Source organism: Cynocephalus volans, chromosome 1 (genome assembly GCF_027409185.1).
Source record: "Cynocephalus volans isolate mCynVol1 chromosome 1, mCynVol1.pri, whole genome shotgun sequence".
Taxonomy (NCBI): domain Eukaryota; kingdom Metazoa; phylum Chordata; class Mammalia; order Dermoptera; family Cynocephalidae; genus Cynocephalus; species Cynocephalus volans.
The window spans coordinates 54,824,680-55,978,112 of record NC_084460.1 but is presented as its reverse complement, the minus strand read 5'-3'; the positions used below and the strand labels follow the sequence as shown (position 1 = coordinate 55,978,112).

The following is a 1,153,433-nucleotide window of genomic DNA, read 5'->3' as shown; positions in this document are numbered from 1 at the left end:
CAGCAGGCACTTCACTGCCCCGACCTGTGTCTCTATTGAATCATGGTATCTGATCTACATCAATAGTGTGAGAAATCCTACACCGTGAGCTGCTTCTTGGTGAAAATCTGATAGAAACAGATCTAAGGGGAAAAACATTTGGCAATGTTACCATTCCGAAGTTTCATGGTTTAGAAATATTTTCTAAATACCCATTCACCATTCTTGAAATCAATCCCAATTACATCTAGGCAAAGAAATAAAATGTTATCTCATAACAAATACACAATTTCAAAAAGTATAAATTAGAGGAAGCATTCATAATGTAAAGATCAATAGATGAATAACAGATCAATAAGTAATTGTTATTAGAAGTTATTTTTTAAAATCATTACCTACAGTTGTATAAGAAAACAGCAAGACTAATCTGGGTAAAGTCATGTGGGCAGTTTGAGAGAGCAGATTGGTTTCAGTGAGGCGCTCAACATCAGGGCTCAAACACATCTCAGGAGGCTTTGCTGAAAGTCACTGCAAACCTTTATCAGAGGCTAGAACAAGTGCTTACAAATGGAAAATTATGTTAAAATACTTGTCTCACTTCCACCTGAAATCAACGTTCAGTTCTGGAGAATTAAGTCTGATGTGTAAGTCAGCTGCCATCAGGATAACCTGAAATAGAGCTAAGTGTTCTCGAGATTATTTTAGTAAAACTCATCACATTAATTTCTCCTTCATGAAGAGCAGTATTTTATAAATGACAACAGAATGAAGCAAAAGGCCAATTTAATCCCAAAAGGTTTCACTTTTTCTGAAAGTAAGCAGAGTCCTGTATTCACTCGTGTCAGAAACACAGAAGCCGAGCCCTGGAGCTCTCTGTGCGGTTCTAGAGTGTGATGGTGGGAGGGCAGGAGAGTGTCCAGAGTGACGGACATGCCTTCTGTCCTGGAGTGGCCACACAGTTCTTGAGGACACCCCCAAAGTGGCTCATCTCTGGAGCTGTGTCCACAAAAGTAAAGATAAATGATCAACTGCTCATGTGTGAGCATCTACATTGCAGGACACATGGGCATTAAGTTATTCCACTCCTCCGTTCCCTGAAAGACTCTTTCGGCATCTTCTTTTTCCTTCCCAACCTGCCTGGAGGAACCGGGCTCCCAAAATGACTTCTGGAAACCAGTTCAAAGAGCCTCGCCCAGCAGTGAAGGATTTGTTTTCCTCTGCAAATTAACGAAGTTGTTATTACATACTGCTAATTGCTCTCCAACATGCATACCACCCACAATACCCACCAGCCCACTTCTCCTCTAGAAGCCACCCAAGGAACCAGGTTCCCTGGAGGCAGGATGCACAGGCTCCTCTTGCCCTACAGGACCACTGGAGTGCTATGGCTTGAACATCTGTCCCCTCCAAAACTCATGGTGGAATTGATTGCCACTGTGACAGAATCAGGAGGCGGGACCTCTGAGAGGTAACTGGGCTTTGAGGGCTCTGCCCTCACAAGTCAATCAATGCTGTTTTCACGGTGGTGTCATAAAGGGCGAATTCAGCCTCCTTTTGCTCTCTGTCACACTTGCTTGGTCCTTCCATCTCCCACCATGGGATGACACTGCAAGAAAGCCCTCGCCAGATGCCACCACTTTCACGTTGGACTTCCCAGCCTCCAGAGCTGTGAGCCAGTAAATTTCTGCTCACTATAATGACAAGCCTGTAGTATTCTGTGATAGCAACACAAAAGGGCCTGGGACACAGGGTCATGTCAAAAGACTCAGGAGGAACCTACAGGAGCCCCCACTGCAAAGATGAGACCCCTCAAAAAGAAATTGATTGGTTACCACTGGATGATACCAGTAAACAACACACTATTTCAATTTTTCTGCTGGCTGGTGTGGGGATCTGAACCCTCGACCTTCCAACACACTGTTTTGAAAACTAGTAAACAAAGGAGAGCACCAAGCCTTTCTGCTGCCTTTCCTGAGTACATAACCTGTGCCACTCTGTCACCTGGTGGACGTGGTCCAGTGCATCAACAAGGAATGGGAACAGAAGACGTGAGCATTGCCACTGGACAGCACTGATGAACTGACGCATACTGGCCCTGACCATCCAGCGACACATTATGTGCCCCGGGGAAAAGGTCACACTGCCACCTCTACCTTTACCCACCAACGCACGGAAGCACAGAGAGCGGAGGAGCAGGCTCCACGCACCATGGAACACGACCAGCAGCACCAGATGTGGGAGCCTCATGGGACAAACCTGGCTCCTCCAGCAAATGAATCACAAGGGACAAGAGAGTGCCACGGAAGGCAGAGGACACGTCCCTATGGAAGCTGAACGGCAGTTTCGTGGGTGCATGCACATAAAAACACATCACGGGGAAACAACCAGGAACACCCAGGCAGGACAGAGCCTGGTCCCCTCAACAGGTAAGTTACAAAGGCAGACAGAGTGACAGAGAGGGGAGGACATTTCACTATCCTAACTGAGGTGATGGTTTTTTGTTTTTTTTTTTTAATTTTATTTTGTCGATATACATTGTGGCTGATTATTGCTCCCCATCACCAAAACCTCCCTCCCTTCTCCCTCCCCCCTCCCCCCCAACAATGTCCTTTCTGTTTGCTTGTCATATCAACTTCGAGTAATTGTGGTTGTTATATCTTCTTCCCCCCCCCCGGTTTTGTGTGTGTGTGTGTGTGTGTGTGTGTGAATTTATTTATTAATTTTTAGCTCCCACCAATAAGTGAGAACATGTGGTATTTCTCTTTCTGTGCCTGACTTGTTTCACTTAATATAATTCTCTCGAGGTCCATCCATGTTGTTGCAAATGGCAGTATTTCATTCGTTTTTATAGCTGAGTAGTATTCCATTGTGTAGATGTACCACATTTTCCGTATCCACTCATCTGATGATGGACATTTGGGCTGGTTCCAACTCTTGGCTATTGTAAAGAGTGCTGCGATGAACATTGGGGAACAGGTATACCTTCGGCTTGATGATTTCCATTCCTCTAGGTATATTCCCAGCTGTGGGATAGCTGGGTCGTATGGTAGATCTATCTGCAATTGTTTGAGGAACCTCCATACCATTTTCCATAGAGGCTGCACCATTTTGCAGTCCCACCAACAGTGTATGAGAGTTCCTTTTTTTCTGCAACCACGCCAGCATTTATCGTTCAGAGTCTTTTGGATTTTAGCCATCCTAACTGGGGTTAGATGGTATCTCAATGTGGTTTTGATTTGCATTTCCCGGATGCTGAGTGATGTTGAGCATTTTTTCATATGTCTGTTGGCCATTTGTATATCTTCCTTAGAGAAATGCCTACTTAGCTCTTTTGCCCATTTTTTAATTGGGTTGTTTATTTTCTTCTTGTAAAGTTGTTTGAGTTCCTTATATATTCTGGATATTAATCCTTTGTCAGATGTATATTTTGCAAATATTTTCTCCCACTCTATTGGTTGTCTTTTAACTCTGTTAATTGTTTCTTTTGCTGTGCAGAAGCTTCTTAGTTTGATATAATCCCATTTGTTTATTTTTCCTTTGGTTGCCCGTGCTTTTGGGGTCGTATTCATGAAGTCTGTGCCCAGTCCTATTTCCTGAAGTGTTTCTCCTATGTTTTCTTTAAGAAGATTTATTGTTTCAGGGTGTATATTTAAATCCTTAATCCATTTTGAGTTGATTTTAGTATACGGTGAGAGGTATGGGTCTAGTTTCATTCTCCTGCATATGGATATCCAGTTATCCCAGCACCATTTGCTGAAGAGGCAGTCCCTTCACCAGTGAATAGGCTGGTGCCTTTGTCGAAGATCAGATGGCAGTAAGTGTGTGGGTTGATTTCTGGATTCTCTATTCTATTCCATTGGTCAGTGTGTCTGTTTTTATGCCAGTACTATACTGTTTTGGTTATTATAGCTTTGTAGTATAGCTTAAAGTCAGGTAGTGTTATGCCTCCAGCTTTATTTTTTTGCTCAGCATTGCTTTGGCTATGCGTGGTCTTTTATTGTTCCATATAAATGTCTCGATAGTTTTTTCCATTTCTGAGAAAAATGTCTTTGGAATTTTGATGGGGATTGCATTGAATTTGTATATCACTTTGGGTAGTATGGACATTTTCACTATGTTGATTCTTCCAATCCAAGAGCATGGGATATCTTTCCATCTTCTTGTATCCTCTCTAATTTCTCTCAGCAGTGGTTTGTAGTTCTCATTATAGAGATTTTTCACTTCCTTGGTTAACTCAATTCCTAAGTATTTTATTTTTTTGGTGGCTATTGTAAATGGGCAGGCTTTCTTGATTTCTCATTCTGCATGTTCACTATTGGAGAAAAGAAATGCTACTGATTTTTGTGTGTTGATTTTGTATCCTGCTACTGTGCTGAAATCATTTATCAATTCCAACAGTTTTTTTGTAGAGGTTTTAGGCTGTTCGATATATAGAATCATGCCATCTGCAAACAGGGACAGTTTGACTTCATCTTTTCCAATCTGGATGCCCTTTATTTCCTTCTCTTCTCTGATTGCTCTGGCTAGTACTTCCAACACTATGTTGAATAGGAGTGGTGAGAGTGGGCATCCTTGTCTAGTGCCTGTTCTTAAAGGAAAAGCTTTCAGCTTTTCCCCATTCAGGATGATATTGGCAGTGGGTTTGGCATATATGGCTTTAATTATGTTGAGATACTTTGCCTCTATACCTAACTTATAGAGGGTCTTTGTCATGAATGAGTGCTGAACTTTATCAAATGCTTTTTCAGCATCTATAGAGATGATCATATGGTCCTTGTGTTTGAGTTTATTAATGTGGTGTATCACATTTATTGATTTGCGTATGTTGAACCAACCTTGCATCCCTGGGATGAATCCCACTTGATCGTGGTGAATAATTTTACGTATGTGTTGCTGTATTCTGTTTGCTAGTATTTTAGTGAGGATTTTTGCATCTATATTCATCAAGGATATCGGCCTGTAGTTTTCTTTTTTGGTTATATCTTTACCTGGTTTTGGTATCAGGATGATGTTTGCTTCATAGAATGAGTTTGGGAGATTTGCGTCCGTTTCAATCTTTTGGAATAGTTTGTAAAGAATCGGTGTCAATTCCTCTTTGAATGTTTGGTAAAATTCTGCTGTGAATCCATCTGGTCCTGGGCTTTTCTTTGTTGGGAGCCTTCTGATAACAGCTTCAATCTCCTTTATTGTTATTGGTCTGTTCACATTTTCTACGTCTTCATGGCTCAGTTTTGGGAGCGTGTGTGTGTCCAGAAATTTATCCATTTCCTCCAGATTTTCAAATTTGTTGGCGTATAGTTGTTTATAGTAGTCTCGAATGATTCCTTGTATTTCAGATGAATCAGTTGTAATTTCGCCTTTTTCATTTCTAATTTTTGTTATTTGAGTCTTCTCTCTTCTTTTTTTTTGTTAGCCATGCTAATGGTTTGTCAATTTTATTTATCTTTTCAAAAAACCAACTTTTTGATTCGTTGATCTTTTGAATTGTTTTTTGGTTTTCAATTTCATTCAGTTCTGCTCTGACCTTAATGATTTCTTTCCGTCTGCTAACTTTAGGTTTGGATTGTTCTTGTTTTTCTAGTTCTTTAAGGTGAAGTGTTAGGTTGTTCACTTGCCATCTTTCCATTCTTCTGAAGTGAGTGTTTAATGCAATAAATTTTCCCCTCAATACTGCTTTTGCAGTATCCCACAGTTTTTGGTATGATGTATCATTTTCATTAGTTTCAATAAATTTTTTGATTTCCTGCTTGATTTCTTCTTGGACCCATATGTCATTAAGTAGAATGCTGTTTAATTTCCATGTGTTTGTATAGTTTCCAGAGTTTCGTTTGTTATTAATTTCTGGTTTTAATCCATTGTGGTCTGAGAAGATACATGGGATAATTCCAATTTTTTTGAATTTATTGAGACTTGATTTGTGACCTAATATGTGATCTATCCTGGAGAATGATCCATGTGCTGATGAGAAGAATGAATATTCTGAGGTTGTTGGGTGGAATGTTCTGTAGATATCTGCCAATTCCAATTGGTCTAGAGTCTTGTTTAGATCTTGTGTTTCTCTACTGATTCCTTGCCTAGATGATCTGTCTGATATTGACAATGGGGTGTTCAGGTCCCCTGCTATTATAGTATTAGTGTCTATTTCCTTCTTTAGGTCTAATAGAGTTTGTTTTATAAATCTGGCTGCTCCAACATTGGGTGCGTACATATTTATGATTGTTATGTCCTCTTGATGGATCAGTCCTTTTATCATTAAGTAGTGTCCCTCATTGTCTCTTTTTATGGTTTTTAGTTTAAAGTCTATTTTGTCAGATATAAGAATAGCTACTCCAGCTCGTTTTTCTTTTCTGTTTGCATGGTAAATCTTTTTCCATCCTTTCACTCTTAGTCTGTGTGAATCTTTATGGGTGAGGTGGGTCTCTTGTAGGCTGCATATAGTTGGGTCCTCCTTTTTGATCCAGTCAGCCAGTCTGTGTCTTTTGATTGGGGAATTTAAGCCTTTTACATTAAGAGCTGTTATTGAAAGGTGTTGATTTATTCCTAGCATTTTATTGGTTGTTTGGTTGTCTTAGGTGTCTTTTGTTCCTTGCTTTCTAATTTACTGTTTGGTTTCTGTGTTTGTTGGTTCCTTAGGTTGTAGATAGCGTTTTTGTTTGCTTGTTTTCTCTTCATGAATGCCCTTTTTATTATACTAGTGGGTATTGATTTTTCTTGGGTTTTTATGGCAGTGGTAGTTATTTTTCAGGAACCAAACCCAGTACTCCCTTGAGGATTTCTTGTAAGGGTGGTCGTGTGGTAGTGAACTCCCGCAGTTTTTGTTTGTCTGAGAAATATACTATTTGCCCTTCATTTTGGAAGGATAGCCTTGCAGGGTAGAGTATTCTTGGCTGGCAATCTTTGTCTTTTAGTATTTTGAAAATATCATCCCATTCCTTTCTAGCTTTTAGGGTTTGTGATGAAAAGTCTGATGTTAGCCTGATTGGGGCTCCCTTATAGGTGATTTGACGCTTCTCTCTTGCAGCTTTTAAGATTCTCTCTTTGTCTCTGAGTTTTGCCAATTTGACTATGACATGTCTTGGAGAAGGCCTTTTTGGGTTGAATACGTTTGGAGATCGTTGAGCTTCCTGGATCTGAAGATCTGTGATTTTTCCTATACCTGGGAAGTTTTCTGCCACTATTTTGTTGAATATGTTTTCAATGGAATCTCCATTTTCCTCCCGTTCTGGAATACCCATGACTCGGATATTTGAGCACTTAAGGTTGTCTGATATCTCTCTCAGATTTTCTTCAATGTCCTTGATTCTTTTTTCTTTCTTTTTGTTTGCTTGTGTTATTTCAAACAGCCCATCTTCAAGTTCAGAGTTTCTCTCTTCAACTTCGACAAGCCTGCTGGTTAAACTCTCCGTTGGTTCAGCAAGTTCTGCTACATTTTTTTTCAGGACATTGATTTCTTTGTACATTTCCTCTTTCAGATCCTGTATACTTTTCCTCATTTCATCATGATGTCTAGCTGAGTTTTCTTGTATCTCATTCAATTTCCTTAGAATTATCGCTCAAAATTCCTTGTCAGTCATTTCAAGGGCTTCTTGTTTTATAGGATCTAGAGTTTGAGGTTTATTAACTTTTGGTGGTGTACTTTCTTGATTTTTTGTATTTCTGGTATCTTTTTTTTGGTGTTTATTCATTGTGGCAGGGGGTTTCACAGTCCACCGGTTTGAGACTAATAACTAACTAGGATGTTGCTGTGGTTGCCAATTTCGTATGGCTCCCTCCGTGACTGCTCAGTTGGCCTCTAGTGCCTTGTGTGTGTGGTTGCCTCGGGTCTTGGGCTTCTCCGGGGAGCCACCTTTCTGGTCAGCTTGGACTCTGCTGGGCTGGTGGATCACGTACCACAGGGTGTGTGATCTCTGTTGAGCTTTCACTTCCTGTGCAGGACTTCTCCCTGTTCCGTGTGCTCTGGCCCAGGCTGTTGGATCGTGCAGTGGCGACCCCACCGGGTGTGTGGTTTCTGTCGAGTCTCCGCCTCCCTGGCCGCACGTCTCCCCACTCTGTGTGCACTGTGCTGGGCTGGGGCGTGTCTTCTGCACCCCTCGTCTATCAGCTGGGCCTTCAAGACCCTGCTCGGCACCGCCTCGCCCAGGAAGTCTGCCAGGTTTCTGGTAGGCACAGACGACCAGTCACTCTGGGTGCCTTTGTAGCACTGTGTAGATCTTTCTCGGGACTTGTTCACCTTTGTATCCCCCTGGCATAGACCGAATCTAGCGCCCACCTGCAGCCAGCTCTCCGGCAAGTTCAAGCGGACCTGGGAACTCTCCTACCACACTGTTCCCAACCAGAAATTGGTTAGGCTTTTTTTCCGAACTGGTGGCCGCAGAGATGGTATCTGCCTCCCAGTATCAGGAAGTTTACCGGGGGCTGGAGTCCAGGGTGTGGTGGAGTGACAGTCGGCCCGCCCGTACTTCCTTGCCCTCCCGACACTGGCCGGGGATGCCCCACGCCACCAGTCCCGCCAGAGAACCGCAGAGGGAGTGGGAGGGGAGGCCAGCCCGCAGGCTCTGGAAAGCCCCGTGCCGGGCCAAGCAAGTGGGAAGGCTCAGTGATGCCCGAGCCGGGCGGAGCTGCCAGCACCTGGGAAAATGGAGGCAGCCCCGGGGCGGTGAGTGGCCTGGTGATGCAGGCGGGAGCCGGGTGGGCGTCAGCCCCCAGAACAGGGCTTGGCCAGGGGTCACTCACAGTGCTGTGCAAGGTCGGGTGCTCACTCTGCCTCTGGTTTGCCGCCTTTCCCGTTCTCGGCCGCTGCCGCCTCGGGCTGTTCAGTCTCGGCGCGGCTCGGGCACTCCCAGGAATCTTCTTTAATGCCGGCCTGAAACCTCGAATCCTGAATAGGGCAGCTGGCCGCCTTCAGCATGGCCCCAGCCTCTGGGATCCTGGCTGCATCCACAGCAGCCCTGGCGCCATGTTCCCTGTTTTGAGACTCGCTTTTGCAGCTAAGAAACAGTTCTTTTCCTGCTCCACACTTCAAAGCTATTGCCTGTAAATGAGGCAGCCTCTCCTGCCAGGGGCAAAGTGGCGTTCAGCCCCCACGACCAGCCAGCAGCTGCGGTCCTCCCTTAAGAGATGGCAATAGGAAGGTCCACAAGTTTCCCGGGTGCCTGAGGCCCAGTGGCCGCCTTTTCCACCTCAGCTACTCCGTGCCAGCCGCCGCAGCCACCGCCATCTTGAAACGCCCCAAGGTGATGGTTTTATGGGTGCATACATACGTCAAAACATTGCATGCTTTAAATATGTGCAATTCATTACAGGTCAATCATACCTCAAAAAAGCCACCTTAAAGAAAGACACACCCACTAATACCATGCTTGCATCAGGATCCAAGTAAGGCCTGCATCAACAAATACGGATCCAACAGAGAGGTAAGGCAACTGCAAATCTAAACAGAGTGAATATTTGTGATAGTAAGAATCACTGTTTTTTGTTTTTTGTTTTTTAAAAGATGACCGGTAAGGGAATCTCAACCCTTGGCTTGGTGTTGTCAGCACCACGCTCAGCCAGTGAGCAAACCGGCCATCCCTATATAGGATCCAAACCTGTGGCCTTGGTGTTATCAGCACCTCACTCTACCGAGTGAGCCTCGGGCCGGCCCCACTGTTTGTTTTTAAAGTGTCATAATAGTACACTTTTAAAGAGGCCTTATCTTTTAGAGCTACACACTGAGATAGGTACGTTTCTTCCAAGTAATCTGGGAGAGGACTAGCCAGTCAGCTCAGCTGGTTCGAGTGTGGTGTAATAACACCAAGGTCAAGGGTTCCAATCCCCATACTGGCCAGCCGCCAAAAAATAGTAATGATAAAAAGATATATAATAATAATAATTTGGGAGGTGTGGGTACTGCTCACAGAGTAAGACAGGCCTGAGCTGGGAAAAAGCTGAAGCCAGAAACGGCGCCCAGGGATCATTACACTCTTCCTTGTTGCTTTGCCTCCTACGGATTTGTCACTTCTCTTCCCCTGGGTGACAGGAGCCACAAAAAGGATTACTTAAAGCCCATCTCTTCCAAGCAGTGAGAGACCCCAAAGGGGTTAATATCCTGGAACCCTCAAGAGCAAGGCATTCCATCCTTTGGGAAATCAACCACTGGGGTTTTCACCTCGCATTTATTCTCCAGACCAGGAAGTGACAGGAAAAGAACATAAGGGGGGTTTTTGCTAAGTATAGTTTAACAAGTTTAACAATAGAGGCTGCTAACATCAGTAAGACAAGCAAGGTGACATTCTATAATGCAATTTGCAAAAGGTTAAGTTGATCCACCAACAAAAGCTTGATCTTAGCAAACATTTTTTTCTCTACAGCAATTTCTCAGTATCTTTACATATCAATTAGTAACGTGTCTGTCAAGCCAGCAACCTTGCTGTGTTACAATTCTTGTTCTGCAACAGAGACTTTTAGCCCAGGGAAAGTTCCCTGTCTTTTGCAAGGTTAACATTTTATATGTACTTTTAAGAAGTTAGACTAAACCTGAAGCTACAGGGAACTAGGTTCTGTGAAATATATTTGCTTTATAAATACTGGTATATTCCACACTTCCTCCTGCTTTTCTGTATGTGTAAAATGTCCCACGGTAGAAAGCATATTAAAAGACATTTTATTCTCCCTTTTTATATGCCTCCTTACCTATAAAATAAGTCTCAATGTTAAAGGTAAATCAATCAAAACTTACGGAAAATCTTCAAACTGAGGTGTGAGGTGTAGGTTAGACAAACAATGCAGACACAAGCCTGGCTGGACACCACATCACCTGCAGCCCTGTGCTCCTGCCATGTGACCACAGGCCCACCATGACCAGAGACCTAAGGCAGCCCACCTCATGTGACCTTTACGTGACACACTTAGAGCCCCACCAGGTCCACACTGGAGTGCTCACAGGCAGCCCCAGACCCGCTCACATCCAAGCGCGATACTAATCCTAGTCCGGCCTCGAGGCAGTCTCTGAAGGAGCTGCCCTCACAGCCAGCACTCATTGACCTTCTCCATTCCCCAGAGGCCCAGTCAAGGGCCCACAGATCCACCCAACTGCTGCAGACAGCCAGCGCAGAGCAGGGGCACTGCTCACCCAGCAGGCCTGACTGAGAGCCTGCGGGTGCTGGGCCATGGCCCGGAGAGGTGGCGCAGGAGGCAGCTCTCAATGCATCCCCACACCAGCTACCTGCCATCTCTTGGAAGCCTGGGCCAGCACCGGCCTCAGCTGCCCAGAAACCCCAGGCTCGGAGTTGCCTCTGGCCCCCAACCCCCACGTCCAGCCAAAACACCCCAAGGAGGGCCACGGGACTGTTATGGAAAACCCTCCTAAGTTAAGGATCTTCCATTAAAGGAAGCAAAAGGCAGGCTTTGGAATTCAGCGTTTTGCTAAAGCTGAGGAATATACAGAAAGCTAAAGAAAAGGCATCAACAAAAAGGCAGAATTTATTATTTCCTGAGTATGTTCTTCTGCATACATGCAGATTTACTTTGTACTCAGTGTGACCCCAGAACACGTGTCCCCAGAGCAGCCGCAGGGTGGCCCAGGAAGCCCGGGTGAATGGCAAGCACTGCCGACACCCTGCCTGGCTCAGCCCAGGGGCAGCAGGTGAAACCAGATGCAACAACAAGCCAGAAACCAGGTGGGACAGTGGCAGGCAAGCGGCCGCGGCTCACTGAGGAGCACCTTCTGCCCACAAGGTCAAGGCTTATGGATAAGCACACCCACACGGAGAGCACAGCCACGATAAGGCTGAGGCCAGCCCAGAGCAAACCACAGTCATGCCCCCATGGGAACTGCTCTTCCCCGAGTGGCTGTCAGCAGCCTGACAGGGACTATCTGGCTATGTCCCGCCCAGGCTGGCCTGTCAGAGCCCTGGAAAGATGCTACAGTGATACTTCCATTGCAGCAGAGCAGAACAGGAAACAAGTGTCACTACAAGCATCAGAGTCACAAAGTTTAGCACACAGTGGACAAAACTGGCTCTCCGCAGAAATTAAAGAAAAAAAGGCCCCCTGGATAAAGGCTGGAAGACGGGAAAACTACACCACAGAAGAGCAAGACAAAGCCTGCTCAGTGACATGGACACATGGGAGGAAGAAGTGGCAATAGAAAAGGGTGGCTCTTCCACAGGGCTGCAAGAGGAGCCTTCCGAGGCAGCCTCCAGCCTGGGGCGGGAGCGCTCAGGGTGTCTCCGAGACCTTAGCCCTCTCCCCACAGGAAGGCCACTCTGCATGGACAATCCTTCTTGGCTACACTGCCTTCATGATCACCTCTTTAGCATTTTAGTCTTTAGATGTCTGCTTTGCAAACAAAGCCCACGCATCCCCTGGATACCTAGAGACCCTTGCCTACTGGTGCCAGCAGGCCACTAGGCCACAGTCTCCAGTTTCTTTTATAAAACAACAGAAATTAACTAAAACAAAGACGCAACATCTCACAGCTTTAGAGCCGAGCTGCAGAACATCCTGGTGTTGGAAATGTTCCAATCTGCTCGGTCCAGCACAATCGCCACTGGCCACAGGTGACTATGAGCACTAGAAATGTGCAGGTGTGATGAGGAAGAGAATGCTCAGAGCTGATTAACACACGAGGGCAGTGGCGTCTATCCCGGTCAGACAGCAATGTGCTAGGGCCTCGCCAGGTGAGCCACCCATGGCTCGCGCTCTGATTGCCAGTCAGCCCTGGGGCAGCAGTCTGAGCCCCCAATCACAAACCCAGGCCTCTGTTGTGAGAGGCAGAAACAGCAGAGCCGCAGCAACCTTCCAAAACCCAACTGTCCAGCAGAATGCAGGGAAGGATGCCAGCCAGAATAAAGGCCCCATTCCTTATTCTTATTTCCAAAACCATCCTGGATTTCTCCATTTGTGCTCACTGAGACATGCGCTTTGCTAACTGCTGAGGAAGATTGAGCCTGAATATTCCTGTCATCCTAAAAGCTCAGGGATTATTTTTACAGATTTTGTATAAATTTAGAACCAAATAAACAATCCCTACCCTACTCACAATAAAGAGGGAATTTTTAGAAAGGGACGTGTGTGTGGCTGGCTGTCTCCAGGGCATCACTAGTGAGGATGCTCGGGTCGCTCAGGCCTCTGCCCTTAACCACACTCCATGTCTTGGTGACGATGGGAAGGAACTGAGAGTGACCTCTATTGAACACTGGTCCCTTATCCTTTGGCCGAATAGGGTTCAGTCCTCTGTACATGAAGTTCTACCAGTGTGCTCTTACAAGGGCAAGACTAACAGGCTTTCTGTCCTCCATTTGCTTAGCTACAACAGTGTCTCAGCCTCTTCAGGTTTGCATGGTTTTCTGAGTTCACCACAAAATCAGCTACCTAATACTATTCAGAACCTATAACTTCTTTTTTTAAAAAGATGACCAGTAAGGGGATCTTAACCCTTGACTTGGTGTTGTCAGCACCATGCTCTCCCAAGTAAGCTAACCGGCTATCCCTATATAGAGATCCAAACCCGTGGTCTTGGTGTTTGTGAAGGTTAATTCTAGATTTCAACTTGGTTAGATGAAGGAATGCTGAGAAATCTGGTAAAGCAATCTTTTCAGGCGTGTCCATGAGGGTGTTTCCAGCAGAGATTAGTATGACAGTCTGAGTGGCCTGGGTGTGAAAGACCCACCCTCAGTGTGGGTGGGAACCATCCAATCCACTGGGGGTCCGGAGAGAACAAAAGACAGAGGAAAGAGGTGAAGCTCTCTCTTGATCCACTGGAGCTGCGATACACTCTTCTTTCCTGTCCGTGAACATCAGAGCTTGAGACTCTTCAGCTTTTGGGTTCCAGAACTTACACCAAGAACACCATCAGCTTCCCTGGTTCTGAGTCCTTTGGACTTGGACTAAATCACGCTACCAGCATCAACTTTATAGACGGCCTATCGTGGGACTTTTCTTCATAGCCACATGAGCTAATTCCCCTAATACATCCCTCTCATATAATTATAACATATCCTATTGATTCTGTCTCTCTGGAGAACCCTGACTAATACAGTGTTATCAGCACCATGCTCTCCCAAGTGAGATAACCGGCCATCCCTATATAAGGATTCAAACCCGTGGTCTTGGTGTTATCAGCACCACACTTTCCCAAGTGAGCCACGGGCCGGCCCTAGAACCTAAAACTTGTTAACTGAAGACCAGATTTCAGCACTTCACTCACATACACTGGCACAAATGTGTAAGTGGCCTGACCCCAAACAGATGAAGGCACCACATCAAAGCCCACGCTGGCCAGCAAGTTTATCAGCCACCACATGAGGATTCTGTGTGATTGTGCTAGGAATTCACACAAGACACAACGGTTCTAGACTTGAGAAAGGCAACGGGCCTGCAAGTGTTATTCTACACAAACAATAGTGTCACTCTCCGCTGTTCACTCACCACCCCAGCACCACGGCCCTGAAGGGCAGGCCAAGGGAGACCCAGCCTGGCCCGCAGTGCAGCCACATGCCCAACTCTTCGCGCCGTGACTCACCATGACACCTGACAGCCCGGAAGGGCAGCTCATGGCCTCACCACCCATGTCAAATTCCCTCACGTATTCTCCTAGACTTAATCAAACTGTTCACCATTAGACAGTAAATGCCAAAAATATATCACACACTTCAAGGAACATTATCTTACACTCCAGTACAACATATTTACACACACATGTAAGATGAACATAAGCTCTTTTGTACTGAAATGTTTGTTTTAATCAACCTCATCATTATGCAGCACAGAAAAAAGCTGTTTAGATGAGCCAAGAGAGCAGGTGAGGAAGTCCTGGGCAGGGCAACCCAGCTGGTGGGGTCCCTGCTCACAGCAGCCGCATGGAGGTGCCACAAGCCCCACCAGCAGCAACAGTGGCGTCAGACCCCCCTCCCGCCTCCTGCCGCTGCTGTGTGGTCCCGATGAGCAGAACCCTGCCCCTGAGAGGAGCACAGCACGGCCAGCACGCCACCGTCATCACAGCGCAGGTCCAGGGGTTATAGGAAGGAGGAGGGGGAATTAAAGCAAGAACTGGGAAGGAGCCCACTGAGAGGAAGGCTGCTGTCCTGCCGGACCCCAGGATGGTCCTCGGGGCACCCCATCAGTGCAGGCACACGGGCATCCCCCATACTGCCCAGTGGGTTTGCACCCTTGCACTTTCACCAGCTGCCCCTCCATGGCCTCCGTCCCAGGCCCCTCCTCATCATCTTGCCCAACTTGGCCTGCCCAGTTCCTTAACTGGTTCCACCATGCTGAGACATTTATCATCCCAACATCAGACCTGCCCGCTTCACTCCCAACTATACTTCCTGAGTACTTACGGGGGTGGGTGTTTAAACCAAGGTCAGGGAATCTATGAATCCCTATGCCCCCCACCACCAAAAAAAAAAAGAGAAGAAAATAAAAAAGAAAAAACTGCACAATTCTGTTTGTGTTCATTTTTTCCCCCGGAAAGATGACTCAGACTGTTCTTTAAGTTATCAAAGAGGTCCTTGATCCAAAAAAAGGTTCTGACCCAACAGTGAACCCCAGCACTGGCTTGGGACTACTTACAGATGACCCACATCAGCATCTGCGGGCCTCTCTCCTGGAAACCTGGACTTGGGCGATCTGGGGCTAGGCCTTGAACCTGTACTTTTTACAAAGTTCCTGGGGCTTTTCTGATGAGAAGCCAGGTTTAAAAACCCTACAATGTTAAACCAGGAGCCTTCTATCCTGACAAGCCTTGGCATTCCAGCCGAAGCCTGGCCAGCACAGGGGCAGAGCAGCAGGATGGCTGGGGGCTGGCACCTCAGCTCCAGGCCACCCTCCCTCCTGGCTGCTGCCTGCCTCCCGCCTGCCTCTTCGCTGGTACATAACATTTCCCATGGTTAGCTTTCTTTGGGATACAAGTAGTTATTCAATCCAGGGCCCCGGCTTTGCTACATGTCATTAGGAGAAGTCAACATGACAGATCAGGCTGTCCTCTTTCACAGTTCCTAAGAGGGTAGCCCCGTGCCCCAGTTCACACCTGACACCCACTGTAACTATCAACGGTGCTCCTTCTCACACTCCAAAGTTTCCTGGTTTGGACACCAAATTGTACAGTCACCCTGGTTTTAAGGCAATAGCATAAGTCACTTTCCAGCCAAGCACTGTGGCACTGGTGCCAGGTCACAGCTGACCCTCCTCACGCCTTGTATCAGCTTTTCGTCTATTCAGGAGACACAGCTGCTCTCTTTGCCTACTGCAGCCTTCCTCCCCGATGGCTGCTTTTGTCTTTTCTAGAACCTAGATTCCGCACAACTTCCCTACAGACCTTTGTCTCCAATGCCACGCTCCCCCCAAAGAACCCCCTGCACCAGCTGGGAAGAAGCGCTCTCTGGGCACCTTTTAAGGGCGGTGGTCCCAGCCCCTCTGTAAAGGCAAATGCCTGCCCAGCCAAGAGTCCCTCTCCACCGCTTGCAAGCCTCCACTTCAGGGACAGAGCCCCAGACCCCCAGTGCTCAGGTGAGGAGGCACAGGCCTGCTGCCCAGAAGAGAGGGCCCAGCACTGCAGCCCTCAACAGCCACGGAGCCAGGGGCCAGCTCAGCAGGACTGACCCTGGAGTTTGTTTCTCAAAGGAAATCCAGCACGTATTCCACTGAAAAAATGAGAACGCAAACAGAGAGAGAGAGACGCATCAGGCAAGTCTCCACACACCCTCACTTCTCAGACCCGGTCCTCGATAAAGCCTTGCTTCCAGTGCTCGGCTCAGGACAGAGACATGCTACTTCCATCAGCAGAAGCCCAGGCTGAGAGAACGTGGATGCTCCGAAATTCTGCTGAATGACCCTAGTTCTTTTCTGAATTTGGAAGGAAAAGGAAAGAAGTGTCATAAAGTTCATGCACACACCCAAGTGAACCACTTAGTAATCACACGCTTGTCATGTGGAGCAGCCGGCAAGGCCAGCGCTCTACACCACGCCTCCCCATTGGGACTTACGCCCAAACCAGCAGTCTGATGGGGACACCAGCTCCTCAAGTTTATTAACTAAAACATTTAGGATTACAGCTGAGACACAAATTAATTGCTGTACATGGAAACTAGAACCTAAAACATTAACTCTTAGGATTTAAGTATTTTTAAAAAAACAGTTGTGTTCACATACCAACTTCCTTTTGGTCTTGATAAGGTTAGACAGTGCACTAAGTTTCGGAATTAAGCCTAGCACTTGACAATTAGTGCTAAACACAAAAGCAAAGTCCACATCTGAACAGGAAGTACAGTCGTGATTAGGAGACAGCTCCATACCAACAGTGCTGTCCCAGGGCCCCCAGCCACACTGCAGTGGCCACATCCTCGGTGTCCAGGGACCTGTCTACAGGACGGCCTCACTTGGATGGCCACTCATTCGGCGGTAACTCATTTCAGACAGAACTCAGCTGCCTAGCAAAGGTCCCCTTGCTTCCTTTCTAGATTACACTGTGTGTGTCTGGTGTCACTGCTGGGTGGCATTGGTTTCAGCACACTAAGGTAGGGGAACCAGAGGTGTTCTGAGTGCCCACTACGTACCAAACACTTGATGTTACACTTGTATTTTTCCACATATTTCTCACAAAAACCAATTTTACAGGGAAAGACACTGAAGGCAAGAGCAAATAGTGACTTTCTTCCCACCAAATGGCTAGAGTGACAACCAGGACCTGACAGCACCCAGCCCACGCTCTCCCCATTCCCCCCACACCTCCTTCAGAAAGATGCTCCCACTGATGCACGCCACATGTCACCTGAGGGCTGGTCATCACGGCCTCCATTCCAAGGCCCATGTGACTCACGCCCACCAAAGCCAGACAAGACATGAAAAGACAAGGCTTTGGCTTCTCACAGCGATGCTAAAGAAAGAAATCATTTTCAAGAGACAGTAAATTCCCAGTTTGTAGATAGCATAAAAGTACATAACATGTATTAAAACTTTCCTCATCAAAAAAAATGTCATTTTTGTAATTAGCTGAGTGTAATAAAACTTTAAAAGTCAAGCAAGTTTTAAGGACATATCCAGGACTCATTTGCTTGCATTTCCTGGAGGGCATGGATAATAGACACTAAAATGAGGACCAAGTGTCACTTTTTAAACATTAAAAGAACACTGCTCATTAAAATGTTAAACACCACAGAGCCTGGGCCGGCCCGTGGCTCACTCGGGAGAGTGCGGTGCTGATAACACCAAGGCCCCGGGTTCGGATCCCATATACGGATGGCCGGTTCGCTCACTGGCTGAGCGTGGTGCTGACAACACCAAGTCAAGGGTTAAGATCCCCTTACCGGTCATCTTTTAAAAAAAAAAAAAAAAAAAAAAACACCACAGAGCCTGACCCTCTAAATGCACTTGGGAGGAGAGAAGAAAAAAGTCCTAAGAGTACACTTCAAGGCTAACGGTACGAACTGAATTCAAAACAAAAACTTCTACTTTAAACTGTATACATCTATCAACACTCCCGCTCTCCAATTCACCTTTTCTCAAGATGAACCTCACTGGCAACAAACAAGCTGGGCAGCAGGTGGGGTATTTCAGCAAAATCCTGGATAGCCAGATGGGGAATTACTTTATTTTAGAAGGAACAAGATGGTTTTATAAACACTCAGGACCACAAAAAAATGAAAATCTATTCGTGATATATGCTGCAAGAAACCAAGTTCTGATGCACAATAATGCAGCATGATAGGATGTTCCCAACAAAAACGTTAAATGAAAATCTTGGTATTTAAAGGCAGCACAGGTGGAGTTTAAGAGTGTGAACTCCACAGCCGACTGCCTGGGTTCAAACCTCTGCTTCATAGCTGACTGCAGTGCGATTTGGGGTCCTCAGCTTCCTCAAATATGAACAGGATACTGTCAGCATCTGTCTAGCAGACTGCTGTGAGGACCACATGAATACAGTGAATATAACGTGCTTCTAGTGGTGCTGGAACAATAATTGTTCAATATTGTCACCTCCTCGGGTAAGAGCTGTTACTAACAGGACGTGCGGCCTGTGGCAGAGAGGTAAATTCTACTAACCAGATTCAGTTGCCCACCTACTCATTGTCATGTTTTAAATGACACCTCCATGGCAGGCACTGTCAAGTCTCCTGTCCCCAACGAGGTGGGAAGGGTACTGACATTTTGCAGCCCCTACTATGTGTCAGAGACTGTTGTAGGCAACGATTTCACTCGCTCCTATTATCAGCAAAGTGAGTGTTACCTGTCTGGAGAGATAGAAAAACGGGCCCTGGCGACGTTAGGGAGGGCTGTCCCCTGTGGCGGCAGCAAGGGGCAGCTGGAAGACTCGGCTCCCGACCCGCGCAGTAGGCACTGGGGAAATATCTGCCGAACCAGACCCAACGAGACCCTTACTCCAGAGGTGCAAGGGCAGCCCCCCAAAAGGGAAGAGCCAAAAGCCGCCGGTCCCCAGTGCAGGGCCTGTCCCAGACTGTCCCAGAACGAAGCCCCGGGGACAGGAGCGCAGCCTCCCCGGAGCGAACCCACGCCCAAGCGCCTGCGGCACAGGGCGCCGCGCAGCCGCGGGACCCTCACGACGTGCAAGACCCGCTCCTGCGCGCCCCGGCCCGGCCCGGCGGGGAGAAGGCGCCTGACGCTCAGACCGAGGGACGCGCGCGGAGGGAGGTGCACAGTCGCGGCTGCTCGGCGCGCGGGCCGGGCGGGGTCGCGGGCGAGGGCTGCGTCCCCGCCGCCGCTCCCGGCCAGCCCGCGTCCGCCCAGAGCGGGGCGCAGTTGCCTAGCGACCGCGGGCAGGGCTGGTGCGCCCGGGACCCCCGCGTCCCCCGCCCCTGCCACCACTTCCCCGAAGTTTCCCGAGGTGCGGGCGCGGCCTAGGCCGGGCGGAGCGGGCCGCGGAGCCGGGGCTGGGTCCCGCGCCCGCCTGGCCTCCCCGCCCGCCCCGCGGCCGACCCCGGCGGCCCTGGCGGCGGCCCGGCCCCACGGCCACTCACCTGGTCGCGGTCCCCCTGGGCCAGCCGCGCTCGCCGCCCGTCCCGCCCCCGCCCCCGCCCCGCAGCCCGCGACCCGCTGACACCGAGGCGGAAGTGCGGCCCGCCGCCGGCAGAAGGACAGCTCGCGCCCGCCACTCACCGCGCCCGGCGCCGCTGCGTCGGCAGCCGCCAGCCCAATCGGCACCCGGACCGAGAGCCGCGCCGGGGGGCGGGACTATGCTAATCACTTCGCAGGGGCGGACTCTCCCCGGAGTCTTGCCTGCGAGGAGGAGTGACGGCGAAGATTGCCAATCACAGCGGAGAAAAGGCGGGGTTATGCAGATACTGACCCGAAAGGGGCGGGAGGGAAGGAGGAAAGGGCGTGGCTGCGGGAGAGACGAGTTTACAAACAGTGAGTCAGGTGGCCGCGGTGGATGCTGCACTGGCAGGTGCACTGCGCCCGGTGGCGGCGCCAGCCTGCGGGGCCGACCCCTTGGCTGCCCAGACCCTGGGGCGTGTTTCCCACAGATGCTGGGGACGGGGAGATGGGTGGGTGTAGCTGCTCCACACTGTCCTACCAAATACCTACTATCGCCACCCTCCTTTGCAGGCCATTCATCCCTCACCAAAATCTGGCTCATCCCTGACCGTTTCACTCCCCTATTTAAAACCCTTCGGGACTCCCATTGACCTCCAGTAGCTCCATGGTTAAGCCCAAACAGTCTGGATTCAGACCGGGAACTTGCATTCTTACCAGCTGTGTGGCCTTGGGCAAGTTAACTAACCTCTCTGAGCCTATCAGCACCCAAAGTTTCCTTTACAAACCAGGGTTCCCCTACCCACATCCTATTTGAATCATGGGTCTGGTTTTAGGGGAGTGGAGTGACATGAACGAGGCTGGCTACTCAGTCATAGAGACTGGCTTAGGGGTGGGCGTGAGACCCTGTCCTGGCTGAGGAGGCTCAGCCTGGGACTTGTGCTGCAGGGTCAGAGAGTTCAGACTAGTGGGGAGGCTGGAATCAAATGACTCTCTCACCTTCCTGCCGACTTCCCTAGAACTGGATTAGGTGATAGATGTCAGTCTGGGGCTATTAGTGGGCATCTTTGCCACTTGAGGACAGGGGCTTCCAGGAATGAAACTGGCCCAGAGGAAAGCAAGAGCAAACACCATGGGTCACCAGGAACCAGCTGCACCTGCAGCAAGAACTGTCCTAGACTTTTTAATCACACGAGCTACTACGTTTTCCTTGCTGCTTAAGCCAGTGTGAGGTGGAGCCACAAGAGTACTGAGCCCCCTGCACCCGCAGGAGAACTGAGAGATTAGCATGATCCTACTGCACGTTCTGAAGCTTCCTCTCAGTGCTGCCTCTTCCACAGAGCCACGCCCAGTCGACCCCTGCACTCCCTCCACAGAATGTGTCTCCCCACTTCAGCGGGAGAGGGGTCACATGCAGGTCACCCCCAGCAGCATAGTGGGTGTCTCAAGGGCAGGGCAGGCCTTGGTGGCTTCTGTGTCCCCGCAGCAGACACTCATGCCCTCCATAAACACACGGTGTGAGTGAGAGAATGAGCAAGGCCTCTGTGGCAGGGACTGGCCCCAGCTTACTGGTGGCCCACTGTCTGCCAACACCGGTCACGGAGATGTGCCAGGATTGGGAGGGAGCTTGCTAAGCTTCTCCTGAAGAGAGAGACGAGGGAGGCAGTCCAGCTCAGAAACAAAGGTGTTGCCATGGCTACCCAAAGAAAGGGACTCCAGCCACTGGAGGGAAGGGAAGACGGGCAGGCCCCCAAGCCAGGACAAGGACAAGGAGACCGGTTGCCACGGAGATGAACAGGCTCCACAGCTTCCTCGTGGGCCTGGCCTAGGGCAGCTCAGTGTTCCAGAAACCCACCATCCTCTATGCCCTTCACCCTGAGTCTCTAAAGGACTCAACCTCATGCAAGGGACATGCCCCTGAGGGGCTCAACCTACTCCCCACCTCTTGGCCGTGAGCTCTGGTGGTGAGTTCGGCATCAGAGGCTCAGGCAGAATGACTCCCACCTTCCCAGGGACCACCCTGGATTGAGTGTGGCCTTCTCCATCGTGGGCAGGAGGGTGGCATCCTGATCTTGGATGGGCCCTGGGGCTGGTATGGGGGTTTATCCCCTTTTAACAGGTCCTGTGACTGGGCTCCAAAGGTCGGTAGCGGCCCTGTCCTTCCTGGTCCCTCACCGGGATGGGATGGAAATCCTCCCTCAGATGGTGGATGGAAGGAGGGTGCCTTGGGACCAATTTTGGTGCATTTTTCATGATCTTCACTGGGTCAAGAGGCCAATTCCAGAGGCAAAACTCTCCAGGAACAGGATGAAAGATGGGAGTAGAAAAGGAGACAAAGGTGGCTTGGGGCCATCTTTAGGATAATGATGATGTAATGATGACGGTAGCTGAGTGTCCGCCATTTACGTGCCTCATCTGGTTTCCTGTTTGCAACAGCCAATCAGGTGGATCCTGTGAGTCATCATTCCCACTTTATGGATGAGCAGACTGAGCCTAAACACGTGGTGTGACTCCCGGGGCCCTGCAGTGAGGAAGTGCCCAACACAGCACCAGGCACAGTACACTACTGTGGACCAGTGGCCCAGCCCAGCCCAGGAGCTTGGCAGAGAAGCAGAGCTCTTCCCAGACCTTCCAGACCAGGAATTGCACTCAAATGAGATGCCTAGGTGTTCCCACGTGGCTGCGACTGCCGGACCCCCACACCAGGCCCTACACCCGGGGGGTCAGCTGGTAGCTGTGTGTGCTCTGTGGAGTTTGAGAAGTGCTGGTCCGGTCAATAATTTCGGGGATGTCTGCTCTCAGACCAAGCCAACCCTGAGAGTGAGACCCAGAGTAATATCTGTCTGTGAGACCCCCAGCCCACATACATGAGTGGTGCCCCCTGTCCTAACTCCTTTTGAATTTGGAGGGTTGACCCTGGGGTCTTGAGAGGACTCGGGCCAAGCCTGGCCTGAGTGCTCTGGATGGAGGGCAGGAGCTATCCAACCAAATTTCTTAGCTCCTCCCTCCATCCTTTCGGCCAAGGAGGGGGAAGCGAGTTCCAGCTCCCTCTGTGGGGCAGGTCGCCAGTCAGTTGATGCTGTGTCCCACATTCCTCCGCTGGGCCCGGGGTCACCCCACTCTCTCCCCTCTCACTGTGAAGGATGCAGAGCAGAGGTTACTACTTCCCCCTTTCGGATGGGAAATGGAGGCTCAGAGAGCAGAAGCAGCTTGCCCAGGATCCTGCTGCAGTGTGGGGACAGCCGTCCTGCTCACACCCCACTGCCCTGTCCCCCACTTCACTCTTACCTTCACACCAGGTTTCTGGGCCTGGGTTTATCTCTTTATCTCATTCTGTGCCCAAAGCAGCCGCATTAGATCAAACAGGGCCTGGCGCCCAAGAATGCCGGGTGCCTGAGTGCCGCTGGCCTACCTGGCCCCGGTCATGGATGAGGCCCAGCCTGGGGCTCTCTCCTCTCCCTGCCACTCCCCAGGCCTTTGGAGAGGACATTTTCCCACTCCCTTCTGTGGAATGTCGTGGAATCTTCAATGTGGATGCAGCCTAGACAGCCAGAGCACGGCCTGGCCATCGAGGCCTGGCCTTAGCCCTCACGTGGCTCAAGCGAATCCCTCCTCACCATGACTTTCGAGTTTCCTCTGCCACGTGACAGCGCCTGACTTCCCTGCTGTTGGAAGGGGAGTATTTTTAGCTCTGAGCCCCCCCCCCCCACATGAAGAGAGACAAGTTATCAATAGCAGCAGCAAAGGGCTTTTTCTTTTTTTCTTTTTTTGCACGTCTTTAGGACCCGAACAATCTGCACCCATTAAATTCTGCCAAAAGAAAAAAAAATGGTATTCTTCTTATAAACTTTCTACCCCACAGTGTCGTCACTACTGCAGCTTAGCAAACCGACTCTGCCTGGACTGACCCCCACCCAGCTCCCCAGCCCGTGCGAGGCAGTGTTGGTGCCACAATCAACCTGCCCGGTGAGCCGGCAGTGTGGGCAGCAGGTGGGCTCAGGCAAGATCTCCAGAATGGCTGGAATGAGGAGGCTGGGGGTGGGGGGTCCAGTTCCCACTCCCGCAGAGTTGACATGGCTTCATTTCTGAGCTCCATAGCAGCGGCCCTGGCATTTATCGAGCACTTACAGTGTGCCCAGCACAGGGCTGAGGACCTCTGCATGCACTACCTCAGCTAAATGCCCCATCACCCAATGGAGAGTGTACGGGAGGTACCTTGGAGTCTCCAGACCTTTCTGGCTGTTATTCGCTGTTTCTGGAGGATAAGGTTCCACAGTCAAGTGGGTTTGGGAAAACTGTTTAAACAAAGCCAATCGGTGTCCTTCTCTGATGTACATGGAGGCTCCAGGATACAGGAAGGGCTGAATGCAGACCCAGCATTTATTGGGACTGGGGGACTTTTTCCCAGGAAGTCTCTTGTGGGACAGGAATGGCATCCTACCTTGCTGGAGGAACATTCGAGCCAGCTGGCCTGCGCTCTAGGATTACTTAGAGCTGCATTTCTGAGATAGCCCAGAATAACAGGTAGAAGTGTGTGTCTCTGGGGACCCAGCTCCTAACTTACCGTATCACTCTGCTAGTGCCGGCTTACATCATCACCTCATGGCCCACATTAGCTGCTGGTGCGCCAGCCATCACATGCACATCTGACCAGAGAGGAGGAAGGAAAAGAGGAAGGGCAGAAGTGCTGCCCTGCCAGGTAAATCAGCTGCCTTTGAGGGTCTGTCCCTAAAGATACATACCAGAAACTTCTGCCCACTTCTTACTGGCCAGAGCTGTGTCCCATGCCACTTTTGGCAGGACAGCAGCATTTTAGCTGACTGTGTTGCTAGCCTAAATAAAACAGGGAGCTAAGAGAGAAGATTATGGATGGCCACTTATCTGAGGGGCCTGCCTGCTGGCCTTACTAAGGGGGACCCCTGAGACCACTCAGAGCCCTGTGGCCAGGCCTGCCCACAGCCCCAGTTCTCCCCCAGGACCAGAAACCTGGACACCACTGGAAGTGGACCATATGCACCCTGCACTGGTGAGGCACGGGCTTGCAATACTGCCTTGGAAGAAAGGGTAGCTGCAGAGGAAAGTCAGGACCCTCTGCTCACAGTCCCTGACACGCTTGCCATGCACGGCCTGTGCCCCTGTTGGGAGCCTCAGCCTTGTCTCTGTGGTTTCCCTCTTCCTGGCTGTACTCCGATGGGAAATGAGTTCCTATTTCTTCTCAAGGTACCTATTGAGCACCTGCTGCACTGCTGGCCTTGGGCTGGACACTGCATGCAGGGCATGGACCCAGGGGGGCCCTGGGCAGAGGGGCTCTGGTCCCCCTCTCTCCACCCTTCTGGGGCCCCACGTGGGGTGAGGAGGGTGTGGGCACATTTGTGTGCGGGGGACTGGGTGGGGGCAGGGAGAGGCGGATGGGAGCGGGAAGAGAGACAGCTGGGTTGGGTTAGATTTAACTTGCTGGGAGCCAAGTGCGTTGGCCGGAGCCGCTGGCTGGGCCTCAATGCCAGGTGAGCAGCCAGGCACGGGGGTGGCAGGGGCAAACTTTAAACGTGGCTGGGGAGTCGAGATGGGAGAGGAGGTGGGGACCTGGAGGAAGAGCTGCTGGAGTCTGGGTAGGTGCTGTTTGTTCCTGGCCCCAGGAGCAGCCCGGGCCAGCAGGGAGGGGCCAGTTGCAGCCACTCCACCTGTACTCCTGGAAGCAATACGCTTGCTCCATGGGGGGAAGCTGGGGGCCTGGGTAAGAGACAGCCAGGCATTTGGGGTTCTTCTGGGGATGGGCATACTCCCCCATTCCATCCCTGGGAGAGGAAGGCAGGGGAGGGGAGGAGGAGGCGGCTAGGGGACCATGTGCCTAGTGCTGGGTCACCGCAGAAGGCAGACACACCGCAGCCCTGCCCGCATGGCTCAGGCTGGACTGCGCCCTGGGGGCTTCACAGCTCACGGCAGGCATCCTATGCTGTCATGTGGGGCCCAGCTCAATTCACTCTACTGTTTCTGTCTTGAAATTCCTAATACTGGGGGCAAATCACTGCATTTTCATTTTGCATGGGCCTGGCAAGCTCTGTAGCCATCCAGAGTGAGGTCGGTGGGTACGGGAAGCAGGGTCCCTAGGACTGCCTCTCCACTTCCAGGGCTTGCGGGCAGTGCTGGGTGACCTGGCCCCTGCAGGCATGGAGACAGTCCGGGCTGGTAGGCCAGGTCTGTTCTGGTTAAGAGATGAGGGGGCTGATAAGATGCCTTCAGCTGGGCACTTTGCCAGTGCTGCCCAAGCCGAGGGAAGGTCATCTGCTCAGGAGTCCCACCACCTGGGGCTGGAGAGACCCCCCCAGGCCAGTCCTCCCCAAGAACCCCATAGAGACAAAGTGAACCTGGGGCTTCCAGCAGCTCACCAGCCTCAGGAGCAGCCCTCCTTCTGAGCTCTTAGACCAGCTGCACATAGTAGATGCTCAATAAATAGCCCTGATGCCTGCAGTAGTGGACACAGGTTGGTCTGGGCAGATGGTGGGGGACTGGCATGGAGCCTGGAACCTGCATGGGTCTTGGCCCTGCCATTTGATATTGGAGGTCTTGGGCAGGTTCTCCACTGAGGCTCTCCAAGCCTCAGTTTCCTGCAGAGCCTCCAGTGTGCCCAGCCCAGCAGGCCACCCTGGCACCTGCCTCAGGCAGACTATCCCACTGGGGGCAGATGAGAAGAGGCATGTCTGATCCTCCAGCAGGTACTGTCCAGGCCCTGGACAGTAAACATATGTGTGTGTGTGCATGTGTGTGCATGCTCACAGACGTACACGCCTCATGATCCTGTTCCTCATGTCTCTACTGGATCCACCAGCCACCGAATGCTGACTTCAGCTGCCCAAGGGGGGGCGCTGCCAGCCCATGTGTGGGGCACCTGGAACACATGGCCCCTAGTCCGGCCCACCCAGCTTTGCACCCCAGCTTGGGGTCTGCAGAATGGACCAGGGTCCCTAGGCCGTCCACCTGGTGGCATTGTCATCTGTGCAACACTGACTGGTCACTGCAGGAAAGCCCAGGAGGCAGCAGAGGGCAGAGGGCAGGAACCCCAAAAGGAGGACCAGGAGAGAGGAAGGTCAAGCTGCGATGATGCTCCTGGGCTTGAACATGCCATGAGGTGGTGCTGGTGGGCAAAGGGCACACAGCAGGTACGTGCTCCAGGAAGCCAGGCTAAGGAATGGCCCAGCTCCCCCACCTGCCAGGACCCAGGCTGAGGATAGAGAGGGGACCAGGACAGACGATGGCGAGGCTGTGGCAGTGACCCTGGCACGGATCAGGCAGAACTGGACATAATCCAGCATGAGAAGCCATGCCTCCCTCCCCTGGGGCTGGGCCCTCAGTCGGTGTGGCTTGTTTGTGCCTCTCGTCAGGACCAGCAACCCCAGAGCCTTCACATTCACTGTCCAGGGCTTGATTTGGGTGGAACACTGGCCGTGAGGAGGGGAGTCATGGTGTGGGCTTCACTTGGGGTCCCCAGGCAGTGCTGACATGTGACACTGTTGGGTCACAGCCATGGGGGCCCCAACTGACACTCTGGGGCTGGACTGGACTGGGTTTGGAGCCAGGTTCCAACTGCTCTGGGTTACTGCAGCTGTCCCCAGGGTTGCTCTGGGTTGCTCTGAGCCCTCCCAAGAGCCACATGACATCCTCACCCAGCCCATCCCAGGGCTGTGGAGAGACTCAGGGGAGGAAGGTCTGCTTTCTCTCTCCTTTCCTGTTTTCTCTGTCACTTATTCATTTGTAATGCACAGAGGGAGGCGGTACAGATGCAATCTGTTCCGTTCATTTAGCAAACACTTATCAGCCAAGCCTGGAAGGTGGGCACTTCACACGTGCGCGTGACAGTCTGGTTCACATGGAGGGACTTTCCAGGATGTGGGTGCCTCTGTCCTCAGACAAGGGGAATTTTTTTACCCCTCCGGCTTCTCCAGCAGCCTCTGCCCCTCACTGGGTGGCTTCTGCATGCCCCTTGGAACAGACCTCCACCCTGGAGAGCTCCTCCAAGCTCCTCCTCCTCCAGGGAGCCTTCCTAGGATGACCCCTTCTCTCATGCTTGATGTCCCCACCCAGGCGCCGTCCTTAGCAGGAACGAGCATGGGATTAGGAGATTTCAGACCATGCTTAGACTGCTCTATTTGGTTCTTCAAACTCTCCGTGCTCAGGGCTGACCCGTGGCTCACTTGGGAGAGCATGGTGCTGACAGCACCAAGTCAAGGGTTAGGATCCCCTTACCGGTCTTTTTTTAAAAAACAAACAAACAAAAACTCTCTGTGCTCTCTCCAGCCTCTGAGCCTTTGCGCATGCTGTTCCGTCTGCCCTCAGCCTGCCTTCTCCCCCTAAGTGGAAACTGAGGCCCAGGAGGGACTGAAGCATGGTTCAAGCTCAGTGTCCTGGGGGTCACTGACCTGGCCCATGGACTGGGTGGGGTTCACTCTTAAGCTGGCCCCATGGGCTCTGAGTGAGCAGGGAGCAGACCCCACGAGGGCTGCAGGCTTCCTTCCTAAGAACAGGCTGTGGTGGCCTCCAGAGCCATCCTGCCCAGGTGCCTCATCACCTGCCAGGTCTGATGTGGGGGCACAGCTGCTGCTTCTCTCACTCTTGCTCCCTCGCTCACTCTTTGCCCCAAGCCCACAGCAGCCAGGCAGTGGGAAACACAGGTGCCCCGAGATAAGGCCCCACTGTAGTCCCAGCTGCCGCCACTGCTCCCCACCACAGCCAAGCTCTCTGTGCGCAGACCCACTGTCCCAGCGGGATGGTGCATGGGCTCCTCAGGCACTGCCAACAAAGGTGCCCCAAGGGGACCCCCGGAGCAGCTGCAGGGAGGACTTGGCCTGCTGCCACCCCTACCCCCAACCCCCTCGTTCATCCTGGGGTTCTAGCGATGCCAGCCCCCACACACGAGCTCAAGCCACTGTGGCCAGTTCCGGGGGTCTCTTGGCAGCCTCCTCCCTCCTGGGGAGTGGAGGTGGGAGCAGGAAGCAGCCTGGAGATGCAGGGAGAGAGCCTGGGGAGATACTCCCTGCCAGAGAAGGACATGGACACAGGGAAGACGCACTGGGAGGAAGCAGCCATCCTCCGAGCTTCTGCACGCAGCGGTGTCTGAAGTCCACCAGCCCCAGACTTCTCAGCCACTGGCAGCAACAGCTGTGCCTTCTCCTTAGGCCTTTTTGAGTTGGTTTCTGTCACTTGCAGCCAAACTACAGCAGCTATATCTCTGGATCTCCTGTCCTTCTTCCTTTCACCTGGGCCTTGGGTCTAATTCTGCTTAGTCCCCAAAGGCAGGAAAAGTCACTCAGCTTTGTATTCTGAATCAGTGGCCTCAGATGCCATTCTTAACACACCTGAGCCCAGAGATCATCAGGATGCACCCAGAGCTGGCTCAGAATGTCACCAGGGGGAAAAAAAGACAAGGAACAAAAAAAGAAAAATCTACATTCCCATATTTAAATGAGCTCTTGCAGAAAGAGAGAAAGTGAACAGCGCTTGCTGTGAAGGGTGGTGCGGCCCTGCACCCGACCCCAACGGGGGCTTGGGCATAGCCAGCAGGAGGACATCCCACCCTGGCCCTCAGCAGCCCCACTCTCTCATCACTTCTCATTAGTGGGCCATGTCCCTGAACAGCGGGGACAGCTCTGCGGGCGGCTGCACGAGGCACGCCATTGGTTCGAGGGAGACAGGTCTTTTCTAGAGCAGTGAGAGATGCTGTGGCAGAGCCGCTGCCTGTGATGGTGCAGGTGCGGGGTGGGGGGTGGGCACGGTGCGTGGGGGCAAGGTACACTGTGCGGGAGGCATAGGTGCAGGGGGTGGCATCTTGTCAGTGTGTGGGACCTGGGCCTCCCCTGCTCAGCTGCCACTACTGCAGGTCTTGGGGGCTTACCCTCATTCCTGAGGGTCCTGAATTCCTGGCCACTACACCTTCTCAGGCTAGGGTAGCTGTAGTGGTTGCACATGTCTGCTCACAGACACAACCGGGCAAGGGAGGACCAGGGTGCCCAAGAAGGTCCCTGAGTCCCACACTCATCTCCCCACCGTGGAACTATGGCCCTACCTCCTCCTATTGACCAGGGCCACTCACCCCTCACAGATAGTGATGCCTCTTCTTGTTCAGCGGGTCCCTCTTATGTCCCATGGTGACAGTGTGCCCCTTCTAGGGATAAGGACCTCTAACGCTGCAGAGCTCCAAGTTTCAGAAGCACAAATTCCTCAGTGGATCACTGGGAGGTGTGGGGACCCTCCTCCTGCTCTGTGGGCTCCTGAATGCTTGTGCCCTTCTTGCTGGAGATGCAGTGCCATCTAAAATCTCTGTTTTGTTATCTGCATCCCATAGGATGGTGCTGTCTCCCGCCCCAAGCTGACGTGCCTCAGGATGGAAGTTCCTGCATCTAGTGAGGCCCGATGCTCCCACGGCGTGTGGCAGGCTGTGGGACCACTCTTGCATCTCCTTTGCTGGAACTGGGCCTCCTGGGCAGGTGCTATGCTGTGTGGGCTTCCATGCCTGTGGAGCAGTGCTCCATACAGCCCTGGATTGTGGTGCAGGCTCTGTGCGCAAGGCGAGCAAACCCATACCTGGAGCAGGTGCACAGCCCCCTGAGGACCAGAGCAGAAGAGGCCCAGTGTAGCCAGCTCACCACCAGGTGGCGACTTGCTGTGCTGGAGGAACGAGTCCTCGTGGGGCTGTGTTGGACTCCTGCTGGCTGCGGCCAGCCATTCGGAGGCAGCAGCAGGGGATGGGCCTCAGCAGAGGGGAGTCCGAGAGGGGAGTCTATGTTTCTGGGCTCATGCGTGGCCCCAATGTGGCCACTCCATCTGTGCTGTCATGCTGGTTCTGGGGTGGCTGGTGACAGGGGCTTGCTATGCCATGTCTTCCTGGTGGGTGCTTCTGGTGGCTGTTTGCACCTGATACAAAACCTATCCTGCTGGTGCCACATCCTGTGGCAGTGCACATGGCTCCAGCAGCTCCTTGGCTCCTTGGCTCCACCTCTAGTGCCTTTCCTCTCAGGCCCCTGACCAGTCTGCCAGGATGTTGACCACTGACCCCAAATCCATGGGTAGTCTGATCTGGGCCACTTTCCTTTTTCCACCCAAAGTGCACTTAACTGGGATAGCCACTACTTGGGACAGAGTCCCAGGGCAAGATGCCCTGTAGAAGGCCACATGGAGGCCTGTCTCACTCAGCCTGCACTGCACTGGCCAAGGTAGGCCCCAGCCCAGCGGACACCAGGCTCCCGTGTGGCAAGGCCAAGGCCCTGAACATGTGTGCTGGTCACGCTGGCCTCGGGGCCTCAACATCAGTGCTGGACCAGCAGTGGCCATTGAGAGAGTGAACTCTGGGCCTGTGTGACCTTGGGCAGGTGGCTTATTGGCTCTGTACAGGGGCAGCAGATCCTGCCCACCTTTAGGGCGACTAGGGCTGCTGAGGTCATACATGTAGGTAGGTGCTCACACTGTGTATACCCGATAGGGAGTGATCACCACCAGCCAGTGACATTATCAGAACCCTGGGCCAACCCTGGCCCTCTGCTCTCCTATTGGCCTTCATTTACAGAGGAAGATCTCAGACCCAGAGAAATTCAGTAACTCGTCCAAGGTCACACAGCTGGGTCCCCAGTGTTGGGTTGAACTGAGTCCAACCCCCACCCCCAGCTGTGTGCTCTTAGATGAGGGGCTTGGCCCCCAAGCTTTGACTGTAAAATGGGGGGTGGGGGCTTAGTTGGGCCTCCTTCTCACACTTCCCATGAGTATGCAGTGAGGTGACCTGCAGCACATGGGTGTCCCCGCACCAAACACACTGTCTACCCCTACTGTGTGATGGACATTTTGCCATCACTCTGGCAATAGGCCGCAATTCCCCAGAACAACTGCGGAACAGGTGAGAGCTGAGGCCACCAGGGAAGCTCCTGTGCCTGAGTCCTCTGGCCCCAGACCAGCACTGCCCAGGCTCTCTGGGGATGGTCAGCGAGCAGGGAGGTCTTTAGAGTCCTGGACAGCTGTGGATTAAAGGTGGGGTGAGGCAGGGAGGGAGAAGGGCTGGGTGTGCTTCCAGATCCCCTAATCTTTGGTTCTGTTGGGGTCCCAAGCCTGTTGTCACTTCCAGGCTTGGTTCACCTCCTGTGAGTTTCCAGAATAATGACAACCACAGGACAAGGGTCTGAGACTTTACAAGGACTTTACACAGCCTCCTGTCAACTCTGCCTCCAACCCTGCAGGGTAAGCAATCAAATTCCCCATTCCCAGGTGGGGCACTGAGGCTCCAGCCAGTGAGTGAGAGAGCTGGGGCTCCCCCCTTGGCCCCCATCCACCTCCACCTCCTGAGGCCTCAGAGGGCCCCAGGCAGCACTATGTGGTCAGAGCCAGCCTTGGGGGTGATCGGGGAAGAGCAGGGCCTGGGGGAGGGGCTACCCAACTTGGAGCTGCTGGCTGGGGATACGGGACCATGAGTTCTGACTCTACACCAAAGGCCACAGGAGAACTTGGAGGATGGGCTTGATGGGGTCCAATAACCCCTCACTGCCTAGCTGCAGGGAACTTTCCACTTGCCATTATGTGTCTGGTCCCTGCATAGCCCCTGACCTCGGGTGGGGGGGGATCAGGGGAAAATAGGGGAACCTGTGAGAAGACCAGCGTTTGCTGGTGGAGGGCAAAGAATACACCAGATAATCAGAGAGGGCTTCTGGGAAGAGGATGAGCTGGAATCTGAAGCCCTTTCCCCAGAGCAGTCTCCTAGAATATAGTGGGCTGGCTGGGGCCTTGGGCCTGGGAGCTCCTCTCTGCAACCAGCCCTAAGGAGGGAGCAGAGGGATTCCACCCCCCACTTCCCAAAGTTTCTGAACCCCATTTGGCGCTAGGGGGAGGGGTGGGTCCATACATGATCCGGAGGCTGCTGTAAGTGTGGAGGTGCCTGTGTGTGCTGGCACCTGGGGTCCCGTCTGCAGCCCCGCCCCCCAGCAGCCACATGGTCCTCCTCACACACAGTGGTGCGCATTTCTGTCCTCTTGGAGGCATCCCGATGTGCAACGCCAGCGACAGAGCAGAGTCGCTGCCTCCCCTCCCTCCGGCACTGCTCCCTGCTGTCTGCTGTCTGGTCTGTCTAACTGTTCCTGGGTCCCGGAGCCTGACGCTGGTGGCTGTTTCCCCAGTCTGTGGGTGTCTGTGTGCCTGAGTGTGGGCGCGTCTGTCTGTCTGCTGTGTCTCCGGCTGAATCTGTCCTTGACCCCGTGTATCTGAGAGCCTGTATCTGGGGGGAGGGGGCGCTCCCTCCCCCCGCCGCCCTCCCTTGCCCCTCCCGCAGGCGCTAACACAGCTGTCGCCGCCGGCCTGGCTGCGCCCTGTGCGCAGTGACCTCGTCTGTCCGCTGCAGCAGTGACCGCCAGCGGGGTCCGTGGCCAGGCTCCGAGCCGTTTGCCTCTCCTCCCCGACCCGGGGCCGTCTGAGCCCCTGGTGGGCTCGCTCCCCTCCTAGCTGGGTCTGCTCGGGCTCCTCATCTTCCTTACATAACTCCACATCTGTCTGCGACTTGCAGGAAACCCTGGACCCTGAGCTGGGCCCAGACCACCGGGAGACTGAAACCCAGGGTCCCAGACATAAGGGGAGGTGGAGCAGACCCCTGGTCAAGGCACCTTCTGTCAAGGACCCCATCCCCATCTCTTCTCCTCCAAACGTTCCTTTCCTTGGAGACTCACTTGCCCAAGGCATAAAACGAGGAAGGTCGCTACGGGGCGGGTTCCCCCCGAGCACAGGTGCAGCTCCCCCACCCCCACCCAGGTCCCCACAGGCGCCTGGGCTCCCGACGAGGGCCGGGCAGGGGTCCCCGGGGCCGAGGGCACGGGGAAGGCCAAGCAGCCCAGAGAGCGGCTCCCAGGTGCGCAGGCCGGCCGACCACAGGCGAGCCCCCAGACTCGGCTGTTGGGCGCCCCGCCAGCCGCCGTGCGCTCCCGGGCTGAGCCGGCCGGCTGGCACGCGGCGCTGTCCGTGGTGCTGCCGGCGCCGGGCGGGGCGGGGGCGGGGCGAGGACGGCAGCCAATGGTGGGGCGCGGGGCGCTGGGCGCGGGGCGGAGCGCGGGGCGCGCTCGGCTGCGCTCTGCTCTCGGGGTGCACCGACTCTCCGGTGGCAGCTCGGGATCCAGCTCCAGTTCGGCTCCGCTCACACTGCAGGGACGGCGCCGCCAGCCCCACTCCGCTCAGATTCCAGCCCCGGCCCCCTCGGCGTCGCCCGCTCCCGCCCGGCCCCGGCTCCACAGACCATGCGCCGGGCGCCCCCCGGGGAACCAGGCCGGGACGAGAGCCCGCAAAGACGAGGCTCCCGGGCCGGGGCCCCTTCCGGACGCCCGGCTCTCGGCCCGCGCCCTGATCCACGTCCCGGCGCCGCGTGAGGCAGCGGGGCCATGGAGCGCGCACCGCCCGACGGGCCGCTGAACGCGTCGGGGGCGCTGGCGGGCGAGGCGACGGCAGGCGGGGCGCGCGGCTTCTCTGCCGCCTGGACCGCGGTGCTGGCCGCGCTCATGGCGCTGCTCATCGTGGCCACGGTGCTGGGCAACGCGCTGGTCATGCTCGCCTTCGTGGCCGACTCGAGCCTCCGCACCCAGAACAACTTCTTTCTGCTCAATCTCGCCATCTCCGACTTCCTCGTGGGTAAAGCCCCCAGCCCCCGCCCGCCGCTGGAGCCCAGGGGCGCCCAGCCCGACCGGGCCGAGGGGACTGGAGCAGGGACCTGGGGTGGCTCCCGCAGGCACACGCTCAGCCAGGGGCCGGGCCTGGGGAGGGAGCTTCTGGGTCCGGTGGGGCAGTGGGCGCGGGCGAAGTTCCCTGCCTCACGGGTCGCCTGACAGGGGCTGGGAAGGGATCATCCCGGGGAAGGGGTCCAGAGGGCTGGCGCTCGGCGAGGCGCAAGGCGCAGCGACCGCGAGTGCAGCGCTAGCTCCTGCGCTGTAGCCAAACAAAGGCTGCGGTGGACTCAGGACGCGCGCAGAGGGCGCCGGGGAAGGTCTGGGGGAGGGGACGTGGAAGGGGGGATTTTTAGAGCTGTGCTGGGGGAGGGGGCCGTGGGGAAGGCGAAGACTGGGGGAGCAGCTTGGAGGAGCGCGCTCTCACGTGTCCATGCTCTGCTGCCGGCTGCGGGGCGGGGCGCGCGACCGGAGCGCCAGACACCTGTTGGGGCTGTGAGGTGCGTCTTCCAGACGCTCAAAGCGGGGGCTTGGCGGTGGGAGCGGCTGGCGTGGCTGCTTCCAAATGCCCTTTAAGCCAGGAGCAAGGCTTTTTCGGTTTCTAAGCCGATGAGGGAGGCAGGGCTATCCAAACACCAGGGTAGGTTCTGGAGTCCAGCCTGGGGTTGTGGGGAGAGGGAGGAAATTATCTCTCTTCTTCCTTTTGGGGGCTGGGAAAGCCAGACAGAAGTCTAGGGAGTCCTGACTCCAGGTTCCAGGTCATGTCGTGCCCAGAGGTCCCCATGACTGGATCTTCCCTCCTGTCCCAGTGGGGCTGGGGCATGGGGGTTGAAGGCCAGCAGCAGGGCAAGTGGAGAGGCAAGTATGATGCTGATCCCAGAAGGTGGCCACCATGTGACCCCCATGTCCTGCCTCTCTCCACTGTGGTTGTTCTGACTCCGGACCCCTGGCCAGCTGGTCCCATCATGGCCTTCCTCTCACACAGGTGCCTTCTGCATCCCTCTGTATGTGCCCTATGTGCTGACCGGCCGCTGGACCTTTGGCCGGGGCCTCTGCAAGCTGTGGCTGGTAGTCGACTACCTACTGTGCACCTCGTCCGTGTTCAACATCGTGCTCATCAGCTACGACCGCTTCCTGTCGGTCACCCGAGCTGTGAGTCCCGGGGTATGGGTGCCAAGGTACCCTCCCAGGGTGGGGGAATCAGAGATAGCCATGGGGGGCACCAGGGAGGGGATGGCCACTTCTGAACCATGGGCAGGTGCCTGGTGGCCTTTGTCCCTGCTGGCCTCCCACCTGACACACAGGCACTCTATGGCCAACTGCCCACTCAGTGGTCATTAGCTGCTGGCAAGGCTGGTGCTGGCACAGACACAGACAGAAAGTCTGGACTTTCATCAGATGTTCCCGAGGAAGGGGTGTCACTTTGGACTTCACCCCGGGCAGGTCCAAATTCCCTGGGGTTGAGAGAGAATCTGGGGTCCAAGGCCCCTGGCAGTATCCCTCACACACATGGGTTCAAGAGTGTGCACACATGCAGATACAGGGCCCCAGGAAGACAGGCCGCCGTTCTCGAACCCATGAGGTTTCCTCTGTGTGTGTGGCCACCATGAGTGGGGACCCTGGACCTGCCTGGGTATCCTGTGTCAGGGCACACAGGCATGAGGAGCTGCCGCAGAAGTCGCTCCTTTACCTTCTCACCTTCTGATGTGGACCAAGAGCGCTTTGTAACTGCGTGTGGGTGGGTGGGAGTCTCCCAGCAATGGACCAGCATGTGGCCTCGTTCCTCTACCTCTGGCTCACAGGACAGCAAGCACCTGCACAAGGGCAGGGGTGGAGTGCCCCCATGAGCACAATGAACCTCTGACGATGGCTCAGACCTCAGCAAGACACATCATGTGAGAAATCATTGTTTGCGGCCAATGCTGAGTTTGGTGTCGAGGATGTAGGGACAGATGACAGGGCACCTGGGGAGCTCATGGCTGGGGCAAACAGGCAGTCCAGCACAAAAGTTAGGACTCATGTTGATCTAGGGGACATTCCGAGGCTCTAGGGCACCAGCTAGCCAGGGTGCACAGCAGGGGCAGGACTGGGGGGGCGGGCAGAGGGGAAGGGGAGAAGGGCAGGCCCAGAGGCAGCTCTCCCACCCTCCTGAGCCAACACGTCCCTACAGGTGTCGTACCGGGCGCAGCAGGGTGACACGTGGCGGGCGGTGCGGAAGATGGTGCTGGTGTGGGTGCTGGCCTTCCTGCTGTACGGGCCGGCCATCCTCAGCTGGGAGCACCTGTCAGGTGGCAGCTCCATCCCCGAGGGCCACTGCTATGCCGAGTTCTTCTACAACTGGTACTTCCTCATCACGGCCTCCACGCTCGAGTTCTTCACACCCTTCCTCAGTGTCACCTTCTTCAACCTCAGCATCTACCTGAACATCCAGAGGCGCACGCGCCTGCGGCTGGACAGGGCCCGCGAGGCCGCTGACCCGGAGCCCCTGCCCGAGGCCCCGCGCCCACCGCCCCTGCCACCCGCCGGATGCTGGAGCTGCTGGCCGAGGGCGCGCGGGGAAGCCCTGCCACTGCACAGGTACGGGGTGGGCCAGGTGGCCCCGGGTGCTGATGCCAGGGAGGCGGCCCTCGCGGGTGGCAGGGGCAGAGATGCCCCGGCCTCGCCCACCTCCAGCTCTGGCAGCTCCTCAAGGGGCGCCGAGGGGCCACGCTCGCTCCAGCGGGGCTCCAAGCCGTCAGCGTCCTCAGCGTCCCTGGAGAAGCGCATGAATATGGTGTCCCAGAGCTTCACCCAGCGCTTCCGGTTGTCGCGGGACAAGAAGGTGGCCAAGTCCCTGGCCGTCATTGTGAGCATCTTTGGGCTCTGCTGGGCCCCCTACACACTCCTGATGATCATACGGGCCGCCTGCCACGGGCACTGCATCCCTGACTACTGGTATGAGACGTCCTTCTGGCTTCTTTGGGCCAACTCAGCCGTCAACCCTGTCCTCTACCCACTGTGCCACTACAGCTTCCGCCGAGCCTTCACCAAGCTGCTCTGCCCCCAGAAGCTCAAGATCCAGCCCCATAACTCCCTGGAGCAGTGCTGGAAGTGAGCCGGCCTCCCCGGGACCTCCCACTGCCACCCACCCCAGTCCCAGTTTCCTGGGCAGCCGGCCAAGCTGCCCCCACCTGGCTCGCCCACCAGGTGTGAGCCACGCCCTCTGTGGCCCACCCTAGATGCCACAGCAACCTCTCTTAGACCATCTGCCCTGCGGGTAGGCAGCTGGAGTACTAGCTGGTGGAACTGGAGTGTGGGTGGCTGGTCCTGCCACCCACATCCTGGCTCCATCCAGCCATGCTGTCCACCCTCCACAGGCAGTGCGATGGCCAGTGGTATCTGCTCCTCACACAAGTATTGGTTGACGTTCTTCCTAAAGCAAACACTTGGTGTGTGCACCAGGCCTCCAACCAGCAGTTTGCTCCTGCATGTGACACACCTGCACACACCTGCACTCCTCCCCTCTCCCTGGACAAGCCTGGGACACTGCCTCTGCTGCTGTCTGTCTCTTGCTTAAGCCCGGGCCCAGCTCCTTCATCCCTCTTCCCTCCAACTCTCTCTGCCCCCAAAAGTGTCAAGTGGCCCTAGGAACCTCAAAGCTGTCCTCTGCTTTTCCACTCGGGGTATTTTCAGGAAGATGAAGAAAACATGTCTGTGAACTTGATGTTCCTTGGATGTTTAATCAAGAGAGACAAGATTGCCAAGGAGCTCAGGGCTGGATTGGCAGGTGTGGGCTCCCACGCCCTCCTCCTTCTGTGCTGCGGCTTCCGGCTGAGCTCGCCAGCTGCTTCTGCCTGCCCCACCCCTGGGCTTGGGACATTGGGCTGATGGGGGATCTGTAAGTGGCCGGAGCCACAACACCTGCTCTGCCAAGCCAGAGCCTGCCCCTCCCGCTCTGTCTGCTCAACCAGAATTTCTTGGGGGTTGTTGGACAGGAGGGGACCTGGCATGCCCTGAGGGTCCTGAGGTTGCAGGTGTCATCAGAAGGAGACCAGCACCCAGGGAGGGGCCGCTTCACCACGTCCTGTGCACCCATCAGATGCTCTGCATGCCCCCTTGCCCGCGTGCCTGCTTTGCTGCCCCTGCAAACCGTGAGGTCACAATAAAGTGTATTTTTTTAATGGTGCTGATTCCTGGGGATTTTGTGGAGGGATCAGAGGCTCCCCAGGGACACAAGAGTCCACCAAGTGACAGGCATGCGGCACAGGGACTGCAGTAAGGAGAAAAGACTGCCTGCCACAGCAGGGTTTAATCCTAATGAGGGACCAGTGCCCCAGCAGTGTCCACACCACCGGACCCCCACACTGCTCAAGGTGCTGCAGGGAGGAGACATGCCCTGCACACCTGTCCAGGAGGGTGGCATGGCGCTGGGAATGGGCCACTCCAGCCATGAGCATGCAGTCCCATGGCCCCTACCCTGATCCAGCCTTCCTTCCCCACGTCAGGGGGTTTGTCCTTCTTGGCCAGGAGCCACGACACCTCACAGCCATGATCTTCTGCCTGGGGGGCAGGGCTGCAGCCCATCAAGACTCAGGGCCCAGGGAGGATCTCGGCCATGCCCCATGTGTAGGGGGGGAGAAGTGCCTCGGGAAGGGGCAGCACAGGAGCCATAAAACCAGAGGGGGCTCCCAGCGCCTGGGGGCTGGAGCTGAGCTGGAGTCATGCTGGGAGGGATGAGTATGGGGAGGGGAGGGTGTTTTTGGTAGAAGAGCCATCTGGACAAAGTCCTGGAGGTGGGGCCAAGGGGGCAGGATGCGGACAGGGAGGAGAGGATGGACAGAGCTGTGCCGAGTCTTGTGAGCCTGCAGTGCTCAGAGGCCTTGTGGAAAACCAGAGAAGCCCAGCTTGGGTGAGATGCAAACTTGGTGGGCAGGTGCCAGCTCCTCCTAGAAGTCCCGCCTCCAGCTTCGAGGGCCCTCTCTCCCCAGCCTGCTTTCCCGGTCCTCGGTCCTCGGTCCTCGAGCGAGAGGCTGTCCTTGCTCTGCAGCGCTCCTGCTCCTGTCTTGCCTTCCCCCACGGTATGGCTGTTCTCACAGCCAGGCACCAAGAGGTCCAGCTCCAGCAGGAGGTGCACAAAGGCTCCCTTTGCAGAGACTCCTGTCCCAGCACTGCAAAAGGGGATCGTGACCCTCTCTCACTCCCCAAAGCCACACTTGCACTTTTACATTCCAAACTTCCCAGAAAACTCCCCCAGAGTGCTAAGCTCAACCTTGCCCCCTCCAGCTCTCTCCATCTCCCAGACTTCTGATTCTGCCTCCCGGTAGCCCAAGGGCCCCTCTGGTTAAGGCAGGACCCTCTTCTCAGGCAGGAGCATACAGGCCCCTCCTTAGTGACCAGAGGGAGAGGAGAGCCTGGGGATGCTTAGGCCTTCTTCATGATTCTTGTCCCAGCCTGTGTGCCCTTCCACTCGGGGCTGGGCCCTGTCCTGAGCAGAGTTGGAGGCAGTGATGGCAGAAGCCACCTTCAGCTCAGCAACCCCTGCCCTGTCTCTGGGAGGCCCCGTGGCTCCCCCAGCATCCTCCCTTGCAGGCCAGCACTGCATGGCCCGGCCTGGCCCCTCGGTGGGCATCTGTCCCCGAGGCCCAGAGCTGTCTGGAAAAGGACAAAGAATCCGTTCTCCACAGCAACGGCCGCTTCTACGCCAACAGCACAGCCAGAGCCCTGGCTGCCCCTCCACCAGTCCCTGCTAAATGGCTACAAATTGGAGAATAAAAGCACAGGCTTTCAAGCAATTTTGCCTTCAATCTCTGGAAACTGTCACTCCCCAGAGCTCCCATGCGGGGATGGAGGAGGAGAGAAAAAAGACACCAAGACTATTGAGCTACATTCTGCAGCAAACAAACATGCCAAGGGGCCTTTCTTCTTGAATCAGAGGTGCTGGGACGAGGCACAGGCCTGCTGCTGCCTGCTGGGCATCTGCTGAGCACCTACTATGTGCCAGGCACTGTGGGGCTGCCAGGCTGCAGTGGGAGCCACACAAATGTGGGCCCTGGGCTGCTGGGAGGCAGACAAACCACCACCGATAAGCGGCTGAGGAACGTGGCCATGCCTGGGCCCAGGGTGCTATCCTGGGTGCACATGGACGGCGTCAGCCCTCCCAGTGCAGGAGGCAGGGTGGCAACAAGCCGAGAGGCAGCCCGTGAGAGCAAGGCCCAGGGCCAGCAGGGCCTCCAGGGGCCTCCCGATTGGGCCCCTTGGGGGCTGGTGCTGGCCACACCTATCCAGCCACCTGGCTGCCCTGGTGCTGGCTCTAAGGTGGCCAGCAGGCAAGCCAACTCCCATCTTTCTGCAAAAAGCCAAATTATTGGGGAGCCAGGGCTGTGACAAGGGATGGCCAGGGCCTCGCAGGCAAGGCATCTGGAGTCCTGGGATGTGGGGGGCCATTTGGCTGTCTGGCCACTACCTCCCTGTGCTCCCATCCCATCCCAGCACTCCTGGCTGGGCTTGGGGAATGTGAAGAACCTTTCCACCAACATTTTTGGAGCTCCTTCTGGGCGCCAAGCCCAGGATGAGCACTCTATGTCCTTGCAGCCACCCCAAGGGGTGCTTTTGCTCTCCATTCTGCAGACATGAGAACTGGAGTCGGGAGGCTGGGCAGCTCCCACCACTTAGCAGTCAGTGGGGAGCCAGGATGTGAAGCCAAGTCTGGCTCCAAAGCCCAGGCTCTTCCCACTCATTGGGCTTGCCTTGAGCACCTACTGTGTTCTGGCACCACAGGCACGGCAGGTGTGAGCTGGCTCCCCCTGCAGGACTGTGCCTTTCTGGGGGACAGGGACCAGGCCTCCCTTACCTCTGTGCATGGTAACAGGAATGGGTGCCCCCAAAATGGAGAGCAAAATGGGGTATGTGGGAAGGATTCCATGAGCCTCAGAACCACACCTCAGCTCTCTTGATCTCAACACAAAGCCCTTATGGAGTGCCCACTCTATGTCCTCCAGTGTGCTGAATGCAGGGAGCTGGGAGATGCAGCCCCTGCCTACATTAAGCCTGTGCTGAGTCAGGAATGTGGGGCAAGATTGGGCCATGGAGCTTGAAGTCCCAATGCCCAATTGCCCAGGTCAGGCAGAACGTGTGCTTGGAGGGGAAACTGAGGCCTGGGGGACAGGGATTGCCCCAGCCTCCCCAGTAGGAGGATCAAGGAAGTGGCAGGGCCAAGGCTAAGGGGCACCTGCCCAGGAAGGACCACCCTGGTGCCTGGCATGTGGAATATGCTCAGACCGTAACAACAAGAACATTTACTATGTTCCAGGCACCATTCTGAATCCTTTTCTTAGCTAAACTCATCTGGTCCTCAAACATGGCAGGTGCTATTATTCCCACTTTGCAGATGAGGAAACCGAGGCAGAGAGAGGTTGTGACCTGTTCAATGTTGCACAGCTAATGAGAGGCCGAGTTGGTGCTGGTTTCCTTCTGACCATTTCCCCAACTCCCTCCGCTGTCAGGGCCACTTCCTCTCTCTTCTCCTGAGCCTGACATCCCGGGCACCAGCTCAGCAGATGCACTTTTCTCTGGAAAGCCCCTTTCTCCTCACTCCAGTGGGCTCAGCAGAGCTGACCCCACCCCTTGGCTCCAAGATATGTGTGCATCCCAGGCATGGCTAGTCAGAATCACCACAATGGGTCTGAAGTGGTGCACATCCCCTGCCCAGCCAGCGAGCAGCAATCCTGGGACTTTGGTTGGAACCCTGGGAAAGAGGTTTTCCTCTCCAGCTGCAGTTGTTGGCCTGAAAGTATCCCAAGTTGTCTTCACCGAGGCTGTGTTGTGGAGAGACCCATCTGGTGCAGAGGAAAGCCGTGCTGAGAGCTGGAATGAGACACCTTCCCGATGCCATTGTCTAAGCACTGGGTCCAGCCTTGCATAAAGCCAGCCCTGGAGCTTTGTGTTTTCCAAGTTACCAAACACACCTTCTTTCCAAAAGCTGGTACAAGATGTGTTTCTGAAATTGTAATGGGAAAAATCCTGCCCAGAGAGACTTGTTCCAGGCTGGCATCCCTCTGTCTCAGGGAGAGAGCAGATCTCTCCTTCCCATGGGAGATCGGTCTTTGATCATAAAAAACGGGGAAGTGAGCTAATTATTTAGTGAATAATAATTAGTTGTTTGTAATGGGTGTTGGTAGGAAAGCATTCTTTAAACACACTGGGCTCTAGGGGCAGAAAGGTGACATCCTTCTCACAGACAGGCCGTCACAGGGGGCCTCGACCAGGCAGTTTGCCTGGGCTTTAGATTCCTTATCGACTAAGCAGTGTACCAGAAAGTACTCAGTGCCCCACAACTCCCCGAGGAAAGCAGCATGGTGTCCAGAGGGTGGTAAGCCTCCCTCTGAAATCCACCTGACCCAAAACTGGAAGGGCAGAGAAATACCCTCAAAAGAGAAAGAAAAAAGAAAGGAGAGAAAAAGGAGATGGCTTCTGAAGATGAGGGGAGTGAACACTGAAGGAACTGGGTTAGAAACTGCAATTGCGCCACTCCGAAGTCAGTTTACAAATTCAAACATGACAAATTCGACAATCTTTACCTGCCTCTCCTGTCCATGCACGGCCATCTTTAGAGTCCAGCAAACCCTAGCTTAGAGCTGAGGCTTGGAGTAGGGGCGACCTGGTGGATGGGGAATCCTGGGCTGGTCTCCCAGTCTGGCAGAACCACAAGCTCCCGACAAGCCAGGAGGGCGGGCAGGCAGTGGGCCATTTGCTGGTCCCCCCACTCCTGTGTCATTTGCCCCTCAGGGCCCATGGGCTTCCTCTGTCAGCTGAGGGCCTTGCCTGGCTTATTTTCTGCTCTGTCCCAGAAATTATCTGTTCCTTGTCCTGTTTCCTCCGATCTGTTAATTCATACTCAAGTGTGACAGACTGACTATGCCAGGAAGAGGTGGAGATTTACATTTTAGCAAAAGACAATCTTTAAATCCAAATGGATTAAATTCTAATGCAGGCATTTCAGACAGGAAGATACACCAAGGGGATGGTGGGCGGGGGGGGGGTTCCTTCCATGTGCTGGGCCCTGAGCCAGGCACTGACCTCACCAAGGAATCCGGATTTGTCCAGCGGGGAGGTGAGAGCCCCTTGGTCTGAGCTCCTGGAATGAGCCCCCTTGCTAGGCCAGAGGTTCTGTGGGGGCCACTGGGCCATGGGAACCTATGGGGGCCGCATGGATATTTCCTGGGACCAGAACTGGGCCCTTCAAATGTTTCTTTTAATCAACTATGGACTCCAGACCCTCCTCAATGATCCCTGTAGGCTGGTCCTGGGCTGTGCCCAGGTAGACTCCTGCAGGGCTCAGAGTCGCTTGGGAGGCAGTCACATGGGCATATATCACTATCTCAGGGAGGGAGCTGGCTGCTGCTGGGGCCGCCCAAAGTATATACCAGGAGGGCTGCTGGCTGGAAGGGGCCAGCCAGGGCATGCCCTAGGCTGTCCTGGCACAACTGGGGTTAGGAAGTTACTTAGGGGATGTGCTACTGGGGAGGTTTTTCAACCACCCCTCCCCACCTTGGGGCTTCCCCTGGCCTTTACCAGCTGCAAGCCTGTCCTTAGGGCCAGAGGGGGGCCTTTCTGAGGGACATTTCCTGGCCCAAAGGCTGGATGGCAGAGCATGAGTCTGGCAGGTCCAGGGCTAGGAGGGGTGGCATGGGGGCTGGGGGTGGGAAGGGAGCAGGCCTGAGCTGGGGTGGAGGACCTGGGCAAGTGTGCACCACCCCCAGGCCATCCTGGAGGCAACACCTCCCCCCTGCCCTGGCTTCTGTCCCCACCCCCCAGGCCTCCCCCTCAGAGGCTGGAGGATGGCCTGGAGGCTGTGAAGAAGGGGGTCCCTCCGCGGCCCTCATACCCTGGGGCACTCTCACTCCCAGCTGTCCCAGTCCTCTAGCCCTCCCTCCCAGCCGGGCATCAACATGGAAAATTAATGCCAATAGGGCTTTGTTTTCAAAGCCTCCTCCTCACTTAATCCCTCCACTTAGAATCAACAGATAAAATACAGGACGCTCAGTTCAAGCTGATTTCAGATTCACAACAGCACTTTAGTTTGTGTGCGTCCATGTACTGCATGCTTTGCTGTGAATCTGAGATGCAAATGTAGCTGGCATTTGCCCATCCTGTGCCCATCTGGGAAAACCCAGCCCCTTCTCCTCTTCTTTCCTCAAAGCCCCTCTGCTGACAAGGACACTTGGAGAGAGAGGCAGGGAGAGGGGACTCAGCTTAAGGAGCCATCAACCTCTTTGGAAAGGAAGAGAGGAATTAGGGCTGCAGGTTGGGTGGGGTTCAGAGGGGGTGGCTGCCTATGGCCTAGTCCCCAGGCCTGGCCATGGGCAGCGTGCTGGGACCCCGGGGGCTCGGCCCTGTCTGCCACACAGGAGGGGCCAGACCACCTCTGCCCTTGGCCGTGGATTCCAGGTGACAATCCAGGACCCCTGTGAGCCCAGGGAAGGGGTCCACCCTGGGTGGAGCTGAACTGAGCATGGGTAAGATCCCCGGGGAGGAAAGCAAGTGCCCCATGCCCCGTGTGTTGGGCCCCATCATCTCCACTGAGCAGGTGAGGATGCTTCCACTCCCTCCCCCAGCGTGCCGACACTGCCCATATCCCACCCCCTAGTGCAGAGTGTAAAGGGTACAGCAGCTGAGCTGAGTGGCCAGCTGGACCCCAGCCAGTCCTGCACCTTGGAGGCCTTGGCAGGAGGTGGAGCAGTTTACTGGCTCTCAAGAAAAACGCAAACCCACTGGTACCCACTGATTTTTTGCCAAGAAAGATTTTTCCCCCCTAAGGAACCAGATGATTGCAAGAAAGAATAAACCATCAGGCAGCCCCCTCTTTTCTCCAGCCCTGTCCCTAGCACCCACGCCTCAGCTCCGTGGGGGGTCAGTCTCCCATGAACCCCATAAGTCAGTGGCATGTGAGCTGCTGGGTCACAAGGCCATGCAGACTCTCCTTTGCCTGCGTGGCCGTGCTCTGTTTAGGTGGTTGGACACATCACACCGAGGAAAGGCAGGCTGAGGTCTTCTCTGTTGCACTCGGCCTTTCTCAAACACCAGCAGGCTAATTTCAGAAGTGGAGGCTGCGGGCCTGGTGTGGGGGCTGACCACAGGGGCTGGTCCTGGCAGTAAGAACACAATCATATCAGCAGCAGGCAGTGCCCAGCCTGCACTATGTTCCCTGTGTGGACTCCTTCACCCCGTGGTGCTGATGGCGATGTCCCCAGATTCCTAAACCCACAGCAATGGATTGTTCCCAGGAAGGACATTTGCCACAGAGCTTAATGCCAAGAGGTGTGCAGGCTGCAAAAAGACTCGCTTATGTATTCATTTAACCTCCTTTCAACAAACAGCTGGCAAGGGTGCCAGTCTGGGGACAGTCCCTCCAGGGACTTGTCGGAGAGCAGAAGTCCTGCTTATTTCTTGTCTTTTTCTTTTGAGAGTGCTGTAGATTCACATGCCTTTGGACGCAAGAGCACAGAGAGACCCCATGGGCTCTCCCTCTCCACCCAGTGTGCCCCAAATGGGAACAGTGGGCAGAAGTATCCTACAAGACCATGGCGGGACACTGACATGGGCATGCTCCACAGCCACATTCAGATTCCCATCTCACCTGTGTGTGCATGTGTTTAGTTCTATGCAATTTTTAAGATCATGGTAAACAGTATTTAACATACAACTCACCATTTAAACCATTTGTAAGTGCACAATTCACTGGCATTAAGCACATTCATTCACATTACTGCATGACGATTGTCACCATCCATCTCTAGAAGTTTCTCATCTTCTGAAAGTGAAACTTGTTGCCCATTAAACACTAAGTTCTATGAGGTTTTTTGCATGTCGAGACCACAGCCTGTCTGAGGATCCAGGTGCTGCACTGTTATGGCCATAGCCACTTCCCACCCACCCAGTCCCCAACCTCTAAACACTGGTAACCTGTTCTTCATCTCCATCATTTGTCACTCCAAGAATGCTGTAGAAACAGAATCCTAACCTGTAACCCCTGGATGCCGGCTATCTAATCGGGGTGCCATGGCATGGGAGCTCGCTCCTCCTCACTGCTGAGCAGTGTCCCACTCTAGCCTGTGGCTGTGCGCCCTATTAGTAAATGTATTAGCATGTACCCAACGGGTGTACATTTATTGGAAATGAATGCCTCCCTCCTCTGTGCTAGCGCTGTCCCAGGCACTGGGCACAGTGAAAAGAGGTCTCTGTTCTTAAGGAGCCAGGGGAGGGGGATAGATAGCGCAGGAGTGTCAGGTGGGGGCCCCGCGCTGCATGCCCTGGTGCCCTGCAGCCCACTAAAATGAAAGAAAGGAGGGAGACAAGGCATAGATGGGAGACTTCCACAAAGCTCTGGACGACCTGGCAGGAGGGCATGAGGCAGGCTGAGGGCGTGCCCTCCTGCACCCTGGGAAACACTGCAGGGCTGGAGATTTGGCTTTGGGGCAGTGAAAGAGGAGTCCTGGGACAGAGAACGCCAGGCCTAGGGATGGCGCTCAAGGCTGAAAGTTGGAGAATTTAGAGAAATTTTGCATTGTGAAACTTGGGCCTTCCATCTTTAGACCTGTTTCCAAAAGGTCAGCAGAGCCAGATTACAGCCCAAGGCAGGTGCCCAGCTGGAACCACTGGGGGCGACTATCAACAGCAGGGAGCCAACCAAGAAAGCAGGAGACGGGGCAGCACCCACAGCGGGTGGAACAAGGTCCTGCGGGCAGGGGAGGAGTCCTCCGGAGGGTGCCTCCCCCACCACCCCGCTGGGCAGCCAGGTGGGGGTAGGGGGCCAGAGGACACCAAGGGAACCTTCAGGAACAAAGGGAGGCTGCCTGCTGGAGAGCCTGGCAGATGTCACCAGCTGGCAGGGGACAGATGTTGCAAGACAGAAAACATATCAGGAGTACAGAGGAAACCAGGTAAAGGAACACAGGGCAAGAAAACCAGGGGCTAGACAGCCTGCCATGAGGCTTTGGCTCTACCACGCACAGTATGCCACCCTAACAGATTCTAGATCACCCTGTTGTGGGGGCTGGAGGCTGCTGTGAGGAAGCTGAGTCGTTACCCACCATGGGGAGATGTCCACAGACAATGCCCAATTGACAAACAGAAGCAATGGTTGAATAACTTCTACAAGCAGAGACCAATTCTTGTAGAAACAGCGAGAAGAGGTGGGGATGGCACACAGCTGGGATCTGAGGAGATGTGCCACAAGGGCTGCTATTTCTCAGTATGTCTTTTAGTACCATGTGCCTTTAAAAAATAGTTTCAAACCACAAGAAACCCAAATGCACCTAATATCAGCCACTGTGCACTTGGTCAGTCAATAAATAATTATCAGGCGCCTTCTCTAGGTCAGGTTGCTTGAAGGTGCTGGGGGCACAGCTGAGAAGAGACAAAGACCCAGCATCTGGAGGTGACCCTAGCACCCCATGGGTGCTGAGAGCACGGGGCTGGCCTGTACCCGCTGGCACTTTTTCTGATTCAGTACCACAGCCATGACTGTCTCAGGAATGACTTGGTGCCTTCACTCACTTGCTACCAAAGACTGGCTCAGATGGCCATGTGGTTGGTGTACACCTCCACTTACGGGAAATGTCTGGAAGAGCAAATATCCAGGGATAGAAAGCAGACCAGTGGTTGCTTAGAGCTAGGAGGAGGTGAGTGGGGGTGATTGCTCATGAGGATGGGGTTTCTTTTTGGGGTGAAAACATTCTGGAATTAGTGGTGACAGCTGTACAATCTTACAAATATACTAAAAACCACTGGATTGCACACTTTAAAATGGTGAATTTTATGGTACATGAATTATATCTCTATTAAAATAAATAAGACTGTGGCAAAAATTTCTGCTTCTAAAATAAAAGATGGGAACCAGGAAACCATGGGGAAACCAAGTCTAGCTTTACTTTCCTAAATGAGAACAGAGTGTTAGAGAGAAAAACCATCAACTTTTAAAACACGATGGCAAATGCTCTCTGTGTGGTAGAAGTCTCAGGGCTTTTTGTAGTAAGGGAAGTTTCAGGCAAAATTGGGGACACACAAATCCCCAGACGGAGATGGGATTCAGCAGAGCACCGCTGGTGAGTCCTAGCAGTCTGATGAGCCAGGCCCAGACAGAAGGCCTTCAACCCTCGGGGAGGCTGGGCTGGGGGTTCCACGATGGGGCCCGAGCTGGGGAGATGCCGTGAGTGACTCCCTCCTCCCAAGCGCATGGGGAGGCCCAGCACAAAGATGAAAGCCATGGATAATTAACGCTCTCAGGCCTGGCTGGACTCTACAAAATCCTTTGTGAAAGAGAAGTAAATAGATGCAAACCCATCTCTGGCTTCTAGAACACAAGGGCCTTTGAAATTATAAGAAATTAAAATAAAGCTCCGGGTAAAAGGACTCTCCTGTTCTAGTTGCAGATTTGATGTTAGATCAAAACTGAATTGCTCCTGAAAGCTCAGGCGTTGGCTTATTACTTGAGGAGCAGCGTGCCCAAACTCAGTGGGCCACGCTTCTCTGGCAGCTGTGGACCCTCTGGGACCCTGTGGCTCATTTCACTCTGTGGCAGCTCTTTCTCTCCAAAGGGCCAAAGCTCCCCTTCTCTGACCACCCTCTCTGTTTGTGTCCCCTCCACTTTATTCCTAAGGGCCCTCAGGGACATGTCAGAACACCAGACATCATTTACCTGCCCTCATCCTGTGGCCCACCTGCAGCCCGTGAGAGGCTGGGACATGAATGTGGGCTGCATGCAACCAATTACTCGAATGTAGACTTAAACCACGTGACAGAAAGGAGGTCGCTTTCTACAGCGCTGCAGCCTCAAGCAGCAAGCACAGGACTCTCTTCACTGTCATCCCATCTCGGAAAGAAGGCTGGAGCTCCTTCCCACAGCCTAAGGGAAGTCCTCATGTCTGCCTGGCTCAGGGCAAGGGCTCTCCAAATTCCCAACAGAGCTGAGTGGAAGGAGCCCCACATTCCTTCTATGTCTCTGGCCATATCCTGCTGTATCCTGCCCGTGATGTGGCCACCTGTTGGGAACAACGTGGACACCTGCAGGGCCCACGCTTCAGTTAACAGCTCACTTGTGCACACTGAAGCTGAGCCAGAGACCGTGCGTCCTGGCTCAGACACTGCATTCAGTCGTGAAGCCCGAATGCCTGGCACCTGGCTCCAACAGCACAGAGCAGCACTTGAGCTGGCCCTTACTGCCTTTCACAGATGCCTGCTGGGAAAGCGGAAACAACTCTTGTCCCTGAGACCCCTTGTGCAGCAGAGCACAGCTGAGAGGCTGGCACTTAGGCAGTTCTGCACTGCAGGGCTGTCGTATGGTTGGGCAGCCCAACCCCTCCGGGGAAACCTTTGCCACCAGCCGCTAGAATGGAGGGCAACTGTGCTGAAAAGCACAGGTCAGCACCTATGGCCCTGGGTCCCAGCCCAGCTTCCCTGTGAGTTTGGCCATGAGGCTGCACACGTGTAGCAGCAGTCAATGACATCAGCCATCAGCATGGCCTTCCCATAATTAGTGCCAATCAGCACAAATGAGCCAATCTCAACAAGTTGGTCAGCAAAGATGACAGGTGCACAAAGCACTGGGGAGCAGACTGGGTGGGCTTCAGGTGGCACAAACGTTCTGCCACCCAAGGGAGTCCTAGACCAAAGGGTGGGGGCCCCTCGGGGGGAGGAGACAGAAGCAGTAACACGGTCACACATTTACGAGACACTTTCTCCATACATTCAAGGCCACCAGCGTTTCATAATTGGGTTTGCTTGTGCAGTGGCCTGTGCCCCACACCAGCCTCTTGTTCCTGGAGGACACTGCCCATGGCTACCACCTGAGTGGCTGGCGGCCCTGCCCCAGCTCGGCCTCCACGTAGGCATCGTGAAGCACCTTCAGGTGCAGCAGCAGCTGCTCCAGGTTCTCCCCGGTCACTGCTGACAGGGCGATGACCTCCTGTCCCAGGCGGGCCCGCAGCTCAGGCAGATTGGCTCTAGCCTGCGGAAGATCGATCTTATTCGCAATGACTGCGTGGGGCCTCTCTGACAGGCCATCTTCATATTTCTTGAGCTCGTATTTCAAATCCTCTATCTGAGTCCACGGCTCTGGCAGGGAAAGATCCACCACGAACAAGAGAAAGCGGCAGCGCTCAATGTGCTTGAGGAAGGTGAGACCCAAGCCCCTGCCCTGGTGGGCACCCCGGATGATGCCAGGGATGTCGGCCACTGTGGAGAAAGGAGCACACAGGTCACGCCAACCACTCCCCACCCAGGATGACTGTTAACCTTGTGTGTGGGTGGGGGCCCTACACACAAGAGGGTCCACGTCTGTGGCCGGATCTGCTGAGTTACGAGACAATCCTTTCAAGCAATACCAAGAACAGAAGGCATTCAACTTACTACCTTGGTGGTTCATCAGGCCAAACGACCCCCAAGACACTTCAGCTCCCAGTTTGCAACATGCTTTGAAATATTTAGGGCCGGCCCGTGGCTCACTCGGGAGAGTGCGGTGCTAATAACACCAAGGCCCCGGGTTCGGATCCCATATACGGATGGCCGGTTCGCTCACTGCGTGAGCGTGGTGCTGACCACACCAAGTCAAGGGTTAAGATCCCCTTACCGGTCATCTTTTAAAAAAAAAAAAGAAATATTTGGGTGACAGGCATGACGGCGGATCAATCTAACAAGGAATATTTAACACATTCTTGTCTTCCTGATTTCGAAATGATTCAAAAACATGGAAAATGGCTTCCTGTACTCTATTAATAATTTGATTACCGATAGAAATTATTATAGAGAACTTTGCAAATATAAAGTGCTACTCAAATAACCTTACCAGCAGGCTTACTATTTTTATGGGTACATTATCTTCTGGAAAAAAGTTTTATTCTCTCAAAACGGCACAGGGAAAGCTTTCTAAATCACATGTTGTCTACACGACTGATGTTGCCGAGTTTGCAGATGAAAGAGAAGAGTCAACACAGTGAGAAGAAATAACATCTCCAGGTTTGAAATCTAAACTCAAATTTCTGAACTGTAACTAACAGATTCCTGGGGGATGGGGTGGGATGATAATTTTGATAGAGAACAGACTCACTACAATTATTTAAATTAGGAAAAACAATGCTACATTTTAAATAGGAAGCTAAATTTAAGAGTTACATAATTATTTTTCTGAGTGTGTGTATGTGCGCGCGCGCCAGCCATTATTGAGTATCATAGTTAATCGCTATTGTTAGATGTATATTACTTCTTCTGAGACTTAACATCCACTCACCTTAGATTTTTTTTTTTTTGAGTGCTTTTTTGTTTGTTTGTGTTTTTGAGTGGAGGTTGACTGTTATGGGGATCTGAATTGATGACCTTGGTATTATAAGGCTGTGCTCTGACCAACTGAGCTAACCGGCCAGCCTTTGAGCAGAATTTTGGAAGCCCTACCTGCTACTTGCTGATGGCCTTCATAGTGAACAATCCCGATGTGAGGATTTAAGGTAGTAAATGGGTAGGAAGCCACAGCAGGTTTTGCATTCGAGATGGCTCGGAGGAGTGAGGACTTCCCAGCATTGGGGAATCCAACCTGGAAGAAAAGGTGGAGACAGTCAGGAGGGTCTTCGGAAGTGACTTCATTACTGCAGAGTAAGTAACTAATGGAGATCAAGGCAGGGGAGCTTCAGGCTGGAGGACTTAATGAGCGCACAGGCTCAGGTACCACTTAACACTGTGCTGATGGGAAAAGGTGGGCCATGAGTCATTAGCCTCATCTAGGCCAGCAGCGCATCCTGCCATCAGGGGCAGAAGGGACACCCACCATCCCAGCATGTGCCACCGTCTTCAGCTCTAGGTAGAGAATCCGCTCCTGACCTGGCTGTCCAGGGGTACAAGTCACAGGGGCACGGTTGTCGTTGGCCAGGAAAAAGCGGTTGCCTTTTCCTCCTGCCCCACCTAGTGCGGCAATGTACTCATCGCCTGGGCGAGACAGGTCAGCCACAATTTCATCTCCCTCCTTCACCAGCGTGCCCACAGGGACCTGGAAGATAGCACGGCGTGTACATGGTAAGCTGAATGAACACTGAGGAAAGATGATCTTAACCATTCCTTAAGTAAATGCTGGGGGAAGAACAGAAGAGCAGACTGCACCTAGGTGGCTATACAATTCTGGAACGGGGGGTGGGATAGGACACCACAAACCTCATCCTCCAGAGCTACAAAGTACAGGACAAGATTCAGGCCCCCAAAGGATTTTACAGACATTTTTACACACATTTTGAGTGGCATATATGGCTTTTTGAAATAGTGTCTCTAAAACGTTAGGGTGAACTGAAATATCCAGAAAAAACAGCTCTCTAAGAGAAGAGCAAGCTCTCAGCTCATGAAAATGCCTCTTGGGGCTGTTGGGTGACAATGGCCTCCCTCAGCCAGAGGGCAGCTCATAGGGCCGCTCATAGGGCTAGAGACAAAAGAAAGAGCGTGCTGTGCGGATTCCCTCTTTTTTGTTATCTCATGGTTTTTTTTTTTTTTTTTACCATGTCAGACATACACATGGCATAACACTAGTGCAGAGGTCTTTATCTAGGGCCTTGCTTCACAGGGATGGAACTGCTCCAACTATCTCTGGGCCTCTGTTTCTGTCATGCTACTTCCTGGCTGTTATGTCTTGGGCCCCCCGAGTCACGCCATGGACCTGAGGCACTGGATGATCCAGAACAACGGGAATAGTGCTAGCTCCAGCAGCCTCGGCTTACCCGGATGTAGAGGACAGAGCCACCTCGCCCGAAGCAGTTCTTCCTACCGCCATCTTCTCCATCGAAACCCTGATACTGGGACAGGACTGACGACAGGGACTTGACTTGCTGGTCAACTAAAGTCAGAGCAAGAACCTTCACATTCCTTTGTGTTAAAACAGAATTGCCTCCTATTGCCAAAGTTCTCTGGTCTAGCTCAAGAACCTTAAAAACGCATATAGAAACATAAGATGAAGTTGTAGCAGAAGTTACTAAACTAGCACCTTGATTTTTAAAAAAGCTAAATTCTTATTTTCCTTCAAAAAATACTACCATTTCTGAAAAATCTGAAGTTAATCATAATGCCATCATCAATTAAAAAACCAGCTATACTTTATTATGTTGTGAATGTTTCTGCTCCTAGGTTAATATGGATTTATGCTAAATGTGTGCTGAATATAATCAACACGCTCTTCAGCATTTCCTGAGCTATTACTAATCCAGATTTTATCCTCTGACATGTACTACATTAGATTCCCTGATATGAAACCATCTTTGTGTTCCTAAAATTAAGAAACAAAAAACACAAAGTTGTTTTTTTTGTGCAATATTTAACTACGAACATCCACATAATTTATAAAGATGATGTCCATACATCAAGTTTTCAAATGCATGTTAGGATAAGAATGTGGAACTTCCCATCCCGGAGATGTGTGGACTCAGCACTCCTCCCCGAGCTGTTTTCCAGGGTACCTGCCTCTCAGGATGACATGGCCGCCGTTGCCTCCGTCCCCACCATCGGGGCCTCCAAACTCCTTGCGAGGCTCACTGTGGAAGCAGCTTGCCCCAGCACCTCCACTTCCTCCACGGACGAGCACTCTCCGATGGTCCACAAAATGCCTTTTCTACAGAGAGCACAACGCATCCCACGTTGTTATCAACACTCCAAAATCCTTTCCAGAGACTGAACAGCCACTTGAAATGTAGCTTTTCTATGACAGGCTATTAGAATTAGAAATTAATGATATCAATATTGCTAATCTCTCCTATTTGTAGGCCAAGGTAAATTAGCAGTGCAGAGGTACAGTGTGGTCAGTGGAATACACACTTCAGAAATGAACTGAACACTTCTCACTTATAGAAAACACAGCTTGTTTAAAAAAAATTCCTTAAGTAAAGTGTCTTTTCAGCTTTTTTCAAATAAAACACACTGCTGAAATAACAGGTCTTTACTAATAGAAAGTGCTAGCTCCTTAGGATGCAACAGAAAATGAGAACATTAGTGTCCCTCTTGGACAATTACCAGGCTTCAAACTATGGAGAAGGAACATCTCTTGTGGCGTAAAATAGAGCTCATTTTAAAAATGAAGTGATGAAAACAGAGCCCCTTATCTAAGAGCATTTCTTCATCCGTCAAGTAGGCACAATCTAGCTAAAGAATCAGAACTAGGTTAACATGTAGTACACACTAGTTCACACTATGAGAAGTTCAGCTGCTGAGGTCCTGGGTGCAGGAAGATGCCTGCTTTCCAGTGTATGCACAGATAGACCTGCTCTGCAGCTCAACAGCCACCCACAGCTCCTCCTCAGGCACCAGAGCACCTGCATTTCCATCCACTATTCCGTAAACACATTTTTTTTTTAAAGAAAACACAAATATTTTAAGATTCTCTGGCACCACCACGTGGAAAAACCATGAATTACTATTTCAAAAACTCAATGTGGAATTTCACTGTGGTCCAACATGATCAAAATCAACCTGACAAGAAGAAAAGCAGAGCTGCCGAGCACTGTGTAGAAGAGGAAATGCAGACTCCCTTCTCATCTTCTGGGGCAGACATGAAAACCATGTGGGGCCTTCGGCTACTGGAGTTTATGGCCTGATCATCACTGTCTGCCCTACTGACACTTGTCTGGAGGCCCCCATTTAGGAGGGAATAAAGTGAGTCATAAACTTGTATTTTCTTGAATTTAGTCAAATGTTACTCATGTATTTAATAGGAGGTTTTAATAAACAGAAGAAAAACTTGTAAGGTTTAAAGAACTATAAAACTAAAGGTCTACTCCCCCAGATGTTTTAAGTTAAGAACGACTCACACATATTAAAATAATCTATGTAACCACATGTAAGATATGCAGGCTAGCAGCACAACAAGCAGCCCTGCACCCCGGTGCAGCCTAAGACTGAGTATGGTGGGAGACTGAGATGCCCTGGCCCCGGCTGCTGCACTGTTGGGACAGTGCAGTGCTTAGCACACAGGCCTGCATTCCACCTCGTCATTTTCAACAGGCTCCACATATCCCTTTAATAAAGTAAAGAGAACTCTCTGTGCCTTCTGGGAGAGACACTGCAGCAAAGTGCTCTAGGTTGCAAAGTCTCACCATTTTTTTCTCGGAGAGCAGCTTCTTTCTGGGGGGCTCCTGATGCTTGGCACGGTCCACACAGCTGACAGAGAGCAGCCTGGGAGAGGCCTGCTGTGAGAGGAGCTGGCCAGGCTTCAGGCCAGCCCTTGGGGATGGAGCCCACCGCCCCATGGCCTCAAACATGGTCTGCGATCTTGCTGAGAAAAGCCTCAAGGTCATCATGATCCCTAATAAAAGCCAAATTGGCAAAATAAGATACTTGGTTTAGACCTCAACATCAAACTGATACTAAAGACAAGTGCCAGGCACAAAGAGGAATCTGTGCATGATACACCGATGAGCCCGACTACTTTCTCATGTCATTCACCACTCTCCACGCTGAATCATGCTGTGTCCTCTGGCCTCCTGACAGCCTATTTGCTACTTGGATGCAGGATTTAAGGACTGAAATCATTAAGTCTCCCACAACATTGGACATACCCCCCTACAGAATATTGAGTATCTACTCAACGAAAATATTAAAAAGGAAATCTGAACCTCAAGTCAGAACTTCTTCACAGTAAGACGCCCATTTACTTTGTTGTTAGAGTGTGCTATCTTGTGCAGTTTTAAACTCATCAAGCTGGATATGACAAGAATATTAAACACGGGGTGACCCAGACTGCAGAAACAAACTTCCACATCCGCCACTCATCTGGGGGTGACCCAGGGAAGGTTGCACACCTATGCCGTACAGTTTCTCACCTGAGATTGGACAGGGCTGGGTGAGGATAGGGTGAGCTGACTCACATGGATGCATGGAAGCAGGGCCTGCTGGCATACTGGGACATAATGATATATATATATTTGATCTCCGCCCCAGTTTCTGCCCAAGCTCCCAGAACCTTTCTAATTTCCTGAGCCATGGGGCAATAGCAACATGAGACACAGAGCTCCTAAGTCCCTTGTAATTTCCTAAGTGACAGGAGAGGCTTCTGTTCTAATGAGGCCTCTCTTGGTGGGCCCCTAGACAGCTCCAGGATGGGGACTGGTCAGCAGAAAGACCAAGCCCTGAGAGAAGCTTGGGACTCTCTGTCCCACCCTCCATCCTCTGGGAGGAAGAGGGCTGGAGACTGAGTTAATGATTGTGTCTACATGAGGAAGCCTCCATAAACACCCCTAACAGATGGGGTTCAGAGAGCTTCCAGGGTGGTGATCATGTACTGGGAGAGTGGTGCACCCTATCTCCATGGGGACAGAAGCTCCCGTGCTGGAGACCCTTCTCGACTTCACCCCATGTACCTCTCCATCTGGCTGTCATCTGTATCCTTAGCAGTATCCTTTCTTTATAATAAACTGGTAAATGCAAACAAAAGTATTTTCCTGAGTTCTGTGAGCTGTCACAGCAAATTATTGAACCTGAGAAGCACTGTGTGGGAACCTGGTCTGTAGCTAAACCCGACAGCAGTGTGGTTGCCCCAGCATCTGAAGTGGGGGGTGGTAGAAACAGATCTCAGCAGCAGCCACACTGGCACACGTGTGTACCATCATTCATGAAGTGTCATTCATTAAGCAGCTTGTGACAGCAGAGTATCTTGTAGGTGCAGAGGGTGATGTGAGGAAGACATGGGCACAGCCCTCCAGAAGAGGACAGCCCTCTTCCCTTTGCCCTGACTACAAACCTCTGCCTCATTACATGCAAGATACTGTCCTAAATATTTTTCAGGGATTTACTCATTTAGTCCTCATAATAGCTGTGAATAAAGTACTTTTATTATCCCCATTTTACAGATAAGGAAACTGAGGCACAAGAGATAAGTGACTTACAGAATTATCAGTGGGAAAGGATAAGGTTGGAGTGAGAAAACAGGTTAAGGGGAAAAAACAACTCATGTTTCTTTGATACAAGCCCACAGCTAAGCCTGCTGGAAAGTTATGCCATCCATTCCGGATGTGTTGGGAACCAGGCTTCCTGGCACTGGTGACACAAAACCCAAAGATCAACCGCAGAGAAGGTGGTCAAAGCCAACCAGAGACCTGAACTCTGAGTATTGCCTAATTTGGCATAATTCCTCCTTTTTGCTCTTTCAATTTCTTTTTGGGGGAGATCCGCTGAGTAACATGGCTCCCCTTGCCCGGTGAACTAATTCTACTCTGTTCCATACCACTATTTGGCAGCTTTTATTTTCCTTCTAACAAGGCTATTCTTGCACTGTCCAATACACTAACCACTAGCTACATGTGGCTACTAAGTTTACATTAATTAAAATTAAATGAAATGTAAAATCTCAGTTCCTCAGTCACACAAGCCACATTTCAAGTGCTCATAGACACGTGTGGCCAGACGGTACTATATTTGACAGCACAAACCAGAACATTTCCAAAATCACAGAAAGTTCTACTGGAGATTGTTGGTCTATACCTTGCAGCAGGGCCCAGAAAAATGAACTCAAATTCCTCTTAATAGCATCCATTTACCGGGCACAGTTCAGCATGGTACAGATGACAAGCCAGTGGTGAAAGCCCAGGAAACCGAGTCTGACAGAGACTGAGATATTTTATGATTATAGGACAGGGCTCTTAAAAATGCCTGGAAAGGCACTTAATACATGGAAGGGCTCCAGTTAAGGCCCTGCAACTGTTAAGTCTGTGAAATGTTAAGGTCAGTGTCTACTGGTCCACAGAAGTTAAATCTTCCTCTAAACCTTCTGTACGGATTTTTAAATGTATTCCTTATGACCCTGTGAGGGAAATACTGCACGCTGGGCTGTCCCAGATCAGCTTCCCACCCTGCTCTGTCTGGAACCTGCTCTCCAGCAGACCGGGGAAAAGAGCACGGGGGTGGGACATGTACTTCCCTGTCCACAGACGAAAGATCACACCTGGTCAAGGACGCCCTGTCTAGGGACTCTCCTCTCCGGATTCTGACAACTGTGCTCTCCCCACTGTGGAGTCCAGGGATAGACACAGCTCCACTGCCAGTCACCAGCTCTACCAGAGCAGCAACTCTTTCCCCACGCCCCGCCCTCCTCTTCACGCCCGCCGTTGTCAGCCGCCGGGTACAAACGCTGTAGTTGTCCCGCATGCGCGTGGCGTCCGTTCTCGATCCTTAGTTTTTACACGCTCACACAAACACATAGACCCTGAGACTCAGAGGGCTTAAGTCACTTTCCCAGAGTCACACAGCGTCCTGTGGCACTTTCCCGGCGCCCATATTTTACAGCAGGACTGTCCACACCGAGGTACACGGAGGCAAAGACTCCCCAGGTTTCCGAGGGGACGTTAAAGGAACCGATTTTCTGCTTCCCGGCTCCTAGTGTGTCCCCTTACTAAGACAGGCTCGCCTGAGAACAGACTCGCAGGGAGGACGCGGGTCCCTTCCACAGTGGGTCCTCTCCTTCACAAAGGACACGCCCTCTAGGGACACAGCCCACACCAACTCCTTTGGCTCCCGTGTGCGCATCCGTGCGGGCGACATCTCAGGGACCCGACTGCAGAAGCGCCGGGGAGGGGCGCGGCCGGCGGCTAGGCGCCTCTCCGCCACGCGCATCGGCGGGGCGATTGCGCCCTCGCTCGAGCGCTTGCTCCACCACGCGCGGCACGCGAGCCCTGCGCGGTGCACGGCTCACGGGAGGGAGCGCCCAGCCCGGAACGCCGCGGCGGAGCAGGAGGGGGCAAGGACGGCCCAGGATCCCGCCCCCCCTCCCGGCCCCTCGGTTCCTCCTTCACCCCCGCCCGTGGCGCCCTGCCCACCGGCACCCTCACACTCACAGTCGCGGAACGTCACAGCACTTCCGGGGCGCCGGATGCGGCCGACTGCTTCCGGGGCTCGGGCTCGCGCGCGCCTGCGCACACGTTCCGCTCCCGGCGTCGAGCCAGGTTGCTTCGCACCGCCCGTCTTTGTCGCGCCCCGCCTCCCCGCGCGCCCCACCGTGGAGCAGAGAAATGACGTGAGTCCCTTCAGCTTGATGAAACTCCCTTGGTGGGAAGATTCTCGAAGAACCAGTTTATTGAGAGATGACACCGGCAGCATAAACAACTTACGCCAAACTCCGACTGAAAAAATAAATCAACCGATAGGGACGTCTTGAGCACGCACCGTCCTCGCAGACGACAGAACGAACTTGAGCCGTTCAGTAAACAAACGAAGCGAGGGCCGGGAGCCTCCTCGCGGAGAAGCAAAGGCCCTGTTTCTGCGACCTGGGTGGACGCCCCGCGCTCAAGCCCGCGCGGGCGCTGCTGACGGAATCGCGGCTCTGACAGAACCGAGGCCTGGCCGCCTCCTTCCCGGCCCTCAGGGCCATCCACGACGACCCACGGGCTCTGAAGGGCTTTTCGAAATGCGAGTCCGAATACCCCCCGGCGACGCAGCGCCCACCTGAGGGTCGAGCAGTCTTCCACACAACGTGGATTTGTCGGCGCCTCGAAACTGCGGAGCCATTTTCGCGTCCCTATGTGCCGGGTGTCGGGACGGCAGGAGGACGGGGCGCCCGCCTTGGTACAAGGCTGCCCCGCACACCGCGCGAACGGTCCGCTTCAGCCCAGGCTTTCCACGTCGTGTTGCAGAGAAGGTCCAGTACAGGCAATGAAGGAGGGCTGCCGGCGCCATGCTCCCCACAGTGTCACACGAAAATGGACAACACGTTAAATAAACATTCCGTTATCTGTCATTAAATATATTAACACCAGAAATCATGTATAAATTAGGAAACAAATGTACAAACTATCTCACAAAGTGCTTTTTTAAATATATACACAACATTCAAGAAATTCTTAATGTAAGACATTTCAGATTGAAGTTTTGAGAAACGTTTTCTGACCGTCCTTTTCTTTCAAAAAGCATTAATACAGCACTTTAAAAAAATACATAAAAGGCATATTTCGAGATTGGCAAGGAATAAAAATAAACAATTTTCACAGTTATCTAGAATGTTTAACATTTTCAATGGGAAATTTTAGTCCCCGATTGAGTTTGCAAATTAGCTCTGTGAAAACTGTCAGAAAGGGAAAGAACAAAATCAAGAGAAAAGACTCCCTAAATGAAATTGCTAATACCTTTATCATTCAGCAATTACCAACTCTCACTTCAGTAATTTAATATGGACATACACAAATATTTTTAAGCCCTTACCAGTGCTAAGGGTTTTTGAAACCCTTATGCCTATAAAATAAATGCTTATATCCCCACGTGTGCATGGTATCTATCCCACAGAAGAGGGGAGAATATCCTAACACAGGCAAATCCTTTGATCTGAGCCTTGGTTCTTCATCTGTAAAATGGGAACAGTAACTGCCTCCATGTTTCCCAGTACGGGCTGTCAGGACTCATTCAAGTAAAACATATACAAGTGCCTTGTGAATTCTGAAGCACTCAACTCTGGATAGTGAATTACTTTTAATATTTAAAAATAAAATTTATCAATTAAAGAAAAACATCATCACCAGTAGGCCTAATATATCAAGCATTGGATATTTTTTGTATTTTCTTGGTAGTTCTTGGAAACATATCAGCATTTATCCAAACATTTTTCTTTTAAGGATTCATAGTAAATATAAATATTATTATCCAAGTACAGGATGATCAAATACCCATGCTACTTATTAGTGGAAATGTAGGATTTTTCCTTTGACCATCATTTTCCAAGTAAGCTGTCTTTAATGTTTGCATGGAATTTAAATAGGATTGAATGTCCTAGGACTTTGAAAAGTTACTCAAATATCTCTATACAAAACCTTTACTTTTCATTAGAAAGAACACAGTAAAATTACTGGGATTCCTTTTAAAAACAGGATGTGAATTTCTGACACCCCTAAAAGAAAAGGAATGCTTGCTTACAGATCTGAACAAAAGAAATAAAATAAAATAAACAACTTGCCAAATGTTTGGAAAAGCTGGTATCAATATTTTAAATTATAAATTTTGAATGGGCATATTGAATATTCAAATCCTAGAAATGACTGTCGGAAAAGCAAGAGCCAAAACCAAAGTAATATCTAACAGACAAATTCCTAGAGGTCTGCCCTCTCTTTTTTTCAGGAGTAGCACTCTCCTGGGTTAGGCTAATCATACGTTGCCCTCGTGGACTCATATTTGTTTGGAATATAGTCATTGATCCCTCTTTACTTTTTAATACAAACACACACATCTTTCTGGGTAAACAGAATTGGGAAGAGACACAGGTATGAACAAGCTCAGAAAGGAGTGCTGCCAGCCTCTCCAACTGACGCGTGTTTATCCTTTTTATTGTGTGTCAGAATCTGGCCCGAAACACAGAAGACACCCTCTCACCCACCCCACTGAGGCACAGGAAGAGGCTGCCATCCAGGGGCTGTGTGTGTGTCAAGCTGTGGTGTAGCCAGTTAAAGAAAAGTTTACAACCCACATCATGACCACTGTATGAGGAGAGAAATTAGACCTAAGTTCTGTTTCTATGAATACATGAACTAGGGTGTCTTTCAGATACGTCCCATCATTGGGCACAGGATACTCTGATGACAAATTGACCCCGAAAGCTAGCTAGAAACATTGAGAAGGGGGTGAGGGGACAAAGAAAGGACAACCTCTCCATTGTATCAACATACAATACTATACACAGCACCAAATATGTCACACCATCAAAGCGCTGTCTTGCGCCAAGGTGCACGCTCGGCGTTACCCAGCATGAAATGAGCACGCTTCACATGCAGACGTGGCACTGGGCGAAGAGGCAACCAACAAGTCTCAGTTCATCAGAACTGCCACCGGCCCATCCATCCCCTGGATGAACACGCTACCACAAGGGCTCCAACAAGAACGCTTGTCTCTTATTGCTGGTAATTTCCATACTGGCCCTAAAAGAGATCAAGACATAGATTATACCCCTACAGTCATGAGTAAAAGGGTCCACACCCAAAGGTAAGACAGACCCCCACCCCCAGCCAGCATCCAGGAAAGGAGATGGAAGGAGGTACAGAGGCAAGCAGGAAACAGCCTTCTGCCCACATCTCTGAGACAGGGAGGTAGCCAGCTCTCTAGAAACCCCTATCCAAGCCTGTGGCTAATGATTTACATCAGAGATGGCCAAGAGGTTCATTCATTCAGTCTTGCACTGGGCTCCCTGTGGGCAGGGCCTGTGCCAGGTGCTGTACATCAGACCCTTACACTGACCCTGCCAGTAAGGAAGGCTCCCCCCAATCCCAGTCCATCCCCACAAGGGACCGAGCTCCCATGGGTGACTGATGGGCACCAGGGCTGATGCCAATGCTGGCTGCCCACCCCCACCCTGCTGAAGTAAGAAATCCAGGGTGGGGTTGACCAGGGTAACAAGTTTTAGTCAATACAAAACATGAATTTGAGAGTTAGAGATCCCATGTCCAGCAAGGCTCCAGGACAGGAGGGTTCTATGTGGTCAGTTATCTGACCCATGATGAAGAGTCACGTAAAAACTGCTGTAGTTTAAGGAAACCAATCACTCATCTGGATGCCCTGATTCTCCATTCACAACCCCCTCCAACTAGTTAATAATGAGGCTTCCTGAGTACCCACAGCAGGAAGTTAGTGGGGAAGGAAAGCTGTCAGGGTCTGACCGAGAACTCCATTCGCATATTAGGGTATGTTCCTGGTGTAACCTAGGACGTTCTGAGTCTAGCTAGCAGGAACCAATTTTAATCAGTCTTTCTGCCCCTGCACAACTGTATAAAATAGAAAACCCCAAATCTGGAGCTCATCAGCTGAAAGAACAGCAATCCTCAAGCCCTAAAACAGCTGGGCAGCCCCTGAAAGCTCATCACATGTCAGGCCTAGCCCAGTGGTTCTCAAATAGGACAATTTTGCTCCCAGGGGATATCTGGCAACATCTGGAGACAGTTTGGTTCAGAACTCAGGGGCAGTGGGGAGGTGCTACCAGCATCCATATGCAGAGGCCAGGAGTGCTGCAAAACACCCTACAGTGCACACAACGGCCCCCAGTACTGGCAGCGCCGAGGTTGAGACATGGCCTCCAATTAAGCTTGAATCCTATTAAACTACACTAAACTATTATCTTGGAGTTAGATGGACAACTTTCCCCCTTAAATGTGAAATTCTCCATCTTCTTCATTGCTCCGTGTCTTTTCTATAGGTAGACATAAAGTTATATGTTCTCTGGTTCCATCTACAACTAAATTACAACATTCACTTGTTATTCTACAAAGTCCAAAGAAATTATTTTCAGGGCTCTATTAAGGAGACATCTTGTCTCATCAAATCATCCTAATAATTCTATTTTTTTTTTTTTTTTTTAAAGATGACCGGTAAGGGGATCTTAACCCTTGGCTTGTTGTCAGCACTACGCTCACCCAGTGAGCTAACCGGCCATCCCTATATAGGATCTGAACCCATGGCCTTGGCGTTATCAGCATCGCACTCTCTCGAGTGAGCCACGGGCCAGCCCTCTAATAATTCTAATTTAATATCAAGCTGCCTACTGTCTCCCTTTCAAACTCCAGCACGACGCACCTGTGCAGGCGCTGCTCCTGGCACGAACCTGTGTGCCAGGGACGGGCATCCCTTCACAGTCATGGCGCCTCTACAATGTCCATGTGGAGCACTTCTGAACTGTTTTCTTAAGTACCAAACAGATTTGCTCCTCTAATTGCTCTACCCTGATAGCTGTCTTGTTTTACACTGTGTTGAAATTCAAACTTCTCTACGTGTAACTGATTTATCCTTTACTGTCTTCAGGGAAGACAAGCAGCATTTAAAAAATAATATATGGCACCTTATCTACTCAATTACCTGAGAAAAACAACTGTAATCAATGTAGTGCTTTGAAATTTCATCAGTTGTGTAAACTGCCATTAACGCCTCCTACCTAGCACAAAAAGTCACCAATAAAGTCACTTCTTGCTATGGACTCTCTTCAAAGTAGGCTCCAAAAAAATGTCCAAGGTAAGTCTTCTCACACCCATCCGCTCCTCCTCAGGTCTCATGCTCCAGCCACCAAGCCTTCTTTCTGTCTTGAATGTGACAGACCTACTGTGGTCCCAGGACCTTTGCACATTCTGTTCCTGTGCCTGGCTCGTTCTCATCTGTGAGGTCTCTTGCCCCTTCACTGCTCCTGCCATGCAGACCTCGTTCTCCTCCTGGGGCCCATGTCCCACTCAGACCAAAGGCACCTCCCCATGAGGCCCCCACACCCTGCCACCTGTCCTTGTCACCTCCTGCCACACTCTCACTGCTCACCCTGCTCCAGCCACACTGGCTCCTCACTGTCCCGGGAACTCTTGCACTTCCATCTACCAGGAATGCTCTTCCCTCACTTCCTTTGGGATCATGACAGTGTTTCCCACCAGCCTGGTCTAAGCCAACCCCCTGCTCCCATCACTCTCCAGCCTCTTCCCTCTGTATCTTCTTCTTAGAACTTTCAGCCCCTGACAGATGTGTGCTCCCACCCAGGACCGGGCTCCACACAGGGGCTTCCTCTGCTCTGCCCCTGCTCCATCCCCAGCACCCAGGATGTTTTCTGGCTCAGATGAGTGTCTCCTGAACAAGATGTAAGCTCTAAAAGCACAGGGGCCTTGTCGCTGCCATATCCCAAGCACCCAGTAGAGACCCAACACATGCTAGGTGCGTGATAAATATCTGCAGAATGAAAGAATGAGAGAATCGCGCATGCAAATCTAACAGTAAGTTTAGGATATAAAAAGCCAGGTGTCTGACCAAGGTGAGCATATACGTAGAGGTAATTTTTAAAAACCTTACAGGCTCAGAGAGTTAACATTCTGGAAGGGACCCTGGAAGCCAATTAGTTCCATCTCATTATTCCTCATGACCATATGAGAAATCTTCATTATGTCTCGACAGACACGGTGGATGGGCACGTCTGGAAACATCCAGAAAGCTTGCCTGCTCATAGCCATAAGGCCGCTGCTGCTGGGCGGACGGTCCCGTCTGTGACGCTCTGTAGCTCCCGTACTGTTGGCCTTGTCCTTGCTGGTAGCTGGGGTACTGCGAGGGAGCTCCCTGGGCAGGCCCTGAGAAAACACACCAGAAACTGTGAGACCAACCCCAAATGACTCCTCAGAACATCTCCAAAACACCTGGCACTTGGTTTCCTCAACATTAAATCTTAATAGCAAGAGCACCATGTAACCAACTTACAGACCCTCCAGTCCTGTGAGGACCCAAGACTGTACCCCTCACCCCAGAGTGGGTGGCTGAGGGCCCCCCTCCAGCACACCTGTGCCTGCCACATCCTAGAGGCAGGGGAGTGGTTGTTCTGGAACCAGATGGTGTCAATTCTGATGACTGCTGTAAACTCATAACTTAAATATCACAGGAACAGTGAAATCCACCAGGCAAAAGAGAAAGAGTCATTGTTTCTATGAAAACTAAGTTGAAAGCTTTGGAAAGAATTGATAAAGGCCAAGTAATTTTTTCAAATGCTATTTAGTTAATCATAGTTGTAAAAGGCTGAACTTTAACTTGTACAAGTTTGAACAACAAACCTTCACTGTGGTCCTCCTTCCTCGTCATAGCAGAATTATTCTTGAGCTTCCTGGGGACCCTCTCTGTGGGGCTTACCCTGACAACTGAGGCTTTGCTCCACTGCTCCGGAGTGACCCCAGCACCTTATTTTCTAGAGGTTCTCAGGTGACTCTAAGACACAGTAAAGGCTGAGACCCACGGACCTAGACTTGCCTCCTCAAAGAGGTCCAAGCAAGATGAGGGACACAGCGTGGGGCTTGTGGTTTACGGAAGGATGAAAGTCTGGCTCCGGGCGGGAGACCCCAAGGGGACAACAAACGGACATTTGTGTTTAAGGTACAGTGAGATGTTTCAGGTCTATGTGCATGGATGTTTTACGAACACGCACTTAACTCCCTCTCTGGATAAACTAATACCTATTCACTCTTACGCAAGAGCGAGGCTGACCAGTACAGGGATCCTAACCCTTGACCTTGGTGTCACAAGGCTGCATGCGAACCAGGTGTGCTAACTGGCTAGCCCTCATATCAGGTATTTTAAATATTGACAACATGTGTGGTGGTCACAGAGTGGTACCATGAGCTAATGGCCCTGCTGTGATGCAGCACAAAAAGCACATGCCCAGCACCCTGGGTTCCGTGGGGCACCAAGGGGGTGCTAGAACTACAGGGAAACCCTCCTGTGGCTCTGGGCTCCTGTCGGCCATTTCCAGTGGAACTGCCGGGGCAGGACGAGACCCTCAGGCTGAGTCCTGGCAAAACCTTCTGCTCTGCTTGGCAGCCCAACCTCATTCAGCAAGGCTGAGTTTCCATTTCTGCTCATCTTCAGGTGAATGGCATTGTCCCCTCTGTTGCTACTGCAGCTGGAAAGCCCCCCGGCCCCCTCTGTGCACGATGACCCCTTCTCTGCATCCCACGGGCACCAATGCTGAGTCTGTGGTGGCCTGTTCTCACTTCAGTGGTCCCCGTGGGGTGAGCAGAAACAAAAGGGCGGGCAGCACTTCTGCACACTGCTGCCAGGCCACCCATATGTGGGCTGCCTCACACAACCGGGCTCAGAAAATGCCCACCTGTGCCCAGGCCTCAGTTTCCAACATGATTTCCAGCAAAAGTACCAGGGCTCCTTGGAGAAATGGCTGATCCTTGGGCTGGGAAAACACTGTGGCACCAGAAAACACGGCAGTGCTCAAAGAAACCAAAAGAGCAGGGCATGCTGGAGGGACACAGGAGCCAACTGAAAGAGCTCCCAGGGGCCGAAGCTGGGACAATTTGAACTACAAAATAAAGCAGTGTTAGATTATAACCCAAAGTGTAAAATGATTGTGAGTACATACTAAAATAAGTGATTAACTAAGTGAATGGGGTGAGAAGAGACAAACTTTCCTTATAGAAGAATTCTAAATAATATATACAGATACCCCAAGAGTGGGGTTAGTGACTCCTCCCAAAGAACAGAGAAGGAAAAAGGAAGGAGAAAAGGTGAAACGTGGCAGTGGGGACACCCAGCAAACACCACCTCATCAGGTGACCCCGGTCAGTGTTACCAGAGGGAGGCCACGCTGATGCAACGGGCCCCTGGTAGGATGTGGAGAGAAAGGCCCATCACCTCTGCAGTCTTCTTTCTAATCCCTGTAACCCTGCCTCACCGTGAGAAAAGCATCAGACAAACCCAAACGGAGGGACAATCCACAAAGCACCTACCCATTCCTCTGCAAACTGCCAAGGTCAAGAAAGACCAGGAAAGTCTGGGAAACCGTCCTAGACAAGAGGAGCCCGAGGAGGCATGACGAGTAAGTGTTGTGGGATCCTGGAGGGGTCCCAGGACAGAAAAGGACCTCAGGGAAAACTAGTGGAGACTGACTAAAGTGTGTTTGGTGCCCAGCCAGGTACCAGTGCTGGTTTCTTAATTGTCACAACTATACCACAATAACGTGTGGTGTGACAACAGGGGACCAGGTGCCAGGCACACGGGAACTCTCTGTACTAGCCTCGCAACTTTTCTGGAGTTTATTAGGCATTCGCCTGAACGATAGCATTGCAGTGCGTGTGGCCCACGTGCAGGGCAGGTGGGGTGCTGGGGGCCCGGGGAGATGCGCCTTCACTCTTACCATAGCCTTGCTGCTGCCCGGGGTAGCTCTGCTGGTTGGGGTACTGCTGCTGGGAGTACGTCTGCTGCTGGGCCGTGCCCTGCTGGTAGCCGGCCTGCTGCTGGCTGTACTGGGAGTTTCCTGGAGGGTGAAGGAGACACGGAGCTCATTTCCAGATAGCAAAGGCAGCTCATTCTGCTACCCACGTGTGACATGGGTAACTTTGGAATCCATTGGCTAAGTCTATCACTTCAGTGTGTGTTCTTTTTCACAATGACTCAAACACTGTACAGTGGTCCCTGCTCACCGCAGCTTCACTTTCCATGGGTCAGTCACCCACGGTCAGCAGTGGCCTGAAAATACTAAGTGGAAAATCCCAGAAATAAAAATTTAAATTGTGTTGTTCTGAGTAATATGATAAAATCTCACGAATTCTGCTCCGTCCCTTCATCACGAGAAGGGTGAGCACAGGACAGTAAGACATATTTGGAGAGAGAGAAAGAGAGACCACATTCACCAACTTTTATTACAGTATATTGTTATAAATGTTCTACTTTATTATTAGTTACGGTTGTTAATCTATTACTGTGCCGAATTTATAAATTAAACTTTATCATAGGTATATATATATACAGGAAAAACATAGCATATGTAGGGTTCAGTATTATCTGTGCTTTCAGGCATTCACTGGGGTCTTGGAATGTATCCCCCTTGGATAAGGGAGGACTATATTACATTTTCTCTTATTTTATAAAAATACAAATGGAAAGCCCCCCAAAATGAAATGGTTAATACTACAATTAAGACATACTCATACCAGTACTGTGGGTCAAACAGTGCCCCTCTAAAAATATGCTGAAGTCCTAACCCCAGTATGTGTGAATCTGACCTTGCTTGGACACAGGGTCTTTGTAGATGTAGTCAGTTAGAATGAAGTCATTAGTGTGGGCCCAATTCCAAGGACTGCTGTCCTTATAAGAGGAGAACGTGGACACAGACACACAGGGAAGAGGCCACGTGCTGATGGAGGCAGAGACTGGAGTGATGCTTCTACAAGCCAAAGAACTCCAGGACTGCTGGAGCCCCCAGAGGCTGGGAGAGAAGCTGGAACACTCTCCCTCAAGCCCCCAGAAGGAACCAGCCCTGCTGACACCTTGATCTCAGACTTCTGGCCCCCAGAAGTGCACAAGAGTAAACGTGTGCTGTTTTAAGCTGCTCAGTTTGTGGTCCTTTGTTACAGCTGCCTCAACCTAGTGCAGAAGAAACATGCCCAGAGCAATGGCTCTGAAGTGAGTATATTCGAGCAGCTGGTCAGCTGTGGACTCGGCCATGAAGGAAGATAACCAGGTAAACAAACACATACAGATGGTGAAAACACGACACTAAAAACAGAGCCTAAAACACAGAACATAAGGAAATGGAGATATCTCCATAAAGTTCTGGACTGAGAACCAGTATAGATGGTGTATGTTTTCATGTACAAACACACACATGATCTCTTAGTGTTTACTCTCACTATAGCTGATGGTGGGTCAGTTATTGATGAGAAAAACATTTGTTATGGCGTCTAGAACCTTACTGTGGGCCAGTGTGTGGTCCCTCATAATGCCACCAAGCATCGTCATCACCCCATTCTGCAGATGTAAAATAAGCCTAAGTTTAACTTGAGAAGGACAGTATCTGGTGACCAGCTCCCTGTGCAGTGCTCACAGGCAGCTGCCTCTGGGGCTGGGACCACAGCCGAGCTTCACCCAGTAATAACAAGGAGACCAGAGAGCAACACAGAAAACTGTCCAGCAGGTATGGATGGTTCGACAGCCATAAAGTTGGGGGCATTCTATTTTAAGTGACAGCCAATAATGTTCAGTATTTTTAAATTTAGCTTCCGAATAGGCAAATATATTCTCATGATTCAGAAATGTAAAAACAAACAGACCCACACCTTTGAGAGGTCCAGGGAAGGAGGCTGCTTCCATCCTTGTCCTGGATGCCTGGACCCCCAGACCCTCAATCCCATCTTCTACCCCATAACCATTTTGTATTGGTTTCTTAGGTGTTTTTCCAGCTTTTCTTTCTTTTTTTTTTTTTTTTTATTTAAAAAGATGACCGGTAAGGGGATCTTAACCCTTGACTTGGTGGTGTCAGCACCATGCTCACCCAGTGAGCTAACCGGCCATCTCTATATGGGATCTGAACCCGTGGCCTTGGTGTTATCAGCACCACACTCTCCCGAGTGAGCCAAGGGCCAACCCCCAGCGTTTGTTTATAGCATGTGTGGGCATGAGAATGTGAACACAGTCTTATTTTCCCTTCATTTTTAGACAAAAGGCACATCCTAGACATCCTGCTCCACGCCTAGCATTTAGCAACTCACGGAAGAAGGAGCACCGCAGAGCCTCCCACCACGTCCTGATGGACCCTGGCTCTGTCCAGTCTACACCACTGCAGACCTCACTGAGATGCAGATGCAACAGGATGGTAAACTCCCTCTTCCAGCCACTCTCCCACTGAGCATCATGCAGGTGCCCCCAACTGTTCCTGATGCTCCTGTCAGGCTCAATTGGCCCCATGTCCCCTGCTGTCCCCATCTGGCTCAGCCGGCTCCACTCCAGTCCCTTCCTGCTACTGGTCCTCTGTGCACTGCCACCCTCTCGTCTTATAGGATTCACAGGGTGCCCACCAGATGCCACCTCCCACAAACAACTCCAGGACCAGCTGCCCGTGGCCCACAAGGTCCTCATTCTGCTATGGAACAAACATAATTTTGGAAAGTTGTTTTAGAATGCTGGCTTCAGTCTACCCTTATAACTTCCACTCCCTGCTTTGCTGTGCTATAGGCCACTTACATATCTGAAGGTGACTGTGACATGTCCCCCAGTCTTTGCAAAGCAAAGCACCCCCAGGCTTCTCACCCCATCCACACAAGACCTCGTAATGCCACAGCATCTGCTGTGTACACATGGGACATACACCATGTTACATACATATGTGTATTCCCCATGTCAGAATCTAATTGACAAGAAGATGAAACAAAACTCTTCTAAATTCAGGAGGAAACAATGCCATGTGCCATACTTGTCTTAAAAGGTTATTAAATTTTTTAGTAAACTTCACATCAATTATGGAAGGAAAGACTATATAACCCAAAATGAGAGCAGAAAAGTAAGTATGTCCAGCATTAAATGGGCTGAGCAGCTCATCCTGAGTGTGTCTCTGGGGTAATCACCTGTCAGATAAATCAGCAATGGCCTCTGGCAGACAGCACTCGGGCACCTCACTGAGGAAAAGACCAAGCCCTCCCGTGTTCCAGGAGGTGACAGGGAATGAGGGCCAGCCCTGCTGGCAGAGCTTCGTTCCCCAGAGTACTGAACGAAGAACGTTCCGTGGAAAAGCCTCTGTGTACATACTGCTGGGCGGCCTTTTAAAAATTTTTTATTATTATTTAAAATTTTCTCCCAGCTTTTTAAGGCATAACTGGCAAGTAAAAATAAACTTTAAAGTGTGCCACACGATGTTCTGGTAGATGCATACACATGGCTGGTTCACTTGTGTTTCTTCACAGCAGGCTAAGAACTGTTAGCTCAGAAGCAAAATCTTTACACATCCAATTTAAAAATTAGCCCAAAAAGCACATCTGTAGCCATTTAGAGACCGCCCGCTTTGAGTAGCTGGCAAAACCTCTCTGACAGGGCTCTGTTGTGAGAAGGCCCAAGCCATGCTGCCCTTCAGGGCTCTCTGACCCAGACACTGATGGTCAATGTCACTAGACACGTAGTCCCTCCTGGGGGGGGGGGGTATCGCTGGCCTTCCTCCCCTGCTGGAAGGGAGCCCCACAACCCTCTGCTGAACTTGCACTATGAGGGACATCCCCTGACATGTGAACTTGTCCAAGTGCTGCCCAACAAACCTTGTGTCCTCCTGCCTCTCACAGTCACAGCTTTTCTCCTGTTGGTCCCCAAACCCTTTGAACCTCTTACACGCACGCCACGACACAGACCCTCTGAAAACAGCTGAGCAGTGTGCTTCAGGGCCAACACAATGCCAGCCCAGGGCCCCACCTTAGGGAACTTATCCTCGAGAAACACCTAAAGAGATTACCACATGACACACACAGGACGTCCACTGATGCCTATTTTTAATAGTGAAAACAAAATAAGCTTAGGTTTAACGTGAGAAGGACAGTATCTGGTGACCAGCTCCCTGCGCAGTGCTCACAGGCAGCTGCCTCTGGGGCTGGGACCACAGCCGAGTTTCACCCAGTAATAACAAGGAGACCAGAGAGCAACAAAGAAAACTGTCCGAGACATAGGAAGTGAAGAGGCAGGATAAAAATATTACATATTCACGAAGAACAGCCAACATTTAAGATATCAGTTCGTGCAAATAATAATGAACATCCAGGTGCTTATAAACAATTTTACTTTGAGACAGTTCAGATGTTGCAGCTCTCTAATTTTGTATTCACCAGTAGGTTTCTAACCCACCAGGGGACAGGGCTAGGCCACTGCACCGGCAGCAGGAACAGCTGGGGCCAACAGGTGAGGTGCCCTTATGGGCCCAGCAAGCCGGGGTCTCTACATGGCGAGTGACTGCGCCAGGCAGAGAGTATCAGGAACCAGATCCTCTGCCCCCCAGGACAAGAAGGAGGGGTCTGAGCCCATGTTAGTGAGAAGGATGATGCTTGCAAACATGAACAGCCACTATGATGACACTGGGAAGTGATCACAGCAGGGAGATGGCACCATAGACTTTCTCGGTGATTTTCCCTCTATTTCCAAATGTTTTATAACGTTATATCATATGTAACTAAAAAACAAAATTGCTAGGTGGAGAACAGTATGGTAGTTCCTCAAAAAATTAAACATAGAATCACCACATGATCCAGCAATTCCACTTCTGGGTATATCCCCAAAGGATTGAAAGTGGGCCTTGAAGAGATATTTGCATACCCACATTCACAGCAGAACTGTTCACAATAGCCAAGAGATGGAAGCAACCCGTGTCATAGACAGACAAATGGATAAACAAAATGTGGTCTATACATACAATGGAATAGCCTTAAAAAAGGAAGGAAATTCTGACACTTGCTACAACTTGCATGAACCTTGAGGACATTATGCTAAATAAGTCAGACACAAAAGGACAAATACTGTACATATTAATCTGTTTCTGATGCTTATAACATAAATACCTGAAACTGGGTAATTTGTAAGAAAATGAAATTTATTGCTTAAAAAGATTCAGAGGCTGGGAAGTCCAAAGTCCAGGGAAGACATCTGGTGAGGATCTTCCTTAGCAGTAACACAGCGGTCCCACACGGTAGAATGGTAGAGCAAAATGAGCTAATCTTCTCAGCTGGCTCCCTTCATTTTATTTATTTATTCATTTATTTATTTCTAAAAGATGACCAGTAAGGGTATCTTAACACCTTACTTGGTGTTGTCAGCACCATGCTCTCCCAAGTGAGCTAACCGGCCATCCCTATATAGGAATCCAAACCCATGGCCTTGGTGTTATCAGCACCACACTCTTCCAAGTAAGCCATGGGCCAGCCCTCAGTTGGCTCCTTTTAAAGCCATCAGAACCAAGCCCATGACCACCATTAATCTATCAACTTATTACTCAGTGAATGGATCAATCCATCCATGAGGGCACAGTCCTCATAATCTAATAACTTCTTCAAGGCCCCACCTTTCAATTACCACAATAGGATTTCCCACCCTCTTACCACTGTCACAGTAGGAACCAAGCCTCAGTGAGTTTGGGGGACATCCAATCCACTGCATGGACTAATACAGAAAATTGGTACCAGAAGTAGGGTGTTGCTTTTAACAAATACTTGAAAATGAGGATGTGGCTTTGAACTGGGTATTGGGCAAAGATTGGAGGAGTTTGGAGGGCTCAGAAGAAGAAAAAATGAGGGAAAGTTTGGAACTTCTTAGAGACTGTTTAAATGGTGGTGACCAGAATGCTCTCAGAAATAGGGACTGTAAAGACCACTCTAAGAAGATCTCATATAGAAATAAGGAGTTTACTGGAAACTGGAGCAAAGACCGTCCTTGCTATGAATTGGCAAAGAACTTGGCTGCATTCTGTTCATGTCCAAGTTTTATGGAAAATGGAACTTAAAGGTCCTAAACCTGAGTATTTGGTGTAAGAAATTTCTAAGCAGCAAAACATTCAGGAAGCTGCATGGCTACTTGCAACAGCCTATGCTGAGTTATGGCAGGAAATATATGACATAAAGCCAGAATGTAATTAAAAGAGAAGCAGAGCGTAAAGATTTGGAAAATTTGCAGCCTGGCCATGTGGTAGAGAAGCAGGGAGCATAGGCAGGAGAAAAATGCAATGGTGCAACCCAGCAACCGTTTGCTAAAGAGATTAGTACAGAAGGAAGGGATTATCAAGAGAAGGCGAAAAAGACCTTGAAGACATTTCAGAAATCTTTAAGGCTGCATATTCCACTAAAGAGCCAGAGGCCTAGGGAGACAGAACGGTCTTGGGGAACAGGTCAGAGGTGCCCTTCATGGGCTCTCTGCCCAGGGCCACCTCTGGCTGCTGGTCCTCACACCAGCACCCTGGCTGCTTTCACTGCTCCAGCTGTGGCTAAACTGGCTTTAAGTGTGGCTAGACCTGCAGCTTTAGAATATATAAGCCAGTAGCCTTGGTAGCATCCACATGGTATTAAGTTTGTAGCTTCACAGGATGCCAGAGCTGTGGAGGCTTTGGAGCCTCCACTCCGATTTCAAAGGATGTATGGAAAAGCCTGGGGACCCAGGAACAGATCTGCTGCAGGGGCGGGGTCACCACACAGAACTTTTGCTAGAGCTATGCCAAGAGGAAATGTGGGATCGGAATTTCAGCAGAAAAACCCCGCCAAGGCCATGCCTAGCGGAGCTGTGAGAGAAGGACCACTGTGGAGACCCCAGAATTGTAGAGCTACCAGCGTGCAATACCAGCCTGTGAGAGGCTGAAATACGGCCTAAGACCAGGAAAGCCATAGGAGTGGAGCTGAGGACTTGAGGACTCAACTCTCACACCAGCGTGCAGAGGATATCAAGCAGAGTCAAGGTATATGATTAGTCAATTTTGAGATATGATGCCTACCCTGCTGGGTTTCAGACTTCCTCTTAGGATCTGTTACCCCTTTCTTTTGTCCTATTTCTCCCTTTTCAAACAGGAATATATATCCTGTGTTTGTCCCACCATTGTACCTTGGAAGCAGATAACTTTTGATTTCACAGATAGGACTTTGGACTTTTGAGTTCAAACAAGTTAAGACTTGGATGAAATGTATTTGTATGTGAAAAGGAGATGAGTTTTGGGGGGATCAGGAGCAGAATGCAGTGGATTGAATGTCCCCCTCAAACTCACTAAAGCTTAATCCCTATTGTACTACTGAGGGTAGGAAATCCTAGTATAACTGAAAGGTGGAGTCTTGAAGAGGTGATTAATTTGATGGTTTAATGGTGGTCATGGGTGTGGTTCTGAGGGCTTTAAAAGGAAAGCTCACAAGGAGTTCCCTCTGCTCCACCATTTTTGCCTCGTGACACCGTGCTGCTATAAAGCTACCACCAAAGAAGGCCTTCACCAGATGTGTTCCCTGGACTTTGGACTTCCTAGCCTGAAACTGTAAGCAATAAATATTGTTTCTTTATAAATTACCCAGTTCCAAGTATTTGTTATAAGCAACAGAAATGGACTAATTCACTGTGATTCCACTTATATGAGATCCCTAAAGTCATCAAATTTGGAGACAGAAACAATGATGGTTGCCAGGGGCTGGGGAAGGAGAGATGGCTGGCACAGGGAACCAAACCCTTGACCTTGGTGTTACAAGGTGGTGCTGTAACCAACCAGCCCAGGAATTGTTTAATGGAGACAGAGTTTCAGTTTGGGAGGATGAGAAAGCTTTGGAGATGGATGGTGGTGATGGCTACTGATTAATGTGATGCACTTAGTGCCACTGAACAGCACACTTAGAGATGGTTAATATGGCAAACTTTTTATTTTAAAAAATAAAAAAAATAAAGATGACCAGTAAGGGGAACTTAACCCTTGACTTGGGGTTAAGAGCACCACGCTCTCCCAAGTGAGCTAACCGGCCATCCCTATATAGGGATCCAAACCTGTGGCCTTGGTGTTATCAGCACTTTCCCAAATGAACCACAGGCCAGGCCGTCCCCCCCCAAATTTTTTTTTAAGCCACTAAGAAAGTTTAATTTATGAGTCACCTGTTTCATATTTATTGTGTTTTTTCCTCTCAAGTGGACCTATTAGGAGCATTCACATTTTTCCCACCACTGCCTTCCAGACCGGGAAGCCTGGAATTTGAGGCAGCTGAAGTCATAAAGTCTTGTGAGTCGATCACCTACTCTTCCCTGGGGGCCACTTTAACCTTGCGGGGGGGGGGGGCTGAGGCCAGCTGACACCCGCTCAGGAACTGACTGTGTGTGTTTCTTCCAACTCTATATTCTGTGATGTTCCACTGGTGGCTTCATGTCAGCCAGAGTGGGCATATTTACACCATGGAAATGTGCGAGTGCTGCAGACCAGGCCTTTCTGCTAAGAGAGCCTCCATCGATGGGCAGCCCCCAGTGCAGCACTGCCCAAAAATGCCAACAAGGCTGTGAGCCCCCAGCCAAAGATGCCCTCTACCCAGCCAGCACGTGATTGGAGAGATACCAGGGCCACACCCAATGCAGCCACGCCCCCATGTGCATTACCTGCCCAACTCAGGAGGGCTTTTGGAGTACCTGGTCCCCACTATGCGACTGGGTTTGGAACCACTGACGGTGCCTGACTGAGGATGCTGAGAGCAGCTCACAGGCCAGAACTGGCTGGAGCTTGCTCCCACTCTGACTTGGCCCTCTGAACCCGCTCTTGTTTCACGAACACATGGCAAGGCAAGAGCGGTCCCGCAGCAAGCCTGTGTTCCCCGGCTTCCAGAGGAAACACAATTTCACAAAGCTCTACACCTGTTGCTCTGTGTCTGTGTCTACTCCCTGACAGTGATTTAGGTGGAAATTACTGAAATCAGGCACTGCTCACTCCTGACTGTGCTGTCTTAACTCTGCCAGGTGTGGCCCTTACACTCTGGAGTACAACACGTGGTCCTTGCGCCTTACCCCCCTCATAGTAGTGCTGCGTGGACTCTTCGAATGACCGGTCGTAGCTCTGCTCTGTGTAGGATGACTGCTGGTAAGCATAATCGCCATGCCCTGCAAGAAACAGAGATGGCCCACAGTCAGCGGAGGCCTGTGACTGCCCAAGTCCTGGGGGAGACACTTGAGTGCCAGGATGGAGAGACAAGGTGAAGCTGGGCATGGACCTATGTCCTCACAGACTGACCATGCTCCTGACCTCCGAGCCTCAGCTTTCCTAATCTAAAATTGATACTCTAATGTATCAATTCCTGCTTCACACAGTTCTTGTGAGGTTAAGAGACAGTTTTACGAAGGGATCGATGACAGTCAATGACTTCTAGGTGACCCAGCAGCAACACTGCTGTGTGCCTTGTGCTGCTGCCGGGCTCCTGGGCGTATCTAGGACCCATCGTGAGGCCTTTGTTGCGTGTCACCACCTGCGGCTGGTCTCTGCCACCTACCCACCACCGATTTCCCAACCTGACCATGCACCCCTGCCTTACACTCCAGTTAATGTCCTCCAAGGAGCCCCACCTTCATCTCCCGGAAGGGCCCATCCCTTAATACTTTAAATGCCACCTCCACAAATCCTGGGCCTCCTTGGAGATGACTGAAAGGTGACAGCATGAAAACAATCTGCAGTAACGATGACCAAGCCGCTGGAGGCCAGGGCTACCAGTCACGGGCTTGCCACCAGGTGAGGCTAGCTCCATCTTTTTAAAACATTTATATCTGTCTCTAGCTTGGGGCTGCACATCCCAGCCTTAAATTCTTACTGATTTTAACAAAAGGGAGACAAGGAGCCTGTGGAGGCATGTGCTGGAAGCTTTGCTGCAGAGACCAGGCACCGCCACCAGACCAGCCCTCATGTGCCCCCTTGGAGGTGCGCAAGCAGAGGGTGGTCTCTGAGGCTGTGCTAGCTGCTGCAGTGGCTGCAGGTCTGAACTGGGAACACCAAGGAAGAGCTGGGACAACCTGCTCACAGCAGGATCTCCTGTGCCTTTGGCTGCTCAGCCTCGGGAGCATTCCCAGGCAGCAGCTGCGGGCCCTCACCGTCTGGGTAGTACTGCTGGCTCATGGGCTCCGAGGCGCCCTGGCTGTGGCTGTACTGCTCACTGTAGTACTCCTCCTGGCCCAGGTACTGCTGGGAAGAGCCTGTGATGGGACACAACACAGGAAAGCTACTGCAGAGACCTTCTCTCCTGACAGAAAAGTCCCCACCAAGTAGCATCGCCCATACGAGAACACCTCATGGGGTCACCCAAGGGGACAGGGCAACCTCAACTATCAGTCCTCATTCTCCTCCTCTGACCCCTAGTCCCCAAATACTCTTGACTTAGCACTTATAACAACCACCAGCCAGCCCCGCCCCCAACACCAGGCCTGCAGACTGATTCTGACTCCTCGTGGACAGCAGACCAAAGCTTGGCCCATCCACCAGCATCTCTGGGAACAGAGGGCACCACAGTGGCTCTGGACCCCCAACAGCCTCGCTGGTTACAACATGGGCCCTGCCCCAATCAACATGGACACGTGTGCAAGGACTGCCACTTAACAAGGGGCTGAAGTTAGCTGTGCGCAGTGCCAGGGTTGGGGTGCCTGCAGCGGTTACCTTGCTGGGAGGGCCGGTAGGGTGCCATGGGCCGCTGTCCCATCATGCTGTTCCCCTGGCCACCCTGGCCCATCATGGCGATGGATGACTGGCCCTGGTAGTGCTGGCTCCCACCCTGTGCCGAGTTATAGTGGGATGTAGCCGCCTGCTGGTGCATCATGGACACTGTGTGGCAGGACAGAGACCAAATCACCCCAAGGAAGCTTCCAGGGCAGGCGGTCCTTGCTCTCCCTCCCCTGCCCCACAACCCAACAACCTCCTCTCAGGCTAGTCCCTCGTTATTTTCCCACCATTCCCCCAGGAGAATGCCACACTCGGTTCCAAGTCACACCTCCTACGACATGACCTACATGATGCCCTAGTGCATGGTCAGACTGCAGCCCTTCGCTAGCTGTTTCAAAATTTGCCGACATTCAGAAAACAGCAGAAGGAATTGCTGGTCAGGAGGACCCAGGGGTCCCCACAGCCACGGAAACACCTCTCCGCCCTGCCTCAGACAAGCTGCTCCTGCGCCAAGCCCACGCCCACAGGAGCACAAGTCCTGGTCCTCCTTGTCCCTCAAGCTGGTCTTAGGAGTCACATGGTCACTTGCTGACCATCTCTGTGACTCTGTGGCCCTTTCATGCTGGTGGTCACTGTTTCCTGCCTACTAGCCTATCCTTACAGAAGCCCCAGAGCAGCACCATCCCATAGAGATAGGACACGAGCTACACTTTAAGGTTTTGAGTAACCACATTGGAAAGTAAAAAGAAACAGGTGGAATTAATTTTAATACTACATTTTATTTGAGTCAATATAGCCAAAGTAAATTCCTAACATGTGACTGTTATAAAGAAATATTAAGTAGCTACTATGCCACCCTGTTTTTCATAGTAAGCCTCTGAAATCCGGCAGGTAGCTAACACTCATGGACCTCACAGCTGGGACCTGCCTCTTCCCAAGCATTTCCGCGACCACCCACATGGCCAGTGGCCGCCAACATGCAGCCAGCTCGAGGGACTCTCGATGCTCTAGAGAAAGTCCTAGTCCTAGGCCTGGTGTCTGTGGCCCTCCATCCCCTCCACACCTGCGTGTCTGTCCACACTGCTCCCTGCATGGGAATAACTTTACCACTGCCTCTGTGAGCCCAGAGCTATCCTGAGAGATATGCCACCCTCTCTTCACAGCCTCCTGCAGGCCTCCGTGACAACAGCCAGCCCCCTCATAGCAGGACTGGAGTCACTGTGGGTCACCAGCCCTGCCTCTCTGGACGCTCCCAGGGAGGGCAGCCAGCACTGACTCATCCTCTCCCCAGCTCCAGCACCCGGTAGAACAGCAGGCCCTTGGGGGCCACACATAAAACCTGCACAAGTCTCCAAGGGTCTCAGTAACAGGCCCATGCTCCCCGGGGTCGCATGGAAACAGGGGTACCTGGGTTGGACTGCATGTTGATGTTGGTCCGAGACACGTAGTTGCCAATGGTGCCTTGCCCCTGCATAGGGACACTCTGCGAGGTGGGTCCCGAGTGGCTGTAGCCCGGCCCTGAGCCGTGGCCACTGCCTGACATGCTCATGGAGGTGGTGGGCAGAGTGCTCTGTGCTGTCTGCTGCATGGCCACATGGTTTGGACCTGCCGAGAGGGGTGGCAGAGGGGGTGTCAGGTGCTGGGGGTCAGGTCCCCACCTGTGAATGTGAAATCACCCCGAGTTTCCTTTAAGTGATTCTGGGGAGGGAGGCTAACCCATGGTCAATAACACTATGAATGAAGCAAATGATTAAGTTGGTTAACAAAGAAATAAACATACACGCTAAGTACAGATTAACTGTATATACATCGTTATGTTGTTATTAAGAGTTTCCAACTGATATTAATAGTTCTCTGTCTTTACAGCAACGCTTCATTCTTATAAGAAGACCCACATGGAATCCCATATTTTCCACATGAAGTGGCCATAAGTTGAGTATCAGACAGAGCAGGGGATCTGCAGTAAGGGTTTTATTCCCTCTGCATATTAACCCTGCTGTGCACACTTCAGCAGCCAACCTCAGCCAGGACCCCGGGAGAAGGGCTGCCTGCACCCAGCCCTGGGGGTGGCAGCCCGTCACCCAAGAGCTGTCTTGGTGACTTTGGAGCCAGGAACTACTCCCCCACCCCAAAACCTGCTCACCATTGCCGATCTGGCCCTGCATGAGGGAGGACGGGGGCAGGCCCGTGCTGATGGCATCACTGAGGCTGCCCTGGGAGTGCAGGCCCTGGCTAGAACTGCTCTGAGTCAGCGCTCCAGGGCCCAGGTTCATGTTCTGGGTTGGTGGCTGCGGGCAAGAGGAAGGTTTCAGCGAGGACAGTTAACTCACAGACAACCACTGCCACAAGCCACTGCAGGGATTAGGGGACCCACAAGATTTGCCACTGCATTTCATGGCCACCTGGTAAATGTCTGTAATTGACAGCTACAGTGACACTCAGCAGGGTGATTGCCAATTACCAAGCCTGAACATTTCAGGCCAAGATGGAGATGACACAGCAAGTGGTCTGTGAAACATTCAGAACTTAAATGAGTACCAAGTTCATCAATACATACTTGGATGTTAAAAGCTGGGCACACTTTTCCTGGGATAACATGGAACCCACCAGGTTGTGCCCACCCCATTCTTCTCAGCTGGCCAGGCATCTCTGTGCTCCTTGCCTGTATCCCTCTGTGTCCCAGGGCCTCTGCACAAGCTGGCTCACTCTGCTGTTTCCTGTGCCCCTATTGTGTGTGCCCCACTCCCCTCCCATCTGCCATCTTCCCAAGTCCACCTCTGATCACAGGATGCAGCAGGGAGACTGCTTACAAGCAACCTGCCAGCACCTCACCCCCCAGATCTAGATCAAACAGCAGCCCCAAAGGTTTGCACACAGATGCTATCTATACTTGGACAAGAAAAATGAGATTCCAGCAAGACCTGATATCTACAGGGTAAAGAACCCTGATTTGATAGGCCAATCAGGGTTGGTTTAACATTTTTACTTGCAAAATGCATCCTGGCATTTATAATGTCACCACTTTCCATGGGAACTAAGGGACGTTAAAAGGTAAGCCATTGCTGGTGACACATTTGTTCTGGAACCTTGCTGCTAGCCATGCAGCTCCGGGCTGGCCTTCTCACGGCTGTGCTTTCCTGCTCAGCACAGAGGAGGCCCAAGCCACAGGACCTTGCCTTCACAGTAATAATTTGGGGAAAATGCATTTTAAAAAGTCAAACAAAATAAAATATTTACACTAACATTTGAAGGATATGCTACCCCGAGCATTTTTTCTTTTCAGCTGGTTTTTCATCACAGCAGTGCACGTGCGGTTTGTAACTGCTCAGGTTATTCAGAAGGGCCACCAAGAAAACCAACAGGAATCCCCATCCCACTGCTCCCCACTCTCCACCTGGACAAATGCTTCCACCATTCCTCCCTTTGGTTCTTCCAGAACCACTTCCCTTTGCTAGAGAAGCCAAAGCCACAATTTTGACCCATCTACCTCAGAAGCTTTCTTGTTATGGAAAGTATTACATCACCCCCCCCACGCCCCCAATTTCTGATGGCACTAGTGGTACTTTTGGTTTCTCTATCAGTCACTTTTGCTATTTGAACTCTGACTTTAGGCAGTGTCTGACTCCTCACTGGGTAAGCACAGGAGCCAATACCCTGTATTTGTGGGTACTCACAGCAGGGAGTAAGGACTGCATGTTCTGATTGGAGTCTGCTATGGTGGCCAGGTACACCAGGTTCCGGTGCAGGATCTGCTGGTACCTGCAGATGAGTGGCAGACGATGAGATGGGGATGACAAAACCTCTGCACCCCCAGGCCGATCTGAAGCAGAAGTTAAGTTTAACCAACACAGCCTCGATGTCCAACCAAGCACCATCTGGCTGGAGACACGGCCAGGCTGCCAGCTGGCAACAGAGGCAGGAGGCAGCACTCTGTGGTCCGGGAAGGGGCACAAGTGCCCAGCAGGCTCTCATCCTATAACAAAAAAGCTAGAAAGACCCTGAGGTGGTGGCCCAGAGGAAGGTGGCACTGGGTCTGTTCAGAGAATGGAGAGGGGACGAGGAGGTAAGGGCCTGAAGGTGACAGAGAAGGGAAGGCCAAGGGACATAAGCCCTTCTTCAGCTAGCCAGGAAGTGGCCTAACCACTCCACAGCAACAGAAACCCTAAAAAAGCCCTTTAAAAAAATGGAGAAGCACACTACCACATGGAAACACACCTGGTTGTGTTAGGGTGAGCCCCTAACACAGGTAACACCCAGGGGGTCTGAGGCCCCTCACACACCTCACACCTGGAGGGTCTGAGGCCCTCACACACCTCACACCTAGAAGGTCTGAGGCCCTCACACCTCCTTTCTCTAGGTAAGCTGAATGTCAGCCTGCAGATATCTACTCTGTGTCAGGCTCTGAGGGGGTAGTGCAGGTTCCACCTGAAGATCACTGTCCCCTGGCATGTCTGCTACTGGCCACGGAGCTGACCGCAGTGGCCAGCCTAGGCCCTCTGACAGTCCTCCCTCCTCATACTCTGCTGCTCCCTTCCCTCTGCCACCACCCAACAGGCAACACTGCCCACCTTTCTCTGTGGGAGTGATGTGGAGGGAAGGATGCTATCCCTGGGTGCCTCTCAGGGCCATATCCAACCTCAGTTCTTGGACTGGGACACACCCTGCTCTGTACCACCCCGCCCTCCCCGAGAAAGCTTTCTCAGCATTTGGCAAAAGTGCAGTCTTCTGCTTGTGCTGGGGGTCAGGGGCCAGGGCACAGTTGACTTACTGGGTGCACTCGGCCGTCTTGCCCTTGCTCTGGTAGTCCAGGATGCATTGGATCAGGTGGTGGTTCTCGTCTAGCATCTGGAGGAGACAGACATGAACAGGAATGTACTTGCTGTTGGGCTAATAGAACTTACAGCAATAACTGTCATTATTAACCTGTTTTTTTTTGTTTTTTTTTTTGTGGCTGGCTGGTACAGGGATCTGAATTCTTGACCTAGGTGTTATTAGCACCACATTCTAACCAAGTGAACTAACCGACCAGCAATAACTGCATTACAGGTCTGTTTTTTATGTGAAAGATTGTTTTGTCACAGACAACCTCAGCCACCAGGAACCAAGCATTTACTGCACCCTTGATGCACCAGGGGCAATTGCCAACAACCTGAAGGGCAGCTTCCCAGGTTACCTCACCCCAGAGGCTCAGCCCCTGTCGCCAGGCCCCACAGCCTGCAAGACCCTCTAGCTTCCAGGGCCCTGGACCATGGTGGGTCTGTCCAGCAAAGTCAGCCAAGAGTCTACAGCAAGGATGCCAGGACCTTGAGGGGTACCCACATGAGATCTGAGAGCCCCCAGCTGGAGGGTGTGATAGACCCTCAAATCACAACTATACAGGATTGGACAGAGATGGCAGCCCCCACAGGATCAGACAGGGATGTCAGGCACTCCCCGGGGGAGGCAGCTCCTGTCCCTGTAGAGCACCAGGAGGACCTCCTACAGGGACTTCGAGCACCCTGGGCCGGGATCAGGGAAGGAAATACGTCTGGGAGGACTGGGGATAGCACCGCTGGTAGAAGGAACGGCACGTACCCCGCTGTGGGGCAGGAAATTCAGACAAGGCTGAGGAATAGTGGGTGACCTAGACCTGAGGCTGACAACTGCAGCCCTGTCTCCTCCGTGGTGCCACCAACCATGTGCTAAAATGGAATGAGGAACAGAAGGAATCAACCTGCATGCCACACAGGGAGGGCCAGGACTGTTTTATCAGCCTTTTGTCTGTTTTACACATAATGTGTCTATATGCATAGGTATAGGACCACGTTCTAAAACCCAGATCTGAGACCCATCTCAAGTGACGCAGATAGATGGCCAGACATAGGCACACCTGAGCTGGGCCAGGTTTCTCTGAGGGGGTGCCACATGCTCCCAGAACTGTGGCACAATGCAAAACACAAGTTCCTGGTCCATGATGCTGGGAATGCCAGACTCTTGCTCCTTCCAGCATGGTCTGCACTCCACAGCCTGTACACTGCCGGGAACTTGTCAGAAATGCAGATGGTCAGGCCTGTCCCTGACCAGGCAACATATGTGCCCAGCAGTGTCTAGGAAGCCCTAAGCTGGGCTCACAGTTACACTGCTTCCTCCCAAAGTACCTTCTTAATGTGCTAATGAGCCTCCAGAATTCCACACCTTTCCTAAACCCAGCAGCCCCAGGACTTTTGGGGGATGCCCACACATGCTCTGGGATGTGCTGGGTCAAGTAGCTGATACCAAATGGGTGGGGGCAGAAGAGGGACAGGAGGCCAGGGCTGGATGGCAGGCCCCCCAACCTCACACTAAGATGCTGTGGGCAGTGTGAGCCACAGAGGGCTTGTGGGTAAGTGAGGCACAGGAGAACCACCTCTTCCATGATGGCCAGAGGGGCAGCACTAGTGGCCTGGGGAGACAGAGGAAGGAGGGTATGGGAGGGGACCAAGAGAGGATGGCCATGAGAACTGCAGCAGGACAGCAGGCCCAGAGTTGCGGTCAGCACCCAGGATGGCCAGGCAGGTACAGTGTGAACCATGGTCCACCTGGATGTGACTAGAGAAGTGTCTGTCTGGAGAGAGGGGGAAGGACTGAGTCCACCACACTGCTGCTTTCCCTGAAAAGGAAAAATCTGTGCCTCTCATCTCCACCAAAACAGGCCGGGTCATCCCAGCCCTGGGAGGTTACTGGGTTGTACCTCTACAGGCCCATGGGGCAGGTGCAGCACTGGCAGCGAGGAGGAGTAGGGGCCCACCTGCCTGCCACCACCCCCTCTGCCCACCTGACTTTCCCTCAACCCTGCAACATAGGTGTGTAACCACCACCTTACCCTGGGTTCCAGCTCCTACTGAGCCCCAAGCCCAAACCTGTCCATGGGTGGGAATCTAAGGCTAAAGAGCTTGGCCATGCCACCTGGCGGACAGAGTCTAGACCTGCATCCCCAGCTGAGTGACTGCCCTCAACTCAGCTTCCTTCTCTGCCCCTCAGTCTCCTTCACTTCAGGGTTGGTTTCTCTTGGACTATTTTTCTTTTTTTTTTTTGAAGTTCCAACTTCCTCCTCTCTGCTCTTTGCCGTTTTCCTCCCAATTGTGGACAAGATGCCCCATGCTCAGCGATTCCTGGCTGGGCAGAGGAGCTGGCCTGAGGCAGGTGCCACCAGGGGGCGCTGCCGGCCAGCACTGCCCGTAAAGCACCTGTGGCCAGGTGAGGGCATCCCTCCGGATGAACTGAGCGAAGGGAAACTACTACAAGAGGCTTTCTTCCCTTCCCTCTGATGCCACTTGGGAAAGATTTCCGGCTTCCCCCTCTTCGACTCCCAGGCAGCCATCCTCTCCAAGGACACAAATGACACACCTAACACGGGTCATGCACAGGCTGTTCATTCCCACATCATTCACGGTAGCCCAACAAAGCAGGGGACACTAGATGGCCAATGATGAGGTGACTTAAGCAAGTTACAGTATAACCGTAAGATGGGATGTTAACCAGCCATTACGATGTTTCGTAGTGTTTATAAGCACCGGAAATATTGTACTATCATGTTTTTAAAAAGCAGAATACAGAGTACTATCTCACTTAAGTTAAAAACATTCACAGAAAAAGGACAGGACACTGAGTGAAAGGTGGCGACTGGACACACATGCTGAACTCCAATGCAGAGGATTAGAAATCCTGATTTTCATTTAATTTTTAGAATAGGGTTTTTAGGTAATGCATGTATGGGGCAAAAGCCCTCAATTAAGAGGCAAAAGCCCACAGGTAGCGTGGCAAAAGCCCATTTAATCAATTCTAATTAAGTATATATGTTGATTCTCATTTGATTTTTAGAATAGGTTTTTTAGGTGATGCATGTATGAGGCAAAAGGCTCCAGCCAGGGGGCAAAAGCCCACAGATAACATGGCAACAGCCCATCTAATCAACTCTAATCACTGCTTAGGTATGGGATTGTATACTTCAATGATTTTAGAGCTAACAGGTGGTTTTCATACCAATCCTGTTAAGAGATTTTAAAGAATTGCTGTAGGGAAAAATGTGAAAAAATGTTTGCTAAGGGCAAGCTGTTCTATGGTGGAAACTTTAGAGACAATTATACTTAGATTTAACCATAAGAATGTAACTTTTGCTTAAATCATATGAGAGGTTATATTTTATTTTATTTATTTATTTTTTTGTCTTTTTGTGACCGGCCACACCACGCTCAGCCAGTGAGCACAACAGCCATCCTTATATAGGATCCAAACCCGCGGTGGGAGCACTGCTGCGCTCCCAGCGCCGCACCCTCCCGAGAGCACCACGGGGTGGGCCCAAGAGAGGTTATATTTTAGATAATGATCTCAGTTTGACCAACTTAGCTTTTCACAAATTGTATTTTGGGATGTCACACTGTTAATTTTACTGATGTTAACTAGTTTCCATTGTTTAAGGTATACTTAGCCATAGATAACTTTTGCCACACTGCCCATGTCTTTGTGTCCTTTTTTAAAATGACTGAATCAACTGATTTTTCTTGTGAAACTTCCTTGTCTTTACAATAAAAACAAAAGCTAACTTTGAATTGGGGCTGTACCCAGTTTTTTCCTTCTAACAGAGGAGTTCCTGAGGTGCAGTCCCTTTGGGCTTCCCATTGCATCATGTTGTTTTAAGTAATACTGTTTTGCATCTCCGTTACACAGAGAAACGTAACACTCCAAGCCCTCAGATGTACCTGGCGAGTACGGGATGAAAAGACAAAAACTCAGAAGGACAAAGAGGGGCTGACCCCATAGCTCACTCGGGCGAGTGCGGCGCTGGGAGCGCAGCGGTGCTCCCGCTGCGGGTTCGGATCCTATATAGGGATGGCTGGTGCGCTCACTGGCTGAGCGCGGTGCGGGCGACACCAAGCCAAGGGTTGCAATCCCCTTACCGGTCACATAAAAAAAAAAAAAAAAAAAAAAGAAGGACAAAGAGAACAGGGCATGAGACAGTGGCCACAGGATTTCAGAAGTGGAGAGCAAACGGACGAGTGATAACCACTAGCAGACCCTGGGGCGCCAGATCGGAAACCAGCTGGACGCTGAGCCACACTGTGGAGGCCCCACAGGCTCAGGAATATTAGGATTCTGGGATCCTCCCCCGGTCACCAGGCCCTGCTGGCAGGAGATTAAGGATCAGGGGATTGGAGGGGGGGATCCAGGGAAAGTGACCAGCCTAGGAGGGAAGATGCTCAGACACTGAAGGCCGAGAGCACTGCAAAGCGAAGCCCACAGAGCACACGCTGGCCGGGCCAAGCACACAGTGCCCCCACCCCAGCCTGTCACTGTAGGCAATGTGAAGCAGCAGCCGCGTGCGAGGGAAGCCTGTCATGAGAGACAAAGGCCAAAGCCTGAAAGAGAAAGATTATGCAAGAAGGAAACTTAAAAAACAAACAAACAAAAAACTATCATTTATAGCCTCAGAAAAACAAAAAGAAGTTATTGTATCCATGAAAAAGACTAAGATGCTATTTAAAAACAACAGAGGGAGCAAAAAAAAAGCTCTTGGGAATTAAAAATACGTTGGCCAAAACAAAAAGCCCAGCAGAGGGAAGGGTTGGAATATAAAGTTAAGGAAACCCCTAGAAAGTGGCACAAAAAACTGAGACAGAACAGAAAAGACAATGAAATTAGAACAATCCAAGTGGGCCAGCAATCTCCTCCTCCAGGAAGTGTCTGTTTCCGGAAAGAAAACACAGGGCAGAAATTATCCAAAAAAATGACTTAAGACGTTTTCTCAGAGCTGAAGAGCATGCTTCCACATTGAAAGTACCTCAGGGGACCAACTTGGCAAAAAATACTGGGACGAAGAAAGATCTTAAAAATGACAGGAGAGAAAAACCAGATTTCACGTAAAGGGTAGTGAATCTCAATAGCACTAACCTTCTCCACTCAGGACTGACAGTTGGCAGGAGGGATGACCCATTACTGAGGGATACCTACTGAGGAGAAAGAACCTAACCCTGAAGGAGACTTCCAGGAGATTAACGACCTAACTGAGGAGACTTCTGGAGGGCAGATGACCTAACCCCAAGAGAGACTTCCAGAGATGACCTAACCCCAGGAGAGACTTCCAGAGATGACCTAACCCCAGGAGAGACTTCCAGAGATGACCTAACCCCAGGAGAGACTTCTAGAGGAGAGATAACCTAACCCCGAGGGAGACTTCTAGATGAGAGATGACCTAACCCTGAGGGAGACTTCTGGCAGACTGATGGCCTAACTGAGGAGACTTCTGGAGGAGCGACAGTCTGATCCTGAGGGAGACTTCTGCTAGGAATTCTAGTCAGCTAAAACACCAACCAAATGGGAAGGTAGAATGAATGCACATTCTGACCCACACTTTAGGAAAATGTACCTTGTACCCAAATCGAGGGGCACCTTATAACTGGCTGGTATTCTTAAAAAATGCCAACGTCATGAAAGAAAACGGTTTCCTATTAAGGGAGACTAACAGACATGATCCAGGATTTTCTTTCAGTAATGTCCTATAAAGGACACTAACGTCCCATAAAAAACATCATTGGAACAACCAGGGAAGTCTGAATGAGGCCTGCACATCAGACAGCAGTGCTATTTCAGCACGACCTCCCTGGTTTGGATTGTGGTCTGTGGTTAAAAGGTCCTTGTTGCTAGGAAAGTCATGCTTGAGTATTTGGGAGTAAAGGGGCATCATGTCTACAGCTCATTCTCTAACGGTTCAGGCAAAAATAATATGTATACACAGGGTGGGAGAGGAGAGCAAACAAGGCACCATGTGGACGTTTGGGGAATCCAGGTGAAGGGAATACAGGAATTCATTTTAAAGTTGCATGCTCTATACACTTGTTCTCTGCAAGCTGTGAAAGGATATGCTCCACCAAAACGAGGGAAAAAAGCCCACAAGGGGAACACCTGAGACCCGACGGGAGAGAAGCCAGAGGCATCTGGGATAACAGGGAAGGGAGGCCCAAGGAGAGTGGCCCCACAAGAATGAACCTGAAAGAAACCTGAGACGAGGAGGCTTTGTGGCTGAAAGAGATCAGCTAGCAACAAATGATTGAAAAGAAAGAGGGACAAGGACCGACTCCAGGGAGAACAAGCAGCTGGGGAGGAAAGGTGGTCACATGGCCCTGCACAGTTTACATCCTCACAATGTCAGCCCCAGAGGCAGGTCTTATCCCAGACACCAGGAAGCCATTTGGGGGATGGGATGCAGGTGTGGGATGGGGGAGGGGGCGCAAAATAGCAAAATCCTCATTCTCCACAGTCATCGTGGGAGGTAAACAGACCTGAACTGTCCAGAAGCAGCCCTGATGTTTAGTGGTGAGAAGGGACAGAGGGTGCTCTGGGGAGGTGGGAACTGGGCGTGGGCTGGAAGAATTGCCCCGCCACTGACCACAAGCCCCATAGCACGTTTTGATTCTTCATGTGCAGGCGTGGTTTTGACAAACACAAAACCCAGAAACAAAACGAGTGACAGAAGGGAAATAAATGCACTAAAGGTAGCTGAGGTACTCTCTGGGTCGGAGGCTATGGTCACACACTTTTATTTTCTTATGCATTTGTGCTTATGAAAACTTCTAAGATAAGCCTGTATTCATATTATCATTCAAAAAGCGATTTTAAAGAGGCCTGAAATGAGTCTGGGGTTGCCTGGGCTGCTGATGGTCCAGGGGCCCCTCGGGCTCCTCCCTCTACCTGGTATGTGCCCAGAATAGAAAGCTGAAAAATAAACCATTTACCCTGGCTGGAGAAGTGATGATCTCTGTATTAGTCTGTTTCTGTTGCTTATAACAAAATACCTGGAACTGGGTAATTTATAAGAAAACAAAACTTATTGCTTACAGTTTCAGAGGCTAGGAAGTCCAAAGTCCAGGGAACACATCTGGTGAAGGCTTTCTTTGGTGATGACTTCAGTGACAGCAGGGTATCACATTGCGAAAATGGCAGAGCAGAGAGAGAGACTCTCCTCTCCTTTTAAAGCCCTCAGACCCACGCCTCTGACACCATTTTTAATCCATTCACTATTGCATGATCCTACAATCTAATCACCTCTTCAAGGCTCCACCTTTGAATTACCACAATAGGATTTCCCACCCTCTTAACAGTCACATTGGGGGCCAAGTTTCTAATACATAAAACTTGGGGTCACAATTCAGGCTTCAGTGGGTTTTGGGAGGACATAATTCAATCCACTACAATCTCCGTCCCAAGGTATTCCTTGCTGTCTTCTGTGGACACAGTGCTTCCAAGCTTCCTGACTTGCAGTTTTGTAGTTTTCTGCATCAGAAGGCACGTCCCTCACACTTCACCCTCTTGGGGAGGCTGTTTTTCTACAGGTTCAGGGGTGAGTGAACCTGTGTCACTCAGAAAGCAGTGATGGAAGTCTCTGGTAGGCTGAAACCTGAGTGCCAGGTGTGGCCCAGGAGGGGCCTCTTGAGGTGAGGATGCTGGGGGCAGAGAGCCGGGAAGCTGGCAATACCACCTAAAGGAGCTGCGGCTTGGCATCAAGGGGCACGACAGTGCATGGTAGTGAGAACCTCCTCTGACCATGCTTATCTGACTCACCGATTCTAGGCCTGGTGACTTCAGGTGACGAGACTCGATTCTGCTCACAGTGGAGGTTTGGGTGGCCAGAGCCAAGCAGAGACTGGCATGGGCATGCATCTGCTCAGTGCTGCAAGGCAGCAGCATATGGACTGTGACCTTGGCAGCAGGGGCCCCAGGAGGCTCCTGGGGATGACATCGAGCTGGGGCTAGAAGGCAGGCCAGGAGCATACAGGTGAACGTGGGGGAAAAGGCAGCCCGGGCACAGCACGTGCGAAGACATGACAGAGCAGGGGACGTCCAGGAATGGAGACAAGTTCCGGGAAGAGGGTGTGGGTGTCAAAAAGAGGAAGCCACAGGGCAGCTGGGGGGTCATGAGTCCTGTGTCCAGCAAAGTGAGGGTGATTTTCTCAACCACAGCCTGAGCTGACCAGACCCACTGCTGTGCAACAAACATCCCAACACTCCATGATTTCTTAGTTTTCACGATTTGGGCTGGCTGGGTGGGTCTTCTGCTGGTCTCTTCTGGCGTCACCACAGAACACCTGGGCTTCCTGCTCCATGTGGTCATCCTGGTGGTCTCAGGCTCCTAGAGGGCAGCCCCAATGAAAGTGCTTATCAAACCTCTGCTGTGCCATGTTTGTTGATGGCCCAGTGGCCAGAGCCAGCCACAGGCCAAACCCAGCATCCACGTGGGAATGAAACCTTCAGGCATGGGAGCTGGGCAGTTCTTGGGCACTGTTACCGCAGCACTCTACCACACAGGGCACAGGGCATTCAAAGGAACTGAACCTGGCGGTCACCGGTGCTACCTGGCACTGAGAGCTCACGGGTGTGGAGGCACAGCTGGGCACCGGGAATGGGGTCTGGGGCTGCCGAAGCCACACGGGGGCCCTGATTGGGTAGGTGAAGGAATGAGGATGAGAGGTAAAGAACAGGTACAGGAAAGGGCGGGGGGTCCCAGAGCCCACAAAGAGAGTGAGGGACAGGGTTGGGGTCTCCAGGGAGAAATTTGGGTGAGGATCTCTGAAAGGGGAGCTGCACCTCTCCCACAGCAAACTGAGTGGGGCCCTGGGAAGGGGGCACAGAGGCGGCCTGGGAGTTCCGAGGTTCAGTGCCGAAGGAGCTCAGGTCACCCGCACTGGGCAGAAAGACCCCTCCACACATCCTTGTGGTGGTTGTTTTAAATTAACAAAGACTGGTTGCTTTTTGTTTAAATGCAGTGAAATGTTCAGGCAGTCCCTGATGAAGGGGGAGCCTTGTGCCCCTCCCATCCCTGCTCCTCTGGCTCCTACAACTCCCTCCACTAGCCACTACTGCTAGCCAGCCTCAGCTCCTTCTGAAGCACCTTACACAGAGTGTGGGCACTCCCCTCGCCCTTTGGACACATGTCCAAACACTGTTGGTCCATATCGGTCCCTTTCCTCTCATGTCTGGGAGACTGTCCTATATTGGCACATAATGATCCCACCTCACTGTTTCGTATGCTCCAGAGAATTCCACAACATGACAAAATGTGGTATCCAGTCAGCCTCTCTGACAGACATTTAAATTGATCCTGGTCTTGTGCTACCACAAGCAGAGCCACAGTACAACCTTGAGACACAGTGTGAACCCTTACTAGGATCAATTCCTAGGAGCTGGCCACAGTGTGAGAGGAAGGAGCCCTGGCTTACTGACAGCTGGTTAGGCATTACCAGGTGCTTAAGCCAGTGCCCGGGACTGGGCCACCTGCTCCCACTCCTGTCCTCAGGGCAGACATTGCTAATCAACCGGAGCTCTTTCCCGCTGTGTCCAGCCTGAGCTTCTCGCCCCTTTCCCCCAGCACGAGGGGCAGCCGCCACCAATGGAGAAGGCACATGAGAATGGGACACCGGCGCTACAGACGGTGGAGATGAAGTCAATGGGACCCACCTGCAGAAAACACGAATTATCAAACATGACTGCAGAAAACGTGAAACATGGGTTTCAAAATAGCCCCAAAACTTACACACATGCAGTATCCTTGGGAGGGGCTGGCTCCTGCCCTGTGGTCCCACCACTGTGTGTTTGGCATGTGTCCAATTTTCAAAGACTCTAAGAATGTAAAATATGCAAACCACTGACACACCAGCAGCATATTTTTTTCTTCCTTAGACAACACAGGGGCAACTTTCTGTCTCATAGTGCTCTGGGGCACTTACAAATGCCAGTTACCACAGCATAGCACAGTAAAATAACTTTGCTTTAGTGAGAACTTCCATGATGAAGGATGTACTTATTGTATTATCGTACATAATGTCATTGGTTCGGATCCCTGTACTGGGATCAAGTGCCTGGTCAAAAGGCTACAGATGATCAATTATGACACTATGCCAGGTTATCACCTTATCCCCAAACACAGCCTATGACAGAGGTCCTACCACTGTCCTCATTCTAAAAACAAGGCACAGAAAGGGTAAGCAGGAGTTACCATCAGTGGAATGAGCAGATGAGCCCAGGAAGCCCACCTGCCCCCTGAAGCTCCCTAGACCTCATTCTCATCCCCTCAATACTGAGGTTCCACTGCCTCCCACAACCTGTTTCCAACTTGAAAAGACACTAAACTAAGCCATTTCCAACCCCCATTTGCACAGGAACTGCACGGTGGGCAACCAGAATCAGACCCTGTCCACCGGAAGGGATGGCACTGTCTCCCGACCCTTTCGATTCTGATTCTATTTCCTTCGCAGGGCAGGGGAAGCCGTAGAGGCGCACACCACGGACCAGACCTTGAATACTGCTCTCCCTTTCCAGGACCCCACAGGCCTCGCAGGACATCAGCATCTGTCCGTTGACTACTGGCACCCAGGGCCCGTAGTGGCAACATCACCCTTCATTCCTGTACCTGCTGGAAGTAGACACAGCATTTCTGTCGCCTGTAGCCCAAGGATTCCAGGGAAGCTGCCATCTGACTCCAAGCTCACAGAGGCAGCTGCCCATGCCCTGATGCACTGGCCCAGGGGACAGGCTGGGGGCAGAGGGTCAAGTCACCAGGAGGGCACCAATGGGACCGCTGGTTAGTGAGCACCACCCAGGCAAGACCCAGCATCTGCCCTCCCCTTCTGCCTCCAGACCCTACACATAACTACCAGTGAGCGCACTGCTGCAGGAGGCGGGACAGAGACCACCGCAGACCCACCAGTCCTAGAGAGGAGGGGGGTAAAGGGAGGTGGGTGGCACTGCACCTTCATTCAAACATACCCTCGGCCTCCAGGCCTGAGCAGCAGGCTGGGAGCACACCTTTGGAGGAGTGCCCAGCAGGTGGGCTCACTGACAGGCTTTACTGGGCAGGGGAGGCAGAGTCCTGGCCATGGTTGTCCCCTCCCACCTGCAGAGGTTGCAGTGGGAGGCTCCGCATCATTCAGGGCCAAGGGCCATACGGAGTGTTTCCCTCAACTGACAGAAGGCAGCGAAGAAACCACACAAGGGCCAGCTCCCCTGCGACTCCGGGGAAGTGAGGTTCTATTGCCCCCTACCCATCCCTGGTGATAAAAAGACAGGCCTCTAGGCTTCTTCCCGAAGGGCCTCTGCTCACAGGGGAGAAAGCGCTTTCAGTAACAACTGCCTGAAAGATCTCAATTAGCCATGTTAAATGGGAGGCTCAGAGTCTCCATCCATTTACAGCTGTGGGGACAGCTCTAATTTTATAATTTTACACATAATATAATTTTTATAATTTTCCAAATGGCCAGTTTATCTTTTTTCTAACTAAATTAGCCCATGATCTTTTTTTTTTGGCGGTTGGCCAGTATGAGGATCTGAATCCTTGACCTTGGTGTTATAACACTGTGCTCTAACCAACTGAGCCAACCAGCCAGCCCCATGTTCCTTAAGACAGCAAGTTCCAGGTCTGAGGGAAAGCACGGGGCATCCACCACCTGCCTGGGTCCCACCCCCCACAGAGACAGCCATCCCTTACCTGTGCCCCCCCACCCCCTGCACCTGGGGACGGAGGACACTGGGGCAGGGCAGGTCTGGTTTCCACCACTTCCTGGCTGTAGGACCCTGGCAAACAGCCCCATGCGTCCACCTCCTCCATCAGCTCTGTCCTGTTCCCACTGAGCTCTTCCCCCGGCTCTCCCCAACCCTGCCCTCCACAGGGGCGAGGATACAGATCGCCAGCAGGTGGACAGACAACATTCCCATCCTCTAGTCCATGAAACAAGCAAGCAAGCCAATACAAATGAAAATAATAACACTTGCATTTATAGAGCAATTACTAAGTACCAAGCAGCAAGAAGGCATCAGGACACCAGCTGAGACCTGGCACCCAGGGGTCCCCTCTAATGGCCCAAGCCTGGCCACAGAGCCCATAGTGACCCCCATCCGTCAGCAGTGTCAGGAGCACAGCACTGTACAGTGGGGGCAGCATGGTCCCCAGCCACTGGAAAGCAGGGCAGCCCAGCCAGCCAGGTGCAGGGGCCATTGGAGTCTGTGGGGACACTGCCCAGCTCCACCTCAGGGTCACCAGCACAATTGTGCTCCCTGTGGTTCTTGCCAAAGCCAGTTCTGACTACGTCTCCCCCACACATCCTTGCTGGGTCACTGTAAACAAAACCTCCCCATATCAGGCCAGCTCTCCATGCTGTTCTACTGTGGGTCCCCCCTTCCCTGTTCCACACAGGCCATGCTCGGGACCACCCATGACTCCCTCAAACTTACAGACTTTCCCTCCCTCTGTTTCATGGTTCTTTCTCTGAAAGGCCCCCTCTGCCATGCCCACTGTTGTGGGTTGAACTGTGTCTCCCAAAATGAGACATTCAAGTCCTTACCCCTAGTACCTGTGAATGTGACCTTATTTAGAAATAGGGCCTTTGCAGATGGGATCAAGGTAAGATGAGGTCACACTGGAGTAGGGTGGGCCCTAAATCCAATGACTGATGTCCTCATAAGAAGAGGGAAATTTGGTCACAGAGACATACAGAGAAGGCCAAGTGCAGATGGAAGCTTCATCACAGAGACTGGAGTGATGGGGCTACAAGCCAGGGGACAGCAAGGACTGCTGGCAGCCACCAGTAGCTGAAGAAAAGGCATGGGGAAGCCAGCTTTGCCAACATCTTGATTTTGCACTTCTGGCCTCCAGAAACACGAGGAAGTAAATTCCTGTTATTTTAAGCCACCTAGTTTGTGGTAATTTCTTACAGTCCCAGAAACCTAACATCCGCCTACCCCAAAACACTTCCACTGACAAAACAAGCATCACATGCTCCAGTAAGTACTGAACACTAACTGTGCCCAGGCACTGTACCAGGCTGGGGGCAGAAAAGAATAAATCAGCCACATGCCAATTCGGGAGCCCAAGCAATGTGTTAAAGTGCTGTCCTGACCATGTGACTGCCAAGGGAGCACGAGGAAGAGGACATTTGAGTGGGGCCTTGAAGGCTAAGTAGGAGTTTGCCTGGCAGACTCCTACTCACAGATATGCTCCCAGGACAAGTTGTGTCCTTCCTTCTCCTTCACTACCAAGCAGAATTTGGAGGAGCCCCTGGCCTCAATGCTCTCAGCATGAGTCTAGGAGCACACGCTGTGAGCAAAACCCACAGGCAGGCACCTCTCACGACCTTCTCAGACACCCCCAACAAGATCCCTGGGTACATACTTTCACCACCAAAATGCCAAGGCCAGTGTGCAGATCACTGGCCCTACTGGGCCAATTCAGTTGACAGCCTCACCTGAAGGCCCATTTTTAATAGCCAGTGGGCTGATCCTCTGCCCTGGGACATGTAGTCAGCAGGTCTCTCTTTCTATCCGATGGTTGGGGCAGCACTCGTAGCACATGCTTTGCCTGGAGACCTTGGTGAGTTTTATTGAGGAGTGTATGCAAACTGCAAATAACTGGATGAATGTTAAAGCCAAAGGTGGCCTGAGGAACAGCAACTGTTAAGTTCCAAAAAAACAGGGTGCCAGGAGATCCTCCAGACTGCCAACGTGTGTCTCTGAGCCTAGTGCTTGACCCTCCACCTAGCCACATGTTCCCAGGTCAAGTGTCACAGTGAGAGCAGACCCTGGAGCCACAGTCTGGGTTCAACTCCTGGCTCCACCACCTGAGAGCAGGGCACTTAACCTCAGTTTCTCTAGCTATAAAATAAGGGTGGTAGTAACCTCTATCTAAGATTCAAAGGAATTAAGACTTACAGAGGCTGGCTGGTTCAGTTGGTTAGAGTGCAGTGTTATAACACCAAAGTGAAGGGTTCACATCCCCCTCCCTGCCAGTTGCCGAAAAACAAAAACAAAAAGATGTGTAAAGCCCTTAACATTGCCTGGAGCACAATAAGCGCCACATAAGTGCCTATTAGGTAAATAAAAACAGCACACTCTTAAATGCATGTTTCTGCTAGTTCTCAAATAATCTCTCTCCTGCTTAGAGTTGGCTGAGGCTTCTCATTTGTTAAAACCATTAAATTTCTAAAAGTCTCAAAACAGGTGATAGACTGAGGACTAGTCCCAAAAGATACTGGCACATTGCCAAGGAATAAGAGCCTCGGTCTGCAAGGTGAATCCCCTCAGGGAAATGGGAGGCTCGTGGGAACCAAAGAGCACAGCTGTTGATCCCTGGGACGCCCGCAGAGTGAAGCTGGAATCAGTTTAGAAAAGAAGTCAGTGTAGCTACAACAGACGTTAGAACATTCAAACGGAAACGGCTCACGCCAGCTTTCGTTGAATCCGCCTCCTAAAGAACAGTGCAAAATGCAAAGTCTCAATTTCTAAATTTGAGGCTTCTTTGCTAAAGGTGTCCCCAAGCCCATGCAAACGTTATCTCTGCAAGAACCATAAGGCCAAACTTGGAGAATGAGGGAACGGCTGCACAGCACAGCTGGGAACTTTCTCCTGAGCGAGACTGGCCGGGGCGTCACGCTGAAGACCGGTGTGACCGCGCTGAGGGCGCCGACATGCGGACGAGCGGGACGACCCCGCCAGCGCGCGCTCCGTGAAGGGTGGCGGGCTGCTGGAACCGCAGGCCGCACCTCGGCGCGTGCCCTTGTGCCCCGGTCCTCGCCGCGCGCCCCGAGGCCGGCCCGCGCCCCTCTCCCCTCGCCAAGTTGCGCGCAGGAGTCGAGTGGTCGCCCGCCGCGGTGCGCCGCCGCCCTCGCTATCCAAGCTGGCAGCAGAGAGCAACAAGCCCGCGCCCCGGCCCCCGGGGGCGGCGGGTCCCCAGTGCGCCCCGCACGGCCACGGCTGTTCCCGGCGCGCGCACCGCACCAGGGCAGCGCGCTCGGGGCCAGCCCCTCCTGCCGGCCGCCCGGCTGCGCCCCGGCTTTGTTCGCACCCCGCGCCCGCCGGCCCCGCGCGCGCCCGCCCGCGGCCCCGCGCCACCGCCCCGACCCCTGGCCCACCTTCTGGATGGTTTGTTGTGTGACCTCCCCTTTGCCTCTCGGCCGGGCGGACGCGAAGGCCACGGACATGGTGGCGGCGCCGGGCTCAGCCCGTAATCATTGAGGTCGATTCTCCGGTTCCGCTCCGCGGCCCCAGGTGCTCATTCTCCGCAGTCGCTGGGGGCGCAGGGGGCGCCGCGCTGTGGGCTCGCCCGCCCTGCCGCCGCCGCCCCTCGCCCCGGCTCGCCGCGCCGCTGCCCCGCCCGTCTCCGAGTCTCGATGGCAAGCCCCGTGCGGTAAGCCCTGCGGCGGTCGCCCTGCGCCCCGCGCCTTGCCCGCCGCGGCCGCCGCGTCGTCCCCCGCGCCTGGCCGCCGGTGGTTGGGCCCGGCCCCGCCCCGGCGCGCGCCCGATGCCGCCCGACACCGCCCGATGCCGCTCGACGCCGCTCGGCGCTTCCCGCCGCCAGAGCGCAGGCGCGGCACCGAGGCAGGCGGGGCGCCGGGAGCAGCGGGCGCGCACCGGCCGTGAGTGTGCGCTTTTGAGCAGCGGCCCGGCAACAGCTCCCTTGGCCCGGCGGCGCCGCAACCCCGCCATGAGCTACGACCGTGCCATCACCGTCTTCTCGCCCGACGGCCACCTCTTCCAAGTGGAGTACGCGCAGGAGGCCGTCAAGAAAGGCTCGACCGCGGTGAGGCGCCTGGGCCGGGCGGAAGTGGGCCCAGGGAGCGGGCCGGGGCCTCTGCCGGGGGCTGAGCGGGCCGGGGGCTCTGCCGGGGGCTGCGCGGGCCGGGGACTCTGCCGGGGTGCGGGCCGGGAGCTCTGCCGGGGGCTGCGCGGGCCGGGGGCTGCACCGAGGCTGGGGCACACGGGGCTTGCCAGCGGGCCGTGCGCGGGTGGCGGCGCTGACGGCCTTAGTCTCTTTGTTGTGGGACGCTCTGGGTGGCTGACTTTTCGAAGCCAGCCTGATGGCAGTAATGGGACACAGACGTGACGACGTCGGCGTTGCTAGCGACACGCAGCTGCGAGGCGGACGTGCGCTGCTCCTGCTATACGGCAGAGCAGGCCGGGCACGCCCCGCCGGCGGAGGCCGTGTGTGTAGACGTTTGCTGGTGACTCCTGACAGGTGCTTTGGAAGGTGGGCGGCGTGCGAGCATGGGCGCGGCCACAGTGCTGCCGGCCATCTTGGCGGGCCACCTCTGCCCCGTGCCCGCAGGCAGCTCACAGTGGCACACCAAGGGCGGGAGAGCTGCCTAGAGAATGTCCTTTAAGTTAGCGCCTCAGGGCAGCCACACAGACAGATCCCAGGTAGGGGGACTCCCCACAATAGGAAAAAAGGCACTTGTCTCCTAGGCCCAGGTGGGCTTCGAGGACAAAGGGCGCTTGTTGGTGCAGATGACAGGCTGCTTCCTGGGTCTGACTGCCCTGCTGGAAGGAGTCCCCTCCCCCATATGGGCGTGAGCCGCCCATCGTCACCTCGTGTGAGCCGTACCTCTCAGTTTGACTGAGGCTCATGTTCACTGACCTTAGTAACACCATTTGAAATTTAAATTTCTGACATTTTGAAGACATCCGTTAGTTTTATTGGTCCAACTGTATGATGACTTTTGTTTTATCTCCTTTTAACTTCAGAGGTTTGCGCAGGCAGAGAGAAAGAAACACACGGTTCTGTGAATTTTTAGTGTTTTCATTTCCCGAATCTTTAACTGTTTTGAAATTAAGGTCCAAAATGTGTCTGGTGACCTAACTGCTTAAAAAACACTGGAAAAGTAGTCTCCTGACCCCCCTTCCCCCCCAATACTACAGCAACTGCCTTGGCTGAACTCTTCGATTCTCTGGGCCCTCAGGGTCACTTTGAAGGTCACATGAGTCAGTACATGAGAAAGCTCCCTGAAAACTAAAACACATGCCAGACCAGGGTTTCTCTGTTGTGGGTGATTTTGTGTCCCAGGGGACACTGGCAGTGTGAGGAGACCTTTTTGGTTGTCCAAGACCATGCAGAGGTACTACTGGCTTCCAGGGGTAGAAGCCAGAGATGCTGCTCAGTGTCCCACAGTGCATAGGACAGCATCCACATCAAAGAATTCGCAGGCCCAACTGCTCATAGTGCTCTAAACCAAGAGGGGATGATGTTTACCCAGACGACTGTTCCGTTTGTTTCTGCTTCTGTCTTGACTGGGGGGTCAACTGGCTGTCAGTGAATTTCCATGTTTTTAATAATGGCCACATCCTTCTCTCTAAACAAGGAATAGTTCATTCTCCAATAACAATTGATACAGTTGTTCACCTGACAGCCAATCAGGCCCTTCCCCACAGCTGTGCGCATTAGTTTGTGATAATGCAGGAAAGAGTGAGGGTGGACCTAACATAATCTCACAACTGCAGGAGCACTGACTTCAGAATACTTACTTTGAATATTAGGGTCTTGGGCTTGGAGGCCTCCTGTGGGACTCAGATTCACTGGGTTGAAATGAAATGCATAGGGATTGTGTAGTGGTTACTTACTAGGTATGTTGTAAATAAAACTACACAGCAGTATTTTAAAGGCACAGGATTGGGCACCCAGGTCATGATATCTACACTAGCTCTGCCAGGAGTGGATTAATACCCTTGGTTTACAGGGTGTGGTGCCAACTGTTGTGATAGACTCCTGGAGGAGGAAGGACGGTGGGTGAGCACACCTTGCAGTGGGGGCTACCCAAGTACTCCCAGGACCCATGTTAATATCTGCTCTTAGTGCTCTGTGCCTAGTGGCAGCACCTCGTGTTGCTTTCTTACATGGTTTGTGGGTTTTTATCGAAGGTTGGCGTTCGTGGAAGAGACATCGTTGTTCTTGGTGTGGAGAAGAAGTCAGTGGCCAAACTGCAGGATGAAAGAACAGTGCGGAAGATCTGCGCTTTGGATGACAATGTCTGCATGGCCTTTGCAGGTATGCACCTGGAGACAGTGCCTTGTTCTGTGGGATCTCAGCAAAGAACAGAGCTTTGGAGATTAACTTGAGTGGATGGCTATTGTAAGACATCCAAACTGGATAAACAAAAATCATTTAAAAGAAATAGATTTGGACTTTAAGAACAGGATTGGCCATGGTCTCCTTTGGGGCCTCTGCCTTTGTGGCTGAAACGGTGGCAAAATGAATGAAAACACTCCTGGACACGGCTGCTATTCTATTTCACCTTCACCATTATTTGTCTGTATTGGTCAGTTATAGAGGTGGAGCTTTCTAGAGCTAACTCTGCTTTTGTGGCAAGAGAGCAGGACAGTGTCCTGCCAGCAGCAGCATCAAGGGTGGCACTTGGGAGACACTAGCCACATGTCACTGTGTTCTTAGCACTAGTATGGGTCTCACTCATTTTTTTCCCTCAGCAGATCCAATCTACCCGTATCTCAATTCACGTAAATGAGAGATTGACTTAACCAATATGGTTCCCAAGAGGACTCATCTAGTGTGTATAAATGTGTTCCCATCCACACAGTAGCTTGTATACCCACTTTTCTCAGAGCAGTTCCAGGAGGTTAACTGGTTCCACTGCCAGTCACTCAGAATGACCTCGGTGCTAGATGTCAGAGCACAGACTTTGGAGTCTGCTCAAGGTTAAACGCTGTGCCACTTGTGTAATTTGTGTTATCCTGGGCTGGAGCTACATGTGGCTCCAGCAAAAGCCTCTCCGCCGTTATTGCAGGACTCACTGCCGACGCAAGAATAGTCATCAACAGGGCCCGGGTTGAGTGCCAGAGCCACCGGCTGACCGTGGAGGACCCAGTCACTGTGGAGTATATCACCCGTTACATCGCCAGTCTGAAGCAGGTGGGTGTCTGCCCATGTGTGTGCCTTTGGTTATAGAGTAGTCTTTGCTTTGTCCTGGAAAGTGTCCTACCACAGTGCTTCCATGTGGACATTTGTGTGTATTACTTTAGGAAAATCAGAAAACTGCGTGTATTCCATGGCGTAGTCCTCATCTTTACTTGTGTGTAACCTAATCCAACTTCTCAATCTTGGTGGCAGTGTTCTGTTCTCATTTCCTGGCATGAGGCAATCAAAATACACGTTTCTGGAGGAAAATGATTGTTTTTGTCTTGCCATTCTGAAGGACCAATCACCAAGCAGTTGGGAGGGGACTGAAAGCCACCCCCGCTCTGTGGTGAAATGCCATGAATCTTTAAAACCAACACTTAACCAGAATGCATTTCTGCCTGTCAAAATTCCCAGTAGCCTCAGTTGTGCCTGTGATGTGATTCAGGTCCCAGGCGAGTCTTTCTAAGACTGAAAATGTAGAAGGGACAGGAGGGGTGGTGAGAGCCACTGGGTAATCTCATTTCTCCTTTGAATTGGAAATAAGCTGAGGGTGGGCTTAGGGATTCAGATCCCTTCATTATGGACGGTTGTGTGTATTTTCCTGTGTCTGATGGCATCGACCTGTTCTTTTCCTGCCAGCGTTACACGCAGAGCAATGGGCGCAGGCCTTTTGGTATCTCTGCCCTCATTGTGGGTTTCGACTTTGATGGCACCCCCAGACTCTATCAGACTGACCCCTCGGGTACATACCATGCCTGGAAGGTGAGTCTGACAAAACAGAGGGGCTTGGGAGTTATTGGGTGGTGCCAGGCCTCCTGCTTGTAGGGCCTGTGTTAGTGAACCAGTGAAAGTTCAAGTTAGCCTAGTCCTACGTGCACCACCTGTTTGTTCCCTGACACTTCCGATGTGAGAGCAAAAACATCATTAAACGTTGTTATCTGAGAGAAAATGAAAAGGGTAGAGGTATAAGGATGTAACACCATTAAAATCTCCCATGTGTTTCTGATGATGAAATAGAAGTGTCCCATTCTTGGTAAGATTCAGCACCAACTCTAAATAGCCCTTTGACAAAGGAAGCCATAGGGTAGGCCTGGGGTCTGGGGCTGTCACCCAGCACTCCAGGCTGCCTCTTGCCACAGCCCACCAGAGAGCAACCAAGCAAGGCCCCAGGGGAACACGGAGCTGTGTTCCTGGGCTCTCTTGGCTTTCAAGTTCTGCACTTCGTGAGCACACACTTAACCTGTTTCAGGCTAACGCCATAGGCCGGGGCGCCAAGTCTGTGCGTGAATTCCTAGAGAAGAACTATACTGACGAAGCCATTGAAACGGATGATCTGACCATTAAGCTGGTGATCAAGGCACTCCTGGAAGTAAGTCTGCATTTGAAAGCTGGACAGGGTGACGAAGACACCACACTGCTCTGGTGCACAGTACATCATAACTGCCAGGTTCCTAACGGTAGCCATGTGAAAGGTGTGATTAGCCCCTTTATACAGCTAGGGGCAGTCAGGGCTTGCCCAACGGCACACAGCAGGAGAAACAGAGGCAGGACATGAACCTGGCCATTGGCTGTGGAATCTGTTCACTCACAGTCATCTCTGGGCCTTCCAGAGGCTTGTGCTGCTGCTAAAGTCAGATAATTAAGAGCAGAGCTGGGGACAGTGGTTGGGGATTGTGAGGTCTCAGGTTTTGACAAGGCCTTCAACATGCTAGCAGGTGAAGCTGAGAGGCAGGGGTTGCGTAGCTGGAGGGCCAGCTTGTAGTGCAGACATCGAACTTCAGTGTCTAGGGGAGTGCCACAAGCACTGAGCGCCTTTGCAGGGGGAGGGGAGCCCAAGGCTAAGAGATAGGAAGGCATGTGGGCACCCCAAACACACTTCACATGTGGCAGTGTGTTTAGGATGAAGGCTTTGGATGCTGGGCCTCTTCATGGTGGCACTGGGTTTGGAGACACACCTTACTTGTGGTACATGCAAGAGCTGCTTTGCCTTGGAGAGTATCTAATGCTCATCTTCTTCCCCTCAAGGTGGTTCAGTCAGGTGGCAAGAACATTGAACTTGCTGTCATGAGGCGAGATCAACCCCTCAAGGTAATAACCAAGTTGCTTTATTGGGCAGTTCTGTGGTTTTTTCCAAGGCTCCCCACAGATGTTTAAACACAGGGATTCCCATTTTCCTTTCTGGTACTTGCGTGTTCTCTTGGCACACTGAAAAGCTGTGCACAACTGCAGATTTGCTGCTGCTCTCTTTAACACCTGCCTCCTTTTCCCTGAAGTCTCTCTCAAGGCTATACCAAACAGACCTGGCTGCCCTTGGGAGGGCACCGGTGCTCTGGCACTTTGTGCACCCTGGAGGTTAGTCACACACAGGTTTTTTTTTTTTTTCCCCCTTTGGGGGGGTAGATTTTAAATCCTGAAGAAATTGAGAAATATGTTGCTGAAATTGAAAAAGAAAAAGAAGAAAATGAAAAGAAGAAACAAAAGAAAGCATCATGATAAATAAAATTTCCTTGCTTATAACCATTTTTAAATTCAAATCATGAATGAGTCTCAAAATGATGTATAGGTATTTCCATTCCATTCTGTCCTATCTGAGTGCCCTACATTAAACTTCCATATTTTTTAACTTTTTAAAGAGAATGTGTATCTTTTAGGTGGGGTGGTGATGGCTATTGGCAAATTTTGTTTCTCCTTTGAATTGCAAATAAGCTGAGTGGGCTTGAGGAGTTCAAATGCTGTCTTCCCTTCACTGTGCAGTTGTCTCTGGCGAGGTAGGTACTTTCTTACATTTGATGGCATTGACTTGTTTCTTTTCCTGCGAGTATAATTAAGATAGTTCTGTAGAAAATGGAATCTCTTCCCCTCATTTTTAGTATCTGAGTGCTTTCCTTTCTGTTCCTTGTTGCCAGGCTCTAAGACAATAAGCCAGTGGTTTGGGTCTGTGGTTCCTCCTCCGGGGTGTCAAGGCTGCTGCAGGTATAACTTGCATTCAGTAGACCCGTTTCTCTTTCAGGGGTTCTAAATACAGAATGACTTTGTTCAGGTCTCCTAGTTAACAATGCTGAAGACACCAGTGCAGACAGCATGCAGGTCAAGTCTGACTTAATTCTGCAGAGCAGCAGCTGTGTTCAAAACCAGTTTTGTATTTGATAACAGATCATGTCTTAGCGTTCATCTCCTGTTTTCTACCTGAAGACATGTGGTGGCTGTTCCCTGAGCTTCTGGCCAGAAAGGGCCTTGGGCCGCCCCTTCCAATTGCACTGCCCCCTGCGCTTCAGTCTGCGGCTCTTCTTGCTCTGGTTCTCATTTTATGGCACATAGTATCTTCTAAAAAGGAGTAGAGACACCCAGGTACGTTTTAAGCTTAGCATAATCATCAAAATGATTGTCAGTTTCGACTTTCAGTAACAGTAAGGTTAGTCACAGGTGGTAAACTATGGTTTGACTACATTTAGATTTTTTTTTCTTTTTATTTATTTATTTTAAAAGATGACCGGTAAGGGGATCTCAACCCTTGGCTTGGTGTTGTCAGCACCACGCTCAGCCAGTGAGCAAACCGGCCATCCCTATATAGGATCCGAACCCGTGGCCTTGGTGTTATCAGCACCGCACTCTCCCGAGTGAGCCACGGGCTGGCCTACATTTAGATTTTCTAGCAGAGATGCCTGCTCAGTTCAACTGCTGGGTCATCTAACTAGTTAAGACAGGACTGTGGCTACCTGTATCTAGCATGCATACTATGGAAGACTTATCTTTTTTACTGGTCTGGTCAAGGATATCAGTTGCCCAGTGAAACAGGAGCTGCTCTAGAGCCTGACTGAACCAGGGGGAGGTGCTGACAACGGGAAAGCCAATACAGCTGACTGGATGTGCCTTCTAGTCCTCTGAGGGTTGCTTTTAAGTTACCTGGAAACTCACTACAGTGAAATGTGATGTTTCTAGTCAAAAACCAGCCAAGTTATCATTCTTCTCCATGGCCCCATGGCAGAGACCTGTAATGGGTTCCAGGGTGCCTGATCGTGAACACTGGGGAGCTTGGGAGCTGTGTTAAGGTGGCAAAGGAGCAACTTATGAAACGGGCTTATGAACAGAGTTTTTCCTAAAGTTGGTTCTGTTTCTGGAGATGTAGCCACTCATCCCAGAGGATAGCCTGGGCCTGCCTCGCCACACCTCATCCAGACCAATTGGGTCAGTCTCATTCCTCAGCACCAGATGGGACTCCAAGTTCCCCGAAATCCTACCTGCCTGAGTGTGGTCCAGGTTGAACAGCACCTGGATTGGGATGGGCCCTGGACATGACACAGGTGATTTCAAACAGCAGAGGCAATAGACTCTTAGAGCATCAGAGAAAAGTTTTAAAGGTTTGCACGTTTATTTTTACAATTTACATTACTCCAACAGAGCAGCCCCACTGCTATGTTCTAATTCTTAACGGTTAAGTCCTACAAAAATAAACCGAAGCTTTTACAGTAACTTAATACAGAACTAAAGCCTTTTTATATAGCTATTTAAAGGGGTTTAGTTACCAAGGTGCTTGTTTTCAGCAAAATGCCCTGTCGATCAGAAGGATGCATGCTTACATTAAAGTTCTGACCCACTTACTCATGCAACAAATTTATATTCCCCACCCTCCCTCCACCCACCTTTAAAACAAAAACACAGAACTATTTACAATTGAGGGGAAATATGCTCTTGGTCAACTGACCTTGCAAAAAAGACTGGCTCATTTCCAAGTGGATGAGAACACCAAAGGGTTCGGCCAGAGTCCAACAATGACTGGCTGAACCAGGGCAAAGACTGGCAGGGACAGGATAGGGGGACGGGATGGGGATGCCACAGGAGGCTCATTCTAGGCTAGGACCGCCAACCTTGACACCTGTGGAAGCCAGGTTCTGTGAGACAGTGATGGAGCTAACCTTCAGGGTCCCTTCCCACTACTCCCAAAGTTCTTCCAGTCCACCCACCCTCTGCCAGTCCTCAATCTTGACAATGTCACTCTGGACACATCAGGGTAGTCTGGTTCATTACACAACATGATCCGTGGGACACCCTCCTTCCCCTGCCCTTGGTCCGCCCACCCCCACACCCACCCTGTGCTGGCCCTGCCTGGCTCCTGAGACCCATCCTTGGCAGTGGGGGTGCCAGGACAGCAGCACCAGGGGCTGGGTGGGTTACAGAGGTGCACTTGGCTGCCACATGTGCCAAATGAGATTTGGTTCTGCTTTAAAAATGAAAGCTGTCATAAAGAAAAAAGTCACAAAGATCAAGCTTTTGCTATAGAAACCTTTTTGCAAAATACCAAAACCTTATAATTAGGCTATGCGCAACTAAAAAGGAAAACACAGGTCAAGACACCTCAAAGAGGTTACCCGTGAATACTTCCCCAAAACAAGTGGTTCTAACTCAGACCACGTCCAAGTTCAATTAAGTCCAAAACATAAATAGCAATATGGGAATTTTCCAAACTCTGTAAACAAAGTGACCCACTTCTCCCCCATAAGTGCAGCGTTTTCCTTGTGTCCTTATACACACAGCTTCATTTCTGTGCCACTCAGCAGGAGCCTGCAAGAGACAAGGAGTGAGCATATTCAGCATGTTCTCTTAAGCAGCTGCACAGCAAGGGCCAGGCTCTGCTGCCTCATGAGGAACACGAGCCACTCATCCACCCCTCCCTTGGTCAGGCCACACTGAGGACAGGGAGGCAGCGACTGGCAGCAGGCCCTGGGTGGGTCAGCACCAGGCACCTCCATGGGATGCTCCACCAGACCCGGAAGTGGATACAAGTTACCTAGGGACTTGTTATGAACACACGTTGACTCAGGGCAGGGCTGGGCTAAAACACTGGATTTGTATGAAACAAGCTCTCACTTCTGACCATACTCAGACCATGGGACCTGGGTCCCACCCCCAGAGATTTGGATTTATTTGCCCTGAGTCGGGACCTGAGTCCTGTCATTCCCAAGAGCCCTGTGGGTGATTCTGAGGGTCAAGGCCTTAGTTTGGCCTCTATACCTTCAGGCCTCTCTTATTGGAAGACAGAACCAACCCGCTCTCAGCTCCTAAGCTCCATCTACGTATACCCATCCCAACACCTTCCCACCAAAGGATCCAGAAGGTTCCCCCACTCACCCTGGGCTGCATCACTACACCCTACCAGTCCCAGCTCTGTGGGAAGTTGGGTTGCGACGGGTCGTCCCATTGCCTCTGCCTCCTCGGAACCCACCCCGGGAACTGCGGCCACGAAGAAACCTCCCAGACACCCCAAAGGTTTCCGTGTTGAGCTTCCTCTCTTCAGCCCACGTCGTCCGCCTGGAACTAAACAGATGAGGTACATGAAATCCTCACCACAGCAGGCAGCGACTCAGGTGTGAGCCAGACCTCATACTCAGAATGGCCCAGGGAAGGAAGAATGGACCATTATCAGCACCACTCAAGACACCAACACTGCAGGTGCTCCCAGCCACATTTCAAACCAGGCCTGTTCCTCACCATGGACTGGGCTGCTCAGTGTGAAACACACCATTGTCGCCAAAGGTGAGGTGACACTAGCCAGCTACAAAGGAAGCCCCTTACTGTTTGCCAGGCATGGAGAGGTGCACTGGGGAGGCCCAGAGCAGATCACGGACCCCTCTAGACCTGCATTTCTCCTAGTTGAGGAGGGGGCTGGGCAAGGTCCCCAAGAATGTGATGCTTCTGCTTTTGGGGGTGGTGAGAGAGATACCAAAGCACCAACACTCATGGCTACCCAAACATGCCGCCCACAGTGACTGCATATCCAAGTGCCCAGCACTTCTACTGGGTGCCCCCAGGCAGCTCTAATGCCACACACCCACCACACAGCTCCTGCTCTGCAGTCCTGAAGCCTGCTGTCCCCACAGGCTTCCTTGTTTAAAGGAACAGCAACCTCATCCTTTAGCTGCCCAGACCAGGAAAACCAGGAGTCTTTCTGAACTCTTCTCATACCCTGGCAGCCAACCTGTTAGCACCACCTTTGAAATATACTCAGACTCCAACCCTTCTCTCCACCACCACCAGCAGCCTACTCCAGACACCTTTATTACCACACAGCCTCCTAATGGGCATCCAGCTTCTATGCCTGCCCACCTTCGGTCCGGTCTCACCAAGGATACTGTAAAATGTCAGACTGTATCACTCCTCAGCTCAAAACCCTCTGACAGCTTCCTGTGGTGCTCAGGAAAAAAGCAAAGTCATTACCATGACCTACAAAACCCTACATGAACCTATCCTACCCCTTGGACTCGGCTCCAGCCCTAGGACAGGCCTTGGCCCCACCTTTAAGTTCCTCCACTTACCCACATGGCTCTTTCTGTCTGTGACATTTACCACTATACATGCTCATCCCTCTCACATCCCATCCCATCCCCCTTTGCTGCTTTGCCTTCCCCAATGCATTTTCTTCTATCTTGTTTATTTTTTATTGTTCATTTTCCCATGGTAGAACATGAGCATGGGGAGGTGCGGACTCCCAGCTTGTTTTCTATTACATCCTCAATGCCCATAATAGCGTGTCTGACACTCAATCTACAGTCCGAGTTTCCATACCATGCCCATTCTGTAGACTTAATTTACTGTGTAGGTTGTTCATGGGGTAACATCTGAACACACACAACACGGTCCCTGGCCTCAATCAATCAAGTGAAGGAATGTCACAGTCCAAATGCTCTAGCCAGCTGCCTCAGGCAGCAAGGTCCTCAGGTCACCTGGGTCTGTGGGAGCAGTAAGCAGGCCAAGGCAAGAGAGCATAGCACTGAATGAGGATGTGGAGCCTACTGGGGAGAGCCTTGAAGGAGACAGGGCAGCAAGACCAGAAGGAAACAGTCACACCCCTCAAGTCCTATGCCAGCCAGAGGCCTCCCACACTGCAACCCACGGCTGGCTCAAGGCTGGCACCAGCTGGGACCCACATACCTATTACGCAGAAATGTGAGTAGGACCCTAAACTTAAGATTACAGATTTGGGGGAGGGGTGGGGGGACCAAAAAAAAAAAAATAAAAAAATTACAGATTTGGCCTTCAGGTTAGAGCACCCCACTCCTGTCCTTTTAAGACATGCAGAAAGGCTGTATTTTCTACCAGTTCATTCAGGTTCTCACCTAGTCTTGAGTTCAGAGGAAATGTTGTCAAAGAATGACTTGGATTTGTCATAATAGCAGTTGGGCCCCAGAAGGTCTTCCTCAGCAGGAGCTTCGTCATTCTGGGTCACCACAGCTGGGTCTTTCTCTTCCCCCTTCTCAGCTTTGTCATCTACAAAGAGAAGCAGAACACACCAAGATGCAGAAAAAGCAAACAGCACATACTTTCTACCAGGGTGGTCCCTCCAGGGGTCCACTTGGCAGCCACCCTCAGGCTGAGCCAGTCACTCTGTGCTTGCCACTAAGTGGAAATCTCCTAACTTCTACCCACTGCCCTTATTCTGCCCTCTGGGGCACATGGTCTACACCTCATTCCACAAAGATGTGGTCACACCACCCCCAAAACCCTCCTCCTTTCATTAATTCCTCAGGTGACATGGTTTCCAGCCTGGTCACCACTCCAACTGGCTTCCCCCCTGGCTACCCCAGCCCTCTTTTCTTAACGCACTCTAGGGAGACTCCTTGGGGGATGATATTTTCATATGAGCCAAACCTTTAAAATTCAGTTTCTTCTTAAATTCTTTGTCAAGCTCCTCTCGGTTGAACTGGGCATTTGCACTCTCAAAATCAAAGTCACCTTCAAACTTGATTGTGTTTTCCTTGACGTTAGTTGGACGGTTTTGCCCTCTGGAGCGATTCCTTGTTCGCCTGTTCCCTATGAGGAGAAATGACAGCCACGGCTGAAGTAAGCCACCAACCTGACACTCCCACGCATGATTTCAAAAGCAGTTCACAGGCACCCACCAGAAACCACAAAGAGGGGGCAGAGCACACTGAAGCAGCCCCTCAGCCCCAGCAGCCCCTGGGACCACCACCCAAAGCAGGCAGGAAGGGCGAGCGAGGCCCAGCCTGACAGCCATGGCCCCCACAACTCCAGTAGCAACTGCATTACCTGATCGCCTCCTCTGAGGTCTTCTGTTTTCGTCGTTCACCTGCCCTTGAGTTTGCACAGCTGCTGGCTGGACCACATCTAAGGTGTGAAAGGTAAGAGTAAGGCACAGCTCCTGCAGAAGCCAGAGCCTGCCAAAGGAGGAAGCAGACACTACCACCGGGGGTACGGGCATGTGCACAGGCAGCCTAAGGACAAGCAGCCTGTGGGAGGCCGCTGTGCGGGCCTGCCCTTCAAAAGCACATGTGGGGCAGGGGGACAGAGTGGTACTTTTTAATTTAACAACAACCCCCCCCCCAGGAAGTGGCATGCCATCTTTAGAACACAGAGCAAGCTCCAAGGGAATACGTGCTCAAGTACCGCCGGTGGTCTTGCTGCTCGGCTGGGCCTGGCGACTGCTGAGCTGTGTCCCCACGGTGCCCTTGCCAGGTAGTAGCTTTCTGGCATTCAGGTTATCGACAGAACCGGTCTGGACAGCCTGCTCCACCATGGGGCTCTTGCCAACTGGGATGGATGGGAAACCAGCTCCTGAGTTGAGGAGGGGAGGAGGGTTTAAAAACAGAGACAAGAAGAAAGCCGTACACCTCCAGACATCTCTCTTCTGCTGGCATGTCAGGCCACAGAGGGCAACCACCTAGACAAGTTCTACTAACCCCAAAGCTGCCCCAGACTGGGCTGTTCCCTGAGGCTGGCTCAGGCAGTAAAAGAAGGCCAAGGAACCAGGCTGCACCAAGGTCAGTTCATCTCTGGGAGCCCCAAGCCCCAAGTTCCCAGAGTTAGGGAACCTCAAGGAAGGAAAAAAACACCATGTCTACATGGTTTAGGAATAGCTTTCCTAAAACCATGCCAGAGTATTTCAAAAAGGTCATGGAAAGATTTGTATTATCTTTTAATTCTACTCTTCAATGAACTTCCATGAACTCATACAAGCTCTAACCCCAAAGGGGCTCACTAATCTCCCAATGCCGATGAATTCAGGATGTGAGAATTTGTTTCATTCTGTTTTCACTAGAGAAGAACCAGCCCAGTCTGGGATCTGCTAGAAAATGCAGTAATCAGACTTCGAAGTTAAATTCCAGAGCAATGTCATTTTTGCTTAAGATATAATAAAACCAAGAAGGATGAGGTCATAAGAGCTGACTTCAGAGAAAGTAACAGCCCGCACAGAGAAAGTAACAAGCCCCCCTCAGGAGTTTAGGCTTATGGTAAGGAAACGAAACGTTCCCAGGTTGCCCTTGGTGAGGGGCTGTGCCTACAATTCTTCACTCCCAGACCTGAGCACGTGAAAGCAACACTCAGAAACCGGATTCAGAGGAGGTCCTAGCCCAGGAGATGGTACTTGAACCAGGAGAGAAGGAAGGGAAGGACCGTCCGCCTCTGTCCATGTCCTCCCTTTCCTCTCCCAAGTTCTAGGACCTGTGGGAACTGTCTGAACAGGGTGATTTGGGACAAGGTGGATGGAGATTTAAGACAAAAATGAGTTCTAACCATGTATTAGAGGGGCAGCCCAGCACAGATAAAGATTAGGTATCTCATCTTATTTTGTAAATGGGACAGAAACTAGAGAAATAACTGTGGGAAAATTCTTTGCCACCAGATCCAGAGAAGCATTCACAGGACACACCTGGTTTACAGGTCCCTGTAATGTCCTCTCTGATGGGAGTTAAACTAGACCACTTTCTCTGGCCTATCATCTCACTCAACAGGATAGGCCTGGAGGAACAGACACAGCTAATGACTGCTTCCCGCTCATAATGTGACTGCTTGGGGCAAGAATCTTGGGCTCAATTGCTTTTGATAAAACCAAACCAGTTAAAAATAGTCTTGCCTACGAGCAGCTTTATGTAAAAGATCCTTAGAACAATGGAGTTACTTAGCATAGTTTTTAAATGGAAAAAAATAATTACTGCTTCTTTATCTCAGATGCACTGGAGTCCATGCAGGACTTAGAAAGCAACGCATGCAAAACAACAGGCTGACAGTAGTTGTGCGCCATAACAAAAGCCCCAGGGATCGTCATGGATGAAGTCCGGGTAGCAGTGAAGACTCAGGCTTGTGGCAAAGCACATGGTGCTATATATAAAACGGACCTGCACAAGATCGTCAACATGAAGTTCAGAACTTCAGGGTAAGTGAGAAGAATGTCAGGAAAGGACAAGAAACCCCACAGGTGCCGCTGCCACAGCACAGAGACAAGTGGTACACACCAGCATTAACAAGCTGGCCATCAACTGGGGACTGTCACCCAAGTCCCTAATTCTGCATGCCCTCAATGGGTGACCTGTGCATCACACACATCAAAGAACAGCACAGGCACATGAGTTGCTTAGGAGAATTCCACTGCAGCAATCTAGAATACATTTAGGACACAGCAAAACCCCGGAGAAACAGCTTTCTGTGAACAGTGGAGTTTCCCAAGTGGTGGTCATGGCACAGATCAAAACACACCCTGGACCCGGGGAGAGAGAACAGAGTGCTCGCTGACTCTTTCTAATCCCTCTTGAACTGTGGCAGTGAGTAAATCAGGACCGTGTGTGCTGAACCAGACAGAGGCTTCGCTAATCCATGGGCTTGGCCAGTGTGATCTGCCACAGCTACTGTCATTCTGTCTTGCTCTCAGATGGTTTATAAGATGGCATGCAGTGCTCCAAGACTGCCGTTACCCTTGGGAGTGAGCTGCTGGGGCTCTGAGGACATGTCAAGCTCTGAAACAGGCTGTGGAGATGGAGAAGAGCTAGGGCTGGAGGCAGCGGCTGAGGCTGGAGGGCTTACCAGCTTCTCTAAAGAGGAGAGAGGAGAGAAGAGCAAAAAAGAAAGTACACAAGTAAGTCATGATGCCCGGGCTGGCGTCTGCAAGCTCGGAAGGAGCCAAGCAGACTCTCATAGGATACACTTTGCTTGTATAAACACATCTTAGAAATGTAGGGAGCTGGGCTGAGAAGGCCACATGTCACACTAGGGACAGCAATGAAGGTACACACGATTTTTAGTAGCAAGTGACCCACAGAACTGGTTTAGAGGCTTATTAGTGCTCCCTGCCTCGGCTACCTCATGCTAGGTTCGAGCAAGGGTGGGCAGATCACCTGACAACTCCATATTCTGAACACATCTGCAAAGTCATGTCCAGCTCGAAGACAAAGCAGAATCTCACTCTCCACGTGGAAAACAGAATCTTCCTCTGGACTTATTCAACTCGGTTGAAACAATTTTTGAGCAAGGCACTTACAGTAGAATAATAAAGTATATAGTAAGTAAGTGCTGTATTAAGTTTTACATTTACAGGCTTACAGATGCGCATATAGCTAGAACTCACTTGGAACTATGTGTTTATCAGCTACTACTTCTGTGAAGTCCACACACCAGGACTTCCACCCAGACCCAGACTGATGTTTCAAATGAATTTTTATTTGTCATCTGTTCCGAAACTCAGACCGCTGCCTTTTACTCTCAGTTGAGGGATTACCAAACGTTCCAATGAGCTGAAGTTGCACTGGCTAATTTACTAAAAAGGTGAGCAGTAAAATAAACAGCCTATGAGCTGAACATGACCAGAGTCCATGTCACCCCGCAGGTCTGTTGCTCCACTTCCTGGTGGTCACAGCAGGGGTCGCTTACCAAACAGCAACAGATTACTCACCTAGACTTAAGGACGCGGCATACTGCTGGCTGAGCAGGGAGCTGGCTGCCAGCTGGCCGTAGGGCGGCATCCCTCTGAAGGGGCTGTAAGGCACGTGCGGCTGGAAGGGCGAGGTGGAGGCAGAGCCCAGGGAAGACTGAACAATGAGACACACGGGTGAGAGCAGCCCCAGGCCAGTGGCCACCCTGCATGTCTGTATTCAGAGCGCCCGTTCGGATGGGAAGCAGGCACCCCCCTTCTGCCCACCTCTAGTCCTCAGATGCCTGGGGAGTCCTCAGGGATGTGTTTCCAGTATGGTCAAAGCTGCCTTTTCCACAAAATTTCATTCCCAGCTCCACCTGTCCATATAATTCTAACATGACTTTATCCCAACTCAAAACCCTCTAATGGCTCCCCACTGCCATCAGGTAGAGTCCAGCCTCCATAACAGAAGGAAAACGCTGCCCTTGATTTCTCTCTCTCTGTCTCTCTCTCTCTCTCTCTGTCTCACACACGTAGCTATGTGAACTAGTCATCCCTCTATATCTGCAGAGGATTGGCCCCAGGACCCCCCACGAATTCCAAAATCTGAAGATGCTCAAGTCCCTTATGTAAAGTGGCATATTTGCAAATAGCCTTCACATGTCCTCTGCTTTAAATCTCTAGATCACACAAAATACAATGTAAATAGTATGCAAATAGTCATTATATCGTATTGTTTTTAACTTCTATCTCCTATTGGTTTTTTTTTCTCTCAAAAATTTTTTTGACTGCTGGCCAACCCTGGACCTTGGTGTTATCAGCACCACGCTCTAACCCACTGAGCTAACCAGCCAGCCTCCTCGCGAGTATTTTTGATCAAGGCTGAAGGTTGGTTGATGCGAAGGCTGACTGTATCCATGCTTCCCAAATGTCCATCTTCTCCCTGGTCCCTGAGACTTTGGGAGCACTGTTGCTTGTTTGGGGACTGACCTTTTCCCACTCCCTTCACCTGGCTGCTTCCGTTGTCCCTTAGGCCTGGCTCAGGTACTTTCCTCTTCTGAAGTCCCTGTGGACAACCCCTCCAAGCCTTCAGAAGTCTGACCTGGCACTTTTCCATGTACTCCCAAAGCCCACCCTGCATGCTCCTGCCTGCCTCCAGGGTGTATGCTCAGTACCCAAGCTTGGTGCAGTCTGAACCCCAGAAGATCCAATGACTGCTTAAATTTATAAATGAATATTAACTTGGACTCCTTAGTAATCCTGGACAAAACATACCATAACTTAGCAGACAGGCACATGGCACAAGCCTTGCAAATTTAGTGTCCCCCAACACTGGAATGTAACACCCGGACTGTATTAAGACAGCTAGCCCCACCACTAGTCCCTGCTAGCTTCCCATGCCACTCAGGGCTTAGACTTCTCCAACTAGGAACACAGAGCAAACAGCATGCCCCAAGCATCCAGGCAAACCAGAAGCACCACCCCTTCACACTACACACTACACACTACACACTACACACTACACACTACACACTACACACACACACACACACACACACACACAGCGAGTTTCATGAGCCTCCCTCCCAGGACCATGATATACAACACACACTACCTACTGTATGCTGTACAAATCAACACCTTCCATAGGAACATCAATAGCCTAGACAAAATCTAAGCCACTTTCATTAAAAGGTTATTTCTCGGGCTGGCCCGTGGCTCATTCGAGAGAGTGCGGTGCTGATAACACCAAGGCCATGCATTCGGATCGCATATAGGGATGGCCAGTTCGGTCATCTTTAAAAAAAAAAAAAAGGTTATTCCTCAAGTTGAATCAAACAGATGACATGAAGCTTCATGTGAAAACCCGCATCTCTCAGAAACAGTGCCCACACAGAAGGACAGCAACACACCTACCTGAACGATAGCAGGATCCTGAGGGAGTGTGTGCTGAGCTTTCGGAGGTTCGCACACAGTAATATCTTTGATATCGCTTCCCCGGAAAATGATGTACTCATAAATTTCCTCTCTTGGGGGAGCAGGCCTATCTGTGGGACGGTCTTCAGTACCAAAGGACCTCACTTAGGGATTGAGGAAAAATAAGTGTTAAATTGTGGTTCTCAGCCAAGTCCATTCAATCAATCCTTTCACACTACAGCTCCCGAGCTTTCCAGAAGACAGGTAGCCCTTGCTGAGCAAGGTCCACAACACAACACCCAGGTTCCACATTTCAAAACTACTTAACCCCCTGGTTTTCACTGGACAATGCCTACACAGCACCAGCCAGTGACTCTCCAGAGAAGTTCTAAGTCACAAAGATGACAAAGAACAATGTCATGGACTGACAGTCTCATGAAGCTCCATATTTTCAAGTGCAAACACACCCATAAGCAGAGAGCTGCCAGCAAAACCTCCCTCTTCACATCTAAATAGCTCAACAGCCGTTTTGTGCCTGAAGCCTCACCACACGCTATGCACAGTTTTCTTAGGAGAAAACCTGATAAATCTGAAGTTTTACCCTCACCCTTCCACCCACAACCAGCCCTGGAATAGCTATTAGAAAAATAACAAAGGGAAAAAGGGGTCCCAGAACATGGACCCCCCCCAACACCCGCCTCTGTGTCTACAAGGAAATCCTGAGCCCAAGGGGCTCCTTGGACCATTAACCCCCAACCAGCAGGGTTCAAGGACCCCTACCAAGTCTCTCCTTAGGAGGTCTCCAGGTCAGAGCTGGGCTTGACAGCTGCCTGTTACCTAACGTGAGCACAACTCCCACTCAGTACTGGGGTCTACTGTGGGCCTCAGTTTCTCTGGGATCTCAAATCAAACAGTAAAAAATACCAAAAGAAACTGAGGACATTACCTGGCAATACTGAACTACCTCCTGTAGCAACTCAAGTCTGCCTCTCTAAATTTGAGCACTAGGCTCTAAAAAGGAGATACTCTCAGAGTTTGGGATGATTGTGTCCTTCCACACATGGGGCCCCCTATGACCTAAGCAGCGTTCCACACATGCCTTGACATTGAAAGCACCCGCTAAGGGTCTAGCACCAGAGGAGATAACACTCCCCATCCTCTCTGGAGGGTGAAGACGAAGACTTTTCCAGTCTCAAAGAGCTCTCCTCCCCTTCACCTCGCAGAGGTTTCAACGGGTTATCAGCGCCTACCAGGGTCTGTCACAAAAGAACCGTGGGGCCAGGATAGAACAGTTTAAACCGGGGCACCTAGCTGCCAACTGCTGCTCCTAACTTGGCAGGAGGTTCCACAGAACGCTCTATTGTTCAGGCTCAGGGCCCCAGCTGCTCAATAGGTTCCAGAATGGCTTGCAGAGAAAACTCGCGTTTTCTCACCCTCCCCAGCCTTCTGGGCAAGCTCCGGGGACACTCCGCCCCTCGCCCCGCCTCTCCTCCTCCCCCCGTGCAGGGATCCCCCAGGCAGGTGAGGCCACTCGGCGCACGTGCAGAGGTGGGATGCGGAGCAGTGTGTGTGGTGCCGGGGAAGCCCGGCTTGCCCCTCCCCAAAGCGCAGCTGGGCGCACGCAGCCGGCAGCCGCCGCCGCCGTCGGAGCCCAGGGGGACCATTGTGCCGGCCGAGAACGCGCTAGGGGAGGCGGTGCCCCAGGGCGGACGCGCAGGGCGGGCGCCATCGGAGGGGGGGTGCGGGCAGGGTCTTGGGGCCAGACTTGAGTGCGCCACGCGGTGAGAGTTTCAGCGTCGCCCCCAAGGGTGGAAGCGGGTACGCAGGAGGAGAGAGCCCAGATGGGGGCGCGGGTAGGAACCTCGACGGCAGGCTGGGGGGCGTCCGGGCAGGGGGGCACCCGGGTGGGGTTACAAGCGGGGTCCTGGCGCCGGCCTCGGGGCGCCTCGGGATAGGATTGAGGGTGGGGGTGTGGACCGGGTCCTGGCGCCGGGTTCGGGGAGCCCCGGGGTGGGGCCCAGGCGGGGGTCAGGGTACCCCCGGTGGGGTTAAGAGCCGGGTCTCAGAGCAGGGCTCAGAGCGCCCCCGGGGGGGTGCGCGCAGGGACCTGGCGCCGGGCTCGGAGCGAACCTGGCGGGGTGCGTGTGGGGTCCTAGCGTCGTCTCAGGGCGCCCCGAGGTGGGGGTGCGGACGGGGTTCGTGGAGCTCCGGATAGGATTACGAGCGGGTTCTCGGCGCCGCGTTCGGGAGCGCAGTGGGGTAGGGTGCGGGCGGGGATTCGGGGAGCCCCCAGTGGGGTTACGAGCCGGATCTCGGCACCGGGGTGCGTGCGGGTCTCAGCACCGGTCTCGAGGAGCGCCAGGGTAGTGGCGCGGGCGAGGGGGGTGGTCCGGGGGCCCCGTGTGGGGTTACGAGCGGGGTCTCGGCGCCCGGCTCGAGGCGCCCCGGGGTGGGTTGCGGGCGGGGGGTCGGGGCGCTCCCGGTGGGGTTACGAGCGGGGTCCCGGCACCGAGCTCCGGGCGCGCAAGGCGAGCCACGGGTGGGGGTCGGGTGTCGGCGGGGCGGGGCGAGGGCGGTTGGGACGGGCGGGCGCGCGGGGCCGGCGGCCGCTACCTTTGGCGAGCGCCACGGTGGAGTTGTCGGTGTCGATGGTGTAGAGAATGCCCTCATAGCGGATCTGCGCTTTGGAGATGAGGCTGATCTTGCTGCCCAGGTACGGGGTGCCCGAGGAGCCGCTCATGGCGGCGGCCGGGGCGCGCCGGGCCGCTGGGGGGGACGAGCGCCGGGCCGCGGCCCACTCCGCCGCCGCGCGGTCGCCTGGCCGCCCGCTGCCGCGCTGCTCCACCCCGCCGCCGCCGCCGGGGCGCCTCCTGGCCGCAGCGCGAGGGTCCTGCGCGGGCAGCGAGCGGGCGAAGGAGGGGCGCGCGGCCGAAGCTCCGAGGGGAGCGCGGGGGAGGAGCGGTAGCCGCAACCACATCCGGGGCCTCGCGCGCGGCGCGTCTCCTCCACACGCTCGGCGCCCATTGGTTCCACGCGCCCTCCCCCCTTTAAATAGGGCCGCGCCGTCGGCCGGGGGGCGGGCCCGCGCGCCGCACCTGCGCAGCAAAGCGCCGCCGGCAGTGGGCGGGCCCCTCGGCTTCCCGCCCCCTTCCAAGGCCGACTCCCGTCGGGCCACGCGCGCGCCTGGGAGCACGAGACTGAGAGGGCAGGGGAGGGGTGGGAATCGGGCGAGCAGAGCGCGCGTGCGCGGCGAGGGGGCGGGGCCGGGAGGAGGGCCAAATCCCGTCCTCCGTGCGTGCCGGCTCAGCCTGGGACTCTGGGTGCCGGGAGCAGGCGGGCATTGACCAGCCTCAGTTTCCCCTGCTGCAGAAGCCGAGGCCGGAGCGCTGTCCCTTCCCTGGCCGGGTGTGCCCCCGACCCTCCCTTCGCGGGGGCCCCGCGGGGGAGCGCTTCCGGAGTGTCAGCCACTAAATATAACGCTGAGTACATGTTTCAATACTGCCCCTCCTCCCAAACCAGCGGCGCTCTGCACTCCCCGAAAATAAACCCGACCTGGCCCGGCGGGGGCCGCGCCGGACCCCCGCTGTGGCGCGCGGAGCAGCTCCACCCCCTCCTCGGTGAACTTGCGTGCCCCGGCCTTTTGTTCCAACACCTCCAGGTCGCGGACCACATCGGGCTCTGGGAAGAATCTAGTGGGTGGTGACCCGCATTTTATGAAAACGAAATAGGGTAAGAGAAAAAATCAGAGTACATCTTCCATAGCAAGAACAAATACTGTTTTGTGAAGCATTTATTTCCCTTAGTCACATTAAGTGTGGACTTGGTCAGGACGGAAAATGTATTTTTTACTGTGCTGAGAACTACTTACCTGCCATGTGAGAGAGGTGCTGTGACTCCCCATTTTGCAGAGGAGGAAGCAGAGGCCCAGCACAGGGGAGCCAAATGGCAGGTAAGTTGCAGGCGGCGCCTGGAGGAGTTCTCAGCTTTCAGTCGGGGCACCTCACTGTCTTCTGCCCTTTGTGATAGCCTCCTGGTCCCACAAGTACCTGGCAATGTCCAGCAAAAGAACAGTAATAAGTTTGAGGGGGGGATAAAAACCAGGAAAAAAAAGAGAAGATGGAAAAACCTTCCAATTTTATCTGCTGAGATTTACCTGTACATTCCAGGATTGCTCCTTGGCTCCTGGAAAATTGTGCTCAGGAGGAGAACAGAAATAGCAAAGCTACAGAGTTAGACCAGCCCGGGAAAGAGAAGTCTTAGAGGACTGGGCATTTGGCCCCTGGGAAGTAGGATCCAGACTCTCAGCTTCTTTCTTAGCACAACCTTCCCCACACAGACATAGTGGGGTGCACCTGCCTGGAGTAGATGCCAGCCAGGTCTCCTGAGCATCTCAGTGACCTTCTGGCCTGGTGATCCCCCTGTGCAACCGAGGTTCTCCTTCCCGCCTCTTTCCAGATCAGGAAGTCCAAGGTCACAGATTCTTCACCTCATACCTCCCGGTTTCCAAGCCACAGCCCGTGTGTGTTGAGGGTGGGGATGTATTCTTCTCTAACATGAGCTGATTCTGTCTCAGAAAAGGAAACTGGATCCTGAGCCCCAGGACCCAAGGCTGGGGGTGCAGGCTGGGTTGCAGTTGCCAGAGACCTCCTCATGCTCGCAGCTGGGTAGTTTCCTGAGGACATTAGCCACAGTGCAAATGCCCAGTCAGGGTAGAAACTAAAAATATACACAGTGCTCAGGACTAGGAATGCAGGCACTGCATTCCTTGGTGTTCTGCCCAAAATGGAGGGAAAGTTTTGAGAAGGGAAGCAGTTGTGTCAGACCTAAACTTGACCTAGGAGTCCACTGGTGTGGTTTGTTTACAGGCCAGAGCACATCTGTCGAGTACCTCCATGATATATGAATCTTTTTGGGGGGGGTGGGGGCGCTGGCTGGTATGGGGATCCAAACACTTGATCCTGGTGTTATAAGCAGCTGTTCATGTGTGCACAGGTCTGAAAAGTCCACTCACTTGATGATCATCAAGTCGTAGACCAGTGAGCCGAGGAATGTAGAGAAGTGAGCTGGGACTTCTGGGAAACCCTGGGCAGGTTGGACTCCCTGCCTCAGTTTCTCTGTTTGCCAAATGGAGATTATACCTCTACTGCCTATCTTACTGGTGTATGGGAGAACCCTGGAAGATAATGCCTGGGGAGGGCTCCAAGAGTGGCCGGGGGCCCATTTGTGGGTACCTGGGTGTGCTGAGGACGAAGAGGCAGCTGAAGAGGTTTCCACTGCAACTATAAGCCACTTATTAAGTGCCTACTGTGCATATGAAAATAAAGCAGCCTCTAATAATGACAGGTGTGAAGACATGAGAAGGGATCCCTGTCCCACATTGCATTCATTACAGTTTAGCCGGGGTCACATGGGCCAGTGTCCTGCAGGAGGTGAGGGTGCGCCACCACAGAAAGCCACTCTGTGACTAATGTGCACCTGAGAATGACTGCCGAATGATTGGTGCGACCACTGGTGTCACAGGTATCACTGCTTAGTAGGAGCAACACGAAACAGGTGAGTCGGTAAGGGAAAAACATCGGCAGGTAGGTAGGTGGTCCGTAGATAAAGAAAAACTGGACTCAGTGGTCTGAGTGTGGGACCTGCCACAGAGGCTGGACCTTGCCATTCTCTCCTCTTGTTCAGGGTCTGGCACAGGGAGGGGTTTGGGGAGGGTCTGCAGATGTTCACCACATGGGAAAGAGCCCTCCCGCCGCCCAGGTGCAGGGAGGAGTTGGGAGGGTACTGAGGGAAGCACAAGTGGGTGGGCAGGGAGGCTCAGCACCAGCTTACCAGGAGGGCTCTGGGCAGGGACAGGGACTGGAAGGCCCAGGGAGGGTGTGTCTAAGGTACAGTGACCCACACAGTAAAGAGAGGAGGAAGGGCATGATTAATCCTGCACAATCAGGGATTCTCCCAGAGGTCTAGCCTGTTGTCCGGGAGTCCAGTTGAAATCCATTTCCTCCTGCACAGGGCTCTGTAGGGCTGTTTTCCCAGGAGGCTTCGTGAGCACAGTGGGTTGAAGTTCATGCGTCCTCGGGGACCCTCCTCTCCCCAGCCTCCTTCCCTCTCCTCCCAGGGTCCGCCCCCTCCTCTTCCCTCCCTCCTCTCCCCCTTTCAACGACTCCTCCCTCCCCTCAGGCCCACCTGACAGCCCCGCTGTTTGGTGTGAGGAGCCGTGCAGTGATGGGGAGGTGCGGTGGGAAGTGAGTGAAGAGGCCTAAGCCCCGAGCCACCTTTCCGGGTGCAGCTGGATGGGATGACTGACCAGAGTTGGTGGGAATCTGGGCAGACCTAGACATCAGATCTCTAAATGTCAGACTCTAATAGGGGAAGCCCTGGAGCTGCCGTGTCAGAAACACAGAGATAAAATGCTTAGAAAATATTGTGGAAATGGAAAACGCCATCAGCTGGATGCTGGTCGGCTTTTCTCTCCTGGTGGCAATTAGGTCCCTGCTGCCGAGGGCTTTAAGAGCTCAGGGATGGCTTGCGATGGGGGCACATTCCTGTGACCTATGTTCTACTTGGATAGAAAGTAAATGAAAGTCTCCTCCTGAGCTAACTCATCATGCCCTAACTAAGTGCCCACCACGATGACTGGCATTTACTGAGCCCTGCTCTGTGCCAGACCCAGTGCGCAGCCCGGCCATATGGTTTCTTCCCCAACCCCCTCCACAGCCCTCTCAGGTGATGCTACACCTTCAGCAATGAAGAAACAAGGAGCCCAGCCTGGGCAGGTTGACTCGGCCAGGGTCACACAGCCAGCGAGGGGCAGGGCTGGGATTCCGATCTGAGTCTGTAGCTGTCGACCCTTGGTTATCCTCTGGGCATCCTGCCCTGTGGTCCTCTGTGCTCAGTGGTGAGAGACAGAGATCAGATGTGATTTCTGCACTCGAGGAGCTCATGCTCCACAGATGCCCAGATGGAGACTGACCTGAGGAAGGAGCTGGGCACAGAGGGAAGGAAGCAGTTACTTCTCCAGGGCCTCTTCTTTTGCGTTGTATCCTCTCGACTCCATGCAAAGGACGCAGGATGTGTCCTTGGGAGTCAGCATGGTAACCCAGAGGCCTACCTGGAAGTCCCAGCCAAGAGACCTGGAAGTCCCAGCCAAGAGACCTGGGCACTTCTCTTTGCACCTGCTGGGCAGAGCCACAGCCCCAAGAATGAGGTCACGTGAATAAAGACACCAGGAGTGAAAGTCCAGACCTCCACAAAGCCTGTCCTGAGCTGGAAGTGCCCCGTGAGCCAACCTGAGGACCCCTCCTCCTCTGTGTACTGAGACATCCTCATGGCCAGCAAGAGGCCAGAGTGCCGGGGATGGAGCATCCTACTGGGAATCATGGTTATTTTTACTTGTGTTCAGTTCCAACTTGTTAACACCCTAATCCTTTCCTTCTGTCACTGCCTTAGCCGCCCTGAGAGCAAAAGCTGGATTAATACTCTGCATGGCAAGAAATAATGTGCACCATGAGCCAGCAGGCACCCTCGGCCCACAGAGGCAGGCGATGGCCGTGATGCTCACAACGGGTCGGGCGGGGTGTGTTCAGGGCAAGAAGCAGAGGCTGAGCCGTGTTGGGAAGAGGGCTGCACTTGAGGACGGTGGTGTCCCAGCCCAGGGCTTCTTCATGCTTTTCCAGGAGGTACCAAGAGCTAGAAGGAGAGGACAGCACCTGGCACACGTTTTAGGTGACTCTTCTGGTTTTACTGGCAGTCACAGACATACACAAACACGTATTTGTCTTTCCCAAGCACCAGGATGATGTGAAAACCCCATTTGCTTTGGGAGTCTCGCTGGGTTCAGGCCAGAGCATCTTTACAAATGGCACTTACCGAGCACGTGCAACCTCTGGAGTCACCTCTCTCTCTGTGCTGGGCTGGGCTGGAGCGCGTGGTCTATTCATTCGTTTGTTTAACAGCTTTATTGAGATATTACATACTATCATATTCACCCATTTAAAGTGTACGTTCAGTGATGTTTAGTATATTCACAGAATTGTATAATTATCACCACTGTCCAATCCCAGAACATTTTTATCACCCCAGAAATGCTGTACCCATTAGCAGTCGTTCCCTGTTCCCCACTAGCTGCTTTTTGTCTTGATAGATTTGTCATTTCTGGACATTTCATATAAATGGAATCATGCAGTAGATAGCCTTTTGTAACTGGCTTCTTTCGCTTAGCATATGTTTATATGTGTTCTCAGGGCTCATGCTCAGTACTTCGTGCCTTTTATGGCTGAGTGACGTGTCATTGCATGGTGCTGCTTGTCTCTTCACCAGCTGATGCACATCGGGGTTATTTCTACTTTTTAGCTATAATACAGGTCATGCTGTTGTGAACATGTGTGCGTAAGTTTTTGTGTGGACATATGTTTTCATTTCTCCTGGGTATATACCCCTGAATACAGGCTGCTGGGTCATGTGCTAATTCTGTGTTTGACTTTGTGAGAAACTGCCAAACTGTTTGCTGAAGGGGCTACACCACTTCATGTCCCTGCCAGCCGGTGTGCAGTGGAGCTCCTGCTTCTTAAGACAGTGGCATGGCTGGGGACGGGGTGTTCGTGTCTCAGTGGGGGTTTTCCTCCACTCGGGGACAAAGGCACTTTCCTCTCAGATGAGGGCCTCAGAACCAAGCGGCCACTCCACTGTCAGCAGTTGCCATGGGCTCAGATGAGCAAAGCAGATGGAGGCTTCCCGGACACACACACACACACACACACACACACACACACACACACACACCCACCCCGGCCCTGTGCTCTAGCCAGTCTTCCCGGGGACACACACACACACACACACCCGGCCCTGTGCTCTAGCCAGTCTTCCCGGGGACACACACACACACACCCCGGCCCTGTGCTCTAGCCAGTCTTCCCGGGGACACACACACACACACACACCCGGCCCTGTGCTCTAGCCAGTCTTCCCGGGGACACACACACACACACCCCGGCCCTGTGCTCTAGCCAGTCTTCCCGGGGACACACACACACACACCCGGCCCTGTGCTCTAGCCAGTCTTCCCGGGGACACACACACACACGCACACCCGGCCCTGTGCTCTAGCCAGTCTTCCCGGGGACACACACACACACGCACACCCGGCCCTGTGCTCTAGCCAGTCTTCCCGGGGACACACACACACACACAAACACACACACACACACACCCCGGCCCTGTGCTCTAGCCAGTCATTAAGAGCAGGAGAATAGCAGCCATCCACCACGCCACACACACACACACACACACACACCGGCCCTGTGCTCTAGCCAGTCATTAAGAGCAGGAGAATAGCAGCCATCCACCCCCAATCCCTGGATCTCACCACTCTGAATCTTCAGTCCTCTTCCTACCACCTTACCCTGACACTTGTCAGACTGTGCATTCTTATTTCTGAATAAAGAAGTAAGGCCCATGCAGCAAAAACCTTGAAGTGAGTGCTCAAAGAAAAGATAACAGCAGATGAAATCCATAATTGTTGAGTGTGTGCTGGGCATTGTGCTAAGTACTTTGCACCTATGATCTTCAGAGCAACAGTCTGGAGCATGTTTTATGATTATCCCATTTTATAGACAGGATACCGAAGACCAGGGCAGTTAAGCAACATGCCCCTGTCCTAGCAGAGCCAGGAGGCAAACCGAGGTTGGGGAGCCCATGGTCTCAAGTGCGATGTCACACATCCTCCCCACATATTTGCTGAGAGAATAAATGAGCCCTCCCTGAGCACCATGCCTGTCACCACACACAGGCCATGACAGAGGGTTGCAGGCCGCTTTCTCCGGAGATAGCTAAGGGTGCAAATGTTAATGGAGGGCAACACCTTTGAGGGAGATGGGGGGTACTGGGGAACACCCTGGGCTGGCAGAGGCCGGCAGAACTCAGAAGAAAGTGTGTCCAGTGCAGGGGCCCATAATAGACAAAGACGTCAGGGCCCTACACCCTGCCTGGCTCAGCCACTGCATGGGCCACCCTGGAAGGTGCTTCTACAGCAAAATCTGAGGCAAAGTCTTAAGGCTGTAACAGCTGCAGGCCGCAGCCCCCACACCGGCTCCTTCTCCCAAGTCAGCCCAGGGAATGCGAGGACCGGCTCATCCAGGCTGTCTGCATCCATCAAACCAGGAATGGCTTCGCCGACTGGGTTGTGAGTGCTCCAGCCTGCAAACCCACCTCACTGCCCGCCTTCTTTGATGTCTCCATTCCTAGTCCCAACTTGTTGGGTTCTCCAGGAAGCAGATGCTGAGATGGCAAAAGATTTCTTGGGAAGTCACACCTTTGAGAGGAGAAAAGGAGGAAGAACCTTGGGCAGGGGCAACCGTCGACTCTGGTGTGGACCAGTCTGAGCCAGCCCAGCGGGGAGCTCCGGAGCACAGACTGCCTGTTAGAGGAATCCCATGTTGAACAGAAATAGCTGCCCCTGTTCCCCCGCCTTGCTCAGCATGGCTGGGTCACCTGAGAAGAGCGTGACCTGGCCTGAAGCTAGTAGTGGGAAGTGGCCAGCACCCCCACTCCTTGCAGCTGAGCATAGTCCTTTCTTAGAGGGGATCTGAGCAGCGTTTCTGTGTCTGCCACAGACTGAGGGCCAAGAGATGTGCACCAGCTGGGCTCCATGGTACTGGCATCAGAAACAAAATGCTCCTTGCTCTCCCCTTGAGCAGCACCCAGGCAGTCACCCCACCTGCCTGCCCCATGATGCATGCATCCTCATGGTCCTGACCCCAGCCCACCCCATGTGCTCTTTCTGTGTAAGGCTCACCACCACTGGCCTCAGACCCTCGGAGCCCCAAATCCAAATTTCCAGCAGAGAATCGGCTGGCCCAGCCTAGGGAGTGACCATCCCATCCAATCAGCAGTGGTCAAATGGCACCTTGGATCCTGATGACAAATCTCCTTCCTGGAGCTGGCTGGAGGGGCTGTCTGTTCTGGGGCCAGATATGCCCCCAGGCCTAAAGCATCTTCAGCAGGAAGGGCCAGGATTTCCTTTCAAGTTTACCGTCCTTTACTGTCCCAGCCCCAGGAATGTGATGGTAGCCACTGCCCCTCGTAAATTTCAGTCTCCAAGAGACTTGAAGACTGTCTGGGGGATAGGGGAGGTGGCAGAATTCACTCCACTCACACCCCCAGGATGGACAGGTCACAGCAATTGACTCAGGTGTGATTATGTGATCCAGGTCTGGCCAATGGGAGAAGGGCCTGGAACTCTGGCTGCCTTCTGGAGTAGAGCTGCTCTCTTCCTCTGGAGCTGCTAGTAGAGGGGAAGGCTTGCCTGGAGTGAAGCCAGCAGGTAGACAGAGACAGACCTCCAGAGGCAATTTGAATGCTCAAGTCCAGCTGCACCTTTTGTCACGTTCTACTTATAGAAGCCAATAAGGAGCATTTTTTTTTTTTTTTTTTTCTTAAACTAGCTGGGTTGGATTCTGCACCTTGTTGCTGGCTGAAGAGGCTCAGGGGATATTCCTGCCAAGACTGAGCCAGGGGACTTATCCCCAGGGACTCTGCCCAGCCCCTAAAGCAGGCAGATAGAAGCACCCCAGATCCCCATGTTTGGAGTCACCTTCCAAAAATCCTTTAATCCCTCCTCACACCCAGGATTGCCTCCAGCCTCAAATTCTGCCAGGACAGGAAATTCACCACCTCCTGATCATGCCCATCCGTTGAACACCCCTGCTGGGAATCTATCTGTTCAACAAGCCTGGTGGGTAATCTGCTCACCATGGGGATATGATGGGCATGTCAGACACAGCCCCTGCCCTCCTGGAGCCTGAGGGGAGGGAACGCATTCTACCACCTCTGCCCACAGGTAAATAGCACCCTTTCAAAGATCAGTGTTACCCCTTCACATTTTAAAAAATAACTTTATTGAGATTTAATTCACTTACCCTATAATTCACCCATTTAAAGTGTACAATTCAGTGTTCTTTAGTATATTCACAGAGTTATGCAACCATCACCACAATCAATTTCCATCTCCCCCAAAAGAAACCCCATCCCCATAAACCATCACTCTATTTCCCTTCAAGTGCCCCCTCCTCGCCTTCCCAGCCCCTGGCAACCACTAATCTACTGTCTGTCCCTGTGGGTTTGCCTCCTCTGGACATTTCATGTGAGTGGAATCACAGAGAAGTGGTCTTTTGTGTCTGGCTGCTTTCACTCAGCATAATATTTTCTGGGTTCATTCACATTGTAACATATCAGAAATTCATTCCTTTCTATTGCTGAACAACGTCCCACTGGACGGATAGACTGTGTTTTACTTATCCATTCACCAACTGGTGGACATTTGGGTTGTTTCCACTCTTTAGCTATTAAGAATAGTGCTGCTGTAAACATTGGGTGTACAAGTTTCTATGTGGACATGTTTTCATTTCTCTTGGGTATTCACCTAGGAGTGGACTTGCTGGGTCATATGGGAACTCTGGTAACCTGTTGAGGAACTACCATCCTGGTTTCCAAAGTGGCTAGCAACATATGGGGGTTCTAGTTTTTCCACATCCTCAACACTTTTACTTCTCTGTCTTTTTGACTGTAGCCATCCTAGTGGGTATGAAATGGTAACTCATTGTGGTTTTGATTTGTATTTCTCTAATGACTAATAATGCTGAGTGTCTTTTCATGTCCTTATCAGCCATTTGTATGTCTTCTTTGAGAAATATCTATTCAGATTGTTTGCCCATTTTTAAATTGGGTTACTTGTCTTTTTAATATTGAGTTATGAGAGTTTTGATATATTCTAGAAAGAAGTCCCTTATCAGATATGTAACTTACAAATATTTTCTCTCATCCCGTGGGTTGCCTTTTTTTTACTTTCTTGATGTCTTTTGAAGCACAAAAGTTTTTTTTTTTTAATTTTGATGATGTCTAATTTATCTGTTTTTTCTTTCCTTGTTTGTGCTTTTGTTGTAGGATCTAAAAAACCATTGCCTAATCCAAGGTCTATGCCTATTTTTCTTCTAAGAGTTTTAAAGTTTTAGCTCTTACATTTAGGTTCTTGATCAGTTTTGAGTAAATTTTTAGATATAGTGTGAGGTAGGGATCCAACTTCATTCTTTTACATGCAGATATCCAGTATTCTTAGCACCATTTGTTTAAAAGACTGTCCTTTCCTCATTGAATGTCCTTGGCACCTTGTCAAAAATCAGCTGGACATAAATAAGAGCGTTTCTTTCTGGGCTCCTTGTTCTGTTCCATTGATCTACATATTTATCCTTACCCCAGCACCATGCTGTCTTGACTGCTGTTGCTCTGCAGTAAGTTTTGATGTCAGGCACTCTGAGTCCTCCAACTTTGTTCTTTTTCAGGAATGCATTGGCTCTTCTGAGTCCCTTAACTTTCCATATAAATTTAAGAACCATTTTGTCAATTTGTGCAAAGAAGCCATATGGGAGCTGGATAGGGATTGTGTTGAATTATATATACCAGTGGCATTAGAAAAATGCAAATAAAAATCCATTTGGGGAGTACTGTCATCTTAACAATATTCAGTCCTCCATGAACATGGGATGCCTTTCCATTTATTTAAATTTTCTTTAATTTTTTCCAACAACGTATGGTCATTTTCAGAATATACATTTTGCAGTTATTATGTTAAATTTACTCCTAAGTATTTTATGGAGTTGCTTTCTTAGTTTCGCTTTTGGTTTATTACTACTATATAGAAATATAATGGACTTTTTGTATATCGGTCTTTTATCCTGCAAACTTGCTGAACTCGTTTTTTAGTTATAACAGTTTTGTAGTAACTTCCTTAGAATTTTCTATGTACAAGAGCATGTCATCTGTACATAGTTTTACTCCTTCCTTTTCAGTATGAATGGCTTTTATTTTGTGTTCTTGCCTAACTGCCAGCTTCCTCTCTTTTTATAGACAGGGCTCAGAGAAGAAAAGCGGCTTGCTGGATTGCATGGTTGGGGGTTGGCAGTGGGGACTGAAGCCCCCTTGAGTGGTGCCAACTGCTGCCTCCTGGCCTTTCCCCCATGCCCAGGTCACTGTCTTTCACTCCTGGGCTTCTCCCTGGAGTCCTGGGGCTCAGCATGTCAGCAAGTCAAAGGCCTGGTGTGGCCACAAGAATGGGGAGGACCCAGGGTGTTCTGGCATTTCCAGGAAAGCCTGGAGGACTTCCGGGACCCTCTGGAGCCTCCCCGACCTTGCTGGCCTCCACTGGGGGGAGAGCCTGGCCCTTACTTGCCAGCTTGTGACAGGCAGGTCCTCAGCAGCTGATGGCAAAACCAGGTGGCTCCTCAGATGCTGCTCTGCAAGTTGGACCTCTCTGGGGCTCTGGTCACTTCTATGCCTGAGCCAGTGTATAATTTCCCTGGAAAGCAAAATCAGGCTCAGAAGTTGACCCATCCCTGACCCCAGGCAGGCAGGGGTCTGCAGCTATGTGGGACAGCCTGATATGCTCTCTTCTTTGGGCATTAAGATGACAGAAGAGCCTAGCCCATCATGCCGTCTGCCCTCCCAGGAGTCCCTTTTCTGGGGCCCTGCAGACCATCCCCAAATCTTGGAAGGTTCGTGGTGAGGGCCAGGGCTGTCCTCCTGGGACATGCAGTTGAGAGATAAACCAGATGATCGCTTCAGTGACTAATGACAAAGGGTCAAGCAAGATCAGAGAAGGCAGGGAGAGAATACATGGGGGCCTAACCCTGACTGGGGGTGACCCTGAGGAGATGACAGTTGAGCCCCAAGCTAGAAGATAAGTGGAGGTTAACCAGGCAAAGACAGGGAGCTGCATGGGCAAAGGCTCTGTGGCAGAAGGGATGGTGGCACCCTGGGAAACCAGAAGGAGGCCACTGTGCTGGAGAGGTGGGAGTGGAGGTGGGGCAGCGTGAGGTGAGGCCAGAGAGGCTGGGGGTAGGGTTGCAAAGGTGTGTGTGTCAGTTGCCAAGGAGAGGCTGGCTAAGGGGCACTGGGGAGCTCTGAAGGATTTTAAGTTAGGCCACTTACATCTGAAGACCGAGTGGGAACAATTTATACAAAATGTGCCCCAGAGCCAGGCCCCATACTCAAGAAGTCTCAAAACAAACACTATTACTTTAGTGATTAGAATATTCCAAAGTCCACAGAGGTTGTGCACAGTTGATTGACCACTGTGGTAGTGAGCCTATAGTTCAAAGACACAGAGTGGCCAACTCCTTGAAGAATTTGCGAGCTAAATGTTTAAACACGAAGAATCCAAATAACAATATAATGTTATTTGTAATTATGGCCTGAAATAAAGGTTACAGGCAAGAACTTTTTGAAAACAAAGAAAATGAAGACAGTAATGTGAGGGGGAAGATTGGAGAAAGTTTGGTGTATAGAGGACAACCTGGCCTTAGGAAAGTCGGGTTGAACTGCTGTTGATCCACCCACCCATCCATTCATCCATCCATCCATCCATCATTCCATTAATTCATCCACCCACCCATGCACCCATACCTCCATCCACCCTCCCCTCATGCATTCATTCACCCACTCATCCACCCACCCATCCATTCATTCACATTATTCGTTCGTGTGTTTATTGCATGGCTGCCACGTGCCAGACATGGTGTTGGGTGCTGGGTACACAACAGTGAGCAAAACACAATGGGGCTGTCCCTCATGGAGCCAGCACAACTGGTGGCAGAGAGCAACATTACACACAAGTACCTGGTTCCGGAGAGGGTGGAAGGGGACAGAGGGGACACTGCTCTGTCTGGATGGCACGAAGATCTTCCCGAGGAAGGACAAGGTGTGATAGGGCTTCTCTCTGGGGAAACTCGCCTTGGAACCCAGGCACCGTGCTGCGGGGAAGCCCAACCCAACCCACAAAGAGAGACAATGTAGACAAGCACTGAGGCCTCCCAGCCAAGAGCCTGCATCAGCTACCAGACCACGTGTGACTGAGCCTTCAGACGTGTCAGGGCCACGGGCTATGCTCACTCTGCCCACCTGAGCTCCCGGCCCACAGAATCCATGAGCCTCATAAGTGGATCTTCCACACTGCTGTGTCCTGGGATAATTTGTTACATAGCTGTCTAACTGGCCAGCACTCACCTGTGGGTACAGATGACCATACATCCTGGGAGACCCCTCCACAGGGAGCAGCAGATAATCTTCAGCGAGAGGGTGTCCTTGTCCCACTGCCCTTCCTGGGACTGAGAAGAGGCACCGGGTCCACCTTAGCTCAGCTCTCACAGGCTACCTGCAGACGCAGACCCTCCCCCAAACTGGCCTGTCCCCCGCTCCTGCATTTGGGGCCTTTGCTCACCCATTCTCCGTCTGGAAAGCCTGTCCCTGCTCTCTCCATGGCTGATTCCTGCCATACTCCCTCCTCTTCCAGGAAGCTCTCCCCGACTGGCATCCACAGTGATCTGTGTTTCTTGGAAACTCGGAGAGAATTTGCCATTTGATAGAGACAGCAATGTTTCCCTTCATGTGCACTGAATGACTTCACTGTGTTTACTGTCTTTGGTTTTGTTCCAGAGTGGTTTGGCTCTGTGAGCTTGTTACAAGTAGAGCCTGAGTAAGTGAATACATCATTCCTGGGTTACTGTTTGTGCACCTGGCTGAAGCCAAGCCCTTACCGACCCGGTTCTGCTCTCCTGACTCCTCCCTGCCCCATACCCTCCCCTCGCCTCCTGCTGGCTCCTCCCCTCTCCTGTATCTTCTCTGTCTCGAGTCATCAGCTCCCCCTCTACAGAGTCATCCCTAGTAGCCCACAAGTGTCCCGCTCCCGCAGTATGGCCTGCTCCAGCCCTCTGGTAGCAGCTCCCTGGCTAGCTGCCTCCACTTTTCTGCTCCCTTTTCAGCAAGGCTCCTTGAGTGTGGTCCACGCTGCTCTCTGTGATGACTGCCATTCTAATGGTCAAGGTCGCCAGTGACCTCCGGGAGGTTAAGCCCTGTAAGCCGTAAGCTGTGCTCGACAGATAAATATGTTGAGACTCAGGAAAATGAAGTGGCTTGTCAAGAAGACTCAGTTTTAAATTCCCTGGGTAATGCTGCCTCTTAGAAACTTGGGTCCAGAGGTGGGTTTTTAAGAAGAGCTGGAAATCAGAATTTTATGAGAAATCCCTAAATTTATTTGTTGGCAAGTCATGCAACTGTCCTGTAGTACTGTGCCCGGGATTCTTCCCGAGGCAGGGAAGCGGGTGGTGAGGGGCTCTTGGGCCAGACGTGCTCAGTTTTCCTTCTTTTTTTTTTTTGCAGGTAGACATTCAGATGACATTTCTGGAAGTTGCCAGAAAGCTTCTCATCCTCTGGAGGCTGTTTCTACTATGTGGTGGAGGTGGTTATGACAGTCACAAGTACATTAGAAAAAGCAGTGGTTAAGGTTTTTCTCTGAAAACACATTTAAGACAAATCCAAATGTAAGGGGGTGACTTCCAGTTCAACCTGGTGTGTGGAGCATGCGCCCCCTCCAGAATCCACTGGGAGGGCCACTGGTATCTTCCACCTGCGGCATCTCCTGTCTCAGCTGGAAGATGGGCGGCTGCGTGGCACTGACTGGTCAGACCAGGGGAAGCCGGACCCAAGCATCCAGGTGGGGAATCCCAAGCCCCCAGAGAGGCTCTGATCCAGAAGGCATCTCTGAAGGAGTGGAGGCAGGGCTGGGAACAGGAGTAGTTAGACTCCTTGTCTAGGAGTCTGCTTCTCCTGCTCCTGCATGCAGAAGACTGGAGGTCCAAAAGCTGTTCCCAGAAACCAGGGCCAGGAGGCTCTGGGCTGGGGGGGAGGGGGCGAGCAGCTACAGCCAAGTGCAAACGGAGGCATGAAAAGGGCAACAGGGAGCCTGGGCCACAGGCCACACCACAGAAGGTGACCTTAGCCCATTACTCTGTGCACCTCCCAGAATGCTGGCAGCCAGGTGTGTCTCCCAGGGAAGACCTGGGGGTGCTGTAGAGTTGGACTGGCCTCACAAGAACTCCAGCCACGTGTCTGGACCTGCTGCCTCACCTCACAGGCCCCCCGCCCACCCGTGAGCCCCCCATCCCCCACTGCTTCACATCAGCACTTCTGTCTCCCGCAAAGATTCATGGACCTCAGACTCTTGAGGAAAAAACATCTAACACAAAAGACAGATTCTATACCTACCAGAATAAGAAGCTTAGAGTAAACAGAAACAATGTGAAGAGTAAAAAATGTACAAAAGGAAAAAACCTTATTGCTGATACCTTTGCAGAAATAGGAGAAAATATCACATCCATGACTTAAGAACAGGATGTTATAAAAAAAGGAAGAGTCAGAGGGGGATGGGGAGAGATTGGACAAGGGGCATAAAGAATAATTACAACTTGTAACAATATATATGCTAGTAATATTGATTTGATCCACATATCTCAATGTAATAAAAAAATAAAGTAAAATAAAGCATAGAAAATAAAATAAATAAAAAGGAACAGTCAGAATAAGAAAGAGTTCTTGGAAACTTAAAAAATAAAAAGCAGAAATGGAAAATTAAATCAAAAATAAATTTCCCATAAAGTAGAAAAAATGAAATAAAAAGGAGATAAAACATAAAATTAGACCACCATTGCAGGTGGTCTAACATGTAATTAATAAAAGTTCCAGGAAGAGATAACAGAACAGAGAGCATCATCAAGCAAACAATTTACCAGAAAATGTTCTAAAAGGAGGACATGAGCCTCCAGGCTGAACAAATGAAAGAACACCTAGCACAGGGCTTGCAGGTCACCTGGCTCTTTGGGTGGGAAGGTGGCGCAGGTTGTGCTTTCCAGAGTCCCTGGGGAGGCTCAGGGAAGGAGGAAAGCCAACCACAAGAACACCTCACACCCTGAGAACGGAGGGATGTGCCCTCAGGCCTGGTTGGGTGCAGGGAGCTACCATGCCACTTTCCCGGGTGGGTGAGAGGCAGTGGGGGAGGAGGGAGCAGGCAGGCTGTGTATCGTTCTGGCCCTTGCCTGTGACACAATGCGAATTACATTCTCAGAGGGCAAGCCCCTCCCCCAACCAGGACAGTGGTGGGGTCTCCTGGAGGGGACGGGTTTCTGTGTCTAGAGAAAGGTGTGCTGAGGAAAACAAGAGATGGGTTCAGGGTCGTCCAGAGGAGAGTGTGCTGTCCAGACAGCAAGCTGATGGTGAGGACAGACTGGAGAGAGGCTGTCATAGTGGCATTTTCACGCAGATTGTCCAGTCATTGGTCATTCATCTATCAGTTGACCGATTGATGCATTTATCCCACATTCATTCATTGAGACCCTCCGTAGCCTATGGGGAAGGGGCCAGGATCAAAACCGGCTGCTCCTGTCCTGTGCTGCCCAAAGGCTAGCAGCCAGTCGATATGCAGTCACCAGCTCCCTGAGCACTGGGGCGGGGCTGGGAAGGTCTCCAACCTTGGTCTAGGCCTGAGGTTCCCCACCTGCCGTACCTTGGACTCCCCTGGGAGCTTACCTCCAGGTGCCTGGTTTAATTGGCCAGGGTGTGGCCTGACATGGGGGCTTTCAAAGCTTTCCTGGGTTTGAGAGGCAGTCAGGGAAGGTTGCAGGACCAAGTGAGGTTTTAGGAGGAAGGAGGGGGCAGGGAGTGAGGGGCTGGGAAGGACATGAGCCACAGGACCAGCCCTGTGTGAGGATGGAGCTTTGAGGGTCTGAAAGGAAGGAGCAGAAGGACAGGCAAAGGGGGAACCTGAAAGAGTCCCACATGGAAGGGCTGGGCTGAGGGAGAGGCCGGGAGGTTGTAGGCGACCCTGGAAGAGGAAGGAGGGAGCGGCCTCTGCACAGTGGCTGAGCCCACGGAGTGGACAGCACCACGTGACTCCTGTCAGGGAGGCCGGCAGGTGCTGCCAGCTACCTGGTGACATGAAGCAGGGCTTGCTGGAATGACCAGCAAGCTAGACATCGTGGGTTATGTGTGGAATCTGAGGGCCTTGAAGCAAAGAACATGCTTTTGGGGTCTCCTTCACGGCTACCTCTTTGGCTTCCTCCTTGTTCAGGACACTGGCTCCTGGACGGGTGAGGGGTGACCTGGGAAAGTTCGTCACAATCCTTGAGTCAGGGTCCAACCCAGGAGCGTCCCCTCCCCTACATTCTGGGGAAAGCCGTTTGGTTCTAGATCAAACCCTGGCTGCTGCCACAGAACAGACCCACCACGAACCAGTTCTCCTTTTTTAAGCTCTTGCTGAAGGGGCTCCTTCACCAACACCTCTCCCTGGAAGACAAGCTTTTTCTTACAGAGGGAAATGCATTAAAACACAAGATTTGTCGTGTCCTGCATTTCCTTTCCCACAGGGCCCGCCTGGGAGGAGGTCAGGCTGGTACCTATTCAGTGTCTTCTCCTGCACTTTTCTCTCCTGGGCGGGCAGGACAGAGCCTTGCAGGCCCCGTGACTGTGTTCAAGTGCAGGTGGGCCCCTCCGCACCACCACCCCGTGGGCCAGGCTCGGGGCCTCACACATGTCCTGGCCAGGGGCCTGTCCTGGGTGGCCCACGAGATGGCTGGGGCCCTGCCGGCTGCAGTCCACCTCCTGACCAGCCGTCCACAGCAGCTCTCGCCCCAGGCTCACAGCCCCACTCTGTGGTCCCATGGCGCTGGGCTCTGGCACATCGAAGCCTGGACATCTAGGAAGGCTGTGTCCGCTTCGTGTTTCACAAATCCATTTGGACCCTAGGAAAGCCATGGCAGCCGCCTTCCCTTCTTTTCTCTGCGGTGGAGCCCGTCTGCATGCGTGTGACACTCTCCCCAGATGGCCCTCCTCTGTCTGTCTCTCCCTAGCGCCCTCCACATGGGTCGTGACACCCTTTCCTCTCTCCCCCCACCTTTCACCTGCCCCTCGCACGAGGGGATGCAGGTCAACCCTATGGGCCATTCCATGCTCCAGTGTGGGACTCAGAGTGATTCCTCCACTCATGGCCCCTAAACGGCATGCAAACTACCACCTCTGCTGGAGGTGAGTCTGTGCCCGGCTCCTTCCTGTGGAACTCTCACCCCGGTATTAAAAGTCGCCCCTACCCTTCACTCTGCCTGGTTTGTCCTGAGCAGGGCATCAGCCTGGCCTTCCCAGGGAGTTTTGCAACAACTGTGTCTTGCTTGGGACCAAAATTACCCATCACAGGGAGGGGTGGGCTGGACATCTTTGTGGCAGTGAGGTGGGGGAGCCCTGGCAGGGACAGGTGGGAGCCCGTGCCATGATACCAGCTGTAGTTAGACATTTGCCCTCGTGGGTGGGATGTCCTCATGACCTGAGGGGCTGGAGCCCTGCCAGTGGTGTGCAAGGCCCCCCAGTCTCTGCATACAGTGGGACAGTGTGTGCCCCTGAGGCATTTTGTCCTTGGTGATGACATTTGCACGACCTTCCCAGTTCATACACTCTTTCTCTTTACAAGCCTTTCCTTCTGTCTGGACCCAGCCAGGCTGGCCCTCTGTCTCCCTCTCCCCTGGTCCTTGCCATAGCCCACAAAGGTGCAGAGCTGGGACATTAGCCCCGCTCCATGGATGAGAAAGCAGAACCCGAGGGCCAGCTTCAGGCCACACAGCAGAAGGGACAGAGGAGGGGTCTGAAGCCATCCTGGTGACGGTTAGCCACAGGGCCCAGCCCTTCTTGGGCCCACTGTGTCTGCATGGCTCATGGTGGGAAGATGAGGGGACCAGCCAGCACAGGTAACACCCTGGCTGCCCTGCCTGCTCTGCTTCACAGCCTTGGCAGGTACAGATTCCCTGCCCAATGCGTGCCTCACCATGCCTGACAAGGCCTGTGTCCATGGCATCTCCTCAGGAAACCCTCCCTGCCTCGCCTTCTGCCTGCCGACCACCAGCATGACTCAGGGGCTTGCTTGTTTCCTGTCTCTCTCCCCTATGGGAATGAGTCCCCAGCACCAGAATGGGCCTTGTGCATGGCGGCACCCAGGAGGCATCTGCTGAAGATGTCCAGGAAGGCTCTCCCAGTCCTGGCTGTGGAAGGGGATCCTGCATGAGGAGCTGCTGCCACATGGTCTGTCCCTGGCCACCACCTCTCAACTCCCCCCACGTCTGCCAGCAGACCCAGGATGACCTTATATGGGGAAGAATGAGGGGGCCTTCCTTAGGAAACCCCTGGTGATCCCTGCCTCAGGGCCCCAAGCTCACGGCAGGGCTGGTGAGCTAGAAGGGGAGATGGGGCAGGTGGAGGAGGCAGGACCGGGACCCCAGAGAGAGAGCTGAAGGTGGGCCTGGAGAGAGGCTGGGCGCACCCATGCACAAGCCTGTGCCGCATGTGAGAATCTGTGTGTGCGGGGGGTGGGAGTTTTTGCTCCACTTCTAATGTTAGATTACCATGCATATAAAAGAGTGCATATACCACACATGCATCTTTTAAAAATTCAAGGAGGAAAAGAGTGAACACTTATGCGCCCAACATCCAACCTAAGAACCAGAATAAAACCAACACCTCTGAGCTCCTTTCTCAGTGGCTTCCCTTCAGTGGAGAGACCTGTTTCTGTCTGGTTCTATGAAGGCTGTTATAACAAAGTACCTAGACTGTATGGCTTATAAACAACAGGAATTCATTGCTCCCAGTCAAGACCTGGAAGTTTGAGATCAGGGTGCCAGCAGGGTCGGTTCTGGTGAGGGCTCTCCTCCACGTGGCAGACGGCCACCTTTTTCTTGTATCTCCACAGGGCGGAAAGCAGAGAGTGAGCTCTCTGGCCTCTTCTTATAAGGGCATTAGTCCCCTTCAGGAGGGCTCCAACACTGTGACCTAACTGCTTCCCAAAGGCCCCACCTCCAAATACCATCATCACATTGGTTGTTAGGATTTCAACAAAAAATTGGGGGGAGGGACACAAACTTTCTGTTCATAACATTCCACCACTGACTTCCCAAAATTCACGTCCTCCTCACATGCAAAATACATTCATTTCATCCCCAAAGCCCCAAATATCTCAACTTGTTCCAGCACTGACTCTAAAATCTGAAGTCCAAAGTCTCACCTAAACATCATCTAAAGGAGATATGGTGAGATTGAAGGTACCCTTCCTCCCAAGGCAAAATTCCTCTCTAGTTGTGAGCCTGTGGAACCAGACAAGTTATGTGCTCCCAAAATACAATGGTGAGACAGGCATAGGATAAACATTCCCATTCTATTACTTTTTTTTTTTTTTTTTTGGCTGCTGGCTTGTACGAGGATCTGAACCCTTGACCTTAGTGACATAACACCACACTCTAACCAACTGAGCTAACTGGCCATCCCAAAATTCCCATTCTAAAAGGGAGAAATTGGGGAGAAGGAAGGGATAATGGGCCTGAAGCAAGTCCAAAACCTAGCAGGGAAAACTTCATGAGATCTTAAGGGTGGAGAATAATCCTCTTTGTTGTCATCCTCTTCCCTCCATCTCCACTGGGGGGGACAGTCCCACCTATGCCACTCTGCCAGGCAGGGGTCCCACCTTCAGGGCTCTGCTGGGCATGGGCCAGAACCCCATGGTTTTGGGCAGAGGTCATCTGGCCTGTTGAAAGTAGGGTACTGGCATCCCTTTTGAAACTGAGGAGGCAGCCCTGATGAGCTCTGAATCACCTTTGGGGGTCATTCTTCCCTTATCTTGAAAAATAGAGCATGTTCACAGCCAAATAGCTCTACAGTCCCATTGTAAAATCCAAGAAGTTTAACAACATTCCTTCATTCCTTCCCTCTCCCTCCCCTTTAGTTCAAACTGGCACTTCTCCTGCTGCAGTTGCTGATGAAGTCTGTGGTTCACACCCATACTCATCTCCTTATCAGCTGGTCACTTGGTCACAGCCTTTGGGTTCTCTTCCAAACATGCTTTCTCATTTTTTGCAGCATGGATAGGCTGAGAATTTTCCAAATCTTAAAGTTCTAGCTCCTTTTTGCTTAATAATTCCATCTTCAGGTCACTTCTGTCTTCTTGCATTTTGCTATAAGCAATGAGGAGGAACCAAGCTACTCCTTCAACACTACTTAGAAATCTCTTCAGCTAAATATCCAGTTTAGTCACTGGCAAGTTCTACCTTCCACAAAACACTAGAACATGAACACAATTCAGCCAAGTTCTTTGCCACTTTACAGTAAGGATAACCTTTTAACCATTGTTCTATAATATATTCTTCATTTCTGTCTGATACATCATCAGAATGGCGTTTCCTATCCATATCTCTACTAACATTCTGTACATGATTATTTATTTATTCTCTGAGAAGACAAAGCTTTCTCTACAGCTCTCCTCTTTCCTTTCTGAGCCCTCACCAAAGTCACTTTTAAAATCCCTTCATGACAATCTTGGCTTTTTCTAGCATGCACCTCAAAACTCCTCCAGCCTCTACCTATTACCCAATTCCAGAGCTGCTTCCACATTTTTAGGTATTTGTTACAGCAGCACCCTACTTCTTGGTACCAATTTCTGTATTAGCATTCTCCAGAGAAACAGAAACAGCAGGAGGCATATACATATGTACATATACATACAAATATTTACATATATATCACAAATTTATTATAAGGTATAGGTTCATGCAGTTATACAGCTGAGAAATCCCACAATCTGCCATCTGCAAGCTGGAGACCCAGGAAAGCTAGTGATGTAGTTTGAAGGCCTGAGAGTCAAGAGAGACATGAATAGGAGAAGATCAGTGTCCCAGCACAAGCAGTCAGGCAGAGGGGGGCAAATCCAACCTCCTTCCACCTTTTTGTTCTGTTCAGACCCTTGACAGACTGTTTGAGGCCCACCCATGCTGGGGAGGGCCCTCTGCTTTACTCAACCCACCAATTCAAATGCTAATCTCTTCTGGAAACACCCTCACAGACACACCCCCAAATAACACTTACTCAGACATCTGGGCATCCTGTGGTTCGGTCAAGTGGACCCGTACAATTAACCATCCCCACCCTCACCCCCACCTTGCTGGGCTTCTGCCTCAGAGCCAGGAGTGTCTCTGGCTTCAATTCCCCAGGGGAGGGGTTGTTGCCTGGCTGTGTGGGGCATGGGAGGAACCTGGGGTCCAGCTGCTCTGGGCACTTGCAAGCAGGGCCCTGGCCTCCAGTTCTAGGAGTCTCCTTGGTCTGTACGCACCTGCAGCCTCCAATTCCCAAGCCCTGTGGGTCTGTTGGGGTCAGAGGCCATCACTGCCATAAGTCTTCTGCGGGCATGCTGGGCTGCCTCCCCCCTCTAATTACTCTAGATTTCTTCTCTCCTTCTGAAAGAATAATGGTTACTCTGTTGATTTGTTGCCTAGGTGATCTGTCCAATGCTGAGTGGTGTGTTCAGGTCCCCCAATATTACCGTAGATCAGATGCTTCTGCAACTCTGGAATGAGCTTTGTGGAGAGAGATATCCTCTTCTTTGGTCTGTGCTGGTGACTCTCCTTGTGTCAATGCCCTCCGGTGGCTGGTGGACTATCTGCATGGTGGTTGTGGCATCTAGCTGTTAGTTGGTGGTGGCAATGGTGGTGTGCCTGGTTGTGTGTGGGGGGTCACGTCTCTGAGTCCATGCCTCGGGACCCTGGGCGGTGTGCCTGGTTGTGGGCGGGAGAGGTTCTGGTCTCCAGCTAAATTAGGAAATATTTTAACTGAAGAAAATGAGACCATCTTTTAAAGCACTGAGTCCTGGGCGGCTGCGAGGTGCTGCAGTGATGCTGGGCAAAGGGACGGTAAAGGGAGGCTGCCCCACGTGGCCGAGCAGGGGCTGCTGCACGTGAGAGTGAGAGTGAGCATGTGAGAGCACACGCAAGCATGTGAGAGCACATGTGAGCACCTGAGAGTACACATGTGTGCATGGACATGTGTTTGCGGGGCTGGTATGCCAGGGGGATTGAGCCGTGATGGAGCTGCCGGGTGTTGCCGGGACTTGGCCTCTGTTCTTGCTCTTCTGCATCTCCTGTTGTTGTGACAGTCTCATTGTGGCGCCAGTTGCAGCTGTGGTGGTGTTTGTTTGTTTGTTTCCTTTTGTAGCCAGTGAGCTCCCCACCCGGTGAGACCCTCAGCTCTTCCCTGAAGCTCCCCAAACTCTTGGAAGGGGGGTGGCTGCTGCCCTGAGCCCCACCTTGGCTAAGCGGAGGTCCAGGGACTGTGTCTCTTGTTTCCTCCTCGATGCATGGATGTGGCTACTGCATCTATCCAGATTCCACCACCCTCAGGAGCGCTGGGCCTAGTTCCCAGGGGTTGGCCTGCTGGTTTTGGAAACTGAGAGACTCTCTTCCCAAGGGTCCTCTGCCTAACGGACAGCATTGACGTGGAGCTTCCTTCCTATGTCCCAAGGGCTAAAAGTGGAGTGTGGGATGTGGCCATTAGAGAGGCAGGGGTGCCTGTCATCTCCCGACGCACAACGGCTCACCCCAAAACTTAGCAGGACAAACGAGTGTTTCAGCCTTTCTCCATTCCTGTGGATCAGGGATCCCAACAGGACACAGCAGGGATGGTGGGTTTCTGCTCCCTAGAAGCCTGTCCAGCGTCTGTGAAACCCCAGCTTCCATGTGACCCCAGCCTCCATGTGACCCCAGCCCCCGTGTGACCCCAGGCTCCGTGTGACACCAGCCCCTGTGTGACACCAATCCCCATGTGACCCCTGCCTCTGTGTGACTCTAGCCCCATGTAACCCCAGCCCCCGTGTGACTCCAGCCTCTGTGTGACACCTGCCCCCATGTGACCCCAGCCCCATGTGACCCTAGCCCCATGTGACCCTGCCTCTGTTTGCCCAGCCCCAAGTGATCCCCTCCTCTGTCTGACCCCTGATTTTCCCCTGGTGGACAGAAGGCCACTCCTGTGTCCTAATAGGCAGAAAGGAGTAGACACAAAATCACTCACTGAGGTAGGTTGAAGGCCATTTTCAGACAAGTGGGGGTCAAGGAGGGAGGGATTTGGTGGTGGCCTGGGCGGTTGGAGGGGCGAGGACAGTTTTCAAACTCTGCAGTGACTTCATCTTAAAACACAGAGCCTTTCTACCATCAATGTTCAGGCTTCATTAATGAGATTTATATGTTCTGGATTTTTATTTTAAATCATTTTAACGACATAAGTAATATATGCCTATCTTCTCCTTGTAAAACATCAAAACGTCACACAAAAGGCAAACTTCCCAAAAAAAAAAAAAAAAAAAGGCAAACTTCCCGGTGAACACCCGCCTCATTCAAGGACTCTCTCCAGAGGGAATACAGCTGTCTAGATGAGGCTTTGAAATCATTCTTGAAAAAGCAATGCATGCACATGGTAAAAGAAAATGGTCTGATCACTCAGCGGGGCGCACAAGGACCTGCCGCTCTGCAGACCCGAGGTTCCCCCCTGTCCCCGCATGTCCTTCCATGGCCAGTCTTGGTAACACCCTCAGTCCAGGATTTCTTATCCTCTTTGAACCTGCCACATCCCCAGAGCCTGAAAATTCTGGAGGTCAACTCCGACCCAAGAGGTGGTCATCACCAGGCTGTGGGCAGGCTTCATGCTCCATGGCCACCATCTCAAAATCCTTAATAATGATTGAACAAGGAGACTGTGCTAGTGTCCTGGGGCTGCTGTAACAAAGTGCCACAGACTGGGTGGCTCAACAAAACATACCTTTACTCTCTCACAGTTCTGGGGGCCAGTAGTCCAAAACAGGTGTCAGTCGCTTCAGGAGGCTGGGAGGGAGTCTGGTCCATGCGCCTCCCCCAGCTTCTGTTGCTGCTGGCAACCCCGGGTGTTTCCTGGCTTGTAGAAGCATCACCCCATCCCTACATCTGTCTTCATGTGTTCCCCTCTGTGTGTATTTCTATGTGTCAAATCTCTGTCTCCTTTCTCTTATAAGGACACCAGATACTGGATTTAGGGCTCACTCTAAGTCCAGGATAATCTCAAGATTCTTAACTTAATCATATCTACAAAGACCCTATTTCCAAATAAGACAACATTCACAGGTACCAAGGAGTTAGGACATAATTATCTTGCAAAACTGAAACTTCATACCCATTAAAAAATAAATCTCTATTTCTCTCTCCCCCATTCCACTGTCTATTTCTGTACATTTGACTACTTTATATACCTCACTTAAACAGAATCACACAGTACTTGTCTTTTTAAGACTGGCTTATTTTGCTTAGCACTCAGGATTGATTGCTTTATTTTCCATTTTAAAAATTGTGGTAAAATATGTGTAATATAAAACTTACTATCTTAACCATTTTTTCAAAATTTTTATTTTATTTTTAATTGACTAATAATTGTATACATTTATGGGATACAATGTGATGTTTGATATATGTATACATTGTTGAATGATCAGGTTCATTAACATATCCATTACCTCACATACTTATTTCTTTGTGGTGAGAACATTTTACATCCATTCTTGTAGCAGTTTTGAAATACGAAACACTTTATTAACTATAGGCACCTTGCTGTACAATAGATCACCAGAACTTATGCCTCTAATCTAACTGAAACTTTGTTTTTTGACCAACATCCCCTTCTTTCTTATCATCCCCACCTCCCAGCCCTGGTAACCACCACCCTACTCTCTAGTCTTGTGACTTCAACTTTTTCAGATCTCGCATGTAAGTGCTAGCATGTGGCCTTTGTGTTTCTGTGTCTGGCTTGTTTCACTTAGCATGATGTCCTCCAGGTTCATCAGTGTTGTCACAAATGGGATTTCCTTCTTTTGTAAGGCTGAGTGGCATTTCATTGTGTCTACGCAGTGCATTTTCTTTATCCAGTCAGTCTTCCGCTGGTGGGCTCTTCAGTTTTCTTCATATCTTGGCTGCTGTGATAATGCTGCAGTGAACATGGGAGTGCAGATGTCTCTTAACATACTGATTTCAATCCCTTTGGATACACACCCAGAAGTGGGATTGCTGGATCATATGGTAATTCCATTTTTAGTTTTTTGAAGAACCTCCATACTTTTTTCCAAAATGGCTGTACCAATTCACATTCTCACCATTGGTGTACAAGGGTTCCTTTTTCTCCACATTCTCGCCAATACTTATAATCATTCATCTTTTTGGTAACAGTTGCTCTAGCATGTGTAAGGTGATCCATTGCAACCATTTGTGTTTTTTGTTTTTTTTTAAAAAGATGACCAGTAAGGGGATCATAACCTTTGACTTGGTGTTGTCAGCACCACGCTCTCCCAAGTGAGCTAATCAGCCATCCCTATATAGAGATCCGAACCTGTGGCCTTGGTGTTATCAGCACCACACTCTCCCAAGTGAGCCATGGGCCGGCCTCCATTGCAATCATTTGTAAGTGCACAGCTTGGTGGCACTAAGTACGCTCATAATGCTGTGCAACATTACCACCGTCCATCTCCAGAGCTCTTTTCAGCTTGTGAAACCTCTGTACCCATTAAACACTAACTCCCTATCCTCTCTCCCTGAACATATCTTTTTTTCAGGGAGACTATTCAACCCACCCCAGAGCCCCACATCTTCACTTTGCACTAGGCCCTGCAAATTCTGGAGCTGGTCCCCGCTAACATTTCCCACAAAGTCCTCCTGCATCTATGGGAAAAAAGTCACCCCTTTCCAGACTTCTGTGCATGCTTGCAGATTGTGGCAAGGTGTTAAAGAAAAAAGGATATCGTTAGGGCTACATATGCTGCATCCAGCTCACAAGAACCAACTCCATGTTCAGTGATGTCACAACAGTGGCTTGAAATGATCCCATGGTGGGAACATTTACACCAAGGAAACTGGCAAATCAGGGTTTTGTTTTGTTTTTTTACATCAAACACTTACCAACACCCAACTAAAGAATTGATACCTGACTCTAGGACCTCACAGTTTACTTGAGGTGGTAAAACTTGCAAATATAAAATAACTTAAGAATATTGATAGGACCACTTTTGGATATATACCCCCAAAAACTGAAAGCAGGGTCTTGAAGAGATATTTGCACACCCATGTTAATAGCAGCACTATTCACAGCAGCCAGGAGGTGGAAGCAATTCAAGTGTCCATCAACAGAGGAATGGAGAAACACAATGTGGTATGTGTGGTATATACACACAAAAGAATACTATTCAGCCTCAGAAAGGAAGGAAATTCTGACACATGCTACAACACTGGTGTACTTTGAGGACATTATGCTGAGTGAAATAAGCCAGACACAAAAGGACAAATACGGTATGATTCCACTTAAATGAGGTATGTAAAGTAGTCAGATTTACAGAAACAGAAAGTGGAATGGTGGTTACCAGGGACTGGGGGAGGGGGAAACGGGGAGTTGTTTTTAATGGGTATAGAGTTTCGATTTTGCAAGATGAAAAAGCTCTGGAGATCTGTTGCACAATGATGCGAATATACTCAACAGTACTGAGCATACACTTAAAAATGGTTAAGATGGCAACTTTTATGTTTTTTCTAACCACAATTCTTTTAAAAAGAGAATGCAGATGAGAGCGGATTGCTGGCTGGGAATTCAGGAAACCCGGGCGTTGGTCCACATTCTGCCATTTCCTAGTGGCCTAGGTGAGTCACTTACCATCTCTGGGCTCCAGTTTTCCCCTACACAAGATGTTTTAGGATTTCCAGCTCAGCAAGCCAAGTATGCACGGAAGAGCCAGACATTCCTCACTGACAAGCATTCAAGTGTAACATGTACCAAAAAACTACACCTATCAACAAGTCGTCTCAAAGCAAACACACCACTTAATGCCGTTGTCTGAATAGATGGCCATTTTACTTGTTCTACCATTTTACCTATTTTACTGTTGATGGAAATTCGGCTGTTTCCAGTTTTTGATTATTAAGAATGGTGCTTCTAGGACCTTCTGGCACCTCTCTTGGGCCGCATAAAGATTCATTTCTGTTGGGTACTTAAGGGGTGGAATTGCTGGGCCAATGCCAAGCAATTATACAATTTTAGTAGAAACTGCCAAACGATTTCAAAAATGGTTGAACCAATGTCCTACTCTCATCAGCAGGTACACCTTGTCCTTGCCAACACCAGGTGTTGTGAGTCCTTTTAATTTTGGTTGTTCTGGTGGGTCAGCAATGGTCTGAATGAGCATTTCCCTAGCGACTAAAGAGGCCAAGCACCTTCTTACACCCCTGCTGGCCATGGACAGCCTCTCTTGTGAGGCACCTGTTCTAGTCTTTTGCCCATTTTCCTATTGGACGTCTCTTCTCCCACTCTATGGGCTGCCTTTCCATTCTCCTAATTGAAGTATTTTTTTGTTTTGTTTTGTTTTGTTGTTTTTTAGGAGCTATTTCTCTGGTTTGTTGAATGATAAGTTCCTAATGTCATGCAATTTATCAATATTTTTCCTTTACAGGGTTTAGCACTTTTTGTGATTCTTTAAAAAAGTCTTTACTTTCTCCAAGATTATAAACACATTTTCTGCTAAAAGTTTTATTTTACTTTTCACACCTAGATCTTCAATTCAGCTGGAATTGATTTTTCCATATTTCATGACGTTTGGTCACGATTCATTTTTTCCCCTCCTTGTGGATAGCCAATTGACCCAGCAGCAATTATTGAAAAGACCATCCTTTCCTCACTACAAGGCACTGTCAATTCGTTGTAAATAGGTCCACCATGTACTTGTGTTGTGTGTCTTTTTCTGGACTCTCTATTTTATTCCATTGGTCTATTTATCTATCCCCGCACCAACACCACACTGACTCACTACAACGCTCATGATATCCGCTAGTGTAAGTTCTCCAGCTTTGTTCTTCTTCAAGGTTACCTTGGCTATATTTGACCCTTTGCATTTCCATATGAATTTTAGAATTAGCATGCCATTTTCTGATATAAGCATTTTAAACAGTGCCCTCTATGCATGTTTTACTTGCATCCCCTAATTTTTGATATACTGTAATTTTTATTAACATTAAGTAAAAAATATTTTCTGATTTTCCTTGTGATGTCTTTGACTCATAGGTTACTTAGATATTTCCAGATATTTGGGATTTTCCTAGTTTTCTTGTTGTCACTGATTTTTAATTCCAGTGTAGTCAGAGAACATATTGAGACTTGTTTTATGGCCCAGCATTTGGTTTATCTTGCTGAATACACCACATGCAATAGAAAGAATGCATTGAGCGTAGTGTTCGATAAGTATCAATAGGTCAAATGTTCACAGTGTTGTTTAGTTAATTTATGTTCTTACCGCATGTTTTGTTTAGTTGTTCTACCCAGTGCTGAGAGATAGATGGTAAAATTCTCCAACGACGATTGTGACAGTTTTTTATTTTTCCTTTCAAGTCTGTCCGTTTTTATTTATTTATTTTTGGTGGCTGGCCGGTGGGGGGATCGGAACCCTTGACCTCGGTGTTATCAACACTGTGTTCTTTTTTTTTTTTTTTTTTTTTAAAGATGACTGGTAAGGGGATCTTAACCCTTGACTTGGTGGTGTCATGGTGTCAGCGCCACACTCTTCCAAGTGAGCTAACCGGCCATCCCTATATAGGGATCCAAACCCGTGGCCTTGGTGTTATCAGCACCACACTCTCCCAAGTGAGCCACGGGCCGGCCCTCAACACCTTGTTCTAACTGAGCTAACCAGCCAGCCTTAATTCTGTCAACTTTTGCTTCATGTATTTCAGAGCTGTTTTGAGATACACACCAATTTATATCTATCTTTTTATGTGTTAACTGTTTTATCATTATGCAGTATCTCTTTTTTTTTTTTTTTTCGTGACCGGCACTCAGCCAGTGAGTGCACTGGTCATTCCCATATAGGATCCGAACCCGCGGCGGGAGCGTCGCCGCGCTCCTAGCGCAGCACGCTACCGAGTGCGCCATGGGCTCGGCCCTGCAGTATCTCTTTTGATTTCTGACTCTGTGTTCAAATGTATTTTACCCGATGTTAATATATCCACTCCAGCCTTGTTAGGCTTACTGTTTGCATGGCATATATTTTAAGTGTCTCTCTTGAAAATATTATATGGTAGAGTGTTGCCTTTCTGTCCTTTTAATTGATGTGCTTGACCTGTTAGCATTTAATATGATGACTAATTTGGTTGGTTTTAGGTCTATCATTTTAAAATTTATGTTTGTTCCTTTTAAAAAGTCCTCCTTTCCTGCTTTCTTCTGAACTATTTGAAAGTTTTTACCTTTCTATTTTAGTTTGTCTGTTGGATTTTTAGCTATATCTCTATATCTCTTTGCATTATTTTTCTAGTGGTATTTTTCTTCTTTTTTTTCATAGAACCAAGTCAGAATATAGTGGTTGCTTTAGGGATGACAATACACATCCTTAATTTTTCACAGTCTTCTTTAATATCGTTCTACTTCACATAAAATGTAGAAACATTTCAATCTCATAGGTTTATTTTTCACTGTAGTTGTATCACATCTACATATGGTAAAAACTACAATTTAATGTTATAATTTTTGCTTTAAACAGTCTTACATATTTTATAGAAATTAAGAAGGAAAATGGCCTTTTGTATTTATTCTGGTATTTACTGTTTCTGATGCTCTTTATTCTTTTCTGATGTCAAATTTCTATCTGGTATCATTTTCCTTCAGCCTGAACAATTTCCTTTAGCATTTCTTGTAGTACAGGTATGCTGGTAATGAATTCTCTAAATTTTCTTTTATATGAAAATGTCTTTATCTACCCTCATTCTTGAAAGATAGTTTGACATTCTACTAACGGGTTGACAGGCTTTGAAAGAACAAAGTTCAATGATGATGTTCCACTCTCTTCTAGTTTCCATAGTCCCTGAAGAGAAGTCATCAGTCTCTAATTCTTTGTTCTCTGCATGAAATGGGTTTTCTATGACTACTTTTAAGATTTTTCTTTCTGTATTTGCTTTTCAGCAATTTGACTATGATGGGGCCGAGCCCATGGCACACTCGGGAGAGTGCGGCGCTGGGAGCGCAGCGACACTTCTGCCACGGGTTCAGAGCCTATATAGGAATGGCCGGTGCACTCACTGGCTGAGTACCGGTCACGAAAAGGACAAAAAAAAAAAAAAAAAAAAAAAAAAATTTGACTATGATGCACCTACACATGGTTTTCTTTGAGTTTATTCTAGTTGGGGATCATGGAAATTCTCAAACATAAAGGTAAATTTATGTCTCTCACTGAATATAGAAAATTACAGCCACTATTTCTTCAAATTCTTTTCCCTGCCCATTCTTTCTCTCCTCTCTTTTTCTAATTTCAGTCATGCATATGTAGACATTTTGATATTGTCCCATAGGTCTCTGAGGCTCTTCCCCCCCGACCCCTTCCTTTTTCAGATTGGATGTATTCTGTTGATACATGAGGGTACTTCAAAAAGTTTGTGGAAAAATGGAATTAAAGGGCCAAGCCCGTGGCGCACTCAGGAGAGTGCGGCGCTGGGAGCGCAGCGACGTTCCCGCCGCGGGTTCGGATCCTATATAGGACTGGCCGGTGCACTCACTGGCTGAGTGCCGGTTACGAAAAAGACAAAAAAAAAAAAAAAAAAAAAGAAAAATGGAATTAAAATACAAATCTTTCCTTGAACTTTTTGAAAACCCCTCATATTACCGAGTTCACTGAGTTTTTTCTCTGTCATCTCCCCTATTCTGTTAGGCTTTCAGTTAACTTTATATTTAAGATATTTTAATTTTCAATTCTAGAATTTCCATTTTAAAATATAGTTTCTAGTTACCTGTTGTGATTTTTAATTTTTTCACTTGTTAAAAGCATATTTTCCTTTACATCAGTGATTACAATTATAACAGTTGCTTTAAAGTCCTCATTTGCTAATTCTATCATCTGGGCCCGATCAGTGGTAAATCTCCATTACTTTTTATTTAAACAGATAACATTCTTCTCTTATTTCTGTATTATTCCATTTCTGTTGATTATAACAAAATACCTGGAACTGTGTAATTTCTAAGAAAGAGAAATTTATTGCTTACAGTTTCTGAGGCTAGGAAGTCCAAAGTTTGGGGTAAACATCTGGTAAGAGCCTTGGTGGTGGTGACAGTGACGTCAGGGTATCACATTGTGAAATGAATGGTGGAGCAGAGAGAAACTAACTTCCTTACTCACTCTTCTTTTAAAGCCCTCCAAACCATGCCCATGACCACCATTTTTAATCCATTCACTATAGCATGGTCCCATAATCTAATCACCTCTTCAAGACTCCACCTTTCAATTATCATAATAGGACTTACCACCCTCTTAACACTGTCACAGTGCGGGGGTCAAGTTTTGGGGGGACACTCAATCCAAGGCACTTTGTATATTGAGTGATTTTGGATTGTATCCTGGACATTGTGACAGTTTGTGGTGACTTTGGGTTCTCTTATATTAACTCCAAGAGTGTTCATTTTATTTTTTGCCTATGTTAGCAGGCAATGGACTTGGCAGAACTCAGATACAAACTCAGTCCTTCACACATCAGTTCAAACCTCATTTCAGTTGTTTTATTCTTAGCCAAGCTGCTTTGAGTCTGCTCCACACATGTAGTTCCATTGTCAACCAGAGATCTAGGCAAAGTTTATAAACATAACTTATCTCACCTTCTCCAGCTTTCTCCTTTCTGGATGTCCCCTTACTTTCCAGAGGTTGTCATTGCCCCAACTCTATATTCTAGCTCTTCAGGCCAGATAGCTTATGGTTTTTTATTGAAGTTTTATCTGTTCTGCATGACATGGACTGTGATCTGGCATCAGCTTAGAAGCTGTGAAAATGGGCAACTTACCCAGAGCTGTTCCCTTTTTCTGACTGCTGACTCCCCTCCAGAATCTGCCCACTTGTGTTCACTCTGGTAACTTCTGGTTAGTGTTGTTTTGTATTTTGTCCAGAGTTTATACTGCTACCTGTGGAAGGGTTAGTTCCATAGGAGTTTATCATACTGGAAATAGAAACCCAGTTTGTCAATTTCTGTGGGGGGGAAGTGGGGGGATAAACCAGCTGTAATTAAAAAAAAAATGCATTGAATCTATTTATCATTTTTGGGAGAAATGACACTTTTGCAACATTGCATCTTCCGATTCCTGAATGTGGCATATCCCTCCATACATCTATTTTTTCCTCTTATTTCTCTCAATTATATTTTACAGTTTTCTGACTATAGGTCTTGCATTTCTTTGCTAGTTCTGTTTTTTCTCTTTTATTTATTTACGTTTTGGCAGCTGGGCAGTACAGGGATCAAACCCTGCACCTTGGATTTATTAGCACCACACTCTAACCCACTGAGCTGACCGCCAGCCCCCTGTTAGTTTTATATTGAGGTATCTGTTTTTTGATGCTTTTATTAAGGGTCTCATTTTAAAAGTTTCATTTTTTTGCATTCTAATTGACAATGGTCACTGTCTAATACCTTAGTTTTATATAGTCCATCCTAACAATTAATGCTTATTAAACTAACTTTACCAATGATCAAACCTATGATTTGTTGCATCTTCCAAAATACCTGCAATGAAATTAAAGGCTTTCAGGAGAGTGGGTTTTCAGGGATTGAGGCTTGGGTTTTATAAACCGAGTGTGTGAGGGAAAAGTTATTTTAGGAATCAACTAAAGCAAAAAGTAGTTCTAAGAAACCAGCTCATGGGCATCATGCTCAAAAAGTGGAGCCTGGCATCATCGCACCTTTCCTTGTGAAGGAGGGGCCGAGAGCCATTAGGCTTCTCTCACTTGAAAGTCAGTCCTTCCTTCTGCACACTTTGGAATGGCAGAGATGGCACCGGAAGGCTGACTTGTCAGGAGAGGGCAGTTCCCTCCTGAACTTTGAAATAAGCTCTTCTTTGAGTTAAACTAGTAAAACCTGTGCACAATGGCTATAGTTAGCCATTTGTAGGAGTCAGCCAAGAGACTGTCATAAATGAGTCACTCAAGAGTTTGCAGAAAGCTCCATTTGGGAGATCTGGGTCAATCTCAGACAGGAGGCAGGCCTGGCTCTGACTGTAATTTACTGAATGGGTATCTTATCAGTGGTTTTCAGCTCATGCTTCATGTGTGAACAGAGAGGTTGGTCAGTCATGGCAGCCTGGAAAGGGCAGTGCCAGTTTCTGCCAGTGTTAGGGTTCGAGTCCCAAGTTTCTACTCTACCAAGAATGAGACCTGAGGCCACTGACGTGCCCTTCTCAAGCTTCAGCTCCATCATCTGTAAAACAGGCTCAGCGTGGCACTCAGGGAGTGCTCATCCATTAGTCCTGGTTATTACTGGTGGCCACATGAACCCTGTCCCTGCCAGGGAGTCTTGGCCGAGCAGGTTCAAGCATGGTCATTATCTTGAGAAAGCAGAGCAGGAATGGAACTGTCTTGACTAGTGGGCTCCATTCCAGGCCCCTCAAGCCACAGGCCACTATCTTGGACTCTAACCTCCCCTGACACATGTCCCAGGGCAAAAGGCCTGATCAGACCAACCAGTGCCTTCTGATTTCTCTAAGATTGTCTCTCCAAAGGAAGACAAATTAGTCATCTGCTCTATTGGGTTGAACAGTGTCTCCCCCCAAATTCACATCCATCTAGAATATAAGGACGTGAACTTATTTGGAAATAGGGTCTTTGCAGATGTAATAAGTTTCTCATGATGATATTCTGGATTTAGGTGTGTTTGAAATCCAATGACTGGCATCCTTACGAGAGGTAGAGAGGACACAGACACACAGGGAGGCAGCCAGGTAAAAGCAGAGATGGGAGTGATGTGGCCACAAGCCAAGGGCACCCTGGAGCCACCAGAAGTTGGAAGAGGCAATGAAGAATTCTCCCCTAAATCCTCCAGAGGGAATGTGCCTTGACCACACCTTGACTTCAGACTTCTGGCTTCTAGAACTGTGAGAGAATAAATTTCTGTCATTTTAAGTACAGTTTTGTGATAATGTTATGGCATCCCTAAGAAACACTATGTCTGCATTTACGGAGCATTTATGTGTTCATGAATTTGTCCCTGGGATGTGGATCCATTTTTGGTCATGGGCACATACCTCTGAGCCTGTGTGGCTAAAGAATGCTGCCGGCTGGGCTGGTGAAGTCGCCCAGGAGATGGGACTCTGGGAGTCAGCACCAGGCAACCAGCTGGCATCTAGCTGCATGGCTTTTTAAAAAATTGTTTTATGATGAAGGATTTCAGGCAGATAACACAAGCATGGGTAATAGAAACTGCTTGTCTTTCTCACAGCCAGGGCAACACTGAAATCACTGACTCTTGGTTATGTTTATTCTTATATCTAAGTGAGTGTGTCTGATACTACATTTTATTGAAAAAAACAATATACTGTTTAATAAATTTTAAGGGCCCACAAAGTTGCTGGCCTGGGAAGTCATTTTTTTGGCCACAGCCTTGCACATTTCCAGCATTGTAGGCAGCAAAGATATGCCGTTTTGGAGTTCTGCTGTTCTCCCAGCAAACATTTTTTCATGTTTAAATATGGTGTTTATAATTTACACTTGTCTTAATTCCCCCCCTTTTTACACTAAGTGAGATTTTTTTTCAAACTGCAGATGTAACTGTTTGTGTCAATAAATAAAACCACACAGAGGTATTTAAAGCTTAGGCCCTGAGTCCCCAGGGTGACCAAGGTTAATGGTTGGCAGTGCCCCCACCCCCACTTTAGGAGGGGAGGAGCCGCAGCTTTCTCACCCCGCAGTTCATCCTGAAAATGGGCAATGCTCTCACAAATACCAGATGTAGTAGAGCTGCCTGTGGCTCCCACTTTCCTTAAGTCCTTTTGGTGCACAAGACCTTCCTGCAAGGGAAGTTGGGACAGGTGGACACAGACTCTTAATTTCACCATACTTCCTGTGAGTGCTGGGCTGGGGGTGCTCCAGAGGACTCTGGGGGCTATGTCAGCAAATGTGTGAGCACAGGAAGAAGTTGAGCCCCACCTGCAGAAGGCCAGAACCACTCGAGGGTTGAGGGCTCCTGTCAGGGCCTTCAAAGAACGCAGAAGTCACCACTCTGTGGAGGTGGCACCACTGACACTTGTTAAAGCTCTCAGTACCAGAGTAGCAGCAGACTTAAAGGGTGGGGGTGTGAATGTGGGAACCCTGCAAATTACATGAGCTTTGGGACTCAGGGACCCAGAACCTGGGTCTCTCTTCCATGACATCCCATGTTCTGCTGTGTAGCACAGCTGCTTGTGTTCTTCTGCCCCAACTCAAATCTGAAGGTTCTGAGGGTGCAGACTGCGCTACACACCTGGTGTTTCCTCCTACACAAGTAGCACATGAAGCTGAAGTTGGACTCTCAATAGTCTGGTATGACCTACTTTAAAATTTTCTGTATTAGTTGTCAACAATCAAAGATTCTGAGATTTTACATATGGCCCCAAATTGCTGCTTTTCATGGAAAACTCACCATCTGCCCACAAGTGGGCTCCAGGTGCCCCTGAGAGTTGGGGCATTGATTCCCCCAGGCTTGCAGGACCCCCGCCCCCCATGCTTCCTTACACTTAGCTTGTTCCTTAACTTTCCTGCCTTCTGGGGGCTAAAGTCCACATGCGAAATTCTGGTTATACTTTATAGGATTTTCCCCAACACTCGCGCCCTGGGGGAGGCTGCAGGCTGCACTGCTTCTCGGCTACTGCTATTGTCAAGAAAACCAACCTGAGGTGGAGGGGGGAGGATCCAGGTACTCCAGTTATCAGTACATCAATTAGTTTGAAAGGCTGCTATGGGCTCACGCACATGGGCCCAGTTAGACTGCTTTTGAGAGCCCAGCAGCCTCTTTTGTTAGAGCAGTTAAAAAAAAGTCATTTACTATGTCAACAGCTTCATTCATTGTGCTGAGATTGTCTCTTCAGCAGTAAAGCCTGATCCTGTGATCTCGTTGCCAGAGAGGTCCCAGACGAGAAGGGATTTCTCTTTGGAAACCATTTCTGGGTTTTTACGAAACAAATTAACAAACAAACAGCCCTAAACCAAAACGTAAACAAATAAAAACGGGAGAAAAGAAAACCAGTGGAAACATACAATAACATCACCTTTTGGTTAAAAAAAATCCACCACTCAGAAAGAAACTAGAACTTCCACTGAGATATTCCTATAGAGGTGTTTATAAACATTATTTCAGACAATTCACTTCTCTTCTCCCCGCGAAAAGTAAATAAAGAAGAGAAAACTACTTCTAGACGTCGCGGCCTCACACCGGGGACCCTTCCTCACCCAACGGGATCTGTCCTCTAGCCGGACGGCTGCTGCCGCCCTGGACTGAGGGCAGCCCTGGAAGGAGGGCGCCCGGGCCGCTCCGTAGGCCAATCCCGCCACGGAGAGGAAGGCCGCGGGATGGGGCCGCAAGGAGAACTCCGTCCTGGGCAGGCCGCGGCCCCCTCCCGCCCCGCACCCTCCCCGCACCCGCCGCGGCCGGGCGCTCCAGGGGTGGGCGCGGCCCGCACGGTGGACCGGCCCGCGCCCAGCCCGCGACGGCCCCCGCGCGGCCCAGGGTTCCCGAACAGCTAGGGAGACCCGGGGGCGGGCCCCGCGCCGCCCCCGCCCCCAGCGGCCGATTCCCGCGCCGCCCCCGCCCCCAGTGGCCGAGTCCCGCGCCGCACCCGCCCTTCGCGGCGCCGGCTCCCGGCTCCCTGCGCGGCGCGGACGGCGCCCGGCCTCCCGCCCGCCGGCCGCTCCTGTCAGCTCCGGCCGCAGCCATTTTGGAGCGAGCAGAGACAAAGGGCGAGTCCCCACCGTCGCCCGTCACCGGCCCGGCGCGTCCGCTCGGGTCCCCGCACCCCGCCCGACGGCCTCCACCCTCGGCGTCCCCGGCACCCTGCGCCCCCCAAACCGCCAAGCACCGGCCACCCGCCCACCCGCGCCGGCCTCTAAGCTCGCAGCCATTGGCCGGGCCTTTTAAGCAGCGCCGCAGCCAATCGCCGCGCGCCGGGCTCCTGGCCGGGGAGGGGGCGCACCGCTGCGCCTGCGCCCCGCGCCGCCCCGCCCCCGGCCGCCCCCCGCCCGGCGCGCGCCCCCCGCCCCCCGCCGGCGCGCGCCGCCCTCCGCCCGCCCCCCGCCCGCCCCACTCGGAACCTCCTCCTCGCCCAGGCGCGCTCGGCCCGAGCGGCGGCGGCGGCGGCGGCCGAGGAAAAAAGATGGCGGCGGGCTCGGATCTGCTGGATGAGGTCTTCTTCAACAGCGAGGTGGACGAGAAAGTGGTGAGCGACCTGGTGGGCTCGCTCGAGTCGCAGCTGGCGGCCAGCGCGGCCCACCACCACCACCTCGCGCCGCGCACGCCGGAGGTGCGGGCCGCGGCCGCCGGCGCGCTCGGGAACCATGTTGTGAGCGGCAGCCCGGCCGGAGCTGCGGGCGCCGGGGCGGCTGCCCCCGCCGAGGGCGCGCCCGGAGCGGCGCCGGAGCCGCCCCCCGCAGGTAGAGCGCGGCCGGGGGGCGGGGGGCCGCGACGCCCGGGCCCCCACTCACCGCGCCGCCCCCCTGTTCCCGCAGGGCCCGCGGCGCCGCCGGCCGCGAAGCTGAGGCCGCCGCCCGAGGGCAGCGCGGGGGCCTGCGCCCCGGGCCCCGCTGCCGCCAACGCCGCCAACGCCAACGCCGCGGGACCCGAGCCCGCCGTCGCTGCCAAGCCCGTCGGCCCCGCCGCGCTGGCCGCGCGCGCCGGCCCCGGCCCCGCCAAGCCCGCCGGCCCCGGCGCCGCGCAAACTTTGAATGGGAGCGCCGCGCTGCTGAACTCGCACCACGCCGCCGCACCTGCCGCCAGCCTGGTCAACAACGGGCCCGCGCCCGCGCCGCCGCCGCCGCCCAAGCCCGCCGCCCCCGGCACTGTCATCCAGGCGCCCCCCTTCCCGGGCGCCGCCGCGCCCCCCGCCGCCGCGCCCTCGCCCCCCGCCGCCCCCGCGCCCCCCGCCGCCCCCGCGCCTGCCCCGCCGGCCCCCGCGCCCGCCACTCTGGCCCGGCCGCCCGGCCTCCCCGCCGGACCCCCGGCTGCCGCGCCCGCTGCGGCGCCGCCCGCCGCCGCCCAGAACGGGGCCAGCGCCGGGCTCGCCCCCGCTCCCGCCCCGGCCGCCGGGGGCCCCGCGGGGGTCAGCGGCCAGCCTGGGCCAGGCGCGCCCGCGCCGGGGGCCAAGGCCGAGTCGCCCAAGACGGTGGTGCCCGCGCCGCCGCCTCCGCCGCAGACCCTGGCGGCCGGCTCTGCGGCCAGCATGCTCATCGGGCCGACTATGCAAGGGGCGCTCCCCAGCGCGGCCGCCGTCCCGCCTCCCGCACCCGGGACCCCCACGGGGCTGCCCAAAGGCGCGGCGGGCGCCGCCACCCCGAGCCTGCCGCGGACGCCCACTGCCGCCGCCGGCGGGATCCGGGCCACGCTGACACCCACCGTGCTGGCCCCGCGTCTGCCGCAGCCGCCGCAGAACCCGACCAACATCCAGAACTTCCAGCTGCCCCCAGGTGAGTGGACGCACCGGGCGGGAGGGGAAGGGCGGGCCCGGCGGCTCCGGCTGCCAGTTCCAGGAAGTTCTGGGCCTGGCGGGATGCTCGGGTCATCTGTCCCGCAGGGCTCTACGGCCGGAGTAGGCCGAGGGGCAGCCTTTGCCCAGGGGCGGCCGGGCCGGAGCTGACTGGCTGGCGAGGGAGTGAGGAGCGAGGGGCCGCGCGGTGCATGGGCGACTCGCGGTTTGGCGGCCCCGTACCGCTCCGGATTCACCGTCCTGGTGGTGGTCTGCCTGTCAGAGTTGCTCTGCCGCACCCCTAGTTAGGTGGTGCTCTTCTGTAGCGACCCTGTGTGCCCCTGCCCTGGCAGAAGGCACAGTAGCAGGCGCTCGGGGACCAGGTATTGGGTTATGCAGAGTTTAGGGACATAGATGGGTCTGATGGCCTTTCCCTCCCTGGTGTCTGCAGTTGGGCATGTGGTCTGTGTTCTCTCTTGAGTCTCCTGTTCTTTTATTATTTTGGGCTAGGATGGTGGGCTAGAGACCTCCTCTTCTATGGGTGAGGTCAGGGCGGGGTGACGCCCCCTCCTTGAGGCTGGGAAAGTCTGGATGGAAGGCTCAGGCTTCCCTGCTGCTAGCAGGAGGGCAGAGATCTCAGGCGCCCAGCCCTCCCGGCCGTGCCCTTGCCTGAAAACCGTGCTCTGGAGCCGTGCTTCAGCACTTAATGTGGCAGTCTTGTTCAGCATGGTGTTGTTGCCCTCTCAGGCAGTGCGGTGGTCTGTGCGCGGTGCGGGCTGTGCCCAGGGACACAGGAGCCCAGCACATTCACAGCAGAAGTTTTGGGCTCAGAAACTGCCTCAGCCTTGCAGTTCTCACGCTGCTACTAGTCTGTTATCTCTGCGGTTCCGTGTGGTCCCTCAAGTTTGACAGTAAGAGTCCTTGCCCGGCATCTCACACCAGGATGCTTTTGTTTGGGGATCCTCAGACGGGGGAAAGACTGGCACTTGAACCTCCGGTGCTCTTTGCTGGCCCCTCCACCAAGCCTTCCCAATGGGAGTTCTGTGCTTCTGGAGCGCTCCTCCCGGGTAGGTAGTAACACGTGCTGTGCAGTTGGTTGTAGCAGCGGCATGTGGTGGCAGCAGTAGTGGAGATGGTGAGGAAAACCCTGGGCCCTTCAGTGGCCCCTCCTGTTTTCAGAAGAGAGCCACTGGTCACTTTGAAAGAGTTGCTGAATCTGAAGGAGTGAAAAGTTTTCCTGTTAAAGTGCATGAGGTTCAGGGCCGGTGGTCAGCTTCTGACAGGGATGTTTTACAGGGCAGGAGAGGGACATGTTACAGCCAGAAAAAGTGTTGCTGGGGTGGCAGTCAGGGCTGATGTGCTCTGAGGAGGAAAAGAGGACTTGAAATGAGCTACCGAGGAAGGGCTGAGATGTCCATTATGACAGACTTTGGGGGTTCCGAGGGGTTTGTCGAAGTGTTGTATTGAAGGCTCTGCTGTGGTTAGTAGGTGTATTCTGACCTGTTAGTGGGGAACATGGGTGATCTTTAGTAATGTTTTAACAAGGCGATTCATGGTGGAAGGCTATGATGTCAAACGTCATGATACTTTCTGTCTAAAAGAATGTCATTCCAGTGGTTCCACCTGTCTCAGCACGTGCCTTCCTGAGAGCAAGGACATCCCTACATGCCCCTCCATCACTTCAAGCTGGTGGGAGCTTTGCTGTGAGTGAGGCTGCTGAGGCCGGGCACCTATAGCCTCTCTTGCAGCTGTCTGACTGTAGCGATTTGGGGTCAGCTGGATTCCCTTGCTCTGAGCCTCTGCTGGGGTGAATTCATATCCCTCTTTTTCTCTCGGGGAGGAGGAGGAGGAGGAAGAGGAGGAAGACATGGTTCTCAAAGGGTATCTCTGCTCTCTTAGTCCCGAGTGGTCCCAAGACTCAGTTCTGTCTTCTGCTTTTCTTTTTTGAAAAGACGACTGGTAAGGGGATCTTCACCCTTGACTTGATGTTGTCAGTACCACGCTCTCCCAAGTGAGCTAACTGGCCATCCCTGTGTAGGGATCCGAACCCGTGGCCTTGGTGTTATCAGCACCACACTCTCCTGAGTGAGCCACAGGCCAGTCCCCCATCTTCTGCTTTGTGGTCAGTTTCAGGATGAGTGTATTTGACCAGGACACAGCTTCTTGAAATGCAGTCGGTGAAAGCGTTGGCTCTTTGTGTGCATCCTCCTGGGTCTTACTTTAGTTCTGTAGACTTGAGAGCAGAGGATAGCTCACGTTGACGTTTGGGTGATGCTGAGAGCTGCACTTACTTTGAAGGGGCCAAATGCTATCTAGAAAACCGAAGATCTACATCCATCTCTTCAGGACCCCTTCGGTTGATCTACTGATTAGGAACTCTGATTAATTATGTTTAGTAACAGCCAAAGCCAAAAAATGGTAGTTAAAACCGCTACCAATGCCCCAAGCCAAAAGATCTTCATTTAAACAGGTTAATTTTGTAAATCAAAATAACAGGTTATAAATAGAGTTACACCATATAATTGATCAGAAAATATTAAATTCTTCTAGTTGATGTTTCTCTTTGAAATGTTTTTTAATAAAAATGTAGAGAACAAAGGTGGAAGTAACTTGTAAAAATAACTTTTGTTTTGCTAATAACTCTTTCTTGTTATAACTCAGTGATACAGAGTGGGGAAGAGCTGGGAGGTATTGGGAAGGGCAGGGTTTTCAGAGCTACACGTAGGTGTCAAGTGGAATAACAGATTGTTGGCAATGAGAGTCAAGTGTGAAAGGGCTTGCCTCCCCCCCCCCACCTTCCCTTCTCAGAGGCACAGGCAGGAGCGGGAGGGACAGAGGCTGCACCCTGAAGTCCTGAGGGCAGGTCTTAAGCCTTGAATGAGTTTAGTATGTGCAGCTCATTGACAGCTTTTCATAAACTCATGTTAAATTTAGTTTTAGCAAACTCAGTCTTGATATTCTTTGTCAGGACAATTTTCGAAAGACACATATATGTTGTTGTAATTGTGATTTGCTTGTTTGAAGGTGCCAGAGTCTAAGTTTTATCCACTGTGAGAAAACGAAAGAACATGGGACATCTTTAGAGAGATTGTTGCAGCCAGTACAGCTTTCCCACGTACACTGAGGAGTGCCGGTTAGTCATGTACAGTTTAAGATAGTCATAACACGTACAGTTTAAGATAGTCATAACATCAAAATAATATTGCGATTATAGTCGAAAGAAGAAAGAAGTGATAACTATGTCAAATTAGCATGTATGTAAACTGGTTAGGAAGATCTTTTCAGGTAGGTGTTATGTATTTGGCCTGGCAAATTAGCATTTTCTTTAGCATACCTCTGTTTATTCTTCTTTTGTGCAGAATGTACTCTCCTCTGGCTCTAAAATTTGGCCAAAGTGTAGATTCCTCCTATTCCAGGACAGAAACCATTTCCTCGCTATTGGCCTGGATACCTTGGCCTGGGGAACATTTGCATGTTACTTATTTTAAAATGATACTCCCAAGGTTAATGTGTGTGGAAGAACAGATGTCTAAAGCATTGGTTCCCATCCATGGTGAATTGTATTATTTGTTGGTGGGGAAAGGGAAAAAGAAGTCCACTGACTGTACTGTTTGAACCAGGGTTGAGTTTGGTGAGGTTTAGTCCCAGGCTGGGCTACAGAGTGTAGAGGGACCATTACTGAAGTCAACTGGAAAGCCACTGAAGGGAACTGGAAATTCTGGTGACCGACTTTGGCAGCAGGAGCTTTGGCACAAGGGCCATTCTTAGAAGTTTAGATTTTGTCACTTGAGGGCACTGTTGCAGTTTGGCCTGTGATGGAGTATATCATTCCTTGGAGCCTCAGTTTCCCCAGCTATAAAGGGGTTGACCATGAGAAAGTTACTGAGGTTGTCACAGGGGGGTCACTCTTGGGGGGCTGCTGTCCACCTGCTGACATGGGGGAGGGGTGCAGCTGCCTGCAGAGAGAACAGACTTGGGCGGGGGGCTCGCTTTAGGCCAAAGGCCTTAACCCAGTTTTCCTCTTGATATACTCAGGTAACAGTGACATTTTAAAAAAACAAAGAAAAATAACTTTTTGGGAGCCATGCAAGGACAGCACTGGATAGCTGTGCTTAGCGTAGGGCAAAGGTAGCTCCTCTGTGTGTTTCCCTTCTGCACTGCCAGGTTGGAGGGAAGCCCTGGGAGGGTGACAGATAGTTACTCCTTGCCCCGCTGCTTGGGCTTCCCTCCTGGTGGGTCACTGTCGTCTCTGGGATGAACAGAGCCATCTTGGGCACTGTGGTGGGGTGGGTGTCTCATGTGTCTGTGGGTGTCTCTTGGAGCTGATGACCCTCACGTTTTAGCAACAGCCAGGAAAGGGGGTTCTGTGGACACTCCTGGGAGCTTCTGGTCTCGCTGCTGCTGTGCTCGTCTGCATTTATGGCCAAAGTATCTGAGTTTGAGAAGAAGATGACTTCTAAGTTCTTTACGTTTACAAGTGTGAGGGGTGGAGCCCTATTTGTCAGGACCTCGTAAGAACACCACTTAGGAACGTGGCATCCTGGCTTACATGGGTGGTTGATGAACCTGAGGGAGGGCCAGAGAGCCATAGGAAGCTGGCCCTTCTCTGAGGGTGGATAGCAAAGCCACCCTGGCTCCCACAGTTGCTCTGACACCAGCTGGCGACAACATTGGATTTCCTGGGCTTTCAGTTGTGCCCCTTAAACATCTGTATGGGGTGTTCAGAAGGTGGCATTTATCAGAATGGTACTGACCCAGTTCAGAATGCCCTGGAAATGCAGCCGCTCAGCAGGACGGCTGCGGGGCATGCCTCTGCTTCCTTGAAGTCAAAAGAAGATTGGAGTATTCTTGGTATGCTTCCAGAGCCTGCTTCAGTGAGTAAATGTAAGCTTTCCTCCATTTAAGTGATACATTTGAAGGAAGCTTTTATAAATAGCTGGTTATATATGAGTTGATCAAAATAATTAACAAATGTTTTCGAAAACTTGAAGGAGAGATTGGAAAGGACTTTGGAGAAACTTGCCTGAGATTTGGGGTAATTTACACAGTTCTCAGAAGCACTTTTACTTTTTTTGTGTCAGTGATAGGTAGGACCCTCATAATTTCTTGATCTGGGAAATAGTTACTCTTTAGGGCTCTCACCTGTGGAACTTGTCAGGCTGCATGTTGGCAGCCTTTTATTTAAGCAGGTCTTCAATAGTAATAAAACAGTTAAATTAAGTTTAGAAAAAAAAAAGGAGGGGAGCTTCTGTAGAGCCTTCTGTTCTGGGTGTTGTGCACCTGTGGCTTCCAGCGGGGGGCCCGAGGTTGCCATGGCGTTGTGGCATTGACCATTGCAAACATGCTTACAGCTGTCCTTTCAAAACTTTTTATTCAGAATAGTTACTCTTTAACACCCCTGTGAAGTTATGTTTGCAAATTGGGTCTTTATATTTCCATGGTAGCCCCATGAAAGCTTTAAATTACAAATTTTGGTTTTTACAGATCGTTGAATATTTGCACCAAGGAGTTAAAACTTTCAAAAAAGAGGTAAAAATTGTTCGAAATTAGGATCCCCTCCCCATCCCAGTTTGAAGAAGTGTGTAGTGTCTTGTCCTGGCCCTCTAGCCTTTGCCTTTTCTGGCTCCGCCCATCCCCCCACCCACTGGAGGCTGTGGTGTAGGAATGGGGGGAGGCGGAGAGGTGCTGCCTGGCTATGGCTGCAGTGGGCGTCGTGCAGTCATCTGGATGGGGTTGATTTTTGAGGACAGGAGAAACTGGGGTCTCATAAGCTCAGAGCTCCTTTGTGGCTCTGCATGTCTGTGGACTGTTCCTCCTGAAATGAGTGTTTTAGTGGAAACTTTTTGTCTCTTCCGCTGGGTACTTTAGGAGAACAGAGCTGTGAGGAGGGGCATGCTGACCTCTTTGGCCCCCAGACTTGTGAGACGAGTGTGACCAAGTCGGGGCATGTCGAGGTGGAATGGCATTGGGTCACTTGGGTCTCAGAGGGACTATTTCTGAATATGTTCCAACTCCAGAGTTTAGGAAACTCCTCAAACAGTTCTGGGTGACCATCAAATTGGACATCAGGGTTTGGAAGTAGGGCCCAGCAGTAAAAGGTTCTGTAGCTCCCAAAGGGCTTGTTTTGGGGGGTCAGAGGTGTGTGTGGACACTGAGTGGACAGAGCTGGACACTAGGAGCCAGGAGAGCTGAGCCCCGCTCTCAGTGTCGGGGTGGGGGCCAGTTGGTGTGCCTGAAAGTGCTTCAGGGGGAGGAGGGGCTGGAGGGTGGTGGGTCAGCTGCACCTTATGGGTGGCTGTGTTTCATGGTGGGGTGAGAGGAGAGACAGCCTTTCTCATTCTCTCACTTTGTGCTAATGTACATGGGACAACCACCTATGAAAAGTTTTCAAAGAAATTTTGATGTCTTTTGCTTCTTTTGCAGAAGAGTTTTGTCTTCGTGGTTTTTCGTATAATCCACACATGTCGTGGCTTAGCGAGCACATAGTGGCAGCAGGCTTAGCGAGCACAGCACTGGGGAGACAAGCCTGCCGCTCCTCTAGTCTGAGCTTTGTAAAAGTGCTACCGAATATTGTATCTCAGGTGTTGAGACAGTCATTTGAAGAGTGAAAAAGGAAAGCGTTCTTGATTAATTTGATGTAACTGTAGTAGTCACTTGAGATGACAGCTTTTCTAGTCTGTTTTTCTGATGATAATGTTAGTTTGTATTCAGTGTAGGAAGTCGGGAAAGTAAAGGAAACTGAGGAAACTGAAGTCACCCATGACATCACCTTGCCCAGATGGTTGACATCTTGGGCTGTATCATTTCAGCCTGTGATCGATGCAAATGTATTTCTGGTTTGTGTGGAATCAGGGTCATCCTGTGATCCTGCTGCGTCTGTGACTCACCTCATTCTGACCCGTGTTTTGTGTGCGGTTCCCTTGCCCCTCGGGGTTCTCTGGTGGGCCCCTGCACCAAGGTGCTGTGCTGATGTCCACCTGTGTTTTGCAGATGATCACCTTATGTAGCGTCTTCACTCATATCTCTGTGTGTCCGACAGGCTGAGCTTCCTTGAGGCTTTGGTACATGTTGCCTTCTAGAGGTCTGGGCCAGTTTACAGTTTTAAAACCATCGCCAAAGTAGGACTTTTAGAAATTGATAGCGTTCTAAAGGAGGAAAGTTACGTGTGGTTTTAAAGTCGCATTTCTTTGACTAAATGAGATGAGACTTGTTCATGTGGATGTGGCCACTTATTCTCCGCTGATTGTGACTGGTTTATCTGTGTCACTGCCTTCTAAGGGCTGACACTGCTGTTGGGAGTCCCAAGCTGACAGAACCCTTCCTCCCATGGTGTGTCCGTTGTGGGGTCCAAGCAATTACAGGGGAACAGATCAGTAGGTGTTTCTGATTGTGCTTAGTATCCATGGCTGAGAGGGGGCTGCTGGGCAGGGCAGTCAGGGAAGGCCTTTCCATGGAAGCCTGAGTGAGGGAGAAGAGGGCCCAGGCTGAGGACAGAACAGGTGCACAGGCCCTCGGGGCAGATCAGAAGGAAAGGCCTGGCTGGCATGGAGTGAGGTGGGTACTAGCCGGGTCATGAGAGCCACTGTATCGCGGGGTTCAGTGAGTCTGACTTCATACCGTGTGTGCTGAGAAGCCACTGATGGTTTTGAGCAGAGTGGCAGTGGAGTCAGAATTGTGTTTTGAGGTCACTTTAGCATGCGTGAACGGTGTAATGCAAGGGTGGTGATGGCAGGCGCCAGGCAATTGGCAGAGATTGGCTAGGTGACAGCAGCAGGTGTCCAGGGCAGGGGAGGTGGCAGGGCCTGGCGTGGATATACTCACAGGACTTGCTCCGTGGACAAGAGGCCTTGTAGGGTGCATCTCGGATGCCCCGGATGGGGTGGGCAGGCTGGGGGGAGGGGACAATGCTGGGTTTGAGATGTCACTACTGAGAGGGAGCACCGGGGGTAGGCGAGTACAAGACGGGAGCTCAGGGAAGAGGTCAGCAGAGGCCAGCATTGAGAGTTGTCACTTTGCTGGCCTTTCTGGTCGTGGGATGGACGAGACCCCCACGGGGCACCTGGCTAGCCTGGGAAGGCTGCCTCCTGGGCTGGCTCTGTGGTTGCACCTGGAGGGAGCGGCCAGGGAGGAACATGTTGTGAAAACGGGAGGAGCAGGCGTCTAGAAGAGGTGTGTGCGACTGGGCCCATGCTGGGGTGGGATGGGGTGAGGGTGGTGAATGTCTCTTGGAGGTGGCGGTATGAGTGCAGGAGCCTAGTGGGAGGAAGTCGCAGGGTTGGCAGGAAGGGGCGGCCCTGCATGAAGAGCTGCCCGCTCTTTGGGAAGAAAGATGTGGTGCAGCTGCAATTCAGGAGCCTTCTGCAGTACAGGAGAGGTGTTATCAAGGTAGCCGATCTCTCCTGATCTCTCTGGCTTAGAATGAACGTTGATACTCCAGCATGATGCTTCGGGTGGTGATCTCAGGCAGTGCTCTCTATGGTGCCTGCAGTCCTAGCCTTCCTGCCGTGCGCTGCTGGCCATAGCTGTATGAGTCTATAGGTCTCTAGAGCTAGAAAGTCCCATAAAGAGAATCTCTCTCCATGAAGATACTGAGGCTTGCAGAGGTCAGTGGCTTTTCAGAGACCCAGCCGCCACTTAACAGGGCAGGAACTTCAGGGCACCCGCCACTTCTTGCCGTGACGTTCGTATCTCAAAAACAGATTGGAAATGGTTCAGTTTGGAGCAAACTTATGTGCTTAGACCACCTGATGCACAAGGACCAGGATTTTAAAGAGAAAACGCACAGAACGAGCCATCTTGAGCCTGCAGGGTGCGGGGCTGAGTTGCCGAGAGGCAGCACGGTGTAGCATTTATGATAGACTCAGGCCGGGGCAGGCGCGTGTGGACACTTCTGCTGGTTGCTGGGCATGCTTGCTCGGCAGAGATGGTGCTTGCCGCCTCAGCCTTCACAGTTGCGGGTGTGTCCTGTGGGCTCTGTTCTGTGGGCCCCTTCGGTGCTTGGGCTTCTCCTCCTGTGGCTCTCTGCTGTCTCTTGGGGCTGTCTTATCAGTCTGATGAGGACTGTTGCTGTTGGTTCTGGCGGTTCTGCTGGCAGGAAGGGCAACCAGTGGTCAAGAGGCATCCCTTGGGCTTAAAGCCTCTGACCAGAAGTGAGACAGGTCACTTTCTCTAGTTCCAGCTGAGAGGACATGGTAATTGGCTCCATCTAACTGCAGAGAGTGCTGGGTAGTTCAGCTGTGCCCGGGAAGGAGGGATTTTGGTGCACGGCCAGCAAGCGCCAGCACATGGCCTAGCAGCCGGAGTGGACAGTCTGGTGAGTTTGGTCAGTCAGTCAACAAACAAACATGAATTCAGCACTAGCTTCTCACTAGACCTTGCGCTGGGCTCCTGGTTGACAGAGGAGTGAGAAATACTGCCTGATGGAGTTGAGTTGGGGGATCACTGCTGAATGGGTGAGGAGTGGAGGTGGGCTTACGTTAGGCAACCTCTCAGCACAGAACATCGCCAGCCACTCCCTTCCCCAGTGCACTTTCTCAGAATAGGCACTCTGTCTGTTACATTCAGTTCTGGACACTCCAGAGTTTTTCCTGCTGCTTTTGACTGATTAGATAGTGTCATTTTTGTGCCACCTAGGTATGTATTTGGCAGTTAGAAATTTAGCTTAGATGTTTGCTTGAAGGCCCTGGGGAGATGTGGTAAAGATGGGTAGCCCGGCAGGGAGCCCTGACGTGGGGCTTATCACATACAAGACTTCAGACACGGTCCTGGTGGCCTTGTGGGGCTCAGACTGGCTTTAGGACTGGGCTGGCACCTGTGGCTGACCTTGGCTTTCACAAAGGGCTCTGGGCCCAAGAAGTTAGGACAGATAGCACTGACCGGGTACCACCTGAGGTCCTGGTTCTAGAACTGATGGTGGGGCTACCCTCTTCCATCTGTGGGAAGCTTTGCAGGGCCCCACCAACCTGCTCCCTGACCTGGCTGCTTCCAGAGTCCTGAGGTGTGTGGGATCCCCACCTGCCTTTGGCCCCAGGCAATCGAGAAGACTCTTCCTGTTTCACAGCTTGGCCCCGCCCCCCCCAGTTGGAAAAGCCACAGCGAGGCAGGAGGAGAGTTCTGCTTCTTTCAAGACATGACTGTGGACGAACAGCTTAGGTGCAGCAAGCTTGTGTGCGGGATGTGGAGTATGGGATATGGAGCAGTGTGGGGGCTTGTGTGCAGGACGCAGGGGGAGGGCTTATGTGTAGGACGTGGAGCGGGGGTATTGTGTGTGTGATGCAGAGTGGGGTGTCATGTGTGGGACATGGAGGGGGAGTTGTGTGTGGGATGTGGAGCGGTGGGGTCGAGTGCTGGATGCGGAGCTAGGGGGTGGCGGGTCGAGTGTGGATCACCTGTTCACTCCACATCCAGCGTCAGGGTGGACTGGGTGTGGCTGGGATGCCTGGGGCGTGTCAGAGAGATGCGTGGTCCCTCCACAGGGCAGGTAGGCTGGGATTCTGGAGGGCTGTTAATTAGGATGGAAGGAGGAGTATGGGATGTGTGTTTTTGTATCTCAGATGATTGGGATTGAATTAGTCACAGCCTTTGGTCCCTGCCTGACTTGCGTGTATTTATGTAGTTATTTTAACAATTTAATAAGCACCTGTAAACCACCACCCCGTAGAAGAGCGAGGGCCCGCCAGCACACCAGGTGACGTGTCCACAACCTCCTGCCCCCCACCCCCAGATTGTGGCAGGCGTCCCCTGACCACATGCCCCCCACCCTGTACCCCTCCTACCCCTGCAGCCCCCCACTGTGCCCCTGTCCCCACTCCTTGCCTCCTGCCCACAGACTTCTTTGCGTACCTGCTCACTGCTGCTTCCCGTGTTTCCAGACATGTTTCCTGTTAGCTGCAGTGTTGAGAGAAGAGTACTCCGCTGTGGATGACGTTGGGGGACTCTTGCCACTTGTGATTGTATCCCTGTTGCTAGGTTCTTCTCCATTGCTGGGAGACATTTCGTTGTATGAAGACACCACAGTTTCTTTTGTCATTAGGCATTTGGGTTATTTGTGGTCTCTGCTACTGTGAAAAGTGCCCCGAGCACCCTTGCAGGGGTGTCTTGCTGTGCAGGCATGGGAGTGCAGTTGATGTGTTGTGGTGAGTGGTCAGCCTTAGCAGGGATTGCCAAACTCTTGTCTTAGTGGCTCCTGAGCAGCTGTCTCAGGCCAGCAATGTTGCACTGCCTGCTGGAGCTTGCTTACGTCTGTCACACATTTGATGAAAGCTCTTGTCCTCCCTAGTCTCTCCTACTGCTGGGCTTTGATCAGTTCCTTCACTCATGGTTTTTTTTTTTTTTTGGTGGCTGGCTGATGCAGGGATCGAAGCCCGGGCCTTGGTGCCATCAGCGCCACACTCTCCAACTGAACTAACTAGCCAGCTGTCAGTTCTTTTACTCTTGTTTTAGCTGGGGTTGGCATGGGGGAGAGAGGAGATCGTTCTGCCAGCTTCCCAGAGGGCTGTCCTTAGGGAGGTTGAGGGGCACCTATCTGGAATCCCCAAGTACTAGCACAATCAGGTATCATGGTGTTTGGGGAAGAATGAGTCATCAGAGAGCTGCCTCCTAGATGGATGGGGTAAGTGGGCAGGCTGGGTCCAAGAGGAGACTCCTGCTATGGCCAGGTATAGATGGGCAGGAAGAGGAGAGCAGTGAGAGGCATAACACATGTTAGGGCTGGGGGGACAGGGCACAGAAGGGGGAGGGGACATGGGAGAAAGCAAGCAGGGACAGAGGAAGGAGGGCAAGGACCAGGGGCAACCCACAGGACATGCCCTTTCTCCTGTAGGTTTGCCTTGATCACTGCAGTGTGCTGCCCCCAAAATGAGCAAGTCTGCAGCTTCCTTTAGAGGCTGCCTATGTGTTATCTTTTCTTAGGGTGTATAGCCTAATCTTCACATAGGATTATAGAAAAGGCAGTTTATTAGCTGTTTTCAGTAAACATTTATTGCTCAAGTGCGTGGCCAGTGGACACTCCGTGAACACTGGGGCATGAAGAGGATTGAGTTCCTGTCTCAGGGCCTGTTGTTACCAGCCTCCTGCACCGGGTCCCTTCCACCTTTTGCTCAGCAGATAGTTATTAAGTAGTCACTCTATTCCAAGTGCTGTTGAGTATTTTCATCTCTGTACCATACTTAATCTTTGCACAATGGAATTGTTAAGCTTGTCTCATGGATGAGGAAACTGAGGCCAGCATATCATTGACCTGCCCAAGGTCACATAGCTGGTTCGTGGTGGGGCTGGTCTCTAGAACTCTGCTATTTCCCCACCGTGCTCTAGAACAACAGTGATCATGAGCCGTTTGTTGTAGGTGCACTGGAGGGTGTGTGACTGTCGGCTGACCTATGGGTGAGATTTGGGCAAGCGTAGAGGTGAGGACCACAGGAGGCCAAGAGTAGCATGTTCAGGAAACAGTGAATTTTCTTGTAGCCGCAAGAGAGTGGGATGTGGTTTAGGCAGATTTAGATGTGGGGCAGGTGCCAGGCTAGACCCAAAAGCTGTGCAGGGAAGTTTGGGCTTACTCTGCGGGCAGTAGGAATCATGGAAAGTTGTGGAGCAGAAGAATGAGATGGCCTGGCTTGTATTCTAGATGCTGGTTCTGATAACACAGAGAAGAGATCAGAAATAGTTGGTCATCACTGGGCAGAGGACATGGAGGAGGGCCTGTGGGCTCTGTGCCCCCCTGGTGCTGACGTCAGTGCCAGTGTCCTGCCCATGCTCACCATGCCCTGCAGGGCAGATGTTTTAGATCCACTTCCCAGCCAGGTCACTGGGACTTTTGGAGGTGCTCAGGCCAGGGCCACCCTCTAGACCAGTTGGGACGGGGGGGGCAGATGTTGGAGGGTAGGTGTGGGCCCTGCTGTGTCTGGCAGCAGATGTGGCAGGTAAGGCAGGTGAGGGGAGGTCAGAGATGCCACAGTTCAGAGCTGGGGGCTTGGCACCCCACACCTGAGATAGACTGGGGTATGGCGGGATGGCTGTGCTTTACTGAGGTGTGGCTCCCAAATTGGGACTCTGGAAAATGAGGTGGACAAGCATGCTGTGTGGGAGTCGATGAAGCTTCTGCTGGAGAATGGGTGGGGGCGGGGGCACTGGGGATGCAGGAGGGAAGGGACGAGCTGTGTGAGCCCCTCTGGGACCTGCCAGCTGGAGCCAGAGTGCAGTTCAGGTGCTGCAGGTGGTGGTACCACAGTTGGGCCAGTCTCGGGAGCTCCGAGAGACCCAGGCTGCACAGGTCCAGGTTCCACCACTGACCACCAGGGCAAGTCCCTTGAGCCCCCTCCCTAGTCTCAGCCCTCACAGCCACACATCCACACATGGGCAGCCCCTAGAGCCCCTCCTAGGTGTGTCCACGAGAGCTCTATGTAGGGCTCAGTTGTCTCCATGCCTCTTGTGCATTTCTGGTACAACAGAGTCCCCAAAGGCAAACCCCTCTCATCTGGGACTCAAGTGACCAAGTGCCAGTGTGCTCCGGCCTGGAAGGTGCCAAGTGGGTGTGTTGCTGCAGGGGCTGCTGCTCAGTGCTGAGCCTCCTGGAGGCATTAGGGGATTTTCAGGGGGTGATTTTGACACTCCCTTTCTACCACACACAGTAACGCTTCCAGGTGGGGGCTTCTAGTGGGGGGCTGAGTGGGTTAGGGGACCAGACACTTGGGCTGTTGGTGGTGAGGGGAGGGTGGCCCACTGAGGGAACAGGGGCAGGAGAGGGTGCCTGGCGGGAGGCATGGCTTGCCAGGAGGAGGAGTGGGTTTGGGGGCAGTCCTCGACTCAGGGGCTCCCCAGGAACAGGATCATCTGTGGGTCAGGTGCTTGTTAATCAGGCAGCCCCTGTGATTGAACATCCTGGTGAGGAATTCCGGGTGCTGGTGTTTATAAAAATAGATCACTGTTTTCCATGATTGTGCCATTTTTTGTATGATTGAAATTTGGTAGCTTACGATTATGTTCTGTCGTGTTCTTACCATGGAAACCAGGGTGACTTCTTATGGCAAAGCTTCATTTGTATGGCAATGCCTTATTTGTTCCAAAGCAGATTGAGTTCCCTTGGGGTCTGTTGGCCAAAGGCTGCATGACAGTGGAGGGGAAAGGGTGTTTAGCATCTTGGGCAGGTGTGCCTTCTATCAGATTTACCACCCTCATTTATGTCATTTACAATGAGGCGGTGCCCCTAGAGCTCTCCACAAGTATGATCTTCCGACTAAGAGCCCACCAGGAAAACTGTCCTGTTCTGCTTGTGGCGAGGGTCTTCGTCTTACTCATGTATGAACCTGTTCTCACAGCATCCCTTGAACGTGTGGGGCTCTTGCTTTAGAGGGAAGAAAGTAAAGCAGACAGTGGGACTTTTCCTGTGTGACCCTATGCAGGCAGGTGCGAGCATCTCACTCCAGCTGGAAGGATCTGATGAATATTTATCAACTGTGAAAGAAGGCCACGCGCTCAGTGCCTGCTTGCTCAGACCTTGCTGGGAATCTCCCAGAGAAACAGAACATTTCCAGAAGAATGGCACTAAACGAGTGGCAGCCCAGGCTGGTGGAGGGGCTCTGGAGCGCCTAGAACCTGGTCGGCCTTGGGTTTACAAACACTGGACCCCAGAGCCCCCCATTAGTAAAGTGGGCCCCATTCATAGTGACACTCAAGTTGCCATTCTGAAAAGAAAGTGATTTCCTGCCTGTGTGGTTAGACCTTGTCCACTACCTGAGATTACTTAATATCTTCCTATATTTTCATCTAGATGTTCTGAGTTTTCTTTTCCTTGTGGTCTTTAATCTGTCTGGGATTAATTTTTGTGCATCCCTCAAGGGGGCCTCTTTTCTCGTGCTGTCCGTGGACTCACGTGCTTGTGCGTTCACAACTCCAAATGCTGCTGTGCGTCCGTGGCTCTGAGCTTGACCTCGGGCACAGGATGGTGGCGCTTGAGCCTTCACCGGCTCCTGCCATGTGCCACCTGTGCTCCTGTCCTCTGCCTGTAATCAGAATTTTCCCCAGGGAGCCTTGGAAAGGTATTTATACAGGAACATAGACTGGGGCTGGGGTCCCCATGAGATGTCACTGCGTCTGGGTTCTGCTGGGGAGCGTCAGGTCCTGTCCTGCAGACGTGTGTGGATATTTCCCACTCACGTTTTTAACACAGCAGGCTTCCCCAATAAACTCTTTGAAATTATATTTGTCTCTTTCCTTGCACAGAAAATCTTGGATCCTAATAACATAAACATATTTACTTACTTGGCTTATCCTGCCATATTTGTAGAAACACATTTAAGTTGTAACGATAAAGCGAGAGCAGAGGTTGAGGCTTCTTTGCCATTATCTTTCCAATCTGACCTGTGAGGGTGTTCGGTCGGAGCACTGTGTTCAGAACTACACAGAAATGACTTTTTTCTGTGGGGCTATGTTACCAATTTGATAGATAATTTAGTTTTATTTGTTTTGGTTCGTTTTCAATTTTTAGTTTCTGTTTTTTGTTTTAATTTTATATTTTGAATGTGTGAAACATTAATATGATTCAAAAGCTGAATTATTTATTTTTTATTTTATTTTATTGAAATATATTGATTGTCCATATTTGTGGGGTACACAGTTGAATATCAATACTTTTATACAATGTGTGATCACATTAGGGTAATTAGTGTATACGTCATTACAGAACTTAGTCATTTCTTTGTGATGAGGACATTCAGTCTCCTGTTCTAGCCATTTGATAACATTCAGTACATTTCTGTTAATTATAGTTGCCTAGCTTGACTGTATACCCATAGAACTTATTTTTCCTGTCTAGCTGTGATGTGTCCATTCACCAACCTCTCACTAGCCCCTCCCCCACCTCTAGTAACCATAGTTCTGCTCTCTGAGTTCAATTTATTATTATTTTTTTCTTTCTTTCAAAAGCTGAATTTTTTAGAAGCACTTTCATCTCTAGTCCCTCTATCTCTTCCCCCTCTCCTAGAGATCTTTTTTCATTTTTATTAATTTCTAGGCCATCCTTCAGTGTTTCCTTTTGTAAAAATAAGCAAATGCAGACACACACATTCTTTTTCTCTTCTTATACTAAGGGTAGCATATACATTAAGTTGTACCTTGATTTTTTTTTTTTTTTCCGTAACAGTATAACCTGGAGATCATCATCTGGTGGTATATATATACACACACACATATATACATACATATACATGTATATGTATGTATATATATGTATTTTGGCAGCTGGCCAATATGAGGACCTGAATCTTTGACCTGGGTGTTATAACACTGCGCTCTAACCAACTGAGCTAGTTGTCCAGCTTGGTGGCATTTTATTTTATGAAAAATTTTAAATTTTATATCTAATACTCTCAGAGAAGAAATTATTTGAATGGTAACTCCCTTCTGCTTAATTGAAGCACTAAAAAATGATTTTGGAAGGAAATAGTTCAAAAATACATTACATTTTTCTCTGTCATGGTTAAAAGCATATGATAAACATAAGTTAGCTATGCCTGTGAATATTGGGCTGGAGATTGGGTGAGGGTTGGTCTTTCAGGCAAGGCCAGGCGGGTGGTCCTTTCATTGGGGGAGGCAGAGGCCTGGGCCCTGTCTCTCTATCCTCCTGTCCAGCCTGCTGTGGGTTTGGAGCTACGTGAAATACCTTCCTGGAGGTATGTGAGAAACAAGTACACGGTGGCTGATGGTTTGAGGGGGCTCTCCTTTAAATGTAGGTTAGCATGCATACAAATTGTTTTTGTGGGTGTATAATTTACATACAAAAAATGTACCCATTTTAAGCAAACAGTTGTTTTGAGAAATGTGTACACCTGTCTAACCACCAACACAGTCAAGACACAGAACATTTCATTCAGCTCCAAAGAGTCTTCTCACATCCCTGGGCTGCCAGTCCACTCCCCGCTCCCACCCCAACAGGCATTCTCTGTGCTCACAGTCACTATTAGTGTTGTTTTGCTGTTCCAAAATTTAATGTAAATAGAGCCCTGCAGCATGTGCTCTGGTGTCTGGCTTTCTTCATGTTTTGTTCGAGATTCTCCATGTTATCACATGGATAACATGTGTGAGTAGTTTGCCACTTTTTTATGCTGAATAGCTTTTCATGTCTGGACGTGCCCTATTTATCCATTTGCCAGTTGTTTCCAGGTTTTGGCTTTTATGAACAGAGCTTCTGTGAAGATTGGTATGGACACTCTTTTCTCCTGGGTAAATGTTAAGGAGTGGAATCGCTGAGTCACGTGGAAAGTATGTTTGATCTCATCAGAAGCTGCAAAGCTGCTGTCCTAAGTAGTTGTGCTAATTATTTATTCTTCGTCCTGCAGTTCATGAGAGTTCCTCCTGCTCCACATTCCTACCAATGCTTGCTGTGGTCAGGCCTTTTAATTTTAACCATTCTAGTGGCTGCGTAGTGGTATCTCATATTTATTTTTTAAAGCCCTGCTTATTGAGGCATAGTTTATATGCAGCAGAGTGCACCTTTTTTAGTGTAGAGTTCTGAGTTTTAATGAAACAGTCATGTGTTTACCACCATCACCACAATCAAGACACCGAATTGTTCTGTAGCCTCCAAAAACTCTCCCCATGCCTGGTGGTAGTTAGCCCCTCCTGAACCCCCGGCAGTCATGGAGCTGCTTCTGTCACTATGATTTTGCCATTTCTAGAACTTAATGATATTGTACAGTAGTAGTCTTTCATATTTGTCTGGGATAATACTTTTGAGTTTCATCCAAGTTCTTGCATGTATCAGGAGCTGGACCTTTTTTATTGTTGAGTACTATTCTGTTGTGTGGCTGGACCACAGTTAATTTATCTGTTTACCAGTTAATGGACATTTGGGTTGCTTCCAGCTTTTGACTGTTATGAGCAATGCTTCTATGAACATCCTCTGTGAATCTTTGTATGGGATTGCTGGATATGGAAACTGAGTATTTAATTTTTTAATTTTTTAAGAAACTGCCAACCTGTTTTCTAAAAGTGGCTGTACTGTCTTGCATCCCCACCAGCAGTGTGTAGTCATCATTTTGCATTCTTGCTGAAAGTTGGTATGGCAGTCTTTTTGATTTTAACCATTTTAATGGATGTGTAATTTTCTCACATTGTGCTTTTAATTTGCATTTCCCTTGTGATTAATGATGTTGAGCCTCTTTTCATGTGCTTGCCATTTTCCTGTCTTCTTTTGTGAAGTGCCTATTCAAATCTTTTGCTGTGTTTTTAAAATTAGGTTGTATGTTTTGTTGTTATTGATTTGGTATGAGTTTTTGAAATATTCCAGATGGAAGTCCTTTATCAGATAAAATTATTTTATAAATGTTTTTTTAGTCTGTTTGCCTTTCCATTTACCTAACATGTATTTCAAAGTGAGTTTTCAATTTTAATGAAGTCCAGTTTATCAGTTTCTTTCAGATTTCATTTATGTCTTATCAAGGAGGTTTTTGCCTAACTGAAGGCCCAAGGATTTTGTTCTATGTTTTCTTCTAGCATTTTTATGGTTTTAGCTCTCACTCAATCCAATTCTAGTTAATTTTGGGATAGTTGTAAGGTAGGGAACTGAGATTTATTTTTTTCATAGGATACCCAATTGTTTCATCCGCATGTGTTGAAAAGACCTCCCTGTCTCTGTAGCATAGTACTTCCACCTTTCCTGAAAATCAGTGGATCATGTATTTAAGGTCTTATTTCTGGACTGCATTCTGTCCCATCCGTGTCTGTCTGCCCTTATGTAACTCAGCACTACTTGGTTCGTGTGGCTCCTTAATAGTTTGTCTTGAACTCAGGTGGCACATGTCCTCAAACTGTTCTTCTTCAGAAAAGTTATGGGCTATTCTGTCCTTTGCATTTACGTAACTTCTAGAACCAGCTTGTCAGTTTCTACAAAAAAAGTCTTCTGATATTTTGCTTGGGATTGTATTGAATCTGTAGATCAATTTTATGATATTTGGTGTCTTAACAATAATGAGTCTTCTGATCTATGAACTTGGCACACCTCTTCTTTTATTTAGGTCTTTCGAAACTTCTCTTGGTGTTTACGTCCTTAACATATTTTGTTAAATTTGCCCTTAAGTATTCATAGTTTATGCTGTGTACATGGGACTTTAAAAAATTTCAATTTCCAGTCTTCTGTTGCAAGTGTTTACAAATACAGTCACTTTGAAAAATATTGACCTTCTATCCTGTGACCTTGCTTATTAACTCATACACAGTTTGTGCATTGCTTAAAGGCGGGGATACGCTCTGAGAACTGTGTCCTTAGGTGATATTATTGTTGGTTACGAGAACATCAGCGAGTACACTTACACACCTAGGCTATGTGGAATAGCCCCCTGCTCCTAGGCTACACACCTGTATGGCATGTCACTGTGCTGAGTACTGTAGGCAACTGGAATGCCGCGGTAAGTATTTGTGTATCTGAACATATCTAAACATAGAAAAGATACAGTAAAAATAAGGTATAAAAGATAAAAATGGTATATCCGATACAGGCACCTACTGTGAATGCAGCCGTCAGGATTGGAAGTTGCTGTGGGTGAGTCAGGGAGTGAGTGAGTGTGAGGGGTGGGGCACTAGTGTGCACAGGCTTTATAGACACTGTGCACTCAGGCTATGCTAAACTTAGAAACAGATATTTTTCTTTTTTCAATAATAAATTAATCTTAGCTTACTGTAACATTTTTACTGTATAAGCTTAATTTTTAAAAAACTTTTTGGCTACTTTCTTTTTAAAAAAAAAATGACCGGTAAGGGGATCTTAACCCTTGATGTCAGCACCACACTCCCCCAAGTGAGCCATGGGCCGGCCCTAACTTTTTGACTATTTTCTAGTAACACTTAACACACAAACACATTGTACAGCTGTACAAAAATATTTTTTTCTTTATATCCTTATTCTGTAAGCTTTTTTTCTGTTTAAAATTTATTTTATTTTTTTACTTTTTAAACTTTTTTGCTAAAAACTAAGACAAAAACACACACATTAGCCTGGGACTACACAGGTTAGAATCATCAACATCACTGTCCTCCATCTCCGCATCTTGTCCCACTTGAAGGTCTTCAGGGCAGTAACACACATGGGCTGTCATCTCCTATGATAAAAACATTTTCTGGAATACCTGCTGAAGGAAATGCCTGAGGCTGTTTTACAGTTAACTTTTTTTTTTTTTAATAGGTAGAATGAATACATTCTATAAAATAATGGTAAAAAGTATAGTAACTGCATAAATCAGTAACATTTATTATCATGATCAAGAATTATATACTGTATATAATTGTATGTGCTATACTTGTATGTGACTGGTAGCTGGCAGTATGGTGGGTTTGTTTACACCAGCATCATCACAAACAAGTGGATAATGTGTTGTGCTACGATGTTACAATGTTATGAAGGCCACCAAGTCACTAGGTGACAGGGATTTTTCATCTCCATTACAGTCCTACGGCACCACCTTCGTATACGTGGTTCAGTGTAACCAGACAGCATTTATGCGGTACATGACTGCAGAAGTTCTTATAGCTTTCTTTTTTAGTTAGTTTTCTTAGGATTTTCTTCAAAGATGATTATATTGTCTGCAATTAAGAAAGGTTTACTTTTTCCTTTTCGATCCATGTACCTTCTCTTTCTTGTTCTTGCCTTATTAGTGCACTGGCTAGAACCTCCAGGACAACACTGAGTAGAAGTGATGAGAAGGGGTCCCTTCACTCTCCTCCCCTTTGTTAGAGGGGCTGGCCAATAAGAGGATCCAAACCCTTGACCTTGGTGTTACAACACTAACTCTGACCAGCTGAGCTAACTGGCCGGCTCAGAAAGGGCATTTTCCCTGTGTTTCTGATCTCAGGGGAAGTATTCGATCTCTTCCCATTAAATATGTGGTGTTAGCTATAGGTTTTTCAGAGGTGCCCTTTATTACCTTGAGGAATTCCTTTCTTAGTCTGTTTGGGCTGCTGTAACAAAAATACCATAGACTGGGTGGCTAATAAACAGAAATTTATTTCTCACGGTTCTGAAGGCTGAGAAGTTCAAGATTAATGTGCCAGCAAATTTGGTGTCTGGTGCGGGCTGCTTCCTGGCTCACAGATGGCTGTCCTCTCGTGTGTCCTCATGTGGCTGAAGGTAGGAGGCAGGGGAGCTCTCTGGGGTCTCTTCTGTAAGGGCACTAATCCCATTCGTGAGGCTCCACCCTCATGACCATATCACCTCCCAAAGGGCCACCAACCTCCTGACACCATGGCCCTTGGCATTAGGTTCTAACATGTGAAATTTGGTGGAGGACACAAACATTTAATCTGTAGCACCTGCTATATTCCTAATTAGATGAGAATTTTTGTAATGAATGGATGTTCAATTTTGTCAAAATGCCTTTCTTCTTGTGTTGAGATGCTCATCAGGGTTTTCTTTTTTAGTCTGTTAATATGGTGAATTACATTGATTCAATTCTGAGTGTTAAATGGTGGATAAGCCCCACTTTGTCATGACATATTGCCCTTTTTATACACTGCTGCATCTGATCTGCTGGAATTTGGTGTGTAAGGTCAAGAGGGATATCGGTCTATTCTTGCGTCGTCTCTGGTGTTGGTACCCTGTGGTGATGCTGGTTGCCGTGGGTCACCTGTGTACTGGCAGACACCTGCTGCTCTGCGTCCTTCATGGCACATGGTGTCCTCAGACTTTTCAGTTCTTCAAACGTAGGGTGTAAGATACTGTCACAGTGTAGCTTTAATTGTCATTTCCTTTTCCTTTAATGTTGAGGAAGTAGATATCATTTTATTGCTGTTTGTGGCTGTCTTCCTGTGAAGTGTCTGTTCCTCTCTTTTTGCCCAGGTTTCTTTTCAATTTTCTTTCTTATGAATTATAGGAGTTCTGTATATATTCTGGTTACTATTCCTTTATAGGTCATACATGTGGCCAGTACCTTCTTACAATTTATGGCTGGTCTTTTTGCTTTCCCTCTGACATCTTCTGATAAATAGGAGTTCTTGATTTTAATGTAGTTGAATTTATCTGTTCTTTCTTTTATGGTAAACACGTTATGGAGTCAGCCTTAAGAAGTTCTTTCTAACCCCAAGGTCATAGGGATATTCTTCTGTATTTTCTTGTGAAATTTTAGTCTTTGTTTCTACTCTGAGGCTTTAGTGTTCCTGTCATTGGACTTGTGTGTGGTGTGTGGAGAGCTCCAGCTTCTACCCCTCTGGATACTCGCTTGTCCCTGAACTGCTCCTCCTCCTTCCTGGGTCTGCATGTCCCTCTGCACGGTCCAGGTCCATACTGTATAGGGTCTGTTTCTGGTCTCTCAGTTGTTTTTTCTTGGTTTGCCTGTCTTTTCTTCAGTATCATCTTGTCCTTAAACAATAGAGCTTCATGCTGAAGTTCGATTTCTGCTAGGGTTAGTTTCCATTTTGTTCTCTGCTTGAGAGTTGTCTGTGCTACTCCTGGCATTTTGGTCTTGCTTATAAATTTTAGAACCAACTCCTTGAGGCCCATGAAAGTCCCTGTAGGTTATTTTGATTGGAATTGTATTGATCTGTGGATCAATTTTGGGAGAATTGACATCTGTGATATAGTGCTATAAACTCCCTATCCAATATGGTATGTCACTCTATTTAGATTATCTGTAGTATCTTTCAATCAGGTTGACCTGGTCCCTCTGCTTGGTCAGCCCACAGATCCTCTGCCCATGCCAGACCACCCTCTCAGTGTGTCCTTGCCGTTGGCCTTGCCCACCCTGCTCCCTGCCCCCACCTGACAGCCAAATCCTGTTCTTCTTTGCTGTGTCAGTCCCAAGTTGCTTTCTTCGGGAATCTAGTCTGGACTCTCAGATGAGGTCAAGAAGGCCCCCTAGTGGAAAGCTCTTAGGGCACTGAGTGGCTCTCCTCTAGCATTGGCTGAGGCTATTGATCAGTTGTGTTAATTGGTCAGTAGCATTGATTGGATATGATGGGAAGCTCCAGGAGGGTGTGCAGCGTCTGTGTGTTTCTGGTGCTGGTGGTGGAGGGAGGAGGGCATGTGCCCAGCACGCAGCAGGTGTGTCCACTGATTGTTTGCCAGAGGCTGACGGAGCCACTTTGGCTGCTCAGAGCCCTTTGCTTTGTTTTCTTCCTCCCGGTCACGTTCCAATAGTGAGGTTGCCAGATAGCCCGATTCTGGACAGCCGAGGTTTTGCTGTAAATCAAATGCATATCATCTGCCAGCTGACCTTAGTTTTCTTAAAGTGGTGTATAGGCTAGCATTGTTAAAAACATTTTCGAAACAAGCAGAACACTTTGCGTTTAGTACTAGAGACATGGTTTCTGATGCTGAGAGCTGAGGCCCTGGCTGGGGCTCCAGCCTGGCTTTTGGAAGCCTCATCCTTCTGTGGCTGGGCAGTGCTGTTTGGGGCCTCCTGAGCCGCTATTTGCCTCCAACACTTGCAGATTAGTTCCCTTCTCCAGACTCTCTGGATAAAGGGCACCTTACAGAACAGTTAAACATGTCAAAGGGGAGAGATGCTTGTCTCCTTCTGGACCACCCTGCAGATTTTAGCTTGGAGAAGATGATCCTGATCCATCAGAGGACAGGGAGGTTGCTGAGCAAGGGCAGCCAAGGGAGCGGGTGGCTTGGAGGTGGAGGACACATGGCAGGCTCCTGTCCCTCTCAGACGTGGAGCTGCTGCTTGCCCACCATGGCTAGGCGAGTGCCTGGCCTGCGAGCACCATACCAGTGGCAGCTTTACCGGTCGTTTTCCTTTAACTTGGATAGCAAAATACATCAAGATATGTTAAGCCTTAAATACCATGAAAAGTTTCCGGATGAGCCGAAATGCTGCTAGCTTCAGGAAGAATTCACAGTGGGAGCTGTAAGTTTGTAGGATGCCGTGTGGGTGACTCTCATAGAGGAGAGTTCTTTTCTGTTTGCTTATTGATCTTGAAAAGTCCAGAACGTTGGTCCAGAAGCATCCATGCATTGTGTGTCTCAGTGATCGTGAGCTGCCTGCCCTGTTTCCAGTGCCGTTCAGTTCAGTGTGACTTTCATGTGAAGCCTGCTTGGCAGAGGCTGGCTCTCCAGGCACCTGCTGCCTGGGGGCTGCTCACTCCTGCGTCCTGGCTGCGTTCTTGACGTTTTGGCAGGAGCATTTGCTTGTTTATTCTGTTGTTTATTTAAATGTACTCTAGTAAGAACTTAAGGTGAATGATAAAAATACTCTAATACAAGAAGACAGTTAATAAGAAGGTCAGGGGAGAGGGAAAATAAATAAGTAAAATCGTCCCCCTTGAGCTCTTGTTGAGTTGCTGGGGGCAGGGATGGGTGGGCACAGTTTGCAACCGAGCTTCTGTCAGTCAAGGTGAAGGGAAACACAGCGTGTCGTTTGAATGGGATTCAGAGTCTGCAAATGAAAGCATGTACTAAAGTTGTGCAAGATTAAAGGCTGTTAGTGCAGAATATTTAGAATCTTGGACAGAAGAATAAGGATGCTCAGATGAAGGTCCTAAGAGCTTAGGAAGTTTAGAGGCGGTATCTTGGGTCCGACCTGTGCACTCCGTGTACCTGGTGGAAGGCCGCCCAAGTGCGGCCCAAGTCTGCAAGCTGGGCCGTGAGGGGGTCCCAGGGGAGGGAGGGTTGGACACCCAGCCCAGAGTGGTTTTGCCACCATGGTCTTGGATCCAAGCTCCTGGAAAGAGTGGTGTGGGGGAGCCACGGCAGGCCTATGGACTTCAGAGATTTTGGAGATGTGAGAAAATTAGGAACTAGTGTTGGCTGATAAGAGCTGAAGATGTAGGAGAAGGTTTCACAAAGGCAGGTACCTGAGATGTTTTCGACAGAGATGTTCCACGTATAAAACTGAGAAGAAAAACCTGCCAGAGATCAACTGCAAGTCACTTCCTGTTTGCTGCGATTGTACAGAGAGAGAGACAAGGGCATTTCAGGAAGCTCAGGTGAAGTTATGTTCAGGCGGATGGATGGAATGCTAAGGAGTAGAGCAGAGCCAGTGTGGAGGAGTCGAGGGTCAGGCGGATGAGCGTTCAGGCCGCATGCTCCGTGTGAATGATGGTTGCTCCTCGGTGAGCTCTGTGGGACGGTGCCTGCCTGGGGGAGAACATGGCTCTCAGAGTGAGGGTCTAGAACTGTCCCATGTTTGGTGCCCACATGGTCGTGCCCTGTTATCAGGGGAACATCCTGGAGCGAAAAAGTGTTTTTGGTGTTTGTTCAAGTGTCTGTTTAGCGCAGGGCCTAGCAGCCACTCCTGGACACATGAGGCAGAATAGAACCTCCAGGATTGCCCAGGGCACCTGGGGTGGTGGGCACCCACAGGAGTTAGTGAAGCTGGGTTCAGTGGTGTCTGCATGGAGGGAATGCTAGGAAGGTGCATGAACAGTGTGACAGCATGGGCCTTGGGGGCAGGCGATGGAGTCTGTGTGTGGACATGGAGATGGCACATGACAGTAGGAACAGCTGTGCAGAGGTCAGTGCACAGACTGTGAGGGTGGCGCGCAGGTGATGGGGATGCAGGAGGTGCGGTGTGGCTGGGGGGAGCTTGAAGAGGAGCAGAGGTCACTGCCCCAGAGGGCTGGGGGGACCATGGGCCGTGGGTGGCTAACTCCTGACAGCTCCGTCGTGAGCACTGTCAACACTTTCCTCTTACTGTTGCCTTTAAATTTCAAAATGATTTTAATGCTAATTTAAATAAATGTAAACAGTGTGCACACATGTAAAATCAGAAGTGTAGATCCTGTTGACTGCGACCTTGCTGTCAGCCTCCTGATGCTTGCTCACGCTCATGTTTGTGCTTCACGCATTGGGACATGCTTTCTCCCCAGGACACACGCAGGCTTGGTTCTGTGGATGGTGTATCTCGTGTGCATAGACGGTGGGAGTCTGCCCTGCTCCTGGGCAGCAGTTTCTGCGTCAGGATGTGGGACCCCCAGAGAAGACGCTGGCACTTCTTCCCCCAAGTGTGCACCCTGCGCCCATTCCCTGCCAAGGCTCAATAATAGAAAGTGAACTAAGTTTTTGCTAGGCTGTGGGTAAAAACTGTCATCTCATTGTAGTTTGCTGTTCTTTGCTTGTTAGTGAGGTTGGGTGTCTTTGCCGTTTGGTCCTCTGTGTTGCTTTTGAGAGTCACTTGATACGGTTTTTGGCCAATTGTTGAAATAGATAAGCCAGTTATGGTCATGGGCCACTTAGTGAAGTTTTTGGACAAAATTTTTTTTTCAAAAACTGTTAATGCTAAACACATTCACTGGAAAATTTCAGCCTAATGGAAGTTTGTAGTGTAAAGAAATCCTCCTCCCCACTGTCTAGCCCACCCCCTGGGTATGTGTGTACCCATTATGGTGCAGCTCCTTGGCGCAGTGTCTGAGGAGTTTCAGGGTCATACCACTTCAGGCTGTCACTGTCCTGTGTTTCATCAAGTCTTGGCCATTTGCTTGTGGGCCCCGGGTAGTGTGCACATGGTGGCGGGGTCCCCCAGGTGTGGGTGGGGAGGCCACATGAAGACTGGGAGGGCTCTGTCTTGTCCTAGGGTTGGTTTGTTTTTTGTTTTTGATCAAATATCTCAGATATCTTTTTAAATCTTTGGTACTTTAAAGCTTTGACAGTACAGAAAAATAATCACTTTTGCACCCACTAGGCCTGACGTCAGCCACTTGTGGTAGTTTTCTTGGCTTCTTGCCCTTACCTGGCTGATCTTGTTTGCAGGCTGGCCGGGGGGTGTGGTTTGGAATACTTTTGTCTTCTCTGAATGAAAAGACAGTTCTGCCATTTGGGTACTTCCCCGTGAAAACGTCTGTGCAGAGGCAATGGCAGAATGTTAGCTGTGGCCTGATCCATGGCTGATCTGAAGCGTGGAGCCAGGACACAGTGGGCTGTAGGGGTTGAGAAAAAGCCGAAATGGACGCTGCTTGGCAGGGGGGAGTTTCATTGCATGCTGTTATTAAATGCCTGGGAAGTCATTTTAACATTTTAGGACTGTTTTAAATTATGTGTCTATTTACACATGAAAACAAATCAAATTACTATTAGACTTTTATATGAAAAGCTGTGGTCTCTCTTGTGGGTGACGTGATATCTGTGACGTAACAATGTTTACTGCATCTGCCCATTTAGGCAACTGGAAACCCTGATCTGCTGCCTGCACTGGCCTAGTGCATGTGCACAAGCGAAGGTGTTCAGTTTCCTAGTTGGTTTGTCTGTGTTCTCTCCTTGCTCACCTGGCCCCAAACCTCTGGCAGGGCTCTGGCTGCTATGCTGGTCCCTGGAGGCTCGGTGCCAGTTGTGTGCCTTTCCTCCACCTGGCCGGCTCCTGCTGCTCCCCATCCCCACTGGCACCCCCAAGGCCACTCTGTTGTTCCCTCTTGGAAAAATAGAATAAAAAAATATTGCAAATCTTTCCACAAGCTTTTTGAAATACTCTCGTATTCGGGCCCACAGAAGCCCTGGCAGGAATGAAGGTTGGAACCTCTGTGTGGAGTGGGGCTGTCCACGTTGGTCACTCTGAGCGGCCCCACTTGGCATCTTCAGCAGCCCAGAGCAGGTGCCTGTCCCAGGGTATCCAGGCCTCTGTGCAGTGTCTCAGGGGCCTCCAGCAGCAGGAGTAGGTGCGCACGAAGCTCTGCATGTGGAGAGATGACAGTGAGCAGACAGATGGCCCAGAAGCCCACCCAATTGGTTGTACAACCAGGAAAGTGTCAGGGCAACAGGATTCCTGCCTGGGCAGGTTGTCACATGCTCAGGCAGGGGCTCTGGTTAGGAGCAGCTAATATCACGACCTTGGCTGCCTCCTTGGGGCTCCCCAGCAGAGGGGAAGCAACCCACCCAGCTAGAAGCAGGAGAGGGAGTGAGGGGGTGGGAAGGTATTTTTTTTTCTTTGGGTGTCTGGCTGGTACAGGGATCCAGACCCATGACCTTGGTGCTTTAAGGCTGCCCTCTAACCAACTGAGCTAGCCGGACAGCATGGAAGGTGTTTCTTGGTTACAGTTACTTTCTTTTGTGCTGATAGAATAACACACACCACATCTGCTTTGTGCCCACTGTTGTATACCCAGCGCTTGGCACATCAACATTGTTTCATAACACCGTTGGTTGAATACACAATTTTGATGTTTAAAGATGAAGTTAATGATTTTTTAGCAAATCAATGCAAGAAGTTATTTGCCAAGTTTATTTCATTCTGCTCTGATGATAAGAGATAAATAAGACAGTACTAGTAGCAAGGATTTGGTGGTCGGAAGGAGGAGAAATGCAGATAGATAAGGAATTACAGTGACAGTGGGGAAGGGATAGCCTGGGGTGAGCACAGCACTTGTGGGTTCTCTAAACTCTTCTGGGATCCATTCATTTATGCAAACAGAGAGATGTAGTCCCTGCCCCCACGGAGCTTATAATGAGAGGGGGAGACTAGACATTAGCCAGTGATTAAGCAGTTACAAAATTGTAGCTGTGATAATGCTTAGGGGAGAACTAAAGAGATGTGCTCTCCCAGGGGCACCCTGGAAGGTGCTCTTGAATCAGGGGGCTGATCTGATGCATGGGAGGGAAGAGGGGTTGTCCCAGGCCTTGTGGTGGGCAGGGGGTCTGTGGCTGTATCCTGTAATGCTGTGGATGAGACTGCCAAGACGGAGGTGGTGGCTTCCCAGGGGGCTGGGAGGCCATGGATAGGGAGGATGGCTTCTCTCCCCGGAGCTGTAGGAAGCCACTGCAGGCTCTTCAGCAGGAGGATTTCAGCGAGATCACCTCATTGTAATAGGAAGGTTAGGGACCGTTGTCTTAGCTCGAGTGAGAGGTGATAGATAATAGTGTGGACGAGGGTGGCTGTGTTGAAGATGGAACAACAAGTTTAAAGGCTGTGTAGGAGCTGAAATTGATAGGTCACGGTGACAGTGGGGTGTGGATGGTGAGGCTTAGAAGGTGTCACAGAAGAGTCTTGGGATTTTGGCACGTGCGGCTCAGTTAGGAGAGGGTGGATGCTTGCTGGGATGGGGCGGTCAGGGAGTGAGCTCTGCAGCTGGCTGTTTGAATAGGTGGTTGGGTGACGAGGGCTGGGGTTTAGACAGTGTTGGTTCTCCAGGGAAAGAGCAGAGAGGGAGATGCATCCAGGGTCTAGGATGGGTGATTGGGGACAGTAGCCTGCAGAGTGAAAGGGAGCAGCCAGAGAGTTGAGAAGAACCCCAGACAGTGTAGTGCCACCCGGGTGACGAGGGACACGGGATGGTGTGTGCCACAGGCAAGAGCATCTGTCTCAAGCCTGGCAGCATCCTGCGAGATAAGGGACGAGGAGAAGGTGAAACACAGGCCAATTCCGAAAGCCAGCCGGGAAGGGTTCTTCCAGCTGCAGCATCCTGTTTGGGTTTTTCCTGCTTGTACTGCTGACATTGCTGCTCAGCTCTCGATGGGTGGAAGACTGGGTTCTTCTCAAACTTCAGTTATTCCAGTTTTGTGTGTGGGACACTAGAATCCACATGTGGCCATCAGTTCCTCCACAATTAGAGGGGAAAGGCGTAACCTTGTGGTGATTTTTTTACACTCAAATTTTCATGTATCAAATGCCATTTCCTGTTGTGTGGATTTGTACATATCTCTTTTGTATATAGGCTTCAAGGGTTTTCCTTGTTTAATTGAAGATAAATTAATGAGTGAAAGAATCAGTAGTAAAATTCTCCATGGGTCGGTGTTTAACTTTGCTATAAGGTGAGCAGCTACATGATTGTGAAATTTGACCGAGTGATGGAGTGGGGGGGCACTGAGTTGGCAGACGGCTTTGCACACCACCTAAAAGCATAAAGCGGAGCCCTGGAATCAAAGCCCAGGGGGGAGTGTGGGGCTGGAAAGAGTGGGGAGCATTAGACCAGCTCCCACATTTCACAGGGTGGCACTCAAGACCTGGGCAGTTCAGCACCTGGGGCCGCAGAGGCCAGATCCAGGCCCTGGACCCCAGACCAGAGCCACTGCCTGATCCCTTGCATGACGAGCACTGCCAAGGCTGGCCTTCTGGAGGACGCGGAAGGGCACTCTTGGAACTGGCCTTTGCACCCAGAGCTTTTGTGGGCCCTGGGAGCTGGGGCAGGGTCTCGCGGGGCTGGTCCTGTGCAGCTTGACTGCACTTCCTCCTGGGACGCTTTTGGGTACCTTTCCGTCAGAAGAGCTGGCTTAGTGTTTAGACTTGGACATGCAGTTTCACTCTGAGGTTCTGGGAGCTCTGACGACACACTCTCAGCTGTTTTGTCATTGCCCGAGGTACGCAACGAGATACTCTATCAGAAAGGGAGTGTGGAGTTTGCGATCACTGGGTACCACCATCAGCAGCACACACAGGTTCTTCTGTCACACATGAGGTCAGCATGGAGTGAAACTTGCTGAACGTGGCCCGTTTTTTGCGTATGATGGTGAATGGGATTGTTCATGCAGCTCTTCAGCCACTGCCAGTGTTCGTAAGACACAGGGCTGCCTGGGAGGAGGCTAGGGGCTAACTGTGGAAAGGGGCAGTGACTTGATCAGGAGGGAAGGTGACAAGAAGATAATGTTGATCAAAACTGCTTCCTATTATCTTTGGAGTTGTGACTTTTTCCTGCTTTCTAAGAGCTGCGTGTGTGTCTTAAGAGCTTTATTGAGGTATAATTGACATGCAATAAAGTGAGCACACTTAGAGTGAAAATTTGTTGGGTTTTGACATACGGACATACCTGTGAAACCAGCACTGCAGTCGGGGTAGAACACCCCATGATCCCCAAAGCTTCGTCATACCCTTTATGACCTTCCTCCTATCCTCCCCAGATGACCATGTCTTCCTGTCACTACAGCTGAGTTTGCATGTTGTGGGTTTTTATCTAAATGGAACCATACAGTATATACTTTTTTTCTGTCTTCTGTCACTCAGCACAATTATTAGAGGTTCATCCGTGTTGTTGTGTGAATCAGTAGCTTTTCATTTCCGAGCAGTTCCCACTATGTAGATATATCAGACATTGTTTGTCCTTTCATCTGTTGGTGCACTTTGAGGCTGTTTCCAGTTTTTGGCTTTTGCAAATAAAACTGCTTCAAATAACTCATGTACAAGTCTTTGTAAGGCTATGTGCTTTCATTTCTGTTGGGTGAATACCTGGGTGTGGAGTGGTGGGTCCTGGGGTAAGGGTGTGTTTAGCATTTTAAGAAACCACAGGACCGTTTTCAGAGGCGTTCTACCAGCAGTGTAGGAGAGCTCTGGTTCCTCCACATTCTTGGTAACACTTGGTCTTTTTACCATGAGCAGGCATGTAACGGTATGGACTCGTGGATTTAATTTGCATTTCCCTAGTGACTAATGATGTGGCACATATTCTCATATGCTTATTTGCCATCCATATAGCTGCTTTAGTGAAGTATCTTTTGAAATCTGTTGCTCACTTTTCTGTGTGGTGCTGTGTTCTCTTACTGAGTTTTCAGAGTTCTCTGTATATTCTGGATGCAAATACTGAATTAGATACATGCTTTCTAGGGATTTTCTCCAGTCTGTGGCTTGTCGTCTTCTCTGTGTGTCTTTTGACGAGAAGTTTTTAATTTTGATGAAGTACAGTTCACCTGTTGTTCCTTTATGGACTGAGCTTCTGGTCTTGTACCTAGGATTTCTTTGCCTAACTCCAGGTCACAGAGATGTTCTCCTTTGTTTTTTTCTGGGTTCTTTAGAGTTTTAGGTTTTACATTTAGGTCTGGATTCATTTTGACTTGATTTTGGTATATGGTGCGAGATGTATTTTTGTTTGTTTGGTTTTTTTTTTTTTTGGTGGCTGGTGGGTTCCGGGATCCGAACCCATGACCTTCATGTTATAAGGCTACACTAACGAACTGAGCTAACTGGCCAGCCTCTGGTGCGAGGTATAAATCCAAGTTTTTTGGTGGTACACGTCCAGTTGTTCCCCACTTGTTGAAGAGACTCTCCTTTCTCCACTGAATCGCCTTTGTGTTTTGTGCACCATGTTTGGGCCTGTCACTGGACCCCGTGTTGCCCATTAACCTGGCTGGCTGTGCACCTGTGCTGCACTCTGCTGACTGCTGGAGCACTCTCATACCCCTGGAAGTCGGGCATGTCAGCCCCCCGACCTGTCTTCTTTTTCACGGTCATTTTGGTTACTCTGGGACCTTTGCATTTCTGTAGGAGTTTTAGAATCACTAGTCAGTTTATACTCAGAAGGCTGCTGGGATTTTGATTGGGATTGCATGCACCTGCAGGTCAGTTCGGGGAGAGTTGACACCTTCCCTACTGAGCTTCCAGACCTGAAAACACAGTGCCTCTCTTTGCTTGTTCAGGGTGTCTGATTCGAGCGCATTTGCAATTTTTGGTGCACGCTAGGTTGAGTCGGAGCCCAATATCGCGGCACACGTCATGCTCCTGCTCCCGCGCTGTGCCTTCTCTGAGCTGGACGTGTCCCTGTGACGATGACAGAGACAGCGTTTGGCTGAGTGGTAGACAGCTTTTGAAAGAAAGATGCCCCATGTGCGTATCGTTGTAGCACAGACGCCCTCTCAAGGAAATGAAGCCTCCTCTTCAGGGAGAAGAGTGAGCTCTGGGTCCTGGAATGGACTTTTCCACATCCGAGGTTGTTGCCGCATGGTGGTTCCTGGTTGGCCCTGGCTCACAGCATTGGGGAGGGTTCAAATGTCAGGGTTACAAAGGGAAAAATGAAGCTGCAGACTGGGTCAGGCTTCAGCCTACCTCTCTCCACCTCAAAGAAAACCCCACTTGTGCTCATCTCTTTGGCCTTTTGTAGTGTGTTCACCTAGAAGCACGCTCCTCTCCTGCTTGCTGGTGGCTCCGCTAGGGGCTCCTGGGTGATTCAATAGGCTGAGCTGTGCCTGTAGTCACCATGGCCTTCCTCCCTTTCAAACCCCTGGACGGACAGGGACAGTGCTTCCCTCCCGCGGGAGGGCACCGGGACTTGGCAGCAGGGTTGGACAGAGCTCCTCGCGGATCCTGACACGTGTGTCTTGACAGCTTGGACATGTTCGTGATTGTGTGACACAAGTCAGAAAGAAGTGGGGATTTCTTACACTTGTGTCCTCAGTAAATGGAGGAACTGTGGCTGTATGTCCTTGCTTGTGCATTGGCTTTGCCCCCTTGCTGTGTGGGGTCTGCAGTCTCTTCTTGAAAAGAATTCTCGTCGTCTCTCTGATAGTCTGGGCTTCCTTGGTGGCCCCTGGCTTGCACACTCTCTTCTTCACCCTGCTGGACCCTGGGCTGAGCCTTTCCACCATGCATGGTCTGGAGCAATCTCTCTCCTTTTGCACTCCTCCTCCTAGGATTCCTGTTAATCACCTGTTGGAGCTTCTGAAATGATATTTTTAATTTTTTCATTCTTTCTTCCCAAATTTTCTTTCTTTTTTCTTTTCCTAATGTTTTCTGGGAGAATGCCTCAGCTTCATCATCTGGGCATTCTGTGAATTTTTATTCTGACTGTCACAATGTATATTCTCTGATTTTGAAGAGTTCTTATTTACTTTTATTAGCCCATTGCTTTGGTTCTGTATTGATGTGGAGGCTTTTCTTTGGCTGACGATTCTTGGGGTGTTTGCCATGTTGAAGAGGGACTGTTATTTGAATTGTGACTCTGACAGTAAGACAGCACTAGACATCCTAAAAACCTTTCCATAACGAAACACCCAGAAAGGTGGAGAAATTGGACAAATCTTCCTTTAAATGAAGCATTCAGCTTCCTAGAAAATAAAGGAAACTACTGGTGGTCAGAAATGGAGTGGGATGGGGCTGAGGCAGGAAGCTGTCAACAGAGGGTGGGCTGGGCTGGTGTCCGGCTGGTCGCATGGCTCCACGTCCCTGAAACTTGTGCTTTCTTACCAAGGTGCTGAAGAGCTCAGAGCCTCAGGAGGAGAGCTGGCACCGCGGGCCCTCAGGACCAGAAAGAGCCCCCCACTGGCCATGGGGAAAGAGGGTCCTCTTGCCTGTCCTAGGTGTTGGGAGGGAAGAAATGAACCCTCCCCAGGGTTGTCCCCGTGGGCTGGAATCAGAGCCATACCCCCTGAGTGACGAGATAGCCCAGGCTGTTGGCAAAGGCGAATGGAGACCCCTGTGGAGGGGGATACGCCTTTGACCTCAACCACACAGGATAGCTGCAGACAAAGCCCTCCAAAGACAAGCCGCTGGTCCAGCTGTGGGACCCTCGCGAAATAGCTGCATGAATGAGCTGGTGCAAGACATAAGAGGGTATTCTAGAAGCCAGGAGTAGAGCAGCATGTTATTATAAAGAGCAGGCAAATTTGAGAATGAAGCAAACAAGAGTTCTAGAACGTGGATTGCAGCTGGAGAGAGAATTAGGGGGCTGGAAGGCAGAGCTGAGCAAGCCTCACAGACAGCTAGAGATGCACAGACATGGGATGTCCAGCACCCTCTCCTGGGCACGTCAGGGCCACAGGCAGCCTTCAAAGAAAGGGGGAGCTGAGGAATGATGGTTACAGCTGTTTAGTGTTGTGGGTGAGTGGCAGGAGTGTACCCAGTGTGTGTGAGGTCCATGACAGTGATTAGGCTGCCCTTGAAGGAGCAAGACCCTGGGACCACAGCCTTTGCCCAGGGCTGTGCAGGTGTCTGTGCCCAGTTCCTTTGCTGCAGTTGTGCTGCTCTGCACCTGCCACCCACATCTGCATGCTGCGGGTGTGAGTGAGGTCCCCGTACACTTGTGCTCTCACCTCCTGCGCACATCTGTGTTCACAGCTCTACAGGTTTAAGCACTTCACCCTGTCATTTAAGAGACAAAAAGTTAGTTCACAGAAGAGCCATAGGAGTAAAAGTGGCACTTAGGCCATAATTTAGCTCAGCCCTAGCAATATCCTGGGGTAGTGCCACCAGGAGTCTGCAGGGGTTCTGCTTCTGCACAGGGCCCCATGGGGGTCGGGGCAGTGGTGTGGAGGGAGGGGCCGCTGGTCAAGCCCTGGCCAGTGGCTGCTCCACGGACTCTTTGCCTCTGACAAGGCCGTTGTGCTGCATAGCTGCGGCCTGGGACAGCAGGCTTGTGTCTGCTCCTGCCACCGCGTGGACCTGGGACAGTCTCTTGGGAAGCCCCCCAAGCTCTTTGGTGCAGTTAAGCAGTGCGCGGTGTTGCGGTGCTTGGAAGTGAAGCTCTGCAGGGGCATTTCAGGCAGGTTCTCGGCACAGCCCGCTCCTTCCTTATTTTGGCTGCTTTAGTGTCAAGTGTAGGGGTTGGGGGGGGGAGGTTCATCTTGCACAAATTTAATCGTGACCTTTCCTTACAGACTCTCAGCGCAGTCTGAGTGGCATTTTGTTGACAGGGGATATCACCTCGGGCCTCTCAGTGCAGTCTGAGTGGCATTTTGTTGAAGGGGACATCATCTGGGGCCCCTTGCAGAGCTGCAGGTGAGAGCGCAGGTCCAGTCCCTCTCACTAGGGTTGTCGTTCATTCAGCTGGTTGCTGTCATCACAGCCCAGGGGGCCTTCTTCTTTGAGTAGGTGCCCTCCCGGTCCATGGGAGCCTCTGCATTTGAGGGGCTGTAAACAGGTGAGGTAGTAGGGCATTGTCATCAGGTCAGGGGGGAGCCCACGGCTCTGAGCCCCACGCCCAGCAGTTGTACCTGTGAGCATTTGGGTGATAGTTAGACACTGGATAAAAGTGTTTTCCCACAAGTGGAGGTTCCCAGGCTGGAAATGCCTGTGGAATTTGCAGTGCAGCTTCGGATGCTCTACATTTCGGTTTAAAATACAGTAGAAAGTACGAAGAAGGCCGTGGCGCACTTGGTAGAGTGCTGCGCTGGCAGCGCGGCGACGCTCCCGCCGCGGGTTCGGATCCTATATAGGACTGACCCGTGTACTCACTGGCTGAGTGACGGTCACGAAAAAACGACAAAAAAAAAAAAATACAGTAGAAAGTGTCAGTATTGAAAGGATCGGAAAAACTATAACGTTGGGTTAGAACACCGGAGTTTATCTTGAACTGTGGTGCTTAAGGGAGGGTAGGATTCATTCACTTCTCAAGAATGGGTGGTGGTGCTCGGCACTGAGCCAGGGGGGTGGGGCGTGGGTCCCTCCAGAAGAGCTCATGGGGCTTGGAAAGCTCCTGGGAGAGGTACTGGTCCCACTGGCAGTAAGGTGGGCAGTCCCTCGGGGAGGCCCCTGCCTGCTGCTCCCTCTGCATTCTCAGCCTCCAAAATCTAGGTAGTGTTTTACACTGTTCATTTTTTTTTTTTTTGTCTTTTTCGTGACTGGTACTCAGCCAGTGAGTGCACCGGCCATTCCTATATAGGATCCGAACCTGCAGCGGGAGCGTTGCTGCGCTCCCAGCGCCACACTCCTCCCGAGTGCCCCACGGGCTCGGCCCTTACACTGTTCATTTTAATCTTAAAACCTGTGTTTTTACAATAATGAAAAATAGAAAATAGCCTAAATCTTCACCAAAAAGGAAGTTATAAGCACGTTTTGGGTGAAATATTATTTAGCCGCTGAAAATTATGTTTTTGAAGAATGTTTAATGACATGGAAAATGTGTGTAAGAGGTGAGAAGAAAAGAACGCGAAACTGAGTGGCATCAAGTGGTCTCAGTCGCCTTCACAGTGATCAGCACGCACATGCTTATGTGCACACACGCAGGACAGAGGCTGGGAGGAGACACACAGCTGTGCTAACCAAAGGAGAGGGAGCTTCTGGAGGCTCCTGCTTTCCTTGCACTTCTCTGCATGTCTCACATTTTCTGGAAAGAACACTTATTTTTGTACTAAGAAAGCTACTACTGTTAGAAAGAAAAGCTTGGTTGTTTTTGTCTGCCGGGTCTGGGTGCATCATGGCTACTGCTTGTGCGTGGAGGTGGGGCGGCCTTGGTCAGCAGGCAGGTCCTGGCCCTGGTTCCTGACCTTACCTGTGAACCACCTGCGGTGCCCATGCCCCAGCCCTTCTCTGTTTGTCCTGGAACTGACCATCTTGGCCTGAGGAGGAATCTCTAAGGTATTTTAAGTGGAAGTTGTGTTTCTTGTTTCCAGTGTGACCTTTTCCTCCCAATGTAGGGGCTGGAGGAATCAAGCCCATGGGTGTGTGTCTCTCTGGAGGGCCCTCTTCACTATGCTGTGGGATCCTATGTGTATTTGTGGTGGGGTTGACTGATGTGCCAGGTGCTGTCTTCTGGGAGTTCTGGGACAAGTTACTCTGCTCGCTGACCTTGGTGTCCCTGTTTGTAAAGTGGGGCTGGGACCACACCTGCCAGGTATACAGTGGCACTTCTTCCCTGGGCAGCTCTCACAAATGGCGCCTTGCAGAAGTGGAGAGAGGTGGTGAGCGGGGGCGGCAGGAGTGCCGATGCTTCTTGTAGATCGTGTGCTTGTGCTGCCTTTAACCCTGGTGGCTTACTTTTTCATGACCTTTTATCTTAAATTAGTTTATTATATTTTGAGAGAAAGTTGTGTTTCTTTGCATTTGCATGAAGGGATACTGCACAGTTACTTATCTGCTTAGATCCAGAACTGTGGTCACGTCACTGAGACATGGCACTTGGTACCGCCGTTGGTGTTTTGACTGTCCTCAGGCTGACATGGATGTCTGGCTTTTCTTTTTGTTACATCCAGTGATTGTAATACACTAATCAGGGAAACAGACGAGGAGGAGTCCCCAAAGACAGTGCGCTGTTTGTTTGAAACAAACTTCAGTCCTGCTCAAGCCATGCTCGTTTAGTTTGGAATGGCAGCTGTGGCTATTCCGTGGCTAACAGTGCCTTATATCCAGGTCCATCTGTGTTTTCCTGCTTGTCCATTTAGGGACCCAATCGGGGACATTTTTAATGCCTAAGAGAGGTTAAGTTGTCTGCCTAAAGTCACACACTCACTCCTTGGCAGGGTTTTTGATTCCTTCCCCACCCTTTGCCCTCACCATGGCGTGCTGGCCCTCACCATCGCCCATTGGCTCTACACCAGGCACATTTCACAGAAAGAAGTGTGTTTCCTTACTCTTGTGTGAAATCCAAAACACCACTCCACTTCTTTAGAGCCTGAACCACATTGCTATTTCATGAGTACTTATTTTTTAAATATTCCTTTAAAATTTTCTGGATGTAGTTTTTTAAGCAAAAACATTTCTGATGCTTCAAATGTATATTTATCAACTTCCAGGTGAATGGGTTTCAAATTGAGGCATTGGGCCACAAGTGCATCACAGCCTCATTCTTGGTGCCCACCATTTGCATGCTGTGTGCTCCTAAGCCTGCATTGATTACGGGCTTCTTAGAATTCTTGAGGAGGAGGAGCTGGGGTCCCTGAGTGGGTGAATGAATGGCTGGGCTTGGGAAGATGTATCGAGGGATATGTACCAAGTTTCCTCTTTTGGGATCTGCAGCCCAAGTGTGTACTTGGGTGGATAGGCGTGCTCTCCCTCGATGGCTTACACCCAACTCTGGCTGGTTCCAGCTGCCACCTTGCCCGAATCTCCTTTCCTGAGCGATGTGCATGCCCAGACGGGCGTTGAACAGAGACTTGATTTCCATGATGGAGCCTTGAGGCCACTTTCTTGTCGTTCAGGAGCTCCCAGGTTTTGGAGATTTCAGCAGAGTTATTTGCAGCAGCTGGGTTTTTGGTTTGTTTTATTTCAGCATGGTTTTTTTTTTGAAAGGGATATTTTGGAGGGAAGCTCTCTGAAGGGGCGTAAGTGTGGCTTTTTTGGATCAAGAATTTTAGACTTGAGCCCAGGGAGAGGTTTTGTGTTATTTTTTGATATTACGATGGGTTCTCAGAGAGCCTAGATCCCACCAGCTTCAAGGACTCTTCTAAAACTTCTGAGATCACGCCAACTCTCCTCTATCCTGTGAGGAAAGAGCCCGATGTCTGTGTGTCGTGATGACGAACAGGCTTTCAGGTCCTGCCTTTTTTTTTTTCTCGAGAGTGTCATTTTCAGTTCACCCTAAAGGGAGGAGGGGGAGGCTGCAGAACACAGGCCGCAGTCACTGGGCCCGGCCAGCTTGGGTGTGGTGACAGGGACATGCAGGCAAGCCTTGCTTCTCATCCATCCTATTCTCAGCTGGGCCGAGTCACAGTGCTGGGCAGTCTGCTGAGTCTCCGCTTGAGAAAGAGCACGACGTCCATGGTCCTCTCACAGCTCTGTTACCAGCTCTGTTGTTGGGAGTTACGTGTAAAGGCTAGATGTCGTGGTACTGCTTCTAATGGAGTTTACAGTATCACTGGTTGTTGTCTTTTTAAGCTAAAATTAATGCCAAACCTGACTGGTAGGATTTGCTTTCCCATGATTTAGTTCAAGCACCACGAAGGATGAGAGGCTCTTCTGTTGCAGAGGGCCGCCTCTTGCCCCTGCTGTGTGTCGTGTGTGCCCAGGCCAGCCAGAACAGTGCTGCCTGTGCCACCTGACGGGCTCCCATGAGGCTGCACAGGCCCATGCTTCTGTTGGTGTGGATGTCACAGAACACATGGGGGGACTTTTGGCTCATGGGCTGTGTGGTTGTATTGTGTACATATGTATGTATGTGTGGTGCGTGGGCTATATGGTTGTGTGTGTGTGTATGTATGTTTGGCACATGGGCCATATGTTTGTGTATATATGCATGTGTGGCATGTGGCTGTATGGTTGCGTGTGTGCACATGTGTATGCATGTATGTGTGGTATATAGGCTGTATGTTTTTTGTGTGTATGTACGTGTGTGTGTGGCATGGGCGCTGTATGGTCGTATGTATGTATGCACGTTTGTGTGGCACACGGGCTGTGTGTGCATGCATGTATGTGTGGCACACGGGTTGTATGCTTGTGTGTGTGTACGTATGTGTGGCATGTGGGCTTTGTGGTTGCATGCATGCATGTACATTCGCATGTAGAGTGTGTGTGTGTGTGTGTGTGTGTGTGTTTTATGTGTGGTGCATGGTTGCGTCTTCTAGGCCACAGCCTGGCCAATATGGACAGTGAGACTAGGCAGGGCCCCCAGCACGTGTGGGCATGTTTTCAGTGACTTGCAGACACAGAGGGGAAGTGGAGGCAAGGAGGTGGAGGCCTGCTCGAGGGTGAGGACTCATGGTGCTGACAGAGGTGAGGCCCATTCCTGAGGCCCAGCATGCGGGAGCCATGGTGGGGAGAGTGTTGGCTGTGGACCGCGTGCCAGGCTCTGTCTGCCTCTGTAGAGTGGGTGTGTGGTCGATGGGGGGCCTGTGGGGCTGACGGTGGGTGGGGGGAGCAGTCGTCATATCGTCTGCTGCCTGGTGTACTTATGAAAGAAAGGCTCGGTGACCGTTGAACTCCACAGTCGTCTATAGCATTTTGCAGCTTTTCATTCTGGGAACCATCCTCACAGGCAGGTGTGTTTTGAGTGCAGCGAGTGTATGTTTCACAACTTCTTGTGTTTCCTTCTCATAGCCCTCAGCTTCCCTTGCCGAGGGCCAGTGCCTCTGTGGACATGCAGGTGGGGTACGCTCCTGACACCAGGTCTCCTTTGTCCCCCAGGAATGGTCCTCGTGCGGAGCGAGAATGGGCAGTTGCTCATGATTCCACAGCAGGCCCTGGCGCAGATGCAGGCGCAGGCCCACGCGCAGGCTCAGCCTCAGACCACCATGGCCCCCCGCCCTGCCACCCCCACAAGTGCCCCTCCTGTCCAGATCTCCACCGTACAGGTGAGTGCACACGTGGGCCAAGGTGTGGAAGCCCTGGAACTCGGACCCCTTCCCCTTGATGCTCCCTGTCACTGTGCACACTGGGGAGGTCTGTGGGGGCCGGAGGTGTCCTGTGTGAGTGAGGAACAAGAGGTGGGGGTGGCATCTGGCCCACAGACAGGGATGGGCCCAGCGGTGGTGCTGGTCTCCTGTCCTCCTCTTGGTGGCAGGACTGTGCCCTGCTCAGGGGAGCCAGCTCCTGTGGCCAGCACATGTGGCCGAGTGGGGTTAGAGCAGACACTCCACGATTCTCTACCCTGGCTGCTTTCTTTCTGTGCTTGTGGCTTCACCTTCCTGTGCCTCAGTTTCCTCACCTGCAAAGTGGACATCACACTAGAACTTAGCTCGTAGGACTGCCGTGAAGACCGAGTCAAGATAATTAAAGGGCTAAGAGCAATGGGATGGAGTGAATGCTGACTGAGTGCTGGCTACTGATACTTGGATGCGCATGAGAACTTTACAGGGTTGTTTTACATAGACCCTCCCACTCCACATTTAAGCCTCGGGGTTACAGATCCTGACTCTGAGCTTGTGGTGGAGAGGACTGATTCTGATGCTTAAAAAGCAAAGTGCTGGGACGCTCCTCTCCCCAGCTGTGCTGTTCCTTGTCCAGTGCCTTGGTTTCCCCCTGGGCCATCCCCCACACACATTGCCTGTTTCTCCTCTGTTCCGTCTGTGTCTGTGTGGTGCTGTCATCCTGCCGTTTTGAGCTGGTCGGCAGGTTGGTAAATAAAGTGAAGATGAGAATCGTCTTGATATGTGATCTGAGCTGCGTTCCCTCTGGAATTCATGCCTCTGTCCTGTGGATTCCTCCTAGAGACTAATACCATACCCCCCCAGTCTGAAATAGTGCAAAATGGGGTCTTCAGGGTCTTCAGTGTTCTGTCCGTGTGTAAGGTGCAGGTGTCCAATGCTCGTGGTCGCGCTCCAGCGGAGATCTTCGTATTACCATCTGACCGTCAGCGCTGGCGCCACCAGTCTCCCATGCCAGCAACATTCAGCTGGCTCAGGACTTGAGGCGTCTTCTGCCCTGGGTCAGCCACCTTTTTTCCCCTTCCGCAGCACGGTGACCTGTCTTTCCACTCAGGAGACAGGGCTTCCTGGTGCCTTTGCTACTTCCTTAGTGCTTGTTAACAGACTCACAAGAGAGTATCGTAGGCCTGAGTTTCCAGATGCCTGCATTCTTTAAGGATCACATTTTATAGACTTTGATATTTTTAGTATAGCATATGAAAAGATTTTGATCATACACTTTTACTTTGGTGAGAAACCTTCAGGATTATGGTGGCTTCATTGAAAGTCCTGAGTGAGTTTGTGGACCTGCTTGAGTGCACTGGTTATACCTAAGGATTGTTTTTTGTGTACAGTGGACCGGTGGAGATTCCTTTTATTGTAGCTTGTTTTAGGTGACTCTTGCTAATTTTTCAGGCACCTGGAACACCTATCATTGCACGGCAGGTGACCCCAACTACCATAATTAAGCAAGTGTCTCAGGCCCAGACGACGGTACAGCCTACTACAACACTACAGCGCTCGCCTGGTATGCAGGTAAGAAAGACAGTGCTCAGTGGGGGCCAGCAGAGTGCAGCTCTTCTCTGATGCACAGACCAGGCCTTGCAAGGTTTTGTGTTGGACACTAAGTTGAACTTTGGGAAGAAGGCTGTCCATGAAGAAAGTGCTTTCTCCCTGACTACCAGCACAGGATAGAGCAGGATTCCTTTTTCTTTGGACCTACTCAGAATTTCGCATCAGCAGAACTTTATAAAACTTCCCACTATGCTAGAAGTATAATTAAAAATATCACCTTTTTAATATTTGGTTGTAAAGCATCTTGGAAGCAGAAAAAGTCTGAGGGGAGGACAAGCATGTGTGTCTGTGTGGATGTGGCCCTTGCGTGGGTGGTAGCTGTCACCTGAGTACTGTGCCCAGTGGCCTCCCCACCACTCCACACACATTGACCTGCTTAATGTTCAGCAATGACCTCGCGATGCAGGTCATGACATAGGTGCCATTCTTCTTTTCTTGTTGGTCAGAGGTGTTCACACATGAGGTGAGCGAGGTTCCTGCACCCCGGCTGCCACATCTCCCTGCCTCCCTGCAGCCTGTATCCTTGGCTAGTAGTAAGAGCAACTTCAGGGATGTTCCACATCAACCTGGTGGGTTGTTGGTTTTTAAAAGTGTTCTAAGCTGCGGGAGGAGAGTGTGTTCTGGGGCAGGTGCTGGCCTCTCTCCTGCTGAGTGTTGGTGCTCCCGCCAGCTCCGCCTCTGGCCTGCAAGCCAAGGAGAAAGGTTTGTGCTCCGGCCAGGCTGGCCTGGCTGTCACAGAAGTAGAGGTCCAGGAGGGGAGGGGCTGGCCAGGAAAGACACACCTGGTTAAGGAATTTTGGCAGTCAGGTGGGAGCAGCCAGAAGCGGAGTGGTTCAAAGGCTTCTCCTATTCTCACGGTGCTTGTGAGCATCCGTTATAAACCCATGTCTCTATTGCATTAATTGCTGTGCAGTCCCGGAGGTCCTGTGTACCAGGAACAGTACCCAGATGGGCTGCTGATTTCTCTGCAGTCTGTGCTGCGGTGCTGCAGGGTGGGCGCTGCTCCCTTTTCCAAAGGAAGAAACTGAGGCTGGTGGCAGGTAGAGGGCTCCTTCCATTCTTGCTGGTGGCTGCAGTGGGTGAAAACAGGTGGAGGAGCATCTCAGTCCCTGTACAAGAGAGCAGCACTGGCCTCCTGTGCATGCCAGGAGGTGCTGAGCCTTCCGGAAGGGGTTCTCGGCCCTGTGTTCCTTCTGTTTGGTGCATCTGAATTTCTGGTTAGAGTGATTTTTCTGACAGTGAGGCTCACAGTCAAGTTTTTACATCAGATGTAGTGGAAGATACATGTATCAGAATAGACTGACACAGTCTCGATATCCAGTTGAAAAACTATTCATCGTATTTATCTAATCAGTAGATGGAATGTGAGGGATCGGCTGCTCTCTGACCACCCAGAGACAGCTGCTTACTTTGCTCTGTTGAGCTTTCTTCCTTTGCAGTTTTTTATTTGATGTTATATAGTTACAAAAGTAATATGTGCTGTTATTACAAGTAAAGGATACACAGTGTCCCGCCCCTCTGTGACTGGTGCTGGAAGCCTGTGGCATAACTTTGGGAAACCTTAGAGGCCTCTGGAAGCTGAGCAGTTTCCGCTAGTGATGCTGCCTGGAGCGCACCTGCCGGCCCGGGCTGGCATTGCAGGCTGGAGCCAAGGACTTGCAGCCACTGCTGCTGCCTGCAGCCATGGTCAGGCCTCCACTGCCCTCTGCTGGCAGGAGTCTCGGAAAGGAGTGTAGAAAGCCGCAGAACGGAAATGCAACGGCTAGATTTATGAATCAGAAAAGTACTAATTTAACAAATCAGTGAATATTTGCACCATGATTATTCATGTAAAATGGAAATGTTAGGAATTTGACCAAAGGCCTGTCGTTTGGGTTGCCTGCGCTGCCTGCTGTCTCCCTGCTGACTCACTTAGCCAGAGTTCATTTGTTTAGCAAAGTGGTACCTCCCTCCTTGTGGTTTGACTGGTACCGATGACCCCGTGGGTTCTCAGCTCTGTTCTGAACACCTCCCTCCTTTATGAGGCTTCCTGACGGGACTCACTGTTGCGGAGCAGAGGAAGGTTGGCAGGGGAGGTCGAGGGGAGCCAGGGACCGTCCCGCCTGCTGTGGTCCTGCGTGGTCCCCTGAGTGAGTGGCTCTGGAGTTGTGACCATTCTTGTAACTAGCCTCCCTGTATGAGAGGGGATGATGGAGTGAGAGATGGGGACCTGGTTTGGCTATTAAGGCAAATTTATGCTGGTTACCATGTGACTTTTACTCTCGACTTCTGAAAATTAGGTTCTTTCCAGAGGTTGGCTTCGTTTCTACCAACTTTTAATGCAGGTGCAAAATATGACTTAGGTGCTCAGGACAGCAGTCCTCAGAGGCGCTGGTCTGCCTGTAATGCCGTAGGCCACCTTGACTGGCTTCAGTGTGTGTGTCCCGCCACTGCAAAGACTCTGGCAGGGTGCCGGCAATGGCTGGGGGCCCTCAGCTGTTCAGAGCTCCCCACCTCTGCAGGAGCCTTGTTTTCTTTCCCCAGATGCAAGGCTGGTGTCCACTTGGCCTGGTCCACTTGGCACGAGACGCACTAACATCATGTTTTGGATTCTTGTAGCCTCAGCTTGTTCTGGGTGGCGCTGCCCAGACAGCTTCACTTGGGACAGCGACAGGAGTTCAGACGGGGACGCCTCAGCGCACGGTTCCGGGTGCGACTGCCACCTCCACAGCTGCCACGGTAAGAGCTGCTTCTCCCCTCAGGACCTTCAGAGGCAGCCTGGCCGTTGGTCACTGGCTGGGAAAGTGAGCCTTGCGACAGCCCAGGCCACTGTCTGGTGTGGGAACAGTTTGGGGCCGTATGTTGCGTTCCGGCTGACTCAAAGGCGTGGAGGGGAGCCGCAGCCTCAGCCATGCGAGTGCGTGGGGACCTGCTATTCCCATGCAAGGTGGGATCTGAGGCAGTGGCCTCTGAGGGGCAGTGGGAAGGGGCCCCGATCTTTCTGCTTGAGGGTTTTAGGTCGGCGGAGTTCTACAAACAGCAAAATCCCAAACAATCGCATTTGAAAGAGTCACACACATGGACTACACGGCACTTGCAGCCGTGAGATAGCAGCTTATGCATTTGTGTCCACATTCCAGCGCGGGGTCAGACTGTATGTGAGACTCACTTTTTTCATGTTCCTTTGCGAAGTGTTTTTTATCATTCTTAGTAATTGTATCGTCACTTAACTCCTTCTATGTTCGTGTAGACAGGCATCAGTTTGTCTTGATGATAAGCTGCGTGGCGAGCATCGTTTCCATGTTTGTGGCTCTTTATGTAGTTGCATTCCTGGCGTTAAACTGCTGGGCTGAGTGAGGTGTGAATCGTGGTGGCCCTTAAGTGACACGGCCAGGTGTCCTCAGAGCAGGGTCCGGTTTGTACCCATCAGCAGGCTGTGAGAGTTAGCACATTTTATTGAAAGAAGTTTAGAGAAGATATATGCATTTATTTGTACATATACATATTTCAGTTAAACCAAAGGCTGTGGTGAAAATCTGCCTTTTAAGACTTTTCCACTTATATATATATTTTTTTACTTTGATCCAGGAAACTATGGAAAACGTGAAGAAATGTAAAAATTTTTTATCTACATTAATAAAACTGGCTTCATCTGGTAAACAGTCTACAGAAACAGCAGCTAATGTGAAAGAGCTTGTACAGAATTTATTGGTAAGAAAAGTTTTGTGTTAAATTTCCTTTCCCTTAGAGCATGTTGAGTGTGACGGCTGTGGCTGCTGAGTCAGGAAGGGCTCTGGGCAGCAGGAGAGGACACCTGTGGCAGGTGGAGCTGTCAGAGGTGTGTGTGACCGCCTGCAGAGACCTTTCTTCCTGAGCTTGGGTGTTCTGGAGGCTTTGCCCGGTGGCTGTGCAGTGGCCCCCCTGCCCCGAGCCTCGCTGTGTGAAGAGCCAGTGCCCAGATGGTTCTCTGAGCTTTGCCATTTTCTGTTGTGTTCACGCTTCTCAAAGTGTCCACATGAAGAGGGCTTACCTGGTGTCTGAAGAGGCTGCCTGCCTTGGTGGGATGGCTGTGGTGGTCTCCAGCAGCCAGTTTCTGTGGGCTCTTCTCCAGCTGCGTGGCCACGTCTCTGCCTCTCCCAGCGCAGCCGGGTGCTCGTCTTTCCCGCCTTTGCACCAAACTTCCTCAGCAGGATCACTCCCCAACCTCCCTCTGTGTGGATTGCCAGCCCTCTGGTGCCTTGCAGGTGTCACGTGGGTGTCTTCTCCTCCTGAGAGGCGCCTGACTCCCAGCTGGGCTGTGGCGCCCTGCACTCCCAGCACTGACTTGGATAGTGAAGTTACTTTAAAGCTAATCTGTCTCCTAGCAAAGTGAGCATTGCATGAAAATGGTGCTCACAGTAGAGACGAGAGGCAGACCAGCGCCCCGCCCAGATGGAGACCTGGTCACCGGCTGATGCCCTGCCACAACTGTGCCCGGAAAGCCTGCCCCACTGGGGTGCCAGTGTGTGCCGCCTTTCCCATGTATTCTGACAAATGAAAGAGTGGGCAGGGTACTAGCTGTAAAACATGAAACCACAGTGATGCTGAACTACGATGTGTGTGCACGAATTTTATTTAGTGCAGAATTTCAGTATGGATTTTATTTTTAAGGATGGAAAGATCGAAGCAGAAGACTTCACTAGCAGGTTATATCGCGAACTTAATTCTTCACCTCAACCTTACCTTGTGCCTTTCCTGAAGGTAATTCTGACAGTTGCGGCACTGCAGGCAGGGCCTGGTGTGCATGCGTGCGCACTTTTGTGTCCACATGCACCTGTGTCCCCTGCCTCAGGGAAAGGTTCAAAGTGCCCTGGGGTGGTGGGATATTGGGTTTTCTGTTTGGAAGAGGCTTTTCTGTAAGGCGTGAGCCCTGACTGACCCTGGCCATGTGGCTGTGTTGTGTTCAATGGAGGAGGCAAGGGGATCAGTGAACGGTGATGGGGAGGGGATGGGGCGGGGCCTACCAAGGGGGACTGGGGGCTCAGCAGTGTCAGGCTCTCCTGGATCACCACTGGTGTCACCACATTTCTAAAAGTATTTTTAAAATGCTGCTTTTTTTGTTGTCTGTTCTTAAAACAAAGTTTAGATGATTCTTATCAAGCTTAATCCTGCTTGGTGGGAGGTTGGCATCTGATATCCAGAGATGTGTACTCAAGAGTATAGAGCCTGTTTTATTTAGCTCAGGACTTTTTCTAAAGTGTGGTATTTCTGAATTTTTTAAGAAAGGAAACCCAAGCTTTTGAGCCACCCCTGACTCCTCATGTCTGTCTTTCCACCCAGAGGAGCTTACCTGCCTTGAGACAGCTGACTCCAGACTCAGCAGCCTTCATCCAGCAGAGCCAGCAGCAGCCGCCACCTGCCTCGCAGGCCACCACCGCGCTCACGGCCGTGGTGCTGAGCAGCTCGGTGCAGCGCACGGCTGGGAAGCCGGCGGCCACCGTGACCAGTGCCCTGCAGCCCCCCGTCATCAGCCTCACGCAGCCAGCACAGGCTGGCGTTGGCAAGCAGGGGCAGCCCACACCGCTGGTATGGAAGGCGCGCTCCTCGCCCGCTGCTCCGCAGCCCGGCTCCCGCGCCAGTGCTCCCGCCAGCCTCTTAAATAAACCGGCACGGCTCAGAGAAACCTTTTTACAAGCATGCAGGACAGCTCCTGCTAGGAAGAAGCTTGGGTATTCTCTTAAATAGTTAAAATATAAATTAGAGGTTGAGGCCTATGATTTTGGGTTTATTTCTCAGTAAAATGAAGTAGGCATATTGTTCTTGACCCACTGGTGTGTCTGTTACCTGTATTGTTTGGGGGTTTTACTGGTTTAAGTGGACACAGTGTGTTTTCATAATCTTTTAGACAGATGTTCTCTGGGGTCAGGCGTGATGGCCCAAATGCTGAGAAGCAGGCACACGTGTGTGACACAGGCACTGGGGGGCAGGGGGCTGGAGGCTGGCTTGAGGCAATAGTTTGCATCGGGTGCTCTCTGCAGGCAGGGCTGCGAGCTGCTCCGGAGTGGCTTGTTTGCTGACAGTTTGGACCTGGCTTCCTATGTCTGACAGTCTTGATGTCATGCTCCATGGCTAGACGAGGGCATCTTGGCTACATGTACTCTCATTGGTGGGCAGAGTGGGTTCACCACATGTAGGAAGGCAGGGTTTTTCTTTTAAATGTCAAAGGAATTTTGTTCCTCTAAGGACAACTTAGGAAAATAAATGCAGGCTCCCTAGTCTTCAGTGGTGTGTTGTATAGTTACATTATGATGGTGCTGAAATACCATGTGGGCAATTGGAATGTACAGGGGTGTTGAGGCTTCTGCTTGGGTAAAGTTTGTATTTGTTTTTGCCTTGACTGGCGGTGAGCACAGGGGAAAGTTGTAGGGAGGGTTTTCCTTACCGAGGCCAGGGGAGTGCAGGCTGAAGGCCCATGGTAATGATGGGTCTCCTGATGATGCATCTATCATCGGGTGCATGGAGACTTGCTGTGTCCTTTGCTTTAGTGTAGCATGAGGATGCGGCTGTCCTACTCAACAGTCAGCGGGGACTGATTTACCCAGAAGATGAGTTCTCTTGAAGGAGAACTCTATGGGTAGTCATTTTCCTTGCAAGGTGTGGACCTCTGGTGCTCAGTTGTGTACGTGGCCCTCGGTGTTCTTTCTGTGAACGGGTGCTGTGTTCAGCAGTGGGGCACTTCTGTGTTTTGCTGCCCTGGCTTTTGCTGGGCTCTGTGTGTCTGTGCGTGGGGGCTGCAGCGTGCCTGTGTGGACCTGTCCATCACCTGCACTCTCAAGCCTAGAGAGAGATGGAAAGTGGGGCTTTTCCCTGAGTTTGTGGCAGACCCTTTAAGTGGCAAAACCTGGCCTGAGCTGCCTGAGGCTCATCCTTTCTAGTGTGAATGCTCATGTTTCATTGCAGGAATGGTTCCATTGCAGGCCACTACCCCAGCCCTCTCTGAGTGTCTCATAATACAGGGCATACCTGCCAGAGCATCTCCGTAAAAGGTAGAAACCAAATTCTGAAGGTTTGAGGCAAGGCCATGTGGGTTTGAACCATGTGGTTTTCAACAGGTATCAGTGATTCTGGGCCCCAGCTTACTGGGGCCAGGGGCCAGAGTGCAGGAAGTGGTTAGTCCTGCCAGCTTTTGAAGCCCGCTGTGTGCCTGGGGTAGGAGTGAAAGACCGGACAGCAACAGAGCCAGGCAGCCCTGCGTAAGGGGGGCTCGGCTCCCAGAGTGTGTGGCTTGAGTGTGGGCTTGTGAGGGGATACAGGAGCAGCTGTGCTGGGTGGCGGAGGCCTTGAGGGCTGAGTGCAGGGCAGGACTGGGGAAATCAGCTGCAGCTCCGGTGTAGAAACATTCTATTTTCCAGTGGAAAATTCAGAAGAGGGAAAAACACTTGACCTGTAGCCACCAGGCAACAGTGTCAACTCTGCTAATGTTTGGGGAGCAGGTGTCTGCTCTTTGCCGGGTGGCTGAGCTGAGCAGCTCTTTGCTTCATTGCACGGGCCCTTTAGGCACTGACCTCATGGCTCATGTGCAGCTTCCAAGCAGCATATCTGCCCAACATGCTCACCTGTGTTATGGCACCTGTCCTATCTGACCCCGCCCTGGTGTGGTCGAGGCCTGTGTGGTCCTGGGGCTCACCAAGGCTGGGCTTCTCTACTGCCCTGGGCTGAGGCGCACATGGGGTCTTCCTGGAGCTTTTGCTTGGGGCCAGAGCCGGGGGGTTTCAAGTGAAGGGAAGAGCCTCCGGTTTGGGGCCAAGTGCTTGGTGGCTCCTAGGGAGTGTTCACCACTCTCTGCTGCTCTGCCTCAGGTGATCCAGCAGACCCCGAAGCCAGGAGCCCTGATCCGGCCCCCGCAGGTGACCTTGACGCAGACGCCCATGGTTGCTCTACGGCAACCTCACAGCCGGATCATGCTCACCACGCCACAGCAGATCCAGCTCAACCAGCTGCAGCCAGGTGAGGGGCTTGTCCCAGAGCAGCCATCAGTGGGATTCTGTTTTATTTCATTATTTTAAAAAGTGAATTTAATTTTATTTTTATTGTGGTAAGATACACATAACATAAAATTTACCAGCTTAACCATTTTAAGTATATTATTCAATGGCAGTAATTAAACATTTACAGTGTTGTGCAACCATCACCACTGACAATATAATTTTAAAAATTAAACATAGTGAAGTTAATATAAAAAAATGATTTTAAAAGTTATATGTTTATATTTTAACCACTGTTGGTTTTTTTATCATTAGTCATTTCTGTACTTAAAAGCATTGATGAAATACAGGAAAATAAGTACTTGAGAGATACAGCTTTTACTTCTAACTGTAATTTAGAGTTATCAGTCTGAAGTTTTTGAAAACTTTCCTGTAGCTGGTTAGGAGAGTGATAGTTTTTCTCTTGGCCCATAAAGTACCAGAGTTAGTAGTTCAGTGGCGGCCTCACATGGTTTCCCATTGTGTGTCTTTTGCTCTGTAGTGCCCGTGGTGAAACCCGCAGTGTTACCTGGAACCAAAGCCCTTTCCACCGTCTCGGCACAAGCAGCTGCTGCGCAGAAGAATAAGCTCAAGGAGCCTGGGGGAGGCTCGTTTCGGTAAGGAGTGAGCCTGTGTGCACTGGGAGAGAGCGGCCAAAGAGGAAGGAGAGTCCATGATTGGTGGTTCTCCATTTTCATCGTGGGCCTTTCCCAGTGGCACCTGGCAGCTAGCAGCTTTGAGACCATGGTTCTTCATACTTGATTTTGATCTTATGTCCTTGCGGCTCTGTTCTTCCACAGAGTTAGCTCAGAAAGGTTTCCTTCATATACATAGTAGGAAAGTAAATCAACTGGTTTTTTATATGAACTAACAGAAAATTCGTCTTTATAATTGCGCAAAACAGTATTCCGTGTTCATCACAGCTGGTAACATACACTGTCTTGCTTGCTGTGCGTTCACCCTTAGAACCTTCAGGAATGCCGTGCTTAGCTTCGGTCTCTTGATGAGCAGCTGTTCTGAATATCAGCCCCAGGCAAGGAAGTACTTCTGGGGAGATGAGTGATAGAACAAGCTGCAGAATGACTTTTATTGTGATGAAGCCATGGGAAAGTGTGCCTATATCAGGAAGTTTTGTGTGGCTCCTCCCTTCCCAGACACTGCATTCCTAAAGGCGTCGGGCCGGGCAGGGCGTGGCTGGGGAACCATGGTGGCCTGAACTGGAGTCTGCCCAAGCAGCATGAGGTGGGTGCTGTGCCCAGGGCAGCCCCACGGAGGACCGACACCCGGGTGGGGTGGGGAGGGAGTTATACATATACAGATCAAAAAGGTAAATATATCGAGGCCCACTGTGGTTTCTTACTGTCAGAGACAGGTGATGGAAATATAGCAGAAGGAATAAACCAGAACGAACATTGTGGTGCTGCATTGAATTGGACATGTAGACAGAAGTGTGTGGATTTCAAAGTACATGGATGTAGAAATAAGTACAGATATGGATGTGAATTCCTATCTTTGTCCACTGAAGGAGCCTTGGAACAGTAACCCCCAGTAGTAATGAGTACACTTAATGCTCAGATCTTGTCTTCTGAAAACCACTTTCTACTAAGTGACAAGGGCTCTGTATTAGTCAGTCTCTGTTGCTTATAACAAAACACCTGCAACTGGGTAATTCATGAAAAAACATTTTTTGCTTACAGTTTTGGAGGCTGGGAAGTACAAAGTTCAAGGAACACAGCTGATGAGGGCCTTGTCCTAGTAGTGGACTACAGCGACTCAGAGCATCACATGGTGTATGGCAGAGCAGAGAGAGAGCTAACCTTCTCAGTTGGCTCCTTTTAGAGCCATCAGAACCACGCCCATGACCACCATTATTAATCCAGTCACTGTGTCAGGATCCTCACAATCAATGACCTCTTCACTGATTGCCCCACCTTTTAGTCACCATACTAGGATTTCCCATCCTCTTACTGTCACAGAGACAGTGAGGATAAGGCTTGGGGGACACAGTTCAGTCCCTATCAGACTCTAGAGAAAAGGCTGCTTCTAGGGCAGGGATAAGGAAAGCATATGCTGTGCTTAGACCATCTTGCCATATCAGCAGTGCTCAGGTGGAGGGCACGAAGTCCGCTGGGACAGCTGGTGCCCATGGGCCGCGTCCATGTCACCATGGCAGTGCGAGTGTAGACTGCATAGGGACTGGCAGATTGTAACCATCAGCGACGTGGAGCCACGAGTCTGTGTGGGTGTCAGTCACTGAGTACATGCATGAAATTGTGAGGAATGGGATGTGTATGCACTTCAGAGGAGCTCCCCACAAGACACAGATCACACGGGGGAGATGCCAGGCAGGACCCCCTTGCCCAGTGCTCAGAGTGCACATCAGTAAGGGAACACCAGGATAGAGCCCACCTGTTGGGAGGTAGTGTGACTTGTGGGCATCCCTGTCAGGGACATGTAGCCTGCGTCACGCAGAGACAGCTGGCAGGGAAAGGCTGAGGGTGTTGCAGCCAAGGGAGACTGAAGAGGCATGACAGCAAAACTTGGTATGGGACGTGGATGGGGACCTTCTTGCTGGGACTGTCATTGCACCCAGGAGCGTCTGAGGAATGGCTGTGGTCATGGACTGCTGTTCAGGGTGTGGCTTCCACGGTGCCCCTGGTTCTGCAGGGGGATGTCCTCATCCATAGGAAACGTGCGTGGCAGTTCTGAGTCGTGGGGTGTCAGGCCAGCACCTTATTCTCAACTTACTCTGTGGTCTTTTTTTTTTTTTTTTTTTAAATGGTTTCATGTGGAACAAACTCCTTGAAGCAGTAAGTGTTCTTGGTTTTTGCTTTCTGTGGACTTATATTGACTGTGGTTGAGCCCTCTACACAGATCTGTGTATAAAAACTCAATTTTGGCTTCAATCCCACACAGCTCTGCCTGTAAAAGAGAAGATTAATTTTCACATAGGGCAGCTAGACGGCTTCTTTGAGACGAGGGTCACCGTGCAGTGTGGGGGCTGGGAGGACACGGCTGGTGTGGCACTGTGTGCTTTCTGCAGGGGGTTCCCTGCCCTCAGTTTATTGCCCACCAAGTCAGAACCAGCTCGCAACTCCTCCTGATGGATTCCTTCTGCAGTAGTAGTGGCCTTTTCTTCTTTCTCAAGGGATGATGATGACATTAATGATGTTGCTTCAATGGCTGGAGTGAACCTGTCAGAAGAAAGTGCAAGGATATTAGCTACAAACTCTGAACTGGTGGGCACGCTAACAAGGTCCTGTAAAGACGAAACCTTCCTCCTCCCAGCGCCTTTACAAAGAAGAATATTAGAAATAGGTAAGCCTGTACTTAATAATTGTCACTAGGATTTGTAGCTCCACATGTGGGGTTGGTGTGTGCTGTGACTTTAATAAGGATTCAGGTGAACGTTCTCCTCTGCTGTGGCGGCTTTGCTGTTGGAGTGGGTGAACTTCAGGTGAACACACCTGATACCATGTTGTGTACTTTGCCCAAGTTGTAATTTCCACGTGGTCAGTGGTGATGGCTTTTAAGTTATGGAAGTATGGGTAGACCATTGTCTTCCACCTGCTGGCCTGCCTGGGCCGCCCTCTGATGGAGTGCATAAAGAAGTAACTGGTGGATAAGAGGGGAAGAAACAGTACAGTAGTGAGGAAAGAAAACTGCTCAGATGATTGTAAAGTGTCTTTTTATTGCCCAACTTTCAGGTAAAAAACATGGTATAACGGAATTACACCCTGATGTAGTAAGTTATGTATCACATGCCACACAACAAAGGCTACAAAACCTCGTAGAAAAAATATCTGAAACTGCTCAGCAGAAGAACTTCTCTTACAAGGTAATGGGCTGTGCTCCTGAAGAGAGCATCTTTCTGTTGTTGATTCCTGATGCTGTGCTGCCCGGAAGCCATCTTCCCACATCCAGGTGGAGGGCGGGGGTGTCCCCAGTGCCCCTGTGTCCATTTTAAACTTGTTTTGAATTTTTCGCTGAACTAGATTTCCCTGGCTAGGGAAGGGGGATGGGGACCTGCAGGAGGATGCTGTAAGGGATTTTACCTCCTGGAAGGTGCACCTGTTCAGCTTGAAAACTATGGAGTCTTCTGCTCTTATTCAGTCCTGGGGTTCCCAGCACTTGTGGGCGCCAGCCCTTCCCCTGGGCATGAGCTGAACCTGTAGACCCCATCCTCATGAAGCACGTTTTCAAGGCCAGGTTCGCCTTCCTCAACAGTCCCAGGAGCGCCGTTCTGGAGGCACCCGGAGCAGCCAGGAGTGGGTACAGCTGCGTGAGGCAGGTGTTAGCACCTTCAGAGCAGCATTTAAAATAAATACACTTGGCTGCTGTGCTTCAAAATGTGTCTGTGTTGCTATAAAAAAAGTAAATGTTACTTTAAAACTATCAGGTAGTATCAAAGTGTATAAAACAAACTCTCCGAGCCACCAGAATAACCATCCTGAGGCTTTTATGTCTGGTTTGAACACGCGGGCCCTCGGGGTGCAGCGTGGGGAGGTGGGAGGAGGTGGGCTTTGCTCGGTGCTGGAGCTGGAGGGAGGGAGTCATGTGCAGAATGCCCGGCATGTTAGGTTGGGCTCCTGAGTTTATACAGACAGTATTTTTACTGTTTTGCAGGACGATGACAGGTATGAGCAGTCAAGTGACGTCCGGGCTCAGCTTAAGTTTTTTGAACAGCTCGATCAGATCGAGAAGCAGCGGAAGGACGAGCAGGAGAGAGAGATCCTCCTGCGGGCAGCCAAGGCAAGTGCAGGCGTTGGCAGGGCGTCCCGCTTGCTGGCCACCCATCTTGGGCGCCCTGTCCTCTGGCCACCCGTCTCGGGCACCCCTGCCCAATCTGCTCACCTAGACTCTCGGGGTTTCTGGTGGCTGACCCATGGTTGTAAGTGGAACTACAGAGAGAAGCCTCGCACGTGCAGCATGCCCCAGTGCACAAGCGTGAATGCTTGAAAGGTGGGGCACCTCCCATTCCTCTGAGCACAGCCACCCTTAGGTGTGAAGGGTGGGTGGGGCGAGCCCCTTGTGCTTATCAGACCATACTTTACGCTCACGTTGCCCTTCACTCTAGAGAACATTCAGAGCAGGCATGGTGCGCCTCCTCATTAACAGAGTCAGGAGAGGTTGTGGTACTTGGGGGGCTTGTGCTTTGGTGATGGCCAAAGGCCAGCCCTTCCCCCACCATCTGTGGGGCAGGACCAGGACCTGGTCTAGAGACCTGCCAGGCTTTGTCATGGCCCAGCATCATCATGTTGCAAGCCAGAGGCCTGCAGTTGGTGGACGTATGACAAAGGCTATATCTTATTTCTTATCATATCCAAATGGGGTTGATTTTCTTAAGAAGAATGCTTTTACCATGATGTGCAATCTAAATGTTAACTTTTGGCTATAAGCATTTAAAAATTTTGATATGCATTGTCTCATATGGCCTAGATGTTACTGTATAATGAATAAGATAGCATTTTTGTTAGATGGTAAACATGTTTAGGTCATGACTTTTTTTTCCCCCTACCTTTCAAAAATAGTCTCGATCCAGACAAGAAGATCCAGAACAATTAAGGTTGAAACAGAAGGCAAAAGAGGTAAGTAAGCTTTTTCAGCCACAGACTATTCACTACACACTTGAAAATATGTTCATAACCAACCTAAATGTCCAACAAAAGAGAGAAAGGTTAAGAAAACTGTGGTATTTCTGTACAACAGTGTTTACTTAGATATTTAAAATGTTAGTGAAGTTCAGGTAATACTGTGTCAAAGGTATTTTTCTGTGCAGTTTGTATCCTACTTTTATTTTTTATTTTATTTTTTTTCTTTTTTGTGACCGGTAAGGGGATCGCAACCCTTGGCTTGGTGTCGGCTGCACTGCGCTCAGCCAGTGAGCGCACCAGCCATCCCTATATAGGATCCGAACCTACGGCCTGGGCGCTCCCAGCGCTGCACTCTCCCGAGTGAGCCATGGGTTCGGCCCTGTATCCTACTTTTAAATTTGGTGACTTCTCTTTGGGTGGCATTTAGTCTTTATAATTTTAACTTGTTTATATTTTCTGAACATTTTAAGATGAACATCTGTTGCTTAAAAAAAATTATTTTTCTGATTATAGAATATGCTTACTGTTAAAGTCAAAACATTAAAGAAATTATAATTTAGGAAATTTCAGAAGACCCTTTGGTACATATGTATCACTTTTGTAGTAAGAGAAATGGTGCAGGAAGTGACCCTCCTCCTTTCCTGTCTGTGTAAAAGATGCAGCAGCAGGAGCTGGCACAGATGAGACAGCGGGACGCCAACCTCACTGCGCTCGCAGCCATTGGGCCTCGGAAGAAGAGGAAAGTAGACTGTCCGGGGCCGGGATCAGGAGCAGAGGTACAGGAGTATGTTGGCCCTGAGGTCTGGAGGGACCTTGGGAGCATCTTAGAGCTGCCGTCTTTAGGTAGACAGATGGGCACGAGAATTCGCTTTCTCACCATGTGCTGTCGTCTCACCTTCCCTGCAGCATTGTTTCACATTCCATACTTTACCTTCAAATCAACTTGTTTGTGGTATCACATGAGCTGCAAGTTCTCTCCATAAGGAGGTTTGATCACCATGGTTTTCTATGATGAGGTTTAGACCGACTTTGAAAAGAATATGGGACATGATAAGTCTCCATATTCTCTCTGAAGAATGAGTTACAGGGGTAACTGCTGACTGAAGAGCGTACGGGAGATAAGCCCATGGCAGGATGATGATCCATAGTATAAAGGAAAGCAGTTATTATGTGTTTCTGTTTGTCCAGATTTTGTTAGTTTCTTATCTTCTTGTCATATTTTTTACTCTAATAGTTATAGACCCAATAGTAACATATTATTTTTGCTTTAAACTGTCAATTTTTTTAAAAAAGTAAATCATAAGAAGAAAGAAAACATAGTGTTCTATATTTACCTACTTACCTAGCTACCGTTTCTGGTGCTCTTCAGTCCTTCTCTCAGATCCTTGGTTTTCCGTCACCATTTCCCTGTGGCATGAGACAGCCTCTAGCATTTCTTGTCGTGCAGGTGTACTGGTGGATTCTCTCAGCTTTTGTTTACATGAAAGTGGTTGTATTTCACCTTCATCTTTTGAAGGATGTTTTTTCACTGGTTATAAAATTCTGGATTGATAGTTTGTCATCTTTGTGTAAAACTCTCAAGGTATTTTTCCAGTGTCTCCTGGGGTCTTGCTGTATTTTTTCCCTTGTTCTTTGTATGTAATACGTCACTTCTCTGACCATTTGGAGGCTTTTAATCTTTGTTTTTCAGAAGTCTGGTCTGTGTTGTTTTTAGGCGTGGTTCTCTGGATATTCAATCTACTTCAAATTCTGTCTTCTTCATGTTTTGAATACTTTGGCCATTATTTCTTCAAGTGTTTTTTCTGTTTTAATCTTTCTTCTAGAGGGACTGTGGTTACGAGTGTATTAGACCTGTTGGTAGCGCCCCACAGGTCTTTGAGCCTGTGTTCATTTACTTCAGTCTCTTTTCTGCCTGTTCTTCAGACTAGAAAATTTCTGCTGATCTACTTTCAAGTTCCTTGACCTAATTATTTGCTGAATTTCCCTGTCTCTTCATTTATTGAGACCATATTTTCCCACAATTCTCTGAACTTATTTATTTCTTTTTGTGGGATTTTTGGCAAGTGGCTGGTACAGGGATTGAACCCTGGACCTCAATGTTGTATTTATTGAAGCTGCTTTATGAAGTTTTTGTCAAGTTCAGCATGGGGCAGTCTCAGACTCAGTTTCTGTTGACTGCTTCTTTTCCTTGACTGTGGATCATTTTTTCGTGTTCCTTTGCATGTCTAGTGATGGTTGCTTGAATGCTGGATATTGTGGATTACACGTTGAGAGATTCTGGATTCTTATGTCTTCCTCTGAAGATTGTTTATTCTTATTTTAGCAGGCAGTTTGGTTACTGTCTCATCACCTCGAATTTGTGTAGGCTTTGTTTCTTATTTTGTTAGTAAGGATGTATGGAAAGTCTGAGATGTTTCTCAAGCCGTTCTAACTTAGCGGGACTCAACCTGCAAACACTGTCTTCCCTGTCTAGGCTTGGTTTTAGGCTTTGTTACAGTAGGTCTTATTCTAGGGTCCTTACTCTTAGGAAAAGCCTTTCTGTCAACTCAGCTGGATGCCAGGAGCGTTAACAGGTCTTGTTGCTGGGCAGGCTAGCCTCCAGCACCTTTGGCTCCTTCCCTGGTACTCTGCCTGACCTTTGGTATCTTGGTTTTGCTCTCAGCCCCACAGCATCTGCTGTCTCCTGTACTTTGGCTAGTCTTGGCGTTCTCAATGGTGTGGATGTGGATTCTGGGACAGGATCAGGGCAGTCACCTTAATAGGGTGGTGCTCCTGCCAGGGGCTGTTGGAAGTGTGTGGGCCTAGAATGTCCTGGGACCTCAGTGCTGCAGCTCGCCTGCCCAAGCACCAGCAGTGACCCCATGTGCAGCACTCGCCTGGTGTGGAGAGGTGGTGCTCAGGGGTGAATGGAGACTGTGCTCTTGGCAATATGGCATTCTAGAGGTTTGGAGGAATCCCTGTTAGTACAGTTTAGGTAAAAATGCTAGATATAAATGTGTATGAAGAAAACCCAAACAGACATCATTCATAAATATATGTGTGAGCTGTAGGCAAAATAGGGAGATTCTTTGGTGGATCAGAAATGTGAAACACAGATTCCTAAGGCTCGTGAGGGCTCTGGCCAGTGTGAGCACAGGCTGTTGGCCCAGGGCGGGAGTCAAAGCCGGGGTGTTGTTCTAAGCAGGAACCTTGAGAGGAGACACTTCCGCTCTTCTGCCATTTGGCTGCGTAGGGTGTAGTGCATAAAGGACAGGCAGCATGAATGCTGGAGTGTTCCTTTATTTACCCAACTTAAGATAACGAAGCTTATCTTAAGATAAAACTTCCTTTGTCCTTGGAAGATGACCAGTGTTTTTATTTCCTGTTTTTTCAGTTAAATCACCATGAACTCATGGACTCAGACATAAGTTGGTGGTTCCCAGGTCACTGCACCTCTCATTTTTATTGCAGTTCAGACTGTGCCGTCTTTGGCCAGTGGAGCATCTCCAAGTGGGTTTCTGAGTCATGTTCAAAGATGTGACACTGAGAGTCTGTGCCATCTGCAATGTTAAGATGTCTCAGCTCATCTCACACCCTTCCTGCTTCAGACCTGAAACAGTCATTTCTGCATGAAGAACTGGTTTCTTCTCGTGGGAAATGACATTTGAAGACCACAAATGGGGTTTTAGGCCTTTTGAATGGGCAGAGCTCAGAAATGAACATAAAAACCAGACCAGACCTCGTGAGCTCACATGGGTCTCTCCAAGTCAAGTAATTCAATTCCAGAGGTATAGGATTTTACTCACCCTGTTCAGAATGACATCTTTGTCTTTCACATTGAGAATCCTGGTTCTAGGCTGCCCAGGGCTGGGGGGCTGGAGAGGTAGGGGAGGGGAGAGCTGGGGAGAGAGAGAGAGGAAAAGAATCCTGGTTCTCATGGGCATAGCAGATGACAGAGTTAAAATGCACACGTCATAACCACCCATGTGGTCTGAGAGTAGGAGCTCCAGGGCTACCCACTGATGATGATTACTGAGAATAGTCAGAAGTTCTTGTTCATGTGTGTATTAGTCTGTTTCTGTTGCTTATAACAAAATACACAGAACTGGGTGATTTATAATGAAGACGAAATTCATTGCTTACAGTTTCAGAGGCTAGGAAGTCCAGAGTCCGGGGCATACATCTGGTGTGGGTCTTGGTGGTGGTGACAGTGATGCGCAGGGTGTCACACTGTGAAATGGCGCAGGAGAGAGAGAGAGAGACAGACTCTCCTCTTCCTTTAAAGCCCTCAGAACCACGCCCCTGACCACCATTATTAATCCATTCACTACTGCACAGTCCTTTAATCACCTCTTCGAGGCTCCACCTTTCAATTACCATAATAGGATTTCCCACTCTCTTAACAGTCACAGTGGGAGCCAGGTTTCTAATACATAAAACTTGAGGTCACAATTCAAGCTTCAGGGAGTTTGGGGACATGATTCAGCCTACTGCACTGTGCTTTCTCCCATTGGGCCTATTTTTATATCTACTTTATTTACGTTGCCAAAGCACTTAGCTATTACCCTCCCTGTTCACTCTCCTCTAATCTTAGTTCCATAAATAATGACATATTTGGTGCTGTGGTCAGTCTTTATGTAGATGTCTCTTTAGCCACCTTGGTTTTCTGGGTCTCAGTCTCTGCTGGTTCTTCTGGAATGGCTCGTGGGAACAACGCTCCCAGGCTCTCGCATGTTGATAAGTTTGTGATTTTTATACCTAAAGGGCTGTTGGATGGCTAGAAAATCCTTGGCTTTCTTTTTCTTTCCTTCAGGGTTTCACATACATTACTTCACATTTTTTTCCCCTGGTGTAGAAGTATGCTGTCAAAGTCTGATGATGATCTAATATTATTTCCTTTGGATGTCATGTGTGTTTTTTGCCCAATGATTTTCTTTTAAGACTAATAATTTTACTGGAATGTATCTTGGTATTGGTTATTCTGTATTGGCATTCTTTGGTGTATAGGTTGTGTTCTTTCGATGTGCAGTTTCAAATCTTTTTATTTAGGAACATCTTCGTTAATAATAATTTTTTTATGTTTTATATTTGTTCTGTTCTCATTTTGTTGTTTTCTTTAGAGACTCCTATTGTTCATGTATCATCTTCTTTATCTGTTTTAAAATTTTTTTACTTTCTCTTGAATCATTTTAATCTCTCTTTTAAAACTTATTCTTATCCTTTTTACCTTCTGTTTCTCTTAAGGCATTATTTGGCGTATTTTACTTGCTTTTGTGTTCTTTTTAATTTAGTCTTCATTTTGCAAATGGAATTTTTATTTCAAGTTTTCTTGACTTTGTCACCTCATTTTTAAGTTTTGCTACCTCTGATTTATGTTGGTCTTTCATGCCTTTTATCATTTTCTCAATGCTTTTTGCTTTGTTTGCAGTAGGATGTTGTGGCCTTGGTCTGTTTTTAGTTGTATCTTTCAGCCACTTCTCTTTTTTTCCTCGTACTGACCTGGGTGGGATTTGACCTTTATGCTTTGCTGCTGCCGCCGTCATGTGAGTTTAGTTCTCCTCACCTGTGAGAGGAGGTATGGTTCAAGGCAGGTTTGCTGCCTCATAGAGCCCCTGCTGGTTGCTCTTGGGTCCTCGCTGTCTGAGGTCTGGTGGCTTTGTGCCCTCCCTGTTTCCATCTGCACCTTTCTTTGCCCCCCTTGTCCCTGTCCTGCTCAATTTTGCTTTCACTCCTGGTGGGTGCTTTGCTGTGTGAGGCCTGTGCTGGTGGGGAGCCCTGGCAGGCAGTGTTGTCAGTGTTCTCACGCCCTGGATCCCCACTGCCCCTGTGTAGCCACTGCTCTCAGGTAAACCCGCTGCTCTTTCTTGGAAGACTCACTTGCTGGCTCCGGGGGGTTGCAGGCCTGGTGGGTACCCGTTCGCTCTGATTTACCCTGCTGTGTTGTGATACTGGTCAGGCTTGTGGGTGCTTGTGGTTCCTCTTCGTCAGTTTTGTTTCAAACACTGTCTGCTGGTTTGGGTTTTGCTATGCAGTTGCTCTTTCATTCCCAGAATGTATCAATTAACTTTTTTCAAAACATTTTTCTTCCAGTTTAAATAGTTTTCAAACCTAAAGAAAACTTGCTAGAGCAGCAGAAAGAACCCTATCCAGATTCTCATTGTGAACGTCCTGCCATACTGCCTCGTCACCCTGTCTCTGCACACATGCGCTTGTGCGTGCCTTTGTGTATTTTTTGGCATGGTGCCTGTCACCCCAGGCGCTCACATGTTTACTCTGTGAACTCCAGCCGTGGAGCTGCACGTGTCTCAACAGCCGTCCTGTGCAGGCCTCTCTGCTGTGTGGCTGGGAATGTGTCGCAGTCAGTTACTGTGTCCTCAGTCTCTCCTGACTCTCCCTGTTCTTGACAGTGTTGAAGGGGATGGGCCTTCTGTGGGGAGGATGACCCTCAACCTAGGTCTGTCTGATTTTTTCTGTTGACCAACTCAGGTATTGTGTCCATGGCAGAAATACTCCGCTACGGAGCTGAGTTCTGCCCAGCGTAACACACAAGGAGGCCCTGTGTTGGTCTCTCCACTACTGGTCGTAACCTTGATCTGCAGGATAAGCAGGCGTTGGCCATATTTCTCCCTGTGGTAGCTGCTACTCCTGTAGTACTTACTAGTACATTATGAAGAGCTTCTCTGTGTCATGCAGTGGCTGTTCCTCTCCTGCCTCAACACCCAGCCTCAGCCTCCATTCCCAGACCATTTGTGCTAGTTGCCACCATGATGCTTGCTGAGTTGTGGTGGTCTGTCACCATCACACCTTCTGCACTCACTAGTTGTCTTCTAATGTCAAGAAGAGCTTTCCTCTTTCATTCATTCATTCATTCATTCACTCCAGTGTTGTGGACTTGTGGATTCCTGTTGTTTTCAGTGGGCTGTAATCAGCGCTCTCATTATTTCTAGATGGATCAGTGGAAGCTTCTTTTGGCTGGCAGCTGTGTTTGTGTCCCTCGTCCTTCATGTACGACATCGTTGACTGGCATCTGTGCTCTCGCTGCCCCTTGCTCCAGGGAACCGTAGTTCCTTCTGGTGGAGGATGGCATGTGGAGGCCGAGTTCTGGCACCACATGTGCTGACTGCTGCTGGGCACCGCTACCCACAGGCGCTTGGAGCAGCCTGGGCTCAGGGGCTTGTCTGCGGATGTCCAGGCCCTGGATTGGTAGTGTGGGACTTCTGTCTAGCCGGCCCTCTCCTTGCTTGTAGGTCCCTTCTCAGACAGCCAGGACTCTAGTTCCTATCGTTCTTGATGTATTGGTTTTTCTGCTCAGTGGAGCCAGTTTCCCAACCACTGTAGTGGTTGGCGTCCCTGTCCCAGGAGGAGAGGGTAGATGGGAAAGGCCTGTTGATTAACTTTTGACTTAAGTGTTGAAATACCCAGAGTAACCTCTAAAGGATAGAAAAAGTATGTACTTGTGAACAAACAAGGAAGGTGTGGGGTGGAAGAGCGTGGAATGTTGTGAAAGCGGAACAGACAGAGGACCCACAGGAGGCAGTGGGAAAGGGGAGAATTTCAGAAAAGTGTTGCTGAACGAACGAGACATCTCACCAAACACTGTGTTTTCCATGGCTTGGTTTGCTAGTTTTGAACTTTATGGACATTTGTGTGTTATGTGTGTAATGATTAACACAAAATCTGGAATTAAAAAAATCCTCCACATACCTTTCTTTGTCAGAGATAATTATGCTCAATATTTCTTTTTTTAATTTAGGATTATTTCCAGATGGCAAGTCTTTTTCTTTTTTAAGAAAACTTTTCATTTTGAACTGCAGTTGACCCTTGAACAAATGGGGCCGAGGTTGGGGCACTGACCCCTGCTCAGTCCGCACACAACTTCTGCTTCCTCCAGAACTTAACTGTTTAACTCCTTAATTGCCGATATACTACTGTTAGGTAGGCTACTTAACTGTTTGGTTAGGTATATTTATGCATTCATGATATACTTAACCAAAGTTTTTTCAATACGTTTATTAAAAAAAATCCACATATGAGTAGTAGACTTGTGCAATTCACATGGGTCAGCTATGAGTGGATTCAGCCATCTGTGGATTGAAAATATTCAGAAAAATAAAAAAAGTAACAATACAACAATAAAAAAAAATGCACATAAGAAATATGGCCATCTTCCAAAAAAAAAAAAAAAAAGTACAGCATAACAACTATTTTATATAGCCTTTACATTGTATTAGGTATTATAAGTAATCTAGGGATGATTTAAAGTATACAGGAAGATGTGCATAGGTTATATGCAAATACTACACCATTTTATACCAGTGACTTAAGCATCCTTGGATTTTGGTATCCGCTGGGGATTCCTGGAACCAATCCCCTGTGAGTAGTGAGGGACAACTCACTGTATCCCTTACCCAGTTTCCCCTAATGTTAAACATTGGTATGATACTATTCACTAACAACCTTATTTGATATTTTTTCTGAATTTAAGTTTTAAAAAATTAATACACTTAAAAAAATTAAAAAAAAAATTTTTTTTGGGGGGGTTGGCAGGGTTTGAACCTTGGACCTTGGTGTTATCAGCACCATGCTCTAACCAGTTGAGCTAACAGGCCAGCCCAAACTTTAATTTTTAGAGCATTTTTTGGTTCACAGAAAAGTGAGGGGAAAGTTGAGAGATTCTGCACATACCCCTGTCCTCACATGGGAATGGTCTCCCCTGCTGTCATCACCCCCACTGGAGTGGTCCATTCGTTAAAATAGGTGAACCTACACTGACACATCATTTTCAGCCGAAGTCCAAAGCTAGGTTCACTCTTGGTGCTGTACATTCTGTGTGTTTTGACAAATGTATAGTGACATTTGTCCACCATTCCAGTATCATACAGTTTTCTTGCCCTAAAAATCTTCTGTGCTCCACCTGTTCATCTCCTCCCCCCTGCCCCTGGCAAGCCCTGATCCTTTTATTCTTTCCATGGTTTTGCTTTTTCCAGAATGTTATATGGTTGGAGTCACACAGTGTGTAGCCTTTTCAGATTGGCTTCTTTCACTCAGTAGCACGCATTTAAGTCTCCTCCATGTCTTTTCATAGCTTGATAGCTCATTTCTTTTTAGCACCGAATAATATTCCATTGTCTGGATGCACCACAGTTTATTCATTAACCTACTGAAGGACATCTTGGTGGCTTCCAAGTGTGGGCAATTATGAATGAAGCTGCCATGAACATCCGTGTGCAGGTTTTTGTGTGGACGTAAGTTTTCAACTTCTTTGGTAAACACGAAGGAGTGCAGTTGCTGGATCGTGTGGTAAGAGTGTGTTTAATTTTGTAAGGAACTGACAGGCTGTGTTTTGATGTGGTGCACCATTTTGTGTCCCCACCAGCAGTGAATTTCTGCCACTCCCTGTCCTTGTTGGGTGTTGTCAGTGTTCTGGATTTTGGCCATTCTAATAGGCATGCAGTGGTGTCTCATCGTGGTTTTAATTTGCATTTCCCTGATGACATAGGATATGGAGCATCTTTTCATGTGCTTGTTTGCCATCTGTGTGTCTTGTTTGGTGAGGCATCTGTTCAGGTCATTTGCTCATTTTTTAATCGGATCATTTCTTTTCTTACCATTGAGTTTTAAGTGTTCCCTGTATATTTTAATCAGATGTGTCTTTTGCAAACATTTTCTCCTTATTTGATTTCCTCCATTCTTCTCTGACGTCCTTGTCCTGTGCCAGGACCCTGTCCAGGAGCCACAGAGCACTTGGCTGTCCTGTCTACCTGGTCCCCTCCACTCTGTGGCAGCTCCCAGGCTTCCCTTGTCTTGCATGACCTTGACACCTTGAAGAGTCCTTGTCTGTTATTTGGTAGAATGTTCCTTAATTTAGGTTTGTCTGACGTTTCCTCACGATGAGAGCCAGGTTGTTTGGTTCTGGCTGGCATGTCACAGAGGTGATGCTGTATCCTTCTCTGCAAATTATAGCAGGAGGCTCCTGACATCTCTCCTGTCCCATTGCTGCTGACAACTTTGAACTCTTGGCTAGAGTGGGGTCTGCCAGGTTTCTCTGCTGTAAAGTTACTATTTTTTTTTTCCATGTAATGACTAAGCATCTTACAGGGACACTTGGAGACTATGCTAACATCCTGTTTCTTATCACATTTTCTCCCACTGTGTTTAACGTTCAGTGGTGGTTCTTGCCTGCGTCAGGTATTGCTGTGATGATTTCTACTCTGTCTTTCTGTTTACTTTTATTAATTGGAATTCTACTATAAAGAGAGCTCTCTCTTCTCCCCCACTTACTCACTCAGTTATTTACTTGCATTATTTGCATGGATATTTATTTGATTCTGTAGGTCATAATCTGTTACTCCCACCTATTTATTTTGTTGCTTGAATGGCCCAAGCTTTGCTTGTTTTCTGCTCCTTCGGGTTAGTTCCTGTGTCCTTTTGACATGACCCAACCTTTTTTCAAGGTTTGCTCACTTTCTGACACCACAGTTTTGCAGGTGCATCTTATATTTTCCCTGTCATTGCTGTGGATTCAACTCTTTCTCCAAGGAGAAAGGAGCCTGGACCCCTTTGTTGTAGATGGTGTTCAAGACCAGGGTCTGGGCTCTGGGAGTGCTCGTCGCTCCTGGGTGTCCCAGAGGTAGAACTGGGGACGTGTGTGTGTGCTCACGCACACACTCTCACGCTCATTCACACACTCACATTTGTACACCCACGCTCAGCACACTCATACAACACACACACCCTCAACACTTACTAACCTTGACACATACACACCCTCACTGACATGCACACAACACGCACCCACCCACTCAAACATTCACTTGTTTCTTTCTGGCTGCACCTGCACTGGAAACGCAGATTTATACTCAGACTTCAGGTTCCAGTCTAACAGCACAGGTTTCTTCCAGTGTCGTATTTCTGTATGGTTCTTTGTGTACTTAGCCTTAAAAGTCAAAACACTGCACTGGAAGTTACTTAGATCAGCTCTCTCCTTGCCCACCTCTTTCACAGCAGCAGTGTCACTCATTTGTCGCACAGTTGAGATTCCTTCCTTACTATTTGTTGTCTGTTTGGATTCCCCACATCTTGGCTGTTTTTTTTTCCCCAGGGTGCAACATTGCCATGATTCTAAGTCTGAGTTCTACAGAAAGAGAGGTGCTGCCCCTGCCCCCTCCTCCTCCCCATCCTGTCTTGTCCTCCTCCCCCACCCCTCCTTCTCCTCCTGCCTCCCCCCTCCCTCCTCCTCCTGCCTCCCCCATCCCTCCTCCTCCTCCTCCTCCTCCAGCCCCACCTCTCATTCTTTCACCCATTTCCGGTCCCTGCAGAAATGCATATCTTCTTATATCCTCTTCTCTCTTACTTGTAAGGTGGTGCATTAGAGACAGACACCCCTTTGCAGTTTGCTCTTTTCACTTAACAGTGTATCCTGGCTCTGGCTCCATGTCATCTCAGAGAGAGCATCCTCGTTCTTTTTACAGCTGGTGGCACTTCACTGAATGAGGTACCATAGCTTATTCAGCCTCTTCTCACCTGTGCATATCGAGGTCATGTTCAGCATCACTCAGTGATGAGCAGTGCTGTGGTTCCTGACCTTGCACATGTGTGTCTTTGGAGGTGCATCTGTGAGGGAGCTTCGAGGCTGGGATCACAGGCCAGGCTCTGGGTGCACATACAGCTTTGTCAGCTTTTGTCAGGTTACCCCCCAGACTCCCCAGCATGTGCCATCATGTTTCCTGATGGGTGGTACAGGATTAGTTTTTCTTTCTTTTTCTTTTTTTTTTTTTTTGTCTTTTTCATGACCGGCACTCAGCCAGTGAGTGCACTGGCCAGTCCTATATAGGATCCGAACCCGCGGGAGAACCCACGGCGGGAGCGTCCCTGTGCTTCTAGCGCCGCATTCTCCCGAGTGCACCGTGGGCTCGGCCCCGGGATTAGTTTTTATGAATGTGCTGTGGTTGCTTGAGAACAGGGTATATGATTGGGATGTGGAGCTCGATAGGTATCTCTGAGAGGCACCTTGCGGATGATGTCGTTTAGTCTTGTCTCCCTGATTGTTTCGTCTCCTTGGTTCCTTTGGTGTGGGTGTGGTGTTGAGTCTCTGTCTTTATCTCTTTGCGTCTGCTACAGTTTTTGCTTCGTGAAGGGGGTTGCTGTGTTATTGGTACATAAATGTTCGTAAGTGTTACGTCTTCACTGTTGGCTGTGACTCAGCATTGAAGTATCCATCTTTGTCGAGAGCTTTGGGGCCGGGGTTCTTCTCTGGGCTGTGCTGGCTTGCTCCCTGCTCTCCACCCCGTTAGCCATAGCTCCTGTGTGCCTCCCTGCATTCCTGGCCTTCTGGGTCACTTTGTTTTATGTGTGTCCGTATATCACATAGGGCTGGGTCTTGTCTCATAAGCCAAAGTGACAGCCCTTTTCTCTCAAGAGGTGAGTAAAGTTCACTCACTTTTATTGGTGTGACTGGTGTGTTTGGTCTTGACTCTGTCATGATATTTTTTTTTACATTTGCTGCGTTTCTTTTTCTATGCGGTGTGCATTTTTCTATCTTTAATTTTTTTTGGTATTTAGGAGGGTTCGTGTTTGCATTCTCCTGGTTACTTTTGTTCTTAAGCCTGTTAAACACCCTCAGTCCCCTGTGTTTTACCTAACTCCTCACTGTGTAGCTTACCGATGTTTGTGGGTGTTCGTCCCCTGCACTGTGACTGGCCTGTGACTGTGAGCTGGTTCCGTGTTCTTTACTTCCTGCCTCCCCTCCTGCTGTTCTGCCCTGCCTCACCTCTGCTACCCGGTGGCCGGCGCCGCAGGGTCCCCCGTGCCTGCTGCCCATCTTTTTGCCGCAGCTCCCATTCCCCCGTGGACCGCGCACATCCTTGGGCGGAGGCCTTGGTGCAGACCCCTCCCCGCTGTGCCACCTGTTCAAGCTGTTCTCTGCAGCCTCGATCTGAGGGCAGCTGTAAGAGGCTGGCCCGTGCTTTCCTCCATTGAGGGTTTGTGTTTTCAATGCTGTTCCATGTCGCCCTGCTTTGTATGTTGGTTTTGAAAAGCTGGATGGCAGGTGCACTCTTCTGCCTCTGTATGTTGTGTTTTCTTTTCATTTAGCGACCTCATCTTCATCTTAGAAAATAATGGTTTTATGATGATATGTCTCATCATTGATTGTCCCAGGTACCCGTTGGACCCTTCCATTGTGTAGATTTTGGTCTTTTTTGTATCTGGGAAGTTTTCTTGGATTATAGCTTGAATATTAGTTCTGCTCTGTTGTATCATTTTTTGTTTTCAGGGACTCCCGATCACATGAAAACTCTTCCTTCTCGGCTGTCTTCCTTTTCAGTGTTTTCCCCAACCCTCTCTACACTTTTCTTTACCTTGCTTTCATTTTCTTGCCCTCCTGCCTTCTTCAGTGCCCTTAATGCATCTCATTTGCGGCTCTCCACCTGGTCCTTGTAATTTATTCCTTTCTGAGATAACTGTGTCCTTTCTTTCCATTTCTTTCTTGAGTTTAGTCAGCTCTCATTTCTCCCATTTTGTTTGCTGTTCTTTTTAAAAATCTATTTCCTAGTTTTTGATTCAAGGTGATTTTCATATCATTACAAGCTCAATTAAATATATTTTATTTTTTTGAAAGTGTGGTCTTACAGATTTTTCCTGCTTCTCTAGGCTGACTCTGTTTTTGACGTGTGGAATATCACTTCCTGACTTTTCACAGTGGTTCTTCATGGATTCGCGAGGGTCTGTTGTTTACTGTGCCCTCTTCTGAAGGTGTTGGGAAGCCCAGGTGGTTGAGCCCAGGGATGACTTTGCCTCCTACAGGATGGGCCCTGTGTCCTCTGATTGTGAGGTCTCTTCTTTTGCAGGAACTAAAATTTCCCCGTTTACTCCTCGCCTCTCCAGTTGTGAAGGGCTCTTCTCAGAACGTTCCATTTTGCCCTTTGAAGACCCCTCCTCACAGCTCGGGCTCCCTTCCCCGTGGCCTGGGCTCTGACCAGCCTGGATACCTCTGTAGGGCTCAAAGACATCTAGGGACTTAGTGTTGCTGGCAGTGCTTTTCGACTGATCTCAGCCCCACCGTCTCCTCTTCTGTCTGCCTGCCTTGTTCTCTGTCTGTCTTTACCATGCAGCCGTGCTGGGGAGCAGGATGGGAGGTCACGCACTGGGGTGTGTTGATTCTTCTCTCGCTTGCAGTCACTCTGAAGTTTGTGTTCCCTGTCTTCTTGTTGTGCGAGTGGCGTGGTCTCTGTGGAGATTTGGTTTTCCCTTCTTGTTCTGAATTGTTCCTGTGAGAGTTACTGGGAGTCATTGAACAGGGCAGCTGCATTGGCCTTGGCCTCCTGGAAGCTATGTTCATTTCCTTCATCTGCATATCTGAGTGATTTATTATAACTACTGCTCTTTTAAATGCACGGCAGATGACCTGGCCGCGTGTATGTGTGTGTGGCTTTTCATGGGCGGCAGGCAGCAGAGAAGGGCTGAGAGTGAGTTTTGGGAGGGTGCAGAGCCAGTGGCTGGAACTGGTGCTAAGCCGCACCGACACTGCTGGTACCAGCTGCCACTTTGACCCAAGTTGCTCACTGTCGTCTGGCTGGACAGTGGAACGGCTGGAGCAGATGAGAAATGCTCACCCCGCTCCTGAAGAGCCACTTTCTACTTGGTGTCCTGGGGCTGCTGTGGGTGCAGAGCTCTCGGCCAGTGCTTGAGTGGCGGCTCCTTGGTGCAATAAAGACACCTGGGCCCTGCGCCTCCTGGTGTGGATGTTTCTCCTCCCGAGTAAGCTGCTGGGGTGCGAACGGCATTGGGGTGTAACGTTCCAGCTGGTTTGGGTGGGTGTCCCGGGAGTGTGAGGGATCCCGGAGCTGCCTCCTCTGGTGGACGTTGGTGCAGGGCCACCTTGTGCTGTGCACGGACCCCGAGCCGGGGCGGTGTGGATGGAAGGCAGTTCTTTTTTTTTTCTTTTTTGGTGGGGATAGGGACCCTTGACCTTGGTGTTATCACACCGTGTTCTAACCAGCTGAGCTGACCAGCCAGCTCTCCATTTGGTTTCTATGTAGAGTGTGTGTGGCAGTCAGATTTATCACAATACGTTTGACAGCTGGAATATTGGTCTCCTTTTATGTGATCCTTTTGACAGCCCTGTGACCAGGTAGGGTGAATGTTCCCGGCACCGTCTTACAGAGGACTGGGACTTAGCAAGTTCTCACCACATGTCCAGGGTCACTGAGTGGCAGTGTTATGGAAGGTTGGGTCAGCACCTCCCGTGGTCGAGTGGTGGCGCCTGCCCTCGTAGACTTTCTGTCATCTCAGGTCCTGCTTCAGGTCATGCTGGCTGTGCTGGACAGCGAGCACATGCTCCAGCCTCTCAAGAGTGGCCGAGGAGGTTCCTGCACTGTTGATGGTCCCTTTGGGTGCTTCTTTGCAAGGCTTCCACAGAGGCTTCTGAGACTTGGCCAGGCTCTCTCCTCCCCGTGGGCTGGGTGAACTGTCCCTACTTCCCACCCTGGGCTGCTGCACCTGCTGTGGGCACAGCCCGTTGGGGTTTTGAATAAGCCTAGAGAAGTAAGCCACTGCCAGTGCCGTGAGGGCCTGGCATAGACAGTCTTCAGAGGATGCTCCATGGTTCAGCTAGCTGGCCCCTGTCGTGGGTCTAAAGGTTAAATTCCAGTTAGATTTCTACTCCATCTTCAGAGGAGTAGAAAAAATTAGCAGAGGAACCTCTGCCCAGCCGGGGTTACCCACAGAGCGATATTATCCCAGGCCCTGGAGCAAAGTGGCAAGTGCACGGCCTCCAGGGGGCGGGGAGCTGTGGTGCTTCCACATGACTAGAGTCTCTAGTGGGGTGTATTTGAGAACAGGCTTGGCTTTTTAAAAAAGATTTAAGAAGAATTCAGTTGTGTGTATAAAAACCCTAGAACTGTAAGAATTCCTGGTTCTTGTGGACATGTGACGGCTGAGTTCACCATCAGCGCTGGCGCAGGAGGTGCTGTGGCCCGGGAGGGAACTGTGGGCTGGGGTGGCTGCACTGAGCCCAGAGGTGGCGCCTGCTCTTGGTCGTGCTGACACATGCCTATTGGTGAGTTTGGATTTTGCATTAAGATATTTATCTTGATTTCTGACTTCAGCATCCCTTAAGTTTTGCACCTGAGACAAGCACCTCACCTCTTCCCAGCCCTGATTTTGGTGTTGAATTATTCTGAAAGTATAAACATTAAATACAGTCCAAAATGTGTAGCAAGTGTCACAGAACATGTTTCGGCCTGTTGTCTGGGCAGGGCCTCTGAGAGGTGCCACTAGGGTTTTTTGTCAAGAGCCCTGCGGTCAGGTGTGGACCAGTGTGTAACAAAGGTGACGGCCAGTGTAGAAATGTGGAGCCTGCCGCCCTCAGCCGCATGTGTGAACGGGAGGGGAAGGTTTGGATCCAGATGAGGCTCCCATGTCACCGGGATGCCATTTGTTCTGACAATTCTAAGAACAGCTGGAGAGAAGAGAAAAGCAGTCCTCCCTCTGCTGTGCTCTAGCTCTCCGTTTCCCTCCTGGCTTTCTTTCCAGACACCGGTGTCTGCTCCATGCCCTGCCACGTTCTCCTGGTGGCGGTTCATGTTCCAAACCATCAGGCGCCCCTCAGAAGGGCAGCTGGTGTTCCTGCTGTGCTTGGCCACTGCCAGGGGGGGCTCCTGGAGATGGGGTCCCATGGCCCTCCTCGTTCCTTTTCACTGTTTATTTTCACCCATAAAGCGGGTGCTTGGTTTGTCTCTTTCATGAAATGCTTCTTTAAGGCTGTTATGGAGACTAAAGGAAACTACCAAAAAACCTAAATAGTTCTTTCAAACGAGAGAAAGTAGCCACCAAAGGGATCTGGAGGCTGGGACCGAAGATAGGACCTCTATGGTTGAGGGCGTCTGACAGGGGGACATGCCCTCTTCTCTTTGAATCTCACACGTACAAAGAGCACGTCATTAAGGGCCAGAGACATAGATGCGTGTCTTAGGAGACCGCAAGAAGGAAGGCAGTTGGGCGCCCAACCTGAGCAGGTGCAGGAGGAGGGACACTGCGGTGACAGGCTGTGGGCCTCGCCTGCTACCTGCTGGCTGCTGGCTGTGACTGCGTCTTCTCACAGCAGGCTCCTGCCAGCACTCATGGTGGAGCTCGTTACTTCCAAGTGAATATCACTTAAAATGTGCACAAGCAGCTTTAGTCACGAGGATGCAGACGCTCATCTTTGTGCCACATGGAAAACCGAGAGCCATCGTGGAGTTCTGTGGTTTGTGCCTAGCAGGTTTCGGATGGAGACGGTGACATGATGAAACTACTGGATGCTGCTGCTCAGTGGCGATGCAATCGTTGCAGAAAACTAACCGCATCAACTCCATTCCTCTCAGCAGGAAGGCATCTGAGAAGGCTCAGAAGATAGCTGGTTGTTAGAGGGACCGGCGGAGCCGGGTGTCTGTGCAGCTAGGGCCCTGCAAAGGGTAGAAGGGAGCCCCATCTTGGCCACGGATCACCATCATAACCACTGAGCAGTCCGGCCTTCCCAGCTGACCACCAACCCACTCAGTCCAGAAATTCAGACCCAGTGCCTTTATCCTCCAAGTGGGGATGACTCAGCTGGCCCTAGCTGTGGCATTGGGCGTGGCTTTGGTCCCCTACCTGAGCCCCCTGGACAGCCTTGCTATGGCCACATGGAGGTCAGGAACCACTATCTTGTCCTGTCTCACGCCCCAGGGCCGGAGTCTGAGCTTTGTGGGTCATCGAGGGGTAGTGTTCTGAGTGTGTGCCCTGGAGCGCTGGTCCTGAAGGTGTGGCGTGGGGCCTTCTGCCCTCCCCTTTCCCCTTAGGCCTGTGCCATGCCAGGCCTCCTCCAGAGTCAGGGTCCTTGAGACATGTTTTGGGGACACTTGAGCTGCCCCCTTGCCTCCTGTCTCCACCCGCCTCCAGCACCACTAACACGACTGTCTTCTCCTTTCTTGTCACCAGGGCTCGGGCCCAGGCTCGGCGGTCCCAGGCAGCTCCGGCGTCGGAACCCCCAGACAGTTCACGCGGCAAAGAATCACGCGAGTCAACCTCAGGGACCTCATATTTTGTTTAGAAAATGAGCGCGAGACAAGCCATTCACTGTTGCTCTACAAAGCATTCCTTAAGTGACGCAGGAGGAGCAGAGTGTGTCTGATGGAGACGCCTGGGGACGTTTTTATATATTTGCAAATGACGCCTTTTTGTAACAAGCAAATGGGATATTGTTTAAAAAACAGCCACCTCTTTACAATGGAACAGTTTTATATTCCTGTTTCTAAATCAACTCTTCAGTATGAAAAAAAATACCTTTCTGTAACAGAGAGAATACAGAGGCCTGTGGATATTCTTAAAGGACAATTAAATTTTAACTCATCTTTGATTGAGTGGCCTTCTTGCCAAACAAGCCATATATAAAGACTGACGGAATCATTTAGCAAATAATGAGCCGCCCTCTGTCAGCTCGTAGCAGTTTGTACCTTACTTGTGCATTTGAGTTCAGTTCAACCTATCTTCGCTGTAGGTGTGTGTCTACAGCCAGCGACCTCATTTCATTTATTTTATTTTGTAACAGTCAGTTGGCAAAGCAAACTGATTTTTCAGACTATTTATCTTACTCCCTCTCCCCTTCTCCCCACCCCTTTCAGAATTCTTGAGGAACCTGCAGCTCACGGTATCACCATCGCCTCGGAGTGTAGTCACATTTCTGTTTAGTAGAGGCTGGAGCCAGCGAGGTGGGTTCCTCTTGAATGTGTGGTCAGCATCTGTACAAATGCATTTTGTTTGCTATAGTTTGTAAAGCTGTAAAGTTGAGAGAAATGAAAACCTTTTCAGCATAAATATATTTTACTTGCACTGTGTTTTTTAGCTAAAAGTGGAAACTTAGATTAAATAAAATCAAAGTTGAGAAGAATCATCAAAAGACTGTTCTTGGTGTGAATCAAGTGTTGGAAAATGGCTGGTGTGTTTTGTCAGTAATTGTACATAATTTTTGGCACATAACATACAGATGGCTATGTAAACTATAATTATTTTGCTAAGAGACTGTATGCAAGCTGTGGGCCAACTTTACAGGCGTCCAGAGCAAAGCCCCTTCTTTGTACCTATTTTTTTATTACAAATATACTAATTGGTTCTTTATATTTTCAGAGGTTATTGTATTAAATTGTCTATTGATAGTACTTTTATGATTGTAAATACTTTGGCTTTCTCCATGTGAATTCTCATGTTAGACTTTAATTGGCGCGCGTGTGAACTGAATGCTGATCAGTATTTTTTACCAACACCTGAGAACTGTTACACCTTTTATTTTGTCTTTTAGGAAATCCCTGTCTTTCCATTTTTTCATGTAAATTTTGCACAGTTACTTGTTCATATGTAAATATTTTACTTTCAAAAATGAAGTTTTTAATTGCTATTGTTTTATATAGGATTGAAAGAAAATTAACTCCTTTATTAAAAACAAATTTATCTGTATTTGTTTTGCCTGTTTTTCCCAGTTTGCCAGTTTTCGATTCTGTTGCCAGAAACTCAGCTCTGGTTCTGCTGAGGTATTTATGAGCGGCTCATTAGAATGTATAACTAAACCCAGTGAATCAGGTAGAAATAACCTCCCTCTGCAGTGCCGAGAAGACTTGTCCATCGAGTCCGAGGGCTTGGGGCTGAGCCTGCACCTTGTGCTGTCATAGTTGGCCGGCTCGGCCTGGGCCACACATGAGTTCTGCTGTATGTGCACTGGGCTCTTGTCCCAGTTGGGCAGAAACGTGCAGAGGTGAGCCTAGCTTAGGTGACCACATGGCCTCAGCCCTTGTGCAGACCCACAGTGGAGAGAGATGGGGTGGCCTGGAAGTCCTGCCTCGTCTCTGTCCCTTAGTGTTACAGGGTGGCCTCCAGGAGTCACAGCTGCTGCCGCCTAAACTCACACGTGCCACACTCTGCCTTCCCAGCATCTTGGACAGCGGTTGTCTGTGTCATTGGAGTTGGTCCCCAGACATTACAGTCATTTTAACTAGTGAGTCGGTTTATTTACAAGTTACGCTGAAAACACTGCTCTCATTTGGATATCTGTTGTATGAATCTCCTGGGGCTTCCATAACTAAGGACCACAGACTGGGGGCTTTAGGCAACAGAGAATTATTCCTCACAGTTCTGGAGGCCAGAAGTCTAAGATGAGGTGTAGGCAGGGCAGGTTTCCTCTGCGGCCGGTGGGTGATCTATCGTCTCCCAGCTGCTAGTGGTTCCTTGGCTTGTGGAAGCGGCACTCGGATCGCTGCCTTCACTTTTGTGTGGTGTTCTCCCTGCGTGTGTCTGACTCTGTCTCTGAGTCTCCCCTTTCTGTAAGGACAATAGTCCTGTTGGATTGGGCCCCCCTGAATGACTTCCTTTTAACTTGATCACCTCTGTGAAGGCTCTGTTTCCAAGTTAAGTCACATTCTGCGCTCCTGGGAGTTAGGACTCCACCATCTCTCTTTTTTGGGAGGACACAGTTTCACCATAACACCTGTGGCACTGGGCAGTGCATACAACTGAACCAGCCTTTGGAAGCTCGGCAGGGAGCACTGGGTGCAGCCCCAGGTCACTGGGACTGTGCTTTCCCCAGGCGTTCTCGGCCTGAGATAGTTGGCTCAGCGAGTGAAGGATGGTCACTATTGAAATTCTGCAAGTATACTTGATTTAATTTCAGCTTTTCTATTTTTTCTGCTGGGCGCAGTCAGTTACCCAGGACAGTCCCAGTCAAGGTGCAGAGTCTTAGCCTCCCATGAGGTTATTCCTGCAGCGGAGGTGTTGCCACAGACGTGGGCCATGGGCTTGTCACTGCATTTCATCCAGGAGACCGCTAGTGTCACGGCAAAGTCTTATTGCCCTCAGGCTGATTTGGACGTTTGTGTGGGCTTTGGGTAGAGGACGGTGTAATATTATTCCCACTGTCTGGGATGGTCAGGAACGTGACATGGGTGTCTGTCGCACCACCTCCGTCCCCCAGTGATTGGCAGCTCCAATCAGGCAAAAAGGCAAGGAAAAGAAAGCATCAAGTGTGGAGAGGGAGCAAGTGAGCAAAGGATTCAGAGAGACATGCTGGCGTGTGTTGGGAATCCAAAGGAGTCTGCAGACGTGCCTGGAAGCGGCCTGTGAGCTCAGCGAGATGGCAGGATGCAAGGTCAGTTGCCAGATCGTGTGTAAGTCTACATGCCAGCGACATGCAATTAGGAGATTAGGGTATGTACCATTAACAGCAGCACCCCAAACAGCGAATACCCAGGAGTACATGGAATGAAAGCTGTATAAGATCCTTATACTTAAATTAGAGAAATCAAAGAAGATGTAAAAGGAGAGATACATTGTATTCGTGGAATGGAAGACAACATGGTGGAGATAGTAATTCTGTCCAAACTGATAAATAGATTCACCGCTGCCCCAGTCAGAAACCCAGCAGGATTGTCATAGAAGTTGACAATCAGATTCTAAAATTTATATGGCAATGCAGAGGACTTAAAATAGCCAAGATAGGCTAGAACAAAACTGGAGCCTCTCCTGCCCATGTCTCAAAACTGACCAGGAAGTGATGGCAGCCCACACTGAGGGGGACACGGTCGCGGCACGAGATTGAGAATCCAGAGGGGGATTCGCACCTCTTGGTTGCTGGGTTTTGGACACAGGCCCCTGTGCAATTTCATGGAAAAAGGAAGGCTGTGGGTGCCAGCGGGTACCCTGCGGAGTGTGTGTGCACACATAATTTGAGATGTATCAGAGACCTGGGAGTGGGAGCTAATTCTAAAGCTTCTACAGGAAAACTCTAGAGAAGATCTTCACGACTTGGAGTGGGCAAGGAAGGACATAAAAGGCATAAATCATGCAGAAAAAATGGATAAATTGGACTTCAAAGTTATAGACTTTTGCTCATCAACATTGCCTTGTGGAGATTGGTCAGTGTTGAGTCTGGTGTCTCTGTGGAGGCTTTTGGGTTTTAACAGTCGTGTGCTGCGCACGGTGGTGTGGTGTAGGGGGTTATTCTACAGGAAATTTTCTTTAGACTGGTTCATTCTTGACACTTACTGATTCCACAATATACAATCAGATTTATTAAAAAACACTGGGGAAAAAAGTAATCTGTATTAAATTCTTACTATGTGAAATATATTGTTACTGAAAAGTTTAGGTGTTAATGTGTATTTTTTCCTTAGTTTATTATTTTCCTATGCTACTGAGAAAAATAAAAAGTAAAACAATGTAAACTTTTCTTTAGAATATTAAAAATGGATATATATGTATGTTTTTTCTCTCCTTTTTTTTGGTGGCTCCCCAGTATGGGCAACTGAACCTTTGACCTTGGTGTTACAAGGCTGAGCTCTAATCGCCTGAGCTAACAGGCCAGCCTCCAGATATTCTTATGAAAATAAAAAGGCAAGTCACAGACTTGGAGAAATATTTGCAGTACTATATCTAGGAAAGAAATAAAGCATTTCACAACTTCATAATAAAAAGACAACCAAAAAAAAAATGTGCTAGACACTTGAACAGGTACTTTATAAAAGATACACAGATGGCCAATAAGCAAATGGAAAGTTCCTCATCATTATTGGTCATTAGAGAAATGCAAATAGACCTCAGTGAATCCCACTGCACACCTGCCATTCCAGAGACTGACGACATCAGCAGTTGATAGTGCTGTGACAGCCGACCTCTCACGCTTTTGTGGTCAGTGTGTAACACAAAACCACCACTTCAGAAAACTGTCATGTCACACTTTCTACTGAAGTTAAATGTAAATCTACTCTAGGACCCAGCAACTCCACTCCTAAGGATCTACTCAAGAGAAATGAATACCTTTGTCTACCAAAAAGATGTGCAGCATTGTTCATAGTGGCTTTATTCATTGACGGAATAAAATGGAAACATCCCAAATGCCCATGGACAGGTGGATGGATAGGCAGACTGGTATATTTATTCAATGTAAAGTTACTCATGATAGAAAGGAATGAACTACTGATGCACTTGATAACGTAGATGTCTCAAAAGAGTGATGCTGGCTGAGAGAAGCTAGACACCAGAGTCTGCACCCCACCTGGTTCCATGGATGGCAGCTGGAGGGCAGGTGGGACTGTCTGTGTGGGGGCGTCAGGGTGTGGTGCCTCTCGTGGTGGGTTGGGTGGAAGGGGCTCAGAGGCACTCGGTTGTTGGAAATGCTCCATCTGGATCTGTGTGGTGGTCACACAGGTGGGTACAAATGTGACAAGCCAGGCAGACAGGTAGATGTGTGCACTTTACATATGTAAAGTACACCTCAATGAAGTATGGGGGAGATGACAGGGCTTGGCATCAGAACCCCCCTGGGCTGGACCTCGGTTCCACCTGGGCAGGTAACCTGGCCTGTGAGCACCTCAGTGATCCTGGACCAGATGGGAAGAGGCATGTAAATGGCCCCGGGGGTGGGGTGGGGTGTTCTAAATGAATGGGAACTTGTAACTGTCACTGTTGGAGTATTGTCACTGCAAATCTGGTGACTCTCCACGGCCACTTAATTGTGGGCTCCTTCTCCTCTCAGAATGTGGTGTCCAAATGCAACCATATCCAAGGAGGAAAAGATCCACCAAACGCGGAACCCACCCGCCCTGGCAGCTGGGGCAGGAGGCATCTGTCCCGCTCTCATGATGGCTCTTATGCAAACAGGACTCGGTCCACACCCTCCCTCCTTGCGGAGAGGCTCAAGCAGCATGAGGCAGGTGGGACAGAGCATGCTCTATCCCAGCTGTGCTGGTGGCTTCTTGCGGGTCCAGCATTAGCACTTTGCACACGTCCACTGTAAATACCTGCCGTGGCTGCACATCGACTCTGTCAGAGAGACGAGTACTATAAAAAGTAAAGCTGTGTTCAGTGTGGAAACAGGAACGTATCCCAAGTTGGGAGGATTTTGCCGAGTGGAAGAGGGGAAGGTGCAGGGGGCCAGGCGGGGGCGGTGGGGAGGGAGAGAGGGGCTGGACTAGAGCAGCCCTGGGGCTGGACAGGATGAGGGGGGCGGGTGGGGGTGAGGAAGGCCCTCCACCGTGCTTCTGCACGGGGAATGAAGGGGTTGCTGTGACTGAGGACAAGGCCTGAGAGGTCTGGAGGTGAGATGGTGGGAGCAGTGTCCAGTGGGGGACGAGGGCCAGGACACCTGTAATCGTGAATCGGGGAACAGGGGAGGTCAGGAGGAGGTATAGGGAGGGGAGAGGGGGTGGAGAGTGAGGGGGATGGTCAGGAGCCGGGGAATGGGTACAGGAAAACTGGGGGGATGGTTGCAGGGAAGGGGGGAGGAGAGGGGCACAAGGAGCCCCTCACCCCTGCCCTGGAGCAGGGCGCAGGGCTTGGTGGTGCCATGTGGGGGTGCAGCCTAAGGCGAGGCTGTGCGCTGATGTAGGCGGGGTAGGGGGGAGGAGGGGAGGAGGACTGAACCTGTGGAAGGGCCTTTTGGATTCTCGCTGTAGGCTGAGGGTGGGTGGGAGGAACGATAAGTTTGTTTCCCCACCAAGTGTTTCCTGGGCTCCTGCTTCCCTGGAAACTGGGGCAGCAGGAGGCCGCTTGGAAGCAGCCTGGCTGCTTGCTAGAGTCCTCCCCAGATGTAAGCTCTATATGTTTGGGTCTGGCAGGACATTAGCTCGGTCACCTGCAGCCACCTCAGCCGCTGCATGGGGAGAGCCAGGCTGAGACGGAACACAGAGGTGAGTGACAAGACAGTGCTGATGAGCACTAGACCCAGCTGTGCCTGAAAGCCCGCACTGGGCCCTTTTCAGTGATAAAAGAGTTCCACTCGTCTACTAGCCAGGCCTGTGGCAGTTCCTGCAGCCCTGAGAACTGGCTCTCAGGCGTTTGAGGACAGAGGGAAACCCGCAACCCTGCACCCTACACACTGGAAAGAGAGCCCTGCCAAATCCTGCTCACCACACCGCTGCGGTCCCTCCTTTCCTTCCCAGGGCAGATTCAGAGGAAGAAAAGTGTAGCCCCCAACCTGCTGGACTGAGGACCCCCAACAGAGAGACTGGGGAAGGAGCTGCCCCTGGAGGAGATGTCAGGGAGTTTTGGAAGAGACACAGGACAGTGGGGCACCCAGGGAGGGAGCCCTAAGGAGGTGCTGCCCACGGTTTGGGACTCCTGGGAGGCCCTGAGGGTGCCTGATTGGGGCCGCATCACCGGACTGAGGCCTGCCCCTCATTTGGGCACCAGAGGGAGGGGAAGGGTCCCCACCCTCTTCCTTAGAGCACCCAGGGACTGATCCAGGGCCCCCCGTGTACCCAGGGTGAGTTCGGGCTCACAGCCCTTCCTTCGGGGGCAGACAGCCCTTCTTCGGAGCCTCAGTTTCCTCATCTCTGAGATTAGGATGGTGGCAGCACCACCCAGCCCCAGGACGGCCGAGGAGGGTCGACCGCTGGGCACTTGCCGCTCCCATGTGGGTGCAGAGACACGAACGAACAAGGTACCAAGGTACGGTCCCATGCTGCTGGTCTGGGGGCGCTGAGAGGCCCATGGGGATGGGGCCTGGGCCGGGGTGGTCTCGTGTGCAGCTGGGCCGTGGCCTCCAGGTGGCAGTGTGGGCCAGGCGGGGTGGGGCCAGCGGATGGGCTGAGGACTGGGACGCGGCGGGGGCTGGGCTCACAAGAGGAGAGGGGAGTGCCGGGGTAGGGGGCTGGGGCTTGGCCTGGGGCCCTGAGTGTGGGGGTGCTGGTGCATTGTTGGGGGAGGGCAGCCACGGGTTGGGGACCGGGAGGGTAGGCACAGGAGTTTGGGTTGGCGGGGCACAGGGGCACCGGGCACAGGGGCACGGGGTATGTGGGCACAGGTGGCCCCTGCTGTGCAGCATCAAACATGCGGCCCTGCGCCCAGGCTGGATGGAGTGAGCGAATCCATCCATACCTGCCAGGCTGCACCTGGGCCCGCATTCCTGGGGTTAGAGCTCCGAGCAGTTGCAATAACCAGAGCTGATTGGGTGGGGGGTCGGGGGGCTACCAGTGTGCCAGGCCCTGGGGAAGGGCAGTTGGGGACATAACTTGCAGTAGTGCTTGGGTGATGAGTCCGTGCACTTGCAACACCTGGGCGTGTCCCAGAATGTTGTTAGAACCTGGGAGCCTTCTCGGCACCAGCAACCCCAGGGAGAAGAAAACGGGGAAATGCCCAGAAGGCCCGGGCCTGAGGACTCCCACAAAGGTCCTTCTTCCTGAGGGAGCAGAAGGCCCAAGACCTCCCACCTTGCTGGACCGTGAGGGCCAAGGGGCTGCCTTCCCCACTGGGCAGTTTTCTGGGCGGAGGAGATAACACCCTGAATGTTGGGCTGGCTTGCATCCGGTGGGCAGGTGTCTGCTTTTTCAGAGCAGAGACTTCCCAGGGACACATGAAGACCAGGAGCCCGGGCACAAGAAAGCAAAGCAGGTTAGGGACGGAAAGGAGACGGGATGGAGGCTCCTGTAGCCAAGGCCAGGACACCACGGGCATGGCCGCTGAGGTTTCCTGGAAGTCAGGTGAACAGGGACTTGGCCACACATCCACACACCACAAGGTTAAAAACACGCGTAACAACCAGTGCTTAAGCAAGGAGCAGCTGCTGTCCACAAACCAGACCCAAGTTCTTTCTTTTCTCTTCTGTGACCTGTGAGCGATGATCCCCCTGCCTGCCTCTGCTCCAGCCAAGCTGCAGCTGTGGCCCAGCTTTGGGACTGGTCTGCAAGATCTCTGTCCTCACTCTTCTTGAAGAGTAACTTGTGAATATTCTTGGCTCCCTGGAAGTTTTAGAATGTGTTAATTAAAAACAAAACAAAACAAAACAAAACCCAAACACACAAAAACCAAAAACCAAAACACAACCCAACTAGGAGTTTGATTGGGATTGCGTTGAATCCACAGATTGACTTGGGGAGAATTGACATCTTTCCAGTATTGAGTCTTCCAACCCAAGAACACAGCACAACACTTCATTTATTTAGGTCTTTAATTTCACTCGATAATGTTCTATAGCTTGAAGGTAGAGGTCTTTCACATCTTCAATTAGATTTATTTCTGGATATTTGGAAGCTCTTATAAATGGTGTTATTTAAAATTCTGTGTTCCATTTGTTCATGCTAGCCTACAGAAACTTGATAGATTTTTTGGGTATATTGACCTTGTTAACTCTGCTGATTAATTCTAATAGATTGTCGACTCGAGAATTTCCTTTGTACCAGCCACATCATCTGTGAATAACCAGTTTTATCTTTTCTCTCTCAGTGCTTATGCACCGATTTTTCTTGCTTTACTGCGCTGGCTGGGGCTTCTAGTACAAGGCTGAAGAAGGCTGGTGGTGACAGTCCCCTTGTCCTGCCCCATCTCCAGGGAAGCCTTTTGGTGTCTCACACGGTGATGTTTGCCTCCGCCAACTTCCACAGTTTTCCTCATGTGGTCCTGTCCCTGCTTGCTGATCTTTCCCCAGCATGTCCCCGTGAACCTCCCTGGCACTGGTTGTGTCTTGGGCAAAGAGAGGCTCAGCAAAGGCCACCCTCAGCCCAGCTCCCAACTCTCCCCTCCTTTGGGAATCTGAGGAGGCCAGCAGGCGCCAGCAGTATGCGCCCCTGTCGCCAGAGTACAGGGCTGCTTTTCCCTGGAGTGCCTCAGATCACTGCTGCCTGGAGACATCTTCCTGTCCATCTGGGAAATCTCCCTGTTTCTGCAGCCCTGTGAACTACAGATTAGAGCTCTGGTCCTGACTTGAGCCACGTCGAACCCTGAAACCCTATCCAATTAAAGGACAGCAGCATAGCCACACCCCCAGACCCGCAGATCAGAGCCTGTAGCCTGTCCTCTGGCCTCTGCTCACTCTGCCCCAAACTCCCATGCCCCAGTCCCCTGTCCCCTTCACCTTGCTAATGCTTACCCATCCTTCATGCCCCATCAAGATGCCACCTCCTTTAGGGCCCTTGCCGTGCATCCCCGGGTGGGTTAGGCACCCGTCCTCTGGTCTTCCACAGCCTCCTGTGAACAGTCAAGGAAACTGGGAAAGAAGGCCAAGTGGGGAGGGCGCATCTCAGCAGACATGGAGTTATTGAAAAGACTGTGGTCAAACCAGCCTGGCGTCGGCACGGGACTAGAGAGATTAGCAGAATAGACGAGGGACTCCAGAGAGATCCCAGTGTGTCTGAGAACTTAATACATGGCCAATTTAGAATAAAACTGGACTACTCACCCCAAGCAGAGAAACAAATCTCCAATGAACTCAGAAGAGAAAAAACTCCTAAAACTTAGAAAATCAAGGCAACTACTTGTGCAATCTAGACCACCTTGTCCGGGATGGTAACCCAAATATCTGCAAAAGAAAATCTGGCATTTATAACTCATTACAAAGTCTGCATATGAAAAGTGGTCAGACATCTGGTTCTGACGCAGATGGAGTAATAGGGACTGGATTTATTCTCTTGGCTCAGACAATTAAAAAACTTGATAAAATACGTGAATCCAGTTTTCGAGACATCGCCCATCAGGCAGCAAAGGACAGTGACTCCTGGGACGTGGATGCCAATGCTGTGAGTCCTGTGACGGCCTGACTGACAGCCTGGAAGCATCCAGGTTGTGGTGCAGGGAGGGTGAGCCTGGGTTGGGCCTGGGAGACCCCTGAATTGAGACAGAGCAGAGAATCCAGACAGTCTAAAGCAGCTAGGGTTTGTGGGGCAGGGCAATGGGGAGGAGAGGTCTCCACAGAGAAAAGCGCAATATTTGTGGAGGGCTGATCATCACGTGAAGTGGGGGAGACTGAGGCTGGTATCATGGGTTGAATTGTGTCCCCGCCCCCACGCACCAAGATATGTTTAAGTCTTCACCCCTGGTACCTGTGAATGTGACCTTATTTGTAAATAGGGTCTTTGCAGATGGGATCAAGGTAAGATGAGGTCATGCTGGATTCGGGCGAGCCCTAAATCCAATGGCTGGGGTCCTTATAAGAAAAGAAGAGACACAGAGACACATGGAGAAGCCCATGTGATGACAGAGGCAGAGGTCGGGGTGATGCAGCCACAAGCCGAGGGATGCCAAGGATGGCAGCAGCCAGCAGAAGCAGAGAGAAAGGTATGAACAGACTCTCCCCTAGAGCCTTCAGAGGGAGCGTGCCCTGCCAGCACCTTGGTTTCACATTTCCAGCCTCCAGAACTGGGAGAGGATAAGTAAACCTCTGTTATTTTAAGTCTCCCTGTTTGTGATCCTTTGTTAGGGCAGCCCTAGGACATCTTGGATACATTTGGAGAAAGGACCACTTGATAGGATTAGGAGGAAAAAACCCTAGACTCACACAGGGCCAGGAATAGGGCCTGCTTCCACCAGCCGGAATGGAAAACCTCGTAATTCATGGGACATTGGATAGAGTACCCAAAAGGGTTTTCCCTCAGTAGTGAGGAAAAAATGATCTCTAGACGAAATGCTGCTTTTTTCCTACCCAATAAAGCTTAAAAGCAAGAGCCCAAAACATCAGTTTAAGTAACTTAATGGTGTCCCACAACGAAACTCAAGCATCTTTATAGGGACAGAAAAGTGTCCAGCACGCAGAAAGGGAAGAGTCACAATGTCTGACATCCAGTCAAAAGCTCCTAGGCAGAAAAAGAAGGAAAATACATCCCGTAATGAGTAGGAAAACCAATCAATTGAATTTGGCCCAGAAACGTGATAATTTTAGAATTGGTACATAAAGGAGCGAACACTGTTTTATAACTATGTTTCATGTTCCAGAAGCTAGAGGAAAGACTGGATGAGTGGAGACAGATGATATATATATAAAAATAATCCCAACGAAATTGCTGGGGAAAAAAACCAAATGTCTGGTGTGAAAACTACACTGGATGATATTAATGGTAGATCAGACATTGTCATAGAAGAAAAAATTAGAGAACTTGAAGACACAGCAATAGAAGTAATCCAAAATACAATACACAGTGGGGAGAGCGAGGAAAAACCCAGAGATCCTCGGTGGGCTCTGCACAGGCCGACTCCAGGACAACAGAAGTTCAAAACAGAGGGCAGCAGAAACATGTGCGAGGGAGGAAGGACTGAAAATTCCCAAATTTGATGAAATCTTTGAAGCTCAATGATTATTAAGCATGCACGCACACACACAAAAACCCACCAAAAATACGACACCAAAGAAACAAAAAATCAAATAGCTTAAATAAAGAAAAACTCTAAGGAACAGAGAGAACAACGATGGAAGATTTTTGTTGGAAACAATGCCAGCTGGAAAATAGTGGAATATCTTTGAAGTACTGAAAGAAAAAAACGGTCAACTTAAAATTCTTTACTCAATGAAAGTATCTTTTTTTTTTTTAATGTGAAATAAGGACTTTTTCAGACACACAAAAGTTGAAATGACTAATCACCATCAGATGTGCACCACAAGAAATGTTAAAGTTATTTAAATGGTAAGTAATGTTAAAGTGAGCCCTTCAAGCAGAAGCAACATTACATCAAATGGACACAAAGGAGTGAGGAAGTGGCCCCGGAGTGGCACCTGTGTAGCTGAACATAGAGATGGCATCTATATGAGAAAGATTTGAACAGACACTGCGCCAGAAAAGATACACAGATGGCACATAAGCGTATAAAAAGGTGTTCAGTATCATTAGTCATTAAGGAGTGCAAATTAAAGGCACAGTGAGATGTGCTGCACACTTACGGGGATGACAAAAATGTAGGGGTTGATGACACTAAGTGCTGGAGAGGGTGTGGATTTACGGTGATCCTCACACACTGCTGGGGGAAATGTAAGCTGGTACAGCAGCTTTGGAAAACAGCCGGGCAGTTTCTAGAAAAGTTAAACATGCATCCATCACGTGACCCAGCAGTCCCATTTCAGGTAGTCACCTGAGAGAAAGCACCTGCGCATACAGAGAACTTCATGTGAACGTTCACGGAGGCTCTGGTCACAACGGCCCCAAGCTGGAAGCCACCCAGGTACCCTTCAGTGGGCAAATTGATCCATTACAGTAAATCCACTACAGTAAATCCACATAATGGAAAAGTTACTCAGTAGTAAAATGGAGTGCATGACTGCTGTGTGCAGCAGCACAGGTGATTCTCAAAGTCGTCGTGTTCAGCAAAAGAGAGTGGGCTCCGAGTCTGCATCCCGCATGGCCCAGCCTGCGTGGAAGTCCAGGAGGGCAGAGCTGTGACCAGGCCCCTGTTGCCCATCTTTTAAATGTCCAGGTGGGGGCCCTAGTCCTGATTTTCTGCACCTGCTTATTTCAGGATTTAGAATATATTGGTGTTAACTGAAAACTAATTAAAATAAAGCCCAAACTGGGCTCTTCTGACATCGGGGACAGTGGGCAGAGAATAATTAGAAAAAGACCTACATGTAACTCCAAGGTCAACTCTGTTCTCTGACTGCACACCCTTCCCCTCCTTTGCAAGAACCGAGAAGCGCCCATAAATGTGTCCAAGCAGGACTGGCACGGCTCTCACATGTTGGTTTGTGACCCTTCCGGATGGCTGCAACAGCGGGAGGCAGGGACTGAAGTCCAGTGGAAATAGCGGGTGTGTGAAGTGCTGATAAATGTGTGTCCTATTCAGGCGGGCAAGGCACTGGCTAGGGCACGGGGTGAGGGCGTGGGGGTCTGCTGCCATCTGTATGAGAGCCGGTCCCAGCCAGTGAGGAGGCTGCGTGGCAGGTGCTTTTGACTTTTATTTTGCAGTGCTGACCTTTGCTTCTCTGTGCATGGTAAATAGTACAGTTGCCAAAGCATTTCCTAGGAGAGACCTGGGTGGGGAGACTGAGGAGAGCTTATGGGTGGGCGACAGCAGAGAGGGGTGGGGACTGGCGTGGGGAGAGAACCTTGCTCTGCCCAAATGGCACTACCAGGCCTCCCGCCCATATGGCCAGAGCCTCTGGTTTCCTGAGGGAACATAGGTTTTCTTTTTGGTGATGGAGGAGAGGTGGGGATGGGGGGTTGGTGATAGCATTACAATCCCTTGAGTTTTTAATGATCATTGTGGTGGGCTGAAAAATGCGCCCCCCACACCCCCCAGATATCAGGTCCTAATCCCTGGAAACTGTGAGTGTGACTTATTTGGAAGTAGGGTCTCTGCAGATATAATCAAATTAAGGGTCTTGAGATCATTCTGGAATAGCCAGGTGGGCCCTAAGTCCAATGGTGTCTTCATAGGAGGCAGTCAGAGGAGGTTAGAGAAAGTGATGTGCAGACGGAGGTAGAGACTGGAGTGATGTGGCCACCAGCCAAAGGATACTTGGAGCGGCCAGGAGCTGGAGAGGCAGGAATGACCCTCCCCAGAGCCCCTGGAGGGAGTGCAGCCCTACCCACATTGATTCCAGCCTGGGGATACTGATCCCAGACTTCTGGCCTCTAGAACTAGGAAACAGTAAACCTTTGTTGTTTTAAAGCCCCCAGTATGTGGTACTTTGCTACAGCAGCCCCAGGAGACAAATGCAACAGTTAATTCAACGTTTTAGGTGAGCTGCTGGTCAGACTGCGTCTGAGGCTAGGCCAGCTGCGGCCTGTGGCGTCCACCCCCTCCCGGACAGCGCAGGAGCTCCTGCCTGCTGGGTCTCCACGCGGTGCTCGGGCTCTGATGGGGCCATGCTTGAGACAAAGAGCCGGCACTGAGTCCACAGGCCTTAAGGTGGCTGGCCATGGTCACAGGTGGCAGGGACAGCAAACGAGCCGTGAGGGGACTTCCAGGTGCTGTTACCATCCCTGCCTGGCCTTCCTAGTGGCTTCGCTGACTGTGCTCAGCCCCTCTTCCTTGCCTCCTGGTTTTCATGGCAACCATTCCAGATGTTTAAAAAGTTGGCAGGGCAGGCATAGAGTCACTTCCTGGCTCCAGGCGTCGTGAGCTTATGCTCTCTGCCTGGTCAGGCAGGTCAGCATGCTGCCCACACAGAGGACCTGCTTCTGGAAGTTTCTCTGCTGCCTGCCTGAGTCATCTGCAGAGTCCTTTCTGTGGTTCAGCACTGCCCCCCCACCGGGAGATGTCTGATTTCATCCCATCCTCCTTCCCCGGGATGTGCCCCCACCCTGCGCCTGTCCTCCGGGTGGGCATCTGTCCCTGGAAGCGCCATAGGGCCTGGCGTGGGTGCGGAACCCGGCAGGGCCGGCCAGAGCCTTGTGGGATGGTGCTTCCCATGGGGGCAGGCAGCTGTGCAAACAGGAGTCTGGGGGTCCCGGTGGATTCCCCAGTGGCCATATGAAGACGGGGTGGCAGTTTGGGTGGGAGGGGAGAGGAGCCAGCTGGCCTTGACGCTGTGGTCAGAAGTCCGCACACTCCTGGACTCTGCTCAGCCAGCGATGCTGTTAAACCAAGCCAGGGATGTCGCTGGAAGCCATGAGATAAGGCCCCCGCGGAGTCGCAGTTTCTGTGCCTGCCTTCGGAGTGCAAGGACAACGCCTCTGGGCAGGGGCGGGAAGCGATGGTGCTCTGCGAACACAGCGCCTGTTCCCAGCGCCCTCCAGTCCCCAAAGTGACACAGCAGCTGGTTGTCTGGGATGCACAGAGGGAGGAGGCCCGGCCCATCGCCAACTTCACACAGCGGCGCGGGGAGCCTTGCTCGCCCACACCGCAGGCCTCTGCCACTCTGCGCAAGCCTCACACGCACGCGTACTCCTCACGCACCGCGAGCTCTGCACCTCACATGCACTCACGCTCAGTAACAGCAGCACACGTCCCTGGAGAGCTGGCCACGCAGTTCAGTCTCCTGGGTGCCCCCTCGCTCCCTGCGGTCCCTGGAGAGCTCACATTCCCTCTGCCTTCATCTGATCTCAGCTTGTCTTTCTCACCTCCCGCTGTGCAGGGGATGTGAGCCCAGGGGACTATAGGGGACTTGCACAAGGTCCTGAGCCTGGAGGGGACAGAGGTGATGGGAACCTCCAGGCCCTTGTCACACAGGCTGTTGCTTGAGGCTGCACCACCTGGGGGAGGCGGGGCCTAACCTCAGAGGATGCGACTCCTCCCAGGCAGGCCTGTGAGGGTGCTGGGACTTGCGGACAGCCAGGGAAGTCACTGGTCTGCATGGGAGCACTCCCCCTCCCCTGGCCTCCCAGTGCTCTTGGGACATCTGCTTGACCTCGAGGTGGCTAGTGGCGTAGCAGGTAGTATTCAGGACACATGTGGATGTCCATATGTAGGGCAGCCCCAGCCTACTTGAATTGCAGTTTACTGCAGACACCCACGTGCTAATGTCAACGGCTTTTCTCCTGCCGCCAGAGTGGGGCTGGCCTCTTTACCCTGGAGAGGTGGAGCTCTGGATGCCGCTGAGTCCTGGGGTCCTGGGGTCACCAAGCCAAGGCCAGGCTGACCCACGGTGGAGAAGACAGGCCAGGAAGGTGGCTTGTCACGGGTGAGGTCCCCAAGCTGGTATTTTGGCATGTAGTACCAGCCTGGCTACAGCTACGGCCCACAGACCACCAGGTCTAGGACCCTGTCCCTGCAGTGACCACTCACCCTTGCCCTCAAAACTGGAGCTTTTCTTGACCAAGCCCCAGCAGGCCTTTTGGCCTCATTTCTCAGGTCCACCTGTGCCCCAAGCCCTTTGCACGAGTGATGGCCACAGAGTTGCTTCCTGCCTGTGTGACTGGGGAGCCCTGCACATCTCTGGTTTTGTCTCCCGCTCTGTAAACCAGGATAGCCACATGACCTGCCTGGTGGGTGGGTGTGGGGGAAGGAGAGCTGAGCTGATTCCTGACTCTGGCCCCATGGCTTCAGCTTGTGTCCCTCAGCCTGGAGCAGCCTGTCTGGTGGCTGCCGTCCGTTAGCACTCAGCTCAAATGCCGCTTGCTCCTGGAAGCCCTGCTGCTCGGCTGCTGCTGTCCTTCCACACTCTGCTTCTGGAAGCCCTGCTGCCATGGCTGGCTGGCTAATGCCCCGAGCAGTCTCTGTGTCATGTCTGTCCCACCCGGGTTGACTCTGCCTCCTTCACTGTGGGCTCCTCCCTGCCTCATGCACTGCTTAGTGACCAGGTGACCTCCCAGCTATCAGACGGGACAGACAGACTTCGGCAGACCTGAGCTTGGGGTCCCCCAAAAGATGTCCACATCAAGTCCCCAGAATCTGTGAAAGTGACCTTATTTGGAAAAAGGGTCTTTGTGGATGCAATTAAGTTAAAGATCTTCAGATGGGGAGATCACCCTGGATTAGCTGTGTGGGCCCTAAATCCAATGACCAGAGTCCTTATAAGACATACACAGAGGAGGAGGTCATGTGGACACAGAGGCAGAGACTGGAGCAATGTGGCCATAGCCAAGGAACGCCTGGAGCCACTGGGAGCTGGAAGAGGTGGGAAGAACCCTCCCCTGGAGTCCCTGGAGAGAGTGTAGCCCTTCCAGTACCTTGATCTCAGACTTCTGCCCTCCAGAAATGAGAATAAATTTCTGAATCTTCCTGGGGCAGAGGAGGGATGGTGACCTCTGACCACCATCCAGTGAAATGACCCAAGAGAAGGCCTCCAGGCCTCCAGGGAAAGGACCCCAGCTGGACTTTTAAGGTCATTCTGGCCAGTCCCCTGCCTCTGCTAACCAGCCCTCTGCAGTGGAGCTGGGGGTGGGGGTGATGGTGGGGCTCTTAGCAGATCATCTGACTCCCCAGGGCCTCACCCCAGGAGTCCGATTACAAGGAGTGGCTCCAGGACCGCAGCATGTCCCGGGATCAGCAGTTGCCTGATCGTGAATGTGATTAACTGCTACACACCCTCAAAATTAGCAAGTGGCTAATTGTGCCTGTAATTATCAACTGCTCCCTAATTAAGGGAGTGAGTGATTTGTTTGTTATGCAAGTCATTGTGGATGCAAATTTGTGCCCAAGAGAAGGCTGGGGATGGGTATGGGGGGAGTGAGAGGAAGCAGCTCTGCCCGAGGCTGGAGGAGCTGGGGGAGGGGGAGGGGAGGCACTGACTCTGGGGGCCCAGACCCCAGACTGGGCCTGGACTGACCCATCTCCAGAGGTGGCGGTGGAGCCTGCAGAGCTGGGCACCTGCTTGTGCTCTTGTCTGACTGCATCCCTGGCCAGTGGGTCGCCGGCGGGTAGCTGCTGAGACTTTCTGAGCTCAGTTTCCTCCGGGGAGGGTAGAGCCTCCACAGGTCCAGGGTGGCGGGCACAGGTGCATGGCCTCTGCCAGCCGGCTCCACTCCCTGCCTTTATGATCAGGAAGGTGTGAATCCCTGCTAGGGCCCCTCCGTGTGGACTTGGGCAGCAGTCAAGGGCAGGCAGGGTCACATGACCAGACCCTCATGACAAGACAGGGGGATGAGTGTCTCTACGACCAGGGTCCCCGTGGGGTAAAGGAAGTCCAGAATGTGACTTGCAGAGACTGTGCACTGGGAACTCGCTGCAGCAAGGGGTCGTCCACCAGCTCCAGGTGTGACAGAGACTCCAGGGCAGGCAGAGGGCGGGACAGCATCAGGTGAAGGGGCGGCAGGTGTCGGCTGGAGGCCACAGCAGGGAGGCTGGAGGTGGCTACCAGGGTTGTGCTTGGCTTTCCCACAGCCCGAGGGTGGCAGTGAGGCCACCAGCGAGACAGCTGCCAGTCACGCATCAGTCCTGGCCGTGTGGGACACCTGGAACGCATGACTTGTTTGGCCTCTTGGACACTGATGAGACATGGCCGTCTGACTCCCTCAAGTCTGAGATGGCAGGCTTGCATCCTACGCTGCTTAGTGTAGACAGTGGGTTAACTTCCTGTGCTGCTTAGTGTAGACAATGAATTAACTTTCTGGGCTAGTGCATGTAGATAATGGATTAACTTTCTAGGCTGGTTAGTGTAGATAATGGGTTAACTTCCTGGGCTGGTTAGGGTAGATAATGGGCTGGTTTCCTGGATCAGTGCATTAGTTTGTGCTGTCATAACAAAGTACTTGAGATGGGTTATTCATGAACAACAGAGATTTATTTCTCACTTTCTGGAGGCTGTGAAGCCCGAGGTCAAGGTCAGGTCAGGTGGCATCTGGTGGGACTGTTCTCCATGCGAGGTGGCGCCTTGTTGCTGTGCCTGCAGAGTGGTCGAGCATGTGCCCTCATGTGCAGAATGCGGAAGGGCACGGGGGTGGATGCCACGTGAAGCTTCTTCCAGAAGGGCGTCAAGCCGTCCTTGAGGGCAGAGAAGAGGCTGAATGTGTGGGGCCTTTGGTTGGCACTGAAAGCCTTGTGCTGCTCTGTGTCACTGGGAGGCCCAAGTTCAAGTCCTCCTCCTGGGCAAGTGACTTCCCCTGTCTGTACCTCAGTTTCCTCATCTGTAATGTGGGGGTGACGATAGTGCCCTTTGTTGGCTAGTTCTGTGAGACCCAGAGTAGGAGTCAGGATTGTGCCCTTCCGCATGATCACCCTGGGGTGTCCTGGAGTGCCCTCAGGTCTCCAACTGTGTGCTCTGTCCTCCAGAGCTTGCACCCTGCCCTGGCAAGGATGAGGCCTGGATGTGTCCCCCCCGAGCTGCCCTCTGGGGACCGGTGGTGACAGCCTGGCTGGGGAGGAGGCCCAGAGGACGCTGGGCCACTGTCAGTGGAGGGACCAGGTCTCTTCTGCTGTCTGAGCCCCAGTAAGTGGTGAACACTGCTCAGCCCTGTGTAGACACGGTGGTCACCAAGATGACGGCAGCCACCACCAGGTGCCCAGGTCTCGGCTGGGACAAAGCAGTGACAGGAAGGGGAGAAAGGGGGCAGAGGACGGAGGTGGGAGGGACACCTGAAAGACCCAGCTGGGAAGAGCCAGGACAGGTGAGGACGACCACCACAAGAGATCCTTGTCCCTGAGCCTGGGGACCCGCACCAGAGGTGGGCAAGGGAAGAGAGACACACAGGATGTTCAGCATCCATGGGCAGGGCTCAGGGGTTTGGTGGTTTTACTTGCTGATGTCAGCTGTGGCTGGGGGTTTGCAGTGACAAAAGTTAGCTGTAGAGGCCTTTGTGCACATGTGTGTGTGTATGTGCGTGTGTGCGCATGTGTGTGCGTGTGCGTGCGTACATGTGTGTATGTATGTGTGCGTGCGTGTGTGTATGTATGTATGTGTGTGCATGCGTGTGTGCCCGTGTGCTTGTGTGCCTGCACTTCGGCCCTTGTGTGCTGTGACCTGCCACAGGGAGAGGGGTCCACAGTGCTTGGGGCTGTGTGCTCGCCCCTAGAGACCACTCTCCGAGTGCCAGGACCCTGAAGCTCCTCGCAGACCACCTCGAGCCCCCTCCTGGCCCGCACAGCCTCTTCTGTGGGTGTGTTTACGAGGTGGCTCATCCAAGGCCCAAAGGGTGCTGATTGGGGGGTTTAGGTGAGGCTGGGACATACGGCTGGAGTATCTGCGCACACAGGTCCCTTGCAGCGTCCAACAAAGCTGGGGGCAGGAAGAGGAGATGGCGGGAGAGCCAGCCCCGGGCCCCGTCCATCCCTTGCTCAACATGTTGGCACCAAATGCCAAGGAGCCTGAAGATTCCACATGTGAACGAGTCCTCCTGTGGTGTCAAGAAGGTGTATTTGCCAAAGTAGGAGGGGAATGTATTTTAACTGTTAGCTTGATGCATAGCTTCTAAAAATGTTAAAATAAGAAGACCTATAGCATGTTGTCCTCACAGATGAGGGGAGTGGGCCTGTTTTTGTTCATGTCTGCCTTCCCAGGGCCTAGGACAGAGCCTGCAGCATATGAGGTACTCAAGAAACGTTTGCTGAGAGCAACACCCACCGCCTCCCAGGTTGCAACCCTGCTGTCCCTAGACACCATCGGCTTCTCGAATGCATGGAAAAAATACAAGCCAGGCCAAGGCCTACTACTTAAAGGGGGACTTTATTTCCTGCTCCGGAGCGGTGTGCCAACGCTCCACTCCGCTCCGGTACACGACAACTCTGCAAAGCCGCTACCCCATTTGGAAGCAAGACCACCTGGCACTAAAGACACATTGAAAACATCGACTCTCTTCCCTTTTTTTACCTTTTTTTTTTTTTTGATACAAAATGATACAAACAACAATACAAAATAGTTGTGCTGCTGACGATTACAAAAAAAGTTGGAACATCTGTCTAACCCTGCAATGCTGAGTTGCAGTGTGAACACGTCATACTCCAGAACCTTGCTCCAGAACAGCCACGGTCATGCGGGCTGGACACGTTTTGTCCATTTTCAAAAATAAACATGCAAAAAAAAAAAAAAAAAAAAATCCGAATGAGAAAAGGAGAGAAAGAAAGAAAAGTAACACGCGTTCCAGTTATACACAGAGGCGGCCACCCGCTGTGTCCTGTTGCGTCGAGCGGTCCCTGTCTATGTACACCACGTTGCTGTGAGCTACTTCACACGACGCTCGGCCTGCAGGAGGTTGTGTTTTGATGTTTTTGGTGTTACTCCTTTCAGCACTGACAGAAATCGAGACTCTCCCACCCCTGACTTTTTACCTTGGAGAGAATAGAGTTGTCATCTCAGTTGGCTGTGTGTGTCAGCCAGTGCTCACGCTAGGGAAACTGAGGCATCTCTGAGGACCTGACAATTGGCTGTTACTCTGACACTCTGGCGGTGGGAGGCCTAGCATTTTGGATGTGCTGAAAGACACGAGAAAGAGGAATCCTGCTGGGCCACGAGGTGCGGGTGCAGAGGTCCCTGTGGGTGCACGGCCCTGGGCTGGGGGCTGCTGCTGACTGAGGCCAGGCGTTCTTGCCAGTCCCCCTGCGGTACAGGTTTCTCCAGTTTGCAGAACAAAAATTCCCTAAAGAAACAAAACCATGCCCTTTCGCTCTGCCCCTCTGGCCTCCCTGCCTAGACTTACCAGGTCCCCTGATCACAGGCACAGCTACGGCTATAGAAGAGAGACGTTGACACTGATTGATGCTTTGCTAATGCTAACTTGTTGGCCTGGGGATGGGGCTCTGGGATGGACCTGGGAGGGTGTGGGAAACCCACCTTTCTCTGGCCCCAGGGGCTGGCTGGGACAGGGCATGGGAAGCCCCCAGGGACATCCCTCAAGATGGTGCTCAGCTTAGCCTGTGTGATGGGGTTTGGCAGTGAAGAGAGGCCAGGGGAAAGGAGGGGCAGTGGCCTGGAGGCTGGCCATACAGACATCGGCCCATCTCTCCCGTGAGGTGTGGTGGAGGAGCGGCCGGTGGGGTCGGGATCTTCTGGTACTGTGTCGTGGGCTGGCCACCTGTCCCAGGAACTGGGCCCAGGGCATGGGGAACCCAAGGAGGCCTTGGGATTTCAGAGAAAGAGTTCACGGCTGCCTCGGCTCTGGATCATATTCTTGGCTCTCAGAACAATCCACTTACACTTCTCGGGCTCAGAACTTCGACTGGAGGATAAACTTTCCAAAACAACAGAAACAGAAAATGCCAGCTTGGCTCTGACCCACCAGCAATCCCTCCAATGGCCATGTCCCCAGACACCTAGGACCATTCTCACTGGCTACCCAACCCAAGTGATTTGCATGGCACAGCTTAGGACAGGGGTCCCGATGTCTCCCATGGGCTGCCCCCTGATGTCTGTGTGCCCATCTCCTGGACAGAGGGGGCACCAGCATGAGACAGCCCCCACCATTTCCTCCCTCCTTGGGCAGTCATGGAGAGGTCAGAATGGACACAGTTGGTGTGAGTTTGGTTTGGGAAGAACCCTGATGTCCAGTGGGGACACACCTGTGAGTATGGCGCACACATGTGTACACTCAGGTGTATCTTTGAGGCCAAAGCTGTTTAGAAAAGGGGATGGCCTTAGCCATGGAGAAAGGCCAGTTTGAGGAAAGCGATAGACCAGAGACCCCCAGGTAGAGAACATGCTGCCCCCCAGGCACCTCTGGTCTCCCCAGCCCACTTGAAGCTTTCTCTGGAGCTCCCGGGAGGGCTTTCTCATCCTTCATCAATGCTAGGACCCTCACCCCCTCCTTGGGGAGCATGATGTCATGGCCTGAGGTGAGCCAGAGAGCTGACCAAGGGCGAGGATTCCCCTACATGGTGCCTGCTTCCTGCCCTGGCCTGAGGTGCCTGTATGCCCAGAAACAGCTGTCCCTGGGGAGAGAAATGCACAGGAATGTTTTCTCATCCAGTGAACAGAGGCAGCCGTGAGCTGTCCTAGTGAGTCCTTGGACGTAGCCCCTTTTGCTGTCCTGCAGAATTGACCCCCCGCCCTGACTTGAGAGTTAAACCACCTGTAGAAAAAGCAATTCCATCTCTGAGAGGGACACAGCAAAGCTATTCGGCAGCTGTGCGCTACCGACATGGGTCCAAAGGAAAGGAGATTTAAGTTTCTGGCGTGTGTAGCCCAGAGGGATCTGTGAGAGGTGGGGCATAGCAAGACAGGGTCCCTCCTGGCCATTTGGAGCAGGTCCTTGCCATCCACATCAGGTCACAGGCATCAGACAGGATTGCAGGTCCAAATGGGCCGGGGGAAAGGAAGAGGCCGCCAGAGTCTGCCACACTTGGTGGCGGTTGCAAAGCCTGTGGTGTAACTGAGGGCTGGTTGCTGTCTCGAGCCGTGTGTGAGGGTCAGCTTTGGCTGCCATCTGCACAGCCTCCGGGGGGTGGCTGGAAGTGTCGACAGCATTCAGGGATTTGGACTGATGCATGATTGCTGGACCTTTGGTGGGGTCCCGTGGAGTTCTGACCTCGGGCCAGGGTTTTGCAGGTGTGGCTGGTTTGAGCCATGGCTTCTTGGGACAACATATTCTCCTGGACCAAAGGCAAAGGGGCCCTGGGTGGCATATGGGGTGAGAGTTGGCCCTGAGGGAGGCCTTATGGTTGACTGTGGGGTTTTGGGGGTGGCCAAGAGCAGGGATGGGGAGCATCCGGGATGGTCCTGGGAACCCCAACGGGGCCAGCTATTTATAGCCTCTGGGAGTCGGGGGCGGGGGCTCAAATTCAGGTGAAAGCCAGATCCACATGCAGTCACCTTTGGTCATCAAGGGCATGGCCAGCCCCAGGGGGGACTTTCTGCTGCTGGGGTTGAAGACTAAGCCCTCCCTCCCATGGCCTCGGGGACCCCCAAGTGGGTTCAGGAGACCCCAACAGTGGACAGAAAAGGCTGTTGGGATTAGAACTCCAAACTGTTTTTCTAAATGAGTCACCCATTTTGTTTTTCTTAATAAGTGACCAAAAATAAAAGACACATTCTCCCCAACTCCTTAATTGATGCCTTAAGAACTGGGGCTGACTGGGGCCTGGGGCCACAGGGGACGGGGATTCTGGGGGACCTGGTCTGTCTGTCTGCTTGTAGTCACTCCTGAGTTTGAGGGAATCTGATACGTGTACCAAAAGGCACTTTCATTTTTTTTTTTTTTTGTTTAAAAACAGTGCTTCTGTTCTAAGAAATTCAAGTTAAGACAGAGTGCCTCTCGCTCTCCTGTAGTGACAAGTTGGCTACTGTGATGGGCAGTGGTTGGGTGCAGGGCGCGCTGGTGGGGAAGAGTTTCATGCTGGACAGCTTGACGCTGGGGAGGGCGGGTGGGGAGGGGCCTCCTAAGACACCACTATATGACAGTCTGCAGGGAGAGTCGGGAGTCCGGCTGCCTCTGTTCAGTCTGCTCCTCTGGCGTCCGAGCGCTGTTCTCATTTCAGTACGGATGTGTGAGGTCAGTTAATCCTCTTCGCCGCCTCCGTACATGTCTGCCAGCTTCTTGAACCTGGGCCCCCAGTCGTTTAGGTAATCATAGTCTTGGTCCCCAGAGCTGGACGAGTTCAGGGAACTGACAGAGCCTGCGGTGGAGCCGCTCCCTTCATAGTCAAAGACCAGCAGGGAGTCATAGGGGGGTGCCGTGGGGTCATTGTCAGCTGCTCGAAGTCCCTGGAGGTCATGAAGACACGGGGTTAGGGTGGAGGGTGTGTGGTCTCAGCCCTGGGGGTCTGACGAACAGAATGGGGCTCCAGAAGAGGAGTTGGGGAAGTAGGGCAGGGAGATGAAGTTATAGGACCTTGCATACCTTAGGAGCTCAATAAGTGCTCCCTGTGTTTAACTGAAGGGCATTTCAGAGGACCAACAGAGAAGGGCGTTTACAAAAATGGGATGTGTGTTGGAGGTTGCAAACTGAAACGCTAGCAGTGGCCATGCAAATAGCAGACTGAGGCAAGAGGGCCGGGTGCAGCCTGTGGCCAGAGCTCAGACACACTAAGGCAGTGATGGTTCTTGACTTGACCTGGAGGAAACATGGACCTAGGGTCGCCAGAAGTCAGGAATCAAGTTAAATTAGACAGCCCCAAGAACAAAATTTGGCACCTGCTGGCCAGCTGAGGGTGACTGTGGGAGCGGTGGATGCGTCCCGGGCTCCCTCACCCCACGGTGGGACAACTCCTCGGTGGCTGTTCTGCATTGGCTACTGGAGGTCCCAGTGGGTTGGAGTCCTAGGTGCCCACGGGGTTTGTTGTCAATGGGGCACCTCATGGCTCCTCTGTCCCCTGCCTCCCTTCCCCACCCCTTACCTGTGCTCCCTGAGATCGGCCTCTAATAAACCACCTGCCCTCAAATCGTGTCTCTCGGACTGCTTTTGGGGAAACCCAAACTAAGATCAGAAACTAATTCAAACTAAAACTCAACTCCAGTGGACTGAAGAAACACATCCCCGGCTCTCGCCTGCTGGTTCAGGAGGTCAGATTGGAAGGAGGGCTGGGCCTCCTCTGGGCCCACTGGGTACACCAAGAGCCCTCCGCGAGCACAGGTGACCCCGGCCCTGGGGCCCTGTGGCGATGCAGCCCTCCTCCTCAGCATCAAGGGGAAGCTGGCGCGTGCTGGGCTCCAACTACCTTCAAGGACTGTTTCCCTGAGTGACCCAGCCAGACAGAAGCCAGCCCTGCCCCTTCAGTGCAGTCACCAGACGGCCTCGAGGGCTTTTCTTCACAACCCAGAAGGAAAGTGTGAGCTAGTCAATGTCATGTACATTTAAATATAAGCCCTTTTGCTAAAAACGGTTTCTCGCAGATTCTGGGGCTAAAGACAGGGGGGACAAGATGGTCTCACATTAGGATTCAAGATCCACTGTCTTTTTTGGGAGATGGGGAGAGGATCATAGCTTCCCTGTTTGCAACATCTGGGGTGCAGCAAGGTCTGGGACTGGAGTGCACAGACCCGCCCGCCTCCAGGGGCATCAGGAACACTCACATCTCAGCCTGTGTCAGAATCTAACTCCAAAGGAATCTATTTAAACAGAATATAACCCAGGGGTGATTCAGCGGAGACACGAAACGATTTCTCGGAACATTCCACAAAACATATCAGGGTTCTGGGCCACACATGAAATCTCTTCAACTGCCCCAAAGCTGACACTGCTCAGTCGACATGTGCCTCTGTGATGTGATAATCCAGTCCCCCCACAGTCCTGGGAGGCAACCACACCAGCCGGATCAGGCCCCCTTGCAACGAGCCTTCTCCATCCACTGCCACCTTTTTCGATTTCTTTTTTCTCAGGATATTTATATTTTTCTTTTGTTTTATTTGCTGTCTTTTTTTCTAGCTGCTTGAGTTGAAAGCTTAGAATGCTTTCCAGTTCTTTACTGATGTGTTTAAGACTACAGTGACCCTTGAACAACATGGGGGTTGGGGGTGCCGGTCCCCACCCAGCTGACTTCTCAAAAGCTCAACTGCTAACAGCCCACTGCTGACTGCCTTAGCGATGATAGTCGAGGAACATGTGTTTTGTATGTTACACATATTACATACTTTGTTCTTACGCTAAAGTAAGCTAGAGAAAAGAAAATGTTCAGAAAATCATAAGGAAGAAGAAGTACATTTATGGTATTTTTAGAAAAAACCTGTGTGTGACTGGCCACATGCAATTCCAGTCTGTGCTGTCCCAAGGTCAACTGTGTGCTTTCCTTCGAGTGCCCGGTGGGCCACGCTCAACATCACCCTGTACTGCATGGCGTGTGGTTTCCATTTTTAATTTCCTCTAAGAGTTATTTAAAAGTGGGCTTTTACTATAGATTGAGAAGGACATACTTTTGAGGGATTTTAAAATTTTATTACATCATAGACAGTATGTGTCAGCTGAGCAGTGTCAGCTTTTGGACAGTTGTAGAGATTTCATGTGTGGCTCAGGACCCGATTTGTTTTATGGAATGTTCTGAGAAATCATTTGTTTCTCTGCTGGATCACTCCCTGGGTTATATTCTGTTTAGATAGATTCTTTTAGAGTTAGATTCTGACACAGGCTGAGATGTGTGCTGCTGACCCCCCTTAAAAACACAGTGGGTCTTAGAGACCACATAGTGAAAACCATGAGGACCCAGCTGGTTAAAAGAGCACCAAACATGTGACAGTCTCGCATGGAGTCGCGGCGACAGTAACTGCCGGGGAAGTGGCTGATCGGGAGAAGTCCATCCTGGTTCACATCGTTCCTCTTTCCTTTCCCGCAAAGGAAGATGGAAGCAGGACAGGGAGGTGGGTGTTTGGAGAGTAAATTGAGTATTTCCCTGGCAAGGTTGGAAGAGACGTTTCAAGCTGTCTTTGGCAAAGGGTGATCAGAGGGTGGAGGCATTGTTCACTGGGCCTTTGACGCTGAGTCGCCTCCAAACCCCAAATGTCAGGATAGGCATGTGGTCAGGTGGCAGCTTGGAGAGCGCCACCTCCAGGGCGGTTCCCAATGCACGGGGGACAGCTGGGGGGGGTGGGTTAGGAAGGCTGTTCCCTTTGGCAGTAGGCCAAGTCTAAGATTAGAATTCAGGGGGCTCACTGTACCCCAGTACTGCACCACTATCACCTCAGCTGCTTGTCTTGAAAGGTCTTACTGTGACCACCACCGTCACGCTCACCCAGCCCAGGGGAGGAATCTTAGTCCTCTGCTTTTGTTTGTGCAGGTTGATAGGATCTTATTTTTAGAGACATCCTGCTCAGGCCCTCCCCACTGCTGGGGTACCCACCTCGTTGATGAAGTCACCGATGTCGCCCGGGTGAGGCACCACGGGCCTGACTGGGTATTGGGGCTCAGCACCCACCGGCCGCTCGTCCACCCGCCGCACACCGGGGGCCTTGCTCAGCACATGCTCCATGGCTTCTGGCTGCTGCAGCTGGCTGAGGTCATAGTCCTGGGGTTGGGTGGTAAGGGATTCAGGGGGAGGCCGTTCGGGTGGGGGCAACTGGCAGAGGCACCAGAAGCAGCCACCAAGTGCACCTTGTCCTGTTCTGTGACCTGGGCTGCAAGTGTGCCCGCTGTCCTATTCTGTCCCCTGGTCCCGAGTCTGTCACTGGTCTGCCCCTCCCATGGTGCCCTGCCCTCCAGGTAGGTGTGCGGTCTGTGCCCACCCGGCTGCCTTCACTGGCCTGGCTCTCCACCAGAGCAACCCCACCAGCCATGCAGCTCAGCAACCATGTACCTTCCCGCATGCTCCCAGTGCATGTTGCTCATATGCTCCTCGGGGTGGGGTGGGGGGTATTGAGGGGTCTAAGCTTCAGTGGATTAAAGACTTGCCCTGAGGCCCTCAGTGGCCAAGAGCGGGCCCAGATTCCAGCCAGGCAGCTCCTTGTAATCCACCCTCCTGGGCACCCAGTGCACTGTCCCTGGCCCCTTGACAGCCCCCAGCACGTGGGAGTACCTGGCCATTGGGTGTCACTGTTCCAACCCCTTCCCTCTAGGGCACAGGGCAGTGCTTGGCTGGGGTCTGCGGCTGGAGGGATGCAGGCGAGGGGAGGTGCTATGTGGAGGACACAGGCCAGGCTGGACATGCTTGCCCCGAATGGCCTCCTTGCTGGGAAGGGTCGAGTGTGCCTCTGTGAGAGCCAGGAGCCAGCCCCCAAGCCCCCGTGGGCCTCACCTGGTCCTCCTCGCCGCCGCCTTCCTCGTCATACTTGAGGATGTTGTCACGCACATCGTCCTCGGGGTCAATGAGCAGCTGCTTTGTGTGGCGCTCCTTCTCCCGCCGCTTCATCCACACGACGAACAGCAGGACCATGGCTGCCGGGAGGGGCTGCACTGTGAGCAGGTGTGCACACGCACATGCCTCTGTGAATGCTGCGTGTGTCTGTGCGGCATGTGTGTGCAGGCATGCACATGAGCATGGATGTGTGTGTGCCTTTGTGCATAAGCACATGTGCATGCATATGTGTGCCTGTGTGAGCATGCGTGTGCCTGGGTGTGCAAGGAGGTGGCTCATATGTATGTGCACGAGCAGATGCATGCATGCTTCATGCATGTCTAAGCATGTATACATGTGTATGTATGCACACACATGTATATGCATGTGTGTATGCCTGTATGTGAGCATGTGGATTTGGGTGGCATGTGCATTCATGTGCTCATGTGTGTATATATGTGCATATGTATGCACAGATCTGTGTGCATGCCTCTGTGTGTGCATGCTTTACATGTTTGTGTGTATGCCAGTGTGTTCAGATGTGGGTGTGAGAGAGTGCATGTATTTTGTACACGTGTGTAGTGCATGGGTGCACACATTTGTGTGTGTATGTGTGATGCACATGTATCTGCACACGTGTGCTTGTTCATGTGTGTGTGCTGCTTCCAAGGCAGAGCTGGACTGGCTCAACCCCTCTTCTGCACTCACTGCCCTGGCACTGGGATGGTATTTTGAGACATTTATCTAGTTACTATCCCTCTGTGTCCTGAGGTGATGGCTAGCTCATGCACACTTCGCTGCTAGGGGGCAGGACGACACTAGGGGTGAGGGCCTCGCCACAGGTCTTTTTCATAATCACTCTTCTGAACAGCAGGAGATGAGGGTGTTGGTGGAGGAGGTAAAAGTGAGGGTTTTCAGGCACAAAGTGTCATAGAAGGAGGGGGAAGAATTATTCCCATGTTGGAAAGAGGCTCTGGGAGGGGGCAAAGGAAGAGAGGGGAGCTCAGAGAGGGGCCTCTGAGGGGACCTAGGGGTCCTGCATCCTGAAGGTCCTTGGGGAGGGGTCAGTCCCAGGCTGGAAATAGCAGATCAGCCTCGGCACAGGCAGAACAGGAGAGGGTGACCCGTGTCCGTCCCCAGCCCCAGGATTGCTGGAGCCCATGTGGCAATCCGGGTGGATGGAATGTGCTGGATGGATGGGCAGCCCCACCCAGCTCTGAGGGGTAACTGGGAGCAGACCAGGGGGCTTTTCTCACTACCGCATAAAATTGGGGTGCACCCCATACAATCAGACTTTCAGGTACATGTGGAAATTTTCAGGCACATGTGGAAATGCTCTCACCCCTGTGCTTGCAGATGGAGGGGCTTCTCTCCCACCCGAATCTCTCCCCTCCCTGAACTTTGTAGTCCATGTCCAGACCTCCCTCCGGATGCTCATGCTCATTTCTGGACTCCTGGGTGCCTCTGCTTCCAGGAAAAGACTGATGGCACCCGTCGACTGCCCTCTGCATTTGCTTCTTGAGTTTGAATGGCATGGACTGCGTCTGGTGTGGCTCCAGGAAGAGGGAGCACTGCCCGGCCCCCATGAAGCTGACACACACCTGCTCCATCACATCCTGCCCGCGGCCTCTGGTCATCCTGCACTCCACAGACAGGACAGACACACTGCCGAGTGCCACAGGGAGGGAGGGGTCGGGGCACAGGTGGCCACCTATTCTGAAGAACGGTTCTTTGGTTGGTTGGTTGGTTGTGGCTGCTGGAGAGCTGGGATAAGGATTCTGAAGCTGGGTGTGGCTCTGTGGGTGAGGGACAGTGTCTCCCATGAATGCGGGAGGGCGAAGCGGCAGCAGGGGACGCTGCTTGGTCGGGCCCAGACTGTGGAGAGAGGGCACTGAAGGCTGGGGGGAGGAGTGCACCGATGGTGCGGGCGGCTGAGACTAGAACCTGGAGACTGGTCTCCGCCGGATGCATGCCACGAGGTCAAGACGTGGCTGAGAGCCCCGTGCCAGCTCACGGCAGTGCGTCGCTTGCATTTGCTGGACACGGAGGGGCATGGCTGAGGAGGGAAAGGTCACTCTGATGCTTGCCCCGACGTGCCCAGCAGGGCCAAGGTGCTTGCAACTGGCAGGAGCCGATCTGGAGAGGCATCTGCCACTGACCCTTGGCACCTGGCCCACCCCAGCAGCCCTTGAGAAGTGGCCTAGGTCTCCCCGTGGGGGCTTGGCTCCTGGCTGGGCTGGGGGTCTCCCACCCCTGCCCCATGGTAGGTGCTGTGAGCAATGGGACCCCTGGCCAGGGTGGGCGTGTGTCCAGAGGAGATGTCTGTGAGGTGTGCCCCCCCCCACAGAGACACCTTCAACCTCTGTGGAGCCATTTCAGCACCCTGACATAAAGAAGTCCATTAGGTGACAATGGCTGTTAGAATAAGCCTCAGAAACAAACACAGACATGTAGAGGGTGACAGGTCTGGAGGTGGGGAAAAGGCAGGTCTCAGGAGTCAGTGTCTTGCAGGTGAAGCTAACGTTAGCCCCGGGGTGTTGAGTTGGCCACAGGGCCGGGTTTGCAGAACGCCTGAGTGGGACCTGATGCCTGGCTGCGGCCTATCCTGAACGTGGGGGGGGGGGGGCCCTCTGGCTGGGCGTGAAGTAGAGAGGAGGAATCCCAGCCCTGCGCCCTCCTCCCTGCCTTGCCTCCCACCCTGGTCCCTCGGCTATGGCTGGACCAGGGCAACTGCTAGATGGGAGGATGGGAGAGGTGGACCCCTGAGGTCAGTTCTGAGCATCTCTCCCCTCCCCGACAGCCCTCACTCCTGTTTGGGGATCCAAAATGTGGTTCTGGGAAACCCAAAAAACTGGGTCATGTGACCTGGACATGGCCAAAGAGCACACTGCATTCCCTGGCAGGTGACTGGTTCCAAGGTGTGGATTTGAACAGAGCCAGTCCAATTAGAGGGAGCTCTGGGACTTTGGATGCTGACAGGCAAGGTCCTTCTCCAGCTCCACCTGGGAGCTACTGCAGGCATCTGAGGCCATGGGGGTGCCAGCCCCAGGATGCAGCAGGCTCTGGGAGGCACATGGGGAGAGGGAAAGGGGCCAGGCCAGTGGAGACAGCTTGAGCCACTGGGACCTGACAGTGGCACGCGGCCCCCATTTCCTGCAGTCACATGGACCAGTTCAGCTGGGTTTCTGCAGGGAACCTTGAGAGGCACGGGGCAGACCCAGGTCCTACCTCCCCTGGCCACCCCTGAGACAGGTGCTCACACCCATGGCGCCCAGACCACACTCACACAGAAGAATGACGATGCAGATGAGGATGGCCACAATGGCGCCAGTGCCCAGGCCAGCTGCTGCCACCGCACCGATGGTGGTGCAGTCGCCGTTGTCATCACACGGGCACACCTTGACCTTGATGACGGACGTGTTGGACAGGGGAGGGTTCCCAGAGTCTGTGACAGTGATGGGGACGTCATACATCCCAGCCTCCAGGTACAGGATGCGCAAGCTGAGCTGGGCGTAGTCACCTGGTGCAGAGCAATGGTAAACGTTCAGCAAACGTCCAGCCCTCCTTCCCCAGCAAGACTTCCAAAGGAACAGTCTAGGTTTGGTGGCATGGGAACTTAAAATATCTGCATGGCTAACATGCATGTCACCATTAGGTGAAAAGACACTGGCGATGCAAGAAAAAGCCATCGCAACACATAGGATGAAGAAATCATTTTTTGAATATATAAAGGGTTTTACCAAATCAAGTAGAAAAAACACCTCCCCAAGAAAAAGTAGGCAAAGGCATTGAACAGAAAATTCACAGAAGATATAAATGGCTGATATGACAGCATTTCCACTGGTAGTTAAGAGATGCAAATGGAAACAATGACTTTTGGATGTAAAATTGGCCACATGCTTTCTAAAACAACAATATTCAGTGTTGGTGAGGATTTGAGGAAACAGGCACTCTCCCGGTGGAAGTAGAAATTGGTAGAATGTTTCTAGAGAGCATTTTCACGGTGCCATCAAAACTTCAGAATTTTAACACCCTTTGGTACAGCACATCCCCATCTGGGAAAGTATCCCAAGGAAACACATCAGTCAGGGCCCAAGCAGATGACAGCTGGCATGGGAAGGAATCAAGGACGACCGCGGTTACAGGAGCAAAGATGTTCATGGCTGTGCTCCTCAAAGCAGCAAGAAACCGGGAGTGACTTACTGGCCTCACGGGGGTGGCGTGGAGAGGGCTGAGCAAGCGAGATAAGGTGTTGCCCGTCCCCGTTGCTCACTCTTCCTGGGCAGACTCAGTCTGGCTCTCCCCACGGCTGTGCCCCTGTGGGCTCGTGCCCCAGGTGGGCTTACCATTTAAACGGGTGATGGTCCAGTTCTTCCGCACTGTGGCTGGGACGAAGGGCAGCTCAAAGACATAGGGGCCGATGTTGGGGTCGACGTCCGCGTCGGCCGCTGTGATGTTGATGGCATTCAGGTTGGGTTTCTCGCAGATCTGCGCCTCCTTAGGCAGCAGCTCAGGGGCGTTGTCGTTGATGTCAATGAGATAGATCTGCAGGGTCCCGGTGCCACTGGCTGGGGGGATCCCTGCGGGACAGACGGGGTGACCACGTAGGCTACTCCTGGTACTCCATGACCATGGCCACAAGATAACACGCATCAGACCAACCCACAGCCTCACACAGGACAGACACACAGATAACCACACATAACACTCAGGGACACATCTGTAGTCCCACATGGGATGGCCCCCCTGCCCCTACACTGCTGCATGCTGGGCTGATCCACAGACCCAGTTGTAACCTCAAACCTGCACCGATACCTACCGTTTGCTCTAGGCAGCTGCATACAACCTGTGGCAGCACAGACCATGCAGACACGCAGCCACCCTGACCACAGCTGCAGACATGGACACGCACACACACGCGCATGCTCACCCTCCAGTGACTCAGCTGCACAAGATGGTGCTCACCCAGCTTAGAGCCAGGTGACCTGCAAGCCTGGCCACACACTGGGGATCCCTCTCCTCAGGGGCCCAGGGAAGGGCTCTGAGGATGCTGGGACTCCAGGGCTCTGCATAGGACCCGTGAGGGTTGGGACCTGCCCTCCCACATCTTTCCTAGCCTGGACTTTTTGGGGCAAGGCCTTTCCTTGCTTTCCTGAGCTTTCCTGGCCCGACCCAACAGGGTCCCTGGTGGCCGAGAGCCCTGAGCCCAGGCACACAAAGAACTGCTGCTCCTGGAACTAAGTGTGAAAATGAGAGAGGGAGGCTCTTGAGATGAGCTGTGGATTGGGGTGCACCCCTGCCCAGCAGGCGTCTCCACAGAGGTCCCTGGGTCTGCTGAGCCCCCGACTCCTTAGGGGGCTGCTCCGACCCCTGAGCCCCCTGTATACCCAACTGCTGCCTTGGCCCATGCCTGTGGTGCTGGTGGACATGTGCCGGGTGGCCAGAATCTGGGGACAGAGATATGTTCCATCCACCCTCCAGGCATGGAGGCTGTGGCACCAGCAATGTGCTGACCTCTGCCTTTTTAAAATTTTAACTTTAATTTTTTTTGCAGTTGGCTGGCGTGGGGATCAGAACCTGTGACCTTGGTGTTATGAGGCTGTGCTCTAACCAACTGAGCTCACCAGCCAGCCCTGACTGCCTTTTGATGACATTTCCGACCTGACATTAACCACAATGGTTTTTGCCTGAAGCAGTCGGAGTGTGTAAAAAATATATCCTATGGGACGTCTGTCTTCCAGAGGACCCTTCAGAGCGCACAGAAGGTGAGGCAGCTTGGGTGCCTTTGAAACCTGCGTTGAGACGTGGATGGTGACTTGCCACATCACTGGGAGAAGTGCAGGGCACCTGCCCAGCCGCCCAGCTGGACTCGCTTGACACAGTGCCTGCCATGGGCTTCCTGCCGCCCCCCATGGCGGGCCGTAGGTGCGGTTATGATCCCTCTCTCACCTGACCTTGGCTGTGAGCCACTGCGGGAGAGGATGTCAAGGAGAGAGGCTCCGCCACCAGGGTCTGGTGCTTTGCACAGGCTGGCTGCATGGCCTGGGCTTTGGGGACCCGGTTTCCCTTGCTGTGGGGCCAGCTTGTGCGACAGCTACGCTCGCTCACGAAGCTTGAGCTACTCTGCTCTTCCAAGAACCCACCGAGGCAAGGGCTGCTGGCTAAAAGCATTTGAAAGCTATGGATTTGGTTTGATGCCTCAGTGTACAGATGGGGAAACTGAGAAGCTGCTCGGGTTATGGAGTTAAGCAGGGATGGGGCTGGGAGGGCTGGGTAACAGCGGGAACCCTCGAGTGGGCATGTCTGAACAGCTGAGTCAGTAACAGTCGTCAGATGGAACAACGGGGGGAGGAGTGCCTGGTGGGACACAGTGGTGACGAACCCCTCTCACAGACATCACCTCGTACTGTCTAGCCCCACCCCCAGCCCCCAGTCCCCTGGGCGTCTCTGGTGACCCTCTGGTGCCCGCTGGCCTCTCATGGTTTCTCTCACCACTGCCCTCCCTCACCCACAGACCCGGGAAAGCCATCATGACAGTCGCCCCCAGAGCAGGGCACACCATTGTCAGCTGCCAGGAAGGTGGCCTCGTAGACATTGTTTTTGACGTAGAGGGACTCGCGGTCAAGGACAGCTGCCGTGGTGATCTGACCATTGGTGGCGTTAATGTGCAGCCAGTTGGCAGGGTCTGACAGTTTTGAGTACCTGCGGAGAGAGGAGGTGAGGGGCTGAGGAAGGGTGGAGGTGAGTGGGGCTGCCTGGGGCCTCCACCCCTCCTCATTCCCCAGGGTTGGGCAGGTGCACCTGCCAGCCACACAGCCCAGGGCCTGGCCCATGTTTGTGTCCTCGGGGTCCCTGGAGGCTGTGTCCTCCTCTGGGGCTCCCCTCCGCCTGTGCTGGACCCTCCCACAGCAGGACAGCCCATAGCAGTGGCTAATTGTCTCTGAGCTCTTACTGTGGTGGACAGTCCCAGCCCTGCAGGGACCCCAGGAAGCACGTGCTTTCACTGTCCCCATTTTACAGATGGAGATACTGAGAAACAGTGAGGGTAAATGACTTGCCAAAGTCACACAGCTAGAGAATGAAGCCAGGATCAGAGCCCGGCCTGCCTCTAGACATGATTGGCATCTGGATACTCCCCCTTCTCATTCTGCTGATCAGCTGCCATGTGCTGGCTGCACTGTGTGACTCCCAGTATTGGGCTGTCCCCTGGATGGGGGCTGCTGTTGCTTCCTGCCTGGAAAGACACCGAAGGTTGGGGAGGCCCCTAACCACCCACCCAGGGACTTTCTGGATTTCATAGGGCATTTTGGGACTCTTCTGTATGGAAAGCAGGGAGCTGAGGGTTGGAGGCCCCTTCTGCAGGGCCTGAAGGCGGGTGCGGGGGCTTTGCCTGGGACCTACCTCACTGCTTGCTGCATGAACCGGTCAGGGTCCACGGCTGAAAAGGTGGTCAGCACGGTGCCCGTGGGCACGCCTTCCTCCAGGCGGATCAGCTTGTGGTTTGAGGGGAAATAGGGGGCCTCGTTGACATCCATGACGGAGATGGTCACGCCTGCTGTGGACTGGAAGGACATCTGGATGCCACTGGCCAGGGGTGCCTGGTTGGACACCATCACGGTCAGCATGAAAGCTCTGTTCAGCTCATAGTCGACGGCCTGGAACGAGAGATGCCGGTGGTGGGATGGGGGAGAAGTGGGCGCAGCTCCCTGGGGCATGGGCCTGGGCCAGCAGTCCCCAGGGGGTGGTGGGACACACAGGCTGGTCAGTCTCCACCTAATTCCAAGTCATTTCCTGTTCCCTCTGGTCTGTTTTGTATCCAGAGAGGTCCCATCTCCCACGTGCCCTAGTCTTCTGGCTTCCTGCTGGGTTTGGCCAATGGGAGGAGAGAGAGGTTGGGCCCCTCCCATGGCGAGGCAGTAGCTGGGCCCCTCTTCTGGTGCCGGAATGCCATGACCCCACCCTGCTCCCTCACTCCAGGCATGGTAGAGTCTCCTGCTGTTGCCTGCCCAGTGCTGCCTCACCAGGGTGGTGAATTGAGGGGTGGCTCCCAAAAGATATGTCCACCTGGAACCTGTGAACAGATGGGGTCTCTGCAGATGTAATTAAGTTAAAGATCCTGACATGAGATCATCCTTGGACGAGGTCTCCAAAGACAGAGTCCCTTTTAAGAGGAAGGGAGAGGGATAGTTGAGACACACAGACACAGGGAGAAGGCCATGTGAACACAGAGGTGGAGACTAGAGGGATGCAGCTCCCAGCCAAGGAACCCCCAAAACTGTCAGCAACCACCAGAAACCAGGAAAGCAGCAAGGGACAGATGCTCCCCTAGAGCCTTCCAGGGAGTTCAGTCCTCTGACACCTTGATTCCAGGCCTCTGGCCTCCAGACCTGAGAGGGAATACCCTCCCAATTTGTGGTAATTTGTTACCGCAGCCCTGGGGCACCAAGACACCAGGTCTGTGGCTCCCCTTCCAGGATCTGCACGGCCTCTGCCCTTCCATGATTCCCAGTTACACCCTTTGGTGGGCCAGGACCCGGACTGATAAATACTAGAATGGTTCTACTGTCTATAGCTCTGCAATTGGTGATATATTGTAAGAAAATCTTGCTCAAGCCTCCTCTACACATTTTGGGGATGGAGAGAATCTGCACAGAAGCAGCTCAGGGCCCTGAGACGTGGGCCTGTTCTGTGGTAAAGCTTGCAATGGTCTCGCTGGAAAAAACACAATGTGTTGCTATTGCATTAAAAAAACACTGCTTAGACCCATGCAAAGTAGCACGTGCGTGATTCTTCATTGCGGTATTACTTGCAGAGGCAGTGTATTGAAGCAAGCCACAGGCCCGCAAGCAAGGCCTGCAGGACGTGCTTATGGTGGAGACATGCACAGGTGCAGAAAGAACAGGGAAGGCCTCTGTGCTGAAGTCAAGAGATCTCTAGGATCTACTGGTGAACAAAGAAGCAACACCCATGGAATGCTGCCTGTTGTGTAAAAGAGGGAGGAGAAGATGACTTTGCATATGTGTTTGTTCATATTTGCAGAAAGAAACACTGCAGGGATAAATCAAAAACTAATAAGAAGGTCACCCATAAGCAGAGGGAAGGAAAGGGGCAGAGGTCACAGCTGGTCTCTCACGGTCTCTCTGAGCACTGCTCTCCCTCACTCACAGACCCAGGATGTGGGAAAGCCATCACAACAGGAGCTGTGTATCACATGTCTTGTCATACAGCTTTGAGTTTGGAGTTATAGAATATCTTATATTCTTACATTTTAGGTATTACAAATAAAATTATATATAATGGCAATCTCTAGAAAATGCAAACAAACTAAATTAAGTGAAACTAACTGTATGTCAACTGGTAACATAACTCCCAGGAGAATGATTCTGAGTGATTGGAGCACAGTATCAGATGGTAAGTCCTTCATGAGACTTATTCTAAGAACCATAATAATTATAAAGAAATCCTAAACTCATTTGGTCTTTTTGCTGTTGGTAGTGATTTTGGATTTGTTATTTTTAAACATCTTTATGTATATCGTAGGATAAAGTAAATAAGCAATTATGTTCATATTGTCAGGAACAAAGATTTTAGTGTAGGAGAAATGAGATATAAGTATAAACTTAATAAAGGTAAGTAAAACCCCTCTGAAGTTAGATCTGAATAAAGTAATCACTTGAATCAGTTAAATAAATTTGAGATAACCAGTCTGATAGAGTTTGGATGTGTTGTCCCCTCCAAAACTCATGTGGAAATCTGATCCCCAATGTGACAGTGTTGGGAACTGAGTCATGGGGGCGGATGCCTCATGAATGGATTAATGCTCTTCCTACGGGTTGGGAATTAATGAGTGAGTTCTCGCTGTGTTAGTTCCTGCGAGAGCTCATTGTTTAAAAAGACCCTGGCACCTCCTCTCTCTCTTGTTTCCTCTCACCATGTGATGTGCTTGCACCTGCTGGCTACCTGCCACTTTCTGCCACGAGTAGAAGCAGCCTGAGGCCCGTGCCAGACGCAGCTGTCCCAGAATCGTAAGCCAAATAAACCTCTTTTCTTTATAAATTACCCACTCAGGTATTTCTGTCATAGCAACACAAACAGACATAATACACAGTCCAAGCACAAGCTCTGACATTTTATCTCCTGGCTGTGCACACTGAGCGTCCAGAGGCCATGCAGCTCAGCAGCCCTGAGCACCTCCTGGGCCCAGATGTTGGGGTCTACAGACCACTCCTGATTCTGGCGTGAGGAAGGATATCAACAAGACAAATCTGGGGTATCTAGTTGGGCCACAAAGCCAGGAAGCTCTCAGAAATGGATGGCTTGTGGTGGAAGGACATGGGAACCAGCTCAGGAGGCTCCACTGTGTGAAGGTGGGACCGTGTGAGCATGAAAAACAGTAATGACTGCTGCTGATCAAAATACATGGAATATATAAAAACCTACAAATTCTTAATAATAATAATGAGAAAATAAAAATGCAACACACAAAAATTCCTTTTTCACTGCCAACTGAGTGGTCCCTAAAAACATTGGGGTCTTAGTCTCTGGAACCTGTGAATATGTCACCTTCTGTGGCAGAAGGGACTTTGCAGATGTGACTCAGCTAAGGATCTTGAGATGAGATTTGTTGCCACAGCCACAGGCCGCTCACACAGTCACAGCTGAGAGTTGAAGGTGACGGTGATGAGAGGTGAAGAATTAAGCTTTCATCTTGCTTTTCTGTTGGACTCTGTCTTAGTTTTATGCTATTTAGTGGCTCAAAGCAACACAAATGTGTCTTACAGTTCTGGGGGTCAGAGTCAAAGATCAGTCTCACTGGGCTCAAGTCAAGCTGTCGGTGGGCTGGTTCACTCCAGAGGCTCTGGGGAGAATGTCTCCTTGACTTTTCCAGCTTCTGGAGGCCGCCCGTGCTCTGGCCCTTTCTTCCATCTTCAAAGCCGGCAACTTAGAGTCTTCCAGCCCTCTCTGTTGCTCTGACTTCTGTGTCTGTCCTCACGTCTCCTCTGACTCTGATCCTCCTTCCTCTTGTAAGGAACGCTGTGATAATCCAGAATAATCCCCTCATCTCAACATACTTAATTTCAATCACACGAAATTCCCTTTTGCAATCTAAAGCAGCATGTTCACAGGTTCTGGAGATAATAAGGACAGGGGCATCTTTGGGGGCATTATTCTGACAACTATGGACCTGTATTTCAGAGTAATTGTGGGGCCCTTATTGATGAGGGAAAGCTCTTCTGTAGAGACGAATTCCAGCCAAGGAATGCACAGGAATGACAGAGTTTTAAAGTTCCATTCTGTGCCCCTAATGGAGAAATTAATTTGGAGCATGATTTTGCCCCAGTAAATGATGAGCCACCATACTGCAGGTACTGCAGGGCACAGAGCACCAGGCTGCAATGTGTCTGCCATCATAAGGGGAAGTCAACTCTGCAATGGAGGGTCAGGCTCAGGTGACCACGAGTGGGACAGCCAGACACTGTGGGCTTCTCGACGTGAACTGAGCTGCAGCCACGAGGCTCCTCACCACAGACTGACCCTTCGGCTTTAAATCCCCGGTTTCAAGAAATTTGGGAGAGTGAGAGACAAGCCCTCTTGCCTGCTTTGGGGAAGGGAATGGATAAATCTGGAGTGTGGGATCTTCCATAAGTCAACTGGCCCTGTGTCTTCAACTGATCAAAGGCGGGTGGAATGTTCTAGATTATGAACAATTCAAGAGACAATGCAACTAAATGCAACGTGGGAACCCTGTGTGGATGAGATTTGAAAAATCAGACAGCAAAGAGACAGTGTTAAGAGCACTTAGGGAAGTTGGATATGAATGTGTATTGGGTGATAGGAAGGAAATGCAGCTGATTCTGTGAGCGCAATGATGGTTTGCGGTTTCGTTAGCAAGATGTGTTTTTGAGGGTGATGCATTCTGACATATCTCGGAGTGGAAGGTCATGAGGTCTGGGAATTAAAAAACATACATCAGCTGAAACCATAGATGATACTCCATGGCAGCATGCCAATTACCACGAAATTACAGGTCCACAAGGTCTTCGTGATAAAGGCGGAACGAACTTCTGCTTAGAGAGGAGCCTATCTGCTTGTGGAGCTGGTTTCCTTCTAGGAACCCGTGGCTTCTGGCGGCAAGGGCCCTGCTGTTGCCCTGATCCCTGGACCCTACTCAGGGCCGGCTGAGAAGTGCCTGCGGCTGAGCGGGCTGAGCCAGCGCCGACCCTGGGGCTCCCCCATTGCTTGGCTCTTGATCCTTGTGAGCATTGACAGTCACACATCTGGTGCATCAAACCCATGACTTCTCAGCTTCTGCTACTCAGTAAGATACTTAAGTACGAAAGGAAGGAATTTAAAAATTAAATAAATAACAGCACTGGATGGGCACGGAGACTGAGACAGTGGCCCGTGGACGTGGGTGGCTGCCCTCCAGGAGGGTCTGCAGGGAATGCAGAGGTCACCCCTCCCCCTACTGCCCTCATGACCTTGGGTGAGCACTCATTCTCCCCAGGCGTGGTCTCTCCAGTTGTCCAAAGGAAGGGGTGGTCCCCACGTGCCCCCCTGAGACTGCAGTGAGACACTGTGCCCCTGAGGCTCTGCTGACGTCCCACCTGCCTCTGCTGTTTGTGCTTGCCCCTCCCCCATGCTGCGGCCCCCGGGCAGGGCCTATACCTGCGCCTCTGCCTCAGCGCCCAGCACAGTGCTGGTGTGGTCCAGCAGTGCCCCATGGGTGCCGGGGATGTAGGGGGACAGCCTGACACCCCGTTGCTCACTGCCATCCCCCTGTGCCCATGTTGGTGCTGTGTGCTTCACAGGTGTGTGTGTGTGGAAGGAACCCTGCACCACCCTGGCAGGACTCTCCATGGCCCAAGCTGACTGCAAGTCTGACAAGGCTCCCAGTGCAGAATAACCCAGCACCCCTCCACTGAAAGTTACCACAGGGGACTTCAGGCCAGAAACTGTGACCCCTCCCTCAGGTCCAATGCTGGCTCTTCTGTCTTTGGATTCCAAACACCTCCAAGTACCCAGCACCCACTTGCACCTGCACTGTGTCCAGGTCACCCCCCAACCACAGCCAAACAGCTGCCAACACCTGTAGCCCTTGCCCCTGGCCTCCCAGGGGTTGGCTGGGGATGGGGCCATGCCGTTTATGAACAGGCCACTGCTGGAAGGGATCTTTCCCCCACATTTATTGGCTCACGTCCCTGGGGGACATGTAATAATCCTGCACGTTGCACATTAAAAATTATGTTCCTCAGTCTGAGTGAGGAGGCTTTCCAGAAAGACTATTATGGCCAATCAAAGTCCACAGGAGGGTAAAATAAAACATATTTGTAATGGAGAAATCAATAGGTAATTTGCTCCAACAGTTTCAATTAGGGTGGCTGGATATACTCCCCACCACTGGGCCTGGCTGCTGCCCACACGTGAGCCTTTGCTCAAAGGCAGGGGCTGCACCCTGAGGTGCGGGCAGGCCGGGGTGGGGCGGGCCGGGGCACAGCAGGGAGAGCTGTGCTGCACCATCAGGTGGGAGGCTGGGACGATGGAGAGCTGGGATGAGGGAGGCCAGGACAATGGGGGCCTGGGCGAGGGGGGCTGGGGCAAAGCATTTCCACTCAAAGCCTCCCCGGGCCATTGTCTGGGGGAGCAGTTACCTGAGCTGAGGGTACCACAACCCCATAAGGGACTTGCTCCCCCTGCCATTGGTGGCGGCTCACTGGCTGCCTCAGGCAGGCCTCGTGGCTGCTGAGACGGGAGCAGAAGGAGCCAGTTCTCGGCTTTGGGGCTTCAAAAGCTGAGGCCGGGAGTGAGACAGGAGAGAACCTGCAGTAAGTCTGAGCCCGTTTTTCTCCTTAGAGGAGCCTGAGATTTCACGGCTGGGGAGGGACAGAAGAGGTGGGGGCAGGGGAGAGGCTCCTGGGGACAGTGGGATGGCCACAGATGGGAGGCGTGGAGAGGTGGCAAGGCTCACAACCCCCCAGGGCCAGGACAGCTAGGGAGACAGGATTGGGGGTGGGGGGCAGGGCAGGGACCAGGAAGACCTGCCTGAGGTGACTGTGGGCTTCCTCTGACCCCAGGAATGAGGGGAATGCAGCCAGGACTGTGGCCCCAGATGTCACTGGCAGTAGCCCAGGAGCTGAGGTGCCATCTTCGCCCAGAACACAGACCCAGGTGGACAAAGAAGGAGGCAGAAGAGACCCCAATCCACACCTTACCACCCCCTGGGGAGGGGCCAGAAACACCAGTGACACTGTCTTAGAGAAGCATGTGCCTGGCATAAGACTGTCTCAGAAATCCCCTCTCAGCCTCCCACTGCTGATGCTGAGCTCCTGGTGGGCTGGACCAGTGACGGCATTGGGTCTGTATGGTACATACACGAGAGGGGGCATGATGCTTCTGAGGGACTTAGGGAAGCCACCACATGGAATTAAAATGATCTTCATGCCCTGGGGAAGGAGCCAGGCAGAGTGGCCGGGCGGGTCCTCTCCCAGTTCATGATGACAGTGACGACGGCAATGGCTAATCCTGCCCATTGAGTCCTCGCTGTGTGCCAGGCACTGCCCGAGTCTCCCTGTCCAGGATCTATTCTAATGTTAGCAACAAACCTCAGGGCATAGGCCCCACGACTTGCCCTATGTTCTGTGAGAAGAAACTGAGGCACGGGAGATGAAGTGACTGGCTGTACTAGGGGTAGGGAGTGAAGAGCCAGCATAGGAACCCAGAACATGTGCCCTCCAGGCCCTGGGCCTCCCCTGAGGGGTGGGCAGTGGGTCCCTGTCCTGTCCTGCCCCAGCCCCTCTGGAAGGATGGCGTCTCAGCCCGCGAATGTGGAAGCAATCTGAAAACGTTCTCTAAGGTGAAACATCCCCAAACTAAACACTTGCCTTAAACAGACTCTAAACTGAAATTTAGAGAAAAGCTCTATATGCAGGACAAAAATAGAAGGGAAAGGAGAGAGGAAGAACGTGGTTCTGCTGCAGAGTCCTGCCCAGCATGCAGAGGCTGTGACCCCGGGGGACGGTGCTGCTGTGGCCTGTGCGCTCTGCTCTGAGAGTTTTACAATGGACTTTGAATTTACACACGGTAAGTTCACTCTTATGGACTGTGACATGGGGCAGCCACCTGCGTCCACAGTCAAGGTGCAGAGCAGCTCCTCACCCCGAATCTCTCTCTCTGCCCCTTTGGGATCCCTCCCTTCCCACCCCCTGCAGCCACAGACATATTTTCTGTCCCTACATCTTTTTCCAGAATGTCATGCAAATGGAGTCATACAATATGCCACCTTCTGGTTCTGACTTCTGTCACTTGGCATGATGCGCAGGAGATCCACCCTGAGGTCATATGTATCAATCAGTGGCTTGTTCCTTCTGACGGCTGAGCAGCCTTCCATTGTGTGACTCTTGAATTCTGAGAGCAGCTGGGTAGAAGGCACTGTAGGGTCTTGGGTCTTCTGGGCTGGGGACCCTCAGCTGGGTCAGAGGCTCATGCTGGCCCATGAGGTCATGGACCCCTACCCCCACCTCCATGCCCTCCTCACGGCACCAGGAAGGTTTCATGCTGGTCAGACGGTAGTGGCTGGCAGTGCCATGGATGCCCTGGAAGGGGCCTGGGTTCTGAGCAGACACAACCCAAGCAGCTCCTGGCCACCGGCTTCAAACCTGCATAACCTTTTCCTGAGCACAAGGGACACATCAGTTCAGACAGGCAAGACCAGCAAGGAAGCTTGCCATGTGAAGGGTGGTTTGGGGAGCAGATGGAGCCCGGCTCCAGCCCAGCTTGCACATCGCTGGTGTGGACACTGCATGAGAGTCCTCAGGCATGTTGTTGGTGAGACGGGCTGACAGTAGCACCTCCCTAGTGGGCATGAGGGATGCAGACAGTGCGCCTGGTGGTGGTCGGCTCCCAGTCAGTGCTACTACGATGACCATGTTACTGATCGAACAAGCCTGGCCTGAGGTCCTCAGCAGACTTGGGTGCTGGAGACTGGGGATGTGCAGAAGTCAGGACAACACTAGTTCTCCAGCCCTTCCCCAACCTGGGGCATCCCTTCCCTGAGGGACAGCGGCTTGCGTGGGAGCCCGTGCTGCAGGGACTGGGTTTGCACCTCCTGTTCCTGACGGGGAAGAGGGATACTGTGAAAAGGCGAAGCATTTCCTGAGCCCCAAACACCTGAAGATTCTCAGGCCCAGGTTCTGTCTGCGCAGGTGGGCACCAGCCTCACTTCGTGCAGGCACGTGGCACCTTTTCCGTTTCTGTGGCTTTGGCAGGAGACGCGGTGTGGTGGCACACCTGAGTGGTGGGACTGTGATCCTTCCCCTGGCTGTGCCTGTGGCCACTTTCCACACCCCGTTTACTGCCTCTAGCCCCCCGCACCCTCCCACTTTGGCTCAGAGGCTTCCTGCCTGCAGGGACATGGCAGCCGAGCTTGGTGTGAATCAGTCTCTATGAGGTTCTTCTCAGGGAGTGTCCTCAGCCGGAGGAGGAACCCGAAGGGGGAGATTCCTAATCCCATGGAATCAATTCCCAGGGCGGCATGGCCGAGGCCCTCCCAGGGGACCTCAGTCCACACCTCACGGATGAGTCTACACTGCATGCTCAGAACAGAAGAGGGGTCCATGGGCCTGCAGAGCTGCCTGACCTGGCGATTCACTGAGTCTGTTCCACCTTCCGTGGCTGAGATTCTCTGCACAGACCCTGCCCTGAGGTGGGCCACCCAGGGGCGCTCCCATCACTGCATGGTGGGCAGAAGCCCCCTTCCCTGAACGCCTTTGGGGCCCGATTTTCCCTGCCACACTGAGCCAGAGTTCTGTCCTTTTCACTAACCTCTGTCCTCTTCTTGCTTTTATTTCCAGCCTGGGAAGGTCATTTCTGTGCTGGTGGGTGGCTTGTGTCCCAGCCACAGGAGCGACTCTCCCAGGTGCAGGGGCAGGTGTAGACACAGGGGCTGTTCTCATGGTGCTGGGATAGCCCTTGATGCCCCTCTTGGGATCTGAGCTGTGGGGCCAGAGAGGCTGGGAGGATGTGGGGAGGACACCCAGCAGGCCTGGCTGGGAATAGTGTGCTGGGTGCAGGCCAAGGCCCGTTCACTCGGGAGGGCCATTGTGGGGCTCCCTCTGCAAATTCACCACTCACTCCTGTCCTCCAGCCTGGCTCAGTTTCCCATTCAGGGTCACCTGCCCATGAGCAATGTTGCCTGGCAACATGGCTGATAGTTCACCTTTGTGGCTTTCTAGGGACCAGCACTAGAAAGTTAACTCAAGGTCGAATGCGTCGGTCAGAAATGAGAAAGGGTTTTGTCACATCTTTACTTACAATAATGGTATCAGGAAAGAAACGCCTTAATTCCGTGAGAACCTGTGCTCACCGATCTCGTTTCCACCGCTGGGGGAGCTATTGAGCTAATGCCTTACTCAGAAAATTCATAATTGGAGGGACGAATTAAAGTCAGCTTGCCCTTCCTCTAAGAACTGTATTTCAAGATGAACAAATAGCCTTACTTGAAGAAGAAATCTTATGAAGCATTAGGGTTAGAATGTCACAACATATTAATTTACTTTCAAACACTTCAGCAAAAAAACAACAAAACAATCTAGCAAATGTAGCAAAATGTTAATAATTGTTAAATCTAGGTGATGGATATATATGGGTTCATTTTACTATTCTTTCTGCTTTGAAAGAATGTTTGGAAATTTTCATAAAAAAGTAAAAATAATGAAGGAATTTGTCAAGATATTCAGCAGACTGGGTCTTCAGCAGCTTGCCTGGAATTCTGTATTGGATTATTGAGAGGAAAAATATTATTTGGGGAGGTTGAGAAAAGAAACAAAGAGTCCTAGAGGAAACCCATTTTCATCCATGTGGCGGATGTGCTGGTGGTCTGCTAATATCTGGCTCTCCTTCTGCTGTAGTAGCAGAAGTTTTGTTGATGTGCCCAGCTGACAAACTATGTTATCCGGTATCTCTTCTGGCTAAGAATGACCATGTGACTAAACTCTGCCCAGTAAGATGTGAAGAGATGTTCTGGGAAAGTCACTTAATAATGAAAGGGGAAACTATTCTTCTCCCTCTTTGCTCTCCTGCTGCCTATAAAATATTTGTGATGGTTGGAGCCCTGGCAGTCGTTTTGGACCATAAGGTCCTCTAGAGGATGAAAGCCTTGCACTGCAGAGCAGAAGGAAGGAGCCACGGTTTCTGTTGATTATGGAGCTCATATTGGCTTCAAGTGCCCACCTCAGTATTTCTCTTACTTGAGAGAATAAAGTGTACAGGTATTTAAACTTCTGTGTTTAAGTCCATGCTACTGGCAGCTGAATGCAGTTTCTAAATGATGCAACCCCAAATTAAAGTTGCTTTTTCTTACAGCTTGACATATCCTATCTAGCTCTAAGTACACCTTTCTGTCACCCTTCTTTTCTCTGCAAATACTGGATGCTTTCTTGTTTTCTTATTAGTTTTATTAAAATTGCTTTGGAACAGTAGCTGCTAAATTGCTTCATACTAAGTTGTAAGTGGCTTAGTACTTCATACTAAGTTGTAAGTGACATAGTACTTTATATTAAGGTGTAAGTTGATAAGTTTTATTCTATTGCTCCCAATCTGCCCTTTTAGGGGAAAATGAATTGTCAGTGTAGAAAAAGACTTAGATGAGAGGATTGAATCACTACCACTATAATGATAGATTTACAAAAGAAAATTTGAAAATTGATATTAAGTGGACAATTTTCTAGAAAAGGATATCTGACCTTAAGGAATTTGAACCAGTAGTTATAAATCTATCCAAAACCAAAAATAAGCACAAGCAAAACCAAAAACAAAATCCACACCTAACCCAATGACTTAACAGTGAAGTCCAACCAAACACTCCAGGGACAGGTAATTACAATCTTATACAACCTGTCTCAGGGAACAGAGAAAGAAGGAATTCTTTCCAACACATCTCTTGAGATTATAACCTTGGTACCAAAACCCAGATAAGGACACTATGGGAAAGGAAAAAATAGCTCAGAAATATATGTGAAAAATCTTCAGATATTAGCAAAACAAATCCTGCAATGTATTGCAAAATATTACTTCATGACTCAGTTGGATTTATCTCTGGAATGCAAGGATAGTTCAACATTAGGAAGTCTATTAATGAAATTCACCCATTACTAGATTATAGGAGGAAATATAGACATCGGGGAGGGGACAGGAGAGTAATTTTTGGGGGTCTGCCCAGAGGTCATATGATAGGACTTGTGAAGGTTGTCTCTGTCTCCAGTAGGTTGGGTACAGTCCTCCTCCCTGGGATGTTAGGGGTGGCATGCACTTTATGCCAAGTATCATTTCTGTTTGATCGCAGAGTATGTGCAGGTGGCAGAACTTGGGGTGCCCGGCAGGGCATTAGGCAAGCACCCACCTTCACCACGGTGACCATGCCCTCATTGGTGACCGGATCTGTGCGGACACTGAAGTGCCCAGAAGGGTCCCCACTGATGATGCGGTAGATAGCATTCCAGTTTGGCGAGTGGGGCTGATCTCGGTCCATCACGGTCAGGTTTGCGACCACTGTCTCTACCCGGTTTTCAGGGACCTCCCCTGCAAACTACAAAATGTAAGAAAAGAGAATGTTATGACCCGTGTGGAGCCTGGAGAGTCAGGATTCCCTGCCAACACCTGGAAGGTGCCCACTGCCTGAGCTGCTCCAGGACCGGGTGACTTGGGTGGGTGGACCCATCACATGTTCACAGTGACAGACAGTTCGGCATCAAGAGAGGGCTGTGTTTCCTCCAGCTGAGGCCCAGCAAGACCATATCTGCTCATATCCACCCCCAAACCGAGCCTCGCCATGTAAACACACACATACACACATGCACACACACATGCACGCACACCAGGCCTCTCTGCTAAATCCCCACCACACCTTTCCCCTTTACACAGAGGACCTGTGCAGTAGCTGGACATATGAGTGACTATAAGTGTGAATTTGCAAGGGGGGGACCAATGATAACGGAGCGGCAGCTGCAAAAGGCTTCCAGAGGAGAATCACCGCTGAGCTCCTGCCTTCCCTCTGGTTCCTGCCATGGGCTCAGGCTTGGGGTCAGCCACTGTGGATGTGGAGACGACCAAATGTGGAGCTGAGCCCCTTCTTCCTGGCATAGCACAGTGAGGGCAACAGCCACTCCTGTCAGTCACTGTTCTTCACGTGGTAGCAAACGTTATGAAGCAGGGGAGGCGGTGTGTGTGTGTCCGTGTGCCCACGCATGTGTGCTCGTGTGTGGGAGTGCATGTACACATGTGCACATGTGTGCGTGTACCCATGTGAGTGTGCGTGTATGCATCCATGTGTTCATGTGTGTGCACGTGCATGCGTGTTAGTGTTGGTGATAGAACCTGAGCACCTCCTACCCATTGAGAACCGCTGCTTGCACCCAGCCTCACACCTGTGGCCTGAGTGCCTGTGCCGTGTTCACAAGCGCCCCAAGCCTGGCTTCGTGCTCTGCTGTTGCTATGTGGAAATTCTCACTAGCTTTTGAGCAAGGGCCACGTTCTCATTTTGTGCTGGGCCCTGCAAACTGTGCAGCCAGCCCAATCCCTGGATGGTGTGTTTTTGAGCCACACAACATGGAGGCGGAGCTTGGATGACCATGGAGGGATCTGTGGTTGGATCCACAGAAGTGTGGCCTGACAATGACCCATGAGTGCAGGGCAGGCCAGGCATTGCTAACATGTTGATACACCGGTTCCTCAGAATAACCTGGTTCTTACCCCACTTACTGGTGAAGAAACCTCAGCAAGAGAAGTTGAGACCATGGGGAGCCACAAAGGAAGGGCCCTGGGGTGTCCAGTTCTGAGGGTCAGGCCCCCAGTGTTCAGCTGGTGTCACAATAAAGCCAGCTGGAGGCTGGGCTGGCCTATTCCAGAAGACAACCCTGGGCCTTGCTGGCCCAGGCCGGGTCACAGGAAGGATGGAAGCAGCCCAGGCATGGGTGTGGCAGTTGTCCCAGGCACACAGCTCAAGGTCTCACCTCGTGGGTCTCCTTACCATGCCTGATTTCAGCTGACATTGGGAGGAACTGGGTACCCAGCCTCACACGGTTTCCTTCCACAGACAGCCCTGCTGCCTCGGGAGATGGCTGCGACCACCGCCCTGCTTTCAGGACTCGCACTCAAGGCGCCCAGTGAGCGCCTCTTTCCATTTGGCGTCTGTCCAGGCACTTTTTCTGTGATGGGCATTTTTACATCCTGGAGCAGACACAGGTCACTTTATGCCAAAGCAAAGCCCCCCTGCAGTCTTGTAGCAGCCCAGTTTCTGTCTGCTCCAGACTCACTGACCACACTGGAGCGAATTTCAAAAACCCAGGGTGCCTGGTGGAGTGTCAGATGTTTTCATAGCTCTGGGTGAGCAGCCACTGTCCAGAGTTTCTCCCACTCTGTATCCAGCGCTGACTTTAGCTCAAGGGCAAGGCCCGTCTGTAGGCCTGCACCATGGATGGCTCCACGTGCAGGGGCTGGCAGGGCTGGCGTCCTGCACTCTCGAGTCCATGGGGACCCTTTCCTCCTGGGTGAGATGGTGGCAATGGGATCTGCCGTGGATGCCAGGGGCCAGGTGCTGCATCCCAGCTCCTAGTCCTCTCCCTCAGGAGCTTCATGCACCTCCAAAGAGATTAGGCACTTCAAGCTTGTCTCCAGGATCCAGATTGTTGCAATGATCTTATGGGTTTCTGCCCCAAGCATCTTAAAATATAAGCCAAATTATACATGGTCCAAGAGAGAGGTCTTCAGAGGTCATTCAGGTGTGCTGGACGTCAGTGCATCTTGGTCCGGGTGTGATGCAGGGCTATGGGAGATGCCAGGGCCCCAGGCAAGGGACTCGCCTGGCTTCCCTGTCTTCACTAGCTGGTGATCTTCTGTGGATGGTGGCAGCCATGCCTCACTCCTCCCAGACTCCACACACCTGGTGACCAGCTGCACATTTATTGGGGCCCACCTAATCTTTATTTACTCCCATGTTTAATGGTAGCATGCTGTGTAGGCTCTGCCTTTTCCTTGCTCCACTTCTAATACTCTTCTCTAAGTACTTTGCAGAATATGGCTCTGTGTATATTTACATTGCAAGGTAAACAATTGCCTTGCCAATTCACTATGAGTTTGGAAATCTGCTCTATTTATGGTGATGATGTCGCTTTGGTTTCCCGCCATCTCCTCTTGCTGCAGCTAAATGCTCCCCTTCCCGCCCTTCTCTGGAGCCAGCAGTCGAGCGCTGGGCATTGTGTTAAGCCGAGTGATTTGTTTGGATTTGCAGATTGCATTCAGTTTCACTGCCCTGGTGTGGCAAAGTCTTAAGGCTTCAGGGGTATTTATTACTGTCCTGCTCACCATGTCCCTTTAGATGCAGGTGCACGGGTGGGGAGAGTGGACAGCACATTTCCAGAGAGTTCTGAGAGATGCAGCTCTCATTCCAAATCTGTGAGCTCCTCTGCTGTTTGACACCGAGGGGCCCAGGTTAGTCTGCTAGCCACACTGACTCAGCAGGGGGAGCGGACAGGTGGATGTCACCTCGGTCCTGCAGATGGGCCACCAGTCTCACATCCTGCCTCACATCCCCAGGAGCTACTTCCTGCTTCTGGGTCTGAGGTTTAGATGTCTCAAGCCTCTCATGGCGAACTTTTAAATACTGTAGAAGATTCTAGAGTTTATGGTGTGGGTGTGCAGTGGGAACTTCTCTGGAGGATCAGAGATTTAGACTGAATTATAGATATTTAAAAAAATTGTGATGCTTTTATTAAGTATAAAATATGCACAGAAAAGGCATGTATCACATGAGTACAGCTCAGTAGATTTTCCCAAATGGAACACACTGTGTAACCAGAATCCAGATCAAGAAACAGAAGACGTGGACAAAATGAGATGTCACACGCTCTGGGAGTGCGCGTTGCCACAGCCACTTGGAAAGCAGCTGGGCAGCGTCCGCTGGAGCTGAACCTGCCTGTCTTAGCTCAGCTACCACGATGGAGCACCACGGACCGGGTGGCATGGACACGGCTCCCACCCAGGAGCCCCTCCAGGCTACAGAGATTCTCACCTGCCGTGGGCTGAGTGGTGGTCCCAAGATATGTCCATGTCCCAATCCCTGTCATGTTACATGGAGAGGTATGTGATTAGGTTAAGGATTTTGAGATGGGGAGATTATTCTGGATTATCTGGGAAGGCCCCTCAATGCCATCACATGCACTTTGTAAGATGGAGACAGAGGGAGATCTGACAAAGACAGAAGAGAAGAAAACAGTCAGAGGAGAGGCCCACGTGCAGACGGAGGCGAGACAGAGTGATGCGGCCACGGCCCAGGAAGGCTGGGATGGCCGGCAGAAGCAGGAATGATTTGCCCCAGAGTTTTCAGAGAGAGTGCAGCCCCACTGACACCTTGATTTCAGACTTCTGGTCTCCAGATCTGTGACAAAATAAAATTCTGTGGGTTTTAAGCCCCGCATTTGTGGTCATTTGTTACAGCAGCTCCGGGAGACTTAGACAGCCCCTGCTGATTTCTAGTGCCATGGATTAGTTCGCCTGGGTTTGTACTTTATGTTGAAAAACCACCAGCACACATCTTTTGTGTCTGGCCTTTTCTGCACTGTGGCTCTGAGATTCCTCTATGCTGTGTGCAGCTGCAGTTGTGGAGCAGAATTCCGTGGTGTGAGTGTATGGTCGTCCCCCTTATCCATGGGGACACATTCTAAGATCCAGCAGATGCTTGAAACTGTGGGCAGCGCCATCCCTACATACACTGTGTTTTCTCCTGTACACACACACCTATGACAAAGTTTAATTATAAATTAGGCACAGTAAGAGATTCACAACAATACCTAACAATAAAATAGAACAATTATAACAATATACTGTAATAAAAGTTACGTGAATGAGGTCTCTTTCTCTCTCTCAAAATATCTTATTGTACCGTCCTGTGCTCCCGTTTCTGGATTGCAGTTGGCCGTGGGTGATTGAAACTCTGGAGAGTGAGACTGTGGGTGAGGGGTGACCACCACCCTGTGGTCGCTTGTCCTTCCCACCGTGGACAGGCATCGGCGTCAGGACCAGGGCTGCTGCGTGTCTGCGGTGGATGTCCACACACCTTCCTACTTCCTGCTGGGAATGTCTCTGGGAGGGACATGGCGGGGTCCTGGTGTGGGGTGCTGTTAGGGACTGAACTGTATCCCCCAATTTCATAGGTTGAAGCCCTGACCCCCAATACATCAGAACGTGACAGTATTTGGAGATTAGATTAAAAACAAGCTGTTAGTGTGGGCCCTAACCCCGTACGACTGGTGTCCTTGTAAGTGGAAGAAGAGACTCCCAGGGTGCGGCGTGCTCAGGGGACAGCTTCATGAACTCACGCCACCTGGTCCGTGGTGCTCCGTTGTGGCAGCTGCTGAGAGGGCAGGTCCGGCTCCAGCACATGCTGCCCGGCTGCTTTCTGAAGTGATTGTGCCAAGTCGCACTCTCCAGCAGGGCGAGATTTTGTTCTTTTGTTTTCTCCTAACTTGGATGCTGCATCCTCTAAAAATGCAGTGGTCCCCTAGGAATAGTGACAACGACCTGGCATTTGAGCACTTGCTGTGTGCAGGGCATCACCCCAGGCCGGGAGTTGGGCCTGGAACTCAGGGTGCAACGAGCAGGAAACCGCACCGATGGGGCCTGGGCCCAGGGCTTACTTCTTCAGAATACAGGAGACCGCAGGCCATGGGTGGCCGGCAGTGGTTGTGTGTCTCGGGACATTGAGGCTGGTGGCTCTGTCCTTCTCTGGACTCCTTGTGGTCAGGATGCTGCAGCTCTGCCCATCATCTCCACATCATGGTCGAAGGTGAAGGGACCTCTCCCTCCAGCACATCTGTCCTTTAGACAACAAAATGAGCCTTCCTGGAACACACCCCAGTGGCCTTCCGCTGACACCACTGGCCAGAGTGGCCTCCCATGGCCACCACGAGCCACCAGAGGGGCACTGTGAAGTGAAGGGAGAAGGGGCTGGCACGGGCATTGGAGGCCCCTGACAGCATCTGTCAAAAGTGGGGCCTCAACGGGCAGAGGGGACCGAGAGTCCAGGTTCCAAGCCAGGAGTCACAGAGTTGGGGGGAAAAGGGGACCATGACAATGTAGACTCACCTGAATAGCCAGTGCCGTGTTTCATGAACATCCACTGTGAGTGAGGCATGGGGACATGGAGACCCTGGCCAGGGGACAACGGCATTGGGCAAACATGGTGCAAGGCCACACAGGTGGGAGCATCCCTGCCAACCCACAAGGCATCTCTGTCTATGACTGAATGAACCAACGAGCAGAAGCCTGCATATCAATGCACAACAGTGAAACCTTCCTGTCCCCTTCCCCGACAGGAGCTGTGTCTGTGTTCCTAAAAAAGACCGAAACCCAGTGGGAGCAATGAGACCACACCAAGGTCAGCTGCCCTGTCAAGAGTGGACAAAGATTCCAGTTTCATCCCAGACAAGCTCACAGTCCATCTGTATTTCAAAGGCTAGGACGCCAACGCTCAGCTGAAAACCCTCAGCCCGGCCCAGCTTGGGGACCAGATGCCAAGGGCCCCTGACTGTCGCCTGGCACACACGGTGTCCAAATCCCCATACAATACCTTGTTGGGAAGAAAAATGGTGAATTTATCCAAAGTGGGATCTCATCCAGGTGAATGATGCTGTCTGTGGAGCAGGTGCCCGTAAATGCTGAACGCTCAGCAATAAAAAATCCTATTGCGGGATTTGAGGATGGTGTTTGATGAAACTTCCAGTGGATAGTGGCCACCACCGCCACCCTATTTATCCAGTGTGGGCTGGGCTCCCTGTGCTCTCCTTGGCTCCTGACCCAGGTGGCCGCAGCCGGGAGCCAGAGGATGGACACCTGGGCTGGGCTTTTATGGGGGTGGGGGGCGCCTGGAGAGGCTGCCCCAGGCCCTGGAGGAGGGGAGGCTTCGTGGCTCACCCATCCCTTCTTCGAATATGTGCAGGGCCACCCAGGGGTCAGGCCATCCCCCAACAAGACAGACAGGCCCTGCCTTCAGGGAGCTGGTGTTCTCGTTGCACAGACAGCGCCGCTTGGCACAGAATCGCGGTGTGTAGGAACGGTGTCCGTTGGAGGGACAGCAGGGGCTGGAGGGAGGGGGTGAGAGGGGCCAGGGGCTGCCCTGCCTGACTGGGGTCCTGTGGTCCCAGGTGGGAGACAGAACACCTCTGCTAAGGCTGTGGCCTGGTGGTGGCCTGGGCAGCCGGGCCTCAGGCACAGGGTGATGGGGAGGAGGACATCAGGAGGGGACTGTGAACACATTTTAGGAATGCCTGAGGCTGGGTGGGAGGAGGTGGGTCATCCTGGGGAGGCCCAGGGTGGTACCAGCTATGTCAGGGCAGGGATGACCTGGTCCCTGGGGGTAGGTTAGAGGTATGGGGGATGATGTGAAGCCCCTCCTGGTGGTCTCCAGGGAGGGGGGGAGCTGGTCCCATTACATACTCTTTGCTGGGAAAGTCTCCAGGTAGAGGAGAGGAAGCCCCCACCTTGGGGTGGGTGGGGGCTTTTCAGGCCTGCAAAGTTGCCCCCCGGTGACTTAAAGCTGATGAACTTCCTGCGCATCTGAGTTTGCTAAATATGCTGTGAGCTGGGACCTCAGTACTCCCCGGAGACATCCCACAAGTACAGCCACCCCGCTGGCCAGGCCCTGCCTGCAGCACACGTGGCTAGTCTTTGATGCCTGGCCCAGGACTACTCCCTCTATCGGGGACACTACTGTGCCCTAAAGCAGCCTGCCAGAATCCAGGGGCCCTGTAGCTCCTGGGCATCGCCATGGCAGATCTTCGGTCTGTTCTGAGTGCATTTGCCACCCAGAGGCTGTGGGACCCAGAGCTGAATGAGGTTGGACTCATCTTTCATGACATGGGGACTGCCATCTCTAACAGGTGACAGGAAGGTGAGCACAGGCAAGGTGCATGTGTGGTGAGGGCCAGTGCACGGGGCTGCGAGGGAGGTGTGGGCCGTGGCCAGGTCCTGTGCCCCAGGAGGGAAGGACGAGTCTGCTCGGGGCCAGCTTCTGGTCCAGAGCCAGAACCATGACTAAGAGGTGCTCTGCGGCAGGGAGGACCAGGACTACCCACCTCTGTTCCTGGGCCCATGTCACCCAAGTTTCCTTAGGGGCTCTGGTCAGCTTGGTCTAGCACAGGGATCACCAAACTACAAGGCCGAATTTAGCCTGTAGCCTGTTTTTGTAAATAAAGTTTTCTTGGCACACAGCCATGCCCATTTATTTACATATTGTCTGTAGCTGCTTTTTATAACGGCAGAGCTGAGTGGTCGTGCCAGAGACAGTATGGCCACCACAGCCAAAAATATTTACTATCCAGACCCTGAACCCCAGCCTCAATAACTGGTTCAGAAATGGGCACATGACCTCTGTCAGCCAGTCAGGGCTTGGTTCTGGTGCCCCTGCGCCTGGCCCGGGCATTGTAACTACAAGAGTCTGAAGGTTTCGGGGTGGGGTGGGGGCTGCCAAGTAGCCTGGGAACAAAGCCAGCCCAAAGGAAACATGGCTGGGGGAGGGTCTGAGTGACACTGCTGCAGCCTGGAGCCAGCTGTGCCTGAAGTCTGATTTTCTAGGACTTCTCAGCTTCTGAGAGACGAGGTATTCTCTTCTTGTTCAAGTTGCCAGGGTCAGTTTAGTGGACATCGGTTAGGCTTCCTGGCTCCCAGTACCTTCTGAATTCCCTTCCTTATTTTCCAGAAACTGCTTTCCCAGCTTCCTCTTAGCCACAACTGGGTTAGGTGACCTTGAACCTGCCAGTCAGACACGCCTGCATGACTGTGACTCAGGAGAGAGGCGGAGAGGGTCTGATTCTGGGAGCAGCAGAGATGCCTTCAGTTTTGGCGCTGGCAGAAGCAGAAGGCGGGGCATCCCATCCAGCACTGGGCAAGGGCTGAGGTTCCATGCCTGGTAGTGGGGACAGCAGGGCCCTCCCGGTAGAGCAGCTCCCATGCCTGATGCACCCTCTCCTCTGATTGCATAGGCCACTCATGTTCTTTGGTAGCATCCATCTCTACTTAAACAACCGGGTGGGTTCTGCAGAGGTCACCTGAGTTTCAGCAAGGGCTCGTCTGACACCTTCCCTGCTCTGCTCCCATCCTTGGGAGCAGGGTTCCCATCATCACGGAGAGCTGTGTGCCCTGCGCCTGTTCCCTTCCAGACTTCTGGGTGAAGTTCATACAAAGAATCTATTTTAATTCATGCAAGTTTAATAAAGGTTCACAAAGAAGGGCCTTAGCTGATAAATCTGGTTTAGGATTTTCTTATTAAACTTCCCCAGCCATAATGACTTTTTAATTTAATTTTTTCAGATTTTCAGGCATGGGGAAAGCCTCTCAGGCCCTATGGGATGCACAGGCAGATATTTGGAAAAGAAAAAATTCTAAGAGCACTGGAATGGAATTTCTTGCTTCGACCATAATCCAGAATTCAAATGTACACCCATCCCGAGAGGCAGGTGGATTTCATCTTTCTACGAGGGCCTTCTAGCACAATCCTGGCTCTGAGGCAGAATCCACACGGCTCCCAGGGGAGGGTCACATTAGCATAGAAGAGGATTTGGGTGAGAACAGAGGGACAGCCAAGACTTGGGGAAAACATACTCAGCTATCCTCATAGATGCCAGCGGCTGTCAGGATGCAGAATGACAGACAGACCCACGCAATGTCCAGCAAGACTTTAAAGACACCTCCACTATGCAGGACCGTGACCATGACCAGGGCCGTGGGAGTCCCGTCTCCAGTGGGGAGAAGTCGGGTGTTCGCACACATGGCAAGCAGCCCCACCTCCCGCTTGTGGGTCCCTTCGATGTGTCATCTTCAGGAACCTGTGACTCAGGTGTTACCATGACTTCCATTTCATAGTCAAGGAAGTGGGACCCCAGGAGGCTGAGTAACTCACCCACAGTCACACAGCTGTAGTGACGGAGCTGGAGACTGAACCCAGCCCACTCCCCATGCAGGTCTCTGTGAATGGGTGAGAGGGGCCGACCACAGGCACAATTCTGGTGGCCTGGGAGTGGCTCTCAGCTCTGCCTCCCTAGGCTGTGACATTCTGAGCACGTCCTGCAGCCCCTCTGGGCCTCGCTGAGCATGGCAGGCAGGGCTGGTGACTCTCTGAAATGTGTCCTGGATCTAAACTCGCCTGGCTTGCCTATCTGGTTAGTGGACGTGGCAGGACTTGAACCTGGACTCACCTCCCTCTGAATCCCAGGTCTTTCTCCAGCCTCAGCTTCCATGAGGGAGGGCTGGGCATGAACACTGTGCCCCTGCCTCACCCAGTCACCTGGAGAGCCCGCCGGGGAGGCACGGGTCCCTGCACTTTATCGGTTCTCAGCAGCTGCCTGACTGGTGCCCGATTCCGAGGGCTCCGGGCACCACGGCCTTCAGAAGGTGCCCAACTGTGAGAGAGCACCGCAGCCCCCCACACCCTCCTGTGGCCTCCCAGGGCACTCCTTCCAGTGAGTCACCTTGTCCCCCAAACATCAACCCAGTGGAGGCCTGCCTGCCACTTCCAGCTAGCTCAGAGGGAGCCACAAGGCCCCGGCTGCTGCAGTCCCAGCACTGGCTGCCCCTGCACCCGGGCCAGGTGACAGCCTGGGGGTCCACGTGTCCACTGAGGGGCAGAGTGAGGCTGCTCTTCCTCCAACTTGAGCCCCCCATAGATGTGGCTCCGAGGACCCATTTTCACCGCCTGTCATGTATGAGTGCGTGTGTGCTAACCGGCATGTCTGAAATGTCCATCTGTGATGCGCCCGCAGGCCTGCAGGTGAGATACCTCCGGCCTCTGGCCTCCGAGGGTGCGACCCTGCATTGTTTCAACTGCTCCAGCTCCTGCAGCTCGTTGGGCCGATGCCACACAGAAGACGTCCATCTCTGCCACCTGCTGCTGCAGTCAGTTTCTACCCACCCCTCCCATTTTCTGTGCTGGTTTTTTTGCAGCTGGAGGGGTCACAGTGATTCGATATCTGGTAAACATGAGCTGTGGCTGGCTGTGACCTTCACTTTTGCATCTGGTGACCGGTACCCACTGAGGCCCGGCGTCTCCCAGGAAGGCGGGTGCACTCATGTTAATTCTCCTCTTTGCACGGGGCAGGTGTAGACGAACAACACAGTTCTCCTGCTGCTCCTCCCTGCCCCCGCCATGGCTGGATGGCGTTGGTGCTTTTTGTTACTGTTGTCCCGTTCGCTGGAACCATTGGGTGGGTCTTGACGAGGGGCCTGGTCCTCCCGAGCCGCCCCCTCCACCACCCCTGCAGGTCGTTTAAGTGCGGTTTGGAGCTGCTTCTTCTGGCCTGAGCCCGGCCCTGACAAGGGCGTCTACTTAGGGTCAGCACCTCCCCTGCCTGGTCCTCTCACCCGGCTGGCACCCAAAAGACCCGTCACTTTAATTAGCATGGTTGAGAGTGGACTGGTGGCTCCTGTCTGGCCAGGTTGTGGTCTGTGCCACTGCCTCGGAGCCGCCTGGGGCCGCCGGCTGTGGTTCCTCCGTTCTGTCCGCTTCCACTGGAACATCTACAGCATGGCTGCCCCTTTGGACATTATAATGTTTTTAATTTCTGAAATTTAGTTTTCTGTCTAGTAAAACAATAACAGTTATCTTTTGGGTTCTGAGTTCAGACATCAGAACTGGAGGATCCAGGGAGCTCAAGGAGAGTGGAGAGAGCATCACTGGCATCCGCCAGGGATACTGGAGTCTTGACCTCCTGCCCCAGGGACTGTGAGTTCTGTGTGTCCCCACCCCAGGGCTGCCCCTCTCAGACCCCAGTCCCACGTGCCACTGTCTTTGGCCATGCTGTGCTTCCAGGGCAGGGCTCTTAGGAGTGCCCCTGGGAGGTGAACGCTGGCCTGGCAGGAGGGGCAGGGAGGTGGGGTGTGGAGTCAGGTGGGGATGGGAGCTCTGGCCCCCCGGCCCCTGTGGCCGCCACCTCAGTGCTCAGAAAAGCTGGCTCCAATTAATTATTTATGGCCGAGGTTGGCACTGCGCAGCTGAGCATAATTAAGGGCACTGAGTCCATTCCAATCCTAAGATGCCAAACTCCTGTTCTCAGGAGTTCCTGCTGGATTGCAGTTCTCCCTTCTCCGGGTTTGCACATGTGACTGAGGAGCCGAGGAAGAGAGGGGTACACAGGGCCTGGACAGAGTTGGGTCGCTCTCAGGCTTGAGGGGCTGGAGCAGCTGCTGATGGGAGCCGCCCTGGGCTCGCCCTGCCAGTCCCCAGGAAGGTGCCAAGGTTGGGCCATCATCTGTCTAGCCCAAAAGCTGAGGCTGCCTCTCCTCCCAGCCAGGCAGGTTATGCCCGAGGATGGTGCCACATGCATGGTCCCTGGGCTTCTTGGGGCAGACGCTTCAAGAACCTAAAAATTTGGGGTCCACAGACCCCAGGGCTCCTAAATTCAGTGGACCCCCTGCCTCTGCCAAAACCATTCTTAACCCCTTTGAATGAGCGATCCTTGTGTAAATGTGAACTGTGATAAGAGTGGACACTGGCCGAGCGTGTGGCGGGCCCCCTCCTCGTCCTGCCTTCAGAGACCCTGGGAGGAAAACAACATGACTCCCCCTCCTTGCTCAAAACACTAACCTAATTTTATTCACGCCTGCCTTGGGATGGGGACTAGATCACTCATTAAAACATACCGTAAAAGCAAATCATGCCTTATCATGTGCAACTTTTAAACAGCAACAATGATGTACCTTCAACCACCGCTCTTCTTAACAGATGAGAAAACTGGGCTTAGAAGATGTGGGCAACTTTGTGGCAAGCCTCCCTGTTAAAGGCTGATCTGGGACAGGACTCCAGGTCTGTTAAAGCTGGAACCTCATCTGCTCAGCTCCCAGCTCGATGCCCCTGGGATGGAGGTCTGGGCACCACCCTGGCATTTTTAGAGCAGATTTATACTGTTCAGCTTTCACATAGATCAGCAGATGCTCCTGGCAATACCTTGAGATGGTTTTACACGTCGGTGGAAAATGGGGATTAACATTCTGGTGCTCAGAGAGGTCCACCTATCCAGCCCACAGTCACACAGCTCAGAGGCACCAAGAGGGGGCCAGTGCTTGGGCTTCCTGACTCCAGGAGACCCTCCTTGCAGGCATGTGAATAGCTGGGGATGGGGCTGGGCTGGAGGAAGGCTGGCTAGCCCTGATGCTGGGTTTCCAGGGCAGCTCTCTTGTCCCTGGGGCCTTCACTCTCGGACCTCTGGATGTGGCAAACAGGAGGCCCTCAGGGCAGGGTCTGAAGGTGGTGTCCTTTGGGACCACCGGCTCTTTCCCCAGCAGACTCCACACTCACCCTGGGAGGAAGCATGAGTGCAGAGTAGGCTCCGGCTGTGCAACCTGACTCAGCCTTATGGCGGGCAGTGCAGCCATGTGCAGGGAGCAGGAGAAGGGAAAATAACTTTTAATTAACATTTAAGAATAGGAATCAGATCATGCAAATCCCCCTGCATCTCTTTAGCTTCTCCTGATTGTTCTTGATTAGGCTTGATAAAAATAGCCCTGCCTGTGTATGGCGGTGTGGCCGTCCTGCCAGCCCCTCTGCCCCACCCACTCCCACAATGAAGAGTAGACAGTGTCTTGCGGGCTCACCTGTCACCCGTTCTGAGGGGGACACACCGAGGGCCATCCTGGCCCTAGGTGTGTATGAGCACCCCTTCCCTCCATGACCATGTGACCTAGTCACCTGGGAAATTCACACGTGGGTGGGATAGAGCATGCTCCCTGCTTGGAGCAAGGCAGCATGCACCCTGTTTCTGGATGGGGAGACTGAGACTTGTACACACTGGGGGGCAGGTGGGGCTCCGAGCAGCTTATTCCAGACTCTGAGGGCTGCTGCCAGCCCCATCACCCTGTGATGCCTCCTCAGCATCCTGATGGTGTTTTTCCCCAAACAGGGGGCTGACTGACCTCTGACCCGCTGACCCCACCCCTTTGGGTCACCACAGTCCCTCAAGCCCCTTCCTCCTGCTGGGGACAAACCTGTCATTGGACTTGGCCTGGCTTCCTTCTGCCCTGGTTTCCATGGTGACTACAGGTCCCAAGGCCAGTTCCTGGGCAGGTGTGTGTGTGTGTGGGGTTCCCCATGGTCAGGAGAGCTACTTCCATCACACCCTGACAACTGGAATTCAGCAGGCTGGCGCGAGACAAGCTTGAGTCTCTGGAACGCCACCCTCACCACCGGCCCTGGACCAGCTGAGGCCCTGACTCAGCAGACGATTCTGAGCACTTGCAGGGCTGCCCCAGGACCTCCATGGATGGTGCCAGATGCCACGGGCAGGTTCAGGCCTGAATTTGTTGCTGGCTTGGCTCCTTAGTACGAGGTCCCTTACTTACTTTCCCCTGGGCAAGTCCCCTGCTCTGCAGAGTGGGGGGAGGGGTAGATGGTGCCCCCAAGATGGCTGCAGAGAGGGATGAGCCTGCCTGCTAATGGGCCAGTGCCCAGTATGACCATCTCAGGGACAGCTGTGCATCCCTGTCATCGTTACAGCAGGTACACAGGGCAAGGCTCTGCTTGGCAACCCTTCTGGGAGTGTCTTTCTCACTGTGAGGGCAGCTGGGTCTGCCTGGCTGGCTGTGGGTGAGGACCCGTTGGGGTCCTGGGGCCTGGGTATTGTTATTCTACTAGGCCCCTCCCCCTCTGACCTTGGGCCTGAGCCTCTACTGCCCGTTGCCCTCCGGCTGGCAGATGGAAGACAGAAACTGAAGCCCAGGAAAGAGAAGGGGGCCGTTTTCCAAGCCATTGGAACGCCTCCCTGGCCAGTTGCATGGGTGCTTTCCCCAGCTGGGGCTCGGCCTGGTCGAATCCTCCACGAGCTCCTGGCTGCTCTGCCACCAGGAGCCTGAGGGGCACCCAGAGGCCCGCACTGGTCTGCAGGTGCCTGAGCCGGCTCCCCATGCTGCCATCTGCCCACTAGATGGCGCTGTGCACTCACCGCCCACAGGCGCCGCAGCCTGGGTTGCGGGAGGGGGTGCTGTGCAAGGGGGTTTCCCCTCCCCCCCAGGGAGGACTGCTCTGTGGGAGGAGCCGTTTCCTCCCTCCGTCCCTGCACCTCCCTCCCTTTCCTTCCTTTTCGGCACAGCTTGTGGAGTCCGGTTCCAGCCGCTGCCCCTTGCTGGCTGTGCGGCTCTGGGCAAGGGGCTTAACCTCCACAGCCCCAGCGTCCGCATCCATTATGGGGCCCCACCCCTCAGAGGCTGGCGGGAAGCCCTGCTGGTGCCCGGTGGAGGTGCTCTGCAGAGGTGCTGGTGCTGGCGTCACCACTGGTACCTTTACTGGCTCACGCCCCTCATCACTTGGCCCTCAGGGCTGGCTTCAGGAGACGGTGGGGCAAGGCAGATGCTGAGACTCAGCACCCTGGCCACAGCCGGCCACGGCCTGCTGGGGCCCTTGCCGACCTGCCGCTCTGCAGTCCTGGCCTGGCCCCTGCTCCCGTGCTCTTCTGGAGGACACTGGCCGGGCCACGGGCCCACTGTGTCAGCACTGCCCTGGGGTCTACGCGGGCAGCTTTCCAAGGAGCTGGGAGTCGTGCTGAGGGTGCTGGCTGGTGAGCAGGAAGACAGCAGCAGCCAGGACCCCTGAAGACTGATGCATGGCTGCAAGTGGGTCTGTCAGACGTCTGCTGATGCCAAGTGACCCCCGAGGGTTTCATGGGATGGGGACTCTCCTTGTGCCACAGCTGCTCTGTTGGAATCCAGAGGAAGTGGGAGCTGGTGACTCATGAGCTGTCTCTAGGCTCTTCCCTCCAGGAGGGCAGAGCTCAGCTCTCTGTGAACTGTGGGCTCGAGGCCCACAGTGGGCTTTCAGTGACATTTGTTCAGTGGACACACGATATCCACCAGGAATGCTTGATCACTGAGGTCCTGAGTAGCCGGGCTGGGGCCCAGTCACGACCCACACTTTCCTTTCTGCTGACAGAGGCCACAGGGGGCCAGCTGAGGGCCGCATGCGGGGACTGTCCAAGGCCCTGTTCAAGGCCCTGTTTGGGTGTCCCCCAAGCAGATGCCACTCCACACACAGCCACACACAGCCACACACATGCCTCCAAAAGCAGCTGTGACGTCAGCCCACACACCACCTGCCACCTTCTCTGGAGTTCACAGGTCCCGTGCGGCACTGTGCTGAGTGGAACACAGTGACCCTACCAGCCCCCAGCAGCCCCTCTCTGGCCAGGCTACGGCCTCCCTGCTGCAGACACCTAGAGTGAACTGCCCCGCGCACCACCTGCTGCCTGGCTCTCAGCGACCACGTTGTCTGCCCAGTGCCTCCGACCAGACAGAGCAGCCGTGAGAGGGACTCACTGTGCTTGTGGTGAATTCCGGTGGGTTGTCATTCACGTCTGTCACCATGATGATGGCTGTGGCTGTGTTCGAGAGGCCGTAATTGAGGTTTCCCTCCATGTCTGTGGCCTGAACGATGACTGTGTACTGCTGAACTTTCTGGAAGGGAGAGAATGAGTTGGGAAAGAACAGAGGATCAGTTTTGGCTTTGATTGGCAGGGAGTCTACAACTGTCATCAGAGGAGCTAGCTGCAGCTGGCGCCTTTCGTGCAGGCTTGTGCACCGGGTGTGGGGCCCTCAGCCGCAGGCTGGGGCTGTGTGTTGGAAGAACTTTCTACTTCTCTTGTAGTGGGTAATGAAGAGCAGCATGAAGGGGTTTGGGGTGTTTTTATCTCGGTGGCCCTGCCTTTGATAGGCATAGATCCTATTTGGTGTCAAGATAGGAGAAGAACGGAGCCCAGAGCACTGGCACTGTCTTCGTTTTGGAAAACTAGGGAGGGGCAGTTTGCAAAGAGAGGGACAATCCCACAGACATGTGTCTGGAGGGACTTCATTTCCTAAGCATTTATGGTGTCCAGCTGAACTGCAGGCCAGAAATTCAAACAAGGAGAAAAGACAAACCTTTGTCCCCTTTATGCAGGTGCAGACACCAGCCACATTCTGTTTGAACATGAGCCCTGAGGGAGCTGTTGGCACTCGGGCGCAGGTGTGAGTCTTAAAAGGCAAGTAAAGCTGCTGGGCTGAGCGCCTTTTATTAGATGTTGAAGGAGTCTCACAGCCCTGCTCTGCCTTGCCGGGAGTGCATCGGTGCCAAAATCCTTGAGTTGGCAGAGGTGGCCTTTGCACCCCTTTTCTGACCCAGAGGTTGTACACTTCTGAAGTGACAGCTGAAGACAAGCCTGGTGGGCAGCTCTCTGCTGGACTACAGCCTGCCTCTCACTGGCACCATCAGGGGAGGGAGGGTTCTGTTTTTTTTCTTTCTTTTTTTTTTTTTGGCAGTTGGCTGGTATGGGGAACCGAACCCTTGACCTTGGTGTTACATGGCTGTGCTCTAACCAACTGAGCTAACTGGCCAGCCCAGGTTCTGAAATGAAGGCAGAAAGGGGCCCCCTGAAATGCCCTCCAAGTGACCAGCAATCCCAAGTCTTGTTCCTCTAAGAGAGGAAGGGAAAGACCAGTTCCCAGACATGTGACTCAGTGAAGGGTACTCAATCTCCATAAATTGGCACCATAAAGAACTGTAAATAGCGGAAGGGTCACCAGACTTTCTTTCTCTTTCCATCCATCCACCCATGTATCCACCCACCCATGTATCCACCCATCCATGTATCCACCCATCCATGTATCCACCCATCCATCCATCCATCCACCCATCCATGTATCCACCTATTCATCCATCCATCCATACATCTATCCATCCATCTATCCTTTCCTCCCTCCCTCCTTCCTTCTATCCTTCCATCCCTCTATTTCTCTATCCCTTCCTCCATCCCTTCGAGACCAGCCAGCCCCAAGCCAACCCTGCAGCTGATGACAGATGAATGAATGAACCCAGCCAAGGCTGGAAGAGTTTTCCAGCTGAGCCCAGCCCCAGTTGCTAATCTATGGAATTGTAAGTTAAATAAATGGAAATAAATGATGGTTATTTTGGCTGCTAAGTTTGGGATGTTTTGCTACTTAGCAGAAGTTCACTGATTTACACCCAAATCTTTGACACGGTTCCCGGGGCCCTGTGTGGCCTGGCTGCAGGCCACCTCTGCAGCCCCACCTGAATCCTGCTCCCCACGGCCTTGCCTGTCCCCATCTCATGGAACCCTTCTGGCCCTCTGGACAGCCAGGTCCCCACGATGTGCCCTCCCCCGGCCTGCTCTTCGTCCCTGGCCTGCACCGCTGTGTCAATCGTACGTTCATTGTGTGCTCATTTGTTCTCCATGTCCCTCACCAAACTGAATCCTGGGAGACACAGCTGGCTATTCACTACCGTGTTTCCAGGGTCCACTGCAGTGCCCAACACACAGTAAGTGCCCAGTGAATGAGAGCTGAACATTGCTGGCAACTGCAGTGATAGCAGAGGCTCTGAGGAGTGACACGTTGGCCCCAGTGGTGCCTGGTGCCGATGAGACACCTGGATATTATGTGGGCAGCTGGGAGTCACCAGGGGGCTTTGAGGGAGTCACATGATCCAACCTACAATGGGCTGGCAAACTGTGGCCATGGGTCCAGTCTGCTCACCACTGTCTGTTACTGTAAAGTTTTATTGGCACACGGCCATGCTCACTCATTTACAAATTGCTTGTGGCTGTGTTTGCACTCCAACCATAGAGCAGAGTAGTTGTACCAGGGACTATATGGCCCACAAAGCCTAAAACGTTTACTATCTGGCCCTGTACAGAATACGTTTATTGAGCTTGGGCTCCAACATCACGCAGTCAGCCAAGTGCCTCCTGATAGCAAAGCCACAAATGTCTCAGGGAGGGAGGGCTGGGGAAACCAGGGGAGGCTTCCTGGAAAAGGTAGCCATGTTGCCCGAAGGTGTCAGGATAAACTGAGAGCAGAGCTGGGAGGTGTGGTCGGAGCTGGCAGGTGTGGTTGGAGCTGGCAGGTGGGAATGTACCTGCCGCTGTGGCAGCCCATCAGGATCTGGCCTGGGATTGTGATGGGTCCCAGGTGTTCCCACCCTGTCTCTCACCCAGACCTGCTGGCCTGGCCCTGCTGCACAGGACAGGGCTTGCTGGGGGTGGGTGCTGCCTCATGGGCCCCCCAGACCACACTTTCACCTCATCGCACGGCCCTGGCTGTCATTCCTAGAGGCCTCCTGCAAGGAGGCAGGTGCCTGGGGCCTCTCAGAGGAGCAGGAAGCGGTTTCTTAGCGCATGTCCATGCGGCTTCCTCAAGGGGATTAATTACTCGGAAAGAGAGGTGAGGAGAGTTGCAAACAGGGCTCCTGCAGGGGTCAGGCGGGAAGAGCATGGGCTGAACAGGCTCCCACGTGATGGGCATGACAGGGAGGCCAGGAGTCACTTGGTGCAGGGGCGTGGCCTCAGTTCTGCAGTGGCCTGGCCCTTGCCGGGCTCAGTATGCCCACCTGTAAAATAGGCAGGATGCGTGTTCTGCCAACTGCACGGCTGCACACTAGTCACTGAAATGGTGAACAGGAAAGTGCGTCCCATGCTGGTGTTTTTACTGCTTTTCTCCCCATTGTGTGATTTCTCACCTCCCTCCTCCACCCCACCTGTTAGCCCCAAACCACTCACCGTCCTCTGCATGTGTGTCTCCCAGCTCCGTACTCCACCCCGCTGCCCTGATGGTCATGTTGCCCCGCTGCTCATGTTGCCCCGACTGGCTTCTCTCTCAGGTGAGCCCCACGATATGGTGGCACCTCTAGGGAGCATCCGTCACCTCCCTGAGGCAGAATCGATCACGCCTCCCACACAGCTGCACAGTCCTCAGGCTTTACCTTTTATGTTGACTCAGCCAGTGTTCGCTGAGCACCTACCACCATGTGCAGGAGGCACGAGCCCTGGAGATGCAGCACACCCCTACTGCCACAGGCCTGACTCCCCTGAAAGACGGCTGTGTCTTGCCCATGTTTGTGTCCCCAGTGCCTCAGGCTAGTACCTGGCATACAGTAGGTACTCAACAATGTTTGTGAAGCTAATGGCTCACATCTAACACAATTGACATCTACCAAGATCAGTAGAACTTGGAACCAAAGAGACATGAAAAAATAATAGAAATAGCTTACATTTACATAGTGCCACATCATATTTTGAAAGATTTCTGAAATTAGGTTAACCTTACCTCCTCCTCTTCTTTCCCTCTCCCTCACCTGTTCATTCATCCATGCACCCACCCACCCACCCATCCATCCATCAGCCACCCATCCATCATCCATCCATATCCTTCATCCACCCATCATCCATCCATCATCCATCATCCATCCATCATCCACCCATCATCCATCATCCATCCATCATCCACCCATCATCCATCATCCATCATCCATCCATCATCCATCCATCATCCACCCATCATCCATCATCCATCCATCATCCATCCATCATCCACCCATCATCCATCATCCATCCATCCACCCATCATCCACCCATCATCCATCATCCATCCATCATCCACCCATCATCCACCCATCATCCATCATCCATCCATCATCCATCCATCATCCACCCATCATCCATCATCCATCCATCATCCACCCATCATCCATCATCCATCCATCATCCACCCATCATCCATCATCCACCCATCATCCATCATCCATCCATCATCCACCCATCATCCATCATCCACCCATCATCCATCATCCATCCATCATCCATCCATCATCCACCCATCATCCATCATCCATCCATCATCCATCCATCGTCCATCCATCGTCCATCCATCATCCATCATCCATCCATCCACCCATCATCCATCATCCATCCATCATCCACCCATCATCCATCATCCATCCATCATCCACCCATCATCCACCCATCATCCACCCATCGTACATCCACCCACCCATCATCCACCCACCCATCCATCATCCATCCATGCATCAACCATCTACTCATCATCTATCTATTCATCCATTCACCATCCATCCATCCATTCATCGTCCACCAATCATCCATTCATAATCCATCCATCCACCATCCATCCATCCACCCATCCACTCATCCACTCATCCACTCACCACCCACGAGCCTATCTATCCATGCACTTATCATCCATCCATCCTTTCCAGAGATCCCTCCTTATTTCAGGTGGATCACAACCACCCAATGAGGTAGCTGAAGTCCTCCCATCCACTCATGAGATCAGGAAACTCAGGGAGGTGAACAAGGCTCCCCTTGAGGTACAATTGGAGCTGGCTCTTGAAGGAGGAGTGTGACACCAGAGAGAAAAGATGGGCAGGGCACCATGAGAGGCAGGACCAGCAGGGCAGGGTGCAGAGCTGGGAGATGCACGTGCAGAGGACGGTGAGTGGTTTGGGGCTAATGGGTGGGGTGGGTGAGGGAGCGGAGAAATCACACAATGGGGAGAGAAGCAGTAAAAACACTGGTGTGAGATGAGCTTTCCTGTTGACTGTTTTAGTGACTAATGTGCAGCTGTGCAGTCAGCAGAACACGCCATCCTGCCTGTTTTACAGGTGGGCGCACTGAGCCTAGAGAGGGACAGGCAGTCACATGACCTCCCCAGTGTCACACAGCTGACCTGGGGCAGTGGGAGGCAACTGGCTGGGATCCCTGGTGCTGCGTCTGTGCTTCAGGCCTTTGCGATGGACAGAATGCATATGGCACCAACAGTGTCCACAGCGACATTAGCCAGGAGGTCCAGTGAATCTTTCTGAGTTCAGGATGGACATTACTCGATGAGCGTGGCTGACATGACTGGCTGCCCGTGGCAATAGCATGGTCAGGATTTGCATGTTCAGACATTCACCAGGCCTGCAGCTTGGACATCGTGGCATTGCTCATGGCAGAGGTCCCTTGTCCAAGGTTTCTGTGCCTCAAGATCTTGACAGAAAGATGTCCCTTTCTGTCCATCAAAGCAGTGACAACCAGCCATCTCTGACAGCCTCTCTCCTTGGCCATGCTCTCCCTTCCCGTAGCGGCCAACCTCCACTCTCAGGGGCTGGGTCGAGCCCGCAGGGCCCAGTGGCTGAGGGAGGTGCTGTTCTCTGAGTCACAGGTCTACCTCCAGTGAGGACGCTGCAGAGACAGGCTGGGGGCAGCATCAGCCCTGGCTGACAGGTGTGCAAACGTGAATCCACATGCCAGGTGCCCATGAATCCAAGCGCAAGTTCGGCGAGGGGTGCCGGGATCACAGCTGCTCCTCTCATGGGGCTCGCCTGCTGCTGGGCAGTGCTGCAGGGCTGCCACCTGGGTCTCCCTCCCCAAAGAAACGGCATCAGGTTTCCCGACAAGGCAGCAGGCAGCCTCGCTTCAGAAACTTTCCCCATTTCCCATCCAAGTGTCTCTTGTTGTTTACAAATCTGATTTTCTTCTCCCTTCTAGGACGGATTTGGAAATCTAAGCCGCAGGGGGATTTCAGCAGCATCTTTCCAAAATTGGCAGGGAACCCTTGTGGGCACTTCCTGGTCTCGAAGGCCACCTGCTCAGAAGGGCAACTTGCAGCCACCCCTGTGAGAGGGGGCCATGCCGAAAACACAGAGAACAACACAGCAACAGTAGAGGGGGAGAAGAATGTTCATCCCTGGAGAAGTGGGTCTTGCCACATGAGTGTGTGTGGTGTTGCTCTCCAGGTTTGTACTTCTCCAGTCACTGACTCTTAGCCTGCGTGTGGAAGCTGCCCTGGGCTACTGCGCTCAAAGACGTTGAAAAGAAACAAACCACTTTGGAAACACAGGGACATGTGTGCGTGTGTATGAGTGTGCACATGCAGGCATGTGTGAACGCGTGTTTATGTGCGAGCATTTGTGCATGCAGCAGACTGCCACTAGAGGGCGGGACGGGCTTGCTTGTGGGAGGCAAGGCAGGGGTCTTTCCTGGCCACTGTGGGGGCGGGACGCTAATCCAGCAAGAAGGGAGAAATATCTGCAGGGACCCCCAGCAGAGGCCAGTGGCCTTCCTGTGGGTGGGGCCTCTGATACCCAGGCATCTCTGCTGCTGCTGTTTGAGAAGGTTCACTTCTCGGACCCTATCAGGTCACTGTGAGGGTGGGTAGCAGGACCCCCCCGCCCACATACAACATGTGTGTGCGAGGCCTCCCTGGAGACAGATGTGCCTTATGGCTGTGTCTGCTCCTTGTGAAGTGGGCTGGGCTTGGTTGGGGGTTTTGATGTATTTATGTTAAAAGGCTTGTGTGGGACTTTTTCTTGGCCCTAAAGAGCATTTCATCCTTTACGTGAGGTGGGTGAGAGGAACCTCAAGTTTACGGCAGGGGCCCTGTTTTCAGGGGTGCTCTGGGCCACCTCCTGCATGTGCACAGGTGCACCTCTCGGGGAGCCTGTTGACAGGTGTGCACTGCCTCCCCACTCTGCAGATGATCAAACTGAGTCCCAGCAGGACAGAGGATTTCCCGAGGTCAGGGCCAGTGAGTGGTGCAAACTGGAGTCCAGCACTGGCCTCCCAGGCCCTCGGGGACAAATGTGACCCAGGACTCTGCTCTGGGGGTGGCTGGATAGGCAGTGGGTACATCCCACCTCTGCTGGACGCCTGCAAATGCCCTGAGTGGGTCCCTGCGGCCACCCGGCCCGCAGCCCAACGGTGTTCTCCCTCCTCCCCCCGACACCCCAGGAGCCAGCCACCCCATCAGCAGCAGAGCTGCAGTGAATTCGTTGAAAAGCAATTTGGCCATTTTCAAGTTTAAGAGGAAGGAAGAAAGCCGCAAGTGGGCCGTCCCTGGGGTTTTGGCTCACCTCCCTGTTGCTCAGCATGTAAATTTTGCAGAACACCCATCAATAATGCAGCCGGCCTGCCCTAGAAAGGCATCAAAGCTCCCAGAGCCAGCGCACTCCCACACCGGCCTGCGCCAGGACGCACAGCCAGGGCAGTGGGCAGCAGTCGGGCTGGTGGCTCAGACCCCAAGCTCCCCTCGGGCTCTGCCCACCCCAGCAACAACCAGGGCTTATCTCACCCACTGGGTGGCAATCACAGCTCCCCCACCCACTTTAGGCTGTCTACTAGGCAGGCAGTCAGTACGGGAGTGTGAATTAAGGCCGAGAACCCCTCAGCCTACACCCGCAGACCCCTGTCTCCCTTTCTCCCCAATGGGGCCAGAACCATTGCAGGCGCAGCGGCCGTGCTGGAGGTTCCCAGCCCATCTCGGGGTCAGCACTGTTCCCAGTGTCTGCTTTCCGCTGTTTCTCTGGGCCACAGGCCCCTGAGGGCTTTCCTGGTGGTCACTGCTGGGGCCTCGGTCACCTTGGATGCCAAGAGATGCAGTGACTGGGGCCAGGCTATCCTTGTGCGATTGGAGGACCCACGAGGTGAGACTTGGGGAGAGAAGCGCAGGCTGGCGGGTCCTCAGAGGCTGCATGCAGAGGCTCCTGGTGACGTGGCCATTCCACTCCCAGTTGTGCATCCAAAGGAGTGGAGCGCGGGTGCGGACACATACGTGTACATGCGTGCTCATGGCAGCACGGCTGACAGCGGCCCACGGATAGACAAGATGCGGCCCGTCCACTCTGCCGACTATTCTTCAGCCTGGGGAAGGGGCACAGCAGGGATGGCAGCTACGACGTGGGGAGCCTCACAAGCACTGTGTTCCGTGAAAGAAGCCAGTCCCCAAGATCACACACCAATTCAATCCCATTTACGTGAAATGTTCAGTCCTCAGAGACGCCACATACGCGTGGCTGCCGGGGCTGGGGCGACGAGAGGAGGGAGTTGAGGAGAAACGCGAGAGACCACTCACGGGTGCAGGCTTCTTTCCGCGGCAGGAACAAGTCATGGAACTGGACAGAGGCGAGGGTGTGTGACCTCGTGAGCATACCAGGCGCCACCAAGCAGTGCACGTGGAAAGGCCAAGTTTACGGTGTGTGGATTAAACCTGAAGCCCATGCCTGTTGACTGGAGTCCCTCCTGCCGTCCTCCCGGTGTGGCTCACTGAGCTAGCGGGTGGGGGCTGTCCTGCCAGTGACGGTCCCGGTGCGGGCTCCCCGCTGGGCCTGCAGGCCAACCCTGGGCTGAAGAGACCCTGGGTACCCCACCCTATGCCTGTTCCTAGCCCAGAGCCCTGACCAGGCATCCCGGCAGGGAAGTATTGGGGGTGGAGGCCACAGGGAAGGTTCCTGACTTCGAGAATCTGCAGCTTCAAGCAGAGCACCTGGCTCCTCTCTCTGTCTCTGTCTCTCTGTCCCTCTTCCTCTCTCTCGCCTCTCTGTCTGTCTTTTTCTCTTCCTCTCTTTGTCTCTCTTGGCCTCTCTCTGACTCTATCTTTCTGTCTCTTTTTCTCTGTCTCTCATTTTCTCTGCTGGGCATTGCACGAAGATGGGCTGCCAGGAATGGCTGCTGACGACGTGGAGAGTCTGGTGCCAAGCGGATGTCAGGTTAGCGAGCTCCTGGGCACCGGGAGAAGAATGCGGCAGAGAGCCAGGCCAGTGAGCAGGGGAGGCGGGCTCAGGGTGGACAGGAATAGGAGCCAGGTTTGGATTTTGCTCCAGGTGACACAGGAAACCAGAGGAGAATTGAGAAGGTGAGAGATCACATCTCTGAACAGGACGGTGGAGCAGGATCAGGAGCAGAGGCCGGGAGACCAGCAGAGCAGATGCCAAGATGGTCTGAGCAGCTTCGACCCGGAGCAGGGGGTAGTTGGGTGGGGGACGTAAAAAACAAAAGAGAAGGAAGCACCTGAGGGCGAGCTGGGTGGGTTTGCAGACTGGTGAGAAGGGGCGAGGGGGTCGAGGGGAGCAGCAGACACCAGCGTGCAGAGAAGCGGGGCAGGGGCCAGCACCTACACACGGCGCCTGCGCAGTCAGCACCCAGGAGCACCCTTCCCCCTCCGCACAGAAGCGCGCTTGCTTCCGTTTTCCTGAGATACACAGCCCCTTGCCTTGCTTTCATTTCTCACTTTTGTTGGGGATGTAGAGGACACGTTTCTCTACCGCAAGAAAATCGGCAGCAGGTGTGCGTGACGCTGCAGCCGTGGGGCCTGGTGTCGACGCCGTGGGAGGGAAAGCAGGCCCTGAGACCAGAGCACTGAATTTTCAGTGGCTAGAAATTGGGATTTGTACACAAAAACCTCCTGCTTCAATGTTGGCCGAATAAAAAATAATTAATAAAAAAAACCCATCTGGGGCTGAATCTGTCTCTGGGCTGCCAGTTTGAGACCCCAGATCTGACCCACAAAGGGGCCTCAAAGCTAAGGGCACAGACGAAACCCCTGCTCCCCTGTCCTTAATACTTTGGCCACCGTGACACTGCCTGGGGAGGGGCTGGCAGGTGTTGCCTGCGAAGGGCCAGAGAGGAAGGATTTTCGGCTTTGCGGCCTATGTGGTCTCTGTTGCCACACTCAGCTCTGCTGTTGGAGTGGAAGCCACAGGCCATGTGTAAATGAATGAGCATGGTTGCGTGCCAATAAAACTTTATTTACAAGGTTGGCCTGTGGGCTGCAGTCAGCTGATCCCTGGCCTAGCTTTGCTCTGTCTGAATGGTCCCTCCTCAGGAGCCCAGGGAGACCCCCAGGCCTGGGGACTCTCTCCAGACCTGTCATCATGCCTCCACCCACTGGAGGGTGTTGAATGCCATGCCATGTGTGGTCCGGCCTTGTCCCCTTTGCGTCACTGTCCCCTCACTCAGAGCACTCTTCTCCTGCCTCCACATTTACCTGAACCCTGTTCTACCTTCTCCAGGACTCACTCCCCTGACCCAAACAAATCTGTTGTGGCAAACCACAAACTTAAAACAGGGTGGTTGGGGACCCGCTCTGTGCCCCTGCCCTGCAGCCAGGCCTCTGAGGAAGAGGCCAGAGGAGGGAGATGTGGGTAAGAGGTGAGTAAGCAGGAAGGGCTTCCTGGAGGAGTTGGCACCTGTGGATGGAACGGGGGAGGAGAGTTCCGGGGGGGGGGGTAGAGGCAGGGGCACGGCCCAGGTGTCCGAGGGACAAGACACTGTAACACCATTCCATCAGGCAACCCCTGGACCCTCCCACAAACCATGAGCAGAAACAGCGTCCACTGGCTCCTCCGCTGTGTGACACCTCAACACTGGACATGTGCTGGAGGATGATGCGGGGCTCAGCCCAGGCATGACGAACAGGTGTGTCTGGCAAAGCATCTCCCGCAACCATACTCTGCCGATCAGGGCCATGATAAGAGGTTACGGGGATTAATGCAAATTTGCCAGGTTCCCCAGGGTTTGCTCGGTGGGCTCCGGGAGCAGCTCTATCAGGACTGGAGAGGGAAGAAAGGAGAATGAGTTGAACGGGGCCTCCGGTTTGCATTTTTCATCTTCCTCTGAGAGGAAGGTGCCAGTCTCTTGCTTTCTTGTGGCTTGTGCCCTCCTGTGCTGATGCCGAGCAGGGTGGCCGGCTGGTGGCCACATTGCCGCCATCTCTGCTCTGCCTCCCCGTGTCTGTCTCTTATAAGGACACCAGTGAGTAGATTTGGGGCTCACCCTAATCCCGATGACTTCATATCCAGATCTTTAAATTAATTACATCTGCAAAGACCCTTCCCCACATAAGTTCACACTCACAGTTTCCAGAGGTTGGGACATGGACATATCTTTTTGGGGGCCACCATTCAACCAGAGAGATACTGATCAGACCAGTATGTGGCAGGGCCAGTGACCCCCAGGGAGCCTGGACCCAAGGTGAGACTGGTCCTCACTCCTCCGCACCCCCAGGCCCCAAAGGGCTTGTGCCACACCCTCTCCTCCTGCCCTGAGCCTGGCACTGGCCTTTCTCAGACGGAGACGTGGGTCCTGCCCTGGCCACAACCCCAGCCAGCCCGGGCCCAGTTCTGAGGACAGATGGTCAGTGGCCAACTAATTAGCCACTGGAGGCTCTGAAGTGGGAGCCTTGGGCAGATGGAAGCTGCCACTGCTGGGCTGAGTTGTAATCCTTGCCTTGAGTGCTCGAGACCCGCTACTGGATTCGTCTCGCTGGGGAGGGGACCATGAACTGGTGTATTCCCTCCCCCCTAGCTCCACCATCTCCGGTGCTTCGGTGGGTCACCGCCAGGCTCCTTTGCTGCTGTGCTCAGGCTCCAGTTCTGTCCCCCCTGCAGCACGGGGGCAGGGGCTCCTAGGCTGGCTGTGAGGAGGGTCTGAGACTCACTTACTTCCATCTGGCCCTGCGTGCGGGAGTGGCTAGGGCTGCGGGGTCATTGTTGATACCTGGTATCCATCGGGACAGGGGAGCCGCCCTGGCCCCTGCTCTGCTCAGACATGGGTGGGGCTGGTTCTCCCGCTGACCTGGGGTCCCCGTATGCCTGCTGTGTGTGTGGGGTCTTCAGCTTCCTCACTGGGAAGGCCACTCCCAGGTCCCTCCTGGTGGGTAGTGGCCTGAGCAGTCCAGGGGCCCCTGGGTGGTCCTGTGGCTCGGCCTCCTCCTCTCATTCAGCCTCCTTCGTAAGACATGGCCATTGTCGCCATCCCTGCCCGCCCTCCTGGGGCCTGGCCCTCCCTGTCTCAGCCCCAGGTGCCCCTTCTCACTGTGCTGGGCAGCCACTCCTGCCTGCCTCCGGCCTTCAGAGCAGGTGCTGCTGAGCGTGTGTGAGAAATGGTGTGGCATGCTGGGGGGCCTGTCCCTTTCCGGGAGGTGCTGCCAGAATGCCGACCTTCCCTCTGCAACACAGCCCTTGTCCTTCACGGGAGTGCCAGGCCTAGGCTGACAGGTCTAGCAGGTGAGCTGGGCTGCCCCAGCCAGCGACTGCATCTCTGACCAGGAAGACACAGGAGGAAGCCTGCAGGCGCTGATGGAGGCTTCCTGTGGGTCTGCAGTGGCAGCTTGAAGAGACGGCCGCAGGGCTGCCTGGTGGCATTGATGCTGCTTGTGACACTTGTTGCCGCAGCTGCCTCTTGACGCTGCCTGGACCTGCCTGCTTTGGCGTCCTGTCTACGAGGCTGTGCGCTCTGCACCCTGTTTGAAACTATGGGATTTTCTGTGACTTGCTGCTGAAAATGTCCTGACTGACTTATGTGCTACTGATAGCAACAAAAGACAGAAAACGGCAAAAAGCTCACAGTAGGGGACTTGTAAAGTAAGTCAGGACAGGTCCCAGCGATGGAAAGCAGGAAATGTGGAAACGGTGTGGCAGAAGGTGTTTCCTGACACAGCCACACGTGGGCGGTGACACTGGGAGCGGACAGTGCATTATGAAGACCACTCAATGGGAAAGTGCTTCTGGACAGGAAGACACGTACAGACCCGCAGCGGGCGCAGAGGAGGACGGGCGGGTGTGTGTGCACCGTGAGTCACCTGTGCTTACCTGGGAGTGGTGGGAGGGGAGACTGTTATTTCCTTCTTTGTGCTTATGTGTGTTTTCCACCATAAATGTGTTGCTCTTGTGACAAGAAAAAATCGATAGGCACTACTGTAGGAAAAAGGTATGTTTCAACTTGGTGCCAAAAGCACAGAGTGGTCATAATGCCATAAAATGGACTCCATGTGGTGGAAATGTGGCTATGAAGATTCCAAAGGAGGTGCTGGCACTGGGGGGGCCCGGGCAGGTGACCTGCCAACCTCTGGGGTGCAAGCCTGAGGCTGTTGAGTCCCCACACTTGGGAGATGTCTTGTGACTCCAGAGACGTCGCACAGATGGCGAAGCTGAGGCCATGGGGGAGGCGGAAGCCCCCAGACCACAGCAGCTCTGTGCTTTCAGCCACCTTCACGATTCTCTCAGGAGGGAGCAGCGGGGTCAACGTGACTTCACGGGTGAAAATCCCACCTGAGGAGGGGCAGGGGCAAACGTTTCTTGATTGCTGGTATTTTTTTTCTCTGATACCACAAAGCCATATTTGGTGTCCAAGAATAGGGTTCCGTGAAAATGATTCAAAAACCAGCCAGTGAGAAAGGCAGAACCCAGTCTCCACCGGGACCACGGCCCTCCCACGTGGACACTGTGTCTTGGAAGGACTTACAAGGAGCTCATTTTCAGGAAAAATGCATTTTTGGAATTTCCTGCAGAGCCTATCACGATGCTTCTTGTTGGCAAAGGGGAGATACTGGTCTAGTTACCAAAGACCGTTTTCTCCCTGAATCTGAATAATTAAATATGTTAATCAAAGCCTGTGACGCGACAGTGACACTCAGCAGTGGGACAAAGGAACATCACGGCTCTTTTATCTGATGACAACACGGGGTGGGGAATCTTCAAAAAATATAGGAAGGTGTTGGTTCCGCTTCTCTAAAAGTCCTTTCCCACCAGGAGATAATACCTTTGGCCCACCCCTGCTTGGGAAGAAATTTCAGCTGATGGAGGTGACCAGCCGACGGTCGTCAGGAAATAGGATCGAGAGACTGGATCGAGCTTCTCATAATGAAACCAGCCTCATCAAGAGCAGCATGGATGCTGGTGTGTGGCCAGTGATAACCACGTCACTCAGCAATCAGCCCAGAGTGGCTGCGTCTGCAGAAACCACTCACCTTCAGAGCAGAGTCTGCGTGTCATGTTCGCCTCCTTATTAGGCCATCAATATTCTAATTAGGGAACAACGCAAGATGAATGGGATTAGCAAGCGGGGCATCTTCAGTGAGGTACACAAGAGACACTTGAACCGCTGGTGTCTTATCGAAGTCTCTCCTGACATTTTAATCATGTAGAAACGCTCAATTTACATAGCTTACCTAATTAGACATGGTGGCAATTACATTTGTGGATTTTCCCCCTTCCTAAAGATGACTTACTCTGTCAAATGGGAAGTGGGTACTGAAGAGAAGTATCAATGGCATTCCCCCCAAAGACATTGCTTGTTGCACAAGGGGGAGGGGTGAATATTTTTAAAAAGAAAAAAAAAGAAAAAAAGGAACTGCAATGTGCCCTTTCCAAATCTGGCCATGTAGATGTCCAGCCGAAGCAAAACAAGCCGGGTCACATGGAGAAATGGCCCCAATGTGTGACCTTCCCCGACAGGCTGGAGCTTCCCAGGCCCAGCAGGCCTTCATCCAGGGGGTGGTGACTCTGTCCAGTGAGAGTCCGTCGGGTCCCAGCAGGCAGGAGCCAGTGGGTCACTGGGGTTCTGGGAACCATTGTCATTTCACTGTGTGCCATGAGCCCCCCAGCAAGGGTGTCTGTCTGAGACGTGCTTCCTGCTCCACAAGTGGTTAACTAGAAACCATTATTCAGATTTTCTCTGGGAGGCTTGCTTGGGACACAAAGCACCAGCGAGTGCTGGAAGCACACGCACTGGTGAGAAGCGTACTCCCACCTGGGCGACCTCCACAGTGACTTGACAATGTCCATTACTTCTGTCTGGAGGCAAAGGGACAGACCATGGGGGATGGCTGTGAGCAGTGTGGGAAGAGGCTCTGGCTGCTTCTAAATGGCCAAGGAGGGGAGGTGGAGGAGGAGGTCAGCCCCCCCACACTCGCTCCTCCGGCAGCTGCAGTCCAGCCCAGAATACAGAGCCCTCTGAAGGTGTCTCCTCCAGCCATGGGCCCAAAAATTCAGAGGTCGCCATGGCCCCCACACCACATAAACTTCCACAGAGAAGGCCCAGCAAGAATACCTCTACATGTCTGGGCAGGGTCCCCCACTTCCAGAGATGCCCCCCCAGCCTGAGCCTCCCTGCTCTGAGCACCCCCAGGCAGCTGCCGAGGATGACACCCCTGGTATCACTAAGGAGCCTGGCAGCGGCTTCTCCAGGGAAGCTCGTGGCCGGTGCACTAAAAGTGGAAAGAGGCTCTGCGCACCTTCTGTTACATGGAAATGACACAAAAGTCTTGGTTTGGCTCATGTGAGCCTTCAGGGCACCAATGCTGTCCTCAGTCCCCACATGCAGCTGGCAGAGAGGGCAAAGGTCTGTTTCAGATTCAAGACAGATGACTCTGCCAGCCCAGGGGCCACATCAAACCCACCACAGAGGAAGCAGCTCAGGGATATTGGTGTCCTGGGCTTGGGCCTGGTTTGAAAGGGACAAATGGGGGTGGAATGCAGGCAAGGAAGCCAGGGGAGAGGGGTCCTGCTGTCAGGCACTTGCTGCCCAGGAAGCCTTGTTTTTTTTTTTTTTCTGACTGGTAAGGGGATCGCAACCCTTGGCACGGTGTGGTCTGCACCACACTCAGCCAGTGAGCGAACCGGCCATCCCTATATAGAATCTGAACCTGCGGCCTCAGTGCTACCAGCGCCGCACTCTCCCAAGTGGGCCACGGACTGACCCCCAGGAGGCCTTGTTTTCAACGCAGTTGGGAATGAGGATGGTCATGGCCACGAATGAACCCTGGCTGTGACTCAGGATCTCCCAGCCTGTGGGTTGGTTCCCAGCTGATCACGTGGGTCAGGGCCTGTTTGTCCTCTTGGTGTGGACATGCCGGTCTGTGTGTTGGTGCGGGCATCCCTCTCGGGCCCCCTGTGACTTCCCTGTAACCGCCTGCTAGAGACCCAGCCTCATTTGGGTTCACCTCACACTCCCCGATCCAAGGGTCTGAGGAAGGCCCAGGGTCCTCCCAGATGCAGACGCATCATCAGACCATGCACCCCAGGAGCTCTCCAGCAGTCCCGTCCACCACCATCGCTGGGCTTCATCTCACATTGCCCTGATTCTGTTCCACAAGCATGAGATGGAAACGGGGGAGAAACAGAATAGAATCTTCCAGAACTGGAGTATTAGCAACTGAAAGCATCGAGGAAAATAAAAGTGGACGAAACTCGACCTAAGCCCCTAACAAGCCCCCGGAGGAGGAGGGCTGTGGGAGGGTTCTCCCTGCGCACCGCGGCTCCTGCTGGGCCTGGCTGCTTGTCTCCCTGGGCACACATGGCACAAGGACACCAGCACTGCAGCAAAACTGGCATCCCCTAATGTCTCTCAATCTTCATAAATCTCTGTCCATTAACTACACCTCTAATGGCTTTTAAATGAGCATTTTTATTTGGAACATTTCGCAGGCGAAGCTCAAGTCGTGCCCGGCAGCAGGGAGGACACAGCAGCGTGTGGGCAGGAACTGCTCCGGCTCTGCTCGTGGGCTGACTCAGCTTGCAGCCTGGGGAATGGGGCCGGCCAGCCTCCCCTTGGTTGTCCAGCCCGGGGCTGGTCAGTGGGCGGGGAGGTCTCTGACTGGCTGGGGCTGCAGGCCCTCACTCAGCTGATCTGCCACATCTGTGGGGGCAATGGGAGCAGAGCCCTGGGAGGCCGGGTTTGGTCCTTATCAGGGGCCCTGATCTGCCCACGGGGCACCTGCCCCAGGGAGGCCAAGGGGTGTCCCTTCTGAGGAATGGGCCAGGCTGGTGGGGAGACCCAAGGACTGTGGGCTCTGTGGCTCTCCTGTTCCCTCCCGGGTCTGATACCCAGAGCCTGTACCCTCTACTGACTGCTTTTGAGGCCTCTCAATATTTTCAGATATAAAGGGGAATCCGCGGATGTTGCCTGTATGTTTTCTGGCCTGGAAAATATTAGGTTCTCTTTGAGAAAATATAAACTCAGAAATCACCCCAGTCTGCCCAGCAATCCATCCCCATCCTCAGCTCCATGGACACAGGATGCAGGACTACTCCTGGCACAGGGAGCAGTGCCCTGCTGTCCTTTGTGCCAGTGCAGGAAGGACTCAGGGGAGCTGAAGACTTGGGACTGTGCCACTCACCCCGTGACCTCGGGAAATTGCCTGTCTGGCCTCAGCCTACTTTATCAAATGGAGAAGATGCTGTCTAAGGCACTGTGAACACCATGCAGGAGGTCGGTGGAGGGTCATGAAGGCCTCAGGTGTAGGGTCATGGGGAGGTGGGGTAGGTGTCACAGCGTCTGCCTGCTCTGATCTGCAGCCCCTTCCAGGACACCCCCTGCATCAGGTGTCACCCGTCCCCTTGGAGGATGGAGGTGAGGAGCCAAGACGGGCTTCTTAGAGAGGTGCCAGCCCTGCTCACTGAGCTCTCCCATCCTGCCATGAGAGCAGGGGCTGTAGATGGGGGCCCCTCAGCACAGGACTGCGGATGGAGCAAATGAAGATAGGGACAGTCCGGTCATATGTGAAGGTCAAGCAACGAATAGCGGGGCAAAGCTACACTGAGAACAATGTGTGGTGCTCAGAGTTAACCGGGTGCCCTGTGCTTCGCTTGGTGCGGGGCTTGGGAGCCTCTCCCAGGCGTGCCCCCAGAAATGGGTTAAGAAGTGTCGGGGGTAGGGGACAGACATCTGGCAGCCAACAACATGAGTGGTGCCCCCCTCCAGCCTCAGGGCTGCACAGCTCTCACCCCCGCCAGCCCTCATGTTCCCATTTCCGAGAGGGGCAAACTAAGCCTCCACCTGATTAAACAACCTGACGGTGTGGGAGAAGCTGGAGGCACCTGTGGGCAGCCCCCAGGCTGAGGTGCTCTCAGATGTGTTCTGCCCGCCCATTGAACCCGAGACTCTCTGCTCTCTGCCCAGGGAGGCCCCAGCGAGGGCCAGAGCCTCTCCTCCTCTCCCTGCTCTGTCCCACCTTTGGGCTGCTGGTGTCCGAGTTTTCAACCCCAGCACAGATTGATCGCCCAGGCCCTGAGCCTGGCTCTGCAACCTGGGCAGTTATGAGTCCCATGTTTCTCAAATGGACTAGAATTTTCCTCCCAGGGCCCTTACAGGGTTAAAATGTGGTAATTTGCAGCACTTCGTGCTTGGCATGTGATGTGTGTCCTCGGGGCTCCCTGAGGGATCCTGGTGTCTAGAACAGGCCCTGTTGGCAATGGGGACTCAGCACGCCCTGCGGGAAGGATGCAGAGCAAGCTCAGGCCCGTGCCTCCTGCTGCTCTCAGGGCCGGCCTGTTGGTCTGTCCCTTTTATTTATTTGTTCTTAACTAAAAGTAAAACCAAGCACGGCAGCCCCTTGCCCCTGGGTCCTGCTTGGGGCTAATGTAGCAAAACTAGCTTGGGAAACTGAGGCATGTAACCAGTGCTGGGGCCCTGAGTTCTTAAGAACCAGCAGTTTCTCTGAGCTTCCGAGGTTTGGAAGCGCCTCTCTGGCCTCTGCAGCCTTCCAGGAGGGTCCTCTGGGCAGCACTCTCTCCTCGAGACAAAGGCCCCAGAAATGCCTCTTTCTTCCTAGAAGGCCCCACGCGACCAGCTGCACCCCAGCAGGGGCTGCACAGGCAAGCTGCTTGTTATCCCAAATAAAGCTGCCGATGGCCGAGTAGGGAACACCTCAGCTCGCTGGAGGGGCCCGGCCCTTGCTTCCCTCTGCTTTCCTGGGACCAATTTTACCCTTATCAAATATTTATCAGAAGCTCTTTAAAGATGAGCCACAGGGTGGGTATCTGTCCATGTGGAAATCGATGCACCCCAAGTGTGGGCCCTGCCCCTGGCCATGCTGAGCTGGGGCCTGAGGGGACCTGCTGTGCATGTGGGGGGAGGTGAGGAGGAAGGTGGCGGCGTGAGACAGCTGGGGACAAGAGGCAGAAGAGCTCACAGCAGCCCGGCTGAGATGGTACAGCTGGACTTCTGAGATGTGGGGAGGGGGAGAGAAACCCTGCCCCCCATCCTACTCCCTCCATCCCCCAACTCCATTCTGCCCCTCCCCCACCTTGGCCATCGGTGACTGTGGGTATGGCTCATCTGGGCAGAGTGGAGACAGGCAGCCCCGCTCAGAAATGAAGACGACGAAGGATGGCTTCTGCGGCTTCCCCGCCTGCATCCTGCTCTCTGAGTGTCCCCCAGAAGGCCAGGCGTCTGGCCACCCACTGTGAATTGAGACTCTCGGGCCGTCCCCAACTCTAGTCACCTGTGCTGGGCTTGGGTTGTCGGATCCTGAGTCTTCAGTCTGACCTGTGGGGCTGGCCCTGGATTTGGGGTCTACGACTTCTAAAGCCCCTCCTTGTATCCCCTTCTCCCAGCCTGAGGAGCTTCATTTCCCCAGGGCACCCCTGCCCTACCTGTGGGAGTTTGGGATCAAACTGTTGCTAAACTGGTCCTTTTTGAAGCACTTTTTTGAAGAACAGAACAGTAATCTTTATTTTCTAGAGGATACACCAACTAGCAGAGGTGCACGGAGGCATGGTGAGCGGCTGCGCGGGCACACTTACATCCCCCTGTCTGAGGGGAAGCCTCAAACCTGTCAATCTCCATCCTCTATGTCACAGCGGTTTTGGGGGAGGTGACTACCACTCGCTGGCCTTCCCATCATCGTGGCCCTCTGAACCCAGCCACAGAGGGGCGTCCTAACCTCCCAGCTCACGTCCCTGCTGTGCAGCCGAGGGCAGGTGGGCCCCCTCTCTGGGCTTTAGAGGCAAAGGGAGCCACAGCGTCGCTGGGTGTGTGCAGACTCAGAGGCACCATCACATGAAACCCTGGACATCAGTGATCTAACCTCCCCTGCAAACCCTCACACACCACTGCCACAGTACTGGTTAGAGGACCCCAGCTCACATCCCACTGCGGAGACCCTGAGTCTGCAGCATGGTGGGGGCACCAGGCCCGACCCCCCCCTTCCCCATTGTCCTGCCTTAGGCCCCTCCTGGCCCACCTCCCACCCTGCCCAGATGTTCATTCTGCTTGGAAAGCAGCCCCCACTGCCCACATCTGCTGGCAGCACCAGGCGGTAGACCTCTGCAAGGATGGCCACGCTCTAAACTGCCTGGTCCAATGCAGTAGCCACTCGCCATCTACGGCTTCTGAGTGCCTGGGATGAGCCTGGCGTGACAGAGGAGCCGAAGCCTTAATTCTACTTGGCATTAACTGATTTAAACCCAAATGCCCACCGTGGCTAGCGGCTGCACGGCTCCCCCTCTGCGAGGGCTGCTGCCTTCTCATCCTAGTGCTTCAGAGGACACCCCATTACACATAGGAGTCCCAGGAAGAGCTCTTCATGCCTGCAGAGGGTTGGATAGTACCCCTCTCCCCCATACATGTCCACCCAGAACCTCATGATGTGATCTTATTTGGAAATAGGGTATTTGCAGATGTAATTAGTTAAGATGGAGTCATGCTGGGATAGGGTGGGCCCTGATCCAGTGACTGGTGTCCGTACATGAAGAGAAGAGATGAGAAACACAAGGAGAAGCCATGTGAGGACGGAGGCAGAGATTGGAGCGATGCAGCCACAAACTGAGGGGTGGGTGCAGCTGCCAGGAGCTGGAAGAGGCTGGGGGGATCCTCCCCTGGAGCCTTCGGAGGGACCATAGCTCTGCCACATCTGGATTTTGGACTTCTGGGCCCAGGACCATGAGAGAACAAATTTCCCTGGTTTTAAGCCACCCAGTTTGTGGCACTTTGTCATGGCAGCCCCAGGAGACTATCACAATGCACTTCCCGGAGGCCAGGACCAGATGGAGCCTTAGGGGTTTTCCCTGGCCTTCCCCAGCACACAGCCCTAGTCACTTTCTGAATTAATTTATTTGGAGACTCTGTTCTGACTGCTTCTGCCCCCTGCTGAGTGAGCCCCACAGTGCAGGGCCCCGTTTGCTGCTGTCTTCCCAGAACCCACGACAGTCTCTAGCACACAGTAGATGCTCAGTGAATGAAGAAACAGATGAAGCCCTCAGTAGTAGCTGTGATTGCTTGAGACAAGTGAGAACAGAAAACAGGATCGGTTCCACCTGAGGTTCAGAGCAGGGCCACCTCTGAACCACAGTTCAGCAGGATCTCCACAGTTAGCAGGATCTCGTCTGCCTGCAATGCCTCTCTGCCCACCGCAGCACGTGGTGTCTGCTCCTCATGCCCCATCCCTGCCACAGGGAGCAACTCGAGGGCAGGTCTCTGTCCAACCAGCTCCACAACCCTGTGCCTCACCCTGCACCTCTGCCCATGTTCGCTCATCAAGGAAAGGAGCAAACAGGGCATTTGTTCCCGCTCAGGGGTCACTGGTCAGCCTCGACTCTGGACCAGGCGGGATTTCCTTGGAGCAAATCTTCCCAAGCTCTCTGTTGAGAAGGACTCGTGGTCTTTACGTTTCCAACCCGCCATGGGCTCTCCGTGGCCCAGGTAGAGCTGGGGTCACGTGACACCCACTGTGTGAGTCCAGCAGTGCCCTGTCAGGGATGAGCTGGTCATGCCCCTGGAGGTTAAGACTCTGTCCAGTCTCCTGAAGTGTCCCCAGTGCTCCTTCTCTGTCTCTGTACTTTCCTCATTTCGGACCATGAGCGAACGGCTTGTGGATGGGCGCAGGCTATAGACTCCATATGCAGCTGGTCCCCTGTGAAGGGCCACCCCAGAGGGGCCGGTGTCCACGGCCTGACGCTCGCTCTGCTCTCTCCCCTTCTCCTTGGACACAGCCGGGAGCCGCAGCCTCCCACTGGCACCTCTGGAGCGATGTGTGTGTGCATACGTGTGCAAGAACATATGAGAAAGTGCATGCTCACATATGCCCTGGTCATACCATGCTGCTCTGCCAAAAGGTGTGAAACCTCCGAAGTGAGGCACCAGCCTGGAGAAATATGTGTTGCTCACAGGCATCTGAATGGCCAAAGGGGCAGCCCTCTAACCCCAGGGCAGGTGGGGGATCCCAGGCTGGGGAGGAGACCGTGGATGGTGTCTGGTTTGCCGCATGTCTGTGTGGACCTTGCAGACAGCCCACCCCATGTGGCGTCCATGGGACCAGCTCCGCAGCTGAACAACAGGAACCAGGGCCAGGAGCAGCTCCACACGCAGGGCCTCATCCATGCTGAGCAGGGGCTCATTTGTGGTCCCTGAGAGGGGACTCGGGGGGCCTCCTGTCCTGGTATGCAGGTGCTGGGATTGGCTGTGTTCTGGTCCACCTCCCCATCACAAAGTTCCACCATTGCTCCAAGAAAACTCATTTACATTGTGCAGCAAAAGCCCCACCATGAACTATCTGTGCTGACCCTCGCCCTGCCAGCCACATGACCCTCATCTCTGCTCCTCAGAGCCCCAGGCCTGGCATCTCTGTCCCCATTTCACAGATGAAAGGCAACATGGCTGGGGCTTACACACGTCCCCTCACATGCCCACAGTCATGCAGCTGGCAAGGACCCCGGCTTGGCTGGCTGAGTCCTGAGCTGTGCTGACCCTAGGGCCATCACCTTCCCACCAAGCCACACAGCTGCACGAGTTGCCTTCCCATGTCACCTGGGTGCAGCCCCTATTTAACAATTTGAGGACTTCCAAGAAAAGCACTTCATGCCCTTCCTAGGGATGGGGATGGGTGGAATTTTCTGTTACAACTTGGCATTGGCTGATTTGAGAGGCGGAGGTGGCAACAACATGGCAGGCATGGTTTTCAGAGCCGTGGTGTAAGCCTCGCAGCATCGGGCCAACAGTTCTCCAAACCCACCAGAATCACCAGCTGCAGGGACTCGGCTGGGGCAGGGAGAACCCAGGATATGGCTCAGCAGCCCCAGCTCCCGGGGGGTTTCCTGAAGACCCGGAGGATGAGGCCTGTGGCGCTTTCAGAAGCAGCTGACTCAGGGCTAGCCGGTTGGCTCAGCTGGTTAGAGCACAGCCTTGTAACACCAAGGTCAAGGGTGTGGTTCCCCATACCCGCCAGCCACCAAAAAAAAAAAATCTCAAAAGCAGCCAACTCAGACAGGGAAGAGTCGGGGCCACCAAGACAGAGCGCACCGCCTGAAAGCCACGGCTACAGCCTCTGCAAACAAGCCCCCAGTGAGTGGTGGCCACCCTGTTTGCTCTGAGCTCAGCGAGGTGGCTCTGCTGGGTCCTGGGGGCCAAATGCTTTTATGGGTAAGTGACATCTGGGATGATATTGGCCTCTGTGGTTGCCAGGCAAACAGGAGGCCACAAAACAAGGCCTGGAGGTAAGAGACAGCCGGCCACATGCTGTCCAGGGCACTGGGGGACTTGAGGTGCCATTGGCTGGGGTCTGTTAGCCAGGAGCTGGTGATGAATCTTCCAGGGCCCCAAGGGCATATCCCGATGGGGACATGTGGCCAAATGCCTGGAGATGCTACTGTACTCTGTGGGCTCCAGGGTGGAAGCAAAGCCATCCTGTCTTGGCCCCTCCCCAGTTGGCCTCCTGAGTCTGGATCTGGGTGGGGCAGGAGATGGTGACCACATGATGGGTGGAGGAAGGCCTGTGTGAGGAGCCTTGTGAGGCCCCAGGAGGGCCTGGGTGGTAAGTGTGGTGGACCCTGTGGAAAGCGCTGCTCTTTCTGCCCCCACTTCGCCATAGAAGGGCACGCAGCCGCTTGGACAGGACAGTCCCCCATGCAGATGCTGGGCTCAGAGGGGTGGGTTTCTGAGACAGGCAGTCCTGTGTGTTCAGGTTTGGTCCCCAGACCTGCAGCCCTGTGGCAGCCGGACTCTGAGAACCACGTGCGTGTGCCAGCCCCCAGCCCTCACTGTTGCACACACTGGCAGGGCTTGTTCTGGAAGCCTCACATGGCACAGCTCAGTGACACCCACAGCAGCCAGCAGTGCGTGCTCAAGAATCAGCTTCTCTCCATGTCTCTGGCCACGGCAGGAGAGGCCACGTGGGCCAGCCCGCCGGCTGCCCCCTAGCCGGGCACCGCTGGACTCAGCAGCTTGCCCACCCCTGCACAGACTGCCCCCTGCCTCACCTCTCGATCCAGGCCAGCTGCCACTGTCACGATGTCACCCGTCTCACTGTTGATGGTGAACATGTTCTGGGACGGGCTCTGTGGGGTCTGGGTCACGATCCGGTACCGCACCATCCCATTGGCTGTGGTGCTGTCGTCAGCGTCATTGGCCGTGACGGTCATCACGTAGGTGCCTGGAACGGAGAAAGCAGCTCGGATGGAAGCGATCCACACACAGGCTGCTGGCCCCGTGCACACACCGTGGTGGATGTGACCAGTTCACCCCAGAGCTGTCTCGTGAGCCTGGATGCAGACGTGGTCCCTCCCCACACCGCATACTGCATCCCTGCTGGTCATTGGGGGCAGCGGGGGGATGTGAGGAAGTACACCTGTGGCCCCCCAATAGAATCCTTGAAGGATTCCTCTAGAGCTCAAGTTTCCTTCAAAATCACTGCTCTGACCTCTTCCTTCTTTAGCTGGGGAAAGACAGAGACCTGGAGGAGGAAGAACTTCTCCAAAGTTCCAAAGCATTAGGGCAGTGCACAGGCCCACAGCCGGGTGTCCAGCTGCGGCCTGAGGGCTCCTGCCCAGAGCCACACGGCCTAAGCCACCAGCCGTCAGACCGCTGACCCCACACGGAGGGCAGGGTTTAAAGGAGGGACGCAGACGCACTCTACAAAGGGCCTAGTACCAGGTTGGGCATACAGAAAGTGTACCATAAATGCTTGAGGAAGACACAATGGAAAACAAACTTGGAAAAGGCTGCCTAGAGGGGAGGCTGGCATATGGGGATGTACAGTAAGGTGGGGTAAATTTTGGGGTGCTTGCGGGACATCTGGACATCTGCATTTCAGAGCCGAGGGTGGATCCAGAGGGGTTGGGTGAGCTGCCTCGATTTCCCCATCCACATAGTGGGGTGAAGGTCTGCAGTGCACTCTGGCACATTCCCCATCTTCTGAGAGCAGCTCTTGGAGATCCTTTGCCATCCACCCTTCCCACCTGGGGGAGGGACTGTATCAGAACATCCCTCCCCCAGCCGCAGAATGGGTTCAGCAGCGGCACTGTACCCAGTTAGAGTCAGTGATAAGTGGGGGAAGTGTTTGCTGGAGTTTCTGGGAAGTCAGCGTGCTGTGCCTTCCATTAGATTTGGCTGGGTCTGCATGTGAGGTCAAGAGTTGTGGTCACTAGGAAGGAAATTGAAGGACAGGGTCATCTTGGAGCAAGGAAACCTGAGAGGGGCTCCAGTGTTAACCTTTCCCCAGGCAGCCCCTGGATCAAGCCACACCTGAAGTTGTCCCCAGTAAACTTTGCATACTTGAGCCAATACACTTCCCTTCTTGCCTATGTCACTTGCAACCTGGCATTCTGATCAGCACAGCCCTGTGCCTGCTGCTGGAGTCCCAGGCATGGGGTCCCTTGTCCTAATCTGCATTTTCTTAGTTCACTTTCCATCCCAGGTGTGGGAATAGTGTGCTGCCTAGAGCCCCGCAGGGTGCCAGTGGTGTAGGCACCATCCTCAGTTAGATCCTTTCTTGGGGCTTGATGGCTTGGGCTTTAGGTCTGTCCAGCTGGGCCCCCAGGCCTGAGGACTGAGCCTTGCTGGGATCCAAGGTGAGTGATGGGTGGGGGGCTTTGTTCATCGAACACTTACTGAGCACCTGCTACACGACAGCACTGTGCCCTGTGGAGGCCCTGCTCGGCGGGGCTCCTGACTGCCCTCTTGTCCCCCCATGCAGCATGGATGTTTCTCCCACCTGGAAGCCCATGGGGCTGGGCTCCGTCCCACACACCTTCTGGTGGTCCTGCCCAGGCTCAGCTCACCTTGGTGGCTGCCTGCAATGCCCTAGAACCCTGGAAGCTCGCCCCAGGCCATGCAACTTTCACCCACAGTGGAGACAGAGACGTTGCTAGGCTCTGGGCCTCCCCTGGGGATGGAGCAGCAACAGGACAGGTGCAGAGTCTCAACTCACTGCGGGGTTCTGTTCACGTGGGGGTTCAGGGAGCCCCAAGGGTTGCTCCCTCCTGTTTGCTCGGGACAAGGGACTCTTGCTACACTAGCGCCACGATCTTGCACAACAGGCTCTGTGTCTGGAACTTTCTTCCCTCTTTCCCACCTGGCCAGCTCCTACTCATTTGCAGGTTTCCACTGAGTCACAGGGCCCAATGCACCCCTCTGTTGTTTAATGCCTGTTTCTACTGTGAGGTTAAAGGCACTGTGAGGGCAGGGGCTGGGCTGTGTTGTCCCTCGCATTGTCCCAGTGGCCTGGCACACGGATGCCTCTGATGAATATCTGCTGGCTGTGCTAGGAGGCCAGGGCTGGGTGGCCTTGCTCTTGGGCAGGAGGGATCTGCGAAGAGCTTGGAGTGCCTTCTGATTTCCAGGACCCTAGAGCAGGCAGAGGGAGGGTGCATCTCTTCCTCCCATGCCCCCTGCCTGGGATGATCCCCGCCTCACCCTGCACCCAGCAGGATAAGCTCCAGGGGGAGAAGGTGGCCCTGGGGGTGTCTGACCAGGAGTTTGCTTCAGCTTTCAGTTTTTATGAATAAAAAATTCTCAAAGCAGATGATCTTCTGAAAGCAGGAAGGAAAGCAAACACAGAGGAAAGGTGAGATTTGTTTAAAGAGCACAGGTTCTGTGTTCTCATTTGCAGAGAGGAACATGGTTGGGATCAGACTTGTCATGCTCTAAAGAAGAGACGCTACCTCAGAGTAGGCTGGACCCTGCGACAGGAGAAAGGACAGTGTGGGGGAGGTGTCCCCAGGGCCAGGGCTGATGTTTGGTAGGCCATGGCCCCTCCTACCTGTTTGTTCACTCCACAAATGTGTATTTTTATTAAGATATAATTCACATACCATAAAGTTTGCCCTTTTAAAGTATACAATTCAGTGGTTTTTGTTATATCCACAAAGTTGTGCAGCCATCACCAGAATCCAATTCCAGAGCATTTTCATCACTCCTAAAAGAAGCCTATATCCATTAGCAGCCACTCCCCATGCACTCTCCCCCAGCCACTGGCATCCCTGACCTGCTGTCTGTCTCTTTTCTGAACACTTCATATAAATGCAGTTATACAATATGTGACGTTTTGTGTCTGGTTTCTTTCACGTAGCCTAATGTTTTCAAGGTTCACTCCTTTTTATGGCTGAATAACATTCCACTTTATGCGGATAGTCACTCCACAGTTATTGACTGAACACTTGTATGGGCCAGACTTCACGCTCCATGCTTAGATACAGCAACAAGAACAACCCACAGACATGCTCCCTAATCCACTACGTGCTAGTGAGGGGAGACAAAACAAACAGGTAAAGAAATATATAATTACAAGCTGTGATGAGTGCTTTGCAGAGAGGAAAAAACACATGAATGGGTGAATGGATGAGTGGGTACGTAGAACAGCTGGGTGAGAAGGGGGACTACAGTGGAAGCAGAGAAGGCCTCTCTGAGAGATGAAGGAAGTGGGGTGCGGATGGGGGGAGGAGGAGTCTGGCAGAGGGGCAAAAGACCTGGGGCAGGGAAGAGGTCTGCATGTTTAAGGAGTAGAAAGGGGAAAGGGACCTGTGATGGGGCTGAGATGGGCTAAGCCCATGGTGAGGATTCTGGACTTTATTCTAAGATCACAGGGAATACAGTACTGTATTTTCACAAGGGAAGTGATGTGATCAAGTTAATGACATGCATAGAAAATAGACTGTAGGCAGTTAGGGATATTGGGGGCTGGGGGGTGGATAGCAACGAAGATCATTCATTCATTGGGTTTTGTGGAAAGTTGGTTGTAATCAGACCAAGAAGATACTGCAATTTGGGATCATCCACTAGGACATTGGTTCATTCATGCAATGTATATTTATTAAGTGTCTTCTAGGGGAAAAAATAGAGAATGTGTGTGTTTTGAAAACTCTAGAAAAAAATTTTCAGATAAAACATCTTCAAATAAAAACGTCTTACTTCATTCAGTGAACATATTCCCAAAGAGTTGTGTGTAAACCCAATTTGATGAATTTAATTAACAAGAGAATTTCCCCAGAGGTACTGGGTATTATTTAAAAGACACCCACAAAGTTCTGTTTTTAGCAAAGGTGGACTATGTTTTAAACCAATCTTCCTTTTGAGAAAAATCTAGCAGAGCTGGACAAACTATAAAATAAAATCATCTGTCTAAAGGCATTAGAGAGCTACCAAGTAGCAAGGATTTGTGCGACCAGCAGAAAAGGAGACCCCAAAATTTGGGGACATCTTTTCTCTTAAGGTACTTGCTGATCCCAAAATTGGCTACAAAAGGCTGAATCTGCCTAGAACTTTCAACAGATTCATGGGAATGAGAGTCAAAAACTGAACCTAATGCTTGCCAAAGAGGAGAAGCCCCGGTAAGTCCTCTAGTCTTTGGGCTGGACCTTGAAGTATAACACCCTAGGAGTGAAGGTGAGCTGGAAATAAACAGTCCTAACAGATAGACACACAGTTCTAATTAAAGTAACAGGTTAAGGTGATCTTTCATACACAGTGTACAGCATCTAATTAACTAAGCGTACAAGAAGACAAAACCTGACTGGAAACAAAGAGAAAAAACAGACACTAACTAAAAAGATCCAGAGGAGAGTCAGGAAATGGAGCAATCAGATGCAGTCTTGAAAAACAAAAACGCCTTAGCTTACTATGTTCAGGGAGTCAAAAGGATAAGAGAAAATTTTGTCAGAAAACTAGAAATCATTTAAAAAAACAGAACGGAAAAGGTATATTTGAAAAATAACCAAAATTAAAAACTTGAATAAGTTTAATAGTAGATTAAACACAACTAAAGAGAGAGTTAATGCATTGGACGATATATTGAAAGAAAATATCCAGAGCAAAGCAATACACAATAGTGCATAAGAAACATATGACACTTTAACACATCCATCATAAGTGTAATTGGAGTCCTGAGGACCAAAGAGAAAGACATGGGTAGAATCAGTGTGTGAAGAGATAATGGCTGAAAAATGTCCCAAACCAGTAAAAAGATCAAGCTACAGAGTCAAGAAGCAGTACACACTCAAGCAGGATAAATCAAAGAAAACCACAGCCAGTCGAATCATAGTAAAACTGCTAAAAGCCAAAGCCAAAGATAAAAATTTTTAAGAGTAACTGGAGATTTTTTTAAAAAAGGCATAAAATCTTTAATGGAGCAATAATAACTTAAAGCTGACTTTACAATGGAATGAAAGAAAGTACCGAAAAAAACAGATGACCTGGAATTCTTTATTCAGTGAAAAAAACTTTCTGAAACAAAAGCAAAATAAAGACATAGATGATCAAAACAGAGATAATTTATCACCTGGAGACCAACACTAAAGGAAATACCAGGGACATTTTTTTAGGCAGAAGGACAATGATTCCAGAGGACAGCTCAGAAATGCAGAAAGGTACGAGGACCTAAATACACACACACGCACATGTTTGTATAAAGGATAAATGTAACAGCACATCTAAAGAATATGAATTGAATAAAACACAAATAATTTTGTCTTGTGGGGTTTTAAAAGCTGCTTACAAAAACAAGCAAGTTGGCAAACAGTTGCAGAATTTCATTTTTGAAGTGCCTGGTACTCGTGCTCTTCTTTTGCTTCTGAGAGTGGGAGTCCCTGAGTGCGGGAAGCCGGTGCTGGTGCACCAGGCACTGTTTGAAATGATCCGTCTCTACCAAAGAGCAGAGTTGGGAAAGCCGCTGGGGCGAATAATCATAGAACGTGACTTGTTCTGGGTCAGAAAGCCCAAGGGAGCCACTGCTCTGCTTTCCCGAGCACTCAGGCTCCGCCCACCCTGCCCCCATGCTGGTGAGGGTGGCAGGGACAGTGGAGGGGACGTGGAGCAGGTGAAGAGGAAGAGAAACAAAAAAATGATTAATGGGGGAAGAAAGGACCAAGCACATGCTTGTCGTACTCACTCAAAGTGACAGGGGACTGGGTGGGTTTTTATAAGAACTTCCGACTCTTCTGGCTGGATGGGGACTTACATACAATTCTTCTGAATGCCTTAACTCCTTCTCAGCCCTGGAACCCCTCGCCACCACCACTGGGCCCTTTCCATGTGCCCAGCCTGCCCCAAGTGCCTTTCCACATCCACATGACATGTCTCAGAACCAGCCCAGGCAGCCTGTGGTACACGTGGAGGACCTTGAGCAGAACCTTGTGGCGGCAGGTGGTGGGGTGAGGCTGGGTCCAAGCTTTGAGCTCACAGCTCTTCTCCACTCAGCCCTACCTGCTGGGCGAGGTGCAGGGACGGCATGCTAACCCAGGGCTGCTGGCACCTACCTGTGCCTTGCTCCCAGCACCTGGGTTACCAGTGTGCTCTGACACTGAGATCTGCATGCTCCCCTGTAGCACCCGCCCTGGTCCATCATGTCAGTGAGGAGTCCAGTTAGCAGAGGGCAAGGAGCCCTCTCACCCATGGAGGGTCCCCACCTCGGGGCTTAGATAACACGATCACATCACATAAGCTCCCACCCACATGGGTCAAGCCCACCCTCCACTCACACGACATGAAGGGCCGGCACATAAACCTGATCTGTTGGTAAGAATGCCTAAACACACCAAGGCCTCATGTGGAGTCCTGCTGCCAATTGAGGCTGTGTCCTCTAGCAGCCCCTCGGGTGGGGACCTGCTAGTGTGTGGTTATTTCATGTTGCAGATGAGGGCGAAGCCCCCTCAGAGCCCTGGAGACCTGAGGGGAAGGTGGGTCAGCTGTGGGGTGGCAGACTAGTCTGGGAAGGGGCCAGCTGGACAGAACTGTCTCCCTTGATGTGTTATGGGAAGAGAGGCAGACAGGCTGCCAAGAAACTGAGTGGCACTCGAGGGTTGGAGAACTCAAAGTTTTATTATGCCGGCAGGCCCAGAGGAGTTCACACTCTGAAGTCTGAGTGTGACTCAGGACTTGCAAGGGGTTATACAGGGCATGTTCTTCTGGAGTTTAGGTTTCGTTTTCTTGGAAACTGTGGCAGGGGCGAGGCTGATGCAAAAAAAAAAGAGGAGGCGTGGGTTTGAGATTTTCTGGGCTGTCCATATCAGCAGATGGGGAAACTGAGGCCTATGGGGAGGATAGTGTCTGAGTCCAGCCTGGCAGTGAGCTTGGCCAGACCAGGACTGAAAGTAGCTGTCCTAAATTCTCAGTTCAAGGTCATACTCTCATGCTAGTGGCCAGTGGACATCTTCTGCAAAGGGCCAGAGGGTAAAAGGTTTACTTTGTGGGGCATGCAATCTCTGTCCCAGCCACTCAACATCGCAGCCAGAAAGCACCCAGAGCACGAAAAGCAGCCAGAGCCAACATGTCCACGATGGCCATGCCTGTGAACGCTATTTGCACAGACAGTTGGTGGGCTGGATTTGACTGTGGTTTGCTGACTGCTGCTGTATGCTGTTTTTGGGTTTCTGGGGCCACGTTGCTTTAAAAAAATTCAGGGGAATCAATACAGCATTGCCAATTTTTTGTCCTATGAGGGGAAAACATTAAAGCATACATCTGGTTCAATCGTTTTATAAAAGGAACAATATTTTAACCCCCAAATAACAAAAAAGACATAATCTCAGAATCAAGGTCAGTCTTCTGCATCTAGTGAATTTAGCTTCGTGAACACGCTGGCTGCACCGAGAGGCTTCACTTTCTCACCACAGATCACGAGCTGCAGAGCAGGGGCCAAGCGTCCCGTGCGTTTGCTGGGCCTGCTGCCTCCCACCCTCACTCCTGGGATACGCGGTGGGAAAACCACACTGGCGATCAGGGGAGCAAGTGCAAGGCAGTCAGCCCCACATGAGCAGGAAGCACCCAGGGTGGCCAGTGTGCCCTGGCTTGCCTTTGGGCATGTGTGGTCCTTGCGGTCTCAGAGTGTGGGGGTGTCTGCCCGTCCCTCTTCATTGTTTATCCTGTGTGTGACAGAGTACACATCTGGGCACCTGTCCAGTGTCGTCTGTGCTGTGGGAGGGTGCTGCCTGCTCTGTCCCCTGCTCCTTGTCCACCCCACGCCATGACATGCTGGGCTCTGGGAGGCAGAGGCCGCTGGGCTTTCTTTCCCTCTGATTCCTCAGTGGCCCTGCTCAAGGCCAGTGGCTAAGGTGTGCCGATGGAACACACACTTCCCTACCTGCAGCATCCCTGCGTCCCTGGCCCAGGACGCCTGCTCTGGGAAGGGTTCGCAGGGCAGCTGGACCCATGAGAAGAGCGTGGTGGCCCTGGCCCGGACCCCACAGTCCTGCAGCATGGGAACTTCAGGTGTCTAGCTTGAGGGGCTGCTCCTCCATGCTGGGGTTAGTGCTTATAAACCAAGTGCTAATTGGGTATTGATCAGGGGTCCAAAGTCTCTGCTGGCTTTTTGGTTAAAAATAATTGCATCCCTCAAATTTAATGCCAGCAACAACATCCCCATTCTCATTTTGTGCTTCCTGCAGTGTTTGTAGAAATAGAACATTTTCCTCACTGAGAAGGGCCTGGATGTCAGAGCTCAGCTAACCTCAGCAGGTGGATCTTGACCTACGAGTGGCTTTAATTTAATCACCCCTCCTCCCCCCATCGAAGAGGACAACTTACTAGGGACCCACACAAAGCAGCATCTTACCACATCCGCTCTTCATTAACCAGGACAGTCATGGCTCTGAACCAATGGCACAGCCCCTCCATGTGTGTGCTCAGAACAGCACCTCTGCTCCTTGTGCTAGTGGTCCCCCCAGGGTGCAGGGGGAAGTGGGGGAGGGGAGGGGAGGAGGAGCAGAAAGAGTTAACGAGCACCCAGGAAACCTCCACTTCAATTGGGCTCCATTTCATCAAAAGCTCCTTGACAAGAAGATGCCTGCTTCCAACACTGCCCCTCAACTGGCAAACTAGGAAGTCGGCATTGGGCAGGAAGCCACCAGGGCTTCAAACTCCCAGACTCGGAGTCACACTGGCATGCTCCTTGAGAGAATGTTCTGGAAACAGTGTGTGTCTGTATGTGCATATGTGTGTCTGTGTATGTCACTGTGTGTATGTGTGTGCTATGGATTAAATATGTCCCCCAAAAGTTCATGTATTGAGGATGTGATCTCCACTCTTAACAGTGCTAAGAAGGTGAAAAATCTGATTATGGTATTTGAAAGGTGGGGTCTTAAAGAGGTGATCAGATCATAAAGGCTGTGCCCTGGTGAAGGGATTGGTCCATTCACGGAGTAATGGGGTTGGTTCTGATGGCTTTATAAGGAGAGCAAGTGAGCAGGATAGCTCTCTTTTGCTCAGTCCATTCTCACCATGTGTCATGCTGGTTGCCACATGACTCTGTAGAACGTTCCAACCAGAAGTAGGCCCTCACTAGACGCATTTCCTGGACTCTGGACTTCCCTGCCTCCAAAAGGGTAAGAAATAAATTTCATTTCTTCATAAATTACCCAGTTTCAGGTATTGTGTTTTAAGCAACAGAGACAGACAAATACAGTGTGTCTGTGTTTGTATGTATGTGTCTCTGTGTGTCTCTGTGTGTGCATGCATGTATGTGTGTGCGCATGCACATGTGTCTCTGCATGTGCATGTGTGTCTGTATATATGTGTATGTGTACATGTGAATGTGTATTCTGTATATGTGTGTCTGTGTGAGCATGTATATGTGTGTGTATGTGTGTGCACATGTGCACATGTACTCTGTGTATGTGTTCATCTGCATGTGCATGTATATGTGCGTCTGCATGTTGTATGTATGTGTATGTGTGTATGTGTGCACGTCAGTGCATGTGCATATGTATTCTATGTGTGTCTGCATGTGCATGTAGACGTGTGTCTGTGTGCATATGTGTGCATGCATGTCTGTGTATGTGTGTGCACATGTGCATATGTAGTCTATGTATGTGTGTGTCTGCATGTGCATGTAGATGTGTGTGTATGTATGTCTATGTGTACATGTGCATAACTATGCATATGTGTGCATACAAATGTGCATGCATGTGTGTATGTATATTCTGTGTATGTGTGTCTCTGTGTGTGTGCATGTGTGTGTGTGTGTGTGTGTGTGCTCATGCGTGCACCTGAGGTGTATCCTTGCCCATCTCTCTCCCACTGGCTCCTCCCTCGCTGATCCCTGAGGATGGACATTGCTCTTAAGAATTCAGACCAGTGAGCTGTGCCGGCTCCTCTCTGGGAAAGGGGGAAGGCAGGGCTCCTCCTTGGGGGTAGCTCAGGACCTGCCTTGCTGGCAACAAGAACTCATTAGTTTCCTGCTAATTACAGAAACTTGCTAAATCTAAGCATCTACCTTTTTTGCTAAGCTAAGGAATATGCTTTGAAAATCAAATGATACGGTTTTGATAATTCTTTTCTGATTGCAAAAACAAAACACATTCACAATAACCAGTGCATGCTTGCTGGAAAGTACCATGAGGCACAAGCAGAGAAGGTGCCAGTGGTCACACTGCCCGCATCTGTGGACACGGCTGCAGCACCCTTGCCAAGGGCCTGAATCTACACCTTCACCACGGATGGGCTTTGGCTCCTCCCCCTTCTTCTTAAAACCAACTTTATTATTGATGAAAGAAATGAAAGGAAAATATTTCCAAATGCCAAGTGCATAAAAACGATCTAAACATAGCTATGGTACCTAATGACCATCATTCATGGGGGACATGGTCTTTGCCATCCCCGTCCTCCAGGGGCAGCAGGTGGCCTTACCTCCAGGCAGGCAGGCTGGCCTTCTATACCCCAATTCCCTTAAGTGTGTCCACTCAGCAAATCCACTTGTAGGAATTTATCCTAAGGAAAAAAATTACAGATGTGCAAAACCCTGGCTTCCCACACTGACACAGCTCCCGAGAGCAAAGAGGGGCCTTCACAAACACTTCCTGAACATGTGCTAGGTGCCAAGCATGGTTTTCGGCATGTGTACACATCAGTGAACAAAAACAGACCCATAAATCCCCGAGGGAGGGAGTGGTGTTGCTATTAGAAAGCAACATGAGGGATCCCCTAGGGATAGAAACTTTCTGTCCCTTGACTCTGTCAATGTCAGTGTTCTGGTGTGACATTGTAACATAGTTTAGCCACATGTTACCATGAGACTGAATATAAAAACAGACTATGACCATATGACACATTAAAATAGAACCTTGACAAAAACTTGCGTTAACTAGAAGAGGAAACCAACCCACTATCTACATTAACCAACACAGGAAACCAATACATCACCTACTCTAATGAACATAGGCTACCAACCTATTATCTAACTAATAAACCCAGGAAGCCAGTCTATTATATATACTAACCACCCCAGAAGCCAGCCCACTACACTAACCAGCCCAGAACCAACCCATCATATATGTTAACTATTCCAGGAGGCCAGACCATTATCTGCACTAACCAGCCCAAGAAGCCAACTCATTATCTACACTAACCAGCCCAGGAAGTTAACCCATTGTTTAGACTAACCAGCCCAGGAAATTAACCCACTATCTACACTAGCCCAGGAAGCCAGCCCATTATCTATAGCAACCAGACCACTATCTACACTAACCGGCCCCAGAAGTTAACCCATTATCTACACTCACCAGCCCAGGAAGTTAACCCATTGTCTAGACTAATCAGCCCAGGAAGTTAACCCACTATCTACCCTAATCAGCCCAGGAAGCCAGACCATTATCTACAGTCACCAGCCAAGGAAGTTAACCCATTACTTACACTAAACAGCCCAGGAAGTTAACCCACTGTCTACACTAAGCAGCCCAGGAAGTTAACCCACTATCTACACTAACCAGCCCAGGAAGTTAACCCATTGTCTACACTAACCAGCTCAGGAAGCCAGCCCACTATCTACACTAACCAGCTCAGGAAGCCAGCCTGTTATCTACAGCAACTAGCCAAGGAAGTTAACCCATTACTTACACTAAGCAGCCCAGGAAGTTAACCCACTATCTACACTAAACAGCCCAGGAAGTTAACCCACTGTCTACACTAAACAGCCCAGGAAGTTAACCCACTGTCTACACTAAGCAGCCCAGGAAGTTAACCCATTGTCTACACGAACTAGCCAAGGAATTTAACTCATTATCTACACTAACTAACCCAGGAAACCAACCCACTATCTACAGTAACTAGCCCAGAAGCCAACCCATCATATATGTTAACTGTTCCAGGAAGCCAGATCATTATCTGCACTAACCAGCCCAAAAGCCAACCCATCATATACGTTAACTATTCCAGGAGGCCAGACCATTATCTGCACTAACCAGCCCAAGAAGCCAACTCATTATCTACACTAACCAGCCCAGGAAGTTAACCCATTGTTTAGACTAACCAGCCCAGGAAATTAACCCACTATCTACACTAGCCCAGAAAGCCAGCCCATTATCTATAGCAACCAACCCAGGAAGTTAACCCACTATCTACATTAACCAGCCCAGGAAGCCAGCCCATTATCTACACTCATCAGCCCAGGAAGTTAACACACTGTCTACACTAAGCAGCCCAGGACGCGAGTCTGCCTTCTCTAAGCAGACTTGTAGGGAGTCAGACAAGTTTTTAAACCAAAAATGTGCTTATGCAGAAATGAAGACCAGGTGTCTCATCAGTGTCTAGGAGGCCAAACACGTCCTGTGTTCCAGGAGCCCCACATGGCTGGGACTGATGAGTGACTGGCAGCTGCCTTGCTGGTGGCCTCACTTCCTCCCTAGGGCTGCAGGAAAGCTGAGTGCCCCCCTGGTGGCTGCCTCCAGCCTCCCAGTGCGGCCTCCAGCTGACACCTGCCGCCCCTTCTCCATCTGACGCTGTCCCGCCTTCTGCCTGCCCTGGAGTCTCTGTCACACCTGGAGCTGGTGGACGACCCCTGCTGCAGCGAGTTCCCAGTGCACAGTCAGTGCTTGCTCTCATTTGGTTGGTCTGTGTTGATTTCCATATTGCCACTGGAGGAAACTGGATAAAAGGTACATGAACCAGTGCTGTGTTATACAACTGCATGTGAATCTGCAATTGTCTTAAAATAAAACATGTAACTAAAAAAAAAAAAAAAAAAAAAAAATTCCCTGAGCCGTGAAACTCACAGCTAGTGGGGCAAATAATGAACATAATAAGCAAATGATATTAAATGTCCAAAAGGGTGTTGTTCAAATAAATTATGGTACATGGTACATTCCTATGATGGGATAGTTTAAAGCCTAACTAAAATGTGGTAGAAGAATATTTAATGACATTTGAAATCTTCACGGTATATGGCAAAATGGAAAACAATCAGGTTTCTAAACTGTGTTCTGTGAGACTCTAATCTTTAAAACAAAAATATGCTTATGCAGAGATGAAGACCAGGTGGATAAAGACACCACAGTCAGCAGCAGCCTCTGTGTGTGTCCTGCCTGGGGTGAGTCTGACTTTTTCTTTGTGATTTTCTGTGTCTTCCAAGTAAAACAGAAGATGGGCTTTCTCTCCCCCCCCTTTTAATAGCCTACATCACAATTGATTTTTTTCAAAGCAGGGAAATTCTGAAAATCTGCCTTGGTTTGTGGACACCACTCAGGATCAGGTGACTGATGCTGGTCACCTCAGCACTCAGCCAAGAGCCTGAGCTGCAGGTCTCTATGGAAACGCCCTGAGATCAAATGTGAGTGTTCCCAGCCCCGGGACAGAGCAGGGACTCAGCGATTCTAGTTCTCTTCCTAAAGGATGCGTGGCCAGAGGAGGAGGGAGGGGGAAGGGCTGCTGCCTGAGAGCCTGGGGAGCTGCCCTGGGGTGCGACCTCTGTGGTCCTCCGGGAAGATTCTAATTCCCCTTCTCCTTGTTCTGTGCATCCAGCAGGCACTTGGGACATCTGCTGAGCTTTGGGGCAGGCTGTCCCTGGATGACGTCCTGCCTTTTCCCTGGATGGCTGGGTCATCCCTGCCTGTCCCCTGAGCCTCAGTTCACTCCTTACATGTGAGGGGCAGCTGCCCCATCTGAACCCTCCTCTCCTCAGCCCTTGGCCATGTCCCTCTTTTTCTTTATGCCTGGCTGTCCCTCACACTCTGCAGTGGACACTGTTGCCTCCTCTGCGTCCTGCTGCCCTGGGTTTCAGGTGATGGACCACACTCCAGCTCTAGGGGGATGGGCTGTGGCTGATGACCGTGACCTCCCTCTCACGCCCAGTGCTGGCCAGGGTGGGTGGTTTCCCAGTCCTTTTCCGGTTGGCTCTCGAACTTCCCCTGGGTGCGGTGAGGGGTACAGGATGGTGGGGGCAGAGGCAGGGGACTGGCGAGCAGGGCAGAGGGTCAGGCAGGAGTCAGGGGTGTGGGGTCGTCTGCTCATGGGTGATTGAAAGCCACGAGGCTACATTGGATCAACTAAGGGGTGGCTTTAGGCAGAAACTAGAAGACAACTGGCACTGAGCCATGGAGGCTCTGCTATACAGAGGACCTGAGAGAGAATGGCAGAGGGGGAGGGCATGGGCAGACGATGGGGACAGGAAAGCAGTCTCCGTGAAACCCCAGAGAAGATGCATGGGATCAAGGGTCAAAGGTAGCAGGATGAGTAAAGATGGAGCTTGGCTTTGCCCAGGGGGACAGGGGGGTATGGGGCAGGTAACTTACCAGAGCCACGTTGGCCGTGGGTTCAAGAGAGAAAGATGGGCTTAAATAACAGATTTTGATGTGTAAAAATATTGCCCTAGAAGCCCTAGAAGCACCTAGAAGCCCTAGAAGCATCTAGAAGCCCCAGAACCACCTAGAAGCCTTAGAAACACCTAGAAGCACCTAGAAGTCTTCCATCCATGGGTCCTCTCAATGATGACTTCCTACAACGAGTCCATAGGGCGCCCCTTCCACTGGAGATGGCACGGCTTTGGGGCATTGAGTGAACTTGGTATGGAGGAGGGACTATCATCCCCCATGATCTCATCTAGAAGACAGCACGAGGCTCTCTAGGGGTCCCCTGGTGTCTCTTCGGGTCACCGAGCCCCCACCAACAGGCTCCAGGACTTTGGTGGTAGAGTGCGCTTCCACGGCCTGGTTCACTAGCACCCTCCCGAACAGCACGTGTTCCTGCCGTCCCAGCAGCATGCACTGAGTTCTCCACAACCTCCAAGTTGCAGAATGTTGGCTGGGCTGGATTTATTGCTCCTCAGGCAGGGACATGGGGGATTTATTGCAGGTCCTCTGGATCCTGACTGGTCGACACCAGTACTTTGGGAGCTGCAGCTGCTGCAGGTGTCCTGAGGGAGCCCACGGGTGTGGCCCATCTTCTCCCAAACGCCCGCACCCTCTCTGGACCCAGGCCGCTGTTTACATCTGTTTGCATTTGTCTGCAGACCCAGTGCTGAGTCAAACCCACGGGGTCTCACATGCACAACTGGCCGCTCACGGGGGGCTGCGGGCAGCGGAGACACTTCCACACCCATCCAGGGGCTTCTGGCATGCTCGCTGATGCCCAGACCCTGCCCCTTCAGCCCAGGGTGGGGTGGTGGTCAGCCTCGGAATTGCTGAGAGGGCTTCGAGGACTGGGCACTGGCCGGGCCTGGGAACTGGCACCCTGGTAGCTCTGATGCATGTCATCTCAGACACATCCTGGGAAATGCTCTGCCTGGCATGCCTTGGATGTGTGCCAGATGGACTTGGCCTGGGCGTATTACTGGGAAGGTTCCAGAGGACAGGAACACGGGAGCCCTCAGAGTCTCTCCCCAAAGGGGACTGTATTATCTCGTCATCCCCCCGGGCTGCCGCAGCAAAGCACCACAGACAGGGGGTGCTCGGAGCAGCAGAAGCTTGTTCTGCCCCAGCGCCAAGGCCAGAAGCCCAACATCGAGGTGCCCACTGGAGGCTCGTGCATCCTCCCTGCCCTTCCCACCCAACCCGCCGCTGTGCTCCCACTCTGCCTCCGCCCTCACCTGCCTGCTCCCCGCCTGTCCCTGTCTCCTCCTCTCCTAAGGAAACCAGTCACTGGGTTTAGGGCCCACCCCGCTGGCCTCATCTTGACTAATTACACCTGCCACGACCCTATTTTTAAACATGCTCACATCCTGAGATTCTGGGTGGACCTGAATTTGGGGGGCACTATTGCCCCCACTGAAGGGATTAAGCCAAGGCAGGCAAGCCACAGGAGGAGACGCACCTTCTTTCCAACCACATGTGTCTTGATGGCCTTTGGTGACTCAGAGGCCAGGCTGGGCTCAGTCCCGCATCTGAATCCTGGCTCTGCCCTCCCGGCTGCTGGGCTGTGCACTGTCGTGCACCCTCAGAGCCCTGGCTACGCTTCTGGAAGCTGGACCGACTGTGTGGCACCCCTCGTGGGGTCTCCGGGAGGAGGGTAAGCATTCAGGCCAGCCGATATCCAGGGGATGGACGTCTACGTCTGGGGCTAGCGTGGCCACATCCCCTCTCATGTTGATGGTGGGGCCGGCCTCGAGAGTCCCGGATATAGGAATCTGGCCCTGAGTGTCCCTTCCCAACCCTCTCACTTCCCAGTGAGGTGAGAACACACACAGCCGTGAGCCATCAGCCACCCCATCCCACAGCAAATCTACAGAAATGGCTGTCAGAGATGAGACGTGTTCCCTATCCTGTGCCTCCCACGAGGAATGCGCACGTTAGCCACTTCTGTGCTAACCTGGGGGCTCAGTCGAGTTCCCCCGCCTCAGGGGCTTAGAGAACAAGATTTCCAGGGCTTTCTCGGGAGGCCTCTGCAGGCCTCTCTCTCCCCCTGGAGAGACTTGAATTCTTCCTAACAAACAAAGCAGCAGATAGGGTCGGGATTTTCTCTCTGCTTCCAGTAAAAGTGCAGCTGCCTTCATCTAAAAGGTGCCGGACACCCCCTTATTAATTGTGCTACCAGGTGACTGTGAAGAGAGCGGAGAACTCCCAGGCTGGGCTCTTCTTTGGAATTCATGTACAAACGCTGCCATGAGCCTTAAAGGATTAATTTCACAAGCCTTAAATTGCAGTTTAATTTGAAAACTAATTCAGCCCCATAATTGGCTTTCTGCTCAAATCACTGAGGCTAAAGATTTAAATTCTTAATATTCAGATGACTTTCAAGTATCTGTGCCATCTGTGCATTAGTCCGTGGCATTAATCTCAGGGGGACCTCCACTGGCACAGAAATAAAATAAATAAATAAATGGGGCTCACTAATAGAATAATTTATTTAAGCAAAAACTCTGTGTTGCATAGATGAAAGTTTCTTTGACTTCATTTGCAGCATGTAAATTTCTCTGTTATTTAATATTTTAAAATGACATTAATTTCAAAATTTATAATATAGGCCCCCACACAGTTACCAGGGGTTAGGTAGAGAAGTCAGTTTCAATGAGAGCCTTTTTTTGTAAAAAATAATCAATATGGAGGCATCTTTTCCTGGGCAGTTTGAGAAATGCAGTGACTGACCTGGGCTGCCTCTGGCCTGGGGGACGTGGATGCAATTCCAATTTCCAGCTGGAAATGCCGCAGAAGGAGGTGGACCATGGCTGGCTTGGGGGAGAAGGCCCAGATATTAGGGTGCTGCATGGGGATGACTTCTGAGCCCTGCGAGCTTGTTAACTGAGGCTCTGAGCATCAAGAATGAAAAGCAGGTGCTGAGCAGTGATAGGGAGTGGTTTGGGGGACCCTTCAGGACAAACGTCTGGTGCTGTCTGCTGCCTCCAGCCCAGAACTGAGCCTCATGGCCTCCTTGCAGGCCTGGCAGGCCATGCGTCCCTCTGCACCTGAGCAGACCCCACCTGTCGGCCAGGGGCCCCCAGGAGATTCTCACAGTCTCCTTCCTGCCTCACAGAACTAATCCCTGAGCACTCTCAGGGTTCCGGGAACCAGTGCTGGGACACGTACGAGGTGTCATTGCTGCTCCTGAGCTGCCCATGGGGTCAGGCTGAGGCTGGGCCTTCGCCGAAGCCCTCCTTTCTCAGGTACACAGGGTGAGGAAACAGGCGTGGTCTCTGCCCTGCAGAGCTGGCAACCTCATGGTGGAGACCCACGGCAAACAGATGAGACGAGTCACCAAGTACCAGCGGGACTTTGAGGGCGTGGGGAGGCCTGCTGCTCGCAGAAGTGAGTGTGAGCTGCAGGAGAAAATAGGGCCAGCCTCGCAGACAACGGGGGATGCTCCAGGCTGAGGCCATAGCACATGCCAAGGCCCAGAGGCAGGAAAGAATGTTTCCATTCCCGCTGCCTGGGACATTGGCTGCTTTGCTGTTCCCAGGGGCACATCCTGTGTCACATGTTAGCATGTATATAGCATGCGTATTTCTTGGTTCCTCAATTGCACAGTTGAGGAACGCTCCTTGAGGGTGCGTTCATGTTTTCCCATCCTGGCACCGTCTGCGGCACCCAGCTCAGATGCCCACCTTATATCCAGAAAGGCTCACCCACATATGACTTTTCCCCGGGGGGGAATTACCCCTGCTCTTCTCTCCTCCTCCTCCTTTCTGTCTGACAGTGGACTTGGGGCAGCACAGCTACCTTGTGACCATGTGGTACGAAATAAGAGGGGGAGGCAAAAACCACAGAGATGTCGGCCCCGGAGGCTTTGAGCTCCCACCTGGGCCTCTATCTGTCCCAGCTGCTGTGCTCGAGTTTCTGTGGCTCTCGGACTAGGAAGAGGAGGAGGTTTTGTAGGATAATAAGAAGGTGCGCTCATGAGCCACACGGCCTGGGCTGAAATCCTGCCTTCACTTGCCAGCGGCTCGGGTCCTTACTGCCCTGCTCGATGCCCTCATTTCCTCACCTCTAATGTGGGGAACACAAAAGTAGCTCTTTTATAGAGCGGCTGTAGTAGTTAGTGAGCTAATCTGTGTGGAGGACTTAGAATAGTGCCAGGCACAGAGCAGCAGTCGGTTAAGTGCTGGAGCTTCTATTCTCGTGAGGACTGCACGATCAGATCGTCAGCAGAAGGTATGTCCTTCACACCTTGAACCTGCCGCGGTCTAATGGCTGGACCCATCCTCAGGTGCATCGTCTCTCAGAGGTGAGTGGAGCCTCCGCCAGCAAAGTTCCTGGGCTCCGACTGTCACTGGCACATGAGTCTCAGGTTGGGGGGCAGCAGCAGCTATTTTTAATCCGTCACTTGCTCTTCTCAGAGAAGTCAAGTTCAATGGAGTGGAATGAGGCCTTTTTCAGACCCTCCGGCACACTGGAGGGTGTATGCTGAGCTGCAGGCAGACAAGCCCTGAGGGGCAGGAAGGTTGTTTGCATTGGTTGGAACCACTTGCCCTGGGGTGAGGGCATCTGTTTCTTGGTACAGGTCTCCAGGGTGTCACCCTGTCCTCCTGATGAAATAAATGCCAGCATCTGTCAGGAGGAGCTGGCTTAGGAAATATACTCCAGAGAAGGAGGGGGCATGGTGGCCTGAGTCAGGGAGAAACCAGCTTTGGTTGTGGCTGATGCTGCGGGGGACTCCACCACGACTCCTGGGTGATCCCTGTGACTGTTTCTGTGATTGCTGTTGTTTCCAACAGCCACCATCTTCCCCTCCGGAGACCTGCCCTCAGCTGCTGTGTGCAGGGGCCAGGAGCTCACATGCACCTGGGGGCCTGTGTATAAGAGCCTGACAGCCTTGCCTGGGGTCGGGCTGGGTTGGCTGAGGCTGGACTTTCACTGAGGCTCACCCCGCCCTGTCCTGCACCTCCTCCTCCCTCCCAGATGTCTCCTGAGAGCAAGTGGGTCCTCAATAAGGCACCTGCGCCCAGAGCCTCCTCCTGGGATCAGCATCTGGGAAGTGTACCTCAGGCGCAGCTGTCGTTGGCCCAAGCCAGGCAAGAATACTCCCATCGTTCAGACTCGACTAACTGGGAATTTGTGGTCATTCAGAAAAAGGCATGTCTGGGGTCACTTCAGACCTCAGGGAAGAAAGGGCCTGCCAGGCTAGCCAGCAGGAGCCGGGCAGAGCCATGCCCTGCACCACACCCAGCTCTGGCGTTCTGAGGACCTGGTGTCGACCAGACAGCTGGTTTCTAAGTGAGCCTGTTTATTAAAAGAGGTTCAATCTGACAAAATTAATTTGGTGGAGTCAGGAAAATGATCTAATATTTGAATAAGAATTTACAACAGTGTAAGTTAATGTGTGCTAGTAATAACACCACCACTAACGACAGTCAGCCCCATGAGTCGGGAGCCCCACGAGGACACCCTCCCCTGACCATCCCCATCCCAGGAGGTGGGGTTATGTTCTGAAGATGTAAGAGACAGTGAAGGAGGCAGCCTGCCGAGGCCATGCCATGCTCACATGGTGGCCACACGGTGGCACCTGGACACAGAGGCGGAACACCTGGATACAGAGGCGGAACACCTGGATTCGGAGAAGGGCGGCCAAGCAGGATGCAATGCTACATGCTCCAAAATACCCCAGGAAAGCGCACGGAGACGCCGGGTGTGAGAACCCGACACTGTGCAAACAGCCGCTTCTTCCACCCAGCATTAAGGCTCCTCATGTCCCTGCAGAGTCAAGACAGTGTGGTGTTGGCAGAAAGACGGTCACAAAGATCAAGGGAATGGCACAGAGAGTCCGGTAACAGACACACACATGTGTGCCTGACTGATTTTTGGCAAAGGTACAAAAGCAATTCAATGAGGGAAGGCTAGCTTTTCAACAAATGGTGCCAGAGCAACAAGCAAAAGTATGAAAATAAGCAAAAAAAAAAAAAAAAAAAAAAAAAAAAAAAAAAAAAAATCTAGACATAGTCTTGCATTATATAAAAATTAACTCAAAATGAATCATGGACCTAATGTAAAACATAAAACCATAAAAATTTCAGAAAGAAATGTAGACGAGCATTTTCAGGCCCCAGGGTTTGGTGAACATTCTTAGACATGACACTGAAGCCTGATCCATAAAAGGAAATATTGATGAATTGGACTTCATCAAAATTAAACACTTTCGCTTATACGAGAGCCCATGAGGAGGCGCACAGTTATGTGACAGCGGGGGAGGGATACATGCAAACCACGTCTGATGGAGGACCTGTGGGAATTCTCAAATCTCAACAGTGAAAGGACAGTCTGATTAGGAAATGGGCAGAAGACACGAACAGACACTCACCGAAGAGGATGTACCTACAGATGGCAAATGGACACAGGAAGAGATGTTCCGCATCATTCAATGTAGGAAAACACGCACTGAAGCCATCAGGAGGTGCCACCATGCACCTGTCTGAATGGCTAAGACAAAGAGCAACGACAACACTGAATGCTGGCAAAGGTGCCGTAGCTGGGTCACCCGAGACGGAGCGGATGTCACATGGTGTGGCCCATCTAGAAAGGGCATGGACGATTCTCACAAAACTGAACACGTGCTCACCATCCGGCCCAGCGACTGTGTTCTCAGGCATTTACTCCAGAGAAATAAAACTACTTCACACAAAAACCTGTGCCTGAATGAATGCTCTTAGCAGCTTCATTCACAATAGCGCCAAACCGGAAACAACCCAAGTGCCCTTCAGTGGGCGAATGGTTAGCACACTGTGGTACGTCCACACCATCGAAAAGGAATAAGCCATTGACACACAGCGTGGGTGAATATCCGTAGAATCATGCCGAGTGAAGACAGCCAGTCCCAAAGCTAACATACTGCTGTGATTCTATTTACATAATATTCTTGAAATGACAAAATTACAGAGATGAAGGACAGGTTAGTTAGTAGTTTCCAGGGGTTAGAAAGGGTGGGTGGGTGGGGGTGGCTTTGGCTATGAGAGGAGAGCATGAGGGTCCTTGAATGGACTGTTTTGTGTCTTGATTGTGGTGGTTATGAAGCTACACATGTGACAATATCACACAGAACTAAACACACAGACACACAACTGAGTGCAGGTAACACCAGTGAGGTCTGAGTAGGGCATGAATAGTCTCCTGGGTGGGATCTTGTACCCTAGTTCTGCAAGATGTTACGGGGCACGGGGGTGACTGGGTGAAGGTTGATGGAATCCGTTTGTATTATTTCTTACAACTGCATGTGAATCTACAATTATCTCAAAATAAAAAGATTAAAAAGAAGACATTTCTCCCAGTGAAATCCTATCTGGAAACCCACTATCTTGTGCTTGGGCAGGGGGTGAGAGGGGAACAAAGCCGGCCCTCTGCTTCCTCATGGAGGCACCTCATGGACCTTAGGGACCCCCAAGCACTGGGCACAAATCCTCTTGGGCCTCCCATGTCATTCCAGTCTGACCTTTTTTTGGGAACTCTAATTATGATTCCACTTTCTGGTGAACTTGCGATCAGCAAAATCTCATTTCTTCATGGGAATCATCTATGTTCTAGATCTGTCAGTAACTCAGGAGGGGTTTATCCTACTAATCTGAACTCATGAGACTTAGGGTCAGTTTCAAAGCTGGGCAAAGAAGCCTTGGTGGCGGCACTCAGTGAAGACCTGTTTTGCTGGATGGGGGACGCACATCAGTTGCCTTGGGCCCTCACAAAGATGTAGGATGAGCCCTTCCTGTGTGCAAAATTCCACCACCCGCCTGCCCAGGGGTGGGAGAGAGCCACCCAGCACGTGCAGGCCAGGACTGCGGTGGGCTCCTGCTGGGGCTTTTGAGAAGAGGAGCTCTTTCCCCTGGGGCTGCCCATCTGCTCAGGAACAAGCCAGCAGCTGCTGAGGCCACTGTGGTCACAGGAAGAGAGGACCTCCCCGAGAACCGACCAACACAGAGGAAGGCAGAATTGAAAAAACGGCAAGCCAGATTCTGGAAAATTCCAGTTCAGCCACAGGATACTGCCACACCTGAAACTACCACCCACCTCTGGACTTTTGGTAATGTGAGCAAGGCACTCTCTTTTCTAGGGAGCACTGGATTTCTCCACCACGCAAGAGGTCTAAGGGCCGTGTCCCACGTGGAGGGTACTCTTGACCCCAAAGTACAAGGCATGCTGCTCTGCCCGAGGGGCCAGGCCACCCACACCCTCCATACCCTCAAAGCCAGCCAGGGTGAATCCACAGTGCCAAAGAGGACTCCATGGAATTGAGGGGAGACAGGGGCTGAGGAAGGATGTGGGGAGAACACAGGGTCCTCATGGGATCCCAGGCCCCAAGTCTGCTTGCTGACGTCCCCAAACGAACTCCCTACACCTTCAAAGGTTCTTCTCCAGCTGAGTCAATATTTAATCTATCTTTCCATTTGTCTTTCATTAGAATGCACATCTGAAACCCTTCATTAGCCTATCATTCCAGAGCATAATGACTAATTTCTGGTGGTAGTTTTTCCTTATCCCACAAAGGCGCTGTGTAAAACCCTTCTATTACTGTAATTTACTGATGGGAGAGAAGAAACTGTGGAGACGATTTCCAAGTCCCGGGGAGTTTGCTGCTGAGAACGGCAAACCGTGCTTTGTAGCGACGCTGTCTCCTTGCCCTTGGCCAGGCTGAGTGAGGGACTGTGGGGCTGGGTTCAATGGCAGCGTCTGTCTTCTGCTTGTTCCGGGACCAGAGACAGACCCTGAGTCCCCCAAGGGGCTCATTCAACTCAAACACGGTCCCTGGGAGGCTTAGGAGTGTGTGGGAAAAAATGGCCACTTCAAGAACAAGTGGACCGACAGGCCGCCTGCCCTCCCAGGCCATGACCTGTACTGCGATGGCTGTGTCAGCCCACGGCTCTCCAGACTTCAAGGCTTAGGGGATTTCTGAGGAGGAGACGCAGCAAATCTGCTGCTTTTGTCATCTTAACGAGAAAGCCAGTTCTGCATTTGGGAAGACTTTGCCCATGGATTTGTTTAAAAATAAACCACGGGAGGTTTGATTTGTGAAAGAAAGGCCAGGAGAATCCACGCACCTTGAAATAGTGTCCTGGGTCTTGGGAAGAGAGGCCCCCTGCTTCTGTGTTAACAAGAAAGCACCCCCAAGACTGCTGCCCCCTTCCTCAGCTCCCCGCTCCTTCAAGAGGTGCTGTCGGCCGCCAGCATTCATTCCCTTTGGCTGCCAGTGCTAATCTGCCCACCTGCCACCTGTCCCTGACCCTCTAGGGACTGCTGGGGATGAGTGCCCCAAGGTTCCCACAGAAATAATGTCACATCCCGTTCCTTTCGGTGACACTGGACTCGCCTGTGTCTCACAATTTTGAAAGACAATCAATTGAAAACACAATTCACCTTGTTGAAATAGCGGCCCCTGGAGAGAAGCTATGACAACCACCTCTGGTGGTGGCGAGTGATGATAAATGGTGCCTCCCGCCCCAGAGCCGGAGGCGGCACACCATGCTGACCCCTCGCGGGGCCCTGCTGGAGCAGGCAGTGCTCCTCGGAAGCCAGCCCGGGCCCTGGGCTCTGTGCGCCCCGGACTTCCACAGAAATAGCCTGTGGTCCGCCCAGCCCGCAGGCCTCCCTTCCCGGCTGGGGCAGTGGCCGGAGCCGGGGCTGGGCTTGCTGGCTAAAATACAGGACACTCAGTTCAGATCACCAAGGAACACCTTTTTAGTGTAAGGATGTCCTGAATGTTGCTTGGGGCATACTTATCTTTAAAAATGCCTTGTTGTAAAAAAAAAAAAACCGGGGGGGTGGGGAAGAAGATATAACAACCACAATTACTTGAAGTTGATACGACAAGCAAACAGAAAGGACATTGTTGGGGGGGAGGGAGGAGAGGGAGGAGGGAGGGAGGTTTTGGTAAGGGGCAACAATAATCAATCACGATGTATATCGACGAAATAGAAGTTAAAAAAAAAAATGCCTTGTTGTCTACTGATCTTCAAATTTACCAGTGTGCTTGTATTTTAGTGGCCGCACCCAGCAGCCCCAGCAGGACTCCTCAGTGACCTCATCCTCCCCCCACCAACCCAAGCCAGGCACAGGCTGGTGCCCTGCACCCCCCACAGGAGATAGCACAGTGTGTGGTGGGGCACTCTCTCTTCCCAAACAGAAATCACCTGGGTGGTCTGCTAACTTGCAGACCCCAGGGCTCCACCTGCAGGGTCTGCATCCAGAGGTCCAGGCGTTCTGCACTTGTGATGAGCTCCTGGTGCTGCTGCCGCCTGTGGGCCATGCTGGGAGCAGATTGTCCAGGTTCCAGCACTAGCTGGGAAGACGACACCTGGGTGCCGACACCTGGGTTCCGACCCACAGGCCCCTGAGGGGTGTGAGCAGCTCACTTCACCTCCTCGGGACTTGAGTCCCCTCATTGCTAAAGGGAAGGGGGATGCCCACTTCTTGGTAGTTATGGGACACGGAGACAAAGACACACGACACACGCTTAACAAGAGCCCCTGGCACACAACAAAGTGGCCGTCATATCTGTGCTAGACTGTAAGTCTGTGGGAGGATGTGATCTCAGGTCAGCCTTGAGGGAGCCAGAGGGCCTCGGCCACATGGGCTTGCCTTTGGGGCCAGGGAGTCTGGCCCTCTCTCGCTTCCTATTGTGCTTGGAACCAAAACCAAAGTGTGGTCCATGAGACCTGGAATGGTGGGTCTTTCTCTCTGACCTCATCTTCTGCCCCAGGACCTTGGCACATGCTCTTTCCTCTCCCAGGCTCCCTTCCAGCACCTGCACCAACCCCAGCCCTCTCTGGATGCTGCTCCTGTGCAGGCTTTAGCTCCCAACCTACATGTCCCTTCCACGGGGCATCCCTGATTGACAGCTGTTCTGGTGACTCTCAGGTCCCCGGGCTTCTTTCTGAGCCCATCACCATTGCAACTGCTTCATTTGCAACTTGATTTTTTTTTTTTGGCTGGCTGGTGCAGGGATCGAACCCCAGACGTTGGTGCTATCAGTGCTGTGATTTAACCCACTGAGCTAACCAGCCAGCCTCTGACCCTGCTGCTTGTCTGTGTCCCCCTCTGGATCCTAAGGTCCGTGAAAGCAAGGACCCCGGCAGACACCTGTGATGTTGTGTGTTGTGTGTTAATGGCAAGTCCCATGATGCCGTCATGGTCCCCAGCAGACGGATCATCCCCTCTCCCCAGCCCCCTGCCTGCCCCCCCCGACCCACAGCTCACCTGGCTTGGAGCCTTCGTCCACAGAGCCGTTGTAGACCTGGTTGATGAATTCGGGGCGGTTGTCGTTCATGTCAATGACATAGATGTACAGGTCAATGGGGTTCTCCACCTTGTTCCCGTTCATGTCCACGGCGTGGGCGCGTAGCTGCAAAGCAGCATGTATAGGTCAGAGCCCACAGCCACCCTCGGTGGGGACACCCTGACATAGGGACCCACAGCGTTGGGGGGTGACATGACAGTTCTGGCCCCTCGGGACAGTGGGGGCAGCCGGGCAGTGGGCTTTGGACACGTCGGAAAACTTCTCTGAGCCTCAGTTCTCTCCTTTGTAGAAATGGGGGCAACACATGGGAGCCAAAACCTGACCTGAGGCCCCCCAGAGCCCCTGATGGCTGAGGCCCACCCAGGACCTCCCAAGCCTGTTTGGACTGGTCCGTGATCCACCAATCGTCCTTATCAAATGTCTGGGGTAGGACAGGCACCCCTTGGGTGGGAATTCACGTCCACCTGCAGCAGCCACAGCAAAGCCATTTGTGCCCAATGGGGTGGCAGGGCTTAAACTCCTGCTGCCAAGAGTTTGATCTGGGTGAGGTCCAGGAAAGAGGCACATGGGGGTGCACAGAGAGGCCTGAGCTTGAGCTGGGAATAAGGTTGATTTGGGTGTACACCGGTAGTGCAACCAGGACGAGTTTCGGGCATATCTGCCTCTGCTTGCTGTGTTAGTTCCCAGGCTTGGCCAGAGATAGGGACAACTGGGGAGAAGCTGGGCTGGGAAGCCCCTCCTGCCCCCTGCTGGAGAGGGGGCTCCAGGAAACTTCATATGGAGCCATCTTCAAGGTGAAAGGAAAGATATCCTGAACTCGGGCTGGGAGCTTCCAGAGGGGCTGCTCAGACTTACCCCTTAATTTTTGGATTTGTTCTTTCATTCATTCAATCATTCGTTCACTCACTTATTCATTTATTCAATAAATGCCTGTCCAGGACCTCCAAGTGTCAGGCACTGGGCTGTACCCTAGATTATTGTGAAAGAAAATAGATACGCCATCATTGGAGCTGAGAAAGAAAAGCAGCAATCTGTTGTTACGGCGTAAGGGCAGGACCCACAGGGTCGGGAGAGGTCAGGGAGGCCTCTCAGAGGAGGGGACATTTGAGCTAAGACCCCAAGAGCAGGATAAGGAAGAGGACACAGAGTGGCCAAGCACTGTGGGCAGGAGAAGGGCTGGAGCTGGGCAACGGGGACCTCGGATTTTAGGGTAAGGAACCAACACTTGGAGAGTGGAATGAATTTGCCTGAGGTCTCTCCATGCCAAAACTGTGACTGTCACACACCAGTGTCCTTAGCTCATATCCATCTGCTGAAACCACGTCACCCTTGAGTTGGACACGTCAGACCTCAAGGTCTTTGCAGAAGCTAGTGCCAAGACAAGGGTGTCCAGGAGAAGAGCCTGCACTGGAGGCCTGCGGGTGGGAGGGGGTCTCCTTACTCTCCCGTGGACCACTCCTTGGATCTCTGGGGATCAGGGGTGCTGAGCACGCTCCACCTCCAAGGGGAACACTGGAGCTAATTGTGTCTGTGCCGGCGTCAGTGTTTTGGTTGGTTCTGATGGCTCTGAGTGGAATTCTGTCCTTTAAATAGTGTGTTAAAGGGCCGAACCCGTGGCGCACTTGGTAGAGTGCAGCGCTGGGAGCGCTGCGACGCTCCCGCCGCGGGTTCGGATCCTATATAGGAATGACCGGTGCACTCACTGGCTGAGTACCGGTCACGAAAAAGACAAAAATAAAAAAAAAAAAATAAATAAATAAATAGTGTGTTAAAGGAAAATCTTCAGGCTGGCTTTACCCGAGAAGGCAATCTGCACTGCTGTAAGATGACAAATGAAAACCGATTCTAGGGGAATCCACAGATTACAATGTAAGATCTGACTGTGTGCACACCATATTGGTCCTAAGTACCACGTTTAGAAATCTTGAAACATCGCGTGGCTGTCTCAGTCGTCCCACCCAGTCCCTGCAGACTCCCTGGGCCAGGCCGGGACCCACCTGTGCCTCCCCGACTGTGGAAGCACTTCCGATGGGCCACTGGCCGCCCTTTACCTTGTGTGTGTAACTCACTCGCAATAGCACAGAAGTCAAAAGTCACAGGGCCTTTGACAAAACGTAATTCTGAGCTAAAATTAAAGTTATTACTTCCTAACTAAAGTAGAACTACTGGTTTCAGGCGCTATCTTTAGCAGCGGGAGCGGCCAAGTGGAGATAGAGGAATCCCCACCCTGTCCCCTCTCTACCCTGTGCCCCCAAAGTTTTAACAACATTTGACAGCTTCTGTAGGAAACTGCAAGAAAAGGCTTCTCCACTATCCATCTCAGTCTGGGCACCCCTGCTGCAGCTGCAGGCTTGGGGAGTGGTCTGGCCTTGCAGAAAAGAAATGTTCACAGAGGAGTCGCTCAAGCTTCCTGCAACTTGAAGATAAGTGAATTTCCTGTGATGCTGTGAGTAGAATGTTTCTTTTCTCCTGTGGGAGACGAGGTCAGGAAATAACCATATGTGGGCTTGCTCTTGTGTGGGGGTGTGAGCTGGGGAGGACGTGAGTGCCCGTTGACCATTCTGTGTGTGTGGAATCTAATTCTCTCCCTTTCAGTTGCTCTCTCTTCTTTGTGCTATAATTGTGGGCCTGAGTTCCCTCCAGGCAGCATGGAACCTGGAATAGTCCATGTGTTCCTTGGAAGTTGCCCTTTCTGGAGATTTTCTTCGTCAACAACCTCAGCAGCTGACACTCACCATGCTGGCTCAGGGTTGGGCAGCACTCTGAGAACTCCACAAGTGTCAACATACTTCAGTTATCACAAGAACCTGTGATATTGGCGCTGCCTCGATCCCTATTTTACAGATGGGGAAACTGAGGCCCAGGAAGATTAGGGAACTTGCCCAAGATGACAGCATGTGGTCGGATTCAATAGAGTGTCTTACTCATGGAATCCTGAAAAGATCCTTCTGGAGAATCATCTTGCAGAGCAGCTGATAACCCCTCACTTATGCCATGCAGCTGAATGTTTGCATGCTGGCTTTCTTAAAGTGACACTTGTCCACAAATCATAAGCATGCTTGGGCTATGGGCACAATCTCACCACCCTCGTTGGCCAAAGGAGCTGGGCAGAACAGGGGACAGAATTCCAGGGTACCTGGGGAGGCAGAATGAGCTCTAAGAAGGTGCCAAGAACGTCGGTGCTCCCCAGGTGTGAAGACAATGAGGTGCACTGTGACTGGGTCATGTTGAGTGGCATGGCTGACCTTAAGGCATATGCCTTTAAAAACAGAGCCTTCACCGCCATGGCAGGAGAGAGAAGCAGCGGTGGCACTCAGTGCTTGCCACTACTGGAAGTGGGGGAATGCAGTGACCTTCAGAAATAGCCAGCATGTCAAGGGGGACCTCAGTCCTGCAGCCCCAAGGACCTAGTCCTGCTACAGCCAGAAGGAATCTGGAAGCAGATTCTTCCCAGAGCTCCAGGGGAGCAGCCAGGCCTGCTGACACTTTGACTCTGCCGAGCACACGCGGCCTTCTGACCTGCAGGACAGGGTGCTGTTTCCAGACACTGTGCTAGTTTGTTACATAGCTGCCCCCAAAGGCCCTGGTGGGTACTCCATCAGGTGGAAATCCTGAGGGGGTCACGCTGGAGTCTACAAAGGAGCGGATGCCTGCAGGGAGGGGATCCCATCTCTGGGGAACGGCAGTTGTGTTCTCAGAGGTTGCACGAGACAGAGAATTTGGGCCCAAAAGGAACGGGAGATCTCAATCTAGAATTCTGCAAATGGATCCAGCATGGGCCCCATGGTTTCCTGCTAACCTGCTGTCCTGCGGGGGTGAGAGGCTGGATCTGCTGCTGGGGCAGCCCCACGTGGCCCAGGGGGTGAAGCTAGTCATTCCTCGCCTTGAGGACGAGAAACAGGGAGAAAAACACCAACCATCTCCATGAAACTTGTTCTAGAACTCGGCACGCAGGAAGTGCTCCGTAGATACCAGCCATGTGGTATGACTGCATTTTCTCATCTCCAAAGTGGGGATAAAAGTGTGAGAACTCAGGCTGTGGTTGGAAATGGACGACAATGTCTGCAGGGAAGTGTCCGGCAGTGGCCAAGCCACGCAGAGGCCCAGACGCCAAGCCTCATGTGCATGGCTGGGTGAGTGGGCCTGTCCTTTCACCAGCCCCCATCCCTGATTCTCTGGGCTTCCTCCCTGGCCAGCTTACCTGGGGAGTGGGGTGGGGCCTGCACGCATCCTTGGTGAGGGACAGGGGCCTTCAGGGGCACCTCAGCTTTCCTTCCAGGCCAAGAATGAGACCCCAGGTCCCTGGGGACTCCCAGCTTTCCACAGTTTATTGCAAACCACTCAGCTTCAGGAGGAGCCTGGTGCTGTGTGAGGCTTTGGAGACAACGGGCAGAAATAATAAACAGAAAAGTGGAGGTGTGTTTGCAAAGTGCAGAGGGACTGCATTCTTCTGCACGCCAGCCACGGCCTTGGCATTTGGTGGACTGCAAGTTTCTGCCCGTGAGCAAGTGGAGGAGTTTGGAGGCCGTTCGTCCTGGCCCCCAGCCCTGTGGACCCTCACTGTTGGCCGTGGGCTGAGCTGCGAGGCCAGCTACAGGCTGTTCCTTGGCTTCGAAGCACATGGAGAGGGCACTGCCCAGTGGTGGCTCTGGAGGCCCCTGTCCCTAGCCTTGCTGGTGGCAGCTGAGCCCTGAGACCCTCTCCAGAGAGCCGGTGAATTAAAATAAAAGGAAAGGAAGAGAACTTGCACTCAGTGCGGCACTCCTAGCCATGACTTTGCATTCAGCAGGTGCTCGGGTCCTGCTGCAATGGGCTTAATGAATGGCCTGAAGCACTCTCCTGCCCATCACAGACACCCTAGATCAGTATCTGCAGGGAGTGACCCTGCTGCCCACGTGCGGATGCACCACAGAGTGACAGGTTGACTGAGCCCCAACTTTGCTTTGGTTAAAAAAACACAGAAATACGTCGCTGGAATTCACAAGCGAGATCCAGTGAGACCAATTCTCTTTGCCGTGTTCAACAAATCTCTCTCTCTTTCTCTCTCTGTCTCTGTCTCTCACTCTCTGTGTCTCTTCTCTCTCTTTGTGTCTCTGGGGCTGCGGGAGGCGGTAGGGGACGGGGTGTAGGAGGGGTCCAGGGAGGTGCTGGGAGACTGGGGGCCCCTCTCCCTACTCTGGAATGGGAGTGGACACACAGTGGCTGGGAGGCCTGGCCAGTGAGGACCTGTGATGTCTGCATCAGTCAGCCCCAGTGCCTGTGCAAAGGACATCATTGTGGTGCCCACCTCAGAAGCAGTGGGGGGCATGGAGGGCGGGCTGCAGGTCCAGCCTTGCAGTCTAAGCCCTGTGCACTGGCTCAGGCTCTGCACTCAGAAGCTGCTTGGGTTTGATTTTCATGCTCTGCTCTCAGCGTTATGAACTTTTTCATGCATTTTGGGTTAGCGGTGCAGCACCTCACTCTGCACTGGGTGGTTCTGCAGGCACCCCGGACACCTGAGGAGCGGAGCCCAGGCCTGAGCCCACGTGGCTGCTGCAGGCGCTAGCAGCCACGTATGGCCGCGGGCAGCAGGCCCTGGGGTTTTAGCCTGGTCCATGTTTTATGAAAGAGACTTTCCTTCCATGGAAAGATTTTTGAAGCTCCAGAAGAAATGAGCCAGAGAGGACTTGGGCTGCAATGGAGATGCCAGGAGCCCGAAGGCAGGCAGGTGCCCTGCTGAGAGCTGCCATCTCCCAAAAGTGAGACCCAGACTGCCAGAGGCACACGACCAACAGGAACAATGTTCCAGCAAGAGATCTAAGAACTGGTGGACCCAGCCCCAGAGTCACGGCCTCCAGGGAAGAGAGGAAGGAGGAATATCTCAGGCTGAGGAGGAGAGGGCTTTCTTTTAGTGACCACGATCATTACAAATCAATCTGTCTAATCTCGAAAAAGGTGAACTTAATCAGCAAGTGGCCTCTTCTTGTGGCCCCTTTGGAGGCAATGCGCTCTGATGATGGACAAGGAGGCTCTGGAGGGTAATCAGGGAAGGAGACTGCAGGGCGGGGGGTGCACCTACCCAGATGGGCAATGAAGGGGCCACGTGGGTAGGATGGTGGGGGCTGTGTGGACCTGTAGTCCCCTCCCCCTTCCTTCTCTCACTCACTCAGTAAGTGTTCAGTGGGTCCCACTTACCGGCTGAGGACCCCTCTAGACTTGGGGCACAAATGCACCTGAAGAACGAATTCTAGGAGGGGCGTGTGCACGTGGGGGGCGGAGGAGAGGGCCGGGGGAGGGGGGAGGGATGGGCGTCCCCAGTGTCTGGCCAGAGCAGTTTGCTGTCAGTGTGCGGTGTGGGAATGGCCAAAAGAAAAGCACACACTCTTTTCCAAGGGTGGCCTGGACTTCAGGGCGGAGCAAGGTCCCCTGAAGGCCCCTTTGTGGGGGAGGGCACCCTGAAACTGCCCGCGCAGATGCCAGTAGCCGAGGGATTCTGCATCCACTTTGGTCCTGGAGCCTTGGCCTAAAATAACTCAACAGCCCTGACAGTGGGCATGTGTGCTGCAGATACCCACTTCATATCGTTTTCCTCCACATTCCTCAGCCCTGTGAACAAAATCATCAGTCTAGCTCAAAGAGGATACGATTTTCCTTTAGATATGCAGGCACCCGAGGGAAATCTCTTCTTCCACTCAGCTACAGACAAGCTATTTCCTTCTCGCGTCCTTCTCCCTGGTCCTAGCCCACTGTCTGAGAGGCAGAGCCAGGAGGACGCCCAGATGCCCGTCCAAGATACTGCCTCCTGGGCAGAGGCAGAGGCAGAGGCATCGGGTCAGAGCTGGCACCTACTCTTCTCAAAGCTTTGCTCAGACACTTCAGGCAAAGAAGGGTTGGATGCCTCTTCATCCCACTACTGTGCCAGCTCCCAAAAAGCGGGACCATGTCTACTGCATTCATCTCCACATGCCCAGTGCCTAACACAGGGCCTGGAGCAGAGTTGATGCTCAAGAAATGTTCCCTGAATGGATGGTTGGATGCGTGGATGGATAGATGGATGGGTGGATTCATGGATTGATAATGGGTGGATAGACGGCTGGATAGATGTACTTGGGGCTTGGACAACAGGGTGAGGGAGGAATATCCTTGTGGCTCTGAAGGGACTGACCAGCCTCCCAAGGTGGGCCCCCTGGGTCCCTTGCTCCAGGGTGCAGGGGTCTGATGGTGCACTGGGGTCAGTCAGGGGAGGCCACCCCTGCTAGCAACAGAATCAGCCTGCTCCTACCAAGTCTCTCCCTTCTGCAAATGGTCAGGCAGCCTCCCTGAGGGCTAGGCTCTGTTCTTGGGCCTGGGGACATGGTGTGGACAAGCCTGATGATGCCTTGCCCACAAGGAACCTCCTTCTAGTGACAGGAGATGGACAGTGAATCCCCAACTAATAATCAGCAAGCACGAGAAGCCGCAGAGCCAGGCCACGTCTAGCGTCAGGGCTGGAGCCAGGTGAAGGTGGAGCTGGTTAATGTGTCAGCCCCAGGGTGGAAGGCTCTGAACTCGACCTTTGTCCCCAAATGACAGCTGAGGGCTGGAAGTACAGATGTCACAGCAATGGCCACAAACACACACATCAGCCTGACCATGCACTGAGCGGTTGCACACACTAACCTGAGTCCTCAGGGCCACCCTGCAGGGCAGCTGTGACTGTCGTTGTCCCCTCACCTTGCAAGGGAGAGGACTGGGGTCAGGAGAGGGCAAGTGATTTGTCTGGGGTTACACCTGGAGAGGGGTGGGACTCGCCCCCAGGTCTGACCCTGGCAGTGTCTGTGCCACCTCCAGCTGGTGCAAGCTGTCCCCCGCACATAAGGAGCAGGCCCAGGGCTGGGTGCTCACAATATCACACCACTATGAGGGTGGAGGACACGTGCTCTCAGCCACCTTCTTGGGGTCCGGCCCCTCCCCTTGGACAGGCTCAGTGCAGCCGAGGGGACACGAATGGACAGCCCCTTTAAGCTGAGGTGCTGCAGCCTCCAGTTTCCCATCCGTTTCTCCTCCCGACTCATAGCCGCGGGACGGCAGCCAAGCCCACTCATGTCAGAGGCACATGCTGCGTCCGGGTGACAGTTGGGAGGAAAAGGGAAGGCTGCAGTGGCACACTCCAGACCTGAGGGACGGGCAGGATGGCAGGCCGTGCTTTAGAGAAGGGCTAGCAGAGCGCGAGGGGCCGACCCTCCAGCAGAGACCACAGAAGCGGGTGACCTTCTAGCCCACCGGTCCTGCCCGTGCTCCCAGGCCTGACCACACCCAAGAATGCATGAGAAAGGCACATAGGTGGTGGCCCAGCAGCCCCGCGACTCTGACCCAGCTGACGCTGGAGCCCCTTCCATGGCCAGGACCCCGAGGCCAGGCAGGAGTGTCCCGGCAGCCGGGTGGGCTCATGGCCGCACGTCCTGGTCCTGCTGCCTTCTGTCAGCCCGGGCCCTGGATACTCACGTGGTAAGAGGCTCGCTCCTCCCGGTCCATGGGCCGAGTCACGTACATCCGGCCAGACATGGAGTCGATGCTGAAGACCTCCATGGGGGGCTGGTCGGCGCCCACGCCTGTGATGCTGTACCGGATGGGGATGTCGTTGTCTTTGTCAGACCGGATCTGAAAGTGGGGAGCAAGCGAGAAGATGTCAGCCATGGCGGGAGTGGGGCCATGCCTCCTGTGTTCACCTAGCCCCTCAAATTCTGGCACTTGACCATGTTTGGGGCACGTTGGGGACCACAGCTAGTCTTTCATCCACTGTGGGAACTGGAGTGCAGTCAGCGGTCAGGGACTTACTGGGTGCCACTGACTACACGTCCAGTGGCCAGTCGGGTAACAGGGAAGGCAAGGTACAATGTTACAAGTTCAATGTCTGTATGGGGAGCTTGGAGGCCTGGCACGGATGTAACACACAGAGAAAAAAGAGTGGAGATGATGGTCTAAAAGGACCTACTGTTCTGGGTCAAGCCCAGGAAAAGACAAAGGCAAGAGAACAGAGCTGCCTCCACAGAGTTTTGAGGGAACAAAGGTTGGGAGTCAGTACATTTATGTCCAGCCAAGTTTTTATCCCTGTGTGAAGTCAACAGACATTTTTGGATGTGCGAAGACCAAGAAAATAGCCCATCTCAATCCTTTGACAGATGCACTGGAAGATATGATTTCGTCCCTGATAGGGCACTCACAATTACAATCTCAAGAATCCTAATTCTTGGCGTGGTGACAGAAAACAACTGGCAATCAGTATTTAGAAACAAATTTAACATGGAAAATTATTAACATGGCCACAGAGCTCAACACAAACATTGAAACGTTCTTTTGCATTGAGAAGCTGTATTTTGTTGAAAAAACAATTTAATGGTGGTTATCTGAGTCCTGAATTCAAAGTAAGGCATCTGAGATTGAGAACTGGGGGGAATGGAGAGCGCCGACACACACCAAATCCTGCGTTTTATGTATGGTGGGCTGCTTTGCTTTCACCAGATAACTAGAGAAACATGAGTCTTCAGGAAACAAAATGGACACCAGTAGAATTAAAAATAAGATGGCTGTTTTTCATTAGCTGAAACAAAATGTGTTGGAATGAGGACAGGGAGCTGATGGAGATGCAGTCACAACCGAGCCTCGAAGCCCCAAGGGTTCCCCCGGGAAAGATTAGAAAAGTATAATCAATAAGGTGGTGCCTTGACTGTCCCCCCAAAACTTAATCCCCATGTAACTGTTGAGGATGAGAAATCCTATTACAGTAATTGAAAGGTGGGGCCTTGAAGAGGTGATTGGATTGTAGGACCATGCCATCGTGACTGGATTAATAATGGTGGTCAGGGGCGTGAGTCTGAGGGCTTTAAAAGGAGAGCACCTGAGAGCTTAGTCTCTCTCTGCTCTGCCATTTCTTCCATGTGAGACCCCTGGGTCACTGTTGCCACCACCAAGACCCTCACCAGATGTGTTCCCTGGACTTTGGACTTCTCAGCCTCTGATACTATAAGCAATACATTTTGTTTTCTTTATAAATTACCCAGTTCCAAGTATTTTGTTATAAGCAACAGAAACAGACTAATACAGGTGGAATTAACGATTTGCATTCAGTGCTGACTAAACATTTAGAAAATACAACTTTTTAAAAAAAAAAATCAAAGCCCCAAGACCATGACAACATTTTTTAAATAAAATGAGCCATAGTGAAAATCTCAAAAAATTTTCTACCAAACAAAATTGACCAAGACTTTTTATTGGAATGTTGCAATGACCATTTATTGATAAAACTTTAAAAAAAAAAAAGACCTTTTGGGGGGGACATAAAAATGTTCTGAAAATAGGAATCAAAAGTGCTTTAAGAGGCTATGTAAAAATATTTATTATGCTTTACTAATAACACAACAGTGAGACTATTGTATAGTGAAACCCTGAGATTGTGTCAAAGCACTCCCGTCAATTTAAATGTTTTCATCATTAAAATGGAATTATAGCAAATGAACTAAGCATTCAAGTCTGGGAGGAAAAGAATGATAAAGCAGAATGTAGTAACTCCCAAAGTAATCAATAAAGAGGGACGTAGAAATTTCTGAATCCAAAAACAGAAAAGTAGAAGAAGACATGATAAATAGATCCAAGAGCTGTACTTAGGGGGAAAATCCTCAAGAAAATAGATGCACTCTTGGTAAACTTAAGAGAAAAAAATAAGATTTTATGTTTTATTATTCATACTTTATGCTAGCACAGTTAGAAGTCTTGATAAAATTGATCATTTTTTGAGAAAATGTAAAATTTTGAACCAGAGTAAAAGCAAAAGCCACCTGAAGAGACCAGAACTCCTTCTGGAAATTCCTCCTAAAAGTGTTCCAGGCACAGGTAAACCCGCCTGGGAGTTGTCAGAAGCTTTTCCAGAGCAGAGGACGAGAGAGAGAGACAGAGCGACCCGCTGGTCTACAACGCCTGCCGCGGGACACGCGGTCTCATCCTGACAGCACAGAGTCAGCTCGCTGTAAGCCAGCCCCACACAGGACGGGGACGTGACGGCCCAAGTGGAGATGCCGGCCAGCGGGTGTGATCAGGAGTTCGCAGGCTCCCTCCTTACGCCTCAGTGAGATTTATCCAGAAATGTCAGGGTGGCTTCTCGCTAGGTGACTTATTTCTGGAGCACAATAGCAATCACAGGATAGACTCAATAGAGGCTCAAGAGATGTTTGATAAAGAGTATCCTTTACAGTTTAATTTGTACCCAAAAAAGCAAGCCACCCATTCCCCAGAAAAACTCCAATTCATAGATTCAGCCCGATGGAGGACATCTTTCCTGAGCCAGCATTTACCATGGATGCACTAGAGTGGCTCCTGCTACACGTGCAGGCTGGACGGCAGCCACGGCAGCTGCCCCAGGACTGCTGAGCAACGTCCTGCCAGAGTGGCGGGAAACAGGAAAAGTCGTTTACCTGGAAGTAAGAAGGGGATGACGTTTTCATCATGTAGGCATTATGCCGGCCAATATAAATTCAGGGGCTGCGCCTGTGCTGGCCGAGGGAGGCCTCTGGGAGAGGAAGCATGCAGGACTGCGGTGCACACACATGCGTGCACACACACGCACACACGCTCATGCACACACACACACACACACACACACACACTCATGTGCACAGGCTCGCCCCTACACAGGTTCACACACACACGCATGCACACACACTCATGTGCAGGCACGCTCACACTCGGGCGTGCACAGTCTGCAAGGAACCCTTTGTTCTGGGTCCCCTCAACACGCCTCCTGCTTTCCCATGATCTAGCTCTTCCTGGCTCCGCCCTGAGCAGTGCACACCAAACCAGGCTCCAGAATACCGATGGAGGGAGTGGCGGGTCCAGGCCGCGGGCCGTTGAAATGCCCCGGCTTTGCTGTGCCCAGCTCAGCCACAGCCGCCCCTGCTTCCTCTTGTTGGCACTGCCAGCCTGGGCTCCGGGGCTCCCAAATTCTGCCTGGCTATCTTGGGCATCACAGGAAAAGACTCCAACTGAGTCTTAACCCACACCACCTTTTACTGCCAGAGGCCAGCAAGGAAGGTCCTTCAGACCAGCCCTGGCTGAGGCAGGACGCACTTCCTGGAGGCCCTCTGTGGGCAACACCTGACTCCACTCCACCCACAAAGAGTTTTCACCCAGATTAGGTCACCAGGGCATTGGGGGCAAAGTCTAGCTTAGAGAGGACAAAGCCCTCCTTCCTGTCACCCGTGTCCACTTGCTCCTCGCTGCTAGGAGGAGGGTTAAGCGATCAAATTCTGCTGAGGAAGAAGAAACCGGGTGATCGAGGCAGAGAACCAGGGCTTGCGGCCTGTGTTGCGCCAGCTCGGCCTTCCAGGAGAGCGAGGCTTCTACAGGTGTGGGCAGATGAGGGCAGGGGTGGGCTGTGGCTGGTGCAATAGCCGTGTTTAAAGTTGTTCTGCAGGAAGCAGCAACTGCATCAGTCTAGTCTTGGGGCTGAAGAGCTGAAGTTTGGCAAACTTTGCTCATTATAATGCTAAATTCTCTGTCCAAGGATGAGCTTATGTCATTAACATGACATGGGATGTATGAACAAGCATGACATGAAATTGAGCATGGGCCAACAAAACCCACCTCTATGTGTGATGACCTAAACAAGATCATTGCATATTCATGTTGGTACTGAATAAAAGAGGCTCAACTTTCTCTTCGGGAGGCACTGCTTTGGGAGCTATCCTGATGTGCTCCTTGTTACAAGGCATAGTTTTCCTTTCTCCCATCTGATTTTGGCAGAGTTTGTCTGGAATATGCTCTCTGGGAGGTGGACCCCTTGAATCTGGGAACACGCAGGCTGGTGGGTTTGGAAGCTCACTTTGACTTTAGGTTAAGAGAAGGGCACTTGGAGTACACAGGAGGCTCTCAGGAATGGTGGCCGAGTTGCAGTGGACTGGGGGGAACGTATTCAGCCAGGCACGGTCTTCTGGAGATAGGCGGTGAGCAGGCGCTGGTGTTGTGGGTCTCAGCAGCTGGAAGGACGGACGTTGCTGGTTTCCTGTGTGTACTGTTAACGACATTCTTTGGGTCAAACTACTCATCTTTCATAGGGAAATTTAATTATAAGACTGCTAAAAAGAGCCCACCATATATTTAAAGAAAAAATTTTTTTTTTTTTGCAAAGAAATCTCATTATGTTATGACCATCGGGCTGCATGTGCTTAATCCTCTGGGGCTCTTCAGCGGCGCCTTCTGCAATGCATGGGTGGTGGGCTGCTGTGCCCGGTGCACGGCCGTGGGCTCCTAGCGTCGGCTCTCGAGATGCTCTGAATTCTCCCACAGTTAATCATATTAAAAAGAAATACTGTGCGAATGAATTCACCAGATCAGGGGAGAGCAGTTTTCCCCTTGATTTGTGTCTGGAAAATGAGAAAAACATCACAGGAGCATACGGTAGGGCCATGAATAAAGAACAAAGACAGGCATTCCCACCCCACCTCTCATGCTACAACGCCACAGAGAATTATGCTCTTTTGCATGTGTTATTAAAGGACAGAACAGATGGTAAAAGGTTAGTTTAAAGTGATGTCTACATTAAAATAACTTATGGTGTCGGCGACTGTGTTCACCCAGGGACTTCGGCTTGGAAGGCCGGCTTGTGTGCTTAGGAAAGGCTGGATGGATTGGAGGGTTCTGGCAGAATCTCCCCCAAGGAGGAGTATTTGCCTAAGTTCAAATGAACTTGAAACTGGAGAAAAGTCACCAAGCGTGGTTTTGAATTGCAAACACCCTGGAGGTTGATTCCCAAAGCATTTAAGGAAAATCTGTGGGGAGAGCATTGCATCAGATTCCAGAAGAGAAGATCTCACCTCAGGTGGGGAGACCCACCCACCCGGAAAGCCCCTCCCTCGGCAGCACCTCTCCAGCGTCAGCTGTCCCCACAATGTCCTCAGGCTGCCACCAACGCCTCACCCAGTGCAGGAAACACGCATGCCAGGCCCCACGCTGGGCACAGCCCTGCCCTCAGGTTGTCCACCTCCCAGAAGATCAGAGCTCTCCCTCTTGATCCACAACTGTCCCTTAGGACGAGGATTGTCAGGAAAGAGCAGGGTCTGTGAGAGACACTGGGGATGGGGCGAGGAGGAGCTTTGAGAAAGGCAGGTTCCGGTTGGGTCTGCTTGGTTTTGTCCACTGCTTGCACAGTTCCTGGACACGCATCCCCACACCCACTCAAACACACACACACACAAACACAACTCACCACATACAGAAAAACAAATGCACACACACTAACACTTACATATACACACAAACACAAGGACACATCACACGTAGAAAAGCATACACAAACGATATACACATACACAGACAAAAATACACACCCCCCCACACACAAACACACACATGCACACAGAAAATCAAATGCACACACACACACAAATTACCACATATGGAAAAACAAATGCACACACACAAACATACACACACACAAACAGACACACCACACAGAAAAGCGTACACACATGATACACACACACACACACACCACACATGCAGATACACACATGCACACGTGACTGGATCTCCCTTCTCCGTGCAGAACCTCTTGGAAGGTGTCGGCCGTGCTACATTTATGGGTCCTGCCATGCCATCCATAAAGCCTCCCTTGACTCCTGTCCCAGCGTTTTAAAAAAGACTTTTAAAATCCTTAGGATCAAGTTCTTCCACCAGGACGTCATTCTTGAGTGAAGTGTTTCAGCTCTTTCTTCTAGGACAATAGTAAACCCAGAGATTTTCCAAGGAAACAGATTGCGAACTCTCATTTTGGTTACCTGTTGGGAGTTTTGTGTCGCCTGCAGCAATTCCTGTCTCTCCACCGTGTAAAAAGCTCTGAGTCGTGGCAGCAGATGCCGCATCCCCTCCCCCCACCCCGATGGCGCCGGATTTACACTCGGCCATGACTACAGCCGTTGAGAAAGGCAATTTTCTTTTAAAATCTGACTCTCACGGGAGTCTGGAGGTAAGAGGACAGTTCCGCCTAAACTCATCTGCAGCTTCCCTGCGGCTGTGCCCGTTCCTGCGTGGGCTCTTGGTGTTTGAACTTGTTTTCGTGCTGACAGCACACCAGGGTCTTCTTGGGTTTTCTGTGCCTGCCTCCTTGCACCAAGGCCCCCTCCTCCTGCCCTCTCTCCCTGCCTCCGCTTCCCATCATTTCAGAGCATTAACGATGCTCACGTCCTTCTCTGAGCTCTAGGAACACACACACAGCCAGCCATGTGACCCCAGGAACAGCACGTCCTCAGAAGGTCCTGGGAACTGCTGGGGGACAAATAAGACAGGCATGCACAGCCGGGCAGGGTGGACTAGTGAGCAGGCACCTGCGTCACTGCCAGTTGCTGGAGGAAGCCCAAGCTGGCGTGGCCCTAAGAAGGGCTTCCTGGAGGAGGAGTGGCCGCTGCAAGGCCTGTGGAGGAGGAAGGGAGGCCTGATCCTGGGCTGGGAGGGAGACTGCTGTGGGGGACACAGTCACCGCATGGGGAAGATGGAAACGACCAGCAGCAACGGGAAGGGAAAAGGAAAGGAGAGGAGAGGGGATAAGGCAGGCAGTCAGATGACTGGGCTGGTCGGGGAATGCAGGAGCCCAGAGCGAGAGGAGGAGGAGGAAGGCCCTCGAGGCTTGGGGAGGGGTGGCCACGCTGGGGGTGAGCCCCGTCCTTGCCTTCTGCTGTGACAGTGAGGGTGGTGGCTGCCCAGGTAGCCCCCTGTGGCCTGTCCTCAGTCTGCTCTTTGCTTTGTGTGTCTGGGGCCCCTTTGGGCAAATTATGGTTTCTGGCCTCATGTGTCCTCTTATCATGTCCTCCGAAGCCTCATCCCTCACTCTGAAGCTGGCAGAGAGCTCCTGTAGGAAGAGGACAGACCCAGGAACCTCCACGTCTCACCCCTGGATTCCTTAAGGGACCAAAATCCCAGAATGTGAACCCCACCTGGCCATCTTGTCCAGCCTATTCTGTAGATGGAGAAACTGAGGCCCAGGGAGGTAAAGGAGTTTATGAACGTTTTGCAAGTAACTGGGGATCATGGGTGGAGTTCCAAGGTCCCCTCTTGGTGGTCACATTGCCTTCCTAAATAGCCTCTGAAGGCAGAAGAAGCCCGTGCCTGCCTTACAGTTGGGGACACTGAGCCCAGAAGGTCTCAGGGTCTCCCCAGGGTCACTGGGCTGTCCACCAGAATGACATTCGTATGAATGACAGCCACAAATATGTTCTCACAAAATTTGCCTTGTGGGGGATAGTGAATTAGCCACTTCTCAAAAATGCCCTGCGGGTTGTGACAAATTATCAGAGAGGTTCCTGCTGGATCTTTGCTGTGGGTTCAGGGTGACTTTCCTGCTGACAATGGGAAAGGCTGCCCAGTGGTATCCATTGCTGCTCTGCTGGTAACAGAAGCCTAACTTCCTTGCGGAGGGTCATTGCCCCCCATAGTGAGTGGTCTTGGGGAGACAAACATTCCAGATGGCCTCCAACCCCCACCTCAGCCAACAGGCAGGCCCAGGAGCTCTGCTGGGCCAATCCGCTTCTGTCAACTGCAGATCTTGAGTCCAGAAGGGGTCAAGGGTGGGGAATACGGCTGGTCCCCCACTGCAGGTCCTTCTCCTTGTCGTGACTCAGAACCCGGGGCTACTTGGTTGGCCAGACTTTTCCTCCAGTCTGTGAGCAGCCCAGGATCCTTCTGGCATGTTCCTTTCTGCTTGGGACAGCCAGAGTTTTTCATTGTCTAAGCTTCTGCCTGCCTCAGGTGCTGTCTGAGGAGCCCTTAACACAGCACTGGGTGGGTAAGAGCTAGCCAGGCATCACTGTGGTGGGTGAGACAGGGATTCTGGTATGAGTGATGTGTTGGGGAGAGCCCCCAGGAGAAGGGGTGGGAGGAAGGAGAGATGCAGTCCAGATGGGGCCCAGCTGTGGCCTCATCCCACAGGGAGCCCTGGAATGTGAACTGAGCCTTGAGGCCAGGAGGCTGCCTCTGTGGGCCAGCCCAGGGTAGGGGCTCCTCTGGGCCCCCCCTGCACAGTGGCTGCCCTCAGCCAGCCTCAGTCCTCTGCGGGAGGTGGCGGGGTGGGTCCCGCTGTGCACCATTAGCAAAGCGAGCAAACCCTACATGGGCAAGGGACGGGCACACCGCCTTACAAGGGGATCTGGCCACTCCAGTGGCACCCACTGCACCCTGTTTAACTGTCTTCCAAACCCTCATCATTGCCAGCTGGTTTCATGTTTATTATTCTGTGACCATGTCTTTCTGTCCCACCCATTGGACAGTAGGCTCAAGAAAGAGGTTCTGTGACTGCAGTGGCGTCCAATAAACAGCAGTGCCTGGGCGGCCCCTTGGAAGGGGGATGACTCTCCGAGGATGTTCTGGGGCAGCTCTGTGGCTTCCAAGCAGCTGCTTGAACTTGACAGCTGACATGGGCTGTTGGCTGCACAGAAGGCAGAGAGCAGGCAACTTTCCTTCCGACTCAGGCTGGGAACATCCCGGCCTGTCGGGAGCCCAGATGACTAAAGCCAAGTCCAAGAGTGAGACAGATCCTGTGGGGCTCACTGTTTCAGCCTGCCTGAGGCAGGGATCAAGGGAAGGAGGGCAGACGTGACAATGGGCAGAGCTGACTGCTCACCTCAGATGTGTCGCCCATGCCCTGCTTGTTGTCATTTTCTGGTCACCAAAACGAAAAGCCATGTTTCACCAGAACGTCTGCTACATTAATCTTTGACGTGTGTGTTCCCTCCCTGCCTGGAAAGGCCTTGCCTGTACGGTCTCTACTCTAAGCTACTGGGACTTGCTGCCGTTGTTCCTGTGCTGGTCCCTGGCTGGGGGTGAGGATGACCTCAGACACAACTCTGGATGTGGGGACCAGGTGGCAGGGGCAGGAGGTGCGGAGGCTGTGGCAGTGGAGACCCTGGCTGGGGCTGGAGGACAGGCATGGGGAGTGTAGAGGAGGCAAGTTTCCCCCAGTGAAGATGGAGGCCAGTCCCCAGACCCCGACCCCGACCCCGACCCCAAAGGAGAGGAACTGGTGTGAGTGAGGCATGGGGCGGCACGAGGGGCATTTTGGGCAGTGAGGAAGGTGTGAGGCTGGAGACAGGCCCGAGAGCAGATGGGGAGGAAGTGATCAGCTCGTGTTTTGTCTGCAGAGACCCACTTCCCCTCCCCACCCTTGCTCTGGATATGCTGGGTGGAGGGACATTTCCCTGGCTCCAGGAGCAGCCACGTGACACCAGATGCACCAATGAGAGTGCAATTTCCCGGCACTGTGACTGGTTCAGGGAGGGACACATGTCCAGCTGAGCCAATGGGAGGGAGTCCTGCCAGAGTAACCATCTCTCCTGTGTTGGCCACCTGCACCTCCTGGGAGGGTGCCATGGTGGCAGAGAGCTGCACCCACCTCCTCACCAGAGCATCACCTTGGAAACTCAGTTTCATTTTCGTCACTGAGAAGCAGATCCTTATATCCACCTTGCAGGGTTGTTGTCAGGAGAATATGAGAGATGACAACTGAGGATTTGCATAAGGTCTGTACTTCAATAATGAGAGCCCAGTACTATGCTCAATCAGTCATAGAGCAAGTAGTGTGCTCAGTCACTACAAGAACTAGGTACTGTGCTCCATCAATCATGAAGACTGAGTACTGTGCTCAGTCAGTCATGAGGGCCCAGTACTATTAGTACTATTCTCAGTCACTAGAGCGAGGACTATGCTCAATCACTATGAGAACTGGGTACTGTGCTTAGTCAATCATGAGGACTGTCCTCAGTCAGTCACGAGGACTGAGTACTGCACTCAGTCCATCATCAGGGCCCAGTACTGTGTTCAGTCACGAGGGTGAGGACTTGCTCAGTCACTATGAGGACTGGGTACTGCCCTCAATCATGAGGACTGAGTGCTGTGGTCAGTCAGTCATCAGGGCCCAGTACTGTGCTCACTCATGAGGGTGAGGACTTTCTCAGTCACTATGAGGACTGAGTACTGCTCTCAGTCACTATGAGGACTGAGTACTGTGCTCAGTCAGTCATCAGGGCCGAAGACTGTGGACTAAGTCAGTCACAAAGGCCAAGGACTGCGCTCAGTCAGTCATGAGGGCTGAATACTGTGCTTAGTAATGAGGGCTGAGTACTGTGCTCTGCTGGTAAATGAGGGCTAGGTTCTTGTGCTGCCAGTGATGAGGTCTGAGGACTCTGCTCTGTCACTAAATGTGGGGAGCATTAGGCTTGTCAGTAAGGATGCCTGAGTGCCACGCTTGATGTTCCCCCAGCAAGCCCAGCATGCTAGTGGACAACAGAGCTGCTCTGCAACCCATAGGTGGATGATTGAACGAAACAAGAAGAGGACATGAGCATCTGATGCAGCTGGAGGTTCCAGGCCCCAGTGAAAGGGGATTTAATCCACACTCTCACCGCATGGTGGCATATCTGGGCCCTGTCTGCTGGAAGTGTCAGAAGTCCCACTCCTACTGGCTCAAGCAAAAAGGCAGTGTACTGGCTCTCATCCAGGAGTGGGGTGGGTTTCAGGCATGGCTGGATCATGGCTCAAAGGATGTTCTGTGCACTAGTTCAGCCCACCTCTGAGACTCACCGGTACCTGCATTTGCTGGTTTCCCACATGCCCATGATTACCTCCTGTCAGTGTAGCAGCTGCAGTGGTGACACAACAGACCAGCAGCACAGCAGTGACAGGGAGTGCACTGGTATCAGCAGCTCAGAAATACGGGCAGTGGAAATAGTAATGACAGTGACAACTGACGTTATGTGACTAGTGTGCAGTGCCATGCAACATCCTAGGCATGTTATACACTAAACCCATTTACCCACTGCTACAACCCTGCAGGGCAGCGCCATTAACATACGGCCCTTCCCTACTACAGAAGAGGAAACTGAGGCACAGGGAGGTTGAGTCGCTTGCCCACGTGCCCCCTGCCTCAGTAGGGAAGGTGCTGCTTCCCCAACAGCTCTGTAGAATGTGAGGCCCTTGTGGGGACCGGGAAGACAGATTTTAAGCAAACTCCACCCACGAGAGCTCCCTAAAAGAGCCAAGAGCAGCCCATGTCTCTAGGAAGTGGGAGACCCTTACCCTCCTCCTGGGGGCTCCTGCCACCAGTCGAGAAAGCTCTCTGCTTCTGAGGCCCAGCTGGTGAGGTCAGGCCCACCCAGGTAGTCTCCCTGTCTTAATGTCAGCGGTCCACGTGGCATAACTTAACCACGACAGTGAAATCCACTGTGTTCACAGTCCCTGGAGTGTGCCAGCGTGTGCACCGCAGAAGGGGAGGAGTCCCAGGGGCCATCTTAGAATCCTGCTGCACACAGCTTTTGCACACGAGTGTGACACGGGAACCACAGTGAGGCTAAGGGACGGAGTGGACTGTGGGGGAGGCAGCTTCCACACCAGGCGCCCTGTGGTCTAATTTTTGTGGAACCACCTCTGATGGGGCAGAATGAATGATGGTGGTGTCAATTTCCCCTGGGTCTCGCTGCTGAAGGGTGCTCTTAGAGGGACAGCCAGTCCATGTCCCCTGATTTCCAAGCCCCCAAAGCAGTCACCGAGGACACAGCCCTCCAGCTTTGGTGTGGGATGCTGACCCTCAGTGGAGATGAAGTCGGGGCCCCCATGAGGAAAGGGCTGGAGCCTGTGGCTTTGCATTGAAGACAGAATGGTGTGAGCCACTGTCACCTTGACAAAGGAGCCCTTTGACCAAAGCTGACAAAGAACAGGCATGGAAAGAAAGTGAAGACAGATGCCCCCTGAGCCTGGGCTGGGCAAGGCCCCTGACTCCCTGCAGTGTCAGCCTGAGGCAAGGAGGACTGTCCCCCCATAAAGGAAGGACACTCCTGCGTGTCTCACCACCTGCTGAGGGGTCTCAGAGCCAGGGCTGGGGGGGTGGTGTGTATTTAGAAGTGAGGCCGTGGGACCACTTGCTCCTGGATTCTGTGAAGCACATTCCTGCCACAGTACCATGAAGGTACAAGTAGCTCAGGACAGCCATGTGGCAAACTGTCGAGAGCCGTGGTGCTTTCGGGAGGCAGTTCACTTTATGTGGCCTTGTTTACAGAAAGCGTACCTCACTTCTTCTCCTTGATCTTTCTCTTTTATCTGAAGAATACTAAAAATCCAGAAAAGGTCAAAATGACCCATGCCCATCAGTATTAATTTCCCAGGGCTGCTCTGACAAGTTGCCATGAACTGGGCAACTTCAAACAACAGAGATCTATCACCTCACGGTCTGGAGGTGGAAGTCCAAAATCAGGATCACTGGGCCAAATCAAGATTCCAGCAGGGCCATGCTCCCTGTGGGGCCCGGGGGGCCGGCCCCTTAACCCTCCTGGCTTCTAGTGGCTCCAGCCTTCCTTGGCTTGAGGCCGCATCCATCAGTCCAGTCTTCAAGGCCGGCGTCCTCAAATCCCTCTCTGCTCCGTCTTCACACGGCCTTCTCCTCTGTGACCAGCTTGTAGAGACACATGTGATCGCAGTTAGGGCCTCCCAGGTAATCCAGGGCAGGGTAACCACCCTCTCTCACCAGCATGAATTTAGTCACATCTGCAAAGTCCTTTTTGGCCATATAAGGTGACATTCACAGATTCTAGGGATTAGGAGGCAGACATCTCTTGGGGGACTGTTATTCAGCCTATCACAACATCGTTTACAAACAAGTAAAAGTTTCCCTTTTACAATAAATAAACATTGTCATTATGGAGAAAATCTTTAATGGCAAGCTTTCTTATTTGTTTTAAATTTAAAAAGGAATCCATAGTCATGGAAAACATCAAAGGTGTATAACAGGGAGCAGGGTGAAAGGTAAAAAGTCACGGTGACTCCCTCCCCCGCCAGCTCCTCTTCCTGAGAGGCAGGGTTCGGCATAGGTGTGGAGCCCTTACGATTGTTTTACATAAATGAAATGAGACTGTCTTGTTATTCTGTAGCTTTCTTTTCCCCTTTTTGAGTATCTTTTCATATAAATTTTTAGGCATAGTCCTTATTCTCAGAGGTGCGTAGCATTTTGTTGCAAGATTATATTATAATTTATGTAACTAGTCAGGTGGAACTTTTCAATATGTTCTCTTTTTCCATGTCTTTTTGATTTTACCAGGTGAGAAGGAGGAATTCAATGAGTGTTTAATGGGATATTTCCTACAAAGGGAAATTCCGAAGGGAGGGGGCGCTAGGAGTCAGAGAAAGGACTCAGAAGCAGCCACGGAAAGTCTGCCACAGCCTTCCACCTTGCAAACCTCTGGGTACTTTCCCCCTTAATCTGAGTTTATTCTAAGCTCTGCATAAGGCTCAGAAACCACATACAGTAGGTGATTGACCGAGGATTATTCTTACTGGCAATAATGACTTTGATCTGATTTGGGTTAAGGAAACTAAGTTCTAGGAAATAACCGTCCTAGTTCTGGACGGCTACACAGAGCCGGCATCTCGGGCTTCGCGATGACGTCAACACGTGGAAGGTAGAACCTGACTCGCTGCGAGGAATAGCCTGTGCTGTGTTTCAGGTGAGCCACGATATACCTGGCACCCTCAGGTCAAGCCGAGAGAGGGACGTGCCAGCCACCTCCCACCTCTGCCAGGCCAGCTGTGGTCTGTACAGTGGGTCCTCAGCCCCAGGCTTTGGGAACTTGCTCCTAGTGTCCCCAGCCTTGTTGGATGTGAGGATCTAGTGCTGGCTGGGAGGAGGCGGGCAGCCCGGAGATTACCAACATGGTCATCTTGTCCTGACCCCAACCCTGACCTCGACCCCAACCCATGCCTGCTTCCTGGACTTGCTGCCCAGTGTTTACCACATGACTGCATTCCTGTCCTCTCCCAATGCCCCACGAATCCTTCCAGACTTAACCTTTATCACACGCTCCACCCCAGCCACACTGTCTTCCTGCAGCTCCTCAGATGCACCATGCCCGCCCCTGCTGCAGGAACTGTGCCCAGGCTGTGCCCTCTGCCAAAAACACTCTCTTCTGCCTTCTTTTCTGAGTTAACGCCTGTTTGTCCTCCAGTTCTCAGCTTTGGTGCAACCTCCACTCACCTGCTGTTCTCTCATAGTACGTGTCCTTCTCTTGTCTCAGTTTCAATTTTAACTTCATTTGATTACGTGACTATTATTTGTCTCCCCTGGAGACTGACAGTCCCGTGAGGGAGCTCTGTGCTTGGCACACAGTGAGGGCCAAGGGGCTGTTGGTTGTGAGAATAATGAACTTGTAGGTGCCATGATGTCCCCAGACAAACAACGTAAGTGTTGGTCTAGAGCAGTGTTTCCTGAACAGAGTCCTTGGAGCTCTGCTGGTGGAAGAAGCGGTGCTTGGTCCAATGTGTTTGGGAGATGTTCCTGTGGGAAGCACACCTGGTGGCCAGGTGGGAAGGAGGGACTAAAGCCCTGGGAAGACTTGCAGGAAGCAGAAGTACTGCACTTTGGTTAATCCAGCACTTTGGAAGTGATTTGACCAGTGAACACTGCTCATCTCACTAAGATGGCCATTATCACACCGTTGTTGTGCCGCAGAACGTACTCTGGGAAAAGCAGTCCTGAGCAATAGGCTTTAATAAAGAAAGGCCTGTGAACAACAGCAGCACCACACAGTCCTAAACCAAAAGTAAACATGTTTCTGCTTATCCACATCTTACAGAACTCCTCATAGTTCTCTGGTTCTCTCAGATAACAGAGCATTGCTTGTAGTGATGTTTTGCATAAGCTACACGGCTAACCTAAAAATTGTTTACATTGCTAATTGTGCATAAAATGAGGGGGTAGACCAAATTTCTTTCCCTCCAAATGGTGAGGAGAAAAGCCTCAGAAATGGTGCCAGGTCCTGTACTGGCACCTTGTTCCTGTGTATTACTGATGGTGGTGGCGGTGATGGTGATGATGATGATGATGGTGATGATGATGATGGTGATGATGATGATGGTGGTGATGGTGATGATGGTGATGATGATGATGGTGATGATGATGGTGATGGTGATGATGGTGATGGTGATGATGATGGTGATGATGGTGATGGTGATGGTGGTGATGATGATGGTGATGATGGTGATGATGGTGATGATGATGGTGATGATGGTGATGATGATGATGATGATGGTGATGATGGTGATGATGGTGATGATGATGGTGATGATGGTAATGATGGTGGTGATGATGGTGATGATGGTGGTGATGGTAATGATGGTGATGATGATGGTGATGATGGTGATGATGATGGTGATGATGATGGTGATGATGATGGTGATGATGGTGATGATGGTGATGATGGTGGTGATGATGGTGATGATGATGGTGATGATGGTAATGATGGTGATGATGATGGCGATGATGGCGATGATGGTGATGATGGTAATGATGGTGATGATGATGGTGATGATGGTGATGGTGATGATGGTGATGATGGTAATGATGGTGATGATGATGGTGATGATGGTGATGGTGGCGATGTTGGTGGTGATGTTGATATAGGAAATAGCTAACATTTAACACCTCACTGAATACCAGGTACTTGCTAATCACTTTCCATTCATGATTTCACTTATCCTCACAACCATACTACGAGTCAGGTAAAATCATCATTCCTATCTTATAAATGAGGAAGCAAAGGCCCAGAGAGGCTAAGTACCTGGCCCAGGACACACAGATGTGAAGTGCAGGTGCTGGGAGCTGACCCAGCCTGTGAGACCTCTACACATGGGCCATGAGCAGAGGAAAGGAAGCACCACGGGAAGCAGTCCGTCCCCTTTTCTTCTCTCCAGGGACTCTGAGCAAGAAGTGGATTCCAATGAATGTCCACATGCTGCCATTGGCAGATTATTCTCTCAGATTTCCTTGAATCTAGAGGTTCCTCTCTCTTTTTCGATTTTTCATAATTTATATGTTGGAGAAACCAGATCATTGGTCCTGCAGAGTTTCCCTAGGCCTGGATTTTGCTGGCTCAGCCTGCTGGTGAAGTCTAACCTGCCTCCCTCTCTTCTGTATCCTACAAATGGTGGTGAGATTTAGAGGTCAGGTCAGGATCAGGTGTGATAGGGCCGGGGACAAAATACTTCACAGATGGTGGGTGGTGTGAGCTTTCATTAGGAAGCAGCTGCTGTCTGGTTTCTCTCTGTCTCTCTTTCTTTTTTATTTATTAATGTTTGTGAGGTTAGCAGTCACTAATGATCATTGTCTATCTAGATCCACTATTTCATTAGGGATCACAAAAGAGAAGTATTTCATCACCTCTCCTTCATTTACCAGATGTAAAAATGCATAAAGTACAAATCCCCCCATGTTACCCCGAGGTACATGGCATACAGAAATGTCAGGAAAGATTCTTAGTTCTTTGGCTTTATTTTTCAGTTTTAAAAATATTGAGTTGGTTACCTAGCTTTCTCAAGGGTAACCCATCAGATTTATTTATTTTTTGAGTAGCGCTATGAGTTCACGAATTTAATCTAATAGATGTATTTCTGTCTTTTGCAATCGTTGTACTGAAATGGTTCCATTTTACAGTGGATAGACCTAGGAAATATATATTTTTAAAAAAGATATACTACATCGAGAGTTCATCCTGACACCTCAAACCAAATTAAAGACTACAAGGTTTTTACTTAACCTTATTGATTTTACATTTTTATCTCCTTTCTCCCATGCCAATAACCCTGGTTTTCAATACATTTGCCTTATACCATAAGACACAAACAGCAGTCTCAAAATAGCAATGCCAATACTGTCACAAACAATATGATTACAGAAAGCAGTTTCAGATTTTTTTCTTTTTAGTTTTAGGTTATATCCCAACAGGTAAAATGATAATGTTGTAAAGTCACTTAAAATAATTCCCACCAGTGTAGCAATGTCACCAACTTGATAGATCCATTGATTCCATTTTTGCAAAAATCTTTTGATTTTTAGGGATTGCTTTTGTAAATATAATTTTTTTATTACTTCATAAAAATATTTCAAAGTTAAATCCAGCAAGGCACATTCAGAGAAGTCCAACTTCTATTCCTGTTCCTGCTGTCCTGGTCCCTTACTCCCCCATAGGGAGCTTCTGTTTGTTTTTTGCTTATTGTATTATCAAAAAATAAGAAGTCACCCACAGAGACTATCTCCTCCAATCCTAGATGAATGGTAACAGCTATGCACATTTCCCTTCACCTTGCTTTTCTTACTTACTAGTCCTGGATCCTGGTTTTGTCTTCTGACCTCGCTGTGGACTGGGCATCCTCTGGACCAGAAGGGCCAAGAGCAGAGGTGAGGAGACAGGTAGGGGGCCACTGTGTCACCCAGATGAGCAAGGATGGTGGGCTGGTCAGTGTGAACTGCATTCCAGGTGATTGACAAGGTTCTCACAGCAAGGAATGCCCGTTCGGTTTTGCAAAGGACCCAACACAGCCTTATTCATGTAGCGGGTATGGAATAATGGTTTACTTAATGGTTCATCCAAGAACAAGTATTGGTGGAGGTCTTTGGTGAAATGTTTCCTCCTCTGGAACACTAGCCAGCCTCTCTAAAACTCCCCCTGTGTCGTGGCTCTATCTTGTGTATGTTCTCCCTGGCACTGAGGGGCAGGTGGCGGTGCTGTTCTCACAGACAAGATTTTAGACAAGATATTAGCAAAGGCTTCTCTGTTGAGGTGACCCTGGAGCAGAGACCTGGAGAGAGTGAGGAAGCAAGCCACGTGCATGTCGGGGAATGGGCATCCCAGGCAGAAAAGACCAAGAAAGCCCAGGGAGGACAGAGGTGCCTAGTGGGAGCTTAGCTGTCACGATCAGGGCAGCAAGGAGGCCAGTGTGGTGGCTGTGTAGCGAGCAAGGATACTTGAAGGAAACAAGAGCAAGGACGTCCAGAGGCCAAGTCACATAGGGCTATGGAGGACCCTGCAAGGACTCTGACTCCTACCCCAGCGAGAAGGGATGACACCCTGGAGAGCTCTGAGTAGAGGGGGACGCTGTGTCACCTGTATTCTAGAAGGACTGCTCTGGTCTTGTGTGGTCTGCAAGAGGAGTCAAGGGCAGAAACAGGGAGACTGGGGAGTGTGCTGTGGCCACAACACAGGTAAGGGTGGTGGTGGGCGGGTCAGAGCACCGCAGTGGAGGGGAGAGAGATGATCTGTTCTGGATCTATCCTGAAAGCTTGGTTGACAAGATCTGGAGGTGGATCAGATGTGGGATGTGCGTGAAGAGAGGAATCAGGGCCTCCAAGGATTTTAGCTGAGCTGCTGGGAGGATGGGCTGCTGCTAACTGCGGGGAAGCCTGTGGGGCACGTGGGCTTGTGTTGGAGGGACATTAGGAGTACAGTTGGACGGTCAAGTTGAGAGTCAAGTAGGCAGTTGACCATGTGACAAGGAGGCCTCAGGGCATGGTGGGAGGAGTAGGTACTGGGCTCAGACTGCCTGGGTTTGTATTCTGGTTCTATTTTCTACTTTGTGATCTTGGGCAAGTCACGGAACTCCCTCTTTGCCTCAGTTTCCCCACTGGTAAAACAGCTAAAAAAGAGTACCTCCCTCTGAAGTTGGGTGAGTTTGAAGTGCGATCTTATCTGTGATGTGTGGAGAACAGGGCCCTGCCCACAGGTGGCACTCAGCAGAACTCCTACGTGTGAGCTTGGTGTTGGGGCAAGAACCAACTGGACCTATTATTTTGGATTTTAGTAACATCATAAAGATAGTTTTTAAAGTCATGGGGTGAAGAAACGAAGGAGGAGCAAAAGGAAGAAAAATTTACCAACTGTACAATCTACAGGTCAAGTGAGAAAAATCTAATCTTATGCCATAAACCCAAACATGATAACTGTGATTATGGAATATAGGAAATGGCCATGGGGTCCCAAAAGAGAGGTGAGGTTTGGAAAGATCCAGCCTTTAAACATCATCCATGAAGAAACCTTGTGTTTAGGCTGCCAACACTCAAAAAACTTCACTTCATCTTGTAATCTTAGGAGGTTTAAGCCTGTTCTTAGAGTGCACGTGGTCCAGTATTACTATGCAATTTAATGGTTCCTTTCTAGACTAAGTGGGAAGAAGGTGACAGATGGAAAAGGGCTTCAAATTAAAGGATTCCTCCCTCTTCTAAATATCCCTACAATTGGATTAAATTTGACCTGAATCTTTTGTTTGGCAGAGGCTTACTATTTATTACCAAGACCTCTTTTCTCCCAAGTTTTCATGCTGGTTAATTCCAAATAAGTCAATGAGGTCAGTATTAGAAATATGAACACATGCACATACAGACTTTCCTAACAGAGGCAGACAGCTCAGTGAAGGGGAGAAAATGATGGGAATTTTACCTCCTTAGGTGTGACCTGTGACCCTATAATGACACTTCCCAGCAGTTTCTCTGCTTTATTCCTATCTGCCTCTACTATCTTCAGTTCACTTGATTCACATTGCTGGGGCAGGGGGAGGAAGAGCATCTTTTCTGTATTCTTATCCATCCTGTTAAGATTGAAGAGCCAATACTCATTTCAAGCCAAACCAGTTATCCACGAGTCCAGCTACTCCAGCAACCTGCTCGAGACAAGGTAGCAGTGGGGATGCATTTTGAGAACAACGTAGGATGGGACAACACTGAGATCCAAAGGAAAGCTGGCATGAGCCAGAGCCACAATTCTAAAGCTGTGGAGGACAATGAGATGTTTTCCCAAGGAGCGTGTTGTGCCAGACATCTGGTGAAAATTACAATGCAAAAGGAAAGCAAGCTGACATTTTTGACTGAGGCAAATGACATAACGGTCTTTAGTGACTTTGCTTTCTCTAGCAACTCCTTACCTATTCTACAGATGTTGTCTCTTCCAATCTTCTCAATAAAAACCTGGCTTTTACACATAAAGAAACCTGCCCCATTGCACAGTTTTACTGCATAGTATTTATCGATAGAGACATTCTTTGGCATAAAATTTATTTAGCAGAGAAAAGCATGTCTTATTTTCTAAATAATGTACATGAGCTGGCAATATAAATGTGCTACACACATATATTCTTATGCTGCCAAATATTTAAGTGGACATCAAGTGATTTAGCAACTCATTTGGGTACAAAATGCACAAATTTGTGGTAAAGGTACCACACCAACAATCACAAGCATGGGTTTGGGATGCAAATAGTTCTGGGTTCAGACCCTTATCCTGCTACTTATTAGTGCATCTTTGGACAAGTTTGACCTTCCTAAATCTTAGCCTCTTCATTTACAAAGTAGAGATAATGATGCCTACTGCATAAAAATTGTCAAGAGGACTAAAACAAAGATGTGTGGTGTAGAAGACTCATAGAAAATGCTCAAGAGATTCTGGTTGTAGCTTCCTCTTCCTCTACCACCATCATCACCATCACCTTCATCATCATCACACTATTATTCACCTTCATCATCATCATCATCACCACCATCACCATCATCATCAGCATCACCATCATCATCACCATCACCACCATCACCATCACCACCATTGCCATCATCATCATCGCCATCATCATCATCATCATCATCATCATTGCCATCATGATCACCATCATCATCACCACCATCATCATTACCACAATCATCACCATTATCTCGACCATCACCACCATCACCATCATCACCATCATTAGCATCACCATCACCATCATCATCGCCATCACCATCATCACCACCATCACCATCATAATCACCATCACCACCATTGCCACCATCATCATCACCATCACCATCATCAGCATCACCAGCATCACCACCATCACCATCATCACCATCATGGTCATGATCATCATCACCACCACCACCACCATCATCATCAGCTTCATCCACACCATCACCAGTACCACCACGAGTACCATCCTCATGGCCTTCATTACCATTGTATCACCAACATCACATTCATCACCCTCACCACCAGTGCCACTATCATCTTTATGGTATGAGAAGGGCTCATCTGCCCAGAAGAAGGGAGGACAAGAGGTACAATAAATGTGTTATATAACCACACTGAAGAAATTAGTGAACCCCAAAGATGAACATATCCAAGACTGCTTGTGTGGCAACAGATCAGAGATTCTGAATATTTTCATAGCTTGAGACTATACTTTGTCACGATGATTCTAGACATTGTGTCTGATATCACAAATGTCAGATGTCTACCCTTCCTGTGATGACTCGAATTTTCTTTATTTGGTACCTTGTGGCTGCAGTGTTTGCAACTAGGTGCTAGCTGATCCATGGGAGGTATTTCTGAGGTGCATGGGTGGCAAATTCAGCCAGTGGGACTGGGACACTGAACCGGTGCCTGGCATCTCTTGCCGGTTACAATGAGGGTCTCATGCAAGTGACAAAGAGCCCTGGGCAAGAGTCACTGTAGGCCCAGTGGAAGCCGAGTAGGTGGGGACCAAAGGCCAGGATGCCCATCCACAGAGAGCTTGTGGGTGACCTTGGCAAGACCCTTAATTTCCTTGTCTGTAAAATGAGGGTTCAGACTGAGCGAGTTCTAAAATGTCTTGCCTGTCTCTACGTCCCCGCTTCTATGATGATACCAAATGCACATCCAGGGGGAAAACAGCTGGGTGCTTCTCACTGGCAAGTGCCTGTTTCTGAAGCAGGAAGAGTTTTAGAACCTGCTTCATTTCTCCAGGAGCCTGAGTGACAGTGTAATTGGGAGTGACCTTCACATGGCACTCACTGGCGTTAATTCAGACAGCCCTGCTCTACCTCCACTTGTGTGTGTGGAGAGACTCCATTCATCCTCTGGGAAGGGGAGTAAGAAAATACGACTTCACTGGAAGGGCAAGGGGCTGGCAGGCCGAGATCACAGTTACACAGAGAAAGGCTTAGCTCTTGACCCAGTCTGATGCGAGGAAGGTGGCAAACACTGGCTTCTGAGTCGGGCTGTGTCTGAGGGGGAGGGCAGCACCACAGCTCCCCTACATCTGTGCTCCCGGATCCTGCCTCAAGGAGGGCAGAGTTGCGAAGCCTGAGCAGACCTCAGTGCAGCTGTGTTTGTGCCCGGATTTTGTCTAGAACCTCCACCTGGCCTCTCAGATCAGTTGCAGCCATCATGGGCACCTTGGCAAAAGCCACCAACCCGGAGATGGGACATGAGAAAGTGCTCTGGCCCTGACCATAGCCTTTGGACCTGGAGGGCTGGGAAAGCGCTCACCCTGACTGATGGCGCTTGGTTCCAAACGAAGCTTGGGGTTCTGACGGGGACTCTCCTGTTTGCCTACTGCAGAGGCAGGAAGGTGGGTGGTCTGTGAGAGTGGACCCTCAGACAGGCTTCCTTTGCCCCTACTCCTCAAACTGTCATGATGGTTTTGAACCTAGTTGTCAGCATTCAAAGATCAGGAGATTTCACATAAGAATCTGAATTTCTGGGTCCTCTTAAAAAATTGGGGCCTCTGGTCACACTGGACCCACAATAGTCCGGGAGAGGGGAGACAGCTGCCCCCTTTAAACGTGACAGACTCTCCAGTTCACCGTAGTCCCCACTACTTCCTATTGTATCACACCCAGCCTGGCCCCAGGCACTTGAATTTGGAACAGGAAACTGCTCTCACAGTGCAACCCACTCAAGGTCAGGTTCAAGTCCAGATGCGTGGTTGTGTAAGTGAGGGAGGCAGGGCACCTCAGACCTGCCTGGCAGTAGCTTAGAACTGTCACAGTTTCCACACAGTCTCAGAACAGCCACCTAGCCAGCTCAGCTCTTTCCGAGGCACTCCAATCTTGGGTCTAAACTCAAGGTGAAGTTTGGAGAAACTGCTGGGACATCTCCCACTCGAGTGTTCTTGGCTATGGTGGATCCGAGCCTCAGATAGGGAGGCAAGAAAGAATCTGCTGGGAGCATCAGAGAACTGCCAGGCTGCTGGAGGTGCTGCCCGACCCACCAGCACGCACACTCCTGGACGGTGCCCCAGCCAAGGGGGTGGTGGCCTGTCTGCCTGACAGCCCAGGCCAGATGGACACGCTGTCCCAGGAGACATCCCTTCCCGTGTGCAGACAGCTCATGCTCCAGCTCCACCTTCTCTGCTACCTTTCTCCTGACAGCCTGTGAAAGGTACAGCCAGCTCCTGGGGACCCTGAATCTCCCTTCTGCACCCACAAATGTCCTTTTCTGGCTTTGTTTTGTGTCCCTCACCTCCCTGTCTGAGCCCTTCCAAACACCCTCGGCTTGCTGGGGATTCTTCTGCTTGTGCTGTGCTTACGCAGAAGGGAGCGGGACATGCCTGTCGTGGTGCCAGCCCAGAACAGGACTCTCACCTCCTTCATTCTGGACTCCACACCTCTATTAAGACAGTTGCTGGTGACTTTCAATTTCCCCAGCGCTTCACAGAGCTCAGCATCAACCGAAACCTTGGGCATGTTTTGACCCCAGGTGCTGCCAAATGAAAGAGACACTCTCAGGGTGACGCAACCTTCCAGAAAGAGGTAGGGAAAGACCTGGGCAGGCCCAGGGACCTGGGACTCTGCTCCTCACCCGTGATGGCAAATTTTAGGTGTCAGCCTATGTGGGCCATGGGGTAACAGATATTTGGTAAAACATCCTTCCAGGTGTTTCTGTGAGGCTGTTTTTGTGTAACATTTAACACTTAACTTGGTGAACTTTGAGTAAAGCAGACTACCCTCGGCAGTATGGGCAGGCTTCATCCTATCCATTGAAGGCCTGAATAGACTGGAAAGACCGGCCTTCCCTGAGCGAGAGAGAATTTTCTGGAGACAGCCTGCAGCCTCACACAGCAGCTCCGTCTCTCTGGGGTCTCCAGCTGTCACCTGTAGATCTTGGGACCTGCCAGCCTCCATCATCGCATGAGTCAATTGCTCATAATAAATCTTTCTCTTCATTCTACCAGCTCTGTCTCTCTGGAGAACTCTGATTCACACATCACCCTTCTCCCCTCGCGCTGGGGATGGATAGGCAGACGGCATGGTGGCGCTGACCATGGGGCGGGTCCCACGCTATCTTCAACCTGTTGCTCTAGCCATTTTGCTTTCAAAGATCATGGGTGTAGGGCACGTTCCCATGGGACCCTGGCCAGGAGCCCTCATCAGTCAGGGAGAAGTATAAGGGGGCAGGTGCCTGCCTGATAAACGTAGTGGCCTTTGCTGGACCTTTTCCCACCACAAATCCAGTGACGTCCAGAAGTACTTATGTGGGTTCCTCTGTGGGGGACACAGGAGTGTGGGGGGCCACAGCCTCTAGTTCTTCCTAAAAGATATTGCCAGTGACCAGCTCTACCCTCAGATGGAGCCACTGTGTTGGATGTCCAGCACCCTGGCCCCAGCATGGCACCATGCACAGAGGAGGCACCATTGGATATGCTGGCAATCGGTGGTGACTGATTGCTGGATCCCAGCTTTGCTGCAGCCTCTGCCTTGGAGACCCTGCAGAGTCCAGGTGTATCGGCTACTTTTTTCCCTTATCAGTTTTCATTTTAGCACCATAATAAAAATTCTGAGAATCTAAACATGGCAATAACTCTGCTCTATAAAAACGACCGTCTGCCCTGTTACTGCTGTCATCAGAGGCACGATGGTAATACTCGCAACACAAGACAAGATGGTTATTGTATTAAAATGAATAGATGACAAAGGATTTCACTACATGAGTGATTTTTCTAGGCATCAGGATGCTTTTTATGCTGTACTCGAGTAATGAACACATAATTCACTTGCACGTTAGAGCACAGACCTTACAGTCTGAAGGCACAGTTGCTGCAAACAAGTGAATTATTAATGAGATAATGTCTAAAAATAAAAGCACAAAGCCCCACCTTCCTCCCTAAAGAAAGAAAAACTGATATCTAGTAACTATCAAAGCCAAAAATAACTTTCAAATCCATCACTTGCTGGACATAACATTCTCCTGACTGTTCATGAAGAGCCGGGGAATCCTGTCTACCCCTTGACACAAGGAAGCTTGAGGCACCCTGCCCATGGGACTGCCCGGCTCGAGAACATGCCGAGGAGTGGCTGACCCCACAGCCAGCCTGAGCTCCCCTCTCCTTCCTGCCTCCCCCACGGAGGCTGGAATCATGCCGCCCATTCTGGTCACAGCCTCCCTTGCAGCTGCGATGGCTTGAGACCAATTTCTGAATGAGGAGACTGACACAAGGAAATTCCTGGAGGGGGTGGACCTGATATAGCAAGCATGAAACGATCACGAGTACCATTGTCCCTGATTGGACAAGATGGTGAGTGCACCAGCAGCCCTGATACAACCACGAAGACACACAGCAACAGCCATGGTGGTAGAGTTGGGGGCTAAAGGATTTGAGACCCTGATGGCACTGCTGAGCTGATGAGCCGTCCCCAGCATCAACTATCTCCTCACTGCCCATAACACCAAATACAGACAGAGCGCTCAGGCCACTTAGATCATGCTGTCTGATCCTCGCAGGGAAAGCAGCCTCAGGGGTGCAGGGAGGAGCAGAGTATTCTTGCTACAAGGTGGGGGGCTCTCCGGGGTGAGCCGGGGCTAGCTGATCAAGCACAAGCCTCTGGGATGGCCAAGGGTCCCTGTGCCTGGATGTCCCCTGGGACTCCTCTGAACAGAAAGAGAATTTGATTGAGGATGAGCATGGGCTGTGAAGGGTCTGTTATCCTGGGAGCAGGACTCCAGCAAATGCCTGGGCACTACAGGCCCTGGGCGTTCAGATATGGGGGTGCTCCCTGGAGCCCTCTAACACCTGAGGGGGTGGAGCGCCCAGCTGGCCTCCCCCCTGCAGTGAGCTCCCCACCCCTCTGCCCAGCAAAGGCAACTGTGCGGGACTTCGCCTGGGTGCCTGGACACCCCGGGCCAATCCCCACCGCTACGGGGATGAGGCACCACTGCGGGTGGGATAACAATGGTGGAGGCGAGTGTGCTGGGGGCGAGTGTGCTGTGGGCATCGGGGTGAGCAGGACACATGTGTGATTTCATCTCACCCTCGCCAAGTGTGCAATGTGTGCATGCTGTGTCAGCTCGGTATTGTGTGAAAGAGTCAGCAAAGGTCACAGGAAGGGGGGGCAGGGGTTCTACTTGACGTGGTGTTATCTATGGATCTCTGAACCTTCTAAGCGTGCTCATGGATTACTTCTATTTAAAATAAGGTCAGCAGTGGTGATCCGAGTAGGGCTAGAAGCCACTCATTTTATTTCTCTGTATCAAAAAAACTTAAGAAATGTCATATATTAAAAAAACAAACAGTGGGTCATGCTTCTACACAAGGGATGTCATGCGGCACTAACTGCACCTGTCATGCGGCACTAACTGCCTCTCCCTCACCTGCACGGGGCTTAGAGACCCGCCAGCGTGCTCAGGCAGGCTCAGGTTCAGCTCCACTCACATCACTTTATCAGGAAAGGAAAGAAAGCAAAGAGGCATGGAGTCAGGACTCCTGGTGCTAACTCCAGGTGTATTGTCAACTGTGGCTCAGATTGTTCCAGATGGGGCAGCTTTATTTGTTCACTGAACTGAGGCTAGGACCACCTAACCCAGCATCAGCCCCAGCCCTAGCCCCCACAGTGGTGCTTACTCTGGACCGGGCACTGTCCCCAGCACCTCTACGTTATTATTTCACACCACCCGCTTAGCCATCCATTGAGACCACGGCTCTTGCTGTCCTTGCCTGAGGCCCAGGTTCATCCCATACCTTTTACAGTGATGCTGTGAAGACAGCAGAGGTGGGATGGCAGAGAGACAGCTGTTCCTCAGGGAGAAAGTTAGGCGTCCCCTTGTGAACATGTCAAGATGACCTGGGCTCGATTGTAGCCCCAGACCCTTGTTTCAACGTTCTCCTCCTCGGTCCATGGAAGCCCCTATGGCCAGCCCTACGCCCTCCAGTATGATGGCCACAAGTCACATGTGGTCACTGAGCACTCAGAATGTGACAAATCTGCACTGTGGGGACTGTGAATGAAAGAAACACCTGGATTTCAGACTTGGTAAAAAAAGAGAAAAGAATGTAAAATACCTCCACTTTTATTTTGATTATGGTTTGAAATAAGTGTTTTGCATACATTGAGTTAAATAAATATATTATTAAAATTAATTTTACCCAGGTTCACGGAGGTATCATTCACAACAGCCAAGAGGGGGAAGCTACCCAAGTGTCTCTCGACAGATGACTAACGTGGCCTGTCCCCACAATGCAGTGTCATTCAGCCTTTCAAGAAATGAAGTTCTGACACACGCAACGATGTGGACGAACCTTGAGGATGTTATTCTAAGTTAACAAGCCAGTCACAAAAATACAAATACTGCATGATTACACTTATACAGGGTCTCCAGAGTTGTCAAACTCAGAAAGAGACAGAAAGTAGAATGGTGGTTTCCAGAGCATCCAGGAGGGGAAATGGGGAGCTGGTGTTTCATGGGGTCAGAGTTTCAGTTTGGGAAGATGAAAAGGTTCTGGAGATGGACCGTGGTGACGGCAGCACAACAATATGAATGTGCTTAGTGACCCTGGGCTGTACACTTTAAATAGTTAAAATGATAAATTTTATGTTCTCTGTATTTTACCACAATAAAACTAATTCCACATCTTCCTTTTTACTCTTTTAAATGTGTCTAGTAGAAAATGTGAACCTTCATGTGAGGCTAGCATTTTGTTCTGCTGGGTAGCGGTGGGCACGCTTGCGGAGTCCTAAGGGCAGGCACTGCGGTGACTGTACCTCTCCCACAACCCTACCACCATGTGATTATTCCGTTTGTGTTCATTTATCAGTGCTCGGCAATGTTTAGCTCCCCCATCTCTTGGGCACATTGTGCCCAGGTTACACAGGTGTCCAGGATGTCTGCACAATTGAGCTGATTACAGTTGCAGGAGTTTTCCCTTGGCTATTCCCTAAGCAGCAGAAACATCCTAAAAACCAAAAGCAGACCCACCCAAAGGGCCCACAGAAAGCTCAAGCGTGGGCCCAAATCAGGGGATCACAGAGGTAAAGGAGCTGAGATGACATCTCCCTAACTGTGCCTGCGTCGCCTGCAGGATCAGACCATTCTATGGCACTGCCCTCCAGAAGCAGCAGGAGTGGGGAGTGGAGCTGGAGTGGGAATTGGATGGGGAGCTGGAGTGGGAGCTGAGGGAGTGTGAGCTGGAGTGGGAACTGGAGTGTGAGCTGAGGGAGTGGGAGCTGGAGTGGGAGCTGAGGGAGTGGGAGCTGGAGTGAGAACTGGAGTGGTAGCTGGAGTGGGAACTAGAGTGGGAGCTGAGGGAGTGGGAACTGGAGTGTGAGCTGAGGGAGTGTGAGCTGGAGTCTGAGCTGAGGGAGTGTGAGCTGGAGTGGGAACTAAGGGAGTGTGAGCTGGAGTGTGAGCTGAGGGAGTGGGAGCTGGAGTGGGACCTGGAGTGTGAACTGGAATGGGAACTGGAGTGGGAGCTGAAGGAGTGAGAGCTGGAGTGGGAACTGGAGTGGGAGCTGGAGTGGGAGCTGAGGGAGTGGGAGCTGGAGTGAGAACTGGAGTGGTAGCTGGAGTGGGAACTAGAGTGGGAGCTGAGGGAGTGGGAACTGGAGTGTGAGCTGAGGGAGTGTGAGCTGGAGTCTGAGCTGAGGGAGTGGGAGCTGGAGTGGGACCTGGAGTGTGAACTGGAATGGGAACTGGAGTGGGAGCTGAAGGAGTGAGAGCTGGAGTGGGAGCTGGAGTGGGAGCTGAGGGTGTGGGAGCTGGAGTGGGAACTGGAGTGGGAGCTGCAGTGGGAGCTGCAGGAGTGGGAGCTGGAGTGTGAGCTGAGGGAGTGTGAGCTAGAGTGGGAGTTAGAGTGGGAAGTGGAGTGGTAGCTGTAGTGTGAACTGGAGTGGGAACTGGAGTGTGAGCTGAGGGAGTGGGAGCTGAATTGGGAGTTGGAGTGTGAGCTGAGGGAGTGTGAGCTGGAGTGTGAACTGGAGTGGGAGCTGGGAGGAGCTTGGAAGAGTGGGGTTAGGGGGTCACACCTGCATCCTGTCTTGTTTTTGTGTGTTTCTTTCACAATAGCCACTGCTCACTAATCCTAGAATTAAAGACTTGTTCAGACGCAGCTCTGAGCCCAGAGTCTGGGACTTGAAATCTGTTTTCAAGGATCATTGTATACCTTGGCAGGACTGTCCTATTTCCCACCTGTGTATCATGTTTGTCTAAATGGATGGAGGGTCCTGGGGGTGGAGGGGCCCAGCCTCCCTGTCCTGGCTGTCCCATGCCGGCCTGGGCAGGCTTGCTGGTCATTGGCAGAGGTGGAGCCCGGCTGCAGAAGGCTGTGCAGTTTGGGAAGCTGAACCCCACGAGAGGGGCAAGAGCCATGCTCCTGCCTTACCTTGCCTTGGACGAGGGCCGGGGTGGACACCCCGGGATGCAGGAACCTAACAGAGGTGCTGCCTGTACAAAGAGTGTGGTCTGGCACATGACCTTCAGCTCACCTCTGCAGAGCGGGCATGGTCAGTGGCTTTCTGCAAGGGACCGTTGTGAGGAGGAAATGAGAATAATGCGTAAGAAGTGACCACAGAAAAATAACTGCCAAGGACACTCTTGGTGACCTCCGTCTGATGAGCTGGGTTTTTATGGCCTTGAGGTGGGCAGGAGGCCTCCAGGCCACACCCACGCTGTGTGGCAGCTGATGTGACCCTCCTTCCTGTCACCAGCTGGACCCCCAGGACGCCTGCAGTGGCTGGTGCAGTGGACGCACACAAACACTGGGCATTATCATCCCAGGGGGCAAGCAGTGGGAGCCCTGGGCATCCTGAGCAAGAGAGGCCACTGTGCAAGGTGGAAGGGTGGCCTTGGGGACCCCAAATGACCTCGGGGTCCCCTGGGCAAAGCAGGTTTCGGGGAGATGAGTGGAGAGGACAGGATGCAGTGTTGGGGGGGCAACAGGGACACCCCAGTCTGAGACAAGATGCAGCAAAAGGGATGGAGAGAGGGGGGAGAGGGCTGGATATGGTCCCTGGAGAGAAACCACAGATCTGTAGGAGAAAGGAGATGGCCACCCCCAAGCTCAATGGGACTGTGCCAGGAGGTGTGACCAAGGCCCTTCAAAGGCAGGTCTGCACAGCTCAAGGTCACAGAGTCCAATCCGTAACTCCCATCCCTCCTGTCCTCCTGCGTCTCCCCTGGCTGGTCTAGTCCCCAAGAACCAGGCCTGCTGTGCAGTAACAGCTAAATAACCAAGCCCCCCAATGAATATGCATTTCATCAGTACAACTAAAATAGCTTCTTTAAAAATGTCTTTCCTCCTCGCAGTACACAAAGCTGGAAAGAAGGATTTGTAATTATATGTGTATCACAAGTAGTCTCAGCCTGGCGGGGGGCGCAGAGCCTTCATATAAATTATACCAATCAGCAGCAGAGGGAAAAAACCCCACAAGGATATCAAAAGTGATACTTTCTTTTAACTGATGTACACAAGTACTAAATCATGGCAAAACAGTGCTGCAGGGGGTGGGGGTGGGGTCCGTCATCGTAAAGTGAGTGTTGGCCCAGCCCAGCCGCCTTCATAAATGTGTATGATTGTTTTAATGATGTATTTGGGGGAGATAGGAGAAATCACAGTCGAGGGAGGCACAGAATACAGATGCCTTGGGAGAGATGAATGACGTGCTGGAAACGCATCTGAGACCAAGATGCTTGTGCAAATGTCGATAGGCTCTTTTCTTGTTCTCTGTCTCGGTTTCTCTTTCAGACATTGGTGCTGTTCCTGTCACCCCAAGGTGGCCTCTGATGCTCATCCTGTCCTCTAGTCCCTCCAAGGCCTGGCCCAGATGCTGTTCAAGGGGCTGGAGCTGGGGAGTGGAGGTGAGCTCCTTGCAGGTACAAAGACCCCAGACCCCAGGGGTGGGCAGGGCAGAGCAGAGCAGGGGCGAACCCAAAAGCAGGTGCTCTGATAAGGGCATCAGGGACATTTGAGGGGAGCCACATGACTCTCGCCGTGACACCAAACTCAGGAAGTTTCAGCAGGTCTCCACAGCTCCAGCTCACCACCCTGAGCAGTGCCTACATGCAGGCCAGCACTGAGAAGAAAGCTGAGCAGACATGCAAAAGAACCAGGATGTTGCACTGGGACCGTCAGGGGCTGTGGACAGACAGAGGAGCTGCCCAGACAGCCAATCTCCACCTTCCCTTCCGTAGTCCTGGAATCCCCAAGAGACGCCACGGGGTCTGAAACATGCAGGCCCACCCAAGACCCAGAAAGCAGCTTCCCACTTTTTGGAATGTGGACCTGGAGGGCAGTCCTCACAGACGAGAGCTGGGAATAGGGCCTTGGGGGTGGAGAAGACCGTAGGGAGCTGGGCCCCTCGCTCTCAGGCACAGTAGGAGCTCAATGGCCGGCCCAGCACAGCCCAGCCCAGCACCCAGCACACCCTCCTCACTCTCCGTGTGAAGTTAGACTTGTTAGTGGAACAGAAACATAAGAAAGCGTGCGTGGACAGGGCAACCTCAGCGGGCTTGAGGCTGTGGGCTAAATCCCCAACAAGATCCAAATCCCTGTTACTGAAGGTCAAGGAGTCCTGGTTGAGAGTGTAGCATGGGTCCATCTGCCACCCCACAGCCCTCACTGGCTTCCTAGGGCCCCTGGGAGACCTCCGGGCATCCGCAGCTCTCAGCATCCATCTAACCCTGTTGCTGATTCAAACCCACATTCTCAGCAGCCTGGCCCCTCACTGCTGCTGAGAATGGGTGGTGCCGGTCAGTTGTCCACCAGGGCAGCACGTGCCAACACCTGCATGCCAGGGAGTCGGAGGACGTGGTGGAATCTGTGACCTCAGGGAGCTCACTGTTCAGTGCAGAGAAAGTACATGTGAGAGGCCTACAAAGTGCTGCAGGACTGGCCAGCCCAGGAGGAGTTATGCCTGGAGGAGCCTGAGGGGCCAGCTGGGGACTGGGGGTCAGGAAGTCTCCCTGAACCAGCCTGGAGCATGAGAAAGGCAGGTCTAGATTAGCAAAGCCCAGAGGGCATCCCAGAAAGGGAGCAGCCACCACAAGGCTCAGAGGCAAGAGGCTGGGTGCATCTGGGATCTGGGAATTGCCTGCAGGGAGGATGTGGTGGGCACACACCCAGGGCCCCCTGAGCTGGGGTCCTGATCTTGCTCCCCCCAAAACCCACATGAATGCATGATTTGGGGTTTGGACTCAGGAATCAGGCTGCCGGTCCATGTGCTGTGTGACCTGGGCAAGAGGCTTCACCTTTCTTGGCCAACCTCTTCCTGGCGGCACTTGGAGGCTGTCGTGGGGGCTATGGGAATGAGTAATGTAACATGATTGAAACAGTGCCTGGTCCGCAGAGCAAGAGCAATGACTAGCTGATCTCTCCGTGACTGTGTTTCTATGTTTGTGGTTCTGCCTCCTCCAAGCTTGACACCGCGTCTGAAGAGGTCCAAAGCCCTCCTCCTCCAGGAAGCCTGCCCTGCTTGACCTGCCCACACAAGGCTCTCCCCTTCCTAACAGCTTGGTCCTGACCCGTTCACTGTCCCACAGAACCACCAGCTCCCCGGGGCACAGATAAGCCTCTTCACTCTCAGGTTCTGCCAGGACCTGGCATGGAATAAAGACAGTTCTGAAGAAACCCAGAGGTTGGCCGGTGAAACAAAAGTAGATGAGGGGGGGGAATGCCACCAATGTGTCCCGCCTGGAGAGTGAAAAAACATTTTATTTTCACTAAGATGCTGTCTCGATGCAGGCCAGGCCTTTCCTTTCAGTCCAGGCCTGCTGTCTGGTGTTCTCGGGCACCTGTTCTGCATAAGCTCCTGCTGTAACACTGAATTAACTTGTGGAAGCAAGTCCAGGTGGCAGACATAGGGCTGGGAGCAAACATAAATGGTCCCTGGAAGTCTGCACCAGCTGGTGGGAGCAGAGGGTGTGGGCGAACTCCAGGGCAGCCTGCTGGTGGCGTGTCCAGTGGCCTCTGTGTCTCCTGGGCAGCAGAGCACACCCACTGGCCTGGTGGGTGATGGAGTGTGGGCTCTTAGGACTTCTGCCCTACTGCCAAACTGACACACTCTCCATTATCAATGAAACTCTTCCAGATGCCATCAGACCCCATCCTGATTCCCACTATCTTGGGATAAGTTTCCAGGCTTTTCCCTGAAAACAGAAGCAAAATGGGTCACACTGCACACAGTCATCTGGGTGAGTCTGGAGGAGCCAAGAGAATGGTTTCTATCTATACCAGGCAGCTATATCTCATGACTCCAGTCGGCAAACACATGGCCTCAGCATTATAAGAATTAACATCTCATAGGATAAAAGAAATGAAGTTTGGTGTTTAAGGATTTTTTCCTAAAAATCTCGGCTGAACTCTGCCACCGGAATTGCTGCTTTTCTATTTAGAAAACCAGGGAGCAATTGGGAAAGCTCTTACTCTTGCTGTGTATTTTAACCCCTGTGAACATTAGGGAACTATTAGTCAAACAGTAACGAAAACAAGTAAAAATGTTCAGTGGATTTTTAGGTTAGGAGAGACAGCAGCACCTCCGGAAATAACCTCCTTTCTCATTTCGCTTTGATTCCTTCTTTCCAACACTATTGTGGGACAAAATTCCAGGTCACCAAAAAGCCAGTGGTGGGGAGTACTCCTAGACACTCCAGCAGGGAGCTGCCTTGGAAAGCTCCCTGTTTGTTCCAGAAGCAGAGGCACCTGAGCTTCCCTGGGTTTTATGCGAATTTAAGCTCCTCCATGCCATGGCCAAGTGAAATTGCTTCCTTAAATCTTCTCTCATAAATTGAGAGAGGTGGAAGTTTTAATAAGTAAATGCAGGCATGGAAGATCACAGGGCAGCTGGGATAACCTGGGTCAGATAACCCAGTCCCGGCTCTAAACTTCAGCTACCGTGAGCCTTTCCTTTTGGGCTGGAGCATATTTTGCATTTGATAATCTAGGATTAATAGTGTCAAAGATTTAAAACCAGAAAACCAGTGTTCCTTTGGTTTATTTTAATTCTAGCTTGGAATTCCCAGAGCCATCGCCTCCGAGGCCTGAGAACATAATCTCTAAGCCTTTACGAGGTCCTCCCTGCCCCTTTGCTGGAAATGGACTCCCACGAAGCAGGTGTCCACTCTGGGGAGGGTTTCCCCAGGGGATCTTCAGGGCTCCTGAGTACCAAGGAATTTAGCTTCACACTGTGCGTCCTCCGGAGACCCAAGAGTGAGGTGGTAACGTCCAGTCATCTATCCAAGCCTCCCTGGAACAAATGTGGTCCAAGGTCAAAGCCAGGTCAGGAGCTCCTAATGTTCTGGGAAACAGCCAGGCACCATTCACTCAGACATTGCTGGAATGATCATGGGGCTATTACTGGGCCTGGACAGACACCGCATGGCCACAAGACTTATCATGGGCAGCTCCATGACCTCTGAGCAGTGACCCCCCCCCTGACGCCACCCGGCCTGCTGTACTGCTTTCCCTGGCTCCATGTGTCAGGCCTGGAATCACGGTGTCTGGGTGAGAAAGGACGTCAAATGTCACCCACCGTGGGCCCTTTCTGCCCCATATCCTTCACTCCCTCCCCAGCGCACTTGGGGCATAAATATGTGCACGAAAACATCAAAGGAGACCCAGGGTCACTCAGGGCTCAGAATTTTCCGGCATTCTGTTTAATACTTTCAGAGGCCTTAGGCCGCTGTAAAACCAGGCTGTGGATCCTTGGTTAAGGGCTGGAAGACACTCATTTTGCAGGTTTCCTCCCAGCGTCCACACCTGTGCTCCCAAAGGCACCAGGCACCTTGCACGTTATAGAGCAAAGCAGCGGGGTGGGGGCAGGGCAGAGGGACTCCTGCCGTGGGGGCTGTGGCCCCTGCAGTGTAGAGGACTGAGCTTCACTGGGAGGCTTAATGTAATGAAATGAGGGGATTAATACGGTCCCACTAATTCTGGAGAACATACCTCCTTAAAATGCTCACTTGGTAGCATGTCCTGGCAAGGAGGCTAAGCAGAAGCTGCTTTATTCAGTGCTCCTCGCCCCAGTGCAGAAGCCCAGCGCAGGACCAAGAATTTACGAAAGCAGCCACTGCAAACACTCCAACATCTTAAGTATGTACATAGTGGTGGACGTGTTCCTTAGTGGGGCCCATTTTCACACCACCGTGAAGCTGGGAGTGACTGTACGCCACACACGCTCTCGCAGCACCGAGCTCCGCCTTCTGTCTTTTGCACAAGTGAGTTTTCAGCAAGTTATTTCAGGGGCTTCCAAAACCCGGGTGTGCAAGGACGTGTGTGTGGGAGGTCAGCAGTAGGAAGTGGAACAAACAAGCCACATGGCCACGGGTCCTGGGCGTGGAGGGGCGTTCCCAGGGGCCTTCAGAGGGTTCCTGGGCGCCAGCCTTGCCACGTCCCAGCTGCGTGTCCTAGGGCAAGTACTTATCTCTGTGCCTCGCTTCACTATTCTACAAAATGAGGGTGAAGGGTGGGGTCCCAGTTCCTGGGAAGTCCTTGGGGTATATGTCCTCATACTGTCCACAGGTGGTCCTTTACTGTCCCCGTGTCACAAATGGGGAGCACGCAGGTGCCACAGTCACATGGCCGGGAGGTAGGGGCTGGGACTTGATGCTGAGCCCTTCCCCATCCTGCCCTGCCAGCCACCAGGGTGGGCTGTGCAGCCCTGGCCCTGGAGCTGGGGCAAGGGCCCAGTGCTCTGCGAGGCACAGCTGCCTCCTCAGCTCCAGTGGGTTTGCTCCAACTTGGAGCTCTGGTCTGCACTTGAGAATGTAGACCCCTGGGAGCCACCCTTGCATCCGACCTCCCTGAGCCCCTGGTGAACACGAGGGGCCAGGGTCCCAGCAGGTCCATGGGCGGTGGAGCCCACAAGCCAGGCCTCTGCTAAGGGGTCATGGGTGGTGGAGCCCTCAAGCCAGGCCTCTGCCCAGAGGTCCTGGGGGCTAGGACAGGGATGTCAGGGGTGATGATCATCTCTTGTACTGGGCAGGGGAGTCAAAGAGGCTGTGGGTTCCCAGGCAGCCAGGCATGAGCTCCCCAGGAAGAGTCCCCCCATTGTCTAGGTAGAGGAGATGATGCAAAACAAACAAGAAGGCCGGGAGGTGTGAAAGAGGCCAACAGCTCTTGTCACTCTGACTGCCAGGGCCTAAGCCCTACCCAGACACACTGAGCACGCAGCAGTGGCTGCTCCTCCGCACCCTGGCCCGGACAATGGCGTCCCGGGAGCTCAGGTGTGAGGTTCACTGAGGGCGCTGGGATCAGACAGGCTGGGATGAAGCCACCATCTTCCCGCTGTGTGACCTGGGCAAGAGACAGCCTCTCTGAGCTTCAGTTTCCTCCTCGGTGCAGAGAATGTTCCCAGGTCTGCATGGAGGTTGCTCACTCCATCCCCTGTCCCTGCTGTCAGCCCGCGTACCGGCACCAGGGAGAGGGGACAGGCGGACCATGGCACCTGGCACCTAAGTGCCTGCCAAAGGGAACCGTCATTGCTCCTAACAAACTCCTGGAGGGAGCGGGCAACGGTGTGGACTCCTGCTCATTAGTGGATAACAGGAACGAAGCTGGTGGCCTCTCGTGAGCTGGAGGGAGCACGTAAAACATTTTAAACCTTCCCCTGCAATCTTGTTTACACTGTTAATTCTCAAAACTAAAGGGGTTTGCCAAGGAGGTTAGAAATTCTGTTTGAAATTTGAGGCAGGAATAATTTAAGACCTCCCTGTCTCTGTTTAAAAAGGAAGGCAGCAACATGGGGATCTCAGTTGGCCTCCTGCCCACGCACAGCGGCTCCCAGCCCTGCAGCCCAGGCGCGGGGGTCCCACTTGCATCTGGACTTAGTTTCCCTTGAGACCCAACCTCCTGGGTCCCAACATTCGGCCCTGCTTGTTACCAGGCAGCTCTAATTTTCCCAGATTTAGTTCTGTGAGTGCTGCTGACCTGCTAGACGAAGCCCCTCTCTGTTGCCCCAGTCTGGAGAGCAGAGCATCTGTCAGATAGGAATGCCCCTCTCATGAATCTGGGGGGACCGCAGATCGGGGGTGGAGGGGCTGCAGGCATTCTGCACAATGCAGACCACGGACCATGCACACCTCGAGTCCTAACCACTATGCTCTCCCAAAAGGGCCTTGGTGGTAACGAGCCATCTTCTACATAGATACTATTGGTAGTTACGTAACTACCATTAACATCTGTCGGTCAATGACTGAATTATGCATCAAGAGCAGTGAACGTGCTCACCAAATTTCGAGGCTATGTTGGGATGGTTTCACTGAAAATAAGCTCCTGCAGGGCAGGAGAGATTCTCTTGGGGGTAAAAGGACTCATCAGGACACAAGGCAGAAGCTGATGCAGAGTTCTCCAGGCAGCGAACCCCTCCTCCAGCTGCTAGGGTTTTGCTACAGTTTCCAGTGGCTCCCTTCTCTGGACAGCTGTCCTTGGCCACTGGGAGACCCCCACATGGGAAGTTACATGGGCCCCCCAAGGCAGCCCGGGCAGCCCAGAGGCAATAACTGCCATGGGGCAGGGAAGGCAGGGGCCAAGGCTGGGTCCACTAGGGCCCTCAGCTCCCTGTGGGATCAGGCTGAGGCTGCACCCAGCTGCACAGTCTCAGCCCTGCTTCTAGAAAACCTGAGTGATACTCAAGGATAGATGAACTCAGGCACGATGAGGGGCTGTGTGCCCCCCAGCAGGGAAGAAGAGGAGAGCACTAAGGCGGGGTGGGTGGGAAAGGCTCACAGGGCTTCCTGTGCAGGCCCTGGCAGGAAGTCTTAAGGACGGAGGCTTCCCCAGGATGCCCCAGGTGGCCATGGCGTGCTTATTATGGGATGGTGGGTATGGCAGTGCTGGTGAGGCCAGGGTCCCAGAAACCCCGGGGCCTTCTGGACATTGGGACAACCATTGCTCTGCCCCTTCTCAGTCACGAGCTTCCTCTTCCCACTGCAAGGGCACAAAAGTTGAGTATTGGTTTTTCCTCACATCAGATCACCTAAAGTTTGGGCAAATAACAACCACCGTTCTCCTTTCTGGGCTGTGTCTGTGTGAGCCAAGAACTGGCACCGAACACACAACCTTGGTTACAGTGTTCTTGAGATGCTGGTGCTGGATCCTATGTCTCAGGAAAAGCGCTTTTCTTAAGCTAGAGCCATTTGCATCTTTCCTCCAGAAGTTTTCACTCCCACCTGGATCACATCCTTAGCAGAGATTGTATTTTTTTTCTATTTGTGTTTTTAAAAATGCGATTTCTCTTGTGTTCTTCCAGAACAGCATCCTGACAGGTGGCGGTGGCTGCTGCTGAGGCCGCTGCCAGCACAGCGCCACCCGTTCCACAGGGAGGAGGTGCCGGGCTCGTCTGATTGACTTTCTAGCTGCGGTTACAAAGGCAGCGTCATTTGAGGAGTGGGATAAAGTTGGGATCTGCAGCCTCGCACAGCCCCGGTCCTGAAACCGCTCACAATGACCACAAGCTCTGTGCCGGCTGCAACTGCTCTGACGCCAGGCTGAAGGGCAGCGGCTCCTGGGAGGTGATGACTGAGGTGTCTGGGGGTCCTGGGAAGTGCTTGGGGACTGTGACCCCGCTCAGCTTTGCCCTGGCAGTCAGGGCAGCTGTATTTCCCCTGGCTGCAGAGAATGGATTATTTCCAAAATTATCTGTTTTCTAGCCTTTGGGGTCACTCCTGGCTTGTTAGGGGGCTGGGGGGATTTGGTGAGGATGGAGGACAAGGGGCTGGGGGGACGCACTGGACTCTGTGCCCTCCTGGGGTCTCCATGTGGGCGTGGTTTGCTTGTTATGAGTCCTGATAAAACTCTGCCTTGCTCCTTGCCATGAAGAGTGAACAGAGAGGGTCAAAACTCGGGTCTGAGAAACCATGTCAGGAATATGCCGGGGGTGATGAGGAAAACCATGATAGACACACACAGCGGCCAGCGGATAACCATGACCCCAGCACACGCCATTCTCCTGCTGCTCCCTAGCAGCGGGTGGATTTCTGTAATGCCTGATTCCTCTCTCTATTTCCCCAGATCCATGCCAACTGCCAGGTCCTTCCCTGGGGCCGGCCAGCGGGACATTAGCGTGGCTGTCCTGCCCTCCCTCCCACATCTCTGCTGGTCTGGGCTCGGCACCCCCAACCCCCCACGGAGGCCCATGAGGATCCGCCCAATGCCAGACAAGCCCTGGATATGTGAGCAGTAAACACTTGCTGTCGGGTGCCTTTGAGGTTTTATAGGTGGGTGTCAGGCAGGGCTATTGCAGCAATAGGTGACCGATACAATGATCTCCTAAAGTACAGTCCAGGCCATCTCCCTCTCCTGACCACAACCTCTGAGAGCCTCCCATCCAACTGAGAGCGACGCTCACACTCCTTACCATGGCCCACTGTAATCAGTGAGTTCTGCCCTAAGCCACACCCTGCCCCAGTGGCTGTGTTCTGGACTAACTGCCCTGACCTCTGTGACACCTGCTCTGACTCAGTTACTTGTTGGTTGTAGCATTTGCAAATGTTGGCTCTGTGCTTGTCCAACCGGCTGTCCAGTAATGAAAAATGCCACCTGGGTTGGAAAATACCTTCTTTCTACCGAAACTCCTCATGGCATTAAAATGGCATTTCCCAGCTCTGGTCTCTCCATCTGTCCATCGTCTCGCGATCCTGGTGACAGATCACGTACTGGATCCTGGCTACACCCCTGTGTGCTCACATCCGGCTTTCCCTCCTCCAAGCACAAGCACCACTTGCTCCTGGTGTCCTGTGTATATTTCACTTAATATACATACTGGCATACTGGCACCAAAGTCTCTAACAGTCAAAACCTTTAACAAGGTGTCTCTAGTTTTCTGAATTGGGAATTGTTTTTAGTTATGTAAACCACGCAGGTGACACGTAAGCTAGTCTCCCTGGGTGTCATTTGCAATTTGCCACAACATTGAAGACCACAGGTTAATGCGACCCCTGGGTCACACGCCCCATTCCACAGGCCAGCCCTCCCAAGGACGGCCTCGGCTGGTTTGGACAGCACGTTTTTCTTAGACACACATCTAAATAGTAGTAGAAGAAAAACCACCCCAACTAGTGGAATCAGGTCACATACAGATTGATCCCCAATTAAAGGTCTCAAGCCCATGAGACCACATGGTTACAACTATTGACACAGGCATTTTCCCAGGTGGGACAGGTGTCTCCTTGCTGGGACTTTCAATTATTTTCCATGGTGGATGAACATACATTTATTGTAAACAATAACATTATTTTGCTGCCATTGTACTTATTCTGGGGAGATACATCCTCTTTATGTCTCCCGATGGGTTTTTTTGTTGAACAATGGTTATATAAAATATAATTTAAAATAAATTTATTTAGTTTAAAAAGTGAGCTGATTTAAACAACATGAGAGAATCAGCAGTACACGTGGTATCCAACCAAAGGCGGGAGGTGGGGGTGGATGGGGAGGTGGATGCGCCTACAGCAGCTCGACCTGCACGTCAAACCCGTTGTCCCTGATGACAACCAGGGACGTGGGGGAGGTGGTGACAACCTGCACATTTGAAAGGCAAACAGGCTTAAAACATCGGAGGGGAGTGATATGGAGAGGTTGCTCCGAGGTGCGGTGTGGGATGTGCTTCTGTTTCCAATCACGTTAAGAATGAATTTTGCACACATCCCTCTAATGTTCCGAAATGCACGGAGATCTAGGAGGGGCAAAGCTGGGACTGCAGAGAAATCCTATACATCATTAAGATCTAGAGTTTGTCCTTAATGTGCCCACGGACTCAAAATGAGTTCTAAATGGAGTTTTTTTTTTTTTTTTTTTTTTTTTCTGACTACAGGGTAGAGTGATTATAAATGTGTCTTTGCAGGGAGGCTTAGCTGTATTTTTTTCATAGCTGGCATTGCTATGTTTGAAACAAGTCCAAGAAAAAAGATGATGTCTGTTAGACTTGAAATCAAAGCCAGATTCTGAAAGTGAGGTGCTCAGACATCCTGTTCTTGAACTCAGAACTTCAGCTGGGTGAGGGTCCGTGTCCTCACCCGGACACCTGTCCTCTTGCCAGGGTCATGGCTTATATGCCGTGCAGCTGCACCCAAGCCGTAGACCCAATGCTCAACTAAAGATGATTTCTGTGCTTCTTAAACATGGCAGGAGTATGTCTAACTACATTTGCTGGTCCTCAGCTCATGTCTGTCTGGGATTGTGGTGGGCTGGATGACTGGCCCTTTCATGGAGGGAGGTGTGTCCCGGCCAGGCAGCTTGCACTGAGGTGGTGCCCAGCCCACCCAGCACCATTCTGGATCACACCATGCCTACATCCCGGCCATGCCCACAGCCCCCTGCTGAGTGGATGTTCTCTAACATAATGGCAGATGACATTGGTGGCCATCCTGCGGTTGATATCTGCTGCATGCAGACAAAATGCCATCGCCTCCCTTGCTGCATTTCAGAATTCCCAGCTAGCTGGGCATCCTCTTAACGCAAGACATTTCCCAGTTGGTCGTTCCGTCACACCATCGGAGTCTGGAGAGCTGTCCGTAATTTCTCAGATGGCCTCGTTTTCTGTTTATTTTGCTGAATGCTATCTGGTCATCACTACATGGCCGGATTCACACAAATCATTACAGCAGGAAAAGCCTGCCCATAGCTTCCCTTCCCTTCCAGATGGCAGGAACTGCCACACCTCAGACAGGGATGAGGGCTGCGGACTCCCCAGCCGGGAGGAGATGGAGCAGATGGAGGAGATGTCTGGGTCCAATGAATTCAACAGGGATAGTTTCAAATTCAGACACTTGGGTATTGAGACGCCCTGTTATCAGATGCTGAGAGTAAAGTCCATGGCTCAGATAATCCTCTCCAATACCCTGACTGTTTCAAGATCCCACCCAAAGAAATCAGTTGGGCCAGAGTGAGGCTGGACCCCACTCTGCGGTTCTGGAATACAGTGACATGGATTTGACAACACCCACCGTCTCTCCAACATCACTGACTTCCTTCCCCAGGCAGCTGTCCCCACAAGATATTCTTCATCTGACAGGTCCCACCACACACCTCCTGAGCCCCTCCAAAACCCTCCCCATCAGCACTGCCACTGGGGGTGGGGCGGGGGGTCCAGGCCCTGGAAACTCGTAGATCAGGGAGGAGTGAGACGTCTGCAGATTCACCTACTGTGGCAGTTTCTTAGCAACTCATTATTAGAGGGCTTCTCGGTAGTTAAAAAAAGATCTTCCTCTCTCAGAAATGTAGTCGTGGTTCTGAAAAGCCCAAATCTCCCTGCTGTGCATCATAGTGGCACCTGGGGTACTTAACCACGTCCTTGGGAACTGTGCGGCCACCACATTCTTCTTGGGGACAGGAGCAGGCACCAGGATGAAACTGTCAGATGGCCACGGCTTTTCCCACTCAGAGAGACGGTGTGCACACGTGTGACGGCACATATGTGCTGATGTGCATGTCGCTGTCATTGGGTACCCACCACAGCAGCTACCCCTGCCCAGTTGTATTTGTGTCCAGATTCTGCTACAGCATTGAACCCTCCCCACAACTTTCCTTCAGCTCTGATGGGGCCGTGTGTGTGCACATGTGTGTGCACATGTGCGTGCGTGCACATGTGTGCATTTCTCTGGGGAGAGGGTCTGGAACATTCCTCAGATTCTCACGTGGGTGTAGGATCACCTCCCACCCCCCTTACCATTTTTAACAGCAGCAGAGAACCTCCCAGCCTTGGGGAGTGCAGGCTAGTACCCAGTGTGGGTTTCCAGCGCCCCTCCTTTTGGACAGCAGGTAGTCCTCCTACTCTTCTAACTCTGGGGAGGTGGAAGTGCCTGGTCTCCTTATTCTAAATGTGAGACTTTGGGCACATTTTCTCAGCTCTGTGGGGACTCCTCAGCTCTCGGATGGCAGTGAGGATACCCCCCACCTCAGGGAATTGAAAAACAAACAAGGTCCCTCATGAGGACGGCCCAGCACCTTGTAGGTCTCAGGGCACATATAGCACACTGAAGCCCTCCTGTCCCTTTACTCAAGCATGCCATGGTTTGTCAACAGCAGACACAGGTGCACGGAGCCTTGGCCCCAGTGAAGGCGTTTCTTTTATTTATTGAGCTGGGATAGAAGCCGCAGCCCATCTGGCTGCTTCCTAGAAAAATATTGTCCAAGATTCTCAGACTTTCTTTCCCAACATGAATCACAAAACAAAACAGAGCTCGCTGGTTCCTTCTCAGCCACTGCCTGGTTTCCTGTGGGATGTCCTCTCATCCCTAGGGGCTGGGTCCTGGCATGTCGTAGAGGGGTCCAACCACTGGCCCTCACCACACCCTTCTCGAAAAGCACCAGCGATCCCAACCTCGGCCCCACATCACGACCACTGAGGTTGGGTGTGCGGGGAGGATGTGTGGTGGCAGGCGCGTGGGAGCCGCTGCTCCCCAGCCTTTGGCTCTCAACCTCAGCTGCAAATCAGAGTCACCCGGGGAGCTTCTGAAAATCCCCCATGCTCAGGACCCCCTGAGACCAAGGACACCAGAGCATACAGACTGGGGTCCTTGCATCAAGGGCTTTTACTGGAGATTTCGCAGAGAAGTTAAGAGTAGGTGAGGCAGAGTCCTGCCTTAGGACCTCCCTGGGCTTCTAGGATCATGTTGGAATTCCTTAAGATGGCCTGGCCTTGTAGGGTCCCTCACAGTCCAGGCCAGACCGACCCACCGGCCTCATTCTTGCCCTAGCTCCCCAATCCCCACCTGATGGCATCTGCTGAGGGCCGTCCCCTCTGCCCGCACGTCCCTTCGGTGGCTTTGCTTTTAGAACTGCCTGTGCCCTGCCCGGGAAACACTGGTGCACCCTCTGCCTGGGAGATGCTGTCCCTTCTCATCTCATGTAAGTGTCACACCCTGTGCCAGACAGGAGGCCCTCCTACTCCCGCCTCTTTCCTTGCTTCTCTTTACGTTTCTTTTTTATTTTGGGGGAGAAATTTTATAAACACAGACTAGTACAGATGACAGCGTGGCAAACACTCCCACTCCCACTGCTCAGAAGGAGGGTCCTCTGCGTGTTGCCACACCCGCCCCCTGGCAAGGAGTGCTCTGCCCTGAGCAACGCAGCTAGAGAGACATGCGGGCTGCCCAGGGTCTGCTCTGTCTCTGTGTCAGGCGTGGCAGGAACTATCTGCTGGCCAGACTCCAGGATGAGTTGGGGCGATGCCCTTGCAGTGTGGTAGGCTGCGACACTCAGATCCTGAGAGCCACAGCCCCTGTCCCACGGAACAGTGGTGGCACAGCACACAGACACATGAGTGAAATTCCTTCATGAGAAAATGACACTCCCAAGCCATTTGGAATGTGCTCTGCTCCCGGGACTGGGCGTGTAGGGCAACAGAGTGGAAGGAGGCCCCCAGTGAGACTTCCTGCTACCCCCTCCCCAGGTAACCCGCTCCTGAGGTGGGACATCTGCAGTTTCCACACTGCCAAGAGCACCACAGTGCACACACTGGTGAACGTGGGTGAGGTTCTCTTGGGCATATACCCACATACCCAACAACTGCTGGGCAATAAAGATTACACTTTTAAATTTTTTCTGAATAATGCTGAATTGCTTTCCAGATGGCTGTGCCAATTCGTACCCACCAGAGGGCAAGACGACCTCCCTCCTTGTCTTCGTCAGCTTGGGTGATGGCAGGTGTGAGAGGTACCTCCCCCAGTTTGTTTCCATGATGACCACTGGGCTCCAGCAGTTCCGAACATGTCTGTCCACACTCGTCTACCTTGGCCAGGTGGGAGTTTTGAACACTTGTGACCCGCTGGGTTGGGTGGCACTGGGCAATGGAAGGCTCCCCAGGTGATTCTGATGCAGAGGCGGGTCCCAGGCCCCTGGGCGGTCCCCTCTCCCTGCTGCGTGTGTGGGCCTGTGTTTCCCTGCAGGAGGGCGAGTGTCCACGGCAGGGTAGAGGTGTGCACCCTCTGGACCCTGGAAAGATCCGTGCCTGGCTCGACAGCTGCCCTGATCCTCATGACCCACCCGAGCTCATGAAGCCCAGGTGTGGCTGCCCAGAGGTGCGGCACACTCCAGCCCTGGAACCGCAGACCGCTCATCCTGGCCTCTCGGCAGTGGCCGCCTGTTCGTTGTGCTTGCCCACTGGCCATCTCCCCTTCTTTCGGGGAAGTCACCCCAATATTCCTCAGGGGGTGTCCTCTCTTCTCCAGTGGCTTGGGTAGGGATGGTGCTCACAAAGGGTCATGTGACCTGGGAGCAGCTAGTCAGAGCCTTGAATCTTCTGAGCCTGGCGCCGGCTTCTGGCTGGGTGGCTGCACCTCTTGGAGCCACTGAGGATCACTCCTGAGAAGTTTGCTGGAACTTCTCTTTCCACAAAACATGGAGTTGGGGGATGTAAGCTTGGTGCAGCTCAGGGCCTGGTGTTGGGGAGTTCTGTTGAGAATGGGGCTCTTGTCAAGGACAGCAGACCACGGGATGAGGTGACGCTGCCTGATGACAGTGACAGCGGCTGAGCTCCTGGATCCCGCCGGCCCGGAGCCGACCCAGCTCTGCCTGCTTCATGTATGAGCAGCACAAGTCATGCCCACTTTCGTTTAAGAGTTGGCTTCTGTGGCTTGAAACAAAAGTCTTCACCATTCCCTCCAGACCTCTGAGCTGGTGGTCTCCTCCCGTGGTCTCGCTTAGATGGTGATGTCTTCCATGCTGCGACTGCTGCTCAGGATTCCCGGAGCTTCTGAGGCTACAGTTTCTCACCCGCCTGCTGGATCACCACGCTGGGCACCCAGGCAGCTCGAACCTGATGTACCCACAAGGTGAGAGGCAGGAGGGTCCCTGGAGGAGGCAGGAGGGACGCTTGGAATAGGGCATGTATGGTCAGGAGAGGGCAGAGTTTTGGGGGCTTCAAGAAGGAAGGAGCTCTGGGCACCTTCAAGTGTAGCCCAGAAGTGCAGGTGTGGACAGGTGGAGAGCTGCCTGTTGGGTGTGACCGACCTCTAGGTGATGGGTGCCTTTGCTGGAGTCGGGCCAGGAGGTGGGGAGGCTGGAGGGGTGAGGGGGAGGCTGAGAGCATGTCACCACTACCTGCCTTGGTCCTCTGTTTCCTCACCTGTACTGTGTGGCCAGAGATGCCTGCCACGCACGAGAAGCATCTGCAGAGCCCAGCCCCTGGGGCACTGAGCTCATCAATCTCACACCCATCCTCGGTGCTGCCCTGGGGTGGCTCTTGGGCTACCTGAGAAGCAGCTGAACGTTTTGCAAGCTGTTGTTCTCACCAGAGCAAGGTCCCCTAGCTTAACATGCTTTTCTATCACCCCCTTTAAGAAAAACAAGCCTGTTGGGGAACATATGCCTCTTTTTTTTGCAAGATAATTCACAAATTTGGCAATTTCCTTGACAAGAGACACTTCTGAAGAACAGCAAAAAAAGTTTAACGTGTTTCTACTTCCAGTAACTCGAACATCCTTGTGGTACCTCCTGGAAGCAGACATGGAAGGATCCAGCATCACGCTTCATGGCTAACGGAGACAGCTCTCACTCCACATGGCCCTTCTTCTGCAGGTGCTGCGTGTGTTTCAGCTTTGACTACTCTAAGCTGCAGAACCACTGGAAATGCAAGTTTTTCTTACAATGAACTATCCTTTTTTTGACATTTTAATAATCTAGTGATTTGATAGGAGGCTAGGAAATACACCACTGAAGGCTCTTTCAGACAGACCGTCCTTTGGGGCAAAACAGGAGCTCTGAGCCTCTCCCTGTCATGGGCACACGGAGGAACTGGAGCACGCCGCCCCGTTTGCACCACCTGGAATCATGGGTGGTGTAGCCAGCCTGAGAGCCCACGGGTGCGCCTGGCCTGCTCCCTGCACACGGCCTCAGAACTGAGTTCCTGATTGGGATGGATTCCATCCACAGTAGCAAAAGGAGGAGCAGAGATCTCAGCTCTAATCCCCCAGCCAAAGCAATCTTAACACGTAATTGAGTTTCTGTTTCATATTTCCAAATAAACTTGAACAGTTGAACTAAAAGATCTCATTGGGTAACTGAACTTAAATTTAAGTACTGTCTGCCTTACGGTATTAGGGATTTTAGACTTTCAAATAACCAAGCCCAGGGAAATTGGTTCGGACAGACCCTTTGGCTGTGACTCTCTGTGCACCTTTAGTTGCCAGCCTAGGTGGCTTGTGCCGAGCAGGCTGAGTACACAGGCAGCTCCCTGCCAATCTGAAAGCAACCGGGAGATGGTCAGAGCCTAGATGGCCTGCCGAGAGGGGACCCCGCAGCTCCTTCTGGATGCATGGCAGCGACAGTGCTGGCACGTGCCTGGCGGGAGAGACAGGGATGGCTCATTTACAGGCGGGTCATTAACAGTGGGCATGTGTGGGCATGTGTGGGGCGGAGGGGGGTGGGAAATGGACGTGGAGAAGGCTTCTCGCCCATTCAGAACTGTCAGGTGAGTCAGACCCCAGCAGTGACAATGAAGACATGTCTCCCTCCTGCACATTCTATGCACAAGGGAGCCAGAGCTGTGATGGAGAATTGGGAGAAGCCCCTCTGAGCTAGAGTCAGCCTGTGAATGTTACGCAAACGATGGCAGCAAAAAGACGGGAGCACGGGGGGGGGGGGGACGAGGAGCACTACCTGTTCCTGCAACGGGGTCCCTGCACACCTGCTCCTGGACACTGGGCCACCCTGCCCCAGTGCTGCCCCCAGGATGTGTGCATCTCCTGGGACCTGGCTCTGCCTATCAGCAGTCACTGACTTGCTGCAGCCATCCTGGGGCAAAATGGGCTGATTAGTTTAAGCAGCAAGTGAAATACATAAGCATACATTCCGAGTTTTTATTCCTTCCAGCAGAGAAGGTTGTTTTTCTTTCCCTGTGTTAGTTTTCCTTCAAAGCAATCCCCTGCAGAAGAAATTCACTTCTCTATACCTAACTCAGAGATGGGAAAACAAGGAAGAGGGGCCACCCTCATGAACTTGGGGGAGACTTTGGTTCCCCTGCACATGTTCCTAGGTGTGACTGACCTCCACGAGGTCCTCAGTCACACACAGTGAGGTGGGCTCTGTAGCCTGACTTTTTGGGTTCAAAGCCCAGTCTGTACTTTGAGCTGTGTGACGTGGAGGGAGAAGCTTGGCTTCTCTGAGACTGTTGTCTCTGCTGGGAACAGAGCATCCCAGCCACCAGAGATACCCAGGTCCTAGCCCTGGAGCCTGTGAACATCACCTCCCACAGCACAAAAGAGTTTGCAGATGTGACTGCGTGAAGGATCTTGAGCTGGGGAAATTATCCTGGATTACCCAGATGGGCCCTAAAAGCCACCGCAAGGGTCCTTTTAAGAGGGAGAAAGAGGGAGACTTGACTCCAGAGGAGAGGCTGGGTGAGGTTGAGGATGGAGCAGGGAGGGCTGATGAAGCTGCGCTTCTGGCCTTGAGGGCAGGAGGAGGAGCCACGGGCCTGGCCGAGGCACATTGGAGGTGCTAGAAATTGCAAAAAGCGATGACACAGATCCCCCCCTGGAGACTCCATGGTAGCGGGGCCCTCTGACCCTTGATTTACCCACAGAAACTGACTTCAGACATCTGAAGTCTCCAGCGTAAGAGAATGCATGTGAGTTGTTTTAAGCCACCCAGTTTGTGATAATTTGGTACAGCGCTCCAAGAAACAACAAAGACAATGAGGTGACCCTGGGGGCCACAGAGAAGGGGACAGGCCAGCTTCTGAGCATCGGGACAGAGCATCTCAGTGGAACTCTATGAGCCCATGGCTTTCACCACACCTGCTGCCATTCACAGCGGACGCCCCAGCCCTAGACCAGGACACTGCTCAGGCAGCCGAGCCCCCTGGCCTGGCGCAGAGGCTGCCTGATGCCTGCCCCATTCTCCAGGCATTGGAGTGCCACTCTGCTCTCCACTGGCTCTCCCAGCTACAGCCCACCAAGCCCACTGGCTCTGGGCCGCCAACACCTGTCAACAAGGAGCCACGGAGGTGGGTGTCACTGCAGAACGCAGGGTTTCTCTAGCCCCTGCTGAAAACAGCCGCTTCTGATGGAGATGCTTGGAGGCCAGAGGAGGGCCCTGTGGCCATGTCCAGGCACAGGCCAGCCAGTGGCACCAACAGGTCTGAAAACACCACATAGTGGATGCTGGACATTCTCATCAGTGGGCAGTGAGGCCCCTGGGGTCCCTAATAGGCTCATGAATCTGGCAAAATAAGTCGTGAAGTTCCAGCAGACCTGTCTCCTGGCCTGAGACCTGTGTGTGCAGCCTGCCTGAGGCTCTGCCTTAAGCCAGGCTCTGCCAGCACTTCCCATGAGGACCCGCTGTCCCTGGCTCCAACCACATCCTGGAGGTGGGGGGTCCTGAGGACTCAGGCTCTGAGCTCAGAGCTGAAGGGCTTGCTCTCCAGCCCTCCTATGCCCTGTCCGTGCTGTGTGTCTTTGGGCAGGTGTCTTGCCTTCTCTGGAGCTCCCTTTCCTTTCTGTGGAGAGTGATGAGGAGTTTCAAGGGGGTGCTGGTGGGAAAAGCACCCCTTTGCCCTGAGTCTGGTGTGAGGAGAAGCGCATCCAGTTGCTGCAGCGACCACAAGCATAGCCTGCTGGGCACACAGCATGGTGGGCATGAGACCCTTCGGGGAGCCTAAAGAAAGCACCCTTCATGCCCTGGAGGAGGGTGCTGGGAGTCAGCCTCACCGAGCACCCCCTCTGCATCATCACGGAGCCGTGGAACTCTGACCCGCTGGCCTCCATGCCGCTTCCCAAGAGAAGTGTCTGTGCGCTTGGGTGGCGCATGTTGTGGTGCATCTCACCCATGTCTCAGGGCCTCCAAAGCGCTCACAAGGGGCCTCTCGGGGCTGCAGGGTGCTTGCTCACGTCAGGGAGTGGTTAGTCTTGCACGGGCTGTGGCACACTGGAGGGGGGCGAGGTCCTCTGTGGGGAAAGCACAGGTGGCAAAGGCTGGCCCCGGCGACCCACCTCCTGTGGTCACTGCAGAGGAGCAGGCATGGCAAGGCAGGTGAGTGTCACTAGGAAAAGAGCAGACTGTGTGGGCTTGCAAAGGATGGGGGGTGGCCCCCCCAGACCCAGCAGAGACAGCGGTGTGGGGACAGCTAAGTGGCACTGATGAGGCAGATGGCCTTGTGAGTGGAGAGTCAAGACAGGCAGCATGGGGGAGAGTCTGTCCCACCTTATTTGAGTGGGCATGTCTCAGGGGGGGATGGACGAGCTGCGGGGAGCAGAGGGCACTCCAGGGACCCAGGAGGAGCCGGGAGAGGATCCGCCAGCCGAGCCCATGGCCGCGCCCACAGCCGTGTCTGCAGAAACCCCAGTCCCCCATCCACATCCCCCAACTGGAAGTGCAGGACCTGCAGGACCAGGTACACGTGCCAGTGGTTAAAGCTGAGCAAAAGAATGAGCTCTAAAATGCAAAATCCCACAAGCCTTGAGGGAATTTAGACTTAGGAACATTGACAGCTCGCTTGTATTCTCCAGATAATCATGGGAATATTTAAAACAATCCTCTTATATTATGAAACATATTTAACCTTATTTTTCCCTGAGTGTAACAGCTGGGTGTCAACCAACTCAACATTTAAACCAGCCAGATATGTGGAATGGACCTATCTCTTTAAAATTCCCAGTTTATAGCTATTTAAATGTAATTTCCTGATAGACATAATAAGACAGTTATTTAGTTTATTTAAGCTATTCAAATATTATCTGATTATTTAGAAACATTTATAGGGGCTAATTATAAGTAACAGTTGATCAGAAATGTAGCAGCTATAAAATTAATCCTCAATAACTACAGTTCTGACAAGTAGCTGGTATTTATTTAACATACATTAAAAGCTTTTTAAATTTGCATTAAGAGAGCCTAGAGCTTAGTGAAATCTCAAGGGACCATTGATTGCAATAAAGTAGCTGTACCCCCTTGCCCTCTGCTGTGGAATGAGACTGGGTCAGTGGGGGCTAATTTTTATCGACTGTGGCTTTGAAAGCAAGTGTTGATGTGAGCTGATGAGAGGAGGCCAGTGCCATGCAGTGGCCGGGCTCGGGACACACGACCACTGCCCACATAGACTAATCAGCACCTGTGGCCACTGCAGGGACTCCTGCCTGGCCTGGCCCTCTCTTCTTCTGCAGGAGGAGGAAGCAGGTTGTCCAGGGTCCCTGACGGCCAGGGAAGCTCACTCAGGGCCTCTGTCCAGCATGCTCGCATCTGTGTACTGATGCCCATGAACAAGGTGGCGTTTGTCCGCGTGGCCTTGTCGAGTCTGACAGGCGGTTACATGCTGAGCTCTGCACAGCAGCATTGGTGGAGTCATTTTCTTCCAGAGGAGCCCACACTCTCCAGAGGAATTCCTTACACCCAACACTAGCAGCCACATGCTCTGTGACCACACACCAGGTGTGCTCAGGTGCTTCTGTGGAATCGCATGGACGTAGTGGGAAGAGGAGCTGGAGGGTCTGAACGGGCCGAGGAGCCACAGCTAATCCCTGACTGAGCAGTAGGGATATTGGGAACCTGTGGGGCTGGTGGGAGACCGAGGTGTGTGGAGGGGACATGCCCCACACCAGGCTGTGCATGATGAGCGTGAGGTGGGACCAGAGCCTCCCTCCCCCAGGCCCCCAAGGTCGGGATGAGGATGCTGGACACATCTGGCCCTGAGGGTCGACAGAGACAGGAAGGAACCTCATCTCGAGGCTGCCCAGGCCATTGGGTGGGGTTTGGACAGTGAGACCTGGAGAGAGCCAGTTTCAATCCTCAGCCAAACTGGAGTTGCGCTCTTCCACTCCAGCTTTCTCTAGTAAAACCTAACAGCAGCCACCGCCCTCTGAGTGTAAGGCCGCAGCTTGATCCCGCATCCACGCCCCTCTCACCTGGAGGCTGCTAAAGACACGGCCCCACCCGGACCTTCACCACCAGAGCCTGGGGGAGGCCTGGCTGGGAATTTTTGTCAACCTCCCCCAGCAGTTTTGTTTTGTTTTGTTTCAATACAATCATAGCTCCCCATAAGCCAGACCAGCTTGATTTAAAACTTGGGGCTGCAAAGAAACCTCGCTCTGCTGCAGACCAGATGTCTGCCTTCCTGCTGCGAAGGCGCGGCCTCTCTGGTCATCTGGTCATCTTCCACCCTGGGCTTTGCCACGTTCCACAACAAAGAGCAGCAGATGGTGGGTTCCTTGGACTTGGTGAGGACATTGGTGCACAGAGGAGAAGAGGGACTTGTGTCCATGAGGGGTTCTTGCACGGGCTGGCCTCTGGGCCCATGTGGCTGGGCCTCCTGCTGTTACCAGACTGTAGAGAATGGCCCGTGCCCCCTCTGGGTCTTGGCTTGGGCCCACTTCCCCGTGCTGCCCAGGAGAGAAGGTGGCTGGCACCTGCTGCCCTGCCAGTGGGGACACCGAGTATGTGGTTGAGTGCCATATGGCGCTCCAGTAGCAAGCCGGCACAGGCAGGTGGCTCATCACTATTGGGAAAGCAGCGTGAAACTTAAATAATTTCTCAATGAAGTGGAAGATTTTCCACTTTAGCAGAAGGCTGAAAACGGTTTCTGCTCGGCAGCTCTGTTTTCTCCCTTCCTCCCTCATTCTCACTCACCCCGGTTTTCAGAGTCTTCCAGCAGGACCAGCGGCTGCCTGGAGCTGCAGGCTCAGTGCTTGCTGTGGGCCCTCCCACTCGGTGGAGCCTCACCACACCTTCAGCACCACAGAAGCGAGAGCCCAGCCACGGCAACTAAAGCAACAGTCCCAGAGCTGACCTCATCCTGGGGTTGGCCAACCAAAGACAGAATGAGATTCCAGCCAACTCCTCCCTGGATCCTCCCTCCTTCAGGCCAGAGAGATGGTTAGGGGCCATTGCAGGGACCAGAGGACAGCAAGCGGGATCTTGTGTCTGTTCCTGTAGGATGTCTCTTCTTGGGGAAAGGGGATGCTGGGGAGGCTGGGTGGACCCAGTGAGGCCACAGGACAGAGCCAAGGGGGACTGATGACCCCATCCCAGTGAAGGTGAGAACCCAATTTCAGAGTCCTCCTGGGCAGCCCCGGACAGTGCTGGGCTGCAAAGCACAGAGGTAGAAGTCGTCTGGGCCACCTGGAGGGGCCAGGAGGGCTTTGAGTGGTGAAGTCACAGGCTCCAGAGGAAGAAGGGATGGGTCAATCCTGCTCTGGCAATTCCTGGCTGTGTGACCTTGAGTGAATCATCCAACCTCTCTGAGCCCCTGACCATGCAGGCTGAGGCAGTGCAGGAGAAGGATCATAAACAGCTGGTGGTCCTTGGGGCCAGGTGGAAATCTGGTTGGGGGTGTGCAGACAGGCAGTGTACAGAAGGTACCCCACCCACCTACACTTGATCTGATCATTAAGTGCACGTGGCTAACTGCCAGCCGGCACCTACATTTCTCTGTTGGGGGCCTGTTTCTTCTCACTGAGCCCCCTCTGCTACCCACTTGGTAGGCTTGGAATGCTGGGGAATTAATAACTCCGGGAGCAGCTTTCAAGCAAGGACCCACAGGAGCTGGTGTATAACCTCCCAGCCCCTGCCCCTGGGGGGACGACTGTCTGGCAGGGCTGCCCTGAGGCAAGTGTCCTGATAGCACCCCTTGCACTGGCCAGCCTTCTCTTCCTCATCTCCTCCACCTCCCAGAGAAGCACGCACATCAGAGACTGCTCCTGGGGGCCCAAACTTAGACACCCCTTGGCTGCCAGGGTGAGAGGTGTTTATTTCAGGCTCATTCTTACCAGGAGCTAGAGGACAACTCCAGGCCACTTTATGGACTCCAAAGCAGCGTCTCTCAACCATTTCTTTTGGTTTTATTATCCCCACCCTAAGCCCCCAGAGCCTTGTTATATTTTCCTTTCCTCGTTGCCTCTCGCACTGTGGAGTTTGAACACCTCACACACCTTGTGTACCTGCTTGTGTGCCGTGCCCTCTGCAGTGTCATTTCGTGTTTGCTCCCTTGGGGTGGTTGAGAATCGCCCTCTGTCGAGGATGCTTCATCTAAAGATACTTTGATTTACATTTTCTTGGGAGGACACTAAGAGACAATAAAATAATGACCGTGGGTGAGGTATCCACGGCTTTGCCAGAGTTTCCACTTTCCTGAAAGATCCCGTGAGAGTTGAATGGGGGAGCCCTGGAATCTGTGTCCTCTGCCTCTAATTACTGCAGAGCTGTGGTCAGCAGTCAGTTGTTTAAGAAGAAGGCCCCAGGAGTGGGAGGCCTCTTGAGGGACAAGAGGTGAAGAGTTGGTGGAAGAGACAGGGTGCAGGCGGGGCCGAGGGCTGGGGTCCTGAGCACATGCCGCGTGAGACTCAGGTGGGGCGCAGGGTGCTGTTGCCCTGCACTCAGGGCGGGCTGGGCTTTTCATAGGTTAGGCCAGTGCTATTCAATTGGGAGCTGTTTTCCCACTCCCAGAGGACATTGGTGATGTCTGGAGACGTCTTTGGAGGCTATGACCGGGCAGTGCTGCTGGCATCAGGTGGGCAGAGGCTGAGGTGCTTCTAAATATTCTACAACACACAGGACAACCCCCTAATGATGGATTATTCAGCCCCAAATGTCAATGGTGCTGAGGCCGAGAAACCCTGGGTTAGGACATGGATTCAGCCCAAAGAGAAATCCAAGGGGTATGTGAGACAAGCACTTCATGAGCACAGATGAGCACAGCCCCAGGCTGATTTCCACCCCCCAACCTGCCTCTTGCCCCAGACTCCTCACCCCGTACATGGCACACCTCCCCAGGAACCAGCTTGCTGCCTCCCTGCACCCACCTCCCTCTCCCCAAGCAAGTCCTGTCCATTCTTCCCTCCAGACCACCTGGGCTCCCTGCCTCAGCTGCATACCCGCACACCTGCACTGTCCTAGTCAGGCCCCACCTGGCCAACACCCTCCTTCTTGGGCTCTGGTGCCACTCCGGCCCTTAACCTTCCATCCCCACACAGCGGCCAAAGGCATGCAGAGGAGACAATCGGAAGGTGTCCTCAAAGGCTTCTCACTGCACCTGGAGCATCACTGGCCTCCTGCCTGGTCGGCGACCATGGGACCCGGCTCCTACCCTCCTTGCACCACCTCCCCCCACTCACTGCATTCTCACTGCACAAACCTTTCTGCCCAGCTCATTCCTGCTCCAGGTCCTTTGCAATTGCTGTTCTCTCTGCATGATTTCTGCACAGCCGGCTCCCAGTCCTGCACGTTCAGCTCAGCAGTGGCTCCCTGGAGAGGCCTTCGCTGACATGCCCCACCCAAAGCACCCGCTCCCCGTCCCAGCTGGCCCCTTGCAGCCTGTCCCATCACTGTGCTTGCTTTTCCCTGAGGTTCTTTCCATGTTCTCACAGTCTCCTCCCCTCTTGTCTGCTCACGTGTTCACTGTCTGTCTCTGCCACCAGTGTGAAAGCTCTTCAGGACCTCTCACACCCTGAACCTGCACAGAGCATTCTTCCCCCTGCAGTCCCTGCTCCTCATCTGCACCCCTAAAGTGGTTCTCCTTCTGGGTGCTTGTTCTGTAGCTCCTCACACAGCTTGCACACACCCATCAACAGGCCCAGTGGATTCGCAGGAAGTAGCTCATTCCTGGAGGATCCCAAGCATCCAGGTCAATTCCCCCACCCTCAAGGGGCAGATGTCCTCGCAAATGAGAAGCCCATTGAGGAGCAGATGCCCCCCACGGTAAAGATGCCTAGCAGAGGGGTGGACACAGTGAGGGGTGGACACAGCCTCTCTGGATGCCCTCATGGGGCAGATGTCTGTAAGAGCCCACTGAGACTCTGGGTGAGTCTCCTGCAGCGTGACCAGGAGCACTCTACTCTGTACTTGCTGTAAACGGTCTACAGGCTTCCTGAGAAACTGGAACAAAATGCAAATGCCCAATCAGGGCCCCCACCCACCCAGTTCTGCCCACACCCTTTGCCATGCTGTGTGCCCAGGAGTCTGTCACCCCCAGGGAGGTGCTGGCCGACGTCTGTGTGTACCTCTTTCTTCAGAGTTGCTCAGTGCAGCCTATCGGGGGAACACAACCCAAATGCCCACGGGCCCAACCAGGACAGGCAGTGACGAGGCAGGAGAGCAGGAGACCTCAGGGGGTGGTGGCGACTGTGGCCCGCTGGAGCCCACGTGCCATGTAAAGGGCAGCTGCTCCTCAGCTCTGCCGAATATCCCATATGGGAGGACGGGCCGTTGACATCAGCTGTCCTGATTGTTCAAGGGAATAATTTTGCACATGGGTTTTCTCTTTAGGAAATTTTAAATATATAGTTTATATGGTTAAGATGTTGGGAACTAATTCATATTTCTTAAGAACACTGCATGGGTCAAACTACAGGCATCTGTAAGCTGACCAGGGTTTGGCCACAGATATCCCCACTGCAGGAGGGACCTGGGGGCTGGCTGAGAGGGAGCTGGGCTGGGACACGGCACATATCTGGTTTTGGTCATTTTCCAGCGGTGTGTTCTGGGTGGGGTGTGGAAACCTCTGAGCCTGAGTTTTCTGTCTGTAAATGGAGGTATGCACAGTTCCCCTGGGACACCTTCCTCACTGCACCCTGGCCCGGGCACTCTGCTCTCAGGGACAGATGGTGTAGGGGGTGGTCGTACAGGATTACCACTTTCCCTTGGGAGCCCAAGGACTCTTCCCAGGCTCAGAGAGACGGAGGAACCCAAGGGTCTCTTAGGTCCCAAGGCAGTGGCTCCCAAATCTTGAATTCACTGGTCAGTAAACTTAAAAAAGGAAAAAAGCATTTATTGGGGTTTCCAACTTTTTAAAAAAAAATTGCGCAGGACATTAAAATGACACCCCTTCATTCTCACCCTACTTGCGGGGAGACACCTCCTCTCTAGTTTCCTCCTGCTGTCCCTGCCCCTGCCCCTGCTCTGCCTGGGGGGTCTTGATAAATCTAGGCCCCATCTCATCACCCCTCGGGCCTCAGAGTAAAATGCTGAGTCCTCCCCACGGCACATGCCGCCCTTGGTGACCTGGCCCTAGCACTCGCTGAGCTCATCGCTCTCATCCTCTCCCTGGCAGTCTCTGTTCAGCCACTCTGACCTCCTGGCTCTTCCTCTAAGACTCTGAGCCTTCACATGTGCTGTTCTGTCTGTCAGGAGTGCTCTTCCTCTTGATGTCACCATGGTTCTCTCTACCACTGCATTTGGTTCCCCCAGCAGAGGTGACTTCCTGGCTACCTTATCTAAAACAGAACTCCGCCTACACCCCACATTCTCCAGTCCCTCGCACGTGGCTTTGGTTGGCTTACCCCCCCCCCCAACACAAACGCCACGAGGGCTGCACCAGTTTCATCTGTTCCTGGCTGTAGCCTCTGCACCTGGACCAGCACGCGGGGGTGCACAACACGTAACGCCTCAGCAAAGGTGTGAGTGACGAACAAACGAACGGATGCCACACCACAGCCTGCTGTCAGTCACTCCATGCAAGAGGGGCATGCTCAGCTGCTCATGACTGAAGAAGGAAGAGCTCGCCTTCTCAAGAAAGGGCCATTGGCCACCATGCCCCGATACATCCACAAGGACTCTCCATTGTCCTTAAACTGTCCTTAGACCAGTTCCATCCTAAAGTATCCCCAGGACCCCAGTCATGAGCATCTGGACAATGTTTGGTCTGCACTTCTGGAGCCGGCCCTGACACACGCGAGGCCCCATGGCTGCTGCCAAACTCTGAGAGTCCATTCGAGCAGGTGGCTGAAGCCCTTATCCTAAACTGCCACCTACGCAGGGCACTACAGCAATTCAGTGACTGAATTAAATCCCTGAATATTAGGTTAATGATGGAAATCTAAAATATTAATATATTCTAATTGAATATTCTCTGATAAATTATCCGAGCATTTGCAACAACGTGATTTTACTTTTACTTCTCAGGGACTTTCAGCTGCATAAATACAACCATTAAAGCAATTCAGAAAGGGAGCACTTTCCACTCAGATGAGGGGGCGGTCAACACAGGGGTCTGCACATTTCTTTCACCTGATTGATTAAATCACAGAGCCTACAGCAGCTGAACTATTCTGCTTTCTTACTTTCCCTCTGGCTTTGGCAAGGACAGTATGAATTCCCTGGAGTTCTCAGCACGATGTGTAATTAAAGGGGGGGGACTTGCAGGCTGCTGCAGATGGACCCATCCATCTCAGGGCTGCAGTTCCAGAACCGCACTCCGGGCAGGTGGAGGGGGCTTTGCACCTGTGTACCTGCCCCTCCCCACCAGGGGCCAGGAAGGTGGACCTGAATTGCAGGTGACAGGCAAGTCAAAGTGTGGCCCTGTCTCACTGTGGAAGAGGACACTTCGTTTGTATGAATGCTTTGGAGCTCCCTCAGAGGTGTACTTCTTCTAGGGGCTGAGCCAGTGACCCCTGGGTATCTTCTTCAATTACTTTGGAGTAGTTCCTTCCACTGTGGTGATGGAATTGGTATCTGTATGGTGAAGGCAGAGGTGGCATCTCCACGACCTACTTGTGGGGAGAACCCAAACACAGGCTGTCTCCTGGGACATCTCCTGCTACTCATGTCTTCCCAGAGGCTTTCAGTCTGAGGGTCCCTTTAAGGAAAAAAATCTGCTTCTGCATTTTTCACCACCCACAAGCTTTTCTAGCTCTGAAGTACAAGACCTTAGAGATGCACTAGAAAAGTTAGGAATCAGAATATCAGTAGATTCTGCCCTCCTGGAAAGAGACAAGTCTTCCCAAGACCTGTCTCCAGGTGACTCCTTGAAAGGGAGGTGTGCTGAACTATAAGAGGGCCCTGTCAGCCTGGGAGAGGACCCTGTGCACCTGGAGAGGGCCCTGTGCACCCGGGGAAAGGCCCTGTGCTCCAGGGGAGGGCTCTATGCACCTGGGGGAAGTCCCTGTGCACCTGGGAGGGCCCTGTGCACCTGGAGGAAGGCCCCGTGCACCTGGAGGAGGGCTCTGTACACCTGTGGAGGGCCCTGTGCACCTGGAGGAAGGCCCTGTGCATCTGGCGAGGGCCCTGTACACCTGGAGGAAGGCCCCATGCACCTGGGGAGGACCCTGTGCACCTGGGTGAGGGCTCTGTGCACCTGGAGGAGAGTTCTGTGCACCTGGGGGAGGGCCCTGTATACCTGGAGGATGGCTCTGTGCACGTGGAGGCAGGCCCTGTGCACCTGTGGCTGACCCTGTGCACCTGGGGAGGGCCCTGTGCACCTGGGCATGGGGCACAGCCAGAGGAGTGAGTCCCTGTTACACTGTGCAGTGTGCACCAGACCATCCCACCTGATAGGCAGGGAATAGTCTGGGGTCAGCAAACCACAGCCCACAGGCCAAATCCAGCCCCTCCCATAGCAGGTCCAGGCACCCATTCATCCAGCAGCTATTTAACGCAGGATTGTCAAGGCCAGGAACAGTTTTGATGATTGGGACACAGCTGAGGACAAGAGCAGACATGGTTCCTGCCTTCTGGGAGCTCACAGTGCAGCAGCGGGAAATTGATAACAAGCAAATCCTGTCATACAGCAGGTGTGACTCACACCATGAAGAGGTACAAAGTAGGGCAGGACATGGGAGACATGGCCAGGGAGCAGTGCAGGGCTGTGTGTGAACAGGGGGGGCAGTCCTCTCACATCAGGGAAGTGAATGGAGCAGGGAGCCCTAGGGCCCCAGGCGGGCAGAAAGGCTGGGTGACAGGAGTGGAGAGGAAGTCTGGTGGCGGCAGGAGCAAGGACCTGGGGGATCACAGCCTTGGTCTTGACCTTGACCTTGAGTGAGCTTGCAGAGCTGCAGAGGGTCTTGAGCAGAGGAACGACTGACAGGGTTCAGGTGTAAAAGGCTCCCTCTGGCTGTTGGGGGAAAGACTCCAGAGGCAAGAGGGAAAGCCGAAGACAACGAAGGAGGACGCCAGGGTCCATTGGAACGTCCAGCAGCAGGCAGGCAATGGGAAGCTGGAACTTGGAGCACATGGAGCCTGCATGGTGATCGTATGCAATGTCTGACAGGGCACAGGCATACAGGATGTCAGGGGGCCTAGAGAATTTCCTAAGGAACTCATGTATATTCCTCTCAGATATTGGGGAAATGAAGAAAGTGAGATCCTGTAGTGATTTTAGCTCTATTCCAATTTTTTTTTTTTTTTATCTAGAAAACATTTGCATGTTAAAGAATAATTTGAGGCAAAAAGCATATGGAATATAACTTTGGGGAATTTAGAGTTTACACTGTCAATCACAGAAATGTGTATTAGCATGTTCAGATACAATGTCAGGTAATAAATGGAGAGTAATTCAGAGTAATTCATGTGTCATCTTTATTTTCATAGATGGGTACAATCAAAACTCATTTGTTCGTGCTAATGAACTAGAAAGTCTGGTGACTTAGGTAACAGTTCAAATTCAGGCATTCATAACAAAATTCATTTTTTATTAGTTTCAGGGTAGGCAATACATATCCCAACTACACAACTATCATAGTTTACCTGAGTTAATGTTGACCCGCTTAATGGAAAATGTTGGAACCTGGAAAGAGTGCAGTTCCGTTCAACTCGCCCTTTGCCCAATTGCTGTCTTTTTTCTTTCTGTCCCACTGTTGTCACGTTTAGAACATCTACACAAATTATAGACCTGTAATACAATGTTAAATGTCTGCTTTAAGCAGTCAGCTGTCTTTTAAGGAAATCAAGAGAAAAATTAGAATCTTTTATATCAGCCTGTAAATTCATCTTTCCCTGAGCTCTCTCCATCCCTTCCTGCGGGTCTGAATTTACAGCTGGTGTCATTCATTTGTAGCCTAAAGAACACCCTCTACCATTTTTTTGGGGTGTGCTGGTGGTGAATTTCCTCAGTGTGCTTATCAAAAATGTGTTTATATCACCTTCATTTTTGAAGAATATATTTTCTTTCTGGCTATAGAATTCTTGGCTGATAGTTTCTTTTCACTCAGCAATCTAAAAAAATAATTCCATTGGCCCATGATTGCCACTATTTCTAAAGAGAAGCCAGAAATTCTTACTGTCATTGTCTGCTTTAGAGATTTCCTCTTTATTTTTGAATTTCACCAGTTTGACTATGAGCAAGGCTTTCTTTGTATTTATCTACCTGGGCTTCAGTGGGTTTCTCGGACCTGTAAGTTTGTTTTTCTGCCAAATCTGAGAAAATGTCAACCATTATGTCTTCAAGGACTTTTTCTTCTTATCTCTCTCCTCTCCTTGTGAAACTTCCATTACACGATGCTGGGCTGCTTGGCATAGTCCCGCTGAAGCTCCATGTGTTTCAGTCCTCCCTACTGCCCATTCTTCAGGTTGGATAATTTTATTGATGTATCTTCTCATGCACTGACCCTTTCTTCTGCCTTCTATAATCTCCTTGTAAGCAGTGAGTTTTTCATTAGAGATACTGTACTTTTCAGTTTTATCATTTCATTTGGTTATATTTTTAGAGTATCCATTTTTCTGCTGTGATTCCCCATCTATTCATTCATTCTGAACATATTTTCCTTTAATACTTGAATGTATTTATAAGAGATATTTTAAAGGCCTTTTCTAATATCTGGGTAATCTCAGGGCTAGTTTCTATGAGTTTTCCCCTCTTGATTATGGGTCACATTTTCTCTCTCCTTATATGTCTAGTAATTTTTCTTTGTATACTAATCATTATAGATGACACACTGTAAATGATGAACTGTAGAGACTTTCGTTCTGTTATCTTTCTTTGAAGAATGTTTATTTTTTGTTATAGTGGGGTGTTAACTGGGTTGGACTCAAATCTAAATCTGTTTCCCTTGCTGTATGCCACAGCTGAAATCTCTGCTCAGTTCTTTCAGTCTTCTAGCTGTTGCTTTCACTGGGTTCTTTGGAGTATTCCCTGTGTATGCATGGTTCAGGCAGCCAAGGATCTGGGCAGAGCTTATGATCAGATTTGGGAGTCCCTATCTGTGGCTACATATTTGCTCAGATTTATCCTCTCACGTTCCAGCTGTTCTGTCAGTTCCAAACTCCATCTTACAACTCTTGTGACTAGGAAGACTGTAGCTTTCTGCATGAGATCTACCCACCCTTTGATGCAAGGACTAGGCGGGTGGCCCTGGAGGGAAGCCGTGGAGCCATGGACCTCAGCCAGTGCTGTGTTCCTCTTTCAAGGGTGGAGTCTCCAGCAGCTTCTGGCTACTACTGATCACTTTCAAGTAAATTCATATAGTTAAAATTTTTTTTCAGAGTTTATAATTATTATCTGTAGAAGTGTATGACGTAAACTACCTTGCAATTACTAGAAGAATTTTCAATTCCGTTATTTCAAGTACTGTATACCTAACCTAACAATCTTCATAATGATCATATAGGGCTGAGAGTAGAGATGGCTTGGGGCTATCATTCATTTGTTTAATAAGTACTTAAGGACATCTACTGTGTCCCCAGTGTTCTGTTTGATAGGTGGCCTATCCCGCAAGGAACTTCAGGTTTAGTAGGGGCACAGACTAATGGCAGAACAATGACAAAAACTCTTTCACAATGATAGGCAAAGGGCGTGCCAAGGCTCTCCACAGGAAGGCCTCTGTTGGGGCATTCTCAGAGGAGGTGGGAAGCAGAAAGGTGGAGGGGTGTCATGTGCACTGGGGAAACCCTCCAGATTGAGGGAGAGTCACATACAGGACTTGCAGGTAACGAAAGGTAAGAGCAAGTCTGGAAGCTATGAGACTTGGTGTGCCAAGGGGCAGTGCCAGACCATGGGAACCCATGTGACAAGGTAAGGAGCCAGACCACCTCCTGAAGACAAAGGGAAAACTGTGGGAGGGGAACACACGCACATCTGTGCTTGGGGAAGGTCACCTTGCTTCCCTGGGACGATGAATAATGACCACGTGAGCCGTTCATATGTAACGGATGCCTCCCGTGTGCCAATAAGTAGGTTCTTAGGTGGACTTGGTGGTAATTATACTGCTGTGTTACCCAGCAGACATCATGTAGGGACAACATAGGGTTAACACTCAGCCAGCTCTGCCACGTGCCTCGTACATCAACAGACATTTACAGGGAGTCTGCCACAGGCCACAGACCCCAGCTCAGGGCACCCCTCATTCACTTGACTGGCTCTGAGCCCGTGGTGGGGGGGGGCATGTCCTTTCACCTTCAGGTTCCCAAAGACCCAGCCCATCTCCACTCACACAGAAGGCAATAAATATTTGAGGTGGGATAGAGGCAACGTGGCATATATGCACAAAATGGGAACCAAATGCGTCGAGAAAACCTGAAGAGAACATTCCACTTCAATCGGGTAAGCTCATCTGAGTTGGTAGGTGCCGGGAGCTGGTTTTCACTGCCTTTGCAAGCTGCCTGTCGCTGTGCTCTTGTGATCTCCCTGCTCTAGAAATGGTTTTTTGCTTGTCTTCCCCGCGTGGCTGCCTGCAGGCTAGGCGACTACACAGCCGCCCCTTCCAGAATCCCACCTTCAGAGCTCTTTTCCCAAGGCTTGCTCCCCGTCAGGGCCTGCAGCCTAGTTCGCATGACTCTAGTCTTGTAAAATATCAACTTCCAGAATGAAAGGACCTGTCTCCCAGGAGAACGACCTTCCTCCTCTTTGTCTCCAGCTGGTTCCTACAGTTGCCCTGGACAATCTCTCAAGTTAGCGCATTCTGAATTTTTATTAGACTCAGCCAAGAAACAGATCCTCTCTTTGAAAGTTTGATTTTATCCTTACTTCTGAATGTTGACAGCAGTCAACTCGAATGTGCGCACTAGAAGAGGCTTTTCAAAGCCCTCCACCAGTGTACCCGTATAGGGGACATCACACTCAGTTAAGTGACCAAATTCAGAATTATAAGCAGAAAGCTGATTGCTGGGTGGCTCTCCACGTGACAACAGGACTCTATGTCCTCTCTCCCTCGGAGTCCCTGATGCTTGCGTGGGGCTCGGCACCTCACAGATGGCCCAAACTGTCCAGTCCAGAGTGGGAATTCTGGACCAGGGAAGGCATCCTGCTGACCTTTACATGCTGCCGCCACCATTCTCCAGTTCCCCGGGAGCAGAAGGAAGAGCCCTTTGCAACTTCCTGGAGCATCGGCTTAATGACCGAATGGTTTCAGAGAAGTGAGGACAGCCGGGACTCCCGAGTGGCACCACTGGTATGCCGCTGCACCTCCTGGCTCAGCGCTCAGTTGTGCAACGGTCCCGTGCCAGCGTGTGGCCACCAGCAGCACTTCCACTTTGCCTCGGACGCTCACAGCTCCACCAGGCTTGGGCTCACAGCCACTTCAGCCCCTTCCAGTGCTTTCCTCTCCATCTGTGGCTTACCTATTTGTCCCTGCACAGTGGAGCTAGTGCTTATGAAGAGACACGGTATTCCTTCCAGGAGACAGTCTGTCATGCATGGAGGTTCTTTGGGAAGAACATTCTGCCTCCTTCTTACCCACCCATTTTCCCACATAGTGTAACTTATCAGAATGCAGCATGTGATGTGTGCAGAGCTGCAGCTGACCCGCCGCACCTGCGCCCCACGCTTTGCTCCCACTCCCAACACACCACAGTCCTGCGCTGACCTGGGTTTCTTTCAGGAACAGCCCCTAGAACACCGACAGTAAATCACGTCCTGTAGATGGACACAGGGCAGAAAAGCACGCCCCAAACTGTGTCTGTGCTGGATAAGAATCTAATGGGGGGGCAGCAAGCAAGAGTATGGATATGTGTGTGTGTGTGTGTGTGTGTGTGTGTATGTGTGTGTGAAGTGGGGTGGTGTGTGCGTGTGTGCACATACAAGTGTATGCACATGTGAAGTAGGATGGTGTGTGCATGTGTGCACGTACACATTTGTGCATATGTATGTGTATACAGGAAGTGAGGTGGTGTGTGCTTGTGTGCACATGTATGTGCGTGTATGAACTGGGGTGGTGTGTGCATGTACATGTGTACATGTGTGTGTGTGTGTGTATGAAGTGTGGTATGTGCGTGTGTGCATGGGTATATGTGTGTATGAAGTAAGGTGGTGTGTGCATGTGTTCATGTATGTGTATGTGCATATGGATACATGTATGAAGTGGGGTGGTGTGTGCATGCACATGCTGAGTTCTTACATAATGACTTGGAGTCCATTTGGCAAAGACAAATCTTTTACAGAAGCCACCATGTAGATTCCATTTTCCATTTGTGAAAGATCCATCTCCCCCCAAGAACCCTGCTCTGCTTGGATGCCTGTCTTCAAATGGAAGCAGAGGGAGAAGCCCAACATGAGCTGCTATGTCGTCACTCTGAAAGCCAGGACAAGCAGTGCAGAGATGCTTGCCAGCGCCCATGTCCTATGCTATTTTGGTGTGTGAGCTGATGCATGCCCCACACAATGCTTACCACTGAGATCGCTTCAACCACACACTCACGCACTCATTCATTCCTTCAGCAAGGATTGGTTCTACTGTGTGCTAGGGGCTTTTTACAACACCAGGGGTAGAGGTCAGGTCTGTGCCTTCAGGAAGCCTCCCCTTAGATACTAAGTAAGCAGAGGAGTAGATAACGAGCATAAAGTCAGATAACAGTACATGGTATGGAGAGAATAAAGGAGGGTGGAGGGCTAAAGAAAGACCAGGCTCTGGGAAGGGCTGAAAAATTAGATTTGAATTGCTCACCCAGAGCTACCCAGTGGCTCAGGGCTCCTTCGGGTAATGGGTCATTAGAGAGGAAAGGACACAGGCTGATCTCATCTCTAGAAACCTGCCACGGCAGAGAGCAGCCATTTACCAAATTTATATCCCTCTCCTGCTGGGCACGGAGTTGGTCTATAGTTCCCGGCATCCCTTGCAATTAGATTTGGCCACGTGACTGGGCTTGGCCAGTGGCATGCAGGTGGAACTGAGCAGCCACTTCTGAGCCTAGCCAATCCCGAGACCCTTGCCCTGCACCACTGAATGGCTGTAGCTCAGAGTCCCTTCTCCCCACAACCAACCAACCTTCACAAGGAGCAAGCTTCTGTTGTGTTAGGTTTCTGAAATGTCAGGAATACTCCTAATAGCAGCTAGCCAACCCTAACATGCACCTACATCCTGTTTCAGAGTGGACATTCCAGCATGGAGGCAGCCCTCCCCAAAGGGCTGCTGGACAGTTAGGTATACTCTGAGGACAAATTTGCTCCAAACCACAGCAGTGCCACAGACTCTAAGGCAGAAGCAACTGCCGCCTCAGTGAGTCTAAAAGATGCTAGTGATAGTTTCCCAGAACCATAGAATTTGCAGCTCTTCTCATTCTGACACCTACAGCACATTTCCTTCCCCCACATTTCGAGTATAGAAATGTCAGTGGCAAAGAGAGTCTTCAGGAGCCTGTGTCTGTAGGGGCGTGAGAGTCCTGCTGCCTGCTGCTCTCTTTGCCACATTTTCTAAGCTTTGTCTTCACTGGGGAGGGGCCAATCCCCTGCTTTGTAGCTGTTCAGATTGGAAAACCAGGTCCCCTATTCAGAGGTGTAGCAAGCCCAGCTCTCACTGTGATGTCTTGAGAAGAAATGTTCAACAGCACAACTTTGCCTCTTGGGGGAACAAGCCCCTGAGGGTGTGAGAGAAGCTGGCCCTTTCCCTAACTCTGTCCCCAGCCCTGACTTCCTCAGCCACTGAAAGCACGGGAGGTCGGCCAGGCAGAGAGCACAGAAGTGTCTTCTCCATTGTCCCGCAGAAGACAAACACGGCAGGATCAATGAGCCCCACAGATCAGGAGGCCTGGGAATCCTTGGATAAAGCTCTGTCCACAATGACCTCCTTTTTTTGGGTATCTTTTGCATGCCTTTCTACAGATGGGAGCAGAAGAAGAAAGTCCCACGGGCCTGTCCTAGATCATTAGCCTGAGAAACTCTGAAAACCAGGATGAGGGAGTATTCCAGGAGTGCTGAGATACCAATCAATTGCACACACCCTCGCTGGCATGTGAGCAGACACTGAGCAAATAATGCGCCTACTGTGTGCCTGCAAGGAAGACTTGGGGCAGACCTTCCTGGAGTTTGGGAACTGAGTTGGATCAACAGCTGTCAAATTACACCCATGGGCCAAATCCAGCCCACTGACTGTTTTGGTAAATAAAGTTTTATTGGAACACAGCCACGCCCATTAGTTTACATATTGCCTATGGCTGCTTTCACAACACAACAGCCACAGGGTTCACAAAGACTAAGATGTTTACTATCTGGCTGTTCACAGAAAAGGTTTGCCAACCCGCAAGCAAGATCAATGAGTTTCTGCAAGAGGCAATTTTTGGGTAGTATGAGCACAAAGCATTAAATAAAGCTGAATAGCTCCATGAAAACCTCACTCCCTTTCGGGTTTGCTTTCAGTCCTGGTGACATTCAAAGACCATGTGTCTGTTGGATCCCAGGGTATCTCAAACACACTCTGATCCTCACACATCAGCTCCCCTGCAACAGATCAACGGCTGCCCCAGGCTCTGGTGTGGACTCTCACAGTTGTTTCTTTTGCCTTATGCTGTCTTCACAGCCCACTTCGATTGCAGCAAACAAAACCAGTGTTCCCATCACAGTCTGATACAAAGTCTTAAAAATGAATCCCTTAGAGAAAAATTTTAAGTAAATAGCCACATGAGTGATAGCCAGGGAGAGTGGGTTCCATGGAGGTGCGGAGCTGGTGAGCACTGTGGTGGGGCACAGAACTGTCGTCAGCGCCACCGGGGCACTGTGGGGGAGGGGCAGAAGATGTGGGTCCCAGGAATCTACCCCCAGGATGGGGTTTCTATCCTTGTTAGCTCCCTCAAGTCCTGAGCCACACGTCACAGTGAAATCTGCAGCCCAGCCAGGCAACCCCAGGGGCGTGCTGGCTCAGGAAAGCCCAACACCCCACCTGGGGATGCTGAGACGGTAGGGTCAGCTCTGTGCAGAGAAGCCAGGATGACCCTCTGCAGCTGAGTCACCTCGGGGTGTGTGTGTGTGTCCTCGCACACTGCATTCACTAAGCCAGGGGCTCTGGTCTGAACAACACACCGTCCCTGCTCCTTGCTGGCTAGGTCAGTGAGCTCCTCATGGCTGGCGCTGTGGACGTGAAGACTCAGATGGGCCCGCATGGCTGCTGCTTCCCTCTGTTCCTCTCTGCATCCTAGACACACAACCCGGCTTCCCACCTCGATGGGAACGAGAACAAAACAGAGGCTCATCAGCACGAAGGGTGAAAACGACCCCTTAATAATACTCCAGGGACCCTCATTTCCAAAGAGTGGGGGAGTCTTTTCCACAATGGATGGGAATTATTTAATGGAATCCTCACTATCATTCTATCAAATTATTGCTCAGATTGGGTTGCAATTTTCTTCAAAGGGAAGAACAAAATGCTAGTTGATGTCCTCGATTACAGAAATACAAATTTGTAAAATAGATTCTTTCTGCAGGAAAAGCAACCTGTGGTGGCTGTTGGGAGCACAGTGACACTGAAGAACCAGTGGATTGCACCCTTCCGGCTTTTCAGCGTGATGGTCACCATCGCAGACATGCCATCATTCCACCCTTCAAAACGTCAACAACCAGACCAAAGAAAGGTGTCAGAGGTCAAAGGCCACGATCCGCATCCCCACCCCCACCTGCTTCCATGTACCAGAGCAGTCGTTTGAAAGTAACTGAGAAAAATCACCCATTTCCTTGGAGGACGCAACACTGGTGCAGAATTTTTCTCTGCTCTGTATACCACTTATCTCATTACTGAAAAGGCAAAATCTTGACCTTGGACACCAAATGCAGAACCTGCCCCTTGTTTTGCAATAGGCTGGGGCTGGAGCTGAGACCTTGCCTATTGCACAGGAGGGGCCTCGACTCACCCTCACAAGCTGCTGTGGGAAGGGTCCACGGGAATTCTCTGGCACGTTGATGGGTGGGATGACCCAGTCCCGCTTCTGCCGCCTCAACCCGCTGGAGCGCTGATGCTGGGGCCACGGCAGCAGCGTGTCATTCTGTGGAGAGAAGGGTCAAAGAAGTCTGGTTAAGTTTGCACTAAGGACAAAGGCATGTGTCAAGAGATTCTGTACTACCCAAGATTGACAGAGAAAGACTGAACAATGTTGAGGAAAGGGGGTAAGTGTTAGGAAAAAAAATCGAGTGAGAGACCCCCATATGATGAGATGGACAACAAATTAAATGAGAGAAAAAGAAACTGCAAAGAAGGAAGAAAATATAGTTGACTATTTAACCAATAGTGTAGGTAAGGGCTTTTTACGCCCAAAACAACAGAAGAAATCAAAAAGGAAAAGACTAGCACATTTTTAATTTAAAACTCCTGTTTATGAAAACATGCCCAAAAAGCAATTGGAAACTTTGGAAAACATGATTTACAACAAATCTGACAAAGGGTTAATAGTCATATATAAAGATCTCTTACAAATCAATAAGAAAAAAATTGAATCTTTTTTCATAATAAGGAAAGGACAGCAATAGATAATTCACAGTCAAATAAATATAAATGATTAATGCACTTGCAAAAAATGCTCACATCTTCCAGTAATCAAATAATGCAAATTAAAGTAATATTTCCTTTTCACGTATCAATTGACAAAACTAAACAAGATTCTTCCTCAACACCAAGGAGTGTGTTGTGAGTTAGCAGAGGGAGATGGTTGAGGGTGTGGGATTAGTTAGACAGACCTGGCACCTTTATTTACATGCATCCAACGATTCACATGACATGGAGCAAAGTCTCTTAAATCCCAGTTTCTTCTTTTATGAAATGGGGATGGTAACAATAGCACTGAATTCAGAGGGTTGCTATGGGAATAAAATTAGATGACACTGAAAAAATGTCCAGCCCACTCCTGGCGGTGAGCAGTGGGATACAGTGCTGGTGTGCTGACGCCGAGGTGGCTCCCGGCAGTGGGGCACCGTGGTCAGAACAGCCCTCCATCACCAGCTCGCCAGTGACTAGCGAGAGCCTCATAAATGAGCCTCTCCTTCGACCTAACAACTCCACAGCTGGAAATCTGCCCCAGGGAAACTGTGTGGACAAAAATCTTTGTATAAAGATGTTCACTGCAGATGTTTTGATAATGGTAAAAATACCATAAAAATTGGATGTCTGATAGTAAATAGTAGTTAAATGCATTACCCTACGTTTATATCTCTAGATATTATTATCATGAAAAGTTACTCTTTTAAGACTCTGACACGAAGAAATGCCCATAAAATATGAGCAAGAGAAACAGCACTGAGGTAAATACATGACACAAGCTCTGATTATTTTTAAAGGATGGAGGAAGAGTTGGAAGGAAATGCACCAGTGTGTAAATGCTGGTTTTCTCTGGTGACCAGCGAGTTCTGTGTTATTTTATTTCTCCTTGTTCCTTTTACCTTCCTGTATTTTCTAAGTGTTATATTGCACATGGCTTCTTATGGTTGAAGGAGCCAGCGAAATTTCATGTAGATACATGACATCTGTACATATGTCATGTCTTGTTTATTCAAGATGCTCCATATGGTGCCCTCGGCATAGTCTTCATGGTCCATGTTCACTTCACTCTAATCTCAGAGATGACATTACATGAGCATTCACACAGCAGAAATGGAACTTGGACCAGGACAGCCCAAGGCAGGAAGACAAGGCTGGTCAGGGGGCATCTGACCTCAGTCATGGTGGGTCCCCACCCTCCACTGAGCTCCAGACATAGGTGAGAACACCAGGGGGTCTCATCCTTGCCCTCTAGAGACAGAACACCTTCCCAGTCCCTTTTGGAAAAATGGCTCCGTAGAAATAAGTTAAACACACATAGACACAACTGCCTACTTGACGCAAAAATAAATAAATACAATGTGTGTATCTGCCCCCAAATGCCCAAACATAAATCTACATCAGTGCAAAAATCCATCTGGACAAGCTACACTCCAGCGAGGGATCCCCTCTGGGACTTCCTTCCAGCAGGGTCCAGCTGTCTCATGCTGAGCTCCTGCGTTCAAGCATTTGTAGCAATTAAAAACCCAAAGGCTTCCACAGGTCACTCCCAGCCTCTGTCAGCAAGGAGCAGTGTTAGGTGTAAACCAGCCCAGGTGGCCCTGATTTCTATGGAAATATGACATTACACCATCTTCAGCTCAAGTCAGACCGGTACTTCGGCCAGCCCCCCCGACTGATGACCAGGAATGGGTCTTCTCTGGGTCCTTGGAGACCTTCGAGGAACTGCTTTTAGGAAAGTGCTGGCCACACCTTCTCCCCTGCAACCCGGAGCACAGACAACTGGTTTCCAGATGAGTAGCCGATGCCTTGTAGATATTGAGTGTCAGGTCCTGAGTGACCACACAGGCCCTTCCTCTTAAGTCCCACCCATCCTCTAAGACCAGGCCCCAGACAAACAGCACCCTTGGGGAGTCTGGTCTGACTTTCTCCCCTCCTCACCTTGGAGACCTGACAGTTTGGGCTAATGAAGTCTATGCTTTGATGAGAAAGACCAAATTAATCCCCCTGCTTGAAGTGCCTTGAAATAACACCAAAATTGTAAACAGAAACAGCAACAGCTGTGACCCTGCAGTGGACACTCAGGTTCCAGACTCCAAGACAAATGCCGTTCCTGACTCCAAGACAAACGTAGTCTCCCTGAATCCTCCCTATCACCAACTCAGGGGGAAGCAACTTCATTCCCCCTTTGCTAGGGAGGATATGAGGACCTCCTGAGGGTCACACAGCTTATTAGGCACAGGGAGAATTTGAATGCTAGGAGTCTGACCCCAAGGCCAGAGGACCCAGATGAGCGCTACCCTTCACTTCTGGGTCTCTCTGCCAGGGAAATCTCATCCCCTTTGCCAGTCCCCATGTTAGGTGTGCCATGTGCAGAAATCGATATTCCTAAGGAAGACGTGGGAACCGATGGCAAAGGGGGTCTGAGTGAGGTTTCTCTGCACCCAGGATGTCTTCAATATGCTGATAACTGGGGAGATAGACCTCTGAATTCCCAGGCTGCTCCCAGGACCAGCAGAGTCAGCACCCTGAGGAAGTCGTTAGAAATGCAAATTCTTGGATCCCACCTGGACCTCCTGACTCTGGGGTGGCACTGGCAATCTGTGTTGAAGGAGCCCGCCAGGCTACAGACAAGCTGCAGGCAGAGAACATTGCTGTACAAATGTACAAGTACCTCACCGCAGGGTCACTCAGACCACGGGTCGTTAGGCTCACCTGTCCCTAGGATCTGCCTCAGAGAAGGGAGGGGGTTAGTTTTTGTTCCTGAGCATGTCTGCATGAGGGCAGTCAGCCAGACTTAGCAAACATCTCTTTCAGGACAGGACAGCGGGGAGCCGTGGCCACAGCAAGCACGACCTCTGGGGTAGGGGTGTGTGGGGGGGTTTTGGCCCTCCGTGTCTCCCTGCTGTGGTGAGGCAGATGCCAGCTGGTCTGTCTCACCTGGTGATGCTTCCCCACCACCAGAAGATCACCGGGGCCCTCTGGATTTCAGACTCAGAATTTTGAAGCGTTTTCATACAGCCTTTTTATTTTAAAATCTTTAAAAAAAATCTTTTTGCTTTATCTTCATTTGCTTAGGATAAGCTTGCCTGGCATTAATTTCTCGTAGTGTTGTTTAAATAAATTGCACATATTTGCTGCTATTTTAAAGCTGTGAGACAAATGTAATAACAAAATCTGGTGAAAATCAATGCCAGACCTGTGCAGGCTTCTGCCTGGAAGATGCACCGCTGCTCTCGAGAAAATCTGTCAGCGACAATTACCAGTTACCCTGGTAGAACAAGCATGTTCTTTTGAACATGCAATAGTCTTGGGCCCATGCAGAATATGGCATACGAACACTGACACATAATTACACTAATTATAAATAATGCTTCCAGTTACTCTTAGAAATGTTTCCTGATAGATGACATCTGCTGATTTCCCCTGGTGCATTTCTTTAATCTGTACTTCTAAGTGCATGATGACTGGGCATTGCGTGATGATTTGAATGCAATCTCCACTGTTAATAAAAATTATATAGTACACATACACACATGTATGTAGGTACCATGCAGATATGTATGTATATACATACATGCATGTATGCACATGTAGAGATGTATCAGGGTTCTTCAAAATGTTTGTGGAAAAATGAAATTAAAAGATAATACAAGTCTTTCCATTAACTTTTTGAAGACCCCTTGTATGTGTGCACACGTGCATTGGTGAGTGTATGTGTTTATGTGTTATACACGTGTGCACATGTATACATGTGAATATGTGTGTGTATGTCTCTGTGTGTGTGTATTTATGAGGCGTCTTTGAAAAGTGAAAAGATTCAGACTATCTTTTAATTCCGTTTTTCCATGAACTTTTCAAAGTACCAAAAAGTATCATGATTTTCTCAAAACCCACAGCCTGCCAGCACCATACGCCAGCCAAACCCGCTCCCTGGTCGTTACAGTCAGAGCTCCTGTAACTAGTGGGGTTGGGGAGGGTCCTGGTTGCCGAGCTTGTCTTGAGTCCAACCAAGTTCGACCTGCAGATGAGCTGGACCAGGAGTTCTGAGGGAGTCACCTGCCGCACTCCACCTCCATTTGACAACTGGGAGGATATGGTTAAGGGGGTAGCTCCTGGGGTGCTGATGGCTCGCAGGATCCTTCCACAAGAATGCTCCATGGAGTCTGCCCCCTCAGCTTGACCGCCTATGTGGGCTCTGCTCCCACATCGATCTAGTGTTTTTGGGCAAAGGCAGTGGCCTGCCATCCACGCAGAGGCCGTCCACGCCCGGGGTGTGCCTGTCCCTCACCCCACACGTGGTTTGCCGCTGGACTCTTCCTCCACATGCCTCTGGTTCAGATGACCTTTCCTGCCTCCCACCAGCCACCCACTGGGCTCCCTGATCCACTCCTGTGCCCCCAGCCACCGTCCACACAGCAGCTGGAGCAAGCTCCCCAAAGTGCCACCTCTGACCTCAAGTCTGGGAGTGGCTCAGCTCACCCCCCAGATGTGAGGCCCTGGTCACCTGCACCATGTCAGAGGGAAGCCCCTGCTCTGGGGACACCCTGACCTTGCACTGCCCTGGGGGCCACGGGTGTTTTCTTACCCCACACCCGAGGGAGTCAGCACAGCCTGGCAGGGGTCAGTAGCATCCTGTCAGCCTCTCTGTGTGGAGCAAAATCCAGGGGACAGACTTAACCCCTCGAGTGCCACAGGCGTGTACTGAGGATGGATGGCGAGTGGGAGATGACAACACGAGGGGACCTCAGAGGCGCTCAGGTATTGGGGGTCATGGGCGAGCCGTGGGCTCTCATTCTGTCCTCCAGACAGCCTGCAGGGGACACGGGGCTCAGGAGGTGAAGGCCTGCTTGGTTTTGAAAGGTGAGGACTGGGTCCTGCGCCGTCCGACCTCGGCATGTCATCTTGACGACCTGTTCCGCCGCCTCTCCTGCGGCAGCAGGGACAATGGGCACAGAACCAGCGATGGGCAGCAGGTTCAAACTGGCACTGGGTGGCATGTAACTCATTCCATGGGGCGGGGGGTGCAGAAATGCTCATGGAGGTGTTACACCTGGGCAGGGCACTGCAGGGCAAATAGGAATTCGCCAGGAGGGAAAGGCCGGGAAGGGGGCAGAGGACGGGCACAGAGCTGGAAGCAGGACAGCATGGATGGCCCTGTGAGGGTTAATACTAGGTTTCAACTTGATTAGATTAAGGAATATGAGAAACCTGGTAAAGCTATCCTTTTAGGTGTGTCCTGAGGGAGTTGCTAGCAGAGATTAGCATGAGAATCTGAGTGGACTGGATGGGAAAGACCCACCCTCAGTGTGGGGTAGGAACCATCCACTCTTCTGGGGATGGAGAGAACAAAAGATGGAGAAAAAAGATGAAGATGTCTCAATCCGCTGGAGCTGGGATACACTCTTCTCTCCTGTCTGTGAACATCAGAACTCGAGACGATTCAGCTTTGGGGTTCTAGGACTTCCTGCCCTGGTTTTGATGCCTTCGGACTGGGACTGAGCCACGCTGCCGGCATCCGGTTTGCAGACGGCCTATTGTGGGACTCCTCTTCACAACTATGTGAGCTAATTCCCCTAATAAATCCCCGCTCATACACTATATATAACACATCCTATTGATTCTGTCTTTCAGGAGAACCCTGACTAATACACCCCCAAATCAGGCAGATGCCTCATTAAACTGAAGGGATATTTGGGGCCTGGAAGGAAAGTGGGGCGGGGGCGGTGTCCCAGGCTTTGGAGGTGAGCAGGTGGGGCTGAGCATGGGTCTGCTCTAAATGGCCCACACTGGTCAGTCTCCATCTCACCCCCTACCTCGGTCCCTCCTCTGCAAAATGGGATGATCAGGGGGCTCCTATCCAGGGGTGTGGGGCGGACAAGGTGGTGTCCGGGGAGCATTGGGCAGACATTGGGAACCCTGTTTCCAGAAGAAACTGGAAGAGGGATGGAGCTGGGGGGCAGGGCCAGAGGGGGTCCTGTAAGCTGGGCATGATTCATAGGGGTGCAGACGGGGGGAGAGTGCGGGTTTCATCTTGGAGTCCTGGGGGAGGAGTGGCTGGGATGAACCTTGAGGGCTTAGAAGCAGTAGGGCCTGGGGGGCAGATGTGCCGAGGGTGTCCTCTAACCCTTATATCCCAGGAAGGGAAACCGAGGCACAGCAAGGTGATGGAATTTGTCCAAATTGCTTGGCAGTAGCAAGAGGAGGGCCAGCCTGAACCATTTTTCCTTCTTCCTAGCATGGAGCCCTAGGGTAGTGGTGGTGGGCAGGGGTTGAGAGACTGCTCAGGTGAGGGAAGGAATGAGCACGGGAGGCTTCCTGACCCAGCCCGGGGTCCTCCCAGAGCAGGGAGGTGGGCACCGGCCCCTTCCTGGGTGACCGAGGCAGATGGCAGAGAAGCAGGAGCTGATTCCAGAGCTGTGGGGTGGGTCCAGAGTCCCGCCAATCAAGAGCTCGGCATCCCACCCAGCAGGTGACTGCCCAGGGGAGGGCAGGTGACCCCAGCAGGGGACTTTCCTGGAGCTGCTGGCAGGGCTGGGCTCTCCTCCCCTGGACCAGGGTCTGAGGTGGGCAGGGTGGAAGCCCTGCCATTTCCCTTGCCATCACGGGCTCCTGGGGACAGCGGTTCCTTGGCCAGGCACTTCCAGCTGCAGGTCCCAGCCCCTGCGGCCTCTCCCACCCTCCACCCCTTCCGCCCTTCCTTGCCCACTGGCCCTGCCTCGCTGTTCCCTGAACCAGGTGGGGGCCACTCCTGTCCTCAGGTTCTGTTCACAGGTGGCCTCCTGGGGGGGGGGCTGGACACCCCACAGAAGACACCAGGCCCCCCCTGCATCTCTACCTTCTGCTCTGGCTCCAGTGTCTCCCACAGCAGTGCTGCCACCTGAACCACACAGCCCAGCATGCATCTATGAGCCCGACCTGTAGCTTTGTAGGGTGGGACTCACCCATGTCCTTTTCCTGCTGGACCCCACGGGCCTCACCTGCATAAACTGCTGTTTCATGGGGGTATGAGTGAGGGTGGGGTGAGTAGAGCCCAGCGGCTCACAGACTCCAGCAGAAGAGTCATCCAAGCCTGGGGTAGTTTTCCCCTGGATGTCCATAAGTAATCCCACATGCCTTTCTTCTCTTGCTTAGGTGGGTCTTCGTGGGGTTTGCCACCGTTGGGCCCTGTGGAGCCCTGACCAGCCAGGAGGAGGTGGCAGGTGGGCTCAGGCAGGGGCGCCTCATGAAGCTCAGGACCATGCAGGTGCCCAGGTCCCAAGGATGCGCCCGCTCAGCACTTGTTTCTCAGGGCCGAACACGGATGGGGCATTTCCTAGAAAGGGCATGTGAGGTGTGGGGGCTGGCAGCCTCCAGGGCGGTGTGCCTCCAAGGTGCAGATGACTCCAACGCCAGACTCTGGTTTGTAAAGCCCTAAATCTGTCTGCTTCTTAATCAGCTTTTATTTACAAAGTGTTTCTCATTTCAGATTGCCTCTCCCTGCTGAGTCTTAATCAATCGTGCTTAGTATTGGATACATTCTGCTGATCCTGCTTTACGACGGTGATTTACAGAGGAGGCGGCAAGTTTCCCCAGGCTTGCGTCCTGGGGCCGGCCATGGGATCTGGGTGAGTCTTTCAATCTCACTGGGCCTCAGTTTCGATGTTAAAGGGAGGGGCTGGCAGAGCTCTGTGCTTTGTGGCTTCCTAGACACCTGGGGTATGGGCGGTAGCTGAGGGAGGTGATACCAGAAGCCAAAGCCTGGGGTACCTCTGGGAGTGCGAGCTTCACTTTACAATGTGTGTGTGGGGGGTTAAGTGATATTGCCATTGAGCAGTACAGATATCTCGCGGAGTCGCATGCCTCATATCTCACGGAGTCACATGGCTGGTATATCACGGAGTCACATGCCTAAATGGATGTAGGCTCTTTACAGATAAAATGACATCCTGGGCTTGAGTGAGCTGCCTGGCCTGGCCCCACTCTGTCCCTGCCATGTGGGGGAGTCTGGGGAGTCCAGGATAGGTCGTCTTGCCATCTTTTCAGATCGACTGATCTCTGGTCCTGGCGCTTCTCTCTCGGCAGGTTTTCTGTAGCCATCTCAAATGCAGGCATCCTCTTTATTTCCACGGGTGAAGTGGCAAACCCATCTCACTTAGGAACACATAAGCTGTTATCTCAGGGGAAGAAGTGAGAGGTAAATGTACTTAAGAGGACGAAGGAGGCACAGAAACAACGATGGCCTTCGGTTCTCACTGGAAGGCCGAGGCCCCAGGTTCACGGGCAAGCTGCCTGTTAGAAACAATAAATGACCATCACCCCCATGCCTGCAGCCCTACCAGCTGTGGCCTGTGTCCTCCCAGGGCCGGTGCTGCCTGCAACCCCTCCTGTGCATGCCGTCCTGTGTTCTTAAGCTCCGGGCAGCGCTGCTCCCAACCCGCCTGGCTCTGCTTGTGATGGAGGATTGTTCCCTGTGTGTGCAGATGGGAGTAATTGGCTGTGGCTTCTCAGTGAGGTCCCCAGGGACTGCTCAACATTAGCAAGATGCGGGGTCATTTCCCTTCAGTCATGGTTCACAAGTGAGAGAAGAATAATGTAAAACAGACCTGAGGCAGGTTCTGAATTATCGCCATTTTTTTTTTTTTTGAAAAGGAAAAAGAAAAATAAGGAAAAAAGTGTCAGGGGAAGAATGTAATCAGACGCACCCTTCCCCCATCTACATGCAAAAAATTGTAATTTATCATCATTTCCTATTTTTCAACCTGCTCATCTGTTAGGAGCCCAGAATTAGGAAGAGCCAAGTAGGAGCCTTGGCTCTTACGTCCATGGGCTGCCTCGTAAACATCCGGAGGTGAAGCCACGTGGAGAGTGTGGGTGGTCAAGTTGCCTTCAGTACAGGATCTCCCTGAGCACCTTCCGTGGGCACCATCTTGGTCCGCAGAGGGATGTTCATCAGTAGTTTCCAAATTTCGTTGTGATAGAAATGTGGATGGTGGGTCCCACTCCAGACCTCCTGGACCTGATGTGAGAGGCTCTCTGCAGGTGGGGCCCAGGCCCTGTGTGGTACATACTCCCCGGGCCATAGATATCGGGGGGAGATGACAGCCAGAAGCACAGGGTGCTGGAGAAGGCCTCTTGAATGGACGGGCTAAGGTGGGAACAACCTGATCAAAATCCACAGCCACGGAGGGGATGGAGTGGGGAGCCGGGGACTGGCTACATGAGCACAGGTCGATGGGCAGGGCTGGGGGCGGGGGGTGCCAGCTGATTCTCCTGCAAAGTTCACTGAGGAAAAGTGAGCACCCCATTTTCCCAGAAGTCATTACCCTCAAGAGGCTATACGAAAATTCCCAGATGCCAGATCTGTACAGTGTTTCTCAGGAAAGCTGACCAGCCCGATCTGTGCAGATGGGGTTACAGGTGACAATCATCACATCCCGCACACCTGATGCCCCCCAGTCATCGGGTCCTGGGCTAACCCTGCTGGACACATCCTTAAAACCTGAAATTCCCCCCAATTTTGAGAAAACAGCACGGGCATGAGTCCATAAAAGCAACCAATGGGAACTTTTTCAAGTTGGTTCCCAGTGGAACATGCCGATGGGTGTTGTGACCATGGGTGTCTACAGGCCTCTTATGGTCAAAGTTCTCCATCCATGCCAGCTCTGTGCTCCCACCTAGAAAGATGTCATCAAGGGCTTTCATTGCCCAAGAAAGTGACTCTTTGGGAAGGTCCCTCCTGCAATCTGTTTTCTCTGATGGCAGCACAGACCATGCACCTGTAATAAATACGGAGAGACCAGGCTTCTGCAGAAGTGGAGCTTGTGGTTCTATTTACTCAATCCAGTGTAAAGGAGGGGCAGACAAAGAGGGAATTGTGTTTTTCCTCTTCCCTGACAGCACCTGCTCTCCTGTCTTCCAGGCTGGGCAGAGCGCACCCGGAGCAATTCCACCCAGCAGAGAAGGGAAAATATTCCTGACAGCCCCCAGCGGGGGGGTGCTGTCTTCTTCATCCATGCACTCTCATAAGCCATGTGACAGGAGAACAGAGTCCTCCTCTTCTGTGAAGACAAAAGTAGAGGTGGCAAATGTCTCCAGAAGTAGAAATCTGGGTGAACCGTGGGTATCTAAGATGGTTTTTGGTGTGAACGAAAAAGTTGGTGATCACAAGAGAATTGAGTGCAGAGGGCAGAACTCCTATTACGCGCTGGGGAATCTTGCTGAGGCATATTGAGGGTCAGATGCATCTAACTTGAGAATTTTATTTTCTTCTAACACACCTTATGGCTGTAGAATGGTGATGGACCTAAAACAGATTTTGGAGAAGCCACTGGGGGTGCTTGTGAAACACTCTCGCCTCGTCATGGGGAAGTCTGTTATCTGTGAAGTGGGCTGCTGAAGAGATGCACAGCAGGTGGGCTCCTACCCACAGGGCAAGTCCACTCTGCAGAGCCGTGTGGACAAGTCCACTCTGGGCAAGTCCACTCCACAGAGCCATGCCACGTTCGAAAGACCTCGCTGCTGGACTGGCCTCAAAGCTGAAGCGCATGCTCTTCCCATGCCTGACCCCTTAACAAGGCCTTTCTAAGCAGGATTATCTGCATGGCTGAGTGATGGGGCACCACAGGAATGTACACCTGCACCTGAGCTTCAGATGGGTGGGAAGTGCTTTACCTGGGAATGCAGAGACAGGGTGGGAGGTTCTGGGAGCTCTGAAGCCCCATTGAAATCCTAGAGCCCGGCCGCAGGCACCTTCTGCTCATTATCCACGAGTACAACTGGCTGTTGCCTTCACTGAGCTTAGCAGCCACCAGCCACCAGCACCTCTGTTCTCTCAGCCCTCCTGCCTTTCACGACCGCCAGCCTCTGGCTCCCTGGGCACCTGAGGCTTCTCACACAGCAGAGTGATGCAGACGCACTTACATCGTCTCAGAATGCATTTCTGGCTCCTACTCTGCTGATCTTGGATGGCCCTAATGTTTGGGTAATAATGCTACGTCTTAGGGTCTAGTGTTTCAAGGTCGTTGATTGCACAGGGGTCTGTAGTAGACTGAATGTCCCCCCCCCCCCCCCCCGGCTCACTGGAGCTTGAATTGTGTCCTCAAGTTTTGTGTAGTAGGAACTTGTCCCTCACTGTGACTGTTAAGAGGGTGGGAAATCGTATTATGGTAATTGAAAGGTGGGGCCTTGAAGAGGTGATTAGATTATAGGACCATGCCTAGCGAATGGATTAATAATGGCTGTCAGGGGTGTGGTTCTGGGGGTTTTAAAAGGAGAGTGAATGAGGAGGTTGGTCTCTCGCTCTCTGCTCCACCATCTTTGCAATGTGATATTCTACCGTCACTGTTGCCACCACCAAGATCCTCACCAGATGTGCTCCCTGGACTTTGGACTTCCTAGCCTCTAAAACTATAAGTAATAAATTTTGTTTTCTTACAAATTACTCAGTTCCAGATATTTTGTTATAAGCAACAGCAATGGACTAATACAGGGTCTGTAGTCATATTTGGGAAGTGACAGCCATTTCTGCACAAGGGAAGATATTTATCCCCCAAATATCAGTGTTATTTTTGGCTCTTCTTGTTTTCATGGTTTCCTTAAAAAATCTTTGGGTTAAACATGCTTCAGTAAGGGAAATAACATGAGCCCCGTACTCCTCCAAATGTCAAACCTGTTTTTACTGAGGATAATTACATTTCTTTAAAAAGGTGGTGGGGGGCAGGAAAATCTGCACAGATAGTTCATTCCTTTTCCTCTTACTTCCTTTTCGGCACACCTTTGAAGAAGGGTACATTCTGCTTGCCTCCAAACATGTATATTTAAAATGTTTACCTAGGGTACTGTCTGCAGCCTTCTGGCTGGTTTCCATGGTAGCTAAGGACAGAGAAAATGAAATGGTATTTAACAAACACAAAACAAAACAACAGAAAGATGTCTACATTCTTTAAGAGACTGAGCATGCGGGCTGTTCTAAATAAGCATCTGCATGAGTTTGGTTCTGAAAAGGCACTTGGTGGATGTTGTCGTCCGTCCGTGACGCTGTGGAGACATGTGTGTGCCCGCCTCGCTCCACAAGTGCGACACACTTGTTATTCCTGATCTCCGATAAGAAGAGAAGGCCATTTTGAAAATTCCCATAGAAATAACACAAAAGAAGGCTTCTTAATGAAATAGGGTGATCATTTCTTCATTGTGTCTATTTGGAAGGAAAGTCAGCACAAACGCTTCTGTGCATGTGTGCCAGGACCCAATCAGAGCCCCCCCGTCCCATCTCAGGGTGCTCACTCCATGACAACATAGGCAGGTGAGAGCTAGCACCATCCTCATTTTTGCCTGGGGAGGTCGAGGCACTGAGACATCCGATGACCTGCCCAGGGCCAGGCAACTGCAACTGGGGGGCCGGGGCTGGAACTCAGGCTGTGCCTCCCACAGTTGGGGCTCTGGGCCCCTTGCTGCTCCTCCTCTCAGAAGAGTGAACCTCAACACAGGATGGGAAAGCACCCGACATGCCATGGTCTGGCACCCACCTGTGAGCAAAGCTGGTGCTCTGGGCTAGGGAATCTGAAGACATGGGCAGTCCTGGGGGAATGGTTTAGACAGGGCTCTTCAAGCAACTTTAATAATTGCCATCATCTCGTGGAAAGGATTTAATATTCCTAAGCTACATTCCTCTCGATAAGTACCTCAAAACCACCCCACCAGCCTCTTTAGCCTTGTCTCCCACCAAAACCAAAGACACAAAAAGACAAGGAGTTGTAGGTAAAAAGGGAGCATGTGACTCAGTGGTCACCCCTGTAAGGGTGATTGATGATAAACATTCCCATCCAGCCAGAAAAGTGGGGGAAGGAGACTCCAGAATGTTCTGGAACAGAGAGATCTGGACTAGCCACCGAGAGAGAGACAGAGAGAGAGAGAGAGAGAGAGACGACCACGGTCACCTGCTCAGGTTGCTTAGCCATCCCTACCCCCAGCACTACAAGGACCCCCAATCCTAGAGATGGTTCCGCCCCTGGATCTAGAACAGGTTTTTCAACTGTGGCACTACGGACACTTGGGCAGGGTCCTTCCCCGCGGTGGGCTGTCCTGCACACTGCAGGGTGCTGAGCAGCGTCCCTGTCCCCCACCTGCTTGAAGCCAAGAGCCCCCCTACCAGCAAGACACCCAAAATACCTCTAGACATTGCCAAATGCCCTGGTTGAGAACAACTTGTTCTGGAGAATCGAGAAAATTATGTTTAGTTAGAAACACCTTAAGTAAAATTACCCTGTACTTCATGGAAAAAATTCATTCATAGTAAAAAATAATTAAATTAAATTAGCAAGTTAAGGGAAAATGTATTACTCTTTTCTGGAGTTGTTGGCAGTAGAGCTGAAAGGAATCGTTCACGTTGGTGCCATTAGTGAGAGAAGTGGTCCGCTTGTTGGAGTTTATGATTCTGGAAGGCTTTGGCCAGGACACAGGTAAAGGCTTGACCGAGAGGCCTAAAGCACAGACTTTCAGCTAAATTTCCTCCGAATAGTCCCCAGGGAAGCGCAGCTTCCTAAATCTGTAGCTGCTGCCCACTGCGGGGTCCAAGTGCCTGTAATAGTCCATTTCTGTTGTTTATAACAAAATAGCTGAAACTGGATGATTTATAAAGAAAACAACATTTATTGCTTACAGTTTCTGAGTCTGGGAAATCCAAAGTTCAACTGGTGGTGTCAGTAGTGACCCAGGCATCTCACATTTCAAGATGGTGGAAGCAGACAGAGCAGAGAGAAAGAGAGATAGGCTCTGCTCTTCCTTTAGAGCCCTCAGAACCGCATCCCCTGACCACCATTTTTAATCCATTCACTACTGCACAGTCCTACAATCCAATCTCCTCTTCAAGGCTCCACCTTTCAATTACCATAATAGGATTTCCCACCCTCTTAACAGTCACAGTGGGTGCTAAGTTTCTAATACATAAAACTTGGGGACAAATTCAAACTTGCGGGGACATAACTCAATCCACTACAGTGCCCAAGATATGGCCCTGCCACGTCAGATGCCCCATTCTGTGGGTTTTGGGCTCACAGACACCCTGTCCTTGTTGGGAAGCTTTTGCTGCAATAAAAGAGTCTATGACATTCTGTCATTGTTTTCACAAAATCCTTCTCCAGAAAATGGGGAAGTTTATTTTTAACCAATTATCAAATGAAGCCATGACCCAGGAGAGAAACACAGTCGTGTGTGGGTCTGAGAAGTCTGGCTGAGTTTTCCCTTGACACCTACAGGAGGGCGGGTGGTGCCCCACTTCCTCCTGGCGGCTCTCCACAGGCCCCCAATGTGCACACACACACACACACTCATGTGTGCAGCACGTATGCACACACGCACACACACACACTTACCCCAGCCCCAATCAAGAGCTAAAGGGCCCCAGTGGAACTTGATCATGCTGAAGCCCGAAATGCTGGCAGGTGGGTGAGCGCCACGTGCTGGCGTACGTCCGCATGCCCTCACTGCTTACAGCCCACGCTCGGCCTTTGAGGAGAGGCTGGCAGGTGGCCATGGCTCACTCTGCCCATCAGGAGGCTGAGGCTTGGGATGACTCACCAGACAGCCCTGGAGCTGGGGGATGGCGCTGGGCTCAGGGACTGTTACTGTACACGGGACACGTGTCCAGTTGTGTCCTCACTTCACAAATGGATCTGGGACACTGCGGGCTAGGCAAGGGGCAGGGTCAGACTTAGGCCGAGGGCTGACTCTCTCTCAGTGCTGCTCTGCCCCTAAATCCTTCTGGGAACCCCTCGAGCTCTATTTCAACTGGACAAATGGCCAGTGAGCAAACCACACAAATGCCCCGTCTGTCCATGGACCACTCTACGGGCAGGGCCTGGGGCCCATAGCAGAGCTCACACTACCCAGATGGTATGTTGTTAACACTGTGATTACTGTAGGTTTTATATAGTATGTTCCATATAAAATCTGCAGCAATCATATTTTGTAATATAATACGTTATATGATAATTACATTTTATCATATAATACATTACATCACATATATGAGGGATTCTGTGGGGTTGTCACACCCCACAAAGAGGGGCAGGGATGTGGAGTGACAGCGGGTAGGGGCAGGGTCGGGAGGGTTTCTCTCTGTACGAATGTGGGCTCTATCACAGCGTTTCGGTTGCTGTGGAGGGTGCATGTGTATGTGTGTGTGGGGGGCTTTGGTCTGGATCCTGCAGAAGTGGCGGGACCCCTCCTCTTACAGGGGAGGCCCTGAAAACAGGTGGGCAAAGCAGGTAGCTTTGGTGGGTTGGGGGTGGTTTCGTGCCTCTGATGGCTCCTCTTTTTTAGGAAAACAAGATGCTGAGTGTAGGAGCCCTTGTGAAGGATCCAGGAGGCCAGAGAAGGTAGATTTTGGGCTGTGGAACCTTCCAGAGCAGTGTGTCAGACCTGCAGGCACAACAGGGAACAGATAGCACTTGGAGCGCTTCCAGTGAGGGGGGTGGTTCCGATGGGGCCAGAGAGGTGGGGGAGGCTGGGCCACTCAGGGCCACCCCAACCCTGCTTAGTGCCGATCCCCGCCTCTTCCACCCCAAACTGGGCAGGAAACCAGGCTGGGGATGGCCCCCAGTGGTGGTGCTTGCAAAAGGCGGGTCCAATCCTCCCTCCCTCCTCTGTTCCCACCCCTCCCTGGCATCCCTCCACATCCTTATGACCATTAGAAGCCCCTGCCAAGGCCTGCCTGGCGTGTGACCTGGCCCTGCCACCTCTCCCCAGCCCACGTCTGTGCTGGCTGTGCCCTCGGCCCCACAGGGGGCTCACCTCAGGGTCTTTGCATGGGCTATCCCCTCCCTCCGAATGCTCCCCCCATGGGATTTGTCTCATTTCTTCTCATGTGTAAGGTCTCAGCTCAGAGGTCAACCTCCTTGATCCCCTGGATAAAGCAGTGGCCACTACCCTGTGCCCACCCCCTGCCTCTGGGGCTGGGTACCCCTTGCCCTGATTCCCAAATGCTTTTGCACACACTGACACCATCCACGTGCTGGCTGCAGTAAGTGCTCATGCCGTGTCTGAATTTCCTCACTTGTGTCCCCATGTCTTGGAGCCCACGCACAGCAGTGCCTGCAGGGATGTGCAAATGACCAGCGGTCACTCACCGAGTGAACAGAGGAAGCTGCTTCTAGATCTTTCCTACCCACTGGACTCCAAAGTTCTCAGAGGCATGCCTGCCACTCATTTCCACATCTGTGGTAGTACTCCTTGGCAAAAAGACAAAACAGGATCTGTGTGGTTGTCCCTCTCTCTGTGGCTCATATTCCCGGAAGCTTCCCTGCCTGCAGTGGTCCACCCTGTGCCCTCCACACTGCTGTGAGAATCTGTAGCCAGCCCCTACGAGGTCCCTTCAAATCTTAGGACAGTGCCCTGTGCAGCGTCTGTGCTGAGGCCCTTCCTCCCCCACTGGGACAGGCCTGGGGAATTTGACCAACCAGTCTCTCTACTCTGGAGGGCTTTTCAGCTGGCCTGGGGGCTCTGGGTGAGCTGCAGATACTCCTGGTCACCTCTGAATCTATAAAGTGGAGGGCTAACCGAGGCATTGCTCAAGGCCACCTGTGGCCTGAAAGCATCATCTGAGCTTGAACTTCTCGACTGTTAACTTATGCCTGGCCTGGTGCCCAGGCAGCCCCTGGAAAGATGTATGCAGCTGGACTGCAGGCCCAAGGGCTGACCTCAGAAACTGCAAAGATGCACCTTCAAATAAACACTGACTAGAATAAACACTCGTGCCCGTCATGCTGACAAAGTTAAATGCTGCAATTTATTTGGGAGCTGTGGACATCCACTGAGATGGAATACAGACGACCCATCACCCCTGCACTTGTGGGACCTGGGGATGCCGACGGGGCTGTGGTTGCGACCTGACCTCAGCTGCAGAAAGAATGGTCTTCTCTCCCAGAGTCTGTCTGGTGACTCCTGCAGGTACTGGATGTGGGGGAACATGCAGGCACAAACATCAACATGTGCTTTGCCTGCCCAGGCAGTCGGGTCTGCACCTGGAGCAAGCCTCCCTGGTGGCAATAGTCTGGGCTCGTGAGAATGTGGAGGTCATCGATGCTCGTTCAATAGCCAGCAGTCATCAAAGGAAACCAGGGACGGTGGACAGGCTGCTCACGCTCATCAACAGCACCGCTGCTGTTTCTTCTTTCTAGAATTGCTGTTTCCAGTTGCGTGGGGGGCATCTTTTAGAGAAGAATGAAGGACACATTGCTATTTTCTGGGATGTAAACTTCAGACCTGGGTTTCCACCATGCAGACTTCTGGTTTTCCAAGGCGGATGCACCTTGTGCAGAACACCTCACACGGAAGGCCCCAGGTGACTGTCCCCTCCCTGTGCTGGAGCCCCATGGCCCCTTCAGACAAAACTATGAACCCTCAGGTGTCCAGGTGCAGGCACCGGCACACTGGCCTCTGGAACTCAAGGAGGGTGAGAGGCTGAGGGATACACACCATTCTGCACACTGTCACTTGAAGACCAGCCTTCCTTCATGAGGTCTCACTCTCAGGGTGAACAGCAGGAATCAGTCCTTAACCAGGCATCACCATCCCATTGACTTTATAGCCAACCTGGGAGACACGGGAGGCTACCAGTAATGTGCCCCTGCCCACTAATGGGATGGGGGAGCATGGACTACCAGGATGGGGGGTGACAGATCACAGGCATGGGGGTTGATGAACCACAGGGATGAAGGGGATGGACTATGGGGATGGGGGATGGACCACGGGGATGGAGGGATGGACCATGGGGAGGGGGTGTGGTGTTAGTGTGTGTGTGAATGCACACATAGGTATTCTATGAATTAGCATGTATGTGGTATGTGCAGTGTATTGTTTATATCTGGTGTATGTGGTGTGGCATACATGCGGGGGTGTGGTATGTGGGTAGCACGCACTGTGTGTGTGGTGTGTATGGGGCAGTCTGGTGTGTATGGGGCAGCCTGTGGTGTGTGTGGTGTGTATGGGGTGATGTGGTGTGTATGGGGCAGTGTGTGGTGTGTATGGGGCAGCATGTGGTGTGTACAGGGTAGCGTGTGGTGTGTAACGTGGTGTGCCCTGTGTGTGTCTGTGGTGTGGACAGGTGACATGTGCAAACTTGATGTGTGCTGCAGGCCTTTCAGGGTTCCTTGTGCTTCCAATCCCCAGGGACATCCCTGCCAGGTGGAGCCCACAGCAGGTGGAGGGGCGGCAGGAGGCAGTGGGAGGGACAGGAAGGTGGAGGGGGCCTGGGGCCACCTGAGCAGCACAGGTGACTCTGGGGCTGCCGTAGGTGCGGTTTCCAGGAAGGGCTCAGTCAAGACCCATGGGGCCCAGAGAACCTTCCAGAGCTGGCCTCACTCACCCACAACGTGAGTGAGCTGGGCTGGGGGTGGCCTCTGCAGTCCACAATGGCCAAGAGCAGGAGGCTTGGCCCCAGGCGCCTGGGCCGCCCTCCCCTCTTTGTGCCTCCACATCCACATCCCCCTCACAGGGTGGTCATCTCATTCGGTTCAACCATTCTACTCAGTGCCCATAGGTCCCACGTCCCCTGCTCCCTGGACCCCGGAGTGCCTCCTGCTTTTCTGAGGAGCCCCGTCCTGGACCTAAAGACAGACCCTGACCCTCATCCTCTGGCCCAGAGGACTGCCGCGCTGGCTCCTGCTGCACGAAATCCCTCGCCCAGCGCCACTCCTGCCCCTGCATGGGTGAGTGGGGTGCTGACACACAAGTCCCACCCGGGGCCTGGGCCAAGCGTCAGCCTTCCTCAAGGCGCTTCCCTCCCTCCATTGGAAATGGGCTCAGAAAGTCCCACTCTGGGTAGAAGGCAGGGGAACCTGAGCCTGATAGGGACACTTGCCTGACACCAGGTGGGTGCTTCCCCAAGCCAGGCCCAGAACTGGAATCCAGGGCATGGTCTCATCTCCTCTTCTCAGCAATCCTGCAAGGGGTGGTTATCAACTTCCAGGTGAGAAGGCAGAAAAGGCTGAGAGAGGGTCAGCGATTTGCCTGAGGCCACACAGCCAGGCAGAGGTGTGGCTGCAGATTGACGGGCCAACTTGCTTAAGTCCAAATCTCTGTCCCACTCCCAGCTCCACTGCATTGGGGACTTCTAGGAATGCTGAGGTAGAGGAACTGTAATGTCAAACCCTGATTGTTCTGAACAGAACTGGCACATGCACCTGCTTCCACCTGTACCCACTGCCGCACATGGCTTCCTAGCTTAATATGAATGAGGGTCTTGGCAAGACTTGTCCTTGCTAGTCCTGAAGGCCAGAGTGGGATTCAAAGGTGTCTGGAGTGCTGGGCAGGATCGCCAGCTGGGAACTCATACTCCGTCTTTGGGGGGATACTTGGGGTCTGCCTGCCCTCTACCAAGGCTGGGTCTCCCCCTCAGCTGGAAGGCACCAGCCACAGCCCACCCTTCCTAAGGTATCCTGGGGCTGCTGTAACAAAGTACCACAAACTGGGTGGCTTGAAACAACAGAGATTGATTCTCCTGCAGCTCTGGAGGCCAGAAGTCCCAGCCCAAAGTGTCAGCAGGGTTGGACCCTTCTGAGGCTGAGGGAAAATCTGGTCCAGGCCTCAATCCAGCTGCTGGGGGTGGCTGGCAATCCTTGGTGTTCCTCGGCTTGTAGAAGCATCACTCCATCTGTGCCTCCATCTTCACATGGCCTCTTCCCTGTGTGCGTGTCTGTGTCCAAATTTCCCGTTTTTACAAGGACACCACTCATATTGGATCAGGACCCACACTAATGACCTCCTCTTAACTAATTACATCTGCAAAAACCCTATTTCCAAATAAGGTCATGTATTTCAGGACTTCAACATTGAAATTTTGGGGGACACAATTTGCCCACACACCTAGAGAAGGGGCAGAAGCTGAGGAGGGAACACAGGCCAGTGTCCGGTCCCCGACCCCGGCCGCTGCTCCGCTGAGCGTACCCTCCATAAATGCTGCCACACGCTATGAGGCCCAATATTACTTTCATAAACAACAGCTGCTTTTTTGCAAAGTATACCCATGGGTCCCATAACCAGTTTCAAGTGCTACCCCAGCCAGTCAGATGAGGACCGTGTGAGAAACTTTATCTCAAGTCTTTACTGTGGGGCTGGAAGGCTGCTCTGAGTCCTCAGGGGCAATTCAGCACTCCGCTGGGAAATATGTGGCTTCATTTGCATTTTCTAATTGAATTGCTATCAGCTTTCCTGCAAGACTGCACAGAAAAAACTTCTGCAGAAAGACTGCCTTTGAATACTTGCTTGGTGAGGAGAGCAAAATGAGGATGGTCATTGGATTTCTACAGCTTGGCTATCTGTAAAGCTGTCAGTTTGCACAGCTCCACAGAGAGTCGCTGGAATCCTGCATGGGGGAGGCCACACTCGAAGAAACCCCAACATCAGAGAAATGAAATGCACCGAACCGAGAAATTAGGGGGTCCCCACAGGCAGTCCTTGAGGGATCTGCTCCAAGGCTCCTCTTGATAAGCGCGTCCATGGGACTTTGAATGCTCTGTAAACTGCTGCTTTGAAGGAAGCCCTTTGTATCTCTAGAACCTTCCACCAACAGATCTCCTGCCCACTGGTGTTCCCATCTGAATTCCCCACCTTCTCCAATGTGAGAACCCAAATGCCCCAAGGGATCACACCAAGGAATGTAAGAACCCAAATGCCCCAAGGGATCACACCCTGATACTTCTCAGCCACACCCACCCCAAGCCCCATGCAGTATGCTAAGTAGAGATTGTATTTTAAGCCAATCAGCCTTCCCTTAAAGCCCTATATATATGTGTGTGTGCCACCTTCTCCGGTGGATCGTCAACTGGTGTCGACTCGTCCTTTCATTTGGTGCCGAAACCCGGGACGGAGCTTCTCTCGAGCGGCGACACTTTTCAGATCGCAGCGGCAACACCTTCCAAGTTGCCCCTCAAGGCTTCCTCGAGCTGTAACACTTTTCAGATCACAGCGGCAGCACCTCTCAAGTCGCCCCTCGGGAACTCCGTCCTGCCAGGACTGGCCTCCCTTCCACCGCTCACCATTGACGGTCCACCCTCGTCCATTGTTTTCGGCGCTGGCTTCTTCCACGCACCACCGGCTCATCATTAGGTAAGCCCCCTTTTCTAAAGGGCACTGGCCCTTTTCAGGCTACCACAGGGAGTCTAGATCATCCGGTAGCCCCTAACACCCATACCCACCCCACCATGGTCTTCACGACCACCATAAATTCCCAAACTGTAACAGGTTCCAAAGCCCTGGTAAACTTTTACTTTCATTTTTGGAGGTTAAAAACCCCATTCTGTTCTCTCCTTCCCTCTTTCACCCTCTTGTCCACCACTTTCTTCTAATCTCTGTCCGATTTCCATCTCTCTCCACTTCCCGGGTCTGGGACCCGACCAGAAATCCCTATCGCTAGGTATCCTTCAGGCACTGGGCTTTTGCCCTAGAGAAGTGAAGGTCTGGGTGACAACCCACACCTCCCTTCTCTCCTCCTGGTTCGTACCTGAACCTGCCGGGACTGACATGACCTACTGGGGACGCCCTCTAGGATCCCACCTTTCCCAACCGGCCGAAGGATCGGTCTTATCACTAATCTCTGTCCGATTTCTGTCTAAATTCCCATTAAGACACCAGAATGGGCGCTTCCTCCTCCTCCCTAGGGGACTTTCCACTTCAATGCCTTCTGAAAAACCTCACCAACCTTTCCCTGAGGCCGGATATTAAGCCCAAACTCCTTACCAAACTACGAGACCTCTTTAACTACTGCCAGTGCCTAAAAAAATGGAAGGAGATCCCCTACATCGAGGCTTTTTGCCTCTTGGCTCAGAACCCCGCCCTCTGCTCCTCCTGTGCTCCCTCTCAAGTCCTTTTAGCCTGTAAACCCTCTTCACAGTCACCCCTCGATTCTTCCACCTTTGGCCCTGCTGATGAACCCCCACCCTACCAATCTCCTCCTCCCCCAGTGCCTCCAGCGTCAGCTCCTCTTCCCCCGTCATCTGCGTCACCTTCTGCACCTCCAGTGCCATCTACTCCCCTGTCTTTACCCTCACCTACCCCTGACCCACTAAGCCCCCCTTTCACCCATTCCCGAGGACCTCCCCCCACCCCTTTAACAATTGCCCCATTACGTGAGGTAGCTGGGGCTGAAGGAGTAGTTAGGGTCCATGTTCCCTTTTCCCTAGCTGACCTTACAGAATTAGAAAAAAGACTAGGCTCTTTCTCTACCGACCCTACCACCTACATTAAAGAATTCCAATGGATCCCGCAGGCCTACAGCCTCACACATCATGACATCTTCATGCTCCTAGCCAATACCCTCCTCCCCGAGGAACGCCGCAGGGTCTGGGATACAGCCCAAACCCATGCCACTGACACCCATCGTACCAATCCAAATCACCCGTCAGGCTCCCAAGCAGTCCCAGAACAGAACCTAATTGGGATTATAACACAGCCCAGGGAATCCAGGCTCGAGACCGTTTTGCCTCTTGGTTAATAATTGGCCTCAAAAAATCGGCTTGCAAGGTCGTCAATTTCCAAAAAATTCAAGAAATTGTCCAAAAAAAGGAGGAAACTCCCTCCGAGTTCCTCAATAGATTAACTCAGGCCTTTCAACAATACACTAACTTAGACCCCAACTCAGAAGACGGCCGGCATGTCCTTATGACCTATTTCCTGGCCCAATCCTACCCCGACATTAAAACTAATCTTAAAAAATTAGAGCAGGGTCCTGCAACCCCTCAGACCGAAATCCTGTCAGTGGCCTTCAAGGTTTTTCATAATCGGGAAGAGGAAAAAGAACGTCAAAAACAAAAGGCCGACCATGCCAACTTCCAGATGTTGGCCCGGCTTATCAAACCCCCTGGGCGCCCTCCCAAAGCCTCCACCTCTAAGCCTCCACCTGGATCCTGCTTTAAATGTGGAAAGGAAGGGCATTGGGCAAAGGCTTGCCCCACCCCCAGGCCACCCACCACTCCTTGTCCAAAATGCAAAAAGAAGAGACATTGGGGATCTGATTGCCCCCTTGCCCGAAGGGGTGAGGGACCAACTGCCCCACAGTCCCCTGAACCGTGGACACCACCTATGGTGGGCCTCGCTGAGGAGGACTGAAGGAGCCCTGGGCTCTTCCCGACCATCTCTATAACAAAGCAAGAGCCCAGGATATCCATGGTTGTGGACGGCCACCCAATATCTTTCCTCCTGGACACTGGAGCCACCTTTTCGGTCTTAAGGGAATATAAAGGCCCCACCACCTCCAGCAGCTCTCCTATAGTCGGGGTAGGAGGTAAACAAATCTTTCCCCAAAAAACCCCTTTTTTAACCTGCTACTTTCAAGGCACTCCATCCGTTTTCTCCCATTCCTTCCTAGTCATGCCACAATGCCCCGTCCCCTTGTTGGGTCGGGACATTCTATCACGGCTTCAAGTCTCCATTACTTTGCCCCTGTCCTCTTCCTCTTCCCCCGTTTCCTTCCTTCTAGCGCTAGTTCAAGCCCAAGATCCTACTAATTCCACCCCTCCAAAAAAGTCCTTACCCATCCTGACGCATCCTGTTAACCCCACAGTTTGGGACACTGCCAGCCCCGCTCTGGCCCAGTGTTCCCCTGTACACATAAAACTAAAAGACCCCTCCAAATATATTTGTCAGTATCCATTAACCACAACAGCCCTCCTTGGGTTAAGCCCCATCATTCAGGACCTATTAAAAAAGGGGTATCTCCGTCCCACTCGCTCCCCTTTCAATACTCCCATACTTGCTGTAAAAAAACCTAATGGCGCCTTTCGTCTCGCCCAAGATCTCCGCCTTGTTAACCACAACAGCCCTCCTTGGGTTAAGCCCCATCATTCAGGACCTATTAAAAAAGGGGTATCTCCGTCCCACTCGCTCCCCTTTCAATACTCCCATACTTGCTGTAAAAAAACCTAATGGCGCCTTTCGTCTCGTCCAAGATCTCCGCCTTGTTAATGCCGCTGTCATTCCCATTCACCCCTTGTATCAAATCCATACACTCTTCTTTCCAAGGTCCCAGCAACCTCTACCCATTTCTCGGTTAACTTCCTAGCCAGTAGGGGATATCGAGTGTCCCCTGCCAAGGCCCAAATCTCCTTGCCGTCTGTAACCTACCTTGGTTTTCTCCTCTCCCCAGGAAAGAAGGAAATCACCCTGGACAGAAAACAGTTTCTTACTGACCTGCCCATCCCCAAAACCAAAACAGAGATCCTATCTTTCCTGGGTCTAGCCGGATATTTCAGAGCACGGATCCCCAATTTCTCTTTACTAGCCCGACCTCTCTATAATATGAGTAAGGGTCCTCCTGAAGAACCTTTACTCTCCTCACCTCAGCGCCCTTTTCTCAAGCTTCGACAGGCCCTTCTAACAGCCCCTGCACTTCATCTCCCTGATCTAACTAAACCCTTTTTCCTCTATGTTCATGAAAATATGGGACAAGCTCTGGGCATTCTAGGAAAGAATTCTCTCACCACATCACCTAAAAGACCTCCTTACCTATAAGGCTCTCCAATCCCTCCAACCTTCCAGAATCCTAACCCTCCTAGCCTCGTTTCTGGAAAATCCTGCACCCTATCCTTCACTACCTGCCCACCCCTAAATCCGGCTACCCTACTGCCTATACCAGATTCCCCCAACACCCCTTTGCACAGCTGTGTAGAAAGCCTTCAAAATTTCATACCTTACTGCTCTTCCATCACTGAGGGGCCCCTATCTCATGCTGATCTCACATGGTTCACGGATGGGTCCTCATTCAAGGAAGGAAACACTCATTACGCAGGTTATGCCATAGTCTCCCTTGACTCGGTTATAGAAGCCCAACATTTACCCAAGGGTACTACCAACCAGCAGGCTGAACTTATTGCTGCCACGTGAGCCTGCGTTCTAGCTGAAGGCTCTCTTTCCATGACCTGTTTCACTCTAGCCCCCAAGCTTTATCCCAGTTTTCACAAGCCTTCTTCTCAATCACCCCATCTGACAAAGCCCTCTTGCAAAAATTTCCTCCTCATGCACAATCTGCCAGCGTACCAATCCTAACACCCCTCTCAAACCTGGGCCATACCCCTCCCACCAGGCCAGAGGTCTCATACCCGCGGCAGACTGGCAAGTCGATTTTACGCATGCCTTCTGTCTGGCGCCTCAAATACCTCTTGGTGTTTGTTGATACCTTTTCAGGATGGGTAGAGGCATTCCCAACATCCAATAAAAGGCCTCCACCATAGCCCAGACTCTCCTTTCCCAAATCATCCACCTGAATTTACCGCCCAGATAATACAAAAACTCTCCCAGTCACTCTCTCTCCCCTGGCACCTACATTGCCCTTACCGACCTCAGGCATCTGGAAAGGTAGAGAGAACCAACAGAACCTTACTAAATTGTCTCTGGAATTATACCTTGATTGGGTCCGTCTTCTACCTCTCGCTCTACTCAAGACCAGAGCTCTCCCAAAAAGGCCCTCCAATCTTTCCCCTTTTGAAGTCATGTATGGTAGGCACCCCCTACCCCCGGGAATCACAGCAACTGAAGGACCCATACCACCCACCATGGCCTTACCCTTGCTCTCCCACCTTCGCACCGAATTATGGAAGTACCAGGACTGGCTACTTCCAGATCCATCACTTTCCAAAAATAACCTTTCACTCAGCCCAGGCCAATTAGTATTATACACTTCCCCAGAACCTAAACCCCCCTAACCCCTAAGTGGGAAGGCCCATGTCCTGTCATCCTTTGCACTCCAACTGCTGCTAAACTTGCCCTGCCAGGTAATCATGTTACTCCATGGATTCATATTTCCAGGCTGAAGCCTTATCTGCCCTCGGCTACCAAGAACTCCAGTAACAAGCTGCAAGGAAACTTAACACACCATTCCTTTAAGTGTATCCCTCATCCTACCAACCCTCTCAAACTCCGCCTATCCTGGACCTCAGCCCTACCCCCAATTCCGGAGACATGAACCTTCTCCTTGGCCTTCTCCTGTTCTTTTCATTTCACCCAGGGAGCCTTCAGACTCCTTCCTATATATGGCTCAACCACACCTTACCGGCTCTCTCTCCTGGAAATTGTTTTCTTTGTGCCTCTCTCATGCGACCGCTCCTGGCAGCCGTCCCCTTAAATGCTTCCCTTCCTCTCAATGTTACCTCCTCCCCACTATCAGAACCCCTTAACCTTCCGGACGTCCCTCTCTGGGAGCCCGACAACAAACACAATAACACTTTGTTGCCCCATCACTGTTTCATTGGAAACTCTTCCTACCTAACTTTTCCTCCATCTTATTGTAATCTTAACACAACCATTCATACCCACACTGTCGCCCCACCAGGCTCTTTCTTCTGGTGCAATGGAACCCTCTCTACCTCCATCCTGCCTAATCTTACTGCCCCATGCCTTCTTGTCACCATCGTCCCTCAACTCACTCTGTACACCAGTTCAGAACTGTTCCATCTTCTTCATCCCCCCTCAAGGCAAAAAAAGGGCCGCCTTCCTCCTGATCATGGTTGGTATTTCCCTAACAACATCAGCGGTCGGAGCCGGCCTGTCGGGAGGAGCCTTAGGACACAGTTTGTGGGCGGTCGAATACATAAATGCTAAATGTGAAGGGGCTCTGACCTCCACTGCCGAATCTCTTTCCTCTCTACAGAGACAAATTACCTCTTTAGCTCAGGTCACCCTCCAAAACCGCAGAGCACTAGACCTCCTCACCGCAGAAAAAGGAGGTACTTGCATCTTCCTTGGGGAAGAATGCTGTTATTATATCAATGAATCCGGTCTAGTAGAAACAAACATCATCAAACTCACCGACTTAGCTTCCAGCCTACGAACCACATCCAGTTCTAACCCCTTTTCTTCTTTTATCTTAAACCCTATCCTAACTTGGATTTGGCCCATTTTGGGACCTCTAATCATTATCCTCATAACTTGCCTTTTCTTGCCCTGCATCATTAGGTTTCTTCAAACCCAAGTGGGAAAAATCTCTAATCAGGCCTTTAACCAGCTTTTGCTTAGAAACTACCAGCTTCTAGGTACCGATGAACCCCCCCGCCTCATCTCGTGAGCACCTCAGCCGATGCTGAAGAGACACCACCTTACAGAGGAAACGCATTCCTACACGCCCTCGCCACCGATGCCTGGCTGCTCCCTCCAGTCTCCAACCATGGAACCGGTGCATATTCGACTTGTGGCTTCAAGGAACGTTTACGGACTTTTCCCCTTTTGAAATTACTTGTTTCTCCACCCTCCTTTGGGGTTTCATAATGGGTATTTATGTACCTTCCTCCCTTTGCCCCCCCCACAATGCCCTAGTTCAGCAGGAAGTAGCTCGATGACTTCAACTTCCCCTTTCCTAAAACAAGAAAAAGGGAGGAATGTAAGAACCCAAATGCCCCAAGGGATCACACCGAGGAATGTAAGAACCCAAATGCCCCAAGGGATCACACCCTGATCCTTCTCAGCCACACCCACCCCAAGCCGCATGAGGTATGCTAAGTAGGGATTGTATTTTAAGCCAATCAGCCTTCCCTAAAAGCCCTATATATACACGTGTGTGTGCTGCGTAATAAACGGGCTCTCTCCGGTGGATCATCAACTGGTGTCGACTCGTCCTTTCATCCAACCCAGTCAGGAAGCCCTCTGCATGCATTTATTTTTTAGAAGTTTTAAAATTATGAATGATAAACTATATGCAGAAAAGTGCATGAAACTTAAGTGAACAGCTAAGTAAATTATCACAGAATGAATACCTGCTCCCACCCCAAGAACTCCCTCCTGCTCCCTTTTACCCCCTACCAAGCACAGCGCCCTCCTGCCTCCACCCTGCCTGTGACACGCACTTCAGTGCTGCCGTGCTCTGATGTCAGACGCATGTGGTCACACAGAATGCTTTCTGCCCGTGCACCTGCCTGCCGTTTTCCCCATTGCATGTCCATGATCCTGTCGCTTCTAGGTGCAGTGTGTTCATTTTTGTGGCTGTATAATATTCCATTGGATGGATCCCCCACAATTTGTTCATCCGTCCTCAGGGTGACAGGCATTTGGGTTGCTTCTAGCTTTTGGGGATTATGAGTAAGGCTGCTCTCAACATTCTGGTGCAGAGCTCCTGGTATTTATGCACACACTTCTATAGGGCATATACCCCAAACTAGGCATACGTATACTTGACTTTAATGAAAACGTCCAGTTGTGTAAAGTGTTTGCACTATCGCACACTCCCATCAAGAATGTATGAAAATTCTGCTTGCTGCATGTTCTCACAAATACTTGGTATTGTAAGTCTTTCCAATTTTAGCCGTTCTGAAGGTTTAGTTTTGGTGGTGTGGCAGGTGGTTCTGCTGCGGCTGACCACATCTTAGGTGTTTATCTGCAACCAGGCTCTCGTCTTCGGTGAGCAGCCTGTTTTAGTATCTTGTCCACTTTTTACCTATCTTCATGCAGTGGTTTGAGGTTCTCTGTCCGCCCCAGATATGAGTGCTAGGTCAGTGACTGAGTGTTGCAAACATCCTCTCCTGTGCTCTGGCTTATTTCTTCATTTCCTTAAATATGTATTTGGTGAGAAGTTTTTATTTTAATAAAGTCCAGTGATGAATCTTTCCCATATACCATATGCTTCATGTGTCACGTGTGAGAACATTTTCCTACCCCGAGGTCACGCTGGAGTGAGCAGGACTGAAGCCATGTTGGTACCTAAAACTGTCCGGGATGTAGGAAAATTTTTAAAGGACAGTTTTTTTTTTTCTCCTCTCTATCTTCCCATCCTCTGATTTTCTTATCTTGCTTGCTAAGTAGAAAAACAGGGCTGTTGAAAGCTAATCAGTACCTTGCAAAACTAAGAGGTCTTCTCTGAGGCTTGCAGAGTTCTGAGAAGTGATCAAAAACAGCTGTCTGGAAGCCGACCTTGGGCACCAGCAAGGAATCGTAGGCCCAGCTGTGAGATAACAGAGGCCAGACGAGCCTTGGTGAGAATTTGGACCTGGCCCCTTACATGTCTCCCTCCCTCCTGCTTTCCACTTCCCACAGTTCATTCCCTCAACCTCTTCCTTGAAAACCCCTTGGTAAATCTGAGCCTTGCAGGTGGGCTAGTCTGCCAACCCAGGTTGCTGGCTTTCCTGAATAAAGCTGCTTCCCTCTGTACCAACACTGGATTTCCAAGTCATTTGTTTCTGTTTGGTGGCAGCTGGCGTTGAGTTCGGTAACAGTCATATTACTCCCTCTTTCCAGATGCATGGTTTTGTCTTTCACAATAAGACTGACAGTCCCCCTAGAACTGATTTTTGGGTGTGGTATGGGGTAGTGGGTCATTTCACTTTTTCCTTAAGGATACCTCATCGGCCCAGCATCATTTATTGAAAAGACAGTCCTTCCTCCGTTAAGTAGGAATTGGTAAACTTTCTCCTAAAGGGCCAGATAATCAACATTTTAGGCATTGCAGGCCAAGAGGCAGAATTGAAAATATTGTGTCAGTACTTACATAACCACTTAAAAATGTAAAAACAATCCTTAGCTCCCAGGCCATAAATAAGCAGGGTACAGTCTGGGTTTGGCCTGTGGGTGGTTGTTTGCTGAAGCCTGCTGTAGAGCACCACTCCTAAAACTTCAAGTGTTTGCACCATGCACATTTGACAGCTTGGTCAAATAAGGTCCACGAAATGGCTGAATTCTCTTGTATGAAAGTCATATGTTCATGAAGCTGATTTTTTAAAAAATTAAATATTTTTTCCTAGGCTCACTGTTCTGTTCCATTTGTCTGTCTGACCACCTTTGCTCCAAAACCACACTGTGTTAACAGCTGTAGTTCAGTGGCTCTCAAAAGGGGTCAATTTTGTCCCCCAGGTAACATTTGATGATGACTGGAGAGAGCGTTGGTTGCCTATGGGGGTGGTGGAGGTGCAGCTGGCATTTAGTGGGTAGAGATGAGGGATATCGCTCAACATTGTGTAGTGCAAAGATGTATCTGCCCCAAACATGGACAGTGCCGAGCCTGAGCCACCCTCTGCGGTTCATTAATTTGTCTCCATGTCTTGAAGAGCTCACCGTACAGTCTTTCTGTTGGTCTAGGCTCTTCTTGGCCCTTTATATCTCCACTTAAAAATTTAAGATCTTCGCCCTTCTAGAAACAAGCAAACAAAAATTGTGCTAGAAGTTTTATTGGGATTGTGTTGACCCTATAGAAACCTTTGATTAGAATTAATATCCTAACAACATTAGCCTTCCAACATACAAGTGTGGCACATCCCTCTGTTTTTAAAAGTCTTTGATCTTTCTCAATAACATGTACGGGTCTTGTACCTTTTTTGATAGCTTGATTCCTAGTTACATGATCATTTTAATGCTATTGTCATTGGTATGAGTTCAGATTTCATTTTCTAACTATTTATTCCTGACTAGTTATAAGTTTAATTGTTTTATGTCCAGCTCTCTTTCTAACTTTACTCAGTAATTCTAATAATTTACCTACAGATTCTTCTAGATCTTCTCCATTCATAGTCATATAAGCTACACACGATGTTAGTTTTGCTTATTCTTATTTCTTTTTCTTGCCTTAGTGCATGGGCTTTTCTACCTGCAGTGTGTGATGTAATAGCTTCCTTGTCACATTTCTGATCTTAAGAGAAGGCTTTGAGTATTTCAACAGTTATTGGGTGTTAGCTGTAGGTTTTCTGTAGATGCCTTTTATGAGATTAAGGAAGATTCCTTTTTTTTCCAATTTGCTGAATATTTTCATCCTGATGAGGTTAAATAGTCACAATCACTATTCAAATGATTATATGAATGATTATATAAGTGACTATATGAAGGATAGATGTACTATCCTTTATTATGTGTTGAATGACATTGATTAAGCCAATTCTGCATTCTTAGAACAAATCCAGTTTGGCTATGTTTTATCATCCTGTGGAAACATGACTGGATTTGAGCTTTTAATATTTTACTTAGAGGGCTGGCCCATGGCTCACTTGGGAGAGCGTGGTGCTGATAACACCAAGTCAAGGGTTAAGATCGCTTACTGGTCATCTTTTAAAAATTTTTTATTTTTTACTTAGTGTTTTTGCATCTATTAATGAGCAAGATTGGCCTGTTACTACCCCTCTCTCTCACGTTCTTTCAAGGTTCTTGATGTTTTTTGCTAGTTTTGGACATGGCTTTTGTCTGTACAGACAGGCTGGGTTTGGATACAATTCAGATCAGGTTTTGGACACTGTTCTTGCCCATTTTGGGCAAAGTGGTTGCTGGTTTGGGACACAGTTTGTGCCAGGTTTGGGGAATAGTCTTTATTGGGGTTTGGGACAACAAAACCTGGGGGAGCAATTCCTCCTATTTAACGCTCTGGACAAATTTATGTAGATTAGTTTTAATCTCTCCTTATAGCCTCGGTAGAACTTATCATGGAGCCAACGAGGTGTGGACATTTCTTTGTGATAAGGATTTAAATTTTATATTTGTTTATAACAATAAAACAGCTCAGATTATTTTCTTATGTTAGTTTTGGTAAGTTGTATATTTCTAGACTATTATCTACTTTGTGTCCATTTTAAAACATATTGGTATAAATGGTATATCATATCCTCAAATTATCTTTCTGATGTCTGCAAGATTGATCACAGTGTCTTCTCTTCATTCCTGTTGTGGGTTAGTCGCAGTTACTTTTTCTTACTTAATCTGACCCATTGAGTCATTTAAAAGACCAACTTTTGTCTTTGTTGTTTCTGTCTGTTACCTTCTACTTCATTATTTTCTCCTATGTTTTTATTGTCTCCTTCTGTCTATTTTGTTTGGGTTTCATTTTCTGTTCTTTTTATAGCTTCCTGAGATGAATGCTTAGATCACCAATTTTCAGCCTTCCTTGTCTTCTAACCTATGCATTTAAGGCTAAATATTTCCATCTGGGCATGACTTCAGCTGTATGCCACTAGTTTTATTACTCAGCCCAAAATATTCTCTAATTTCCATGTGATTTATTTTCTACCCAAGGGTTAATAAGAAGGCTTTTACTGAACTTCCAAATCTCTGGGGATTTTCCAGTTATCTTCCTTGTTATGGATTTCTAGCTTAATCGCTCTAAGGTAAGAAAACAAACTATGTTTTGATTTTAAACCTTTGAAGTATACAGAGACTTGCAGGCTCTCTGAAGTACATTGAGACTCGCTTGGTTAATTTTTGTAAATGTTTTGTGTATATTTAAAAATAATGTGTATTCAGCAGTGGTTGGTTTCTGTGTTTTATATATGTCTTAGTAAGGCCAGATGTATTAATTATGTGGTTCTAGTCTTCGATTTCCTTATGATATTTTGTCTGCTTGTTCTATTATTTACTAAGAGATGTCTGCTGGAATTGGACATCGATCGCATATTTGTTTATTTCTCCTTTTATTTTGATCAACTTTGTCATAAATATGTTAAAATAATATTATTAAGTGCACACAAATTTAGAATTCTTACACCTTCTAGGTGAATTAAACTGTTCATCATTGTGAAGTGCTTCTCTTTGCACATAATGCTTTTTCCTCAGAGCCTACTTTGCCTAATATTAACAGAGCTACCACCAACTTTATTCTGATTAGTATTTGCGTGGTATTATTTCCCTATGATTTTACTTTCAACCTTTCTCTATCTTTACACTTTTTAGATGTATCTTTTGTAAAATGCATATAATTGGATTTTTTTCTTTATCCAATTTGTCAATAGGGTTTCTTTTAATTACATAGTTAATATACTTTAATTTATTATAATTACTACTACATTAGCAAATCTACCATTTTACTCAAAGAGAAATATATAGCCCATCTGTTCTATGTTCCCATTTCTCTTGCTTTTTGTGGATTGATAATTTTATTATTTTATTTTTTCCATCTATTATATTAAAACTTATATAGTCTTATGACTCTTTTAGTTATTTTTCAAAGACCTCATAACATGTATCTTTGTCTTATCAAAATATATCAATTTGGAATTTCTAGCACCTTCTCGAACAGTACAAACAACCCTTATCACTTTGATTTGATACAGTTCTCCTCAAAGGCTATATAATTTTTGTTGTGAATCTGAGTCACCTATTTTACATCCCAGGAAACATTACACTGTCATAATTCACTTATATTTTTTCTATCTATGTGGGCTTTTCACAGCTCTTCATTTTTCCTTCCATTTCTGAACTTTCACGTCAAATTGTTTGATTTTTGGCTGAAGAACACAATCTGTGACAGACGTACTCAGTTATTGTTTGACAATGTCTTTATCAACTTTACTTCTTGAAAGATAGTTTCACTGGATAATAGCATTCTACTTTCTTTTAGCACTTTTAAAGTACCATTCCATTGTCTTCTAACTTCCATAGTTCCTGTAGAGAAGTCAGCTTTGAGTTTAATTGTTACTCCTTCAAAGGGTCTCTGTCTTTTCTTTCTACTTGCTTTCAAGATAGCTTCTTTGTCTTTGGGTTTCCACTATCCTGCCTAGAGTTCATAGGGCTTTTTGACTCTATGCCTGGATGCCTGTTGTCTGTTTTGGAATATTTTTTGCCACTATATTTTCAAATATTACTTCTGCTCCATTTTATCTCTCCCCTTCATATTCCAAACACACACATTAGACCTTCTTCCTTCTTCTCCAATGTCCCTTACCTTTCTGCATTTTCCTTCTGTATATCTCTTCATGTTTTAGAGCATGAATATTTCTTCTGATATCCTTTGCTTCACCAATTGTCTCATCAACTATGTCTAATCTGCAGATCTATCTATCTATCCATTGAGCTCTTAATTTAGTTTGTTTTATTTTTCTGTTCTAAATTGCCCAGTTAATTCATTTTTATATCTTCCAATTCTCTCTCAAAATCTTATATTTAATTTGCTTAAACACAGGAAGCATAGGTACTATAAAATCTATGTTTGATAACTCCATTACCTGGAGCCTCTGTGGGTCTTTTCTTATCATCTGCTGTTTCTCTTGATTTTTATTTACATTGTGTTGTTCTACCTCATGTGTCCAGTGATTTTGGCTTGAATGCTAGACATTGTATATAAAAGATGATAAATATAATTTAAGGCCTGGTATGATATCTTACACTGGAAAAGATTTACATTTGCTTCTGGAAGGCAGCAATCTGGCATCTCCTTAATCCATTTATACAGAATGAAGTTATTTGAAGGTTAGCATCAGTTCCTGTAAGGGCAAATCAACCATATGACCCAGTGTCTCACAGTTAGTTGGTGGTCTAAGTCCCAGACAGACCCCTCCCTACTTCTTGACCCCTCTGCTGCTCCCATACCACCCTGGTGAGGGTCCAGAGACTGCAGTGAGCACAGGACCATGAAAGGCTGGGAGCATGTCTATGATGGCAATAAGAGCTACTGTTTTTCACCTCCTTACCTCTCAGAACCTCACAGAATATTCTCACCTCCCCAGGAGAGGGTGTAGGTAGTATTGTTACCCCATTTTCTAGAGCAGTCAACCTCAGGAGGGTTGCATGAATTGTTCCCAAACACCCAGCTAGTCAGTTGGAGGAGCCTTGATTTGAACCCACCACCCAGGGTGGCTGGGCTCCTTTGCCAGGCTGGGCTCAGCCATACCTAGAGAGTCACTTATTAGTCCTTTCAAAACATCAATTCTCCCATGCAGTAAGGTGGCTGCGGTCACACAGCTCAGCTTTCCCCATCTGTGACATGGAGACAATGATGGCACCAACTCCTAGGGATGTGATGAGGGTTAGATCAACTAATGCCACTGGGGGTGGGGTCTGAAGGTCAGGAGAAGGCATCATCAGCAACAAAAGTGGTATGAAATGTAAGGGGACTGTAACAGTCATGTCTCATGGACTCAGGCATGCAGCCCCACAGTAACCGCACAACTGGGCTCACTAGGGTGCTCTGAGCCTGGGACATGAATTTTGTGCCCTTGTCTCTCTGTGTGGGTACCACCTGGGCCAGCCTGGCATGGGGTTGAGGCACGCTCACTGGAGGCTGTCTAACTGCAATCACCACTGCACCTGCACCTTCCACAGGACCAGGGGGTTAACTGCATCAGAAATTGATTCATTAAATTGCCTGACAAAAGCTGTCATTATATTTTCAATTGAGGCCTTCTATCTGAGGCCTTCAACAGGCTTAAGGAATTCTGCTCTTGGCTAACAAGGTGTTAGAAGTTTCTGCTCATAATTAGGGACTTGGGGTCAGCCTAGAAGTCATGGGCATGAACAGGGATGTAATTCCCTGCCCTTCAGCACTGTGGCAGAGCCACTAGAGGGAAGGGACCCCACTTGGGGCAGGTCCTCAGGGCTGCTACCAGGCCGTGCCCACCCCCAGAACCTGCCCAGCTCATCGCCTCTCACCACACACGGCTTGTAATAATCATGCGGGAAGGAGTGAAGAGCAACATTTCTGCCTTAGAGTCTTCAGCATCCACAAGGTGAGGCCACCGCTGCGACAGATGTGTCTTAATGGTTCAACACACCCCAGAGGATGCTCAAGACCTCCCTCCCCTGTGGCTCTGCTCATCCATGGCGGAGCAGGCCGTCCACCTGCATCGCCGCCTTCCCTGTCTCATCACAACCACTTCTACTCCCATGTGAGCAACAAGACAAACCAAAACACAGGTCCCTGCTTCCCCAAAGTGGGTTCCTTGGCACACTTGTCCTGCAAGCTGTTCCGTGAGGAAGGGTTCCTTGGTCAAGCAGGTTTGGGGACACTTGCAGACTCTCTCCCACTTGGAAACTCACAAGGCATATTGAGTCATGTAAGGTTCTGGGTAAACCCATACAAATGAATCTGCTCAACTTTGTTTAACCCTTTACTTCTCCCTTCCCAAGGGGGCACTGCAAAGGCTGTGCTGCCACCAACTGTGCTGTCCTTTGCTCGTGACATCACTAATTTTCCCACTGAGCCTCAGATTAACTGCGAGGAGTTTGAAGGGCTCAGTGCACTTCCTCCCTCCCCAGCAGCGGACCCTTCAGGCAAGTGCAGCAGCACTTGGGACCCCTTGTGCTGGTTTTCTTTAGTGTCCTTCCCTTGAGGCCAACTGGGCTGAAACTTCCCTATTAGCCTGCAGCTCCCACGACCTATTCCCAATGCCACTGTAGGAACCACCGAGATGGCAGGAGGTGAACAGCACCTGGCTAGCTCCCCATCATACACATGAAAACCAACATTTAGGATTTTGGGGTGGACACGGGTAGCTAAGGAGTATGGTCCTGGATTGCTGGAGTCGGCAGGGATGAGAAAGAGCTCTCAGGACTGGGGGAGGGTGGAGTTGCCCCTTCCTGTCCACCAAAGGGTTAGAAGAAGTAGAAGTCAGAGGGGCTGGGAGGGGTGGCACTGGCTTGTGCCCAGTTTAAGATGGAAATGTGGGTGGTGATGACAGCGGCAGTGAAGCATGAGGCTGGTGTCGTCTTTCCATCCTCCGAGGTGATGGCCGCCACTGCAGTTTCGGGGTGTGTTCTATGTGAATTACTGCTGTTTGAAAAATGCTTGCTATCCTTTGATTAAGATGTGTAGCTTTGGGAGTTCCAGTCAAGATGGCAGAGTAGTTGGCTCCTGGTGTCACTTTCTCCCACAGAATGACCAATTTGAAACTATTAAGGAGCAACAACAGTACACCCGAGATCTGCGCTGGAACAGGCAGGAACTGTGTGCCGCAGGACCCCAGTTCAGGTTGCTCCCCACCATGTAGAGAGACTTTAGAGCTTCTGGGCTCACATGCCCTGAGCCTGCCGTGCTGGAGAAGGCAGGCAGGGAGGGACTTATGGCTCAGGCCAACCCCCACTGCTGGGAGAGTCTTAAGAGACTTGGGGCTCCCACACCCCAAGCCAGCCTAGCCGGAGAGGGCAGGTGGGGCAGGACTTCCAGCCCAGGCCAGTCCATGCTGCCAGGAGAGACTTAAGATGTTCGAGGCCCCCGACACCCTGAGCCAGCCATCCTGAAGAAGGCAGATGGGGCTGGACTTCCAGCCCATGCTGGTCCCCCCACTGGGAGAGACTTAAGAGCCTTGGGGCCCCCACACCCTGAGCCAGCTGTCTCAGAACAGGCAGGCACAGCAGGAACCCCAGCCCAGGCTAGTTCCTGCTGACTAGAAGTGGCAGTCCCTTTAGGATCCAACCCAGACATCAGGGTGAAATGAGTGGACTGTGATAACCCTGGCCACAATGATAAAACACCAAAGGAAAGATACCAGAAATATGAAAAATCAAGAAAGTACATCACCACCAAAGGAAAATAATAACTCTCAAGCACTAGATCCTATAGAACAGGAAGTCTTTGAAATGACAGACAAGGAATTTAGAGTAACAATTCTAAGGAAACTAAATGAGATACAAGAAAACTCAGTTAGACAACACAATGAAATGAGAAAAAATATAATGGATCTGAAAGAAGAAATGTACAAAGAAATCAGTGCCTTGATAAAGAATGTAGCTGAGCTCGTGGAGCTGAAGGATTCATTCAACAAAATAAAAAACACAATGGAAAGTTTAACCAGCAAACTTGAACAAGCAGAAGAGAGAATTTCTGACCTTGAAGAAAGGCTGTTTGAATTAACACAGGCAGACCAGAAAAAAGAATAAAAAAATTGAAGAAAATCTAAGAGAGACTACAGACAACCTTAAGCGCTCAAATATCCGAATCATGGGTATTCCAGAAGGGGAGGGAAAAGGAAATGGCATTGAAAACATATTCAATGAAATAATAGCAGAATACTTCCAAGGTATAGGGAAAGTCACAGATCTCCAGATTCAGGAAGCCCAAAAATCCCCAGACACACTCAACCCAAAGAGATCCTCCCGAAGACATGTGATAATCAAACTGGAAAAACTCAAAGACAAAGAGAGAATCTTAAAAGCTGCAAGAGAGAAGCAGCAAGTCACCTATAAGGGAGTCCCAATCAGAATAACATCAGACTTTTCATCAGAAACCCTAAAATCCAGAAAAGAATGGGATGATATATTCAAAACACTAAAGGGCAAAAATTACCAGCCAAGAATACTTTATCCAGCAAGGCTATCCTTCCAAAATGAAGGAAAAATAGTATATTTCTCAGACAAATAAAAACTGTGGGAGTTCACTACCACACGACCAGCCCTACAAGAAATTCTCAAGGAAGTACTGGGTTTGATACCACAAAAACAACCATCACTGCCATGAATACTCAAGAAAGAACAATACCTACCAGCAAAACAAAAAATGCTAACAAAAGAGAAAAAACATAGTCTGTCTATCATCCCAAGAAACCAACAATTACAGAAGACAAACAGAAAATTAGAAAGGAACCAAAGGTACTAAAGACATCTAAACAAAAATCAGTAAAATACTGGGAGTAAATCAACATCTTTCCATAATAACTCTAAATGTAAAGGGATTAAATCTCCCATTCAAAAGACACACACTGACTGACTGGATTAAAAAGATGGACCCAACAATATGCTGTCCTCAAGAGACTCACTTGACCTGTAAAGACACACATAGACTAAGAGTGAAAGTATGGAAAAAGATATATCATGCCAGTGGAAATTAAAAACAAGCCAGAGTAGCTATTCTTATATCAGATAAAATAGACTTTAAAGCAAATACCATAAAAAGAGATAAAGAAGGCCACTATACAATGATAAAAAGATCTATCCATCAAGAAGACATAACAATCATAAATCTATATGCACCCAATGTAGGAGCAGCCAGATTTACACAGCAAACACTATTAGATCTAAAGAAAGAGATAGATACTAACACCATAATAGCGGGGGACATGAACACCCCACTCTCTTCATTGGACAGATCATCTAGGCAAAAAGTCAATAGAGAAACGCAAGATCTAAACAGTACCTTAGACATGTTGGACTTGGCAGATAGCTACAGAACATTCCACCCAACAACCTCAGAGTATTCACTCTTCTCATCAGCACATGGGACATTTCCAGTATAGACCACATGTTAGGTCACAAAGCAAGTCTCAACAAATTCAAAAAAATTGGAATTATTCCATGTATTTTTTCCAATCACAATGGATTAAAATCAGAAATCAGTAATAAACAAAACTCTGGAAACTACACAAACACATGGAAATTAAGAAACATTCTACTTAATGACATATGGGTCCAAGAAGAAATTAAACAGGAAATCAAAAAATTTCTTGAAACTAATGAAAACAATGATACATCATACCAAAACCTGTGGGATACTGCAAAAGCAGTACTAAGGGCGGAATTTATCACATTAAATGCTTACTTCAGAAGAGTGGAAAGATGGCAAATAAACAACCTAACACTTCACCTTAAAGATCTAGAAAAACAAGAACAATATAAACCTAAAGTTAGTCGATGGAAAGAAATAATTAAGATCAGAGCAGAATTAAATGAAATAGAAACCCCCAAAACAATACAAAAGATCAATGTAACAAAAAATTGGTTTTTTGAAGAGATAAATAAAATCAACAAACCTTTAGCAAAATTAACTAAGAAAAGAAGAGAGAAGACCCAAGAAACAAAAATTAGAAATGAAAAAGGTGATATTACAACTGACACCTCAGAAATACAAAGAATCATTAGAGACTACTATAAACAACTATATGACAACAAATTTGAAAATCTGGAAGAAATGGATAAATTTCTGGATGCATACAAACTACCAAAACTGAGCCAAGAAAATATAGAAAATCTGAACAGACCAATAACAATAAAAGAGATTGAAGCTGTTATCAAAAGGCTCCCAACAAAGAAAAGCCCAGGCTCGGATGGGTTCACTGCAGAATTCTACCAAACCTTCAAAGAGGAACTGATACCAATTCTCTACAAACTGTTCCAAAAGATTGAAACAGAGGCCATTCTCCCAAACCCATTATATGAGGCAAACATCACCCTGATACCAAAACCAGACAAAGATGCATCAAAAATAGACAACTACATGCCAATATCCTTGATGAATATAGATGGAAAAATCCTCAATAAAATACTAGCTAACAGAATACGGCAACACATATACAAAATTATACACTGTGATCAAGTGGGATTCACCCCAGGGATGCAAGGTTGGTTCAACATATGCAAATCAATAAATGTGATATACCAGATCAATAAAAGCAAAGACAAAAACCATATGATCCTCTCCGTAGATGCTGAGAAAGCATTTGACAAAATTCAACATTCTTTCATGATAAAGACTCTCTACAAGTTAGGCATAGACGGAATGTATCTCAACATAATAAAAGACATATACGATAAGCCCACTGCCAATATCATCCTGAATGGGAAACAGGAACTAGACAAGGATGCCCACTCTCACCACTCCTATTCAACATAGTGTTGGAAGTACTAGCCAGGGCAATCAGAGAAGAGAAGTAAATAAAGGGCATACAGATTGGAAAATATGGAGCCAAACTGTCCCTGTTTGCAGATGATATGATCCTATATATTGAACAGCCTAAAGCTTCTATAAAAAAATCTCCTAGAGTTGATAAATGATTTCAGTAAAGTTGGAGGATACAAAATCAACACACAAAAATCAGTAGCATTTCTATATGCCAATAGTGAATGTGCAGAAAAAGAAATCAAGAAAGCTAGCCCATTTATAATAGCCACCAAAAAAATAAAATACTTAGAAATAAAGCTGACCAAGGATATGGAAAATCTCTATGAAGAGAAATACCAGCTACTGTCGAGAGAAATTAAAGAGGACACAAGAAGATGGAAAGATATCCCTTGCTCTTGGATTGGAAGAATTAACATTGTGAAAATGTCCGTATTACCCAAAGTGATTTACAGATTCAATGCAACCCCCATCAAAATTCCAATGACATTTTTCTCTGGGATGGAAAAAGCTATCCAGACATTTATATGGAACAACAAAAGACCATGCATAGCCAAAGCAATCCTGAGCAAAAAAAATAAAGTTGGAGGCATAACACTACCTGGCTTTAAACTATATTACAAAGCTATAATAACCGAAACAGCATGGTACTGGCATAAAAATAGATGCACGGATCAATGGAATAGAATAGAGAACCCAGAAATCAATCCATATGCCTACAGCCATCTGATCTTTGACAAAGTCAGCAAATCTACATACTGGGGAAGAGACTGCCTTTTCAACAAGTGTTGCTGGGAAAATTGGATACTCATATGTAGGAGAATGAAACTAGACCTATACCTTTCACCATATACCAAAATCAACTCAAAATGGATTAAAGAATTAAATATACATCCTGAACCAATAAAACTCCTTAAAGAAAACATAGGGGAAACACTCCAGGAAGTAGGAGTGGGTACAGACTTCATGAATAGGACCGAAAAAGCACAGGTATCTATAAGAAAAATAAACAAATGCGATTATAGGAAACTAAAAAGCTTCTGTACAGCAAAATAAACAACCAACAGAGTAAAAATACGACCAACAGAGTGGGAGAAAATATTTGCAAAATATTCATCTGACAAAGGATTAATATCCAGAATATATAAGGACTCAAACAACTTTACAGCAAAAACCACAAATAACCCAATTAAAAAATGGGCAAAGGAGCTGAATAGGCATATTTCAAAGGATGATATACGAATGGCCAACAACACATGAAAAAATGCTCAACCTCACTCAGCATCTGGGAAATGCAAATCAAGACCACTTTGAGATACCATCTCACTTCAGTTAGGGTGGCTATCATCCAAAAGACTGAGAATAAGTGCTGGAGAGGTTGCGGAGAAAAAGGAACTCTCATACACTGTTGGTGGGGCTGCAAAATAGTGCAGCCTCTATGAAAAATGGTTTGGAGTTTCCTCAAACAATTGCAGATAGATCTACCATAAGACCCAGCTATTCCACTGCTGGGAATATACCCAAATGAATGGAAATCATCATGCCAAAGGGATACCTGTTCTCCAATGTTTATTGCAGCTCTATTTACAATAGCCAAGAGTTGGAACCAGCCCAAATGTCCATCATCTGATGACTGGATAAGGAAACTGTGGTATATCTACACCATGGAATACTACTCAGCTATAAAAAAGAATGAAATACTGCCATTTGCAACAACATGGATGGACTTAAAGAAAATTATATTAAGTGAAACAAGTCAGGCACAGAAAGAGAAATACCACATGTTCTCCCTTATTTGAGGAAGCTAAAAATAAATAAATAAACACACAAACAAATCAAGGATTGTGGGTGGAAGAAGACAGAAAAACCTCAAAAATTCCTTGAACTATTTAAATCAAGTGAACAGATATGATGGGGGCGGGGGAGAGGAACGGGTAAAGGGGCATGAAAATCAACTACAATGTATATTGAGAAGTAAAATAAAAACAAAAAGAAAAAAATGGAAATGTGGAACCCCTTGCTCAAAAAGTTATCAAGAACGTCAAGCTGGCGGTATCAGCGCATTCAGCTGCTGAGCGCGGGGCCCTGTGCGCCTGCTCAGGCCGACTGCTCCTATCGGTGGCCCTGCCTCAGGACACTGCGTAGGTCAGGGGTGCTTTGGATGGCATCAGCCTTCTCTGACCAGCACGGCCCATGCAGATGGCGACCCCTGTGGCCTTGGGGAGCCTTGGCAGACATTCTCCTCACTTACCCAACCTGCGCAGTCCCAACCTACCTTGTGTCCCGAGTGTAGGGACGAGGTCTGCGCCACCAGCAGTCGCACCACGGTGTCCCATCGCTCTGCCGTTTGGTGGTCCCACACGGTCACTGTGAACGCCACCTGCTCAGAGGGGATCCGCAGCTCCCGGGTGGCGAAGACCGTCCCATCTTCACCGACTTTGAAATCCAGGCTGTTGGTCTCATACTGCGTCCCGCGGGTCTCCACACAGCTGCTGAACTTGACTGCAAAGAAGGGAAGAGGACAGTCAGGACCGGCCTGGCAGGCGAAAGGGCAAGCTCCAGGTCTCCAACAGGCATCGGGAAGAGAATGATTTCACTCATTGTTTGACCTTCAGAGAAGGTATTGTGTTTTATCTCTACCTCCTAGGGAACTAGCTAGAGGCCTTAAAAAGGAGGAAAATAAATAAATAAATAAAAAGAAGCAACGGATGCACGTTCATTATATCCAAAACACAGCTGCTCTCCATTTCTGCAAGCGCCCCTCTCCCTTGTTGTCATTATCTTTGAATTCAGCTGGAGTCTCTTAGCGCACGGTGGGCATTATCTACCTAAAAATTATTCCCTCGTTTTCCCCACTCTTGCTTCATGTAAACCTTCTGCCTGCCAGCGTAGACTTTAAAGCCCCTAATGGATCTATTTTTCCACCCCAAGAAGGCTGAGTGCAGGGAAGAAACAAGAGAGAGCTGGTATTTAGAGAGCATTCCCCCGATGGCAGGTGGATTCTGGGAGCAGAACTGGAATCTGCCGCGTCTCTGGTCCTTTTTATTGCTTAGCAGTACCTGATACCTGCAAACTGCCCTCTGGGTGGCTGGGGCAGAGGCAGGACCGGGCAGACCCAGCCCTGCCAAGTGCTTTCTCAGTTAATTGGAAACAGAGAGTTGAAGGCAGACAGTGACTGTTATTGACTCCACTGGTACAGCACATTGCTTTGCTTCCAAAACATTCATTAGGCCACCAAATTGCCAGCCCCTCCTAATGGCTCCAGCGCCACAGCCATTTTTAACTCCGCGGCAGAAAAAGACATCACTGAGGCTGCATATTCATCTGAACCACATTAGTGCATTTTTCATACATGTGCTTTTGGCGACTGTCACCTAACGCCATGGTAAATTATGAAGCACCAACAGCCAGCATAACGTTCTGCTGATAAAAGCGATGGCCGAAGTTACCTGGTGTTTATAAAAATGTGGGTATCTCAGCAATGATGGTGGGAGGATTGGTTTTTTAAGCAATTTCACTGTCACCACTTACATGATTTAATTGCTATTTATTCTAAAAACTAAAAAGAGCTACTCACTGTCGAGTAGTTTGATAAAATGTGTTTGTCTCGTGTTCACCTTTTATCGTTGCCTGTCTTGAAGGAATAAATAACATGTTTACTCCCTTGTCTCAAATACTTCACTTTAGACGTCTCCTCAGTTACCAGCACCTCTCCTTGTGGCTTCAATATAAAAATGTTTCTAAATGTGATGAAACCAGGAATTTCCACCCCGCCGAGCCTGACAGCGAATGTACTAGAGAGGCCCACAAACAGCGTTTCCTCCAACACGGGCCGGCCAGGGTTAGCATCGAACTGCCCCCCATGGAGGTGTGCCCCTCTAAGGACAGAATAGTTACATTTTTTTCAAGTGACAGGAAAATTCCAAATGGCTTTTATAGTACTGTGTGCCCCCATAGTAAACAAATTAAAATCAGCAACTGACTGAGTGGATCAATCATTTCTGACACCCGATTGTCACTGACAAAGACAAGAATGGCAGTTCTGTGACTGCTAAGAGATGAGCACAAAATACACAAATAAGCCCCTTTGTTCTCTAAAAGCTGGTTTCTAATAAAACTAACGGAATTGGGAAGCAGCAGAGGTTTGCGTTTCTCTAGGATTAAATAATCATGTTGTTGTATTTTTTTTTAAATAGGCACACAGCTTTGGTGACATCTTAGGCAATGTTGATGCTGCTTTAGGAATAGATCACAACATATGAGCTGCCCAGAGAGGAGCACGGGAGCTGTTGCTCATGGGAACCGAGGATGTCCACGGCAGGGGACCCTTGGCGAGATTAACGATGGGGCCCTCGGGATCAAGTCTGCGGCTGGCTCGGAGGAACGGTGCCCGTGGGGTGTGAGGGGGGCTTCTCCACGAGGGATCATAAGATCCTTGCAGAGTTTTAGAAGTTAACGTGTTGCCCGACAGTGTCTGACACAGACCCGTCCGATCATGGGAAAGCTCTGAGCATTGTGAGAGTATAAAAGCCCAACACCTGTTTCAGTAGCACCTTCATGGGGTGATCTGCTCGATCCAGCATCCCTCGTTTTGAAAACTTTGTCCATGGGGGATGGTTTTCTCCATTTGTGTTTGTGATTTGGAGTCCTGACCAGCGAGAGAGTGGCAGGAAAGCAGGATTGTAACTTGGCGGAGAGGGGAGCCGGCCGGGGACAAAGGTCAGGGTGGACACCCTGCTTGCTGGAGAGAGGCTGGAAGATGGGGAGTGCGGGGGGGGGCACCACTTTCCAGGCAAAGAAAGGAACTTCAGAACAGCACCCGCTCCCGTGCCCCGCCAGGCTCTTTCAAAGGAAAAGATCAATAAGAAATGTTCTTCTGAGACTTGGGGGCATTAATACAACATGAGCACTGAATAAATGAACACTCCCTTTTGAAACTCTGTGAAGCGTGGTCTAAATTGCCCAACAAGAAAACATTACTTGGAAAGTTACCGACACTTTGGCTTGCTATGAAATGGCGAGTGAGGCGTGGGGACAGACCTGCGGGGAAGTGTCTGGGGTCTTGGGAACGGGACTCCTCCTCTGCTTGTCTCCACCTTGTCAATGAACCAGCGGTGGTTTCCCTCTTCACTCTGGTCACTGGGAAGCTCAGAGGCCACCCTGCAGTCAGCTTCTAGCAATGCTGTGGCGTTTGTTGACTCTGGTACATTCCACTATATTTTCTGTCCTTGTTTTCTCTTCACCCCTCTGCCTTCTTCTTGCTTCCTTTCTAAGTTTTGGAGCCTACGTTTATCTCTGCAAGGCTAAATGTGTTCCAGAAGGACAGAGGAGAAAGTACACACGTTATCAGCACACACTGCGTGTCCCCAAGCACAGAGGGAGTGCTCCTGGAGGTGTCACCCGGCTTGGGGCTAATCTGTCCTCTTTCAGCTTTGCTGCTCCCTGCACATGGCCTGGAGTCTGATTATAAGACCTCAGCTGGACAACCTAGCGCTGCTTATGGAGTTTTCTTTGGGTCATTTGAAGCCTTGCTGTGCCCTCACTTCTGCTGCTGGTCATTCAGTGGCACCGTGGCGGCTGCTGGGCTCCAGAATCCCTGGTTCCCATGTCCTCCTTGTGTCCTCCAGGACTGCCGGGCATGCTGGGGGCAGGGTGCAGTCCTGGCCTGCCTGCCCCTTCAGGAGGAGCCAAGGGTGGGTCTCCCACTACGCAGATGCTCTGTCCAGTGTGAAGGCCTCCAGGCCACTACGAGCTCTTCACCAAGCTTGGGACCTCCTTTCTGCTCTGCACTCAGCCCAGGGTCATCACGTGACATGCCTCCTGCACTCTCCCTCACCACGGGAAAGAGTCACCAGGGAGACTGTCACCACCAGCTTCCCTGACTGTGAAGGTGAGCACTAGCATTAACATATTAGCTTAATATTTTTCTTAAGGTATTTGCTTTTGATCTTCTAATTTCTCTCTCAGTCTTCAGGAGAAAATTAAAATCCTATGGGATTCTCTAGAAAACTTTTCCCTCAGTGTATCACGTAAAACCAACACATGTCATGGAAATCTTCCTCTTCTGATTTAAGTGCAGAGAACAGTTCTATCCCAGCTCCATCCAGACCTTTCTAGGGCATGCCTTGGTTTCCCGAGCCCCTTCTGTGCTCTGGGCCACACGAGGCATGGCCTGCTCACACTCCACCAGGAAGGGAGAGTTGGTGGGTGGTACTGTCCCTACTTTGCAGATGAGGAAACTGAGGCTCAGGGACATTTCACACCTTAATGAAGGTGGCCAGAAGAGGCGGGACTTGAAGCTGTCCCTGCAGGGTCCCTGTCGACCTCAGGCCTCCGCATGGCTGGCAGGGACAGCTGAGCCCCAGGTGTCCCCCAACTTGCATGTTGTGAGGGAAATTTCTGCTGCTGTTTCTGAGCACTGGCCCCTGGGTGGTGCCTACGAATCACCGAGGCTTGGCTTCCCAGGCCCTGTGGACGCTGGTCCCTCGTCTTTGCAGGGGAAGGCCTACAGCACAGGGGACGTGCAGCCCAGAACTAAGGTGTGGGGAGACAGCGCCAGTGTGGAAGTGCAGGCACTGAAGGTCACAGCTCCACAGGTGCCTCGAGGGACCCGCCAGTTGCCTACAGCCGCTGCCTGTCACAAGCCAGGCGTCTCCCTGTGGTTTGCTAATTACTTCCATTAGTTTTAAACAAACTTGACAAGAGACAGAAGGAATCCTGAGAGGAATTAAGACTAATTGTTTAAACACTCACAGTGGAAGCCTCCCCACCCCCTCCCCTTGGTGGCTGCAGCCACAGCCCTTGCAGCCAATGCTGGAGGTGGTACTGGGGGTTGGGCCTTGGAGGTGAGCACCTGCTGTCCCACACTGGAGACACTGCACACAGACACCAGCTGATCTGTGGGGCCCTGGGCCCCACCAGTGTGCGTGTGTGCATGGTTTGTGTGTGTGCACATGTGTGCATGTATGCGCATGTGCGTGTGTGGGTGTGGGTGGGTGTGCATGTGTGTGCACGTGTGTGTGTGTGCATGGTGTGCATGTGCGTGGTGTGCATGGTGTGTGCCATGGGGGGCCGTGTGGCAGCAGCCTCACCTACACTGGCCCAGGACCCTCGGGGTTGGGGTGTGGACCCCAGTCCACAGCTTCCTGCCTTTGTGACCGGGACAAGCAGTGGCTCCTCTGAGCCCCAATCTTCACTTCTGCACAGTGGCAGTACAGGATGGGGGGAGGAGGAACTGAAGGGCATCCGGCAAGCGAGGACACTGGGCCAGCGTGGACACTGGGCCAGTGTCAGCTCTCGACTCACACACGTGCTGGCGGGTGGGCACGCTGCTACCTTCAGTGATAAGGAGACAGGCCCAAGGGAGGGCGGGAGCAAGGGCACTTGGCCAAGGTCACACAAGCTCGTCCATTGCATGAACACTTGCTTCCCTGGGCACAGAGCCAAGGCCCATGGGGGGCAGTGACCAGGCCACGATGACATGGACGGCTGAACCATCCAGGCTGTCATGGGGTCACCACGAGGGGCCCTGACCAGGCTGAGGATCTCCAGGGGCAGGCATGGGGGAGTTCTGCAGCATGTGTGGGGCCAGCACTTGGGATTCTGACTCTGTGGGGATTCGTCTCAGATGGCTGGGGTCCACCTGCTCCTCCATGGACAGGACGGACTTAATTTTAAAGACACTAGAGGACAGAAGCCATTCCATTCATTCACCTCCAACGGCTGGTCTCTGCTGCCACTTCTGAAATGTGACTGAATGCTGAGGAAGGGCTCGGCTCCTGGAGCCAGCCTTCAGCATGGCCCAAAATCTCTTTAAGAAGCACAGACTGTGATGGACGCCCGGTGGTCAGCACAGACTGCTGTGGTCAGCTCGGGAAGGGCTGAGCACCAGAAGGTGCAACCGTGTTCGGATTCCATCCCAGGGTGGCCTCCCTCCCCTCAGCCTTCTCCAGGCAGCTGGTAGAGTGAAGTGGAAGCTGAAGGCCAGTCCAGACATGTCGTCCTCTGGCTGGGATCCAGACTGGGACTCTTGATATGCAGAGCTAACGTGGCCAGCATCATTCATTCATTCAAATGACATACATGTGTGGATACCTCAAGCCTGCCAAACCAAACACAGTGACTTGCAGGTGGCACTGAGAGTGTGGGGTGGAACTGACATTAGCCAGGTAACTACATCACAAATGAGACTCTCCCGAGGAGCACGTTCTATGAGAGCTGGACCTGGACTCAGTGGTAGTGGAGGGGAAGAGCGGGCTTGCCTGAGGACACGCTGCTTCTGCTGACATCTGAGAAGCAAGAGGCTCACTGGGAAGCTTGGGCAGGGGAGAAAATGGCAGGCAGCACAGGTAGCATGTGCAAAGGTCCTGGGGCAGAGGTGGTGTGGGGTACAGGATCCAAGAGCTGATGTGACTGCAGCAGGGGCAGCCGGGGAGTGACATTTAGAGGGACTGGCTGGGAGGTGCTTCATAAAGATGTCAGAGTCTCATGAAGCCTGCTGACATCTGTAACCCACAAAGGATTATCCGAACCCTGCATCAGGAATGAAGGGCCATTGTGAGTTCTCAGGAACTCCAGCAGCCTTTGGGACCAGCATTAAGACAGGGTCATATCCTGTCCTAGCCTGCAAACAGCACAGTGAGCTGAGTCAGGCATCTGCAGCTGCGGAGGCAGAAACACACCCTCGAAATTTAGCTACGAAGCGGATCACATCACTCCAAGTAGAAGGCTGTGGCACCTGCTTCACACACCCTGCATCGTGTGCTGTGTGTCCCTGTGCCAAATGTGTAAAAGTACCTGCACCACCCAGAGAATCTGCAGGGCTTAACTCTGCCTCGAGAATTCCCTGGGAAGGTCACAAACCTACAGCACGCCAGGATGGGAAGGTGCTGCAGAAATGATTGGCTCTACCCCTCATTTCAGTGAAGAGGAAACTCAACTTGCTGAGAGGAAATTACATTTCAGAATGCATTCATTCATTCAAGCAATTCCACAGCCCTTAGGGAATCCCTGTAGTATGAAGGGCCCAGAGTCATTACATACATCATCATTCTCCATCCGGGACTCTGGGCACCTTAATGTCTATTTAATTGATGCCAAAAATGCAAAGCATGCAGCAAGTCCAGTGCCGTCATGTTTTCTTAGAATCTTGTGCTTTCATCAAGTGCATGGCTGGTGCAAACCTGTGGCTTCGGCCAATTCTGAAATCTGAGGATTGCATGGTCTGATATTCCCGTGTGTAGCAGTCATAACCAGGCCCTCGGCTAAACAGCAGAGACTTAGTTCTTTGGTTTTCCCAGGCTGGTGCAGATAATGTTCTTAAAAAATCATTTACACCCTCCCATCTCTTGGGTGCATGGGGCGACAGGTGCAGCCATGCTCATCCGAAGCTTCTGCTGAAATCGGCATCATGTGCCCAGCAGAAGGAGCCGTGGCAGCTACCCCTCATTAGGAGGTGTTTGGGTTTAACCCTCAACCCTCGTCATTTTTAATTGCCTGCTCTGTGAAAGGAGCTGGGAGGCAGCGTGTGTAGGGACAGGTAGCGAGCGGCCTGTGGCCCGCTTCTTTGTCTGCAGGAGCAGCCTGACATTTATGGGGGCAGCAGGCTGCATCTCCCCAAGATGGGTGTGCTGGAGAATTGTGCTGTGGTTATGAAACCCCCCCCCCCTTTTCTTTTTTACTTTTCTTGTTAGGTGCATTGAGAAAGATCAAATAAGCCAGAGATGAGCTTGTAGCTGGGATGGTGCAGAGGAGTGGATGAGTTTCAAACCTGCCGGTGCAACTAGCAGAGTCTTCCTGTCTTTCCTCCCTCCCTCCCTCCCTCTTTCCTTCCGTTCATCCTTCCATCCAGCATATACCCACTGCCTCTCCACGGTCCAGGATCGTTCTAGGTGCTGGCGAGGCAGGCTCAGAGCTGCTTACGTGGAGCTCACAGTGTGGTCGGAAGACTGAATGGATAAGCTGGCACATGCACAAAATCCCATGACAAAGATGGGGGCAGCAAGCAAGCAGAGGGCCGGTGAGAGGAAGCATTTGCCCTGAGGCCTCAGTGACAGGGGAGAGGCCACAGGCAAGCTGCAGGAGAGAATCCTGACCTGGAACAGCACGTGTAAAGGCCCTGAAAAAGAGAGAGCTTGCGGGACGAGATGGAAGGAGAAGGGACTGGGCTTGGTGGGCGTGGACTGTGTCTGTGGACACCTGGGCATGGAAACAGGGCCCCACTGCCCAAAACCTTTTCTGTTTGGAACACAAGAGAATTCACTTGAAACAACCAAAGATCCTTCTTAAAGGACATCAATGGCTGGGTAGATGGTCCCTCTTCTGTCCCATTGCCCCCCTCCACCCTCCGTGGCCGCTGCATCTCACGCCTGCGGCTCCAACGGAGCCCAGAGCATCCCCACCTCCAGATGTGGAAACTGGGGCTTAGAGAGGGAGAGTAAGTGTCAGAGCTGGGACCTGAGTGGCTCTGGCTCCATGGTTGCCTCTAGGGAGTTCTGCACCCTGCAGTGCGCTCCAGACTGGTGCTGAAGGGGCTCCCGGTAAGGCTCGGTGCAGGGGAGGAGGTGACATTCAGCTTCTGCATTGAAATGCCCTAAACAGAACAAGATGCCCTAAAACATCAAAGCTGCTGATGAAAGGGGCCTGTGAGATTGAAGCCACAGGAGTTGAAGGCCATGGAGGATCAGGGGACGGTGATTCAGGGGCTCTGTTTATGTGACTCCCCAGAGGGTGGTCAGTGTAGCCAGGGAGGACCGTGTCCTCTCACCGTAAATCTCCAGGACAGAGGAGCTTGGTTCAGAGAGAGAGCTTAACTCCTTGCTGGAAGAATAATCACCCTACTTGGATAAGGTGGGTTTGTGCACCATCCCGGGGTCACCTGGGACTCAGCTCCTCATGTTCTGGGGGTTCCTGGAAGAAACCACAGCCCTGCCCTCTTGTTGACTCTGCTGTGTTTAATGGGGTACGACCCTAACACAGATCTAACTCAAAATCCACGTCATCTGTAAGCTTCCTCCAGCCGTGGAAGGCAGAACAGAGCTGGGGGTGAAGGTCAAGGGTGGAGTGGAAGCCAGGAGCCAGGGGTTCAATTCTTTTAAGCAAGGCTTGTGCCCCTGGGGGGACACATGAACTTAAGATCCAGGAGTGAGGGGGTCCAGCAATGTGAGCCTGAGGCAGGGGATGCTTCTGCCTGAGGCTGCAGTTAACTCTCGCGTCTCTGCAGGAGGAGACCGTGATCCTCTCCCTCTGCTGGACTGGGGGTGGGGGGGAGGTAGGTGGGGAGGAGGCAGGCAAACAGGCGGGGAAGGGGCGTCCCTGACCCTAGCCTCCCAGCTAGAAAGTGACAAAGGCACAGACCGCCGGGCTGTCTGGCCCCAAAGTCCACACCCTCCATGTGTTGTGCTGCAGGGATGCTTGGCTGGGCATGTGCTGAGCCGTGGAGCTTCCAGCCTGGCACAGTTGTCACCCCACATGGAGCTGCAGGAGAGGCCCCGCCCGCCTCTCCATGTGTGGGTCAGGACCAGTCAGAGCCAAGCTTCCCTGCCTGGCGCTGACTCCACACGCCTCGACTCCTCCCTGCTGGCCAAACCCTGTGAGTTCCCAGCAGGTGCTGTCCCCTTGCTTGCAGGGCCCTTTGCTGCTGCATGAGCCTCAGACTTGGCCCAGGTGTCACCTCCTCCTAGGAGCCATCCTGGATTGATCGCAGCCGATCCTCTCTCCCCAGAGCTTCTGCAGCCCTTTGTCCCCTCCACCGGTGTCTCAGGGGCAGGGCATGGGGTGATATGGGGGCTTTCTCTCTCCCCTTTTATCACCAACATCATTTAGAATTGCCGGTACCTGGTGAGGATAAAAAGCAGACTGACTTTGGTGGGTTTTATGAATCTGGGGAGGGCAAAGAATGTGTTCCTGCTGCTCCCTCAGTCCCCGCCATAGCCTTGAAATGGATGGGGAGGGGGTGTCAGTGAAACCTCAGGTCTCTGGGACCCCTTGCTGTCCTTCTGGATGGTTTTCTCACGTACTATATAAATATAAGCAGGTTCTACACATGCCTCTCATTAGACTACTGCCCATGACCACGTGTGCTCATCAGCACCTTCGTTCCTGTTTGCAGCCTCCAGAGAAGGCTCCGAGCTCCTCCCCAAACGGGGTGCATAGTGTGAATCTGCCCTTTGCCAGACATGGGAAGGGTCCGTCCCCTCCAGGCTGACCCTCTGGGAGCAATTGGCCTGACTATGGCCACCATAGTCTGCACTTGGACCCTGGGCAGATGTCTCCCAGGCCAGGAGGAAGCAGTGACCTCATGGCTGGTGGCATCTTCCTCTGCCATCGTGGTGCTCAGCACAGGTTCCTGAGTTGGCCACAGGGTGGTAGAACTGGAAACACACTGAACAAAGTGTGGAAACTGGCAGGACACCTCATGCTCAGCCCTGGACTGTGCAGGTGAGGGAGGGGGAGGGGCAGGCCCTGCACAGATGGCGGCCACATCACCCGGAAGATGCTCCTTGACTTTGGTTCCCTCACGCAGACTGGGACTGGGAGGGGCTGCTCAGCCGCAGGGACCTGTCTGGAGGATATATCGGCTGTGATGAACCCTCTCAGACTCTCCTGGCCCCTTCACCCAAGTTGTCTGCACCTGAACTGCACACCACCCACTTACTCGACTTATAAATAAAAGTCGTGTCCTCTGGAAACCTCAGGCCAGATTCCTGCTCCCTCTTCCACAAACTCCTGCTGCAGTGGTGGCAACAAACGTGGAGCTGACTCATTCCAGATGGGCTCGGGTGCACCCTTCATGCCTCTGCAGAGGTCCCCAGCTCCTGCTGTGTGTAGAGCATGCTCACGTGTGTGCACCAGCAGTGTGCAACTTCCACGGGAGGATGTGGTCCCCAGTGAGTCCTGGAGAGGAGACGGAGGTAGACTCAGATACTCAGAGCCAGATTCCACATCTGTGTGTTGCATCGGGGAAAGAAGGGTTCTGGAGTCCTGGCTGTGCCCCAAGAACATGTGACTTTAGGGGGTGCCTTCCCTCCCTCCTGTCCTCGCCTGCTTTCCCTTGCTCACCCATGTTACAAGTGTGTGGAGCACCTATATTGTGCCAGGCACTCGCACAGGCCTGGGGATGCATGTGCCCATGGTGATGTTCACTCCCCCAGGAAGCCCACCGTCCACGGGGGAGACCACACCCAGCGAGCTGGCAGTCAGAGGATGCCCTGCTAGAGGGTTAGTTTTGGGAACAAGAGTAAATCCAGGCAAGAGGATGGAGGACGGGGTTTCCAAGCCCTCTCTAACAGGACTAAGAGACTGGATGAAGCAAGGCAGAAAGCAGTGCTGATGCCCGAGGGAGGGGCGCTCCCAGCAGGGGACAGACAGTGCCGAGGCCCTGAGGCACGCAGCAGGATGGGAAGGGGGCAGGCAGGAGGGGCCGTGCCTGCTGGGCCTGGGGAGCCTCAGTAAGACTTGGAAATTTCTTTCCGAGGCAATGAGGGCTGTGTGCAAAGAGCGACATGGTCGGATGCACTTTTCAGATAAGATCCTCCTGACCGAGCAGCCCCCTGCAGGTAACGAGGAGATCAGAGAGGGGCTGCTGCAACTGCCTGGGCAGAGGGTTTGGGGGTAGCTGGGAGAGGGGCCCCAACGCTGGCCGTCACATGCAGCATGGATTGAGCATATGTGCTTGGACAGTCAAGGACCTGAGTCAAAGGCTCCCTGGGAAGCCCATTGAGACAGCAGGCCCCCAAGGTGGTGCGGCTTTGGTCAGTTTGCTCTGAGCTGGGAGCCAGGGGCAGGGACAGGGGGCAGGTGTGGTGCCATGGGGGAAGACTTGGGCTGCCCTCTTGTGCAAGTCCTAGAAGATGGATGACATGATGGGACCCACAGGACCCCAATGCACCCCCATGCAAATCCTTCTCCTGTAAACTCCAGACCCCTAATCTTTGAAGAACCACAGACACTTCTGCGTGGGGGCTTTGAGGTCCTCAAACACAACATGCCCACCCTGCCCCTGAGGCCTCTCCACTGCCCCTTCACCCAGAGCTCACCACATGGGTGCTGCCTTCCGCCCAGGAGCCAGAAGTCCCTGGCGCCCACCTCCACGCCCAGTCCACCGCAAATCTGTGCCCAACTCAGCCTGCTTTCACGCTCTGCTGCACAGCCTGTGGTCTCCCTGAGGATCTCCCTGCCCCCTGCCTGGCCCTGCCCCTGCCACCAATCTGTGCTCACACAGACACTCAGCCGAGCATCTCCCAACAGCCACCCAGGCACGCAGGTGGGCTTTATCCTGGCTCCACCCACGGGGCCTGAAACTGTGGCCTCCTCTCACCAGGCCGTGGGCTCACACTGCGGGCGCTGGGCCTGCCATCCTCACTGAGGTCGCCAGCACCTACTGCTAGGTTAGTTTGGCACCCAATGGGTGCTTGAGAAAGATTAGTGGGATAAATGCGCAATTCCATTTCCCTTAGCTTCAAAAATGGATATCCAATGCACTATCAAGCCCCAACGAGACATCAGGGACTTAAATGCATCTGCTAAGACGCCTATCTGAGATGGCTACACAGAGTGATTACAGCTCAGTGACATTCTGGTCGCCAGGGCTCAGGGGGAGGGAAGGACGAACAGGAGGAGCACAGAGGATTTTTAGGGTGGTGAAACACTCTGTTGATGTGACAATGGTGGATGGGTGTCATCACATTTGTCTAAACCCATGGACTGTGCAACACCAACAGCAAACCTTGTGTATGCGACGGACTTCAGTTAATGATGCTGTGTCAGTACTGGTCTGTCAACTATCTGTCAGTGGTGACAATGCACACACACATGCAAGAGGTTAACCATGGGAGACTGGGCAGGGACAGAAGGTCTGTCGGGACTCTGAACTTTATGTTCAATTTTTCCATAAACCTAAGACTGCTCTAAAAAGTAAAGTCTGCTAAAAAAAAGATGGATATTCACTATCCATTGGATGTATCTTCTCCAGAGAAAACACTGTCTCAGAGATGTTAGAAATCCTATTTTAAAGCAAAACTTTGAAACCTCCCCACATCATCTCATTTACGGCGGAGAATGTAAACCTGCTTCTCCCTCTGGCTTTCCTCATAATGAATCCAACATCATGATCTAACGTCCTCGCTGACTTTGCTTCAGCAAGAAAATATCAGGATATTCCTTCTGTCTGAGAAAAAATCAGCCAAAGCAGCAACAGATGTGTGATTTCCACTTTCCATCATGGCCCGCCCTCCCGAAAATACTGTACTGATACATTTTCTGTGTCTTTTTTTTTTTTTTTTTAAAGATGACCGGTAAGCGGATCTTAACCCTTGACTTGGTGTTGTCAGCACCACGCTCTCCCACGTGAGCTAACTGGCCATCCCTATATAGGGATCAGAACCCGTGGCCTTGGTGTTATCAGCACCACACTCTCCCAAGTGAGCCACGGGCTGGCCCTTCTCTGCATCTTTATTCAATATTTATGGTGCTGTGTGAAAGCCATGGTCTCCCATGTGAGCAGAGCCTGTGGGCAGTTTCCTGCTGGGGGCTGAGCCCTGAGTATCTGAGAAGGTTTCTTCAGGTTCTGGTATTAATTATTAGCCCTCTGTTTAGGAAAACAAAGTTGCAGGTGCACGGGAGATACAGAGATGGGGTGGTGGGAGAGGGCAGCGACTCTGAACAGTCCTTTTCAGGGGTGGCAGTAGAAACCGAGATATGAACATCTCACCAATAAATCCCACAGCTGCCCCATTGGAAGGGAGTCAGTGGCTCTCATTTGGGTGACGTCTAACATAGTCCTCCCTCCCACGCCCACATAGCAGCAGGCAGGAGTGATGGTGGCAGCCCCAGCCACTGATGTGCCATGAAATGCCAAGGCCCCACGTCAAACAAGTCTGCACCCGGAGGAATATGTGGTCAATGGCGATGACCCACTTGTCATCCCTGCTGTCAGGGAGGGCTGGAGATGGATGTTCTTCTACCGATGGCCAAGAAATCAGGGTGTGGCCCCCCCACCCTGAGTCCCTCCCTCCCAGGGCCAGCGATGTGGGCTGTCCTGGTGGCTGTGAATGTCGTGGGGGTGCTCCGGGAGGTGGGGATTCCTTGACAACTCTGGAAAGGTTCCTGCTGGGACTTTTGCTCTCTCACTCAGGAGTGTGTGGGTCCATTTGACTCTTTGGAGAATCTAGAATGATTTTTAGAACTCTTAAGAAAAGAAGGGTTGGTTTCTATTGACTGTGTGACACTAACATTTCATGAACTAACATTTTGTGAATATCCATTCATTCATTCACTCATTCATGTGTTCATTCAACGTTGACTCAGTTGTCTACTCAGCACCTGGTCAGGTACTCAGAGCACATTATCTTACTGAACTCTCACAAATCGATATAGGAGGTTGTGTTATGTCCATTTTCAAGAGGAGGAAACTGAGGCTCAGAGAGGTTTCCTGGCCCTCGTGAGGCCCCAGGGCCAGTGAATGGCAGGGCTGGTGCTCACCTGGGGTGCCTGGCTCTGCTGTGCCCCCACCCCCTGCCCGTGAGCCTTGTGCTGTGAGAAGCCCCCTTCCTTCTCACTCCAGACACGGCCCGGAGCCCTTCCCTGCATGATTCAAACCCAAGCTGGGTTTGGAGGATGAACGAGAGAATGATGCCCATCTGTTAGTGATGTTCCTTCCATGTCCTGCCTGCCTGTTCTTTTCCACAGCTCTTGCCAGGAAGAGCTTTATGTAAGAAAAATGTACACAGGTGCCTATTCACAAAGGGGTGACCATGCATACATTTCATGCCCACCATACACCACGTGGCAGCATTCCGTTTCAAAAGGCCCCAAGTGGTCGGCTTTTGTGGCTGTACTTTACAATTTGGAGAGGTCAGTCCTTGCCTGGTGCGGACTTTCCTGGCTCCCCTATGATGATGTTTTGGAAGAGAAAAAGGTGCTGCTGGGGGTCCCTGGAGCCTCCTGGAGCAGGGGCAGACTCAGAGAGAGTCTGTGCACTGAGCAAGTCACCACGGGGCTCTGACTCTCCCCTGGTGGGAAATGTAGGTGCCCCAGGGGCTGCCCTGGCTCCCACCTGGGGCTGCCCTGTGGCCAGCGCAGATGTGGGGACACACACTTGTCACTCAGGGATGGGCATGTGGGTGGGCAGAATGGCTGCTTGAAGCACATGTGGAAGAAGTGGCGGATTCTGGGCACCGTCCCAAAAGCGGGGCAGTGAGGTGCCCCAGGGTGGAGGGGCACTGGCTGCTCCTCCTGCCACGTGCATCGGGGCCGCTGGCAGCCAGCAGGCCACTCATCTGGCTCAACTTCAGCTTCAGTTTGCTCGGGCTGAATCCAAACACGAACCTGAACTTTACCCGCCCGGATCCCTCTGCAAACACGCTTGGGTTGGCTGCCAGCCATTTTCCTAAAGTAAATAAGGGACAACCCAGGAAACACAAACATGTTTTCTCCCTCTCTGAGCCCCACCCACTGCCCCGCAGTGTCCCTGGTCCTCCCTCGTCACACCTCTGCATCCCGGGCACACTTGCATCACATGCAACTGTGGGATGTTTGGGAACCCCCTTGAGATGAGCTCACTTTTGGGGTGTCTGTAATGGAGGATGGCTATGCCCGTTCCTTTCGCAGGGGCCCGGCTGACCCCACTGTGAGCAAAGTGCAGATGGGCTCCCGGGAGGCTCATGGTGCAGCGGGCGGGGTGGGGGGGGCGGCGGTGGAGCTCAACAGACACAGGTAAGCCTGAAGTGGCGGCTCTGCTAGAGACTCTACGGTGCAAGGTGCTAAGGGAGCCCAGGAAGGGGTCTGACAGGTCCTGGGGCTCAGGAGGGCTCCTGGGGGAAGTGGAGCCTGGACAGGGACACACGGGAACAGCAGGAGCAGTCCCACCAGGCGGGCATGCCTAGGGCAGAGGGGCAGCCCCTGCTGAGACTGAGGGCCACTTTCTTCAGGCCCATCCAGGCTCCATGAGGCCTGCGGGGACATTTCAGAGCAGTTCTCAAAAACTGGGGCCACACAGGACACCCTCAGAGTGCCTTTCCAGGATGGGGCTGTCACACACCCTTAGGATTCTGTGATCCTCTGGGACTTGGGAACACATGACCATACTCAGGGCTAGAAATGCTCAGTGATGCAGAATGAGGTCGACCCAGAAAGAAAAGACACGACTCCACTTTTAATTGTCTTCTGTAGCATTCATTTCCTCAGCCAAGTTTCATCCCAAAGGAAGAGAGACCCAGGGTATCTCTTGGTTGTTCCCCTAATCCAAATCCTGTTTCTAAAGAGGCCAATTCTTTGTAGGGGCAACATTATGGTCCCAAGAATGTTCCAAGGAACACGGTCAGGCTAATGTCGTGGGAGGGTGCAAGAGCATATGTTTCTGTATGTGACAACTCTGCATGTTCTCTCTCTTGTCTTGGAAATGTCAGTGCATATTAAAGGATCTGAGAAGTCCTCTGGAGGAGGGGCTGTATAGCTCGGCACTGTGGAGCCCCATGTAATTTCTATTGTCTTTGGAAGAAATGCATTATTGGAAATTCAGGGTGTATCTGTCAGTGTAAGGCTGGGTTAAGAGTAACAAATAGCTCCCAAATCTTAGTCACTTTAGACAATAGAGCTTGATTTCTGGCTCATGTGACATGTCTGCTGTAGACCCCTGGGGTCTGCACGATGGAATCCTCAGGGACACAGCTGAGGTCTAGTCTCCTGCCTCCATGATTGCCCAGGTGACCAATGGGCAGCTTGGGACCTGGACACTGGCTTCTGAAGCTCCTCCTGAAGAGGGAGGGCACACCTTGCTTCTGCTCTCTTTCCGTCGGCCAAAGCAGGTCACACAGCCACCTCTGACTTCCAAGAAGTGAGGAAGTGAAACCCTACCATGCACTTGGAAGAAAGGCGAGTGGACCCTGTGTTAATGATATGCTAACATGCACATACTAGTAAGCATTCATGGGGCAGCTCATGTGACTGCCACGCTGTTTGTGGTTCCTTAACAGACCTTCTGCAACACTTAGAGGTATCACTACACTTTTGAACTATGGTTTCTTTTCTACAATAAATAAAGTGGCAATTACAAAGGCAAACTCCAAAGCAAGTCCTGTGTCTAACGAAACCATTTTAACAGACGCCTGCAAAGTCACCTGGTGTTCTTCCCAGCCTGGGGAGTACATGTCTGCACGCTTCTCTGCAAAGCTTCCTAAATCTCCTTGCAGTTGCAGACTGTTCTTTCTCTCTAGCCCCGGAAGGTGGAGGTTGTGATGTTTCTACATTTTCTATCCTTGAGCAGAAAGGAGCCCTGACCCCACCCTCTCTAGTCCACCCTGTTCCTCTGAAGGAGGCCGTTAAATCTCCCACCGCCAGGGAATGGGCACCTTGCACGGGGCTGGGTCTTGCAGGAATACGTCTTTGGACATTCATGCCCCTCTAATCTCCGCTTTGGTGACTTAATTTGTAGCTGGGAAAAATGTGGGATAATGAAGTCAGTTTGGAGGTGATGGATACTCGCCTCACGCAGCCCTTAACCCGATCCACGAGCCTCTCCAATACCCCTTCCAGAGGAACACAACACTGGCTGTCAATGACAACACTTCCCAAGGGGCCTGCTGTGCATCACACAAATGAAGTGCTCCCCCGAGTAACCATCCCTGTGCAATTCCAACATGAACTCTTGACAAAGGATTGCTTTTCAAGATAGTGGAGAAGAAGCCCAGCCAAGTGCATGAAAATTATGTGACATTTTACTCCTGGGTGTAAATTAAAATATGCAGAAAAGTCAGTGAACCAGGAATGATTTTTTCCTTGTGATTTACACTGAGAACTGGGGGACAGGAGGCAGAGGGAGCCCCTGTGTCCATCTCCTGTACCTGTGAGGGCTCTTTGCTGGGAGATGGCTGTCCAGTCCACCTGGCCCAAGCGCCGTTCTTTCCCGTGATTCTCAGCCCCTGCTGCATGCCAATTAGAAGAAGGTAAAAGAGGTTCCAGGCTTTCCTTAGAAAGAAAAGGCCTCTCTCAGAAAAAAGCAGCCTTGGGACTGGGCCCTCCTGGCTGCTGCGAAGAGAAAGATTGTACAAGAGGCGGTCACATCACCTCACCCTCCCGCTCACTGAGTCACCGCTGTGTGGTCAGCCCTGCTGCACGCATCAGCCATGGAGCCATGCAAAGGAGCACAGCACGCTGCCTTGGGAAGCGCTTAGGGCTGGGAGCCAGTGGGGCAAGCTGTGTGTCCTTGGGGAGTTGCCAAACCTCCCTGAACACCATATCTGGCCACGCACAACACCCTAAAACCACCAGGCACAAACCTGTCACCGGCAGAGTCCGATTTATTGACTCATTGCAATGAGGGAGACTGCCAACCAATGGTTACTTTCTCATGCCAAATGGAAGTAACAACCCCTGTCTCAAGGCATTTGGGATAATTAAACAAGATAATGCACAAGAATGTGCCCAGCACAATGCCTGGCACTTAGAGGCTACTTGGGAGGTTCACCTGGATAGGGAGGAGTGTGAGTTTGTCTACAGATCATACAGTCACATTGGAGAGAAAAGCAAACAGACAAACACTCAGGAAACAAAAGGAAAGGAGTTGGCTCATTTAAGCATGGCACCCCTGCAGCCCGCTTCCCAGGCAGACATTGCTAATCAATTGCTGCCCTGGTGAGCAGAGACCGGGACTCAGAATCCTTCTCACCAGAAGTCGTCCAAAACACGAGTCAGCTTATATGAGAATGCCTTGTCCCTGGAGGCAGAAGGAACCTGTATATGCCCCAGATGATGCTGGTGACAGGGCATATCTCCCTCCCTCTGAGGCCTGCCCTCCACTCCTGCTCTGCTGTGACCAAGAAATGCAAGGAACTTGAAGAAGGAAGACACTGGCTCCTCCATTAACAAGAGGCAAAGTGGTACCTGAGGAGTTTAAACTCCACAAGCAAGGCAATGTCTTATCACCTTCCCTGCTTTTCACAAAAGCAAGGTGCTTTCCCACCAGCCATGTCTTTATCTCAATAGTCAGGGCTGCAAAGTGTATCTTAATTTAAAAAACAATTATGAGCAGAAGCAGAAACTTCCAGGAATTATCCATTCTTCAGAAGGGGAGAACAGAAGGAACCGACAGAGAGATGAAAGCCCCTTCTTGTCCTGCAGTGTGACACGATGCTCACGAACACTCGGGGGAATGCTCCCACTCCCCACGCCTCGCCACTGTTTCTCTTCCTGGGGGGAGTAGGATCGGGGGCCCTGCAGGTGAGGTGAGCACAGTCTAAACACAGCTCTGTGCGTTTCCCATGCGTGTCTCTAAAGGCTTTGTGACTTAAAGCGGCAATTATATAGAAGAACAAGATAAAGAAATTACTTTTCTGGGTTGGGAGGGGAAGAGGTGTGCACGAAGTTTAAGGTAGTTCCTGAAATATTCCCATAGTTATTTCACACAACCATTTTGCAATATTGCTAATGTTTTTGCACATTCATGCTCTTCTGGGGGAGAAACAGCTTGTGTTTTTGAAAGCAAGGAATAAAAGCCTCCCAGGCCTCTGTGGCTGACTTGTACCTGGAAAATTCTGCAGTGAGACTGCACAGCGCAGAAATGTTCTTTCACATTCAGGCACCAAACAGTGGGCTGCATCTTTCTCTGTATTAGTAACGAACTGAAATTGCCAACACTAAAGAAAAAAAACAAAGCCTTCTGATTAGGACCCTCTGAAGCTCCCAATCACATGTTGCTTTCAGATGCAGAGGCGTTTGGCTGCAGATAGCAGGAAGATTCCTGGATACAATTTTGCCAGTGCTTCCCATCAGCGAGAGTTGGCCGGGAGCGTCCTTCTCTTGTGACTGTCGGTTGTGTTTGTGCAAACGGCACAGGGCCCGGTGGGTGGGGGGGGGGAGGCGCAGAGAGGCGACTATCACTTACCACCTGACCAACCCACTGGGAGGGTCGACTTCAAACAAGCAGGAGACAGACTTCTGCCTTCAGCCTAACAGGGTAAATAATGAAATCCAAGAAAGAGAGATTCGTCGCTGGAAGCACGGACATTTGTGTGTGCATCCTGCTCTCCTGCTGGTGTGGGCGTCTGTGTCTAGGGACGCAGGAGGTGGCATGTTAGCCTAACGGGCTCCAGTACCTGAAGACCATCTGTTCTAATGGAGCAAGTGGGTTGCACAATGCTCTGCAAATGCTCTGCACAGCTAGTCTGGTTTAGATGATCACTAATGTCCTACGGAAAGGGACCGACCATCGCAGGACAACCAGCATGGGTAGCCCCGCAGTGCTCCTATCCCTTGCATGTGTCAAGAGGCTGTTGCAGAGCCGTGCTGGGCTATGGCTCTCACGGCAGGCATGTGTCCAAATGGTTGGGTCCTTTCAGGAAGGGAGGCACAGCCTGGATTTTGGGGGAGGCTCCGAGGTGCTGCCCCCAACATGGGGTCAGAGAGAGCAGATGTCGCTCCTCTTGCTGTGTCTATGTGTCCAGACCCAGAGATGTCTCTCTGGCTGGCTCCCTCCCTCCCCGCAGGTGGGACATCCTTTCCTCAGTGATACCTTCCTCGGCTTCCCCATCCATCCCATAGCTTGCTCTGTGTTTCAGCCCAGCACACAGCGACATCTCACAGTGCTCCCCACCCTGTGGGTGGGTTGTCCATCTCCCACTGGGGTGGGCGGAATCATGGCCCTCAATGATGCCCATGTCCGAATCCCAGAACCTGTGGCTATGTCAACTCACACAGCAAAAGGGACTTGCAGATTGGATTATGTTAGGGATCTTGAGATGGGAGACTACCCTGGATTATCTGGGTTGGCCCAGTGTCATCACAGGGTCTTCAGAAGAGGGAGGCAAGAGGGTCAGAGTCAGAGGGAGACTGGAAGATGCTGCGCTGCTGGCCTTGCAGATGGGGGAGGGGCTATTGGTTAAGAAATGCAGGTGCCTCTGGAAGCCGGACAAGACAAGGAAAAAAATTCTCTCCAGAACCTCTCAAAGGAACCAGCCCTGCTGACACCTTGACTACAGGCCGTGTGACTTCTGACCTTGAGAACTATAAGGTAATACATTTAAGTTCTTTAAGCCTGTAAGTTTGTGGTGATTTGTTACAGCAGTAACAGGGATCTGATAGGTCTTCCCCGGTAGGCACACTCTATGAAGCCAGGCCCCCCGCCCCCCAGGTCTCGACCATCTCTGGTACCCTAGAGCAGTGCTGAGCATGTAGGCGGTGCTCGGCAAGTGTTTGCTGTGTGACGAGACGAGCGTCTGGTCCTGCTAGCCTGGACCACACATCTGCTCGCCTTGTCCCTGCAGCATGGTGAATTTCAAGCTTCGTAAGTATTCATCAGGCGTCAGATGAATCTGGCTGTCTGCCACAGGGGCCCCTGCCCCTTCCTCACCATGGCCCACCAGCTCCCCCTGTGGCCACCACCTCTGCAGCCTGAGAGAAGGGGGTTGTGGAGTTCACTGGACAAAGTCCTTGCACGTCAGTTTGCACTGCTTTAATTACAAACTGCAATTTAGCTGGTGGAATGGGGCGTAGACACACATCTGACGCTCCCCAGGAGGGGTGCTCTGCTGCAGGAGAGATGACTCGGGACTGCACGCCTATTTCCCGTGCTGCATGCAGTGCATCCTCCGGAACCTTCCACAGAGGCTTAAGCCTTCACAGTTATGTCTCAGGATTGAGAGTTCATGGGCTGCAACTTCTCCAGGACACCAGGCTCACAGAGGTGAGTTAACTTATCTGAGGACACACAGCCAGCTGGCAGCAGAGGGACATGAAGGCCGCCAATTTTTCTGGAAAGTTCTCTGACTTGGTTGTCATTAGTCTGGGCTGGGGAAACCAAGTCAAGGCCAGCTGGGGGAGCGCAGCTGAGGACTGTGTAGACCCGCTGGACACACATTTGAGCCCCTGATCCAGCTGTTGTGGATTCTGCATCCCCCCGGCCCCACTGGCAGCCCATGGACAGGTGAGAAATGTCCCACTCAGCTATTGCTTCAAAGTTTTAAACTTGCTGCTGGTGGCAAACTTTCCACTAAAATACACAGATGGTCCTGCCTGATCCTGCTAATGAAAAACTCTCACACGGCTACAAAAACACAAGTGATCATCTGTTTTCCAACGTTTTGAAAAAAGCCTACAGAGGTGTAAGGTGCTGCACAAATGAGAATAATTAGCTTGTGCCATCTGCGGGAAAAAAAAGAATCCTTGCCCCCACCTCCTCGCCATCCTCTAGCTTTGGAGGGGCACTGAGAGGTGAGAGGGGCAGCTGCCATGGGGCGGGGGTGGGTGGGCATCGCCAATGCCAGCTCCGTCCCCAGCCTTCACTCCCAGTGACCTGAGGAGCTGCGGCATTAGCTCTGCCATGCTCCTTGTTCACCGTGTGATGAGCTGGCAGTAAAAACTGTCATTAAAAAGGAATTGAAGTTCCCTGACATTCCTCTTGATTCAATTTGGGAACAGCAGTTCCCCTGGAAGTGGCAGTGGCCGCAGTCTCTTGCTTTTGCCTGTATGCCCCTGGAGAGGGGGCATTCTGGGCACCTGCACAGTGTCAGGGGTCACTGCAGTGGAACAAACACCCTGAGTGGTGCCTGGTCCCGGCCTCCGCGCACTCTCCTTCCACACCGAGCAGCGTGGACCTGTGTAGCCACTGATGCCACAGCAGTGACCAGCCACGCCTTCTAAAGCTGGGTCAGGAAAACATCGGGGCTTCCCCTCACAGCCCCCACTGCGCTGTCCCCTGAGGGCTTGCTCTGGGGGAGCCAGCCACCATGCCGTGAGGATGCTCGAGCCATCCCACGAATCGGCCGTGTTGGAAATGGCCCCACGAGCCCAGCCAAGGCTTCAGGTGACTGGCCAGGCTGCCCCCATGAGCGACCCCAAGCCAGATCCACCCAGCTAAGCTGCTCCCGAATTCCTGAGACACGGAACCACATGGAAGTAAATGTTTACTGTTTCTGAAGTCACTGAACTCGGGGGTGGCTATTACTTTTGCTGCTTGACATCATGTTATTGCCACTGTCACCTCCTATGGAAAGCAGGAAGTCTGGGCTGAGAAAGCAGGTCTCGGGCTCTGAGCAAGGGCCATGTGTGGCGGCCGCTCCACTCCGGCCCCAGAAAGAGCCTCCGCTCTGGCCCAACATGCTCTTGAACACTCCTCAGCACGCTCCTCTGTTCTGCCCCTGCCCAGGAGACGGTCCCTGAGGGCCGAGTGCAGGCCTGGAGGCAGCAGGACAGGTAAGCGGACCCTGCCTTCTGGGTGCCTGTTGTGGTGTCTGGGGGAGCAGCTAGTCCCCAACATCATCCCTGACAGGCCACGGTCGCCTGCAGGTGTAGCATCTTCTCAGCTTCTCCTTCCAACATGCTTTCATTTAAACGGTTTTCCATTGTGTTTGGGAAAACACACCCTGGAAAGATTGGCAGAGAGCATGTGAGGCCCCAGGGTGCCCACAGCAGGAGGCTGGGGGACGGGCCCAGGGACACATCCAGCCACTCTGACCACTCAGAGGAAGACGGAGGAAGATGGGCCCCGCAGAAAAGTCGCTCCACACTGGGGCCAGCAGGATGAGGGCAGAGGAAGGCCCAGCCCCAGGGCAGGTCGATTCCTTCCCACCGGCCTCGGCCTTGCCTCCTCCCAAATGCACACCCAGCCAAGGTCAGCTCCTCCCTCTGACCTCAGGGTCTCCTGCAGTCCTACCCTGTTCCTGACTCCCACCACTCTCCTTCACAGACTGCTATGGGTCACATGTGTCCCCCAAATTTCAGGTATTGGAAATGATCTCCATGGTATCAGTGTTAAGAGAGAGGGAAATCTGATTATGGTATTTGAAAGGTGGGAATTTTAAGAGGTGATTAGATTGTGAGGACTGTGGCCTCATGAATGGATTGATCCTTTCATGGAGTCATGGGTGTGGTTCTGATGGTTTTATAAGGACAGTGAGTGAGCAGGTTAGCTCTCCTGCTCAGCCTATTCTTGCCATGTGACACCCTGGTCACCTGGACTCTGTAGAGAGTTCCCACCCAGGAGAAGGTCCTCACCAGATGTGTTCCCTGGATCTTGAACTTCCCAGCCTCTGAAACTGTAAGAAATAAATTTTGTTTCTTTATAAATTACCCAGTTCCAGGTATTCAGAAACAGACAAATACACAGACCATCTCCCACAGCCAGGGCATGGGCACCTATGTCACAGAGACCTCATCTCATTCACCCCAAGTCCCCAGCATTTGAACACAAATATCGGCCACTGCCAAACTGTGCTCTCTGGAATCTTACTCTCATGAGAAGATCCTTTTACTTAAGGAGATGCTATTTCAAGTGTTATCTGTTAAATAACAATACCCCTAGGGGGTATAACACATCCACCCTGTCAACCACTAACATTTTAGTGAGAATTACCTTCACTGATCCATAGCGTCAGCACTGCTGTGCACCACTGCTATGAGCAAGTTCAGTGTTCCAGATGTGGCTGGCCTCTATCACACACACTTCACGTTCACCATATTTGCCTTTTTTCCAGCCTCTGGTGTACTGAGAGTTACGTGTTTGGCCTCTGACTCTCCCTAAAAGAGGGCTTGGGTGGGGACCAGGTCTGCTTCTTGGCTCTGCACACCCAGTGCCCAGTGTCAGGAGACGCAGCTGAGTGAGTGGCCAACAGAGGAGGTACCCACACTGCCAGCTTCTTGTGGGGACTTCCTCAGAGCCTCCAGTGACAGCAAAGAAGAGTTGAAAGAGAGAAGAGAAGCTGGGACAGGGAACACCATAGGGTGGAGGGGGGTGGCATGCACGGGGCCAGTGAGGCTCAGATCCAGAGCAGGGTGCTGCGGAAGACAACCTGGACCCATGTCCCGCTGCCTGGTGTGGCACAACCCTCAGGAGTTGCCTGGGAGGAAGCCAGCCCCCAGCCCCATCTATGCCCGGGGGCAGTGGCTGCCCACCCCCAGGACCACCAGCCAACATGGAGCCTTTGGTGGTGTGGCCACTTGGGTTCCACCTGCTCATCCTCCTGCATCGTGCCTGCAGGAAAGAGGCTGCCTCCATGGGGCATGGGTGCAATCTGGGGTGGCTGTGTGGGGGCTGCGAGAGAGGGAGAGGGTCTCCTCGCTGTTAGCAGGACTGGAGAGCCAGGAAGGGCTGGCTGTGGTCCATGCTGGTCTTAGAGCTGAAAGGCTCCTAGAGACCAGCCTGGGGATCCCTGGGAGACAAGGTCCGACCAGGCCCATCTGCAAACTGATGTCATGTCCTCAAAAGCAGGGGCGAGTGATCTCTTGGGGCCCCTTCCCATTGTACTCCTCCTGACAAATACTTCTTAGGTGCCTGTTACGTGCACTCATGGGGCAGAGGAGAAACTGTAGCCCGGTACATTCACGGAGGGAGCATTGGCATGTGCACTGTCCGCTGCCTGCAGGCTGGACACCGAGGCTGCGGCTCAGACTGGGCTCTGTCAATCTACTGCTGTGTCAACTCGGGCAGCTTGCATGAGCTCTCTGAGCAATCATGCCCCTGCACACAGTGAGGATGGTGGGTATGAAAGTGACTCATGGTGCAGGAGTGAGGGTCGCTACTTCTGGAGCTGTAGTCAGGGTTCAGATGCTCAGAATCTGTCCCATTGGGGAGGAAACGCACACGAAGAGGCCACCTGGCTTCCCTCCATGGGGCCTGCGACCGGCTGAGTTTGCTGCCTCTGCAGAACTGCTGACTCACTGCTTGGGCCAAGGGGCGGCTGGGTCTCCAAGCTGTGGCATGGAGTGTTGGTACCGGCAGCATCTTGCCCATGGTAACCAGGGCTTTGCTAAGCTGCAGGTCAGCGAGGGCTCCCAACAGCCCTGCCAGGTGGGTGCTTTTAGTGCCCTTTTCCAGAAAGGAGGCAGAAGCGCGGGCAGGGAGCTGCCGTCTGCAAAGCTCAGTGGTGCAGCTGGAGGCTGGCCTCCATCTGGATGCTGACCCTGCCCCACTCCGTACCACCTATGCTGGGGCTGAAAGCGGGCTCCCAACCCACTTGCACTTTGCACAGGACTTATTTTATTTATCCTCACATGCTTTTCCCTTTTTTGTGGGGTTACATTTTCATTCCCACCAGGACAGGGTGCTGTGAGCTCTAAGCAGGTGAGAACTCTACATGGCACCCAGACAGTCCCGTGTCACACAGTGACCCAGCACACAGATGAGGGTGCAGCAAAGAGTAAAGCTTCAGAGCTACATGACAGGCCAGCTGCCTGTCCTTTCTTTTTACGAAAGGCCCTGGTTTTCTTTACTCTCCAACATGAACAAAATGTACATTCATGGACCAATTGGACAGATGCAGGATGGGTCCTTACAGAGGGCCTCCAGTGTGGCCCCACACCAGGCTGCTGGGCACCGGGGAGGAGACGAGCTATGTTCTGTCCTCACGGGCTTGGGCCGCCTGCTCAGCAGCGGGACTAGCGCTCACCTCCTGCAGGCTCCCAGGGACTCTGGCACCAATATTCAGCCAAGCCTCAGCTTCCTGATTCATGGCAGATGAGAGAGGGTGTGGCCACAGAGGCTTTAGAGCAGAGAAAGCTTAGCCAAAGGCACGTGGAATCGGGGGCTTCTGCAGACCACACATGCTTCACGGTACACCTCTCTCCGGCCCCCTCCTGGGGTCACATCTCAGTGTCTAGATGTGGCAAAGCCATCCTGCAGCAAAAGTCGGACACTGGCGATCACGTGGTGTCCTTCCAGTAAGAGCCTCGCTGTCGCCATCCCGCACCGCCTTGCTCTCTGAGATCTGCATACCTGCTCCCACCCACCTGCAACTGCACCCGGGAGAACTTAGCTGCGGGGCTTTAAACGTCGGGGTCAGTGCAATTCATGTGGAGTTGGGGAAGTGTGCTCTCCAGGTTGGGTTTACCTCTTTTCCAGCAGATGCCACACACCGTGTCCTTGGCTTGGGAAACCCCCACTTCTATTTGGGTCAATCTGTCTGTCTGTCCTTCCTCCCCTGCGTCTGCCCTACAGTTAGGCTTTCTCTGCTCCTGGAAAACTTGCTTTTGCTACATCCTTTCCCCTCAGCGTAGTGGGTACTGGTCAACACCATCCCCACCTGTTACTGTTGAGGGATGTGGGTCTTCCACAAACAAACCCAGCTACAGTTTTTGCCAATCGTCAGTGCCTTGGGGGTGGTGGCCACGGTGGCTGGGTCGGGTCCCGGCCACTTATTATCCTCCTCGGCCCTCCTAGGCACCCCTCCCCTGGAGAACTGGGGAGCAGCTCAGCGAGAAGGCTTTTCAGAGAAGGATGTGTTCTAGTGTTTGCTGGCCTCTGGGTGTGCCGTGCTAAGAACGCATGGCATGCTCTGCCTGGAGGGGAGGAGCAGGACTTTCAAATCCTGAGTCCAAAACTGGGCAGCCCATCAGGGGAGAAATCTGCAGGCACCTTTAAGGGGAGGAGATGACACGGAATTTACAAGGGGCTTGCAGCTGCGCACATCACACCTGGGAAATCTTGACACAACTGGGGATCAGACGTGGGTGGCCGTTGGTGATGCAGTTTTTCATTGCTGACCTGAATGTTTGCAGAACTGCACAGCCGGCCCCTCACAAACGGAGCCTTCCAGCTGTTCTGCAGGCGTTCACCCAATTTAAAACTTCACTGGGTTCAGACTCAGAGCTTCTGTCATTAGAGGAGACAGCTGCCGGCTCACGAGGACGCACAGCCTGGGCTGAGGAATGGCTGGGCAAAGCCGCTATTCACCTGCCTTCTCTTATGACTCCAATCCCGACCTGCGAGGGTCAGAGCAAGCCCCACGAGGGTCAGAGCAAGCCCCGTGAGGGTCTCCTGATGGAGGGTCCCGTTGAAGTGGCAGGAGAGGACACAACTTCTGCTTCTGTAACAGCTGCTGGCCACAGACCCTAACATGGACAGAGATGCTGCTGAGATTGCCACCCGAGCACCTTCAGCCATTGCTGCACTGTGGGGTCAGCCCCCAGAGCAGCACCATTACTGTGAGCAAAAAACAAGAGGCAGAAGCCAGGGCTTGCGTGCTGGACACTCACATTGCGGTGAGGGGTGCACACTGTCCCCCAGATTGGCTGACACACACTATATCCCTGGCTGGCTCGCAGGGGCGGCCTTGCCAGGCGGCTGACAGCCTTCTGTGCATTTCATGCAATTTGTGCCGACGGCCCCACCTGAGGATCTCAAGTCAGCTCAGGTGCTGATGCCTCCACGAAGGTGAAAATGAGTGTTTCCTAAGTTCATCAGTGAGTGGGGTATGCAGGAAGCTGCCAGGTTTGGGCAGAAGGCCCACGTGGCACTGCAAAGGGGAGGGATCTTATGGTGGTCAAGGTGTCACTGAGACAAAGGGGACAGGGGTGGCAACTGGCTGAGGGCAGAAGTCCAGGTGCTCAGAGGTCCCCATGCATTTCTGGGCTCAGCTGACTAGGAATTCACATATGGGTCATTTGGGTTGGTCTATTACAGAATTCACTCAATGGCAGCCCTTAGTCTAGATCCCTGGTTCCCAACTGGGGGTGATTTTGGTTCCCCAGGGGATATTTGGCAGTATATGGAGACATTTTTGGTTGTCACAACTGGGGGAGGGTGGCTACTGGCATCTAGTGGGTGGAGGCCAGAGATGCTGCTAACACTGCCCAGAACTGTCCCTACAGCAAACAACAAACAGTCTGGTAATGACAATAATGCCAAGATTGAGAAATCCTGGTTGAGACTGTAGAGATTAGATATTGTCAAATTTCACACGTACACACAAGAAAAAGTCCAGATTTTCAGCTTGTCTGGAAAATCAAAAAATCTGTCGACACCAGCCCTCTCTGTGGCGGCCATCAGACTATACCCACCCAGACAGCATCCTGTTGATGTTGTTCTGGATGAAAAGTGGAGGGAGAGTCAAGGGCACCCACCCCCCGGCTGACGGGGTCTCCTGCCTTCACCCGCCCGGATCAGCTTCTGCATCCTTCCTCCACCGCAAAGCCCAGCCAAACCCGGCAGTGAGGAAGCAGCCACCGCCGCTGCTGGATTTGTCTGAGACGGAGTTGGGTTTCTGGAGTCCATGTCCTTCCTCGCACCTGGGGCGGCCCGAGCACCGAGGTGGCCACACAGGGAGAACCATAGACACTGGTCCACACCTCCTGTGCACTTTCAGACGCTGCAGCTGGAAACGGCGTGGATGCCCATGACATTCTTATTTAAGTGTGCTTTTAGAAGCCATGTTCCGTTACAATTGGGTTTATAATTATAAAATAAATATGGCCCTGTGGAAATTAATTGCAGCCTCTGACTCCGAATCCCAAGCTGGTGAGTTCTGCTGCGTCTGCCTGGCTGAGCTGAGGGCTCACAGCCTGGTCATGGGTGAGGCAGGGAGCAGCGTGCAGGGACTCAAGCCTTTCCACCCAAGGGGGGCATCTTTCTTCCTGCTCTAGGACAGGGACCAGGTTTTCCAGCTCCTCAGGAAGGCTCCTGCCTGCCCCCACCCTGCAGCAGTGGTGCACTGCCCTTCACCCCTACTGCATCAGTCTCCCAGCCCCCACCTCTGCTCCTGCTTGTTCAACCTTTCATTTTATTGGAAAAGTTTAATTGGGAGTTCTGAAAGGTCACAATTAATATTTCCAAATGAAAAATACAAGGTAAAGCACCTCTGAGTAAATATTGTTTAAATTCAATGTGCTTAAAATTAAAATGAAAAGGACAGGATCAGGGGAAGGAGGCTGAACAGGGCATAGGATCTGGCGTGAACACAGAAAGTCCCAACCCCAGGATGGGAGTAACCACCTATGGGGTCCAGATGAGATGCAAACAGTGCTCGCATAGTCAACCAGATGGCCGCACGCACCTGACCGCTGTTCTCTTTGTGGATTCGTCCAGGCACCGAAAAGAGGTGGGCTGGGGAAGGAATGCAGGGTAGGGGTTTGATTCCCATCTCCTCAGCTCACTCCTCCCTTGCCTGAAGATTCACTGGTATGAACAAATGTCATTTTCTCAGTATTAGGTTAAATACTATAAATACAAGGTCACATCCCACCCCTTCCTGGCCACACTGTCCCCTGGGCTCCTCCTTTATGGAGATTCCACTGCCTCAGGCACATCCGTTCATGCTGAGATCAACCACGCCCTTCCATGCCAGGCCCGTTCCCCGTGACACCGCCCTTTTCACTTGGCCTGTGTACTCTGTGCATTGCCCAACCCCTCAAACTAGGAAGGGAGCACCATGATGCTGGGATCCCCATGCTCGCAGCAGCTCCTGGCGTAAAGTGGGAGCTCAATTGCACATGGAAGGAAGGAGAAGATGTGCCCTGTGCTCAGCTTGTCCAAGGGCCCACTTCTGAGGACGAGCTTGGTCTCTGCAGCTGTTCTGCAGAATGGAAATCTAGCAAGGGAGGGATGGCATCCTTCATGTTCACTGTTCTTCCCCAAAGTTTTCCACTGAGTGCAGTACACAGAACGTGAGACAGATAAAGCCTCATGGAGAAGAGACTGCACACCTCACAGCCATGTGCACACACACTTCGGATCACACGCCTCTCAGGTCCTTCCTCACATACCACGCAGGACGCCAGCCCCACCAGGCCCTATTTGCTTTGTAGGAAGGTGACAGATGTACATCAAGACCCCTACATTTCAATCAAATGGGACAGCAGATTAATTGCAAGATCCTTCAGAGTACTTTGAAAAAAATAACATGGTAAACTAGACATAAACACCCTGTGCCTTCACCACAGATGACATTGCCCGTAATTGGATTTACAGAGCGGTTTTGTATTTGCAGCTCAAGTACAAAGTTTTTGTGATTTTAAGATGTATACACAGATAAGTAAAAGTGCATAATCACAAACAGCTGTTTTTCCTCGCTTTAACTCTGACAGCTCTGAATCAAGGTCACGCTTACCTTTCATGTGCTGTGGAATAATTAAGTGCATCACTAAAATGCCTGCAAGGACTGGCAATGACACCCAAAATGCAAAAGCACTCGCACCTGAGTTAGTTACCTCTGCTGCTTATCAGAGGACGGCCCTAACTGTCCTCGTGCAGAGCAAGATTTTTCTGGTTTGTTTGGGATGCTCTGGAGGACGAGAGACCTTGGTGCTCTGCCCGTGCCCTGCCTGCTTGACCCGGCAGACACCTTTGTTTGGTCCCGTCTGGGCTGCCCTGTTCTACAAAGATCACAAAACGCGTAATTTCCAGCCACTCTTATTTTACCATCTTCGCATGATCCTCATTAAAACCAGTTTGCCTGGAAACAGTCCACCAGGAAGGCCGCCTGGGTTTTATGGAGAAGTAGCAAACACCATTATGTATTTTACGGCTTCTTGGCCAACTCTCAGCATTTAAGACTGCCCCCAAAACTGAAGGGACAGAGGAAATTACAGTAAAGAAGATGCTTCCTTCCCTTTGTCCAATTTCTGTCCAGCAAAATTCGCTTCACTCCGAGAAGAGGGGAAATATCCAGACTTCCCATGGCAGGTCCTCTGCCCCTGCTGCTAACCAGGTGATTTTACCAGGGAGGATGGGCTCTACCGGGCTGAATGGGCTTCTGTTTTGCCTGAGCAACTCCTGCTCTTCTATGATAAAACCAAACTTGTAGCACTTGCCAGCAGGTTTCTTCTGACTAAGAAAACTTCTATCTGGTTCACGTGGATATTTCAAATCAGCAAAGGTTTTACCAACTGCGGATTTGTCTGAACCAAGAATGAGCCACTCCCGAGAACAGCAATCCCCTGCTGAGCGGGACTGAGGTTCTGTGCGCTGGAGCTCCTCAAACGACCAGGCCGAAGGCTGGGCGTGTGCAGCTCCTTGTTCCTGTTTTGTTGGGGATCCATCACCAACCAATTCACTGTCCTCCTGAGCATGACTGGAATGCACCTCGCTGCACCTGTGACTCTCTGTGACAGCTGATGTCCGGTCCGCTCTCCAGTGATGAGGGGTGCTCTCGGATCCTTTGGCACTCACCTTTCCAATCGTGCCTTGTGGTGCACTGGTATCTAGGTGTCACCATGCTGGACAACTGAGATAACAACCACCCATGGAGATGCTCAAAGGGAGGACGGACGGCGTCCATTCACCCCCTTGTCATCGTTGAATTCTGTCCCCCAAATTTGTATGTTGAAGCTCAAAGCCAGCACATCAAGATGTGCCCTTATTGGGAAATGGAGTCATTGCAGAGGTGATCAGTTAGGATGAGGTCATGCTGGAATGTGGTGGCCTAATGCAATGACCGGTGTCTTTACAAAGAGGGGACATTTAGGCACAAACACACACAGAGCGAAGATGATGTGAGGAGACACAGGGAAAAGATGGCCATCTGCATGTCACCACCTACAAACACCAAGGATTTCCTCAGGACCACCTGCAAACACTGAGGACATCCTCAGGACCTCCTACAAACACTGAGAACATCCTCAGGACCTCCTGCAAACACTGAGGACATCCTCAGGACCTCCTACAAACACTGAGAACATCCTCAGGACCTCCTACAAACACTGAGAATATCCTCAGGACCTCCTGCAAACACTGAGGACATCCTCAGGACCTCCTACAAACACTGAGAACATCCTCAGGACCTCCTGCAAACACTGAGGACATCCTCAGGACCTCCTACAAACACTGAGAACATCCTCAGGACCTCCTGCAAACACTGAGGACATCCTCAGGACCTCCTACAAACACTGAGGACATCCTCAGGACCTCCTGCAAACACTGAGGACATCCTCAGGACCTCCTGCAAACACTGAGGACATCCTCAGGACCTCCTGCAAACACTGAGGACATCCTCAGGACCTCCTGCAAACACTGAGGACATCCTCAGGACCTCCTGCAAACACTGAGGACATCCTCAGGACCTCCTGCAAACACTGAGAACATCCTCAGGACCTCCTGCAAACACTGAGGACATCCTCAGGACCTCCTGCAAACACTGAGGACATCCTCAGGACCTCCTGCAAACACTGAGAACATCCTCAGGACCTCCTGCAAACACTGAGAACATCCTCAGGACCTCCTACAAACACTGAGAACATCCTCAGGACCTCCTGCAAACACTGAGGACATCCTCAGGACCTCCTGCAAACACTGAGGACATCCTCAGGACCTCCTGCAAACACTGAGGACATCCTCAGGACCTCCTGCAAACACTGAGGACATCTTCAGGACCTCCTGCAAACACTGAGGACATCCTCAGGACCTCCTACAAACACGAAGGGCATCCTCAGGACCTCCTGCAGACCCTGAGGGGCCTCCTTGGCCCTTTGCACTTGGAACACAAAGGGCTGTGGGTCACTTCCTCTGTCCTAGACATTCCTCTCCCTGGCTGAGTGTGGCTGGCAGCTTCTCCTCCCTGCTCTGTGCAGAGGAACGTCGCAGCCCCTAGACCTCTGCTGGCCTTCACATCCATGCCACCTTGCCCGCCCTCTGTTGCGTCCTCTGCTCTGTTTCTGCCCTGTCTTCTGCCCATTCACCATCGGTCCCCCAGCACGTGGAGACCTTTCAGCCTTCTCACTGCTGTGTCCCCAGCATCTGGCACAGTGTTTCCTACTATAGGAAAGTAACGACCCAACACACAACTGGAGAAACAAAATGAGGGGCGGCCCAGCCAAGGGCCCGCAAGTGTCTGCCAGAGCCCGGAGTCAGGTGGGACTTGCGCCCTGGGTGTCCATCTACAGATGGGTGCCCTAGGCTGCCCTGCTCCACCCACAATGAGATGAGGCCCTGAGTAAAACAGGGCCATGCGATCTGCAAACGTGTACTCCATGTCACAGGGATTCGAGGTGTGTGGTTATAAATGTGTCCTATGCCAAATTCTAGTCTAGAGTGGACACTGTAGGTGGCCCTGGAGCTCAGCTCTCAGGTGTGAGTTGTCCCTCATTTCTAACATTCTGGGGGTTGAAATGAGACCCCACAGTGCTCATGAAAGCCCCTGTTCTCATTCACCCTTTTGTTCCAAGCCTGGACTTGCTCAGCAGTCACCAGCCCTGGCACCCAGACTCTGGGACATGAAGATGCTGTCATTGGTTTCTCGGGAAAAGGATGTGCTCGGGCTCAGGGATGAAGCCAGCATCGGCAGCCCCACCCCAGGCTTTCTGCCTGCTTCCCACTCGGCCCATGTTCCTCCTGTCTCTTTCTTTCTACTTTATCTTCCGCTCTGTTTTCAATTTAATGCCTAATGACACAGAGACCTCCACAAAACAGCTGCGAAGTCAGTGGGAACCAGAGATGCCATGAAGGTTGGGCTGTGCGACGTTTCATTGTGCTGGGAACCTGACTTGGCAGAAGCGGCGGTGACGTTCAGTCTGTTGAAGATAGTGATTTCTGGAGCTGACCACAGAAGGGCTGCACTTTATCCTAATGAGCTGCACGGGGCTTCTGACAGGGGACAAGCCTTGCTCCGGGCAGAGCTGCCTGCAGCTTCCTGGCTGTGCAGGGGCAGCTGAGTGTCCGTGGCCGACCCGGCTCCCGCGGCCCTGCCCCAAGCCCCGGAGCAGCCACGCTTCCCTGCACCCAGGACTTGTGGTGACCCCGGCACACTCGCGGGTGTGTGAATCACGATGACGTACCTCTCTGCTCCAACCCCATCTGCCAGGCCACATGCCGGCCAGCATCTCCAGCGTGTGTTTATAGCCACAGTGACCTTTACAGAAGGACGGGATGACCAGCCAACTAAATGCGGGAACGCGGAGAAGGTCAACACGCCTCCGCAGCACCGTGTGCTTCCTAGTGGGGCTCCAGTAAATCACGCCTGTGGCCGAGCTGGTAACGAGGACGGAGGAGTCACCTTTCTCCATGGGAAGACTAGGTGCACACGTTCCACATGACCACCCTACAGTGGGGACCCGAGGGACTTAGCTGTGATCCAGTGGGTGAGTTTTTAAGGGGCCGTGGCTGCCCACAGACTGGACTTCTCCAGCCAACTGAGGGCTACTCTAATGGGGTAATTTATCAGTCCGACCTGCCAGTCACTGGATTAACAAATATTTACTAAACAAATGCTCAGCACTGTCTCCAAGATCGACCAACCTCACAAGGGTACAAAAGGCTTAGGACATCTAAGGTATGGTTCCTCCCCTCCCACGGTCACTGCTGGGGCCTTGGTTCTCAGCTCAATGTCTGGAGGCATCTCTGGTTGTCACAATCCTGGTGTCTGGGGGGGAGGGGTGGGCAGAGATGCCATGGACGATCCTGCAATGAACAGGACAGCTCCACACCCGAGGACCAGCTGCACATGTCAGCAGCGCCAAGGCTGATGGACCTGGCTCTGGGGTGTCCCAGTTAACACCAAGATTGACACCAGGGGACCACGGAAAGCCCACCTTTCCATCTCAGCGCGTATGTCTCCTCCTTGGAGCAGCTTCCCGACCAGCCCCTGCTGTCATCTGTGGGAACTGGCCGTGATATCACAGAGGACTCGGTTTCTGACCATGTGATGAGAGCTGTATGTTAGGGATGGTCCTTACTTCTGCATCATCTGATGCTCTTTTCTTAAAGATCCCAGCCCTGCCTGAGATCAACGTGAATTGAGCTTTTCATCATCATCTTCCACTTTTTCTACCTGTCTTGTACCCTCACCTTCAGACTCTAGAAATCACCTGAAGTCCTTTGTCCACACATAGGTGTATTTGAATGCAGGAACCCCCTGCGTTATAGTTTCCTAGGGCTGCTCTAACAAATTACCTCAAACTGGGTGGCTTAAAATAACAGAAACTTATCCTCTTTCAGTTCTGGAGACCAGAAGTCTGAGATGAAGGTGTCAGGAGGCTCTGGGGACAGTCCTCCCTGTCTCTTCCAGCTCCTGGTGGCTCCAGGCTTTCCCCAGCTTGCGGCTGCATCACTCCAGTCTGCCTGCGTCTTCACGTGGCTTCTCCTCTTCTCCTGTTTTCTCTTTTGTGTGTCTCTCATAAGCACATCTGTCTTTGGACTTCAGACACACCTGGATAATCTGGGATGATCTCATTAGGGATCCTTAACTTCATCACATCTGCAAAGATCCTTTTTTTCAAGAGAGGTCCCATTCACAGGTACTGGGGGTTAGGACATGGATGTATCTTCTGGGGGCCTCCTCCAGCCCACGCCCCCATCCTCATGGTGGTGCATTCTAGGAGGACCTGGGCCTGTGCAGCTCTGGAGCCATGGAGGACAGTGGGTCAGAGGGTGGACTTAGGCCAGAGTGCCTGGCTCACACCTCAGCTCCGCCCATCCCTGACTGAGTTCCTGGCCCAGCGCTGGCTCTCTGCCTGCGTTCCCGCCTCAGCCGGTGTTGTGGAGAGAAAGCTCAGCTGTATATAGCCAGCGCTCAGTCAGTGCTAGCCCCATCACACCGTTGCATGGGTCCCAGCTGCTCTTGTGGGTGCTCTGCCCAGAGTCTAGGCCCTGCCCTGGCTTCACCCCCTGCAGGCCTTTGGGATCCTTCTGTAGTTGAGTCCATCTTATTCGCAGCAGGGGGGATGGGTGCATTCTGTCTTCCGCTTCCTTCAAGCATACTGGGTACAGAAAGGCAAGGGGGGTGCATGCAGAGAGAGCCACAGCCAGACCCTGCCTTGGACTCAGCCACCTTTCTCTTCCAACCTGTCTTGAAGCTGAGCCCAGGGCCCGGCTTGCAAAGGGGCTCAGGAACTGAGTGTGGTCATTGAGGGACGCCCCTGGGCTTGGAGGTGAAGACCGAGCTGGCAGAGCCAGGACCTGCAGATGGAGCAGCCATGTTGATGGGCTGGTAGGAAGGCGGGTGAGGCCAGATGAGGGGTCCCCATGGGAGGGGCCACATCCCCCCTCCCTTTGTGGCTCAGTCATGGGGCAGACTCACTGGGGCAGAGCCCAGCCGTGCAGACAAACCGTGGAGAGGAGCATGGGATGAAACGTGGCTTGCTTGAGTTCAGAGGAAGTGAGCTCTCGGGCTTGGTGAGCTGCTGAAGCTGGCGTTCCCTGCACCGATGCTGCTCTCAGAGCTCGGCTGCTCCCGCAGTCTCACTGCCCACGGAGGCTGTGCTCCCAGATCCCTGGCATTCCCTGTTTTCCCTCAAGGCTCCAGCACACAACCACCAAGCTGAACTGCAGGGTCCAGAGCTGGTTGGCGGATCTCCGATCACTCCGTGGCTGGATCCAGAAAGTGAGACCACCACCTCACAGTGGTGCGCTCAGGCTCCACGAGGGACAGGCTTGCTGGGTACCCCCAGACTGTGACCCATTTCTCCCACACAACTCCAGCTCCAGGACAATTCCAGTGTCCCTGTGCCGGTCCCTGTGAGTTTGTAGGGCCACACTGCACACAGCCGACCCCTGTAGGAGCAGAGAGCAGAGACAACAGCAGAATGGAGACGCCTGCTTCACAGGCAGGGAAGCCTCCCGGGACCCTGGGCATGTGACCTACAGCGCAGGGCTGAGGGGGAATGGTGCTGTCTGTCTCTAGCTAATCCGCTCCTGTTGGGCTACCCCTGTGCCGACTGTTAATTCTCTAAGTAGGTATTAGTTCTATATCAACGTTACCAATCTGGAGGCAGTTTCAAAGCATTAACTTTCTGCTCTCAGAGCACACGGTGGTTCAGATTCTTCCATGCAGCCAAGCAGTAAAAACGTTATACATATTTTCTTCACCTATCCAAAGAAATTTATCTTTCACACCCTACTTCATGCCATATGTTGGGAGCTGAAAGAATGAAGGATTTAGCTGTCAGTCTTCAAAGGCATAACAGGCCTCATTCCAGCTCTTTGGTGGCGCCTCGGCTCTGAAACTGTGACATTTCACTCTCGCCTGTCAGCGCTATCTGTGCGCATCGTCGGTGCCTGGTGGAGAAGGCTTCCGACGGGGCTCCCATGCAAAGGAGAAAACGCTTACTAATCTCTTTGCAGAATCTGGAGAGAGGGGAGGCTATCTGTAAAGGACGTGGGTTTTGAAAACCTAAGGTAGCCTCACGCTTGCTGTGTGTGTCTGTGGGACTGGCTGCTCCTCCTCTAGGAGGTGACCACTATCACTTATACCCAAGTATCCAGAATTACCTTCTTCAAAGTGAGTTAATTATCTTGGGGGAGACTCCAGGAAAGCATTTTTATTTCTCAATTTGGAATCCCAATTCACATTTCATCGGAAAGGAGTGATTTCAATATTTTTACCTCCTCCTTTCCTGTGGTCAGAGGGTCACCTTTAAATTTTCACTTTGACCTTAATAAGAGGTAAATTTCTCCTCTACATCAAACTTGGGAGGGTGAACAGGGCTGCTTTGACAAATACAGAGCAAACACCTTGGGCTCCTGGCTAAAGAAGAGAGCAAAAATGGTGTTATGGTCTTTACAAAGTGAAAGCAAATGAGGTAGCGACTCCCCCACTCCCACTCCAACCTGCTCCTCTCTTGGATTTTGCAGTTTTGGAAAAGGATGCCATTTTGAGTGTCTGAGAAGTATGTCCAGTTGGAGGATGACTTGGAGCTATTAATAACAATTAGTTTCTCATAAGTACTCATAGCAACAAATCCTGGCATTTGTGTGCAATTATTAGGAGGGGACTCCTCACTGCTTGATTCCACATAACTTATGGGGTACTTTCTGTGTGTTGGTTCAGTTCTAGGCATTGGGGACACCAAGGAGGACCACATGTGGCCTTTGCTTTCTAACACTCTAGCTGGTGAGGCCGAAAATCCCAACTAGATAAATGAGTGCACACAGTTCCAAAGAGTGACACATGCTATAAAAGGATGTAGGGTGAGCCGACGTGAGGGCCAGAAGGGGCAGGTGGGCTGGGTTGGGGGCTTCCAAGGAGCAGCTGCCCTGAGTGGCAGAGGACAGGAGAGCATGCCTTCATGCTCAGGGCTCCTTACAAGTCTGCACGTGGCTGTCTCTTCACTCCCCACCTGTGGAATTGTCCTTGTGTAGGAATGCTGGACAGAGTTCATGCCATCCTCTTGGTCTTCAGAGGTCTGGTTTCAATAGTTACAATCTTTCCCCTGCACAGGTTGCTTAGCAACTGAGGAAGGGAAAGGAACAGAATGCTATGCTTATGTAAAGTAAGGGGAACGATGCCAGCAACATCAAGGATAAGCACCAGGAGGCTGCGAGGTGCCTGGGAATCTTCCCCTTCTGCAACCTTTTTCCCTTTGGCATAGCTTTACTTTTGTCTCTAAGTCCTTATAAAGGACTCAACTCCTCCCCCCTGGGGTTGTGGAGAAAGCAGCTGTGCAATACCAGGATTGATAGTCTGCCCCATCCATTCCCTGTAAGTAACTCACCCATCAATAATAATTAATGATAATAATAATAATAATAATAATAACAATAATAATACCCCCCTTGTAAACTGCATGGAGTCACCTTCTTTGTTCTCTGGTATCAGGGTACCTTCTCAGTTCGGTGGGCATTATACTGTTAGCTCACACTTGGACGCCTTGCTCAAAGGTGTGAAGTTTCATCAGAAGTAGAGCTAGAGCTGCTGCTCTTGCCCACTCCCCAGGCCTCCCCCCAAGATTGCAGCACAGCGTCTGGAGCATAGTAGGCAATCAATGAATTCTGCAAGTGAAAGAATGACCAAGAGACCATACAGACCAGGGACAGGTCTTGGTGTGGCCCGCTGGAACCTGCCTTCATTGCAGGGAAACATCCAATCATACTCTGCTATGCCCAGCAAGTGAACAGTCGCTCTGAGGATGGGATAACAGAGTTCCTGTAGATCCCAAGCTAGCCATTCAAAACCCCAATAGACATTTCTCCTCATCTCCACCCTGAGGCTAGCTGTGCTCATGGATCATTTTAATTAGATAACTGAAAAACAAATTCTTCCTTTCACAAATCTCCTGACACTATTAGCCAAAGGCTTTCAGGAAAATGTGCTAACTTTTGACCAATATCCACATGGGCATTTCTGAGGTCCTATGTAGCATTTGCAAAAAGAAAACCTCACTCACTGGTAGAAAATAGAGCATTAAAATAGAATCTCAATCAGTTTTTCTGATCAATTGCTGCAGAATGTGTTAAGCGGCTGTAAATTGAATCATGGGGAGTGCAGACGGATGTCTGCGAGGGTGTGAAGTTGTTGTAGACCTGCCCCTGCCCCATCGCACTTCCACACTTGGGGACTTGCTGATGCTGACACATATGAGCAAAGTTTCTGCTTCACTCAATACAGCTTATGAGGAAACACAGTGTAACACACCACAGTAAGCAAATTCTCATGATTCCAGATAGATGCCAAGTCTTTTTTTAATCTTATTTTTCTCTTTTAAGCTTAAAGAGGCATTAGTCTCGGGTCAGTCTATCTGTTTAAACAGATCCTTTTAGGATGATGACCAGAACAAGAACAAAATGCCTTGACACATCTGGAGATAAGTAAATGCTCCTCTGAGAAATTCCTTGATCAAACTTGAGGACATGGTGATGACAAAAATATAAAAACAAGTTGCACACACACACACACACACACACACACAGACACACACACACCTTGACTTCTCACTGGAGCTCACTTTACCCCACATCTAGAAAGTTCCTTGCACTAAGACAAGCTGAAGAACTACCCTTCGCTGGCAGCAACAAAGGGGTTTAGTTCTTTGCAGATTCATATAATATGTAGTTAGAAATGCTAGGAAGACTGTAATGGGTGTTAATTTATCTTAAGGATTCATATATATACACAAACACACATATCTTATACCTAATGTCCATATTAATATCTATACATATGCACACATGACTATATATTATACCTAATAGGTACACCTGTATCTATACATGCCCACAAGCATGTGCACACATGTATCTGTATATTATACCTAGTGTCTATATCTGTATCTATACATGTCCAGTGTGTGTCTGTATATTATACTTAGTATCTATATCTGTCTCTGTACATATACATATATGTCTCTATACATGTCCACATGCATTCGTGTCTGTATATTATACCTAGTATTTACATCTGTGTCTGGACATGCACACATGCGTGAGCACATACACGCCTACATGTTATACATAATGTCTACATCTGAATCTGGACATGCACACATGCACACACACATCTACATGTTATACTTAATGTCTACATCTGTGTCTGGACATACACACATGTGTGCATGCACACATGTCTACATTTTATATATAATGTCTACATCTGTATCTGGAGAACACTGTCTGGCAGGAGGACACAAGGAGCAGAGTGGATTTGCAGCCCCTCCTCGGCCCTCATCTGTTTCTGATGCTGCAAACCCGTCTCCAGCGCCCCCTTCCCTCACTCTTGTCCCTCCTCACCGTCACCTGCCCCTTTTCCCTGGGGCTGATGCAACGTACTGAGAATTGGTCTTTGAATGCACCAAATTTAGCTAACACGCCCTGATCATGTGTAATGTCACCAACTCCTGGAAGCCTTCCAGAAGTCGGAATGCGACTGGTCCCAGTCACTGCAGATGCCCTGCCAGCCTGATGTTCACATCTCCTCATTTGACCACAGCCTTCATCCAACTGAGTTAATTACACTTGTCCCTAACACCCAGTGCCCTGTAAGGCTGGGGTGTGTCAGTCACAGCCCTGCAAATGGGGGAAATTTACCCAACGTGGAACATGGGTGTCCTCCCTGACACACTGGGAAGGGAAATGCGAGGTGTGAGTGTATATGTCAGATGGGATTTTAATTTTGAAAGAGTAAAGTACATAATATGTCTGCATGTTTTACTTTATGCAAGGGATGGGCTCTCAGAGGAGCATCGCCTGGCCAGTGGCACTTCTTTCTAAGCAGCTGAGATCACAGGGACACCCCCTTGTGCCGCACACTCCTGTGTTTGCTCATTCCTTCAAATGTACAGGTGTTATATTTATTATCAGACAAACCAAAAGACATTGCTGAAAAGACACATGATTCTTTGGAAGCACTCAGCCCTGGGGATGATGCTAAATTCTAGGCACGTGGAAGCTTCCAGGGGAAGTTCTCTGCAGGCATTTTTGGGAAGAGGCGGTGAGCACAGTGGTTATGATGTGGGCCTGAAGTCAAACAGCCTGGGCTCCCTGCGGGCTTGGGAGTGGCAGAGGTGGCAAGGTGCTGGATGACTCCGTGCCTCAGTTTCCCTGTGTCCCTGCTCACAGGGCTCCTCTGGGGATTGAGTGAGTTAGGGTTACAAACAGGGTGGGTGCATGAAGAACATTCAGTGTGTTCTGCTGTCACTTTCATTATTACTAGAATGATAGCAGTTCCAGAAGCATCTAACAAACCATCACTCAGAACGAAGCTCGTCTGAGCACTGGGTGGTGGGTCTGGGGGGAGGATAGAGGAGTGGGAGAGGAGGGACGGAGACAAAGACTGGAGCCAGGAAATTTAACTTGGTTTGGCAGCCTTGCACACAGCAACGCTTGACCTGATGGTGGTGGGAAGATAAGCTGGCTGCGTGAGAACATTCTGGGTTGTGACATCAACTCCTCATGCTGATCCCTAATAATCCAGCTTAGGAGAGGCTCATGGAAGCTGAGAGTCAGCTGCAGGGCAGGCATGGGGTGGCTGGCACAGATCTGAGAGCCCTTCCCTTTGTGCATCCCAGCCAGCCTTGTCCAGCCCTCGGTTTGCTCATCTCTGAACGAGACTGCTGAGCTGAGATATTATCTAAACAAAGCAACAACAATAGCTAAACTTAGCATTAGGTAAACTCTCAGTTCTTAGCTGTGACCTAATTCCCTGCTGAGAAAGGACTCCAATACTAAAATACCAAAAGCCAAACCAAGAAACACCCAAACTCCCTGATATGGGTTGAATGTGTCCCGCAAAGGTTCATGTATTAGAAACTCGACCCCCACTGTGACTGTGTTAAGAGGGTGGAAATCTTATTATAGTAAGTGAAAGGTGGGGTCTTTAGGAGGTGATGAGATTGTGAGGACTGTGTCCTCATGAATGGACAGATCCTTTCAGAACCACGTGTGTGGTTCTGATGGCTCTAAGAGGACAGCAAGTGGGACGCTTAGTCTGTCTCTTGCTCAGGCCATTCACCATGTGGCACCCTGTGTTGCTGTGAAGAGTTACCACCCACCAACAAGGCCCTTCCCAGATGTGTTCCCTGAACTTTGGACTTTCCAGACTCTGAAACTATAAGATATAAATTTCATTTCTTTATAAATTACCCACTTTCAAGTATGCTGTTATAAGCAACAGAAATGGACTAATGCATGCGCTCTGTGGTTTTGAGGTAGGCTGGGTCCTCTTACTGGAAGATATTTTCTGTGCCCTGGACACAGGGTAACTATAGACCACTCTTCTATTTTTTTTTAAACAAATTTTTGCCTCATCAGGTGCTTTCCGACTAGCAGGTGCTCTGTGTGATAAGTGCTATGTCAAAGCTCCCTTTGGTCAGACTTTAAGAGAGAAAGAACTTCCAAATCATTTACTTGGGAATTTAAAAAATCTTGAGTGAGTTTGTTTGCCAGAGAGAAAGCCTTAGCCTATTTTACATTGTCAAATCTATTTTTATATAAAGTTCTTCTTGGTGCTTAAAACTCCTAAAAATAGCTCTCTGGCTTGTTTCATAGAATTAAAACAAAATAGCTGGTTAAAATATTGCCTGAGTCAGCATGTCCCACTGTGTGGGCCACACAGAGGGTGCAGGTGTGGGGAGCCCCTGTGGATGCCCACCCACATTTGTGGGTCCGTCGCACACACCTTCATTCCTCCTGGCACCAAGCCGCCTTCATGTGCTATCACTGACAAGGGCGACTCTGGGTTTTGCAAGAAACTATTCCTAACAAATCACATCAGCAGGGGAAAAAGGGAAAAAAAGATACTGTTCAGTTCTGTCCAAAGGATTACGTCTGGTGTCAGAAATAACAGGGAGAGGAACCCTAGAGGAGGGGAGAAGGTCACCTCTGTGGCTTTCCAGAAAGAATGCACTTGCTTCAGTGAGTGCTGGACACGGCTCTTCAATTTTGCCAGTTAAATTTGACGAGACTGGCCAGGGCTGGCAGGAAGGATGCCCATTTATCTGCCTCTGTCGTAGAATCTTCTGAGCAGTGACTCTCAGCAAGGGTGCTGCTCATGGTGAGCTTGTGAGTTGATAGGATGGTAAGGCGATAAGACAAGTTGTTAGTGGAGGGAGAGGGTCCACTGGTGGGCTTTGAAAGGAAGCTATAATCTGAGTCAAGGGGGTATGGTAGTAAGTTAATCACCCTTTACTGGTGCACACACACGTACCCACATGCACACATGTGCACACATGCACACGCACACACACACAGACACATATTCCCCACATGCATGTACTTATGCACACACACATACATGCTCACACACACATGCACCCCACATGCATATACCCACACGCACACACACAGTGCTTCTCTCTAAACGTCCCATTACTCGCACCCACAGGTCTCCTCAGCCAAGCAGATGTGGGGACAGTCTCGTCCTTAACTGAGGAGACAGCTCTGCAAGGAAACCAGCTGTCATCGGGTTCACAAACAGTCTCCAGAACTCTAGGAGTTTCATGGAAATTCTGATTCTTTTAGGAAAAGCTGGCAAGAGCCTCATCATTCTCTTGGCAGAAAAATGTATAAAATGATCAGTACAGATGCCACTGGTTTATTTTCACTGGAAGAAGAAAAAAAAAGTCCCACCACCTCTGATGGTGCTAGAATGAATCTCATTTTTGCCTTCAGTATTTATGGGACTCAAGAGTTGCAGAATTTCCTTGATGAGGGAGATGGGTTTGGAAGGAAAAGCTTTCCTTCCAGAATGTAGCCATCTGGAATGCAAATGTGGGCGCCCTCCCATAGGATCCCGCAGGCTGGTCTGTCTGCCCATGAACAACGGGTAGTTTTATGCAAAGGCGTGCTCCAGGCTTCTGCAGGCAGGCAGGGCGTGCAGAGGGGACAAGGGGCTACCCTGAGGCCTGGAGTCCTGGAGCTCTAAGTGGGTGTGGCCTCTGGTGGCCTGAGTTGGGACAGTGTAAGGAGAGATTTGGGACTAATGAGAGGAGACTCTACCAGGAGAGCCATGTGGCCCGAGCGTCATAATGAGGCAGGCGCGGTGGGAATGGCTTGGTGCACAGACTGCTTGCTCAGTCCCCCATAGGCCAGTCGGGGGCCAGCACCCACTGTGCACATGGGGTGGCTGAAAGACCAGGTCACCTTCAGAGATTGGCAAGTGGAGGAGGCAGGTTTGAAGCCTATAGCCGTGCATGGAAAGTATGGCTCCTGAGAAATGATGGGCACCAAAAAACAGACTCGAACCCCATGGATGAACCTCAGAAACACTGTGCTAAGAGAAGCCAGTCACAAAGGCCACATAAACCACAATCCCATTTACGTGGAACATCCCCAACAGGCCAATCCACAGAGACAGAAAGACAGGGACATGCTAGCGGCTGTCAGGGCCGGGGGCTGGGGGTGAGGAGTGACTGATTTATGGGGATGGGGTTTCCTTGCAGGGTGATGACAATGTTTTAATATTAGACTATGGTGATGGCTGCACTCTGTAACACATACTAAACTACAAACTGTAAATATGACTGTCAGTAGACTAAAGGCCTCTGAATTGTACACTTTAAACAGGTGAACTTTATGGTATCTTCGTTCTATCTCAATAAAGAAACACCACCCACATTGAGGGGTGGGCAGTGGGAGGTGGCGTGCTGCATACCTGAGAGACGACGCTGGCCTGGCCTGGACATATGGGTGGGGCCTGTGGTGCAGGCTGGGGGTGGGTGGGGGTGAGGCAGGTCCTGCAACAGGTGCAGTCGAGTGTTGGCCTAGTCCTGGGAGCTATTTGTGCAAAAGTGGTAAGTTAGTGTGTAAGACTTTGGGGGAAATGAAACTGCCCAACAAGGCTGTAAAAACTTCAAAGGTAGATTAGATCCTGACGTCCCTGAGCATTTCAGTCCCTAGGCTGGAGCCCAGGAAGCCCAGCTACAGAGTTACCCATGGGGGAACTTGACCTTGTCATGGACACATGAGATGAAACAGGTGACCAGAGGACAGCTGCCCCTGGACTCAGCCTTCAGGGTCAAGGGTCATTTTATATGAAAGGGTCTGAGATGTGCCCCCCCCTTTGGCTCCATTTATATGAGTATTAGACCTATTTAGCCAGCGTGAGTGAGACAGGGAGGGGTCAGAGCCCTATGCTCTGTGCCTGCCATTCCCCTAACTGGACAGTCCCCTATGCTTTCCCCACAGGCTCCACCCCATAGCTGCTCTCTCCTAGGGTCCCTCCCAGGCAAGCGCATCACCCTCATTTACAGCACCCAGCGCATGTTTGGACAGCATCCTTTGCCAGAAGCAATGGTTTTACTCAGTCCTTTTGTGGCTTCTAGAATGTTCAGCATTCAGAGGGCAAGGGCTCTGTCTGGAGGCCACTCAAAAGGTGTTGACCAACCTTGTTAATGGACCATGCACAAGGGGAGAAGGGGATGAACCACCACACATCTGGCTCTGGCCACTGCCCCTACCACCCTGCCTCCCCAGAGCCCAGGAGTTTCTGGCAGTGATGTGGCTATGTCCTCACCCACCGCCAGGTGACACCTACCTCCTCCCCATCTCCCCCGGCAGCGCTCCGCTTGGGAGTGGAAGCTGGGCTGGCATTCCCTCACACCTGCCCTATGCAGGAGACACTGCTCCTGCAAAGCAGCTTCTAACAATAACAGGGCTTTTAATCAGGACCATCTGCTCAGCACAGGGCCTGGCTCGGAGCAAGAGGCCGGGAAACAGGAACTGTATTATGTGGCCAGTCTTCTGTGGAAAGATTTACACCGTGAACAAGCAAATGCATTTTAATATTTGATTTGAACCCTAACTTTCATTATATAAAGTTTGCATCTCACTATATCGGCAACTGACACACTACACACAGGTTCTGAGCTGCTGCCCATCCGTGACATTCTGAGGAAGCAGATGTAGCGTGGCTTGGTGTGTTCCCCCTGGAAGCAGGTGTCTGTCCCCTGGCCACACTCCTCGGGTGTGGGCCCCAGCTCCTAGGACTCACAATGCACAGTGAGAGTTCCTGGGAAGCCAGCTGGGCTGCACACTGGGGAGGAACAGAAGAGATTTTGCTTTGTGTAGCACCTATAGTCTCTGAAATGGATTATTTCCCCTCATGGTTATTTTTCCCTCTGCTATTCAAACGTCTATTACTTACACTTTCAAAGATCAGAATTTTATAAGATAAACATATGGATCTCAAGATTTATCATATGCCCTGTGCTGCATAGATGTGGAAAATACAGCTGTGTGTGCTTATTTGTACCGTGCACATTTACACCCAGGGTATAAATTCACATGAACACATTCCAGGGAGAAAATACTGTATCAGCGTCGTGTGAAGTGAGTCTTATTGCCAGCTTGAATGACACAGCGACTTTGTATTCATTTAATAGACTCTGGTCTGTCATTTCCATCTTCATAAAAAGATGCTGGATTTTTAAAAACTAGCTCAGAGAGGACTATCCACAATTTGTTCTTATTTTCACTTAGTGCACTTTCCCAAAGAAAAGGGAGTGCTGGACGGCCGAGCAGCTAATGTCTGCTTTCAGCAGATTTGTTTATGGGTATATTGCCACAATTAAAAGAACATTTCCAGAACAAATGCCATAAACCTACAAATCTGAGAGTAAAATAGTGTTCCACAGATGAGAATCACCTGGGATTTCCCATGTTCCTCTTCATTAAGCCAGAAACATGAGGCATTCCCTAGGGAGCTAAAACCCACACTTCCTCTAGTTGCTGTTTTATGATTAACGAGTCTTCAATGCCCTATTCTCTCCTTTCCCTCCCTTTCATTTTTCCACCCATCCATCTGTCTATCCATCTACCCATCCATCCACTTGTACATCCATCCATCCATCCATCCACCCGTCCATCCACTTGTCCATCAATGCATCCACCCATCCATCCAGCCACCTTCTACGCTCACTGAAGGTAAGGGCCATAAAGGCAGGGACCTGCACAGATGCCAGGACCCAGAATGGAGGCAGATGCTCAGCAATTACTGCTGACTGGTGGTACTGACACCACTAGTTCTCCACTAGTATTGAAACCCACTGGGCTACTTCCTGCACTGACAGTCCATGCCACTCTGGGGTCACTACCTACCATAGGCTCACAGCCCTGGACTTTGGCCTCACATTATTTTCTACTCTACCCACTTGCTCCAGCACACCCTACCCCCTCAAATCACAAACATGGAAGACCATCCTCTGGCCCCTCCATGAACAGAAAACCAAAAGCTTGTCAGCTGCACTGGCCAGGAGTCATCAGCAAACGCTGCAGTGCTCCCTACTGCGGCAGCTCCACAGGCATCTGTCCCCAGCCGCAGGGGCACCCTGACTTTCCTGTGCCCAGGAAGTCCTTCTTGGGGCTCTGCAAGGCAGCCTCAGCTCTGTGCCATGTTAGAAAGGGTTCTGGGCCTTCTCTGGAAGACTGATTTTCCTTCTAACCATGGGATAATGCCCCATTTTCTCCCACTCCCTCAGAACAGGGGCTGGGGAACTCACAGATTCTGTAAAATGTATACACAGTCATAAAGTTTTCCAAGAATCTTCTAACGCATTTTGTCACCATTTGGGTGATTTAAACCTCATTTTTATGCGTGGCAGAAAATCTTCACAATTCCGAAAGAGTACTTTGTACGATTTGGACAAAAGAGAAAATTCATATGAGTCTTGCAAAAGTGACGCAGCCCTGAAGTGCTGTATACAATTTGTAGGTAATTCACATCAAATTATGTCTCAGATTTGACTTTGTGTGGCTGAAAGAGGGAAAAAAGAGGGATGGAGGGTGGGTGTCTCCCCTCACTGAGAAGTTTTCTTGAATACTACAGGTCTGCACGCTCTTTTTCATCACCTACCAATACCGTTCAGTGATTTGTTAATAGATACGCAGCTCAGATTGAATATGTATCAGACAAGCCGCTGCACTTAAAACAATTTTTCTTTCTGGAAAGTGACCCATTTGTCTTCCCAAACAAGTGGTGTCAGACATGGAGGGAAGGAGGAAGAATTCTAACTCAGTCCCTCACTTCCCAGAGGTCTTCGGAGGCAGCTGCTGAGTCTGTAGGACAGAGAACGTCACACCCGGGAGGCAGGTGACCACTGAGAAGTCCCTCCAGCTGATCCTCAGAGGACGCTGGATGAGAAGGAGCTATAGGAGGATTTGAGACAGAGCGGGAGTCCCAGGGCTCCTGCTGAGGCATCTGAGGTCCTGTGTGTTACGGGAAGATGGGAGTCCCTAAAAATTTAACACCCCGACTGCCACACTCCAGAAACAGCCAGGGATGTGAGATTTGTTGGATTCTGGATATTGAAAAATTTAAAATCCATATCGAAGGACTTCTTTAGAAACCTCCATGTGTCTCCCCTGTCCTTCCCCACTCAGCACCCTCTTGGGGTCCCTGCTCTTCATTTCTGCCACTTCCTTCCCATTTTTACAGCCTCTGTGTTCACGGAGATACTTTCCCCTTGACTGGTCTGTTAAAATAGCACCGAGGGATTGTCTTGTTCCTGATTCTCCCACATCCTGGGAGATTGTCCAGACAGTCACTCCCTCACGTCCCTCCCCTGTGCAGAGGGGACGGCTCAGGACCAAGGTGAGGACCTGCTGGAGGCGCTGACCCAGAGACGGGGCTGCCTGGGCCTGGCTCCCTGGCATGCTCATGGCAAGGCTGGGTGGGGACCTTTGGCTCAACAGTCCCGGTGTTGCCTGCAGGAGAGGGTTGGGCCAAGAGATCTCCCATCTCGTTTGGTGCCAACATCCCTCAGCTCAGCATTCGAACCCTCCCCCCCAAGTCTTGCCATTTACCTGGTGGTCTACCAGGATGGGGGAACCCTGACAATGGAGGTTAAGCTCCAGGGATCTATTACAAATGGAATTACTGCATGGCCCACCTTTTTGCTGCAGGGAAGTGGGCCACCTGAAGCCCAGAACATTCTTGCTAAGTCAGGAGCTGTATACAGGGACCAATGCTAACAGCATGTCCAGGGTGGGGTGGGGAAAGATGGCTAAGGAGGTACCTGCTGTGCTCTAAGCAGCCACCTACCCATGCCACAGCTCTCCAGGGAGGTGCAGCCATTATCCGGACTTCAGAAGAGGATGCTGAAGTCCCCAGCACCTAGCAGCCTCTTGGGTTTGGTGCTGGCCTTGGGTGGCGGAGCTGGAATTGGAGCTCAGCTCTTTTGGAATCTAGAAAAGTGGGGTCCCTGGCCACAACATCAACATCCCCCGGGAACGTGATAAAAGTAAAAAGGCCTGGGCCCTCCCATCCTCCAGGTCTGGCGCTGCACCATGTGTTTTGACAAAGGCCTTTGGGGTCCTGACACTGCTGTCCTACACTGCTCTGTAAAAACACTGGGAGACAGAGGAAGAAAGAGGTGAACAAACTCAGTGATGGAATTTATCGTCAACTTTAATGCTTTGTAGAGAGCAGGAAGGCCACAAAAAGAAAAAGAGATAGAAGAACGCTGGGTTTAAGCTGCAAAACCCCAGGTGAGTCACGAAGCCATGAGCCCACCCCACCCTCCAGCATTTTTGACCTTGCCCCAACCTTGTCCCTGAGCATGCTGTTCTATGCACAGTGTGTGGTGGGAACAACACAGACATGACCGGGACCCTTGGGAATCTTCACAGACACCCGTTAAACACACAGAACAAAAGAACATACATCCTCTGCTTGCTTGAACTCTTGGACACGGTAGTGGGTTGAATAGTGTCCCCCCAAGTCATGTCCACCTGGAACCTCAGAACATGGCTTTATATGCAGATGTAATCAAGGGTAAGGCTCGAGATGAGCTCATGCCGGATTTGGGTGAGCCCTAAATCCACTGAGAACGTCCTTGTGAGAGATGGGAAGGGACACAGAGAGACACTCAGGGAGAGGAAGGCCACATGAAGATGGAGGTAGGGATGGGAAGTGCTTCTCCAAGCCAAGGGATGCCAAGGGGTCTGGAGCCACCGGAAGCTGGAGGCTGGAACAGATTTTCCCCGCAGAGCCTCCAGAAGGAACCAGCCCTGCCAACATCTTGATTTCAGACTCCTCGTGTCCAGAACTGTGAGAGACTAAATTTCTGTGGTTTTAAGCCACACAGTTGGTGGTAATTTGTTACTGCAGCCCAGGAAACTAACATGGACTCCAAACAACTGCGTGGCTGGCTGCTCTTTTCTGGGTGTCACGGTGCCCAGCACAGCTCTATGTCATTTAATTTATTTAATGTTTGTGACCTTGTTTGCAGCTCTCCTGCTTACTTACTCTCCTTCTGAAGAGCCTGAACAAATTCACAAGTCACTGTCATCAGAAAATTGTGAATCTATACCTACATCTATATATATATATCTACGTGAGTGTCTATCGTCTGTCTGTCTATCCATCTTCTATCAATCCACCTTCTATCTATCTATCATCTGTGTATGTATCTATGTACCTATTATCTATGTATCTACAAGGGTACTTCAAAAAGTTCACGGAAAGATAGAATTAAAAGATAATATAAATCTTTCCATGAACCTTTCAGACTACCCTTGTATATACGTATCTATCATCTGTGTAACTCTGTATCCATCTATCACATACGTGTCTGTCATCTACACATGTATCTGTCTGCTGCTCTGTCTGTCTATCCTCCTGTCATTAGAGTGCATCATGCTAACGTCCCTGGCCTTGGATCTGGAGGGGATGGACCTGCTAACAAAGCGGCGGTCTAAAGGAGTAGAAAAATCTAAACTGTGAAGTGTTTTTTTTTTTTGAAAAGACAGACATATTATTTTCAAGTCTACACATTAACACTAGCGACAATACATTAACAGAAACAGAAGCGAGCTGGGTGTTGTCGCGCGGAGGCCTGGCTGGAGGGTCCAAGGAGGAAAGGGGGCCGGTGTTCTCGCACCTTGCGCTGCTGGTGCTCATTCAGCACGTTTGCTGCGTGTAAATGGTGCTGCCACTGCGTCACACCCAGGCTGTCATCTAAGTAGTTAAATGGCCCTTTCCTGTAATTGAATTTCCCGAGAAGCCCGTCCTCCTCCCCAGGAGGCACGGGAGGCAGGGGCCCGGCTCTCGCTCTGTCCCAGCAGCTCCACCTGAGCGGGTCTTGCCCCAATGGTCATTCTCACCCAGCAGCCAGAGGGCTCCCTGTAAACCATAGACCCCCAGAAACGTCCACCCCAAGGCTCCCCAGCACATGCAGAGCAAAAGGTGCAGTCCTCGTGACAGGTGCAAGGCCCTGCGTGGGACCTGCCCCACCGCCCTCCCTCTGCCTGACCACAGTGCCCTCCCATCTGCTCTGCTGTGGCCACACCAGGAGATGTGGCCCGTCCTGCCCCAGGGCCTTTGCGCAGGTTGCTTCCCCTGCACGTGGCTCACTCCCACGCCCCTTCAGATCTTCTCTCAGGTATCTCCCCAGCTGGGCCTATCCTGGGCTCCGCCTTGAACCCTGCAGTAGCCCCTCCACTCTCCAGCCTCCGCCCTGATTCCAAGCTCCCTCTTCAGACCCACACCACCTCTCACACGTGGCGTCTCTTATGGTGGCATTACAGTATTACATCAGGGTTCACCACCTGGCCGCTTCTGTGAGTTCCCGAGGGCGTGAGATCAATCGAGTGCCGTCCAGGTGTTTGAAGGATCCAGAACAAGGCCAAGACCAGTCAGACTAGATGAACAGAGTTTGGAGCAGCGTCACAGCCGAACCCAGGGTCACCCCGCAGACCCGTCCTGCAGGTGAGGCTGTTTCCACACCTCCCGCTGGTCCCCATCCCACCCCACTCTGAAACTGGGTCAGCCCTGGGAGGAGGGAACCCCATAACTTCACCGTCTGCACCGTCCCTCCCCCCCACCTCCCAAGTGGTTCTTGTTCAGGTGAAGGTGGATGCCTCAGCAGACCCGAATCCCAATGGAGAGGAGACTCAACCGCACTCCCACCCGCTCTGGGGGCCGTGGCTTTCAACAGCACTGCTCACTTCCTGAGCTGAGTTTTGTGAAGACTTTGCGGCTGGCACACGGACTTGAGTCCCGACAGCAGGGGAATGTCAATGTGAGTGACGGGGAGAAGTGATTTCACGGAGTGAGCGGCATCAGCGCGTGTGTGTGGGGCGGTGCAGTCCCTGGCTTCTGGCCCCACAGCATGTCATCACCTGGCTCCCACTCTGGCTGCACAATTCTCCGTTCCATCCTGAGATGTCTGGAGGGTCCCAGTCAGGAGATGCCAACAGCCCGTGCTCTGCATGTGGGGCCTCAGGGAGGGAGAGGTGAGAGGCCAGCCCGAGGGTGCAGATGGGACTCCAGGCATGGCACCCACCCACTGGCAGACAGTGAGGAACATGCTGATCCCAAACCCTGAAAGGCACGGCAGAGCTTGGCTGCACCCAAAGCCTCAGCTCCTAGGATCCCGCTCTTCCCCCAAAGTGGGGAGGCTGGACAATGCTGCCCACACCCTCCACCAGGGTTGGTTCCCCACCCATCCCCCATACCACAGCCCACCTGGTGTCTGGAGGGGCTACTGCCAGGGAGACAGCAGTGGGCCACTTCCTGCTCAGACCCTTCTGTGGCCCCCTTACTTTGCTCTTAGAATGAAGACCCAATTCCACCTTGGTCTAGAGCAGGGGTTGGCAAGTGTGTTCTGTATAAGGTCAGATGGTAAATATTCCAGGCTTGGAGGGCCATGAGGTCTCTTTTGAAACCACTCAACTGGTCCACTGCAGTGCAAAAGCAGCCACAGATGATTTGCAAATCAATGGGAATGGCAATAAAACTTTATTTATAAAACCAGGCGGGGGGCTGAATTTGGTTTGCAGACCACCATGGTCTAGGGTCTAGGGCTGCACCATGTAAGGCCACGGAGCACTTGAAATGCAGCTGGTTTTCATGGAGCTGGGTGGTCAGTCAGTGGAAAATACACAATAATCTTTGAAGACATCACCCTCCAAAAAGAATGTCTAAGATTTCTCATGAACAACTTTTTATCTTGACCACACATTGAAATAGCATTTTGGATATAATGGGTAAAATGAAATACAGTATTAAAACTGATTTCACCTGTTTATTTTTACTTTTTTAATGTGACTCCTAGAAAACTTAATATTACAGAGGTGGCCTGTGTGGATGGGATAGTGCTGGTGGAGATGGCAACGAGGGTTCCCGGCGGCCTGCTTCTCCTGGGACCCACACAGGCCCTTCTCTCCATCTGCCTGCAAGGCGCTTCTGTCCCCACTGCCCCAGCCGCTCCTGCCACCTACCTAACGCCCTTCTCCTAGCCTGACCACCATGTCTGCAAGGAAGCCAGTCTGGAGCCTCCGACCAGCGTGATGCCCTTCTCCTCCTGCCCCTTGCGTGGCCCACCTCCGTCCCTCCACCTTCACGCTGTCTCTGAACACCCCGCATCCCCCGAGGGTGGGAGTGTGTTTGTCGGGGCCTCTCTCTGCCCTTTGCTGGCCCACGCCTGGCCTGGCAAACCTGAGGAACATTTGTGGTGCGGATTCTGGGCTGAAGAAGCAAGCTGGAAAATAAGGCAACCTTTGTACACCCCAAAGCCAGACCACTATTTCAGGCAACAGGAAAAACAAGTGTGTTCCCAGATCAGGCCCTTTTTTGAGGACTTCCATTTGTTTCTATTAAGAGATACATTAAATTTAAAAGATGCAATCTTTTAACAGGTGCCAGTTTGAAAGGGATTGCCACGTGATGCAAAATGCAAGGACTTTAATTTCCTGAAGGACATTTTCCCAGATCCTGTCCCATTTTGTCACATTGTCTAGAAGAGAGATGTGATTTTTATTTCCCCCTTAGCAGCAAGGTAATTTGCGTGTGTTATTTGCTCTGTGGGCATCTCCATAACCATTTTGAGTTGATTTTATGATGTCTCTTGAAAGCACCACAAACCTGAGACATGGGGAATCAAACTAACGACCTCAGAGCTCGGCTGCCACTCCTCCTGAGCCTGCAAGAGGCCGAGAGGCTGGATGAACACTGAAGAGCAGGGTCCTCTCGGGCCCTGGCCACATGCTCTCAAGATAATGAGGCCTTAACCAAGACGTGGATGCTCATGTGGAATATCAGATCTGACATTTCACGTGGGGTGAAATGGCCAGGCTCCCCTTTTCTTGCCAGCTCCATGAGTTTCAGGGCCCAAGCTCTAAATCTCACTGGTGACGGCAATTGGCTCTCCGCATGTCACCGCCAGTGTGGAGTTTTTAAAAGGACACAGTAAAAAAGGCAGCTTTGGGAGAGGGTGCTGCTGGCACCGAGTGGCCTCCACATTTCTCCCAAGCACGTGCTGGAGCTGCAGGCCCGGGGCTGGAAGGCACAAAGGGCCTGAGTCTCCCACGCCTGCTCTGACACCCACCCACTAACCTAGCGGCCAAAACACCTCACGCTTTGGGGGTTGTAAGTCCAGCCCGGGCCTCACTAGGCTGAGGCAAGGGGCGGGCAGGACTGTGCTCTCCCTGGGGGCTCCGGGGAGCATCTGCAGCCATGCTTCCAGGGTCCAGCGGCTGGCACCTGGGGCTCGTGACCTGTCCTCTGCTCTCAGGCACAGTGTCTTGACCTCTCTCACTCCCTCCCGCCTCTGCTTCTGTCCTCAGTATCCTTCTCTGACTCTCTCTGGCCTCCTCTCTCCTGTGTAAGGACACTGTGGCTGCATTCAGAACCCATTGGATCATCCAGGACAATCCCCTCACCTCAAAATCCTTAACCACATCTGCAAAGTCCTCTTTGTCATGAAAGGCCATGTAGTCACGGGTGCCAGAGATCAGAACATGCATGTCTTAGGGGCTGTTCTTCCACCCCCCATACCCGCCATCTCAGACTTGATGCATCTGGGCACCATGTTGAGGTGCCATCCTGGGTTACTTTTGGTTCCAAGAGGTGCTCCAGCCAGGAAGTCCCTTGCCAGACAAAGTGATGCCCTCACTGTGGGGTCACTCAGCCACACCCGCCAGCACTCCTCTCTGTGCCCCCAGTTCCCCGTGGCCACCATGCTGCCTCTGGCCCACCCCTACATGGTCTCGAGCCCCCATCTTCTCCTGAGTTTCTCCTTCCTCTGCAGGACCAAGGGCTGACGACATGCTCACCTCCATGGCCTTTATCTCCTCCCATTCTCGTGCTCTCTTAATTCCTCTCAATGAATACTCCAGTATTTGCCAGTGACCCCAAGGCTACTCAGAGCCACCTGCGCCCTCAGCAGATGGCCTCATCGTCCACCTCCAGAGGTCACCAGCTTAGGCCTTTATGCCTCTCCTGTGGTCTCACATGTTGCCTTGACTACAGATATTTTCCCATCCACTCATTGGAATCACGACTCAGTTTTTGTAGAGCCCCCATTATGGGGCAGACACAATGCAGGCTCTCCACAGACCTGGCCTTTGCCCTCATGCAACATATAAACACCTCATTGGGGGCATGTGTGTGACATTGCAAAGACCTCCTTGATGAATAGGCTTTGTTGACTTCATCTTGGAATTCCCAGGACAGGGACAGTACCTAGAACACAATCCTACCATGTACAGAGCACCTGGGATGCTCTAGGAGGGATATTCTATCCATCCATCCATCCATGCATCCCCCACCCATCTGTCATCCACCCATCCATCTATCCATCCATCCACCCATCCGTCATCCACGCATTCATCATCCATTCATCCATCCACCCATCCATTCATCTATCCATCCATCCATCCATCATCCATCCTTCCTTACATCATATGCACATGACTCCTGACTGTGCAGCAGGATTTGATATGCATATGTAATTCACTAAGGGCAGAAACCACAGCTTAAATTTGGGCACTCATGGGATTTTTAATGCTGAGTCCATTTTCCTCAGTCTCCCATCCCCGAAGCCAGTCCTTTGGTGGGGAGGGTCCCAGAGCTGAGATGCAGCAACACTTGTTTGGATCCCCTCACCCCGCTGACCCTGGTCCCTTATTCGCTTTCTGTCCCACAGGCTTCCATCCCTTTCCTTTGTCCTTGCTGACACCCTGAGCCTCACCCATTAGGATGGCCAGCCACCGGAGAAATGGGAATCCCAATGAGCTCCTCCAGCTTTGCTTTTCCTGAACTGCCTCACGAGCTTCCATGTGGGAAAATAAGACCACGTGTCCTCCAAGTTTCCTGGATCTATGGGGGAGGAGAAAAATCTTCGTCTTTACGATGGAGAGGCTGAACCATAAGAATAGAGGTCAGAAGCTGCAGGGAACCAGCATGAGGGTGGGAACCTGCCCTCCTGGGCACAGAGTTGACTCTGTCGGAAGCAACAAGAGCTTCTTGATGGTGGCTTCTGAGCATCTGGGTCTAGCCATTCCTGAAATTCACATTTCCCTGGATGTTGCTGTGGGAGCCATGCTGTTAAGCTGCTGTGATCATGTCTGATCGCCTGCACTAGAGAAATGCCTGTCCAGCACCTGCCTCTGCTGGCACCACCTTCTGAGGCCAAGAACTCCTCTTAGATCAGTGCCTGCTGGAAAGGGTGTGGGTGCTGCAGCACGGGTGGTTCAGACGACCAGGGGGTGTGCAGGCCCGGCTCAGGCCACTTTCTGCTCTCACAGCTCAGGTGCACCAGTGACCTCAGGGAAGTGGACCTGTGCTCCTCTTGCTTGCAGAGCTGCATCCTGCACAGATTCATACATTTCATTTATACTGAAATGTCACATCCCCTCTGCATTGGTCTCTCACAAACACAGCTGCCACAGTTATTTTCATTAAAGCCTTTTGTGGCTGAGGGGACGGGAAGGGAGAGAGGAGACACTCCTTTGCCATGCAAAGGAAAAGCATTTAAAGGAAAAACGATCACTCTGGCTCAGTGGTAGGTTCAAATTGCAGGAAAGAGCTTCTCTTTGGGAAATTTTCGCATGGGGTAACTTTCTGATAGAGGTTTGAGGCATCCGTTCTCTGTTTTCCTACCACTCTTCAGTTCCTCTGGGCTTGTAAGAAGGCCACCTAAGTTCTAATCAAATCCACACCCTGCCCTCCCACTAAAACCCTCAAAAGCTCCCCAGTGGTCTCAGAATAAAGGCAAAGTTCCCAACGTGGCCTCCAGGCCCCTTGTGGTCTGGACCTGACCATCCTCCCAGCTCATCCATGGTTCTGCTGAAGTCCTTTCTGCCACACCAGCCATGAGTCACGCCTAAGCTCGGACACGCCAGCCTGGCCCTGGGCTGGGTGCACTTGTGGTGTTCTCCGTGTGGGATGCTAACACCACAGTCCTCTCCGTGACTGGCTCTCTCTAATTCAATAGGTCTCCAGGCAACATGTCTTTGCCTATGCCATAATGCTCTAAATGCCCTTCCTAGGGCGTTAGGGCCACAAGGGGTGTCCACGCTCACTCATTAACTTACTGCCTGAAGATATGGGCTCTGCAAGGCCAGGGCCGTGGCATGAGTAGGTGCCACTACCACCTGAAAGTGACAGGAAGACCCTGACCTGCTGTGGTCTTGGGGCCTGTGGGGCAGCCCTGAAGCTCGCTGGACAGGGGTCCCCCTGGCTTGGCGGCTTTGTCCTGAGGATGGACTCAAGCGAGGGGCTGGCGGGCGTTGCTCTGGTGAGGCCATGTGGGTGCCGTGAATGTGTGGGGCATGCTGGTGGGTTTCCTGCACCCTGTACTTCCTCTCTGGAGGAAACTGCAATCACACAGCAGTAGCAAGAGAGGGTGGCGAGTGCAGGGCCAGTCAGCCTGGAGACCAGAGTCCGCCTGCAGTGCCAGATGCACAGGAGAACCTTCTCAGACTCTGGCCAGCAAGCCAGGGTTAGGATAGGGCCCCTAGGTTTCGTCTGTACAGTTCTGGGAAACTTAAGTGGTACCAGGGCCCCAGTGTCCACCTGGGCTGGGCTGGCTAGATGCTGGGAAAGGCTGGAGATGGCTCCCAGACTATCGCCTCGGCCTCTGCCCTGACCTGCACAAACCCACCTTCCAATGTGTGACCCTATGACAGGCTGCATGGGACCCCCTCAGTCCCTCCATTGCTATTTTTCTGGGCTCCGTGTCAGCCAACACCATGTGGCAGGTCCCGTGGTCCAGAGAAAGCAGCCTGGAGTCCGTTGGAGGACTGTATAAACTTTGCACATGGCAGCCTCCAGCCTGCCTGCCAACACTCAGAGGTCAGAAATAAATTTGATGTTATGTGACCCCAGTGTATCATGAGACAGCTCGGCTGCCCTTGGCCACGCGCACACCTCATCAAAAATGAATCAACATGATCCTGCTGGGGGGGGCGGGGGCGCCGCACACTCCTGCTGCAACCGTGAAGTGCGGTGCCCTCTCCCAGTCCTGGAGCCCTTGGAATGCACGCTTTGTGCAAGGCATTTCTTACGAGCTAAGCGGATCTGACCGGGACCTTCCATCTCCAGAGAGGCAGATGGCAGAACCTGGTGGGGGTGTGGGACTCAGTGCAAGACTCAAAAGCAAACCCCTGGTGAGAAATCACCTCGTCTGTTTGCAAACAGGCTTTCCTCCAACCCACAGTCGAAAGTCCAGGCTTCAGTTCTTTAAGTACCAGTCAATTGATCAAAGCTCCAATAGTTGCGTGCCATTTCAGGAGAGAGCTCAAAGCCTCCTGGCCGGGCCAAAGAGCAGGAGAAAGAGCTGTCCAATTGAAGCCAGCAATGCTCCTCAGGTCTGGAAGCCAAGGCCACCACTGGCCACCAGGAGAGTTCTAGCCTTCTTGTGTATGATGTGTGACCAAGTCGTCTTTATCAGCACCATGGAGCCCAGGCCCTCAGGCTCAGCACTGGGATCTGGATAGGAAGGTCCTTTACAGCTGTCCCATCTCCTCCAGAGTCTGCTGCTAATCTCTATCTCTTAGCAACCAGAGATTTCTATTTACTCAACCAGACTAATGGGCTGGTAGAAATAATTTCAATTATTGAGCTTATTTTCTGGGCAGGCTTTTTGTTCAGAAATGATGATTATTGTTAATTTCAAGAAACTTCATTTGATCTACTCTGCTGTCCTCTTCTGAACAAGCCGTGTGAGGACGGGCCTCCCCTGTGGCAGCCAGTGTGTGGCGCTGCAGCAGAATGGTGACAAGTTTCATGGGTGTTCACTGATTTCACAGCTGGCAGGCCCCCGGGATAACAGAGGAAGGGGCAGAATGTTTGAGGTGAACACTGGGCCTCTGAGTAGAGGCCCTGAGAGGAGCACTTCTGTCTGCACAGCCAGGGTCTGCCGCCGGAGAAACCCATTTTGGAGGCCAGGAGAGGGTGGGTCAGAGTCTTGGGTGCAACACCTGCTCTTGGGTTGCACGATAGGGTGTGATTTTGGGTCCAGTCATTCTCCAACATGGGCACACTGCTCTGAACCAGACTCCTGGGTCCGGCTAATTCACGCAGCTGTGTGGTTATAGAGCCTTTCAGAGGTTATGCTGCAAAGGCAGGTGGCACTCAGCCAGCACTGGAGTGGGACACCAGCTCTTCCTCTGCCCCCAAGCTGTGGTTTCTGCCTTCTCTGGCTCCAGCCCTTTAGACTCACAACAGGCAGGAGTAAACAACCAGGGGCCATTTCAATGACCGAAGCATTTGCTGGATGTCCAGAGGCAAGTGTGACTGCAGCTGGGGGTGGGAGGGCCAGGGCCCCATCTTGCCCTCCTCCCCCATGGGGTCATTTCTCAGGGGACTGTGGGGAGGCATCTCCACTGCTGGAGGCCAGGACTGCCCCACAGTGTCAGGTCAGTGGAGACCGCATGTCCAGGACAGCCTCCCCAGCACCGAATGGGATTCTGCCTGCCCCTGGGCAACACCCCCTGAGCCCAATTCAGATGTCACCAGGCCTAGCTGTCATGACTCGTGTCTATGGATGGGGCCAGGTGGCACACAGACACCCAAGTATGGATGGACTGGACAGAAGACAGCATTGCTCTAAACAACACTGTGGGCACAGAGCGCTGGGGCCAGCCTGGCAGTTCGGAATGCCAGGGTGGCCTTAAGGGAACTGGAAGATGCAGGGTGGGTGATTTGTTTATTCTGTGCTCAGTGGTGGCCCCAGTGCCCGCCCAGCCTGACCCCGGCATCCGTCAGCACAACATGCTCGGCAGGCTCCAGTACGTCCTCCCTCATCTCCAGGGACGCCAGCTGGTCCAAGCCACCATCCATCGACTCCCGCCTGGAAGACACCGCGGCTTCCTCACTGGTCTCCCAAGCCCACACTTACCCTGGGCAGCCAGGACAGTCTCTTACAAACATAAACCAGATCATATCATGCTGGCGGCTCCCTGACTTGCTTGGAATAAAATCTAGCCCTACGCAGACCTGATGTGGCCCGCATGTGTGGGCTGCGTCACCTTCTCCCCTACACTCCAGCCACTGACTGGCTCCCTGGTCCCTGGGTCTTGGCAGGAACATACAGGACACCCTGCCTGGAATTCCCTCCTCCCAGTTCTTTGAGAGTTTTCTTTTTCTTTCTTTCTTTTCTTTTTTTATATAACTCTTTTTTAGCTTTCAGGGCAATGGCGTCTCCCTGCAGAGGACTTCCCTGCCCCAGGCACCGTGGGTGCAGCCCGTGTGGCCGGCAGCCTTTGGTGTGCTCTGTAGCACATGCCCTGCTCAGAAGTGCCACTCCTTCATTTACTGACTTATTTCTTCTGTGTGTCTTCCACTTGATGGTAAGCTCTTCGAAGACAGGGCTTTGCCGTAAACATTAATGAATCAATGAATGGATGAGAGAAACTTTCTGAGCCATGGATACAACAGCCTCATTTCCTTTTCTCCCCAAGTATTTAACAAGTATTTGCTGTGCATCTTTGTCACACCAGGTAACCAATACCAGAAGGGGAGGTAGGGGTGGGGATGGCTCAGGGATATAAGTTCCACCCCAGGCTGGCTGCAACGGTGCCTGGCAGAGGGTGCAGGGAGGTGGTAAGTCTTCTTGGAGGAGGACGAGGTGGGGCCCCAAAGGACGGGCGGGATTTCAGCAGACAGATGGGGCACCCCTTGCCTTTGGATGCTGAGTTAGGTGGCAGTTAAAGTCCCTCACCTGGACCTCTGTCTCCCCAATCCTGGGCCCTATTCCCGCCTGCTCCACACTGTAACAGCCCTTGAAGAGCAGAGGTAAGAGTGGGCTGTGTGAGCTGCCACCACGGAGGACGAGTCCCGCGATGCTCCACATTCATGCACCTGCGCAGTGCATGCTGCACATGCGGTCCTGAGTCTCTCTGTCAGAGTCCAGGTGAGCCACCATGAGACGGCAGGTGGGCAGACCTTCATCACAGACATTGTTCTATCCCTCCCTCTGATTAGTCTAGTGGCTGAGCAGGCTGTACACACCAGGAGATGTCACCTGTCCTTCCTCACACCCAGATCCTCTGAACGCACACCGTGCCAGGGACCTCACTGCACCTCTGCCCCACCAGCTGGGCCTCTGTGTGCCGAGTCTGCCCCCCCCCCGGCTCCGGTCCCGCTCTGTTCCAATTTCATTCCTGCTTCTCTTCCCAGCACTTTTGTACAGCCACCCTTCCCTCTTTTTTCTGAATGGAGAAGCCACACTTGAAGTCGGGAATGTTGATAACAGATTGTTTCATAATTAACTGAATAGCATGACCTGGGTGTTTTCAATCACCTGCTGACAGGAGTTGTTTTGTGTGGCTCCAGGCCAACAGAGAGCCCCAGAAGGTCCCTAGTGTGGACTTAGCCACCACCATTTCCACATGCTACAAACATGCAGTTTAAAGCAGGTCTGATTTTGAAGAACTTGTTTTTATAACCTCTCGAAAGATGAATAACAGAAATGTTAGAGTGAGAGAGACCCAGTTAGATGGTAAATTCTTGCCCTGAAGCTCTATTTGGGTGATTTGACTTGGCACCAGACACCACCCACGGAGAATCTGGGGCACCACTGCTCTGGCTGCCACCACATGAGGGGGCCAAACAGACGGTCCGTCAGCCCTGGCTGGGAGCTGTCACCATGCAGGGTCTCGATGGCAACTTTGTTCTGGGGGTGACTCAAGGAACCAAGCCCACATTTCATGATCAAGCCATCCAGGGTGCACTCGACAGACCAAGCCTGGATCTCTCACTTTTCCTGCAGTTCATCTGCCAATGGCGCCAAGAACAAAGGCGACCATGGACATTTCCGGAAAGGTCTGCTAACCACTCAAATGCCTGAGATTCCTTCCTCCATCCTCCTCCACATTTCACTATTTTAAAATATCCTACACCATCTGCAATTTTAAAAACAGACTCACTTATACATACACGTCCATACACACAGGGATATACCTCATGCACATGTACATACACTGCATGTGTACACACACACACACAACTTTCCATCATTCCCTCAAATCTCTCTTAGGTAGAAAACGAATATATCACTTGCCATCAAAAATAGGCCCCTGTAAGAAAATAAAGAAATGTCACTATGTTCTGGCAGGACATTGCTCAGAGGCAGGGTAGTATGATGATTATGAACAGGAATTCTGGAGCCAGACTGCCTGGCTGCAATTCTGCTCTGGAGATTTTCTGCTGTGTGACCTTGGATAAGTTACTCAACTTCTCTGTGTCTTAGTTTCATCACCTGTGAGATGGAAGTAATAAAAGAGCCTGCATCATTGAGTTATATGAATTAATGGGTTTATCCCCAAAGGGCTCAGAGCAGTGCCTGGCACAGATAAGGACGTAAATGCATGTATTAGCCACTGTTGTTATCATCATCGTCACGCATATTAGGATTGCTGTGGCTACTTCCTGACTGGAGCTCGGTGCCTAAGGTCTGTTCTTGCCTTTTGAAAGTGAGCATCACTTCAGACAGCCTCCTCCCACTGACCTGATGAAGAGGAGATGAGGCCACCTCTTGGGGCTGTGACTCCCAGCCCCCGAGTAAAGAGCTCTCACCACGTTCTTAGCAGAACGGCAGCACTGGCAGAGGCTGGAGACCATCCTAAGCTCAGCACTACATTTCGGGAGCTTCCCAGCCTTGTGGGTGCACCCAGGAACGTGTGTTAACTTCTCTCCCCACCTGCCGCTTGCGACAGACCCGGCGGGTCCCTCTGCTGAATGGGGATTCTGACTCCAAATATTCATTCCCAGGGTGGCTGGAGGGTCAATATTCAGGAGCTGCTGTAAGCCATCGCATAGAATCAGACGTGTAAGAGCCAGCCCCTGCAGGTAGGAGACTCCATCCCCCTGCTGGCATCTGATTATCGAAAGGATTGATTGGTGATTATTGGTGTTACTGGGACAGAGAACACGGACCCACCAGAGCCTTAGGGACAAAGGCTGTCTGGTTCTAGAAAACAGTTTTTCCAGGGACATCAAAGACAGCTCAAGACTTACTATTTTAAGTTCTTAATGGGCTGCTTTCCATGCCTGCATTCATGGGAACCTGCACAGAGCACTGAGACAAAGTAAAAGAGCCCTGAATGGAGCAGAACCTCCTGAGTGAAAGACCAAAGGCAGGCCTGGGCGGAAGGTGGTGCTGTTTTACTTATGGCGTGAGGCCTGTTTATCGACCTTGAGGACATTAGTTATTATTCCTCACCCAGATCCTGGAGGGCCTTGGGGGTCACCTCTGTGTGTGGCTTGTCATGCCCAGCAGGAGCCCCTGCTGTTTACACACTGGTCAGGAGGACCAGGCTCCCCTCCCTGGACCTGCCTCGAGCACCGGGCAGAAGGGTGGCACAGGAGGGGTGCGTGTAGAACGCCGAGCACCCGGGCGCTGGGATCTTGTGAGCTCCTGTTTCACAGCCTGGGGTCCACTCCCGTGTCTTCTGGGATCCACAGAGGAAAGACTCACACTAATCCCAGACTGGTCCCCAGTTAACCCGCATCTCTCTTGGGGTGGGGTCCTGCTCTGCGTGGCCCTGGGGGTGACCTTCTTTGCCCTTGGGCCTCTGTGCTCAGCCCACCCCCAGTCATGTCCGCAGATCTGATAGAACATTTTGTCTGTGTGACATTTTAACACACCCGGGGCTTCACAGATTAACCTCCCTGGCCTTTTTTTGAAGTTTTTACTCTGAAATAATTTTAGATTCACAGGAAGTTGCAAAGACGGCAGAGAGAGGCTCATGTACTCTTCACCCCAATTCCTGCAATGGTTATATCTATGTGAGTCCAGCTCAACATCGAGCAAATTAAATTATTTAAATGGGAATGAAAACAAGGCGTATCCACCCTTCGTGCCGACTGGAGACCTGGCCTGTCCTAAGAACTAAATCGATGTTCTGATATTTAAAGACCCAAAGCAGGAATGTGCTTTGTGGCTGGAACATTCCTGCAACAACTTGCTACAAGGTCGACAAACACTAAAGGATCCAAGGCTCTTACAACCCTTTTTTCAAGCACCAATTTATTTGGGAGACAAGTGTGAGAGAGATCACATCCACGATGTATACGGTGTCAACCATGGTCTGTTCTCCAGCTATTAAAAAAGAAGAATTTCTTTACAGACCCAACTCTGACACGTATGGATATATAAAAAAGGGCCAGAAAGCAAGCTTGTTTAAAGAACTTATACAAGAATGCCATTTTGTTATAGATGTGTGTTGGGATTTTTCTCCCTCCAGTTGTTGGGACAGGAGGGTGTTCTCTTCTGTCCACTAAATCGCAAACACACATGGCTCGCGACATGAGATCCAGCTTTCCCATCCCCACCCTGGCCCCGCCAGAATCTGCGGGGAGGGGGCTTTCGGTTCCAAGGCAGGCACACGGTGGGCTGAGGGTGGGCTGCGCAGCTCCCTCTCGCTCCTCCCAGACCGAGTTTAGAGTCTCTATCAGCTCTGGGAGCAAGGAGAAGAATGCGGGAACCTGCACCTCAGCGCTCAAGATGCCAGTCATCTCATCCCCCGCTGTCCCCTCCCCTCTGCTCCTCCCAACTCCATCCCACATCTTCTTTTTGGCAACTATCTTGCAAAAATCCCTGGGGTTTCTAGAACCTCTTCCCAGAGGCAATTCAGAGGAGAAAAGGACGGAGGACTCACTAGCTGATTGTGAGCAGAGTCGCAGAGTCACAAACTCCAAAGGCCACCAAGACCAGCCAGGTCCAACAGGCCGGCCACGGTGGACCACAGGGAGCCGGATGCAGGACAAAAGAGCTGCTCGGCCCCTGCCGATGGGTTTGTGGGGGAGGCAGGTATTTATGTAATTTCAAAATGGTGACAACCCATTAAAAAACAACTTTGCCAGCCAAAAAAGAAAAACTCAGGTGGGCCCAGTGTGGTACAAGGACCCCACCTCCTGAGACTTCTGGGTTCAAGTCGAGGGGAGGGCAAGGACATTCTGAAGTTCTGTCCCACCTGGAGATTCTGGATTCAGGGTCTCACATGTGGACCACCACGGACCTGTCGGGAATGGCCAGTCCTTCTGTCCATCTGTCTCTCTTCTGTCAAACACAACTCCATATTCAGACAGTTAAATGTGTTCGTGTCTAACCAGTTTACCAAGGCTAATGATAAAAAGTTGAGGTGCTGGAACTTAGGGAAACAAAACCAACCACGAGGGCAGCAAATCCTTGTATGGCAGACATTTAGTTATTACGACTCTGAGTATTTCATTGCTGATGTTGGCCGACTTCTGTCTAACATGTCTGATTTATAGGAGTGGCCATGTGATTTAATTATAGTTATAAGATGCTGTTTGCTTAACAGGAAAAGAACAGAAGCCTGTGGGCGTCTCTGCTGTAAGAGGAGGGCAGAGGAGGAAGCTTGAGGGCGACAGAGACAAGATGGAAAGGCGGGGAGGGCGTGGCGCTCGCTCTCGGTGGGGCTGCTGGAGCTGCTGTGGGGGCGTGGAGGGGAAGGCCACCAGGTCACCTCCCAGGTCAGCCGCAGCCATTGTGAGTGTGTCTGTTGTTAGCTCCAGGACTAGGGGAGCCCTGGTGTAGCCCCCCAGGAGCAGAGGAACAGACTCCAAATCCCTGCTCGGAAACTTTTCCACTCGTGTGACCTTGGACACACCGCTGTCATCACAACTGCTTTGATGTTGAATATCCTTTCTGGAGAAATAGGCGTTCTTATAGAATTACTTTCTGGGATTCAGGGAGCTCATTACGGAAAGTGCGCGCCTGGGTCACCATATTTTTCAGCACCTGTGATGATGTGGATGGAGATAAAGGTGTGCGTGGATGGTGGAGGGACAGGGTAGCAACGGGGGTGGGGTGACGGGAAGGAAGGAGGAGCAGTCACAGAACACTGGATTAGGAGTGAGAGGACTTCTGTCCCAGGCCGGCTGTGGTTACTAGCAGCTCTGTGATTTTAGTCTAGTCCCTTAACCTTTCACTGGATTTCTACAATTTACTGTGGCTGACACCTAAGTATTTGTGGGAGAAAAAACATGTGTAGAGAAGAAATGAACACATTCTGAGCCCCTTGGACATGGTGATGTGGAGACCCTGAATGGCCTGTTACGCAGCTGGTGACCCCCAGCCCAGGCCCTGGGGGTTCATGACGGGAGAGGCACCCTGGGCCCGGCTGGGTTCAGGGTGACATGTTTCAGGTCCACGCTGCTGTGCACTGCAGTGTGGGCTGCCTTGCCCTTTTGCTCCTTCCAGACGCTCAGGCTCCTGACTTCTGTGCAGGTCAGGCTCGCTGGGGTCCCGCCTGCAGCCCAACTTACCCAGGGCCCCTGAGTGAGGACACCCCTCAGGGGAAGGAGGTGTGCCTTATGTACCTGGGCACCCATGAGCTCAGAAGAGATGACGTAGGTACGGTGTCCCCTCAAATAGAAAGATCTGGAAGCAGGGAGCACCCTCGAGGGGCAGGGAGAGCACGGCTAGAATTCAGCTGGCACGGGGAAGCCCGAAACTGCGGCATCGTGCCCTGGAGTGTTGCAAGCCTTGAGACAAACTGCTGCATGGGGCCCCACCCTTCCCTCCACCCCGATTCCTGCAGTCAAAGGACCATAAAACAAAATGACGCAGACGCAGACGGATAGTGCTCTGTCCACCCCCGTCTGATGGACCTCAGTCCACTCCTGCCATATCCTCCCCATAGCCAAGCACCACAAATGGGCGCATTGGTCTATTTTTTAAAGGATTAGGTTCTTTTACCAAGATAGACTTAACACTATTGATTTTTGCCCTATCACAAATCCCACATATCTCTACATTTCACTACGAGGAAAACTCTGTGTTTATATTATTAAGTTTTCTGCAAATATCTTCATTTTGATGCACGTCTTTCAGCAAAGCACAGAATGTGACGCACCAACCTGGCGACAGCACGCTCCATCCTTCTGCGGCTCCTCACAAAGCAGCATGTTTTTCCTTTATGGTAACCTAGAGTAAGTCACAAGGACTTCTGCGCTGCATTTTTCTAATCTGGGAAATTGGAAAACTACTTATCTGCCTCATCAGAGGTCCTTTAGGATGGTTTTTTGATAAGCAAGAAAAAAGGGCATAAAGCTAACAGGTCAAGAGAGACATTAATAAGCTGCTCTGAAAATAGTTCTTATCTTCGTAACCTCTAAGGTGTAGACACCACTCAAAAGTGGACCCGCGGGATGTGCACAAGTTGCACTTGAGAGTCTGTGGCAGTGACCTATGTAGGAGGTGCATGTCCTCTGTCGTGACTCAGAGCATGTGGGGAGTTGCCCTTGTTTTCTTAGCAGTCAAATCTGCATGTTCACGTGTCAAAATGCCTTTGCATGATATGGGGTAAAGTAAAGACCCTGAACCCTGAAGAGGAGAGCACAGGAGCTAATGCACACCCCGCCCTGCACGGGAGGAGTGGCTCCCTTGAATGCCCCCCGAAGGAGAGCTCGCAGGTATAGCACCTGCCCTGTGATAGACACACTGGAACATTCATGGGGCCCCTGCTCTGGTCCAAGATGGTCCTAGATGCTGGGGATTGAGTTCCCACTGGTCTCCGTGGAGGTCTCAGCTGGATTTGGCCATTCTAGAGTGTGTCTGACACATCCTGGGTGGGTGTTCCTGGGTGCTGGCAGCAAGGGGTGCTAACAGTCTTGAAGGCTGAGGATGCCCCACAGTTATGTAACTGCATCTTCCCACAATGGCCTATGACCTGGGCCGGTCTATCTTCTCTTGCAGCTGAGGCACAGAGTGTGTGTGCTGCTCACCTGGCCGTGTGCTGTGTTTCTGGAATGAATGGACCCTGCCCTCTGGTATCACCCTCTTGTCATGGACTCAGTGTATGATCCTGGGAGGAGGTTTTCTAAGAACAGAGGGGGACTGGCGTGGTCCATGCCATGGCGGGGTCCTGAAAAGAAGAGTTTGAGCTGCCTTCTCCGAGTTGGCAAGGCCGCCAGAGGGAGAACTGCTGGCAGGGCCATGGCTATGAGCACTGGCTTTCGCTGTAAGGATCTCTGCCTTGGCATAGTGGTACTGCTTTTACTTTCCCTTTTGATGTTGTGGTTAGTGTGGCGGGTTCCTGAGTTTCCAAAAGATGTAAAAAATGACACACATACAGTCGTCATAAAATTAGATATTCCCACCAAAGATCCAGGAAGATTGAACAATTCCAAATTGTCCCTTATGAGTCAATTAATTATACCAACGGATGTTTCAAAACCATCAGTTACGACTAATCATGAGCAATTGCCTTTACCGGAGAAATTAATAAATAAAAGAAATCCCCATCCTCTCCCTACCATCTGGGTAAATGGATATATGGGATACAAAATGGGGAAAGGAAAAATTTGGTATCCCCCAGGGGACGTCCAAAATATGATGTAAGTTGGCAAACATCATTTATTAGAGATTGTATTAATGGCAAGAGAATGGTTGGCATTAATGAGAAATTATATGATTGGAACAAATTAAGTGTATGGGAACGAAACTGTAGAACCCCCTTTACTTGGTGGTGTCCAGTTTTAATAAATCATTAAAAATCAGGTATTGGGATAAAAATATATGCTATAAAGTTATTAAACCTGCAAAATTAGATCTTAGAAGAATAAGAGAGTACACATAGTTTTGTGAGGGATGGTGCTGTGCACAAGGACACTTTGACATTTAGATCAAGATTACAGGGCCACAGCCAATGCATAACCTCAAAATGTGCATGATAATGCTGCTCAAATATCCATTGTTCCTTTTCATTCCATTAGAACATAAAATCGTTAGACCCCCATTAGAATTTAAATGTTAGCATTGTTTCTTTTAGCAAATTTGTACTTACATTTAACAATAGTCATAGGTCATATGATAGTATTGTCTATCACTTTGTAACCGCAATATCTGCCACCCTGTTAACAGGGTAGATATTAACCACAGCTTGCCAACAGGAAAAGGTCACAGGTTAACTTCAGGACGATGAGAAGATGGTCCCGATCTGATAACCTGATACCAAAAAGAGGAAGCACGAGCTAATCACCTGAGACGTGCTGACGAAGGGAAAAACTGGCTGACCACCAAAAAAGTTTCCCCCGTCCTTTTTGAATTATTGACTCAAGCTTGCTGATGTAATAAAAATAGTACCCAAAGCCCCCCTACAGAGCTGTAAATTTAAATAAAAGGCATTGTCTCATGCTCTACTGGGCTCCAGCCCCAAAGCACTGCCAGCCCGCAGAGAGAGAATGTGCATAGTGATGCATTGAGGTCTCTGTCTGTGTTTGTTATTTTTGCCGACCCTCTCCATCCCTTTTCGGGTACCCACCCCTCGCTCAAGCTGGACTTCGGCAGGGGACCCTGTCAGACTCAGGGAAGAGATGCGCCATCCACTTGGGCGAGGGGCTGAGGAGACCCTGAAGCCCTCTGTGACCCAGGCTAAAGAGCCATGACAGTAAACATGGACCCCAGGCCTTGCTGGGAAGGGAAACTGCTCCCTGATTCAGCCTCCACCATCTGCCCTCCCCGGCAGCCATTGCCAGCAATGCTGTCCATGAGTGGTCCTGACCCTGCTGCGGGGCCTCCCCTGGAGCATGCCAGACGTGTCCTTGTGCCACCCACATGCTGTCCCACCTGATGTAACCCATGTCTCCATCAGCACAGAGCTGAGCTCTGACGGTCCCACCCCCTCCTCCCGGGTCCTGGGCCTTCCTGTGGCCTGGGTTCCCCTTCATCTGGGGTGACATGAGACTTGGAATCTTTCACCCTCAAGTCACTCCATATTTTTCTAACAAGGTGACTTTCCAAACTGTTCCATGGAGGTAAATGTGTCCTCAGAGCTTGGGTGCTCATCAGCCACCCCCGTTCTCCTGGGCCGTGCCATGCAGGGTCCCTGCAGGTGAGGAGACAACCTGGCCCTGAGGGTGGGGGGCTGTGCTGGCAGCCACTGCAGCATCCTGGAGCCTAGGACAGAACAGAGCCTGGCCAATGAGTGAGTGAGTGGAGGGACGGCCAGATGGAACCTACTTTCAGAGCTGACCAACCTACAGAACAGACCAACAACCTAGTGACAAACCTGAGTGGATCTGCCTGCCAGTGGCGCTCCCTTCGACCCCCCTTCGTGAAGCTGGACCTAGCAGAACGTGGCCTTTTGTCCCAGAGGAAGGAAGATGTGCTGGCGGCCGCAGAGGCCACCCTGACTTATAGTAGGGCCTATTACAGTGGCCAGTTCTTGTAATGAGATCCTGCTTGCTGTTTCACTCTCCAAAGGCCGAAATGAAAGAGTTTAAAAATGTACTTTTAAAATTAATTGCATTTACACACTTTTCCTATTAAAGAAGTAATATAGCCTCTCTATTAAAAATTGGAGGGCACGTGCAATTTTATAGCAGAAAAGTCACACCGATAATCCCACCACCAAGAATCCTACCACCTTGGTTAATATTTTCACATTTGCTTCCAGCCATTTTTCTGTGCTAATACACGTAAGTACACACATGTGTACACACACACACAAGTACATGCATCCACATATCCATGTCCACACACATGCGTCCATATGCCAGCTGTTGTAATTACAGATGTAACATTCTCAGGAAACAAACCAAACTTGAATACATGCAATGAACATTAACATCCACTGTCCCCCACCTCCTCCCCCACAGCAGCCCACCCCGGTGACCTGCAGAACAGACTTGGTCCCACGGGGCTCAGGCCCCACCTCTCTACCCTGAGCGTGGCTGGGCCCGCCTGTCCCAGCCTGAGCAGCAAGCTCCCCACAGCCCCTCCCCCGCACAGTGCCTGGCTGCCCTCAGGGCCACACACGGCCAGCTCGGGCACTGGTCCCCTGCTGTTCTGTGCAAGGTTTGCACGAGCGAGATCATACCCCCCACAGAATTTTATATCCTGCCTTATTGTCTAACCCAACTTCATAACTGTCTTATGTCATGTGACTTTCTGTCAGAGATATTTTTAGTGTTACCGATGCCGAAAGAACCTCAGAAATGGGTGAAGACACATCTAATAATAAAACTGCAGAATAAATTACAAAAGAGGAGAAGAAATGATCAAATACTCTTACACGTGACTGTTTACAGTTACATTGTTTCCATGCAACGTAAACACACAGCTAATTCCTAACGGAAGTTTCTTCAGAGTTCCTGAACTTTCTTTGTCATGATGAGAAATAAAAATGTATTTTTTTCAATGAAAAATCACCCCATGAATTAATGTCCCAGGTATTAGTAAAATTAAATTTTACTAATTTAAAATTAAATAAAAAATTAAAATTAAATTTATTTAAATTAATTAAAAAATTTAATTTAATTAAAATTAAAATTTCAAGAATCCATAGATTTGAATGGATTTTCTCATGCACTATTGGTGGGATATTTGTAATCAGTTTTTTCTGAGGGACAATATGGTGGTATTTATTAAAAGCCTTATTAATGTCCATGCATTGTCACCTGATAATTCTATTTTTATAAATTTATCTTAAGTAAGGAAATAATATACAAATATAAAAAGATTAAGGGTGTTCATTACAATATTATTTATAATATTGAAAAATTATAAATAACCCAAACATCAGTCATAAAAGAGCAGTTAAATAGATTACGGTTTCCCCCATAAGAATGAACTCAGTCATCTAAAATGATGATGTCAATTTATGAAATGGACAGATATGCATGGTTTATTATTAAGTAACCACATACCTCACTACTTTGTACGTACAGGGCGGTCCTGTCGTGATAACTGAACCCAAGCATGTACTTGCACATACAAAAGAATGAAATCATTGAAGGAACTACACAGGAGTATCAGTAATTTCACGTGGGTATTGAGATTGTGGATGATTTTTCTTTTCTTTTCTGTATTTTCTGCTTTTTCTACCATGAATGCATATTATGTACTTTAAAAAGGTTAAAGAAATGATGATATTAAAAATGTGTTGACATGGACTCAAACCCCCCGTTATCCAGTTGCTCTTCTTCTTTCACAGGCTGCAGTCCTAACCAAGGGCATCCTCTAAGTAAATATGTGCAGGAGAAATCGTTGTTTTGCCACTAGCATCCATCACTGCTTCTTAAAGGACCCTGATCTCCCCTCTGGGTATCTGTCACCTCCGTAGCAGGACACTACAGGGGCTGCCTCCCCCCCAGAGCTGGCTCCCTTCCCTGGGCACACTCAGCTCTGGATGTCTTACTACCGCCGATTGCAGAGCCAGGGTGAATTAAAAGGGGCACTATTTTTTACAATCGCGTTTAAGTTTAAGGAGACAAAGGATCCTGAGAAGCGTACTACAATCACTAATTCACTAGAAAATAAATGAGTATAGATAAAAAATAATTGGAAGTTCTTTAATTTAGGGAAGGTCGGTGGGACTCTTCTGCAGCAGGGTTGACCGATGGTTTAGTCCACCAGAGAGGTGGGGCCACCTGTCCGAGGTCATAGGGCTCTTAAACAGTTCTGTCCCAGGAGCAAATCCAAACTCGCACACTGTTCACTGTGCCACGCGGCCTCCAGCAGAGGGGCTGACTGTGCCTAGTGCTCCTGTTAAAATAAGTAGCTGGTCCTCAGGGAGGGGAAACCAGCAAACAGGGAAAGAACGTTGTAACAGGCACATCATGTCCTTGGGAGGCATCTGGGTGCTTGATGCAGGCCTGGGGGACTTGCCTTTGTGTGACCCAAGCAAGACTCAATACCTGTGGGGTTTGGGAAACGACCCTCAAAGGGGAGTTGTCTTTCCCAGAGGGCTGAGACTCTCCAATCAGAACTCACTGCCATGGTAAACCACAGTCCTAAATCCCTCACACACTCGAACCACAACGCCCTCTGTGCTGCGCGTGACTGGTTAAAGCCTCCTTCAGTCAAGGTCTGATGTTAGCCCTGGTAGAAATAAATATGAGGACCATGTAAGAACATAATCACATGGATGATCTACGTACGGGTGTGTTGATTAATACCCCTGCTAATGTCTAAATGAAATTAATCTCATACCAGCAGGAGAGACTGAGCTAATTGTTAGCTCTTGGAAAAACTAACAAAAAACTACTTATTTCTGAATTAGTAGCACTAAAGATGTCTAATTATTATTACCTTTAAGAATGGAAATCACCTTGAGGGATCCAATCAAGATGGTGGAATAGACGGACTGCAGCGCCACTCTCTCCCACAAATCAACCTAATTTACAACTTTAACATCAGCCAAGCCGGGGCCACTGGAGCTCAGGGGAAGGGGAGGAGAGACCTATCGAGTTCATGAAGGTGGGAGAAACTACGATGAGAGAAAGAAAAAGCTGCTCTGAGCATTTCTGGCCGTGGCTGTTTTCTGCGCATGGAGCAGGAGCCGGCAGAAGCTGCATCTGTGCCCTTCAGATGGAGTTACTTGGAGGCAGCAAGAGAGAAGAGGGCCGTGGGGCCCCCAGGACAGCAAGACCACTAATAGGGTTCCTGTGGACCCACGCAGGAGTGAGGAGCCAGAACAACTGAAAAAAGGGAGCCATTCAGAGGCTGGTGAGTCATTGCAAGGGATCGGCACAGTGCCCGTTGCATGGGAAGTGTTTGGAGCATGGGAGGTAGGGGAGATGGGCCCACCAGGGGAACACTGGGACACAGCAAGGACAGCCAACCTGCCCCCCAATCAGCACAAGACCACTCAGAGGAGACTGGTCTGGAATGCAGAATTGCATGGGGTACAGTTTGATGAAAAAACTCAGGCCCAGATCAGAGATTCTACAGAACACAGATCCACCGAGTATCTGGAGAGCCGGAAGTACCTATAAGGTCAACCATTAAACCCTGAGCTGCACAAAAAGCCTTCTCTAGGGAAACAGCAGCAAAGCAGCCATTTAAACAACCACGCAGCTCAAGTACTGATTCCCACAGGTAGTTCCTCCGTGTTAGAAGCAAAGGACAAAAAATTAGTTCTGGCCCAGGCACACCATCAGCACCTTGGGGCCTGCCTGGGAACTGGAGGCTTGGATCTGGGGACTGGACCCCACTCCACTTCCAGGCAAACTGCACCAGTGCCTCGGGGCCAGCCTGGGGACCTGAAGCATGGACAAGGGGACTGGACCTCCCTCCCACAACCAGGCACAACATGCCAGCACCTCAGAGCTCACCCGGGGACCTGGGGCAAGGAGAAGAGGACTGGTCCTCTCTCCCACAACCAGGCACACCAAGCCAGCACCTCGGGGCCCACCCACTGTCCCGGGGCATGGAGGAGGGGACTGGACCACCCTCCCACAACCAGGCACACCATGCCAGCACCTCAGAGCCCACCCGGGGACCCAGGGCAGGGAGAAGGGGACCAGACCTCTCTCCCACACCAGGCACACCAAGCCAGTGCCTTGGATCCCACCCAATGACGTGAGGCACGGAGCCAGGAACCAGACCCTCCTCTCACAACGAGGCACACCACACCAGTACCTCGGGGCCCACCCAGGGACCCGAGGCAAGGAGAAGGGGACTGGACCTCTCTCCCACAACCAGGGACACTGTGCTAGCACCTTGGGGCCCGCCCAGCCCAGAGGCATGCAGAAGGGGACTGGACCTTCCTGCCACACCAGGCACAAAACACCAGCACCTCGGGTTCACCTGGGTACCCGAGGCATGGATAAGGGGACCGGACCCTCCTCCCACAACCAGGCACACTGCGGCAGTACTTTGGGGCCCACCCAGGGACCCAGGATATGGAGAAGGGGAATGGATCCCTCTCCCACAACCAGGCAGATGGCGCCAGCACCTTGGGGCCTGCCCAGGGACCAGAGGCATGGAGAAGGGGACCAAACACACCCCACAACCAGGCATACTGCCAGTGCCAAGGAGCATGCCAAAAACATCACCTCCACGTGGGTGGCCCACCACAGCCACCACAATAACCATGGCTGCAGCAAAAGCGGCCAGACGCCACAAACACCATGCAGATGGTCCACCAACCACTGGAGTGCATTCAAACAAGAAGGGTCACTAGCAGAGACAAAGAAAAGAAGATGATGTCTCTCTCTACAAAACCCATTTCAGAGTGACAGAAGAAGCATCTGCTCTATGATAATACTGGGGGACCTGATCACATCTCTCAGCATTGGACAGATCATCTAGGCAGCAAGTTAACAGAGTAACCATTATTCTTTCAGAAGGAGAGAAGAAATCTAGGACAATTAGAGGGGGGAGGGGGAGGGAATGCGGGAAGGGGAGAAGTTGGACAAGGGGCATAAAGAATAATTATGATTTGTAACAATATATATGCTATAATATTGATTTAATCAACATATCTCAATGTTCAACCTCAAAAATATGTATGACCAATTTTGATTCAATAAATAAAAATAATAATAATAATAAAAGAATGGAAATCACCTTTAAAAATATATAAAAATATATATATATAGCATAAGGGTAATCATCTATGCTGATGCTAAAATGTAGTTTTTCTAAAGGTGGGGAACTTTCTACCTGACTGTCTTTTTCAAGATAAATCTTTATTGCTTAGCACAATGCTAGAAATATAGCAGCTGCTTAATAAAAGTTTTTTGGTTTTTGGGGGGGGGAGAGAGGGAGAAAAAAGGGATAAAATATTTAATAATAAAGCTTCCTGGCTGATATTGAGATAAACTGGTTAATGACAACAGACAGCCAGGGTCTACCTGTGCTTTGAATATGCAGTACATACGAGGGCACTTCACAAAATTTGTGGAAAAATTGAATTAAGAGATAATACAAATCCTGCCATGCACTCTTCAAGACCTTAATGAATACAAGCATATGTAAATATGCATCATGTCAGCGATGACAAACGTGTCATTCATTCGACAAGTATGTACCGATTGCCAGCTATGAGCAAGGCATCGTGGTGAGCATCAGGAATTCAATGGTGCACAAAACACACCCTGTCCTCACCAGCTTAGGGCTGCACCTTGGACAAGGATTACAGAAAGGGGCCTTGGGGAAAGGGTGGGACAGCGCGAGAACAACAGCGTGGAGGAGGGGGTTTAACTTAGACTGAAGCGCTCAGGGCAAGCCTCTGGGTGTGGGTGACCTTCAAGCCAAGACCCAAAGGAGGAAGAGGAACATTGCAGCTGAAGCGAGGGGAAATGGCCCTCCAGCCCCAGTGAGCCTCAGACTCTGGGGTCAGGCAGTGCTTGGCGTGGTCAAGGAAGCCCGGGAAGGGCTCCTGAGGCCCAAGTGCAAGGACCACGTGGGGAAAGCATCCCCAAGTGCAGTTGCAGAAGTCAGCAGTGGCCACATCATGGAGGGCCACGTTGAAGAGTTCCGATTTTGCTCTACCTGTGATGCAAAGCCATTGATGGATTTGGAGCAGAGCAGTGATGTGACCTAATTAGTTACACAGATACAGACTGGCAGGCAGCTGCCTGGAGGAGAATAAGCGGGGAGAGGTGAGAAGAGGCAGCGTGTGCTGGGGACAGTAGGTGCTGCCTGCTAGGAAAAGCACAGGCCACCCAGAGGATGGTGCCACGGCCACACCCTGGGCTGACTGGGTGGCCGCGGCACAGGCAAAAGGACATGGCTCCCTCTGTGGTGAGGCTCACGCTGTCAGATCACAGACGGCAATGCCTAGAAGCTCCCTCCCGACTCTGTGTGCCCTCCTTTGTCAGCCAGGCCATATCTGGCACGCTGGGGATGAATCGCTGTCTTCGCCCAGTTGTCACAGCCCTGGAAATAACTAAGGGGTCCCGGGCCAGGGAGTGTCCTGGGAGTGTCCTAGGAGTGAGAGATCACGGCACTGCTTACTGGCTGCTGCTTTTCTTGCAAGCTACTCGCAGGCCTTTCCTGCACGTTGCTCTGTATTTCAGATACTTGATCTGACATGGTTGATACCAAGCCCCACTCTGCCCTAGTGGGAGCTGCAGCCAAGCTCTGCTGGCAGGAGCCAAGCCCACGTGCCTCTTCCTGTGGGAGACAGTGTACTGAGATTCATGCTGCGCACCTCGATGCCCTGTCTCTACTGCAGGCAAAACATCAATTGTTCACTTTGGAAGTGGAGTTTTATGACAGCTTAAAAGTTGTGACCTGGATGCACAACTTCCAGAATCTCAAAAATGAATTCAACGGGGAGCAGCAAGAGAAGATTTTTAAAAAATAAGTTAGAAAGCAAATATAAGGGACTTAGAATAAAATCTAGGCTGCACAGTTGGCCTATAGGGCCCCGAGCACTGAGCCCAGCCACCTCCAGGCTCGCTCCCCCGTCCCCAGGCTCCAGCCAGAGGGCTGCAGATACATGCCACACGTGAGTTCACATGTTCGGGGCTCATGGGGCCTTTGCCTTTGCATGGTCAAGATCTGGAGGCAGCAACAGAAGGGGGCAGATGCCACTGCAGACAGACACACATGGCAGGTGAGGCTTAAGTGGGGTGGAATTCGCCAAGATGGTGGTGTCAATCAGGTCACCTGAAAAGGCAGATGGGGTGAGGCCTCCAGTGTGAGTGCCTTTCACAGTAACACGGTCAGTGACAGACAGTGACCCAGCGACACCATTCTAAACACTTTGCATGCTAACCCACTTGCTTTTCCAGCAATGCTGGGAGGGGTGTGACTAGTACGATCCCCGTTTAACATGTGTGGAAACTGAGGCACAGAGAGGTGTCTTGACTTTGGGCTTGACTTGAGCCCAGGGCATGTGCTCTGGACAGCTCCTTTTCAGCACTGTGTCCGATGGCCTCTCCTTAGCCACCCTTCCCTGGTTCTGTTGGTAAAGGGATAATGAGATGCTCACCAACACAGAGAATAAGAAAGGAAAGGGGAAAACAAGTCAGGAGCATTCACTTCCCACACCGAGCATGCCTGGTGGTGTTGCTCCTCCTCTATGTCATAGATGAGGAAATTAGGCTCAGAGCAGAGCTGGTCATGCTAGGAGCAGCAGAACCCAGCCTTGTGGGATGCAAGTCCTATGCCCTGTCTCCCGCCTCATGCCACCAGGCCTCTGAGGTCAGGTGAGAAGCCGCGCCTGCACACAGGAGCGGGGCCTTTTATGTAATGCAAATGCAGCCGGGGCAGCTCTGATAATTAACAGCTGTGGACAGCTCTCCAGCCCAGCCTGACCCTGTCTTCTCCCATGGGACCTGCCATGGAACCCGGGCTCCTTCTGAAAGCTCTCACCTCTCCCCTATCTCCTGCTTCTACATTCTGTCGGGAAGCGCCTGATGATGAAGGAGCTTTTTGAACAGGGCTTCATCTTCCTTCTCTGTTACATGAGATACTCAGTTAATTGACGGTGTGTGGAGGTGACCTGCATTTTCTGCACCTGAGCTCACCTGAAGGCAGATGGGAGGGGCGGGAATGGCCAAGGAGCCGGGCCCACGCCGCCCGCAGTGAGCGGCGCGCCTGGTAGGGAAGTCTCCCTCCTCAGTCCTGGATTCCTGGCAGCCAGGATCCTGCCACCCAACCTGTGTCCGTCACCAACTCAGGCTTGGCAGGTGGCTCAGGGACAGCAGTCCACTGCAGGGGGAGCCCAATGAAGCTAAATGACAAGTGTGGCCAGGACAATGGCAGAGATGTCCCTGGGCCACTCCTTGGTTTATCGCTTCTGATACTGGCTGCTGTTTATTTGTCCATGGGGGTGGCAGCGGGGACGGAGTAGGGATGCTCTCCCACCAGGTTCTGGCCAGACTGCTGTGATGTCCTGAGCCTTTCCAGGAATAAGCAATGGGTCAGAACCTTGTGGCCACCTCCCCGTGATGCCCACAGAGCAGGCACCATGGTGACACAGAGCACCAGCCTCCATTCCTCTCTGCTTCTGGAAAACCAACGCCAGCCTCCCAGATCTGCTGGTGGGAAGATCTCCCACCGTGCGTGTCCTTGGGGCCCCTCAACATCCCCAAAGGACAAACGGTAAGTGTGTGTATGTGTGCCTGTGTGCCTTTTTCCTATTAGGTGCCTTTACTCTATCACTTTGGGGTAAAAAGACTTAAAGCACACGTTTCCAGCATTTGACAGGTTTTCATTTTACTTTTGCAAAACACCCTTTGGTTTAGTGTTTTACAAATCTCTATGAATCATGTTTCCGGGCCCCTCACTCTGCTGACCGGGCAGATTTGGGATAAAGAGTGCATGCCACAGAAGGGTAAGCTGTGTCAGGGATGAGCAGAAGGCAGACATGTCCAGGTGGACAGCCAGGAGCACTTGGAGGGATGGGTGTTCACAAGGGGGGCTTTGCTGGCTCAGGATCTAATCGCCAGCTCTCACCTCCCCAGACAGAGCTGCACCAGCTGCGAGTGTATCAGGGAGCGCTGCCTGTAGGAGAGACACATGCCTGGGGACATGTACTAGGGCTGCACTGGCCAGATGAGGCCCCTCCTTTCCCAAACATTGGGATGGACAGTGAGGTCAGGGTGGGCGGCAGCTCTGAGCGGGGGTCCCCCCAACCTCCTGTGTGCTCAGTACTTGCCAAGAACGACAGAAAGCTGCTGACATGAGCTCGTGGGGTGCACGCTGGGGGGTTACACACATCTAGAGTCTGCATTTTTCCAGTATTCTTGAGTAATAGACCTTTTTTTAAAACCACACCTGCAGTTTTGAGCCAACATGAAAGTTAAGTATTTCAGCATTTTGGATTCAGAAAATGTTCTTCTAACTAAATGTTTAAGGCTGGATTTAGCTCTCACTTGTTAAAAAAGCTTTCCTTCAGTTATTTAATTCATAGCCCTTTGCTGAAATGATTGTGCAGAATTTTATGGCACTGCTGGTTTTAACGGATCCAAGGTTGACCTGCCCTAGGACACAGGGGCACGGTCCAATGGAGCAGGACACTGAGGCCCTGACCATGTCTGCAGCCCTCACCTGCTTGCAGGTCGAGACAGCAGAGGCTGTGGAGGGCCCAGGCAGGGCCCCTCTTCTCCACATTACTCCAGGGAGCCCCCACAGTGACACTTGTTTTCCCTACTTCACAATGAGCTGAGGCTCAGAGGGGTAAGTGACTGGTACAGGGTCGCACAAGTAGCAATGGGAGAGCCAGGGTGCACCCAGGTGAGTCTGACTGCACCCTGGTTCCTGTCTGGGTCACCTCACAAGGGCGGCTGTTGTGTGGCAGGCACACACCTGGCTAGGGTCTCAGCAGGTGTGGGCAGAACAAATACGTACAGAAGAGGGCCTGGAGACCCATGTGAGTTGGAGGTCTAAATCTCGGCTGGGTTCCTGAACGGACATCAGGCAGGCTGAGGAAGACCCTGCTTTGGGCGGCTGTTTCTTTAATTAGCCAATTGCTCACTGCACGTGGCACACTAGGTGCTTGGCCCTCTGAGCCAGAGGGGAGAAGGCACCATTCAGCACTGCTAGGAGTGATGGCCTGGGTTTGTGAGTGATTCCCACAGACCAGGATAATATTCACCCTGGGCTCACCAGATGCTGGGGCTGAGCCACTCCCTTTATAGGCAGAATCCCATTTGAGCCCCAAGATGCTCTCATGAGGATCAGGCTAGCATTACCTCCATTTTACAAAGGAGGGGCAGAACCCTGGTTTGGGGCAGGACCCTGGTTTTGGGCAGGACTCTGGGTTCAGATGACCCATATTTGAGTCACTCTCCATCTCTTACAGCCTGTGTGACCTTGGGCAAGCTACCTACCTCTCTGGGACTCAGTTCCCCCTCTGTGTGTGGGTGGTAACAGCAGCACCCTATGGTTCAGGGTGGTCAGATGGACCGAGTGGGTGTGCAGCTCAGCACAGTTCCCTGCATTGTGGAAATGTTAGGAATCATTCTTAACTATGAACCTGTGGCTCAGAGAGGTTAAGTAACAGGCTCCAGGTCACACAGCATAGCCGTGTGGGGCAGAGGTGGAATTCCAGACCCAGCTGTCTGCACTCTCAACCATGTTCCATCAGGCAGATGTGATCAAGATCAAGTGTATGAGCAACTGATAGTGGATTGTTGTCAGCAACTCAAAGAAAGAAACATCTGGAAACAAAGTAGCGAGTGTAGTTGTATTTGGAGAGGGACCTCTAAGGAAGTAATTAAGGTTAATGGAGGTGATAAGTGTGGGGCCCTGACCCAGGAGGATTAGTGTCCTTTTCATAAGAAGAGACTCCAGAGAGCTCGTTCTTCATCTCTCTCCCACCGTGTGTGAGCAAACAGCGAGATGACAGTCACCTATGAGCCAAGAGGAGAGGCCCAGACTGCAACTCCCCGCTGGCACCTTGATCTTGGACTTCAAACATCTGGGACTGTGGGAAGCGAATGTCTGTTGTTTAAGCCCCCCAGTCTGTTGCACTTTCTTATGGCAGCCCAAACAGACTAGGACAAGAGGGCTGCATTTGTAAAAGGAAAAAAACAACCCTGCAATGTATCCATTTTATAAAATGATATATTTGTATATTGAGTTTTCTTAAAGACATATGTACCTGAATCAGTTTATTGTTTTTTATTCATCCATCTATGTTTACTTATATTTTTAAAATATGTGAATTGAGCACCAGGATCATCAAAGCTGGCATGTGACTGTGATGCGTGATTCGGGATTCCTCAAGGTCAGACACACTGGAAGGGGCATGCCCATTAAGCTCTGGGAATTGTCCCTGCCCCTGGGAGCAAACTCAGTGGTATGAGCTGCTGTGGCTGGCTCTCCCGGGGGCAGGACGCTTCCTGAAGCAAGGGGCTCTTTGAGGCCACGGCCTCTGTCCTTCCCTCCTGCACCCTCTAAGCAGAACATCACCAGGACCTCCCCTGGTCGAACAACAATGATTTCTTCATGGCAAGCAACTGGGAATTCTTCTTCTGTGCTTCAGCACTGCGTGACATGTGCCGTCCCCACTCCTGGACACCCCTCCTGCTGGGTGCAGTGAAGACCCTGGTGGCCGCTGTGGCTGGCTTTCCCCGGGTGTGCAAACAGTCGGTGTTCACTCTCTGCACACATGCTTTCATGCCACGTAGGAACCCTCAGTTGACTCTGAGCCTCTCTCGAAGGGTTTCTAAGCCCCAGGGGATTAAAGAAGAAGCGGAGCACCCCAGGTCCCCAGCACATCTGGAGTCCGGATGGCTGGCGGAATTCCCTTCCCCACACCTGCCTGCAGTGACTCTTCCCTGCATGCTTTTCTCGTTCGGATCCAGCTTGGTGCCTGTAATTTCTGAGCCCTACAGGACAGGGAGGCTGGTTCCACATTGGTTTGTTGACTTTGCTCCTCCTGGCTGACGGAAGTGTTCCAGAAACCCATAAAGACATGAACACAGTGGGAAGAGGCTGCCACCTGGAAGGGTGGCTGCCACTGTGTTTGAACAAAGCCCCTCCTGGCCACTGCTCAGGGACCTCCCTAGGTCTGCCTGGACACCATGCCCTGCACGTGGAGCAGCGAGTGGGGTCTGGGGAGGCCGCCTGCATCTTGAGCTCCCTGGCGACCTTGCCGGGGCTTGTCCAATCCACCGTGCCCCCCACCCCATTGAAAGCCCTCTCATGCCACTCAAAGTGGGGCTCAGAAACTCCATTTTACAAAGATCTGGGACCAGTACTTTTGGGGATCAAGTGGGGACTGAGGCAGGATGGCAGAGCTGTTAAAGGCACGGCACAGAGGTCACTGGGACTTGGCACTGAGCATCTGTCTGTGCATCTGGACGGAGGTCTAATAGTGTCTGCTCTCAGGCGCTTGCCCTAATGACTGAATATGTGCCTGTGATGAGGACCCCTGTGACCGCCTTTAGTGAGGCTCCCCTGTTACTACTGTAACAAATTGCCATGAATTTAGCAGCTTAAAATAACATGAAATTATCACCTCACAGCTCTGTAGGTCTCAAGTCTTCCTGGGCTAAAATCAAGATACCTGCAGGGCTGGTTCCTCCTGAAGGCTTCAGGGCAGAATCCACCTGTCACCTTTCTCAGAGTCTGGAGGCCACCCCTTTATTTCTCCCTGAGACTCGTCTTGACTGGGCCTCAACCTTGGCCTGCCAAGCCCTGTTTTAGCAAAGAAACAGCTAAGCTAGTTTATGGAGAATTCCCTTCTCCATCCTTGAAATCCAACTCCTCACCCTGCCTTTAGCAAGAATCCCGTTAAGCCAGTTTGGCAAGAGTCCCCTGCCCTGCTGCCCAATCAAGCTCCTCTTAGTAACTTTCTCTCCAACGACCCCTTGCTCTGCGCACTGGCTGTAAATCCCCAGCTGTCTTTGCTATATTCCGAGTTGAGTTTAACCTCTCTCACCTATTGCAAGTCTCCAAGAAAGTCCTCCTTGCCTTCAACTAGGGTCAGAAACTTTTTTTTTCCTGTAAGACCTGCAATGTAGTACGGGCTTGATATCCTGAGATGTTATAATCTAAACAACAACACAAGATGATGGGAGAAAAACTCGGGTGGACCAGCAAAAGGGCAGGTCCAAAGTCAGAAAACACAGAACAGGAAACCACGGGGACAGTGCGGGCACAGCGGTGGTTGATACAAGGGCAAGAGTCACTGCCGCCTACGCGACCATCCCTGTCAAACAGCCACAGCAAATGGGTCTGCGCTAGTAATGTCCCGTGTTCTTCAATGCGCGTGCGACACTGCTGTGGAGGAGGGATGGGGCGTGTGCCCCTCGGCTCCCCAACACTTGCAGGGCCTCATGCACACTTCCTCTTCTCCAGGGGTGTGTTGGGCAGAACAGTGGCCCCCAAATGGCCTGCCCGAGTTCCTGGAACCTGTGAGCATGTCACCTCACATGGCAAAGGAACTTGCAGATGGGATCGAGTTGAGGATCTTGAGATGTGGAGACTCTCCTGGGTTATCTGAGTGTATGTCACCAAAAGGGTCCTTATTGGGGAAGGAGGGAGAAAAAAGGACCAGAGTGGGAGACGTGAGGACAGGAGCAGAGGTTGGAGCAGCGTAAGTGCTGGCTGTGCAGGTGGAGGTGGGGCCACAAGCAAGGACAAGGGTGGCCTCGGGACGCTGGGAAAGGTGACAGGTGGATTCTGCCCTGAGCCTCCAGGAGGAACCAGCCCTGCAGATACTGCGATTTTAGCCCAGGAAGACCTGAGACCTACAGAGCTGTGAGGTGATAATTTCATGTTGTTTTAAGCTGCTAAGTTCATGGTAATTTGCTACAGCAGCAATAGGAAACCAACACAGAAGACTCCTGTTTCCGTGTCATTGGGGGTTTCTTATGGATCACTCAGTTCATGTCCTTTCTCTGCTCCAAACTGCTCGATGGCTCCCAGAACACTTGGAGCAAAACCCCAAGTTCCCCTGCAGACCCGTCCTGGCCACCTCTCTGTCTTCACCTTTGATCACCTTCAGCGACTTCCTCCCGGAAGCTTCCGCCTGCCCACGCCTCTGCCCACCCTTGTGTGTAGCTCCGTGTGCAGCGCTGACCTCTCTGCTGTCCATCTGTCCCCGTCCCAGACCCAGGCAGCCCTAGGACGTTCATGGGCTTGAGGCAATTTTGCCTTTGTGGTCCCTTCCTCCAAAAAAACAAATTAGGAACTATATTTCACATATCTATTGGTAAAAAGTTTAATACAATCTGGGCTAGATTATATTCATTTTTCCTTCTGATTTTAAAAGAAAATAAAACCATGGGGCCTGGTGGCTCAGATGGCCCCATCTGACCCTGAAGCCTGTAGCATGGTGGGGTCAGGGCCCATTGCACTTCCACCCTTCACCTCCAATCCTGGCTCCTGCTCGGTGGCTCTGAACAATTGTCGAGTGAATGGTACCAAGGTTTAGTGACATTCCAGCAAAATGTACCGAGGGCAGTGGAGCCTCTGACGATTCCCTTGGGTTGCAGCCAGCAGGTGGGTCGACAGGAGAAGGCTTGGGATGGGGAGCACCTGAGGGGAGTGGCCATCCCTTCTGAGCTGGCTCAGACCCTCTATGCTGAGTGAACAGAGATGCAGAAGCCTCTGAATAGACACCCATCATGAAATGGGGAAAAGTCTGGAAATTCCCCCCAAATCACTGTGGAAGGCTCCAATGGGGCCTCATCTTTCTACTGCTCCCCGTTTGAGCTGCCTTCTTCTCCTCAGGGGTTCCCTCTGATCCCTGTTCCCCAAGGGGCTCCAGGGGAGCAGAGTACAGGGCAGGCTACCACACCAACATGGAAATGAATGTCCAACAGGACTGACTGGGCCTTGTGGTACCAACCTGCACAGCCACATGCGGCACACACAGCCACTCAGACCGAGTGTCCCCACGTAGGCCATCTTGCCCAGGACTCTCTGCAGGGGGCTGCTCGTTGCACCTCCCTTGGAGCTGGAGCTTTCAGTTTTCAGGAGTTACGAGTAGAGATGGACTCAGAATCACCAAAGACAGACCAACAGTCCAGCCCAAACTCCCACTGCTCCTCAAACTCTCATCAGTGTCTCATGCTTAATTAATCGTCTCTGAGTTTGCTGGGTGATGAAAGGAGAATTTTCCGTCAGTAGGGGAAACGCGTATGTACTCAAGGCTGTTCTATAAATTCTCCACCAGCAAATTCCTGCCACTCCTAAAGATCCATCTCCAATCCATCTCCTCAAAGCATCCTTCATCCCCTCCCTGTCAAATGTGCCCTGGACTTGAATCCACATATTTATTTTCACCTGTCTCCTGGTGGTGATGGCACATGCTACACTGGCTTGTATACTTGTGTAAACTCTCCTAAAATCTCCGTGGACAGTGACAGCCCCCCGCATGTCCCCAGCAGCCAGCACAGGGCCAGCGGCTGGTCCTGTCTGACTGCACCCTGGCCCTCTGAGTCATCCTGCACTCATCTGGTGTATGTTCATATTCATCTCTGGAGGTAGGACCCCTGTGCCACGTGGACTGGCGAGGGGCCATTGGTCAGTAGTGAGTTTGGCCACAGACACGTGTATGAAATCCTTATTGTGTCCCCTCTGTGGGCTGGCTTTCAACCTCTCCACGCAGGATGGCTGGCCTGTCACAAAGACCAAGAGAGGTAAACGATTTTGTACACATGTCTTCCTCCAGCTAAAGAGAGATCTCACTATTTTCTCTGGGATTTTATATCAAAATCTACCACTAAACATCAGAAGCTGCGGAGCTTCACGGGGAAGCCAGATCTATGGCTTCCTTTTTCCCATCAACTCTCCCAAGTGAACTATTCAGAAAGATAAAACAACAAAACCTCCCATAAGAAAGTAATTACTTCAAAACTGAGCAGAAGGCAATGATGAGAAAACAGAGCTGCGTCTGTGTTCAGCATTGACACCATGGCTCCAAGGTGACCAAGATGGGTATTTTCTTTGCCAGATAACCAGATCGTTTTCTGTTTGCAACAGTGTTCTTAATATAAAAGAGGACATGAAACAATTAGCCAGCTGACCTAAAGCCCACCAAGAAATAAAGATGCTGTTCACAGCTACAAGAGTCGCTCAGAAGCCTATGCCATCAGCCTTGCATTAAGAATATGAACAGTCAGAGCAGGCAGAGGTGACAAGAGTGTCCTGTTCCCTTTGAAGCTCCACAGGGTCCCTGCCCATGCGTGGTCAAGCACAACCATGTTCCCGCTTTACTTGCAACTACCGGTTAACCACCAGCTTTCATCGAGATGACCTGTTGCTGAGGCCCTTCGTCATGTCTTTGAAGAGGTCATGTGTGTAAGTTAATATCTCAAATGGTTTTATTTCAGGTTAGGAGCTGTCACACGTGGCAGGCTTGAGAGGGAAATGACAGAGCGGGGGTCTGATACAGTGAAGCAGGGAATCAGTGCATTCGGTGGTACAGCCATGCCGAAACTGCCATGTGACAAAGGCTGTCAGCACCCCCATCAGCTGCCAGTCTCTGGCCTGTCCTCCTCCACAGGAGGACCTTCGTAGAGAATGCTCTGGAAAGCCCCATGCGAACAGTGGGCACGTGCCGGCACAGACTGTGATTGCACTGAATACATAGCTGAAGTAGAGTCAGGAACCTCTGCTATGAATTCATGCTCCTCCAGCATTTTCAATCCTTTGCCTTGCGTGAAACTCAGAACAACTGGCAAAAGTCACAGGCCAGTGCGCGCTGTGAACCAGGTTGTTCCTGGCACGTGCAGCCCTTTCCCTCCCTCCATCCGTTCATGTGTGTAACCATGGCTGATGTCTGATGTGTCAGTTAGCAGACCCCACATGACGTCTTTGGTTTCACCCCACGATGGTGCATCCGTGGGGACCTGGGACCTGAATCGGCTTCAATCCCATCACGCGTGGTGTGGAATCCAAAGTTGCCCTAAGATCGTGGGGAATTTTCAGGGAGCTTTGGTTGTCAGAGTCACCTCTGTCTCCATGTCTCATAGCCAGTGCCTCTGCTCCACGTGGCATCTGCCCAACTGTCAAAGCAAAACCCGAAACCAGCCCATTCTGGGAGCGTTTAACACAGGACACTGGCAGAGAGGAGGAAACAGAAGGTCTGCATGCACAATGCGCCCCAGATGGAGACACGGAGCACAAGGCATCTCCCTGCTTCAGCAGGTCCCTGGCCAACAGCACAGGAACTACCATGGCCTTCCCCTCACCCCCCTCCACCCTCCACTGCTTCCCTTCCAGATGTCCCTCCACAGTTCAAAACACTCCTGCTCTTGTTTTGTAGATCTCAGTAGTTTTCTGCTTCTAACCGAGGTCCACTTGCTTATTCAAATCCTCAGGATACTCTACAGAACACGAGGGCCTCCTGTTCACTAGGACATGCTCTGCTTAGAAAGCCACAGCACTGTCTCATTTCCCCATTATGATTCATTCATTAAGCCATTGTCTCCAGAGGGTAGAGAGAAGGGAACACTAGTGTGGTACTGGCACCGTGAGCACAGGAGGAGGGTCTGGTGGGGCAAATGGTTAGTAGATCAGCACTTTGTATGGGGGGCCTGGCTCAGTGCTGCTCAGCTCGTGTGTCCATCTATGGTGGATGCTGCTCTTTTTCCATGTCTTTGGCTCTCCAGCAACTTCCCCACTAGCCTCGTGCCTCTGACCTCACCCTTAAGTTTTTCGATCCATCCATCCATCATCCATCCATCCACCTATCTATGCATCATCCATCCATCCATCCACCCACCCTTCCATCATCCACCCATCATAAATCCACCCACCCATCCATCATCCATCCATCCACCTATCCATCCATCCATCATCCATCTATCCATCCATACCTCCATCATCCATCCATCATCAATCCACCCATCCGTCCATCATACATCCATCCACCTATCCATCCATCATCCACCCATCCATCCATCCCTCCATCATCCATCCATCCACCCATCATCAATCCACCCATCCATCCATCATCCACCCATGCATCCATCCACCCACCCATCAATCCACCCATCCATCCATCATCCATCATCCACTCATCCACCCATCCATCCATCTGTCATCCATCCATCCATCATCCACCCATCCACCCATCTGTCCATCATCCATCCATCCACCTATCCATCCATCATCCACCCATCCATCATCCATCCATCCATCATCTACCCATCCATCCATCATCCACCCATCTATCCATCCATCATCCATCCATCATCCATCATCCACCCATCCACCTATCCATCCATCATTCACCCATCATCCATCCATCCACCTATCCATCCATCCATCATCCACCCATCATCATCTATCCATCCACCCAACATCTATCTATCCATCTACCCATCATCCATCTATCCATCCCCATCATCCATCCATCCATCTACCCCCCCATCCATTCCTGTGTTCACTGTCTCCTCACTAGACTATGAGCTCCATGAGAGCAGGAGGTTGTCTGACTCACCTCCATGCTATCTGTAGTGCTCGGTCATATCCTGCCATGGGGTCAACACTCAACACTTGCTGAAAGAGCAAACACCACATCCTACACTCCTGAGATGTGCTGAGAAAACTCAATTTTCCTCCTCGCCACTTAAATGTTTCCTCTGCACCCACCCACCATCCCTGCCCTTGTGACTCAGGGGCAGAATGTCTCCCTGTTGCACAAGGTGCCAGGTCTGCCAGCCTTTTGAGCCACTGCTGTGCTCCTCATTCCCCCTGGCTCCGTCACCCTATTCCTTCCCCTTCAATGAGCTCCTTTGTCCTCACCCGACCCGGAGATACCCTCCCCGCATAAGACATGTTCTCCATGCTGCCCCTGCTCTCTCCCAGTTCCCTTGATCACTCACACCCACTGCTCACTGCTCATTTCCTGCCAACCCCTCCATCCCTTGTTTTCAGATTCCCACTCCCGTAGATATGGTGATGCTCCTCTCCTGGAATTCCCTGGTGGGGACCATCTCAGTGCCAAATGACAAGTCCTTCTCTCACTCTTCTTTCACTTCTTCACTGGCCAGTCTCTTCCTGGCTCTCTCCTATCATGGGCCCATGACCTGGCTCTCCCTGTGACTTCTGGTAGCTTCTCCCGCCCCCCTTGAAGGCTCTTTGTTTTTTCTAGCTGTTTGAATGCAGGTCTTCTCAAAGGCTGAATCGGCCTCTGGCAGCCACAATCACACATTTTGTGTTCCTAGCACACAATCAATATTACATTTTGGTGGCACAAGAAAGTGACTGAAAACTCTCCTATGCAGGCCTGTGCTAAGTTCAGCACAATTGCTAACTGCACAGAGCAGCCACATTGACCACGTGTGGACACCTCCACCTTTCACACCCTCCCTTTGCTGGCTGGCAGGTGTCCTGCTTTCTCACCTCCTTCATCCTGGCCCTTGGTGCTCCACACGGGACCCTCCAGTGCCACCTCACCTGCTGTGGTGACCTCAGAGGCTGCCTCCTCTGGGCATGTTGCTCAGGACGGGGCCAGGTCAGTTGGCCTGTGCCAGACCCTTTGTTGTGCCAGCCACTGGGACAGAGGACTATCTGTCACTGCAGCACAGTCCCCCATTACAGCCCCGCAGCATGGGGATGCCAGAAAGTGCAGAGCAAGGCAGAACTCCACCACGCCTCTGCCCAGCTCCACACCAGCGCGGCTGGGCTGGCGGCCTGCCTCTGCCCAGTGCTCTGTGCAGCACGTTATGGCACGTGCTGGGCTCTGCGCTGAAGGTCCATGGGTATCATCCAAATCTTAAGGAGTCTAGAAATCTAAAATTCAGAGCCAATGGCTTATGAGAAAAAAAATTCCCAAGCTCCACGAACACAGAATGGCCTTCAAGGCCACCAGTGATAGACCCCTCTCCAGACTCGGTTGCTCCCTGTCTCTCTGACCCCAGATGGTCCGGGTCTGTCATCTATACTTGGTCACTGTCCTGATGTGTCAGGTCACTTCTCACCTACTTTCCAAGAAGCCAGACACACCTAGTTCCCTCCAGGACACAGAGTGTCCTCTTCTGGAAGTTTCTGAAATTTGTTACTGCCACACCAGTCAGAGGTCAGGCCTCTCTGTGCCAACTTTCCGAGTGACGCCTCTTGGGGTTGGGGGTGCTGCACTTGACCCTGTGTCTTGATCGTACCCCAGTGTTAACTAATGCGACAACCACATGGTGACATGAGAAGATGAGAAAAAACCAGGACATTGTTGCCCTTGGGAGGAGGTAGGAGGATGGAGGAAGCCCGTCCTCTAAGGATGGAAGCAAGAGCTGCTGTTGGAAATATTCCAGAACTCTCTCTTCGTGAACCAGGCACGTGGCAAGTGAACGATCAAACAGTACCATTTTCTCGAGTGACTGCTGTTCATGGAACCACCAAGATGTGGCAACAAGGCCGTCCTGATCACCAGGTGGGCAGGGTGAGCTCAGAGGCCGGGCTGCAGCAGCCGGCAGGGCTGGGGCACACTCTCCTGTCTGCAGTGGGGAGCAGGGCCGCTCAGCCAGTGGAACCCCTAGGAGAAGCACGTGTGGAGAGCAGAACGCATCTGGAGGGTGCAGGCCAAACCCCGCAGCTGCAGGAACCTCCCCCAACACCCCACGGCTGAGACAGCCAGAAAAATGACCCATGTTGCTTGCTGCCGAAGTTTTCCCATGCCCTGTGGCACTGTGAACTTACAAATGGACAAACTGGAGAGTGGGTCTCACAAAGCATTCATAATTGTACACAACTATTTGATCCAGAGCACATTGCAATGTGAGGCTCAGACGAAGCCGTTTAAAAGGAACAATGACAAGCAACTGGACTTATAAAGGGGAGCTAATGTGGGAAAAGTAAAAGGGTCATATCACAGCCTCGACTTAGTAGTAAGCCTCGTAGAGTTCAGAGATGAGAAGAGTCTTCCGGCTAGACTTAGAGAAACTGACTTGAGGTGAACAAATTTATCCAGAATTCACACATGAAAAACAAACAAGCAAACCTAAGTGAAATCAGCACCTATTGAGGCTCAGCCTGGAAACATTATTTCATGTCTCACTGTGTATAAGTTTTAGGTGACTCACAGGCAGTGAAAAAATGGTGGGGCTTCAGAGGGTCAAAGAAGTGATGTTGTGACTCAATGTTTGCTAGGCTATCAATCTATAATTTGTGATCAATCACCGTTCCAAAGTATGCTCAATGTTTCCCAGCACAGGACAACCCAGCTTTTGCAACAGTGCAAACTCAGCAAACATCCCACTTATTTTCATGTCATTTTTCATGTCACGGATGCTCTGTGCAGACAGAATAATGCTAGTATGAGGAGCCTCAAAAAGTTCATTAAAAAATGGAATTAAAAGGTAATACGGATTTTTCTACGAACCTTTTAAAGTGCCCTTGTATTTTATAAGTCTCAGATCCTTGCTGAGAGAGAACAGGAGCACGACACGAGGAAAGTCAGTAGTGGCAAAAACAGAAAGAGAAGAGGGAAGAGAGAAAGGTGAATTGATAGGAAGGTCACAAGGGCGGTGAGAGGATGGTTTCTTAGAGTTCCTGCAAAGTACTAGAAGGCCGGGGTAAGAAGGAGCTAAAGCTTCAGGTGAGAGCGCGTAACGGAGCAAGAGGTCTTCACGGTGCCTCTGAAGTCCACGGCAGGAGGTGATTCTGCAGAAGGTTATGGGAGACGCAGCCATGGGGAGGCTGAGGGTGGGCACCCGGACCTCTGCGTGCTGTCCCTGCAGCTTACCGTGAACCAATAATCACAGATTTCAAAATAAAGAGTAAAAAAAAAAGAGAGAGAGAGAGAGAAAGAGATAGAGAGAGAGAGAGAGAGAGAGAAGGATTTGAAGAAACACAAACAAAAGCAAAAAGCAAAGCAAGCCAAAACAAAGAAGAACCCCAGACTCGGGCCCCACAGACCCGCTGGACCAGACCTCCAGGGCTGGATCCAGGAATCTGCACTGGGCAAGAGTCCAGGGGATCTCTGTACAGCCGAGGTTGGATCAGAACTGACGGGGTCCTCTAGACTAGCGCTCATGGAGGGGACAGCCAGGGAAGGTAAGTGGCCTGGCTGAGGTGCAGGTCAGGGAAGCTGACTCCTGGTGTAGACTCTTCCAGCAAAGCCTGGCATCCAGCATTCCTGCCTAAGCTTCCTGGACTTCTCTCTGAGCTGAGGACCCCCGAGAGGTTCAGACTGTAGGCGCCCAGCCCAGCACAGGGACTGAGCGTCTCAGATGTCTGCTGTGGTCATGGGCAGGCATGGAGCCTGGCAGTGTCCAGGCACTGGGAGAGGAGGTGGCGGGGAGGAGGGAGAGCAGGAGCATTGGGGACCAACGGCCATCATGTCCTGCCTTCTGCCAAGGCTGCAGCCATTCCGGAAGGTGTCAGAAAAGGCCTCCAAAGGACACAAAGAATGGTGGTGTTCAGGGGGCCAAGATGAACTAAAGCCAACGAGGCCCCTCGGAATAGTTGAGTGACTGGAATGGAGGCCAATATTCCATCTTAGTTGTTAAATGATAAAACTAATTATTTAAGCAAAGATCCTCGTTTAAAAGTCACGCTGGGCTCATTGATGGAACAAAGGCTCTAGCAGGTCTCTCTCAAAAAGAAACTTTTTTCTCTTTAATTTTTCAATGATTTGAGCCAAACTCCCCTAGATTACATGGAAAATTCCTTTTTGCCTTTTCTTGAGGGTTTTGCTTTCCCCACATACTATTTTAGAGTCTCTAGAAGCACTTTTTCTTAGACAATTCATAATGTGAAATTTGAAGTGTGTAGGCAGAGGGCAAACTGCCTAAAGAATTTTGCAATAGCCATTAGCCCGAATATCTGAGTGAGGGGCAGGGCGAGCTCTTCATATTGGAAATGAGATGAGAAAAACAAACCAAGAGGGACAGACAAGGACACTCCCAGGAGAGAAACCAGCGCTGATCAGCGGGGGCAGCCACCGAGCGCTCAGCCTACCTTGTCTGTGCCCAGAAAGGACTTGGGTCTGCCGGCCGTCACAGCACGTGCTGTCTGGGGCTTAAGAGGAGCCCCCACCACCTCCAAAGGCTTCCAAAGACCCCTTCGTGGCAGCTTCGAAGCCTCTTTGTCCAGACACCTGCCCTGGGGTCTGGTGAGGTTGGCCATCCACGATCCACTAAACTTTGGGGGCACAGTGGGGAGATCCAGAGGTGCAGGAACCAGGAAGATGAGCCCTCCACTCCAGCGCTCAGGGAGAAGGGGTCTTGGTGTGCGCAAACCTGGAGAAAACTTCTCTTCTCCTTCACAGGCTCCGACCTCTGAAATTCCAGAGCTACTTCCTTCGAGGACACTCGTCATTGGGATGACATCGCGGCTTCCTCCCCCCGGGCAGCTGGGGTCCCTGCACGCCCCTCGTTCCCTTATATCTGATCCTTCTTGGGGACCAGGGTGATATCCAAGGTCCCAAAGTAGGGGGAGATGGCAGAGCCCCCCAAGATCTTGAAGATCTGCCTCGAAAATGTAGACAAAAGGCCGCTACCTCTGACGCCCCCCTCCATGCCCTCGCCAGGCATTGAGTGGGTGAGTGCAGGTGCCAGACCCCGTAACGCAGCCACTGTGCTCAGCGGGTGCTGACCAGCAATGGCTGATTGTATTCTCAAAAAGCACCTGCACCACCTCACACCCCTCAGGCTGGTTATTGTCAAAAAATAAATAGACAAATGGACAATAGCAAGTGTGTCAGGATGTGGAGAACTCAGAGCCCTCGTGGGCTGCTGGCAGGAGTGTGACATGGTGTGGCCACTGTGGAGAACAGCCTGCCAGTTGGTTACGAAATTAAATGTAGATGTAACACAGGACCCGGCAATCCCACTTCTGGGAATACTCCTGTGGGGATTGAGGCCAGGGCCTTGGAGTGGCACAGCAGTGCTACGCATGGGAGCTGGGAAGCAGGATCAGCCCAGGTATCCATGGGGGGTGGGTGACGAGCAGAACGTGGTCCATCCATGCGGGGGATACCACACAGCCTTGAGAAGGAAGGACATTCTGACACTGCTGTGTATAGGTGGACCTTGGGGACATCATGCTGAGTGAAATAAGCCAGTCACAGAAGGACACACACACTTCTACCTGTATGAGATATTTACAGTGGTCAGAGTCACAGAGACAGATGGTGGAATGGCTGTTGTCAGGGGCTGGGGTAGGGGACAGGGACAGAGTTTCAGTCTGGGATGATGAAAAGGTTCTGGAAACAGATGGTGGTGATGGTTCCACAACAGTGTGCATGTGCTCAGTGCCACTGAAGCGTACACTCAAAAGTGTTAAAATGGTAAAGTTTGTGTTATGCATAATAAAAATAATAACATAATAATCCAAAAGGAAAAGCACTGAGCAGTGGGCAGGAGGCGTCAGTGGGGGGTCACTGAAACCCACGGCTGTGTATGCACTTCTGCCGCAGGCACAACATGCCCCACGGGATTCCTCCTGCAAAGGCTGCCCCACCCCCCAGCATCACGGGTGGGCTTCCTGCCCCGCTGGCCTGGGTGCATCGTTGTTTTATAGCTGAAGATCCACAGTGCGGGGAATCGTATCGTCCTTTGTTTCAGAATTCCTGCCAGGGACTCAGAAGGCACTGCTTGCGAGTCTATCACGTAAATGAACCCGTCTCTGTCCACACACAGGAGAGGTGCGTCCAGATGAAGAAGCTCGCCTGCACATGTGGCTGATGGGTGCCCGTGTCCCAACCTACTGACGGAACTTTACAGTTTGCACAGCATTTTAATAAAACGTGTCCCTTTTTTAAATCTTAAACCAACCCACTGAGTGCAGTCTGGTAGATACAAGCACCCCCAAGGGAGATGGAAAACTGGGCTTTGGCCTGGTACAAAATAGTGACTTGCTGTAGTTTTCACTTGCAGAGAGAGCTGGACCTGGTCTCAGAAAACCAGGTGGCACTGTTGTTGCTGCTGTTTAAAAATTTGATCCAGGGATTTTTTTCATCAGATCCTCCTGCAATTAAACAAGAGAAGCCCCTCATGTCTCCTGAGAGCCAGCAGGTCTCTGTGTTCAAAGGGTGAGGTATGAAGAGCTGGGAGAGAGGTGGCATTTAGGGCTGTCAACTACAGGTGACTTTACTGAGCTCCAGCCATGGGCCGAGCTCTGTGCAAGGACTTCACAGGGATAGTCTCATTGATCTTTACCATACCCAAGAGGCAGGTGCTTCTGTCCCCTTTATTCCTAGATAAGGAAATGGAGGTTGACTAAGGAAGAAAGGTTGTACAACTCACCCTTAGTCCCAGAAGCCATATTTTCACCACTGTGATTGATGGCCTCTGGGAAGATCTAGGCCGCTGTAAATGTTTTGGAACTTGGTGATGGATGGGTGGGTGGATAGGTGGGCAGGTGGATCTGTAGACAGGTGGATGGGGAGATGGGTGGGCGGGTGTGTGGATGGATGGGAGGATGGGGGGAAGGATGGTTGGGAGGATGCGTGGGCGGATGGGTGAATGGGAGGATGGATGGATGGATGGGAGGATGGGAGGTGGCTGGGAGGATGGATGGATGGGTAGGAGGATGGGTGGGCAGGTGGGCGGGAAGATGGGGAGAAGAGGAGAGGATGAGAGGAGGTGGTGGGTGCATGAGGGAGTGCAGATCTGTGGATGGTTGATGGGTGAATAGGTGGATGAATGGGCAATGACCCAAAGGGTGGATGAATGAGTGGGGGAGGGGGGTGGGCTGAGAGGTGAAAGAGAGATGGGAGGAGAAGTAGGGGAGAAAAGGATGGTGTGTAGGTGGATGGGAGGAGAGGTGGGTAGATGGATGAATGGGGGATGGGTGAACACTTGGATGGGTGGGGGAACTGATGGATGAATAGGGGATGGGAGGAGGGGAGGAAGGGTGAGTGTGCAGATGGGTAATGGGGGAAGGGTGGGTGCCTGCAGGGGTGGATGGATGGGGGCTGGGCAAACAGAGGGTGGTGGACAGATGGAGGAGGGATGTGTGTATGGACAGGCAGGCACATGATGGGTGGAAGGACAGATCGGATGCTTAGACCACTACATGCTGGAGTGAGCTTGTGCTGGGAGATGGTTGAGACCTACCAGTGACCTTGGATTTTGGTTTCTGGGAGTCAGGACAAGCCTCTCAGGGAGGAGAATACCCATGTATCTCTGTAGCTGCCCCCAGCGAATTTCATTGAGGGTCCTGGGCTGGGAGCAGGTGAGAGATGACTGCATGGGACAGACACAATGCAGACTTGAGGAGATCAGTGCTAGCGGTCATTAGGGCTGGGCATCTGCCCTGGCCTTTCAGGTGCCCCCTCTGGCCACCACTGCCATTGGAAATGTGCTCTGACCGTGTCCAGAGTGTGGCTTGGTGATTTAGCACTGGCCAGGTTGGATGGGTACCCCTCTGTCCTGCCACAAGGAGGACCCCAGGTCCCTGTGATATGGCAGCCAAGGTTGTAAGCCAGACTCCAGGAGGGTACCCAAAAGGAGAGGCCAGCCATGTGCTCCTTCCCACTCATGTTCTGGGGCCACGTTCCTCTTTCACTATGGAAGAAAGAGCCTGTCTTTCCTGGAGAAGAGCTCTAGGCTATCCCGCCTTTAGCAGCCTTTGAGGCTCCCAGAAGTGGGGGACTCATTTCCTGGAGGTCCATCTTTAACGACATGTCCATCACTTCATGGAGTGAGTATCACACACACATGCAGACACCTCTGGATGGAGAATCAGAAGGGGTGGGTGACATTTTCCTGATGAAAATCTCGCTGAGTCAATTGTTAGGGTGGTCACACACAGAGGGGTTCTGTAAGTGGACAGTGCAGAGCCACGCTGCGCACTGGTAGGTGAGGCCTGCAGTTTGTTTGATCTTTATTTCCAAGCACACAAGCCCGACCCCATGCATGCCACCATGGCCTGTCCTAACACTTAGTTTCATTTTTCTCTAACACAGGAGTGTTTTTCCTGAAGGTTACAGTAAATGGAGACTCCAAACCAAGGATGCAAATACGGAACCTTCCTTGGTGCACTGCATACACCCCAGGAATCTGCGCGCGCGCAGGCGTGGCGCATCCTGGAAGATCTGAGGGGTCAGCAAAGCTTGTGTTTCCTCCTGACAGTCACCTGAGTAGCCTTCATACCGCCAACTGCAGGATGCTCGACTGTCAGATGGAAACAACAAATTTGGTCCAAAGCCACATTCTGGCTCCTAACCACCTTCACTGGCCAGGGAGCGTGCCACCTTGCAGCAGCCAACATGCTGAGGACATGGCTCCCGAGGCTTATGCCTGGCTCTCGCGCCCAGGGTGGATGGAGTGTGTCCCCCACCTGGAGCCTATGCCTTCCGCTGCTTCAAATCGGACGAAAGCTGTGGGCAGCAAACAGTGGTATCATCCCCCCGCCCCTGAAGGCACTGGAAGGGTGTTTCTCAGGGATGGCTCATCGGGCCTGAGTCAAAGTCACCTGGGACCTCGCAAGAGTGCAGATTCCTGGATCCCACCCCCAAATGAAGCAGCCAGGTGCCATCGAGCTTGCAGCCATGGCTGCAATCCATGGTTTTCTTCCAAAATGGGACAGCTCCACGTCCCAGCGTCCCAGCACTACAGTGACATGTATGTGTGAATTCAGATGCAGATGCCTAAAAGCCATTACTATGGGAGACCTGGGGGCTTCCAGGGGAGGTGGCCGTCTTACGCTTCCTGGGCCAAATACCTTGTACACACCGAGTGCTCCAAAGTTGGAGCCCAGGCTGCTGGGACCCTCTGGATTTCTCCCCATCTTCACTTGTGTCAGAGCTCCTTCTCATTACTCAGTCTCGCTTAAATGTCACCTGTTCAGAGAGGCCTTCCAGGCTTTCCCTGTGCATGGTCCACCTCCTGGCCAGGCTGGTTTCCCTCTCAACTCTTATGTTTCCTCTGTTTAATCCATCAGGTCTCCTCCTTCCTTCTTCCTGCTGGCACAGGAGCGCCACAGTGACCCCGGCCAAAGCTGTGCACCCAGTGCCTGGCCCCAGCACACGGACGGCTCTGCAAGTGTTTGCTGAGTGAATAACCGAGCCTCGATTTTTACCCATTTCTATGCAGACATTCATTTCTGTTTCAAATGGGCTTCAGGTAATACCTGAACCACAGACTTACAATCAGTAAGTTGGTTTTTGCCACTGAATTTGAGATCCTGGAAGTGTCATTGCTCGGAGGGAATTTTAAATCATAATGTAAACTAATTTCAAACCAAATGTGACTCCTTCCCATGAGGATGAGAAAGACATCAAAGCCCCACTTCAGGGTAAGGAGAAAAGTTGAGCCTGGAACCTGCCACTTGGTACCTAGAGTCCCTGCCAGGATGTCACCAGGCACAGGTGAGGCTCTGCCCTTGCCTGTTTGCGTGCTGGATGCTGACCGAAGCCCTGGCTGCCCTGTCCCTCTCACACATGCTGTGCCAAGCGGGACCCCATGCCCAGGGCCATGGATGTTTTTATCACGTGGAGTCCAGGGCCACCTGCACATGCCCCTTCCCAGCAGGCCTGTTTACTCAGCATCTGGGAGCCCAGCCAGCTGGGGGAGCCTGGCCTGGCTGCAGGTGTACCAGGCGTGGCCATGACATCGAAGCACAGAAATGTAAGAAGGACAGGGTGACCATAGCACAAGGGCCGACGCATGTCTGGCAACCCATGCAGGGCTGGGGACAGAGTTCTGGGCTGTGGGGACCAGGTGGATTCTCTCTCAGGGTGCTGAGGAGAGCTCTGGCACGGAGCCGCATCCTTCCCAGCTCCCACCAGAGGGCCCAGGGAGAGGCAGAAAGTCGGAGCAAGGCAGCTACCTGGTCTCTGGGCCAAAGGCCATGTCCCCCAATTCCCTGTGCTGAGTCACAGGGGGCTCCATGACACACACCCTCTGCTTCCATCTGTTCAACCAGGAGAGGTAGTGGGCCCTGTTTACCACGGCCTGAAGACCCTCCAGTGGACAAACCCCTCAAGCAGTGTGAGGAAGGGGACGCCTGGCACCCCCCATGGGGCAGCATGTGGTGTGGACAGCATGTGGCAGGGACACAGTGTCCCTTGCCCGTGCACGGCTTCTCTATTCTTCCCTGCGGCTCCGGGCCACTTCTGTGAGTGCTGGAAAAGCTGCGGCCACCTTAAGTGACCATTATTAACAGGTTTCCCTGTAATTGGAAGATAAACCTTCCAAGTTCACAGCTGTCTCAAATTCATCTTTAACTTAAAAAGAGATATCAGCCAACTGCATGCGCCACGGCACATGTGTGGAGCGCAGATAACAGCCGCCATCCCTTTGATTACGGCTCATTTTCGCCTTGGGGAGTTTTAATCCCTAGACCTTTGGAGTCCAAGCTCCTAATCATTATTTTTATTTCATTTCTGGCATCAGTGAGTGTCCAGAGTGTCCCATCTCCAGCTCTCTCTGTGGCTGCTCTGAGTGACTCTGGCCAGAGTCACAGGTCTTGCCCAAACATGTCCAGGGACCAGTGGGGCAAAGAGAGCCACAAGAGTGTCCTGGCCTGCACTGTTGTCCTCCTGGTGGCCATCTCTATCCCGTGAGGGCCTCCTCCCAGCCCCGTGCTCCTGCGTACAGCCGAGCTGGCGTGAGAAGCCAGCTGCGTCGGGGTCTGCAGCTGGAACTGCACAGGCCAAGCTCCCGCCTGCTGCTGCTGATCAGAGCCAGATCTCGCAGAGAGGCCCGGGCAGCCCGCACGATGCCTTGGCTAAGAGGCGCTCGCTGGCGCACACTCATTAAGCATTTATCAAGCCCCCGCTGTATGAAGTGCACTACCGGAGATGGTGACGGAGAGATAAAAAACGTCTAAGACACCATCCTCCCCTACAGGGGTGGTCAGTGGGGCGGGGGGCAGGAGCCCACCATCCATTCCTTACTTCCATTCATCTGCTGATGCCTGCTATGTGGCCGGCATCACGAGAGGGTCTGGGGACGCAAAGGGAAGACACTGCCAGCCCCAGCCGGGGTCTGGCTTCTCACATGCGAGTGTTCCTCCATGAGCCTGGCAGCGCACCCTAACGGACCCTCTCGATGGGGTGCCTCAGGATGGCGTTCCCCTGTAGCAGGAAGAGTAACTGGGCTCCTGGCAGGGGCAGGTGAGGCTTCATGTGCTCTCTGCCATCAGTGAACATGAACAAAATAAGCATTCATAGAGCCAACACCACGCGGGCCAATGTATGACTGAGTGAACATGCTAAGAAACCCGAGCGCAGTGAGAAGCCAGACCAGATGAGCAACCCTGGAGAAGTCGCGTTAACAGAGGAGGCCGCTGAATGTGCAGAGGCGCCCGCTGGGGTGCGAATGTCCCCCATCCCACACTGGACCTTAATCCCCAATATGGTATTGAAAGGTGGGGCCTGAGTGGTGATTGGATCGTGAAGGCTGTGTCCTCGTGAATGGACTAATCCGCTCTTGGAGTAATGGGTCGATGATTTAATGGATTATCAGGGATGGGGCTTTATAAGCAGAGAAAGAAGCATGTGGACTGCTTTTGCTCAACCCTCGCCATGTGAGACCCTGTAAGAGCCCCTTCCCAGCCCACCCTGTTGTTTCCAGAGCACTGATTTCCTGACACTGTCGGCACTCACTCCTGGGTACACTGGCTCTCCCACTGCCCCCCTAGAATATCCACTTCCCAAGGGCAGGGATTGCGTCTCCTGTTCCCTGCTGCATCCCCTATACCCAGGACCCTGCCTGACACACAGTGGGTGCTCAAACATTGCAGGGCAGCAAGCTCATCACTGTGCAGTGAAGAGCTGCCCCAGCCAGCCCACTAAGCAGCAGGACTGCTGCACTGGCATGGCGCTTTCTGGGTGACTGGGTGCTGTGACACATACTGCCCTATGTGATCCTTGTGGCAACACTGTGGGGTGGGAAGAGAAGTCAAGGCCATGTGGCTTGTGATTGGAAAACTGGGGACCAAGCCACAGCTCAGCCATGGGGACCTAGTGGGTCACAGTCTCCTTGACCCTTGGTTTCCCTATCTGATAAATGGGGACGATGATATCCCAACAGCCCTGCTCTGAAGGTGAGCACAGGGCTTAGAGGATGAACTCCTGGTGATGTGCTCTTGAATATGTTACAGCATCTTTTTTTTAACGTGGAGAGGCCAATGCCTCCATCCAATGCTTCTGACTAGCGTCTGCTGATATGGCCAAGCTAAAAATAAAGTAAAATAAAATAAACCCCCGAAAAACAAAACCTATTTTTCCTTCTTTAAAATGAGGTTTTTTTTCACTGCTTTCAGATTTGTTTTTGTTGATCTGCTGATATTTGCTTTGCACGATAAGCAGATGATCATTATTTCTGACCCTAATATAGCCCTGTGTTTTCCACACTTCCTACTCCCACATGAGCTTTTTGGAACAAGCTATCACACAGACCGCTCAGCACTGTGGATGCCTCACATCCAAATCCTTAATGAAGACGCCAAGTTGGTTCAGCAAATGTCAGAGATTTCTGATGTCATTGAGGAGGAAAAATAATCTTATTAAATATTTGAATGTTGAATGATATACTAATTAAACACACAGAGAAACACAAACTTGTTCAGAATGCCTGTCCCTCCCTGCCATCGAGTGAACAGAAGGCGATCCACGCCTGGGTCTGGTGACTCTGGGTACCTGGACACGATCAGAGGAAACTTGCAGAGGCTCCCATACTGCACAGGAGAGACTGCACTCTGGTTCTGCTGCAGTGAGTCCTGTCTGAGGCATTCTTATGCATCCCATTAATGATGCCTTAACCTCACAGGATGACAGGAGAGGCCCCAAAAGATCCTCAGCCCATGAGTCAGAAGCAAAGCATCCCTACTTGGGTCTTGAGCTCTACAACTTATCTGCAACTATAGCTAACTATGCTCAACTCATCTGCTGATTAATTGTGTGAATCTGGTCAACTGGTCGACGACCCCCTTCTCAGCCCCACAGGCTGCAGGCTGTGCAGATGGCATGGCTGGGTTCAACTGGGCTGGAGCTGCAAGGGTGCTCCGCAGACTGTATGGTACTCTTCAAGGCAATCTGCAGCTATCCGCTCTTGTCCCTTCTGCAACCGTGTCCCAGGGCTCCTTGTAAGCCACCTGCCCAGCTTCCTTTCCCTCTTGTTGCTTTCCCTGGGCTATTTCCTATGGAGTATTTTTGTCTCTCAAAGTTGACATTGACTGTTCCTCTCTGTCCCTGTCACCATGTTGAGAATCTTGATTCCCGTCTCCTGGGTTTGGCTATTGAGACTCAGCTTCATAGTCCATCCACATGGCCTTGGATTCTGTTTGCTGAACGCGGCCCCTTTCAGCTGTCTTCACTCCTATCTGGAATCACCTCCCTGGGGAGTTGGGGAAGGGAGACGGCCAGGTTCCCTGATGTGGGCTAAGCCTAATTCCTGGGGTGCATCTGTGATTTCAGAGAGGAATGTAAAGACCAAGAATGCCTAAGTCAACATCTGCCAGTTCTGGGACTTGGCCAGTGGATACCTTGGGTCCAGTAGTCACCGCTACAGCTTTCAGGACAAGTTGTGGGGAAGGACAATGAATATTGTGATGTATTTAAACTTCTCTCCATAAGTCAAGGAGCAACTGTTAACACCTTCTCCATCCTGAGGGGACGTTACCACAGTGAGGAAGGCCACTGGCCTGTCTCCTTAGCAGGATCCTGAGGCATCTAGTTTCATCCTTCCAACAACTTCTGAGCTAGGAACTATGATCACCCCAGAAAGAATAAGGTACTTGTGCCAAGACATTGAGCAAGGAAGCAGGGGGTGAGGGGGCCCAGAGCTGAACACCAGCCTCCTGATTCTAGATGCACTATTCCTTACTCTAAGGACTGTGCCAGGTAGATTTCCCCAAAGAAGGTGGTCTCTAGGTGTCTTTCCCTTTGTGCTTTCTGTTTAGATTCTAGGTCAATTTTATCTCCTGATTGCAAAAATACTTGGTGTTCGATGACACACTAAGACCAGCTTTTACTGTTGATGGCGGGTCTCAGGGCTGCCTGACAACACATCAGAACTCCCCAAAGATCTGCTGTGATGTGCTTTCAACAGATAACGCTGATGTACAGAGAAGACAACGTAGCCACCAAATATAGCTCTCAATTAGTCTATCAGGCTCTCTTTATATGGTTTAATTAACTGCAATTATGCTTTTTAAGGTGTTCAATTTGTTCTTGAAATTGTTTCCATTGTAATGGTATTTCTAAAAGCTTTGACTGAAGGTGTGACCCACATAAAGAAGACAATGTGAATAGCACCTTTGCTATCTGTTCTAAACAGGAGTGGGAAGGGGATCCATGGTAGGGAAAAGGTAACAGTGGGATAAAGTCACCAGGTGGGAGATGGTAGCTGTCTGCCCATGACAAGGTATCCCAGATGCCCGAGAACAGACAGGCGATGGTGGGTGGCAAGTGGGCACAGGCTCCTCACGCTTGCGCTTCGCAGATCAGCCTGCGCCAAAGTGGTCCTGGCCTCTGCGGCGCGCTGGGAAGCTTTGCTGTCACGCTGAGCTGAAGTCCTACCTGGAAGCCCACACTGATCAGCAAGGAGTGCTCCCCAGGTCACGGTGCTAAAAACTCTCACTGTTTCTCCATCAGATCTGTGCAGCCAGGTGCTGTGCGGGCTCCCGACAGACACGGCCTCATCTAATCTTCACACTGACTCAGTGAGGAAGGGCTCTCAGCCCATTTTACAGGTGGGGAAACTGGGTCTCAGAAAGGTATTTGATCACCCTCCTGCAGCCATCCGGCGGGTGCAGGAAGGTCATCATTTGAACCCAGGACATTCCACTCCCAGCTCCAAGCTCTCATCTCAAAATTCCACTTCTCTGCATTGTATTAAATCCAAGAGTTTTATGTCATTACTTTAAATAAAAATTGCCTCAAAGGTAGTACCTTCCCGGTTTGTTTAACTGATTATACTAGTTAGAGTGCGGTGCTGGTAACACTAGGGTTCAGGGTTTGATCCCTGTACCCGGCCAGCTGCCAAAAAACAACAAAACACTGATCACACTAAATAACTTATTGTGGTCAACACTGATGATGAGGTTCACCCCACTGTCCCAAGCGGCTTCAAAGTGCTGGCTTCTGGCATCTGGGGCCCTTCATGTCTGAAGCCAACTCCCCAGCCCAGGTCTCCTATAACTCAAATGCAATGATCCTCAACTGGGGGTGATTCTGTTCCCCAGGGGACATGGGGCAATGTCCGAAGATGGTTTTGGTTGTCACAACGGGGCGGGGGGTGGGTTTGCTACTGGAATCTACTGGGCAGAAATCAGGAATGCTGCTAAACACCCCATGATACACAGGACAGGCCCCACTACAGAGAATTACCCGATTCCAAATGCGGAGGTCAGGAACCTCCACTCCAGTGGTATGTTGTCTCTGTTGATAAGTTTGTTTCCAGAGTTCTAGATTAGTCTTCTGTAGCAAGGGCCTAGGATCTCTGCAGAGGGACGCTCCTGGGATGGGGGTGGCTTCAAGTCCCTGCCATCCCCTGCTTGGCCCTTTGGCCCAGGCTGCCGGCGTGTGGTCTTTGGACAGGTGCAGAATGCTCCTTCATGCCCTAATGTCAGCTTTTCAAATTCCAGCCTCCCAAGAAAGCTGTCATTTCTTCCACCTAGAATACGCCTGACAGAATGATGCCCCTTCTTATTTTCAGCAAACCAGCTGTCCCGGTTGTGGATTCCGAGTGTTCTCTCTTCTTTTTGAGAGAAGAGGGTGACCATACTACATAAAAGCCAGTGACCACTTGAGGTCCTTTATGGTCAGTGTAATTGTCTATAAACCATGAATCAGGAGGACGTGGTAGCACATTGAATGCGACTCAAACGCCACCGAGAATGTCCTTGCTACCACTTTTGTACTTTATGATTATGGACGTGGAACATCACATCAGATTTTTCCTTTTCTTGCATCTACTGCTGCTTGATAACATTCCAGGCTTTCAAAGAGCGGCCGGCCCTTAAGGATTGATGGGCTGTGGACTCTCACAGAACAGACAGGTCCCAACAAGCTGGCCAGAGACACAGGCTGACTCTCAGGAGGCTAATCCCCAAAGCCGTTCAACCAACATCATCATGGCAGGAAAAGTCCCACCACTTGACAGGCTGCCCCCGGCTATACTCGTCCTCATGATCATCCTAAATCTAGAAATGCAGGACCCAATTATGAAACACTATATGGATCATCACAAATTAGCAGCCGGCCACGGAAAACCTGTCGAACACACTTTCCTATGTGGCTGGGAACGCAGAGCTTTGATGGGAGCCTGTTTTAATAATTATAGTTTATGCTCTTAATCTATTTTTATTTTTAAATTAAATACCTATGAGTATTAGGGATCTTCAGAGAGAAGCACACACACTTCATTCCAAAGAGGGTTTTCATCTGTGCAAATTAAGTAAAATATAAAATTAACCAACGGTAAATAGTACCAACCATCTGAACTAAATATTAAAGCCATCATATCCCGGGGACTACATTTCACTTCCAGAAAGGACCCTGAACTATGAACCGTCCTGCCCAGTGCAACACCTAGCTGTTCGGTGTTTTGTGTTGGAATAATATCCCCCCACCGCTGCCGTCGTTTGCAGTATTTCTGCCAAGCCCGAGATGCTCTCCCCGAGAAGGACAGGGGTGACGCAAGCCGGGCCTGCCTGACAGATGCAGGCGTCAACAACTTTGTTACTCTGATTGACTGCATGGTATTTTAAGCAAATTAACCTGTCCAAAAAAATTCTTTATTACTGCACTCGTGCACAGATGGAAATACAAACTTGACAATTCTGGGTACCGGCTTTGCAATTAACTGAAATGTTTCAATAGACTAATGAACTTTCATTCGAGGCATGTTTTCTGTCAGCAGAGGAGACAGGCTGTTGTTGGAGAAAGAGTTACAGAATGTCAAACAGATCCCACAGTGATGTTCTATGAAGCAGGGCCAGGAAAGCAGAGAGAAACAACGTTAACACCGCAACCTGGCCAGGAAGCCCAGACCCCAACGTGGACGGTGGACCGTGGACCGTGAGAGGGTCTCTCTTCCATTCAAACTCCACCTGACGGTTGGGGCCTTTCTACAGAAATCTCAGTTCACAATGCTGACCTTTGACTAAAGAAATATTGACAGAGCCGGCTTAAGAAATTCACTAAACAAATATTAACAGTGTGATTAGAAAACAGAAACAGATGCTAAGGGTTCTTTGCACACTGGGAAACAATTATGCACTTTGAACACAGAGAAATCTCTGCAAGCCTACAGAGGTGGTGGGGAGAAACCTGCAGGACTGGGGGAGAACGCAGGGACACAGGAGCTGCCCGTGTGGGAGAAGGGCCTCTCCGCCCTCCTACAGCCCACCAGGACAGGGCTGGGAACCTGGGCGTGGAATTCCCATTGAGAAACTAGGATGGCTGCCTGGGGTGAATGTTTCACTTTTGTGTCTGATTCTTGCTACAACGTATAAGACCAGTCTCTGCAAACAGATAGACAAACAAACAAACATTGCTCTCCAGGAAGCCTAAAGCGAAATGAAAGACTTTGGTTTTAATTAAATTAACTAAAATTAAAATAAGTTAAACGTCTTAATGAATTATGGAACATGTTGGGGAAGAGCAACCTTCACCTATATTCTTCTTGCTATATATAGATGGTATGAAGCTCTCTCTCTCTCTATCTTCTATCTCATCTATTATCTATGTGTGTATGTTGTCTGTCTATATCATCTATCTATATTACATGTATCTATTAATCCTCTACCCATATAATATTCTAATGGTGCCATGGCACAGGACTAACACACCCACGCACACAGGGACACTTGCCCTTCATCTCTTGACCCTGTTGACCCTTCATCTCTGCATTTACTCAGCCAGTAGGAAGCTGGGGGGATGGGTGAACAGGCATTGAAAGCAGCTGTGATTCTGGCCTGGCTTCCCCACGAATTCTGGGTCCGTCACCAGCTATAGTTCTCCCTTCCACAAGCTGTCCTAGCAAAGGTGGGTAAAGTGTCATGGAAGCTCAGGTGCTGGTCCTGCCTTAGCACCATGCCATGCCAGCCATCAAGCCTGCACAGCTGCCCCTCCCTACAGTACACTGGGCTGAGCACCACACGCATGGACAATTCCACCCTGTCCCACAATGTTCGTGTTGGTGCTACAGATTGCAAATGGCTGGACACATTCACAATACAACCCTAAAATCTAATGTTGGACTTAGCGCCCTCGGAGAACGGAGGTCAGCTGAGCCTCAGGCAGCCTGAACTGGAATGGAGCAGATACCAGCATGTGCTGGAAACCAAAGCACAGCGTAACTTGAGTTCAGTGAGACCCCTGGTCCAGGAGCTTCCACTCTGTGTTGAACCCAGAGAGCTCTAATCATCACTTTGCTTTTAGGTACAGTTTTGGGAATAAAAAATAGCCATTTGGGGTTTTTAATTGACTCTAGGGGCTGGACATGAGTTCAAGAAATCATATAATTGACTGATACCCTTCTTCTAATTCTGGAGAGAGGACAGAACAGAGCAGGGGCGCAGGCAGAGGAGTGGGGAGGAGAGGAACAAGCACAGACGCGTGGGCGCGAGGCAGAAGGGAGACACGGTGGAGTCCAGCCCTGTCCCTCGCGACTGCTCAGGGACAGCAAAGCTGGCAGACAGTTCCCAACCTGCTCAACAGGGAATGCCACCGATGTCTGGGGTGGGGGGAGGGAGGTGACGGTGGCATGTGCTTAGTGGGAGCTGGGCGCCTGGCTGCACGCTGGGCAAGGCCTGCTTGTTCAGTCCTGTCATAACCGAGGAGGAGCTGCTGCTCTGCAAAGGAGAAGGGCGTGATAACCGCCCCCACCCCGACTTCAGATCTCCTCCTGTCCAGGTACCTGCAGGAAACACATCCTGTCCGGGCTCTGGTGACAGGTGCAGCATTCCAGGCCAGTTTGCATGCTCTTTTGAGCTCAGATTCACAGCCATAGAAAGGAAAGAGGCTGGAGTGCTCACCCAGATGGCCCCTGGTCTCCACCTCTCTGGAATTCACCATTTGCCATGGAAGTCTCGGTCCTCAGGACAGAAAGGGCAAAGCACTGCAGACACTGAGCACTGTTGACATGAGCTGACTTTGAGTTAATTGGAAAAACTGCACTTTCCACGAGGATGTGCTAAATCTTCAAGGTGCCCGTAAAATAACTAGCCCAGAGATCCATGTGCCCAGTATTTATTAAACTCCTGCTTCACAGCAGGCACCATTCCGGGAGCTGATGTGCCTTCAGTCATTGATTTGTGGGTCTGGGCCTCTGAGGGGTGAGCCCGCAGGCAGTGGAGATCACGGCCTGGAGGGAGGAGGCCACTTCTTGTCCCTGGGTGATCCCGGGCACCGTCTAACCAGCCCCCAGGCTCACTGGCTCTGTCCATCCTCTCGCTCATTCAGTAACTATCCACTGAGCACTGGTGGTGCCCTCCCCTGGCGCTGGGGAAGCAGGGTGTCCCTGCCCTCATGGGGTTTACCTTCTAATACAGACAGACAGGCAGGAAACCATGGCATAAATATGACTTGAACATGCTCCGTGCTCTGTGGAGAACAAAGCAACAATGGAGAGAAGGTGCTCATGGGGGCACCACGGACGCTGGGGCAGGGACAGTTTCTATGAGGAGGCAGAGATGAATCAAGGCCCAAATCAGGGCACAGTGACACATTCTCTCCCTGCCCTGCGTCCTCAGCTGCTGGCCCTGGGGCACACGGTTCCACACTGCTGCACCCTGCTCCTGCACCCTTGCCCCCATGATCTCACCTGCCGCTGCACCTGTCCTGCCCCTTTCTCTTCCCTCTCTGCTTCAACCCCTCCCACCCAGCACTGTGGGGGGTCTTCCTTACAGCTGCGCTCCTGCAACCGTCTTCCTCACCGGGCCCCAGGGTCCTCTTCTTGTCACTGTTCAGAGGGATCCCATCACTCAGCTGGCCAGGACCTCTCCTTGGAACCTCCTTTCTCCAGCAACCAGGGTGTGCCTGGCTGGTCAGAGCCCCCACAGTGACACCCAGGCCCCCACCCCAACACTCATCCATCCAAAAGTTCCCACTGGGTGGGGTCCCATTCCCTCACGACATAATATGTGATAAACAAGTGCCGGAGACCATGTAAGCCCCTGACCACATGCAAAGGGTGCGCCTCCCGGTGGACTAAGCAGACACTCAGCATGGGTACAGAGAAATAAATTCCAGTTTGCAGAGCTTAGAAATCACGGTATCCATCAGGAGTGTACTGGGGCAGGGGGACAGTGTCCAAGTCACCTAACACTCATCTGCAGAGGGAGTTATGAGGCCCAATTTGAGGACAGTAAAGAGACATTTGGGTGTTTAGTCCTGAAATTCAGTTTCTGCTCCTGAGAAAGGTGTCAAGGTGCCAGTTCTTCTAAGTCACTTGTGGGTGTTGATCAGCCCCACAGGGACTGGGCAGGACCGATGCATGTTCAAGGTACTGTGTGTCCACACCTTTCCTCTTGAAATACCTCTGTGCCCCGACCCTGGTCCTCTCCCCAGCTCCCAGCTGCTTCTGTGCACACGCTGCTCCAGGACGTCAGGAAGGACGCTCAGGATGGGGTGCTGAGGTCCCCCCCAGACTGTATGTCTGGGTGAGGCCAGGACAGTGGTAGGTTTTCCGGCCCGGGTCCCTGTGGAGTATAACAGTCCCTGAAGGCTGCCAAAAGGTGAACCCTTAACTCGAGAGTGTGCGGGAGAGACTTAAGAGCCCACCTGGTTATGACCGCTTTCAGGAGCAAACATCCCACAGCAGGAGCAGGAACGGAGAGAGCCTCTCGCGGTGGCCTTGTGATGGTGAACCTGGCTGGCAGGAACACTCTGAGGGAGGTGGGTCTAGGTTTTGTCCTGTGCTGCCCAGCCGTGTTCCTCCCTATCAGGGCTCAGATGCCACTGATAAGCTCTGACCCTCCCAACAGCAAGGACATCATTTCTGTTTTCTAGCCCACTCACCCACTGGGTGTCTTCGCTTCCTATGGAGGAAAAAAGAATGAAATCTGCCCCGTATAGCCGGTGACAGACTGGGAGACCCTCCCCAGACCCCTGCCAGGTGGGTTTTCTTTTCCTGCAGTGATGGATAAAAGAAGGCGCCATTGTCTCTCTCCTCCCACCTGGCTAACACGGGAATGTGAGTCGCAAGAGTCCTTCAGAGGTAGATGTCCCACACGCCTCCACACGAGGGGCTTCAGATGTGAGAGCCCAGACAAGGTGACCCCCAGCCTCACCACCAAGGCAGGGCTGGGCAGACGGCGCAGTGTTCTTTCAGCCACAGCTGACAGGAGGCTGAGGGGACACGCCATTGCTGTGGGGCCCTGAAGCCTCCCAACGGGGTCTCCTCTGCTCACGTGTCTTCTCCCTTGGAGACAGCAGTGTTGACCATAAGAGGTCAGACAGAAAGCTGATGGGCTGTGGGCTCTGAGAGCAGACAGGTCCCAACAAGCCGGCCAGAGAAACAGCCTGGCTCTCAGGAGGCTGATCCCAGAGCCATCCACCAACATCATCACAGCAGAAAAAGTCCCACTTGATAGACTGCTCCCATCTATACTCGTCCTCACGATCATCCGAAGTCTAGAAATGCAAGGGTCAGTCGACCTCATTTTGTATACACTTTTTTTTTTATAGAAAAGGTTAATTCTGCTAACCCTCAAATCCCTATATTAACAGTTACAACGTTTGTTGGGAAACACAGAGATAGCCAGGCCTGGGTACATACTTTTTCCTGAAGATGGATAAAGAGGCTAGAGGAGGTGCAAGGTCGTGACTCTGCGTCAACAGGCAGTATATTTAGCGTGAGATCTTCCAACTACCCACCACCCATTCATGTTTCTTCACTAAATATTAATGCTGGAAACCTAAAAATTCATAAATAAGATGCACTTGAACACCTTGAGGCTTAACCGATGATAAGTATTTTTCACCATGGAAAGTTGCTCGCTTCTAAAAAAAATGCAAAATATTTTAGTAAATTTCAAATGTACAGAATTCCAACAGGGCTGGATGGACAAGCTTCCAGCAGAGGCCTCTTCCGGTGAAATGCAGGTGTCACCTGATTCCTGGTGCTCTTGAGGTGGGTGGAATTTGCTGTTTTCTTGCTAACGTTGGGCAGACAATAGGGGCAGAGTAGCTCTCGATGAGAGGTTGGGGCTGGGACTTCTGGATCCCAGGGTCTGGGTTGGGGGCCCCCACATCCTGTCCTCAGCGAGTCTGCTAGAACAGACCACCTTCGGGGAGTTTCAGCTCTGGTCACCTGCAAAAACGAGGTTTTTTTTTTCCTCCCTTGCTTTTTGCTCATGTCTTCTGGGGAGTTTTCTCTGACACCAACCAGTTCTCCAATTCTCCAACACCCAAGCTGGGTTTCTAATTTATTTCAGTTCTGACACTCATTATCCAGAGTGAGCTCAGATTCCACAGGGCAGGGGAGACCGAAACCCCCGTTCAGACCAGTCGCAAGTCTCAGGCCAACTGCATTTCCGACTGACCGCTACAAACCAGGGGTTCCCATGACCCCCCTCAGACTCACTAATTTGCTAGCATGGCTCACAGACCTCAGGAAAACAGTTCTTCTGTTTACTGGTGTACTGTAAGGGACACACTGAGGAATAGACAAATGGAAGAGATGCATGGGGTGAGATGTGGGGTGGCATGCAGCTTCCAGGTCCTGGCCAGGTCCCCACCCTTCCAGCACCTCGGGATGTTCACCAGCCTGGAAGCTCTCCGAATATCAGTGTCCAAAAGTGTTTGTAGAGCTCAGTCTCTGCCCCTTTCCTTCCCATTCCTGGAGGCCAGTGGGTAGGGCTGAAAGTCCCCCTGTACTCAAGTGGTCTTTCTGGTGACCAGCCCCATCCTGAGGCTGGCTAGGGACCCCCCCCCCGTACTGACTCATTGGCATAAACGCAGGTGTGGTGGGAAGGGCTGGACAACAACAAAAGACACTTATGAACAAAAAAAGACACTCCCAATGCTCAGGAGATTCCAAGGGTTTTAGGAGTTCTGTGCCAGGAGGACACAGACCAGTTCTACTTCTTATCATACAGGACATCACGGTCAGCTGCTCCCACCTCTCCTTGGGCAGACCCGTCCTGCCTCTGCAGGATGAAACAGCCAGTCATTTCAGCAATTGCAGGAACCTAATACATGCAGACATTTAAGATGTAGCACATCTGGAAAACCGAGCACCAGTAACCACTGTGGCCAAACAAACAAGCTCCTCCCCAAAGCCCCCTAATTTGAGCTTCAAGGATGTCAAAAGCCAGCCTCCAAGAGCAAAAAGGCTGCAGAGCCAACAGCTCCCTGAAGAGCACGTTGGCCGCACACGCAGCCCAGGGTGAAGTCAGGGAGTTTCGGCAGGAAGGGCCAGGCAGCCGCGGCTACGGGTCCCGCCTCCTTAGTATCTTGAAATTAATTATTTCCCAGTGGTTTAGGTCTCCAGTTCACCAGATTTTTTTTTTCTTTTGAAGCCCTTTTCCAGATTTTTTGTTTTAGTAGCACATCCTGGATTCTGCACAGAGATGGGCAGTTTATAAACGACTATTACTGACACCAGTGAGGAGGTGATAAAAAAGAGCTCATGTGTGACATGGAAGCAAGCATGTTTCCAGGGAAATGTTAAGAGGTGAGAATGTTGTTACTGGCACCAGAGGTTTCTGCCCTGGTTTACACCTGCTAACGGGCGCCAGAGGCTGTGTCGTGAGGGGAGAACGTCTGTGCCACTCTGAGACCAGCCGCTCCAGATGCTGGGAAGACAGCTTCCTGCTCGCTGTGCCTGGGGGTGGCTTTCTCTCTGATTTAAACCCTCCAAAGTGTGTTTGCTCTTTGAAGCCCCTGGCGCTGTTAAGGAGGCTGGGCGTACGAAGAGGAGACCAAGAATTGGGGGGAGAGAGAAAGGAGAAAAACACCTGTTATTTAAAGAAAATACTCAGAGGTGAGAAGGGATAAAAGAGATGAGGCAAGGACATGCTCTAAGTGGGGGCACGAGACATGGGTGCAAAGCCCCTCTCCCTGGGCGAGTGGGGACCACTCACTCATGTGCCCCTAGAGGGTGACCGCTGTTCACAGTCATCTTCTACTTTGTGCACAGCACAGAGACAATGGCAGCCTCTCCCGAAGAGCCAAGTTTTCTGTAGAAATGAGGCAGAGGAAAGGGTTGAGGACAAGCAGGCTGAGGAGGGGACTGCAGAGTCCAGACGCTGTGTGCAGCCCCCACCCTGCACCAAATGCAGCAACTGCATGCGGCATGTCCAGCCTTAACAGCCGTAGGAGCTGCAGTACGCCATTTGTGACTCAGCATTGGGGAGAGGTTCTTTAAAGAAGACCCGAGAGTCTAATCCTGACTAATCCTTAGAATGAAGGACCTGTCACTCGGTGACGTCCACAGTGGACACAATCAACCAACGTCATCAGAATTGGAGACTTTCCATCTCGCATAATCAACCATGTGGATAAATATCCCCAAACCGCTGCAAAACTATAAGGAAAAGCACAGGAAAACAATTTCTTTAAAAACGGCAAAGGAGGGCCGGCCCATGGCTCACTTGGGAGAGAGTGGTGCTGACAACACCAAGTCAAGGGTTAATATCCCCTTACTGATCGTCTAATAAACAAACAAACAAACAAACAAACAAACAAACAAACAAATGGCAAAGGACATGAGTAGAGAATTCAGAGATCGAGCAACTCAAATGGTAAATAAGTAAGTGCAAAGACGCATCTACACAGGAGTGCTATAAAAAGAGTCCATCTCATGCCCACTGGGTTAGAGAAGACATTGGCTAGCCTGATCTATGTCCTGCTGGGACAGCAGCAGAAATGCCTGTGGCTTCCTGGGATTTGCCCCGTGTCCTGGGCTCACTCTCTGTACACTGTCCTTCAGCACCCCTGCCCACCTCTCCAGCTGGGTTTAAACAGATTACTTTCAGGGTAAGGCCACCACCAGCCTCTTCTTTTGGCCTCTGTTTGCTCGGGGAAGTGCTGCCAAGTGGTACTTTACATTAAAACACATGAACAAAAACTAGGACGAAAAGCATCACCTGTGTAGACCTACAGCCCTGCAGCTGGAATAGGCCGCACAGGGTGACCACCTGTTGCAAAATAACAATAAAAGCACCATGCAAAGGCCGCCCAGTGGAGAAAACCTGGAGGTGATTCAAAAGCAGGAATAGGACGTTCTTCCAGTGGATAATTTTCCGGCCATCACGTCTGCATGTGCTAATGACTCAAACAAGAAACTGTAACATATTCATGTATGATTGGTTTTAAAACAATGATTAAGACAGACAGATAAGATGTCCAGTGGCTTGATTGGACTAATGTTAAGTCACATTTGTGTGCCTTGAACACATGGAGCCCCAAACCTGGGAGGGGGTCTGGCCTGGGATTCAGCATATGACCGAGGAGCTGGTGCTGCCTCCTCCTCAGCCCTTGCAGGAACGTGAGGCCGCACAGCCTGGCCTCCATGGGTGGGTCTTGGTGCAGGAGCTGTGGAGCAGAGGGCCCCACTGCCATGCCAGCCCTGCACATGGATGTGGACATCCGCTGTACAATCCAGAGGCCATGCTCACTCCCCGGCTTGGCTGATCGTATGACAGTGTCATTGGCAGACAGATACCCTCAGTAGTGACACCTGCAGCCTACTGACCACAAACACTCAGTCACAGAGTGATGACTGTGTGCAGGTGCTTGGACCAGTGACTAGGAGAGCAGAGCAGAACTCCTGGATAAAGCGAGCAGGAACAGCAGAGGCTGAAGTGGACCATGTTTTTGGCCACGTTGAACATCCCTACAACATGAAGTGAAATAGAAGCAATGGAGTCCTGGGGACCTGTGAACTGCAGCTAGGGCATTGTGTCCAGGGTCTCGAGGACTCGGGCTGCGGGGTTAGGCTGGGTCGTGGCAGCTGTGTCCAGGTGAACAGTAGGCTGGGGTGTTGGCCTAGGGAGGACATGGTGCGGGCTGTGTCCACTGACAGGCCCTTCTCCGTTGTTCTCAAAAGGATGGCTGCAACTTCCCCCCCTGACTGGAGCTGTTTGGTGGATTTACTGTCAATACTTTCTAGACGAGGTCTAGATACCTCCCTGCCAACCTGTGTGGCTCCAAAACAAATTTGCCCTCAGTCAAATTATGCGTGCTTGTTGGACCAGTTAATCAAGCCTAAGACACGCCGCACACACCTAGCCTAGGTCCCCATGGTGGCTGTGGCTTCCCTCTGTCTTCAGCCCAGGAGCATAGGACACAGTCTGAGGGGCAGGGGAGAGGGGAGAGCGAGCGGCGAGACACAAAGAGGTTACAGGCTCAGCTTTGAATTGGTGGAGTGTGAAATCTAATGAGGGGAGGGTTCAAGGAATGTGGAAAAGGAGGAGGAAAGGAGGCAGTGACAGGTGTAGACCTGAGTGTGGGGGTTGGCGGAGGTGGCGTGGAGCACAGGAAACCCAGACACGTTGGACATGGGCAGGAGCCGGTGGGATTGGGTCTGGAAACTGGCCATGTGACGAAAGCATCCAACCAGTGTCCCTTCAGTCTTTCCCTGACAAAGACAACTGTTTCCTGTTCCTAATGAAAGCCTCCCTCAGCCAACCTTTGCACGGCCCAAACGAGAACGTGGTCGGAGCTAGAACCGTCCCTGCAGGCGAGCTGGCCCAGGCAGAGAGCCCGGCGCCAGAGAGGAGCCGGGTCTTCAGCCCAGGTTCAATATCATCCATTCCCATTCACCTCGGACCCTCTCCGATGCCACCACAAGTTCATGTGTCAGAAAACTCTTTTAAAAAGCCAGGCCTTTGTACCTCATCTCATTAGCATCGCCTGCTTTGTGGCTGCCCCCCTCTTACCTGAACTCTTGCCCCTTCTCCCACTGACATGTTAGGTTTCGCATCCGTTTTTAAAAAGTCTATAAGAAAAATAATTTATGGGAAAATCATAAATGATGACAGTCCCTTCTCATTTTCAGTGGAATAATACGGCTTTTTAGATTAAAAAAAAAAATCTCTTCGCATTCCAGAAGGTCACGGTATTACTTAGTGTTTTTATGAAAGGAAAAAAGCAAACAAATATTAAAATTGAAAACATCTCAGTTAGTGCTTCCTAGAGCTGGGAGAAAATTCTACCTTTATGGGTGTATATTAAAAGTCTATTTGGTCCTATGGGGAGGGGTGTGTGTGTTTTTCCATCCAATCTGTACATTCAGTGTGGCGTCTGGATTTCAGGTCTATGTGGTAAAGGCAGATTAAAGCAGTGACGGTGTTAAAAAAAGACTGTGAAAGTTAACAGACCAGGAAATGGACATACTGTCACTGCAATGGACAGGCCAGTGGCTTGGTCCCTCTCTGTTCTGCCTCAAGCTGCTCATCAGACCTTTGGTCCAGTTCTCCACAGGCCAGTCAAGAAAATAATTTATGGACACCACGGCCTTCCCCAGGGCATCACAGCAGGAACCTGGAAGCCAACTTGGAGGTGACAGCATCCACATGCTGTCCCCTTCCCCACAGGGGCCTCTTCCAATATGGCCATAGGAAGTCACTCAACTGAGTCGAAGTAGAGCGACATTTTCTTTCCATTCACAGCATTTGGGCACAAAAATGACACCAGATATGAACAAACGTGTGTGTGGGGAGCCAATGGAGTCACCGCAGCTGGAAGGTGGAGGGGCTGGGCATTGGGGGCAGTGCCAGGAACAGTGGATCCGGTGTCGGTAACCACTAAGACCACAGAACTGGGGGAGGGAGGCACGCCTCGGCCAATGCCAGGACGGCACTGGGGAATTCCGTTAGCAGCTGAGGGGCTTCTATAGACTTTGCTGCACAGGCAAGCTCTGGAGTCAGGTGGGGCTGGGCTCGAGTCCCGGCTCTCCACTTCCCTGCTGTGTGACTCTGGGGAAGCCACTCAGTCTCTCTGTGCCTCAGTCCCCTCATCTGCAGGATGGGATATAAGAGGAGCCGTCCCTCCCAGGGTGTGGCCAGGCTAAAGTTTTCCACGTTTTTGCCCTCTCTCTTTACGTCATGCCTTTTCTGCCATAACTCAGTATTGGCTGTTACAAGTAGCCATGCAACTTCCTGAATGCTCAGCTGCTTAGAAATTCCTTCTGCCAAATACTCTGGGTCAGCACCTTGAAGTTCCACATTCCATGTAACTTTTGGGCATGAACAGAATGCAGAATGTTCCTTGCCAGTTCACAGCAAGGGTGATCTTTGCCCCAGTTTCCAGTAAACTCTGTCTTATTTCTATCTGAGACCTCCTTAGAATGGCCTTTACAGTCCATATTTCCATAAGCATTCTGTTTACCACCATTTAACCAGTCTCTAAAACATTCCAAATATCCCCTTTGCAAATTTTTTTCCCCTTTCCAAAGTTTGTCTTCTAAACTCCCACCAGCAGCTGGGCTTTTTCTAGCCTGTTCCTCCAGATTCCTCCAGCCTTTGCCAATTACCAGTTCCAAAGCTACTTCCACATTTTCAAGTATCTGTTACAACCAACACCCCACTTCTCTGCTACCAATTTTCTGTATTAGTCCATTTCTGTTGCTTATAACAAAATACACGGAACTAGGTATTTTATAAAGAAAATGAAATTTATTGCTTACAGTTTCAGAGGCTGGAAGTCCAAAGTCCAGGGAACACATTTGGTGAAGGCCTTAGTGGTAGTGACAGTGACCCAGGGGTCTCACATGGCAGAAAATGGTGGAGCAGAGACAGCAAACTAGTCCCTCATGTGCTCTCTGTTTAAAGCCCTCAGAACCATGCCCCTGACCACCATTTTTAATCCATTCACTACTGCACGGTCCTACAATCCAATCACCTCTTCAAGGCCCCACCTTTCAATTACCATAATAGGATTTCCCACCCTCTTAGCAGTCACAGTGGGGATCAAGCTACTAATACAAAAAACTTGGGGTACACAATTCATATCATGAAGATTATTTATGTGCAAAACAAGTATTCTGTGTGCAGAATTTGCCAGGTAAGTTTCTAATGGCATTCTGCTTCCTGTTCCATGGGGCAGAGGAGGTAAAAAGGAAAAAGGGGATGAGAGAGGGAGTGAGGTAGAGTGTGTGTGTGACAGAGACAGAGAGAGAGAGAAGAGAGAGACACAGTGAGAGAGAGAGAGTGTGAACAACACTGAGCACGCCCCATGTCAGCAGAGCTCTGTGCCTTTCTTCATGGAGGGCCTCAGCCATCCTTGCACCCAAGGGCCTCTATCAAGAGCCACATTTCCTCAGTGCAAATGTCTTGCCGCCTACCTATGCCCAGTGGTGGGCAGGACTCATTACTTTCAAGAACAGCAGCTCAAGCTCATTGCCTGACCTTAAGGGTGACATCTTCCCAGGCGTGTGGAATTGCATTTCATGGAGAAGAGAAAGCAGTCACCATGAGAGCCCCAGCCTTCGATACTGTTTGCACCAAATTTCCAGCACAAAACACTGAAAATCCACTGGAACACCAAAAAGCCTGAACCTGGTCCCAATTCACTAAGGTGGTGACGGTGGCAGATGGACCTGTTTTCCCAGGGCCAGATCTCTTTCTTCCCCTAGTCAATGTCCCAAGTTTACACCAGCATCCCTGGCTTACTGCCATTTTTCCTGAAGTGACACCTGTAGCAATGTTCACCCGTGGCTTTGTAATGAGACCATGACTGCACACTGCTGGGTGAGGAGCAGCCTGTTTATTAAATGCCTCATCCACGAAATGGTAACAAAAAGTAAATGCACATGTGTGTGGGGTGCAAAGCACACATGCCTTCCAGCATGTGTGGGAAGGTGTGCGACAATGACGGTAAGCACCCACTGGAGAGACGCCACCCACGCCAGGCGCCCAGCCCTCCCCTGCACTTCCCTCTGACCTGTGGAGCTGGGAGCTCTTTCTACAAAAGTCCAAATGCTGAAAACACTCTAAAAGCAAGTGGCCTTCTGCCTGAGAACACACCGAAAGGGGAGGCCGGAGGAGCATTTCTTCAGCTGCCAGATGTCTCCCCACGTTGGGTCCTGTGCTCTTTGTGCAATTATTTAAGCTGCATTGCAGTATCAATAACTCATTGGGGATCAGCGTCAATGTCCAGAAAGGCTCATTAGGTGCAAAGAAAGGCTCTGCAGCCGCTGTCAGGGTGGGTACTGTAATTAAGACTATATCTCGTTCCCACGGAAGCTTTCGGGCCTCTCTCACTCAGATAGCCCTGTCTCGAGATCCTTCCTCTGGGGCTTAAAAATATTGTATTCTTGGCTTCAGACACAAAAGATAATTGGGAAGAAAGCAATGACATCAGCAGGCTGGACCGGGAATTGGTTCCATCTGAACAGTACACGCCTCTCCACTGGAATATGGGGAAGGGGAGGTTTGTGGGGAAGGGGATGATACAGCCTTGGGGACTGTGGTCATTCCTGGCTGGGTTTTAAAAGAAAGTACCAACCATGTCTATGCATTCGTGTATGTGTGTGTGTCCATGCACATGTGCACAGGTGCCTGTGTGTGCACATGTGTGTATGTCCATACGCATGTGTATGGATGTCTGTGCGTAGATGTGTGTATGTCTGCGCACATGTGTATGGGTGCCTGTGTGGGTCCATGCACATGTGCACAGATTCCTGTGTGTGCATGTGTGTGCGCATGTACATGCACATGTGCACGAATGCCTCTGTGTGTGTATCCACACACATGTGCATGGGTGCCTGTATGTGCAAATGTGTATATGTTTGTTTATGTGTGTGTACATGCATACATGCACGTGTGCCTGTGTGCTTGTATATATATATCTATATCCCTGTGCACGTGTGCCTGCATATGCACACACGTGCCTATGTGCTTGTGTGTGCATGTCCATGAACAAATGCACACATGCCTGTGTGTGTATGTGTGTGTGTCCGTGCATGTGTGTCTGTGTATTACACACCCACATGTGTACACAGACATTCCCTGGGGCTTTCTATGTACCTTGTGCTTTTCCTGCTTTATCTATTGCCTCTCATTACCTGGAGAACTCCTAGGCAGGCTTCCTAGCCCATCTCAAATGTCCTTTTTTTTAGGAAGCCTCCACTAGCTCTTGTGGCAAACTGCACATTTGAGAACCTGTCCTGGGTGAACTTGGGGACAGGGGGACTGGGAAGACAGGACCACTGGGGGTGAAAGGCTGGGACAGCCCTCCTGCCATGGCAGGGCACCCCTAGCCTCTGTGCCCAGCCCTGCCTCCTCTCCAGCATGACGGCGTTCTCTCTGCTCCTACAATAGCTGCCCAACTGCCCGACTGTGTTTCCTCTCCTTGAACCTCCTCACCCAGATCTATGTGTAGTTGGCTCCCCTGGGGACCCATCACCTCTGCAGCAGGGCCATCAGGGTGGGATGGTGCCCGGGCTGTCCTACCTATAAAGCCTGCTGCCTCGTTACATGGCTTTGATTTCTCCACAGCACTCACCACTGCTGGGGACACTTTCACTCAGTCTTGGCTTCCCTATTGACCTCTTGGCCAGAACACAAGCTCTGTATCGTCCACGGTCACATCCCAGCACACTGAGCAGGCCTGTGGCACAGGTCTGCCTGGCTCTCTGTAGACTCCAGAATGCAGAGCTTTGCCCCACGTTGTCCCATCTACCCACCTTTGAACTAGATCAAGAGCTTCTGAGGAGGGGGCCGTGATGCACCCCCTTTGGACCCTCCACACTTGCACAGCTTATAGTGTAAAATGGTTGCTTGAGCAGAGCTTCTCTAATGTGCCACCAGATCACGTGGGATCTGGTCAAAATGCAGAGTCCAGGGTGGGGCCCCAGATCCTGCATTTCTAATGGGTTGGGGGACTGCCCTTTGGGTAGCGAGGTCTTAACATACGTTTATTATGTAAGTGACCTTGTAGGCAGGCCCCAGTATGCAGGTCCCACGCACGCTGGCTCCCTGTGCCCGGCATAGTGTATGAATCGGCTGCCGGCATCCTTGCTGGCCTAGCGTGCCAGAGACGGCAGGTGCCCCGATATTTTTTGACTAAACAAATGCATGAAGCTGGCGTCAGAAAATGACACAGGACAGGCTGTAGCATACCTCAGGGATCTCCATCTTAAAGAACTGGAACAGACCTTCCTCTGCTGCTCCTTCTGGCTCGCAAAAAAAAATACATGAAGATGGATGCTTGCAAAGGCAGAAGGTGTGGGTTATATTGTTATTGTGCTTGTTATTGTTTTTACTCTTAAGACCTTTTTTTTTTGTTTTGGAGGCTGGCCAGTAAGGGAATTTGAATCCTTGACCTTGGTGTTATCAGTGAGCCAAACGGCCAGCCAGATTATTATTCTTTTGTTTCTTTTTTGGCTGCTTCCTTTTCCCTCATCAGCGAGGTCCATTTGCCCAAACACCTGTCCTGCCTGCCTGTCTGTCCAGCTGTGGGAGGTAGCAGAACTCTGAGGTCAACACTCAAGCTCTCCGGGTTTGCCTCTGAGCACCTGGACACCCTTAGGGAGTGAGTCTTCTTCTGGGAGTGCAGGACCGTTCCCCCCGTGTTCCGCCTCAGGGGAGAGGGGGCCTTTGCTCACACTGCACTTTGTGTGCTCCTCGGAGCCAGGAGACCAGTGGGGATGCACTGAGTGGGAGCTCCTGGCCCGAGCCCACTGTCTTAACTGCACTTAACTAGAAACACCAGCAGCAGCAGCACCTTCAGGGCGCAGGCGGCATCGCTACCTCCAGAGAAGCCGTTCTCGGCTGTTGGCTCTGGCAGCACTGTGGGGATGAGCCAGGCGGCCCGTGTCCTACAGTTTCTCTGTACCCTGCTATGTCTCTCTATCTGATATTGGAGACTGAGGTTTCTACTGATCTGTGTTTCTGACTGGACATGACACTTCCTTTCTGAACGCTGAAGAGCAGCGTGTGTGGCCTCTGTGGGCATCGGGACTGAGGCAGCTGAGCTCAGGGGTAAACAGAGCCACCAGCGGGTACGGTACCAGCTTTTCCTGCATTGACTCAATGGCAGAGAATGAGCTGCATGCACGAAATCGGGTGCAAGTCAACCGCTGCCAGGGAGTGGCTGAAAAGAGGTCCCACTCTGCTTTCTGTCCCATGCCCGACTCCGTGTTGTAGGGCAGGCAGGTGGTGGCCAGCAGAGGGCACCCGCACGGCCACGGGAAGGGTGGAGCCGAGGGTTCCTCCCAAGTCTGCAGCAGGAGCGCCTGCTGGGTGTTGGGCTCAGTCCACTGCAGCAGCTTGGAAGACTTGCAGGGCAGGGGCCCCAGGTCAGACGTGTGCAGGCTCCAGGGTCACTGGAGGAGGCAAGTCAGGAAAGCTGCCTCAAGAAGGAACAATCACGTAAGGTGCTGAAGACTGAGTAGGAGCTCGCCAGAGAGCAGGCAGGGTTAAAAAAAAAGTCCATGGGGTTATGTTAAAATAATTAAAATAGCTGTTGCTGGCTGAGTGCTTACCACTCCTGAGGCACTTGGCCTGGTGCTTTACAGGCTTTTATTTCTGTCAGAGATTCCCACGGCTGTTCTACCACATGGGCACTATGTGGTTCCCTTTACAGAGAGGGGAGCACCAAGGCTCAGAGTCATGGAGTGGCTCGCTCCAGGCCCCACAGCTGGGAAGTGGAAGAACTGTGCTCAGCACTGAGGTCTGTGTCTTTGGCCAGTGCACGGGTGTGCATCATGTGAGGTGTGCCGCAGAATGACAGTGACTGTCCCTTTCCAGGAAACACAGTGTGTTCTGTCGCCATAGCATTCTTCCTGAGAACTAAGTGCAGAACCTTCCAGTGTCATGCACGGGCACCTCCTGCCACGTCCGGCACCCTGGGCCTGGGCTTGTTCTCACATCTTGTCCAATTTTATTCTGAACAGCATTTTGGGAACCAGCCACTTTCGAGAAACATTTCTGGATAGTCAGTCTGTTCAAATACAAAGACTCCTAAATTTTAATAAACGCTTTGCCTCTTTCCAGTCATTAAAATGGTGTACCTGTCACTTCAGCTCAGGAACCAGCATCATCCTTTGGAAAGGCTGATCCTCCATTCCGTGGCTGGGACCCCGAGCACGCAGCTGCAAAGACGGCCGCTGTGCTGCGTGGGGCGGAGGGGGACGGGCCTGGCCTCTGCCAGGAATAGGAGGTGGCACCATTAGGAAGGGAGGAGAGGGGCACAGGAGGCAGAGGCAGAGCCACAGCATGAAGAAGAGAAGCTGCTGCCTCCGCAGTGCAGGAGCACCAGACACAGATGATTCTAGATGCTTCTCCACTTCTGCATCTTTCATTAGGACAGGGCTTGTGTGCACAGAAGGCTCTTGTCTTCCGGGAAAACGTGGCAGCATTCCTGCATGATTTGGGGCTTCCTGGCCCCCTGCTACCTACCTGCCCTGCCTGGGGTGGTGGGGGGCTCAGTTCCCGTTCTCCACCTAACACACTCCGCAGGAGAGTCAGGAGCAAGGCCATCAGAAGGCACTTCTCCTGCACCTGTGGGTGCATGCTGCAGGGCACTGGAGAACCCACACTGTGTGTTTTCACACCACTGAGAGGAAGGGCAGGGGCACAGCTGCCCAGACATCTGCTCACCCCCTGGACACCTTGCCCATGCTCCCTCCGTTGTCTGCAGAACCCCCCAAGGAGAAAGAGACACCCCCAGCCCAGCACAGCACGGCTGCCCCTCACCTTGTGCATCCGACTTCCCTCCACCTTCCTCGGATAGTCACTGGAAAGAGTCTGTTTCAGCAGAAAGGTGTCTACCCAGAGGCCCAGAAAGCAACACCATCTCAGCGCCCCACTTGATATCGGCGAAGTCCAAATACAGCCACGTGCTGTACAGTGATGTTTTGGTTAGTAGTGGACAGTTTATACGATGACGGTGGTCCCGTAAAATTATTGTGGTGCTGAAATATGGGGGCACTTCAAAAAGTTCATGGAAATATTTGTACTGTCCTTCAATTCTATTTTTGCATGAACTTTTTGAAGTGCCCTTGTATTCTTGTCACCTAGTGATGCCATAGCCATGGTAACATCGGAGTGCAACGCTTACACATCCTATGTTTAGATGCACAGATACTCACCGTGTGTTCCAGGTGCCCATGGCATTCAGCGCAGTGACGTGCTGCACAGATTTGTAGCCTGGGTACAGTGGGCTGCACCACACAGTCCAAGTGTGCAGTGGGCTGCACCATCTAGGTTTACGTAAGCACACTCTGTGATGTTTGCATGACGACAAAATCGCCTAACATCGCATTTCTCAGAATGTGTCCCCGTCGTTAAATGACGCATGACTGAACTGCACTGCGGGTACTGCCTGATATAAATAATATACCATCCCTGAGGCTCCCGCCATCCCCTAGGAAGATGGCAAAGCCCTTGGCCACAGGACAGGGAACAGCTTGGCAGTGTGGGCAGGAGGGGTCGAGTCACCAACGGGACACTCCAATGGAAACCTCCACAGAGCATGGTGTGAAGAGCCACCACCTGCAGGGTGGTGGGAGGTAGGCAAAGAGAAGGAAGAGGCTTTTCAGAGATGTGGTGAAAGCAAGTCAACGCAGCTGCATCAATTAAACCAGACAAGGAGATGCTGAGGGAATCCCCCAACTTCCTTCCATGACCCCAGGGGATGCTCAGGTGTCTGCTCAGTAAACCCCAAGATGCTCCTAAGAGAGATGACCCTGCTCGATGGCAGAGGATGCCTGGTAGAATCTTCCAGAACCACAAGCACAGGTTGCAGAGAATAGCCAGCACGAGAGTGGATATTAGTGGGTCATCTGGAACACAGTGACTGAGGAACACCTGCTGGGGGCTTTGGGAGCCCCTGCATGCACCTTGCAGCAGAGCAACACTGAGGTGTCCAACGCAGTCCCTTGGATCCTGTCACTCAGTACAGCCGGATCTTTGGACAAATGGAGGGGAAACTGAGGAATATGATGAGATATTCTGGCCCATGGCTGAGCCACAGAATGCAAGGACATTCCCCCTCCCCCCATTCTATAGGAAAACAAGGCTGGGGCCAAGTGGGAGGTGAGCTGAGGTCCCCTCTGCACATCCTCTTCCTGACACGCTTCTAGAGAAGGCCACCTCCTTGCCTTACCGCTGGGTGGGGTGGGTGTCACGGGCCCCTCCTCCTTGAGAGTGGGTAGGGGTCCTGCCGCAGGGGAGGTGTGGAGACTGCAGACACGGGGCTGCTGCAGGATGGAAGGAAGTGGGGCATCTTCCCTGGAGTCCTGGGGTGGGAGAGTTTCAGGGGCACATGACCTCTGGAGGGGCACCTGAGGTGACAGTGGAGGGGAGGAGGGGTGGGGTCCCTGGAGCCACATGGCTGGACAGGGCAGGGGATGCCAGGGGCTAGTGTTGGAAACAGGGAAGGTCCCAGCAGCTGAGATCCGGAAGGTGCTGGAAGGAGAGAATTCTGGTGGCTCAGCAGGAAAGAGGGCCAGGAGTCCTCCCACCCAGGGTGATGCCAGGAAGCAAGTCCTTGGCATCTGGCTGCCCCTGCCTGGAGCCTCCTCCAGGTCACAAAGCAGAGCAGCTGGCTCCCAGGGGCAGAGGGGGAGCTGGCAGTGGACTTGTCAGGGAAGACTAGAGTGGCAGGGACAAGATCGTCCTCATCTCAGTCAGTTTTCACCGAATGGAAGAATGGAAGGGATTTCGGGTTTAGTCCGGTGGCAATTAGGGAGCCCCCAGAGGGACTTTTTAGGAGAAATATTCTAATTGCGAAATGCATAAGTATTTAAAGCAAAACCTTGGAGAAAAAGAAAAACACAAAACTACAAGAAAACAAGTCACCCGTGGGTGCACCACACAGAGCCAAAACTGCTCCTGAACTTCCGACAGGCTCCCCGCCTTTAGAGCATGTCAACGCCACCACTCGGTTGGAATCTGAGGGCAATTCTGATTTGTGGCCGGCTTTACTATTATTACTTTCTCCATTGGGAACAAACTTGGTTGAGCTCTGGGTGACGTGGGCCCTTCACGTGGTCACCCCATCCTTCCCCTGTGAGAAGCTCGTGAGACCCGCAGTGCTCTGCTGTGGGGCCCTTCCTCCACCCCCCTCGCCTGTCCTGCTCCGGGCTCCAGGGCTGCGGGTGCCCTGCCCTCCATCCCCGCTTCTCTCCTCTGCAGGGCCCTGCGTTCCCCACCCAGTCCATCTCCTGCAGCCTCGTGAAGTGACCGGCCCCTCCATTTACCCCAGGACCCTCTACAGCAGCACACCCAGGCCTGGCAGAGGGGAACTTACAGGCAGGGAACCTGGGGGATTTGCCGGAAGGGAAGGCTGAGCTGGGCTGGCCAGGAGGCAGAAACAACCACACATGGACGGTGGTGAGGGTGGGGTGGGGGACAGCACAGTCCTCATGTGGCCAAAGCTGTCAGAGCTTCCAAAATGCCAGGCAAAGGGAGGGCAGAGGTTGGGGAGACAGAAGTGTGTCCCAAGCAGACGAGACAGGTCTCCAGACCAGGGGTTCCCAACTGCAGACTTGTTGATAGGATTCAGGGCTCAGAGAACTTGGTGATAATTTCACCTCCTTTCATGCCTGTCCTTCCCATTAGGATGCAAGCACAGGCCACAGGGAGAGCAGCCCTGGTCTGAAATACCATTCACAGTCAGTACCACCTTGAAATCACAGCACTCATCAGGCCCACCACAGGCTCTTGTTACTTAATATGTTAATAAAAATGCATGCTTTTGCACCACAGGTTTGCTTTTTGATTTTGATAACTATACGCCAAAATAATTGCTTGCTGCTGTGATCCAACGTATTTAACTTCATGCATCTGAAGACATTACTCTGCACCAGGATGCTTACAGGATCAAGGGCACAAAACAGCTTCAGAACAAGACGTGTAGATGGGGTGGGGAAGAATGTGAAAGGAGCCGGGACAGCCCTGCTGGGGAGTGACCATTCCTATCAATAAAGTTATTCACTGTCACTGTCACAAAACCTGAGAGTTTCCACAACCTTGTCTGGCATGTTCACTGCTGTATCCCGAACCCAGGTGGAGCTGGTGCTCGGGAAATGTTTATGACTTATTAAATGTCCACACTATTTCTGCCACAGACAGGACTGTCCCTGCCCCGATGCCTGTACCCCTCCTTCTTCCTGTTATGTGGACAGTGTATGATAAGAGATTAAATTGTGCTTCTCTTAATAAGAACCTTCCTGTGGTCCCTCACAGCCCCGAGACCTGTCGCTGTCACCTGCAGAGGAACTGCTCCCCTCCCAGTGCTCCCGGCACCGAGCAAGGTGTGGTCCTGACGCCATTCCTCCTGTGAGCAGCGTGGGGTGCCTGGGCTCAGGAGGGTCCTCGCCGAGTGTATGCTGCCCTCCCCCACCCAGCTTGCCTTCCGGAAGTGCGCTGCCACCTGCTGGGAGTCACACTGTCTGTTCCTCCCTTTCATGGAGTGGGAAGCCGTCAGGGGAGAGATCAAAACTACCTTATCCCAGCACATAACGCCATTCCCATCCCTGGGGATCTCTCAACCCAACCAGTCAACCTTCTCCTTGTTCTGCAAGGCTGTGCCTGCTCTGGGCTGTCCCTGGGATGGAGACATCTGTATTTCCAAAGGACACTCCCCACACATTCACACATTCCAGCCCCGGGGAAGGAGCAGTGTGGGCTGGGAATGAGTGGCCTCTGCCTGTCCTGGGCCAGTGGAGACTGGATTTTTATGGGCAAATGTCATATGGGGGAGGGTTTTATGGGAAGTTGTCATGGAAATGATCACATCCTCCAAGCTCAGGGCTGGGTCCTCTTGTCAGCCGCACAGCCTGGGTTCAGTCTTCCCCTATGATGTGCTCCCAAAATGTAGCCACAGAATTAATCCACGTGGCACAGCTCTGCAGCATGCAGTCACACCAGGCTGGTTAGACAGCCAGGGACGCCTCTGGAATCTCGATGAGCCCCGTGGCTTTCATGCCCCTCGGCGCAGAGGAACCTTGTCTATGCTCTTCAAACACTAAAGAATCGATAAAAACATTTTCTTAAAAAAAATTAACACCACCAAAAAACCGTTAACTGCTCTGCAGTTCTTACTGTTTGTTCTATGGGACACAGAGAGGAAAGCGCTGTGGTGCTCCGCAGCTGAGCAGGGTTGCATGGGTCCTTCCTGCCTCTGCAGCTTCTCAGACAATGCACGGTGGGGAAGGGCTTGGAGTAAAAGCAGACAGCTCTCTGAGCCTCCGGAAGGCAACTGGGACGCGCACGCTCCGCGCAAAGGGATCTGCTCAGGTGGACTTCTGTGGCTTTGCCGTGATCTGGCACTCAGGATTGGGCAGAGGCCACCAGTGAAGGCAATGCCCTGCCTGCCCGGCATCACATCCTTCCCACCCCAGTACATGGCAGGTCCCAGCTCCCAGCAAACATGGGGCCAGGTGGAGGGCATGGTTGGACATCGGTAGCAAAGCATGGTTAGCTATGGATGCCTCAGGCCTATGGTTCTGTGCTCATGGGGACATGATGGCTTGCCAATGATGAAGAGGATGGGGGGGAGGTCATACAGAGTTGAAGTCATGTCCTGATCCTCCTGCTCACGTGCTGTGTGACCTCAGATGTGTTACTGACTTCTCTGAGTCCCGGCCTCCTTGTGCAACACAGGCTAATGATAGCACCTGCATGCTGGGCGAGCCTACAGACACTGTTGGCATCCTCAGTGCATGGCCAGTGCCCAGCGTAAAGCAGGCGCTCAATGAATGAATGAGTAAATGGATGGATGGGTGAACGAATGAGCCAGTGAATGGCTGCAAGTGAGGACTTGGTTGGGTAATGAATGTAAGGCTTCACATACAATCTATGAACATCATCTTGAAAAAGCCAGTGGTGTCCTGCGTTCAGTGAACACATCCTGTCACTTCTCGCCGTGTGACGGAGATGTAAAGATTACTCAGAGCCCAAATCCTAAGAGCAATGAGAAGCCCGAAGGGACTGCAGTGAGAAAACTCCCTCAAGAAAGGGGAAGCAACGTGCAGCCCTGTGTCAGTATTTGCTTCAGCTTTTGTTGTAAAGACAAGGAAATGCAAGAGAAAAAAACAACTTAATCAATCATTTATCAAAGGAATGAAAAGAAATTGGCTATGGGGCATTCTCTGGAAAACATCTTGAGAAACAAAGGAAAGGAAGTGAAGCTGGATAAGAAATGACCTTAAAGTTCTTATCTGATCTAGCAGAAACTATTTCTGTTTCCAGCATGTGATGTTTTTAGCACTTCGGTTCTGCATAAATGCACTTAGGACTTTTGCCCTTGGTGCACTCCGTGTTCTTTGCAAGCCTACGTGCTCCCACAACATCCCAACCTCTACAGGCGTCTGTGTGTGGGGACCCAGGCTCAGGTGGCATGGGTGGCGTGTTCACAGCCTGACCTCTGTGTCCAGGTCCTGAGAAGCACACGTGGATTCTTCTTGCGGAAGCACGTATGGAAGCGGCCATGGAGCCACGTGTGCTCTTCAGCGTAGATCTTCTGGAGGAAGAGCTTCTGGGCGCCCTCCTGAGCATGTCATTCAACGGGTGGAGGCCACTCTGAGCACCCAGCTGCTGCTGGAGGTGAGGGGACATGTCTGATGGTTCCTTTCTCGTGGCTGGGCAGTGACAGGACCAGCAGATCTGGGCTGGCATGGGGAAGCCTGTGGCAGACAACGTGTGTTCAGCGCCTGTCTCCGAGCACCCGTGGTGTCCTGGGCCTCCCAAGGCTGAAAGTGGCTTACGCATTTACCTGACAGCCCAACTAACACTGTGTGTCCCTGTGCCACCTCCACATTCAATCCATTCGTCCAATGACTACCAGATGTGGACTGCATGCTGAGGGACATCAGAGAGCAAACCAAGGACCCCTGTCCAGGGGAGACCTGCAGTGACCAGCAAATGTCACAGAATGTTACAGAGCCTGGGGGGTCCCTGAGAGGTTCTGCTATGTCCAACGCTTTTTATAATAATACGAAGATGTGACTTTGACAGATTTCTGGGATGGGAGGTGTAAGGAGAGCCATAGATCCTGTTCTCAGTGAAACAACCATAACTGGTGAAAATTATTAAAAAAACAGCCATTTTCCATGCCTCTGGAAATTGTCCCAAGTGCATACAGCAAATGCAGAAACTCACATTCAGGAAAGTCTACTAAATCTTGGTAAGAACAGCGAGAGTTAGGGGCACTGTAGCCCAGTCCTGTTCCCCGCCCTGTCCTGTGTGAGGAAAAGTCCTCTCTTGAGTGGTGTGGCCATGAAGACGGGCTCCTCTCTCTCCAGCTCCGGTCTTGGGCTACGGTTGCTCCCAGGAGAGGCTGGCCGCCTGCCTCTCCTGTTGCCCTGGTTGCATGGTGCAGAAGGTCAAGTCCAGGCCAGGGCAGCTGAGAGGTCTGGGGCTCCCACCTCCCTCCACCCACCACCATTCATAGGGCAGAAGCCTGCTATGCCTGGGGAGAAAATGTTCACGAATGATATATCTGATAGGGAATCTATCAGGAATATATGAACTCTTGCAACTCGATAATAAAAAAATAAATAGCCCAACTAAAAATGGGCAAGGACTTGAATAGATATTTCTCCAAAGAAGATACACAAATGGCCAATAAGCACTTGAAAAGATGCTCAACACCATGAGTTGTTATGGAAACACAAATCAAAACCACAATGAAACAAAGTGAAAATGGAATGAATACAGCAAGTGTTAGCGTGTGGATAGATTGGAATCTACAGGCACTGCTGGTGGGCTGTGAAGTGGTGCAGACACTTTGGGAAACGGGCTGGTAGTTGTTCAAAAAGTCAGACATTTTGAGTTATCACATGACCCAGCAATTCCACTCCTAGATTTCTACCCAGGATGTAGTGGATCGAATTATGTCCCCCCAAAACTATTTAATCTTCAATTGTGTCCCCCAAATTTTATGTATTAGAAACTTGGTCCCCATTATGACTATTAAGAGGGTGGAAAATCCTATTATGGTAATTGAAAGGTGGAGGCTTGAAGAGGTGATTGGATCGTAGGACTGTCCAGTAGTGAATGGATTAAAGATGGTGGTCAGGGGCATGGTTCTGAGGGCTTTAAAAGAAGAGGAGAGTCTGTCTTTCTGGCTCTCTCTCTCTTTCCCTCTCTGCTTCCACCATCCTGCATTGTGAGACCCCCAGGTTACTGTTGCCACCACCAGATGGACTATGGACTTCCCAGCCTTAGAAACTGTAAACAATAAATTTTGTTTTCTTTATAAATTACCAGCCTCAGGTATTCTGTTATAGCAACACAAAATGGACTAATACACAGGAGAAATAAAATTTACGTCCACATGAATGCTGGTACTATAATATTTATAGCAGCACGGTCATAAGAACCAGGAACAGAAGTGACCCAAATGTCCACCGATGAGTGAGAGAAAGAACATGGCATCTCCTCCTGCATTTGTCTCCTCTCACTGCTGCAGCAAACTACCATATGCTCGGTGGCTTAAACCCTCACAAGGTGACATCTCACGGTTCTAGAGGTCAGAGTTGTGGAGTGGGTCAGCACGGCCACGTTGCCCTGGAGACTCGGGGACAGCCTGTTTCCACGTCTCTTGGTCCCGTGTCGCCCCAACCTCTGTTCCCACCGCCATGTTTCCTTCTCTGACCCTGACCCTCCTGCCTCCCTCTCAGAAGGCCCTGTGAATACATTTAGAGCCCACGCAGATAATCCAGGATCATCTCACGGTTCTTAACCACATCTGAAAAGTTCCCTTTGCCACATCATGTGACATATTCATGGGTTCCGGGGATGAGGACGTGGACACTGTGGGGGGCCACTATTTTGCCTACTGCACCACACTGTGAAAGACTATTCTGTGGTAAGGATGAGGTACTGATAACACTGCCACACGAACGAACCTTGAAAACTGCATAAGAGGACGTGGTACATGGTTCTACTCATATAAAATATCTGCAACAGTCAAATCTACAGAGACAGTGCACTGGGGGGTGTCTAGGGCTTGTAAGAGGGGAATGGGAAGTGGCTGCTAATGAGTATGGAGTTTCTTTTTGGGGTGACAAAAATGCTCCAAAATTAGATTGTGCTGGTATTTGCACAACTCTGAATTTATTCACCACTGTATATTGTACCTTTAAAAGTGCACATTTCAGGGTACATGAACTATATTTCAGTAAAGCTGTAACAGACATGCCCCTTGCCTTTTCACTGTGGAGACGTGTGTCCTGATGACAGCCACCTTGCCGAGCAAGGCGGGTCCCAAGTGGTAACAGGAGTTGTGGCGTCCTTCCTCACCAGCTGTTGCTGGGAAGCAGGAGGAGTATAAATTAATTTTATTAAGTCTGGACTCTTCGACGCATTTCTTTCTACGATTCGGTGATGAAATGGGCAGTGCAGATCACACACGTACCCAAGTGAATGGTTGGGGAAAGCTCTTGGGCCACCGTTTGAGTTGCTGCCTGGACTAGCCACTTTTTGTGGAAAAAAGCATGTTTACTTAAAAGAAGGACTGACCGACAATCTACAATTAGTCATATTTGAGCGCTTGGCAGATATTTTCTGGAAAATGAACCACATTAGTTTGCTTCTTCAAGGAAAACAACTGATGATATTTGCTGTCAATGATAAACTTAGAGCTTTCGAGCCAAAATGAGAACTTTGGGAAACTTGTGTCAGTCACGGTGAGCTTGATGGTTTCTCAGTGCTTAAGGGCTTTTTTGATGAAACTGGTGGCGGTGTTCACAAATGTGAGTTTTAAAAGACTGGATAATGGAAGATCTGCATAATTCAGAAAAGCAACAGTTTCAAACAACTAATTCATGATGCTACAAAATTATGCACGGGTTAAAGACCCATTGAACAAGATAGGCCAATGGAGTTCATTAACACAACAGAGTGGGAAAGGTTCGATGATATAGTGCTGTGGACAGAATGTCCCCAGACTCACTGATGCCTCTCTCCATTGGGCAGTGTTAAGAGGGTGGGAAAGCTGACTACGGTATTTGAAAGGCAGGGCCTTTTGGATTGGATCATGAGGACTCTGTCCTCGTAAATGGAATCCATTCATGGATCAACAGGTTAATGGTTTAATGGATCATCGGGAAGACTGGCAGATTTATAAGGAGAGCATGTGAGCCTGTTAAAAGGTGCTCACCCAAGCCCTCGCCATGTGATACCCTGCGCTGTCTCAGGACTCTGTAGAGAGCTCCCACCAAGATGAAGGCCCTCACCAGATGTGCCCCGAACCTTGGACTTCCTAGCATCTAAAACCATAAAAATAACTTTCATTTTCTAAAAAATTACCTAGTTTCAGGTATTCTGTTATTGGCAGCAAGAAACTAATGTATATGGTTTCAGTTTCCACATTGCAACTAATCTTTAAGAAACTGCCACTTGTCTTTTTATGTAATATCAAAGAATATTCACAATTATCTGAAAAGGAGATTAAAACACCCCTCCCTTTCCATCAACACATCTGAGTGAAGCTGAACTTTTTCATACATTTCAGCCTGAGCCACACAGCACAACAGAGTGACAGCAGACGCAGAGTCCAGCCATCACTATTTTTCAAATGTCTTAGTTTTAATGTCTACTATGGTAAATATCAACAGATTTAGCTATTTGGGTCCTTAATACTTTTTAAGAGTGTAAAGGATCCCATAGAGCAAATGTTAGAGAAGAGCTGGTCCCTTATGTTGGACATCGAGGGGTGGTGCTAAGTGGAGAGGGGGCAGAATGAGGAGACCAGATGAAGAGACAGCTTGTCGTCTAACAGATGATCAGGGCCGGCCTCATGGGAGTATTATGGGCTGATCTGTGTCCCCCAAAATTCAGATGTTGAAGTCCTAACCCCTACCAGCTCAGAATGGGACTGGACTTGGAGACAGGTCCTTTAAAGAGGTGATTAAGGCAACATGGGGCCATATGGGTGGGCCCTCATCCCATATGACTGGTGTCCTTAGAAGAGGAGGTTAGAACAAAACACACAGAAGGATGACCACGTGAAGACACGGGAGGAGACGCCATCTACATGCTAAGGAGAGGGGCGTCGGAGAAGCCAGCCCTGAGATGCCTGGACCCGGGACTGTGCAGAAAGGAACATGTGCGGGGGCTGCTCAGTCTAAGGCCCGTGTTACAGCAGCCGGGCGGCTGGGCCTGGAAGGACACACAGCTGCAGAGAGGGAAAGTGAAGCCAGTGGCCAGCGGACAGCGATGGCAAAGACCCCAAGGTGGGAGCTGCCGTGTGATGAAGCAGCAGCTCTGGAGAGGCGAGGGGAGGGTCAGGGCCAGAGCTGGGCAGGCGGGAGGCATGGCCGGGACCTCGCTCTGCAGGGACCCAGCCGGGCTCTGGAGGGGTCCATTGGATGGCCATGTTGGGCAAGGACAGGGGTCAGCCAGCCACACCCTGCAGGCCAAATCCAGCCCCCACAGTCTGATATTCCCCCCCAATGCTTTTTTATTGTGGTAAAATATACGACATAAAATCTACCATGTTAACCATTTTCAAGTGCATGGCTCAGTGGCACTGAGCACATTCACACTGCTGTGTGACAGTCACCACCATCCATCTCCAGAACCCTTCATCTTCCTGAACTGAAACTGTCCCCAGCAAACATTAACTGCCCCCCTGCCCATCCAGCCCCTGGAAACCTCCATTCTACTTTCTGTCTCTATGGATCTGACGACTCTAGGGACCTCATACAAGTGGAATCAAACAGTGTTTGTCTTGTGTGACTGCTTTTTTCACTGAGCATAATGTTCTCAAGGTTCACCCCTCTTGGAGCACGTGTCAGAATTTCCACCCTCGTTCGATCTGTAAATAAGGTTTAATTGGCACATGGACACGCCCATCATTTCCACAGTGTCTGTGGCTGCTTTTGGAGCCCCCAGGTCAGTAGACTGCTGGTGGTAGAACACTGCAGAGAGGCTCTGTGTCCTGCCCTGTTCTCTGTCCTGGCCAGACATCCGGGAATCTACTGATTTCAGAGGTTCCACTGTTCTGGACTGAGACAAGCAGAGAAATGTTTTTATTTTCTGTGAAGAAAAACAGTTATTGCCAAAGAATCTGTCATGAGCACTGAGCTGACTGTCACAGGGTTTGGGGAACTGTCTGCACTCCTGGGCCTACAGGCATCCCAGCTCCACGTGATCATGTGCAGAAGTACACCTAAGTCTCCCTTCAGGGTCCCAGCTCGGGACTGCGTTCCTGTGGATTCCATCTGCGTGGCTAATTCTGGGCCCCCGGCCCCATCTCCATCCTTCCTGGAACTAGTCTTCTCTCTCCACTGCCCCTGTCACTCTGCACCCATCTCCCACTGCAGCCATAGTCACCAAAATCACCAAAATCATTTCCACACTGGCAGGAAATCCTCCCGTGCCTCCTGTTGCTCTTGAAATGAAATGGAAGTGCTTAACCACCCCTCATTCCCCACACTGGTTTCCTCTGTCCTTGTAGCCCCCACCAGGGCCCTTGTACTTGCCCCAGCTGGGGCAGGAGGCTCTCCTAGCCCGGCTCCTGGCCGCCCCTCTTGGGGACACAGTGCCCAGGGTTCTGTCTTGGTGCTGCTGAGCCCGCCTCTGCACTCACTGCAGTTTCTGCTAGTCACGCGGTCACCTGTTCTCAACTTGTCTCCCCAGTGGCCTGGGAGTTCCTCAGGGGCTGCAAACCTAGTCTTTCGATGTCAGCCCTGAATCCTTGTCACCTAGCACATTACTGGGCACAGAGTAGGTGTTCGGCAAACAAATTTTGAAGAAAAAAGAATGAAGTACATTTGGATCCTTTTTGAGGGTCTCACTTCTGTTTCTGCACATCACTTGGTGAATTATGTGAGCTACAGACACAGTATATTCACCAACAGACATTTTCTAGCAGAGCACATTAGAAACAAAGTTAAATTAATTGGATAAAACAAAGCCAGCTGAATGATTACCCTTTTGCAAACAATTTAAAACTCAAACAAAGGAGAAATAATTCCTGATTAATTTGTGTCTGTCTTAAATCCAAGTTAAACCGTTTTGTTTTAACATCACTTAATGCTTAGGCAGAAGGAAGGACTTGTGTTTTTTAAGACAAATGCTTTGAGTCTTATTTATGTCTCCATGCAAGCATAGCTAACTCTACGAGGCCCATTTGGCAAAAGTTAATCAGAAATCAGAGATTAAATTCTTCCTTTATATTATGCGCACATTTAAAGTTATGAAAAAAAAATTCTAAGCAAATAAATCACGTTTCACAAATTACTAATACCCAAGGATAGATTAAGACGTGCAATAAAATCATGTTCAAGGCTCCGACGCACAGGTGCACACACATCTCTGATCTATCGTCACATGGCTCTAAATAAAACAATTATAAATGTTTGCATATATTTATCTTCTCGCCTGTTTTTTTACAAGCCGATGCCAAGAGTGTGCTTAGAGCTGCACAAAAGATGAAACAGGACCAGGTCTCAGCCCTCGGGGCTTACAATCAAAGTAAGACAGATAAAACAATTCAGACATGAAATACATCAGTTGAAAAGGCTGTTAAAATTTATGAGGTGCAAGGTTTTGTTGGCTTTTCTAGGGAAAAGCAGAACTGAAAGGGAGGCCAAATTACTGAAAACCTCCAGGCACTAGAGGGCTTTTAGGGGGAAAGTTGGATAAAAGATACAAGCACCCAGAGCTGCAGGAGGAAAGGGTAAGTGGGCATTAATGTGTGGGGTGCAGTGGGGAAGGGGAAGAGCAGGGCCTTGGGCAGGAAGGCCAAAGCCGCAGGCACTGCAGATCTGCAGGGACGACTCAGTTTCCCCTCTGGGGGAAATGCACCATCACTTGGGTTTATACAAGATAGCTGCTCATGTTTAGAACGGGTCACTCTACTTAGAATTCGGGATCTTTGCTCTGTCTCTCTCTGCAAAGAACCTAGAGCTACACCGAGCTGGTCCTGGCAGAGCCACACAGAACAGAGAAAGAACCACTTTCTCCTCCCACCCTCACCTCTACCCCCTGCTTCAGGAAGCAGGCCCAACACTGCTGATCCTACGACCCGAGAACAAGATCTCCAACGAAGACACAAGTCCTGCTTCCTGAGTCTCAGATTCAGTGTTATCCCAGTTCAACCATTCTGATAAACAACTAAAAAATCTGGAGTTTGCCCAGTTGACAAATCCCAGTTCAGTCTCTTTCCCAATTTTGGCTTGCTATAATTAATAACAATAACAGATAACATTTCTAGAATGGTCACACATGCTAGGAGCTTGGCTAAATCTTTGCAAGCATCAGGTCTTGGAAGGCTCCAAGGCCCACCGTTGAGCGAGAAAAGCCAGTTGTGCATCACTGCATGACGGCATTGTCTGCGTTTCTAAAATGCCGTGTAGGAGAGATCTGTGCGCCTTCAACATGCTTTTACCTGCCCGGGAGAGTAAGCACAAGATGCCGAAAACACCAGTTGACTCCCGGGCTGAGGGTCAACTGAAGGTCGGGTCTGGGTGGGGAGTGACACTATTACTTGAGCTGGACTATTTGCCTTTTCGACAGTGGAAACTCACTCATGTGTTACTTGTGCAATTAAAAAAATGAAGTTAAAACAATAAATGACAAAAGTGGCTGCTTTCTGCTGCTTAATTTTCCTTCAGAAAAAGCACTAAGAACAGGCCAAGCTACTGTAAGGTTGTCGATACTCCATGGCCAGGGTCTTCCACACCTAAGCACCCACTCATGTGTTTCCGGCTGGTGGCCACAGAAAAGAATCAGCGGAGGAGATGGCTGCTGCCCTGCTGGCTATAGGGTCAGCTGGGAAAGGAAGAGGAAACAGAATAGATCACTCCTTCCCCGGCCCCCAGCTCCCCCGCTCTCTGCCTGGAGCCCACCTTTGGAGCCAGATAGTTGACCTAAGACCCGCCTGAAAGGGACGACCTACGTCTTGCTTCCCAGGTCTCAGATTCAATGTTATCTTGCTTAACCTGATAGGGAAACCAACTAACAATCAGGCAGAGGAGCTGCTGTGCCCCCCCACCTTCTCCTGCTGAAGGTGGGCAGGCGTCCCGGGGTCTCCGGGGATGAAGAAGTAAGCAGAAATGAACAGGGCAGAGTTGGAGCGAGGGAAATGGCTCCCCCTTAAAGGTGTTCACCTGTCCCAGCCCTGCCCAGGTGTTTGAGGCTCCCGCAGCAGGCACCTGGCCCTCTCACCTTCCTCATGGGTCCCACCTCCCTCCCAGAGCCCAGAGGGAAAGTCCTCCTGTCCCCCTTGGCCCTCTCTCATTCCAGCCTCTCTTTAGCAACAGCATCAAGACTAAATACTGAGAAGCTGTGACACTGTTTCCAGCCCCTGCTACATCCCTCACTCGGAATCACACAGACATTCCTCGCCACACCTCCTTCCTTAGCCATGGACCACCCACGAGGGGTGAAAGAGCTGCTTCTCCCTTCTGTACTCCACACTAGGAAGGCACACCTGCTTTGTCCACTCTTTTATCCCCAGACTTGGCGCAGAGTACTTACTCAGATATTTGTTGAGCAAGTAAGTTCATTAATGAGCCTCAGCAGATCATTTCTTGAACTGTTACTTAATTGCTTTGTGTGTGTGTGTCTTGTCTCCCCATAACCTGGTGAGTTTTCCAAGGACAGACAGGATAGTGGTTGAAAGCATGACCTGTGGTCACAGGTGGCCTAGGTTTAGATCCCAGTTCTGCCAATCACTGGCTGGGCAACCCTGGTAAAGTCACTTCATGTTTCTGTGCCTCAGGGTCCTCGTCTCCAGAAGGAAGATACTTCATAAGGCTATTGTGAGTATCACATAAGTTAATGTATGTCAAGGGCTTAGGACTGTGCCAGGGAACCCATCAGTGTTGGAATGTTAGGTGCAATTGTCATTGTTATCATTGTCACCACCATTACCATCAACATCATCACCACCACCACTGCCATTGCCCATCATCACTATCACCACCAACACCATCATCACCACTATCACCATCATAATCATCACCATCATCACCATCACCACCATCACCGTTATCATCATCACCATCACCATCACCACCATCACCATCATCATCATCATCACCATCACCATCACCACCATCATAATCATCACCATCATCACCATCACCACCATCACCACCATCACCGTTATCATCAGCATCATCACCACCATCACCATCATCATCACCACCATCATCATCACCATCACCATCATCACCATCATCATCATCACCATCGTCATCACCATCATCATCCCCATCATTATTATCTTCACCATGATCATGATCATGATCATCATCACCATCACCACCATCATCATCACCACCATCACCATCATCATCACCATCATCATCACCACCATCACCATCATCATCACCATCATCATCACCATCATCATCATCACCATCATCATCACCATCATCATCATCATCATCATCACCACCATCACCACCATCACCATCATCATCACCATCATCAGCCCCATCATTATTATCTTCACCATCATCATGATCATGATCATCATCACCATCACCACCACCACCACCATCATCACTGCTATGGACTGACTGATTTGTGTCCCCCACAGTTAATATATTAGAAGCTTAATTACTACTGTAACTGTTGAGGGTGTGAAATCCTGTTATGATAATTGAAAAGTGGGGCCTTGAAGAGATGATTAGATTGTAGGACCATGCCATAGTGAATGGATTAATAATGGTGGTGGTCAGGGGCACGGTTCTGAGGGCCTGAAAAGAAGAGCACTTGAGGAGCTATCTCTCTCTCTCTCTGCTCCACCATTTCTGCCATATGAGACCCCTGGGTCATTGTCACCACAACCAAAACCCTCACCAGATGTGTTTCCCTAGATTTTGCAATTCCTAGCCTCAGAATCTGTAAGCAATAAATTTTGTTTTCTTAAAAATTACTCAGTTCCAGGTATTTATGAGATAAGCAACAGAAATGGACTAATACAATCACCATCACCATCACCATTATCATCACCATCACCATCATCTTCATCACCATCATTATTACCATCATCACCATCATCACTATATTAGTCAATTTTTTGTTGCTTATAACAGAAAACCTGAAAGTGGATAATGTATAAGAAAACAAAATTTATTTCTTACAGTTTTTCAGGCTGGGAAGTCTACAGTCCAGGGGGTCCATTTGGTGAGAAAAATCACCTTCTTGTGGGTGGTGACTCTCTACAGCAACTCAGAGTATCACATTGCAAGAGAAAATTGCATGAGCAAGAGTGAGCTAAACTTCTCACTTGTCCTACTTACAAAGCCATCAGAACCATGCTCATTACTCCATGAATGGATCAATACATTCACAAGGGCATAGCCCTCACAATTTATTTACCTCTTAATAATCCCACCTTTCAGATACCGTAATTGGATTTCCCACCCTCTTAACACCATTACAATGGAGACCAAGTTTCCAATATATGAACTTCTGGGGGATGAATTTGATCCATCCCCCAATCACCATCACCATCATCATCATCATCACCACCACCATCACCATCATCATCACCACCATCATCATCACCATCATCACCACAATCACTACCATCATCATCACCGTCATCATCACCATCATCACCACCATCACTACCATCATCATCACCATCATCACCACCATCACTACCATCATCATCACCATCACCACCATCACCATCATCATCACCACCATCACCATCATCATCACCACCATCACTACCATCATCATCACCATCATCACCACCATCACCATCATCATCACCACCATCATCATCACCACCATCACCATCATCATCACCACCATCATCATCACCATCATCATCACCATCATCATCACCATCACCATCATCATCATCTCTAATCTTTCACCAGGTTCTAGTAGTATCCCACAGTAGATCCTCAATAAAATCTTATTGAATTTGACTAATCAGAAAGATAATACTTTTTTAAAAATATGAAGACATAAATAACATGCACTTTGCAAAACTCAAATACCTGTATATCAAATAACATAGGCTGGCACCAAAACCAAACCCTAATAAACAGAAGTAATTTTGCTGATGGTTTGGCACTGACAGGACAGGAACAGAAGATTGGAGGAGGGATGGTTTGGCAGGGAAGACCGAGGGCAGGGAGAATTTCTGCAAGGTCAGAGGGAAGATGGCTAGAAATGACCAAAACCCCCGTGATTTGGGCCTCTGCTGCTCCGCACAGCACTCATCTGCACAGTCAGTGCTTTTCAGCAGAGTCATTTCACTGGAACATTTCAGAGCAAACCTGTGGCTGGGTTCCAGCTCTGCCATTTACAATGCTGGTTACCCTGAGCCAAGATTCCTGCATTCTTGAGCCCATATTCCTTATCTGTGATGTGCAGGAAGAGAACGGGAGGGAGCCCAGGGCCTGGTGAGCTCTCAAAGACATGGGTGGTGCCTTAGGCATGCCGAGAAGATGGGGAAGCAGTGGTGGCTCCTGCAGTGGCGACCTCGCAGGGAAACACCCTCACCCCTTCCTCAGAGGCTTCACCTGCGTTATCTACTCACCTCCTCATGTCTCAAGTGACTTGCAGGCAGTGTCATACGTGAGAGAGAGCTGGCAGCCCAGGTGGAGGGGTGGGGGCAGCCCCTGCAAGCTCAATATCCCTGCATCACTCCCCTTGGAGTTATTTTCCCATAACTCATTCCTGCAGCTCCCTCTCATCCATGTGCCCTACGCTGCACACGCCTCACAGGGCTTCTCGTGGGTTCATTCTATATCCCACTACTGTCTTAGCAGAGATCTGTTCTTGCATTTACTTGACTGAAATGTCCCCAGCACCCACTACAGCCAGGCTGGCCAGGCAATGTGCTGTCCACTGGAGACCGCAGCAGGCGGGGAGGAGCTGCCCTTCACCCCAGGTGGGCATCAGAGTGGGACAGAGACTCTAAGTCAAGTTTATCTGGACAAGATAGTCACAGAGTGTGATCAGGGTGGGGCATAGAATAAACAGGGTGAGAGAGGGCAGGGCCGGTACTCGGCTTGTAGGGTGGTCCAGGATGCCTCTCTGAGAAGGAGCTACTCAATACAGATCTGCAGTGTCAGACTTTGCCCAAGGTACCCAGAGGCCAGGACAGAACATTCCAGACCCTGGAGGGAAGCACAAGAGCAGGCCAAGGCCGGACCATTTGGGGCCCTGGGGAGGAGCCGGGATTTCATTCCAGAGCAACAGGAAGCCACTGGAAGGATTTAAGCAGGGAGCCTCTTGACCTGATCTGGTGTGTATTGAAAAGGTCACTATTATTTTGAAGGCTACTGGGTGGGCAGATCCAACCGGTGAAGGGCTGTCCACACGTTAGCACAAGGGTGGAGACACAGACATGCAGGAGAGGGATCATCAACCTGAGTAACAAGTATCGAAATTGGTAATTAGTATCAAAATTGGGGCACAGACCAGTGCTACGGCTGTCATCCCTCCTCGGAGCCTCCCAATGCGCTGTCCCCTCTTCTCCGGCCCTCCGCCTCCCTCTGACCTCCATCACAAGCCCCCAAAATGGCTGGAAAACGCAGGGCCTCATGTTGCACAACTCTACTCCAGGGAGCGCCCCGGGCAGGGACACCACAGAGGCAGAAAGTGGATTAGTGGCTCCCTCAGCTGGGGAGAAGGGCTGGGGGTGATAGCAGGGCAGTGGCGGGCTGGGCAGCAGGAACGCGTGAGTCAGGCCTTTTCACTGCGACTGTGTGACCATAAGGAAGGCAGAACTCAGAGCACAAAACAAAGCCTCACTAGCCTCTGCTGTTCACACTGAGGAGATGGAGTCTTGGACCATAAGCTGGAGAAGTGACATTAGGAAGAATACTGCAGGGGTCAGGCCTGTGACGGCTGGTGCGAGGAAGTGGCCCTGAATTAGGGAAACCACTCAGAAGGTGATGTGCGGGGTCTGGGGGATGGCTGTGCTTGCCTGTATTTCCAAGGAATCCCAGAGCCTAGGAACAAAGCCTAGAGACAGGCAGATATACAAGGAGAGGATGGGGGATGCTGTGAACAGCAGCCCCAGAGTTGACTCTGGCCCTGGAACATTCTAGAACATGTTGTTGGCCACATGGGTTGATCGAGAACAGAGATACATTTGTTTGAAAAGGAAAATGCCACACTGAATATATTTTGCTTTTTGTAAGACTTTTCCACCAATCTCCCCCAAATCCCTTGGAATCCAGAGCCCTGTGGATGAGTTGGTTGGAAGCGGCTACTTTCACACACTTGAACTTCAGTGGGAGAACTCTGTGTCCTTATGTGAAGACATGCCCGTAAAAGTGTCCCCCAAGTGTCTAGCTCAGCTCATTCAGAAAGGTATCACAGGTATTACAACAAGCCCCCATGTTGCTCCAGAAATCAGCCACTGTGGCTGACGCCCCATGTTCCCTTTCCCAAATGCTCTCCCCCGGTGGTGTTTATTGCTAAACGCCAAGCCAAGGCCACCTGCAAAGCAGGAAGAAAGGGCAGCGACCCCCTTCTGAGGCTCCTGGGAAAGCTGAAGACCCCCAATCCACCTACCAGGGGAGGAAAGTCACTGTCAAGTTGGAGGAGTCCCTCCTCTTCCACTGAAAACACAATCGAGCCCAGCTGGGCCAGCGGGTTCATCTTGTGATGACCTCATTATTTACAGAAGGGAAGATTAGGATCACTTACTGCTAGACACTGAAACAGACTGCCACCAGGTGAGGGTCTCTTGATGTGCCAGTGAAGGGTCAGAGCTCCTCAGAGTAGCTTGCCAGGGTCCCAAAGAGGGAGTTTCCCGACGGCCCATCCCTGCTGAGGACGAGCCCCTGACACCTGTCCAGGCACTGGTATGTCTGACACTGGAGGGGCTGACCAGAGAGACAGTCCTGCCTGCGGGGGTCACGCCTAGGAGGAGAGGCACACAGAGGGCACTTCAGTGAATTCCTAGTGTCAGCAGATAGGATATTTCAGAAATGTCACGAGCAGCTGGGCTGGAGGGGTGGGGCACCCTGGTTCTTCCCTCAGAGGTGGCACATGTAAGGGCTGAAATGTGAAGGACAGAGGCTCAGCCTTGGTAAGCACGAGGACCCCAGGATGGTCTGCCAGGCTCTGAGGAGGAGCCGTAGCTTGGGCCTGTCACATCAGGGAGACTGCTGGAACTCTGGCCCACGGCCCCACCAGAAAGGGCCACAGAACGGGACTGACCTGCCACATTCCTGACTCCACTCCATGACAATGAGTGTCAAGGAAGATTCTGGTCACTACAGAAGTGCACGATGTGGGCTGAATAATGGCCCCTCAAGATGCCCATGTCTGATCCCTGGAACCTGTGGGTGCATCACCTCAGGTGGCAAAGGAGACTTGGCAGATGTGATGAAGTGAAGCAGCTTGAGATGGGAGCTTATCTTGGGTCACATGCCCAATGTCACCACAGGGGTCCTTATAAGAGGGAGGCAGGAGGGTCAGAGTCAGAGAAGGAGACGTGACGACGGAGCAGAGAGACAATGGAAGATGCAGTGGCTTTGAAGCTGGAGGAAGGGACCATGAGGCATGGGACGCAGGCGTCTCTGGAAGCTGGAAAAGGAAGAAACGTGTTCTCCCTGAGCCTCCAGAAGCACCAGCCCTGCCAACGTTCAGCTTCAGCTGTGTGAGATGGATTTTGGACTTCCGACCCCCAGAACTGTAAGATAACAAGTCTGTATTGTGCTCATTTGTTGCAGCAGCCACAGGAAACTCACACACGGCAAGACATCTGTCCAACAGTATCTGGAGCCAGGTCTGAGTCTTCTGCCTCTTCTGCAAACCAGGCCAGACGAAGGGCAGAACGAATTAAGGGAGAAGGCCCCCCCTGCGCATCCTCCCCCAGGCCCAGTGCACGGAAGCTGGAACCGTGCTCTGTCTACCTTTGGCGTGTGCACCTGCCTATTTGTTTGAGGATAGGTCCTAATGTACACAAGATCTGGAAATCCCTGCCCCAGGACAGACACTTCAAGTGACCCCGACTTACTCCCAGGCCTTTAGGTACTCAGTTTAGGACTCGGCACGTCACCATGTGGCCCCAGGTTCGCCTTTGCTCTTGGAAGAGTCCGGGTCCTAGTGCTTAAGTCACTCGCAGGAGCACAGGTGGGGGCTGGGGGTGGCGGCCGCCCCCCTGTGAGCACTGGGAGGTGTCCCTCACTGCTGATTGCTCATTTAGAGCTCCTGACTCCCCTCCCAGGCGGGGGTCTGGGAACAAAGACGTAGGGTCCTTCCTCCCTAACAAGGCTCCTCAGCTCTAGCCAGAAGTCACGCAGGGGACTAATTTCCACCCTAGAGAGTCAACCTCCAAAATCAATGAATCGCCTTCAGCACACAGGGAGAGTGGCTGAAAGGGGCCCCGTATGCTCCTAATTAAGGCATGAGAGGTATGAGTTACATGTGCGTCAAACAGATTCTTAGGAAGTAGTAATGAAAACATGTGCTTTTTTAAAAAAATAGAGCTTGCCTCGGCTTTAAACAGATTTTTTCTCTTTCTTCTTTTTATAACAGCCTAAAAGTCTATAAATCAAGGCCTTCACCCTGGGTTGCATTATGAACTGGAAGGGTACACTATTGCAAATTAGCTGTTTTCTAGCTGATGAAGATGCGACTTTCATGGAAGGTGCTGGATGAACCTCAAGTGCACAGATGTTTATTTTACAGTTTTTTATAAATTTCAGAAAGTGTGTGCAATTTAATTAGCCATTTTATTTTATAAAAAAAGGAGTACATTCTGGCTCCAAGAGTTTCTGAATAACTCCAATATAGAGGGGGCATTTGCATTCATAATGAGGCTCTCAGCTTCATACTTCAATTTTACTGAAGTTTCAATAGGAAGGCAAATGTCATCCAGCTTTGCCTGGAGATCTGCTGTTCAATTCAGCACCACAAGTATTTATCAGGTGCCTACTCCGTGCTCTGCATTGGGCCCTGGGGAGGAGGATGTGGGAGATGAGCCAGACCTGGGCTCTGTTTCCCTGGAATGCCATGTGGGCCATGCACCACTGAGAGTGTAGACTTTAGGATCTCCATCGAGGAGACTTAGAGGCACCTCCCCCAATTCCTGGCTAGGCACGTGTCCTCCTGTTAGCTGGAGTGGGCAGGAGCAGGAGTCTTGTAAATATTGAGTTTGAGAATTCCTGGAAGGATTGAGTAGGAATGCATATTTGTCCACTTGGGACTCCAAATTTCCTCTGGGAAGGCCCCTTCCTCCATTCTCAGGTGTGGGGTTTGAGTGGGATGGCCCCCCTGTGCCGTGCATGGGCCTTTAGGACTTACAATAACTACGTTGCCCATTCCTCAGCCACACGGATGGGTCAGGGACAAAACTCAAGCCCATCCGGCAGATTCTGGGAAAGAGAAGCATACTCTCTTTCCCATCAGACCAACTGCATGAGAAGCTTCCTCTTCTCCTGGATGGGGAGGGATGCCCGTCACCTTATTGCTTGACTAGAGAGTCTAGCCAGGGGCTAGAGTACATGGGACCTATGACTATGAGAGTGAGCACGTGATGCGAGGCAGAGTGGAGGGATGAGAGCGATGCTGGCTCGCCGTCTGCGTGATGCTTGCTAGCACCAGCTTCCCTTAGCTTTGTTTGTGTCACTCACAGCCCAGACTGTCAACTGCACATGTGGGAGGACGAGAAGAGATGGGAGAGAGGGGGCCCAGCCCTCGGGGGGCATTCCTGGCAGACCACCACCCCAGGCTGTCTGCTAGTGGCTCCGAGCAGGGGGAGAGAACCATCTCCTGAGGTCCCTTGTATGGGTGGAAAATTCCAAGCTGCAGAAGTTTCTCTTTGATGAACTGTAAATGGTCTTCCTGTAACTTTCACTCATTGCTCAAGTTCAAGCAGAGGACGGAAGAACATCCCCCGTTAGTCTGCATAACTTGAAGGAAAAATCGACAACTTCATCCAGTGAAATTGCAGAATGCTGCGGTGCAGAAACCTTCTGACAAAACCAAAAAAAAGTTAAATCGGTTTAGCATACCTGGATCTGTGTAATCCTACAGGGCGGTGCACAGTGGTTCCCCGGGGCCTGAGACCACCCCACCTGGCGCAATGCCCAGCGTGTCCTCAGTACAGCTGTTCTGATTGGCTGGGGAAAGGACCTCCGTCCTCACCAGGAGGGGAGGGTCCCACATGTGACAGGCTACCCAGGAAGAGCTCAGCAGTCCCCTCCCAGGCAACAGCCAGCAGAGGGGGGACATGGGGAACTACACTGTGATTGGATACAGTTGGAATCAAGATGCAGAGATGAGACAGGCACGGCTGGCCTCCTGCACGGTGGGGGCTGTGTGGGCACCGGAGGAGGCCTTGGGGAGGGAGTGGGACTCGAAGGAGGGAAGGGACATTAAGAGGGAGATGAGACAGATGAAGACAAGCTCTTCCCAGTCACAGCTTTGCCTCAGGCTAGTTTGCTTCTAAGATGACAAGAGGGAGGACAACAGTGATCAGAAATGTTAATTATGTCAAGATACACACCTGCTCTGAGCATCCTCATGTCCTCCCGGGACTGCCCAGGACCAGCACCAAGAGATCTAATTAACCAAGGCGATGCCACCAACGTGAGTTTTTGGAACATGTGGGAACAACAGGCGGTTTCAAACGTGCCCCTACGCGGGCAGCCCGCCCACTCCATCCCTCTCCCTAGGCCCAGAAACCCCAGGTCCATGTTGTGTCCCAGAAGATCAGAGGCTCAGCTCAGCTCCCATGGACCACGATTAAGGCGCTTCACCACACAGACCCCTTAACACACAAAACACTCATGTGGGTGACACGGCCAAACTTCTCCACGCACTTCTGGCGGCCGTCAGCTGCGTTCTCTACGTTGCCTTTTAATTTTCTGCTGCACTTTATGGCTCTCACAATGACATTCTCATCCAGTATTAAAAATAAAGAAATCTCCCAAGACCCTAGAGTCCCAAGGCTTAATGGGGCTAATTGTGGATTTGCGTTTTCAGTCTTCCAAATGAGCTGCTTAGGGGCACACTTATCGCTGCAGAGAAATGCACGCACCTCACACGTGCCCCGCACTTCCCTCCTGCAGTGCTTCTGAGCACCCAGACCAGAGCAGCATGGGCTTCTCTGGGTGCTGAGGGATGGCAGAGGCTGCCAAGAGCTTGGAGCCGAGAAGTATCCCCAGGCTCCAGTGGGTCCAGAGGAGAGAGTGGTGGGATCGACCAGTAATATCTGTCTCAGGTGATGGAGGGGGAGATGGGACTCAGAGACGCCACATTTCTGCCACCTGACATCCCTGCCGAGTGCTATCCTAGACGCTGGTTAACCAGCTTGGTGGGTCAAATAGGAACCAGTGAAGTCAAGCACATGGGTTAGCGCCGCTAGGTAATCCGTATGGGGCTGGGGCTTCTCAGCACCAAGGGAATCTTTATTCTCTCCTGACCCTGACCCGCCAGCTACAGGCACACTCGGCAGGTAGCAGGGCCAAGGCAGAGAGTGCTGACAATTCCACTGCCATGTGAGCCAGCCAGGATGAATCACAAGTGCTGTCCTGCCACAGGAGGAACCTTTGTTTTATGGTCGCACACACAAACGAAATAAAAATCGACATAAAACCCACACTGAGAAGCCACGCTCCCAGGAGCCATGCCCCAGTTCTTTCCAGCGGCTTTGACTCAGAGCCCACGCCTGCCCTGCTTCGGAGGAGGAAGCGCACGCTCCGGATTCTTCTTTCATCTTCTCCACGTGTCCCTTCTCTGTCCTTCACCTCTCTCTCCGCTCACAAAAACTCAGTCTTAAGAGTAGCACATGTCTTAGAGCCAACCCCCTCACCTGGAAGGGCAGGGTCCCGAAGAGGGGCGGCCCTGCCTGTCTTTCCAGCCCCTCCCCTCTTCGCCACATTCAATCCTGCTCATCCTGAGATCTCAGTTCACATGTCCCCAGTGAAGCACACACCCATCTCTTATCTGGGTCAATTTCCTTTATCGAGGGCTCTGTGTTCTGTAGAGGGCCGAGAGTATATTTTTTTAGCCTTTGTCACTATTGCAATTATAGTTGGTCCTCCATATCTGTGGGTTCTGCATTTGTGGATACAACCTTGGACCAAAATTGTTAAAAAAATTGCATCTGTATTAAAAATATACAAATTTTTTCCTAGACATTATTCCCTTAAAAAGAGAGTATAACAACTACTTAACAAGCATATACATTGTATTAGGTACTGTAAATAATCTAGAGATCATTTAAAGTATATGGGAGGACATGTGTAGGTTGTATGCAAATATTACATCATTCTATATTGGGGACTTTGCATGGCAAATTTTGACGTCCCCAGGTTGCCAAAACCAATCACTCAAGCATACCCAGGATGACTGTACTCAACTCTGCTATTGTAGTGTGAAAGCATCCATAGGTAATTTGTAAATGAAGGGGTATGGCTGTGTGCCAATACAGCTTTATTTACAAACAAACAGGCAGAGGCCTGGATATGGCAGGTGGGCTGACCCCTTCTCTGTAAAATCAGGCCCCTTTCTTCCCATCACCCTTTCTCATTCCAGGATTTTATTAATGTCTATCTCTCACTAACGGACTGAAACTCCATGAGTACAGTTCTGTGTTTTCTACCACCATTACAGCCCATCTGATAAACACTTGCGAATTATGGCACTGAGCCTGGCACTGGATCTGTGTGTGACCCATACATGTGTACTCTGGGATTTGTGTTAATAATACCAGAAAAAACCTTCCCTCTCCTCCTCTCCTTAAACCTGGAATCATGCAGGCCTGGATCTGCCATTACCAGCTTGCTTCCATGAGAGGAGAGTCTGACAGAGAGGAGTCAACCTTCGGGCAGCAGGTATAGATAGAAATAAAGAGAAACCAGGCCTGAGGAGAGCTTCCGTGCTGGATCACACCTGAAGCCACCCTGAATTTCTCTAACTTAACTTTCTTGTGTTAGCCACTCTGAGTTCATTGTTGTCACTTACAAATAAAGAGGCCCCGACTGATAGAACTTGATTAATAAAACACCAAGTTTTGACCCTGTTTCAGCACTTGTCCAATGACTCGTTTTTTAGCATGGCAGAATCCTCCATGAGTTCGTTGTCAGGTGTACGTGCTACCCGATGGTTACCTCTGCTCTATCCTGAGAGGACCTTCCCAGAGAAGGCTCTACCATATCAGTGTGGCCCTTGCTGGAGCACTCCCGTGGGCACTTAACTAGCTATTGGTCGGGCATATGGCCGTTGGTATTTCTATGAGAATCCTTGACTTACTCCAAAGCCTTCATGAGGTGGGGCCAGAGCCCACAGAGTAAGGCTCAGGACTGAATCCCTGCCCAGGGACATGACGCAGTCCCTCCTGTGGAAGAGCCAGGGTGCTCCCATCGCAGGCAGCTCGTCCTGCGATGATTGATTGCTCTGCAGGGTCGACCCATGCTCACCTGGCCAGATTTACTGCTTCTAATATCTGAATCATTTGCTGGAGCACTTAAGTATATTTTTAGTTAAACTAAAAACATGTAAGTATATTTTTAGTTAAACTAAAAACATTTTTTTCTACAATTAGATAAGATCCACAAGATTTCAATGGCATTCGCAAATGGGGAGGAAAGGAAGGAGGAAGGAGTGGGGCTGACGGGCCAGGCTGATCCTGAGAAGATGAACCGTGTGCAAAATCCCCCTTCCTGTGGCAGTGTGAAGGCTCTGGCTGCCATTCCTGATGTGCTCCACAGTCCCCACTGCACTGAAACACCTGTGTCTGTTTTCACCTCACTTTGACACTGGGGGCTCGTGGGGTCTCTCCCAAGCACACCTCGCGAGGTGAAGCTCGCATGCGATCGTTGCTGGCTTGGCTGCTGACAGCAGATCCCCACTGCACATATTAACCTTGGCTGGCTTACAGTGGTGAGCTGCTCTTCTGAGTCTACAGTATGTGCTGGGCAACTGAGGGGAGGAGGGGGAAGCAACTTGTGGTCAGTGAGCCGGCAAGTGCTGGCTAGGGCTTCTAGGGCACGGGGCCAGCTGGAGCTGGCTAGTGAAAAATGGATTCCTGGAACAAGCCCAGGGTGGTGGGGACTAATTGGCTGGAAGGTCCCTCCATAGACCAGCCAGGCATCTGGGGCCCTCATCCGCGCCCTGATCCATCACCCGACTCAGGAGCCGCAGCAGTTGAAACCCAGCGCCTGCTGCTCAGCCTGCGGGAGGAGCGCGAGCAGTCCCTGGCAGGGCACAAGATGGTGTCAGCACACAGCTTTCCCTTCCATCTGTCCCTGTATTTGAGTTTATTGAAAGCGTGTTTACGTGCAGTTATGTACACAGCCAGAGCTGCTGTGTGATCGGATTTCTGCTGTATGAGGGCTCAGCACACAGAGGCCGCCGCCGCTCCCTCTTGTGCCGTGAACAGCGGGGTGGCATCAATTGCAGGGCGAGGCGCAGGCGCAGGGCTGATGCCTGACTCCGGCTCACACACCTCCACAGAACATCAGGGCTGCGAGTCCCTTTAAACGGCATGGGCTAGCAGCTCTGAGGCAGGATGGCTCAGAGGCTCCCCGGATGGTCCCAGAGGTGCCCACACTGGTCATGGGACCATAGGGACCCCCCCAATCAAACACACAAGAGTGACTCCACTGGGTTGTAGTTGCGTCCTGAGGACCCCTCTGAGCATGGTGTCCGCCAGTTGCCGTCGGTTCTGCCTGGTGATCTAGTGACTGTGAAGCTCTTTACCTTCCCAGACCAGGTGATATTTCCACAAAAATCTCTAAATTCTCAACTTTTGTTTTGAGTTGTGGCACCAGCTGGGTGAGGAATTGCGGGTATTATGGACTGGGACCTTCCTCTGCTGAACCTGATGGGCCGGTGTGTAATTGGCATCAGTCCCCTCCCTGATGGGGCGCCATTTCCCAGGCTTTGGAGCACCCCTGAATTAGGACACCCCCTCCAGGATCAGCTCATCATCCCCCCACCACCCCGCATGATTCTGTGCAAGGGAGGGTCCGGCACAGAGAACTCTGCTGCACCCTGGGCTGCAGTCTTTAAGGGCTGTCTTCAGTGCTGACAACATTGAAGGTCACCTTCAGTACCGGGCCCAGAAATGATCCCTCTTTTGTTTGTGATGCAAACTGACCAGAAGATGGAATGGGGACACTTTCATACAAGGACATGCTGTCCTCTGGCTCTCATGCAGGTGCATCTGGTGAGAAGGCAGAAGTGGCACCTGCAGGAGTCCATCCTGTGGCCTGGGAACCCTCTCGGCGCGGCACAGGGCTGCCTGTTCCCCCCTGCGTCTTCTCGTGATGCTTCTTAAGAATGGCGGGGAAGGTTGTGGGGTGGCTCTGCAGCTCCCTCGAGCCTTCCCGCCTCCTCGCCAGGGAGGAGGGCATGGGCCATTCACCTGTTTTCCCTCAGTTCTACATGATGCGGCCACCTGCACCCCAGGCTGGGCTTTTCTTGAACCTAAGCAAACATTCCCCTTCCTTTGCCTGTATCTGCCCTTCCAGCATTTGCGGGGGCCTCTAGGGAAACTTCGCCTCCATTCCTGTGAATTAAAAAATTATATTTATATATAACATCTATCATGTATTTTCTATATTATCTATATATGATCAGTCTAAGGAACACACATATATTAAGGAAATAGGAAAATCCCTTTAAAGTGAAATCAGACTTAGTACAGGGCTGATGTGACTAACCCCCAGCCCATGAGCCACCCCCACCCAACCCTCCAGGACTGCTGGCTCCTTCTCAAATTAAACCTGCTTTCTGGAGCAACAGCCCTCAGAGAAAAACTGCTAGTTCAAGCTCACTGTTTCTGATCAACTCCTCGGAAAGGGTCTAGTCCCTGAAGGCAGGTGCCCCTGGGTTTGGATCCCAGCTCTTGACTTCTTGGCTGTGAGACCCTGGGGGAATGATGGACCATCTCTGCCTCAGTTTCCTCCTCTGAAACACAGGAATAACAAATGGACATCTACTTCACAGAGCTGTGGTGGTGATTCCACATATGTGAATGCCTGGTATTAGTCCGTTTTTGTTGCTTATAACAAAATACTTGGAACTGGGTAATTATAAAGAAAATGAAATCTATTGCTTACAGTTTCTGAGGCTGGGAAGTCCAAAGTCCATCTGGTGGTGATGAGAGTGACCCAGGGGTCTCACATTGCAAGATGGTGGGAGCAGAGAGAGCAGTGAGAGAGAAAGACAGACTCTCCTCTTCTTTTAGAGCCCTCAGAACCACTCCCCAACCACCATTATTAACCCACTCACTACTGCACGGTCCTACAATCCAATCACCTCTTCAAGGCCACACCTTTCAATCGCCATAATAGGATTTCTCACCCTCTTAACAGTCACAGGGGAGCTAAGATTCTAATACATAAACTTGGGGGACACAATTCAAGCTTCAGTGAGTTTTGGGAGGACATGATTCAGTCCACCACGCCTGGTAAATGCATGACTCTGAAAAGTCCCTGGAGAGTGAGGAGGAGGTGGGGGGAGAGGGAAGGGGACGGGGGTGGGGGAGATGGGGAGAGAGAGAGGGTGGGGAGGGAGGAGAAGAGAGTACTTCCTGTTCATCCTGCAGTGTGGTCTTATTTATTTTCAGCTCCTAAAGACTATTCCTCAGGGGCGACTGGCGTTCATCAGGCTTCTGTTTCAGCGAAGACCTCATTCCTGCAGAGGGACCCATGCCAGCTCCTGACAACCACCCGATAGATGGTCTTGGCACGGGGCTTGCCTGTAAAGGGGGAACTCTAAAGAAATGCCTGCCCTGCATTTCTGGGATTTTTTAAGAACTCGAGGAAACTCTGGTCATGCGAGCCTAGCTCTACCTGGTCCTGTGGCCACTCTCTGCCCAGGCTCTTGGAAACCTCCAGCTCTGCCTTCCCAGGCATGAAGGAGACACTCGCCAAAAGCAACCAGGGTCATCGGTCCTTCAGCTCAGGATAAATGCTTCTGAGCCAACAGGGGCCACACACCGGCTTGTGTCCAAGTTCCTGTTCAGATGACTCATCATGCAAACACAATAGAAGACACTGGCAAACGTGTCTTGAGAGCCTAGTTCCTGCATGAGGGGCTGGACACAGAAGGGGACTATGCAGGCAGGCTATTTGTGCAACCATGCAACAGAATGTAGGAGAAACCCCAAGGCCCTGCACAAGCCTGGCCTGTTCAGAGACAAGAGAGGCGTGGACAGGTGTCTACTGAGCTCACTCGTCTGCCTCGCTGTGAAACGCACCATCTCGCTGCAACCCGCACCGGCTCACAGATACACTTAAGCTATTTGACACCAAGGTTTGCTCAGGAGAAGCTGTCATATGTGTTAACAGCCACTACACATCCACACGCAGCTCACTTGGAAGAGGAAGAAAACACCAGCACCATGCGGCATGGCAGAGCGGGTGATCAGCATTTAACACCACGGCATCACAACATACAACGGTTCGAACAACTCCATGCCCGCAAGTGTTTTCCACTTCAGCTAAGCATCCCTGTTTTATTTCAGCATTGCTTTCCCTGGAACTTGAGTTCCAGATCAGCAACCCAACACTGTTATAAGCACAAAGGCGTCCTTCACGTTCCCATGCACAGCAGCACCCTGCAAGGCCAAGCCCCAGAATCTGATGCCTGGACCCAGAGCAGGCTGTGTCTTGTCGTCGACTCTTTCATTCCCATCCTCAAGAAAAGGGGTCACTCCAGAAGATTCTGGCTTCTGGAAAGAAGCGACACAGACCAAGCCTGAAGTAGCATACGGGTAGCTTAAAGCCCAGGGACCTGCTTCTGCAGCCAGGCCCGTGTGTGTAATTGAAGCAATATTTCCTGCTAGGCCTGGGAAGGGGCTTTTCTCGGGCATCATTCACTGGTCTCACCAGTAGTTCTGACATCTGAAGATTCTCTTTCTGAATTTTAAGTAAGACACATATGCACATGTGTATATAAACATCTTCTCCTGTTGTACTATAGATCGTATCGCCTAGCTTGTTAAAGTGGAATTATGGTCTCATAAATGCCTTCTCCAGAACCTTCTACGATACTCCCCAAGTGACAGGCCCCAGATATTTCTCAGAGTTTTGCTGCATTTGTTTCAGGCTAGCAGCTTATTTTTCCTGTAACTCCCCATGCACAGCAGTGCCATAGCAACCATTAGCACCACTCTAGCAAGCAACAGGCTGCATGGAGCCAGTGCCAACAGCGTGAACTGCCGGCTAAAAGGTGTTCATGTTTACCTGAAAAACTGGCTCATTCTTCTAGGATGAGACCCTCAAGTCTATAATGACAACACTGATGAAAAAAATAATAGCTTCGTCAAGAAACATTGGACACACCCAAATGGAAGGCGTTCTACAAAACAACCAGCCTTCAAAATGTCAGGGTCAGGAAAGACATAGAAGGGCCGAGGGATGTCCCAGACTCCAGGAGACCAACCGGGGATGACAACTCCCAGAGGGCCTCCTGACTAGGGGAGGGAGCAGCCACAGAGAACTCCACGGGGGCAATTTGCAAAACTGGAATGTGAGGATTAGACATGAGCATAGTGCATCACTGATGTTTCCTGAATCCAGAAATTGCACCGTGGTTAGGTAAAAGAATATCTTTGTTTTTAGGAAGTACACTCTAGAGAATTTGGGGGTAAAAGGTATGATACTTGTAACGAATTCTCCAGTGATTCAGGAAAAATATTGTGCGTGTTTTTAGACAGATGAGGGAGGGACAGAGAGACAGAGAGACAGAGAGACATAGAGACAGGGACAGAGAGAACAGCGCATACATCTTGCACAGACGTGGGGAAATAACAGAGGGTGAGTCTTAGTGAAGAAAATAAGAGAGTCTGTATTATTCTTGCAACTCCTCTAAGTTTGAAATTATCTCCAAATAAGAGTTTAAAATGATAGTCAGAGAACATTATAATCAGAGCTAGCATTAGTGGAGCACTTACTGCGTGCTGGGCATTGTTCTAAAAACTCTGCATCTCTTAATAATCATGGCCACCCCAGGAGGTAAGGGGCCATGAGGCCCATTTTGCAGATGAGAAAACCGAGGTGCAGAAGGGTTGGCATGGCCCTCAGCAGGACAAGTGGGGAAGCCAGGATTTGAACCCAGGTCTTGGAGGCTCCAGCACACATGACTGTCAAGCTGTTCCAGGACCCACGCAGTCCAGCGGTCCCTCAGCTGGGTTACTGATTTCAGAGTTTGGCTCTTGCCTGTTGAGTCTTGAATGAGGGCCTCCTGTGTGCCGGGTGCTGGAGGCGTGCATTAATCAAAGAGAAGTGCCGCCAGCCTCTTCCATTTGGGGAGAAGGCAGCGAACAAGATACACACATTCACTAGAGAGGACGTGAGCTGCATCCTCACCAGAGAGAAACAAGGCAGATGCAGAGATCCCAAGTCCTGGAGGGAGAGCGGGACACCAGTCCAAGTAAGGGGGTCAGGGAAGGCCCTGCTAAGAAGGTTATATCTGACCCAAAGGAGGTGCAGGAGCAAGCCATGTGGGTAAGAGCATTCCTGGCAGAAGGAATAGAAGGAGCGAAGGCCGCGAGGCCGGAGCTTGGCAGGCTTGTCGGCCAGCCAGAAAACGTGTGCTGTTGTAGTGTCTTCCAGAAGACATCTGGCCATACCTGCAACACTATGACCTAACAGGAAAGATCCATTCCATTTTAGAGGGGTGTATTAGTCCATTTTTGTGCTGCAATAACAGCATACCTGAGACTGGGTGATTTATATAAACAGATGTTTATTTGGCTCATGATTCTGGGACAGCTGCACCTGGCATGGGCCCCAGGCTGCTTCTACTCATGGTGGAAAGTGGCAGGCATCCGGTGGGTACAAGCAGATCAAGTGGCGAGAGGAAGCAAGAGAGAGAGAGGGGAGGTGCCAGGGTCTTTTAAACAACCAGCTCTTGCAGGAACTAATAAAATGAGAACTCACTCAATACCCCCAACCCCTAGGGAGAGCATTAAACCATTCATGAGGGATCCGCCCCCATGACTCAATCAGTTTCCAACACTGCCACATTGTGGATCAAATTTCCACATGAGTTCTGTGGGGACAACTTATCCAAACTCCATCAACGGGACTCTGTGATGGCTACTTCTGGATCTTTGCTTTTCTATTCTTAGCTGTCTATCAAAAAGTTTTTATTTAAAAACAAACATTAATTTTGTTATTTCCATTCTCCTATGACTACATACAAAATAAAGGTTTTTATATATTGTCATATGCGTGAGCCCACTTTCCCTCTTTGCTCCTCCTCACGGGAGTGGGGAGACCTGGCATGGCTTACTGAAGTCTGTTGTGGGCTGAATGTCTGCATTCCCCAAATTCTATGTTGAAATTAACCCCCAACGTGATGGTGTCAGGAGTTGGGGCCGTTGGGAGGTGATTAGGTCCTGAGGGTGGAGCCTCATGAATGGGATCAGTGACCTTATAAAAGGGGCCCCAGAGAGACCCCCTCACCTTTTCCACCATGTGAGGATGCAGTGAGAAGACGGCCGTGTATGACACAGGAAACAGGTCCTCAGCAGACACTGAATCTGCCAGTGCCTCGATCTTGGACTTCCCACCTCCAGGACTATGAGAAATATATTTCTGTTGTTTTTAAGTTACCCAGTCTAAGATTTTTGTTGTAGTAGCAAGAACTGGCTAAGACAGTTGGTGATCTCAGTACCAAGAAGAGCTCACAGAGCTGCTCATGGCGTGTGCAGAGTCAGGAGCTTGGTCTATGCTGCTGGCTTTCGTACTTTCCTGCTCATTTGAAATATGCCACTTTTAACAGATACATTGAACAGTGATTTTTGGATGGTAGTTTGGTGGGGTTTAGGGTGATGAGTTGATTCCGACACTGAAGGATGTAGATGTTCAGAACCAAGCTCCCACATACCCACACAACTTCTCCCCCCACCTCCCCGAGGCAGGCGAGCCCGTCCCCACCGTCCCCACCAAGTGGATACGATGATGGGGTTGGTGCCAGGAAGACACACAGCCCACTCCACTCTTTACTGAAGGGTCGGATGCTATTACCAAACTCACACGGCAAGCCCAGAACCCCCCAGAATTGGGCAGGCCCAGGGAGTTGCCAACAATGGAACTGCTTACTGGTCCCAGCGACCTTTCTCTGAATAGAATTGGTTTTACTCCACTGGTCTTTGGGCTTTCTATCTCTTTGCCTCTCAAGCAATGGCTGGTAAATTAGAAACTGATTTAGTGAAGTTTGGGTAAATATGTACCACTGCTGAAGTTTTGTGGGCACCCTGTCATGCTGACAGGTCCTTGGGCCATGCTATCCTCTCCTGCAGAATGCTGGGGCATTGCAGACACACAGAGCTTTTCCCTCTCCCACATCCATGCACAGGGTCCCATCAGTCTCCACACAGGATGACAGTAAAGGAAAGAGGTTTGAAAAAATTAGTGTTCTATGGTGGCAATTGCTAGAACTCTCTTGTTCTTGGTAACAGGTGGATGTTTACTCTGCCAGTTTCTAGTCAATTTTTAATCCAATTCTTCATCATTGGTAGAGCAGCTGAGAAATAATCCTTAAGAAAATAAGACTGTTTTTCAACCTCTTTCAAAATTTTGAAAGAACCAAAAATAACTGAAAGATGAAAATGCTAAATTATATTTGCTTCCCCCAAAGAGGAGTCACAGGGTCAGATGTGGTGGGAAACAACAGGGACACAGCAGTGTGGAGACCATGTCCTTCCACCAGGGCACAAAGGCCCTAAGATAAAGAATAGGGTGAAGGAAGTGAACTGGTGAGATATAAAGGGCCTGCGGTGAGTCTGCAAAACCCAGATGGCAGGCTCAGTGTGAGTCACCAGGGTGGAGAGAGGGGTTGGAGGCACCCCTTGTGCCCACAGACAGCACCACAAATTCAACAATCATGCTCTCCCCAATTCAATGAGCCACCCCAAAATGGGTCTGTCCTGCACAGGAAGAGACCTCAGGCAGCATGACTACCGGGGCAGCATAGTACCCAACAACTCGCCTGCTGTGGCACAGGACACCCAAGAAAGGGTGGGGCCACCATCATGGACGGCTACAGAAAGGGCGAGGCGAGGGTCCCCTGAACAGGTGGGAGCAGCAGTGGGGGTGGGGGTAGAGAACCCCGTGAGAATGACAGAGGAGAGTCCAGAGACCTCACTCCTTGGGGCTGAGCACCCCCACCAGCAGGCACCATTGTAGAACTTACAGGCAGGGATGGAGGCTCTGGCTGGTTCTGGTGGGGCAGCCCTCTGAAGGCAAAAAGCTGTGCCCTTTGTCCAAGTGGAAGAAGGCTTCCCCCGCCTGCTGGAGCTTCCCCACATTTGTGTATCTTGCCATTGCCTTCTTCTGTTCTCAGGAGTGAGCAATCGTTTGGGTTAGGGGCCTGTGGCTCCAACTGCAACTGTGTACTGATACTGCACCACCTACTCATGTAACTGATCTGCCGTCACTGGATGAGATGGGACCTCACGAGGACCTAGTGTGTGAGTGGGATGGCTGGATGCCAGGTGACCACAGGAAATGCCAGCCTGCAACAGCTCCGAGCAGATGGCTGAGCTGTTCCTCACAGCCTTTCTAAAGCTGAGCTACATGGGTCCATCTGGGTGTGATAGCGAATAGCAGCAACAACAGCACCACCACCACCAACAGCAGCAAGAACACCTGCACCAAGAGCTACAACAACAGTATCAGCACCACCAACAGCAGCAAGAACAACACCTACACCAAGAGCAACAACAACAGCATCAGCACCACCAACAGCAGCAAGAACAACACCTACACCAAGAGCTACAACAGTACCAGAAGCAGCAGCAAATGCAGCAGAGGTGTGTTGAGAACCCACTGTGTGCCAGGTCACCTCTCCTTTAGGGTCCTCCTGACAACAAATGCTGACATGCTCATGTGGCAGCGGCTCTGCATTAAAACCAAATGGAGTAAACCCTGTGGATTTACAACTTCCCACCCATCCCCGTTGCCTCCCGCCGAGAAACTTCATACTCACTGGGAAGGCTGCTTGTTGGGATTCCCGGAGGGAGGGCTGCATCTGCTCTCCGACCTGCTCTGAGGCTCTCCAATGCTGTGTCCACACAAAACCACACACTCTGCTGAATGAGGGTAGTGGGTTGAACACTGGCCCCCTCCCAAACTCACGTTACCTGGAGCCTCACAACATGACCTCGTTTGGCATAAATGTCTTTGCAGATGTAATTGAGTTAGGAGCCTCAAGATGAGGTCATCCCTGGGTTTAGGGTGGGCCCAAACCCCTGTGACTGGTGTCTTATAAGAGAAAGGAGAGGGAAATTTGGGATAGACACAGGTGATCTTGTAGGCGACTGATGGCAGATGACCAAAAAAGGGGGCGTGTTGAGGGAAGGAGAGAGCAGAATTGGTCTCATTTCTGTGTAGGCAGAGAGGCCATAGGTGGAGCTGGAGCTCTGGCCCCAGCAAGGCCAGCTGGGATCCAGGTCCTGCCCCCAGAGCCTGGAACATCTTCAGCGTCACATCGGCCAAGCGTGAGAACACAATGCACCCTACATGTCACGATGGGCAGCGTGAGAACTCCCACAGAGCTAGTAGGTAGGGGCTCAGGGACTGTGAACTGCCTTTGTTACCAGAGTGAGGGCTGTTTCAGCAGGAAAAGAGCTGCATCCGCAGATGGGCAGGGCAGGGTGACCTGGACCCAGTCACTCTACCCCACAGGGTGGGGACAGAAACAACAACCACATGGGATGCGGAGAGGCCTAAGCCCCTAGGACAGCACCCATCACTCCACAGTGTGAGCATGTCGGCCCAAGAGAAAGAGAACAACTAGGAGCAAAAGTTTCTGGAAAGCTAACAGCCAGCACCTGGGACAAGCCAGGGAGATGGACGAGAGATTCCATGCTTGGAATCAGCCGGCTCACCCACCCTTGGCACTCCGCGGATCCACAAGGGCCTTTCTCCCCAAGGCATTTCAAGAAGCAGAACTGGAAGCTAATTCCTAACACAGCAGGTGTCTGCCTTTTGAAAATGGCTCCTTTCACATTGCTTTCCTGCTCTAGCAAGAGGACGCCGGAAATAGAAACAGAGCTTCCACTGTGAACGGCCAAACTGAGATCTCCACTAGTCCATGTCTAGATCTCACAGGTCACTGAAGGCCATGCCTTGTGCAGATGGAAATGGCTGTGAGCGAGGTGGAAAGCCCCTGTTCTCCCAGGGACCCAGCCTGGTGTCCCAGGATGGCCTCCCCATTGTGAGCTGAGATCCCACTGCCCCCTTCTGAGGGAGCAGTGAGGATTTGGGCATCAGGGCCCCAGACAGGGTGGTGCTCTCGCAGCAGATGATGGTGCACATCTGCTAGTGTGTGATAATTTGCTTAACCATGACTTACATATAAAGACAGCTTATTTAACTTTTTAAATGAAAGTTTAAAAGCGCTTAATTAAAATAATAAATCAGAGAACCATTCCCGTGGCAAGGTGGAAGTAGCTGGAATGGATTCTGTACTGTTCTATTCAACTGCAGAAGTTCTCAATGGCCGTGTTATGTGAGGTTGCTCCTTGCTCTGCAGGCCTGGCTACCTGGCTGCCATGTGCTGTTCTGTGCTCAGATCCTTCCAGGACATGCCAAGGCCGGGGTGCACAAAGGCCTGCTCAGGCCTGTCCCTCCAGTCTCCCAGACAATGGTTGTCCTGAGGGTGAAGGAAGCTACAAACCATGCCCCACATGAAGACACCCCACACGAAGACCCACACATTCTCTCTTGTTGTCAGGATTTCAAGACATGGCATTGCCACAGTCCCAGCCATGGGCACTGCCCAGAGAAAGGGAGCATCCAGTCACCAGGACCCAGAGGACGGATGCTTCAGCACAGGAATGAAAGCTCACCGTGTGTGGGTCTGTCTCTTCCTGTCCTTGTGTTTAAAGCGGAGATCAGCAGTCTTCTGTAAAGGGCTACATGGTAAATATTTTTGACTTGGTGGCCAAATTAGTTTCTGTTGCAACTGTGCAACTCTCCCGTTATAGCACAAAAGCAGCCACAGACAGACAACACATACACGAATGGGTGTGGCTGTGTTCTAATAAAGCTTTATTCGTAAAAACAGGTAGCAGGCCAGGCTCTGCTTGCAGGCCTTAGTTAACCCCACCAGAACCCATGAGAATAAAGGTGGCACACCCACTCCCCACTCCTTCTTTTCATGTAGATTTCCTAAAGTGTAATCCCTTTTGTCATTCTGTTGGACACACACAGGCTGACAACTGCAGGGAGACAGCTGTGTGCAGAGGTTTGCCACCCGCTGGCTGTGTGGCCTGGAGTAGTCACTTTCCTGCCTTGTGCTTTAGTTTCTCATCTGTAAAATAGGTTAACAACTGCAGTTCCTCTCAGGGCTGGGCAAGGACTCAAACAGGCTCAGCCCAGAGGACAGTTCCAATCCTGTGGGTGTAGCTTTTGCACAGTCGCCAGACCCAGAGGATGTGAACAGAACTGATATTTGATTCCCCATATTTACTGTAATGCCAAAAACATTTACAAATCTCTAAGTCTGCACACACCCAGGGGCTCGGGGTGGGGTGGGGTGTGGGGGGATGGTTATGTCCAGCAAAGGCAAGTATTATTCTTAAAATGCTCCTGCACATTTTTGGTAACTTTCCCTCAGAAGTGGACCTGGCAAGGGGATGTACTCAAGAGTCTTACTCCAATATCACAGTATCCCCACCCACTCATCTGCCTATCTGATATGGATGCCAGCATGACCCTGGCTCATCCCCCCACAGTGGGGCAGGGTGGCTGCAGAGCTGCTGGTTCTGCATCCTGCACGACTGCAGGAAGCAGCTTGGATGTCCTGATAACAAGGGTGAAATGCACCCTGGGGGATGGTGCATCCCAAGGTAGACCCAGGATCCCTGTGGGGTATTGCCTTGAGGGTGAGGTGGTGGCAGGGACCCTGCTGATGGTTTGTGCTGTGGGCACAGAGGTGTGCCGGGCACAGTCCACAAACTCTCTGTGGGTTAAACCACTCGATCCTCCCCAGAGCCCTCCAGGCGGGTGATGGTGCTGTCGCCATATTCCACATGATGAGGTTAAGGCACAGAAGGCAAGTAACTTGCTAGGAGGCAGTGGGTTGGGGCTTGGGCCCAGGTGGTCTGAGCTGTCACTCTTAGCCTCTTTAATATACTGACAGCTGGAAACATCCACGAATAACTGTTACCGCAACTATTACATGCACTTAATAAAGTTTCAGATGACTACATTGATCTAGAACTACTCCTCAAACATCATATTTTAAAAAAAGTCACATGGTCTTTAAACCTGTTACCCTGGACTGGTCAAGGTAAGGAGCATCCATGAGAAAAGGGAGCCACTGTCCATGGTTCTGGTTATATATCGATTTCCAGGGTTTTCCGCCATATGGGGTCTTCCTTTGTCTCTGCTGCCTGGATTAGCAGAGGACATGTGTGAACACAATGCACGGCATGGTCTATCTCTCATATTAAACTCGGCTGCCCAACACCTGACATGGCAGAATAGGTTGGATGTCGATGGATGTGAGGGTCCCTGGTTCATGTGACGGTGCTTTGAGGTTGGGAGTGTGGGCACCTGAGGGTCCTCAGCTCTCCTAGGAAGTGCTGGCATCTGCCCAGGTGAAGGGACCCAGGAAGCCAGCCACACACCTGCTGGAACATAGAGGAGGGAAAGAGAAATCTAACCAGAGAACTGGGGTGATCTTTAATTGCTGGATCAGATGCAATGAAACCACCTCTCCTCTCCCTTGCTGGCTTGCTGGATCTGCTGGTGACTCTCAAAGGTTCTGCCCCCACTCAGCACAGACCGCAGTGATGGCCACTGGTGTTCCAACAAGTAGCAATGCTTCTGTCTCCCTCTTGCATCTCTCCCAGGTCTGCCCACAGGAGGAAAAAGGTTTGGTCTTTAAAGCCACATAGCACAGCTGCCAACTCATCAGTGAGGGGAACACGAGGCTGGGGCCAGCTGGCGGCCAACAAACCCACCCAGAAGCCCTGTGGCATTCACCATTGGGACTGCCACCCACTATGGGGACTGCCAGTCTCTGGCGACTCTGGAGGTGAGAACTTCTAAGGGGGCTGTGGTGTGTGTCGCAGGAACATTCAATAAACGCTGGCAGCGACTCATTGTCACTATGATGAGTGTTGACATTTGATGAGAAAAGCGTGCAAAGACAGAGGATGTGTGATCCGTTATTCATGACTCTCCCAGAACACTCTCCTGCTGCTCTCGTCATGGCACCCTCGGGGTTCCAAGCACGACAACCACGTCCATTCATTCACTCATGCATGCTGCCTGAGCACCTGCACTGAGAGTGGGAGACACAGAGGCTACAGTCAGCATGGGGCACAGAAGACAGCAGATGACTGCAGAGTAGTGTAAATTCCTCCTCTTCCATCCCTTTAGCATTAGAAACAAGAGAGAGGATGTGAGAGGACTGAGGAAGTTACCTACACTCTGCCCCTGAAATGACCTTCTCCATGGGGCACTGTAGGCGTCAAGTAAGAGCAGTGAGACTGGAAACAGGGCTTTGGGAACAAGGTGCAGCCAGCGTGACGGTCTCAACAGGATGACCCTAGATTCGGGACCATCTCTTTCCAGGGACAGTGTTCCTTGTGTGAATTATTGAGAATCCTTCTTCATCTTGGACATAGAGGAGAACAGCATAGTCTTAGACCAAAAACTACCCCCAGCTACATGGGGTGAAAGAGATACCATTTCATTATTAATCACTAATCACAGTTTGCACAAGTCTGTTATTATCACATTGGTAAAAAAATTGTTCAGAATTTAATGAAAACGAGTAAGTACAATTAGTCCACCAAAATCTCAACCTGCAAACGTAACTGTTCTCATTCCAACTGGCAATTTCAGCACAAACCCCAGCCTACCGCAAGAAGCATTTCATTGTCACAGCTTGAAACTTGTTTTGAATTACCTTGATAATAATACAACCATTCATTTAGCAATGGCGCACCACAAAGCTAATGGATCTCGGAGGTCTAATTTCTAAAACTCAGTGCTGCACGGTTATCGTGTAACTAGAATTAGTGATGCACCACCAGAATGGAATGGCCTGAGTTTGTCTTTGCATGATTAAAATGCAGGTGGTTGTGCACTAATGTTGTTAACAAGACTTTTGGATTCTAGCGGAGCCATCCATCCAAGACCATCACACACCATCAAGAGGTGCTCAATGGTCCCCTCTACTCTGGAAACCCAAGTGCATCTGAAAAGCGTGGTGAGTCTGTTAAGACAATGATGCAATTTGGAAGAGGACTGTACAAGAGCAGCAATTTTGCTCATGAATGTTATTTTCTCATTCCTCCAAGCTATGTGATTAACAGCTACCACATTAAGAAACCTAATTAATATATAGCAGAAGTCTATAGTAAGCAGATCAAGGCCCTGGAGTACATAAAATTTACTTCCCACTCGAAGGCAACCTTGGAACTGAATGTGCTTTTGCACGATCTAGGGCTGTCTCAGTCAAAGTGGCACAGACCTCAGAGTCCCTTAGACCACCCAGCAGTCGACAAACTACAGCTCTCGAGCTGAGTGGGGCCTGCCACCTGGTTTTGTAAATAGTTCTGTAGGGAGGCGGCTGCACCGTCTGTGACTTTGTTATTGTGCATGGCTGCTTTTGTGTCACAACTGTGGTGTTGAGTCATGGTGACAGAGGTCGAACGGCCACAATGCCAAAAATACTCCTCACTATCTGGCCCTTTACAGAAAACATTTTTGTCGTAGATCACAGAACTCTCTACTTCAGAGTAGGCCACCTTGCAAAGGAGGAGCCAGTGAGCATGAGGACCTTTGTCCCACAGCCGGCTTGCCTTCTGCCTTTTTAGGGACAATTCCGACCATTTTAGTTTTTAACTTATGGCCTGTAGGAGCCTACTCACCCTTGAGCACAACACAGAGAAACACCCACAGGAAGGTTAAAACTTAATAACATTTTCACTAACTCATCAAGGGATGACCTTACATTTGGAAAGACCCAGAGATAAATTTCTCTTTTGATTAAATTGAAAATCAATTTCCAGTGACATTTCTATCCATCAGGTCTCAAACTGAGGTGGGGACCAGAGCGGCTGTGAGGAGAAAGGCAGCCTTGCATGTGTTCTCAGTGCCACAGATAGCAGCGCGGGCCACGCCAGGCTCCCTGCCACTTCAGGGTTCCTTGTCTCTGACAGCCACTGAGCAGAGTAGCACCATCGGCCACCCGTTTCAGGGTACAGCACCACAGGGGGTGACCATGAGGATGGGGGACCTCAGCTGAGGGGCATAGAGGAAACACATGGACGTACATGAGTGGCCTCTGTGAAAACTGGCGTGCTGATGCATAAGCTGGAGACTGCATATTTTTAGAGAGGATGCTGTCCAGAACGGGCACCTGACACCACAGCACTGCCGCGTGCTGGGTAAGAGGGACACTGTGTCCACTTGTTCTTGATTGCGGCTCAGTCATGAAAACATTCAAGTTTAGACTCCAGCAACTTCACTTGAAAGACATTTCCTGTTTAATAAAACTGTGTGCAGAACACCCAGGTGGTGATTCCAACTCAGTTTCTCTGCATGGAGGACTGGCTTGTCACTACCCCCACCTCTGGCCCCGGGAGCTTCTCTCCATGATTTCTTTCTTCTCAATCGCAGAGAGGCTTGAGAGATTCCCACCACATCCTGGGTTCCGGGGCACATGCACTGGGACCCACAAGAGAACAAAGCCCGTGTCTGCATGGAACACGCTGGCCTTGGTGGTGTACTTTCTAGAAGAGACCCAAGCTTTGGAAACCCAGTGATGCCCAAATGCACAGACATGTCATCAAAGCTCGAGCCATTCCTGGCTTGCTTCTGTGGTCATGAATGCTCCTCCAGAGAAAGTCAGGAGAATGTGTGTGCGTCCCTCCTAAGCAGGGACGCGGGGGGCAAGCCCACCGTGGGGTGTGTCTGAGCAGGGCAGAGTGTTGCTCCACTCTCAGGGCTGCAGGGAGGAATGCACACAGTGTGGTGTCGCTCCTCAACTCCATTTTTAATGTGTAATCAATCTTCATGGGCTGTCCCCTAGGGAAGGCCTAATGGAACCAAGTTGTCACACAACTGCAAACCACGCGAATCCTGCTAAAAATGGGATTGTGTCGTGTTCCCCAGAGCAGCACTGATGATTCCTTAAGGGGGGTGCACATTGATTCTAAAAGCGAACATTCTGTGTGATTTAAATAAACTTGATATGATGAAGGGACACACTCTGCTACTCTAATGAGCCAATAACTCATCGTGTGGGTCCAACTCATCTCAAATGCAGTTGCTGTTTACATGGAGTTGTTGAATAAAGGTGTGATTTTGTGATTCATCATATCAAATCTGCTCCAGTCTCTGCACAAATGGCTGCAGAGGTGAGTAGAATCAGAAGATGGAAACTGGCCACTCCCCTCCAGGCATGGGGCATGATCATTGTGGCAAAAAGAGGCACTGGGAGGGTGGCCATGTCCCCAGGGCATCCTGCTATGGCAGCTCATCCTGCAGAAAGCCTGGGTGGGTCCACTCTGAGTCACCTGCAGCTGAGAGAGAGAACCCAGCTCACATCCATGGTGCCCCGTAGGTCTGATTTCTACTGGTCGAAGGGAACTCAGAGGCCCACCTCACATCCTCTGTTGGAGTTTAGATGTGTTGTCCCCTCCAAAACTCATGTGGAAATTTGATCCCCAATGTGGCAGTGTTGGAACCTGATTGAGTCATGGGGGCGGATCCCTCATGAATGGATTAATGCTCTCCCTGGGGGAGGAGGGGTAGTGAGTGAGTTCTCGGTCTATTAGTTCCCGTGAGAGCTGATTGTTTAAAGGAACCTGGCGCCTCCTCTCTCGCTCCTGCTTCCTCTCTCACCATGTGATCTGCTTGTACCCGCCAGCTGCCTGCCGCTTTTCTGCCATGAGTAGAAGCAGCCTGAGGCCCATGCCAGATGCAGCTGTCCCAGAATCGTAAGCCAAATAAACCTCTTTCCTTTATAAAGTATCTAGTCTCAGGCATTTCTGTTACAGCAACACAAAATGAACTAAAAAATCCCGCTATGATTAAAAGATAAATCAAGCTTCACTCATGAAACAACCTCCATGTGTGCTTGTAGGGATCACTTGTCCTGGAGGCTACCTGGGTCTCAGGAACAGACAAATGGAGAAGTGACTACAACCTGTACTGTAAGGGCAGCCGCCCCAGGCATGGGCCTTTTGCACACGTGTGCACACACATGAGCACATAGCTCATAATGGAAGCGCTCCCCTAGGTGCATACGTCATGCACATACATGTTCATAAATGTGTGCAGCTATGCACATAGACACACATGCATACACAACTCATACTGGGAGGACACTGTCACATGTATTTGCCATGCAAATATGTACACATGTGCACACCCACATAAATACATGTGTATGGATGCATGCACACATGAATGAACACAGACATAGCTAGTACACATGTGCCCATATGTACAAAATCACCTGTGCAACCACTCACACACATGCATGCTCACTTGCACACAGCACACACAAACACTCATGCACATGCATGCATGTGCACACAGGTACACACAGCCACACATATGCATACACACAGATTACCTTACACATGCTATGCATGTGTGTGAACACACACACACATGAACACACACACAACAGATCCACAACGTTCCCCAGCTCTGCGGGTGGCCTGCCTGGTGCAGCCTGAGGAAACCGCTGTGGCTTCCAAGCCTGCATCTTTCCAGGCAGACGCCTGAGGAGTCTGGTTGATCACCTGCTGCAGCCTGGCTGAGTTTTTGCAACAAATCCTGGTTCTTTGGCCAGGGCCCTCTGCAGACCACTGAGCCAACACAGAAAGTTCCTTCCAGGTTCTCCTGGTGCTCAGTGCATTCTGAAATACATGTGACTTTTGAAAAATTAAGAGAACATAGGGATTAGACTCTTGGACCCCAGTTGGCAGAGACAGATAAATGTTGCCAGTGTGGCTCTGTTTCTGAGCCTCATCCCCACTGGAGCATGCACCTCTGCCACCTGCCTCCTCACCGACCCATGTCACAGAGACAGTTCATCTTGACTGGCTGCTACTGGAGGTGGGAGTCCAAGGAAGACGTGAATCAGAAGAAAATAGAAATCAGGGCTTTGACCCTAAAGAAACCATCAGAGAGCTACAGAACGCTCTGTCTTCAGATAAAATCATGTACAGAAGATCACTGAACCAGAGGTCGAGATCAGCCCAGCTGCTCTGGGGAATCCTGCTCTGAATCAAGGAGCCCCTCAGAGCTGAGGGAAAGCATGGGTTTGAGAGCCCATGGGGGAGTTCCTTCAAAGATATAACAGCACCGTCCACCTCCTAGGACACAGTCTTGGCCCCTCAGGCATGAGTCCACCAGAGCGCTGTAAACACTAGCCACCTGCAAGTCTCAGCTCAACACTCGCAGCTCTGTGGCCATGACTCAGCTCCAAGCGAGCATGTCTGGGTATCCTGGGCATCCACATTGACACGGACTCAACAGCACAGCTTCGGGAACCACACGGCACAGTGGATAGGGAGCTGGAACTTGAAAAATTCATGGTTCTCACCAGAATGGTTAAAATGGAAGAGGCAGGTCCTATCAAGTGCTGGTGAGGCTACGGAGACACTGAGGCCCTCACGTGGAGCTGGCAGGTATAAAGCACTCTCCACCACTGGGGAGTCAGTCAGTCTACGTCTACACAGCAGGCTGCACGCACTCCCCATGGTCCAGCTACTGTCCCCATGGCAGAGACACACATGTGTGCTCATCAAAAGACATGTGCAAGGACGGTCATGCCTCACTATTTGCAACAGCCCACCCCTATGTGAAATTAAAACATAATTTGCACAGTATGAGTACACCCTTTTAGGTGTACAATTCAGTATCTTTAGTATATCCACAAGCTTGTGCAACCATCACCACTATTAATCCAGAACATTTTCATCACCCCTAAAAGAAACCCCATTACCCATTAGTGGTCTCTCCCCATCCTCTGGCAAACAATAATATACTTTGTTTCTATGGATTTACCTGTTCTGGACATTCAGGATGCATGGAGCTATCCTATAGGTGGGTTTTGCATCTGGTTTCATTCACTTAGTATCACACTCTCAAGATTCCTCCGCACTGCTGCATGCACCAGTGCTCTGTTCTGTTATACGGCTGGATATCCCATTGTACAGATGCACTGCCTTTGGTTATCTGCTCATGCACACATGGACATTTGAGTTGTTTTCACTGTTTGGCTACTATGAATAATACTCCTATGAATGTTCACATACAGGTTTTTGTGTGAACATAAGTTTTCAGTTCTCTCGGGTAGATCTTTAGGAGTGAAATTGCTGGGTCTATGGTAACTCTATTTTTGAGAAACTGCCAACTTTTGCCTACAGTGTCTACACTATTGCACATTTCCATGAGTAATGTATGAGGGCTCCAATGTCTCCACATCCCACTGACACTAATTATTGTCTGTCCTTTTTATCATAGTTATCCTTGTGGGTGTGGAGAGACATCTCATTGTTGTTTTGATTTGCATTTCCCTTATGACTAATGACGTTAAATATATTTTCATGTGTTTATTGGATATTTGTATATCTTCTTTGGATTAATGTCTATTCAAAACTTTTGCTCATTTTATATTATCTTTTTTATTGTTGAGTTGTAAGAGTTCTTTATATATGAAGGTACTTCAAAAGTTCATGGAAAAACAGAATTGAAAGATAATATGAGTCTTTCCATGAACTTTTTGAAATGCCCTTGTATTCTAGATGCTAGACCTTTATCATATGTGTGATGTACATTCATTTTCTTTCATGCCATGGGTTACCTTTTTACTTTATTGATGATGCCTTTTGAAGCACAAACATTTTGAATTTTGAGGAAGTCCAATTTGTCTATTTTTTTCTTTGCTTGCTTGGGCTTCAGGTGTCATATCTAAGACATCACAGCCTAATCCAAGGTCACGAAGACTTACATCTACATTTTCTTTCAAGAGTCTGTTAGTTTTAATTCTTATATGTTGATCTTTGGTATGTTTTGAGTTAATTTTTGTATATAGCATGAAGTAGGGGTCCAGCTTGATTCTCATGCATGTGGATGTCCAGCTGTCCCAGCACCGTTTGTTAAAAAGACTGTCCTTTCCCCACTGAATGGTCTTGGCACCCCATCAAAAATCAATTGGCCACAGATGTTTAGGTTTATTTCTGGACTCTCAACCCACTTCTATTGATCTAGATGTCTATTCTCATACAAGTACCACACTGTCGTGATTAGGGTAGCTGTGTAGTAAATTTTGGAATCAGGAGCTAGAGGATTTTGAAATCAGGAGCTAGTAGTGTGTTTTAGTCTACAACAGGACACCGTGAGTGTTCTGCGAATGACCGTAAATGGACTACATGGAATAAAAACTGGACGAGTCTCATAACATAGGGTGACTGAAAGAGGTCATGTCTTGTGGGGACCCTGTGTGATCCTGCTTATACAAAGTTCACACACAGCAAGGGTTATCTGTGCTGGGAGGAGTCAGGAGAGTGGCGTGTCTGGGATGGGGGTGGTGACCGACAAGAAACAAGGGCCTGTGGGGGACGTTAGGAGTGTCCTGTCCCTTAGTCCAGATGCCAGTTACCCATATGAACCCATTTGTGAAAGTCCACTGAGAAGTACAGCAGTGATTTGTGAACTTTCTGTGCTACTTTATATCCCAATAAAATTTACTAGATAAAGAAAAGACAAAGACTGGGTCGAGGTGACCCAGGCGCAGACACAGCAGTGAGGAGAGTCGTCACTCACTTAGTGCACACTTCCCGAGCTCTTCGTAGGTGCAGAGCACTGAACAATTACATGTGTCAGCTGACAACCAGTGAGTGCCTGCGACGTGCGCCCGCAGATCTCAGTGTTCCACATTCTTCCTTTCACTACGTCATTATGACTCCCTAGAGGGGAAAACATTATTGCCTGCATTTTGGATTGGAGGAAACTGAATTTAAAGATTAACTGATTTGTCCCAAATCATGTGGCTAGTGGGTGGCAGAGCCTGGATTCTAGCCTGTTGTCTGACTGCAGATTATATACTTCCCACCCTGCTCCCTCACCACCTCTCTCTGTCGGTGCAAGTGGCCTGGGAGAAAGTCTGGCTGGGTGACTGCTTTCCACCCAGTGACTACACAGGGCAGCCACTGCATGGCTGAGGTGGCAGAACGTGCTCGGGACCTCATCCAGAAAGCTACGCAGGAGGCGCAGATGCCGCGGAGCAAGTGGTGGCCACGGAGCACTTGTAGCCTCCAGGAGTCCAGAGGAGATGAAGGTTCAGATGCAGGGTTTGCGGTGGTCAAGGTGGTCACAGGGTGACATGGGTGAAGGGTCTGGAGGTCCCGTAGGATGTGGATCATGACATAAGAGAATGGGGGGCATCCCACCTGGGGAGGATGGACAGGAGGGTGGGGTCACACAGACGCAGATGGAAGGCCAGGTTAGGAGGCAGGAATGGGATGGGCAGGTGGATAAGGCAGGAGCCCTGGAGCCGGCAGAGGTGCAGAGGTTTCCCATGGTACGGAGTGGAGGGTCACGAAGGCCTCTGGATGCCTCACAGAGGCCGCAGGGGCCAGGGGCTGCTGAGAGAGGCCGCAGGGGACAGGGGCCCACGCTGCAGCCCACATGGGAGGAGGGGCCTGCTAGGGAGAAGTCTTCTCCAGGATGGCATGGCCAGACTCCACAACTAGCCAGCACCTCCTTTGAGCGTGTGGGCAGCCAAGCCTCCAGCCTCATCCGGGCTGGTCCTTAGTCCTGGAGTCCTTCTTTATGAGTGCGGGAATGTGTCCTGTGTGCCAAGCTCACCTGTCTAGACTCTAAGATCCATGAAGGCAGTGACTCTGTCTTATGCTGTAATTCCAGCATCTTGGACACAGCCTGCACCCCGCGGTGCTGGGTAATGTCTGGACGTTACCCATTTACACTCTCAGCATCATTAAGATGCTGGAGATGTCGACAGAACGGACAAGGGAGGGGAATGGAGAGCTGCCGGTCCACAGGAACGCATGTCCATCCAAAAACTCCGATGAACGTTCTGAACCTAAAAGTTTGTCCGTGAAGAAAGCAATTGCGGCCTGGTGTCGTCCTTACAGTCACCCACCCCCCAACTTCCCTCAAAGCCGTTGAGTAATTTTTAAAAAGAAGCACCCAATTTAGCACTGCTGAGTTGAATCTTATTCCTGGACAGACACCAGGAGGCATGTGCGGTTTTCAAGAGCTTCTCACACTCCTCAGCGATGCAGTCCCCACAGTCCCATGTGCCGTCAGGTGTGTGTGATGAAACAGGCGGAGGGGACAAAGGAGTCCCTCTGTTACCCATCCTCCTGCCCATGAAACTCTGTCTGTTCTCAGCAGAGACCGTGACAGTATATTTCACATCACCTGCTATCGGTGCAACCTTGGGGTCAGAGGCACTGTTTTTCAAGACTGTAGGGAAATGACTTTTCCTGGCAATGTTAAAAAGCAGGGAATGGTCCTGCCGTTCACCGCTTGGGTAGAGACACGTTTGCAAGGTTGAGATTTGGTGCGACAGAATGATGCCACCTGAATATTTTTTGCATGCCTCAGTCCAGCCTCATCCTCTATCCCAAGCACTTCACCAGCCATTTGTAATTTTGAATAACAAGATACAGAGTTCGTGCCCTCTGAGGGTTTCAGCTTCTAATCTTCCTAATTCATTTCTCTGAACGAGCCATCTTTATCTGCTAGTTTAATGACTATATTCCAATCACCTGCCAATTCTTGTAATATTCCAATTCCTCCTTTCTCCACTTCTTAATCTGTGACATTTCTTTTTAGAAGAATAAGCATCACAGTGTACCTGTTAACTGTTATTTAAAATCTTCCAAGGTTGGGCTATGCAATCAGAAGCTACTAATTTCTGGCTTTTCTCTTTGAAATACTTAAAAAACGGGTGGTTTTAGAGGCAATTTATTTGCTACACCCTGAGAATTTAAGTTCTTGTAAACATTCTTTAATTTTTAAATACACATTTTAAGCCATTAAAGTGCAGCCAATCTGAATAAAATGTTGCCCCAAGAACTTCACTTGGTAGTTTAAAATTAAATTTTAAAATATTCCAGAGCTGTAACAGGGAGGGATTAATCTTAACATCTTAAACAAACACATCCGCTCCTCCCCTCCATCGATATCTCTCTCTTATACTGTTTTCTAACTTTCGAAGTATCCAGGGGACAGGACACATCATACCCCTGATGGAAGACTGCACCACCTCAGAAAGTTTGACTTTTGTCTCACACACAAAATCCCCCATGAATCTGATCAGGCCTCTGGATCCCACCTCTAGGAAATTTGCAGGTTAGAGGAGCCCATTAAAAACACACTGTGAGTGAGCTACAGCCTGCAAAACTCAGAATGGTCAGGGCAGACCATTGGCTTCCTTTCAGATAAGCTGGCAAGACCTAGAAGGAGGGAAACCCATCTGCCAAAAGAGACTGCAAAGGCGCATCAACCCGTCACAAAGTGTGGACCTTATCTGGATCCCATTCAAACAAATGATATTTAAAGATGACATCTGAGGCCCCTGGACATCTGGACACCAGCTCCTGAGAATTCTCTTGGTGGGTGGTGCTGTGGTCAGCTTTGTGGGCAGGAGGGGTATGCATGAAGCACCTCCAGCTGTGCGGGGTGGGGGAGGCTGTTCCCCGTACCTCAGCACAGCTTATTGTTTTCCTTGATGCAACTTTCTTAAAAACAGCCCTGCCTCAAGTCAGATGTGGCACCCGAGTCTGCCCAGCCTGCCCAGTGGCCCCGCCCAGTGCTGAGGCTCTGAAGTCACAGTGGTCACTCCTGGATGAGCGGAGAAGTCACTGACCACTTTCAGTCCAAAGGGCTTGTGACTTTCTGGAGGTGACTGATCCAATTCAAGGAGTGCAGACACCACAAGATGGGTCAATACAGCTGCATGGGGCTCAGCCAGGTCCCTGCATTAGGTGCTCCAGGAGAGGCAGGCCTGGACCAAGAAGGAAAATGCCCCAGTCTGACAAGCCAGAGGGCTGCTGGTCCAGGGCACTGGGAGCAGACCAGGACCCAGAGCTCAGCTGATGCATTTACTCAGGGATGGAAGATCCACAGGCAGAAAACAGGAGAGTCCAGGAAGGGATTCAAGAGGGGAACACACAAAATCAGCAAATGGGGAAGAGAGGAGGCCAGCGGTAAACTCAGGGGAAGCAGTGGTCGCATGGCATCAGTCCATTTTCTGCTGCTAGAACAGAACACCACAGGCTGGATATGTCATAAAGAAAGGAGATTCATTTTGCTCGTGGTTCTGGAGGCTGGGAAGTCTAAGAGCATGGCACTGGCATCTGGTGAGAGTCATCCCATAGCACAAGGCGTCCATGACAAGAAAGCCCTCGGGTGAGACAGGCAGCAAGACAGGGAGGGGCTGGCTCATCCCGCTCATCAGGAACCTGCTCCCATGATAGCGGATGAGGTGTTCATCCCTTCGTGAGGGCAGAGCCCTCATGGCCTAATCACCTCTTAGTGCTTTACAATTGCAATTAAGTTTCCAACACGTGAACTTTCCAGGCACACATTCAAACCACAGCACACGGTGAATAACGTTTTGCAAAGTCATGACAAAACGTGGAGTACCTGAGCTAGCAGGGAGGGGACGGAGGGATGCTGGGGTCTGGTATTTTGAGAAGTAATTAAAGAATAATGTCTAGAATTGACAAATCACAAAAAAGCAGTGGAAGCCTCTAGAACAGTTGATGATGGCTGATCCTCTAGGAGTGAGCAGTGTGATAAAAGCACAAAACAGGAATAAACCGGTTTTTGTTATTGTCCTTTCTCAAGCGCCATCAAGCTTTAAGGATGATGTTCTCATGCTGATAGAGTTTGCATGTGCTGTCCCTTCTAAAACTCATGTGGAAATTTGATCTCCAATGTAGCAGTATTGGAAACTGATTGAGTCATGGGGGTGGATCCCTTATGAATGGATTCATGCTCTCCCTAGGGGAGGGGGGATTAATGAGTGAGTTCTTGCTCTATTAGTTCCTGTGAGAGCTGGTTGTTTATAGGACCCTGGCACCTCCTCTCTTTTTCTCTTGCTTCCTCTCACCATGTGATCTGCTTGTACCCGCCAGCTGCCTGCTGCTTTCTGCCATGAGTAGAAGCAGCCTGAGGCCCATGCCAGATGCAGCTGTCCCAGAATTGTAAGCCAAATAAACCTCTTTCCTTTACAAATTACCCAGTCTCAGGTAATTGTGTTATAGCATCACAAATGGACTAATACACAAGCTCCTCTGATTCAAAACAAAACTAAGCTCTAGACAGAGCTACAGCCACCTAACACCTAACTTGAACGTTCCACAGAAACATCACTGACCGCAGGACTCCTCAGTGGGGAAAGGGGAGGTGCCTTTGAGGATCATGGACTGACCCTGCCGGTGAATCTGAGCTGTGTTTATAAAGGGGCATCACATGATACCGATGTTTGGAAAATAAAGTAAAAAGGAAACAGACTTTATTTAATTCTTAAAAGCACACAGAAAAAATGGAAATCCAAAATGTGCTCAGGCCTCACCTGCCCACCAGCTGGTCAGCTCCTGCAGGGCAGAGGGCACCCATCACACACAGAGATCACGCTAAGGGGTTGAACTGGATGGATGCCCATGTCCCCAGCCCCCTGCCTCCCCCACCACTCTCAATCCTCTACAACAGCCACATGCCCCAGATTGGCCTCAGGTCCGGCCACCCCAGGGCAGCCCTTTGGGAGGGGAGACAGGGTTCTGGCTACTCCAGGTGTGCTCTGATGACACCAAATCAGTGGCCAGGGAAGCCCAGTCACCACCATGAATCCTGTGGGGAACGCACACACAAAGAGCCAGGGCATGGGCGTGGGCGCCACAATCCCCAGTACCCAGCAGAATGTTCACTGCAGGTACTGCATGTGGCACTTGATGGGACGGGGATGGTGCAGGCACTTGGGGCTTCAGTCCCACATGCAATCACCTCTGACAGACACTCTGCTCTCCTCTGAGCATGTGACACTGCTCACAGAACCCTGGCTGGGGAGGACGACCTCTGCCTGGCTTCCCCACCCTCTACTGCCTCCTGGTTCTTCCACTCCCCTGGCCATCCCCTCCCTGAGTCCTCTCTCCACCTCCTGGTCAGAGATGCCACTCCTGAGGCCACCCAGCATGCCTCTGCCCACCCCGCACCCAGGGCCAGCGTTCTAGCCGTCCATCTCCACCACCCTCCTGCCTTCTCTGTCACCCCATGATGCGCCTGCCTCAACTTCCAGACACTCAGCTGACCCGGGGGCTCAGGCCACCTTTCCCAGCCCACTCTGTTCTTCTTTACTGAAGACACTGGCCATGGGTCTCATCTCAGGCCCTCCCCTCTCACTCGCCATCCATCCCACAAACCCAGGGTTGTAATGGTGACCACAGTATCCTGAAGCTGGTCGCGGCCCTGACTAGAATAGAAGTCCAGTGGAGGAGCTGTGGCCTCTTTAGACAAATGCACACTGAAGGCACAGCAAGGCTGAGCAGGGGCCCAGACACCCAGCCCGATGGGTCCCGGCGCCTACAGAGTCCATGTGAGAAGGTGGACCTCGCTCTGCCGATGCGGGGTCACTGGGATGCAGGACACGCATCTGTGAGTGACTCTGCAGCTCAGTTAGCCTGCTCTTCCCACAGTGCACCCTTAACCAGAGTGACTACCTTAGACACTGCATTTCCCAGTGATCTGGACAACGTCTGCCCTCTGAGAGAAGTGAATGTCTTAGGACCTAGCCCGTCAGGGCTCCCCAACAAGTGACTCTGGGTCATGTCTCCGGCCATCATACCACATGGAGAAAGAGCTGGAGCTGGAGGACAGGGTGCTCTCCAGGGTGCCCTCCCAGGACAGAAACCGACGAGATATAAGGTGTGTGCCTCCAGTCACCGCTATGGTCCTTCGTCATGTGAAAATTCCATGCCAAACCGGCTGGTTCTAAACGATGGTGTCCAGGTGAATCCCTTTAGATCCGATGTGGCAGGTACCGGGGCTGGCAGAGCACCGTCTGGCTCCGCTCACCCACCGTCATCCTCACCACTAGCAAAGTGGGGAGAAGCACCACACGGGTCCTCCTAGAGACAGAGCACTACGTCCCCTGGACACACATGCCACCAGAAAAGAATCTGGGGCTAAAACACCCCTGAGCCCTGCCCTGGTGTCCACCTGGCTCAAACTCCTGGGGCAGGGCCCAGCTACCTGCTTGCCATGGTCTGTCCATTGTGATCACAGCTCCACCTGGATGCTTGGGGAGTCAGCCACACCTGTCCTTGGAAACCACCAGAACTAACAGGTCTTGGCATAAGAGGTGTCAAACTGGCAGGTGTTAAAAATCACCATGGGTCTGAGGTCCTGGCTGAGGATTCACAGCAGGCACCTCAAGTCTAGCCCAGGGAGCTGCTCTCTCTCCACCCACTCCACTGCTTGATCTCCAGCCTCACTTCCCAGTATGGGGACGCTGGGCCAGAGCTGTGCCCCAGACACAGATGGGGAGCCATGCCCTGTGGCTCTCACGGTCCAGCATGAAGACAGAATGGATCGGTGAAGCAAAGGCCTCCCTCCCCCGAATGTACAGGGGATGGTTTATTTATTGTATTTTTATTTATTTTACAAATATTTATATAAAGCTTCCCCTATGTCAGAAGACCGTGTGGCACAGATGTGCACACATACCGATTTAGTCCCTGAACAAGGCGGTGCAGGGTCATTTCATGCACAAGTGCATATATGCGTGTATATGTGTGTGCTAATGCACACATGTGTATGTACAGACATGTATTTGTGCATGTGATACTGCCTGAGAAACAATTTCAGCTGCTCACATGAAAACCTAAGTGGCATGGGGCCACGTCCATGAAGGCGGACTTCAGATGGCAAAAGATACGGCTCCTACTCCTGTCAGCAGGAGCAGGTACTTGGGAACATTCTTACTTTGAAGGGTTCTTTCCACCGCCACTGACGGACGTGTTTGAAAGCCTTAGGAGACACCAGACTCTGTATCTGTCCCAGGGATACAGAGACTGAGGGGGCAGCCCCACCCCGTCCCCACAGGCAGTGGCTGGAGATGCACAGATCTGCAAAGATCACAAACCAGGGTGGAAAGCTCTTGCCACGTTTTGGGGCTAATGAAGTATTTGAGAGGCTGAATCCAGTGAGAGCTGTTTGCACTTGGGGGGCACCTCACCCAGCCTGGCGGGGTCAGAAAGGGCTGCTCAGGACAGCGGACACCGCCAGAGGACAGCACATTTGTCTGGCTGTGTCCCGTGGCCAGGTGCCTCGGAGATGCCCGGAGTGTTTGTTGAATGAATGAGTGAGGGAGCACTTGGGCCACTGAGAAGGTGATGCCACCTTCTTAGAGACGAAGGCAGGGGAGGAGCAGCTGTCTGTTGGTTTTCTAAGTCACTGCTGTCCCACAGCATCCGACAGGTGCCGTCCACCGCAGCCCTCTGCCCTCTGAGCCCCGTCCAGTGTGCAACGTGTGCACTGAGAGGGAAGAGAGACGCCCGACTCCAGGATAGCCTGGCCCCCACGCCCTCAGGCAGATTCTCATCCTCCTGTGAGACGTTGCCAGGTCCTCCAGTGAGTTTCTTCTCTGTATTTCAATCTTCTAGACAGGCCAGCTTGTCACAGACCAGGTGGGGTGTGCATCCCCAGGCAGCGTGTAAATCACTTTACCCGCTCTGTTCTCGCACACTTCATATCTGTTTCTATTGTAGCAGAAAACACACACCCACACACCCCTCCCTAACACAGATACACACACCCCTCCCTACCTTGATTTTTGGGGAAAAAAATTGCCTGAGAAGTACACAGCACTTCGCAGCAATGTGGTTAACCCAGTACTTGCAGGGAGACCTTTGGAACATATCACAGGTTGCCAGAATTCATAGGCACTGGAAACACTGGGGGGTCCCTCTAATGTTAACACAAGGTGCGGGTGTCTGACACACACATGCACACACATGCACATGGGCACACACTCACTCATGGGCAGCAAGAGTCTCCTGCCCGCCAGTGACAAGCATGAGTGGCAGCAGTATCAGGAGGCACGCTGCTCTCTTGACAGCCTGGCCAAGGGCTCCAGCAGCTGGACGAGGAAGGATGGCAAGAGAAAAGAATTTGTACAGAGACCATGAGAAGGAAGCCCATGTCGCCAGCTAGCCCTTCCAAGAAAGAGGAGGATGGGATGGAGTGGGCACATCGCACCAGGCAGATGACCTAATGCAGATGATGCACAGCCTGGGTGTGGGAAGTCTGCAGGGCAGTTGTGTCCCTCCGTCACAAGTGATAGCCGCCACCCTACAGGAAAAGCCCGTTTACCTCTGACAGGCTGTCGGCGGTGTTAGCACATGGCCAGCAGCAGCATTTCGACATGTTAACTGGCCTTCCACGGAATACACTCCACTTGCCACATGCACACTAGCTGGACATGGCCACAATTTAGCATTTTAAAGGTAATTTTTAACATGGCAAACTACTTGGTCTTTTAAAAAAGCTGCGGTTGTTCCATGTGTGAGTGATGAACAGTCACATTGTCCCTGATGTCACCTGGCACAGCTGGCCCTCACGAAATCCATGGTGCTGTCAGGGTGTGGGACACTTTTGTCCACCCGGAGCCCCAGTAGGTCCTGCTCAAGAACCTTTCTAATGGACCCTCCTTATTTATCTGCATGTTTAATTCCTTATCACATGAATTGGAGTTTACCCAGCCTGTGTATTTGCCAAGTTCCAAGACCTAAGTCGTATGCCCCTTCCCTAGATTAAAAATTCTAGTTTTGTAACTTATGAACCCCTCTTCTTCTGCAGGAGCAGAGAGGCTAAGCAGTTTTCAGGAGCGAGTGGCGGGCAAGGCTTCCAGTCCACGCCTAACTTGTCCAGGTCATTCTGCAACTTTCTCCTCCAAAATGGTCTCTACCTTGGCACCCTGGCCCTCATAGTCAAGTGCCAGCGGCAGGGGCTGGGGTGGGGCAGAGCAGCGTGGGGTCATGTGTTTGTCCCTGTGAACACAGAGAGATGTGCCAAAGGCCGTTGCTCTGTGGCTGCTGCCACACACACTGTTCCAATTCCTGGACACACGTCCCACAAGCTTCCTTCAAAGACTCCAGATGCCCCTGGCTCCCACTGGGCTCCCGTGACAGAATATTCACGGAACTGACACCAGAAGTCCCATTCCCACTTTTCTGGGTGAGCTGCATGTCTAAGCAGGGTTCCTTGACCTTAGCGCCCATGGTGTCTGGAGTTGAATAGTTCTCTGCTGCAGGGCTGTCTTGTGTGCTGTGGGATGTTTAGCAGCATCCCTGGCCTCTGCCCACTAAACGCCACTAGCACCCCCCACCCCACAGTTGTCACAACCAAACATGCCTCCAGGTATTGCTGATGTCCCCTGGGGGGAGGAGGCAGAATTGTCCCTGGGTGAGAGCCACTGATCTAAAGAGAGCCATGTAGCCCAGTGGGACCAAGCACTGCCAAGGGACAGCTGTGGGGCCTTGGGGGTGTGGAGCAGTCCTCCTGAGGTCCTCAACTATGACTGAGAGGCAATCATGCTGCCATATTCATTTTAGCTTGGTGGAAAGTGCTTCCTCGCTGATGGCAGAAATAACCCAGGTCAGAATCTGAGCTGCTTCCAGAATCCCTGAGAGATGTGAAGGTTACTGGCAAGTGGTCACTGTGAGCAGCTCCAGCGGGACCAGCAGCTCTCTGTTCCCTTCCCCTGAACATCCACAGGGTGAGGAAGGCACTGTTCCAGTACAAACCTCACCGAAGGCCCATCTGTACTTGCGAGATCACTTGTAATCACACGCGGTTCATGAGTCTGCGCAGCAGCCTCCTTGTTCATGGGGATGTGGCTGCACCACCCCCTTGAATCTCTTGGCTTTCGTCTTGGAACCACGGATCACAGAGGAGTTGTGTTTTGTTTTTGTTTTAAAATTTATAACTGACGTTAGAAAGAAAATATGGCCTGGCTTGACAATGTTGCAAGTGACAAATGAATCCTATTAAGGTTGTGAAATTAGCAGAGCTAAGTGACATCAGCGAATGCAGCAACATTTTTATCACTCGAGTGAACACTGCCATCCAAACTTTTAGTGACAAAAGAAACTGCCGCTTTTCTGAGTCACAGGAACTTCAGACATCGTTTACAGAGTCATGCCAAACATTTGCAGTGTCTGCGCTGCTGTGTCCCAGCTTTCGCCTTGCAATAACAGGCAAACACGCTTACTGATGTAAGAGTCACTTATTGAAAGGAATAGAAAAGCCTTGTTTAGATTTTCTACTTACAGATACTGCCCATGCCTTTCCAAAAGTTCACTCAGCTGTTAAGAACTTCTTTTTTTCTTCATGCCAACATAAAAAATATTCCCAACATTGTGCAAAATACAATTTTTGTTCATTAAAAGGGTTGTTACTTTCATTATCATGGAAAACTGTAATATTTCAGAGCCTCATAACTTAGACCGTGTCTGTGAAGAGCGTGTCTGTTACAAGTTAAAACAGTGACACAATTAGCTGCACGCTCCTCAGACTGGTGGACGTGCACAGTCTAAACTACCAAGTGCCGGGGGACAGTGCGGGCGGAGGGGCCCTCTCGTGCGCTGCTGGAGTGAAATTGGCAATGGCCTTGTTGGAGAAGTTAGAAACTCCAGGAAAGCTGGACATGCAACTGCCCTCTGACCCAGCAAGTGCAGCTAACCACTAAATGGGTCGGGGGATGCACTGGGGCCAGCGTTGCACACTATTCCGATGGCAGAGGAGAAGCTTCCTCGACTAGTCAGGATAGGGTGGGCTTTGCTGCATTCATGACCAGTCCCCAAATTACACTACCATAACCCAATGTGAGTTTATTTCTAGCTTGGGTAGAGTCTGGCATGGGTGTCAGCAGCCCTCTGGGCCAGCTGGCTCCTGGGTGTGAGCTCCGCATCCCAGCTGCTTTGAATTTATGGGTCTCCCCACGAGAAAGCAGGTCCTGGGAAACCTCATGTGGGCAGATTCATGTTTCGGCCTTGGGCGATGTTTCCACTTGCATTTCATTGCCCAGAGCCATCTGTGCGGTCACAACGAACGTCCAGGGCAACATGGAGCGCTCCTGCCAGGAGTCCCAATGGAGAGCAGAAGCAGGAAGCTGGTGGGATGTGACAATGGCCACAGGCGACCCAAGTCCTTGGGGGAGAGAGGAGCATGCTGCAGCACACTGACTGGATGGGCAGCTGCACTGACATAGAGAGATTCAAAAAACAGCATAAAGTAAAAAAACAAGGGAAATAAAGCCCATTTCCAGGCCGATGCAGTATGATGCCATTTATACAAGTTCCCAGCGAGTCTACAGGAGAACCTAGTGTGCTTTCTGCACTCACACAACACAGCAAAAGCACAAACACATGCCACAGGGTTGCTCTGGGGAAGGAGGGGATGCAGGGAATGTCACCTTTTCTGTAATGGTCTTATTTCTTTTAAACATCGGGAACTAATAAAGTGATCTAATGCTAACATCTGTTAATTCTGGACTGGGGCACCCCAGCATTTCCTATGTCATTTGTACTTCTCAGAGCTCTGTGGAATTAACTAGTGTGCTTGCTAAAAACAGAAATACACTCCACATGTAAAAACACAAAACAAAGCAGCACATAGAGCTCTGTCTGCCAGGCCAACACTGGGCACGGTGACTCCCCTGGGAGCTCCACCTTTGGACCTCCTTACATCTGCTTTTCTCCTGGTGTTTCCAACTTCGCAAGCATTCTTCATTAACTCACACGCATAGCGTGTCCACTAGGACAGCAGATGATCAAGTATTCTACGTTTCGATTAGTAACCTCAGCAAACAGATCTGGAATTAAAGATGACTACAGTATTTAATTATTTTCTGATGAGGGGCAGAAAAGACATTAGCAGTTCTCTCTGAAACTTTCCAGGCACATGCACGAAACGGCAGCTAATAAGCTGTTTCAGTTAGCAACGGGGAGCCATCGGTCCTTTCTCCCACCCATCCATTGTTTTTTTTTGGCGGGTTGTGGTAGAATGCGACCAGTAAGAAATTCCAGGATTCCAGGGCCCAGAGCCTGGAGAGGGGTGGGGAGCTCCTAACCCAGCGGCACCTTCGTTTGGTCACTCCCTTCACAGAGCATTGCAGCGGCAGCGAAATCCTCGGGAAGCCACTTAGTGCCCCCACAAGTCACATCAGCAGTGCCGAGAGTTAGAATTCCTGACACTGTTTCTGGCCTTAAAGATACATAAAGTAAACCGGCACCCAGACTCTCCACTTGGATTCTACCAAAGTTCTAGAAAACTTTATCCTGCGATCAGATACAGAAACAGAAAGATTTATTGAAAGCGAGGGTCCTTTAGAGTCATCGTCACTTATCAACAGTGGCTTCACACGATCTTCCCTAGGACAGGATACCTCCACCTCAGTGATCCCTGTTGGCACCCACAGCAGCTGGTATTGTGCATGCGGCATCTAACACTCCCAGTAAGAGTTTATTAACTAAGCCGGAACCCCAGACCGGCAGCTGACGTGATGTGACAAAGAGCACACTGCTGTGTCTCAGTGATTACAGGTGAGGGAATCTGCCAGGAATCAGACATCAACATTTGGAGTATCTGCTCTCCCATAGGCTCTAAGGGGCACCATGTATATTTTTCAACACTGTTCCAGTTTCCAGAGCATAGGCACCATGTTAACGTGTACATTTTGGCTGGATTTCATGTTTTTTCATATAATTTTTCTGCTTTCAATAAAGGCAATTCTTTCATTTTGCTACTGCATGCAAGATCTTTCTAACTGCGGTTTCTAAAACTGGATAAATAGTACGTTGCTGTGCGTTCCATCTGCTCATTGCCCATTGAGCTCCTTGAGTGGCCGCTTGGAGCCAGACCCTGCTCTGGGTGCCAGGTGCAGCCTTGTGTCCACACCTGAACACAGACCCATCCCATGGAATCACCTCCCTGGGGGTGCTGAGGCAGCTCTGAATGCTGGGGTCAGGGGAGGGGAGGAGAGGGGAGCTGGGAAAAGGGTGGGATGTGGCGAGCGCATGGCAGCTGTTCACCAAAGTTCTCCAACTGTCCCCTTCCATCCTGAGTGCACAGAGAACCACCACCCGCAAAAGCCCCCAGAGTGAGGTGCGACCAGGGGGCACTGTGGCCAGGGGTGTGGGCAGAGGTGGGTGTGTAACAACTGGTGCCCTCGGTTCTGCTCCCTTTTGTCCTGTGAGTGGGGAGGGGCTGTGGGACAGAAGCCACCAGGAACCCTGAGCCAACTCCTGGCCAGCACCTGCCCAGGGGAGTCTCCTGCTGTTGTGGCCATGCTGTTGAACGACTCACGGGCTCAGTGTTGACGAAAGTTCATGTATTGAAGTCTTAACCCCCATTCCTCAGAATGTGGCTATATTTGAAGATAAGCTCTTTAAAGAGGTCACTGAGGTAAACTGAGGTCATTGGGGTGGGCCCTAATCCAATGGGACGGTGTCCTTATGAAAAGAGTTTAGGACAGACACATACACAGGCAGGACCATGTGAAGATACAGGGAGATGCTAACTGCAAGGCAAGGAGAGTGGACTCAGGAGGGGCCAGTGCTGCCACACCTCCATCTCGGACCTCCAGCCTCCAGAACTGCAGGAAAATAAATTTCTGTGGTTGAGGCCCTGGTCTGTGGTGCTTTGTTAGGCAGCCTGAGCTGACTGATGCACCTGCACTGCAGCCAACCCGGCCCCTTTGAGAAGTCAGTGGCGGCTGGTGAAGCCCTGGAGACTGGGAAGAGAGGCGAGTGTGCTGAGAACAGGAGGGTAGGCAGAGTAGTGGTGACTCCTGGGGTCTCTCGAAGGCCTTGGGGTGGAGGCCTCGCCAGGCACTGGTAGGGAGTGTGGACTGCACTCCAGGGTTTGCTCACCGTCTTCTGCCTTCCCCACTGCGATGATGAGCCCTGGGGTTGTCCTCTGGTCCTCTTCCCTGATGCCAGCAGCATTGGGATCAGAAGATTGCATGACATCAAGAACCGAGAGCCAGGTCACCCCAACACCCAGTGGTGGTGTCATGAAGTGCGGCAGAGCAGGCACCCGAGCAGTAGACCCAGCTCCGTGGGGCACCCTCCACATCTACTGGACAGCCGGGCCTGGCTCAGAGCAGTGACTCTACATGTGTGCGGGACAGATGACAAGGCCTGGGAGCAGCAGGGGCAGGTGTCTCACCCACCCTGCTGAGGTGGGGGGACAGCCAGGGAGCACACCCAGCAATGGGGGTGGGGTGGGGTGTGCAGGAGGAGCTGCGTCACCGGAAACAGGTCCTAACTGGAGAAGTTCAGGGGGCACGAGCCAGGATGGACTGGGGTGTTGAAGGTCCAGCTCCGGGAAGGCTGGAGACTAAGACAGACTAGGAGGTCAGATGGGAAAAAGGAATGCAGTCAGGGTGTCTGGACTGCGTTTTGAGCTCTGGGTTGGAGCATGGATATTATTAACTACCGTCCTTCGTACATCAGAGCAGAACAAATCCCTCCCATCTCTAAAGAAGGCTGTTAACACCCCCAGTCCCAAATTTTGGCCATAGCTCCCCGTGAAAGAAGACTTTGGGGGTGTCCTTCTCTCAGAGCAAAGGGCAGAGCTGAGGGTTTGGAGGGGCAAAGGACCCTTGGCTGATCTGCCCAGGAAAGCGCTGCTCCCACTCGCAGAGGTTCCGAGGATAACAACAGGGAAGCGGGTGCCCCAGTGCCTCCAGCAGATGGACGCTCCCATTTCCCTGGCAAACACACCTCTGGGTTCGCCTGGCACTGCCACGCTGAACACCCCTGTGGGGTGTGGGGGCTCACTGTTGTGCAGATAAGTGGTGTAATTTAGTCCTCACGGCAATGGAACAAGGCTGGCTTGACCCAGCGGAGACCAGGTGGTAGTTCCCAGGAGTGTGCACTGGCTCAGAAGGACTGGGAGAGAATAGCGGCTTGTCGAACTCGCCAGCCCTTTCATGGTGCTGTGATGTCCCTGTCACTCACAGGGGACTATTCTCTCCAAATCTAACTCCAGAGCCACTTGGCTCCCCACTGAATGAGGCTCTTTTTCAACCTCTCCTTTGATAGGCCCAGCTTGTGATGCCCCACAGACGCCTGCCTTTTGAGTCTCTGCACAGAAAGGAGGAGCGTGGGTTTAAACACAGCCTGTGCAGTGCTCCACCGAGGGGCAGTGTGTGCCTGGAGCCCAGCACCAGTGCTCCAAACCCTCTGGCTCGGTGAGTCCGGGCAGGAGTGTGGCAATTCCTTCCTGGTTTGTGACTCATTTTTATTTCCAGAGTGCTGAAACGTGGCAGGCAGAGAGCCTGTGGAAGGATACTCTGCATGGGGTCGAGACCCCTGCTCACTCCTTTGCCACGCTGGCCTGGGCCACCCAGACCACCAGCCACTTGCTCAGTCACTTTGCATCTCGCTTGCTTCCTGGGGCAGGATGCCCACTCAGCACCATGTGATCTTTCTCTACCCAACACTTATTACGGAGAGAAAAGACGGGAAGTGAAGAACACGTAACATAGTATGTCAAATATGAGACCTCTCAGGGGCCCTCAGAGAAATTATTCTAATAATCTCTCCTAACCCGCCCTCGCATCGGCATGGACACGTTACACACGAGCCGTGGCAAGCGCCTTTGGAAAGAGAGAGTGGGTGCTCGCGAGCAGTAGGAACGCAGGCTGCAGGCCCCAGCTCTGCACTGCTGAAGAGTTCGCAGTGAGGGGACGCTATCTCTGAGTGGCCGTGGGGCTGCCCAGAGCATCACTCACGCACACAGTCACTCACTCCCACCAGCCCCGAGCCGAGCTACTCCTGGGCACTGGGGCACACGGCGGACCCACAGCTCAGCCTTTGTGGGCTCAGCAGCCTCTTCTCCAGGGCAGTGGCCAACCTCAGCAGTGTCCTTGCCTGGGTCTGGCTAGGTCCCGGCCGAGTGACCCTCCCATCCTCTGGGCACTGCAGGGTCTCGAGCAGCATTGTGGGCCTCTGCCCACGAGCACCTCCCAGATGTGTCAGCCAAGGGTGTGTCCAGACGTGTGCGTGTGCACGTAGGTGTGTATATAAAGTAACCCGGTGGTCAGATATTCTAGTTGAAATTATTGTTTATTTTATGGTAGGATACGTCACGGAGTGGTGTTGTCTCATCTACTGCGCTTAAGCACATGGCTCCATCCCTCCCCAACCATCTGGAGGAACCGTTTTCTCAGTTAAGCTGTGGCCTTGTCTCCCGGACCCCAGACAGCAGACAGGGAGGTGGAGTGTCGTGGCCCTGGGGCTGACGACAGCTGTGCGCTCCACAGACAGAAGCCACACCCTGAACAAGTGAGGAGTGGACAAAGGTTGCTTGGAGCAGGCTTCTCCAGGGTCTGGTTCAAGCTCTGGCCAGTCTGCGGTGGTCTGTGCCCATGGGGGCCTGCACCACTCCCTGGGATGCCACCTTGATTTTGCAGGCTCAGGGTGGCAGGGGCTGCTGTACCTTCTGACCTGTAAGAGGGAGGATGTGAACGCAGACATCGTGGGTCCTCTGGGGCAGAGATGCTGACAGGGTGAATGCCCCAGTCCTTCATGATGTGGCACAGACTACTGGCTAGGAACTGTCCTGCTCCGTGCCTTAAAGTTTAAGGGTTCTAACTAGAGGAAGGACAGCCGCAGGCATGAGGGGACTCAAGCTTTGCCTGCACTGGGGCAGGCCTCAGGGCGTGCAGCTCAGAAGGGCCCACGTGCGGTTTAACGCCGTCTTGAAATTCTTAATACATTTTGAGCAGAAGGCCCTGTATGTCGCCGGTTCTGACTTTTCTATATATAATTTATTTCTAAAAACATTCTACGTAAGAGGTTTCCTGGACAACTGCAAATTGACTTTTCTCCAAGCCTGATATTACGACCGTTATTTCCTCTCTGTTAGCAGCTGCCTCAACAAACGGACCTGTGTTTCCTAAGAGCCAGCCCCTCCCTGGCTTCATGGGCTTGTGGATAGAATCTGCACGCACGAGGCTGGGCGCTGAGGATCCCCGGGGCATCACCTCGGCCAGGGCACCCCTCTATCTGACTCAGCTCATCCCAGTGTGAACCCAGGAGAAACTAGTGGACCTGCCGCTGAAGTCAGCAAATCATTAGATCATGCTTCTGAGCCTCAACTTCCTCTTCTGAGACATGGTGATCACGATCGTCATAACCATCAGCCTGGGCCGGGAGGTTTCCGGAAGATCAGCTACAGTGAGGCCTCAGCCACTGTGAGCCAGACAAGCCCCTCGGTGGAAATGTTCAGCTTTAAGGGCAGAAGCTCCCTATGAAAAAGCCTGCGATTATTTACGTTAAATAGGGGGAGGTGAGTCATCTCTTTGGTCGTTCCTTCAAATGAGGGGGACAGGTTTTGAATGGACCCAAGAAGACGGTTCGTCTTGGCCACTGCCATGCCAGAAGCTGCCACCAGGGGGCGACCCAGCTGGCGAGAGGCCTTTGGGTTGACTAGAGAAGGCACGGGTTTAGGGAAACACCACAAAAGAAATAATATCTGACTAGTGCAGAGGCAGAGGACAAAAACACAGCAAAATCACAGCCTTCTGGCCTGACCTCGTGAACTCTCCCAAAGCAGGTGCCTACGGACGGCTAGCGTGGGAGCTCCTGGAGGTATTCAGCGTCCAGTTGAGGCTGTGAGCCTGCTATTTGCTATTTTATCAGCTTAAAAAAAATGCATTAAATATGGAACACATATGCCAGTTACACACAGCCATGGAAACCAGCGAACACATCAAAAAATATATATATATTTTTGGCTTGGTCTCTTCTGTGAAAACATCCCCTGGCCCCATGTTTTCATCCAAGTTCCGGTTACCCTCCCAGTCCACAGTGTAGTCAGAGCCCTGTCAGTGTGAGACACAAGAATAAACAGTAGAACAATCTCAATCATATTTTAAGCCACAAAGCAATATTTCCATAGCAGAGAGCAAATGGAATTTTACATAATGCACAGAATAAATGCCTCCGAAAATCAATATTTCCAGCTGGATGTACAAATTAAATGATGATATTCAAGGGCGAGATTAAAACAATGATTTAAGATAGAAATTGAGTTATGCTATCTCGTGCCTGCCTATTGCTGTATATGCTAATGGGCCAGATTTGTTAGCATTCAGCCCATTTATCTCTGTAAACAGAGGGAGGTGGGGAAAGCAAAAAAAAAAAAAAAAAAGAAAGCAAAAAAAAAAGAACAGCAACAGCAAACACCCCCCAACATGTTTAGGAAGGGAAGACTGCATAGCCAGGTGTGTGCAGGCATTGGGAGGCCTGGACATTGCTTATTCTCCCCTGCAAGGTGGCAGGGGGCTAATTTTCCAGAAACATCTTCAGTTCCACACCTGCAGGCCTAGACACCTCTGCCTGGCTCCAACCTTCCGCCAGGGCCCAGGGTCATCAGGGCTCGCACAGCAAGGTCTGCAGAGCACAAACTCCCAAGGCCCACGCCATGGCCATGTCCTTGCCTGCGCCGGCCCCATGGGATGCCTGCTTAATAATGCAATGGGAGTGGTGGCGCTAATGGCCGCTGCATGTGAAGCATCTCTAACTGCAGAGCAAGGAGGCCAGAGAGGCCTCTTAGGGATAGAGGAAGCTGGGGAGTGGCTGTGTCTGCGTCCAGGGGCCTGCTGCAGAGGCTGAGCCCAGGTCCTCACAGATGGCCTGGCCCCTCTCAGGCCACTCGTGTCTTCCCACGCCTGGGGAGACAATAGGATGCTCAGTAAGGGACTTCTAAATTGCCTTTGCAGTAGGGTGTTTACACTCCTGGGTGACGCATCTTGTAAACAGCTGGGAGCAGGTTCACCCGCTCGCCCCATGGCTGTGGACACACATAGGCTGGCAGCCCCAGGGTCCTGCCCACTCCTGGCATGGCTGCAAGCTGGCCTGCACCGGCCTTGTCCTGCGGCTCCTTGGCTGGTCTGCAGCCTTTATTGCTGTGGGCCCACCTCCAGCACACTTGCTCCCCCTTGAGTTCAGTGACATGAAGTGGCCCTGCTACTCCCCTTCTTTGTGCCTCCTCCTCAGCAGCCCCCCCCACCTCTCTCGGGGTCCTCACCCTGCTCCACACTTCCCAGGTAGGGATGCCCAGCTGGCATTCCTCAAAGAAGAGGTCTCATGGAAAGCATAAGAAGGAACCAGTGAGCTTGGAGGAGGACCCCAGCCTAGATAAGAACTGGGGTCCAGCCAGCACCTCGATTTTCACCTGGTGAGAACCGACCGAGCAGAGAACCCAACCATGCCATGCCGGACATCTGACCCACACGGCGGAGATAATAAACGAGGGTTGTTTCAGCTGCTATGTTTGTGGAACTTTGTTACCCAGGTACCGATAGCCCCCAAACTGGACTCCATCATCCCACCCGCACACTGCGAGAGGACCCCATTTCTCAAGGGCCTCCCCAACAAAGCCATCCACCTTCCAAATGTCTGCTAACCAGAGCAGCCAACGTGCCGTTTGGTTCGCTTTTCGCTGGTTCCTAGGGTGGTGGAGCATTGGTATGCATTTATCTGCTCCTTGTGTTTCCTCTGTACTTTCCTATTTATATCTTCTGTCCACTTACCCTTTTTTCCTCTGTTGAGTGGACCTTTCCGTGTGGATCTGTAGTATGAAGAAGGTCTCCCTAAAGACAGGTTGTGTGTGATATGGAGGTGGGGGTTGAATAGAGGGGCCTGTGACCTCTGAAAACAAAGAGGCTTATTTCACACTTGGCTCCGTTTCAATATCTGCTCTTTTGTGTTTATTAGGGTGCCAGAGTCCATCGGAACACCTCAGATGGGACGCTGTTTATGTGTGAAGACCACGTGAGAACAGAGAATCCAGAACAGGGTTTGGTTTAGGTCTGCAGGCAGGAGATAGAGAGAAAACCCCACCAAACTCGGGGCGCTTAAGGAGTCAGGCTGCCTTCTCTCGGAGCCTTCTGTAGGGCCGCTGTCTGTGAGTGATTCACAATAATGTGAAGGGTATGTCCTTATGTACAGTCCAGGGATGCAGGGCAGCGGCTCGTCTGGGTTTTGCTCACACATGGGTTTTTATTAGCACCTTCTCCTAGGATGGCAAAAAGCCTCAGGGCCAGTGGCAGGAGTCGCTTCTGTAAGACTGTCTGATGCTGTTCACAGCTGAAGGTCCCAGGCAAGGGCTGAAACCTCGTTGAGTATCTACATTCGATTCGAGCAGTGCAGAAGAACAAACTTTGAAATCCTCAATAATCCTCACTTTACTAATAAGCAGTTTTATCTAAATCCTGCTTTTAAAATTGTGCTTCCACAACCGATGTTGGGAGAAGTGAGTTTCCACATCCAATTTCCAGTCTGCATTCAGAGAGCATCTAGCCCTGGGCTCTGCACCCAGGCTGAAGGCTCCTCAACCTGACTCATCTCAAAACCAATCATCGGTACCCCCCAGCTGGGACTCAGCCAGCACTGTCCCCACAGCATGTGGCAGGTGCCAGGTGAGCCGGGCAGAACCTGGGAGAGTCTCGGTTTCTTGTGGATGGACTGATTTTCCACCCTCCACCCAACTCCCAAGGATGGCCCATGAGCCCCATGCAGAAAAATTAATTTAGCAACCATTTTTCAACACATGTCATCATGTGCCAGACATTCTAGCACTTTAATATCAATTTATTGGGTCCTTATAACAACACTGAGGAAGATCCTCTTGCTATACCTGTTTCATAGGTGAGGAAACCAAGGCAAGAGGAGGTCCCCCAGCTGATGAGTTCTGGTCCTTGAACTCAGATGCAGCAGGCTGGGTCTAGGTTTTCCCCAGCGAGCCATTCTTTGTGTTAAAAGAGCAGCTGTGGGTGGTGAATTCCAAGGACCTGAAGACTGTCCAACCCTATTTCTCTTGGCCCAAAGTATGGGGGACTAGAAATGAACTATCAACATGGATGTTAATTTTCCTGATGGCAGTGACCTCGGAGCAGTACACTCTTTTAAATGTATTCAGCACCCTCTTGGTGGATAGTGCTGGACTGGCAGCTATGGATACAAAAGATGGAAAAGGCTGCAGATGGCCATTATCAAAAAGAGAATAACAAATGCTGGCAGGATGCAGAGAAAGGGCAGCCCTCTAACACTGTCGGTGGGACTGTAGATTGGTGCAGCTGTTGTGGAGAACAGTGTGGAGGCTCCTCAAATGACTACAGATGGAACTGCCATACGATCCAGCAATCCCACTGCTGGGTGTACACCCAAAGGAGTGGAAATCATCATGTTGAAGGGAGACCTGCACTGTCATGTTTATCACAGCTCTATCTACAACAGCCAAGAGTTGGAACCAACCTAAATGTCCTCCGATGGATGACTGGATGGGGAAGGTGTGGTGCATATACACAGGGGAATACTACTCTGCCATAAAAAGGACTGGAATTCTGCCATTCGCAGCAACATGCATGAACTTAGAGAAAATATGTTAAATAAAATAAGCCAGGCACAGAAAGAGCAATACCACATGTCCTCACTCATAAGTGGAAGCTGAAAAAGGAAGGAAGGAAGGAAGGAAGGAAGGAAGGAACAACAATCACAATAATTCATTGAACTTTCAAAAGGAGAGAACAGAACAGAGGCCACCAGAGCAGGGAAAGGGGGAGGGGGATAGAGGTAGCAAGAGGTTGGTAAAGGGCCACAAAAAATGATTACATTGTGTAATGATAAATATGGTAATTATCCTGATCTGAGGATCAAAAAAATGTTCAAAATAACTATCTACAGGAGGCTAATGAATTCCACTGGTGTCAACAATGCTGCGATACTCTACTCCTGTTAACTAACTCTTTATTGGCCTTTAAACACCCTGATATTTAAAAAGGAAATAAATTTGAATTTAAAGTAAAAAGAAAAACATTGGCTTGAAGATCATTAAAATGTTCTAAATTGGAAAAAAAAGAGAACCCCTTAAAGGAAATGTGGGCTAAGCATAAAAACTGGTAAGAATAACTACTTATGGAACAGAGAGGAGGAGGAAGGGGTCAAGGGTGAAACCTGGGCTTTGTTAAATGCATATTGTTTGATAGTTTTCACTTTGGGTTAATGTAAATTTTTATTCCATGATTAAAAACAAAGTTATTAAATAAAAATCTCTAAACCGTGAAAAAGAAAAAGGCTGCAGGATGTTTGCAGCGTCTGAGCTGTAGCCACTGTCTCAAGCTGCAGGCAGGCTTCCTTCAGCAGTCCCCGGACTGTGCTCAGTGCGCTTGGACTCTGCCTCTCGCTCCGGCATCCACGATTTGGCAGAAGAGATCCATTATTTCATGTTATGAAACACTTCCAGTGTAGCCTCTTTTAGCCAAAGCATTCTAATTGCCAGTCTGTGTTCAGATGCCCCCAATGCCTTTCCCTGGATCTTTCTCCCTGCCTTGCTCTGGACCGCGTCCAGCTCTGATAAATCTTTCTGGAGGTGCCAGGGTGAGGGGCTACTCTGCAGTACACAGCCGAGTGGGTTCTGGTTGGCAGATCATCTCATCCCTTCACAATGGTGACAGTCTTCACTCAGTTGTGCTCTACATGGCTGTGTGTGGCTTTAATCAACAGCAAAGGAACCCCAGCCTGTGTCAGAATAAGGTTCTAGGAAAGAGCCATTCTGGAGCAATGTCCATAATAGCTAAAGGTGAAAGACAACACCTATGGGTGCATCCCACCCTCAGACGTCTCCTTCAGTAAGAGAATCTAGAGTAACAACAAGGGGTTTTGAATGTGAGCTACAAATTCTCAAGGAATTATGCTACAGATTTCCTATAGATAGATTCTATGTCATGTTATAACACATTTATATGAAATTCTAAAAACCAATATTCACCCGGGACTGTGCAATAGATAGAATTTATTAAAGCGCTTGTGAAGCACCTCCAGTGAGAAATTCATCACTGATCCAGATTTTAATAAGGATTATATAATCATAATGAGGCTGTAATAAAACAGCATCACCTGAATAATCCATTATTACCAGTTTTATTATGAGTTTCCATTTATTACAGCTCATTGGATATTTAAAGCGTATGTAAACGATGCAATATAAGATATTTAAGAAAAAAGAATTATGGTATATGTCTGTGTAAATTTATCTTTCTGATATCTAAGATCTCTAGACTTCTGAAGTTTATATAATCAAAAAGGATCTCAACAGAAGGTTAAAAACGTGGCGTTGGGTCTCAGGAATGAGGTATGGATGTCTCACCACGAAAATGGTCATTCATTCCTACAGATACGAAATCTGAAGTCTCCGGGATTAAATCTTTATTAGGAATAGAATACTCTAGACACCTGAAAACTGAGCATTTCACCAGAAAACCCTTTTTGCTTTGGCCTGTGGGGAACCTATCTAAAATGTCCAGTTCCCTGTGTTAGTAAGTACAACATATGGACCATATACAATCCTTAATAATGGGGCATTGGAACCACACATTTGTAAAAACAAAACAAAAAAGCAAGGTTGACGTCAATTCACTTTCTAAGAGCTACGAGGCGAGGAAATGCAGCTGGGACGTGCACTGCCCCCGACGTGTCCTGCGCACGTTTCTAGCTCTGTTTTTAGGTCATTTCCAGCTTCTCTAAGTGACCTGTCTTCCATGTTAATTCCCAAAGCTTTTGGTCTCTTCTGTCCCATACTGGATAGTTCACATCCCCTGCACTCTACTTTCTTTTCTTTTTTCTCTTTTTTTTCTTTGATGTGCCCTATTCCCCAGCTAATCGGTGAAATCTTTACGAGAAAGAACTGGGCCAGCATCTACAATCTCCAGACCCTAGAGTAACGCTCTGTTCGCGCTCTCAAAATCAAAAGCAAAAGCAAAACCAAGATGAGGAGAGGAAGGAGTTTGAAGAGCAGGGCTCCTGTTAACGGATGCTCTTCTGCCCAGTTCTGCTGCCGTGGTACACGGTCAGGTCACGTGGATGCGGCACACGAGCAGTGGGGACAGGGGGCAACATGCCTTCCGTAAGGGTAGAAAGCAGGAATCATGTGACTTCTCATCAAGGCTCCCACTCACGGGAGACATCAGGGGCAGGACTCTGTCCCTGTCCTTTAGTAGAAACACACAAAACAGCAAGCACGAGTCCCATACCAAGAGGGATGTTGAATGCGAGATTTCCAGATGATAGAGGTTCACGTCCCTCGTGGCACAGATCTCTGCCTTGAAAGCACAGATGCCGTGCTTTAAAAAACAACAACAAGAACAACAACAACAACAAAAAGCCTCTTACTTTAAAAAATAGTGGTTACCTCTGTTGGGAGATGGTGACTGAGAAAGCGCAAAGGGAGCGTCTGGGTGCTGGTTATGTGGTTGTGGGTCTCCCGCGAAAATTCCAAGAGGTGCTGAGAATGTGCTCACTTTTCTGCATGTGTGTTGCAGTTCAAAAAAAAGTTTTGCAATGTTAGCAAGACATTCCAAGGTTTTAGAGATGCCACGAAGGCTAAAGGAGCCCCTCTGAGTGCCCAGGAAAGTCACCAGCACGAACCTCCGCCTCACTGTGACTGCGGCCTTGGTGGCAGAGAACCCGACAAATCAAATTTGAGTCAATTTTCAAAAAGCTTTCCGAAAGAACATAATTAGATTAGAACGTTACATCTGTTAATTTTTCAGTTGCTCATTAAAATTGACATGCCATTTGATTTTGACAGAAACCTTTTTATCTTGATGTAAGGCTGTAGGATTAGGAAAAAAATAAAGCTGTGCTTAGGAAGTTCTGAAACATGACAACTGCGGTAACGAAACTGAAGCCACTCCTTTCATCGTGCACATCTAAGAGTCGCAAAATAACTCATCTTTCCCCATAACATCAGGAAAGAAAAACAAACGGAGAGGCCGTCTTATTTAAACTTTTAAAAAGATGAGACCATCATCGGAGGAGAGATCCTCAGTCTGGTGAGGTCATCTGCACGCAGATGGGCAAGACGCCTGGGAAGTGGACCATGGACGTGGGCTTTAGGAACGGCTTTGCTTCCCTCTGCACGGCGTAACCTCTCTGGGCTCCCATCTGATACTCACGCAAAATGGGTAATGTCTATCCTACAAAGAGAAGAAAAAGAATCTTCCTGCTCCTGCCTGTCGTGTTCAACAGGGACTTCAGTGGTGAGCGGAGCCACCTGGGAGAGTCTTCTTCCAGGTGGGGCCCCTGGTCTATGTAACATGAGCAAGTGTCGTGTGTGCGCCTGTCTGGCTGCAGCGCTTAGGAGACCAACGCGTCTTCCTCTCAGTCTCCTCCAGTTCCAGCAGCAGTGTGGAGAGGATGCTGCCGAGAAAGCTGGACACTCAAGACAGAGGGAGTGTCCATCCCTGATGGAGTGTGGGCAAGGGCCACCTGCAGTGGTCTGTGACATGAGCAAGAAGGGAACTTACAGAGCTCCTGGGAACTCAGGGTTTCTTTGTCATAGTGGTGAGTCAGTAAGACCACGACAGTCATAAAGACACGTGGCTTGGGTACAGCCACAGCATACTGGCGAGCATGCGGCAGATCCTCTATCATCTTCTCCCATCCCTGTCTCTGGGTGTTACACAAGTCCTGGGTCCTGCAGGTGGAGGGGTTTAGCTGAAGAGGCTCTTGGATGCAAATGAAATGCTTCCTGGGGTCATAGCCATCATGGGGCACCCTGCAGACACCTACCAGTGCACTCTCAGGATCTCTGCAGAGGAGCTTTCAAACCCGAGGCTGGGGCAAAGGGAACCCTCTCAGGCCCCGCTCTCCCAGCCTGCTCTCTAAGGTCTCATGAGAGCTTTTCCAAAGGCGCAGCTGCAGCACCTCAACCCCTGTGCAAGCCTGCACCCTCCCAGCCTAGTCTCCAGTCACCAGAAACACCCGACTGAGTTAAATTATACGGGGACGGCTGAGAAAGTGGGCATTAGGGTGAAATCAGGGAATCGTGCCCTGCCAATTCTGGCCAAGGTACCTCTGAGCTTAGAAACCGCAGAGCTGCATCCAGAAAATGACCTGCCCCAAGTCATTTCTGACCTGGCCATGAAAAGATGGCACTGAAACCAGCCTGGGGGTTTCCACACAGATGTCACTGTTCACATTAGAAAGAAGGACTTTTTTAAAACTGGAAGATTTTTGGGGTGGGGCGGTGAGGAGTGGCAGGGAGGAGCCGCTTTTGGGCATGACATTCTGGCTTCTTTTCGTGAACATCCAGTTGGAGAATTTGTTTATTGTTCAACCCAAGAAATCTGTCTACAATGGCATTATCTAATGAATGACAAGAAATAAAAAAATGTGTATTTATTTGGATTTTAACTTTGAAATAGTTTAAGGCTCAGAAGTTGCATAGTCAGTGCAGAGTTCCTGAGTATTTCTCACCCACTTTCTTGCAATGATAACCCTGCAGACAACTGCAGTCTGCTGTCAAACGCAGGAACCTGCGCTGGTACTATTAACTCGGGTACAGATCTTTTTCGAATTTGAACAGTTTTTACACACCCTCTTCTTTTAATGGATATACTTAATTGACTCTATTATGAATGTACTCATATTCCTCCAACAGGGAGGCGTTCTGGGTGGAAATGTGGCTTTTTCATAACAATGTTCTTGTAACTAGAGCAGCATAAACAAAAACCAGCTCAGCTGACCACTACACGCTACTGCATTTTTTCCATAGCGTTACTGAATGGTGCTACTAAGAATAAGCCAGGTAATATATAGGTACAGATCGATACACGGTTGCTGTGCCCTTGGGAAGTCCCACAGTTCACAGCTGGAAAGCACGTCCTTCCCTCCCTGGCGTGTAAGGGGATGGCACCTGGAAGTCCTCTTTCCCCTGGCCAGCCCTGCAGCCGGCTGGACTGTACAGCCCAGGGATTTGGCCCATGAGGGCGACGCTGAGACTCCAGGAGGGAAATGACACAGACTTCTCAGGGAACCGCAGATGGGGTGGTCCCAGCACTCGCTCCTCCCACCCTGTGTCTACAGAGCTTTGCCTTTTTAAGGCAAGGAGCTGATTTCTGATAGTGTTGCCCTAGTAGGTGGGGAGAAGAGCTCCTCAGAAATGTCGGCTACTGGATTTTGGAAAACAAGCAGAGTGTGCTTTTCACACATTTTAAAGCAGGGATCGTTTTTCGCTTCCCTGAGCCCACTGGTCTTCACCTGGCTTCCCTCATCCTGCAGGTCCCAGCTGCCTAGGTGGGTGTGGACGGGCTCTTAGGGGCTCCCAGGCACTCCAGTCACAGCAGCTGTCCCCTCCCTGAGCTCCTCTGCCCTGGAGCCTCTTAACACTGTTCACCATCTGAAGTGAAATGAGCCCATGCTCTGCAGGATGTACCAGTGAAAGAACTCTGTGTGTGTGAGCGCATGTATGTGTGTGAGTGCATGTATATGAGTGTGCATGTGTGAATGTGTATGTGCACGTGTGTGGCAATGCATGCATGCACATGCATGTGCTCACATGCACGTGCATTTGTATGTGGACATGTGTGCACGTGCAGAGCACACATGTGTAAGTTTGTGTGTACATATGCACATGTGCATTGTGTGTACATATGTGTGTGCACATGCACATGCATGAGGTGAGCATGGATGTGTATGTTTGTTGTGTGTATGCACATGTGTGTGCATGAATGTGTGGAGCATACATGTGTGTGCTTGTGTGTGTGCATGTATGTGCACATGCAGAGCACACATGTGTATGTTTGTGTGTGTGTACACAAGTGCATCATGTTTGTGTGCATATGTATGTGCATATGCATGTGCATGGGATGAGCATATGTGTATATGTTTGTGTGTGTGCACATGTGCATGTGTTTGTGCATGCATGTGCAATTGTGAGCACATGTATATATGCTTGTGTGGGGGTGTGTGTACTTGCCTGTCCATAACCCTTCTGTGCCAGGCTGCTGGAGAAACTCCTAACAGACCTGCTTCTTAGGGTGGGCCACTTGGGTGCATGTGGAACTGACCATGTTCTTCTCTCTTCCAGGTCCTAAAATCAGCATTCCCTGTCTCCATCTGCAAGTGCTTACAGTGCAGCATCAAAGGTGAAGAGTCTGCGACAGCTGCATTTATGCTCCGATGGTCCTGTTCCTGCTGCACTGGCTCTGCTGTGGGAGTGTGTGGGTAGGCGCTGCCTCACTCTGGGCTCTCCCTGCCCTCCTGGGCTCCCAATGGAAGAGGTGCCGTTGCCTTGGCCTTACCTGGACAGACCTTCTGGTGGTTCAGAGCCCTCTTAAGTGGCATAGTTACAAAGCATCTCCCTCCCTCCCCTCACCCTGGGAGGAGGCTGAGAGAGCCCACCAGGGCCTGCTGGCCTCCTGTGCAGCCCGCTCAGCAGCTCATCAAGGGCGGCGAGGCGGGAGTGGGGTGCAACCCTCAGAATCTGACATGAGAAGCTGTTTCCAGACGTTTCCTCTGCTGTTGCTTCTCTGATTTTCTGGTTTTCCTTCTCTGATGCTGTGAGCTTCTGAAAAGCAAAGGCCTGCCTGAACCTGGGCATCCTGCTGGCCCTTGGGAGCCCAGGCCACTGTCCATGTGGAAGCCGAGGAGGCAATAGAAGGTCCCAGGAGCAGGAGCAGGAGCAGGAGCAGGAGCTGACATCTGTTACTGGAATCCGAGCATGGGCCAACTTCAGCCAATGGTGTGACTGGTTCCCAGACCAGGCACTCAGGAAAGCCCGAGCTCTGCTGTCTGCACAGAACCGATGGAGCCAGCAGATGTGCTCCGGTGAGGTCACTGCCCCATCAGTGTCTCGGCCGGGCCATCTGCCTGCCCTCCTCCCTGACCAGGGATGTGTGGCCATGTCCAGAGACATTTCTGGTTGTCACAACTGGGCAGCTGGTGTGTGTGTGTGCCGCTAAATACCTTACAGTGCCTGGATGCCCCTGGTGCAGGGTAGTCACCAGGCTGAGAAACTCTATTTCTCTGAGTCTCATAAGCAAAGATTTGTTATTGTCATACGTTCTTAAAAAAACTTCCTGTTATAAAACTTTCAGAGGGTAGTGGTGGAGTGTCAGAGAAAGCATAAGAAAACAAGGAGCCAGTGTCTCACCTTAAGTACTTCACAACACGAAAATACAAATCCAATTCCTCAATTCCTCTACTGTTCCTTTTTGTTTGTTTTGTTTTTCATTTAAAGAGTGTAGGTTATTCTGTTTTTGGTTTTCCCTGTCTAGTCCCATGTGTGATGGGTGCTCACGGACTGACCATGACACAGCTGTGCCTCTCACTCTCCTGCTCCCATGAGAGGAGTGGACTAAATTAATTTATCAGTGTTCTTCTGTGTTCAAGCTCAAGTTCAATCAGTTACATTAAATGACATAACGGACATGAAGAAGATTTGCAAAGAGTTTAAGGTGCTACACACACGTCAAGTGTCATCATCCAAGCCACAGAGAACAACTGGTCCCAATTATAACCGTGCAGTACTTGCATGGGGAAGTAGTGACAGAGCCTGCGTCTGTGCAGTTCTGCAGTGCGTATAGATAGCGCATGTGTGTGTTACTGCTGTAAGAGAAAGTGAAGTGTTCAGCCATATGCAGACTGCCACATCTACAGGGCAGCCCAACTGGAAGTTCACGCCAACATAGCCACCCCATCCTTTGATAGGTGACTGTAGTTGAATTCAGCAGATTTCATGCTCCCTTTACATGAGGCCATGTAGGCAAAGGGGTTGGTTTGTCTCAGCACAGATCCATCAGTAGCTCTTAGGTATTGTCATCAGAAACTTTTTGTTTTATGTTAGCCATTTCCAATTTTACTTTTATAGTAAACAAAAACTCGGCACTACAATTCAAAATGGAAAGGGTACGGATCTTCCTAGTGACAAAAGGAACGCACTGGGTGACGAAAGCAAAGTTGTCCACTGTGGTGGGCTGAGAGGCAGATGGAAGGTGCCTCTACCCCACATGGACAGCATGAATGCAAAGCACCCACCCTCTACCCCAGCCATTTGTCCCAAAGGGAAGAGGCCTTGGAAATGTCCTGGTGCCTGAGTCCTGTTGCCCGACCACACGAGAGCTGCGGCATGCCCTGGTGTTTACAAATGAGTTTAGTAAGCACCCCGGGTCCTCACCTACAGGCTGCTGGTGGGAGGAATATTTACAAAGGAGTGATCCATATGAGTCCCTGGAGGAGAACAGGGCGGGGTGACAGTGGCCAGTGTCTCTCTACACAGGCTGGGGGGTGGCAGGAAGGGCCTCCTGCATGAAAGTGCAGCTTCCTCATCCGCATAGGAGACGAGCTCTGGATCAACAGTGCAGTGCCCCTGCACTCTGCCACCCAAGGCCATGACCTGCCTCCCAGTGGTGAGAAAAGACTCAGCACCAATGAGGGAAACTGAGGCACAGTGCCAGCAGGGAGGAGACCCCCTGTTTGTGGGTAGGGAGATGGATGGAGGGGGAAGGACAACCCCGGCCAGCTCTGGGCAGCTGGGTCACCCGTCTGTGAACTGGGGGTGGAGGAAATGTCAGGAGAGAGGGTGGTGGCACACGGGGCTGCTCCTTATGTTGCATCTGGTTTTGAGGAGTGGGGATGGGATGGGACAGGACGTCCTGAGGCCATGCAGATGCCCGACATGCCCGCAGGCACGGCTTCCTGAGCTTTCTTTCCCTTGAGCAAAGCAGTACGCTGGGGAGGGCTCTGGCCCACGTGCTGGGAGTGTCTGACTGACTAACCGGCTGGGACAACCAAAAAGTAAGAAATTGAAGGGACAGAGGAAGTGCTGGATCAGGTAGGAAGGCCATGCAGGCACCCGGGCAGTCAGTTAAAGTTTCCGCAGCAGATGATGCCTGTGACGGGATGAAGGGCCTGAGTGCGAGCCGGAGCCTGTGTGGCCCGCGCCAGCCTGACTGGAAGGGAGATGAATCAATTAATACAAGCAAATTACCTTTGACCAAGTTAAGTAAAGCTAATGCAGATGAAGCCTCTGTGTGTGTGGCAGATTTATGCTAACTGTAACCACTCCACTCCAAGATGGAAACGTTTTAATGTGGTATTAAAAAAGATCAAATTAAACTTTAATGAACACACGGTGTTCGGTGTCAGGGGCGGCACGGCCCCTCTCGCATCCTCCCAGGGTTCAGCTGTGGCAAGGGGTCTTTGGGAGGAAATGTGGCCCTATCCCCTGGCAGGCTGCACCCTCTCCACCCTCTTCCATGCCGCGTGGGGGCTTCCCAGGCTGCCAGAGCCCCTCGGGGCTCCTCTGTCCTCCCACGCAGCACATGCAGGGGCCAGGGTGGGAGGGAGACAGCACAGCCCAGTGTGACCCAAGCTCTCCGAGGAATGCGGAAGACAGAGGGGGTGGTGGGAGTGGGCGGCTGCAGCAGGAGCCACGCCACCAGGCGAGAAATCAGGGAGAAGGCACTAGGATACCCCCAGACCCTGCCAATCCCCCCACAGATGTGAGACCACATAGCACTCACCCCAAAACAAATGATTTCACTCTCTCTCAGGAAATGGATAGAAATTAATACACTGACCCTACACCAGCTACACCCAAGTCTGTGCTCACCTTTGCAGGAAGACAGCTGCCCGGCGACACACCTGGGCTACAGCGCCCACAGATAGCATGTCTGAAAATGGCGCAGGTCGAACAGGTGAAGACGCGTCCAGAGCTGGGCTCAGGGATCAGACACTCCCAGGCTCAAATCCCAGGGACTCCACGATCTTGTTGAATTTAATTTTCTGTGCCTCAGTCTCCCCTCTATAAAATGGATGGATGCTCATTTTCTTAGCAGTCTGCTGAAGACTGTGAGCGTGTGCGTGCCGCGTGCTCATCAGCACTCTCACCACTTTCCTGGAACTCAACTTACAACACCCCCAGCAAAGGATACAGATCGGCCCATGCCTGCTCCTGTCTCTCCACTATCCCTTCAAACTCATTCTTCCTTTCTCTCAAAAAATGTGTTTCCCAAGAGAGACGCTTGACCGAGTGTTAGAAAACAAGGTGTCATTTTGCTGTCCACTTAATTAGGCAGTGCACCACCCCGAGCTGAGCACTGTCCTAAGCATGCTACACAAACAGTAGATACGCACATCACTCCTCCAAGAAGGCATGTGATTGTCTCCACTCATTGTCAGATGACGACGCCAAGGCACAGAGAGGCTAAGCAACTTCCCCAAGTCCACACAGCTGTCGAGGGATGGACCTGGGATTGGAGCCCAGCAGTGTGACTCTGGGGCCCGGGCTCCTAACGTCAGGTAGCACTGCCTCTCAGGTTGCTGCACCAGCGTCGGGGTGATTCTCATGTGCCAGACTCTCTGCAGACAGCGTCACAGGCTGACTCCTTACAGCAACCTGGAGGGAGGAACTATCACCTCCCCCATTTTACAGGTTGGAAGATAGAGACCAGACAGGTTGAGCAGGTGCCTCCATCAACCGGGCATTTCTGTTTAACGCCCATTAGGCAGCACTTGGCAGAATAATACCCAAAGAAGACGCTTGACAGAAATGTGCAGGCGGGTTTGTCGACAGGCACACTCATCTTGATATTTAACAGCATAGAAACTGGCTGACACAAAGGGTCTTTGTGTGATCAGGGTCTTGAGGAATCTCATACAAGGGACCTGGGCCTTGCAGGGAAAGGGAAGGGGGACTCAGCAGGTGCGTGGGCAGCTGCGGAGAGAGCTGCTAATGCATGCTAGTGCTAGTCACATCTGAAGGGAATCCACAAGGCTCCCCAGAGACACCCAGGCACGGCCTAAGGGAGCCCCAGAACAGACCCCGCACATCAGACCGTCTTTGTGGAGAATGGGCTGTGAAGTTTGATGTGCAAGAGCAAGGACCACAAACATGCTTCCTTGCAGAGAAGGCTCAGAGGCCCCCCATGTTACCTGCTCATCTGCATGTGGCAGCTGCGAGCCACCTCTGGGCTGCTGTCTGGGTGGTAGGGGGCGGGGACCAAAGCCCCAGAGGCTGGAAACATGGTGGCAAAGACCAGGAAATTACTGCTTTATGTCTGGAATGAAGACATCACATTTCCCAAGAAGTCATTAAGCATTAAAAGAGCGATTGAAAATCAGCCTTCGAAGAACAGGCACATACCACCTGATGAAAGTCCCAGACGTTAAGATTTTAAGCCCTTCTTCCCCCTGGACCGTGAAAGGGATGCCAAGAGCCCGAACTCTGTGGTGGAGACCTCCACTGAAGCTCCTGGCTGCCTGGCTTTGGCCTCTTGAGGGGCAAGGGTCCCACTCAGCCACCTACGAAAAGTCCAGCAGGGGCCGGCATGAGGGCTCCATGTGCATGCACCTGTGCATGAATGGATGGATGATGGATGGATGATGGATGGATGATGGATAGATGATGGATGGATGATGGATGGATGATGGACCACCCCATCCTAGTAGAGAACCTGGCTGCACCCCAGCTTCCCCAACAAGGGTGCCTTTCCTGTTGAGGGGAACAGAGTTCCTGTGATGGGTGTGGTTAAGAACCTTTCTCTGCACCTCAGATTCCTCCATTAAAAATGGAGATAATACTACCACTGTGCAGGCTGGCTGTGGAGACGGCATGGGCTTCCCAGTCCTGGGAACTCGGAGTGACTGATACAGGGATAATAGCCCAATAATCCCCGACCCAGAGCTCAGGACATGGTGAGTTATGAGCCCTAAGCCCCTGCAGTAACTGTATTTCTTGAAAAGATCTTTAGGAACCTGAAGGCCCTATCTGCAGGTGGAATACTGAGCAGGGATAAGGTAACATGGGTCAGTGCAGCCCCTGTCATGCAGGAGGTCCCATGCAGGACAGCAGCCCTGCAGCTGCTCTGGCCACATCTGTGCATTTAGGGAACAGACACAGAGGAGCACACAGGCCTGTGAGCCCATCTGCATAGGATGGAACTGAAGACCACGGAACAGCGGCTAATGTGCTGCCTGGAAGGATGCGCGCCCTGGACCGACAGCATACGACATCGACAGTGAACGTGCCTGCAGCTGCTGTCCTGAGCACGTGACACGCATAGCCTTGCTGATTCTCTCCACAGCCCCATGAGAGTGGCATGTCTCCCATCCTCACTTTGCAGCCCCCAGGGCTAAGCCACTTGCCAAATTCCAAGGTTAGGAGTGACAAGGCAGGAGGTGAACTTGAGAAGCCCTTCGCTGGTGGGACTGTGAATAGGTACGCCTCTGCCTCAGGGCAAGTGTGCCCCCAAAAGATCATGTGTCGGAAACTTGAGCCCTGTTGTACAGTGTTAAGGGGGTGGCAAATCCAATTATGTATTTGAAAGGGGGGACGTTTGAGAGGTGATTGGATCATGAGCACTGCGCTCTGGTGAATGGATCGATCCATCTGTGAAGTAACCGATTACCATGGGTTCAGATGGCTTTATGAGGAGGCCAGTGAGAAGCTTAGCTATTTCTTGCCATTTTCTTCCCATTTGACACCCTGGTTACCACGGAACCCTAGAGAGTTCCCACCCAGAAGAAGGCCCTCACCAGAGGTGGCCCCTGGGCCGTCGACTTCCCAGCCTCCAAGACTGTAAGGCATAGATTTTGTTTCTTTGTAAATTATCTAGTTTCAGGTATTCTGTTATAAGGCCCCCGTGGCCCCACCCCCAGAGATATACCCCACAGAAGTGCGAGCACACAGTCACCCAGGACACGTCTGAGAATCCACAGTGCGGGGCCACAGCCTGACCCTGGAAGAGTCCCCAGCACCCGACCACAGGCGAATGAACCAGTGTGAGCTCTGTGCCCTGTGGAATACTTAGCTTGGAATGGGTAAGCCATAACCACACATGACACGCATGGTCGCACAAGGTCACGGTGAGCAGAAGAAGCCAGACACGAAAGATTCTGTTCACCTAAAGTCCAGAGTCAGGCAAAGCGAACGTAGAATGTCTGTAGTCGGGGATCTTGTTATCCTTTTGGGAGGGGATGGGGACCACAATGGGGACCAAGAGGGGCCCCTGGGGCAGGCCCTGTGCGATTTGATAGGGCACTGGCCACACAGGGTCCTCAGTCTGAGAAGGCTCATCTGGCCTCACCCTCACTGTCTGCACACTTTTCAGTGTGTGTGTTACATCCCAATGGAGTTTAAAATCCCACGCTACAAAAATAGGACCATGAGGAGGAGCTGAAAGGGTGATGTGCTTGTGTCCCTCCAGGTCGAGGAGCCCTTGACAAGGAGATGGACACCACTGGGGCACAAGGAGCGTGTGCACAGCGGTTCCAGCTTCTGAGAAGGAACCGTGTGGCAGCACTGAGCCCGCACTCGCTGGTCCGGAGCGCACCTGGCTATTTTTAGCGATGGCTCTGGGGCGAGGCTGGGTTTGACACTTCATCCCAGGCCGGCGGTGCGGCCCTGTGTGTCACAATCGATCCGGGATCTCTAAGGCTCCATATTTCCCTCCAAAGCAGCTTAGCTGCTGACCTTTCTGCCACATGACCTTGTAAACTATGTTCCTTCATGCAGGGACACAGGGACGCAGGCTTGAGGCAGATGTGGTTTCCAGGATGGTGAGAAGGTGCATCCTGCTAACAGACTGCCTGACTGCGCCTCAGTTTCCCAGCCTGTAAAATGGAAGCTGTAACAGTGCTGTTATGAGGAGTCACCGAGAGGCGTCCGACACGGGGCTCTGCAAGCGACAGCTGTCGGCATCATGACTCTGATGAGAACCGCTGCTGCTCAGGACAAAGGCATGGGCAGCAGGGAGGGAGGGAGGCATGTGGGAGACAAGCACAGTGTGAGGACCGCGCATCTGCTGGCCCATCCCCGTTTGACAGAGTCCCCAGGGTGACAAACCCGCAGCAGTCCCCAGGTCAGCAGAGGCGGCCGGTGCCCACTGTCCTGCCGATGGCCACAGGAGGTTGCTGCGGAGTCCAGTCCCCCACTATCCTGATGCCAGCACAAGGCAGAGCGAGACACGACCCTATGGCAAGAGGGTGCTTGTGGGGATCCTAGTAGGGGGCTCCAGAGCTTGCTGACAAGGGGCTGAGGAGACTCCGTAGTTAACCCAGGAGCAGTTGCGAGACAAGGACAGACAGGAGAGGGATGAGAGGAGAGTGTGCATGAGAACCAGACAAGCCAAGCTGGAGACAGTAGTGACAGAGAGACAGGGACAGAGATGGTGGGGCTGGGGGTAGGGTAGAGAGGGAGACAGAGAGAGAGACAGAGACAGAGATGGTGGGGGGAGAGGGAGAGACAGAGAGAGAGAAGATGAGAGTGACAGACAGAGGGAGAGAGGGAGACAGATGGGGTTGCGGGGAAAGGGAGAGAGAGAGAGAGAAAATTAGAGTAGATTTCTGATAAGAACAGAAAAAATAAAGATGCGACCACTTTCCCTTTATTTGTTACTGTGCATGATAGTCTTCTTTCCTGGTTACAGTTAAAAAGAGGTGAAGCCCACACGGTCGGAACACAGAATCCAGTCCCAGGAATGGCTAGGCCTTTGCTCCTGGAGTTCCCATGAGAGTGACACCTCAAGTGGGCAGAGCTCACAGCTCAATTACATCTTAATGCAGGGAACCTAAGACAAACGAGGGGACCCCCCCCACCCCCCGACTCCTGACAGACAGTGTTGGCAGCTCATAGGGGCAGAGGGCAAACCTCCCACCGTCATTCCACAGCTGTCATGCTGAGGTCACTCTTCTGTCTGCAGGACAGCTGGGCAGAGTCCTTGCTGCACTGCGGGTGAAGCCTCCATGGCCTGCAGTGTCCAGCTGCGCCCGTCTAGGCCAGCAGGCTGTAGCTCAACACTCACCACAGGCTCCCAGGCCATGGCATGAGAGATGACCACCCAGGTGATGCCCCACAACCAGGAGCCCAAATGGCAGTGGACGGCAGGCAGGGCCTGCGTGGTGTTGGGCCATGTGTACATTGTAAAGCTTTTCAATGGCTTGCCAAAATATAAACGTGATGAAGTTTCACATTAAACAAAAAATTCCAGTTTTCTTTTCTTCCAGCTCAACACCGGATCATGAACCACGTGCTCTGTGCCTGACGCTTTGGTGGAAACTCTGGGAGAACCAGCGTCTCTTTTCAGGGGAAGGGCAGGGACCCAGCAGGGCCAATTGGCCCTGGTGCCGAGGCCCAAGGCCATGTAGTGGTGATAGCAGGCTCATCCTGGGCCTGTCCCCACCCCCCAGCTGCTGCTGCCACCCGGTGCCTCCTGTCACCACTCCTAGAAAACATCCTGTTTATGACCGTCTAAATCCTCGTGACCACAATTCCAGAGCTGCTCTCTGGACAATGGATATTTGGGCCAATATATTCCATCTGTATTTTCCACGTTAAAATAAACATAACGCTCTCAAGTTGGCCCCACTGCTGAGGGTCATGTCCATATACTTATTACCAGCTAACTTTAGGCCCAGTAAATATCTGGCTTCAGTAAGTATTGGCCATTCAATTAATGCCCTTGGCCCTTTCAGGGACCCATGATGCAGAGCAAGGACAGAAGCCAGCAGTGACCAGGAGGCCAGGTCTGGGAGTCTGGGGTGTCACAGAGGAGTGAGCAGAGGTAGACATCTGTCCTACCTAAAGGAGGCGGCTGCTACCCACCTGCAGCTGATTACAGCCACGCTGGGACGCAGGCTGCGGTTGTCAGATTTCTTTAAAATTGTTTTTTAGCAGAAAAGAAAACTGGTTGAGTTTCAGAGATGAGATCTGGTTAAAGGGAAACGCCGCCTGACTTTAGGTCTACACAAGAACAGCCACTTGCAGAGACATCCCCGCCCCACGGGGCTCCCACCTGGCTCTGCCCCTTGGTAGCCATGCCACCACAGTTACCCTTATCCTTCCTGTGCCTCTGTTTCCACCCTGTGAAATGGGAGGACAGTGAGAACGTGGCTGCAGGGCTGCGATGAAGTGCAACGGGACGAGTGCAGAGAGCTCAGGACAGCACTGGAGCTTGTGCAGCTGTTGCTGCATGAAGTCAAAGCAGAGGATGAACTGGGGAAGGAAGTTAATGCCACACCCCCACTGCTGGCGCTGGACAACTGCAGAGAGCCTGGCTGCTGCTGGCCCCCAGCGCTGTGGGAGCCGGGGCATCACAGCCTGTGCCCTCTTCCGAGGCAGTAACAAGAAGAGTACGGTTCCCGGGTTGGGAATAGGCAGACCCTGGGACCCAGCTCTGGGAGGAGTGTGCTCTAGGCCCAGTGCAGACAGCCCCTTACCGCTCTGTAGCTGTGTGTGTCCGGAAGTGAAAGGAGCCCACATGTGGGACGAGATCCCTGGAGGCTTCAAAAGCCTCTTTGTTAATTGATGGTGTGGCTTCCTTCATGCGCTTTGTAAGTGGAGTGCACATATGCTTTGAAAATGGAAGAAACAAAAACTCAACTGGTGTTCTGATCCTACTATTGAAAAACAGTCAGATTTTGATGGACTGAATGTGTAATTTGCCAAAACAAAAACAAACAACCTCAATTACAAATCCGTGGATGTCCCCATGTAGACCGAGCCGTCTCCTTTCAGGAACTGACATGTCTTGTACTCGCAGCTATGGGTTTCCGTGAAGAGAAAAGGCCAGGCTGTGGCCGTGGCGTGCCCGCCCAGGGCTCGCCCGCCGCAGGTCCCCAGTACTGCTAGGTAATGGAGACAAAGTCTCGGAAATGCTGCTCCAGTCTGTTTAGTTAATCTTAGGAAGCCAGCATTGGGGCATTTTTAAGTGATTGCTCATGAAATGACTTCTTTCCCCTCACGCAACTCATCTTCCTCTGGTGACCTACTTTTGGTCTTTTATAAGCCCACACTTGTAGAACTGGGTCAGGCTTAGAGTGAAGCCCCAGCGATGGGTGTTTTAACAGACTCGGCCATTTAACCTCCCCGTCTTCCAAGCCTTAGATGAGATGAAGCTCATTATAAATTGGAAGTGGGCAACTCAGAGGAGAGAACGGTCAATTTAAATGAGCCCTTCTTTGTCCCCAGGCTGGAGATTCCCTTTCCCAGGCCTCGCTGTGAGAACTCTCGGGGTCTTCTCTCTGAGGTTCACACATATGCACACATGTGTACACCCCAATTATCGACGTGTTCGCTCTTGAGAGAGGGACAGTCACTGAGGCACCAGCAACACAGGTGTTGATAGGAGAGAGCTCAACATCTGTGGGTAAACCACTGGACAGCCCAGCTCCTGGCTGCAGGAGAGCAGCCTCGCTCCGACTTATCATCAAGAGCCAGCAACCTCCCCTACATCTGGCTCAGCACATGGGCTTGATTGCAAAGTTTGCAACAGAAAGAAACAAGAATAGATCAATGCAGATGAAGGGTGTTCTTGGCTTACTGTGAAATTTCAGTATCCCAGCAGGCAAGCTTCCCAGTTCTCAGGGGCAGATAAAGAGAACTCTTTCTCTGTAGGGATCTTATCAGGAATGTAAGAATTTTCCAGATATTTATTCTACAGTATATCCATGAAGAAACGAGTTTCACAATTTAGTGTATCAATGCCCTCAGGGCAGGAAATCAACGCTGAGGACCAAGATACGGGAGAGCCTCCAGGACGACTTAATCTCACGCAAAGTGATTAGCTCTGTTTCTGATTAAGACGCTTGGGGCTCTCTTTCACGTCTGCCAGATACTTGCCAAGCATTACAATCTCTCTTGTCTTTCTCTATCTATAAAACGGCCACATAGTTGCTTCATGCATAAACATTTTTTACGATGTATGAGCATATTTGTGAAAAGCTATAAATTGTCTTAAACGAATGTTGGGAAGTAGTGATTGCTGGTCAAAGTGGAGATGCGCTTCTGCGAGAATCTCTTCCTTGGAGGCTGGAGAGGGGCACGTTTCTGTGTCTACAGCCTAATGTAAGCTAGTTTGCTTTAGAGGAAGGGTTTGTTTTAAACGAATTCTCCATTTCAGTGAAACGCAGAAAAGAATCATGGTGCAAACTGTGGAATTAGAGGGATAAAAGAATATTTATGACATCTTTCGGGCCAATGTCCCCAAAGGTGGATTTCTAAGTCCTGATGGTATGAAATGGGGCTGGGGGCCCTGGTGCTCTCCAGGTGCTTCTGATGTACCCTCCCCCAGCCCCCGCTGTAGCACAGGTGGTGATGATCTCAGCTGAAGCTTCCTGCTCCATTGATAACATGGCTCAGCCCTACTGGCAAGTTCCACCTCATTCACTATGACCCGCCTATCGTAAAATAATTAAGGACACACCTTTCCACCACTTTTATCACCTGTGTAACCCCCCAAGCAACTACGATGTTCAATCACTACGAAATTATGGGAGCACGCGGGCCTGAGGTCAGCCATCACCTCATGGCACCCGCGGGCATTCCTGGGGCAGCAGACAGCAGTGCCTCTGTATGTGGGATGAATCTCTCTTCTTTAAAGGAAGTCATCAACCCACCTGGCAAACTGGGCATTCAGACAGTCAATGGGCTCATCCACTCTGGCCTCCATGCAAACTCTTGTGTAACAGACAGCTGCCCCTCCACTCCCCCAGGGCTAGGCCTTGGGCGTTAAGTCACAACCCTCCCAGACACATCCAAACTCCAAGAATGCAATTTCACCGTCCCTCCAAATAACACGGCACATGCCAAGGATATAATTCTGACAGGTGTCCTTTTCCTAAGCATCACTGAAAAGGAGCACCGAAGAGTATAGGTGCTAGCATATTTCAAATCCCTAAATTTCTGGGTTGAAGATCTTTCTGATCAGATTTCCAAACAACTTTAAGTGAATAACACTCCACTGAAGAACACACACAAAAAGCTATACAGGCTTTCAATAGGAAAATTTCAAATGCTGAATTATAGATGCAGCTGATATTTACAATGACTTCCAAATGATGTTAACCCAGCCATTAGCAAAGTTTACAATTGATTTGAATGAAACCTTCACCATATGGAAGAATCCTCCCGCCCCTTCTCTCTCTCTCCTTCCTTTTTTACCCCTAAAATACGACACTCCGCTCCATAACATCCTGAGGTGCCAGCTGCGCATAGAAAGCTTGCCGCAGACCAGCATCTGTGCGTGGTAATCTGCTGCCGTTTCCTCAGACTTCAGAGGTCCAAGTCACCTCTCAACTGTGGCACTGGACACTCCCAGTGTCTGCTGCTGTCCAGTGCAGCTTCGGCAGGACTACTAAATTCCAGCCCTTTCTCCCCATTCCACGACCTCCACCCTATTCCCGCCCTGTTGCCTATCCCTGCCTCTTGCCTGCCTTAGGCTTCAGGCTAACAAGATGGGGCCTAGCTGTTCTGTGCACCTCCGGTCCTGAGCACAAAGGCCTCCCTACGCTCCTATGCCTCCTCCTCTGCCCTCCTCTTGCCATCCTGTCTGGCCAAGAACTTCTCCCCTCCCTCAATCCCGTCTTCCCTCAAGGCCCACCTTGAATACCTCCTCCACCAGGAAGCCTTGGTTGGCTCACCCTCCTCACCAGCTGAATCTCAGAGTCCTGTACTGATATCTCTTTCTTGGCTCACGCATCACCCACCACCTCGAATCCTGGTTGTCCAGGTTTCCCTGGAGCAGGATGTGGACTCCCTCCGGGGGTGGGATTCTGAGTGCTGGGAATTCTACAATAGGCTCTGCTTAGATAAGGACAGGGTTAGTTCATTAGCACTCTGAGTCCTTGGTCTTTCTTCCCAGAAGATCCAGCATAGCAGCTGGCCTCCTGCTGTAGGGGACACTATGGTATTCATACCTGAACCCACCCCATCCTCCCCCACTGTCTGCAGGGAATGTGGGGTTGACTGGTCCAAACCAAGCAGGGTGATCTTCCCCCTCTTCCAAATACCAGCCCTAGAGCCCAGGCTGGAGCCGAGCAGGGGCTGGGGCAAGCAGGGATGGCACTCCCCTGGCACCTGGTTCTGGTCCAGGCAGTGGGAACATGCCCCCGCAGCACTAGGGTTAGGGCTGGGAGAGAGGCTCTCTGTCCAGGGGATGTTAACACAGAAGCCGATGCACAGAGGCAGAGGGTGCATCCCTAAACTGCTCACCAACCAAGCCAGAAGTCCCCCTTGCCTTCTGGGCTTTAGGTGGTGACTGAAGATCATCTTTGTCCTGCCCTATATGCCAGGAGAAGTTTCTGTGCCAGCCAAGAGCAGGTGAACAGACAAACCTGCTCAAATCCTGGGGGCGACACAGTCTAACCACTCAGTTTAGAATCCACAATGCCAGGGCTCAGCTGTCCTTACCGAGAACTGCCCACCTCCACCACTGCCTTTCATTAAGACCCTCACATTGAACAACCAAATTAAATGCCCACATGTGCCACCACGTCCTTCCTAATGCATCCTTAGGAGGACACAATGTTCTCTGAGATGGCATTTATTTATAGACTGGTTAACTGATTAACCAAATACATTTTTATACATTTTTAGTGACACGGGAGGATGCTTGTGTTCATATAACATTAACAGGAAAAAAGCATGGTACAAACTTGTACGCCTAGCACGACTTCACTCTGCAAACAGTGCATAAACACTGCAGAATACATCAAAACGTTGACATGATTTTTCTTCCTGGTGGTGGAATAACGGATATTTAAAATGATCTTACTTCTACTTTTTAAAACAAGCTTTTTTATTTTAGAATAGTTTTAGATGTACAGAAAAAATGCAAAGATAGTGTAGAGAGATCCTGTATACTCTGCACCCAGTTGCCCCCGTGGTTAACATCTTACCTTAGTATGGTATGTTTGTTATAATTAATGAACAAATACTGATACATTGTTATTAACTACAGTCCATACTTCATTCAGATGTTCTTAGTTGTTCCCTAATGTCCCTTTTCTGTTCCTGGACCCCACGTGACATTTAGTTGTCACGTCTCCTTAGGCTTCTCTTGGCTGTGAAAGTTTCTCAGACTTTCCCTGTTTTTGATGACCTTGACCATTGGAGCAGTGTGGGTCAGGTATTTTGTAGATGGTGCCATTTATTTTAAGCTTGTCTCTGAGATGTGGTGCAACCTGCCCGCTCTTCTGCTTTTACCTAAAACTTCCTTCCACCAACTTCTCAGAAGAGCTGCCGTGCCATGCACTGCTGGCTAGTGGTCTCATGCGTTCACTGAAAACCTCTCATCTCCATTTGGATTCCTGGCTTCAAATAAGAACTAAAAATAAACCAAATCTACTTACAAAATAGATGTTGAGTGAGCTAATTTAACACCACATTATCTGAAGATGGTTATTATAATCAAGATGGCTCTGCGTTGTTCTACAATCTCCTAATTAGATGTGGTACCAAAAGCTATTCTGGCTTTTAGGAAAAATTACCTTTGGGGAAAATGTATGTATTTGTAAACGTCTCTGTGTGTGCACATATGTATTTATTTTTAGTTGTTGCTTCTGACTCGAGAGACTACATTCTACTAAAAAACTCACACAACACATTGCAAGCTCACTTAGGAAAACAAAATATTCAAAACTCTCTAAATAGGGCATTTTTCACTAAAGCTGCGTTATAGGGAAACCAGCATAGTTAGGAGCCATTGAATGAGTAATTTCAGTTCTTCCAGGCCTGGGGTGGCTGTAGCCCCGTTTCTGAGCAGTTGGGCCTTCCTGTTTCTTCACTCAAATCCTTCCAAGTTTCTGGGACCTCTGGCCAATAAGGACCACGATTCCTTTCTAAAACATTTAAGCCCTAGCCAGCACCATGGCCCTCTCTTCTCTCTCAAGTTCCCAGCCAGAGCCAGAGCAGATCCCAATTGACACTCCTCACCTTGGGACCCCCGAAGAGCCTTTCTTGGGTTGCCAGTATCACAACACTTAAGTCTACCCTACATTAGATTTGGCTGAGACTTGTTCTCTCCCAAACTCTTGCAGGCTGACACATGTCAAAATTGTTTGACACAGAAAATTATTTGCACCTAGTAGGTGCCATATACATATTCATAGAAGTAATTATTCGAAACAATTCAGCCTAACTCATAGACTTAGCAAAATGGAGGCTCGAACCTTAAGGGACAAAGAAAAAAATATAGATACAATGTAATGTATTCAGCAGCTGTTCTTTCAATACATTTTTTCTTAACCCACTAAACCCCAGAAAGCCAGCTACAGCTAAGAACCAGATCACCAACGGTAAGAAATGTGATTGAAGAAATATAAGCAACTGGACTGTTTAAACATTTATATTGAATTCATAATGCTTCAGGTTTAAGGCTGAGCTATTTCTGTAATTGGATTTTAATAAGGACAGAGAATCATCTGGAGTTTTGCTCTTGCTTGCACAACATGTGAAAATAAGACGCACGTGCCTCTTCTCTCTCCCCCAAATGTGTAAGTTTCCTAACGTGTGCTTTTGGAAAAGACCCGCTTCTATTGCAGTGTCCCACGCTCTGCTTACTGCCCCCATGATCTACATAAATATTCAACACTAATAATAAAGTCACTTTGTTTTTGCTGTGGCTCACATTCAGAATTCTTATGGGAGCAAGCGACTATCAAATCCTGCATAGTATGAGGTTAATTTATGGTATTTAATTGCATTGTCTAATTCAAACTCCACATTTTGGTGACATCTCCGGAGTTCTAAGGGAGCTGACGGACTTCTGTGCATCTGAATTTCTTTCTCAACATATCAATAGAGTTTTTCCACTTTTATTGATAGGGAAGATTTGACAAAGACTGGAAACACCATGCAGACCTCGGTACGCTATGGAACACCCACTAAACCCATCCACGAATCCAAGCTGATGTGAGGACTGGACTTCCCTAAACATGAACCAGACCATTAGCTTCTTGGGAGTGAAGACTCTCTTGCTGGCTCATTCTTTCCATCTTTCCTTCCCCCCCCAACATGTATAGAGTGCCTGCTGTGTGCCAGGCATAAACAATACAGAATAGGATAAAAACAGCCCTGCCCATGTCCCCGTGGCCCCTGGCACAGACCTTCCTATATGTGTGTTGTCTGAGGGGCACAGCGGTTAAGAGGGGCCAGGCTCCGTGGTCCACACAGACAACATCAGGGGCCAGCTGCACAGCCCCAAGCTGACTGTCGGACGCTTCCACGCACAGGGCAGTTTCCCTCCTAAGGATCACAACAAGCAAAGAAAAAAGGAGAGTTGCCCTCAGACTCTCACTCCCTCAGCTTCATACCATGTTCCTTTTGATGCGATTCCAAAGTGCTACCCCCAGGCTGCCGCGTGCGCCCGTTAGGGCTGTGAAAGGTGCTGAAGCTGCATTCAGAGAGTTGGGGTGCATCTTGAAGAATGCGTGAACAGTCCAGCCACAGAATGTCATGGTTGACGGTGATGGCACCGCTCTTTTTTTCCCGTCTTGTCTTCCTTTCGCTCTTTTCAGCCATGCCCTTGCATAAACTTTGAAATGGCCGCACGGTGTCAAATCTGCCCAGCATGCCTCTCATCACAGACTTCCTCCAGGACGTGAAGGAAAAGCAGATGTGATTTAGAAATAATTTCTGCAAGAAAAACAGCCTCGAGCCCCACATCTTAAGTGAAATGCTACAGAGTGGAACGGTGAGTGCCGAGTGAGCTGCGTATGGAAGGGAGCGCCTTCCCTCACGGGCAGGGTGCTCTGGGGGCCGGCCTCCGTGGCCCCATTGTCTTTCCCCCATTAAATCAGACACTTCTTCTAAGGCGAGCCCTCGGGGAGCAGTGGGCAAAAGTGATGAGCCCGCACGGGAGGACATGAAAGTGGAGCATGTGTTCTCTGACCTGCTCGGAGCCGAGATCAAGGGGAACGTCTCCATGCAGAGTCAACAGGAAGGAGTCAATGTAATTGTGTTTATGGTGCCAGTTTAGGTCATTAGTCAGACATATGTGGCAAAGACACCATGGCTGCCATGTCCAGACTGTGCTTGGCACGCAGGTGAGGCCAGTTATTTAACAGAGGGGAGGAGACTGGGATTCTCTGTTCCCGGGAAAAGCAGCTGAGAGCTTTTGCACGCGGTGGGAACAGGGACTACCTGTCACACCGTGTGGATTCCCTCCCAGCCCTGCTCTTGTTTGGATGAAAAACAGAGCAAAGCAATGCAGCTGTAGTTATGCATCAGGACAGAGGGTTCTGTCCCCTGCATGCTGTGGGGTCTTGGGCAGTTGCCTAATCTCTCTGGGCCTCAGTTTCCCCATCTGTAAAGTATCATTAAGAACCACATGTACCTCACATGTGGATTAGCTGAGGATTAAATGAGCTAATGCACCGAGAGCTTTGCCCATGGTCATTTTCAATGGTTGGCGTTAACAGTCCTTAAATTAATGTTTATGTATGATTAATATTAGCACTTTTAAATGTTCCCATCATCACTTACCTCAGGGTCTCCCAAACTCAGCCCTACTGACTTTTTGGACAGGATGAGTATTTGTGGCAGGGGCTGTCCTGTGCATTGCAGGGCATTGGACAGCATTCCTGACTATACATACTTGATGCCATAGCAAGCCACCCTGACAACCAAAATGCCTCTAGACATTGCCCAATGTCCCTTGAGGTCAAAAATCATCCCCAGTTGAGAAGCCCTGAGTTAAAGTAAGAGAAGGCTGAGGATGTCACTGCAAACAATCTGCCTATAGAAATCTAAAGTCATGGTTGAGGACCAATCCCGAGCATCATTTCAGTAGTAAATGCATCTCTAGAGACAGTGGGAAAAAAATACAAGGTCTAAAATCTTAATATTTAATAGGGCTCCTTTGAGAGAGGAGTCTACTGCGTGTCAGGCTAAGCCAGCCTTAGACCAAATGAAGACACAAGCATTCCAGAGAGAATCGCAGGATGGAGCTCACCCCGTAGGAACAGGCTCCATTCTCTGGTACCACTTGCAGGTTGCTTCCTGGCACACAGAGCCCTGAGACCCTGGGACTCGAAAGCCCTTCCAGACATCTGCAAATAACAAGGCCCCTGTTCTCAGGACAGGGGTGCCAAAATCCAACGCTAGACACAAGAAATGCCACCAAGACCAGGGAGGGGCATTGGAAGAGGAGCGTGCCCGTGTTCTCAAAGCTCAGGCAGAGAGCAAGTGAGGGGACATTTCCACAGAGAAACAGACTGCAAAGAAGGGCGTTCCTGGCCCACCTGTTTGTGCCCATTTTCTCTCCCTCTGTGGTGAGCTGAAAACACACAGAGTTCAAGTTGCAAAAACACCTTCTAATTGTGAGAGTAAATGCCAACCCTCAGAAGAAATGAAGAGGTTATGTCCGCCTCACCCACAGACTGATGTGGCATGCTGGGTAACAGTAGGCGAGCAGCGGATAAGCACTGGACCCATTCAGTGAGGAGGTGGCTTAGTGCAGCTTGGATTTGATCTCCAAAGGCCAAATGCTATGCCCTGAGTTCAAGGTAAAGTATGACCTATGTCCTTATGACCTATGACCTTCAACACGTGACCTATGTCCTTCCATAAGACTTAGGAAGATTTGGGGCAAGTGTCAACATCTGAGACACACTTGTCTCTGTTCATGATCCCAAATACTAGGCTCATCCAGGAAAAACATCTGGGTTGTTTTCCAAAAGAAAGTTTACATTCACTTTTAATAATATTGATTGATTATCTTTACTTTTTGACCTTTTTCCCCACTTATCTTTGTCCTTTTTAAAAAGAAAGTCCTTTGCATTTGCAATGAAGTCTGCAGCATCTGATTTCAGATATGGCCAATGTCTACTGGCTCACCTCTTGCTACCTGGAGCCCTGAACGGACACCCTTCACTTTGGTCTCCACTGAGTTTATTTTCTTCCCCAAAGGACCTCAACCTTATCATTTCTGTCCGGTTTGTTAAAGCCTGCTGTTCCACCCAGAGCCAACACCCCAGGACATCTGTGGTCTGTCTCACGCAAGCCTCCTCCTGTCCAATTCTTATCAGTTTTGCCGGGGAGGATATTATTTGCGGTGCTTATAATTCATTCATTTTTTGAGGTATTCTAGGTTCTCTGGGATCAAACCAAACCATTAAAAGAATACTCATTTGGTGTGTAATTTTGCATACACTAATTATCCTGAAAAATGAATAAATAAATAAAAATTAAAAAATAAATAAATAAAAATAATAATTGTTTATAAGAAAAAAAAGAACATTCATTTGGGCCAAATCATCTTTGGCCTCAGAAATGTTTTCCACAATTTGTACTTTAAAGTATTCCCACTGTTTTCATAAATAAAATGGCCCAAACAACCACATGGAACCCTCCATTGTGTTTTCTCTGGAAACCTTAAGAATGTGGTGAATATATCACTTAGTGTCTCTGACACAGGAGACCCAGGATCGATGACTTTTATGCAGTAAGTTAGTTCTGGTAAAAGTAATCTCTGACAGGAACAGAAAAGGAGAGAAAGGATGTTTCTTCTTCGTGGTGTCTGCAACCGTTTTAACTGCTCTTATTTCCTTCGTCCTGTTGGACCCCAGGAAGCTCGCAGCCAAGCGTGAGGCTCGCCCAGTGCTCAGGGCGGCCCTCACAGCACACGGCATGGGTGCTCCATCCCTTGGGCATGTCCACTCCATACCCGGCCTTCCAGCTTCCCTCGTCCTCATGTTACTTTCTGGTTCCCTGAGCTCCTCTGTGCTGCTCACGTCCCTCACGGCATGCATGACACAGAGTAGGTATGAACACACTTCATCTCAGTTGTAGGAATGCCAAAGGCTTGGCTTTTTTAAAAAAGCAGTAACACAAACAAGTTTACTTATAAACTTGGAGAGCAATAAATCGTGCAGTACATGCGCTAGAGGTAAGACTCTCATACACGTCTCAGCTGCTAAGGGAACATTTCTTATCCACACAAACTTGATGCTGTATCTCAGCATCCTCTCTCAATAAGCCAAAAAATCTTTAGCCATGTATCTTTAACATTTTCTTTAACCAAAAATACCTTTGAACCAGTTGCCACAAACCAGAAGAACCACTTCAACCTCATGAAAGTCAAGCCCCAGGATAACCCCCAGAAAGCAGAAGATGGACACCCAGAAATGTTAAAGATTTAGAAATGGATGCGTCCAAGGTCTACTCATGAACAAAGAGAAGAACTAGACCTCCAGGTGGCTGAGATATGAAAAATACCTCACAGTGAGAGCAGGTTTTGATGTTCATATTGAAATTCTGTGCTCTATTTTGCTTGGGCCTTGCTGATTGTTTTGGTGTAAAGGGGATCTGCTTTCTATGCGGCCTTCTCAAGTCAGACAGTCCGCGTCAATTGCTTTTCTCTGGTTCACTGCTTAGCTATCTTGTCCCCCTCTTCATTTGCACAAGTTTGACCAAGAAAGCTCTAGTGGCACCTCAGTCTGGAGCATGTGCCCCTCACACCAACACTGGCCAGCCACGGCCGCCATGGTCGTCTTACTTTGCACGGGGCCTTCTCTCAGACACCTCGGAGGAGCAGGGGCGGGAGAGCACGTGCTCGCAGGTGAGATGGGTGTGTACACGGATGAGCGTGGTCCGACATTAGCAGCGGAGTCACTTACCTAAAAAGAAGAGAACAGAAAAGCGTTGTTAGTGGAGTCTGGCGGCCTAGCCCTTTGCTTCCCTGACGGATGGTATGAGGTCAGCTGGTGCAGCACTAGTTCAAATAACCAGTATCCCAGTTTTCTCTTGACTTGCATAGCATGTCATGCCAGGACATGCTCCACCTGCATGGCTTGTGAGCCCCACGATAGCTCTGCTGGGCCACCATGGTCAGTGTCTCTGGTCACGGAGGGGCACGTGCTCAAAGGCTTTGAGATTCAGAGAGGCTGAAGGAGCCAGGACCACTGCACCGTCTCCCCAGCCTCAGCTGGGCCTCATTCTACCTGCACTGCTCACCTAACAAAATTATCCCTCAGGGACTCTCAGTGGCCAACAGGCAGCCAAGGAAATCCCAGTGATTTTCAGCACTTCCTAAGTAGGCTGGGACCCATTTGTCTGGGTCTGCTCTCCTCTTCCACCAGGTTATAGAACTGCGGAAGCCAGGGACCACCAAGTCTTAGCTACATGACCTTGAGTTGCAGGTTTCAAGGACAATTGACATCGGAACTATGAAACTTCAGACATCAGATGAGGAGAGTCAACAGGGTGGCCTGTGGCACCACCTCCCCGTCCTGCCTCTGCCAGAGCCCTGACCCACCTCTGTGTAGCTCAGAGCAGAAGCAGATACGGCTCCAAGAGACACAATTCTAGTCCCAGCCAGAGGAGACCCTGGACATCATTAACACCTGCAGGAGAAGAAAGTTCCCCCCACCATCTCATCAGCACCACTCCCAATGGCCCAACTGCCGTGGACAAAGGGAGAACAGTCTCCAGACACACTTAGCACACCACTGCAGAGAGGGAATGTTCCAGAACTTTACAGTGTGCATTTCCTGTTTCCCTGCCAAGAGAGGTCACTTGGACACCTGAGTAGTGTGCAGGTGTTGGGGGCCTGATTCCCTGTGCAAGTTCAGTACTCCGGCTCATTCCCGACTCTGAGCCACGAGACTGGAGGACAGTCTTGTTGGGCCAACGATTTTAAGAGAACAGGGTTTGTAACAATTAAATATGGATATTTACAGAAAATGCCTCCACCTAAAGCCGCAGTGATGCAGACAGTAGTACTTTTCACCGTAACCCCATTTGATGGTGCGTGGGCGTCTGAGCATCGTTGTAGATTTCTCTCTGTGCTTGAGGGAGAACAGTACAAATTGCCAAAGGCGGCATCTCTCTCTGTGTCTTTCCCATTTTGAAAAACAGCTGTGGTTCCTTAAGTCCCCTCCAGGCCAGCTGTGCTGCTGCCGAGACAGCCCGGGCCAGGCCAGCAGGGCCTGGCGTGGTGCCAGTGCGCCCCCGCTCTCTCGCGCAGAGTTTTAATGAGCAGGTACTGCGAGCTGTGCTCCCACACAAGCTTTTCAGTTCACTCTGCGGTTCCAAATGCAAGTGCAAGTAACGGCTTCATCATTTGAAATGACTGCACGCATACCCTCCCTGGTGCACGTCTGTTCTTCATTACTACTGTCTATCCTATTAAAAATTTAATTTCCATTTCTGAGTGCAGCCTATCATATTTGCATTATTTGACAAACACAGGAGTAATGTAAATGAATTACTGACACACATGACCACGTGGAGGCCAAGAGAGACCCTGTCTAGCTGGGCAACCTCCTGCTGGCTGAGAGAGCCCCAAAGGGAAGAATGGTCCTCACACAGAAGGCCATCGTCATAGCAATGAGAGCATCAAAAATTAATAATAGTAGTTCTAATGGCCCAGTCGAGGACTCAGTAACACTTAAGATATGCCTGGTACCCTCCCAAGTACTTTGTGTGGGTCACTCCATTGACCCTCCCAGCCACGGTTGGAGCAGAGAGAATTACCATCCCCCACTGGGGAAGAGAAAACTGGGACGGGGGTGGGGCGGGGGCAGGCTCAGTTGGAGGCTTTGGGCTCAGGGCCCAGATGATGTCAGGGCAGCCCTACCCCCAGGATTCCATCACTGCCCCCAAGCTCAAAACCACTCAAAACCACTGCTCCCAGGGGGAAGATGGACGGGCACTCGGGATCAATACCCCGTGTTCCTGCTCGCACAGGATGGCAGGTGGCCCGAGCTGCTGCTGCATGGGGTGGAATCGGTTGTGTGTCTGCAGGCTGAGGTCTGAACACTGACTTGGACACCTCCTCTCTGTGGGCATCACCTGAAGCATCAGGGCCCAGGTGCAGAAAGAGGTGGCTCACCATCAGCCACCAGTGTTCCCCCCCCACACGAACGCCCCCTCTTTACAGCAGGTGGGAAGGAGGCTCTTCCTGAGAAAGAAAGTTTATGTGTGCTCGGCACCCCTCCACTCACAGTCCCAGCCTGTCCAGAGCAGGAGGCATTATTGTCTCTATGGTGGGGGCACCGAGGCTCAGAGGGGTGAAAGGACTCGGCTTACCGCAGCCGGTACCCCTCACTGAGACACTTGTGGCATCTCATCGCTGAAGAGGAAGGGAATAGCTGCCTGCATGTCCACCCACTCGTGCTCTGCTGACAGCGACGGAACTTGGCTGTGGGTGCACGGCCTCCCCAGCCACGGCTCAGGGTGGTCCATGAGGGACCTAGGTGTCTGTGACTCTTCTCATGTGGGTGCAGACCATCCCAGGCCCCCTCTCTGCTGGTCAAGTCCCCCACACGCGGGTTCTATCCACACCTGGAGGAGTAGAGGACCTGGGACATAAGTCTGGGTAAACACCATTCTCCAGAAGAGAGTGGCAGAAAAAGGGTACTCAGAGTGTCTGCAGCTCCTGGTGGAAAACCAGGTCAGGTTTTTGGGAGGGCCCGTTGTGGCTGTCCGTGACTCACTTGCAGAGTGGGACAGGTAGGGAGGCTTGCCATTGTCTTCCCTGGGTATTTATCTTCAAATTCAATGTTTTTTATAGTTAGAGTAGATTTTTAAAAATTCAGCAATTAGACTGAATTTTTCTCAAAGATGTAAGTAGAAACTGGGGCTGTGCTGCACCTGAGTCTTCCTACCATCAGATACTAAAACATTGACAAAGTTACACAGTAGGAAGAATTTGAGTGTACATTGGTGGTCATCTGAGTCCAAACATACTGAAAGTCCTCTTTCAGTGAACTGCACTCCTAACTGGTCTCCCTTACCCACGCTGCCCGTCACACCTGTCCTTCCTTCACAGGCCGCTGCTTTGACTTTTTGTTTGTTTTTAATGAATCTTTAAGTTGCCTGTGGTGCATATTGTAATCCCTAGGGCACCCCTAAAACATGATGCAGAGAGGTGGGGCTAAAAATCCAACAGATAAATTTAAATTCTAAAAAATAATTAACATAAAAAATGAGGAAAATGAGTCATCACAAACAGAGCGGGGCACAACGAAAATACAGCGACGAAGTAAGTAAGTGGCAGCACCAGCTGCACTGGCACCGATGACATATGCAACAGGAGTGGGCACACGTTCCTGTTACAGGCAGGAGTTGGCAGAAAAGGAGAAAAATTGAGATTCCAATACACCCCATTCACGAGAGTCATACTTTACACACCAGAGAGACAGCTGGATAGTAGCAAGATGGGAAAACATATCCCATGCCAGCGGTATGCACGGGAGGCATATTAACATCCGATATTAAAATGGATAAAAAAGACTTGGAGACCACGAGCTTTCACCTGGAATAAACAGAGAACACCTGCCCAGAAGAAGATTTGTACCACAGTGTTCGCAGCAGCCACATACACAACAGCCCCAACCACTAACAGTCTTTCAAATGGTAAAAGGCGAAACCTTTCAAACCTGTCAAACCAGACTTGCAGCACGTCCAAAAAAGGAACCACTGCTGTGGGCACAGCATAGCGGACCTCAGCACAGGGAGCACCTTGCAACAGCGACCACCTCTGGGGTGTGGAGGGGAGGGGGTATGGACCAGGGCAGGCATGAGAAAACTCTCTGGAAAATGCTCTGTACCCTGCTGGGACTCTTGGTAACACAGGTGTATGCGTTTGTCAAAACTCAGGGGATGTCTACTTAAAATGGGGGCCTTTTCCTCTATAAAAATGTTGTCTCAAAAATGTGCAGGAGTGTTGAACGCTAATAAGGCGCACTGGCAGTGTTCAGGAGTAAGTACGCTGTCTGTGCTTTTATTTTGAAATACATGAAAATGTAAACGGGATTTGCGGACGTGTGTGATAAAGCGGACAGCACAGTGGGAGCAGTGGAGCTCACGTGCGGGTAGATGGGAGCTCACTGTGCAATTCACTCAGCTTTCAGTAAGTTTGAAAAACTTTATGATAAAGTACTGGGGAAAATCCTGGAGTGGTTTGCTTGCACCTGCGGCACCTGGACCACCTCCTCCTCCCCCCACCGCTGGCCACCTTGCCCAGGCTCACTGCACTGGACTCTCCAGCCGACCTTCCTTCAGCTTGGTAAACATTCCCACCCCAGAGCCTTCGCCGTGGTGCCTTCCTCTGGTCTGGATTCCCTCTGCCTCCTCCTGAGCCGGCCAGTCTTGGAACATCTTACAGCACAACCGCACGTCATCAAGGAAGCACTGGGGGACCTCTCAGGAGGAAGCTGGGCCTCCATGGTCTACGTGTCAAGACTCCCTCCCTTACCGCCTACCTGAGGATTTCAGTCTGTTTTGTGATGAATGTATGTTCTGCCAGGCTCCCCCTTGAGCACACAAGCTCTGGGGGCCTGGGGCCATGTTTCTCTAGTTCCAGGACCACACCTGACATGTAACAGACTCAACAATCAGTTTTCAATGAAACAGATGAATGAGGTGCCCTCTGTTTCTGGTCTGCAGCCGTAAATGAATGGTATTTGGTCTTACAGTGCCACATGTTAATTTATGAAAACAGTGGTTGGGTCCCTGCCACGGCCCCCACACCTTGATCTCAGCCCCGTTGCCCCCACATTCAAAGTAGCTCCCTGCAAAGAGGCCTCTTTGAGCCTCAGTTTCCCCAGTGCAGAGCATCACGCCTGGCAGATGGCCTGTGTCCAAAAAGTGTGGGCTGGGTGAATAGATGTCCACTCCCGTACTTGTGGCTGATCGTACTAGACGTGCACGAGAGGCTACCTCGCTCAAACAGTCTTCAGCCTGAGATGCTCCACCTTCTACAAGAAACAGATAAAGACTTCACAAAATAGGAAATAATGCCGGTTTTCAATAAGTGCCTTTCTGTCTCCTGCAATTTGTTACTCAAAATTGATGCCTTTGACTAGACGTCTCTTAGAAAAATTCTTAAATGCTGTGTAATAAAATATATTAGAGAATAATTTGAGTTCTCCCACATATAGATTTTTGTAGATACAGAATATATTAGAAGAATTATCCTCTCACACATATTTTATTAAAAAGCCTAGTTCTAAACATTGCTCTTCTTAAAACAAAATTACTACCTGCAAAGAAATAGCTGTTTTTGAAAGAAAGCAGGGGGAAAATCCCTTCCGATCAAGTCCTTCTGTATTTCCTGACAAGTTGTTTGTTAAGTATTGAATAACTTATAATGGATAATGGATAACAATGCCATTGTTAAATGACAAAACTTCAAACATAAAGATTCATTTATGGTTTTCTTTCATAGCAAGGTATGATTTTCTAAATCTATTCAAGGTTTATAGATTTTAGTGATTTGGACACAGTGTGCCAGAACAGAGGTGGAGATTTCGTTATCACATTTAGAAAAAATAAGAAGATTAAGGCAACATTTCACACAAAACTTCTATACACTTTAAGGATGAACAGAAGCGAACGTGGGACGTAGCCTGCAGAGCTTTGGGGGACTGTACTCAGGTGGCGACGGGGGACCGAGCCGCCCTGGCTCTGGCCCCAGTGGGCGCTCCTGTCTGCAACCTGCTTGTGGAATTGAGTTACTGTAATGAACTGTGATCAAATGGCTATTTTCTTTCCACCCTCTATTTCTGTGGCAATTTAGCTGGCAACCTATCGTGGCAACACAAACCTGGAGAGTCTCACTTCACTGATTTATCAGGGTTAGGCTTGGTGGGGGGTGGGTACTAAAGACTAGGGGCAGGATCTGGGGGGGCTCCTGCCTCCAGAGCCATGTGCACAGGCCACTTTGTTCTCCCAGGACTGGGTTGGGGGCCACACACACAGGAATGCAGACTGGATCTTTTCTCTTTTTGGAGGGGGAATCACTCTGAAGGGGTGGGAGCAGGAGGTTATCATGGCTATGACCTAAGTGATATCACTCAAGAAGATGGGCTGGGAGCGGGGAGATGGCAGGAGGGGCAGGTGAAGCGGAGGGGAAGGTAGACCAAACCAGATCAGACCACCAGCCTCTCTCACCCAGCTCCATGGATGGAGGGGGAAATCACACTCTGTGACGTGGACATGTCCCCGGGGGCCTGTCACAGGCAGGTGCATATGGACTATGTGTTATTCCATCTGCATTGGTGACAACAGCCACCATAAAGGAGGAGAGATGGGATGCACAGAGTTTCAGACACCAGGGCATTTCCTATGGCAACTTATCAGCGCCCAATTTTTAGCTTGTTTCCTAAAACCATGTTTTTGTGGGGCAACAGAGGCCATGGCCCATAGAGGGCAACATGGATCTGTAAGAAGCAAAAAATCCAGAGAAAAGGTTATTCCTGAGCATTATCCAGGAGGAGAAAAACAGAGCTATAACTAAGAGGTGAGCCACACTACATAGACCAGGGGCTCTGGAAAGGTCCACTTTGATGTTGGCTGAGGGGTGGGTAGACTTGTATTTAGCTTCTCCCAGAAAAGGTCAAGAGATAGAAAATGCCACTTTGCTGAATTTCCAAGAAAGTTCCTGAGCTAAAATTAAATGGGTTTGAATGATTTATAGGAGTCTCAGAGTAAGTTTACACACTTCATTCAGTCCTGTGGGCCCCACCTGTGTCTGTGCCACATAGCCAGTGCCTAAAGCTGGGAGTGAGGCTCCATCTGTGTCCAGCACACCCCTCTGGATGCTTCCCTGCTCCCCACCCTCAACCCCTCCCTGCCCCACCCATGCTGGACACATTCTCGGATCTCCCCTGGACCCAACGAGGCGAGTCTGCCCTGCAGAGCCTCCAGCTGCTGCACCTGGTATCTGTGCTTCCAACCACCACAAACTCCATCTTCTCTTTTCCTCTTTCACCCTCTTCTTGGAAGTAAAACTTTGTCCCCCTTGGGAGTATGTTCTTGGGGAACGCTTCACACAAGTGGTGTTTCTTTTGCGTGCTTTGTCGCAATGTCAGCACAGGCACGCAATCCTCGGCCTCCGTGTGTTCCATCTTATTCTAAAATGATAATAAGCAGACTTGAGCAAAAGAAGCGTTCAGTCGATGTTTGCTGAACGACCAACAGGGACCAGAGAAGAACAACTTCCCAGAGCCTGCGAAGCAAATTCCTGCCCCGTCCCTGAAGCTCTGGGCTAGCCCCTCGGACCGAGTCCTGCTTTTCTCTCATCCCCTACCACCCCACAGCTCTGTGCTTTCTACCGTGGCAGCCACAAGCCCACAGGGCACCCGAGAGCTTGGCACCTGGAGGGACTGCTTTGGAATGTGCTTCAAGAAGAAGAAAGCAAGCAGATTTCAAACACTCAGCACAAAAAAAATAAAAGGGATGTAAAATATCTCACTAGTATTTTATAATTTGTTGTTTTTTGAAGTGATACTATTTCAGATACATTGGATTAAATAAAATGCATTTTACCATTAATTTCACCTGTTTCTTCTTACTTTTTAAAAATGCGGCTACTAGAAAATTTACAATTCCATGGTTTGCATTATCTTTCCATTGGACAGCACTTTTGTTCAGAGTCGCCTTTGCTCTCCTTCTGGAACACACCACTCTGTGCCTCCTCTAGAGCGTTGCACCACGGCTCCTGTTTCGTGGGTGCCTTGTTTTGGCTTATCTATAGCCCCCCGCCCGCAAAGAGGTCTTCCTTGGCCACTCAGTGTAAAGTAACCTTTCTCCAAACTTTTTATCATGTCTGACAATATTGAATATTTTGATTCTGTACATGGCACTTCTTGTTATCTGATATTGTCATAATATATTGACTTGCTCTTTATATGCCTGCCCTGATCCCTACAGACTGTGAGCTCCTGAGGGCAGACATCTCCTCTGAACTTTTCACCATGGTATTGCCAGTCCTAATGATGTCTGGCACAGAGCAGGCAGCCATCTATCTGAAAGAGTGTTCACCAGGAAAACAAAAACTCATAAAGAGCCCCACCAACATTAACACCAAACAACATCAGCATCAGCAGCAAAATACCACCAAGATCCACACCACCAACATCAACACCACCACCATCAACACCAACACCACACCATCAATACCACCAACACCACCACCACCACCACCACAAACTTCACCACCACCACCACCACCACCACCACCACCACCACCATCAACACCACCAACATTAACACCACCACCATCAACACCAACACCACACCATTAATACCACCAACACCAACACCACCAACACCATCAACACCACCAACACCAACACCACCACCATCAACACCACCACCATCAACACCAACACCACCAACACCACCACCACCACCACCACCACCACCATCAACACCACCAACATTAACACGACCACCACCACCATCAACACCACCAACATTAACACCACCAACATCAACACCAACACCACGCCATTAATACCACCAACACCACACCACCACCACCATCAACACCACCACCACCAACACCACCACCATCAACACCACCACCATCAACACCACCACCACTACCACCACCAACATCAACATGACCACCACCAACATCAACACCACCACCACCAACATCAACACCAACACCACCACCAACAACACCAACACCACCAACATCAACATGAACAATATGAACAACATCAACACCACCACCACCACCATTACCAACAACAAAAACAGAAGAAATATATGTACATGGGGCTAAAACAACAAAGAAACGATGGCAAACTGGTCTTAGAATTCCACCTCCTCCTTTCTTCAAGACTGCATCACAGATTTTGTGCCTCTTTAATACTTTATCCATTATATAAACTTCAGAAGACACATAGTAACATGCATCATTCTGTGTTGTCTCCCTTTTGTTCATCTTCTGCCTTTCACTGGCTCTCAGTCATGCAATTTACAAGCATCATGAGTCATACACAGCCTGCTGGGAACACCTGTCCAGCAGGAGGTTTGGGAGCAAGAGCTCTGGATGACCCAGCCTGGTGTGCAGGTGGTGAACATCAGAACCAGGTTAACAGCCCAAAAGTAATCCATGTGGGGCTAAGCATGTGGGACTCAGGCTGCCTTAGCCCAACTTACCACATATAAAACTCTCCTCAAAACCAAGCTACCTCTGGGCTTATCCATAATATGCACACACATCTGATTTGAAAGCCCAACATAAATAGAACAAAACTTTGCTAAAATATAACTTGGAGTTGTTTATACCACGTGCTGTATATTGTACGGCAAAGGAGTCAGCAATAAAATTATTTGTTAATCTTCTGTAAGGAACTTGATTCTCAAGGGTTTGAGGCAGCAGAAATCTGGCAAACTGTTGTCCAGTGCCAGTAAGTAATTCTGATTAGTCAAACACACCCTGAGTGTGACTATAATAATCTTACAGAAATGGCTCATTGTCTAATGTCAACCCTCCTTAGCACTTTGATTATCTTGAATGTAATTTTAATGTTTTAAAGATTCAGGAGGTATTTTAAGATCCTTACATAGGTTCATCACAAGGCAATTACTTAGTCATGTGCTGGAGGGCCACTTAGTCCAAGAGTGCCCAAGAGTGTGATCTCAATATTGTGAATGCAGATCTACGAGGATCTGCGCAAACAGGCACAGTGACAATACCTCTCTGGCTGTAGACAATAAATGTACTAGAACTTTCTTATCGCTTATCGCTGGGTGATGATGACATCAACCCAAATTGCCCCTTCTAGATCAGATGGCGTCAGCCTCACCGAGAGTCCTGTGGTCCTCCCCTGAAGAACAAAGCACCTCCTCCTAAAGACTTGTCTCCAGAATATGATGTCCTGGGATGTCACCAACCCTGGGCTCCTAAAATGTCATTAAGAAGTGAACCTACTTTATATACTCCTGATAGACTGAGAGGACACAGGAAGTGGAGAACGGCAGCCAGCCCTGCGTTCCTTACAAGAGTCAGGCAGAGGAGAGTCATCTGAGCCCAAGTTAATCTGGGTGCTGGTGCCTGTCCCCAAGGCTGCAGGTGTGCCATGCAAGCTTGAGTACTCAATCCTGTGTACAGCATGACATTAATAGAGGAGGTGCTCAGTTGCCCTAGGCTCTGGTTTCAAGACATACCTCGGGGTTTCCAGCCATTCCCTGGGGTCTCAGGCCCCCTACTCTGAGCTCTCCCACGAGGAAGGTTATTGTTGCCAGACTTATTTTTAGCATTAACATGGGAAAATGAAACCACAAAGGACTGGCTGATGCAAATCCAGTGGTTGGGCATGCTCAGTAGAGAGCACAGAACATTCTTGAATATGTCTGGTGCATGTGATAGGATCTGACCAATGAAGAGGCCCACTGAGCATGGGCAAGACTAAATGTTACATCACTAGGAACCACTGCCTTAATTGAATATTCATTAGACAGAGAAACTCTAAAAGCCGAATCCCAGGCGAAGGCAGGTGGTTGCTCACTTTCTTGGAGGCAACCGCTGGCTGGGGTGTGCATGCTTTACTTTGTATTGAACTTACTTTCAGCAAGCTGCTGCCCACTCTCCTGAGCCAGCCTGCACTTTGTACTGAAACTTAAGTGTGTTTTTCTTGCTTTTGTGTTAGACTTCATGTCTGTACTGAACTTTCTTTTGTGTTAGACTTGGTGTGGGCCCTGCTCAGTCTCTGGAGCTATGCCACACCCTCTCTGTGGAACCTGTACTTCTTATCTATTATATTAAACCTGTTCTCACTTTCTACTGTGACTCTGCCTTTGAATTCATTCCTGTGGTGGAGTCAAGAACCTGGTAAGAGGACAGGGTGTGTTGAGGCTGACTATTGGGCACCCCCAGACCTTTCCTCCGATATCAGTATGAAAGGGAGACATTTACAGAATAAACATAGGACAGCCTGCTACCTTGTAATTTCCACTTTAAAGTGACCTACGTTAAAAAAATAACAACAGTTATCTGTTATTTCTCACAACTGCTACGCTTACAAAACGGCAGCAGTTCTCAGTAGCACAACAGCGCTCACTCGAGGACTGATGGGCCCAGATCTACTCACAGGAGCTACCATCTGGCGCCAAAGAACTTGAGCACTGCCCCTATGGCCCACCCCCTGCCACCTTTACTTTTTCTGTTAGACAGTTGCAGTCAGGCCTCAGAAATAAATTCCAGTGAAGTCCAAGTTACAGCCAGGCTTTGAGGGACTGTTTGCAAGAACTTCCTGCCACTCCTCGGGAGGAAGCCATGTTGGAGACGTCCTTTCTCTTCCCAGGATTGACACTGAATTGCTCCTCCTGATTGGAGGATGTACCTGGGACAGTGGGAAAGGCCAGCCGCTTGCTGGGCTGCGTTATCTGGGGCCAGCTCACGGCACTGAACCAACCAGACACTGTGGTTTTAGTTCTCCCCAAGTGGTGTCTGTCACATGGGGAGAGGAATGTCAGAGAAGCCCCACCATCGTCCATCTCCTGCCTGCACGTAAGTCTAGCTCCACCAGGAAGGTGAGAGGCCTCACTGGTATTAAAGTACTCACTCTGGGCCACACTCAGCACTTGCATCGTAGCAATGCCTGGAAACTACAGAGGACTAGTCCTCAGTAAATGAGTGTCCCCCAAATCTCTAACAAGTAGCTAATGATAAATGACCTTCCTGCATCTCAGGGCAGCCCCACCAGCAGGGAGACTATTTTGGCCCTGCAGTCCGTCTGTAACATTACATGTTTGGGGATAGTCCAGTTATTTTTTTTAACTCATCCAGCAGTTTGGAGAAATGATACAATCCATTACACACTTTAACGTGCTCCTTTGTGATTCATTCATTGTTATCTCGATGACACAGAAACAGGATTCCCCAGATCTTGGTTTAGAAGTTTCTGGGTATCAATTTCTCACCTGATTCACAACCTATCTTTGTTTTTATCACATAGCTCTCTATCCCTCTCATCCTCCATCAAACCATCTGATGTTTGGATACATCTAAGTAAGCTATAGACATCAGATCAATTCACCTTTAAACATGTCACTGTGCATGTCATTAACAGAAGTTCAATATTCACCTATGGTTGTGTTCCTTTTGATGTCAAATGTGCATGGAGTGAAATGCACACATCTCAGGTGTGCTTGGTGAGGGGCTGTGACAACACCCCTGTGCACAGCAGCTCCCTACAGAGAGAGTGCACCATGGTGCCACCCCAGAAATTTCCCTCACCTCCCAGCCACTCCAACTCCCACCACGGCCAGAGACGACCACTGTGATTATTTTGTCAACCATCGCTCAGTTTGGCTTCTTCTGAACATCCTATAAATGGAACCACACAGTGAGTGCTCCTGTGTGACAGGTGGCTCCACCTTGCATGTGTTCGAGGTTCACCTGTGTTGCCTCATGCCCCGGCACAGAGCTTCTTCTTGCTGTTGAAGGAGTTCCATTACATGGATAGACCCTACTTGGTTGTTGGTCACCCGAGCTGTTTCCGGCTTTTGACCTACTATGAATAAAGCTGCTTTGAACATTCTCTTACAAGTCCTTCATTTCTCTTGGATAAAACCCAGGGGAGGCATTTCTGGGTCACAGGGTAGGTGTAGGTTTGATTTTCATTTTTGAAAACAAATAATGTGACTGTCATTAGCTAGGAATATATGAGTTAAAACAGCCATATCCAAAGTTGACACAATTATCTGAAGAGATTTAAAAACACAGATCCCTTGGCCCATGACCCTACTGATGTAGAGTCTCCCTGAGAGCAGTGCAGGGAGCTGTGTTTCTCAGAAACTTCCCCACATAATTCTGATGAGGACCACCGGCAGTCTAACATAACGGTTAAGGATGTGGACTCTGATCCCCCCGAACTGAGTTTAAACAGCATGGTACTTAATGGCTCTGCATCAGTATTTTAACCTGTAAATTAGGGATCGTGACAGCAACTGCTGCCTGGGGTTGTTGAGAAGACAGAAATGCCTAACACATGCACGGACCTTATATCTGACCCAGGAAGCACAATCCATGTAAGTTATTACTATCAGGACCAACCAATCTGCTGGAGCTACCCTGATTGAGGGTTCAACTCAACATTGGTCATGATTATTTGCAATCCACGCTCAGCCCCTTGGGGGATGAGGAGGGATGAGTCAAGCTTTGTGTCAAGTTTAATGCTGCTTCGTCACAGCTTTATTTGTTAAACAACAGCCACGGGGCTGTGCCTGGCTCTTAACCTGGGTGTGTCTACATATACAGGGGATGCTTGGGAGCTTCACAGAGTAATTGCTGTCAAGCAGTTGGAGACCCACCTGGAAAGGGCAGGCCTGCAGGGTACACAGTACTTTTCTCAGTATTCCTGCTGCCAGGGCATCCATGTGAGTGAGGCTGGGAGGGGACAGGCTGGCAAGAAATTGATGCCTAGAAGTCTCCAAGCAAAGATCTGTTTCTGTGTCTTAGAGACATCAGTGAATGAATCAAAGAGGAACACTTTAAAGTGCAAAGTGATAGAATGCAATATTTTTCCAAACTGATGGAGGGATTAAAAAAAAAAACTTGACGGGTATAAAATAGCTAAACATACTGACTTCCCGGCTTTGCATTTTTAAACACGGTAAAAGCTTCCAGGTCATGCTAATGAGGATGGTCTGAGGTCACTGGTAAGCATTTTGTGTGTGCCTATAAATTCTCACCATCTGCCACAAGTCAAATGTGTCCCCTAAAAGTTCATGCATTGGCAACTTGACCCCCCGTATAACAGTGTTCAGAGGGTGGCAAATCCAATGGTATTTGAGAGGTGATTAGATCATGAGGGCTGTGTCCTGGTGAAGGGATTGATCCATTCATGGAGTAATGGGTGTGGTTCTGATGGCTTTATAAAGAGAGCAAGTGAGGAGGTCAGCTCTTGCTCAGCCCACTCTCATGTGATACCCTGGTCACCAGGGACCCTGTAAGAGTTTCCACCCAGAAGAAGTTCTCACCAGATGTGTTCCCTGGACTTTGAACTTCCCAGCCTCCAAAATTATAAGAAATAAATTTTGTTTCTTTATAAATTACCCAGTTTCAGGTATTCTGTTATAAACAACAGAAATGAACTAATACACCTACTTTTGGAGAGTACCAGAGGAATACAGAGGACAGCCCGCAGGGGAGGAGTCTTAGTTCTAAAAACACGATCAAAAGCCGAGGAACAGGGGCATCAAACACCAGCAGTCCTAGAACACAGCTTCTCTCTCTCTACTATTATTATTAATTTTTGCCCCTCCTTGTTCAGTCCTCCTGCTGCCAGTCAACCCCATGACACTTTTTATAGAGTATATACTTCTTGTACTTTAGAACTTATCCTACAATTTGAAATAAATCAGCCCAGTACAAATTCTATCACAGGAATAATTCACTCCATCAGAAACAATCCTAAAGCAATCACCACTGCGGGACGTCTTTTAGCCAAAGCTACTTGGAAGGATCATTCCACAGGAGACCTGCGTGAACTCCCAGCGTTTGTTTACAGGAGCAGTCACCAAATGAGTTCACTCGTAATGCTCTTTTAAAAAATTAGAAACTGCTCTGTTCCCTTAAAAAGGTAAGAAACCCTGTTACTGCTGCTAATAACACTCACGTAACAGCGCTCTCTGCTTTGCTTTTCAGAGGCGGTCGGAACAGTAGGCTATGTGAAGGCGGCAAGTGTCGGTAGCTCTTGCTAACACTGCACGGACTGGCCACGATGATGGCCCTGCATGATTTGAACAAAATAAATAGCACTGAATGACTGCTTTGCCTAAATTACCAAACCCTTCTCTCCTCAAGAATCACTGATTGAATCGCTTCCTTATGCCTCTGGCTATAAAGAACAGGTATCATGACACAGGTGGTGTGAAGACTTAGGTAGAGTTCAGATCCTATTGGGACAAGCCAACCCCAGCTTGTATTTTTTAAATTCCATACATAGCTGTAACTACATATGCAGACCGTTTCCATGGGCAGGACTTTGCCGCTTTGAACAGTACTTCACTTACAAAGCAGATTGGCATATTGGCAAGTCCTCGCGGGGTGAACTTGGCAGCTGGAGACCCAGATGTTGGGCTTCAGCAGAGGCCGTTTGAGCAGCAGCGTTTCAAGCTAGACGACTGGGTGGAAAACTGAGGGGCTAGTGCAAATTAACCCGCCGAAGGGCTACATGTCAGTGTGCCTCTCATTTCCTTCTGGTGCTTGTGCAGGCAGGAATGGTGAAATAGCAGAGAATCGAAAATCGCCGCAGCTCAAGTTGTTTAAAGGGCAAGTTGAGATACAGGCACCTTGTGGCCATTTCCCCAGAATTACGCTTCCGTTCTCTCAGAGGCTGAAGCTCATGGTCCTTGTTAGAAGGGATGGAGGCTCCAACATCAAGATCACATAAGTAAATACATAAATTTAAAGCTGTGTTCAGAATTCATTAACAGTCACAGGGTGAGAAGCAGCAGGTGATCCAACCCCCGTGTTGCTCCCCACCCCTCACCTCCCTGGAACCTTCTCATGCTCAACCTCCCACTTCCAGCCCATGAGTAACCAAAAGGCCCCCTTCCCACCCAGAAATAGACCTCATAACCACGGTCGACTGATCTCTGACAAAGGAGCAACAGCATTACAATGGAGAAAAGATGGCATTTTCAACACGTGGTGCTGGGACGACTGGACATCCACATGCAAGAAAACGAATCCAGACACAGACCTTACACCCCTCACACAAATTAACTCAGAGTGGGTCACAGACCTAAATGCAAAATGCAAAACTGTAAAAGTCCCAGAAGATAGATGACCTTGGGGATGGAATGGCTCCCATGGATCAGAAGCATGGCCTGTGAAAGAAAGGGTTGAAACGCTAAGCTTCATTGAAGTTAAGAACTTCTGCTCTGCGATAGGTACTGTCAAGACAATGAAAAGACCAGCCACAGACTGGAAAACAATCCAAAGACCTTAATAGACAGCTCACCGAGGAAGATACACAGATGCAAAGTAAGTACACGAAAAATGTTCAACATCGCATCATCAGGGAATTACAAATGAAAACCACAATGAGACACCACTGCACATATTAGAACAGCCAAATTTAAAGTGCTGACAACACTGAATGCTGGTGAGGACGTGGAGCAGCAGGGACTCTCGGTCACCGCTCGTGGGAACGCAGAATGCTGCAGGCGCCTTGGAGGACAGTTTGGAAGTTTCCTACGACACTAAACATGCTCTTACCATAGGATCCAGCAATCATTCCTTGGTGCTTACCCAGTATCCACACAAAAACCTGCAAGTGAATGTTTGTAGCAGCTTTCTTCATAATTGCCAAAACCTTGAAGCAACCAACATGCCCCATTATGTATGAATAAATACATAAACTGTGGTACATCCAGACAATAGAATATTAGTCAGCATTAGAAAGAAATGGGCCATCAAGCCAGAAGAGACATGAAGAAAATGTAAGTGGCATGTCACTGAGTGAAAGCAGCACATGTGCTAGGGCCACACACAGTGCGACTCCAGCTGTGTGACACTCTGGAGAAGGTAAAACCATGGAGATAGTAAAAGGATCAGTGGTTGCCAGGGTCAGCAGGGAGAAAGGGATGAACAGGCAGAGCACAGGGGATTTTTAGGGCAGAGAAAAGTCCCTGTATGGTAGTATAACAGTGGACACATGTCATTATACATTTGTCCAAACTCATCGAATGTACAACACCAGGAATGAATCCTAAAGTAAAGTAGGGGCTTTGGGTGGTAATGAGCTCTTAGTGCAGGTTCATGGATCATAACAAACGTACAGTGTGCTGGGATGTGATAAAGGAGGAGGCCATTCATGAGCAGGGGCAGGAGGTATATGAAAAATCTCGTACCCTCCACTCAATTTTGCTGTGAAACTAAAACTGCTCTAAAAAGTGAAGTGGCTCTGGGCCCCCATTCCCACCCCTTCTCCAAGCTTCAAGCCTTTCACCCCAGCATGCCATCCCCTGACCTTAGGGCCTTTGCGCAGCTGAGCCCTCTTGAGAAGGTCTGTTTCCTGTGCTTCGAATACTACCCACTTAGCTCCTCCAGCTGAGGGGCCTTCCTGCTGGAAGCCCTTCCTTAGAGAGGGATTTCCTACACCCCAAGTTAAATGACTCCCCATTTCACATTTCCCTAGCATGTGCTCTGTTCTTACAGGGCATTTCACAGTTTATCTGTACATTTATTTGTGAAATTATTCATTTGCTGTGTCCCCTCCTGACTGCAACCTTTTTGAGTGTGGGGTCATCCCCAGGGCCTGGCCCACAGGACTCAAGCACCTGCCCTGTGCCCTTCCTCTGCCAGGCACCATGGGTATGAACAAGAATAAAACATAGTCCCTCCCTTCAAGCGCCTACCATATTTGAGGAAATACAGCTTGTGTCTCAGAGAGCAGATTCTTAACTGAGGCCACACAACACAAGCGGTTGGTCTCTAGTAACAGTTACAGTCATGAAGGTGGTGTGGGATAGACACACTCCCTACTGAACTGGAGTTCATCAAAGCTGTGCCCAAGCGGGTGGCTTCGCCCTCACACAGCCTCGGTCTGATACGTTCTGGACTGTGGAGACGACAAGGGTAAGGTCCCAGCAGGCAGCAGGACTTGTCCAGGGACTGCCACGTCCACACGTGAATGTCACCAGTCATGGTTGCTCCCACCACACCCTCATGGCACCCACCCATGCAGTGGGCACTGGCCTGGCTCTCAGAGCTACTGTGGAAATACATCTGTTTCCAGCACTGTGCAGCACGTTTCCGCGGTGAATTGTGTTTAGAGAATGATGGGGGGCCAGGATGGAACAAAGACATGCATCAGAATAGGACTGATCACTTTTTTTTTTTTTTTGCAGCCGGGCAGTTCAGGGATCTGAACCTTGACTTTGGTGTCATCAACACTGCACTCTAATCAACTGAGCTATCTGGCCAGTCTGACAGTTCACTTTTGCATGTTTTTAAATTTTTTTCGGATTCACAATGGAAGTGAGATGGAAAAAGAAAAGTAGCACTCACCCATGTAGGCAAACCCTTCCCACCTCTTGTTGGCACCCAAGCCAGAAAAAATAATGACATAAATGAGTGAGTGGATGCACTCACTGGATTGTTAGTCTTGACTCACACGAGAGGTGTGGTTCGAGGACACGTGTGTTGGGGCGTGCTATGCCGATTTACTCTGATCAGGAGGACCGTGGGGTGCAGGAGCGAGAGTGAAGCAGCTCCCTGACTGCTCCACAGAGCCGGATGTGTCGACTAAAACTTGCTCTTGGCAAGGGCTGAGAACAATGGGGTCCAAGTCTGGGCACTGTAGCACAAATGGCTGTGTGGCCCCCCAGATCAGTGTGGTGTGTGGCCAGTACCCACTCATTCTGACGTTGCTCTGCTCTGTTCAAGAGTCAGGAGCATCCTCGATCATCATCATGGAGAACCAGCTTCACGGAGGCCATGGAAGAGGCCAATGAGCTCTCCCCACACCCTGCAATTCCTGGCTCACACCTGGGCCGTGGCACTTTGGGCCATGTCTGGCCGTGTACCATACAGCCCTCCCCTACAGCTGGGCTGCCCCTCGAGCTGGGCTGCTTGGGGTGGGTCTTCAGCTGTGCATGCAAAGGATCCCCCCACCCCCCACCCTGGCTGAGTGCACATGTGCTGAGTGTCTCTGCAGTGGACAGTGCATTGGTGCACTCACCTGCAACCTTCTTGCAAAGATGCTTTTGTGACACAGACTGTTCTTGGAGAGGGTATGGTGCCATGATCTACATCAGCCTCCCAAATCCAACCCACATGAGGAAGTGCCAGAGCCTGGAGTAACAAAAAGCTGGGCAGGTTTCCCTGTCACCCTATAATTATAGGAAAAAAGTAAACTGAATACAATTCTTTATCAGGGAGATCTTTAGAAGCCCATGGCTGCCAACCACATCCTGCAACAAAACAGGGGTGTTGACTTCAATTTTGAAGAACACAACCTCTTTGCCAAAATCATCAAGATGAAGAGCAGCTTGCCAATCCACTTCATGAAATGAAGCTGCCTGTTGGAAAGGGATGAAATTCTTACTGCTTAGCAGGGGACTGGTCTACCACATTAATTTTTCACACTGAATTCGTAGATGCATCTTAACGGTCTTTTCTTCTTAGTCCCAGGAGAAAGCACGGGCAGATTTATGCTCTGTTCTTATCAAATCTCCTTTGAAAATAGATGAGATAAAAACATGCGCTGGGCCCTGTAATTGTAGCTAAGCACAAGGAAGGAGTGTGGGGTAGTGGTTAGGACCATTCCACGCTGTGCCACTGTGGATTCCAATCCTGGCTGTGCTACTGGGCAAGCCACGCAACCTTTCTGCATTCAGGTGTAGCGGGGTCATGGTAGTCCTCTCCAACTGGCTGATGAGAATGCAGGTAATTTTTTCCTAGGGCACCCTCAGGGAGCCATCCAAAGCCCAGCAACCACGTTATCATGTGCTGAATATGGGCCGACTACGGGCAAGGCCAGCTCCAGCTCTCAGGCTGCTCATTGCCTGGTTGAGATGACAACAAAAGCCCAGCTGGAACCACCGAGCATCCAAGGCGGTAAATTAGTGGGAGACGGACAGTGCTGATGAAGAGGTGAGCAGATCAGATGCGTGATTACGGAACTCCTGCCCAACCTGGACACTCTGGGCATGCATGAGGAGCGAAAATGCCTGACAACGTCGTCTTCAAAGGCTTTAGGGAGAAGGTGGGAGTTGAAGTGGGTCTTCAAGTGTTGGTAGAATCTCAGGAAAGACAATAGCACACTATTCTGGGAAGGTGGGTATCATGAAGAAGAATAACCTCTGGGAACGTACATGGTGTGGTGGTGTTTTTGTTCTCAGGGGAGGCAGATGGGGGCGTGTTGTGCTGCAAGCCTGGAGAGGCAGGGAAGGCTGGACGTGGGACCCCAGCTGTGGTCTAGGATTTGACTCTGCTTCCCAGAGGCCAGGAGGATCTGCTGAGGTGGAACCACTAGGGGAGGGTGTGGTGATGGAGGGTATCCTTTGGAAGATGTGTCTGCAGCAGAGAGGAAGGAGACAATGCCAAGAGCAGGGTCTGGAGAGAGGAGGAGACCAGAGGAGGGGAGAATGGCCAGCGGGAGATGTTGAGGACATTGGAAAGATGAAATAGGAGCCAACAGGAAAGAAAAAATGTGGTAAGATGAAACTAGGAGACGGGCATTTCAATTAGCTTTGGCTGCTTAATCAGCCACCCAGAAACTCCACAGGTTGGCAATTTGGAATGAGCTCAGCTGGACGGTTCTTTGGCAAGTCTTGCCCTGGGTTACCTGGGAAGCTGCCAGGCAATTGGTTGCTTGGGGAGGGTTGTCCACCAGTTCTCAGGCTGTGGGTGGGCCCTGTTCTCCTCTCCACCAGCTCGGGCTCCTTCACATTCTGGTCTTAGGTTCCAATATGGTCACAGCAGGCCAGCCCACTGCACAGGCACAGTCCAGGTCCCAGGCTGCAGCAAGTTTGCTAAGGTCCCAATGGCCAAAACAAGTTACATGGCCAAGTGCATCCCTTAGAGGGAGGAGCACCAATGTCATACTCAGGGGTGTGCACAGAGGTGAGAGGAGCTCTTGTAACCATCTCTGCAGGCAATCAACATGGGGCTGAGGCCAGGAGAGGCATTGATGATTCCTGTGGGCTTGGCTTAATAGGTGAGAATAGTACAGTTTGGTGGAAAAGCCACAAACAGAGTTCAAACTGGGTTAGCTAAGCTGATGAGAGGAACAGCTAGGTCTGTGGGTACTCCTGCATCAGGTCCGGCTGGATCCAGGGGCTGAAACCATTCCCTCCCCTCTCAAGCAGAGCCCAAGATCTCCCTTCATCTCTCAGCTCTGCCTTCCTCTGTCTTAGCACCTCTGCCTCTGGTCTCATTACCTGCCTGACCCCCAGCAGCTCCAGAGGAAAGAAAGCTTCTCTTGGAAAAATTTTCACAGTGGCCGGACTGAATGTTTCAGAGCATCTGGGGACAGGACAGTGTGGTGGCTAAGAGCACAGATCTGGAGGCTGACCTATTGGTTTCCAAGCCTGCGCCACCAATTCCTAGATGTCTAAACATGGTTGAGCCCTTGGCCTTGGTTTCCTCATCTGTAAAATAGAGATGACAATGGCCTGAGGTACCTTATAGGGTGGCCACAGGATTCAATCAGTGAATTGGTATATCAGTGGCTGCTACTGCTGTTGGTGTCACCCCCAAAACAACCGGGTCATTGCCCATCTCTAAGTGGACCGCTGTTGCCGGGGGGAAAAGGAGCATGCTGATTGGCTGGCTCTGAGTCACATGGTGCTCCAGGAGCATCCAAACACAGCGGGAGGGGACTCACAGGCGAACTCTGGGCCCTGCCAGCAGAAGAAGGGGTGGGGGGAAGCCAGAGGGATGACAAGTCCAACCAGCACACCTGTCAAGGACAGAACTCGAATGGGACCACAAGAGGGAGAAGTGGCCATCACACTTCCTGGTGCCAGAATGCGCTAAATAAAGCTGCTCTGATTGCTGGGAACGTGTGCCAGAAAGATCTATGTGGCCAAAATGGACCAATTGTTTTCATCAGAATTTCCTTATGAATAAAAGAAATGCAAACTGGGGACAGACGCACATAAATATTTTGAAAAATGTTTGGATACATGCATGCTCAGCACCATTCCCTTGCCAGGTCTCTGATAACACCTGGCATTTTCAGGGCCTGGCAGAATCGCTCCTCTGTTAATCTGCATTTTGCAGGAAATGTGGCAGGCACAGAGAATTTCAGCAACTTGAATAAGGGAGAGCAATGAGGCCAAAGGAAAGCAGAATTTCCAGCTCCAGCTCTGCGTGGCACCAAGGCACATTTTCCTGAGGGATGAAGCTGCAGACCTTTCGCCCAGGATCAGTGAGCTGAGTCTTGAGAGGGGGGCAGGAGAGAGAAGCAAAATCATCATGGATGAGAAATAGAAAGTAGTGGCTATGTACAGAACTAAAAAAAAATGTGTCATTTGGGCACATTTTACACGTAAAAATTTATGAGCATTTTACTGTATTTGAAAACCATTTGCTGAAGCAGTTTGGTTTCTGGAAAGAAAAAAAAACCATCATATGTTTTGATGTTCTCTTACATATGTAGAAATGCTCAAATAGCTAGCTTGAGAAATAAACTATGACTTCTTTCAAATTATTATTGCATTTTTAACCCATATTAGTTCTCCACACTGTGTGCATTTGCAGTCAGCATGTTTAAGCTTAGACATGTGCTTCCAAAAGGAGCACGCACTCTATGAAATGATATCTTTTTTTTGCTTACTCAGGCCTCGCACACCTGCTAAAGTATGTGTCTGGCAAAAAAGGCTGAAAAGAACACAATTGTAAACGCACCTCCATGTGCGCGGGAGGACATAGGGATTTAGGAGATGCATTCTCCTTTGGTGAGGACAGAAACAAAGTCTGCAATGTAATAACCACCACACACTCACGCTATCATAGGGAGACTTTACTTGCAACAGCCCTTTATGGCTTTCAAAGCATTTTCATAGCAAAGTGTAGACCCAGGTTTCTCAGCCTTGACCCTATTCCTCAGCATTTTGGATCAGATAACGCTTGTTGTTAGGAATCTGCCCTGGGCATTGTAGGATGTTTAGCAGCTGCCCTGGCCTCTACCCTTAGACTTTGGTTGCACCCCAGCCCCCATGCCACAGCTGTGACAGCCACAAAGTCTCCAGACCTACCCAAATGTTCCCCGGGGGGCAAAACTGCAATTGGAGATGACTGATGTAGGGGAAAGGAGGCAGGATTTGCTATCGAGAGACTTGAGTTCTAGACCAAGGATGGTCACCGCCCAGCCGTGGGATCTCAGGTGAAGTCGCTCACACTGGGTGCACTCCAGTGTGTTTGCCTGCAGAACAGACATGAAGTGACCTGCCTAGCCTCTCCCAGCCACTGTCTGAGAGGCAAATAGCACAGTCTGTGTGCACGTGCCTCACATGAACAGTACTGTGGAACTGCATTGTCTTTGTGTACAAATCTGTGTGTGGATAATGCATATAGAATGAGCCCTAACTTACAGCCAAACACACCGTGAAGCAGAGAAGCAGCATGGCCTTAAATTCAGAGCCCCTAGGTACAGACACCAGATCACATTCTAGTCCTGGGACCTCTGTGGGTGGAGCAGAACCCCATGCCAGGCATCTGGAGGCTATCGGTCTTGATCTTTCTGATGGCTCAGCGGGGGTGTCCATGCAAAGAGTTCTCGGGAGACCCTGCATGGCTCTGGCCTCCCCATGTCTCACGTCCATCATCCTGCAGTTGCTTCACCACCAAGACACAGCCATTACATGGATTCCTGATTCCTGGGAAGGGTAGGGATCAGCTCCTCCAAGAGTTTTTTTATCATGTCTTTAGTGTATCTTTGCTAATTCTACATTTGTTTATCAGGGGCCTACTAGTTAGCAGGAACTTTGATAAGACCTGGACAGGGAGTGGTAAAGGGGGCTGCCCACCGAGACGGTGAAATAGGCACTGGGTTTACCCACCACCCACCTAGAAACAACTAGAAATCTAAACAAAATATATGGACAATGTGTTCAAACACTGGACACCAGGCAGCACAGGTCAGCGATCCATGATAGAGGGAAACAAATGAGAGGAGCTCTATGATTGCCCTGACTTACTGCCTGGACAGTGTGTCCAAGATATGGTACAAGAAGGGAGAGTCCAGGGTTCTCCCTCGGTTGAGGAGACGAACTGAGAATCTGGGAGGGGAAAGGCATGTAGAGATCATGAGGTAGAATATGAGAAAAAGGGGGAGAGAGAGAGACAGAGGAGAGAGGAGAGAAGAGAGAGACAGAAACAGAGAGACAGAGAGAGAGAGAGAGAGAGAGAGAGAGAGAGATAGACAGACAGAGAAAGAGACAGAGACAGACAGAGACAGAGAGCTATACAGAAAAGGAGAGCTCCAGAGCTCTGCAGAGGGCCTCCTTTCAGTCTGTAACTGACTTCTGACCATATTGATACCTATGTGAGAAATTAGTCTGGAAAGAACCACCTGAAACAATCTGAGGGAACCACACCTGGAGCTCACATGGGTCTGGGAATGGTTTGTGTCCCCACCAGTCAGCTTCATAGTTCATGGGTTGTTGAGTAGATAACTGAGAAAAAATTGGCCTCAGTAGTCAGACAAACAGCCCTGGACCAAATACTGCTCTAGCCCTGCCTGAGAAAGCTAAGAACAAGACCTGAAAGCATCAAACTGTTTCCAGGTAAAGTAACTGCCTAGAACAAAGATGAAGGATGTTCACAGGGATACAATAATGCCCACACTCACCAAAGTAAAATTCACAATATCCAGTTTCCAATAAAAAATACCAGGTCCACAAAGAAGCAAGAAAATATGACCATAATGAGGAGGAAATCAATCAACTAAAGAAATCAGAGTGACAGAATTAATAGATGAGGATACTGAAAATCATTATTACTACATTCCATATATTCATAACCATGTCAAGACACAAAAATGCTCCAAATCAAATTTCTGTAGATGAAAACTAAAATGTCTAAAATGAAAAAATACACTGAATGGGGTTAACAGCAGATTAGATACTGCAGAAGAAAAAAATGAACTTGTAGATATAGCAACATAAATCACCCCAAATGAAATACACAGAAAAGAAAGAATTACCAGAAAAAAATCCCCCCAAAGAACAAATCATCAGTGAGCTGTAGGACAACTTTGAGCAGCCTGATACACAGGTAATCAGAATCCCCAAGGAAAGCGGGGCAGGGGAACAAAAATTATTGAAGAAATAATGAGCATAATTTTCCAAATTTTATGAAAACTATAATTCCAAAGATCCAAGAAGCTCAATAAGCCCAAACAAACAAAAATGAAGATAAGTAGACCAAGGTAGCTTATGATCACATTGCTTAAAACCAGCGATAAAGAGAAAATCTCAAAAGTAGCTAGAAGATAGGAAAACACATTATGTACAGGGGAACTAAGATAAGAATAATGGCAGATTTTTTTTTGTCCGAAATGATGAAAGCCAGAAGACTATGGGGTCACGTTTTTTAAATATTGAGAGAAAACAAACAAACAAGAAAACCCCTTAACCTAGAATTCTAGACCCAGTAGAAATATACTTCAAAAATGGCAAAATAAGGACTTTCAAAAGCTGTTAAGAATTCCTCTCCAGCAGACCTGCACTACAGAGAATGTTTAAGGAGCACCTCCAGGCAGAAGGAAAGTGCCACCAGATGGAAGTATGCCATCTACACAAAGGAATGACAAGCACCAGAAATGCTAAACATAAAAGACTGTCTTAAAATTTTTGCTGTCTATAAAAAATGGTAAATGAAGCATAGTTTATCTCTATTATGCATTTATCACACCACAGCGATTTCTTGCTTCTGTCTGCTCCATTCTGGGCTGTGACTCCTCAGTAGAGGACTGTCATGCATATTTATTTTATATCCCCAGCACAAAAGACAGAGCCTAGCAGACCTCAGGCATTTAGCAAATTTAGTAAATCAACCTACACTTATGGCAGGTCACATTCACATGGTGCTGGACAGTGATAATATACATGTGCATATCACCCCAGGCGGACATGATATCTGCTAGGTGGCAACCAGATTTAGCCTTTACTCATTAATCATCTACAATTAGATATTCTGTTTTGCATCCAAACTTAGGTCACAGTTAAACTAAAGCAGAAACCCCATTGCTCCACGTATCTACCATTGTCCTCAAACCAGGTGCCACTTTGTAACTAACCAATTATATGGATAAGTACCCACCCCTGCTAGGGGTAGGGCTCCCAGTGCCATGTGGGTCACCTGAATTTTTCTGTCCTGGCCCACACAACAGCCCACAGTGCCCCCTTCCTCCCTTCTCACACTTCTGTGCGCACACTGCACATGGTCTGCAGGGGTAGGTGGCATCTGGAACCCAAGGATGTCCGGGTGAGTCTTGTCCTTGCTGTCTGGGGTGCCAGTTTCAGTGCCTAGTTTAGAGGCATATTTCTGTACTCTCAAAAGCTCTGATCCCTGCCAATGGACCAAAGGAAATGTCACTCCTCTAGAGTTATGGACAGCTTCAGATTCCCATCTCACAAGTTATATTTACATCTCCTAACTACATTGGTATTTTATTTTGAACAGTGAAAACTCTATGTCTGTGTATAACACTTAGAGAAAGGAATGGTTTCTCAGCCCATAAAACCTCCTACAGAACTGAAACATTCTACTTCAGAATACTTTTAAAAGCATTCACCCAGCAACAGGGTCATAAACTATTCCGAGGGGATCACTCTCCCTGGGGGGAAAGACATACAATCTTCTTAAGAGCAGTGGGCTGGAGGGAGGGAGAGAACTTTCCCCTGGGCAGGTGTTAGTGCTGTAGAAACAAGTTTCCGTCAACGCCGTTTGGATAAGTCATTCCCTGTGTGTCCACTGCAGGATGACACAGGGACCTACTGAGGCAACAGAGGGCTAAGTTAAAGAGGTACAGTAAAACTGTGCCCACCATGCATGTCTGTCTCCTAAATTTCACCCCAAATGTCTAACATTTTAAAAGGCCAGGGGAGGGTCAGTTTGGAAACGTGCTAAACTTGAAATCTTTATTGTTCTACTAGAACTTTTCTCCCACCTGAAGAGTATGAGTTATAACTACCCTCCAAATGCACCCTCCGCCTTGCTCTTTCTGAGGCTGGGAAGGGAAGAGGTGCTCCTGCCACATTGGCCAGCAGGGACACTCCTCCTCTGCCCACCCAGAGCACTGGACATGTAGCCAGGACAGAAACAACCGCTACGTTGTGTTCACTTTCAGTCCATCTAAAGCTGGACAGCCACGGAGGCTGGCCCATGCCTAGGGCAGTGCAGGTGCAGGGATGGCAGGAGCTCCCAGGAGGGAGGGAGGCCGGCCCTTGGTGAGCCGCCAGGTGGGACTGCGCTCCTAGGTGGTTCTGCCCAAGACACTCTTCATGCCCACGTGGACCTTCTTCCGTGTTCCACGGCCTCAGGCCCCTCGGGGATCGTCCCTTGTCTCTTCTTCCTCGAGGCCCTGGCCTGGACCACACAGTGCCTCCTCCAGCTGGCCACTGGCTCCTGTGACCCCCACTGCATGAGGTCCAGGTCTGGCCACTGGGACACCTGTCCCGGGCACAGCTGGGCCCTGAGCACCATCCCAGCTCTTTCCTCTCACCAGCCAGTTCCCAACATCATTTCAACTCACCACGTGCGGTTCACTGGGTGAGCTTTCTGTCCCCAAGCCACAGTCTCCTCAGCTTTAAAATGGGGATAGCCACAAAAACTACCCCATAGTTTTGTTGTGAGGATTAAATTTATAAATATGGACATAAATATATATGTGTGTGTTGAGTGTCTATATTTAGAAAACACGTACACATATGTTCAGAATGCACATCTGTTCAAAATACACACATGTATGTACATGCACATGCACACATACGCACACACACATATGCACACACACATATGCACACATGCACACTTCCAGATCAGTCTGACAGGAGGAAATGTCCTGCAAATGTTAATTTTGACTTCCATCTCCCCAAGGCCAGAAACCAGGAAGGACTCAACCACTTTCCTGGGGCTTATTTCTTGCTTATTTCACAAATGCAAGACTGAAACGAACAAAACATTTGTGGAGTGAGAACTCAAAAAAACTCCAATAAAATGTTAAAACTTGAGTCAGTGTGAAATCAAATGTGGAAATTGTGTGGTAGATCTTAACTCTGATTTATGTCCTTATAAAGGACAATCACCATGTGTCCTGTGAATCCGAATTAAGCACACACTTTATGTGTTTTTATTTTACTATTACTATTATTATTGTTCGTCCAGTGGTGCTGTCTTAGAGGCGATACACTCAGATCCCTTCTGGTGTTTAAGAGGCTCACTCTAGCCTGGAACCCGTTAAGTTTCTGTTGCTAATTCTGGCATTACCTGGAACTCTGCCTGTGGCCACAACATTGATAGGCAGACACAAAACCATATTGCAAAAGGAAGATGTTTTGTGACATTAGTGTAACCATGCATTACAAATTTATCTCACGAGTGATGTTCATTTGCAGTCTGTGACAAAGCAGCAACTGCACATCATTTATAGACCACCATGAAAGCAGGCATGAGGCCTGGAGCTCAGTCTCCGCTGTCTCAAGTTCCACAGTTGTAGGGGTGGAAGAGGGGACACAAATTCAATAGGGCAGAAAGCTGAGTGGGCAGCTGGTGTCAGGGCCTGCAAGGGCTCCAACTCAGGACAACCATATTTCCAGACAAGGTCGTTTTTGGTGAACTGGAATTTCAGGTCTGGGCTTGTGAAAAAGGCTGATCTCAAGGAAACTGGGGGCTGTTAGAAGAGTGCTTCTAAATCCCACCTCTGCAGTTGGGCTGACTCCTCTCCAGATACAAAGCCAACAGACACATTGCATTTTTATCAGTGCTTTTTAATACTGTGCTCAAAGCAATTGTGAAAAAAAAAAAAAAAGGGTAACACACATATCCCCTTTTGTACAGTGAATTTCATAGCCAGTTTATATAATGCAGCTTCTCAAATAAAGCACATTATTAATTATGTGGGGATTGCTATAATCAAAAGTCACCACAAATCAAAACTGGATAGGAAGACACTGCTCTTGTTTTATTTGCTTTGGGCCTTTTAATATTTTCAGAGACACTGGAAATGAATTATATTAGGAAGCAGGTTTCTAAAATGGCAATGAAAAACCCTAAGTTTACAACCAAACCCTGCAGCTTGCACTTCTGATATAATGTTCCGAAATGCTCAATAATGCTATAAAATCTCATCCAAGTAACAAGCAACAGACGTCTCTAGAGTATTCATTTCTGGCATCTGCCACAGCAGGAATTTTCTTAATAGAACATATAAAAATGCCCTTGGCAGTATCGAAAAAGGAAAAAGGAAAAAAGAAAAAAAAATCTAGAAAAAAGAATGTTGAAAGCAATCACGATTATGTTTTAAAGAGAGGGTCTGATTGCTTTGCCCAAGTGACCCAGGGCACAATGATTGTAAAAATCATCTCTTTTCCCATCCTAGTGCAAACACAGCCTTCTCAATAATCTAAAAAATATTGTGGCATCTCTCCCAACCTGTGTGCATCAATGATATTTACTACCCCAGAGGTACTGCATTCCTTTTGTATCAAGGAACACCAATAATAATGTACTTTTCCATTACGAAAGAACATCTCATCGAGTTGATGTTTTCTAAAGATCCAGAAAGAGGCAGAAGTTTAAAACTCACCCTCTGTGACTGGCACAGAAGAGCCCGGATCTTTGCAGCAAACTAGAGCTCTCCCACATTCCATGGTGCATTTTTACAACTGAATCTATGGAGAAGCACCATAAAAATATGAACTGGTACAAGTGAAATAGGCAAGGAAAAAAGACACTAGTACGTGGTTATATATTCAGAACTGGTCACCACAATCACCATTCTCTCTACCCTGACATGAACATAAAAAGGGGGTGGTGGTGTGTGTGTGTTATTCTGTACTCATTGCCCTATTAAAGTGGCTTTAACAACATCATACAGACACAGTGAACTTTTATTCCCCACAATGTATTTTATTACAAGATCACAGAACTGTGAACTATAAGCAATCTGCCAAATGAGCCAGAAATTCAACTTTCTGCTTATGAGTTAAGTATGGTGCCTATTGGTTAAAATGTGAGCTCCTCGAAGAGGTTATTTTTTGGAAATGAAGACCCAGGGTTGCAGAAAACAACACGCTGGCTTGGCAGGAGGGGCTTGCAAGCTCTCTGGCCACCACCCTCCTGGGCACAGCCATCTGGGAGCTGCAGCAGTCTCCTAGGGACACAACAGAGCCCATTGTTAAATGCCCAGAAAAACATGCCCGCCAGTTGTTAAACACAGCCACTATAAAAAACTGAATTGTATAAACTCACAATTAATACATTACATTAAAAACAAAGGTGATGACTACCCAGAATTTCTCACTTCCTAATTATTTTACCACATTTTAGTATTATCTATGTTATGGAGGTTATTTACATCCATTAAATCTAAAAGGCAGAAATACTATATAATGATGTCCCAGCTCACATTCAGTGATGTTATGTCAGTAGCTGGAAACAGACCACAGAATTACACCACAGTAATTGGCAAACACTAGAAATCAAGGTCTCCCCTCTCGTCCCCAGTCCCACAACAGCAGAGCTTGTTACCTGCTCAGTTAGCCCACCAACCTTATATCACACTTCTTAAATGAAAAAGCATCAAGTAAAAACAAGTTTTACCATGTAACCTAATTTTGCGGGGACTAGTTAAGCCTCTTTTTTGGCAAAAGGGAAATAGATGATTCATATTTGACCTGAAATCAGACACATATGAAATTCTGCTTACTGAAAAAATACAAGCCAACAGTATTATTTTCTGAAAAAATTCATCAGTAAATGTTGTAGAGTTAACAGAATAACCCACAACAAACTACATTAATAGCAATGCTTGCTAGAAAGGGGCAAAGTCAAAACTACAGAGGTATTCAAACTTAATTCTGACAATTAAGCTGTGAATAAAGAATATAACTTTACCCAAGGGAGGTCTAGCTCCTGCCCTTGGCTCCTGGGAGATGACCTTTCAGCCCTCAGAATATCATGTCTGGTAGGGGTGTATTTTTTTCCCAGGGAGGTGGGGGGGTGGGGGGCACCTTGGGACAGTGGGATAGTGACTGTGTGAGTTGGGGTGGGTGTTCGGGCCTCATGATGTCAGTCAACCACCAGAGGGGCCAGAGACAGGTCAGCCAGTGAGCAACCAACCGTGCCTGCTGGATGGAGTCCCCAATAAAGACTCTGGATACTGAGGTTTAATGGGCTTTCCTCTGTGGCAATATTCCATTCATACTGCCACACAGGGATGCTGGGAGAATAACTCTGCCCTGATTCCATGAGGAGAGAAGCTCTGTATTTGGTGCCCTCGTGACTCCACTCAATGCACCTGTTGCCTTGGCTGATTTTAAGTAGTGTTCTTTCCCTCTAAAAACTGTCACCATGAGTATGACAGCTTTAGTGAGTTCTGTGAGTCCTTCTAGAGAATCATCAAACCTCAGGATGCTTTTGGGAACCCCTCAACTTGAAATTAATGTCAGAAGTGAGGGTAGTCTTGTGGACTGCCCCTCTAATGCTGTAGTCATCTAACTGCATAAACCATAAACATGACAGACATGAGGCAGGTATTACTGGAGGAGATCAGACTCTGCACATACAGGAAGGTTTCCTGCTTCAGGTGGGGAGCAGTTTGTGTGATATGGTATGTAGAGTTTGTCAGCGAGGGCATGGATGGGAGGAATGCACTGCATCTTTCCACACTCAAGATGAAAGTTTCAGAGAAGTGGCCAGAGAGTCCCCCAAATAATTAAGAGCTCTGAGAATCAATAACCCATACTGGAAGATTTCAGGAAGAACCAACCCAAATGGAAGGCTGGTACTTAGCAGAAGTTTAACAAACATTAGCTCAATGAAGTAAAATGTGTTAAGACATTATTCATTGGTCTTTATTTGTTTGATTTAGGTAAACTGGTCATGGCTTTGAAAACCTGTAATAAAGAGCCATACCACCTTAGGCAAGGAATCTCCCACTGAGAAATCAGTTTCTTCACCTGTGAAATAGAGAGGATTTCAACTTCCACATAGGCTGTTTATGGTAATTAACTGAAAGAATGTTTGCAGAGCTTTATTGAAGAATCTGGCACATGATAAGCACATACAGAATGGCAAATATTATTAAAATCAGTGAGAACATCATTGCTTTATTGGGGGGGAAAAAGAGGTAGGGATAGGAATTTCAGACTTGAATAAAAGTTTTCAGTAGCTATTAAGAAACCAGTTTGATCAGTTAGCCATCTGGGTCGGGTTGCGGGTCGTACCTACCAGGAAAGGATTAATTCTCAGTGCGTCATCACCATAACGAGGATGCTACGATCTTTCAGTTTTTAAACAAACTTTTCCATCATGGATGGTAATTGTGGGTTGGTATTGAGTTATCCATTCAGTACTTCTTCTTTCAGCCACGCGATATGCTTGCTCTCTGCTCTCTTGTTACAACAGTGGTCTAGATCTTTTTCCTTCTTAGCCATATTAAGAGGAAACATTATCTGATAAAACTGCAGGAAAATCAGCTATCTTGGTAAAGATAATCCAGCTGTGTTCACATATTGTCAAACATCTGGAGTGAAGCTTTAAAAAAACATTTGAATCAAACACTCTCATGTTTGGGCCCATATGAATAGAGACTCTGCCTGCTTCTTTGTAAATATCTGAATAAACCTTTACATGTCACCCAGCTGTTGTGGTATGAGGGCTGCCTGTACAGAGAGAAATAAATGGAAATTCACTTCTTCTTCGGTGGATAGGAGCATAGTATATGCAGTCCACGTGGCGAGCTACATTTCTGATGTACATTTCAAGACTAAAGATTGTCTGAAGAGAAGATGTGACCTTTCTACCTTGCCACCCCAAAGAGGATACTTTCTTCCTTTGAGAAACCACGACAGGCAATGTAATTTGGAAACTGGCCTATGGAGAACGTCAGAAAGTCAAAATCTGTCTCCCTCCCCCACAACAGAAGTCCTATTTTATACTCTGCAAAATAATATTCCGGACTTGAGAATCTGTTATTTTGGTTTATGATTTCTAACAATTCCCTAGGGTCAATATTGAAAGTAACCTTTGTAAGCATGAGACTTGCCCACAATTGAAAATCGAGTTCAAAATTTGCAGGGAATGACAAAAACAGAATCCAGGAGATAAATACTCAGAATTAAAGTATGCCCATTTAACTTCATTACTGACAACAGTTCAGACGAATGTCCACCAAGATGCAGTTCCCTGTGGATGTGTTTGGATGTCTCCATGTAGAATCAATACGTACATGTAATTTATAGAGAGGTGCCACCCATCATCCATCACACAGAGCCTCACTGCACCGAGGACAATAATTTTTAAGATAATAAAAGGACAACTTCATTATTATGGCTAAGTACATTTTGCTAGGAAGTCCTTCACATGTTTGAAGCGAGGGGGGATTAAAAAAATCCCTGATTGGATATCCACTTCTCCTTCTCCCATTATCATACCTCCCTGGAAAGTTTTTTTTTTTTTTTTTTTTAATGCATAATTCTAACAGAAATCCCATTCTCCCTGGATGCTATGCTAAAAATTGGAAAGCAGCGGGTTAGCTATTCTCATGTAATCAAAACGCAGACTCTCCAGCAAATTCCTGACAGAACCCTTCCTTGTTCCCAGAGGGGCAGAAAAGTACATAATAACGCTGCCCCTTCTCATGTCCTATATGCTGCTTTAAAGTCCCTGCTGACAGTCACCCGGGATGTTCAAACACACCTTTTAAATGTGGAGGCATATAAAACTCACACGCACTTTCACAGGCCTGTGTGCACTCTTAGGGCCTATGAAATAAAGGATCCAAATTCGATATTTTCAGACATTTAGCATATTAAACAGGCAAATGTAAAATGCATGGTCTGAATGAAAGAGCTGTTCTCACTCGCTCTCGGTTTGAAGCCAGATTCTTTGTTCTCAGTGAAAATTAGTTTGGTGACAGCCCCAAGGCCACAGCAAATGGAGATCCCCCACTCTCTGCCCCCCAGCGGATGCCAGCCTGAGTGTTCGCTTTCACTTGGGAGGGACCTGGGCTCAGCTAGCAGGAAGACTGAATTGCTTCTCACCGCAGGACAGCAGGCACTTCCACGTCAGTTAGGGGGCTGTTAATAGAGCTGGATCCCAGAGACCTCGTGGTCCAGTTGGCTGCTCTAACCTCCACTCTGAAGATCCAGGGAGAGCGTTTCTGTCCAAAATTGCCCAAATCAATTAACCTTCACTGGTATTAGTCACTACTTAGGGACAAAATGCTGTGCACACAGAAGCAAAATGATGCCTTGGCCCATCGTAGGGCAGGGCCCTCGGAGGTAATATACACAAGCATATTCTGGTCAGCAGCCAGATGCTGGATTGTCATTTGTCAATTAAATCACAGGGGCTGCATTAATGTCCCCACTCCTATCACCTGAAAATAGCCCAGAACATACTCCAAACCTTCACTCTTCATATTAACTCTTGATTCTAAAATGCAGGCTAGCAGGGGTGCATCCATAATAATTGTATCTGGATACCAACCTATTGGGATTTTAAAAAATGTATTTATCATTCCCTCTCTGTGTGTCTGGAGTGGGGCTTAGCCTTCCTTCTAGCCCTTTGTTTGCAACACCAATCAGGGCCCCAACATACTTTCTACAAAGTGATATATTCTGAACCTACAGGTTTTACGAGAAGAGAAAACCTTTATCCCACTAATTCTGTTACCGTAACCATAAGCTCATGACCATGACGGCGTTAGTTGGAAAGTGGATTGTTGCGGAGAGGGCTGCTTGCGTGAGCTTACCACCAGACAGGTGCAAGGTCAAACCCTGGCCTCATCACTCCCTGTTGACCAGGACAGCCTCAGCGCTGGCTGTGGCTTGATGATGCTTTAGACAGTGTTCCTGACTACTGACCTCTGACCTCCCTAATCCCATTGACCACTCCCCTCAATGTCCTCCAATACTTTTCCACTAGCTCATCACCGTGCTCAAAACCCCTCCCGCCTCCTGTTTCCGTGGAACTGAGTTCAGTCTTTGCTACTGTGATGGCTTTGAAGTCTTCCTGTCCTTGTTAAATGGCCAGGTGCAATTTTTCTTTAACAGTTGTGATGCTGTGACTCAGACAGGAGGAGTTCCTCACTGGATCCCTAGACCTCTCACCCAGAACCCCAAGTGTGCACCTTTAAAACCCCTGTCTTCTCTCCGACTGATTGATCAGGGATCCAATGGTGAGGCTGGCTCCCGATCCAGCTCTGGACGACAGTCCGCATGATGCACAGTAGGCACAGATTTTGACTCTTAGGATTCTGGGTATACCCTTGAGACTGGTTTTGAGTACCAGGTTCCTTTGTTTGGAAGGCACCATTGGTCTAGAACATAAGGAATTATCACAGCAATCTCATTTGGTTGAACTTCGGTCCCTTGGTATGCAGAACGCTCTTCCTTTGTGGAGACCTTGTTTGGATCTTCTTTCTTTGTTGCCATGCCTTTGGTGCCTCTTTTGCATGAAATTCTTCCTTTTCTGATTCTTTTCTTTTGAAGACCTCCCCTGATAACTGTCTGCCTCACTCCATTGGCATGATTTTATGGAGGATAACTTGGAACTTCAACAGAGCAATGGAAGATTTCTAGCAAAAAAAGAGACCTGCTCTGATCTGGGTTTGTGAAAAGGTCAGCCCAATGACACAGATGAAAGATGGAAACAAGGGACAGGCAGCAAGAGGGCCGGCGGTGTACTCAGAGTGTGCCACCATGCAGTGGAGGGGGATAGGTGGCATCGCCTGGAAGCTTGGGCTCTGCAGGGGGGAGGGGGACCAGGGAGACTCAGCACCCAGACCTGCTCAGGAACAAGGTAGAAGCTTAACAGGTAGAAAGTCTATGTGATAATTTATTTTAAACTGATTTTGCTATTTTCAGAATATATAAGCAGAAGAAGATTCAGGAATTCTTGGTCGGAATTGTTACGCCCCTGATTTCACAAAGAGGTAGGAACACATTTTAATCATGTCACCAGTTGCTTGCATACAAACTGCTTTCCTCCACCTCTGGAGGCGAGACTAATCCTCCCCAGGGAGGATGCAAAGGGAACCCCTGGTAGGCGAGAAGCCGATCACATCTTGTCTGTCTTATCTTCATGAGGAATCTGGAGACACGCAGTAAAAACCTTCAGTAGAAGGTTCTGATCTGCAACAAGATTTCAGAAAGGCTGGGTGATGGAGGTTCAGACACCCTTCCTACCACGCATCACCTGCCAGCTTCGCAGAGCCACGGCACCTCCAGTCCTGTGTCAATTTTGGATTTATTCATTAATCCAGCTAAGACCCCGTCCTCGACAACTTTCTCATCAAAAAGCCTTGCCGTCACTTAATAATTTGTGAGTGCCATGCTGGAACCTGAGCTGGGAGTATTAAAAGTGGCAATCCTTTTGTCAACTCAATTTTTAATGGGCATCTTAATTTTTCATGGACTTCGCCATTGGGTTTCACGTTGACTGACTCCTCGGCCCTGGGAACTCACATGGCCTTCCAGGGCTTTGGGCAGCAAAGTGCTGAATAATCTCTCTCATCATTCACTAGTCGAGTGTAGAGAGTCTGTGCTTCTTTAGTAAGACTCCCCTGCAAACATCACGCATCTCTGGTGGGGATGATTCCAGGTCAGCACACAGGTTAAGTGAACAACCTCACAAATGTGGAAATAACGCAGAAGGACAAAGTACCAATTCTAAAGAGTGGTGGTTTAGGAAAAAAGCAATCAAGGCCCCTCCTCCACCTTAAGGCCCCTCCCCTCCTGCTCCCATGTGGGTTCTTTTGCATTTCATAGGCATCTTCACCTGGATCAGGAGTGGGTCCAAGTCACCCTCACTTCAGGCAAGGGCTTTTGAGAAAGATGCTTCCTCACCGGGCCTTCAGCCTCCTCCTTCCAGCAGAAGCAAAGTCACTTTTAATTTCTTGCAAAGATATTCTACAGAGGCTCCTTCCCACTGCTGCTGTGTCAGGTTCTGACAGTCAATATGTTATTTTTCAGAGAACTAATGTAGTTCATTAACCCTGCACAACTGACAATTAAGAGACAGTGTCTGGGAAGCTTGCTTTTCTTAATACCCGTCTTAATTGTAGAAAAAGCAGAAGGGACCTGACGCAGGGCTGCCTTCCCCGCTGACGCACCTGGGATCCCGGACTTAGGGACTTTGCATTTCTCTTTATTTTCTTCCTAGACTGCCGATATTTCCTGCACAACAATTTGTGTAAAACGAGTGGGGAGGTGATACAACCTTCCCTTCTTACATTTCAGATTTAGCTAAGTGTGTCTACAAAGGCAGCCAGGTTCTGCATCAGGAACCTGGACTTCAGGTCCTCAGTCAGTTCTGACTGGTAGTGTCCCTGGAAACAGGGGGCCAAGATTGGAGCAGGATATTGCTGTCAGAGCAGCCAGGTGGAGGGGGTCCATCCTGATGGGGGTTGGGGGAGCCGAAGCACAGAGCCTGAGCTGGCAAGGCCCCCCCCTGCCAGGGAATGGCAGTGGGATTATCCCAAACAACAACAGAGAACAGCTGTGCCACTCACTGAGACACTCCCATGAAGCCCTTGCCAATCCCCCAGCCCCAGAGGTGCAATGCCTCCCTGAAGCCAAGGTCAGCACCTTTCCCAAAGTGAGCCCCCTCTCCAGGACAGCCTGCCAGCTCTGCTGCCCTTCTCGGTCCCCAGGACACCCACTCACAGGTCCCTCTCCTACAGGTGCTACCTCGCTACATGGGGACACCTTCTTTCATACCTGGATGGACAGATGAGTTCTGTTTAAGTCCTTAACGCAGTCTCTGAACACACACACATGTAAAACCAGGGAAAGTCATTTCTCTCTCAATGGTGTTAGGTTGACTTTTGATTCTTTAACAGCAACAATAGGAAGAGGACCGAGAACACAAAACACTGTGTTGTTCTTCACAGGGTGAGGACAGGGGTCCCAAGTCCCCCAGGAAACCCCCACCACTCCACATCTGTGACGTCCTCCTGCTGTCCATCACACTATCTGTCCCTTCTCTTTGCCATTTTCCCAGCAACTGCTGTGAATACTGTCTCTGTGCACTGGTTCTCAGCCTTGGCTGACGTGGAATCCTCTGAGGAGCATGATGGATGGCCGACACTGGGGTCCTGGGGGACGGAGCACCCCCAGCTCCCCAGATAATTCCAATATGTGGCCAGTGAAGAACCGTAGTTATGAATAGATGGGGGTGCGGGATTCCAGGGGTAGGGCCCTCCAACAGTTGCTCCATTGTTCCTATTCCAGGGAGAAACCTAACAGCCACCCAAACATTGACCCAACCCCACAAGTATACACAAAGTTCTGGGTCAGGGAGTCTCACTCCTTGAACAAACAGGGTGACTTCCTGTTTGACCAACACAATGTGAGAACTGGGACACAGTAACACAGCCACCTGCTCCCAAAGGATCAACCTTCTAGAGAAGATGATGGCCATAGAAGCCAGAGAGAAGCTAACCCAGCCTACCAAACAATGCCAGCCCATGAAGACAGAGTACTTGATGGGACCATTGGGAGCCTCTCTAGGGACAGTGCAAATTTCAAACTGATTGACAAAATGAAGACAACCAGAGAAAAGTTTGGGTGAGAAGTTTTCAGAGAGAACATAGAATGCAATGGCTCAAAGCCTGGACCAAGCTTGCTGGGCTGCAGGATGGAAGGAAATGGGGATGGCTGGAGCTCAGAAGTAGGAAGAACAGGAGGAGCAAGAGAACCTGAGAACTATGGGGGTGTCGGGTGCAGATCACTAAAGCATTGAGTCGGAACATCAGCTGGCATTGCTGACCCTGCCAGAGTTTTACTCATCACTGCCACCACTACTGTCCTATCACTGCCACCATCATCACAATCATCACTACCACCATTGTCACCAATGTTACCATCACTGCAGTCACCACCACCATCATCACCACCATCACCATCATAGCCACCATCACCATCATCTTGATCACCACCATCACCATCATGATCACTACGACTATCACCATCACCACCGTCATCATCATCACCACCACCATCACCATCAACATCATTATTACATAATCATCATCACCATCACCATCATCACCATGATCATCTCCATCAACATCATCACCACCATCTTCACCACCATCACCATTATCACCACCACAACCACCATCATCACCATCAACATCATCGCCACCACCATCATCACTGTCCCCCATCACCATCACCATCATCATTACCATCAATATCACCATCATCACCACCATCATCATCATCGCCATCATCACCACCACTACCACCGCCATCATCATCACTATCACTGCCACACCATCATCAACCCCATCATAATCACTATCATTATCATCACATCACTGCCACCATTATCCTTACCATCACCGCCACTGTCACTGTCATATCACAGCAAACACCAAATTTTGGCGGCTTTGTGAGTTCACTTTCTCAGGGGCCTCTGTATCCTACTCACATCTCTAGTTCTCTCTACCCTGGAGTCATCTTTATCAGAGTTACTTATAAAAGTATAAAACAAGCCATTCCTTCGCTCCACAGAAAGTACAGGGAGACATGAAGCTCTGGTGGGCAGAAAAACTGATTGGCGATGTTGTTAATCTTTTAGGTAGGTGGAGGAGCTGGGCTACAGCAGACGCACAGCAGATGGTGGTGCCAACTCATTGTCTGCAGAAGAGCCCGTGCAGTTATGGCAGCACTGTGGCTGGTCTGCGAACTCAATGTAGGTCCACATCATCCTCATTGTTTACTCTGTTCTGGGTGGATACTATAAACACAGGTTTGCTCTCTTTTAAAGAAAATTCACGCTCTGAAAGGAGAACTCTGGCACAAAGCACCTCTTGCCAGTCAGTAATTTTCTGACAAATTCACACACTGATTTTTCTTTATGTAGTGAGTTTCCATTTATTACCCCTTTGTGAATCCACGCTTCTCATTCTCTGCCTGTTAACTTGCTCACCCCCAGGAGAAGTTCTCCTATTATTCTGAGATACTTTGCTGCATTTATAGAACAGTTGTGTCTTCACAGAAGTACATATAATCACACTAATGATACATCTAGCACACAGGACAAAATTTCTGCTCTAAAGACACCTCAAGAAACCTCCTAGAGCTCATTTCTGGAGCTGACTCCCCCCAGAGTCTCTTGTCTTCCACAGAGGTAAGAGCTCTTTACGTATCCATTTTGTTGAAGGCAGTCTTTACTTTTCCAACAATCAATTAGTGCACATTACAGTGGCTTTTTAAAAATAATATAGCTGATCACCTTCAGCAGGGTTTCTCAATCCCAGCACTTCTGGCAATCTGGCTGGATCGTTCTTTGATGTGGTGGCTATCCTGTACATTGAAGTATGTTTAGCAGCCTCCCTGGCCTCTACCCATTAGATGCCAGTAGCACATTCCCCCAAGTTGTGACAACCAAAAGTGTTCCTAGGGATTGCCAAATGCCTACTTGGGGGCAAAATCAGCTCTACTTGAGAATCACTGACCTATAGTAAAACCTCAGATTCTTAAATAACTTAATATTCTTACAATAGCCAAGCTGTGATTTCACCCACCATGTTACCAACACATTCTACTTAGGGGTGGAGAGACCCATCTATGCCTGAAGGATAAAGATGGTGAACCTAGCATACCTGCTCAGGCTCCTGAGCAGTTCGTAGGCACAGTGAAATATGTGTCCTCTATCCATCCATCCATCCATCCATCCATCCATCCATCCATCCATCCATCCATCCATCCATCCTTCTTTCCACCCATCCACACATGCTACTTTTGTATATTTTTTTATATTTTGCTACTTCATTCCTGCCTGGGTCCATATTACAGATGAGATATAAGGACTATATCCAGGGTCCTTGAGGATCTCATAGTAAAGCGAAATGGCTCTCATGGGGGTGGTACCACCCCAAGTGGGCAGTTCTGGAAATGTGGGAGGTACATTTTGGTTATTTCAAAGAGAGGTGTTAGCCTCTTATGGGCACCAGCAAGGGATGCCAAAGCCACCTGCGAGGCGAGGGAGCCCACGAGTGCACACCCCCACAGCCTGCTGGCGAGGCCTGTATGTTTAGAACGATCTGAGCCCAGACCTTAATTTTGTTTTGCATATAAATATTACCTGATTTTTGCAGGATGTATTAAAATCCTATACTGATTTTTTCAGGAGTGTATTTGCCGTGTAGACAGAAGGAAAGCTGTCCTTTGTGCTGCTTGGAACTTTCCAAGGGTTCCTCCCCATTTTAGAGAATTGCTCCACTGACGACAGTGTTGATTTGAGGCACTTGTGTCAACAATCCCACCTGCCATGGACGTTTGCAATTGTCTCCACGGAGGTTCTGTGGACAAGCTGCAGACCCTGCTGCTGTGTTTTCTAGAGAAGTCCTGCCTGAGCGCTTACGTACTGAACCGCCATGCTGGTGTGCATGCTTTCCTTCTCATGTTACTTTTATTGCAATTACACTAGATGCTGATTTTCTCTATAAAGTATATGTCTGTGGAGATGGGACAATCTGGGAGCTTGATTGTGGTGGTTATACAAATCTGCACGTGAGATAAACGGCACAGAGCTTCTTGGGGTGATGAAAATGTTCTAAAGTTAGTAGTGGTGATGGTTGCGTAAGTGTGAATAAACTAAAAGCCAATGAATCACATTAAAAGGGTGAATTTTATGGTATGTGAATTATATCTCGATGAAGCTGTTTAAAAAAAACACTTAAATGGTTCTCAACTGCTCTGTGATAAAGTCCACACTTCCTGCCCTGCTCCTAAAGCTTTTGCTGAGATGGATGCTGCCCCCTCCAAGCTGCTCCAGAGCCACTGCTCACAGTAGGGATGCCACACACCTGCCCTGCTCAGGTGCCTGACCATGCTACGACCTCTGACCTCCAAGCTACCCTCCAACTGTGCCCAACTGACCCCGACTCTGCCTCACAGGGACACCACTCATGTTGGACCAGACTGCCCTTCCTACACATGGTGGCACGTCCCAGCTCACTGTCCACTCCTGGTTGTAATTGCCTCTTTACTCTGCTTGCTCCCCCTTTTGACTATAAACTCCATGAGAATGGGAACTGTCCCCACCTGGGTCACCATTATCCCCCCACAGCCAGCACAGAGCCTGGAAGGAGGTGATGCAGTGTGAACAATTGGCTCTTTCACCATGCTGCAAGCACAGGCAGGGTCCTTCTGAAGGATTTTGTCAAATCATGCACATATCACCACCATGGCTGCCTTTCAGTCTTTCGGACTGCATCTTATAGTTTCATGAAGGAAGACATGAAAAAAAATTTGGTTTTTAAGTAAGTAAAAGCAAATCTACAACCTGCAGATTGTTGGCATCTGAGCTGCCTGGCAAGTGCCCTCTTTTCTCCATGGCTCTAGTGGGACCCAGCCTCCCAAGAAGCCTTTTCCCCATTCTTGATCTTTACACCCATGCCCAAGGACCTAGGATGTGGGTGCTATCAGCACGCTCCTCAGATGAGAGACAGGACACGGGCGAGGCTCAGAGAGGGCCTGTCATATGCCTGGGGGACCCCTGGTGAGCCGGGAATGGACACATGTGAACACAGCAACCTCAGCCCTGACCTCTCTGCAGTGTCCCCCCAGGAGCCTGCATCTGCGACATGCAGTCTGAGCCCCTTCTTTGTGCTCTGAGATATGTAATCCCCCATCAATGCTCCCGTTCCCTCGAGAGAAGGATGAATGCTTCAATTTGACAGTTTCGAGAACTACACATTGTTCGTGTTCCTGGATATCAAATGGTGACATTCAAATTACTTAATTTAATATCTCAATCTATACTTTCTTTGGTTTTTTTTTTTTTACCCCCTACCTTTCAAATTTCTTATGGCTTAATATAAACTGTTATAATTACTTCCCAGGAAGTCTGATTTTCATTTTTTCATTTGCTTCTTAATAGAACCTCTTCCATACTGTTAACTTAAGAGAAGACACATCACTAGTCTAACTTTCAAGAAGATGCCAGATTAACTACCACGTATGCTTTTTCCTGAGTGTGTTATTATAGAAGGCAGATCAGTTAGAACTTAGCGCTGTGACATAGATGGAGCTGGGAAAAAAAGGCAAGAAACAGAATAAACGTCACTCAGTTTTCTTTTTGTTGTCCCCCTATTTTATACCTACCTGTCTGCCAACGGCCACTTGCTGAAGGTTTTATCTGCTGAAGGACTTATGCACTATGAGGCCTTTGCATGTATAAAAAGAATGTATCCTGAAGACTGATCGTGAAGAAAAAAACAAATAACGTACATATCTCTTGCTTTCCCTGTCTGACTTCCATGCAAAATGTTGGAAAACTTCTTAACAATCACAAAAATTTAAAAACTGAATAAATAACAAAACTCAAACAGCAAGCCTACCAGATAAGATGCTTGAACAACCATCTCTACGTTTGAAATTCATCAACGAAGCAATTTATGGAGCCTGCCGGAGTGCACTATTCACACAAGAAGAGCCGCATTTGATAAACATGGAAACCTTGACTATTCTGCAGGCTCTGAATGCTTTTACATAAATTCCCACTAGGATTAGCAATCTTTTCAGAAATCAAACTACATACATAAAGCTACGTAAGGCTGGCTTTTCTTTTCCATTCAGCAGTGTCAGGAAATCCTTAAATGAGAGACTAATATCCATTACGGACCAGCAGAATCAGTCATCATCTCGTTTAATTTTCTGACACATGAGATTAATTCCAAAGACGCCTGGAACGCAACAGGTAAATCTGCCTGCCTGTCTGTGGGCCCACACTGGGAAGATGAAACGCTATTACTTTATTACAACCTGAGCAGAACGTTTCAAAAGCCACATAACTCTGCAGTGGGGCCCGAGCACGGGCTGGCCGGTCCTCGGTATCAACAAACAAATCAATAAACCGATGAGAAGAAAAGTGTAAATGCGCTTGGTTCTCCGGCAGGGCCAGAGCTGTCTCCTAAAGAACGCAGAGTGAGCATATGCTGGACTGATGGTCAGGTTTGCACTTTAAAAAGTGAAGTTAAGTGTTTGGCAATTATCTCGATAATTGATTTTCAAATGGTTTCTCCCTAAATCATCTAAGTGGCATAAATGAGAGAAAAGCTGGGAGTGTCTGCCTCCCCTCCTGATTTAAGTTGTGCAGATCAGGTCTTTGGAAACACCCCATGGGTTGTGATCTATTACTATGGGGACAGCTAATCTAAACACATACATGGCCTAGAATTGTCTCCTACTCACAAACAGCTGTTGTGCCCACCAGACCAGCACGGGCTTCTCACATTGGCTGGTGCTGGGGCTAGGGATGCTCTTGTCTCAGGCCCAGTGCCAACAGGCAGAGCAGTTTCAGTGGGGTTAGGTGGGGATCCTGCCTGTGCACCGTCCTAGCTGTGGGAGTCTGGGCAGGCAGACCCACATCCCTCTGACCCTCCACATCCCAGTCTATAGGCAGGTGTGAGAAAAGCTAGTGCTCCGTACAGTAGCTATGCTGCCCAGGAACACACCATTGGCCAGGACATGCAGAGTACTGGTTCCTGGTTTGTCAGTAGGACTTCCATTGATGGAGCAGAGCAATGTCATTCAGGGGGTGCTGACTCCCTAGGCCTCTGCCTTCCCGGATGACAGGCCTGTGGGGGTGGAGGGCATTTCCCTTTCTCTAAGAGCTCACACCCTCTACCCCCACATTTGCTGTGTCCTCAGGCTGAAGCGGAGGCTTCAGTCAAGATACCCTTGCAACCTCCTGCAAGCATCTGCCCCTGTGCCTGAGAGCAGGGCAGGCAGGGGGTGTGCAGGCATGAGGAGCTCTGTGTGTGTGTGTGTGTGTGTGTGTGTGTAGGGGACAGGAACCGTACACTGTGGGGGTGGCATGAGGTCAGGGTGCTGGGCAATGTGGATGGCAGGGTGTGTGCTCACGCCCTCCCCCAGGAGCAACCACTTCTCAACATGAGCTGCTGCTGCAAAAGCACCCATGCCTCCCAAACCACCGAAAGGTGGAAAGAAAGCCAGCTTTTGATGGGAAACCTTGTGAATGTTTCAGGTGGGCGACCCATGATGTCTTTATCAAAGCATGGTAGGAGCCAAACAGGTGTATCCGAGGGCCCGCTCAGGCCCAGCCTCCTGGGTCCAGACCTGCTTGCTTAGCCTGGAGGGGGAAGCCACCTCTCTCCTTCCTTCCCCATCCCCGTGCCCTTCACCTCTGACCTGTGACTCATCTGTCTAGGTGGACAGGTCTGGGTGGGGGATTTACACCTGATCCAAAAGGTCAAGGCCAGATGCCACCTCCCGCATAGCTGCCATGCCAGGAGCCAGCCTCACAAGACAGCTGACGCAGCCTCCTGCATCTGGATGATGAGTTCACTCTGTAACTCCCTCAGTAGGTGGGAACGACAGCATTTGTTCCAGAGTGGCCTTCTAATAAACAACCCGCAGTCTCCTGAGCCAGAGCTGCTCTCACCGCTGCCCTGACTCCCCATGTTCGCCACGGCCTTGCTTTCCCGCCTGAGGCTGTTGCAGAAGAGGTTGTCACACTGAGCTCTGGACAGTCGGACTCGGGGACCTTGAACTGCACTGAAATCTCTGCTGAAGGCAGCAAATAGTGGTGCAGGAGCAGCCTGCAGGCGCTCTGCCCAGCTCCCCACCCTCTCCTCCTCGTGCCCCCCTCCTCTCTTTAGGGCCCCCCTCCCTCCCACCGTCTGGATCTTTGCTCTAGGAAGCCCCAGCCTCCAAGGGCTCCAGCGATCTTCCCTCTACCCATAAAACAAAGTCCTCCTTAGAATGTAGGGGAAAGAAACACTGATGCTTCAGGCTTTGCCACGGATGTGTATTCTCATCTAAACGTGGTAGTTCAACTGTGTTCTGGAAACTATTATTATAGCCATGTGACAGATTAGGAAACTGAGGTCTCCTAGTGAGTGGTAATCCCACCTGGCATGCACAGCCAGGTCTGTCTGGGGCAAAGACTCTGAACTCCTCTGACATGGTCATGACACACCATCTGTGCAGTTGTCAGTGCTGGGTCTCCTTCTCATGGCCAGGAGCTAAGCCTTACACCTGCAGGGCTTCCACAGCCCCAGGCAGAGCTGACTGCACACAGAGATACTCAAGAATGTGCAGAGGTAGGAGGGAGATAGGGAGGGAAGGAGGGAGAGAGTCTCAGAACAATGAACCAAGAGTCCCTTTATGCAGAATATCACCCTCCTTCTCTCCTGAACACTCAAGGCCCCCTCTCTGTGAAGTCTTGTGGCCCAAATATGAGGACTTTCTCATAAGTGGGCTGTGTCAGATGAATACAGACATATGGTACACGGACTTCTCAGAGGCTGGGTCCACAGCTGCAGGATTCATTCAGCAAATGGCTGGATGGCTGTGGCTGTCAGGTCACTGGGTGAGTGCAGAGAGAATCTGCTCCACTGTTTCTGCTCTTGGAGCAAAGGAGGAGACGTTTAGACCGTGGAACCCTTTGGAATGGGGGCAAAAAGCTCACTCCCCAAGGCCACTGCTTAGAAAAACAAGGCCTGAGTGTCCCACTACCAAGGCACACTTAGACACCTTCTTGGTTTGGGACGGTGATAAGGGAACTGAGGTATTAATAGTAATAGACAAGGTTATAACCCCAAACATATTTCAATATTAAAGCAGCCTTTCACATTCGAAGTCTTCCTCAGTAAATCTCCTGACAAGTGAAAAATCAGCGCAAGGGCTTGTTGGTTTAAAATCTATTTTCAGAGGTTAGGAGTAAATTGTGTTGTAATCCTCCTCCCATTGCAGTGAAAACAGACTTAATTGGGCACCAGGGACAGTTTGGGAGGAGACAGGGTCCCTTCGGCTCGCTGCCCCGCATGACTGGGCTGCAGGTAGTGAGCTGAGACACATGTGGGAGGCTCCTGTCTCTGGAACCCGTCAGCCTCCCTTGGAAGCATGGTTTTCCCCTATCCCCAACATCCAGAAGCTTGAAGCCTGGGGTCCCATCAAGGCCCAGGAAGGTGGGTCACATGGAGACAGCCCCGACTCACAGACTTGAGTTAAACATTCATAAACAGAAGGTTATTCAGAAGACTTCGGAGATGCAACAAGGTAGTCTTTATTATAACTGCATCATCATCAACACTAGAAATTAACACACCCTGAGTTTTCCATCCTGAAAAAAAGTCGGGATTAGTCACAGGTTTCGAGACCAGCTCCGCTGTAAACTGCCTACTCCTCCCAAATGAAACTTAAAGAGCTCTTGCTGGTTTCACAAAGCAAGCTGTGCAAGTGCCTTTTCCCCTTTAATGACAGGGCAATTAAAACAAAGCATCTCTTCTGACTTGGTTTTGGAAATTACTGAATAAACTACTGTGGAGTATTATGGAATCTTTGCAGCCCTTAAAAATGGGATAGAAAGTTAAGTATAACACGGAAAATAACCACAGCATGTAGATAAGTTGAAAGCAAAAACAAAATTATTTGGTATAATTTCACTTTTGTAGATTTATTGAGAAAGGCTAGAAAAGATATTTGTATATCAAAATATTAATAGTGGTGATTGTATGTTCTTAAGTCTTATCGAGTTTTATTAAAATTTCCGACCACCAGCATACACTACTATGAAAATAATTTTTAGAAAGTAATAAAAGTTGTTGAAATCCTTCCCCCACCCCCATTCTCTCTCTATCCTATTAGGAGACAGTACAAAATTACCATTTAAGCAAGATGGGCTATACGTTCAATTAAACAATATCCCCTGTGTCATATGCTACAGAGTGTGAGACTAGAAGGCAGGGACAGACACTGCTTATTAGCAGAGGGGCTCAGGGAGCAGAGAGCTGCTGGGAGAGTAAGACTAGCCTTCGCACAGAGCCTGGGAGAAAACGTGACCCGTCGAGAATATGTAAATGAATGGCTTTAATTTTCCCTTTCCTTGGGTCTGATGGCAGCTGGCCCGGCCATCCCCACTGACCTTTGTTCCAAGGCCCCCCCCCAAGTGGAGATGAATGTGCTATGCCCTGGGTCTCCAAGGACAGCCTTGGCTTGGGTTAAAAATGCTGGTTGGCTGGCACTGGTGCCCCTCAAAGCAGCAAAGATTAAGTCTGGACGTCTGGCCCTTGGCGCTGCCTGCCCCTGTTCTGGGCTGCTTCCCAGGAGGCTGTGTGAAGTGAGAGAAGTTAATGAGAATCCAGGTTTGAAAAAATGGTGGAGAAAAACATTGCATATTCAAAACCTAACAGCCCTGTAACATGACCTACTGCATAATCAAGTCACCACAGCTGTTTTCCTAATGAAAATTTAAATATTTCAGGGCTTTTTGATTTTGTTTTTTTTTGTGTGCTATTATTATTATTATTATTGCCATTTTTCCATTGCTAGACTTGAAGATTGGCCTAAAAAAGAGAAAGAATAGACTTTTCAGAGTATCAAAGAGAAAACCTCAGATGCTCAGGGTGCCTATTTGTATATCCATTGTACAGAACTGTGCATTACATGAGGAAAAGCTCATCAGAACAAGGTTACACACAATTACGATTTCTGAGGCTAGGTCTATTTAAGTCGGTTCCTACCGCCAGAATGGTGATAACGCCAAACTTAAAATTCCTCTTGCTCCTATCACAGCACAGAGCTGACTAAATCAGAGTCGTCTTTGTCCTTTCAGAGATACCCATTATCTTCTCAGAGAACACAATACGTGTTTATTTTACAAAACCCCCAACACAAATGGAAATAAAAAACGCATTATGGAGGCGATTAGAGGAACCTGCGCTGTGATGTATGATTAACCATATTCCACTGGGTACGAGCGGAATGCAATGCTAAACAGCCTAAATTTCCAGTACTTTTTCTCCATTAATTTCTACATTCTGCTCATAAAACGTTCACATAATATCTTTCCGGTCTGGAAGAGTGCAGGCTTGTTTAATAAAAATCTCTTATGGAAACTATAAAAGCACTTTTTTAACAGTCAGCAGAACGTAAGACAAGTTGCTCAGGTGCCCAGACTTCCTGGGATGCAGAAGGAATTGAGTGGAAAGTTCTCTTGGGGCACTGGCTTCCAGCACGCATGGAGTTTGAAGACCCTTACACAAGCCAGCATGGCCAGGACATCAGCACATGGAAACGAGTGGAGAACAAGGGAGAAGGACACGGTGCTGACAGCAGGAGCACAGGGAAATCCACGGGGTCAAAAAAGGAGGTTCTCTCTTCAGGGTGTCAGGAAAATGAGAGAAGGAGAAAAAGAAAGGAAGAAGATATCAGGGAAAGTAAGAGTGACAGAAAGGAGCAGGAGCAGGGTAAGAAAACGGATCAGAGAGTGAAAGGGTGGGTAGAAGACTGGATGATGAAGGGCAAAGAGAAGAGCCTGGGGGACTAGACTGGAAACATGACTGTGAAATACGGGGAGAGCTTTCAAGTCAAGAAGCACCATGAGTAAAACCAACAGAGCAGTGAAAAACCACGGGAGTTATTTGCAGTGGGTATGGCAGGTAAAAGGGTTAGTAAATAAACAAGGTATAGAGATTTCCTACAAATCAAACAGGAAAGGATCAGTACTGCAGTGGAAAAACAAGGCCAAAACAAATGAAAAAACCAAAGAGATAACTAATTACCAAGAAAAAGCAAACAGCCAGTAAGCAATAAAAGTTTAGCTCCACAATAATGACATAAAAATTTAAAAAACAATTTTTCCCTAGGAAATTGGCCAAAAGTAATGTATTTATTAATGCATATGTGTAAATGCACACACAGGCACACCCACCCTGGGTTATGGTGAGACAGGGTCTGGGATTCATACAAGTTCATACATGAACAAGTGGGCTGGGATTTCTGGAGAGAGGCTTAGCAACACATGCAAAAATCCTTAAAAAGGTTGTTCAAGTCAAAAAAAAAAATAGAGAGACTCTCTATGAGAATGTTGCATTTCGGAAAACAGGATCGCAATCCAGGGTGCTCACACGGACTAGGGCACGTCTCCACTATGTCCGAAGAACAGAGAAAAGCCTGAGAGTTTTATTAGAGAGAGGAATGTTATGAATGGTTTTGAAAGAAAGCTCACTGGCACTAGCAAAGTTTTTGGGAGTTGTCTGGTTTTGATGGGTGAGTGGCGGCAGTAGATAAAAAAGTCTTAGAGTCTAATCATGGCAGGTTGTTTCAGCAGCTACTGGGTAAAAACTAGTCTCAGGGTAACAGCAGCCTGTTTCAACAGCTGGATTTCTAGAAAATTCTTCTTGGAGCAGGTGATATGTGCCCCAAGTGCTTTTTCCTCCTGGCCCCTCGACTCTTATTTTAGTTTAGGTATGACAGGAATGACCCAATTTGTAGAAGCAACTTTCACACATTCTAATTCTTTAGTCCCGTGAGTCAGCCTCAAGGAAATGATCACAGGTGCGTGAAAACATCTGCTCAAGGATGCTTGCTTCAGAGCCACTTTTCCTAATGAAAAATGGAAGCAACCTGACATTTTAACACGAGGCGGAGCAGTGAAACGATGATCCATGTAATGGAGTATTTGTGTAGCTGTGAGTGTTTGATGACATGGGACACTGTGAGACTAGCAGAATAAAAATGTTTGCTTAAAAGTGTGACTTCCAATCGGTATTAAAACTTTTAATTTAAAATATGAGTATGATCAAAGCATAAAGTTTTTTTATTGAAAATAATTTTCATAGGCAAAACAATGTTATTTACGTAACACTAAAACTTGCACTTTTACTTATTTTTAACTATATAATTGAAGTCAGGGTAAATCTGTGGAAATAAGCTTTATAAGAAAATAGCAGTTGGCTATTTGGTCTAATAAATGTGTTTTACATTACCATCTCTGGTTAATGGTGCCTGGTGGGTGCCTTCCCAGTTAGATCGCAGGAATCTGGTTCTGAGGTAATCTTAGTGGAACACACCTGTTAGAAGCCACACTCCTGATCTTTCTGGGTGTACACAGTATTGCAGGCAGAATCTGTTCTGTAAGGAAACAGCTGATCGTTTTGCTTATGAAAGTAACTTTTGTAATTAAAAAAAATTTACACTATAACCATATTTAAGTAGAGGCGTACGAACTGTATCATTTCCCTAAAAAAGTCTTACAGTTTGTCATCTTTCATTTTTAGTAGTCTTTCTTAACGTGGGCCTAGGATCACCACTCTAAATAAGCTGCCCACAGTTTCCTCTGGGCCTCGCTGCCCTTTCTGCTACATTGTAACAGCTGCCAGGGGCCAGTGGGGGAGAAGCTACAGGGCTAAGCATCTGACCACAGACTCCCTCCTCAGAGACTCTGGGCAGGACAAAGGGCAGGACTAGCACAAGTGGACCACAACCCCCACCCTACCCTCGTCAGGTCAGGAAAGGGCGAAGGACGCAGGAGTTCAGCACCCCCACCTCAATACTGGACCCGGGGTACGTGTTGTAATCGACAGGAAACGTCCTGCATCGCGTACCTTTAATGCTGCAATGTGTCTTTCCCTCTCCTTTTTCCTCCTTAAGTTGAGAGCACAGCTAAATATAACACAAACCAGGGGGATTTTGAAGCTGGTGAGAAAACTGCATCTCTAGAGTTAAAAGTGAAATTGCCAAAGTCCCTCAGCCTACTTCGGGGGAAGACTTGGGGGGACGGTGGAGGGGGCACAGGGAGCTGTGAATAAGGGCCACCGTCTGTTGACTGTCCAGCATTCCGACCTTTCCCACTAGCACTCTGATCTCCCTGGAGGACCGCCTCGCTGTGTTCAGTCTGGGTAGGGGGTGCTATTCCCACCCACTTTAGGGCTACCAGCTGGGGCTTGGCCAATTGGACCCTTCCCCTGAGACGGACTCTTGGATACTAGTGCTGCTGTGTTATGTGCTGTGGATGGATGGGCACAGTAGGGTGGTCCAGACAGGTGAGGCCAACCCCTGCCTGGCGCTCCACAGCACCCGTGGCTCCTACCTGTTGTCCAACCCCAGCACCATTTGTTCCATTGATTCTGGAGCTCTCTGACAGTCTTTGGATCCAAGCCCTACTTGCCAGAGATGGCCAGAGTCAGACTGTGGTTCTTGTGATCAGCAAGAGGAGGGGAGGAGAGAGAGCAGGAGGAAGAATTCCCTGTATCAAAAGGGGAGGGAAGAGTACACTTCTAACACACACGTGGGTGCGTACATGCACATGCTCATATACACAGATGCACATAATACATACCACACACACATATACACATACAGACCGCAGACACACTCACAAACACACACACACACACAGACACACCCGCAGACCAGAGACACACACACACAGATACACAGACACATACACAAATAAACACACAGACACACACAGACACAGACACATAGATACACACACACACACACAAATACACCCACATACACAAGTACACACAAAGTCAGACACACAGAGCCAAGCAAGCCCCAGTCCACAAGCCTGCCCATAATATAAATCAAATGAGGTGTAGCTTTCAGATATGTTCATTTTAATAACTTAGCCAGCAGTCTTCTCTGGAAATTAATACCTGCTCCAGTGGCTTCCAGCTTTCCTTGTAAAAATAATGGCAGTTAATAGGGAAAGGGCTGTCGTGCGCTCAGACTGCAGGTACCGTCAGCATGACAGCTGTGTGATCAGGAGAAGAAAGGTATGCTAAGACAAAAGGAATAATTAAAATGAGCCACCAGAACCAGCCCTGGATTTAAATGTTTAAATGTTTTAATTTGAACGAACAATGGCTCCTTGAAGTGTCTTCACAACCGGTACTGACAACCTGCCATTTATTAATCAGTGTTAAATAACAGCGGCTCGGGGTTTGACACCAAACACAGACGATGTGTGATGATCCCTAAAATAGCAGCCACGTCTCAAAGCTGATTTCTAAATGACTCCAGCATAACAAGGAAGACTCTGGAATATTTACTGTACCAATTAAAGAGCATTAACCACTCTATGGCAAATAAGCATGCTGGGGAACAATATTTAAATAAGCAGAGTCTTCCAGGTAAAGCAAGGTGCTTCACACCTAGTGGGGCAGGGGTGTCTCAACGTAAAGTGTATTTAAAAACAAACAAACGGTGCATCTTGCTAAGGTAGAGATTCTCAATCGGGGCTGGTTTTGGTCTCTAGGAGACATTTGGCAATGTCTGTAGACATTTTTGATCATTGTAACTGGAGGCGGGGAGGGGGCTGATAGGGGGTCATCTAGTTGGGGGGGGCAGGGATGCTGCTAAACATCCTACAATGCACATGTCAGCCCCTACCACGAAGAATGATTCGGCCCCTGATGTCAATAGCGCCAAGGTTGAGAAACCCTGCAATGAAAAGATCTGTGCTCAAACTCAAGACACCTATTCCCTTACACAAAAAGTTGTATTTTTATCAACAAAAAGAGGGTTAAGATTCTCCTTTGCTTCTTATTTTATATAAAGCGCTGCAGATGCCTCTTTGACACCTCCCTGACACCCTTGCTTCTCTCTAGAAGTCAATAACAGTGCATGAGGCTCCCGCGACCACAGGTCAACGTCCAACATTTTGCATTTTCCTCCCCATCACGCACACGCTCGCCCATGACTACAGGTAGCTTAAGTGGAGTTTAATGTACAACCCCGAAGTGAAGGCTGGAAGCGTCTGAGTGGGCCAGTTAGAAATGCCATTTCTACTTAAAATGGTGGTTAGTTCTGCAATCATTCTATTGGAGTTCTCTAAATCTGTAATCTTTTCTAAACTGTAAACATTTTCACAGCAGGATGATGAGCATAAGGGGTACAGAAATGTTTCATTTATCTGACAATGATGATGTTTCTTTAAAAATATGTTCTGAAGGTGAAGTATTTGGTGTCCGTGTCAGGGAGGGATGGCTCGACCTAAGCCAGGTGCAGGGCAGCTCCTCCACGGTACACACAGCTGTTTTTAACACCAGGGCGGGCGAGATTTCCCTGCGTGGGGTTTTTATGAAAAGTGTACTAACACCACTTTAATACATCTTGACTAAATCCTCGTTCATGTGCTCAATTTAGCAAAGACCGATAAAATCCATCATGCTAAATAGAAGCATTTAAAATAGTAATAACTGTTTCTGGAAGCCTGCACTACATATGCCTCTCAGAGCCCTATTGTCTTTTGGAAGAACACACCGACATCCAAGTACAGTGTTTGAAATCTTGTAATAACTTCTCCCTCACGCAGGCTTGCGTTTTTTCTGAAGCCATTTTCCATTAGTTAAGAAGGATACAAGGAAGCCTGGATTAACGCACTTTGTAAATTGAACAATTCAACCCAACTCTTCTTTGTTACGGACCTGTCTTAGTCCATTCCATGCCTGCTGCTATAACAAAACACCTCAGACGGGGTAATTTTCTCATAGATGGTGATTTCTTGATGTGTCCTCACATTGCAGAAGGATAAGGCAGCTCTTTGGGGCCTTTCTCACCAGGGCACTAGTCCCACTGACATGTGCAAAACCCTTACCACCTAATCACCTCCCGAGGCCCCACCTTCTTATACCATTACCCTGGTGATTAGGTTTTGACATTGAATTTTGGAGGGACAAAAACATTCAGGATCAAAGATAGCAGGATCGAATGGGAAAGGTGGCCTTTCTCCCAATTCGAGTGGGTATCACTGGCATCACGGATGAGCCGTCAGAGCCCTGAGGCCTCGCCCAGTTCTGCCCCACCTGTAGCTGAGTGGTCCCTGCCCAGTCACTCTGCCTAAACTCTCCCTAAAATCAAGACGTGGTCTGGATATTCCCTTTGCCTTCCTTTCCTTCTGAAACACCCTATTCTAACATTTAGCCCTCTCTCTCTACGTTTGCAGCAAAAGGACGCCATGGCTCTTGTACAGGGCAGGACATCAGCAGGGCTTGGGCTTTGGCTGCATTTCAAGTCTGATAATCCGTGGGAGTCCTGGAGAAGCCTGTCACAAAGCAGAGGCCTGAAAACTCAAAGAAGTCACTCTCCACTCTAAAATGTATAGAGAACCGTATATTTATCACGCCAAGACTGAAGCTAGAGATGAGAATGTCTTTGAAGTTATATCTGAACTCAACAGAAACCTCTATCTCAGACCCAAAGTCTCTGTGCTGATTGTTCCAAAACTTTTCATGAGAGCCACCTGCCTGCTGACCTGGGCTCTTCGCAGTAACTACGTCCTTCCAGAACTCACCACCTTGTGGGCAGCAGCACTTAGCACCTGACTTGAGTGGTGAGTGCCAGACTTTCTCCCCGTTCCTCCCCACACTCCAAGAAAGCACCATGACAACCAGAGTCACCAGGGCACCTGCAGAGGATGTCCACACAGAGCTTACCATCCAGCAAGTGGACAGCCAGAATTCCATCCCCAGCCACCTGGATTTCAGTCTCAGGAGATCCTTGTTACGGAGGATAATCCAAATTCTCAGAATGACCCTTAAGGCACATCCACTGAAAACTGGGCTTAACATGTTACAGGTAATAGAGCAAATCAAATAATCATTTAGCACTTCATATAAGAAAAACCCCAAAGTTTATTGAAAAAAACATGTATTTTATTTTATATTTAATAAAATTTTGGTTATAATTGCATAAATGCTAATCTTTGCATGAGATATGATTTAAGCTGTGATTGTTTCTTCTGGCGTAGCTTGCTAGCAGGACTACATGGCAGCCCAACAAGTGCTCCTTTTACATTTGCCATTCAGAGCCCTGCTGGAAGAGTGATTTCTGCAAAAATTAGTCAAGAATTTCACCGATTTCCTAAAGGTATTCTTGAGATAATTTATTATTTCAATAATTTTCTTTTGATGGACATAGACTACCATCAGCTGAATTGATTTTTGCCTCTTCATGGTTATCTGGCTAAATTCCACTAGCTGTGTCAACAATTGTGGCTGCAATTCTCGCATTCTCTCAAGAACACCTTCATCATCGTCATGAAACCCCGTATGTTTGCATCGTTCACACTTTCACTCTGCAGTCAATGTGCCTTGCATTTGGGGTCTATTACAGGACGTTTGCAACACAAGACAGTCAGCTAAGACTGAACCCCAAAGACCTGGGCGTATTAGGTAGAGACAGATCTCAGCCATGTGCAGAGAGGCATGTTTGAGAAGATTCAATATAGGAGTGGCCTGTACACAAATGCCTTTTTTTCCCCTGTACAGCCACATAACCAGGGTGACACAGACACAGAGTTCAGAGGTGAGCAGCCCTCCCCTGGTGCTGCAGTGGGTGGTCTCCAAAGACAGCACCATTAGTCATTCCTTCTCTGTATGTGCAGACTGCTCTTCACATCAGAGGGGGATGCTAATCCCCTGCCCTTGGACCTAGACTGGCCTGCAACCGCTTTGACCAATTGAATGCAGTAGATGAGATGTTGCCATACTTCCAAGGCTAGGTCACAGGAGGCTTCCAGCTTTCACATGGGACTCTTGGGGTGCTCCTTTTTGGGACCCCCCTTCTCAGAACCTAGTCCCATCTATGAGAAGCCTGAACCATGTCCAAGCTATGGTCTCAGTGTGTCTCTAAGCTGATGACCAGAATCCACTGATGGCCACATTTGTGTGCCATCTTGGATGTCCAGGCTAGTCAAGGCTTGGGATGACTCCATCCCCAACCCCCATCTGAGTCCAGATGAATGAGGATCCCCAAGTAGGAATAGTCAGAGGAGCCCAGTCAACCCGCAGCCTCACAGAGACAGTAACAGATTGTTGTTCTAAGCCTCCTGGCTTCAGAGAGGTTTGTTATGCAGCATTCAGGGACTGAGACATACTTCAACACTCTTCTCGGATGCTCGCTCATTTTAAAAGACAGGCCCGCATCTTCAAATAACACCACGGCCAGCACCGAGATTGTTTTGACCATTTTGACAAAAAGTCAAACTATTTTTCACTTAAGAGACAAGTCTTTTAAAAGTTAAAAATATATTCAGTCAGAACAGTCAACACAGAAGACATACTCTAGGTCGAGAGGAAAAGTAAAAGCAGCCCTGGAGTGCTTTACCCGGGTGTCTGCACTGCGTAAACAATAACAAGATTTGGTTATCCCAATGTTTTTGAGTGAGTTAAATCTTTTTACTAATTTTTACTATTTGTTTGGGGGCATTGAAAATGAATTCACTCATATTTCTGGGGATGTTATTTTTTTGATACAATGGCAGGGTGGTTTATTTGTGCCTAGATTGTACTTTTGGATGCTGGTGGGGTGATATCTATGGGTAATTTACTTTCACATCCTACTAATACAGGGTTGCAAAGTTCTGCCGAAGCTCTTCTTGAAGCACAGAATATTCTTTTTCATATATAGTGCTTTCAAGGCAGATTTTCCCTCCTTATCCACTCAAATAAAGTTCTGACACTCAAATAAATTTTGCATAAGCAGAGATATAGGACATCCACAGTTAAGGACTATGGCCAACCAATTATACCCACGTGTCATTCTGTACTTTTACAAACCCCTGATAAAAGAGAAAAGTCTTGAAGAAAGTACTTCACACATAAAATATTTCTTTTATAGCAAAATGTGTCCAATTGATTTATGAGGTACTCTCAAGGAGAACAAAACACACACCATAAAACTGAAACTTACAGAAAGGTTTCCTGGCTTCTTTAGAAGAAACACAGACTGTACTGTATGTGGGTTTTCATCGTTTCTAATGTGAATTCTTCATGGAAGCTGCATTGCCATACTGGTGGTTTATTTATTTTTATGATAGTATAAATTTAAAAAGAAAAACAATAAATCTCCTCCAGATGCATGACCTTGAATTCAAGGTATAATTGGAAAAATTCATCCATAAATTAGGGAAATGCAAGGTACATGCTGCCTTGTTGGGGACGCCTGAGTCAGAATTGCAGAAGGGACTAGCTCAGGGTTGGAATGCAACAGCCCGTGGGCCAAATCTGGCCTGGATTGTTTGTGGAATAAAATGTCATCGGAATCCAGACCAGTCGTGTAAGTACTGTTGATGGCTGCTCCTGTGGCGGTGGCAGAGTGGGGTGGAGGTGGTGGAGGTGTGGCTTTCAAGGCTGACACATTCAGTCTGGCCCTTAATAGAAGAAGCTTGCTGATGCCTGGACCAACTCAAAGTGACCCGTGTCTTCAGAACCATGAAGGGGACTTGTGTTTTCCAAGGGGACATCATAGGCCCAGTAGAATTTTCCTATCAGCCTTGTGGGTGGTCAACAAAATCGGAGCATCCACAGTAGGAAGGTCATGAAAGTGGCCCCAGATTTCACCACAGAAACCACCAGGCACAGTGGCATTTGGGGGGAAAAGAAAAAAACCCTCTTGTTTCCTTATTTCCTAAACACACTGAAGATCCATTTTTCAGTCCACCTGGCCAGTGTCCTCTCTTCCCGCAAGAGTGGTCCCCATCATTGACGCTCTGATCATGACTGCTTTTAGGATGAAATGACTGGATTCCAGACACCTCACTTAGCAATCAGTGCCCGGTTCAAGGACCTGCTGTGCCAACGAGAAGGACGCCGGTTGTTTAGCTAGTCCCAGCATTTTCGTGGTGTTGCGGGGAGACGGAAGATGGGCTGCTCTGTCATCAGCTAAATGCTATCATTTTCAGCACCGTTCCAAAGAAAACAGGGATCCTGCTAGAGGAAAATAACATACACCAAAAAGGAAACAAAGAAAGTACTTTAGGGCAAATAGATGGGTTTCTTCCATGGGCCTAGGAACTTGCTGGAGATGCCATTTCTCTGTGTGAAAGGTGGTTAAGAAAGCAGGAACAGGGAGAGGTGGCAGGACAAGGGGGGTCTCAGGCCCCTTATGCTGGTCTCAAAAGATGCAGATGCTTTTTGGTGGATTGATTTCTCTTGTCCCCCCCCATGTCTGCTGCTGGAGATGCCATGATCCCTCAGACTGACTGCCTCCTTCAAGTACGAGTATTTTGGGAACGCCCCATTATTTTCCAGGCACTGTGGGGGGGTGAATGGATATAGGACAGAGCAAACACAGGCAGAGTCCTGCCCTCCTGAGCTTACTGCAGGGAGAGCAAATGGCAATGAAACAGCCACGTGCCGCAGTGAAGAATGTGGCCTTGTCCCTGGCTCATGGCATGGAGTGTCTAGACATCCTTGGAATTTTGTGAGAGATGGGAGTGCCTTCATGATGCTAATGAGGCAACTCACTGTGGGTCCCTAGATCATTTTAGGATGGGGCTGGTCTCCAGGTTGGAGGACTGAGCTGGAGACACTAGTTTAGCCAAAGTAATAAAACCCAATAAAAGCTCTGGACACTGAAGCTCAGTGGAGCCACCAGGACAGATGGATATGTGGGGGAGGGACACCTGCTGACTCTCTGGGGAGATGGAAACTCCTCCCTCTCTGCAGACCCTACCCTGCAGTGTCCTTTATAATCATTCTAGCAAATTGTCCACCCTGAGCAGGTTATGGGAACCCTGGATTTGTAACCAGTCAGTCAGAAGAGTAGGTGGCCTTGAGAGCCCCCCCTGCAAACTTGTGGCTGGCATGTGAAGTGGGGGGTAGTCTTTTGGAGGAGTTTGCCCTTAACCTAAGCTACCTCCTGGTAGATAGTGTCAGAACCGCATTGTAGGACAGCCCGCTGGTGTCTGACCAGTTGGGTTGAAAGGGAATCCACACAGTCGCGGTGAAATCACAAGAGTGATCCTGATAGTGCTTCTGAGAGAAACAAGGTGAGCCAGAGAAGTGAATCAAGGCTGGGACTAGGAGGCCCTCACTTGGCCCAGGGCATCGGGGACAGCTCATTAAGGAAGGTGACACCTGAGCTGGGGTCTGAAAGAGGAGTGGGGCTGCTCGGGCCAACAGAGGCACTTCCAGCAGAAGGAATAGTCTGTGCAAAGGCCCTGTGGTGGGACTAGGGCAGCAGCCATGTCACGCCAGCCTCGTAGGTCACGGATGACAACAGTGTCCACAGACCTGGGAGCCCCTCACCTGCACACAGGCCAGCAGGTCGCCCCCCAACACCCAAATGAAGGCAGCTGGTGTTCTCATCTCCCCTACTACAACCCTTGTGGCTATTCAGAAAGGATGGGGCTCCACAAACGCCAACTCCCCAGCTCCCCTGCCTGGGTCTCTCAAGGGTGTGGCTGCTGAGAGCTGTGAATCTGTCCTTGGGTGGAAGCCTCTAGAAGGAAAGTGGCAAATCCTTTTGAACCACTGGCCTCAGCAGCTGGGTGCTGCCAGGGGCAAGGAAGCCGTGAGTGACCTGGACAATGAGGATGCACTAGGCCAGGGGCCAGACAGCCAGCGAGGCCTTTGCTTCTGTGTCTTATGAGCTGAAATGCAGGACACCACGTGTCCTGCACCTTCTGGTCACAGCAGCCTGTCCACCTGCAGGTGGGAGGACTCAAGGAGCCACTGTGGACAGGGCTCGGCCACGTGGCCATGGCCAGCCATCCCCAACATGTCTCCTGCTTCCTTATCCTGGGCTCTTTGACTTGCTGTCTCCTTCCACTCCCCATCTTTGAACCTCACTTTCCATCCTCCACCTCGTCACCCCTCCTGCAGTTGGGAGTTCTAGAGGCTTCTGGGCTGGACAACTCTGGAGAACTGTGGGCCCTGCTGAGTCCTCCTGCAGATCTTAGGCCCCAGGTGAGAGCCTCAGGAATGAACGCCCTGGCGCTGTGGACTCACAGGTCAAGTCCACGCCCTCCTTCCTCCCTCGGCCTCTGGCTCCCTGTCCTGGGGCAGGTCATGTTGCCCCTCAGAGCCTCTGTTTTCTGTAAAATGGGCACAATAAAGGAGTCCAAACTCCTAGGCATTCTGAGGATTTGCAGAAATCACGTAGGCACAGTCAGTCAAGATTACGGGCTCCTAAGGAAAACCATGTTTTCCCACACAATCTGGCTTAATCCAACTTCGTATGTGAGGGGTGGGGGAGGGGGTGGCGTAAAGGCTGCATGTCATCCGTGCACCAAAAAAAAGTAAAATGAAAAGTGATTGTTTTATCTACTTGACATCTTGTGGAGCCCAAAAGAGTTAACAATGAGCAGAATTATTAACAAGACATATTAAAAAAAAAAAAAAGACGTGGAAGAGAGCGGGAAGAGACATGGAGGGGCCAGCAGGATCCACCAGCTGTGGCTGGCCTGGCGCTGTCTGCCCAGCCAGGCTGTCCAGAAGGTAGGTTTCTGGCAGCCTGGGAGACAGCGAAGTGGGAGGGAGGCGGCTGGGCCTAGGGATTAGGCATCCAATGAGCCTCCTAAGTGTTCATGAAGTTCCCTAATGCGCTTAAAAGAACAAGAAGCAGGTACTTGTTCCCAGGACCCGAGCCACAGAAGCAATTTCCACCGCAGCTTTTCATACTTAGCCCTCCATGAGGCTGCGTTCTCTCCCCCAAGGAGAGCCGGATTACGTCGATGCCTCTAATGCAAACCGATCTGGTTCGCCGTGCGCAGAGAACGTGCAATCTATCTCATAAATGCATCGCAATGTTCCACAAATCACCCACGTTCATCCCTCGAGACGTCTTTAACTCAGGGCTTAGAGTTGCAAATGAATTCTCCTATGGATCTATTATTCTATCAAAGAGTAGAGAGAGGGGACTGGCTTGCACAGTGCCTTCATACAGCGGGCCTCAATTAGATTATACAAAACCTAAGGAGGATCGTTCAGCAAAACTGGCGGGTATGAACCACAGGACAGCCCTGAGCTGGGTGGTTATCCAGGAGGAAACATCCCTGGTGGGTTAGTTCTATCAGCTACTGGCTGATTTGAACTTCGATACTTGGAGGTAGAAGTAACCAGAGAATAGTTATATGATGTCAGCTCCTAGACAGAAACCACTGGAGAGTGGTATGTTCTAGGGGGGTAAAGACTGGCCCTCCCTAGGATGTCACATCTCCCACAGTCATGGGCGTGGTGGTGGGGATGCAATAGGGCTACTGCAGGAAATCCACCTGAGACAGGCAGGCAGGTGGGTCTATGCAAGCTGGATTTAGAGGTCAACCCATAAGCACTCACCTACTAGGTGCTATATGTTGCTTAATTCTCTCAACAATAAACAACTCTTTTCACATGTGATAAGATTAAGGAGCCTAAATAACAGCACAGGGATGTACACCATATTGGGATGTTATGGAATTGCCCCTACATCCTCTCTTCACATCTAGGAGCTGAAAGCTCTGTGAGTCAGACGGAAGCCTGCACATAGGCACTACTATGTTTTCTTTTCTTTATGCTCTTTAGCCTAGTTCCCTGGTTCTCACACTGCACTATGCACAAAAATTAATATAAGGCTTGCACACCCAAACTCTTGCATGCTGCATTTTAGAGTCAACTTAAGTGATTTTTTAAGAGTGATTTTGACAACCCCAATAAAAATTCCAGCAGGTTTTATTTTCAAAAAAATTGACGAGCTGATTCTAACACGTGCATGAAAATGCAAATGGCCTGGAAAAGCCAGCACAATTTGGAAAAGAGTAAAGCTGGGTGAGTTACACTACAGGGTTTTGAGATTTACTGTAAAGATACAGTAATGAAGACCTGGTGGTGCTGGCAGAAGGATGGCATCAGGACTGAGAATCAAGAACCACTCAGAGATGTCAGCGGATGTTTGACAAAGCTGCAGGGTAGTTTAGCAGGGAAGGAAAGCCTTTCCAGAAACTGGTGCATGAAAGATTGCAGATCCATGTGGAAAAATAAAGAACAAAAGAGCACTGATTCTCATCTCACACCATACGCAATGCTTAACTCAAAGCAGACTGCAGATCTAAATGCAGAAGCTAAAACTGTAAAACGTGTGGAAGAAAACATAGCAGAAAAAATGTCGAGACTTTGAGGTAGGAAAAGATTTTTTTAAAGAGAACATAACAAGCATTATTATGGATTGAATTGTGTCCCCCCACAAAAGTTTAATGTGTTGGAGGCTTGGTTCCCACTGTGACAGTGTAAAGAGGGTGGGAAATTCTGTTACGGTAATTGAAAGGTGGGGCCTTGAAGAGGTGATTAGACTGTAGGACCATGCCTAGTGCATGGATTAATAATAGTGGTCAGGGGCATGGTTGTGAGGGCTTTAAAAGGAGAGCACGTGAGAGTCGCTCTCTCTGCTCCACCATTTTCTGCCATGTGAGACCCCTGCATGGCTGTAAAGCCACCACTAAAGACCCTCACCAGATGTGTTCCCTGGACTTAGGACTTCCCTGCCTCTGAACTGTAAGCAATAAATTTCTTTTTCTTATAAATTACCCAGTTCCAGGTATTTTGTTATAAGCAACAGAAAAGAACTAACACAAGCATGATCCATAAAAGAAAAAACTGATAAATTTGATTATATCGAAGTTAGAACTTTTGCTCTTTGAAAGACATTCCCAAGAAAACAATGTGGCAAGCCACACAACAACAAAAAACAAACAAAAAACCAAAATAACTTTCAGTATGTATATCTGGCAAAAATTGTATGTAGGATATATAAAAAGCATGTACAACTCGATGATAAGACAATACAATTTAAGAATGAATAAAAGATTGAAATAGACACTTCACAAAAGAGGATACACAAATGACCAATGAGAACATGAGAAAGATGCCCGGCATCATCAGTCTCCAGGGAAAGGAAAATTCAACCACAATGAGGCTCCACTACATACTCACTGAATGGCCGTAATTTAAACAACTGGCCACACGTGGGGTGGGGTGTGGAGGAACTGGAACTCTCTCACACTGCTCAACCATTTTGGGAAACTGTTGGGCAGTATCTTAAAAGGCTAAATACTGCCCCACCGTGTAACCCAGCTATTCGACTCCTAGGCATTTACCCTGATAGGTGAACACATAAAGGACTTATATATGAACGTTGACAGTGACTTTATTCCAAATATAAACACACAGAAACAACCCAGAATGCCCATCAGAAGGAGAGTGGATAAACAAAATGTGTACATCCGCACAACACAGCACCACTCAGCAACAGCAGGTAACAGATACAACACCATGGCCAGATCTCAAAATTACTAAACTGGCTCTTCCAGAAGCCAGACCTGGAAGAGCACATACCCTGTGATTCCATTTACACGAGTAGTGGGAAGTGCCCACTAGTGGAGTGACAGCAAGCTGATCAGTGGTTGCCAGGGGACAGGGAGGGTAGGAGGGACCACCAAGGGCAAAGAGGACTTCTGGGAGAGACAGTGGCTCTGCATCTTGACCGTAGGGGTGGTTTCATAGTGTATTCGTTCGTCAAAACTCACTGAAATGCACATGTATAAACTTGATTTTTTAAAAAAGAGTAATTTTGACTAATAGAGATTTTCTCCTTCATTGGAAATTCAGAAGCTAAAATTTGTTAAATAGAAACTTCATATAGTAGTTGAAGAATGAAATGGTGGGAGGAGGTGGGGTGGTCTGTTCTTTTAGAAGAGAATAGAGCAATGACCCTTTAACGTTAAGACCCACCTCCTCCTCGACTGACAGACGTGCGTCAGTTGGGACGGGGATTCTCTGGACCTGTCCGATATCATTTAGGTAGATGGAGCTAGCAAGCCATGGCTCAGCAGAAAAATGCAGCCGCAGCGCGCGCACAGCCCTGGCTGAGGCTGGGACGGCGCCTGCTTCTCCGCTCAGGAAGGCGGCACCTCTGTCCTTGGAGAGCCGCGACTCATCAATAGCAGCCGGGGCGGTCGCGTGCTCTGTTCCCTGGGGAACCTGAGGCCTGGGAGTTGCAAGCACACATGAGTCCTCAGTCTTCTTCCTCTGTTTCTCAGCCAGAAGGTAATAAAGAAGACGCTCTTAGCTAAATGAGAACTGACATATGTGGGAGGAGTGTTATAAACTATATGGAGGCCACCAAATAAAATTCAATTTTCAGGTAATGTGAAGGTGTGATGTGCGTGGAGAGGCTGCTTTGCATATCACACAAGACAGCAGGTAATAAGGAGGGGGGCAGCCCTTGCGACTGATCTGTCACCAGCAAGGCTGGGATTGTTTCCTCCTCTGGCTCCTCTAATCGCACCATTGCAGTGTTGATTCAGAACACGGTGGCCCATGAAAAATGTCACCATTCTGTCGATGGTGTGGATCTGCCGGCAATTCCAGCAAGCACTGGCTGCACATAAAGGGTGATAAGGCACTATATCCTGCCATGCTCAGCAGGTTTCCCATTTCCTCCTGCAATTACACATCAAACTGTTTTAGCTTCACAAGCTTCGGCACTATAAATGGCCTCGGGCAGAAGGCCGCCTGGCTCGCTGATGAGCCGGGCTTCAAAGCTGAGTGCAGACTCAGGCTGGGGGAGGCTGCTATAAAAACACATCACCCCTCCTGCATGCACACACCCACTTTGCAGAGCCCTTAAGACATGCCCTAGAAATTATTCTCTCGTTATCTCTGCTGAGTCCAATTAACAGAGGGTTTAGAGAAACATTATTAAACTTCATTGCAAGAGAGATGGCACCAAAGGCACCTGGGAGAATTTTATGTCCTCACTTCTCTGGTGTGGTCCATAGATAAACAAAACGCATCTCCTGGGAGCTTGTTAGAATTCAAGGTCTCCAGATCCATTGGAAACTTGCTGACTCAGAATCTCTGGGGTCGGCCAAGGAATCTGTGTTAACGGACATCTCCAGGTGAGAAACAGGGCTCCAAGCCACCCTGGGCACCCGAATATGCCTGTGCTTCTGATGTTTTTCATGGGGAATCACTTATCTGAGATCCAGATGCCAGACAGGCTCAGAGGGAGGATACAGGGGTAACACTTTTTGAAAACCCTATCCATCCATCTATCCCCCCATCCATCCATCCACCTACTCACTCACCCACCTATCCATCCACAAAAAAACATTGAGCACCATTTTGCTGCCTGATACTGGAGACCAGGGGTGAGAAACCACACTGGGTGTTGTGCTTAGTACAGTATCTGGTACACGGTTTGCTGTAAATAAACTGGGCTTGGAATGTGCCTCTGCCATTTACTAGATGTGTGACTTCTTTGGGGAAGTTGAGTAAGGTCTCCGAGTCCCAAATCTGTTGGATCTGTGAGACAGAATAACGGTCTCCACCTGAGGGATTGTTTGTAAAGATTAAGTGAGTTAATTCTTAGTGAGCACCGAACTGTATCTGGAGAGCATGAGCAGTCAAATATAAGCTGCCATCATTATCATTATTTTTTCGTCATCTCTGTGAACAAGGAACACACAATCCAGAAAGTGCAAACAAGTGGAGTATAGGAAGATAGCTTCTACAGAAGGCGCAGAGAAAGACACATGCGCTGAGAACATGGAAGAAATGGGTCACAGTCTGTGCACAACTGTCCCTAAAACATAGTATGCTCTCTATCTGTCCATCCATCTCCCATCTATCTATTTAGCTAAAATTTATATTAAAGTATGCGTATGGTAAAATCAGAAACCATAAGTGCATGGCTCAATGGCTTTTCAAACTGAACACACACATCATGTTACCAGCATCCAGATCAAGATGAGAATGTCACAGGGACAACAAACACCCTCTATGCCCCCTCCTAGCCGCTGTCTCCAAAGGCGACCCCTACGCTGCTTTCTGCCTCTATTATGTCTCTGAGAGCCATGCTGTTGTGAAGGGTAGCAGTTCATTCTTTCTTAATGCTGCACAGTATTCCACTTGTGAATACCTCATAATTTATTTATCTATTGTACTATTGATGGGCATTTGGATGATTTCTACTTTGGGGATATAACAAATGATGTTGCTGTGCTTGCTCTTATATTTGTCTTCTGGTGGACACAAATATGGGTCGGATAGGGAAACACCTATGAGTGGGATTCCTGGGGAATGGGGTGTGCATACTTCAGCTTTAGAAGCAATAGTTTTCCCATGGTTGGACTACTTTATGCTCCCACTGGCAGTTTGTCAGGATTTTAGATGCTACACATCTTTGCCAACACTTGGTAGTGTCCAACTTTCCCCTTTAGACAGACTTTGAATGAACCATTTTTCCATGTTGAGGATCATGCAAAGAGAAGTATTCCCCTTCTGCCCACTTTTCAGCCTCTCAGCAGCTGCTTCCTGCCTGGCACCTCTCTCTCTTGCACAGAGAAGGTGCAGCCTGGGAGTCAGCAACCACTTGAGGGACAGCGTCACCAGAGCAGTCTCTTTTCTCTGGGATTTTGGCCCCTCGAGTCCTAGCTGCTGTGGTTATTTTCTTATGTTTTCAAAGTCTCTCTTTCTTTCTTTCTCTTTCTTTCTCTTCCCTCTCACTCTCCCTTCCTTCCTCCTTCCTTCCCTCCCATCTAATACAGGCTTTGATTTTTGGTGACTCAGTCTGATACCAGCCCCTCTACCATTATGTATGGATGACTGCCTGCAGTGGGGGATGGGTGGGGAGGGCTGCTAGTACAGAAAAAAATAATGATGGGACAGACACTTGCCTGTCATGAAATCGGGGGTCTGCAGTTGGAATTCCAGGCAGAAGACAGAGCACAGGCTGCACACCCCAGAGGCTCCAGGTAGATGATCCTGCTCAGGAAACCAGAAGAAACAGCTTGGTAATATGGAGAATAATACGTGTGTGTGTGTCCGGCATAGGGGGGGAAGGGAGGGATGAGAGATGCAGCTGGATGGGTTGGAAGTGGCCAGGTGGTCAAAAAGAAAAAAATCTTGGCTGGGGAACAGTTTTGATGAATGCAAGACGGCATGTAGATCGAGAAGCAGAGAAGATGACAGTCTGATTTCATGTAACCATCCCTAATACCTCTGCAGAAAAATCGCTAATGCCTCTGGCCTTTGGATATGTTTGTGCTAGGAGAAAGACACATCCTCCCTCCTGGCCCACAGAGAAATAGGCCACTGGTTCCCAATCAGGGAATCTGTGCAAAATAGACAGAGTGCAGCAGGGCAGGGCAGGGGCTTCTGTGCAGCCCCAGAGGGCAGAGACAGGACACTGGTGAGAGTTATGCGGATGACGGTGTCCCCATCCTAGTCTCTCACACGCAGCAGGAGGCTGTGCCATTGGCTTTGAGGTTGTTTTTAATTGCTTGTTCCAAAGATGCCAGCCTGTGGAATACTTACTTTTCTGATTTTCCTCCTCCCTAATTAGGCTTGGAGTTGCTGTCACACATAGAGTGCTCTCTTTAGTCACAAACGTGGGATATGAACATTATTAAAAAAAAAATCACCTACCTGGAATACGGGACCCAATCACAAAAAATTACTAACAATTAGCCCAGGACTATATAGCTGGTTTTGCATGAAAGGCCATAGCAAGATCTTTATTCTGAAGAATGCCTTTACTTTGGAACCCTAAACACCTGCACACGTCCCTGCCTATGTTCTGTACTTCTGGGACAATCCAGAATAAAGACTTGGAAGAAATGCTATGCTTCTACCCCCATTTTTTTTTTTTTTTGCAGGAAATTGCCAGGACAAAACCCTCCCTCCTCCTTCACTGGACTATGACATTGCGATCTTGACAAGTTGGGAGTGGCCGAGCCTGTGCCACGCAACCACATGTTCACGGAGAATTTCCGCAACAGTCATAACTGGGATCTGAGTCACTCACGTGCAAAGCGGAAATGCAGGTGATAGGGAAGGAATAAGCAAGCAGGCAAACCAGTGCTCCACTGTCACTAGAGTTAGGAACAGAGAAAGAACACAAGAGCCTGCAGTCCTCCACACGGGATGCCAGAGTGCTGTGGCCCATGATCCCACTAACCTTGTGTAGATGTGTCCTCGGGGTACTTAAGTCACGTGAGAAGCATGATACGAGTTACAGGTAACATTTAATAGGAATGAACCCTATTCATTACGAGTATATACACCCACATCTTCCTACATTTCTCATCTTTAATATATTAAGCCAGAGTATTTTTCCAAGAAAAACTTCCATCGTCTAGATTAAAACACCCGGCTGGATCGAAAAATAAGATTACTCCAAATGTCAGATTTTTAAAAAATACACAAAACAGCTGAAAACCTCCATTAAATATGTTACACATTCCTCTGTCCTTTTCTATCTCTATTACTGCTTTTTTCATGAAATTAATACCACTTTGTAGATATTTTAACTGCAAAGATTAGTAAGGCGTAGGTTCCCCCGTGGTCTCCCCTAGGGCAAGCACTATGAGCATTTGCTGCACGCGATCGTCCCTGACTTACTGAACCAAGCCGGGTGCACAGGCATTCAGTTTTCGGGATGGTCCGAGCACAGCGATGCCATCTACAGCTGGTCACCCTGTCATGGGTAGCACCTGCTGTGACAACGGCTGCCCCTGAGCCAGGGGCCCAGAGCTGTGGTAGACTGAGGCTCTCCTGCACTTCTACCTTCTGCTCTCATGGGACACCGCCTCCCCAGCAGGACGTGACTCTTGCCTGACCACACAGATGACCAGCGAGTGTCTCCCTAGTCAGCCTGCACCCTGTGATCGGCCTGGTGGACCCTATCATATCAGGCCCAGGCTGGAGACCTGGGCTTTGCTACCTCCCGACTCTGGGCACACATCCAAATGGAAACTGGCCCTAGCCCTTCCCCATCCTGCAGGCCTCTCCTACCTCTGCCTCTGTCCTGTTGGCCCCGTTGCCCTCCTTCAGCTGGCTGACTCCCTGGTCCCCGCTGAGCATCCCAGGGTGGCTGGGTGGTGGCTCTGGGATCCGGGTGCTGCTGGCCCTCAGCCACCTTGCTCACCCCTCTCCCATCCCAGAGCCTCCTGTGGCGAGCGTGCCGCTCCAGAGCAAGGGTTGGCTGTCCCATGGGGCTGCATGGGATCCAGCTCTGCAGTCATCTCTACACACTGTGATGCAGGGTGCTTGTGGTACCACATGGGTAGCCATGAGGATCCTCCAGGAGAGGAGTGACCTGACTGATCCTGCTTCCCCCTGTGCTTGGCACATAGCCAGGTATCCTTAAACCTTCCTTGGATGAGCAGGCACAGTCAAGAGCATGGGGCTGCAGGCTCCTGTCCTACAGGGAGGCCCATGGCTTCATGGTGGTGGGTCAAGTTTAAACTCAGCTCCAGGTAGACCGGACTGCACTCGCGCCATGCCATGCTCTGCCCATCCTCAAGGGCACGTTGGGCATTGTGCTGGAACACAGTGAGGGGCAGGCTCTGAGCTTCCTAGTTGTGGGGAACCCCGGGAGGTGAGCAGACAGTAAAATCCTCACAGCATAGGGATGACTGGGGCCCTGGGTCAGGTTGTGGCCTGGTCCTAAAGAACATGAGTCAGGGAAGGGGCTTGGGAGGAGATGTCCTGAGGCTGAAATCAGAGGGTGGTGAGAGGGAGCTGGCCAGTGCGGAAGTACAGAAGGAAGAGTGAGTGACAGAGGCCATCCCAGGCCTAGGAGTGACCCACACAGATACCCAGGGGGGAGTAGAAGCCCATGAAAGAACCAGAGAGATGTGGCTGCAGAGGAGGGACTGTCTGAAGGGTATGTGCCTATGCATGTACACACATGTCCCTTTGCATGTGCGTGCATATGCACGTGTACATGAGCACGTGCGCCTGCCTGGATGTGCATGTGTGTGTGCCAGGGAGTGGCGAGGTGTGAAGCTGAAGATTCAGGCAGAGGCCAGGTTGAGAAAGGGTTCGCACGCCCTTGTAGATGTTCAGCCTGTGTGTGATGGGTCCATCTATATAGGACTGTTTGCTGGGATTAGAGAGAAGCAAGGATATATTTCATTAGGACCCAGGGAAGTGCTATTAATGATGTAGAAATCAAAGGGTTTAAGTGTGTAAATCTCAAAATGAAAAACAAAACAAAGCAAAACAAAACCAACTAATGACAAATGTACCTGCTAAGTAAAAGAGGGACTGTAGTACAAGTCATGAGCAGAGAGACCCCATACCATTGCTCCTACCAATGCAATTTCTCAGCATATTCAGAAATCAGTGCACCTGAGCGCATTTGCAATATCAAACCATATCAGAATCAAAGAAAGCCAGCTGGGGTCTCTGCCACATCAGGTCTCTGTTTTAGATGCTGTTGTAGACTTGCAGTGTGTCAATGAGGCTAAGATGGAAGAAATTTCTGGCCTGTACAGGTCCGTGTCAGGGATGGCAACAAGGGGGACTTGAGCAGGTTTGGAAAGGCACAGGAGACAGCAGACCCCTGTGTCTGCTGGATGGACGCACAGCCAGGTGCACCACGTGAGCAGAGGCCACTCACCTGCAAGCTCATCTACACCTGTCTACAGATTCACCTCCTGTCAGCCTTAGCACAGGTACCTACATATGTGCGCAAGAGAGACGCCAGGTCCACCCTGTCCTCATGGGTCTGTGCACCCAGCTTTCCTTCCCAACTGCCCACCCTGTCCCCCAGGCGTATCCCCCCACTGCAGAGCAGCAGCCTCTGTGCATTGCTTCACCAGATTCCCTCCAACATCCCGTTAGTGACTTTGCTCTGACCTCCTAATGTACCCTGGAATCTTACCTCCCCAGCTTCTCCCCATGGCATCAGGTCTAATCCCTCCAGGAAATCCCTCATTGCATGTGGTTCTGCCTCCCTGACAGAATCCTGACACTGCTCACTCTCATGACAGGAGGAGTGGAGTTCTCCAGCAACAGAAGGGGATGAGTGGGCTGCTCAGTACACACGAAGGGGAATCAAAAGACCACCAGGCACACAAACAAAGCACCCCCCACAGTGGGATGAGTGGTCTCCAAACGGTGCTCACGTGCCTCACCAAGAGAAGGAGACTTTGGGCATGTACCCTTCACATGAAGATATCTATACATTTATAAACACACTGCTGGGCCGGCCCCGTGGCGCACTCGGGAGAGTGCGGCACTTGGGAGTGCAGCGGCGCTCCCGCTGCGGGTTCGGATCCTATATAGGAATGGCCGGTGCACTCACTGGCTGAGCGCGGTGCGGATGACACCGAGCCAAGGGTTGCGATCCCCTTACCGGTCACAAAAAGACAAAAAAATAAAAAATAAAAATAAATAAATAAACACATTGCTGCCCTTGGTTAATATTTTAAGGCACAGCAGACACTTGTCTTTGATGGATACAGGTTTACATTCGAAAGTTCACTTGATAACTTTACATGTGTGGGGTTGGCGCCTCTGGGATTGGATTAAGTCATCGTTTTCTGTTTGCTTCTGCGTTTCAGCCTCTGGCTGTGGTTGGCGAAGGGCCAGGCCACACGGAGCAGGTTCCAGTGCTGCAGCCATGTCCCACCTGTGAAGCAAGGAAGGTCCCTGGTCTGCGGTTTCCCTGCAGGAATGTTTTAAAGCCACTTGTCTATTCAGTGAGGGTGAGTTTAGTTAAAACTAGATACTAAGTTATAAATCTGCTTAACCTAGTGCCCTCCAATAAGTTTCCATAAGCCAAGGCTGAACGATCGAAGGAGGGGCTGTCCCAAGCCCCCGGCACCCCCACCATGTTTGGGTGCCAGACCCAGGCAGGGGGCGGAGCCACATCAACCCCTATGTAAGCACCAGGAAAGCACACCTTCTTTGTTTTCTTCTTGAAGTACAACATCTCTGTAGAAAATATATGTCACATATGTGCATAGCTTGATAGATTTGCACAATTGGATTCCCTGTGATCCCAGAGCCCCCCTCATTCCTTTTAGCCATGACACATGCTCCCTCTCCACAGGTAACGGCCATGCCAGCTTCCCACTGTTGACAAGCTCCACCTCCTTCAGTACTGCATCTCGGTAGAAGCATCCGGCACGCTCCCTTCGGTGTCTGGCTTCTCTTGGTCAAACACGTGTGTACATGCTCCCCGTCCCTCCTGGTGGCTTCCACTCTGTCTAGGATTGTACAATCTCCTCTATTATCAGACGGAACAAGAACCTTCAGTAATTTTCTGAAACTGAAGCATAATATACCTGGGGCGAAGAACACACTCTCAATGAGGGCATTTTACAAATGCACACCCCATGCAATACCAGCCAGTCAAGGCGGAGAAGGCACCAGCAGCCCGGCACCCTTCCCGTCCTTTCCTGACACCAGTGACATGTGTTTCCTGCTGCTGAGCTCCATGGAAATGCAGGCGTGCAGATGCTCTCTGGTGGCTACTTTCACTCCACGCCTGAGGTCCTTCCATGTTCTTGCCATTGCTGCCTGCTTTAGTCCATTGCATGGACAAGCCACAGCTGACTTACCCAGCACATTGTGGACGGGCATCTGGGTCACTCTTGGCGTTGAACTGTTAAGAAAAGAGCTGCTATGAGGCTTCTGGAATGTGGCTTTGGCTGCACACTGGAACGTGTATGTTCAGCCTCACGAGACGCCACCACCACCTGGTTTTCCAAAATGGTTGGGACCATTTATTTTCCTTTTAATGGCAACAAAACAGACATAAATGGAAACTGTGTAAGATCTTCCCCTCCCTGGGAACCTTTGTGGGTGTGCCATGTGGGGATGGCGGAATGTGAAGATGACTTCTTTTCTTCCTGTGACCTCTCATTCCAGGGGGCTTTGGTGGCGAGAACAATCCCTTCAAGAACAAGTGCACTGCAGACAGTCCCTCCTCCGCTCATTCATCCCTTTCTAGCTCCAGATCCCCCCACCTTGGTGCTGACCTTTTAATCTGTCTTCTCTACATCTCTTGAGTCCAGAGGCCCAGCAAGAAGCCAATGGCCACCTGCATTTCCCTGCTCAGTGTTTGCTGTCTGACAGCAAAAGAGCAACAGCAGATGAACTTCTGCTGTGATCTGTCAGAGGGAGCAGGCACATGGTGGCTCCTCCACCTCTGCATGCCTCAAATGTGACATACAACCCTTAGGTAGGATGCATCCTGCCAGAAATCCTGATCAGAAAGGTCCTTTCTTTTCAAATGTGCCTCTGAGTACAAAGTTACCCCGGCTGCTCCTGGCCTGGCCTGTTGGACCAAGCATGCCCACTGCCCAGCACGCTGCAAGTCCACACCCCTGGCAGCACCTTCGGTGTTGAGGCTTTTTGAGAATCTAAACCTCACCCAGGCTCAGGAACCACGTCAGATCAAGGCGAGTGCACCCCTTCTCACTGTTCAGCGTCTGTCACCAGCCCTCCTGAAACTGTCGGAGCAGCAGAACAAATAATCCAAGCCTGGAGAAACTGACATTCCAAGAGCGAAGTGGTTAGAGATTTCCTCCCAAATCCACGGTGCTAATTCACAGCACCATTAGATAGCAATATATAAATGCCTTCCAACTGGAAACAGGGCCAGGGGTGTGCTGACAGTTGTTGATAATAACAACTCAGAAGGAAAAGTGTTCCTATGGCCCAACACTGGCACCTGACAGTGCTAACTCACATCGGTGACATTTTTAGAGGAAACACCTGATGCTGGGCTCATGTCCCACACCCCACAGCTGGCTCAAGGTGGAAGAGGTGACCTCAGCAGGTTTGCTGGTACAGGGTTATGGGGAAGAGAGAGAGGAAGTCTTTTGAAGACCTGAGTTGCATGCCCTGCAACAGAGGCCTTTTCTTAAGGAGAAGGACATAGGCCACAGAACCCAGGTCTCCTCCTCCAAAGGCCCTGCGGTCAGTCCTTCAGCCATGTATTTTTCTGCTGCACCGTACCGCCAGGCTGGGAAAGCCCTGCTGTGCTCTGAATCAGTATTTCTAGACACCTTGCCACTGGGCCTCTCCTCAGGTCCAAAGTCATTTCAAACAGCCATTGGGAGAACCCCCATGCCGTATGCCCCCCCATCTGCAAATAGACATCCAGCTCTCCCCAAGGCCAGTGAGCGAGTCAGCAAAAAACTGTCCAGAGATTTCATCCCCCCATAAAACCACCCTTTATTAAAATGGGTAAGCCTGCAGACCCTAACGTCACACTCAGTGAATGGCACCCTCCTGTCCCTCTCTGGAGCTGTAGGGTGCTTCAGAATCACCCAGAGCCACTGTCCACAGAGTGCCAAGGGCCATGCCAGCCACTGAACACCTTTGCTATGTGGGTCTGAGCTGCAACTGGCTGTAAGAGTGTCATGCACATGGGGTTTCAAAGCCTTCCTCCAAAATAAAAAAAGTTGTAAAATATCTAATTAACACTCTGAGTATTTTTCACACAATGAAATGATAATGTTTTGGACATATCGGGTTTAAAAAACTCATTTAAGAAATTAATTTTATACCACTTTACAACATTAGGGCAGTTATTATAAAAAAACTAATAGAAAATAACAAGTGTTGGCAGGATGTGGTGAACTCAGAGCCCCCGTAACCTGTTGGCGGGAATGTGAAACAGCCTAGTGGTTCCCCAAAAAGTCAAACACAGAATGACCACATAATCCAGCAGTTCCATTTCTGAGTGTACATTCAAAAGAATCAAAAGCAGGGACTAGAACAGGTTTTGCACCCCGTGTTCACGGCAGCACTCTTCACAACAGCCAGGAGCTGGAAGCAACCCAGTGTCCACTGACAGATGAGTGGATAAACACATTGTGCTGCGTACACACAACAGAATATTATGCAGACGTATAAAGGAAGGAAATTCTGACACACGCTACCATATGCATGAATCTTGAGGACATTGTGCTAGGTGAAGTAAGCCAGTTGCACAGAGACCATTGCTGTGTGATTCCACTTACATGAAGTCCTTAGAGTCGTCAAATCCACAGGGACAGAAAGTACAGTGTTGGTTGCCAGGGCCTGGGGGTGTGTGCGTGTGGGGATGAGGAGCTAGTGTTTAAAGGGGACAGAGTTTCAGTTTGGGGAGATGAGAAAGTTCTAGATATGGATGACGGTGATAGCTGCACAATAACGTGAATGTATTTAACGCCCATGAACTGCACAGATAAAAAGGCTTAAAATGGTAATTTTATGTGATGCATATTGACCACAGTAAAAATTAACTTCAGTTGTTTCTTTTTTCCTGTTTTTCAACACTGCTGCTAGAGTATTTACAGTCCCTCTGTGACTCCTGCCACATCCTGATGGACAGCAGTGCAGGACTGGTTTGTATGAAGATCCCTGAGCTCTGCCCCTGGGGTTCCTGATTCAGCAGGTCTGCGACAGGGCAGAGAACGTGCATTTCCAACATTTTTCGGGGATGCTGATGCCACTGGTCTGGGGACCCCGCTTTGAGAAACACTGCTGCGGGGGATTTGAATACCACCCACCTCTGAGCTGGGAGTTTCACCAACAGGGCCTGGGGGTCTGAAGCTTCAAGTTGGCAGAAGAGCCCAGTCTCTCCCTAGCTGGTTGTACCTGCAGAGTCACTGTGAGGGACGTGAGGCATCAGTCCCCCACCTGACCCTGGCTATGGAGGTATGGGAGCAATAGCATCCACCCCACAAAGGATGTCCTCTCCCACCTGGGGAGACTTCGTGAGTGCAGCTCTGATTGGAATTCTGATTCTAAAAATGACATTAATTTCTGCACTCAGGACAGGACTAGCCGCCTGCCAGCAGGCTCCCATTTATGGAGCAATGCCATCCCCACCATCCCACTGTGCGCTGTTCCTGCTGTGCCTACAACAACAGGAGCACTACTAACATGACCGCACTAAGAACAATTGGACCACATGGTAACATTAGAACCCAGCTTTGCTGGGAGCCGTGGGCCTGCAGCACCTGTACCAAGGTGCTGGAAAGGGGGCTGGAAGGCTCGTCTGCTTCAGAACTGTGTCCACACGGGGCTCTCCCCGATTTCCTTCTCCCTTCCAAGATATCTCCCATCACAGCAGGAGTAGCCAGGGGCACAGCTGGCCACATGCAGGGGAGATCCACATGCTCAAATCCTCCACCTGTAATTACCCACTGCCATGGGAGCCAAAGCATGCCTGCTCTAGGGGCTTGGGACCCTCACACTAGGTGGCCACATTACACAGGTGCATTAGGCAGGTCGAAGAGAACTGTTATGGGCTGAACTGTGTCCTCCAAATTCATATGCTGTTCTAACTTCCAGTACCTCAGAATGCATTCAGAGAAAAGGCATTTAAGGTTACTAAAGTAAAATAAGATCATTAGGGTGGCTCTTAATCCAATATGACTGGTGTCCTTATAAGAAGAGGAAATTTGAACACAGACGTGCACAGAGGCAGGACCACGTGAAGACACAGGGAGGAGGTAGCACCTACAAGCCAAGGAGAGAAGCCTCAGAAGAAACCGACCCTGCTAACACCTTGACTTCAGACTTCCAGACTCCAGGACTGTGAGACAGTAAGTGTCTGTTGTTTAAGCCGCCCAGTCTGTCACACTTGGTCCGGGCGGCCTGAGCTGATCAGGACAGGAGGACTGCTGTGGAGACCTGCAAGCACTGCCCCAGAGCAAGAGTGGGCTGGGGGCACCACACAATTAGAGACCTGCGGGAGAAAAGTTCCTCTGGGGAGGGGAGCTAATCAGTGAATATCTGAGCACCTACTATGTGCAAGGCACCCCCAGCCCCCATGTGCTGGGCCATGGCCAAAAGGGCATAATGGCGACACCAGCCCTGATGCAGGGTGCTGCTGTGGTGCAGGCGCATGTGAGGGGAAGACACACGCTGGCCCTCTGATGCAGCCGTCCTATCTACAGACGAGGAAATGGAGACCCCGAGGGCTTGTGGCAGACTCTGGTCCCTGGCTAGGAAGTGGCCAACTTGGGATGTGTGGAGAAGTTGCCTGCCCCTTAGACGGTCTGTAACAGGAGAGCCCGGTGGCAGGTTCCCTCTCACTTCCTTTGTGGGACTCACTGGCAGTACAAATGCTGTGCTGGAAGCTGCAGGAGGTGCAGAGACAGGATGAATGCACAAGGAGCCTCCAGTCCAGGAGGTGGAAGGCGAGAAGGTAATGAAGGCTGGGCAAAGGGTGTTCGGGGCTGACGGCAGGTGCAAGCCCTGGGGACAGGTGGGAGAGAGTTCTAGGTCAGAGGGCAGGGTGGCAAGGTGGTCCTTTGGCACATGATTTTTTTTTTTTTTTTTTTTTTTTTTGTCTATTTCGTGACCGGTACTCAGCCAGTGAGTGCACCGGCCATTCCTATATAGGATCCGAACCCGCGGCGGGAGCGTCGCTGCGCTCCCAGCGCCGCACTATCCCGAGTGCGCCACGGGCTCGGCCCTGGCACATGATTTTAAACCACGACAAAGACAGGGGAGTTTGTGCAGACGCAGCATTAAACACAAACACCGGAAGCACAGAAACAAAAAGTGATTTAGGCAATGGAGCATTTTTCAGAGGCAGAGTGGGGGAGTGAAGCCGACCGCAGTGTTCTCCCAACTCAGCTCCCTGCCCCTTCCTTGGAGACAGCCCCTCAGGTTCCCTCTGGAGAAACATCCTTCCCCAGAGCTTGGCTCTGAGGTTCCCTGAGGCTGACTTTGGGACCATGTGACCCACGCCTGACCATCCAGAATATTCCATGTAGATGCCTGGTTCAAGGGAAAATCAAGATGTAGATCAGGCCAACAAGAGACAATCCTGAGGCTTTTGCTAGAACTCCTGGAAAAGAAAATCTCTTGCTTAACTATGAATAATGTTAACCTGGAGCCAACACAGTCTGCCACATGGAGAAGACTGAGCCAGAAGGTAGCACTACAGCAGCTGTCCTGGGACACAGTGGGAGTCCCCAGATCTAGCTACGCCTTGACATGCCATGGACATTTCAGTTATGCAGCCAAGAATTTCCTCCTCTATATCTGTCTCCCTCTGTCTCTCTCTTCCCCTCTCTCACTCTTAAGCCATTTTGAGTTTAAGAAAAACAGGAGGGGCCTTGAACACCATGCTGAGGAATCAGGACATCAGGAGTCTAGGCCAGTGGGGTGCTGGTATACACAACAGCTGGCTCTGGGGAGGGGGCTGGTTGTAGCACTTGCCCATGTCCATGGTGTAGATATTCCTACGATGGCCAATTTCAAGGTACTGCAGAGTTGGGGAGGGACATACAGTTGGCTCTGGGGATACTTATGAGCCACCTCCAGCTTCCAGTGGCTCCTGTCCAGAGACCTAGATTTTCTTGCTAGAACATTCACTGAAATTCAGCTTGGTTTGTTAGCACAGACTAAACTGAAGGACAGAGGAACTCATCTATCCACCAAGACTTGGGAACAAACCAGGGAGGGGCAGCCACAGAAGAGAAAGTGGCTGGAGTCTGCAGGGGAGGATCCCTTTGGGTCAGTGACCAAATGCCTCCATCATTGGCTCTGCTGGGCAGAGTAGCAGGGAGGGAGACGCCCACTTGTGTCTGCCACCGCCAGGCTCTGTGTGCCGCACCTTTGCTTTACAGGCAGGGCATCATTCTAGATGAGGCAGCGGCTGGAGTGGTCAGTGAAGCTCCCGTGGTTACTGCTGAGATGCAGGCTGTAGCCTCTCTGGACTCATCCACGGTCTGCCTGCTGGCCCCTGCTAAGGAGTGAGCACATGGCATCCAGACATCCTGCAGGCATCAGTCAGTGCTTGCCCAAAGCTTCTCCCCAGCCTGCCATACCAGCCGGTTGCCTGTTGAAGTCTGCCCACAATGGCCACATATCCCTGCCACGTATCCCCTAGCATCCACACTCTACTTCCCAACCAGGCCCAGCACTCATTGCTCATTTTATTTTGATTTTTTTTTGAGCTCAAAATTTGTTCTGCATCAGAGAAAGCTCTATGAAATGAGCTGCTCGATGCAGACGCAGAGCATATGGCGGACTACGTCTGCAGCATTGCTGCTGGTGGCACCACTGAAGCTGGCGCACGACGGCCCCAGCCCACAGGCAGCTGAGCCTCTGCGTTGAAGCTGGGCTGTCTGACCCTGTGGGAATGCTGCCTGTTTGAAAACTAAAATAAAGAAGATGAGAGTCTGGCTTGAGGTTCTGCCAAGGCAATTATCTAGGCACAGTCTTTACTGAGGTTTTTACATCTATAAATGCAGCTCTTCCTTACGTGAGGGAGTGACTAATGCAGTTTTGAAATCAGAGTCCTACTAGATGAGCCCAGAGGTGGACACTCAATGGGAGGTAATGAAGCCTCGTCAGGAAACTACTCCCCTCCATTTCTATGGTGGCACTGAATGGTGAGGAATGAACCATAAGAACATTAGATCTGTGAAAGCCAGGGACCTCGTCAGCCTCATTGGTCATGGAATCCCCAGAACCTAGCATGGATGGACAGGTGGATGGATAGATGGCTGGCTGGCTGGCTGGCTGAACAGATGAATAAATGGATGGATGGATGGATGGGTGGGTTGAAGTATAGATGGACAGGTAGGAGGAAGAACGACTGGATGGATGGTTGGACAGATGGATTAATAGATGAATGGATGGGTGGGTGGGTGGATAAATGGATAGATGGATGACTGGATAGATGAATAGACAGATGGGTGTGTAGATGGACGGGTACATGGATGGATGGGAAGATGGGTGGCTGGGTGGATGGGTGGGTGTATGGAGGGATGGGTGGATGGAAGGATGGGTATGTGGCTAGGTGCATGGATGGGTGGTCAGAAGGATGCATGGATGGGTGGGTGGGTGGATGGGTAAACTGATAGATGGATGACTGGATAGATGAATGCACAGATGGTAGGGGGATGAATGGATGGATGTGTGGGTGTGTGTGTGGGTGAGTTTATGGATAGATGGGCATGTGGGTAGGTGGATGGATGAACAGACGAACACAGGGTATTCTTCTTTTCCCTAATAACTTACAGGAAAGGCATTGAAGTGTTGCCAGTCTTCTCTACACCCCCAGCCTGTCTGGTCAGAGCTAGTATTCATGAGGCCAAGCAGCCTGTCCTTAGGACTCAGACTGATTGGTGCAGATTCCTGCTCTGCCCTGAGCTGTATACCCTCAAGCAGACTACTTCACTTCTGAGTTTCCTGGTTCTTGTCTGGGAGATGTGGGCGAAATTGCACTAGCCCTGGGGCTTGGTCAGGCATGGAGAAAGATGAGTATCAGCCACTGAACACAAGGCCTGGGCTGCAGTAAGCCCCCAAACAGTAATCATGACTATTAGGTTTCTGAAACGTTGAGTATTCTTAGCTACTGTATTAGTCCATTTTGTGTTGCTATGACAGAAATACCTGAGGCTGGGTAATTTATAAAGAACAGAGGCTTATTTGGCTTACAATTCTGGGACAGCTGCATCTGGCATGGGCCTCAGGTTGCTTCTACTCGTCGTGAAAAGCAGCAGGCAGCTGGTGGGTATAAGCAGATCACGTGGAGAGAGGAAGCAAGAGAGAGAGGAGGTGCCAGGGTCTATTAAACAACCAGCTCTCATGGGAACTAATAGGGCAAGAACTCACTCATTAATCCCCCCACCTAGGGAGAGCATTAGTCCATTCATGAGGGATCTGTCCCCATGGCTCAAATAGCTTCCAGCACTGCCACATTGGGGATCAGATTTCCATATGAGTTTTGGTGGGGACAACACATCCAAACTATCAGCTACCTAATGTCATATCTCTATGGTAGCTTCAATTGATCCCTTTTAAAAATATCCAATTTGGAAATATTAGAAAGCAAGTGTCCCTTCCAGCACTGTTAAACAATTACTTTTTAGAATGATTTCTGGACTTACCTATGTCAAGCATGGTGGCTTTCATCACTTGGGATATGCACGGTGGCTCTTATCCTATTTTCTCTTTAAAATAATTCTAAAATGCACAAAGTGAGATCCATCTCAGGTCCAAGGGGACCGTAGGCCCCGACCGCCAAGGTGGTCCTGGCTCTGGTGAGCACACACGGCCCTCCCTGGTGGCTTCACTGAATCCTCCTGTTTTCATGCACAATTTTTAATTTGCGTCTTTAAAAGGTAAAATTTGATCCAGATGAGTTGGTCTGTTCCTGAAATATTAATCTGTAAAGAACACATTTTAATTCTTTATGGGGAGGGAGGGTACTTCTTTTGATGTTAGAGTTTGAAGTTATTTAAAGACCGTTATGGGGCCTACTGAGTTTCTCACTCTGGGTCCCCGCTGTTTTGATGGTTATTTGATGATTGCGATGCCGGCACCAGTGGGGAGGCTCAAGGCCAGAAGCATTGCTGCCCATGGCGAGCTGCCCACGCTGCGCTGCAGCGGCCACGTGAGGGCCATCCCGTTCCACACTCCAGGGTCGTGCTGCCCAAGCACAGCCTCTGAAGGCAAGAACATCTTGCAAATTCCATGGTGCTTTCCTTTTGACAAACCTACCCGGCAGTTTTTCAAACTGCACAGTTTCTAGAACCTTAAATGCCATGTTAAAGATCGCAGAAGCCTGCATAGAGTTGAGGTCTTTGAAGGCTTGCGATTATGTGTGTGGTACCCGAATCCCCAGCAGCCCCCTGTTTGAAGACAAGTGAAGGGAGGCAGCACGATGATCGCAAAGAGCGCAGTTGCACACGCCGGTCTGCGGGGCTCCATTTAAAGATAAGTTGTTCACTTTCCGTAATTGTTACTTCCACGTGCATTGCATGCAAAATGAAACGCAACAGAGAGGGGCTCTCAAGCAGATTGTCATGGCCCCCGCTGCTCCATGCCTGTCCTCCCTCCACCCGAAATTGTCACCACCCTAATGACCATAACAGCAGGTATCACCTTGTTCACCCTCCCAGCACAGGTGTGTTAGAAAGGCTGAATTTATATCTGTTCTTTTTTAAAACTTGTACTGACTGTAATGTACACTGTGGAGTGCACTGGGTTTGAGGTTATAGCCTGACCACTTTTTACATATGCATGTGCCATGTAAACAAGTTTGAGATCCAGATCGAGAACACCGCCATCCCCCAGAGTACCCCTGCCCAGGTCCACTCCCAGGCAGTGCCATCCCTGAGTGAGCCCAGCTCTCTAGTGTCATCAGTTGGTGAGGCAGGAGGATGATGTCTCCCCAAAGATGGCCACATCCCAATACCCAGACCTCACAAGAAAAAGGGACCTGGCAGGTGTGATTAAAGACTTTGAGGTGGGGAGATCGTCCTGGATTATCTGGGGGGCCCTAAATGCAATCGTCAGTGTCTTTATGACAGAGAGAGTCAGAGGACATGACGACAGAAGTAAAGGCTGAAGTGACGCAGGGCCACAGCCCAGACACATGGGCAGCCTTCAGAGGCTGAAGGCAAGGAAACATGTCCGCCTACAGCCTGCAGAAGTGACAGGCCCTGCTGACCCACCCTACACATCTGACCTTCAGAACTGCGAGAGAATGCATTTATGCTGTTTCAGCTGCTGAGTGTGTGGTCCTCTGTCACAGCAGCAACAGGAACTAATAGGACGAGTTTTGCCTGTTACCATATTTCACATAAATGGCATCATGGAGTAGCTCTTTTGTGTCTGGCTTCTTTTGGTCAGCACGGTGTCTGTGACGGTGGTCTATGTCACTGGGCACAGTGTGTTATTCCAGTCCTGTGCAGTATTCCATTGTACAAACACACTGTGGTCTTTTCACCCATTCTTCTATGTATGCAGTCTGGGGCAGCTTTGATGAATGTTCTGGAACATTTTTTATTGTGACATATGCACTCATTTCTCTTGGGAAAATACCCAGAATTCTGGAGTAGAATTTCTGGAGACACTTCACAGAAAAGTGTATGCTTCACGAACCATTTTCCAGAGTGGTTGTACCAACTTACACCTCCATCAGCCACTTACTCACCCAGAGTCATCTCTCTGAATAGCCACCAGAGTTCCAGGTGCTGGAGACTTGGTGGGGAGCCAGGCAGGCAGGCCCCTGCCCTCAGGGAACCCCCACACTGGGGTTATGTGGCGACAGGTGGAGGAACCGTGGGACTCCAGGTGCTGACAAGCACAGAGAAGAGAACAGAACACACAGGCAGTGCGGACAGCCTCTCCAAGGAGCTGACTGATGAGAAAGTCCTGAATGATGAGAAAGGACCAGCTGTGTACAGAACCGGAGAAAGAACTTTCTAGAAAGAAGAAGGAGCTGGGCAGTGGCGGCTAACTTTCACATGAGGCTCTGCATCTGCTCCTGGGTTTCTCCACCAGGCTCTCATGTACTATTGCATGAGGGCACCCCCTCGCTTCATGAGGATGGTAGACTGTATCCGTCTTACCCGATGCTGGGTCCAGGCAGAGGGGAGGGTGGTCCCCGGGTAAAAGGGATATTGGCAAACCAGATGGTGCTCTGGTCCCTGGCCTGTCTGTATCCTGAAAAATCCACACAGAGCTCGGAACCCTGGAAGCAAAGTGGAAGGGCTTTACTGCAAGTGAAGATTTGGAAGACTTTGATCCAAATCAAGGGGCAGGATTTACATGACAGATGACAATTACGATCTACAGAGACATGCATGTGATTAGGTTACTCAATTACAGGAATTTTCTTTATTTTTTGCCAGACCTAGTCTAAATATTTATTATGAAAAAGACCTAGCAGGGGAGTTGAGACCCTCAGGTTACATTTATATTCAGCCTCAGATTCTGTTTTCCCCTCTGTTGCAGATGTGGGAATATTAACTAGTTTAATAATAGGAACTCAAGGGATTAGGGCCATGGCTACAGCGTGTGGCTGTGCCACACTGATTCTGTAGGCGGTTTCCTTGGTTTTTATCTCTACTTTGCAAAACAGAAGAGGCTCACAGCCCCTAAAATCACACATGGGCACTCAGGTCTGTCTCTAACGTATGGGACGCCCTGCCGTGCTCTAAAACATCAGTGCCACGGTGATGGGTGGCTTCTAGCACATTTGATAGAGGACGTACGTCTCCTAGCATGATCAGCACGCTGTTTCATGGAACTGAGGGTACAGAAATCACTGCCCACAAAGGGCAAAGGGAGAGAAGGGGATGGCACGTGGCCTCTGACTAGCGGAATCCAGCCCCATGCTCCTGGGGGTGCAGAGGAGAGACGACGGGTAAAGGCAGCCGCTAAACTCAGTCCTAGGATCCCGAACAACACCAGCCTGGAAAAGGTGTTTAGAGTAATGCATTAACAATACCAGTAAAAATAATGCAGCTTTTTCTCAGTAGTGTTCTCCCTAGAAAGAACAAAACATACTCACACACAAATCCCCAGATGTTTGCAATTTCCCTTAAGAAAGGACTCAAATTAGTGGGGAATTTGGCCTTAAGAAAACAGACTGCAGTTGCCCCCCAGCCCCCTGCCCACGCCACGCCTCAGTCCAAGTGATGTCGAGAGTAATCAGGTCTCCTCTTTCAGACTGTCATAATCACAATTAAGTCTCGAAGCCCCAGGTCGGGGCCAGGTGCACGGGTGCATTTAACGCCACAGATATTTCAGAAAAAGCAAGAAGCGTGAAATTTATTTGATGCCTTGACACAAAACCACTCTGCCATCGTGGAGGAGAATGAAAGGTGTGAAGATTAAATAAATTAACCCAACTCTCTGAGAAGTGCCATTGTTTAAAACTTCAGCAGCCGTCCTCATCATTTTTGGAAATTAAAACAATCAGGACAAAGCAGAGAAATAGGGGGAAAAGTGCAGAAGCATCTTTTCCTTAGCAGGGAGGAGAAATGTGCCCCAGGACAGGTGACGTGGGGACAGACAGCCCAGGACCCCCGGCCGCCTGATGTTACCAGCTGCAGCTGCCCATCGACCGCCATCTCACCTGCCCCTGCCCTGGGATTCAGAGCTGCACGTGAGAAGACATGGCCCTTTCGTTAGTGCTTAACCAACGTTGTCAGTCTCCTAATCACTTCAGTAAAATATAATTAATTACGAATAACAGGTGGAGATATTTACATGAGCTGGAGATTGCACACTAAAAGTTTCTAGACTTTTTTCTGATAAACTACGGCCTGCAGGCATTTTGTGGTTATATCTAGATAAAGGGAGCAAACTCCTCCACGGTCAAAGGTGTTGCTTCTCCCTTTGCCCTTTGGGTTCAGGGGATACAGACGATTTAAGTCTCTTATGATCTGTGCAGGAAAAGTGAAAAGTGTCCTGTGCAAAATCAGGAGCATCAAATGAAGTTCCTGGTGGGAAGGGTCATACCTGGGAACGCAGGAGGTGAATGGGGCCCCATGCAAGTGCATGCCACCTGGAGGACACCGGCAGCACAACACACTGAGGTCTGGGCAGAACTCAGTTCGGGGAAAAGACTCCATCCTGTTCTCTAAACCCAGCTTGCACATTTCCACGAGCTATTTTGACTGGAGTTAATCACTGACACTGCCAGTGAGGCACAATGTAGTCCCTGTTCAGAGTGCCCTGATCTCCAGAGAGGTGACCGACACCTCAGAGTATGACGAGCACCCAAGAGAAGCAAGCAACAGCTGGGACGCAGTGCCACCCCTACCCCCACCACATTCAGAAACAATGAGCTGCATTAAGTTTAGGCACACACTAAAACACTCTCAAACTCGTAAAGGTGTATTTGCTCAGGTAAGTGCAGCCCAGAAGTTGGCAATCCAGGAGGATTACAGTGGCCAGGTGGATGGCACAGACCCAGCCTCCTGTTTTTCTGCTGTGTGTGTGTGTGGTTTCCATCTTGAAGGTCACCTCATGGTCCAGGGTGGCCACTGGACCTCCAGCCATTACTTCTATGTTCCTCACAGGAAAAAGGGAAAGAGGTGGGGCTGGAGAGGGGGTAGGGGCAGAAAGGAAAAGTTGCAAAATTAACTTTCCAGGAGCCCACAGAATATTTCCACTTAATTGCACTGGTCAGCATGTAGCCACGGGCAACACCTCGCTGTAAGGGAGCCTGGGAAATGAGCCCTCTTCCTGGGGAGATTATCGTCCCAGGTAAACTTGTGGTTCTGCAAATAAGGAAGAAGGGGAAAGTGTTTTCTCCCACGAACTCCACCACAGTGACCAGGGGAAAGTGGCTTAGTCATTCTCTCTCTTCATCTGTAAATTGTCCTGACACCTGTATCAGGTACGATGATGTGTAAGTGTATGCTTTAGACTGAAGCTTGGTGGGAACATTCATTATCATAGAAATCCATCTGTATTATATAGCTAAATATCTGGAAGAAAAGTTCTACAGGGCAGCTTCCAGCCTCCACAAATGACATCTGGGCAACTGTCTGCTGGCCTCCCATGGTATGTCTGCAAACAAGATGGCTAAGGCAATCCACCATTAAGTGTTTCCAGAGCTGGTCGATCCGTGTTCCCAGAATCATTGCTCGCGCATAGCTGTGGCCTGTCCCCTGGTACCCCTTCTGCTTTCTCCACGAGACTCCATTCCAGGAGGATAAGGCAGGGCTGACCCTCACACGTACATGGGCCGACCCTCACACGTACCTGGGCCGACCCTCACACGCACCTGGGCCTCAACTGTGGGTCTATAACCCAGGCCTAGTCCCTGTATCTACCCCTGGCCAATGAATCTAGACAAGCATATCATTCTGTCCAAAGCTGAGCCAGACAGAGTGACATTTCTGTTGCAGTTATGGGAAGAGGCTGGGAATCTAAAAGGTCAGGATATATCTCAATGCCCACCACGCAGAGAAAACATGTTCAAGAGACAGAGATTTGGTCACCTGGATCCAGCCACACCTGAAGCCAGGATATCCCTACCCTTCAAGGTAGGTGAGGCTCATACTGGCATGAGTTGGGTTTCTCTCATTTACAAACAAAAGAGAGGCCATACAGCAGTCATGACAGCCCATGGCAGGGTGGTGTACAGTGGTGAGATTGTGGCCTTGCTTTCTTTGGTATTAAAAAAAGACATCTTGGATGATTTCTACTCAGTTCAGGGCAAAACCAGTGACTGAGGCCTGAGATGTACCAGGCACAGAACTGAAAGACCCTGCCCTTTTGAAGACTCGCAGGACACTTTGTGGTGGAGCAGTTCACAATTGCATTTTTGAAATTCTGGGTGAAAAGTACAGGAGGAGACCCATGTGTGGGTCACACTAAGGTAGGGATGGGTGGCACTTGTGAATCTGCCCAAAAAAGGCAGCATGTCTGGCCCGTGACAAGAGCGAGGCTGAGAGGCCCATGTGATGGGACACACGGAGTCTCAGGGACCATGCCAGGAACTCTGGATGTATCTCAAGGGCCAGGGAAGCATTGCAGGGTGTTAAACGGGGCAGAGGGCAACAGGATCACGCCTGTGTTTTGGAGAGTGTGAAAGAAGATTTGAAGAAGGCAGGCAAATGTAGGGACAGGCTTCTTATGCTGCTGCAGGGACATGGAACCACAGGGCAGGCGGGGCTCGCATGTTCCGGGTGGAAAGGTGAGGACAGGAAATGGGGCAGGGGCGGAGGAAGCATAAAGAACAAGGAGGTGCTGGTGGAAGTGACACTGGAGCTGGGGGCCGACGAGCAGGTCCTATAAGCCCAGAACCAAACTGGAGGCAGGGCTGGGTCAACCCTGAGGCCTGTGGCGCTGTTGCCACCAGGAGCCACTCTGTCCCATCAAGAGACCTGAAGACGTTTCCCATGTCCCCACCACCACCCGCTACTATCACCATGTTGTTCCTCCCCGTGGGCTCATCCCTGTGGTGGTGCCTGTGTGTTCCAGATGGTGCAGAGACAGGGTATGGAGCCTGTGTCCTTGTGAGACTGTGAGACCTCCAGGCTCACAGGGCCAACAGAGGAGGAGGGAGAAACAGACCTTGGACATCAATCCTGAGATCTGGAGGCCTCCTTGGCTCATCTAGGCTGCTGGAGGGGCAGAACCCTTTCCCTGGCCTCTGTCAGAGCTCAGCCAACCTTGTCACAATGTCACCTCCACCTGGTATCAGCCTGAATGGGTTCCATGCTTCCAGTCCTTTGAGCAGACCTAGTGTACTCAACAATTCTAACTTCTGTGAGGTGCTGTAATCTCAGGAAAGTTCTGATCCCAGAGCATCGACTTTTGACAGATATAAAAACATTCATGTTTCCAGAAGTTTCTGCAGATTGAGAACAGCCACCTCCCTCTGGAGAAGCCCCTGAGGACCTGGGGTTGCTGTTTTGCCATCAGAATTGAGCATCAGAGTGAAACCACTCTGCTGTCCACACTGAGGACCAGGCCGTGACCTCCCTCTAGAACAGCTACCCTCAAGAGTGCTCTCTGGCTGTAAGGAGACCTTGTCTAAGAAAGGACAGATGGGGTCCAGGAGAGAGGTGGCCCACCTACTCATGCTCGCTCCACCCTGGGACATCCAATGCAGCTGTCCTGGGGTCCCTGGAGCAAGAGTGTGAGAGAGCCACCAGGCTCGGGGACGGTGTGCTGTGCTCAGCCCCTCAGCCACTGCCAGGGGAAGGCGATGATGTCTGTGAGACCCAGGAGGGTAGGTTCGGAGACCCTTTCCTGTCAGTCTCCATGGCTTACAGCACACCTGGGAGCAGGAGCTGGTTGAAAAGGTGTCAAGTGACAAGTTGGAGCTGTTAAGGACTTCTCGAGTGATGGATGTCAGCTGTGAGTGAGGGTGCACACGGGTCCACTGGCCAAGGCCCACTGTGAGGCTGGCAGACAAAGCGACGCACCCAGGTGCCTCCGCGCAGAGTTCCAAGGAGCAGGAGAGGCTTTTTGGGGTGGGGCGAGGGCTGTGGTACAGGTGCCATGACAGGCCACAGGTTGGCAATTGTGGAAGCTGGGAGAGGGGCCAGGGGGCTCGGGATACTGTTCTCTGTAATTGAGTATGTTTGAAAATTTCCATGAAAAAATATTTTAAAAAACTGAGTAGGTCTTTTGCCCCTAAGCAATTGTAAGGTCCCGATTGGCAAGCCCAGTCTTTGAAGACACTCATAGGAGCCCAGCGCCGGGCTCACTGGACAGCACATGTAGCCCATGTTGACAGCAAGAGGCCTCCACGACGAGAGGCTGCACACTCAGAAAATGCTGGAATGGATGGAGTGCGGCTTCCAGGAGGCAGCCAGGCAGGATGGGCCTGCTCAGCTGGTCTGCAGGGAGTGACCTGCTCTGGTGCTTGGTCACCACTGCTGGTGCAATCAGGCGGATGCTCAATGGCTGAAGCAAGGACAATGTTTATCTGAGAAGTGAGTGGATTGGAGGCTTTCTCCTGTGTTTACACGGCCATCATGACAGATGCAGATGGTCCCACTTCACCTTGTTCTAGAGAGAAGGCCAGTGCGTGGGAGGGGCAGGAATTTTAGCCCAACATCTAATAGTGGATCGCACGGCCTCCTGAAGCTCCTGGTTTTTGGGGGACAGTGGCTGAGCCCCGTGGTCCTGATTAGGACCCAGAGTGAATGAGAGACCATCTCCAACCACTCTCACTGTATGACTTGGGAGAGTTGGCATCACCAATCAAAACAATCATACTTGAGCCACTTCCCCAGCTCCATGTCTGGGAATTGCCACTTTTTCTGTAAAGAGCCAGCTAGTAAATATTTTAGATGCTGAGGGCCGTATGATCTCTGTGGCAACTACTCCTCTCTGCTGCTGTGGTATAATAGCAGATGCAGAAAACGCATGGCGGATGGGTGTGGCTGAGTGCTAATAAAACTTTATTTATCACTTACAAAAACAAATTTGGTGGCCCTACTTCCAGTCCTAATCCAAGCTGTCAGCCACATTATGAGATTAAAGACAACTGAGGATCCAATTAAATCAATGAAATCATCCAAAACACGTGAAATTAATAAGATTATTTGAAATTTAATAATATCTCACTAATATAATATATAATATAATGTAATATAATAATAATATATCTCACTATCATTAATGATGAAACTTCACCCAAAGTGTTTTTTTGTGCCTTGATATAATAATACGATAGAGTTAGTAAGACCTTTACAAGCTAAGCGTTTAGAATATTAGTAACATTATTAACAATGCCATATATGTATTATGTCGTGGTACATAATATACATTATTAGCAATGCCATATATATTAATAATGCCAAATATATGTATGCATCCATACATATGAGCAAACAGGTTCTTGCACTGTTAATAAAATTTTTTTAATCCTTTAACACGTCAACTTATGTTGTATGTTTTTACTAAAAAACAGTAATACAGTAGTTCTTGTCATAATTTATAAAATAAGTAATATCTGTATTTGGGGATTAAGCAATCAAATGTTTTTCTCTGGGGTTTAGAGACCACTGGTCCAGTGGTAAGTTCCCCAGCATTTTTTGTTTTTACAAAGCCTTGAGATCTCAGGATTAGAAAGGGGCAAGGACATGAAGGTGGACCCCCCTCCCCACCAGGGGTTCCCGGAAGGCCCAGCATTTGCAGGATGGCCGCAGGGCATAGGTCGGGGCCAAGGGGCTACCAATGGTCCCAGCCCGGTGGCTTCCGACTTATCCCAAACTACAGAAGTGGTTTTTTGGCCCATACAATGCTATGTGTTTTTGTCTTTGTATTTTTAAATATGAAGTTGCCAACATTTAAAAATGAAACGATTTCACATAAAAATCTAGGTTTGCTCCTCTGGAGAAGCTGGAGTGCTCGCCCTCCCTGGCGGCTCCCTCAGGCCCTGGCCGGGGATGGTTCCCACCTGTCCCCCTGCTTCTTAGTTCCTGCAAGAGGAAAGGGATATTCTCACTTCTGTACCCCTACGTCTCTATCAAAGTGGAAACATGAACGAAGTAAGAAGGCCTAGTCTTTCAAGAGAGGTGGGAATGACCATTTTCCCTTGAGGAAATGGAGCTGTTCCTGGAAGTGGGCTGGTGTGTCGTGCCTGCCTGTGGCTGCTGGACCAGGAGACGGGTAGTGCCCTGGAGAGGCAGGCAGGGGAGGCAGTACCAGAACTGAGCCTTGACAAGTGAAGGGCCCATCCTAGAGGGAGGGGCTGAGCTCGGAGGCCTGGGGGTGGCCAGAGAGAGGATGCTCTCCAAGAAAGGCTGGCTCCTCCTGAAACTCCAGTGATGTGACCTACAAATCCCCCGAGGCTGAGGAGAAATCCTCCTTCCTTTTCTCTCAATCCTAAACATGCAGCACAGTTCCAGATTAATAATAACAGTGATGATGCAATAATTTATGCCAATATTTTCATTATAATATGTATGTGAGATGTGCATACAGACTAATGTCATTGGATCGTATGGGTATGATATGTGGTGATGGTTATTATCACGGCGAGGATGGCGGGTAACACCTACTGAGTGCATGCTTCTTGCCAGCTGCACCACGGACCCATCTTACAGAAGAAGGTGAGAACCCTGTGACATGTCTGTCTTGGTACTGAACACAGAAGCAGCTGACATTCACTGAGCAGTGTCACAGTGTAGTGGTTGACTGCACAGAAGCCAGGTCTGGACAGCCTGGGTTTGAATCCAGGTTCTGCTGCTTTTTAGCTGTGTGGTCTTGGACAAGTTACTAATTCTCTCTGTGCCCAATATGTCTTACTTACAGATATCGTAAGAGTATCTACAATTCTCTGGACATTGTATGTGCTAATACTAGTAATGTGTTGCTTGGACCACAGCCTGGCACACGGCAAGGACTTAATACATGCTGGCATTTGCTGTTGACAGGGGTGGGGGTGTCAATCATTATCATTATTGAGACTTATCTCTGGCACAAGGCTGAGCTCAATACATGCATCATGTCATTTAATCCTCACAACAACCCAGCCAGCCACCCATCTTATTCTCCTAATAGGACAGAGGAGTTCGAGGTCTGGAGTGATTGGGTTACACAGCCAGAAAGTCTACCTCCAAAATTCAACCACCACACTGTGGGAATGTTCCTTGACGACACCCACAGCAGGGCTCAGCTGCAGGGTTTGCTCAACAAACGTCTGCTAAGTGATGAACGTGCCCCATAAAGATTTCAGGCTTTCATTCAGAATTGCTTTGGTAAGAAAGTCTCGTTTCAGGGTGTCCCTTTCTGCCACTAATCAAAATGTCCAGGTTTAATTGTGCCAATACCTGGCTGTCCTCCACATCAGAGGGGCTGGTGGTCATTTATCCATACATCAGATATGAAGATAAAAAGACCCTCCCGCCCAGGGCTGCCCCCCATAATGGAAGACCAAATACTGGTCTTCCTTTTCTCTCCTGAAACACGGGGTCCCCCATCAGGCTTCTTTCAGCCCCACCACCCAGGTGGGCCCATGTGAGGAGCAGTGTGACAGTGCTGTCAGCATTGCCAAGACTGCTCTGCATGAGGCAAATACAGGCCCTCAGGTCACATGAGATGATAAGAGGAGTGTTCCTGCAGGGATTCTGCGGGAACCAACTTGATAAGAAATCAGAAGGAAAATAAATGGCACTAATCAGAGAGTGGGCCCCACAGGCGGCAAATGTGTCCTTATCCCCATTTTCCATCCTGTTGAGCCCCCAGTGACAAGAGCCATGCCCAAGCAGGAGGCCCGACTGCCCCTGCTGAGGACCGGAGCCCTCTGTCCCTGTCCCCCAACTGGGGAGCCCTGTCCAGTCGACTGGTCACTACTAAGTGAAGTGACACGGAGAAGGGCGGTGGGCACAGGGAGGACTAATGCATTTGACATTTCCAGAGAGCTGTGGGGGCAGGTGGCCCCCCCCATGAGATAAACGTGCGATGCTGAGTTCCCAGTGGATGCTGCGAGAATCAGTCCGAGGTTCTTTGAAAATGTCAAATTTAACAGCACGGGAAAATGTCTTTTGAATCAGAAGATGAGAACTCAAGGGAGTTAAATTAACAACATAGCACAACATTTTACCAAGTAATAGGACGATATTTCCCCTTTATGGGACACTGCTCAGGGCAATATTTAATCTCTTGAGTTTAATGAACTTTTTAAAACTACTCAATAAATACTCAAGGCCATGACAAGAGCTGGCATATGATAAATCCAGCCCTACTTCAATGGACTATATCATTTTTGTTATTAAAAAAGGTTAATTTTAATAGTCAAGGAACTCAGTTCTATAGAAAATAACGTCAGGGTCTTGCACATTCTGGCCGGGCAGCTCCCTGGGACAGTGTGTACTAAGCGAGATCCAATTCTGGAAAGATCCGCAGGAAGAGCATCTGCTTGCGGGGGGAGTCTTTACACTGAAAGCAAAATGCTCACTCGGTAGAAGAATCCACCGAGGCCACGGCCCCCACCAGCCTGCAGGATGCGAGTCTGGGATGGCCGCATTGAGGTCAAGCTGCAGGCTGAGCCCGTGGAAGGCGTGCCCAGAAGTGCAGTGCCGTGATGCGCACCCCGGGCCACTCTGCAGCGAGGGCGGTCAGCCTCTACTTTGTTCTGCAAAGTTGTCCAGGCCTTTTCCAAGGCCCGCCACGATGCTGAAAGTCGTACTCCCCTTCACCTCGCCTGTGGGTTTTTCAGGGAAGGCCTGGGTGAGGCTGAGTTGTGGCCAGCACCCCTCAGCTCTACACACGCTGTGACCACCTCCTGAGTGCCTCTGCTGCTGTCTCCTCCATCACCACCTTCCTGCTGAATGCAGGGGAGGTCGAGTGCCCAGAAAAAATACCTTCCAGAACCCTGCATGCTCCCAGAGCCCCTTCCTCCTGTCCTGCAGCGACAAGGGCATGCCTCAGGAGAGCTGCTGGTGCAGGCAAACCGGGCACAGGGTGGGTAATTAGGGACAATGTCCTCCCACGGTTATTTCTCATCTGCCAATGCAAAAGTATTGTGTTGCCATTTTTTTTTTTTTTTTTTTTTTACTTAGGATTGTTCTGCTGACACTCTCTAAGGGAAAGAGGAAGAAAGTCGGACCGACTTGTCTTACCAACCCAGCACAAATATGCTAGAGCCAGGAACTATTCCCACAGGAAATAAAACAAGCAGATACTACACACACTGTTGCTGTCTAAGAAACAGCCTCTGTTAGATAACCGCGAGCCCCTCATGCCAGAAAGTGAGTTTTGTGGAAAGGCCACAGGAATGGTGAGCAGAGGGACAGATGCTCGTGTCTGGCTGTGATGCTGTCCCTTAGTCCAATAAAGCAGATCAGTGGGGTCAGGAGGCGTCGTTCCTGCCATCGCAGGAAACGCCCCGGCTAGCCGGTCACCAAAGAGCAGCAGCTCTCCCCAGACCTTCTCCTTCTGCAGGTGTCAGACCAGATGTGTTTGGAAAGTCCTCACCTGGCCCGGCCTGGCCCTGATTGCTTCCAGGCCCCTCAATACAGCACTCAGCCCCTCTCCCCAAATGATGCTGATTTTGTCCATTTGAGCAAATTACTGTGTTCCTGGGCTCACTCTCTTGGCAGATCACAGAGTGGGCACATCTCAGGGGCATTTTGTAGAACATTCTTTGAGCTTCCAAGTGCTCCAAGGCCTAAGGGCACATGCAGACATTCAAGCTGGCACCAAATAATTCCCCTGTGCAGGATAAAAACACACAGGCGGGAGCAGCAGGCTGTAGTCAGGCCACTGCCCAGGGCTGCTGCCTCTTTTTTTCCAGTTCATATTAATTGAAAATACTTCTTTAGTGAGTAATGCTTTGATTATAAAATTATTTCAGAAAATTTGGAAAGTTGATACAAAGGAAAGGAAAAAAAAATCACTTATGATCTCACGATTTGGATCAGGGGCTTCTCAAACTTGGCCCTACCCAGTCTTGCATTCTGTGATCATTCTGTGATCATCCTGTGCCGGGGGCCATCCTGTGAACGGCATGCTGTTCAGCAGCGTTCCTGGCCTTCACCCACTAGATGCCAATTGTACCCCCCAGTTGTGACAACCAAAAATGTCTCCAGATGTGACCAAGTGTCCCCCATGTCCCATGGAGGAGCACTGATGTTACACGCCAGGAGACACTCCTACTACGTGCCAGGCACTGGAACTAGGTATGAAGACACAGCAGTGCATAAGAAAGACAAGCTCACTTTTTCCAGGGGACAATGTTGGTAGCCAAGGGAACAGGTATTTACAAGCTGTGGCAAGTGCTCAGAAGCGCTCAGCAGGACACAGACGGGATGAAGAACACTGGCCAGGCCACCTGTGTGAGCAAGGTGGCAGAGTCAGGAGTGAGCAAGAGCACCTCCCGCCCGCCCGGCGCCACCCACGGGCAAACAGCCACTGCCCGTGCCTGGGGCCAGCGACTGATGGATTCCTGCCCACTCAGAGAACAGCCATGAGCTGTTTTCTTTCTCAAAAGACAAAATCAAACACCACCACCAAAAACCTGGATCAGTTCAGCCATACAGAAAGGCGAGCATTTAAAACTTGTCCTGTGACTCAACATTTCTACTACTTGAAATATCTCCTAAGGGGAGAAAAATTCAGATGTGAAAAGATTTAACTTAACTTCAAAGCTGTACCTCACAAAGTGGTTTATAATTGTGAAAATCAAAACAAAATATAAGGGATTAGCTAAATAGAGTATGTTATACTCACACACAATAGCCTAATTAAAGTTATGCTTTTTGGGATATGTTTTGTTTTCACAAAACAGCTCCCAAAGATATTGTTAAATGAAAAAAGCAGACACTTAAAATGTAAGACGTACGTGTGCGGGTGTGTACATGTATGAGGGTGCTCCACACAGTTCATAGAAAAGTAGCATTAAAAGACAATGTGAATCTTTCCACGAGCCGTGTGAAGTGCCCTCGTAGCTGTGCACACACACACATGCAACCAACACCCATCAATTGTCCACGATGTATTTAAAAATGAAGTTGTAACACAACACACAGAACAAACCAATTGTGTTAGAAATGCTAACAACAATATAGAAGAACGAGCAGAAGATACGAATGGGAACAAATGTTGTAGGTGACAGTCATGGTCAATTAAGTATAGAGATGCTAAAGCTTATTTGCTATCAGGAAGATGCAAATCAAAAGTCACAACACCATCCTGTACCCACTTGAGGCACTCACACTTATCTGGCTGTGTCCCCCCTGGCTGTGTCCATTAGGCATACATTCTGTATCCAGGACCCCCACCCAGATGTCAGGTAGCCCCACCTTCTCTCACCCTGTGGTTATCAGACTCGCTAACACCCTGCTGCAGCTACAGGCCCCCTTGGTCTCACCCTGTGGTTACACATACTGCTGAAACAGAATTTTTCAGCCTGCTTCTCACCTGCTGTACTTTTCCACCCTGAGACAGAGTCACAACCACACAAGATCATAAGATCACGGCTCTTGGTTACAGAAACCCAGAAATGCTATGATATAAAAATAACTGCCCCACTGCATTGGGGTGCTCAAAACTTTGGACATGAGTCCTTTGAGCCAAATGCCGGCATTTCAATAAACTCTGTTTCCTGTTTTAAGCTTCAGTGTTTCCTACGTCTCTCTGTGAGTTCACAGTAACCCACTGCAACACACCAAGGGTGCACATGAGGACGTCTGGCACTACACGTGTGTGGAGGCAGTGGCTCACCAGGTTGCTCAGCTGTGGCTGGCAGAGATCATCCTTGACCCACTCTGGGGACTGACTGGAAGTAATCATGAGGAGCTGAATGCTTGAGTTCCTTGGCATGTATCCAAGCAAGAGAAGCTCCCACCTGATCACCCATGGAATCAGGGACCACATGCAATTCCTAACCACAATGGTGTGGAGCAAGGCCTGACATCCGTGCCCAGGAAGACGGCGGGCTGTGGAGTTTGTACCATGGAATACCCTATGATGGTCTGAGTGTGCTTTATGTACATCATCAATGTAAGTGTGAGTGAGAGATGGTACATGCCCAAAGGTCAGGTGTAAAGATGCACAGTAAAGCACCCAAAATGAAAACCAGAATGCCCTTTTCAGTTAAACATGCAGATGTCGTAAGACTGCACTTGCAAGCACAGTGGGGAACAGGGACAGTGCGGTTCAGGGCACTGGTTACTTGGGGTGGGACTGGGGGCCGGGGGGGCAGAGGTAGGGCAAGAGTGCATCTATGCTCTGCTTTCCAGGGGTGGTGGCTCCATGCTGGTTACTATTAAAAACACATTTATAAAAGAGAGGCACGCATTGACCCATGGCAAGAATGTGTCATGAGCAAGTGTTATGATTGGTGACACACCTGGGCACCTCCTGAGATGGGGGCACGTGTGTTTCTACATGTGTGTATGTGTGTTTCTGCGTGTGCATGTCTGTATGTCTATGTATATACATGTTTCTGTGTGCATTTCTGTGTCTGTATGTGTTGTATGTCTGTGTCTGTGTTTCTGTGTCTATATGTGTATGTGTGTGTATGTCTCTGTGTATTTTATATTAGAGGGTTACCACTAGTAGCGCTAGGAGACCAGAGGAGGGACACGTACCTTCTACCCTCTACCGTCCTGAACCACAAGGATTTTCTTCTTATTCTAACTGTGAATATATTTTACTTTTTTATAAGCTTTTTTTTTTTTTTTTTTTACAAAATAGCAAAATTTAAAAAGAATCCAACCCAGTAATGTAAACCCATATCAGAGACATGGAAAATAAATGACAGGAGAGAGAGCTCAGGTGGGCTCCTCAAATACCCAGGTCACCTATTCACATGTATAAACCATGGGTGAGGCCTGGTGCCATGCTTCCTGCCTGGTGCCAGGGGCCACACTGGTCTCATCCTTAGGGTCTGACCCTGACCTCCTCAAGAAGTCCTTTCAGTGCCTGCAGGTTCCACCTCTCTTTCTGCTTCCTGAAGCCACAACACAGTGAGGGCAGCGACAGTTATGTTATTCCGTGCTGGGTGCTGTGCTGGGTGCTTTGGCAGTGCTCCTCCATTTCACCCTAAAATTGTCACCTGCTGTCACCCCCAGTGTGAAAGTAAGACATCTCAGACATGACAGAGTCCATTGGAAGCTCTCCAGGAAGGGCAGAGCCAGGTGCATCCAATGCCTCTGCTCCACGGTGCCATGCCGCCCAGCCTGACCAGACTTTCAGACCCTGTACTCCTCACTATTCCTCCAAAAGGAGTGGGCACACGGCCTAGGATTGGCACATTCTGGGGCCTCTGCAGGCAGGGCAGGTGGGGAGAAGAATGCGGAGCAGGGTGTCCAGTGGGTAAGAAGTTGACCTCTCCAGAAGGGCGGCCATGGGGTTAGAATCTAGCTATCCAAAGTCTAATGTCCAGAGGAGGTCACCATGGGTCCTCAGGTGTCATACTGGGCACCACTGTCAGCACCCAAGGAGGCCCACAGAACCAGGCACAAGCAAGCCCTGTGGTTTGGGGAGAGTTGTCACAGGGGCCAGATCCCAGCCAGCAAAGCATGTCAGTGGGACATGGTCTACTCTAAGGAGAGCCCAACAGTGAGGCAGGGAGAACCCCCTGCCACCATTCTGACAGCCCAGGCTTCAAGACAGGGCTGCAGTCCTGCTGCAAGATGGATGCACAGGAGAAGTATCCATGGAGAACCCCCTGCCACCACTCGACAGCCCAGTCTTCAAGACAGGGCTGCGGTCCTGCTACAATGTGGAAGCACAGGAGAAATATCCATGGAGCAGCCCCGGCACCAGAACAGCACTGGCCCCGGCCTCCTGAAGCTCGCCTCCAGCTCAGAGTCAGGCTTGCACACCTGCACAGGTGTTGCTTTGATGACAGGTGTGACAGATGCCGTGAATGCCAAGCACAGAGGTCCAGGTGGACTGTGAGGCCTTGGCTGTCTGGGGCTCTCTGAGGAAGTGACTTTCATGCCAAGGGTTAAAGCATGGGTGGGAAAGGAGGGCAGCTGGTCAAGAGGAGAAGAGATGGTTCCAGGCAGCAGGAATGGCATCCGTGCAGTTCCTGAGGCTGACCTGGTGTGCAGAGGAATCACAGCCAATGAGGCCATAACATGGACAGCTACAGAGGACAGCTGGGAGGGGTGGCTGGAGCAGACACTGCATGGAGAATGTAATGTGGGGGGCATCCAAAGAGGTGACCAGCATGCGGCCTTCTGCTGTTTTTGCCCTGGGCGACTTGCAAACCTGGTGATGTGAGCGTTTGTTTTCACCTTATAACACGGAAAGGAGAGGGGTTGGTTGTGGGGAAGAAGATAAAGCCCTGAGCCCAGGAAGGTGAGCAGTCTCATAGGGAACACTTATCCCAGAGAGCTGGCACTTCAAAGTATAAGTCCCCAGGGTAAGGTTAGCCCAAACCCTCCTCCCCCACCTCCAGAGTCTTCAGGGTGTGGGGGTGGGGATGCCATTCTGAGAGCCTCACCACACCTGGCAGGCTCCACAAAACCCCATGGTCTGAACTCAGTTTAATGAGTTTCCGAACTGACAGGCCCCTGAAGCCTGGCAATAAGCAGCACAAAACCTCTCAGGGCCACATCTCCAGTGTAGGCCTACCAGATTCTCACCAGTAACAGCCCATGGAAAATGAGTACCTCAGAGTTAAACAGAAATACATAAGCATGTGAGGGGTGAAGGTGCTATGAGCTAGACCAAGTAGAAATCCCAGCCAATGAGAACAAAACTGCAGACATCCAAATTCATATGTGGATTCTGAAATACCAATGCTTATTCTGTTTAAAGAGCCTTGTTTAATGAGCTTGAAAATATCTGCTGAGAACAGGAAACTACTATTTTTTTAAAAAAAGAAGCAGAAAATGAACTAAAAGAGAAACTTCCAAAATGAAAAAAAATATATAGAAATTGTGATTAAAAACTTAATGAGTGAGAGGATCAGTTGAGCTGACACTGCTGAAGAGAGGACTGGTGAACTGGAAGGCAGGTCAGAGGAGATTGCTCAGAATGTGGAGATCAGAGCAGAAAGGTAACATGACACAGAGGTCAGGATGGGAAGTCATAAGACATCTGGACAGACATTCAGAGAATGCTGTGGCTTGCAGGACAAGCCACATGTCTCCAGGTCACCCCCACCTCCCTATCTACAGCAGCACAATGAATACCAGTGTGGGGGTGCAGCACTCCTGCATTCTGCCAGGCCTGGCTTAGACTCCAACTTTTTAGCAGTCCCAGCTGGGCTATTCTGGGTTTGGGCCTGACCTGGGTTCCATATTCTGTCGAGAGACCCTGTCTCCACTCTCCTGGCCCCCCCTGGTATGCCCATGGGGCACTCACTGTCCCTCCTTTGGTCTGCATAGTGGGTTGACGTGTGTCCCCCAAAATATATATGTCCATGTCCTAACCCTAGGAGCCTGTGAATGTGAGCTTATTTGGAAAAATGGTCTTTGCAGACCATCCTGGACTTTGGGTAGGCCCTCAGTCCAATGACGGGTCTCCTTATAACAAGAGTGAATGTCACAGAGACACAGGAGGAAAGTCATGTGAAGATAGTAAAAGTTTGGAATAAGCAGCCACCAGCCAAGGAACACCTGGAGCCACTGGAAGCTGAAAGAGGCAGGAAGGGCCCTCTCCTAGAACCTTCAGAGAGGAAGCATGACCCTGCTCACACCTGGATGTCAGAATTCTGGTCTCCAGAACTGTGGAAGAATCAGCCCTTGTTGTTTTAAGCCCCCCAGTGTGTGATCATTTGTTTACCAACACAGGCTGTCACTTTCCAGGCGGGCCACTGTGGGGACACCATAACACCTGCTCCAGGAAAGTCTGCTCCTAGGCAGTTTTAGTCTGTTTTGTGTTGCTATAACAGAAATACCTGAGACTGGGTAATTTATAAGGAAAAGAGGTTTATTTGGCTTATGATTCTGAGACAGCTGCATCTGGCATGGACCTCAGGTTGCTTCTACTCATGGCAGAAAAGTGGCAGGCAGCTGGCGGGTACAAGCAGATCACATGGTGAGAGGAAGCGAGAGAGAGAGAGAGAGAGAGAGAGAGAGAGAGAGAGAGAGAGAGAGGAGATGCCAGGGTCCTATGAGCAACCAGCTCTCACAGGAACTAATAGAGTGAGAACTCACTCCTTACTCCCCCCTCCCCCAGGGAGAACATTAATTCATTAATGAGGGATCCACCCCCATGACTCAATCAGTTTCCAACACTGCCACATTGGAGATCAGATTTCCACATGAGTTTTGGAGGGGACAACACATCCAAACTCCATCATTCTGCCCCTGGACCCCCAAAACTCATGTCATTCTCACATACAAAATACACTCATTCTGTCTCAACAGTTCCAAAAGTCTTAGCTTGCTTCAGCACCAACTTAAAAGCCCAAAGTCCAAAGTCTCATCTGAGACCAAAAGCAAAAGTCCTTCCAGCTGTGAGCCTATAAAAGTCAAAACCAAATTTATCTACTGCCAAGATACAATGGTGGAACAGACATTGGGTATACATTCCTATTCCAAAAGGGAGAAATAGGCCAGAATAAGGGAGAAACAGGCCCCAAACAAGTCCAAAACCCAGCAGGGCAGACATTATGTCTTGAAGCTCCAAAATAATCTTCTTTGACTCCAAGTCCTGCATCTTGGGCACAATTGGGCATCTGGGCCCCCAAAGCTTCAGGCAGCCTCACTCCCATATCTCTGCCAGGCACAGCCTAGTGAGCTGCGCTGGTGCCTGCAGCTTTTCCAGGCCTGCATTGCATGGTGCCAGTGACCCTGAAGTTCTGGGGTCCTGGCGGCAGCCCCACTGCCTTGGCTCTACTAGACATTTCCCTGGTGGGGGCTCCCTGTGGGGGCTCTGACCCCACATCCCTGCTTGGCATTGCTCTAGTAGATGACCTCTGCAGTGGCTCCGCCCCTGCAGCAGGTCTCTGCCTACTCCCCCAGGCTTTCCATACATCCTCTGGAATCTGGGTGGAGGCTGCCATGCCTCCACTGCTCTCAGATCCTGCCAGCCTGCAGACTTAACACAACATGGACGCCACCGAGGTTTCAGGCCTCTACTCTCCAGGGCTGCTGCATGAACCATGCTTGAGGCTGCTCCAGCCAGAGCAGCTGGGATGCACGGAGCAGGATCCCAAGGGAAGCTGCACCCCAGGTCTGTCCTCTGGGTCAACTCAGTCCTTCTAGGCCTCAGGGCCTGTGATGGGTGGGGCACCCTTCTAGACTTCTCAAATGCCTTTAGGGCATTTTTCCATTGTCCTGGTTCTTAGCATCTGGCTGCCTCACTGCCAAGATAATGTCTTTAGCAACCAGTTTATCTGTTTCACCCTTGCATCGTTTGTTGGTTCTCCACTTCTTTACTTCACGGCCAGGCTCTAAATTTTCCAAATCTTTATGCTCTGATTCCCTTTTAAATTCTGGCTTTACATCATGCCTTTGCTGGCATTAACTCAGTGTAGGCTGTTACAAGTAGCCATGCAGCTTCCTGAATACTTTGCTGCTTAGAAATTTCTTTGGCCAAATGCTGTGGTTTGCAGCTCTTAAGTTCCACCTTCCACAAAGTCCAAGGGCATGGACACAATGCAGCCAAATTCCTTGCTATGGTGTAGCAAGGGTGATCTTTTGTCCAATTCCCAATAAGTCCCTCATTCCTATCTGAGACCTCATTATCCACATGGCCTTTACTGTCCACATTTCTATCAGTATTCTGCTCACCACCACATAAGACATTCCAAACTTTCCCTCGTCTTTCTATCTTCTTCTAAGTCCTCCAAACTCTTCCAACCTTTGCCCATTACCTAGCTCCAAAGATGCATCCACATTTTCAGGTATCTGTATAGCAACACCCCACTCCTCAGTACCAATTTTCTGTTTTAGTTCGTTTTGTGTTGCTATAACAGAAATACCTGAGACTGGGTAATTTATAAAGAACAGAGGTTTATTTGGCTTATGATTCTGGGACAGCTGCATCTGGCACAGACCTCAGGCTGCTTCTACTCATGGCGGAAAAGTGCTGGCAGATACAAGCAGATCACATGGCAAGAGGAAGCGAGAGAGAGAGAGAGAGAGAGAGAGAGAGAGAGAGAGAGAGAGAGAGAGAGAGAGAGAGAGAGGGAAGGAGGGAGGGAGGGAGGGAGGGAGGGAGGGAGGAAGTGGCAGGGTCCTATAAACAACCAGCTCTCACAGCAACTAATAGAGCGAGAACTCACTCCTTACTCCCCCCTTCCCCAGGGAGAACATTAATCCATTCATGAGGGATCCAACCCCATGACTCAATCAGTTTCCAGCACTGCCACATTGGGGATCAGATTTCCACATGAGTTTTGGAGGGGACAACACATCCAAATTCCATCACAGGCGCTGTCTGTCCTCCACACCGGGAGCCTCCTTCTAGCACGTGGGTCTCTCATTGTTCTTACAGTCCTGCTGAGAAAGGACTCCTACCTCCACCCCCATTGCATAATAAGTTGGAGCCAGTTGAAAATTCCATTACGCATCTAGATAATTAATAAGCATCAGGTAAAATTGTTTCTTGTTCTCATTTTTCTTATTTTTACATGTAAGCTTCTAATTAAATGAAGTATTTTGCCATAGATATTAGATATCCTTTCTATCAGACATTTCTGCTTATAATAGTGATCTTTTTAAATAGCTCTCTGAAAGACATTATCTGACTAACAGTTTTCCCTGTTTCTCAGTTATGTAAAGGCCAAATTGGAAAAAAAAAAAAAGTAAATAACTCACATTCTCTTGGATGGTCAGTGGGTGCATTTCAGAGTTCTGAATCTTCAGTGTGGGGACAATCCCAGGTTGAGATCCTCTGATTCTGCAGCAACACTCCTCAGAAGCTGGTGCCTCCTGTTTTTTTCTGAGCTTCGAGTCATCTTGAGAAGGGGCAAGGCACGTGGAAACAGGGGAAAGGGCAGTCTGCTCTTTCCTGTTTATTTACTCTTCTCTAAAACTAAAAAGCCTTCTTGCTAAGGAGATGTTTTTGTTTATCATAAACTGCTGGGTTGTGTGCAATGAACTAATTATTTCGGCACAGTCTAAAACAAGCCTAAAATAACTATCTACAATTTTCTGCATTTGCTTTCTCCTAAAGAACTTATTTTTCTTCCTTAAATTTCAAAACCTAAGTCCCTGATTGGGCCCTGGTGATATCATCTATAAAAATAAGCTGCAGCTCATATCAAGAGTCAATCACCAACGTCCTGGTAACCTTTCAGGGCAGAACACTTGGCTGCTTCTTTGGAAGGCAAATTACGGAGAGCTCAGGGATCCCAAACCCCACTGAAGATCTAGTCTCTCTTTTTCTCAAATTTAAGATGCTATATCCTAAAACTCGACCAACGTTCCCCTGCAAAGTACCACTCGGACTTTTCATCTTCTGAATTCAGATGGTGACTGCACCACACCACACAGCGTGTACTTTCAAATATTTGCTAGATCATAAAGGATGCTTCTCCAGTGTTTTTACTTCATATAAGTCTGCCCACTTCCTCCCCTGCTCAGGGTGAGTATTTCTGATGTTTCTTAAGCAGGTTAGGGGAGATCATTCTGATACAACAGAGCACAGATGCCCTGTTGCTTTTTATGATACTGACCCTTTCATTTGTCAAAGCCACGGTAGGCTCCACACCCTCTCTTTGTGTTGTTAAAAATCTCCATGTCGTAAACTGCCATATTGAGCCATTTAACAGTTCATATGGTCTTTAAAATGCATATCGTGTGAAGGTGGGACTGGCTCTGTGAATGACAGCTTTTTATTAGAACTATCTTCCACCCTCCCGAAAGATATTATCTTCCTGTCATTGCAACTTGCCAACAACATCCTGAAGGATCCAGGGAGGGATGGAAATGGGTGGGAGGGGGCAAAGTAAGGTTTGCAGGCAGGATGGCAGCTGTTGGTGGGAGGTGCCAGGAAGGGGCGAGTCCTGTCAATCAGGAGCCCCTCAGTTCTGCAAGTGAGCACAGACTGGACTCCATGCATCTGCCCACAGATCCAGATTCAGGGAGATGATCACAACTCTATCAAGATGTGGCCCAGACAAGTATGATTCATCTGCAAATGGTGTCCATTCAACCACTGAGGTAGCAATAAAGATATTAATTTAGCTGCAAACATTAAAATGTGTACAGTAAGATGGATTTTTTTTAACAGTTCAGTGTGCCATAACCTTAATGCAGTACATTAAAATCATTCATTACAATGAATAAATAGCTTAATGAGATTTGAAGCATGGAGGGGTCTCCCTGTAAACGTGTGATGAAGTGCAGCAGGCAAGGCTGTCACTGAGCATAAATTATGCAAAAATAATGCTCTTCCTACCGTCTCCACTGTGCATTGTTGCTTTTGTTGAATATTCAAAGGGACGGCTTTCCAGGACAATATCAAATTAGTCTGTGTAATAAAAAAAAGTCTGCAACAAAATTATCCACGCAATCTTTATCTGCATAACTCTCCGCGTCAAACAAAGGCCAATTATGGTCTGATTTTCTTTGAATGACATGTGTCCCTGCTCCAAGACACACTACCTACGAGGAGAGATTTTTCTTTTGGTTTAATGTTCCTGAAGTTGACACTCCACTTCTAAAACTTGCAGTGGGAATTTAGACAAAGAATATTTAAGTGTAGGGGCATTGAGCAGAGTTGTTTAAACAGTAGGAACAGGAAAGAATGTCATGGTAATATTTCTACTGCTCCTTAGAAAACTTATCAAATCAGTGCATTTAAATGAAGCATTTCAACATCCCCACACTTTTTTTAAAGGAGGAACACCCCTCCCCTCCATTTTAGATTGCAAAAAGCGAGATAGTTATAATGTAAAATGGGGGTGGGGGGCAGAATATTTAAATACCATCATTGAAATTCACCCCCCTCCCCCTTTCTGGTTCAGGAAGATGAGATTCCAAATTCGCTTAAGGATCTTCAGGATTTCCCTACACAGATTCTAATGTGGGATTAGCTGCAACGACTATATAAATTGTGGCTCTAACTACTGGATCCTGCTTGGTATTTACAGCGAGGAATACAGGATTACTTGGCAGGGCTGATTGTCAATCACAGCAACTACATGCAGTGGCTCTCCTGTTAGATGCTGACCCACCGGGACCCAGCACACATAGCCAGGCGCTCACTCCAAAACCACTGGCACGTTCCCATCTGATCTCCAGACCCTTCCAAGGAGCAGGTCTTAAAACATCTTATATTTCCATGCCCCAGCTTGTATCTCTTGAAAGGAATAACACCCTCTCCTCGGGCAGGCCAAATGCTCAGAGCTTCATGTGTATAATCTCATTATTTTTCACAACGTCCCTCCAGGTGTTCCCGAGCGGCCCTTTGCATAGGTGGAAAACAAAAACCCTGGGCTCAGAATGGTTAAAAACTTGCTAAGTCACACAGCTAGAATGGGGGGTCTGGGGTTTAAACATACATCTCTCTGACTTAGAATTAAGTGCTTAGGAAAAAATTATCCCTAAAATCTGTGGATTGTACTGACATCAGTCTCCTGGTGGTGATGATACTGTGCTGTAGTTAACAAAAGCTTACCATTAGGGCACACTGAGTAAAAGGGCTTTTCTGTACTATCTTTGCAACTGTCCTATGAATCCATAATTATTCCAAAAAAAATGAAATTTAAACATTATGCTAAACCATCCTTCTCTCCCTCTACCCAAAGCTATATGTAGTGAGTTGAATGACAGCCCAAAAAGGTATGTCCATGTCAAATACCTAGATCCTGAAAATGTTCTGTCATGCAGAAAAAGGGTGTTTGCAGGAAAGATGTGATTAAGAATTTTGAGAAGATCATGCTGGCTTATCTGGTTGGGTTCTAAATCCAATGACACGTGTCCTTATAAGAGACACACAGAGGAAAGACATGCAGAGAGGAGGAGGAGGCCATGTAAAGCTGAGGCAGAGACTAGAGCGATGCAGCCGCAAGCCAAGGGATGCTGGGAGCATCAAGGGAAGATCTCCCGGAGCCTCCTGAGGGGGGCACGGCCCTGTGACACCTTGATTTCTGCCTCCAGAACAGTGAGACAATACATTTCTTTTGTTTTAAGCCATGCAATTTGTGGTAATTTGTTATAGCAGCCCCAGGAACCTCATACACTACAATTTTAAACTTTTAAAGGAAAGTATATCCCAATGAAATCGTCAGTACCAATTTTCCCATTCATATCAAGAGAAATCAATGCAACATTAATAAATACTAGCAGAACAAAGTGGTCATGTTGTTCCTTACAAACCGGGGAGAACAGGAAGGGGTGTTGGAGCTGGTTCTGCTCACGTTACCAGGGCTGTGTCGATCTGCTTTCCAGCTGCAGGAGAGGACAGAGACCTCAGACCTCACAGGCACCAGGCACCTGTTAGTGAGCGACTCTAAGACATCAAAATGGGGCCATTTACACAGCGCTGAAGGGTCACTTTACACCAGTAAGTCTGACATTTTAGCAGCCTGGGACTTTTCTGGTTCTGAAAGAGAATCCACTTCACACCCTTTGGACCAAATTAAAGACGTTAAGGTTGTTTTAAAGCTAAAGCGATTAAGTGACTACAGAAAAACATGCGATCATTTTGTGTCAGCTAACAAGACACTGAAGGTCATCTTAAAGATCACCTCCTCCTCCTCCAAGCCACATGTGGAGACATCTTGGCACCAAAGGGTTCTGCACTCTGGCCAGGCACCGATGGGCATGGGGAGAAGGCGACGGGAGGGGAGAGACCAGAGTGCTGGGCCCTGGAGCTCAGCCACAAACTGGTGCTCAGATTCAGGAGAGGGGCCTCTGCGGGGGTGACAGAGCTACGCTGGCCAGCGCCACTCACCGGAGCACCCATTCCTGTTCCACTTTCTTGCTCCAAATCTCAGTTTTAGATGGAGCCACAAAGTCTGTAGTGACTGCAGAGCCCTGCCTGCAAAATATGTCACTCAGCCACCCCTTCCAAATTCGTAGTTACCCTGGCAATGCAGACGGGAGGGATAGTGGCCTCCCCTCACGGTCTGGGGTGCACGTTCATGTCTTTTTTCTTTTAAATATTTTATTTTATTGAGTAAAATATATATAACATAAAATTTACCATTTTAGCCATACCTAAGTGTACAGTTCAGTGGCGTTAAGTACATGCACACTGTTGTACAAGCATCCCTACTGTTCATGTCCAGAACTTTTTTAATCTTCCCAAACTAAAACTCCATATTGTTTTTACACAGGAAGTAAAACATTTATATCAAGTTTAAAATTTGGATTTTCAGGGCCAGCCCATGGCTCACTTTGGAGAGCGTGGTGCTGACAACACCAAGTCAAGGGTTAAGATCCCCTTACTGATCACCTTTTTAAAAAAAAATAAATAAATAAAATAAAACAAAATAAAACAAAATAAAATAAAATAAAATAGAATTTGGATTTTCAAACTGGACACTCTTTCTTCCTTTCCTTTTCCATTCCTTTCCTTTTTTTTTTTCTTTCCTTCCCTCCTTCCCTTCCTCTTTCTTTCTTTCTTTTCTTTTTCTTTCTGGCATCTGGCCAGTATGGGGATCCAAACCCATGATCTTGGTGTTACAAGGCTGTGCACTAACCAACTAGTCAGGCCAGCTCTGAGCCGAAGGACAATCAGAAAAATGCACGTTCATTTTCTGATCGTCCTTTGGCTCGGAGCTGGCCTGACTAGTTCTTGCTGCTTGGGATGAAAGGTGTGGCCTTAGGGACAGACGGAGCCGGCTTTGACGCAGGAGCTACGCCCGGCCATGACGGGAGGACCCAGGATGGCTGCTAGCTCAGGAGGCTGCCGTGACAGGGCCAGGAAGGCCGTGGTGCGGCAGGCACGTGACCCTGATCTCCGCACAGTCGCCCGCGAGGTGACTTGTCATCTTGCCACGGCACCTGTAAGCTGGACATGGCAGCACCCTCCTCCCAGGGCTCACCCGAGACAGGTGGTCCAAACAGGGTTGGCGCAGGGAAGGCCCGCAGGAGGCAGCCACTGTGACCAGCCCCGCGCAAGGAGCCCCGAGGCCCGCGTTCCCCGCAGCCAACTGAACTCTGCTGCGGCCACAGCCCTTGCATGACCAGGATGTCCCGAGTCCATAGCTCACTCCAGCCTCCCAGCCGCCTCCCTCCCTGGCCAAGCTCCTGGCTTGTCCGGCCCCACTGGGTGCTGCTCCTATTTCCCCAACCGGGAATACCTCCTCCTTCTGAGGCCTGGTCAGAGCCTGGCTTTCTCCAAGAAGACGGCCCCAGCTCCTCATGCTCTCCCTCCCCTGGGGTCTTTCCCACAGCACTCACATTCCACAGCCTGCAGCGCCAGGCCAAGTCATCCCACAGCCACCGTCCCTGGGATTCTGTGCTCATCTCACCAGCACCAGTGGGGCAGAGACAACAGAACCTCAGCACCACTATTAACACCATCGACACCACCACTGACACCAGCCACCAACCACCACCACAACATCACCACCACCACTTTCATCACCACCCCACCATCATCACCATTCCACCACCACTGCCATCTCCACCATCAAGACTATCACCACTGCCATCAGCAAAGCACCACCATCACCACCAATAACAATGTGACTGTCACCACAATCACCAACATTATAATACCACCACCATCAACACCACTGCCACCAACACCACCATGGTCACCACAATCCAACCACCATAATGACCACATTCAGCCACCATCATCATTGTCACCACAATCTAATTGCAACATTCATCAACACCTTCACCATCACTATCACCAGCATCACTGCTGCTACTACCATTCAGCATTACTGAGTACTTAGTAGATACCAAGCTCTTTTCTATGCACCAACCCTATAACAACCCTGTGGGGTAAATAATATTATTATCCCATTTTACAGCTGAGAAAACTGAGGCCCAGACAACTTAAAGAAGCTGCCCAAGGTCATGGGGGAAGGAAGCAGAGTAGCCAGCACCTGAGCCCATGCAGTCCGACCCCAAGTCAACCCTTCCAGACCTTCTCAGGATTCCCTGGGCCTCCCTGGGTCAGCATGACAGGCCTCACCACGGTAGTGGGATGTCCTGGTCAGCTGCGAATGGCAGTCCCTCCCCACCCTGGCCATCACCTCCTCTGTGAAGCCTCCCTGTCCTGCCTCAGGCATCTCCCCACAGCCTCCTGCACAGTGCTTGCTTCCCCACACTGTCCTCCCGATGGCACAGAGAGCTGCTTGGGGAGGGACAGCACTTACTATTGTCATGCCACCATCACCAAGCGTGGTGCCTGGTCCCTGGTGGCTGTTTGACAAATGTTTAGAAACTCAGAGTTGATGATCTGTCAGAACTGGCTGACTCACTGTCATCCAGAAGGTCTGCGGTCCTTGTGGCCCTAAACTCCCCTGCACCTGCATATGCACTGTGGCTGCACCCGGCATCCAGAGGACATACTGCTCCGTGACCCTATACTTATTCCTAGTACTTTCTGAAGAGGGCAGGTGTCCCTCATGTTCTATGTGACCAAATCCAAAGTGTTTATACTGATACCCAAATGCTGTATTTCTATTTCTTCGAGTCACTGTGTATTTGAGTAAATCATGCTTAGCATTCATGTTGCCTTCGATGCTTTCAAATCATGTGACAAAGTATTCAGGGACCAATCCAAATAACTTCCAGAAGGGGAGAATTATTACTGATTCCCCAGTTGACAAAATAGCCCCAGGTACCCACACACTTGGCCCAAGGTTGCTGAACAATTCAGGTGTAAGAACTCATATTCCCCAGTTTCTAATCTTGTTTTGCTGGCGGGGTCAGACACGGCTGAGAATTTCTACAGTTTTCTCTGCTCCTTTTTCTCTAAGTCCAAATAGTCCTGACAGGCCCAGGCTGACGCTCCTTAGAAGAAATGTAACAGCAGAACCTCCGCTACATTATCTTCAAAGAACAAACACCATCGTTGTAGTTTAAAACAGTGAGAGCCCTCAAGTTAGTCACCAGTGACCCTGAGCCAGCGGGAACACCTCCCACTTGCCAGTGTCCCCTGGCTGCCGACCGGGCACCGGGCCGTGTGTGGGGGCCCTAATGCTGGAGCTGGCTAGTGCAGATGACTGTGCCCAGGAGGCTGCAAGGCCAACCAAGACACACAAAGGCTGTCAGAGCTTGGGTGGGAGTGGGGGCAACCCAGAGAAGTGTCCCGGCAGAGGGCGGCTGCTGCGGAGCCAGCCACTGGGCCCCCAAGATGTGGGCCCTGAGCAGCCACGTCCTCCAACCGCTTAGAAAATGAGCCAGGAATCAGTATTTTCATGAAAGCCATGAAAGGTGTCGGCATCTACATGGGGGAGAAAAAAAGACTGGAATCATTGTATAAGCACTATATAAGACAAAAGGCATAGGAAGTAGTCTGGCCCCAGGGCTGCGAGTGTGCGACCCGACCAGGGAAGGTTTATGCACTTTTAATCTCATTTCCAAGAATTGCTAGGATGCTTTTTGGCCTTATCACAGATGTGGAAAAATAGTTCTCATTTGCTGAACATGTTCTGCTGCTAATAATTAACTGCTCCTGCCATCCAGGTGTCAGCCTGGGCTTTGCTTCTCATCTGGGGCAGAACAGAGGCCAGCCTAGGGGTCTCTCAGAAGTGATGTCAGGGTGACCAAGATCTTTGCAGCCTCCCAAGGCCACAACAGCTTTGGAGTGACCCATGAGCACCACAGAGGCACTGAGGTCCAGCAAGGCCTGGGGATTTCTCCTGGAAGTTAGTGCCTTGCTGAGCAGCAGATCTCAGTCTAAGCGAGGCCACGGAAGCTCATTTGCAAACAGAGCTGTGGGCCCTATGGGCAGCGGCCCCTGGAGCTCGGCAGCCCAGCAAGGATGTGCTGAATGGAGGACAGGCAGGCAGAGCCTGTGCTGTGAACACAAGCTGGGCTTGTTCTCGTTTGATGGAGACACTGGTCAGGGAGGGTAGGATGCCTGGACCTGACGTGGCTGCCTTGGTGTCCGTGTGTGATACACAGGCCACGCCACCTCCGCGTGACTCCACAACCAGCGGCCAAGTCACAAACAAGGGACGGGCCATGGGGAAGACGTGGCATTTGACTCTCTGGGAACCACCAGGCAGCCAAACAGGTCACATGCTTACCTCTGGGGCCAAAATGCCAGCTCAGCAAGAACTGCATCATTATTTATGCAAGGTGGGAGAGACCTGAATCATGGATGTGGAACAGAAGTACTGAATTCACACACAAAAGCTCAATTCCAAATGACGTGGATTCTCTTACAGTAATGCTTTGAGCTTGAACTGGGTGGTGTGTTTACAAACAACAAGATTGAAGGACACTTGTGAGTCATTTCCACAAGACGGGGCTTGGTGTGTGTTAGCTCACATGACAACTGCAGCAAATGTTTGGCTGGGGGTGAGGGACGGAGGGGCGCGGGAGCGAGCTGACATCATGGAGAGGGTTTCAGATGCAAAATCTGCCCTCAAGATGTGCACGGTGCCATTCTTCAGCTCCACTTATACCTTCCTCTCGCACACGGCTCAGCACAAGGCGGCTCTGGGCCCAAGCCTGGTCCCCACATGGACACGGCGGCCCCACTCTGCAGATACCAGGACCCAGAGACAAACCTGGTGACACACATAGACTAGTGCGGGGGCTCAGGGCCTGTGACAGGCCTGCCCGGCGCTCTTGGAGGTGGGATTGTTCATGCGCAGCAGCAGCTTGGAGAAGAACCAGATGGTCTGCCGGCTTGCTGACTAGCCTGAGCTGGCAGGGTGAAAATACATCACGGAGCATCCGGTTCTTAAGTGGGGAGAGAGGCAATGTTTATTGAGTGCCTACTGGATACAGGGCCTGCACCAGGAAAAGAGGCTCCAGTTCCCATCTGCCCTCGAGGATCGCAGAGCCCAAAGGTAGCCTCCCTGGGAGCTGCTGCAAGATCACAAATGGTCCCAGTGACCACCAGCCTGCAGGTGCCGAGTGTGCCCACCTCTCCTGATCTCCCACCCCCTAGTGCCCCATTGCTGCCAGCTCTGTGCAGCCCAGGCCAAACCAAAGCTCTGCAGGGCTCAGAGCACCCGGCTGCAATCAGATTACACGCTCCAGCGCCCAGCCCTGCTCGCTCCAAACAGAACGAATCCATTCATTAACACCAAGGCCAATTAAAAAGTAGGCAGGCTCCCAAATAAAAAAAAATCCCCCAGGCTACGTGTTCCCACCCTAGGAAGCCTCTCTGAACGACCACTGCCCGGTGCAGCTTGGCTCCTCGGGCGGACAAGCGGGGCAGAGGAAAGGGAGAGAAAAGGACAAATGGACGCCACTATTCCATTTCCCCGGCAGTGACAAAAGGGTCGTTCATCAGTTTGTTGGAAGCCTTACAACTTTAATACAGTGTTAAGCCCCAGCACAGCTTGCTCCGTAACAAGTTTTATAGTCATTTTGTGCATTCTCATTAAAGAGCTTAATATCCAAGTGACAGGGGGAAAAAACTGCCTTCTCATTACAGTCTGTGTAAAAACAATATTATAAAAATTTACCATGGAGTTATTTACAAAGCAGAAGATGTAATCAGTTTTTAAGCACTCGCTGGAATGATCTGTCTTTCCTTAACGTGGTCACGTCAAAAGCACTCATGGGCAGCGTCCGTTTGAGTCTTTTTCCAGTCCTTAGAGCCCGTGGACAGCCCCTGTCCTTGGAAGAGGAGATCCCTGGGCTTGGTGGGAGCAATGAGAGATATGGGCAGAGGCGTCACTGAGAGGAAGGAGCCCCCGGCGTGCCCTGCCTGGGGACGTCCCTTGTTCCCATCCTGTGTGCATCACACGCACCACTGTCCGCAGTTAGAGCCATGAGCTCCTTGCTCAGCCTCCACCCTCACAGGCAACGGTGAGGCCCACAGCCACCCACGCACTCAAGACGAGAGGACAGGGTCATCCTTGAGCCTTCCCCTCTCATCCGCCCCTCTCCACGGCCACCTGCCCCCAGGCTCGGCCTCCATCCTCTCCCACCTAGTTGGTGCCCTGGGCTGTCCTGGGGGCAAGTGGGGAGCCTCCCCTGCCCCAGCCTCAGTCGATGTCCGATCAGCAGCCGACAAGTGAGGCACTGGCAGGCAGAGCAGGCTGTGGCCTTCCGCTGCTCAGAAACCTTCCCATGGGCTCCCACACCTAAAATGAAATCCAGACCCCAGCCCATGGTCCACAGGGCCCGGCCTGCTCTGGTTCATCTTCTTCTACTACTGCCCTGTCCTCCTGACCCTGAAAAGTCCCCTCCACTGTGCCCCCTCCCACTGGCCTTGGTGGGGCCGGGCGTGTCCTCCATCCACGCTTCCAAGTCACCCATGCAGGGCTCTCCTACGAACATTCCCCCCAAAGCACTCCTGGGCCCCTTCCCTCCCAATTTGACATTGTTGACTTGTTTCTTTTGTTCTGTTTTAACTTTTACTTTAAAATAATCTCAGACTTGCAGAAAAGCTGCTCAAAGATGACAAACAGTTCCCATACTCCCTTCTTGTAAGTGTGTTAACCCCACGTGCTTCACCTCTCATATGTCCTTCCATGTGTGTTTTCTAAAGACAAGGACAAGCTCCTACATACCCACAGTGCAGACGTCAAGATCAGGATGACAGCATCAATGTGACACTATCTTCTAATCCATAGGCCTGACCCAGATTCTGCCGAATGTCCCACGGATGTATTTTCAGCCAATGACAATCAGGCGTGGAACTCTGCTGTCTTGACCTGAGTTTTCTCCAATCCGGGACGTTAATCAGTCTTTATGTTTCATGAAAATGGCATTTTTGAAGAGTGCAGGCCAGTTACTATAGAATGTTCCTCAATTTGGGTTTGTCTCATGTTTATTCATGATTAGATTCAGGATATTCAGGGATGTCACAAAAGTGAGGCTGTGTCCTCAGTGGGTTATGTTGGGAGGCAGGTGGTAGCCAAGTGTTCACTTACCTGGGATGCTGACTTTGATTACTTCATTAATGAGCGTCTTAGTCCCTTTGGGCTGCTGTAAAAACAGCCACAGCCCAGGAGGCTTATCAACAACAGTGATTTACTCCACCCAGTTATGGAGGTTGGAAGTCCACGATCGAGACACCAGCAGACCCAGTGTCTGGTGAGGGCCTCCTGGCTCACAGAAGTGGCTTCTGGCTTTGTTTTCACAGGGTGGGAGTGATGAGGGGGTCTCTCTGGGGACCCTTTATAAGGGCACTGATCCCATTCATGAGGGTCCACCCTCATGACCCAATCATCTCCCAAAGGCCCCACTTCCTAATGCCTCACCTTGGGGGTGGGAAATTCCACATATGAATTTTGGGGGGACATGAACATTCAGACCATAGCAAGAAGGTATCTGCCAGAGCTCTCCAATGTAAAGTTACTGTTTATCTTTCCCTTTTTAATTACTAGGAGCCTGGAGGGAGGTATTTCCAGTCCATGTACATGTCCCAGGACTCGTCCAACGTGCACTCATTGCGTTAGCATCTACTGATGCTTCCTGGCTGGACCGGTTATCCTTGTGACACTTGCCAAATGCTGATTCTCTAATTCCATCACCCTTTCTCATTGACTAGTTGCATTCTGCTGTAAAGAAGTGCTGAACCCCACCCCATCTATCTATTTATGTCTGTGTGGACTCAAGGGTTCTTACAGATTCCATAGGTTATGATCCACTAATGCCATTTGTTTCTGATGCTCGAATTTTCCCAGACTGGGTCGGAGGGAGCCCCTTCAAGCAGGCTCCTGCATTTCTTTATTCTGCTCCCTTCACTGTTTGAGCATGTCCATACTTTCTGTGCTGTTGTGCACTCCTTCGTCCATCCTCTTATCTACTGACTGGATCTCACATTGGCGTTGTACGCAGCTGTGGTGTCAGCTCCAGTATGTGTTTGGCACAGAGTGAGTGTTTAACCAAGACAGGCATTGGCGATGCTAGGACATGGTATCAAAGGGAGCCCCAGCAGCAGATGCATTCTACCAGAAATGCTGTGTCTATGTGAGGTTGGGAGGTTCATTTGTTCACTTGTGCATTCAACACATTTTCTCCTTCTCGTGGCAGGCCAGGAGTTTGGAGCTGGGCAAATGGTGTTGACGGAGACGCAGTCGCTCCTGTGCAGGTGACATGGCTCAAATGGGGGCCCACGCAATGCCTGGCATGCACGGGTTCTCCCCACAGTCATGGCACTAATTAACAAATGAGTACATTTTGAGCACCTGCCATGTAAGGCCCTAGGAGTGTGCTAGATTTCTTTGGAGAAAATTCTCTTTCAAACAGTTATATTTACAAACACAACAGCGTGCAATCACCCAGTTTCTCAAAGTGACGTCTACACTGGGTGTTGGCAAACGTTTTCCGAGAAGTACCAGATAGCAAATGTTGTAAGCCTTTTTGGTCATAGTGTCTCTGCACTTTGCAGCATGAGAGCAGCCTTTGACAGTATGTAAATAGTGGGAGGGGCTGCGGTCCAAGGAAATGGAACAGCAGGCCAGATGTGGGCCGTGCTGGAGCTACATACAACTGCTTTAAACATGCGGATTCTTGGGCCCACCCAGACATACTGACGCAAAATCTCTATGTTTGAGGCCAGAGTGTCTACATTTTTAACAGCCAGCCTTGTGCCTCTGGTCTGGAGGCCAGAAGGGAAATACAGCGGTGATCATTCGATTTGCAGGGAGGGTGCAGAGCACTCGGGGCTCACTCAAGATCACAGCGGCACATGAGCCCAGTAGCTGGCTTCTGAGTCCACATGCAAAGCCTTTTCTACGCTGCCTCTCTGCATTGAGGGAAAAGCAAGTTCAGAGTGCATTCGGTGCGACCCCGTTTTTATAAAGCTCTATAAACAAGCACAAAACCAAACAATACATACAACAAGGAAACCAGGAACACCGACTTCATTGATCATCTCTGAGGGGCAAGTGTGGGCTGTGACAGGAATGCCAGGATTTGGCTTCTATGTTGGTGTCTGTATTAACGAGCATTGTAGCTGATGACTGTGACGAGACAAGTTTGGTCCATGTGGTCTAGGGCAGCGGCTCCTAAACCTTGGCACACATCAGAAGCCCCTGGAGGACTCATTACAACAAAACTGCCAGCCCTTGTCACAAGTGTTCCTCATCCAGTAGGTCTTGGTGAGGCTGGACAATCTGCACCTCTGACAGGCGCTGCTGATGCTGCTGGTCTGGGCACCACACTTGAACACACACAGGGGACCCTATGACTCTCCTAGGTCCTCTCCTACTAACACAGCTTCTACATCGCTTGAGTTCAACCCAGATCTGTTTTCCCTGGTTTTAAGGTCTGTTCACTAGAAGCGAGCCATAGGTCAGCATCTCTACCCTGGGAATATATGAAAACACAATTTTGTGCATGTTTACACATGTTTATTTATACGATGTACACCAAGCTGTCCACAGAAGCCGGAACGCCAGGAGGGGGTGGGTATGGCCTGGCTAGGTGAGCCCCAAGCTCCCTTTCAGAACCTCCCTACTGACTGCAGGACAGACACAAACCCAGGCTGAGCCCTGGGAGGTGGCTGATCTTTACCTGCAGAAGCAGCTGTGGAGGAGCCTCCAGAGGCAAGGCCAAAGGGAGCCTGAGCTTAAGTTGTGACTGATCTGAAAGCGTCCTCAGAGAGAGGCTGAGGTGTCAGCAACAGCAGAGCAAAGAAATTTGAGAGTCCTCCTGTCTTGTCTACTCCTATAGCCGGTGTCTCTAGGAGCTCCCAAGGGGCTTCCCTGGGAGATGCTGCTTCCCAGGGTGCCTGCTGCAGGATCAGAAAATCCCAAAAGAAGCGAGGTAAAGAGAGTACAGTTGGCCAGAGATCCACCGGACGGCTGCCAGATCTCTTCCATCCTTGTGTCAGAGGGGATATTGGCCCACTGGTTAGTTCATGGTGAGTGTGTAAAAGACACGTGGACATGCTGGCCAGGAACAATTCAGACGTAATGATACCAGTTCACTCACCTGGAAAAGCAAAGCCTGGCTGCTTTCACTCACTGGTCTAGCCTTTCCTGATGGGCTCCAAGCTCTGCCACGTGGTTCTCTCCTCAAAGGAGCAACCTCCAGCCATGAGCGAGGAATGCTCCTCTGTCTGCCCATGGAACTCCTCCCCAGCCCCTCCACCTGCCCTGCAGCCCTCGCTGCTTCAGGAAGCTTTCTCCCACCACCCAGACTTGGCCAGATCCCCCTTATTTGATATTTTTGTAGACCCCAGCATCTCTTTGTAGCATGTACATACTCTTATTTGTGTGTGTGTGTGTGTGTGTGTGTGTGTGAGAGAGAGAGGGAGAGACAGAGACAGAGACAGAGAGACAGACTCTTTTATGCTTCTCAAAGACTGACACTGCATATGGGAAAGGAACTTTTCTCTTCATCTGTCTTGTTGGCCAGTGTATCCCCAACACCCAGCTCAGCACTTGGCAAATAATTGATGCTCAACAGTACTTGTTGGATGAATAAAGGATGGAAGTTAGTGATTTGGTGGTGGCTGGGTGGATGAGAACACAGTCAGCTTGCATGGGTGGGTCAGGCCCACCATTCAGGAGTCCCCTTCAAAACCCTCAAGTGGATGTCTATCCTGAAACCCAGAAACTATTGCACAGCACAGATGCAGCAGGCTCCGTTCGTAGGAACGACACAGTGTCAGAGCTGGAGGAGGCTCCATTGTCCCTGCCTTCCATCTCTATTTTACAGGTGAGAACATCCCCGTCCAGAAGCACTCTTCAATACTCCTAAGGCCACATATGTTATCGTGCAACATGATGCAAGGACACAGGACATGGGTTGTGGTTAGGTCTGTAAAAAGCCTCCCTGTTCACATTTTTGAAATATCAGGAATGAAATCTGTGGACTCTGATTCTACTGGGCGGATGGTGTGGGTTGTCCGGGACCTTCCTTTACTTGCAGGTACCTGATCTCATCTCCTCTGGCCCTCCACAAACCTCATGAGGCCCCCACCTCCTTCCTTGCCTTATGCTGTCCTGGGCACCCCCATCTCAGAGGGTGCCCCTGCCCCTGCCTATCCAGTCCAGGCCTCGGCAGATGCTGGAAGTCACCCAGGGCTGACCTGCATCCTCACCTCCAGTGCCCTACTAGGCTCCACCATGCAGACCAATGCAGGACCCGGGCACCTCCCTCCACCCCCACGTCCCTATCCAATAGCCAGCCATCCCTCCGCCCTTCCTGTTGACCACACCCTGCACTTCCATCCACTGAACCCCCAACCCCCCAATGGCCCACAGGGTCAAACATACCAAGCGTGTCCCCTCAGGCCTTTGCACTGCTGTGCCCTCTGCTCAGACCCTTCTCCCCACATCACCACCTGCCTGGCACTTTCTTGCTTCCTAGAAAGCAGCCCATGTGCCTCCCCGTTGAGATGGTCTTGGCTGACCCATGGGCTAAATGACATCCTCCAGCCTCGTTCCTCCACATGCAGCCGCTGAGTCCCTTCACCAGCATCTGCTGCTCTCTGAGCTGCTCCTACAGGGCTAGACCCCCCCCTTGCTGGGCCCCTTTCTGTCCCCTGTAGAGTGTGAGCTCTGGGAAGGCAGGCACCTGACTCGCCCACCCAGCACGAGTCCCCAGGGTCTGGGACAGTGCTTGGGACATGAGAGGTAGCCAAATGCTGGGCTGATCTTAAGGGCAGATGCCACCAGTTCCACACCGTGCACCCCTCCATGGGCCCTGAGCACACACCCAGACTACTGGGTGCTTGGGGCCTGGATGAATGAAAGGACAGATGAAGGCCCCTTGTCCCTAGCTTCATTTCCTGACTCGGACAACGGCTCTCCCTACACCTCATGCTTGCGTTGATTTTCCCACTGGCTGTTTTGCTGGCATCCGTCCAAGGAAGGAGTCAGGGCCGGCCTTTTGCATGCACAACTCAGAAACCGAAGTTAAAATGGGTGCATTTTCCTTCTCAGAGCAAAAGCCAAAAGACAGATGCTCTGCAGATCAGAAGAAAGAGGTCCAAGGAATGTACCTGCCTTGTCTGCTTTGGTCACTGAGGCTGTACCCACCTCCCCCCAAAACCACACCCTGCAGTGAGTTACAGATACTCACCAGCTCACTAAGTGCTTCTCTGATCTGCCCATTTTCCCGAGCTCTCCTCTCTTGTTTTTAGACACATAGGGTCGCGAAAGCTAGAGATCATCTCCTCCTCCTCCTCCCTCCCCCCGCCCCCAGAAGATCACACATGTGCACATCTCTCAGCAAAGTGGGGAGCCCACCCTGTGATTCCGGAGGAAACGCGAGCCCTCAGGGCTTCTTCTCTGTAAATCCCAGCAGGACAAGCTCCCAGACCCCTAGGCCGAGTTTTAGTCTCATTGTCGTTGTTCTAAACTCTGTGACACTGGCTACATCTCTCACTGTTGCCTCAGCCTCCAACCCACCGCCGGAAGAATGGAACTCGCAGGACGCCCCTTCCTGGCATCTGTGGTTTTCTAAGTTCTCTCATGCCTCTTATGCAAATTCCTCTTGCTGCATCTTAATTCATTCCTCTTGTTTGACCCTCTGACAAGACAGGGACAATCGGTCCGTATTCTTCTTGTTTGATTGTTTAAAATCATCAGTTCACATGTACACAGCTCTTAATTATCAAAGCGTTCTTCCTAAAGCTGTGTTTCTATTTCTCTGATCATTCTAGCTGCTTTCAACAGATTCTGTAAATTTTTTCCTCCTATTTTTTTATTGAATCTAAAAACCCCTATAACCTGCAGACTCCAACATATGGCCCAGATCTGAGCCTTCAGGAATATCTTTGTCCTCTGACTTCCCTCCTCTGTCCCACCTCCCTGGATGGGCTGGGTGGCTGCTTGCTGCCCTGCGACATCCTGAATGGATCTTCATGGCTTCTCTCACCACCTTGTACTGAGCCCCGAGCTTCTGGACAGGGAGTCTTCTCTCTGCAGTCCCGGGCAGAGCCACTGTCCAGGAATGAAGGACTGATGGAGAAAGGACTCACACTGAGAAAGAACCCAAGACCCTGGCCACAGCTCCCTCAGCACCCCTCCCCACGCACACACCTGCCCCAGCTTGGGGACATCTACTTCTGCTTCCTTCCCCTGAAGGGCCTCTCCCGCCCTCGTACCCTGCGTCACTTGGAAAGCTCCTCCAGAGTGAGGAATGCACTGGTTCCTCATCTGAAAGCCCCAGCTGTGCCTAGCACAGGTCTCTGCACACTTGGGTCCAGTCTTGTTCCTTTGGCTCCTCCTGACAATCCCTGAGCTCACACTTCTCACCGAGTCTCACTTGCCTTGCATGGGAGTATGCAGAGGCTGTCTCGAGGCCAGCTGCGCTTGGATTTTTAACAGCTCTGGTTATAATTTGGGCTTGACAAGGAGAAAAAAACTGTGTGCAGCAGTTCACTTCTCTTTAGAGCCAGCCTCTTGCCAAGAGTTCCAGATTCCAGTTTTTGGTTATTATTTATGGTTCCTTCCAGAAAGTCATCATCTCTGTTCACTTTCCTTCCAGGAAGATTTGTTTGATCTGTTGTCTTCTTGGAGCTTATTACAGCTAATTACTCAATAGAGAACTTTCTTTCCCAGGCCTTTCTCTTTAAAGTGCCATCTCGCTGGGGTGAGATCTCTGTCTTCTTCTTTTGATTTCCTTCCATCACAGCCGCTTTCATCAGGACACGCCACAGACTCTGATGGGAGCAGTTAGTGTAAAACGGAGCCTTTAGATTTTTCCCTTCCCCTCTGCCTTTTCTGCGAAAGCTGGAAGATGAAGGATGTGGGAAAGGAGAGGAGCCTCTAAATCCCTCGCCCCCAGAGAAAGGCACCAAGATTCTGCCGCAGCCAGGGACGCAGAGCTGCATGCTTCATTTACCACTTTGTGTGACATAACAAAGACTCCAGCCAGACCCCCGGTGCCCTTCAAGCTCACCGTGCTGGGGCAGTGAGAATGAACCTCCTGCACAGGCCATCTGTGTGCTGGGAATCAGGAGTTTTAAAGGCGAATGTTCCCAGCGAGAACCTGGCACTTGGACCTGGATGCTTTTCACTGCAGGTTTTCCTGGGACAGGGAAGATGGGCAGCACCACACAAGCACAGGCCGCAGAATCTCAGGGGCATGTGGGGGACAGAGGGGCTAACCAGCAAGTGCCCCTTATAATTACCCCCCCTTCTCCTATGAAAGTGAGCAAAAGAGGGGCTTCCGTGGTGGTGACGTGTGAGTTTGTTGTTTCTTCATGAAGAGAGCCGAGATGAGAAGCTGCCGACCCAGAAACTTCCCTGAGTTAATGAACTCAGGCTGCCAGGGCGTAAAATATGGGCATGTTTCTTCTCTGGTTGGTGTCTGGGGGACTCTGCCCTGCTCTCTCCACACCCCAGCTTCCCAACCTGGCCCTTTCACGTGTAAATGTTGTGAAACACTCTGATGAGAGGTGCTCCCCTAGGTTCTAATGTGCGCCATGGAGTAAAACCCTCCCCCTCCCATCTGGCAGGAGGACTTCCTGAAGAGTGAGAAAGGTTATCTTGGCTTTCCAAGTCGGCTTCTCACCCCCCAGCCCCCCCCCCCCCATTGAGGAGATTGTTTCCTCTGCTAAGAATTACCGTCCTTGGCCCCGGGCCAGGTTCAGTGTTGCCAGAAGCCTCCAGCACCCAGCCTTTGAAAACAGAAGCAGGTGTGTTCTCGAGACGATTCTGCATGAAGTCTGCAACAGAAAATCAGGGAGGGCCATGCACTTGACCCTCTCCAAGCGAAGAGCAGGGACATCTACTTATGAGGGGCTGGATTTTAGGTTTCATTAATTACAGTAAAATGCTGACGGTTTAAACGTCCTCATTTAGACATCAAAGACATGGGGGGGGGGAAAGGTTTTGGGAAACCATTCCCTCGCTTCGACCGGGACCCTCTATTAAACCTTGGGGATATGATACAGAAATAGCCAGGCAGGACCCTGACCTCCCTTGTGGAGCTCGGAGTCACGGGGAAATACCACGGGCTGCGGGAACGAGTCGCAACTGGCACCCGCTGTGCACAGGGTGCTGGGCATGGTGCTTCCAGGAAACAGGGACAGTGGGACAAAGCCCCACAGTTGGTGGGTTACAGGAGAGGAAGGCAGACACCCACCAACCATCCCAAACTAACAGTTCCAAAGAAAGGTGTGGGGGCTTCTGTGCAGGAAACACCCCCATGGCTTAGCTCATGGGAATCTCTCAAAGTACCTGTTTCCATGCGGAAGAAAATGGGAAAAATTCATACTTATTAATTCTAACACATCTTACTGGAACTGGCGGTTAATGTGCACATAGCTGTAGAACCAAACACTAAGTAAAACTGTCCTAAGTGTTGAACAAGACAAAAAAATTATACCTATTTTCCCCCCAAAATATTTATGAACAACTACCAAGTAGTAGTGAGTTATGTAGGTGTTGTAGGGTATAGGGAAGAAAATTAAATCAAAGAATCGTTGTTCCTGCCCCCAAGATCATAAAATCAAGACTGGAGATCACTGACTGGCCTGCAGTCCTTGATGGAACACAGGTCTGCTTTGTGTGGCCTGCACAGTGTTTTAAAACATTTGAATTAGCTGCCACTATTTGAAAATGTGAGATTTCACGTTTAATTCCATATTTCTGGTTTCTTCAGAAAAATGTGCAATGCTTGTCCCACATTCTGTGCTGTTGTGACCATCTGCCTGTTTCTACAGTGGGTCATGAGCTGCCCCCGCTTGTTGGGGTCCTTTCCAGGGGACTGTCTGGTCCCTGTAGGAAAGGGAATATGGGACCATGAAGGATCTGTAATAAGAGTACAAAGAGGTTCCTATCACCAAAGTGGGTAACAACCCACAAGACCTCACGGAGAGAAGGGGCGGCTTCCAGGGATCAGAGAAGCTGAGAGCTTTCCCTGCTGTCCAGAGTAGGGGCAACGAGCCAGTTGAGCAGGTGTTGGTCAGCCACATCTGCCTCTTCCTGTCTACTCAACCTCTCAGAGAAAGTCAAGAGAGACCCCCAAGGTCCAAGGAGAGGCCTCGACAAAGCAAAATGCAGATAGCTAAACATAACAGTGTGGAAGCAGAACCAACGTGTGAGAGGAAGAAACAAGGAGGCAGATTTCAACTCAACATAGGAAAGAACTTTCTAGCAGGGTGTTCCCAAGATGGCGGCATGGGCCACACCTCCAGCCTCTGGTGGGGTCCGGCCATTTGGTGAGGGTGGGGGTCGTATGTTGAACAAGGCACCCAGCACCTGATTCAGTGGAAAGTAGACCACCTCTATGATTGATCCTAACCCTGAGATGCCCTGAAGAATCCAAACCTGTTAGAGATTTCCTTCCTCTATCAGGCAGGACATGTGCTCCTTTCGAGGAGGACCATTCCTCCTTCCAAACAAGGAAGAGGCTAGACACAAATGACCTCCTGGAACTTTATTTCACATTTTTCACATTTGTCCAGTGAATCCCAACCTAGATCAAATCTTCTGACTTTAAATGAGCATCCCAAACTGGCTGATTTTCAGTGGCCTTGGCTTATTTTTTTTTTAAAAGGGAATATTTTCTGATAGATGAAAAAAACTCCTTTTCATGCTTCACTAATGCAAAAACAGCTGAACCAATTTAGCTCAAACTTTCTCAATAGCTTGTTACAATCCTAATTAAAATATTCACATACGGCGCAAGCTTTGGGGAATGTGATATTGCACTGTCAGTCAAATTCTGGCTGAATATTTACAACAAGCTCAACAGAAAAGCAGCTCCATGGCTTTTGCTCTTTGCTGCCTCCTGAAAAAAATGCAGGCAGACAATTAATGGTGAGGAATAAAAGCAACTAAGAGGCACAGTGTTTCTCTGCTTGGCTTCACTCATAAACCATCGGGTGTAAAGACTCTGGGGCTCCTGGCTGAGCTGGGGCAGGGTTCACGCCAAAGACCTCATGCGCCCAGCTCCCCTGGGAAGTGGTGCTCCTCACTGGGAATGGCCCGTCCCGGCAGGAGGACACTGGTGCTGTGATGCACCAGAATAGGCAGGGTGCAGCTGCACTGCCTTCTAGCTGCAGTGCCGTGGGCAGGGACTGCACACTTGACACCGACAACTCCTCATCTACTCTATGGGAACAGAGATCGTTTCCAAGGAGACCCCTGGTGTAAAAGTCGTAGCACCCCACCTGGCACGCAATAGATTCTCCATACATGTCACTGCTCTGTGCTGTCATTCCTCCTCAATGGCACGGCCAGATAAATGAAGACAACTGCTTAACGTGAAAACATTAAGAAGGAAAAGTCTAACCTTTCTGGAAAGAAACTTCTACCAAGTGCATGATGAGCTTTGTGCCTCTGAAACACCAGACCACGCTCTTCTGACAACCAGGTCATTTCCAGAACAATCCATAGATACTGACGCCCTTCCCAGCTGTGAAGAGGGTAGGGGATTTTTCATGTATATAGAACAGCCCAGTGGCCTCCTGCTGCCTCTCAGTTCTTACGACCATGGTATGCATGGGTGTGTACATGTGTGAGTATAGACAGACACATGCATGAACAGATGACAGATAGGTACATAGACAGTGCACATACTCACACACACACGTGCACATGTCTACCCGACTTATCCTTGTCTCAGCTACCAGCAACTATTTCTCAGTGCTCTTGGTGTGTGTATCTTCAGCACAAGTTTCTTCTCTTAAACCAGAAAACCAGATGCTGAACTTGTGTGCAACAAGAGAAGGTTCCCTGCATAGGGACCATGCAGGAGCTTGGGAGGGACTCTGTGGTTTCCATTTCTGAAGCATGTGGTCTTTCACTTCATTCTTCGTGTTTGTCTTAGATCCATGAATTCCCACAAGAGGAAGACCTACCTGCACCCCCAGCCCACCTGCTCCTGCAGCCCTGCCAATGTTGCTTCTAAGATCCAAGGACATGCAAAGCCCTATGGAGGCCTGGTGGGAGTGTCACTTTCTTCCAGCCTCTCTGCTTTCTTGGTCATCGGCTCGAAGAGAGCTCATGTCATGGGCTGTGATACTCCAGGGTGGGTTTATTCAGTGTTTATTGGCTGGAAATTAAAGGATTTGGGGGTCTTTGCTAACAGAACTAAAATGGAGCGTTTCCCTCCCTACTTAGTGAATGCGGCCACATTTGAGGAATTTTATTCCCAAAGTGGCTTTGTGTGATGTGCTGAATGTGAAGCTAAAACCCCAAAGCCAGCAAGAATTACGTTGGCTTTGCTTTTCTTTATGAGAAGATGGCCCATAAAACATTAATGCTTGGTTCCAAATGTGTCCAGCAACGCCTAATTAAGAGGGTGTACGTATGTGCGGGAGCAAGCCTTGGTGGCAGCCAGAAGACTCCTAGGGTTCTGTTATCCCCTCAAAGACCTTTTCCTCAGCCTCTCATGCACCCCTGGCCAGCTCCAGGGATACACAGTTTGACTAGAATGGGGGATCAAATCCCCGAGGGTCATCACTGTGACAATGAGCGGGTGAGGACCTGCAAAGACCAAGGCTGGCATGGGGACAAAGCAACCACTGGGCGGGCCACGGGCAGCCCCAGTGAGTGCCCCCCCAACCCTGAGCCAGGTCAGGAAGGGAAGTCCAGGCAGCAGCGAAGGGGGTGAGCCACAGGGAAGTGTCAGGGCGGCTCAGAAGCCTCCCTCCCCTATCTCCTCTTGACGATCATCTTTGATTTGTATCGACAGCAGCAGCAGCAACTACCCTCTGGACACCTGCCATTTTGCTAAGCCCTAAACAGGAATCAACCTATTGATGTTCATAACAACTCATGAGAGTGGATATAGTTACCTCTAGTTCACTGATCAGGAAACTGGTTCAGAGAGGTTAAGTCTTTGTCAGGAGGAAAGGTTTGAATTCAAAGAAGTACGAGCGTACTTCAAAAAGTTCATGGAAAAACCTAATTAAAAGATAATGCGAATCTTCCCACGAACTTTTTGAAGAACCCTTGTATTTGACCCCCAAGTCCGGTACGGATCCAGGAGCACCTTCTGGCAAGGCCTGTGCTCTCCCACCCACATGCTGCAGGAGAACATTCCAGGTCCACAGAGCAGCAATGCTCAACCTCGGCACTGTGGACATTTGGGCCTTGTGAGGTTGTCCTGTGCACTTTGGCTGTTTAGCAACACCCTGCTTCCACCCACTGGATGCCACGACTGTCCTCCCTAGACATTGCCAAATGTCCCTTCATGGCAAGATCATCCCTGTTGAAACCACTGCCATGGAATCCTCAGAATTATCACCATCCCGGTTGATGGTCTGCTCTCCACATCTGAAAACAAAGTCTTGCAACACTGAAGCTGGACTAAGTCCTTTAAACACACAGCAGGGCTGCTGGGGAGAAACATCTTCATCCCCATCATGTACTAATATAAGTTCCATTAAAGTGACTGAGCTCAAAAGCCATTTTCACTTTCAGATGTTTCTGAAGGGGCACATTCCAGGCTCTGGTGTGGACTGCCATTCCCATCTCCTGGAAGGACGAATCACAAATACTGCACTTTCACTGACTTTTATAGACAAATCAAAATCAGGAGCAGGAGCAGGAGCAGAATCAACCCGAGCTAGAAGCTGAGCTGCGGGAGGAGTGTTTAATTTAAACAGCGTCCACTCTCATTGCTGTGGAATAAAATCTGGCTTTATGTGAAGACTTTATTCTGTGGGGCCTCAGTACATTAAGGCAGTTTACAAGGTAATGAGTTAGATAACAGTGGCGAAACGAATTTACAGGCCAGAGTGGAGGGCATTATGCAATCTGCGATGGCTTGGCACATTGCCGGAGATTGTGAAATTAATTTTAACGGAAGAGGCAATGTTCATCCGGAGACAGGCTGTTTCAGGGAATCTCGGCCGCCTCACGGTCAGTCCTCGGACCTGGAGCCTTCACACCCCCAGGCGCTGTGTCTGCAACCTTGAGACACCCTCTCCCCTTCTAAGTAAGCTTTGCCTCCTGTGGAGGAAGCAGCAATCGTGCGTTTACATGCTGCAGACACCTAGGATACATCAGAGCAAACTCTGGAAGTAAAGAATAGCTGGGGCAGAAAGAGCAGGAGGAACCTGGCAGATGACAGGTCCTGCTGGGGGTCACAAACCAGAGGAGCTCAGAAAACCTCTTTTTTCCTTGTATTCAAAGTGTGGAAGGGAGGAAGTGGGGGGAGACCTTGAGGTCCCCAGAGGCCTGATCCCAGCCCCTGCTTTCAGTCCTGCATGAGACATGGGCAGAGTGAAGTGGTCTCCTTGCTGCCTGGTTTTTGCGGTTTCCATGGTCCTCTGACCTTCTGTGCCAGGTGAGAATGGGAAACAAACCATTTCTTGCACTGGACATTTCACACATGCACAGAGTGTTAGATGACTTGCTGCACTGTTCAAATGAAGAGCTCAGACGAGCAGAGAGAGGCCAGCAACAGACTAGCAGAAAGTAACTGCACTGTATGTGACAAGGAAGGAATGAATGTCTAGAATATGTAAAGAGCTCCTGCAAATCAAGAAGAAAAAGCTAAAACACCTCAAAGAATATATGCACCCAAGTAGAAACACAGTCAATATAAAACATGAAACGGTCAATCCCACTAGTTACCAGGAAAACAAAAGTTAGAACAAAATAGAATTTTTTTTTTAACCAGATGGTCAGATATTAAAAAAACTGAAAAAACCAAGAGCCATGAGGCTGCCCCAGGCGAGCATGCTCATCTGCTGTCAGTGCTACGCACGCTGTTGAGGTCATTTGAGGCAATTTTGCAGTGTTTGCCGCAGTTTTAGATGTGCTTCCCACAATGTTGAAAGACAAAGGTTGTGACAAGAAACAACACTGGGAACAAATTAAATGTCATCAGGAATGGTTAAAGTAATGGATGCCGGTCTGTGGGATACTATGCACTTTAAAAACATGAGGTAAGACCACATGTTCTGACATGGCGTGTACTCCAACGTATATCAAAATTAAAAGTTGCAGAAATACATGTACAGAACATGCCAGTTAGGTTACAGTAACGTGCACATAAGTCCCCACATCTATGTGATGCAGTGGCAGGTGACAGTGGTCATTTCTGCAAATATGGTGAGAGTGTGGGTGAGTGGGGCCCTCAGGCTTTGCTCGATGCTGCTGCATGGGCTGGGTCTCCCGCGATGAGCATGTTGTCACGCGTGGCTCATGTGGGAAGGAGAGCAATGCGACTGCCATGAGAATTTCACACGCAATGGCACACACTAGGATTGTGGACAGAGAATGTGTAGAATCATATGGACTTCCTTCAGCTTTTGTTTCCCCACACCAGTGCCCCAATCGAGTGACACCCGGGCCACTTCCAGCCATTGTTCAGAGTTCCTTGTGTTTCCACCCTGAGGTGGGTATGGGGCCCACCATGGGCCGAGGGTGTACATCCCCCAGGAGGGGCTCACAGTCATCCTCTGGAACTGCAGCCCCCAGGCTGGAGTCTGCGAGTGACACTGCGCCTCCTGCAGAGGGCGCTGACCCTGGGATGGTGGGCCGGGGGGAGTCCCAGCACACGAGCTGGAAACGGCTGATCTGTGCCTGTCAAGTCCCCACATTTAAAACTGTGGGCTTTTAAAAAGAAATTTTAGTCACTCTTTAAATGAAATGAGGAGATATCATGTTTAAGAATGTCTAGAAACTTCCAAAAATGCTGCTTTGCATTTGTTTTTGCTTCTTCAAGGTTTAAAATGATCTTCTGAGGGTCTTCCTTCAACCCAGCATGAGTGTGGCCCCATGGCCTGCACCCCAAGAGGGGGCAAGATGGCTCAGGGCCCGTGGGGAGGCTTTTCCATGCCACGTGGCTGTGAAGGGCACAGCTCGCCCAGCAAGCTAGGCTAGTGCTCTGAGCTCAAATCCCACCTGGCGTGTGACTGTGGGCACATTACCTGGCCTCTGCAGGGTCTCGAAATAGATGACAATTGTCCCTGCAGCAGGGCTGTGTGAGGTGAGGATGGAGGGTGACTGAGACCCGCTTACCTGAGTCCAGCATGCGGGCACCCTCTGCCACCCACAGCCGCCTCTTGCCTCACCGTCCCTCCACCCCGCCTGGGCCCCCACCCCAAACACGGGCCTGTGTATTTGGGATCGCAGCTCACACATGGTCCCACTTCAGATCTGTTTGGCCTGGAGCTTATTCTCTTTCTTGATTCCCTTCCCGATTTGTACGATGCTTCTTTTAGGAATTATTTCTAGAAAATAAAGACAGGCAACATGCAGCTTGCTTCTGGAAGAGCAATTCCAGGGGAAGCCTGGGTTCCCGATGCTATGTCCTTCCTATGAGAACTGCAAGTTTCCATGCTCCAGACAGAGCCTTCCTCTCGAGACTGCTTGAAGGTACTGGTGCCTCAGGGAGGGGCAGAGAGTAATTAGCACTTGGTTGCCTCTCCACACACTTGGTGGGGTCTCCCCTGACCTCTGGTGGGGAGAAGACAAAAGCCGCAGCGTGTCCCTTTCCTTCCTTACATGACCAAGTGGCGGGGTGGTGTTCAGGGTGCAGAGGGAGCTCCTTGGGCGCAGAACACTGGGGCGTGTCTGACACAGGGTCTGAGGAGGGGACTGTGCTGCCCAAGGCTGCCCATGTAAACTGCAGCTGATGCCAACTGCCCCTTTGTCTTGCCCCTTCTCGGCCACAGTCCATGTCAGGCAGCTACCCTTTCTTCCACACGTGCTTTGTTTTGGCGGGGAGGAGAGCGGGTCTTACTCTGCAGCCTGATCAGTACGGCTCCTCCAGTGAGCTGTATAGACGTGCAATGGCATATTACTCTCCAACACCCGAAGGCTTCCTGCCCCAGGACCATAGGCTGAGCTCTGGACACAGAAAGGAGCTCTCTCTGGTGAGCCACTGTTTCTCACTTAACAAAGCCCTCAACCAAGGCGTGTCTGCACCCCCAAGTCTATACACACCCCAGAGCCCAGCACCCAGCTACTGCGGACACGTCAGGTCCCAGCACTGTTGGCTGAGAAGGCAGAAGCAGCAGAATGCTGCCCCACTCACCCTCCCCAGTTGCTTGAAGGGAATTTTCATTGCTGACCCTGTAAATTAACTGGCTCACACCTCAAGTGGGTGTTTTTTCCCCCAAGATTCAATTGACAGCAAACATCGCCAGTGCTCAAGATGATAACTCCCTCCTGAGAAGCGTTAAATCCTGCCCTTCACAGGGGACCCATCACAGCCTGACTTCCCAGACGGGAGGGACGAATCCCTGTTCCATCTTCTTTCTTCTCAGAACCACAACTCAACCTGTTACAAAGCAGCTCCAGCCAGCAGGTGGGCAGGCACTTCCAGAGGGAGCAGTGTCCCCCCCTGCCCCCCCGTGCACTCATGGTGACAACAACCTGTCCCTCTGGACCACAGGCCGGTTCTTGAGACTTGTCCCACGTTTGGTACAGAGATGCCCTCTATCCCCTGACATAGGTATGATTTTCCAAGCACAAAATCCTGCAGGCCGGATCCACACAGTATAAAATAAAACAGGAAGGTAAACACATAAAGGAAGACTGTGGCACAGTGTGCCCCACCCCCTGCCCCATAACTCATAGAAGCCCTGGACAGCTGCAGAAGGACAGGGCTGAGTTCTCCCAGGGAGGGGATGCCAGTGGGCATCTCTGAGTCTTCTCTCTAAAATGTAGTTCAGGAAAAAAAAAAAAAAAAAAAAAAACCAAACAAGAGTTTTTAGGGATGCTGTACCAATCATATTTAAAGATCCAAGCAGTATTTTTCTCTTTCATATTGGAAAGAGAAGCAGTTATTATTTTCTGCATCTGACTGCTTGCTTCAAAGCCAGGGCAAAAGTCACTTCTGAAGCGACTTGTTCTTCTGCGGCCCTTTTGCCCAAGTCTTACTTTCGCTCTATCACACTTGTCCATCGTGTTGGGGGCCATAATGTCCCAGCCCTTTGGAGGGATTTGGCCAAATCATCAAAAGAAGGTGAAGTGTAAACTTATCCTGGATTATTTAAACACAGGAGCAAAAGAAAGTTAAAGAGAACTAAAATAAAGTTCTCACTGGAAATTCAGTTTTAAGGTTAGAGAAAGTTTGGGCAGAATTGAGTCTTTCTACCTCTTGCTGGAGAGAACTGTTAGCAACAATTCCCCTGTCAAGAAAGTAACCAGTTTCCTGCTCTCTCGTGACTCATTACTTCAAATGTAGAAATATTTACCGATACGGTGGGAAAACAGACCAATGGGAACCCACCATGTTACAGGCTCCCCTGTACCCCTGTCTTCTCTGATAAACGGTGTGTGGGTTTCCAGACTTCCCTTCGATCCCATCAAGGTCTGTGCTAACTTTATGGAGGTGATATTCCCTCTGACGATGACTTCACAGTCACCAGGGTAGTCCGAAGATTCCATGTTTGGTTCAAATGCCCATGTTCTCCTGCTCAGTTTGTTGTTCAGACTCCCAATCTGTCAAATCCTCCAAAGTTGAAGAGACAGATGTCATGTGCCAAACCAAGACAACACATCCTGTCAACTATGACAAAGGAAGGTGAGCTGACACTGCACAAGATCCCGGCGGAGCTCAGGCTGCTCTATAAGCACCTGCGATTCCCGACTCAGCCAAGCCCTGTGCTTCCTGGTACACAACGAATTGGAACAACCTTGTGTCTCTCTCAGTGTTCATTATAGAAGGGAAGCGGGAAAGGTTTAATTCATTTTAAATACCACTGACAGCTGCCATTAATGATCCCTCTGCATTTTGTCAGAGATATTTATATTTAGTCACCACAGGAAGAATCGTGGGAGTTGATATCCTGCTACGGTTTTTTCTTTCTCTTTGCTTAAGTATGAAGAGGGAAAAATGTGTTGATAGTTTTCTTTTTTTTCCTTTAAGTGAAATCCAAGTAAGAACATGTAGAATCATCTAAAACGGGAGGCAGTTTAATCTGATTACGTGTCTATTTCTAAAAACATGTCAGCCATCACACACAAACCCAGTTGCCACTAAAGAAAATGAGTACACTGAGCATTTCACCCAGTCAGGACATGAGGCGTTAACTGGTTCTTTTAAATTGAAGGTGGGGTCTCAGGGCCATGTGGGCTGTGACTTGAGAGCCTTGGTCTCTCCCAGATGTCTGGATCCGATGAACTGGGTCAGTGGGTCAGGGGTACTGTGGGTTCCTGCTGTGAGATCAGGACCTGAGTTGGGTTCTGGAGGTGAAAATTAAGTAAAATACGGCTACTGACCTTGAAGAACCCACAGGCTAATGAGGGAGTTGGGCGTGAAACCAAATTCTCAGACAATGGGACGTGTGGTTTATTGATGCATATGCCAGTCTGTTGGGGAGCAAGAGGAATGTCTGGGGGTGTGTAATGGAGATGAGGGACAGACTGGCTGACCACCTGGGCCTAGAGTCAGTGTGACTCACATCCCGATCCTGATCCCACTTACCACTGCCTCTCACCTGCTCAATGCACAGCCCAGCTCCCTGCTCTGCTCTGGCTCCGATAATCTGCTCTGCACACAGCGATGGAAGGGTTGTTTTAAACCACAAAGCTGATGGCATCCTCCTGCTTAAGACCTTGCAAAGCCTTCCCGTGGCACTAAGAATGCAATCCAAATTCCTGGCTGCACCTGCTGACCCTGCCTCTGTCTCCTTCCACAAACTAAGGCCCATTCCTTTGACTGGCTGGGCCCCAGCCACCTGGACCTTATTCTGGTTCCTCTAGGACTTCCTGCTCACCCTGGTCTCAGTTCCTCAGCCTCTTCTGTCCCCTCTGCCAGGAAAGTTCAGCGCCAAGGCTTGACTGAAGCAAAGGTCTGACCTCACCCCCCAGAGGGAACTGCCCAGGAAGCAGCCCATCCACCTCCACCACAGTGTCCTGCTTTCTTGTCCTGACAGCTCTTACCCCATGTGGTATCAGCTCACTTACGTACTTACCTGTGTGTTTTTGCCTCTCCCGGTAGCATGTGGTTCCCATGAGGGAAGGAGGATATATAACTGAAATGCTTAGGAAAGTCCCGGATCCCTAGCAGGTGCTCAGCAAATGTTTGTTGAATGAAAGAATAAACAGAGTTTAAGTAGCAGCCCCGAGGAAGTAAGAACCTTGGAAAGCACCTGCCACCTTTCCCATAGCTTTGCTTTCATGCCAACAGTGGGGTCCACCTTTCCAGTTCATAACCCAGCTACCATGAAGCACGAGCATACCCCCCCTCCGCCCCCAGCACTGACAGACCAACGCCGTATGGGTGACCATTCAAACTCTCTCCTCCACTTGCCGTTAAAGGTGAAAGTAAACCTGACAGACAGTGAATCAACATGCTCCTAGTATAACAAGATGACTACATGTGAGCAGTGTCCCAGTTAGATCACCTCACATTATCACAGACTTGACACCCAGGTATTGCATGAAGACATGGTCACTTCCTTGCTGGGGTTCTTTTACCCTGTGCTACATGGAGCGGAGTAAAAATAAAGCATGGAATGTTCAGGGAAATGTTATATTCCCAATGAAACATGGCTGATTAATCACAAGAACTAACATTGCTTTTAGAAACTGGAGAGCCTGGATTTCACTATGTTAATGATGGCGGGTAGTGTCACCGGAGGCATTAAAGCTACTCCAGGTAGGCAGGGACAGACGATGACAGTGTGTGGTCCACCGTCATTTTACTCGGGTAGACATAGTCACTTTTATAGATGAAGGTATCTATAAATACATCAACAATGAGGGGACCAAATTAGGACTGGCACAAAATGCACACATAAAATCTATTTAGATTTCTCATTGGGAGCAAGAGTGTTGAGTCTTGGGAGAATTTGATTGTTAACCAAAAGAGAGTGCAAGGAATCAAAATGATTCAAAAAATATTTCTGCCCCCAGTATTGCCTGTGCATAAGTAGTTCCACCTTAGACTCACTATAATCTCACACAGCAGAACTGAGCACTGAGATGCATCCTAGACTCCAATTCCACAGGGAAATGGCTACAGTATCAAATTGCTTTGCATCAAAGGATACAAACCCAGTGATTAAGTGTCATACATACGATTCTGCCAATTTTTATCCCTTTATAGGGTGACTTCATATTATCAATGTTAAACTTAGGAAGCCCTTATTTTCAGTGAGTGTCTACAAATCTGTGTTAGTATTATAGACATCACCAAAAAACTGAAATATTAAAGTTGAATACTGGGAAATAAGGAGTAGGCCAAAAATTACAAAGAAAAGTCAGTATAGAGACTGGCAGATGTAAGGCACTTTATAGATTAATGGGCGACGGAGAAATTATTCCTCACTCCTAGTGAATGGGCAGTGTGGCCCCTGACTACCTTGTCACTGGGAAAAATGACAAGTGTAGAAGCAAAAACACTTGAGGCCACTCACAAGAGAACAGACGTAGAACTTCAACGAGATGCCTCCTTTCCAATTTCCCTGTTAACAACCTTCATGGATATCTGTATTTCATCACAAATTACCTCAAATCCTTTCTACATGGACAGAATAATAATTTCAAATAAACAAATAGGGAAAACCTGAAAGACTAGACAAGTAGTTCCCAAACGTGAAGTAATTCCTGAACACACGTGTAAATGGCATGCAGAGTCCATGTACTCCCCCTTACATGACTCCAGTGGGAGGGAGGCCTTGTTGCCTGTCCCTTTGAGGAAGGGCCTCAGTGTCCACGCTGGCAAGTTCCGTGAGCTGTCCTCTCGTCCCAAGAGGCGGGGCATGGCCCTCCTTCTCTCTCTCCTCCTCGGTCCCTCCCGCAGACTCACACGGCACATGCTTATATGACTTCCTGAAAGCACTGGGCACATTCTAAGACGTGTCACACCTCTATGGCTTTGCTCAAAGTGTCCTTCTTCCAGGAATATGCCCTTTTTGTTCTTCAGCTGGGTACAATCCTTTCAATCTAAGTCAAGTTGCTTTCCCAGGGAGCCTTCTGGTGTTTATTTTCTATCTTATTTTTTACAGTGTCCAGCCTGAGTGGGCCCCACTCTTTCTGCTGATATGACTGATGGTCTCCGTAGCCATATATCTGCCATACATCTGCCAGGCACATGAGGCTGACAATGGCCTATAACTGCTCAGAGCTCTGAGCCTAATAACCATGCCAATCCATTTCTAACATGAACTGCAAAGTGCCTTTAAGAATGGGGGCGAGGTACTGGAAGAGTACCCAACATCTCAGCCAGGACTCCAGTATGACAAAGACATGACACCAACCCACAGCAACACATGCATGAGCAGGACATAAGCCTTTTCACAAGCCACTGAGACTCTGGGGTGATTTGTTACTGCAGCTGTATCTCACCTATGCTGATGGATACTGCGGACATTGAAGGTTTCATGCTGGAATGGGGGCACGGAGGAGCAAGAAGAGTCACAAATAGTTCACCAAGTTCTTGCTGCAGGATCTTAAACACACACACATACACTGGTTCCTTTGACACATTCCAACTGCTGGTTGAGATCTGTTTGGTCTCTAATGCTGAGATACAACATACACACATTTGCACACACACACTTTCTCATATAACTATTCAAAAATTCTAGTTAAATATTGTTCTTTTCATGTTCTTGGCTTCTAGCCAGTCTCTTGATATAACCTGAATGAAAATTATTTTTTGGCAAGGACTACTAACCTGAAGTTTCTTTTACCTTAATTCATCATCATTTTGTGTCTTATTTTCTAGCCTAGAACAAATACTCATCCACTTATCCATATTACATTTGCTAAGTGAAAAAACTCTTCACAAATATAACATATTCCAAAATAGGTTGAAATAAACGCACATCTTTCCAGCCACTGCACAAATGAGCAGCCTCCACCTGTAACGGGCGGCTTTGAAATGATACCATGAGATGCTTATAGCCCATGAACAGGTAAATATGAGCACCCAGAGAAATCAGGAAGAGAAGCACCTTCAGGGTCCATTTTGTTAATAATCAATGAAGTCATTTGTGAGGGTCAGAGGAAAAGAAAATTTGACAGCATTAAACCATGGTTGGATGATTTCAAATCCATCCATATTTAGGAGGCTTCAATTCCCCGTGTTACTTTGGCTTAAAAAAAAAAAAAGGCTAATTTTCGTTGAAGATGCCACCTTTCTGTCTAGCTAGAATCACCACCCAGAATCTTAAAAAAGAGCATTTTCATTCGTGAATTCTTCTGCTGCCCCCTCTGGGCTCCTCCCACGGCCTGCATGATTGGGAGGGAATCGCTCCAAGTCAAGAAGATGACCAGAGAAGAGGCTTTGTGTGCTGTCGACCTTCCTGCCACCAAGAACAAATAGTTCACATCACATCGCCCGATCATCACGATCTTCCCATCCCAGGAAGCTGAAGCTCAGCGCTTCTCAGACCCCAAAGGCAGTGACCCGTAATCCTGCCTCGGTGTCTGCATGACCCGCAGGCCCTGCAGACTGTGCCCACGTGTGCTAACCAAGTTATAGGAGCTCCGGACCCCTGGAGTAAACCTGCAGGTTTCCATATGCACCTGCCACCCACTGCAGCAGAAGAGGAGGTGGTGCCCCTTAGGAAAGGACTTATCCTGGTGGTCTCTCCAGGAGGGACTGGCGTCTCAAAGGCTGGCTCACTCAGTCTCCACTCTATCTCCATCTCACCGTAAAGATGCTCTGCACTGAAAATGGTCTCAAAAATACAATAAACAGATTGGCCAACAAGACCTTCAACCAATTACTTCCAATTGCTCAGTGTCCTATTAATAGCATGTGGCAACTCATCAACAAGGTGCTTATCATCTGAGAAGGTGGAGCTCTGTCCAGGGGTAACGTGATTCACCAGTCTCCTCCCCTACCAGTGTCAAGGATGCTAGGAATCGCCTTCTCAAGCTCCTTCCTCAACCCCAGTTTATCTTTAAAGAATAAAAAATGCACCAAACTAAGCCACCTTTATCTGATAGTTTGGTCAAACAAAGGTAATGCTGTTTTTTTGAGCTACTGCACAACTCCCAGATATGGTCAATGTTAGCCCATAAAATTGTTTCCTTTGTCTCTGAAGTCATTTACTCTGCCGAGTTTGCACAGTTGAAGCGAAAGTTCACTTGAAGTACTAGCCAGTCTGGCATGTGCTGAGATCAAGGTACCCCACGGGCTATGTTGAGTAGGCACTCCACCTCCATGCCATCACCACCAGTGGCACTCTCCTCACCAGCGATTTATTTCTTCTTTGAAAACAGCAGAAAAATCCACACAACCCTGCAACAAGTCACTCGCTGAAATGCATTTGTCTAGTGCTTATGGTGAGCCAGCACGTCACGGAGCCAGTGGAACATGGAGTCAGCGAGTCACAGAGCCAGCAAGACACAGAGCCAGAGAGACACAGAGCCAGTGAGACATGGAGCCAGCGAGACACGGAGCCAGCGTGTCACAGAGCCAGTGAGTCAAGCTAACTGTTGTGGCCAGATCTGTCTTCTGGGTGAAGGAGGTTTATGAGGTGAGGGTTTACCTTGCTGCCTGTGCTGGGGAACAAAGGCTGCTGCTACCAATGGAAACATTGCTTTCTGTTCCTCGGAGGATATAAAGAAACGTCTCAAGTTCATGTTCTAAAACTGTGAGCATGCAGCTGTGGCCAATGTAGCCCTTCTGGGCCAAACATTAGATTTGATTTATTTGTATCCCTATATTCAGGGCTTTATTAGTAAACAGAACCAAGTATAAACCCAAAGGGCTAAGAAACCATCACGTGTTTCACGGTACACTCTACGTGCCTGGTCCAGCAATTGTTTTACGATGAGTAACTTTAAGACAAATCATTACAGAATCATATCTGGAAAGTCCAAGACGCCACCTCAGGGAGAGATCCCTTTAGCAATGTCCTGATAAATGGACACCCAGACTTTGTTTTTTCAGCCAGGATGAGGACTTCATTACATGGTGGACACAGGTGTGCTGGCAGCTAGCTGGCCCATCCCTGGACAGCTTTCACTGTTGGCAGCTCACCCAGAGGTCACCCACAACCATCTGCTGGACATGCGGCTGGTACCCTGTGACCTCAGGACTAGCATGAGTCTCGCTCCCCATCACATGTCAGTCCCCCAGACGTCTGGGCTTCTTTCCTTTGCTAGCTCTCCTTCCCCACGTGCAGCCCCCTGCTGGGATAACTTGTATCATACAGTCAGAATATTACGTTCTGGTCTCCTGTACAATTTAAGGTTTTAAATGATGGGATTACACCTACCTGAGTTTTTAAATTATGTCAAAGAGGCTTTCTGGGAATTATAATTCGTTAATTAACTCATCTTCTTAAACTCAGTAATACCCTTTTTATTCATAAAAGGAACTCTGAAGGAATAAGATGGCATTTAAAATCAGCAAGCAAATCATTCTCTAAGGTGGGACTAATTCAGAGGACTTTTCCCTTCCAACATTCTAAATTAGTGGGTCCACATGGATTTGAAATTCGCTGCTCTGATCCAGCATGTGGAAGGGCCCTTCTCAATTCTCCATTGATAACGAATCTCTCTAAGATATCCCAGCTTGAGGAAATATCAGAATGGCGATGCCATAGGTCTGGGGAAAGGTGAGAAGCAGGCAGAAGGCAGACGTTACGATCTGTTTTGTATTCCTCCACGAAGTCCCCCAAACTCGCTTGCAGCATGACCCTGATTTTTATCTGGACCCAAGAATTCCATCTCTTATGAGAGAATGTGATGCTCAAAAACAGTTATGTACAATCTCTCCATGGAGTCCATAACAAGACCAACATTAACTTATTTAACTGTGAAATATTTCAAACCTACAGAAATGTCCAAGAAATGTTATCTACTTCTCTCTCTCTCTCTCTCTCTCTCACACACACACACACACACACACACACACTCCACCTATATTTAGCACATTCACCACTTTTGCTTCAGATCTTCCAGAACTATCACATGTTACAGAAGATCTGGCTGGCCCCTGGCCCCTGTCCTGGACCCTCTGCCACGGCAGGAACCCAGCCTATGTGTCTTCTCTGTTCACATTCATGCTTCCAATCCATAAGAACACATTAATAAAAAAAAGTATTGGGGGATGTTTTTAAACATCATAAATGGTACGATTTTGTCAATATCATTCTGCAATTTCTATATACCTTTATGTTAGAGATTTATCCATGGGGATGTGTGTGTGTGTGTGTGTGTATGTCTCTCTCTCTCTCTCTATATATATATATATATACATACATAGAGAGAGAGAGAGAGAGAGAGAGAGAGAGAGAGAGAATTTATCACAGAATTGCACTGTTTTCTTTTGTGTCTGTTTTTGCCATTAGGAATAACACTTCAGTACCTTTCTCATGAGTTCTCCTTCAAGAGCATCTCTAGGTGGTTGTATCTGAAACAGCAAATTCGCTTCAGGACTTCCATGCACATACAGTGAAGGATGGGATTTTCTCTAAGATTCTCAGTCTTCCAACAGTATCTTGACCCTAAGGATGGTTCAACATTTAAAAAATAAACACTTTTAGGGTGTTTATTTTTATAATTAAAGAGCCTTTTTCCAATTCCAATTGAAATCCTTACATTGGGCAAATGCTTGATATTATTATTAAAAATAAACAGTAATGGTCACTCAGGGAGCAACTTAGTCTGGAGGGTCAGGGAAGACTCCATGAAAAATGTCAATCTAATCCAGGTCAGAGCACCAGGTGAAGAGGGGAGGGGCCACTGTGTGGGCAGGAGAAATGGCCAGAGATAAATCCTTGAGTCCAGGAGGGGCCTGACTCATTCTTTGGTTCTCATCCTTCTGTAGAACACTTCTTCACGGTGAAAAAACCAATTTCCTTGGTTCTCCCACTTCCATTCTTGTTCAAGTCTTATTTACAACTACTCCATCACTGACAAGAAAGAATGTTCTCTTTTGAGGTTTTTAGGTGCAGGAAAATCCTTTCTGCTGGTTTAAAACCTCTGATTTTCTTCTCTTCAATCTTTCCCCAATCTCCCTCCTTAAAGTATCTTGGTCACTCATTCTTTTAAAAGTGTTTTTGAAGCAAAGTCTGTAGGAAATGAATAGTTGAACAATTGGGCTATGTAATGTCCAATAGTTCTCTCCTTGGTCAAACCAAAAAGGCAAACTGAGCCCCAGGACTTTCTTGAGGATAGCTGGAAGTGATTCCAACAATTCAAATTTCTCCTTGTTCCTGGCTTCTCTGCAAGTCCCACCACCCAGTCTTGTGACTAAAACCTTGCAAAAGACCCCAATGAAGAGTAAGAGTCTTTGGATATCTTCCCAGTTAATAAGAAAACTGTAAATGATATTGAAAATATAACCAAACTAATTAACCCCCCGCAGTCTGAGAAAACTAAAAACCCCAGGACAGAAACTCACACATCTCAAAATTGCCAGAGGAAAGAAGGAAGCTCCATTTCTGTCTCCACAGCAGTGTAGATCACTGGCACAGCACAGGTTTGGGAAAGAGGAAAAGCAAACATGGCAAGAGAAAATATCACAGCTCAAAGAAATATAAATCTTACAGATTATGATGGTCACAGAATGGGATGTCAAGCCTTCCAAATAGGGAGGACAACTCAGCACAGTGCAGAAATGTGAGGTGGATGCACTGAGGGAGAGGGCTCTGAAACTGGATGCACACTATACTCAGGATTAGACCCAGGAGGTATCTATACATCACCAATACCATCATCATTGTCATTATCATCACCATCATCGTCTTCATCATCACCATCATCATTTCCATCATCATCTTCATCACCATCATCTTCATCACTGCCTGACAATACACTCTGCCAGCTACACTCAAGGGATAACTCATTAAGTCCTCAGGCATTCCTGGGATGTGGCTGCCTAGACCACCACCCCCACTTTACAGTGAAGCACTGCTCACCAGAGAGGCTAAGTAACTTGTACAGGGCCAACCCAGCCAAGAACACTTGAGTCAGGATTCCAGCACTGACCAGCGAATCTCAAGCCCTTGGTCTGAACCTTGTTGTGAGATGGAGCAAAGGCACATAGGAGTATGGCAGTCCAAGGTTATACATCCATTCCTGATTGGACAGATGGAGGCAAAGATCTAACTGCCCACCCACCCAGACCACCTGTCCTGCCCACTCCACTCACTGCTCTTTCCCAAGGGAGGCTGGGATGTGCCCCTACTGGGTAGGGGCTGTTTCAACAGAGGGAAGACAGGAGGAGCCACCTCTCAACCTTCCCCTGTGAGGTCCAGTGGTGAAAGCAGGACAATCGAGCTCCAGGACCTCAGAGACTCTCACCCTCAACTGATTCTCAGTGACTTGGGCAAACTGCCCTCTGAAATGGGGATCTACACTGACAGCTTCCACCATTTTTTGGTCAAAAAGGAGCTTGTTCCTACATGCACAGATAGCTGGCCAAGGGAGGTATTGGTCTCCTTCCACCAAATACTTAGTGAGGACCTACTGTGTGCACAGGCTTGTCATTGATTGAGGGAGACTGAAAGAGGCCCCCAAAAAGGCCTTCCAGGTAGGGGACAAGAAGGAGCATGAAGAAACACCACATATTGTGTTGGGGAAAAGGCGCCACAAGATAACCGGCCACCAAGGGGAGAGCGCGGTAGTGGTGGGGTGGGGTCAATCAGGGAAGAGTTAGGGAGACACTCAGATTTAATGACAGTAATGTTGACGGTGGAGGAGGAAGAGGAGGAAAAAGTGCTTACTATGTTCGAGGCAGGCACAGCAGTACGTTTTACACAAATCATCCTGTTAATCTTCAGAGCATCCCGTGGGGTGGGTACGGTCAATATCTCCATCGTATACATAAGAAAAACAAGGCCTGGTGAGCCAATGTGATTCTCCCAGGGTCACAGATGCTAGGTGCGCCAGTTGGGTCTTTGGGGGTTGCAGCAGGCAGGCCCGGGAGAAGGCGCTCTACAGGGGCACGTTCTCCAGTGGGAGCGTTGGTGAGGATGCATCTTCCGGGGGTTGGCCCTGCAACATCTTCTGTGAATATCAAATATGGGCTGTATAATGAGAAAAAGCCGAGATTGTCTCAGGGAGGCCAGTGGATTTGGGGGGAATGTGGCGGAGGCATGTGTTGTGTTTCTGTTTTCATTAGAAAATGGATGAAATAAATAAGAGCCATTGGTCAAGAGATCTTCACATCGACCTCAAGGAGAAGCAGAAACAGAGTCTTCTGTGGGTGATACAGATCTCACCAAAATCATCCTTTAATCGCTGGTGGTAGCTGAGACCAAGGGCAGCCCCTTTAGGACAAATAGCTGTTGCCAAACCAAACCCTGAACATTACCAAAGGATAGTTCAGGTGAGACCCATTCCGCTCTGTTTCCCCAGAGGCTAGTTCGACGCTGTCCACGCAGGGAGCTTTCTGAACATTTGCACAACGCATCGATCCTGTCTCAGCTGGAATTTCCTGCAGATTCCTGAGTGACTCATGGATATTCAAAGTAACTTATTAATTCTCTTATAGGAATAACTGCTGGTACAATTAGGGTCCCATGGGGCCACCTCTCAGCAGAGAAACCACCCTGCCCCTGGAGGGCCAGTAGGTGTCCAAAACAGGTATGATTTATTCACGGTGCCAATAACCACACTTGGTGCATCACAGGCAAGGCGTCATTAAAGTTTTACAATATGAAATACCTTTGTCTGGAATCCTTAAATGCTTTACGTGTGGCTTATTCCTAAATTTTTGAACAAAGGGAATATAATTACCTTCGATTTCCTTTGGACCAAAACTAATGCAACTTTAACTGTCACGTGGGCAGAGGTAAAACTGCTGACGTGGCCCCTGCTCCTTCATTCCATATCGGCTGGGCCATTAGGGAAGGAATCAATAGAAATACATTGACATTTGTCAACAGCCACGCACCCTCCTCCTGCCGACTCCGTGGAAGTGCTCATGCCGAACAACACAGAGCCACAGCATTCGGGAGAATTGTCAGATGTGCTCTATCTCATTAGCTTCCTGCTGCAGCATTATTGCTGTCATCACGCTTATTAATAAGACACAGAATGCCTCTTACATCTATCGAGAGGTCTTTGAGATTTTAATGGTAACTGAAGGCTCAGCCGGTCCCCTATGCAGCTAGCTTCAACCAGGGAGGGCTGTCTGGCAGGTTCCTTTTTGTGAGCAACATTGGGTATTGCATGGTCCCTACATCAGGAAGCATCACCTCGTTTCCACACACCGGCAGTGCCCTGTGGACAGAGCACCCAGGACAGGCTGGATGGGGAAAGACAGGGAACCTGTGATGTGCCAGGCCCTGGGCACGTGGCATGGAGAGGACAGATGCTTCTGCCCACAGAGCGTCCTTTCTCGTGGACAAAAACAGGCAGCAAACTCACAAGTAGGGTCACTTCAGAGTGGCAAGACAACACACTGCTAGGAAGAACATTCCATGGAGAGAGCTGGAGCAAGTGACAGGGGATCGGGATGGGACCACCACTGCAGATGACTAGTACCCAAAGAGGTGCCACAGGAGGCTGGACGGCTTAAGGGGTTGGGGGTGAGACAATGACCACAGCCGGGGAGCAGGGGAGGATGGGGAGGGAAGGACACCGGCTCGGGCTGAGTCACCGTGGAAGGAATGTGAGTCCTGCTCCAGTGCAAAGGGGAAGCACGGGGGCTGGGAGAGAAACACTGAGTTTTCTAAACAACTTAATGGAAATGTAATTCATATATGTAAAGTTCACCTGTATAAAGCACACAGTACAAAGGGTTTTAGTATATTTACAAAGCTGTGCACCATCACCACTGTCTAAATCCAGAACGTTTTCATCACCCCACAAAGAAACCCCAGACCATTAGCAGCCACTCCCAATCCCTGCACTCCCTGCCCCAGCCCCTGGCAGCACAAATCTACTTCCTGTCTCTACAGATGCACCCATTCTGGACATTTTATGCAAATCAAATCGTATACCTTATGTGGCCTGTTGTGGATGCAATCACTTGGCATGACCTTCTCAAGGTCATCCTGCCACAGCACATGTTGCTGCTCCATTCCTGTTTACTGCTGAATAACCGTCCACTGTGTGGATACACCTGTTCTGTTTATTCATCCACCAGTTGATGGGTGTTTGGCTGGTGTCCACTTTCTGGCCACGGGGAATGGTCTGTGATGAGTGTCCATGCACAAGTGTGTGTGTGGATGTGTGTTTTCTCTCATTCTCCTGGTAGATCCCCACAAGTGCAGCTGCTGGCTCACCTGTGTCCCCAGGTCTGCCCATTGGAAGCCGTGTCTGAAAACGGCCTCACTGGCTGCTGGGTGCAGAACAGCTTTGCCACATGGAGAGCGGACACAAGGGTCAGGTGTTCATCCAGAGGCTGTGGGGATGGCCCAAGTAAGAGATGACAGCAGTTTGGACTAAAGTAGCAGGAACCAAGGGTATGTATGTCAAGTGCACTTTCGAGGCACAAATAGCAGGATCAGGAGCAAGGACCACAGGATCCCTGTGGGTGTGAGGGAAGCAAGGGCCGAGACCTGTGTACCTGAGGCATCGCATCATGGTGGGCACTACATGTGGACCAGAGGGGACATGGAGGCCATCATAGCTGCTGGCTCTCAGATCCAGATCAGCACCTCCAGGGCAGTCTAAGAGCATATACATGTGTGAGTGCATGCACGTGTGTGTGCGCATGTACATATACACACATTCCAATTCCCAGATCCACCCTGATGAGCCCCCATGGAGGAGGTCTGCGGGGTCTGGGGCCCACATCACTTGGCTTGTCATGTGACCCTGGGCGTGGGAGCCGCACGCATCAGACCCCATCATTTTTGAAGTAAGAAAACTAATATTCTAGGGTCAGAGGATGTCCCGAAGTCACACAGAGCCACCTCTGCCTCCAGAGTGTGTGGGGTAAATGAGTAATTTACTCCAGAGTCAGTCAAACCTCTTCTAAACAGCCCATGACATTTGGATTAAGACCTGCAGATGCAGGCTGAGGGTCAACAGGCAGGGTGCAGCTGAGCCGATGGAGAGGCAGGTGGGTGTCTTGGAGAGGGTCACGGGAACTGAAGGGCCACCAGGAGTCACGGCCACCAGAGATAGTGCACGGGGGTGCAGACCAGGTTCATCTGCTTCAAGCTGCCACCACGGGAACTCTGTGCACAGAGTGGTGGTGAGCCGTCTACCCCACCACGGAACTGACTGTAGCCAAAGGGACCCCAAGCCCAGGCCGTCAGGTGGACACAGCAGGCAGGGGCGCTGGCCCGCAGAAAGGAAGAGCAGGCCACCATGAAGGCTCAGACTTCCCAGTTGGCATGTTCAAAAAGGTAAAAAGAAACAGGTGAAGGGATTGTAGTCACATATTTCATTTAACAAATACACCCCAAATGTCATCATCTACACATGTGCTCTGCACAGGACGTTATTAATGGACACTGCATGTCCTTGTCTTGTGCTGAGTTCTGGAGCTGCAGGGCGTGTGCAGCACTCCCAGTGCGGTGCAGTCTGCAGGCCAGAGCCCCGGGCTGACCCTGACCTGCGCCTGCCTGGTGGACGGTGCAGACCTGAGGTTCCGAGGAGCTTCCTGGGACGAGAGGCTGGGGCTGGGGCTTGCCAGCCTGTGAAGAGCCACCAGGGTGGTCGCATGCAGAGAATTCTCACATAGAATGAGGGAGGAGGAAGTGGAGATTCTCAGCAAATCTAGCAGCACCATGGGGAGCTTGAGGTTGTGAAAACTAATGCCCACGCTCCTTATAGATGGACTAGAAAACAAGCGCTTTGCCCACAGAGGTGAGGACCACAGACGCAGACCCAGACACTGCTCCACCCTCAGCACTGTGTGACCTTAGGTAATGATGTGGCCTCTCTGAGCCTGGACCTGTCTCACAGGTGGATGAGATTTACCTGGATGATGTGTCTGACACAGCTGATGCAAGAAGCACTCTGTACACCTCGCTATTAGGTCAGACGAGGCTTTGTAGTGAATGCGACCCGGTTTCAGGATGTGGTGGTGACGGGACCCGGCTGATTAGAGAGTGGCTCAGAGAGGCCCTCATTCGGTATGGCCAGAGCACACACTGGGCTCGGCTGGTTCTCAGGGTGACCCAGAGCTCACCAGCTCCACCGTCTTCCTCAGCCCTCATCCGAGCCCACACCACTGTCTCACCCTTCAAGGACTCGGTGTTCATGCGTGCTGGGAATGCCCCGTGGGATAACACAGGCGCGGCACCTGCCCCTGAGCTTCCATCTAAGGGGGACCTCAAAGGACAAATGGCCACCAGGACAGCTGCTCTGGGGGAGGGCAGGTGCCCTGCAGAGGTACCAGGGTCCAAGAAGTTCCCCTTCGGGATGAGGGGAGCCAGCTAGGGGGCGGGGGAGATGACTGTGGGGGGAGTTCCAGGAGGAGGAAACTAGGAAACAGTGTTTTTCACAACAGGAGAGGCCAGAACATCCCGCTGCGGAAGATGGATCTGGGGCCTGTCCCCTTGGAATTCTCCCTAAAACCCAAACCACGTCTGAGTGACCCAGGGATCTGTAGCAAGGCGAGGCTCTGAGAGCTGAGCCAACCTAACCCAAGCCCATCCCTGGTCAGGGTGGTGACCTCGGCACCTGCAAGTGGGAGCAGCTGGGCCAGGATGCCCTCCCAGGCTGGAGGGGGGTTGGTCTTCCCAGTCCTGGAAAGGTCAGGCTCTTGCCATCCCTCCCATCCTCAGCTGATGCCCCCTTCCATCCGGTCACCTCATGATGCCCCCCCCACCTACCACCTGCTGCCCACCCATCACTGAGCCCTGGCAGGCCACAGTCACCCCATGTGCCAACGGGGCCATCAGAACCACGTGGAATATGTTTCACACAGGTCCCCCAGACAGCCCGGAGTTTAATTTTGAGCCACTCTGATACAAGGGCAATAAGCTTTACATTATGATGCACTTGGCCTGAAACATCATCCCAGGACTTGTGCAGAGGCGTGCACAAGGGAAGGTGGCCCTGCATGGCCCAGAGCAGCAGCCCGGGCTCTCCCATCGCTCAGCTCAGTCCCGGGCCTCCCAGGCCTGCCTCGTGGGCACACAGGCAACGCCAGCCAGCCACCGGGCAGCTCCCTGAACAGAATCACTTCTCGGGGCCGTGCCGCGGCACTGGTCCCCTTCTTTAGCCAGGGAGAGCTGCAGTGGTTGTATCCCACTTAGTCCATTATCTGGTGACCTCTGCGGTAAAAGAGCCCCTGCTGGGGTCTCATTAATCTGGAGCCTCACAGCCACGTTCACAGCTGCACCCCTGTAATGTCTAAATTATTTTCTGCAACTTGGATTTTGCCAAATGCTCAAGAAAAGAGAAGCTTGCCGGCTCCCCACCCAGGTGGGAGCATGTGTGTGTGTGTGTGTGTGTGTGTGTGGTGCGATCACGAGCAGTGGTCCCACCTACTTTGGTTTCTTTTCTTTATTCAAGTTGCTAAAATGCCTCTAAAAATAATCCCCTGCTCTTAAAAGGCCAAGCAAGGCAGTCACGGCCCAGACTGTTTGCTGTGGAGCTGAGGAACTCCGCCCTTCACAAACAGATAATTGTCTGGCTTGGTCCAAAAATAAAGACTTCACCCGGGCTGGGCGAGGGATGCCTGCAGCTTTGTTTTACGGTCATGCTTTAAGAGGATCCGTGGTCTGGGAAGGGAAGGGAGCCTCCAGCCTCCATGGGGGCCAAGCGCAAAGCCACACTGATGAACTTATGATCCTGGCTTCCCTGAAATAGCCCGGGGCGGTCTGAAAATACAGGGTGAGGCCAGAGGGGGGGCTGGTGCCACATCTGCCGCAGGGATAGTAACACCCCAGGAGGAAGGGGAGACACAAAACAGAAAGAGGGTAAATAAAAACGCTCTCACCCAAGGAAGGGTGGGCGGCAAGTCAGGAGTCTCTAAATTAGCCTGCGGGCTGTGCCCAGGCAGTGCTAATAAGGCACAGGGAGGCACTGGGCTCGTGGGATGCACCAGGGATCCCCCATCCCCCATCAGAAATGGGAAGGAGACCTGAGTGCTCTTCTGAGGGTGAGGGTACCCAGGCCTGTATGGCCCTCACGTGGGCCATCTGGGGTCACTGATTTCCTGTACTCATCCGAGGCATGGAAGCAGCCTTCCTGTTCTAGGGACACTGCCCAGGGGTCAGCACCATGGGAGGATGCTGACATCCAGAAGGAAAACCTACAATTGCTCAGGACGTGTGGACTCTTCCTCCACCACTCTCTGACAACAGATTTACATGCCCAGGCTCTTCCCAATGAAGCCCCTGAGACCAGCCTCTTTCCAGTAGGCTCTGCTCAGTGACTGGGATGGTGATGGCCGTAGGGCAGGCTGGAGGGAGTGTGACAGAGAGGTCTGTGCTCTCTTTAGGAAGGAGGCATGGTTTTTATATGTTCATTCTATCACCAGAGTGGGCCTCTTCATTAATGAAACCTCTTCAGCACCCATCCTGCCTGGTCCTGCTCTGAGCACAGAAGATCCATGTGAAAAGCAGATGGTTAGAGCATCCTTCTCTGTTGGTCGGGCTGGAAGAGTTTCTCATGTACTTAAAACAAATGCTTACTGAACGCCTACTATGTGCCAGGCACCATTCAGTGCCAAGAATTATAGCAAGAGACTAGACAGAGAGAGAGAGAGCAGATTATTCAAGCCAGCTTCAGGAGGGATCAGTGCTGTACAACAAACACAGGCAAACTGAGGACCAACACCTGGCACCTCATTTGGGTGAGATGGTCGGGCAGAAGGTAGGGTTGGGGGCAGGTGGACGGGCAGGTGGTGGGGTTGGGGCAGGTGGACGGGCAGGTGGACGGGCAGGAAGTGGGGTTGGGGATGAGACATGAAGGAAGAGGTCCAGGCATGGCCAGGTTGGGGGCAGCATTCCAGGCTCAGGAAAGAGAGACACATAGTTCTGACAGGGGACAAGTTGGACTGTGTGAGGAAGGGATTGGAAGCCGCAGCTGGCACACAGACACTGGGAGAAAGCTCGTCAGGGTGTCAGATGGCGTCAGCCTTCAGGTGGTGGTGCAGAGTCTGGACATGATTGCTGAGCAAAGACCTGAGGCTGAGCACAGCAGCAGCAGGCTTTGATGGTGCATTTAACATACTTGCCTGAGCACTGTGGAGGCCAAGAAGGAAGAAAGGACAGGCTGGGGAGGGGCCTTCCCTGGGGAGAGGACAGTGAGGAGGAGCATGGGCCTGGGGGTGAACGTGGCTACAGCAGGATTCACAGGGGCTGGGCATGGGACAGATGGTACAGAACCCTCCCCACAGCAGCCCTGGCAGGGACTTTCCCAGCAAGGGCTGGGGTGGAAATCAGCCCTCACGCAGGTGTTGCTGGGAGTGTGATCACACATACCTTAGACAGTCATCTGGCAACATCCACCAAATGTAGAATGGACACACACTTTGACCCAGAAATTCCATCTCTAGGAAATTCTACAGACACAGGTGTGCAGGGGAAACCGGTGGATGGCTGTTTGTAACAGGAAACTGGAAACACATTTCTACCAGTTGGAAACTGTTTCAAGCATGTATAGAACATCCACAGGACAGGAAACCAGGCAGCTATTGAAAAGAATGAGAAATAATTCTACAGATGGCCATGGAAGTTTGATAACTATGTTATGTGAAAATTACTTTCAATTACTAATCTCCTATGAAATAAAGCAAATTTGCAAGGTGATACCCACATTATGCCCCTGTGTGGGGAACAGGAGGGTGTCCTGCTGGAGCCTATCTATGCCTGTACATATGTGGGCTTGAAGGGGTAGTGCCAGCAGCTCCCAGGGCCTGTCCTGTGGCAGGGTGGCAGTACGGTCGCATGGGTCCAGTGACAGGTACAGGTGCAGGCTGCCCAGAAGGCAGGCGATCCAGGCTAAGACACACGGGCATTCTTCTTGAAGGGAGCTGCCGACTACTTCAATCTTATTCAGCCAAGGCACAGGCTGCTCTGGTGACAACCCAACAGCCGAAAGTGACCATCCAGGGTCTGTGACATGGAGTGGCTAAGTTCAAGGAGAGCATGCTCAACCGTCTGATGTCTTATGAAGAGCTGTCGTGAAGAGAGAGCATGAGTACAAGCAGAAAGTGGGAGAGTGTGGGAGAGGAGGAGGGAGCCTTCACTTCTCATTATGAAATAACAGAAGCAAGGGGTAGAATAACTGCTATATGTGCGTTCCAGACCCACAAGGAGATGTGGGACAATGGGGCTCCCACTCCCCTCGCTCCACCCCTCCAGGTGGCATTTAGGGAATGTCACATTGTAGCAGATATAGACACAGTGTGAATCAGAATGCAGGATGTTTGCAAATATTTTTATTACTTATAAGGCATAATGGGACTTTTGATGATTTGTTTATTATTTATTTATTATTTGTAAGAAGTAGAGAAGACTAAGTTCCTCATTGAGCAAAGTGTTTTTTTTTTAATTAGCAATTTCATTAAAAAATAATTCAAGTCTCTACTTTGTTTATTTCTGCTCCGATCTTTGTTATTTCCTTCCTTCTGCCAGGAGCCAAGATATGGAAGCAACCTAATTGTTCACCAGTGGATAAATGGATTAAAAAAAATGTGGTATAGATACACAATGGAATACAATACAGTCTTTAAAAAGGAAACTCTGTCACTTGCAATGACATGGATGACACTGGAGGACATCATGCTAAGTGAAATAAGCCAGGCACAGAAAGACAAATACCACTCGCTGTCACTTATATGTGGGATCTAAAACAAGTTGATCTCATAGAAACGGAGTGTGGAAAGGTGGTTTCCAGAGGCTGGGGGGAGGGGAGGGTTGGGGAAAGGGAAGAGGTTGACAAAAGGGTACAAAGTTTCAGTTAGACAGAGGAATGAGTCTTAGCATTCTTACCACACACACAAAAAATAAATTAGTGAAGTGGTAGATATGTTAATTAGCTTGATTAAATCTTAGTGTAATTTATATATAGGTCAAAACATCACATTGTAGCCCATAAATATACACAATTATTATTTGTCAATTAAAATTATTAAAAGAGAAATAACAATTCTACCATAATGTACAGTTAGTAAAAAAGCCTCTTTGTCTAACTGCCTCCCCTATTCAACTCCCCAGAGGAACTATATAACCTTTTTTAATACCCTTCTAAAAGTGTTCTATGTGTACAATATATACAAGTACAAATATAATCAAACAGAGCCCCCTATTTCCCATAAATAGGATCATAATGTGTATTGTCTCACAAATTTGCTTTTTTCACATAAGATCAATTACTGACCACATTCGCATGGCCATTCATAGAATTATACGTCATTCCTTGTAAGTCTGTCTGGCTTCCTGGTGTGTGATGTTCTACAGGTAGTTGAAACAGTTCTCAATGGACAGAAATGTGCATTGTTTCCAGTTTCCTACTACACACAGTCCTCCGGCGAATGCCCCTGCACAACTGTGAGCATCACCTGTGAGCACCCACACCTGTGAATACACACACCTGTGAGCACCTGTATAGAATGGATTCCAGGAAGCGCAGCTGCTGGGTCAAGCGTGTCCTTGTCCCACCTTGGTGGAGGCTGTGAAGTGACAATCAGATTATTGTGCCACTTGTCCTCCCCCGACCATCTGTATGAGCACCCCCATCCTGAGGACTTTTGATCTTTGCTGATCTCACCAGTAAAATCACTGATCAGAGTTTTATTCTGCACTTAAGTGAATGTGAGTATCTCCAATGATGTTTCTCAACCATCTAAAATCCTTGTTCTGTTAACTGCTAGTTCACATAATTTAGACATTTTTCTTCCATTCCCCCCCCCCCCAATGAACTACTGGTCTTTTCCTCATTGACTTGAAAGAGCTCTTTATTTATTAAAGACAACTATCAAATATACTTAACCTTTTTTTTCTAGGTTACTTATTATTATTATTTTGGTAACATTTAAATGGCAGTCAGGAACTTTAATTTTTATATAATCAAACATGTCTGCCTTTTATGGCTTCTGGGCACATGAATTTTTCAAATAAAATATAACACTTCAAAGCAATCATTTGCTTGCAGTAGACCACTTCAGGTAATGCCCCCAGAATCCCAGGCCACACCTTCCCTCTCCTTTGCTGCAGAGTGGCTTTGGGAGACACGGATGAAGAGGACAGCATAATCTTGCTTGGTGGAGGTAAATCTTAAAACTTCCAGCCAGTAAAAATGCCCCTGACAAGCAGGTTATTTGGAAACGACATAGAGATAGAGGAAGGCAATACCAGAAACAGTCATTCCGTCTGTCTCACTACACTTCACAGTGGCTGTATCTGGGTCCTTCAGAAGCATAAGGATTACCAAGATAAGTCGTGAGAAGCCACTTGTCTTGCATTTACCTGTGCCTGCTCTCCACCTAAAACCAAATAAATTTTTCCTTCCAGGAAACGAAAAATGACTCATTTTTGCTACCACCTGATGTGACTGGCTATAGCAAGGGCTCTGTCCTGCGGAATTTCCCCACCAGACGTCCCAGCAGCATATCCGCACACCCCAGAAGCATTCGCACAGGGTCTCCAGCAACCCCCAGCATCTCCCACAAAGCCTGTGAGCCTCTGGATCTAGGAGGAATTTAACTCCACACAGTGTCACTTCTCTGCTAGTTCATTGTTCCTCCATGGAACATTTTTAAAATGGTCATCTACTTTATATGTTGTGATACATTCAGGGCCATGTCTCCACCACATTCGATTAGCTAAAATTTCATATCCTGCAATCTGGCTAGACAACTACTGTCTGTAGATTTCCATGCAGACACAGAATATTTGAGAGATTATTGTGTATTTCTTAAGAATAACACTTTTTTTTTTCTAAGCAGGGTTTTTGTTATGCATGCTATTTCGCATCAGCGAGTCAACAGAGTTCAAAACATGTCACTCAATCATTTATTCATTCAATCTATATTCATGGAAACCTCCCACGAACTCGACTTTGGGCTGAGCCCTTCCTAAAACACACCCGTGAGTGGAGGGTCTGTGGAAAGCGGCATATTCATTACCTGCCCGAGTAAGGACTCCACAGGAGATGTCTAGACCGGTTGCTCATTCATCCCATCTTGTGTGATTTGTGGCCTCAAGCTGGTGTCTGAAAACAAAAGGGGAACTTACGGCTATGACTGGTCCCACCCACTCAAATATCAGTCTGTGTTGGGAAGGGCAACTTCCCACTTCCCGAGGGGTGTGAACTGGGGCCCCATCATTGGGCGAGCGAGAAGCCTGGGCTCAGGTGTGGCACTGACTAGGCCTGTTGGACAGACTCCAGTGGGAAACGGTGACCAGTCCCACCAGACCAGGCCCCTGTGCTGACAAGCACACACGGACTTTGGGTTTCCATATAATTCTCTAACAAAGCCTGTCAATTTCATGGAGGCAGCCGTCCAAAGTTTATGGCTGTGGGACTCTTACAGACAGAACTGTCTTCTTCTATAGTTAAATAAATTTGTCCCACTTCTGGGGCTAGAGCAACGTCCACCCCTCCTGTTGGGCACGGCTCTGTCGTCTCTCTGGTCATCCCTCCCTGCACCAGAGCTCCTGGCCTTCGTATTTTCTCCACGAAACCCAAACTCAACCCCCTCCGCATTCTGCCCCCCGCCATACCCCAACTGATAGAAAAGATGTTTCCTGCCCGAAATTTCCGCTTTCCCCCAAAACACGTGTCTCCCCGTTTTGACATCTCTCAGAAAAGATGCATCGTCTTTACTTCTTTCTGCCCTTTGTCAGCAAATTGAGAAATTCCGAGGCCCTGCTCCCTAGAGGTGAGGGAACACTAAAGGAATCCAAAGCAGCGACTTCACCAGAAAGGGGTGGGTGACTGGATTGGCCTCGCAGCTACACAGAACAAAATTCGGGGATGTTGGGCTCCTCTGAACATCCTCACGAGATTTTCTGTGCAATAGAGTTTAAAAGCCAAGTTTTTTTCCCCCAGCGACCACTTATGTACAGTGTCACAGGAGAGAGAAGCATGATGTGACAGAAGCCAGGGAGAGTCCTGTTGCTCCCTCCTGTGTCTGCGCTGTGCTGGGCCAGCGCAAAGCACTTGATGCACATCCTCAGTGAATATCCGCGGAGCCTATGAGGAAGGGGCACCTCATGGCTTCAAAAGCTGAGGCTCGGGCAGGTGCCAGGACTTGCCCAGCATCACATGGGCAAGAGGAGGTGCTTCCTCTGACGTAAGGAGAAAGGTGCTCTAAGAAACTGCCCTTGCATGTCCCCATCTGAGGACTCTCAGCTGGTCCCCTGTCCAAAGTTCTTGCCATGGGTCTACTGCCTGGCACATCCTCTCATCTATAAATGGGGACACCTGCAGTGAAGTGTCTCATAGCTGGTGACCTTGACTTCACGCAACTCTTCTCGGTGCTAAAAACTCTCCACTCCTCTTCTTTTGTAGTCAGTGTTGATCTAGGGACTAGGTTGAAAAAAACCCCCATCCCACAAATGCACGTCCACCTGTTAACTCAGAATGTGCCCTTATTTGGAAATAGGGTCTTTGCAGATGTAATCAAGTTAAAATGAGTTTGTACTAGATTAAGGTGGATCCTAATCCCATGACTGCTGTCCTTACAATAGGAGGGAAATTTGGACACAGAGGAGACATGTGGGGATAAGACCACATGAAGGTGGAGGCAGGTGTTGGAGTGTATGAGCCTCCAAGCCAAGGAATGCCAAGGCCCACCAACAGCCACCGAGAGCTGGAAGAGGCAGGCAGGAGCCTCCCCTAGAGCCTCTGAAGGAGCCTGGCCCTGTCACAACTTGAGTTCAGACTGCTGTCATCGATAACTGAGAGAGACAAAAACAGTCTGTTGTTTAAAGCCACCCAATTTGGGGAAATTTGTTTGGTAGCTCACATAATCAGTTTCGATTTAATATCCAAACTCCTCCAGGAAGACTTCCTGGACCTGCACCTCACAGAGCCCCTGCCTCAGGTTTCATGCTATGCTCAGTGTCTAGGTGGCCCTCTCCCAACCTGTCCCCAGGGCTAGGTACTCATGCCACACCCGAAGGCTGGGACCACATCTGCGTAACATGGAATACCACCCAGCACCTGCACATTCTCACAGACTCTTTGTAGTCTCTGAGCACAGGCAGATGGATTTTTATACAAAGGAAAATGGAATCACTGCTATGGAAAGTTCTAACTTGTTAGAAATCATCTTTGCAATCTCCCTTCAGATATAATGGCATCAGAGCTAACATTTGACCATAGTTTCAGGAACAAAGGCTTTGTCTCTAGAGAAGTCATAACTATAATCTCCTCCCTTCCACTCTTAGGATCACAGACTTTCAAGTTCATTATTCCCCCAGCAGGGAGGCACTGATTGCAATAAGCCTCTTTGAGATGCTCCAAAGTTTACTGTGCATGTATTAGAGGTCAGAGCATGGTGAGAGATCCCTCCTCTCCACTGACAGCCTCCTGAGAACAGTGACCCCATCCAGCCACGGTCCAAGGGACCCCATGGTATCAACTCAAGAATCCAGGATGAGCTCAAATTGTTCTCCTGAAGTATGTGAATAAAACCAACTGTGTCAGTGACTATCTTGGTAAATTATCACCATCAGGGAACACAGGGGCAAGGGGGAGGGTGTCACAGGACCCCAGTAACATGCGAATATGGCGGCAGAAGCCAAGTGCCACAGGCTCTGACTTCAGGTGGATTCGGAACTACACGTGTCGCATGTTACTTGTGTGATGTATTGTTTTTCCCTGGTGTATGGATCCCGCCAACTGGGCAGAACTTCCCAGTCTAACTGCAAGAGTAACCACGGTTTGGTGGAGGCAGAGACCTCAGTTGATGGGGAGCTTGCCAAGCCTCCCACGCAGGAAGGGATGAAGGAATGCGTGATAAGCCCAAGCAGAGACCACAATGAGAGGCAGGGCCTCACCGTGCACTCGGGTCACTAGACTGTGGCTGGCCAGTGACCATGCCTAATGCAAAGAAGTTGTCTGAGAGCCAAGAAGACATGCAGGGACTTCAGGTTGATTCTCAGATGATCCAGCACTGCAAGGGAATCTTCATCCATTCTTGTCCTCTGGCTGCCATCGTTGTTACTATCCAAATTTGGGGAAGCGAGGGATATGTCATGTAGTGTGCTGTGGGCAGGTGAGCTCAGGCCCTTGGATGCTGGGTGGCACTCTGTGCACCTGTGAGAGGACAGGGAGGGTCCCTGTACACTCTAGAGCTCAGTTTCCCTACCCGTGAGATGTAGATGACAAGATCTCCTGACAACCTTGTTGGGGTCATTGGAGTGGATGATGTAGGTGGAACTGGTGGCATGACACCCGGTGCCCAGAGAGCACCCTAGGAAACCTCCCAAAAAACATGCAGCTATGATCAGAAGTCTTGACACTGGGGTCTCCATGCATGTCCAGAGGGAACTCAACAGGCCCCCCGCCCCATGCTATGACTCTGTCCAGTGATGAATGCTCCACTCCCTGCCACCCACCCATTCTGGGATCCCACCACAGGTGGCTGCTTCTTGGTGCTGGGCGAAGCTAACATCTCCTACAACTGCCACGTGGCCTCCGCTGGATGGGGCACCTGGACAGAAGCTGCCCTGTGAATGGCTTCACGCTGCCTCAGCATACACCAGGACCCCAACTGCCGTGGTGACATCCACCATGAAATGGGGACAGGACAAGCAGGCCCTACTTGCACCTCCGGACTCATCCTGAGGCTGGAACAGAAGAGAGAGAACCCACGACTTCTTCCTCCCTCATGCAAATGCCGGCAGAAGGGTGCAGGAGGCGTGGCTACCTGTGGGGAGGAGGACTCTACTCTGCTCAGCTGCAGGTGCAGGTGAGAACCAAGGGTGCTGGTTCTGCACCTCCCAGGGCTGCGCAAGAGAACAGGTAGGGCATGCACACGGGCCAGGATAGGTCTCGGGTGCAGAGCAAGCACCACGTCCCTCCTCTCTCCTGTGTGGGTGGATTTATCAGTAAAATGGGAAACATAAGTTTCCAACCACCAGACCAGTAGAGTGCGAAGCACACAGAAGGTGCCAACTCCATGTGTGTGGAATGAATAAATGATCATCCCATTAGTGAGTACAAGGGCCAGGAAGAGGTCCTGGACCAGAACCCTGGGATTCATATCCTGGCTTGACTTCTCACTGGCTGTGTAGCCTTGAGCACATGACTTGACCTCTCTGTGCCTCAGTTTCCCCATCTTTAAAACGGAGATAATAATGTGGCTGCCTATTTTATACATTATATATTGTGATAACACGTTTTATAATATACTTTATATTATATGAGAGTACTTCAAAAAGTTTTGAAAAGATTTGTTCTTTTTTTTTTTTGACAGCTAGCCAGTAGGGGGATCCAAACCCTTGACCTTCATACTATCTTTTAATTCTATTTTTCCGCAAACTTTCTGAAGTACCCTCATGTTATTATAATATATGCTATGTTATTATTATATATGTTATTATGCTTATTATATGCTTTGGATTGAATGACCCCCAAAACTCATTGAAACTTAATTTCCATTCTAACAGTGTTGAGAGGGTGGGAAATCCAATTATGGTAATTAAAAGGCAGGGCCTTTAATAGGAGTTTAGATGTGAGGACTATACCCTCCTGAATGGATTAATTCATTGCTGGTTTAATGGGCGGTCACAGGTGTGGTTGTAATGGCTTTATAAGGACAGCGAGTGAGCAGGTCAGCCCTCTAGCTCAGCCCACTCTCTCCATGTGATGCCCTGTGTTGCTGTAGAACCACCACCAAGAAGACCTCATCAGATGCACGGACTTCCCAGCCTCCAAACTGTAAGAAACAAGTTTCATTTCTTTGTAAATTACCTAGTTTCAGATGTTCTGTTATAAGCAACAGAAATGGACTAATACATTACAGTAGTGAGCTAAGTAACACAGGGTGAGCATTTTTGCCAGCTACCAAGCAAGTGCTCAACAGATGCCACTTGTTAAGATCATTGCAGCTAAGTCACGTGTGGATTACAGCATCATGTGACACATCTGCAGAGCAGCTTCTCCCAGCGCCTGCCCTGAGGAGCACCAGTTCTGTTGGATACTCCAGGGAGGGGCTCTGCCATCAAATAGTGGCAGTGGCTGGATTCAGCAACATCAAGGGTCCTTTGCTCAGGACAGTCTTCACTGAGGGTGCCAGATACACATCAAATACTCACGAAGGAGATGAGGTCTCCCTTGAGGAAAATCCTTATATTCACACACACACACGTGCACACACACATGCATGCATGCATGTGCACATGCACACATGTGTGCATAAACTTAGTATTTTTTTAGGAGAAACTTAACAACATTAGCATTCCAAGGCCCCCATTTTTGGAGACATCAGAAAATGAAAAGAGGGGAAAAAAACACCACAAATGAAAAAGCAAAAATAATCTAGGTTTTAGTTTAAAAAGATAATCTAGGCTTCTAGTTGTTAAAAGGTGACCCACCTTCAGAATTAGCAGAACCTACCTTGCCCCCTCCCTCTGTGCTCCTAAGGTGAAACCTGCACTTCCTTAGATCAATGAGAAGACTATATACATTTCCCAGGAAATTAACTGGTCTAATTTGCAGAGTTAAATAAACACCAGAGCTCTCTGACCTCAATCAACAACTAATAAGATGCAGGGAGCCTTCTCTCTCTCTATCTCTGTGGAAATCTATACTATGGTTGACCAGAGGCAGAACTAGGCAGGTCAACGCTATCTCACAGAGGACCCAAGTGTCAGGAGACCCAGGAGAAAGTCACCAGAGGTTTAAAGGGCTGGAGCCAGACAAAGCGAGCCTGCTGGAGAGATTGCAGGAGCGCCCCCCCCCACCCCCAAAGCAGGGCAGAAAGCCAAGCTCCCCTTGCTCCTGCCAAGGCAGCCAAGCCCTGTATAATCTGCCCCTCCCCCATGGGCTGTTTCCAAACCACGGTCCTGTGTACCCGCAGCCACCTGGCTATGTGCCAGTTCTTTGTTCTTTCACTGTCCCTTCCACCACAGGACCTTTGCACGTGCTGTTCCCTTTGCCTGGGTCACTTTCCTCCCTCTTCATCTGGTTGGTTCCTATTCACCTTTCAAATGTCCACTAAATCCAGGCTTCCTCAGCCTCAGCCCTGCTGACATTGGGGCTGGATCATTCTCTGTCGTGAGGGTGTCCTGTACAATGTTACATGGCAGATCTCTAGAATTACTCATCTTGCATAACTGAAATGTTATATCCATCGAACAGCAACTCCCTGTTTCCCCATTCCCCCAGCCTTGGGGCAACCAGCTACCAAATGATCCAGCCTTCCCACTTCAAGGTCTTTACCCAAAAGCACTGAAATCAGGACCTAGAAGAGCTCTCTGTACCCCTATGTTCCCGGCAACAGTATTCACAATGGCCAAGATGTGGACACAGCCTCAGCGTCCAGTGACGGATGGATGAAGAAGGGCAGTTAAGAGGCTGCGCATCACAATGACACACTCTTTGAAATGAGATCTAGCCCTTCTTCCTGGCAGACCATGAGAGGAAATCTTAAAAACCTGATTTATCTAACCTAGGTAGTGTTAGAAATCTCAGTGAGTCCTCTTGAGCCTATGCAGATCCACACTGCCCTACAGTACCAGCCACGGCTGGGCCAAAGGACACATCCTTGAAGGCAAGGAGGGGTCCTCTGCTCAGCTCTCTACCCCCATGCCTGAGCAGTGACAGGCAGAGAGGCTGATCAAGTGTTTGCTGAGTAAATGAATGAAAAGAAACATTACATGGGGAAAGGAAGTATGTTATGTCTTCAATTCAATCAATGAATAGCCAACGATTACCTTCTCTACGCCAAAACGCACTGGTAATTGATGCTATAAAGCCAAACAGCCTCGACACACTTGACCCCATGGAGCTGATCATTTTCTAATCAGTTGCTATGCGCTGAGCACGTTCCCGACTTAATATTACCGATTCCAAATTCCTCTCCGGCATGAACCATGTCTTCTGTATCACTGTGCTCTTTTACAGTGTATCCACATAATGGCCATCCTGCAATCTCTAACTGATTCATGATCTAATAATAAAACTATTGAGTGGATAAGAGGGAGAGTCAAAATTAATCCTAAGAGATAAGCCAATGAGCAAAGGGTTGGGGGAAGAAAGAATGTCAGTTCAGATCGTTTCCATGCGTTCAGGTTTTTATCATTCTGAGCAGTAAATCCTGGACAGAATAAAAGCACAAGGCTGCACTCTCCTGCACTCACTGCTGGTCAGATATGGACCGTGAGTCCAGGGCTGGCGTCTCCAGCAAAGTAGAACATGTTAGGAACTGTCGCTCCAGATGGGGAGGAACATATGGGAAAGTTTTCAGCGCAAAAAGAACTGCTGTATACACAAGATCAGGTATTTTCATTTTCATCAGAGCAGTAAGTTCTCTTTTTGCTCATTCTCTAGTCACAACAGCGCAGGTGAAGATGCGCTGGTTCCACCTGTTTGTTTTACATAAAAAGTGTCTGCAGCTAAGACAGAGGGTAGAACCCTGCAGTTTGGCCACTGTCTCTCTGGGTTTCTTAGCATCTAACTGTTTAGGTTTATTAAGAACAAACAAAATCCACATTTTACTTCAACAAAGTGCTCACAACTCTACTCTTGCAAGAATAGCTGAATCATTCTATTTTTTCCCAAATGCCAAGAGGCATTTCACTTTCACCCCATTTTCTGAAACATGCCTTCTTGGAGACCCAAGCAAATTCACCCGTGCCCGCCTGGATGGAACCCATAAGCGGATGTGGGAAGGACCTTCCCTGGTCTGCCCTGGGGAGCAGATTCTGCTCCTAGAGGACACTGGGCCACTTCTGGAGGCATTTTTGGTTGCCACACCTGGGAGAGTGGGCTTTGCTGGCATCCAGCGGGTGGTGACCAGGGATGCTGCTAAGCACCCCTCAGCGCACAGGACAGCCCAGCACAGAGAATCATCCAGCCCCAACGTGCTAATAGTGCCACGGTTGTAAAAGCAAGTCTGGAGCAAAGACAGGGGAGGCTTTGGCGGTCACCATGCAGGCAGAATGAAATGCAGCTGCAGTCCCCACAACACCCCCATCCAATCAGGCAATCAGGTCACATGGCCGGGGCTTGCTAACAAACACTTCAACTCAAACATGATTTGACAGAATTTATAGTACAGGCACCCGGAGACTTGGCTGCTCAGGCACCTTAATTTATCCAGTTTTAGAAATAATGGGTTATGCAGAAGACTTGCAGCTCTTCTGAGGTCTGTTCTTTAAAGGCTGCTGTTCTTTAAATGTGTGGGGAGGGGCCACGCCCACCCGAAGGAGGCCTGAGGACCCACATCTGGGCCTGCCAGCCAGCTTCGAAGGTCACGCTGCACAACTGGCTGAAAATGAACGATGGCCGATCCCCAGTGCTGGGCAACAATTCAGAGGGGGATCCCGCCCTCCCCCGGAAAGTGGAGAGAGCCTGTGCTGTAACAGCAGGTCCAGATCCGCTTTCATCCTCTTCACACGGTCAACCTTTCTTTCCTACCAATTAACCAGTCTGTTTGATCAAACCTCACACCCATCAGTCAGCAACACTGTGGCCTACTAAGTTAATTGCACCGAAAAGCAGCCACTTTCCCTTTAACAAGCAAAGCCATCCCTGCTCAGAAGACCTGGCAGATGGCGGGTGGGACAGGGAGAGGCAGGAACCCAGTCAGAGGGAGCTGTTGGCTTTATTCTTCCAGCCAAAGGCTTGCTCTGTTCCTGTTGGAAGAACACATTTGTTTTGTCGCCTGAACCTGATCTGGGGGACAAGTGGACTTTTCCAAACTTGTTATGGCCTTCAAATTATCAGCTTGGTTAAGCGTGGTCTCCATCTGAGGAGCTGGGCCTTTTCCATCTCCAACGTTCCAGAAAATTACATTTCCATTTTCTTAACTTCTCCCACTGGAATGGAATTTGAAAAATGCAGATCCATCAAAAAGCCCATCTGAAAACACCCTTCCATTTGGGAAGTAAGCTTCCTTTCCTTGCTTTGAAGGCTTCCCTGAAACCTGCCCATCCTAACCCAGAGGAACCTGCCAGCACTGGCAGAGGAGAAGGATACTATGATGTAAGGAGCAGGTGGACTGGGAACACCTGAGCAGTGTCCTCCCTGGGAAGATGCTGAGTCTCTCCTCCACCCTGGATATGCCTTCAGATCCCCTGCCAGAAGCCCATCTTCCCAGACCCTTAAGGAAATCCTTCTGGACACCCCCTGAGGGCAAAGCATGGTGCATGGAGAACAGTCCTGCCCCTGCTCTCTTCCCCTTGCCTCTACTGCCTGGCTCTATGCATTTGTTGGCTTTATTCACTCCTGTGTCCCTTTACCTCAGTTCTTTCTATGCAGCTAAAGAGAGAAAGACTGACTCTAACTAGCTCACCCCAAAATGGGCTGGCAGGCCTTTGCAGCTGAGAGTCCAGGGCCTGCCTGGCTTCCGGTTTCCTGCGTCAGGGCTTCCACCACCCCTGGTCAGCTCGTTCTCTGCTCTGAGCTCCATGCTCCCTGAAAGCACCACTTCCAGAGGCTTCTCTTCTCTGGGACACCAGACTCCTGTGTGACATCGTCCTGCCTTGTGTCCAGAGGAGGAATGTTTTGTAGGGGCCAAGAGAAAGCTGCATCTTTGCCCAAAGTTTCACTGAAAATCGACTGACAAGGCAGAATGACAGGAGGACAGGCATAACAAGTTTTATTCTAATCTGCACAGCATGGGAGGACCGCAGAAGAATGATTCCTAATAACCCAGTGGGGTACAGAGCTTATATACTCCTTCACAGGGGAAGGGGAGATGGGACGTAGGAGTCAGTGATTTTTAGGGGGATGCAGTGGGCCTGGAGAACACACGATGGCCTGGGACAAAGTCTATCTGGCCGCCGAGCAGACAGTGGCCATAAATGATTCTCTTTAAAATACTGAATGGGACTGAGATAGAAGACAATAAGTCTGGGTGAGCTGGCAGACTCCAGTTTTCCTTCCTGAGATATGAGCTGAGTTAATGAAAACTCAGGGAAAGGACCAGAGGTGACTGTCTTCTTTGGTAGATCTGGACTTTAGGCAGATAAGGGAACAGCTTCATCCTGTGTTTTGGGAGAGACACAGAGGATTGAGAGATGTGGGGGTGAGGGAGGGTAGGCCAGAGAGACCTTGAGGCTGTTCTTTAGTCCAGCATGTCAAAGCTCCATACTTGGGGGTGTCAGTTTCTGAGCCCCAACAGTTTCTCTTCCAGGAATCCAGAAAGCCGTGAGCACCTCACTGGCCCCATCTGGATTACAAGCCCCACCCCACCTATCCTATCACTGTTGCCCCAGAAATGAGATGTGCTGCTGGATGAGGGGCATCTCCTGGTCCCCTGTGTACCCTGAGCCTGGAGAGGAGCCCAGCACAGAGCACTCAGCTGTGAGTGGAGACTTTATGTTTCAGCTTATCGAGGCCTAGTCATGTTTAAAAGTAAGGGGTGAATATCCAAAATATATTATGATGCAAACAAATCAAGAGAAGAAAACAAAAACTAAACAAATGGGCAAAGGATCTGAAGGGACATCTCTCAAAAGAAGACATATGAACAGCCAACAAGCTTATGAAAACATGCTCAATATCACTAAACATCAGGGAAATGCAAATCAAAACCACAATGAGACACTGCATCACAGCTTTTAGGATGACTACTGTCAAAAAGGTGAAAGATAACAATTGCTGGTAAGGATGTGGAGAAAAGGGCGCCCTCGCACACGGTTGGCGAGGATGCAAATCGGTGAAGCCATTGTGGAAAACAGTGTGGAGGCGCCTTGCACATTTACAAACAGAAGTATCATTTGACCCAGCAATCCCATCGCTGGGTACTTATCCAGAGGAAATGAAATCAGGATCTCAAAGGGATACCTTCACTCCCGTGTTCCTTGCAGCACATGTCACAATAGCCAAGACACAGAAACAATCTAAATGTCCATCAATGGATGAATGGATAAAGAAAATGTGGTTACAAACACAATGAAATACTCTTCAGTCTTAGAAAAGGAAATCCTGTCACTTGCAATGACATGGCTGAGCCTGGAGGGCACTCTGCCAAGTGAAACAAGCAAGGTGCAGAAGGGCAAGTACTGCAGGGTCCCACTCACTTGTGAAAACTGAAGATGCCAAACTCCCAGAAGCAGGGCGTGGGGGGTGGTCGCCGGGTGGAGGGGTCGGGGGAGGGAGATGTGGCCAAAGTCATAAGATGAGTAGGATCTGGAGACCTAGTGCACGGTGTGGTGACTGTGGTTAACAACACCGCAGCACACACTTGAAATCTGCTGGGAGAGCAGATCTTAGGTGTTCTCACCACACACACACACACACACACACACACACACACACACACACACACACACACACACACACTACCCAAATGGAACCAGGTAAGTTGCTAGATGTGCTCTCTACCTGGACTGTGGTTATCATTTCACAATATATATGCCTATTGGATCATCACGTGAACACCATAAATACATATAATTTTTATCTGTCAGGTGGACCTTGATAAAGCTAAACCCCCAAACGCCGAGGCAGAGCCATGCCTGGGGGCTCCTGGGCGGGCTCCCACCTCCCACGGGCTGTGACCAGTGCTGCCTGCATCCAAATGGGGAATGAGCAGTTCTCTCCATGCGACTCTGACACATGCATACCCAGAAGTTTCTGCGCTGTGAGCTGTGACAGGTGGCTCCCAACGGGTGCGTACACACTGAAAACAAAGTGTGCCCAGGGTAACCTGACTGAAAACCAGAGAGGTGCACCCCCTCAAAGAAGACAGCTGTGTGAGCTTCCCAGAGCATTCACTCTGGTCAGCTCAGAGCCTCAGTCCCAGTTCCAACCCAGAAGGGCTGGGGGCCGCTCCTGGCGTGCCGGCTGTCCCTCTGCCAGCGGCGGGACATGAACAGAGAAGCACCGTGACTGCCGCGCTTGACAGAGCTGTGTCAGATGCTTGGGCCAGCCCGGGCCCTGCGCAGTACACCGGACTGAGAAATGACGGGGTAGGTGAGGTTCTAAACACGACCCAGCTTGATAAGCCCAGATGTGAAAGTCATATTGGGGTAGAGCCAGCCTGTAATAGCAATTTCCTCCCTGCTTTCCTAAAATTGATCTTTGGGAGGGGGACTGTAATGGAGCGGGGGTAGGGAGGGGCTCACCCCCAACACTGTGGGAGTGAGCCCCCGCCCTGTGGGAGTGAGCCCTCCAGCCCTGGGAGTGAGCCCCCCACCCCCAGGAGTGAGCCCCACCACATGGGAGTGAGGTGCATACTGTCCTTGGAGGCAGTAGGGCTGGCCAGGAAAGCCTGGGTTGCAGAAGGGACGCCTGCCAAGCACCCATGTGACCTAGGGGAGCTTGTTACTAAGCACTCGGGGTTCTGGAGCAAGCAGAGGGAAATGTGGGAAATGCCAGGTTGAGAGGAGAGGTGGAGAGGGGTGCCATGCAGCTGACCACCCCACGGCCTGTGTGGGGCCTGAGTTCCATTTGAGAAGGTGCATCACCCACCCCTGCGCATCCCTGGACACCTGCCATGTGCAACGGGGAGCAGGGAGGCAGAGGGGAACCGGCGACCCTGCCCTCAGGGGTTCCCCAGCTCACCAGGCAGTTGGAAGGAGCGACGTGTACATGGAAGAAGAAATAAGCCAGCCAAATCCACAGGGATGCCACAGTGACCATGTGGACCAGGCAGCGACTGATTCCAACAGAGCTGGTTGGGCTCTAGCGGGCAAGTAACTCCCAGCTGGGCCTTGACAAAGAGAGATGTGCAGGGCCTGGCAGTGGGGACTTCCAGGAAGTAGCAGGCAAAACACGTGGGAGGGGGAAAATAGCAGAGCAGACCAACGAGAAAGCCCACCTCCCTGCAGCGGGAGCTGATAGAGGTTCCCCTTGACTCACTCTGCCGGCCACAGAATCCAGACTCATCAAATGGAACATGCTCACATGTGCTCACACATGTACACACACGTGCACGCACACACACCACACATACCATGCACACACACCACACACCCGTGCACAATCACATGCACACACCACACACACATGCATGCACACACACATAACAAACATACAGACACACATATACATACATTCATAACACACACATGTACACACACTGCACACACATGCAATCACAGCCCTGGATACACCTGTGTGTGTCTACACACACACACACATCTCTCCACCCCAAAAAAGTCCTAATTGTGAGAGTTGGACCAGGAAGTGGCCCATTTTTCTGGTGAGAAAGCTGAGGCTCTGAGAGACTCACATAAGGAGACCAAAGTGAGAGGGGAGGCCAGGACACATGCCCGACTGTCCACATCCTCACTGACCACAGTGGAGGGTCTGACTGGCTCTGGCCTATTGCTGTGGAGGGAGGGGCTCTTTTCAGATGGCTTCCAGGCACAGACATAGAGGAGGTGGGTGGTGGGCGCTGGGCTCAGCAGAAGCCACACCCGGGCTACCCACTCTACACATCCCTTCCCACTTCTCTGATTTCTTCTCTTTTTTTAGAATGTACTAGAACTGGAATCACTGCATAAAAGTGCATAAACACTTCTCTGACTCTCAACATACTCTGTCAATTTATTTTCTATTTCATTTTACCATTTCTCGATGTACCAGGGAAATGACAACTCAACAGGGATTGGCCAGTTTTGAGTAAACCACATGCGCACACACAGAGAAACTTTACTTAATTGGAAAGACCAAAGTGGTAAGACACTGTTCCCTAGTCACTTCCTTGGTTACTGGTGAGACTTCCATAGTTTTTCTATGTTTAGTAAATATCTGGATTTGTCGTTCTGTGATTTTTTTCCAGTTTACGCTTTGGCCTAATTTGCATTGTTCTCTCCAATCTATGTGACCTCGTTATGTTTAAAGGTGAGAAATTCTTCCTTGTCTTTGTAGCAATTATTTTTCCCAGTCTGTTTGCCTTTTAATTTTTTAAAAAGTTTTTAAATTTTTTGATTTACTCAGATCCATCCGTCTTTCCCTTTCTGATTTCATCTCCTGCTTTTCAAGACCTTCCTTATCCTTACTCAGAGCTCAGATAAGCACTCACATCTGCTGCACGTGTGTATGTTTAATGGGGTAACTTTAAGGGTCTGACCCATTTCCAATCCAAACACCTCCTCGGCTCACCCAGAGCATCCGACCCTGAACCACAGGAGGGTTGTTTCGATGTGTGGGTCTGAAGGATATAAGAGGACGGACAAGAGCATCCCTGCCCCACTGTGAAGGGGGGGGTCTCCCCATACTGGGGTAGGGACACCTTGGGAAGTGTCACGGCTGAACTGTATCCCCTCCAAATTCATATGTTAAAGCTCTGACCTCCAGTACCACAGAATGTGGCTGTATTCGGAGATAGAATCTTTAGAGAGGTGATGAGTTAAAATGAATTCATCAGGGTGGGCTCTAATCCAATATGACTGGTGTCCTTATAAGAAGAGATTAGGACACAGACACACACAGAGGGACGACCGTGTGAAGACACAGGGAGGAGACGTCGTCTGCAAGCCAAGGAGAGAGGCCTTAGAGAAACCAGCCTGCAGATGCCTTGATCTTGGACTTCTATCCTCCAGAATCATGAGAGAATAAATTGCTGTGGTTTAAGCTGCCCAGCCTGTGGGTGCTTTGTTATGGCAGCCCGAGCGCCAGAGACTGGACCTGCCCCATGACCATGGCTGGAGGCTGGGTTGTCCTGCAGCCAGCACTGCTGTGGGCATAGGCAGGGGTCCAGAGGCTGCTGGTGACCTGAGCCATCCATCTGGCATGATCTTTGGACTTTTGCAGGGCCATCCATTTCTGTGACACAGAAGAGAGCCACCCTGCACGCACAGTCATCCTGCAGGGTCAGTGGGGTGGAGAGAACAGCTGAGAGACACCAGCCCCTCCACTGACGTCTGTCACACAGACCAGCCGTGTCTTTCTCTTCCGAAGGGATTTTGAAAAACTGGTTTTGAGTTAGCCATATTCAACCCAAAGATTCCCAGGCAACACGTTCCACGTGACGAAGGTGTCTTAAATCTCTGTTGGGCTTGTCTTGTTCACTGCTGTGGCCAGGGCCTGGCTCTTAGCATGTGTTCTAGAAATATCTGTGGGATGAGCAAGAAAGGCCATCTACAAATGAATCCTCACCGTGTCCAAATCTTCTACTGAATATTATGATTAAGTTCATATGTTTCCTTCAAATAGTAGCAAAAGGTACTGTCTATTTTGGGAAATGGTCGGTTTTTTTTTTAACTGTTTTTGTTTTGCTTCCAATTTGCTTCACAACGCCCCACCCACTCCTACATAAAACACCTCAACTGAGCATCTGGAGGAGAGGAGGGCAGAGCATGTGGGACCCACCTGGGGCGGCGCTGGGGAAGATGACAGCTCCACACTGTGGGTCTGTGTGGGGGGAGCGTGCACATGTGTGTGCTTGCCACGGTGTGGTTCTGTGGGAGCCCCCACCCATGTCACAGGTGTGGCAGCCTGCACAAGAGTGGACCCCAGCACTCAGCCAGCAACCTCAGGACCCAGCTCCAAAGAGATCCAGAAGCTTGGGCGCCAGCTGACCCCTGTGCAGGGCCTCATGGGGCGTGACTGTACTGGCTCCACGCTCTGCTGCTGCCATTTTGAAACCTTTAAGACTCTTTGAACAAAGACCCTGCATTGTCATTGTCCTCTGGGCCTGCAAATTTGCAGTCAGTCCTGCTCTGATCAAGGTCTGTCAGGAGGGGAGAGGTCTCAGACCACACTCACCTGCTGGGCTTCCCATCAGATCCAGGCAGGAACCAATCCCCCGGCAAACCACAGCGGCAAGCTCTGCTTCCCACAGCCCAGCCTTTGATCAAGCCCTCAGTGACTGCAGATGTACAGGAAAGGGGATATTTAAGGAACTGTGACAGGTTTCTGACAGCAAAGTCTAACCTCCAGAAATCTTCCTGCCCAGACTCTCCTCTACCTGCAGTCATCAAATTCACTTTAAATGCATGGCCTCGGGAAGGTGCCTGGACAGGCTAACATTAGCAAAAGAAAACCACATGCTGGATAAGGGAACACACTAAACGTTTTGTCTGGATCATGCCAAGTGATAAGCCCAGCTCTCACCATGCCCTACCACCCCTGGGGAACACGCAATTGCTCCAATGAATAAAAGCAGCAGCCACTTCAGCAGAAAGTCTCCGAGATGGCTGGTGTGCCTGATGTGTGCCAGACTGTGCAGGTGGACAAGAACAAATGGTCTGCACAGCTTTGCAGCAGTCACCAACTTCAATACTTCCTGCCTCCCCCTCCCCCAAAAGGACACCAGATCCCACTAATTCAATGAGCGTAAAGCCAAGTCCACCCACCCAATGCTGTGGCTCACAGCGGTTGTATGACAGCTTGGTTAAGAAAGTGCACTCACATAGTATTTAATATTAAAGAACTCATCTGCAGAACCCTTGAAAATTACACCACCCCTGGCATGGTACAAACATGTGTCAAAATATGCTACATACACTCAACACCAAGAGGCTCATGTGGAACCCTCTGAAAGATACAAGGAATATTTGCATCCCCCCCAGGCAATGAAGTTCAGCCCTGACACTCTCCATAGTTGTGGACTTTCATTGCTCTTCTAAAATTCCAGTCATTTCATTCCCACAGATGAGCTGCATTCCAAAAGGCCACTACTGAAGCTCGGCATGTGGCTGTACAGTGGGTGGTGGCCACATAGGATGCCACTGTGGCACATTGGTGTTACCTAGATGTTCATGGTGAGCAGACTGGAGGAGTTACGCATAGCAGATTCACACCGAGCAACCCTCTAGAGCCAAGAGAAGAGGAAACCAGAACCTCCTGCTGTAACACAGTGGCTGTCGCCAGAATGCTGGGCAGAGGAAGCCAGATGCAAAGCGTAAGTGGGATTCCATCAACATAAAGCTCGAAAACAGGCAAATCTGATCGAGAGTGGACCCCATCAGAAGGGGCAGAGGACTGGAAAGGACAGAAAGAGCCGGCCCTGCTCCACTGCTCAGTCTGTGGACGCTGGCTCCAGAGCATGTTCAGCTTGAGATGGCTCACCCCCTGGACACACACAGCCGGTGCGTGCTCTTGTGTATAGCTACATATCAGTGAAGTTTTGAAAACGTAATGGCATCACTGGCACATAGCAAATCGGCCACTTCTTGAGAGTAAACTTCATTTCTTAAAGGAACGTACGATGTTTTGCCTACAATAGTCTAAAGTAATTTGAGTCAAGATTCACAGTAATCCTTGCCAACAGCCTTTAAAAGACTTTGAAGATCGACAGATGGGATGAAACCCTAATCAATGAAGACGAGAAGAGAGCAGAAGCTTTCAAATTATTCAGGACAGTGACAGCCAGGGACCAGAGCACACAGCCCACTCCCACCTGGGACTCTGAATTGCTTTAGAGCACCCGGCTCGGTCATGAAAATATTAAAAGGCCTAGAGAAAAAAATGACAGGAGGGTGCGATTAGAAAGAGGTCTATAAAGTTCAAGAGTAATTACAGACAATGTATATTTATCGCCCCTATGGGACCGATCTGCGGCCTGAATTTCCACATCAGGAGTCAGATGTACAGATGCATATCCCATCTCCAGTCGTCCTCTGCTCTGAGCTCCTGTTTGTCTCCTGCTGAGACTTGCCAAGCCCACTTCTGATATGGCAGCCTCCTGTCATCTTCTCTCTGAGTGGGAATGACAAGCATCACGTCACGGTGGCTCAGGTCATCATGACACAGATCTGACCACTGGGGTGCACGGGAGCAGCCAGCCGGAGAACATTCTAAGAATGTGCAAGCTCATGCCCAGCCATGCTCCAGGAATTGCTCAGACTAAAGGGAAGACAAAGGAGGGCTGGAGGGTTGAAAGGAGTCGAAACATTTCTGTGTCACATCTCGGGAATTGGCCCAGGGACTTGGGAGGACCTAAGGACTCAAGCTGTCTGTGCCCTTGCTACTAGAGCATGGCCTCGAGCAGCAGCATGACAGCCACTGGGAGCTTATTGGAGAAGTGGGCTCTTGGGCCCCACCCTGGCCTCTGAGTCAGGATCTGTATCTTAATGGGATTCCAGTGTGACTCCTGAGCACAGTGGATCAGGTGAGCCTGAAGAAAGTGAGATTGTGGCATAAAATGTGGTAGTAGGCTAACTCTGCATCCCGTGAGCACGCTGGATTCACTGTTTCTTTCCCTCCCCCAGGACGAAAAGAACTGAAAATCACAAAATGAGAAGACAAGTTTATGGATCCATAAAATACATACTCATGGACTGTCAGGTTCAATATCAGCTGATGCATGCACACACACCCCCACATACATGCATGCACACCACATATAACACACACACACACTCACACACACCACATGCATGCCCATCACACATGCAACACACACAGTACATGCATGCACGCCCACCACATATAACACATACATACACACACACCACATGCATGCCCATCACACATGCAACACACACAGTACATGCACGCCACACATAACACATATATGCACTCACACACATAGCACATACATGCACGCTCACCACACACAACACACACAGTACATGCATGCCACACATAACACATATGTGCACTCACACACATAGCACATACATGCGTGCTCACCACACACAACACACACAGTACATTCACGCCACACATAATGCATACATACATTCACACATACTACATGCATCCATGCTCATTACACACACCACACATGCATCACAAATAACACACACATAGCACATACATGTATGCTCACCACACATAACACACACATACATTCACATACACACATGCATGTGCACACACCACACACAACATGCCACATCTAAAACATGCACATCGTACATACAACACATATGTGCTACATATATCATGCATACCACAATGGACACATAACAACACACAAATTCCACACATAACACATGCACACATTCACACACACACACACTCACACTCTCTCACACACACACACACACACACACACACACACACACACACACACACACACACACGGACCGGGCTCCTGTCCTCCAGCTCACAGTTTAGAGAGATGTCAATCATGACAACAATTTTGTAACAATAAGTAAGTATAAAATCATAAAATGATGACAGAGAAAACTGCAGTTTCAGAAAGATTAGAAATAACAAGTACCGAGTAGCCTGATGATCACCTAGGGTCACAGGAGCACCCTCACTAGGGAGGGACAGGGCCATCCACTCTAGCACGTTCGGGACACAGATGTCTAGAGCAGGTCCAGAGGGTCACTGGAGAAGGAACTACGGCCAGGGTGGTAAGGTGATTCCTCGATCTGCAGCTGGGAAAGGGTGCTTAACCTTTGTGGATCATGGGACATGAGTCCCCTAAGGCTCCCACACCTGGGGATGGTCCACCAGCCTGAAGGAAATGCAGAATGGCAATGCAGATGCCACCATGCACTGGTGGGAGAGCCCCAGTCCTCTTAATGTTCAGGAGAGCAGCACTGGGTCACTTTGACCCCAAGTGGCCTCCCCATTACCTAAGAGCAGAAGAACGTGTCACCCAGGTGACAAGGCAGGGCGGCAGCATGCCCACCTGCCTGAGCCTCCTGGAGCCAGGGCTGCTTCCGAGGTCTCTCCCTGGCCACTCCCCGCACTCACACGAGTGCGTCCACCCTGGAGCCACCTGTCCCCAGTGTGTGCACAGATGCACAGTGATGCTGAGAAGCTCAGCCCAACTCCTCCTCTTCCTCCTTGCCCCACTGCAAACAGCCACAGGGAAGCCAGAAGATTGCAGCGAGAAGGGCAGAGGCAGCCAGAAGAGCCAAGAGGCGTGGAGGACAGGGTCAGACGAGGCCCGTGGACACGACCCCTCATGTGGCAGGTGCCTGCCAGCTTCTTGGGCTGTGCTGACACCTTCCCTGGCTCCCATGGAGGCACCTGCAGCAGCTTGAAGTTACTGATGCTCCTCCGTGCCAGGTGGGGCGATGTGGTCCTCCTGGATCCTTAAAAGAGCCTGTGAATTACCTACTCCCCCTTGGCTGTTTCACAGATGAGAAAACTGAGGCTCAGAAACGTGCTCTCGCTTACATGATGTGTCCATTCTGCGTTGCAGCTGTCACAAATGACCACAAATCCGTGGCTTAAAACAACACATGAAGTTTATTATCTTGCAGTTCCGGGAGTCACATTTGAGGCAGGTCTCACTGGACTGAAATTGAGGTGTCGGCAGGGCTGGTTCCTCCAGCTCGTCCAGGGGAGAGTCTGTCTCCTTGTGTTTCAGCCGCTGGAGACGCATGTGTCCCTCACGTTACCTCAGCCTCTGCTTCCACTGCCACATCTCCTGTGACTGACATTGACCCTCCTACCCCACTTTGAGAAGGGACCTTGGGTTTATATAGGGCCAACCAGGATGACCTCCCACCTCCATGTCCTTAACTTTAATCCCATCTCAAAGTCCCTTTCATTGCGTAAGGTGACCTAGTCACAGGTGCAGAACTTAGGACATGGGCAGGTTCAGTGGAGGCCACGGTTCAGTCTCCCACACACAGGTCACTACATTGAGTCCACAGAACAGGTGTGTCTCACACAGACCCGAACTCTTCAGCTGTGCCTCAGGGTGTGAAGGGCACAGCAAGGGGACCACCAGTCTCAGGGTGACCTGGGAGGAGGGGAAGAAGGCAGATTCCCTGACCCCAACCCAACCTCGGTCAGAATCTCCGGCAGAGATGAGGCAGCGTCCCATCCTCTAGCAAAGAGTAAAGTCTATGAGGACAGCCCTCGACACTCAGGTCAAGGGAACACACATGGGACACACCCTACATCCCTGAGCTTTGTGCTGTTTATCTGAAGTTACACGGTCAGCGTGCTCACCACTTTGGCTGGTTTAATTTTAGAAAGACCTGCTTGTGAACCCTAGGAAATTTTTTCTTTTTTGTATTCATGCTTTCTCTTTTATTTATTTTTATTTTTTCTTATTTTTTAAATTTTACTTCTCAATATACATTGTGGTTGATTTTCATGCCCCTTTACCCATTCCTTTAATGAATCGATAGCAAACCCATCTGTGCTAACGGGAAGACCGGGCGTGAACTGCACGCAGCCCGCACAGGGACGCGGAAGGCACCCAGCAGTGAGGAGGATCCCCGGGGCAGCTCCCCATCACTTTGAAACTGTCCTGGCCAGAGGCACTCAGCTGCATCCCTGCAGGCCCCGCCCAGAGCTGGGCTCCTTGATGACCCTCTCCTCACAGAAGGTGAGCTCTTTTGGGTGGGGTCTCCTTATTTTGTCAATTACATCTGGCTGAAAAATTAAAATAATCTACTTTTACCTGTGCATTATCCTATAAGTACTTAAATTTTAATTATATCTAAGTCTACCTGAAGATGTTTTGGGCAACTTCCAGTAGAGTAAGTCAGCAATGGAATGCAGTGTATAAGCACATGTAATTTCCAAACCCCCAGTTGTTAATGAAATCCCAAACATTCAGATTTTAATTGAACTAGATAAAGATTAAGAAGCTTAGCGGCAGCTGGCATTACGAATTCATTCTCAGCAGAGTTTTATGTTGTACTCTAAATCATTGCTTTGTAATCGTCCTAAATTGTCCTTTATCTTGCTAATGCAGATACGATTCTCCAGGACCATCAGGCTTCCTGTCTCTGACTGCCTGAAATATTTTGATGTATAAAGTCTTAGTAATTTTAATAATGTTATGATCCATACATATGATGTATATTCAATAAATCCTTACACTAATTAGAAGAAAAGTCGAGGCCTTTATGTGACCTATTTTTAGAGACGAGTTTTATTGCCTGAGAATAATCGCTGGAAACAACTCAAAAGCAGCAAAACCCCCTGGAGATTGTCTGCCCAAGGCAAGGGGTGTCAGGAACTAGCAAGAAGTTGGCAGGACAGGTTTGCCCCAATGTGAGCCAAGTTCATGAACCTGGGCAGGGCGTGCACCAACAGCCGCCCCCGTTTACATCCAGTGGAAATGAATGTCCAGAGCACAGCTGCCATCCTGGACCTGCATCCTCCACGGGCTCGTCAATGTATCTCCAGTGCAGTACATTGCTGCTGGTGCCCTTGAAAACATGGAAAGCGCGGGCACTGTTTACCCCCTCGATTTCCTGCATGACAAAGTGACTCTAAAACGTGAACAAGATCCACTGTCAAGAGAGACTGGGCTCAGGCCTGTTCATTTCTAGTGACCACAGTGACTGCTTGGCTCGGCTGCACCCCGGCTCCTCATATGCTGCAGGTGACAAACGTGGCACAGACAGCACGCTGCAAGGGAGCCACCAGGGCAGCTGCCGTCTTCCTCCTCACAGTGGAAACCTTCTTTGAAGGTGAATGGGACTGAAAGTTGGAGGAAGTCTGCAACAAGACTACTTCCCAGTGGCTTATACGAGCAGGTGGGAAGGCCCTACTGTTGGCGGCAGTGGGTGGTCCCCTATTGCTGATGCTTCTTGGCTTTGCTGCTGCTTGAAATGTGCTGAAATGAAGGGCACCCAAAGTGGGTTTGTTTCTCATGGGTACCTACCTGCCTCCTGGTGGCCCTGCTGCGAAATCAGTGCTTGTTCACCTAAGCAGAATGGTATCCTGGGGGTAGAAGGGAGCCTACCTCACCCCCTGCAGAGGATCCACGAGTGTTGGGGAGGAAAGGGACACCCCACCCAGAGGGCAGCCGGGGATCCTGCATGGGCCCACCAGGGCAGCAGGAACTCTGAAGCAGAGGGGACATGGACACGGGAGACAGATCAAAAGGGCTGGGCTCAGACAAGCAGGTAGAAAAGGAGACAGCAGTGAGGGAAGAGAGCCCAGGACAGAGCAGGGGAAGAGACGTATGCAGGAGGAATGTGGCCGAGGTTGGGGGAAAGCTGGGCCTTCTCCTGCCTACCTGGAGGAGGTGCTGCTGCAGAGAGAACTCACTGGGGCCAGAGCCTGGCTGCAGTGCCCCTAGCGAAGAAACTGGGTTCACAGGAGCATGCTGCAGGGCTCGGGGCCTTTGCACATGCTATTCATTCTGCCCAGAACACTCTCCTCTTGGAGCCTCATGTGGCTGGCACCCTCCTTCTCATTATTAAGGTGTCCCTTTCATGTCACTTTACCTGACAGGTGCCCCAGCCTTTGGCACATGCATTCCTAGCACCGGGCCCCTGTCTGGCTTCAGAGCATCAGCCTCTCCCCCTGGAATCTCACCAGCTCCTTTCACTGTCCTCGTTCAAACGTAATCTCCAAGCAGCCTGGACCTTCTGTTTATGCACCAGTAGTCGTCTATCAGGGCCTGGAACAGTCTGTACATGTCTGCCGAAACATTCACATGTGCTTCCTAAGAAGTCTTTTTTAGTAGTGTCCCTTTCTAAGAACCGATCCCATACCCAACGTTTATGGTTGGTGTAAAAGGCCCTTCACACTTAAAGCCTGCTTTTCTTCAGACTTAGCCCTCATCACCGTCTGTATACACACTGTGGGTTTATGATGCTCCCTCAGACAGGCACAGGGAGTGAGAGCCACGGGACCACAGCTCACGGGAGGTGGGTGTGGAGGTGACGGCAGGAGCCATGGGGGCATGTCGAGGTGTCATGGAAGCAGCGTCTGCATGTGCACAGCAACCTGGCACCTCTGGAATGAAGCAAGTTCCCCATCACCAGGGCAAGCCAGGTTCAGAGAACTTCCATCCACGGCGGGAGGATGCTCTTTTTAAAAGAATTCACTCCTGGGAGTTACTAAGAAGCTCAGTGACGGGGAAACACCTGAGTCGACATTTTTCTTCCACTGTGCGATTCTCCTTGGCTTTTCAAATTTTCCACTTTCCTGGCTGTGCTAGTTTCCTGGGGCTGTCGTAACAGAGCAGCATATACCGGGGGGCTTAAAACAACAGAAACCGATTCTCTCCCAGTGCAGGAGGCCAGAAGTCTGAGGCCAAGGTGTGGGCTTCTTCCAGCTTCTGGTGGCCGTGGGCAAGCCTCAGCGTCCCCTGGCCTGTGGGTGCATCACTCTGGTCTCTGCCTCCAGTGTTCAGGGGTGCTCTCCCTGTCTCACACTGGATTAGGCATCTTCTTTTCCACTAAGCACCACTCATTAGATTTAGGGCCCAACCTTGTCTGGTCTGACCTCATCTGATCTTTGCAGATTCCATCTGCAAATACCCTTTTTCCAAACAAGGTCACATTCCCAGCTACTAGGGTTAGGACTTCCACAAACCATTTTGGGAGATGCAGTTCGATCCATAACACTCAGTGATGTTCTTATTTGAAATACCGCCATCACGGCCACAACTTTGCTATCTTCAGAAACTGATTCTGTTCTTTCAGAGCATTTTGAGTCCTGGATTTAGGCAAACCATTAGTTTCTCACATACACAGATGTAAAATGGCACTTACATTTGTCGTTAGCATGAAAAAATGAGACACTCACCAGCTATTAATTTCAGACCCCTCTGCAGCTTGACTTGGAAATTATTTTCTTCAGTACATGTTCTTTTAAGTTTATTTTTAATTTCTTTTTTGGCAAGAGAAAAGGGTGATGATTATGGTAGAATTAGAGGGTGTCGTGATTGCCAGAAGTCTCAGAGTGTCTGTCAGAGAGAATGAGTTATTTTTCAACATAAAGCGGTGCCTACAGGAAAACACCAGGGCTTGTGCCCCGTGGACCTGCTGCAAATGCAGACAGGTGTGTGGCCATGCAGTATTCCTGAAGATGGCACAGAAGATGCCCAAGAGAAAATCTTCTGGAAACCAAATCCAGGAAAGTGGGTGTCTTAGAGGAAGGGCTATAGGAGAGAAGCGAACCAGTCCTTCAGCTGAGTTGTGGATCCTCAGCTCTCTGAGGGGACTGCTGCTGTCGAGGACAATGGATCTATAATGCCCATGTGCCTCAATCTAATCACTGCAATGTAGACACACTCGACTTAATTGATCTCTCAGCCAGGTCAGAGCTGGCATCCAGGATGTCTACAGCTGCTTAGGACTGAGTCATTGTGCTGCTGTCCGTGGTCAGTGGCTGCCGGACATAGGCCAGCGACCCTGCTCTCCAACAGGTCATCCCAACACTAAATCACATTTTCCCATGACTCCAAGTACCAGCAAACAATGCTTCACTGAATACCAGAGTTATTGAAATTGCCTGCACAGAAGCCAACTCATGACAGCCAAAGCCTTCTTTGGATGCCTGTGCGAGCCTACCTGACATGGGACAACAGGCTCCCAGAGCAGACCTGAAACCCCAAAACCTCCAAATCTAAAAGAAGAGCAAAGCACTTTGCAGCAGCAAAGATGCCTCCATAGTCTCTGATTGTCATTCACACCACACCGCTGTAATACATTCACTCTAGTCTCCCCACAGATTCATGAAAAGTTCAGCCAAGGGCGCGTACTTATTAGATTAAAGGAACACGCTAAAACAATAGGAAACCCCAGTAAAGGGTTTGACACACACTGATGTCTCTATCACACACTACAGAGAGGTACGAAGGCTTGCACAAAGGGCTGCCGGAATCTAGCCTCTGCGAGTGGCAGGACAGACCAGTTACTTCATGCAATCGACGAACACATATTAAGCATCTACTGTGTGCAGCTCAGAAGGCAGACAGAGCGTTCCCTCATGGAGCCAGGTCATCAGTGGGATTCTGTACACTGGGATTCACCTAAGGGTGATGTTTAAGGTGAGCAAAACCTTTATCCATGGCAGTATTTTACACCAAATACAGGGTGTTCGGCACACTACAAGGCCAGTGCCTTTCCATGTTTGTTAAAACAAGAGGGATCGTTATAAGGAACCCCATAATACACTGTACATAAAAAGAGAGCTGCTCTAGTTAAAGCTCAGCTGGAGTTCCAGGGTCCTGCTTACTTGGTTCATCCCCCAAGTTCTGCCAGTCATACCCAGCAGCTCCAGAAAATCTGCTAAGTAATGACCATTATGAAAGAAACTCAAACTAATCCATCTATCCATCTATCCCTCCACCATCCATCCATCCACCATTCATCCACCCATCCATCCACCACCCATTCATCCATTCCTCCACCTACCCACCCAGCCACAACCCATTGATCCACCATCCACTCATCTTTCCACCTGACTTGGCCTGAACCATCCAGCTCAGGAAACTTCAGCCACACCTGTTCTTTCCAGAATGCCCACTCAGTGCCTGGCCTTCCAGAACCTGCTTTTCAAACTGTGGGTACCAACTTAAAGAATAGTGATAAACATTCTTTAATGAAATAGAATAAAACAGAATGGAAAATATCCATTTCCACTACATTATTTGTACCAGGAAGGTAAATACTTCTGTAAAACATTTACTTCTGTTTGTGTGGGAGTATGTTCATGGGGGGGGAGGGGGTGTTTACTGACTCACAATGAAAAAAATGTTTTTTTTCTATGCGTCATGGTCAAAAACTTCAAAAACAAACCAGTGCTGGGCAGGAGCCACCCTGTCTAAACTGTATGTTCCAAGTGAGCAGGGACCCCATCACCTTGGTGCCTCTAGTGCTGAGAACAAACTCCGGCAGGTAGCAGGACACACAAACACACACACACACATCACAGCAGACAGTCCTCAGTGTTCTGGATGTCTAACCCTTAATGTGGTGTAGATAATCCATTGTCTTCTGGTCTACCCCACTGCCTAGAAGCCTGTCTGCTCTCAGACAACTGCTTTCTGTCCCTCAGTCCTGGCTTAGCCATCAGCCCCCATTCCCCATCTCCCTGTCTCCCCAACCGCCACCTCCTGCAGTCTGGGTTAGACCCTCTCCCACCTGTCCCGATGGCACCACATGTGTTCAATTTTGTCACGTTCTCCCTCCAAAGAACCTGCAGGATGACATCCCCATGGAAGGTTTATGTCTGAGGCTAAGGAAAAGAGAGTTGGCCCGCCCTAGACCTTGCCTGCAGCCCTTGGCAGCAGGCGAGGGCACACCAGCTAAGGCAGCGGCTGCAGGCACAGGGCCAGGGCGAGGGTGAGGCCTGCCCAGACACCTTCTTATCCCTCCTTTTGCTGGCTGCTGATCATCTGGCTCAGTCTCTGTTCAGGCTGTCCCACTGACCATGCCCCTGGGTCCACTCCGTGCTCTTGGCCATGTTCTGCCACCTCTGTTCCTTCACCGAGAAAGAAGAGAACCACAGGATGGTGCCCAAGGCCACTTCCTAGTCCCTAACTTCCTGAGTATCAAAATCACAGGTTCCAACAGCAAAAGGATAGTTTGGCCATTGCTGTTAACTCCACTCTGGAACATTCATGGGAAGACTCTTGTGTTTGCAAATTGCATCTGCATCCACAATTGTATCTCAGCAGCACAAGAGTCCTGTGAGGTGACAGTGACAAATGTCATGACCCTCCTTGCAGGTGACAGAACTGGAGCTGTGTCTGAGGTCACACACTTCATCAGTGTGCTTCTGTGGTGCTGGACTCCAGGCCACCCCAGGACCCCATGGTGGGCTTCAGAACTCAAGGTCTCCATGAAAAACATGGCTTAAAACATCAATAAGCATGTCCGAACTTCAGTGAAACTAAAAACCCTTCCATGAAAACAGGGAGGATGCTTTAATTGCATTTTAAAAAACAAAGTGTCCTTCCCCCAATTCCATAAAATAGCCTAATTCATCAAATAATAAACACATGAAAATACGTTTACAATGATACCACATTATTCCATAACATTCCCTGCCTTTGATTAAATCGCCCAGAGGCCGTTTTCCATCACGGCATTAATGGTGCAGGACCAGGCAGCTTGCTCTCTCCATTCCAAGTGGGCATTCTCTCTGGATCACTCTCTTTTCCTCCTGAAGAAAAACAAAGCCATGTCAGTGGTACAGAGGCGGGGGGATGCTGGGGACCTGTCAGTGATACACCAGGCAAGGTTTAGGTCACTGCCTCAGAAACTCACACTGCAGGATGTGGTCAGGGCCAGGGGCTTCTGTCCATCCCTGGTCCTGTCCTCCTGTCTCTTGCACAAGAGTCCTGGCTCCCTGCCCTTAGGAGGCCCAGAGGCTCAGCTTCCCCCAGTGCAGCCCAGAGGACACCAATGCCATCTCCATAGGCACGGGCCACTGGGGCAGGTGACAGGGGCCATGTATGTAGCGACACCCACGCCGTGTTGGCCCGGGCAGAACACAGTGTCAGAGTGTGTGTGCACATGCTGCGTTCTCCCAACGTGGGCTGGACCTCACTGTCCCCTTAAGGCTAAGCCCGTGGATGGGTTCTACAGCTTCTTCAGGCTGCCTCACCATCTGTAAAAGGGAAGTTGGGGTGGAGGATACTGGGAATAATGTTAGGGCTTTCCCTTGGAGCCGAGGCAGTCTGTAGGGAGTGTTTGACCATCTGAGACCCTGGAGTCCAGGACACATGACAGCTGGTGCTGGACCAGGAAGGCAGGGCCACAGGTAGGTCAGGGCAGAGAGGTACCAGGTGGACAGCGTTCACCCTCTCAGCCCCCAAGGGCCCACTCACAAAGACCACCAGCATCAGTCTTCAGTCCGTCTGCAGCTCCAGCCTCAGTGCAGAGCCCTCTTGGGGCACCGTGGGTGACAATCTCCCCCATCAGTCCCTGAAGCCAGTCTGGATCAGGGGCTGGCCCGCAGGGATGTAGGTTCTCTACAAAGCACCAAAGACAGGCCTGGTGTCCTTGTGGACGCTCTGCTCACACTGACCCTGTCTACTGGTATTCACACGGTGGAGCAAGAGGGAGATGGCCACAAAGCCCGCCTCACTGACCTACCAGCCTCTCGGCTGGGTCCCCTGGACCCTGTGTCCCCAGACCACAACCTGGACAGGCAAAACCCAGTGCTACAGAGCAGCTCTCAGGCTTAAAACACCATGTCCCACCCCAGGATGGCCCCTCCTGATGAGGGACTGGAAAGAGATTGGCATTTTCTGGGCATCTTCCTCCCACCTCCCTTCAGTACAACCTCTCTGTGTTCAGACAGACCAGAGCCACTTCCAGACCAGGCACACACTGCCTCGGGAGCCCCGCCACCCCTGGGCCAGGCTCCTGCTCATCCTACAGAGGAGAAAACAGGCTCTGAGAAGTGGTTTGCACAGGTTTGCTTCAAAGACTCTAGGTTCTTAAAAGCATGTCCATCTGTCCCAGACGGGAGCGCACACTGCTGTCAACGCTTGTCTCTGTGCCAGCCCATGCCTGAGGCCCATCAAGTGTTTGCTGAGGATCATCTCCTTCTGGTCACCGTTCTCCCCCAGAAGCCCCCCCCTAGGCCTGCCGGGCGGTCCTCCCTGGTCAGTGCTCAGTCCCTTCCCACTCTCCTTTCTTCTTCTCTGCACCCCTGCACAGGGACCAGACCTCACTCCTGGTCCTGGGCACCCCGACATGAGGTGAAAGGGGTGCCCTGGAGCCTCAGGGAGTGAGGGTGCAACACCCAGTCACAAGCTGGCTCCCAGGCAGGTCACCGTGGACCCCTCTGGAGCACAGACTCAATCCTGCTGCCCAAGGTCTAAAACGGGAAGATGCATGCTTGGCAGACGTTACAGAGAAAAAGACTCAAACATCATGCAGGAGGGGTTCTCTCTGCTTTCCTGTTTCTGGCATTTCAAAGCTGACCTGCTTAAAGAAGCACCAGGGCACAAGGACACGATCATGCTGCTGTCTGCAGGTAGGTCAGGAGCAGGATTTTTCGGGTTGGGTGCTCTTAGCAGTGCCAGCTGGATTGTTCCCTGGGGTGGGCCTACCCTGTGCACTGTAGGACGTTTAGCAGCACCCTGGCCCTCTGCCCACAGGATGCCAGTCATACCCCGTACCCAACAGTGACAACCGAAAATGTCTCCAGACATGGCACAGTGTCCCTGGGGCCAGAATCGCCCCATTGAGAACCACTGGTCTAGATGAGAGGACAGAGATGGATGGTGATCACACTGAGAACAGGAGCAACTCATGCTCGCAAAGGGCGCACGGTGTCCTAATGACGGGAGTGGATTAATCTTATATTCTCATCAACCCTACAAGGGAGAGGTTGTCCCTATTTACAGATAAGGAAACTGAGTCTCAGAGGTCCTTGGTGACTTGTACAGGGCCACACAGCAGATCAAAAACCAGGCAACCAGTGGCCTGGCTTGGGAGCCCATCTGGTTCACCCCTGTGGTAAAACACCTCGGGAGAAGAAGGAAAAGTTATATGGGATTTCTTGGTCACAGGCACCACTCGCAGTGCTTTGCCTCTTTAGCTATCCCATCCTAACAGCAACCTGGTACGGTAGGTTCTATGATTGCCCCACTTACCATGAGGAGACATAAGCCCAGGGAGACTGAGTAGCTTGCCAAGGGTCACACAGCTAACTGGTACCTTGCAAGAAGTGGTGTCAAACCATCGTGAGGGCAAACACGGGGGCTCCTCACGCATGGTGCTGCCTTCAGTTCTCATTTTTGAAACAAGTCTTCACATGGCCTTCTCTCGTCATTGGACACAGGACTCACCAGGTTGATCCTATCCCTAGAACAGTAACTTAATCACATCTGCTAAGACCCCTTTTCCAAATGAGATCATGTTCACAGATTCTGGGTGGACATATGTTTTGGGGGCCACCATTCAACTTGCTACAGGGTGTGACTTGGGCCTCAACCACAAGACCTGAGTAGGCTGACTCTGCAGGGACTGCCAGGCTGTGGGTATAAACAAAGGAAAGCGCTGCACATGTGTGATGGGGCAGGGGGGCTCACAGGTGCCCTGTGAGGGAAGATCTAGCTGCATAATGAAGTCAAGACAAACAAACGAAAACCAAAAACAACCCAAAAAAGGACAAACCAAGGTATGAAGAGATGCAGTTCCTTGACAACAACATGTGGGTGCCTGGATCCAGCCATGCCTGAAGCTAACACTGCATGCTTAGACTTTTCAGATAGATGAGCCATTTTTATTGGTTTGGGTTATTAATGCTCTTTTCTGCAACAACCTCTAAATCTCAGAGGTTGAGTAGAGCAGCCTCTTCTTCCCCTCGCATCCCAGCCAACTGTGGGTTGCTGGGTCTTTTACCTCCAGGGATGCAAGTAGCAGGGATTCTCCATTTTACAGCTCTGCCATGTTTCAGAATGGAAGAGAGTAAGCCTGAGAATGTGCTTGTTCCTAACTGCCAGATGCCCTTTGCGCCCGTGCCATCTGCAAGGGTTAGAGCGTACAGTGAACGCGTGGTGCTGTCTCTGCCATGCCATCAATCCCCTTTGAGCTGGGTTTCTGTGGTGCTAAACCCAGTGAGTCCTGCTGGATATGGGCTATTCTGCTGCCATATCCTGTTTACCATGATGTCACCAAGAAAGCTTCAAACTCCTGTTTAATCCAAAGGCAGGGAATGCTGTTGGCCTATGGCTATGCTCTCCAGGCATCTTGTCCCTCAGCACCCACAGAATGCCAGCACGGCGAGACAGTTCCTCTCCAGAGCGCTGCAAGCCAGTGAGACTCCTGTTCCCTCCCTGCTGGAATGCTCACACAGCAAAAGCAGGCAGAGTTCCAGGAACAGCCTCCCCTAGAGGAGGGAGAGGACTCCAGGGACAGAAAGCTTAGCTGTGGGGTTGCATGAACCTGGATCAGATCCTGGCTCTGTCAAGCATGTGGGACTCAGGGCTGGTCACTCAGCCCCATGAGCCTCAGTGTCCACTCCCACAGACCAGGGACTACACCTACATGTAGATGAAGCTAGAGTGCACGTGGGGAGCACGCTGCCGGGCACACATACATCACTATCTGGCCCAGGATGAGGCCCGCCAAGCAGTGGCAGGTGCAGCAGGCATCCCCTTCTCCTCTGCCCTCCCCATCATCCCCAAATTTCACTCAGACCACCTGCAAATTTTACATTTGGCCTTTGAGCAAAAACAAATTCTACCTTCTAAAGAAGAGTGTGTTTCACGACCACTTTCTCATAATCACTTGAGAAGAATGAGTTCCTAGCTTAAAAAAATGTTTTTTGTCCTTTCCTAATAGGATCTCTATAAGCCACTTTCCTTTTAAGCCCCAGTTTACGTTCAAGGAGCCAGAGTCTATGACTTCCACCTCAGAAGGTGACGATTTTATTATTGCCAGAAGACGATGAATACCCTTGAATCTCCAGACACAGATAAAAGCCAAGACTGCATATATTTTTATTGCTTCCTGTGCAGAGTTGTCGCAGTGTTGTGGGAGGTGGATGCGCTCAAGTTCCGGATGCCCTCATGTGTGGCGTGGTCCAGGGCTGGCCACCGCAGCCTCACAAAGCTGTGCTTCTGACAGAGCTGTCACCTCTTCTGGCAGTACGAGGGCATCCTGGATCCATGGCAACTGCAGGTCCAACCTGCCAGCCGTGGCTGGGTAGGCAGCAGGGGCCTGCTGGACAGGCAGGCTTGCTAATTAGGACCTGCTCTGAGTCCATCCCTTCACCAGGGGTTCCTGACAGCACGAAATGGATGATGCAAATCATCGGCAAAACCTCTGCTGCCTGCCTTCCCCAGACCTGGGCATCGGCAACCTGGCATCAACAGGTCACCCACGATCAATGGCCACAGCCTTAAACGCTGTGGTCAACGGCATTAGGTTGTCAGCCGAGAGTGACCAACATGATTTTTCAGCTAAAATAGGCTACATAGTTCAACTTCAGGAGCCTGACCAGAAGATTGAGAAATCTGCATTTTTACAGATCAGCCATAAAATATGGCCAACCCCATGAAAAGGGATTTTTTTCCCCGGGAAAAAGTAACTAGATCCCATGCCCAAAGAACGTGACTGAGGAATGCATTCTACTCAGTGAAAACAAAATCATGGGGATAAAAACATTCCAGAGCCTTCTCCACCACATGGATTTAGATAAATAGTTTCTTTAAAGGCTGGAAATTATCCTTCCATATCCTCCTGGCTGTCATTTTCTTTCATTCTGTGGAATTCAACATTTCATTGAAAAAATATGGCCCCCAAATGGATTTTTAGCTTACTCAGAGGTGCAACAAAGCATTTGTTTGCTAACAGATGTCACTTGCTGCCAGGGTGCCTGCCTGGATACCTGGCCTCGGCTTCCAACTTCCTGACTGTCCATCACAGCAACCTCGGGAAGCCAGGGTCTGCACTGTGCTCATTCCTCCCACGCAGGATGCACTGTATGTAGGAGTCACCCAACAGCTGCACCTGCCGGGGGAGCAGGCTGGCAGGCAGGGATGCAGGCAGGGGGGCCCAAAGTCACTCCCTGTACCGAATGCACTGTTCCAGCAGGCCGCCCTGGGGCCATGGGGAGGTCCAAGACCATGCCGTGAGGTGTGTTCCTCAGCTGCCTGGGAACCAAGTCTGTGATGGTCTACCTACCTCCAAGCTCTGACCCCTCCCGTGTGCCCAGGGATGGAGTGGGGTCACCTGGGCTTACCCCTGGGAGTGTCACCCCACTGTGGGGGATGAGTAGGCTCAATGGCTCTTGCGCTCCATGCATACCCCTAACCACTTTTTAAAAGAAGAGCTCCAGGCACCTGCAAAGTCACTGGCACACAAGCTCTCCTTTTGCTTCACGACACTTTGAGGCCACTGCAGGTCTTATCCCCAACTTGCAGATGAGGAGACTGAAGCTCCCAGAGAGAACGTGGCTTCATGGCCAAGAAGCAGGCAGGGAAACGGGCCTGAAGTACAGTCCTGATAATCTGGGGTGGTTTTGTGTCTCACTGAAGACAACTGTCCCACAAACTCAATGTTTCAAGAAAAGACATTGAGAAGTCGTATCAGATACATCTAAAAGCGTATGGATCACCTTTTCTGGAGTTAACTTCTCCGTTCTTCTAACTGATCTACTTGACATTAAACCTTGGGCAAATATCAGTCACAGAGTCCCCCAAAAAACCAACCTAGTAGATGTCTGAGTGTTCACAAAGAAGTGACAGATGCAATTTTGAAATTTGCCCATAAACAAGTAAAAATGAACCCGTCAGCTATTCAGGGACTCTTCCCTCCAAGCTGGCACGCACATCCTTGCTCATTGTTTTATTTTCGGTTTTCAGTGTCTTGTGAACCAGACCAATATGCAGGGCTGTTAAAAGCATTTACACTGTCATATGTTTGTTTTCACAAAGATGCTGAGCAGAAGTGTTTGCTCATAATTTCTCTCCTTGAGGAAAAGCATGAGCTACCACTCTTGGCCTCTGAATCAGGGCCAGTGCACCCCCACCCAAATCCCCTGCAAAGAACATGCCTGCCTCCTGACCTCAGCCAACGATCCGGGAGGTTTTATCGAATCCCTCTGAGAAATGGCTGGAGTTGGCTTCAGAAAGCAAACTGGTCCTCGTGTCTGAGTGGCACATGGCCGCTGTCTCTCCGCATGGCTCCCCATCTCTGTGCACACAGGGTTAGCTCTGCTTGAGGAGAAAGTGCGTACCCCACACTGCTTCCCAACCCAGGAGCAAGAGGGCCGGATCCCAGTGGAGAGTGGCACACCCTGGGCACCCCATGCACGAGCATGGGAAAGCAGGAGAGCCAGTCTCGCCTGGGTCAAGCCGCCATCGCCGTGCACACTCAGTCCCTTCTGTTTTCCCACTCCTCACCATGATGGCGGGCATGCTCCAAGCACAACATTCACCCCCGGGATATCCTGCTTGGGTGTGCCTGGCCTCACCACAGGTGCACCTGACCCCGTCCAGAGCCAGGAGTGGAAATGCGTGGATGACGGAGGTGCAGGGAGCTCATGGGAAGGAGGGAGGCAAAGAATCCAGCCCCCCATGGGGCACCCAAGGGGACGACGGATCAGGCTCCCAGACATCACCTGAGCTGCCGTCCCTGCCTGCTAGGGCCTGGAGGTTTGTGGCAACTCCCATCACATTCCCAGCCTCCTAAGTAGGAGAGCTGGGTGACATCAGTAGAACCGTACAGGCTGTTCAGGGGAGTCTGCACGGTTCATCTAATGAGGCAGAACATTGACATTTGGATTCCACGTCTGCAGAATAATCCTTTCATTTCCTTATCTGGGATGAACAGAGCGAAAAGGAAGTGAGAAACGGGTTCATTCTTAACTATAGATTTGCAGTTGCAGATCATTACATTGAAAACTGAATACACTATCTGTCAATGGTTAGTCATGTTTCATTTCCTTTATCTTTCATTATTGCACTCATCATTACGGTGTCGTCCTTATTATCTGCCCAGCAGAGAATGCTCTGTGGTAGGGCTCAGAGAACCAGCACAGGCCAGGCCTCTCGGCTGCTTTCTGTATCCCTGTGTCCTCTCCTTCCCCTCTGAGGCTACTCGATACTTGGGGGACTGTGGCTAAGAGGCAGGCATCATGGCCTTTGATCCCTACTCCTGACCCTACTCTAAACCACATGTGCACAGTCAGTGTACCTGTCCAGCGGCTGTGGGCTCAATGTCCAGCTCTGCTGCTTCATAACAGCTACATAGCTGTGGCTGTCATCTCAGCTCTCGTCTCAGTTTCCCCATCTGTCACATGGGGCTAATCACATCCAACTTCATAAGGCTGCTATGAGAGCTAAAGAGCAACGTATTCCCAGCAGTGGTTCTCAAGAGGGGGGTGTTTTCCTCTGAATGCACAGAAAAATAGGAAAAGTAGGGCTGAAGAGAGAGCAAAAATGGGAGAATAAAGGAGAGAAGCAGCAATGAGATGCTCCATGGCCTTACAGAGCAGGAAGGACAAACGACAGCCCCTGTTATAAATAAAGTTTTATAGGCACATGGCTGCCCCCCTCATTTACATATTGCTATTTACATATGGCTGCTTCTCAGCTATACTGGCAGACTACAGTAGGTACAACCCTCTGGCCTGTCTGGACCACCAAGCCCAAGATAATTACTATCTGGCCCTTTATGAAACCTCTCACCAGCCCCTGCTCTAGGGGTGGCTGCCCTGTCCTGGCAGCCATTTCAATCCTTGGTGCCAGGCCCTAGAAAGCCCCATTTCCTTTGTAAAAAATTGGTGTTGGAGGTTTAGCCAGTTTAAAAGGGTTTTACTTATTTATCAATATAAACAAATGATCCTTGGCCATCTATGTAAAATATATTGTATTAACCACACACATCACCAGTACCTCCATCCTGCATACATTCAAGCACATGTTAAACACTTAGGGACAAACTCTAAGGAGACACCAGAACTACATGAAAAAAATCACAAAACATTTCTCAGGCATTAGATGAGGACTTGGCTACCCAGACACCGAAACTGTGTTCACTGGTGGGAGACAGATGTCAGATTTCCCCCGAAAGAGTCTCTGCATCTGTACGAGGCCATTCCAATCCCTCCAATAGGAAAACTGGCAAACACAAGCATGCAACTCATGAAAAACAAAGGGGGAGAGCAAAACAGACTTTTAAAATGCTCAACCTCTCCATCAACTAAATAAATTCCAGATTAAATGATGCTAGTTTACGTCTTTGCTATGGGAAAACACATTTAAAAGAATGACCATATAACAGAACTTCAGGCCGGGTGGCCGTGTAGACTCGGCATCATGACATTCTCACAGGGAATATGATTAGCTCCACCTTTTTGAAACATCCTTTAGATGTGTGGATCCAGGGCCTCTGAACCAGAAACCCTGAACTTTGTTTCTAATGACTCATCATAATGAAATAATGAGAGATGTGCTATAAGATATGTTTACAGAGATTCTCATCACGGCATCAATCCCAGTAGCAAAGAAGTAGAAATATCCTTCTACCCCACCCACGTGCACACACACACAGATACGCACATGCCACACACATGCACACATGTGCACACACACTCACATGTGCACCTGCACACATGCACACGTGTACACGCACAAAACACACCACACCTGCATGTATGTGCACACACACACCACACTCACATGCTTGCACACATGAACACACCATACACATGTGCATAGAGGAGCACACATGAACATGCTACACGCATGTACACATGATATCCCACCACACTCACACGCTCGCTTGTGCATGCGCACACACACATGAATGCATGCCAAATGATTAAAGGTGGCTTGTTCAGGGAAGGGACATGAGGTTACACTTTTTCTTTTCTTTGCCATTTTCTGTTTTTCAAGTCAATAATAATTTTTTGGGTATTTTGAAAATACAGAATGTTCCATTAAAATAAGAGGGATAGAGTGAAAAGTAGGTGTTTTTTTTTTTTTTTTTTAAAGAAAACATATCGGGCTGCGTATGCTCCCAAAGGCTCCTTCTTCCTCATTCACCGCGAATGTTGCTCTCGATGGCCCCACTCTGACTGTCCCCCTCTCCCTCCTGACAGCCCTCTTCATCTCTCTGCATCTCAGTTGGAATTTTCAAAGAAACATTCAAGCAGATTCAGAATTGTGGACAGAACTTGCTAATTTTGCAAACCCAGTGTGTTTTCTTTTGTGTTGAACATGTCAGGAGTCACGTGGCCTGTCCCCTCCAGGGAATTCAGAGACCGGCATGGCCTTTGGCTTCTGTGCTGGCTTTGTGGACACAGCCCCTCATTATACGCCCCCGATAATTTCTCTCACTGTCCTGGGGGTGGTGACAGGTGCAGGGGGGCTAACCTGGCTTCTCTGTGAGGGCCCAGGGGAGACAGAGGTGGGAAGGAGACCCCTTGCTAATAATAACACTCAGTTCTTAGTCCTCTGGTGCTGCCATAACAAAACACCAACACTGCGTAGCTTAAAAACAGTAGACATTTCTTTCTTACAGGTCTGGAGGCTGGAAGTCCAAGGTCCAGTCACAGGGTGATTCAGTGTCAGGCGAGGGCCCACTTCCTGATTCATAGATGGCATCTTCTTGCTGCATCCTTGCAGGGCAGAAGGGACGAGGGAGCTCTCTGGGGTTCCTTTATAATGACACTAATCCCACTCATGAGGCTCCACCCTCAGGACATAATCACCTCCCCAAAGACCCACCTCCTAATACCTTCACCTTGGGGGTGAGGATTTCAACACATGAATTTGAGGGGGACATAAACATTCAGTCCACAGCATTCGGTCAGAACGTGCTGACACCTCCTGAGCCATGTGCCTGAGAGGGAGACCAGGATGGTCATGCCCAGCTGGGGCATTCTGAATGTCAGCTCTGATCCCAGCTGGCCCAGCCCAGGCTTCATGCCCATCCACAGACCACCTCTGCCATTCACACCTCAAATAGGACACACTTTATCACCATGGAAAAATGGAGGGCCAGTGGTGGACACCATAAAGAGAATGAGAAGCAGCCATAAAGATGACGGGTGTGGGTGATGCTATGAGATTTCGCTTGGACACAGCTGCCTGCTCTCTCCTCACCTGGGGGAGCAGGGAGGGTGGCGAGATCAGCTGGCTGTTGAGGATAAGCCAGCAGCAAACCCCACACTAGGAAGGCATACACAGCCAGTTTTGCACACACATGGACACCATGAAGCCAGGACAGCCCTGGGTTGCCAGAACTATGGTCACTCCCATGTCCCCTTCACTAGATTTCAGGACCTTTGCTTTTACTTTAATTGACCCCGTTATTTTCCCCAAGTGCGTGTATTTGAAAGGGAAACTTATGTCACCACCACAACACTGTGCTTATAAATAAATAAGCACAGCAAAAGCAAGATAATGCCATGAAATTCTCGCTTTGTGCCTGTGCTTGCTTTCTCTGTAAAAAGGGAGATTTGCATGAATGAGGACATCCTGGCACCAACCATGGTGTGGAGAGAGACTGAGAAGGGTGTCCCTTGCTCACTGCAGGACTTTGTCACATGGAGGCCCGGGTGTGCCAGGACATGCCGTCAGTGTCCTCACATGCACACAGACCCTGACCAGGGAGGCTCTGGAGGGGCTGGGTGGTTTGGGTGGCTTCTGGTTCTAACAGCCTATGTTTGAACAAAATGCAGTTCAAATTAACTTCTTGGGCATTCCAGGTTAAAATAAGCTTTCCCCCCATGCCACTTATCCCACCATTGTCACACAGCTCTGGGGCTTTGCCCCACCATCCCAGAGGACTCAGAACATGGCCAGGGAGGCAGTGGACACCCCCGTACAGCCCCAACAACCCAGAGCCTCCCTAGTGCACCTGCCCACCCTTGCTGGCCATCTCAGGCTGGTCTGTTCCTCCCCAACACTGAAGGTGACTAAAATGTCCCCTTTGTTTCCAAGAAGCCACCTTCATGAAGGGTGGCAGAGGCTCACATCAATACTCAGGTCCGTGCAATTGCCCTATTACTCGAAACAGTCTAAAATGGCAGTCACCGACTGGAATGTGGAAATTCCAGAGATGTGTGGTGCTTGAGTCACAGAATGTTACAAAATGGGGGATTTTTCACATGGAGTCCAGACTGCCCATGTTTCTTGGAAACTGGAAGTTCAGGACAAGTCCTTGTTCCTGGGAAGCAAGGACCATGGGGATCAGATAGAAGGGACATGCTGGGGAGGGCGGGGCCAGCCTGGAGAACTGCAAGGCTACCCCAGTCCCAGCTTCACCATTTCTGTTGTCTGTGTCCATCCCACTTGTCCCCACTCCACCCGTCCCCTGGAGGCATCAAGGGTGACCCACTCTAGAATTGGAGAGCAGGAACTTTCTCCCACTCAGGAAGCCAGCACCCATGGGGGACTGGGCTCTGGCAGGTGCTATGGGGAAACACAAGACCTTGTTTCTGACCTCTAAGGATGGAGCCACATGGTAGAGAGGAACAGACAAATACAAGCCCTGTGACAGTTGCCTAACAACAGGGCATGGGAGAGGCTGGGGTGCCTGGCCCCTCTGGAAAGGGGCAGGGGCCTTCCTTGCTGCCTGAGATGAGGATTTGTAGGAACTAGAGAAGGAAAGGGGAGAAGGGTCAAGGAATTCCAGCCAAAGGGGGTGGGAGTCCAGAAAGCCCTAGTGTGTGTGTGGTGTGGGAGGGGGGTATGTGCCAGGCAGGGAGAAGCACGGGGTACCACACACCTGCCAGACCATGTCCTGTGCCTGGCCCCTGCCCACCATGGAGAATATTCCTGGGTGTTCGTTTAAGAAAATGCTTTAATAAGAGGCTGTAGGGGAGACTTCATTCGGGCAGCTCTCAGGAACGTCAGGAATGGCCACATGGCTTCTTGTCTTTAGAAATAAAGGAATGCGTGACAGCTCTTAGAATAACACAGATGGGGAGCCACATAACCAGTCCACGTTCAGATGCACAGCTCTCCGCAAACCCATCTGATTCCCCCCAGCAGACACACATTCAAACTGAAACTTGCTATGGCAAAGACTTCAAAAGTCAATCATGAATCCCCCCAAATGAGGGGCCTTGCCACTGTAACCTAAAGCCATTAAGAAGTGAAGTTCCTCAAATCGGCACCTTCTAGGTAACTGGCATAGTTAGATTGCTGAGAAGCCTGTTTGTTCTCTGAGCCCTGGGCAACCCTCAGGCTTGTCATCATTCAGGGGTCACCTATACACTTGACCTCTTGCTTCTAGAAGAGAGAAATCATGCTTTGCAGACCACTCCCATTCTCTCCCCAACTCCCTTCCAAATGCCCTCTATTTCTCTTCTATTCTGAACATTCTTATCTTAGAACAATTCTTGTAAATATTTCAAGGAAATTCTTAAGGGAAGCTAAGCTGTTTACCATAGGGCTGAGCACTAGGAAGGCCCCTAGTTTTCAAAGCCAAAGGGGCATCCCCTGCCACCCAGCCCAGTTGGCTGCTGCCTGAAGTTCCCCTGAGCATGACAGCAATCCTCATCCTCAGCTCACAAACACATCATTTCAATATCTGGAATGAGAACTTCTGTGCCACGGCCACCCCACTATATCACTACCTCATTTGGAGAGGCCCCTGGCTTGGCAAAGCAGTAAAAGGAGATAAATCAATAAAACACCATCGGCCAAGCAGTTTGAGTCCTGCACACTGAGGCACACAGGCACTTGCAGACCTTGCTCCCAAAGGTCAGTATAATTTTACAGAGGCACCCAATTCTCTGCAGTGAAATGATGCCAGCAGACACGCTACCCAAGTAAGGTGGGGTGGCAGACAAGGGTGATACATCAAACATTTAAAGAATGAAGCAGAAGTCAACAGGTTGGTCTCCTTGGCCCCCAGCCCCTAGACAAGCAACTGCCTGGCTTACAGAAGGCTGGACTGGTCAAAGAGCCACTGAGTGAACATTTACCAAATGGCAGCAGATGTACTTATCATCCAGATTGTAACACAGGTCCCGAATCAGAGGATAATGCCAGGGACTGAGATTGAGGGTCCACTGGGCTTGACCAGCACCCACTCTGCAGTTCCAAGTTGGAACTGGAGCTGAGAATCCAGCCCTCTCCCTACGACATCAGAATGCTCCAGAGCTATGCTCTGCAGAGCACACAAGGAGAGAGGCTGTCTGGTACTAAAACTCCCGGTGCAATGATTGTCATTGTTATCCAATTATGCTCTGGATACCTGAAGCTAACACTGCCCATGGAGGAGCAATTTCATTAGACTAAGACCCACTTGTCTTACTTTACTTTGATAATGGCTTAGTAAATAAACCGAGTGAGCCCTAACATACAGGTGCAAAATGAAAAGTATGTTGGCTTTTCCATTTTATGCCCATCCTTCTCCAGTTATCATGCTTTCTTGTTTTCTTGCTTGTCAGTTCCAGCCTGTCCCCCCTCGAAGAGGTGGGGAAAAGCTCATCTCCTCTCTTACAAAGACTCCTTCCTGGGTACACTGGGGCATCTGTGTCTCTCTGCAAATCCATCACACACAGAGCCTCTCTTCATTGCTCTAGCTGTAGTCCAGGGGGTGCATGCATACACACACACACACACACACATACAAACACACAAAGGAGACATGAAGGAGAGCATAATATTATATCATTACACATTTTAATAAAACTGTGAGATAACAGAGGTGGAAATAATTAATGTGATTTAGCTCAGGCAGAAGAGAAGGAAGAAGACAGAAGAATAGGGTTGAACAGAGAAGTGACATCTGAAACAGGAGGCCCTGGAGGGTTCCCACAGGCAAAAGAGGAGCTGGGCAGAGGAGGCAGCCACACCAAGGGCACAGAGCAGGGGAGGGCTAGCAAGTCCTCGCTACCTCAGCAGCAGGCAGTTCAGTGCTGGTGTCTAGAAGGGTGGGCGTGGCATAGGGAAAAAGGGAAGGAGGCCTGGGGACCCCTGCATGGAGGGCTTGGAACAATACATTTGGGCTTTCATCTGTGGATAGCAGGAGCCTGCAAGGGTTTTGGAGGACATGAGTTTCTCTGGAATCCCCTGATTAATGGGTCAAAGACAGCTAGCACTACTTTAATATCTAGAAATTCAGAGGTCCACAAGTGCCTATGAAGTAAACACCCAGGACAAGAGCAAAATGAACAATGTGACATATTAATGAAAAGTGCAGCATCTTGCTAGCTCCCACACTCTCCTCTGTCCACTAGCCCTGACCCCATTTTCTTCTTAGAGTCACTGTGGTGGAATAACAGTCTCTATCATACAGGACCACCATCCTGGGCCTCCACGGATGTCCATCTCATCAAAACAGCTCACTTGGCCACAAGGGAAATAGTAATGTCAATGAGGGAGTCATGGAACAGTAGCCCAGGAGAGCAGAGAGATCCTGGCAGAGCCCTGTCATTTTCCTTGTGGGGACAGGAAGACAACAGGAACACAGGTTGGCATCTACCCACTGTTCGAGCATGGCCTCATAATCCTCTCTTCCCCGAACCTCAAGTAAACACCAAGATTAGCACCTTGATCAAAAACACCCACCACAGAGCAAGCTGCTTATACCGAGCCTAACTGCGTACATCTAATCTCAGAGCTTGAGATCAACGGAAAGCAGAGGCATCAGCACAACTCTGGCACAAAACCTCTGGAAATATGCTTAGCTTGAAAGTGCAGATGTGCACTTCTGGTCTGAAGTTCTAGCTTAAGAGTTCAAACAGAAATGAGACTTTAATTTATACTTAGGAAAATAAAAATAGATTAGTAGGATCCAAGTCAAGCTGTTAGAAGAGGTTTTTCTGTGCCAAGAGATGGGCACTGCAAGTGTCCCTAAACAGGTTATCATTTTAACACTGTAAAGCACTAGACTTATTTTTTAAATGGCAAAACTACAATTATCTCTGCATGTCCGTATCGCTGCTCTGCAGTGCTCCTGCATAACGAACCGACTGTCAGTGATACGGCGGGATGAGAGTCTGTGCCGTGCTAGACGGCCAGCCTTATCAAAATCCAACCGCACTAATCCTTTTTCTTACATCAAAAATCAAATAACTTCCTGGAGAGAGGCTTCAGTCTCACCAAGAGCAGTTCCACTGGGAGACAGCAAGTTGAGATTAACAGCACAATATGTTAGAAATAAATAGATAAGCATTTGCCTCCACAGCTACGGATGCTCAAAACCCAGAAGTTCTCCAGAAAAGCATAGACAAGGGTCCCAAGTTCACACGGTCTCACCACCTGCATGTGCCTGCTATGAGGGTGACCTGGGACATCTGCAATAAACAATACACCCATTGATGATGCCATCTTCCAACAACAAAAGTTTTGACCTGTGTGGCATTTAAGTGAGAAGGAAATAATATTATTTCAAAACTGATAAGGGAGAAATGCAATAAGACAGTTCTTCGATAACTGCATGGAGGGGATGCCTTCCTGATAAAACAAGCACCTTTCAAAGGGAGGAAACAATGTGATTTTCCGCCCAGGGGAGAGGAGCAGACAGGCAGAGGGGGGGGTGTAGCCTCCTTATCTCAGAGGCAGCTCCTCCGCTCCCCTGGGCTTGGAGGAAGTGATTAATTAGTGCCGCCATGAAGCTGCAGCCTTAGAAAGCCACTGGGGGACGTTTTATGTGCAAGTCAGAGAATGATATCCTTCCAGAATCCTCCTTTTAGAATTCAACAATGGGGCACATCTCTGACAATCCTGAGCACCAGCAGGCTGTAGCCTCCAGGCTGCCAGGGATGGAGGCCTGGAAAAAGGACCATCTTCATGGGGCTTCTTTTGTAAAGGGAGGAAAAGACATTCATGACATAATTTTAAGTGAAAGAAGGAAGCAACCTCATACAAGAACAGCGTCTTGCTTCCAAGCCCCTGCCCTTTCTGGCCATCCCCTCACACGCTCTGCTCTCTGCCTGCCCACCTACAGTCAGCTGCCTTATTTGCACGTGGCTCCTACAAAACCAAGTGGGTCATCCTTGGTGCCCCAGCCTGCGCCTGAAGACAGGATGCTGGCACACTGAGGGGAGAGCTCACAGACGCTGCATTTTCATTTATCAATTGTGAAAAGGCAAAACAAGATTATCTCTTGTTGTGACAGGACCATCTCATGAGTGGCACCTTTCTCAAGTTCCAGGGAGAAGGTACAACCTCCAGGTTGATGTGCTGAAGAATTGAATTCTTATTTTCAGTTCATGTGTCCTCGTGCACCATGTGAAGGTGACAGGTGGGAGTCAATGATGCAGCCTCAGGTGAGCATGGGAGATCTTCAGAATTTGAATGCAGATGTGTGAATCTCCAGGCTGGGGCCTCATCTCATAAGATGCTAGAGCCCTGGCCTGTGGCTCCATGCCAGCCTGCAGGTAATTTAATCCTGCTCACAAAGAAATTACAAAGACAGCCCCTCTGCTGTGCTGATTCAGTGAGGCTGGATATGGAGGGCCAGCTCTCATCACTTAGAAAGAAGGAGCTCCCTTGTCAATGGGCCCAATTTAATACAGCGGAAAATGCCAGACCCAGAGGGCACTGGGAAATTAACACACCACGAGCAATTATTTTTTAAGCCAGACTCCACCTTTCCTCTGTTTGCATGGCCTTTGCTCTGCTCACTCAAAATGATATCCCAAGTAAAGGACACCAGACAGGGAAGTAGGGGTGGGGATACTGAGATGAGGGAGTCCTTATTCTCCCATCCCGCCCATTCATCCCTTTAAAACCCAGGAAAGTTCCAGAATCTCTGTGTGCTGGAATTCTGATCTCAAAAGTGATGATGACCCCATTCTAATCTTATGGGCTGCAACAAAAGTCTGTTACTGCCACCATATTTAAAATCTGAGATTTTTAGATGGTACTATACTTAATGAGTTTAACATCCCCCCAGGAGGGCTGTATTTTAGACATATAGGTTCAGCCCAGGTCTGGTGAGGTGGCCAGCTCTACCACAGTAACGGTGTGCTGTCAGCCTCTAAGACTATGAATCTAATCCAGAGTATTTGTTAAATGTTTAAGACAAAAATACCTCAGAGCAGCACTCTCACCACTTTGGAGATGTCTCTACCTTTCCCCAAAGGTGCCGTCACTCAACTAGGAGCAAAAAACACTTGAAGCTCACACTACCCACCTCCCCCAGCACTATTTTCAAAGGATACAAGATTTCAAAATGGATTTCAAAGTCCCCCGTAATTTTGGCAGCATGACATTTTATGTCTTATAAGCTATTTTTATTAGGCAGGATTGTAGAAAAATTGACGTTTACCAGCCATTAACCTTTCAAGCATGTAAGTCTATTCCTCCCCCCCTGTGGAAGTGTATCTTACACTTCTGAGCAGATCAATCCTTAAGCTGTCCAGCTCCTTTAAGAAAAAAAAGTCACTGAGAAGCCTCTCTTCTCGAGAAAACATAAGTTCTGTAATTTTATGGACTTTTGATCGCAATTTTATAGCCTTCAGCCCTGCACTGGTATTTTGTTTTTATCTTAAAATATAAGAACTAGATAAAGCAAGTTGTATAATCCCTTCTTTGTATCTGAGGGAAGACGGAGAAGAATAAGATAACATAAGAACAAAACGTCCAGCTGTAAACAGTCAGGAGCCTGCAGTAGGGCTGTCTGTGGGGTGACTTACTTTCTAACTCCATCAGTTCCTCAGAGCTCAGGCTTTAACTATGATGCGACGTAATCCAATCATACCAATACCCTATTAATAAATAACGATTGTGTATAACTTGTGTTCAGGCACAGGCTCTTTCCCCCATGAGCCTATGGAGCTTTAAATAAGCCACTCCATAATTTATTTATTCAATTTCAAAAACATGCCTTTTGCCAAAAGGTCTCTGGCCACATGTAAGAATGTAAAGGCCAATGGTGGAAAATGTCCTCAAACAAAACCATAAAAACCTATGAACTCCAGCCACCACCTAATGGAAAGTTACTGCCTCAAAGATCAGCTCATCACCTTCTTCACATTTTGGGGGACAGACTCCAGAGAGGATTGCCTGGGGAGTGTGGGGTCACCCATCGACTGCCGAGTCCTCAGGGAAGTGACCATGCCTGTGGCTCTGGGGGTTCAATCTCATTCAGAGACACGGCTGGTTTTCACAGCCTGCTCCCTACCAGGGTGGCTCCAGAGACGGGCTGGAGTGTGACTTCACTTTCTGCAAGTGTCTGGGCAAGGAGCGGGCAAACTCTTCCCAAGGTGTAAAAGGGGAGGAGATGGCAGGAGGCTCTGGCAGGGTCTGGCCCCACTTAGCTGAGTGACAGCCTGCCGTATTCACATTAATAAATAACAGCAGCGACAAGGGAGCCAGCTGGTGGGACCCGGTGTTCCCACGGCCCGGTGCCATACCACGCCCTTTCTACGGATCATCTTGCTGGATCCTCTGACCCCACTGTGGAATGGGAACAGCCATCCCCCCCTGTGGAAGGTGGAACGAGAGATCACACAGGCCAGGAAACTTGCCTGGTGTCACCCGACTGATGATGGAGGACTGGAAGCCTGGAAGCTGGACAGACTCTGGACGTCGGGGTGCAGCGGGTCTCCAGTGGGGCAGCAGGGTGGAGGGCTGAGCTCTGGAGGCTGCCCCCGCCTCCCCTGGGCTGGTCCAGGGCCAGCTGTGGCAGCTTGACCACGTGACCCCAGATCCTCTCTGGTCTATAACAGAGGGCTTACTGATGAACTCACCACACAGCTGGTATGGGAGAGGTGCCTCCCCCAGGGCCTGGCACAGAGAGGACTGTCAATAGAACAGAACAACAGAACACCTTGCTGCTCATCTTCAGACGGGCAGGTGTCGGGACTATGATGGGGATTCCCTGGGATTTTGATGCTCGCCCACATGTCTGCATGAGGCAGCTCGTCTCATTTACAGTGTGCATGAATCATGCCCATGGTGTTCCTGCCAATGAGTCGGCCAGAGCCTCTGAACATACCCCTCTGAAGACAGAAAAGGGACAAGGGACCCTCCCCCTTCAAATTCTTGCTGATGCAAACCCACATGGACATCAGGAAAGAGCAAAGAAAGAATGCAGCGGCCATGCCCTGGCTCTCTGGCTCCCACAGCAGGGCCCCTGCTGCTTGGCTCCGGCTGCCTGGATTCTGGTTGAGCTGCCCTGAGATGCTACCAGAGGATGTCAAATGCATCCAGCGCACGTTTCCTCTCTTGTAAGCTTAGAGCCTCTCCTTAGGCTCCAAGCTGAACAAGCAGACGGGGCCTGAGACATCCTGGTATCCAGGTGAAGCGGTCATTCTCTGGACGGGCCAAGCGCACTCCCATCCCAAGCACCAGCTCTCAGGTTGCCCAACCCAGAAAGAGAGATGAGGCAGCCAGACTGGTGACCCTGCAGCTGCCCACACCTGGGAAAGACCTGGAGCCCCCTCCTGGGTGCTAAGGTCTCCCCCATCAAACACAGACCTAGACATATGCATGAAGCTTCCTCACCACAGGCGGGCAGTGGCAGGGACCAGCCCTCAGAAACCAGGCTAAGGGCTGCTTTCCTGGGCCACTGTGCCAACCCTCCACCTTCAGTGCAGCTAAGCAGCCCAGCAGCAAAAACACTTGAAACACAAGAAACGAGATGCTCTCACCCAGAAATAATGACTTTTTGCATTCCCACAGTAAAGCAGTTTGGGGAGAGAAGAAGCATGTTCTGTAAACGCTTCCCTGCTGGACAGGCCCGGCTCCCTCTGCCTGCCTCCACCTCTGAGCAGCAGAGGGAGCGAGCCTTCCTGTGTCTTTGCCGTGCCAACCTTCCCAACACAGGCCTCCAGATTAACAAAATATTTACAATGTATCTACGTGATATTATCTGTGCTATAATCCTTGTTAAGATTCCATTTGACAGAGGAAGATAATGGGAAGAGAACAAATGTTCCATATACATTTTAATTCCGATGAAATTGTTCCATGTCACGCTTTATAAAATAAAACACTATATCACTACACTAACGTGCCTCATTTGCCGTTCAAGTGAGATTGAAACACATGGCCCCGTTTCACTCCACCCACCTGGGCTGCGCTTTAAGACACCGGTACTGCCAGCAGACACCTTCTACGGATGACACAGTTTCTCACAAGGATACCAACCCTGGGAAATTTCTGAAGCCCTTGGGATCTCACTAACATCAGATTCCCTGGGAGATGGGTTACATAGACAGATTCCCAGGCCACATTAGAATTTCTGATTCAGTGGGTGGATTCTGAGGCTACTATAACAAGTGACCACAAACTTGGTAGCTTAGGAAGACAAATATTTATTGTCTTGCAGTTCTGGAGGCCAGGAGTCTGAAAGGTAGGTGCCAACAGATTTGCACTGTCTCTGAAGATTCTAGGGGATGATCCTTCCTTCCTCTCCCAGCTTCTGGTGGCTCCAGGTGTCCCTTGGCTTTTGGCCACATTGCTCTGATCTCTGCTTCCACCTTTCCATGGCCTTATCCTCTGCGTCTGTGTCTTCTCTTATTTTGTAAGGACAGTTGTCATTGGATTTAGGACCCACTTGGATAATCCAGGATGATCTCATTCTGAGAGTCTTAATTACATCTGCAAAGAACCTTTCTCCAAATAATGTTCTATTCAGAGATTCTGGGTAGAGGCATTTTTAGGGGGCTGCTATACGACTCACTATAGTAGGTCTGGGATCGCACCCAGGAGCCTGCAGTGTTTAGCAAGTGTCCCCCAGGCAGGCAGTTCCTGGACCACAGCTGGACACCCTTCCCCTTTGCTTGCAGGTAAAGAGACAGAGGCCCAGAGAAGGGAGGGTCCCTCTGGTTCAGCCCTCTGCTGACTCCGCCAAGTGCTCTCTGGGCCCCAGCCTGCACTTCTCCCATGGACCTTCTAGAAATAGATGCTGGGACCTCATGCCTAGCAAACTTGCCCACCAAGGTTCCCTCTTGGTTTTCTAAGCAGATTAACTTAAATGGATCCAACTTACATTTGAGCAGCAAAAACAAATGCAAAGCAAGAACATTTCTCCAAACCAGACACACAGACACATGCGCACTGTCCTGATGGAAGAGCTCTGCCTCGTCAGAGACAGGAGGCTAGGTCCTCCTCCCAGGACGGATGCCGTGTCCACTCACCACACGCTGGGGGGCAGTGCGCAGGCATCTCACCTGGGCAGGGCAGCACCCAGCCTCATGGGGACCATCTTCCCATCAGTAAGGCACAGGCGGCACTCTCGGGTTCGGTGGGTATTTATCTGTGGCTGAAGGCTTACTTTAATCCTTCCTAAATCCCCACACACCGTAGTGAGAAAACACAGTGAATCCAAGCAAAGTGAAGTTAGAAGCGGCCGGATCAGAAGCTGCCATGGTTCAACCTCCTGAGTCTCGGAGTGGCAAATCCCCACCTCAGGACCCACCAAGAAACTGCCCTACAGAGTCCTAATTATAGTCGCCAGAGAAAGCAGGTGATTCTCAAGGGGTGGGAGCTCCCCACACGTGGTAGGACAGGATGAGGCTCGGGGGCGGGGGCTAAGTGCTGGAGCTTTCCGTCCAGGTAGACCTTCCAAACCCATGACTTGTGTGGGGTGGTTCGACTACTCTGTGCCTGGTGTTGTCCACAGGGAGATGCGGATGCCAACCAGAGCCACTGAGGTTTCTGTGGGACTGAATGAAGTGCACCATACTGCGCAGGACACACAGCAAGTCCTCCAGATGGGACAGCCAAAAAGAGACCACCGAGCACACCACACCCCCCTCCCCCCCAGGCTCGTGCCTTTATCAGGCATGCACATGGCTGGCGAAATAACAGCTCCCCCATGAGGTCCACATCCGAATCCCAGACCCTGTGGACATGTTACCTTATGCAGAAACAGGGACTTTGCAGGTGTGATTAAATTAAGGACCTTGGGATGGGAGATCATCCAGTGGGCAGGCCCATTGTAGTCCCAGGGATTCTTGAAAGTGGAGGAGGAAGGACAAAGGGAGAGGTTGAGGAAGACGTGACTGTGGGGAAGGCACAGAGATGCCGCGCTGCTGGCTTTGAAGATGGAGGAAGGGGCTAGGAGCCAAGGAACGCAGGTAGCCTCGAGAGACTGGAAAAGGCAAGGAAACAGATTCCCCCAAGAGCCTCCAGAAGGAACCAGCCCCGCCCAACATGAGTCCGTGACTTCAGCCCAGTGAGACCCGTGTTACACTCTGACCTCCAGAGCAGCAAGATAATACATTTGTGCTGTTTAAGTCTCTGTTTGTGGTGGTTGTAGTACAAGAAGAAATTAATGCAATCCGTAAACTAAGCAGTATCCTCCCTGGAGAAGGCAGTGTAGGGGACAGAGTCATGCTGACTACGCCGCCCCACATAACATGTGGTCTGGGGCAAGCTTTCTCACCATTGCAAGTCTGCTTGAAAGTACTGAGTGAGAGGACACACTAGCCGAGGGCAAGCTCTCCCCAGTCTCCGGCCCCCGATGGGGGAGCTGGGAGGAAAATGGGCCTTGGAAGCACACACTGGTCGAAGATAATTCAGCAGGGATTTTTGCTTTCTTTTGTTTTCTTTTAGAACCAAAAAGGACAGACAATGTAGCTGATGGACAGCGGGTACCAGCCCACAACACTACCGGAGGTCACCAGGAGAGGGCAGCCCAGAGCCCGGGCAAAAAGGCACCAAAATTCTGAGCCTTTTGACAAAAAGCAAAAGATTTTACCAGCCAGCCCATAACACACTACAGTCCCCCTCTGGTGACTGAAGGAGTGAGCGAGTGTCATGAGGTTTTACAAGAACATACTTTGGAGAACTTTATCGCCCTTGATAGAAAGAAACTTCACTGAGCTTATGGTATTTTTTATAGCGGAATTCACTTGGAGGAAAAATTGCTCCTTCAAAAAGTCAGAATAATAGGCACATTCTCTGAAAAGATGAGTTCTCTCTCTCTCTCAGTTCATGATTAGTTCTGGCATCTACTTAACCACGCTTTCAAAGAAAAAGGAGAGGAAGGGATGGAGGAAGAAACGAAGGAGAGAAGGAAAAGACCCTTTTCCTAATTTTAACTCACCTCCATTTGCTTCCTAAGAGAATCCACAAAATTTTCACATTTTGAAACTTATATCATGAAGCAAACAACACAGGTAACTACGTACAAAATACACTTTGCTTAAGTTTGAGTGTGAATTTTATTAACCCCGCCCCCCAAAAACAACAACCAAAAATAACCTATGCAGGGTAGCATTGGAAAATCACTATTTCTGAAACAAAGAAGTTACAGGTCTTGGCTGCTTATAGGAAAATCTACTTGCCATTTGGTCACAGAGTAGAAGCAACTCTGCATCCGGGAATGTCACCCATGGAGGTGCAGGTGCAAAGAGGTTTCACTGCGAGGGAGGATTGGTAGGACCAGAAGAAGCCCATGGACCCTGAAGCATGCCCCATTTTCAGGCTTTTTCAAGTTACACTAAGGACCTTCCTCTCTCTAAACGGAGTCTAGGAGGCCCCTGCAGACACCCAGGATCCTAGACCCAGGCAGAAAGGCCATCGCTGTCCCACATCCTCTGAAGAAATGCTGCCTGGGAGCGCAGCCTTGGCCAGCTGGTGGCCACAGTCACCTTACCTTTCTCCTGACCTGTAATCAGCACCCCATGTCCCAATGCAAGCGTCTATGATGATGGTCATGTGCACAAATCCAGTTCTGATCCAGTGTGCTCAAGGTGTTCAGAACTGGCTGCGCTCCTCACTTAAATACTACTCCGCACTGTTGCCCCAACGCTGGCAGAGTCTGAAAGCCGAGGAAGAACACTGCTCTGGGACAATTTGCCATGTGCCCAGAATGATTTTGCAAACCCAGGCTGGTTTTGCAAACCCAAGGTGTCCATGGAGTTTGGACTCACTTTGGATGAGCCCTCACATACAAGCAACTGCAATCAGGGGCTTCTTACCACACTGGTCCTCTGTCTATTGCAACCGTCTGAGCTGAGAGACACTGCACATCTGCATGTGTGATCTGAACCGCTTTTGTGGCTGGCCCTGAATATCTGTACCATCCTGTCTGCACGTCACTGCAGTGCTCTCAAAACTGTCGTCTTTGACATTAGATGGGAGATGCGCACGAGCTCAGAGCATGGGTCTGGACAGACAGCAGAAACAGAGTGAGTTGCAGCTGCGCACATTTAGGCCAAGCTCTTGCTGGTCATCAGTTTCTAATCCATAAAATGGGAATAACTTTACCTCTTTGGAGAGGATTTTGTGAAGATTAAATGGCCAGAACTTAATGTTATTATAATACTATAATTACACAACATTTCCCATTCCCCCATCTTAAGACTCAATTAAAATACGTATTCTTAAAACACAAAATCTTAATTAATTTTAAGGTGCAGTGTGGGTGAGTCACACATCCTCATTTCTTCAACGGGTACATGCACTGCCTTCTAGAATGAAGGACGTTTGTTTAAGGAGGAGAGAAGACGGGGGGGGGGGGCAAAGGTTAGGAAGACTCCAGGGTAGGAATACTCATCCATCCACATAGGGACAGGGGCTGGGTACAAGTTTTGCCCTTCCTTGAGCCTCAGTTTTCTCGTGTGTAGAGAGGCCACGTGACAGCACCTCCCCTTTGGGGCTGCAGGGCAGAACAACGAAAAGCAGCCACACACATGGGGGCACTGGGAAGTGGATGGCAATGGACAGCATCATTCTGCCTTGTTTTGTTTTCAAGCATGGCTCTTGGGAGTCTCTCTGTGTGAGCTTTGGCCTGCGGTCAATGCACAGACCAATGCTTTTTATGCTTTATCACTCTGCCGGTCTTACTCTTATCCAACAGAAGACACTTTCTAAGTATGTACACTTCCGTTTCTAGACCTCTTAACCCTGGGACCAGGCAAAACTCCAACATGGAAAGGCTACTGAAAAACCCAAACCGCAATGGCCCCACAAAAAGGTGAGGACTGCCCCGAAGACAGCCGAGGAGGCATGGCGGACTCCACCATGGGAGGCAGATGCTCCTTTTCCGGGGATCCCTGAAGCAGCCACCGATGGTGCGGTGGAGGTTGGGGTGCTCCGAAAGAAGCCTTCCTCTGGCTACAAGAGCAAGAAAGTCCTGGGCTTAGAACTAGCTGCTGCGAGACACCAGTGGGGTCTGAGTCTTGCACAGCCTTATGTCCCCTCTGTCAGGACCATGGCTCCCGGGAGCCCGTCGATGTTGTGGACAGAGACCAAGCTCCAACATGTGATTGCCTGGCTTCCTGGACGAAAGTCGCCATGAGACCCGCAGAGACTTTACATTCTCTGATGGGTGGTTCAGATGGAGAGCCCTGGCTTAATGCACTTAATGATTCACTCATGTCCTGGCCACACAAGAGTCTTGAGTGGTGACTGCCACTTCATTTATTCAACAAATATTTCCTAAGTGACCATGAAATGTTCTCTGCAATCCAGTGTGCTAGGGAGACACTAATTCACAAGGGAGCAGAGGGTGGAAGAAACAAGAGTAAGAGGCCAAGGCTCAAGGAACGCAAGAGGGATAGAGGGAGCCTGAAAACCTAGGCTTCGGGGCAGAGGCTGGACGTGCTAGTGGGTACGACGCTCACTTTCCCTAAGACAGGTATTGCAATCGGCTGCCTGTGATGACAAACTCAACTCTGGTGCTTTCACCTTATTCTCTCACCTCTCAGGAGACAATGAGCTCAGAGCTCTGCAGTTGTTCAAGGATGCCACTTGGGACCCAGCTTCTGTCCCGCCATCCTCATAGTGACAAATGGCTGCTCCACCCCAGATATCACGTCCGTGCTCCAAGCAGGAGGAAGAAATGAGGGCAAAGGGCAGAAGGCATGGCCAGCTGAGTTTGTTCCTTTTCATCAGTAAAAAGAAAAACAACAAAAACAAACAAACAAAAAAAGCAGCTTTTGCAGAAGCCAAACCTTATAATCTAACCAAGTCAGACACCATGGCCAGAAAGAGACCACATTGCCATCTTACACATTGGTGTAAGAGAGCCTAGAGGAGTATCTTAGGGCCAGTGTCAGCCAGATGCATCAGCACAGAAATTTTGTTGGGAAGAGAGGGGAAGAGATAAGAGGATGGACACTGGACAGGCAACTTGCAAAGTCTGCTAATTCTAGGCTACATGGTTGGTTTATCATTAGAGTCATTTATTTGAACTTTCAAAGCAGCTCCCACTCTGCTGTGAGTTAACTGAGGGCTCAGAAACAAGAGTGGTGTCAGCGTTTTCTGGCTCACTCGTTACATCATCTGACTAGTACTGACTGCACGCCCTCCACGCGATGGGCATGCCGCTGGGTCTGGGTGTGTGGTAAGACCTGCTTCCTCTCCTGCCCACAAGTCCAGCAGAGCCTTCTACCCAGGCAGTAATTACCTGAACACACAGAGGTAGGTTGAGCCAAACTGCATGGCAAAGCAGCTATTTTTAACACACTTGTAAAGACAAGATAATAGCTCTTCTGGCCATGCCCATTACAGTGTGACGAGTTCTTAGATACTGATTCCAGACACCTGCATTTGATGTCTTTTCAACCGCCCTCTCTCTCTGTACGCCTTTGTATGCAAATGGGTCATGTATTCATTCAATGAGTTATTGCCTGTCCACTCTACTTCGGGAAGGGTTCTGGGCACTGGGGAAATGCATGGCAGGCACTCATGCATGTCCACTCTGCGTCTGTTCCTCTCCTTCCTTCCTAAATGGGATCCAATTCTGTTCAGAGCAGCAATGTGCTCATCTGTGTGGTGACAGGTCACAATTGGGCTGAGCCAGTCACCACAATGCAGTGCTCTGCTTTCCATCCTCCCCACCTGTTCAGCCAGGAGTGGCATGTGACACTGTTCTGGCCGCAGAGAACACCTGCAGAGATTCTAAGACAGCGTTTGCTTTCCTGACATGGGGAAGAGATGCAGATGGTGCTACCATCCCCTCCTTCTTCTGCTCTGAACTCAGATGCAACACATGGAACCACAGCAGCCAGTTTGCAACGATGAGGCAAGATACTGACAAACTGAAGGTGGTGGAATGGTCAAAACAAAGATTAGACAGACACGTGAGAGTGTCACTGACCTGCTGCTCCAGCCCTTGACCACCTATCTCTGCGCTCACTGTCATGCGAGTAAACTTAGCCTCCGTTTATTTGAGGTTCTCTTAACTGGGTTTCATCTTGCTGGCCAAGAACATCCTGAAATGATCTAAATGGAAAACAAGAATGACAGGGCATCTGCCCTCATGAATCTTACAGTTCAAATAAGAGAGATGATTGATTAGATAACATAAATTCTCCAGTGAGGAAGCAGAGGCAGGACAAGGGTGCACAAAATGGCCCTAAACTAACTGCGGATGGGGAGAGGGAAGGCTTTCCTGAGGAAGTCTCATTAAATTCAGTTATTAGAAGCAAAAGCTCCTCTTTCTATATTGTTTGAACCCATAGTGTACCCACTTTCCTCAGAAAATACCCAGGCCCCACCCCCTGCTCCCCCAACAAACAATGTTTCAACTCACCTGTGCCCTTTTCTCCAAGACTGAGGAGAGAGATGACCCACGAGACCTTAGTTCCTACTGTGCAAGCTATGACTCTCCCACCCTTACTGGTTTTCCGCCATGAAGCTGCTCTAGGATAGCCCAGAACTCTGCCCACCATGTAGAGAGCAATGCCGGTCACTGCATCCTGCAGCCTCTGGCCGTTGACTGTTAATTATTAACAACACAGAGAAAATGACACCAGCTTAGCAATTGCCCCAGACTAAACTATGGCTCAGAGAACACTGCATTTTAGCCTAAGGAAAATGGCCTAACCATCCTATTTTAGATATTACCACGCATCAGTGATCAGGGCCATAAGTGAATTATCCTAAAAACAAAAACTACAGTGTAAGAGTATATGCAATTACATTCAAATGCTCACTAGTAAAAGCCCGGACAGGAAACACAAGGCAGAGGTGATCTAGGATTGCTATAAATCAGCCACAGGAACACCCCACATTTCCATATTTAGTGGCTCTGCATCTCAAAGGGTTTGCAATACATAGTATTTGCTACCCTATTGGGGAAAACTATTTTAAGCCTAATGAGCATGAAATTTTTAGAATGCAAATGCTTTTCATTTAGACATAAAACAAAATGCCACGACATTTCTTCCATCCATTTATCATAAACAAGTTAATTACTGTGTAACAAATCGCTCCTGCTGGAATCTGTATGCTTGGTGCTGGTGAGCTGACTCAGGCAAAGAGAAGGAGCCACAGAGTAGTCATTAATAGCTTATGGCATAAACGGTGACTCTGTGAAGCTGTGCTTGTCAAATTAAGGTTAAGCTCTCTCCATTGGAATAACTCAATTATAAGTAGTCATTATCTATTTAACTTGATTTTTACCAGAATAACAGAAACACTGTGCTTATTTATTTTTGACAGAAGCATCCTCTCCGTGGTCTTGCAGTTGCAAAGTTTTCTACATACACAGAGAAATTTTTATGTGTTCTGGCTTGAGTATACGTCAGCTTTAGCTTTTGCCTCCATGTGTGTAAAATTATTTCTAAGATATAAAGACATCTCTTTGTTCCTGAGATTCTACGTTTCAAGAATATCGAGGGAAGAAACCAGGGAGAGCGTGGCCCACACAGGAGCAAGAGAAGCAACATGACCACAGCCCACCCCAGAGGAGGGTGGACAGGACCTGGGGACTTGTGGATACTAGAAGGTGCTCTGCTACTCTTCCCCGGACCAGGCTTGCATCTCGAGTGTAAGTCCATGCTTAGAAAATGACCTGTGCATCCACAAAGCCCATGAGCTGGTCCAAGTTCACCTAGGACGGTGGAACACTTTGCCACCTGCTAGGTGAACACATCTGGGCACAGGGGCCAGGCCAGCACTGGGCCAGTGATCCAGGCTCCCCCCAACACTGGCCAATAGCACAGTGCAGTTTGGCCTGGACCAGTGGGAGCTGACATACCCACACAGCCCATCAGAGCAGAGAGGAGATGCTCGTTTGATATCTCACATTGTATCATAAAAAGTATAAGAATCTGTCATTCTCTTCCGTAGTAAGCAGTACTTGTTATTACTAAAAAAGGCATTTTTTTCTTAAGTCCCTGGGTACAATGGAAACTCCCAGATCTGATCATGTTTGGCCACATACTTGGGGAGGCGCATGGCAGGGCTTCAGTCAGTGCCCCTGAGTTATGTGGGCAGGATGATGCACCCAGAGAGGGACCCCCAGATCTTCTCTAAGGAACCACAGGGATGCTCAGTAAGCCAAAGCATCGTGAAAGACGGTCTACCCTCCTAACTCCAAAATGACATACACAGCACAATTGATGGAGCATCTCTTGAAAACTCTTTATTATGCACGCCTGCACAGACAGCACATCCACTCTGCTCCTAGGTCAACTACCCAGAGATTTTTTGGTTTTTGGTGATCAGTGAGAGAGTCAATTGTATCACAATTCAGATAAGAAAAAAATAAGTAAGAAAAGTTGATTTGATACAAAATAAAAATCCTGATTCACATAACCAGGAACAAATGCACACACCTGTGCACATGCACACACACACAGAGGAAATGCTGACGGAAATTGAGGGAAAAGTCTACATTCCCTGAAACACAAAACTAAACTGGGAGGGAAATCAACAACCGGGAGATTATTTAGTGACGAGTGTTGAAATTTAGCTTTGATAGTTTATTGAGAGTTCGCTCCCTCTCTCACTTTGAAATCAGCTCACAGGGTGCGACTTCTGGGAGAGTGGCGCTGAGAGGGAAGGCTGGCAGCCCGGTGCTCACGGCAGGACTTTCAAACCTCAGAGAAGGAAGAACTGATTTATTTCCCCTCCCATGCAAATATAAGGTTTAATTAGTTTGTCTGGAAAGGGAAAGATCAATATGCAGAATGATCTACTGTCATTTGAGTTCTGAAGCCGTCTCTGACTTCTCTGTCACAAATGTGGATGTAATCCTGCAATTATGACAAAGCTAATTGGTAGTTCCCTCTTGCATGTGTGTTTTCGTGTTGTCAGAGGGGCAGTAATGGAAACGAATGCCACATTTGTGAACAGAACGTCTGTGGGCTTATTTACCGCATTTCCAACAACATCGTCTGCTTTATCATGCATTTCAAAGCAGGGATAATTTAAGAATCCAGAATTTCATACATAAAAATACTTGGTAAGAAAGTCTCTCTCTGCACATTATTTGGGTGACGTTACATCCGAATTCCAATTTGTTGCCCAGGAAATGATTCACCTCACACAAAACGACAGGGATTCTGAATCATTCACCTGTGATCCAAAATGCCTTTTAGGTCGACCAGTTTGCACCTCGGTGACCTAACAACCATCACTTTGCAGAGAGCACAATTCAAAAACTAGCCGAACTTTGACTTTTCCATCTAAATGTTTCCCCACCGCGGAGGGTGGTGTGCCATTCATTTCCAGCTCTGCATGCCCTACCCCTACCTTTGAGTAGCTTCTCTCCTTCCAGAATATTTTGCGAGATTAATGCTGTGTAGTCTTCTTCCGAGAACCCAGCCTTGCAGGTCTCTCTGGCTGTAACATCCTCATCATGGGCCTGAGAACAGAAAGGAGAGAGGTTAAAACAAAAATAAGTTCACAGAAATTTAATCCAACCCACATTTATCGGGGGCCTGCTGTGTGCAAGAGAGAAACACTAATGAACCACAGCCTCTACCCAGAAGTGATGTCCTGTCTGATGCTCTGGTCTCTGGGGACTGAAAGCATTAGCCTAGACTGGGAGTATCTTTGCCCAGCCCCAGACACAGCAGGATGTGATTGATGTGGGGAGTGACTTGATAGCGAGGCTGGGGCCCTGTCAGGGCGTCACTGGCACATGGCAAAGGGAGATGCCTGAGGAATGCCTAAAACCAGCCAGCAAAGACTCCAGTGTCAGCCCATGAAGCCACGGAGGGAGGGGAGAGGTCAAGTGAGTGGCTCTTGTCAGAGCCATTTCGCCCTTTGTGCCCAGTGCTCTGTCGTGGAGGAGCCAGCCTCTTAAGTCTCCTCTCTGCAGGTCACCTGAGGAGGGAGGAGAAGGCGGACAGCGAGAAAGGAGATTTTCCAGGGTTCCTCCAGAGCTGGGCAAGGAAGGCAGCTCTGCCGGAGGCTTCAAGGAGGCAGGGCGGAGGGGAGGGTGGGGGTGGATTCCACACTCCAGTCCTGCCCCCGACTTCCCTGGACACTGGTTGCCCTGGGAGCACCCATCACTAGCCCAACCAGGCCAGAGAGCTCCCCTAACCGACCAGAAAAGGTGGGTGTCCTCCCGCCCAGTCGGGAAGTCTGGAGCCCCTGGCATGAGGACAGGGGAGGCAGGGTGGGAGGGACGACAGGACTCCTCCTAGGCTGCGGGGAGTGGGCGCGACAGGCAGGCTGGCGCGGAGGGTGGGGGCGGTGGAGGGAGAGACAGCGTGTGCAGCGGGGAAGCCAGCCCCGCTACAGGAGGAGGAGCACAGGCGCCCGGCTCCCCGGCGAGGCGAGCGCAGGGAGCCCGGGGCGCAGCCCGCACCCCGCAGTCGCGCCTCCGCTGAGCTACAGAGCGGAACGCGCCTCCCGCCGGCCGCCTCCTCCAGCCCCGCCGCCGCCCGCCCGGCTTCGGCTCGGAGGCTGCCCCCAGCCGGGAGCTGCCGGCTTCCCGACGCGGGCCCCGGATGCGCGCGAGCTCCTCCACCCGCAAGCACCAGGGGCAGGGAGAGAGGGGCGCGGGGTCATTCCTTGGGAAAAGCTACAAATAGAGGTTCCGTTCCTCGGGAACGAAGCTCCAAACGGCACCCGCAGCCCGGGGGGAGGCTGAACTCATCCAGGAAAGTTTGGACCCGCCTTGGGCGTGTGCCCAGCGCACCCCTCCAGCACCCCGCGGCCAAGGAGTGGGCCTCCGGCCGCCGGCACTTGTTTATTTCCGAGGTTACACAGCGCGGCCCGGGAGGAGGCAGCGAGGCCGATCGGCCACGAGAGGGGGTTCCTGCAACTCCCGCGGCCCCTCCGCCTCCGCCCAGGGGCACCCCCGGAGCAGCGGCTCACGCTGCCCCCGCGGGCCCTGCACCCCGCCAAGGCAGAACCAGGCTGGGGATCGGGCCCGCGGGGCTCCGCAGCAAGAAATCGGGCGCCCGGCTCGCTCTCCCGGGGCGTACCCCTCCCTGAGCCCGCCCAGTGTTCGGCTTTCCGGCCCCTCTCCGAGCCGCCAGGATCCGCCAGACACTCGGGCTCCAGCCCGCGCCAGGGACTTGGTGGCGAGAGTGCCCCGCGGTCCACACTCGCTGCCCATCCGCGGCGACCGTCCCTGCCAGCACCCAAAGGACAGAGGCGGTGCTGCGCCACGGACCCCCAACCCCGGGCAAGAGAAGTCAGACTGGGCGTCCCCTGTCCCCTGCCTCCAGGCTCCCCAAGCCCTCAGCCGCGGCCCGGGCTGGGCTCGCCAACTCCGGCGGCGCGCGACTCCCGGGCGATGGAGGGCGCGCCGGCTCCGCCAGCGGGCAGCGTGCGAGCGGAGCTCCGGACAGCGGCCGCGGGCTTGGAGCGGCCGAAGGATGCTCGCGGTTTTCGGTGCGGGCTGAGCTCCCGGCTCCCCGCTCCCACCCCGCTCCGCACCGCCGCTCCCGGCTGCCCCGCCGGCTCCCCGCTCCCGCCGACCGCAGGCAGCCTCGCGGAGCTCGGCGCCGGGCGGGATGCAGCGGTGCGCGCGGCGGGGGAGCCTGGCGCGGGCCGGGGAAGCCCTCCCAGGAGAGCCCCTGCGGGCGTGTGCGCGCCCCGCCGGCTCTGGGGCGGCCCCGCGCTGCCCTGGGCATCCTAGCGGCCCGGGCGGGAGGCGGCAACTCACCCGGAGCGCGCCGGAGAGCGAGAGCAGCACGAGGAGCACGCCGGAGCCCGCGGTCATCTTCCCCGGCGCACGCCCGGTGCCCGGCGCCCGGAGCCCGCTCCCCGCCGCTCTCCGCCGCTCCCCCGCGTCGGCCCCGAGCCTGCAGCCGGGCCGCGCCCGCCGCGTTCGCCGCCCCGGCTCCGGGAGCGAGGCCAAGTCGGGCCGGCGGCGAGCTCCCTCGGGCCGGTGCGTCCACCGGCCTCACAGCCGCCCGCGCCTCTGTTCCGCGCGCTCGGAGCTGCAGGTGAAGCCGCGCGGCGGCCCCGCCGAGGCCCCGCCCCGCAGCCCGGCCCGCTCCAGCCTTAAAGGCGCAGCGCCCGCGCCCCCCGCCGCCGCCCCCCGCCCCGCAGACCGGCCCCGCGCTCGCCCGGCCCGCTCCAGCCTTAAAGGCACAGCGCCCGCGACCCCCGCCTCCGCTCCCCGCCCCGGAGACTGGTTCCAGCTCCCGTGGAAAAATGCGGGGGGCGTGGGTTACTGAAGAAGGCACGGGGGTCTCCGCCCCCAAACCGTGGGCACCCCGTCTGGATGGGGCGCCTGGGGAGGCTTTGTCCAACTTCCTGCCCGGACCCAGGGTGGGGGTGGGCACTTCATTCTGTCTTTTTCAGTTGTTCTCTTACTAACTCCCCAGAGCCAAACCTCCCTCAGGGCTTGGAACCCATGGGAGGCCGCTCAGGGGCGATGGCCACTGCCTGGAGAGGACCACGGCCCACACTTCTGTCTGTGGGACTTTACAGACCCCTCCTTGGAGAGCTCAAAGTCTGGGCCCTGGCTGGGGATGCGCCCTGAGCACTGGGGACCGTACTAGTTTTTGATTGTGTATCAAAACACACTGCTAGGCCTAAGAAGCCAAGAAAAAAATGAGAGGCCCCAGGAAAGGAAGAAATCCTGACAGAAGAGCTGTCAGGAGCACACGCGGAGGCTGAGTCCATTTGCTCTGCACTGGTGAATTTTGAACTGGGGGGACACTTCTTTAAGGGATCGTCAAGTGAAAATATGTACAGCTTGGAACGTGAGTAAATGTTTCCGCACATTTCCTTTCGGCTTGGAAATTTAAAGAAAAGTAGTTTTGTTTGCTCAGATATTTCGAATTTTCTTTGTCTTGGTTTGCAGGAGCTCTCTGTCCAATATATATTAGTTCTGGTTTAAGAAATACTTTGCAAAGGAAGGGGGAGATGATTGAGTGACACTGCGGAGCTCCAAGGTCAGAGTCAACTTGGGCAAGAGAGTAGGAAACTGCAGAACAGCCCCTTCCTCCTTTCCCTCCCAGGACCCTCACACTTGGGGCATGGTAGTCTGCTGGTTAGTGCTCTGCATTACACTTAAGGAAATCACGTTTTGGATAACCCAAGCGGAGTAGGGTAATGTCTGTATCCAACAGCACGGTGCTAGGTTTGCTTTCTCAACCTGAAACTATGGGGCTAGTGAATGGGACACCAAATCTGTACCAACCTGCCCCCCCACATCTTGTCCCATCCCAGCCTGGTGGGAGAAGAAGAGGTTGTCTATTTACATGGCTGAATGTGCTGAGTTTATTATTCTGTTTGGACTGGCTCAGAGATCCTGTGTAGCCAGTGACGTTTCATGAACAAACCCACCCCAAATCCACACTAGGGGAGAATCCCATTCCTCAGCCATGTGCCCACACCTTTGAGAGACGTGCCTCCTGCTTCCTAATTCAAGGTGCTTCATTGCTTCCCAGGTGAGATCAGAGGCTGTCCGGGACTGCTCTAGGCACTGAGACAGCTCTCCTGTCCTGCATCTCATCTTGTCTTGAAATGCCATTGCTGGGGCCACAGCTTTGTCTTCAGAAGGCCTGAGCATTATGCAAATCGGTTCTTGGGAGAGGCATCACATACTCCAGCATTGCTGTAATGTGCTTCATGAAACTTCTCAAGTGTAGAGAAGCATGCCAATTTGAAAAAAAAAAAAAAAAAATGGTGTTGTGGGGCCGGGTGGATCCCGCAGTCCAAAAACTGGTTCTCTCTGTTGTCTGCTGTTCAATGTCTCAGAGCCCGGACTTTACTAAAATGCATTTGGCTGCCAGGGTATATCCTGACATTAGCCAGCCCTTACTAAGTGCTAACTATGTATCAGGCTTGGATGTAGAAGCTTTATGTAAATTAACTCTTAGAATTTTCCAATCTCCATAAAGTGCAGTGATTATTATGCTCATTACACAGTCAGGCAGAGGGAGGTGCTGAGGGCTCAGGCACAGGTAGAACCTGCCATGTCAAGATTCTAACCCAGACCCTGGGACCCTAGTGTGGGTAGCATTTTCCAAACTTACTTGTTCAAGGCAACCTTCTTTTGCAGTGTGTGATGTCGTACAGGAACTCACATTTTCAGAAATACAGTTTCTGAAACACTGCAGTAGCTGATGCGAGTCCAGTAGAGAGCATTGGTTTATCAGACTTACTCTGAATGAAGCGGTGAGGATGTGCTGAGGGAGAAGGGAAAATATGATCTAAAATACACAGCAATGCTTTTCAAAGGACAACCTACAGCCCTGCCACTCTGAGTGTGGTTCCCAGACCAGCAGCATCAACCCTCTGCAGGAGCTTGTTAAACATGCAGAATCTCAGGCCCCAGCCCAGACCGACTATATCAAATCTGCATGCTCTCCAGATTCCCCACCACACCCACCTCTGGTCATCAGATCATCTGCATCAAAATTATAGAGAAGGTCATGAAAAATGCATATTCCTGGGCTCTGAGACCCACGGACTTGGAGCTTTGGGGAACGGGTCCTGGGACCTGGCCTTTTAACACGCTCTTTGGTTGACGTCCATGCACCCTAGTGTTTGAGAATCACTGGCCTATTATTACTTCCCAGGTCATGCACAGCTCCTGGGAGCCTCATAAAAATGCTACTTCCTGGGCCCCACCCTGCATCTATAGAATCCAGACCTCCACGGGCAGAGCCTGGGACTCAGCACGAGGAGGCTGGAGAAACAGTTACTGGTGAGGGGGGCTCTAGCCCGCCATTGCCCCCCTGGCATGCAGAGGACTAGCTGGCCTGGAGGAGGAGCTGTGATCTCTGCACATGGGAAAAAGAGCCTTGGAAAAGAGTGTGCTTTTGTTTTCCAAGAGAGATTAAGAAAATGCTTTTGGGAGGGTAGCATATGAATGGCTAGTTCCTCACAACACCTGTAACCTGTTGACTGTAAGTGGGTTACAGATGTTTTCTAAGCTCGATAGACCCCTCCTCTCTGTCTCCTGCTTGTTGTGGTGACTCTGGCAAAGGGTTCATCTTTAGAAGCAAGTCAGCTACTTGTCTCAGGGCTGTGTTTCCCTGTCTCTTCATCTGATGTTAGTTTGTTTTCCCCCCTATTTTTCATTATTTTTTTTAGACACTTCAGTGTTAGACAAAAAGCTGTTTTGTAAAGAAAGCAGGGAGATGTTAGCAAAAGGTGTGTTTGTAGAACAAAACAGAATCTTTGTGGGTGACTGAAGATATTCAAGGCACTGGAGGAGTGAATGAAATCAGCCTCTGCCCCAGCTCCAGAGACAGTCCCCGTGTGGAACAGAGAAGGACAATCTTGAGGAAGAGACAGAGAGGGAGCGACTGGCACACACGGCTCTGCCTTCAGTTCCGGTTACACTCCCTGCAGAAGGGAGTCCTGTGGGGAGGGGACAAGGGGACACTGTTGTTATCACTGTTCTTGCCTTTACCCACATCATCTTTTTCCTTGAACATTGATTGGTATTTACTGTGTCCCAGGTGCTGCATTAAGGTTTTTGATCACTGTCTCGTGTAATCCTCACATAGGACAGAGGTGGTGTTGCTCATGTTCCTCAGACACATGAGAAGCCTGTCCCAGGCCAGGGGCTGGGGTGTGGCCAGGCAGTGTGGCTTAGCACCCAGGGGCGTGATGGCCAGGCTGTTTGCTTGGTGCAGAAATCCCAGGGGAAAGGTGCCAATGTCGCCTGCAACCTAACCCTGTCTTCTTTCTTTTCTGTCCTCATGCTCTGTCAGCCCACTCCCCAGCGAGAAGCCTGAACCTCCAGTCCAGCCAGGAGCACGTGTGCCCATCCAGGCTCCCCGCCTTTGCCCTGCAGTCCCCTCCATCAGGACACCTTCTGCCTTCCAAGAGGTGACCGTCTCCCTCCAACTCTCATTGCCCTTGCCCTGGGGCTGTGAGTTGGTTTTGGCTACCCTAGGACTTCATACTGGCCTCTCTCTTTACAGTGTAGGGGAGCTCCTCCCTGGGTGTCTGTCCCTTGGCCACTCATTCGGAGAGCTTTGAGGGCAGCAGAGGGGATGGTGTGTTCACCCCTCTCCATGTAGATCAGTGTCTGACCCTTTGGAGCCCCTCCCCCGCTGGCTTCAGTCCTAACCCTGGGTTACAACCCTCACTCCCCCATTATACAGAAGAAGAAGCTGAGGCATGAAATGAGCAGAGAAACATTAGAGCCCAGGGCTGCCCGAGTCCAGACCCCACCCTCATCCGCGGCACCGCCCCGAGGCAGTGTGCTCGTTTTTTGGAAGATCTGGCACCCGCTGCTCCTGCTGCTTCTCTGGGACATGGGCAGGGGGAGAGCAGGGACTGTGAATCTTCAGAAACTTCTACAGAGCAGGAGAGGCAGCTCAGATGGGGGGGAAAAAAGTCAGAACAAAACAGTCAAACCACACGACTATCAAAGGTATCGGATCTGCTGGAAAAAGATGCGTCCTGGCAGCAGAAGTCAGGGGAGGGCTGTTTCAAGATCTCAGGGTTTTTGTTTTGTTCTGTGTTGTTGCTTTGCTTGTTTTCCTGTCTGCTGTTAAAAAAGGAGGGCAATGCCAGTGGCGGGAGCAGAGAGACACATGTCAGGGGAGGCCAGCCACAGAATGCTCACCCACGAACTTGCATCCTGTCTGTGCGCTGCGTGCTGGTTTGCAGAGGCTGCCCGATAGAGGAGAGAAGGAGGGCAGAATAACCTGGCTGGCACAGGAGCTGCCGACACATGTGGACTAAGAGCGTCTGCCTGAGACCTTGTTACATGCCATGTCCTGGCGGCGCGGGCCCCTGACTCCTGGGAGCATGGCATGACCTCCGTACCTGCTCCCCGGGACCACCTAACATGAGATGGAGCTGTGCCGTCCCTGCCTTGGGTACCATCCAGGTGGGGCTGAGAATTGATATTTTTTCTTTTACTTTATTTTTATATATTTTTCCTTTTTTGTTAATTCTTCCCTCAAAGCACATCCCAAGTCCATCCACTTCCTTCCAGCAGTAATTTGAGCATGCCACCTCTGGCCTGGATTCCTGCAGAGCCTTCTCCTCACTGTTTTCTGCAAACCAGGCCCCAGAGAGACCCATGAAAACATGAATCCAACAATATCACATCACCGTCCTGGCTTAAAGCTCTCAGGGGATCCCTTTGGACTCTCAGTAATCTCCATGGCCCACAGGTCCTAAACCATCTGGCCCGTGCTGCAGTCCTCAGCCCCATCTCCAGCCACCCCACCCCACTCCCACCCACTGGCCTTCTTGCCCCTCCAGAGCTGGTTCCTGCATCTGGGCCTCTGAGCTGTTATTTGGATCCCCTCGTGGCTGACTATGGCTCAGCCTGCAGGCTTCTGCTCAGCGAGGCCTGCGGGACTTCCTGCAAGGCTGCCATCCCACCTCCCATGCAGCCAGGACTGCTCACCCCTGTCACTCTGGTTCTTGACTTCTCAAATATCTCTAGTGGGGCAGGGGCACCTCTGCCTGGTACATGGCACTCTCCCCCACACCCAGGACAGTACCAAGGTGTGTTGATGCTCAGCACATATCTGAATAATGAATGTCTGAATGAATGGCCGGGAAAGCTGGGAGAGGACAGGGAGACTCCTGGGACTTAAACTTGAAGGTGTGGGGAGGGGTCATGGGATGCTGCACCTGCCCCACATGCTGCCCCATAAGTGGGAAGAAGGAGGGGCCCGTGAAGGGTGGGTTAGCTGGATTGTGCCAGCGACACAGGATTCAGCAGGCGAGGGGAGGGAGTGCAAGGGAGACGATAAAACAGATGTCCAGGAGAGGAAATCAAATTAAACTGTAAAATAGATGATATCAGATTTAAAGAGAGAAAGAAAATGGGGGGGGGGGATGCTGGAAATATGAGTAGATGAGAGTGGCAATAAAACACGAGAGAGACCAAGAAAATGGAAAGGAAGTGGAAAATGGGCTTTGCCAGTTAAATGTTCTGCTGGAATGAGAGACTCTGGCCTGCAATGCTGTTCTGCTGGCTGCAGCCGTGCTGGGTGTGCCTGGGGACATGCTCCCACCTACAGAGTGGCTGGGTAGATCCTTTCAAGATACATTTAATTTGGCATTGTTGTCGAATTTTGGGGGATGACTGCTGACCACTTTCCCGGGCTGTTGAGAGGTGGCTGAATCCCATGGGCAGGTGTCAGTAGTTCCCAGCCCATTCCATGCTGCTCGGGTCATGTGTGTCCAGGATGTACCAGGTGGGCCCCCTGTTGAGCGTCCTGCCCTCGGGAGGAGGGCCCTCCACAGCCTCCCATGGCTGTGCTCTCTCCTGTGCTTTCTGGGTCTGCAGCAGAAGCTCTGATGGAGGAGAAACTGTAGAGGCAGATGGAAAATACCACCTGCTCACATTCACAGCCCTATTAGAGAGCCACTTCCCTGGATGAGGCAAACATTAACTGAGCAGCAGGACCTCCTGACAAGCGCCTTAAATATGTGATTGCGTGGACCCCTGCCCACCCTGTAGATTTAAGTCAGCAGATATCATTAGGGCCTGAGCAAGGCTGTGCTTGACACACCCCCAGGTGACCTCTGCACTCCAGTGTTTAATCTTTCAGCTAAGGCACGCAATCACTTCCAAACGTTTCCACCTCCAACACCTTGCTGTGAATTAAATTTTGATATCTTTCCAGGAAGGGGGCTACCCTGTGTGGGCGAATGAATGCCTGAGGTGGTAGAGGGACATGTGATGGGGGTGCAGAAGAAGCTAGAATGTCACCTGCTGAAGCAGGCGTGACAGTGGGATTCTCAGGACAGCTCAGACAGGCCTCAGGGTGACTAGACACTATGTGGGAAGCAGAGAAGAGCCCGGGAGAAGGAAGGCAGGGGATATAACATGGGCGTGGTCAGCCAGGCTGCTCAGCAGGTGGGCCAGGTCTCAAGCCAAAATGTGTGGAATCAACCCCCAGGAACAAGATTCCTCCAACAGAAATAGACTGGGACTGGATGGCTGACTGTGTGCAGGAGAGGCAACCAGTGTCAGTGGTGGGAGGTGTGGGGGCGTCTAAGGATGATGTGGGAGGTGCAGGATCCCTCCTCTGCCCCCCCGACAGATACAGTGGGGGGAGACCTGAGCAGAAGTCTGGGACCATACCATAGCCTTGAGCTGCACAGCTGGGGCACCTTGTGAGAATGAACCTGTCTCTGACGTTAGGCAGCCTGTTGCTGTCTCACAAGTGTTTTCTCAGGTGTCACCCCATCTGTGTGCTGCAACCCTATTTCACAGATGAGAAACTAGAGTCTGGAGAGGGAAATGCCTTCCCCGGGGTCCTGCAGCTCCTTTGAAGCTGAATGGGGAGGTGAACAAGAGTCCCCTGGCAGCCCAGGGGGCCTCCCTGGGGGGCATTATTGCTCCATAGCTATCAAGCAGAAAGTGGTTCTTCTGGAGCATTTCCAGGACTCAGGAGGAAGAGCTAAAACTCGAGGACTGATCTAGATAGATCACAGGTGTTCCCCCAGGACCACAGATACCTCCCCCAGGTGAATTAAAGACGATGAAGGCCTGGTCCACCAGCCAGTATCTTTGTCTGGCATACTTGGGCCCATGTGCACAGGAGACGGAGAACAGCACACAGATATGAGACTCTGGGAAACTGAGCCCATTCCAGTTGTGTGTGAAGGATCTGAAGCCACTTCTCCATCCCTGCCAGATCCTCCACAATTGCCAGTTCACTCAGGGCTCCAGTTATGAACAGGTGCTGTGCTGCATTTCAGAGATGCAGTTGGGGACAGGAGAGACATGGCCACTGTCTCCCTGCACCTCACAATCCTGTGAGGAGCTGGACTTGGAACAAAGACACCAGGTAGATCTGCCCAATAAGGCATGCACCCTGGCAGTGCCTGGCGGGTTCACACCCAATATCTCAGTTCGTCCTCACGGCCTTCCTTGCAGGCGCCGCCACTTACAGGTGAGAACACACAAACACTTTCCATTCTGAGAGTACAAACAGGTGCCACCCTCTTCCCAGAAACCCAGTATTCAGGATTCTAGGGGCCATGGCGGGACTACTCGTCTGTTGTTCCAGGATGAAGCCAGCTGCGTCAGGCTGGGCCCCTTGGCTTTCCTCCAAATTCCATAGTCTCTTGTCTCTGTTTACTATGAATAGTCGAGGCCCTTGTCCTGCCCTTGTTTTGTAATTAATGGACTATTTTAGAGCAATTTTAGGTTTACATGCTGGAGAGTTCCCATAGACCCTTGTCCCCCGACCCCCCACACAAAGCTTCCCGATGATGAACATCTTGCATTCTTATAGTGCATTTGTTACAACTGACACATCAATACGGATACATTATTAGTAACTGAGGTCTCTCCTTGACATTAGGTTTCACTCTTTGTGTCAAATGCTTCCATGAGCTTTGACAAATGTATCTACCATTACAGAGTTGTTTCACTCTCCTAAAGATCCTCTGTGCTCTGCCTGTCATTCCTCCTCCTGCCAGACCCTTGGCAACCACTGGTCTTTTTCTTTTTACTGTCTGCATAGTTTTGCTTTTCCAGAATGTCCAATGTCTGGAATGATACAGTGTGCAGCCTTTTCAGACTGGCTCCTTTCCTTTATCATTTGTGTTTCCTCCATGACTTTTCCTGGTTTGATAGCTCATTTGTTTAGTCACTGAATAATATTCCACTGCATGGATGTACCATGGTTTGTTTACCTATTCACCAGCTTGAGGACATACTGCTTGCTTCCAATATCCCTGGGTTTTTTAATAGTGAATGCTGAGGCATTTCTTTGCCCACCTCCCCCTAAATGGATTTCAGATAAGCCCATGGCTTCTCTTCTTACTGGTGTAGGCCATCCCACCCATCATCCCAACTGTGGAGTCCCTTGCTGGATGGACTGGGTTTCCACTGCCAGGTTTTGACCTTGAGCTTGAGGGTGGGCTCAGTGGCCATGCTGCTCAGGACCTCTGCCTGCATCACTCAGGGCCACACCATCTCCATGACAATAACCTCCATATCCTTATGAGCAGCTACCCTGGAGCCTGCTGATAACAACACTGTGTTCTACAGAGTCCTGGTGAGCACCTTTTACACCACACAGTTTTAGATACCAATTAGCAAAGTTGCCCCTCCTCTCTCTTAATTAGGAACTTGAGCTTTGGGAATTGGCAGGGATAAAGCACTCTGCAATTACAAATAGTCTCCTTCATTTTGGAATGCCAATGACTGTCATGATTGTTCTCCCTTTCATTTATAAATTTTTGCTGGGGAAGGCACATTCTCAACAAATACTCATTGCTCTTTGGAGACAATGGTGTTTAGTGAGCGTGCCATGGCCTTCCGCACCCAGGAGCCAGCATATTGAACTTGAAATTTGGTGCTCAGAGGAGCATTGTGAAAGCATGGGAGGGAGAATGCAGCTGGAAGAGGGCTTGGGTCACTGGTGGGCAGCGCCGACTAACTTGGTCTGAGGTTCCTGAGAAGCTCAATCTCCAGGAAGCCTCCAACCCAGCCTGAAGCAGGGAAGAGAAGCGCCATCTTCTGACCCCATTCAAGGGCTGGAGGCTGAGTTCTTCAGATGGATCACCTCATTCATTTTCACCCCCACCTTCTGAGGTAGCATCTGTTGTTATCCCCCTTCCTCAGGAGGAAGCAAGACTTGTGAGAGAGGAAGTATCTCTGCCTGCAGTGGATTCACAATGGCTGTGTTCTCTGCCACTCTTCCCTTTGAGGAGTGAAGCCCAATGCCCTTTCCTTAGATCTGGACTAGACTTAGCAACTTGCTTGGCCAATAGAGTGTGACAGAATGCTAGGTATCCTGAGACTAGGTGATGAGAAGCTCTCCTGAGCTGCCATGTAGGAAGTCTGACCCCTCAGCACGGCCATCTTCCAGCTGTCAGTACCAAGGTGCAGCCATGTGAGTGAGGTTTCCAGATCCTCCAGAAAAGCCCCTCCACCAGCAGAGTACCATCAAGTGACCCTACTGACGTTACTTGGAATAGAAGAATCACCCAGAGGAGCCCTGTCTGAATTCCTGACCCACAAAATTGTGAGATACAACCAAAAGTGGTTAAGCCACTAAATTATAGAATGATTAGTTACACAGGAATAGATAACCGACAGTAACACTGCCCTCCTGAAGAAGCAGACTCAGCCCCCAGCCACACTAGTTCTCCAAAGCCTGCTCACCCAGCTGCTTGTGGGTGAGACACAGAGCAAACCCACTCCACGCCCATGGTGCCTCTGATGCAGGTGGGCTCACAGGCTGCCTGGCAGGGGTTTGATGTGGTGGGGGTGGGAGCAGGTGCCCGTTCTTCCCTGTGCCCACAGGGAACAGCCGATTGGCTCCACCCCTAGTCAATTCAGGCTCAGACACAGAACTTAAACCCTAGAAATCCCAGCCGTGTCCACAGTGAAGTTTTCTTCACTCTCGCAGCTGGAAGGAAGTAGCCTGTCCCATGAGGCCCTGGCTCAGCCTGCAAGCCCTTTGCATACCTGCCCTGTGCATATGGGATGTGACCCTCTGCTCACACTCTTGCTTGGAAGGAGGGAAGCAAGACAGAAATCAAGTATGTCAACTTATGTTTTATCCAACCACGGAAGAACGGGGTGGGGAGGGGGAGGAGGGTGGAAGGGAAGAATAAGGAAAAAAAAAGATTGAAACAGTGCATTTCAAGAGGCTAAATACAGGTCACACGTCCATCCTTGGGAACCCACCCTGTTGTCTTCTTAAAGACCAAGCTGCTTGGATGAACCAGGAGAGTTGCTCAGGGGATTGCTTGAGTGAGTTAAGACTGGTGTGATCTAGCGAAGGGAATGGGGAATTTTGCTGCATTTCATTGCTCCAAGCATAGACACAGTGCCCTGAGAGCAAAATACATAGGAAAAATGGGGTGATAATTGGCTGTAAGAGAGTCAATGTAGAAACCAAGCCAGGATGAGCTTCTGTAATCCTGAAACTCCCTGGTTCCCCTGACAACTGGAGGTCAGACATCATGACCCTGGCCCCAGAGCCCCCACCCAGCGATAGCTGCATTGGAGGGGTGGCCTCTAAAGATTGTTCTGTGGCACGCCCACCCCCATTGCACATGGGGAACCCACAAAGAAAGGGAAAGTGAGCAAGAGCACATGGCCAAGGAAGGAACACACTTTCCAAACTTCACTCAGAGCAGGCAACTCACCCAGGAGCAGGAGGCATGGGCTGTGCCCAGACCTGCCCTGCTCTGCAAGCTCATCTTGCAAATGACATTTGGGATGGGTGGTCTGCTAAGTGCAATCCCAGACCCTGAAACGGCTGAGACATGGCACAATTAAAGCACAGGCCAGGTGAGTCTGGTAGCCCCAAGACTGGCTCTTTGGGCCAGTGTATCCCCAGCCAACTCACACCCCTAGTGTGCACTGAGCAGTAGGGGGTCAGAGGGAGGCCCTGGCTGGATCAGGGATGCCTGCTTGTCCCCAGAGGATAGGGGAAGTGCAGGGGCTAGTGCAGAATGTATGGTCAAGGAAGGCCTCCCTACTTTAGAGAGAGTCCCAGGATGTTTTGTCCAGCCTGCCTCTAGTTCCAGGTGCAGCTGTGGTGGGCTGTGTGTGGGGACCCAGGCAAACTGCCCACCACCCATCTCAGCCCTGGCCGTGTCTTCCCCTGGCTCTATGGAGCTCCTCAGCTGAGCACAGAGTGTGTGTGTGTTGGGGGCAGATAGTTCCCAGTGGACTACCTGCAGCCAGTGGTGGGGTTGGTGGATGTGTGACCATCCACCCCCCCTTGTAAAAACCAATCTCTCAAATTGTCAGAGTGCCAAGAGGTCCAACTGTACAGAAAACATGTGGTATTCAAAATGAACAGGAAAGGACTTTTTCTGAGTGTGTTTACAAGGCCCTGGCCAGCTCAGTCACGCTCCTTTGCCTCACTGTCCACCTCCCTCTCTCCCTGCTCCTGGAATCATCTTTATCTTTTTTTACAGATGCAAATTTATTCATTCGTTTATTTATTTAGTGGTATGAACACTTAACATAAGACCTACCTTCTCAACAAACTTTTTAAGTGCACAATCCAGTATCGTCAAGTGCAATCTCAGTGCTGTGCCATAGATCTCCAGAATTTGTTCATCTTGCTCAGCGGGATCTTTATACCCATCGAACAACAAATTACATTTTTCCCACTCCAGCTCCTCATGACCACCATTCCGCTTTCTGTTTCTGTGATTTTGACTCTTCCAGGCACCTGATAGGAATGAGATCATGCAGTATTTCCTTCTGTCTTAAGGTCAAGTGATATTTTATCGCATGTGTAGAACACAGTTTCTTTATCCCTTCATCCATCGATGGACACTTAGGTTGTGTCTGCATCTTGGCTGTTGTGAATAATGCTGCAGTGAACGTGGGAGAGCAGATACAATTTCTGCAAGCATATATGGAACATTCTACAGGATAGATCACACGTTGGGTCACAAAACATCTTAACACATTTAAGAAGATTGAGATCATACCAAGCATCTTTTCCAACAGCAATGGAATGAGACTAAGAATCGCCAGAAGGAATACCAGAAAATTCACAAAGATGTGATAATTCAACCACAAACTCTGGAACAACCAAGAGGTCAAAGGACAAGTCCAAAGGGAAATTAGAAAAATACCTTAAGACAAATGAAAATGAAAACACAACACACCAGAACTTATGGGATGCAGCAAAAGCAGTGAAAAGAGGAAAGTTTATAGTGATAAATGCCTATATTAAGAAAAGAAGAAAGATCTCAAACCATCAGCTTGACTTTAGACCTCTAGGAACTAGAGAAACAGCACATCTGTAAGAGCCTGAACAGAAGTGACTCCATTTTGTTAAGCCTTTGAATTTAAAAACTTGTTCTCTCCTGTAACCCAAACCACAGAGCCTACAGCTAATTGCTAAAACACAATGACTCTTGCTTTTGAATTGTAAACAGAATAATTATGAAGAAATTATTAGGGCCAGCCCCGTGGCTCACTCGGGAGAGTAGGGCTCTGGTAGTGCTGAGGCCACGGGTTCGGATCCTATATAGGGATGGCCGGTGCGCTCACTGGCTGGTGCCCTCACTGGCTGAGCGTGGTGCGGACAACACCATGCCGAGGATTGCGATCCTCTTACCGGTCCAAAAAAAAAAAAAAAAAAAAAAAAAAAGAAGAAATTATTAACCCAGGTGGCCATTCTTTACTAGCTTACTAACTAGATCATTTTGAGGTTAACAGGGACTGAATCCGTGACCTGACTTCATGGAGGATAGTCACCATGAATCAGCTCCCATCCAAGAAGTTCTTTGATGTTTATCTGCAATTTTATGATTATGCCTGCATCCCTGCTTAGGTCACCATGAATCGGCCCCCTCTCACCTGTCCCTATAAAACCCATTGGCAAGTATGGGAAAAGCAGAGGTGGTCTTTGAGTTGTGCGTCCGCCATTTCCCTAGGCTGCCGGCAGCCTGATTAAAGGCTACCTTTCCTTACATAGCTCTTGTCTCTCAGTTATTGGCTACTGAGCAGCGAGCAAATGGACCTTTGGGGTTTCAATAACACACTAAGTCCAAAGTCCGCAGAAGGAAGACACAGGCGCAGCATTTGGGCAGGGATCAGATGGAAAGTCTCAACCATATTTGTGTAAAATCAAAATCCAGTCCTTGTTTTAAAACCACACAACTAAAACTGGGCTTTTCACCTTCTAGCGCCATATGAATCAAGAAAGGCTTCCATTCAAAGGGAGAGACGAGGCCTTCAACCCAGCCAGCGTTTTCTGCTGTGATCAGAAACCGGGTATTTTCTGAGCTTTGACTGTTTTCCTGAGTTCTAGAACAAAGCTAGGCCACAGGCAACCTGTGTTAGACAATCTGGTGGCAGCAGGGCCACACCAGGGCATGTATTTGCATAGCCTTTTACATAACTGTGCATGTTCATTTACAAAGATTTTCCCATCTTGTTGAAAATGCCATTGACTCTGGTATGTAAAATAAAGTAGAAAACAGTTCAAGTCAAGTGTCTTCACACATATTATTCAAGGTCACTGGGAGAGAGGCCCGTGGCATAGAGCCAGGCAAGAGGCTCTGTTGTCTGCCCCTTGTCTGAATCCGAGGGCAGGCGTGGGTAAGCCAGGAGGAAGATGCACCTGCAGCTGGAGGAATGTGTGGCTGCCTCCAATGCAGGAAAACAAGGATTGAGGGGAGGAGAAGGTGGCACAAAGAAATGCAAAGATGCAGGGAAAAGACCACGGAGTGGCGCCTTCGTCCCCTTTTTATTTCAGAATGGTACATTTCTTCCATGTGGTTGGAGCACTCTGCGCTCTGATGATTTGAGAGGTTGGCTTTACAAAGGATAGCACTTGGAGGCATCTAAAAACTCCCACTAATTTAGGATCACACTCTTGTGGTTGCAAGGAAAACCTAACAATTTTCAGAAGGGCGGGCCAAACTCTGAAGCTTAGCATTTGTGTTCTATGTTGTATCGTCAGTATGTTTTTTGTCAGTTAGGAGAGAGTGAATACAGCTCAAACTGGATTATGTTTAGAAATATACATACATATGTATGTAAAAATGTATAAAATATATAAATACTATATACATATATATTTATAAATACATGTCTTGGTAACCCCAATACCAAGACACATGATGGCTTCGGGCACATCTGAATGCAGGTGCTCAGCAGATTTCTTCTGTTCCCCTTGTGCTTGTGCCAACTGGCTTCATTCTGAATAAGGCTTTCTCTGTCTAGTAGCAAGAAGGCAGTTGGCAGCTCTAGGGGTGTACCCTGTCTCCTCAGCAGCCCCAGCAACGGGAGAGCCCAGCTTATCCAATTGTCTCAGCAAAAGTCCTGGAAATGAGCCACACTGGACCAGCCTGGTCACTGTGCCCTCTTGTGGCTAGCCCCTGTGCCAGGATGATTCCATGCTCTGAGTGGCCAGGTCTGGGCCACGTGACCACCATTGGAGGCCAGCTTGGAGTCAGTCAACTGGAATCTTCCTGATGAGAGAATGAATCCTCCAATGAAACTTGAGGGTCTGTTACCAGAAGAAGGGGAGACAGATGCCGGGAGGTGGAAACCACACACATCCATGAAACAAGTAATACCTAGCCTCACCTTGCAGTCTGGGGCCTAGGGTCCTTCCCTAATAGCCCAGGACAGTCTTTAGTTTGAACATATGTCATTTGTGATGATTATGTGAGCACAGCTATAGGATATATTCTGGGAAATAGAGCTGGTGTCAACAGGGCACATATCTGTAATAGTCCTGGGTGTCCATTTTACTTTCTTTAGATGCAGCCTTAAAAGAAAAATAAAAGGTTTGCTCTGAACACGCAGCTTGAGGGTGCAGCCAGAACCACATTCATTATTCACATTGGCTACACCAAGGACCCTTCTCCGTGACTCCAGACCCCCCTGGGAACAGTGTGGGAGGGGCTCTCTCCCCCACCTCCCTGTGCTCCACAGGCCCCTCTTCGGGGTAGCCCCACGTTCACTCAACCCCATGCAGCGTGAAGTGCTTTCTGCTCAGGTCGCTGAACAGAAACCCTCAGGAGCTGGCACACGTGGAGGCAACGCTTCTAAATCAATATGAAAGTGACGGTGGTGACACTTCACCTTCACAGGGTGCAGCTCAGACCGAGCTGGGCTTGGAGAAGTGAAATTGAAATTAATGGAATTTCAGGGGTGATGGCGGTGGGGCTGGGGGTGGTGAGGGTGCCTTTGTAGCATAAATTCATATGCATGATAAAAAATATCGCCCAAATCTAAAGAGCTTGGCGCAGTTCCAGCAGACGGGCAGACACTGGAGTCGTGTTTACCCAGCATGCTTCAGTAAACTTTCAATCTATTTACAGGTATGCATGACAAACTGCCTTGAATGTATGAGTTATTGGTTCTGCTGTAAATGAAATTAATAATATGAAGTGGAGGGGGTGTAGTGATAACACTCCACTAAAGCCAGCTAAGCTTGGAGAACAGAGATCAGCTTGCACGTGCAGGAGGTTTTGCACCAGCCGTGGTGCATGGCCAATCGACCCAGACACCCTCTCAGGTCATCTAAGTGGGAAGGAAAGGCAACTGTCTTGTGCCGGCGATTGGTGAGTGAGTAAATCCAGGTGAAAGGGGAAAGATGTAAAACAAAATTTCATCTCTCCATACAGTGTTTTTGAAACTCTAAGATGCCCAGTCTTCTCACTGAGGCCAGCTGTCATGAAGCAAGGTTACCCCTTATTTTCAGAGGGGACAATGGAGACACAATGTGGCTTCCAATTTATCTCCCAATTTATCAGAGGTGATGATGGAAGAAGTGGAAGATGCTCCGTTTTCACCTGAAAACAAACATGAAGCCACATCTTACATTTCTATCAGGCAGCTGAAAAGGGAGCTCTGACACTGGTCAGTAGCAACTGGGAAGCTTCATGAGATTTGGGTCCCCTTGGATTTTGTGCATTACTGAAAACCTGTTTCCCAGACAGTGCAGTAGAGGTATTTTTCCATGAGTGAAGGGGCGGCGTGTCGTTGTCCGTGTGGTGCTTGACAGCTCACAGATTTTCCCTGCACACTTTGTAAACAATTGTTCCACAACCCGGGGCAGTGGGCATTGTTATGGCGGCTACTGCTGTTGATGGAGAAGGCAGCTGATGCTCAGAGAGACGGGACAGCTCTTCGTGGTGAGCCCCCTCCCCTTCACTTGCCACACACAGATTTGCAGGAGATTCTCCATGGGGTGGAGAGGTGGGGATTACTCAAGGCAGCGTTTGTTTTCCTGAAATGCACGTGCACACATGCATAATTCTGTGTCCTCCACAGTCATTTTCTCCCCATTCATCAAAATATGAAACCTGAATAATTCACCCCAAACTCATATCCAATAATGTAAAACCTCACCGTGATTGACGGGGGTGGAAAGGGAGTAACAAGCCTGCGAGCTCTGGGTTCCTATCGCTCTGGGCAAACCCAAATTAGAAGAACAGAAGCCACAGTGAAAGGGGGGCCCCACTCCGGCACTGTTCCCCTCCCTGGCTCTGCTAGCACGTGGGAAGCCTTCACATCACTTGTCAGGGGCCAGAAAGCTTTATAATTACTGAAATAAAGCAGTGGTTTGAAAGTGATGTCAAGTAGCTGGCAGCGTAATGATCCAGCGGTATGACTGCCGTCAAACAATTGAGCTGTTGGTGCGGCCCCTGGCAGGGCCTTTGTGTCGGCAGCTGCTGGATGCTGACCTCTGTCAACCTTTGAGTGGCCAGCATTTGACTGGGATGGGTGCGCCTTTCCTGAGCATTCAAAGACCTTTGGACAGAATGGAATTGGGCCATACCTTTAGCCTCCCCGGGTCTTAGTGACGCAGCAATCTGTTCACCTGGTGACAATGTTGCTGAAGCCCAGTTGGTGTAAATTGACATAGCTTGGCCTGGTTTGACCTGGTTTAGCCTGGCTTGGCCTGGTTTTACTGGGTGACCTGTTTTGACCTGATTTGGCCTGATTTGACTTTTGTTGACCTGGTTTAGCTTGGGTTGGCCTAGGTTGACCCGTGTTGACCCGTGTTGACCTGTGTTGACCTCTGTTGACCTGGCTTAGCTTGAGTGGGCCTGGGTTTACCTTTGCTGACCTGGTTTAGACTAGGTTTGGCCTGGGTTGGCCTGGGCTATCCTGTTTAGTTTGTCACCTGCCCCAGGCCCAGCCTCCCTTGAGATCAACTAGAGGATGAGCCTTTCTTGTTGGAGGAGCTGACTTGGGGACACATATCCTTCTCTGAACACACCTGGAAAGCTGGGTGTGGGCATGGGAGGTGTCAGGGGCCCAGCAGGGCAATTGGGATGAAGGTGTGGTACTAAGAACCAGGACTGGGACTGGGAGAGGCAAGGCAGGTGCCGGGGTGCAAAGGCAAGGTGGCCCTCATTCTCAGGGTGCTGCAGATGAGGGCCAGCTGGGAGTGTGCACATTGCCTGCCTCAGCCTAGTCCTGGCCCTGCTGAGACCTGCCCCAGAACTGAGCCAGCTCGAAGCCTCTCGCTGTCAGGGGAGTGGGATATGCAGCTCCCTCCTGCACAGGTTGATTCTGGCCCATTGATGGTGCCCTTGGATGAGGTGAGCCAGAGACAGCAGGTGCAGGGAAGCCCCCTTAGCTGCTCTCAGCACTGGAGGGATAACTTTCTGTCTAAACGCAGCACATTCAGACTGGAGATGGCTAACCCCACTCCTTCAGTTGCAACACTGAAGCCTTCAATGAAAACACTGTCCATGGCATGGAGGGGAGCAGATGCCACACTGGAGACTTTCAGGGAGGTTAAGATGTGGGTTCAAACCCCTGTTTCTTTGCTTACTTGCTGTGTGACCTTGAGCAAGTGAGCTCAGCTTCACATTTTATGAAGAAATGATAATGACCCCTTTGTAGGCAGATGGTGAGAAATGAGAATTTGATGCAGGCAAGGCCACTGCATGTGTTCCAAGGGAGCACTGGGCAATGTCTGAAAACATTTCTGTTGTCCTGACTCAGGTGCCTGCTGGGGGAGGGTTGCTGGGGGAGGGTTGCTGCTGGCATCCAGGGGGTAGAGGCCAGGGATGCTCTAAAGACCCTACATTGCACAGGATGGCCTCACAACAGAGACCAATCTGGCTGTAAATGCCAGTAGTGCCACAGCTGAGAAACTGGTGAACAGCACCCATGTGTTACCCACAGTGAGCAAAACAGTGATTACATTAGAATAACTTCCTCACCTCCAGCTGAAAGCTGGACTAGGACTCTGCTCTGGCCCAGAAGAAAGTGGCAGTTTCTTCATGACCATGGAAACTCCAGGGGGATGGGGGGCTAGGTTGTATATTGGTCTGTTAGGGCTGCTGTAGCATAGTACCAGAGGCTGGGTGGCCTATGAACAACAGACATTTACTTCTCACAGTTCTGGAGGCTGGAAAGTCCAAGATCAATGTGTCAGGCAATCTGGTTCCTGGGGAGGACTCTCTTCCTGGCTTGTGGACAGCTGTCTTCTTGGTGTCCTCACATGGCCTTTCCTCAGGGCTGGTGCATGGAGAGACAGCAAGAGCTCCCTCTTCCTCTTCTTATAAGGCCACTGATTCCAGCATTGTGTCCCCCCCTCATGACCTCATCTAACCCTAATCACATCCCCAAGTCCCCATATCCAAATACCATCCCTCCAGGGATGAGGGTTTCAACACATGAACTCCACAGGGACACAAGTCAGCCCACGCAGGCTAGTGGTATGGCTGTGGGTCATGCCCTGACTGCACATGGCCAGCCCCAGGCTTGAGTGACAGCTGTACATCCTCGGGAAGTATCTCAGGACCTCTGGGCCTTAGCTTCCTGACAGGCAGAATGGGGACAATAAGAGGACCCAATCCACAGGGCTGCAGTGGGAGGGAGCACCATGGTCTCAGCCCCAAGCCTGGCTTGCAGGTAATGCTCAGGAAAATCAGATGAGGCCCAGGTTACTCAGGGACACATTCTGTGAGGACAATTCCTTGCGGACTCCAGGTGGGGGGCCAGCCAACATCCCATGGGGGGATCAGGGAAGACTTCTTCCAGGAGGTGACTCTGAGAGGAGATTCCAGAGCATCCTAGGCAGGGGGGTGGCAAGAGCCAAAGCCCGAGATGGGTCCATGTGAGGGTCTCAGAGATCAGGAGGCTGTGCTGGGAGCTGGAGCAGATTAGGGTCCAACCCTTCCTGGCCTCAGCTGAGTGGACCCAGCATGGACATGTCACCTGGAGGGAAGCTCTCCACTGGCTAGGGGCAGCCAATCACAAGGTTTCCTTGGAGAGCCTGGAGTTGAGGCCGAGGCCAAAGTCTGGGAGGTAGTGGGCATGGGCGGTCACTCCCATCCTGTCTGGCCAAGGGGTGAGCTGAGAAGGAAGCAGATGTGAGCAGCGAGAGAGTGGGAGCCTGACATTAATGGAAAACAAGCACCTTCCTAAAAAAAAAAAAAAAGCTTTATCTTTAAAGTTCAGGAGACAGATTGCTCAGCTCTACTGCTTTTTTGTAAACACATTATGGGAATTTCCCTGGAATGAGAAAAAATGCACACATAATCTGTGTTTCACCCGTTCCCATATAAAAATATTAGCTTGATCCACTAGACCATCTTTGCTGTCTGAAATGGCAGTTTCATAGAGTTCTGTTGAACTCATCAGGACACATGTGTGCATTCTCTAATTCTCTTTTGTGCATGGTTTTCTACTGCCTGCAAGTTCCTACATAGCTCTCATATCCACGGAGAGCTGTAGGAGCAAAATGAAATGGTGATTTTAAACAAAACCTGTTGTGCCCAGAGAGATCTGTGGAGCAGGGAGCGCCCGTGGCCCTCAGACACTAGGTGTCACCATGTGCAGGTCAGCATCCTGGCCAGCTGAGTTTTGAGGGGCGGTCATACCTGGTGGGGGGCCGCAGGCAGGAGCATTATAACCAGACCTGCAGCGACGGGCCAGGCTAGCAAGGAGAAAGGAGGAGCACACTTCCGAGGGAAAGGATACGCCATGAGACTCACAGGGCAACCAGTTACAGGAAAATTGCTAGGAAAAAGGGCTTCACTTGGAAAAAGTGGAGGACAAATACAGAGCTGGGATCATGCAGCATGACACAAGACTCTGGTTGTAGCTCTGGGAAGGAAGAAACTAGAATGGTTCACATTTCAGAAAGCTCAGGAGGGTGGGGATGAAATGTCCTTCCTTCTCGCCTTGTGGAACAACGCTGCATGTTCTAGCCGCGTCCAGAGACTGCGGAGAGCCACCCCTCATTAGGTGCCTGAGACGGTCTTCTCACTTGATCCTCTGCAGTTCCTGTGTATTTGGGCGAGGGAGCCAGCGAGGGGTGGGTCTCCTGGGGTCCAGCGCAGAGCCTGGCATCCAGGGTCTTAAAAGCACTCGCTGAATGGACGGATGGATGAACAAAAATGGAAAAGAGCATCGAAATACTGTTAGCTGCACTTACAGGGGAAATAGCTCTGACCTGCAGATCTGCCACTGTTTTAAAAAAATCCGACTCTGCAATAAGCCTACTATTAAAGTGATCATGATTTACACCCTTGCTGTTGTTATGAATTCTAATTTGTGCATTCTGTGATGCACAGCTCCTTCCTTTTCTTACTCCAGTTATAACTTACACCCGGTGCTCACAATGGGCCAAGTACCTCTGCATGCGATATCTCATTTAACCCTTAAAATGACCCGGTGGAATAGACATGCCGATGAACCCCACTGTGTGGCATCACTGGGGTGGGGCAGGGAGTGTGGACAGTCTCACTCCAGGGCTGTAGAGTTTCCTGTTGCTGCTGAAACAAATGACCACAAATAACACACATGACTTACCTCACAGTTCTGGGGGTAGAAGTCTGACATGGGTCTCATGGGGCTAAGACCAAGGTGTTGGCAGGGCTGTGCTCCTTCTGGGGTCTCTAGGGAAGAGTCCATCTTCTTGCCTTTTCTGGCTCCTGGAGAGCCCTGCATTCTTTGGCTTGTGGCCCCTCCTTCCATCTCCGGCATGATCCAGGATAATCTCCCATCTCAAGGTCCTTAATTTAATCACATCTGCAAAGTCTGTTTTACCATGTGAGGTTTGGACGTTAGGACCTGACTTTTTTCAAGGGGGCATTATCATGCCCACCACAAGAGTCCATCTTGCAGCTACTATGCTGTCTCAGCACAAGCCTGGTGATGGTCACTGCCAATGGGAGCTCACGTCCCCTGCACATTGGTAGTTTGTTCTCTACTCCCTCCCATTGGCTTTTGAGTGTTTTCCAATTTCTAGCTGTAAAAATATTTGCCTCCATTTTATATGCTCCCAAACACTGAATACATTTTTTACATTTTTTTTTTTGCAGCTGGCTGGTATGGGGATCCAAACCCTTGAAGTTGGTGTTAAAACACCACTCTCTACCCAACCATTTTTCACATTCTGAATAGACAATATCCTAAACCCATCTGCCCATTCAAAATCATCTGCTATTCTTCCATTGTTTTGGAAGGCAGCTAACTCCTGCCACAGATTGAAATCCAGAGCTCTTTGGTGAATGGGATTTCTCAGGGCCAGTTCTTTAAGGAAAAAACCCCAGGGACCACTGACTTATTCATTTACCTGACCCAGATAATAGGTTAAGTGTGGCAGAGCTGGTTAGCATGGCTGCTTTAAGCAGGAATTTAGTCAGAATATTAACTCTCTTTAAGGCAGTTTCTGCTTGATCTGATTTAATTTGCTCTAGTATGTGTGAGATAGATTTTTAAACTGAAATTGATGCGTGGATCCTAAGCATGTTCTGAGCTGTAAACAGCGTGAGCCTGTGAGTGATGGGTAGAGACGATGGACGGTGATGGGAAACTAAACCTAATTTATCTAAAATCAGATGTTTGCCTTTGAAGGTGGAAACTGAAAAGAGGATGATTTGCAGTGTTGATGTGGGGCAAGGAGGCCGGAAGCGTGGGCAGGAAAGAGGCCCGGCAGGATTCTGGTAGCACGCAATCCAGCCGATATTTACTGATAGACCAGTATTTCCACAAATGGGAAGCATCTGTGGATCGTACAGATCCCTGGGCCACTGTCCTGGAGATCCTGGGCATTGGCTGGGTGAACCCCAGGTATTCTTAGGAGCAGAAAACCAACGACCTCCAGCCCCCCGTCGTGACTGTGATGCCGCCTCCTTCAGCCAAGTCTATCCTCAAACCTGCAATGATGCTGCACTCCACATGCAGGGTCCCAGTGCTTCTGTTGCCAACGAGCTCACCAGGTTGCAGAAGTGAATGGAGGAAGAGGGTACTGGGAAGACTGACCCTGCAGAGAGACCCCTCCCAGAGAAAGTGCCGAGAATGCCTCTGTGCAGAAGTCCTCTCTCTCATGCAGGCACAGAGTAGGGGTCCTGTTTCCCTGCACACGTGCACACATGCAGACAGATGCAGAGACATGCAGGGACACACACAGACACATGCAGAACCACACGCAGACACACACTGACACACACAGACGTATACAGACACACACATGCAGACACACACACAGACACACACAGAGACACCCAACACAGAGACACACAAACACACACACAGACACAGATAGACACACACCCTCATTAATGAATTGTCCTGCCCGTAATACATCACAATCTTGCAGGAAGAAAAAGGAACAGGTAATCCTTTGCCATGATGGAAGAGATTTGGCTCACTAGATGTTTTCATGTGTGTGTTTAGCACTGACTCCATTGCTAGAGCCTGTGGAAGGGGACGCATGGGGTCCCCTCCAGAACCTCGTGTGCAGATCAGTTCATCACCCTTCACACCTGGCAATGGCGTGGAGTTGCCCTCCTGTGGGTGAGGCCCCTGAGGCCTGGAGGGGCTGCGATTGGACCCTAATGAGACGGCAGGCATGTGGGCAAGCAGAGATGAGCCCCCGGCCCCTGGACTCATGCCCTCTCACCCTGGCCCTAATCATATTGGAATCCCTTCACACCCTGCCCTGACCTTGGCTGTGCCCAAAACGTGGGACCAGTCCCCCTAGAATTAGACAGAATCACCCCCTAAATTTGAAAGGCAAAGGAGAAATCCCATCCACGGCCCATAGCAGCTTGAGCGGAAGTCTCGTTGAGGCATCAGCCCTCTTGGCACTGCCCCCTTTAGGTCCCGGCATCTCTTGCAGGGCTGGGCACATGCACATGTTCACCAGACAGCGGCTGAGTGAATGGGACGTGCGTTCCACTTGTGAATAGGAGAACCAAATGGGGCATCAGGGCAGGGACCTTCTGGAACTTTCCTTTCCTTCTCTCTTTCATGCTGGCTCTTCTACAGCTGGAAGCATGATGGTTACAGCCATGGCAACACACCAGCATGGGACCACAGCACACACCCCCTCCCCTGTCCTTCTTGTGCACTGAGTGTTCAGACGCATTACAGTCCCACCAAGTGTTTACTGTCCCTTTTAAAGGTGGGGAAACTGAGTCTCAGAGTGGTGAAGGGACTTGTCTCCAGACACACAGCTTGTAAGTGGTCAGCCAGGCTTGCTAAGAAGCCCTCACGTGTACCTCGTGTACAAACTCTACATTTAGACCAGCACTGTGTCTGATTGAATGGAAACCTCATGTGTGGGTTTGAATTTTCTAGTACACGCATTAAAAAAGTAAAAATAAAAAAGCTGGTTAAATAAACTTAAATCGTGTATTTTATTTAACCCAATACACCCACAATATGCTCATTTAGACATACAATCAACGTAAATATCACTAATGAGGCATTCCATATGCCGTTTTCACATGATGTCTTTGAAATTGGTGTGTTTTGCACTCATGGCCTGGCTCAATTTGGACTGGCCACATTTCAAGTGCTGACTAGCCAGGTGCGGCCAGTGGCATCCATGCAGGACAGTGCAGCATGACCACAGAAAGGCATCCTCCTGATTTGCACAGAGCCAGGGACGCTGGGGGCAGGTTACCTCGAGGAGCCCTGCCTCAGGAAGAGAAGCGCACTTCTGTTTATACCCAGGAGACTCTGCTCAGCGTGGTCCTGCAGGGGTGGGATTTGCATCCCTGCTCTTTACTGTCAGGAGTCACCAAGTTCCTGGAAGCTCTGAGGAGCATCTGGCACGTGGGGATTGCAGGAGCTCCCTGCAATCATCGCCACTGCAGTCACCAACATGTCCAGCGAGGCCACTAGTCATACAGAGGCACTGGAGGTCTCGCCTCTCTCTGAGCACCCCCGAAGAGGTGCTTTTGTCTGTAGTGGTCAGGCGTCTCCCCTCTGTGCATGATCCATGTCTGAGGCCCCTTCTCCTGGCACCTGGGTGGTTTCCCTGGGAGACCACCTCTTGCCCACTTCCAGTCCACATGGGGAGGTCAGGTGGGGCTGAGGCCACCCCTGGCTCTGGGAGAGTGTGTGGCCAGGCCAGGCCAATGACCACAAGGGAGGTTTTAGTGACAGGTGGGGCTGCAGAGACAGAGACAGAGATGGAGCATCTATGTCCGCATACAGCCCTGTAAATGGGTCTGGCGTTGGTGTCCTGTCTCCAGCTTTGTGGTGCACAACTACTGCAAGATGCTGCTCCTAAGAGAAGATGGGCCATGAATATTCCATTGCACGGAGATGCCACATTCTGAGTCCACAACAAGGAATGCAGCTCTGGTACCTGCCACAATGTGCAGATGCCCCGAAGAAGCCAGGCACAGAAGACCATGTGTGTGTGACTCCATGCGTATGAAACGTCCAGGCAACCACATCCAGCAGAAAGGCCTGCGGGATGCTGGGGACCAGGGGTGAGCAATGGGGAGGGACTGCTTATGGGGTGTGGGGTTTCTTTTTGGGGTGATGAAAAGTTCTAGAACCAGATCAAGGAGACGTTGCACACCATCATAGTGTATTTAATGGCACTGAATTGTATTCCTTTAAGTGATTGAAATGGTAAAAAAATGGGGAGGGAGGCTCTGTGCTTATTAAAAAATGCTTTGGAAAAAACATATGCTGTCCCCTTCTTGGGTTCAAAGAGGTTGTGTCCTTTTATTCTAACCCACAGATTTTGAATAATAGACATTATTTTTTTATCCCATAACACACCATCTGATGTCAAAAGAAAATGGCTGTAAAGAACATTTTGGGGGCCCAGCATCTATCCCCCTCCAGCCTTCTGGGTTTCCTTTGGGGAACTCATCACCCCTGCTGTGTGAGCTGCAGAAGGGAAGGATGTCCCATGCCTGCCTTGCATACGGGACCCCCACGGCCAGCTGCTCCCTGCCCACCCCCCATCCCCCACCCCTGGTTGGTTGGAGGGTGCAGCCAGGTTCCGAATGTGGTGGGTCTGAGCTCCAGGAATTCTGATGGGGGCGCTCACTCATCCCTGGGGTGGGGCCCTGTTTTCAGGACCCTCCCTATGGCTCTCAGGGCTTCCATGTCTAAGTCTGATTCTCCAGCCTCTCTCCTGACTGGGAACCTTCCAGGTCTTCCATACTGGTGCTCCACCCAGCCCACATTAAAATTCCCTGGAGAGCTTTAAAAAAATACTGAATCTCGAAGCCCCACACCCAGAAGTGATTATTTTACTGGTTCATAGTGTGCTCCAGGCATTGGAATTTCTAAAATGTTTCCCAGGTGATTCTAATGTTTGTGGTTGAGACCACTGCTCCAAAAACATTCTTCCTTTTCTTCCCCATACAAAGAACCCTAATAGATTATACCAGTGTCCCCAGGAACACTGATTGGGAATCTGTATTATACCTAAATGTGTGGCTTGTGAAAGCACTAGTTGGTTTTGGATTCTTTGTCTTGCTCTGGGAGTGGTAAATATTGACTTATTCATGCCAATAATTCAGAGAACAGCTTTCTCTCCCTGTGCAGTGGCCCCGGACTGTCTGCAGAAACCTTTGGAAGCCCATGGAGTGGGTCTGTGGTGTTTATCCTGCACCCTTTAACTGGCTTCAAGCACAGCCACAGACTAAGCAAATATTTAAGAGCCGCCCATGCGACTTGTTCAGGGTCTTGCTTTGAGAGATTGCATTTCAGCAGGACCTCCGACCCTGCGTGATCAATAAAATAACTTCATCGCAAGTGTGTGGAATAGAATATGACTATCTAGGAAAAAAAAATAAGGTTCTCCTGCTGAGTCTGGTGGGAGCAAGGAGGCTAATTTTGGCGATCCTGTAGCCGGGGCAGGGAACCACGGGCTGTCATTTCCCTGGGAACCCCAGTCAGACAGTGTCCTACGTAACACTTGTCAGACCTGCTGTTCTTAGCATAAGGGTCAAAACGCTGAAACAGGCAAGTAAATCTATAAATCTTGTTTTCCTCGTTTAAAAATGTCATTCAATCTGGATTATGGTCCAGGTGCCCAGACATGTCTGGAGATATTGGCGACTGCTGGAGTGAAGTTGAGAAATACGAGGCTCAAATGGCCCTTATGCCACAATGACAGTGGCTCTGAGGCTTTCTTCACCAGATCCTGAGAGCGAGGCAAAAGGGACAGCTGCCTGGTGGGGAAAATTTGGATAGCAATGTCCGGGAGCCTGTCCTTATTCAAGAAGACATCTGTCTGCCTGTGGTTTTGTGAACTCCAGAAAGTTCAAGGGTATTCTTTATTATGAGCTACGTTTTTAATTGATGGCTGTAATTAACACTTGTATTAATCCTGCATGTGCAATAAAAAAGCACCAGGAGTGGGCCACCTCAGGGCATGTGTGTCAGCTAAGGTACAATGAGTAATGCAAATGACAGATATGGCAACCAATGAAATAGATGCCAGACATGCAGACTAAAGGTCTTTGAAAATAAGACAGGAAGACAGACGAGTGAGCGGGGCTTTTCATGGAGGGACTATATCTCCAGATCCTAGGGTTGTGATGATCCTGTCCACAAAGCTGGCCATTCCAAGTCCAATGGCCACCTAGTGTCAGGGACACATTATAACTTTGCAAAGATCTCTTCAATTCCATGCCATCCAATACAATCGCCACTAGCTGTATGTGGGCATTTAAATTTATTTATTTTTTATTTTTTTTATTTTTTTAAAAATTTTATTTTGTCGATATACATTGTGGCTGATTATTGCTCCCCATCACCAAAACCTCCCTCCCTCCTCCCTCCCCCCCTCCCCCCCAACAATGTCCTTTCTGTTTGCTTGTCGTATCAACTTCAAATAATTGTAGTTGTTATATCTTCTTCCCCCCCCCCCCGGTTTGTGTGTGTGTGTGTGTGTGTGTGTGAATTTATATATTGAACTTAAATGTTCAGTTCCTCAGTCACAGTAGTGTTGTTGGTGGCTACCATGTTGGATGGGGTAGATATGGGACACTTCCAGCGTGGCAAGAAGTTCTGCTGGACAGCGAGAGCTAACCCTCCAAATTTGCCTTTTATCTTCGACTCAGATGAGAAAATGGGCAATTGCCAATGCAGGGGAGAATTTCTCATGTGGGAACGTAAATGTTGCCTTTTATTGTGGTGTGCACTCTGGAGCTCCTCCCGATGAGCTCATAGCCATGGGCCACTGGGCAATCAGAGGTTTACATCTCTGTTTGCATGTTAGAGGCTGGTTTAGTAACTGAGAGCTCCTCTCAGCACTGCATCAATCCTTCACGACTAGCATGACGAGATAACACGAATCTTTCCACGATCTTTTTGAAGTAGCTTCACATAGTTTAAGGGTTTGGGGAATTAGCATGAGGACATTTCTGGGAAAACCATTATTCTGCTAATCACAACAGGGAATAATAAGAAAAAGCAAGTAAAATCTCAATGCTTGGCTGTATGATGTAGCTTTAACATTCGACAGGGATGTGGTCAAGATATTCCTTTTTATTTTATTTCCAATTTCCTACTATTAGGGCAGAAGTGACAAGAAAACCTATTGAGTCACGTTCACTTGCTGCCATCTTCGTTCCCCAGCAGCATGTGGAGATAATGCCAATCCCTGAATTCAAGTCTTTCAGCTGAGTACAATGGGGCAGGACCAAAAGTGGGTGGTTATGGTTTTTTCCCTTTGTGCTTTACCTGGGTGTTTCTGAGTTTAATTACCAGGGAGGGTTACACATTCTCGCTGTCCTAAGATACTGTTCAGGCCTGTTCACTTTCCTTTTTGCATCCTTTGGTAGCACCATATATGTGGTACCCTGTTTATTAATTAATTCCTTAGCACGGAATCTTCTGTAACAATTACATCATGGCCAATGACAAATAGCATTTGTCTAATGATACTAGTTTTCCAGTATGATAGTTAAGGAGATTATTTAATGAGGCTGAAGTCAATGTTACTTATCATAGCATTACTTAACATAACATTACAGCATTATTTAATACAACAAATTTTTAAATGATGCTGGGGAATTAGGTGCATAACTCTCATTATTGTAATGGTTGTTGCATACCTAATTCCCTGCTCAGTGCACTAAAATCTTGGCTCCAGCTCCTCCTCCTGTGGAAATGAGCTTACAAGCATCTGCACAGAACATACTGGCTGCAGGTATAAATAACTGCAGTGATGTTTCTTTGTGTATGTAGAAATTAGCCCTGACCCTGATAGAGATAACGCCTGCATATAGATTCAGTTTGACAATTACTGGCATGTAAGGGTCATTGCCAAGGAAATGAAGTAAACATCTAATTAGTTTTTATTGACTTTCGTACACAGAATGTAAATCTTGGGAATAGGTAGGACTCATTGTCTGCTGGGGTCTTAGCCCTGGCATTTCTGTGTTTTAAGGAAGATGTTTATTCATTGGGTGGGCAGCTGGAGAACGAGAAGACCCACGGGTGGGGCTGGAGGATGGCAGGTGCTCTAACTGGAACACAGGGGTCACAGGGGTTCTCCTTAACACAGCACTCGTGGCCGTGTGCTCTGCTGTCTCATGAGAAGTACTGATGGAACCTAAAGAACTGGCTGTTTGGGATTTGGACATCTGCTAGGGGCATGACTGGATCAGAGGATAGCCTTTCAAATGTTCTCTCAGTCTGAGCAAATAGCCGTGTCATGTGGAGGGTTTACCTGACCATTAAGATCAGCTCCATGAGGGCAGAGGGCGTGCTCAGCAGTGTTTGTCACAGTGCCCAGAACATGGCAAGTGCTCAATTAATATTTGTTAAATTTCTATCCAGGACAGATTTCAAAAGATTAACATTTAAATGTGGAAGCAGGTGATCAGGACCCTTTTGTTAGCCAGTGGCAGAGATCCAACTAAACCTGAGCTGAGAATAAAAGCAAACACGTTAGCTCATATATAATTGGGAAGTCCAGGGCTATTGGACTTCAGGCATGGCTGGATCCAGGTGCCCAAATTACTTAATTTTCAGGTGTGTTTGCCCCTCTTGGTGGCAAGGTGGCCCCCAGTACTCTAGGCTTGTCATATTGGAAACTCAAGAGAAGAAGCCACTTTCCCAGATTTTCCGGCCAAAGTCTTATTATTGTGTCTCATTGGTCAGTCTTAGGTGTGTACAATGAGCTAATGATTAGGGCCAGGGTGGTGGGATATGCAGACGCTCCTGCCCTGGGCTGAGATCTACCTCATCTGAACACACGGAGTCAGGGTGGGCCAAGGTGCCTTCCCAAGGGAAAGACAGTGCCTGCATGATGAATGATAGTGAGCAGGCAAGGGTCACCTTGTTCTGTCTCACTGCTAAAGCCATGGAGATGCTAAAATAAAAGCCAGATGGCCTGAGTTTGGTAAAAGTTTTGCAACCTTACAGTCTTGTGATGTTTGTTATATATCTTTGTTTTGATGGGTCTAATGACATCTGTTCTGCCCCTCTCACCTGGCTTTCATGAGGAATATGCAGGATGACAAGACAGCATTTCATCACTGCAGAGCATGGGTTAGGCACAATGTGGTATGATCGTGAGTTGTTTGATAAAACCAGAGCACCAGATTATATTTGAATTTCAGATAGTGAATGATTTCTTTAGTGCAAGTATGTTTTATGCAACATCTGAGACATATTTACATTAAAAATTGTTGTTTATTGTAAGGAACAAACATATACCAAGAGATTATTCATTTATTCAACAGTCAAATTTAACCAGATGTCTTCTTTTCTTTTTCACTAAATCTGGCAATCCTGCTATGACCATTATATAAGGCTAACATAGTCACTTTCATACACTTGGTACTCTGTCTTCTCTCTTCTATGAGCACCAGAGAGGGTGGTTTTCTCTGCACCTGAAAGCCCGGCTGTGATGCTGTCAGCGTGGCTCAAGGAACCCATGAAGCAGCCACACTGACATGCTCAGATGCAGCAGAGAGTGGCTTCCACAGAGGATGGGCCCAAAGGATGAGTCATTTTCCAAATGGGAAGGTCAAGAGGATGTGAATTAAATACATTCATGGTGGGAGTGAAGGGAGGGAGAAGAGTTTGTTCTCCAAATCCCAATTCCGAAGTTCACGAGGCATTTTTGGGCAACGTAAAGAAAATCAGCTTAGACTAAATAAAGGAAGCGTGATTTCATGTCATTGAAATAAGGCACATGGAAGTCATTAGTTAAAGGCCCCAAACACACATGTGCACACAAAAAATTTCCATTCACTTGCATGTTTACGAACATTTACTGAGTGCTCTGTGTGTGCCCTGGGGTGTCTGACCTAGGGAAGCAGGAGCTCATTGGCCAGACAGGGAGATCCATGAGTTACAGGTAAGTAAGGGAGAGGTCAAACACTGGAGATATGAACAACATGCTGATTCTGCCTGAGATGGTTGGGGACGGCTTCCCTGAGCTGACTGTGACTGTATCTGCTTCCACCTCTGCATCTATACCTGCATCTGTATCTAAACCTGCCCCTGCCCCTGCACCTGCACTGATTATGCACCTCTATCTACATTTACATCTACAGCTGCACCTACACCTGCACCTGCACCTATACCTGCATCTGCACCTACATCTGCATCTACACTTGTACCTACATCTGCATCTACACCTATATTTGCACCTACATCTGCATCTACACATACACCTGCACCTACATCTGCATCGGCACCTACCTCCGCACCTGCACCTGCATCTACACCTGCATCTATGCCTGCACATGCATCTGCATCTATACCTACACCTGCACCTTCATCTGCATCTACACCTAAATCTTCACCTACATCTGCACCTGCATCTACACCTGCACCTGCATCTACACCTGCAAATGCATCTGCACCTGCAGCTCTATCATCTATATGAAGACTGTTTGATATTAAAGTGCACAAATCTTAAAGATACACCTTTCCCGAATGAATACATACTTGCAAGCACATCCAGAACCAGAAACAGAACATGACCTGCACCCAGAAGCTTCTCTTCTGTTGAGATGATATTTGGCTTTGACAGTGAAGCATGGACAGAAAGTAGCCACTGAGAAAGAATGGAAAGGGGCATATTTGGTGGAGAAAAACCCGAATCTTAAAGCAGTTATGTAACTTGGTGAAGGCCATGCAGCTAATTTTACTGACAGTTGGTGGCCGATTCCCAAGGTGATGTGCTCCTCTGCAGTGCTGTGCTCTGTCAGCTGGGATTAGGAGTGGCTGCCAGTCAGAGAAATACCCTGCTCCCACCCCAATACATGGCTTAAACAAGACTAAAGGTGATATCTCCCAGCGGAGAAAACTTGTAGGGAGGCATCCAGGATGTGGCAGAAAATAGCAGTTCCAAAGAGTCACCTGGGGCTCAGGCTCCTCTTCCTGCCCTTTAGTGTGGCACATGACTTCCATCCTCAGGACGAACTCATGGTCCAGGATGACTGCAGGAGTCTCAGCCTGGGCTGGAATAAGGAAGAATGGCACAAAGGGATGTCCAGTTGAGTCGTTTAGCCTTCTTCAAGTCCCACCTGATAATTTTGCTCCTATTTCATTAGAGAGAACATAGCCAGATGGCCAGGTGGCAGTGCAAGCTGAGAAACATCAGGGTTTTCCCAAGAAGGAAGGGGAGGATAGCTGGAAGAGGCATGCTGCACATCTGTCACGCTTCAGAGGAGGTCATTCTGGCATAGGAAGTCGAGCACTGGTGGGAGCCTTGGAACAAGAGACAGCATCTAAGGGAGTTGGCGTTTATGCAGACATAGTGAGGTTGGAGAGGAAAACACAGTGCACATGACATTTCTGGGGTAGATTTGGCAGAAGTTGGCAGGTAAATAGAGATATTGGGTGCCAGAGAAAGAAGATGACATGTGTAAGTCTGGGAGCCTGGGCAGTGATGTCTTTAATTGGAAGTGAAGTAAGAGAGTTTGAAATGTCTGCAGGGCATTGAGGTGAGGGTGGAGGAGTACAGAGTTGCAAATACCAGGCTGGAGCTCAGAAGACAGGCTGGAATGGGAGATAGCAACTTGGGAATTGACAGCATATAAATTATTCCTGAAGGCTTGGGGGTGGGTGGAGTCATCCAAGGAGAGATGCTGGAAGAGGACAGTGGTGACACCAGGGGAAAACCATTGAAGCCCACAGAACAGGTGCAGAGGTAGGAGTGGAACTGGGAGAGCACAGCTGTAAAAGTCCAGAGAGGACAGAGCTGCACAAAGCAAGGGGCAAGGTGTTAGCTTCTGCAAACCATTCCCCACCAAGAAGAATCACAGCTTCAAGGGATCCATGGATGCAAGGGTAGGACAGGACTGGACAAGAGGAGATGGGGACATCCTGTTGTGCCAAAAGGAAAATAAGGAAGGGTCAGAAATTGTTAGAGACAGAGCAAAGGGACACCAGAGGCAGCCTGATGGGGCTCCCGCTGGCAAGTTTAGCATCAGTGAAAAAATGATGGGAATGGGCGGTATCACATCTTGTAAGGAAAACAAAACAAAACAAAACAAAACAAAACAGAATCTATGAGTCCATATTCACATAAACGACGAATAAATACACATTTAAAAAAATTAGGGTACATGGGAAACCTCTTCTTGACAGGAAAAAATACCAACCACTAAATGTAGAATAAAGGAAATAGCAAATTACCCCTTTACAGCCACCATGCTAATTACAGATTCAGGCAAAAATCATCAGTGGATGCTAAGATCATTGGGTGAGAGATTGTTGTTAAAGAGGATAGGCATGCTGTTGCAAAGTCTAGCACCATAAATTATTTATTAATTATTAAGGGCAAAGGATAATTTAATAAAAGAGAAATCTGTCAGACACCAGTTTCGCCAAATGATCAAACTTAACATAATGAACGATGAGACAAAGTGACATCTTGTGTTCTGTGATGTGATGGGCTGGAAAGGAATGTTTCCTGTGGAGTGCTCTGACCAAAAATGGTTATCCTGAATCAAATCATGAGGGAAAATCAAATAAGTACATTTCAGGGATGTGCTGCAAAATAAAATAATTGCCCTGGACTCATCAAAAGATCAATGCCGTAAGAGACAAAAAAATAAAAATAAAGTCAGGGAACTGTTCTAGATTAAAGGGAATTAAAACTCTTGCAACTAAAGGCAATTTGTGATCCTTAATTGCTCCCGGGGTTTTTCCTGGATTAAAAATACAACTGCTATAAAAGATGTTATTGGGTCAACTGGATAAATTTGAATATGGACAGTATTGTAGATAATAAAATTATATAGTTGTTGCATTCCCTGTGTATGACAATAATATTGTAATTGTGTAGGACAATATCTTTGTTTTTAAGGCGTACATGTTGATACATGTACGAATGGTGTCCTGACAGCTGCACAATTCAAATGGTTCAGTAAAACAGTATGTCCTAGAAGTACGTGGGTAAATGTCCATCTGTGTGTGCGTGTCTGGGTGTATGCTCATCGTACTAGTCCAGCAACTAGTGTGTAGGTCTGAAATTTTTCAAGATAACAAGCTTGGAAATAAGAAGGGGCCAATGCAGACATTATAAAATACTGCAGGTACGTTTGTGAATCTATCTATGAATCTACATACACAATACTCATACAGATATAGCCACCCTGATATTTTAAACTGATCCTACAGAAATAAGAACATGTACTCATTAACATGCACCCCGAAGATTATTTTTATATTAAAAAAAAACAACCCAAACCAAAAACAGTTCAGAAACAGACTATCCATGCATCAACGATTAAAAAATTGGGACTTTATAATGTGGAATTTTATGCAGCTATTAAAAAGAATGACTTCTGACAGAATGATGGGCCGGATATGACACCCCCTTCCCCCCCCCGCACTGGAAGCAATAAAAAATGCTAGGTTAAAAAAGAAAACAACAACAACAACAAAAAACCCTTTAAAATGCATGATGTGCCAGCAGGAATGTAAGTTATAGTTGGAGGCCAGCACCTGATTATTACTGAGAGCCCGGGGAGGTGATGGGAGCAGGAATCTGGCTCTATGTGAGGCCATTTGACAGCAGCAGATGTGAGAGCTTCAGTTTCTTTCCTCCAGGGGTGCAGGGGAGAGATGTGAAGTTCAGGATCTGTCCAGGATGGTAAGTCTCACAGGAGTTCTTTCCATGTAAAACTGGACCCCAAAGGGTGCACTCGCAATACAAGGTGAAGTGAAATAAATCCCTTCCTCAGGGGACGGCATGGCCAACTGTCTCAAGCCTTGAGGGAGATTTGAGAGGGAAAATCTACCCTGAAAATTTATAACCAGAGAATACAGCTGCATGGGCTGAATTTACATAAACACCTAGTCTGTAAAATCTCAGACTGAGAATTTAGTTTAAAGTAGTCCTAGCTGGTAATGTCCTGGGAAACCTGTAGAAGCAAAAGGAAATAATTCCACCTTTCATACAGATGTCTAGGAATTCCCAAAGATGAAGTTCCAAATAAATACACGCTCATTCAAAAATTATAAACTCACAGGGAATCTAGGCACCATGAACAAGAACTAGCAAAAACAACAGATGGTAAAATAACTATGTAAAATGTTCAATATTAACATTATCGGTTACAAAATATAAAATAAGTAGGTTTAATTTGTTTAAAGAAATAAGTAAAAAGATTGAATATAAGAAGAAAGTGCAAGAGAATATAAATGACCAAGAAAATTAGAAAAAGAACCAATTACAAATGTAAAATAAGAAAACACAAAAATAAGTATTAGAATTAAAACTCAACAGATGGGTTTAACAGCAGATTACACACAAATAAAAAGAAAATTAGTTTACTGGGATATGTATGGAAAAACATTGTCCAAAATTCAGCTCAGAGAGACAAAAAAAAAAAAAAGAGAGAGAGAAATACACGACAGGGACACTGACATGAAGACGGACTGAAAAAATACAATATGCATCTATTTAGGGCTCCAGATAGGAGGAAAGAATAAATAAGAAGAACAATATGTGAAGATACGATAGCTAGAATTTTCCAGAAGTGAGGGAAGACACCAACTTACTAATCTCAAGTAAGATGACAAACAAACAAACATGCATTCAGACACATGTCAGTGAAACTGCAGAAAACTCAGGACAAGAGATGATCTTCTAGCAACCAGAAAGAAGGACAGATTGCTAACCCTTGCATAACAATTAGACAGACAACTCAGGGGTTTGTGAATAGAACTGTATATATTCTCCTCTGCAATTTCTGCATCTTTGGTGCCTTTCACATTTATTTCTTTAATGCACATTGAGTTGGTTGTGGTATATTATATGAGTTTGAAGTATAATTTTTTTTTTCCTACAGGAACATCCATTGTTCAGCACCATTTATTGAAAAAAAACTGTACTCCCCCCACCCTCTCTCTGCTGTGCCAGCTCAGTCACAAATAAGTTTTCTGTGTCTGCCTGGGTCTGGTTCTGGGCTCACTCTCTGTTCCATGGTCTACTGGCTTATTCTTGGTGTTCTTAATTACTGTAGTTCTGCTATTGGTTTGGAAAAGTTCTCTCTGCTTGAAACTTCTTCCACGGCATTGTGGATCCTCTTGTTTCTTTGCATGTTGGCTTAAGTGTTAGAATGAATGATCTTGGCAGGGTACATACATGCATACACATGCATAAAATATTAAGGTGTTAATTGGAATTGCTGGGATGGCACTAAATCTATACCTCAATATAAAGAGAACTGACATATTTTTAAGATATTAAATCTTCAGAACCATTCATATGATACACGTTTTCATTTATTTGAATTTTCTTTAAGCATCAATACAATTTTATGATTTTATCTGACAGAGGTGTTGCAGAGCTCTTGTTAGATTTATTCCTAGGTATTTAGCATTTTGTTGCCTTTGTAATGAACATTTAAAATTTTCATTTCTGTTTGCCTCTGATATACTGAAATGCAATAAATTTCGTAAAGGTGAATTTTTTTCTAGATACTGTAATAAAGTGTTTATTTGGTTATTTTAAATATCTTTTGTTACTTTCTTCCCCCTTTGTTGTTTGTCTGTGATGTTTGTTGCGTCTTTGAGGTGGAAAGATTTAGTTTCTTTCTATTTCTCCTTTGCATTCTTGTTCTACAAGTGGGTTTTGTTTTTTTCTGGTGTATTTGTGCTAGTGATTACTGTTTTCCAGATTCCACATGCAGGACTCCCATGAGGATTTCTTGCAGGGATTGCTGTGTGGTGGTGACCTTTACAGTTTTGGTTTGTCTGGAAAATACACTATTTCTCCCTTATTTCTGAAGGATAGCCTTGGTGGGTACAGAATTCTTGGCTGTGGTTTTTTTATTTTAGTATTTTTAATATATTATACCATATTCTTCTGGCCTGTAGAGTTTCTGTTGAGAAGTCTGCTTAGTCTGATAGGGGCTTCCTTATAGGTGACTCGATCCTTTTCTTTTCTCTTGCTACTTTTAGGATGTTCTGTTTGACTTTGAGCTTTTCTGGTTTGATTATGTGTCTTAAAGATGATCTTTTTGGACTGAATTTGTTTGGGGATCTTTGAGCCTCCTGGATCTGAAGGTCTGTGTCTCTCGCTATACCTGGGAAGTTTTTGATAAAATGCCAAGAGAAGACAATGCCTTTCAGTAACAATCCTAAATGTAAATGAATTAAACTTCTCACTCCAAAGACACAACCTAACTGATTGGATTAAAAAGCTAGAACCAACTATATACTGTTTTCAAGATACTCACCTCACCTGTAAAGACACACACAGACTAATGGAGAACAGATGGAAAAAGATATATATGCAAGTGGAAATGAAAACCGAGCAGGAGTAGCTATTCTTATGTCAGATAAAACAGACATTAAAATAAAAACCGTGAAAACAGACAAAGAAGGCCACTATGTAACGATAAAGGGATCTATCCACCAAGAAGACATAACCATCATAAATATATATGCATCCAACACTGGAGCACCCAGATGTATAAAGCAAACACTATTAGGCCTAAATAAAGAGATAGACCCCAATACTGTAATAGTAGGAGATATGAACCCCTCTCTCTCAGAACAGGGCAGGTCACCTAGGCAACAAATCAACAGAGAAACACAGGATTTAAACTATACTTCAGATCAACTAGACCTGGCACGTATCTACAGAACATTTGACCCAGCAACTACAGCATATGCATTCTTCTTATCAGCACATGGAACATTCTCCAGGATAGACCATATGTTAGATCACAAATCAAGTAGCAACAAATTTAAAAAAACTTAAATCATTTCAAGTATCTTTCCAGGCCACAGAGGAGTTTTTTTCTAAAACTAGAAATCAATAACAAGAAAAACTTTGGAAACTATACACATACGTGGAAATTAACTTGCTCCTGAACGATCTATGGATCCAAGAAGAAATTTAACCAGAAATCAAAAAATTTCTTGAAACTATTGAACATAAAGACACATCATACCAAAACCTGTGGGATACTGCAAAAGCAGTACTGAGAGGGAAATTTATTGCAATAAACCCTTGTATCAAAATAGAAAGATTTCAAATAAACAAGCTAAAGCTACCCCTCAAAGAACTAGAAAAACAAGAACAATCTATTTCCAAAATTAGGAGACAGAAATAATTAAGATCAGAGCAGAACTAAATGAAAGAGACCTCAAAATGATACAAAAGATCAATAACGACAACAAAACGTTGATTTTTTTTTTTTTTGTGAAGATAAACAAAATAGACAAAGGAGTTGTCACAGGTACTATTCCTGTCCCTGTGTGAATGCCGACCCATGTTCCCTCTCCTCCTTTCAGGTGGTTCTCTCCCCAGCCACAGGCAGCTCCCTGGTGCATGTGTGTTGACCAGTACTTAGCTAGATTTGAAGGGGGACCCTCTGTAGAGCTCCAGATGTTCTCTCTGCGCATCTCTCCCCTCCCAAGGACGTTCTAAAGTGGAGCCACAGGGAGAATACAGCCCTGGTTCAGTGTGTCAGAAACGGCCATACAAAGCTGATTTGCCCTTTTCCCATATATTTGCAGTAGGCAAAGTAGTCAGGACAGTTTTGTATCAGTGGTAGTTAGAAATTAGCCCTAGACTGAACACTGCTCTGTAGGCATTATACTACCTGACTTCAAATTAAACTACAAAGCTATAGGAACCAAAACAGCATGGTACTGGCATAAAAACAGACACTTGGATCAATGGAACAGACTAGAGAACCCAGAAATCAACTCACAGACTTACAGCCAACTGATATTTGATAAGGGCAACAGAACCATACATTGGGGAAAGGATAGCCTCTTCAATAAGTGGTGCTGGGAAAACTGGATATCCATATGCAGAAGAATGAAACTAGACCTGTACCTCTCACCATATACCTGAGTCAACTCAAAATTGATTCAAGACATATAATAAGACCTGAAACTATAGAACTACTAAAAGAAAACATAGGGGATACACTTCAGGAAGTAGGACTGGGCAAACACTTCATGAACAAGATCCCCAAAGCACAGGAAATGAAAGAAAAAATAAACAAATGGGATTTTATCAAACTTCTGCACAGCAAAAGAAACATTCAACAGAGTGAAAAGACAAGCTACAGAGTGGGAGCAAATATCTGCAAAATGTGCATCTAACAAGGGATTAATATCCAGAATATACAAGGAACTTCAACAATTTAACAGTAAAAAAAACAAGTAACCCAACTAAAAAATGGGCGAAGGAGCTGAATAGGCATTTCTCAAAGGAAGATATACAAATGGACAACAGGTACATGAAAAAATGCTCAACATCACTAAGCATCAGGGAAATGAAAATCAAAACCACACTGAGATATTATCTCACCCTAGTTAGATTGGCCATAATAAAAAAGACAGAGAACAACAAATGCTGGTGAGGATGTGGAGAAAGGGGAACTCTCCTACACTGTTGGCATGACTGTAAGTTAGTACAGCCATTATGGAAAGCTGTACGGAGATTTCTCAAACAACTACAACTAGAACTACCATACAATCTGGCAATCTCACTGCTGGGTATATACCCAAAGGAGTGGAAATCATCACGTCAAAGGAATACCTGCACGCTCATGTTTATCACAGCTCTATTTACAATAGCTAAGAGTTAGAACCAACCTAAATATCCATTGATGGATGACTGAATAAGGAAAATGTGGTATATATATTCAATGGAATACTGTTTTGCCATAAAAAGAATGAATTACTACCATTCACAGGAAGCTGGATGAATTTAGAGAAAATTACGGTAAATGAAATAAGCCAGGCAAAGAAAGAGAAATACCACATGTCCTCACTTCTAAGTGGGAGTTCAAAATAAAAAGAGAAAAAGAAAGAAAGAAAGAAAGACACAAAAATCACAGTAATTCCTTGAACTTTCTAAAGGAGTGAATGGAACTGAAGCCACCAGAATGGGAAAGGGGGGTTAGTGAGAAATTGGTAAAGGGCCACAAAAAATGTTTACATTGTGTAAAGATAAAATTAAAAAAACCCTTAAAATAAATAAAAATAAAATAAAATTGTCTTAATTTTAATTATTAATCTGGAAATTCTATCCACAATTATTGACAGTTTTGTTTGTTTTGAATCCTTACATATTTTTATTTCTTCTCCTGTTAATCCTTTCTGTTATGTACTAGTTTCCTATTTTATTTATTTTATTGATTTCTGCTCTTACTTGTATTAGTTCTTCCTTCTTTCTACTAAATTTTGTTTGGATCTTTAATCTTTTGATAATGTGGATACATAGCTTATTTATTTTCAGTCTTTCTTCTCTTCTAATATAAGCATTTAAAGCTATAAAATTTCCTCTAAATGCTCTTCTAGCAGCATCCTATAAGTCTTGACATACAGGATTCTTGGCACTACATAGTCCTAAATATTTTCTGATTTTTATCAAGATTTTTTGGGGGGCTTATAGGTCAATTATGTTTTCAAAAGTATACAAATATATGAAGTTTTTAGTTATCTTTTAAAAAATATTGATTTCTATTTTAGTTGCACTGAAGTCAGATAATCTGATGTGTATAACACCTTTCCTTTGAAATATGTTGAGATTTTCTTATGGCTCAGTATGTATCCACTCTTATAAATGTTAAATGTAACCTTGAAAAGAATATGTGATCTTTGATTACTGAATGCAGTGTCCCCTTGATATTGGAGGAAGGGTCTGGAGGGCCCTACGGCCAGCCTCAACCTACCCCATCCTCTTACCAGGTTCTTGACTCCACCACAGGAAAGAATTCAAGAGCAGAGTCATGGTAGAAAGTGAGAACAGGTTTAATATAATGAATAAGAGGTACAGATTTCACAGAGAGAGTGCGCATAGCTCCAGAGACTGAACAGGGCTCACACCAAGTTTAATACAAAAGTAAGAAATACACACTCCACAGGCAGAGTGCAGGCTGGCTCAAGGGAGTGAGCAGCCACCTGCTGAAAGTAAGTTTGATACAAAGTAAAGCACACACATCTCAGCCAGCAAAGTGTAGTTTGGCCCCAGGAAGGAGAGCAGTAATAACCCCTTCTGCTGGGTTTCGAAATTTATAGTTTTGCTACCTAATGCATATTCATGATATCTAATGAATATTCAGTTTTGGGGGGTGGTTCCCAGTTACATAATATTAGTCTTGCACATGTTCAGTTGGTCTCCTTTTGGGGAATGTTCATTGGTCAAATCCTATCACATGCACTGAACAAATTCAAGAGTGTTCTCTGCTCTCTAGCACCCCTAGTGGAAGGTTATTCAGCTACCAGAGTTATATAACCCTTCTCTACTATGCATGCCCAACCACTGGATTTGCATAAGCCAGCCCCTTGTGATCTCATTTTCCCTGCTGGTACTGAAAATAAGTCTAAGTGGCAATAGTAACTTTCCAGTAGGGGAGGGTCTAGAGGAAGAACTTGAGACCTTGGGGAGTGGCTTGAAAACCAGAGGTGTGTCCTGAAACCCTGAGACCTGTGGAAACGGAGCACATCCTAGCTCACCCTGGGGAGGCACACTTAAATCTAAATGATATAATTTTTTCTGTGGACTATTATGTGAAAAGTGTTTGGAAGGGCAATCATAAAGAAACCCAAAAGACCAGCCTCAAAATGGGAGGTGGCATTTGCAACACATATAATTGAAACTCTAAGTTCTCAGAAAGCATAAATTACTCCTATAAAACATTTTCCAGTAAAATAAAGATAATCGAACCTCAACTTGAAAAGACATTACAAAAGAGGAATTCTGAATGGCCTATGAATGCATAAAAAGTATTGGGAAATACAAATTAAACGAAGCAAAACGCCTTCTAAAACCTGACTAACAAGGAATCTAACAACAACAAAAACCTCTGATAATACGAGGTGTTGAGGATGTGGAACAGCTAGTATACTGTTGGAGGCAGCATAAACAAACACCCACACTTTGAAAAAGTAGGTGCTATTATTTTGTAACTTAGGAGTTGCCCATACTCCCTGGCCCAGTAATTCCCCTCCTAGGTAATCATCCTAGAAAAACTCTCTCCACTTGCAGTAGCAGAAGGCATGGACAAGCCTGCTCACAGCAGCCTGTGTGCAATAGCAGAAACAAAACAAAACAAAAAAACCCATAAAACAAAACAAAATATGAGAACAACCCAAATTCATTGAGGACAGAATGGATGAATGATGTGTGGTGTACTTACACAATGTAATATTATACAGCATTCAAATGGAAAACTTAGACCTTCAGGCAATCAAACAGGTAGAGTCCAGGAACATAATGTTAAGTGAAAAAACAAACTGCAGAAAGATAAATATAGTATTATTTAATTTATGTAATCTTCACAATATGCAAAGCTCAGCCAAAGTGTGAGGAAGTGGAGAATATTTTGGTCGAGGATGCAAATGCATGTGTCAAAACTAAAGAAATGCAGGGGAAAAACCATCATAGCCTGGTGGTTACTTCTGAGCAGGAAGAGAGATGAGGCAGGGTTATTGGCAGAAAGGAAGATGGAGTGTGTCTCCAGTATCTTCAGAGTTAATAGTAATTTTTCATTGAACTGTTGTTGGGACCTGGGGCACTAATTTTTTGTGATTCTTTATACCTTACACTTATATCACAAATATTCTTCCTTATCTGCCTGTAGACTGTCTTTCCAAAACCTGCTCTTCACCAGCATCCAGAACATTCTTGCAAAAATGAAAATCTGCTATTCTCCAAATAGTTCCAAAATGCTCTTGCCAAAATAAAGATCTGATCAGGACACCCCTGTGATGGATGGTTAATTATAGGTGGCAACTTGTCTGGGCTACAGGATGCCCATATATTTGGTGAAATGTTATTCCGGGTGTTTCTTCTGGGGTGTTTTTGGGTGAGATTAACATTTTAATTGGTAAAGTAAAGCAGATTGCCCTCCATAACGTGGTGGGCCTCATCCCATCAGTGGAAGAACTGAATGAAACAAAAAGACTGACTGTGCCCTGGTAAGAGAAAAATGTGCCAGCAAACTGCCTTTGACTTCATCTGCACTGTTGGCTCTTCTGGGATGCCAGGCCACAGGCTCACTCTGCAGATTTGGACTTGCCAGCCTACATAATCATGTGAGTCAATTCCTTATCATGAATCTCTTCTACTATATACACACATCCGACTTGTTCTGTGTCTCTGGAGAACCCTAGCTAATGCAGCCCCTTTTCATAAAATCTTCCTCTTCCACCTTTGTCCTCTGGGTAAATTTCACAGCTGTGACATGTCAAACAAGTAGACGCTTCATGGTCTGCTTCAGAGGATGCATCTACCTCGTCTCCTGCTGGAACCCATCCTCTACTCTGCATTACAGCCCTGCCAAGTGGCCTTTCCCCAACACCATCTGAAATTTTTCTTTTTGATTTTTCTTCCCCAAATATATATCCCTTCTCCCCATGACTCCATCATCAAGATTCCACTTAAATATAAGTTTCCTTCATGAAACCTTCCTTTTTTCCCCGAGCTATACAACATATGTCCCATACCCATACACCCTTGTAAGTCATTATACCATTTTTCTACTTTTGTATACACATGCATATGATGTCTTTGGAGCCAGAAAGACCAAGGCTTGAATCCTAGCTCTGCCTCTTCCAACTTTGTGAGTCTGGCAGACACTAGAAGCCTGAGTGAACCAGAAAAATGTTATTAAATTTGAAAAAAAAAGATAACATTGTCTGAACAGGCTCTGAGCTTGTGGTCTATGTAAAAATAGGCACATTAACAAGAGGCTGAAGATTTCTTCTTGAGTAGTTGAAGTACTGAATAGATTTATTTTTACATAATGTCCATGCCTGTAGCCCCAAAATCAACCCTGGTACCATCTGTGCAACTTGAACTGCTCGTGGAAACGACCTAGAGTGTTTCTAAAAAGTATCTATGCCTAGAGGCCACTCCTAGGCAATCTGATTTCAGTGGTCTGGGGTGGCCCAAGAATCAGGATGTTTTCAAAGGTCTGCTCTGAGTAGAGGTGCTCTAAACACGCTCCAATGTCTATAATTTTGTGTACATATGCAATGGCAATTGAAACCAGCAGGCTTGGTTTACAAGAGAACTCTCCATGTATTATCCAATTTAAATCCATTCAGCAAGAATTTCTTAAGTGCCTACTAGAAGCACAGCCCTGAATCCCACCACGTGCTCAGGAGCATGAGAGAATGGGCTCTTTAGCAAGAAAGAAAGCTAGAGTTCATGGATATTTTGAAACCTAAAGAATCATATTATCAACATTTATAGAAACTAATAAATGTATGTGCGTTACAGAAATAGGCCACAGTCATGGCACATGTGTTTCCAGAGCCTGGGATTTGTTTTTCAATATTTGTTTTTGTTTTGTTTTTGTTTTTATGGTGGTAGGGGAATGTCATCTTACTAACTGTTCCTAAGATGTGTCAGGGTGCTCAGGGTGCTGTGTGGGGTGGATAGACAAAGGCCACGAGTCTCCTTTTATCCCTCAGAGGAATCTTCGCCCATGAATTAGTAACTGCTGTGTTCTGTGGCTTTCTGAAAGTACATAAAAAAATTCTTCAGAACTGGATGTATTTTGGGTGTGTTAATATTTAGAGTGGTTCTCAACTCAACTCACCAGAGTAACTTTTAAAAATACATTCTTACATGGGCCTCATTCATGGAGATTCTGATTTAGTTTTCCAAAATGATATTTTTTAAAGTTCCCCAGGTCTTTTTTATATTTTCCAATTCTCTACATAATGTTTTGAATATTCTGGAATAAAGTTGTAATAACTGTACTAAGTGCCTTTTTCTGCTAATTCTAACATCTGTTTTCTGTGGATTATCCTTCTCATTTATGGGTTGTGTTTTCCTGCCTTTTTGTATGACTGGTAATCTTTGATTACATGTCAGACATTGTGTGGTTTTTACCCTTTTGAGTGCTGGAAATTTTGCATTCATTTTTTTCTTTTTAAAAAATTGAAACATAATCGAGTGGTACAGTGTTGAATATCAATACCTGTGTGCAATATGTGATAATCAAACCAGAATAATTAGTATATTTATCATTACAAAACATAATCATTTTTTGTGTCTGTTAACTAATTTCTCCTAACCCCCTCTTCTTCTCCTCCTCCTTCCCCATCTCTATTAACTACAGTTCTGACCTCTCCTTTCAACATATTGTTGTGATTGATATTTCTTTCTATCTATCATCCATCTATCTATCTATCTATCTATCTATCTATCTATCTATCTATCTATCTATCTATCTATCTATCTATCTATCTATCTATCTATCTATCTTTCTATCTATCTTTCTATCTATCTATCTATTAGCTCCCTCTTATGAGTGAGGACATGTGGCATTTCTCTTTCTATGCCTGGTATTTCACTTAACATAATTTCCTCTAAGTTCAACCATGTTGCTGCAAAGGGCAGAATTCCATTCCTTTTTATGGCACAGTAGTATTCCATGGCATATATATACCACATTTTCCTTATCCATTCATCTGTTGATGGACATTTAGGTCGGTTCCAATTCTTGGCTATTGTAAATAGAGCTGCAATAAACATGGGGGTGCAGGTATCCCTTGAACATGATGATTTCCATTGCTTTGTGTGTACAACCAGCAGTGGGATTGCTGGATCATAGGGTAGTTTTATCTTAGTTGTCTGAGGAAGCTCCACAGTGTTCTTCATAATGGCTGCGCTGATTTACAATCCCACCAACATCCCCTTTCCCTGCATCCTCACCAGCATTTATTATTCTCTGCCTTTTTGATAATAGTATTAAAATCCTCAAAATTTTTTTTGAAAAGCAATTAAGTTACTTGGAGACAGTTCGATTCTTTGGGGTCTTGCTTTTATGATGTTTTAGGAGGCTACAGAGCAGTGTTCCGTCTAGGACTAATTTTTAACTACTTCTGATACAAAACTGTCCTGACTGCTTTGCCCACTGCCCCATGAATTATGAGTATTTTCAACTTGGCAGGAGTCACAGGTGCTATTCCTGTTCCTGTGTGAATGCCGACACGTGTTCCCTCTCGTCCTTTCAGGTGGTTCTTTCCCCAGCCACAGGGAGAGAACACCACAGCCTGGTGCGTGTGTGCTGACCAGTACTCAGCTGGATTTGAAGGGGAATCCTCTGTAGAGCTCCAGATGTTCTCTCTGTGCATCTCTCCCCTCTCAAGGTCATTCTAAAGTGGAGCCACAGGGAGAACACAGCCCTGGTTCAGTGTGTCAGAAATTGCCGTACAAAGCTCATTTTCCCTTCCCTCACGCAGCAACATGGCATTTTCTGTATTTCTTTAACTTTCAGTCAATTGGAGGTTTTCTGTGAAGAGTTCTGCTGTCATTGTTGAATGACTTTGAGATGGACAAGTGAACCAAAGCAGCAAACCAAACACCAGCCATGTGAAACTATCCATTAGAGAGGCCTCTGGTAGAACTATGGCACAAAGCACGCTTAATTAGTTTAATTAAAGTCTTCATCTCAGGTTGGGAGATTAGTTGCAATAAATTTGACTAATTAAACAAATTAATTGCTTGTTGTATTTATTTTGTTGTTGTTTTTGAACCAAACCATAAGCTCTGTTAAAAAAAAATGCTGATTTTCCTTCCCTGTCCAATCCCCATGAAGTATCTCTTATTCTAGCCTGAAGTCAACAGACACTTATGAAGGTTTTGGAGACTGCCTGCACAAGTATTTGTGCGCATTTTATTTTCCTGTTTGATCCTCACAGTCACCTCCATCCTACAGAGTAGTGTAATGTAGCTCAGAAGGTTTGGTTAAGCCACCCATGCGCTGCATGCAACCTCTCATGGGCAAGCTAAGATGCACACCGATCTGTGAGGCCTGGCACTGATACATTTATGTGGGAAACATTTTTGCAATATTAACATATTCCTCCACCTTCAAGAATTTCTTTTATTTTTAGCAGCTTTGTTGAGACATAACTTACCTGCTCTATAAGGTACCCATTCAAGTTGTATAATTCCATGGTTTTAGTATATTCACAGAGTTGTGCATCCAGCACTACATCAATTTCAGAAAATTTTTAGTATCCCAAAAGTAAATCTTGCATTTCTTAGCCATCATCCTTCATTACTCTCAGACCCCATCTCCAGTCCTAGGCAACCATTAACCTACTTTCTGATTCTATGGATTGGCCTATTGTGGAAATTTTATATAAGTGTAATCATGAAATATGTGGTCTTTTGTGACCAGCTGCTATCACCTAGCATGTTTTTAAGGTTCATGCATATTGTAGCATATATCTCTATTTCATTTCCTTTTGTTACTAAATTATATAACATGGCATGGATGTACTGAATTTTGTTTATCCATTCATCGGTTGATGGACATTTGGGTTGTTTCCATCTTTTAGCTGTGACAAATAATGCTGCTACGAACATTTGTGCACAAGTTTTTGTGTGGACAAGTGTCTTCATTCCTTGTGGATGCATACCTAGGAGTGGAATTTCTGGTTCATGTGGTAACTCCATGTTTAACCAATGGAAGATCTGCCACTTTGCTTTCGAAAGTAGCTACACCATCTTAAATTCTCACCAGCAGTGTATGAGGATTTAAACACCTGCACACTTGTTACTGTCTGTCTCTTTGTTATAACCTCCTTGTGGGTATGCAGTGGTATCTCTCTGTAGTTTTGATCTGCATTTCCCTGAGGGCTAATGATGTAAGTGCCTTTTCATGGGCTTACTGCCCATTTGTACATCTGCATTGGAGAACCTGTCTATTCATACCCTTTGCCAATTTTTAAATTGAAATTCTTCTTCTTATTAAATTGCAATATTTCTTTGTATATTGTAGATCCAAAGCCCTTATCAGTTATATGATTTTCAAAATGCTTCATTTTTTGGACTACTTTTTCAGTTTCATTAAGAAGTCCTTCGAAGTATAGATTTTTAATTGTTGTTGAAGTCTATTTTATCTACTTTTTCTTTTGTTGTTTGTCCTTTGGGTGTCATATCTAAGAAATCATTGCCTAATCCAAAGTCATGAAGATTTTCACTTGTATTTTCTTCTAAAAGTTTTATAGTTTTAGCTCTCAAATTTGGGCCTTTGATCTATTTTGAGTTAATTTTCGTATATGTGTGAGGCAAGGGTCCAAATTTATTCTTTTGCATGTGGCTACTTAGTTGTTCTCGCACCATTTACTGAAAACTTATTCTTTCCCCATTCAAAAGTTCTGGCATTCTGCTGAAAATTGATTGACCATTTGCGTGAGGGTTTGTTTCTGGACTCTAGATTCTCTTCCACTGATCTGTATGTCCATTCCTATGCCAGTACAGCACTGTCTTGATTACTGCAGCTTTGTAATATGCTTTGAAATCAGGAAGTGTGAGTTCTCCAACTCTGTTTTTCTCTTTCAAAGTTGTGTTGTAGGTTATTCCAGATACCTTAAATTTCCACATGAATTTTAGGATCAGATTGTCAATTTCTGCAAAAAATTCAGTCTGGATCTTGACAGGGATTCTCTTAAATCTGTAGATTAATTTGCAGAGTATTAACAATGTTAAGTGTCTCTAATACAAGGACATAGCGTATCTTTCCATGCATTTAGTTCTTTGATTTTTTCCCAAAAACATTTTGTGGTATTCAGAGTGCAAGTCATCCACTTCTTTTGCGAAATGTATCCCATGTATTCTGTTCTTTTAATGATATTGTAAACTGAACTTTTTTCTAATTTCATTTTGGTGTGCTAATAACTACTGTGTAAAAACATACAATTGATTTTGTATACTGATCTTGTCTTTTGCAATCTTGATGAGTTTATTAGTTTTAATAGCTTTCTTTTTAGTAAATTCCTTAGGATTTTTTATATACAATACTATGTCAACTGAAAATAGAGGTAGTTTTACTTTTTCCTTTCCAATATGAACATGTTTTATTTAATTGTCTTCTCTCATTACCTTGGAATGTTGAATAGAAGTGGTGAGAGTAGGCATTCTAGTACTGTTCCTGATCTTAGGAGGAAACCATTCAGTCTTTCACCGTTACATTTAATGTTAGCTGGGAGTTTTTCACATATGGCATTTATTGGCTGAGTAAGTTTCTTTCTATTACTACTTTGTAGAATGTTAACACCATGAAGGGGTGTTGGATTCTGTCAAATGCTTTTTCTGTGCCTGTTGAGGTAATTATATGGGTTTTTCCTCGTAGTGACTTGGTGTATAATATCAGTTAATTTTTTTATTGATTACATATATTTGTGGGATACAGAATTGAATACCAATACATGTGTACAATATGAGGTGATCAAATCTGCGTAATTAGTATAAGCATGTTCACAAAACCTAATCTTTGTGACCCTTAGCTAGGTTCTCGCAACCGCCCTTCCACTCCCCTTTTCCCACCTCTAGTAACCACAGTTCTGTTCTCTCTTTCTCTCTTTTTTAAAAGTTTAACATTAGCTGATTTTAAGAAATTAAGCTGACCTTGAATTCCAGAGATGAATTTTACTTGGTCATGGTATATAACCTTTTTATATATTGCTGGATTCCACTTACTAGTACTTTGTTGAGGACTTTTGTGCCTATATTTCTAAGTGATTTTTAATCTATAGTTCTCTTTTGTTGTGATGTCTCTGTCAGGTTTTGGTATCAGGATAATACTGGTTTCATGGAAGGAGATGTGAAGTGTTTCCAGTATTTCTTTTTGATGGCACCTTGCTCCATGAATACCTGAGGTTGTGGTTCTTGACTGAAAGAAAGGTGCTGACATCAGAATGTATGGAAACATAGTCTCTTCCTGGCTTTTGAAGTTCAAAAGCCTAAGTCCCTAGGCAAACTAAAAGACTCAGGGAACAGTCAGAAAATTTGGGAAAAAACCAAAAGGGCAGACTTGCCTGCCCTCCATTAAGATGAGCATCTTCATGAGGATGGAGAGGTTGTATGATCTGAGGAGTGCAGTCACTAGTGGGCACTGTGAAAATGAGCCCCATTCCTTGTTTTCTGGACTGATCACCAGGAAAGGCAGCCAAAGTGCAGAGAAGCCTGTTGGTTCCAGAACCCAGGGAAACATTGCCTTTCTTTTGGGAACAGTGTACAGAAGATGTGGCTGTTCTGATGAGGCAGGGAAGATACAGGGGAAGTCCACAGAATTTCTCAGGTCCTAGTATGTGGTCGGAGCAACAGAGTGTCCTGGTGTGATAGATGTGGTATAGAGGAGCTCTAGCCCAGAAGGGCCTGTGTGAGTGAGGACATCTCCAGGGTTGCCTATATGGGCCATCTAAGTAGCTGGACATCTTAGTAGCTGGAATCTCAGTAACTGACATCCTAGTAGCTGTAATCTCAATAGCTTGACATCTCAGTGGTTGGACACCTCGGTAGCTGTAATCTCAATAGCTTGACATCTCAGCGGTTGGAGATCTCAGCAGCTGGACATCTCAGTGGTTGGACATCTCAGTGGTTGGGCATCTCGGTAGCTGGACATCTCAGTGGTTGGATATCTCAGTGGTTGGACATGTCAGTGGTTGGACATCTCAGTAGCTGGACATCTCAGTGGTTGGACATCTCAGTAGCTGGACATCTCAGTGGTTGGGCATCTCGGTAGCTGGACATCTCAGTGGTTGGACATCTCAGTGGTTGGGCATCTCGGTAGCTGGACATCTCAGTGGATGGACATCTCAGTGGTTGGACATCTCAGTGGTTGGAGATCTCAGTAGCTGGACATCTCAGTGGTTGGACATCTCGGTAGCTGGACATCTCAGTGGTTGGGCATCTCGGTAGCTGGACATCTCAGTGGTTGGACATCTCAGTGGTTAGACATCTCAGTAGCTGGACATCTCAGTGGCTGGACATCTCAGTAGCTGGATATCTCAGTGGTTGGGCATCTCGGTAGCTGGACATCTCAGTGGTTGGACATCTCAGTGGCTGGACATCTCAGTAGCTGTAATATCAACAGCTCGACATCTCAGTGGTTGGAAACCTCAGTAGCTGTAATCTCAATAGCTTGACATCTCAGCATTTGGACATCTCAGCAGCTGGACATCTCAGTGGTTGGACATCTCAGTGGTTGGACATCTCAGTGGTTGGGCATCTTAGTAGCTAGACATCTCAGTAGCTGGACATCTCAGTAGCTGGACATTTTAGTAGCTAGATATCTCAGCAGTTGGACATCTCAGTGGTTGGCTGTCTAGATGAATGGCACCAAAAGCCATATAGGCCCCTAGTCTCTCACTGTCTTCTTTGTAAACTTCTAGAACTTAGCTACAACCACAGGGTAAAGAGTATATGTAGAGTTAAAAAGATACAGATCAAATTTTTCCTCTCTTAGTGAAATGGAGCCTGGGGATGAGGTTGAGTTTTGGAAAAATAAAGAAAATTTTACTCATTAAATATGTGTATCAATTGGCCAAGTTTCATACCTGCTGTGCTCATTTTACTACATCCATGCCTTTTAAAGTGAGTGACATGAAAATAAACGACATAGGAGATTGTATAGATGCATAACAAACCATAACAAAAATCTCAATTGCATATAAACATAAGCATTTATTTCTCATGTGTCCGTGCATTTCTGGGGTGGTTTTGCTAGTCCTGTCTGGAATCTGCTGGGCAATTTTAAGCCACTGTCCTAGGCTTAGAACTGGTACACCAGCCCTTTAATCCTCGTGCTATTGGCCAAAGCAAATAATGTGGCCAGCTCCAAAGCCTCAGTGCATGGTAGTAAACTGTATGTTTAGTGGAACTGAAAAGCTGCATGGCCTGGGCGAGGTGCCTTAGGAAGACTGATTACTCTACCTACCATGGAGGTCCACACAAGGAGAGACAGAGGCTAACACAGACGTAAGTCTGGGGAAAAATGCATGAGAAGAGAAGACTAGGACTGGACCTTAGGAAGGAATAAAGTTTGGCTGGGAATGGCTTCCTGTGTGAGGGGAGTGGCCTGAGAAAAGCATTAGCCTTAGCCAAGAGAAAGAGGGTTTTGAATGCCGCCAAGACGTGGTGGTAGCCATTGTTATTCCAGCAAAACTTTGAACCTGGACTCTGCAGACCCAAGTGCAATTTATGCTTTTTTCAGGAAAAATGAAAATGCCTGCTTGATCTTTAAGTGAATATAATTTTCAAGAGCCCATAAGGTATTATTGGTTAAACAGAATAAAGGCGTAGTAAATTTCCCAGCAGGAAACAGTGCAGTTATTCTTTTCTATGGAAAATAAATACTAAGTTCTAAGTGGTATTTTTGGATGCATCCTTTCAGTAGCTAAATCAGCCAGTCCTCCCTCTACTGTGTCTCATACGGTGATGGACAACTGCTGAATTACTGTGTGCAACGGGTAATTTTGACATCCACCACCTCACTCTGTTCATTTAGCATAAGGAAATCTCAACACTTTTATACAGGACTTAAAACATTTGCCGTGTGTGTCTCAGTCCCTTGAATACTGTGGAGGTTGTGGAAAGAAATTTTGTTAGAAACTCGCTTTTGAGGAACACTGAACAGGGCCCTCCAGTATAGGAGGGAAGGTGGGTGAAGTAGCAATGCAGAAAAATTTTAGTGCCAGCTTGTCTGTCCTGTTACAACAAATTTAGCATCAGACCCTGGACATACTTTTGAAGGTTACTGAAGTAACAGGAAGCCCACCCTCTTCTAAACCCCTTAGTGGATAAAACCCTCCATTATTGTGATCCTTGATGCCATGATTTCCACTAACGATTCCAGTGGAAGTCCGGTGGAATTCATCACAGATGTGATCAGGATAATTACAGATACCACTGGCTTGCAGATCAGTTCCATTCCAAACCAGGCATCCCTCTCTGCCAGCAGTTTTAAGATTCAGAAGTGGAACAATGTCCTGAGAACTAGAGTCAATGAGAGTCAGAACTGGATGCATTGAGAACTACATCTGATGCTGAGGTCTCAGACAGATCTCAGAATGGCACAGAATGGGAAGGCTGTCTGGGGAATCAGCCAAAATGAAAGGAATGTTCAGCGGTCAGCAGTGCAATCCTGCTGTGTTTCATCAGAATGAGGCACCCCCAACCTTGGTTCCTGCTCTATGTGGGTGAAGAAGGCAGGAGTGAGGCGACTGAGTATTTCTGAGAGGCCTGGGTGGTCTAACTTTGACTGAGTTAGATACATTTTTATGAGAATAACAGAAGACTCAGGGTCCTTCTTTCCTCATTGACCAGGAAGAAGGGAGGACAAGCTGTCCCAGAGAGTCCTGATCGGTGTGTTGGGCTCTTTGCTTACTTGCTACCCCTTACCTGATTCATGCTAAGAACTCAATTCAATCTACTTTAGACAATAGATGGGCTATACTGGCTCATGTACCTGACAAGTCTGGATGAAGGGCTGACTTGTTTTGGGGGCTCTATGGTGACGCTGAGGACTAGTGTTATTTCCATCTCTCTACTCTGCATTCTGGGGTTGGCTTCTTCCCCAAACTGTTTCTCCTCAGGACCCCATCATGGCTGCATGTCCAGGAGAGACTTTCATTTCTGTCTTAGCCTTCCTGTAACATTCTCAGGTTAATTTGCGGTAGACTGGTTTAGCATCTGACCCGAGGTCTGTGGCTGGGGTGCTGGAGTTCTCTGTTGGGTTTAGCATGGCTCATTTCTCCTCAGCTGGGGTCCCCCGTGGGGTCGGATGCCTGGCCACCCCATGGTCCTTACAGGCACCCAGAATTCTGCAAAGAAGGAAGGTGGCAAGGCATATGCCCGGGACAATAAATCCAGACTTCGGATTTCACAGAAAAGGAATATGTCAAGTGTCCTGCAGAGATTTGAAGTAACGGTACAAACACTTTATTTTGTCAAGTGAGAACATCACAAACCCTGGCACCAAAAGCAATAACAGCTTACCCAGAAATGGCAACAAACACGCAACTGCTGTTCCTGTTCTCATTGTTGCATAAGAAAGTTTGTTTTCATACCCCCGAGGTAGGAAGGACATAATCCCAGGATAACACTATAGATAAATAAACAAACGAGAAAGAAAATTAAATTCATCAACAGGTAGATGGAATTAGCATTTAGAAATAATTCCTACATTGTTTTATTTTACTCAAGTTGTGTCTGTTGAAAAGTACATCGAAGGTCATTATTGGGTCCCTGGTGTTTGGGACTGTGAATGATTCAGCTTTCCGTGAGAGCAGGCAGGCAAGCTCACGGGCCCCGGCACCAAGCAGGGAGCAGCTCCAGTCTTGCTCCCACCACCCACCAGCTAACTACGCTGGGACAAGATACTTAACTGTCCGTGCTTAACTTCCCCAACTTTGCAGGAGGACACTAGAACCTGCACGATGGGGCTGTCGTGAGGACAAGACGGACACCACACAGACACAGGGCAGAGCACAGCATGGCCTCCCAAATGATGGTCAGTCATGGTTGGTGAAGACATCTTATTGCTACGATTAAAGAGAAGACCCATTGTACCACTAGTCTCGTAGGCACTCTTTCAAAGGCTCAGAAAAAAGCCCAGCTATGGACATGGTCCACTGGTCAGTCACAGGAAGACCTTCTCTACTTGCATTTTACCATTGCTGGTTGGTTGGTGGGGCGCAGGTGGGCCCTGGAGGATGGATGACAATGGCCCCGCTGGGCCACCCCCACTGTAATTGTGCTCTCTTCGATATGATTAGAGCTCCTGCCATCAAGAGATGGGGTTTGTTTCCCTTTCCCTGATCCCAGGCTCCTATGACTCACTGTGACCAACAGAACATGGAGGGAGAGATGATGTGTTGGTTCCTAACTTGCTGGATGATGAGAGACCAGGTGGAGGACAGTGATCCAGGTGAGGCTGTCCTGGACTTGCTGGGCCTGTAGACAGCAGCAGTTCCAGCCAGGGTCACCCTAGAACCAATCCAAACAACCCAAGTCTTGTGAGCAATAACACATGACAGAGACAGTTAACTGAGGCAGAAGCTGACGTTAGCATTTTCTATAGTGAAGAGCCTTCTCCTGGGTACGGAATGCAAGTGGCTTCTCTTTGCACTGTGCGTGTTCCTGGAAAGGTCCTGTTCGCTGATTTGCAAAATAAAATCTTCATGCTTTCTGCTTTTCTGTTGCTCTGTTGATGCACCATGTCACCTTTTTATGGGGGGGCGTTGTCTCCACACAGTGGTCTCCACTTGCTACTGTGATTCTAGACTTTGTGATGTCCAAGAGGCTTTTGCATATGAAAGGAGCACCCGATACTGGCTGATGGCTCTGGGAACAGTTACAGGGTGACAGACGCTGTCCTGAACACTTGCTTTTCATCTTTATAACCGTCTGATGAGGTAAGTGCTTTGGAGGAGGAAGTCTGGGAGTGGCCTTTGCTTTGGTGGAGCTGGGGTCTGCTCTGACACCAACAGATCTCCAATTTCCCATGCACCCTTCACCGATGGCTTGCCAAGTTTATATGAACCTTCCCCATTTTGAGTAACATTATGGACCTGTGTTTTTTCACTGAGTTGACTAGTTCTGATTACCTATAATTACCACTCACTTGATGATAGTTACCTTGTCATGATGTGTCTGTTGGGAGCCTCTCAGGTTAGCTTTTTTTGTCCTGTTGATGGGATTCCAAAACATTTTAGAAAAAAAATCTTGCTCTTTGGCAACAAAATGTTCTGGAATCATCTTGACTTTCCTCTTCCTGGGACATCAAATTGATTACTCTGTGAGAACTCTGATTCCTCTTATTGTAGACTAGTAATCAAGATAAAAACCTGCCCCAGCAGGACACATCAGTGTCCTGCCTGAATCCCAGTGGCTCTTTTACTGATGGAGGTGGGGAAAGTACTTACTGTTTAAACATGGGTTCACAGTTTAGCCATCACATCACTAGGTGGATCAGGCAAATTTTATTCTAAAGAAAGGAAAAAATGTTTTGCCTTCAAATAAGTTCACCTAAATGTTTAACTTTACTTGTAATTATAATTCTTGTATATGCTCTTGACCAACATTCTGTGGTCCCCTTGTGTTTTTTTTTTTTTTTAAATTTCAGATGTTTTTTATTCAAAGGTTCTCAAAAGAAATAAAACAGAAAAAACTAACAATCTGACAAAATGAAAGAAAATTAGAGTCACCTTGAACCCAACAAATGTTACCACTGGCAAGTTTGTGGCACTAGTAAAACAAAAATTAAAAAATAGCTCTTTTGGTCATATATATGTATGAAAATCATTTTTTTCAATCTGTACAAAAGGTCTTTCTTTATAAATTATTGTTTAATAATTTAATGGCGGTCTACAATGTGATGTTAAACTGATTTTTTTTTTTTTCCATGTATAAGGGTCTTGCTCCCAAATCTTACCCAGACGAATATGGCACCCAGGCAGACGTTTCTAGCAGGAGATTTCCCCTCCCCTCTAACTGAACTATTAGATTTTTGTCTTAACTAATGCAGAAATAACAAGTAGTGAGAGACCCAGGTTTATAAATGCACAGGTACACCGACGGTGCCACGTTTTAGTCTGGACTTTCACAAAGCAATAATATTCTGGGAGCACAGGACCGATAATGTCACAACTTTAAAAGAAGGAAAAACAAAAACATACATCTCTTATAATTATGTAACCTTCACAAGAATCTACACTTCTCAGCAGCAAGGACTTTTGAAACTATGAAATGTGGCTGACATCTATAATCAAACATAAGCATAAAACCTAAGAACTAAAAAATACTCAAAAGAAATAACTGCTTAGCCCAGCTCCTGAGCTGGGGGGATTTGGACCCCTGTGGGCTGGGTCTGCTCCTCTATTAACCCGGAGCTCTCTCCTTCCTCTGGAAGCACTCTGTGCCGGCCTGGAGCGGCGTCCTGGGCAGACTTGGTGAACGAGGCAGACAGCAGCACCTGGCTTCCCAGAGCTTATCACTCAGAGGGAGACACACAGAAGACACTCACGGGGACATGGGATGAGAGCCGTGTAAGGACCTGTGGCAACTCATGTGGCTCTGAGCAGGACCAGGGAAGCCAGAAAAAGCAGATGGGGTTCTCTCCTGTCCTCTCTCCACCTCCTCTTTCTCTCTGCCTGCTTCTGTGACCTCCCCAGCTCCACCGTGTCTGCCGTCCTTCAGCATCCACTTTCTCAACCGGCAGTCTTATGCCCCGTGCCCGGTGTGCGGGCTCATTGCTACGTGGGGGGCCCTTGTGGGGCTGAGTGGGGGCAGCTTCTCCAAGACAGGACTGTGGTTGGGGAGCTCATGGTTTGGTACCTCCAAGATAACCCCAGCAGATGTGCTGGTCCAGAGTAAAGCCTGCTCAGGAAGATAGACTCTGCTCTAACACTTGAGCCTCCCCGGCACCCACTGCCCACTCCGATCCCACTTCCCCTCTCCTGATTCTGCTAGGATGAGTGTCCCGTCCTGCATGGTGGGCTCTGCCCTCCGGAGGGTACTGTTGCCCTACAAGGATATTATACCAGTCAGAAGTCCCAGAGGGAGGCCCCAGAAGTCATTATGACCCATGAGGACAGTGGAACTTCTATCCCTAGACATTTTCAAGAGGACAATGGATAATATCTCCTAGATAATTTTGGTTATGGATTAAATACATACATGAACATGAAATCTGTTCCCTAAAGAGGATTCCATGTAACCGATTGACACATGCTTGGATCCAGAGATTTTAAAGGTATACTTTGGACATCTGAGACTGATCCATTTCCCCTTGAAACACAGATGTCAAATTTTTAGGATGTATTAAATGAGGTACTTAATCTTTAAATTATTTACTTTTAAAACAGTAATTTCCTATACCTCATATTGAGAATATAATAAAGCATAAAAATAATTCCCCCACCCCAAACTTAAAGAACACGACTCCCAATACTAACAGAACCAAACTGCATATAACCACACTGACAGGAGAGAAAAGGTCACGCGATAGATATGCCAGTCAATGGATGGTATTACAGCGAATGAATAACCACAGCTGCACAGATGAAAAAACAAGATGCTTGTCAGGAACAATTACCCTTCAAGCGACTTGATTCTGGAGGATTTGCTAGAAAAAGAGTCAATCAGAAACAAAACAGCTGCTTTCTGTGAGCGTGGGGAGAAAGTTGCCTTTTGGAATAACTTCCATGGCTGGGAGAGGACCAGGGACGAGCACAAGTAGGTGCTGTGAACGTGGTGGCTGCAGCTCGCAGCTCGTCACTGGGAGACCCACACCCCGACCACACGCCAGGGTGCCCCTCCCCCTGTCCTGGTGGAACAATGGACTCAGGAAGATGTATTTTCTTCTAGGTTTATAAGTTTAAGTTGAAATGTTTAAAGCTTTTTTCTTGGGGACCTGAGCACCATTAGGATGCCCCTTTCAGGAACAAGATCCCAGGTAGTTTGAACTGCTGGGCCATTTGTTTTAAATTTGTTACCGCAAAGTTAAATTCCATTGAAAGCACACTATTTTGATCGAAGGTGAAGTATCAATTTCTGCTTCGTGCCGGGAGGGCCTGATGCTTGATGGGGATCTGCAAGCCCAGGCAGCACACGTTGCTGTGGAGAGTCCCATCTGCTTTGTACTGAGCGCCTACAGTGTTCTGGCCACTTGGCTAATCTCATTTCATCTTTGGCTCTGGGAGGAGCCGTCTGTGTTACAGGATGCAGAGACCTAGGCTTTGAGAGGCTCTGAAACTTGGTAAGGTTCAAAGCAAGTCAGTGGCAGAGTTGAGGGATGGGATGGAACCACAGGGTCTAATTCCTAGGCCACAGAATGAACTTCCAGGCCCTCTGGCTGTGCACACACCTCCCTTGAGGTCTATAGAGCTGGTGGCTGGTCACCCTGCACTGATGTCTCCAGATTGTGCCTGTTACTCCTCTACGTTAGCTAACTTGCTCAGCACGCTAGGACTTGGCCCAGATTTCTCTCCAGGTAACAACATTCTGTACCAGATCTTCTGGAGAGCTGGATTTGCCATCTCCTGGATGCAACAGCTTGCTGGTTTCTGTGCTGCAAACAGACATTTTTTCTCAAGCACACATATTTCCAGCTGAATCCCTAAAATTCTTTTCAGCATCAGACTGGAATCAAGGGTGAGAGGAAAAACCAGCGGTTGATTTGTGTCAGTAAGTGTCTCAAGTCCCCGCACCGTGCATTGATTGATCAATAAGGGGTCTTTGCTTCCCCTGGGAAGACGTTAGGTTCAGGGCTACACAGTGGCACACCCCTAAAATTTCCTTACTTGATAAATTACATGTTTCTGCAGATTGTGCACTTGCCAAATTTCAATATTAATTGTGTGCCAGTCCCTTTCTGGGCCACAGGGTAATTATATCTATTTAGAATTTATCACCATTGTTTCTACATGCACTATCACTGTCTCTTGTTAAGTGTTTTGCCTCAAGCAGAAAGATGCTAAACAATGAATTTAAAAATGTTGGCAGGAAACACCCATTTGAGAACACAGGATACCCTGTGCTGTTCAGAACCACAGGCCTGCTTTACTCCACACTCCCCTCTCTTTGCACAGCTTGTCAGAGGGATCTGTCCCCATTGCTGAAGCCACACTAACATCGCAATGGTTAGAACCTGGCCCAGCCTAGCCCTTTCTCTGGGTCTCTCTCCAGATTCTTCTCTCCTTTTGTTAAATAGTAAACTTTAAAGAATTTATGTCAACTTCACTCACTTGTATTTCTTGGAATAGGGATATATACATTGTTTAGCAATAAATGCTTAATTCTTTAAATTTACAATTAACCTTCCTGTAGAAACTTGAAAACCATAGAACAGGCCTGAGTCCATTGAGAAAGCTCACAGGAGACCAGCTGGACCGGGGGCTTTTCCACATGAAGTTCCTGGAGGCGGGTGGATGACACTGGCCTGTGGGAGAGTGATCCCACGAGGGACAGAGGCAGCACATGACCCTTCCCGCAACCTGAATACACAAGTTAATTTTCCAAGAAGAGCAACTCTGGGTGGTGCCGAATTCCGAAGAAGGCCGGCCTATCTTGGACACTTTCCAAGGAGTTAATGAACAGAAGGTCACCATGGAAACACATCCTTAACTCTGATCTGAGCCGTGTGGGTGAGTAACTTGCGGGGAGGCAGGTGCATCTTGTGTCTATTGCATCAAAGTTGTGGAGTTTCATCTGCGTAAGCCAGCCTGATGGGGACCCTATGCTTCTGGACATGACATAAGAAGGTCACGGGACTGAACTGGGGAATGACCATGCCCAGCTCCAAGCTGAGACCTCCTCACACTGCTCAGCAACGACCCTCAGCTCTTTCTTCTTCCTTCTCTCTGTACCCTCTTTTCTTTGTTCTTTTTCCTTCCCATCCATTGTCCTGTTTTTCTTTTATTATTAAAAAAAAAAATTGGGTTCCTAACTTTGCCAGCTATGTTGTTGGGTCCTAGGGAATACAGGAAATACAGAGATGGGCAAGAGAGACTCTGAGGAAGAGGAAATGGGTAGGCGATGGGAGATGTGAGTGAGTGTGTGTCCTGTGTGCAGGCACGTGAGTGTGCCAGTGTGCGAGTGTGTGTCAGTGTGTGGGCACAGAGAGAGTGCTTCTGTGGGAGTAGAGACAGTGTGTGTCCGTGTGCCTGTGCATGTGTGTGTGTGCACAAGAGAAGGTGCCGGTGGTGGTGAATGGGGGGCCTGCAAAAGGGTGGACGTGGTCCTTCTTTGTGCTGTTGGTTAGTGATGTCACCACAGTCACTGGCTTGAATGACTATTTCAAGAACTGTACAGGTTTTGTTAAGTGGATCACAGCACCCTGTTCTGAGCCAGGTATCAAAAATGGACGTGTACTAAAGGATGAGTAATAAAGTTTCAGTTGCTTTTTTTTCGCTTGTGCAAGAAACACAGCTCCTGGGGATGAGGTTGTCTTGGGCTGGGTCAAGGATAGCAGGTGGGAGGCAGGTGTCTAATTGATGACATTCCCCTATCCCCTGGCACCAAGGGAGCAGAGCCTTGTTCAGGCCACCTCCCTGCATCCCTCCCCGTCAAAGCAGGCAGAGGCCCGCATCCCTTGCGTGGACACACAACTGGGCAGGTTTCTCTCGCTGAGACAGCGCATACCTGAGTCTGGGCCTCTGTGCCCTGTTTTCCTCTGCTGGCCTCTCATGAGCCTGAAATGCTAAAGCCTGATTTTTTTTTTTTTTTTAGTAAATGATGATGAGGTCAGACCGTGCTTCTTAAATGTTGAAGCGCAGAAGCTTGTCAAAAAGCAGGTTCTGGTTCAGTATGTTTGGGATGGGGCTGAGACCCTGCATTTCTAATGAGCTCCAAAGGGATGAGGAGCCACTGGTCCGAGGACCACATCTGAGCATTTACCTTCCCATCTACAAGTGTTTCAGCCTTCGTATTTTCCATGATCGTGTCTTTTCATCACCTGGGCCGCCTGGGTGCTGACAGCTGGCAGAGTTTGAGGAGTCTCCGGGTGGAGTCCCAGTCTGTAAAGATGTCCTGATGGTAATCTCCTATGACAATTGGAGACCTGGCCAGAGCCCCTCCCCTGCGGTAAGCTTCCCCTAATGGAGACATCCTACGTAAACATGGGACATTTACCAGAATGAAGACAGTGACCCGGCTCAGCACTGTCAGCTAAACACCAGACTTTGCCCGGGTTTCCCAGTTTTCCCACTGATGTGTTCCAGGACCTAGTCTAGGACAGCGCATTGCATTTAGCTGTCACGTCTGCTTGGTTCCTCCACTCTGCTGCAGTTTCTCAATCTTTCTTCGTCTTTCATGACCTTGAAACTTTTGAAGATTAGTGGTCAGATATTTCCTAAAATGTTCCTCAGTTTGGGTTTGTCTGATGTTTTTGCATGATTTGACCGAGGTGATGGATTTGGGGGAAGAAGAGTCCAGAGGTGGGTGCTCTTGTATCACAGTATCCGGGGCATGTGTGGTCCACACAGCTGATGACTGATGTGTGAACCTCCGTCGCTTGGAGCAGGTGGTGTCTGCCGGCTTCTCTGCTTCAAAGTTACTGTTTTTTTCCCTCTCCGTACTCTATTCTTTAGAAGTGAATTCCTTAAAGCAGTTCATCCTCAAGGGAGAAAATTAAGCTATATCTCCTGGACAGAGGAGTATCAAAGAATTTGTGGACATGTGTTACAACCACCTGAGTAATTAATAAACATTGTGGGGAGAGATATCTCGAAACTATTCAAATACCTTACTTCTACTTAAAGTTTTATTCACTAATTTTTTTAAAAACTAGTCACCAGTGACTTTTGCCCACAAAAGTTACCACTGTGCCGTTTTGGTGGTGAGTCTTTTCTATTTCCCTCATTTCTTTTACATTTATTAATTGGAATTGTCTTGTAAAGAAGATTTCTCTCTTCTCTCCCATTTAATTGTTTATTCAACCATTTATTTATATCAGTATGGTCCTGGATATTCATTTCATTCTTTTGATTGTAATCCAACGCTACATTTATTTTGTTAGTCAAATAGTTCCAGCTTTGGCCATTCAGAGCTCTTTCAGGTTAGCTTTCATGTCCTTTTGATATGTCTACTTTTTTTTTTTTTTTAGGACATTCTTCATTTCTGGTCTTAAAATATACTCCATGCACATCTTGTATTTTCTCTCTCCAAGCCCTAGAAACAGCAATTTCTCCAAGAAGCCCCAGTGACTTTTAGATGTTTCTTGGAAGACGGTACTTAGAAACCATTATCTGGGCTTTAGGTGTGCTAGTGGCTACTGTGATGTCACTAATTCTAACTAATTCTAGATCCTCTCAGTGAACAGAGTTAGGAATTATATGTAAAGTAATGCCTGTGTATGTACTAAGTTAGTACATATAGTAAAATATTTTATGTATATATAACTAAGGAAATATATGTGTGTACACATACATAATATATGCATGCATACTAACCTGTACTTATTTTAAAAAATAAATATATATATGTATAATTTATATATGTTTATTTATTTACACATGTAGCCACATGTTAAAATATATTAATGCATATTGAAATAAATGAGAGCTCATACTGCTATCCCTGACTAATTCTGGACCTTTACCACTGTTTAACTTTTTCCTCTGACAGTGAGAAATCTGACTCTCATGATCTATGATATATTTACTTATTTTTTCAACCCTAGTGTGTGTGTGTGTGTGTGTGTGTGTGTGTGTGTGTGAGGAGTAGTAGTAGTATTTTCAGAATTGTCTAATTTTACCTTGTGAGAAACAAATTACCTACTAGAGTAGAGATTTGTGTACATTTCTTTATTTCTTTAGCCTCATAGCATCTAGAAAAACACATTTTCCAAAGTTGTTTTTCAGCTCCCTAAAGAGAGTTTATGTCATACATTTGCAATAATTAGATTTTTTGGAGTTGCAGTCTGTTTTTCACCCTGGATTTGCATACAATAGTAGAAATTCTCTTTGGTTCTATTGGTTATGACAGATGCATAGAGTTAAGTATCTTCCAACACAGTGCCATACAGGACAGCTCTGTCACTTCCCCTATGTGGCCTCTTGCAGTCAATTTCTCCTTCAGCCCAACACTCCAGCAGTCACTGGGCTGTTTTCCACTCTACAGTTTTGCCTTTTCCAGAATGTCCTATAAGTGGAATCATACAATATGTTGTTGTCTCTTGGGTCTGACTACTTTCACTTTGCAAAATGCATTTAAGGTTCATCTACATTGCTGTGTGACCCAGTTGATTATTTCTGTATACTGCTGGTAGTATACCATTTTACAGATACACCACCACATCCATTCAACTGTTAAAGAGTATCTAAATTGTTTCTAATTTCAGGAAATTAAGAATAAAGCCTCTATAAATATTTGTGAATGAGGTTTTCTTGACCATACATTTTCAATCCACTTGGGTAAATACTTAAAAGTAGGATTGCTGGTTTGTATAGTTTGTGGATGTTTAACTTTACAAGAAACTGGAAGAACTTTTGTCCAAAGTTTCTGTACCATTTTGCATTCCCACCAGCAGGGAGAGTTGCTGTCACGCCACGTCCTCATCAGCATGTGGCACTGTTGCTTTTATATTTTAGTCATTCTAATCAGTATGTAGAGGTATCTCATAGTGGTTTTAATTGACCTTTCTCTAATGAGTAATGATGTTCAGTATTTTTTAGTATGATTATCTGCCACCCACATATTGTCTGGTAAAGTGTCAATTCAAATCTTTGTCCATTATTCTATTGGGCTATTGTGTTTAAGAATTTTTTTTATATGTATTTGACACAAGTCTTTAATTAGATATGTGAGTTGCAAATATTTTCTCACAGCTCACAGCTCATCTTTTCATTCTCTTAACAATGTCTCTCATAAAGCAAAAATTTTTATATTAATAAAATCCAATTTACCAATTTCTTTTCTTTTAAAGATCTAGGTTTTGCTGTTATATTAAAAGACTCAATGCCAGATCCAGGTTATGCAAACTTTCTCCCATGTTTTCTTCTGGAATTTTTACAATTTATGTTTTACTTCTAGGCCTTCCCACCCCACCCATACAAACATCAATTTGACCCAGCACCAATTACTGAGAAGACTATAGACTGTCCATTGAATTGCCTTTGCTTATAAAAGCAGATTACTATATTTTTGCTATTTTAAACAACATCTTAAAATTCAGACTCCAAATGTTCATTGACGTATATAGGAATACAAATTATTTTGATATATTAACCTTATATCCTGAGATCTATCCTTGCTAATCTCACATAATAGTTCTAGGAACTTTTCTATAGATTCTTTGTGATTTTCCAAACAAAGAATCAAGCTATTCACAGTAAACACAGCTTTATTTCTTCCTTCTTAAACTGCAGGCCATTTGTTTACCTTGATTTTCTTATTTTACTGGCTAAGACTTCTGGTGTGGTTTTGGATATTAGAGGTGATAAGGGACATCCTTGTTTTGTTCCCAGTCCTAGGGAAAAAGCATTAAGTCTTTCACTATTAAGTATGTTGCTCCCTGTTATTTTTTTCTTTCTTTTTTTTCCCCTGTAGATGTTCTTTTTAGGTAAAAGAAGTTCTCTTCTATTCCTAGTTGGTGAGATATTTTATCATGAATAAATATTAACTTTTGGGTAATATTTTTCCACACCTATTAAGATGATATTTTTTGTATTTAGATTATTAATGTGATGAATTATTGTTACTTTAATTTGTACTATTGAACCAGCTTTGCATTACTTGGATAAACCCCAGTTGATCATCTTTCTTATGTATTGCTGTATTCAAATTGTTTTATTTTGTTGAGGATTTTTGCATTTATGTTTATGACAGATATTAGTCTGTAATTTTGCTTCTTTCCCCTTTCCTTTTTTTTTTTTCCTGGTGATCCTTTATCTAGTATCTAGCATTGGTATTAGGATAAACCTGGCCTCATAAAATAAATTGGGATATGTTCTCTTCTACTTTATTTTTTGGAAGATATTGTGCAGACTTTGTAGTATTTCTTCATTGTTTGGTAGAATTTACCAGTGAAGCTATCTGGACCTGAAGTTTTCTTTTCTGAAAGATTTATAACTACTTATTTAAATTCTTTACCAGACGTAAGTCTACTCAATTTATCTATTTATTCTTGAGTAAATTTTGGTAGTTTGTGTCTTTCAAGGAATTAGTACATCTCATCTAAGTTGTTAAATTTATTGGCATAAAAATGTTTGTGATAGTTCCTTATTATCCTTAATGTCGTCAGTAGTGACACCATCTTTCATTCTTGATATTGATAATTTCTGATATCACTCTTTTCTCTTGATCTGCCTTGCTAAAGGTCTAGAATTTTGGGCCAACCTTGTGGTTCACTTGGGAGAGTGCAGCGCTGGTAGTGCCGAGGCTGTGGGTTCGGATCCTATGTGGGGATGGCCGGTTGGCTCACTGGCTGAGCGTGGTGCAGACCACACCATGCTGAGGGATGCGATCCCCTTACCAGGCAAAAACAAAAAAATAGAATTTTAAGCCTGATATTTGTTTTTCTTAAGAAGCAGCTTTTGGTTACTTTGATTTTCTCTGTTGCTTTTCTGTTTTCAATTACATATATTTTTGCCCTAAATTTTTAAAAATTTCCTTCTTTCTGCTTAATTTGGGTTAATTGGAATTCCTCCCCTAATTTTTCAAGGTGGAAGCTTAGATCTTAAATCATTTTTTCTAATATAAGCATCCAATACTATAGGTTGTCCTCTGAGCACTGCTTTGACTGCGTCTCACGCATTTTAATGTGCATATTTTTATTGCCATTCAGTTCAAAATCATTTAAATTCCCCCAGAGGATTTCTTTTTATCCATGTTTTATTGAGAAGTATGATATTTAATTTCCAAATATTTAGGGATTTTCCAGATATCATTATTGATTTTCTAGTTTAATTCAATATTTGTCTTAGCATATGACTTAGATGATTTCTATCCCTTTAAATTTATTAATTTATTAATGTTTGTTTTATGGCCCAGAATATAGTCTCTCCTGGTGCATATTCCGTGTTCTCTTGAGAAGAAAGTACATGTTTCATGGCTGTTGGGTGGAGTATTCTATAAACGTCAATTATGTCAAAATGGTTGATGGGGCTGTTTAGGTTACCCATGTCCTTACTGATTTTTGCCTACTTGTTGTATCCATTACTGAGAGAGAAGTGTTGAAATCTTCAGCTATAATTGTAGATTTTCCCATCCCTTTCAGACTGATCAGTTTTTACTCCACATATTTTGAAGCTGTGTTGTTAGTATTACCTCTTTGGGGAGAATTGACTCCTTTATAATTATGTAATGTCCCTTTTTATCTCTGGTAACAGTCCCGATTCTAAGTTTTGCCTGTATGAAATTAATGAAGCTACTTCAGTTTTCTTTTGGTTTGTGTTTGTATGATATATCATTTTCTATCCTTTTACTTTTGATGTATCAATGTCTATACATAAAATGGATTTCTTGTAGACAGCATATCTTTAAGTGTTATCTTTTTTTAATCCAACCTGACAATCTATGTCTTTTAATTGTTGTGTTTAGACCATTCATATTAACATGATTGTAATATAATGGATTAAAACTTACCACTTGCTAGCTATTTTCTACTTGTTTCATTTGTTATTTGTTTATTTTGCTCTCTTTCTGTCTTCTCTAGGTTTAACTGACCATGTATGATGTCCCGCGCAACCGTCTCGCCAGCAAGAACGACGCGGCACACACAGGATCCTTCTGCAGTAAAGCTTTAATGCGTCTTGAGAGGCAGAGCACAAGCTTATCGGGGCGGAGACCCCAAGTACAGAAGCCCGTTCCCTTTTATAGAAAACTGTCCCTCGCCTAGGACATGTCCCCCTCTGACTGGCGGTCGTGCATCAGCCCAGATGACGCCACGGGAGAGGCAGAGACTAGAGGTGGGGAAATTCCCAGCACATGCGCTCTAGACTTGTTTTTGCCGATTGTCAGTGTCGGCCGGCGCCATCTTGTAATGGCGATTACGGTGTAACGTGGGCAGCTCCCCACATCTCCCCCTTTCTTATTACATTAAGAGGCTGGAGCAAGCTCATTGGCCACAACATGTCTAGCCAGTAGTCCTGTCTTAGGTCGACCCACCTCAGGCCGTGACCTTACCCGTCAAAGGTTAACCCTATCGCCACCAGGCACCATGTCTTAGGTCGGCACACGTCTGGGGGGAAGTTGCCCGTCTCTGGATCTACTGGAGCGGACTCTGAATTGTGAATTGTGGGCCAGCACGAGCCAGGGCGAACCCCACTGATCAGTTTTTCAGGGAGGCCAGCCGAAAAGAGGGGGGACTAGTCTTTGAGCATAGATAGCCAAATATCGGGATTGGCTCCTTGCTCCAGAGCCACAAGTGCTTGGGCAACGACCACCTTGTCTCTTTGTGTTTGGGCTTTCAGCCTACAGACCAGCCACAGAAGGAACACTAGTCCACAGCAAAGGGCCGCCACGGTATATGATTCCATTTTATTTCTTTTACTGACTAATTATTTATACCTCTTAATGTTTTAATGATCACTCTAGTATTTACAATTTACACTTAAAAACATAAGTCTACCTTCAAGTAGTATTCTAACTATTCATCCACAGTGTAAGGGGCTTAGGACACTATGTTTGTAACTCCTCCCTTCCATTCTTTGTGCTGCTGTTGCCTACATTTCACTTTTAAATATGCCATAATGCACATTGGTGTGTTAATAAGAAGGTGCAGAACTTTACACTCTCACTCTTGTTCACACTTAGCCTTTATTGATTAATTAACAATTCATAGAATAATTTTCTACCAATATATATGGCATCAGGCAACATCTGCTCCAAGTAAACGAATGCATGGTTCTTCTTTTTCCCTGAGACCATCTGTCTCTCCCCAGATTTTGGGTGCTTTGTCTGCTCTGCATCCTTGGTTCTTTGATGGGTCTAAGAAAAGTCAGCGGTTTACAGTTTATGCAGTTCTTTGCTTGTTGTAAAGGTGGAAGCAGTATTCTTTCCAGGTCTCTCTATCCTTGAAGCAAAATCTGAAGTTTTTGACTCCGCTTTTCTTGAATTGTATTTCACTCTCTTTCAGTGCACACAAGTTCCATTATAGAAACTTAATCTCATCAGTCTGGCACATCTTTTAAGAAACTGCTAGAGTGCCTGCCAAGGCTTGTGAACACCTACCAATTGAACCTCACACCAGAAATCTGCAAATGTTATCTCACCTTTTCATTACTTTCATGATTCTTTTATCTTAGCTTCCTCAGAAGAATCCTTAAGAATCTCCCAAGTGCCCTAGAATGACAACAATGCCAGGAATCAGGCAGATGAGGGTTCAAGTTCATGTTCCACCACTTCCAGTTGAGTCCCAGTGTCAACTTTCTTCATCCCTCTACGTCTCTCCAGAATGGGGATGATCACAAGGTGTAATTATGCGAATTCCTTCCGCAGGCAGGACCACCTATGCAGCCACCCTTTTGTTTTATCATATAGAGTTATTCCTAGGAAATAATGACTATACAAATAACTCAATATTAGCCTCAAGGATATTTATTTCTTTGGAAAGATTTTTTTGTAGACATCCATGAAGTACCAAACCCATTCCTATTCCAGAATGGCCACATCTTCATCAAGTGCAATCTTAGCCCTGCCCCATGGTCCTGACTGCTCCTTGTCCAGTGCCCCAGGCCAGTCGATGCCTCCAACATTCACCCGGATGTTGCAGCTCAAAATCCAGGAGCTGACCTGGTGCTCTTTTCCCTTCACCCTTGTATCCAGTCCAGCTTCAAATCGCATCTTCCTGACTATCTCCCACACCTCCTACCCTCCCTTTCAAACTACCTGCATCCTTCCGTGAGAGCCGTGCTGCCACCTATGAGTTGTTTTTCCCTCCCGGTGGTTCTCTGCTCTGTTGCCAGTGCTCCTTCTCAGATGGAACCACAGCTCTGTGGTGCCGCAAGCCTTTGCTGGCTTCCAGTGCCCGTGAGTTCCCCACCACCATCCCTGGAAGTTTCCCTTCATGTGTCCTGCAGTGTCTGCTTTCACTTCATGCCTGCCTCTTCTCCCTGACTTTCAGCAGCTAGCTGAGGTCTTGCCACCAGCTTCTGGCAGCCACTCAGTAAATACTTGTTAAATAAATGGATGAATGAGTGAAGGAAGGCATGAATGACGGAGTCACACTGTGGAAAAGGGAATCCAACTTTAGACAGAATTAATATGAACACTAACAGCCAGCATGGCCATGGTCCTCAGCATGTGCTCGGCTCCCTTGTTAGTTAGTAACTCAATACATGCCAAGCCCATGAGGCAGGTGCTATTACTATCTTCATTTTACAGAAGAGAAAATTGAGGTCCAGAGGTGCTCACTCATTTACAAAAGTCATAAAGTAATTTGTGTCCACCTAAAGAAATTTACAAAACTGATTCAAAATGATGCCTGTTTTATATTACAGATGGAGACAACTGTTTTTTAATTAGTGGTAACTTTGAGTCAATTCTACCCTGATTTCTATTGAACTAAATGCATGAGAGATCCTGAAGACTGTCTTGGTAACCTTCTTGTGCTTTCGGCTGGTGCACACCATAACTGATGCCTTCTGAAATAAGAACATTTGTCCTTCACCCCAGCAGTGCCTGAATTCCTGGAGGAACATGTCTTTCCTGAGAGTTAAGATGAGCCCCAATACAGACCCCTAGACTCTCAGAATGTGCAGCCTGGAAGGAGGCCTGGGCCATCTGGTCCTTTGTACATGGTCCCTGTGGTTCTTCTCACTGCTTTTGAGTGCCTCATTCTGTCTCTGAGCCTCCTGACTAGTAAGCCTTGTGAGGTGTCAGGAGTTGGGGTGGGGCTCCCAAAAGCAGTGCCCATTATAACCTTTGCCTGTGGAGAGCCACATTGATTCAGCTTTCCCCAGGGATTCTACGGCATTTGCTCAAACTTTGGTCTTTCAAAAATGCAGCGTTTGCTAATAATTCAAGTGAATGGAGATAATACCATCTAGAAAAGGCTCTCCCAGGCCATTGTGTAGAACACAGTTGCCATCTAACATCTGCAAGATATTCTTTCTTTTATTTTTTAAAATCTTTTGAAGGGCTGGTAGGGAAAACAACTGATGCCCTAACACCCATTAATAACACAAACTCAGGTAAATACCTTGTATGTAAAATACATAATTATCATTTGAAAGAAAAAACACGGCAAATCATTTTTACAACGGAACAGACTTCTAAGTTTCCTTAGCTACATCCCCATGTTTTATAGGGGGGGAGCAGAGATGGAGGTGGTGACACGGTTCACTCATTCCTGGGGCTGGTAGACCCCAGAATCCAGGATACCTGGGAGATGGCGCTGTTCACTTTAAGCCAGATCACCAGCAGGACTTCACAGCTCAGCACAGCCTCACTTGGAAGTCCCCCAGTGACTTTACAGATGGCAAGTCAGAGACAGGAACCTGAGGGATAAAGGCCCAGGTGGATCAGACACCATTGAGTGACATCAGAGGCCTGCACTGGATCAAGACTGAGATGGATTCAAATTTTAAATTTTGAACATGCTATTATCTATAAAATAATTTTTTAAGCATATAAAATCAACACATGCTGGGAAAATTATTCTAAAACTCCAGTAAAAATTCAGTCTCAGCTGTACCTTCTGGAGGTAAGTACTGTTGAATTTTATGTGAATTCTTCCATATTATGAGTATGCATGCACACGTTTACATACATTTATACAAATTTAAATGGTATTTTATACATATGTTTTTAAAGATATTTTCTTTTATTATTTTTTCTCTTGGCTTGATTGAGCCATTCCACAATATATACATATTTCAGAACATTATGCTGTGCATGATAAATATTACAATTTTTATTGGTTAATTTAAAAAAAAACAACACATCCTGGGTGCTCACACTTCTGGTGGTAATGCAAAATGCAACCACTGCTTTGATAAAGAGTTTGGCAGTTTCTCTAAAAGTTAAACCTACACCTATCATGGAATCTGGCTACTCTACTCCTCACTGTTTATTGAAAGTAAAGCAGATGTTCATACAAAAATGTGTATATAAGTGTTTGTGGCTGTTTTATTTTTACTAGTTCTAAACTGAAAACAGCCCAGATGTCCATCACCAGAAGAACTGATAAATAAATGGTGGACATCCATGCAATGAAAGCTACTCACAATGAGAGGGATGAGCACTGACCCTCACCACGACACGGATGGATCTGAAAATGGTTATGCAAAGTGAAAGAAGCCAGACAAAATAGAGTACATATGGCGTGATTCCATTTATATAAAACTCTAGAAAATGAACATTCATCTTTAGTGATGGAAAGCAGATCTGTGGTTGCCCGGGAGGGAGAAGCGGGACGGTGAGAGAAAGAAGTCACCTGGAGTGGGTGGTCCTGTCGTGACTGTGCTGATGACTTCATGGTGCATCATCTGTTACAACGTGTCAAATGATACCCTTTGAACATGTGCAGTTTCTTGCGTGTCAATCACTCCTCCACAAAGCTCACTTAAAAACTATGCTGGGCACCTTTCCATCATCATATTTAGATCTGCATCATTGCATTAGCTGTGTAGAATATGCCATTATCTAGATGGTCCCAAATTAAACAGACTGCTCTTGATAAATGTTTGGGTTGCTTCCAGTTTCCCATTATTCATTACAGCTATCTATATATGTGTGTCTTTGTTCATTTTTCTACAATTTCTGTAGATAGATTCCCTAGAAATGGAATTGTTGCACATTTTAATTTCTAAATGATATTGCTCTGCAAATTTAAAAATAAAATCAGCCCGAACAAATAAGACATAACCTAAGAGTGTTCCATTGATATCCTCTTTTTTTTTTATTGAAACGTAATTGATTGCATATATTTGTGGGATACAGCATTGACTATCGATATCTGAGTGTAATATATGTTGCTTAATATAGTCAACATTACACAATATAATCATTTTTTGTGGCCCTTTACCAATTTCTCACTAACCCCACCTCCCTCTCCTCTTTCCCCACCTCTGGTGGCCTCAGTTGTCTCCTTCTGAAAGTTTGACAAATTATTGTGATTGTTGTACCTTTCTTTTATTTATTTATTTTAGCTCCCACTTGAGAGTGAGGACATGTGATAATTCTCTTTCTGTGCCTGGCTTATTTCACTTAACATAATTTTCTCTAAGTTCATCCATGTTACTGTGCATGGCAGAAATGTACTGTTTAGTGGCAGAGTAGTATTCCATTGTCTATTTGTACCACATTTTCCTTATCCAGTCCTCTGTCAATGGACATTTAGATTGGTTCCAACTCTTGGCTATTGTAGATAGAGCTGCGATGAACATGAGATTGCAGGTATCCCTTTGACATGATGATTTCCATCCTTTGGGTATGTACCCAGTAGTGGGATTGCTGGATTGTATGGCAGTTCTATCAATAGTTGTTTGAGGAACCTCCATATTGTTTTTCATAATGGTTGCACTAATTTACAGTCCCACCAATGGTGTAAGAGGGTTCCCCTCTCTCCGCATCCTTGCCAGCATTTGTTATTCTATGTCTTTTGATAATAACCAGTCTAACTAGGGTGAGATAATATCTCAGTGTGGTTCTGATTTGCATTTTCCTTATGCTTAGTGAAGTTGAGGATTTTTTTGTGTCTGTTGGCCATTTGTATATCTTCCTTTGAGAGATGCCTATTCAATTCCTTTGCCTATTTTTCAATTGGGTTACTTGTTTATTTTATGATTAAGTTGTTTGAATTCTTCATATATTCTGGTTATTATTTATTTTTTATTTTTTTGCTGTGCAGAAGCTTTTTAGTTCAATTTAATCCCATTTGCTTATTTTTTCCTTTGTTGCTTGTGGTTTTAGGGTTTATTCATAAAGTTTTTGCCCAGTTCTACTTCCTGAAGTGTTTCTCCTAAATTTTCTTTCAGGAGTTTTGCAGTTTCAAGACTTATCTTTAAGTCTTTAATCCACTTTGAATTGATTTTGGTATATGGTGAGAGGTACAGGTCTAGTTTCATTGTTCTACATATGGATGTCCAGTTTTCCCAGGATCATTTATTTAAGAGGCAGTCTTTTTCCCAATGCGTGTTCTTAGTGCCTTTGTCAAAGTTCAGTTGGTTTTAAGTGTGTGGATTCTTTATTCTGGGTTCTTTATTCTTCTGTTTGTGTATCTGCTTTCATGCCAGTACCTTGATGTTTTCGTTGTTCTAGCTTTGTGGAACAATTTGAAGCCAGGTTGTGTAATACCTCTGGCTTTATTTATTTTTTTGCTCAGGATTGCTTTGGCTATTTGGGGTCTTTTGTTGTTCCTTATGAATGTTGGAGTTTTTTTTTTTTTTTCTGTGAAGAATGCCATTAGTATTTTGATGGGGATTGCATTGAATCTGTAGAAAGCTTTGAGTAGAATGCTCATTTTCACAATGTTAATTCTTACAATCCAAGCTCATGGAATGTGTTTCCCTCCTTTTGTGTCCTCTTTAATTTCTTTTGGCAGTGATTTGTAGTTCTCATTGTAGAGATCTTTCACCTTCTTGGTTAAATTGACTCCTAGGTATTTTATTTTCACAGTAACTAATGTAAATGGGCTTGCTTTCTTGATTTCTTTTTCCGCTAGTTCATCATTGGAGTATAAAAAAGCTAATGATTTTTGCTTATTGAGCTTGTATCCTGCAACATTACTGAATTCATTCATCAGTTCTAAGAGATTTTTGGTAGAGTCTTTAGGTTTTTCTAAATATAGGATCATTTCATTGGCAAATAGGGAGTTTGACTTCATCTTTTCCCATCTGGATGCCCTTTATCTCTTTCTCAAGAGTGATTACTCTGGCTAGTACTTCCAATATTATGTTAAATAACAGTGGTGAGAGTGGGCATCCTTGTCTTGTTCCTGTTCTTAAGGGATGATATTGGTGGTGGGTTTGTCATATATGGCTTTTATTGTGTTGAGATACTTTCCTTCTGTACCTAATTTGCTGAGAATCTTTATTGTGAAGGGATGTTGAATATTGTCAAATGCTTTTTATCTATCTGTTGAGATAATCATATGGCTTTTCTTTGCTTTTGTTGATGTGATATATCACATTTATTGACTTTCATGTGTTGAACCATCCTTGCACCCCTGGATGAATCCCACTTGATCATAGTATATAATTTTTTTGATGAATTGCTGTATTCTGATTGCTAATATTTTGTTGAGAATTTTTGCATTGATGTTCATCATAAGTATTGGCCTGTAGTTTTCTTTTATTGTTGTATCTTCATATGGTTTTTGTATCAAAGTAATTGTGACCCCATAGAATGAGTTAGGGAGAATGGCCTCCATTCCATTATTTAGAGTAGTTTGAAGAGAATTGGTATTGATTCCTCTTTAAAGGTTTGGTAGAATTAATCAGTAAGGCTGTCTGGTCCTGGGCTTTTCTTTATTGGGAGACTACTGATTCCTCCTTCAATCTTGTTGCTTGGTATTGTACTATTCAGGTTTTCTAGTTCTTCTTTGTTCAGTGTTGGTAGTTTGTATGTGTCCAAAAATTTATCCATTTCCTCCAGGTTTTCAATTCTCTCTTGGCCTGTAGAGTTTCTGTTGTGAAGTCTGCTGTTTTTCTGTGGGGACTCCCTTATAGTTGTCTTGACACTTTTCTCTTGGTGTTTTTAAGATTCTCTCTCTGTCTTTGAGTTTTTCCAGTTTGACTACAATGTGTCTTTGAGAGGACCTTTTTGAATTGAATCATTTTGGGGATCTTTGAGCCTCTTGGATTTGAAGGTCTGTGTCCCTCACTATACCTGAGAAGTTTTCTGCTGCTATTTTATTGATTATGTTTTCAATGCCTTTTCCTTTCTCCTCCCCTTCTGGAACATCCATGATTTGGATGTTTTTGTACTTAAAGTTGTCTGCTAGTTTTCTTAGATTTTCTTCTTCTTTTTTGATTCTTTTTTTCATTTTTTTTTTTTTTTGGTCCACCTGGGTTATTTTAAAAAAGACTTTCTTCAAGATCAGAGATTATTTCTTCTGCTTGTTCTATTCTGCTGCTTAAGCTCTCAGTTGCATTTTTTATTTTATTGAAGGAATTCTTAAGTTCCAGGGGGTTCTTTTGCATTCTTTTTTAAGGTGTTAATCTCTTTGTAAACTTCCTCCTTCACGTCATGCATAGTTTCTCTCATTTCATGTGTGATCTAACTGAGTCTTCTTGTATCTCATTGATTTTCCTTAAGATGGTTGCTTGTAATTCCTTTTCATTCATTTCAGGGGTTTCCTGCTCGATGGGGTCTGGTGCTTGAAAATTATTGTATTCCTTCAGTGGTGTCATATTTTCTACTTTTTTCCTATTTCTAGTATCTCTTCCTTGATGTCTGGTCATCTGGTAAAGCAGTTGGTTCTTTTATTACTCTGGAGGGGGCTTTGAGGAGAGAGACTTTCTCCTGTTGATGTGTTTTACGTTGACTGTTGAGTAGGGTGTTTTAGTATTGGTTCCACATAGATGCAGTAATGCAGTCTCTGTGTGGGTAATTTGGCTATATTTAATGTTGGAGTTGCATGGGGGTCCCTCCATGACCTAGGCTCTGTGGCACTTAGTGATTCCTTGCTGGGATTAGTGACACTGTGTTGGGTCATCGAAGATATGGGCAAGCCCTGACTGCTGGCAGGAGTGTGGGGACCTCAGGAGCCAAGGGCAGCTCTCACTGACAGATGGAAGAGCCCAGGGCACTCTTGCATGGGTGGTCCACCAATGCCACAGACCCCACTGCCATGAGGGTGTTCTGCCACAGAGATCATTTATAGCCATCACCACCACAAGCATGGCCTGCCACCCCTGCTGCTGCAAGGGTGGCCCATCACCACAGAAGCAGCCACCTCTGCTGTGCAGGCAGTCCGCTGACCACTCAACTGCATTGACACAAAGAGGGTCACTAGAAGAGCCTGGGAAAAGAGGTGAGTGTGGGCAGACCTGTGACCCAGTGGCTCAACCCACAGGGGGAGTTACCTTGCCCCCCATGGTAGTGCACCTGGGGGTGGGCAGTATGTGCACAATCCATGTGACTGCTTGATATGGGAAGAGACATGGAATCCCTGGAGAGTGTAGAAAACTGGGATAGCTAAATAGAATAAGGGAGAAAATCCCCCATAACCACTAACCCATTCCCCGTCTGGGGGAAGCAAGAAGCCAGAAGGAGCCTCTACCTGAAGGAAAGAAGAAAGAGAAACCCAGCTCAGGGTCACCCATCAGGATCATGGGACACTAGCCAGTGTGCCCAGGATCACCCAACCCAGCCAAACAATGACAGGGCACCGAGGTGCTCCTCCCAAGAACTCAAGAGTTCTCCCATATCCTCAATATCTTCTCTTATCAACAGTGAGTGCCCCACACCCTCTGCAACATTGTCTTCAGATAATAGGGTTGACAACCTGCTATTTCTGTTAAGCTAATAGGATGGCTGACCCTATCATCTGAAGGGCAGGCATCTTTGGGGAGAGCTACCACGTGTACAAACCCCTCTTCCTGGAGATCCATGAATACGGGGGAGGTGCAGATCTCATGCATTTAAAAAGTAGCTCAAATTGTAAAGGGACAAGTAGGAATTACCACTGTCAAGAAGAGTTCTATTTCCAGACTGTTGCACACATCGTTGTGTGTGGCCCCACAGCTGCTCCACTGCTGCATGCACAGTGGCTTCTGCAGCAGCAACCGAGGTGATGGCCCATGGAGATGCTCAGCATGCATGTGCAAGATGGCTCCGTCCCTGCTGCCCATCACACAGATGCGGGTTCCTGGCAGGCGGCTGTTTTGTTTGTGTTGTATGTGATTCTGCCAGCCACACTTGGCCTTTGACTCAAACTTCTGAGATATAAACTTACACAACCAGCTGTGCTTCTAGGCCTGGTAACGGCCTGCATTTGGATTATAGCCCAGCCAGCAAAGAGACTGCTCTTCACCACCATGGCCAGGACTCTCCCTTCCTCCCTCTCTCTGTCTCTTTCTCTCTCTCTCTCTTTCATGCACACACCCCCAAGCAAAACAAGAAAAACAAAATCATTGTGACTTACTGGTGAACTTTTCAAGCCTAGGACCCTTCTCCTACCTCCAGCCTAGCCCCTTCCCTTCTGCTTTTCAAGGTAAATACCCAGGGCAGATGGTGCACCTGGCTCATCCCGTGAAAGTGAAGCAGTCAGGCTTTACGGAGGCCCCTGCACTGGACTCTCAGTCCTCAGCCTCCATACCCCAGGATGGAAATGTTGGGTTTCTATTCTAGGAGGCACATCTCCTTCACTGCCAGAAGGAGGTAAAGCCAGTGGGAAAGGATGGAATTTGAAATATGAGGAGTCAGGCTAAAGGGTTGTCATTTCCAGGGCTCTGGTTCCTTTTTCACTCATGGCAAAAAAGCTATTTGAAGGCAAGAGAAACTCGAGATTTGAGGTTTCTCATGTTTTTAGATCCCTCTTTTACATCTGTACATTTGACTATCATTCTTATTTTGAGGAAATTATTTCCCTGTGATGTTTTTAAATTTTGCTTATGTTTAACATGAAGATATCAGAGTTGCAGGGATGTATTTCATGAAAGCCCTGAATTAGGAGTGCAGGATTTTGAGATCCATTCCATTGGGTAGTTAGATAAGAATTTTTCAATACTTGCAAATACCTCCAGGAAGAAAGTGGGTTCACGAGCACCTGGAAATGCAGTCCCTTCTGCAGGCTTGGGAGGCTAGAACCATCTCCTACTCATAAGAAAATCAAGAAGGGAGTGTGCGAGCACATCATGGGGCAGTGGCCCAGGCTGTCTGAGAATGGGACCCGCCAGCCTCTCCTCTCCTGGAGCTTCCATTGTTTTGGAGAGGGGGTCAGACAAGCAAACAAACAACTAAGATAACTTCAGATGGAGGAATAAGTATTAGGAAGGAATATGCTGGAGATGTGTGCAGTGACAAGACCAAAGTTGGGATGAAAGTGAAGGGAGAGAACTTGCTATTCCTTCATCCTCTTTTGCAAGGCTGCAGCACCAGGGGTCCAGCCCTGCAGCAGCAGTGGTCCAGCCCAGTAGCTCCTGGGCCCATGAGATGTAACTGTGCACATGTCTTCTCAGTTCTGCATGTAGTCACATTGTGTTGGTAGCTTACAATTGGTCACAGTGGGAGCATTTACACCACAGAAAGTGGCAAATGCTACAAATCAGAACCTTCCTACCTTCTGCTGATAGCTGGTTGTTAAGCATTTGCCAGCTCCCAGGGGCCCTACTTGTCCCTGAAGTTTCTACATTGAGGTAGTGGGTCTGCTGGTGTGAAGGAGTCTGGCTTTCTGCTTTGGAACCACTAGATCATCTCCCCAGGTTTCCACTGACACTCAGACAGGTGGACAAACACCCATGGCCACATTTTTGAAGAACATGGTGGAGATCACAGACAACTGTGAAGCAGGAGGAGTGGGGCAGGAACGAGGCTATAAAAGAGAAGAAAATCACACCTGCAGAGAGAATTCCGTCTGGGTCATGTCTTAGGTAAACCCTTGCCCTGGGATGCTTTGCATGCAGAGCTTAAAAGGGAGACTATCTGTGGTGAATTCAAAGCAGTCCTGGCAGGGAACACAGACACAGAAAATGAAAGGGGCATCAGTCTAAGTACAGGGAGAAGAGCACAATGTCCCTTGGGTAAATTGTGCTGGGTTAACCTATTTGAAAGTTGTAAGAAATAGATTGAAAGGGAATTACAGCACAGAAAATCAAGAAATTAATGAACATGAAGTAATTCTGAATATAAGACGCATTGGATTGTGGGAGTAATCAAGAAACAGCTTGACTAAATGGCTTATTTTTAGGCTCAACAGAATTTGCAAAGTAGGGCATGGATTGATTGATTCATTGATGGATCATTCATTTATTCAGTCAGAAGCCTATTGAAAGCATACTGTGTGTTAGGCAAAATGTGCTGGGGCTATAATATGGAATAAAATAGACAAGGCTTCTAACTTACTGCCTAGCAGGAGAGACAAACAGTCAAATAATGACATAAACAAATGTATGATTACACATCATGGTGTGCGTGTGTGTGTGAGGTTACACACAGAGAGCACAGCACATGCAAAGGTCCTGAGGTGCATGGGAACAGTGTGTAAGTAAGGACTGGAAGTCACAGTGTGCTCAGGATGTGGTGGTGTCAAGGCCCAAGGGCCAGGTAGGACCACAGCACTGAGTTGGTCCTTTCAGTCTTGATGGTGAGAGCAACAGGAAACCACTGCAGTCTGAGAGCCTGGCAGGAGCATGGTCTGATGCACTGTTTTAAAGACCCTGCTGCAGAATGTTGTTGGCAGACAGATGGACCAGCAGCAGGGCTGTTGGGGAGGGTGGACAATGTGGCTGATGGTGCTAAGCTTTTCCTCCCCTTTCTTGTCTTGACTGTGGTTTCAACAACTTGGGAAGTAGACAAACTGGCACCTGTTTCCCAGGCTCACTTTTTGATTTCCATAAATGCAAATTAAAATACTTATCTGTTCTATAAAGATTTGGCATGTTTAAATAACCATTATCCCTTCAATGTATTCCAAGGATGTCGGAATCATTATTCTCACGGATAGAATAGGCATTAAATCCACAGGGGAGTCATTAAAAGATGGCTATTTCTCTCCGTTTGGCCAAAGCGGCAGTTGTAATATATTTATTCAGGATTTAGAAAATGGGATCCAATTAGCACTGAAACGGTGTTAAATTAAGTAATTCCTATTGTATTTGCCTGACAGACAGGGGCAGCCTGACCCGGGAAGGAAGGGACCCCTCCCGTCCACCGGGTTCCCTTATGCCGGCTGACGGGATGTCTCTAACTAGGGGGTTCAGCCTGCTTAACCCCAGCATCACTCCTTTAGTTCTGTTAGTGACATCTAAGCACCACACAGTTGTATTGATACAATTTGCTACGTTAATAGGAATGATCTCCTTTATTCAGGTTATTCTGGACGGGGCTTAGCCGGGGCAGTGTTGCTGTCAGGTACAGCTCAGATGGCTCAGTCATGCTCCCTTTAAATAACAATGTATTATGAAAGGATAAAGCAGATGGAAATGGTTACAGTGGCTCCCTTTCCACTGTTTTACAGTGATGGAGTTTGAGGTTTGCAATGACAAGCTATTTGGGTAGATGCCATTCTGACATCGCCTTGTCAGTTAAATTCATGGTCGCATCTGCCAAAGTGAGTGCACTCCAGGCAATTATTACAGACCTGAAGACAGAATTTTCTAGCCAATTGGAAAGCAAGATGAAAACTACGAATGACTTTTAAAAACAATAATCCTCCTCGCCCCCCCCCAAAAAAAACCAAACAAAAAAACCCCATGGATTTTTCGCTTTGTCTATCTACACTGAACAAGTACTTCCAACAGCTGCTCAACCTCCCCATCCTGTGGCCTAGCCACGGGGCAATTAAATATTCTGATACTACACGGGGACAAACAAACGTCCACACAAACGTGGTTGGTACATCACACGTCACACTACCTGCCGTTACAATCTCATGCCTGCATGCATATTCTGAAGGCATAAACAGCACCCTAAAAGTGGATGTAGCTTGCTGCGTTTATACATTTGTGGTTACAGCTAGAGTGCTACAATAAAACTTCTCTGGCCAGAAATGATGGTCTCCTCCCATAAGTTATACAGTTTGTTTGTATAGACTGATAAAACCAAAGGCAGTGACATCTTTTCTATTCTTAGAAAATAAATGATGGATTCTTTTTGGCTGTAAAGGAAAGGAAGGGAGGATGAAAGGCTTAAAGCAACAGCCTGTGGGGTTCTGAGATGGGTGTTGAAATTCCAGTGCAAATTGAGAGGACACATGTGAAGTCCCTTGACAAATAGCAACCTCGATGAATTTTTCTTACATGAAGAATAAGGAAAGTGAACTTGGCAGCTTTCAGAACATTTCTTCACTCACAGAAGTGGCTAACATATGATCACCATCCCATAAGGTGCTGATGTCCCTTTGGTGTGTGTGAAAGTAGATGGTGTCTCTGTAAATATAGGGAGAAGGCACAAGGTGGCTCAGGGAAGTGAGCCTGGAACGTTCATCTGCACAGAACGCTGTGCACCTCTGCTGTCCAGTAGGAAATCCTAGAGTCCAAATGAAAGGTTACTGTAGAGCTAGGGCTAGGTCTCACAGACCCCTCAAGCCTGTTCACAAACCCTTCACACACAGGTCTATGAGCTAGGTAACAGGAAAAAGGTCCTTGGAGCCTTGGGTAAAGATAGAATAATCTTTATTTCTAGACACAAGCTCTGCCAACCAGCAATTCAGAGCCACTGCTTCACACACTCTGAAGAACACACAAGAATAGCAACAAGCTAAAAATACGTGGGCACCCATGCTCACTAACTCCACCCCCACACAACTTGTTTACAAAGAATGTGCTGCACCACCCCCAACTGGACCCAAGGGAGGGGACCTGATTAAACTACTCTATTTTCTCCACAGTTACTTTTCCCAAACTTACTGAGGAAGCAGTAACTCATTACGTGAGTTTCTGTTGATACAAGATGTAGGTTCTCACTTTCACCTTCAAGCAACTTCCAGAAAAGCTTGAAGCAGTTAGCGCTCATTCTCGGAGAGTGAAGCCATCAGCTGGAAACTCGGGCCAGAATCCCCTTCTACCAAACCGCCAGAGGAATCCTGATATGTGTTGATAAGGACGAAGTGCACTCTGGGGAGTGTGCCAAGCTTGGCAGGGTGGTCGTGTGCCCTGACGAGTGACTGGTGATTTCTGTGTTTGCCATATGTTATAGACAACTGGTATTGAAGGAGTTTCTGTGTTGTATAATGAGACGCATCTCAGCTTCACTCCGGAGGGCATCTGCCTTGAATCCCAAACAGAACACCAGCGCCTGTTCCCTGCAGATTTGCCTCGGAACCCCCAGCCAGGCGAGCGCATTGCATGTGGTAAGGCAGGCTGTGCCCCAAGCCACGCCTCTGGTGCCCTTTTTGTTGCAATGTGTGATGCGCTGTTTTCTTGCCAATGGCCTATAGCTTGTTCCAGAGAACATCTCAGCAGCTCTAACAGTAGCTCTGCTGTGACCACTGGCCTGCCTGAAGTGTGCACAAGCTCGTGCTGATGTCGTGACGTAGACGCAGCAACACAGAGCTAAAACAACTTTGGGTCTTGGCGGTAAATACCAGGAAACAAATGCCTTAATAGTACTCTGGGAACAACCGTGAATCCTGGAGATGTTATCTCCAAATGGCTTTATTAACTTAGGTGAATCCATATTATCTTTCCCGAGAGCAGGAATTATTGTAATAGCTGAGTATATGTAGAGAAAATAAAAGTTTACAGTACTGCGTGAATCATGCAATGCTTCACGCACCGGAGCAAACAGCACATTTACTAAGAACGTGCAATAAGCCATTTTGTCTCTTGAGCACGTGGCAAGTTCGCAGTGGGACAGATTTGGGGTTTCCTGTTCCCACTGCAGGCATGCTGACGTGGATGTTTAGAATCAGTCAGTGCAGGGGACGGGCAGCAGACATTGTCTTGCACCCCTCACTTCTAAATCATTGTCTGAGAAGCACTGTTCTGAGCTACTGGTGACAGTGCCCACACCTGTCCAATTTAATTGGCCACATCCAATCAATTCCTGAAAGATGGATCCTGGGAAACAGGACATTTGTTGAAAGAATAATAATACCGCTATGCTTGCCTTGGGCTACGTTTTTATGTTACCCATGGAATCCTTATAAGGTAGGAGTTATTGTTCTAATTTTATAAATAAGGCTTAGGAATCAAACAGCTTTCCCAGCCAACACACGGGGCTCCTGGATGTGAACTCCTCACCCCCTGAATTGTCCAAGTGGCCTCTTGGCAGTGATGGCCAGCACATGTCCATTATTTGCTGTGTGCCAGGCACTGGGGTAAGCATGGAAATGTACTGCCACCACACACCTGAATGCTCAGGATGACCTAGCGCACATCAGTGAGGCACGCCATATCAATTGCACATCAATAACCCAGAGTGATCATTACTGAGTGGGTGGTTTCTGCAGCCTCTTACTCCCATTTGTGTAGACAAACATCTGTGGGGGGTCTTGTTGTACCAGAGACAGGGGTCTAGGCTACCGTGGATTGCTCTCCTGTCTTCACATGCAAGGAGCTGGAGACACCCTTCATAGACTTTGTTCTTTCCTCCTGGGAGCACCTTCCCTGTGGTGCCTTAGGGTCTACATCCAGGGAGAAAGATGGCTTAGTACCACGACCTTGGCAAGTCCAAGGTCACTCACTCACTTCTTAATTGCTTCACCAGCCATGTGATTAGTCAGTCAGGCTGAGACTCAGGCGCCATATAGGGCTGAACTTTTCTTGGAAAATAAATGACAAAAAAAAAAAAAAAGTCATAGCTTCCCAATGGCATGGCTTCAATCTTTCACTGGTGATTTAAATTTTAAAATGTTTCTATTATAAACTCTGAAGCATGGTTTCATCTTAAAGTCGCCCCTTAATAACTCCGTCCCTTGAAAAGTCAGTCTAACTTAGAGAATAATAGGAGAGTTGAAAATAGAATGGTAAAGACTTTTTCTAACACTTCTTTCCCCGTTCGAGTTAGACGACAATGCTGTTTACTTGGTTCAGGTAAAATTTCCGTGAGCTTTTTAGAAGAATGAGAAATTGATTTTCTCCTTGTACAGCATGGAGCACACCAACTCTTATAATCTTTATATAATCTTTACAATGATATATAAAGAAGGCCACTACTGAATATAAACCTATCAGGAACAGGGCAGCCTACATTTTTCAACGCCTCAAACAAATTATATTGAACTGCGTTGGCCTGCTAGGGAAGAGAGTTAACTCATACGCAGGTGTCCCCTTGCACAAGGGGTCTCAAAATTAAACGTCCCCAGGGTCAAGGAGGGTGTGTTAGTAAAACCCACTCAGCGAGCAGAGAGAGAAACCCCCTTCTTCCTCTGCCCTGAAGCTGCAGCAAAATTCAGGTAATGCGAGAAGGTGGCCACAGTGCTGTTAGATCTTAATTTTCTGTGAAAAGCCAGGAATCCTTTTTTTGTGTGTGTTTATGTGGAGTCTCCCACATTTTAAAAATCATCAGGTCACTTTTTAAAAAAAAGGGGAGAGTGGAAAGCACCGTAAAAGTGAAACAAACAGACCTGCAGGGCACCCCTTGCTGCCCAGCTGCAGCTTGTGACCCTGGTTCATCCTATGATCAGGTTGGAGGTGAACATTTCCTGCGCCTCATCCCTGACAGGTTAATTACTGTGAGCACCTGCTCTGGACACTGCGGCTTTTATACACACATTTTTACCTTGTTTTCATTAATACTGCCACTTACCCAGTTTATGGCTTTGACTCATGTTCTGTTGACACCCAAATTATTATTATCAGCAGCCTGATTTGACAGGTTGTCTCAGTGCTGTGCACGCGATTAGTCTACTTACTTTTTTTCTTTTCTGTTTTGCTATATTTTATACATATACAAAGACACATTGGAAGTTTTAAATGCATTCAGCACCAGGCAATTTATTTAACAGAGTGATTGCTCAGTGCCCTTTGAAACAATTGCATTTAAAATGCATCGTTCTTTTATTTACTTATTAGGGGTGCACTCAACTTGATGCTAATATTACTTGACTTATCATTCAGTCAGTAACTCCAGAGAACAATTGGTTTCCCTGAACTCTCCCACAAATGTCCTTAATTTCCTTGCTTTAATTCCCAGAGTCATTCTTATTAACTCCGCAATCTATAAAGGCTGCTGCTTTACGGCTTCTGGCTGTTGGTTGGGAGGGTCCCACACCAAATGCTAAAGAGAATTCCAGCTTGTGGTTTTTGGTAGGTCTATAGCTTCTGCCCTTTTTTACCTTTCATTTTTAATCCTTTAATGAGAGCTATTTAATTTATACACCTTCAAGGAACCACATTTTAAATTCATATAGGTTGTCATTTAATAAATTAATCCAGCCTCATATGTTTCTAAATATAGGAAAAACACCCGTACTACATGGGATATGGAGGGATTTAGAAAAACATTTCCTATAAATTTTCCATGAAGATACATACTAGAAGTTGAAACACAGAATGCTGGTGGCAATTGCTTCTTCTAGCAATTTGTTTTTACAAATAAAAATGTGCTCTCAAAGCTGGATATTAACAGTGGTACATTGGAAATTGACACGAGCAATGTTTTCACACAGTGTTGTTATGTTTCTGGTGCCAGTGAAGAGTTGGCTCCATGAAAATCGATGATTTTATTAATATATACAGGACCTAGATCCTCATCCTGCTTAGAGGCTTTTGAATGAGGTCGATGCTGAAAACATGGGGTTTTGAATAAAGCTGAATGAGTGGCATGTCAGTTCTGTTAAATCATGGTTGGTTATATATTTTTTTCCCCCTTTTCTCCTCAAATGTAGCAAGCTAAATAGCCAGGGCACTCGGGTGCCATGTGGTATTGTCAAAATGGGCTACTTGTCCCTGAATGAAGTAACAAAAATGAGACTGAAGGAGATGGGGTCTGGAAAAGCCCTATAGCCTGCCTCAACTCACCCCATTCCCTTCCCAGGTTCTTGATTCTGCCACAGGAAAGAATTCAAGAGCAGAGTTACAATAGAAAGTGAGAACAGGTTTAATGTAACACATAAGAGATACAGACTTCACAGAGAAAGAGTAACCTAGCTCCAGAGACTGAGCAGGGTCCCCTCCAAGTTTAACACTGAAGTAAGAAATATACACTTAAAGTTTAGCACAGAGTATAGATAGGCTGGCTCAAGAGAGGAGCAGCCACCTGCCAAAAGTAAAACTAACACAAAAGTAAAGCATACACCCCTCAGCTGGCAAAGTGTGGATTGCCCCCAGGAAAGTGAGCAACAACCCCGCCTTCTGCTGGGATTTGGCTTTTATAGTTTTGCTGTCTAATGCATATTCATGTTATCTAATATTCAATTGAATATGCATATTCAATTAAGGGGGTGGTTCCCTGGTACATAACATAGTCTTACACATGCTCAGTTGGTCTCTTCTTGGAGTATGTTAATTGGTCAAATCTTGTCACATGCATTGAACAAATTCAAGAATATTCCGTGCTCTCTAGCACTCCTAATGGAAGGTCATTCTGCTACCAGGGTTATATAACCCTTATCTACTGAGCATGCCCAGCCACTGGATTTGCATAAGCCAGCTCCTTGTTATCTCAGTTTCCCTGTGTTGTTGCTGAAAATAGGTCTAACTAGCAACAGTAACTTTCCTCTAGGGGAGGGCTTAGATGAGGAGCCTGAGACCTTGGGGAATGGCTTGAAATGTTCTGTAACCTGAGCCCATGGAAACCGAGCACCTCTTGTTTCAAAACTGCTCTATCCTAACATTACATACGTGTCCAGATCTACAGGTGTCTACGATGTGGCTTGTGTCCACTATGCACGAGATCGGATGCTGATTACTGCCACGATTGGTGTAATACTAACTTTCAGAGCTACTGCAAGATCTAATTAGATGGAATGAGGGAGTTTGAAACACCTCGGGCTGTGGATGACACTCACTTTGCAAAATAAATCAAGCTCCGCATGCATGTATCTGGGCCTGGTGGGTCGGAAGAAAAAAGGCAGCTCTGTCTTTGATACAGTCATCTTTGCAATTCCCATTGTAAAGGTTAAAACACATTTTGTTGTAAATGGTGAGAGAGAGGGAACATTTTGACTTCATATGTATTTCCTTAGGCCATACTATTTAGCTACCAAGTCTTAATTGGAATATTTTATTCTTCTAAGAGAGGAGGGAGAAACATCTAGCTTATGGGAAATCCAACTTTAATCCTTCTCTTTCCATATTTCTAATTGGATATTTCAAAGGCGAGACATGTTATACCCTGTTCACAAATTCAGCAAGGTGAGAAGTAGTGTGTTATGATTTAGTGTCTTCCTTCAAAGTGCAGCCTGACCTAAGTAGAAGCAATCTATCTCCAGCAAAGATGCTGTGTTGTGTGTGAGCCCTGGCTGGGCTGCAAATCTGTGACCTTTGGCATGCACTGGGTATTAAGATTTTCACAGTGTTACAGTACACTGTCACAACATTATGTCACCTCCTCCCAAAGTATCAAGCAAATTATGAAAACATATGACTCGTCAAATAATTATCTGTTGAGACTGATTAATGTAGACAGCCTATGGGGATATTTCAGGTAAGTGGAACCTTCAGAGGGATGACATTTGGATGAGATGCTCACAGGCAGTTGCTTTAACATTGTGCGCCCATTGCTTTGGAAGACATGATTTTGAAGTGAAGAGGGCACCTTATTTCTCCCACGGCATGATCTTTAGAAGCTCGTTCTTACCCAGGCAGCCCATTCCTTAAGTTCATGAATTTCTTCTATTCTATAGAAACACCAGCATAAATGTGTAATGATGTGCTTTAAAAGAAGATTCATTGCAGCATCATTTGTATCAGGAAATCATTGAGGGTCATTATGTCAGCATGCAGGAATCAAGGAACAGCTCAGCAAGTTGAGGTGCACTCATAAAGGGGGTGTGATGCAGCCCTGTTAAAGAGCATGGCTGCTCGCAAGCTCTGACATGGAAGGTGACAGCACTGCTTAAACGTGGAAAGCAAGCTACAGGATGATGTGCATTGTATGATCCTGATATTATCAAAGAGATGGCATGAAAACCCAGTTTCCTGTGTGCCCATCTGTGTGTGTACATCTCTCTGCATGCATGTGTGTGTGCACTTGTGCTTGTGTGTCTCTGCATGCTATGTGTGTGCACTTGTGTACATGTGTGTCTTTCTGTGTGCATGTGTGTGTGCACTTGTGCATGTGTGTGTCTCTGCCTGCAAATGCGCGTGCAGTTGTGCACATGTGTGTCTCCATGTGCATGTGCACATTTGCATGCATGTGCTCATGCATGTGTGAATGTGTGTGCACACATTGCAGCATGTGTGTGGAAGGCTCCACATGCATCAGTTCTCTGCCTTCATCTCTAGGGATGCTTTTATGGCATATGGGTGGGGTTTTTACTTTATACATGTCTATAGTATGGTATTTACCAGAGCTGGGGTGGATTATTTTGTAAAAGATGCAAACAACTACAGTCCTACAACACCACCAAAAACAAAAGGCATAGAGCAAAGTGAGTAACTTAGCAGTGAATATTAAGTCCGGTTCCTTCATGGGATGTGCTGGACAAGATGCCTCTGAGAAGATTGCTCTTTCTGGAAGGAAGTTGCAGGGCTTGCTTGGGGAATGATGCAGGCATGGGGACAGACTATGACATAGACTATGGGACTGGCCGTGATTTCTAAGCATTCTTTCCCTTTTGTTTGTGAAAACATGGCAGGAATTCAGATTCCACAATGACGACAATGTCAACCTCCATCATTTGGTTAATGATTATTACATGTGCTGTCGTGAGTACTCTCCAAATGCTCTCACTAAATCTTCAAAGAAGAGTTTTAGGGAGATATTATTATTATTATAATTATTAGGAATTTACTGATGAAAACAGAAAGCTCAGCAACAGAGACATACTTAATGAAAACTAGTTTACTGGGTCATTTTAGAGAGGTCAGTGCATGTGTCGACACCTGCAGCTGGGTCTTCACTCGCTTCCTCTGAGAAGGAGCTTCTGCAGGAGGAAGAGCTGTGCACGCCAGATGAGGAATCTCAGTTGCATCTTGACTCTGCCCAAACTCTGGGGCTTTGGTCCAGGCACATATATGTCCAACCTTCATTTACTAATCTGTTCGGTGGGGACAAGGACACCCATACACCTACGCAGGCAGCTGTGAGGGGTCTGGGGCCTCCCAGATTTAAAGGCCCTGTAAACCTGTAGCTTCATGTGTATCACAGCTCACTGCAGAGAATTTTATGGGCAGGGGCGTGAGCTGAGCACAGGGCTGGGGTTGGAGTGAGGTGCCCACGGAAGGGCTTGGCTCCAAGAGCCCAGGAAGCGGGACCAGCAGCCTGTCTGCACTGGCTGGTACGTCCTCCCAGAGGGAGACGGGGCCGGGCCGGGTGTCAACCAAAGGTGGGACTCTTCACTGCCACCCTCCAAAGAAGCACAAGCAGCCTGAGCCTTCAGGCATCACCACGAAGCTGCAGCCTGTGGAGCCAGGGTGAGAGGCCAGATGAGCTTTGGTCCTTGCATAGCCAGGAGGAAGGGAAAGGCTCCGTAAGGTATCTGTCTGTCCCAGCTTGTGTTAAAATGGTGACAAAACTGTTTACCTTGGCCCCAGGTCACCTGCCTTAGAGAGCAGCATTATGTAGAAGAGCTCAGGACTGAGCACTCTCAGCCCTCCACTGCTGTGCCAATTAGCAGTTACAATGCCCTCTGGTATTTATAAATATCTTCATTTTGTGTCTAAGCGGGGAGAGACATGGACACTGGGCATTACAGAAATTTATGAAGGTCTCATCGGAGCCACAAGCTGTGAAAACATTCTCTTCCCTCCTTCTGCGGGTGCAGCATTTCCCTGAGACATCACGCAGCACACTCAGAGACCACAGAGTTTCTCAAGCAGAGGAAAACCACCACTATAATGCAAATTTTGGACATGGGAAATGGGCCAATCCCTTCTTTCGTATTATTTGCAAAAAATATTTTTAATTGCACCAGGAATTTTTTTATGCTTGTAAAGAGAAATTCAAAGACTAAGGGTAATGCAAACATTCCCCTTGACCTCCACCCAAGCCCACTGTGAGGTGACTGCTGTCAAAGGCTTTGTATGAGTCTCTCCAGGAGTGCACATCTCTTCAGGAGTGCACGTTTAGAAATACCTGGCTTTGCTTCTCCATAAATATGATCATAACACATTACATCGCTTCACAAACTGTTGTTATTGCAATATATCTTGGAAAGCTTTTAGTATCAGTACATATAAAATTCCTGAATTCTTCGTAAGGGCATAATTTTTCAAGGCGTAGACCAGGGGTCTGCAAGCTACAGCCTGCAGGCCACGGCTGCCCTTGGCTAGTTTTTGTGCAGCCCTCAAAATAAGCACGGTGTTTGCATTTTAATAGGTTGCAAGAAAAAATAGGAGAAAGGATATGAGACAGAAACGGACTGACCTGCAAAGCCCAACATATTTACTATCAGGTTCGTTATAGAAAATGTGTGCCTACTCCTGGAATAGCCGAAGCAGAGGTTACCTAACAAGTTCCCTATTAGTGGACAGTTTAGGCTTGTTGTGGACTGAATGTTTGTGTGCCCCCAAATTCACATGCTGAAATCCTAACCTCCAAGGTGATGGTATTAGGAGGTGGAGCCTCTGGGAGGTAATTAGGTCATGAGGGAGCCCTCTGAATGGGATTAGTGCCCCTATAAGGAGCAGCCAGAGAGCTAGCGAGCTCTTTCCACCATGTGAGCACACATCAGGAAGGTGCCATCTGCCAGCCGGGTAGCAGCTCTCACTAGACACTAGATCTGCTGGCACCTTCATTTCGGACTTGCAGCCTGCAGAACTGTGAGAAAAATGTTTGTTGTTTAAGCCACATGGTCTATGGTAATTTGTTATAGCAACCCGAGCTGACCAAGACAAGGCTGTTTCTAGATTAGTTTTTTGTGCATGTGGCAAAATATACATAATGCAAACTTGCCACTTTCTCCATTTCTAAGTGCATGGTTCAGTGGCATTTGGTACATGCTCAATGTTGGTGCAACCATCGCCACTATTTCTGGAACTTTTTAATTGTCCCAAACAACACTCTGGCTCTGATGGTGGCCTGGGCTCACTCTCTTTGCTGTGTGCTGCTTGCAGACCTCAGCAGTGCACTCCAGCATGTGCAGTGGGGGCCGGGCTTCACCTGTGCTCCCCAGGGAGCATGTTCTGCGACCGGGCACTTTGCTCTGCAGGAGCCTTGCCTCTGCCTGCTGTTTGAGTTCTGGCAGACAGTGCTGACCCATATGATTGATAGAATGTGGGTAGGTGGAGACGTTGTCTGGCACCCCTGACTAGGCATCAAGATGCTGGGTCTATGGAGGCCTAAACTCCCCTAGTGGGTAGGGATCGTGGAAACCTCAGGTGAAGTGGAAGTCCTCTTGAGTGTGGAAGTCCTCTGACCCTCCAGAAGGTGTCCTGAACCCCCATGCACCTGGGAGGAGTGATGGCTGGCTTTAACTAAAGGAAAAATCAATGGCTAGAGGCAAATCAAGACTTGGTGTGATCCAAAGGGAGTGGCAGTGTTCACAGAGCGGAGATGGGACCCTCCATGAAGACGGAGCCACCAAGGCCTCAGAGAGCCCTGATTTGCTGGTGCTTCTACTTGCAGGCCCCATCCCCCCATGCCAAGTGTGGTCTGCTATGCAGCCTCTTTGAATTTGAAGGTGCTTCTGCTAATGCAGATGCCAGCGTCAATCACACTCCCAATGCAAGCAGTTATTGTCATTGTCATCATCGTCACTTCTCTGTTTCCTCTTGTTTGCCAGCCTAGCAGCTGGGAGGGACAGAGAGATGTGGAGGAAACCCTGATGGCCCACGTTGTTCTCCAGCCCACACGGCAGAGGGGCCAGGCGTACTCCTCAGCACCTCCTGTTCGCCTCTCTTCACTTTGCAAGTTCAACACATTTCTAAGCAAAGCAGTTTTATCCTCCTGGGCCTGCAGCTGTGAGGTCTGCTCTTGCAGCTCTTGGGACCTGACTGGAGGTCTGGGCTCACCCGCAGTGTCTTCCTCATCGATCGAGGCCTCTGAGGCACAGGGATCGTGATGCCGCAGCATCTGCTTCTCTGGCTCAGGGAGAACACACATCTGCCCGAGACCTTTGGTCTACAGAAGGGGGCCTGTGCCCTCTCCCCTCCTGAAAAGCAGCAGATGTCTGCTTCAGCATGACGCTGAGTGCATGTTGGTATGACGTTCAGGAAACCAGCCCAGCAGAGAATAACATTCCTGTTCAGATTTAAAGGAGCACTGGCAATGCCTGTCGTGCCTGTGACACACTGTGGGTACAGCATGTGTATCGCCACCCTGTGTCCTGTCTCCCCCAAGCTGACCAGTCCAGGGGTGAGCATCTGACTCCAGAGCACCCCAGCCCTGGCTGAGTCAGTGGCATGAAACCCATGTGGTCCGACTTAAATCCAAGCAGGGCCAATGAGCCTCAAGCTTATACATCTGAACCAGAAACGTAGGAAGGATTTGCCAGTGTTTGGTGTTGAGGGAAGGAGTGGGGCTGGCCCACATGTGAGCAGATTTTGGAGGGGCATCTGGGGATGAGCCTCCCAATCCTGGTACTGAAGACTCTGGACCATCCAGATTCAGGTTCGCCCTCCTACAGGTCCCTGGGAGAGCCAGCCCTGCAGCCTGAGCACCTCAGTTTCCCTGGGATGCCTTGTATGACTACCTGCAAAATCTTTCTATGAAAACCCTATTCCCAGGCAAGTCTGAGTGAAGCCTCTGTTGCTTGCAACCAAAGAGCTAAACTAAAATACGATGCTTTTAAGTGTCTAATAGTAATGAAGAAACTTCATTGAGTTTTTACAGCGTGTTGAGCACTGAGCTAAAATCTTTACGTGAGTTGACTCATTTAACACTCATGAACCTATGCATGCCATCCTTCACACATCACATATTTTTGGGACCTAGCACAGGCCAGACACAGTTCTAGGCATGGGGGGGCCCTGGTGAGCAAGGAGAAATCATCCCAGCCTGCGTGGAGCATGCCCTCATGGTAGCAAACACAATGTAAATACTTAGACAAAGCAGATGCTCTGATGGAGCACTGTGTGTTATGACAGTGATATGTGACAGAGGGAAGGACACGTGACAGAAGGAGGGACAGCCCAGGAGGGATGGGAGCTTTAGAAAGAGTTGTTTCAGCTGATTCTTAAATACCAAGGAGGAACTGATAGGTTGAAGATCTGGGGAGATCTTGGAGACGGGTGGAGGTGACGGTTGTATAGCAGTGTGGCGGTACTTAATGTCACAGAACTGTGCACTTAAAGATGGCCAGTGGTGAACTTTATGTTATGCGTGCTTTAGCATTGCACACACACACAGATGCTCCTCAACTTACGATGGGGTTACATTCCCATAAACTCATCATAAAGTCGAAAAATCGTAAGTCGAGTTATCGTAAGTCAGGTACTGTCTGTATATACACACATACAGACTTGTGTATTTGGAAAAAGACCCTTTTATTGTTGTCTTTGGATTTTCTAGAGCAAAATCAGAGCAAAAAATGAAAATAGGGAAAGAACAAGGGAGACTTGGCACAAAGTCATTGTAGTGGGTTGAATGGGGGCCCCTAAAAGATGTGTCCACGTCCAAATCCCTGGAGCCTGTGAATGTGACCTTATTAGGAAGAAGGGTCTTTGAAGATGCGATTAAGTTTAGAATCTCGATATGGAGAGATCACCCTGGATTACCCTGGTGGGCCCTAAATCCAGAGACAAGTGTCCTCATAAGAGGGAGGTGGAGAGATTAGACAGACAGTAGAGGAGGCAGACAGCAGCCTGCGGTAGGAAGGGAGGCACACATGGAGTCTTGCCAGGGCCTCGGGAGTGGGTGCAGCCCTGCCAGCCCCTGACTCACATCCTCACATCTCTGGCTTCTAGACTGTGAGAGATTAAATTTCTGTTGTTTGTATCCCCCCCCCCCCCAAAAAAAAAGAGAGCCAGGCAGAGGGAACAGTGGGTGTCAAACCCCCCAGAAAGGGGGAGAGGCCGTGGAGGAGCAGAAAGGCCCAGTGGCTGTAGGATTGGGGATTATGGGTGGTGGTGGGGGCAGGGGATCAGGGTCTGTGTAGTGTTTCCTTCCCCACACTCAGCCAGGCCCAAGGAGGCTGGGAACAGGTACCCCAGGGGTGCCAGGAGAGGAAGCCAGGTACAGACGTGTGGGGTGGTGGCCACAAACATGTGCCACATGTTCAGAGTGTCTTGAGCTGGACCCTATGTTGGGGGTGGCTGCATGGGCCACTTGTCCCTGGTTACTCCTGGCCCCTCTCCCCGCTCAGGAAAGGAAATCAGAATTTAAGAGGGTGCTTTTGCATCTATAGTAATGTTCTTAAAATATATTATCTACAAGCTGTGGTGCGAAGTTGTCACAGATCGTTTGCAACCTCACAAAACCATCTGCAGCCACAGCACTGGGCCCAGCACTGTGGCTGGGAGGCTGTGGGTGCTCAGAGGCAGGAGTGGAGATGGGGAGGGTCCAGGTCCCTGGAAATGGGAGAGGGGTCTTCAGACCAGCTGTGCTAGGGCTTGCTTCATCTTTAGTGGCACTCAGATTCCTGCCAAAGACCCTGTGGGTGTCTGGGGCATCTGCCTGGATGCTCCAGGACTCTATGGAATGCAGCTGATGAAACCTGCTGCTGGCGGGTGTGGGCAGGGACGGAATCCACTGCTGAATAGAGTTGAGAGCATCTAGGTCGCCTTGTCAGTGCCCTTATCACGGCTTCCTGAGGAGGCAGAGCCCTTCTCTGTCCCAGTCTTTCCAGAAAAGCTGCCAAAGAAAGGGGCCCTTAACTGGGCTGTGTAGCCCAGCTTGAGGACAATTATGACCACTTGGTGTGCACGAGTGTGAACACGTGTGCATGAGAGAGCATTGTGTGAGTGTGCATGAGTGTGAGCACATGAGGAGTCTGAATGTGAGCACTGAGTGTACATGAGTGTGAGCACACGAGGGGAATGTGAGCGTGAGCACTTGAGTGTGCATGAGTGTGAGCATGTGGGTGAGCATGAGCTCATGAGTGTGCATGAGTGTGAGCACATGCAAGCAAGTGTGAGAGTGCACAAGTGTGAGCATGTGATGGTGTGAGTGTGCATGAGTGCAAGCATGTGAGTGAAGATGAGTGTGAGCTGATGAATGTGCATGAGTGTGAGCACATGCAAGCAAATGTGAGAGTGCACAAGTGTGAGCATGTGACTGGGGGTGTGTGAGTGTGCAAGCACGTGAGCATGTGTGTGAGTTGCATAAGTGTGAGCACATGAGGGAGTGTGAGTGTGAGCACATTAGTGTGAGCATGGGCCAGTGAGTGCTATGTGAGTGTGTGAGAGTGTGAACGTGTGTGAGCATGTAAGTGTGACTGTGTGACAGTGTGTGTGAGTGTGAGAGTGTACTGCATGAGTGTGAATGAGTGTGTGAATGTGTGGGTGGGGCTCGGAGGGAGAATGAGGAGGGGTTCCTGGTGGGAGGCAGATGCCAACCAGACACTCGAAGGTGAGAGGACGGCTGCCCCTCAGGCTGCCACCACGGGCCTCTGGGGTCCTTCAACCTGTAGATCTTCTTCCCCTGGACTGACTACTGTCAGCTTCCCTAGGTACATGGTGCCTAGAAGGAGTTGAACTTGAGGCATGGTCTCTTCTGTCCCAGTAGTGGTCTCTCCAGCTGCCAGCAGAGCGTAGAGCTTGGCAGCTGCTCCCAGCCTCATACCTGTAAAAGAACATCTCTGTCACTAATATGCAGAATGATTTAAGACACTTTGGACCTTGGTCTGGCCAAAGTGCACACTTTCATTGGGACCCCTCTTGTTAGCTGGGACAATCACCACCAGCGTGGTGGTTGCCTGGCTGCTCAGAGCCTTCCCTCTGCACGGTGACTGACCTTGCTGTCTCTACACACTCGGGGTCTGGACAGGCAGCAACCGCCTCTTCTCTTGAATCACAGAGGAAACAACATTTACGGAGGGGACAGCGTTGCTCCCTCTGCAGTAGACATGGAGGTTTTGTGCTCGGACAAAGAGCATTCCACACAGAAGGACACCCAGAGCTCAGGTGTTCTCTAAAGACAGAGAAGCGTGAGCTAGGGCACTCCTGTTTTAATGCATCCGATTGAGGGCTAGATTTCCCAAAGTGCTAGTCTTTGGCCTGTGCTTCTCGCCAACACATATCAAGCATGTCTAAGACCAGTCAGGGGCAGTCGCTGGACCCTGGCCCTGGGCTTGTGTCAATGAAGCAGTGGTGAAGGAAGTATTTGGGAATGTGTGTTTAGGTGTGGCCCAATTCCCTTTCGCTGCAAACTGCTCAAAACTTTATCCCCGGCAGTTCTGCATAAGCTGAGCTGGCTTTAGCAGATATCTGTCCTTTAACGTGGGTATGTTCTTTCACAGACAGAAGCATTGGAGCATGGCCAAGCGCCCAGCACATGTGGGGTGACGTTGGTGCCGCACAACCTCAGGACTTCCTGGGTGGAGGTGGGTCATGCTCGTGGATGTTCACGGCCTCAGCCTTGGTGTAGCCTCTGTCACGTAAAACACAGATGGCCCATGGATAACGCGGGGAAGGAATGAGACCACCACATCATCTCCTGGGTTTCTAGTTACTGGAGGGGGTTGTGTGGACGGCCCAGGGCCAGTCTCCTGCCAGGACCACGAGGCTCCTAAGGTAAAAGTGGCAGGGGGCAGAGCGAGGCAAGACCAGCAGCTGCTCCATGCTGTGTATGGGGTGGACAGGGCAGGGTGGTGGACAATCAGGGTTTGTCATGGCCAAGCCATTCTGGCAGTGGGTGTGGACGTGGGCAGTCTGTGTTGCTGTGGCCTGGCAGGGGCAGGACTGCCTGTCCTTGCCTGAGAACCCTCTGCAGCTTGGGCATCAGGACACATGCTCGTCCTGAAGCCTCGGCCTCAGGTCCTTGCATAGGGGTGAGGCTGCTGTCCACACCCATGCTGCAGCAAGAGGGTGCTGACAGTGAACCAAGCCTCCACCTGTGGTGGGAGAAGTTCCAGCCCAGAGGGCACCTGGAGAGGTCATCGTCCCCCTAGCTGCATGCTGAGTCCTGTGGATGCAGAACCTGGGGTCTTTACAGATGTGCTGGGGACAGCCCCCATGGGCTTTCTGTTGATCTGGATGTGGAAGAGCCCAGCTGCATCTGGGGACACATCAGAAGGTGGTGCTGGCTCTCTGTGGAGTGGAGTCCCCACTTGGACAGGAGGTGAAGCCCTGGGGGAGCCAGGATGCCACCACATGTCTGGCGTGGGAAGCAGGAAGCTCCAGACAGAACCTTAGGCTCCACCTCACTCTGCTCCCCTGGGGCAGAGACATTTCCTGCGTCTGCTCAACTTGCCCAGTGCCAGGTGTGCCTAGGAGCTGGGCGTAGAGTCACTGCACAAGCCCATGATGTAAGTAGCGGGGATGAGCGTGAGAGCATGTGACTCCCCGGCCAGCAAAGAGCACTCTGAACACAAAAGCAAAGCCCCCGCCACTCTCCTAGCCAGCCTGCACAGCTACCAGCCACGGCCATCAAAGGGCAGTGATCTAGAACTCAGGGCAGGAGCTCCCGCTCCTCCCTCAGCAGCCCTTTGTCATGATTATGCCCTGAGAAAGGGCAAGTGATTATCGTCAGTGCTTTGTCTATCTATGGGCTGAACAGCCCCAGAGCATCCTCAGCTTGGTGATTCACGAAGGAGCAGGCTATTTCTCTTACTGTTTGCTGAGCATGGAGTGAGGACAGGCCCAACAATTGATTCCACAAAGGAGAGGCTAGAGGAGGGATGCAGGCTGGACAGATGGACGCAGGAGGATGAAGTGACATAGCTTCCACGCGAGCCACTTGGCCATCCTGCCTGCAACACCCATCTGCTGCTTTTAAAGGGCAAATCTTAACCACAATCCAGGGCAGGTACAGTATAGCATGTCCTTTTCTTTGAGACACATGCAATCACTAATGAGCCCTGTGGTGGTTAATTTTACGTGTCAACCTGACTGGGCCATGGTGTGCCTGGAAATTTGGTCACACATTAATTTGGGTGTGCCTGTGAGGGTGTTTCTGGATGAGGTTGACTTTTAAGTCCATGGACTGAGAAGGGCAGATTGCCCTCCCTGGTGAGGGTGGGCCCCATGCAATCTGTTGAATAGAACAGAAAGGCTGACCCTCCCCTGAGTAAGAAAGAATTCCTCTTGCTTAATGCCTTCCAACTGGGACATCGGCCTTTTTCCTGCCTTGAACAAGAACTGAAATGTTGGCTCTTCTGGTCTCAAGTCTTCTGGCTGTCAGACTGGATCTGCATCCTCAGCTCTCCTGGGTCTGCAGTTCACCACCTAAGACTGCAGAGCCTGGGACTTAGCCTCCATAATTGTATGAGCTAATTCCTTATAATAAATCTCTCTTTCTATGCATCCTCTTGATTCTCTTTCTCTGGAGAACCCTGGCTACTGTGGTGGGAAATTTAGTGCAATCATTGTGGAGATTCTGTTGCTTTGCCCCCCATGGATTTGTCACTTCACTTCCCCTGGGTGACGGAACCACAAAGGATTACTCAAAGCCCATCTCTTCTGAGCAGTGAGAAGCCCTGAAGTGGTTAACTTCCCCAGAACCCTAAAGTGAGAGGCATCCCTTCCTTGGGAAATTAACCCCAAATTGGGATTTTCTTCCTGCATTTATTCTCCAGCCCAGGAAATTACAGGAAGAGACATAGGTGGGGTTATAGTTTAACAATATAGGCTGGTAACTCTCAGTGAAACAAGCCAGATGACATTCCATAAGACAATTTAAGTGATCCACTAACAAAAGCTTGATTTAGCAAACATTCCTTCTTACAGCAATTTCTCAGTATCTTTACATTTCAATGAGTAACTAGTCTGTCCTTGAGCCAGCAACTTTGCTGTGCTACAAATCTTTATCTTACACCAGAGACTTTATAGACTGAGGAAAATTTCCAGTCCTCTGCAAGGTCAATATTTGAAACTGCAAGGCTTTGGAAAACCAGGTCCTGTGAAGTATATTTGCTTTAAGAATCCTCTACAGATTCCACCCCCATGCCAGCTCAGTGCTAAGGTGTCAGAGGAGGTTTGCAGGACCAAACACCTGGGGAGCCGCCTCCTGACTTTGTCTTCATTGGTCCCTGTAGATATGCCCTTGTCCAGGTGGGCATGGCCCTTTGAATGGGGGTTCTCTAAAGCTTCCATCCCAAGCCCAGGTGTGTGATTCTTGGCTGGCACTAGAAGCCCCACCTCCTGGTTGCAGCCTGCCTGGAAGCATCACATGGCTAGGGGGACAGGACCACTCAGGAGTCTGCAGGTCTCCATCTCTTCCCCATGTGGTTCTCTCCCTTCCGTCTGGTGGCCTCTGCTTCCTCACTTCCAAAGCCCTCACCTCTTCCCCGTCCCTAAAGGCCTCCTTCGTGAACCTAAGCACGCATATGATCCTGGCTGGCAGGTCCTCTTCAGCTTCTCTGTTTGGCCCTGAAGAGGCCTTTTGGGCAAGGGACACACACATTCTCAGAGGGCAAACAGTTATCTCCCAAACCTCGTGCTTCCACCAGATCTCTGGGCTCCCGTGACACCGCTGAGATGAAAGAGCATTCCATAAAGGAGCACATTCACTCTCCACTTTCATTGGAAGTTCTGAATTAATGATTACCTATTTAAAAGGAGCTATATCACTTCCAAGTTGACCTCAATTTGAATACAACCAACAGGAAAATGCCCAGGGATCCACTTGTTAAAAACAGGTGGGGATAGTGGAGGGTTGTCTTCACCAACCCAGAAGAGCAATGAAAGGCCATTTCACTTTTTATTTTAGGTACTTTGGTTTGTTAGATACTAGTTTTTTAATTATAAGAAGCCATATTATTTCACAGTAAAAACTAAACACAGGTTAATATGGTTTACAATTAGCATATAATGAGAATTTATAGGGAAATGAATGTCTCAAATTTGCTTAGAAACAGCATGTGCTCTTAAACGTGGTATGTACCTCCCTTGTAATTCTAATTGTACTAAGATTTGTCTCCTAAATATTTTTTCTCCTAAGGATTATAAGGATATTTTTTAACCAAATCCAGCCTGCATGAGCACACATTTTGAAGTAGCAGAGTCCAAATTAATGACAGTTTCCTACAATTAAGGTGATTTTCAGTCAACCAAAAAGTCACCATTTACTGGCCATTTTCTGTGTGCTACAGTCTTGCAGGGGGACAAGAGGGGGCCGCTTTCTGCTGAATAAACGGTGTGATAGAAGTAAAATGCTTCAGAGCACAAACATTTATTTTCCCTGAGGCTTATAATATCCTGTTCTGTGTCTACACAGAAAACACACACACACACACACACATTTTTGTCTTTTGATTTATAATTCATATGCTTGGTACAGCAGGTCTACTTATGATCACAATTGTTAATGCTTTCTCTTTGTAAGACAGGGTTTGTACTAAGTCAATATTTTAATGTTGACAGTTGGTGCTTGCTCGACATAATTTGTATATTATTTTCTTTAGACACTTGAAAAGAAAAGAAAGCACCCACCTGCCCCTGAAATAAAGTTGTAGGGTAAGAAGATAACCACCACATTCAACATTCAGGACCTGTTTATCTTATGATTTTTAAGAAATATTAGAAATATTCACAGTGGCAAGATATCACTAGAGCAGTCTACAAGATAAATTAGAAACAATGGTATCTTGCTTTTGATTTATTACACAGAAAATGTAAATGCGCTCCTATGAATATTACTCAATGAATGAAAAATGCCAAGGATAGCTTATTGTGATTATTCTAGGCTAAAAATCCTGTCTGGTCATTCTATCAATAGACCAATAGCTAGGAACTTTAATCTATGTGACATTCTTCTCTTGGAAGATGCTGGAAATCTTATTCTCTCCCACTGGCAGAGAAGTGGGAGGAAGGGTTTGTACTGGTGTGTCTGATGCCGGCGGGAGGGCTGAGATTCCTGGCTGAATGGTTTTGTTAAGCACGTGATTGGTGATGTTGTACAGGTTATAATAACATGTCAGATGCCTCCCAGAGTGCAATCATAATCAATGCTAGTTTACTCTGTGTCATATGTTTAGTTATAATGCTATTATTAGACACACCTATGTTATAAGGACTGGTGCCCCTCTGTGCCCTGGGACTGTCTGACATGAGGATGAGGACTCCAGGACCTTCCTGAGCAGCTGCGTCTACACCATCCACCAATTATCCTGAAGATAAGCCAACCAGAGCTGATGTACTCTGCACAAGAATAAAGACTAAAAAACATCAAGACTTGGGTGCCCCATTTTTGCCATGTGTCATGTACTCTCTGACCGCCCATGCAGCAAGGGGCCATCCTGGCCACAAGCCACCAAGGCCGCTTTTCGAGTGCCACAAGCTAGGTACAGCCACAGCCCTGCTCCTGGGCATTCCCAGAATTGGCGGGCAGGAGAAGCCAGAAAAAAAAATGTTTAAAAATCTTGACAACACTGGTCTGATGTCACAGCTGCTAAATAAGGAACAGAAACAGATGCATCGAGGACATGCGAGTACACTTTAACTGAGTGCCTAAAATGTGCTGGGCCTGTTTAAAAATGTTCCAGTGTAATTGGGTCCTTACTCGCTCTTCTGAGAGGTAGTTTTTATTATCATCAATTCCAGTTTTAAAACATCATCCTGGCTGCTCCTCCTCCCAGGATCCCATCAGCAGAGCAAAGGCTGCCAAAGTCAGGAGGAAGGTAGCGATCTGGGAGGAGGTACGTGAAGAAAAATATCCTTCCATGCACAGAGGCGGTTGTCTCCGTCATTCTCAATTCCTGTGTCCCCAAAGCCTTGACTTTGCCTTGTTGGGGAGACAGAGGTCTCTGGGATCCTGATGACTCTCCACCAACAAGGCTCATCTTTGTGGAAAATATAATACATGCTCATCCTTGTGCCAGGGGCCCAGGAGAGGAAATACTGTTCTGAGCAACGGAGCAACTGTTAAGGAGCCAGGTCCCTGGTTAAGAAACAGAACTAAAGCATGAGAAATGATTAAGGGCCGCTCAGTGCTGATCTGGGTGACAGTTTCTCTCGAGCAGGGTTTCTCAACATTTTGATGATGACTATTGTCATTTTGGACCAGGTAATTCTCTGTCGTGAGGGTTGTCCTGAAAACCATAGGATATTCAGCAGCAGCCCTGGCCTCCTGCTCTATGCCAGTAGCACCCTCTCTCCATTCGTGACAGCAAACATCTCTCTGGACTTTTCCGGATATGCCCGGGGTGGGGCAAAACCACCCCCAGGACAGCACCACAGCTGTAACTTATGGACCAGGACGAAAACCCTCAAGCACTCGGTTGGCACTAAGCCCCTCCCCTTGGTTTGTTCTCTGTTTCTGGCACAAGCCAGTCTCTTTCTCTCTCAGGGCGGATTTTTTCCAGAATCATGACTTTGTCATTTTTCTAAACCTCCACTCACCCACCTTAGGATGAAAGGGAACAGCCCACAATCGCAGCTCCTGCTGGCAGCTCGAATAGGGTTCCGTGTGCATTGCTGGGGACGGGTTCCGCGAGAAGGCAGTCCTATCTGGCCTCTTCAGATGACATGAGCCCAGCCTGGCCTTTTACAGGATGGACCGAAAACTGCCCAGTAATTCACACAATGGGAAATCAGTGCCCAGCAGGTAGTGTCATTACCGTGAAACCTGTGGATGTGCTAAGTCCCACTGCAGGCTCTGGGCAGCCAGGTTTTCCTGGACTTCGTCTTCTTTTTCTTTTTGAGGGTGAGGTTGTTGGTGAATTCTGGAGACAAGACCTAAGAAGAGAGATTGAGCACCTCTGAGCATGGCTGCTCCACCCCCTTGTTTGTTTCAAGTATGATTTCATTACATTCTCCATTTAGTCAATTTTATGGGCACAGAGGAAATGACCTCCTTTCGTACAGCCTCATTCGGAAGGTATGTTTTGTTTCCAGGAGTGGGGGAATTTTGACTCATTTAGAGCTTTTAACTTCACAATGGCAATGGAGTACAGCTTGGTCCCTCAAGACTCCAAACGGTCCTTCAGAAGCATAATATTTAGTGTTTCTATCAGTTTCTTGATATTATAAGACTTGGAGTGCCTTTCAAGGTCTTACTGGTTACTAAACCTGCACGCAGCACAGGCCACCTGTGTGGCACGTCAGTGACTGACCTGTGGCCTCTGCTGGGCTGGGTCCCCTGCTTTTCCTTCTCAGCTGCTTTAGGAGGCCTCGATAAAATGCAGAGAAGCAGCAAGAGAGAGCCCCGATCCTACACGCAGACAGCATCCAGTCAAACAGCGCGGAGACAGCAGCCTGTGAAAATGAACCAAGAAAGATAGATAAGGACACGAATCTCCTCAAGGAATAATGAAAACTTTGACATTTTAGAGCCAATATGGTATCAGAAATAGATTTTTTATCTCTGTTTTTCATTTACCCTTCAGTCTATAGATCACAATTCAGTAAAGTAAATAAAAGGACTGATGTTACTGGCTATATATTTTACACAAGACAGAGACATCACAGTAAAGCCTTCTCTTATATGTCTGTAAATAAAAGAACACTATTACAGAGGTAATCAAAGAAATAAGAAATATCATCACCATTGAGGAAACAGACTGCTACTCTGGGCATTTTCTCAGGGAAGGCACAGATACCAGGCTAGGATGCATTCTTATTTTTTCTCCCTGGTCTGTTATGTCTCTTGCTGACATAAATAGAAACCAAGTGCTTCTGTGTCTGTGGGACCCAGCGTGGCACAAATCACAGAGCACAGCACGGTTCTACTCTGCTGTTGCATAATAAAAATGACAACTTCCAGGACTCGGAGCCAGACCCTTCTCGTCTGCTTGTGGAGAGCCCAGGGACCGCGGTGGCCAGGATTTGAGGGGAAAACACTTCAGGACCACGACTCAGAGGAGGTGCATGGGGACAAAGGTGGGCATGAGTGGGGGTGACCTGCTTGCTGAGATGAACCCGTATTGGACGCATCTCAGCAAGAGTCACCTGCTGGACGTCACAGTCAGTGTGGCTGCTGCGTCGCTGCCTCCAGGGCAGTCCTCAAATGCTAGTGCTTGAGTCTCCTCCCTGCCCTTGATGGCCTGGACACATCTGAAGTTGCACTGTGATTAGTTTCACGTAACCCACCATCACCCCTACTTTATCCCTTCTCCAAATTAATCTTCCTGGCGTGGTCTGAAAGGACATATTTCTGTATGGCGTGGGTCCTTATTTCTGTAATCCCTTTGTGGGATTAAGTTCTAGAGACTCAGCATCTGGTGTACGAATCTCGTAGCCTCTCGTGGGAAGAGCCGTGACTATAAATAAGCCTCGGGAAGATGCTGACAGCCTCGCTCTTGCAGCAAGAGGTGGAGGTGCTAGGTGTTTGGGGCTCCGCTTTCCTTTTTTCTGAAATATAGACTGGATTTTCTTTGGATACTGGAATCCAGCCTCTGGCAAAGTGGGATTCAGGTGGCAGAATAGAGATGCTGTGAGTCTGGTGACAATTAGAGACCAGTACAGGGACAGCTCATACTGAAGGGGATTTGCCATGCAGAGAGGGCTTGCTTCTTGCAAACGTCCTAGCCTGGGTTTAGGGTGCAGCGTTTGTACCGTTACCCCATTCTCCTCCCTGCTCCTGCGGTGGTCTGGGAGCCGGCTTGCCCTGTTGGGTAGATGGTGAGGTGATTTTTTTGCAGCTTTCCTACATCTTAGTATGTTTTGCAGAAGTAAAGGATGGTGTAATTTATACAGTTGAACGTGTGCTTTGTCCAATGACATGGTAATTAGACATTCTTTCAGTAGACACATTAAATATATACTTAGGCATTAAAGCTCTGCATCTCAGACCAGCTCTGTTGATTTATTCTTTACACTTGGGTCTTTTCCTGTTGATAGCCACAGAAAACTAAGCTTCCATGCCAAAAAGTAAAAGTATCAGGAAAGAAGAAATGGCTTCCATATGTTAACTAAGTCAAGTTCGGGGTGGGGGTTGGGGGGACACACACATACACACACACACAGAGGTCCACATAGACACACACACTTAGCCCACCCTTGAGAACAGGCTGAGGCTTGGTTTTCTTCTCCTTACTTTAGCACATATTAATTATGCAGTGATCAAAATAATTTCGCATGCATAATGCTGACCTCTTTCACTAGAGGGCAACAAAACCCCAGCTTAAGGAGCCTCCACCTTCCCCTTCCAGTGACAGGAAGCATTTAATAAGATGCCACATGGATTTTATAATGAATACCCTATTAATTTTACATAAGTGTAAAGTTACTTTTGAAAATCCAGTTATGCTTCTGAATATACATGATTTGGCCTTCTCAGCACATGGGAAAGAGCTGTTTCCCTGTTCTTGCTGCTGTCCCAGCAGGGCATGGCCGTGTTTTCATTTGGGGGCACACTCTTATAACCCACCCCTGAGCCACCTGCTCCCAGACTGGAATGTCACTTTTGATACCAAAAATATATGCACTTATTTGAGGATCACAAAAGCTATTCAACAGAAACCCAATGAGCATCTCTCAGTCCCTGGACAAAGCTTTCTGACCGAGCACTGCCCGGCTGTCTGATACCTTCTTCCAGCCCTCTTGCCTTGGGAGGAATTTTGGGGTAGCAGCTGCAGGTTTCCAGAGATCATCCCTAGGGTCTCTTTCAGAACACTTGGAGATTAATCGCTGGGAGTAGAGTTGATTTTCACCTCTGGTCAAGAATGTTCATGACAATTGATTCACCACCAGAACTTGTATTAGCTGTACTAATTTAATTTTTAAAAGTTCACTTGACTTAGCAAAAGAGGCTCCTGGACTTTCTTTCCAGCTCATAAGTAGGAGTATCTACTACCACCATGCTCTGCCGAGGAGGGAGAATCATTAAAAACCCAAGAAATCGATAACACAGATTCAGCCAATTGAAAACTAATTACATAAATCTGTCTTTTATTTCTAAATATGTTCAACATATTAGAGGTTATTAAAGAAATGAAACAAAGCCTTGTGTTTCAAGGGTCTTTGTACCAATTGTTACATATGCAAAGAGCACTTTGAATTGCTTCTGTGAGAAGCATTTCAGGCCAAGAGAAATAATGAGGGACCGATTTTCCTTTGGAGGAGAAGCATGACATTCTGCAAACCCCCTTACTCAGCATTTAGAGTTTTGCTTCCAGAAATAACCATGCCCTTTTCTTTGAAGTGAGTTCTTTGAAATAGGTGCTCAGCTCTGTAGAGTGGCTTTATTTCCTTTGAGAGGAGGATGGATGAGCGTGTGTTGGAGGCGGGGGTAAAGACACACAAATACACTTCTTTATTCTGCAGTTGACTGCCCTGTGGGAGAAGGGGGCCAGAGAATGTGTGGGAAATCTCTGCAGAGCATCCAGGGGTGTTTTCAGTGAGAACATGTGTCCTTATGTCTGCAGTCCTTAACTGATGGACTCCGAGGGCTGAAAAGTCTCCCGAAGCCCCCTGGGTGCCTTTACTCTGCACCCTTCTCATTTCATAGGAAACGACCACTGTGGTCTGGCCTCAAATATGAGTAGTGTTGGCGTGGGACCTCCTCTTGAATCTGTTGGGCAATGGCATGGCCCTTTTGTGCTGGAGTATTTAAGAATGTCCTTTGAAATGCAACTCATTATACAAAAGCAGAACTAAATAAAAAATACTCCAGAGAGGGAACAGATTGTTAGCTATAGATTAGAAGTGCAGCCTAATCCTTCACAAACATTAAATATTTAACATAATCGCACCACAGGTTCCAAGAAGACGTTGGCATTGTTTAATTAGACTTAATTAAACATCGGAAAAATATAATACTAATTCAGGTCAAGTTTTTTGATCAATTACAACACCTCCCGCTTTGAGGTCCCTGTCTTTTAGCTGTATTGCACCTTACCCTCTTATTAACTGGAAAATGATGGTGGGTAAGACTAAAAAGCCAACACTTGAAAAGAGTGAAAAGAATGGAGAGTCTGTCTGTGAGCAACTGGGCAATACTAATGGACTAATGGAAAATATTTTTGCAGTAAGGAGATTGCATGACCACTTCCAACGTCTATATGGTGGGCATAGGACTTCTGTCTGTCTCGCATCTCTTTACTGATCTGAGATCTTTTAATTGGGAATGAGTATGCTGCAACTTTAATCTGGTTACCATTCATATATACATATACATATACATATATGTGTGTGTAGACACATGCAAATGCACATATGGAAAGGAGAGCGTTCAAACTCTACCATTCCTAACTGGAAAGCTAACAGAAAATGTGACAAATCATACTTTGAACATGTGCTTCCAATGCTAACTGTAAGAGCTGTTGTGCAGCAAGCATATTGCTACACATTAGAAAATTTGAACATTTAGTATTTACCATTGAAATAATAATCTTTTGTTATAAGGCTGCTCTAGAAAGAAGGAAAGAGAGAAAGGAAGATAGAAAGAAGAAACGAAAGAAAGAAAGAAAGAGGAAAAAAACCACAATAATACAATTGAACTTTCATAAGGAGAGAAAAAACCTAAGGATACCAGAGATGGGGAAAGGGAGGGAAGAGGGTTGGGGAGTGATAGGTTGGGTAAAGGGCATAAAGAGAAATTATGTGTTGTAATAATGAATATGCTAACTACGCTAATAATAAAAAATAAAAAATAATAATACTCTTTTGTGATACTAGTTCTGGGGTCTGTGAAATTGTCATTTCAATTTCCTGCTTGCTGTATCTCTAAAATGAAAAACACAGAACCTCAGATGACACTAGAAAGCCATGAGAAACACAATATTTAATGTCATTGGTATTTTTTTTTTTTACTTTTGCTGCCACATGTAATACTGTAAATGCATTCTTCTCATGGGAATATATTGTGGCTACAGGAATGATGGCTGCTGTGTCCACAGCAACTGCACAGCACTTGCAATACGTAACAATAGCCTTCAGGATTCGTAACACCATCAGTGGGGAAATTCAACTCTGAGAAATTTATCCTAAAGAGATAATCATGGACATACCCAGAGGTTTAACTAGACAGATGTTCACTGCAGTGTTGTTTAAAATAATGAAGAATTAGAAACAATATAAATGCTTTAACTGTACTCAAAAGGAACCTTTAAAAATTACACTGTAGAATATTAGTGTCATTAAACACATGGGGAAAATTTTAAGTGAAACCAGCAATGGAGTTGCCATATAGCTTTCAGGCATCTGGATGCCCTGTCTGATTTTGGAATCCTGAGTAGGTGGAAGGCAGGAGTCTCAGCCCTACAGAGGGAGGTGAGGCCAGAGTGGGGAAGAGAATCTGCATCACCGCCTGGCTAAAAGATTCTGGGCCCAGAGCTGGAGGAAAGCCAGCGAGATGCTTCTGCTGCATGTGGACTCCTGAGGGAGTGAAGGAAGAAGGCACAGGGTCAGTCGGAGGCTATTTGTCACAGCTGTGGTGTGGGTGGAAGTCTACTATAAAGGACAGCTGTCTGGTGGTTGGGTGGGATCCCCTGGTGGTGAGCGTCCTGTGGGGGCAGTCCTGGTGGTGAGGAAAGAGGCAAAGGTCCAGAGGTCTTGCAGGTTGTGCTGGTAGAAGGACTTTGACTGTGTAAGTGTGTTTGTCCAGCCTCCTGGTTGAGTCTATGAGCCTATGAGATGCCCTTCCAAGAAGACACTATTACTCTTTTCTACAGCTGGTGAAACAAATTATCTATCATAACTTAATGCCTTGAAACAACATGAATGGATTATCTTGCAGTTCTGGAGGCCACAAGCCCCAAATGCATCTTATGGAGCTAAGGTCTAGGTGTCTGAAGGTCTGGTTCCTTCTGGAGTTTCCAGAGCTTGCTCATGGGCTGGCGCTTCTCCTAACTCTTCTTCTGTTTTCTGATTCTGACTCCCTGGCCTCCCTGTTATAAGGACAATTCAGATTACGCTGGGCCTGTAATTATCCAGGATAACTTCCCCATCTCAAGATCATTGACTTAATCATACCTGAATCTCTTACCATGTTCACAGGTTGTAGGATTAGGTCATGGACATCATTGGGGAGCAAGTGTTTTGTCAACCACAATGACTTTTCTGCTTGAGTTAACCAAAAATTGTGTTTGTTTTTGTAACCAAGTGTCCTGAATAACAGCAGGCTGCTGTATCTGCAGTGATCCCCTTTGGGGGAGGGGACTCATGCTCTGCACGTATGTTGGTGCACATACACACATACATGTGTACGTCAAAAAGTTCATGGAAAATGGAATTAAAAGACGTACTAGTCTTTACTAAACTTTTTGAAGACCCCTTATACTAACACAGAGAAAAGGACTGAAAGGGTATATGCCTTGTGTTAATGAGGTTATTTCTGGGTGGTGAGATTACTTTTCTTCTATATATTTACCTCTGCTTTCCACATTTCTTACTTTTGAGTTGCTTTTTCAATGTGGATTACTTTTGTCATGACTTTAAAACTCCTATCCACCATGATGCCTAGTACAAGTATAGGACTAACCTGCTAGTTTTCTACAGGAAACCAACCCATTTGGAAATAAATGTAACATTTGTCTTTGGCAAATGATGTAGAACTTCAAACTTAATAAATTACTAAAAGCCAAAACATCTTCCTGTCCAAAATCTTACTAAGACAATTTTTCCTACACTAGCAATGCCAGGAAGTTATTTGCAAAAACCACAGATTATCTCTAAAAACTAAGAGGATTATTTTTTTGAAACTTAAACTTTCTCTAATAGGGACTTCCAACTCAATTGTACATCAGAATCTCTTAGCTGACCATTAAAAGAAATGCAGAACCTCAGGCCCGTCCTGCTCCACTGACTCTGAGAAAGAGGCCTGAACATCATGTTTTAAAAACATTTCCAACATGATTTTGACATCCTGGGATTTGCCTTTGGACTGGTGTTTAGAAACGGCTGCTCTCATCTGTAGGTAAAATACTTCTTCTTGTTACTGGGCACCTGCCCAGCTGAGCCACATCTGCCACATACTAAGGGGCTGGCCAAAAAATGGTGCCTGTGTCTGGGCATTGATTCCGGGCAACATTAACAAATGTGGTTTCTGCTGGAGAGCCGCCCCTCACTCACTTTACCTGACTGTCCCCACTCCCAGGCATGGGTCTCAGGAAAGGCTTCTTACAGCAGAACAAGAAGGGGTCTATAGTTGACTACTGAGGTTCAAACCAGACATTGCTCACAGGCTGCCCAGGCAATCCTTCTTGAATCCATGAATCAGTGTTGACCAACAGGCACAGAAAAACGTGTGACCAATGGTCAAAACTAGTTTTCCCCATTTACTCGGACCAGACAAAACTCTCTACACCTGGGGATGGGAGACAATCTAAGAGGAAAGCAACATAGATGCTGCACAAGAGTGGTCCTACACCTTACACCTTGTGCTGGACCTTGACGGAGCGCTCAAAGCCTTCACAGTTGAGAGTGGAAGGCAGTTTCCAGCTCCTCACCTGGAGCCCTGGGAAGCAGCCAGGTCCCATCAAAGTCACTCTTGGCTGCAGTGGGTGTTAAGGTAGAGAGATGTGGAGTAGCCACCTGAATTCCCTTCAGTCCCAGAGTCAGGTGGCAGAAAGCACAGGCTGTGCGGGGGAGCCCATGCCACTACCAACAGAAGTGCAAAAGTAACTGAGACAGAGTGGCCAGGTGGTGAGGACGAGGTGGACAATGAGAGGAAGGGGCTGCCCATGCTGCCCACCTGGGTGAATGCCAGCAGACATGACCAGAGGCCAGCAGGGACACGAACGTCCTCTTGTTCTGATGCAGAAGACGCCAGTCACTTCTGCCTGGCTGTACATGCCCATTATGGCTGTAACATTCAGTGCCCTAAAAACTAGACTCAGCTCCAGGTTAAACAGGGAAGAAGAACACTGCACTGCTTGAGAAAATCCTGTGTGGCAGAGCCCATGGGGGAATGAGGTGTCCATGTAGTTAGAATTTAAGTTCTCCAGGGGGTTTCAGTGCATGGGGAGAGCAGTTATTGTCATCTGGGCTTCTGTTAACATGTAATTTATTAAACTTACAGATAATAAGCCAAATCTTCTGCTATTTAGTAATTCAAATTAACTTGCACATTTTGGATACTTTCAACATTAAACAAAACACTAATGCAAATTTTCTGAAACTTACCAGGGCTGCCGTCTAGCCTAGCTTAGGGTACTATCTTCGGGACTTGGTTCATTTTCCTCTTCCTGCCTTGTTCCTGGGGTTGTGGCCCCACTTGCCCACAGAGCAGGTGGAGGAGCCGTCTCAGGGTGGCCAGGGGTCTAGGGTCTGCACTGTCAGACACAAGATCGATGGATGAAGGATCACTATTCCTCCCAGAGGGATTGTAGCCCAACCCGACCTTTGCTGGGCTGGAAGTCTCTGTCTTGTCACTCCAGGGGGACTTTTCAGTCCTCTCCTTCTCGGTGGAGCATCACATGGGGCTAGTCAACATTTTCCTTTCTTGCTACACCATGTTTTCTTCTAAGAATCACTGTTTTCCAGTTTTGTTTTGACAGCTTTACATGGCTTTACAGAGCTCTGTATCCCTACATCCATCAGTCCGGTCTCTTAGGTCTAACTCTTAAATGTGATGTTACTGAGTCTCTCCTCTATTTTCTGGGACCCACCAACCACTCAGATCACCAGTTGTGATGCAAATTATGGAAAATTGAAGTTCCCTTCTTTATGTGACTGAGTTGGGATGTTGGGATGTTGGGATGTTACATGGGTGTTTTACATACAGTATCCCTAACTCTCATGTCAACCCTACCAAGTGGGTATGCACACATTTTGGGTGTATACATTTCATAGATGATGGAACTAAGGCCATCCAGCCTGTGAGTGGTGAATTCAAGACTGGAGCCCAAGTCCCTTCTTGGGGCTTGGCTATCTCACTTTCATCCCTCCCTCACCCTTGAACCGTTGCATCCAGAAGCCAAATCTGTCCACTGGCCTGCCACACATGTGTGCTCCCTCCCCTTCCCATCTCCCACCACTTCATGGCTTCTTTTGACTGCTTATAGTAAAATGCAAGAAGAGAAAAATGAATTAAAGATGAAATTTATATTTAAATGGGAAACAGAACTTAAAGATTTGGAAAATTCTCAGCTTGGCCAGGTTGTAAAAGCATGTTCAGGAGAGGACACTAAAAATGTGGTCAAGTGACATTTTGGCAAAAGGATTAGTATAGGTAGAAGGAAGCCAGATGCTATCCATCAAGATATTGGAAGAATGACCTGTTCAGTATTTCAGAGAACTTGAGGCTGCCACTCGCATCACAGACCCAGAGCCTAGGTCTTTGAGGGCAGAACTGTATCAAGGAAGGGGTTCAGGAGCCCATGGCACCTGGGAGCTCACTGTCTAGGGCTATCTCACATTTTTGCTCACTAACACAGCACTCCTTGGCCATCCTAGGTACAGCTCAGGCCATCACTCTGGAGGGTACAAGCAGTAAACCTTGGGGGTGTCCACGTGGTGCTAACTTTGTAGGTGTGCTGAGTGCAGGAACTCTGTGGCCTGGCCACATCCACCTAGATTTCAAAGGATGCATCAGAGAGCCTTGGGGCTCAGGCGGAGAACTGCCACAATGGCAGTGCCACCACAGAGAGCCCCCATAGGGCAATGCTCAGTGGAGTCATGGAAGCAGGCTGCCCCCGAGACCCCAGGCCCATGAGCCACCAGTGTGCAACACCAGCCTGAGAGAGCCACAGGGTGAGACTCCAGCCTGTGAGAGCTATGACGTGGGCTGAACCAGGAGAGCCATGGGGTGGGGCCACCAGGAGCCTTGGGGGCCAAATCCCCAGCCCCAGTGTGTCAAGGAGGTGGGACATGAAGTTAAAGATTATTCTCAAGCCTCATGTTTTAATGTTTGCCTTGTTGGGTGTTGGATTTACTTGTGACCTGTCCCTTCTTTCTTCTTGCCTTTTTCTCCTTTTTGAAACAGTAATATCTGTCCTATCCGTGTTCCACCTTTTTATTTTGTAAGAACGTAACTTCTTGGATCACGCACCTTCACAGTTGGAGGGAAATTTGTCTCAGGACGAATCATACCTGAGTCTCATCCATATCTGATTCAGATGAGACTCTGAACTTTATCTAGACTTTTAAATTGGTGCTGGAAGGAGTTAAGACTTTTGGGGCTATTGGGATGGAGTGAATGTATCTTGCATGTGAGAAGGACAAGAATTTGGGGGGCCAGAGGCAGAATACTATGGTCTGAATGTGTCCCCTGAAATTCATGTGCTGAAACTTAGTCATCAATGTGATAATGCTAAGAGGTTGGGCCTTTAGGAGGTGGTTGTGTCATGAGGGTAGAGCCCTCACGGGTGGGATTTGGCCCTTATAAAAAGACTGTAGAGAGTAGGCTCTTTTTTTCTTTTTCAGCTCTTGTGACATGTGTGGACACAGCATTCCCCCTCCACAAGAAGCAATATTAAGGCACCATCTCAAAAGCAGAAAACCAGCCCTCACCAGACACCGAAACTGCCAGCTCCTTAATCTTGTACTTCCACCCTCCAGAACGGTAAAAAATAAATTTCTATTTTTTAATAAATTACCCAGTCTCAGGTTTTTGTTACAGCAGCACGAATGGACTAAGGTAGCACCCTTCAGCAAGACGCTGGCCTCTTTGTCACAAAACGCCACCATCTTTCCCTTCTACCTCCCTCAAAGTTTTGAAGCTATATTAATGTGAAACACACAAACAAAAACTTTGAGATTATTTAAAGATTTCTCCAAGATGTCATTGAAAAACCCTGAAGCAATGCTCTTTTAGATAAATTCCTTATGGTTCGACTCAAAGATCCACATTTTTCTTTTTTTCATAGTTTACTGTTCCCCAAATTAGGCTGTGTCATAAAAATAAAAGGTGTGTCTCACCCCCACCCCAAGTTATTTTGAATTTAAAATGTGTATTTTGCAATTAGAGGTGTTAAAGAGTTGAGGAATTATGGAACTACTTTTTTTTTTTAAACCTCAATGATTTAACAAAATAGCTAAAAACATTTTCATAATGACTTTAGGCCGGTGAGCATGTTACACACACACTGCCATTTGTAATTACCCAAATTAGCACTTGGAGTAAAATGAGGATTACATAACCCTGGGAATTTCACACTTTCCCACTAGACCAGGAATTCCCATTAGCCAATCTGTAAAAGAGTGGTGTCCCAGGGACAGGTGGCCCAGGTCTGATGCCAAGGCTGGGGCTCAGCCACCTTGTCTGCAGGAACCACACATGGCCCCGGGCTTACAGAACGCCATTAGCTATTTCATTTTTTCCTGAATTTTAGTCTCCATCACAATTCTCTGTGTGGTTTGTTCAAGCGCTTGCATTCATCTCTCAAATAAATTGCTTCGGCTTTTCTGGAAGTGCAGATATTAGTAGCAATTGTGTAAAATAGCTCGATCACAAGAACAAGGAGGTCGTTGAAAGGGAAACTCTCTGGGAAGACTTACTTTTAAGAGCCATTTGTCTCCTTTCTCATTGCGCTTGGAGGGCACACTGGGGCGTGGCTGTCTCAGTATGGCCCCATCACCGAAAGCCTTCCATCGGACATGGACAACTCAAGTGTGGTCATCGTGGGTAGGAAGAGCTGCTCGGCTTCCACCCCCCACACTCCAGTTCCCCCCATCCTTCCACAGTGTCCGGCCACTCTACCCTGTGCTGCTCTCAAGGCTCTCCCGACCTGCCCGTCTACCTGCCCTGACTTGGCGTCTGGCCTCTCTGATGGAGTCTGTGACATGGAGTCTTCCTTTTCTTACTGCATTAAAATGTTCCATGAAAAATGATTATATTGCATAATGTTGAATGTACTAATTATCCTGACTTGAGCATCACATAGTGCACACAGGTAATGATATTCAGCTCTGTACCCCACAGATATGTACAATCAACTATGTTACAATAAAAAAAAATGTCAAAAAACGATCTGTCCTTTTCTAAATTGCTCAAGTCTTGCTCATGAGAAAGCATGAATTTGAAGGAATTTCCTTGACCTGGGATGTAAGTGAGAATGCCATAAAAACCATCTGAGTGTTGCCTTCTGATCTGTGAAACAACTTGGTACCTCTTCTCTGGGGCTGGTAAAGTTGCCTCATTTCTCTGGGAAAGATGAGTCGCAGTTACTCATCTGTGAAATGTAAACGAATTCTGCTTCAACTCTGCAGGGATTGTCGACATGTGACTTAGGACATGAGGAATTTAAGGTGTGAATGCTCCCAGTTAAATGGCTGTGATTTCAAAAGCCAGCTCTGCACTAATAGCCGTATGATCTTAGGCAAAATTTCAAACTCTCTAGTACTTAGTATTCTCATCTGTGAAAGGCAGACAGGCAATCAAATCTATCTCATAGGTTGTTTTGAAGATTAAATTAAATGAGATCTTGTACATGAGGCCTTTTGGCATGATGCCTAAACACACGATGAATGATAGATATTATGATTGTTATATTATATATCCCCAAAACCCCAAATGAGTTATTTTTTAACAGCATTTTAAATTTGAAGAAACTGATTTCACATTCATTTTTACAGAAGCCTCAAGAAATCTTCTCCTTCCAACATACCCGCCCCCCTCCCCAGACTAGAGGGTGAAATTTCTAAGTGCTAAATCCAATCACATCAACTGTCTTCTTTAAGATCTGGGCCCACATGTTCTCACTTATTTGTGGGAGCTAAAAATAAATAAATAAATAAATATACAAACAAATAAAGGGTGTGGGGGGGGAAGAAGACACAACAATCATGACAAGTCCTTGAACTTGTTAAGACAAGTGAACAGATATGATGTAGTGGGGGGGAGAGGAGGGAGGAAAGAGGAACGGGTAAAGGGACACGAAAATCAACTACAATGTATATCAAGAAGTTAAAAAAAAATCTGTTAATGGATTACCGTCACCTTCAGGATAATCCAAAGCTTTAACCTAAGAAAAACGTGGCCATTATGACTGAGGACCCATTATTTCTCCAGCCATATGTGATGTGTAGACAGTCGCTCTCTGTCTAGCTTCTCTCTTCCAGTCATACTATTCCAGGAGGGGTAACTCAAGCTGTGGCCTCTGATCCTTAACCTGCACAGCCTCTTCTCTCTTCTTGGAATGTTCTTCTCACTCCTGATGTTTCTCCTTGTGTCGTTTTTCACCTGGACATTTGCAATAGCCTCCACTGGCTAGTCCATGCTCACCCCTGCCTTCCAACGTGCTCACACGCAGTCGCCTGTTCGAAGAATGTGTCTGAATAGATTCTCTTTCTCACAACTTCTGCTGCCCCCAGGCTGTTGGATGTGGCCCAAGAATCTGGCATCTGGTGAGTGCCCAGGACCCATTAGCTGTTTTGTGCTCACTATTGCCCACCTTGACCTCGGCCAAGCCCAGCTCCTGGCACGTGGTGGGGACTGGGTAAGTATCTGTGGAATGGACTCTGCTCTGAAAAGTTTCTGGTGGGGCCCAGGGGCCAAAGATTGAGAACCTCTCCAGATTTGGGATCTGTGGCTTTATAGTCTTCTGAGGGGTGGTGCTGAGGATTACAAATCTGGCAGAGCCTAGACCTGTACCTTGGAATCACTAAGGGCGCCGCCAATGGAGCCAGGAGATAGAATCCACAGGTTCCTGGCCTCTCCAGGTTCCCCCTCTCCTACGAGCCCACCCTGTGGCTCAGGATTTCCTGGAACCACCTGAAAAAAGGCCTCCTGGGAAGACGGACCTTGTTCTCCATAAGAACACTTTCCTTTACTGTTTATTCAGTTTATTCTGGCAACGGAGGGCAATTCTTTAAAATGTAGGCTAAAAATCACACGCGCATGCGTGCACTCACACGCACCTAACAATGAAGACCCGTGATTGAAATCTTTCTTTCAGATTTGACACCCAAGCAAGGAAGCTAGATCTTAAAAATATTTTTATGGTCCCCTAGAATCATTATTTCATGCTGATTTTGCTTTGCAGAACTAAGGGCAAGCTGAACTCGTGCTTATATTGTCAGAAAGAACACTCAGTCCTGTGTGCTTTTAACTGACGTTTCCTTTTGCAGACAGTGTGCTCGCTGAGGAGACAAGCAAGTCACATGTTTCTGAGGAGGCATGCTGTACACTCACAGCTGTGTCCGCAGGGATGGGGACAAGACAGTTGCCAGCATCCTCAGGATTCCTGGGCTTGATTGCACCTTGGCTTCTCCCTGTGACCACCAGGCATAAGCCACCATGGTGTGTTCATGAAGACCTGGTGGGAACCCAGCCTCCGCCCAGCTGAATGCTGGGGTAGGACTAGAGCTGGGGATGCATTTTGACTTGCTGGGGACAGGAGGGGCTTGAGAAGAGTACAAGGTGGGGGAAGCAAACACACCACTTGGCAACTTCTCATTCCTGGGAGAGCCACCAACTTTCTACAACAAATCAATTGGTTTATAAAATCAAATCTAACTTGTCAAAAAGACCATGCTGTAAAATATACTTAATTTTTTTTTTTTTTGCCACAGATGTGCTCTGCGGGGAAAAGAAGAGATACAACACACTTTGTAGGTCACTTTATTAGAGAAGTTTTCTTTGATATGCTAATACTCTATGGTGTCATTTAATCATTAATGCAGTCAATGGACATTTGTTGACTGTTTTTGACGAGCTGGGTAGTGTGATGTGGCTGGGAATACAGATACTGTGAATCTTTGGTTGTAGGTTCTGCTGCTGCATGCATTCATCTAATCATTCACTAATGTGTTTTTGATTTAAAAAAAGTTTTGCTTAAAAGGGAATGTATTAGTCTGCTCAAGCTGCAATAACAAAATACTATAAACTAGATGGTTTAAATAACAGACATTTCTTTTCTAACCGTTCTGGAGACTGGAAGTCCAAGATCAAGGTGCCAACAGATTTGCTTACTGGTGAGGACTCTTCCTGGCTTGAAGATGGCTTCTTGCTGTGTCTTCACTTGGTAGAGAGAGAGTGATCCCTCTCTCTCTTTCTTTTTATAAAGCCACTAATTCCATCAAGAGCTCCCCACTTTCATGACCTCATCCAAACCTAATAACCTTCCAAAGACGTAACTCCGAATACTACCATGTTGGAGTATAGGGCTTCAGCATATGAATTTGTGGGGACAGAAGTCAGTCCACAACAGAGAATCTAATGATTTTGTAAGATCTTTAGATGCAGAGAGGCAACAGGATCGTAGCATTGGTTTGTCATTTTCTGGCAATAGGTATTTCCCCCGTGGAACATGTTAATTTCAGATTCTAGGAGACAGCAAGTCCTACCACCACTTGAACTGGAGACTCCTGTTCTTTTGTGTTCTATAACAGAATACCACAGACTGAGTAATTTATAGAGAAAAGAACTTTATTTCTCTCAGTCCTGGAGCTGGAAAGTCCAATATCAAGGTGCTCGCATCTTGTGAGGGCCTTTTTGCTGAGTCACCCCATGATGGTGAAAGAGTATGAAAAAGCAAGAGGGGAAGAGGACTGAACTCATCCTTTCTCTCAGGAACCCATGCCCACAATGATGAAGTCTCCAACACATGAACTTTGGGGTGCATTCAAACCACAGCACCTCTCCAAGGCACCTGAAGAATGGCAGACCAGAGGCAGAGCAGCAGGGACTTCATGGACCATGGGTCATGCTGTTAATTTTTAAATGAAGTAGGCAGAATCAAGGAAACGTGTGTTTTTTATATTAACCCGTTGCTCTTAGACTGAAATCTAAGTGACTCCATGAGGGCTAGAATGCCTGGTGGGATTGTGTGCTGCCTCCATTTCCAGCCTCATGTCATGCCACACTCCCCTCCCCAGCCCCTTGCCTCCTCCTGTGCTCCCTGGAGCTATCTCTCACCCAGCCCTGTCCTACAGAGCCTCCCAGAGATGATCAGTTTCCTCTCCATCACCTGCAGAGTGGGCATCACCATCTGCAATTCTCTTATTAATTTAACTTATTTCCTCCCAGAATGGGTGCTCCATGGTGGCAGCATCACAAGGAAATTACCATAGGACAGCACATGTCCTGGCACATAGTAGATGTGCAAAATAGTTGTTGCATGGACACGTGCATGTCAAAGGAGACACTTTAGGAAGTGCAGGGATTGTAATAGTAACACCTGCTTAAGGTTACATTTTAGACCTGGAAGGAACCAACTGTGGTCCCAAGATGGCAGAGTGTTCTCCTAGTTCTCTTAGGTTGAACAAATGGTAGACTACCTTTACTCCCAGTTGGGAAGGATTTGGAGGTTACCTGTGGATTGGCATGGAAGGATGAGAGGACTGACTTGTAGTGCTGGAGGGGGGATGGCCAACCCTGTGGAGTTGTTGGAGACTTTGTGTATTCCCTTCACTTTCCAGATGTACAGCTGAGGCATTGAAGGGTGAGGGGTGGGATACAACTTGTGGAGTGAGTTTGTGGCTACCAGAAGAGAGTTAGCACTCACTGTTTTCAATCTGAATTTCTCCTGTTCTTTCAGCATCATTTTTTCTTGAAGTATTTTAAAATACATTTTTGAAAACTAATAAAGAAATCAAAATCATAGGTAAAGTTAATGTGATTTTTGGATCATTCTTCCCTGAAAAATTTGTCACTTGTTTAGTGGACTATATATGTTTTTATTCACATTCATAAATTCACATAACATAAAATTAACCATTTTTAAAGTGAACCACTCAGTATCATTTAGTACATTCATAATATTTACAGTCACCCCCTCTATCTAGTTCCAAAAATGTTTTAATCACCCCAAAATGAGGCCCCATAGCCATTGACCAGCTCTTTCCCATATCTTCCTCCCCTTACCCCTGGCAACTACCAACCTACTTCCTGTCCTGTAGATTTATACAACAGGTGGCTTTTTGTGTTTGGCTTCTTTCACTTAGCACAATGTTTTCAAATTTAAATCACATTGTAGTGTGTATAAGTACTTTGTTCTTTTTCATGGCTGAATAATATTCCATTGTATGTATATACCACAATTTGTTAATCCATTTATCCATTGATGAATGTATGTATTGTTTTCACCTTTTCATTATCTTGAATAGTGCTGCTAGGAACATGTGTGCACATGTATTTGTTTGAATACCTGTTTTTCAATTCTTTTAGGTATATACCTAACAGTGAAATTGCTGGTTCAGGCAGTAATTGTATATTTAATTATTTGGGCAACTACCACATTGCTTTCCATAGTGGCTGGACCGTTTTACACACCCACTAGCAATGTGTAAGAGTTCCAATTTCTCCACATCCTTGCCAACAGTTTTTATTTACCATTAAAAAAAATCATAGCCATCCTAGTGGTTATGAACTGGTATCTCATTGTGGTTTGGATTTGCATTTGTCTAAAGACCAAGATATTGAGAGCATCTTTCATGTGCTTGAGGGGTATTGGTATATCTTCTTTGGAGAAATGTCTATTCAATTCTTTTGTCATTTTTTGGGCCAAGCCCGTGGCGCAGTTGGTAGAGTGCTGCGCTGGGAGCGCAGCAACGCTCCCGCCGCGGGTTTGGATCCTATATAAGAATGACTGGTGCACTCACTGGCTGAGTGCCGGTCACGAAAAAAACGACAAAAAAAAAAAAAAAATTCTTTTGCCATTTTTTAGTTGAGTTCTTTGTCTCTTTGTTGTTGAGTTGTATTAGTTCTTTATGTATTTTAGATACTAGACCATTCTCGGATATATGATTTGCAAATATTTTTACCATTCTGTGGGTTGTCTTTTACTTTCTTAATAATGTCCTTTGAAGCACAAAAGATTTTAATTTTGATGAGGTCCAATTTCATCTACTTTTTCTTTTGTTGCTCATGCTTTTGATGTTATATTAAAAAAATCACTGTCAAATCTAAGGCCATGAAGATTTATCCTTATGCTCTCTTCTAATAATTTTATGATTTTAGCTCTTATATTTAGGTCTTCAGTCCATTTGGGGTTAGTTTTTGTATATGGTGTGAAGTAGGGACCAACTCCATTCATTTGCATGTGGATGTCCAGTTTTCCCACCGCCACTTGTTGAAGATGTGCAATATACTATTGCAAAAATATTTATTTGTCATTTCAATTAAGTCTTTATGGGCAAAAGACTTTGAGTAAAATGATCCACCCTAATTTCCAATTCACCTAAGACCCTTGTATCACCAAATATGCTGCCCGAGTGTGGACTTCTTCCCTTGCACCCATTTTATTAGTGTTGACAATTCTTTTGTTATGAAAAATAACCTCAAGCCCAGCTTTCTCCTTTGTATACACTCTTTTTGGTAAAAAAGGTGAATTTTACAATGGTCAAATTTTCTACTGGGTGCTTTCAATGGATGGTGGGGAAGAGGAAGAACTTTTTTGGATGGTGATGACTTATGTTTCAAAAGAGAGTTGGGCCAGCAAAATGCATACACATGTCAGAGCAGCTGACTGGGCTTGTTCCACATGACTTCCAAAAAGCAGGTTTAGATTTCTGTCGATCCAGCTTCATTTTCTAGATGCAAAATAAACCATGTGAATCCCTCAGTAATGTTTCCTAGGTTACATACCTCTTTTCTCTCCTTACACTTAACTCTTGTAGTTTAGCACAGTGTAGTTAGGCAGACATCATGGGTGTTCGTGAGAGTGTTCACTCTGACCACACACTGTGTCCACATCATCTTGTGATGGCTAAGAACTCCAGCTCCAAACCCAGAGGCACTCATGAAACCTGGCTCCACAATCTGCAGCATTTTCCATGTTGCTTTCTTTTAGTTGTGCAACCTCTCCGAGCCCCCTATAGCACATCTTTAACAGCTTCCCTCATGGGGCTCTTGTGAGGAGTATGTGAGGATTGTCGTCAGTTTACATGAAGCACTTACCGCAATGCCTGGTCCGCAGGATGAGCTCAGCAGATGAGCACAGTTTATCTTTAGCAGCAGCAACAGCAGCCCTTTTCAACAACAACAACCCCTTTCATTCTGCAGCTGCTTTATTTGAAATTGGATTGTGAGGGGGCTGAGAGTGGGTTTTCAGAGGAAACATTCTTATTCAGTCTAAAGGATTTGAGTTCATTCAACAACCTGTGTCTCTCAGAACTGAGAGTCATGTTTATGAAGAACTGAGCATACAATTCAGTGAACATCCTTCCAAGTATCACCAAAACCCATCAGCAGGAAGTCTGAGAGTCTTGTCGTCAGACCTGTCATATCTTCCCAATTTCAAAATAAAAGATAAAGGAAACTAAAAAAAAAAAAAATGTCAATTGCTCACAAGTTAAAATTTCTGTACAATAAGAAATAAGAACTGAGACAGAAGATAAAGAAACATTCTGAAAATATTTGCAATCCATGTGAAGGACAGTAAGTTAATATCTCTAATATTGACTGAGTTCGAACAAACCACTGACGCTAATGTCAAGGCAGCCCTACTCTGTTGACTGGGACAGTGTCTAGTGCCAAATTAGGGTTGCCAAATGAAATACAGGAAGCCCAGTATTGAAACAATTTCATTGTTTTATGAAATGTGAAATTCATAAAACAATAAATAACATTTTAGGATATTTAGAATATGTTAGAACACTCCAAATATTGCACAGGACATATTTATGCTGAAAAAATTATTAGTTGTTTATCTGAATTCCAACTTAACTAGGTGTCTGGTATTTTTATTTGCTAAATCTGGCAACTCTTTGCTAAATAAATGAGTTGATGGCTGTTCCAGGAAATGCCTGAGAATTATGAAGGGACAATTGACATTCTACCATAATGCTGGGAACGATGGAGAAATGTTCACCCTCCCTAATGTAGAGCAAAATAACAATGAGGAACTATATTAAAATCTGTTAAATTAGCATAGTTAAAAACTGTAATAGTTAATACTATCAGGGATATTATGTGCTATAATCATAAATTGCTCGTGGCAGTGTAAATTGGTACAATTTCTTGCAAATATAATTCGACTGTTCATAAAAACAACCATAGAAATAGAAACAACCTCAGACACAACAAATTTGGCTTCCAGGAATCTATCCCAAGGAAGACCTTGCATGACTAACAGAAACTAGAAACTACTGCCCACCTAGTCTCTGCACAGCAGCAGCCAGAGGACCCGTTCATAGCCCACGCCGGCTCACATCTCTCAGCTCCCCATGCGACCAGGTTCTCGTGATGGCCAGCAGGCCTCATGTGCTCTGACCCCAGCCCCCTTGGGCTGATCCTGGTCACCCCATTGTTCACTGTGCTCAAGCCATACCAACCTCCTGACTGTCCCTTCAACTCACCAGCCACCTGCTCCCCAGAGAGCTTGTTCCATGTCCACACTGCCTGGAGCCTGCTTCCCTTCGGTGTGGCTTCCTCCCTCCCCTCCGCTCCCCTCCCCTCCGCTCCCCTCCTCGTCTTGGCCCACACCACCTTCTCAGAGAAGTCACCCAGGCCACGTTCCTTCAACCTGCAGACTGCCCGGCTCCACCCCCACACGTCTACCCCAGGACTCCTCTGCTGCTTCTTTTTTAAAAAAAATTTATTTAAACAATTTATTTTTTTGGAATTGCACATTTAAAAATTAAGATTTATATTTTCTTAATTGACACATAATAATTATATATATTTATGGAGTACAGTGTGATATTTGGGTACATGCGACAGTGTGCTAGGATCATAACAGGGTACTTAGCATATCCATCACCTCAAACGTGTCATTTCTTTGCATTGGAAACACACAAAATCCTCTCTACTAGCTATTTGAAATTGTGCAGTAAATCGCTGTTAACCCTTGTCTTTCCACAGTGCTGCAGAACTTCCTCTGCTTCTTTCCACTTTGCTTCTTACCTTTGAACATATAATAGGGTTACAATAAAGTCTGCCCATTCTCAGTCTGTCGACCCTTGCCCCCCCCCCCCAGTGAGGATCCTTGTGTTACGGGAATCTTTATCCCTTTAACTTAGAACAGGTGTTCAATAAATACTTTTTAAGTGAATGAATGAATCAATGAGCCTAAAGGTACAACAAAGGCAGGATATTTGACAAAATTATGATCGGGTGCCTTGAAAGTCTGTGGCCATTAAAATCTATGCATGCAGAGGCAGGAGAGGGAAATGAAAACATAAAGTTAAGTGAGAAGACAGAACACAAAATCCTGTCTACGCCAGGATTACAACATGTGTAACTATTTATCCTCACAAATTAGGATGAAAAGGGAACTCCAAAATGATAGCAGTGGTGAAATTATCAGTGACTAAAGCAGGCAAACAAACAAACAGAACGAGTTAATGTTGTCATAATTTTATTTGAATTATAAATTAAAAAGAGGAAAAAAGACCTCCCTAAGCAAATAAAAGCAAGTGACGGATTGGGACACTCTACCCCAAGAGAGCAGTTGGCTGCAGGGCTATTGCCAACCCAAGCAGCTCTGGAAAGGCTCAACTTTGACCCCGTAAGATACCTGGACAGACCCTGCCCTTCTCTACTAGTACCTGACGCCAGCATCTCCCTTGCCCGGAGGCCCCTCTGAGTCTGGCTCCAGCTCCTGCTTGGTTTGAGGTTTCCTTCATTTCCAGCCTCATGCTGCAGCATCACCGTCTCACTTACAAAGTATCAGCACTTTGTTCTTCCTAAGTGTTTCACTGCTGGGATTCTTTGAGCATGAAAGGTGTCACAGGAAGCCAAATTGCCTTCTTCCCGTTTTGTACAACGTCCTCTGATTCCTCATCACTCTACTTTGAAGGAAACACAATGAACATATTCAAGCCCTCTCCACGTGGACTCCCACGTCAATATATTGTAAACGTCTTGCTTTGTTGGAGAGAGTTGACAGCTATCTTCATGGTGAAAGTACCTCAGAGGTATTCATGCTGATTGAATATCCCCTGAGTCAGATTTTAAGAAGCAGATCCTTTCAAAGGAGAGACAAGCATCCGAACCTTTTGTGAAAAGCACCAGTCTAATAGCTGCTGTTCTTATTATGGGCATTTAACTGCGGCATTTAAGAAGTAGGCGCTCCTTAGTTTTCACCTGAATTCTGTCTTCCTGATTCCTTTGACTGTGGAAAAGAGAGTGTGGAAGGGGGTGACAACGTAGTAGTCTCTGATTATACTCAAGCTTTCTGCAGCAAACACTCATCAGCTACATACAACAGCCTCCAAGGCAACAATAAAAGACTGAATTGCAAAAGCTCTGAGTAAGGCAACTAATGAAACCCAATCCTCCTGGTAACCTGAGTTCTGAGCTAAGTCTTTAGTGACATGAGGACAGTTCATTAATTTGCCATCCCCAGAACAAGCCTGGAACAAAGTTCTGATTTTTCTTTTTCTTTTTTTTTACAAGCAGATTCAAAGAAGTCAGCAAGAGAAAGCTGCCTTTGAAATTCCTTTTCATCCGAGGCAGCCTGAATTATACCTTTGATGACATTGCACGGCTGTGTTAATGACAGGATTCATGGGAGCACCAACACTGTTCATTCTGTAGAGAGCTCTATTATTGGCTATGAATGTCCAACTAGTAACAAAAGAGGCTGTTGGTTCTTTCATAAGGTGGGTAATAAAACCTCAAGGGTGCCCATGCAGGGCTCTCAGGCATAGCAAAGACCTAGGAGAGCAAAGAGCCACACGTGGGTCCCCACAGGAACCTCCTTGTTGGCAAATCAGGAGCCGTCTTAGCAGCCATTGACTTTCCCCGGCCTTGCAGTTCATGGATTGCTATGTGCATTAGTCCGATTCTGTTGCTTATAGCAGAATACCTGAAACTGGGTAATTTACAGGGAAATAAAATTCATTTCTTATAGTTTTGGAGGCTAGGAAGTCCCTGGTCCAGGGGACACATCCAGTGAGGATCTTGTTCTTAGTAATAACTCTCTACAGCAACACAGGGTGTCACATGGTGAGAATGGGCTGAGCAAGCGAGTGCTGACCTGCTCACTTGCTCTCCTTATAAAGCCCTCAGAACCAAGCCCAGTACTCCATGAATGGATCATTCCATTCATGAGGGCACAGTACTCCTATATCTAATCACCTCCTAAAGACTCCGCCTTTCAGTTACTATAATAAGATTTCCCACCCTCTTAACACTGTTACAATGGAGGTCAAGCTTCAATAAGCTTTGGGGGGACATTTAATCCATAGTCCTATGTAGCACCAATTAAGCAGTAAGCTATGCCTTATTTTTAATTTCATAAGTGAGGGAGGGGCATAGTGTTGAGGAGAAAATTTAAATAAAAAGCCAAACTCATTTTAAGTATGATTATGGCTCTTATAGTGAACCTGCAGGCTTCACATGTAAGAGATTTAGTCAACTATTGCTGGACTGGTTACAATTTACAGGTTCATGAAACCCTCAATTAACACACATGATTGTCCAACTGTGTACATTTGGCCTTATACAACTGTGCACTCAGAGAGGTGCTACAGGATAGCCACCTAGCTCAAAACTTCAGAACACAAGTTAAGTTAGAGAGAGAGACAGGCAGAGAGACAGAATGGGCCAAAGAATTGACATTAGGAAACTAGAAGACAAAAAGAGATGCCGCTCATGACTAGTGGCTGTTGCTGGTCATGTGCATCTTTGGGGTGTGGTCCTTAACCCCCACCAGGCAGTGCTGTCATCCTGTACAAGCCTGGGAGGATGTAACAGGGTGATCACCTCCAGGACAGGTGAGGGCTTGTTCACTTACTACTTGACAAGATTCCTTGCATTTTTGTTCAGAAATGTATGATCAAAGCCCCCAAATTATTACAGCGTATCTCTGGAAACAAAAGCCTTAGGATAGGCACCAAATCCTGATACTGAGAAACACTGGTTGGGTCTTGTCCCAGGTCTCCTGAATGCTGACACAGGCATTTGCATTTAGGGTTAGGATAATGCATTGTGCGGGACACCTTTGTGGAATGATGCAGTCAGTCAGGCACTACCCAGAGGGTGTCAATCTCTGAGGACAAGGAGAAGAACTAGAAGGATAGTCTCTGTCGCTGGCCTTAGCCTCCACAGGCGCCTGAGGAACAACACCTGTCCGTACAGAACACATTCATAGTAACATCACAAAGAGCTTATGGGCGCCTGTTGAGCTGTGCCGTGCAGAAGAAAACGCTTAAACTGAGGCAGAATTGCTGTGGAGACTCTGAAGTGGCACCTGCTGTTCTGGAGGCATGTGGGAGCCCACTTGCAGGTCCCGTCAGGATGAGGAACTGAGCACAAAGCCCACAGGTGCCTGAAGAGTAAGGGGGAGGTGTTGGCTGACGCAGCTGGAAGATCTTGTGTGGGGTGGGATCAGCTGCAGCTCAGTTAGACGTCTGGCAGTGTCTCTGTGAGGCTCTGGGTTCCTTCCATGGTGCCCCGCTCTTTCTCCGGCTTCCCAGGTGGACTTGAAGCTGCCGCCGGAAACCTGGTGCTTTCTTGGTGACAGCAAGGGAAGGTATGAAAGACTCTCATGAGTCCTGCCTGAGATTCTTCTTGCTTCAGTCAGCTCAGGTTGCGGGTGGGATCCCCATATGGCCTAGTCTGCCTGAAGCAATGCCAATTGTCCTGGATTAATTAGTCAGCGCATCTCTCTCACTTACAAAGCCTCCAGGCCATGTGTCCTGACATGCTCCATGCATATGTCAGGTACATGACGTGAAGCCGATGGCTTCAGGACAATTGTGGCCATTCCTTACAACTTGGAGAAGGGGGTGTAACCTGCTCTTCTCACAAGGCATTGGAGTTCTCAGCCAGTTATGAGGGTTAAGAAAAAGGGACCAATGGTGTCCGCTGTATCAACTGGCTCACAGGAAAGCACCGTGGAAAACCACTCTCTGACCTTTGCCCAAAGTTCTGCCAGTGAGGTTGGAAAACTGCCAGTCCCCCACTCCCCAGTTTCAGAACTGGGGCAATCAGACAATTCTCAGTGGTGATGGAGACTGGTCTAAAAGCCACAGCCAAGTCCTCACTCCTGTCCTTCCATCAGTGACTTCATGTGTTCTTAAACTGGTCTTCAACACTGTTGGAGTTTAGATGTGTTGTCCCCTCCAAAACTCATGTGGAAATTTGATCTCCAATGTGGCAGTGTTGGAAACTGATTGAGTCATGGGGGCGGATCCCTCATGAATGGATTAATGCTCTCCCTGGGGGAAGGGGGATTAATGAGTGAATTCTCACTCTATTAGTTCTCGCGAGACCTCGTTGCTTAAAAAGACCCTGGCACCTTCTCTCTCTCTCTTGCTTCTCTCTCTTGCTCCCTCTTGCCATGTGATCTGCTTGTACCCGCTGGCTGCCTGCCACTGTCTGTCATGAGTAGAAGCAGCCTGAGGCCCATGCCAGATGCAGCTGTCCCAGAATCATAAGCCAAATAAACCTCCGTTCTTTATAAATTACCCAGTCTCAGATGTTTCTGTTATAGCAACACAAAATGGACTAAAACACTAAACTTTCAGAAACACAAAATCTAAGATTATGATACTTGTATGGAATGAAAAAAAACCCCTTTAATTATCAAACATTTTTAACATACACAAAAGTAAGAAGAAGGGTGAAATGAGCCCCGCATTCACCTCCAAATTCCACGTGATTAGCACGTGGCCAATGTGCTCGGCTACTCGCCCACCCCCATATTGTTTTAAAGCAGATCTCTGACATTCAATTTTATCTGGACTTTTAGAAACATCAACATTTTAGCCTCTAAGAAATAGTGGATATTATTTTCTATTTGGCCTCCCCACCTTAGACTTCAATCTGCTAAGTATTATAGTTTAAAACTTATATCTAAGTTAATTAATAGATATATTAATGGTTTATTTTCTCCTTGGGCAATCTGATTATTTTCTTAGTAGGAATAGAATGTGGATGTAGAAGAAGCAAATTTTGTCTAAAACATTAGTACATGCAGGTGGAGCCTCCCTGAATTAGCCATTTCTTCCTTGAAATGGTACCACACTCTCCATCCAGGTGGGCCGTGTCGCCACCTGTCTGTGTCCCCTGACATGGGTTCCAGTGGGTGAGGGCATGCTGACATGGGGCACATGGCCAAAGATGTTGAGCAGAGGTCCACAGGGCCCAAGGTGAGATGTTTCATCAGGTGGGAGGCTGGCAGGGCGGTGGACATGGCAGCCCTTCAGCCTCCAGGTGATGAGCCAAGCCACAGAGGCCAGGCTCACGGGGAGAGTCGGTGTGAGTGTGGTCCCAGCCCTGCAAGGGCAGGTGAAGCACCAGCAGGGCACGCAGGGGCGGGCACAGATAGGCTCATCCACAGGAGCCTGGCATGTGTGGCATCTCTCCTCCGTCACTAGCCATGGGAAGCATTTGCTATGGGATTGCTTTCATGTCTATGACTGCTAGGCTCCTTAGCAGCACAGGGTCAAGGGCTCACCTCTAACCTGTGCTGCAGCAGACAGGGCTGGTCCTCGGAGCCCCCATGTGATGTTCTGCCTGACCCCCTCCCTCCAAGCGTTCATCTGTACCCTGTGCTCAGAGTTTCTCTGATGCAGTTTGTCTTCTTGGACCTAGGAGGGAATTGTCCCAGTGACTGTGTTTCATTCTGAGTGAATTTAAAAAATATATCTATTTACTGTCTATGGGGAACTGTGGTAGTCTCAAGGAACCAAAAAAGAAAAAAAAAAAAAAAAAAAAGAAGAGGAAGAAGAAAGATATTTAAGGGGGAAAAAGTGCAGCAGCTTTTGGAGAGAAGTAGTGATGGAGAATACCATGCCTTGGATTTTTGCTCTGTAGAGCCTGGCCACTGTCATTCATCACACACCTTCCCAACACAGAGGAAGCACGTGGAAGGTGAATCATTTGATCTTTTTGTTGTATGGGATCATTTCCAACCTTCTATTTATCACTGTGGAGTATAGCAAAGAACGCCGAGGGTCTCACCCCAGGTAGCCAGTCATAGAAGTATGGATTTGACTTGTGTTGGAATTTTCTTCATTCCACTGATGCAACAGCTCCCAGGTTGCTTTTTGGAGTACTGACTGATGCTTTCTCACATTGGGGGATCTCTTTATCTACCCAGGGGCGTTCGTGCCCATGATCTCATCAGATGTTTATAGAAGCCCATGGAAGAGCAAGAGTTGCTATATCCCCATCTCATGCACAGGGAACCTGAGTCCTGGCAGGTGAGATGCTCCCTCAAGATCACATGGTAGCTCTGGGCAGCCCTGGGCTAGATCCCAGGACACTTCTCACTGCTCTGTGCTTCCGTTTGGGCCTGACTCATGAAAAGTCACTTAGGGTCCTCAACAGGGACTGATTCCTGCAGGAGTCTAATGAAGAGTTACTTCAAGTTTGTGTTCTCCTTGCTTTCAAAATAGGCAGCTTTATAACCCCTGATCTTCTTTCAAAAAGATTTGGTCATGATCTGTGTTCATTCCAAAGCATTTTCAAAAGCAGCTGTTTATTAAAATGCCAGCAGCAGTGATTAATTTTGTATGCTCTGCAGTGCATCTGTCTTGGGCTGATGACATCACCAGGCTCAAGCAGATGTCTGCAGTAATGGCTCTGCCTGGACAATCTTCCGTGGTTGTTCCATGAGGTGGCATTTATTGTATTCAAAAAAGACCTGTCTGTAAGTCTGATATCCAAATGATGTTTATGCCATTTGACATCTTCACAAACAACTGGCACTTTAAAAAAAATGCCAAAGGAGTCTGTGGGTTAGCAGTTTGCATTAGAATCTCTAATGAGGACATCTGTTAGCTGAAATTCCAGAAGTGGTGATTAATTCATGATGTCCTAAATCACATCTGTATGGGGCAGGGGTGGATGGGCTGTGAACTCTGGCGGAAAAGCATCTGCCTCTAGCCAAACACTGACCCAAGCCTATTCAGTACAAGTGACAGGTGTAAAACCTCACTCAGTGGTGAGGCTGCTTGTAATGGGCTGGGAGCAAGGACCAGCACATTCTGGAAAGCAGGGGAATGGACTCCTTGACTGCATCTTTCTAAGACTTGGCAGATTGGAAACAATGTCTAGCAGACTTGTTCACATGGTCAGCCCATGGATGGGTAAATTGAAGCCAGTGAGATGAGGTTAGGATGTGAAACCCAAGCGAACTGGTAGACAACAGGACAAGCTCCTTGAAGCAGGAGGATGTGGTCCAGGGCTTTGCAGCTGAGTGGAAAGATAAGCTTTGGATCCAGACCGATTGGCTGGCAGGACAACTTGTGGTCGATCAATTCACCAGATGAATGAACACTTTGCTGCGGGAGCAAATCCCTGAAATCTAACATAATTCAATTCACTGAAATCAATTTGCAAATTTATCAACTGAGTAAATCACCTGTGTGCTAAAATGTGTTTCTATTAACTGCTAATAAAACGGGTAGCAATTCCAGTTGCAAGGACTTGTTTCAACAGCCTTTGAGGATATTTCCAAATGATTTGGGAGAATAAAAACATCCTGTGCACTTTGAGTTTTAGGTGTGGTGCGTATCACACCTGTAAAAATTCCCTCTCAATGCATTTTTCCACTAGACTTTCCAACTTTTTTTAATTCATGAATTTGATTCTTGGAATAGAACAGAAAGGGTTGACTTGCCACCCTGGAGATGGAGCCTGGGCAGATGTTACATATTGGAAGCACATGTACATGCCATCAGAATATCTTAAGGGTCCAGTGGGATGGCATGTCAAAGGCCAGCATGTATGAGAAATCAGCCAGGTCTTGCATGTTCCTTCCTAGAGATGTGCTTCTCCTGGCTCCACCACCAGGATTGCTATGAATTCTCCATGCTCCACATTGGTCCTTCCTAGGGCATTCCAAGCCTACTATTCATCACTTGGGAGATTTACATTATCCTGTCTTTAAAATACGATGATCCTATGTATCCGGCAGGGCTATAGACTATGTATCCTACAGTGTATAGACTGGAGAACAGACCAGCCTCTGGACCACTTACCCTTGGCCTCCATGGTCAGTGCACACAGATGGGGAGCTTGGGAGCTGCAGCCTCACTCCTGGAGCAATGGACCAGACCACGTCAATGCCGGGTCCCAGAAAGGTGGTCTGCTCAGGTCTCTGCTGCCTACTAGGACTGAGTCCTGCCCCCACTCTAGTTCACCAGGGGAGGCTGCCTCTCGTTCTCTTGGCAGCTAAGCATGTCTTGCCTCAGTTCCTTGTCCTCCCTGGTTGTCCTAGGATAGAGGTCCTTCTCATCATCTCTTTTCTCCCGCACCTTTTAGTCCGTGCCTTGTGCTGTTTCTTCTTTGACACAACCTCCCCTGCTTGGCTTCCTCCCTGTTTCTTTTGCAGAACTTGCCCAGGCCCACTGGACCACCTGCATTCTCCACACCTACACCCACACTGCCGAGTGTTTCTGGAGAAACCACAACCATGCAGATTGGTACCACTATGAATTCCTGGCTTCTCAGCACCCTGGGTCCTCAACAAAGGTCTGGTGATGTTTCTTGGCTGCAGGAAACAGCCTCTCCCCTTTGCTCAGGTGACTTTCAAACTCTCTTGATTTTCTGCAGTAGGTGTGCCTTTTAAACACAAGGGAGAGAGAGAGAAGCCGTGAGAGGCAAACTCTCTCCAGGACACTGAAGACACAGCAGGGAAGAAATCTGAGCCCCCAAACCCCCTCCTGCCTTCATGGAGCATGTGTTCTGCTGGAAGGAGACAGGGAATGAGTAAGGGGTGAAGCTTGTTGCATGCGAATGCCAAGTGCTAGGGAGAGAAGGGGGTGGGAGGTGGAGACGGAAGGTCTGGCGGGCTTAATTTTGAGGAAGATGTGCCAAAAAGGTGCCACGGAGAAGGGGACATGAGAGCCAAGACCTGAGAGGGAGGCATGGAGTTAGACCTGTCGATATTTCTGCTGCCCTTGAGCTAAAGACCAGCAGCCTGAACACCACCGAAAGTCCAGGGGTGTGTCTTCTGCCAGCCCCACGAGCCTTGTCTCCCTGCTGTGGATTGAATGTCCCCCAAAACTCATCGATGCTTGACTCCCATTGTGACAGTGTGAAGAGGATGGGAAATCCAATTGCAGTATGTGAAAGGTGAGGCCAGAACCACTGCCGCCCAAGACTGGGCCCTTAGGCAGGAGGAGGCGGGAAGACGGTGGTGACCCCAGTGCTGCCGGCAGGAACATGGAGATCTGGGAGATGAAGAAGTTCATTAAGAGCCTGAAGGTGGCCCATGGCAGTGGCACCAGCTTGATATTGTTGTCATTCCTCCCAAAGACCAGATTTCATGAGTGCAAAAATGTTAGCAGATGAGTTTGGAACTGCATGTAACATTAAGTCACAACAAGTAAACCACCTTTCAGTCCTGGGAGCCGTTGCATATGTGCAACAAAGACCCAAACATAATAACAAAGCACCTCCAAATGGTCTGGTTGTTTACTGTGGAACAGTTGTAACAGAAGAACGAAAGGAAAATAAAGTCAACAATGACTTTGAACATTTCAAACCAGTTAATACCTCATGTATTTAATATTGTCATGTAACAAGTTCCATGCACAGGCTCTCACAGCTCTGCTTTCAGATGACAGCACATTTGGCTTCATCGTACCAGATGGCAGTGGTGCACTCCAAGGAAACACGAGAGAAGTCCTACGCAAATTCCCTGTGGATCTCCCAAAGGAACACGGTAGAGGAGGCCAGTCAGCCTTGTGTTTTGCCTGTTTAGGAATGGAAAAGAGACTTAACTATGTTTGGAAGGTAGCAGAGACTGCTGTGCAGCTATTTATTTCTGTAGACTAAGATGTGGTCTGGTCTCCTTTTAGCTGGATCAGCTGACTTTAAAACAGAACTAAGTCAATCTGACATGTTTGATCAGAGGTTGCAATCAAAGGTTTTCACATTAGTTGACACACCCTATGGTGGTGAAAATGGATCCAACAAGCTCTTGAGTTATCTACGGAAGTCCTCCCCAACCTGCAGTTCATCCAAGAGAAGAAATTAACAGGATGATACTTTGATAGAAGAAATTAACAGGACGATACCATTTCAGTGTTGAAGATGCACTAACGGCTATGGAAATGGGAGCTGTAGAGATTCTGTGAAAATCTGAATATTTTGAGATAACATTCTTCATTGCCAAGACACAGAACAGGAGAAAATTCTCTATCTAACTCCATAACAAGAGAAAGATAAGTCTCATTTCACAGACAAAGAGACAGGACAGGAACATGAGCTGATTAAGAGCATGCCCCTTGTTGGAAGGTTTGCTAACAACCATGAAAAATTTTGGAGCTATGTTGGAAATTGTCACAGATAAGTCACAAGAAGGGTCCCAGTTTGTGAAAGGATTTGGTGGAATTGGACATATCTTGTGGTGTCGAGTAGATTTACGGGGAATGGAATACCCATCCAGCCCAAGTAGCATACCTGTGGTGGAATCCAAACAGATTCTTGCCTTACAACTGGAACATTTCTAGAACGTAACCCATAAGTACTGAATACTGAAAAGAAAACTGAAACAAAACCAGACCCAGCCCTACACTTTGGTTTTTCAAGATATTAGTGCAGCAGCCTACAGCTAAGTCCCCAAATGCCATTTTGGACTAATTTTATAATGAATCCCTGTTTTTACTTTTACTCAATGGTGAAATTGGTTGCTCTGGTATCTAATTAAGAAAAATGATTTTTTTAAAACTGTCATACACAGAAGCAAAAGTACTTTAACTGCTGTAAACCTTCAAAAGTTAAGAGAAGTGAGATGATTAAAAAAAAAAAGGTGAAGCCTTTCAGAGGTGATTAGACTGTGAGGACTGTGTCTTCATGAGTGGGTGGATCCATTCATGAAACAGTGTGTGTGGTTCTGATGGCTTTATTAGAAGGTTACCTCTCTCTTGCTCAGCCCATTCTCATCATGTGACATCTTGAATTTCTGTTCAGAGTCATGCCAACAGGAAGAAGGCCCTTACCAGATGTGTTACCTGGACTGTAGACTTCTTAGCCTCCAAAACGGTAAGAAATAAATTTCATTTCTCCATAAATTACCCAGCTTCAGGTATTCTGTTATAAGCAACAAAAATAAGCCACTACCCTCCCCCAAGCTGTCCCAGCTCCCACACTTTCTCTCTGTAGACTTGCCATGCCCCCCCTGGGACACAGCCCTTTCTTTCTCCAAAACCCTCTTCCCCAACCCCTGTACCATCACTCCTCAGCTCAAGCCTCACATTCTAGACTTGGAGGGGCTTCTGTGTCACCCCCCTGCCCATATAAACAGCTCTCATGTCACCCTTCATGTCTCTTCTCCAGAGCTCACCACAGGTCACAATTACACGTTTATTTGGGACATTGGCTGAAGAATGCTTGCCTTCCCCAGAAGGCTTTGAGACCCCCGTGGTCAGGACTGCCACCCCGCTGCCTGGAACCATGGCGGGCATAGCTGGAATGTGGGTTCAGCACCCCCGAGAAAGAAGAGTGCCACTCATGGGCACGTGCTTGTCTCCCACATCACACGGTCGACTCATGCTGAGCATGGGGGCTCTCCTGGGTGTTCTTCACCTTCACATTCCCTGCAGCTCAGCCCCAGTGACCGGAACAAAGTTGGTCTTCAGAATGTGGTACGACATTGGGTTGGGTTTTAGATCTAGCCTCGTGCTTTTGTTCCTCATTATTTCTGGGTCTCATGATAATGCTTTTGTCCCCTGACTCAGTTTAGGAGAATCCAGTGTGCAGACTCTGCCCTGAATATAAGTCCACCCAAATACCATTTGCCTCTTGATGGGATGTGAAATTCCCTTTCCTCTCTGAGTCTGTCATCCTCTTGTGAGCCCTGGAGATTTCTCATGCATGACATTAAAAATGCTTTTTATGTGCTACTGTGGAGGTAGTTAAGAGGTTGAAGTTGCAGACAATTCCTGAGGACACCACCTCCTTCTCCCCCACTGGGTTCCTAGCAGGGCCAAGACATTGGTTTGTTCACTTGGCACATGTTTAGGGGGCCCCTCCATGTGCTCAGCACCATGCTAGGTGGGCTAGCTGGACCCTCCCCATGTGATGTGATAGTGACTGGTGAGGGTCTAGACAGGCAATAAATACATTAGCCAAAAGTGAGGTCCTTTCAGACACTTGCTCTGAAAAACAAAGACAGAAGGAAACAGAGCAAAGTCAAGTGAGACAGGTTGGCTCCTGAGAGGTGGCTGCCATCGCTGGAGCTCAGTGAGGCACTGACCTTGCAGTGGTCTCAGAGGCTGAGAAGAGCCCTGCCATGCAAAACCCAAGGACAGTTGTGTGGGCTGGGGATGCTGAAGGGCCTGGCGTGAGCAAGGAGGGGGTGCTGTAACAGAGGTGACAAAGCCAGGTGAGGGCAGAGACTATAGGTAGGACGGTCATGATGAAGTATTTAAATTTTGTCTAAAGACAAGATTGGTGGGTGGACAGGAAGGAGGGACCACCCTAGTACCTGTACCTCCCTGATGTGAATTCAGTTCTCAGCTGGTCCTTGCACGTCAGCTGGTCTGTTCCTAGCCATGCTCTGCCCCGCACCCTCTCCATCCCATCTCTACCTTACAGCACTTGGGCCCTGCTATTGGTCCCACTCTGGCCAGAGCGCCTGTGGGCAGTCACCTTCAGAGGTGAGGTGCAGGTGAGGCCCAGAGCAGGGCACGGCCGAGCTGTTATGACCGAGAGGACTCGTGAGTGCCCTTTCTCCACCCTCCTGCTTTTCAGGGCTGCCAATGGTCTGTTCCATCACAAGCTTCAGGAGGGTCCTTGGGGCTCTCGTTCAAACCTGCCTCATTCACTCCATGATCTTGGCCCACCAGCAGGTGCTGAATAAATGAATGAATGGATGAATGAATGACTGAATGGGAGGGGTGGGAGCCACCCAACAGAGGACCAGCTTCTAGCACAGACATGGGTAGTGACACCTGCACTGACTCCTAAAGAAGGTGAGGAATTAGCCTTGGCAAGGACTTCCTGGATATTATACCAAAAGCTCAGGCAATAAATAAATAAATAAGTCAGATGATGTCAAACTAAAAAGCTTCTGCACAGAAAAGGACACAGTCAACAGAATGAAAAGGCAGTCTATGGACTAGAGGAAAATATTTGTGAGCCGTATATCTGATAGGAGTTAATGTCCAAAATACATAAGGAACTCACATTACTCAATAGCAATGACACAAACCAACCAACCAAAAACACAATTAAAAGATGGGCAAAGGATCTGAATGGACATTTTTCTAAAGAAGACAAAAATAGCCAGCAGGTACATGAAAAAATGCACCATCACTAATCATCAGGGAAATGCAAATCAAAACCACCATGAGATGTCACCTCAGTCCTGTTACGATGGCTATTATCAAAAGACAAGGGTTAACAAGCGCTGGCGGGGATGTGGAGGAGAGGGCCCTTGTGCACTGTTGGTGGGAATGTAAGTTGGTATAGCCATTATGAGAAAACAGTATGGAGGTTCCTCAGAAAATTAAGAATAAAACTACCATACAATCCAGCAATCCCACTTCTGGGTGTATACCCAAAGGAAATAAAATCAGCACCTTGTAAAGATACCTGCACTCCTGTGTTCATTGCAGCGTTATTCATAACAGCCAAGGTATAGAAATAACCTGAGTGTCCACTGAAAGAAAAACGGATAAAAAAATTATTATTTGTGTACACACACACACACACACACACACACACACACACACACACACACACACACACACACACACACACACACACACCCTTGATGGAATATTATTCAGCCTTGAGACAGGAGATCCTGCCATTTGCAACAGCATGTATGAACCTGGAGGATATTGTATTAAGTAAAATAAGCCAGACATGGAAAGACAAATACCATACAATCTAACTTATATGGGGAATCTAAAAAAAGTCATATACAAGGAAACAGAGAGCAGAATGGTGATTACCAGGAGCAGGGAGAAGGAAAACGGGGAGATGCAGGTCAAAGGGTAAAAGGCTTTAGTTAGACAAGATGAGAAAGTTCTGGAGATGTGGAGAATCAATCTACAGCATGAGGATTACGATGATAATATTGTATTGCATGCTGAAAATTTGGTAAGAGAGTATATTTTAGGTGCTCTTACCACACACACACAAAAGTAACATGTGAGATGATGGATATATTAATTTTCTTGATTGTAGGAATTGTTTCGTTACAAGTATATTAAAACATCATATTGTATATCTAATATACAAAACAGAAAAAGATTTAGAGTTAAGGCCGGTATTAGTCTCTTTGGCTGCCTTAACAGAGTCCAAAAAACTGGGTGACTTAAAACAGAAATTGATTCTCTCTCAGTTCTGGAGGCCAGAAGTCTGAAATGAACATGTGGCAGGGCCACATTCCCTCTGGAGGCTCTGGGGGAGGATCCTTCCTGCCTCCTACAGCTCCCGGTGGCTCCAGGCGTCCCTTGGCTGTGGCTGCATCCCTCCAGCCTCTGCGTCCACCTTGCCATGGCCGTCCCCTCTTTGCATCTCTCTGTGTCCTCCCCTCCTCTTACTCCTCATAAGCCACTGGGTCTCATCTTTAGATCCTCACCTTCATCACATCTACAAAGACTCTATTTCCAAATAAGGTCACATACATAGGTTCTGGGGGTTAGGACTTGTACATATCTTTGGGAGTCATCTTCAACCCACTATGGGCCCCTAAACTGGGTTGGAGGGCTAGTGGCTGGGGGTGAGGCACCCACAGGGGGACACGTGCCCACAGTCCAGTTCCTGAGGTGGGGAAGACGATTCTGGGAAGTAAGTGATCCAGCTCCGTGCGCACATCAGGCTGTGGGGGTCAGGGGGGAGCATCCACCCCTCTCTGCCATGCCCTTTGTCCTTGATAGGGAACTCAGGCATCTGAGAAAACCAGTACTGAGTGGTTTTATTAAGCATGTTTTCTTGTCACCTCATCTACTGTATGTGGATGACCAGTTTACATGGAAGTAGAATAAAATACACTTAACACTAATGCTATTTTAAAACTTAATTTCAATTGAGTTGCTTATGAATATCAATTATCACTGTATGGTATGATCGCTAGTTAAAAAGCATTTCAAGTTGACAGAACGTCAAGTTATCCGGCTTTACTGTCCTCAGTTCTAGGCCACTCTGAAAAGCATGTTGCTCTATGTATGTTTACCTGGAAGAGCATTGAATGGCAGGTGCAGGTGTGGTGGCCAGCTGAGGGCTGCCACAAGCTCTGATTATGTGACTTCAGCAAACACTCACCTTGCCTGGCCCTCCGCTTCCTCACCTGTAAATAGGTGTAATAGTGACAGCCTCACCAAGCACAGGTTGCCATGGTTATGAAGTAGATTATGTAGCAGCAACAGCTCACACTTGCGTAGCGCTTACTAGGCCGTCACAAGTAGGTACTCTTGTGATCCCCATTTTATAGACACGGCGCCACTTCACAGATAGAGAACCGAGGCTGACAGAGGCCTGGAGACTTCCTAAAGGACTCAGCAGGTGGGAGTTGGGATCTTATCCACATCCCAGGTGGACATGGAGTGGCTCTGTTTCCCCAGCTCCCCGTGAAGTTTCTCAGGCTGGACATGCGTTCGGTCCTTTGGAGTCGCCACCCCCCAGGTCCTGCCCAGAGCCCAAACATCACGTGCAAATTAAACACCAAGGGAGCAAAACCAGCAGTCATGTTGACCAGCTGCTGGAATCCTCGAGCCTTTGGCTGGTGGCTTCATGTTCAAGGGACCTGGCCCTGCATGGGAGGGCCTCTCCTCCCAGACCCCCTCTTGGTCATCTCTAGGGACAACTGCTGGCAAAGACCTAGGGGTAACAGAGAGCCCCCAGATGGTTACTGGCCAAGGTCCTGAGTTGTAAATTGAGTCCTTTTGTCTCAGTATGTCCTGCTTTCTGTTCCTAATGCTTGCATCTATTTCCCCCTCACTTGGTCATACCTGCTAAATTATTTTTGCCCTTAAAAAATAGTCTTGTCATTTTTATTGATCAGCTCTAACTTTTGCTTCCCTATTTTATTATTTATTTTCATTATTTCTCCCAGCTTAGAAGAGGGGTCTATTTTCCCCTGATCCCTAGATGGAGTTGTGCACTGTGTGGGGATGACTGTGACAGCCATGATGGCACAACTGGGGGTCTGGGTGTGCAGCCCCCATAGGGCAGAGCTGGGCAACACCTGTGATTCTATTGATCGACTCCACCTTCTGCTGTTCTCTTTCATTATTTCTTTTCTTTTTCTATCAAGAGTTCCTGCCACTTCCTTTGGGTCCTGAGAGGTGTCTGTCGTGGAGTGAGGTGGTGAAGGAAGCTGGCCCTCGGCTCATGCTGCCTGGGATCAAGTCCCGGCTCCTCTACTCTCAGGCCATGCAGTCTTGGACAAGTTTCTTGTCTAGCAGAGCCTCAGTTTCCCATCTGTAAAAGTGAGGTTGATCAAGTCCTTATCTCAAACTTCACCATGAAGATTAAAGGAAATGACACACACCATGTCTGAGGTCTGATTCTTCCTAACTTTTGAATTAGAAGCTTAGTTCTTCTCTTTTTAATATTTTTTTTCAACAAATGTGCATAAAGCCCCACATTCTCCCCCTTAGACTCTGAGTGCCACTTTGGACAAACCCCATGCACTGTGACAAATCCCATGTGTGGTGACAAATCCCATGTGTGGTGACGGGCCATTTCCCCATCAGTTGCTGTGCATGGTGGGTCACCACCCTCCCACCTCTGGTCCTCACTGGAGATTGCTTTCCTGTCCGTGCTGCCGGATATCCTAGAGCTGCCCTTGGTCTCACTGCGGGAGTGCACCCTGCGTTCCCAATTTCCAGCAGAGCAAACCGAACCTTGGAGAAGTTAGGCTCTCATCAAGGTCCCCAAATCAGGCTCTGCAGGAGTTCACAGCCTGGGCAGTGAAGCCCCTCCCTCCAGTGGCCACCAAAGGGACTGGGGCTCCCGCAGCGGGTGTCCTCTCCCACAGATCCGGGGACGGGGACTTACAATCCCAGCTCTGGGAAAGGCTCGAGTGAAACGCTCAAGGATGGTCTTCACATGGCACTTCATCGTCTCATCGACGAAGGGCTGCACACGCAAGTTTCCAGAGCAACAATTTAGATGTCTTGTTTGGAATTAATATCTTGTGGCTCTTAAAGCCCTGGAAGAAATTGAATATTAGTCAGGTATTTAGTTGCTAAGAAACTGGTACAGAAGCAGGCAGCTCCATTCAGAGAATACTCTGGAAGTGCTGTGGACTGTGGAGTTTGAAACGCTTGATTTCTGGAGAACAAAGCTCCTTCTCCCCAGCACCAAATTTGTTTTTAAACAGACAGGGTGTCGCCAATTTCTTATCATGGTCCCCTTGTCTCTAAACCCGGTTTCCTGAGAAAATGAAATCCAAGTCCAGATATTCTTGTGTGAGCCTGTGGAGCCGGCAGCCTCTGGGGTCTTTGCTCAGTGGACCCAGTCACCCTTACCAGGTCACCCTCACCCTCCCCTCGCCCCTGGGGGTCCAGCCACCATATTTGTGCCACACCATCTCTCGTTTGCCCGCAGTTGGTTGGACCCCACTGTGGACATGTGATCCAAGTTGGGACAGATTCTGTGTCTTGGGAATTTGGACCTGGGTCTGGGAAAGTCTTGTGTAAGTGTCTCTGCATGTGACAGGACACAGACGCAGGGCCTGAGGTGACTGTGTGCACTGACATTAGAGTGGATGGCAGAGGGAGCCCCAGAAGGCAATGCATGGCCTGCGGGTGTCCAGAGTGGCGGGGGCAGGATCTGTCCCTTCATCCCTCCCTGGGCCTGCCTACACCTTTGACCTGGGCCACATGAGATGTGTGGACCCTTGTAAGGAATCCTGACTCTCCTGGCCTATGCTCGTTCAAGTTGTTTTCTATTTCTTGCAACTAAATAATCCTAATTAATCCCTTTCTGTTATTGGAGCACATTCAGAAACACATTTACATCTCCTGCTTTCTCCCCAGGGATGTTGATACTCAGAGTCCCCATTCCAAACATCTGAGCCTTTAAACCTGGGCTTGCAGCCACCATGCTGTTTCCCTTAAGGGGTCTCAGAAATCCAGGTTAATCTGCTTCTATTTCTTGTTGTCTGTAAGGCTCTTCTTGGCCTCCACACCAAAGACCCCTCCAGGGGGATGAGGCACGGTCTCACCAAAGACGGGGACCCACAGCTACTCTTCAGAAATGCAGGTTGACTGTAACTCAGGGAGTTCTGATGTTAAGGGACAGTTTGGGAAATATTTAAGAACAGGAAGGCCCAGAGCTCACTGAGGTTTAACCCTGGCTCTACTATTGTTGGGGTGCTCTCTCGGTCAGCCAGGCCTGGGCTCCGGATTTCCCTGGCCGTGGCCACTGAGTGATCCCCGGCAGATTCCCTATCCCCACCCACCCCATGCAGGACCAGATAAGTTGCCCTCTGCGGCGTAAGTTGAAGAAGGATCCCCGAAGGTGGCCACAAAGGAACACTCACACACGGCGGGGGTTCCATCAAGCAGTTCCGTTTATTGTCTTTTAAGCACTTGTATTTATATCTAAGCAAGCGGGGATTTCCACACTGAAAGCCAATCACTGGAAAGGTCACATGTGCATGCACCTTACTTTCCTATGCTTAGCCTACTGATCATGCACTGATCACGAGCGTGGAAAAGTGCAACTACCAATAAAAATTTTTGCGGAACTAAAAGTGACACTTCCCCTTTGCTTCCTCTAGGCGCCATCTTGTGTGGACCATGCGGGTGGGGAATTTAAACAGCCACCATTTGGTGTGGCCTCCTTTCACCTTAGCAATTGCTATACAAGTGGGGCGGTTGCAGCCCAACATACTATTACTAAGCACATGGCCTTAGACACATCATTTAATCTTTTCCAGCCTTGCTTTCCATATCTGTAAACTGGGAAAAAAATAATACTATCTGTTTTTGAGGACTGCACGAGGTGATCCTCATTAGGAGCTGAATTGTGTCTTTACAAATTTCGTTATGTTGAAGTCCTAACCTCCAGCCCCTCAGAATGTGACCTTATTTGTAGATAGAGTCTTTACCAAGTTAAAACGGGATTATTAGGACGACTGGTATCCTTAACAAAATAAAGGAAATTTGGACACAGATTTGTCACACAGGGAGAAAGCCCTGTGAAGATAAAGAGAGAGATGGGATGGTGTTTCAATAAGCCAAGGATCTCCAGAGATCGCCAGCAACCACCAGAAGCTGAGAAGGGCCGGGGACAGAGTCTCCTTGGCCTCACAAGAAATCAGCCCTGCCCATACCTTGGTCTTGGACTTCTGGCCTCCGGAACTGTGAGATGATAACCTGTGGTCCTTTGTCCCATCAGCCCAGGAGACGAAAACAGCCGTGCAGTGATCTGCAGATACAGGCACATAGCCAGGGCTCCCTGCAGGCTCCCTGCTGCTGTCTCTTCCAGGATCACCCTTCCCTTGGGTCCACCCAGGTCTCCTTTCCTTTCGGAGCCTCTGTGGCTCATTCCAGCCTTGACAGAATCCTGCTCTCCTTCCTGGACAAAGCATTCCCAGAAGCCCTGCAGGGCCCAGGCTGCTTGAGCAGAGAAGGCCAGAGGCCCCTGAGCCATGAGAGTCCTCAGTTCAGCTCAGTGCATTTCTGGAGACCTGCACTGGTTCCCGTGGGACCTCCATCTGGAGCTACGGCCCCCTCACAGGTAAAGCCAGGCGTAGACCAGAAGAGAACCTGAGGGTCTTGGCCTCATGCTTCCTGTGAGTGAAATTGTCAATGAAAAGCTTAAGGTTGGATATGCGACCGGGTGGGGGCGGGGGGAAGAGGCATCTTCCTGGACTCGTGCAGCCAGACCACACCAGGCGGCTTTGGGGAGACAGAGGAAAGAGATGAAGGCCCTGGGTGTGTGGTAACCTCTGGTCACACTAGGAGGCTGGCTTTGTGGAAAAATAGCCTGCTTTAGGGGGAAGGACAGCTCGTTCTATAAACAGGGTCCTGTTGCCACCCCTACCACACACAGACGTGCACACATGCATGCACACACATGCGCACACACACAGAATCCCCAAATCCATTATGTGTGGCTGGCAGAGGACAGGCTGGGCCAGGGGCCAGGAGAATAAGAAGTGGGACCCAGGGCCCGTGAGGAGTCAGCACTGGAGGCAGCAAAAGGGGGGCACGAGAGGGAGGATGAGGGGGAAAACAGAGCAGTCAGAAGGGACCCCTTGGCTACCTGGCAACCAGACAGAAGCCCCAACAAATAGCCACCCTCGCCTGCCCATCTTCTGGATCCCACGTGAGTCCTGGTCATCTAATCCTAAAATTCATTTTTATTTTGCTCTGTTGAAGGATTAGCCACCCAGCCTTCCCAAAGCAGAGGGCACTCTGGGAGCTTCCTGGCAGGGAGAACCTGTCCCAGCTCCACCCCTGCGGGTTTTGAGTCCCCAGGGAGGGGAGGTTGTGGGGGGAGGGGGCCTCCATGACACACGGGCAGCCCCCGCCCCAACAGGACATGTCCCTCTTTTAGATGACACTGTACAGGCAGGACTGCAGGGTGCTCGCCAAGCCCGAGATGGAGCAGCTAGAGCCGCAGCAGCCTCTGGTCGCGGCTGACCAACGAGAGGACTGAGGCTGGGCTGGGTGGGTCCTGCAGCTGCCATGCCCTGGGGGCAAGGGCCTCCAGCCTGGGCTTCTCCTATGTCTGTGTATCCTCCCTGATGCCAGGCGCTGTCCCCTCGAGCCCTGCAGGGTCCCCAAGGGTACTTGGGTGCTGCTGTCCCGCATGGCCCAGATGCGCTCTGTTCTGCATCCAGGTGGAAGGGAAGTGGCTGCTCTGGTCAGCGATGGCCCCTTGACAAAGAGGCTGGTCGGGGAGGGCACAAGGCTGGTCCGCAGGGCCTCTGTGGGCTGTGCTTTGACACTTGTCACTTGGGACTCCTGGGCTGGAGGGACATAGGGAGGATCAAGGATGCATAGAGACTGCCCTGCTGTGCCCCTACCCCCTTCCAGCCAGAGCGGGGGTCTGTCCCGTCCCAGCACACTGTCCCCTCCTCTGCCTCCTGGCTCTTCCTATTTGTTATTCCTGCAACTGCAACCGCCGATATCCCCCTCCCCACAGCACATTGGATTGCGAGGAGGTTAATGATGCTTTGTGAAAATGTCGTACATTTCCAGAGTCAAAGCTACCATTAGGCGGGCTGTTACTGTGGAGACGGTGTAAACAGGGTGGTTTCCATCCTGATCACTCTCTGATCAAGGACACTCTCTGGGGCAGAATGCTCTGGGATGGAGCAGTTTTGCAGCGGGGCACACAGAGAATAAACTCAAATCCATCCTCCCCTAACATGCCAAGGTGGCCCTTAGTGCACGCAATTTTACCAACAGGAATTTCTGTTTCAGAATCCTTCCTGGAGAGAAGATTCTAGAAACTTCTAAACCCAACAGGATTCTCCAACTCCTGAAAAAACAAAAACAAGTTTAACCATTTCAAGATATTTCTTTTCATTTTTCTTGTTAAAGCGAACAAATCCTAAATAATTACTTTTATTTTTTTAACTTTTTGGGAAGGAAAATGATAAATTCCCTTTACAAAATGTTCCTCCCTGCCATGGGGGAGCATCCATGTGTACACATGGTGATATGTCCTGATATGACATTTCAACTGACCAGAAAGAGAATTCTCTCTGGTCAGTGTGGTCGGCTGAATTCTGGCTCTAGTCCTGAAACCTGTGACTATGTCACCTTCTGTGGCTACAGGGACTTTGCAGATGGGATTAAGTTAAAAATCTTGAGATGGGAGATTATCCTGGAGTATCTGGGTGGGCCCGATGCAATCACAGAGGTCCTTGAAAAGGGAGGCGGAGGGTCAGAGTCAGGGAGAGGTGGGAAGACGTGACGTTGCTGGCTTTGAATGGAGGTAGAGGCCAGGAGCCGGGGAGCATGGCAGCCTCTAGAAGCGGCAGAAGTAGACGAAATGGATTCTCCCCAGAGCCTGCAGTGGTAACAGCCCTACCGACACCTTGAGTCTGGACTTCTGACCACCAGAACTGTAAGAGAACGCACCTGCGTCGTTGTAAGCCACTGCGTCTCTGATCATTTGTTACAGCAGCAACAGGAGATGCACACAGAGTGTGGGGTATGTAAGAACCCAAATGCCCCAAGGGATCACACCGAGGAATGTAAGAACCCAAATGCCTCAAGGGATCACACCCTGATCACATAAGTCCTTCTCGGCCACACCCCATCATGGCACTGGTTGCCCTCTAAGTAGGGATTGTATTTTAAGCCAATCAGCCTTCCCTAAAAGCCCTATATATATGTGTGTGTGCCGCCTAATAAACGAGCTCTCTCCGGTGGATCATCAACTGGTGTCGACTCGTCCTTTCAGGGTACACTCCACACTAGCACAGTGTAGGGAGCTCCCCACATTGCTCTGCTTCCTCAAAAATAACTAAATAAAAATAAAAACCAACAAGGCAAAGCAAAGGAAAAAACCATGGGACCGAGTTATTGCCCGGGCAAGGAGGCAGGTCACAGGACACTAAGCCACAGCAAAATGATGTCATGTCCCATGGCATCGCCTTCACCCCCAGCCTTGCTTTCCTGTTTCTTGGTGCATGTTCCACCATGTGATGGGCTGCGCAGTTGTGGCTGGGTTTTCTCTTTCCTGGAAGCAGAAATGCTGTAAAAGCAGAGGTTCAGTCTGTTTGCTACATGGTGGCTGCCTCCCTGTGAGCGTGTGCTGGTTCATCATAGCAGCTCAGCAAATATTCATTGATTGAGTGATGGCATTCTGCTCATGAGATCAGAGTCTCTAAGGAGAACCCCGACGCTTGGCCATATTGTTCCAATAATTTTGTTTGCATCCAGATCAACATTAAATAGAGCATAGGAGGCAATGTGCACCACCTGCACAAAGCGGCTCCTCCCAGGTGACGCCGGCCCCCCTCCCAAGCGCTTTCCCTCCTGCAGCCCAGGACTGGGGACATGCTGTTCTGGGGAAATGTGCTTTCCTGCAGGTCTCCTTGCTGGATCTGATATCCTAAACATTTTCATTAAGGACATTCTCTAAGGTGTGGATTATCACCCCAGGTAGCAAGTGCCAGGCTGCTCCTGAGTGAATTGCTGTGGTTACCTTCTGAGCCCACAGGGTCTGCAGCCCTGCCTACAGCTCTAGTCCGAGTCAGGGTCTTGGAGAGTGCTGGGCCTGCTGGGAATCGTTCAGGGCTGTCACTCAGGATGAGCCAGTGGGCTAGTGCAGTGATGTGATGAGGGGACAGTGACCAGTTGGGGGAGTGATGGTATTCCTCAACAGAAGCCACTGAAATACTCTTTGTCCCCTCAGTGTAGATTTGGGTGTGAGTGGCTGCTCCAAATTCTCCTGGGGCAATGGTCTGGATCTGGCTGTCAAATGATTAGGGAAATGGTGGGAAAGTGGGTTAATGCTCACTTACGAGGGGAGGATCGTCTAGCTCATGCTGGATCTTAGCGAAATTGTTCACTCTTTTCTCGCATCCTGACTGTCCCTGGAGAATGTTCTCTCCCCCATTCTTAGGCCAGGGGTGGGTGTGAGTGGCCCCAGCACTGTTCTGAGAGTGGCCCTGACTGGCTAATGTACATAAGCACACTCTGTCCCTGTGGACACGTGAGCAATTAGAAAACATGAATACCAGCACCACAGAAAGACTTGAAGTCCCATGGGCTGTGGTTATTGTGCAGCCTTACATGACACAGCTTGAGCACATGGGTGAGCATTGTGCTGCGAGAATGTGGGAAATAGAGGCAGAATCCTGGTGACATCATTGGTAGCCTGGATCAAACCAGGCCTGAAAGTAAGGGCACCCTCCATGCTGTGCAGATTCAGCAGCCATGCCTACCCTTTATTTCGTCTAGTTTCTAAAATGGTGCGACCCTTACTGCATCACCGTCTCCTCTTCACAGTGAGCAGATGGACACTTAGGAGCTCAGGGAGGTGAAGAGTTCTTTCTCGAGCCTTGCTAAGAAGTGGCCAGCACAGGTGTCCCTACAGGCTTATGCTGGAGTAAAGGTGCCAACCCCTACTCCGCAGCCTCCTCCTGCTCTGAGTCAGTGTAGAATTTACAGACAGACACAACACAAAGAAGAGCTTGTCTATGGTGGGAGAGCATTCCCTGCTAGGCAGTGAGCTCCAGATCCCCGGAGGCATGGAACGTCTTTATCAAAAGCTGGTGCCCTCCACCTCTGAGGCTGTGCTGCGATTTTTGGTAATTTGAGCCATTGCCATGTAATCTCAAATAGCAAGGGAGTGTCTTATGGGAAAACTATGGTGCAGAGGGAGCTTGCTTCTGGTCTCCTCCAACTTCTTTTCTCCTTTGCTCAAATCCCCTCATTTGTGCACAGTCCCTTGGCCTTTACCAAACATTCAGCAGCCCCATCTCATCAGAGTTCCCTGCAGCTCCAGGAGGAAGCACAGCATGTATGGCACTGTTTTTTCTGTCCTCAGGGAGGAAACAGGCTCAGAAAGGCCCCAACCATGCAGAGACAGGAGCGGTGATGATGCGGGAACTAGAACGGAGCCTGCACCATTGGGGTGTCAAAGCCTCGTTTAAGGGACAGCTTCCCTGTGTGGTGGTTCCCACTCCCAGATGCACACACCCAGCCAAGCATGTGTCCTAGGAATGGAGGAACTGGGGGCGGGACTGGCTTCCTCTCCCCTCTGAGCCTCCAGCCCATCCTCCAGGAAGGCAGTCATTGCATGCACCCACAAAGGAGGCAGGGACAGGCCCACTGAGATCCCTGGACAACCCTGGCCTCCCTTTCCTCCAGAAATGGATGCTGTAAGACAATGTCTTCCAGATGGACCTGAAAGAAGGAGGCTGGGCAGGTTGTGACAGGCTTTCTTCTCCAACGTGGGTCTCTGGAAGATGTCCCTCGTTGGCTCTGTGTCCTCTGACAACACCTCCCAAGATGGCTCTCTACCCCCTGTGCCTACCTGTCGTGTAAACCAGTACAGGCAGGCAGGCCCCGAGGTGCAAAGACAACGTGGTGGTTTGGTACCTAGCTACAGTATGTGTGTTGAGACTGGGATTGACGAGGAAACCTGGGCTGCCTGGCTGGGCCGTGTGTGGGTCAGTCCTCGGGAAGCAGAGGTGGGGCCTTCCTCCAGGTCTATGCTTGGATCTGGCCCAGCAGGGACACACCTGCTCTCTCAGTAAAGGCTCCAGGAGGACCTGTGGGCAGGGAGGTTGACGGCCAGCCCTGGGCCCAGGGGCAAAGCCAGGGTCCCCACCCGGCATAAGAGAGCAAGGATCTCAGCCTGAGTCCTTGGGGTGGAGGAGGAGGACCTTCCCAGTTTCACCTTCAGAACAGCCAAATAAGTCTTTGATCAGCCCCGGTCCCTGCAGGAATAATGGGGGGTGGGCAGAGGGACCCCCAGGCTGTGCTCAGAGCTGAGACAACTCTGAGAATTGAGAAATTGTGTGTAATTCTCAACCTTTTGCAATATAATGCAACATGTGGATTTTCGTTAGCTCTTCCTTGGTTTCCTGCTGTTTGACAATAAAACCTGGGAAAGGAAGCTCCTTGGGCTTGGGGAGGAGGCTGAGGCGGGGGGCCTTATACCCCACTGTCAGGCTGGCAGCAAAGGAAGCCCAGGGTAGTGAGTGTGGGGGTGTCTGCTTTTGATTTTTCCAAATGCAGTAGCCTTCTTGTTTCTTCTTTCTCTAATTAAAAGAGTGATCCATGCTCATTGGGAAGCATTCAAAGAGGACAGAAAGAAGAGAAGTGAAAATACCAACTTTCCACTACCAAGGTGATCAGGACTGGATCCACTTTGTGTGTTGGTGGGGTCTGGTAGGAGTGTGTGCAGATGTGTGCTTGCTTGTGATGTCTGGTAGGTGTGTGTGCAGGTGTGTGTTGGTGGAGTCTGGTAGGAGTGTGTGCAGGTGTGTGCTTGCTTGTGATGTCTGGTAGGTGTGTGTGCAGGTGTGTGTTGGTGGAGTCTGGTAGGAGTGTGTGCAGGTGTGTGCTTGCTTGTGATGTCTGGTAGACATGTGTGCACGTTGCCATGTATACATGTGAGAGGGCATATTCTGGATCACTAATCTGTGTTTTCTGAATATGGGCCTCTTCCCTCCCATGAAACCCCAAAGTTTAGGTTTCCTTTCAAACTCGCTCTGCAAAAAGAAAAATCCAGAGGAACTGTTGGCGCATGTGTGATCTTGAATGATCGAGAAGGTCCTTGGCAGAATGAGTTTTCTTCTTTCTGGAGATTGGAGAAGCCATACCTGGGGAAGGAGAGCGGGGCTGAGAGGTGATCTAGACGACCAGACCCAGGAGGAAGGACCTAAGGGTGCAGTCCTTGAATGAAGAGGGGAAACAGAGACCCTCCCTCACAAGTCCTGGATGGCTTGGAGAAGAAGGGGCTCAGCTGAGAGCTCCCCCCAGTGTAGAGAAGCTGCCCTGTTCTTGTATATTTACACACCTACAAAACATGGGACGCCTCCTATCCTTTGCCTGGACTCCTGTTTTCCACACTGTAGCACTAGACTTGGATATTTAGTGGCTGCCACCTGTTTACCCATTATTCTGATTCTCTACCATACACCCACCAGGTTTGTCACTGCTGTGACCTGCCTCTGCAGCCTAGGGTACATATGACTATATTTCTTTAGCTGTTTCTAGGCCTCACCCATGAACTTGTCTAAGAACCCCAGAAACTTATTCAGAAATAAGAAGTCCCATTAGCAAGGATCTGTTGGCTGATTTTGCAGATTGATAACATCCCTCCAATAGCCTGGGTCTCCACACAGCCTGACGGAGGCCCCAAAGATATAGCCCCTCTCTCCAAAGTCCGGTCCCTTTGCGTTTGCAGAGATGCTGCCCTGACACCATGCCGATACCATCCTCACGTGTCCCTGTCTGGCTCCTTCCCTTCTCACCATGAGTCTCCCTGGTGTCTTTTTCTGCAAATAGACCTCAGCTTGGTGCATTTCGACCTGTCAGAAACTTCTAATAATGTCAGCCTCAAAAGCAGAGGGGACTTGCTAGTTAGTGACCCACGTTTTCCCTGGGGGCTCTTGGTCCCTGGCAGATGTGCCCTTCCGTCCCCGGCTTCTGGAAGCAGCCTTTGTCCGACCACAAAACCTCCTTTGGTACCTGCCTCTTCCCCAGGTCCATGGAGCAGAGAACAGCTGGTGGCTTTTCTGCAAAAGGCGTTTTTCAAGTTCTGCTCAATCAGGTGTCTCTTAAAACATGTTTCCTTTTCTGTTGCTGCTGTTGCTGTCTCTTCAAGGCTGCATGAACGTCTTTGACCCCATGTCTGTGTATTTGTTGAACAATCTTAAGAAAAGTTCCTCAACTTTGAACTGCTGGGCTCAAGGAAATGCACATTTACATAACCTGAAAAATAAATTTGAAATATAATCTGATGATTTTAATTCTCATTTTCTTAATTTTTATAGTCATCTCTTTTGTATGTTGCTAATTTTTATTTCCGCTGTCTATTTTTTTTTTCCCATTGGGGTGTTTGCCTTTTGAATTCTATGCAAAACTTATATATTTAACTCTTGAAAGAGAGTTAAAGAACTGAACATTTTCTTTGTCACAGATGTTGACATATCTTCCTGGCCTCCCACCCTGAGGTTTTTGTTTAACTCTATTCATGGTGGGTTTGCATGTATAGAAGTAAGAAGAGACTTAACTTGAGGAGGGCAGAACTTTGAAGAGAAGAGGGGCAGATGTGTTTGGGAGACATGGCCTGTCCAATACCACATGCCAGGCCACTATCTTGCCTTCAGCATTTCTGTCCCTTCTGTCCTCTCTCCTTTGCTACCCACTGTTTTCATGGTCTCCACATCCATCCCCACCACAGAAAGAAGCCAACAGACTTGTTTCACTGGGTCAAATCAGAAAATGTTAGAATGTTTTATCTCTTTAGGGAAGGACTTGGTAAGCAGAAGTAATGCTTTAGCCAAAGAAATGAATTTCTAATGGTGGAATTCCAGGCCTCAGCCAACTTGTGGGAGAAATGCACGTTCTGAGACTTTATCCTTGCTATCAGTCAGGAGCTCGTGGGTAAGAAAGGCTGGAACAGGGCAAGAAAGCTGCTGGGACTCACCAACGTTCATTCTGCAGGATGAGGAGGGGAACATCACTGTGTTATAGATGCAACGCTCTGAGATTTAGTCCTCAGATAAGAATGTGCATCTTGGGGTGGGGAGACGTGGGCGGTGGGGTCTGGCCTCCCTGGAGAGTGCAGGTCTTCTTAGAAAGCAAGGACAGACTTCTTTGCTTTTTACCTTTGAGCTCCTCTCTGTGTGTGGCTTTTTGTGTGGTTTGAAACAATTTTGTAGTTTTTTGGAAGACAGGGTCCTTTGGGCTGGTGTTCCCAGTAGGACTCTTGAGGCCCTGTGCAGTGGATTGAATGTTCACCCAAACTCACTGAAGCTTAATCCCCACTGTAACTGTCTAGGGTGGGAAATCCTTTTATGGTAATTGAAAGGTGGGGGGCCTTGAAGGGGTGATTAAGTTGATGATTTAATGGTGGTCATGGGCATGGTTCTGAGGGCTTTAACAGGAGAGCTCACGAGGAGTTCTCTCTGCTTCTGCCATCTTGCAATTTGCTGCCCCGTGTCACTGAAGCCACAACCGAGGAATGACGTTTTCAGATGTGTTCCCTAGACTTTGAACTTCCCAGCCTCCGAAACTGTGAGAAATAAATTTCATTTTCTTACAAACCACTCATTTCCAGGTATTGTGTTATAAGCAACAGAAATGGACTAATACACCCTCTAATAAGATTTCCTTCCACCCCTGTCTTTTATCAGAATCTGCCATTCACTGTCACTGTGGGATTGGGATGGGGGCACCCTCACAGACATGCCCAGAAATAATGCTTTACCACCTCTCTGCATGTCCCTCTACGAGTCAAGTTGACACCTAAAATTGACCATTACACATGGGATAGAAAGCAGCAGAGACTGGCCTCTTAGCCCCAGGGAGATGCCACTGTTGGGTTAATGGGGGACAGAGCAAACTGGGCAGAAGCAAATGACCCAGGTGACAGTGCCTGGGGAGTGTGGGGCACAGTCAGGAGCCGTGGGCCCCATGTATACTCAGGGCACAGGGCCAGCAAGGTCATGGGCAGGCACCGAGGACCTCTGGATACTGTGGAGCAGGGTAGTGACCTGACCCGATGTCTTTTGCAGCATTCCTCTGGCAGCTCAAGGGACAGAAGTGGACAGACTAGCCTGGCCATCCTGGTAGGAGAAGGTGCTGGCTTGGCACAGTGTGGGAGCCATCCAGGTGGTGAGGTGGGGAAGGCATGTTGGAGGTTTTTGGAGCCAGGGTTAAATGTTCTTTTCATTCTCCTGGAGAAACTGAGGCAGCTGGCTCAAGCTGAGTGTCCCCACTGCCACCACTGCCAAGTACTGACTGTACTGTGAATGCCAGATGCTGTTCTGATGGTTTTATGTGTATCTTACCATTTGATCATTTGATCGTGTGGCCACAGAGGAGAGAGGTAAAGGCACCCAAAAGTAAGTGCCAGTGTGGAATTGGAGTTTAGAGCTGCTGGGCTCAGTCACGGGGAACATGTCCTCCTGGGGCGATTTCTGCAGGCAGTCACACAGCGGGGATGGACAGTGTGGGTGTTGAGTGCGCCCCCCACCCAGATCCTGGGCTTTGATCCCGTTCTCCAGGGCTGGAGCAGGGAATACACAAGATGAGCCTGGAAAGAACAAGAAGGAAGCTCCCAGTGGCCAAAGGTGGAACGATCTTAGCAGCAAGATACACAACATAGTACTGGATCATGACCCAGAGTGTAACATGGATACACACAGGTCCATGCTGATACAAAGAAATGATTGAACATGTAAATAGAGGAGAGACAGATCTTCCTTACAGAAGGATTCCAGATTGCCTGTGCAGACACCCTCCCAACCAGGAGCTTAGGCCTCCCTGCCCTACCCCAGCCCCAATCGAGTGGGGGCTGGACTTAGTGACTTACAAAAGGTAGAATAAGAAAGAGGAAAAGGTGGAACGTAGCAGTGGGGACACCAGGCAAACATCACCTCACAAGGTGACCAGGTCAGCATTACCAGAGGGAGTCCATGCTGATACAATGGGCCCCTGGCAGGATGTGGTGAGAAGGGCCCGTCACCTCAATAGTCTTCTTTCCAAACCCTATAACCCCGTCTCACCAGGAGAAAAGCATCAGACAAACCCAAACGGAGGGATATTCCACAAAGCACGCACCCAATCCTCTGCAAACTGCCAAGGTCAAGAAAGACCAGTAAAGTCTAGGAAACCGTCCCAGACAAGAGGAGGCCCAGGAGATGTATGAGTGAATGTAGTGTGGGATCCTCAATGGGTCCAGGGGCAGAAAAGGACATTAATAGAAAATTGGATGAAGTAAAACAAATCATAGTTAATTACAAAAAACAAAACCCACTCCAAACCAGGCGGAATGTCGGGTGCTGTGGTCTCTGCATGCTGGCTGTGAGATCCTGGGCACTAACTTAACCTTTCTGGGTCTCGACTTTCTTACCTACAAATTGCCCATCCTATTTCTCTGCTCATTTTAATTCCTCACTGCTTTATGGTGAGGCTCTAAGGAGAGAAGATTCTTGAAAGCATACCCAGATCTTAGACATCGTTACCCAGCCTTCCTTCAAAATTGTGTAAATGTTACCAACATATAGTAGCTCCTTTTTTTTAATGGTAAATGTTTCTCTGGCCTAGATTTTCCAGCTGGAAATAGAGTTAGGAAATAAACTCCAGAGAAACATCAAAACAAGTGAGCCCAAATCAACCCTATTCATTATAGAGTCACACAAGAACCAAGAAAATTTCTCTCTGCAGGTTGCCAAAGGATGGTTCTTAGGTTTGGTAGGCTCCGGGGAGGAAGGCAGCGTTGCTGCAGGACAAAGAGCCTGTGGCTGGAGGAGGACTCTGGACACAACTTCATGGATACATAAGAGCTACTGTCAACAGGAAATGAAAAGAAGGAAGGGAGGGTTTTGTTCTAGAGTTTGTCTCTGACCTTAGCATTGGCTGGAGTCTGACAGGAGTTATACAAGAGTGTCATTTCCTAATTCCAGATGGACAAGCAGACACTGGGGAAGTAAGTTGCTTGCTGGGAAGGGACAGAGGGAGGACTCAATCCCACTTTGCCTGACTTCTCAGCCCAGGTTGGTGACCACCGCATGATTTTATGTCTGCCTTCTGGGACGTGTGGCAGATGAAGGGGTCCTGGTGGCAACAGATGTGATGTGGGTGTCGAGGAGTCAGAATGTTGGATCTGAGGGGAGGACCCTGGGCAAAGCTTCTGGAGGTCTGAACGCCAAGCAGGCAGGTGGGAACAGATTCCATCTGAAGGCACGTGTGGGCTGGAAGCACGGGCTGAATTACAGTCAGGGTTTGGAAGCTGAGTGATAGGTGGCCGGGTGGCTGGGACCAGGGATGTGCTGGGGCTCATGTGTAGAAACTTGCAAGAGCCAAATGCTAAATTTTCAAGAATTGAGTGAGCTGATTGTTAAATATTGCCATTGTAAACATTAAACTATATAAAATTACCATTAAATAAATTGTATTTTAAAAGGTCATAAATAGTCAAAATGCGTAGCTTCCTGATTATTTGACTACATTTTACTATTAGGCATGCTCTTGATATCATCTCCATCTCTTTTACTCTGTATGGTAAAATACTGTGTAAGACCGTGCCGCTGTGGATCTCTCCCCGTGGCTGCCTTCAGTGAAGTCGCAGTGCTAGTTTGAAATTGATTATGGTGGGAGTACGTGCACCATGAAAACTGGCAAAGGCTAACAATCAGACCTTTATCTTCCTTTCTGAGAGCTGGCTGTTAAACATTTACTAGCATGGTACTGACTGGAACCACTGCAGTACTCACAGTGAGTACTTACGCATGTTGTGTGGACTCTGGCCTGGGGGATAGCCCCAAAAGAGAGTGTCCCCTAGAGCAGCTTGCTGAATTGTGTGTGAAAGAGCTGGGTTGACCTCTAGAGGCCCATGCCATGCTGTTCTTATGTCTGGGGTGATGCCCGTGGTCTCTGGGTGCCCACGAGGAGAGGCAGTGAAGGTGAATGCCACTCAGCTCACAGAGCATGATGAACGAGGACAGAGACCTGGTGTATGTGGGGAGGACCCAGAAGATAGTCTTATTTCTACTTTCTTTCAATATTGACTGTGTGCCAGAACCATGCCAAGAGAACCCAGGCTTTATCTGACTTCCTCCCTTCAGCCTTGTAGGGGAGATGTCACCATCCACACAAGGTCAGTGGAAAACTGTTGGCTCAGTGATGATCAATCATTTCTCCAAAGTCACCCGGGGTTGGAGCTGGGTCTTGAACTCATTTGGGAGGTCCTGCGAGGAAGCCTAGACTCTTAGCCAACAGATGATACTGTGTCACTTTATTGTGGGTTTCCAAGGGCAAGGACACACCAGGAGACCAGACATAAGGGCTGAGCAGGTGAGCAGGTAGGGCCTGGAGCCCGGCATGCCCCAAGGGTGGAGCAGAATGCAGGCTGTTTGGCCATGCCCAAGAAGCACGTGTGTCCAGCCTGAGCACCTGACTGTGGTTTCATAGACACTTCTCTGTTTTTCAAAATGTTGGGTCTTCAACTAGAGTGTGTGTTCAAATCACAGCCAGGGCTTGGATAGTGGGGCTCCCCAGCATCACAGAGCTGCAACCAGTGAGCAGGCTGCCATGGTGCAGTGTTCCTGCTGGGATGTCACCCCATCTACAGGCATCCAGGGCAGGCCATTTTTGGATCCCATTTGGGGAGAAAAATGAAACTTTCTTAAACTTTCAAAGTGCTAGTCCTCTTCTTTTTAAAAGGAGAATAAAAATAGTAGCTAGTTCATAAAATTGTTAGAATTTGATGCAATAGCATGGGGGAAGCATGTGGAAAAGCCCTTGGCATATAACATGCACTCAACAAATAATAGCTATTAATATTAATTTTTAATCACTCTTGTTATTACTAAAATGAGCATTGAAACAGGGTCTCTGAAATTTGAGCTGCAGAGAAACAAATCCCATGGACCAAAATTATTTCCAAAGTGCATTTTCCCTTTGATTACCAGGAGCTGGGAGAGGACACTGGAGAAATTACCGCTGATGGGCTTGTCCTTTTCAAGTGTTCATCAATATCTGTGGGCCCGAGCTGTCTGGCTCCAGGCTGCTCTTGGGCCCTGCCACTCTGAGACAGGGAGGGGTACTGCCCTGTGGAGGCCCGAGGGCAATTATGAGCCCGTACAATTGCCTTGCAGAGCTGCAGCTCTGTCCACACTGACTGTAGGATGGCTCTTCAAGGAAAGGCACCGGTGACTGGAAGTCCAGGAAAGTACGAGAAGCGCAGGAAATGTAAGGATGGTGCAGCTGACCATCGAAAACATTTCAGCAGTGGAAGCTTGGCAGCCTGTGTTAAAATACTTCTGGAAAGTCGTTTCTTGACTTGGGAGAGTTCGTGGAGCCTGGAATAATCTATATTAAGTAGCATAAAATGGCTAAGAGCATGCATGCATTCAGTCATTAAGCAAATTTTTATTGAGCGCTCCTCTGTGTCGGGGACTACGACATCTATGAACAACAGGAAGAGAAATTCATCTGCCCTAAGAGAACTTACGGACAGTGAACAGAGTAAATAATAAAATAGAGATTACGTTGGATGTAGCAATAAAAAAAAAATGCTACTGTGAAAAGGAAAGCCAGAAAGCCACCCCACCGTGGGTGCCACTCAGCAGGTGTAGTACTGGGAGCGGGCTGCTAGGTCTCTATAAACAGGTGGTAATGAAGTCACGACCTTGCAGAGTCACTGTGAGATCAGCGGGGATGACAAGGACTTGCCCAGTGCCTGGCACATCAACACCCAAGAGCCTGTGTGGTCAGGGTTTTTGTCCAGTTTTAGCAATAGCCACTCAGCCATTTTCTGTCCCTGCACAAGACACACAGATACACACACATAGCCAATGTGTTTTACCCCAAGTAATGCTGAAATAACAAAACATGATGTTTTCTCAGCAGAGGGGAGGGGTGGGTCCCTGATCGGATCTTTCTTTTTCTTGCATCTGTGGGAGCATCTAGTGGACCATTCTAAATATATCCCTTTCTGTGTTAACTGCAGAGACAGGACTCGCCTCTGTCATTACAAAGCTTCCAGGTGGGGGTGACCTGTGTCCCAGGCTCCCCTGATGTTGATGGGGGTTTGTGAAACATCCTGAGGATGATGACCCACACCCACCGTGGGGAGTGTGTGCTGAGCTCAGGGCGGACACAAGCACAGATGGTTACCTTTGAAAATGGGAAATCAGACGGGGTTTTGTAATTATCCAATTAGTGTTTCCTCATCCCCAGCAAAGTGCATGCATAACTCCAAAGTTAAGGAAGGAATGAAAACAGGGACATGCACTATTTCACTCCTTAAGCACCCACTGCTGGATGCGCTTGTTTGCAAAGATTCTGTCTCACCGAGTGATCCCGGCAACACATCCTTTCTCGGATCCTGTGGGTTCCCCAGAGGAACTCTTGCGGGTCACTGTTTAAATGAGGAGAAAATTGGTTATAAATCAACTTAATTTTCAAAGATATAAATCCGAGGAGAACCTGATTTTGTGTGAGTCTGTGGCTCCATTAAAAAGTACCAGAACTCTTAAGAGAAAAGGAATAAATGTGTTTCTTAAATCAGAGTTGCAGAGACATTTTAAACTGTGGCAGTGTTACATTTTAAACATGTTTTCCCCAAACTCTCTTCTTAGGATTTTTCATTGTTTCATCAGTTGGGCATGATAAGGAAACGCAGTGTCACACTTGAGAGGGAACTGGCAGAGGTGGTGCTTGCGGATCGTTTGAGCTCAGAGTGTCTCCGACCCCTGCTCTCTGCCCTGCTCCACAAAGAGGACAACATGGGCAGGTTGGGTGGGCACTCAAGGCAGGGTGTGTCAGCCAGAGGACATGGGATCAAAGAACAGGTTGTGGCACACTGAAATTAGACGTTTGAGGTCAGGAGACCTTAAACAGCGATATTACTTGTTTTGAATCAATGATGCTTTCTGAAGCTCAGCGACGCTGCCTCCAGCTTCGCCAGGGTGCCTACAGGTGCTGGCCAGCGCTGACCTGGGTCCCACAGTGGGTAAAGACCATCTGCTCCGAGGCTGTGTCAGTCCCTGAGGATGCCACCTGCCCATCTGTGAGCTCTGGGGCCTCTTCAGCAGTCTTCTCTGCAGATGGCCATTGAGGGTGTTCAGGCTTTGGGAGCACCGGCACCAGCTTTCTGTGCACAGCTTCCCTGTGACATGTGCGTCAGATGTCCTCGTCAGGTGCTGCTACTTACACGACTTACCCTGGAGCTTGAGGGCTGGACCTGAAGGGCGGGGCTGGTCCTGGCAGTTTGAAGCCATGGAAGATAGGCGGATGGTCACCTGGTGAGACCCTCATTCCCAGGATGGGCCCTCTGGGGAGGGGATATTTTGTGGGTGTGTCCCTGAGCTATGCTGTAAGTGCACTTACCTCTAACCTCCCTTCAGGGGTGGGGAGACCGAGGCATCCCAGAGTCCTGCTCTAGGGAGCTGCAGAGGTGACAGGTGGAGCCCTCCCCCTGCACCATCCTGGGGAAGGGGACACCTGGGGCTGGAAACCATAGACAGTAGCGAGGTGAGGTGCATGTTTGGATAATGACCAGTGAACAAGAGCTTTATTTGATTTTGAAATTTGTTAATCATGCACATTGATTTCCAAGATGTGATTTTTGTGCCCTTGGGCCAAAGGTGTCCTTCCGAGCTCATTATAGTGACTCTAACGCATGTTCTCAGTCTCTCACAGCACAACCATTGGCACTAAACTTTCAATAATTAGAAAAGAAATTCATGTTTTATAGAAATTTGGAAAATAAAGGAAATTATTCAGAAGAAAATTACAATCTCCCGTAATCCGAGCATCCTGGGATTGCCCCCTTTCAATACCTCTCGCTCACTTTGGGATTACTCGTGTGTGTATGTGTGTCTATGATACAAAACCGAGACGATCCTTTTTCACACATTTCTATCTTGCTTTTTTTTTTGTATTCACATAGCATAAGACTTTCCCATATTTTCAAAATATTTTTGTGAATGAACTTGTTAATTGTTTCATATTCCATCATGTGGCTGCTGCATAATTTTTTACAGCTGGTCTTTTACTGCAAAACATTCCAGCTATATAAAATTTTTCATTGCAATTAACCACATTGTAGTGCACAACCTTGCACATAAGTCTCAGGCCATGTACTGTGGCTAAATCCAATGATGTTTTACGTGGAGTGACACTGACTGCCCCTCTGGGCTCAGGGATTGGGCATTGGAAAACGTGGCTTGAATTTGCTGTTTAGGCAGATCCTACTGACCCTATAAGCAGAGTCTTGTTTCTCGCTAATGGGTGGGACTGTGGCTTAGCCTACAGATGAGGTTGTGTGGAGAGAAAAGGTTTCTGAAAGGCTCAAGGCTGCCTTTGGTTTCAGGCAATCCCAACAGGATGAGTGTGTTGCTGGCTCCCAAATCAACAGAGGCTTTTCAGAGATGTAAAAACCTGAGAGAAAAGGTTAGGAATGGCACCACTGGTTTTTAAGAGAAAGTGGTAGAAAAAAAGATCCAAAAGGAAACCTAGATCATTCAAAATATTTATGTTTTCCCTTCCAACTTGGTGGTGTGTCCTACTGATTAGACTGAGAGAGATTTCAGGACAGAGGACCAGGAGAGCTGAACAAAATCCTTATAGTCCATCTTGAAAAGGGATCTCTGAGTGCTCCAAGCTGTAACCCAGCACCAGCCTGCCTGACTCCACTGTGGGGTGTGGGGTGTCCCAGGCCTGCCAGTCCTGCAGGAGGAAAACCAACCATTTATGGTAAGATAAGACAATTAGTTGGGCCCGACTATTTTGACCCCAAAGCTCAAGGGCAGAGGTTCTTGGTAGAAGTGGTGCTCTTTTTGGAAGCTTGTGTTTCTCAGGACTAAACATTGATGGAGGGCCCCATAAGTGACGGCCTGGCAAGAAGCAGCTGATGTCACAAAGGCAGGTCCTTCAGTTTGGATCCATTGTTTGCAGGTGTCTCAAGAAAAAAAGGCAAATTTATGATAAAGATCCAATAGGATACCATGGAACTCAAGAACAGAAAGACACTGGTGCTGCATGAGGGGATGCAACCAGGATGAAGCATTCTAGCAGGAACCAGGGGTGCTTTCCCTGTCTCCAGTGTTTTTCTTTGCCACTCCATGTGTATGGCCACACATGGCTGCTCCCCAATTTTTCTTCTTCACTGGCCATCGGATTCAGCGACTGGCAGGGACTGACTTCTCTTTCTCTGGCTCAATTTCATGTTCTCCTGAAGGACACACCAATCAACTCAGCTCAGATGGGGTGACCATTTGTGTTTCATTCCTTACAGCCAGGACCACAGACATGCCAACCTGCCATCTGGGGCATGGCAGGGGGTTTTTCAGAGAAGACGGGTAGGGCCTGGGCTGGCCCCTCGCACCCCTCCTCATCTCTTGAGACATTTACTTTCTAAAAAAGTGTAGATGGCATGAGGCATGGGAGCAGGGCATGATGCTTGGACATGGTCCACCGCAGTACATCCTTTCACTTCTTTTGACATTATATTCCAAGAGTGGAGAGTATAGACAGTAGGCAACCCTAGTTTTTCAAAAACCACATAATTTATCTGATGCATCAGCAGCAACAGTCACCAAGCCTTTTAGTTAAGGCTCTAATCGAGAGAGGGGTTGCTGCTTTTCTTTGAACTGTGCCTGAAAATATTGTCCCACCAGCCCCATTGCCCCCTCCCTACCTGTGTTCTCTCCACCTGTAAAGGCTATTTGAACACCGTTATATATGGATGTTGGTTCCACAAAAGGTATCATTAAGTGTGATTGAAAATCAAACTGCTATTTCGTTAATGGACCCGTGATCACAAATACCGGGCACTCTGTTTCTATAGACACTCTCTTCATTGGTTCCACTTCAGAACCAACATGCAGCACAGTGTTCCGCAGCTTTGTGCGGTGGCGAGCATGACTTGATAGACATAATTATGCCAGGTATGGTAGATGATCTTTATTTGAATGCTTTGAATTGATCAAAAATGCTGTAAATGTAGATTGCAGAGCGGGAAAAAAACTGTAATTCACATCCTACCAGGTATTATTCCTTAGAAAAAATTAAAATCAACTGGTGCATTATCTGTTCCTGATTCACAGAGGTAGCGTACTGTCGTTTGGAATGAGTTATACGAAGATGATCACACTCAGCTTTTCTGAATTACCAAGAGTCACAATACTCTGAAATGGGCACCTAATGCCCCCTGAGGTAGCTGGGATGAAGCTGGCCCCGAGCAAGGCTGGGTTATAAAATGGGGAGCATAAAGCCCCAAGAACAAGAAGCTGCAACGATCCAGAGCTAGATGAGTATAAAATATTTATGGAATAAATTACTTCTTAATGTCCTCTCTTTTCAAGTCTGTAGAAATGTGGATGATGAAGTCTCCACAGTGATGGGTCAGAAAGGCAATTTTCAGCAATGCCTGTCCCTGAAGTTCTGCCTTTGACTAAATTGTGTGGAATTGATGGTCACCTTCCTGGGGGCCTCTGCTCCCTCATCCTGCATGGGAAATCTTAGCCAAAAAAATGGGGGAAAGTAGGGAAACTGCCATTCTGTCTATTGGGATTTTAAAGTCAAAGCCCAGTGTTCTGGAACGAAGCTCATTCTTTGGCTCAGGTGTGTCCCTAAAAGGCAACAGGTGGTTCTAATAAGAGGTCGGAGGATCATGATACCAGTCAAGGAGATGAAGACTTCTGACTCTCTGCTGTCTGATGTCTGATGGTGTCTACCCAAGGGTGACTTCTAGTCGTGCAGAACGGTGGGCTAATGTGCAGTGTTGGCTCCTCTCCAACATGCTCTTTAGAGAGGACAGGGAGGGTGGTGCATTTGTGTACAATAGTACACTATTAAGTGTACTTTGATATCCAGATTTAAAAACAAAATTCTTCCTCAATCCAAGAAGTAGAGACCAGCAGCCAGCCAATGTATTGGATTGCTTGTGTAGAGAGCTGGAATATTTTGCTTCTGATGGCATTTGAGTCCAGGAGGTCATGCAGAGCACAGACTCTGGTCTGAGTAAACAGGGAAAGATACGCAGACCTGCAGACTGCATTCCTGGAGTAGCGTTGCATTGAGGCAGTAGTGTTGCAACTGATGGGAGGGACCTTGGCAGGTGTGGGAGTTATTGCCCACACACACTGAAATGCCAGCACAACTCCTGTCTGCCTAAGAAACCTGTGAAACCTTAGCTTTAGCAGGCTGTGATGGCCTGGCTCAAATCCCTCGTGAGAGCTGGTCATTTGCATCTCTTCCAGGCTCTGGGTGAAGTGAGGTCACATCCATGGCTTGAGATCAGCCATCGTAGCAGTCTTCACACCATGACAATTGGCAAGTGTTATGAGTCATGGCATTTTTCCCTGCAGAAATCTGATTGTTAAGCATTGACCAGCACACCACTGACTTTAGGGATGTAACGAAGTCTGAAACTACTATTTTTGGGTGCCTTCTATATGCTTGCTCTATGCAAATTGTTACTTTTAATCCCAGAAATGTCTTCCACTGAGACATATTTTCTTCTTTTTAATTGAAACATAATTGATTATACATATTTGTGGGATAAAAATGTCTAATGTGTCAAGTTTTTATATCACTCATAAAGTTGAGGGTAAGTTCATGTGTTTTTCATAGAGCCTTAAATATATGTGCATTTTGGGGGAGGTGAATTGTTTAGGAAGAAGCCAGGATTAGAGAGATAAACCCCAATCCAGGTGTGGAAGAGAGTGCACCTGAACATATCCTGATATGGGAAGATTTTTCTAGCGAGGTTAGATGTTTCAGGAACATATCTGATGCATATGAATAGTGTATATCTATATAACATATTATAATAGCTACAGTGTTGAATATCAATATGCGTGTGCAATATATGATGTTCAAATCAAGATAATTAGTATATTCAGAATTACGCAATGTAATCATGTTTTGTGGCCTTTTACTTATTTCTTGCTAACCTCCCCATCTCGTTCCCCTTTCCCACCTCTGGGGGCCTCAGTTTTGTTCCTTCCTTTTGATAGTTCAACACAGTATTGTGATTGTTGCTTTTCTTTCTTTCTTTCTTTCTTTCTTTCTTTCTTTCTTTCTTTCTTTCTTTCTTTCTTTCTTTCTTTCTTTCTTTCTTTCTTTCTTTCTTTCTTTCTTTCTTTCTTTCTTTCTTTCTTTCTTTCCTTCCTTCCTTCCTTCCTTCCTTCCTTCCTTCTTTCCTTCCCTTTCTTTCTTTCCCTTTCTTTTTTCTTTCTTTCTCTTTTTCTCTCTTTCTTTTTTTCTCTCACTTATGAGTGAAGACATGTGGTATTTCTCTTTCTGTGACTGGCTTATTTCACTCAGCATGATTTTCTTTAAATTCATCCATGTCACTGCAGATGGCAGAATTTCATTCTATTTTATGGCTGAGTAGTATTCCATTGTGTATATGTACCACATTTTCCTTACCTAGTCATCTGTTGATGGAGATCTAGGTTGGTTCTAAGTCTTGGCTATTGTAAATAGAGCTGCAATAAACATGGGAGTGCAGGTGTTCCTTCAACATGATGATTTCCATTACTTTCGGTATATACCCAGCAGTGGGATTGCTGGATCATATGGTAGTTCTATCAATAGTTGTTTGAAGAACATCCATATTGTTTTCCATAATGGTTGCACTAATTTACAGTCCCACCAACTGTGTAGGAGGGTTCTCCTTTCTCCACATCCTTGTCAGCATTTGTTATTCTCTGTCTTTTTGATAGTAGCCGGTCTAACTAGGAAAATATGATATCTCAATGTGGTTTTGATTTGCATTTCTCTGATGCTGAGTGATGTTGAGCATTTTCTCATGTGTCTGTTGTCTGTTGGCCATTTGTGTATCTTCCTCTGAGAAATGTCTATTCAGCTCCTTTGCACATTTTTTAATGGGGTACTTTTTTACTTTTTTTTTTTTTTACTTTTAAGTTGTTCGAGTTCCTTGTATATTCTGGATATTAATAACTTGTCAGATACATAGTTTTTGAATATCTTCTCCCATTCTGTAGGTTGTCTTTTTTCTCTGTTAGCTGTTCATTTTGCTGTGCAGAAGCTTTTTAGTTTGATATAATCCCATTTATTTCTTTTTTCTTTTGTTGCCTGCACTTTTGGGGTATTGTTCATGAAGCCTTTGCCCACTCTTACTTCATGAAGTATTTCTTCCATGTTTTCTTTTAGAAATTTTATAATTTCAGGTCTTATATTTAGGTCTTTAATCCACTATGAATTGATTTTGGTATATGGCAAGAAGTACAGGTCTAGTTTCATTGTTCTACATACAGATGTCCAATTTTCCCAGCACCATTTATTGAAGAGTCAGTCTTTTCACCAGTGTATGTTCTTGGTGCCTTGGTCAAAGATCAATTGGCTGTAAGCATTTCTTGTTTCTCTATTCTGTCCCAATGGTCTGAGTGTCTATTTTTATGCCCATACCTTGCTGTTTTTGTTACTATAGCTTTATAGTATACTTTGAGGTCAGGTTGTGTAATGCTTACAGCTTTATGTATTTATTTATTTATTGCTTTGGCTGTTTGGAGGCTTTTGTTGTTCCATATAAATGTTAGGATTGTTTTTCCTATTTCTATGAAGAATGCCATTGGTATTTTGATAGGGATTGCATTGAATCAGTAGATCACTTTGGGTAGTATGGACATTTTCTCAATGTTAATTCTCCCACCCCAAGGGCATGAAATGTATTTTCATCTTTTTGTGTCCTCTTTAATTTCTTTCAGCAGTTATTTGTAGTTCTTGTTGTAGGGATGTTTCAGCTCCTTAGTTAAATTTATTCTGAGGTATTTAATTTTTTTAGTGACTATTATAAATGGGCTTGCTTTCTTAATTTCTTTTTCTGCTAGTTTGTTATTGAAGTATAAAAGCACAGGTGATTTTTTGTGTAGATTTTCTATCCTTCAAATTTACTGAAATTGTTTATTAGCTCTAAGAGTGTTTGGTAGTCTTTAGGTTTTTGTATGTATAGGATCATGTCATCTGCAAACAGGGACAATTTGACTTTGTCTGTTCAATCTGGATGCTTTGTTTCTTTCTCTTGTCTGATTGATCTGGATAGTACTTCCAATACTATGTGAAATAGGAGCAGTGAGAGTGAGCATCCTTGTCTTGTTCCTGTTCTTAAGGGATGATATTGGCAGTGGGTTTGTCATATATGGCTTTTACTGTGTTGAGATACTCTCCTTCTATACCTATTTTGCTGAGATTCTTTATTATGAAGGGATATTGAATTTTATCAAATGCTTTTTCTGCATCTATTGAGATAATCATATGGTTTTTGATTTTGATTTTGCTGATGTGGTGTATCACATTTATTGACTTGCATGTGTTGAGCCATCTTTGCATCCCTGGGATGAATCGTACTTGATAATGATGTGCAATTTTTTAAATGCGTTGCTGTGTTCTGATTGCTAATATTTTGTTGAGGATTTCTCCATCTATGTTCATCAGAGATATTTGGCTTATAGTTTTCTTTTTCTTTTTGTGTCTTTGTCTGGTTTTGGCATCAGGGTGATGCAGAGAATGGTCTCTGTTTGAATTTTTTGGAATATTTGGAAGAGAATTAGTATTAATTCCTCTTTAAAGTTTGTATAGAATTTAGCAGTAAGCCATCTGGTTCTGGTCTTTTCTTTGTTGAGAGACTGCTGATTACTGCTCCATCTCATTGATAGTTATTGGTCTGTTCAAGGTTTCTATTTCTTCTTGGTTCAGTCTTGGTAGTTAATGTATGTCAAAAATTTAACCATTTCCTCCAGGTTTTCAAATTTGTTGGTGTATAGTTGTTCATAAATAGTCTCTAATGATTCTTTGTATTTCTGTGGTATTGGTTGTTATGTCTCCCTGTTCATATCTGATTTTTGTTATTTGGGTATTCTCCCTTCTTTTTTTAGTTAGCCTAGTTAATGCTTTGTCTATTTTGTTTATCTTCTCAAAAAGCAACTTTTTGTTGTTGTTGTTGATCTTTTGTATCACTTTTGGGTCTCTATTTCATTTAGTTCTGCTCTGATCTTAATTATTTCTTTTTGTCTCCTAATTTTGGGAATGGATTGTTCTTGTTTTTCTAGTTCTTTGAGGTGTAGTGTTAGCTTGTTTATTTGAAATATTTCTATTCTTTTGATGTGAGCATTTATTGCAAGAAACTTCTTTCTTAGTAATGCTTTTGCAGTATCCCACAGGTTTTGATATGATGTGTCATTGTTTACATTAATTTCAATAAATTTTTTGATTTCCTATTTAATTTCTTCTAGGATCCATAGGTCGTTTAGGAGCTTGTTGTTTAATTTTCATGTATTTGCAAAGTTTCCAGAGTTTTGCATGTTATTGAATTCTAGTTTAATCTTTTGTGTTCTGAAAAGATACTTGAAATGATTTCAAGTTTTAAAATTATTTTGAGAATTGATTTGTGACCTAACATATGGTCTATCCTGGAGAATGTTCCATGTGCTGATGAGAAAAATGTGTATTCTGCAGTTGCTGGATCAAATGTTCTGTAGATATGTGCCATGTCCAGTTGTTCTAAAGTGTAGTTTAAATCTGTGTTTCTCTGTTGATTTGCTGCCTAGATGATCTATCCAATGCTGAGAGAGGGGTGTTCAGGTCCCCAACTAATATCGTGTTGGGGTCTATCTCTTTCTTTAGGTCTAATAGTGTTTTCATTATATATCTAGGTGCTCCAGTGTTGGGTGCATATATATTTATGATTGTTATGTCTTCTTGCTGGATAAATCCCTTTATCATTATATAGTGGCTTTTTTTGTCTCTGTCTATGGTTTTTGGTTTAAAGTCTATTTTATCTGATATAAGATTAGCTACTCCTGCTAGTTTTTGTTTTCTATTTGTGTGGTATCACTTTTTTCATCTCTTCACTATTAGTCTACAGGTGAGGTGAGTCTCTTGAATTATCATTTTTTGGATTCCAGAGGCAGGACTCCCTTGAGGATTTCTTGCAGGGTTGGTCTTGTGGTTGTGAACTCCCACAGTTTTTGTTCTTCTAGGAAATACACTATTTCTCCCTTATTTCTTAAGGATTGCCTTGCTGGGCATAGTACTTTCAGCTGACAGTTTTATTCTTCTGTTATTTAGAATCTATCATCCCATTCTCTTCTGGGCTGCAGAGTTTCTTTTGAGAAATCTGTTGTTAGTCTGACGGGGACTCCCTTATAGGTGACTTGATGCTTTTCTCTTGTAATTTTTAAGATTCTCTCTTTGTCTTTGAGCTTTGTCAGTTTGAGTATAATGTGGCTCAGAGGATGTTTTTGAATTTAATCTGTTTGGGGATCATTGACCTTTCTGGATGTGAAGGTTTGTGTCTCTTCCTATACCTGGGATGTTTTTTGTTATTGTTTCACTGAATAGGTTTTCAGTGCTTTTTCCTTTCTCCTCCCCTTCTGGAACATCCATGATTTGGATGTTTTTGCACTTAAGGTTGTCTGCTAGCACTCTTAGGTTTTCTTCATCTCTCTATCTTTCTTTCTCTCTCTTTCTATCCTTCTTTCTCTCTCTCTTTCTCTGTCTGTCTGTCTGTCTTTCTTTCTTTTTTTCTGCCTGGGTTATTGTGAAAAGACCATCTTGAAGATAAGAAATTCTTTATTCTGCTTGCCCTGACCTGCTGCTTAAGCTCTCAGTTGCATTTTTTATTCCATTGAATGAATCCATCAGTTTCAGGAGTTCTACTACATTCTTTTAAAGGTATTAATCTCTTTGTAAATTGTCTCCTTCATATCCTGGATTCTTTTCCTCATTTAATTTTGTTTCTAACTGTGTCTTCTCGTTACTTTAAGATTAAGTTTCCTTAAGATTGTTGCTTGGAATTCCTTTTCAGTGATTTCAAAGGTTTCCTGCTCTGAGGGGTCTGGTACTTGAGAATGATTGTATTCCTTTAATGGGGTCATATTTTCTTGTTTTTTTTTTTCTTTTCTCGTATTTCTAGTATTTCTACATTGATGTCTGGTTATCTGGTAGAGCAGTTGCTTCTTCTACTGCTTTGGAATGGGGCTTGAGGAGAGAGACTTCCGCCTCTTTTTCTGGACTCTGCTGGTGACTCTCCTTGTGTCAATGCAGTCAGGTGGTCAGTGGGCCACCTGCATGGTGGCCATAGCTACTGCTGTGGCATTAAGCCACCCTTGCTGCAGCAGTGCCTGTGACAGTGGCTGTGGTGGATCACCCATACTGAGGTGATGTTTATAGTGGGGGCTGCAGTCCCAAGGCACACTACTGCCTTCTTGTGGGTGGGGGCTGCCAGCAGCTCCTGCTGAAACCCCCAAGTGCTCTCCTGCCTTCTCTGAGATAGATATTAATGTCCCAACATTTAAGATGAGGAAACTGAGGCCAGAAGGAGTTTGGTGAGTTGCTCTCATTGCAGCTTGGAGGAGTCAGCATCTAAACCCAGGTCTGGATTCTTAGTGGTGGGTGTTTCCTCTGAGAGAGTTGGGGGAGGAACTAGTGCTGTAGTGTGACTGCAGCAGCCATGTCTGGGCACTTTAAAGTTGGGGCCAGCCTGCCCTGTAGTATCAACCAGGCACCTCCACCTCCAGGGGCTCTGAAGAGAATGGATCTTCCTGTTTTCCCCAACCTACTCACAGCTGTGACTGGGCATGAGATAATTTAGAAACTAGGAAGCAGTAGCTTTGTCCTATTGACATCCTTCTAGACCAAGTGTGAGTGAACTTCTTCTGTAAAGGGCCAGATAGTAAACATTTTCAGTTTTGAGGGCCATGTTCTCTGTTGCAACTACTCAACTCTGCTGTTGTAGTGTGAAAGCAGCCAGAGATGTGAACAAATGAGTGTGATGTGTTCCAATAAAACTTTATTTACAAAAACAGGGGGCTGCCAAATTTTCTTTGAAGTCCACAGACTGCCAAATCCTGCTATAGACAATAATGCAGGTAATCTGCATTTAAAAGAGTACATTTCCTCTATGGGTTTGATGAAGTTTCCATTTTCTTATTTTGAATGAAAACGAGGGAACTGTAAATAATTTTCTCCTGAAATTTCTTTTCCTTCCCACCAAATACCAAGACCAGGGATGGTTAAAGAGGAGTCTCCTCGGATGTGTACAACTGATTAGGATCTTCTCAAGCATTTATTCAACAAACACTTCCAAGTGCCCAGGCTGTGTGAGGCGCTGAGGCCATAAGAGCAAACTATATCTGGGCATAGGCAGAGATGGTGCAAGGACGTAGGTCCTGACCATCCAGGGAAGCAACCCCCATAGGTCAACTCTCATGCCATGTGTGAATACGGAGTTGCCCCAACACATGGGATGTGGAAACACAGGGACATCCATTGGTGTCTACTGCCAAGATCCCAGCTCTGAGGGTTTCTGTTTTTCTTGGGACCTGGCTGTTCAGCACTTTTCTTTGGCTCTCTGAGTAATCCCAGCACCCCTGCCAAAAGTCATCCTCTGTCTCTGTTCAGTGCAGCAGCAACTGTCTTTTCTCTGGTTTGTGTTACAACAAGGGGACCCCACCTGGAACACAGGCCCGCAACATGGAGACCTGGCAGCCATGCCATACCAAGCACATCACAGGTTCTTTCACCCAGATGAATGGATGTTAAATAAGCATTATCAGAAGCAGGAGGAGATAGGGAAAATGACCACTCTGAACCCTCAGTTCCCCGAGTGCCATACACCTGTCATTGCCTTCATTTTATATCTCCTAGTAGAAAACGATCGCCATGGCATGGATTCTGTGATAAATATGCTGGAGGCATTTTGCAGGTTTGCTGATGGGGAGGGGCACCTTTTGTTTCCCACTGGCCGGTTCAGGGGATCATTTTGTGAAACTTGTAAATCGAGTGCCAATTTCTGGTCAAGCCATTCTGAGGGAGCACATTGGGATCCTTCTTTAATTGAGGCATCGAGAGGGAATACCACTAGGTCTGGCTAGACTTGCTTCCCAGAACAGCTGGGGATTTGGATGTCCACAGTGAGGAGCAGAGCTGCAGAGAAAAGAAGCCACGTGATGTTCTGAACAAAGTCATGAGGCCGGATCCCACTACAACTGCCATTTTAAAAACAAAACAAAATGGGTGTCTGGGAGGTGAGTTTGGCTGAGGCTAAGCTGGCAGCTGCCTCTGGGAGTCAGAGAGTGTGCAGGGAAGAAGGATTCTCAGCTTGGTCTCGGTGTCAACTGTTGATTAAGGAAGGGGAGAAGTGAAGACCTTCCCTCTCGCCCTGTGGCTTCAGACATGGTCTCTCACAGCACAGAGGGGGTTTTGGGGAGATGGCAGGTACAGTTGATTCTCCTGGAAGTTCCTGGACCTATGGCCAAATTGGCTGCCTGGGCTGGATGGCCTTATCCCTCGACTCCCCCAAACAATGCTGGGACTCCATGGTTTGAAAACCTAAATTAGTGTCTCCCAGCTCTGTAAATGGTGCTGCTCCTGGATCTTATTGATTTTTCCCTCCCAAACTACCTCTCTCCAGTCCCACTGCCATTGCCTGGCTTGGCTGGGACATCCCTTCCCTTTAATGGAAGCCTTCCCTTGGGTCCTCAAGTACCCCTGGCTCCTGCTCCACGTGCTGACTATGGTGGATGCTGGCACTGTGCCCACAGACCTGCCTTGGCAGCATCTGTGTCTCTGTCCAGGGTTCTTTCTGGTAACACAGCCCTCTCTGCCCTGTATAACCCCACACCCCACTCTGTGTCTGACAGGCCCCCTCTGCTGTCCAGAAGCAGCCCACAATCAATCAGTCTTGGGATTGGGTGTTTAAATACCCCAGCTCTCTCTCCCTTCAGGTGAGACACCTCTGAGATGCGTGTTCTCCATGTGCTCCGGAGTTCCCTGGTGGCATTACCTACAGTTTCCACAGAGGCGGCTGGCTAAGCAATACACCCTTTTTTGTCCACCTTTCTTTCCCCACCTCATGTCTCCACTCCCCACTGGAGTTTTGGGGGATTTCCTCTTAAAGAAATTACTTGTACCTGAATCCTTGCCTCTGGGTCTGCTTCTAGGGGAATCCAAATTAACACAGCGACTCTTGTCATGGTGTTGAAGTTGCCACTCCAAGCCTCACTGGTTGGGGGAGCTCCACACAGGCGCCATGCTGGGTGTTGTCTCCAGGCTACAGCAGCTGCCCGACACACGTGAGGATTCAGTAAATACATGGTGGACGGAGGAGGGCAGGCCTGGGGCTCATCTTGTCATTCCACCAGCCAGAAAATAGAAGGATGTGATATATGTTGGCCTCGGGGGTCCCACTGGTTTGGGGGCTCACAAGTGCCTGATTGTTTGGATACTGAAGAAAGACTAGACAAACCTGCAAAGAGGCTCTTTGTATTCTTTTCTTTTTCCCCCATCTGTGCGTGATGTGCTAAGCTTTTCACGGCTCTTATAAACTGATGGGGGTGGGTGGGAGGAAGGTGGGTACTTGTCTTTAAAACATACTGGTGATCTTTACCCTTCTCCTGTTAGAGAAATTCACAAGCTCCTTGGCATTTGGGGTTGCTGTTAGAAATATAGCCCTGCAGCCAGCTCTTCCTTGTGACTTTAATTAAATTGAGAATGATATCTCACCAACACCATAACCAAAAAAAAAAAAAAAAAAAAAAAGATGATGAGATGTCCTTCACTTGCTTCTTTCGGCTTAGATCTCTATTGTGAGCATTTTTAAAAAAAGAAAAAAAATAATGAGGTTATTTATTGACTGAAGCCTGTAGCAAAACTTTCTCCATTTATTAATAATTACTCTTATTACATAGAAATGGTACCCAAACAAACAGAAATTACCCACAATTTTCTATTGTCAAAGTTCACTCATAAGATTGGGCAGCTGAAGTGAATCCCCAGGACCACTTGAACAATTACATAATTACCTACAAAGTGTACTAATGGTGCTGAAGCAAATGGCTTTCATCACACTTGCCGTCCTTGACCTCCCAGCACAATAATTCCGGAGTGTGAGGCTGCAGCCACCTTCTCACTAATGGGTAGGGGTAACTGCTGTGAGACTTGAGGTTATTTCTGGCAATTGCAGATAATTCATTCTCTGAAATAGAGAAAAATGTTGTCACGTAGAGCGAAGTGTAGACAGATAAAACTGCAACAGCAAGGTGCTATTGTCTGTGTTCAGCTTAGGGGAAGCTGCTATCATGACTGATGCAGGAGAACCCTACACACGGTGGGACTGGCTCTTCCTCTCTGGGCTTTGGGAATTTGCTGGGGAAACTGAGCGTGGAGGTCTCTGTGGTGGAAGACTGTGTGGTTTGGTGGAAGCTGAATAATATTAGCAACCAGGAAGCTGCTCTTGGATGACAAGCACAGCTCTAGGAGAAATAAGTTTAGCAGACCGTAACTGGGAAGGAGAATTCATACATGCCAACAAAAGAAAAACAAAAAAACAGAACTTCTTAATTAATAAGATTTTATTTAAGACGACTTCCACTCCCAACTATATCTGCGACTCAGGCTGAGTTGACTAGTTTCCATGGTCAGCCGGGTGATTATAATGTCCCAGAAATTGAAAGCTAAGGAATATTATTTCAGGTTGATGATGATGATGGGGATGCTGATAGCGACTGTTGACGTGGAGCTGTACAGTTTACAGAGCACTTTCACTTTCCATGCATCACCTGAGACTCAATGATCGGGGAAATAACCTTTTCAGGGGTGAATAAATAGAATGATTTGCTGAAGGGTGATTCAGTCTTTAAATCTATCATCATCGACCAAAAATTGGTTTTCTATTAAGAGCTAGGATGTTTCCTTTCACATCATGAAATGTTCTTATTAATGTTCTATACAAATTTTGGATCCTTTTCAAATTTGGGAATCTTTTATCAAGTTTACTTCATAAGAACTGTATGATTTGGAAGAATTTCCCAGAGATCGGCTTGTGCCTCCAAGTGCTCCTCCTTCAACATCCATATTCTTCTGGTGTCTGGTGCCATCGCCCTTCTTTGTATCACAAGATGACATCTGGTTTTGTCATACTGTGTCAAAATGACATGTGAGTTGACTTGAGGGGGCAGAAAGAACCCTGGAAGCCCCCCCTATGCTGGCATGGCCAGCTGCAACTGAACTGGAGGGGAGTCACTGTGGAAAGACAACACCTTGAGCAACAGCAGCCAAAATATCTATTTTTGCAAATTTTACAAAAATGTTTCGCCATATGAACATATTGCTTAGGGTTTCCCCTAGGGCCTGGAGGAGGCCCAGGCAAGTGAGGGGCTCAAAGTTTCAACTCCACCAGATCCATGGGAAATCCACCTGTCTTGGAATGCTAAGTGGTATTGGAAAGAACGGGAAAGGAAATGTGGAGTGTCCCCTGCCTCCAGCCAGACCAAGGCTTGTGGTTTATTCTTGAATATAGGTAAGACCAATGCAGAAGAAAAGCAGATGCTTTATGGTTCCTTGTTTGAAAATGGCAGCAGTTCTTGGCTGGGTATAAAACACAGGTGTGATCTACGCTTCCCCAAATATGTACACATGAATTCTGATCTTTTTGGTTGTGAGGCTTTGAGGAGATGCCTAGAACTGGGTGTGGGAATGGGAATGACTGAGAAAAGGCACAAGGAATCTTTTGAGGGTGATAGAAATGCTCTAAAGTTAGATTGGGGTGATGGTTGCACAACTCTATAAATTTATTAAAAGTCATTACATCATATGCTTAAAACAGGTGAATTTTCTGGTGTATAAAGTATACCCTGATAAAGCTGTTAAAGATAACTTGAGGAGATGGTTGTTCCACCTTCATTCAGCATTTCTCCAGGTGGGGAGCAGCAATTGCCTGTTTTTTTATGCCTCACTGACCACACCCCCTGGTGTGGAGCCTGGGATCTGCATTGTGTCCAATCATCCTGCACAGCAAGTATATGCACCGACTCCTGACAACCAGCTCTGCTCCCCTGGATCGGCCAACATGGCTGCAAACCAACAGCCCTGTGCTGAGTCCCTCACCCACGTCATTCTGCAGCTCTGTCCTGTGCCATGTCTAGAGCTATTCCACAGGTACAGATGAGAGGTGCTGTGTGCAACACCCACCGTACTTGCACAGGTAAGGTGCTGTGTAATATCCACCAGCATTTGAACAGGTAAGGTGCTGTGTAAGGCCTGCCTGTGCTGGCATAGGTAAGGTGCTGTGTAATGTCCACCTGCATTTGAACAGGTAAGGTGCTGTGTAAGGCTTGCCTGTACTTGCACAGGTAAGATGTTGTGTAATGTCCACCTGCATTTGAACAGGTAAGGTGCTGCTGTGTAATGCCCACCTGCACTTGTGCAGGTAGTAAGGTGCTGTGTGAGGCTCACCCACACCTGTACGATCTGCAAGTGGCGCCTCCTTGAGGTTTGCAACCACATGCCTCCCTCGCTTACCCTCTACTGGGCTGTATGAGCACAAAGTGTGCCTCTTTCTCAGTTTTAGAAGGCACTGGTCAAGAGCAGGATGCTTCTTCACAAACTTGGACATGCATAATTGGAGCAATTTGGGTGTAAAAACAGGGATTTGTCTTATTTTGATTAGTATTACTGACTTTCTGGGAGAAACAGTTTCCTTTCGAAAATCAGAGAAGAGGAAGAGTGGAAAACCCCACTGAGAAGAGCTTCAGGGGACTTTCTTCCAGTACTTTCTTCCAAATTCTCGAGGCGGCAAGCCCCTGCTGAGCTGCTGAAGTCAGTTCTATTTGACCGAATAGTTTACTGTAAATAGTTTGGACAAGTTGGAGAGGAAGTTAATTTATCCTCTTGCTGAAACATTTCATTAGATCAGGGGTCTCCTCTGCTTTCACCCTGCCAAGCAATTGGAGAGAGCAGGAGCGGGCGGTGTCTGTCAGGGACCAGACGTGTTGGTTCCTTTGCACCCAGAGTGGTGGAAGGCATCGCTGTGGTGGGCACACTCCTGCTGCTGCCTCCCCCACAGCTGCCCGCCACTACATGCAGGCTTGGTTTTATCTTCCATTTCCTTGCTGTCTTTGAATTCTGCATACTTAGTGGAATAAGTAAAATTTTGTGGGGCGTTAGATGCGAGAAGGAAATGAGGTGGGACGAGGGGGAGTTTGGGTTTGTTTTTCTCTGGAAGCCAGCAGGAGCTGCTCCATCTGCATCTGGATGAGGCTCAGGCATCTGAAGGGGAGGCAGAGCTGTGTTTGTGACAAAGGCTTTGGCACCATGTAGGGACCTGAGCTCAAAAGGCTCCACCTCTAGTTATTAGTAGTATGACCCTGGGCTGCTGTTTCCTTCTCAGAGTCTGTAAAAGTGTTTATAACTGCATAATTCACAGACCCTTGATTAGGTTAAATACAGTGAAGCCCACAAGGGGCTCTTTTACCTAAGGACAAAGGATGCAGTGACTCAGAACAGTGGCCTGGGTTCAGACAGATGGGCCTCTTGACCCTACTCACCCTGCTAAGGGCATGTGCTGAGCAGTGATTTAACTTCCGTGCAGCCACCTGTGAAGTAGGGATATCCATCTCTGGGGCTGAAAGGCTGGTCACAGATGCCTCAGGGCACCCAGCCTGGGGATGGCGCTTGACCCATGGCAACCGCCGTCACTTGCGGTTCTCCATCCTTCTGCCGTGGCCAGGATGCTTGGCTTTGCTGTCAGATGACCCTGGACTTGAATTTCTTGACTGGATGTTATCAGCAGCGTGGCCTTTGGCAAGTTATTTAAACTTTCTGAGCCTTCTTCGTCTCACCTGGTAAATGGGGAGGCTGCCACCCAAGGGCTGTGCATGAATGAATCAGAATATGTGCGTGCTTGCAATAACTTTCATTGGCCCCAAGGCAGGGCTGAATTCGTGGTTTGAGTCATTGTTATTATTTGTGCTATTATTGTTATCATTCCAGTTCTTTTTTTCTTTCTTTCTTTTTTCTTTTTCTTTTCTTTTCTTTTTTTTTTTTTGTGACCGGTAAGGGGATTGCAACCCTTGGCTTGGTGTCGTCCGCAGCGCGCTCAGCCAGTGAGCGCACCGGCCATCCCTGTATAGGATCCGAACCCACGGCGGAGTGCTGCTGTGCTCCCAGCGCCACACTCTCCCGAGTGAGCCACGGGGTCGGCCCTCATTCCAGTTCTTAGAAGGCATGATCCCTCAATCTTTGTTACATATTACTGTTATTAGTAATGATCATTTACCTGCGTCAGAAACTCACGGGAGCTGTCACATGTGAGAGTTCTGTGCAGCAGGACCTGGGAGGCTGACGCTGATGGGGGACCCTTCCTGCTGCCTCATTTACGTTGATTTAAACCCTGTCCCCAAGAGCAGCACGTGGGACAGCATACGATATGCTCGATCGATGGGTCTCCAGCTACTGGTAGTGGAGGGCCCAGCATTGCCAGGGAATTCCTAGTAAATCAGACACCCTGGGGTGGGGCAGCATCTGTGTTTCAAAAATCCCTCCTAGGGCCGGCTCCGTGGTGCACTCGAGAGAGTGCAGTGCTTGGGAGCGCAGAGGCGCTCCTGCCGCGGGTTCGGATCCTATATAGGAATGGCCGGTCCGCTCACTGGCTGAGCGCAGTGCAGGCGACACCGAGCCAAGGGTTGCCATCCCCTTACCGGTCACAAAAAGACAAAAAACCCCCAAAAAACAAAACCCTCCTGGTGACTGGGATGCTGGCTAAGGCTGGGGACACTCTGCTTTGTGTCCCTCTCTGCCTGGGGTGCCTGATAAGCAAATACCCAGCAGATTATGGGAAGGTAATGGCCAGCTTGAACTGGCTGGACCCCAGGGAGGGGAGGACCAGTGAAGTGGGAGCAACCTTCACATCAGAGGCAGCACCTTCATCTATAAAGGGAATTGTTAGGCAGGATGAATATGGTCTGGAGATCTGTTGTACAACAGGGTGACAATGATCAATAATGATGTATTGTGTACTTGCAAGTTGCTGAAGGAGTAGGTCTTAAATGGTCTTAAATGTTAAATGAAGCAATCTCTAGAATAGACCACATGTTAGATAACACAACAAATCTTAAAAAATTAAAAATAATTAAAATCATATCAACTAACTTCTTTGACCACACAGAATAAAACTAGAAATCAATAACTGAAGGAACCTTAGAAAGTGTACAAATACATATAAATTAAGCAGCATGCTCCTAAATAACAAATGAGCCAAAGAAGAAATTTAAAAGGAAATTTAAAAATTCCTGGAAGTGAATGAAAATGAAAAGAAAACATGCTAGAATCTATGGGATAAAGCAAAAGTAGTTCTAAGAGGGATGTTTATAGCAATAAATGCCCACATCAAAAAGTAGAAAGACGTCAGATAAACAATCTGATGTTAGACCTCAAATAACTAGAAAAAACAAGAAGAAAAATAACAAATATCAGAACAGAAGTAAAGGAGTTAGAGATTGAAAAATAATACAAAAGTTCAATGAATCAAAGAGTTGATTTTTCAAAATGATAGACAAAATTGATAACTTTTAGCTAGACCAAGAAAAAAGAGAGAAGACTCAAATGTATAAAATCAGAAATGAAAAAGAAGATGCTGCAACTGATACCATAGAAACATAAACAATCATAGGAGACTATTCTGAACAACTATACACTAACAAATTGAAAAATCTAGAAGTAATAGATAAATTCCTGGACACATATAATTTATCAAGGTTGAATCATAAAGAATTAGAAAACCTAAACAGACCAATAATGAGTAATGAGATTGAAAGAGTAACAAAAATTCTCTCAACAAAAAAAAGCCCAGGAACAGATGGCTTCACTGCTGAATTTTACCAAACATTATAAAAGAACGAGTACCAATTCATCTCAAACTCTTCCAAAAATTTGAAGAGGATGGAATACTTCTAAACTCATTCCTTAAGGCCAGCATGACCCACATATGAAAACCAGAAAAGGACACAACAATGAAAAAGAAAACCACAGACAATATCTCTAATGAATATAGATGCCAAAATTCTCAACAAAATATTAGTGAACTGAATTCCACAGCACATTAAAAAGATCATTCACCATGATCAAGTGGGATTCATCCCAGGGATGCAAAGATGGTTCAACATATGCAAATCTATGAATGTGATACATCACATCAACAGAATAAAGAAAAAAACCATATGATCATTTCAATAGACAATGGAAAAAGCTATTGATAAAATCCAACACGACAACTCAAAATGGATTAAAGACATAGATTTAAGACCCCAAACTATGAAACTATTAAAAGATTACTTAGGGGAAATGCTACATGAAATTGAACTGGGTAATACTTTTCTGAACAAGACTACAAAGGTACAGGCAACAAAAGCAAAATAGACAAATGGGACTACACAAAACTAAAAAGCTTCTGCATAGCAAAGGACACAGTCAACAAAGTAAAGAGACCACCTGCAGAATGGGAGAAAGTATTTGCAAACTACACATCTGACAAGGGGCTAATATCCAGGATATATAAGGAACTCAAACTCAACATCAAAAATCTGCATATAACCCAATTAAAAAAAGGACAACAGACCCAAACAGACATTTCTCAAAAGAAGACATACAAATGGCCAACAGGTATATAAAAAAATGCTCAGCATCGCTAATCATCAGGGAAATGCAAATTAAAACCACAATGAGATACCATCTACTCCAGTAGAATGGCTATTTTTAACAAGACAAAAAATAGGAAATACTGACAAGGCTGCAATGAAAAGGAAATTCTCCTACACTATTGGTGGAATATAAATTGGTGCAGCCATTGTGGAAAACCGTATGGAGGTTCCTCAAAAAACTGAAAATAAAACTACTTTGTGACCCAGCAATCCCACTGCTGGGTGAATACCCAAAGAAAGTGAAATCAGGACAGCAAAAAGACATCTGCGCTTCATGTCCATTGTGGCACTACTCACAATGGCCAGGGGAGGGAATCAACCTGAATGTCCATCAATGGATAAATGGATAAAAAAAATATGGTCTATATACACAATGGAATTCTATTTACTTATAGAAAAAATTGAAATACTTCAATTTGCAGGAAGACAAATGGAGCCATCATGTTAAGTGAACTAAGCCAGCTACAGAAACACAAATACCACATGATCTCACTCATATATGGAATAAAACAACAACAACAATGACAACGACGACAACAACAACAACAACAACAACAACAGCAAATTGATTCTCATAGAAGTAGAGAGTAGAAAAATGGTTACCAGAGGCCTGGAAGTGAAGGGGGATGGGTGGGGGAGGTGAAAAGATGAACTAAATGTACAAAGTTACAGGTAGTTATGAAGAATAAGTTCCAGTGTTTGAGGCTGACTATAGCTAATAATGTTATCTTCTACATTTCTTTTTTTTTAACTGTATACAAGAAATTTATTTATTTATTTTTAATTTTAATTCTCAATATACATTGTAGTTGATTTTCATGCCCCTTTACCTGTTCCTCTCCATGCCCCCTCCATCATATCTGTTCACTTGATTTAAATAGTTCAAGGAACTTTTGTGGTTATTCTGTCTTCTCCCCCACCCTTGATTTGTTTGTGTGTTAATTTATTATTTTAGCTCCCACAGATATATGAGAACATGCGGTATTTCTCTTTCTGTGCCTGACTTGTTTCACTTAATATAATTTTTTCTAAGTCCATCCATGTTGTTGTGAATGGTAGTATTTCATTCTTTTTTATAGGAGAGTAGTATTCCATTGTGTAGATGTACCATAGTTTCCTTATCCAGTCATCAGATGATGGACATTTGGGCTGGTTCCAACTCTTGGCTATTGTAAACAGAGCTGTAATAAACATTGGAGTACAGCTATCCCTTCGGCATAATGATTTCCATTCCTCTGGGTATATTCCCAACAGTGAAATAGCTGAGTCATATGGTAGATCTATCTGTAATTGTTTGAGGAACCTCCATACCATTTTCTGTAAAGGCTGCACCATTTTGCAGTCCCACCAACAATGTATGAGAGTTCCTTTTTCTCTGCAACCTCGTCAGCATTTATCATTCTCAGTCTTTTGGATGTTAGCCATCCTGACTGGAGTGAGATGGTATCTCAAAGTGGTCTTGATTTGCATTTCCCAGATGCTGAGTGAGGCTGAGCATTTTTCATGTCTGTTGGCCATTCCTATGTCTTTCTTTGAGAAATGCCTATTCAGCTCCTTTGCCCATTTTTTAGTTGAGTTATTTGTTTTTTTGCTGTAAAGTTGTATGAGTTCCTTATATTTTCTGGATATTAATCCTTTGTCAGACGTATAGTTTGCAAATATTTTCTCCCACTCTGTTGGTTGTCTTTTCACTCTGTTGTTTCTTTTGCTGTGCAGAAGCTTTTTAGTTTGATATAGTCCCATTTGTTTATTTTTTCTATAGTTGCCTGTGCTTTTTGGGTCCTATTCACGAAGTCTGTACCCACTCCTAATTCCTGGAATGTTTCCCGTATGTTTTCTTTAAGAAGTTTTATTGTTTGAGTATATATATTTAATTCTTTAATCCATTTTGAGTGATTTTGGTATATGGTGGAAGGTTTGGGTCTAGTTTCATTCTGCTATATGTGAGTATCCAATTTTCCCAGCACCACTTGTTGAAAAGGCAGTCTCTTCCCCGGTATGTAGATTTTCTGACTTTGTCAAAAATCAGATGGCTGTAGGTGTATGGATTGATTTCTAGGTTCTCTATTCTATTCCATTGATCTGTGTGTCTATTTTTATGCCAGTGCCAGGCTGTTTTGGTTATTATAGCTTTGTAATATAGTTTAAAGCCAGGTATTGTTATGCCCCTATCTTTATTTATTTATTTATTTTGGCTCAGGATTGCTTTGGCTATGTGTGGTGTTTTGTTGTTCCATATAAATGTCTGGATAGCTTTTTCCATCTCAGAGAAAAATGTCATTGGAATTTTGATAGGGATTGCTTTGAATCTGTAGATCACTTTGGATAATATGGACATTTTCACAATGTTAATTCTTCCAATCCCAGAGCAATGGTTATCTTTCCATCTTCTTGTGTCCTCTTTAATTTCTCTCAACAGTGGTTTGTAGTTCTCTTCATAGAGATTTTTCACATCCTTGTTCAGACCTATTCCTAAGTATTTTATTTCTTTGGTGGCTATTGTAAATGGGCTAGCTTTCTTGATTTCTTTTTCTGCATGTTCACTGTTGGAGTTTAGAAATGCTACTGATTTTTGTGTGTTGATTTAGTATCATGCAACTTTGCTGAAATCATTTATCAACTCTAGAAGGTTTTTTGGTAGAGGATTTAGGCTGTTCAATGTATAAGATCATATCATCTGCAAATGGGGACAGTTTGACTTCATCTTTTCCAATCTGGATGCCCTTTATTTCCTTCTCTTCTGTGATTGCTCTGGCTAGAACTTCCAACACTATGTTGAATAGGAGTGGTGAGAGTGGGCATCCTTGTCTAGTTCCTGTTCTTGTCTAGTCCCCATTCAGAATGATATTGGCAGTGGGTTTATCATACATGGCTTTAACTGTGTTGAGATACTTTCCATCAGTACCACACTTGTAGAGAGTCTTTATCATGAAAGAATGTTGAATTTTTTCAAATGCTTTTTCAGCATCTGTAGGGATGATCACATGGTCTTTGTCCTTGCTTTTATTGCTGTGATATATCACAATTATTGATTTGCATATGTTGAACCAATCTTGCATCCCTGGGGTGAATCCCACTTGATCATGTTGTATAATTTTGTGTATGTGTTGCTGGATTCTGTTAGCTAGTATTTTATTGAGGATTTTTCCATCTATATTCATCAAGGATATTGCCTGTAGTTTTCTATTTTTGATGCATCTTTGTCTGGTTTTGATATCAGGGTGATGTTTGCCTCATAGAATGAGTTTGGGAGAATGACTTCTGTTTCAATCTTTGGAACAGTTTGTAGAGAATTGGTATTAGTTCTTCTTTGAAGATTTGGTAGGACTCTGCAGTGAACCTATCCAGTCCTGGGCTTTTCTTTGTTGGGAGCATTCTGATAACAGCTTCAATCTCTTTTTTTTGTTATTGGTCTGTTCAGATTTTCTACATCTTCTTGGCTCAGTTTTGGTAGTTTGTATGTGTCCAGAAATTTATCCATTTCCTCCAGATTTTCAAATTTGTTGGCATATAGTCGTTTATAGTAGTCTCTAATGATTCCTTGTATTTCTGAGGTGTCAGTGGTAATATCATCTTTTTCATTTCTAATTTTTGTTATTTGGGTCTCCTCTCTTCTTTTCTTAGTTAATCTTGCTAAAGGTTTTTCAATTTTATTTATCTTTTCAAAAAACCAGCTCTTTTTCATTGATCTTTTGTATTTTTTTTTTGGATTTCTCTTTCATTTAATTCTGCTCTGTTCTTAATTATTTCTTTCTGTCTACTAACTTTAGGTTTGGATTGTTCTTATTTTTCTAGATCTTTAAGGTGAAGTGTTAGGTTTTTATTTTATTTTATTTTTTTTGCCATCTTTCCATTCTTCTGAAGTAAGCATTTAATGTGATAAATTTCCCCCTTAATACTGTTTTTGCAGTATCCCACAGATTTTGGTATGATGTGTCATTATTTTCATTAACTTCAATATATTTTTTGGTTTCCTGTTTAATTTCTTCCTGGACCCATATGTCATTAAGTAGAATGTTGTTTAATTTCTATGTGTTTGTATAGTTTCCAGGGTTTTATTTATTATTGATTTCTAATTTTAATCCATTGTGATTGGAAAAAATATGTGGCATAATTCCAATTTTTCTGAATTTGATGAGACTTCCTTTGTGAACTAACATGTGGTCTGTCGTGGAGAATGTTCCATGTGCTGATGAGAAGAATGAATATTCTGAGGTTTTGGGATGGAATGTTCTGTAGCTATCTGCCAAGTCCAATTGGTCTAAAGTATTGTTTAGATCTTGTGTTTCTCTTGATTTTTTTTGCCTAGATGATCTGTGCAATGAAGAACTTGGGGTGTTCAGGTCCCCCACTATTAAGCTGTTAGTGTCTATCTCTTTCTTTTGATCTAAAAGTGTTTGCTGTGTAAATCTGGCTGCTCTGACGTTGAGTGTGTATATATTTATGATTGTTATGTCTTCTTGATGGATAGATCCTTTTATCATTATATAGTGGCCTTCTTTATCTCTTTTTATGTTTTTTTCTTTAAAGTCTATTTTATCTGATATAAGAATAACATACTCCAGTTTATTTTTCATTTCTATTCGCATGATATATCTTTTTCCATCCTTTCACTCTTAGTTCATGTGTGTCTTTATGGGTCAAGTGAGTCTCTTGAAGACAGCATATTGTTGGTTCTATCTTTTTAATCCAGTCAGTCAGTCTGTGTCTTTTGAATGGGGGATTTAATCCCTTTACATTTAGAGCTATTATTGAAAGGTATTGATATACTCTTAGCATTTTCCTGATTTTTGTTTAGATATCTTTAGTACCTTTTTTTCCTTTCTTTCTAATTTTCTGTTTGTCTTTTGTATTTATTGACTCCTTGGGGTGATAGATAAACTTTTTTTTTTCTCTTTTGTTAGCATTTTTATTTTGCTGGTAGGTATTGTTCTTTCTTGAGTATTCATGGCAGTGATGGTTGTTTTTGTGGTATCAAACCCAGTACTTCCTTGAGAATTTCTTGTAGGGCTGGTTGTGTAGTAGTGAATTCCCACAGTTTTTGTTTGTTTGAGAATTTTACTATTTGTCCTTCATTTTGGAAGAATAGCCTTGCTGGGTAAAGTATTCGTGTCTGGCAATTTTTGTCCTTTAGTGTTTTGAATATATCATCCCATTCTTTTCTGACTTTTAGGTTTTCTGATGAAAAGCCTGATGTTATTCTGATTGGATCTACCTTGTAGGTGACTTGCCACTTCTCTCTTGCAGCTTTTAAGATTCTCTCGTTGTCTCTGAGTTTTGCCAGTTTGATTATCACATGTCTTGGAGAGGATCTTTTTGGGTTGAATGTGTTTGGGGATCTTTGGGCTTCCTGAATCTGGAGATCTGTGACTTTCCCTATACCTGGGAAGTGTTCTGCTATTATTTCATTGAATAAGTTTTCAATGCTGTTTCCTTTTTCCTCCCCTTCTGGAATACCCATGATTTGGATATTTGAGTGCTTAAGGTTGTCTGTAGTCTCTCTTAGATTTTCTTCAATTTTTTTGATTTTTTTTCTTTTTTTCGGGTCTGCCTGTGTTAATTCAAACAGGCTGTCTTCAAGGTCAGATATTCTCTCTTCTGCTTATTCAAGTTTGCTGGCTAAACTCTCTGTTGTGTTTTTTTATTTCATTGAATGAATCCTACAGCTTCACAAGCTCAGCTACATTCTTTTTCAAAGCACTGATTTCTTTGTACATTTCTTCTTTCAGATCCATTATATTTTTTCTCATTTTATTGTGTTCTCTAACTGAGTTTTCTTGTATCTCATTTAGTTTCCTTAGAATTGTTATTCTAAATTCCTGATCAGTCATTTTGAAGACTTCCTGTTCTATAGGATCTAGCACTTGAGAATTATTATTTTCCTTTGGTGGTGATGCACTTTCTCAATTTTTCATGTTTCTGTTATCTTTCCTTTGGTGTTTTGTCATTGTGGCTGGGGTTATCACAGTCGACTCGTTTCACCCTGATATCTGGCTTGGATCCTGAAGCGACTGCTGCTTCTGGTCAGCGGGAACTAGCCTGGGCTGGGGTTCCCACTCCGCCTGCCTGTTCTAGGACAGCTTGCTTGGGGTATGGGGGCCCTGAGGCTCTTAAGTATCTCCTGTGGGTGGGGATTGGCCTGCGCTGGAGGTCCCACCCCAACTGCCTTCTTTGGCACAGCTGGCTCAGGGTGAAAGGGCCCCAAAGTTCTTAAGTCTCTCCTGGTGGTGGGGACCAGCCTGGGCTTGAAGTCCCCCCCTGCCTGCCTTCTCTGGCTCGGCTGGCTCGGGGTGTGGGGGCCCTGGTCCTCTTAATTTTCTCCCAGTGGCAGGGACTGGCATGGGCCAGAATTCCCACCCTGCCTGCTTTCTCCAGCACAGCTGGCTCAGGGTGTAGGAGCCCAGAGCATCTTAAGTCTCTCCTGGTGGTGGGGACCAGTCTGGGCTGGAAGTCCTGCCCTGCCTGCCTTCTCTGGCCTGGCAGGCTCAGGGCATGTGGGCCCAGAAGCTCTAAAGGATCACTACGCAGTGGGGAGCAATCTGAACTGGGGTCCCACGGCACGTGGTTTTTGCCTGTTCTAGCACAGATCTCAGGTCTCCTGTCTTTGCTCCTTAATAGTTGCAAATTGGTCATTCTGTGGGAGACAGCCACACCAGGAACCAACTACTCTGCCATCTTGACTAGAACCCCTGTATATCGTACATTCCTAAATAGCTAGAAGAGAGGATCTTGACCATAATAACCATGAAAAAGATAAATATTTAAGTGATGGATATGTTATCTACTCTAAGTGAATCATTGTACAGTATATGCATGTATTGAAATAACACACTGTACCCCACAAATATGTACAATTATAAATATGTTTTTAAAAAAACTTAGTAGTCTACTGAATAAATCAAGATACATATAGATTGGTGCAGTCCAATTCATGTTGTGTAAATTATGACACACACAAATACACACAGTAATAGTACATAAAAGGCATGGACTAAGGATGAAAATTATGATACTGGTTTCCTGGACAGAGGGAGGGTAGAAGGAAGGAAAATGCGATGTAAAGATAAAAAGAAGTAAACTTCAACATATTTTTAATGTTTTACTTTATTCAAAAATTTGAAATAAACTTCAAAATAAATAAAGGAAGGGAGGAAGAAAGGAAGGAAGGAAAAAAGGAAAGAGAAAGGAAGGAAAAAGTGTCTGAAGCAAATATGATAAAGACTGAATTTGATGTTCCCATTTGGGGGACACTTTCCAAGTGTGGAATTAGTATATAGATTTCCTTTAATGATACAACAAAAATGCAACGCAGAACAACATAACAGAGAAACTCATAGAATAATATATTTTTTCTTATGCTTAGTGTTTGTATGGTGTGTCTTTTTCTGTCCTTTTAGTTTTAACCTATTTGTGTCTTCAAACTTAAAGTACATCTCTTATTGAACAGCAGGGTTGAATGTTGTTTTTTGAACCCCATCTGACAATGTCTCCCTTTTACTTTGGAATTTTTAGTCTGTATACGTTAACATAATTAATATAATTGTTGATATGGTTAAATGTAAATCCACTATCTCACTTTCTGTTGTCTATTTCCCCAATCCTCCTTTCCTACTTTCTTTTAGCAGAAGCATTTTTTTGTTTCTTTGTTTTATTTATTTTATTTTATTTTATTTTTTTTCGTATTCCATTTGATCTCATCTATTTTATTTTTTTAACTATAACTCATAATCTATTTTATTTTGATCTGAATCACAATGTTCATCATGACTTACCACGGTTACCCTAAATTAATGTTGTGTCATGTCACACATAATGTAGAGATTTATAGAAGTATACTTCCATTCACCCCCTCGTCCTTTGTGATAATGTCATGAATTTTACGTCTGTCTGTTATAAACTCTGAAATATATTGTTATTTTTGCTTAAATAGTTAATTATCTATTTAAAATATCAAGAAATGAAAAAAAGTCTTCTATATTTTCCAATATATTTACTAATTCTGGTGCTAATTTTTGTTTGTTGAGATCCAAGCTTCCATCTACTATTATTTCTGTCCAGCCCGAAGAAGTCCCTTGAAAATTGACCATAGTGCAGTTCTACTGGTGAAAAATTACTCCTCACAGGGTTATCTCAAAGTGTCTTTAAATATTTTGCATTCATTTTTGAAGAATATTTTGCTGGATATAGAATTCTAGAATGATAGTCTCCTCCCTGACAGTACTTGAAGATATCTTCCTACTATCTGTTGACTTTTATTGTACCTCATGAGAAGTTGGTGCTGAATCTCAGCGTTGCTTCTTACATGCAATGTGTCCTTTTAAATTTTTTTCTTGGCCACTTCTAAAATGTCCTCTTTATATTTGGTTTTTAAAGGTTTTAATCTGGTGTGCCTGATGTACCTGGATGGGTGTTGTGTGTTTTATTCTGCTTGGGGCTCATTGAGTTTCTTGGATCTATAGGTTGTTATTTTTCCTCAAATTTGGAAAAATCTTGACCACTGTTGATTTACATTTTTTTTTCTTATCAAATTCACTCTCATTTCCTTTTAGGATTCCAATTACATACGTGTTAAGCCATTTGGCATTGTCTCATAAGCTATTAAGTTCAGATTTTTAGTCTTTAACTCCACCTCTGTGCTTTATTTCGCATAGTTTTAATTTCTCTGTCTTAAGTCACTGTTTTTTTCCTTCTCTAATGCCCATTCTGTTGGTCAGTAAATCTAGTGAATTTTTCATTTCAGATATTTCATTTTTCCATTACAAAATTACTATATTTTTCCTTTTTATAGTTTCCATTTCTCTGCTGAGATTATCCATCTGTATACTCATTATGTTCATTTTTTTAGTTTAAATAGTTAAACATATTTACAACATGAGTATTTGTCTTAAAATCCTCATCCAATAATTCCAACATTGCATTATCTCTGAATATTGACTGAATTTCCTCTCTTTATGGGTACGTTTTTCTGTTTTTTTTTTTTTAAACATGTCTAGTGATTTTTTATTGTATGCTGGACACTATGAATGATATATCATATTGAATTTAGAATATGTGGTTGTTCTTTGAAGAGTGGTGAGTCTTGTTCTGGCAGGCAGTTAACTTATTGTCATATCAGATTTATCCTGATAAGCCTTGCTTTTAGGTTTTATTAGGTTGCGTCAAGATAGAGTAGCTCTACTTTTAAGGCATTTTCATGTGGGGTCTCATGACTGTCTGGGGTCCTCAGTGAGTTGCCTCCACTCTGAATGTTCGAGACTTCAATGTTTCCCAGTCCTGTGAATCCTCTAAAAATCTCTGATCTCTATTCATCCCATAGCCTTCCAGGAACTGTTTTCTGTTAGGCTATGCAGAATCTTTCCCTTGCACTTGCAGCTGAATATTTAGCCAAATAGTCAACAGGATCAGTGTAGACATCTGAAGTTCCTTCTCTGTTCCTTCTCCATCCCTCTTTTCTGAGACCCACAAATTCCAGCCATCTTAGAATCCCCAACTCTTATCTATTTCCTCCATACAGTGAGACGACTGTTCTATATTTTAGCTCCAATTTCCTGTGTGGCATTTTGGAAGGTGCTCTCAGAGGGAATGTCTGAGTCAATGTGGACCTCAACTGGTTTGTTTCCCTTCTCTCAGGATTAAGCATATTATTCAATGCCTGAAAACAGGTGGAGGTGGGTAGAGGGTAAGCCCAATACCCGTCACTCTGATGTGAGCAGACCTGGAAGTTTAGCCTATCTCTGAAACTTGTTTCCTGGAAGAAGCAGTAACCTCATGTCTGCTCACAAGTCTGACTCCAGCTGCCATTATAATCATATAATATTTATGCTTACTATGCATTGCTGCACCATGGAAAAGGTCCTTCAAGTCAGTTACTAGTTATATAATACATCACCTCTTAGGAGCAAGAGCATTGCACTGAGAATATATTTATCACTTAACAAATATTTACTGAGCACCTGTTATGTAACATAAACTTCTTTTGGTGCTGTGGATATGGTTATGGATAAGATAGACAAGGTCCTTGTTCTCATAAGAGCTTATTCTAGTGGGAGATCAGTGATAAGTGCAAAATAGATTGGAATAATTCAGATGGTGATAAAGTGAAGAAAACAAATCAGAGTAATAGATAGCCTGAGGGGGAGATGGTTATTTCTGAATGATTAATGATGAAGATGTTTTTTTTCTGAATGGTGGCTACTTAAAACCCCTTTAAGGAGGTAACATTTCAGCTAGATTCATGGTTCTCAGCTACAGGTGTTTTTGTTGTCCCTCCTGTCCAGGACATGGGACAATGTTTGGAGACATTTTCAATTGTCATAACTGGATGTGTTCTACTGGCATTTTGGTGGTGAAGACCAAGGATGCTGTTGAACATCGTGCAATGGACTGGACAGCCCCCAGCACAGAGAACCATCTGCCCACAATGTCAGCAGTGCCAAGGTTGAGAAACCAGGGAAAGAGCCTCCCAAGTAAACTTAGTATTTGCAGTCATCTTTATCGGGTGTGGACCTGGCTTTCCAGCACAGTTGTGTTCTGGTCTTACTGACCTCAGTTGGACTAAGAAATGAAGACAGGAATGGGGACACACCCAGGTCTTTCTGCATGCTTAATTATGCTGTCAAATTATTCCATTTTACAGGTTGAAATTAACCAAAGTTATGACCTACCTCTATGTATAAGAAGTACCCAGTCATGAAACAGGAGAACTGTTTATTGCAAAGGCTTTATGAGCCCAGCACTTTATTGTGATCTCTAGGGAAATAACCTGTAAATTTTTGTTGCCCTTAAAGAACTCACGATTTAGCCCAGGACATTCACTCATGAGTCAGTTAATCAGCAGTGTAGTATTTGCTTGTTTTTAACTATATTGGAAAAGGAACGATGGCTGCAGGGGTGGCTTCTTGTAGCAAGGAGGTGGCATAAGAGGGCTGTGCTCTGATTATAGAATTACTGTCTCCCCTGCTCACTACAAACTCAGAAGCCAAGAGGAAGGCAAAAGTCAGTTAGAGAGAACCTTCTCTCTTCTGTGACTGCCGTTCCTTTTTTGAAGGGGCTCAGAGGCTAGGGCTGTGGAATTGGTGTTGACACAAAGCTGGGCTTCAAGTAGCTCAGGAAACCTATTTAAATAATAATAAAATACTAACTGAATGGGAAGGTCCATTTGTGTACTGGCTTCTGACATGAAAGAAGTGGTCTGCTTTCCCCGTAATTGCTGTCAGGTTTTAAGCAATCCTCTTTTCAGAGCTCTCCTTTTAATGCAGCCGTGAAAATTGTTACCAAGCAACAAGCAGGTCTTGAGTGGTAAGAATTCAAGAGTGACTGACGTGGAGACTTTTCATCCAGAGGAAGCTGCTGTTTCGCCCGCCCTGCAAATGCTGTGTGATATCAGCTTCTCTGGCGCATGAGGACAGGCGGTGGTGTTCAGTATGGGTGAGACCACAAAGCCAAAAATAAATAAATAAACAGATGTGTCCTCTCATACCAGAGAACAGCCCAATATAGATCTGACTTTGTTTTGCTGCAAAGTCTCTGCACAGAAGGGTGGGTGTTCATCTTTTTGTTTGGAAAGTCTCTGTCCCGGCCACTAGAAGCAATGGAGACTCTATGGTGGCAGTACAACATGGCAGACTCCAAACCCCTAATCCAAGCCCAATAATGAGTGGATGACCAGGGGGCCTCGAACTCAGCTAAATCTCCTTGTCTTCATCTGCATTCCCTGGTTCTAACGTGACCATTTCTATTACGTTTCTATACCCCTTCAAGGAGGTGGGATCCATCTCCTGTTCAGCACTTGCTTCGATTTTGGACAAGTATGTACTGCTTTCTATTATATTCCACTGTCATAATTATTTTCAGAAGGAAAATTGCTCTGATTTGGGTACTTATGGCTTTGATGCAGAGCCACTGGGTACTTTCTTGTTGCATAATGTTTTCCATAGACTTGAGTTACACATCTACTGTCTTCCTGGTTTTCACCAGGTCCACATACCATAGGTAACTCCACTTTAAAAAACATCAATTTACTTGCAGCTAGATAGGAAAAATTCTAGTGTTTTCTAGCACTGTAGGGAGAATACAGTCAACAACAATTTATTGTATAATTTCAAACAGTTAGTAGAAAGGATTTTGAGTATTTCCAACACAAAGAGATGACAAATGTTTGAGATGATGGACGTGCTGATTACCCCAACAAGGTCCATGGGCTCTGGATACATGTACCCACACGTCACATTGTACCCCAAAAATATATACAATTATCATGTGTCAGTTAGAAATATAAATTAAAAAAAATTGATTTACTTTCCCAAAACTCAAACATATAAATATGAAATAAGTTAAGCAAGCTACCCAGGAACAAAAAAGATTGCATTTCTAGGCATCTGACCACGCGGACACATCTAGTCCATATGACATCAATCAAAAGAAACCAGACATGAAAGAGCATGTCCTGTATAATTCCATTTATTTGAAGCCTGAGAGAAAACAGCACTAGCTATGGGGATAGATGTCAAAGAGTGGCTGTCTCGTGGGGTAATGACTGAGGGAACGAGCAGGAACCTTCTGGGGAGTTGGAAGTCCTCTATTTATTTGGGTGGTGTTACATGGATGTGTAATTAGGGATTTATTCTTCTCTTAAGATTTATGCACTTTATTCTATGTAAGGTATTTTTCAATTTCTAAAAAATGGAGAATGAATATAATTTTCCTGCAAATAGAAAATTAATAAATGTTTTAGTTCCTGGCCAAAATCAGAGGTCTTCCTTCTCTAGGCTAAGACTAGTTTTGTTTCTTTTAGAGGTACCACATGGCAGAACTCTCAGGCTATCCAGACACCTAAGCCAGAAACTGATTCTCCTGACCCCTTGCTCTATACCCCAAATGATGCTAAATATCAGAAGCCAGCTATTCCCCACACTGATTTCTGCTTCTGCCTAATGAAGTTCTTTTGTCAAATACCCAAGTGGTTTTGACGCCTTTTCTTAAAGGAGAATGGATGCTGCATATCTGTGAGGACTCTCCATGGTTGCTGCAGAAGGATGAAAGTGTGTTGCCCATTTTATTGTATGTCCTGTGGCGAGAATGAGGTGAAGAAATATCAGTCGTAGGTGGACGCCCTCACGCTGGAGGGACAAGAACACACAGCAGACCAACCAGGTGCACTCTGGACCAAGATGGGCCTCTTCAGGAGCCTTGCAGGCATCCTTTGCTCAGTACTGTGCTGCATGTGACATCCATTCTTGTAGGCACGGTGCAGGCGGACACTGCTGCAAGCCTGTTATTTCCACAAGTCTCCCTCACCCCTCTGAAACATGAAATTGTTACTTGTTGGTTCAGCACTTGAACCTTCAAAGGGGAACTTGACCCTTGTCAATGTCTGATCAAAGAGTTTTACATATATAAATGTATATACATTTTCCTGTACACATTAAAAGTAATTAATGCTGTCAAAACACTTATTCATTTATCACCTGAATTCGTCTTGTATTTTCCTAGCAGTGTGCATTCATTTACTTAACAATGGAGTCAACACATACTTTTTATGACCCTATTGACATGCCAGGCACATTTCTAGGCACTTGGGATACCCAGATCTAGTCATTACCTAAATTCAGGTTGGGGGAAAAGACACTAAATAAAGTGGTAAAAGTCCTCTGAAGAGCCACTGTGATAGAAGGGCCCAGGAGTGATGCTGAGCAGGAAGCCCCTAGATCCTTGCTCAGGAGACGCTCCTATTAGAAGGTGGTGTCTGAGCACACTGCAGGGAGATGAGAAAAATCTTCAAGCCTGAGGGAGTAGCAGGTGCAAAGGTCCTGGGGTGAGAATGGATGGTGTGCTTGAGAAGCAGCAAGAGGCAATGAGGCCAAATCACAGAGAGTACAGGTATGTGAGACCCAGCACACTCACGGAGACCAGATAGCAGCAGGCCCAGGACCTGGTTTTATTCTGTGTGTGGCAGAAACCACAGCAGACTTTCAGCAGAGGACTATCATGCTTGAGCAAAGGACTTGTGCCCCCAAAGGGCCACACATGCTTTGGGTGGAGAATTCACTCCATGGGGCTGTACAGCAGAGCAGAGAGGCTGGTGGGTGCCTTCTCCTGGCACAACAAGTGCAGTGCCTAGCATCCACTGCACTTTAAAATCAGGAGAAGCAAAGGAATACAAACTAGCCTGGATTTTATTTGTCTTTATATCAAAACAATTGTTAAAATATTTTACATATATATATACATATACATATATATATATATATATATACACACACATGTACATACACATAGGCATGTGCATATGTAAAATATTTTAATGGTCATATATATATGTATCTCATATATCCACATATATGAGCTAGATAGATAGATTCAATAGAAGAATGGGCCGTAAAGGAAAAAATGATCAATTAGGGCCCATGAAAGTGCTCCTGTGTCTCTGACTACAGTTGGCCTGGACCTGGTGGGGATAGTGAAAATGGGGAGAAAGGTCCCGATTCTCGATATATTTCACAGATCATGCTGACCAGATTTGCTGGTAAGTTGGCTGTGGGGTATGAAGAATAATCATGTTGGTGCTGAGTTTGGGGGGCTTTGTTCTGCAGTGGATGGCCATTTCTTTTTATCAAGCATCACGTGCCAGCCAGCCCCAGAGAGATTCCAAACCTGCTGAACGCAGCTCCTCCACAGACAGAGTGAGATTTCCTGGCCATCTGGAAGCAGGGAAGCCAGGGACCATGACATGGGGGAGCAGGTGCAGGTTTCTAAGAGGAGTTGTTGCAATTCAAGGGGTCCCTTGGGGATACAGACTGTGACCCCTGGATGCTGCTAATGTGCAGACATGGTCCTTCTGATGACAGTGCTCTGCAATGTTGCAGGGAGCAGGCTTTGGGCTCCCCGTGAGGAAGGCGGGCATTGCTTTCCCTGGCATCAGCTTCTCAGAGTGTTGACACCAGGGTCCTCTTGCAGAGTGCCTTGATTGAGATCAAAGTGTGTGTGTGTATGTGTCATTTTATCCACAGCCTGCTTCCCTGCTGCCACTTTCAATGAGATTTCCGAGTCATTGCAGGCATCTTCAGAGGAAGCAGCTTCCTCTCTCTGGCTGTGGAGCAGCACAGAGAGAAGCCACTTAAAAGCCCTCTCGCATCACGCACTGCTTCTGGGAGCACATCTCGCTTTGCTGGGCTCCTGACCCTGGCCTGCCATTCCCCACCCACCCCATGCCCACGACATTTGAGGGTATCTCTCGCAGCTGGCTCAGGTGGGAGCAATTAGTTCCAGCCGGTAATTAAAGGCTCATTTGCTGGCACTGGGCGTGGACTTCAGGAGACAATTGAAGATTTTTATTTCAAGTCCATTTTGTATTGCTTCTCCTGTCTGAATCACATGGTGTTTGGAAAACCCAGTTACATCCCACTAGCTTACAAAACATTCATAATATATTTCAATACAGCATATTGCCTTTTACTTTAAAAATGAATCTTTTTCCCATCTTTGCAGTTCACCATTTGCCTGGTAGTAAGAAGCAGATATCTCCTGGCCTGCCTGTCTCCTGTCACAGACCAGCTAAGAGGAAGAATGGTCCAGGACCTTCAGTTCCTAGAGCTGTACATATCAACCATCAAATGAAGTCAAAGATGAGGACAATGACCTTGGAAAGTATTCTCTACCCAATGGTCATGTGAACTGTGCTGAAAGATGATCTTAGGGTCAAGGAAGAAGGACTTATAGGGATTGCCACAACATTGCTGGCTAAGATGCTGCTTCCTACCAAGGTCATAACCATTTCCCACCGAATTGTCCTGGGGCTGTCCAGCCTCTTCCTGGTCTTTTCCAGAGATGGAGCCCTATTAATTTTAGAGATGACACTTTTCAGAAAGCTTGAATAATCAAGTATTCCCCGTATCCAGCTCCCAGACATGTCCACTCATTGCTCTCTAGAACACGCAGACTAGGGATAAACTGCTGATGTGAGCACGTTTAACATGTTTGAAGGGAAACCCACGACCTTAGGAAACCTGGTTGCCAGCCACACACCCCTAGAATCTTTAAAGATTCTGTTCACAGCTGTATCCCCAGCTTAGACAATGCTGCCCTTGGCAAACTGGAAAAAAGCACCCATCTGGGTGCATGAATTAAAGAAAGGCACGTCCTCTGGGTGAGCACCACCCTGGGGGCATCTTTATACAAGGAAGAAGGTGTCTCCAGCCCCATTCACCCTATTGGTAAAAGGTTTTGGAAAGTGCCCAGATCTTGTCAATGGCAGTCTTTTATGCATTTGTACGTTAACAAACGGACCAACTGGTTCTCACATGGCAGAGTGTTATTCATTGGGCAATCAAGCCAGCATTGTGGGAATGGGCTTGAGAAAATAATGTCTAAAATGTTAAATTGAATGGCCATTTTCACCTTGAGTTCATGTTTGTAGAACTGGAGGATTTAAGTGTGGCATAATTTAGGAAGTCACAAGAACAATAAATCACAGGAAGCTCCATCATACGGAGGAAGGAAAAGACTAAAGCTGGTGTAGGATCCTGGCTCTCTCACTTCTGACTTGGCCAGCACATTAATTGCCTCTGAGCCTTGGTTTTCTTGTCTATAAAATGGGGTGGGGGTGTACACTCACTTCAGAAAGCTGTGTGAGGTGTGAGATGTGGAAGACATGATTTCTGCAGCATAGCTTAGGAAATGAGAAAGCCCCATATGTGCTTGAGGTAGGATTATGTTTTCTCATTCGTGTTTGGCCGAGATTCAAAGTATCTTGAATTTGCATGCAGAAAAAGTACTCAGGTACATGGAGAGAAAATTGAAAGGCTTTCTTTACTTTCTAGGAAGTAATCCAGATACCAGGTAGATCCATTAGGGCTCAGTGCAGGAAACAGAAACTACTCGAGGCGATGTAAGCAGAAAGAGACTTCATATAAAGAATTGGATGCTCATGAAGTTGCTGGATGGGGAGGAGAAGTGGGCTCCAGAGATCAGAAGACCTGGCAGCTTGCAGGGAGAGTGTGCTTTGCAGAAATGACCTGCCAGGCAGCGACTGCCTCTTCCACCATCAAGAAGGTGGGGAGTTAGGAGACCAGCACAATACTGCTGATCCCAACATCACATAGAAACCGAGATCTCTCAGTTGGGCACCTGGGCTCAGGAATCTGCTGCCACCATCATAACTATGAAGACACTTGGACTGCATCCTGCTGCTGTTGTTGCTGTGAGGTCCTCTTCACACCTGCTAAGCCAGCAGCCTGACACAGTTGCTGGCAGAAATCAGCCCACGGAAGCAGAAGATGGCCTCCCCTCTGTCCTCCACATCTCTCTGAGAGCATCTGATTAACAGAACTAAAGCTTGTCTGCAATTGTGGATGCAAGGTGTATTTGCTACTTATTGCTGCTTAACAAATCACCACAAACTTAGCACAGTTGTCTCAATTTCTGTGGGTCAAGGGTCCAGGTAGGCTTGGCTGTGTCCTCTGCTTCAGAGGGTCCCACATAGCTACAATCAAGGTGTCTCAATCAGGGCTAGGGTCTCATCTGAAAGCTTTCCTGAGGAAGGATCTGCTTCAAAGTTCACATGGTTCTTGGTAGAGTTCATTTCCTTGAGGGCTCCTTGACTGAAGCTTCAGTTCCTTGCCACGGGGACCTCTCCAACTTGGCTGCTTATTCCATTAAAGTCTGCAAGCTGAGAAGGCCATAGAGAGGGTCTGCTGGCAAGATGATGGTCACAATCTCTTGCAACCTGTATTAGTCCATTTTGTGTTGCTGTAACAAAAATAGCTGAGACTGGGTAATTTATAAAGAACAGAGGTTTATTTGGCTTATGATTCTGGGACAGCTGCATCTGGCACAGGCCTCAGGCTGCTTCTATTCATGGCAGAAAGTGGCAGGCAGCCGGCAGGTACAAGCAGATCACATGGCAAGAGGAAGCGAGAGAGAGGAAGCAAGAGAAAGAGGGGAGGTGCCAGGGTCTTTTTAAACAACCAGCTCTCATGGGAACTAATAGAACAAGATCTCGTTCATTAATACCCCTTTCCCCAGGGACAGCATTAATCCATTCATAAGGGATCCGCCCCCATGACTCAATCAGTTTCCAACACTGCCCCATCGGTGATCAAATTTCCACATGAGTTTTGGGGGGACAACACATTCAAACTCTATCACAACCTAATCAAGGAAGTGACGTACCATCACCTGAATTAACCTGAATTACACATCTCATCATCCAATTGGTTAGAAGCTCATTACTAGGCCAGCTCACACAGAAGGGCGTGGGGGATTCTGCAGGTGCATGAACGTTGGGATGCAGGGGTCTTTGGGGACCGTGTCGTCGTAAGATTACCACACATGGGATTCTGGATAATGTAGTTTCCAGGTTTTCAACCTTGGAAGTACAGAAGGAACTCAAGAAGGTGAGAATGGATGCTAAGTGCTAGTTGATCACATCCAGTGGACAAGAGGAAAGTAAAAAGCATACAGTGAAACAAGGAACACTCTGGATATAATAAGCAAGTGGGAATCTCTCCATAGAGGCCTGGGGTCAGGCAGGGCTTTGCACCTTATTTTCTACAAATGCCACTGTAGGTGAGAGGTCATCAGTGAAATGACTGTAAAAGGACAGATTGTCAACAGCAGAGCCCTTTATCCCACGTCTAGAAGGTATCTTGTACTCATGGAAGGGAAGCAAAAATGATGCAGATCTCATCAACACAGACTTCAACTACAAGCCCCTTCCCTTCAGTTCTGGATTCTCCACTTATATGTCGCATGGTCCATCCTGCTGAGCTCAATGTCCAGTCTGATAAATGGGGACAATGACTGTCTGCATCTTCTAGTGCTGTGAAGAGTTGATAACTACTTGTTAATGTTAATTGTCACTTTAATAACTAAGCATTTAGTACATTGCCCAGCACATTGCAACTACTCAAAAATGTGGAATATTTTTATTTTGCAGGCCAATGTTCTCTTTTCTCAGATAAGAAAACTGTGAGCCAGAGGGAAAACATGACTCAACTCATCAGAGGCCAAAATGCCTGATGACTAGTTGGTGGAGCAGGTAGGTCTGGAAGCCAGGTCTCTCGCCACCCCATAATCTTTCCATTACATTACAGAGATAAACTTTCAGTAAAATAGATGATCTTTGCCCAGTGTTTAGATGAAATGTAGGAAACTGCAGTTTTTGTAGTTTCAGATGGCTGTACGTTGATGAATTCAGGTGGTTTGGGCACAAGTAGGAGTGGCTGTCAGGCCTGGGCACATTTATTGGGTCTCTGGACCCTTGGTCATGTGCTCAGGGTCACTCCCATACCTCCCCCTTTATCAAATGGCCTCATATCTGATAAAAATGGCCTGACACTCAGGTTTGAGAGCATTTCTGAGTCAGCTGATTTTATATTATGAGTTTGCAGCAGAGAAACTCACCAATTCTTTTCTTTCTTAATTTACATGAAGCTCGTATTTCAGATCAGGGTTTGGCTTGGTCTCTCTACCTTGCTTGCTGGTGTTTATGTGACAGATAGAAGCTGGCATGAACTGGATGCTTCATTAGCTAGGCTGAAAGGGACAATATTCATAATCAACGTGCTGTCAAAGTGCAGTAAGTCCCACCAGCTGTGGTTTTGCTCTTAGACTAACAGGTCTGCAGTTTGCTGAGGATGGCAGGGAGGGCTGGGTGGGCCCAGCCTGCTGCCAGCTTCCTGCCTTTTGCTTCTGAGTTGACAACCCCAGAAGCATTGGGGTGCTTTACCGGGGCTGCTAAGAAACTGAGTCCGTGTACGACCCCACAGGGGGAATGTGCCCCAGCTGAGAGATGAATCGGGAAGCCCCTTCCTCAGACCATGTGCTAGTGGTTCCAGCTCATCAGTTGTCCTGGAAATCATCATGTGTACAAACAGCTACAGGGAAAACAAGATTTCATTCAGCCGTCTGCAACCATGGATAGAGGGGTGGGTGGGATTTTTACTTTCTCTCACAGGATGATTTGCTAAGCCATCTCCTGGGAACTCTATATGACATCTCCCTGGGGATATGACATCACATTACTAGGGTTACAATGAAGTTGGCTAAAATTCTGTGTTAACTGAAGTAGGAAGAGAGGGGGTGTCTACCCGGCTGCACATTAGACTTACTGGGAGAGTGTTTAAGCAAAGCCTCTGTCCTGGCATCGCTCAAATAGTTTGTTTCATTGCTTGAGGGTGGGGCCAGAACATTGTGTTTTTCAGAATGCCTGGGTGATTCCAATATGTATCCAAGTGGACTAGCACTGACCTAAGTAACTATGCTGTGTCGGTGCTGTTGTGTGGTGCTTGAAAAACTCCCTCATGTACATGTAAAAACATTTGCTCATCAACAATATTTATCATATTTATTACCATGCTCAAAGATAAAGATACAGTGATGAAGAAGACCTACAGCTCCTGGCCCTCAGGTGGCTTCTTGGCCTGTGGTACATGAGTGGACACAGCAGAATACAGTCAAAAGTGGCCAGCCTCTACCTAGGAGATTTGATGAATTCAGAACAGGAGTTGGATGAATTTGACCCATCACGGATACAGTCTATGCCAGAAGGGGCATGGGTTTGTCAAGAGACCTGCTGTGGAGAGTGATTTTCCCCATCCCTGGGAATCCTGTGATCTTGAAGGCTGCTTGGTGGGTCTGGCATCTGATGCGTGTGGGTTGGTTTGGAGTGATCCCATTACGCCACATGATAGAATGGAGTGATCCCATTACACCACGATGATAGAACACCTGTAAGCAGCTGCACACAGGAGCTCCTGACCCATGTATCTTCCTTTAGAAATTCAAGGTGGATTTCATTTGCGTTCATACAGCTTTTCCAGGGGTGGCAGCCTGACATGCCAGTGATTCAGACCATGGCTCAGAGCATGTCGAGTCCTTCCCTATCAACATGGGTTGTAATATTCACGTGTGTGACCTGTTTATACTCAGAAGGAGCACCCGAGCCAGCGATTCGGGACAGCCTGTCAATGTGGAGGCAGGTTACTTGAGAGAAACGGAGGGGGTTTGGTGACAGACTGCTTGGGGTTCAAAGCCAGCTTTAATGCTTACTAGGCTCTACTGTGTAAGGCACACACCCTTATCTATAAAAATGGGGATAATGACAACTGCTTCTTGGCATCATTGGGCAGATCAGGGCTGAATCTATAAAGTACCACACACCATGCCTGATACCATGTTATGTTTGAATCAATTATCTGTTGCCCAATAATGCTGCGTAACAAATTATCCCAGCACTTACTGGCTTGAAAGAACTACTATTTACTGTATTCCCACGTTTATTGTTTGGTTGGGCAGTTCTGCTGATCTGAGCAAAGGCTTGGCTTCTTGTATCTGTGGTCGGCTGCAAGCTGGTCAGGAGCTCTGGTCCAGGGTGGTTTCTGGTTGCCACTCTGCTCTCCTCCAGGCTAGCCTGAATGTGTTCTCATGGTGGTGGCAGGAGTCAAAGGCGGCGAGTTGAAATGCCTGAGGGTCTTTTCACATCTTTGCCTGGGCCCCATTTGCTAACCTCCATAGGCCAAAGCACGTCACCACACTGGGCCCAGAGTCAGAGGGACAGAGACACAAAGTCATGTGATGGGTGGGGTGTTACTCAGGTTATTAATGAAAGTACTTTACATGATGTTCATAGGAGAGAGGACTCTAAATTGGAAGACAAGCTACAAATCTCATGTGTCGTTTCTCCTTATCCTGATTTGAGGTGCTGCCTAATTTGGTGACAGCAGAGGTGAGACATCACAAAGTTGAATGTAAGATGACTACCTGGACCAGAAGAGAGGCAGAAACAAGGATGGAATACTGAATCCAGTAGGTTGCAATGATTAAAAACAAACAGAATTACAGGACATGCCTTAGAAGCTGTGAGACAGCCTGGTTTTTATAAAACCTTTCAGAATGTGTATGTCGAATGTACAATTCCTTTTGCATTTTTCTCAATAGCAAACATGGAAATAATTGAGTGTTTGCTGTTCAGAGATGCCTCTTTGTGTGGATGATAAATGCCTTTCACTGCTGCTTTGGGGGGAGGACTTAAGTGAAAGTGGTCGTGCATGATTAATTCTGCCCACCACCAAGAGGTTAATTGCTTTACTTTCCTTCCTGTTGGAGTCAGAACAATGGGTCTTAATGGGCAGCCCATCTCTCCCTAGGAATGGTTAATCAGAGAACAGGGGAAAGGCGATTCACTATTAAAAATAATAGAATCCCGAGGAAGGTAAGAAAGAGGGCAGGGGCCTCCTGAGAGCTGGCCTGGACCCCTGAGCCTCCGGGGTCCTTCCTTTCCATCATCCTTCCTCTCTGGGGGCCACTAACTCCAGGGTCATTATTGGGGACAATGGGTTTGCTTTTGCCCATAAATCAGTCCCACGGATCCCTTTAGGGAATCGTTACACTTTACTGTGACACATTAGTGCCTTTGAGAGAATAATTGCTGGATTTGGCCAACTCGGGACCTACTTCCTTCAACTTTATTTCCTCTCTGGGGATGCCTTAACTAGTATTTACTTTTACTTAAAAGAGAGCAATTTCTTCAGATGAAATCAACAGTTTTCTCTGCTTGCCAAGTTTGTGTTATCATATTAAATATTTAAATAAAATATTATAAACGTAGCATAAAACGCTGATGGGGTGATTAATTTATTTTTATTTTGCATGTTTTAAGGCTGTGGGGATTACTGTTTTGAAGCAGATCCAATTATAGTCCTTGAATTCTGTGTAGAGTCTGGAGAACCAGTTCCCAGCAATCTCTGGGTGAGCAGTGACGGTGGAGCCTCCCATGGCTGGCAGCCCTTAGTCTGTGCCACTCGGTCTCAAGGAAAAGAAAAGAAAGACACTAAGGGCGAAAGGGAAGTTTAGCTGCAATGAGGGAGATGAGTAAAAGGAATTATTTCCCCCGTACCCTCTTTCCCTCAGCCAATGAGCCGTCTAGGGTAGCTCATGCCTGACATTCAGGGTCTGCCAGACTTTCTGGCCAGAGCACAGTGCCTGCTTTGGGAGGTCTGTGTCTGAGCCACTGCTCTGCTACTTCTAGCTGTGTAATCTGAAGCATCACAGGAAGCTGGGTAAGCCTCAGTTTTGCCATCTGTAAAATGGGAAGACAATAGCACCACTAAACCCTCTAGGGAAGCCTGAAAGACCCAGATAATGATCTGAAAGCATATGGAGTACCTGCGGATTTCATGAGCACTTGATCTGCCACTGCCACAGCCCTGCCCTTCCCTGCCCTAGGGTTTCCCATTCTCACTGTGTGAACACACTGAGGAGTTTGATCCAGTATGAAAAATAATAAAAATGTATACTCTTTCCCTTACAGTGGCCGGAATGCATGATTTACTCAGATAAGTAACTTGTCAAAGGCAAAAACAGAAGTCAAAACTCAGGTCAGTGCAATGCCAGAGTTTGCAATCTTAGTGCTGACTTTCATGCCCCAAAGCATCATCCACTGAGCCCAGGCGGGCATCCCTGCTTATTCTGTCCTTCGAAGCCTATCGTTTTGCCTATCAGCTATTTCCAGGCTTTTTGACAGATGGACTGACCCAGGAGTAGACGAGGTGCTGTCAGCCCCAGGAACCCTTGCACTTGCCTGCCAGGCACCAAGAAGCACTCTCAGATGCCACTCCTCCATTGAGGGGGCGGGCAGGATAACAAAACAACCCTGAACAAAGAGGAAGAGCAGTCCATTGTGCTTTGTGTGCGTGTCTGACGCTGAGGGCAGCACCAGGTTCAGGGTTCACAATTATTCTTCCTGGCTTCTTGCTCCCAGCCTGGAAACCAATCCCACAGCCCTCGTGTGCTCGTCACATGCGATGCCACCAAGCAGAGTCAACAGAGACTCCTGGTGCTTAATTCGTGGGAAGAGATGCCTGTCTGGGCTCTTGAAGTCATAATCCTGCTGGTGACATTAGCTCTGGGTGCTTTAGTGATGACCGTGTTATCCGAGGATTAGCATTCCCTGTGAAGAATGGGTACGGAGACCAGACCAACCCTGAAGAAACAAAAGACCTTGTTCATGAACAATCATTCTGAAAAACTAAGATAAAACATAAGAAGGAACAGGTTAGTTGACAAACGTGTGACATTACAGATCCTTTCATTACAAATAAAATGCTTTTCAGGTTTTATAAGTTTAAAGCTTGTTTAGAGGGAAAAATAAATAAGCCATCATAACAAAAGAACACAAAGGGGAAATTTAATGAGAGACATGACAGAAGACAAGAAGAGCAGCAAAAATTACAAAGGTTGAAATGTAACAGATAACAGTGGGAAAATAGCAAATGACTTTTAATGAAAGCATTACCCTGAAAAAAGTACAACCAGGAGAGCAAAAATGTTTTAATTACTTTATTAGAAGAAGAAAGCAGATTAGCTGTCATCTATAAGCAAACTTCATACACATGTTAGAGCTAATTTGGGGAATAAAGTTTTCAATGGAGACTGACTTGGAGGCCCGTGTTTGTAAATGCATTTATATATAAACTGAATATCCTCCTTCATTGGCCATATTGTCCATTGAAGTGAACACTCTAGTATCAGTTTAGCATTAGATATAAACAAAAACCTCTAAAAATTTGAGCAGAAAGTTTCATTTATAAAAATCTTTATGTAAATTTGAGCAGAAAGTTCCATTCAAAACACCTCAAACAAAACTTCTGTCCCATCTCAGATTCAAATTTCCTTTTTGATTTGTAAAGAACTACCTGGAGTAATGATTTGTTAGCATGGAGCCATCTAATTTGGATGTTATGTTGTGCTTTCTTTCTGGATCAGAGAATACTCCATTCATGTTGCTTTTTAGGTATATCCCATATTTGTTAACCATCCAGGCTTAGACCCATTGAATCAGTCAGCAACATTGTAGTAATGGTGAGTAAAAACTGTCCCACAGCTCAGAGCCTTGAAGCAGCAAGTGTGTATTTCTCATGCATGAATCAGTGCTGAGTTGTATGGCACCGTGGCTGGGTGAGGTTGGATTCTGGTCTCCCACTCCTGGCTCCAGGTTCCAGACTGCAGATTGGGTTGTGTTTTTCTTCATGTGCCTCTCATCATCCTTGAACTCCTATCTACCCAGAGCATGGTTTCTTGTGGCAACAGTGGGAGGACATCAGGCCATGAGCAAGCACCGGATGCCTTCAAGCCGTGGCTCAGGATTGTCATGTTGTCTTTTCTTAGGTTCCATTGGCCAGAACAATCTACATATCCAAGCCCCACTTCAATGGGATGGGCCAGATGCTGGTCCCAGGGCAGAAGGGCGGGAATATTTGCAGCTCTGTGCCAGCTTATACTATTTCTTACCCATCTGCTTTGGACCACCGAGGAAGTAGCATCTTGAAGCAAGAAGATCCCTGGATGGTAAGCAATGGGATTTTAGCTCTGTGCCAGCCATCGTCTCAGGTAAGCCTCACGTCTTTCATCTGCAGGGCAGTTGCTGCAGGGTGTTTGGGAGCACAGCCTTGGGAGCCTGACAGACTTGGATCGGAATTCTGAGATTTTCCACTTGCTGGTCATATAGTCTCTGACCCTCAGTTTCTTTACCCATGAAACAGGGTAAAGCCACCTTCCCCTGGTGTAAGTCCAGTGCAACTCCCTGTGGGGCAGAGATGGCCAGGGGTCACCAGAGGAAGTTAGCAAACAGAAGTACAATATTTGACACCATGCTTGGCACACCTTCAGCGCTCACACAATGTGAGTGATTTCATTGCTTATAAGTGTATGGTGGCCCCAGAAAGACGTGTCCACATTCTAACCCCAGAACCTGTAAAGACATGTCCACATTCTAACCCCAGACCTCATTTGGAAAGTTTTTGTGGATGTAATTAAGTTAAGGATCTTGAGAAGAGATCATCCTGGATTATCCAGGTGAACCCTAACTCCAATGACAGTTGTCCTTAAAATAGACACACAGAGGAGAAGTAGGGAGTGAAGAGGAAAAGGTCACGTGAAGACAGAGGCAAAGATGGAGCAATGTGGCTACAGGGATGCCCGGAGCCTCCAGGAGCTGGAAGGGGCAGGCAGAACCTCCCCTAGAGCCTCTAGAGGGAGTGTTGCCCGCCACACCTTGATTTCAGATTTCTGGCCTCCAGAACTGGGAGAGAATCAGTATCTGTTGTTTAAGCCATTAAGTTTGTGATCATTTGTTATGGAGCTCTGGGAGACTCCTACACACAAGTGTTGGACAGGGCACAGTTCTGCCCTGGGAGCCTCATTGTGTGGCCAGATCCCCTGGTCATGACTCCAGTTTGCACCTGGTTACAGTGAGGCCTCATGGCCACATCAGAGAGACGAGGCACGCGCACCAAGGAGTGCAGGTAGGCGTGGTCCTGTGAGAAACGCGGGGGGAGGGAGCATCTCTCAGGGAGGGGCCGTGAGGTGTGTTGTAGCAGGAGTGGAGAGGTTGTTGACGCATATGATCTGACTTTAACACATAGAATAGATGGTGTCAGGCACGCAGTGAGGTGTGCCATTGAGGAACTCGGTGTCACTCTGTGGGATACCCAAGAAGCCACCTGCACAGGGCGGTGGGCAAGAGCCTTGCACCTCCTGTGCATGGTTTTCTCGTGGCTCCCCCTCCTGTTCCTGAAGTGGACCCCAAAATGTAAATGTTTTACCCCCTCTTTTGTTTTAATTTTGTAGGCGGAATGTGCTTGTTTGCAAAGGACCCCTAAGAGTTGGTTAAACAGTGATCTACCTCTTGGGTTTCTGTGGCTCCACTGCCTGCTTGATTGAGCCACCTAAATTTGCAGAAACTGCTTGCCAAAGATATGTTTAGAAATTGAAAATAACAGCACCTACTTAACCACACATTTCCTGTCTCTGTAACCTGGCTTGGTAAAGTCTCTGACCTGTTTTATGAAGCCCCCCTGCTTGTGTGTCTCTGCCTAGATACAGAAAAGGCCAATAAAAGGCTTACATGCATGCTCAAGAAAAGTATACAACCACAGCTCTTCCTGCACCCAGGGTCCCAGGATCTCAGGACGTGAGTCCACCTGGGTCGCACCTGTTCCTGTCCCACTAGCGTAATAAACTTCCTGACTCTCCATCTCTCCCAGGGACTGGAATTATTTCCTCACCGAGTTCTTTCCATAACATTCTCACCTGTTTCTCCCATCCTCACCATGACGTGGGCCACTTTTTCAGATAAGTAAAACAAAAAGAACACCTTTTAAAGAGTGTGGAAGAACCCTCTCTCCCTAATTCCGCCAGCCTTTCTGCTTGCTACTTGGAGGGAGAGGGGCTGGGTTGAAAGGAATCATGATCACCTGGCCCTGGGTAGAGTTGTGTGTATAAATGCAGAGCCAGGGTTCACTCTGACCATGGCTGTGAGATGCCTCTCCCCGTGCTGGCACTACTGAGGGCAGCGTGGAGGCTCTCACAGCAGGTGCCTGTCAAAGTTCCTGGGCTTAGAAAGTGTGGGGAGAGAGAACGTCACCTTTCCAGGCAGGTGTTGTGAGCTCTGGCCTGTGCCGCATGATGCCTGTCCAAAGGACGCTGGGCCAGGTTCCCTGGGACCCCGTGGCATGTGGGGGCAGGGGTGGTGATATGGCCTCCCTTGGAGAAGCCCGACCTGACACCTTGCTGAACTCGGGGCCAGGCCACCGTCCCAGGCTGTGCACGAGTGCAGAGCAGAAAGGATGCGATTGTGTGAGTACCTGCCTGTTCCTGCTGCTGGATCATGACGGTCTTGGGGAGTCCCTGGTGGAACATATCTGCCTCATAAAATTGCAAGTGGGGAGTCCTCCTGACCAGGGTGTTCCCCACCCAGCATCCCATCAGCCCAGAACCACGCTTCACGCTGGGACACAGTGAGATGCCCATGGACACTGAGTCACTATATCACTTTCCTTGGGGCACGATGGAGGTGGCTCATGTCCCAGCCACATTGCTGGGGTCTTCACAGTTGTAAAGGGATATTGGAAAAGCAGAGCACTTGCAGGAGTTTGACCGCAGTGATGAGGATCTAAAAACTGCATTATGTAGATGCGAGAGCCAGTCTGAGAGGAAGGACAGGGACTTCAAAATGCTTGCAGTCTTTGGAGCAGAAGAGGGGACACTGAATACATCCTTGTTAATGTTTTGCTTTAGAGGAGTGGGGTTTTACATGGTGAGTTGCAGGAGGTCTGCCCTGACAAGAAGGTACCTCTTTCAGTCTTGTCCATGGGGGCAAGTACTGATCGTGCTGTTTCTGAAGGAGATCGGGGAGAGGCTGCAGACCAGACTCCGATTCACCTATATAATGTTTTGAGATAGGGCTGCCTGCAGGTGAGGCTCGATCCAGAGGCTCAATAATGTTCTCCCAAGACATGATGAAGCTCCTGTTGTCTCCTTCTCCCCACCTTTTCAACATCAGCTTTACCTGAAGGTTCTCTGCTATGTCTGTGTCAGGCTCAGACTTGCCCTGCTGCTGGAGAAACCAGGCATTGACTACAGACCAGGTGTTTCCACATCACGCCAACAGGAGCCAGAGTGATGCCTTTTCCCAGCAAACCCTCCAAACTGCCTCCTGTGCTCCTTTGGCTCAAATGGGTATGATCCCATTCAGGACAAATCTTTTTGGTTAGAAGTTCGGGATCCACTGACTGTATCCAGTCCATGAGGACCCACCTTGAGGCTCAGCATGTGATCAGTCACAGCCACCCCACGTGGCTTCCCAGGTTGTGTGGACAGTGTGGCCAGAGGGCAGGGAAAAGTTGCTGGACAGAAAACAGCCAATGCTATTGCGCCATCTGCCAGAGATAATGGAGAGATGGCTGGTATGGGACGTAGGGCCAGAGCAGACCATCTCTAATTTTCCTTCCAGCTCTCACAATGACTATAACGGTGGCTGTATGAAGCCCTAGGTGTGTACTAGACACAGTGACAAGGGTGTTGTAAGATTTGGGGCACAGCCTGCCTGTGCCGTGGGTGCCATTCCCGCTGCTGGTTTACAGATCAGACTCTGAACCTCAGAGAGGTTTAGCAACTTGCCCAAAGTCACATGGTAAGAAAAAGCAGGGATCTGCAAACTGAACTCAGATGGGTCTGACCCTCACATGCTTGTTGTTAACCAGCACCTGCACTGAGGTGGCGAACTGAGAGGAACACTGTCCTTGTGGTCAGAAGGATGATAGCCCCCAAAGATGACCCTGTCCAAATCACTGGAACCTGTGAATATGCTACATTACACGACAAAGGGAGATGAAGGTTGCAGGTAGAATTAAGCTCGCTAATCAGCTGAGGTTACCCTGGATTATCCGAGTGGACCCAGTGTCGGGTGGGCCCAGTGTAATCACTAGGGTCCTGATAAGAGGGAGGCAGGCGCACAGGGTCGGAGGAAGTCAGGTGGATGTGATCACGGACAGGGTACGGAGAAGCAATGTTGCTGGCTTTGAAGACAGAGGAAGGGGCTCGAAAGCTGGAAAAGGCGAGTAAGTGGGCTCTCCCTCAGCTTCCAGAAAGAACACAGCCCTGCACAGGCCATGTCTGACGTCTGACCTACAGAACTGTAAGGTCAAGAATTTGGGTCATTTTGGCCACTAAATTTGGGTAATTTGTTACAGCAGCAATAGGGAACTGGTACAGTCCCTGACCCTGGCCCCAAAAGGTTCACATTCTGCAGGGAGGACAGAGTTTGGCTACCATAAACTCCTCAAAGAGCCAGCAGCAGTTACACAATCCGGGGGATGGGAAGGGCTCCAGGAGGCTCTGAGGCTGAACAATTTTGGACTCAGAAACATTAGAAATTCAGAAACAAACCTGACGTCTTACATATACATTTCTCTGTTTCTCTGAACTTCCAAGCCCCTTCATGCAGTGCCACCTCTTTCAGGGAGCCCTGATGGTCCCGTACTGCAAGTGCCCTCTCCTTCCAATGTCCAGCGGCATGTGAGCCCCTGGGGGCCAGTGAAAACACAGCGCTGCTGCTGCCCTCTCCCCGCTGAGCTTCTGAGTCTGCGGGTTGAGGTGGGGTCTGGAACTTGCATTTCTGACATGTCCCTGATGCTGCTGCTGTTGCTGGATGCACTCTGACAGCCACATTATCAGCTCTCTTTGCAGCTCTAATCCATTCCTACTTTGCCTTAGGATCATTGGGATGGGGCTTGTCCTTCCTGCTTGATGTTAGCAGGGAACGCTTACTGAGCACCTGCTGTGGGTAAAGTGCTATACTGGCTGTTCATAAGCAAGGTGATTTCATCAGATCTGCAGAGCTGTGAGAGGCATGGACTATCCCTACCACCATTTCACAGATGAGGAAACTGAGGCTTGAGGTGTTAAAGGACCTGCCCAGATTCAAGGTCAGTGTGTCTTGTTCCACTCTTCTGTCAGGGGAGCAGGTCCCTTGGGTCTCTCCCTGTCCCCACAGCCCCTCCTGTAGCTACGTGTACACAGCAGGTGCCCATTAAAAGTGTAGTGAAAGAAAGAATGAATCCTATGTGACATTTCAGTGGAGTTCCTTTATTTTGTTTCTAGGGAATTTTTCTAGAATATAGGGTAGAGCTACATCCAAAAAAAAAACATAACCAGGGAAACACAGTCCAAGTAGGAATGACTTGGGAATATCAGATGCCTTGGTACTCGGCCCCTCTCATCCTCTGTGTAACCAGCAGTTGAGAGTTTGACTTTCTGTCCTTCCTCCAGGGCTCAGAAAACTCCATCCTATACACCAAGAGAAATGTCCAGGAACATACAACCTACTGCATGACCTTTCTTACTCTGCTAAACCAAGTGGGACCCGCTGCCCTCCATCCCTCCTTGGCTGCCCAAGGACACCAAGCGCATCTGCTCAGAAGCCAGAATCCACATCATGGGTTTGAATTCCTGGGGGAGGCGCTCGTGACAGCTGCTAGTTCCTCTTCTCTTGCCCGAGGACCCTCCCAGCAGAAAGTAACTCTTCCAGGACTAACCTGTGACAATGTTGCCCTGAAACAGTCCCCAGAAGAGGAGGTCTTCTTGGGTACATGATGAAAATCATTTTGTTCATCCTCTAATTGACTGTAATTAATTGAGGAAAAGAAAAAGAAGGCACAGAAGAAGGAGAAGAAACACAAGGGAAATGAAGATGAATTGTTAAATTGAGCGCTGCAAGGAGGTGATGGGAGTATCATACTTTCCTGTCCTAACAACCTTAGTTAATACGCAATGATCAATCACACCGTCACAGGCATTTTTAGCTCACCAGCTTATCAATACGAGAGGGATTAATGCTGATGGTCCCGACGTGTTCCCGATACATACTAGAAAGGCGACAGGCGACTACTCATCTCTGAATGCCTGCGACTGTGATGGCTGATCAATGCTTGTCAGAATTTCCTTATTCTTCTTGAATTCACACTCTGATGACAGTAATTAAGCTGTGAGAGTTGGTCTGGCTGAACCCAGGACTATTGTGCTGCAAATAAATACCTCATTGATCAAACTTATTTTATTTTTAATATTCATGGATTAACTATACTCTCAAAACACCCCATAACTATGTGCGTGAGAAATGAGCCCTTCACCAAGATCCAATGAATTTGCTTCTCTGGATCGACCACTAGATCAGAAAGGAGGGTTTTGCAGCAGGCGAGCTTTCTGGGGGCATGGAGGCTGGCATGTCTCCTGCGTGGCCGTTTCCTTACCCTCTGAGGAAGCCAGTCCTGGGTGAGGCTGATGCTGTGTCGCCCATGAGATGAGGTCCCTCTGTGCTGACCTGGACTCTGGTCGAAGAGGGCTTCAGGGAACCTGGACAGGGGTCTTCACTGCACTTGGCTCACTCCTGATTGCCACTGCAGTCAGTTTAACTAGAGATCAGAGATCAGGCAGAGATTTCTTCTCTCTTTACTTCTGATACTCTTCATGTAGGAATAGGTTTCCTTGGAGAGCCCCCTTCTCCCGCCCTTGGCCACATATTCCTTGTGCGGTTGACTCTACACCCTCCAGGAGTGAGCAGGTGATGTAAGACAGGTCATTAGAGCATCTGTCCTGGACTGGTCAGGGGCAATCATGTGACAACATCTGAGCCAACGAGCTACAATTAGAATTTGGGCGTGGATCATGGAAAGAGGCACGCCTACTTTTGTGTTTTGTTTTCTTAGATGGAGTTTACCAGGGGCAAGTGAGCCTGGAGCTATCAGGTCACCAGACAGGACTGAGAATGAAGTCCACTTGTGGGGAGGTAGAGACAGCTAAGCCTGGGGACATCTTTTGAGCTCCAAGATCGAGTGTACCTGAGAGGAGTCAATTCCTCCTGGAAACTCCCCTAGTGATTGGAGCCAACAGTCCCCACCTGCCCACTTAATTTTTTTAAACTACAGCCAGGGGTGCCAGGTGTTCTTTTTACTGGCAGCTAAGTGGTGCCTGGCACAGCCAAAGTCTACCAAGCTCTGAGCTGAGCAGGAGACTCACAGGGCTGTCCACGGTCACCTCAGGTGGGGATTTTTATGTGTGATGATCAGGAGTTGACCCTGACATTTCAGAGAAAGCCTGAGAAGTTTGACCTGCATGGAAATTACTGTCAGGGCAGGGCTTCATACATCTGCCTGGTGCAGTGCATCCACACTATGTCTCACACAGCCTCGAGGACATGGTTCCTAGAGCTCTAAGAGCCTGTAGCCTCTTGAGCCTGGGTCTGGCTGTATCCATGGAAACACATTGTTTTCTTGCTGGCTGTAGGATTACTGGTCTGTGATGCACCTATTTTTTGCCACAAAATAAATCTTAGTACATTTAAAAAGACTAAGATCGTAGAAAATAATAGAAAATATGTTCTCTGACCACAATAACAGAAGGAAATTTAGAAAATCCACAAATGTGTGGAAATTAAACAATACTTGCCTAAGTAAACAATGGATAAAAAGAAAAACACAGGGAAATTAGAGAGTACTTTGAGATAAAGATCAGAGCGCAACATGTCAAAATATATAGGATACAGGGCTCATGCAATGCTTAGAGGAAAATTTATACTTGTGAACACCTGTATGAAAAATAAGAAAATCTCAAATCAGTAACATAAACTTTTACCTTAAGAAAATAGAAAACAGAGGAAACTGAACGAAAAGCAAATGTAAGTAGGAAATAACAAAGATTATAACAGAAATATATGAAATAGGGAATTAAAAAATAATAGAGAAAATCAATGACACCAAAAGTTGATTTTTCAAAAAGATCAACAAAATTTGCAAACCTTTATCTAGACTGAACAAGAAAATGAAACAAAATAAAACAAAACAAAACAAAGAGAGAAGACTGAAATTACTAAAATCAGAAATAAAGCAGGGGCATCCTTACATTGTCATTTGATTTTTGGTAGTGGTGAGATTTAGTTTCTTTCTCTTTCTCGGTTACATTTTTGTCCTACCAGTGGGTTTTGTTCTTTCTTGTGTATTCATGATAGTGATTATTGTTTTTCAGATTCCAGATGCAGGACTTCCTTGAGGATTTCTTGTAGGGCTGGTTGCGTGGTGGTGAACTCCTACAGTTTTTGTCTAGAAAATACAGTATTTCTCCCTCATTTGTGAAGGATAACGTTGCTCAGTATAGTATTATTGGCTGGCAAGTTTTCTCTTTTAGTATTTTGAATATATATTTATTTGAATACACACACACACACACACACACACACACACACATCATTCTATTTTCTTCTGGCCTATAGAGTTTCTGTTGAGACATCTGCGTTGGTCTGATAGGGGCTCCCTTATAGGTGACATGATGCTTTTCTCCTGCTTCTTTTAAGATTCTTTGTCTTTGAGTTTTGCCAGTTTGTCTGTAATGTGTCTTGGAGAGGATCTTCTAGGGTTGAATCTGTTTGGGGATCTTTGAGCCTCCTAGATCTGAAGGTCCATGTCTCTCCTTATACCTGAGTTTTCCATTATTATTTCATTGAATAGGTATTACATGCCTTTTCCTTTCTCCTCCACTTCTGGAACACCCATGATTTGAATGTTTGAGTGCTTAAGGTTGCCTGTTAACTCTCTTAGATTTTCTTCATTTTAAACAATTTTTTTTTCTTTCTTTTTATTTTTTTGTTGTCCGCCTGCATTATTTCAAGAAGACTATCTTCAAGATCAGAAATTATTTCTTCTGCTTGTTCTATCCTGCCACTTAAACTATTGGTTGTGTTTTTTATTTTGTTGAGCAAATCTTTCAGTTTCATGAGTTCTGCTATGCTCTTTCTTAAAGGTATTAAACTCTTTGTAAATTTCCTCCTTCATATCCTGGATTTTTTTTTTTCTCATTTCATTATGTTGTCTAACTGAGTCTTCTCATATCTCAGTGAGTTTCCTTAAGATTGTTGCTTGGAATTCCTTTTCAGTAATTTCAAGGGTTTCCTTTTCTATAGGGTCTGATGTCTAAGAATTACTATATTCATTTGGTGGTGTCATATTTTCTAGGGTTTTAACATTTCCTGTTTATCTACATTGATGTCTGGTCATCCGGTAGAGCAGTTGCTTCTTCTATTGCTCTGGAGTGGGCTTTGAGGTGAGAGATATCCTCTTCTCTTTCCGGTCTCTGCTAGTGACTCTCCTTGTGTCAATGCAGTTGAGTGTCTGGTGGGCCATCTGAATGGTGGCTGTGGCTATTTTTGCAGCAGTAATGGCTGTGGCAGTGGCTGTGGTGAACCACTCATGCAAAAGTGGTGTTTTCAGCATGCTCTCTTGCCTGCTTCTGGGTGAAGGGAGCTGGCTACCCTTGGCTCCTGCCTAGGACCCTGTGTGTTGCTCTCTTGCCTGCTTCTGGGCCTGGGATGCACTTTTTGACAAAATATTACCACCTTTCCCCAGGAAAACACATATGTGCATATGCACAGCATGTTTCTGCCATTTTCTAAGACATTTGTATCATCAGTTGTGATCAGCAGAATAATGGCTCCCAAAACATCCGTGTCCTAATCCCTGTGAATGTGCTGCCATCTGTGGTAATAGGGACTTTGCAGATGTGATGAAGATGAGGATATTGAGAGGACCAGATGATCCCAGGTTATCCAGGTGGGCCCAGTGGAACCACAAGGATCTTTATAAGGAAAAATGGAAGGCATGGGAGTCAGAGTGATTCTATTTGAGAAAGGCACAACTTGCCATTAGTGGCTTTGAAGGTGGAAGGAGGTGCCCTGAGCTGAGGAATGCAGGCAGCCTCTAGAAGCTGAAAAGGCAAGAAAATGGTTCCTCCACCAGAGCGTCCAGAAAGAACCAGCCCTGCTGACAGCTTTGTTTTAGCCCAGTGAGACTCATTTTAGACTCCTCATCTCAAGAACTGTAAGAGAGGAAATCGTGTTTGTGGTCATTTGTTATGCAGCCACAGGACACTTGCACATGAGATTTCAGCCTGTGTTAGGGCATGGAATCTGGAGGCAGCCATGTGGCTACTCCTGACTGTGCTGAGTGACTCCTGTCCAGTGACTTAACTTTCTGAATCCATTCCTTACCTGTAAGCGTGAGTCATTACTGTGCCCACCTCACAAAATTTACAGAGGTCATGCTCTTATCTGATGGCACAGCTCCTACCACATGCTCCATTGCTGAGATGGCATCACCATGGCCACAGACACCCTCACCTCACCCTTGTGGATGAGCTGGCCAAGTCTGGGAAGCACTTCTGCAGATGGGGGACAGACTTCCCATTCAGTAACTTCCTCAGAGAGGGAAGCTTCATGTCCTTGAGGGTAGTGACCAGAAGCCCCCTCCTGAGGGCCAGGGAAAGGGGAGGAAGGGGATTCACACATGTGAAGAGAGCTGGACCCTGGGCCCCAGGACCTCAGCCTCAGTGGCATGTCCATGCCTCAGGGTGCCCTGGTGCTGGACATCTAGGAACAGGGCTGTCGTGAGCAACAGCAGATGTGGGAGGACCAGTGTCACTCATGTTGCAGTGCGTGAGCTGCAGCAGACTTGGTGGGGTTCTGGGAGGCTCACCCTGTACAGACCTGGGCAACAGGAAACCTGGGGAAACCAGAAGGTCCTCCTCAATGTTGTACTGTGTGTCAGATTTCTGAGACTTCCCCACACCTCAGGGTGCAGGTGCAGGAACCTCCACCCCAAGCGTTCCTTGTGCCGAGCTCCTGTGTTGAGTCCTGCTTCCAGGTGGGAGGGGCCTCTGAGCCACGATGCTTCTTTCTTATTAACCTCACTGCCCCCTCCCACTCCTCTGGATGAATGACCAGGCCCCAGTCAGTCATACTTTACCCGAATGTGACGAAGAACACTTGCTGCTAACTGTCACCCCAGCAACATGGGACAAAGTCTTTGCAGCCTGGCCCTGTCCATGTGAAATGACCGACTGTGGGTCTGAGGCCACTCCTGCTCAGGTGCAGTTACACACACAGTGTATCTGCTGCTGAGTCTCCAACTGCCAAGACATCTCTGCTGCTACCAGGCTCCCTGCCTTCCCCGTTCCCCCAGCACCCTCCACCTTGTCAGCCCCTTGGTGCATGATTGAGGCTCTTATAAACATGTCTGCATTACCCAAACTGGAATGCGACTCAGGGCCTGCCCTCTTGGGAGATTTCAGATTGCATGCTTGTCTTGGGAGATTAGAAATGTGCCTCTTTGTGTTTCTTATTTGCTGAGAAATCCCTGGTCATCTAACTGAGATTTATCTCTGAAATCTCAGATGGAAAAATTAGGGAGATTATTTCTTGAGGAAGTATTACAAATTATAATGCAAAAGCATTTTATTTCAAAGAAATGTATCTTTCCCTTTTGATCTGCCTTTAAAATACACCCCACAACCCACTCAGAATCATTTCTGACAATTCACTCATCAATTAAGTTTGCTCCAGTGATGCACACAGATATTGTGCTAGCACGTACCATAAATCATGCCGGGGATCTGCAAGACGGTGACTGGCTGCAGATAAATATGCTTTCCTTTCTATTCAGATGGGAGCATGGCATGAGGGAGGTGCCCTGTGAGTGTGAGTGGGTTGTGTGCATGCATGTGTAAAGGCCTGTGTGCGCACATCTGTACGAGTCACATGCATGTGTGTGTGCATGTGTGTGTGTTGGGGGGTGGGCAGTGTGGCCGGCATGTGGAAAAGACAGTACGAGATGCATTTGGGGCTCCAGGACAAGTTCATGAGCTCTTGGGACCTCAGCCCCTCCTGTGAACTCCAGGGCCCCTTTGCTGTCCCAGCCACTGTCAGCCTGGTGGGACGAGAAGAATGGGGACTTGCAGTCAGACCACTTCACCTGGCATCCTGGCACCACCACTCTGGTCTGTGAGGTGGAGCAAGGGTTTAATCCCCCTGCTCCTTCTTTTTCATGTGTGGTAAGTTGCTTAGGGTATCATCACCAGCTCCCAGGGCCATGCAGGGATCTCGGACAGGGCTGTAGGGAGAAGTGTTTAGTTCATGATCAGTGCCAAGACCACACTGCCCCCGAGAAGGAGGCTTTGCTGGAATTTGCCTGGTTGTGTGTCATTACAGTGCTGTTTCAGTCACGGACAGTCCAGTTTAGACAAAGCTCTTATCTTTTAGAGGGGTCTGGGAGGTGTAGGGGGCACAGAGGAGGCTGGTCAGACACTGGGGAGACCCCACCAATCACAGTGCCCAGCACCAGGCTGATGGCCCCATGTCCACCTGCTGTTCACAGCCACCTTTCCTTCGACACCCGGCAGCCTGTAGCTCAAGTCTCTGAGTCGCATAGCTGTTGGGCCACCAGCATGTCTGAGATTCCCAGACAAGGCTGGCCAACAGGTGCACCTGGTCCCGGACCCCTCTCCTCTATCCTGCAGATGCTACCTTGTCACCATGTGACTTTTCCCTGAGTTGGAACACACGCTCTTCTCACTCCATCATGAAACACCATCACCAGAGCCACGCAGCAAGGTTCACAGGTGAAACTGGTGGATTGTAGCCCAGATGTGGAGCACGTTGCTTGCGCTGCCGTGCACCCCGTTGCTTGGCATATGCCGCCACCCTCTGCTTCCGCCAGGCCCCTTGGCTCCTGTGTTATTGGGACAAGTCTTCACTGTCCATCAAGACCTTTCTGCAGTCTTCCCCTTTTCTTGAGTTCTAGGACACATCAGTCATTTCATTTAGGCTGGCAATAGTACCTGAACACTTGCATTGCTTTTTAGGCAGACCAATTTAACTCGCATTTGTCTTAACCTCTCCCATAGAGACCATTCATGGGTCTTTTCCTTTCATAGCTAAAAGGTCCACTTACAATTTTCCCTAAACTTAAAAAAAATCCACAGCTGAGATTAATTCATCCACTTTCCCAAAATGAACAAACAGATATAATCAGTTTTTTTTTAATTGCTCCCCCACCCCCGCCATCACGTAGGCAGTAAGCTCTCTTAAAGCCAAAGCAATGTGGCAAAAGCTTATGCAGGTGAAAAAGCAAAACCAAAACCTTCTCCCACAGTAAACTTTTCACAATGGTCTCCCACGGTAGTTTTTTCCTGTCACCATGACGACCTCAATCCCATATTCTGTGACCAGTGGTGGGGGCATGGTCAGGAGGTTGAGCCTGCCCATGGGGCCTTCACCCACAATTTGGGGCTGTTTGCCCCAGTCTCATCGGTAATCCTGTCCTCTGCTTGTGGTCTCTTCTTGATGTCTTTTTATTTGTAGCACCTGCCATGTCAACTTCCAGACGTATTCAGGGGATCTTTTCCACTGAGCCTGAGTTTATCATTGGGGTCTACATGTGTCATCTCCAGGCCCAGCCATACAGCAAATGAATAGAAAAGTTAAAAAAAATTCTTCGTGTGGGTTTGGTGAAGTGATAAGGAGATTCAGAGCACCAGTGGGGACTGTCGTTCCAGGTGAGGTAAAGAAGAGGGTCAGAAAATGAGAAGAAGTTCAGCATTTCTGGAGGACATTTGAACAGACTCAACACAAGAGGAGATCTGCAGAAGGCTCATGAAGATGCTCGGCATTATGAGTCAGCGGGGAAATGCATATTAAAACCGTGAGGAGACACTGTTAACACTAGAATGGACAAAATGAAGGTACTGACCAGACCAAGAGCTGGTGAGGATGTGCAGCAACAGGGTGCTCATTTATTGCAGGTGGAAGTGCACAGTGGTGCAGCTGCTCTGGAAAGCAGCATGGCAGTTTCATAAAAAGTTATGCATGAAGTTACCACATCACTGAGGATTCCAACTCCTTGGTATTGCCCTAGAAAAATGAAATTAATGTTCACGTAAAACTTGTGCATGAATGTTGATAGCAGTATTATAGTCATAACCACCCCAGACTAGAAACAGCCCAAATATTCTTCGGTGAGTGACTGGATGAACAAACTGTGGTATATCCACACACCAAAATACTACCCAGCAAGTAAAAGGATTGTGTGTTGATATATACCACCATGGATGAATCTCAAATGCATTATGGTAAATGAAAGAAACCAGGCACAAAAGGCTACCTGGTATATAATACCATTTTTATGACACTCTTAAAAAGGCACAGCTATAGGAACAAAGAATAGATCAATGGTCGCTGTAGATGAAGAGGGGAGAGCAGGAGGGAGGTAGAATTGCTCTGCATCCTGACCGTGAAGGTGGATGTGAGAAGCTGTGCTTGTAGAAAAGCTCGTGGCATTGTTCACCCAAAAAGGTGAATTGCGCTGTATGTAAATTTTAAATAAATTTAAAACTGGAACACAAAGGGGAAAAGATGTTTCTTGTGATTGTCTGGACTTCCAACTCCTTCTGTTTAAGCAAAGTGTATGCTTTGGTATAAGCCCCTCACATGCCTCGGCTGTATCCATCCTGCTATGTCATCTTGTTGACTTTGAGATTTTTCGGGTGTTTACAGTTGGCAAGGAGTTACCACTTTCAGATGAAAGCAGAGGTCTGAGCAGACAGGTGTGCTTGCACAGGATCTGGGTGTGCAACTTTAAGATGGACCTTTCAGTATGGAGGTTCTGGGAATGAGAAAAACAGGCCAAGACAGATGTGCAGCCAGGCAGATACCCAAGGCAGTGCAGGAGAATTCCTGCAGGTTAGAACCATGACTGCAAAATTCCCCTAGAAAACAAAAAATGCCAAAGATATGCAGGAATTAAAATTATGATTAACCAAGACCAGATCACTTAGAATATTAAATGAGCTGGATTGTGTTTCTCTCCTTATTTTGCACTGCCCTCTACCTGGAGGGTAGAAAGAGGTAAGAGTTTTGTGTTTCAGTTAACATTTCAGCTGTAAGTCACAGAAATCCTAGCTTGACAACTTACACCAAAATGAAAAATTCTGGAGATTCCAGGTGGACTGATCTGGTAATCAATGGTCTACTTAGGGATAAGGCTTTCTCTGCTCTGCCTGTTGGCTGTGGTTCTCAGACATGACCCTCATGGTCACAAGGTAGCTACCACAGCACTGAGCATCTCATCCTTACACAACTTTGCCCCAAGGCAGGAAGAGAGAACAGTCTTGCACCTCCTTTTGAGGTATGGGAAATCTTTTCCTGGAACCCCATCATGACTCAACCCCAGTTCCAGTGGTCTCATGCCAGTGGTTTTAGAACTACACCCATCACTGCTGAGGGGATTGGTTCACCTAATCAACATGCATTACCCCCAGCTCCTCTACATTACATGGGCACCTGATGCATAACAAAATAGGTGTTTATTCTCCAAGTGAAGAGGAAGAGGTGGGGACAGGTGCCAACTTCTTTTGTGGTTTTCACAAAGTAAATTTCACAACATCTTTTGGCCTCTATTTTGGCACATGCTTCTCCACAGGGCTTTGGAGTAAAATGGGAAAGTGAGCTGCTGACTTTCATTAAGGATCCGATGTCCCTGAGGGCTGTACGGTCTGTTAGGAGAAGTTGGCAGGGGGTGGCACTGACATTGTAGTGGGGCGTGGAGACAGCCTGTAGGCCCACCTGTGATGGGAACTAACAATCAGGTAACCACCCTTAGCCATCAAGGAGAGTTTGGTACATTCATTATATCACCGTTCCTAAGACAGATGGACACTTCTATATTTAGAGATACGCCCAACAATGAGGATTTTTATAGAAACCAGAAAAACGTTTGCTGATTACTCTTCAGTTAGCTCTAATCATTCATTCATTTAGTTAACTGGGACATTTTCCCAAGCCTCACAGTTAATTGAGACTTTCCATTTTGGCACTAGCAAAGTAAGAAAAGAAAGAGAGAGGAGGAGGGAAACAGGAGGGCCATGGAGTCTGAAGAGAGATGAGAGGGAAGAGATTTGGGAGCTGTGGGGCAAAGCCAGGAGCAGTAGGAAGTCAAGTGCCTTAATTAATTCTTTCAACAAATGCTTTTGAATCTCTCCTCTGCTGAAGGCTGTGTTGGGCACTTCTGGGACACAGAAAGGCAATGAACCAGCCCCTGTGTTTAAAAACCTTCTAATCTAGCAGGGGAGATCATAAGAACACACATAATTGTAATGCACAGTACTTGTGATCAGTGGCTGAAGAAACCAGGAGGAGATGAGGAGCAGTAGCTTCAAAGAGCTGAGGGCACCTCCCTGCCTGGGCAGAGGCAGGCTCCGGGTGCGGAGCAGGTGGGTGCTGTCTTCCGCTCGTGAGCTGCTGTCCTGACGGATGCCGATGGCTGACTTATCACAAGAAGGAATTTGTGAAGCAGTTTGCAACCTTTCAGAACTCAGGTGGGGTTCTATGATTAAATAAGTCATTCGCAGTTTTAATTGACAACTGATTGCCAGTCCCCATGTCAATCATCTGCTCTCTTCCCTCCTCCACCCCTCAAGCACCTCTAGCTTCCCTGAGCTTCCATTGCAGGGGGAGTTCAGGTGGTTTAATGAATGATGATGGTAAGGTGGGTGGACGCTGCCATCACAGACAAGGCGACACCTTTAAGGTGAGAAATAAGGACCAAGTGGCAGAGATTCAGAAGTACTTTCTGCCCTTCTCGAAAGTGCTTTCGCTGTTAGGGAATCACACACTGAACTGTCACTTCCCTGACTCCACACCTGAGAAGAGCGGGTGTGGGTCGACCCTAGAATCAGTGGGGCGGGAGGGGTCCTTCATCCCCTTGCCCCACCTCATGTGCTTCTGAGTAGCTGGCCACAGAAACCTCTCCAATTCCTGAATCTTCACCTTGGCTTTCATTAAAACCACCAATATCATTCGCTGACTATTCCATTCAGTTCTGAAGTCTATTCAATTTTTACGGAATCCCATTAAAGTTCACTGCAGATATGTTAAAAACTTTGAGTATTTCACAGAAAGTTTTAAAACACTTTGTGTGACTTTGGCTGTGTAGAACAAGGGCATTGGAGACTTGCCCCATCACCCCGGACTGAAACCAGAGCCGAGACTGAGTCCCGTGTCCCAAGGACATGGACCTCCATGAGGGTGATGCTGAGGAGTGAAGAGTCGCATACAGAGGCTGCATTAGTCCATTTCTGTTGCGTATCACAGAATACCACAAACTGGGTAGTTATAAAGAATGAAATTTATTTCTTACAGTCTCGGAGGCTGGAAAGTGCAAGGTACAGGGGACACATCAGGTGAGGGTCTTCTTCTGGTGGGAACTCTCTACAAAGTCCCATGGTGACCAGAGTGTCACATGGTGAGAGAAATGGGCTGAACAACAGAGAATTAATCTTCTCACTCGCTCTCCTTACAAAGCCATCAGAACCACCCCTATGACAACCCACTAAACCATCAATCCATTACTCCATGAATGGATCAATCCATTCATGAGGGCACAGTACTTTAATCTAATCACCTCTTAAAGGCCACTCCTTTCAAATACCGTAATTGGATTTCTCATCCTCTTAACACTGTTGTTGCAATGGGAGTCAAGTTTCCATACATGAATTTTGGGGGTCACATTTGACCCATAGCAGAGACCCCCCCTTTCAGGCGTCTACTGCCCCAGCGCCAAGCTCAGTCCAGGGCCCTTCACGTGGCCCTGCAAGTGGGCAGGGTCCAGGGCCCTGTGCAAACCTGCACTGTCTGGTATGGCGGCTACTGGCCACAGAGGACCATTGAATACTTGAAATGTGACTTGTCTGAATTGAGATGTGCTGTAAACATGAAATACACACTAGATTTTGAAGACTTAGTGTAAAAAAAGTATGTACAATATCTCATTTACATTTTTATATTATCTACATGTTGGAATGATAGTATTTTGGGTATGTTGGGTTAAATAAATACATTGTTAAAATTAATTCTGCCTGTTTCCACCTGTTTTCATTTGGCTGCTAGAGAATGTAAAGTCACACATGGGGCTTGTGGGTTGTAACTTCCGTCACCTCCCTCTGCCTCCCTCCTCCCTGCAGCCCGGGGAAACCCTCCTGTGGGCGTGTGGTGGAAGCTCAGCTCTCTCCTATAGCACGTCTCCTGGACTCCTCTGTCCTCCATGCAGGGGCTTTGGGAAAAAAAAAAAAATACCCCAGCCACATCTGCTTGTCCTCCCCTTAGACCATGACCAATTACTGCTCCGAGCTTCTTAAATGTTTTCAATGTTGGGAAAAGGTGGGCATATGTCCTGCTAGTACCCGAGAGAAGAAAGAGAGTCTGGTCAGGGATTGGTGGGCAGACAGCTCTGGGCGCATGGAATCCCCATGTCTACGTTCAGTGAATCTCACGAATCCCGCTGTACAGGTCAGAACATGAGGCTCAGGAGATGAGACTGTGCCCTCTAAGCTCTCAGAGTCAGCGGGAGGCTGAGCCCAGGTCTCTCTGCCCCTGAGCCTGGTCTCTTTGTATTATTAAAAATGGGTATTTAGGAGTGCCTCATCAATGAGCCCAGTTTATCTGTACAGTCATGTGTGAGAAATGCGTCGTCGTGCAAACATCACGAGTGTAGAGCGTCACACAGGCGTCAGTGGCGCAGCGGCTGCAAGGTATATGGAATCTGTTGCTCACTGCCATTGTATATGTGGTCCGTTGTTGAGCAGAAAGGCATTTTCTTACATTCCAAAGTAATTCTAAGTCTCCATGATCAGGACCATGCTTGGTCACCCCTCCTTCGAACGTGCCCTGCAGGCAAATGACACAAGTTATTTGCTGGTCTCCAGCACTTGCTGTCACCTTTCTCCACTTTTTGTTCTTCTTCAAGGTGGCAGGAAAGGGGGATCCATGGCTCCCAGGATTTCTCCAAGCCCTTCAGTCACTGCCTTGCTTCTAGAGCAATGGGCAGTCAGTGTTAGGGCTGGCCGTCTGCCAGCACCCCTGTGCCTGTGAGAAATGCCAAGTCACTGCCCGCGGCCCCCCAGGGTCAGCCAGCCCTGGAGCCCATTTGCCAGCCGCAGGTGGCTTCGTTACCTGCAGCACTTTCTGAACTGCAGCTGCAAGGCTGGCTCACCGGCCCATGTTGTGGTCAGAGACGGAGGCAGGCCTGGGCCATGGGGGTCTCTTCCCTGCGGGGAAAAACAAGATCAGCACCCGAGAGAGGCAAAGAGTCGGGTCAGGGACTGGTGGGTGGACAGACAGCTCTGGGCACATGGAATCCCCACGTCTAGTGTCCAGGGCCCTGGCTCCTGCTGCTTAGGCACCTGGGGTGTTGCTCAACTTGAGGTCATGGTCAGCACCTGGCTGAGCCAGCACCAGCTTGCTGCCATTGGGGTATTTGTGTTCCACGTGGTCCCTGCGGCGTTGTGTCCTCCTGTGCACAGTGAAAGTCTGTCTGTGCTGTCTCTAAGCCCTCCTGCTGCGAGAGCTCATGGCTCTGCCGCGAGCTCTCTCCCTGGAGAGACAGCTCCATGGGCCCCTGAGAACTAACCCATGTTTGCTGAGTTGTGAAACCACTTGTCCCTCTAAGAGCCCTTGTTGTTCTAGCAAGGTGGCTGCCAGGCAGTTCCCCCAGGTGTCCTGAGGAGCTCAGCAGCTTTCCTTACCCCAGCAGGGGTCCAGGGTTTATTTCTGCAGATGGGTCCAGCCCAGGGGTGAGCTTGGCTGGGGAGCAGCCCCGAGGATGTCAGCCCCTTCCCCAGCTCTGAAGACACTCAGCTGGGCACAGTACGAAGGGAGGCACTGCTGAGCCCACGTCGGTGCCAGCCGCTCACGGGTTTGCTCAGAGGTCTCTCCCAGGGCCTCTGAGAGTGTGAGAAACCGGTAGGGAGGAGGGTCCTAGGGCCTGACGATGGTTTAGCTCCATACTGATTTCTTCATCTGAAAGATGCAGGAGGAACCATGTGCTTCCAGGACTATGGTGGAGCAGCGAAAGTATGTGAACTAAAGGCAGCTCTGCAGAGTGGCTGAGAGCCTGGGCTGCCACTGGGCACACAGGTTCAAGTGACTGTTACTGGGCCCTGCAGACCCGCGAGATCCTGGACGAAGGGGGCCTCCTCAGAGCTGGGTTCCTCCCCTTGGGGCAGGGATGGTAGCTGTCCTCACCCTGAAGGGATGTGGCGAGGACAAGATGAGTCGGGTGAGCCCAGCATGTAGGGCAGAGGCCCCCATGCACGCACAGCTGGTCGTTGTAGCCTCTGCTGCTGTGAGTGTTACACAGCATGCCACCTGTAGTGACAACAGTGTGACTCCTGAGAGCATGTAGCAAATGTGTGCCTGTTTTTCTGTGTTCCAGTGCTGTGTTTCCAAGCTCCTCCACATCATGGTATGTACAGGCCATAACATTGTCTGGCTCGGAGAATTGGAAGGGCGAGGCTGCTGGAAGCCGCTGTGACCAGCCTGGGACTCTGACTGCCCCACCCTGTCTGGCTGTGCAGCGGAGCTGTGGTCAGCCCCCTGTAGCCCATTCCTAGGCTCCCAGGTACAGCTCACTGTGCTGGACTGTCCAGGAAATGTTTCCTCCACCCTGGCACTACTGATATTCAGGGCCAGAGAATCCGGGGTCAGTTTCGGGGGCTGTCCCACCTGTGCATCACAGGGTGTTTAGCAGCATCCCTGGCCTCTACCCACCAGATGCCAGCAGCACCCACCTGGTTGTGACAACCATAAATGTCTCCAGGTATTGCCACATTTCTTCTGTGAGATAAAATTGCCTTCTTGGGAGAAGATCTGGTCTGCACAGTGTCCACCATCATCTTCTTTTGCTGGGAGCTTCTGGTCTCCTTCTACTTTATAGAATTGGGTGGGAGCCTGGGTAACTAAACTGCCTGACACTCAGGGTCTCTGGGTCCCAGCAGTATGCACAGAGATGGGCTCTTTCTCCACCAAGTGCCTCCTATCTGGGCAAATTTGGAAGTGTTGGGAAAGATGCCTGCTTCTTCCTCTAACCTCTTTACTTTTTCTCCCCAGGGATGGATGCCTTAAATCCCTACTGCAGGAGACAAATCTCATCATTTCCCAGCAGTGATCCATATTCACTGTTATTCAGCACTCATGCCAAGATAGAAAAAGTCAATAGCAGAGGCTTCCCCATTTCAGCTCTGGCCATGGTTAGGGCACCTAGGAGCTGGGGAAGCAGAGGCAAGAGCTGAGGACATACAAGCCAGCTCCGTCCCCGTCACTGTTTCTCCAGTCCTGGTCCCATCTGGATCTGCTTTGAATTCCATTCAGTCTAGGGGCCAAAGTAATACATTTTGCTTCCCTAAAAATAACTGAGGCTTGGTAATACTGAAAAGAGCCATTTGCGTGTTTACTGTTGAAACCACATGGAAATTAAAATACTATCAATTATAACATAGAAGCTTCCTTAAATTTAAACACCCACATGCAATTCACTCTGTTTGGGAGTGTGTACACAAAGCTGATACCAAACAGTATTAAATGATCATTAGGGACAGACCGTGGAGACTTTTGGGCTGGTGCTTCTCCAGGCTGAAGATGCTGCCGAGTTGTCAGAGTACCTGGCACTGATGCATGAAGCTCTTTTCCACTATGGTTTCTGGGGGCTGAAGTCATCCATGGCTGTGGATTTCAGTGATGAGGTGGAAGAGGGTGATCTACCCAGTCTGATGGAAGCCAACCTGGTTAAACATGTTAAAGAGATGCGTCACTCGTCTCTACAGAGCAGAGAGTCAAAAGAGTATATGCGTGTGACCCACGGCCACATGCATTATCAGGTCTCTCCTCCCTTTCCATCTGATTCTCAAAACCCAGTGCTCAACATTCTTTGTTTTGTTTTGTTGGTGGCTGACTGGTACAGGGATCTGAACCCTTGACCTTGGTGTTACTGACACCATGCTCTGACCAACTGAGCTAGCCAGCCAGCCCTGCAGTGCTCAGAATTCTGAGCCCCCAGATCGGGTCAGTTCTGCTCCCTGCCCTCCCTGCACTCTGATCACATCTTGAAATTTGCTTTCGTCACATACCCCTTAGTTATAGGTTTGAATGTTTTTCTCCCAGCTATATTCCCAGCATGAGATCTGACACAGAGCAGCTACCGTTTATCCATCCATCCATCCATCCATCCATCTGTTTATTCATCCATTCATCCATCTATCAACCCATCCATCCATCCATCCATCTATCCATCTATCTATCCATCATTTATGCATTTATCCACCCATCTGTACATTTCTTTATTCATTCATCGATCTTTTATCCACCTATCTATCCATTTATCCATCCATCCATCCATCCATCCCATTTATTCATCCATCTAACATGCTATGGATCACAACTCTTATTTACCTGTCAGGTTCCTTCATTTATGAAAATTGAAGTCAAGTGGGGATGACAGACAATGAACGAATGGGAAGTAACCATATCTGTGAGAAGTGCTATGAAACAGAAGAGTGGGGGCAGTGGTGTTGGGTTACCCCTGAGGGCTGGGGTCTGGCTACTCCACTTGGGTGGTCAGCAAAAGTCTGCCTGAGGAGTGGAATTCAGACCAGGCTGAAGGAGGTCCAGAGAACCCTCAAGGGCCTAGTGAGACCAAAGGGCAGCAGCAGTGATCGCCTGAGCCCTAGTAAGTGCTTGGCTCTGTCAGGGGCTTTGCACGCTTTATTTCTTTTAATACTCTCACTGACTGTGGCTGTCTCCATTCTCTAAAGTAGGAATCTGAGACTGAGGAGGTTACAGGAACCCAGCCTGTGGCTAGAGGAAGCAAGGTCCCAAACCAAGACTGTCTAACTCTGAGGGCCATGCTTGGGCCGGACCTCTGGGGATAGTTCCTTAAAGAAAGAGTGTTTTGTGTGTGTTTTGTTTGTGTTTGTGTTTCTGCAAGCCTCCAGAGGGTGCACTCCTGTTCTGCAGCATGTCCGTGGCCAGCACACATCTTCTGGACGCTGCTGGGAGTGCCCACCATGGCACAGTCTGCCTCCTCCCTGCGCAGGCTGAGGGGGGCAGGATAGCGCACTTATTTTCATTTTGTTACTTTTTACTTTGGCAAGCCATCCCCATTCTGTGACTTCCTCAGCACATGAGGCAGCCTTCTCTGACCTACCTGATGAGGAAATCATCATTCTTTGTTTGAACATTATTTTGATAAAAAAACCCACAAAAACAATAAAAAAGTCCATTCCAGACAAGTAATTCCCTTGTTTATTGATTTGTCCTGTCAGGTTCTTTTATGCAGACCTGTGTTTTATGATAAAACTCTAGTCTTGCCTCTGATGACAATAAATAATGCACTGTGCTTTTTTTGAGTGTTCCTGTGTCCATGCGACATCTGCGCGGGCTCGTGGACTCATGGTTCCCGGCAGGCCCCGTTCCTCCAAGTCACATTCTAGAGAGTTACAATCAATTTTCTCTTGCTGAAAGATGAGATCAAGATGGTCAGTTGGAATCCACCATCTGTAATTGCCAATTAAATTCCATGGTGTGCTGTTTCATATTACATCTTTTCTCGGCATAAGGATCTCTGCCAGCAGGTGGACCAGTAACCCATGCCTTGACCAACAGTTCTCATGTGATTTCCTCCTCAAAATTTCTCCCTTCCTCCTGTCCCTACAACCCCCTCAAAAAGGGAAGCTACAGTTGCTGGAAGAGCAAGTATGATCCCGTATGCTTTCTTTAAAGGATGAATGAAAAGATGATAGAATTGCGTGCCATGCGTCCTGGTTTCTCCCGTGCAAGGAGGCCTGTGTTCCAGGCTGCAGGGCTTCCTTTCCTCCTGAGCCTAACCAGCCCTGCTGCAGCCTTGGTCTAGGCTTCCTTCTGCTTTCTAGGGCTTGGAGTCCCTCCAATTGCCCAGGCGTAGAAAACCGACATTTGAATCATTGTGGAGGAAGTGGAGGTTTATGACATTGGAGGAGCTGCCCGGAGAGCTGGGCCTGCCCACCTTCGTATCCACACACAACGAGCCAAGAATATTCTTCCCAGAGAGGAAGCTGCCTCGGTTGGGGGCCAGGCCCATGCTATGGGAGCTGGGGCATATGGTGAGGGGGGTCCTAAAGCCTGGAGCAGACAGCTTGCTTTCCTAAGCCAGTCACCCTTCCTCTGGAGCGCATTCCTGGTTACCACGAGGGATTATAAAGCCAAAATTCATCTCCGTTATGGCCCAACGCCAGTGCCAGTGAGACAATAAAGCTAATTAATGACTTCCGGAGAGGAGCCTGTACTCCCAAGATGCCGTCAGAACAGCTCACATCCTGGTGTCACTCAGCCCCACCTGAGCAAGAGGAGACATAGCTGGTTTTTGACCTCATGGGTGCGTGGAGCGGGGGAATTGGGGAAAACCTGTTTGACCAGCCCCTAGAGAATTCTCTAGACTGCTGCATAGGAAGCAGAAAAAGTATAAGTTCTTTGACAATAATTATAAACTTAGTGGCTCCCTTGATGAACCAGTCACCGCCTGTGATAGTAAAATGAACAATTCATTTCGGATTATTCGAAGGCAAATCACATTAAGTGTAAGAAATAAAAAGACAAATTGGCAATAGAATTTTATGTGCAAACATAAGTGGACGATTTGCATGGGCGAGTGTGCTGTGAAGAAAGAAACCATGAAACGGGTCAGCCAGAGACACTGTCATGAGCAGGGTTATGGAAGGGGATCATGGGCCTGGGGCGCAGACTCCTCTGCAAAGCTCTTTGCAGCTGGGTTTGCCGGAGAGCAAGTAACCAGGTTTCATAAGGAGGGATTAACCTGTGAGGACCAGTATGGTATTGTCAACAATGTAACTGTTTTTTACACTACAGTTTTTAATGGGACAAATATTGATGTCATCCAGAGTAAGTCTTTCTTGGATTTCGTCCAGGTCCCCAGAGCTCCCGGGATGGAGTCTGCGGATCTATTAGTTCCGATTTTGCAGGTGAACCCAAGAAGCAGTCAACTCTTTAAATTGACAGGAGTCTCCTGGGACAGAAAGCCGCATGCCAGAGCTCTGTTGAGAAATGCTCAAATGTAGCCAGTCCCCTCTGCTCATGAAGCCTCCTTTTGTAGTATATTCTCCTGCATGGAAAAGAGGCCTTGGAAATCTCTGATGGAACTTCCAGTAATCTCACTCATGATAAGATGTGTCAGTGGAACTTATGACTGTGCGACATTTCAAAACCTACCATAGCACAATGCCCCTCCCCTGACCTCTCTTCTTTCTATTCTTTCTTAAACAAATATTTTAAAAAATCAACTGTGAGTCACCTACTCTGCTTGGTGCTGGAGGTTTCACTATGCTCTCTAACAATGTGAAGTTTACAGTCGGGCAGGAGAGACCCAGAAGAGGCTTTGCAGTAAGCAAGCTAGACTAACTGCAGGGTGTCCGGTCCCTGCATTGGGGCCTTCCTGTGTTGACAGGGCATCCTAAACCCTCACCTCCTAGCCCCAATGTCATACTTAAGTCCTTGTAAATATGATGTCCCCAAATATACTATCATCACTAGTGCTGTGAGACACAAAGAGAGGGCTTCCATCTTAAAAGTTCTTCTGTCAAATATATGTGGGAAAGCAACCAAGGTGACCAGGTGCATAGACTACAGGACTTGTCAGGGCCTTCCTCAAGCTTACATGTTTAATGTGAGTCTTCGAGGGAGGGCACAGCCTGCTGTGTTTCCCAGCAGACTTCATTCACCAAGAAGCCCTTTTCTAGCACCTGCCTGGGAGTGCCCCCTGCAACCATCTGCTGTGCGAATGCCAGAGGGTAGACGCTCCTTTCTGGCGTCCTGCTTGGTGACCTCTCAGCTCTGGATGAACACTTCGGGTGACAGGGAACTCATTATTTGCCTATGTCACTCTGGGCCATGCATCGTCTGATATTCCTTATCCAGACATTAGCACTGTTTCCCTGAAGCATCTTGCACGCAGCTGCCCTCTGCCTCCTTGGACACTGAGAACTGTCTTTTTCTGCAGAGTGCCCTGCCTGGGGTGGACACATCCAGGTCCTTCATTTCTCCCTAACATCACATGACCACATCTCGTCACCACCCTGGCCTTGCCTCTTTGGACACTGCCTAGTTTGTCCCATCACAGGACATTGTTTTTCATGGACATCTGTGGAGCATTCTAGGGGAACTTATAAGCCCCACCTCCAGTGGGCCTTTCACCTCCAGCATTTTCAAGCTGATACTTCTGTTAATGCAGCCCAGTGCCCATTAAATACTGTCTGGCAGCTGTGTCATATTAACGACTTGAATAAAACTCTAAAAATGTCTCTCAAACAGCAATCTTGGGTTGCACATTTCTCCTTTATATTAGGCCTCACAGTCAGCTTAACATAAGAACAGTCTGCTATTCCCTCACCCCCTCCCTTCCCTCAAGGCTGGGACATTCCAATAAGCATGGCTGGTGCAACTCACCCTGTCCCCTACTTCCTCCCCTTCTCTCAGTGTGGTGCGTTCTGATAAAAAGGTCTTGTATGAAGCAACCCCCGCCCCCAAACAAAAAAAAAACTGCAAAGCTGTTATGGAATGCTGAGTGCTCAGAATAGCTGCCCTACCCCTCCCAGACAAACTCTATAAAGCCTCTGCTAGACTGTACGAAACCGGAACACTGATCTTTCAGTTTCCCCTCCAGGTTCGCTGGAGTAAATTCCCTAGCTTGATAAACATTTGGCTCGGAGTCTTACATTCTGTTTGTCTTGTTGACCTAACACTTTACACCTGGCTGGCTGGGCTTTCCAGTCTCAGGCCCAGAAGCACATCCCGTTTTGTTCACCATCAGCCAGCTGGAGGCAGCTATCCTTGCTGCTGCGGGTGCTGTCCGACCACACTTGTGTCATTCATAGATGTGATTAGTGTTGTCAGTAACCACATCCAGACAGGCGGCAGAGAGCAGGGCAGGGATGGGCAGAACCTTCAGTGAACATGTAGACACCAAGCCCTCGTGGGCACTGTCCTTGTTCTAGCTCTGACGCCATCGAATGCAGCTGTTGCCGTGCAGGCACCTTGCTCCACCTCCGTCTGCCGAATTTCAGTTTCTGGGAGAATGTCCCAGACATTGGCAACTTCAGGGCTCCACAGGGGTTCTGCTGTCTCCACCAGAAAAGACCAACTATTCCCATGCACAGGGACTCCAACCATGTTCCTTGTCTTGCCAGTGAAGCTCTGCTGGGGATCTGCACAGAGCCTGGGGTGAAATCCAGGGCTTGTATTTACTGAGGTGTGTATCTACTGAGTGCCTCCCTAGGGCCAAGCACATGCTGGGGCAAAGACTCCGTGGTGAGTAAGGCCCTCCAGGGTGCTTTCCTTGTGGAGAAGCCAGTCTCACCATAAGAAGAGTGCGGATCACACGATTGTGAAGGAATGTTGCATTTACCAGTGCTGGAGAAGTAGCCAATACTTATGGAAACCAGGCCTGCCCAGCCCAAGGTCCACTCTCCCTTCTTTTATAACAATAAAATTCTTATTTTCCATAGAGCAAATTGCCCTCTCGTAAAAGACCCCCTCCTCAAACTCCTCTAAAGGGAAATGTGCCCTGTGACTAAGCTCTGCCCAGTGAGACAGGCATGACAGCCTTCTGACCTTTTCTCCTCCTTCCAGCCTGAAAATCGGACGTTATGGCTGGTGCCCAGCAGCCACTTTGGACTGTGAGGTGAGTGGTGTGTTGAGATGGCCAAGCAGAACTGCAGATGCCTGGGTCTTCAATGACCCCAGGTAGCCACCACTCTAGTGTGGTGTCAACCTGAGGATTTATTTTAACTATAAAAGAAATATTTTCTCCAGTTGTATGTGGTTAACATAACCCTAATGTTAAATGTATTCTTTCATTTAATCCTTGTCACAATTTATAAGGCAGGAAAAATTACTATCCCCAAGGCTGCCTATAAACCAGTGAAAAATGAAAATGTTGGGCCCTTGTTCAAAGAACCCAAAAAACTCTTTTCCTTCTCTCTCTCTTAACCTGCCATGATGGCTTTTATTTGCTATTTAACATCGTGGTCAGGGTAAGAGCAGACCCTCAAAGGCACCTGGGGCCCACCCTGAGACTCAGCATGCACTGTGAGCATACCCTGCCCTGGCCCCCGGGCCCCTGCCTGTGCCCCTACCCTGGAGGGTGGAGGCCGTTCATGGTTGCTGGGTGGGGGTCAGGGGGGTGAGACACCAGTACCCAATCTGGGAGGCAGGGAGGCAAGGCCGCTCATGAGCCAAGGCTCAAGCCCTGGCACATCCTCCATCATTCCATCAAGCTTCACCTGCACACCCCAAATCCAAGCATAGATTTTAGGAATTTCAGGATGGTGAACACAGAGCATTAAATCCCAAGCATGGGTCCTTCTAAGCAAGAGGTCTTGAGTGGACGCACTGGTCGCCTCCCATAGTGCTAGCTCTGCTATGCCCAGGTCATAGATGAGGAAATTGAGGCACAGTGTTATCTGTGGTAAGGCATACCAGAGGCTTGGCATACATACTGAGAGCACATGGGGTTTGACAGAGGCGGGTCGGGCCAGGCTTCCCTGGGGCGACCGGGATGATGAGCCGGCTGGGTGGGTGGGCAGGTGCTGCTGCCAGAAGCCCGCCTGACTGCGCACAACCAGGAGCGTTCAGCTTGGGTTTACATCCCAGCTGTAAAATGGGACTGATCATGAAAGCCCGTCTCAGGCTCACAGGAGTCAGTTGGGGCCTGTGAAGGGTTTGGGCTCATCCTTGGTCTTTCTCTTCCAACCTCGTCCAACACTTTACTTTCAGGGATTTGGATATTGGTCATTTTCTCTTCTCTCTTCCTGACGTTGTGCCAGGCATGTGTCCTCTAACAGACTGGGAGACCCAGAGAGCCAGACCCACCTCTGCTTCCTCACCCAAGCTTGCTGAAGAAATGAGTAAGTCCCAGCACTTAGTCGTGGCTTGGAGAGGGAAGGTACCATAAAGAGAATTTGGAAAAAAATAAAAGGTATCCTGGTTTCCTTGTTGAAAGAGCCTACTCATGATTCTGAAAGCCCTTTTCAACAAGAGATTTGAGTTCCAGCAAGTCTGAACGGAAAATCAGCAGCTAATGATATACCAAGAAGTGTTCATTCATTCATTCATTGTTTCAATAGTGATTCCTGTGCACGCACTATGTGCCAGCCACAGTTCCAGGGGCCAGAGATGCAGAAATATCCTGCTCTCATGCAGCACATTTGGATGTGCTTTTGATCATCACACAGCAGGTTAACATGCCAAGGAGGCAAATCGCAGGGTCTCTGTCAGTCTTTATTTTCCAGGTCCCAAGGAGAAGTGTGGAATGACTTTATCAAGGAAGCCTCTGTCTCCCAGACAGACAGGGCGGGGCTTCAAGGCCAGTGAGGTGAAAGGTTGGGCTTGAGAAAACACTCCACAGATGGAATGCAATGTATCAATAGTATCATTCATTCATTCATTCAATACAGAGAGAGCAAAGGCAGCCCTAACGTCTGCCCTCGCTGCCATACCCTTTTGCAGGTAACAAGGCACTTAGCCTGGCTGGTAGCAGAGATGATGGGCATTAGTTTGCATCAGTGAGATCTGAATTGAAAATGAAAGGGAATATTTGATGTTGGTGTGGAAAATTGTAGGCTGGAGGAAGATCTGAGTCACTCCTCTTGGATTTATTTCTATCATAGCAAATAAAAGCCTCTTGTAAAGTTTGCCATTTACACTTTTTAAAACATGGTTTCCTGGTGAATTAGAAGGTTTAAACCCCAGCACCACCACCAACGGGACACAGAATCCCTGCCCCAGCCTGGGAGTTAGAGTTTCTAATTATGCCTTAAAACTGCTAAATTCAGGCCACAGTGATTTCTTTTCCCCCTTATAATTGTTGAAAACTATAGGTTTACCCAGGGGGCTTCTAGAAGAGCTCTACCTTTTGATACAAAAATGGGGACATACATCTGAAATGAAAAAACCGAACTCAAAAGTACCTGTGTCAGAAATGGAATGTGCTGCTCACGTAACTGGAAAGGTGTATTCAGGCACAGCAGGATCCAGTAACTTGATGCTGCTCTCGGGAGTCGGGCTCCTGCTCCAGGCCTCTTATCTGGTCTTCTCCCAGTGTGGCTTTGTTCTTGAGCAGGTTCTCTTGTCCTTTCAGACAAGGTGTCTGGTAGCAGCTCCGGGCTAGCAACCCATTGGCCCAGCAGCTCTGTAATCATCTCTCATTAGGCCTTCCATGGTTATAGGCTCATTTCTGAGCTATTCACTGTGATCCAGGGAAATAAAGTCTGGTTGGCTTGGCCAGGATCAGGTGCCCATCCTGCTGTGGGATGGCTGGAGTCAGCCTGTCCTAACCACAGGGACTGAGAGTAGGGAAGGAGTAGTTTCTTATTGAAAAAATCGGGGTGTTGTTACCAGAGTAAGGAAGAACGAGCCCTCAGTAATGGAGCAGCAGCCACCTGCTATAATAGATGGTGGACCACCACGGTCAGCGCTGAGCACACCAGGGTTCATCTGGATTACCTCCTGGATTACCTCCTGGATTATCCCCTGAATCCTCAGACTGCCCCTTTGGGGTCAAAGGCACAGGAATATCCCCTTAATCATGAGGAGTCTGAGGGTCAGAGTAACAAAATAACTTGTCTGAGGTCCCCTAGCCTAGTGCCAGCCCAGAACTAATGGGTGCTCTCAACCACCCTGTCTGCTGCTGGCCTGGGAGGTGGGGCAGGCAGGGCCCTGGAGACGGTCTACAAGCATCATGATTTTCAATCAGGGTACATCACCCTTGCTAAGGGCTTGTTCCTGAAGCAGAGATAGGAACTCATGATTCTGAGATTCCTTGGCAAGAGTAACTTCAGTGCTCTACCCGATGCGCACATGGGGTGACATTTAAGTGGTCAACAGATGTTCAAGAGACCACAGGGAAGTGCATAGCTTTCCTGGCATTGGGAGCAGCTCTGAGCCAGGGCAGTGCCAGGGGGTACAAGTCAATGTGGAGGAAAGATGTGTTGAGGACACTGCATCTGGAGCAGAGGAGATGGGAAGCAAGACATGAATGGAGCCACAGTGTCTTGCGGTCTCGTGGTCTCATGCGAGGATACAGGATGACAGATCAGCTGCAAAGAGCTGGTCTGTGGAGAGAAGCAGAAGCTCTGGTGTGTTCAGCAGTCAACTGTGGTGGCCGAGAGCTTGGGCCCTTTAACATGGGTACTTTGAGCAAATATATATATATTTTTTTTTGTCTTTTTCGTGACCGGCACTCAGCCAGTGAGTGCACCGGCCAGTCCTATATAGGATCCGAACCCGCAGTGGGAGCGTCGCTGCACTCCCAGCGCAGCACTCTACCGGGTGCGCCACGGGCTCGGCCCTGAGCAAATATTTTTAAGAAAATTCAAATGTGGCAGAAGTTGTCCATGGCTGGAAGCATCTTAAATACACTTCCTTATGGGGCCTGTGTGGTGAGTCTCTCACTGATAAGTCCAGAGAAGGCCCCCACCAGGCAGGCTTCCACATGCTCCTGGCCTTGCCTGGCTGCTCTGCTCCTGTTCAGGTGTTCACCATTGTCTAGGAGGGCCCCATTTCTGCACCTTATACAAAGCCCCACTGCCATGCCATCAGCCCAGAGGAGTCCCCTTCCCACCTTCACCTCCTTAAGCATTGCCGCACAGGTGAGTTCACCCAAGGAGACCCACCTGGACAGCCTGGTTCGGCAGATCAGGGAAGTGGGGCCTGCAGGTGCAGAGGGCTCCCTAGGTGTGCCTGGGAGGCCTCTGCTAGTGCATCTGGAAAAGGCATCCTGGTTAACTGTTACATAGTGCAGTGGTTCTCAGCAGAGGTGATCATGCCCCCAAGAGGACAGCTGGAAATATCTGAAGACATCTTTGGTTATCACAACTGGGAGATGCTATTGGCAGTCTAGTGGATAAAGACTAAGGGTGCTCCTAAACATTCTACAATGTTCAGGATAGTCCCCCACAATAAAGGACTATTTGGTCCCAAATTGCAATAGTGTTGAGGTTGGGAAAGCCTGATGCAGTGGCCCACGGGAGGGGCTTACACCTTCACTAGCCTGCAAACCCAGCAAGGGCAAGTCTCATCTCATGTCTCATTTACTGGCACATGACCATTGTTCAACAGCTATTTGTTGAACAGGTAGGTGGATGCATGGGTGGATGGGTGAATGGATGGATGAATGGGTAGGTGGATGGATGGATGGATGGATGAATCATGGATAGATGGGTGGGTGGGTTGAAGGACATGGGTATGGATGGATGGATGGATGAATGGTAGATAGATGGGTGGATGGTGGATGGATGGCAGATAGATGGATGAATGGATAGATGGACAGAGATGTGGGTAGTGGATGGATGGTGGATGAATGGAGGTGCAGAAGACATGCTGGCCTGGGCATTTGTGGTGTGTGGCTCTAGTCCCAAGCTGTCACTGAGGAGCACTGAGACCCTAGTCCGGGAGCTAAGTAGCCTCTCAGCGTGCTTATCTGGCTGCTATCCTCCTGCTCAGTCCCCTAGACACAGCGCTCTGTTCTGGAATTGCTCCTTCCTTCTCTCAACTCTTCTCCCTACGAGAGCTGGCTCTCTGCAATAGGTGAGATTTTGAGATAACACCAACATCCCCTGGCCTATGAACACCTCCCACCAGTAAAATTTCCTTGGTATGGGTAGGACTATGGCTATGAGGAGATATTACTCTGAGATCAGGTCATTGTCCTAAGGGACATGGCATAACCAGGCAAGCCTTTTGAGAGCAGAGCATTTTCTTTGGCTGGTGGCAGAAGTCAGAGAAGGATGTGTTCCTGCTGGGCAGCGTATTGGGAGAGAGGCTTGAGGGTCCAGGGCAGGGACACACCAAAAATGTCTATTAGTGGGTCAGGCATGACCAGTCAATAGATGCAGGCACGAGGGCAGGGCAGGATTTGGGAGGGGCCCCCGCCAGGGCTCACCGTTGGCTGCTGGAGCTTGGGGAGGTCCACGGGGGCCCAGGTGCTGGAGAAGGGGCTGGGGCTTGGACAGTGTGATGTCTGTGTTCATGGTCAACTTCCATCTCCCAGGACACAGCTGAGCTAACGGGGCTGCCTTCCACCTCCTCTGAGAACCCCCCTCCCTGGCTCCTGCAGTCCCCAGTCTTCTCCTGGCAGAGTACCTTTCATGTCCTGCTGGGACTGGCTTCTTCCTGGGTTCACAACCAGCTCCTTGGGGGCAGTCAGAGTTTGTCCCTTACTGCTGCATACCTGTGTCCAGCTTAAAGTCTAGCAAGTAGTAGGGACTCAATGATAAGTACAATGAATGAATGCAATTGATTTACTTGATGAATTTATGCAACTAATGCATAGAAAATGCTTCAGTCAGCACCTTCTCCAAGCTCATGCCTGGGCTGTCCAAGAAAACCCCTATGTTGCGATCCCTTCCGTAGGTGGGCCCTCACCTCCACTGCTGATACAGCCCCAATGGCCTAGGTGTGATTCACAAGCAATTTACACCCCTCTCCACTTCTGAAAGGACTGGAGCAGATGATAACTTAAACCTCAACATGAGGAAAGATAAAACAGAACAGACGTCGTGGGAGGAAGGCAGAAGGAGCGGGTGCAGGTGGCACCTGAAACGAGCAGATGACAGTGTTTAGAGAACAATTGTGGTCCAAGTTTCCTGGCAGCCACAGTACACATAGTTTTTGTTTTCAGACATGAGAAAGCATCTGTGGGGACTAAGTATTCCTGGAAACTAAACTCAAACAAGAAGTGCTGCTTTTGTTTGCGTAGGATTAGTGCAATATTGGAGAGCCAGTGTCTCTGGCAGGTGGGCGTTTGGCTGAAGGACAACTTCAGAAATAACTTTCAGCCCTGGGCTGCTGGACAGAGCAGGTCCAGGGGCTTCGTCCAGGGTGTCAGCACCTTGTTAGCTCTGTGCACAGCTGCAGGTGTCCCGGAGCCTAGAGCAGTTCTTGGCACTTGCTGGGCGCTCCATAGGCATTTCTGGAAGGAATGAAATGAGTGAACCCATCACAGCAGAGGATCAGTCCTGCAACCTTGAGAACCTACTACGTGACTTTGGCCAGAGTGGCCGGACATTGAATGTGGGGCGATGCTAAAAGCCTTGATCTGTGAGATAAGTGCTCTGGGCCAGATGCTGTGCTAAGTGCCTTTATTTGAGGTTTTGGGCTGCCATAACCAACAACCACAGACTGGGGGGCTTAAACAACAGAAAATTTATTTTCTCACAGTTCTGGAGGCTGGAAGTCAAAAGTCAGGGTGTTGCAGGGCTGGTTCCTCCTGAGGCCTCTCTCCTTGGTTGCAGATGGCCATCTCTTCCTTGTGTCTTCACATGGTCATCCCTGTGTGTGTGTCTGTGTCCTGATCTCCTCTTCTTATAAGAACAGCAGTTGTATTGGATTGGGGCTCACCCCAATGAGTTTAGTTTACCTTATTTACTTCTTTAAAGACCCTATTGCCAAATACAGTCACATTCTGAGGGACTGGAGGTTAGGATTTCAACATATAAATTGGAGGCAGGACACAATTCAGCCCATAACTGGGCCTTATATGGGTAGTCACATTCATTCTGCTATCAGCACTTGGAGGTAGGCCTGGCTTTGGAAGGTTGAACTAAGGCACATGTGCATGTGTGTGTGCAGGTGGGGTGGGGGGCGGGGGGCTGTCCTTGGTCCTACACAGAGCAGTGTCAGAGCGTGGCTCCAACTCAAGCTTGCTGTGCCCAGCACCATCAGATGTGTGAAAAATGCATGTCGAGTGGACCAGACCATTTGCCCAGCAAGAGGCCCCCTCCTCCCCTCTGCATCCTGACCTTTAGGACAGGGGGCCCAGCAAGCCAGCAGGGGACCGGGCCTCTTCAGAGGGTGCTGGCTGTCTCCAGACTCCAGCCGACAGGTGTCTGGGCTCCCGGCTGGTCCCACACGCCGGTGTCCTGCATGAGAGGCTGCAACCCAGCTGAGCAGCAGTGTGGACAGGTGGGATTCTTTTCAGAATGCGTAAAGGCTGCCTCGCCCCAGCACCATGGTAGGCTCAGCAGAGACGTCTTTGTGCAAAGCCACAGAGCCCAGCTCATTCTGCCTGGGGTGAGGTAACACTCCGCAGCAGGGGCAGGTGCCCTCTGCCTGCCCCCTAGGTACATGTGCATACACATTTTCTCTTTTCAGATTTCAGCCTTGTTTTATTGATCTGGAACTTGCCAAGCAGGGAGGAATATGTACATATAAATGCGCTGGCTCAATGTGGTCTCTTATTGTGGGAGAATAAATCAACTCTGATTTGGCCTCTTTCCCGGCTGGGTTTAAACAAACAACCTTGCAGTTCAATCCTAGTGTTTTCAGCAGTTGACTCCAAACTGAAGTTCTGCGGATGCTCCCTCACCTGGGTGTCCCCACCGTCCTGCAGAAGGTCGGGTCCCATGGTAATGCCGTCACTGCCGGGAAAGAGCAGCAGGCTTAGGAGCTCCAGGGGATCAGGGTGCCTCCTTCAGGGAGGGGTCTTCTTGGAGAGGGGCTGAGACGGTGGCTGGGAACATGGGGCAGAGGAACCGTATTTACGCTGTGAGGCTATGAAGCTCAAGTTAGAGTATGAATAGATCTCCTGGACTTTGACGGTAGCTGTCACAGGGTCCTGGGCATGGTAAGGGAGGCGAGGAGACCAGGATGCCAGCCTGGCCTGCATCTCCTGGCTCCCAGGGCTCCAAACCCTCCCTTTCAACTTTTTAAAGGAAAAGCATAGGATGCACATCATGTGAAAAATACATTTGAACCAAGCAAGGATTCTGCTGTTTTCTCTGGCTGGCAAGGGGATCGTGTGTGGTGAAGGTTGTGGTTTACGTCTGCACACTGAGCTGCAGGCAGGGGCAAGGGGAACGCACTTGCTGAGGACTCTGGGCTCTGGGAAACCTGGTGGCCTGGAGGACCACATGGAGGATTAGATGTGACAAGGTGTGGATCAGGATCCTGCCTCTGTTGCTCACAGGCTCTGTGGCCCTGGGAAGGCTGCCTCTTCTCTCTGTGCCCCAGAGTCCTCCTGTCTGAGATGGGATAATGGTAAAGCACTGGCTCAGGAAGCAAGCAGCATGCAGTGACCTGCCATTATCACAACGTGGAGACTGTCCTTGCTGAGTAAAAAGTTGTTTATTTTCTCCAGAAAGAAGAAAACAAGACTGATTTATTTATGTCTTAAGATGAAATAGCGATGCCAGTGCCGGTGTTTAATACCATAAGGGCTTGAAGTGTGTATGTGTGTCTGTGCATGCCCTGTGTGTGCTATGTGCATGTGTGTGCTTGCATGTCTGTGCCTGTGTGCATTCTTTTCCCTGTCCCTGCTTCTATATCAAGTATAGGTCACACTATGTAAGGTGCCCCCATGACATGTTAGAAGACCTTCATTCCAGGGTTGGCTTTGCCCCTTGCCGTGGCTGGGCTATCCTAGTGTCCATGTCACACCTTGGAGCATTGTGGTCCTCATGTGTTAATTGAAGGGGCTTGATTAGGCCAGTGTTCTCACAGACAGCTGATCTGCAGGATTCCTAGAGAGGTTTTTGGCATTCAGACCTGGGACCACCTGGGAAATTTTGCAACAGTTAATTAGGGAGGGTTTAGGAAGCCCGGGATCTATAAGCTCCAAAGAACCCTCCAGTGGTACATTATGACTGTAATTCTGGGGTCTTCAACTGGGATGTTAACAGCTAACATTCACTGCGTGCCTCGCCGAGCCCAGACTGAGCTAATAGCTCTTCCAAGAGTTGACTAATTTACTCCTCTTGAGGGCCTGTGCTGGAGGATCTTCTGTTATCCCAGTTTTCTGTACAGGTGAGGAGGCTGAGCCCTGCAGGGGTTAGTTATTGGCCCACATGGCTGGAAAATGGGGGAAGGGTTGGGGCTCTACACCTGGGCACCGGGGGAGGCGTGTCCCACATGACACAAAATAGCCATGTGAGCTGTGGCCTCCCTGGGCTGGGATGTGTTTGGCTAATGACTTTCGTGCTGGGCTCACGTGGAAATCATCTGGGGGGCTTTAAGTAAACTGCTGCCCCAGCAGCTGCTCATGACCACCAAAGTCAAAGTTGCTGTCCGCTGAGCCCTGAGTTTTGTGAAGTGCCCCTGGACTAGGGTCTGCTGTGCATTAGAGCCTTAGCTCAAGGCCAGAATGGAAACACACACACGAAAATGTGATGCTTTGGGTGGTTACATCAAAATTAAAATCTATCTGTATATAAGAAAATGTATGTCAGAGAATCCATAACATGAATCTCGTGTCATGTAGAAATAGGTTTAAAGCACATTGTATTTTGGTTATCAATATAATATCTTTTTCCAGGAGGTCACTTAAACTGTTCATATCTTGACTTAAAACTTACAATATTTTCTGTACATAAAACTCTGAAATGCAACTCAATTTATGAAAAATGTATTGAATACATTTAAGGTCAAGCATTTTGCTAGTTTATGAAGGAGATACAGCTATAAGATCTTGTTCTTAGATATGATCCAATAAATCTTGGTCCATTCCTGGGAAGAAAACAAGACAAAACCTGGAGCGCCTTTGACACTGACATAGCAGCCTGGACGTGAGATTTCCTGGGGAAGGGAATGCCTGGGAAACAGAAGGGCAGGGCTGGTTTCCTGGGCAGGTGACAGTGCAGTCTCACAGGGTTCCACACTCAGAGAGGCTGGATTGGGCATAATGCTTGGCTGTCACAGCATTGTAATGCTTAATAATTTTTAAACAGGGAGTCCCCCATTTTCATTTGCATGGAGACCCACAAATTCTGTAGCCATTCCTGCAATGCAGTGTTGTGGTATAAACCACTCTGATCTCAGGAAAGTCATACAGTCCCTCTGATCCTTGATTTCCACTGTTTGAAAAGCAAATCCATGTATCCCTCTCAGTCACATTTCAGCATAATTATAAATTCATTTGTACTTCAGGGACTTCCAGTTTCAGATGTTGCATGTAAGGAGCTTGGAAGTCATCACATCCTTACAATAAGAGAAAGCAAAACAAATGGAAAGTCAGTGATGTTTCTTAGACACGTCAGGGAACTGAGCTCACAGGTCACCCTGAAATTGTGAGGTGAGTGCAGAGAATAGCAGACACGATCAGCCCACCCTGAGCAGAAGTTGCTGCAGCCACAAAACGGCAGGAGAGCTTCTACGGAAGTTTTGGTAACTATCTGGTGGCTGAGTATAGATTAGCATGCAATTGAGACTCTTCTGGGAGGGGTTAGTCTTTTGAGGGGAGCCCACATTTTCCTGGGTTTTACTTCCAGGAATGACATCAGGTTGTCATAGTGAAAGACACAGCTCTGAGACACAGGTCCACTAAAAGAATGAGGTTTAATCAGACAATTGTAGAGTGCTCTTCCTCCTCACAACTTACCACCAAATCACCAGGTTTCTGTGCCAGAACAGTGGAAGAACTACAAGATGCAGATACCCTCTGAGGAGGAGGACTTAGGGAAGCTCAAAGAAAAGAGGGGCGACAAAGTCAAGGACACTAGAGAAATTTGAAGCCTCTGGCACCTATAGTTACAGTGAACATTAAACAAAGCCAAACTCCTAACTAAATTACTGTCTCACAGTAAAGGCCTATTTACTTATTACCCCTTACAACATAGGTGGCTTTTAACAACAAGAAACACAAAAAATATAAGACATACCAAAAAGTGAGAGCAAAACAAAGTCTGAAGACAGCATCAGAACAAAACTGAGATGTCAGAATTATCAGACAGGAAATTCAAAACAACCATGATTAATAGGCTAAGAGCCTTAATGGAAAAAACATACAACATGCAACGCAGATGGGAAATGTGAGCAGAGAGGTGGAAACTCTAAAAAAGAACCAAAGCAAATGCCAGAAATAAAAATACCATAACAGGAATAAAAATGCCTTTAATGGGCTCATTAATAGACTCGGCACTGCAGAGGAAAGAACCACTGAGCTTGAAGATATGTTAGCAGAACCTCCCCAAACTGAAATACAAAAAGAAAGAGGAGTGAGAAAACAGAACAGAATATTCAAGAACTATGGAGAAATGTCAAAAGGCATAACATACGTGTCATGGAAAAACCAGGAGAATAATAAGGGGAAACAGGAGCAGAGGAATAATAACGGCTGAGAACTTTCCAAAATTAATGATTGACACTAAACCACAATTCCAGGAAGCTTGGAGAACACCCAGCATGATAAATATAAAAAAAACTACACCTAGGCATATCACAGACAAACTTCAGAAATCCAAGGACAAAGAAAAAAAATCAAAAGAAGACAGAGGGGAAAACATCACACCTGTAGAGAAACCAGGCTGATAGGAAATGCAGTAGAGTTTTCATCAGAAGCCATGCAAGGAGGAAGAGAGTAAAGTATTTAAAGTGCTGAGGGGGAAAACCCATACCAACCTAAATTCTGTATCCAGTGAAATTATCTCTTAAAAGTAAGGGAAAAGAGAGAATTTATCAGACAGACAAAATATTAGGGAATTTGTTGCCAGTAGGACTGCTCTGGAAGAAATATTAAAAGAAGTTATTCAGAGAGAAGGAAAATGATGTGGGTCAGAAACCTGGATCCACATAAAGAAAGGAGGAGCATCAGAGAAGTAATGAATGAAGGTAAAATAAAATATTTTATTTTTCTTATCCTTAGCTGGTCCAAAAAGTAGATGTTTGTTTAAAGTAATAACGTAACAATGCATTGGGTCATTATAGCATGTGGGTAAGGGTATGAAATGACAGTAATGTTATAAAAGATAACAGAACAGAATTGGGAATACTCTATATAAGATACCTGCACTACCTGTGGAGTGGTATAGTGTCATTTTAAGGTGGACTCAGTTTAAAAATGTATATCATTTAAAACACTTATTAGCCATTAAAAATATTAGAAAGAACTGCAGTGCAAGTGTGTATAAAAAAAAGAGATATAATGTAACATATTAAACTCTCAATTAAAACTAGAGAAGACCAAAGAAAAAGTAGAGGGAGATAATAAAGCATGAATACAAAGAATAAAAAAGAATTATAAATATGGAAGATATTAACCCAACTATATCAATAATAAATTTAAGTGTGAACTGTTTAAATATAACAGTTAAAGGACAGAGACTGTCAGAGTGGATTAAAAAATAAAGGTGTAATTATATGTTGCCTACAAGAAACCCACTTTAAATATAATGATTCAGATAGTTTAAAAGTCAGGGATGGAGAAAGATATGATATGTTAAAGCTCAAAAGAAATATGGAGTATCTATATTAGTTTTATACAAAGGAAACATCAGAACAAGGAAAATCATCAGTGACAAGGAATGGCAATATGTAATGTTTAAGAGGCCCCAATCTCCAAGAAGACAGAACAATTCTAAAGGTCTACACACTCAACAAGAAAGCCTCAAAGTAGGGAGGTTGAAAAACTGATAGAACTATGAGGAAGAATAGAAAAACCCACTACTACAGTTGGGGACTTTAACATCCCTCTATCACAATTGGTAGATTAAACAGGCAGAAAATCAGTAATGCTATAGTTGAACTAAATAGCACCATCAATCAACTTGATCTAATTGACATTTAAGGAATTGTCCAATAACAGCAGAATATATGTTCTTCTCAAGCTAGTGTGGATCACTCACCAAGATGGACCACATTCTGAGCCATAAAACACACCTTAACAAAGTTAAAATAATAGAATTCACACAAAGTGTGTTTTCATACTTCAAAGAAATAAATAACAGAAAGATATCTGGAAACAAACCAAATATCTGGAGACAAAACTACACACTTTTACATAAAGCAAAGGTCAAAGCATAAGTCTCAAGAAAAATTTAAGCAAATATTATGAAGTAAATGAAAATAAAAAATATATATAACTTATCAAAAGATGTGGAATGCAGAGAAAACAGTGCTTAGAGGAAAATTTTGTACCAGTAAATGCGTATATTGGAAAAGAAAAAAGATTGAAAATCAGTAATACAAATTCCTCCTTAGGAGATGAGTGTGAAAAAAAAAAACAATTTAAGTCTAAAGCAAGCAAAAGAAAATAACTATTAAACATTAGAGAAGATGTAATAAAATTAAAAAAAAATAGGGGAAATCAACAAAAAATAAAGCTGTTTCTTTGGAAAGATTAATAAAATGGATAAACCTCTAGCCACGCAAACCAAGATAAAAATAAAGTAACAAATTACTAATATCAGAAATGAAAGAAGGGCCTCTATTAGTGATCTCATAGACCTTAAAAGGATAATTATGAATAACTCTATGCCCACAAATTTGATAACTTAGACAAAATGGACCAATTCCTTGAAAGACACAAATTACTAAAACTCACACAAAAATAATTATATAGTACAAAGGTCTATATTCATAAAATAAATGGAATCAATAATTAATAACCTTCCAATAAAATAAACACTAGTCTAAGATATGTTCATTGGTGAATTCTACCAAACATTTAAGGAATAAATGATATCAGTTCTCCACAATCTTCTCCAGAAGCAGAGAGAACTCTTCCTAACTCATTCTATAAGGCCAGAATTACCCTAGTACCAAAATTAGATAAAGACACTACAAGAAAGAAAAACTATTGGCCAGTATTTCTCATGAACATAGATGCAACAATCTCAACAAAATATTAGCAAATTGGATCTAACAATGCATAAAAATAATTATATACTGCAACCAATAAACTGGATTTATCCCAGGTATGCAAGGCTGGTTCAACCTTCGAAATTCAATTAATGCAATCCATCACATTACCAAGCTAAAGAAGGAAAATCATATGATAATATCAGTAGATGCAGAGGAAACATTTGACAAAATCCAACACCCACTCATGATAAAAACTGTCAGCAAACTAGAAATTGAGAGGAACTTCACCAACCGCTGAACAGAATCTACAAAAACCTTGCAATTAATCTTAAATTTCTTGGTAAGGAACTGGATTCTTTACTGCTAAAATCAGGAACAAGACAAGGATGTTGCCTCTCACTGCTCCTAGTCAACATTGTACAGGAAGTCCTAGCTAATGCAATAAGACAAGAAAAGGAAATGAAAAGTATATAGATTAGGAAGGAAGAAATACAACTATCTTTGTTCACATATATGATTGCCTATGTAGAAAATCCCAAAGAGTGTATAAAAATATCCTTGAAATAATAGGCTTGAATAACAACTTTATAGGGTATAATGTCAATATTAAAAAGCCAATTGCTTTCCTGCATATCAGTAATGAACAATTAGGCTTTGAAGTTAAAAAAAATTACTGTTTACAATAGCACCAAAATAATAAAATACTTAGGTACAGCAACGTATGTACTGGTACTGTACAGTATGTAGAACACTACAAAACAGTGATTAAAAAAACAAAACAAAGAAGATCAAAATGAATGGAGAGGCATTGTCTTCTTGAATTGGAAGACTCAATACTGTAAAGGGGTCAATTCCTCTTAACTTGATCCAGAGTGTCAGTGCAATCCCAGGCAAAATCTCAGCAAGCTATTTTGTAGAAATCAAGAGACTGATAACTGATTCTAAAGTTTATATGAAAAGGAAAAAGACCCAGAACAGCCCTCACAATATTGAAGAACGAAGCTGAGGACGGACACTATCTAACTTTAAGACTTTCATAAAGCTACAGCAATCAAGACAGTGTGGTACTGGCAAAAGAAAAGAAAGATCAATGGAACAGAATAGAGAGCCCAGAAACAGACCCACACGAGTAAAGTCAACTGACCTTTGACAAAGGAGCACAGACATTACAATGGAGAAAGTATAGTCTTTTCAACAAGTGATACTGGAGTTACTGGATATCCACAGACATTACACTTTTCACAAAAGTTAACTCAAACAGATCATAGACCTCAATGTAAAATTCATACTTCATTCAGGGCCTGAGCTAGAATGATTGCTCAATTGCCATGTCAGGGTGTGATTTTAAACGGCAAGTGCATTTCCACTCCATTGAGGGTCTGCCTATGTAATATTCCTACACATGACCAGTGTACCCTGGATGGGGCGTTTGCTGTCCATTGTGTCTCTTTTTGTTGTAACACAGAGCTTGCTGGAGCCCCAGATGGGAGTGGAGAGCTTGGTAAACATGCACATTCCTGGGCCCCACCTCAGAAGACACCCATGTGGTGGTCTGGGGTGGGCCCAAGATTGTGTATTTTAATCCAGTGATGAGCGATTCTCATCATCAGCCATGTCTGGGAAGCATAAGAGTACAGAGGAAATAAAGTCGGAAACAGAACACTAATGTGAGGAATGAAACCCGAGGACAAGTCAACTCTGAAGAGGCACCAAAATTAAAGTCTACAGATGTGAGATAGCAAGTCAGAGTCCTAAGTAAATTCTCAGAACTCATCCACTCTAACCCCAAACGATGAGCCTCAGGCACCTTTGTGTTTTAGCTATCACTTGACTAATGCTACGAGTGACATGACAGGTGTTCATGTATCATTCTACTCCTGAGATATTTTCCTTAACGTGTTATTCCAAAACTCCAACTCATTAAGTATTTATTAAACACCTTTGGTGTTCATTGTGCTCACCATCAGTGGGATAGAGGATAAAAAATTGATTAAATTTTAAGTTGATTAAATAAATTCTTATGATAGTCATTTTACTTTATTCTATATTATCACAATAGTTATTTCCATCCCGTGATGAAAACAGAAGAAAATACGGATCTCATTGAACATACAAGCACAAGCCTTGGTTTGGGATTTCCCAGGCCTGCTCTGTCGAGACACAGGGAAGCCTGGGTTCCCTTCTGACGTTCAAACAAAGAACAGTGTTTCTTTCTGAACTGGAAAGGACGGCCCTCTGGACTCAAGGGGATAGTGGTGTGCACGGGCACGAGCCTGCACCTGCTCCCTCGATGTTTGGACCAGAACTGCCTGGTCTGATTGGGAAAGAGCTGCTGGACACGATATGATATGAGTGTTGATCTCCCTTCTCCTCCAATACACACTTAACGATTAGGAGTTAGAGGAAGTTTCCTCCACCCGGACCACATTGAGTTGGCTGAAATGACTCTCTCTCTCTTTCTCTCTGGATAGTCTCTCTCTCTCTCTGTCTCTCTCAGTAACCTATGAGTCAACTGCTGGAACTACCTGGATAAGGCTGAGCTGGTAACCGAGCTGTGCAGGAGCAGCTTTCCTTACATTGTAACCAGCATGGTCAAGCACCCAGCTTTCTAAATGCTCGGTTTGTACTCAGGAGCATGAGGCTGGTGGATTCTGGTTGCAAGTGATAGAAACACAACTCAAGGCGAAAACACACAGGAAGCATAAAGAGGGCACCTGCTGTCATTTCAACAGCATGGTCTAGAGAGAGGGGTCAGCAGAGGTGACTACACAGGCTGCTGCCCACTGCCCCCTCTCTCTCGCTGCCCGGCCTTCTTCTCTGTCGTGGCAGCTGCAAGCTGATGTAGCCTGAGGTCCCTGCAGACTCATGTGTGTGTGTGTATATGTGTGTGAATGTGCATGTGTGCTGGGGGCTGGGGTGGGGTATGGATGGTCACAGGGTGGATGGGCCTGCCAGAAGGGGAGGGCAGTTCTGGGGGGAGGGTGGGCCCTGTTACTAGAATCTCAGAGAGGCCCTGGCCTCTGTGGGGGCCTCTGAGTTACATTCACACATGGAGATGGATTGAGGGCCCAGAAGAGAAGGGTTGGGGCTGCAATCTGGGTGCAGGCATCCTGTGTTGCAGCCAAGGGACCTGGCGGCTTCTTGGGGAAGCACCACGACTATGGGGAGGAGGGACCCAGTTCACTTTCCAGGGATCTGCCAGATGGGAAGAGATGAGATGACCTACCATAAGCCAGGCAGCCCCCTGACCACAAGCGAGCCAGGGATTTCAAAGGGCTTACTGAAGGAGGTGGCACCTTTAATCAACATATGACAGACAGGCATGGATAGGCGAAGAAAGGGGGAGCTCCTCTGAGCAGTAAAACACACAGATGCAAAG

At 49.4% G+C, this 1,153,433-nt stretch overlaps 8 protein-coding genes, 1 long non-coding RNA gene and 1 pseudogene across 13 annotated transcripts in view; 5 read left to right on the top strand and 5 right to left on the bottom strand.

Annotated features, from left to right (window-relative positions):
• Window positions 1-19,993, bottom strand: part of OSBPL2 (oxysterol binding protein like 2) — a 48,285-nt gene extending 28,292 nt beyond the window's left edge. For both annotated transcript variants that reach the window (XM_063094998.1, XM_063095002.1), the window contains exons 1-2: window positions 19,932-19,993; window positions 1-122 (exon numbers count right to left, since the gene is read on the bottom strand). The exon at window positions 1-122 is cut by the window's left edge and continues 44 nt beyond it. The gene's annotated coding sequence lies outside the window, so the exon portion shown is untranslated. The remainder of the gene's footprint in view (window positions 123-19,931) is intronic.
• Window positions 19,994-34,337: 14,344 nt separating this feature from the next.
• HRH3 (histamine receptor H3) lies at window positions 34,338-37,710 on the top strand. Its single transcript, XM_063074865.1, has 3 exons — window positions 34,338-34,584; window positions 35,602-35,768; window positions 36,787-37,710. The coding sequence occupies exons 1-3, from the start codon at window positions 34,338-34,340 to the stop codon at window positions 37,708-37,710; spliced, it is 1,338 nt and encodes a 445-aa protein (XP_062930935.1).
• Window positions 37,711-48,813: 11,103 nt separating this feature from the next.
• Window positions 48,814-59,517, bottom strand: MTG2 (mitochondrial ribosome associated GTPase 2). Of its 2 annotated transcripts, none has more exons than XM_063114624.1 (7): window positions 59,435-59,517; window positions 55,703-55,911; window positions 54,078-54,225; window positions 53,342-53,457; window positions 52,408-52,626; window positions 52,038-52,176; window positions 48,814-50,825 (listed from the first exon to the last, which is right to left on the bottom strand). In XM_063114624.1, exons 2-7 carry the CDS (start codon window positions 55,904-55,906, stop codon window positions 50,431-50,433), a joined length of 1,221 nt encoding a protein of 406 aa, XP_062970694.1. In that variant the 5' UTR covers window positions 55,907-55,911; window positions 59,435-59,517; the 3' UTR covers window positions 48,814-50,430. The 2 variants fall into 2 exon arrangements, with proteins under 2 accessions (XP_062970694.1, XP_062970688.1); XM_063114618.1 differs by lacking the exon at window positions 59,435-59,517 and adding an exon at window positions 58,546-59,304.
• A 2,078-nt stretch (window positions 59,518-61,595) lies between these two features.
• Window positions 61,596-99,048, bottom strand: SS18L1 (SS18L1 subunit of BAF chromatin remodeling complex). Its single transcript, XM_063105627.1, has 11 exons — window positions 98,865-99,048; window positions 83,726-83,802; window positions 82,632-82,716; window positions 81,101-81,245; window positions 80,365-80,562; window positions 78,955-79,119; window positions 78,396-78,497; window positions 77,325-77,417; window positions 68,218-68,337; window positions 65,529-65,656; window positions 61,596-62,494 (listed from the first exon to the last, which is right to left on the bottom strand). The coding sequence occupies exons 1-11, from the start codon at window positions 98,931-98,933 to the stop codon at window positions 62,468-62,470; spliced, it is 1,209 nt and encodes a 402-aa protein (XP_062961697.1). The 5' UTR covers window positions 98,934-99,048; the 3' UTR covers window positions 61,596-62,467.
• A 267-nt stretch (window positions 99,049-99,315) lies between these two features.
• Window positions 99,316-105,260, top strand: PSMA7 (proteasome 20S subunit alpha 7). Its single transcript, XM_063096041.1, has 7 exons — window positions 99,316-99,532; window positions 101,644-101,770; window positions 102,525-102,649; window positions 103,277-103,399; window positions 103,887-104,006; window positions 104,663-104,725; window positions 105,038-105,260. Exons 1-7 carry the CDS (start codon window positions 99,437-99,439, stop codon window positions 105,128-105,130), a joined length of 747 nt encoding a protein of 248 aa, XP_062952111.1. The 5' UTR covers window positions 99,316-99,436; the 3' UTR covers window positions 105,131-105,260.
• Window positions 105,261-106,982: 1,722 nt separating this feature from the next.
• LSM14B (LSM family member 14B) lies at window positions 106,983-121,833 on the bottom strand. Of its 3 annotated transcripts, none has more exons than XM_063100591.1 (11): window positions 121,345-121,833; window positions 121,060-121,237; window positions 117,192-117,355; window positions 115,314-115,449; window positions 114,340-114,456; window positions 112,037-112,204; window positions 111,680-111,757; window positions 111,281-111,442; window positions 110,749-110,899; window positions 108,764-108,949; window positions 106,983-108,196 (listed from the first exon to the last, which is right to left on the bottom strand). In XM_063100591.1, the coding sequence occupies exons 2-10, from the start codon at window positions 121,064-121,066 to the stop codon at window positions 108,778-108,780; spliced, it is 1,155 nt and encodes a 384-aa protein (XP_062956661.1). In that variant the 5' UTR covers window positions 121,067-121,237; window positions 121,345-121,833; the 3' UTR covers window positions 106,983-108,196; window positions 108,764-108,777. The 3 variants fall into 3 exon arrangements, with proteins under 3 accessions (XP_062956661.1, XP_062956668.1, XP_062956655.1); XM_063100598.1 differs by lacking the exon at window positions 121,345-121,833 and adding an exon at window positions 120,744-120,880 and having other exon boundaries at window positions 121,060-121,232; XM_063100585.1 differs by lacking the exons at window positions 121,060-121,237; window positions 121,345-121,833 and adding an exon at window positions 119,805-119,987.
• On the top strand, window positions 120,740-134,170 carry LOC134380593 (uncharacterized). The gene is made up of 3 exons (XR_010023893.1): window positions 120,740-121,140; window positions 133,528-133,710; window positions 133,997-134,170. It is a non-coding gene; the product is annotated as an uncharacterized LOC134380593 (long non-coding RNA).
• Window positions 134,171-158,008: 23,838 nt separating this feature from the next.
• Window positions 158,009-234,441, top strand: TAF4 (TATA-box binding protein associated factor 4). Its single transcript, XM_063099850.1, has 15 exons — window positions 158,009-159,357; window positions 199,739-199,905; window positions 201,373-201,492; window positions 204,130-204,249; window positions 205,099-205,221; window positions 206,161-206,250; window positions 206,830-207,075; window positions 209,349-209,496; window positions 210,016-210,130; window positions 212,662-212,831; window positions 213,221-213,351; window positions 214,140-214,265; window positions 215,045-215,101; window positions 215,764-215,883; window positions 233,045-234,441. The coding sequence occupies exons 1-15, from the start codon at window positions 158,052-158,054 to the stop codon at window positions 233,210-233,212; spliced, it is 3,207 nt and encodes a 1,068-aa protein (XP_062955920.1). The 5' UTR covers window positions 158,009-158,051; the 3' UTR covers window positions 233,213-234,441.
• Window positions 234,442-257,588: 23,147 nt separating this feature from the next.
• Window positions 257,589-903,916, bottom strand: CDH4 (cadherin 4). The gene is given in 17 exon segments (XM_063107192.1): window positions 257,589-257,795; window positions 260,861-261,025; window positions 261,752-261,891; window positions 265,077-265,310; window positions 266,137-266,370; window positions 268,350-268,492; window positions 269,192-269,445; window positions 281,187-281,372; window positions 297,131-297,268; window positions 321,174-321,346; window positions 346,995-347,139; window positions 355,498-355,653; window positions 424,522-424,678; window positions 444,658-444,671; window positions 467,660-467,886; window positions 901,489-901,600; window positions 903,860-903,916. Coding segments are annotated over 17 exon segments (2,742 nt in total).
• Window positions 903,917-1,032,976: 129,060 nt separating this feature from the next.
• LOC134378158 (eukaryotic peptide chain release factor subunit 1-like) lies at window positions 1,032,977-1,048,457 on the top strand (annotated as a pseudogene).
• Window positions 1,048,458-1,153,433: the final 104,976 nt, after the last annotated feature.

Excerpts from the sequence above, each read along its gene's own strand:
- HRH3 (XM_063074865.1), top strand. The coding sequence starts at position 34,338 with ATGGAGCGCGCACCGCCCGACGGGCCGCTGAACGCGTCGGGGGCGCTG. Across the intron at positions 34,585-35,601 it reads CATCTCCGACTTCCTCGTGG|GTGCCTTCTGCATCCCTCTG; the intron begins GTAAAGCCCCCA and ends CCTCTCACACAG. Across the intron at positions 35,769-36,786 it reads TCCTGTCGGTCACCCGAGCT|GTGTCGTACCGGGCGCAGCA; the intron begins GTGAGTCCCGGG and ends ACGTCCCTACAG.
- MTG2 (XM_063114624.1), bottom strand. The coding sequence starts at position 55,906 with ATGATGACCTTGAGGCTTTTCTCAGCAAGATCGCAGACCATGTTTGAG. Across the intron at positions 54,226-55,702 it reads TGCTCTCCGAGAAAAAAATG|AAAAGGCATTTTGTGGACCA; the intron begins GTGAGACTTTGC and ends TGCTCTCTGTAG. Across the intron at positions 52,627-53,341 it reads GCTCTGTCCTCTACATCCGG|GTCCCTGTGGGCACGCTGGT; the intron begins GTAAGCCGAGGC and ends GCTATCTTCCAG.
- SS18L1 (XM_063105627.1), bottom strand. The coding sequence starts at position 98,933 with ATGTCCGTGGCCTTCGCGTCCGCCCGGCCGAGAGGCAAAGGGGAGGTC. Across the intron at positions 79,120-80,364 it reads CAACATGCAGTCCAACCCAG|TGTCCATGATGCACCAGCAG; the intron begins GTACCCCTGTTT and ends CCTGCCACACAG. Across the intron at positions 68,338-77,324 it reads GCAGCACTACTATGAGGGGG|GAAACTCCCAGTACAGCCAG; the intron begins GTAAGGCGCAAG and ends TTCACCCTCCAG.
- PSMA7 (XM_063096041.1), top strand. The coding sequence starts at position 99,437 with ATGAGCTACGACCGTGCCATCACCGTCTTCTCGCCCGACGGCCACCTC. Across the intron at positions 101,771-102,524 it reads TGTCTGCATGGCCTTTGCAG|GACTCACTGCCGACGCAAGA; the intron begins GTATGCACCTGG and ends CCGTTATTGCAG. Across the intron at positions 104,726-105,037 it reads GGCGAGATCAACCCCTCAAG|ATTTTAAATCCTGAAGAAAT; the intron begins GTAATAACCAAG and ends TTGGGGGGGTAG.
- LSM14B (XM_063100585.1), bottom strand. The coding sequence starts at position 119,931 with ATGAGCGGCTCCTCGGGCACCCCGTACCTGGGCAGCAAGATCAGCCTC. Across the intron at positions 115,450-117,191 it reads AGGATCCTGCTATCGTTCAG|TCTTCCCTGGGCTCTGCCTC; the intron begins GTAGGTGTGTTG and ends CTCATTGTTCAG. Across the intron at positions 114,457-115,313 it reads TGCCGCGTCCTTAAGTCTAG|AGAAGCTGGTAAGCCCTCCA; the intron begins GTGAGTAATCTG and ends TCTCCTCTTTAG.
- TAF4 (XM_063099850.1), top strand. The coding sequence starts at position 158,052 with ATGGCGGCGGGCTCGGATCTGCTGGATGAGGTCTTCTTCAACAGCGAG. Across the intron at positions 159,358-199,738 it reads GAACTTCCAGCTGCCCCCAG|GAATGGTCCTCGTGCGGAGC; the intron begins GTGAGTGGACGC and ends TTTGTCCCCCAG. Across the intron at positions 205,222-206,160 it reads AGCTTGTACAGAATTTATTG|GATGGAAAGATCGAAGCAGA; the intron begins GTAAGAAAAGTT and ends TTTATTTTTAAG.